The following is a 1153433-nucleotide window of genomic DNA, read 5'->3' on the forward strand; positions in this document are numbered from 1 at the left end:
TCTGTGAGCGGGAGAGGAACAAGGTGTTCACGGCTACGCCAGCCACCACCCGAACTTGGGCTGACGAAGCGCCCCGAGTGTAGGCTAATTCGCACATCCCCGGGGGGTGTGGGGAAAAAAAAAAACCCTCCACTGCCCACTTAAAAGGGGAGAAGACCAGCCGCGTCTCGCCCTCCCGCACTCCCCCTTCCCCGCCCCAAAAGCTCTCAGGCCCAGCCCTCTTCGCCGCCTACACTCCTTAATACCTCACCCAAAGAGCTCTCCAAGGTAAGGCGTCCTCGCTCACCCTCGCCTTGGCTGGGAGGATGCTAATGACATCAGGGAGAGTCTTGGTTTGAGGCTGCCGGATGCAACAAGTGTACCTGTCATCCAAACTTCAGTAGAGTTAGCCAGAAGATGGTCGATGCAGCGCTGATTTCGGGGTAGCGTGGGGGCGGATTTTTTTTTTTTTTTTTTTGAGTTAAACTTAGAAAATTTGAGCAAGGCAGCAGGCATTTCTGAAGTGGCAGATTTGTGTGAAATATTGGGTGCTGTGAAAGATGCAGAGAAGTTTGAGATAAAGGGTCCTCCCCACGTTTAGGTTTCACATTAACAGCTGGAAAGATAAACATTAAAAGACGTTAAATAGTTGAAGAACCTGGCAGCTGGAAAGATGAATGACAGCAAAAGATATAAATACCTGAAGAAAACTATAAAGAGGTGACTTGAGACGGTAGCACATGACTAATAAGTGAGTTGTACGAACAATAATTGAGTTCAGAGAAAGAAGACATTACTTTTAGCCTGAGCTGATTGGAGAAAGCTCTAAGAAGAAAGGGAAATCAAGTTGACGCTTAAGTATTAGCTCTTGCTGACAGCAACCTCATTTAGTTTCTTGGTTAGTCTTTAAGCATTTTAGATATCTCACAGAATCTCTAGGAAGAGGTTAACATTTCCTTAACATTTCCTACTAAATGATAAATATTCTGCATAGCTCAAAGAAAGAAAGATGGTTTGCATTAGTCCAGCAGTGAAAAAAAGAAAAGATGCTTGCAGTCCTTCCCATATGACATACATCAAAACTATTTTCCTCTACTCTTCTCCTCTTCCAATCCTTCCCCTTTCCCTTTTTCCTTCCCTTCTCTTCTGCCTCCTTTTCTTTTTACCTTTTCTCTCCCCCACCTCCCTTGAAGGCACAATAGTCGATAAGAACTTCATGACAGTATCTAAACAGTCTAACCAGCTTGACCCAGCAAGACTCTGAGCATTGTTTAGTGAGGCTTGAGTGTTTTCCATCCATTTTGTTGTTGGAAACAATGGAGATGCTGTGACTCATTTTTTCTTGTGAGCATTACCTTCCTTGAGCTTATGCGCATGCGGAGCTCTGAGTGCTACCCTCTGGAGGAGTTCCAGTCCTCTGCAAGGAAAAAGTTGCTGGGAGGGGGTCAGCCCTGGGCTCAACCCTGAAAGAGAAATAAAATGAAAGTGATGGTTAAGGAAATAAATTCCCAGCCTTTCTCAAAAAGGATAGCTTTCTTCTATTCCCTATATTTATTGTTCCTCTATCTCAAGAAAGGAAATATTGAGTATCTATAAAATATCACACATTATAATAATACATTATACAGTATCTCAATTAATTGAATTCCAATTAATTCTCATAAGTCAATGAAGAAATATAATTTTACCAGCAAGAAAACGGAAACTCAGACCCTTATAAACCTCGTATCTGGGTTCTAATCCAAGCCTAGCTTTACCCCAGAACTCGTATTTTCTCAACAGTGCTCCCTTACTAGCCAAGCTCTTCTGTTTATTGACCATTTCAACATTCCAAAGTTGCTGATCCAAAGTTAATTACTGAGACCTTCCTACCAGTCGCTTAGAGACAACATAATCGAGAGCCTAATGATGTAATAGCCCCAAGGAGGGCAGGAACAACATCTGCTCTGTTAATCACATCTCCATGCCTCTGCTTCACCTATAGCAGGCACTTAATATTAGTTTGTTGATTGATATTCCACCAGGAAATTCAGTGGAACTGACTCCATTCTACCCCTTCTCAGAATTCAGATATTTTACTGAACTGTCATCTGATCTAACCACAGCCACCAATATTTGCTCTTGTGAACTACCCTGCTCTACAGCTTCTACCTTTGAGTATAAGAATTTTTGAGCCAATTAAAGAAATTCAAAGAAACTTTTTTTTGAAAATTGAAATTCAATAATAGGGAGAGGTTTTTGCTGTAGTGGTTGCTGTTGCTTTATTGTTGTTCTTTTACTTTGACCATGTAATAGATTTCTCCCCCAAGTCTCCATTTTCTTTTTGCCCAGTAGGCAATGATTATAGAGCAGGAATAAAACAGTTTGAGGCAAATAACACAATACGCTTCTCAAGTGAGACACAGCCTGTGTTTTCTTGGATTCCAGATCATTGCTCAAACCAGAATGTACCTCTGTTTCACATTTGGAAAGTAGCTTTAATTTGTATATAAATATTATTTCTCGTAAAATGAAATTTATTTCTAATCTATTTATGGGATACCTGCATAATGGTTAGTGCTGAAAAGAGAAAATACCTTTTTTCAATTTCTAAAGTAGACCTTATAAAATGTCTTCCTCAAAACCTGTTTCAAATGGTTATGCAGTTTAATAGCCTATTTTAATTTCAATGTACAATGTACTGAGTACAATCATTCAAAAATCAGTCCATTTCAAATGTACTCTGGACCAATTCCAAATGGCATGCATTTAGCCCAGCAAGTGTAATATATATAAACACCCAAGAATTAGATCCAGTTTTAAAACTATATCAAAAATAAAAACCACTGTCTAAATGTAGTTTAAAATTAGAATAAATGTCAGGTAACTATAAGAATTAAGATTATATTCCAATTTCTATTTCCCAGTACTACCGTCAGGGCAGGCAACTTCCAAATAATGAACAAATTACTTTTTAAAGGAACCTTAAAACAAGTAAACACAGTTACCATTCAACTATTTCAGTTTTGTAAATGTCATGTCCCTTCTAATTGGCTCCCTCTTTTAGCAAACCTAATTGAAAGTTAATTGGGTTGGTATGTGAACTGCCTCCCCGCCCCTCCCCCTCATTCCCAAGAATGAGCCCAGAACCAATAAACCAATAAAGCAGTTGTTTTCCATATGTAATCTGAATGTGGAGTGTGCAGTTCATTACAATCAATCGTAAGCACTCCCCTGCTTCTAATGCCCTTTACCGAGGCTGCTCTGAATTTTTGTTTTGTAGGGAAGGTCCCTGCACTCAGAGGTGACATGACAAATATCTCCTTCCACCTCTATATTTTCCACAGTAGGAATACCAGATGGTAAATAAAAATTTGTGGCTGTGGCTCAGTCTCTTTGCAGCATCTCTCTTCTCAGACCTGGTTGGAATCACAGGGTGCCACCTTGTGTATAAGCTGACGATTTACTTCCCAATTCCACTCAAAAATAATCAGCCCAAAAGCTTTGTATTTTATTAACCAAGGAAAAATGAGACATGTGATAGAGGGAAACAGATTTGAAAACACGCAGTTCCAAAGGGTCCACAACACTCAATTTCGAATCACACAGAAAGCCTGCCTCACTAGATGCTGCACCCCCAACCGGAAAACACATGCATTGGCCCACACATGGAATAGATTGATGTGGTTCACTCTCAGGCTTTTGGATGGGGATACCAGAAATAAGTAAAGCTCTTGTGTCAGAACTAATAATATGCCTGGGACAATTATCTGTGCCCAAACAAGCAAGCAAGCTACGTAGATTTTATTTCAGGACTTTGAATTTTTGAGAGGCCCTGTTTCATAAAAGTGATGAATATGATCCTACTTATTTTAGTAAAGTATATGACAGTGAGGTTTAAAAAATAACTGAGTTTGAAACAGGGCAACACAGTTAATTGGTGCAAGGCCACGCAAGGTAAAATAGGACCCTTTCCAATCTAGCTACCTTGCCCTTAAGAAATTCCACACTTGGAGGAAACCAGTTCTCAACTCAGCACAGTTGCCATTCAGCTGAGGTCACTGTTACATCCATGGAACTGGCTGGGCTTTTCAATGTTATTTTCAAAATACATTGAAGGGGAAACCCTGGGACTTTGGGGGCTCCAGGTGTGCATCTGCTGTTGGTTTAAGTCTCCTTCATCTCTATGCCTCTCAGCTCCCTTCCCTGGCCTCCTCCTCTCCCACCTCCTTTTCTCCTCATGCTTCTCTGGAAGGTTGTCTCTGTGTCCCTGAGGAGGCAGCTTAGTCTTCCTGACTTGCTGGCATGTCACAGACAACTAAAGCAGGCACAGAGCCCAGAGCTAGCCAGGGCTCCACGATGTTAGCTGAGAGGAGTAACAGTCGTGAATTATTGACCTTATCTTTGTTGTCCCCCAAAACAAAGTGGTCTGTTTCCTAAGAAAAGCTTCTGGTATTATCATATTAAGGAGCCCCCTAAACCCCGGAGTGACTTGGTAGGAGGCAGAAAGGAAAGTAACTTGGTATCTCCAAATTAGAAGACTGTCTTTTGTCAACTGTTAGGGGTGATTTTGACAGGAGAAGAAACAGAAACCATGGGAATAAAACACTTTTTACCTAGATATTTATTGGTTCACCACCATCCCACACTTGCTTCAGAAAGGATTTCGGGTGGCTTTTGAAAGTACCTAACATGTGCCAGGATAGCATTTGGACTCTAAATTTCCTAGCAATGAATGTGAAAATAAAATACCTTTTCAGCTTCACAATTCACAATGTATGTTAGATAAAATTATTGCTCAGGAGATTTATGATTGTTTTTTGTCCTAATCAAAATGCTTTGAGTCTTCGAAAATAGGGCAACTTAAGTGATGTAATGTACATCTCAATAGTATCCTTTTGATAGACACAAAAAAGGGGCATTGGGGTTGTTTCTTACAGTGGCTCTCAAGATGAGCTGATGGCATCATACACAGTCCTGCAAAAACAATTCTGGAGGGGTGCTCCGCCCCACCCACATCTGTCAGGGTGAATGGGCTCTATAGCCTCCAGGCAATCCTCCCTTATAGTGTTTCCCTTAAGTGTCTACTAATGAAAACTGTGTGGCTGTGAGCTCAAAATCGTGCTCTCTTAAAATGGCCTGAAGAGTGGCTCTTAGAAGTGCCCAGTCAAGGCAGATCCATATACCTTGAAACTGTGTACTGGGGGGGAGGGAGGGGTAAGGTTAAAGTCCTTCTCTGGAAAGAAAGGAGCTTAACAATGGAAAGCCATCCTCCCTGCTCCTGCAGTGAGCTAAGGCAAGGCCAAGAGGTAATTTGACCTTTACATAAACAAGGTGTGCATTGCTGTCTCTGAGTAGATGGCATTGCTAAGGGTGCTGTTCCCAAGATAGTCAACTGGAAAGAGAAAGAGGAGGTGTTCTTGTACATTGCATCCTCAGGAAGGTTGCCTCTAGTCAGTGTAACAGCTACCGTTTTCCAGCTTTGTTTTCCAGCTATGTCTGCCTCCAGGGCTCACATTATGCCTTTACTTAGAAAGAGAGCAACCCCATCTCAGACTGCTACTTACCATGGGCAGCTTTTTAGCCCAGCAGATGTGCCAAGGCCGGTTTTGAAGGAAACTGAGCCTCAGAGGTTCCTCTTTGTAGACATCAGCCTTTCCTACTTAAACCCATACAGGGCATGCTTATGTACCAAGGCCCCTGCCTCCCACACTCTCCTGCTCCAGCAGTCCTCTGCAGCACTGGACTGCCCCTCTAGGGCTGGTACACAGGCCAGTGCCTACAATGACCCAGACCTACTATTTTAAAATTTTAGGAGTGGATCTGCATGGACAAAGTGATCCCAGAGGGTGGGTGTCAGTTTGAAGGCTGACTTTCACCATTGCACTGATGCCCTCTCCTGAGTTTCAGGGAAGCTGTAGCTTAGTCTGGAGCTTGCAGCTTGATGGCCTTACTAACTTCCTTGGTCCTTTATTCAACTACTTCCCTGTTTCAAGGGGACGAAATAGCCTAAATAGTATGTTTCAATCCATATATGAGATAGGTCCAGCCACTTAAAATGTGCCTGAGTGACGAACCAAAGAACACAGCATTTGAAACCTATTGTAGGAATAGAAATAAATCTGGAAGGATAACCACTAAATTAGTCCCTCTAGGGAGGAAAATGAGATATTGCAGAGTGTTTTCACTTTATAAACTCTTCTGTGTTGGTAAAAAAAGAAAAAATCTGGATAGAAGTTTTTAAAAAACTCATTTGTAAAAACCAAAGTCAGGCAGTAAAGCACATTTGGGCTTTGGGGACAGGTAAGACTGGTTTCCATGTATTCTATGACCCTTGATATATTGTTTAACATCTTTGTACTCAATGGCCTTATTTGTGGACTACATATAATTTGCCTATCTCACAGGCTCGTTTCAAGAACTAATGAGATAACTTTGATGCAAATCGACTAACACAGTGCCTGGCAAATAGTAGAGGCCCAATCAACATCAAAACCAATGTTTCTTTTCCCTTCCCTCTGCCTTTTTAGTGACTGGAGGTGATTAAAATTAGGTACAATTGAAACTGTGGCACATATAAACTAAAACCTTGAGTTTCATCTTTGGTTTTTGGTTTATTTAAAATTTTTTAAACAATCATACGACCCTGAGCCCAGATTTAAGGGGAGAAATCCTCCCCTTCCTTCTTTCCTCCCTTTTTCCTCTCCTCCCTCCTTCCTTCCCTCTCTCTCTTTTCCTTCCTGTCTCTTCTTATTTTAGGAAATTATATAGAAATTTTAAAAGCTCAAGCTTCTGTCTAAACAGCAACACAGTTAACTCCTGTTCAAAACCAGAAAGAGGAGGGCTAAATAGCCCATGAAAAATCCCATCATAATCCATGGGCTAGTTTTTGTCTGAGTTATGTTCATCTGTAAAGTAATCCTACCACATACTCAAGTGATACCATACAGGATATTAGCAAAAGTCATAATATGACATTTATAACATCCTGGGAGGACTTCAAAAAGAATTTACAAATGATGTTGGAAAATAAGGTATGTCTGATTATTTCCAGCAAATCTGTCAGAACATATCCACCTTTCTCTAGACAAGAGTTTAGCCAAAAAAAGTATAATAAACATCCTGCTTAGCACTGAGTTTTCTGACAAGATATTTATTCTTTGTCATTTTTATGCATTTATGAGCAGTTCTGAAGGCATCCTGTTTGACTAAGATAGAGATTATTAAAGCTTGATTGTATTTGTTGATTTTAGTATAGGCTTTAGTCTGTACAGATTTCATCATTTTGGAGTCATGTTATCCTAATTACCAATAATTTACCATGATATGAAGTAGTAAAAAGAGAGGGAATAGACTTAAAATATTTAAAATTGAGGATAAAAGTTCATTTCCATCCCCAAACCAAAGATTTGTTTCCCACACCAGAAGTTGCTCTTGGTAGTACAGCTAACAGCCCAGAGCAGGCACAATTATTGGCTTCTCTGCCCTGTTGCCTGATCTATAGAAATAAATTCCCATAGTAGCTGTGCAATTACACACAACGTGATCACTATCACAGCAGGCCTAGCTAGATATGGATACACAACACGATCACTTACCCAGTAGGCACCGTTCAATATGGTTAGACAACATCACTACACAGCAGGCCCTTTTCAATATGGATTCCTAACATGGCCATGACTAATACACTAGACGACCTGCATGCATCCAGAGTGCAACCACCATCCCTGCAGGAACAGTTTGATGGAGACATGTCACGTAATAGCTAACATGCGCACAGAGGTGTAGGCACCCTGTTCAAAGTCGTTTAGCACAGCAGGTTCTGCTATAGAGAAATTTGACCACAGACAGAGTGGAAACAGTTGGATTTGGCCTTGCAAACAAGTCCCAAAGGGACTGCTAACACGGCAGGCAATATTTTGACGTTAGCCAAGTGCCAATAAGAAAAAGCCTGATGACAAACAAAAATCTCTCATTCAGAAAATGCCGTAACAACGGGACCCAAAAGAAACAGACAAGGAGCACACTGCCTAGTTGGAGAGTAGATTTTCCTGCACCCACAGCACCAGAACCTCCAGCAGAAGTGTCCGTATTTGACATTATTCTGCTCCTCTCGTTAGGGCAGATCCTTTTGATAGAAGGTGCTGTACCTTTGAGCTGTGTGTAAAAACACACCAACTTCTTTCTCTTGTGTTTTACATGTAAAGTAACATTATCAATAGTTGTGTAGAGTAAAATAAAAGTTTTTTTAGGCAAACAAATAAAACACTTCTTTTTTACCAGCTTTAAAGAAATAAGTGAATTCAAAAATTTGAAATAAAAATGAAATTTGAAATCAATTAAAAAGAGTAATTATTTTATCAAAAGCTTTTCATTTATCTTTTTTTTTAAGATTTATTTTTATTTATTTCTCTCCCCTTCCCCCACCCCCCGCCCCGTTGTCTGCTCTCTGTGTCCATTCGCTGTGGGTTCTTCTGTGTCCACCTGCAGTCTTGGTGGTGCTGGGAATCTGTGTCTCTTTTTCTTGTGTCATCTTCTTGTGTCAGCTCTCTGTATGTGTGGCTCCACTCCTGGGCAGACTGCACTTTTTTCAGCCGGGGCGACTCTCCTTGCAGAGCGCACTCCTTACGTGTGGGGCCCCTACGCGGGGGACACCCCTGCATGGCATGGCACTCCTTGTGCACAGCAGTACTGCTCATGGGCCAGCTCACCACACAGGCCAGGAGGCCCTGGTACTGAACCCAGGACCTCCTAAATGGTAGGCGGATGCTCTATCAGTTGAGCCACGTCTGCCTCCCTCATTTATCTTTAAATGATGCTACTCCAACAAATTCCAATTTGGTTGATCTAGAATGTGGCCCAGAAATGTACATTTAACAAATATTCCAGGTGATTCTGCATTTGAATACTTTATACAGCTTCATTCCATCAAATTCTCTTTTCTTGCTTATCTTTCCTTGCTCTAATTTTCTTCCTCTTGCTCTCCCTATGTCTCCTCTCCTATTCTCTTATCTCCTTTCTCTCCTTGGCTCTATCCCCCCTCTTTTATTTTTTCCTCCATTTTTCTTCCAGGTAGATACAGGAAGATGCTGGAGGTGGCAGGGATGAGGGATGAGGAGGTTGGTTGGAAGAGTCACAAGGAAAAGAGAAGAATGAAAACCTTGCCAATTTCATAAGCCTCAACCCATGTCCATGTTCCCAAACAGTAGAAGACCTCACTATATTGTGTACACCTTTAATGGTAGCACACAGATCTTGCCATCTAATTTTCTATAGTCATGGTTAATAGAGGGAGGTTACTGGAGCCAAGAGAAGATGGACAGAGATCTTGGATTGAGCCTGCAACCATCTAAGTTTAGTTCCTCCAACTAAAATTTGCTATACTTAAAATACTCATAGCAAACCTGGGATTGGAGCAAATATTGTCATAATTCCCCACCGGCAGTCTTTACAAATAATGAGGGTCCAGTATTCCACATCATCTTTTCTCTCTGCCTGCTACCCCAGTTGCCTGTCTACCTTCTGGTCATTTGATTTTATTCATTTCTGCCTTGGTCTGTTTTGTGAACACAAGTAAAGCAATATAGTGGGAAGAACCCTAAATTAGGAGTCAGGAGACTTGTGTTCACATCAGACACCAGCCCACCTTGTGATCTTGGGCAGGTCATTGTATAACCTCTCTCATCTCATTGTCCTCATCCATAAAATGGGGTGGGGGGGGGGGAGTGGGTAGGTTCTGCAGTGCCCATCATAGTTCCCAAATTATATGGAATAAAATGTCATATTACTCTCCCACAATGCTTCAAGATAAATAGCTAAGTGAGGACTATAACAAAGTTTTCAGTGTCCAGAAAAAGTGATATTTTTGTTCTTTAAAAAATTAAAACTAACAGTATCTTATCTAGAGTCTGAATTAAATGGCTGCCAAATTTCCTACTGTTTATGTTAGACCTTAATCAAAGGTGTCTGAATGGTAAAATATAAACTTAAAAAGAGGTTAATATTTTTAATTAAACTGCTGGTTTCTTAAATTTCTTTATTATTAAGAATATAATTTATTTTTTAATCTTTTGAATAAACTACTAGAAAGCTTTTTAAAATTTAAACACTTTGAATAGGTTAGAACATTGACTTATTACCACAACCCATATTTAAATACCCCTTAAATAACATGAGGAAAAATATTTTAAATTTTTCTGAGTGCTTTTAAAAGAGATTAAACTGTGATACAGAATTAAGGCATATGGAGTTCTTAGGATAGAAAACCTTTAGCTTGCTCACAAAGTATCAGCTTTTATGGCAATATTCAACCCAAGGAGAAAGAAACAAGGGGGAACTGCTAGCAGGGAGACTAGGAGGAGGGAGGGAGAAAACACTTATGAAACAATATGACTTACTATGAGCTACACTTTTAATTTTTAAATTAATAAATATTGAGTGTCTTCGATGCATAACCGAAGAGCTGAGAATGGAATGGTAAGAAAGACATAGCCTTGGCCCTCATTTAATCCTACAATAATCTTTTTTAAAAAGCCAGTATTTTGGGCTTGTGTTCTTTGCATTGCTCAACTTGCAATTCATTGCAATTTAAAATGTTTTCTCCTACCCCGCCAAGGAGATAAATATACCTTTCTTTTTCTGTCCTACACCTGGTGTCAGCAATGAATTAAGTGATGTTGAGGAGAGGGGTATTCAGGATCTATAAAGCAGGTATTACTTCCTTTTACTCAATTAACTAAATTAATGAGGATATTAGCCTCCAGCATCTATTGTTTACCCAGACAGAGAAAGCAATAGAAAAAATTAACAACAGCCTGACAGCCCAATTTCCTTGATTTCATAGAGTTCTAGGTTGCTTTTGTTTGAACATTTATAAGTATATTCCATTTGTAACCAATAAAAAGGGCACGAGATAAATTTAGAGACCACCCATTAAAAAACATCGAGAAGAAAGCCAAGCTGTGAGTTGAAGATAAATTTTCCGGTGCCTTGTGGAGCCAATCTCAGTATCCATGCCCCACTGCGCCAGACACAGTTTCTTTTTCCAAGTGTCAGAGCCAGGAAGCCCTCATCAGTGGGGATCTTCCTTTTCCAAACTACCAGATAGACCTCCCTCTGTGTCCTTACAGCTGCCTGTTGGCAGTTAGTACCTGCTGAGGAAAGTGAGACAAGGAAGCAATGGGAAATACCATTGGAAATGCAGCCAGAGCACTTCCCCATCATGGCCCTGGAGTCACTGATCTTAGTCAGAGATGATATAAATTCAAGGTCCAAGACTCCCAAACATGACATAGGCTCACCACTATATCTTGACCCAAGTTTGGCTCTCTCTGTCTGGTTAAGTTTGTGTAAGAAATTGGGTATTAAAGAGACGTTTCACTGGCTGGGCACCTTTGAACTTATCTAATGTAAATTTCTGCTCTCAGCCCTGGAATAAAGAGGAGATATCAAAAAGGGAGAAAGGTGTTAGAAACAGTTTATTTTCCAAAGACCATGTCCCTGGGACTTTCACTGTTTTCACTTCATTCATTCATTCATTCATTCATTCATTCATTCAAACAGTCAATCATGCCTACAATACCTAAGTCTTTCTATTAAGTGCTATGAGGATTCAAAGACAACAAAGACAAAGCGTCTGTCCTTAGTGCCTACTGCATAGCAGAGGAGACAAGATGTGCACATAGCTAACCATGGTACAACATAAAGAGTGACTGGCTTTAAAAGAAACCCACACAAAAAACATTAAGGGGAGAGATAGGGAAGATTACTTCTAGTGGTTTAGGTTGGGAGTATGTCAGAGAAGGCTTTAGGGAAGAAATGGTACCTGAGCCTGAGAAACATAACAGGTGGCAATCGGGCAAGAAGTTCATTCTTGGCAGAAAGAAATGTGCAAACAAGGGCACTAAGTGGGAGAGGCTAGGCTGTATTCCAGTATTGGGAACCTGAAGGATGGAGCAACATGAGTAGAGGGTCTAAGAAGCTGTCAACAAGTCTTCCAGTCCTGACCTTTCCTATTCATGGCTAGTCAGTTAAAGTATTTTGGTTTTCTCCTTTTTGTTTTTTGTTTTTTTTATAGTTTTTGTTATTGCAAGTGGCAAAATATCTACCTGTCAATCTCATAGAATTGTTGAGAATATGACATACAGAAAATTGAGTGAAAATATTTTGTAAACCACAAACAATTATATAAGCATAAGGAGTTTTATAGATAGAGTGAGGCCAAATGATGGGAGACCTTGGACACCTGACCAAGGGGTTTGCACAAGCCATATCCTACAACAGGTGGAAAAGGTCCTTCACAGAGATTTACCTTTGAGTCCCAGGTAAAATCCCAAACCTCTTTGACACCATATAACATACTCCAGCACTTCAGTTGTATATGCATTAGGTAAATTACACACCTGTTACTCACCTTATTAAATTAACTTGCTACAAGTTTAAAGTTTTAAGTTCAGCCTTCCAGATTTCTCGTTTTCCTCTTCTATAGGCCAACAGTTTGTCTCTGGCCTGGACAGTGGGGCCATCATTTTGTACATCATTTTCTTACAACTTCCTCCCTCAGGCCCACATATGGTCATCACATTCAGCTCCCCTGATTCCTGAAGAATTAGATCAACTCTGGTCTGGCCCAGACTCCACTATTCTCCTCAGATTGAAATGAATGCCTTCTTCATACAGGTGAAAACAACAGAATGTAATTCAAGGTAAGAACTGTTTATTTACCTAAGACAACGTCTCAAGGATCTTCAGTAGAAGTTTAGCTGGCATTATCGCTACATTTCTCTGAGTTTTAACTTTATTTTAAGCTTCACTTTTTGGTTGACATTGACAATGGATTATTTGCAAATTAAAACCATTTAAAATAAAGGTAAAATGAATACCTTGTGGATGTGGTGGGATGGTCATTCTCGTGGCAAGCACTCGCTGCTCTCTATCGCAGCACCGTTTCTCCATGTTCAGATCATTTTGCCTGGACTCCTAACAGTCTCCTAACCCTAGTGATCTCCTCACTGGACCCTCTTTTCCAGTCTTGCTGTCCTCCCTGGTAGTCTCTACAATGGTCAGTAGTGCCAGAGTGGTCATTCTGACACTCACATCCATTTGTGTCTTTGCTGTGACCTCACCCTCTGCCGCTTCTCTCCATCTGTCACTCCCCAAGCCCTACGTCCACATCCTTACATCATACCATATGCCCATTGCACTCCAAGTGGGCCATGCTCTTTTTAAGTTTTCCTTTTCTACTTGCAGTTCCCTGAAATTTCTGCTCAGTATCCTCATATTTCACCTTTAAGTCTCATCTATAAACCCCTTCTCTAGGAAGACACCCAGGTGGGGAAGCCCTCCCATTCCCCCCAACCCCCTCAGGTATTGCTGATTCAGGTGGTCTCTCAGAACTTAATTAAAAATGACCTCTATTGAGGCATTAGTCAAATTAACATTGGCATTGTTTGCTCATCACTAGATCCTGAGCCTTTTATTCTGCATGCCTTCATATCTAGTAGATTTGAGTTCAATAAATAGTTAAGTGAATGGCATACCCACAGTGCTTTATGATAGAAAGTACTCCACTAATCCTAGCTCCCTTTCACCCTTTCTCCCATACCCTATTCTCTTTAGTCCCTAAAAACCATAATTCCATTATAGTTCAATCCAATTCACCATATGGGGACCCCCAACCACAAATGTCTACTTTTAGTGAGTCCTATCACCAGTCATGATAAAGAGGCTGCTTCCTATTTTCAAGCAGCATTTGTCTGGAGCAAAAGCAAAAATCATCATGCCCATCATCTATTTTTCACTCTCTTGCTTGAGTCAAACTCTTAGTCACATATACATTTTGGTACAAAATGGTTTTGTCATATTCATTCCTATCCCCACCAGTACCTTGTAAAGCAGAATTTTACCCAAGAAAAGTAATGACAGAGAAGAAAAATAGAGGCAATATCCCAAACCAATTAAAACCAGAAATTCACTTCAATAATTGGATGCCTTCTCTGAGCCAGGCATGGTGCAAGACTAGGTATTGGTACATCTTCTTGCCTCTGACTGGAATCCTTTACACAGTTTGGGTATCTCTACCTTGGCATGATTGACATTTTGGACCAGATAATTCTTTGTTGATGGACATGTGTGTGTGTGTGTGTGGCTTCAGTGCTTTGTAGCATGTTTAGCAGCATCCTTGGCTCTATCCACCGGATGCCATGAGCAGCTGCCCCCACCCCAAGTTGTATTCTGTATGAGCGGCTAAATTTGAAACCAAGCAAATATTAATTTTCTTTCCTTTAATGAATGAATAACATCATTCTTCTTCATGAAGATGTAAACAAAGTTGGAACTAACCCATTTAGTCTTTTCCATCTACTGTCAATCTTTTCCAAATCAGCATCTTAAATTGTTCTCACCTTTTCTTGCTCTACACTATTTTGTTTTTTGTTTGTTATTTGTTTATTTGAGGGGTTTTAGAGTCAGAGTCTTTGGTGGGAGACAGACAGACTTGATAAAGGGACAATTTACAGAGTGTGTTGGAAAATCACAAGGACAGTGACATGTTTGGGATATAGTAATAGTGGGGGCACTTTTGCCATCTCTAGGCCTGAAGGGGTAAAGGAGAAAAAGTATTTATAGGAATCTAGAAAGATATAGCGTGCTGCATAGAGAGGGCCCTGGCAGTGGAGAAGTTGCATCCTTCAGAAGAAGGACCCTGAAGGAAGGGAGCCAGAAAATCAGTACCCTATTTCATTCTCCTCTCACTCTCTCCTTCTCTCTCTCTCTCCCTCTCTCCCTCTCTCCCTCTCTCCTCTTTCTCTGTCTTATACCTACAGGCTAGGGGGCAAGGTCACTTGCTGTTTCAGTCTGTAAGTGTGAGCCTCCTGGGCCCAAAACTGGGAGAAGATGGGTGCAGAGGGGACCTGGAGGGGCAGCAGAAAATATCTAGCCCAGTGTACCCATTTCCAGAGGATGGGCTATAACTTTATTTCAGATTTAATAGTAATGATATGTAAGATAGCATTGATTTTGCAACATATATATATATTTTAACTGAGAGACAGCATATACTTTCAAGTATGTATATACTCTGAAAGTAAACACAACAAAGAGAAGCCTGTGTGACTGCCTCTGAGAGCCACGTGTAGCTCAGGCTAAAAACTAGGCTAGCACCAGTTTCCAAGTTCCCTGTTACACTCTTGAGCATGACTGCGTTAAAGAGCCCGAATGAAACTTCAAGTACCATCTGACCTCTGCCTCTTGCCTTCAGGGGTGTGAGAGGATTACATAATAACACGTGCACCTTCTCCTCAATTTTCCCTTCAAATACGTAGAGGATCTGCCAGTAGCCTGAGATATGGGAAGAATTTGAGGAAGTTTTAAGAGGGGGCTTATGGGGAAAGCATGGCTGGTGTTGGGATGAGTGGGACCTTGGGGCAACAAATGGGTAAAAAGGAATGTTAGGATGTTTGCCTGTGTCATGCAATATTATACCAACACCCCTTTGGAATTGTTTGATAGACTGAAGAAAAGATGTAAATTGGTTCCCAGTTCTTTATCTGACTATGAGGAGAGGCTGATCAGACAGAGACCCCATGTAGGCTCATGTAGGCTACAGATGGCCATCTGGACAGAGGCCCTCGAGCCAGGGGGGAAATGCAAAGCACACGGGAACTCAGGGGTGCCAGCCTCCACAGGACGCCCGGGTGAACCCTTCTCTCCCCTCATCCCATTTGCCAGGAAGGAAGAACGCTTTCATCAAGGGGGATATGGAAAGTTCAAGAATGAAGAAAGATGAAGCGCATACTAGACTAAAACATATTTAAAAATGGGTGGTCAGCCACATTTATAGATGCCTATCAGGATAACAAAGCTACTAGGGTGATTCTAGCTGCTGTCTGAGACCAAGCCTTGGCTCCTGCCTGTCCCATCTCTGGAGTCCTGATCTGGGCTTGTCTCCCAAGCTCCCATCTGTCCTGCTCACTTCCTGGCACTCGTGTCCGTTCATAACCTCAACCTCCACCTGTCTGTGCCTTTTATAAACCCCTTCTGCAAATTCTAGCCCTACCATGCATACAAATTACAAGTCTTGATAGCTCTTTTTAATTTTTATTTTATTATGTTTTTAAAGATACATGGATCACACAAAACGTTACATTAAAAAAAATGTAAGAGGTTGCCATATACCCCATTCCCCACGCCCCCCACTCCTCCCACATCGACACCTCCCTTCATTAGAGTGATACATTCATTGCATTTGATGAGTACATTTTGGAGCATTGCTATACAACATGGATTATAGTTTATGATAGCTCTTTTAAACAACAATATATTTCTTCCAATCTTCCTTGGGATTTTTGACACTGTCTTGGCTCTGGTTATTCCTACCAAATCACCAAGATCAGCTCGGGCCTGATGCTAAGCCTACCTAGTGACTCCCTGTCCTTGGATGCCAGCCTGGCCACGGCCAACTGTAAGTTACTGCAAACCAATAATTTGTTGGGTTTTGTCCCATAAGCCCAGCACTCTGCAAGGATTATCTCACTTAAACTACAGGAAATACCTATATGTAAGAGAATCCTACCTTTCCCACTTTACAGATGGAAAAACCAGGTCATAGAAAGGTTGAGTAACTTCCGTAAGGTCGGGCACAAGCTGGTGGAGAGCTGGGACGGGAGCCCAGGCAGTCAGACTTCAGAGCCTGGGTGCACAGTCACAGTGCTACATCTGCCCAGAATGTTTCTAATAATGCTCCGGAAGGGAGATGACCCAGAACCTTCACATAAATTGTGGCCCCCTGCCTGGAACATCATCTCTCATTCTCTACATGGTGGGCCCCCTCTCACCTGTCAAGTCTCAATTTATGTGTTTCCTCCTCAGAAAGACCTCTGCTCACGTGTATAAAGATGGTCTCCCCCACTTATATTTTCTCATGGCAGCCTGTTCTTTTTTGTTGCATTTATCCCAATTAATATTCCTCCATATGTTTTATTGTCTTCTGTTTCATCTTGCTCAGCATGGCAGGGACTGGGTCTGTTCTGCTCAGCACCATTTCCCCAACACTCTACTCAGCAACTGACCCACAGTCGGCTCTCAGTCAGTATCTTTTGAATGAAGGAATAAATGAATGAATAGATTCCTTTCTGGCATTCTTCCCACTTTTGAACCCTCCAAAGCTCCATTCAATGCCTAAATCGTTTAGTCTGTGATACATGTTTTTACTGTTTGCTTACTGCTGAGATAGCAAATATTTATCCTTTAAGAGTAGATTTGATTTTAAGAGATAGTTGAAAGTCTTCTGAGGTCAATTTTTTTTTTAAAAGATTTATTTATTTATTTAATTCCCCACCCCCCGGTTGTCTGTTCTCTGTGTCTATTTGCTGCGTCTTGTTTCTTTGACCGCTTCTGTTGTCGTCAGCGGCACGGTAGGTGTGGGTGGCGCCATTCCTGGGCAGGCTGCGCTTTCTTTCGCACTGGGCAACTCTCCTTACGGGGCACACTCCTTGTGCGTGGGGTTCCCCTATGTGAGGGACACCTCCGCATGGCATGGCACTCCTTGCGCACATCAGCACGGCGCGTGGGCCACCTCCACACGGGTCAAGGAGGCCCGGGGTTTGAACCGCGGACTTCCCATGTGGTAGACAGACTCCCTAACCACTGGGCCAAGTCCGTTTCCCCTTCTGAGGTCAAATTTGAGTAAGTTTGTTGCAATTAGAAAACATAACTTGGGTTCACAATGTGATGTGATTATAAAGTAGTAAGATTATGTATGTGTATGTGTGTCATGTAGACTTTACAGAAGAAGGGTTCTAATGTTCTAATGGGAGTGGTCCTGCCCAGTATGCAGTTTACAGGAGATAACACTCAAGTGATTGCTTAAGACTAGCACATCTGTTGACTGCTAGCTTTATTGCTTTCTAGTTATATCTCCTGTGTGACAATTTTATGTTCAGTGTCCTCAAACAATTTGTTCGCAGGGTCCCTTTATGCTCTTAAAAGTTATTGAGGACCCACAAAGAGTTTTGTTTTTTTTTAAAGATTTATTTATTTATTTCTCTCCCCTTTTCCCCCCACCCTGGTTGTCTGTTCTCTGTGTCTATTTGCTGTGTCTTCTTTGTCCGCTTTTGTCATTGTCAGCGGCACGGGAATCTGTGTTTCTTTTTGTTGCGTCATCTTGTTGTGTCAGCTCTCCATGTGTGCCGCGCCATTCCTGGGCAGGCTGCACTTTTCTTTTCGCACTGGGTGGCTTTCCTTATGGGGCGCACTCCTTGCGCATGGGGTTTCCCTACACAGGGGACACCCCTGCGTGGCAGGGCACTCCTAGCAAGCATCAGCACTGCGCATGGGCCAGCTCCACACAGGTCAAGGAGGCCCCAGGTTTGAACCACGGACCTCCCATGTGGTAGACGGACGCCCTAACCACTGGACCAAGTCCACTGCCCACAAAGAGTTTTTAATAAGGGTTTATAGCTATCAATATTCAGCATACTGGAAATTAAAACAGAAATTTTTTAATTTATTGAATCAGGGAAAAACAACATCACCTTCAATATGTTGTTTTCATTGAAAATATATGACCAAAAGCCAGCGTTACCCAGATATGTAGTTGGCAAAGGAAGAAGTATTTTAATAGTCTTTTCAGATAATTGTGAACATTGTTTGATACTATACCCAAATTTAATAACTGGTAGCTTCTTAGTTGAATGTGAAGTATGAATCTATATTAATCACATTTTTGTACTCAAGTACATTAAAACCCATTCGCTTCTCTTGCATTTTGAATGGACCTATTTTAGTTTCCTGGGCTGTTCAAACAAATACCATGAAATGGTCAGGTGAAACAATGGGAATTTGATCATTCACAATTTAGAGGCTAAAAGAAATTTCAAATCAAGGTATCATCAAGGCAATGTTTTCTACCCAAAGTCTGTGGTATTCTGGGGCTGGTTGCCTGTGATCCTTGGTCCTTAGCTTGTCTCATAGTAAGGTACGTGGTGGCATCTCCTGACCTTTCCCTTCCCTTCCAGATTCCACAGATGTTCAGCTTCTGGCTGCCTCTCTGTGGCTTTCTTCCTGTCTGAATTTCATTCCACTTATAAACTCCAATAATAGGATTAAGACCCATCCTGATTGAGGTGGGCCACACCTTAATTGAAGTAGTCCTACTTACAATAGGTTCAAGCCTATAGGAATGGATTAAATTTAAGAACATGTTTTTCTGGGGTAATACAGCTTCAAACCACCACAAGATCCAAGCATAATTTTGTAGTACCATATATTTGGTCACTTGGAAAACATTAGTTTGCTTAAGTATACACATCTTCAATCATGCATTTTATTATATAATATTAAAAATAACTCATTAAAATCACTACTGATATCATCCGAAAAGTCTTTAAGTATTGGGAAGCTGTCAAGTTCATGGTGACACATGCAAGTTTTTCAAAATTGGTAATTTTAGAAATTTTTGTTTGAAAACTTGAATGTTATCATTGGCAATAAATGCTATTGTTTATTTTCCTTCACAGTGACGGGACTACTTTGTTCACTTTCAAGAAAATGTCTACCAAATAACCACGAAAAAAAAACCATAGTCCTGCTCACAATTCAATCACTCAAGTGATTTTCTTTGAGCTACATCATACTTTGGCATTCAGTAGAAGCGTTTTATACACAATTGCCATTTTGTCAGAAAGAATATTAAAAAGACATGTACTCAAGGATCATGAACAAGTGGAATTAATAATTTTTACTGCCCTTTAAGAAAATCCTTAACTTTCTTTCTTTCTTTTTTTTTTTTTTTTTGTTCCCCTGTGAATTAGTGGCAGTAAGAACATGACTGCTCTCTGGTGCTTTCTTGGTTTGTGTTAAGGCAGCAGCAGGTTTGACCACCATCGCTTTCATACCATCAGTGCAAATGTCAACACAAAAGGCAATTAACTTCTTAGTATTACAATGAAAATAGTTTTGATCTTGCCAATCCCCTGAAAGGACCGTGGGGGTTGCCTAGGAGCCCACAGACCACTCTTTGGGACTGCTATAGCAGTCTCTCCTGCTATTAAATTTTCCAGGAGACTTCTACAAAGTTGGGGCATTCATTAACTTCTAGCCTAATGCAGGCAGACAATACACCTGTAAAACTGTATGTAAGCCTGAAACTTCTCAAGAACAAGAAAAGAAAAAGAATGTGGGAGAAGAGAGACTGGATTATAGACAAGATGAGCAATTCCTGTTAGAATGTGTTTGGATACAGATTGCAGTGGCACTGACTCTTAAAATCTTCCTATCTTAGCCCAAAAATAATGCAACCATATGCTTCAAGAACAGTCTTGAGAAAATCATTTGTGTCGTGCTGGCATCTCCTAATTCCTACTATTCAGAGTATACAGGAATATGAGTTTGCTTTTTTTGGAGGGTGAAAGGCAACAGTAATTCAGAGAGGAGATGTCTGTCTTTACAGCTAGAATGGGCTGTTGAGAAAAATTTGATTGCTTCCCACCAGTCTGATTTGAACTATCACTTTTGGCCAATTTCTCTGCATCTTCTGTCTCTCTCCAAGGTGCTTATGGTAGTGTTTAGTGGCCAATTACCGTGCAAGTAAGATTGAGGCAATTATTGCTTTTGATTTTGAGTGGGGGGAACCTTTATTTTTAGGATGAAGTGCATGATCATTCCTCTAAAAAATTACAGCTGTAAAGGTGTTCCCTTACATCCCTTTGTGTCATGTTGAACAAATTGGGATGCTGTGTTTACATGGTGACCCTACGGAGGGGACCTGGGAGAGAGGACAAGTCAGGAGGAATCTGGATAAAGTGAGAGGGAAAAGAAGACAGGCTATATTCATCACATCAGTACAGTTTGACTGTGGTCAGAGAAAAAAAAAACTCTGTCCCTTTGGCATCTTCCCTGGCTCTGACCAATGTAGGCAGAGTTCTCCTGGGCAGAGCCTATCCCATGCCTAAGGATGAGCCATGAACCATAAACTCATTTTAGCACTAGGCCAGTAAGCCTGAAACACTGAAAGATGATGCTGACCAGAGAGCCTGAACTTGTGACTGGAGGAAAAGCATCAAGGTGGACACCATGGTGAAATCCCAGAAATAGGTCGGCAGCACCCTCATGCCCTTATGGTAGATGACATGGGCCGTACTGGAAACCTCATCTGGTGAGTTGGAATCAAGAGAATTTTTCAAGCCTGCTGTACCAATAAGCAGGAAGGAAAACGTTTTAAATTGTGAACCAAACCCAGTGATGGGGCAAAGGGAGCCAGAACGTTTTTCATCACATGAGGAAAGACCCAATGACTGCAGAAAACTCAACTTGGGCCAAGGCTGCTTATTATAACAAAAACAATGGTGCCTAACATTTTAAAAAGCACTTTACCCTTTATGGAGCATTTTCACATTACCACTGCCACCAAATGAGGTAAGGGAAAAATTAGTCTCACAGCTCACAGAAATGTTGTGGAATAGTTCTAAAATAAGAAAATATACAAGTTGTAAAAGTTGCTCCTACATTCAAGCCACTGAAGAGATTGTTCCTTGGTGTAAAGCTAAAGTAAAGATAGGAGTGAATGCCAAAGCAACACTTTTGGAGATTTTTCTTTTTGATGTTACAAAAAACAAGAAGGACCTAACCTTTTTCTCAATTGTAGAACATTCACAATGAGGAAAAAAGATATTCTCTTTTAGGTGTTTCTTGTGAGTTCTTTCCATTTTGATTTTATTTTCTTCAAAACAAGACTGAAGGTTTCTAGTGACTTTTAGTTTGCCATAGTCTTTTTTCTTTAAGATTTATTTTTTATTGATTTCTCTCCCCTTCTTCCCCTCCCACCCTGTTATCTGCTCTCTTGTGTCCATTTGCTGTGTGTTCTTCTGTGTCTGCTTGTATTCTTGTCAGCGGCACTAGGAATCTGTGTCTCTTTTTGTTGCATCATCTTGCTGCATCAGCTCTCTATGTGTACAGCACCACTCCTGGGCAGGCTGCACATTTTTCGCACAGTGCAGCTCTCCTTGCGGGGCGCACTCCTTGCGCATGGGGCTCCCCTATGTGGGGGACACCCCCTGCGTGGCATGGCACTCCTTGCATGCATCAGCACTGCATGTGGGCTAGCTCACCACACAGGTCAGGAAGCCCTGGGTTTGAACCTTGGACCTCCTATATGGTGGTGGATGCTTTATCAGTTGAGCCAAATCTGCTTCCCTGCCATAGCCTTTATTACTGCAAGGGTATTAAGAATTGACAGCACACACATTCTAGTAATAAACATTTACTAGTTACCCACCCAAAATTGTCAGCATCTGGTGCTCCCTCAGTTTCAAGCTTCTACTTGCCTCCTCTTTGTACCTAGAATCAGAAGAAATGGGTTGCAATCTATAACACCTAGCAAAAAATGCCAACTCTTTGAGCCTAGACCTCCCACCAATAAAATGTGATGATAATATCTACTTCACGAGGTATTGTAAGTGTTATATTAAAGGAGAAATCACACAGGTAAAAATGTGTAGCGCATGAATAGATGCATTTAGTGGTGTGCTGGTGTCAGCTCCTATGAGTTTACAAGAGCTGATTACTACATTTTTAGGAATTTTGTAAGCCGGCTGCTAAACCATGGGTAGCATGAAACTGGCTATGGTGGGTGTATTTACACCACAGAAAATCAACAAACTACAGATCAGGGCTCCTCCCCAGCTTGTTGCTAAACATTTACAAGCACACCACTGCTCATAATAAATGTGTTTTTCCCTTGGTATTCAATTTCCTTTTCAATATTGTTCGAGAAAATATGATGAACCAAGCATTTGTTTAGTATAAATGTCTCAAAAATGAAATAAATCTTTCACTGGAGCAGAGCCTCTGTTGGGCTAAAACAATGAAAAAACTGTGAGGTACTAGACATCAGCAAGCTTAGTGCTTACGGCAGATACAGGAGTTCTGTGACTACCCTGTCCTTGCCTGTCTTTCCTCGCCACAGAACAAGATTCCTGGATTTCAGAGAAATTTACAGCCCCAAGAATGTGTCATCATTGCACTAAAACAGTCATGGTCATGTGCTTCTCCTTTACCAGTGACGGGTCTAGGCATATGGGCATATACAAGTGGGCATATGACTGAATTTCAGCTTCCCTTCTCAGTTGAAAACAAAAAGAAAAATCAGAACCCATCAGAAGAAAGTCTTTGCGCCTCTTTCTGTCCATCCACACTGGTGTGAATATATGATGCCATGAAATTATAAGGCAACAGGCATGAAGGAAAAAAACCCCACAACTCACTGAGGCTGTCTGAGTAGAAGAGTGGAGAATGTCTATTTGCATGATGACATCATTGAGCTACTGAATGAACTCGAGACCTGCCTCTTTCCAAGAAAAATGGTTCAAACCACATTACATTTTTCTGTTACTTGCAGTCCAAAGCATTCCTATCTAATTCAGTGAGGACAATATATTGCAAGTGCAGGTGACTTTTCGAAGTTTCCCAAGTTATATTTTGTAGTTGATGACTATTCATAAAGTACATCCTGGCTCTAATCTCAAAGAACATTAGGCTCAGAATGAGAGAAAATTTAGTTATGTAAAGGGAAAGACAAGTTTGGAATGGTAAGAGGAGAAGTCTGGGACTTCTTTCTGGACCTGTGTGGATTTGTTCAGCTATTAGAATTGAATCAAGTGTGGATGGATATAACTTTGAAGTCCTCAAAGGGACTCATGAATTGACATCTTGAGATCCCATTCTTGGGTAATTCCTTTGGGCGTGATGTCTTTTGTTGTTAGGATTATTTTGCTCTGAGTTATTTTGAATTCTTACCAGAAGGAATGTCTGGGAAATTAACTCACAGATGGCCAAACAATGAAAGCAGTTTAAAAGGAGTGATAGAGACAGTGGTGGAGCTCTCTAAAAGCTGTACGTATTACCCTTTCAAAGAGAGAAATGCAACGTGAGGTAAACATTTCATTATATAGGTGAGAAAATAAGAACCTGAAGAGGATGAGACTTTTCTGGAAGAGGAAATGGTAAACTAGCATCCACTGTTGTGGCCAAATATCGGAATCTGCTTATGACCACCCAAAAGATTGGCTATTCTTGCAACCAAGTCAGTGGAATATCAGCAACAAAGCAAGAAGGATGTTCCAAAGAAGAAGTAGGCTATAAAGGTCTTATTCCTGGAGGCAGTATGGGGGCAGAATCAGAGAAATTGCTGCCTGCCTGGATGATTTCCCTGGGTGCCCCACAGCAGGGGTTTTTCCAAACTTGCAATAGGAGCACTGGGCACAGGAGAAAGGAGGTCATGAAAATAGCCCTATGTTCTTCATCTCCCCACTGCCACAGTTTATCTCCTTCTCCATGTTGTCTGTGATCATGCCTGATGGCAATTTCTTCCCATACCTCAAAGGCTATAAGCTTCAGAGAGCTCAGCTGCCAGGCTAGTGCCCAAGAGGGACAATAACGATAGTGAGAAGCTACATTCAGGGTCCTGAACGCTGGGAAATGGCAGAGAATGCTAGGAAGTCTATGAATGGCCTCTGAGGCTGTTTTGGGATTATAAAGTCCTCTTTTCTCTTTTTGCTGAAAACTCCCATGGAAGTGAAAGGAACCACTGTCTGGTTTATTTCAAAGGGGGGTTTGTAAAAAAAAAAAATACTCAGTATTATACAAGTAGCTCCTTACTGGCTAGTTTTCAGAGCTAAATATCTCAGCTGCTCCAAAACATTTCTTTTTCATATTACTCAAAGGGACTGGTGATAGGGTCTGACATCAGATGTATTTTCCATTTGTATATTCTGTTTCTCTTTGGGGAGGAAACCAGTGTTTAAGTCTTTTCAGTAACTATTTTAGGGAATAAGAGTTCATCAGAATAATATCCACTTAGGAAGGAGAGGAGTACTGCAAAGTATTCTTGTTATTTGGGATCAACAAACTTCGAATCTCTTAAAGCTGTTGTAACCTCACAGAAAAAGCCTCTCCTCCTATTCACTTTCCAGGTAGAAAAGTGAGAAAGAATGTGGGATGAGCCCTCTATAATAATGACCTTTCTTTGGAGGGATGTGAGTGGAATTCCAGAAGGGATACGTAAATTGATAAATATGTGGCTGTTCCACTTCCCTCATATCCAGAAAGCAGCACACAGAAGGTGTGTGTGTGCATGCATGTGTATGTTTAACCTACAATGAAGCTTACATCATTCAAAATAAGACTATAAACAGTTTCAGTGACAGAGACACACTCAAGTTACCTTCAATAATATATGTTGGAGGAAGCAGACTTGGCCCCGTCGTTAGGGCATCTGTCTACCACATGGGAGGTCCGTGGTTCAAACCCCGGGCCTCCTTGACCCATGCGGAGCTGGCCCACATGCAGTGCTGATGCGCGTAAGGAGTGCCCTGCCCTGCAGGGGTGTCCCCCATAAGGGAGCCCCATGTGCAAAGAGTGTGCCCCATAAGGAGAGCTGCCCAGCACGAAAGAAAGTTCAGCCTGCCCAGGAATGGTGCCCACACAAGGAGAGCTGACACAACAAGATGACACAACAAAAAGAAATACAGATTCCTGTGCCGCTGACAACAACAGAAGTGGACAAAGAAGAACAAGCAACAAATAGACACAGAGAACAGACAGCTGGGGCGGGGAGGGGAGAGAAATAAATAAATACATCTTTTAAAAATATATATATATGTGTTGGGAGTGGTGCTATTGGTGATAGTTGTGATGTTAAGAATTTGGGAACCCAGGAAAAGCCCAATACCCTCCCCACAGAAAGAAACGTTAAGTCAGAGTTCTCTAGGGAAACAACTGACAGGAGATATCTGTAAATATTATGAGATTTTTATAAGTATTGCCTCATGAGACTGTGGGGATGGGCAAGCCTAAATTCTGTAGGGCAGGCCATGAGCTGAGAACTACAGAAAAAGTTTTTGATGATTTCCCCTGGAGAAGCTGTGCTGGACCCAACTGTACCTCACAGTGTTTCTCAATACATTCTTTCAGCCCCAGAGCTGGCTATAACTTGTCTCATCCACTGGGTGTTTCCTCATTCCAGTTGCTGACAGAAAATTTGATTGACCCAGTTCGTCTTTTCCTATACTGCTGTCCATCCTGCGGATTGGCTGCCCTTGAATACAGTCAGCTGTAATCGAAGGATAGTATCATGTGGTTCAAAACACGGCTGCCTTGGACTGCTTCTTGCTTAGAGGCAGTGGACAGGACAGTTCCTATTAACAAAGGTGGGTGCCGTGATTGATTTGCCTCATAAAACTGTGTGAGAATGCAGTTAAAATAGCCTCTTAACTTAAACTTATATTAAAGACTTTTCAAATTTAGCCCTAACAGAAATAAAATGTGTGTGTCTGTGTGTGTTTGATCTTTAACAAGAATTCTGAGGTAAAAAAAAAATGCCACTGAACAGGCATCCCAATTCAAACATAATCTCCTCATGAAGAATTTGTTGACCATCCAATCTAAAGAAATCACTCAGCCCCTTGTCCCCAACACCCCATCACTTTCTCTATTTCCTTCACAGTCCTTATCTGAAATTAGTTCGTTTTATAATTTATTGCCTCCCTCCTCTGAGACCATATGTTCCTTGAGGGCAGGGCCTTGGTCATTTTTAAAAAAATAAATCAATTTTATTGGTATATATTAACAAAGCATAGAATTCATCCAAAGTATACAGTCAATGGCATTTGGAATAATCTCACATTTGTGCATTTATCCCTTCAATCTTTAATAAAGTATTTTCATTATTTCAATAGTAATAATAAACAAATAGTTATTCCTGGCTATACTTGCAGAATTATTTATTTACAAAGTTGTTTTATTCAGATATAGTCACATACCATATGATCTATGCAACATGTATAATCAATAGCTTTTACTATAATTATAATGTCAAGCATTCATCATGACAAAAAAAATTTAGAACAATTTCATTACTTTAAAAAGAAAACCCCCATATCCCTTAACATTCCTTCCCCAGTCCTACAAAACTACAAATCTAATTTCAACTTTATAAATTGATTCATATTTGCATCTTATATAAATAGAATCATACAATATGTTTCAAAATATATTTAGTTCATAGTAGCACAAGCATACAGTATTTATCCTTTTGTGTCTGGCTTGCTTCACTCAACATAAAGTTCTCCAGGTTTATCCATGTCGTCATACACTTTCTGACTTCATTTCTTCCTACCCATGCATAATATTCCATCATGTGAAAACACTACAGTTTCTTTATTCAGTCATTTGTTGATGGACACCTCAGTTGTGTCCAACTTTTGGCAATCATGAATAACATTGCTATGAACACTGGTGTGCAGATATCTGTTCATGTCACTGTTCTCAGTTTGTCTGATTATATACCCAGTAATAGTATTGCAGGGTCACATGGCAAATCTATATTCAACTTCTTTAGGAGATGCCAAACAATCCTCCACAGTGGCTGTACCATTCTACATTCCCACCAACAGTGAATAAGTGTTCATGTTTATCTACATCCCCTTCAACACTTGTAGTTCTCTGTCTTAATAGTGGCCATTCTGAGAGGTATGAAATGATATCTCATTGTAGTTTTGATTTGCATTTCCATAATCATTGGTGATGTTGAACATTTTTTCATGTGTCATTTGTATTTCTTTGGACAAATGTCTATTCAAGTCTTGTCATTTTTTAAATCAGGTCATTTGTCTCTTTATTGTTGAGTTGTAACATCTCTTTATATATAATGGATATTAAATGTTTATCAGACATGTAATTTCCAAATATATTTCCAGTTGAGTTGGCTGCCTTTTCACCATTTTGACAAAGTCCTTTGAGGTGCAAAGGCATTTAATTTTGAGGAGATCTGATTTATCTGTTCTTTCTTTTGTTACATATGCTTTTGGTGTAAGGTCCAAGAAACTACCACCTACCAAAAGGTCTTTAAATGTTTCCCCAGAGTTTCTTCTAGTAGTTTTATGGTCCTGGCTTTTATATTTAGGTCTTTGATCCATTTCGAGATAATTCTTGTATAGGGAGTGAGGTAGGGGTCCTCTTTCATTCTTTTGGTAATAGATATCCAGTTCTCCCAGCACCATTTTTTGAAGAGACCTTTTTGTCCTGTTAACATGGACTTTGTAGGTTTGTCAAAAACTAGTTGGCCCTAGAGGTGAGGGTTTATTTCTGTGCTTTCAGTTCTATTCCATTGATCACTGTCTATCTACATGCCAATACCATGTTGTTTTGACCACTATAGCTTTGTAAATATGTTTCAAGGCCCTCCCATGTAGCTCTTCCTTTATAAAATGCTTTTGGTTATTGGATGCACTTTCCTATTCAAATGAATTTGCTAATTGCCTTTTCTATTTCTGTAAAGTAGGTTGTTGGAATTTTGACTGGTATTGCATTGAATCTATAAATCTCTTTCTGTAGGATTGATACCTTCACAATATTTACTCCTCCAATTCATACAGAATGTCTTTCCATTTGTTTAGTTCTTCATTGATTTTTTAGCAAACTTTTTAGTTTTCTGCATATAGATCTTATACTTTTTTGGTTTAATTGATTCCTAGGTATTTGAGTATTTTTGTTGCTATTATAAATGGAATCTTCCATGTCATTTCCTCCTCAGATTGTTCAATACTAGTGTACAAAAATGGTACTGATTTTTGCATGTTTTCTTGTATCCTGCCATTTGGTTGAACTCATTTATTAGCTCAAGTAGCTGTGTCATAGACATTTCAGAATTTCCTAAATATGGGATCATATTATCCAAAATTGTGAGAGTTTTACTTCCTCTTTTCTATTTGGATGCCTTAATTTTTTCTTGTCTATTTCCTTTAGCTAGAACTTCTTGTAGAATATTGAATAACAACTGTGATGGTGGCGATCCTTGTCTTTTTCCCAATCTTAGAGGAAAAGTTTTCAACTATTCCCCATTGAGTACAATGTTGGCTGTGGGTTTTTCATATATGTTTCTTAGCATATTGAGAATTTTCCTTTTATTCCTATCTTAGAAGTGTTTATCAAGAAAGGATGCTGGATTTTGTCGAATGCCTTTTCTGCATTGATTGAAATGATCATGTGGTTTTTTCCCCCTACAATTTGTTGATGTGGTGTATTATGTAAGTTGATTTTCTAATGTTGAACCAGCCTCGCATACCAGAAATAAATCCCACTTGGTTGTGATGTATAAGTCTTTTGATATGCTGTTGGATTCTATTTGCAAGTATTTTGTTGAAAATTTTTGCATCGTGTTCATTAGAGAGTTAGGTCTGTAATTTTCTTTTCTTGTAGTGTTTTTATCTGGCTTTGGATTTAGGGTGATATTGGCTTCATAAAGTGTGGTGTGTAATATTCCCTTTTCCTCCTCAGGATTGGTGGGTTTTTTTTGTTGTTTTTTTTCAAAGATTTATTTATTTATTTCTCTCCCCTTCCCTCCCACCCCTCCCCAGTTGTCTGTTCTCTGTGTCTATTTGCTGCGTCTTCTTTGTTCGCTTCTGTTGTTGTCAGCAGCATGGGAATCTCTGTTTCTTTTTGTTGTTGTTGCGTCATCTTGTTATGTCAGCTCTCCGTGTGTGTGGCACCACTCCTGGGAAGGCTGTACTTTCTTTCACGCTGGGTGGCTCTTTTCATGGGGCACACTCCTTGCGCATGGGGCTCCCCTACGCAGGGACAGGATTGGTGTTAATTCTTCTCAAAATGCTTGGTAGAATTCACTTGTCAAGTCATTTGGTCCTGGACTTTTCTTTTTTAAGAGTTTTGATGATGGATTCAATACTTAAATGTGATTGGTTTGTTAAATTCTTGCATTTCTTGAGTGTCAGTGTAGGTTGTTTGTACATTTCTAGGAATTTGTTCATTTCATCTAGGTTGTCTAGTTTGTTGGCATACAGTTTCTCGGCATACAGTTTTTCATAATATACTTCTGTGATCCTTTTCATTTCTGTGGGGTCAGTCATAACTTCCCCCCTTTAATTTCTTTTTTTTATAGTTTACATTTATTATCTTTATGAAAAGACACATGAATCACACAAAGTGTTACAATAAAAATATAAGATGTTCCCACATACCGCACTCTCCATACTTCGCACTCCTCCCACATCAACAACTTCTTCCATTTGTGTAGTACATTCATTGCATTTGATGAGTACATTTTGGAGAATTGCTACACAGCATGGATTATAGCTATGTTTTAGTTTATACTCTCTCCTATTCCATTCAGTGGGTTATGGTAGGATAGATAGTGTCTTGCAATATCATTGAGGACAACTCCAAGTCCCCAAAATGCCCCCATATCACACTCTTTTTCCCTCTCCCTGCCTTCAGCAACTCCCATGGCCACTGTCTCCACATCAATGATATAATTTCTCCCATTGCTAGAGTCACAATATTTCTATAGAATACCAGTAAGCCCACTCTAATCCATATTTTATTCCTCCGTCCTCAAGACAATGGGATGGTGATGTCCACTCCACCTCTAAATCAAGAGGAGGCTTAGATCCCACATGGCCGATGGATGGAATTCTCCTGTTTGCAGTGGTAGACTCTCTCTGTTCCCTGGTATGATGGTTGACCATCCTCACCTCCCTTTTAGCTGACCTGGGTAAATCCAAAGAACAGGAGAGTAGGTGTTGCAGCTCTGCTAAGGCTAAGGGCCCAGGTGGCACAAAGACAGCACAAACATTCAAGTCCCCTAAGCATACACCAACCCCAGCACCAACCACAGGTTCAGTAAAAGTGACAGAAGAGGCATGCGTAGAGAGGTCACATCTGAGTCCCACTCCATCACACTAAGGAGCACAAATTCCAAAGAAGGGCCCACTGGCAAGGCACTGAACTCCAGAGCCATCTGTCATGACTGTAGGGCCTGGGTGTCTCCTAGTCCTCAGAAGCACCCTTACTTGGGGTTGTAACTACTTTGACTGTCTCTGAGACCCTGCTGAGATGTGCATAAGTGTGACCCCTCTGATGACCTCCCGACTCATTTTGAAGTCTCTTAGCCATATAAAGTCATTTGTCTTTATCATTTCCCCCTTTTATTCAACTTCTTTTTCTAGTTGCATCACCAGCTGGTGCTTGGTAGTAATCCCTCAGTACCAGGGAGGCTCATCCCCAGGAGTTGTATCCCACACTGGGGGGAAGGTAATACATTTACATGTTAAGTTTGGCTTAGAGAGTGACCACATTTGAGAAACATAGAGGCTCTCAGGAGATAACTCTTAGGTACCCTGCACCTCTAGGGCTAGTTGATATTTCGAGCACACAGGTTCATAAACATAGTCATCAGTATCAAGGGCCCATCATTGTACCTTCCTTCTTCACTGGTCTTTGTCCTTATACTTGGGGAATTGTTGCTGCTCCATTAGGTAGTGTGAAAGAGTTTCCCAGAATGGGAACTCAGTACTCCCTCAGTTGTGGAGTAAAACTCTACCCCCTATGTTAATACCAAATGAACACCCAAACATATCTATATACCCTATATGCATGCCCTGGAAAACTCCCTCCTACCCATGCATTCCCCACCAATGACACCCCACATCAGTGCTCCTCCCCTGCCTTAGTTGAACCCCTCTGTGATCCAAAACTTCTTAAAAAATAAAGTCTAATATATTGCAAAATTCAATTAATAGGAAAATGAAATGGTAATGATAGGCTTAAAGATTAGAACTAGAATATATAATAATTTAGAAAAACTAAAATAAAGTAAAAAATAAATTGAGATATAAAAAATGAAAAATATAAAACAAAATTTTTTTGACATTTTGCTTTTCATCACTGTGATAGGTGTTGCCCTGTATGTATGGTGGCAAGTTAATCTCTTCCATTTCTTTCTCAATGTTTATGCCCTTTTAATTTTTTTATTATGTCTTCAAAAAAAGTTTTAGGTCACAGTAAAGTCACATATAGAATATAGGGAACTCCCATATACTCAAAATCAAACCCTTTTCCCCCTTCCCCAGCAATGATCTTTTTACATATGGATGTTACATTTGCTGCAACTGATTTACAGATATTGAAACATAGCTACTAACCATGGTTCCATTATGGTTTACATTATGGCTTACATTTTAGACTATACACTTTTATAAATTTTTGGCGATATTTAACATGATCTGTATCCATCATTGGAGGATCACACAGAACACTTCCATTGCCCCCCAGTTACCCCTTCTTCCAACTATTCTATTCCTCTTTCCCCCTCCCCTCAGGGCCCACAGTGACAACAAGCTTCACTACTTGAAGGACAAGGTTCATAAATACTTGCAGCAATGCTGAGGGCTTGACACACTGGCCTGTCCTCCCCTTTTGGGAGCCACCCATTTTCTTGAGAGACAACTTCCCCTCTGTTTGGTCATTTTCGTTGACTCCTTGATTCCCCAACACCTAAGGCAGTGACTCACACAAATAAATATTTGTTTAATAAATGAATGAATGAATGAATGAATGAATAACTGAGGGGGACGATGATGGATGCCTAAGAGAAAAAAATAGTGTGTAGTCTTTAGATTGCCAGCTTTAGTGCACATAAGAACATCTGGCCCTTGTTAAATGTTGATTCCTTACATATATAAGGATCTAGCACTTCTGAGGCAGGGCCTAGGCTTCAGCATTTTAAACAAGTGCTATAAATTAGTCTTATGTGAGTGGTCCAAGGATCACATTTTGAGAAACAGTGCTGTCATTGAACTTGCAATATCTTTGATTTGAAATTTCCCAACTAATCGATGAAAGGACAAGGATACCACAGAGCGTGTGGCACTTGGAAGATTATAGCTTGCTCTATTTACCACCAAGAGGTGACATGACCTGTTTCCATCAACTAGGCTGTTGCTTCCAATTAGATCTGAAAGCAGTGATCAAATAGAAGGTGCCAAATCCTCTTCAAATTCCAGGAAGCCGCATTGCTCAGAACCCTCTCTCAGGACATATTGCCAGAGTTTCTGAACCTGTAATATTCACCAACAGACTTAATTTTTTTCCTATTTTTAAAAAAACAAATCAATTTTATTAATGCATATTAATTAAGCATATAATTCATCCAAAAGGTACAATCAGTGGTATTTGGTATAATCACATAGTTGTGCATTCAACACTTCAATCATTATTAGAGCATGTTATTTTCAATAATAATAATAAAACAACAGACAAACAAACAAACAAAAAAATTCCTCACCTCTCAATCTATATTTCCCATGCTGTACATAGCTGCTGTTTCTGGCTATTCTTGCAAAATTATTTATTTGTTTATTAAGCAGTTTTATTTAGATGTATTCACATATCATATGATGTATCCAAAGTGTATAATCAATGACTTTTAATATAATCACAGTGTTGTACATTCATCCTCTCAAAAATTTTAAAACCATTTCATTATTCCAAGAAGAAAGACTCCACGCAACTTAGCATTCCTTTCTCAGACCTACATAATCACTAATCTAATTTCATCTTTATAAATTGATTTATATTTACATTTTATATAAATGGAATCAAACAATATGTAGTACTCTGTGTCTGGTCTCCTTCACTCAGTATAATGTTTGTTTGTTTTTGTCTGATATTAATATTGTGTAGTATTAAGTTACATTTGTTCAGCCTCAAAGAAAAATGGTCTTATATGTGCAATTTTACCCATATTTCTATTTTACATAATATATTTCTATTTCACATAATATATTTAGTTCATAATAGGACAGTCATACAGTATTTGTCCTTTTGTGTCTGGCTTGCTTCACTCAACATAATGACCTCCAGGTTCATCTATGTTGACATATTTTCATGACTTCATTTCTTCCTGCATAATATTCCATCGTGTGTATACTCCACAATTTGTTTATCCACTCATCAGTTGATAGACATAGGAGTTATCTCCAACTTTTGGCTGTTACGAATAATGCTGCTATGAACATTGGTGTGCAGATGTGTATTTGTTTCACTGCTCTCAGTTCTTCTGGGTATAGATCTAGCAATGGTATTGCTGGTTCCCATGGCAAGTCTATACTCAATTTCCTTAGGAACTTCCAAACCATCCTCCACAGTGGCTGTATCACTCTACATTCCCACCAACAGTGAATAAGCATTCCTATTTCTCCACATCCTCTCCAACATTTACAGTTTTCCAAGTTTTTAATAGCAGTCAGTCTAATATGTGTGAAATGATACCTCATTGTATTTCTGATTTGCATTTCCCTAATTGCTAGTGATGTTGATCATTTTTTCATGTGTTTCTTTGCCATTTGTATTTCTTCTTTGGACAGTTGTATTTTCAAGTCTTTTGCCCAATTTTTAATTGTCTTCACTTTGTTGAGTTGTATAATCTTCTTATATACCATGGATATTAAATCCTTATCAGGTATGCGGTTGCCAAATATTTTCTCCCATTGAGTTGGCTGCCCTTTCACTCTTTTGACAAAGTCCTTTGAGGTGTAAAAGTGTTGAATTTTGAGGAGGTCCCATTTATCCATTTTTCTTTTGTTGCTTGTGCTTTGGGTGTAAGGTTTAAGTAACTACCCCTACCACAAGATCTTGAAGGTATTTTCCTACATTTTCTTCAAGGAGTTTTATAGTTGTTTTTATACTTAGATTCTTGATCCATTTTGAGTTAATTGTTATGTAAGGTGTGAAATAGGGGTCTTCTTTCTTTCTTTTTTTTTTGGATATGGCCATCCAGTTCTCCTGGCAACAGGCCTAATTTAACCTAAGCTTTATATCTCAGAATATATATTTTTTTCCTCCACTATAATTAAAATCCTTCTTTACCTAGTATGCATGTAATTTTCTTTATTTCCCTTCATTTTACTGTGGTAACGTATATATAACATAAATTTTCCTGACAACCATTTTTAAGTGGACAATTCAGTGGTATCAATTACATTCACAGTGTTGTGCTACCATCTCAGCTATCCATTTCCAAAACTTTGTCATCACCCCAAACAAAACTCTATACCCATTAAGCAATAATTCCCCATTCTCCCCTCCTCTTGACCCCTGGCAACCTCTAATTTGCTTTCTGTTTCTATAAACTTGCTTAATCTAGATATTCCAAGTAAGTGGAATCACGCAATATTTGTACTTTTGTGTCCAGCTTACTTCACTCACTGTAATACTTTCAAAGTTCACCCGTGGTGTAGCATGTATCAGAATTTTGTTCCTTCTTATGGCTGAATGATATTCCATTGTGTGTATGTTTTGCATTTTGTTTATGTATCTATCTGTTGGAAGGACACTTTGGTTGTTTCCAACTATTGGCTATTGTGAATAATGCTGCTATGAACTTTGGGTACAAGTATCTATGAGTCCCTGCTTTCAATTCCTTGTGTATATACCTAGAAGTGGGATTTCCAGGTCATGTGGTAATTCTATGTTTAACTTTCTGAAGAATCATAAAAGGGATTTCCACAGTGGTTATACCATTTTACATTCCCACCAACAATATAAAAGGGTTCCAATTTCTCCATGTCCTCACCAACCCTTGTTGTTTTCTTTTTTTTAATAATAGCCATCCTAGTGGGTGCAAAATGGCATCTCATTGTAGTTTTTTTTTTCATTTTAAAAACAATTTATTGAAGTATATCATTCATACATGAACATGCACAAGCAATAATTATATAGTGAAAGTTGTGAACTTACAAAATAAGCATGCATAACATCATATACAGCCTCCATACATTACCCTACCACAAACACCCTGCATTGTTGTGAAATACTTATAATGAATTATGAAAGAGCATCGTCAAAGTATAACTACTGACTATAGTCTGTATTTCACATTTGGTATATTTTCCCCCAACCCACCCTATTATCTTTTTTGTTGTTGTTCATAAATCATACAACCTATCTGAAGTGTACAATCAATGGCATTTGGTGTAATCACCTAGTTGTGCATTCATCTCTTCAATCAATATTAGAGCATTTACATTACTCCAAAAAAGCACAAAACAACAAAAAAACAAACCACTATCATACCCATATATTAGCGCTAATTGCAAATCCTATTATATACTTTCACCATTTCTATTCATTTTCAAACATTTACAAACTTTTTACCAATTCTGCACAGATTAAACCTCGGCTCTCCATTCTCTAACCACATTCTCTTCTCTGGTAACATATTCTAGCAATTAACTCCATGAGTTTGCTCATTATATTTAGTTCATAATAGTGAAGTCATACATTATTTGTCCTTTTGTGCCTGGTTTGCTTCACTCAACATAATGTCCTCCAGGTTAATCTACGTTGTCATATGCTTCACGACTTCATTTTTTTGTACAGCTGTATAATAGAATATATACGACAACTTGTTTATCCATTTGTGATTTTATGGACACCTGGATAGTTTCCATCTTTTGACTATCATGAGTAACGCTGTTATGAACATCGGTGTACAGATGTCTGCTTGTGTCACTGCCCTCAGTTCTTCTGGGTATATACCTAGTAGCAGAATTGCTGGGTCACATGGTAGATCTATATCTAACTTCCCTAGAAACTGCCAAACAGATTTCTACAGTGGCTGTACCATTCTACATTCCCACCAGCAGTTAATAAGCATTCCTATCTCTCCACGTTCTCTCCAACACTTGGGTTTTCTGTTTTGTTAGTAGTGGCCATTCTAGGGGGTGTGAAGTATCTCACTGTAGCTTTGATTTGCATTTCCCTAACAGCCAGTGATGCTGAGCATTTTTACATGTGCCTATTCGTCATTTGTATATCTTCTTTGGAGAAATGTCTATTTAAGTCTTTTGCCCATTTTTAATTGGATTGTTTGTCTTTTTGTTGTTGGGTTGTAGGAGTTCTTTACATATTCTGAATATTAAATTGTATCAGATATATGAATTCCAGCTTTTCTCTCTCATTATAAAAGTTGCTTTTTTACTTTCTTGATTGTGGCAATTTGAGATTATTTTATGAATCCCCCAAAAGAGAAAGATTATGTTTGTAATCTAAGCTATTCCTCTGAGTGTGATGCTCTTTGATTGTACTCAGTTGAAGGGCCTTTGATTAGATTACCTGTTAAAATTGCCGTAGGGCTTTTTATTGGCCTACATCAGTGAGGCATGATGGTTGAGTCCCTGCCCTCTTGCTAGGTCTGATATAAATGGAAACACAGAGGAAGATTCACTCAGACAGACACAGAAAGAGAGAGCTCTGCCATTTTTTATCCTTCCATGTGAAAGAAAGGAAAGGCTCAAACAGCTGAAGCCCTGGGGACTGATGAGCTATTTGCCTGATAGCTTACAGCGGAACTTGGAAAGAGTGGAACAGCAAAGACTGATATAGGAGGCCTGGAAAGAGGCAAACCCTATGCCAGCTTGCAACTGACATCAGGAGGAAAGCTGAGCAGCTGAGCCTGAGAGAGAAAGACTGGAGGAGAGGGCAGAGACCAGGTAGAGATCACCCGCCAACCTGCTTCAACAAATGGCAGCTGACTTTGGTGAGAAAGCACCTTTTATGATGCCTCAAGTTGGACTTTTCATGGCCTTGGAACTGTAAGCTTTACCCAAAATAAATAAAGCCAACACATTTCTGGTACTTGGCATTGGCAGCCTTTTGGCAAACTAAAGTATTATCATATCCTTGGATATGTAATTGTTTTGAGATATTTTATAAAATAACTTATGGAAAAGTATAAAAAGAAGAATGTTCTTATAGCCCTCATACAATCCCATGAGGTGGGTATTCTTATTATCCCCATTTAATGATGCAGAAACTGAGGCATAGGGAAGTTATCTGACCTACAAAAGTGATACAGCTATTAAATGATGTGGCCGGCTATGAGCCCAGGTACTCAGATTCTAGAGGCCATATATTTAATACTTAAGTGAAAAGAAGTGACCTGGGTGTTGGAGATATCCTTTGAGCACTTGCATCAAGCCTGTCTTAACCTGGACTCCCCAAATATATGGGCCAATGAATCCCTTTTTGTTTAAGCCAGAGGGTTAGGTTTTCTTCTTTTAGCAATTGAAGAAATGCTAGTACATACTTTAAATCTGGTGGTGTTCTTTTCCCCCTTGTTTTAGATCCAGTTTCCCTTTTTGCTCTAAATTGTTTTTTCTGTGTCATACTGAATCTTTAAGCAAGTTATTCAGCTCATCTAGTATATGCCCGACACATAGTTATCACTATGTAAATATTTGTTGGATGAATAAATTATCCCTCCTACCTTTGAGCTCCTCCTCATTTCCAACCCTCCTCCTTTTCTTCCATAGCCACAAAACTAGCAGTTTATGCCTGGTTTTCTTCTGGGTATGGTTTCTTTATTGGGAAAGAAAGTTCTGGGAGGACAGAATTGATTTATATGGTCTGAAGCAAGTCTTGGACTGAATCTTATAGCACTTTGCAAATTTTACTTGACTTATTAGCCACAGAGAAAATCAAGAGTAACTATTATTGTAGGTTAGCTGTCTTTTATAATCCTTGGATAAATGTTTGTGGTCATTTCAGGGCATTGTCAAATGTGCTGGTCAATCTCCATCCTTTCCCCCATCTATTGTCTGCCCTTCACTGTCTTGTTCTGCATGATATAAACTCGCTTGACCTATTATATATGGTTGGATTTGGCCAGAGGAGGCATCAACATGAGATTAGAGAACTAGAGAATCATTGGGGTATTTCTTGATCTGCTTTCCTCCCTGCTCTTGATACTGTGGTTGTCAGTGTTATTATTCATCTAGACTACAGCTCCTGTCAATCTGCCTCCTTTCTCTAGGTTGAGCTCTCACTCTTTCCTCTCCTTGGCCTTTCAGGCCTAGTTATGTGTGCTAATAGCTTCCCACTATTGCTAATTCCTGGGTGCCTGGATGTGGCAGCTTGTATTTCCCAAAATGCCCTCTACAATATTTCCCATCCCATATACTCTTCCAGAACCTTGCCACTACCTCATCAAAAAGTGGAGTCTGTGTTCCCTCTTCTTGAATCTGGGTGGGCTTTTGTGTCTGGCTTAATAAATAGAATGCAGCAGAAGGGAGACTATGTGACTTCTGAGGCTAGGTCATCAAAAGGGATAAACTTTCTTGCTCTCTTTTGTAACATGCCCCTTTGGAGTCTTCAGCCACCATATAACAAGTTTGGTTGCCCTGAAGCAGCCATGGTGGAGAGACCATGTGGGGAGATGACTTGAAGATATAGATGCCTGAGAAGCCCTAGTTGTTTCAGCCCCCAGCTGTTTGAACATGCCTGGTCCAGGTGCCAGACAAGTGACGGGGTGACCTCCTGATGATTCTGGCTTCAGCCATTGTCTGACTGCAACTGTACGAGAAACCTTGAGTGAAAACCACCTTGCTGAGCCCATTTGACCTCCCCAAACTGTGAGAAAAAAATAATGAAATAGTTTTCATTAGGTTTTGTTGTGGTTTGTAAGGTAGCTGTAGATAAATGATACACTGAACATTCCTTGCTAGTTCCCTTAATTCCACCCACGCCTCTTCAAAGCCCCAGCTGATCATACTTTCTCTTTCCTGCGGGACCCTGACTGTTAGGCTGGGAAATGTCATGATATAGCACTGTACACATTAGAGCTGAAAAGGACCTCCGAGATCCTAGAAACCCACCCCTTTGTTTACAGGAACTAAAGACCCAAATGACTACAAATCAAATTGAATTTTATATGTAAAGAACTGCTTGCCAGTGATATGTCCAGTGACATGACTGGCCATACAGCTCATTAGTAAAAGAGATCAAATTCAAACACAGAGCCCCAGTCCAGATATTTCCTCCTGCCTAGAGGTTTGTGGTTGCTGATTTATCTTACAAATTTATCTGACAACTTTGATCACTTTGTGTCTTGGTCTAAACCTCTTAAACCACACGACTCCTTACTCATGGGCTATCCACAGAGCCCTGCTAATTTTTCCTACAAGGAATATGTGCTGCACTTTGGCACTGGCTCCATGCTGAGCAGTCCATTTCTGATGAGGAAAGGCAGCTTCTCTTTGGAGAATGGCAGGAATGTCTTCTTGGCCATTGAGAACAATCTCCTTTCATCCTTCCCTCTTACCGTAAAGTCACTGCACAGAAACTGGCCATTTGACTGCCCACATCATCTTTGAAACACAAGATACTATTGGGTGGTTGTGTGTAATTCTCTTAGCACTGCAGCAAGGTAACTTTCTTAGGTGTACATAGGTACATGTGATGGTTAGGCTAATGTGTCAGCTCAGCCAGGTAATGGTGCCCAGTTGTTTGGCCAAGCAAGCACTGGGCTAATTGTAATACAAGGGCATTTCATGAACTTTAATCACCAGTGAGTTGATTGCATAAATGGCTGATTACATCTACCATCAACTAAGGAGATTGCCATCAGCAAGGAGTGACATCTAACCAGTAGAAGGCCTTAAAAGGGGAAGTGATTTCAGAATTCAGAGAGAGAATTCCCATGTCTTTTTCAGACAGCCAGCATCTCCTGGGAACCTTCATCAGAGCATTTGCAGCCGGCTGTGTGGAATTTGGACTTGTGCATCCCCACCATCGCATGAAAGAATTTTATAAAATCTCATACTATTTACAGAGATCTTCTGTCGATCTGTTTCCCTAGAGAACACTGCCTAATAAAATATGAAACAAATATTTTTAGAAAAGGATCCAGTAATGTCCTTGTCATTCTCATTCATACTGTTGTTCATGCTGGAATGTGATCATTTAGATTTGGATATGTGTATGTGTCTATATATGTTTATCATACATGTTCTCTGCTGATTAACCAATCCATACTAAATAATATCAAGTTGTGTTTTACTCTTTTTAGTAAAAAAGGCATTTTCTAAAAAGATAATGTTTAAAAAGAAAGTGTAGGAATTGGGAGGAGTGATATATTGGGATTTCAGATACTATATTAGGACTAGTAATCCAACTCAAGATAGCATAAGAAGAATGGAATAAAATAGTCTCATGTATCTGGGAAGTCCAGTTGGGGTGCATCTGAATTGAGGTTCTTAAATGTCATCAGGAATGAGTGTCTTTCCATCTCTCATGTCTTCTTTCCTTGCCACTGTGTTCAGTCTCAAGTAGACTCTCAAACCGTGGTGGCAAGATGGCCACCAAGAGTTCCAGATTTAGCAATCCTAGTGAAAAGTGTACATCTTTTTCCTTCTAGCCCAAGGCCAAGGCAGCTTTCACTGAACTTCTGAGGCTTTGGAGAATAGCATCTTCTGATTAGCCAATGTTAGGTTATGAACCTACCCTCTGATGCCATAAGGACTGTGAAAAGGTGGCCTTGGTTCCCAAGAAGAAAATTGGACTGTTTTAGCCAGAACAAAGAGGAATGGATGCTGGGCAAACACAAACAACTGATGTCTAGTATACAATTATCCTGGCAAGATAGTATCACTCCCACACTCTTTTGCATGGAATATGAGGTGTTTCATGATCTAGCTCCTGATGACCCTCCCAGTCACATCTGTTACTACTAACTAGTCTCATTATTAAACAACAGACATGCTGATCCTCTGGCAGTTTCCCCTAGGCTATCACCTCTGGGAAGTGGTGTCTGGGTAAATGTTTATAAGTTGACTCTTCATAGGCAAAAAGCCCCAATTCGTAGTCTTTGCCAATTTCTGAAGTGTAAATACTCCTGTCATGACTTATTTCAAGCTAGCAAAGTGATGTCACTGAATGTGAAGCTAGGAAGAGAGGTGTACAAGCAGCAATCCAGAACTAGTACAAGCAGGGTCAAGCACACTGCTGCCTCTGGGTCTTCACACATTTTCTTCTTTCAGCCCCACACACCCATCCAGGCTACTGCTTTTTACTCTGTGGCCCAGCTGTTGCCACCTTGCTTGGGAGCAGCAGTCCTCCTTCCTGCTTCCAAGCCACTTGTTTTTCCCTTGAGCATAGATTTTAGGGTACTTTTTTACTCTTCAGTATCTTCCATTGGACCACAAGCTCATGGCATCCACCAGGCTTTGCACATAGTAAATACTAAAAAAAATGTTTATTAATGTACAAATGAATGAATGAGTGAATGAATGAATGCACTTCTTGTGTCTCATGAAATTTCTTTATGTGGGCAGCTGTCTACCTGGTACAAGGCCAGGGAGAACATAGTTACTAAAGATGTAAACAAATGACTTTCCAAGGGCTTGGCAAGTCCCTGGCTCATTCTCATTTCATTAAGATACTTGTACCCAAGAGATCAATAATTCACTTCAGGGTCCCCAGTCCAACTTTTGCCTTCGCTGCCCAGGAAGCCCAGGGGAGGCATTCATTAATGAATGAGAATCTCATGCAAGAGTAGGAAGACATCTGTGTGAGCTGAGGACATTGCTTATTCTTGCTTGTGAGAAATGCTCATGAGAGGGACCATAAAGTCATCAGGATAGTGTGTATATGTGTGTGTGCACATGAGCATATGCATGTATGTGCACGTGCATGTGTATGCGTGTGTGTGCATGCCTTGTGAATGGCAAGGAATGCTGGGGTGCTGGTAGGTGGGAAGGAATGAGGAAGAGGGGCACTCAGGAGACAAATCTGAGGAATACTGATTCATTTCCAACATATTTCCTGAGCTTGGAAGGGGTGAACATTCTACACTAAATCTAGGACAGCAGGATATAGGATTCTTCATTTTTAACAAGCATCCCCAGACAATTCTAATGCAGAAGTCCTTGGACCACACTTAGAAAAACACTCCAGAGCAGCAGCTCATTTAAGGAGGAAGGATGGAGGAATCAAGAGCATATGGTTTCTTCTCCCTCAATCTAACTTTCTCCCAGGGGACCTGTATTCTAATTAGAACAACAATGTCCCTAGTCCATTTGTTATTCGACCAGTCAACAGGTAATTTTATTCAGTTTAATTAATTGCTATTTATCTTATTCAAGGAAATCATAAGACATTGTCTTTCTTCCAAGAGTGGAAGATTTAACTGAAGTAAAACCCATGAAACTGGAAACTGTTCAATTGCAATACAAAGCAAACACTATAATCACTCCCTGTCTCTGGTGACTGAATAGTTTTTCTTGTGATCACTTTCCAAAGTATTCCCAATATCCCTAATTCCTTCATGTCAATGTGTACTTAAAGTTACTTTTTAATGGAATAGTTCATCATTTTAGTGATCATTACAATGAGTTTCCTGCAGCTAGGTTTCCTCTATTTTTCCAATCTTAAGTTTTTTCCTCATGTTATCCATTTTTATTCTGGTTGGGCACAGCTCAAGCTTATGGGAGATTTCAAGACCTCTTGATTGAGGGTCATGGCAATAACCAGTCCTACCTACCTCCTCTGGTGACTTGACACAGCTCTTGGTACTGCCCCAGGTCCCAAGAACCAAGAGAGGAATCTTATTCCAATCAGAAGCCCACCAGGACAGGTGCAATACAACAAGTTAATTCCCAGATGATGCTTTTCATTGAGTTTGCTACACTCAAGGAAATTTCTGTTACCTACTTAAGCACTGAATTTTAGACCTGATTAAGTATCACAATGTGTAAATACTCACACAGATTCATCTTTTGAAAACTTCCTGACAATTTTCTACTTCATTTTCCTCAATTCCAGGTCATTCTAAATGACGTTTTTCTATTTTGGAAAATAGAATGGTTGATGGTCCAGATAATGATGTTTGTCTTTGATGATAAAAGATGGAAAAGTTTTTTTACAGTGGAAGAGTAAGATACACCAGATCAGCAAGGACTTTTCAAACTTATTTTGTTACTATAGGAAACTCCAACTTACCTATAATGTAAATCTAGGGACCTAAACAAAACAAAACACATTTAGAGAAAAATAACCAGAATGGGGAAAATATAGGGAATCCTTAGTCCAAAATCAGGAGGGCTCAGATGGGCTGTCTTGAAATATAGCAAGGGCAAATCTATATGGCTCCAAGAAATACCTTACATTGTAAATATCTTACAATGAATGGTATTCAAAGACAGAATAAGTTTCTTGTTTTTCCTTTTTTAAAAAATATTTATTTATTTTATTTTCCCTCCCCTTTCCCCCTCCTCCACTCCCTCCCCTTCTCCCACCCTGCTATTTTTGCTGTGTCCATTCACTCTGTGATCTTCTGTGTCTATTTCTCTTTTTGTATTCTGTTCTCTAGGATTCACTGGGATTTGAACCTGGGGACCTCTGTTATGGATAGAGGTTCCCTATCACCTGCACCACCTCAGTTCTTGGTTTCTGCCACACTTCACCTTGACTCTCCCCTTCGTCTCTCTTTGTTGCATCATCATCTTGCTGCATGACTCACCTGTGTGGGCAATTGCTCACTGTGCAGTCTGCTCGCCCGCAGGCACTTGGCTCTCTGCGCAGGCATATTTTCTCTTTTTCTTTTTTTACCAGGAGGCCCCAGGGATCAAACACAGGTCCTTCCATATGGTAGGTGGAAACCCTATCACCTGAGACACATCCTCTTCCCTAGAATGTTTCTTATGAAAATTATTAATTTTCTATCACTGCCATAGAAAATTTAGTAGTTTAAGGCAATACCCATTTTTTATCTCCAGTTCTCTATATCAGAAGTCCAGGTATAGTGTGGTTCAGCTGGGTCCTCTGCTTAGAACCACACAAGGTTGAAATCAAGGTATCTATAGGGCTGTACTCTGTTCTGGAGACTCTGAGAATGAATCCACTTCCAACCTGATCCAGGTTGTTGGCTGAATTCAGTTCCGTGTAGTGGTGGGACCGAGGTCCCCATTTCCTTGCTGGCTGTCAGTCAGGGACTGGTCTATTCTCCTGGAGGTTGTCTGCATTCCTTCTCAACCTTTCCATGAGCACCACTTCCTTCAAGTAATGGTGCTTACATGCTTTAAAATCTCTCTGACACCCCCTTCTGCTACCTCTCTCTGACCCACTCTTCTGCCTTCTTCTGTTTTAAGAACCTTTGTGATAACATTGTGCATACTGGATAATCCTTAAAATCTCACTATTTTAAGGTCAGCTGATTAACAACTGTTTATCTTCAAACTCCTTTCACAGAAGTACCTAGATCAGTGTTTGATTGAATAAACTGGGGATGGAAATCTTGTGAGGCATCTTCAGAATTCTGCCTACCACAGCAGGTAATGAGTTCCCTGTCCTCAAGGAAAAATACTAATGTTGAGGAGAGGGCATTGCCAATAGCAAAAGAGAGGTTAGCCCTGTAATTGTTCTACCTGGGGCAAGACTATGCAGGAAAGTATAGCGAACTTTCAGTTGTCACAATGGCTGGTGCTACTGTATTTTGGGGGGAGTGGGTCAAGGATATTAAATGTCCTGCCATGTGTGGAACAGTCCTGCACAATGAAGAACTGTCCTGCCTACACTGCTCACAGAGTTCCCACTGAGAAACTTCAGGCAAGACGGAGCAGATGTGTGGATTAGCACACACCGCTGAGTCTGTGCCCCAAACCTTCAGCATTGCACACTGATCTGTGCAGCCTCACAGAAGCCCAGGGGCCAGTGTGCCGTCCTCCTATCATCCTCCCTTTGATAAAATGTGGGAAAAGGAGGAACACGATGTGGCTGTCAGGATAACCAAGCCCAGTCAGACTCCATAGGCACGTCTAGCTGCCTCTGGAGAGGCTGAAAGGCAAATTAGTGACTTCGGCACATAGCAGATGGGCCCCCAGGATGCTGCAGCATAGACCTGGCTCTCTGATTAAAAGTTGGCAGCTATAGAGTGCAGGTGCTGCTCTACCTGTCATCTGTTGTGCTGTGTTCTGTAGTGTTGTTAAGATATTTGCACAATTTGAAGGCTCTTGAGGCTGGTTCCTCAGGGGCTTTGGAGTAAAATCTGAGGGTAGAGCCTGCCATGAGGGTGACACCGCAGTGGCAACAGAGAAAAAATGTCATGTTAGTCAGAACCTTCTTGCATGCAACACTCCGGAAAGTGTGAAGAGCAAAGCGTCAGACTGGTTCATATAAAAAACGGGTAGGTAAGATGAGGCGGGCACCCAGGGAGAAAGGGTAGAAAATGGAAGCAGGAGAGAGACCAATGTTGAAGACTCTGTAGTTCATGCAAGGAGAACCTGACATTGGCCAGAAGGCAACACAAGGAAAGGATTGCACAGTCCTCTGACCTCTGACTCCCAATGAGCTAAGAGTAAGAATGGGTACTTTCTGGAGTGAGACTGAGCCTACAGACTCCAGCTAATGCAGATGGAACAGTACCACGACCTTAGAAAATAGAGGAAGCCTTCTGTGATTTGCATGTGTGCGTCCTGGAACAATTCTTTCTCCTTTTCCTTTGTACCATGTACTCCTTTTCTGGTAACTCCTTATCTTCCTGACTTCTAAATATTGGAGAGCCCTGAGGCTGAACTCAGGTCCTCTCTTCATCTTTATGAACACTTATTTCTTTGGTAATTTGGTCCCAATTTGAAACTTCAAACGCTAACTATAAACAGAAAACTCCCACTTTGAAATATCTTGTCTGGACCTTTTCTTTGAATTCAAGCTTTGTATATGCCATTGTATACTTGAAATTTCCACTTGCATGTCAAATAAACATCTCAAACTTAGCATACCTAAAAACATCACTTCATCTTCCCCACGAAACCTGTTTTTCCTCCAGTCTTCCTCATCTCACTAAGTGATTGTGTTGACTTACCAAAAGGAAATTATTGGCTCACGGTGTCGGAGGCTAGAAGGTATGCCTATCTTCCAGCTGGCCAGCAATCTTTGGGGTTCTTTGACTTTTCTGTCACATGGCAACATACATGGTGGCGTCTTCTCCTTTCTCTTTCAGGTTCTGTCGACTTTCAACTTTTGACTGCTCCCCGTGGCTTCTCTCTCTCTCTTTATAAATTTCATTCTGTTTATAAAGGACTCCAATAATCCAGATTAAAGCCCAACCTGATTCAGTTGGCCACATTTTTTCATTTGAGAGGTTGTGAGTTAACAAAACAATTCTGCATACTATGCAGGATTCCTATATATTGCCCCACCACCAACACCTTACATTGTTGCAACACATTTATTATAAACGATGAAAGAACATTGCCACAATATTACTGCTATCTGTGGTCCATAGCTTGTATTTGGTGTATTTTTCCCACAAATCATCCTATTATTGACATCATGTATTAGTGTTGTATATTTATTATAGTTCATGAGAGAACATTCTCATATTTGTACTCTTAACCACAGTCCATCCTTCTCCACATGGTTCACTGCGTTATATGGTCACCTGCCTTGTACAATCCATCCAGAGTGTACACTCAGTGGCTCTCAATTTTATCACAGAGTTGTACTTTCATCAGCTCAGTCTGTTTCAGAATATTTTTATTACTCCAAAAGGAAAATCCCATACCACCTTATACCTCCCCCCATTACTGACACTTAGCATTGATATAGTACCTTCTTTTAGGCCACATGTCAAATGAACTACCATCTTAAAGAGATCTTATTTACAATGGGTCCATACCCATAGGACCATGAGTTCGGACCCAAACATGGATTTTGTGGGGTACATGATTCAATACCTACCAATGACACCTCATTCTTTTAAGGCTAGATGATTTAGATGACAAGATCCTGGATTCTGAGTCAATAATGTAAAGGTATAAGGCTGCGGAGGGGAGAGGTTGGGAGGGAAGAAGTGCTTTTTGCAATGGAAGGGATATCACTGAGGGCCAAAGAGCAGATTATGGTAGCCAGCTTCCAATATGGCCACCAATGATCCCCACCTCTTGGCATTCCTATCCTTGTTTTTCTCCTCCCACACTGAATATGTCTATCTGTGTAACTTCTAATAGGAAATTGCAGAAATTGCAATGTGTGCTGCTAAGGCTAGTTCATACAGGACATTGCAGTCCCCATCCTGTTCTTTTTTGAATCATTTGCTCTGGATGAGGAGGCACAAAAAGTTCTGTGGAGATGTACATATGGTGAGGAACTGAGGCCCTTGCCAACAGCCAACACCACCTAGGCAACCATGTAAGTGAACCATCTTGGCAGGAGATTCTCCCAGCCCCAGTCCAGCCTTTCAGATGACTGCAGCCCTGGCCAACACCTGGACTGCCATTCTTGACTGCACCATGAGGCTAAGTCCTCTCTCAAGTCCTAACCCACTGAAACTGTGTGAGGTAAATCTTTATTGCTGCTTTAATTTGCTCAATTTTAGGGTAATTTGTTACATAGCAACAGATAACTAATACACATGGCTTTATCCTTTTTTTTTTTAAAGATGTATTTTTAATTTATTTCTCCCCACCCCCAGTCCCCCATTGTCTGCTCTCTGTGTCCATTCACTGTGCGTTCTTCTGTGTCTGCTTGTATTCTTATTAGGTGGCTCCGAGAACTGATCCTGGGACCTTCCAAAGTGGGAGAGAGGCGATTACTCTCTTGCACCACCTCATCTCCCTGTTCTGCTATGTCTTCTTATTTTATCTCCTCTGTGTCTCTTGTGTCATCTTGCTGTGCCAGCTCTCCACGTCGGCCGGCACTCTACACGGGCCAGCCTGTTGCATGGGCCAGCTTGCCCTCACCAGAAGACCCTGGGCATCAAACCCTGGACCTCCTATATGATATTCAGGAGCCCAATTGGTTGAGCCACATCCATTTCCCAACTTGGCTTTATCCTTAATGCCTCCTTTTCTCACATTTCATATCTAATCCACCAGCAAATCTTGTTGGCTCTACCTCATAATCTATTCAGAATCTGACTACTTCTCACCATTTCCACCTCCTGCCCCCCAAACTACCATCATGTCTCACATGACTTTTGACAACAGCCTCCTTACTGGTCTCCCTGCTTCTACTCTTGCTGAACTTCATTCTATTCTTAAAAGAGCTTCTATGATACTTGAAAGACATTAGTTAGATCATTTTACTTCCCTGTTCAAAATCCTGCAATGTTTTTCTTATTTCAGTCACATAAAAGCCAAAATCCTTACACTGGCAGCACACGATGTGTCCTTCCCTTTACTTCTCTCAACTCACCTCCTGCTATTTGCCCCTCAGTCCACACTGACCACACTTACCTTTTTGCCTCTATTTCAGTTTGAAGCATCTCCACTTCTTACATTCTTAGCACTTATCACTATCTGATTAATTCTTTAGGGCCTACTCATTTCTTCCTAACCCAGGACTCCTCTGATGGGCAGTCTTACCCCAGAGTTCCCACTAGGCTGGTGGAGATGTTGTTGGATTTGCAGACTTTTCCTGCCCAATCTTGCTTCCTCTTAATTTTGTCTATTATGGGCATTACATCCAATAACCTTTTGCCTTCCTAACTCCTTCTCAGTGTTTACTTCCCAGAGGACAAATCTAACATGAGTACTGTTGTAAGCACTTTACCTATGTTAACTCATTTAAATGCTTGTCTTCTTCTGTCTCCAATTTCCACTCATAGAGCTTTGAAAAATTCTTAGACTCTAAAATCCCAGCAGCATGGGGATGAACTAAGCTCCCCAAATCCTCACTTTTACCCAACATTTCTCCTGGTTATTAATCCCACTTAAACGAAGACTAAATTCTCCCCATTTTCTCTTTTGGAAATAAAGTAAACTTTACTAGAACTTTTTGCTCCCCTCTTATTTTCTGTCTTTTCATTGCTACACTCCCTATATAAGCTGTCTTCATTTTCTCTCTGTGCACTAATGCCAAGTACTTGGCAATCTGACTTCCCATGGTCCATGGAAACAGCTCTCCTAGTACCCTCTATAGTAGCAGGCACTCTCAAAATACCCTGTACTAGTCATCCAAAGAGGTGCTGATGCAAAGTATCAGAAATCTGTTGGCTTTTATAAAGGGTACTTTTTTTGAGTAAAAGCTTACAGGTATAAGCCCTAAAGAGTCAAACTTAAGGTACCATAAGAGAGAGGTACTTTCTCACCAGTCTATTACCATGTGTTGAAGCAAGACGGTGGTGACCTCTGCCTGGTTTCTCCTTCCTTCTTCCTCTTAAGGCTACATGGGCCCAGCTTCTTCTGATCCCAGCTGTAGGCTGGCATAGGGCTCATCTCTCTTCCCAGGACTTAATCTGTTTGAGTCTTCTCCTTTCTGTCACATGGCAGGACATAAATAACTAAGTTCTTTCCTTTCATGTGTTTTCTTGAGTGAGTGTCCCTTTTTGTCAGCCCACCAAGGGGATGCGGTCTTAGCCCTGAGTCAGGCCCTACTGATGTGGTCAAATCAAAGGCCCTAAATTTATTTAATCAAGTAAACTTAGGAACCTTTGAATTTAATACAACCAAAGGGTAACACACCCAGAGGAACAGGTCAGTTTACAAACATAATTCTTTCTTTCTGGAATTATAAATAATATCAAACTACTACACTCTACCATCTGAATTCCAAAAAGACATTACAATATTAAAAAAAAAACAACAAAAACTTAAATCAGTACAATGCTAAGTACAAAATCATATTATAATGAATCATTTATAGAAATATAATTTATCTGGGGTAAGGTCCCCTCTGGCTGTAGACCTGTGAAATTTATAAAACAATTTATCTGCTTCCAGTATACAAAGGGACAGACATAGGATAAACATTTGCATTACCATAAGCAGAATTTTGGAGGAAAATATGAATCACTGGTTCCCAAAAGTTCTGAAAACCTGTGGGACATACTCCATTAGATTTCAAAGTCAGAGTCATTCTTAAGATGATGATTTCTTCTCATCCTTGGGGACTCATGGGGGTCTACCCTATCCATAGGCTTGCCCAGTGGCCATTTTCTTGGCTCCACCCTCATCAGGCACTTGGGTGGTGACCAAGCTCCAGACCTCACCCTCCAAGAACAATGGGGTGATGGCCACACTTTCCCCAATCTCTGGGGTAGAGTCTCATCTCCCTTAGTACAGTGAGGTGGTGGCAAAATTCTCCCTAATCTCTGGCATACAGGCCCAATCTCCTCAGAACAGTGAGGTGGTGACCTGGCCTTCCTTAATCTATGGTGATGACGCCCACCCCTCTGAGAGCAATAGGGTGTCAACCTCACTCTCCCCAACCCATGGGGATCAGGTCCACAACCCTTAGAGCAATGGGGTGGTGATCTCACTCTCCCCAACCCTTGGGAGATGTGCTCCAAACTCTCAGTAGCCTGGGGTGGCAAAACTCTCCCTGAACAGTGGGCTAGAACATCTACCCTCTTCAAATGCTCGGGCAAACTCACCCTCTCCATACACAGTACACAGTAAGTATTTCCACAAGTCTTTCCTGGATAATTAAATTTTCAATCCTGGCTTACAAATTCCAAGTTAGTTTATTCTTCAAATGGTGCACTATCAACTGGGGAGCTTGATTTCTTAAGACTGGGAATTTCTGATTTCTTTGTACCCAACAATTCAGTTCTCAGCTTATCCCTCTCATCTAGCATCCTCTACTATAAGCTGCAAGGAGAAGCCAGGCTACATTCTCCAAGTTCACTTTGGAAAGCTCTTAGTTAAATGTCTGACCTTATCATTTTCAAGTTCTGCCTTCCATATAACATCAGGAGTTAATCTTTCTAAGTTCTCTGCAACTTTAAAACATGGACCACCTTTCACCTGTTTCCAATAATAGTTTCATCATTTTCTTCTAAGGTGTTATCAGAAATAACTTTAGGCTCCATATATATTACTAACAACAGTCTCTTTAAAGTAGTTTAGACTTTTCCATCAAGCATCTCACAATTCCTCCAAAAAGTACTCCTTATTCATTTATAAAACCATTCCAGCATTTTTGATAATTGCAAAAGCATGACCCCACTTCCCAGTATAAACTCTGTATTAGTCAGCCAAAGGGATGCTAATGCACAGTACCATAAATCTGTTGGCTTTTATAAAGGGTATTTATTCGGGGTAAAATCATATAGTTATAAGGCCCTAAGAGGTCCAAGTGGCCACGGTAGTTGCTAAGAGAAGGGAGAGGGAAGAAGTGTTGTGATGTGGGGGCATTTTCGGGACTTAGAATTGTCCTAAATGATATTGCAAGGACAGATGTTGGACATTATATATCCTGCCATAACCCACTGAATGGACTGGGGGAGAGTGTAAACTACAATGTAAACTATAATCCATGTGGTACAGCAGCACTCCAAAATTTATTCACCAAATGCAATGAATGTGCCACAGTGATGAAAGAGGTTGTTGATGTGGGAGGAGTGGGAGGAGGTGTGGGGTATAGGGGAACCTCTTACATTTTTTAATGTAACATTTTTTGTGATCTATGTATCTTTTTTAAAAAACACAATTAAAAAAGAAAGAAAGAAAAGAGAAAAAAAATTGTTATATATATATATAAAAGGGACCATAAAGGAATTTTCTCACCAATGTCTATTACGATGTTTTGAAGCAAGGTAGCAGGTGATCTCTGCCTGGTCTCTCCTTCCTTCTTCCTTGTAAGGCTTCATGGGCCCAGCTTCTTCTGATCCCAGTTGTAGGCTGGCATAAGGCTCATCTCTCTTCCCGGGGTTTAATCTGTTTGAGCCTTTTCCTTTCTGTCACATGGCAGGACATAAGTGACCAAGTTCTTTCCTCTTTCATATGTCTTCTTGAGTGTCTGTTTATATCAGCCCATCAAGGGGATGGGGTCTCAACCCTGAATCAGGCCCTACTGATATGGTCAAATCAAAGGCCTTAAATTGATTTAATCAAGTAAACTTAAAACCTTTGAATTTAATACAACCAAAGGGTATCACACCCAGAGGAACAGGCCAGTTTCCAAACATAATACTTCTTTCTTGGAATTCATAAATAATATCAAGCTGCTACAACCCCTCTTGGAATTCTTACCTCTGTTGGTTAGTGACTCACCTCATCTCTTTTTCATTCTCTATGTCCATCTATTTCTCCTAGATTTTCTTTGCTTTCTCTTCTTCTACCCTCTGCCCCCAAAGGCACAGTCCTTGGCATCTATCTTTCTGTCTTTGTACACTTTCCTCCAGAGAACTCATTCATTCTCATGGCTTCAGTTATCACATGCAGATATCTCATAATATTGCCATAACCTCAATGCTTTGCCACCACTTCAAAAGAAATGCCATAAAGGAAAACTTAACATGGAAGCCAGAGCATAAATGCAGATACTGATACATTTGACAAACTAAAATTTAAATCACCTGCCTGACTGAAATCCCAACAATAAACAAAGAAAATCTCAAAAAGAAAACAATTAACAAACCAAAAGTTAATATACTAATCATAAATTGAGGAAAAAACATTGTAATTCATGTGGTAAAGGACTAATTTTCTTGCTATACAGATGACTCTTTAAACTGATAAAACAACAAATACAAACCAATATGATCAGTAAGAAAGTAATGGGGAAAACATATGAAAAGAAAACATATAAGGCTAAAAAAAGGCAAGTGGGATGCTGGGACAATTGGATATCAACACACAAAAGAATGAATTTGGACCCTACCTCATACCATATATAAAATTTAACTGAAAAATGGCTTAAAGACCTAAAATGTATGCTAAACTATAACACTCTTAGAATAAACATGGATGTAAATCTTTGTGACCTTTGGTCAGACAAGTTTCTTACATATGAAAAAAACACAGGTAAAGAGAAAATAAATTGGAATTCATCAAAATTAACTCTTGTGTGACAAAGGAAACTATCAAGAAAGTAAAGCAACAATCCACAGAATGGGAGAAAATATTTGCAAATCACATGTCTGATAATGGTCTAATACACAGAGCATTTAAAGGGACACTTACAACTCAACACCAAAGACAAATAACCCATCTAAAAATGGGCAAAGGATTTTAACAGAAATTCCTCAAAAGAAAATATATAAACAGCCAAGAAGCAGTCTAAAAAAATGTTCATCTCTATCAGTCACTAGGGAAATGCATATCAAAACCACTTCAAACCACTAGGATGGATACAATTAAAAATTAAGCAAGCCAGAAAAGTGTTGGTGAGGATGTGGAGAAACTGGAACCATTTTACATTGCTTGTGGATATGTAAAATGTTACAGTTGCTGTGGAAAACAGTTAGGTAGTTCCTCAAAAAGTTAAACATAGAGTTACCTTATAACCCAGCAATTCAACACCTAGGTATCTACCCAAGAAAACTGAAAAAAAAATCTATGTTCATATAAAAACTTGTACACAAATGTTTATAACAGCATTATTCAAAATAGCCCCAAAGTGGAACCATCCCTAATGTCCATCAAAGATGAGCTGTTAAACATAATATGACATATCCAGACAATTGACATAAAAAGGGAATTAAGTATTGATTCATGCTACAGCATGGATGAAACCCCAAATGTTAAGCTTAGTAATAGAGGCCAGAAATAGCTACATATTGTGTGATTCCACTTTTATGAAATGTCTACAATAGACAAAGTTATAGAGACAGAAAGTAGACTAGTGGTTGCCAGGACTGGGGGAGGAAAGAGAATGGAAAATGACTACTAGTGGGTACGGAGTTTCTTCTGGGATGACGAAAATATTCTAGAATTAGATAGTGGTGACGGCTATAAAACCTTGAGAATATACTAGAAGCCACTGATTTGTGCATTTTCAAATGATGAATTTTGTGGTATGTGAATTATATCTCAATAAAAAAATAATAAAAAAAGGCAAGTGGGCAATAAACAAGGTAATAGAGGCTCAATCTCACCAGCAATCTTGAATATTCAAATTAAAGCAAAATTCAGGAATCATTTTTTTCCATTATTTGATTGGTAAAGAGTTAAAAATCTATAACATAACACACAGTGTTGCATGATCGTAGAGAAACTCGTATATCCTGTTGAAGGGAAAGTAAATTGCCATAACATGTTCAGACCCTTTGAATAAATAACATCACTTTGTGAGAATTTACCTTATGTTTATACTTGCACACATATGTGAAAACAAAAATTTAATGCCATCTGCTGTAGCATTGTTATTAAGACTGAAAAACTAGAAACAACTTAATAGTGTAGCCATGGAGCAGAATGCTGAAACTATTGCTAAAACAGTAAGTTAGGTTTATATGAAAAGATGTCCACAATATACTGTAATGTTAAAAAAAGGTTTTCGAAATTGTACCCATGTATATGCATATATATAATAAATCCCGTTTTTGTTCAAAATGTGTGTGTGTGCATATCAATTTGTATATGTAGAGAAAAATAATGACTAGAGAAACATACACTGAATTGTTAATATTGATTGTTGGAGAATGAGAGTAGTATGAGATTTGGGGGAAATTTTACTTCATATTCCCCCCAACCCTGAGATGGCTCCCTTGTCTGTTTGCTTTTTTTTTTTTTCGCTTGCTGTTTGCTCTTTGTTTTGTGTTTTGGGGGGATTTGTTTGTTTGTTTGTTTTTTGCTCATTATCTGTTTTTTTTCTTTAGGAGGCACTGGGAACTGAACCTGGGACCTCCCATGTGGGAGGTGGGTGCTCAACTGCTTGAGCTACATCCTCTCCCTCCTAATTGTTTTTATTACTTAAAGTTTTAAAAATGAACATATTTGAATCATCTACAATTAAAAAAACTAATCACTGTTAACAATAAATATCTTGAAAGTGCAAAACATATTATTATGTGTAACATTACAGCATATTTTAAGGTATTTTAGAGAAGACTTTAGAGAAGAAAATAAAATTTCTTAGAATCCACCATCCAGGATATCTTGGAATTCTTTTTTTTTTTTGAGTATTGTTTCATATGTGTTTATCATAAGCTATGTTAAATTTTATTTTTTTCTCAAACTCAATTGCTAAGAGTTTATATCTTTATGTACCTAAAGAGAAAAGAGCCAGGGACATTGGGAATAAGAGGTTTCTGCTGTCAGACCATAATCCAGCTACTCAGAGGATGGCTATGCCTACAAAGAATGATTATTTACTAACATTACAACAATTAAACATTCACTGCTAAAAAAGAACTTCTACTCTTATCATTTCACTGAAGCGAGGGGCTCTGATGCTATTTCATGCTCCTTGAGAGCAGGTTACTATTTCATTAATCATAGTACACCCAGGACCTAGCCCAGGCAATGTGCTCAATGGATGCTTTCTAAACCGAAATGAACTGAGGCTGGGCATGCAGGGAAAGGGCAAAAAAGATGCCAAATATCCACATGCACTGTGGGAAAATTGAGGGATGAGGAAAAGAATGTTGAAAATAGAGCTAAGCATGGAGCCTTTCAACAGGATGGCAGACTCCATTTTCCCCACCTCCCTCATCCCACCTTTAAAATCTAGATAGGAAGGCAAGACAGGGAGACCAGAGAAGGACAAGAGGGAAATGGACTATGGAAAATGGCAAAGGCAAGTTTTCCAGAAGCCACTCACAACCCCTGAATGGGAAGGTGAAGACTATGAAGCTAATCTTGGATAGGAGATGTTTAAGGCATTTGGTCTTTTATCCTTCAATCAAAGTGAACTTTTTTTTTTAATAAATCAACCATGGATCAGTCAATATTCAATACTTAGTTGAGTTATACCAAGAGGCTGCTATTTGAAATTGTCACACTTTTCAAATGCCTCAGCTGGTGACAAACATGTCTGTAATGCAAATTATCCAAAGTCTCCTTTGAAATTGCTAAACTTGAGCTTTCAGGCTGGGACTTGCAGTTGCCTTTAAATTCTTTCTTTGCTCTGAATTCTGCACAGTTCAAATGAAATACATGCTGCACACACTACGAAAGACAGGGAGCCACCTGAAATTCCCTGAAACACCTGGCGCTGGTCAGGTTGAGGCAGGAGAATTTGTCATGCTGCCCTTCACAGATTTGTAAGAGCATTTTTAGGGGGGCCTTTCTGTTATTTACTGGCAAATTCCAAGTAATATCACTACCAATGAATACAAAGCAGCCACTGGGACGGTGCCACCATGGCCCAAAGCACAAACTTCAATTGATCCAGGGTAGGGTCTTCAAACTGGAGGTTGTGTGGCTCATTGGCCCGCTGGAAAAATAATTTAGAGGATCATGACAGTATTTTAAAATAAAATCAAGTAGAATAAACATCAACAACAACAACAACAGCACACCAGAGTTATTGTATATAGAAAAAGTTGACCCACCCCTGATCTAGGGGACTCTTTTACGATGCATTTTTCTCAAGTCTGCAGACCTGTTTAATTTGCTTTGTAGAATAGGCACTATAATACAGACTCGTCCTCTGGGGTGTTGTGGGCCCTGCCGCTCCCCAGAAACTTTCCGTCCCCTCCTCTATTTTGAGTGCCCCTCTGGCGGCACCTGTGTGCCTTCTAAAGACCTTACCTGCCACTCTGCAGAGGCCCACCCTTGGGCGCCTGGAGCTGCTTTGTGAGCAGGCTGGCAGCCAGAAGTGCCCAGGATTTCAGCTGCTGAGCCAGGCCCTCCGCCAAGCACAGAAACACCCGTCCTTCCGCCTCAGGTGCCAGGACAAAACTCTGAAGCTTAGCTTCCCACTCCGTCCTCGAAGGGATGGAGCTGAGGCCCCCTGGGGCCTTCGCCAGAATCGCACCTTTGCTCGATTCCTTTACCTTGGCTTCAAGGCTTCCGGGATTTGGGGGGCGGGGGCGGGGCGCAGGGACTTCCTCGCGCACCCGGCTCGAACCCGAGTCTCTCAGTGGGTCCAAGAGAGAGAGGAACAGGGGGGAGGTTCGCGAAAGGCAACTCTTTGGGACAAACCTCGGGCTTAGTGGGTGCCACCTGCCATGTCTCGTTGAACGCGGACCCTGCATGCTCTTCTTATCGTTGCTGTTTTTCAGAAAGGGGGAAGGAGGTGGTCTCCGTGTAAGGTGAACTTGCGATGTGTCGTCACTTCCAAGAGCTCCGGGACGAATGAAAAGAATTGGATTCTAATACCGACTAACCCACTGGGCAAAGTAACCATCGCTGTGAGACTCATTTCCCCATTTGCTGAGGAGTTATTCTGGGTAAGTTTTAAGGTTTCCTGTGAATTTGTGAGCCTCCTTATGAAGTGGGTGGTCTAAGTCATCTTCTAGAGGCTGACAAACCCTGCCGGGCCATCGAGCCCCAGACCTGGCGGGCTTTTGGGCGCAGTGGTCTTCTCTCCCCGGGCTCGGCGCTCTGCGCAAGGTGGGCCTCACCTCCGCGGCAGCCCAGAGACTTGGCGGCCTCTAAGGAAGCACAATGATTTCTGGTTTGAAGACTTGAAAACCCCACGCTCTCCTCTCTCTGCCCTCACCCCAGCCTGGGCTGTGCGCTGTGTTAGGTTTCCTGCTTGGCACCCAGTCTTGGATCTGCTGTTCTTTCCTGCTGTGGTCATGTTCCACAGCTGGTGGTCTTTGCACTAATCTTATCAGTTATCATAGCGCCTTCATGATAGACAAGAACTTCTCAAGTGAACCGGCAGATGATGTAGGTAGACACACGGGGAGAGAAGAAACTGAAAAGGAAATTGGGGCGGGGGCAATGCAGGTGGTGAGAAGGTAGTGACTAAGATGGCACCACTTTATTTTTAGCTTGGCTTATTATGAAAACTTTAAACAATGCAGAAGGATATAAGCATTTCCTCAACCAGGTCAAGGATCTCTTGGGATTTGGGGCATATTGTCTGAAGCCTGGGAGTTATTTACACAAAATTATTGTTAATTTGGTCTATTCATTTGGATGATCATCTCAACCAATGAACATGAAAAACTCCATCATCCAGATTCTAGAAGATGCTCTATCTTTGACTTTAGCGTTCTTGTTTTCATTTGTTTATCATCTTTGGAAGTCAAGTGATAACTTAAAGTGACAGCATTTTACTTTTTTTTCACAATGAAATTGGCTTTATTGTTTACTTTTACATAAATAATCATGATTATTTAAAAAGCATTTGGATAATACAAGGACGAAGTAAAAACTCACCCTAAATCCTTCCACTAATACCACAAACATTTTGCTATGGTTTTCTGCTTTTAAGCTTTTATGAGTTGGAAAGCAGGTCTCTTATGGATTGAATTGCACCCCCCACTCCCACCCCCCCAACGATGTGCTGAAGGCCTGATTCTCAGTACCTCAGAACGTGACCTTATTTGGAAATACAACCATTACAGATGGAATTAGGCAAGTTAAAATGAGGTCATATTGGAATAAGGTGGGCTTTTAATTCAATATGACTGATGCCTTGTAAGAGGACATTTGAATACAGACCATGAGAGAGAGAGAAGAATGAGTGTCGTGAATTGTTGACAAATAACCATAAGCTAGAGAGGCATGGGAGAGATTCTTTCCTATGGAATTTGATTGAAGCATGGCCTGCCCACACCTTGATTTCAGACATCTAGCCTCCAGAACTGTGGGAAGGTACATTTCTGTGGTTTTAAGCCACCCAGTAGTTGTACTTTGTTATGGAAGTCCCAGGAAACAAAGACAAGGTCTAAGTTTCATTATGTTGGCAGATCCCAATGTCGAAAACACCTTACGATCTAGTTATCGAGATAAAACTACCCTTTGGGGAACAGAATAGCTCAAGTGGTTGAGCACCTTCTTCCCATGTACAAGGTCCTGGGTTCAATTCCTGGTACCTCCTAAAAGACAAACACACACATAGAAAAACTTCCCTTTGGCTGTCTATCAATTTGAAATTGAGTGACATTTTCATATACAAAGACATAAATTTCTTAAATTATTTAGTAAATTGAGATTTCAATTTGGCATCCTGAAAACTGATGTTATTAAGATAAAAAACATGCTGCTTTGATTAATGAGAGATAATGAGAAGAGACCAGAAGCAGATATCACATAAAGATGATGCGTTTGGGCCATCTGAAAGCCATAGAACATCATGTTGTCCCATATGCAGGGGAGGGTGGTAGCATGATATGAAAACTTGAATTGTTATGTTTTTCTAAATTATATGAATGACTAATTTCAATTTTCTACCATGTCCTTTCCAAACTGTGTACTATGTTGAAACTCTGCAGTTTTTAAACATCTGCAAAACAAAGATAGTATTTTCCTGCTCCAGACTCCCATTTAATGCTAAAAAATCACAATATTAATCTTACTTAAAAAAAATTTTTTTATTTTTAAAGAAGCTTTTACATTGAAAAATACGGGGGATTCCCATATACCCCACCCTTGGCCCTCTCACACTTTCCCACACTAACGACATCTTTCATCAGTGTGGTACATTTGTTACTATTGATGAACACATATTGAAGCATTGCTACTAACCACAGACTATAGTTTACATTATAGTTTATACTTTGCCCCACACATTTTATAGGTTTTGACAAAATGTATAGTGCCCTGTATCCATCATTGCAATGTCATGGGACAATTCCAATGTCCCAAAAATGCCCCCATGTTACATCTGTTCTTCCCTCTCCCTCCCCTCAGAACCTCTGGTGGTCACTGCCTTGATATCAATGATACAAGTTCTTCCATTACTAGAATAATAATGTCTGTAATAGAATAATAATAGAATAATAATAGGTCTACTTTAGTCCATTGTTCACTCCCCAATCTTGGAGATTTGTAGATAGTGATGCCCACTCTCTTTCTGATTGAGAGGGGGCTTAGATCCCATGGGGCAGATGGATGGAACTGTCTTGCTTGCAGTTGTAGATATTATTATTATTATTATTTTGGATGGGCATTGCCCATCATCATCCTTTTGTTAGTTTCCTGGGTGAGTCCAATGAACTGGAGAGTAGGTGTTGCAACTCTGCTGAGATTCAGGGCTTAACTGGCATATGAACAGACAGAAGATTTAAGTTTCTAGAACATATAATTAACAAGTAAAGTGTTAAATATAGGTTCAAATAAAAGGGGCAGAAAAGCCACATGTAGGGAAAATAGAAATGAGTCCAACTCTGATACATCAGGGAGCATATATTCCAAAGTAAGGCCCACTGATGGTGCCGAATTCCTGAGATTGTCTGCCCTGCTCATAGTGTCTAGAGCCCTCAGGAGCCCTACTGTTTGAGGCACTATTTACTGTGGCAGTCAATGAGATCCTGCTGAGATGTGCATAAGTATAACCTCTGGAACAACCTACTGACTCACTTTGAAATCTCTTAGCCATAAAAACTTATTTGTATTTATATTTCCCCCTTTGGGTCAAGGTCTTTTTCCAGATTCATCACTAGTTGGCACTTGGTAATAATCCCTTGGTACCAGGGGGGCTCATTCCCAGAAATCATGTCTCACGCCAGGGGGAAGGTACTGCATTTATATGCTGAGTTTGGCTTAGAGAGAGGTCACATTTGAGCAACAACGAGGCTTGCAGGACGTAACTCTTGGGCAATATATAACACTAGGCTAAGTTTCAATTTCACAAGAAAAGGTTCATGAGTACAATCATCTGTATCAAGGGCCTGGCATAATGGTCTGTCTTCCTTCACTAGGCACTGCCCTTGTACTCAGGGGATTCTTGCCTCACTAATAGGACTTAAGCAAATTTCGCAGACTCACAGAGCTAGAATCTGGAAGATAGGTTAATAGGAGACAGAAAGGGAGTAGAGGGTGGTGAGCTGATATTCAATATGGGCAAAATCTATGATAAGATGGAAGGAGGTAGTTGGGCGGTGGATGGGGTGATAGAGGTGCAGTAATGAGATTGGGTTTTATGGTGCAGGAATGTGAGGGGGAGTAGGATAGGGGGATTGGGTTGGACTATCCATCTAACTGGGGGCAGGGTTGGAAGAAGGAGCAGGTGAACTCGGAATTTGCAGGACTGTGGTTAAAAGTACAATGGTGGGAATGTTCTTTTGGCAAATATGGCAGGGAAGGGTTACTGGTATAGGGCTCAGGGGTGCAGGAACATGTGGGATATAGCACACCTGGGGCATGCCTCTATGGAATATGAATGTGTTCATCTTGTGTTATCTCAGTGGGTGGAGATGCACATAATAAACAAGAAAATATTAAACTCCCATTCTGGGAAGTCCTGCTATGTTCTCAATTAGAGGGACAAGAATCTCTTGAGGACATGGGTAATGACTAATAAATGAAAGCAGACCAATATGTTAAACCATCAATATTATTACATGTAACTATGAACCTCATTTTTCAAAAATTGAAACTCAGGTTCCAAGAGGAGGGGGAGAAAAGAATAGAATAGATGGAACAGGGCATTTTTAGGGCATTGGATTTGTTCTGCATGATCTTGCAATAATGGATACAGGCCATTTAAATTTTGTCAAAACCTATAAAAGTGTACAGTGTAAAATGTAAACTGTAATGTAAATCATTGCCCATGGTTAGTAGCAATGCTTCAATATTTGTACATCATTTGTAACAAACATACCATCCACATATAAAATGTTAATAATAGGGGAGAATGGGAGAGGGGGAGGATATTGAGTATATGGGAATCTCCTTTATTTTCTATGTGACTTTTCTGTAACCTAAAGCTTCTTTGAAGATAAAACAAGGGGAAAAAAGACACTGGGGAAATATACAGAAGAAATTGTCACTGTATTTAAAAGACAACAGATCTTATAATCATGAAAGACACAATGAACAAAAATTTTTCTTTTTTCTTTTTGAATTTTGTTATTTTTATTATTTTATTTTCTTATTAATTTTACTTGGCTTTTTTTTTTTTTTGGCTTTGTTTTGGGGGAGGTTTTGGTTCACAGAAGGTTTACAGATGTGGCAGGGGAGGATCACTGGTTTGGGGTGTCAGTGATGGGGCATGTGTGGGGAGGGGTGTACCTGGCATGCCTCCAAGGCATATGAATATGTTCAAGCATTCATGGAGCATTATCAAGGTGGGTGGAGACTCACACAGTAAACGAAAGAATATTGAATTTCTATCCTGGGAGTCCTGCTACATTCTGTAATCTAACTTTTAAGTGACTAAGACCAATTTTGAGTTATTAAATGTCATATCATTAAAATTGGTCCAGAGTTTTTGTTAAATATGGTCTGATTAGATTGAATTCACAATCACAGTCTTGAAGCTTTACATAGTTTTGTGGCATAATAGCAATGCAAAGAGTAATTTTCAAAGTCAAAGTCAAAAAGACTTAATAGAAGATTTAATATATCTTTCAACAATGACACCCTCATCAGAAATTCCATTTGAACATATTGTCTGTCACATTAATTAATGCAGTTAATTTGAGTTTTGATTTCATAGACTTTTGGGGATTTAATTTACAAATTGACTTTGGATTTATATTTCTATTAATGTTAAAAGCACAAAGAGTGCACTGATTTCTCATATTTTTACGTATTGAATTAAAATTTAAGATAAAAATTTTAAACCAATTATGACTAATCAAAGAACTGTTTATCACTATGGGTGTTTTAGTTGGTTAGTCTGCTGAAATGCAATATACCAGAAATGGGTTGGGTTTTACAATGGGAATTTATTGGTTTACAAGCTTACGGTTCTAACATTTGGATATGAAAATGTCCAAATCAAGGCACCATCAGCTGATGCTTCCTGCCCAAAGACTGGCTGCCAGTGATCCTGGACTCCTCTATCACATGGCAAGGCACATGGCAGCATCTGTTGGTCTCTCCCTTCTCTTCTGGGCTCCCTTGCCTTCGGCTTCCTGTTTCTGTGGTTCTCTCTCTCTTCATCTGAATTTCATTCTCTTATAAAGAGAATGTAAGAGGATTAAGGCCCACCCTGGGCCACACCCTAAATGAAGTAATCTAATCAAAACTTCCCACTTATAATAGGTTTACACTCACAGGAGTGGCTTGGCTTTAAGAACATGTTTTCTGGGGTCCATCCAGCTTTAAACCATTACAATGGGATCCATATATTACTCAAATTCAAGAAAACCCTTGTGTAAGGCTGAAAAAAGTCTCTTGTTCCTATTATAGGATTTTAAGCTACCTAAATGCACATTATTATTTTTATATCAATGGGATTTTCCCATGTATGCTATTCTATAACTTGAATTTTTACTTAAAAAAACATCAGAGGGAAACAGATGTGGCTCAACCAATTGGGCTCCCATCTACCATATAGGAGGTCCAGGGTTCAATGCCCAGGGTCTCCTGGTGAGGGCAAGCTGGCTCACATGGTGAGCTGGCCCACGCAGAATGCCAGCCCACATGGGGATACCACCCAGCACAGGAGTGCTGCCATGCAGGAAAACCACCCCACGCAAGAGTGTCAGCTGACGCTGAGAGCTGGCGCAGCAAGATGACGCAAGAAGAGACACAGAGAAGAGAAAATAAGAAGATGTAGCAGAACAGGGAGTTGAGGTGGTGCAAGAGAGTAATTGCATCTCTCCCACTCTGAAAGGTCCCAGGATCGGTTGAGCTGCCTAATGAGAATACCAGCAGACACAGAAGAATACACAGCGAATGGACACAGCAGACAATGGTGGGGTTGGGGGGGGCGGAGAAATAAGTAAAAATAAATCTTAAAAAAAAACATCAGAGACATCTGGAGTATTCTGTTACATGTCTGGCTAGTCAGTTCCCTAATGATGGATATTATGTTGTTTCCAGATTTTCTTCTCTCATATGGAACACTGTGACCATTGTCATTGTTTACTTTGTCAACTTGCTCAGGGTAATGTCTTGGTTTCCCAGTGGCCATGACAACTACCATACAATAGGTTGGCTTAACAACAGGAATTTACTGGGTCATGGTTTCAGAGGAAAGAAGGCTTCCTTCCTCCCAGGATTGGTAGTGGTTGCATTGTGTCTGGCAGGTGATTAAGGTGGTTCCTTGGCTTTCCCATCATATGGGGTTTCCAGGTTCCATTAATTTCCAGCATCTGGCTCTTCTCCATGGCTTATTCTGTGTAAGAATTTAAACCAACCCTGTTTCAGTTGGCCACATCTTAACTAAAAATAACATCTTCAGAAGATCCTGTTTATAACAGGTTCATACCCACAAGAATGGGATGAAGATTAAGAGCATGTTTTCTTTTTCTAGGGTACATAATTCAATCTTCATCAGGTAAATTCGTAGAAGTGGAATTGCTGAGTCAAAGAGAATGCACATTTAAATTTTTAAAAAACCTATTTTTTATACATTTTTTAAATCCTTCCCCAGATGGCTCCCTTGTCTGTCTGCTCGTTGTCTGCTCTTCTTCTTTAGAAGGCACCAGGAACCAAATCTGGGACCTCCCGTGAGGGAGGTGAGTGCCCAAACATTTGAATCACTTCCACTCCCCGTTGGTTGCAGCATCTCCTGGTTGCGGCATCTCCTCATTTTGGTACCTGGTCATTGTGGCATCTGCTTATCTTCTTTAGAAGGCCCTGGCAACTGAATCTGGGACCTCCCATATGGGAGGTGGGTGCCCAATTGCTTGAGCCACATCCACTCCCCACATTTAAACTTTTGATAGATACTATACAATTGCTTTCCAAAGAAGCTGTATCAATTTTCTTTCCCACCAACAGGATATGGAAGTATTGCCACATTCTCACCATCGCAGGTTTAATAGAACTTTTACATCTTTGGAAATCTTATTGTTGAGAAGTAAGAATTTTGTATAATCTGAAAAAATACTATTCAATATTTCAAGTATATATAGATGCTGCTGTGATTGTTGAAATACAAAATCAGTTCATAGTGTTATATCCGTATGATCTATTTGTCATTGTGTATTTTCTCAATCTACAGCTACTTAAACCACAATCTTTCAAGAAAGCAAGCTCACATTAAAAATATTTGGAAGCCTACAATTGCTTGGGGCTCTTCCCTGAAGGAAGGTACTACCCAACACTGTACAGAGAAAATGGCAGGACAGGGCCTTGGGTGATAGCAGCCCTGGCAGCTATTCTTTCCTTCTGTACTGACACAAATACTATTCCAGCTACCCTACGATTCAGTGGGGTTCCTCTCTGAGAGTTTTATCTTACATAACGGATAAAGGTATTTTTTCTCATTTTTGCTTCCTAATTCCAGGGTTTTAATTACAACTACTGTGGAATCAATATAAACAGACAATTCCTGAAGCAAAAAATGTACCCTAACTGATACACCCAGATGACATTAAAAACAAAACAAAAACAAAACATGCTGACTTTGTCCCGCTGCACTTGGAGTTCTTCAACAGCAGTCCATCTTTGCAGCCCTAATGCATGGTGGAACACCTGGCATGAGAATGAATAAATAAGTGCAGCACTGAGCACCATTGTACCCTCTGTAAATCTAATACCTTACTAATTCTCACTAGTGATTGGGCTTTAACCATTAGAGAAATCATTTTAGAAACAGCTGGTATAGATACTTCTGATTTAGACTTTAGCCAGAATTGGTAATGAAATATTTATGAAAGTAAGTACAAATTATCTCCAATAACAAACTAATGGCTTCTTAAAAATGAAGCTTCCTATTGCAAAGGCAGAATAAAACCTCCCATCCTGGTTCAGCTACTTTATTCCAAAGAGGTTTACATCTCTGTTCCTGTATGCTGTGAAACCAGAACTAACCATATTCTCTTCATCTAGAGAATAAACCTTTGATTACCAATGGCAATGCTGTTACTAAATGGAAAGTTCATGTCAAATGCCACATTATACGACAACCTTGAAAACTCCACAATTTAGAGACAAAAATAAAAAACAGTATCAACAATGAACTTCTGGGAAGATGGTGGACTAGAAAGACATGGGACTCTCTTCTCTTCCAGAAAAATAGCAGAGGATAGACAGAAATAACCTAAGAGAATATCTTCTAGGGTTTAAGATGTCAGAAGGCTAGACACCACCCAAAAAAGAAAGGGGCGAAGGAAAAGAATCACAATGGCAAAACTGTGAGTTGAAAGTTGCAGCTGCAACTGCCAAAATATTCCCCTACCCTATAGACACTTTTCAGTTCTCGGGCCTTGGGACCAGTAGCTACAGACAAAGGGGACCCCAGGGATGGGGAGAGAGAGGTACACAGCCTAAGACTGACTCAGCTTTTTACCCACAAATTTCATCTGCTGTGTCCCATGAGCCCTTCCAGGGTGAGTGGTGCTTGCCATTGTCTGCCTTGGGAGCTGGCAAGGGACTAATGAGATCCAACCCTCTCAATCTCTCTACTGATCAGGACTGGTTGCTGGGGACACAGAGGAGTGTGGAAGTATTCCTTACCCAGGAAAAGGGAGAGGGCTGCCAGCAAAGGCTGGAAAACTGCTTCTGAGAAAGCTGGAATTATGAGGCTTTTAGCCTCCAGGCAGGATCCTCTTTCACATTGTTCTGGTCATGTTGTAGCAAACACGCTCTCATCAGGCTTTGAACTGGGAGGGCTGCTAAAGAGCACCATATGCTGAAGGACCAAGGAAGTGCACATGAGGAAATTAAAAGTAAGTAAAAAATAAATAAATAAGAGGGACTTTTTCTCATCTTTATATCCTCCCACCCCAAGACCCTAGGAAGTGGGTCTGCAACCCATTACTGGGTCCAGGGCCCAATTTTGAGCAACTAACAGGGACAATCCTAAAGACCCAGATCAGGTTAAACCAAGAATCAAAGAACAGGATTTGAGACAACTGATCAATGAGATACACACAAATTTCCAAAATCAAATTAATGAGTTGAAAGACATGGCTAAAGAGATAAAAGATATTAGGAAGACACTGAGCAAGCACAAAAATAATTTGAAAACCTGAATAGAAAAGTAACCAATCTCATGGGAATGAAAGATATAAGTGAGATTAAAAAAAAAAAAATACATTGGAGGCATACAACAAGAGATTTGAAATGATAGAAGAAAGAATAAGCAATACAAAAGACAAAACAGCTGAAATTGAAGATAGAAAAGGACATAGAGAGAAAAGAATGAAAAAAATTAAGCAGGAGGGCAGAGAGGTGAATGATAACATGAAACACAACAACATATGTGTCATGGAAATTCCAGGAGAAGAGAAAGGAAAAGGGGCAGAAAGAATATTTGAGGAAATAATGCCTGAAAATTTCCCAACTCTCATGAAAGAAATGAACTTACATGTCCAAGAAGCACAGTGTAACCCAATCAGAATAAATCTAAACAGACTGACTCCAAGACACATACTACTCAAAATGTCAAGTGTCAAAGATAAAGAGAAAATTCTGAGAGCAGCAAGGGAGAAACAAACCATCACATACCAGGGATGCCAAGTAAGACTTAGTGCAGATTTCTTATTGGAAACCATGGAAGTGAGAAGACCATAGTATAATACATTTAGAATAGTGAAAGAGAAAAACTTCCAACTGAGAAATTTATCCAGCAAAATTGTCCTTCAAATATGAAGTAAGTTTAAAATATTCACAAATGAACAGAAACTAAGAGAGTTCATTAAAAAAAAAAGAAGCTGCTTTTGCATAAAGTATTAAAGGGAACCTTAGAGCCCGAAAGAAAAAGACAGGAGAGAGAGCCTTGGAGGAGACAATAGCAGAAAGGATAACCAAAAATGTAGAAAGACAGATGAAAATAAGATAGGACATATGAAAACCAAAGAATAAATGGTGGAAGTAAATAATGCATTTACAGTGATATCATTGAATGTGAATGGAATAAACTCCCTAATCAAAAGATATAGGCTGACAGAATGGATTAAAAAAACACAAGCCATCCATATGCTGCCTGTAAGACACTCACATTAGGCCCAGGGTCTAGGTTTCAGTCTTAGACTGGCTGAAGGTGAAAGGTTGGAAAAAGACACTCCACACAAATAGACACCAAACAAAATATCATACTAATATCAGATAAATACCATACTAATATCATATAAAACACTTTACATGCAAAAAAGTTATAACAGATACAGAAGGCCATTATATGTTAATAAAAGTGACAATCCACCAGGAAGAAATAACAGTCATAAATAGCTATGCACCTAACCAGGTTGCCCCAAAATACATGAGGAAAACTCTGGCAAAACTGAAGGGAGAATTAGACATCTCTACAATAATAGTTGGAGACTTCAACACACCACTCACATCATTAGATAGAACAACCAGACAGAAGATCAAAAAGGAAACAGAGATTGTGAACAATATAATTTATGAGTTAGACCTACCAGGCATACATAGAATATTGCACCCAAACTCAGCAGGTTATATATTTTTCTCAAGTGTTCATGGATCTTTCTCCAGGATAAAACAAATGTTAGGTCACAAGGCAGGTCTCAATAAATATAAAAAGATTGAAATTATACAAAGCACTTTCTCAGATCATAGTGGAATGAAACTGGAAATCAATAATAGATGGGAAAGAAGTAAAATTACAAATGTGTGGAGGCTGAACAATACACTCCTAAATAATCAGTGGGTCAAAGAAGAAATTGTGAGTAAAATTGTAAATATATTGAGACAAATGAAAATAAGAGCACAATTTATCAAAACTTATAGAATACAGTGAAGGCAGTGTTGAGAGGGAAATTTATAGCCCAAAACTCATATATTACAAAAGAAAAAAAGAGTTAAAAATCGAAGCTCTAATTGAACTAGAGAAACAAGAAACTGGAGATGGTGGTGGAATTGGCCCAGTGGTTAGGGCATCTGTCTACCACATGGGAGGTCTGCGGTTCAAATCCCGGGCCTCCTTGATCCGTGTGGAGCTGGCCCATGCACAGTGCTGATGCGCACGAGGAGTGCCATGCCCCCGTAGGGGAGCCCCACGCGCAAGGAGTGCGCCCCGTAAGGAGAGCCGCCCAGTGCGAAAGAAAGTGCAGCCTGCCCAGGAGTGGCACCGCATACACAAAGAGCTGACACAACAAGATGATGCAACAAAAAGAAACACAGATTCCCGTGCCGCTGACAACGACAGAAGCAGACAAAGAAGAAGACACAGCACATAGACACAGAGAACAGACAACTGGGGGGGGGTGAGGGGAGAGAAATAAATAAATCTTTTAAAAAAACAAAAACTGGAGAAACTAGAAAAGAACAGCAGTCCATTCCCAAGCAAGCTGAAAGAAAGAAATAGTAAAGATTAGAGTGGAAATAAATGAAATTGAAAACAGAAATAGAGAAAATCAACAAAACCTAAAGGTGATTCTTTGAGAATATCAATAAAATTGACAACCCCCTAACTAGACTTACAAACAAAAAGAGAGAGAGAGAAAGAAGTCACAAATAAATAAAGTCAGAAATATAAGGGGGAAGTTACAACTGACCCCACAGAAATAAAAAGATTCAGAAGAAGATATCATGAGAAACTGTATGACAACAAACTAGACAGCATAGATGAAATGGACAAATTCCTATAAATGCACAAACAACCTACACTGACACCACAAGAAATACAAGAACTTAACAAACCAATTACATTTAAAGAGATTGACCATCATAAAAAATCTCCCAATGAAGAAAAGTCCAGGACCAGATGGCTTCACAGGTGAATTCTACTATAAAAAATTAGCAACAATCCTGTTTAAACTCTTCTAAAAAATTGAAAGGGAGGGAAAATTACCCAACACATTTTATGAAGCCAATATCATCCTAATACCAAAGCCAGATAAAGACACTACAAGGAAAGAAAATTACAGACCAATCTCTCTAATGGACATAGATGCAGAAATTCTCAACAAAATATTTACAAATAGAATCAAACAGCATATCAAAGGACTTAATACACCACAACCAAGTGGGATTTATTCCTGGTATGCAAAGGTGGCTCAACATAAGAAAATCAATTTAAGTGAATACCACATTCACAAACTGAAGGAAAAAATCACATATCATCTCAGTTGATGCAGAAAAGGCATTTGACAAAATTCAGCATCCTTTCTTGATAAAAACACTTCAGAAGATAGGACTAGTAGGAAAATTCCTCAATGTGATAAAGGACATATATAAAAAACCCACAGCCAGCATTATACTCAATGGGGAGAGATTGAAAGTTTTCCCTCTAAGATCAGGAACAAGACAAGGACAACCACTGTCATCATTGTTATTCAACATTATGCTAGAAGTTCTAGCTAGAGTAATTAGAAAAGAAAAAAAAAGGTATCCAAATAGAAAAAAAGGAAGTAAATATTTTTTAATGACATGATCCTATATTTAGAAAATTCAGAAATGTCAACAACAAAGCTCCTTGAGCTAATAAGTTTAGCAAAGTGGCAGGATGCAAGATCAACATGCAAAAATCAGTAAAATGATTTTGTACACTAGTATTGAACAAGCTGAAGAGGAAAACAGGAAAGAATTCCATTTACAATAGCAACAAAAAAACTCAAATACCTAGGAATCAATTTAACCAAAAAAGTAAAGGACCTATATACAGAAAGCTACAAAACAATGCAAAAAAAAAAAAAAAATCGATGAAGACCTAAACAAATGGAAAGACATTCCATGTTCATGGATTGGAAGACAAAATATTGTGAGGAGGTCTATCCTACCAAAACTGATCTATAGATTCAATGCAATAGAATTCAAAATTCCAACAGCCTACTGAATAGAAATAGAAAAGGCAATTGCCAAATTCATTTGGAAGGGAAGTGTACCAGAATAGCCAAAAGCATTGTAAAAGAGAAAAGCAACATGGGAGGAATTTCACTGCCTGACTTGGAAACATATTACAAAGCTACAGTGGTCAAAACAGCATGGTACTGGCATAAAGATAGACACATTGATCAGTGGAATAATATTGAGAGTCCAGAAATAAACCCTCACTTCTATGGCCAAATGGTTTTCAACAAACCTACCAAAGTCATGTTAAGGGGACAAAATAGTCTCTTCAACAAATGATGCAGGGAGAACTAGCTATCTATAACCAAAAGAATCAAAGAGAATCCTTATCTACCTCCCTATACAAGAATCAACTCAAAATGGATCAAAGACCTAAATATAAAAGCCAGGACTATAAAGCTACTAGAAGAAAATGTAGGAAACATCTTAAAGACCTTGTGGTAGGGAGTGGTTTCCTGGACCTTACACCCAATGCATGTTCAACAAAGGAAAAAATAGATAAATGAGACCTCCTCAAAATTAAACACTTTTGCATCTCAAAGGACTTTGTCAAAAGGGTGAAAAGGCAACTGATGCAATGGGAAAAAATATTTGGAAATTACATATCTTATAAGAGTTTAATATCCATGATCTATAAAGAGATGCCACAGCTCAAAAATAAAAAGACAAATGACCTGATTAAAAAATGGGCAAAGTCTTGAATAGATATTTGTCCAAAAAAGAAAAACAAATGGCAAAAAAACACATGAAAAACTGTTCAACTTCACTAGCAATTAGGGAAATGCAAATCAAAGCCTCAATGAGTTATTATTTCATACCTATTAGAATGGCCACTATTAAAAAGACAGAACTACAAGTGTTGGAGAGGAATTTTGGAGAGATTAGGAACACTTATTCATTGTTGGTGGAAATGTAGAATGGTACATTCGCTGTGGAGGTCTGTTTGGCAGTTCCTAAAGAAGTTAAATATAGATTTGTCACATGACCCAGCAATATTAAAATAATAAAATAAAACTGGGTATTTACTCAGAACTGAGAGCAGTAACACGAACAGACATCTGCATGCCAAAGTTCATAATGACTTTATTCATGATTGCCAAAAAATGGAAACCACCAAGTGTCCATCAACTGATGGATGTATAAAACATACTGTGGTTTATACACATGATAGACTAGTATGCAGCTGTAGTAGGAAATGAAGTCATAAAGCATATGACAACATGGATGAACCTGGAGGACATTATGTTGAGTGGAGCAAGCCAGACACAAAAAGCCAAATACAGTATGATTGAACTAATATGAACTAAATATATTGTATAACCTCATAGAGTTAATAACTTGAATATGGGTCACCAGAAAATAGAATCAGTTTAGAGAGTGGAAAGATGAGGGCTAATTTGTGCAGAATTGATAAAAAGGATGTGTGTTAATCTTTGGAAATGAATAGAAAAGGTGAAAGGAAAACAATGTTTGTAACTAGGAGTACTATTTATGGATATGAGAGCGGTTTAAAGAGAAAGTCTAAGGTACTGTATAATACTAAGAGGAAATCTAAAAAATTTACTGTGGAAATGAATAGCTAAATAATACCACATGTGAGATATGAATATAGGAAAAATCACATATATAAAACCATTTTTCTTTGACTGAATAAATGTAATATGTTAATACTACAAAATATTACTATTAGACAAAAACAAACATTATGCTGAGTGAAAGAAACCAGACACAAAATACTACATATTGTATGATTCCATTTATGTAAAATGTAAATATAAATCAATGAATAAAGATGAAATGAGATTATTGATTATGTGAGGTTGGTGAAGGATAGAGGGATTGAGAGGTAACTACTAGGGGGTGTGGGGTTTCTCTTCTTGGTGTAATGAAATTAATCTTAAATCTTTTGTGGTGATGAATGCATAACATTGTGACTATACTAAAAGCCGTTGATTCTAAATTTGGATAGCTCATATGGTATGTGAATATATCTCATTAAAAGTGCTCAAAAATAAATAAATGAATATGCACAAATAGCCAGGAATAGCAGCTATGTATGGCAGGGGAAGCATAAAGAGATTGAGAGGTGAAGAATTTTCTTGTTTATTTGTCGTTTTTTTGCTTATTATCATTGAAATAATGAAAATGCTCTAATAATGATTGGAGTGATGAATGCACAACTATGTGATTATATCAAATACCATTGATTGTACACTTTGGATGAATTGTAAGCTTTATTAATATGTATCAATAAAATTGATTTGTTTTTAAAAAATCAACAATGGCCAAGAAGAGAAGTCTCTCTGAAATGTTATCTGATCTCTTTTGCCCTTTGCTTCTTTAAAACTCTTTTTACTTGAGATATAATTTATATACAATAAAATCCACCCTTTTAAGTGTCCAACTAAGTGGTTTTTTAAGTATATTTTCAAGGTTGTGCATCTGTCACCATTAGCTTATTCCAGAATATTTTCATCATCCTTGTAGCAGTTTGGCATTATTTATGAATTCCAAAAATAGATATTGGATTCTGTTTATAAACTGGTTTGTTCCTCTGGGCAAATTAGATGATACTGGATTCTGAGGTCTCACTTTTACTTGATTAAATAATGATTAAGGCTTTGATTGGGCCACATCAGTAGGCTACTGGTGGGTGGGGAATCACAGAGAAACTGCATCACAGGGAAGGGAGGTTAGAGTTTATAATTGGAGTCTGGGAAGGAAACACACTAGAGAAAGCAGAGTACTTGAGCCTGGAGAGAATGGAGCCCTGGGGAGAAAGACAAAGCCTAGAGAGCCTGAGAGTCTATAGCTGATAATGGAAGGAGCTGAGACCATGGAGCCTTAAAAGGAAGAGGAAGACTGGAAGTTAGCAGCATCTTGCTCCAAAACGTGGAAACAGACTTTGATGAGGGAAGTAACTTATGCTTTGTGGCCTGGTAACTGTAAGTTTCTATCCCAAATTCATACCCTTTATAAAAGCCAACAGATTTCTGGTATTTTGCATCAGCACCCCTTGGGCTGACTAATACAATCCCTGAAAGAAATCCCATATCCATTAAGCAGTCAATCTCCATCCCTGGTACCCACTAACTTCCTTCCACTTCCTTTTACTCACCTTTAGTTAATAGTGCCTCTAGCTTTGGGGAAGTGCTAGCCATTGGCACCACAGGCCTTGAAAAAGCTTTGTATCCCAAGAGGCTTTTCTTTCTCTGCAACCATCACGAAATGCTATTGAAGAAGAGAAATCCCAGGGAAGTCTCCATAGAGCAATTATGGTTTGTCATACAAAAAAAGGAGGGGGAATGTGTAAAATGACTAGGGAAGGATTAACTGATGAGCATGAGGATTATTGAAGTAGAGTATTGATTGTCATGGATGGCTGAAGAGAACATTCTCTCTCTCTCTTTAAAAAAAGATTACAGTCTCTTGAAGAGATCAAATAGCAGTGCATTTTCTTGCAGAGTTAAACAGAGGCATCTGCCATCACAGAGCCAAATAAAGAGTCTCGAATTCATTAGCTAATACAAAATTCTTAACTTGATGACAATTTTGGATGGCATTATGTCCGGAAATGGAGCTCTTGCTCAGGAGAGAGCTACATAGGAAGGTGTGAGAAAGACAAGTAGCCCCAACATCTAGGAGCTGGCCAGGCACTCATTGCTAGGCCCTGTTCTCCTGTTGCATATAAAAGAAATTCTCAGAGCACTAACATCACCCAAGGCTGCTCTGTGACATGATGTATAGAGACAAAGATGGGGTATTCTGTTCTCATGAAATAAATACAGACAAAACCATGAACCTTGTCCAAACCACACACACACACACACACACACACACACACACACACATCTCCCTATCCTGGCCAAAATGAGTGACTTCTGCTTCCTTACCAAACACAGCTTTAGCTTTCCTTCATTTCTTCCATATCTAGATAAGATTTATCAAGATATCAAATCATAGAATTAGCCCTGCTTTCTGATAGCATCCAATCCAGAGCAAAGACTTACTTCCTTGAACCCTCTTCAAAATCATGTAGCACAAGTCCAAATCCTACTACTGGTCCATTCTAAGACCCCTTGCTGAGAAGGCCTATGGTTCCCCCATGGTTTTCCCTCATTGTAACAAGTAATAAGCCCAATTTTTGCATCTACAGTTTTGTTCCCAGTGGTCTTTGGCTGGAGGGATTTATAGATGAAATAGGTTATCCTCTTCAAGTGGTGATTTCAGGAGATGTTGGAATGCCTCCTGCCTGAAACTATTTTACCTACCTACCTGCCACAGGCAGTATCTGAAGTTTCTTCATGAGAATGCTATTGCTTTGGGTCAACATTTTATCACCTATTAAATAGAAATGCTCTTAGAGAAGAGACTAACCTTTAGAACACTCTCAATCATAAATGTTTGACTTTGAGTAACCCGCTTTCATATTTCATTTATTCTTTAAATTTCCTTACATTGTAGAATCTCCAAAATTTGGACACGTACTATGATCCACAGCTTCCTAGATTTTTGAAACATGGTGATACTTCTGAGTTTCAGTTTCCTCAGTGGTGAGTTCTAGCAGTGGATTACATACTACTTACCAAACCTCAGTTATTTGCACACAACTCTCACAATTTTTGCTGTATGCATGTACCACAATAGTGATAGGCATATAATATTTGCCTTTATATCAGTTCACTTTTTTAAAAATTATTTTTTGTATTGTGGTAACATATATATTACAAAATTCCCCATGTTAGCCATATTTAAGTGTGTTCAGTGATATTTATCACATTTGCAAAGTTGTGCTACCATCAACACCACTCATTACCAAAACCTTTTCATCACCCCAAACATAAACTCTGTACCCATTAAGCAATGACTCTCCTGTCCCCCTCCCCTGGGCCCTGGTAACTTCTAATCTACTTTCTATTTTATGATGTTGCTTATCCCAAGTATTTCATATAAGTGGCACCTTACAATATTTGTCTTTTTGTGTCTGTCTCAAGTCCTAAGCCCTGTTCCTTGGAATCTGCACTGCTCTTTTCACCCTGGCCTTCCTCCACCATGACATCAAGGGGACCAGAGGTCCTTGACAAATTAAAAACATTAGATTATCCACTGTTTCCCCTCCACAGTCTTTGAGGGATACCACATTACACAGAAGACTCAGAAAGTAAAAGTTTATTTTTATAGGGGAAAAATAAACATCAGTTTTAACTAAAATAAAAACCCCAAACCATAACTTGTGGTCTTTCAGCTAACTGAGACTAAGAATAAGATAAAAATAGCACCCATTTCTTCCGTCTTCTGACCAGATTTCTACCATCTCATTCCCCTGCACTCTTTGGCCTGGAATATAACCTGCGTTTCACTGTAAAATTGCAAGCCCCAGAGTGACTACCTAAAATGATAAGTATTCACATAAAGTAAAAGATTTATGGGTGAATTTATTCACATGAAAAAGAAAAGCCCATGTTTATATGGAGAAGGCATAGGCATTTTTATGAGAAAACATTTTCCCTATGAAGCATGAGCCCAGAGGACTCCCTTTCGGATTTCAGAACTCCTGTTCCTTCCTTCTTTCATTCATTTCTCAATTTCTAAGACATATTTATTGAATGAGTGATGAATGAATGAATGAGAAAATGAATGAAATAATTCCCCATTCTGGTCAAAAGTCCAGAAAGCTTCCTTCCCCACTCAGCCTGAGGAAATTCTGATTCTTGCCAAAGCTTGTTTGATATGATTTCTGTCATTCAAACAACAGAATAAAATCAAAAGTATATTAAAAATTTCCAGTGACTAAGCAGAAACTGGTTACTAAGGAACCCAAAGGAAATGAGCCAATCAGAAAACAAAACAAGCGAACAAACGAGTGACTGCACCTAACCACAGAGAATATCTTTTAAAATGAGCCACACTCTAATATTTAGATATGAGAGAAAGTTGCTATATTTTTAGCTTATTCAAATTCCTTATTCCAAGGTTTCCATCCTGAACTCAAAACATATCAAGATCCAATATTGTCAGCTTTTCCTTTCTGTGTCATATCTCATCAGCATATTCAAAGTTTTTCCTGACTAGCCCCTTAACATTTGCTGTTGGGGGTGATTAAATGTTATTGTTAGAATTTTACCTCATGTATTATAATTTTACATAGTATAGGACTTTGATATAGCCCCATGAGTAAGAGAGGAGTCATTCGAGTTTAAAGGTCCCTCACCATGTACATTTTCTTTTTCAGAAGGTACTTGGGATTGAACCCAGGACCTCAAACATGGGAAGCAGGCACTCCACCACTTGAGCTATATCTGTTCCTCGATGTGTACATTTTGACAAGCACATTTCAGACCCTACAGATCATTGTGTTTTCTGTTTCATTTTCTCTAGGTATTTTCCAGCAAAGAGAAAGAATGGATAGTTGCTGCCAGCTACCCCTACTCTTTGCCAGGCACTGTCCTGGGAGCTTGGTAAAAAATAAAGATGGATGAAATATTAGATTAAAAGATATTATAGATGACCCACTCTGTGTCAGGTTCTGTTTCAGGGTCTAAGTATCTAAGGCAGAATCTCTAACATAGTGGTTTTCAAACCAGGCTGCACAGTAAAGTCACCTGGAGTATATATATACATTATATATACATATACCCCATTCCCAGAGATTTTAATTCATTTGGTCTGGGATTGGCTGGGGACGTCAAGGTTTTTAAAAAGCTCCTAGGTGATCTGGCTGTGGGCCAAGATAGAGAACGACTGCTTTGAAATGCATTTATAATATTTATTACAATTATCTGTATGCAAGTCAGAGAGGCAACTCTATTGAGATTTCAGTGTAATCATGACTGGAATATCTTTCTTTAGGTTTCATGAGAACAGGGCCAGGTCTTATATTTCCAGTACCTATCGCAGTGCCTTGACTGAGTACACAGTCAAGAATATGTGTTGAAGATTTAAGGACGATGACTGGCAAGTTTCTTAGAGTCATACCCATAGTGCCTGGCCCATTTCAAGCACTTAATATGTTAATTAAATGAAAAAAAAAGTGTTTCAATTAATGAAGTAGCTCATACCACTTTACTTCCTGAAATAAGGAAGCCACTGAAACTCTGTTAGCTCCACTGTTCCCATCACTGTTCCTTACAAATGAATCACTTACTACCCGTCTTCTCAGCAGCAGATGACCAGCATGGGTTCTATACTGCAGGTTGACTATGCCTTTGCCTACTTCATCTGAGGCTCCTCATTCCCAGGGTCAAGTCATGATAGGGCAGTGAATTCTTCAGTGGCAGAATCTGACATGACATTGGCACCACAGGAGAAGAAAGAGTTTGCATGGCCTTTGGTAGCCAGTGACTGAATTCTACTATGAGAGTAGCTCCTCTCTATGTTCTTACTTAGAGTCTACCATTTTGCCTTTTTAAAATGCTGCCTTCTTTAATATAACTGACTACAGTGGGATTGAGTGCTTCAGCCTTGAATGAAATTCGTATGATTGAGGGGTTTATGCATATGTCCATGTGTTCATAAGCTTAAGGTGTGTTTAAAATCCAACTCTATGAAAGAGTTCCTTAGAACAATTTGTGATGCTGAAACCCGTGCATCATATTTTGCTGTCTTGGCACATACTGTATAAGATGTACTACACTGTATTCTTATAGTAGCATCCCATTCCAATATAATGTTTTATTACAGGTATTTGCATGGATTGGGGATCAAATTGTTTCAAGAAGACTGTAATTTCTTACTATAAAACACATTCTCTAACATAGTCTGCCTCTTTGGTGGATGTTAGTCTACCTCAATTCCACCATTATAAAGAAATTCCTTGATGTGGAGACAGTGGCCATGAAAGTTGCTGAAGGCAGGGAGAGGGATAAAGAGGTGTGTTTGGGGGGCATTTTCAGGACTTGGAGTTGTCCTCAATGATATTGCAGGGACAGATGTAGGACATTATATATCCTGCCATAACCCACTGAATGGACTGGGAGAGAGTGTAAACTTCAATATAAACTATACTCCATGCTATATAGCAATGCTTCAAAATGTACTCATCAAATGCAATGAATGTATCACACTAATGTAAGATGATGTCGATGTAGGAGGAGTGGGGGATGTGGGGAGTGGGGTATATGGGAACCACTTACATTTTTTAATGTAACGTTTTGTTTGATCTATGTACCTTTAAAAATAAAAAAAAATAAGTAAAAAGAAATTCCCATTATTTGACATTACTCTGTGTACCTGGTAGGTAAGTCTCTATGTAGGATATGCTAAGAGGATGACAAGTGCTGCAGCACCCAGCCATCGCAAAAGTGATAACAATTCCCAGGTATCTCACCTGGGAAGATGTTAGCTCAAATGGAGCACACACTGTGATGGTTAAGTTCAAGTGTCAACTTGGCCAGGTTGTGGTGTCCAGTTGTTTGGTCAAGCAAGCAATGGCCTGATTGTGACTGTGAGGACATTTTGTGGATTTAAATCACAGTAACTTGATTGCATCTATGGCTGATTACATCTACAATCAACTGAGGGACTGCCTTCAACAATGAGAGAAGTTTTAAAAGGAGAAGTTATTTCAGCAGTCAGGAAAGAGAATTTTCTTCTCTACTTCAGGCAGCCAGCTTCATAGAAAGTTTCTATATGTGCCCTGAAAGAAAATCTCATTTCATGTAGCTGCAGATTTGAGATTTCTGAAAACCAAAAGCAGAGTCTCATTGTGTGAGTTTTGAATTACAATGTAAACTAAATTCTCAATCCTGCAGAGTGTCTGCTGTTAAAATGAGGGCATTGATTGGAAAGGAATGGGATCCTGGAAATTGGAATGAGGCCGTATGGGTTGATAACAATGGAGGTGGGGATATTGAAACCCTAGATTCTACTGAGTCTTTGCCAGATAAACCTGTAATGGTCTGCCCTGAGAAACCAGCCTTCTGACATCAGTCAACCCTGAGGAATCTGCCATCCAACCTGCAACTGAAGAGATTAACCCTGCTGTGCCTGATAAATCTGTAACTCTCTCCCCTGAGCAAACAGCCCTCACTCCTCTGTCTGAAGAGATTAATCCTGTTTGACCACAGGAAACTGCAATGGACTGCCCTGAAGTGGATGGCTTGCAAGACTTCTAATTTTTCTTGTAACTCAATCCCACCACCACCCTTTTTTTCCAGACTTACAACTAGACTAAAGTTCCAAAGTGTGACTCATGAGGAGGTAAGCTATGCTCCAAGAGAACTTCATGATTTTACCAATGTATATAGACAGAAATCAGGGGAATATGTGTGGGAATGAATATTAATGGACAGCAGACTCAAAGCAGCAATCAAAATGGTCTGACTCACAGAGACCTATGGCATTGGCTAATAGATCATGGGGTACCTAGAAGTAAAATGGATGGGTAGTCTACTAAATTCTTACTTGATCTATGTAAGAAGAGTTCTGGGTCAAGTGAACAAGTCTAACTCGAATTACTGAAACAGAGAGGCATGGCCCCCTTAATCAATTCCAAGCCCTGGGACAGTCTGCAGACCCAGAGCCCCTTGAACAAGGGGAAGGCCAGGTTGTCTTAGGGAAGGACCCTGTTATACTCTTAATCCTCCTCCCAGTCTTCCCCAAAGAGACACAGGCCTTTTACCAGGGTACCTGTGTACTGGGGAAAAGGGCATCATCAGATATTTTGGGGATTATTAGAACTGCCTCAGAAGTGACAATAATTCCAGGAGACCCAAACATCACTGTGGTCCATCAGTCAGATTATGGGCTTAAGGAGATTATTTCCCCAGTTCCAGAATGCATAACTGGAATAGACACACTTAGCAACTGGTAGAATCCCCACATTTGGTCCCTGACTTTAGGAGTAAGGATATTATGGTAGGAAAGACAAAGTAGAAGCCACTAGAACTGCCTCTACCTAGCAAAATAGTAAATCAAAGGCAATCCTGGAGGGATTGCAGAGATTATTGTCACCATCAAGGATGTGACAGATGCAGGGGTTGTTCCCACAGCATCCCCATTCAATTCTCCTGTTTTGCCTGTGCAGAAAACAGATGGATCTTGGAAGATGACAGTGGATTATTGTAAATTTAACCAGATGGTGACTTCAACTGCAGCTGCTGTTCCAGATGTGGTATCATTCCTTGAGCAAATCAACACATCCCTTGGTACCTTGTATACAGCTATCGATCTGGCAAGTGGTTTTTTTTTTTTTTTTTTTTTTTTCTTCAGTTGCACAGTAAAGTCAGCCAGAAACAGTTTAGTTTCATCTGGCAAGCCAGCAATATGCCTTTACATCTTCACTGCCCTACCTCAGGGTATATCAACTCTCCCTCTCTATGCCATAATCTAGTCTACAGAGACCTTTTCTTCCCACAAAATATCACCATTATATTGATGATATCATGCTGATTGGACTTAGTGAGCAAGAAGAGCATCTACTCTAGACTTACATGTAAGGCCTTTGAGTGTCAGAAGGTAGGAGATAAATCCAACAAAAATTTAGAGACCTTCACCTTCAGTGAAATTTCTAGGCATCTAGTGGTGTGGGGCAGGTTGAGACAGTCCCTCTAAAGTGAAGGATAAGCTGTTGAATCTGGCCTCTCCTATAAACAAAAAAGAAGCACAATGCCTGGTTGTCCTCTCTGGATTTTGAAACTAACATATTCCACGTCTGGGATTGTCACTCCAGCCCATTTACTGAGTTTCCTGAAAAACTGCTAGTTTTGAGTCTGGAACAAGAGGAGGTTGTGCAACAGGTCCAGGTTGCTGTGCAAGCTGCTTTGCCACTTGGGCCATAAGATCCAGCAGATCCAATGCTGCTGGAAGTGTCAGTAGCAAATAGAGATGCCATCTGGAGCTTTGGCAGGCCTCTATAGGAGAATCACAATGCAGACCTTTGGGAATTTGGAGCAAAACCTTGCCATCCTCCGCAGATAATTACTCCCCTTTTGAGAAAAAGCTCTGGTCTGCTACTGGGCTTTAGTAGTGACTGAACTCTTAATCATGGTCCACCAAGTTGTCATGAGACCTGACTTGCCCATCATGTAGTGGGTGTTGTTTGACTCACCCAACTATAAAGTTGGGTGTGTATAGTAGTACTCCACCATAAAATGGAAGTGGTATGTACGAGATAGGGCTTGAGCAAGTCTTGGAGGCACAAGTAAATTACTTGAAGAAGTGATCCCAAATGGCCAAGGCCCCCAAACCTGCTACATTACCTTCTCTTTCCCAGCCCATAATTATAACTTCTTGGAGAGTTCCTTATGATCAGTTGACTGAAGAAGAGAAAACTCAGGCCTGGTTTACAAATGGGTCTGCATAGTATACAGGTATCACCTAAAAGTGGACAGCTGCAGCACTACAACTCTTTTCTGCAACGTCCCTGCAGGACAATGGTGGGGGGAAACCCTCCCAGTGGGCATAACTTTAAGTAGTGCACCTGGTTGTTCATTTTGCTTGGAAGGAGAAGTGGCTGGAGGTGCATTTGTATACTGATCTATGGGCATTTGCCAATAGTTTAGCTGGATAATCAGGGACTTGGAAGGAACATGATTGGAAAATTGGTGACAAAGAGGTCTGGGGTGGAGGTATGTACATAGACCTTTCTGAGTGGGCAAAAAAACCTGGAGAGGTGGCGGACTTGGCCCAGTGGTTAGGGCGTCCGTCTACCACATGGGAGGTCCGTGGTTCAAACCCCAGGCCTCCTTGACCCGTGAGGAGCTGACCCATGCGCAGTGCTAATGCACACAAGGAGTGCTGTGCCACGCAGGGGTGTCCCCTGCGTAGGGGAACCCCACATGCAAGGAGTGCGCCCTGTAAGGAGAGCCACCCAGCATGACAGAAAGTGCAGCCTGAGCAGGAATGGTGCCGCACACACGGAGAGCTGACACAACAAGATGACACAACAAAAAGAAACACAGATTCCCGTGCCGCTGACAACAGAAGCGGACAAAGAAGAAGACACAAATAGACAGAGAGAACAGACAACCCGGGGGGGGGGGGGGAGGGGAGGGGAGGGAAATAAATCTTTAAAAAAAAACCCAAAAACCTGGAGATATATGTGTCCCACATGAATGTTCAGCAGAGGGTGACTTCAGCAAAGGAAAATTTTAATAACCAAGTGGATAAGATGACCCATTCTGTGAATACCAGTTGACCTCTTTTCTCAGCCACTCCTATCATTGCCCAATGGGTTCATGAACAATGTGACCATGGTGCAAGGAATGGAGGTTATGCATAGGCTCAGCAACATGTTCTTTCACTCACCAACGCCAACTTGTCTACAGCCACTGCTAAGTGCCCAATCTGCCAGCAACAGAGACCCACACTCAGCTTCCGATATGACACCATTCCCTTAGGTGATCAGCCTGCTACCCAATGGCAGGTCGATTACATTGGACCACATCCATTACGTAAGGGTCAGTGATTTTTTTTTAATGGGAAGAGATACATATTCCATATATGGTTTTGCCTTCCCTGAACACAATGCTTCTGGAAAAACTACCATTCCTAGACTTACAGAATGCCTTATCCACTGTCATAATACACACGGTATTGCTTCTGATCAAGGAGCCTGCTTAATGGTAAATGAAGGGTGGAAATGGGATCATGTGGAATTCACTGTTCCCCATCATCCTAAAACAGCTGGATTGACAGAACAGTGGAATGGCTTTTTGAAGACTCAACTACAATGCCAACTAGATGGCAATACCTTGCCAGGCTGGGACAGTGTTCTCCAGGAGGCTGTGTGTGCTCTAAATCAGCGTCCACCATATGGTACTGTTTCACCCATAGCCAGGACTCATGGATCCAGGAATGCGGCGTTGGGAATGGGAGTGGCACCACTTTGTGTTCTTTTGTGTGTGTGTGTGTTCTTAATTACATTTAAAGTGTGCTTTATTTCTAGAATGAGAAGGTAGGATATAAATACATATCTGTATAATATACATGTAAAAGTACATAGATCCAAGAATCTCACTTTTCTTTTCACTGTTATTTCTCTATTTTCGTAGTTCATCCCATTTCACTGGCAACTGAATTCCCTCTTTTTCAATTTTCCCTCTTCCTATTTCTTTCCTCCTTCCTCTTATAATTTTTCAATGGCATTTTTCTTATTGTTCCAGCACCTCCAAAACTTTTAACCACCAATTTACCAAATCAATCCTTTACTCTCCTATGATATTTAATTGTCAGGGAAGAATTATGATGAAGAAAATTAGATGAGATGCCAAACGCATTTCTTTCATTTTCCTGACTCAAAATTTACCTGGGATTTTGTTTACAAAAGATTGACTCTATTGTCCATAGTTTGATTTTTTTCCTTTCACCTTCCTTCAGTTTCTCAGTCTCTTTACAAGAAGGAAATGATGGCAATCACCTACGGAAATATGGTTGAGATTTAGAGTTGGACACTAGAGGAGATTATTTTTTCCTGCACTGTGCATGAATGGACTGGGCTATATCTTTCTTTTTCAACAGCAGACTTGACTAGACAATGGGTATTTCTTCCCAACTTCATTCTACCTTTTGACCACATCACATTGGCCTCACTTGGTACCACCAGCCTTAAAAGGAAATAGTCATTGCTGAAGAGATTGAAGATAGTTGACTTGGTTTCAAAGAACCTGCCCTAAGGGAGAACAAAACCCCCTCCTACTCTTCATAGTCGGGTTCCCTGTCCCTTCTTACCCCTCCCTCTCCCATCCCTTCTCCCAAGCTGTCACTCAATCTGACATTTTCTTCTGATCCTCTTCAGAGGTCTCTCTGACTTAAGTCACCACTTGCTGTTTTGCAAAAAGCCAGAGAAGCAGTTGATCTAAGTCTTTCTCAAATAGCAGAGATTCTGAGCCTTCCTGCTGTGACCCGTTTATCCCTCTCAGTCATTTCCAAAGAGGAAGATAATCACTGACCCAGAGATAAGAGATAGGCTTATCATGAGTAAGGAGGTCATGGAAAGAGCAGAAAATGCCATACCTGGGGGAAATGAGTTTGAATGAGACAGAAAATAAATGGAAGCGTCAATGTAGCCATCCAGAGAACTCTGCTTGAAGGTTTGGTTTATTTTTCCCAACCAAGCCATGTTTGTCAGCCTCCCTGCTAAAGAGAGCACACCCTTAGCCATCTCTCAGGCCTAGGAGAACAAGGCTGCAAAGATTAGTGGCTTGGGTTGTACCCTTTCTTTTCCTCAATAGAAAAGTCACCATTTTGCTCACAACTAAACAGTCTGTCATCATTGTGTTCTCCTGATGCTCTGGCATCAACCTAAATAAAAGCTGATTTTCCCTCAGGGGAAAGTTTTGTGAGCCAACTAGGTAAAAACGGAGATGGAGAAAAGCTTATTGAAAATCATCTTCCAATCCACCTGGGCATGAAAACTTCCAAAAGGGTGATTACTAGGGCAATCAGAGAGACCAAGAGATGAAAGAGGGAGAACACATTTTGTTGGGGAACATTTTGGCAAAGGGTATACCTAGTACATCCACCTTGGAGTAAAAATGCCCCCTACGATCTATGTGACAACCTTTCTGAGCCTCTGCTTTAACAGTTGTCCAAGCGGAAAGGTAAATCCTGCCACAAAGGTGAATGTTAACTGAAATAACACTGAATAATAAGTCTTCACCTCTGCAAGCCATTTGGAGGCAAATTCACTCACTTATTGCAACAGAAATATCATGATATATTAATAGTCGATTCAAAGATAGGAAAGGAATGGACAGGAAAATGAGAGACAACCAAAGATAGAAAAGAAACCAGTTGTGTGATGCTGAAGTCTCTCTGTGTGTGCACCTCTTGCTCCAATGCATCCGATTTTCCAAAGCAAGTCTGAGATGGCACGCATAGAGGCTGCACTGGCCTTGTGATCCCCAATCCAGACCCTGTCTCTCCTTCCAAATGTGTGTGTATGTGTGCACAGGTTTACAAGAAAACTGCATTATTTTTCTGGCGTAGGAGTTGAGGAACAAAGGAAACTTTATTATAACTCTCTGTAGAGTCTCCCTTCTTTCTTAACTATGTACTTTTTATGTAGTGTGCTGTAATTGTTCTCCAACTAAATTGTCTTGTCTCCTCAACTAAATGAAGCACAGCAAATGAGTCTTTTATTTCCCTTTTATGCTTAGAAGCCCCACAATTTTGAGCAGATAGTAGGTGTTCAATAAATGCTTCATTAATTGGATTTCCACTTCCGGTTCTAGCAGGCTAACTTGTATTTGACCAACTCTCTGTTGAGAACAATGAAAATAGCTGGATTTTTAAAAAAATCCCTCAGTTTCAGTTCTCATCAGAGAATTACCAAGGCAGGTAGAAATTGGGACAAGGTCCTGGAGAGAAAGGAAACGTACTGTGGTGAGACCAACACTGGAGCCACATCTCCCCTCCAGGAATTTGCTGATTCATAGGTAGGGTGGGCCTGAGGGGCTGAGAAAGGGGACAGAGAAGTTGAGCAGAGGAGTTAGCAGCCTCACAAGGTTGAAGAGACAAAATTGATGTTCTGGGCTCACCGAAGAGGAGAGGCCTGAGTAAACACTTCAGTCCCTCATTTGGGATCCCACAAGTGCTACCCCTATGAGCAAGGAAGAACCAGAAATAACTCTGTCCTCTCCAAGCTGAAATCCAGCTCCTGAGGAGATCAATCTAAACCTGGATTAAGAGGAACTGCCCTATTCCAAAAGTCTTCCAGAAGCAAAAGTAAATCCTCCCTGGAGAAAGATACTATCATCCAGACCTTATGTAATTTTTCATACTGTTCCTATTAGTCTCTCAGGGCTGCTGTAGCAAATACACAGACTGGGTGGCTTAAAACAGCAGAGGTTTATTATCTCAGTTCTGGAGACTAGGAGTCTGAAATCAAGGTGTCGGCAGGGTCGTGTTCCCTCTGAAGTCTCAAGGGGAGGCTTCTTCCTTGACTCGGGCAGCTTCTGGTAGCCTGGCATTCCGTGGCTTGTGGCAGCATCACTCCAATCTCTGCCTATGTCTTCACATGGCCATCTCCCCTCTAGGTCTGTGTGTTACATTCGCAGGCACTGGGGCTTCGTATTTCAACATATATTTTGAGGGGGCACCATTCAACCCATAAAGCCATCACTCAATGGTTTACTTTTATGTATCTCTCCTACTCTTAACTTCCAAATCCTGCTGGTAGGATGTGGAAAAGGCACAGAGTCAGTGACCCTTGCCTCTTGGTCTGTTTCCTTATTCCCCGGGTGCAGCAGTTTGATATACTATATGAATTCCAAAAAGATATATTGGTTATGTTTGTAAACGGGTCTGTTTCTCTGGTCATGACACCCTTTGATTGTATTAAATTAAAAGATTTTACATTTACTTGATTATGTTAAGATTAGGGCTTTGATTCGACCATGTCATAGGGCATGCAGGGTTGAGTCCTTGCCCCCTTGGTGGGCTGTATAAACGGACACTTACTCAAGAGCAACACAGAAGTAGATACACAGAGGAAGAGAGACAGCTTCATAGACACAGCAGAGGCCCAGGGAAAAGAGATGAACCATGTACTTGAGAGTTTACAGCTGACCTTGTGAAGAAACCAGAGCAGCTGAGCCCAGAAAGAAATGAGCCCTGGGAAGAGAGATGAGCCCTATGCCAGCCTACAGTTGAGATTGAAAGAAGCTGGACCCATGGAGCCTTAAGAGGGAAGAAGAAGGCTGAACCCTTGAGCCAATACTCTGATTTCAGGGTGAAGAGTTAGATGCCTACTTACATGTTGCTACTTCCTAAACGTGACCAGATAATAAAACTGTAAAAAGTAAAGTCAGTGCCAATTTTCTTATTGATATTTTTCCTTTCAGTAAATTAGGTAATCTTGGTTATAAGACCATGTTATTTTTGGGGGAGCAGATATAGCTCAAGTGGTTGAGCACCTTCTTCCTGAGTATGAGATCTGGGGTTCAATCCCCAGTACCTCCTAAAAAAAAAATAAAAAGAGCTGTTTTCATTTTGAATGATTAAAAAAAGTGTGACTGCAATAGTTCATATATTTTTTCTGAGTTGGTCCTTTGCAAGAATATAGGCTAATCCTAAAGGCTTTCATTTTCCCTGCTAATTCCTTGCTTGCATCAACTATCACAGAGACTGCATGGGATCCCCCCACATAATTCCATCACTCATTCATCCTGCTGTCTTCTTACCTTGTAAACAAACCTACCTGGGCTGGCCACAAATGAGGCTGTGGATGGAAGCATCATTCAGTGCTGCTACAGGGCCATGTTTGGGTAAAATATATAGTGACTACACCCAGGCACTGGGCTGACTTAGAAAATTCGGGTCTGGGCACTGTTACAAGGATGCCAGATTTTCACAATAGAAACTTCTCAGTTAAGCTCCACAACATTTACTGAAGCATCATCAATGTTCAGGTGGCTGATGAGGTGACTAGGATGGCTACTGCCCTCGGGCAGGTCTGGGAGGAGAATAGAGAGTCCATTATTACCTGTAATAATGAACTTATTTTTTGAGTAAGTATTAGGTGCCAAATGCTGTGCAAGGCATTTCATTCAATCCACACGGTGACTGAGCAAGGATATGACACTAAGCAGGGAACTGAAGCTTAGGCAGTGCAAGTAATGCCCCGTGGCACTGCTGAAACTCTGGAGTGCATTTAGGCAAACTGGAGCCACCCCTGTCCATTTGGTGGTTTTAGCAGTTTGATATGGTTTATGAATTCCAAAAATAGATATATTGGATTATGTTTGTGAACTGGTCTTTTCCTCTGGGCATATTAGATTATATTGGATTCAGAGGTTTCCTTGATTAAATTATGATTAGGGTTTTAACTGGGCCACATCATAGGGTATAAAAGACATGGCAAAGGATAGAACTGGAATTTTGATGTTAGAGTTTTGTTTTGTTTTTTAAGATTTATTTAGTTATTTCTCCCCCCTCCCTCCATTGTCTGCTGTCTGTTTCCATTTGCTGTGTGTTCTTCTGTGTCTGCTTGTATTCTCATTAGGCGACTCTGGGAACTGATCCTGGGACCTTCTGAAGTGGGGGAGAGGTGATCATTCTCTTGTGCTACCTCAGCTCCCTGGTTTTGCTCAGACTCTATTGTTTCTCCTCTGTGTCTCTTTTTGTTGTGTCATCTTGCTGCATCATCTCTTCATGTTGGCCAGCACTCCTGTGTAGGGTGGCACTCCACGTGGGCCAGCTCACCACAACTTGCCTTCACCAGGATGCCCTGGGTATCAAACCCTGGACCTTCTATATGGTAGATGGGAGCCCAATTGCTTAAGCTACATCCGCTTCCCTGATGTTAGAGTTTTGATGCTGGGGTTTTGAGCTGGAGCCCCAGGAAGTAAGCACAAAGAGGAGCTTGGTTGTGAGGAAAGAGAGAAGGCCCCAGGAAGAGAAGCAAGCCATTTGCCTAATAGTCTACAACTGGCCTTGTGGAGATAACAGAGCAGCAGAGCCTGGAGAGAGGCAAGCCCTGGGAAGAGAGGAAACCTGGAAGTCTGAACCCTTACAGACTTCAGCAGCCATCTTGCTCCAACATGTGGCAATAAACTTTGGTGAGGGAAGTAACTTATGCTTTATGGCCTGGTAACTGTAATTTTCTACCCCAAAAAATACCCTTTATAAAAGCCAACCAATTTCTGGTATTTTGCATCAGCACCCCTTTGGCTAATACAGTGTTGTCCATAGGAAACTACTCCGTGGACTCTAGTATTGTGTTTTCTGTTGCTTCCTTTCCAAGTCAAGGCCTGGATCAATGATGCAAAGGGAAAAACCCCTCCTTGGATTTCATGAAGACTCAAAAGGCACAATAGGCCTCTCCTCCTAGCAGGGCATCTGGATGCCTTCCTAACAAAGTATTCTGTTTCCCTAAATTAGAGTAAGAAGTTCTCTCCCTGGGGTGATTATTCACCTCAGGGGCCAGAGGAAGAAGGGAAGTAATTCTGAGCTTTCAGGGCAGCAGACCCTGCAGTTTTCTGGCTGAGAACTGACCCAAGATCTTTCTAAGACAAGCCACTTAAGGGGTATGCTGATTAAAAAGGGGAAAGAAAGACTACAACAACAACAAAACTACAGGATAGCAAGAAGGATTTAATAAAAAATATATAAGGAGAAAAAAAGTAGAATTAATATAAATCAATACAAAGCTGATACTTGAACAAAAAACCCAATGTAACAGATAATCTATACTTCCTCTCACCAGTGTTGATCTATCTACTGCCACTGCTCAATATATAGCCTCCTGGTGACAGAAACAGACACTAAATTCCCAATACAGCATCATTCCTGATGTAGCCCAACCATCCAATTGGCAGCAAGTTGATTACATTGAATTCTTCCCAAACTGCAAGGGTCAGTGATTCCTCTTGACTGGAATGGACATATATTACAGGACTGGATTTGCCTTTTCTGCCAGCACCACTACCCATGGCTTCCAGAATGTTTAATCTGCTAACAGAATTCCGCATAGTAACACATAGGCCCAAGGGACTCATTTTACAGCTATGGAGTTAAGCTGTGGCCACATGACTATGGATCACTGGTCCTTTCACATACCATTCCACCCAGAAATTGTCAGCCTGTGAGTGATGGAAGGACTTGTTGAAGGTGCAGCTGAGGTACCAGCTTAGAGAGTGTATGTAACATCCTTTAGGATGCAGTTGGCACCCTAAAACAATAACCATTACATAGAGCTGTGTACCCAGTAGGTAGACTTCATGGGTCCAAGAGCCAAGTGGGAAGAAATGGAAGGCTCTGCTTACCAATATTCTCAGTGGGCCACTTGGGAAATTTCTGCTTCTTGCTCTCACAAATCTTGGTCTGCAGGTTTAGAGGTCCTGGTTCCCAGAGGGGGAAACTCTTTCACTGGGGGACACAGCAAAAGTCCCATTCAGCTTTAAGCATTGACTGTTGATTGTTCACATTGAGCTCCTTGAGTAAAAAGACCAGCAGGCAAGTGAAGTTTCTCTTACCAGAGATAATTGATGCTGATCAGCAGGAGTAGGAGGTCTGCTGTTAAAGGACAGGCCAGGGTAGATTGTGTTGGCAGCCAAGTGAAACACTGCATGTCTCTTGATTCTCCTGTGCCCAATTGTGGTGGTAAGTCAACAAATGCAGCAACTCTCCCCCGAGGAGGACGTGGCAACCAGGAACCTAGGAACAAGGCTTCTACCTAATAGGTAAGCCACCTAGACCAGAAGAGACACTGGTGAGGGTGAGGAGAATCTAGACTGGGTAATAGATGATGAGTATCAGTTATATCAAGATCAGCGGGACTGTAGTTTGTGTCACTAATCTTGTTTTAAATTTCCCCGGGGAACTGAGGAACCCTGAAGGACCTGTTTCCAATGTGGTGAACTTATTATATAAAAAAATAGGACCAAGTGGCATGAAGGGTGGGCTGTCTGGATGCTGTGGTGTGCTGCCCAGAATCCCTCTTCAGGACTGAGGCACTCATCCCTCCAGCTGCTAAGGAGCGTTGCTTGCTAATGGCTTGGCTCACAGCTGAGTCTCTGCCCAAGAATTGCCCTCAGCAGAAGGTAGCTAGGCCACCTAAGTTACAGCCCTCCGTAGAGCAGCCAGGATGCAATGACTCGTTGACATGGGATTCCAGAGGCCTGGCCCCCTTGCCAGTTTGAGGGCTGAGGCCTTGTCGTGATAACATCTCCCCTACCCGTCCTGTTTCCCTCACTCCCAGACAGTCTTCCTCAGAGCACTCCCCAGTAATCTACCTGCACACAGAGCTCCCTCTCAGTCTGTTTCCTAGGAACCCAATTTCCAATACTGCTGATTTGACATTTTAGAAGCTAACCCTACCTGCTTTTTTGTGGATACCAATTGTGCCTGTTTCCTAGGGCTGCCATAACAACGTGCCAAATCTTGGTGACTCAAAATGACAGACATTTATCATCTCACAGATGTGGAGGCTAAAAAAAGCAAGGTATCGACAGGGTTGGTTCCTGCTGGAGGCCCTGAGAGGGAATCTGCTCCAGGCCTGTCTCCTGGCTGCCAGTGGTGTGCTGGCCATCCTTGGCGGTCCTTGGCTTCAGTACTTCGTTCCCTGCCTCTGTTGTCCAGGGCGTTCTCCCTGTGTGTCTCTGTGGCCAAATTTCCCTCTTCTTTAAGGACATCATTATTGGCTTAGGGCCCATCGGAATACAGTATGAGCTCCTCTAGGCCATATTCACCGGTTCCAGAGGGACACGAGTGTGTGGGGAGGGGCGCTATTCAGTCCAGACACCAATCGTTGAATCCTTAAGAGGCAAGGGGAAGCTGGGGGCCGGCAGTGCAGTCAGGTGGCAGAGAAATCTCAGCAACACTCCCTGGGGCCCTTGGCTAACGGTTGGCTCTTCAGGTAAACAGCAGCAGGAGTTCCAACCTCTCAGACTTTTTCCTTTTCTCCCAGAAGTTCTTACAGAGTCTGAAGCCAGAGGACCCTCCTCATCATTCTTCTGTTTGTTTGTTTTTATGGGTTTTAAAAAATATGTATTTTTATTACGGAAGTTGTGAACTTACAAAACAATCATGTGTAGAATTCCCATACAACACCCCTTCACCAACACACCACACCGTGGTGGAACATTTTTCACAGGTTATGCCTCGTTACCTTCTTTTGCTTCAGTTTTGCTTCTGTCTATCATGTCGTTCAGAGGCCTTCTCTTAAGCAGCCAGTGAAGGAGCTAACTACTACCAGGAATGAAAACTAAAGTGTGCCTTCCACCCTTCTCTGAAAGGTCTCCTCGAAGAGAAACTAAAGTATAGTTCCTAAGCAGAATGTGCATCATCCATGCTCAGCATCTTCCTTTTAAAATATATTTATAGCAATCTCTGGTAAAAGAGAGCATCTTTATCTAAAAAGAAGATTTTTCAACCTCGACACTATTTCTTCACATTTCAATTCTCTTTGACTTCTTTAATGTGGCCTAATAAAAATCTATTAGTCACCGGAAAAGATACCTAGAACAATCTGGAAACAAGGTTAGAAAGACAATGAATGAATCAGCTGATAGCCACTTGGGACTCTCAGGCCTAGCACAAAGCAAGGATCTGGCTGCGAATGTTTAAGTCAGGTTTTCCACAGTTGCAAATGTAAGTCACCAAGTTTTAAGATCAGCATTGGGGTACAGACCAAAGGACAAGTTGAAGAATGAAAAAATGGTAAATGAAGGATTGCTGCTGCCGCTTCTCCACCATCAGTTGTACAAAGGGAGTCGGAAAGAACAGATCCATCTAACAGGTAGGTTCCATACCTACGCATTATCCCGACCAGGGCCCTTTCTCCAGGCCCAAGGAAGAAATGAAAGGAAAATGCTGCTCATTTGTCTTCTAATTCTCTTCCCTCCCCGGCCCTACCCTCAGCCTGGTTTCCCTCAGGCAGAGGGTAGGGAGTTGAGAGGGGCTGATGATGGTATGGACAGAGGTGACTAGAGGTGTTTACTTCAACCTGTCACACAGGGCAAGGCCTGATTTGTAGGTCAGAGCTGCCTGTATCGCCTGAGAATCTCCCCATCATGACAGGGCCAGCTGACCACAGATGCATCTGTACGATGTCCCAGTGGCCACGCAGTCACTTTGCTAATAAACAGACTCTCCTTTTTTCTCTTTCCTGTCATTTACAGAGATTGAGCTACAAGCACGCTTTTTTCTTTTTTTTCCTAGCAGGTAGCTTTACATCTCAATATTGGAATGTGTGGCTATATAGACAAGGAAATACTGAACAGAGGAGAGCCCTTCCCAACTCCCCTGTTCCCCCTCTGTGGGGTCACCAGCTTGACCCTCCTTTCTTCTCCCTGGTACCATTTTTCAGCTCCTTTTTAGAGAGCAGGGGTGGAGATGTTTTCAGAAGGCCCAGGAACCTTTTTTGATCAAGCGAGTCCTACAGAAGAGCTGCTTTGCACCTATCTGCACTGCCCGAGCCAGGATGTGGTGAAAATCAGAAGCCCCAGCACCCACTGCCAAGGCGTGTTGGGTGGCAGACGGCCAAGGTGACTGTTTACACACTGCCATCCGCTCACTACCAGGCCAGAGCAAGATTGCCCCCACAGGGGACATTTTCTACTACAGTTCAGAAAGCTCAGTTCATTTTCATTTAGAAACTGTTTTAATCAACAAGGACAGCCAGAGGTCCAGCAAACACACCCCCTCTCAGGCTCAGGCAGCCTTCTGGTTTAACAGAGAGACAAAGAGGACTGCGGTCAGTCACTGGGCAGAGGCATTTTTCTCTACCTTTAACCTTGTAGGCCACGTCTTTCCCCAGAAGTCTTTCCCGCTGTCTGCAGATCCAGCAATCTCTTTCAGTCCCGGGGCTTCAGTCAGGTGACCCACAAAGGAGATGAAACAAGTCTCTGCTATCCCTCTGGGATTCAAAAACATTTCTAGAATAATCTCTCCACTCTGACAAAGTTCTGTGTGGTAGGCCCTTAGGGGAGAAAGATGACCAGGAGGGCATAGTCAAAAAGTCCCACCTGGGAAGCAGATTTGGTCCAGTGGATAGGGCGTCCGCCTCCCACATGGGAGGTCCAGGGTTCAAACCCAGGGCCTCCTGACCCATGCGATGAGCTGGCCCACGCACAGTTCTGATGCACGCAAGGAGTACCATGCCACACAGGGGTGTTCCCCATGTAAGGGAACCCCACAAGCAAGGAGTGCACCCCGTAAGGAGAGCGGCCCAGCGCGAACAAAGTGCAGCCTGCCCAGGAGTGGCACCGCACACACGAAGAGCTGACACAACAAGATGATGCAACAAAATGAGACATGGATTCTGGGTGCCACTGACAAGAATACAAGTGGGCACAGAAGTACACACAGTGAATGGATACTGAGAGCAGACAACTGGTGGGGGGCGGGGAAGGGGAGAGAAATAAATCTTTAAAAAAAAAAAGTCCCACCATATGGCACATGTGATAATAAAAGTGGGTACCAAAACAACATAGAGGAAGAAGAAATCATTCTTTTTCTTTTTTTCTCTATTTTTCCTTTTTGAAGGGGAGATGGTCAGGAAGCTCCGTTGAATATACATCTGAGTGGGATTTTGAAATCCAGCCCTTAAAACTAATGTAGGACTCATTGTAGAGAATATGGCCATATGAGCCCTGGAGGCAGACAATTGAAGTCAAGTTCTGCCTCTGCCCCTTGCTAGCTGTGTGGCTTTGAGTAAGTGACTTAATCTCTCTGTGTTGTGGTTTGCTTATTCATAAAAGCGGGGGAAACAAAAGTTTTTTTTTCATAGGCTTGTTGTGAGGTTTGAATGAGTTAACATATGCAAGCTCTTTTCACAGTCCCTGGCAGGTATTAAGTGCTCAATAAATATGAGCTAGTAGACAATTTTAGAACCTCTGCTTTTATACTTTTCAACAGAGGAATCTTCATTTTGTGAGGCATATGAAATAGCGAGGAAAAAACAAAACTCGAGATATGGGGAAGGAAGAGGAGAGAAAAAATGAGGGGGTAGAAGAGGGAAGGGAAGGAGAGGAATAGGGAGACAATCCCTGGGATGAATGGGAGAGAGTCTGCCATAAGCCTCCATGCCTCAGTGGGCCAAGTGGAAGGTATACCCTGGAGGAGCAGTGTGTTGTACAGTCCAATGAAGAGGCATTGGCCAAAATGAGAGCACTTCGAGGATTTCTGAGGAAACGGAGAAGCTGCAAGTTCACAACTATAGAATACACGCCTCAAAGTTTCATATATCAACCCAGGAAACGAATGTAGCATTTACAGTTTGGGGGAGCTGAAAGGGCACATGGTTTGTGCAAAATACACAGTGACAGAATATTATCTGAACACAAAGTGCAAGGAGAGGGAGATGAGGCTAGAGGGGTAGGCTGGGCCAGGATATTGTGTGGCTGGACTGGGCTCTTGACCTTTCTGAGTCATGAGAAATCAATGAATGGGAGTGCCAGCTTGGAAACACAGTGCAGAAATGGTTTGGAAGAAGGTGCAATTAGACAATGGGAAAAAAATATTAGGGACCTATTGCAACAGTTTAAGTAGGAGCTGATGAAGGCCTGGCCCGAAGCAGAAGGGATCCACAGAATGGGGGCAATTCACCTTTTGGAAATGAAATTAATAGAACTTGGAAATTGTAAGAGAAGGGATCACTCCCTGATTTTTGGCTTGGGTGACTGCAGTGGATGGAGACAATTCAAGAAACAGAGCATGTGCATGTGGGAAAGATCATTTCCTTTCTGGATGCCTGGTGGAGATCTGAGTGCATAGGGGATTGTGTGTATATATGCGTATATATGAGTAGAAGGAGTGGAATTAGAGAACGATGCTTTCCAAAGCTAACTAGAAAAGACCTTTGGCATATCTGCTATTTTATATTATCTCTGCCATCTCTCCTCTTTTTTAGAATGGGAATATTTGAAGGCACTCCAAAGGCAGAACAAACAACAAACAGCTTCTTTTATGACTTCTTTGGGCATTGAGTATTTTATCTATATTACCTCGTTTGATCCTCAAAATCAGTATCATTTCTGGTTTACATTTGAGCAAATTGAAATTCAGAGGGATTAAGTACTTCAAAAGTCTCAAAGCTAATAAAGAGCAAAGTTGATGTCACTCTGTGAGGGCAAAGAAAACTTCTGGAAAAAAGTAAGAAGTAAGAATTTTTCATCGTTCATATTTCTATTTGGGGGAAGATAGGCTGACAAGAAATTTGGATGAACCAATGCACTTATTAACACCCTACATTTATTCGATGTTCATGTTTTGAAATATGTTCACATTCCTTATCTCAGACTTCTCTCAAAATATCTACATATGGCATCCAGGGAAGAAGCTAGTATCTGTATCAATCAATCAGCAAACATTTGTTGGGCACCTCCACTGAGCAAGTCACTGTTCTGTTTTGCTCACAAAGAGTTTACAGTCCAGTAAGGAGCTGCTACCTGCTATGTAACAACGTAGGCCTGCCTGCTAAGTGCTAAATGAAGGCCGTAAACCATGAGTTCTCAGTGTTCCATGGGAACCCTGAATCCTAGCCCCTCTAGGACAATGATTCTCAAAGACGGGGTACAATTTAGTCCTGTGGGGAACAATTGGCAATGTCTGGAGACATTTTTGATTATCATGACTTTGGGGGCTGCTGCTGGCATCCAGTGGGTAGAGGCCAGGATGCTGCTAAACATCCTACAATGCACAGGACAGCCCTCTAAACAAAGATGCATCCAGGGCCAAATGGCAGTAGTGTTGAGGTTAAGAAACTTGCTAAAGCATAACACAAATAATAGAATTTAATTTTCAAAATACGCTGTATTTAAAAGTAGCAATAAAACAAAAGATGTGCAAAAATTATTACACACCAAATTTTAACACACCATACCCACTGAAGCAGTAACTTGTGCTGCCAAATTAAATGGTTTTGTGGAGAACTTGGACTAGAACTTCTTGGCTTAGTGAAGGAGCACAGTTTCTTAACAAGACTGCCCACAGTGAAGAGTTTCTAAATTGTCAGGTGAGTTATTATTTAAAAAACAGTGGCCATGGTGGTTGCTGAGGGCAGGGGAGGGAAGAAGAGATGAGAAGTGGGGGCATTTTTGGGACTTGAAGTCATTCTAAATGATATTGCAGGGACAGACGCTGGACATTATATATACTCTGCCATAACCCACTGAATGGACTGGGGGAGAGTGTAAACTACAATGCAAACTATTATCCATGTGGTGCAGCAGTGCTCCAAAATGTATTCACCGCCAAACTCAGCATGTAAATGCAATGCCTTCCCCCCAGACATGACACCCGGGGATGAGCCTCCCTGGCTCACTACCAAGTACCAGCTGATGATGTAACTAGAAAATGACCTTGAATTAAAGGTTCAACGCGGACCAGCAGAATATCCCTGTCTACATATAATAACAGGAGTTAAAAATGCTGTTTGACCTAAAGAAAGGGGGAAATGGAAAGGACAAATGAGTTTATATGGCTATGAGTCTCTAAAAAAGAGTCTGGAGGTTGTCAGAAGGATTGCCCTTATGCACACCTGAGCAGAGTCTCAGAGACAGATAAAGTAGATACAACCCCAGGTATTGGTTCTTTTGAGGGCTAAAGAGACCCACAGGTTCTATGGTCATGGCAGATGGAGTTCACTGCCATGTCAGTTGGCCCTTCTTTGGAGCTGGTGTTTCTGCGTGATGGAGCTGGACTCAGATGTGGATCTCTTTTCACAAGCCTTTCATGCTACTTTACTGGAATTGTATTTGGTGCTGGGGTTTAAGATATATCTAGGGGATTTGAATCTCTGAACTGACAATATGATAGCCAGGCCCTGAGCCTCAACAGACTTCAGCTCCTACACTCTGATTTATTGGACTTACCCCACTCAGCTAACATGGAGTTGAAGAATGTCAACCACCACACCATGGCGCCTAGAGTGCCTACAACTGAAAGCAGGAGGATTGCATCCAGTATCCATGTGGAATCTAAGCCCCCTCTTGATGTAGATGTGGAATGGGCACAACCAAGCCAAGGTCCACAGGAAGGAGGAATACAGTAAGGATTAGAGCGGACTTAATGATATTCTATTCATGAACTATTGGGGTTAATAATCGAGAAAATGTGGCATTGGTGTGGAAAAAGTGGCCATGGTAGCTGCTGGGTGTGGGGAATGGGAGGAAGAGATGAGATGTGGAGGCATTTTTGGGACATGGAGTTGTCCTGGGTGGTGCTGCAGGGACAATTGCCAGACATTGTATGTCCTCCCATGGCCCACTGGATGGAATGTGGGAGAGTGTGGGCTATGGTGTGGACCACAGGCCATGGGGTGCAGCGATGCCCAGAGATGTACTCACCAGATGCAACGGATGTGTCATGATGATGGGGGAGTGTTACTGTGGGGGGAGTGGTGGGGTGGGGCGGTGGGGGTGAATGGGGACCTCATATTTTTTAATGTAATATTTTTAAAAAAATGAATAAATTGAGTAGAATTTGGGAAAAAAAATGTATTCACCAATTACAACGAATGAGCCACAATAATGAAAGAAGTTGTTGATATGGGAGGAGTGATGGTGTGGGGTATGTGAGAACCTCTTATATTTTTTAATGTAACATTTTTTGGGATCTATGTACCTTATAAAAAAGACAATCTAATAATTAAAAAAAAAAATGCAAACAACAAAACCCTGTAACCACTTCCATCTATTTCTCTGCATCAGGATTTTCTCCACAAAATACAGAAATAAATGTGAGAGCCAAGGCTGATACAAGACTACAAATTTTCATCCACAACACTTGGTTTCCTATCTTTGTATTTATCAACTAGCCTAATTGATTGACTTTAAAAGTTAATGTTGTTAAGTTTGAACTTATAAATTTGAATTAACGAAATACTGATATCATTGGGAGGGGCTAGCCTATTAAGAAATAGTTGAAACCTATTGGTACAATGCATGGGACATGCCTAAGATCTGTCGTCTGCCCCTCGAAGTGTACACAGCACCCGAGAGCTTGGTATAAATGCACAGTCTCAAGCCCCACCCCAGACCTCCTGAATCAGGATCTGCATTTTAAGAAGATCCCAGGCACTTTAAAGCCTGAGCAGCTCCAGTCTACAGGACTTCACAGAAGAGGAATCAAGCAGGACCTGTATAAAAGGTAAGGACTGCAGGCAAGCTGGGATTTCAGTTGGGCATGATTCAAAGGAATGAGACAGCAACACATGTGGGGGGCACTCCAGGTGGGGCAAGTGGCAATATGAGGGGGTGGGGAACAGACCACTCCAGCCAGACTGAGGGTTCTGGTGGCAGAACACTTGGGAACAGAGGAATTTGGGGGATGGGGTAACTTGCAGCTGAAAGAGGCCGGCAGCCAGCCAGCCCCCCCACCCTGGGACGGCTGCATTGGGGGTTGCTTCGAGAGGCCAGGCTGCTCTTTACCGCTGACAGACCAGCCTCAGCCAAATTCCAGTCCTGGATTGCCAACCCCTTCGCCACCATGAATCAATTAAACCCTCAATAGCCCCAAGAAGTTGGGCCTCATTATCTCCATTTTCTAGATGGGAAGCCGACCACTTCGGAAGCTGTAATTACTGAAGGTCAGAGGGCACCCGAGGCAGGAAGTCTGGTCTGTAACTGCTGCATATTCTTAGCCCTCCCAAGCTCTCCCTCCTGAGGAGCACAAAAGCAGTAGCAGCTGGGAGCCTCGAGGAACCCAGGCAGGGAGAAGAGAGGCTATTACTGCCTCCATGCAGGGCAGACTTTGTGAAAAGAACAAGAACTTAACCTCATGGTGCCCAGGGCTGCTGAGAGGGGTTGCTGGGAAAGATGCTGGAACAGGCAGGCAGCCTCAGGGAGAGATGGGGGACTGGGGACAGTGGACAAAGAGGCAGCTACAGAGGGGAAGGACAGCTTGGAAGGAGAGCTCTGGTGGGGCTATTCCTGAGAGAACATTCAACTATAAGAGGGTCCTAGTTTCCTAGGGCTGCCATAACAAGCTGGGTACCCCAAGCTGGGTGCTTTGGAGAGTGGAACTCTATGGTCTCATAGTTCTCGAGTTTGAAAGTCCAGAATCTGGAGAGGTCAGTCCTTCCTTGCCTCTTCCTAGCTTCTGGTGGTTTGCCAGCAATCCTTGGGCTTCGATCCCTGCCTCAGTCATCACGTGGACTTCTCCCCTGTGTTTGTGCCCAACTATTCTCATGAGGACACTGGTCATATTCATTAGGGTCCACCCTAATTCAGTTTGGCTTTATTTTAAGTAAACCCATCCTCAAAGATCCTCTTTCCAAACAGGGTCACATTCAAAAGACCAGGGGTTAGGACTTGAAGATATCTTTTGGGGATGATACCATTCAATGCATAACAAGAGCCATCCAATCAAGCTGGGAGGAAAGTTCAACCAAGTTAAGAAATTACCTAGTTTTCTGAAGAGTACAAAGAGGCCCAAATGAACGTCAGCTAAAATCTTTCCATTTAAGCCTTGGGAAACAGGATCTGCATTTGGGCTGGGCTGATTGCCTGAAGCATCAAAACTGACTGGGATCCCCTGGCCAGTGCTGGGGACACAAGGTCAGCTTTCTCTTGACCTCTAGAGAGAGCCAATTAGGTTTCCAAGTCAAGGCAATGGACTCAGTTCCACCAGGACAAGCAATAAGCTGCAGCATCAAGGTGTGCAAATCCACTCTTCCTGGCCACCCTCGGCTGCTTCATCCTGAAGAATGCACTCGCTCTGGATCAGGGGTTCTTAAGCAAGGGTTCTTGTACCCCCAAAGTGTCTGTGGAAAGATTTTAGGGGGGCCTGTGAGCTTGAATTGAAAAAATTAACTTACTATCTTTATTTTCTCTGACCTCTAACTGAAATATAGCATTTCCTTCATTTATGAATGTATGCAATAAATTACAGTAGTATTCGTTTCATATCATATTACAGTTGTTGCATATCTTGAAAAATCGTTTACGCTCACCCATACTTCCAAATTACGGTAGTCGTTAGACCCGACGCTAGTTTATGAGTGTCATAAAACTACCTGCTGCTACAATTCTGAGAAGGGGTGCATGGTTTCCACCTGACTGGCAAAGGGGTCTGTGAAACAAAAAAGGTTCAGAAGCCCAGCCCTGGATGATGCCAAGAGGCTGGGACGCCCAGTCCTGCCTGACGCTGCAGGCCTTACGCTGCCTCCAGCTGGGGCCCTTAGCTCGGCAGTGCTTCGTCACCTCCTGGAGGCTGCCTGAGCGTGAGGTCTGGACCAGGTTTGAGTCCTTCCCCCCTCTTGATGCTGCCCTTTGATTCCTGGTTAATGACTCCCAGCTGTGTGGGGTCCTGAGTTGGTTCGGATTTTCTGGGAAGAAAAGGCCCTGCAATCTGAGCCCTCTACTAGGAGGCTCTGAACACCTTTGGGAACAGAACAAACGCTGCTGGTTCCAGTTGGGGCTGCACAGCAGCCTGGGGCACCTCCAGGAATGGCTAGAGAGGCCAAGACTGCTTGGGGGGAGACCCAGGAAGTCACCCCACCTCTTGGACTCACGGCCTCCTGGCTGGTCTCTGGCACTCAATCGGTCCCTAAATTCGAGTAACGATTCTTGGGGCAGGACAGAGCCTAAAGAGCCCAGGACTTCACCAGAGCAGAGGCACATCGGGTCACACCTCTCTTCCAAATTTCTGAGGCTTACTCTTCTAGGATAGTTTCTTCCCTGATAGCTGCAAAAACCCAGGGAGGGGGTGACATTAGGCTGAGAAGACCTTAACACAAGAAGCTTATCTGGAACCTTCTCCAAGGTACAGTTAACAAGTCAGGGACAGAACAGGTGACCAGGGAGGGGAGAGGTGTGAAGATAAATGGGGAGGCTCTGGTTGGGGGTGCCCCAGAAGGGGATGCTTCTCCTTGCAAGGCAGTATGGATGCACTTAAGGGGAGGAGGGTGCCGAAGAAAGAAAGGAAGACAGTGGAGCTCAGAGCTGAGGGGTTCACCCAGGCCTGGCCTAGGCACATTCCCCTGGTTCCTTTGGAGAGCAAGCCAGTCCTGATGGGCTGGACTGGACTCCAAGCTGTGGGTACTTGGCAGGATTGCCTCCTCCATGGGGCAGCAAGACACCGTTGCTGCTAACAGCTTCCCCTCTCCTGGGGCCAAGGCGGCAGTAGGGCCTGGGGTGATTTTACAACCTGAAGCTCTAGACAAGTATGGTATAGCCAAATAATAGAATACAGGACAGCCATTTTATTATTTATTTATTTATTTATTTAAAAGATTTATTTATCTTTATTTCTCTCCCTCCCCCCCCCCCAGTTGTCTGCTCTCTGTGCCCATTCGCTGTGTGTTCTTCTGCGTCTACTTGTGTCAGTGGCATCTGGAATCTGTGTCTTGTTTTGTTGTGTCATCTTGCTGTGTCAGCTCTCCATGTGTGCCATGCCATTCCTGGGCAGGCTGCACTTTCTTTCACTCTGAGCGCTCTCCTTATGGGGCGTACTCCTTGCACATGGGACTCCCCTATGCGGGTACACCCCTGCATGGCAGGGCACTCCTTGTGCACATCAGCACTGCTCGTGGGCCAGCTCCACACGGGTCAAGGAGGCCCTGAGGTTTGAACCCTGGACCTCCCATGTGGTAGTCGGACACCCTATCTGTTGGGCCAAATCCACTTCCCAAAGGACAGCCATTTTAAAAATCCGACTTTTCCAAGAATATTTCAGTGTATGCAGAAATTCTCATGATACATTTGTAAACAAAGAAAGCGAGGATTTAAAGCAAGATATAGTGATTACAATTATTTTGTTGAATGTGCACAGACATGCTTCAGAAGAGTAGCATACTGTGGAATCCTGGCAGTAACCAACACACCAACATGGGTTATCTCTGTGTCATAGCACTATGGGTAGTGTTCATTTTCTTCATGTTTTTCTAAAAGTTCCTGGTTTTTTTTTTTAAAGATTTATTTTCTTTATTTCTCTCTCCCCCCTCCCCCCCCCCACCACCCCAGTTGTCTGTTCTCTGTGTCTGTTTGGTGCATCTTCTTTGTCTGCTTCTGTTGTTGTCAGCAGCATGGGAATCTGTGTCTCTCTTTGTTGCGTCATCTTGCTGTGTCAGCTCTCCGTGTGGGCAGCACCACTCCTGGGTAGGCTGCACTTTCTTTTGTGCTGGGTGGCTCTCCTTACGGGGCACACTCCTTGCGTGTGGGTCTCCCCTACGCGGGGGACACCCCTGCGTGGCACAGCACTCCTTGTGCGCATCAGCACTGCGCATGGCCAGCTCTACAAGGGTCAAGGAGGCCCGGGGTTTGAACCGTGGACCTCCCGTGTGGTAGACGGACGCCCTAACCACTGGACCAAGCCCACCGCCAAAAAGTTCCTGATTTTGATAATCAGCATGACTAGCTTTTGTAAGCAGAGAGGATAACAACTGTTCACATAAATGGTAGCACTGGTTCTATTTAAATGATGGTCAATGAACTGTGGCAAATGAGAAGGTGCCTCTTTCCACAAAAAGAGGTAGCCCACGTCCTGACGCCTGGGATCTGTGGATGTTACCTCATTTGGAAAGAGTGCCTTTGCGGATGTGATTAAGTGAAGGATCTTGAGATGAAGAGATTTGGGTGGACCCTAAATCCAATAACAAGTGTCCTTATAAGAGTGAGGCAGAGAGAGATTTGACAGAAGGGGAGGCAGCAGTATGGCCATGGAGGCAGAGATTGGAGGGACACGGTGCTGGTCTAGGAATACCAACAGCCCCAGAAGCTGGAAGGGGCAATGAATGGATTCTCTTGTAAAAGCCTCTGGAGGGAGCGCACTGCTGCCGACACCTTGAGTTCCAACTTCTGGCTTCCAGAACTGTGAGAGAATAAATTTCTGTTGTTCTAGGCCACCCAGTTTGTGGTGGCCTGTTACAGCGACCACAGGAAATGAATGAAGGTGGTAATGACCGCTGTTACTAGCCCTGTATGCTGTGATACCTTTTGTGGTTTCCCGACACCATCCCCACACCTTTGTAGGCAGTCCTGCTATTAAACCCTCCTCGTGGGAGCTGCCTGTTTTCCTGTTGACGTGGGTGCCCACATCGACCATGTGCAGCATGTGTCCTTGGCAAGTTGAGCCACCCTCATATCCAAGGGTGGCTCCTGGTTAGTTCAAGCAAGTAGAGTAACCCTGCTGCCCTTGCACGTGGTTGGTCTGGGGTGAACACCAACTTTTGCCAAATCGGAGAGAATTCTGGTGCTTCTGGAAAATTCCTTTCTCCTGTGAAGAAGTCACAGGAAGAGATGACCTGTGGTTATGGTAACTGTCTTGCCACCAGTTTGGTGGTGAGCCAGTGACTCTACCACCTCAAAGGTGGTCCTACTCTGACCTTCCCATCACATGAGAGGATTCATTTCGTATCACTTATTTCAATTTGGGAGTTATGTTAGTAGCTGGAAGCCTACTAATAATTAAATGATGGAGGATTAGCTGGGCCCTATGTTGCTTCAAGGCAGAGATAGATTAAACTTTTAAATATCCCAGAACACTTAAAAAAAAAAAAACCTTGAGAAATCTTGATAAAATTTCATGACATATATGTACTTATATTTGATTGGCAAAGAGTAATAAAGCAAAATATGTAGGGCTTTATAGACAACTACCATGTTAAATGAGGAGAGGGTCTGAAATAACAGTAATGAGGTAAAACAAAAATAATTCTGTGTAACACAACTGGGGTATTCAGTTCAGCAAACAATTATTAAGCCTGCTATATGCTAAGCATTTAGCTCTGTGGTATCAAATTGGAATAAGATATTGATCATTTTCCTCCAGGATTACATTGATTATAAAATTAAAAAAAAAACAACAACAAATAAAAAAACCTAAAAACCTCTCACCTCCCCAGGTTACATTTTATTCAAGTCATGGAAAGATAATGTAAAATTATTCATGCAGCAATACTTGTACTTTCACTTTCTGCACTCCTGTTGATTATTCTCTTGGTGAAAAATGAACTGTTACAAGGTCAAAGTGAATGCATTTCAGAGGCAGAAAAAAAATAGAAAGGAAGTAGATTCAGAAATACCACATAAACAAAGTATGGGGGCAAAATTGATCTTTACCTTAAAATGCTGAAAATTGTGTTCTACTTGTAAATCATTACTTGGAAATGTAGCAAGTATTTCCCAGGGACTCAGCTTGGACAGAAGTGGTTGAAAGCTTGCACCATAGCATCCTGGTCCATCCCATCAAACCTCACAGGGTGAAACAGATGGAGAGAAAGCCATGTCTTCCCTGGTCAAGAAACCCTTGATCCTTAATTCCAGGATGAGGAAGTGGTCATCCCTCAATAAGCATAGACAGACACCTCAATCAAAAACCACTCCCACCATCTGGATATCCCATGGAGAACCATTGCTTTGGGTCAAGGTAGGACCTCTCCATGACATCTCTTTAAATGTTAACACCTTCAGGAGGATTATCAATTTAATTCACTACAGTGGGTAATTCCTTTAATTTTTCACTAGAACTCTGAGAGAATAGGACACAGGACAGCTAAGTTTGGGGGATGAAGGAGAAAGGAATTGAGGGAATGCTGTTGGGAATGGCTGGTACGGGTAGGACATTCAAATTGGGAAGTCCCTGGGAGGCAGAAGGCTGAGTAAGGGGCCTGGAAACAAACCAGCCACTTTTATCTCCTCTGTAAGCCCTATTTTCCTCCTCTCCTTAGCCTTACTTTTTAAAGAATTGCTTAAATAAAAGCCAAGCTCGGCCAATGAGATTTTCCAAGGTATGTTGCATGGAACACAGATTCTATTTAGAAAATCCAGTGACCAAATAAGTTTGGGATATGCTGTGAACCTAAGGACATTGGAGAGTCACAAATAAGTTAGCAAAACAATGCCTCTGAGGAGTCCTGCAGTGGGGAAGCCTAACATGTTTATATGATCCTGTGTTTTCCAAACTGTTTTTGATCAAAGAACTCTTTAGTGCATGTAAATGATCACCTCTTAGCAACATATTCTGAGAAATGTTTATCTGATGTTTATGGTTGTGGGAAAATAGCTTGCATTTGAATGTGGGAACCTGGCTTGAAGTTGGAACGTTTCCCATAATGCAGATAAGTGTGGGCTTAGGAACACTGGCCTTGACTAGACGGAACGCTGTCTGGTCAGCACGAAAATTGTTTGAATGTGGAGACGTTTGAACTTTGTTATGGCCTGCTCCCTAGCATTGCAGATGCTACAGCTTTAATAACAAGCAGCCTTGAAAATAAACATAGATAACTACTGCTTTGTAATTTCTAATAAATATGGTATGGAAACTAGGGTCGAGGCTCTCAGTTCCAGAAGCTGTTGAGCCCCACCTGGTCCCATCTTTCATTTCTCTCTTGTGTCTTTCTTTGTCCTTTTATTTTGTCAGTTCCGCATCGCCTTCCCTTCGTGCAAGCCTATTGCTGAGCTGGTCTCAGCATATGGTTTTCAATTAGAGTGTTTGTCATCCAAGTTTTCAGATAATACAATCCCAATACTTCCTTCTTTTGCCATTTCCCTAGCTAATTACCACCTCATAACATGCGAGCAAGGAAGAGAAGAGGTAAAACTCATACTGGAAATTTGGCTGTTTCTCGGTGGCTTTTCTAGCAAACAATTTGGTTAGGAAACAGCTTAAACAATTCCTTAATTATAGTTAGCAGATTAATCACAGATTGCAGCCATCTAGACTCTCTTTCCTTATTAAGTCCGGAAAATGGGAAATTGTTTCTACTGAGTTGTTCTTAGCAAAACTTGCAATAGCCTCCTTAGTAAGCGTCTTTGCATTGTTCTGTGATCCCCAAGGAGAACTGGTTCAGGAAAACTTCTATTGTTCCTGGTCAGAAAATATTTCACACAGAATTATCACAGATGTACTGATGTTCAGGATGTTGCCTGGAAGCCACCGAGTCACCGAGTATCTGAGACCACAGAGACTGGCCCAAGGGCCCCGTCAAACACTTTGCAAATCTAAGCTAGCTCTCTGAACCAGAAGCATCGGTATTACTGGGAGCTAGTTAGAGATACAAAATCTGGGTCTCCAGCCCAGACCTACCCAAGCAAACTGTATTTTTACCGATCCCACGTGATCTGTATGCACGTTAGCAACACTGGTCTAAGAAATATCAGGATCAATCCCATCATGCCTCATTTGTTCATTTGTTCAACACATTTATTGAGCATGCTTCTGTATGACAGGATCTGTTCTAAGTAATTGGGACCTAGTGAGAAAAAAGCAGGTAAGTTCCTAATTCTTGGGCAGCCTACATTCTAGAAGGGGAGACAGACACAAACAAGTTTAAAACAAAAGATGTCAGGAAGTGTTGAATGCTTGAGGAAAGAAAAAGAGTTGTGGGCCAGACATCGCCTGGTTGTTAGGGTCGTCAGGGAGGCCCTGTCTGAGCAGGTTTGAACTAGACCTACGTGGTGGGGGGGTGGGGGGAACCCATAGTCTGGGGCAGGAACCTTCCAGATAGAGTGCACAGCTACAGCAATGGCCCCGCAGAGAGAAGGAGCTTGGAAAGAGAAAGAAGGCCAGTGTGGCTAGAGCTTGGTGAACTGGGAGAAACTGAGGGCAGAGAGATGGGCAAGGACCAGATTAGATGCACCATGAGTTCTCAAACTTAATGTGCATCAGGCTTACCTGGGGGAGGGCTGGTTAAAGCAGATTACCCAGAGCTTCTCATTCAATAGGTCTGAGTGGGGCCCAAGAACTGGCTTTTTTAACACGTTCCAGGTGATGCTGACACTGTTGGTCTGAGAACCACACTTTGGTACCACTGGTGTCCAGCCTTGTAAGGACTTCCCTTATATTCTAAGTGTGACAGGAAGCCAGTGGGGGATTCTAAGCGGGGAGTGACAAGTCCCATTTTCATTTTCCTCTCACCACCAGAAGAGCTGATCTTTCCTCTCAGCCACTGTCACCTGGACTTGCATCCGTTTCCTGCTTTGTCCATCTCTGGATTTGATCCAATTTCCTACCTTGCCCCTCCATTTCCTCTCAGATATCTGCACTGTGCCTTCTGGAACCCAGTGATCTGATCTACTCTTGTATATCATCAGCCTATACCAGAGCCTTGCCTCCCCTCCTTGCCTTAATTGGAGCACAGCTCTTCTCTGGGATGCTGCATTCCTGAGGCTCTCTCTTCAGGAGACTGCTTTATCTCAAAGTCCGTGAACTTCACGGCTGGTGCCTGCTTGTTCTCCTCTGTTGCTTGCAGACCATAACTCCTCTTCCCTCTTACCAAAGCCCCTGCCTGTTAGAGGTCCTGCTAGAGATCAGGACCCTACCACTCGCCCCTCTCCTTAGTCACATGGCCTCATTCACAGAGGACGGGGCTTCCTGCCTCCCCGCCGGGTTCCTTTCATTGAAGTTAACCACCACAGAGATGCCCCACCCAGCACCCTGGCTTCTCAGTTCCTTGACCTCATTTCTAAAGACGTTTTCTTCCCCCATTCCTTCTCATTATCAGAAACTATCCTGCCTCTGCAAGCTCAAATGCCCAGCCCCCTTTCTTCCACAGCTCTCTGCTGCCTTTTTCTGTCCTCCCATGTTCACTTTTCTTGTCCAGCTTAGATTTCATGGTCCATCACTGTAAGCTCTCCCTTCAAAAACGCTCATCCTCAGAACCTCTCCCCTTCCAGTGTAGCCTTCTACAAAGCATGAAATTAAGCCAATTGTCCATTTCTCCATGCCAGTTCCAACTTAATGTCACTATGGAAAAGTCATGCAAGCAGGCTGTTTTCTTGTGTTCATGATCACAGACCTCAGAGGGAACTCAGAACTGCTAGGCAATCTTGTTATGTTTTTCTGGTATCCCTCAAGGTGACTTTTCCACAATTTCTTTGTCTTACCTTCTATTTTCTTAAAACTCCTACTTCCCTTCTCTGCTTTTTATATTATCAGCTGATGAACTCTCCTCCTGTTTCATGTGAACTCCCTCAGTTTCCCAGCCTTACATCTACGGGCAGAGCTGTCCTTGCCGGCCTCTTCTCCTTCCCCTCTCAAAGCCCTTTCATGGCACTGGTGCTCTGAGCAGCCTCCTCCCTTGTTCATTCATTTCTCCCCCTCAGCATCTCCTTCTCTAGTGAATCGGTTCCCTTGGCATACACATGTGCTTTAGTATCTCTCACTGTTTCTTCTGTAATTTACATCTGTACTTTTAAACAAAATAGCTCTAAAACTCCAATTTTAGACACTTTATATTACCTTTATGTACCATCCACGTGCACATTTCCCCTCCCTCAGTCCTCCTGATATAGCCACATCACCACTACTACCTAAATCAGCTTTCAGTGTTTACATCAGTGTGCCTTCGGTATTCATAGCTGAACCAGATAGGATGTTCTTCTTTGATGGGCCAACACAAATGAGGTGCTAATCACCTCATTTTTTGCATTGCTTAATTTCTAAGTATCTTTTGCTAAGTTTTACCACACTTTCTAATCAACTTGTAAAACTCTTCTCACTGCAGCCATGGGTAAACAATCACGATGGCTTCTTCACTCCCAAGTCTGGTTGTCACAGCTGAAGACAGGCTTGAGCATCGGCAGATGTGGTTTCTCCAGATGTAGGGCAAACAGATGTCTCACGTTGTAGTTCAGGACTCCAGGAACCAGTGTTCTGGCAAGTGGAAGCTGCATGGCCTTTTGTGACCTTATGACCACATGTGACCAGAAGTCACATGGTGTCCCTTCTGCCATATTGTAATGGTTGAAGCAGTCAAAAAGCCCACCCAGATTCCTCTTGATGGCAGGAATGTCAAAGAATTTGCCTGCATGTTTTAAAAATAACCACAAAGACACTTAATACTTGCATTTGAGTAGAGTATCTTTGGAGGGATTCACAAGAAACTGGTAAGCAGAAAAACTGGGTGACTGGGGACAAGGGTGGGAAAGAGACTTAATTGCCCCTTAAGCCATTTTGTATCTTAAATTTTGTTCCAGGTGCTTGAATTCTCATTTCAAAAAATTAATCAATGAAAGATACTTTTGGCCGTGTCTCAGCTTTGTCTGCAGCCCTGCCTGCCTCTAGAGGCCCCATCAGCTCCCAGGACTCTCTATACAATTGCTGCCCAGTATGACTCTCTGTAATGAGAGTGATATTTTATATCGGCACCATCCACTACAATAGCCACCTTTAGAGCTACTTAGGGCTTGAAAGGTGGCTAGTGCAATTGGGGAACAAAATTTTTAATTTTTTTAAATTAAAATTTGAATAGCCACATGTGGCTAGTTGCTACCTAATGTAGAAGGTGGGGGGCGCTTACAGGGATGGGACATGAAGAGACAGAGGAGCATGAGATCCCTTGGGTCCATGGTTTCCAAACAGAGACCATGTTCTCATGGACTTCCTAAAACACTTATAAAGAGCTCTACATCCCCTTGCACAAACTGAAGGTGATATCTAAATGCTTATTCCTTTGTTTAAAAAGTTTATTTTTGTTATGATTTATGAAAGATTAAACATTTTATAAGAGGCAATAAGAGGAGGACTAACTATAATTAGAATACATATTTCATGAGGTAGTTTAATAAGACAGGTTTTAATTACTGCATAATGCAGACTGAATCTGAAAGAAATGGTGTAAAAAACTTAGCATGACTAACCTATACTGCTTTAGTTGTTCCAAATTTAGAATATCTCAATGTGGGCCACATTTTACTCTTAACAGAAATGCATGCAAGACAGGGAAAGACAGGAAGCCCTGAGGGGGGACAATGCCTTGATGAATCATTAAAGAAGCTCCCCAGAAAGCAATATATCAGTCACTCCCCTTTATGGCTCTGCAAGGCTTTTGCAGGCCTGAGCAAGGCAACACAGTAATTACGGTGGGTGAGGTTGGCGCGGGAACTTTTATAAGGTGATCTTAGAAATTAGCTCCCTTAGTTTTGGAAGTTAAGACTCTGGAAGCAGATTCCCCTTAATTCATTCATAGCATTTATACCTTGAAAAATCTTTGCATATCCTCAAGCATGTCTGAACCCCAGTTTGGAGACAACAGCCATGAGAGAGTCAAGAGGGAAGATGGCAGCCCGGCTTGGCACCCAGCTGCCTGCTGCTGCTGCTGCTTCCGCTGCAACCTGCTAAGAGGTAAAGGTGAGGACCAGTTCCCCAGGGCCCTGGAGCTGCGGCAGAGTGGTCCTGTCAGAGTTGCTCTCACAGGTCTCTTATTGCTGGCCAAAGCTTGTATCTCACAAAGGTAGAACTAATGCCTGGCTCTCTTCCCCAGGTGCTCATTTGTTTTGTCTGGAATTATTAAGCCTGCTCCAAGTGGAAAAGGGCAGACATAGAGCTGCCTTCTTCCGGAACTTGGGGAGAATCAACAAGGCAAGACTTAGTTCCCTTTTACTAGTTGATGCTGAGCTAACACTTCCCTCCTCACCAACTTTTCCTCCTCCTCACTCCATCCGATTACTTCTGATCGAATATAGAATAGAGATGGTGTGGTGGTTTGAAGCTGTATTACCCTAGAAATATGTATTCTTAAATTTGATCCATTCCTGTGGGTGTGAACCCATTGTAAGTAGAACCTTGTGATGTGGCTAGTTCAGCTGGGTGTGGCCCACCTCATTCAGGATGGGCCTCAGTCCTGCTACTGGAGTCCTTTATGAACAGAATGAATTCAGACATGGAAAGAAAGAAAGAAAAAAAGCTCCAGAAGCAAGAAGCTGAAATCAACAACCTGGAAGAGAAGGGAGAGCTCATTAGACACCACCAGGTACCTTGTCACATGACAGAGGAGCCAGGGATTGTTGGCAGCTGGTCTTTGGGAAGAAAGCATTACCTTGATGATGCCTTGATTTGGACATTTTCCCAGTCTCAAAACCGAGAGCAAATAAATTCCTGTTGTTTTACATGATCCACTTCTTGGTATTTGCTTTGAGCAGCCTAGGAAACTAAAACAGATTTTGGTAGTGGGCGTGGGGTACTGCTATTGCAAACAACAAAAGTGTAGAAAAAGCTTTGGTACTGGGTAATGGGTAGAGGCTAGAAGAATTCTGAGGTGCTTAATAAAGAAGGCCTAGGTTGTTTTGAAGAGACTGTTGGTAGAAATATGGATGCTAAGTGTACTTCCAATGAGGCCTTAGAAGAATATGAAGAATGTGTTATTGGAAACTGGAGGAAAGGCAATCCTTGTTTTAAAGTGGCATAGAACTTGGCAAAATTGTGTTCTGATGTTGGATGGAAGGCAGAAGTTGAAAGTGATGAACTTGGATATTTAGCTCAGGAGATTTCCAAGCTAAATGTGGAAAATGCAGTCTGGTTTCTCCTTGCAGTTGTAGTGAAATGTGAGAGGAAAAGGATATGCCGAGAACTGAACTTCTGGGTATAAAGAAACCAGAAATTGATGATTTGGAAAATTCTGAGCTTCTGGAAAGTGACTCCCATGAGAACAGAGCTCCTTGTGGGGTTTAATTGAGCATGGAACCAGTCAGCAATCTCCATGCAAGTCACGACTGGAGGTGGACTTATCCAGGAAGGATCTGTGGAAAGTCCTACTGACTGATGGTTTGGATGCCTGTGCACTACAAGTAAAACCAACAGTTTTTTTTTGCAGGATCTGTCTGAATGGAAACACTGTCAGCTGGGATTAAAAGGAACAAAAAAAGGTCAGATTGAAGGAAAAATCATTTCAGGAGCAGCACCATAGAAGCTGAGGTCTGGACCAAAGACATCTTCTCAGGCCTAGAGAATGGGCCCACCTGTATCAATGCAAAAGGTGAGTCTGCCTCCATGCTTGGAGAGGCAGTTCTTCTACCTCACTGTTCAGGAAGAGTGCTGCCAACTCAGTGTTCTGAGAGGCTGGAGCCGGTGTCCTGGGGGTACAGAGAGTATGGCTGGCATCCCAATGTTTGGAGGGGATAGAGCCTTCACCCCAGTGTTTAGGGAGAACATGGCCATGAACAAGTGCTTAGAAAGAGTTGGGCTGCTGTTTCATCAGCACCAGAGGACAAAACATTGTCCCACTGATGACTCTCTGACCTTGAAATCTAATGGAGTATGCCCAGAGCAGGGCTCCTGAATTGTTTGGGACTTGTGACCCCTGTTCTCCTTCCAATTTTTCCCTACGGGAATGGAAATGTTTATCCTATGCCTGTTGCTCCATTGTGTATTAGAAGCAGATAACTTGTTCTCTGGATTTCACAGGTCCATAGAAAGGAAAATTGTGCCCCAGGACAGACCATACCCATAACCAATTTTGATGAGATTTTATTCTAAGCATTTTTATTGAAATGACTTAAGGTTCTTTGGATGTTGTGATGGAATGAATGTATTTTGAATATAGAAAGAACGTGTCTTTTGGGGGCCAGAGGGTGGAGTGTGGTGGTTGAAGCTGTATGTACCCCACAAAAAAACATGTTCTTAAATTTAATCTATTTCTGTGGGTATGAACCCATTGTAAGTAGGACCTTTTGATGAGGCTACTTCAGTTAAGGTGTGGCCCACCTCATTCAGGGTAGGTCTCAATCCTATTACTGGAATCCTTTAGAAATAGAATGATTTCACACCGAAAAAAAAAAAAGCCATGGAAGCAAGAAGCTGAAAGAAATGAAACCCAGAAGAGAAGGGAAAGACCAGCAGATGCTGCCATGTGCCTTACCATGTGACAGAAGAGTCTAGGATTCTTGGCAGCTGGTCCTTGGAGAGAAAGCATTGCCTTGATGATGCCTTGATTTGGACATTTTCTGGGCCACAAAACCAACAAATAAATTTGCAGTTTTTAAGTTGACCCATTTCATGGTATTTGCTTTGAGCAGTTGAGGAAACTAAAACAGATGGGTTTGGGAACTCATAGTTCACCAGCAGAGGGGGAATGGGACTGAGAGAGGCTGACTAATTTCATCAAAGTGGACAGTAGTCTAGTAACTAAGGAATGATTTGAGCATCCTCCTTGCAGTGCCTTCATGTCTGACCTGAGGCTCCCTTGGCTGAAAATTGCATATAGTCAAAACTACTCTTAAAAATCTCTGAAAGTGGGCACAGAATGGAGCTCAGGGTGGTATTTACATGCCACATTGGAGACCCCTCCCCATCTCTCAAAACATCCAATATTCACAGTTTTTCTTCGGGCCAAGAAACAATCAATCAGTTTCTTTGGTCAAATGCCAAATGTATAGTTGGCTTGCATCTAGCAGTCATATTGTGTGAAAAATATATTTCTTTCTCAGCACATCATGTGCTCATACTGTGAGAGGCTGGAGGGCAGGGAGACCCCTTGAGTGCAGAGCAGTGCACTGTCTCCCATCTCTCTCTTTCACACTGGGGCAAATGACCAATGGATGGACTGAGAGCAGAATCACAGGTATCATTTAAATTGCCATTTAAAAATCTTCCCCTACTTCTATTTCTTGGCCAAGCATCTTGGAATTGAATTTATAAGTTTGCATGTGTATATGACACATCTCTACTGCTTCACTTACTCCTTCACACTACTTTTTGGTGAGTTCAGGAAGATAGCAGGTATCTATGAATTAAAGCCAGGCACTGTATTAAGCAGTCTACACAGCACATCTTCCAGACAAGGTCTAGTACATAAGCCCCTCAACCTCAGCCAACTCCTTATTTAAAAAACAAAACAAAACAAAAACTACCTGGTTCTGCTTGCAGAGATCATAAAAGATGGATGGCAAAAGGGACATAGACATTGGCCCATTTATTTCCTCATGCATGTGGGCCCTGAGACTGCTTGGAGGTGACAAAAGTGGCAGTAATTAAGGACCTAATGATCAAACAAACATCTAAATGGTGCCTGTCCTGGGGGAGGTAAAATGGTCCTGGAAATACACAGTCACTGAACAAGTTGGGTTGACAAGGAAGCTAGATGAGCCAAGTTTGGGAAAATGAAGCCTCTTCATTTGCCTTGAGAAATGCCAGCTTGATGTTCTTCAGTGGAAGAAGCTTAAGCCAGCATTACCTTTTCTCTAATCTCCTTCTTGGGTTTACATCTAAAATATCAATTCATAACTTCTATAGAACATTTGCCTATAATTGTCATTATAGAGAAAAGCAATCACCTACTACGAACATGGTCAGTTTAGTAGCTTTTTAGACTTGTATCTATTTGATCATGTTAACCTTGGTAGCTAATGCTCATCTCTTCTTGGAATTTGATTCCATATTAACTCTATCTCAAGATAATTCACACATTGCTGATACTCTCATTTCATCACATCCCCTTCATTAAATATACACTGTCCATTTTCCACAAGGCCATGAGGGAGGCTGTGCTGCAGGCAAGCTCTTAGTGGGATCCACCCTGAGTCAGCCACTAACTAGCCTACCACCCTGCAGCTGCCAGAGAGGAAGCAAGGACAAACCAGCCAGAGGTTGAGAGAGGCCCCTCAGCCTGCTTCCGATAATGTTACCTCCTCAGAGGAATCGGATTTCTGTTCCAATGCTGCCAACCACCACCCTGTGTTATTGACTTTTTTATTTATTAGGAGGTACCAGGGAATGAACCCAGGACCTCATACATGGGAAGCAGGCACTCAACCACTTTAGCTCTACCTGCACCCCCTGTGTTATTTCTAATGGTAACTTGACCGATGCTATAGCACATCTGTCACTGTATTTTATGTAAAATATCCATTACCAAATAATCTGGATGTTTTTTATCCAAATAGAAAAAAAGGCTGGTGTTTTCCTTTCTGACTCAGTACCCCAGTCCTCCTGCATCGCTCTTTAGCATCAAGTCATGTTTATTCCTAGATGAGATGGTGGAATGATTACTTGGCTTCTGCACTTGACTCATGCAGTCAGCGGTTCACTGTCTTTGAAGCACCTTCCCACCCCCAAACCTTTGCTCACACTGCCCCCGTGAAATACACTACCACTCCTCCCCTCTTTTCAAGGGCTGCCCTTCCTTCTGGGTCCCTTGACATCCACCAGCTATCTTCTCCCCTCATCCACTGAGGCTTTCTTTCTCTGAAACCCACTAGTCCTCCCAGGTTGCCTGATTCCACAGCACCTATAAGAGTTGTTACAGTGTTTCTAGCTTCTCAACTAGATATACCTTCAGCTCCTTGAGAGGACAGACTCTGCTTACTTATCTTGGTCTTGCTCCCCCCCACCCCTTTACCACCAGTTCTGGCACCGAGCTTGGCCCTAGTAGGGATCCATGAACAGTAAAGTTTGATTGCATGTATGGTGCTCAGGTTCAGAGCTTGTGGGAGAACATTTCAGCCTCCCAACATGCAGCCTGGGAGCTCCACAGCTCCTCAGGACTGTTGCCCACCCTCCCTGTCCCAGTCCCAAACCATCACATCCCTGGATAGTGCTGGCCAAGGTGGCCTTGGGGACCCCATGCTGGAGGGCAGAATGGCAACTGCCTGGGGGGGCTCTGTCCCTCCCAGTGTGACCACGCTGAGAGCCCAGGGTTGTGTGGTCCTCAAGCAGCAGAGAATTTAAGATTACAAGATGGCGAAGAACCAAGGCAGGTCCTGCCTTCACTGTATCTCACTTGAATTCTTCAGACATATGAAAAATAATCTGTCCATTCCCCATCAGCTGACCACCATACTTATTGTTACCACCCCTAGGGCCCCCCAGAGAAGAGGGGGCTTATCCTCTCTATGTGGGCAGAAGTTGAAAGATCCTCACTCGGTTATTGTTTATGCAACAAAGTTTTACTGAGTGCCTACTCTGTAATAGGGAACAGAAGAGATCCCTGTGTTCACGGAGCTTATATTCCAGCAGGAAGAGGCAGGCAATAAACAATAGCATAGTCCATAATCGCATTACCTGATATGCTAGGAGGTGATTGAATGCCCTGGAGAAAAGCACTTGGGGGTGTGTGTGAGGGAAACATTCAGGCAATGAGTGTCAACAGACCATGTCGGGAAACGGACTTTGGCCCAGTGGTTAGGGCGTCCGTCTACCATATGGGAGGTCCGCGGTTCAAACCCCGGGCCTCCTTGACCCGTGTGGAGCTGGCCATGCGCAGCGCTGATGCGCGCAAGGAGTGCCCTGCCACGCAGGGGTGTCCCCCGCGTAGGGGAGCCCCACGCGCAAGGAGTGCGCCCGTGAGGAAAGCCGCCCAGCGTGAAAAGAAAGAGCAGCCTGCCCAGGAATGGCGCCGCCCACACTTCCCGTGCCGCTGACGACAACAGAAGTGGACAAAGAAACAAGATGCAGCAAATAGACACCAAGAACAGACAACCAGGGGAGGGGGGGAAATTAAATAAATAAATAAATCTTTAAAAAAAAAAACAGACCATGTCAAATTTTGTGGGTCATAGAGATCCACCCTCCCCATAACTCTTTTTGTTTGTTTGTTTGTAATATATTTCTCTCCTTTTTTTTTTGTTATTTATTTCTCTCCCCCTTCCCCCACCCCACCCCAGTTGTCTGCTCTCTATGTCCATTCGCTGTGTGTTCTTCGGTGTCTGCTTGTATTCTTGTCAGCAGCACCAAAAATCTGTCATTTTGTTGTGTCATTTTGCTGCATCAGCTCTCTGTGTGTGTGGCACCATTCCTGGGCAGGCTGCACTTTTTTCACACTGGGCGGCTCTCCTTACAGGGCGCACTCCCTGTGCATGGGGCTCCCCTACATGGGGGACACCCCTGCATGGCATGGCACTCCTTGTGCGCATCAGCACTGCACATGGGCCTTCTCACCACACGGGTCAAGGAGGCCCTGGGTTTGAAATCTGGACTTCCCACGTGGTAGGCAGATGCTCTATCCATTTAGCCAAATGCGCTTCCCCACAACTCTTTTACTTAAGGAAACATGGACTTTATCAGCACCAGGGAGATTTTCAAACAGGAATTTGAAGCCTGGTAAAGTTAATGATTGGTGATGGAAGAGGCCATAGAAGGAGGCTCCTGGGTCTTCATGATGGAATTGGACTGGGGAGAAATGGGGAGAGGGTGAAAGAAGAATGTGGGGGACGCGGACTTGGCCCAGTGGTTAGGGCGTCCGTCTACCACATGGGAGGTCCATGGTTCAAACCCCGGGCCTCCTTGACCTGTGTGCAGCTGGCCCATGCGCAGTGCTGATGCGTGCAAGGAGTGCCGTGCCACGCAGGGGTGTCTCCCGCGTAGGGGAATGTGAAAGAAAGTGGAGCCTGCCCAGGAATGGTGCCGCCCACACGGAGAGCTGACACCACAAGATGATGCAACAGAAAGAAACACAGATTCCCGTGCCGCTGACAGCAACAGAAGCGGACAAAGAAGATGCAGCAAATAGACACAGAGAACAGACAACCAGGGTTGGGGGGAGAAGGGTAGAGAAATAAATAAATAAATCTTAAAAAAAAGAAAAGAAAAAAGAAAGAGGAATGTGGCCTCGAGCTGTCAGTCCAACAGGAGAGAGCACCAGGGATGGCCCAAATCTCCCTTGAAAGTGGAATATTTTCAGAAAGTAAAGAATACCAGATACAAGGGCAGGATTTAGCAAGAAGAGTCTTTTAGAGAAAAGAGTGAGGGGGAGAGAAAATAGAGCAAGGATGAGGAAGAAGGATGAGGGAGGCCAAGGGAAGGGGGAGGACTGAGCCGGGAAGACAGCAGCATGCTCTGAGGGACTGGAAACCACTGTTCTAACGTAGGAAATTCGGTCATTGTGGTTAATTGTTTTGGGGTTCATTAAGCAACTTCCTGGGTGAGGCTAGAAGGGCAGTGGATGTTCTTTTCAGCAAGCTGATAATCTTGCTTCATTCGCCTTAAAAGGTGGAAGAGCACACAAGAGGAAACCAGGGCACGGCATTTTGCGTCAGATCTCATGAGCTGGGGACCCAAGACCAGCCTGACAGACACCCAGCAAGGAGCAGAATGGCTTCCTGTGGGAGCTGGGCCCAGGGCCTGGCTCGGCACTGTGCAGCCCTACTCCACACCCAGGGCAGGCACAGCCTGAGGTCCTCCCAGTTCTCTCAGAAAGGAGCTGGAATCCTGGCCACCAGCTGAATTGCCCTGCTTGCCACCCTGCTCAACTCTGCTCCAAGGGGATTCTGCCATAGTTTCAACAGAGAATGAATGACTTGGGGTGGGAAGAGTGGATTTCTCCTTCTGGGGTTCTAGGGAACCGTGTATCTCTTCGGTGTAGTGTAGACATGATGCTCTACACTAGCATAACTCTTCGTGAAACCTTGAGCAATTCCTCAGGTTCCTTGCTCAATAAATTTGGAAAGGAGGCGACGGTGGTCCACACACACTCGCCCCTTTGTTTACACACAGCTGCCAGTCACCCGGCAACCTCGGGCAGCACACTAGATGTCCAGGTCCCTCCCAGTGAGCCCCACCTTCCCTCGCAGTACCCCAGAGTTCTAACCTCACATACCGCCTGTCAATGTCCATCAAAATGTACCTGTCCTGGGTTCTAAGGTGATTCCTAATAGGTAGCAATTATTTAATTTGACTAGGTAATCATAACAAAGTCTTAAAGACCTGACATGCTAATAGTTGATGATTTTCAGTCAATTCTTTTGGTCAGAGATTTTGATTGCCAAGAGCAGGAACCGACTTTAGGTAACTTAAAGCAGAAAAGTGAATTACTGAAAGGATAAGCCATAGCACACAACGTCAACAACAGGGAGCCAGCCAGCCTGCTACGAGAAGCAAGGCTAAGCACAGGTTATTTCTGGGAGCCATCTTCTTGGTCAGCAGCCCCAGGGCTTGACGTGGCTGCAGTGTCTGCAGGTAATCCCAAAGTAACCCTGGGCCTTCTCATCATTCATCCAGGACTGAAAGTCCCGGGATAAGGAATTTGATTAGGAGCACAGATCCAGGGTCTTTCTGTAGGTGTGTGGGGGTGAGGAAAAGACCATCCATAAATTTTGTTTCTTTCCAGTATACCCATCCCTTTATTTTAAGACTCCTCCACATTGGGGAGGGTGTTCAAAAGGGACAGCACAAAAGAATAACTGTCCATTTGAGTTATATGTTTATATATTCATAAGGGTCTCCCAAGACAAACCCCTCATCCAAAAGAATGATTCTCATGGAGACTTCAGGCATCATGACAGATGGATGGGGGAGACACAATGAAACCTGTTGTCAAGAACCCAAGGAGTCAAGGCTCACTTCCTCTGATTACAGAGCCAGATGCTGTGGACCACACTGGGCTAATGAAGTGCCACAGAACTGATGCTTAACAGGTATTTGCTAAAAGAATGAATGAATGGCTAGGTTCTTCCATCTGTGTGATAAAATATCTCATCATGAAGAGACAGGATAGAATTATCAATCAATAAATTAAAGAATTATCAAATGAAATGAAGCCAGAGGACCCTGGGTAAGTTACATAACTGCTCTGGATCTCTTTTCCTTGTATTGTAAGCTAAGAAGTTTGAATGAGGCTGATCCGCAAAACTGCAAAGAGAATTTTTGACACTTATAGGACAACTGGAAATTTGACCATCGACTAGATAATTCGATGATGTTAAGGAATTCCTGTTAATTATATTTGAGATGAGCTAATAGAAATATGGTTTGGTTTTTAAAACAGTTCTTGTCTTTTACAGGTATATGCTGAAGTAGTTTTGGATGAAATGAGATGTTTGAATCAACTTCATATTAAAATTGGGTTTAGGAGAATGGATAATAAAAGAGATGAAAAAGTCAGGCCCTGAGATAATAATTGCAAAAGTGGAGGATGTGTCCACGGGTGTTCATTACACTGTTTTGTCTACTTTTTATGTTTGAAAATTTCCATAATAAAATGTTTAAAAAATCAACTACTATCTTTTTTTTTTCTTAAACTTTTTATCTTGAAATAACTTCAGACTTACAGGACAGTTGCAAAAATAATATATACCTTATACAGAGAACTCCAACTTATCTCCCTGACTAGATACCCAGATGTACCCATTTTGTTATTTTGCTGCCTTTCCTGTTTGTATGTATCTAACTAATTATCTAAACATTTGAGAGTGGTTGTATACATCATGCTCATTGAGCACATGATACTTCCACATACATTAGCTGAAAACAAGGATATTCACTTATGTAACACAGCTATCCTATAGTGCCCACTCCAATCAGAACTTGTGGTGAATCCTGGTAGTTGCTCACCCAACACTTCTTGCTTGCTTGTTCTTTCTTTTTTTTTTTAAAGATTTATTTCTTTAATCCCCCCCACCCCACCCCCGTTGTCTGTTCTCTTGTCTTTTTGCTGCGTCCTGTTGTCTTGTTTTCTTGTCCGCTTCTGTTGTCGTCAGCGGCACAGGAAGTGTGGGCGGCGCCATTCCTGGGCAGGCTGCACTTTCTTTCGCGCTGGGCGGCTCTCCTTACGGGGTGCACTCCTTGCACGTGGGGCTCCCCTACGCGGGGGACACCCTTGCGTGGCAGGGCACTCCTTGCACGCATCAGCACTGCACATGGGCCAGCTCCACACGGGTCAAGGAGGCCCCGGGTTTGAACCGCGGACCTCCCATGTGGTAGACGGACACCCTAACCACTGGGCCAAGTCCTTTTTCCCTGTTCTTTCTTAAAAGAACTTCTCCATCCCAGCTCACTGATTTCATCCAGGTGGCCCTTCTTCCACTCACTGAACTCAAAGGAAGTTGACCCCACCCCACCTCTCATTCTAATTAGTCTCAGCCAATCAGTCAGCCCTACCTCTTGCCAGTGATTGACCTGGAAGATCATGGGGTTCGCTGGGCTTCTGAGGCCTCCTCCTGCTCTCCTAGAAGGTCTCTAGAAGCCAGAAGAGGAAAGGAAGTGGCCCCAGATGTCACATGCTGCAACCTCAAGGGAAAGCAGCCTCAGGATGAAACCAACATGCTGAATAGCAGAGCAGAGAGAGGAGAAACCCTGAGTCCTTGATACTAGTGCTGAGCTGCTGGACCAAACAACCCTAAAGTCCACCCTTCTTTGTACTCCCCATTACATGCTGTAATACATTTTTAAAAAAATTAATTTATTGAAGTATATCACTCATACATAAACATACATAAACAGTAAGTGTATAATAATAGTTGTGAACTTACAAAACAAACATATAACATCATGCAGGACTCTCATAACTCATCCTACCACCAATAACTTGAATTGTTGTTAAACCTTTTTAACTAATGATTAAAGAGCATTGTCAAAATATTACTACTAACCAAAGCATTTTCCCAACCAACCCTATTATTATTATCTTTATTTCATATATATATGAACATATATAAACAATTAAGGGTATAGTAAAAGTTGTGAACTTAAAAAGCAAACATGCATAACGTCATACAGGGGTCCCATCCATCAACCCTCCAACAACACCTCGCACTGTTGTGAGACATTTGTTACAAATTATGAAAGAATATTGTCAAAATCTTACTACTAATCATAGTCCTTATCTTAACTTTGGTGTGTTTTTACCCTAATCCACCCTATTATTATTTTTTTAATGTATTTTTTATGACAGAAGTTGTAAATTTATAAAACAATCATGCACATGTGCAGAATTCCCAAACAACACCCCTTCATCAACACACCACACTGTGGTGGGACATTTGCTGCAGATAAGATAATATCATCTGATTGTTACCATGTCCATAGTGTACATTTGGCTCACATTTTCCATACTGCCTCATTATCAACACAGTACATCTTTCACATAGATGCAAGAATATTATATTCTTACTGCTAACCACAGTCCATAGGTCACTACAGCTGTATTTTTCCCATGCTTCTCCACATTTCCAAAACCCTGCATTAGTGATGTATATTTGCTCTAACTCACAAAGGACACTCTTGCACCTATACCATCAACTGCAATTCTCATCTACCTCTTGGTTTACTGTCATATTCTTTCCTAGTTTATTCTCTAGCAGTCTGTCAAATGGCATTTACATGCCTAGACTACAATTTTCAGTCATATCTCCATTTATAAACTAGCTGTTACTCACTTAGTGTTACCATCCACTCTATACATTTCCACACTTTTACATTAAAGCTAATTAAAACTTATACATACATTAAACAGTAGTCCATCTCGGTCCTCCTCTTATCTCCTTTAAGAATCCACCACTTAGCATCAGGTCTTGAAGATATTTTTCTAGAAGTTTTATGGTTTCTTCTAGAAGTTTTATGGTTCTTGCCTGTATTTTTAGGTTTTTGATCCATTTTGAGTTAATTTTTGGATAAGGTGTGAGATAGGGGTCCTCTTTTCTTCTTTTGGCTATGGATATTCCATTGTTTCAGCACCATTTGTTGAATGGACTGTTCTGCCCAAGTTGTGTGGGTTTGACAGGCTAGTCAAAAATTGCTTGACCATACATGTGAGGGTCTGTTTCTGAATCATCCATTTGGTTCCATTGATCTATGTGTCTGTCTTTATGCCAGTATCATGCTGTTTTTATCACTATAGCTAGGAAATATAATTTAAAGTCTGGAGATGAGGGTCCACTTTTCCTTTTTATGATGTTTTTGGCTATTCAGGACCTCTTACCCTTCCAAGTAAATTTGATGGTTGTGTTTTTTACAATTTTTTTCTTTAATATTGGTGGAATTTTTATTGGGATTGCATTAAATCTGTATATCAATATGAGTAGAATTGACATCTTAATGATATTTAGTCTTCCAATCCTTGAGCATAGAATGTTTTCCCAGTTAATTAGGCCTTTTTTTATTTTTTTAAACATTAAATTGCAGTTTTCTAAATACAAGTGCTTTACATCATTGGTTAAGTTTATTCCTGACTATTTGAGTTTTATCTGTCATATTTTATTTTCACCATACTTTTGACACTTTTAGTTACTTTTATTGATATAATCTTCATTTCTAGATTCTCTTCCAGGCCTCTCTCTCCTGTCTTTTCTTTTCAGGCTCTAGCACACCCTTTAATATTTCCTGAAAATCTGGTCTCTTGCTTAGAAATTCTCTCAGTTTCTGTTTATCTGTGAATATTCTAATCTCACCCTCATTTTTGAAAGACCATCTTGCTGGGTATAAGATTCTTGGCTGGAAGTTTTTCTTTTGTAGCATCTTAAATATATTAGACCACTGTCTTCTTGCCTCCATGGTTTCTGGTGAGAAATCAGCACTTAATCTTACTGGATATCCCTTATATGTTATGCATTGCTTTTCTCTTGCTGCTCTCAGAATTCTCTCTTTGTCTTTGGCCTTTGACATTCTGATGAATATGTGTCTCAGAGTTGGTCTATTAGGATTTTTTTGATGGGAGTACATTGTGCTTCTTGGACATGGATATCTATGTCCTTCATTAGGCTTGGGAAATTTTCTACCATTATTTCTTCAAATATTCCTTCTGCCCCTTTTCCCTTCTCTTTTCCTTCTGGGACACCCATGACATGTATATTTGCATATGTCTGACTGTCATTTAGTTCCCTGAGACATTGTTCAATTTTTTCCATTCTTTTCTTCATCCATTCTTTTGTATGTTCACTTTTAGAGGCCATTTTTTCAAGCTCACCAATCCTTTCTTCTGCCTCCTCATATCTGCTATTATATGATACCAATGTTTTTAAAATTTCATTTATTGCACCTTTCAGTCCCATAAGATCTGCTATTTTTCTATGCATGCTTTCAAATTCTTCTTTGTGCTCATCCAGGTCCTTTTTAATATCCTTAATCTCTTTAGTTATCTCATTGAATTTATTAAGGAGATTTGTTTGAACATCTATGATTAGTTGTCTCAACTCTTTATGTCATCTGGAGACTTATCTTATTCCTTTAACTGGGCCATAACTTCCTGTTTCTTGGTGTGGATTGTAATTTTTTGTTGGTGTCTTGGCATCTGGATTACTAGATTATTTATTCTGGGTACAGTTTTGCTCTTTAGTTTAGGACTTCCTGTCCTTTCCCTCTTCCTGGTTGGGCAGTAGGAGCCAAGGTTGCAATTGGTGCTATAAGCTGTGGAGGCTCAAGTTGCCCTCATTGCTCCAGGAACCAATGATGCTTCTCCCAACTTTCTCCTTTGCCAGGGATGGGGACAGAGTCACAGCTGTATGGAATGGTTGAGTCATGCAGGCCTAGATTGTGGTTGCCCAGAGAGACTGATGAAGCTTCACACCCCTTTCTCCCCTACTTGGGGCAGGGATGGACCTGCAGGTGTAGGCAGCAGTCTATGGAGTGCAGGTCCAAGATAACTGCAGTTGCCCCAGTAGACTTCTGATTTTCATTCTGTACCAGCAAAAGTTACCTGCAGTTACCTGGATAGGCTGGTGCAGGGCCTGCCAACCTCCTTCTTTCCAGAAGGGGGGCTGAAGCCAAGTCTAGGAATGCAAGCCTATCTGGGTGAGAGAAACTGGTTCCTACCATCACTGTGATTTTCAGTCAGCCCGGCTTCCCCACAGGCTGGGGACAGTGTAAAAATGGTGGCCACCAGCCTCTTTCTGACTTGGGCAGATTCGCACCCCAGCTGTTTCCAGGGTTATATCTTAGCCAACTGAGTCTACCAATCAGTAGCTGAAATCGGCAGCCAGCCATCACCTGCTCCCCTGTTTTTGGGAAATGGAGCTTCCAATTCCAGTCACAGAATAGCTCTTGGGGTGGCTCATGCCACCAGAATAGGATGATCACTGGCCTTCCCGGAGAGGCTACCACAGGCCCTGCAGCTTCCTCCCTGCCAGAGGTAGGGCTGGAGCCTTGCTAGACCTTCAATCTGAACTGGATGGAAAGAAGCCAGTCCCCACCAGGACTGGGATTCTCAGTCTGCTTCGCTTCCCTTTGTGCCAGATGCAGAGTTAAGATGGTGGCACCCGGCCTCTTTCTAACTTGGACAGTCTCAAACTTTAGCTGTTCTCAGGATTACACTTTAGCCTGCTGAATTTACTCATCAGTAGCTGAAGTTGGTGCCCAACTGTCTCTTCCTCCCCCATTTTTGGGAAGTGGAGCTTTCAGTTCCAACCACAGAACAGCTCCTGAGGCAGCTTGTGCTTCCAGTGGAGGATGGGCACTGGCCTCCATGGCTTGGAGACTCACGAGTCTTCTCGGCAAATAAGCAGTCTCCTCCTTCCACTCCTTCAAGGATGTTGCAGGATGCTCTCCTGGTCTCCTAGAGTCCCCCAAACAGGTGCTTCAGCTAGCTCCAGAGAGCTCTGGGTGTTTACTAACTTCCTTATCCCAGGAGCTGGCTCTAGGAGCTTCTTACTCTGCTGCCATCTTTCTGGTTTTCTGCTGTAATACATTTTATTTGGAATGCAGGAAGCAGACAGTGTAGAAGAGAAAAAAATTGATAGTGGTAGGAGAGGTCTATCAGAAGGGGAAGACATTGGCATACCCTGGAATCATTTCACCCCAGACAGGCAATTCGTCCTGATGTTAGACTATCTTTCTTTGAATGACACAAAGCTGAAGTTCCAGGCAAAGGAGCAAGTGTCACCTTCTAAGAGACAAATACAGAAGCTGTGCCCAGCCCTTGTGGCTGTGGATTCCCTTAGGAATACTATTGCCACCCTTTCTTTGGCAGAACCTTCATAGGAGAAATGATGCAAATCCATTTTTATTATTTAGGGATATGGAAAATGACCATTAGCAGACTGCACTGTGGTTTGGCCATGGGTCTGAGTTCTGGTACCATGAGACCCTTTTCTACCAGGGTGAGCACACAGATTTTGGAGGGCTCTGGCTCTTCCCACACAGAGTTGGATTGCTGGTCTCCTGCTTCATTTAAGTCTCTCACTTGTCTTATCCTTCATTAAGTGGGTTTGAAAGTCAGTGAATTGCACCCTGAATTGAGCCTCATCAAAACTAAATTTAGGGGTGACCAAGAAAGCAGAGAGCTTCCACATTGGGTTTCCAGGGGGTGCTGGTGTTGAATTTCAGGAAGCAAGTAATATGTAGATGTAGGAAACCTAAGAGTAGGGGTCACCCTGGACCCTTCTCTCTTCCACACCTACCGTAGACAGTCAAGCCCCAAGTTTCCACCATATGGAGTTCCTCAATCTCTTTTTGAATCATGGACTCCTTTCCATGCTCTGCCACCACCAAGTGCAAGTTACCACCATCTCTCAGCCCCCCAAATTTCTCCCTAAATTGATTCCTGCCTCTTTCCAACTCCATTCTCCTGACAACTGTTAGAGAGAGCCTTTAAATATGCAAATCTGATAGTGTCTTTTCCTTTTCTATAACCTATCAGTTACCTCCCATTGCCTCTGATGTTCTCCATGCCTTTGCTGACCTCCCCTTCATTCTCCCTTCTTCGTTCCACTCTAGACATACAAAATGTTTTGAGTTCCTTAAATATACCATTTTCTTTCATATAAACTCATTCCTTTGGTTTAGAGCTGTTTAGCTCCTTCTCCTCTCACTTTCCTATAGATAACTCCTTCATATCTTATCTTAAATGTCACTTCTTTGGGGAGTTTTCTTACTTTTTCCCACCCTCAGTGAATTACATTTCTCTTTGCATGTACCCACAGTATCTTGCCATTTTCCTTTATAATAATCAATAGAATTGGAGAATTTTGCTTAATATCTTTTCTCTGTATTAGACTTTAAGATTAAAAAGGATAGGGATTTTTGTCCATGTTCCTTCACACTCCATCCCAACACCTATCACAATGCCTGGCATAGAATCGGTAATTAGTAGATGAATACTGGTTGCCTGCCTGTCAGGTATAGATGCTGCTGAGGCCTCCCAAGAAAGTGTCCTTGATTACCCCCTTAAAAGTTTTCAGACTTTTCCACAGAGTTCCACAGAGATCCACAGAGTTTTATGCATACCAAATTCCTACTGGATAGGAACAGAGCATGGAAAAAATCAGATGTAGACAGAATCAGAGGGCAATTTGGAACCTGGAAGAAATTCTGTTGCTTTACAGAGAGAGAATGGCTTATTAGAATTCAGAACATTCCCCTGTGCAAGCAGACTTGTTTCTTACTGTTTGTTCTAAAATGTTTTGTGTGACTCAAAGATACAGACTTGAAACAGAAAGCAAAAACTTAGAGGAAGAAAGGCTGAAGCCATTTCCTGTATACCCGCAGCACAAACTAGGGAAAGAGTGTCCTTCTCCTCCTCCTCCTTTCCAGTGATAAGTAGATGCCTTTGAAGTCCCCAAGCCAACACTCTCTCCTGGGCTTCAGGGAAAGGCTGGTGGGAGAAGCCACAGCTATGATGCCCAGTGGGCAGGAATCACATGCAGCCCCGTGGGTGGAAACTGCTGCTTCCTTCCCCTGGGATATGGACAGTTGTAGTAGCTTAACCTCCTGAAAGATAGGGCAACAAGGGGCACCCTTTTCTCTCATAAAAAGCTGTCTGGCTTCCCTTTTCAGAGTTCATGAGCCCCATCTCCACTTTTGGCATGAGAATATCCCCTTTTCTTCAGAGTCTGCCACAACCATTAGAAATTCATCTCCCAGGGAGTCACTTTACCCAGGAGTCAGATGTGGAATGGTTGAGAACCTTTTGGAGAAAATGGATCACCAAGTGGGGTGGAGTTGGGGTAAGAGGTTAGAGTGGGGATAGCCTAGGGCCAAGAGAGCCGGAGGGTAACTGGGCCCATCCCAGGCAGCTAAGGCATCAAGATCTCCTACAGGAGGCTGCCTTTTTGGAGGAGGGAACGTCAGATGGCAGGAAGACTCAGGGCAGTGTGTCGGCAGGTGGAGGGGGTGGCAAGAATTGGCAGGCTTACCTTTGAATTCAGGCTGACCTAGAGCTCTTCACCTTCCTGAGACTCACTTTTCTGTCATACATAGGTCTTGTGAGAATTTAATGAGAAATGCCTATGGATTCCTTTAAGCAGAATGCTCTGGATTAAAGAGGTGACTCGTGAAATTATTGCACCCAAACTCCATTCCTTACATTCCACCAGGCTGCCTTCAGAGTGATTTCTCTAAAACCCAAGTGTGATCCTGTCAGTTCTTGGTGAGGAGGGTTTCGGTGGCTTCCAGGTACCCACATCAGAACTTCTCAAACTTTTCTGCTGTGGTATCCCTAACAGGAGTGAATGCATGCCCTGGAGCAGAAGATAGGAAATTCCTTTTAAGTCCCTGTTCTACCTTAAAAATTCATGTGGATTTTGCATCTTGCACCATAATATATTACTTCTTGTCTTAATATAAATATATTATTTTCTTTAAATATTCAAATAAAATGTACAGGTCTAGGAGGCTGCTGGGGAGAAAAGGACTGAGGATGAGGAAGAGAAGGAAAAGCTTGGTCCCTCACATCAGAAACCTTGCTGAATTTTCCCACAGTCCTATGAGATAGAGACTTTTTTTCAGGAGAAACATCTTTATAGTAAAAGAATTAAAGCATTACAGAATTTATAAAGTGGGATGTGTGCAGCCCCCGTAATCTAACTCCCTAAAATAAACACTGTGAACAGTACCTGTGGTACCTATATTTCCAATGGCCTTTTCAATTTGTTGAACTCCCCTACTCCTGGGTTCGCTCAGATATGCCCCACTTATCTGGTTGTTTGCAGATATGGTCTCTGCCTTTTCAATGGAGAGCAGCGGCCTCCTGCCCACATCCCATTCTATTAGTGAAACGTAAGCTCTGACCTGAAATCAGCTCTATCAGAAACCAAGAGAAGTGATTGGAGGAAATCTAACCTCTTAAGGCTCTTACCTGACCTTGGTAAGTAGCTGAGGTCCTGGCTGAAACTGACACAGGGTTCTTCATTTGCCTGTGTCATGGACAGGAAGCCAGGATCTTCAATTCAGAGCTTAGTGGGAGGGGGAGTGGAGTTGGACATCACTGGCGTATGTAGCCCCTTCTCTGTGGATGGGTGTGGAATTAGAAAGATGCTGCAAACACAAGGCGAATGAGTTGCTTGCAATATGGACTTTGGAAACCCAGGTCCGGAGGATGAATCCAGCACAGGGTTGGGATGAAGGTCATTCTCCTGATGTCAGCAGAGTACAAGGGACCTGAGGGCAAGGCAGTGCTCCCAGAGAGCATGGTCAACATGGCTAAAATGAGTGGCTTCTTGGGCAGTCATCAGCAGTGAGAGGTCAAGGCAGAAGATCGTGGGAGAGGAGACCCCAGCCAACACCCAGGGGAGGCTATAAAGGGACATCAGGGTGGAGGTAATGAGCCAGTATGATTTAATGTCAGTGTTTATGCAGCCTAGTAAGCATACACAGGCGGCCGTGTATGCTGGTTAGGGCGTCCGTCTACCACATGGGAGGTCCGCGGTTCAAACCCTGGGCCTCCTTGACCCGTGTGGAGCTGGCCCATGCACAGTGCTGATGTGCGCAAGGAGTGCCCTGCCACGCAGGGGTGTCCCCTGTGTAGGGGAGCCCCACGCTCAAGGACTGCACCCCGTAAAGAGAGGCACCCAGCGCGAAAGAAAGTGCAGCCTGCCCAGGAATGGCACCGCACACATGAAGAGCCGACACAGCAAGATGATGCAACAAAAAGAAACGCAGATTCCCGTGCCGCTGACAACAGAACCGGACAAAGAAGACGCAGCAAATAGACACAGAGAACAGACAACCCGGGTGGGGGGGGGGAAGGGGAGAGAAATGAATAAATAAATATTTTTTTTAAAAAAAGCATACACATCTGGGAAAGGCAAGGGGAAATTCAGTTCAGAGAAAACTACCACCAATCAAGCATTTTGCAATGCAATCTTTTTGGCCAATGTACTGTGCCTGACTAAAGGAGAGACTAACAGAAGAGTGACTTTTTCCTTGAAAACAGAAAGAAGAAACCACAAAGTGGAATTTATCCATGTAAAGTAGTCTATCCCATTCAAAATGGTATCTCGGGAGGCTATGTACACATTCCAAGATGCTCACAATATTTTAAAAAATCCTCTTTGGGAACTGACTTCAGAGTCATCCTATGAATCACACGTTAGAATCAGTTGGTGATCACCCACCACCTTCTTCAGATTTGCCTTTGAATACTTTTTGTTTGATTCCAAAGATGAAATCCTCTATCGAATAATTATGCTCTTTCACCAAGCCTGCGTCTCCTTAGATTGTAAACTTCTTGAATGAAAGGCACATGTCTCGTTTAGATTTGGCCAACCCCAGAACCAAGCACTTCACAAATGCCTAATCAATATTTATTTCTGTGGCTATTCATTCCATTTTACAGGGCCGTTACATCTTACACATACAACAGACCCCAAACAGCGAAAGGTTTACCTTCTCTTCTCAGGTCGCTTTTTGGTATTAATAGTTAATATTTATTCCAGAAAAGAAAGGGTTATTCTAAATCTGCACCTACCCAAACCCACAGTGTCTCCTGGAACGAACATCAACCATTTAGCTTTTTCTGTTGGTTAATGTCACAGAGAACAGTCTGTCAACATTTTTCCCTTAGTTGCTTTTCTTTTCGGGGGCATAGAATAAAGATGAAAAAACACAGCTCTGGGAGTACACAGAACAGAGAGCTAAAACTCGAGGGATTGATTATGTATGCACTTATTTATTACAATTCCTAAAAAATGGCCCAGCTGCTTCGGCTTATACAAGCTGGGCTGAAATATTTCACTCAATAGTGTTCTCATCTGGTAGTTACAATATTGAGTGAATTAATGCAAGGTTTTTTGTTGTTTTTTTTTTAACCCTAAAAGAAGAAAATTAAACTTAAGTGAAAAAATGTTTATTCCTGAAACTGGGATGCTCCATTTCTTTGCTTCTTTTTCTGTAAGTTGGTCCAAGTACCCCCTTCCTCCAGGGGTGTGTACTGGTACCTTCTCAACCTGAAGGATTTTTCCAGTTGTTCACACCTGTCCCTCACCCCCTGAGTTTCTGATTCAGAAAGTCCAGACCCAGATCTGTTCATTTGTGTCTTATAAAATGCTTCCAGGTCATTCTGATGAAACCCCTGACTGAGGATCGTAGTCTATAGTTGTCTGAACATGCTGTCCTATGATGTCTGCCCTGTGATTGTCATTATGCCCAATAAGTTTTGTTTATGATCATATGATGAAATAGTCCAACTCCAACCATCTTAAACAGAAGGAAGAATTTGTTGACTCATGTACGTGGGAAGTCCAGAGGTAGGCTTGGCAAAGCTGTTGCTTGATTCACCTACCCAAATGGTGTCAAAATCTGACCTCTTTCAATCTCTTGGCTTGGTCCCTTCATGTTGGTTTAATTCTCACACAAGTTCTTCCTGTGGAGGTAAGATGGCTGCCAGCTGCCTGGCCACATGCTTTTCAAGTCCAAAGAAAGTTAGTTTCTCTTTCCCAATTGTATGAATGCAATTCTGGGATCTGACGCTCCTGTGTTCCAAGTACCCACTCCATGTGTATCAGGCAGGGTTCATTTGTATCACACTCTAGATACTTAAAACAGAGGGGAATTTAATGCCAGCATTGGGTGTTTACATAACTGTTGAGCATTCTTAAGGAATAAGTAATTCCCAGAACACGACAGAACTGACCCGCTGGAGAGGGAGGGGACCCATGAAGCAGTGAGCAAAGTGTAGGGATCAAAAGGCTCCCCAAGGGAAACAGATGTGGCTCAACCAATTGGGCTCCTGCCTACCATATAGGAGGCCCAGGGTTCGATGCCCAGGGCTTCCTGGTGAGGGCAACCTGGCCCACACAGCAATCTGGCCCACAGGGAGTGCTGGCCCACGTGGGAATGCGGCCCCGCACAGGAGTGCTGCCCTACGTGGGAATGCCACCCCCATGGGAAAGCCACCTTGTGCAGGAGTGCCAGCCAACGTCGGGAGCCGGCACAGCAAGATGAGGCAACAAGAGACACAGAGGAGAGAAAATAAAAAGAAGTAGCAAAACAGGGAACTGAGGTGGTGCAAGAGAGTAATCACCTCTTTCCCACTCCAGAAGTTCCCAGGATTGGTTCCCGGAGATGCCTAATGAGAATACAAGCAGACACAGAACACACAGCAAATGGACAGAGAGCAGACAATGGGGGGAATACATGAAAGGGGGAGAAATAAATAAAATAAATCTTGAAAAAAAAAAGCCTACCAGAGTAAGTGGATGCCTAACAGACTTGACTCTGGGCTGTCCATGAGCCAGATGGGCCCTGAGCCTCAGCAAAGTTGCCACACCTACTTTCCAGTTCATTGGACTCCCCAGGACAATTTACAAGGAGGATGGACAATCACTACACCAAGGAATTGAGAGAGTCTATAACTGCAAGTAAGAGAGTCCCATCCATCAGCCATATGAGATTGAAGTCCCCTCTCACTTAGAGATGAAGTGGGCATCACCATCCCAGAATCCTCAGGATTAGGGAATAAAATATGGACTAAGATAGACTTACTGGAATTCTTCTATAGACTAATTGTGAGTCTAGCAATGGAAGAAATTATATCATTGATATGGAGAGAGTGGCCACTGGAGGTGCTGAAGTCAGGGAGAGGGAAAAAGAGGAACAATGTGGGGGCATTTTCAGGACTTGGAATTGTCCTGAATTACATTGCAGGGACAGATATAGGTCTTTATATTTCCTGCCATAACCTGCAGAATTGAGTGGGAGAAGTGTAAACTACAATGTAAACTATAATCCATACTTAGTGGCAATGCTCCAAATGTGTTCATCATTTATAATGAATGTACCACACTAATGAAAGAAGTTGCTAATTTGGGGAAGGGTGAGAGGTATTGGGAGTGGGGCATGTGGGAATCCTTTATACTTTTTTATGTAACATTTCGTGTAATCTGAGCATCTTTAAATAAATATATATATATATTTTAAAGTTATACCTCAATAAAATTGATGACAAATAAAAAGTCTACCAGAGTCACTAGCTATTAGGAAAATGCAAATCAGAACTACAATGAGATATCATCTTACAACCATTAGACAGGTAGCTATTAAAAAAAGAGAGTACTACAAATGTTGGAGAGGATGTGGAGGAAAAGAAACACTTACCCACTGCTGGTGGGAATGTAGAATGGTGCAGCCATTGTGGATGACAGATAGGTTGGCATTTCCTCAGGAATCTAACTATAGAACTGCAATGTGATCCAGCAATCCCACTGCTGGGTATATATATACCCAGAAGAATTGAAAGCAGGACACAAGCAGTGATGTACACACCAATGTTCATACCAGCATTATTCACTACTGCCAAAAGTTGGAACCAACCTAAATGCCCAACAGCAGATGAATGGATAAATAAATTGTGGTACATACATACAATGGAATATTACTCAGCTGTAAGAAGGAATATAGCACTAATACATGGGATAACATGGATGAATCTTGAAGACGTTGTGTTGAGTGAAGCAAGCCAGGCACTGAAGGACAAGTATTACATGACTCACTGATATTGAGCAAATTGAGCAGACTCACAGAGCTAGAGTCTGGAATCTAGGTTTATAGGAGACAGAAAGGGAGAAGAAAGTTGTGAGCCAATACCCATATGGGCAAAATCTATGACAAGTTGGAAGTGTGTAGTTGTGCAGTGGACGGGCATGACAGTGGTGCAGTGATGCTACTTGGTTGGGTGGTGCTGGTTTGTGAGGGGGGTAGGGTGAAAGAAGAAGGGCTACTAGAGGAGTACTAAGTTCAAGATAACATGCTGAATTTGTGATTCAGGGATCAGGTGACCAAGAGCACTGAGTACCACTGCTATGGCCACCAAACTGCTTCTCAAACCCAAGACACGACTGACCAGAGGTTGGTCAGCTGCTGCAGAAGAAATCCTGTCCATGAGCATGCACATCTACAGAAAACGTGAGAGTCACAGGAAAGCTGTCTTTGCTGCACTTCTACCTTCCAAATCACACTGGAGTGGTAAATTTTAGATAATTTGTGTTCAGATCATTGTCTGTGGATGAGTCTGGGGAAAAAAGGTAGTTTTAGTTGTGCAAGATATCCCTGCGATACAGGATAACCCTCTGCGGGAGGTAGAAAGGATTCTGCAGTTCTCCCATCCACCGTGGGAGAGACAAGTCTTCCCACTTGCACTTGGGAGGGTGCAAGTCTTCCTTGGCCAGACCCTAGCTACCCTCCAACCCCTGCGACTGGGGAGGGTCAAGCCCACCTGAAGCCCAAGGATACGTAGAGGGTTGAGGGTTGTTGCCCAGAGAAAATGTGGGTTATAGTGTAACCATTATACTGTTCTAGAAGGAGAGGTAAAAGCTGGGTGACAAAACCAGTAAACATCCCCCGCATAGTACATAATGCTTTAGAGCTTACACATGTCTTCACCTGCTTTATTCCACTTGAGTGTCACATAAGCCACATGAGAGAGAAAGGTCAAATAATAGTATTCCCATCTGCAAATAAGGCAGCCCACACTCGGAGGTGAAAAGCTTACCCAAGTTAATCACCTGCAGCTGGTGAGTGGCAGAGCTCAAATTCAAACCCAGGGCCCTGACTCAAATCACAGTCTCTTGGGCTGGACCAGAATGTGGGAGAAATGCCTTTCTGAAGCAAAGGTGCCAAGGAGGACAGCTCTGGCCCCACACTTCAGCCCCTGGCAGGCAGAGCCTCGAGCGTGGCGCCTCGGGTGGGAAAGCACTTATTTCCCTGCTTTCCGAAAATTATGGCCAAATTTGGGGGTCGGGGGCCACAGCGGGTGCTTACATGGACACAATTCTGTGGATGTTTGGCCTTCCCTTCATTTTGTCTTTATTTGAAAAATGAAACAGGGTATTTCACATTTGTTTAATTTCAAGTGTTCCAAGATACCAAAATATCATTTTAAATATAGGAATTGAGGGCAGAGATGGGCCCATGTTTCTCCCAAAATGGCAATATTTATACCATTAGCCAACCCCCTGTAAATGCGAAATCTTATTTGCTAGTAGATCAAAGCAGATCCTTCCTCCTGGCCTTCCTTGCAGGCTGGAAAATGATTAGTTGTGTGTAGACCATATTAGTGCGGTGCAGAGCTGTAACCAGCAGCGCAGACACTTCCCGGTGTCAGCACGCGGGGACACCTCCCAGCGGGGCCAGCTCTCCATCCGCGTCCAGGCGCCTTGGCCTCTGTGATGGCAGAGATCTTAAAACCGAACCAAACGCCCAGCATTCCGAGGAGCACTACATCTTGGAGAAGGGGATTTGCCCGGGGGCAGGCGGGGCAACGTGGATTTGGAGGCACATTCCTGGGGAAGAAGAGGACGCATCGGGCGCTCCCTGGAAGTTCTGCCTCTTGGCCGGGACTTGCAGGGCTCCGCACAGCTGCTGTGTGCCCGGGGCTCCCGCCCGCCCCGCAACGGCCCCCGTTTGGGATCACTTAGGCGCCTCCTTTTCCCCAGTGTTGGGGTCCTCTCTCTCCTAGATTCCCTCCTGGATTCCTCACCGCCCTGCTGCAGAGACGGCCTTGAGCAACAACGGGCCCGTGGTGAGGCCTCCACAAGGGTCCACTCAGGGAGCAGCTTGGCTCTTTCTCCCAGCGCTTCTTTTTTTACCAAAGTAATAAACCGAGACACACGCATTGCAGGTGCCTACGCAAGGAGTTTCCCTGGCGGGGAGGGCACTGGCAGACACGTTGGGCGGCCTTGGCCTGGACTAAGCGCCAGCTGCCCCGGAGTCACGCGCCACGGCACCGGCCCTCAGCTGGGGCTGCCCAGGCGCGCACTGGGCGAACCGGTCCCCCTCCTCTCCCTCTTCTCGTCCCTCCCCCCTCTCAGGTGAGAGAGGTGCAGGACAGGCAGTCCCTCCGGCAGCTTTCTGGCTGGCTTGCCCTGCCTGTCCCCCAAACGGGAGGGGTGGCTTCTTCCCTTTGCCTGGAAGGTCCTCAGATGCAGACCCCCCAAAAGAAAACCTCCCCTGAGGACTGTGCTTGCTCACAGCTTCCGGGAGCAGGCTCGGGCCAGACCGCACACCCGTTCCCGACCCAGCCTCAGGGACAGGAGTGGCCAGGAGGTGGCCAGAAGCCCGGGCAGCAGAGACTCTCAGGGCACGAGGCTCGGGCCCCAGACCTGCCCCTGGGCTCAATCCCGGCTGTGCCATTTGCAATGCCTGGGTCTTTCCAAGCCCCAGATTCCCCTCGGCCTAAGGACAGTTGCAGCCGCCTTGGGCGCACGTGGGAAGAGCTGGTGCCCGCACAGCGCTCAGCCCCGCGCCCGGCCCGCGTGGCCACAGCGCTCCAGGACCGCCGCCTGCGGTGTCATCGGCGGAGATGATGATTTGTTAGATGTGTGCGGTGCTGTGGCCGCTGAGCGCCGGGCGGGCGCGTCTTGGCACGTCTCTGAGGATGCCACTATTGCTCCCCACTGCTTGGCCGTGAGACCTGCCCAGAGATGAGGTTCTTTCTGGGAAGGGGATGGGAGAAATGAGGGTCTCTGGCCTCCTAAGAAGGTGGGGGAAACTTGCTCTGCTCTTCTCCTCTCTTCTCCGTCGCTCATCCCCTGCTGAGCTTCTGACTTGGGTGTCTTGTGGGATTTCAGAGGGTGGCCTGCCCCGCCGTAAACCCGGCTGGCAGCAGGACCCCAACCCCAGTCCCTGAGGGTGGCAGCATCTATGGACAGGTGGTGGCGCTGCCCAGCCAGGAGACGAGGGGGCAGGCCTGCCACCTGGTGTTCAGAGGCCCCTCAGGGGGGCTGCCTCACGGTCACTGCCCCCTTGCCCCACTTCTGCCCTTCTGGAAGGAGGTTGCTGGGAAGAGCGCCCACCTCTGAGAGCACTGCCAACTACGGAAAGCTGCTTGTTGGTGACATCCAGGGGTCACGGAAGGAGGCAAGGAGATTGGCAAGGGACCATATGGGGTGGGGAGCAGTTTAATCTTAAATCAGGTACATCCGCAGTTGAGTTTTTAGTTCATGTCACCAAGAACCTGCAGACACAACATCCCCTGTGGGTGTGACCCCAGGACGCAGGCACAAATCCGGCTGGGGCTGCCAGAGCGAGGGCACTGCTGGAGAAAGGCTTTGGAACAGAATGGCATGCACGCCTGCACACACACACACACACACACACAAACACACACGCACACGCACGCACACACACAGAGCAAATCAGCCACCAGAGAGCCGGCAGCTCTCAGAGAGCAGCGTGCGTCAGAATCACCTGGGCTGGGCAGCTTGCTAAAGAAAAGGATTTATAAGCCTCACCGAGGGAGCGTGACCTGGTAGCTCTGGGTTCCTGGAAATCTGCCTGTTAAATGAAGTCTCTAGGTGGTGCTGAGGAGGTGACATGTGAGTCACGAAGCCCTGGGTGTGTAAGCACACTGCTTTTTAAATGCCCAGAATTATGGGCATGAGAGTTTGGGTTGGGGAACATGGGAAGTAAATTCTGGAACCTGGGGCACTTCTGGGGGAGGCACACGTGTCTGGGGGGGAGGCATGGTTGTGACTTGAGGAGAGAGGCTGCTGGGAATGAACAAGAGGATCCCTGTTTAGCAAGGGAGGCAGAGGGCTAAAAGGCGGGCTTTGTGCCCCCCACAACGAGTCCACCCCTTTCTCCCCTCTCTGTCCTCCCTCCCCAGGCCTCTGTGAGGGCAGCAGTAAATGAGTCCTCCCAGGGGCCAGCAGCAGGGTGGGGGGGGAGGCAGGCCCATCTGCCGGGTGCCTGCACCCCTCCACCCGCTGTCCCCGTCCCTTCTCCTCTCTCCCGGCCTGCCCACCCCCACCCCCACCGTCCTTCCCAGGAGGAGCCCCCCGCCCCGTGAACACTCCCTGGCTTTACCCTCCTCTTGGGGGAGAGGCAGGTCAGGAGGGCGTGAGCGGCCATCACTAGCCCCGTGTTTCCTAACTGCTGGCCTTGGCCCCATCCCTCAGCTCTTTAACAGCCTGGCCCAGTCCGTAGGCTGTGGAGCACTCACGCGCCTTCCCAAGGCTTCATGCCACCACCTCGTCACGGGTTTGGAGGTCGGCGGTACCAAGATTTGGGGGGAAACATTTTTCTTCTTGTTCCGTGTAGCTGCCCCTTTCCCTTTCCTTTCATGTTTCTTTGAGCAGGTAGCTCAGCCCTGTGCTTTTGTTTTTTAAAAAGGCTAAGCCCTTCAGGGGGCATGAGAAGGAAAAGAAGGGCGAGAAGGAGGGCTTCCCGAGGAAATAGCGAGCTCCACGCTGGAAAGCCCCTCGCGCCCGTGGCCTGGGGAAGGATGACGAGGCGGCTGCGGGCTGAGAGGAGCCGCTGCGTGGCCCCAGGCCCAGGCACCACTGTGGACAGGGACGGAGGGGGCTGCCTGCAGGGCTCCTGTGTTTGCCAGGCCCAGAATGACCGAGTGGGATTGCGGGCATGCATGCGAAGGGAGGTTTCCAAAGGAAATAAAGGAAGCTTCCATTTCTGGGGCTGGGTTGATGCTCTGAGGTTCACACCTATGTGCATTTCAGCAGTTAGTTTCTCGACACACTCTGTCTTACGTGAAATGTTTTTATTGGCAGGGATTTCAGAGGGGTGGGTGGGGACCACCCTAATGCAGGCACGGGGCCACTGAGGGACTTCCTCACCCTCGCCGCTCCTTCCCCCAGTGGGGTGGCCGGCTTTCCTTCCAGCTTCTCTCTGCTGCTGGAGGGATCTTCAAAAACCGCAGAGGGTTGGCCCTGGCTAATGGGTGGCCAGGGGCTGAGGCTGTGTGGTAGACCCGCTCTTCTTGGTCTGATGCTGAACCTCATTCCTCCGGGCTGCCTTCCTGGCCCTGTGGCCTCTCAGGGAAGGGGTTTAAGGCCACCTGGGACCACATGTCAGGTACACAAATGCCATGGACGTTCCCTCTCTGCCCCGTATGCCTCCTGCTTAACCAGGCCAAGGCTCCAAACAAACAGAAATCCTGTAACTTGGCCCTTTTAAGTTCTGAAGATTAAACAGAGTTCCAAGTTCAGGCCGGGAACTAAGAAAATATTCACGTTTCCATATCTGAAAGCCACAAATGGAAAACAAAGCTCACCCTATGGAACATAGGCCCACAGGGAGACAGTGAGGCCCAGAAGTCTGGGCTCAAAGCAGCAGTAGCCCTGGGAGTGGCAGGCACCTTCCCCTTGCAGTAATACTTCTCAAGGATGTGTGTTTGAACCCCAAAGAAGTTCAGATGGGCAAGAAAAGGACCTGCTGGATCTGTTTTACCAAGAGATGTCCATTTAAACCAGGATGGGATTAGCAGACCTGGGAGAATCCTGGGCCAGGCTGCCTTGTCTTCTCCCTGTTTCAGTTGCCAAGCTTCAGCCAGACAAGCTGTCTTACTCTGCCAAGGGCTGCCAATGCAAAGTACCAGAAAAGGGTTGGATTTTGCAAAGGGAATTTTATTTGGGGTAAAAGCTTACAGTTCCAAGGCTGTGAAATATTCAACTTAAGGCACCATCAGAGATGCTTTCTCACCAAAATCAGCTACCGGTAATCCTGGCGTCCGGCCACGTGGCAATCGGGCATATGGCAGGGTTCATCTCCTCAGCCTTGAGCCACCTCACGGGCCCAGCGCTCGGGGGCCTCTTTCCCTGCCTCTGTGCTCAGCTGATTACAGATTCTGGGACCTCTCTCAGCTTCTTGGGGCTTCTCTGCCCTTCTGCAGCAGTAAGCAAACCTGGAGTCCTTTCTCTCTCTACTTTCTCCTTTCTCTCACATGGCAGGATCAAAAATGGGGACTTCCTTCTGTGTTTCCCTCTTTCTGTGTCTCCATTTATATCAGAGCAGTAAGAGGGTAGAGACATGAGCTGGCTCACACCTCACTGACATAGTCCAATTGAAAGGGTCTCACACCCACAGGAATGGGTTTGTTCAAAAACATACTCTTTTTCTTTTGGGGATTCATAAAAGAATCACACTGTCATGCCAGGCTAATGGGAAAATGAGCCAGGGCTAAGCTGCTTTCCCTCCCCAGTATGCCACCTGTCTACTTGTCACACCTTGTTTCCACTAATGCCTGCTCTGTGGTTGCAAGACATCCCAACCCTCCTCAAAACTTGGCTCAGCACTCCCCTTATCTAGGGGGTCTTTCTGAAAGTTTGGTGTAATCCATTTGCTTACTTCTTTGGGATTTATTGGTCATATGTTTATCTGAATATTTCTGGGATAGATATTTTTTCTGCATGTTTGTGTGTGTATCCTTGTGGCAGGTGTCTTAGTTTGCCCAGCTGCTATGACAACTACCACAGAATGGGTTGGCTCAAACAACAGGCATTTATTGTTTTGTGGTTTAGCGGGCTCAAAGTCTCAAATCAAGACATCGGAAAGACTTAACACTCTGGTTCTGGCTTGCTGCAGTCCTTGGGGTTCTCTGGCTTGCAACTCTGCCTCCTGTCACATGGCAACCTCTTTCTCCTTGTGTCTGCTCTTTTGGTTTCTGCTAATTTCTGGCCCCCCACTATGGCTTTCTCTTTTTAAGGCCACAAGGAATATGGATTAAGACCCACCCTGATTCAGTTGGCCACATCTTAATTAAGAATAACAGCTTCAAAAGATCCTATTCAACACAGGAGTTCACATGCCCAGAATGGGATGAAGATTAAAGCTGCAAGTCAACCTGGCCCGGCAGGAAACGTGATTCTTGCCCTGGCTGCATCACCTCATTGTGCCCAGAACAACGAACTCCTCTCAGACAGAAGATGGGAATGTTGTGTCAAAGAAACCCCAGCACTGGAAAGGACTTGGACATTCTGGAGTCCAACCCCCTCATTTAAAAAATAGATAAACAGAGGCCCAGGAATCTGAAAATGACTTACCCATGACCACACGGCTAGTTCATGGCAGAATTTCTCATGCTTCTTTGAAAATAGTTGGGTTTAATTTAAAAAGAATAAGAAAGCTAGTGGTAAAAAAAGTAGAGGAGATTTTTATCTTCCCATAATTAAGAATAATGCATTTAATACTTTGCAGGCATTCTGACCTTTAAAATTGTTGTGCTATGTCTCCCCTTTGATTAAAATCTATTTAAGGACCAGAACTGGTTGTATTTCTTTAAAGTACAGCGAAGTCACACTCGGGTGTTCAGCCTGGCTCTCAGGGACACAGGATCTTTATCAATGATCAGGATCTGGAATGCCAGGGACCAAATATAAACACTTCCAACACTGACACGTCCTGAAGTAATTTGCTTCAAAAAAAAAAAAAGGGAAGTCACATCTACTTGATTGCATAGACGTGTGTGGGACATCCGGATAACTCTGCAGGAAATGTCCGGAACATCAGTAAGACTTGGTGGTGGCTTGGGTGTGTAGTGGGACAGTGGCGGGTGCCCAGAATACCTATGGCTTCCAGCTTGTGGATGGTGAGAAAGGAGGATTGGGAAAGGTTGGTGGCTGGGCACATGGAGTCAGAGGGTCTGGAGGCATCCAAGTGGACCCATCAAGCCGATGGGAGGGTGAGTATGAATTCGAGTCCCAGAGGCTGTAACCTCTCTGTTTTGTTCCCACTGCGTCCATGGGCCATTGCAGGTGTTGGTGGAGTGACAGATTAAATTGGGCAAGACAAGAGAGGTACTTGAGGGGATAAAGCAGAGCTAGCAAGCCCAAGTCCATCCTCTCCTCCTCAGAACCTCGGGCCAGTAAGTCATCTCTTTGCTCTCCTGTCTCCTCACCTGTGCAAGGGAACACCATCCCAGCCTGCCCCCCTTGTGAAGACGTGAGGGGCAAACAGCAATAGGTCTGAGGACGGGCAGATCTAAGATAGCAGTGTCAATTGATTTGATTTATTTTCCCTCTCAATTTTCCTTTCTCACTAAAAAATGAATTTTGTTCCTGAACCAAATGGTAGGCTGAGGTCAAATGGCCAGACCGGCTGTGCCCATCTATGTGTGTGGTCACAGCCTCAGCCCAGGGTACATTTTAGATGCTCTGAGCCCGTTCTGTTTGAGGAGGGCAAAAAACAATTGATTGTTTAATGCGCATCTGGCAGCAGCACGCAGAGGACAGTATGACCAGGAGGAGAAGGATTTATATTGAATAATTTTCCTTTGGTCTTTATAGCTGTTGCATGCTGAAATGCAAATGAGACATGGTAACAACTTTAGGATACATGAAAGTGAGGTACCAGAAACAAACTTGCTGAAAAACAAATTGTCAGTAAATATTAAGAGTCTTGAAAACGTGCAGAGCGCTGGCCCCGTAAGCCTAAATCTATGTGGAAAAAATGATGTGAGATGTCATCAGATGCATATCACGCCCTACTCCCGTGCACGCACTGCCAGGCTTCCTGAGGGAGCTGTCTGCAGCGAGGCCTGCACCTTCTCACCTCCAATTCTCATTTACAGCTCTCTTTTATATGAATGAATCTTTTCATATTTCTTTCTAAAAAAATTTTTTTTACAGTGAGCCTGTATCTGTCTTACCTCCAGTCAGCATCTCCAGTACCTCTGGTCTGACCCACACAGTCAATTTCAGATGTGACTCCGACTATTTTGGGACACATCTAATGTAACTGTGAGGTCTCATGACTAATGTTTTAAAGCTCACATGTGGAATTTCTACAACCAGAGGAGAGTTTTCCTTCCTCAAGGTGTTGTTCACTCATTCTAATAGCACAGCCATTGTGCAAATTCTCTTTGGAATGTCCTTGACAACAGCAAACTTTATCATTCAGTAGGTAAATTTGGTTTTAGGAACTACTGAAAGTCATTCAGGGCAAATCTGGTGAATACAGTGGGTAATTTAGTTAATAGTCTTTAAGGTCAAACACAAGAGGTGACTATAAAGCTACAAGATTTTCATTCTTGTAGGTTTTAAACTGGCTATGTATAACTGTTCATTCTGTGTTTAACCATTACTACCTAACTGTATTTCAAAGTGGTTGTACCATTTTACATTCCTGTCAACAATGTATGAGAGTTCCAATTTCTCACATCCTTACCAATGCTTATTTTAATCTGTCTTTTTTACTATAGACATTGTAGTGGGTATGACGTGATATCTCATTTTGGGTTTGATTTGTGTTTTCCTGATGGCTAATGGTTTGAGCATCGTGTGCTTACTGTCCGTTTGTAAGTGTCTTTGGAGAAATGCCTATTCAGATTTATTGCCCATATTTAGTTGGGCTATTTGTCTTTCACTATTGAGTTTTAATAGTTCTTTGTATAACCTAGATACAAATCCCTTATAAGATATGTAATTTATAGTACTTTTCTCCCATTCTGTTGTCTTTTCACTTTGTTGCTGGTGTCCTTTGAAGTACATCAGTTTTCAATTTTGATGATGTCTAGTTTATTCTTTTTTTTTTGTTATTTGTGCTTTTGGTGTCATATATAAGAAACCATTTCTTAATCCAAGATCACAAAGATTACCCCTATGTTTTCGTCTATGTTTATAGTTTTAGCTCTTACATTTAAGTATTCAGTCCATTTTGAGTTAATTTTTGTATGTCGTATGAGATGAGTCAGCAGGCTTTAATATGAGTTTAAAAGGGGGTATACCAGGAGACTTGAATCTCTGGGCTGTCCATGTGCCAGCTGGACCCTGAGCCTCAGTGGTGCTGCAGCACCTACTCTTCAGTTCGTTGGACTCACCCAGGTCAGCTGACAGGGAGGTGAGGATGGACAACCACCACACCAAGGAACCAAGAGAGTCTAAAGCTGTGGGCATGAGAGTCCCATCCACCAGCCGTGTGGGATTGAAGTCCCCTCTTAATTGAGAGGTGGAGTGGGCATTGCCACCCCAGGGTCCTCCGGATGGAGGAATAAAATATGGACTAGAGTGGACCTACTGGTATTCTACTATAGAATTACTGTGACTCTACCAATGGGAGAAATTATATCATTGATGTGGAGACAGTGGCCACAGAAGTTACTGAAGGCGGGGAGAGGGAAAAGGAAGCATTTTTTGATATGGGGGCATTTGGGGGACTTGGAGTTGTCCTGAATGATGTTGCAGGGACAGATGGAGGACATTATATATCCTGCAATAACTCACTGAATGGAATGGGAGAGAGTGTAAACTACAATGTAAACTATAATCCATGCTGTATAGCAGTGCTCCAAAATATATTCATCAAATGCAATGAATGTACTATACTAATGAAAGAAGTTCTTGATGTGGGAAGAGTGGGGGGTGTGGGGAGTGGGGTGTATGGGAACCTCCTATATTTTTTAATATAACATTTCGTGTGATTTATGTATCTTTTAAAAAAAATTTATAATATATTTTAAAAAGATAACTACACAGAAAAATAAAATAAGGCACAAAGCATAGAGGACACCTGGGAATAAATTATGAAAATGTAAAGGAACAATAAAAAATTAAGAAAAGAAATATGGATTCAATAATTCATATAAAATAAGAAATATAAAGTGAATGGGAGATGAGGAAGTAGAGACAACAATTCTAGACAACTATCTCAGTCCATATCCAACCCACAGGGAAATCCAAGTGGTTCTACCACCAATATGTATTTTGAACTCATCCATTTGGTAAGTTTGTTGTGCTGGAAGAATGTTCTCATACACATGAAATGGTGAGACCTTAAGTTGAAAGAGGGAGTGGTGCATTCAAAGATAGACACAGTGAGAAGGACAGGCAGAGGAGGTAGGTGGAAATGAAGGGCTGGGCAGTATCTAAGGGGGTTTCCAAAGCAGAGTGACAGACCAGATATGCAGTTTTAAAAGTTCATTCTGGCAGCAGTGTGGATTGTCAATTACAGAGGAGTGAGATGGAAGCACAAAGCCCAGTTAGGATGTTGTTGCAGTAATGCGGGATGGAGATGATGATAGTCTGTATGAAAACAGTACCTGAAGATTGTGGGAAGATGGTGATGAACTAATAGGCAGAGCCAAATGCTCTCACAAAAACAACAGAGAAAGAACCAAAAGCTGTCCAAGGAACCTGCTTCAGCGGTCAGCAGACAAGGACAATGCTACATAACTCCCAGGAGGATGAGGGACAGAGAAACAAAGAAGCTGAAACAATGTGAGTTACCAACAATGTGAGTTACCAAGCCATCCCCCAGGAAGGCCTTTCCTCTCCCACCCCCAAGATATTAAGCTAGGGTAAAACACCTGACTCACTTCAGCCAACTGAGAGGGGAACAGATATCTTCCTCCCTGTCAACTGTTTCAAAGGAAAAGGGAGGGGACGTTGGGGTGCTTTTCTTTTATGAATTCAGTCTACAGAGTCCACTTCGAATCTCCAATCTGGAGATTCAACACAGGGACACAAGAAAGACTGAAATGCCTCAGTGGAAAGGTGCGTTGGCAAGTGTCACCTGCTGTCAGGTCTGGAAATTGCATGTGCAAAAATTGTTCATGGTCTCTGTTTCCAAATCCTAGGAGAAAATCTGCACCTACTAGGGAGTCCCTGGCCCAATTTTGAAAACTTAAGCAGGACAATTTTAAAGGTGGAGATTAAGTTGAACCACATATCAAAGAAGAGCTGTGGAAAAAACAAACAATAGGCAAGAGAGAGAAATTAGCCATCAGAGTAAAATATATTCAATATTTTACCAATATATTCAAATGTCTAGAAATCAGCAAAAAAGTATAAGCCATACTAGGAAACTGGAAAAGATGGTCCAGCCAAAAGAACAAACCAAATATTCTGAAGACATACAGGATTTAATACAATTAATCAGTGATAATCACACAACTCTCCTAAATCACTTCAAACACTTAAAAGAAAATATGACTAAAGCAATAAAGCATATTAAGAAGACACTGGGAGAGAAAAAAGAACTATTTGAAAGACTGCAAATAAAAATAACAGACCTTATGGGAATGGAAGACATAATAGATGAGATTTTAAATACATTAGAGGCACACAAGAGCAGATTTGAATTGCTTGAAGACAGAATTAGTGAATTTGAAGGCAAAACATCTGAACTGGAAAAGACAGAATAACAGAAAGAGAAGAGAAAGGACAAAAGGAACAGAGTCTGAAGGAATCAAATGACAACATGAAATGCACAAACATTTGCATTATTGATGTTCCAGAAGGAGAAGAGAATGGAAAAGGTACAGAAAGAGTATTTGAGGAAATAATGACTGAAAACTTTTCAACACTTGTGACATAAATATCAATATCCAAGAAAGACAATGCATCCCAAACAGAATAAATCCAAATAGACCTACCCTGAGACACCTACTATGCAGAATGACAAATATCAGAGATAAAGAGAATGTTCTGAAAGCATCAAGAGTAAAGCAAAGCATCACATACAGGGGAAACTTGATAAGATAAATGTGGATCTCTCATCATAAACCATGGAGAAGAGAAGAAAATGGAATGATGTATTCAAGGTACTGAAAGAGAAAAATCACCAGCCAAGAATTCTGTATCCAGCAAAACTGTCCTTCAAAAATGAGGGTGAGTTCAAAGCCTTCATAGACAAAGAAAAACTGATAGAATATGTTACCAAAAGCCCAGATTTGCAAGAGATACTAAAGCAGGTGCTGCAGCCTGCAAGGAAAAAACAAGGGCAAGAGTTTTGGAGAAGAGTTTAGAAATGAAGATTATTAGGAAGGGTAAACTAAAGGATAAGAAAACAGACAATAGAACACTATGACAACAGAGAGATGAAGGACAAAATGGATGAAGTAAGTAATGCCTTTACAGTAATAACACTAAATGTTAATGGATTGAACTCCCCAATCAAAAAACATAGACTTGTAGAATGGATAAAAAAAGATAAGCCATCTATATATTGTCTACAAGAGATCCACCTCAGACATAAAAACACAACTAGGTTAAAAGTGAAAGGTTGGAAAAAGGTATTCCATGCAAATAGTAACCAAAAAAGAGCTGGAGTTGACCAGATAAGTGTAAAATAGCAACATTATAGTATATGAACAATAATTACTCAGTGCAACTGGCAAATTGTTCCCATAGTCAGTATTGCGTAATTTTTTCATACAAAATGAACACTTGCTTTTAATTGAGGAGACTTGGAGAAGAGATATATTTTTGGATAATTCATTTTTCTTTTACCCTTTCTTATTCATGTTTTTTAATAAAAATCTATTTGAATCAATAATGATTTAGCATGACAAATGTTGACAAGATTTTTAGTTTTTCTGCATCATAAAATTATGCGGTGGCAATCATTATTCGCTAAAATTCAGTCCAATAAGATGTGAAGAATTCCTAAATAGGAATTTGATTATCTAGAAAGAATTATGGCCTAAATGGAAATTAAATAACTAAACCAATAATTTATTTAATTTTTAGAGATTATTATGTCCAAGAGCTGGAGTTGTAATATAAAAATTAGAGTTCTGCTGTAATTAATTTCTATTATATTTGAATTATTTACATTTATAGATATTTGTTACTATAATATCTATTTTTTATAATTGATTATGTTAAATCTAACCTGGGCTTGCACTGTCGTTTAAAAAATTTGTAATTTCTTTCCATCTATTTTTCTATTTATTTTACAATTTTACAATAAAGGACTTTAAGAGCTTAAAAAAAGCCATTGATTATAAACTTTGGATAGATTATATGGTATGTGAATATATCTCAGTAAAACAGCTTAATAAACAAATAAATAATTGTGCACAAATAGCCAGAAATATCAGCTATGTACAGCAGAGGAAACTGAGAGATTGAGAGATAAGAACTTTCTTGTTTTCTTGTTTGTCTGGTTTTTGTTTATTTTTATTTAAATAATTCAAATGCTTTAATAATGATTGAAGTGATGAACACACAACTACGTGATTATGCCAAATACCATTGATTGTACATTTTGGATAAATTGTATGCTTTATTAATATGTATCAATAAAATTGATTTGTTTAAAAAATCAGTACCAAGGGAAGCAGACTTGGCCCAATGGATAGGGTGTCCACCTACCACATGGAAGGTCCATGGTTCAAACTCTGGGCCTCCTTGACCCGTGTGGAGCTGGCCCATGCGCAGTGCTGATGCGCGCAAGGAGTGCCGTGCCACGCAGGGGTGTCTCAGAAGAATAGATTAGTTTACAAACATATCTTTCTGGGATTCACAAAAATCTCGAACTGTCACACAAGGGGTATAAAGCCCTTGTTTCTTTGGTGCTGTGGATATTTATCCATCCACAAAGAGAAAGCACAACAGCCATCAGAATGGGCAGGTGGTAGAGATGCGGTGCTACAAAAACCACAATATGAGAGCTGTATTTTTCAGAACTCGATGGAGGGAACCAAAGCATTTTGTAGGGATCAATTGACACTTGATGCTTAATAGTTGTGTTTTGAGCAAGGGCATGTGCAAAGGCTGAGACTTACTTAGTTTGCTAAATGCTGCCAAAGCAATATACCATACCAAAATGAGTTGGATTTTACAGGGGGTTTATTAGGTTAAAAGCATACAGTTCTGGGACAGAGTGTGAACTCTAATGAAATGATAGCATATGGTTAGAGGCAATGCTTCAATATGGGTTCATCAATTGTAACAAATGTACCACACTAATGAAGGATGTTGTTAATGTGGGAAAGTGTGGGAGGGGGAGGGAGGGGCCCTATGTAACATTTATGTAATCTAAAGTTTCTTTTTAAAAATAATTAATTAAAAAAAATAAGCTTACAGCTCCAAGGCTGTGAAAGTGTCCACGTCAAGGCATCATCAGGAAATGCTTTCTTCCCAAGCTGCAGCTGCGGTGATCAGGCCCATGGTGGCACCTGCCAGTCTGTCTCTGCTTTCTTCTCTGGGCCTTTTGCTTTCAGCTTCTTGCTCTTATGGTGTTCTCTCTCCCAGGTTCCTGTCTGTCTCTAAACAGCTTTTTCTGTGTCTGTGGAATTTTATAACCTCCATTTATAAAAGACTCCAGTAAGGGTTAAGACCCACCCTGGGTCACACAGCCTGACCAAAGGCCCTTAACTGAAGTAATTTGATCAAAAGTTCCCACCTACGATAAGTTTACCTGCACAGGAATGGATTAGCTGTAAGGACATGATCTTCTGGGGTCCAGCCAGCTTTGAATTGTCACACTTACCACACTTACCACAAGAATTTTGTAGCAAGAGGCATCAGATGACAATGGACAAGAACATGGGAAACCCAATGTGACCTAAATCAGAGCAGAACTCTGCCTTCAACTCGACTGGCTGAGTTATGGCTTCCTCCATTTTGAAGGAAAACCAGAGAAAATCTTTGAGGTTTTTTGTTGAGAGTAAAATATACCTAGTTCTCACCATATTGTGTTGGCTTAGTCTCAACAAGTAGTTGAGGGTGGTTTCATAAACCCATTGAAGAATTTTTACGTACCTGGACTGAGTGGATCCTACCTTCCTATTAGATTCCTGGTATCCTGAGTGGGAAAAACCAGGTGAGTTTAGCTGTATGGACAAAGGTAATACAACATTTAGTCTTATTAGGGCTTGCTTTCCTCTGGGTATGACCAATATTATAGATATTCAGTAAGCATATGCTGAATGGAAAAGGCTCGTTCTTTCTGGAGTAGATTGGGTGTGATGTCAATTCCTGGAAAGGATAGCAAAGTACCCAGTGAGACAGACTAGTGAATGAACTTGATCACTTTGTCAAGAACCTGAACTATTAGTTATAGGGCATGATTTAAGAACCGAAAGGTCTATGCCCCTCCCCCCATCAGCAGGGCTGATTATGAGTTATCTGTGATGTGAAACACAGCCTCTACATAGCTCTAATAGATCCACTCACACCAAGCCCACTGGGAATGGTGTGCACGTTCATTAATTTTCAGAGGCACAGGAAGAGCTTCCATTGCACAGCCCACATCATTACTCTTAGAGATCTCTACTAGATAATTCTTTTCTCCCTAAAACTCCCCCAACCCTTTTGTAGGAAAAATGGTGTGGGGTGGAGGAGAGGGGAATTGCCTCTTCCTTCAGCCTTCCTCCAACAATGCCATCACCTCCCTCTCCTTCTGAGAAGCGCCCTCCTTCCCCAGAACCCAGTAGTGAGGCTCTCTTTTACCCTACAACCTGCTTGTCAAACCATCTTTCCCTCAAATCCATCTCTCTCCCTCCAGAAACCTTTACATAATAGCTACCAAGATGATATTTTCTCCATATCATTACTATACAAATACATATTTTTTTGTGAGATTGGATGCACCATTATATATCCACTTACTAACTATGAGAAATCTCATTCATGGACCTGAACCTTATCATACATATGTAAGAACCTGAGGCTTAAACACAGCAGTTATGGCTTAATGGATTAGACTTGGACCCTGAGCCTGCCTGGGCTCATATCTGGATCTTCCTTTTTCTACCTGGCTAACATGTACAGATTACCTAAAATCTTTTAACTTTAGATTCCTGATCTATAAAGAAAGGTAAATAATAGTAGCTACCTTACAAAGGTAGAGTGCTTAGCTCTGTCCCTACACACAGAGTGTTTCAAAATTATTAGCAATTTTTTTACTTTAGCAATACTTACATTAGCAAAGAGAATACATTCCAATTTCATACTATGTTTTAAAAAACCACAAAACTTGTGTAGTGGTTTTAAATTAATCTGCAAAGTTTTTGTTATTCCTCACAAGAAGAGTCTAATTCTCTCTCCTAGAAATATGGGTTGGCTTTGGGACTTTGTTTCTAAGCATTAAAAGTTGGCAGAAGTGATGCCAAGTGGCTTCTGTGGCTAAGTGAGGAAAGGCTTTACTGGCTTCCATATGTCTCTTTCTCTTGGGACACTTGATCTTGGAATCCAGGTGCCATCTTGTGAGGAAGCCCAGACCACATGGAGAGGCCATGCGTAAATGTTCCTACTACAGTCCCAGTTGAGCTTTGGATGACAGCCAGCATTAACTACTGAATGTGTGAGGAAGGAAGTCTTCCTTATGTCTCCTGCCTCAGGCACCATCTGACTACAGCCAAGTAGCAACCCTAAACAACAGTCACCTGGCTGAGCCTAGTCATCCCCCAGAAATGTGAGAATTAATAATAAATGTGTGTGGGACATGACTCCCAGGGATGAGCCTCCCTGGTGCTGAGGGATTACTACCAAGTACCAGCTGATGATGTAACTAGAAAACGACCTTGAATAAAAGGGTCAACTCAGACCAGCAGAATATCTCAGCCTACAAGTAATATCAGGTGTTAAAAATGCCTTTTGACCTTGAATAAAAGGGGGAAATGGAAAGGACAGATGAGTTTATACGGCTATGAGTCTCCAAAAAAGAATCAGGAGGTCATCAGAGGGTTACCCTTACGCATGCCTCAACAGGGTCCCAGAGACAGTCAAAGTAGATACAAGCCCAGGTACTGGTTCTTCTGAGGGCTACAGAGACCCACAGATTATAGGTCATGGTAGATGGAGTTCAGTGCCATGTCAGTTGGCCCTACTTTGGAGTTTGTGTTCCTGAGTGTGAGAGAGTTGGACTCAAATGTGATCCTTGTTTCCCAAGCCTCTCCTGTTACTTTTACCAGACATGTGGTTGGTGCTGGGGTTTGGCATATACTCAGGGGACCTGAATCTCTGGACTGTCCATGTGATAGCCAGGTCCTGAGCCTCAACAGACTTGCAACTCCTACCCTCTGGTTTATTGGACTTTCCCCAGCCAGCGAACAGGGAGGTGAAGGTCAAACACCACACCAGGGAGCCAAGAGTGCCTACAACTACAAGCAGGAGAATTGCATCCATCCTCCATGTGGAGTCTAAGCTCCCTCTCAATATAGAGGTGGAGTGGAAATAACCATCCCAGGGTCCACACGATGGAGGAATAGAGTATGGATTAGAGTGGACTTACTGATATTCTATTCTGGAACTATTGTGATTAGTAATGGGATAAAATGTAGCATTGATATGGAGAAAGTGGCCACGGTAAGTGCTGAAGGTAGGGAGAGGGAAGAAGAGATATGGTGTGTGGGCATTTTCGGGACTTGGAGTTGTCCTGGGTGGTACTGCAGGGACAGTTGCTGGACATTGTATGTCCTGCCATGGCCCACTGGGTGGACTGGGGGAAAGTGTAAGCTGTAACGTAAACCATTATCCATGTGGTTCAGCAGTGCTCAAAAAAATGTATTCATCAAGTGCAATGAATGTCCCATGATGATGAAAGAGGTTGTTGATATGGGAGGAGTGGGGTGAGGGGGTTTGGGAGTATATGGGGACCTCATATTTTTTTAATGTAACATTAAAAAAAGAAAGAAAGAAAAAAATAATGTGTTGATCATAAATGTGAATATTAATAATAAATGCCAATGTTAGTGTTAATAATAAAATGGCTGTTGTTGCTTTATGCCACTAAGTTTTGGGGTGATTTATTAATGGAGCTACAGTCATCTGGAAAACTGTTTACCAGAGATGCATGTGATAAAAGACTTACAGAGGTTTCAGTGTGTTGAATTTCATGGCCTGCACAGTTAAAGTAAATACCCTTGTAGTGTGAAAATACCATGTACCTTTAAATAAAATCAAGTAAGCAAAGAAACACAGCAGAGTATCTGGGAGAAGACAGGTGAAGAGTGATGGAATTGCAGAATTTATGGAGGTGGTGTGATGGAAACCAGTGAGGATAAAAAAGATACTTCTTTACTCCCAGAGAACTAATATTTGTAGAAATAAAGAGGAAATAGAGTACGGCAGACATTTCAAAGGAAAAATTGGGAGTACTTTGTGAATTTGGGAAGAGGAAAGTGTTGACAGTAAGTTCAAAAGTTCAAGCCTGAGTGAATGAGAGAAATGTGGAATAATTGCCTAAAACTGGTAAATTGAGTTGAGGGCATTGCTTCTGCTTTGAACATGTGGAATGTGTGATGTCCAAGTGGCAATGGTTAGTAGAAAGTCAAAAGTATGGAATGGTGGCTCAAGAAAGTGAGTTAAGAAGGAATAATTATATTTGGGTAGCATTAGCACAATGATGAGAGTTGAAGTCAAAATAACCAAGGAGATTTCTAAGAATATATAGGTCAAGGTGGGCCCTGGGGATGCCCACAGTCAGGGGATGGGAGGAAACGGGGTAGCAGCTCCCTAGAGACTGAGAGGTGGTCACACCCTCAGGGCTGACTAAGTCACCTGGGAAAGAAGGATCTCCAGGAAAGAAGGATCTGGTTAGATGTGGGGTGCGTTGGGTAATGGTGTTGATAGCTGATGTTGTCAACCTAATCCATGAGATTCAGGGTTTATGTCTTGGCCATTCCTGGTCTCTCCCAATTTAATCTCACTGAAGTCCTGGGGTTGGCACATGACAAGAACACTGGAGAGGGACAGCCCCTGCATGCAGTGGGTCACAGAGCTAGAAGATAGAAAATGAGAAGTGAGCAGCCTTGTCCTCCCTGAAATGGTCCTGCTGGAATCCTGCGTTAGTTCTTTCATTGGTTCATTCATTTATTCCTTAACAAGGCGGAGGATGATAGCTTTGTGGTTAAGAATATGAACTTCGGGATAAAAGATTTCCTTTGTGTAAATGGTGTGAAATTAGACAAATTACTTCACTTTTCTGTACCTCAGTTTCTTCATCTATAAAATGAGAATAGCAACAGTACTCTCTCCATTGGCTGTGAGTGTGGGTCCCCAGCCCAGCTAGCGAGCTGCACATTACAATCATCCAGGCTGTTTCTTAAAACACCGATTCCTGGGCCCCTGCCCCAGAGAGTGCTTTTCAGCCTGAGTGGGGCCTTCCTAGGACTCTGCATTTATTTAAGTGTCCCCATTGATTGTGAAGCAGCCAGCTTGTGACCTAGTGTTCTGGTTCTGAGGATTAAATGAAATAATGAATGTGAAATCCTTATCACCAAGCCCAGCCTATGATAACCCTCAAGACCATTGGCTGTTTTCATAGTTAACCAGCCTTTATTGAAGGCCAGGCAGTATGTCCAGTAGCTTCATGTCATCCTTTGCTCTTTGGGACCCTCAGCTGACAAAACAAACCCATTCTTTCTGACTGCTTCTCTCCTCTCCTTACCTTTCTTTCTCTCTCTTTTCCCAAAGGTCCTGCTCTCTCCTGAGAAGCTTATCAGAGAATCTATAAAAATGTGGTGGCAATTACAAATAGGATAATACAGTTCCCATCCCAGCCAAGTATACAAAAGTGAGGGGGGAGACACAGCGGTGATGTGGATGGAGAGTGATGGGTCTTGACAGCAGTTTTTATTTTCTGTCTTGGAAAATGGAAGTGTTACAGTTGCAGAGCAACATGAGTCCCAAGTCATCATCTAGGTGACTTCCATTTGAGGCATGTTGACAGGTATGCCACTGAGATGTCCCCTGAGATGTCAGGATGTGACACTGGAATGCCATCAACACCATCTCCCCTGCCACCCTTGCCACAATGAGGAGGTGATTTCTTTGGTCTCACTTCCGAACCTTGGACAAGGAAATTACAGACGTTGTGATGGGCTGGAAAAGGAAATGTTTTTGGAGTCCCTCAAAGCTCATCCTGTGCAGCTTCCTGCTCAAGTCCTGGAGAAAACATAATCATCTTGCCACAGGAGTTTTGCCTTGTATAATCTTTTGTAGTTAAAAAAAAAAAAAAAGGCAAAATCCATTCCAAGGGTGGTAATAGCCTGCTGTGAGGTATAATCACAATGTGTACACATAAATTGGATTGTTCCTTTTCAACCCATCTGTTTGATTTAACTCAGTTCAACAAAAAGGACAGTGTTAAGTGCAGGGATGGGGAGAAGACCCAAATTACATTGAGAAAATGCTTCAGGAGATTGTCTCTTCATCGTCAGTCCATGAAGAGGTAGACCCTGCGAAGATTAAATGCAGACAATCCCAGCAGAAACCTCCTTACTAAACAAGGACTGGCAAAAACTTGCTTTCTGTACTCTAGCTCTCTCAGAAGAGTCTCAGAATATTAACCTGAAAGAAACTCTATTGTCTCCTTAAGATCATCAGGCCCAGTAAATGGTGTGAACTGTCCACAGTCACAGGAACAGAAGTGAGATACAGTACACCTTCGGACTCCGACCTTCTGGCTCTGGGTTCTAAATACAACCCTATTAAATTACCTACTTTAATTTAGTGTTTCCCCTGTGCCTTCATTTCAGAGGTCAGTGATATCTCAAATGAGCCTCTCAGAGGGCAACTGGGTATTCACCTTGGGGTCAGCAGAGCAATCCTAAGTGGCTGGCATTTCTCCAAGAGGATAAAAAAAATGATCCTTCCTACACGATGGCCAGAGTGATGATTTTAGTGCAAAATTATACGGTGCCATAGAATGCTGCTGCAGTCAGAATATTCATTGCACTGTAATTGTTTCCTTGGTATCTGTCTTTGACACTAGGCTATACATCCTGTGAGGGTAGGGACAAGGTAGTGACATTCACCACCGTGCCCTGGTTCAGTGCTGGCCTGTGGGAAGCGCACAAGAAATAGTGATCAAATATGTGTATAGATGAACGGCTGCTGCTCATCAGGCTTAAAAGGTTTCACATGACTTCCCATTTCGTGTGGGCCTGGAAGGCACCCCACGCCCACCTCCCAGGATCTGGCCTCTGCTTACCTTCTGGGCTTATCTTCTCTTTCCTGGACTTTATGTTCAAGACTTAACTGAATTCCATATAGTTCCAAGCAAAGCATGCCGTTCTCCCCATATCCTTCCCCCAGTGCAGCCCGGCTCTCATCCTTCGCACTTTGTTCCCTCTCCCTGGAATGTTCTTTCCCCTTCCTGGTAATCCTGGACTTCTACTCTTCCGTGAGTCACTCACCCCGCCCAGGCTTCCACAGCACTTGGTAATGCATCCCCGGTTTGTGGTTCTTGCTGGATTCAGTGGTACCAAGCCTTTCTCACCCACTGGAACATGAACTCCTTAAGGGACCCTTTTTACTTTATTTTAGAGATAAGGCGCTCTATAAAATTTAATGTGGAATGAATGAATGAATAACCAAATGACATCCCTTAGAAACCCTCGCATTAGCTGGTAGCATGGAAATTTACCAAAATTGCTGCAGGAAAATTTTCATTATCCACCTGGTTTATTCCTTAGGCTTATAAAGCTTGCAGTGCTCTGGGTTTGATTAGAAATCTACCATAAGCCAGTTTCCCTCTGAGCAGGATCCTCGAGACAAAATTCCTCAGGGCGGTTAGCTCTAGGATCTCTAAGAAAAGTTTGTCTTTGTGTTTTGAAAAAAACTTTAACACATGGGTCTGCATACCTTATGACTTAATTTGTACAGTGTTTTGCCATTTTTGCAAAGCACCTTCATATGTAGGTTCATGTGAGCTTCATGATAACCCTGTGGAGTAGGTAGGGTATCCCTAGGGATATATGAGAAAACTCTGCTTCAGAGAAGTTAAGGCACTTGCCCAAGGTCACACAGTTAACGGCAGAACAGAGACTAGAACCCCATTCAGCCCCTTCTCCACAACACCATGGCCTAAAGAATGAACCTCCTAGAACTCTACTCCTTGGGTATTTCCACCTGACAGGAAAGCTCCAGAGCTAGCCCAAGGCTGTGGGCACACGGAATACACACGCATGTGCCCTGTGAGGGCAGCTGGCCAGGTCTGTGAACTGGAAGTCCTTCAATGGCATACGCACGCGCTCTCGCTCCCACCGAGTGGCTGGGCTCGCAGGGCCTGTGGCCGTTCCCTCACGTCCTGAAGGTGAGTCTCCTGAGCAGGTGACAACCTGACAGCAGCTCTGTTTCACATCCAGACAAATATATTTGGACAGAAACTTTGAGCTTATAGAAAGATCAAAGTTACCCACATAACCTAATATAAAAGGTAGATTCCGAGCAAGTTATCAGATGTTTCATTAATGCTCTCTTTCCTTTTCTCTTTCCTCTGCGATTTAATTGGAATCGAGCAAAGTTGACTAAGAAAAACTGGGTGCCTCCCTCAAGTAGCCGTCTGTGACGGTTTGGCTCAATCACTGTCTTTGTTCAATGGAGCAACATCATGACTTTCCCAGTGTTCTGTCACCTTGGAGCGGTGACCTCCAAAGTTGAATTCACAGACTCCAGGGCCCGTGCAAGACAATCCACTGGGGTGACGGGGGAAAATATTGAAATGTCTATTTCTGTTTGGTTCATCTCAGTCTTTCCTAATTTCTCTTTTATATGTTTTATAATGCACATGAAATTTATTAATTCAGTAGTACATGTGGTCGTACAGATACATGTTACAAATTTGCATATATAAGTCCTCATTTTGTTTTTATTTTACTGGTAGAGTCCCGATAATAAAATTTGGTGATCATAACCTTAGAGCAATGAAATCTAACCCTCTAAGGCAGGAACCGTACCTCTTTTTAAAATTTCGTCTCTTCTCAGAAGGCTATGGTCTCCTCCCAGTGGTAATCGTTTTGGCCTGGATGCTTTTGGCACTCGAGGCACAATGCACAAGCTTTTTCCTCCTCCGACGAGGCCTAACCCCCTCTATGATTCCCCTCTAACATTTGGAGGAGCCTGGAGCCAAGAAATAGGAGAAAAGGAGAGGAAGCAATTTCTCCTTGCCTTTGCCGACTCCTGTCAGGACAGATGGCGTGTCCAGAGCCCAGTGCGTTTAGTCCTTCCGATTCTTGTGTGCTTTCTTTTCCAGTTCCTGTGAATTTCTGCTTCCCATTGTTTGCCAGACGGACCAGGATCATGAGAATCAGCTCCTGACCCCCACTTACTCTGAAATTTGAAGGAACCTGCTGATTCTAGATAATCCTTGTTTGATTGGAAAAGGGGGCACAGAATGTGCAAAAGGTCACAGAAGATTTCCTAAGGATATCTTCCCTGACCATGAAAGCTATTTAAGCTGAACTCGCAGGGAAAGTTGTGTTCTGGAGGCACTCGGTCACAGTCCAGGGACCATAGCTTCGGGCTAACAGATATCTTGGCAGCATTCCCAAGATGCCATTGTCTGCAGTGGCCCAGGGAGCTGGATGGACAGGAAATCCCATAGATGCCCAGGACGCGTGGAGCCAAGTGTTCAGCTAAACCTATCTCCTTCACTGGTGTTTAACAAATTCTGCCCTATGTTTTAGCAAGATATGGCCAAGGCTTCACAGTCTGGAAAAGTTTAGGTCCAGTATTTGGACATACATTTTCAATTAAAAAATAAGTAATAGTCCTTAAATAGCACTTTTAAAATATTACCACTTTACCATCTTAGTCCTTTTCCCTCCCCATTTAAAAGCACACGTCAGGGTATTAGCCCTTCTTGTTTTCCTGCAAGGCTTGTGAGTACAGCTAATCCCAGGACAGTGATGAACTTCCCTGCCTTATATTGAACCCCGTCCTCTTAGGTCTTCTGGGAACTTTCTGACTTTTGCTTGGTTCAAAATCTTTTTCCTCTCAAGAGTCCCAGCATTTAAATCAGGAAGAGCAATAAATGCTTTAAAATGAATGGGTGACCCTGTCAAATGACCAGCCCCACAGAAGCCTGGTCCTTTCGTGAAGACTGGGAGGATGTGTCATTGCCATCTGCGCTGAGGAAGCTGAGAGGCTCAGCCCCTAGAGCGACAAAAATAATAGCCAGACTCACGGAGCCCATCCTACGTGCCCACCACTCTCCTAAGCGCTTCATGTACATGAATGTACTTAATCCTTAAGCGCTTGTAGGAGGAGGTAGGTTCTATCATCCTCCGCATTTTTGAGAAGACAAAACTGAGGCCTGAGAGGGTAAGGAACGTACCTGAGGTCACAGTTACTTAACGACTTTGGACTCAGGGAGTGTGGCTCCAGGATGTCTTTGTGGCTGGGACTCGGTCTCCAGACTTCAGTTTCTTAAATCAAATGCCCTGTACCAAACTCCACGTTCTCTGATTTGACTGATTTTAGATGGTTTAAACTTTTCAAGTCTGGAACAACTTATCACTTGCAGAGCCAGCTTCTCTGAGGCTGCATGTTTGGAAGCCCTTGAATTCTACCCGATTCTGTTTTTGTCCTGGTTTACCACGACCAATGCACTCAAGCTTCTTACAGGAATCATTTTCCAGAGTCGATTTATTGGGAAATCATTTCACCGGCCCATTTCTGCATGTGGCATCGTGGACGATGGAACTCAAGAAGGGAACACCCTGGCCAGGAGAGCCAGCATTCCCGGGCTAGAAGGGGAGGGCAGGGCGGCTTTTGGGCAGAACTGCTCTTCCAGGTAAACCATCACTTTCCTGGAGAGAAACAGCAACTCTAGTCTAACTCCTTCTTAGGCCTTGACAGCACCTTTCACCAGCAGGAAGTTCCCTTTACTCATTTAAATCTTTCTTACTGTAGGTTAAGAATAAACATTCCCTGAAGGCCTGCTCTGTGCCAGGCTGGGAAGAGCTTCCTCGGCATTATCCCAGTCATTTAAGGATTAGTTAAGATCAATCCCATGATGGAAGTCCTATTATGACCCCTGTTTTGCAGAAGAGGAAGATAAACACAGATCGGTTGAGTGACTTGCCCAAGGGCAAACAATTAGAGACACGGCTAGATTTGAATGTGGCTGATGCCCCTGCAGGCCCCAGCACCTACCCCCCATCATAAACTCCCTGTTGAGGGTCCCTTTCCCACGGCCAGGACAGTCCTGGAGAGGATGGCTTTTCCCAGCCTCTGGGTCACTGGATTGGATGCCAGTTATTGCATTGCTTCTGCTCATTTTTTCTTTTGTAACTAATAATGAGCTTTATGAAGTCCTCAAGCTCAGTGAGTGAAGGGGCTGGCTAATTGTGGCTGGGGTACACTGAAGAGCATGGACACAGTCATGGGCTGGTTGGGACGGGGAAAGACCGTCTGTGGTCTCTCCTGCTGAAGGGGAAAGATGCCCTTACCAGATGGCCTTGCCCTGGGCCACCAACCCTATGGTCTCGCTTTCCTACTCTTTCCTGATCCCCGCTGCTGACCTGGTGCCTCAGGCATCTTGTGGGCTCCTCTGCAGCTTCCTTTTTCCCAGGGGAGGTGCAGAGAACGAGGTGATCATGCCAAAGGCCTCTGTCTGACTTATATTTACGCAGGCACTGTGGTTAGCAGGCCTTGCTTCCTAACACTTTTAACAAAATGCTTTAGCATTTTAACGTTCCAACCTCTGGTCATCAGAATGGAAACACTATTGCTTTCCCATTTGTGTAGAAGAAATAGGAAATAATATTGTTGGCAGTAACTCGAAGGGACCTGAATAGCATTTCTTCATGGCTATTAAAATGAATTTACACATAATGTATGCACATATCATGACTGGGATGGTACTTTTTGACAAATGTAATATTAAGAATTATGGTGGGTCTAGAATTTTTTTTTCCAATTTTTGAGAAAGTACATGCTCTTTTTAAACGCTACACTTGAAATGAGAACTATGCTCATCAGTCCTGCCCGCTCTTCACACTGCAGTCACAATAATCTGTTCCAAAACACAGACCTGGTCATACCACCCTCTCCTTTAAGCCCATTATGGGGTGAACTGTGTCCCCTAGAAAGTGAGGTTGAAGTCCTACTTCCCAGCACCACAGAATGTGAACTTAGTTGGGAATAGGGTCATTACGGATGGAATTAGTCATGCTGGAATAGGGTGGCCCTTGTGTCCTTTCAAGAAGAGGAAATTTGGACACAGACAGGGGGACAGTGCCATGACAACCGAGGCAGCGGCCAGGTGTTACCCGCAAGTCACGGCAAGAAGCCGGAAGAGAGGCATGGAAAGTTGTCCCTCCAGGCTTAAGAGGAAGCATGACCTGCCGATATCTTGATAAATTTCTGTGGAGAGATTTCTGTGTGGGAGCACACATTTCTGGTGTTTTAAGCCACCAAGTTTGTGGTAATTGTTAAAGAAGTCCTAGGAAACAGACAAAGCTGTACGATAGCTCTCCATCACTACCTTACAAAGTCCTGACAAGGCCTGCCTGTCGCCCCTACATTTGCCTTCAGCCGCCTTTCTTTTCATGACTCCGCCTTGTGCTCTAGCCTCCAGCCATTCTTTTCGCAAGCTTCCTCTAACCTCCAAGCCTTTGCACATGCTGTTCTCTCTGCCTCTAACAGGCTTGCCTCCACCTCCTCCCGTGCCACACACTTCTCCTTTGCCTGACTCATGACTGTTCATCCTTTCTTGATCCTCATACAAGCCCCCAGCCTCATTCAACTAGGCCAGGGGCCCTATCGCATACGTCCCCATCCCAGCCCTACTCATCCTTTATTGCCCTTGCATGTTTAATTGGCCAACTCCTTCACCAGCTCTGTGTGGGCAGAGAATGGGTTGTCTACTGACCACTGTTTCCCCATTGCTGTGTACAGGTTGTGGCAAACAGTGGCAGTCAATAAATAATGTGATGAATGAGTGTATCCGTGATATCTCTGAGACCTACAGAAATCCTTCTGTCAGAACTTATAAGACCAGGGGAGCAGGTGTAGCTTAGTGGTTGAGTGCCTGCTTCCCAAGTACAAGGTCCCGGGTTCAATCCCCAGTAACTCATGGGAAAAAAAAGAACTTAAAAGAGGATCTTACAAAATCTACTGATACCCAAACCAGGCTGCTGTAGAAAGCTGTTGAAATACAGTTATGGCATGGTCACTGACACCAAATTCCTCATCTTGACCCAAAGGAGGCAGCTATAGTATCATCTGGAAGCTTCCCACTCCTGGAAGCATTACCCCAAATGGGATGCCAGCCTTCTCGCAAGCTCTGAACCACAAGTTTTTATGTAACTCTTCAAAGCCACTTCCTGGGAGTTCTCCAAATATGATTGTCCTGGGACTTATGATCAAAAGTATCAAATGTGTTCAAAATGAAGCTCAAACTAATGCGTTTACTTCCTTAACCATGGCTAAGAAGCACTTCCTTGGCATGGATTTTTATATACTTCTAGGATTCAGTTTCCTGCTGATTAGAGCATACAAAAAGAGGCCATGTTTCACGCACACGTGCTCCCTAACTGATTCAGTTAAGGGGGCTGTTTCCATTTTCATTTTGCCACCCCCTCCTCCTAGGAAACATTTGGTAATGTCAGGAGCCATTTTTTATTGTCATAACCTGAAAGGGGAAATCCTGGCATCTGGGGGGCAGAGGCCAGACAGGCTGCTAAATAAACACCCTATAATGCCAAGGGCAGCCCTTGCAACAAGGCATGATCCTGCCCCAAATGTAGACAAGGCCACGGCTACGTAACCCTGTGCTGCAGTGACACCTGACACTCTTATTAGCCACCATGGCTTACAAGACCTAGGCCTATTTTGTCTTGGTGGTGCTTTCTAAGATGTATGGAAACAATGCCGAAAAGAGTAGATTAGACAGCTGTAAGAAGGCTGTGGTTCTTCCCCTGCCTACAATTATGGAGAAAGATGCATATAGCCTGTCTCAAGCAGAAAAATTCAGTTTGGGGGAGTTTTCCTAAGTGGACTCCTATCATGGATCAAACGAAATCTCCTATGGAAATCTCCTAATGCAAAGCACTTGACATGGAACTGAATAGGCTCTTGAATGTGAAAAGGAATTTTGGTGAAATCCAAACCATATTTGTTTTTCACAGTGAAAATGTTCAGGTCACTTCCTTTTCCTAAGAGTATAACCATTTGGACAAAAATATCCATTTGAAATGAATGTGAAATGTAAACTGCTACTCTTCTACACAGACGATCCAGTGTATTTATACTTTATCCATAAAGGCATGATGTTACAAAACACATTTGTATATTGTGAAGCCATCTGGCATCAAATTTTCCAATTTATAGACAACTTTGTATTTACATAACAAATTATTAAATCAACCATTTTTCAGGTTTATAAAAGGTCACTGAGGCACACACACAGTGTGTATAAAAGCAGATAAGGCTGATAATACATACTTACAGTAGATACAAATTAATCTTTCATATTTGAAGATAATGCTTTATATATATATATTTTTTCTACATCAGACTTCCCACTGTTAGTAGGTTTTCCCATGCTTGAGTTGTTTATTGCTTTTTGGCTTACTGATTTAATATTCACTTCTGGGTTGTTTACACATATGAATTACTAATGTTCTTATCTCTTTGGCTAATGGAAAAATAAGAGAGCGAACGAAAAGAAAAGATAAACTAATTCACTATTACAGCTCTGGCTGGTTAATACTTTTTGTTCCTAGCCCTCAAATGAATCAAGTAATGCACAGCTCATTTTATACACTACACTGAAAAGTCTTGAGTCTTGTGTTACACCATCTGGGCATGAATGGGTAAGGTAAACAAGATTTCAGATTTTCAGTAAGGTCTAAAGTCTTGGCTCTCTTTCAGGAAGAGCAATGTCATCATCATCTTAAATGCCTTAGATTTTAAAATCTTAATGAAAAATAACTTGCGACTTGCGAGGGAACACTGCAAACTGCATAGAAAATTATCAAAGGTAACTGCAATGTGTTATCATGGTCTGAAGTGAAAAAAGAATCACCTCACGGGAAAAGTCAGTTGAGAGTCTTCATAAAACTTACAGAGTGAAAGAACCGCCCTCAGCTCCTCCCTCGATTCTGATTGCAGCGTTATGTCCAAATAAGAAGGGTATGTTTACCTCAAAAACAGTTATAGTAAATAATTCAATGTCAGGTTCCAAATAAAAGCGTGAACGTTGCCCATGATATCACAAGGGGTGAATGTTCTTCCTAAATCCTCTTCATTCACAATGGGACAGAAATTTTCATTTACAAGGGAACCAAAATGTTCTTTTAAATAAACAAAAACCCTGGTCTGCTTTTAATGGTACAAACAAGACAAATCACACAGCAGCAGCTAATTTTCACTCATTTGAAACCTAAAAAAAAAAACAAAACAACTTAAAAGAGTAGCCTATTCTCATTGTGCTTCCTAGGACTGTTAAAAGGGCACAAAATAAAATTAGATTTCCTTTCCAGCAGGGACTATTATGTTCTTTCAAAGAGCAAAAATTTTTTATTTTGTTTCCATTTCTGGGTTTTATTTTTGTTTGTTTTTTTGTTTTTAAAAAGACATTTCTTTTAGGGAATAAAAAGATTTGCTAAAGTAGAAGGGCTGGCCTTCATTTAAAAAATGAATTGACTTTAATACAAAGAAAGAGAAAGAAATGGCTCTATGGGCAAAATTCAAGTATGAGTGACCAATTTTTTAATTGTAAAGTAGGTGCAACATTTAAAAAAATGTTACAACACTATGATCTGTAATGCTAACAATATTTACATTAACTGCTTACATGAAAGCATAAAACTGTAAAAGAGAGATGGAAAAAAGGAAAAAAAGCCTGTGTAGACTGAAACAACTATACCTAGCACCCACATCAAAGCCATATAAGCAACCAATGAAATCATGGGCACAAACATACTTTACATGGGCTACTGATGTAAAGTATACATTCGTGAGGAAGTACAAGCCTAATTAGCTTAAAATATCAAAAAGAAGACTTCATCAACACAAATTCAGTCTGAAGACAGAAAACCAAAGGCTAAAAAAAAAATATCTAACACACACACACAAACACTCTTACGTGTCTCTTTCTGAATAAAAACAACCATGTAGACAAAACAGGAGAAAAGCAGGTTGGTGAAAAAAAACCCAAAAACCAAAAACCCAGCATCAATGATTTAAACATACCAAACACATCAACTTGTAACAAACACGTGTCAACTAAGCTTCACAAAAGATTACTTTACATGACTTCTCATGAAAGACTGTGGCAGGCAATCCCATCATTACACAAAAAAACAAAGTGAACCTTCCCCTCCACCCACACCCCCAGAAGGAAGGGTTCCTGCCTCCAGGCCAGGACGCCTAGTGTAGCCAGGTGCATTCCAATAGGCTTGGAGGTAGGGGCCAGGGTGGGAGTGGAAGGGACAAGAGAGATACAGGAGACCCGGGGGAAGAACTAAGAGCTGTTGCTAGCAAAAGTGAGCCCAGGTGGTGTGCTCTGTGCTGTGGCCCCAAGAAACCAATTTGAAGAATGACCTTGGTCTCCTCTTTCCCGAGTTTCGGGAACTCCGCTACATCACATGACTGAGGTGTTTGGGCTAGATGAGAGAGGAGGAGGGGGCGGGTATCCTACTATTGGAGGTGGAGAGCCTGCTGCTAGGTAGCCTTTCAGCAGCCACTGCGTGAGCCCAGGCTAGAGAAGAGAGTGCTCACTAGGGGTTGAAGGTGGGGGCTGGCGGTTCCAAGAGGAAAAAGATGACGGATCCTTTCTTTTGACCCTCTGCCAACTGAAGTCAGGCTGGAGAAGTGAAACTTTGCATCGATGCCTGGGAGATACAGTTATACCACCACCACAAAACTTGAGGAAAAAAGAAGACGGAAAATTATGTTGTGCTACATTTCTTATTACCTTGTACTTTATAATGGCTCACAGTTTAAGGTTTGTATACTTGTAATGTATTATTTCTCTCTACATTTGTTTCACATTTTTGTTTCTACTTCATATAATATAAATAATTTGGTTAATAGACTTAACCTGCACATTTCAGCCACATTTATATATATAAGAATCTGTTAATGGTATAAATAATTCTTTAAATAAAATAAATCTGATATGTTACATACATAATACTGATAAAAAATTACCATTGCTAATAATTTTGTAAGCCACCTTAACTTCTGGTTTAAGTAATACTGATGAATGGATATGAAAACTGCTTTGACGATTCATATTTATTTTTGCCACTACAAGAAAACTGAATTATAATTGACCTTAACTCTGATAATGGTTTCGAAGTGGAATTTTTGCCTGCATGTATGGAAACAGAAAGTTTCACCTTGTCAGATATTGTTCGCAAAAAAAAACCCCCTCAATTCTGATCGTCAGTGGTGGCTCAGTACAAGCTATCTAGTTCAAAAGTGGCTCGGAAACATTAACTACAGAAATGGCTGAATAAAATATTCCATCTAAGATTTTTTTTTTTTATAAAACCTATTCTACTTTAAAACTTAGGTAAAAAAAATATGCAACAAATGGTTGCAGTTTCTGAATCTTAATTTAGACCTGTGAGCCCTCATCCCTTTAGAAATCTGCAAGATTGCAATTTCCTAGACACCCGAAATTGAGCCCAGTGCTTCCAGGCAAGGTTCATTCCAAAAAGACAGTATAAATGAACACTCAGTGGTGTGACGTGTATGTCGTAATTCAGGTATTACATCATCATGCCTTTTCTCTGCTGTTAAATACAAAAACAGCATCTTTTACATTATCATAGAAAAGCATTTATGTTGTATTTTTATTTATCACTTTACACTGGTAGTCTCTGGTTGGTGTACTCAATAGAAACCAAAGAATTTTGTACACTATTTCTTTGTACAATAAAAGATAAAGTGTGCATTAGGTACGCTTGTACATGACAATATTGTACAATATTTACATTTCTGATCTCACCATGAAATTCTGTATTTTCTATATACAACATGGAAAATTCTTCAGAAACATTTGTAGTATTTCTTATAATCACAATTTTAATAGTATAGAAAAAGAGCTTCTCAGTAATCTCTTGACCATTTATCACTATCATCATTCAGGGATTTTGATTGGTTTTCCAGCATTCATTATCCTTCCTGATCAAAAAAATATTGTATCACTGCTTCTTTTAGCACCCTGTGGTGGTGGTAGCTATCTGCTGTAGTACAAATACTGATATAACCATGGCTATATCAATACCCATAGACAATTACATCTGTGCACGTTCCATTTGGTAGACACCGCACATTAGTGGAATAGTCCCTGTTATCTGGAGATCTTCCTCCTCTTGGGTTTGGGGGGCCTCATTTGTCTGTCTCCTTGTGGGATTTGGTGAACCTTCAAATAAAGAGGTGGAGAAGGAAAAAAAAGAGGTTGAAATCACAAATGCCATTCAATTTCTGATAAAACATCAGGGAAGGGAACAGACCCTGGCTTTCATTTTCAATCATTGATATCCTTGAGGCATTTAAAATTTTTAGCAAGGCCCCAGACCTCTGTGTGCCCACAGCTGCTGCAGAGCATGAGAAATCCAGAAACAGATAAGCAAAGCAATACTCGGAGGACACAGTGATCAGTGGAACATGAAGAATGATCTACCCTGGATAAAACCAAGGGTAGGAAATGCAATATGCAGTTGCTATCTCTGCTGTATATTTAAGACCAAAACGAAGCTCTCCCTGTCAGGGGCCTGCAGATCACCAATTTCACTACAAACTGGAAATGTTGATAAATACGTTCTAAATATGGCTTCTTCTTCATTTCATCATCCTACCTATTTTACAACTACCATGAAGGGTCAAAGAGTATAAGAACATACTCAAGAATGTCTATTTATTAGAGGAATCAGGATGGAAAATAGAAACCACTACCATCTGCTGGCAGATGTTGGCTTGTGTTATCTGGAAAGAACAATTAACAATTTATCTTTATATACGAATGCAGGGACCAGCAGTATTTAGGGCTGTGTGTAAGATTGCGCAGTGGTTGAATAGGAGCAGAGCATGCCTGCCAGGTTTTAGACACAAGGTATGGCTTTGAGAGGCAGGGGAGAGGGGCCAGGGAGGAGATCTGGTGCTCCACCTTGTGTCACAGCTTCCGATGCGACAGGCAAGGCAAAGACCCAGGAATGGCAGGAAGGGCCCAAGGCAGTGGTATAGTAAATGTTCAACAACCGGCTTTCTCGGTGGACACAGGCCCACTGTAGCATTCACGAATTTCCGTGGTGTAAACACTTTTACCATGGCTATTTTCAAGCTACCAACATGATGTCATGGAACTAAGAGTTGGGAAGAGCAGTGCACAATCAGCTCTAGATATCCACTACAAGCTGGCTCCAGCACAGCACTAGCCCAAAGCCAAAAGTCATAAACCATTTTAAAATCATATTTCTGTTTAAAACATATGGAACTTATAATGTTTCCAACTGTATTAGAAACCTCAGAGGATAATGGTTTTACAGAAGGAAGAGTGAAAATCAACCTGGCAGTTCTTCCAACTGTACTTTGTCTTCTTTGTACCATTAAAAGCAGTGACGAGCTTCAATACAGCAGACTTTACTGCTATTCATGGAACAAAAAAGTAAAACTGAAGAAATGAGTCCAGACCAAGAGCATTCATCCAGACTTCTCGTAGCCTTTCTACTTCAATTATATGTTTTAAAAAGAATGTTTAGACAATAGTAATGGCCAATGTTACTCAGAGTCAAATACAAAAAAGCTTTAAAAAGTAGTATGTAAGGGAAACGGGCTTGGCCCAGTTGATAGGGTGTCCGTCTACCACATGGGAGGTCTGCAGCTCAAACCCCGGGCCTCCGTGACCCGTGTGGAGCTGGCCCACGCGCAGTGCTGATGCATGCAAGGAGTGCCGTGCCACGCAGGGGAGCCCCACGCGCAAGGAGTGCGCCCCGTAAGGAGAGCAGCCCAGCGTGAAAGAAAGTGCAGCCTGCCCAGGAATGGCACCACACACACGGAGAGCTGACGCACAAGATGACACAACAAAAGAAACAGAGATTCCCGTGCCGCTGACAACAGAAGCGGACAAAGAAGAACACGCAGCAAATGGACACAGAGAGCAGATAACGGGGGGTTGGGGGAGGAAGGGGAGAGAAATAAATAAAAAATAAATATTAAAAAAAAGTAGTAAGATTTAAAATAATGCTTATGAGTTTCTCAAACGGCTTCTTCCCCCTAACCCCCTCAAAAATACTTTTAAAAACCACTAGTCTCTGATGACAGTATAACTCTGTGATGAAAATGACGGCCACTGAGTGTACACTCTGAATGGACTGTACAAAGCATGGGACTGTATAACACAGGGAATCCAGTGGTGTAAGAAGGGCTGTGGTTAACAGGACAAATAAATATATAAAACTAATACAGGATGTTAATAATCAGGTAGGTTGGGGGAAAAGTACACCAAATTTAAGATACCATGTTCTTTCATAGCTTGGATAAATACTTCACAAAAATGCAAGGTGGTGGCGGGGTAATGTATGGGACCCCCATTTGATGAGATGCATGTTTGTTCTGTAAATTCACAACGTTTACTATACACTTATTGTCTGTGTATGTACATGTATTCACGATACACTTCAATAAAATTTTATTAAAAAAAACAAAAACTGCTAGTCTCTGGTAAAAACCGTCATGGAAAACTTTATAATTGAGGAAAGAGGCCTTTGTCAGAGACTATACACTTGTAATCCGTGGGCCAAATGTGGCCTGAGGGGTATTTCATTTAGCCATATTGTGTTTTAATATTTTAAAAGTAGTTGTCTGTCAACACTAAAAAATGAGAAACTTCACATAAAAAATCTAGATTTCTAGCTTCTCATTAAAAAAGGGTAAGACCTTGCAGTCCTGGAATACTTTCCCATATGGCTAAGTCTGCTAGAGCATGAAGAAGGAGCTCCTTCTGGAGAGAGCAAATGCCCCCACGGTGCCAAGGTCCCCATCACTCCAGACCGCCAAAGGCCAAATGTCCTGAGTTAGAGACTAGGGAGATGCTGGCCAAACCCTTTTCTCTTCTCCTGGGCAGCTACACTGTACACTACATTTTCTGGTGCACTTGAGTTAAGAAGGCCATGTGGCTGAGGCAGGCCAGTGGAAAGTGAAGAAAAGTGATGAACTTCCAGGCCCGGCCATAAAACCTATCCTGGTAGTCTTTCATGTATTGCAAGGAATAGTGGACACTAGATAAATGAACAATCTGGGCCCCTGCACGATGGTGTTGAGCAACCTCTTCCCCAAGAAGCACCAGACTCAAGTGAGCCTCTGCGACTGGCTAGCCTTCCTCGCCAATGCATCCTTGTTTTCATTTCTAAACCCACTGAATTATGTTTCTCTTACACCCTCTTACACCTGGCCCACTTCACTTATTGATATCCTTTGTCTGGTCCTTGAAGGCATTTGAGTCTGCAGTCTCTGTTCTAGACCTTTCCTATAATTCTATCAGGATATTTAATCTCTCAGGGCCCGACTCTCCCATCTGTGAAATGAGGGGTTAGATTACAAAATATCTAAAACCCGTATGAATCCCAAACATATAATCCCAATTATAGATCTGGATTACCTATCATTCAATTGCCATCGGATGGGATATTGGGATTCAGATAATCTTGTTGGCAGAAAGTGTCAAGGAAAAGAAAAATAAACTACATTTCATTGCTGAATAGCCTTAGATAATTCACATTCTTTAAAGATTATCAAAATTACATTTCAAGTGTTTACTTTAGTCAATATGTGAAATAGCGAGTCATGATTAAACTTCTCATATTTAATGCTACGTATGCACTGTACATTGGAAATGTAAAGGCAAATAGACACTACTTTAAAACCAGTGTTTATAGTGCTAAAAATTTAACAGCTGAAGTTTGTGTTAAATATTTTATTTTTTAGGTAACAAAAGAAAGGAAATGAGAGGACTGAACACTTCTTGGTCTCAACTGAACAGTTTAATTTCACTTTTTTCCCCCATAGACAGAGTGAAATTTTCATTATTGAATATTTAAAGAACGGTAATGGCCACTGTTATTCACAAAGTCAGATGCAGAAAGCTGTGGTTTGAATTTCAATATTTTGCTGCTCATACTTTAAAAAGAATGTTAGGTGGGAAAAATAAATGTTCCTTATCTCAGAAAAAAGACACAGTTAATTCTCCTAGGTTGGTTTTTTAAATTACTTTGAATCTTTCCTGATATGTCTTTTTTTCTAGCCTAATAATTTAGTACTGCTACGTGAGTTGCTTGAAAATATTCAACAGGCTGTACCAAAAGGTGTAATACAATTTATTTTCAAAGAAACACAGTATAATGGAAAAATAAATTAACTTACAGTCCCAGACATTTTGTCCAGTTCACTCATGGCCTCATGAATAGCAGCTTCTAAATGGTTATTTAGCTTCCCACTTCTGGAATTAATGAAAACAAGACACCAGATTAATAAATTAAAGAAACAAAAATCTCAATTTAAATCCCTAGTCAAAAAACAAAAATAACAATTCCACCAGAGAAAGTAAATGTTCATTTACGCTTGGAAAATTCCGACAACAAAACATCACTCTGGGATTCTCACCACTGAATACTAAGGACAAAATCGCAGAACTAATTTTAAGTAACTGAACATTTGAGTGGGAGAAGAGGGTTCTCTCCCCTTTCACAGTGATTTGGGAGGGAAGCTGGGCCTCGGGCCTTTTTCCCCACAGACGTCCCACAGGGCACCTCCCAGGGGCGTGTTCCTGAGCCCGGCCCGGCGCTGCACGTTCTTTCTGCTAGTCTCGCTGACCGGCAGGCAGTGGGGCTCAGCCAGGGCGGAGGGGCTGAAGTGCCGGCTCTGGCCACTAGGGAGCTCCCGCTGCCCTCTATGGAGCTTTGTGGCTTCTGGAGTTGAGCAAGTGAAGGCTGAAATCCCCGTGCACATTCTAAGCGTAAGACAGTTTGACTCGCCGCAGGTGAGGCTCTGTGCCTGCGCCCACCACATTTCCCCCTACACAAAAAATGACAGCCTCAGAGTGCTTATCACTCGTCTTACCTTTTCTCTCCATTCTGAGTTCCATTACATATGTTTGGCCTTAATAACAAACTCTTTGTATAGCTGCCATGTTTTGAAACTTACATCTATGAAGCTGTTGAAGTAATTATTAAAATCAGGCAAAACCACACTACCTGCCTCTGCGATTACTGTGCCCTTGGCCTATTCAGACTAACTTATTTTTCCTCCTTTTTGCATATAAATAATTGCCCAATTTAATTCATTTCATTTATCCTGTTGCGACAATTACTAGAAAAGCTGCAGATGTAAACTGTATCATAACAGGCTTTTAGTGTGGCTTTCTATGTTAAACCCTATTTTAGCATTTACATGGAGATTGGAAATTCATAGTTTTTTGGGCGAATCTGACCCACAGTCCCATTTAGTTTGGTGAGCCTAGTGTTTAAAAACAGTTTTGTATCTGAATGCCTTTAGATGAGGCTTTTCAGTTTCCCACAGTCCTCACTTGGTTTTATCTTCAGACACCAGGACTAGACAATTCATACATGAGTCTCTGCCTACTCCTTGGAGAGCTGAGTTTTTTGTTTTTTTTTTTAAAGATTTATTTATTTATTTAATTTCCCCCCCTCCCCTGGTTGTCTGTTCTTGGTGTCTATTGGCTGCGTCTTGTTTCTTTGTCCGCTTCTGTTGTCGTCAGCGGCACAGGAAGTGTGGGCGGCGCCATTCCTGGGCAGGCTGCACTTTCTTTTCACGCTGGGCGGCTTTCCTCACAGGCGCACTCCTTGCGCGTGGGGCTCCCCCACGCGGGGGACACCCCGTGTAGCACGGCACTCCTTGCGCGCATCAGCACTGCGCATGGCCAGCTCCACACGGGTCAAGGAGGCCCGGGGTTTGAACCGCGGACCTCCCATATGGTAGACGGACGCCCTAACCACTGGGCCAAAGTCCGTTTCCCGAGAGCTGAGTTTTTAACATGCCTCTAGGCACACAGTGGATGTTCCATATATTTGCTAAATAAAAATATCTGTCCAGAACAAATATATGCACTTAAGTCAGTTTAACTGAAAGATCGGTGCATTAGTTTTAAACAAATTATAAGAGTAATAAAGCACCTATCCCGGCCCCAACCCCTCCAACACCCACCCAACACACACATTTTGCTGGCCTATAAGCTAGTCTTCAGCTTTTAATTGTTCCTGTTATTTTTAGAAATTTTAAAAGTGAAGGTAAGTACATAGAATAAACTAACAACCCTCTACACATACTTTTCCCAGAATGAACTGTTAATAAATTACATACTTCCTTCAAGCCTTTTCTATAAAAAAAAAATTAAGTTGAAATTCCCATTTATTGTCAATCCCCAGTCCCATTTCTTTCCCACTCTCCTCCCCAAAGGCAACTATGCTGTTATCCTTCCAGTTCTTTTTTTTTAGGTACTGGGGCTTGAACCTGAGACCTCATATGTGGGAAGCCAGGGCTCAACTACTCACCCACAATGCCCTGATTTGGTTTTTTCGTTTGTTTGCTTGTTTTAAAAAAAAAATTTTTTTTAGAGGCACCGGAAACCGAACCTGGGACCTCCCATGTGGTAAGAAGGCACTCATATGCTTGAGCCACATCTGCTCCCCCCAGTTCATTTTTATATTTTATATGATATAGCCACAAATAGTATATGGTATTGTTTTATGTGCTTTTGTGTACACATGAAAGGTGTCAAGATATACATATCATTCTGCAATTTATCTTTTTTCCCCTTATCATTGTTTTTAAGCGCCGTCCAAGTCAATATACTCTACTTGTTCTTTTAAACTGATGTACAGTAAACATTCCATCGTGTATATACTGTATTTTATTTGCCAAATCATTCTATTTTTCAAGGCCCTGCTCATTTTTGTGGAGTCGGTCTGAGTAATTTTCCAATGAGTTGGCTAAGCATCATCCTGGGATCTGGAGGGAATCCAAACCCAGGACCCTGAAGGGCCATCAAAACTTGGCTACGGTGGGGCTGAGGTCCCCTTTTTGGGTCATTTGTCTGGGGTACTGACAGTAACACATACTGTCAAGTTGTCTGACAATATCATACTTGTGTAATATGCAAAATAGGTATATCCTTAATATTTCTTTTGTATTGAGAAATATGAACATACTCTTTAAAAGACATTTGTTATACTTTTGATTGCAAGATCTTGTGGGTTTAAAACTGACTACATGACATTCTAAATATCTAAAAAGAAGGTAAAATCTTTCAATGAAAAGGCTCTAAGGGATATTATTGGGACACATGAAAAAATTGGAATATAGACTGCAAACTTTCTATCAATGTTAAATTTCTTGAACTTAATAACTATACTGAAGCAAACATCCTTGCTCCTAAAAAATGTACATGAAAGAATTGTGTGTTCAAGAATCACAATATGTACAACCAACTCTCAAATGTGCAGAAAATAGATTAGATAGATTAGATAGATAAGATAGAAGAAAGAAAGGAAAAAAAGAAAGAAACTGCAAATGGGGCAAAACGTTAAAAACGGTGGGTCTGGGTATTGGGGGGAAGGTGTGTGTTGGAGTCCTCTGTGTGGGTTTTGTGTCATTTTTACAACTATCCTTTAAGATTGAAATTATTTGAAAATAAAAAATTTAAAGAAAAAATGTTTCAATGAAAAATCATCACAGAACCTTGGTTCTCTTTATTTTAATAATAAAAATAGTTAATATTTATAGAAAATTTAGTGTGTCAAGAACTCTGTCAAATCTTTATATATTATAGCTTATCTCATTTAATCTTTACAACATTACTATGGAGTAAGTAATACTACAACTGTTTGTATGCAATACTTCATAACAGTTTAGGGAAAATCGGCAAAATCCCCATCCTAATTTTGTAAAGTAGAAGATGGAGATTTAACTACAAATGGTTTTCAAAAGCAATAAACAGGAGGAGTCGGGAAAAACTGTTATCTAACTATGAAAAATTACAATAGCATCACCATTAGAGTGTAAAAACGTTGAATGAAAAGACTGAATATTAGGAGTTTTATCTCATTAGTCAACAAGTTATTTAAAATGTTCATAACACACACACGCAAACAAAAGAAAAAAAGAAAAACAAAAAACAAAAAAAATTTAAAAAAAAGAAATAAAATGTTCATAAATGACTTGAATTAATTTAAGCTAAATTGGTATTATGTGTTTCCTTTTACAAACTTGAATAGCTAATAGAGAGAGAAATGACTATTTCAGAAGAGAGAATAAATACATCAATGTGGAGCGTCAAATTACTTGAATACATGTACTCAAGAGGTATAGAAAGATTCAGATGTCAAATCCACAGAGAAGATTTAATGCTAACTGGTCAGGTCAGGGAAGAAGAAACTGAAAAGAGGAAGAAAAATCTCCATAAGTTCATGAAACAATTAGTCAAAATTCAGTCTTCCAGGCCAGAGGGCCCCCCCTGTGGAGTCTCTGCTACTATTTTCTGTTCCCTGCTGACATTTAATAATAAACATTTTTACTAATGGACACTCTAAAACCGACTTGATTAAGCACTAGATGTTCATATAATCATATTTCTGATTATTAAGGGAGATAATTGCCACTTCTCATTTTCATTGCCTATATTGTCACATATTATCCTTATTTCCACCAATTAAAAAAATCCAGATATACACACAGAAAACATCTGTGAATAGCACAAGAAATAGGAAAGAAATGATAGACTGCATGTGGCGCTACGCAGTCAGTTTAGAATTTAAGTGATTTGTTTCATGTAGAACGGAACAAATTTGGGTGAGATCTTTCAGAACAGTAGACTCTGAAAATTAATCCATAAAGTAGGCAGATCATTTCATACTTTTAAAGTGAAAATGTGATTTATCACTTTCCAGCTTAATAAAAAGTTAGGTTACTAAATACATTTATATGCACATATGGACAGAAGATTTGATCCTCACTGAAGTGAAAATCATAACATATCTAAAAGTTGTGGAATTTTTTCTTTAATGAAGATATTTTGAATTTTAGGTACAAAATTATCCAGAGTAATATGTTAAATAACTATGTTAGTATTTCTTTTGTGATTAGAAAGTGATAGGCACATCAGTTTGAAGATTTTTTTAATTGTGTAGTTTGTAGGATACTGAGGATGAACATGACTACATAAAGTTTTAAGCATATAATTTGGCAGTCGAATGATTCAACTAGAAAAATATCTGATAATTTTGTTTCTTTCACCTGTATCTTTATAATAAAAATAGCTATTTACTAAATACTTTGTACCAAGTACTGTGTTAAGTCTCTCTTTCTGTTATCTCATTTAATTTCTTAATACAATCCTAAGAAGTAGGTATTAATATGCCCATTTTCAAAATGAAGACTTTAGGCTCAGAGAAGTTAAGCAATGTGCCCAAGGGCACACAGCTATGAAAGGGCAGAAATGGGATTTTAACGCAGGTCATTATGACTCAAAACCAACCTCTTAACCATCTTGTTCCAAATGCCACCTTCCTTTTTCAGTCCCTTCTTCTCTTTCTTCCCCTCAAGTCTACAAAGGTAGTCAAATATTTGTCATCTTAATAATTCTTCCACTGTTAGTTTTCAGGAACTCTTCACATTATGAAGAAAGAACAGTCAATATTCTGTATCAGCTTTCTCTATTCCCTTACTGTTATTCACGCTTTAACCCACGGCTTTGTTTTTACACCCACAACTCCAATGGATATTGCTCTTACTGAGTTACCAGTGGCCTCTAGATTACCCATTGCACCTGAAATTTTCCAGTTCTCATTTTACTGGACCCCTGTTGATCATTCTATCGTCCTGGAAATTTTTCAGATCTTTGGCTTCTAAGACAGTACCCTCTTCATCTCATTCCCCTCCCCCTTTTGACTATTCTTTCCATCTTCCTCATCCTCCCATTAAATGCTCAAATGTCCTGGAGTTCAATCTTTAGTCCACTATTGTTCAAATTAGACATAGCACATCAGACATTTTTATACCCCTTCCCAGTTTCAGACTTGCGTGTCCCACTGTCTAGCCTACAGACATTCCACACTCATCATGTTCAAAACCGTCCTCCACTTCAGTCAATGGAAACTCACCCAAGATGAAAACCTGAGAGCTGTTCTTGAGTCCTTGCTCTCCACATTCCAATCAATCACAAGTGCTGGCGCTTTTACCTCTAAAGTACTTCTTCACCACATTCCCTGTCCTCGACCCCTGTTACCCCTCTTCTGGTTGTCCTCATCCTCCGCTGTATGGACTTCTGCATGGCCTCCTAAATGATCTCCATTCCTCTAATATTGTTCCCCTAAAATTTATCCTCCACACAGCCATATCTAAAGTGAAAATCTGACCACCTATCCCTCCTGGCCCTCCCCATCGGATCACAGAGTCTACTAACCCTTTCTACGCCCTTCATGATCTGGTTCCTGGTCACCTCGGGCCACAGCTCTTCAAACTTCCTGTCTGGTACTTTACAGTCCCATGAAGCCAAAGCGTTGACCTCATTTAAACCCTATTCCACCCAAACTTCCTCTTAGTCCTTATGGGTAACACCTACGTAGCATTTAAGACGTGGTTCAGATATCATCTCCTGCAGGAACCTTCCTTTACGTAGATTTAATGTTCTTTCTTTATGACCCCCAACTACACTATACATAGGACTTTCATTGCAATTTTTACATAAGTGTTTTTGTAACTGTCTTCTTCACTAAAAAGTAAGTTCTACAAACTGTAGCACTGTGCCTGGCACAGATTATTTCCTCTAAATTAACGTCCTTAAATTGGGGAGTAAACGAATAAATACAAGATTAGGTTCAACACATCATTTACTGACTGTGTGACTTTCAACTAATTATTTAAGTTATTTTGGTCTGAATGTTGTCATTTTCAAATGGACTCGTTGAATCTGGCCCATCTTGTGACTGAGGTAAAAAAATAATGGATTTGTATTTACATATACAAAATGTAAAGCATTCTTCTGGGCATCTGCAAGGCACTACGCCCTGGTTAGACAATAGTATGATAAAGTTGTTTTAGCTAACGTTTACTTCACATTTTCTCCTTTTTGCTCTCTCTTATATACTCTCAGTTTATGGTGATCATGAGGAGAGTTCCTTTAGATAGTGCCATTTAGGGCCCAAATTAGTTAAACACAAATAGTAAATTGCTTTGAAGAAAATTTTTAAAAATTGCTCTTATTCATTACCTTTCAGAAAATTCTTAATAGCAAACGTATGGGGGGAAATATCCAGCTCATTTCAAGGCAGTATATCCAAATATTAGATACACTTAATAGCACATTATTGCATTTCTATGTTATCAACTCTGTTTGGATATTTTTGCACATAATTAAGCTAACTGGCATACTTCAGTGTAGGAAATATTTTAGGTGCTTTACACGAAGAGATGGGTCCTGTTGATGTAGGTAATTTGTAATTTCCCTCCTTTCATCCAGACTTTGTATTAATTTTACAGACCTAGTCCTAATACTAAGCACTTCATTAGGAGTTATCACTTCAGTCACAGAGGAGGGGACCTGGGTCACTGAGTTCCTCATTGGATAGATAGGGAAGTTACCTGGCAACTTACACTGCCCTTGTCACAACTAATGCTAACTTACTACCTTCCAAAGAGGTCGCGGGCATAGAGGCCAGGCATTTGTCTCATGTGGTTGTCACCTTTTTATGAGACATTCTAGTTAGGTGAGGGAATTCTCCTCAAGATTTGTTGATTTCCAAAATTTTGCCTCCAGCAAGAACTGTTGACACCACAAGGCAAAGAGAGAGACATATACCAGATATTACTGGTGTCATTATATAAGCATTTTACAAAAGATACACTACTAATTGTTCTGAACTCCCTCTGTAAAGCTTGATGCACAAACCTAAGTTAAAGTGATATTTTAAAAAAGATGGTGAGATACAAAAACATTAGGACTATGTGCTAATGTCTGAGTGGCAATGTAAGGATCATTTTACAAATGACTAAAAATTAATTAAAATGCTAATCTTGGGGAGATGTGGCTCAAGTGGTTGAGTACCTGCCTACCACATGGTAGATCCCAGGTTTGGTTCCCAGTGTCTCAAAAACAAAAACAAACAAAAAAACAAGACAAGGCAAACAAACAAAACCAAAACAGAGGAGCTGATGTGACTCTAGTTGAGTTCCAGTTTCCCACATATGAGGCCCTGGGTTCAATCCCTGAACCCAGGACCTAAAAAAAAAAAAAGCAAATCTTGGTTGTTTGATAATGTGGTAATTATAGCAACTGAAAAGCATGTCAGTTACATATTTTTAAATATATATTCATATATATTATATATATAAATAGCATTTTAACTTTCCATGCATATACATGGGAGTACCTTAATAGTTCTCTACCTTAATGAGATAATAGTTATGACACATAACACTCCATTATATCAAAGTGAAAAGTGTTTCAAACATAATACATTTACTAAGAATATTACTGTTGAATAATAATGACCCAAAGTTCAAAGTCTTAAAAGCATTGTATTTCCAAAGAAAACCTATTTTTAAAGGCTGCACCTCTGTCCCAACAAAAAATAGTTTAGTGTCACTTTGACTAATGGTTAATCTGCCACAGTTATTTGCATGTGTACAACTGGGGGTACTTTCCTCCAATGTAATCAAACAGAAAATAGATACACTTTTGCAATACTTTCAGAGACTATTTAATTGCTTAAAGTTGTGAGTATTAGTCATATTTTATTTCCCGTTAATGAGAGGGATGGAGATGGAGGGAGGGAGGAATGAGGTGAAGAGGCAAACCCTGCACATAAATATAAGCATATATTAAGAAAATATTTTCAGTAGAGGTAATTATACTTATCTATAATGGTCTTCCTTGGTGCTATTTTTAAAAATAGACTTTATTTTTAAAGAAGTTTTAAATTTATGGGAAAATTACACCAAAAATATAGGGAATTCCCATATAACCCCCTTACCCCCACGCTGGTGATAACTATTAAACTGCACTTAGGCAGGCCTACCAGATGGACAAAATCAGTGAGATTTCATTAACTCTTTGAAGAAAAACCAATAAATTATATCCTTGAAAAACAAAATGGAAAAAAAAAAAAGTGCTTACTTTCTGTTCCTTTTCCGGGCTCGGCTGTAGGCTTCCAAACCTTCTGTTAGTGTCTTCAACTTCTCCGGCTCCACCTGGTGAAGGCATGAAGACCAAACCACGTTACCCAGGCCTGCCATTGTCAGACACCGTTTCTGCTCTCCTGAAGGACAAGCAGGAGCTGGACCGGGTGTGGGAAGGCCTAACTCTCACTGCCCTGCTGAATAATCTGTCCTTACTCAACCAGAGGGTGATTCTTTGGCTCCAGACTGCAACGTCAATGGAAATGAAAGACTGTTTGGCTTTTAAATTAACATTTTTAAAAATTAATGTTTTGGGATCAAAATCTAGAATTTATGTAACCTTCAATTCACAAAATCCCATAAATTGGAGATCCTGGCTTGCTTTCTCCACTGCCTAATGTGCAGCAACTGCAAATCTGTACTCCATCAGAGGAGAATAAGAGCAGTGGTTCGTGAAGGGAATGGGCTTTGGGGCTAGCAGATCTGAGTTTGAATTCTACCTCCTCATTTCCTATCATGAGTAAAACAGATATTCTGAGACTCCGTTCTCTCTTCTTGAAAATGAGGAGAATACATCTACCTTCCTGCTAGAATTGGTACGGAGACTAAAATGGAACAAGTCTTGTTGAACACTAAGCCTAGCACAGAGCAACTATTATTACATACTTTGTGTTAGGTTCTGCACAGGCCATAAAACAAGTGGGACAGTAGGGTACACATACTTCTTCCTGCTGGGGGAGAGGGTGTGGCTACATCTTATGGGAATATCCTCCCTCCTGCCCTCTATCATCTCTGCCAGCCTGTGTGAAGCTGGCCGCCTCCTGACAGTGCACCAGGAGGTGCCCATGCCTTTAGCCCACCCAATAATCTCTATCATGGGTCCCCCAAAAGCCATTAAATAGGAAAACTTGCATGTGATCTGAAAATAAGAACACCTTAAAAAAAACATGGCTCTTATTAAGGATCTGCAAAAAAGCAATCTAAGTGAGAATAATGCGGCTTGCTGTGCAAACAAGCTTCAAGTCAAGTCCCTCAGTGACCCCTTCTCCTAGTTATTTCCTCACCCCAGATGCCACTCATTTAAAAATAGAGGTTGCAAATGCCTCATGGGTAAGAAAACAAATACTAATAAGCAAGGATATTATCAGCTTTTGTCTTTAAATTTTCCTGACCAATTCACAAACGTCATTCATAATCTCTCTTTGATCTCTTCAGAGCTAGTACACAGTAACGATGAACAATGATTTCCATGATCAAATCTAAAAACAGCATTTCTAATTATTTTATAAGAAAAACAGCCAAATAATAGTTTTTCCTTCTCATGATTTTTGTGATTTGTCTTAAATGATCCAAATCTTACATACTCAGGTTGATTGGGGATACCAGCAATTGTGAGCCAGAACAAGAGACACCTTTGTCCCAAAAACACTTAGCAATAGTTTTATAATGTATCCACCTGTTGTTGGAAAAAAACCCAAAACTGCCTGGATACATTTCATATTTCATGTTACAAATGAAGTTCCATCTAATATTTGCTCACAGGAAGGGACTATGAAAGATATTTCACACATTACATTTAGGTAATCTATAGCAAATTCCACTTATTTTAAATGGACTTCTTGGTACTAGGGAAGAAGCTCTACATAACATATACGTAAACTTCCCTTACACAGAAACAGGGCCCACTGGTGTAGTAGTGAGAGACCTCAAGATGGTCTGATATAGGTAACAGAATGCACATTCACAATGAAACAAAGCAAGATACCACAATGACAACTAACTCCTTTGGTCTTAATTTAAAGACCTAAGTTATATCAAACTATTTTTTAAAGTTAAATTTTTATTTTTAATTGAATGAGGAAGAAAGGGCAGTAAAAATATCTAGTGTTCATTTATTATGTAAAAAGTACTGTTCTATCCTTTAATACCATAATACTGTAAACTAGTATTATGTTTGTTATTTTACAGATGAAGACTCCGTGAATTTAAGTAAAGTGGCTAGAATTGAAATTCAGGTCTGACTCCAAAGCTTAACCTCTCTCCACCAAACCAATCCAGCATATGGTGAAACATATATGCATGCACGTAAAAAATTAGGCCAAACTATTCTAAGTCAAATCGCATTTTTACAGAAATTTAGATAATAATTTGCCCAAATTAAGCTCCTAAATTTTTTTAGTGAAGTAATCTGTGTCTATAAACATTTGTGAATAATTTCTTGTGATTTTTCCCTGAACTAATTCTCTACTATGATTTCTTCATTTAAATCTGTCTCTAAGGCTCTAAAGTACTCTCATAATGAACTGCATTACTTATAAAGAATTCAATAACCTTGAAAGAGAAAGGGACAATGGTGCTTTCTGAAACTAAATATAAGATACATGTCATTGTATCCAGAGGTAAATGTTTAGATCCAGAGGTAAATGTTTAGTTTGGTTCAGAATGTTAGTACTTTATTGTGAAATACAAGATATGAAATGTGTGTTGGTTCTGGGGAAATATTCATCCGCTTGAGCCATAGTGCCATAGTCAAGAAACTCTTTAAAGATGCCAAAAAAAAAAAAAAAAGGTATCAGCGAGAAAAAAAATAAATTCAGTTTTCAGTCAAATAGAAATAATATTAATCATTTAATGAGGGAAACGGACTTTGGCCCAGTGGTTAGGGCGTCCGTCTACCATATGGGAGGTCCGTGGTTCAAACCCCGGGCCTCCTTGACCCGTGTGGAGCTGGCCATGCGCAGCGCAGATGCGCGCAAGGAGTGCCCTGCCACGCAAGGGTGTCCCCCGCGTGGGGGAGCCCCACGCGCAAGGAGTGCACCCGTGAGGAAAGCCGCCCAGCGTGAAAAGAAAGTGCAGCCTGCCCAGGAATGGCGCCGCCCACACTTCCCGTGCCGCTGACAACAGAAGCAGACAAAGAAACAAGACGCAGCAAATAGACACCAAGAACAGACAAACGGGGGGGGGAGGGGGGGGAATTAAATAAATAAATAAATCTTTTAAAAAAAATCATTTAATGAATATTCCTTTGTAAATTACCTTGCTTGTAAATCAAGAAAGGACTAGAAAATCAAATACAAAAATGTAACATTTAAAAGGTTAAACACATATTTTTATAAAATTTATACTGAAGGAGCAAGTAATTTAAGAAACAATATGTTATCTATAATTATAGTCTTGTATTCTTGTAAGCCCACAAGTCAGGAGTTCCATAAATTATTAATTCCTATTGGGTGAGAAATCAGGGGAAGACTTTATAATTTATCTTCACTCATAATCTGCCCAATTGTTCTCATTCTAATAATGATGACGGTAATAGCAATGGCCATTATGGAATATCTCTTTATACATATGTCATTTAAGGATTATAAAAAGATACCCTGAATATATATATATTTCTAGTTCCATTTTACCTCATGTGTATATATATATATATGTATATAGAGATTTTTGGACTCTAAAACCTACTTTCACTCATTCAAATTCTTTAGATATAACAATTTCTCTATTGAAGTACTCTTGGAGACAGTATAGTAGGGTTAGAAACACAACTATAAAGTTAGACACTATTTACATGGTGGGGGATTGAGAAATTTTTCTGAACAAGTCTGAATCTTTAGCTGTTCATTTTGTTCCCAAGGCACATACTAAGGATTTGGTGATATAATTAAGCTTGCTTTGGGGTCAGTACAGTAGTATGTCATGTATCTTAGAAGTAAGTAAAGAATCTAAAGACGAGGAGACGCAAACATATCAGAGAGCCAAAGTAAGGTACAGTTCACATTAGAAGAACCTGGGTCAACAATGCTGCATCACTTTTAAATAGAGTCAGTTAACTAGAGACGATGTCAAAACTCTTTGCAGGCAGGCTCTCATCCTAACACCTTTCAGTGATTCATTTGCTACTCTTTAGTGCTGACGCAAAGCTGCCACACAAGGTTCAAAGGATGGGGCATGGGCTGCGTCACAGATTCCATAGCAGAATTAAGACAGCTGACTTAAAGCTGTCCTTTTCATTCTTCTCTTCTCCATCCCATTTCTATCATGTCCCCACTCCTTTTGTCAGAGGAATGGTATCACAGAAAGAGTACTGAGGGAAGCGGACTTGGCCCAGTGGTTAGGGCGTCCATCTACCACATGGGAGGTCCACGGTTCAAACCCCGGGCCTCCTTGACCCGTGTGGAGCTGGCCCATGCACAGTGCTGATGCACACAAGGAGTGCCCTGCCACGCAGGGGTGTCCCCCGCGTAGGGGAGCCCCATGCGCAAGGAGTGCACCCTGTAAGGAGAGCCGCCCAGCATGAAAGAAAGTGCAGCCTGCCCAGGAAGTTGCCACACATACGGAGAGCTGACGAAGCAAGATGATGCACCAAAAAGAAACACAGATTCCCGGTGCCGCTGATAAGGATAGAAGCGGTCACAGAACACACAGCAAATGGGCACAGAGAGCAGACAACTGGGGGGGGGAGAAATAAATTAAAAAAATAAATCCTTAAAAGAAAAGAAAAAAAAAAAAAAAGAAAATGAATATGAGAGTGTTTCATAAACACCAAAAGAATTTCCCAAAGTGCCATTGGAAGTATGTGAAACTATTTTAGGTATAACATGGAGATACTGTTAAACATTTTTAATAGTTTATATACACTTACATTAGAAAAATATAAATAATACATTATACCTATAGTTTTACACATATTATACCATAGGATAAATCTGAAGAAGTTATTTAAATTTAAAAAGCAGCTTGAATAGTACTTAGTATATAATGTATCCAGTAAATATTTGTTCAATGAGTAAATAAGTGAATGAATGAAGTTAAAGAAAAACTTTAAATAGATAGCCATAGAGGTGGCATGTAGCTTTAGTTGAAGTTTGGTAAACAATGTTTTGAAGCAATAAACAAATATAAGGCATTCATTAGGTTCATTATTATCAAATAGTTATTAAATAGTAAACACTATGAATAATAAGTATATTTAAAAAATATTATCTGAAAAAGCCTTGCCAACTTAAGTGAGGCGTTTCAATACTTTTGAAAGAATGAGAATTAATAACTGAAAAATAATTTGGGGTAAGAAGGTGACTCACCTGTAACAGAAACAATGAGCCTAATTTTCCACCAATGGCCCAACAATAGTTCTCATGGAAAAATCTGTTAAATTAATCCTAATTTTCTTAAATGAACTAACTGAATTTCAATGACTGCAATTTCAGTAAGTGGCAATGAGATTTTTTGGTGCTCCCTTTCCTCTCCACTTAGATAGCAATATTTTGAAGTGCTAGAGAACTATATTACAGGAATAGTGTAAATCTATTCTAGTATAACAACAAATTTCATATTGACCCACGACACATAAATAGAATTAAATGTTTCATATTTCTAAAGAAACACTATCTAAATATTTTTGTAATAGAAGTATGTATTTGCTTCAAACCTGAGATTCTATTTGATACTATCTTTGAAAATTGTATCAACAAGCTCATGAACTCTGTCTGGGTCTTAGTTATCTGTGTGAATGGAGATAGGCCTCCTCTCCCTCTTTAAATCTTGCTCAAGAAAAAAAAAAGTGTTCACAATTTTACACAATCCACTGCAGTAAAGTTTATAGTCTTACCTGAATTTTTTACTCAGTTTAGTCTTTTTTTCTTCAACATTTTTAGTCTTATCTAATTCTTCATTTTTATTATCTTTCTAATTTTTATCAGACACTGACTTTGTTAGCTTGGATTTTATCTTGCTTATTAGTTTCAAAAACTAGTCCCTTTATTTTGCTCCCTTTGTAAAGAGAGCCTGTTGCTGATGAAACATTGATTGCCTTTGCCACCTCATCAGTCAAAATGCAGCCCAAATATTGGGGCTATTGACTGGGTACAGAAAAAAAGGATTAATTTCCAAAAGTTGTTAAGAAAATACATAAGGCAAAGAAAATTCACAAGGTACACTTCCACAGAGAATTCTAGTACCCAAGAATATGAATGGCTGACATTGATAAGTACAGAAAGAACAGTCTTCCAAGTAAAACGTTTAAATATCACAGGAGTGCACATCATAAACATTTAGTTCCCAGGCTCAATTTCTTAAGTTACAATGCCCAGAACACAAAGGTAATCTGTCTCTGGTTTTGTTGCACACTGTCAAAACCAGTGGGGGTGACGCTGGCTTGACATACAGAGAGTAGATTACCCCCAAATAAATTTAGTTATGATTGTCAATAATGATGAGGTTTCACCTGCTTTGAAAGACGACTCAGACTTACTTTTATCTCAGCCTGCCTAATAAAACCATCAGGAAAAAAGTCAAAGTGTGAATATAAAGAGGGAGCACCCTACCCACAGGTCCTTTTAAAAAACATGTCCTCATTTATCAGGTGGTGTTGCCCCAAAATATTGACCATTTCTTAGTAATCAGATGTTTCTACCTGCCCAGTAACTGCAAACGGTTCATTGAAAAGAAACATTTTGTAGTCAAACTAACAATAATATCTTTCCTAAATTTGGCTTCAGTCAGAATACATGTCAAATGTAAGAGCAGTGAAATATGAAGACCAATGGAACAAATTTCAAAAATAGTAAAAATCTACTCAGAAAAAGTAAGAATTTTATTTTTTGATTATTACTTTAGAGGCAATCCTTTTGGGCTAGTTTGTATATGATCAAAGATGGCAGATGACAATTATAAAATGAACTTTAGAAAACAAGAGCATTTTTCCTCTTTTACTAAATATTGAAATAAGTGCCTAATGATAACCGGTTTCTCCCCACAGGTGCATATGCTTGAGATGGTGGCACATTATAGCATATAGGAGCAATGCCAGTGGTAGCCATTTTCCTTTCCAAGAATTCTCCAACACTGGGCTGAGATACGGAAGTACATCCATCTGGCCATGACTGTGGACTGGAGCACAGCCCCAAGGTCTTATCCTCGGCCACTGAACCTCAAACTAAAAAGGGTTCATGGTTCACAGAAAAACTTGCATCATTTATTTAGAAAAAGTATAAATCTCTCCCAGAAGGTACTTCATTACAAACTGTAAACCATGGTTAAAAACTTATTAGTATGGAGATGCCACTTCCTAACAGTATAATACAAGACATACAACATCATCCTCCAGTGCTGTCAAATGAATTCAATATTGGAAGAGTTGGGCAATTCAGCCCAACTTTCCACAGACTCATATAAATCCCTACTAATTAAAATTGTTTTAGATCACAGTTGAGTCACATATACAGTATAGGGGACTCCCATATATCCAACATCAAACTCTTTTACCCCTTCCCCAGCAATGATCTTTTTACATGTTCATGTTGTATTTGTTGCAGCTGATGTACAGATAATGAAACATAGCTACCAAACATGGTTCCATTTTGGTTGACATTATGGTTTATATTTTAGACTGTACAATTTTCTAAATTTTTAGTTACATTATGGTTTACATTTTACCCTATAGACTTTTATACATTTTTGGTGAAATTTAACATGTCCTATATCCATCATTGCACTATCTTGTGGAACACTTCCATTGCCCCCTAGTTACCCTGCTTCCATCTATTCTATTCCTCTCTCCCCCTCCCCTCAGGGCCCACAGTGACAACCAAGCCTCACTGCTTCAAGGACAAGATTCACAGATATCTGCAGCAATGCTGAGGTCTTGACAAATTAGACTGTCCTCCCCCATTGGGAGTCACCAATTCTCTCAAGAGACACATTTCCCTCTATTTCAGAACATCAGGCCTCCCCAGGATGTGGGTACACCTTGCCACTCATTGTAAGGGTCGCCACCCAATGATATAGCACACTATGACAAGATGAGCACTCACACACTCCCTAGAAGCCTGCTCTATGCCAGGCGATCCCCCTAAGCACCTGAAACAGGTAATCCTTCCTTATTATATTTTCTAAAAAGTTTTCTCAGCATTATAGTTCCAACCACATACCCAACAATCTCCCATTTTCAACAGTTCTCCACGGCCCTCCACCAATTCCTTGGGCAGTCTGACCCATCCTCCATATCCCAGCCCCCTTCAACCATGCAAAGTGCCACCCAAATGTATCCCTATGCCCCTGGCTTATCCCTTCCCTGTATAAATACTTACCTCCACTTTATCATAGATTTCATCCATGTAGGCATCAGCTGACAACCTTCCTTAACCCCCAATTTCCTGTAAACCTGTCAATCCTTTCACCCTTAACCTGGTTAGAAGTCATTTAATCAGGGATATTCATGGATAATGTGTAGGTACACAAAAACCAAGGTCAAATTACCACAATTCCATAATTGTGGTATCCAAAGAATAAGGTTATCTAACATACTTAGAGAATGGCGGCAAGGACACTAATTTTCACTGAGCCTCTATCATGTGCTTTATAATCTGTGTTTCTCACTTAATTCTTAAAACATTATTCTAAGTAGGAACTAGTATTCCCATTTGAGAGGTGAGGAAACTGCAGCTCTGAGAGATGACTCTGGTAACTGGCAGAGCTAGGACTTACGCAGAACTCACGTTAGAATGCCCAAAGCCCAGGCCTCTTTCTGCCTCACCCTGCTTTCTCTCTGGTTTTCTGTAGACTGTGTTCATATGATATTTGATGCTTAGAAATCATCTCTCTTAGTAAATTATCTTAGAAACTGCAGAATATTACTAATGCATTACTAACAATTTCTGCTACATTTAATACACCACACCAAATAGTAAAAATGTCTTTCTAAAACATAAACTGACCAAATAATTTACTATTATGACAAACAGAGTTCGCTAAAATATTAACTCATAGACAATGTAGAAATCTCAGTCTTTGGCAGATAACAGTGCTCTGATCCTAGTCCTGGCCTCTCTTAACCGGGACATGATTCATATAATCTGAAAACACAGAGAAGTGCCAACTTGCTTTGAATTAGTAACTTGCAGTCAGTCCTGTTGATTATTTCTTTTTTCTGCTTTGCCTGCTTCCAAAATAATTTGAAGCGGCTTGCTGAGAACAAGGGGGTAAGTGAAAATAATAAACAATAGGTTTGTGGGATGGGGAGATTTTAAAACTTGAATTAATATAGATTTTATCTAGTGGGATCTGTTGGGATTTTGGGTTAACTTACTTTAGTGGACATAGAAGTAGATTATGAAAAATTCAGAGGCTAAGAAGGTTTAAAATGGTAATGTGTAAGAAAATTGTTTAGCAAACCCTTTCTTCTGAGACACTACAAAGATAAACACTAGGGGAATACAGCCCTACATTCCACATAAGTAAGGTGGAATAGATAAGGTTTTACTATAATAGACATTGTTTATGGAATCAGTCCTCCCACCCCCCACCCTTTCTCTCTCAACTTTATTAAAATGTCAGGAGTTGCCATAATATACAAAAGGGAAACTCAGACACTGCTTATTCTTTTAAAAGCAGAAATCTGGTTTTTAATGCTCAAGACTTCATTTTGCTAAGGATTAAGAGGTTCTATGTCAATAAAATTTACATCATAATTGGTTCACTGCTATATGAGTATAAATTAAAAATATTTTACTGGAAACCTTTCATTAAATATATACTCTGTCTTATATAGATATTAACATAGTTTAATCTTTTTTTGATGAACCATCACAACATCAGGCCACTTGGGCTGTAGCCAGACAGGCCCATGTTTGAAAGTTCACTTTTTCTAGTGATATGAGAATACTGTTTGCCTTGCTGGGCATCATTAAATAAGGCACAAAGAAGCCCTTCCTTTGTTTTGTGAACTATAGGAGAAAAGAGACTGTACATGAAGTAGTACCTTTATTTTAAACGTGCAAAAGTAAGGTAGGTTTTGAAGGACCAGAGGTTTTAAAAAATGTTAAGTGCCCTTGAACTTTTAAGGGTGTCACACCTTGCTTCTTAATGATAGATAAATATTTCATGTATTATCATTAATATTTTATTATGTTTTCAATTTTTCACCTCAGAATGGGTGCTTTCAATCATTTCTTCTGAATCACTAAAAATAATTTTATTGCATCTTATATAAAGATTTTCACTTGAGAATGTAAAATTACATTGCAAGCCAACTGGAGGGAGGGATATTTGAATTTACAGAAACAATTCCTGCTTCCTATTATGAATGCTTTTATTGTTTAAAATAAGGAAAGGAAATCTGGATTTTTGAAACACATTACTATTCTATAGTGAATGAAAACCAGTTGCTTATTTAAACAAAGCAAAACAAACGCTTCTGAGACTCCATTTAAATAATAATTCTAGGTGCATTTTTCCTAGCCTGAGAGACTAACTCAGTCTCAATTAGGAGTTTAAGAACACAGATTAATAAGAAGATTAGGACCATTGTTTCACAAGAAATGTATTAAAAGGACATGCCTTTATTCTTCTGAGGACATAGGCATTTATTTGGGACAGGAAGAGTGTTTCCAGGGAAGGGAGGCCATCCTTAGCTAAGCTTTTTATAAAATGGCACATATAAAAGACTTGGTTCATTTGCAGAGATTTTTAAACAGTTCAATGTCTACATCTTATAATTGTAGCAGTTCCATTTATACCATAAAAGCCCACTTTTGCTGTTTCTAATTATTTCTTGCATACACTGTCAAAGATATTTAGGTTTACCAACCTAAAAGAATGTTTGTCCGGTCTCAGAGAGTATAGAGAATAAAACATTTTGCAAATGGGAGTATGGAATTCATTTTCTTATCAAATGGAGAAACATTTTGCCCAGAATGTATCCTGACAAGTATATATTAGGCATTATAAGCAAAGGGTTTAAGGACATCCTGGTCATTTGGAGAAAGACAAGTCTTTTATTGTACTGGCAAAAATGCTTTTGGTTTCCTGCCATTAAACTAAAAGCTAGTGGAAGTTGTTTAAGCAGAGGTGAAAGACCTTTAGACAACATACTCTTTAAGAGAATAATATATACCCGTAAGAGTAAACTTCATTACCAAAGGAGATGAAAAATTATATGTTTCTTCATCATATATGGGGAGTGTGCATAATTATCTCCTCCTGGTCAGATATACATTTTTCTATCTACTTGAAACATTCTGCATATTTCTTGCCTAGTGAGCCAATTTTACATTTGTGAAGGGAAAAAAAACCCAGAAGACCTCTACCAGTTTCTTCTAAATTGAATGGTAGTTTTAAGGAGGAGATTTCATTTAATTTATGTGATTAGATTGTGTTAAGTGGAACCAGACTATGGGGTTAAATATTTCCATATGTTATAAAGGCCCAGAATTTTTCCTGAAAGAAGACACCACCATTCCAAACACAGACATTACTTGTTGCTTCCAGAAAGGGGTGCAGCTCCACCCAGATTTTTACTCCCTCCCTGGCTCCATATGTCACATGTAAGCAAATGGAGGAGATGCTGTCCCACAGAGATTGGGGATGCGCTTCCTGACATCTGGGAGACCCCTCACCTCTGTCACACTCTTGGATCTCCAATGGCTACTAGGTTTGATTTTTTTGTTTGTAGTCACTGCTATTTGCCTTTCTCCTCTGGTATGGAATGAAGGATTAGGTAAATGCAGGGAAGGAAGGCAAGCTGACAAAATTCTAGAAATACGGTTTCTGGATTAGAGCCACCCTGTACCCTAGTAGGATCTACAGATGCTTCACAACTCACCCCTTGTTGATAAGACATTTTGGTGACTATAACCATTCCCTCTTCCTTTTATGCTCCAGAAATTTGTGAGACCTCAGTGAGACATGAAGAATCCTAATTTCAAATCCAAAGGATCCAAAGTGATGATAACATAAAACAGTAATTGTTATCTGAAAAAGATTAGCATGTGACAATGGATAAAGATTAGTATACCTTCCCTTCCTCAGGACTTTGTTGACATGAATTGTGTACGTCGTCTTCTCTTACTAATTTTCCAGGCCATGAAGTCAGTCCTTTGATTTGGCCCCAGACCAAGTCGCCAACATTGAACGTCCTTGGCCTATAATGTATCAACTCATTTGAAGAGGGAGAGTCTGGATTCCTTAAGTCATCTTCACTACTAATGCTTTTAGCGTCTGAAGGGCTAGGCACACACCCATTAATGCTTTTGGCATTAAAGTCTCCATTGTAATGGATGTAGTCTTTGATCAGAGAACTTCCCAAACTATTTGAGGCACTTGGAGACTGCTCCTCTAGGACCAGGTCTTGCTTTGCAGTGTTCAGCAGCTCTCCAAAGCCCCGACTCTGTCGAGGTCTATTCCCATTAATGTGTGCACATCTCTCCACAGTGTTCTCTAGTCTCTCCTTAAAACTCATCATAGTTCTTCTGTAGCTGTTATACCTGAAATTTTCCTCCAGAATTTTATCCCCTTGACAGTTTCTGGGTGGTAACAGTATTGGGTGTTGTTCCCCAGGTGGAAATGGCAGTGTAGAGACATTGTTGGGCCTTTCATGACAAGGACTACTGTGGATACGGCCTGGATGATCCAAAAATTCCTCGCATCTCCACCTGTTTCGCTCCCCTCCGGGGCTTTGCTCCCCATCCCACTGTTTTTTAGAAGCGTGGCAACTTGCTGACTTGAAATACTCAAACCCATCCCCTTCGTTAGGGATCTTCCCATGGTCCAGATTCTTGGGCAGCCGAGCCCCCCTTGCATTCCTCAGTCTACTATCATGATCAACACCTCCCATGTTTCGTCCATGAATGACTGCACTGACAGCACTGGAGAGATTTAATGGGTCACCAATTGAGGCGGTGAAGGCACTCATGGCACTCAGAGCTGGGATGGGGCTAATCTGAGTTGTACTGCTGACTGCAGTGGTGATGACAACCTGCATTCCTTTGCTGGCTGCATCGACTACTGCTTTGTAAATGGCATCGACGGAAGCATCACCTTGGTTACCCACAACCAGGCCGTCCTTCACCTGCTGACCAAGAGGTGGGTCAATCCTTGGTTGCAGCTCACAAGGTGTATCTTGGAAAGGTGGAAGTGTAGTATTCAGATTCTCCGGAGGTGCTGTGAGCCCAGGCTGAGTGCTTATTCTTTTGTTTAGGAGAGCTGCATCTTCCTGCATTCTTACCTTAAGGAAATAGACAGTACACAGTGAGAATGAGAAAACATTTTTAAAGGCCTCACAGAGAAAAACCATAATTTCAAGGTTTATCAAAAGACAAAAGGATATAACAAGGAAGGAAATACAAGTAAAGAACAAGACTTGAAAAATAAATAAGAAGTCACTGTACAGAAATTGATTGAAGTCATTCAACACACTTTAAAAAAAGCTTTACTAAACAGTCTCTCGAAAAACTAAACTTGAAGTGGTTGGATACAAAATGTTTTCAGGTGATGATGCCACATATTTAGTGTCATCACAGGTCTTTGCAACCTGAAATTCAAAGAAAGAGTCAAGTCACAGATAACCAAACCAGCACTTTTTTATTAAGGGAACCAATATTTCTTCTCAACTAAATAAAATAAAATAAAATATAATAAGAAAATAAAATAGGGCAGAACAAAATACATATACTCCTTTCATAAACAATAAAATATTTCTGATATGATACTGTCTATTTTTGGAGCTTCAGATCAGGTAGTGACATCTGCTCTTCAACTTTGTGGGGCTATTGGCAAAGGAACAGCCCATGCTTTCAATGTGACAATGGCTCCCTAAGGAAGTGATTCTCAGGTAGGAAGAGGTTAAAGGAGGGAATGTGCACCAGGGGAGCACATCAGAATCTTAGGGCAGGAAGGCTGAGTGCAATTTGAAAGGGCCCCTGAGGTTATTCTAATTTCACCAATCCCCATCCAAGAATTACTGCTCTGGGCCCTTGATACCTCAATTTTCCCTCTCAATGATCAATCCTTCCTGTCTTCATATCCTTCCCTACTAAACAAGAACCTGCTTATCTACCATGCTCCTGCCAATATCCCCTTGTCTACCTACACTACATTTAAAAGTCCATTTTTTGATCAGTTCAACTACTCACCTTATCTATATCTATGGTGAGGATGCTAAGTAATTTGGCTACAGGAATTTAAGGCTTCCAACCTCTGCTGAAGCCTCAGAGCTGCCCATCAATCCTGTAATCCTATAGTTAGGTACCACTCGCATTCTCTGACAACTATTCAAACCTTCACTCATCTCTGTAAGACTGCTTCTATGCCATCTCCTGCACTATCTGTGGCAGATGACCTTACTTAACAGAGAAAATGGAGTTTGTTGGGTAAGAATTCTCTTAATTTCTTATATTCGCACACTCCCGTCTCTGTCAGCACAGAGAACTGCAACTCTAACTGTCCTTAATCCTGTCTTGCTTCTCAGTGTAAGAAGGACTCCTGCTCTCTGAGTTTAATCCTTCTGTTCACACTCTAGATCCTAATTCCCTGCCCCAGGGATCTTGCCTCACCATTATTTCCTCTCTTCTTTATGTGCAGCTTCTTCTACTTTTCTCACTTTTCCTTTAACATACAATATGTGACTTTCATATTTTAAAAGTTTGCACTCCCAGCACCCCTTCTAAGACTGCCCTACTTCTTTTATGCTCCTCATAGTTAAGTTTTTGAAAGAGTAATCCACATTTTCTAATTCCTAATTTCCAAATTGACTCTTCCATCCACTGTAACCTGGCTTTTGCTCCCACCACTCCACCAAAACTGCATTCCACCAAGTAACCAATTTCTAATTGCTAAATCTAATGAATTCTTTTCAAGTTTTATCTTACTTATTTTCTGTGACATGGTTGAACATTTCCTCTTCCTTTCTAAATTATTACACAAGTAATATATGAATATTTTCTCACTCAAAAAAGAAAATATTTCTTCATCACTACTTCCCACCCAAACCAGCCCTTTCCTACCCTATCCCAATCCCATTTCCCTTCACAGAAGTAACCATTGTTGGAGTGCATCCATGCAGACACTTTTTAATACACTGAGGTGTGTAGGTGTATACCTAGTTTCCCTCCCTCCCTCCTTCTCTCCCTTCCTTCTTTCACATCAATGGAATTGTACTGTAATATTGTTCTGTATTACACTGTCTTGCAGATCTTTCCATGTCAGGTCACATAATCTACTAGTCTTTTAAACTATGAAATAGATGTATATATCACAACATATTTAATTATTTCCCCGCTGCTAGATGCTTAAGTGGTTTCTAATTTTTTTACTCCACAAATAATGTTGTAATGAACATTCTTGGACATGCCCAACCTTCACACAAAAGACTGGAATGCTTAACAATAGTCACTCTTTAGAAATAACAGCAAATACAGAAGAAAGGGTACATAACCTCCTCTTTCTCCCCTTTCCCTAGATTGTTTAAACAAACTCTGACATCATTTTCTACTCGGGTAACCCTGGGAGGCAGAGTACCTGGAAGTTCTGAAACAGACAAGCCATGGGGTTATTGTTGGCTGGGCAAGGAATTGTGGACTGTCCTTGAAATGCCTGGAGATTCTGGTACCCCTGGAGAAGTTGCTGCTGTTGCTGATTTGGAGGAAACATCTGATTGTTGTTTAATAGTGACTGTAGATGAGTCAGTTGATGATTACTCAAAGTATTGTTTATTGATGACATGTCACCTGTTGGTTGAAAAACATAAAACATAAGTCCACCTGACTGGCCAGAGATCCTATGCCTATCTTTGAAACTAAGGATTCCTGAAACAAAAACTAAAAGCTAGAATTATGTGGGTATTTCTTTTTCCTCAAAGTTTTACTAAATGGTAAGGGAAAAGAAGTTTTATTATTTAGTTTTATCTATTATTATTAGCTTTCTGATCTTATGCCATGGAGAGACTTAGTCTTTCCTCTATCCACTAGCCAATCTTTATATATTGAGCTTAAGTGTTATATGATTTCTTGAAACTATTTTTATTATTGCAAATTGAAGGTTGAAATTAGTCCTAGAATGTTTTAGCAATCAAAAGCACTTGACTATATGATTAAAATGAGTGGGCCTGATCTGGTCTTGTCTGCCAAACTTAGTTCTCAAGCCATACCCATCAATGACTATCACAAACAGTATTAGATATTTGGTTTAGAAATATACATTTTGTTTTGAAGTAAAAGGCTGGTGACCTAAAATTAAAATTGTTAATAAAGTTAACAACATAAAGAAAGAACCTAGTTCATGTTTATGTCATCCTGTTTAAGTAAAAATTAAATTTATTGTCATAGTCATTAAAAATAATGATTAGGAGATGGTGTAGCTCAGTGGTTGAGTCCACATTTCACATGTACAAGGTCCTGGGTTCAATCCCTAGGATCTTTTTTAGGTACCTCCTAAAAAGACCCCAAAGTGATTACATCATCGGATAGGATTAATAGGATTAATAACTAACTTTAATTTAAAACTCAAAATTATCTTACTTTGAAATTACATTGAAATTATCTTGAGGATAATGTCATAGGAAAATCTTTTTTTTTTTGCTTGCACCTGTGTTATTGTTTTATTTATTTATTTATTTATTTATTTATTTTATCGTTATTCATTTAACAAAGGTTTTTTGTTTTTTTTAAACAAGGCAAGTTTATGGATACATATTAATACAGCAACAATTCATCCAGTGTACAAGCAATAGTATTTGGTATAATCACAGGTGTGCATTCATCACCTCAATCATCATTAGAGCATTTTCATTCTTTCGATGATAATAATATAGAAAAGTCTTAAGACTTGAAATATATAGATCTATAATGCTTTCTAGATTATTTACCTATAGTGATTTTAATACCAAATAAGCATAATTATATTATAAAGGTGTCCAGAAAGTCTGGAAACAGAAATATTATTTTTAATATTCTAAGGATGTCCTTGATATCATGTATTTTCACCTGTTTCCAGACTTTTGGACATTATTCCGATCCTTTATATTATGGTTACCCACATCAGTCAGTTAAATGTGCTGGGCATTTTCTAACTTTTTGCATGTTTTTAAGCCACAAAGGTCATAATAATTATACTGTCTGAGGAAATCTAGTGGTAGCAGCTATTGGGGCTGTTTGTTTCCTTAACTTGGTAAAAGCTAACTGGGAACATTTTTATTCCTTGTTTCTTACTGTGCTGGATAAGCATTAAGTTTTGTTTATTTAGGGTTCACCAGGAAAACACTTCCTCCATCCACAGTGCAGCTGCTCATACTAACCCTGTGATGCCACACCAACTAAAAGTCAAGTAAAATAGTTATTTTAAAGAAGTACCTGTGCTTTATTATTTGAAAATTAAGACTCTACTTGGCTTAAAGAGAATGATGGGTAGGTTAGGTTTAGGTGGCATCAGGATTAGAAAATAAGAGAAAGCAGATTGAAATGATATTTAGTATTGCTGGAATTGCAGAAAAGAAGAAAAGTCATTTTAATGTTTGCATAACTATGATCGTGTGTGGGTGGTGGTATTATATTTAGTTCCTTAAGCAAGCTGTGACATAACAAAAACATTTTTAAAAATAGTGTGACAAAATGGAGTTTTTAAAAAGGAGAAAATAGAATTAGAAAAACTTTTCTTTTGTAAAAATTTGTGAAAATATTTAACTTACCAAGCAGACCTGTCCCCAGTAGAGGGTTAAGTAGCTGTGGCACCACAGAGTTACTGTTGAGTTTAGCTGGACCAGGTGTATTCCCAGCATTATTAGATATATTCAGCAATGTTTCTGCCATTGACACCACTGCTGTCCCACCAAGTGTTGAGACAGTCAGTGCTGCCACTGCTGATGATGTAGTGGTTGTGGTAGTGGTTGCCTGCGAGGAGGTTGCTATGGAAACCTCTGGATGATTAGCGGTGTTGGCCAATGCTGAGTTCAGGACACCTCCCAACAGTTGGGGATTCAAGGCCATTAATCCTGTCCCAGTGACAGCTGGGAGGAACAGGGGGTTAAAGGTAGTGTCACTGCCTGCAAAGCTTGGTAAAGGGTTTCCCAGGGGGCTGGTTAAAAGGGTCTCAGCTCGGCTGCTCTCTGACTGATTGCTTGGCAAATGGTCTGGTAGGGCTGTCATCTGTGTTAATAAGGGAAAAGGGATATTTTGCTGTTGCAAAAGATCTGAGATGGTCAGATTGAAAGATGGCAGGGGAAGCATAGCAGCTGCTTGGACTTGGTTCTGAAGCAGGGCTGCTAAGAGCTGAAAGTGAACAGGCTGTAATACCTGCCCATCCATGTCACCAGAGAGAAAAGCTAAAGCAGCGTTTACATTCGGGTTGAGAAAACCTAAAGGGTGGAGGTTGATCTCAGACTTGCCTTCTCCTGCTGAAGGCTGGAGGATATTTAATAGATTCTGGTTTAGGAGATGCTGTTGATTCACTGGCAAAGAGATAGGTAGAGAACTGAGGAGGCTGGGGTTCAAGGGGTGTGGAAGATGGTTGTTTGAAGTGCTGTTGGATGGAAAATGAAGTGCGTGCTCCTGGCCAACAAAAGGAAAATCACTCCCAATGGGCAGCTGACTCTGCACTGGGTTTCCAGCTGCGGTGGTGACTATGACGCCATCTTGAAGAACAGATGTTGTCTTTGTGATGGCAGGATGGTTGGTGCCAGCTATGGCTATGGAGGATGATGGTCCTGAACTGCCTAAAATGAAGAAAAGGAAAAAAAAAATCTATTAATTACAGTATTAAGAAAGACTACCCCATAAATTGCACTGGGACACATTCCAATTAATTAGTTAAATGGCATCTTCATCAGAGATGATTTGACATGCTAATGGGACACACACTTTCTAACCTTTTTAATCTACTTTGAAAATAAATATATTTAAGAACTTTAACATATTAAGAGATAGCTGTTCTTAATTATCAAATGGCTTTTTAAAAAATCACAGCTGGACAAGGTAGAGATAAGATAATCTGTACTGTAGCTCATTGAAATGGATAGGTAAAAGTAGCAAAGCTTTACTTTTCAAAATACATATCTTTCATTTTTCAAAAAAGGTTTTGGTCTTTATAAAACTACTTGTTTTTAGTTAAAAAACAACTGGAAAGTGTATAAAAGGATAATCACAGAAAAGAAGAAGTACCTGTGGAGAGAACAACCATTAATATTTTGGTGTATAGCATTCTGGACTCTTTCCATGGATAGGCATATACATATGCAGACATACATACACATATTACATGTATTTTTTGAACAAAAATGGAATCATGTTATTCATGGTGTCTTACAACTATTTTTCATTTATCAATGTATTGTGGATGTCTTTTCATATTAACTCATATATAACTATAGAATAATTTTACTAGTATCATGTATACATACACAATAATTAAATCCATCCTCAGTCTGGGTATTTTTATTGATTTCAATCTTTTACTCTTGTAAGCAACATTATGGTAATTACTAACCCATCTTTGCCAGTTTGCCCAATTATTAAGCATAAATTCTTAAAATGGAATCCAAGACTATTCCAGCAATATCGATCAACATATATATAGGCGCGTATAAGCATGCTTGTTTTTCTTAACAATACTGTATTTTATATTTTAAATCTTTGTCACTCTATAGTATAAAGATACTTTGTATTCATGATTCCTTAAATCAGAAGTTTTTACTAAAATTAGTGAAGTTTTACTATATAGCACCTTTTTTCTTGAAACTTTTATGCTAGAGTTGAAAATTCAGGTAATATTTGAAACTATAAAATTTCAATTATTTATTATAATTGTTTTAGTGGTTTTCAATCCAAGCTGCACAATAGAATTACATGGAGAACTTAAAAAATATACCAATGACTGGGCTCTACCCTAGACCAGTTGAAAACTCATCTCCTGGGTACATCCCAGGTAGCAATATTATTTACAATCTCCTCTGGTGATCCAGATGTGCAATGGGGGATGACAATCACATTCTATTTAAAAGAAACTTGCAATCATCTTTTCATTAAAGGTCTCCCCTCAAAGAGATGCATTATTTTATGCATTTGATACATATTTTATTGTTATAAGCATATGCATTTAATTTTATTTTAAAATATTAAATACATGAGAAATTGAACAACAGTAGTGTCACTGAAAAATCTAAAATAATTCCAACATTATACTGGTATGCTATGCTCACCATAACAAACTATATTTTTTAAATGTTAACCACTGAAGCCTTGTCCAAATACACATAAATTTTTCCATAGTTTTAACAACAGACAGATGTGATTTTACAATCTTTTTGTTTTCACCTAATAGAATAACACAAACATTTTCCTTTTTGATATATATCATATTTTTATTTTTAACCTTGTGGCATATGGATTGACCATACTTATTGACCATTCTGATAAAGTTTAGCCTTTATATTTTGATTTTTATTATTATATCTAACAGAGGGGTGAACATCTTCCTGCATATAATATTTTCCCTCCTTTGAATTTTTCCTTAAGAAAAACATCACTGGCATGATTGTGAGAATAAAAAATAAGTGAAAGGTTTATGTGTAGAAGTCTATATAAACAAAAAGGAATTATCATTATCATCATTTTTATTGTCCTTAGTAGCCATAGTCAGTAGTGGTGGTGTGGTAATGTGAGAATAGTAATAGGTATAAATCAGGACATCCAACATGCTTTCTAGAAGCTAACAACTAAAGCAAGACTTGTAATTTTTCCCAGCTTCATGGTCTGCTTTTTAAATTTAAAGTCCTCAGTATTTCATTTAAAAATGAGATTTTAAAATTTTTCTTTGAAAAATATATAAATATTTATGAAATATTATCATGAAATAATGACTGTGTTCACAAAGAGCAGGCTAAGAAGACATACAAATGCTGAAGTAGGCAGATGGCATACAATTCTTTAAATATTAATTCAGATTTGTTATAAAACGATCAACACCTGTAAACATTTCATTTCTTCTTAAATTTTGCTGCTATTTCCATGAAAAGGTACTGTACATTATTTGCACTTGGAAATCATCTTTTAAAATAGGCCAATAAAAAGGTTTATTTGCTAGTAATCACTATCACTGACATGTTTCCTATCTGTTAAATAATAATGACATATTTAAATGTCCACATCACCACTCCTCTAATCACAGTCAAAGCACATTTTCAAACGGTTCTAGTGTATACATAGCAAGGCTTTGTAGATGAAGGTTTTCCTTAGAGGTTATTATTATTTTTTGTTATCTATCATTTGCAACAGACAACCATCCATATTTAGGATTTGAGGAACGTTATTTTGCAACAACATGATTGCAGAAGTTTTCCATCTAAACATTCTTGAGGAATATCGATAAAGAAAATAGTCTGGGTGTATTTTAACCTTATGAACAAGAAATGGTGAAAATCGAAAACCTCTTAAGGATAATATGTAAACTAAGACCTCTATTTTTTTTCCCCTCTACTTTCAATAAATCAGTTCACCAACAGGAATACTCTGTGGACAATAAGCTGAAAGTGGTGATACAAATACAAAAAAAAAAAAAAGCATATTGCCCTCTCCTGCAGGAACTGACTTCAGGCAAGGTGACACACACACACAAATCTCCCTGTCTCTCTTTTTTCTCTGAAATATATATTTATTGAAAGCTTATTATGAGCAAGGCACTTTTAAAGTTCTTTTCTTGCATCAGCTTGTGCAAGTATAATGCAGTTTGCTAAGAGCTGTAATAGAGGTATGTAAGAAGGGGACGATTATATAACTGAAGATGTTGGGGAAAACTATATAAATGGCAACATTTGATGGGGGATTAGAGATGAAAACGAAATAGTAAGGGCTTCTAAGTAGAAAGAAAGTGCTTTAAAAAAACAAAACAAGGAGATAATAAAGTGCATGGAGGGTAGTAAAAAGTCCAGCGTTCCCCCAAAATGAAGAAATATGATGGGAAATACTGTGTGGTGCTTTTCCACTCTACCCAGCTTCCTCCAACCCATGGTTACAAAGCTTTTGCTTTAGTAGACAAGCAGTGAGGAATTTGAAATCATCTTTCTCTAAAAGGCAATGATAATTTTTATTTTCTTCTATATTTCCAAGACTTAACACGGTCTCTGACACATGGTTGACATCCAAAAAAAAGTTTGTTGGTTGTATGAATCTATGAAGATCATAAAACTTGCACTCAACTTCCAGAAATCAGATAATTTGATCCTGTGTGTACATGTGTGTGTGGAGAAAGCAAAAACTTTTCCAGTGTATTGGCCCAATGTCAGGAGATAAGGATGCTGGACAGAGACGTTTGGAAGATGAGAATGCTCCAGGAGTTCCAATCACCTTACAGAGATAGAGGTCTACCTCAAAAAAGCCTATAAGTTCTTAAAGTCACTCATTAATGCTCAGGCAGACCCTCAGTTTGTATAAATTTTTATAGCTGGAGGGAAATTGGAGATTGTTTATTATCTAACTACTTAATCTTGAATAGGCACTCTCGGGGTGAACCTACTTCCTAGTTTTGCATGCAAATCTTATGCTCTGTTGAAGCATGTGGGGAAAAACATGTTTTGTTAAAACTGAATTTTTTGCAGCCAAGATGTTTTGTTCTTAATCTGAAGAAAGGAAGAGTTGCTAGGAGTTTTTTTTTTTTTTTCTTTTTAAAGCAAGTTATTCACTAAACATTTAGCAGTTAAATAAGCAAAAGGGAGCTGGAAGCCTGGACTGAGTTAGTAAGTTGGAGAAGACCTTTAGTTGGAAAAAATTACTTCACACCAGCCAGCAGCACCATGAATTGGCATAATTTCTTTTTCTTATTCTCTCTGTTGTTTTTAAAGAAGTAGGAGAGAAGACTGGAAAACCTCCCAAATAAAAGTTTCTGCATGGGATCATGTGCCTGGACCACCAATCAGAGATGGAGATACTCTAGTACAATGAGGAAACAGCAGTGGTAGATTGCCTGTGAGGCAGATTTCTGGACATAAATAGTATTCTTTGCAAACACATATAATTTCTGGTATGTAATAGCATATGTAGTATATTTATGTGTGTACAGAAATACCACCACCAAAATCTTAAGAGGATATTTTCCTAATTTAATTATTGAGATGTTTTATCTGCCTCTATTTTTTTTTTCTATCAAAACAAAGATAGTGTCTAAACCTTTAGATTTGTTCTCTTCTTTCTGGTCATCAATATTTTTTGAGAAAAGTCATTGTTCATATTATGCTAAACTTTTATAAGGCTGACTAAAATAGTAATAATAACTATTAATAATATTGGTATACCTGTATGAGAGGGCTTACAGCCCATATCAAATAGACCAACAAAGTATTTTTAAATTGTCATTGTACCAGTTTGATTTGTATCTCCAATTTTGAATGACCACTACTTTGTGCTAGTAAACATCTGCTAAATTGATATGCCCCTATGTGATTCATTTCATTAGAAGGTTTTCCTTCACTATTTGACCTTTACATTTGCTTTGGAAAGTATACTTTAACTGCAAACAAGGTCAATGGTAATCCTTAAAAAAATGAGTACTTCTAAAAGACAAGAGAAGATATCATGCCCTAGTCAGTCTAATAAATATAATTTCCTTTTCAGTCTGATGGAAATAGTGGTTTTCTCCTATTTATTCATTAGGAGGTACTGAGGATTGAACCCAGGAAGGTGATCAACCACTGAGCTACATTCACTCCCCTCCTCTATATTTAAAGAATTGATTTAAAAAAAATAATAAAAAATTTAAAGATAATGCTTATGAAAAGTCTAGAGCTTCCAAGACATTATTTTCTGAAGCCTTAGTAACAGGGCATGGTAGTGTGCATTTATAAAAATACATCAATCTCTTCCTCTGTGCCTTGGATCCTGATGTAAATTCCTAAATTCCATTTCCTTATCAGCAATAGAGAGTAGCCCTGGGAACAAACAGGGATTCATGGCTATTTTGTTCTCCACAAGGAAGGAGGGAAGGACTGAAACCAAAGCACTTAGGCTGAAGGGAGAAGAGGAAAGGGAGCATGAGAAGCACGGAGGAAATGCTCTCCTATCTTAACAGGAACAAGCTGCTGGAGAGGAGAGTAGAAGGCATGCGCCTTGAACCTTGGAATGGCGTCTGAGTAGTGATGACAGTATCAAGGTCAGTCAGTCACGTGACAGTAATGGTGCCAGAAAATTTTAATACATAAAATCACTCTGAAAACTGCTGGGATTACTAAAATTACGCTTGTGACTTTTCACTGTTTACTCAGGGAAGTTTTTTTTTTTTAAAACAAATGCCTCTTTAATTACATTTTTCTTAATATTATGAGGAAATGAATATTGAAAAAGAGGCTAAATCTCTTTCTTGGTAAGACTACTGTTTCTGAATAGCCATTAGAATAACAGTTTAAAGGCTTCATCAATAGTCTAACTGTAAGTTTTACCACCTTATCTTGTTTAATGAGCACAGCAATAGTATTGATATGGTAAACTTGGTATCCTTCCATGGTTCACTGCATTATCTGTAGTGTTAGAACATTGCCTAGTATATACTCTCAGTAAACATTTGCTGAATTAATTACCTCATGAATATTCTAAGAGAGTCTTGAGACCTGTTAGTGGGGTATGATGTAGTATGTCTTAACCAGTATTTATTATCAAATGAACTAGAAAATTGAGAGTACACGGCACAGCTATGATAAATATTTTGTAGAAACTCTGCCTGCTACTTACATACAAGAGTCCTGGGTTAGTGGGTGACAAAACATTTCAATGGGTTGTGCCTGTCATTTAAAAAAAAAGAAATAGGATAGGATAGGATGAGATAGAAAATGTCAGAGTGTTTCACATGTAATAAGTATCTTTTCATGAAACTTTTTATTTACGTTACCCATTAAAAATGTATGTCCATTGGGCTGTAATGTAAGTTAATTTCTCACTGTGAGAAGAAGTAAAACAAAGTTTGAAAAATACTGCTTTAAGATCAGGCCTCTGAGTTCCTCAACTCTGTGAGGGGAGACCTATGGACTTGTGCTTCAGGGGGCACATTTATCACACCATAGCTTGAAAGGCACCTTGTGTGGTTGTGTAGTACAGGGCCCTGCTCTAGGATATCTAGGATATATCCTCACACCTGTACCCTCAGGTCTTGGATAGATATTCTGAACATCTCTTGACTAGCTCCAACCTTAGAAATACCCCAGTAACTCTCTTAAGACTTCTGTTGGATAGTTCTACTTTTAATCTGTAAAAAGATGAGTCGTTACTTTGAATTTGCAAGAAGTATACCTCTTAGAAAATAATTTTTACTTATTTTTTGACTGGCATTAATGTTGATATAAGTTCCTAGAATGTAAGAGATTTATTCATAATTTGATTTATTTAGTACTCATGCATGTGGAAGTCCATTTTGATGAAATCATAGGAACATTTTTTAGCATTATTTCTAATGAGTACAAATTTTCAGTTAATGTTATTTCTAGACTCTGAGTACTTTTAGAAGTTGCTTAAACTTTTTCAGACCACTTTATTTTAGTAAATAATAGGTTAGGTATCCCCTAGAGAACTGAAGGATTTCTAGTGGCTTTCTACGTGAGCTTAGTGTACTAGAGTGGAAGAAAATTCTCCCAATTTACATACTAGGGCAATTTATTTCTTTAAAGATACAAAATAGGTCATTGAATCAACAAATATTATGCCACTGAGTTCTATCACACCCTTGATTATACAGACTAAATGGCTAAAGTCAAACACATTTGAATTATTATGCACAAGAAAACAAACTTAGAATATGTAAACAAAATAACTAGTGTAATCCTGAAATTAGGAGACCTTAAATATCAAGACGTTGCCTGAGGTAAAATGATCTTATATGAAAAAAAAGGACATCTTGCAAAAATTTAACCGAAGAAAATACATAGAGTTTTATCACACAATTAAGAATTTAAAATTATGGGAAAAACTCAGTTGTGGCGTTTGGCTAAAAAGCAAGAGCAGAGGGCAACTTTTAACCTAGAAGTCTTGTGCGTCAGATGGGGGATAAAATCTAAGCATTTAAGACTGTGTGGAAATAATTTCTATAATAACTATTATTTATTCAGTCTCAACCTTCAGGGACCCTCTTTCTTCATTCTATTTTAGCCTTGAAGACTGGAAGATTAGTCCTAAACAAACCCGCCTTATCCAGCTGATCTATATAGTACAACCCACCGTTAGTGATGGTCATCCTGTAATCTTTCTGTACCGGAAGTCTCATCTAGGAAATATAGGAAAATGACAACTTCCCTTTATTTCTTTACTGGCATGTTTTGAGAGTAAATACATAGAACAAAAACAACCAAGCTTATTACTACATTACTTTGCAGTCTTTTACCAAAAGTGTTCTTTTGTGTTCTATTTCATTTCTTTTACCTACCACATTGATTGCTGTCCTGAGTTTCAATCAAATGTATTTTGTGCTGAAAGAAAACACTTTTACCCAGAGTTAAAAAAAAAAAAAAAAAAAAAAAAATATATATATATATATATACACACACATGAACATATATTTATTCATAGGCTTATTTATATTCTTGTTAGTTAATGTATATCTTTAAGAGTTAATATAAAAAATATTTGAATTATTTTGTCTGGTAAAAACCCATACTCTGTTCCTTCAGAAATTATATTGTCATGTGCTTAGAAGAGGTGATTAAATGTTTTGTATTAGAAAAAAATATAAGACTTTAAAAGGCATTTCAAAGTGGTAAAGTTAAATTGTGTTTAATGACTTTATCATATTGAAAGAAAGTAGGGTTCAGTAATTAAGTCCATTAGCAGAGTGGTCTAAATATTTTTTCTTCTTCGAAAATTGTGAGAAATCACAGGGCCATGGAAGGGCTGGGTTGTTGTGTGGATACTGACAAGGTTAAGTTCTCTGAATTCAGAGGCCTGGGTTACTGGCATGTGTGTTTTGTTATGGGTCAGCAGGTATGCAGTAGTCAGAGGCCTGAGGAGGTATGGGCCTGACGAAGTTTGCCCATCAAGGGCACTTGAATTTGGATTCCTTCCCAAACTAGAGAGAGCATCACAGGACATGTGCTGGAACCACTTATATGCAGAAACTTGTCTCTCTTCAAAAACTGCAAGTTGCTTTAAATGTACACTACTGACAGAGTTCCAGAACATACCTGCATTCTGCAGTTTGAGTGTTTGGACTGAGAATCAGGATCTTTGGGGTTTTGTTGCCAAATCCACCACAGCTTTGCTTTACAATATGAGGAATGTCTCCCAAGTATCTTAGTGGTCAATTTCTAAATCTATTACATGGAAATATTAAACTTTATTTGTAATTTGATAAAATTATAAAAACCTAATAGAAACCTGTAAATTTTCCAACGTGAAGTGTTTAGAGAACTTTAGTGGAAAAGCAATTTAAAAACACCAAATAGAATAAAAGCCTCTTAGAGTCTTAAGTTTTAGAAATGTTTTCTAAGAATTTTCTTTTATCTCGTTTGTTACTCTCTTTGCCTCCATTTTCCATACTTGGGTTTTAATACATTTTAAATGTATCCCATAGAATTCATAAATAGGCCTAAAAATCAATATTTGGGTTATGATAGAAAAACTTTTAAAAAGAAGTTTTGGAAAATAAATTACTAATCAAATTAAGCATTTTCAGAGCAAGTGATTTCTTTTCTTAATGTAATATTTTTGCACAACTACTTAAGGGAGCAGAGAAAAGTTACTGGGTTGAACAGAAGGTCATGTGAGTTCACATAGGCTATGTCACATAGATCTAGACCCTTAGGCCCCAGAGGCCTCATCTTTGAAAGCAAGGTCGAGTCAGACCACCTTACCTGTGGGACTCTTTCAGCTTCACCATGCTATCATGCTTGGAATGGCATGACATGCATTGGCACAGTCATCCTTTTTCAAAGGTCTATAGATACATCACCCACTAGGAAACCAAGGCATATCTGAGTGAGGTGATAATTCATTAAAACAAAGGTCACCAAACATGATTCACAAATGAGGTGCAGTTCTCTTGAAATTCTGGACATTTCATCTGCATTGACACAAACATTCTAATTACTGTAGTCTATGATATCAGAGTCCAGGGAAACAAGGCCAAAATAATTGACTTTTGTTGATACCTAAAAGTACATCAAAAGTTTACAAATATGTCCCCTAACATGAATCAGTGTGCATCAATTCACTGTTGGTTCAAAGTTTTTAAAGAGTTTGAATGTCAATGCAATATTGTTGATCCTAAATGTTTCAGATGAGAAATTTATGCAGCTGGGAAGAAAATGGATTTTAGAATCAGTTGAACCTGGGTTCTAATCCTAATTCATTTATTTGTGATCCTGGACAAAGTTATTTTAAGTTCTTGATGCTCAGTTTTCTCATCTATAAATGAGGTCAATAATACCTCATACTTTAGAAAGCTGCAGAGGTTATAAATAATATATATAAATCACCTGGCACATAATAGGCACTCAATGAGAGGTATAATCAACATTTTAAAAATAAAATATTTTTCTTCTAATGTCTTATGCAAGGACTTCCTAATGAAATATACAAATATAATTGTGACTTTCATTTGCTGTCTCACTCTGAATACCTAACATTGGCACTCAATGATTATCTGATGGGTGAATAAATGTTGGTGTAAAAATTTAGGCTACACAATTACAGTGACAGTAGATTCTGTTGTCACGGTTGACTACATATCAAAAGGAAACAGGGTATTAGAGATCTCAATATTTAGTTCATTGAAAGCTATATTAATTAGTAAATCTACCCATTTTCATAAGCAGCTTACTATCATTCCTATGTACATTAGTATTTAACTTTATTAGGTTTAATATTGTAAAAATTCTTACTGACCTAGACTTTTATTAAGCATATGCTTCCTGTTAGCTTACATATGATTGCTATTTATATCAATATTAGTCATTTATTCTTGTCCCTTTTAGCTATTTTATGCTAGTACTTTTCTTATATTAATAAATTTCAACCTTTGTGTTCTGACGCCCCTAGCACTGGCAATCCAGGTTTGATGTATTACAGAGATGTATGGAACAAGAAAATAAATGTACAAATCTATAGAAAATAAGGCTAAACTCGACAATTGGAAGAAACAAGAATATATATAAATGTTGGTCTTTCCTGTTATAAATGAATAAAAAATAGAACATTAAAAAATACATATATTTTGTACCTATGAACTTAGACCCGAAATGAAGTTGAGGTAAGGGGTATCAAAATGCAAAGATACAATACAATGAGATTAACAATGACTCATCTAAATGATTGAAGGTATGTTCAGTGAAGATGGTATATTTTTAAATAGTTGTTCACTTTATGTAAATTAAATTTGCTAAAAGCATAATATTAAATTTTCATTTGTGTGGCATTATCTAAAAATGAATATGAACCTAGGAAAAACTGGAAGCCCTTTATATGGTAAGTACTCTGTTAAACACATAACAAAATGATGTTTCATGAGATTCCTTAGACTAAGAATATCAAGAAGGCGCTAATTTAAAATATCTTATAAACCTTATATTCTTTATAATATAAGAGGTCATTGAATAGTTCATTAAATACTGACATCAAAACACAAAGTACAAATTGTGGAGGGTGGCAGATATAGGTGGCAACACCAGGAAGGCAAATACTTGATTTTAGCTTAGTATCAAAGATATGTAGGTTATCATGTTTTTCCAGGATGGTGGTATAATATAGTCTATCCATATCTATGCAATAGCTTATTATTAAAAGCCTCAGCAGTTTCATTATTTCTAGCAGCAATCTGGATTTTAATGCCTAATGTTTTCATATCTGAATAATATTGTCTCTATAAGAATCTTTTTCCCCCCTCCTTGCCATTTCCTATAAACTTCTCAAATCATTAGTATTGGGTTTTGGATATCCTTTCTAATGTTTTCATGGTCAATATTTCTGTGGACTCAATGAATTTATCTCTTCAGTGCTTTTAAAAGTTTCTTTCTATTACTTCTGGGGATTCTACTATACCAAACAGTTCTTTTTCTAATATGTCCACTTCTAAGTAAATTTGTCTCCTTCATTAATAGTAATTGAATAAATTCAATAAATTTGGTTCAAAACCTCAATGTCAATGGTAAAAATAGTTGGCTTAATTCTACAAGAAAATTCTAAAATAATTTCAAGATAAGAAATTCTGGAAATCAGGGTTTCAAGCCTTTTTTTATTAGAAAACTTAAATTATTATTATTTTTTTTAATAAAAAAGGGTGTAGCCAAAATCCATTTTTGAATTTTCTCAAACAAATAATAACAAAGGATAGAAAACTAGGATAAGAAAACACATCAGAAGACAGCTTTCTACTTCATACAACTTTGAGTTACCTTTTCCTATCCATTCACCTATTTCTGGTCAGCAGCAAGAAAAAAAAAATCCATTTATTTTTGCCTATTTGGGTTTTCCAACAGGGGCTTTCATTTACCTGAATACAAACAAAAATTAGGGGAAACGGCTTTTATATTGGCATAGACCAAATACATGTTCCACGAACCAGGAAACCCTGCCTTTTATGGCTTCTTTTTCAGTTGCGAGTCCAACGGCTATATATATAACCAACTGAAAGTTGAACAAAGTTCAAAATGACACAGAGTGGCAACAAATAACAGAAACACATGGAATCTCCTTGGCTGTCATTCTTTCTAATAGACAAATACCTAGCAATCTGTAAATAAAATTATAAATACTAAAGAAATGATGAGAATTTCACAATGGGAGAAGGATCACTTCTTATCATAATAAATATTTTGGTACACATTTTTAAAAAGTAGAAAAGTTTAGTACCTTTGGGTACTTTTTTCTAATAAAACCATACCTGCTTCAGAACTTGTTTGATTATAGCTGCTAACAATGCTGTTTGGTATCACTGGAGTGGAGGACGTTGAAATTCTTGACTGAGGTGGATTGGGATGTAATGAATTTCCTAAAGTCATGCCCGACTGACTGAGCATCCCACAGTTCCCACTAGCCTGAATCTGATTTATTAAACCTGCAAGATGGTGGTTTGGGACTGGACTGTTATTGTGAACAAAGTTAGTGTTAGCATTGTGGCAGTGCACGGCTTCCCCTCTTAAAGGTATGTTCTGTGTCAGAGAATTCTGAAGAACACTGGAGTTGATACTGGGATCTGTAAAATGCAGCTGGTTAGCAGAGCAAGGCAAAGCAGTATTTGAGCCCCCACAACCTGGGGTACTATTGCTACTCAAGTTTGAGCTTTGACAACTCATAGACTGTAGTAACTGAGACATTGAACTGATGGGAAATGAACCCTGACTCTGCTTCCTTAACAAGTCGGGTCCACTTTTAGGAACTGTAGAACTATCCATTTGAGACTGTCTGAGCAAACTCAACACTGTGGTAGGTGGCTGTTTTCTTTTCCGCAATGAGTCTTTCTGCTGAGACATCAGCTTATCTCTTAGTGCTGCTCGACCACTTTGCCCTTCACCTGTTGGGAGAAGCATGTTGGCAGTAGGAGGGAACATGGTATTTAAAGTGCTATGTCCTTCAGTGTTGCCACTGCCGGCAACAGCTCCAGAATTGCTACTGCTGCTACTGTTGTTACCAGCAAGTTTGTTTTGATTTGCTAGCTGTGCTTTGGCTGCTGCTGAGAGTAAACTACTTGCTGGAAAGGAGGCAGCATTGTGCTGGTTCAAGATCTGATTTAAAGGCATTCCCAGCAAACCAGGCTGACTCTTTACAGAACCACTTCCAGCAGATGCAGTAGGAATAGCTGCACTGCTTGGGGTATTTAGTACATTACTCATTCCAGCAATTAATGGGTTAGGGATATCCTTGTATTGATGATGTCCATCGGACTTGGTAGAAGGGCTTGATGGCATTGATGGCCTTGGGGACCCTATTGTTGACCGTGGTGACCTGGGTGGAACCTTAATACCACTACATGTGGCCTGGGGTCCTACAGGTGGCATCATGAAATTTCCATGATCTGATGATGTGGAAGATGAGCGTGATCTTTGGGGCGATGCCTCAATCCTTCCAATTCCAGTCCCCATCATGTGCACTGGGGATGTCACTGGAGAAGGAGACAGAGAGGTTGAAGCTGAATGCTGAATTCTTTGTACATGACTCCCATGATTCATATGACCAGGTTTTACAGTTGGCAAAGGGAGATTACTTGGCAAAGGAACAACAGCAGGAGGCATGCTTACATTCATCACAGGTACCTGAGAGTGGACATTTGAATGGAAATTGGTTGGATTAATGATAACAGGATTCTGATTCACTGGTTTACTAGGAATAGGGTCAAGAATGCCAAGTGGATCTTTCTCAGATGTTAATGGCTTTTTCTGAAGAGCACAAGAAGGTGGAGGAGGGGGAGGTGGGCCTTGGGGTGGTTTGTGGTGGAACATTGCTCGTGGTATTTCCATATTAGTTGAAAAATTACACATTGGTTTTTTCATTACTGGACTCTTTGTAGTCAAGGTTGGGGAAAGAGGTATATTAGTCCTTCCAGCCATTGCACAGGATGACTGTACAGGAGAACCATGTAGCATTATTGAAGGTGGAGAAAGAGGAGTCCTATTCAGGTGAATAGGACTAGAATTGGGAGCTCCATGAAAACCAGGATTACTTCTTGTGAAAACATCAGGGCTTCCAAGTGGATCAGTCCTTGGAGAGATTGAGCCATCTCCATATATCTGGGATCCTGATGACGCTGGGCTGGGCAGGCCTCCATGGCTGCCACGGAATGGAGATTTCTGTCCGTGTTCACTGCTGCCCAATCTCTGCCGGGGATAGACAGGGTGGAGTTCTTGTTGTTGGCTTCCGGGCAGTTCTTGTACATACAGCCTTCCCATGGCATTAGATGATCCAATCATTAACTTGAAAGGATTCTTACATTCGGACATTACAGAATTTGTAATTCCTTCATGAGACTTATTTCTTACTGATCTTGGAGTTGCTGCCCGTGAAGGTACTACTGGAGTTGCATCTAATATGAAAGAGAAAAAAAAATATATTAATAACCTCAATTATTTCTTGTATGTGTGCTATTTGGGTAGGGGAGGAAAGGAAGGAATGAGGAAAGGCGAGAAGGGAGGGCATCCATAAGTGATATTTGTAAACAGAAGCTGTGACTCTAGCAATTAAAAAAAAAAAAGCACTCTATATTAAATTTTGAGTTAAAAAATGTATACGAATCTCGGTCGTTTACCAAAGGCTGCCAATAACTGCTTATTATGCTTGGTTACTTCTTATCTGTTGAGAAAGGGCAGGGATCTAAATCAACACATACTAGTATTAGTCCCTTAATAATATTTAGAATATGCAAAATCAAGATTGACAGCCCATATTGGAATGGTGATGTTACTATCTTGTTGGATTTAAATGTTTTAAGAACACAGTCATAATAGAAAATTGCAATCTGTGCGGCATAATATTTTCTGGGGTGATTTAAAGGAATTGCCATTTGCACCAGAAAATGTTACCCTACTGAAACTTCAGGACAGCTACAGTAACACCTACTTAATTCACCATTTTTCACTGTGAAAGTCAGAGTTTTAATTTTGTGAATTAGGTGAATGGGATTCTGGAATCTTTTATAATGGGAGTGACAATACAGTAAATATAGTGATATTGCCATCATGTTTAGCTTCATATCTTGTCTGTAATGTTGCAACTTATTTGCCCTTAATCAGTCATTATAGTAAAAACAGCTGTAGTCAACCAACTGAGATAAAAGATGGCAATTCTTTGATTAAAATAGAATTCTCAAGCAAAATTTAGCCAGGGTGCTAAAACCTTCACTACCAGGTTCCAATTGAGTATTCCCTTTTTACATGAATACATTTCTCACTCCCTGCCTTTTTGGAATCCCTTCAGTTCTTTGGAGATCAGATAGAATACAGGCAACAAAAGCAAGCTGGCTCATCATACAGAATTTTCACTCTGTCATGTTGAAATTCTAGGTTTAAGATTTTTAGTCCCTAAGGATGTTTAACTATTTTATAAAGTTGTGCCTGGCACAATAAAATTTGTTTCAAATGCCCATTCTCATTAATTAATAGAGGCTACTTAGAGAGTTGTGCTGAAAAGGATGCTGAGCTCTAGTGGGTTCAGTGAGAAAATGCCAATGAGTCTCTAACAGGCACAGGAAATGAGAGTGGTACCATTCATACTATGTGTTTGTCATCCTGACTCTGAGAACAACGTATTAGCCAGTATACTTAAACTCATTTGCAAACAGAGATACATTTACTTAAATCATTGTTACACATTTAAGATAAACATACTTCTACCTGATAAGTAATATCATCATATCGTATATCATATATCAATTTCAAATTGTATCATACTAATTCCTAAGTCAGTGGTTGCCAACTTTGGGGTAAAGAGAAGTCTAGGTAGGGTGTAATGAATAGTATAAAATGCAGTGAACATATTTTTGTGTTGGGGATGGGTGTGCTTTCTCTTTCTAATATGGTAGATTTCAGATTCCTTGATAGAGTGATTTTTTTTTGGTAATATAATACATAAAAAGCTGAGAACCAATGACATAAGAGAATTGCAGCAGATAAACTCAACTGAAGCTGATTTTCTTGTTATAGAGAGATTTTTTAAAAGTGCTTTTAAATTATTAAAGAAGTAATATATGGAAAATATTTGGGGCACTGTGCTTGACATACAGTAAGAACATAGTTATCTGTATTAACATAATCAGCATTATCATGGAATTAGCTGTGTTTTCTTTGGTGACAAAACTTGCAGCTTTTCTTAGATGTCAACGTATTTACATATTTAATTATCCACAGTTCAAAGATTAAAAATATAAATACTAGCATTTTTTTTATATCCAACTAATAGAATTTAGAAAATAGCTGTGGTTTAGAAGGGATTTCTTCCATTCTTGGGGAAAGATAGTTAATATCTTTTTAAATTTTTTTAGGAATTACTGGGGATTGAATCTGGGACCTTGTACATGGGAAGCAGGCACTCAACCACTAAGCTTCACCCACTCTTCTAGTTATTATCTTTAAAATAACAGGAATATACTAAGCAAACAAAAGACAGGCCGATATTATGCTACAGTTAGGAACTAAAGTTTATAAGATTTGACAAATGTAAATGCCAGGCACTTACCCGGTGCTTTCATGTATATTAAAGTAGACCTTTCAAAAGAATAAACAGAATCTAAATATATATATATATACACATATATATATATGTATATGTATATTTGTATGTATGTAAAATAAAGAGGTTAAATTACTATATGGGTCTTTTGAACTTTTATTTAAATCTTAACCATGTATTTTAAAATTATGAAATAATAATAAATGATATCCTAGAAGCTAGTGAGAGTACCAATTAATCTACCAAAATGTGCCAGTTTAAAAGGGGAAGGAAATGTACCGATTATAACTGCACTAGTTAAATATTTACCTTCAATATCAAGAATTAAACTTGTATATAGAGGTATGGCAAAAGACATACGTCAAGATTCTGTTAGAATCATTATAATGGCAATAAGGCAGACTCTACAAAACAGGTAAAACTACTTATGACAATGTGACGTGAGAGCAGTAGAGAGTACGTGTATGCATAGCTGCAAGGTAATATGAAAAAATAAAAAAAATAGTTACATCAAGGTGGCAGGATAATGGTAAATTTTAAATAATTTATTACAATTAAATATGTCTTTATATCACTGCAGTATCTTTTACTTTAAAAAGCATAGCTCATGAAAAGAATGGTAAAGATTCCATTAAAAGATTTTTTTTCTTACATGTCTTAGGGGAACAATTTTTTTCTCATCATTCCTGCTAAAGTTTGAAGTGTAGAGAGTTACTAGAAAGGTGATAGATGTTAATAACTGCCAAATTTGTCTCTCCCTGTCTTCTTCACATGAGTTCTAAGTGCAAATCTTTAATTACCTGTATGATGCCAAAACTGTTCCTCTTTGCATTCTTTGCTCTCAGTAATTTGGGCCAAATTTACCTACACAGGCATAACCTTCCACATCAGATTAGTTTCCAAATCATTCCTTAATTATCTACAATTATGCTATACTCATTCTGGACAATACTATTTCTATTCCCCTCATATGTCTAAATTCTATTATTTTCTAGGGCTGGTTAAAATTTCATTTCTATGTTAAAGCCTTCTCTGATCACTAAAGATTAGACTGGATCATGCCTGTTTTTCGAGACTCTGCAGAACAATATAATTTATCCCTCATAAACAAATGCTTCAGTGCTTTAGCCATATTTTACCCTGAATTACTATTCAAGAGGTAAATAGATTGTACTATTTTTTAGGGAGTTCATATTCTAGCTCTTAAAAGAAATTCCTTGGTCTCAAAATATAATTCCACATTTATATATTAGTCATAAAGGGAAAAAGGTACCTAACTTAATAATGGAGAGATCAGGTGGACAGAATTTTAACCATTGAAACTTAATGTCATCGATATGGGACAAATTGATATTATGAGCCTCCTGATAAGGACATATCATTACCTATATAGCATTCCTACCAAAAAGTGTTTAATGAATATAAACATGAGGAAACAGGCAAATCCAAAGTGAGGATCTTCCTGCAAAACCGGCTAGGATGCTTCAAAATTATCAATGCTGTGAAAGGCTGTATCATTGTTAAATTTCTGGAATGTGATAATTATATTGTGGTTATGTAAGTGATACCCTTGTGTGCTGAAATATGAGGGGTGAATTGTCACAATAAATGCAACTTCATCTCAAAGGGTTCAGAAAAAAAGTATAGTGGGGAGGAAAGGAGAGAAGCAAATGCAACAAAATGTTAATTGCTGAATATAAGTAAAGGGTGCATGTATACTACTCAGTGAACTATTTCTGCAGCTTTGAAATTAAAAAGAAGTATACATGTGTGCATGTGTATGTTGGGAGAGGTATAGAAAGTTTCTGGTTAAGTAATTTCTATTTAGTAGGTGTTGAATAAGTAAATATTAAATATTAAATATTATTAAATATTAAATAATAATATTGCTAGTTCCTGACACACTACGTTGCAGTTGAGGAGTTGATACCATACACTGAATACTAATCCTAACAGAAAAGCTACATTTGTTTCCTAAAAAGCAATGACACATCCTCTTATATTAGTTCAGCTTTACACACTTGCATAGTATTTGTGTGTGTTAACTAATGTTTACTATGCTTGTTTAACTAGATGATCTGGATAGGGAAATTTTGGGAAACCACCTCATGTTATTTTCATATCTAACTTGTTATTTGTAATAAAATGAGAACATAAATACTTTTAAAAACATTGTGCATGCTTGAAAAGTGCAATGGGAAAATGCTTGCCAAAGTGATTTCTAATGATCTGTATTCTAGGAGAGTAGAGGGAAGGAGACTTCCTAAACCCTTTACCACATGACATACTTGTTCCTCCTCCAGGACTGGTGAGCACCAGAGAAGGATGTGGGGCTTCCATGCTTTTATGAAGTGTGGCCACTGCAATGATTTTTCTTTTATGTATGCATAGCTTTGTGACATCTTCATCTGCTTTAACATCTTCCGCAGTTCTCTGTTTCACCGCAGCCCCAGGATCAAAATTAAACACCTGAAAAAAGTAGTCTTTGTTTATGCTTGCTGGTAAAAACATTTTCTAGAAAGATTTCTTTATTTAAATAAAAATATTGTGCTTAGATTAGTCCATAAATCTGATAAAACTTTTTCAACTTTAAATTCAAGAAAAGCAGTTTAATATAACAATAAATACTTCTGCCAAACTCATGATTTTTAGTGGCAAAGTAATTAAAAATTATCTTTCAATTCTAAGATCTTAATTCAAGATAAACTTATGGAAAGGTATAATATTTGATAACATTACCAAATTTAGGTACTTTCTAATGTTCTAACAGTAACAAAAACAAAAGCAAATACAAAAACAGATATAGTTTAAAAAAAACACAAAGAACTCTGATAACTTCTACGTGCCAACTTTTTCTCTGTCCTTACATCATTACTATACTATTATTACCTTTTCACTGATATTAAAAATTTATTTCTATTTTCACAAAAATCTTTTTTATTGTGTATATCCTTGTAAACTGCATCAAATCCTTTTTTAAAAAGAATGAGGTGACATACAAAATAGAAAGGAAAAAATTATCTATTAGTCCTTAATTCTAAAAAAACCACTATTAATAGATATTCAAGAGCAGTGACTTATTTCTACCGTAAATAACATTGCCATTTAAAATAACTATACAGGAGTGAAACAGTTTCATGTTTTCTCTATGTGAGTTCAGAAGGATGTGATTTTATAAGGATTTGCGGCAGATTTATAACACCACCACCACCATCAGTGCTAAAAATAACAGTGCAGATTTGAGCAGTTAGAGCAGTGAAAGAAAATATTGCAGTATTAAAAGCCAAGCATAGGTACAGATCTAATGAAAAGGTAAAAAAGTGGTTTTAATGAAATATTTAATATGAAGATAGGTTTGTCACCTTTGAAAATGACTCTTGGATTTGAACTATTTTCCACAATCTTTTAAGCATTCCAAAATGATTGCAAAAGATGTCTGATTAGGTAAAGATTTAAAATGCCTATATGATTGAAAGAGTAATATAAAAGTGAAATGCCAAAGAGAAAAACAAATATATAAAACAAACTGCTGATAGATCTCTTGTGAAATGGTTACCTTGGGAAGAATAAGAGGACATTCCAAGCCGCACTTGCATGTTCCGTCAGTAAGCAGGTATGTTTTAACCTGCTCCAAGCAAGATAACAAAGACCCACTGGGGCTGTAAAAATAGTTTAAAAAAACACATCAGGAAATAATTCTGACTGCACATATTATATGAAAAGAGGCATAATCTATAGTCTTACAGGATAATATTTTCCCACTATGGCAAAACATTTTCTTTGTCAGTATTATGTTAACAACTAAATTATAGCCTCTAATACTATATCTCTTCCTTTTGAATAAAAATATTTCTCAGAAAAATACAGATCTTCATGGAAAATTAATTAAAAGTATTTGAAAACCAAGAGTGGACTAAAGATGGGGAAAATGTTATTTTGGAGTCGCCGCTATATCTGAAGAAAGGACAATTAGAAGCATGCAAGAAAGAAATAAGCAACGAGAGCTACATAAAAGTTGTTACCATTTTGAACTAGAAGATCTGTTTTTAAAGCTGTTTGAGGAAAAACTGAAAATCAGGAACATGGTGGTGGTCAAACAGAAAGTTAGTAAGTCTACAAAAGTTGGAGCTAACAAGTTTCCCCCTTTTAATCTTGAAGTCCAGAACCAAGTTGTCCCTATGTAAAAATGGGTTTCTCCCTCTCTTTATTTTTCCCCTTTACCCTTAAGTTCCTTTGAAGACAGATCAGTGTGGCCCAACTCAAATTATACAGAGAAGGAGAGAAAGGAGCCAAGCAGAACTGACAAAGGATGAGGAACTTCTGACGAAACAGGGTTTCAGGTGGCAAAGAGATGCTTTGCATGCCTTCTGGCTGGTAACGGAGTACCTTGGGTCATGAAAGTCAGTATGGTATATAAATACTGATCAAAATCAAGTGTAGAGTCAAGGCACTAAAAATTCAGATGACAGGATGACTTTGATCTTTATTTACGATGGGGGTTAGTTTAAAATGGGCAATTTGCATTTTAGAACTTTTATTATTAACATTAATTTTACAACTTTGGAAATTATTTACAGCTTAGAAAACTATTATATACTTTTCACTCAAGAATATCTTTTATTTATGACTATTTACAAAAGACTTCACTTAAGCCTTTGGCCAAATTTATCCACAAGCAATATATTTCATTTCATATCTATAGCATTATGCTACTGGGTCGACTATTCTGCCTCTACAAAAACAGGTAGTAGTTTTGTATCTAGAAATGAACCAGCTTTAAAATGCAATTCATATTTTGTTTATGGACAATCATATGACTAACTTATACATGTAGACAATCTAAATTGACATCCTCAACTTGGTCAAATCATTTATTGATTTATTTAGACTAGTAATTTTTTTCAGATAAGTAAAAAATAACTCCTTATATTATATACCTGAGTCCCACTATAGGGTAGGAGAGCAATAAGATGTCTTTGGAGATCTAGTAATTTTATTAAAATAAAATCACCACACAGAATCTTATTGATATTTCATGTGAAGAATTAATGCATTTCATGAAAAGAAACAGCTCAACATTTCAGAGTTAAAAGAAAGTATAGGGGCTAAATCCTAGAGGAATTTAATTGTAAAATTAAACTGAAAACTAGAATTGCAGAATTCTTTTAGAGTATACTACTCTAAAAACTTACAAAAAATATATAAGTCAGAGTCTTTCCTTCAGTTGTAGCTCTTTAATTAACTTTTGGGAGTAATAATTAAAGTAAAAAATAGTTCAAAGTCTTGAAGCATAGACAAAACTTAGAAGAATGGAAGCAGGTGAGAAATTTAATGTGTAGCCACGATGCCACCCTGAGGCAGGAGCAGCAGGAGACTAACCTAAAAACTACAGGCAAACTACACATTGAGAAGGGAGCTATAGCTTCTTATATATGTTCAAAGAGAAATTTAATCAGTTAAATACAAACAAATAAAATCAATTCTGGCTTAATTTAATTTCAAAGTATTTTCCCTTATCAGAGAAAGTTAGTTTCTAAAATAATTCTTGGTGTACATATCTTGATTTGGAGAACTCATCGCAACAGGTTTAACAGATAGTAAAGTCTAGCCAGATTTGGAAAATCATGAACAGATAACTGACAGATTCCCAGACTTGACTTGATATTTTGTTCTCAGTAAACTGAAAGCTAAAACCTTCATACGGTTGATGTTAAAATGAAAAAAATTTAAATTATCAAGATTTTACGAACATTTGCTATAAGTTGAATATATACCTGTTCTTTACAATAGTAAATATATAACCATAAATACAGAATAACCAAAATATAACCATAAATAAAAATCTATAATATAACCACAGTATAACCAAAACTATATATATATGATAACCATAAATATAGACATATATCTATATAACCATAAATAGAAGTGTATAATCAATATCTTACTTTATTATATTTACAACAAAGTATTTCTGGCAGTTTGCTAACAGGATTGGCGATAGGAACACGGATCTCCATGTGTCCTCATCTACCTTGTCTAATAGATTTATACCACGACATGAGATGAGTGCCACATTCCCTGCTTTCTCATCCCTGAACTCCAATTAATATAGAGGACATCTTCAATATTACAGAAACAAAAATTTTCATGACAAAAAGAATTTCAATTGGTAGTTACACACCTTACGCAAATCAAATAAAACCTAGGATAGAATCTGAACTGACATTCTGAAGAGATTAAAAGCCATACAGAAAAAACAAGGAAACTATTTTTAGGTAGTATCAGGCATTAAGAAGTATAATAAAGAAACTGCCCATAGAGAAATACTCAACCTTATATCAGAAAAGCCAATGGAAGCACTATAAAGAACAGAAAAATACTGTCAAAGAGATATGGGACCTATTTCCAGTGTTTTACATTCTCCTATAAATGTGATAATGATGTTTATATGTTTCTTTTAGAAATCCTCATATTTTTCTTTATCCATGTTACAGAGATAAGCAACTTGATATCTTTTATAAACACATGCAATGCATAAAAACCTCTCTGGTTACCTGAGGCAATTTAAATGGCAAAACAGTAGAGAATAAAAATACTCAAGTATTTCTAGCATAAAAGTCATTCGGTCAAATTTACTTGAAGTGTTTTCAGTCACGATATTTTGCTCCCTTTACCTACTTAATCTTGAGACTGCAACCTCAGAAGTAACACGGGTAATAATAAAAGCTACCTGATATAAAGCACTCCATTTTGATCCACACGACGCTGCCAACCCACAGGAACTTGTATAGCTGGAAGACCTCCATCCTTGTCCCCTCCGTCACATTCCTTGCCTCCATTCATTTTCCGTGTCTGCTTGGGACTCGTCAAAGATATCAGCAATAAGATGATATCCTTATATTACATGGCATGATGGCCTTAAAAATTGGGCCAATGCAGCACAATTTTTCCCATACTGTACAAAATGTATTAGGAAGCTTCGGCTCAGCATAGAACCAAGTCTTTGAAATCTGCCATTGTGAAAAAATCAGTTTCCCATTATAATCTACATTAAATAACCAATATTTAATTCCTAAAGGTGGTCTACATGGGTAAAAATGAGTGCTTCTGATTAAGGAAAATCATAATTCACCAATGCTGGTACCTGTCTAAAGTGGTGGAGGGAAGAGGTATAAGGTTTTTAGTTCACCATTTTCTCTTCAACCTTGATGGTGGTCTAAAAGAAACCTCTATTGTTTAGAAACCAGTCTCATTTTTAAAGTGTGAGTTAATATTTCCAGGTAGTACCCGATTTCATAAATCACATTCTTTATACTTTCTCTTGATCTTCCAATCTGAATCCAAGGCATTGCAGGTTGGTTCATTTGATGTTTTCATGTCTTCAAAATTCCAATAATGTAGCCTGAAACATATGTAAATATGCAAACTGTATATTTAATGTTGAAAACTGAGAAGTACACAATTTTAAAACAGAATAAACTGCAAAGTGTTCCAAACCACTTTGATGTCCTTCTTCCAAATGAATCCACTTATTCGTTAAAACAATTTGCTTGCTCCTCACCACATGTAATTACTTGAATTACTTATGGCATTAAACATACATATATACACACACACAGCCTCCTCCCAATAAAAATATATCCATCACCTCTGTTATGGTCTGACAAACGGGAAGTTGTTAATTAATCCAACCACATTTTGTTTGCTCCTTATAGTTATATACTCCTATGACTCACTTTTCTAATCATTATTATTGGCCTAAAGAAGAAAAGGTTTCCATTTTTAAAGAAAAAATTAACAGGAAATAAACTTAAGAGTAAATTTCCAAATATAAGACAAGGATTCTCCCCAATGGTATGGGTCGTAAGAGTAGGGAGTTGCTTTATATTCTAACTTTTGCAAAATTCTTTACATATACTAAGTGCTACTCTCTTAATTCCTTTAGTGAGTCCTAAGCTACTGTTTGGGGAAGACATATTAGCTTGAAACAGCAGTATTTAATGTGGCAGTGGAATACTTACAGAGGTTGGTTAGATGAAACTGTTAAATAAATATTAAAAAGATTTAGTACTTAATCTCAGTGTAGAATACGATGTCACCATTGGTAGCATTACTTGTTATAAATGAGCCTTTTAAAGATCAATTTATATATATAGTGTATGGTAGCACACATAGGTGTATGGGACTCATGAAAATACATTAAAGGATGAATGAAAAAAATTATTCTAGAGTTATATGAGTGGGACTTGTAGTTTGTGATAAAAATTTCCAGTGACAGCATTATCCAGAGATTTTTAAAAAATGCTATACCTCAAACAGCTTATATTAAAGTGAAGATGATATGCTCTGGAATCAAACCTGTTTTATAAAATCTAAATGGAAAAATATATTATTTTAGATAATATGTTTTAAAATATGCATGTATAACCTAATCAACAAATTAAAACAACAGTCACATAAATACTTAATGTACATTTCTAGACTTGTACATATTCAAGTTGGCCCTAAACTTTTTTCTTGGATCTTCTCATTGGGAAAGCAGGAGATTGACAGATGCCTTATTTGCAGACAAGTTAAGGATGTTTTAATGCAGCATATACTCATTTACCTGAAAACCAGTCACGTGGGTATGGTTGTGAGAAATGCTGGCAGGCAATGGAAGAAAAAGAGCAAAACCCTACTGAGGAAAAGTCTAAGAATAACAGAAATGTGCCAAGTAATAGTCTTGGGGTTTCTAAACTGGTAATTTGCTTTGCTGGGCCCACACCACTGTTTATTCTTCTCATAGAAATGACCCACCGGCAGGCATAAAGTACTATTTCTGTCTTCCATTCACTGCACCTTTAATCATGACTCCTGGTGTTCATGTATGTGCTTAGACATGTTTCATTCAACATTTAGTAGGCATCTTCTATATACTAGGTACTGTGCTAGGTGGTGGAAGTACAGAGATGGTAAGGTCATGTTTTACCCAAAGCCAGTGTAAGTGGGACCCTGAGGAGGTGCTTAATGTGGAAGGACAGAAAAGAAAGAGGGAAGGAGGGAGGGAGAGACAAGAAGAAGAAGAAAGGAAGGGGAAGTCCTTGTTCTTAAGATATTTCCAAGTGCTAATGCAAGATTTGAGAGATGAATTTTGTGCCATCCTGAACTCCCAGTTTTGTCAAGTTGCAAGAGACCGTGGCACAACTAAATCTGTTTTTTTTAAACAGTCTCTTTTCATGCCCTTTTATTAACTTGGTTTTCCAAATGAAATTTTTCAGTGATCTCTGATTATTAGACTGGACCTGCTCCCACTTTCCCTACTTTGAGCTTTCTGACCATTTGATGCCTATTTTTTGTCCGCCTGCCATTGCATGTGGCTCCAACTTTGCCGAGACTGGCTGGCTCCCTTCGTTAAGCCATTTGTGGATCTGCCAGGTAATAACATTGGAGTGATTCCTGCCAAATGTCTCCTTCATATTTTAGTAATCATAAATACAAATATCTGATGGCCTGGTCTGGCTTAGACCAGCAGTTCTCAAAACATGGTCCTGGCACAAGCATCATTAGCATCGGTAACACCTGGGAACTTGTTAAAGATGTAAATTCACAGGCCTAACAAAGACAAATTGAATCAGAAACTTTGGGGGGAAGTCTGTGTTTTAAGAGGTCCTCTAAGTGATTCTCATGCACGCTCAAGTTTGAGAGCCTCTGGCTTAAGTGAAACTGCTCCCTATCCCAGGACATGCTGGGTTTATACCTCCATACTATGCAGGCAGCCAGCACTCTACTTCTTTTTGTCTGTGGGGGTTATCCTTTTTTTGCTGATACCTCAGCCTTCCAGGGGCAGTTCAAACATAAAGGCCTTAGGAATTCCTCATAGAGCAGAGGTCCAGTTACTATCCTGTAATTATCTAGATATCATTTTTTATCTGTAAATGGCACTGTTTTCCTGATTATAACATACATTTTGTAATGTGGAAAATATAGAGAAGTTTGAAGGAGAAAATAAAAATTTGTCTGTAATCTCGCTGCTGAATAACAACCACTGCAAACGCTGATGTATTTTCTTTAAATTAAAAGTACACACAGGGAAGTGGATGTGGCTCAAGAGACTGGGCTCCTGTCTACCATGAAGGAGGTTTACAGGGTCAATTCCGGGGGCCTTCTTGTGAAGGCAAGCTGGCCCCTGTGGTGAGCTGGCCTGAGAGGAGTGCTGGCCCACAGGGAGAGTTTGCACAGCAAGATGATGCAACAAAAAGAAACAGAGAGGAGAGACAAGAGACACGGTAGACCAGGGAGCTGAGGTGGTGCAGGAAATTGAGCACCTCTCTCCCAATCCAGACGGTCCTGGGATCGGTGCCCGGTGCTACCTAAAGAGAAGACAAGCAGACACAGAAGAATGCACAGTGAATGGACACAGAGAGCAGAGAGCAGTAGCATGGGGGGAATAAATAAATAAGCCTTTAAAAAAAAAAGCACACATAAACTCAAAATAAGGGTGAAATATAATAAACAACAATGTACCACGACTTCAAATTCACAATGTAAGCATTTATTCATTTTTGCTTTTTTTTTTTTTAACAACGAAAGGCTTGAGGCTTCATTAAAGATGAAGGTATATAGAGCACTATTCTCCCTCACCGCCCTTCCCTTTTCAGCCTCATTCTCTTCCCTTCTGCCCCAGAGGTAACTACCATCATATTTCTGGTCTGTATCCTTCCAGGTCATGTTTTTATTACCTGTATGTTTAAGCACAAGTATTTGGTATTGTCATGTGTTTTTAAATTTTACATAATGCTATTATACATTATATATCACTCTGCAACTTGCTTTTTAAACCTCAAGATTGTTTTGAGAGTGCTCTCTCTTGTAGATACTCCAACTCATTAATTTTTAACATTGGAATAGTATTCTATCATGATTATACGACTATTATTGGTAAATCAATCATAATAATGTTGAGTTGTAATGTCTGCACATTTTCAACTTTATAGACAATGTCAAATTGCTTTACAGAGTGGTTGTACTGATTCCAACTTTTTCTGTGTATAAATATGTCTTTTTCTTTAAATATTAAATCATTACCATATTGTAGTTATTTTCTTCTTGAGCATTTTACCATGGCATTAAATTTTTTTCCAAAATACAACTTTCAATTGTTGGATAGAATTCCATTGTTGCTTTTGTGGGACATAGATTTTCTCTCCAATTTTCACAATTACAAACAAATACAAAATATATATTTCTGTGTATCAGTCTATGTCCATTTTGATAATTCACTTTGAATTGTTTGTCAAAATAAAAATGCAAAATTTTAGAGTCATTGGACTACTTCTTAAAGTGCCAGGAGGGTAGATTTAGGGAAACATTTCAGGCCATGTTTCTCAAATTTTTGAAATCCAGATACATTCCCTGCTCCCCGCCATGGCTCCCTTGCCTGTTTGCTCACTGTTTTTGCTCATTGTTTGTACTCATTGTTATTTGCTTGTTGTCTATTTTTTTTTCTTTATGAGGCACTGGGAATTGAACCTGGGACCTTCCATGTGGGAAGTGGGTGCTCAACTGCTTGAGCCACATCTGCTCCCTGCTCATTTTTGTTTTTGCTCATTGTCTGTTGTTTTTGCTCATTGTCTGTTGTTTTTGCTCATTTTTGCTAGATGCCTGCTTGTTGTCTGCTTGTTTGTTTGTCTTCTTTAGGAGGCACTCAACTGCTTGAGTCACATCTGATCTCCTCCAGACCCTTTTTTGCTAAACAGAAAAAATATTCTACTTGTCCCAAAGAATTTGATAATTTTATCCTCTGTTTAAACTCACCACCCAAGATTTCATCAAGCCTTATTTTTATAGTTTGTATTTTAGAAAAAAAAAGTTTTTCCTGTTCTACGAATTCAATAGTTTAATATTATTATATTTTTAATAAGTATTTATTCTACATCTTTTTATTATCTCCCCAAAACATTCTATTATGACCCACCTGTTTTTATGTTTTGGTTTAAGCCCAGTAGACACAGGCTTAACAGAGAAGATAATGTGATATTAAAGGCACCTCAAGCTTACTAATAATAAGGATCCAGAATGAATCTTATACCTAAGATGTGATTTAAATTTATTTCACAGCTATGTAGCATAAAGTTCAAAAAGTGTGGTTTTTTATGTCTGTGTGTATGTTCTAAAGGGAATATCAGCCACAAGTCTACAAATGTTTTCCTCTTTCTGCTTCCTTTTAATATGCAAATTAATCTCTAAGCAAATTGGCTTTTAGGTGACTTGATTTTAATCTTTGCAGAGTAGCCTTCTTTTGGCCATTCAGAGCTGAAATTAGGTATTACCCTTCAGAAAGGGTGTCCCTGATCAACTAATGTAAACATTAGGCCCTCTCTAACAAGCTGATTGTTCATTCATTGATATCTCTTATTGTTAAATGAATTCTAAAAACTCATTTATTTACTTGTTTATTGACTCTCTCTCCCCACAGGAATGTAAACACCCTCAGAGGAGGGTCTAGGTCCTTCCTATATTCCCAATTGCTGGTACAGGAACTGGCATACAGTAGGTGCTTAAATATTTCCTGAATAAATGCATATTCTAATTAGTTAAAATAGTTTTATAGTCTTATTTTTACCATGAAAGCCCATAGAATTTTAGCAATGTATGTGTCTAAAATGAAAGAGAGGTTTTTAAAAGAAGCCAGTGAGTATGGCTATTGGCAAATTATAAAAAGGACACTTTGCTCTAGATTTGCCCCTAATGATCTCACAGTATGAATACTAATTTCTGTGTGATAGTTTCTAAGAAAATGAATATGAAACTTTATACTTTATTGGTAATATGCATGAGTGTTTTAAGTGGTTTATATAAATATTCCAATTGGATTATTAGGAACCATTAAATAAGTGAATGTAACAATATAAAGTTAAACTTACGTTTCAACAGGATGTTAATTAATAAAGCAGAGAATATGATACCATAAAAATAAGTAAATAGCTGTTCTACATAAATCCTTCTGAATAATGTCAAATACCACAAGACCTTCTGAATAACATCAAACCTGAATAGTAAAAATAATGAATTGATTTTGAATCGTGGTATTATGAATAAATCTTTAAAAATGTTTATAATGACATCACACATTCATCTCGTGCTCAGCGAGGATACTTGGATACAACTTGAGACAGAATTTACACTCAGTGAATTAATTAGTTTTATCAAGGTAAAACTATATAAATTAGATAAAACACCAATATTTATTTAATATGCTACTTAACTCTAAGTCATCATTTATATTCTTTATACTATGATTACTAGCTTATGAAAAACTTAAAGATAAAAGAACAGTCCATTTCATTCCATTCCTATATTTGTGAAAGCAAATGCCTCATATTCTCCAGTTGGTAAGTCCCACACAAGACACGCCTCTATACTTAAACTCCAAAACAATAAACATTACAAAATATATGATTGGATTAAAAAATAACATCAACAATAAGATTTTGGAGAGTAATATCTGAGTGGCTACAACATAATTATCATTTGATTGGGTAATAATATACTCTTTCCATCCTTATAAAATGTGCCAATTAATAGTTAAATTATGCTTGCTAGAGTAACCCTAAATGACATTTTTTCCCTTTCCAATTATCTTTCACCTGCATATCAATTGCTCAAACAGTTCCTTTACATACAGCATGTAGCTAGCCTCCCCATTCAACCTTCTCCCATGTTTCACCTTTTACCTACATATTCGTGTTATGCCATTTTTACGTATGAGTGTACATATCTTGCAGTTACATCTTTGTTCATTTTTCTTAAGACCTTCTAATAGATTAGCCCAATATTCTCTCTTGTTATTGTTTCCATTTGGTTCTTATCTTCACTGTGCAAGTCACCTCTTCTAAAATATACCTCTCAGATACATCCTTTATAAGAGACCCAATACCTTTGCCAGGCTCCAATTACTCCAAACTATCCTCAGCATATTTTTACATTTGTTTTAGACAGTTGCATTGAGATACCCTAAGCACATCCTTCCTAACTTGATAACTGAAGCTCCTTAACTCCAGATGTCCTTACTGTTTCAGTGCACAGGAGTGCAAACGCTCACAACTTGAGCATAGGAATCACATTCAGGAAGAAAGTCTACACTTTTCACAAACTTTATAGGGATAGGGATAGGCTCCTGAGAGTGAGGCCAGGCCTCTGAGTTAAGGTAACAATCATTCTGGCCCATGCTTACCTATGGTCAGGAATGTTTACATCAGGTTATTTCTTGCTAAGTTCAACAACTAACAGGTTCTAGGTGCTTGGAAGCCTTCAGAGCACTAATGCTGACAGTGGTAGATTGCAAGTGACCACAAATACTTTGCAGCTGTTTCCATCAAGTAGTGGTTTCTATTACTTCACCTTGAATGGGGATGTTTTGACAAAGGAATGCAAGCGACATGTGATACTGTTCAAGTTCTGAGCCTAAACTTCAAGAGGACTTGCATCTTCCAGCCCAGTTTTCTTGGATCACCACTGCCATGTGAAAAACCTAAACTAGATCCCTTCAGGATTAAAGACTATGTGGAGGGAAAGTCCTACGGTAAATTCCAGCCAGTCCAGCTGAGGCCCCAGGCATATGAGTGAGCCCAGACAATACCATGTGGAACAGGGATGAGCTGTCCCAGCTGAGCCTAGCCTAAACTGCCAAATCACAGAATCAGGAATATTATTTCAAATAGCCAAATACTATACTGGAAACAGTCTCAAAGTCTAAAACAGGTTTTACTTAAATAATTGAGAGTATCAAGAGCTATGTAACATTACTGCTTAAGAGTGCAAGCTCTGGGGGAAGTGGACTTGGCTCAATGGATAGAGTCTGCCTACCACATGGGAGGTACACGGTTCAAACCCAGGACCTCCTTGACCCGTGTAGAGCTGGCCCATATGCAGTGCTAATGCACAAGGAGTGCCGTGCCATGCAGGGGTGTCCCCCACGTAGGAAAGCCCCACGCGCAAGGAGTGCACCCTGTAAGGAAAGCTGCCGAGGGAGAAAGAAAGTCCAGCCTGCCCAAGAATGGCACCACACACACAGACAGCTGACACAACAAGATGATGCAACAAAAAGAAACACAGATTCCCGTGCTGCTGACAACAACAGAAGCTGACAAAGAAGAACACGCAGTAAACAGACACAGAGAACAGACAACTGGGGCAGGGGTTGGGGTTGGGGGCCAGGGCGGGGAGAAATAAATAAATCTCAAAAAAAAAAAAATCTGAGTACAACAGTTAGTTCAAAGATGTTCTGGTGTGGCCTATTACTATTTTTAAAACAATTCTCTAGATTCTTTTTAAGGATATGTATTTGAGAGCTGGTGATCATTTTTTAGCTTTTAAGAAAAGCACATGTAGTAAGCATTTTCTACATACGCATACAGACCCTCCCTTTCTACTTCTTTATATATTTTTAAAGACACAAAGGGAATCTTTTACTTGAAGTTTTCTGTTTAGATTGCTTTTTCTTTGATATCATATAGGATGGCAAAACCAAACAGAAAGCTCATTTATATGTAATCATGTGAAGGAAAAGGAATGGATATTTTAAGGGAAAATGGTGTCATTCCTGGGCAGGCTGCACTTTCTTTTGCACTGGGCGTCTCTCCTTACAGGGTGCACTCCTTGTGCGTGGGGCTCCCCTATGTGGAGAACACCCCTGCGTGGCACGGTACTCCTTGCGTGCATCAGCACTGCACATGGGCCAGCTCCACACGGGTCAAGGAGGCCCGGGGTTTGAACCGTGGACCTCCCATGTGGTAGATGGACGCCCTAACCACTGGGCCAAGTCCGCTTCCCTGTACTCAGATTTATTTCTGTATATTAGCCAACAGCATACTTCAGTTTTGCTTTTCTGTAGTATAGTGAAGTTTCTCATGGGGAACATTGATAAAATAACCCTTTTCTGCATTTTCATAATTTATTTAAGAGTGCACCAAGCAAGTTGGAAGGATTTTCATATTTTATCCATGCATTACTGATATGTTGCTAATCAAGATACAGCTCAACATACGCCGGTCCAATGATAAAACTGATGTACCTTACCGTATTTTCCAAAAATGTTCCATGAGAATGAAAATCATCGTGGATAATACCCATTTGGGGTTGTGTAATACAATGATATAACTAAATTGTATATATACTCTTTTGCTTTAAAAATGTTTATTAGTTTTCAATTCACCTGGCAGTAGATGAAAATTTCCCAACTAGAGTAACCAGTACTATCTTGTGGTAATGTGCCCTTCAGACCTTGAAAACGAGGTTACTCTGAAAGTGAAAATAGTAAAGCTTCTCAACCATTGAATAAACTCACTCAAGGATATTGTCTCTAAATATGTATAAACATCTGGGAACACTCAGGTCCAAATGACATCTCCAGCAAACATGATTAAGTGTAAAAGAGAACAGAGTTAATCAATTGTCTGGTAAGGATGCTCGAAAAACAAGAGAAGGAGATCATCTCTGCGTGGATTCTGGAAAGGGGAGCCCAAGATCATAAAATCTCCATGTCCCATGAAATAAATGATCTTTTGCTATGTAGTTTATACATCAGGTATAATATTAGTTAAGTACTAATGCCTATGGATATTTAGCAGTGATATATAAAAAGTGTCTCAATTTAGCTTTGGACTGCTCACTGCAATGGTGAGGGTGGCAGAGAAAATGCAGCAGTCAAAAAAAAAACCAAAACCAAAAACAAAAAACATGTGCACAAAGTACCCAGGCTGAAGAGAAAGAGAGTTTTAATACCAAAAATCAGACATAGAGTGTTTTAGAGAATGTTTTGAAGAAAAGCAAATCTGTAGAAAAGTAATGTCTCTAATTTAATAAATAGGTAAGTAAAACATAACACCAACATTACAAACTAGATGACTCTGGGTCAGATCCCACTCACAGAAGTGTTGTTTGGCTTGCACATGATTTGAAATTAACAATAAAAGGCTATTAGTTGACAAAAAAAGATTTCACCTGAAAATTTAATATCCTCCTTTACCTGAAAAATTGGACAATGTGGTAACACTAGGTCAAGATTCCTGCCTTGTAACAATTATCTGGAATGGAGCAGCTAACTCTCCATTATCTGCCACTCCTCCAGAAAGGACTTGGCTCTCTAGGTCACTGCAGTGGCTTCCTGGTTCATTCCCACCAGCCTGGCCTCTGTAGGCACTTGGGTTTCCAACCTCTGGACTAAGAAAGGACCTTGATATAAGGCACGAAGGACTCACTGTAGCCCTTGACAAGAGGTACAACTTATTTTTTTTAAATGGTCACTTAATCTACACTTCCTAAGTGTTGACAAAGCACTCTCAGTAGATCATCATGCAGTGCTGTTTGTGCAGAAGCACAAGTAGGCCAACTAAAACCCTAAGTACACAGTTAACCTTCTTTATGAAATTCACCCTGAAGAAGAGCACCTTCAAACTGGGGTGATTCTTGAATTAGAGGAGGTACAGAGTACAGAGAACTCCCACTCAATTTCAATCTGCTACCATTCCTTCTTCCCTAATCACCATCATTGGCAATATCACATTATCATTATCTCAGGAATTCATTTTGAGATCAAGTAATTACAGAACCAAATTGTACAGTAATAATTAGTAATTATAAAATGCCATTGATGTTCTCTTTATTTTCTAGGTTTTAAAATTGTTCTGTTTTTGTAAATAAGGGGAAAAAAATTATGTACCCTTAAAGATCTACTTAAGATCTTACTATTCCCCTAACTCTATGTTTTTCAAGCCACCAGGGAGACACTGCCATACTCTCTGGTAGGTAAAGGACAGTTCACCAGGTTCTTTCTCAGCTTGAATAAAATAATCCTTGGGACAGTTTTACTCATTTTGCCCTGTTTCCACAGTCATCAGACAACCTTCTGGTTGTCAGAAGGATCTCACTGGTATTGATATCAATAAGTTAATAACCTGGATAGCAGGCATGAATGACTGAATGAATAAATTAATGAGTAGGTCATCTGGTATATAAGGTAATCTCTTGTAAATATAGATGGTTTGTATCAGACTCCAAGATGACCATCACCTTCGAGGGCAAAGACAAAATCAAGTTTTTTACTAGGAAGAGCTAAGGAACAGGTCTTGGACCACAGTTACTCCACAGGGTACTACCCCACCTTGTGGTCTTCCCTGACAACCAACCTATCTTTGTGTGTGTGTGTGTGTGTGTGTGTGTGTGTGAGATCTTCCTCTAGCTACACATTATTTACTAGAAAACTAGAAATGATTTTGAGCCAGAGCAGGACAGGAGAATTTGTAGGGTGGAATGTGGCAGCATGCTTGAGCAGCATTCTTTCCCAGAAAGCAGCCAGGAGAGACAAAGGAACAACCAAGGGATATGAGATCAAGGTTAAATGCTTACGTTTCTATAATCCTGATAAACGAAAGGCACTCCAGACATTACATTTAATGTTTTAAGTACTTACTGAGGACCTCCTTTATGTGAGACACTGTGATGAATACTGGGGATCTAAACACAAGGAGAGCACAGTTGCCATCTCAAGAAGCTTACTGCCTTGGGGTAGAGGGTGGAGGGTGGAGGTCAGTCATTCAGGTAAACAGGTAATTATAAATCAAATGAGTCTGGCTATGATAGGGCTAAGTATGGAGTACTAAATGAGCAAAAAGTGGTAATCTAATTTTCTAGGATCAGAGAAAAGAGGGGGAAGGGAAAGAAGGATTCATAGAGGTTAGGTAGGCAAAAAACAGTAAAAGACCTGCAACTTCACCTAACCCATGCAAATGATCTTAGTTCCGAAAGATTACTATTGAAGATTTTACATTTCTGTCTGTTAATAACAGTTCCAAAACTGTACTCATTTTTAGCTGGTAAGCGAGCATAAAGCCCTCATTTTGTCAGACTTCTTAATGTTGAGATGCGATAAGTGATGAAACATTAAATATTTTCCACAGAAATATCTGGATGTCTGCCTGATGCCTGACGCCTGAAATAGAAAATGATGACCCAGCATCAAGATAAGGAAATATTGTTTTCGAGGAGAAGTAATATTAAAGAACAACAATTCACTTCAGTAAGAAAGTAATATTAGATGTGAGTGCATTGAAGTAGAAGCTATAAGGAACAAGACATGGGTGAGGGAGTCAGCTTAAAGATATAGTAGAACAAAAGAAAGTATATATTTTAATTTTTAAAAGTCCACAAGTAATAAAAATGAAATAAAATGGCTACTGCGCTGAATTTATTTTAGCCAAATGTATAAATAATATTAGCTAATATTTATCTTACCATCTTCTAGGAACTATGCTGAGGACTTTATACATAGTATATATATATTAACATTTTTAATCTTATTGTATTTTCTTTCTGAAATTGAGGCAAGAGAAATTAAGAAACTTTATTTTCTCTTCTCCTCTCTGATACTTTATATACACTTGTCCTACTTTATTTTGTTCTCTTTAGTATTTATCACTAACATACTATACATTTCACTATTTACCCTATTATTGTCTGTCTCCCCTGGTAAGAATGTAAGCTCCATAGCGCATGAATCCAGCAGTTATCACAACAGATAAAATCCCTACTATTTTTTTCCCCCTTTGGGTTCAATAGCTCTTTGAAGGCTGGCTTTGTATCACATCTCTTTTATCTCTCATTGCACAAGTACAGAACCTTACACCTATTGGAGCCAAAAAATATTTGTTGAGTGAATGATGAGAACAATTAACCAGTAAGTATACATGGAGCCCTGGCCATGCTTAGCACTGTGCTAGTCACTGTAAGATAGAAAGTATGAAATACGCTTCCTGCTCTTAAGCACCTTAACACTTAGGAAAAGAAATGAGAGAATCATAAGGAATACCTAGGGCACAAAAAGAGAACGTTCTCACATTTTATAACTTTTGTTCTTCAATCATCTAACCAGGCCTAAAATGTCCACTCACTACTCCTTTCAAGACCCCCTTAGTATCGTGCTGCAATGAACTTCGTTGGAAATGCCAGACCAGTTCACAACTTCATGCTTGTATACCCCCTAGACTCTGCTTCAGTGTACACATCTTCTTCATTCCATTCATCTTTGTGCTTGTGGCTGCTAAACATATTACCAGGTACATGGTATGGAAACAATGTGCTTCAAGTTAGAGTGTTCATTTGCTTTTGTCTCACCTTTCAAAACACCAAAGAATGGTTTTTACTTCCCTAAGATATAGCCACAATAAAAATTTTTTTCCTAATGTTAAAACCGCCTAACATGTGTACATACACACAAACACAGGCACACAAGGTGTTTAATTGCAGGTGTGTATTCTGTCAAAATTCAAAGGAGGCTGAATAGAATCTACTTTTCTTATTTTATTTTTTAGCACAGTTTCCACACTCATGGATGTCCCCAGTGCATAAAGGTGTGCCAGGTACATGGAGGACTCTCAACAATTTCTTGTTGAATAAATGACTGTCTATATGAAAACTATCTCATTAAGGGTTAAATGGCATGATACGAACAAGATATATTATAGAAACTATGAAAATGAATCATAGAAAGTAGGAGATTTTGTTTCTTTAATTTGATAGCTCTATAACTTTAAGCAAACCACTTAAACTAGGTTTTAAAGTCTTTATTTGTAAAATTCAGGGATTTAACCACATCAGTGGTTTTCAACTTATTTTAGCAGTTCTCTTTTGTCTAATACAATCTAAATGGACATCCATGATGTAAAAAGAGAGGTCAGTAAAAATTCATCTAAGATCAAATTAAAATAATTACTTATTAAAATCCATCAATAAGAATAAATGACTATTTTGAAGAATAAAAAATATGAAATCAGGGGATATGGATGACAGTTACAACTTTTTTTTAAAAAAAAGATTTATTTATTTATTTATTTAATTTCCCCCCCTCCCCTGGTTGTCTGTTCTTGGTGTCTATTTGCTGCATCTTGTCTCTTTGTCTGCTTCTGTTGTCGTCAGTGGCACGGAAAGTGTGGGCGGCGCCATTCCTGGGCAGGCTGCACTTTCTTTTCACGCTGGGCGGCTTGCCTCACGGGCGCACTCCTTGCGCGTGGGGCTCCCCCACGCGGGGGACACCCTTGCGTGGCACGGCACTCCTTGCGCGCATCAGCACTGCGCATGGCCAGCTCCACACGGGTCAAGGAGGCCCGGGGTTTGAACCGCGGACCTCCCATATGGTAGACGGATGCCCCAACCACTGGGCCAAAGTCCGTTTCCCGACAGTTACAACTTTAAATCATCTTCATCAACAGATTTATTTCTGTATTTTGTTTTGGTTTTACATTATTGAGAAAATTCTGATTACTACAGATAAACTATTGCAAATGGCAATAGTTGTGTTTCTTTTTATTTAAATAGCTAATTTGGTAATATGAAGACCTAAGATCTCTACAGTTAAAATGGTCCAGAAATTTGAAGGAGGAGTAAAGAAAATCTTGTTTTCAAAACGGAATGGCTAACTTCATCTAATCTTTGCAAGTTTCTGGTTATGAATTAAAAAAAAAAAGGCAAGAATTATCCAAAACTTAACTTGAGCAGGGAGAGTTTGTATAATACAATAGTATCACTTTAATTTGACATTGCAAAACTGCTGAGGTGCGATGAGGATACATGGTAGGAAGATGTCCCTATGTCTTGTCTGCATTTCTTCAATAGGACCTACATTGAACATATGCTGCAGCAGATATATAATAAGAGGCCTAGGTTTTTTAAAAGATCAGTGACAAACTTAAAAATAAAAAAGCATACACAAAAGGTGCTCAAGTATCTACATGAAAATTAGTAGGGTAGCTTTATTCAGCAGTCCATAATAATACAAACCAGCAGCACAGTTTATTTTTGTTTCATGATCCCTAATGTGTTATAATTTGGTATAAAGTGCTTGAATATGCATGTTATTTTTATTACATCTTATAAATAATTAAGAATATATTTTTAAAATTTAAATTTATGTTTAACATTTGAAAAACCCTGAAGTCCCTTTTTTGGGCTAGATGTTCATTCCAGTCCAATTCTATCATTTCTACAAAAACTAGAGAACAAAGATTTTATTAAGATGACTTCACTTTTATTCATTTAAATCTTTTACACCTTCAGTTAGCTAAGACACTCATGGGACAGGGAAGATCGTCATGATATTGAAGAAAACTTGTATTAGGGAGTATCTTGAAATATAGCTCTTAAAAAGCATGCCATTCTATCTCATACAAGGTACTATGCACATAAGCTAAAAACAGTTTTGGTTAACAAATAATGTATACATTCAATATTAGCCCAAATGCAGCTAATTTCTGGTAATGACATCTGTCAGATGTAGAGTTACCTGTGATTTATATACTTGAGGAAGCTATTTGATTTGAACTGGAGAGGAAACTCTCTGAATTGCTCTCCACTTAAACAAATCACTGAATTAACCCAAAGTACATTTCCTTTTTAAAACAGATGGAATGTTTGCAGCAGGTAGGCTAACCCAAGCCACTTCTGCTCTTAATAGTTGAGGTTTATGCTTTAAAATATCAGTTGTGTTGTTTTCAAAGCTGTCTAAGCCAGTGATACTTGTTGGTATAATTTTGGAAATTAATATAATATTTTGTCAACTGATGAAATATGACTATAAAATGATAATGATTGTTCCCTGAAAACTTGTTGAAAACATAGTTTTTATCACTAGCCTCTTAAAAATGAAGTTAAGTGAGATGGGACTTTTGTGGGAAAACCCTGAAAATCTTTAATAATTCTGTGTTCAGATCATATTGCAAGCATCTTTGAGTTCTTGTTCTTCTCCAAAGGGAAAAAAAAGGGAAATATTTGATAATACATAACTGCATGTAAAGACAATGCTGCATTCCAATCAGTAGACTCCTAATTTGAGGAAGGCCTTGATCTAAAAAGACTATTGACTGAATATACATTTATATATTATGTTAAAACAAAAGGTTTAATTATAAGCATTTTTATGATTCTTTGCTTTAATCCATCTTTTCAATTATTGGACCAATTTATAGGTTGTATAAGGCCTTATCTACTGTTTATAAAAGTAATACTTATTTGTGACTGAAAGTCTAAATTTCACATTGAAATGATAAAGGTTTTTGGGATCTAAGGTCTATTTTCATTTGATTCTCTAGTATTTTTAAAAACATACTGAGGAGCCCAAGGGAAAACTTTGGTGCTGGAGTTGATAGGTCTACATCAGAGAGACTTGAATCTTTGGGCTGTCCATGTGCCAGCTGGACCCTGAGCCTCAGTGGAATTGCAATACCTACTCTCCAGTTCATAGGACTCATCCAGAACAACTTCCAAAAAGGTGAGGATAAGCAACCACCATACTAAGGAACCAAAAGAGTCTACAACTGCAAGCAAGAGAGGCCCATCCAGCAGCCACATGGGTTCAAAGCCCCCTCTGGGATGGGATGGGCATCACCATCCCAGAATCCTCAGGACTGGGGAATAAAATATGGACTAGAGTGGACTTACTCATATTCTTCTAGAGACTTATTGTGATTCTAGCAATGGAAGAAATTATATCATTGATGTGGACACAGTGGCCAATGGCGGTGCTGAAGGCAGGGAGAGTGAAAAAGGTGTAATATAGGGGCATTTTTTTGGGACTTGGAATTGTCCTAAATGACATTACAATGACAGACACAGGCCATTATATATCCTGCCATAACTTACAGAACTGAGAGGGAGAGAGTGTAAATGACAATGTAAACTATAATCCATACTTAGTGGCAATGCTCCAGAATGTGTTCTTGAACTGCAATGAATGTACCTCACTAATGAAAGAAATTGTTAATGTGGGGAAAAGTTGGAGGTATGGGGAGTGGGGCATGTGGGAATCTCTTATTTTTTTTAATGTAACATTTCATGTAGACTAAGTATCTTTTAAAAAAATAAAAAATATATTTAAAAAATAGTACAAATACAAGAATGATCTTCTATGAATTAGAGCAAAATGTAAATCATTATTGTAAGGTGGTAAGTATGTTGTGAAGTATAGGAAAGACAATTAATGTAACCTATGGTCTATAGCTAACAGCAAAACAGTAATATTCTTGCATCAATGCCAAAAATGTACTGTGTTAAAAAAAGGGGATATGGAAAATATATACCAACTGTGTGCTATAGATCACAGTTAACCATAGTTAACAGTAATAGTCTGCTGATTTTATCTCATTATCTGTAACAACTGTTCCACAACAATGTAGTGTGTTGGTGGAGGAGTTTGGTATGGGAATTCCACTCTTGTACATGATTGTTTTTTAAGTCCACAACTTCTCGAACAAAGATATATTAAAAGACAAATGAACAAAAAAAACCCAACATACTGAGGAGTGGATGTGGCTCAAGCAGTTGGGCACCTCCCTCCCTCATGGAAAGTTCCAGGTTTGGTTCCTGGTGCCTACTAAAGAAGATGAGCAGATACAATGAACTGATGCAACAAGCAGACACAACGAACAGGGAGCAGATGTGGCTCAAGCAGTTGGGCACCTGCCTCCCATATGGAGGTCCTGGGTTCAGTTTCTGATGCCTCCTAAAGAAGAAAAGTAGACAATGAGTGGACACAAGCAGAGGCAATGAGCAGACATAGTGAGCAGAAATAGTGCACAGACAATGAGCAGAGAGGGAACATACTGATAAAGAAATTTATTATGTAATTATTAAATGAAAACCCAATTAGTGAGATATGAAATTCTGAAGATATAGACCTAACAAGATCCTAAAAATAATTGATGGAAAAAATGACAATGAAAAACTGATTAATTCACAGTCAAGATACATTCCCAGAAATTGATAAATCCAACATGCAATACATTAAGATATATAAGATCTGAACTATATAATAAGTTCAATCTAATAGAATACAAAGGGCTCTATATAAATCTATAGGAATTATAGAAAACACATTTTTAGCATATTATGTTGGTTAAGAGCATGAACTCTGCATCCAGATTGCTGGGATTAAAATCCCAGTTTTGTTACTTACTAACTGTATGATTTAAGGGAACTTACTTCTCTATCTCTCAGTTTCCTCACCTGAAAAATATGAAGGTAATAATAGTACCTACCACACAGTCTTGTCGAGAAAATTGTATAAGTGAAGATTTGTAAAATGTTTAGTGCCTGGTCTATAGTAAGCACAAAGTAAATACTTGGTAAATACATAAAAATAACTAGCCATAAAGGAAATTTCACTAATTTCAAACAATTGATATCACACAGACTATATCATTTGATGAAAATCCCCCCAAAATAGAATGCCATAAGAAAATGACATCCCCAAATACCACGTTTGCAAATTTAAAAACAGTAATTCATAGATCAATGAAAATAATATAGTGAAATTTAAAATAGTTTGGATGAATGACAATAAAATACCAGCTATTAAAACTTGTGGGTTTGCAGCTAAAATAGTATCTGAAAGGAAATTTTCAGCTTTAAATACATGCATTAGAAAAAAAGGCTCAGAAATCAAAGAACTGTTGAACAGTAACAGAGGAAGAAAAGAGTAATAATAAAAGAAAAAATTAAAGTAGAAAGCAAAGAAATGATAAAGCCAAAAACCAACCAACCAACCAACCACACCGAAACCCATATCCAAAATTTGGTTCTTTGTATTGATAAACCTCCTATTTGATCAAGGAAATAAAAACATAAGGATTGTATAGAAATATTCAGAAAGCAGAAGGGGCCATGAAAACAGATACATTAGTGGTTAAATATACCAAAAGAATACAAGAATAACTTTGTGCCAATAAACTTAAAATCTATATAAAATGGGTGATTTCATGAAAAATGCATTTTGCCAAAACTAACTCAAAAAAATATTTTGCCAAAGTAACTCAAAGGGGAAAAAAGAAATCCTCAATATACTGATAATCATTAAACAGAATAAAGCAACAGTTAAAATTTTACACATCCTACATCTCCTAAATATTGAGACAGTTTTATAAACCTTTAAGGAAGATATAATCCCTACAACATATTTTTTTCTTAAAGAGAACAGAAAGCAAAATAAACGTCCTAATGAGTTTTATGACCTTGAAACAAAACCCAGGATTGAGAAAGGAAATTTAGAGGGTAATTTTATTCATGGAACTAAATAAAAATATAAGCAAATCAAAACCAGATACACATAGATAATAAAAAACATTACTGCCTAGTAGAATTTATCCCAGGAATATAAGAAAGCTCAACATTATAATACCTATCCACATTTTATTGTATTGAATGACTAAGGATAAAACCATACCCTTAAACCATTACAGTAGATAAAGAAAACTATTTTATGAAATTTGAAAGCAATTCATGAATTTAAAAAAATTGACAAACTAGGAATAAAACATTCTTTACCTACTGTATTAGTCAGGGTTCTCAGAGAAACAGAATGAACATATTTAAGTATGTATGTATATAAGCATGTGTATGTGTGTGTGTGTGTCTGTTTATCTGAAGTAGAGATAGAAATTTTTTCTTTCTGACTACTGAAATGCTAAATTCTCCCTTTAAGGTCTCTAAGTGATTGAATAAGGAGACTCCTCTCATTGCTGAAGGCAATCTGCTTTGTTGATCGTAGATATAATCAGTCACAGATGCAATCAACTGACAAATGATTTAGATCCACATAATACCTTCACATTATCAACCAGGCCATGCTTTCTTGACCAGGCAACTGGATACCATAACCTTCTATTCATGAACTATTGTGGTTAGTAATCGAGAAAATGTGGCATTGGTGTGGAAAAAGTGGCCATAGTGGCTGCTGGGTGCGGGGAATGGGAGGAGATGAGATGTGGAGGCATTTTCGGGACTTGGTGTTGTCCTGGGTAGTGCTGCAGGGACAATTACCGGACATTGTAGATCCTCCCATGGACCACTGGATGGAACGTGGGAGAGTATGGGCTATGATGTGGACCACTGACCATGAGGTGAGCGATGCCCAAAGATGTACTCACCAAATGCAATGGATGTGTCATGATGATGGGGGAGAGTGTTGCTGTGGGGGTAGTGGTGGGGTGGGGGTGGTGGGGGTGAATGGGGACCTCATATTTTTTGAATGTAATATTTTTAAAAAATGAATAAAAAAAATTAGGAAAATAATGGTATCTTCCCTCTTTGTTTATATTGTACCTTATTTTTTATTCACTAGTTCTAAATATTCCCATTCATCTCTTGGTGGTCCAGAGGTCATCCTCTAGTAGTTTCCTCAAGAAAGGCTCATTAAGAACCAATACTCTGAGTTCATGTCTTTACAAAACATGTCTTTACCCTTGAAGAACAAAAATGGTTGCATAGGAAATCACTGACATACTTTCTTCCTTCGGTTATTTTCCAAGCGTTATTCCATTTCTTTGGGCATTGAATGTTGCTGTGTAGGAAGCTGATGTGAATTTAATTTTCTTTCCATTTTAAGTGTGACCTGGTCTTATTGCTTGGGTGCTGAAAGAACTGTTTCTTTAAAGTTAAAAAATTTACTAGTTGATTGCTTTAGATCCATTTTTCCTGGCACATGGAATGTCCTTTCAATATGTAGATTCGAGTCTTTTTAACAATTTATATAAGGTTTTTTGAAAATTATTTTTAAATTTTAAATTTTTATTGTTTTGGTTTTTATCTTCAGAAACTCCAGGTATGTTGGCTCTCTCTTGCTGGTCTTCCACATTTGTCATTCTCTCTCTCTCTCTCATTTCTAACCTCTCTTTCCCTGACCTTGCTTCACATGACATCTAATCTCTCTTGTCATTCTTACAATGTAGACTTCATTGTGAGGTGTCTGGATTTTGGCATCTCTTTCTTTCCCATTTTGATCCTTTGTCCAGACATTTGTTTCCTGAATTCTTGTATTTATTTTGTTGTCTTCCTTCATGGCCATGATTGCATAATTATATTTTAAAAATTCATGTAGGAATTTTGGATACAATGGTCACCTGCTTTGTGTCAAAAGTTTTATGTAGATTCTGAATTGCCTATTGGGAAGCTATGCTGTTCTTTAGTACTTTTTTTCTTATGGTATTATTCTATGAATTCTGTGCATATTCACTTTTTTGGTTCCTCATATGTGCATGAGTTGGATTTTCCTGATTCTGTAACAGGAAGCTCCTGTATTTGTGTATGTAGAGTATGGTCATTGGGGTTGGGTGGGGTTAGGTAAGTGGGGAGTAGGAGAGTAGGGAGACTCCAGCTTTCCGGGCTTCAATTTTCAAGGGTGACCTCCTCTACTGCTACAGAAGCAGTCTATTTCTTTATAATACAGTACCCTCTCTTATTTTCTGCCCTCCTGGACCAGATTAATTTCACTACAGCAAGTCCTGGGCTTCATGGATTTTTTCACAGATTGCCCAAGAGGCTGCTGCCATCAAAGGACTCAACCCTTCCTTCTAAGATGACATCCTTGTTTTCTGAGATATGTCTCTGGGCTTTCCCTGGGTATTCTCCACACCTTTCTCTCTGCCCCTCCCCTAGCACTAGAACCCTGAAAGTCTCAGCACAGCTCACAGCAGCTGGCTCCTAGGATACAACTGCTCTTTCTGGGAGGGAATGTTTCATTTAGGGACTGGGTTCCTTCTGGTATTATAAAGGCATCAAAGAAGGCAGCACACCATCTTCTTTTAAGGATCATATATTCTAGTACTATCCAAATAACTAAATAAGGAACAATACTCAGTCCCAAAGGCGAGGTAAAAATGATGGAATAAAAGGAAAAGGAATTGGTATTGGACATGAATGGTTAACTAGTAAGGGTCTAAGATCCTCCCTAAACCATGAACAGGCTTAAGAAAACTTCAGAAAAGAATTGATCCTGAGTCCTTTGGTGCATGTTTAATTCCAAGGAACTGCAAATGACCTAGTTTGATTTTCCTATATTTCTCAATATCTGGACTTGAAATAAGAATCAATTCAGGCTTTCTGCGGCGTTTCCTTGCTCGTTCTTTTTCGCTGCCTGACTGCCGCCATCATGGGTTGCATGCATGCTCCTGGGAAGGGCCTGTCCCAGTCAGCCTTGCCCTATTGCCTCAGCGTCCCCACCTGGCTGAAGTTGACGTCTGATGACATGAAGGAGCAAATCTACAAACTGGCCAAGAAGGGCCTGACTCCTTCACAAATCGGTGTGACCCTGAGAGACTCACATGGCGTTGCACAAGTATGTTTTGTGACAGGCAATAAAATCTTGAGAATTCTTAAGTCCAAAGGACTTGCTCCTGATCTTCCTGAGGATCTTTACCATTTAATTAAGAAAGCTGTTGCTGTTAGAAAGCATCTTGAGAGGAACAGAAAGGATAAGGATGCTAAATTCCATCCAATTCTGATTGAGAGCCAAACTCACCGATTGGCTGGATATTACAAGACAAAGCGAGTTCAGTTCTCCCCCCCCCCAATTGGAAATACGAATCATCCACAGCCTCTGCCCTGGTTGCCTAAGTTTTTGTCTTTGTACTTATTAACTAAAAAAAAAATCAATTCAATCTATAATTTATATTTGGTGAGCTCATATTTGTTATAAAGTAATTACTCAAATGGTCCTTGATATATCTTTATCATCCTACTGTGTTGCCAGGCACTGTGCCACAAAACAAACATGGTTCTTACCTTAATGGAGCCTACAATCTAGTGTGGGAGATACACATGAATCAGAATATCACATAATTCAATGTAAATTTGCAACTGTAATAATTTCATAAAAGAATTACATAGAGGCATGTAAGCATATACAATAGTAATAAAAAACCTAGTTAGTAAGGCCCCAAAGATTTCTTTGAACAAATGTGTAATGCTGAAAGCTGAATGATGAACAGTCCTCAACTAGCAAAAGAGGGAGGGAAGAAAAAAATGTTCTAAGACACAATGAAGCAAAAAGGAGAATGGAAAATATAAATGATTGAAAGAAGATGTAGAAAGAGTGAGGTGACAATATAAATTGAGACTGGAAAGGTGGCAGGTAGACATATCCTATAAGGTCTTGAAGGCATGTTAAAGATTTTAACAGCTTCCTACAAAGGTAAGTCTGTGACTCCTGTCCTTGGACATATAAGAGTTGGAGGCAAAGAGATGTGGACTTGGAAAAGTCTGGAGCCAGTTTGCTCCCCACAGGCTCAAGATAACCCTTTCCCACACAGAAAATACTATGAGATGAACATTCTTAGAGATGATCAGTGTCCTTATAGAACACATTTTTAGAAATGTTTCTAAGTAAACTTAGAAATGGTTTAATTCCTTTAAAAAATTTTTATGCTCTCACCTTTTTTACTCTTCACAGGATTACAGTTATAGGATAATTCATGCTTTCAATGTGGGTTTGGGCCTAAACCTATCTCCCATAGCTTCAGTCATGGTCTATATTTAAATCAACCTTAAGCTCAGGTTTTTCTGCTTCTGCCTACCAGACACCTCAGACAGCTCAAAGATGACATGTCCAGAATGAAACTCATTTGCCCCCCACCCCTGAAACCCTATTGTGTTCTGTATCAGTGGTCTATCATCCAAACCCTCAGTCACACAAACACTGAACTCATTTCTCAGCCCCTCCCTTACCACCTCTGCCCAGCATCCAATTTAAGTCTTTTTTACTCTACCTTTATTCTCTTTAGGCAGGTCACACACACACACACAAATTTTTTTTTTTTCAGATTAACACCAAGGATTTGAGTGGAATTGAATCTGGAATGAGCAATGCCATTACTAAAACAACTCAAGGTACTATCAGATTAAAACCTGTTTTCAGGTTAACCATTTGTAACTCAAAAGCATTAAACTAGATTGTAAAAATAAACATTCTAACAGCAATGAGAAAACATTGGTAAGTTTTAAGTAGAGAAGTGACATAATTATATTTCAAAAGATCCTTCTGATGGTAGAGTAAAAACTGTAGTAGAGGAGATTCAGAGTAGGTAAAGGTGGACCTGCAATACAGTTGTGGTAAAGACAGAGAGGAGTGGACAGATGCAAAATATATTTAGTGAACAAAATCAGCAGAACTTAATTAAGAGTTGAATGTGGAGAATGAAGGAGAAACATACCTACGGCAATCCTGAGCTTTCTGACTTGTATAACTGAAAAGACAATATTCTAGTCATTTACTGAGGTGGGGAATAAGAAGAAAACCATGTTTTTGTATGTTTATTTATTTGTTTTGGTAAGATGGAGGAAGATTAAGAATTTGTTTGAAAATGAAGATTTTTGAGGTAACTTTTGGATGTTCAATGGGGGATATCAAATAGACATTTGGACTTACGATTCTTATATTAGAGAGGTCTCAGATGGAGATAGAAATATGTGAGCTATCTGTGTGTAGGTGGTAATAGAAGCAGTAGGTGTGCATGAGATTAAAAAAAAGAAGACCGCATAATGGAATCACTGTAATAAGTATTTAGCTTGCTTAATTTCAACCATATATGTTGGGGAGAAAAAGTACCTCAAACATATATAATCTTTTTAAAAAAGTTCTAAACATAAGTCAGTCATTTTATCTGGTATTCAATGAAAGGCAGTAATCTGTCCTAATGTCAGAGGAAAAATTGGCTACATTAAACTTAATGACATAAGATATAACCAAAAAAATACATAGTGTATTTGATGAGGGATTTACATTATTTTTCAATAATGATTTAAAATATATACATGAATTTCACCTTACATGCTGACCAAAAATGAAATTACACCAATGAATGAAAAGAGTAGATGCCTAGGACTATGATTTGAAGGACTCTAAGAACCTGACTATTTACTGGCATGATAGAAGAGGATCAGCCAAAGAGTGGTCTGAGAGCTTAGAGGAAAATCAGAAGTTTTAAGTTATGGCAGCCCAAATCCAAGGGATCCTTTTTTGGTCTTCATTTCACACGACCTCTTAGCAGCATCTGACCAGCAACCATGAGTCATCAAGTGCTGCTGAGGGGTCCTGTGCTATGAAGAGACCTGAAAAGCTCTCTTGGATTCAATGACATTGAATTTATTGATTTTTAATATTAACAAGAACTGTTTTGGTAAAATGATAGGAGTAAAAATCAGATTGTAGCAGGTCAAGAGAAGGAAACAAAGAAGTGCAGAAGTGGAGTGGCCTCCAATAACAGGAGGGAAAATTCTTCTCTGAAGAAGAAAGGGGGAGAGATGGGTGCAAATGAAGACAGGCTTGTACTCTGATGTCTGGGAGATGAGAGTATTTATATCTCATGATTTCTGTTTTCTCTGTAAACCATAAGGAGACCTCATTTGATGAGAGAGAGGACAGAGGAGGGAGGATGAAAGTGAAAAAGGTGAAAAGAGTTGGAAAGAGTAATAAAAAGTAGAGAATAAGTTGACAAGACAAAAAAGTAACTTTGACAGGCCAATTTTGAAAGCCAATTTGAGGTCAGTTTATCATGAATTTATGCCAGAACTCAAAATACATAGCTATGTAAACTTATCTAGCAGAACCTGACTTAGATTAAAAAGAGCAACATGGATAGATTTGGACCTTTTGGCTTATTGAGTGCAGGCATGGCAAAGCAAAAACAAAATGGATTACATAATGTTTGCAACTTATTATCACATGGTGCTGAAAAAATGTAAACACACACATATGCACACACAAAGAGGGAAAGGGAGAGGGAGAGAATGATAAAGCAAATGTGGCAAAATGTTAACAATTGAAGAATCTGTGTGAAAAGAGGTCTTTGCACTATTGCAATTTAGGTTTGAAATTATTTCAAAATAAAAAGTTTTAAAAAAATAAAAGAGATCCCTTTGTGGTTCATAAGCATGATGAATGGGTGTTCATGCACCTGTGTGAGGTGTGCCTCCCTCCAACCTTGTTATGATGTCAGCACATTACTGGCCTGACGTGAAAAAAAAAAAGAAAAACAAAAAGAAAACACGGCCAGGGTTTTAAACATATGTGAGTAAAAGATAGAGGACCAATGGAATTTAAGATATGGACAACTATGTTATTGAAGATGTGGAACATAAAATTTAAGCTGGAAGAAAGGTCTATATCAAGTTAAAGAACGTGTAACATGGGTATAAGGGACAGAGGAAAGGAATTACAGGTATATAAAAGAGGCAGGAGGAATAATCTAACCTGAAGATGTTAAAATGTTGTGAAGACAAAATATAGATCCATAAAAAATTATAAGGAAAAAGTGTTTAAATGCTCAAATTAATAAAGGTGAAAGAAAAATTCTATAGCAGGTCAGGAAAGGTTACCTTAACCTTTTTACCTTAAAAAATGAACCAGCCTACTTTTGGATCTATTTCTTTCCTCCTTTAGCATCTCTGCTCCCCACAAATGGGCTGGAATAACTCAAACTTAAAGCAAAGGACTGTTAATTTATTTTTTTTGAAAAGGAGGGCAGTGATATAGAAATTGGAGGAAAAAACCTAAATCTACCTTGGATAAATGGAGAAAGACCAAGGTTTGGTGAAGGATGGACAGGTGTGAAGGATAAAAGATCAATACAAATAGTTCTGAACCTTCTGCAGAAGATGATAGAAATTGTCCCCTCCCCAGGTGTTTATGGGACACTGGATTGCTATAAGACAAATAGCTATGAAGTTAGTGATAATTAATGGAAATAAAGAGACAAAACTGTCAGTACCAGAAGTCATTATGATCATTTATTCAGAAAAACCCAAATTAAAAAAAAATTTTTAGAACCAATGAAAAAGGTAGCCTAGATCTAGGCTAGAAATAATACCAACATACAAAAAACAAGAAGGGGAAATTGCCCTATCCAATAATAAAATTTATTTAAAAGTTGTAATATTGGTATAGGAATAGGTAAATAGTGGAACAAAAGAAAATAGTCACAGAAACAAACCCATAGATATGCAGATGTAGTTCATGACAAAGGTAGCATTTTAAATCAGTGGGCAAAGGATGGACAATTTAATAAATGATGTTCAGACAACTGGATACCTATTTGGAAAAAAAAATGAGTTAGTTTCATATCTCATATAATTCACAAAAATACATTCCAGATAATACAAGCCTTAAAAACTAATCCAAACTAAAATATTTCTAATCTTTCCTTTTTTGGGTAGCTTTATTAAAATTAATCTTTATATCTTATTTTTAAATTATGCTTATTTTAGGCAAGTTGACTATTTCTTTCAAGCATTAACTCAAGCATGGGCTTTTTGTTTTAGGAGTTACTGGGGATTGAACCCAGGACATTGTATATGGAACTACTGAGCTACATCTGCTCTCCTCAGGCATGAATTTTAACACATAAACACAGGTGTATGAAGCCCAATTATTTAGATTAAATACTGTTCTTCTATGTTCACTAATATGGACTTTACTATTTTATAGCAAAAAGACCCAGAATAATTATATAAGTCTTTGTAAGTATTTGACTTTATTTATTTTTATTTTGTAAATGTTCTTGGAATTCTTAGCTTATTATTCAGAGTTTTTCCTTGATGACTAAAATGCTTGAGAGGGTTTTTTTCACCAAGAAAGAATGAAAACACGACAGTGACCTTGCACTAACACCGAATACATCAATACATTATATTTGAGTTTCAAGAACACTCAGCATTGCAGAAACTCTTGAGAATCTGGAATGACTCAGAGGTTAAAAACACTAAAGTTGGCATAGAAGGCTTTAGGAACATTAGGAGATGAGATGATGCAAGCAATTTTATCTTTGGGTAAATCAATCTACTGTTAATGAAAAAAATTTCTATGGTAACCTCATATAGAAGCAAAGGTGCAGAATAAAATGACAAAGCTTTCTTTAGTTCTAACTATAGGTAAAATCTTAAGACTTTTTTTTTTATTACAGTTTTAAAAACATCTGTTGGGACGTGTTGTAATATTTTTATTTTCATAGTTTTCCAAATGGTTACTGAGGAGTGAGACTAACCAGCAATTGACTAATCAGCAATAAGCTAGTCTCTAATGGCCTACAGAGTAAAAATCTCTGGACCAGATTATGTAACTTTTAGCTCATGGTTAAGTAGTATTACTAGGTAATGGTTCATTATTTTTGTCAGAAAGATATCCAAAATGGAATCAGAAAACAGATATTGACATACAAATCATCCATTAAACACTGTGGGTAACTACAAAACATAAATGGGAATTTTCACATTAAAGACAAGAGGAACAAATAAAAGGAATTTATCAAATTTATAAGAAAGTAATCCTGAGAAGCAGATGTGGCTCAAGCAATTGGGCTCCCATCTATCATAGAGGAGGTCCAGGTTTTGATGCCCAGGGCCTCCTGGTGAAGGCAAGCTGGCCTGTGTGGCGAGCTGGCCCACACTGAGTGCTGGTATGCGTAGAGTACTGCTCCATGCAGGAGTTCTGGCCCACGCAGGAGTGCTGGCCATGCAGAAAGCTGGCACAGCAAGATGACACAACAAAAAGAGACACAGAGGAGAGATAATAAGAGACACAGCAGATCACGGAGCTGAGGTGGTGCAAGAGAATGATCACCTCTCTCCCACTCCAGAAGGTCCTAGGATTGGTTCCCAGAGCCTCCTGATGAGAATACAAGCAGACACAGAAGAGCATGCAGTGAACAGACGCAGAAAGCACACGGGGGGTGGGGGTGGGGTGGGGAATAAATCTTTTAAAAAAAAGGTAATTCTGAAACCTTGAAATGAAATAAAACTTTAGACTATCAGACCATTTCTTACTAGTTACTATTAATAAATCCAAAGATGTGATTACAATGATAATTCTAATATTTTAAGCATGAACACTTCAATAGACAACTGCAGTGATAATTTGTATGTCTTAAGCATGAACACTTGAACAGATAATACCATTTTTTAAAAAAATGCCAGATTATATTAGCTGTGAATGAACATGAATAAGTATCTAATGTTGAATGCTAAAGAAATAAAATCCCATACTATTTCATATTTTCAATGATGGTTTTACATGAGGTTTACCAAACAACTTAGTTCTATAAAAATTTGATATTTCTAAGAAAATTACTGGGTATCTCAATCTATTTCCTAAAATAATAATAATAATAATAATAATAATAATAATAATAATAATACCATAGAGGCACTGGAAAATTTCACATTACCAAGTTTCTATTAATCTTAAAAAATACAGGAGGAAGAATTGTCAAAATGGATTTATACTTAGCAAAAAATGCATTTGTGAGTATAGGTTACTAGGAGATAGAATGAGGGTTGAGAAGGGGGAGTTGATGCTTAATGTATGTAGAATTTTCAATTAGCTTGACTGTAAAAGTGTGGAAATGGATAGAGATGATGGTAACATATTATAATGGGTATAACTAACACTGCTGATTTATAAATATGATTGTGCCTGAAAGGGATAGTCTAGGGATGTAAATGTCAACTGAAAGAAAGCTAGGGGATAATCTAGGGACTATATAACAGAGAACTTGGTGGTGGATAAGGATTGTTGTTAAGAGTACAAATATAAGAATGTTTTACTGTGAATTAGAAGAAATGGATGTCACTATTATAAGGCATTAAGGGGAAAAGGACTTGGCCCAGTGGTTAGGGCGTCCGTCTACCACATGGGAGGTCCGCGGTTCAAACCCCCGGCCTCCTTGACTCATGTGGAGTTGGCCCATGCGCAGTGCTGATGCGTGCAAGGAGTGCTGCCCCACGCAGGGGTGTCCCCCGTGTAGGGGAGCCCCACGCGCAAGGAGTGCGCCCCGTAAGGAGAGCTGCCCAGCGCGAAAAAAAGTGCAGCCTGCCCAGGAATGGCACCGCCCACACTTCCCGTGCCGCTGACGACAACAGAAGCAGACAAAGAAACAAGACGCAGCAAATAGACACAGAGAACAGACAACCGGGGGAGGGGGGGAATTAAATAAATAAATCTTAAAAAAAAAAAGAATATGGTGATACATGAGAAAATACAACTAATGTAATGTATGGACTATATTTAGCAGTAATATTATAATATTTTTGCATCAATGACAACCTAGGTTCTATATTAATGCTAAGAGTCAACAATAAGAAGTATAAAGGGGTATGGGATTTTTTCCTTTTAGAGTAATGAAAACATTCTAAAAATGACTAGGTGATGACAGCATAACTCTATTATGAAACTGAGAGCCTCTGAGTATACACTTTGGGTGGACTGTACAAGGCATGGGGCCATATAATACAGTGAACCCCGTGGTGGATGGTGCACTGTGGTTAACAGTACAAACATCAGACATCATGTGTTCTCTGGTATGATGCACTGATAGAGCACATCACTTCTGAGTATTCATCCCCAAAACACATAATCTCAATTACAAGAAAAACCAGACAAACCCAAACTGAAGGACGTTCTATAAGATTCCTGACTAGTACTCAGTATGTCAGGTCATGAAAGGTGAAGAGTGACTGAGGAACTGTAAGAGATTAGAGGAGACTAAGGAGGTATGAAAACTAAATTTAACATGGGATCCTGGTCTGGGTCCTGAGAAAAAAAATGTACACCAGTGGAAAAACTGGTGAAATCAGAATAAAGTCTATAGCTTGATTGGTAGTATTGTACCAATGTTAATTTTTTAGTTTTGATCATTGGATTGTGGTTATACAAGATGTTAACATTAAGGGAGGCTAGGTAAAGTATATATGGAAATGCTTTGCACTATTTTTGTAAGTCTTCTGTAATTCTAAAATTATTTCAAAATAAAAAATTTTAAAACAGAGTAAATCATAAGCTAAAAGAGGTAATGAAATAGTAACAGATCTCTTACTTGCTTTAAATTAGGTCAAGTATCTTGACCCACATGTTTTCCTGAAATAAATGAATAAGAGAACCTTCATATTAAATGACTAGATTGCTAATGGTAATCTTTGAAGAACTATAAAGACTAGAGAATGCAGTTTTTTTTTTTTCAATTTTTTAAAAAAGGAAAATGTAGTAGGAGGCAGTCTTCCTTTCTATGGGACCCACACACACATCCAGGTGTGTCAGTCTGGTAGGATGCAACACAAACCCCTAGTAGATAAGGGGACTGCTGGCACATTACTTCCTCTATTGGCCCAAGTATATGTAAACACATATGGGAGAAAGTCTGACTCTGGCGGGCATGCTTTATGAGATCCAGCTCATATCCTAGTGGTGTATCTGTCCTTTGCGGGGAAGGAGTAGGGTTCCTCCACTGCAGTAGCACAAGAACAAGAGAGGGGTGCTGTCTGTGTGTACAACATCTCCCGACATTGGCCACAGATTGAGACCCACTGGCTATGGGGAACCAAAGCCCACTCGTAAGGCTGATCTTGCTCTGAACTGTCTCTATGTGAATAAATCACCTTTCCATTGAGCCTGTATGAGTTGTACTTTTGCTGATAACCCCAACACCTGTATTGGAGTGGATTGACATCTCTTTAGGTGTCTTGCCTTCTGACAAACAGAAAAGAATGTGGGGACTTCAAATTATAAATCATTTGGGTGTTACACCTTTCTGTTAAGTTTCAAAAAAATTCTAAAAGGACTTAGGGAACACATAGTTTTACGTTTAGAAAGAACAGCCGTGATAACTACGAGCTAATTTGGCTTCACTAATAACAAGTCTTATTGGACTAACCTTGATCATTTTCTGAAAGTATTGTTTGCCTGGAAAATCTGAAAAAATGCTCTGGAGATAGAGAATTTGATTTCAAGAAGGAATTTGGCAAAGTTATTAAAAATCTCCATGTGGACCAGATGGTAAAATAAGAGCTAGATGATATCACAAAGTCAGATATAGAAATTATTGACTGAATGACTATTTACAGATTCGTGACTCAATGCCAAGTTCAATTTCCTATTATAGACAGGTCACTATTGGTAGATCACAAGACTTTGTCTGCGGTCCTATACAAATAAACTTTATTTCCATAAACTAAGATGAAGATAATAACAACTATATGGATACATTATTGGAAAGATGGATGCAGAGCAGAATTAGGATTCAAATATCCTTAAAGGGGTAGAGAAAAGCAACTTTGAAAAATAAGATTAAATGGAAGAGAGAAGAGATATAATTTATAGTAAGTGATATAAGAAAGACCTGTGAATTTTGGGTAATTGTAAGTTCAAAGAGTCTGGTTGTACAATGTAGTTGGTAAAATGGCTGATAGATCTTAGGCTGCATTGCTATAAGTGTGTATAAAGGAAGATAATTATCCTATGTCCTTTATGTTGATCAGATCACTCCTGGAGAGCTCTGCTCAATAACTGATGCTGTGTTATAAAAGGAAGAGTGGAAAAGGAGAGGAGGTAAATTATATTGAAGGTGGAATGGCTGGGTTATATAGCCTAACAAGGAAACATGATAGGTTTCTTCAAACAATTGAAGAACTGCTCTACAGAAGAGGAGGTTCAACTATCATTTCTGGTCCCAATGAACAATAAATGGAAATTTCAAGAAGATAAATTTTGATTTTACAGTGGAAAGTTAGAATTTTTCTAATAGTTCATAGTCACCAAATCTAAAGTGGATTATTTGGTGAATTAGTGAATTCCATGTTTCTAGAGTGTTCACAAAGCAAATGATATCTATTTGTTGGTGATATTATATAAAGGATGAAAAGGGAAATGATCTGGTGATTTCTAAAAGTTTCTACTGTTCTGTGACTTAAAATCAATAAATTAGAAGATATGATAACCTAAGTTGTAAAACCATGGTAGAAATCAGAACCCTTACTTTCTAGTTACACCTCATAATCAAGATAGCATGGTGAAAAGAACATAAGATTTGGAAATAGATAGATGGGTACCTTTTGATAAGTTGCTTAACTTTTCTGAACTTCATCTGAAAATATGGGAATAATAACTCTGTCTGACAGAAATGTAATGAAAATTAAGAGAGATTTTGAATGTGAAAAGTTACTTCCACAATGCTTGGAACAATGTAGGTCCCCTGTAAATGTCACTTTCTCTTCCTATACTGTATTTGAAAAGGGGCTTGAGAGGAGGTGAATGAATACCAACTTTCAAAGTATATATATCTGATTCTAATTTTATACCTTTAACTACTATAATTGCTAAACTGGTTTAATACATTTTAGTTATCATAAACATCATTGTAGTGATTCAAACTTTCAAATTATAATTACTCGGAGTGACATTAAGCTTATATTGGAATGGGTAATTCTTTTGATAAACTGGAAGTTTTTCCATATTTTGGTCATCATATTTCTTTGTTTCATAGGAGAAATGAGTATAAATCTTCATTATAGATGGAAATTCCAAATGCCTTTGAAACAAGAATCTTTCTTGTAAAATCATCCTGTTATAAAATGAAATAGGGGCCAGGATCAAATTATAAGCAGTTTTTTCTTGTGTTGGTGAATATGAACAGAAAAGACTCTGTTAGTAAAAGGGAACAGAATATTTATGAGTGTAGTATGGTTGACGTTGAGGTGAGTAAGATTTCAGGTATGATAATTCAGTACATGGTTAGGATGGCAGAGTTAGAGCTGGAGAAGATAAATGGGAGAATATAAATACTTATTAAGCACTGATGTTGCAACAAAAGAGACACAAAAAGGAAAGACAATGAGAGATAGAACAAACCAGGAGCTGAGGTGGTTTAGGTGATTAAGTGCCTCTCCTCCACATGGGAGGTCCTGGGTACAGTTTCTGGTGCCTCCTAAAGAGAAGATGAGCAGACACAGAGAGCACACAGCAAATGGACAGAGAGAGCAAATAGCAACCGCAAACAATGGCGGGTGGGGGTGGGGGATAAATTAATAAAATAAATCTTAAAAAAAAAAAAATCACCAGGGACTTCTGGCAAGATGACGGACTAGAAAGACACGGGACTCTCTTCTCTCCCAGAAAAAGAGCTAGAGAACACGCTGAAATGACCTGGAAAAAAAATCTTCTAGGATTTATAAAACCAGTTAAGGCTGGACACCACCCAAAAGAGAGAGGGACAAAGGAAAAGAATCATAATGGCAAAACTGTGAGTTAAAAGCAGCAGGGCTACTGCTAGCACCCTTCACCACAGTAAAGACACTTGAATTCTCAGGCCTCTGGGCTGGCTACAGTATTCATCCCAGACTGAACTAAAGAGATTCGACCTTCTAAATCTCTCTAACTGGGACTCATTGTTGAGGACACAGAGGGGAGTGGAATTGCTACCTACCTGGGAAAAGAGAGGGCACTGCCAGCAAAGGCTAGAGAACTGTCTCTAAGAGTGTTTGACTTACAGGCTCTTAGCTTCCAGGCAGGAAGCTATGATATTGATCCAGTCGGTGTTGTAGCAAACACACTCCAAGCAGGCACTGAACTGAGAGGGCTGTCTAAGAGCCTGATCTGTTAGCTGAACAAGAAAGTGCATGTGAGGATAGTAAAACTGAGTAAGAGGGAAGTAGCTGTGGCTCAGTCAGTCGGGCTCCCGTCTACCATATGGGAGGCCCTGGGTTGGCATCCCGGGACCTCCTTGTGAAAGCAGGCTTGCCTGCATGCCATGGAGAGCCTCTGGCCTGGGTGCCACGGAGTGCTGCCGGCCCGCAAGCAATGCGCAGAGCTGACTCAGCAAGGTGATGCTACAAAAAGGGAGACAAGCAAAAAAAACACAGAAGAGTGCGCAGCAAATGGACACAGAGAGCAGACAACAAGCAAGCAGCAAGGGGGGGGGGCATAAATAAAAATAAAATATAGACACAGAAGAACTCACAGCAAATGGACACAGAGAGAAAATGGCAAGCAAAAAAAAAGCCATGGTGTGTGTGTGTGTGGGGGGGGGAGGGTTGATAAAAATAAATAAATAAGAGAGGTTCTTCCCGGCCTTTATAGCCTCCTTCCCAGGGCCCTAGGAAGCAGGTTTGCAACACATTACTGGGTCCAGAGGCCAGTTTTGAGAAGCTAACAGGGACCTAATGATCTAAATTGTACAAAGAATCAAAGAGTAGCAGTAACACACAGCCTCCCATAACTAAATCCCTATGAAAGAGAAATAGAGCATCTGAATAAACAACCATCCTAACTAGATGCCTAGATATCAGCAAAAAATTAAGAGCCATACTAAGAAAATGGAAGACATTGCCCGAAAAGTCCTGGAAGAGATCCAGATTGGAAATAAATAAATGAGATGTAACAAATTTCCAAAATCAAATTAAGAGTTGAAGGACAATATGGCTAAAGAGATAAGTGACATCAAGTAGACATTGAGAGAACTCAAAGAGGAAATTGAAATCATGAATAGAAAAGTAACAGAGTTCATGGGAATGAAAGACACAATAGGTGAGAACAAAACCACATTAGAGGCATATAACAGAGGCTCAAAATGATAGAAAAAAGAATAAGTGATACCAAAGACAGAAGAGCTGAATTGAAGAGAGAAAGGAACAGAGAGAGAAAAGAATGGAGAAAATTGAGCAGGGGCTCAGGGAGCTGAATGACAACATGAAACACAACAACCTATGTGTCATGGGAGTTCCAGAAGGAGAAGCAGCAAAAAGGGAAAGAAAGAATATTTGAGGAAATAATACCAGAAAATTTCCCAACTCTCATTAAAGAAATGAAATTACATGTCCAAGAAGTACACTGTATCCCAATTAGAATAAATCCAAATAGACCTACTCCAAGATACATACTACTCAAAGTGTTAAATGTCAAGGATAAAGAGAAAATTCTGAGAGCAGCAAGGGAGAAAGCAAGCCATCACATACAAGGGATGCCCAGTAAGACTTAGTGCGGGTTTCTCATCAGAAACTATGGAGGCAAGAAGTGGTATGATACAATTAAGATACTGAATGAGAAAAACTGCCAACTGAGAATTTTTTAGCCAGCAAAACTGTCCTTCAAGACGAAGGTGAGTATAAAATATTCACAAACAGAAACAAAGAGAGTTTGTAAAAAAGAACCCACCTTTGCAGGAAATACTAACAAAAGCCTTGGATCTGGAAAGAAAAGACAGGAGAGGGAGGCAGAAAGGATAACCTAAAGAGTAAAAGGACAGATGAAATATGATCTGACATATGAAAGCCAAAGAATAAAAAGGTGGAAGCAAATAATGCATTTATGGTAATATAATTGAATGTAAATGGATTGAACTCCCCAAACAAAAGCTATAGGCTCACAGTATGTATAGAAGAACATGAGCCATCCATATGCTGCATATAAGAGACTCGCCTTAGACCAAAGGATACAAACCGGCTGAAAGTTAAAGGTTAGAGAAAGATACTCCTTGCAAATAGTAATCAACCAACCAACCAACCAAAGAAACAAAAAAGCAAAAGAGAGGGAGAAAAGGGTTAGCTAAACGAATATCTGACAAAACAGACTTTAAATGCAAAAAAGTTTTAAGAGCTACAGAAGGCCATTCTATATTAATAAAAGGGGCAATCCACCACGAAGATATAACTGTCATAAATATCTATGCACCCCAAAATACGTGAGACAAACTCTGGCAAAACTAAAGGGAGAAATAGATATCTTTACAGTTACAGTTGGAAACTTCAACACACCACTCACATCATTAGGTAGAACACCAGAGAGAAGATCAAGAAGGAAACTGAGAACTTGAACAATATGACAAATGAGTTAGACTTAACAGACACACATAGAATGTTGCATCGAAAACAGTAGGCTACACATTCTTCTCAAGTGCCATGGATCTTTTTCCAGGATAGACCTCACGTGAGGTCACAATGCAGCTCTTAATAAATATAAAAAGACAGAAATTATACAAAGTACCTTCTCAGATCATATGGAATGAAGCTGGATATCAATTAGACAGGAAAGGGGTAAATTCACAAATGTGTAGAGGCTAAACAACACACTCTTAAAGAATCAATGGGTCAAAGTAGGAATTGCAATTTAAATCAGTAAATATATTGAGAAAAATGAAAATAAGAACACAACTTATTAAAGTAATAGGGTACAGTGAAGGTAGTCTTGAAAGGGAAATGTATAGCCCTCAAGGGTCTAATTGAACAACGGGAGAAACTAAAAAATAACAGCGAACCATTCCAAAGGAAGCAGAAGGAAAGAAATAATAAAGATTAGAGTAGAAATAAATGAAATTAAGAACAAAAAACAATAGAGAAAATCAAGAAAGTCAGAAGCTGGTTCATGGAGAGATCAATAAAATTGACAAACCTCTAGTGAGACTAAAAAAGAAAAAAGAGAGAAGATACAAATAAAATCAGAAATGAAAGAGGGGAAGTTACAACTGACCCCACAGAAATAAAAAGGATCCTAACAGGATATTATGAGAAACTGTATGCCAATAAACTAGACAACCTAGATGAAATGGACAAATTCCTAGAAATGTACAAGCAACCTACACTTACGCTACAAGAAATACAAGAACTTAACAAACCAATCACATTTAAAGAGACTGAATCAGTCATCAAAAATCCTCCAACAACAAAAAGCCCAAGACCAGATGGCTTCACAGGTGAATTCTACCAAGCATTTTGGAAAGAATTAACATCAATCCTGTTTAAACTTTTCCAAAAAATTGAAGAGGAGGGAAAACTACCCAACATATTTTATGAAGCCAAAATCACCCTACTAACAAAGCCAGATAAAGACACTACAAAAAAAAAAGAAAATTACAGACCAATCTCTCTAACGAAAATAGATGTAAAAATTCTCAACAAAATACTTGCAAATAGAAATGAACAGCATATCAAAAGACTTATACTACATCACAACTGAGTGGTATTTATTCCTCATATGCAAGGCTGGTTCAGCAAAAGAAAAAACAATCAATGTGGTAATATACCACACTAACAAATTGAAGGGAAAAAACAACACATGATCATCTCAAAGGATGCAGAAAAGAAATTTGACAAAATCCAGCATCCTTTCTTGATAAAAACACTTTGACAGATAGGAATAGAAGGCAACTTCCCCAATATGATAAAAGGCATATATGAAAACCAACAGCCAACATCCTACTCAATGGAGAAAGGTTGAAAGCTTTCCCTCTGAGATGTGGGACAAGACAAGGATGCCCACTATTATCATTGTTATTCAACATTGTAGAAGTTCTAGCTACAGTAATAAGAAAAAAAAAAAAGGCATCCAAACAGGAAAAGACAAAGTAAAAATCTCACTATTTGTAGACAACACGATCCTATATTTAGAAAATTCTACACAAAGCTACTTGAGCTAATAAGTGAGTTCAGCAAAGTGGTGGATACAAGATTAACATGGAAAAATCAGTCATGTTTTGTACAGTAGTACTGAACAATCTGAAGAGGAAATCAGGGGGAAAATTCCATTTACAAGCAACATAAAGACTCAAATACCTAGGAATCAATTTAACCAAAGAAGTACAGGACCTATATGCAGAAAAATATAAAACAATGCTAAAAGAAATCAACAAAAACCTAAACAAATGGAAAGATATTCTGTGTTCATGGATTGGAAGACTAAATATTGTGTTGTCAATCCTACCCAAAATGATTTATAGATTCAATGCAATACCAATCAAAATTTCAACACTCTACTTTACAGAAATAAAAAAGGCAATTACCAAATTCATTTGGAAGGGAAAGTAGACCTGAATAGCCAAAAGCATTCTAAAAAGAACAATACGGGAGGACTTTCACCACCAGACCTTGAAACATACAAAGCCATAGTGGTAAAAATAGCATGGTACTGGCATAAAGATAGACACATCAATCAGTGGAACAGAATTGAGAGTCCAGAAATAAACCCTCACCTTTACAGTCAACCAGTTTGTTTGTTTTTTTAAGATTTATTTATTTATTCCCCCCTGCTGGTTGTCTGCTCTCTGTGTTCTTCTGTGACCACTTCCATCCTCATCAGTGGCACTGGGAATCTGTGTTTCTTTTTGTTGCGTCATCTTGTAGTGTCAGCTCTCCATGTGTACGGTGCCATTCTTGGGCAGGCTGCACTTTTTTCGCACTGGGTGGCTCTCCTTACAGGTTGCACTCCTTGCACGTGGGGCTCCCCTATGCGGGGAGCACCCCTGTGTGCATCAGAACTGCACATGGGCCAACTCCACACGGGTCAAGGAGGCCCGGTGTTTGAACCGCTCAACCAGTTCTTGACAAACCTACCAAGTCCACTGATGGGACAAAATAGTCTCTTCAACAAATGGTGCTGGGAGACTGGATATCTATAACCAAAAGAACGAAATAGGACCCCTATAGCTTATCCCCTATACAACTTGAATCAACTCAAATTGGATCAAAGACTTACATATAAAAGCCAGCATCATAAAACTATTAAAAGAAAATGTAGGGAAACATCTTAAAGACCCTGTGGTAGGTGGTGGTTTCTTGGACCTTACACCCAAAGCATGTGCAACAAAAGAAAAAACAGATAAATGTGACCTCCTCAAAATTAAACACTTTTGCACCTCACAGGACTTTGTCAAAAAGGTAAAAAGGCAGCCATCTCAATGGGAGAAAATATTTGGAAATCACATGTCTGATAAGTTTAATATCCATGATATATAAAAAGATGCAACTCAACAATAAAAAGACAAATGACCCAATTAGAAAATGGACAAAAGACTTGAATAGACATTTGTCCAAAGAAGAAATAAAAATGGTAAAACAAACAAACAAACATGAAAAAATGTTCATCACTAATGAATAGGGAAAGGAAAATCAATGAGATATCATTTCACACCTATCAGAATGTCCACTATTAAAAAGAAAGAGAACTACAAGTGTTGGAGAAGATGTAGAGAGATAGGAACACTTACTCATTGTTGGTGGGAATGTAAAAATGTTACTGCCACTATGGAGGACTGTTTGGCAGTTCCTAAAGAAGTTGAATATAGATTTGCCATGTGAACCCTGCAATACCACTACTGGGTATCCGATGAGAACTGAGAGGAGTGACATAAACAAATACTTTCAAACTGATGCTCACAGCAGTATTATTCACAACTGTCAAAAAATTGGAAACAACCCACATGTCCATCAACTGATGAATGGATAAACGAACTGTGGTGCGTTCACATGATGGAATATTATGCAACTGTAAGAACAAATGAAGTTGTAAAGCATAAGACAACATGGATGAACCTGGAGGACATTATGTTGAGTGAAGTAAGCCAGACACAAATGGACAAATATTGTATGATTCCATCTATATAAGATGTAAATATGAGTTAATTTATAAAGATGATATTTGATTAGTGGTTTGTAAGGTTAGGGAAGACATGCTAAAGGGTTTGGAGTTTTTCTTTTTCGAGTTATTAAATAGTTCTAAAATTTTTTGTGGTGATGAACACACAACATTGTGATTATACTAAAAGCCACTGATTACACACTTTAGATAGAGCATACAGTATGTGAATACATCTCAATAAAACACCTTAATAAGTAAATAATTGTGCAAAAATATCCAGAAGTAGCAGCTATGTACAGCAAGGGAAACAGAGAGAGATTGAGAGGTGAAGATTTTTCTTGTTTAGTATTATTTAAATAATGAAAATACTCTAATAAAATTGAAATGATAAATGCACAATTATGTGATTATACCAAATACCCATTCATTGTACACTTTAGATGAATTGCATGCTTCATTAATATGTATCAAAAAATTGTTAAAAAAAATTACTAGGGATGCTTGCTTAAATGCAGATACCCAGGTCACACGGATGATATTCTGATTGAGTAGGTCTAGGACAGCATTTGGGTATTTGTACTTTTAACAAGCACCTCTACATGATTTTTATAGAAGTGGAAGCCTAGAATGCACATATTGAAAAACTCTGATCTATTATATAAAAAAGAAATAGAATATTGATTTCATTAATAAAAACCAATGAAACTCCATATCAAAAATTTGGAATTTGGATTCATGCCATATGATTGTACTGTCTACATTGTACATATGATAGAAATAGCCACAGCAATATTGAAAGGTCATACCATGCCTTCTAGAAAAGCTATTCAATATTACCTTTGTCTACATTATTAGAAAAACAGACATTTGCAATGAATAGCTCCACAGTCAGAAAAAGAAACAAGAATGTAATTTCTATTTTGTGAGGAAAAAAGTAAAACTGAAATGTACATAATGTAGTATACTAGAGTAAGCTACAACAAAAAATTATTGTGTTTATTTGTTTTTCTCAGGTCAGAGAGAACAAAAGAAAAAGTGGATACATATAAAGGTCAACAAACTACCTTTTTATAGAATGTATGTTTTATATTTCTTTAAGAACAAATGTGAAACCTAAGACAAATGAATATCAACTTACCTGTTTTTTAAAATACATTAAAACAATTGTTTTGCAGATACTTTAGATTTCTTACCTGATTTTTGAACAATGATTTGTAAATATTTGCTTGTATCTGAGAACTTTATTAATACCTCTATTAGTTTTCAGGCTACTAAGCTCTGCCAAGACACAGAATAATTGAAGAAATATGCCTACTGTAAAATCATCTGGAAGCTTCCAGTTATTATTACTTACATGCTTTCTAAAATTAGGGAGATGAACATATTAGTCAGGGTTGCTGTCTGCTGATAAGAAGCCCATTCCTTGTTTCAGGTGCCCTCAAAGTACATTACTTGTGAAACAGATGATGTCAAAAGAAAAGCACTTTAGAGTCAAAATTACATTGAGGAAGGGAAAAGAGATTTAAATTGTATAAATTAGTGGAATCATTCTGGTATTTGCTAATCCCTAGCATTCAATGCAGAGAAATATTAAGCTACTGAGTCATTCAGTCTGAGCAAACCAAAAAAATGTCAAAAATATAGCTGGGCTGCAAATTAAATCTGTAAATTTGTCTGTGTGCCAGAATATAAACTCATGTGATAAAACTATTTTTAGATATGGATTTTATCCCAACTAAGTACTGTTCTTTAATATTGTTTTCTGAAACATCTATAATCAGCATTTCTCTTCTAAGCCCTTTATGGAAGAAAAAAATGCTTGGAAATATAACTTGAAACTGGCTTAGATTACATAAAATATTCAGAAATCTCAATGTGTTTTCCTCGTCTCTCATCTTACTAGGTTTATTAAAGAATGCTGGGAGTTTCAGTATACTAGCTTGAAATATAGGCTTTTCAGACTTATGCAGAATGTTCTGTGAAAATGCCTGTTAAATGCTATAACCGTTCCTCTTGTATACAGGTCCTGGTAATTATTTTAACTAGAAAAATATAAAATAGAATTCTAAAAAAAGTTAATATACTAAAAAAGCATAAGTATGTGTGGTACATATTCTATATAAGTATTTAATTAAAATATATATGCAATATGAAATATAATAAACATCCATTAACCCATATTAATTTATGAACTCAGGAATGATTGCCAATATATCTACTTGTATGCCACCCACCTACCTCAAACCCTCAACACCAGACAGAATCATTATCCCAAATTTTCTGTTTGTCATTCCTTTGCTTGGGGAAAAAAAGGCTTTATCACATATGAAGGTATCTCAAAAAAATGTATTTTGTTCCTTTGGTCAGTTTGTCTGTTTCTCTGCCAATACCACATTTCCTAAATTCTGTATCTTCTTATCTGACAACACAAATTCATCAACCTTATTATTCTTTAAAAGACTCTTGGCTATTTTTAGCCTTTTGTACTTTTTATTGTTCTTTTTCCCTTAATATATTTTTGAACCTATTAAGAGTATAGAGGTTTATTATTGTTTTATCTTCCTAGTGAAATGAATCTTCTATTATTATATATTAATCCTCCTTATCTCCAGTCATGCTTTTCACATTAAAATAAATGCCTAGTTTTTGTTTCGTTGGTGTTAACCCGGCATAACTTTTTACTATTCTTTTATTTCCAAACTTTTCAAGTCTTTGTTTCAGAGTGTCACTTACTGTAATTCTCAATGTATTGCAATTTGTTTCAAGTATTTTTGCCTCTTAAAAATTTTTAAAAAATTATTTATATATTTTTTATTTATTCCCTCCCCCCTTGCGTCTTGCTTGCTGTCTGCCCTCTGTGTCCATTCACTGTGCACTCTTCTGTGTTTTTCCTTGTCTCCCTTTTTGCTGCATCACCTTGCTAAGTCTCCTCTCCACGGTGCTTGTGGGCCAGGCGGCACTTTGTGCCGCCTGGGCAGGCGGCTCTCTGCAGTGTGAGGACGAGCCTGCCTTCACAAGGAGGCCCTGGGACATGAACCCAGGGCCTTCCATATGGCAGATGCGAGCCCAACTGATTGAGCCACAGCCGCTTCCCTATTTTACCTTTTAATTTTTATTTGTTCTACTTTTTCTATGCTTTAAAAATATCTAAGGGAAGCAGACATGGCTCAACTGATAGAGAGTCTACCATATGGAGGGTCCAGGGTTTGATCCCCAGGGCCTCCTGACCCATGTGGTAAGCTGGCCCATGCGCAGTGCTACAGCGCACAAGGAGATACCATGCCACACAGGGGTGTCCCTGTGTAGGGGAGCCCCATGCGCAAGGGGTGAGTGAACCTCATAAGGAGAGCCGCCCTCCGTGGAAAAAGTGCAGCCTGCCCAGGAGTGGCACTGCACACGCAGAGAGCTGACGCAGCAAGATGACGCAACAAAAAGGAGACGCAGTTTCCCAGTGCCGCAGGATAATGAAAGTGGACACAGAAGAATACACACCAAATGGACAAAGAGAGCAGACAATGGGGGGGAACAGGAGAGAAATAAATAAATAATAAATCTTAAAAAAAAAATCTAACTTCTTGCCTTAAATAATTTGACTGGTGGGATTTTTGATTATCTGTTCTGAAACATTTCATTTTCCCCTGGTATTGGATTGGACATGATGAACTCTTTAAAATCTTTTAGTGAGTTACCCTAGAAATTTTACCATGCATATTTACTCTCCTTACCAGAACACTTTACCTTTGATCCCTGCTGTGCCTCTGCTAGGTAAGTCATTGGCACACTCAACAACCATCTCTCAGTCCTCACCTACCCTCACTCCACCCCAACTTTCCCTGTCTGTTGTGTCGGTGTTCAGTATGTTTCCATTTGCAAGAGACCACAAACAGCTTGGGGGAGATTGTAAGTCTCAGCTAGTCCCAGATGCTTGCTGGGGCACATAGGTTGCTAGATGAATGTTTTTTGTTCCTGGCCTGAACAAACACTTAACACTCAGGCAGTACAAGTGTCCCTCATTTCTGATGCAAAGTAGGGCATGTGGAGACTTTTTTCCTTCTGGAACTATTTCTCTTTTTACTGTCTTTTTAGTTTATGTTATGGTAAACTTTCTAAGTTTTTGGTTATTTATCTGTTTTTCACTCTTGGCTTGAAAGGCAGTTTTGCTAGGCATTCAATTTTAGAGTGACAATTATTTTCTCTAGGCACTTTGAAAATATTATTCCATTGATTTCTCGCTTCCATTGTTGCTGTTGAGAAGTTTGCTCTCCATTGCATTGTTGTTTCTTTTCAGGCTATTTGTCCTTTTTCCTCTCTCACGCTAGTATTTTATTTTTACCTTTGATGTTCTGCAGTTTACCACACTATCTCAAGGCTTATTTCTCTTGTTTGGTATACATTCTGCTTCCTCAATCTGTAGATTCCTGTTCTTCACTGTTTGGAGAAATTCTTAGCCATTAACTTTTTTAAGATTTATTTTATTTATTTATTTCTCCCCATCCCCTTGTTGCTTGCACTTGCTGTGTTTTCTTTTAGGAAGCACTGGGAACTTTATCTGGGACCTCTGATGTGGGAGGGAGGTGCCTAATCCCTTGAGTCACCTCAGTTCCGTTTTGTTGTGTCTCTCTCATTACATTTTTAAAAAAAGATTTATTTCTTTCTCTCCCTTCTCCCCCCACCCCCCAGTTGTCTGCTCTGTGTCCATTTGCTGTGTGTTCTTCTGTGACCGCTTCTACCCTTATCAGTGGCACCAGGAATCTGTGTTTCTTTTTGTTGCCTCATCTTGCTGTGTCAGCTCTCCGTGTGTGTGGCTCCATTCTTGGGGAGGTTGCACTTTCTTTCGCGCTCGGTAGATCTACTTACGGGGTGCACTCCTTGTGCATGGGGCTCCCCTAAGCGGGGGACACCCCTGCGTGGCAGGGCACTCCTTGAGTGCATCAGCACTGTGCATGGGCCAGCTCCACGTGGATCAAGGAGGCCTAGGGTTTGAACCGCGGACCTCCCATGTGGTAGGCGGACACCCTATCCATTGGGCCAAGTCTGCTTCCCATTATGTTTTTCTTGTTGTCCTTGTTGCGTCACCTTGTTGCATCAGCTTGCTGTGCCTGCCTGTTGTGTCAGCTTGCTATCTTGCTTGTCTTTTTTAGGAGGCATTGGGAACCTCTGGTTCCTAATCTGTTGTGTCTCTCATGTTTTTTTTTTTTCTTTTCGTGTCTCTGTTTGCATCAGCTTGCCATGCCTGCCCGTTGCACCATCTCACTGTCTTCTTTAGAAGGAACTGACCCAGGGACATCCTATGTAGTAGGTGGGAGCTCATTTGGTTGAGCCCCTGACAGTTTTCCTATTAAATCCTTCCACTAGGAGGCACTGGTGGGAGATCATCAAGAAGCAGCTACAGTTCTGGCAGTAGGGTTAAGGCGATTCTGGAATACAGTATGGTGGAGAGAGGCAGTAACTTTTTGTTAATTCCAGTCCTGGCTGAGTTGATATTACATTTGTGGATCAAAAACTGACTACAACAGCATTTCAGTGGATTCCTTGTAGATTCCAGCCAAGGAATGTTAGTGGCTTCTCGACCCTGGATATCACCCCTTATTTATTTTTATTTTTCTTCCAGGTCTCCTCCTCTCTTTTGTTCTTCTAGTCCTTTCTAACATCTGGATTGCCAATTCCCTGTATGTTTAAAATGCCTAGAATAGTTTCCGCTTTCCTTACTAGATCCTGACCAGTACGTTCATCCATTAAAGGATTTTTTCATTTCAACATTTTATATTTTTATAAGTTCAATCTGCCAGTAATTTCTTTAAACATTTCAGATTTGCTTTTATATATTCTATATATTAGCTAATTTCAATATCTCAGTCCTTGGAGATTTAAATCTGTTACTCTTGCTAACTCTCACTCATGTTGTTCACTAGTCTTTGTGAATTCATATTTGGTTGACATATCTATAAACAAAACAAAACACACCTGGGGTCCTAAAGTGAAGATTATTTCTTCCAGCTACTCCATCTAACTATTGGCCTACAACTTTCTTTCTGGATTAAGTGTTGCATTTTCATTTGCCATTTAGACAACTCCTATTATTGTGTATGGTTACTGCTTATGTTTTAGTTTCAGTACACCTTTCTTTTTTTCTGTTCTTTTTGATTTTACTTCTATCTATGGAACCTAGCAATGAAATAAAGGTGTTTGTAGGATTTGGTTGTTTCGTAATAGAAAAGTCCTTACGAGTAACTAATCTGTTATACTGCTGGAAATAAATATTCTGACTCTGATTTTCTACTCACTATTATTCTATGTCATTTGATACTTTAAAAATGAGTATTATTATTTTTGTAACAAAAGTTCTAGGTGAAAAACCTTACTATAGTAACACAGACTTTGTTAAGGTTGTATTTACATTCTTTCTAATTTAAGATTTCCTTTTATTTTAACAATGAAGAATACAATATGAATATAAATTTCTTATATTTATAAATATTTTAATATGATGCATCACAATCTCTCCAAACTGTTTTCACTTGGTCCAATAATAAGTAATATTTAAATGATATATTAAATATAGGTGGAAGTGGATTTGGTTCAATGGATAGAGCGTCTGCCTACCACATGGGAGGTCCAGGGTTCAAATCCAGGGCCTCATGACCCATGTGATGAGCTGGCCCATGCACAGTGATGAGGCATGCAAGGAGTGCTGTGCCACGCAGGGGTGTCCCCTGCATAGGGAAGCCCCACGCGCAAGGAGTACACCCCATAAGGAGAGCTGACGCAGCAAGATGACACAACAAAAAGAGACACAGATTCCTGGTGCTGCTGACAAAGAACATAAGCGGACACAAAAGAATACACAGTGGATGGATACAGAAGGCAGACAACGGGGGGGGGGGGGGGGGGCGGGAAAGGGAGAGAAATTAAAAAAAAAAGGGAAGATAAAAGCCACACAAAATTACTTTCCAAATGGGTCAATAAGTAGCCAGTAAGAATATGTTTGTAAATACCTACATATCCAATTGAAAATACACATTTTCCTATATATTATTAAACTATTTTGAAACTACACAAAATTCTAAGGAAATTTTGATTAGAATAATGGCCACTATGGGGATACATTAAGAAAAAGCTATCTAAAATGAACACTTTAAAAAAGATGGATTTATTAGAATTAGTGACTCATTTTGAAACAGAATAAGATAATCATTTTCTCTCTCTTTTTTAATAATAGAAAAACTTAGAATATTTCTCATTTTAAAAAAGTTATCTTTAACACAGACGATGAGCTATTTATGATACAGAATAAAAACTGAAACTACCCTGATAAAAAGCTGAATTATTTATTCTACTTGAAAACAATATGAAAAGAAATTTAATCATGCCCCATAGTCACAAAGCTATAACTTATTAGGAAGTAAAAGTCATACCTAAAATAAGGAAATTAGATGTAGCTCTTCAATTTTGGCTAGGCATACTCTTAAAACTCTTAAAACAGGTTAGCAATTTTGGAGGTTAATGTGAAAAAGTAGCAATATGATTCAGGTCACCACTGAAATTTATCAGGAAACCAAATGTCATTAAACTGATTTTTTAAAAACTATTTTATCTTTCATGGAGTAGTTTAGAATTAACATATAAAATCATTTTACTCACATAAACTATCATTTAAAAAAGAGGAAATATGTTTAAATTAATGAATATTGCAGAATGATTTAAAATAGAAAGGATAATTCATATGGCTTATCTACATTTTCTGGCATATATTCTGAATTACAAAAGGAAATATGGAAAGGTTATTTGAAGAGGGCTTCTGGGCTCAATCCCAAATCTTTACTATATAATAGCTAATTTCTGAATAGTGGTAATAGCTTCTTAAATAAATTTAATGTAATGACACAGCTGATAATTTTATTTCATTTTCCTCATGATAACCTTTAGAAACAAATACTTCATAAAATTTCTGAGGTACAAAGTACAAAGTACGAATTGACTTTCCTTCTCTTCCTTCCTTTCCTATAGGTCACCACTGTCAAGACTATCCTTGGAGAAGGGAAAGGATGTGGAATACTTATCCTGTATGGAAATTGAAGACAATAAGCAAAAGGGAAGTATTTGCCAAAGTATAGTGAATTACTATAGACCTCCACAGAAAAGATAAAACTTCAGCCTCCTTTTCAGATTTATAAAAATGTTATATATCTTGTGTTATGAAAAAAGAATTCAGGGAAAGCAGTGGGAGATACATATTTATATCAGTTGTCAGAGCAGGAAACACAGAAAAGCTAGCCAAAGGTGGCATCTATCTACATTCCTGTGTTCCCCACTAAACAAGGGCATAGCTTTATCTTAGTGGTTTCAAATGGAGGCAATTTTGTTCTCCAAGGAACATGTGGCAATATCTGAAAATAATATTATCACGAAGGGTGTGAGTTGAGGCCAGAGACGCTTTTAAACATTCTACAATGCACAGGGAAGCCCCGTACAACAGAGAATTATCTTGTCCAAAATGTCAATAGTGATGAGGTTAAGAAACCTTGCCTTATTCCCCCAGATGTGCCCGTCTCTTTGAATTCAAGCATGAGTAATGACGGTTAGAGATGCTAACATTTGGTGAAAGTGTTTCACTGAGGAAAGAATTTTATTATTATAAGAAAAAAGGATACATTTTTCAGAATGATAGTGACCTGTATCTGACCTATAGATCATTTAAATGATGCAATGAAGATTTCAGATGAAAAGTAATCTGGTACACTGGTATGTGTGGCTATCAGTCAGCTGTTGCTGCCCCCAAACCAGAACACTTTCTTTATAGTTTGGTAATTTTCTGTACTATGACTCCAGTTTTTTTAAGGCAGAAATCAGAAAACTAACATTCCTTTTGGTAATGGAAGGTTCTGATGGCAATACAATATTGTGAACATAATTAACAGTACTGAATTATATAGTTGAATGTGGTTAAAAGGGGAAAACATAGGTTGTATATATGTTACGAGAATAAAAAGCAGAAAAAAGAAACAACATAAGACTGTACAACACAGTGAATGTAATGCAAACCAGAGACTATAAGTAATAGTTCAATGTAACAAATGTACCAAACTAATGCAAGGTGTTAATAGGGTAATACATGGGAACTCTATATGTTCTGTAAACTACAACTTCTCTAGTTAAAAAAAGGCAAGAAAATTAGCATTTCAAGACTGTCTTACAGCAGGCAAGTACCCATGATCTTAGAATCAAATCCATACAGTGAGATTTGGAATTAGAAGTATGTAACCTAGGAATGAAATACTCTTGGGGTACTCGAATTGTTGATAGAGGCATCGGGTTCTTTGGAGATGATAGTGGTGTTCAGACTTATGCATCATAAGCGTGGGTGTCAATGAAAATAGTGTTTTTGCTAGAGCAGCTCCTGGAACATGCATGCATAATGTTCCTAGCTGGGAAGCTTCAGAGCTGTCTCTCTGGGTCCTACTGGAGTGTGTTAGGCACGTAAAACCTTTTAACAGGTTCCTTTTCCAGTTAAACTTGCCAGAGAGGATTCCGTTGTTTTCAGACAAGAATCTTGATACAAAAATGTAAAAATTATTTTTCCTTTTGTGTAAGTTACTAAAGAGTAAGCAGTAGGCCTACTACATGTTAGTAAACCAAGGTGTTTTGGATCTGGCGCTTACAGTATTTTTATCAATGACATGAATTATACTTTGGAGAGAATGCTAAAACAGAAGAGAAGGCCAAGGCTGTGCCATTCAGGATCAATATTAACAAAATTTTTGTAGATAGGAGGGATTAAATCATGTTGGTTAGGAGAATTAATTAATTGATTCAGAATGATATCCCTAAGTTGCAGGAGTGATCAAGTATTTGAGAGTATTGTTCTCTAAGGTGAAGGAAAAAAGCACACACAGAACTAAAAAAAAGAAATACTCTGAAATTTAAGTATGGTCATACATATGTCTGGCACAAAGGAAACTAGAAGCTAACATGATAATTCAGAGAGGACAGTATCATTATTATTTTGTATCTTTTGGACTAATTTTCACATCTGCCTGAAAAATCATCTTCCTCAGTATCCCAGAGTCCTAAGAGGAGGAGCTGTCCTTTCTACCACAACCCAGGACAAGGGAGCAGACCTGTCACTTTCAAATCAAGAGGGGCTAAACCTCAATTTTCCTCGATTTTAATATGTTTAAATTATACACTACATTTAGAAAGTGTGCACAAGGACTTGTCAACCAACTAACATTTAAGGCAGTTAAAAAGTATAAATACTTGAAACATCTTAGTGAAAGTCATAACAAGAAAGACAGAACCTGGCCTCATATTGCTGAGTATTGCTCGAGAGTCTTTTGCACTGTAAGAGATATGATGACTGAAGAATTGTTAAACATCTCCATATACATTCAGAATTATTCTATATCTGCATCTGACTTTGTAGTTAATATATACATAGTCACATGTATGCTCATATAAACACATACACACATAATTTAGTCTGGGTCAAGTACATGAGTCTGTGTGCAATGTACTAAGCTGTGCAACATTCTGGATTTGGCAAATGGGCAACTAGTAAATCAGTCCAATCCAAGCAAACATTACAGTATACTATGTCAGTATTGAAATGAGGCAAGCCATATTTTCACTTAAAAGGAATGCAAGAACAAGGAGAATGTTTGGAAGAAAGCCACAGAGTCAATTCAGGTATGAATAATTCTAATTAGTAAATGTTTAAAAAAAAAAAGGTTTGTAGTCAAACCAGATGATTACTTGAGAGTAGCTTATTTGGTTTGCACTTTCGTTAAGAATCTTCTAATAAATGTAACTAGCTTTGTCTCCAAAAAAGGTGATGTGCATATAGCTAGCTTATCCATTTTTCAATTTAAGCCATCATCAGTATTTATGCCACACCTGCAGCATCAGTTTGAAACTTTAAAATATTAAAGGGTCTAATAAAGTTTGGTCTAGAAAATCTTAAGTTTTTTGATTATTGGAAAAGTAATGGATATAATGTATTATAAGTGAAAGCAAAAATGGTATTTTTAAAACCTTCCCTTTAAATAACATAGAAGAACATGTTTGTCCCCCTGTCCCCATCAGATGCAAATTAATAAGGATCATTGTGTTGGGTCAATAATTTGGTCATTCAATAGGTACTCCTCATATAATGCAATGCTATTATTGAACAAGAGTTATTATAAGCTGAGCTGACTGAATTCTACCAAAATCATGAGTGGAAATAAAAAAAGAGTAAAGAAAGTCTCTCCTTTTGCTCTCTGAAAGTTATGACTATTTAAGCCTACTCAAAATAGAGCTGTTTGTTTCCTGTGTGGCATTATAGAATTTATTTTTCCTTTTTTTGCTCAAATCTGTTCTTATCAAAGTTAAATTTTCATTTTGTAGCCATATCAATGCATAATTCTTTTTAAAATTAGATAAGGATTTCTACATTAGTCTGCCAAAGGGCTGCCAATGCAAAGTACCAGAAATCTCTTGGCTTTTATAAAGGGCATTTTTTTGGGTAAAAGCTTACAGTTACAAGTCCGTAAAAAGTCCAACTCAAGGTTGCTTTCTCACCAGAGCCTCTTGAGGCTTCGTGCTTAAGTGAGCCTGTAGTCCGCTCTCTCCTGGCATAAAGCTTATTTCTTCCTAGGCCTCTTCTATCAGTCTCAGCTGTTCTGCTCTCTTCCCAATCTCAGCTGTAAGCTATCAGGCAAAATGTCTCATCTTTCACTGGGGTTTCAATTGTTTGAGACTTGTCCTTTCTGTCACATGGCAGGATCAAATATGACAGAGCTTTCTCTAAATGTGTGTCTGTGTGAGTGTCCATTTATATCTGACCCAGCAAGTGGGGGGAGCCTTAACCTGAGTCATGCCCTCTGACTTAATAGGTAACTGAATCAAAGGACACCTCAGCTGAATTTAATGCAATCAAAGGGTATCACAGTCAGAGGAACAAATTAGTTTACAAACAATCTTTCTTTTTGGGATTTGTTAAATAATCTCAAACTGCCAATTATATATAGCTGAACTATGTGTTTACTCCAGCAAGTAAATAAAAAATAAGATGCAGGTCTTCATTACATTACAGAGCTAATTAGAACAGCCTAAAGGCTAAATTACTTTTCCTTAGTTGCTCTGCCAACAGAGTTGACGGAAAATTAGAGGCAGAGTTAAAGAAAATAACAATCACTGCCCCAACATCCCAACCTCAAGTACAAGTGACATTCCATTATATGTCTTTTTATGTGGTATTTAAATATCAAATTCCTCAGATTTCTTGAGTGCAACGATATTTTCTTCCACTTATCTCTTCCCACTTTACTTCATTTAAATTCATGTTCTCTTTGCTAACCTTTCCCATCCTATCTTTGGTCTTAAATTTTTTAATCCTATTGCTTCTTGTATTTTTCAACCTCCCTCTCTGTTCAAGGCTAGTTCTCCAAATTTTCCACTACTACCTTTCAAAAACACTGCATCAGAACATTTTTTTCTACTGGTGAGGGCTCACAGTGTTATGATTTACTGTCTGACACACACAAGGATGAAGCTAATGATACAACAATTATTAGTAGGTTATGAGTTTGAGTCCTGCTTCTACTAGTAAAGGACGGATTTTCATCAGTGAACCTATATTCTTTACCCTGGGCATCTCTGAAAGTGAATGGTATGTGTGAGCTGTGTGGTCTAAAAGCATATCAGTTACCTATAAAAAGCCCAATAATCAAAAGTTGTAAGATAAATATTTTATTACTAAAAAATATCTTCATTATTACTATTTTTGATATCTAATGTAGATGATAAGACTATATGTTGTGATATTTGGCATATTACAGAAATTCAGTAAATTGGTTATGTCAATAAGAGTAATGTTTATCTTGAAATAAGCTACTTTGGATCACAAAAATTATTTTATATTTCTCTAGACCTATCTTTGGTAATCAAAATCTGGTTTCAATGAAAGGACATATGTAGTTTTACAAAATAATAAAAAAAAACAACAACACTAAAATGATTATTTGGCCTTGCTTTTAGCATTTTCTTTTGAAAGAATTTGCTTAAATAAACTAATACAGTATAAATAAAGTATGTTTTCTGAACATGTAATGGAAATTCTGTTTCTCTTGATCACTTTCTTCTTCTACTGGAGTGGTTCTCAGCAGGGGTGGGGTGGGGTTACAATTCTACTTCCCCCTTCACCATACCCTGGAGACTTTTGGCAATGTCTGGAGACATTTTCAGTAGTTACAACATGGGTGGGGGTGCTACCGGTATGTAGTAGAGGCCAGAGAAGCTGCTAAACATCTTACCATGCACAGGACGTCCCTCACTCCCCAACAAAGGATTATCCAACCAAAATGTCAGTAGTGTTGAGGTTAGGAACTCTGCTCTATACTGAAAAAACCAAGTTAAGCAGAGTGGGAGTGGATGTAGCTCAGTGGTTGAGTGCCTGCTTCCCATGAATGAGGTCCCAGGTTCAATCCCTGGTACCTCCTTAAAAAAAAAACGTCAAGCAGAGTTTTAGAAGTACTGTCCATTTCCTCTTAGGGAAACAGTGTAACTCCATGTTGGGTCATATGAAGTCAAGTTCTTCTAGGCAAGTAAGATCATTCTGTGGTACCATTTGGACTTTCGGGAATGGGGATGCCAGAATTAGCTGCTTGAACCTTGAAAATGATTACTTGCTAATGGCTATTCCACGGTATTCACTTTGGTAGTCAATGTAATCTAAAGTAAAGGACATGAAATTATGGGATGTAGGCCTAGCAACCTAACTGGATTTACTCAAGTGCTCACACACCCTATAATTTATTAAAACACCTCAAGTTTTAATTGTCCCTAGGGAAGGCAGAATAAAAACTAAGATTTCAGAAGTACAGTAATGGGGTCTACTATTTTCTTCCCTAAAAGGTAAGAAAAATGATGAATTATATCCCTAATTTGCTATATCAAATTCATATGAAAGAGTGGGAATTTTGATGCTTCCTTTGTTTCTAGTTGCATTTTGTGGGTAAGGCAGGATAATGTAAAAGATCTGATAGGAGAACCTGGGGGAACTGGGGTATATAGAAACTCTATGCAAAATTTTTCTGCAAACCTAAGTCTGCTCTAAAAAAAATTGTCTATAATTTTAAAAAGTTAAAAAAACAAAAAAACATCAAAAACATGTTTCTCAATTTAATACAAAATCTATTACCTTTATAGAATGGTGACACTGATTTAGTACAAAATACAGAAGGGGAAATGTTCCTGTGTGAAGTTTTTGTTGAAGTAGCCAGGTAAAATGGGGGCTGAAAAATATGGAAATGTATGGCAGGTGGGGTGGGGCATTTGGGGGGGTGGTGGAATGGATGTAGTGGTTTACGTGTCTTTTGAAATAGCTGCCTATGAATATCTTCTAAGTGTATTCACTTAAAATATTAATATCCTGAATATACACTGCACATTTAACATAAAGAATTTAACATGGCTCACAAATATACTGTAAATTATCTTGTCTTGGGGGAGGAGGATTTAATCTCCATAATAATTTCTTCTCATAATTTTATCAGTTTGGATAAAGAGCAAGGGATAAATTTCTAAGGTTTGATCTTCTAATACGAATGTCCTTTTCTAACAATTTGCCCCATTATAGTAAAATAGGCTTTAACTCTCATTGGGCATACTTAAGTTTAGAAAAATGAATGTACTATGACTTTTAATTTTTGTATAAATTCAAACTTACAGAAAAGTTGCAAGAATAGGATGAGAAACTCCCATAACTCATTATCTAGATTCCTCAACTGTTTACATTTTGCCCCATTTGCTTTGTCATCTAGCTATATATTTACCTAGTTTGGTTTTATGGAATCTTTTGAGAGTAAGTTGGCACAATATGCCAATTTACCTCTAAATACTTTAACATGCATTTCCTTAGAACACAGACATTTGCTTATGTAATGACATACAATTATAAAACTCAAGAAATTTAATATATCCAATCCATATCCCATATTCAATTTTTGACAATTGTCCCAATAATACCCTTTGTAGCATTTTATAGCTTTTTTCCACAACCTCTGGGCCAGAATCCAATCCATTATTATGCATTACAGGTAGTAGTCTCTTTAGTTTGCTTTAAAATGGAATAGTTCCTGAGCCTGCTTTTTTTTCTTTTTTGGTCTTTCTTGATATTGATATTTTTTTGAAGAATGCAGGCCAGTAATTTTGTTAAATGTCTCCTTTTTTGAGTTGGCCTAATATTTCCCCATGATTAGATTTAGATTATGCATTTTGGTGCACAGAGGTAATGATGTGTCCTTCTCAGTATCAGAAGGCACATGCAAAGTTAGTTTATCCCAATATTGGTGGAAACTTTGATCACTTTCATAATGCAATCTCCTTCAGTTTCTCTACCAAATTACAAGTTCTTCCTTTATAATTAATAAATAATTTGTGGGGAGATTTTTAAAAAATTATTTATTTTTTTAAAATGAAAATAAAACATTTATTAAATATCTACCTAATATAGAAAAATGTACTAAATATTATGGAGGAGACAAACATGAAGGCATTGCCTGTAACTGTGATGACTTACAGTCTTGGGATGATGCAAAATAACTAGACTCCAAGGCAAAAATTGATGAGTACCACAGAAAGGAAGAGGAAAAGTACTGTGATAATTTAGAACAGTATTCCTCAAACTATAAAAATATAAATATAAAATTAAATATATTCTATATTTTTACAGAATATTAAAATCCCTGGGACCTTAATTATACAGATTCAGATTCTGCAACTTCTAGGGTAGACCTATAAATCTTTAGTTTTAATCCATACTCCAAGTGATTGCAACAGAGTGGTCTAATGATGACACTTTGAGAAAAATCTCAAGAGATGCAAATATTATTTCTAGCTATGATTATGAAATATAAAGCCTTCATAGAGCATCTAAGATTTTTACTGGTTCTTGAAAATGGATAGAATTTTGACACTGTGGAGATAGGAAGTGAAGGACAATCCAGGTGGTAGAAATAATATGAATAAATGCTTAGAGATAATTCACCAAGAGTTTACCTCATAAAACAGAACCTCCACCTGTAGAGAAAAGTAGCATTATATGGACCTTTGGAAGTCAGCCAATAAGTAGGATTCTAAGGTACCCAGTGGAATAAGGTTAACCTGATATTTTGTCAACTTAAATTTCCTTTTGGAAAACACAGAGGGGATGGGAAAGGTTGTGGGGAGAAGGTATAACAATTATAATTTAATGACAATATACCTTGTTTAAGTCCTTTGTTTTCCAAGATAATTTTTTCTTATAATTAATTTTTTTTCTTTTTAAAGAAGCTTTAGTTTATATAAATGTTACATAAAAAATATAAAGGATTCCCATATGCCCCCTCTCTTCCCTCTGTGGGGAGATATTTTGAAACTAATATAAAATTTGCCCACAAATTTTAGCATCCATTGATGATTTTCTAACTTTATTATTTCTTCTATATTTATTAGTTGGCATTTTAATAAAAGAAAGAGCTTTCCTTATTTATTTATGTACCTATTTTTTTTTTAGGTTTGTACTAAAGGCATCTTTTTAGTCAGTGTGTTATGATTCATTACTACCATTTCTTTATTTTGATGCTCAAATTGTCCCATATTTGGCCAGTGGGATTCCCTTCAAGCTGACTCCTGCCTTCAAGTATTTTTTGCAAGTAAGTTCTCCTTAAACAACAGTAAAAACACACAATTTCACATTCTACTCTACCTCCAAAGAAATAAAATTTTATTCCATTATTTTTGTATTTTTTTCCATAGCAGAAAATTACAATAATGCCAAATTCAAAAGGTACCAGAAGAATATCCTAGAAGAATAATTACACTGAGGATTACTAAATTAAGTGCTGCAAAACAATATTATTCCTATTTTGGAAAAACTATTTCCTCTTTAGTCATTAAATCCTTAGAATTGAAGGATATCCAGTCTTTGAAGTTATAAATAACGTGTGATTTTAGACTATTTCATCTAGAAATTATAAAGATTAACACTACATAATGACTTTAAAAACCTTGATATTCTCAAAACATGCATAGATTATTTTAAAAGTGTCAATGGATTGTTATAGGATAATGCTGCAACCTAAAATATTTCTAAATAATACTATTCCCTTGTAACGTCACCATTTGAGTTCTTTATCAATGTACTTTTTTTTTTAAAGGAGAAAAATCATGGAACCATAACATTTTAGAATTAGAAAGAAGGATGGAATATATTCAGTACAGTATTTCCCATACTGTATTCTGAGGACCGCTTAATATATGTGGTACAGATATAGAGTAACAGGGAAAACTTTAATAGTATATCTATCTTTTGGAAATTCACAATACATATTAACACTGAGTAAAGAAATCTGCTTAACTTTGTTTAATCCAGAACTTCCCAAACTTGAGTACAGAACTTAAAATTAAAAAAAAAGATACCATTCTTAATATCTAGCTAGAAAATAGTAATTTCATTTTCCAGATGTGAACTATGTTTTCTAATACTTCATAGATAACTAGTGGCAGATCCAGAATAGAAAATGAAGTCTCCCGGCAACTGGTAGTTCTGTAGGTCTTGTTACAATACACTACTTCCTATGTTAATCCAACACCATCTCATACCTTTTCAATTGGGTCCTATTTACCAAGAATTAGTAAGAGCATATATACTTATTGTGAAACATGCTTTTACTATATATGCATAGTTTTGAGCTAATATCTAGTGATCATTTCCCAACATATGGTGTCAGTGGTTCTGTATTGAGGAATCTATGTGGCTTTTAAAAATATTATATAAATAAGGTTAGTTCTTCTGGTGTCAGTCTGGATCCTGTGCAAAGTTTATATAGATGTGAGTTGGTTTGGAGTTATGTACCTCAGAAAAACATGTTCTTGATCTTAATTCATTCCCATGGGAGTAAACCCATTGTAAAAAGGATCTTTTGATGAGGTTACTTCTGTTAAGGTATGGCCCACTTGAATCAGGATGTCTTAATCCTATTAATGATGGCCTTATTGAGAAGGGTGCATAGGAAGAAGACATAGGGAACAGCCAAAAGCTGAAAGTCAAAGTAAACCAGAAGAAAAACAAGATATTACCATGTGCATTGCCATGTGACGGAAAAGCCAAGGACAAAGGATCTGCTGGCACCCAGTCTCAGAATGCCACGTCTTTTGGGAGAAAGCAACACCTTACTGATGCCGAGATTTTTTATTTCTAGACTCAAAACCATGAGCCAGTAAATTCCCATTGTTTAAGCCAACCCATTTCATGGGATTTGTTTTAGCAACCAGTAAACTAAAACAAGGCACAAGAGCTAGATTTGTAAATATTGGGCAAAACCATTCATTCATACAACATATACTCTAATTTTAAAAAATGGCTTTGCAATAGCTCACTATATTGAAAAATTAATGGAAAGAGGACAGTCAGTTTCCAAAACGGTCTCCTGGAGTTGCTCTACAGGATGGGATTTAATGTGCTGCAGAATAGTGTTTGATTGTCAAACAAGTATGGGAAATGTGGGGGGTCACAGATTTCTTTTCTCTCAGATTTTTCACAAGCTTTTATATGCTAAGTGGCATTGTAAATTCCCAAAAAAGAGAAATTTGAAGAATAGCTTTGTGTGCGTGTATATTCATGTATTTTTTAATTCCCTAAGTTTACTAGACAATGCATATTTTTTCTTCACCCTCGTGATACAACTTCATTGATTTGGAAAAAAAGGAAGAGCATATGCAATGAAGAGCTAAAGACAAATCAGAGATAGGTTTACTGCTCAATTATAGTAAACTTCCAGTTCTGGTAAGTCTTCCATATCCACTTACCAAAAAGGTATTAATATGCTCTTTCATACCAGTTAATCTTTGTTCTGAGCCCTTCTCTTGCATTTGTTTCTTACATCTGATTCTGTTCAACTTCATTATCCATTTGCAGTCCTTAATTTTTTCTGTCTTTTCTTTGTACTTCAGATTTGATTCTAGGCACTGGGTTTCCAGTTTAGATTTTTCAAGACGGATTCTGGTTATCTACATGGAACTTTGTAGTTCTCTCTGGCTATAAAAAAAAACTATGAGTTTGTTAAGAGGGCAATTGTCATTGTCACCAAGACAATGACAAAATGACAGAGTTGATTCTTATAGCACATCTGTGCTTTAATTTTTCTCAGCTGAGAATTGTGACATAATCCATTTCTTTGATTTTACAATATTTTTGCAATGAGTAAAGAGAAAATAAATCAGAATCTTTCAGTACATATATGATTCTGTACTTGAAAGTCAGTCACCTATGCAGATGCTTTAACTTATTCAAAGCTTTCCATTCAAGGTTTTATTTATCATTTAGAAGAAGAAAGGATGAAATAGTTTTCTTCAGTGGGAGAATATGGCTTCCTGAATATAAAAACTGATTTTTTTGGGAAGAGATGCTCTATACCAAACTGACAGATAATAAATTTAACTTCTCTTAATGCAGATAATTTTATAATGTGGACTCTACTGAATATTTTATTTTTAAATAATTTAACAGTACTTACCCAAAATTTGGAATGGCAACAGACTAATTGCACCTTATTGGACTTAGATTTATAAATTAATATATTACTATAATGCTAAGTAAGGTAAACAATGGGGGAGAGGGAACCTATAATGAGCCTTCTCTAGTATGATCTAAAACTAAAAAGTGAACATTGATTACAGGTACATTTAAAAACTGGAACATAAAAGCACTGCATTAAAAATTTGAATATAATATTTTAAAACCATTTTTAATGCCAGCTTAAAAAATTATTGTCTAGACTTTCAGGGACCTTTAAAAATACTGGCAATGTTAGTGTGCACCCTGTAATTCAAGCAGGTGGAATCAGAATGTTTCTGAGATTTCACAGTAAATATCAGCAATGCAGCACACTTTCCCTCAATTTTCAGTATCTAGGTCACATGGACTACTTTGAATACTCTGAAAAGGAAAAAAAAAACCAAGGAGATTTCTGTAGCACCACCAAGAAATCATAATACTTAACATTTAAATTACTAAAAAAAAAAACAACCCAGCATAACATGAATTTTAAAAATAATTCCAACATACAATAGAAGATAGTGCTCTAAAAATGAACTTCTCATCTATTCAACAAAACCTTTGAATATTATTATTTACTTCTTAAAATGTCTTTTCTCTTTATTACTCTCTCAGATATGCATGTGTGTGTACACCGAACATTCAGGAAAGGAGCAGATACAAACACATACTGAAAATAAGTATATTGTTAATCAAAAAAGCACATGAAATTTAGGGGCAAAATTCTGGAATAGTTAGTAGTAATTAGAAACCATAGCTTCCACATACAATAAAGGCAAATACATATGGTAATAATTATATGTGAAATTATAATCTTCTTTATATGAGAAGAGACATAGAGGGTTTGCAATATATTTTAATTATGAAAAATGCACAGTGGTTTTTTAGTTTCTTTTACCTATAAATATAGTTGCAGGTACTTGGACCTTGGAATGGTATTTGCTATAATTTTTTTACTTGAAATCTACTGAATTTATTAGGTTACAGATTTAAAATTTCTCCTTGCTTCTACCCCAAGTTACTATGTGAAGGACAGGAAGAAAATATATTTCTTAGCAAAATAAGAGATCCTAATAATCTACAACAAAACTCTGATTGCTACCACATATAATTTACATATAAGAATAGTACTTTTTAGGGAATGAAATGAAAAATTGGGAAAATGAAATAACCTGCATTTTTGTGAATCTGTTCCATAGATTAAGTGCATTTTTCTTAATCTGTTTCATCACAGTAAAATAACATACATACATACATAGGCTGGCACAATTAAGATAGGTAAAATGAAAAACCACATTTAAATAACTAGGATTTATGGAGATAGAGCTTTGATAAAGAGATTATTTGTATTACCAAAATACAAAATTTGCTATAATCAATGTATATTTCTTTAACAACATTGAAGCTTATAAGTATCTTTTAATTAAGCACACAAAGGAGCTGCTTATGACTACAAGAAAGCAGGAAAATAAAATTTTACATCTAATATTCCATCAGTTGACAGCCATTCCCTTTTAAAGCACCAATATTTACATATGGATACTGGCTGAGGGATTTGGATTAGGGAATTTATTCTAGTTATGTATATCCTAGAGGTGGCTTAAAAATAATTCAATAGTATAAAGGAAGGAGAAAAATGAACATTATATATTTTATCTCAATTTAGTCATCACTACCATCCTAGTGTTTTCATCCTCATTGATGTCAACTAAATGCAAGTGAAATATTATACATTTCTAGGGGGCGAAGGCTGGTTTTAGCCTAATTTACTACTGTCCTATGCAAAATAATATTTATATTCAAGATCAAGAGATGAACTGGGATCAGGTGATGGACTGACAGCATGTCTAGCATAGTTAGGGATTAGATTGTTTCTGAAGAAAGTTATTCAGTTTTGGTCTGGGGAATAATTATATTTTGATTTTACTAGGATAAAGTATTTAACTTGCTCCTAATTGATTATATTCTTTTAAATATTGATCCATGTATTTGTTTTCAATCTAAGAATATAATGTTTATGTCATTATTTTAACAAATTTTTCCTAAATTTTGTGCTAAGTGTTATAACCATTACATAATTACATCCAGGAAAATGTGACTGTTAGTTTATGCTGCTATAATTCAAACTCTAGCTAGAGTGATTTTTGTAAAATTCCATTTGATCTTGTCATTCTTCTGCTTACGAACTTTCAATGACTTCTAGTAAAAGATCTTTAAGACACACTAAAATGACAGCACAGAGAAAAAAAATAACACCACAAAAATAAAGATGGGATATGGCTATCAACAGATGAGATATTTTGGCAACTTAATTTAGGCTGGAAAAATAGGAACAAAAGAAATGAAGTGGGGCAGAGGAAGCCTCGGCTTAGAGTACACATGGAATGGTAAACGATAAGATGGAGACTCATCGACCTACAGTCACAGAGACTGTGGGGCTTGGAGATGCCTTGAAGAAGGGAAGAAGTGAGAGTGCGAAAGAAAAGTGGGACTGAAAATGGGGATATTAACTGAATGTTTGTAAAAGGAACGGTTGGCATTCTCATCCACTGAGGCAAGGTTTTATTCCACAAGGGAAAATTAAAGGCTTCTTGGAAGAAATAGATCAATCCTAGAGCAAAGAAAAGCATTGGTTTCTGGCACTTAGGGCACTCCCCACTGTAATAGCTAGTTCCCTATCCAATCACCATGAGGCATCTGAGATCAGGAAAAGCTGCCCTTATATACTAAGGCTCTCCATCAACTGCTTAGTTGTCTCTTGGTTAAAAATGAAACTGCAACCAAGGATCACCGGATAGTTAAAGAAAGCCTCCTGAACAAAAATGAGAAATAAAAATTACTATGCAGAAGAAACAAGTTGAACAGGAAGAAATGGGTAATTTAGGGAGAAAAGTGTTCTTTAGAAAGAACTTTAGCTAGTATCCTTAGGATCAGTGAGAAAATATCATATCCATAGTATAATAACAATGTTAATGGTAAATGATAATAGCAAACACATATAGCTTGCTACATTCCAGATATTGTTCTTTTTTTATATCTGTATTTTTTATTTTTAAATGATATATAGATGACACAAAAGGTTACATTAAAAAATATGAGGTTCCCATGTGCCCCACTCCCCACAACCCCCCTTTCATATCAACAACTTCTATCATTAGTGTGGTACATTCATTGCAATTGATGAATACATTTTGGAGTACTGGTACACAGCCTGGATTACAGTTTACATTGTAGTTTACCAGATATTGTTCTTAATGTATTATGTTTATTTACTCATTTTTATTTATTTATTTTTAAAGATTTATTTATTTATTTAATTCCCCCCCTCCCCCGGCTGTCTGTTCTCTGTGTCTATTTGCTGCATCTTGTTTCTTTGTCCGCTTCTTTTGTCGTCAGCGGCACGGGAAGTGTGGGCGTTGCCATTCCTGGGCAGGCTGCACTTTCTTTTCACGCTGGGCGGCTCTCCTCACGGGCGCACTCCTTGCGCGTGGGGCTCCCCCACGCGGGGGACACCCTTGCGTGGCACGGCATTCCTTGCGCGCATCAGCACTGTGCATGGCCAGCTCCACACGGGTCAAGGAGGCCCGGGGTTTGAACCGCGGACCTCCCATATGGTAGACGGACGCCCTAACCACTGGGCCAAAGTCCGTTTCCCTATTTACTCATTTAATTCTCACAACCCTGAGCTAGATATACCATTATTATCTTCATTCTAGATCAGAATAGAGATACAGACAAGTTAAAGTTGCTCAAGATTACAGTGCAGAGGATGGGGATTCAAATGCAGGCAGTCTAGCTCTAGAATCTGTGCTCTTAATCACTACACCCTCTTTCAGCCTAAAACCAAACAGGCAGACAAACCCTCCAGAGAATGAAAGAACTCTTGAAAAAAAAATTATAATTTTATATTTTAATTCTCCTATATCGTGTTTTGTTTTATATTAGAAAGTGAGAACATTGCCAGGAAATGTTCAGTCCATGTGGTCCACAATAGAATGGAAGTCATAGAAGGAAAGACCACCACCACCAACAAAACGGCAGAGAAAAAGAAATGACTAAAGAAATAATATAATTTTCAAGGGATGAAGAACACAACTTTTACTGAAAGTGATCACTGAATGCAACTCAACATGAATGGAAAGAAGCCATTCTCATGATTAGGAATTGATAAACACCAAGAAAAACAAGAGTGGATCCAAAGAGCTGCAACAGAAAAAAAGCAGATGACCTACAAAGGATTAATTTAAGCTTGTGCTGCTAACTTTTAGAAGATGGGAGAGCAATGTCTTCTAAGTTCAGAAAGAAATTGATTTGGAACCTAGAATACCAAGCAAACTATTATTCTATAATTAAGATGGCAAGCAATTAGGGGGATAGCAACTTCTCTTCCTTGGCATAATCTTTAAAGGTAGCACTTCACAGTTTTCAACATGATGATTGTTAAGACTATTATAAAAAGGAGTTAGTATAAGTAAAAAATTACAGTTTTCAGAGAGTATCTCATGTGGAATAGGTAGTCAAAAAGTAGTACTTTTTAACTGTGTTTTACCCTCTCCAATATTGATACCCACACATCTGCCTCCCTGCTTTTCCTCATTTGGGCCCTCCTCCCAGGCTTGTACCCCTGATGTTAGACTCTGGATACACTTCTAGTGAGAATAAATAAAGACAATTTCAAACATGTGAAGATTCAGAGAATTTATTATCCATATACTCTTTCTTAGGTAGTTGTTATGGGATATGCTTCATTAAAGAGGCTATAAAATGAAAAAAGAAAACATGTGGGATGCAGTAGCACCACTCAGAAGAGCAGGAAAGGGAAGTCTCAGGGTGATAGTGTGTAGCCCAAGGATACAAAACACTGGGAGAGTAATTACCAAGAAATTAAAAAAGAGAGACATAACAGAATGTTTCATATAATGGAGAGTTGTAAATAATTTGGAATTTAATAAAAATAAAAATTAACATAAAGAAGGAAATATAATCAAAGAAAACTACTTGCATTGTAACTAATCATAAATGTAAATATTTAGTGGCAGCTAAGTACTAAGTATCTGGTAGTGTGTTAGCTTCTGGGCATATAACAGTGAGGGGGAAAAAAATAAACAAAACAACCAAGCAAATTAGTTAAAATGGGTAATAATCCCTGTCTTCTTGAACTTCACAGTCTTCACAGAGAGAGTAACAATAATTTCCAAAGTAAAATAAAATATGTAATTTGTATTGATGATAAGTGCTATGAAGAAAAATATAACAAGGAAAGTAGAGTGAGATCCCAGATAGGAGAGTCGCTATTTAAAATAAGATGGTCAGGGGAAGGCTCTTCTGAGCAGCTGCCACTTGGGTCAAGAATTTAAGGAAGAAAGGGATCCCATGTGGTCATCTAGAAGAATATATGTTCTGGTAGAGGGAGAACCAAATGCACAGGCCTGGTTTAAGTAATAATAATGTAAATACTTAATTGTGTTTATAAATATAGATGTATATGACGTCAATTTTAGAAACAAAAAAATGAAAGAACAGACGCTTTACCTCCCCTGCACTCTTGGCTTTAGCCATGCTGGCCTCCTTTCAGTTCCCAAGCAAGTGTCCACTGAAGCTTCTGCATTTGCTTCCCTTCATCTGAAATGTTCTTGGCCCAATGTCCCAACCTCCATCTTCAGGCTGACTTATCCATTAGGCACAGGAGGAGTAATTCCAAGGACCCACAATATTTTAGGGGCCCACAAAAATGTTTTAATTTCTTTTAAAATCAGAAGAAAAAATAACTGTTGGGTTAAATAAAGTATTTCAATATATAAATTAACATTTTCATCTTCCTACCAATGTATTTGTAAAATATTTTAATATTTATTTTTATGGAGGAGGGGCTCATTAAGGCAAAACTGCCTGGGGCCTTGCCTACCCCAACTCCTAAATGCCACTTTATTTAGTGAAATCCTATTCATCCCTCAGGTCTCAGCAAAAATGATCCTTCTTCAGGGATACTTTGCTTAAATTTTCTAGGCTATGTGATGTCATGTCCCGGACATATGTTCTCACTTCACCTTGTAATATTGAGTGAAATTAATAATTGTGTCATTTAATGTTTAATGAAAGAAGGAACAAAGTCTGTCTTGTTTAACAACAGCACCTAACACAATACTTTTTTTGAGTGGTATGAGACCCTGAACGATTGAGAATTTTCCCCGGTGGCCCTCTCATCTTGTTTCTAGCAGCTGTTCTTTCCACCCCTTTTTACATGTAACTTTAGTTCCTATCTGTTCCTCTCCTTCCCTCTTGATATAATTCAGATTGCCCAAACAATGGCTGCAAATCCACAAGAAAAATTCCTCCCTCTTGCAAGAACAAATCTTAACCAACTCTTTCCCAAACTAGCTGAAGTTTGGCTTACGCCTCTTACTCAAGCCCTACACAACCTTCCTTCCATCTTCCTCCAAGTTAGAGCACTCCTTCTAAGCCTTCTCTTTCCCCAGATTTTCAAATAAAGGCTTATATACCCTGGTTGATTTTCTTCCATGTGGACATTCAATGAAGTTACTTAGAATGAATAGCTGCTACATGACTTACAAGCATGGTGCCTTAGAAGACTTAAAGTTTTGAGAGTGTCTTGCAAATCTAAATATACTAAGCGATTGCTAACATGATAGTGAGAAATAATCCTAATAAGTATTTAAATCTAAATAAACTCAGTTTTTAAAAATTTGTGCTAACAGAAGGCCATACTGGTACAGTTGTTAGAATATTGTGGTCAATGTCCACCTGGATTTGTAGTGGATTTTTATTCTTGTACTTGCATAGAATTTTTGTTAAGGCTTAACTTAAAAGTGAGCAGAAAGTTGTCCTTTCTTATCCTGCTCCAGGTTCTGAACATTTTTAAAAATTTATGTAACAGTCCTAGAATAATGTTTGACACACAGTAGGCCCTCAATAATTATTTATTGAATGAATTGATCTAGTATCACTTCAAACGATAAGCCTTAACTAGGAATAGGAGAAAGGAGAGTAGTTTAAAAGCATCAGTGTTTTGTATCATTGCTTTGATTCATTTTTTAGTCATTATGTTTAATTTATTCTAATATTTAAATAGAAATAGAAATCAAGAGATTTTACGTTTTATCAAAGAAAACAGGAGAATTGGTTTCAAGAGTTAAGAAACAGCCTTAGTTGAGGGAAAGCATTACCTTAAATTTGAGATTTCTCTAAGTGGGCTATATTTTCAGTCCAGTTGTAAAACGGAGATAATAATTGAGATGAGATAAGGATAAAATATGTTAGAATAGTCTCTGGCATATAGTAAAACCCAGTTATTCTTAAATCCAAGTTATTTTTCATATTATTAGATAATTATACTACTATTTTTATTACTATTATCATCATCATTATTCCATAAACTAGGTGAGTTAAGTAAATGTTTTGGTTTGTTAATTCTCTTCCATTACTATCTATTATGTAAATATGTTTTAAAAAGGTGTGTGGGGGGTCATTTTTACAACTTAAGCCACAAAATTTTCCATGAAAAGTTAATTAGAGAGAAAATAGCTATAAAAACAGAAGGAAACTAAGGTTTTGGTAACTGGAAATATATAACCATTAAAAACAAAACTTCAGCGTTTTCAAAATACCCATACTAATCAGTTCATAATTTTTACATGATAAGATCTGGCTTGAATGATATTTTTAGCAAAGAACAGTAAATCAGAATTTCCTCAAACATAAATTTCCATAAAAATCTAATAAAAATGAGAGGTGGAATTTATTATATTTTTTGAAAAAATCTTACCTTATGTCCTCTGAATAGATGCTCAACAGTTGAACACAAATTTGAGTAGTGATATTACTTTCTTAGGTTTATGATATTTTTAATATATAATTCTTTCTGTAAACAAATAAAAATACACATCCCAACCAGTGGGGGAACATACTCTATAATAAATGAAAAGTCTAGTAAGGATTTTCATTTTGATGAACATTTATCTTACCTTTAAAGTTTCAGACCCCTGTGCTGACTCTTGGGATAAAGTGACAGACTTAAGTTTGATTTTTTCTTATATTTCACATAATATCCCACAAGATAAGGGCCATTTTTTGAGGATACATGACTAGCTGGTAGCACTAATGTCTCAAGGCTTTGCCTGGGGCTTATAATCTCACCTAATCATTATTCATAATCCCCTAGAAAAGCCTGAAGCTAAAATTGTAAATGCTATTTAGAACTAAATAACTTGCAAATTCCTTTTTTGAAAGTTCCTTCTTCTGTTTTTATGGTTTCATTTTATTTTGTTTAATTCATCTGCACCTTTAGATACCAACTGCAGTAAACATTAAAATCTAGAGTACCAATCTGTTTTGAGTGTTACTTTCTTTACCAATTTATAAGGAAGATATTCTAATAACAAAAATGCCTAAGGGTGACATTGTGTAATACATGCAACTGAAATAAAAAGTCCTTAAAAGGGATATGAAAAGCAGTGGTAATGGAGAATAGTTCAGTAAATTCAGAATTTTATAATAATACAGTTCTTACAAATAATTTTTTATTTGAAAAACCAAAATATTTTTTATAAATGCAAAAATGAATTTAGGGATGTAATGGTCTCTGAAAATCTGGGGATAAACTAGAGTGAAATTATGCCACAAATTTAATTAGACCTTTCTCTTTTTCTTACTTAGGATGTAAAAAATATTATATTATTTCCCGAAGTCTATTCTGCAAGAACTTTCCACTCTGTTTTATTTCTAGCATTGACCCTGTTCTTCAAGTAACCTCTGATTGCTTCAGTTGATACTGAAATACAATTTCTTACTCATGATCACACTTAAGAGTCTCCTTTCTCAAGAACAGCAATTAAGAATGAGGGCAATGTGCCTTAGACTGCATGTGTTAAAGTCTGAAAAGGAGATAACTGTAGTTCTTACCTCAAAGGGGTACGGTGGCAATTAAATGAGACAAACCATTTTAAATATTGAGTAGAGTGTCCAGCATATAGTAAGCAGTCGATAATTGTTATTGTTATTAATTATGTTAAGTTTTTTTCTTCTTTATTTTCTTTTAATGTTACATTAAAAAAATATGAGGTCCCCAGATACCCCCCACCCCACTCACCCCACCCCTCCCACATCAACAACCTCTTCCATCAATACGGCACATCCTCTGCACCTGGCGAATACATTCTGGAGCACTGATGCACCACATGGACAGTGGTCACATTGTAGTCCACACTCTCCCCCAGTCCACCCAGTGGGCCACGGCAGGACACACAACGTCCAGCAACCGTACCTGCAGCACCACCCAGGACAACTACAAATCCTGAAAATGCCCCCACACCATATCTCGTCTTCTGTCTCCCTACCATCACAGTAGCCACTGTGGCCACCCTCTCCACATCACTACAACAATTTCTTCCCTTACTAATCACCATAGCTTCCCAGAGCAGAACACCAGTAAGTCCACTAATCCATACTCTATTCCTCCAACCTGCGGACCCTGGGATGGTTATATTCAATCCCCCTCTACATGAAGAAGGGGCTTAGATTCCACTTGGATAATGGATGCAATTCTCCTGCTTGCAGCTATAGGCACTCTTGGCTCCCTGGTGTGGTGGTTGAATCTCTTTACCTCCCTGTCATTTGGCTAGGGTAAATGCAACAAACCGGCATGAGCCGCAAGTATGTTGAGGCCCAGAGCCTGGCCATCACATGGACAGTTTGGAGATTCAAGTCTCCTGAATATACACCAACCCAAATGCCAACCACAGGTCCAGTAAAAGTAACAGAAGAGGCATGTGTAGAAAGGTCATATCTGAGTCCAACTCCATCACACTCAGGAACACAAACTCCAAAGGAGGGCCAACTGACATGGCCCTGAACTCCAGAGCCTTTCTGCAATGACCATAGAACCTGTGGGTCTCTGCAGCCTTCAGAAGAACCAGCACCTGGGTTTCCATCTACCTTGGCTGTCTCTGGTACCCTGCTGAGGCGTGTGTAAATGCAACCCCTCTGATGACCTCTCAACTCTTTTTTGGAGACTCATAGCCATATAAACTCACTTGTCCTTTCCATTTCCCCCTTTCATCCAAAGTCAAAAAGCACCTGATATTACATGTAGGCTGAGATATTCTCCCGGTTTGTGTTGACCCCTTTATTCAAGGTCTTTTTCTAGTTATATTATCAGCTGGTGCTTCTGGTGCTTGGTAGTAATCCCTTGGCACCAGGGAGGCTCCTCCCCAGGAGTCATGTCCCATGCTGGGGGGAAGGCAATGCATCGGCATGCTGAGTTTGGCTTAGAGAGTGGCCACATTTGGGGATATGGAGTAATTATGTTAGTTTTTAAGAACCTTTTATTTACTATTCAAATGTCATCTGACAATGATGGAAAGTAACTTTGTGTGACCCTGGACAAATCTGAATTAAACTCTTTTTCCTTTTCTCACTCACAAAATGAAATGATTTTACTGTATTAAAAAGAAAAAGAGAGAGATCTTTAAAAAAAGAAAAAAAAGAGACATTAAAGGTCTCTTTTAAATATAAAATGTTACTCAATAAGTTCAGACTTATTTTCCCTTTCTGCTTTTTATATGTATTCCCAACTCTATTTTTAGTAGAGACTAGTTTATGTAACTTTCTTCCAAATCCTTCCTCTTTGAGTAATAACTACATCTGATGATATTATGTACTTTCTGGCATTAGTAATCATGGGATATTTTCCTCATTTTTAATGATGAATTATTACCTTCACTATCAAAACCCACATAAGACTCTAAACAAGGATTTATGTCTTCTTCTGAACAGATACCTTAAAAATGAATCAGATATTAACCCCATTATAATACATGAAATTTTGTATACTACCCAATTCAAAGATAGGAAAAACAACTTGTTATATTTCTGAAGAAGGCAAACATAAAGTTTTATTTAAAAGACTTGGGAAAATTCATGGTAGTACAACACAACTCACAGCTTGTTCCTATTATCTTTTGAGATAGAAATATGAGATTTATACAATGGGGTAAAGAGGAGTTATAGCCATTAATAAGATATAACTAGTTAAAAAAAGGGAAATGAGGATTTCTAATAAGATATAACTTTTGGGCCATACAGATTTATATATTTATGCTTTTAATCCATGAGAGATATGCAGTACTCTTTTTTTGTCACAAGTATTTAGTGTAATTAAATTCTTACAGGGGCTATTTTAAAGTTGTAAATTGGGTAGCAGTAATTTTGGCTAATACTGATATCTTTATAACATTTTAAGTATGTTGTAGCAGAAATCAATGATTTTAGCAAGATAACTACGGTAGATGTAAAATACAGATAGGATAAAATGATGTTTAAAGTCAGTCTATATACTGAAATATTAACTGATGAAATGATAATGTCTGGGATATGTCTCAAAATAATACTGTAATATGAATGAGCCAAGATTAGCCTTGAATTCTTAATTGTTAAGGTAGATTGATATACATGAAGTTTATTATACTATTTGGTGGACTTATCTATGTTTGGAACTTTCCATAATAAAGAATTAAAAAAAGTAAAGAAAATGTATAGACACCAAAACCAGAAGCCATGAGGAAGAAAAAAGATTTCACCTCATAAAAATATTAACTTTACATGGCAAAGATAAAGCAGACACACAAGAAAACAAAACATATACAGAATACATAAAAACAGAATGGGAAGACATAGTTTTAACACATATGATTTACAGAGTTAATATTCTTAATATGTTTCTTGATTCTTTCTTATCAATCAAGGAAAAAAATCAAATATCTTAAGATGAATTTGGCATGGGACATGAATAGGCTATTACACTTCTCTCATGTCAGACATATTTATCTAAAAATAAAAACAGCTAACACTAATATTGACAAAACTTTAAAGAAAGTATCACTCATATTCTAATATACTGTTTGTGGAAGTGCAAATACATGTAGCCTTTCAATATACTCTTTGTTCCACCAATTCCATTTTTAAGAATATACCAAAAGCTAGAATTTCCCAAAGTGTTCAATGGAATGAGGTAAAAGATATAACTGTAAAAACAAAACAAACCAAAATAGGATTCCATGGTCAAATAAGGTTGATTTCCCAACGTACTACTCTACATTAGTATTCTTCAAGATGGTGAATAAGAGACAATGATTTCATGTTATATGCTATGAAACTGTTTCTTCAGAGAGCATGCTTAGGAACTAAGGTTCTGCAACTTTACTTTGGAAACTATCCTAAAAAAAATCAGAAATTATTACAAAGACAATAAGTACAAAGATGCTCCTTCAACTTATGTTTACCATAGAGGAAAACTGGAAACAACTTAATATTCAGTAATAGAAGAGTGGTTACAATTTGTCATATCCATAAACTGGAATATTATACAACTACTCAAAATGGTGATGTGGATAATACTTATTGACGTGAAAAATGCCACAATAATTCTTATGATTTCTTGTCATAATTATAGTAATTATAGACATACATATTATATATAATACACACACATATAGATCAATGAAGTCATAAAAGACATATAACAAAATATAAAGAGTAGTTATATTGAGGTGGTAGGATTATTGTATTTTTATGTATTGTCTTATCTTTTTTTTAAAGATAAATATGTATTAATATTCTAATAAAATAATTTTTAAAAGCAAAGTATTTGAGAGTCTTGCTTGTTTGGAGACATCTGTATTTTAATCTGTAGAAGTCAGATACTTTATTATTTAATAAAAATTAAGTTCAGAGACAAGAAAACTATAATTATGTAAACAACTTATCAAAAGAAAATACAATTCCTACCTTCTGGAGAGAAACTGATGAAAATATAAGTGTTGTGAGATCCAGTAGTATAATGGAGGCAGTAAATCTTCAGATGCTCTATGCCTTTATGAGTCCCTTTAAGGAAGTGCCTCTTTTCTCTGTAACAGATATAATATAGGAACACACATTTTTTAAGGTTGATTTTCAAAATTACATTCTAAGTCTTATATTTTTTTCACTTCTAAATATCTAAACAATAGGTCTCTAGCAAAGAACCAGAGAGGATCAGGGTATTAGTAGCTTCATAATGACACACTGTAGGAAGCAACCTAGTACAAGTGCCAATTTTTAGAAACCACTTAAATCTAGGACTCAATTACTTACTCTTTCATCTCTTCTCTCCACCCTTAATACAATGATAGGTATCAGAAATAAAGGAAATATGATATTCTTTATTTTCATATTTTTATTAATGCATTATGATATTCAATCACTTAAAAAGTATTGATAAAAATGTCAATAAAGTCAGAAACATACAAAATATAAAGAGTAGTTATATCGAGATGGTAGGATTTTTTAAAAAAGATGAACATGTATGATATTCTATTAAAATATTTTTTTAAAAGCAAAATATTTAGGAGCCTTAACTTTGGAGTAATGAAAATTTTTTTAAATCTCTGCTATCTGTCAGACATTGTGCTAGATCCGTTACATCTCCTTTAATCCTCCCCAAAGCTTATTTAACTTAATACTTATTCAAAAATATTTATTTTATACTTAGAAAATGCCAGGCAGTGTGGGAAGCACCACGGATACACTTGTAGCTATTAGTATTCTAAGTTTACAATGAGGCAACTGAGGCTTTGGGATTTGCTCCTCAACAACCTAATTTTAAAGCCACTCTTTCTATTACAACCCAATTAAAATAAGAATTTACCTAGTTCTAAGCCTTACCATCACCACCATCACAAACAACAACAGAAAACAAAATCCAAGCATTTTATGCTAAAATGGAGAAAGCAATATTATTTAGAAAACAATAACTTATTTACATAAAACTTCTTCATGTTTTACATAATCTTTACAATTTGCAATATCACCTAATTTAATCCTCACACAATCCTATGAAAGAGGTGTTAGTATTCCCTGGGGAGATAGTGAGTAGTTACTAAGCTTAAATGTGAATCTAAGGTTTAAAACATGAAAAAGAAAATGAAAAAAATAAAAAAATAAAAAAAAGCATATTAAAATGGAGAAAGCAATAAAGTAGTAAGAATAATAACTCATTTACAAGCAGTCTGATACATATATTTATACATACACATTTTCACATTCACACACCTGCAAGGATTGTGGTATTGTCACAAGCACCTATCAATGTAAGGTAAAGGAGCACCCAGGCACCCAGGCAGAGAAGGGGTCTCTGAAGGAGCTTGTGAATGAGAATTATCCTTAAATGCAGATTGTTTGTGTGGCTATTTGAGATTATTTTATGAATCCCCAAAGAAGAAAGATTATGTTTGTAAACTAGTATATTCCTTGCTGTGAGACCCTTTCCTTGCATTAAAATCAGATGAAATGTCTTTGATTAGATTACCTGTTAAGATAAGGCTTTTAGATTTGACTATGTCAGACCTATTCAGAAGACACATGGGAAGTGAGAGCTCTGTAATTTTTTGATTCTGCTATGTGACAGAACAGGGAAGCCTCAAACAGCTAAAGCCCGGGGGAGAGATGAACCTTTGGAAGAGAGCCTAGACTGATATAGGAGGCCCAGAAAGAAACAAGCCCAATGCCTGGAGAGGACTTCACCTAAGCAGGAAGCCCTAAGAGGTTGGGTCCACTGAACCTCGAAAGGAAAAGGAAGCCAGGGGGCTTGGTGAGAAAGCAGCCTTGAGATCAACTTTTTATGGCCTTGTAACTGTAAGCTTTTACCCCAAATAAATACCCTTTATAAAAGTCTACAGATTTCTAGTGCTTTGCATCCGCAGCCCTTTAGCAGACTGAATACAACTGGACATGGCAGATTTTGTAGACAGAGAAGGCTCCCAGTTTCAAGTGGGGATTACAGATAAACAGTAGCAAACATCACAACTCCTTGCTGTATGGGAAAAGTGATTTATCTTCTTGGTGTCTCAGTTTCCTCTTCTATAAATGGGGATAGGAACAGTACCTAATAGTATTGTTATATAGATTAAACTAACAGGGTTGCTATAAAGATTAATATTCATAAAAGCCCAAAAGTAAATATTATAATAGTGTATTTTTTAAAAAACTAAATACTTAAATAACTGAGTGGGATTATTTATAATAATAGAGAACCTTCACAGAGCATTACTGTTGGCCACATTTTATATCTGTTAACATCTCAAGTAATCCTTACCTCAACCCTGTATGGGAGGTATTATTTTCACCTGGACCCTGCTTTGCCTGCTGGAAAATTGATTTTATTAGTTCTTCAAGGTTTGATTGGGCTGTTAGAAACAAACTCACAAAACCTTCAATTCACAAAACCTAATTTTTGTTGTTCTAAAACGATAGTCAAATGGTTTGGGTAAAACACTGCTTATTGATACCAAGTGTATTCTAAGTGTCCAACCACTTAAAAAATTGCCAGATTGACAAAATTAAAGCAAAGAGAATAGAAACACAAATCAGACCATCCATCAAGCAATAGTATTGTGTTTGTCTACTGTGTTAAAATTTTCTTACTTTTGATATGATACTTTGAGAAGGCACAATATCATCAATGGAGTATTCTTTTTTTTTTTTTTTTTTTTTAAAGATTTATTTATTTAATTTCCCCCCCTCCCTTGGTTGTCTGTTCTTGGTGTCTATTTGCTGCGTCTTGTTTCTTTGTCCGCTTCTGTTGTCGTCAGCGGCACGGGAAGTGTGGGCGGCGCCATTCCTGGGCAGGCTGCTCTTTCTTTTCACGCTGGGCGGCTTTCCTCACGGGCGCACTCCTTGCGCGTGGGGCTCCCCCACGCGGGGGACACCCTTGCGTGGCACGGCACTCCTTGCGCGCATCAGCACTGCGCATGGCCAGCTCCACACGGGTCAAGGAGGTCCGGGGTTTGAACCGCGGACCTCCCACATGGTAGACGGACGCCCTAACCACTGGGCCAAAGTCCGTTTCCCAATGGAGTATTCTTTATAAGAATGTTTAACCTGAACATAAAAATAAAGAAATATTAAGAAAAACTGAAACTAAGGGACATCTTGCAGACAGTTGCCCTGAAGTCTAAAAAACATGTCAGTGATATTTAAGACATAAAAAGGCTGGGAAATTCTTTTAGATGAAAGGAAATTAAATAGATATGAGAACTAAATACAATCCATGATCTTTGATTGGATCATGGATGGGAAAAAAAGACAGCTGTATCTATTGGACAGCTGGGAAATTTTAAATATGGATTTCTTAAATTTCTATCAGTAACAATTAAAATTATCTTAGGTGGTTTATTTCTATAGATAAAATCATTCATTCATGTATTTATTTTCATCATAATTTCTAAAATATCTATTCAGTGTGATAAGCCTGTAGATAAAAATTCCTTCAAGTAAAAGACCCTAAAATATAGACTGCGCTTGGTCAAAAGGGTGACGTGGAGAGCAGTTAAGGATTCCTCTATCTCATTCTGGCAAGTTAGCAAAATAGCTAAACAGCCATCTGTTATATTTAGGGACTAAGACCATCTGCCTACTGAAGTACTGGAGGCTCGGAAGGGAACAATTCAGAATGTTGGAATGGGTCAGTTGCTTTATGCAGCCTTCAGTAAAGTCTTACAAGAAAGAAACAATTCATGGTGGAAGTGGCATGTCAGGAAGCAAAGAAGGGAAAATTTCTTTGTAAAAGAACTTTCTATCTGTGGCTAAGAATCAGTTAATCTGGAGCCTAGCAGCAATGAAGAAGTCAAATTACAAATGTCTTATAATTGTCGTTTATTTATTTTTTGAGTAGGTTATTTTCATACAATAGAATTTTAAAGATATAGAAGGGCAGTGAAAAATCTTTCTCCCAGTCTTGTTCCCCAACCTTCTGTATCCACTCCTTGGAGGCAACCCGATACCAGTCTCATGTATCCTTCCAGAGATGTTCAAAGCACTGGCATATTTCCACTTATGTTTTCACAGATGGAGCAGCTTATACCCAGTATTCTATACCTCACTGTTTTCACTTAATGTTTAGTCAACTGATCATATTAATACACACAGAACACCTTATTTTTATTTTGTTGAATGAAACTCATATCATAAAAATCTAAGAGTTGACAAGAATGCAAATGGATATAACCAAATTCTATGATATAAAGTTCATAACATAAAAAAACATAGAGCCTGGTGACCACTCTGAGCATACACAGGTGCCTGCATTCCTCTTTAGGGCTCGTCTTGCTCAGGGGCCTGCTTGAGACTTGTTGCAGGGGAACTGGGCCCTGGGAAGCTGCCTTCAGGGAAGCAAGGAGTTGCTCCTACAGAGCCAGAACCGAGGCCGGGCACCTGCCCCAGACATGGAATGCATAACTGTTGACGGGCCAGGGGCTTCTACAAGCACACCTGTTGGCATTTGAGAATGCAGCAGCAGTGTTGAAGACGGCACCTGTATTCCCAGTGTGACTTCCCGGTTCCAGAGAGAACAGAGTAGACTTTCTTCTCAAAGATTTGTGTTTGGTTGTTTTGACTTGTGGCTCCTTGAAGGATTCCTGTAAAGAGGCTGCCTTTATTTCACTTGACTCAGAACTCTTCCAAGATAAAGGTGACTACCTGAGAGGCATTTTTCAAATATATTTAAAGTCAAAAGTATTAACCACTGCTACCTGGGGCAAGGAATAACAGTTGAGGCAAACGTTATACACCAAAAAGTCTGGAGAGAAAGGTTAGAGATTTAAAAGCTTTGAAGAATTAGGGCTTTTAAAAGCTCCCCACTTACTACCATGAATCCATAAGGCCATAGGCATACCCAGAGTGGGGCACATGCTTAGAAAAGACCTGAGAAGGCCCTCACTTTTGACTGACCTTGAGGCTCTGCACAAATAGCAAGTAAAGCTAAGACAGCAACTAAAGCTAAACTGAGTATCAATTTAAGTATCAAAAGAGTGCCCAAACACACATACAAAGCCCACTAGCAAAGACTGGGAAGTTGTTATTGTTGCTGCCCTTGTTTTCCAGTTCCAAGTCTTTTATGGAGATCGTCCAATCACTAGCTGATCATTGAGCTAACCAAACAGAAACAACAGTGGCCACACAAAACAAAGGATACAGACTTAACAGAATTACCTCAGAAAAGTCACTGAACAAACAACAGCCACCACAACAGGCAACAACAACAAAGTAAGGAGTGAGAAGAATCTAATTCCAGAGTTTACACATTTGTAACATTCAGAAGGCCCAGTTTTTAACAAAGAATTACAAGGCAGGCAAATGAGAAAGTATGGGTAATACACTGGAAAAAAAGAAAACAGAAACTCTTACTGTGAAAGCCCAAGCATTAGAATCAGAACATGATGTCTCCTATGATCGTGGAGCTAAAGAAAAGCTGAGAAAATGAGATAGCCAACTTCCTGCTCTCAACCCCCCTTCCCCAGCTCCTGTCCTCCCTCTCTGAAAAGTAATAATAGCAGAAAGCATTGTGCACATTCATGTCCCCTTCTCCACCTCTGAGCTCTCATTTCTTATTAATACAAAAACCATATAACCCTGCCTTTCCTAATTCCCCAAAAACTCACTTCTTGATCTAAACACTGAAATTTCTATAATTGCTACCCACCAAATCCCAGTATCCTGTCCCTCTTGATGCCCTGCAAAATATCAAGCCTACAAATATTCACCTCTTACAGAACAGATGAGGAATGTGAAACTTAAATGGATATTGAAAAAGTAAAAAGTTTGTGGAAGTGCTGACTGAAATTTGATAGTTTGTTCAAGAAAGTGTGTTTTGTCCTAAAATAAGATGGCTGATTTTCATAAAGCAGAATGGAAGTATGTAAGACAAAACTTGAATGCATATGGCAGGTTGAAGAAGGCATTGTAGGAGATAACATTAAGGAAATGTATTCAGTAAAGAAACAACCTCTCCACCTGGGAAGAAAGAAGCAAATGCTTTGACTCATAATCATCTGATTTAACCCACCTCCACTTAAAAAGCAGTTCTACAGCTGCATAAAAGGGCTGGCCATTGAAGACTGCTATGGGTGCTGGATAACAATAAATTATTATTATTATTATCATTAAAAAAAAAGAAAATGAGATAAAGGAACTTAGATGATTGCTACATGAATGTGCCACAGAGTTAAAAGCCATGTTGAAATAAACCAAAGATGGACTGGTGGAGCTAAACAAAGCACTAACAGAAATAAATAATGTACCAGGGAGTATTAACAAATCTGAGCCAACAAGAAAACAAATGAACAAACCTGAATTTAGATCCACTGAGGGCACCCAATCTGATAACAAAAAGACTGAAGAAGGCTGCACACAGCCTAAGAAACTTGTGAGACACCATCAAGCATACCAACATACATATTCATAGGAGTCCCAGAAGGAGAAGAGAGAAGGAATGGGGTCAAAAGAATATATGAAGAAATAATGGTTGAAAGTTTCCCAAATTTGATGAAAGACATGAATCTACACATCCAAGAAGCTCAATGAACCTCAAGTATAAACTCAAGGAGATTCATGCCAAAACATATTCTAATCAAGCTGTCAAAATTCAGAGAATTCTGAAAGAAGCAAGAAAGAAGCGTTTTGTTAGGTACATGAAATCATTGATAAGATAAACACCTGATTATTCACCTGAAACTATGGAGGCCAGAAGGAGGTGGTGTGGCATATTCTAAACTTTGAAAGACAACAACTGCCAACTAAGAATACTATGCCCAGCAATTCTATCCTTTTAAAAAAATGAAGAATTTAATATATTCCCAGAACAACAAAAATTGTGAGAATTTGTTGCTGGTAAACCTGTCCTCTAAAAAATACTAAAGGGAGTCCTTTAGCCTGAAATGAAAGGACACTAGAGGGTAACTGAGTCCAAAGAAATAAAATACATTGGTAAAGTTAGCTACATATATAAATATAAAAGGCAGCATTAATGTATTTCTGGTCAGTACTTCTTTTTTCTCTATCTGATTAAAATGAAAGATATATGAAAGAATAAATCAATGTCAGTAGATACACAACATATAAAGATATAATTTGTGACAACAGGAGGGCTGGGGAAAAGATCATTTTTTGTATAACAAGAAGGTAGCAATGGAAGAATTGACCAACAAAAATATGAACTAGAAAGCAAATAGCAAATGGCAATCTAACTCGTTCCTTATCAGTAATTACATTAGGTGTAAATCAACTAGACTCTAATTAAAAGGCAGAGATCAGCAGAATGGATTAAAGAAACTGTGAGTCAACTGTTGTTGTATATGAGACTCACCTGTGCACCAAAGACAAAATGCATTGAAAACGAAAGTAGGAAAAAAGATATTCCATGCAAACTGAAAGAGAACTGGAATTGTCATCCTAATATCAAACAAGATAGGCCATAAGGCAAAAATTGCTATAAGAGGTGACTGGATGTAGCTCAAGTGGTTTAACACCTGCTTCTATGTTCAAAGTCCCAGGTTCAATCCCAAGTACCTCCTAAAAAGAACAAACAAATGAAAAAAATATCGCTATAAGAATAAAGGACACTATAGAGAGAGAAAAGGGTCAATCCATCAATAAGATATAACATTTAGCAACATATACGTACTTATCAATAGAGTCCCAATATATATATAGCAAAAATGATAAGTGAAGGGAAAAATAACAAATGTGGTGATATTTGTACAACTTTGAGAATGTGCTGGAAGTCATTGAATTATACACTTTAAAATAGTTAAATGGTGAAATTTATGTTATGTGAATTTTACCTCAATAAAAAGAAGTTATTCTCACATACTCAGAAAATCATAGAATGCCAGAGGAAATAGCCAAATTCTATGGTATAGAGTCCATACCATGACAACTTCTCTGATTCTTGGACATTCATCTGCAAAACAGTGAAGCTAAAAATTAACTCATATATGAAAGGAGTAAGAAAATGTAACCTGTAGAGCACATTGTTTGGCTCATGGCTGGAGGACCTACTTGTTCTCTCTAGAATTTAAACTGTGTTGTCTAATTTTTGATTGGGAAAATTTGATCATCTTATTATATATTCTGATAATAAATAATTGTACTCTGTAATATATGGCTCCTAGCTATTGTTCCCAGGCCTACTGAGTAATAAACAGCCCCATATTGTGTGGCAGAAGCAGCTCTATGCCATAATAAAAGCATTTAAATATAAATATATATGATAAACAGCAGTTTCCTCAAATTTTACTTTTTGAGGAGGTATTATGAGACTGAGTATAGGGATTGAATATTGTAAATTACTATTTTCTTCAAATAGCAATTATCTTTTCTATTTTAAAGGTATCTATCTCAAATCTAACAAATGTTAAAAGGAAGCAACCATAGTAGAGAGCAAAAATCAATAGTACTTATTTCTGGTTAAAGATTGTAGACTTAACATACACATTTAATTCAATCCCCTTCCAAAATCCAACCAAATTGAGTATAATATTAAATATTTTATTAAAAAGTATAAACCAACAAGGAAAAAGAGAATGGGAGATGAATGATATTTACCAAATTTGGAAGCTAGAAACAAGAAGTATTGGTAACTGATTTAGCAGACCCAAGAAAGATGAATCCTGAACGAGCAGAGGGTAAAGCCAGGATGCAATTTAATTCCCACTACCAATTTTCCAAAAAACCAGGGAACTGGTGGCACCCAGTCCTTATGAAAGTGAAATAAAGGTGGGAATAAGAGCAAGCCTGGTTAGAAGTCTATTTTGCATCCCCTCACAACTGAGCAAATGCCCCTTCATTTCTTACCATAGCAGAAGATTAAATATTTAGTCTTTGTGGAGTGGGCAAAACAGAAGTTTCCCTGACTGGGGAATTTTGTAGTGGAGAGTACTCTACTGAAAATAGGGGAATTTAGTGAAATTTTAGACTCTGAATATTGAGAGTCATAGCCATGCTGGCAGCCAATTTTATAGCCTCTAGGTAGAAAACAGGAACATTTTTCTTAGGTGAATCTAATTGACCAAAAAAGAAAAATGTTCAATAAAATGATACTAAACAAAACAGCATAGTCAAATCTAAAGAATCTACAGTCATGAAGCCACAGTTATGTGTTATTTAGGCACTGTCATCACCTACTATTTTAAATATGAGCTGAGAAAGGAGGACAACCAGGAAAGCTTCAAATAGGAAATAGCTTAAAACACACAGAAATAAAATTTAAAAGAAAATTATCTTCAAAGAGATGAGAAAAAGACTGCATTCATGAAACAAGAAGAGATTGCTTTAAAAAAAGAACATTCTAGGAACAAGAGAGTGCTCTGGGGAAATAAAATTATGAGAGTGGAAATAAAAACCTCAATAGAAAGGTTGGAAGATTTCTTGGAAAGTAGAGTAAAAAAAGAATAAGAAGAAAAAAAAAAAAAAAAGAAAAAAAGGAGAGTAAGGATAAGAAAATTAGAGTCCAGTTTCCCACATATGAAGCCCCAGGTTTAATTTCTGGCCCCAATACCTCAAGAAATAAATAAATAAAAATAAAGGGAGAAAAATAAATTAAAGAAATAATCCATGAAAAATTTCCTGAATTACAGAACATGAATTTGAATGAAAGGGCCCACTGAGTGTCTAGTCAAATGAATGCAAATAGATCCCCCCAAAACAGATACATGTCAAAATAAAAGAAAAAATCAGTAAAATATAAGCATGTTAGAGAGATTCTTCTTAATAAATACCAAAAGAAACAGCTAACGTAATTGAAAGTGCTTACTTCTGGGGATCGGAAAATGGTACAAGGAAGTGTAGAGTAGGAGACTGCTTTTTGTTGTAATAATTCTTATAGGACCACTTAAAAAATAACAACAATCATTTGCATATATAATTTCAATAAATATAAAACAAGGAAACAAAAAAAGAATGAAAGTAATCTAAAACTGATCCATGGAAACTTCTGAGAGGTTTACAAATCCTAAATGTGGCACACATGAATTGCTGTGCTATATAACCTTCTGGGGTAAATTCTGGAAAACACGTATTGCATCGGATAAACACATCATATGGCAGTCAACAAATGGCAGATATCCTAACATCACTACTTTAATCAATTTCCCTCTCAGTCAGCTGCAATAGGTCATGATAAACAAAAGCAGACACTGTAGGGTTAAGGGCATGGGTTCTAGACTTCCTACCTCAAATCATGGCTCCATCTTTTTCAAGTTGTACAATCTAGGAAAAGATATTAACCCCTTTTTCATTAAGCTTCCTCACCTGTAAAATCCTTATTTCATAGGGATGTCATGTATATTAAATGATGTGTGTTATTTTTAGTATCTTCAAATTCCTAACTTTAGATTATAAAGATCATGTCCACTGTACCTCCCAGCCTATGCTGGGGTTATAAGTGCAGTGATATTGGTGAAGGGTGGGGAAGGACAATGTTCTGCCCTGCAACCAAATGAGTCCTAATTCTTACCTACCTTAAGGTGTTATCTCCATTATTTTTAGGATCAACTGAAATAATAAATATGAAAATACTTGGTAAACCCAAAGCAGTATGCAATGCTAACAATTATTATTTCTAATAAAATAAATCCAACTTCTCCACAAATCAAGCTATGCTTTGTAACAGTTATAACTAATTTTCACAAAAATCAAAGTACCCTACAAAATTTTTGCATATTGGATATTATTTGTGAATATGTAGTTAGTATAAGAACATAAGAAATGTTCAAATCATTCCAGTTCATACTTCTGACAGCAACTCACATGCTTCCTAGTCATCAAACTAAAGAGGTTAGGCTAGTAATCCCCAAATCTCTATTTTATGCTTTGATATTTATTGTTGTATGCTTCATAAACTTGTCTGAACAATTCTGAAAATATGCATCCTGTACTAAATAGCTGTAAGTTAAATTTTATCAGGCTAAATTAGTAAAGTCCGGAGTAGTACTCTTTCATTATTTCTAAAAAAAAAAAACAAGCAGTCATTAGAGAGAAAGTGATAAAATGTACCCCATCCAGATGAAAGCTGATTTAATAAACTTATAAAATAAAGTACTCTGTAGTCAGAATAACCATCAGAAATAAATGGATATTCTAAATGAGCTCAGCAGTTTTAAAAATGCGTTTATTTTCTTAAATAAATCTATTTCTTCATGTATACAGGATTAATTTGACTGGCAATTCTTTTCTTTCTGGCTAAAGCAGAGGTAAACTTCAGTTCAACTTCTGTCTCATTTCCCAGGAACTGAGAAATACATGCTGTTTTACTGTATTTGTTCCATCTGATATTATCTTGGGCTTATCTACAGATTAGACTACCTTAGTTTAAGGATCAGATAATCAAATAATGAGGCTGAATTTTGGTCTCACTCTCCATTATCATCACCTAATGGAAACAATGAATATAATGATGAGAAAATCAACATGAGCATAAATGTTCATGAAAAACATCAAAGAAATGGAACATGGCATAGGAGTGTTAAGAAGGTTTGACTCTCCCACAAAAGCAACAACAAAAAGCTGTCCAAAGGACAGCTTTGGGGATCTGCAGACCAGAAGAGTATTGCACATCCTCTAGGAGGGTGAGGGACAGAGACGAAGAAGCTGAAATGAAAATCATGAATTACTAGCCCCCATGGCTGGGCACAGCATCCACACCCCACTCTCAAGGCAAAGAGTGTGGATAAAATCTGCAGCTAAGTGAGAGGGGAACAGATGTCTTTCTCCCTGCAAAGAGGGAGGGAGCAGCAGAGGGCAGAGAGTGGTTTCTCTTCAGTGAGTTTGGCCAGCAGAGCCTGCTTTGAACCTAGGCTCTGGCCAGACCAGAATCACAGGCAAGTGGAGGTCGCAAGAGACATTTCCATGGAAAAATTTGCTGATGTGCACCATCTGTTGGCCGGGTGGGAAAATGCAAGGATAAAAAACACTTGGAATATCTCTTCCTAGACTCTTTGGATTGGATCTGCACCCCATCAGTGAGTCCCTGGTCTTGCCTTGTTACCTTAGGTTTAGGCTTAAAAGACTTAAAGTAGGGAAGCGGACTTGGCCCAGCGCTTCAGGCGTCCGTCTACCACATGGGAGGTCTGCGGTTCAAACCCCGGGCCACCTTGACCCATGTGGTGCTGGCCCGTGTGCAGTGCTGATGTGAGCAAGGAGTGCCATGCCACGTAGGGGTGTCCCTGCATAGGGGAGCCCCATGCGCAAGGAGTGCACCCCATAAGGAGAGTCGCCGAGCACGAAAGAAAGTGCAGCCTGCCCAGGAATGGCACCGCATACACAGAGAGCTGACACAACAAGGTGACGCGACAAAAAGAAACACAGATTCCCGTGCCGCTGACAACAAGAGAAGCGGACAAAAAAGAACAAGTAGCCAATAGACACAGAGAACAGACAACTGGGGTGGGGGAGAAGGGGAGAGAAATAAATAAATCTTAAAAAAAAAAAAAAAGACTTAAGTTGAACCAAAAATAAAAGAGGAGTCATGTAAATGCAATACCTTCCCCTCAGTGTGAGACATGACTAGTGGGGATGAGCCTCCCTGGTGTTCAGGGATTACCACCAAGCACTTACTGGTAATGTAACCTTGAACAAAAGGGGGGAAATGGTAAAGACAAATGAGTTTAAATTGTTAAGAGGCTTCAAAGGAAGTTGGGAGGTCATCAGAAGGGTCACACTTATACACGTCTCAACAGGATCTCATAGACAGCCAAAGTAGATACTACCTCAGGTAGTGGTGCTCCTGAAGGCTAGAAAGACACCCAGGTCCTATGGTCATGGCAGATGGTTCCAGAGTTTGGAGCCTTGCCAGTGGGCCCTACTTAGGAATTTGTGTTCCCAAGAGTGATTTGGACTCAGTGGAATTGGACTCAGATGTGACATCTCTGTACATGATTCTTCTGTCCCTTTTATTGAACCTGTGGTTGGTGTTGGGTTTGGTGTATGTCCAGGAGACTTGGCCTATCTATGTGCCAGCTGGGCCCTAAACCTCAGCAGAGTTGCAACACCTACTCTCCAGTTCATTGGACTTACCCAGATCAGCTAAAAGGGAGGTGAGGATGGCCAACCACCACACCAAGGAACTGAGAGTCTACAACTGCAAGCAGGAGAATCCCATCCATCAGCCATGTGGGATTGAAGTCTCCTCTCAATTAAGAGGTGGATTGGGCATCACCATGCCAGAGTCCTCTGGAATGGGTAATAAAATATGGACTAGAGTGATTTACTGATATTCTACTATAGAATTATTGTGACTCTAGCAATGGAAGAAATTATATCATTGTTGTGGAGACAGTAGCCACTGGAGTTGCTGAAAGCAGGGAGAGGGAAAAAGAGGTTTAATATGGGGGTATTTTCAGGACCTGGAGTCGTCCTCAGTGATGTTGCAGGGAAAGATGCAGGACATCATATATCCCACCATAACCCACTGAATGGACTGGGAGACAGTGTAAACTACTACTAAACTACTAATCCAGGCTGTGTAGCAGTGATCCAAAATATATTCATCAAATGCAATGAATGTGCCACACTAATGAAAGAAGTTGTTGGGGTGTAGGGAGTGGGGCATATGGGAATCTCCCATATTTTTTTAAGGTAACATTTTCTGTGATCTATGTATCTTTTAAAAATAAATAAAAAATATACTACAAAACCAAAGCAAAACACAAAAACAAAAAAAATAAAACAAAACAAAAAAAAAGAAGAGCCGTGAAACAAAAGTACTAAGCAAGAGGGAAAAATTGACTGTCAGAGTAAATTCACCAGCCTATTCAGATGGATTCACATCAGTTAAAAAACTACAAGCAATATTAAGAAACAGGAAGAGATGACCAAAGGTACAAACTGAAAATCCTGATAAGACACAAAGTATTTAAGACAACTTATCGATCATAATCACACAAATCTCCAAAATCAATTCAAATAGTTGAAGGAAAATATGATTAAAGAGATAAAGGATATTAAGAAGATACTTGGTGACCATAAAGAACAATTTGAAAGCCTAAAAAGAAAAGTAACACAGCTTATGGGAATGAAAACACAATGGATGAGATGAAAAATGCATTAGAGGCATATAAAAACTGATTGAATTCATAGGACAGAATAGTGAATTGGAGGACTAAGCATCTGAACTTAAAAAAAAAAAAAAAAAAAAAGCGGGACCAGGATAACTAACAAATGGATGATGATGGATAATGGATAACACCCATCCCAAAAAACAGAGTATCTACAACCGAAAGCAAGACAGTTTCATCTATGTGCCCCTCTCAGTCAGAAACAGAATAGGCATCGTCATCACCAAATCCTCAAGATTAGGGGAATGAACAAACATAAGGGGGGAATGCAACTATGGACTTACTATTATGCTAGTAATGGAAGAATTATATCATTGATATAAAGGCAGTGGCCAGAAGAGGTTCTGAGGGGAGGGAGAGGGAAAAATAGGTGTAACATGTTGCATTTTTGGGACATTGGTTGTCCTGCATGACTCTGCAATGACAGATAAAGGCCATTATACATTTTATCAAAACCTATAAAATTGTACAGTACAAAGTGCAAACTGTAATGTAAATTATAGTCCAGGGTTAGTAGCTGTAGTAGTTTATTATTATTGATGAATTCCAAAAAGAAATATTGGATTATGCTTGTAATATGATCTGTACCTGGGCATGACTGAGTTATGATTAGGGCATTGAGTCCCCACCCCTTGGTGGTTGGGAACTCACAGATGAAAGTCACGACAAAGAACAGAGTTCAGGGTTTCTAATGTTGGAGTTTTGATGTTGGAGTTTGATGCTGAAGACTTAAGCTGGATCCCTGGGAAGTAAGCTCATAGAGGAAAGATAAACCAGCCCCAGGAAGAAAGGAACCTTGAACCTAGAGAAAAGCAATCCCCAGGAATGTAGGAACCCAGGAAGCCTGAATCCTCATAGATATCAGCAGCCTTCTTGCTCCAAATAGACTTTCGTGACGGAAGTAACTTATGCTTTAAGGCCTGGTATCTACCCCAAATAAATACCCTTTATAAAACCCAACCAATTTCTGCTATTCTGCATCAGTACCCCTTTGGCTGCCTAATATAGTAGCATTGCTCCAATATGTGTTAATCAATTGTAACAAATGTACCACACTAATGAAAGATGTTGTTAATGAGGAAAAATGTGGGAGGGGGAGAAGATGGAGTATTTGGGAATCCCTTATACTTTTGTGTAACATTATGTATCTGTTATAGTTCATGAGAGAACATCCTCATATTTGTTCTGTTAACACAGTCCATCTTCCACCACAGGATTCACTTTGTTACACAGTCCTTTGCTTTGTAAAATCATTCACAGTATACACTCAGTGACTCTCATTTTCATCAGAGTTGTGCTGTCCTCACCTCAGTCAATTTTAGAACACTTTCATTACTCCAAAAGGAAATATGCCACTTCCCCTTATATACCCCTATTGTTGTCCCTAAGAATTTAATATACAGCATCCTGTCTTGATAAAAACACTCCAAAAGATAAGAATAGGAGAAAGCTTGCTCAACATGGTAAAGTGCATATATGAAAAACCCACATATGTAGCATTGTATTTAACAGTGAAAGCCTGAAAGCTTTCCTGCTTCCATTGGGAATAAGACAAGGATACCCGCTGTCACCTCTGTTATTCAATATTGTGCTAGAAGTTCTAGCTAGAGCAGTTAGGCAAGAAAAAGAAATAAAAGGTGCCCAAAATAGGAAATGAATAAATAAACTTTTGCTATTTGCTAATGATATGATCCTATATCTAGAAAATCCCCCAAAATCCAAAACAAAGCTACTGGAACTAATAGATGAGTTCAGCAAAGTGGCAGGATACAAGATTAATATTCAAAAATCAGTATTGTATTGTATTTTTCTATAACCCTTTCTTATGCATACTTATTAATTAAAATATCCTATCTGGATCAATAGTGATTTAGAATGACTACTGTTGAAAAGGATTTTGAGTTTTTCTGCCTCATAAAATTATGAGTTGGCATATTGCTATGTGCTGTAACTCATTCCAATAAGATGTGAAGAATTCCCAAATAGGAATATGATTATCCAGAAAGAATTATGGCTTAAATGGAAATTAAATAACTAAACCAATAATTTATTTCATTCTTAGAGATTATGTCCAATAGTTAGAGCTATAATATAAAAATTAGAATTATGTTATAAGTTAATTTCTATTATATTAGAATTATTATTTACATTTATATTTATTAGCATTGATTATAATAAATCTAACCTGGCCTTGCACTCTTTTAAAACTTGTAATTTCTTTCAATCTATTTTTTTTATTTATTTTACAATTTAACAATATATGTCATTTAAATAGCTAAAAAAAAAAAAAGCCACTGATAATACACTTTGAACAGATCATATGGCATGCGAATATATCTCAATAAAACTGCTTAATAAACAAATAAATAATTGTGCAAGAATAGCCAAAAATAGAAGCTATGTACAGCAGGGGAAAGAGACTGAGAGGGGAGGAATTTCCTTGTTAGTCTGTTTTTATTATTGAAATAATAAAAACGCTTTAATAATGGCTAAAGTGATGAATGCTTAACTATGTGATTATAACAAATACCATCGATTGTACACTTTGGATACACTGTATGCTTTATTAATATGTTATCAATAAAATTGATTTTTTAAGAATCAGTATTGTTTCTATATACTCCTGATGAGTAATCTGAAGAGGAAGTCAGAAAAAAATCTACTTACAGTAGCAACTAAAAGAATCAATTATTTAGTAGTAAACTTAACCAAGGACATAAAGGGTCTGTAATCAGAAAGTATGAAATGTTGCTAAAAGAAACCAAAGAAGATCTAAATAAATGGAAGAACTTTCTGTGTTCATGAATTGGAAGAATAAGTATTGTTAAGATGTCAATTCTACCCCAATGAATTTACAAATTGAATGCAATCCTCAATAAAAATCTCATTATCAAATTTATTTGAAAGGGTAAGGGAACTTGCAATAGGCAGAAATGTCTTTAAAAAGAAGAACAAAGTCAGAGGCCTCTCACTTTCTGACTTCAAAGCATATTACTTAGCTACAGTGGTAAAAATAGCATGGTACTGGCATAAAGGCAGACCAATGGAACTGGAGCTCAGAAATAGACTCTCATATCTATGATCAAGTTATTTTTGACAAGGCTGTGAATACCAGCTGGGCCAGAACAGTCTATTCAATATATGGTGCTGAGAGATTGGGATATCCATATCCAAAAGATTGAAAGAGGGGGAGTAGATATAGCTTAAGTAGTTGAGTGCCCGCTTCCCATATATGAGGTCCTGGGTTCAATCACTGCTACCTCTTAAAAAAAGATTGAAAGAGGACCTCTATCTCACATTTTACACAAAAATGAACTCAAAATGCATTAAGGACCTAAATATAAAAGCTACAACCATAAAACTCCTAGAAGAAAATGTAGGGCTTTATCTTTAAGATCTTGTAGTAGGCAGTAGTTTCTTAAATCTTACACCCAAAGCATGAGCAATGAATGAAAAAATAGATAAATGGGACACTTTTGTTCTTCAAAAGACTTTGACAAGAAAGTAAAAAGGCAGCCAAGGCAGCCTATTCAATGGGAGAAAATATTTGCAAGTCATATATCCGATAATGATTTCATATCCATGTTATATAAAGAGATCATACAACCTAATGACACAAAGACAAGCAATCCAATTTAAAAATGGACAAAAACTGAAATAGATATTTTTCCAAAGAGGAAATGCAAATGGACAAAAAGCACTTGAAAAAAATGCTCAACATCATTAGCTGTTCCCTAAGGAAATGTAGATCAAAACTACGAGATACTACTTCTCACTTTATAGAATGACCATTCTTAAAAAACAAAGCAAAACTACAAGTGCTGGATTGGATGTGGAGAAATGAGAACACTCCTTCACTGTTGGTGTGAATGTAGAATGGTGCAGCCTCTGTGTAGGACAGTTTGGCTGTACCTCAAGAAGCTGAATACAGAACTGTTATTTGATCCAACAGTCTCCTTTCTAGGAACATATTCAGAAGTAGTGAAAGCAAGGACTTGAACTAACATTTGCATACTGATTCATAAGTGCTATAATATGGAACCAGATCAAGTGTCCATCAATCAATAAATGGGTAAACAAATGTGGTATATATAATACATACAATGGAATACTATTCAGCTGTAAGAAGAAATGAAATCATGATGCATATGATAACATGGATGAACCTTGAGGACATGATGTTGAATGAAATAAGCCAGACACAAAAGGACAAATATTGTATGGTTTCACTAATATGAACTAAATACAATGAGTAAACTCTAGAGTATAGATTAATAGGTGATATAATGGGAGCTGATGCTTAACGTACATAGAATTTTTAATAAGGTATATTGTAAAATTATAGATATGAATAGAGTTGATGGTAACACATCATAGTAAGTATAACTAACACTGCTTATTTATAAATGTGACTGTGCCTGAAAGGGGTAGTCTGTGAATAGAAAAGTCAACTGAAAAGAAGGTAAAGAGTAATGTAGGGACTGTTAGTGCTTTCTGTGATAGATGAAGATTGTGGTTAATAGTATAAATATACGGATGGTCTTTTACAAAGTGTTATAAATACGGTGATACATGGAAAAATTAAAACTAATGTAACTTACAGATGTTAGTTAACAGTAATATTGTACTATTTTAGCAGCAATGGCAAAAAAGAAATTATTTCTAAGGGACAACACTTCTAAGGGACAACAATATCAGTTCTAAGGGACAACAATAGGGGGATATAAGGAAGTGTAGGATTTTCCCTTTTGGAATAATGAAAACATTCTAAAATTGAGGTGATGACAGCACAATTCTATGATGAAAATGAGAGCCACTTAGTATATACTTTGGATGGGCTACTGTACCAAGCATGGGACTTAAAAACACAGTGAATCCTGTGGTGGAAGATAGACAGTGTTTAATAGAACAAATATAAGAATGCTTTCTCATTAACTTGAACTGATATATAATACTAAATACAGGGTGTTAATAATCAGGTGGGTTGGGGAAAAAGTTCACCAAATTTAAGATATGGGTTATAGTAGTAATATCTTGAGGATGCTCTTTCATGGTTTGTAGCAAATGTTTCACAATGCAATGTTGGTGGTGGGGTGATGTATGGGAGTCCTGTATGATGATACGTATATTTTGTAAGTGCACAACTTTTACTATACAATTATTGTTTATTTATGTTCATGTATGAATGATATACTTCAATAAAATTATTAAATGAGGAAAATTGAGCTCTAAAGCATTTTAAGGAAAAATGTTGAAACAAGGATGATATTTTCTAATTAAAAAGAAATTATAGTATCAGGGTCATAAGTAAATGTTTAATGCCAATTCAAAATGTTATTATACTGAATATTAGTCAGAAAACATAGGAAAATATTTAAATTACAGTTTAATAAAACCAACAACTGTTTTTAAGAAACCAGAGTTACAAACTTGGATTATAAGAAGACTGGTATTTTAATAAATATATCTTTAATTAGTTTTCTCTTTCAAAATGGTCACCTTGGTTGGGCATAAACCAAGCTCCTAAATGCAGGACCCATTCAAAACATCTTTGGAATTTATCTTTTGTAATTGTCTTTAGAATTGGCTTTTGTACCACATAAGATCCCTTCTTGTTTTTGACCTAAAAAGGCATACACAAATTTTAATTTTGAAATAACTTCAAACATACAGGACAATTGTAAAAATAATACAAAACCCTTACAGAGAAGTCCAACATAACCCCTCCCCACCACCCAGATACACAAATCTATCAATTTTAGCATTTAGCCATTTTTCTCTTTCTCTTTTCTCTCTCTAAACATTTGAGAGAAGGTTGTGTACATCTTGTTCCTTGACAACATAATACTTCCATGTATATTTCCTAGGAACAAATATATACACTTCACGAAACCACCTTAAATACATTTATCAAGGTCAAGAAATTTAACGTTGATATCAAGCTTTCAGTATATATTCTGATTTTTAATATGTCCCAATGTCCTTCAGACATTTTCTCCTCTGTATACCCAAGTATACCATTTAGTGGGATTAATAACATTCACAAAGTTGTGCTACTCTCACCACCATCTATTACCAGAGCTTTCTCATCACCCAAACAGAAAACACTACACCCATTATGCATCCCTCTTCCCCACCACTGGTAACCTGTACTCTGCTTTCTATCTGCGTGTTCTAGTTAGTTCATATAAGAGGAATTATACAATATCTGTCCATACATAACTTATGACTCACTAAACTTAGTTTTAGATGACATTTAGGTGGTTTGAGAATTCAGATGAAACTACCTTGTGTATTTCAAATAATGTATCAAGGAATAAGATGTAATTCCATAAATATGTTGTGAAAGGACAGGAGTAAGCCTGCAGTTTCTAAAGTGCTACTCAGAAAGGGCCAAATAATAATCCAGATCTTTATGTTACATTTTTCTCTTTTTACCCTTCAATTATGTATCTTAAAGTAGGAAAAAACAGTTGTCTGAATATGCAAAAGTAATATTTAATTGTAGCCTGTGAAATTAAATTTTGTAAAGAATGAGCATCTCCTAGAGATTAATTCAATTCAACAAACATTTATTGAGTATATCCTATGTACTCAAACTAGTACGAGGTACAATAGGACAAGAAAAATGAATAAACACAGGGTCAGCTCCTCAAGGCACTTAATGGAAGAGGAAGTTTTGTATAATAACACCCACACCATTCTACTTCAATTCTAGACCTGAACATTTTAAATGAAGCTAAATGCTTAGTTGTATAAGCTGATTTACAAACAAACACTTTGGTCAATTTTTTACATCACTTCTATTACTACCAGCATTGTATACCTTTATAAATACATACTGTATTAAATTGTATAGACCTGTTTTTATATTTGCCTGTGAGCACCTCCACTACAAGGACAAGTGGTCATAGTACAGTTCTTATCCCAGAGTACATATACAACAATGGTTCGAATCACGAGGAAGGATGTTAAATGTGCTATCACTGAAATACATGCAAAGTGGTGTGAAACAAACAAGGTACAACTTAAATGCTATTGGAGGCTTGGGGAAAGCTTCAAAAAGAAAGTGGCATTTAAAGAAAATCAGGATCTTAATACATAGAAATATGAGATAGGTGGAGGGAACAGGAAAGGTCTGTAAGAGCGTGAAGGCAAAAAAAGTACTGGGCGCATTTTAAAAATACTCATAATCCAGTATCATTGTAATTCCAGACACTGATAAATGTATATGGAGAGGAATGTGGCAGAAAAACCTAGATAATGGTAGAGATTTGAAAGGGTCTACTTTCTCAAAGTTGTATACCTGGGGAACCTATCTACACAACTGAATACAATTCAAATTGCCTATAATGTTTTAAAATAATGTAGAGCATATTTATTAAATGGTATTTCGTGAAGCAATCAATTCTTAGAGGAATGCAATGAATGAGTGCAGAATTCAGTTCAATCCAGCATATTTTCCCCAATTATTTTGACCATGGAACTCTTTTCTCATCATATTCCTATTATTATCTCAATTTGGATAGTACTATTATAGTTTCCTTACACTTGAAATTTACTCACAAGTTAAAATAGAATTACCATTTAATCCAGCAATTCTACTTCTAGGTATACGGCCAAATGACTTGAAAAAAGGGACACAAAAACTTCTACCCCAGTCTTTGTAACACCATTATTCACAATAGCCCAAGGGTGGAACCAACACAAATGTCCACCAACAGATAAATGGATAAACAAAATGTGATATAGCATTACAACAGAATATTATTCAGCCATAAAAAGGAATCAAGTTCTAATATATGCTACAATATGGGTGAACCCCAATATCATTATGTTGAGTGAAATAAGCCAGATACTAAAGGACAAATATTGTATGATTCTTTCATGAAATATCTAGAAAAAGAAATTCATATAGACAGAAAAATTAAGAGTTAACAAGAGGCTAGGGAAGGAGAATTGGGGAGTTATTGCTTAATGGGTACAGTTTCTGTTTTGGGTGAATGAAAAGTTTTGGTAATGGAAAGGGGTGATGGTAGCATAAGTACGTAAATGTAATTAAAAACCACTGAATGATAGAAGTAAAATGGTTACAATTGCAAATTTTGTTATATATGTAGCCACAATTAAAAAAAAAAACAATTAGAGCTATTTTCTCATTTGTAGAGTGAGATAAACAGGATACAAGAGTATATATGTGTCATATTTTTAAAAGTAATGAAAAAAAAATTCCCTCTGTATGTATATATACATTATAGGAGTCCCAAAAAATATGGAAGGATATATACTAGGAAAATAATTTAAAAACCCACTGTACAAAAAAACCTGTGTATAATTTTACATTTATATAAAATAAAAATAAGATCAAAGGAAATGAAGAATGTTAAAAACAATAGAATTTATACCAAAGTTGATTATGAATTATATCATGAATCACCATTCCCTTTCTGAATTCTCTGATGGTTTGCCATTGATTACAGGGGAGGGGAGATCTGTATTTCTTAGCATGAGTTATATATTACTCCATGATCTGGTTCCTACTTTTCTCACATTTCCAGTCTATATTCCACATTTCTGTACTCTAAAAAATGTGCATTTACTTGAAAGCCCAGTACCACTCCATACCCCTGTGCCTTTGCACATGCCATGTCCACTACCTGGAATATCCTTTCTTACTTTACAAATTTATATGGGGGAAGTGGATGTGGCTCAAGCAGTTAGGCACCCACCTGCCACATGGGAGGACCTGGGTTTTGTTCCTGGTGCTTCCTAGAGACAATGAGCAAGATGTGATGGCTATTGCAATGAGCTGATGCAAGAAGAAGACGCAAAGAGGAAACACAATGATATAAACAACAAGCAGGGAGCAGAGGTGGCTCAAGCAACTGAGTGTCTCCCTCCCACATAGGAGGTCCTAGGTTCAGTTCCTGGTGCCTCATAAAAAGAAGACGGGTAAACACAGAGAGTACAAAATGAATAGACAGAGACAGCAGATAGTAAGCGCTAACGAGAGGGAGAAATAAAGAAATCTTAAAAAAAAACCACAAAACTTTATATGTAAGACCTAGTCATACCAATATAAAAAACATAAACTATGATATAATAAGCATCAAATAAGTCCTATAGAAGTTTAGAATTCAAAGATAGTATTTGAATTTGGTCATGAAGGATCACTTTAATAGAGAGAGAAGGTATTTCATGTAGGGAGAAAGGAAAGGACAAAAGCAAAGACATCGAGGTGGTGTACAGTGCAAGACATCTATAGGAGGCAGAGTTTGATTCATGGTTCATAGTGGGTATGTGGTAAATAACGGTCAGTGGGTAGAAAGATGGAGTAATTAGAGGTGAATGTAGAAAGCAAGTTATAAAATGGGAAGATTGGGATGGGGTCAGATAATTGAGGGGCTTCAATATGAAGTAAAGGCACCGAAAATCTATCCTGTAAAGTTGGGCTCTTCAAACAGGAGTATGTTTATAATACCTTGTGAGGCACTGGAAGGTACAGGTTAAACTTGGTGCATCATCCTGACTCATCAATTTTATTTGAAAACTTTTAGAATTAAGTCAAGGGAAGTAGATGTGGCTCAAGCAATTGGGCTCCCATCTACTATACAGGAGTTCCAGCCTTTGATATCCAGGGCCTCCTGGTGAAGGAGAGCTGGCCCATGTGGTGAGCTGGCCCAAGCGGAGTGCTGGCCTGTGCAAGAGTGCTGGCCCATGCAGAAAGCTGGTGCAGCAAGATGATGCAACAACAAAAAAAAAGACACAGAGAAGAGATAGTAACAGACGCAGCAGAACAGGGAGCAAGAGAATCATCACCTCTCTCCTACTCCGGATTGGTTCCTGGATCGGTTCCCAGAGCTGCCTAATGAGACTACAAGCAGACACAGAAGAACACATAGTGAATGGACACAGAGAGCAGACAATGGGTGGGTAGGGGTGCGGGTGGGGGAGAAATAAATATATCTTTAAAAAAAAAAGAATTAAGTCAAGTAATTTAAGTGATACCCAATTTAAAACTCAATTTTTATATAAAACAAATAATGTATTATGGAGTGGGATGTAAAATTTTTGTGACTTTTAAAGATGAAATGAAAGACTTCAAAGAAACATTCAGTTTGTGGTGAGGTGTTTCAGTCATGCTACCAGATCCTATTGGGTGCTTGTTTACCTTCCTTGCTAGTGGGGAAATGTAGAATTCTGAAAGAGAATTGAGCAAGGAAGCAACAGGATTAAATTATATTATATTAAACTAAGTAGCAGAATATAAGCTGGGCTGAAATGGGGTGAAACTAGAAATCTGTAACCTACCTAGAGAAATCTTTTAACAATCCAGAATGGTAGCTATTAGAATAGAAGGAAGCTTGACAAGCTCCATTAAATAATTTAGTAATTCAACCAATTTTGCAATCCCTACAATGTATTAGAATTCATTCAGTGATAATTAGACCCTTTTTTATATTGAGAGGTAGTTTTGTGTTAGCTGCCATTATTATTGTTATTATTATCTATATTGATTTTCACTTTTCTTGAGATTTCCAGTTCTCAAGGAATCAAGGATATCTATGGCGTGAATGCATATTCAGTAATTTTGTAATGGCCTTGAAAAGCCCTGTATGCTAGAGATCAGCCAAAAGCTGGATGAGAGATAAAAATACGGGTCAGTTCATCAGTCTTGGGCTTCTAGTTTATTTGTATTCTGTTGCTTATTCCCCACTATTAAAAAGTCTCCTTTGAGTTTGGTAATCACTTTAAAAAATGTATACATCAGGTGATTCTGGCAACTAATAATATTTGATATAAGTTTACCTTGTTTGTTATATGAATACTTACCAAGAACAGTAAAAAAAGAGAAAAAGAGAGAAACATGTATCCAAACCTACTCAGAATGAGCAAGCTCATGATGACCAAGATGTTGTATACTATGGTATATTACAATGTACTGCCAAGTTTTATTAGGTCGAACCACATGAAATTGCCCTAACTCAATTGGTTTTGACGTACAGAAATCAAAATTACATATGGTTCAATCTAGTATTTCCTTAAATGCACTTTGGGCAAGAAATGAATACTTTCATTTTTCTTAATTCTACACTTGTCTTTTTTGTCAGCTGAAATAACCAAGAAATGATGTGGGTAAGTAAGATCAACAATAGAAAACAAAGTCACTCATGTAAAACAACACTCTAGAACTTCAAAAACCCATCTTGTCCTTCTCCTTTAACCTTTAATTTCTTCCCTAGCTTACTCTGTGCTGTTGTGGTGAGCTGGTTTGCCTGATGGGTGGCCATACAGACTTCTCCTTACCAGCTCTGAATATACTAGCCACCAAATGATGTACCTTTGTTTGGGATATTGCTTTTTAAACCATGCTTTTAAGGATTTTCTGGCAGAGTAACCTTATTCGTCAGAAGCTTACAGGCCTTTGACTACATCAATGAATGAAACACCAAATTGTTTGTTTGATTTACCATCGAATGCCTTCTGTGATGATTTGGGGGATTTGTTAAAATTCAGAAGGTTACATTTTATTAAAATCAATTGTAGCTCCAATTATTTGGCTGGTGATCTGCAATCTGGTCATGTGCACTAATTATTTCACTTTCTGAAACCAACTAAAATAAAACTTACATCTTCAAACTTAATTTATGAATAGCTCTTGAAATAATATATGAAGGTGTACTATGTGGCATATGTTTTAGTGTAGTATAGTCTTTTTTACTTTTCGTTTTACTGTTTTAACAGAATAAGATGAAATAATACCTACTAAAAAAAAATTCAGTATGTTTTTAATATCTGGATTGTCAAAAAGAATCCAATCTAAGTTATACATCTTTATGAAAGTAAAAAGATAAAATCACCAGTATTTCCCCACCTCCAATTTATTAATCATGCTATCACCAGAGGAATTTTAAAAGTTTTTTTTTTTAATACAAATAAGAGTAAAACATCTGCCAGTTAAAAACTCTCAATAGCTTTATACTGTGCTTGTACTTAAAAGTAAAACTGTCTTCCTATGAACTTGTAGGCCTAGTATGATCGGGTCCCTTTCTTCCTCTAGCAATTTCTTATCCATTGACACCCTTTAACCATTTCTCTCTGTCTTCTAATCAGTGTCCCTTCAGTCCCTGGTACTCTCCATGTTCCTTCTAGCCACATGGTTGCCTGCTTTGCCTTCTGCCTAGAATGCTATTTCCATCCCTCTTTACCCAGTTAACCCATACTATACTGGCAACTAACCATAAGACATTATGATTTATTGCTATATTGACTTGTGAATAAAGCTACAAAGTAAGTGTTCCTGTATTGTCATTACCAGCAATAGAAATCAACTCATTGTAATTTCAGCAGAAAATAAATTTATCAAAAGATATTAAGCATCTCATGGAATTCTCCAGCAGGGCTGTAGAACCAGTTTTGGAGGCTACCCAGCCAAGGGCAGAGCCTGCAGTATGCATGGTTACTGCCTGGGAGTTGCAGGCTGAAAGCTGCCATCAGAATAATTTTTTTGTTAATTTGGAAACTGGAAATAATTGCCATTGGACTACTACATTTTCGAGAAATGTAGTCTGTCGTCTCTGTTTTTGTCATGTCACTAGCTTTTGCTTCAAAGTCTGTGTTGCAGATATCTTCGTGGCACAGCCTTGGTTATAGGTTAACACCCAATGTGTAAGGGAGGCTGGGAAAGTGGCAATTAGTATTTTGAGCATCTAAGATAGGAAATGCTTTTGACTTAGAAGGTATGGGATGCCCTAAACACAGAAAGAGGGATCTGATACTAACTAAGAAGAGCAACAAATATCCATTAGATTAGGAATGAAATCAGAATGAAGGAAAACTTCACAAAGAAGATAATATTTAGTTGGGTCTTACAACACTAAGGAGATTTTTTCAGGCAAAGTGAAGTTAAGGGGTGGGAAGATACTGCAGGAACAGAGAAGAGAAGAACAGTGGTTCTTAAGCAGTTTTAAGATCAATTGAAGAACTTTGAAAACTTAGATTGGTTTGGAGTGTGGCCCTGGCATCTCACATTATTATTAGGTCATTCTGCTGCATTCACCTTGTAAAGACCCTCAAAAAGTAAAAGCATAGACATGAGAAGTAAATGGTTATGTTCAGAAAAAGAATTAACTTGGCCTAGTTTAAATGGAACACTGGGAGAAAATCAGAGATGAGGGAAGACAGGTAAACTGTGGCCAAATAGGAAAGGTTATGAATGAATTCCTGAACAATTTGAAGTTTATTCTACAGACCACCACACAATCATGAAAATGGGAATGATATGAATAGAAACCTATTTCCTCCTCTATGAGAGTGAAATACAATGTAACACTGCAGTGAACAATAGGAAATGACTGATATCTTGGTTTGCCATGGAGCTGCCAATACAAAGTACTAGAAATGTGTTGGTTTTTTAATAAAGGGAATTATTTGGGGTAAAAGTTTACAGTTCTGAGGTCATGGTCAGTCCAAATTGAGGCACCATCAGAGATGCTTTCTCATAAAAATCAGCTACTAGTGATCCTGGTATCCTGCCACGTGATGATCAGGCATATGGAAGGGCTTGTCTCCTCAGCCTTGAGTTACTTCATGGGCCCAGCCTCTTGGGGGCTTTGGGAGTAAGCTTCTGCTGCTAGTGATCTGAGTCCTCTCTCACATAGCAGGGTAAAAAATGGAGGCTTCCCCATTCCCCACCCTACCCCATCCTGCCCTGTCTGTTCAAATCAGATCCAGCAAAAGGGCAGAGACCCAAGCTGGCTCATGCCACACTGATGTAGTCCAATCAAAAGGTCCTTTAGGGAAGCAGATTTGGCTCAACTGATAAGAGCATCCGCCTACTATATGGGAAGTCCAGGGTTCAAACCCAGGGCCTCCTGACCTGTGTGGTGAGCTGGCCCACGTGCAGTGCTGATGCATGCAAGGAGTGCCATGCCACGTGGGGGTGTTCCCCATGTAGGGGAGCCCCACGCATAAGGAGTGTGCCCCATAAGGAGAGCTGCCCCATGTGAAAAAAGGGCAGTCTGCCCAGAAGTGGCAACGCACACATGGAGAGCTGATGCAACAAGATGATACAATAAAAAAGAGACAGAGATTCCTGGATTCCTGGTGCTGCTGACAAGAATAAAAGTGGACAAAGAAGAACACACAGTGAATGGACACAGAGAGCAGACAATGGGGGGAACGGGGGAGGGAAGAGAAATAAATAAGAAATAAATCTTAAAAAAATAAAAGGTCCTTTAGAGAAGAAGAGAAATTAATGGACTGTCCTCTGCCCTATTGTATCTACACACCTTCTTAACCTAAAGCAGAGTAGACATCATCCCAAACACCTTAAGATTGAAGAATAAACAAAATGAGGGAGGGGGAGTATAACCACTAACCAAAGCAGATTTACTGTTATTGTAGCTGTTAACTGAGTAACTTGTAATAGTGATACAAATAATAAAATTTTAAATTAAAAAAAAATTAATGGCCCAAATCTACTCAGGAATGGCGGTATAAGAAGCCTCCCAGGGAAACCGTAACTGGTAAAAATTATAAAAACAAAACCATTTAAAGTTTCTGGAAATCATCATAAGTGTATACAGAAAATGAATCATTATGCAAGATAATTTACTCTCAATATGTAACAGTGACAGTCTGTGGCACCTGAGCCATGACCTACTTCATCCCTTGACCCCATCTACCAGCTCAGTGTGACAGAAGCTTCATTCAGGATGGCTACAGGCAAGAATAAAGGATTTCTTCTCTCCCCAAATCCTAGGGAGGGGCTCTGGTATCTTCCTGAGATGGGCAGCCTGCCAGCATCTCTCATGCCCCAACCTCTGTGTTACAAAGACTTAATTTCAGGCAAGTGTAGCTGAGAGGCCAGGGTTCCCTTCATGAACCCAGCCCCACTTTTAGGGTAGAGGCTCTACTCCAGGTGAGGTAGGCTGACAATACTGGGGTACCAACCAGTTTGAAGGCCCAGGTTTTATGCTGGGAGTGGTAAGCCAATCAGAGGCTACCATCCTAACCTTGCTCTGGATCAAAGAACAGGAATGTCACTCTGAGAGAAGCAGGCTACTATTTCTACCTTAGTGCCAAAGAGTTGCTCAGAGATTTTGTCCAGGAGAGAGGTAGCCATAAGAACTGAGAGCTTAGGGGTGCCAGATGTAGCTCGAGTAGTTGAGTGCCTGCTTCCCACATATGAGTTCCAAGGTTTGATCCAGTTACCTCCTAAAAACAAATAAACAAACCAAAAAACCCACAAAAAAACAAAGAAAAACAATTCTCATTATGGAGTGCATGTAGCTCAATGATTGAATGCTTGCTTCCCATGTATGAGGTCCTGGGTTCAATCCTTAGTACCTCCTGAAAAAAACCAACCAACCAAACAAAAAAACTACAGAGAGCTTAAAAGTTCTCCCCATAAGAACTGAATTTATTTACATCAGTGTAAGGAAGTTCAAGCCTAAGGGTGCCCCTGAAAAAATGAAGATTTTGATGTAAAGCAATTACAAGGAGACTGGTCGCTCCATGACAGAAACAAGGTAAATAATGGGCCACTTTAGTGAGCAAGGGAAAAAATTACTAAATATCAGTTATTAAAGAAAACGAAAACAAAAAATTACTCAGAAGATGGGGGTATTCACTGAGAGAACCAAGGAGACAGATAACTAAGAAAAGCCTTCCTGGGAAGCAGACATGGCTCAACTGATAGAGCATCTGTCTACCATATGGAGGGTCCAGGGTTTAATCCCCAGCACCTCCTGACTCATGTGGTGAGCTGGCCCATGCGCAGTGCTGCCACATGAAAGGAGTGCCATGCCACGCAGAGGTACCCCCACGTAAGGGAGCCCCACACACAAGAAGTCCACCCCTAAGGAGAGCTGCCCCACATGAAAAAAATGCAGCCCACCCAGGAGTGGTGCCGCACATATGGAGAGCTGATGCAGCAAGATGATGCAACAAAAAAAGAGATGCAGTTTCCCAGTGCCACTGGATAATGCCAGCGGGCACAGAAGAACACACAGCAAATAGACACAGAGAGCAGACAAAGGGGGAAGGGGAGAGAAAGAAAATAAATCTAAAAAAAAAAAAAGAAAAAAAAGAAAAGCCTTCCTGGTGTCATAACAAACTTCAAAGAATGTTCCTCAAAACTACTCCTGCAAAAGGATCAGACTATGGAGCAGTTTGTGCTGCAAGGCATAGCTGAAAATAATACAGCAGTATACCAGCAATTAGTGGAGTTCTACAAATGGATGTGATATCAAGGAAGATAGATAGCACAACAAAGAGATTAGAGAAAAAGACAGTGAAAGAGAGCCGTGCTATAACCACTATCATCCCAAGTGGACTGTATGCATGGCCAAAGCTGTGACCTCTGAGGAGTAACATCAGACGTTTCACACAGTGAGGGAAACAGATTTCACTGAAAAAAGTTCAGCCAAGTTACTGAACAAATGAACAAGCAAGCAACAGCAAGTGCCCCTCTGTGCAGTAGGGGAAAAGGCAGAAGGGTCAGTCTACAGAATTGCTAAGATGTATTATCTAAAATGTCCATTTTTCAAGAAAAAATTGAGACATGAAAATAAATAGAAAAGTGTGACCTATACTCAGGAGAACAAAAAGCTGTGAACAGAAACTGCCTGTAATTGGACTTAACAAAGGCTTCAAAGGAGTCATTATAATTATGTTCAAAGAAGTAAAGGAAACCATGCTTAAAGAACTAAAGAAAGGTATGATGAATATCTCAACAGATAAAAAATATCAATAAAGAAATTATAAAAAAGAAACAAATGAAAATCTTGGAGTTGAAAAGTACAATAATCAAAATGAAAAACAGATTAACTGGAGGGGTTCAAGAGTAAATTTGAACTAACAGTAGAATTAGTGAAATTGACCCTCAAAGAAATATAGAACACTGGTAAGCATAATGAGAGCACCAGAGGGAGAGGAGAAAGGACTAGAAATAATATTCATACAAATAATAGCTGGGGACTTCCCCAAAATGGTGGAAACACTACTTAACATCCTAGAAGCTCAACAAACACCAAGAAGTATAAACGCAAAGAAATCTACACCTACATACATTATACTAAAAGTGCTCAGGCCAAAGACAAAGAGAAAATCTTGGAAGCAGTAAGAGAAAATCAATTCAACATGAACAAGGGAACATCAATGGAAGTTACAACTGATTTCCCACTAGAAACAATGAATGCCAGAAGGCAATGGGATGACATATTCAATGAGTTGAAAGAAAGAAAAAAAGAAAAAGAAAAATTGTCAAGTAAGAATCTTATATCCAACAAAATTATCTTTCAAAAATGAAGGTGAGCTTAATACATTTGCAGATATTAAAAACAGAATTTATAGCTAGCAGTCCTATATTACAAGAAATACTAAAAGTTCTTCAGTCTGCAAGCAAGTGACCCCAGAGAGAGATTGGACTATGGACTTACGTACACACGCGTAAATTATAAAAGATAGTATAAATGCAGATTTGTAAAATAATATGTATATAATTATAATGTTGGGCCTATAACATATATAGTATACTATATTTGACAATAACAGAACAAAGAAGGTGAGTCAGAACAAAGCTGTTTCTGAGTAAGGAAATGATACCAGATGTAACTCAAATCCACAAGAACAAATGAAGGGAACTAGAAATGGTAAATAAGAAGGTTGACACATAAAACTCTATAAATACATACTTGTCTCTTGTTTTCTCAGCTTCTTTAAAAGACATAAAATTATACAAAATAGTAATTATAAGATATAGGTTTTGTTAACACCTACAAATGCAAATGCATAACAATAGTAGCACAAAAAGGAGTAAGCAGAAATATAGGGGAAATACTGTTATATCTTGCTGGAATTAACAGTATAAATTTGAAGTAGAATCTGATATGATAAGATATATATGGAATCCCTAGAGGAATCACTTAAAAAAATAACAAAAAATGCAATGAAAAATCACTTAAGGAATTAAAATGTTACATTAGAAAGTAATGTACTTAATGCAAGAGAAAGCAGTAAATAACAGAGGAAAATGAAAAATATGAGTTAAAAAATGGTAAATTGGCAGATGTAAATCTAAATGTATCAATAACATTAAATATAATGGATTTGATTGGATTAAACAATCCAATCAAAAGACAGAGATTGCCAGAGACAAAGAGTTTGAAAATCAAAGAATGGAAAAATATAGATCATGCAAACTGAAACCACAAGAAAACAGAATTAAATTGACTTTAAAAACAAAAAATGTTACTACAGATAAAAAGGGACATTTTATAACAATAAATGGGTCAATACATGAGGCTCATAAAGCAATTATAAACATATATGAACCTAAAAAGAGACCCAAGATACATAAAGCAAAAACTGAAAGAACTGAAGGGAAAAATACACCACTTAATAATAGTTGGATACTTCAAATCCCACTTTTGATAATGGATATAAAAACTAGGCAGAAAATCAACAGGAAACAGAAGACTGGAACAGAGCTATAAACCAACTAGATTAGGTGTTCTTTACCATGGAAAATCACCTTGAATTGAAATTCAAAAAATCATTATTCTTGTGGGGATGTGTTGGGTGTGGTTGTGGTATATTTATTAAATAACACACAGTAGAGTGTGGACTTAGTAAGGCATCTGCGGAGCAAAAGGTTAAGAATTCCTGAACTAGATCTGAGACTCTATAGACCATTCCACTAAACCACAGCAGAATAGACATTCTTCTCAAGTGCACATGGAATGTTCTCCAGGAAAGACCATATGCTAGGGCATAAAACAAAGCCTTAATATATTTGAAATGACTGAAATCATGCAAAGTATATTCTCCAGTCATAATGAAAAAAAATTAGAAATGATTAATATGAAAACTGGGAAATTCACAAATATGTAGATATTAAACAACACTCATTAACAATAAATGGCTCAAAAAAGGAATAAAAAGGGAAATATAAAATATTTTGAGGTGAATAAAATTAAGATATAGCATACCAAAGTTTTGTGGGATTCAGCCACAGCTGTTCTTACAAGGAAATACGTACTGTCCACACCTATATTTAAAAAGAAAAAAGACCGCCAATTAATCAACTAGCCACCTACCTTAAGAAGCTGGAAAAGGAGTAAACTGAAAGTAAAGCAAGCAGAACGAGGGAAATAATAAATATTAGTGTGGAAATAAATGAAATATGAGAAAAGAAAAATAAACAGAAAATCCATGAAACCTAAAGATGGTTCTTCAAGTTCAAAAATTAAATCAAAACAGATCATAGACTTAAATGTAAAAGAGAAAAGTATAAAACTCCTAAAAGAAAATAAAACCACCACCTTGGGTTTGGCAAAGTCTACATAGGTATTACAACAAAATTGCAAGCCTTAAAGACAATATAAATTGGACTTCAACAAAACTAAAAACTTTTATATTTCAAAGAGAATCATCAAGGAAGTAAAAAGACAACCCAAAGAATGGCAAGAGGAAATGAGCAGTGCTGTATGCCTGATAACTCACAGCTGAACTTGGGAAGAAAGTGAAGCTAAGATTGAGAAAGGATGAAAGAAAGAGATAAGCCTTATGCCTGGTTGCTCATAGCTCAGCTATGGAACCTGAGCTCCGGGAGACAGTGAGCCCAGAGGGGAAAGCAGACATCACCTGCCATTTTTGCTTAATCACATAGAAGCTGACTTTGGTGAGAATGCATTTCTAATGGTGCCTTGATTTTGACATTCCACAGCCTTGGGACAGTAGGGTTTAACCCTAAATAAAATTCCCATTATAAAAAACCAATCCATTTATGGTTCTTTGCATTGGCAGCCTTTGGGAAACTAAGACACCTCTATTGGGGAAATATGACTCAGAAATTCCATAACCAGCAATGTACTTCAAGAGCAAGGAAATCATAAGTTCATGCAAAAACTTGTACACAAATGTTTACTGCAGCATTATTCATAACAGCTAAAAAGCAGAAACAACCCAAATGTCAATCAAATGATGAATGGATAAACAAAATGTGTTATATCCATACAAAGAACATATTTGGCTAAAAAAAGGAATGAAGTACTGATACATGCTACAACTTGGAAGAACCTTGACAATACTATGCTAAATGAAAGAAACCAGTCACAAAAGACCATTTATTTTATGAGTCTCCCTATAAGACAAGCCCATAACAGGCAAAGACAAAAAGTACACTAGTGGTTGCTTACAGTGGGTGGTGGTGGAGAATGCATACAGATTTCTTTTTCTTTTTTTGTTTCTTTTCATTTATTGAGTTTTTCATCAATGAAATGGCTTAAAGTAGATTTAATGCTTTATCTTAATTATTTGTTATTCTTAGAAAATTTTAATTTTGACTGGACTAAGACTTGGAGGTAGAAGCTCTGAGAGGACAGCCTCTGTCTCTTGGCAATTTGTTTCTGACATTATTCTTTGGCCTCCTACATTCTCTTGGCTAAAAGTTTAGCATATTCTGCATCTCTTCCTTATTTTTCTTAGTATACTGTTTCTTCAGGGCAATACACCCATGTTTATATTGCAGGACGCATGGAATAACAAGATGCTGAAGCTTAGGTGCTTTGGTCCTGGGTTTCTTATCTTCTTTGTTCAGGGGCTTTCTCACAACATACTGGCAACAGGCAGACATCATCTTCTTCAGAGAGAATGAAAGTTTGCAGATTCTGCTAGCTCTTTTGGGTTCAGGCAATGAGGCACAGTAGTATCGATCAGTCCAGGGATATCCTCTTTTTTTTTTTTTTCCACAATAACCAAGTTGAGAACACTCAGATTGGCATCCACAATGCAACCTCAAACAGATTAATGGTTTCTTTCTTCAGTTCTCCTTGGTCTATAACAGGAAAGCCCCTTACTCAGTAAGAGGTGGACATGGCTATGAGTCAAGACATGCTGCTTCATGGAGAAACCTTGTTTGTTATTTACACTGTTTCTTTGGACAATATAACCCTCCCACTCTTTACTCAGAGCATCAGCAGCAATCTCTGTGGTCATACACTTCTCATAAAAGGTATGCAGTTTGTATTCATCATCCACTTCAAAGAGCTTCTGGCAGCCAGTGGCTGGGAAGGAGATGTTAAGTTTCATGCTGAAGCAGCTGATCGCCTCTGAAGGGAGGTGATGAGAACAGATTGTGGTAAAAGTTGCACAACCCTGAATATACTAAAAATCATTGAATTGTATATTTGAAATGGGTGAATTGTATGGTATATGAATTATGGTCCAATTATAGTAGTATGTACAGAGTATGACAGTAAGGCCAACTTAGGACTCTGACATGAATTGGGTTTCATAAAGTGAAGTTTTGTTTCAGAGGTTTGAGCTACCCACTTCACTGACATTAAACAACACAAGAGAGATAAAGGAGCAGTCCATCTCAGATTATAGAAAAGCTTCACTTTGGGGTCCACTTGTCTATTCCTTAAAACATAGGGCAGGATACAGCACACATGTTTAGATCAAAGCTGAGAAGGGCCATTGTGTCAGGTCTCAGAAGAAGGAAATGAAAAGCAAATAATGGGTAGTAAAGATAAGAAACTGGGGTTGCCACACTGAAAATGGATAGGCATTTAGTTCAGTCAGTGACAAATCAAGAGAAGGCCTATTAGGGGGTGAAAAGTAGACTGATGATTTGTATTGAGGCTTCTTTCATCTTGAAGGAGCAACAATGGCAATATGACTATAACTGTGATAAAATGGACAGTACTTTAAACTAGTTCTAGTTCTTTACCTTTATTTTAAAAGTACTTAAAATCTGTTTGTGGTGGTTTGGAGCTGTATGTACCCTGAAAAACATGTTCTTAAACTTAATCCATTACTGTGGTTGTGAATTCATTGTAAGTAGGACCTTTTGATGCAGTTATTTCAATTAAGGTATGGCCTATCTCAACCAGGATGGATGCTAACCTATGATGAGAGTTTTTCATAAGTAGAATGAAATGCAGACAGAAAATCACAGAGGAAGGAACCAGCAGCTGGACATCAACAGATCTGGAATAGAAGGTAGAGACCAGGAGATGCTACTAGGTGCCTTGCCATGTGACAAGCTAAGGACCGAGGATTGCAGCCAGCCAGCCCCAGAACACCACAGTCTTCAGGGAGAAAGCAACCTTGACGATTTGGACTTGTATCTTAGCTTCAAAACCTTGAGCCGATAAATTCTCTTTGTTTAACCCAACCTATTTCATGGTATTTGCTTGAGCAGCCTAAGAAACTAAAACACTGTTAAAAGACAGGGCTTTAATTTTTAAGATATCAGTCCTTTCCAAGAGAGGTATGATTCAAGTGTTCATTTCTCATTTTTTTCTTGAATTAAAAATAAGCTTTTCCCCTCAATTCTAAAAACAGTATGATTTTTATAGGATTATCAGAAAATGCAAATAAGTATAAGAAAAAAAATAGTCATGCCATTGAAGGACAAATCACTGTTAAACTGTGGATATTTCTGCATATCTTCTTCTAGACTTTTTTCCTTAGGACTTTTTTAAAAACAGAAATTCCTTGTTAAACATTATATGTAATAATGGCATATTATTCCACTGTAATTTGCTTATTCTCATTTGCTATTGTTTATCAATAAGGTTGTTTCCAAATTTAGCTATTATAAATAATGTTCCAAAGTTCTTTGGGATAAAGTTTTATCTATATTTAAGATTACTTCTCTAGAAGAGAATAACTGGGTCAAGGGATATTAATATCTTTAGGCTTCTGGGATACATACATATCTCAACTGCTTTCCAAGGAGTTGTACCAATTTATAGCCCTCAGTAGTGTATGAAAATACCTGATTCTGCCCACCCTCAGAAACATATCATCTCACCCTCTTGAGCATTATTATTTAGAAAGTCTTTTAAAGCATGTATCTAAAATTCAACTCACAATCTTATTGGAATAAGACCTTATTATAAGTCTAGTACAGGGAAAATGTTTAATATTTGCTAAAAAGACAGCATAATTCTGTGAGAGAAATATACCATTCATTAAAAGGAGTTGACCTTATTTTTCTTTTCTTGGGAAGGATGGGTTTCTATCAGATTTTGGCCATATCTACTATTCACAGGGCACTATAGTAGATGTCTGGGAATTTAGTTTGATCATCAGGGTATTAGCAAAAAAATTACAATATGAGGTGTAAATAGAACAGTTTCAGAAAATAGAAGTGTTCAATTTTGCCAATATTCAATTACTTGTCGAAGAAAACAAATGTTTCTAGAAGTTCAGAGATTAGAGATATCACTTCAAGTTAGGATAATATTTACTCCTTAATTATAGAATTTACTAGGTATATAGGAAATTGAGAAAAGTCTTTGCTTAACATTCCTTAAAAATCTTTGCACAATAAATGTGAAGACTTAAAAAATCTTGATGTTTAATTAGTATGTATAACATTTGATCATTAGAAAGTTCTAATATTCCCCATTTCTAGATTACTCTTTTTTCTTTTTATTACTTCAATTTCACATCTCACATCTAAAAATTAGCTTATGATAGATTGTATTAAATTCCTCTCTGCAATTAGTGGTTAATTATGCCTGTGGGCCATCTAGACCTGTCATCAGGGCTTTCTTTTCAAACCTGGTATGGATTTGGGTTAAGGACATCTACTGTAATGAATGGTGAGTCAACTGGTACTAGACATTTTCATCTACGATCTATCACACAGAGAAAATATTTTTTGGATAGTAAATTCTTACTCATACTAAGTAAATGTCACCGTCAACACTGGCAGCACACTTTAGTCAATGCTATGAATGAACTTTTCTTATTACTTTAATAACTTCCCTTTTTTCCAGGATCTGAAGTATGCATACATATACATACACATTTACATACATACATACCCATTTTTATGGTACTCTATAAAAATGTCATAGTTGATGAGTATAATGAGCTTTTACAGTAAGCTAGAAAAGGTTCAGAACCTGCCACCCAGAAGGTCAAATTTCCCATACCCAGACGACTAAAGAGAAGAAAGGGAATTTCCATTATCTGAATATATTCATTACCCAAGCAAAAGTTCTGACGGCATCAAATACTGACTAAAGTAGACACCATACACTCAAATATTCTTCCCTACTTAACACTAAAGAGCATATCCTCACCCATGATGACAAACATTTTGTTGGTCAGTATTTTCTTAATACTTTGGATGTTATAAAATATCTGTTCTTTTAGGATTCTATTTATGGCTATGCAAACCACCTACAAAGTCAATATTGGGAAAGATGCAGGATTTCATGATGTTAATGAAAGAGATAATTGAACACTACCCAAATCACACATAAAACCATTTAGACCAGCTAAAAACGGAAGAAGAGAAAATTAGCAAGGATTATAATTCAATGGGCGCTTAAAAGGAGAATAATGTGAATATCAAAGGATTGCAGGGAAGGAGAGGTGGCTCAAGTGATTGGGCTTCCACCTACCATATGGGAAGACCCTAGGGCCTCCTGATAAAAAAAAAGTGTGCCCAGGTGGCGAGCTGAGTGCCCACGCAAGTGAGTCTTGCACCAAGATGATGACGTAACAAAAGGGGAGAGTCAAGGCAATGCACAATAGAAACCAGCAACAGAGGTGGCACAGGTGACAGGGAACCTCTCTCCATATCAGAGGTCCCCAGGATTGAATCCCGGTGAATCTAGAGGAGAGAAAATGATAAAAGAAGACAAAAAGAGAAACAGATACAGAAGATTATACAGCGAATGGACACAGACAGCAAAAATCAGCAGGGCAAGGGAGAGGGGAGGGGGACTGGGGAGGGATAAAATTGATTAAAAAAAAAAAAGGCTGCAGACACCCTTGGGAAAATGTTTTAAAATCCCCTGAATATTTTGGTAAAAAAAAAAAAAACCTCTCTAAAATCATTCTGGGAAGTTAAACATTTGTTATCATCAACTTTGTTAGAGACTACAAAAAAGAAAATCAAATGTCATTTATTTTCTGTTGATTTTCATTATGAAGAGTTAAAATTTACATATCTTGTCATAACTTACAAAACTGTGCTGGAAAAAGTTTAAACTATAATGTAAACTTAATCCACACTTAGTGGCAAAGCTCCAATATACGTTCATCAATTTTAACAAATGTACCACACTAATGAAGGATGCTAGGGTAGAAAAGTGTGGGAGGGGTGGGAGGTGGGTCATATAGGAAACCCCTATATTTTTTTATGTATCATTAAAGTAATCTAAATATCTTTAAAAAATAAAAATTACAAAAAAATGAGTTAAAATTATAAACTGAAATTAAACTGTCTTTGGTTTAATTTTTTTCAGCATAAAGTCCCACTAACCCCCTATATAAATGGGTCTGAAAAGTCTGGAAGATTAAAATCAATGAGAGGTTATATGGTAAGTCAGCTCATCAGATCAGAAATCAAAATCCAGAAGAAATATGGTCATAACTCTAACTCTGCTGTAACACTTCTTAGCAACTGAAGTTTTCGATTATATATATTTTTAAAAAGAAGGGGTGGGTGGGCAGGGTTTGTGGGAGGTCAACATTAAGTAGTCCAACGACCAAGCAAAATGGCAGATTTCATATTTGTGGGAACGAACACTTTTAATCATAATAACTAATTTTTTAAAGGAAATCTATCTTGTGAATTCCTACATGGAAACCTGAAAATACAAGTAATAATAAAAATAAGTGCTTGCTGATGTTAAAACTTATTAAAAGTTTAATTAAATTATATAGTATTCCAAAAATATGCAGAAAAAATTGGCCAAGTATAAAAACGTACTGAAGTAGAGAATCAACAGGTATGTATTGTTAACATGCACAATTGTGGACAGGTATTCCGATTATTCAACAGAAGCCAGAAGTTTGGATTTTAATGTAAAATTTCCCAATTTTGAAAGACAGTGTGAGACAAGTGATACAAACTTACAGGTTGATTCTGGCCAGCAGGCCAGTAGTTCGCAAACCGGGTAAAAGGAAATGCTATCTTAGTTATACACAATTTGAAAGGATTAGAGTTGGTAAGAATTTGGTTGGTAAATTAACTTGAAAACTGTTATTTCAACAATTTGGGTGAAAATCTCTAATCTACATCAATTTTAGATTTGAACATTCTAAGTGAAGCTAAGAGCTTAGTCGTATATGTTGATTCACATTTACAATAAAGAAGAAAATGTTTGTTATGTTAGTCCATATTTCTCATGCCAGTCCTATTAAGATGTTTATTTAGTATGTTTACAGATGGAAATACCAGATTTTAATATCTTCTTAATTATGCTTTCTTTTCTGAATGGTTTGAAATTGGGTAGGAAAGAGAAGAGATAAGAGAAACAAGTTATATACGCATCTGCACTAATGAAAAATATTTACTGAAGCATAATTATTAACTATCCCAAAAGTATACAACTGCAGTCTAGATTCTACCTTTTCTGCCTTCCTTCAGTTATCCCACAGTTATTCAGAATGAAAGAGTGCTGTAACCTAATCTATTTGTTCTAGGAGCAGATGAGAAAAGTAGCCGATTTAAAATGTGATTAAAATATAAGGCTTCTGGTTTTATATTTATTTTTAAGCTCCAGATTTTAGGCTTAGACCATTCTAATCAAGGGAAGATGGATCAGATAACTGCTGTAGCCCTAGTCCACTGTTTAATGTCTTTGTACAGGGAATGCTGTTTAACAAATACATGTTAAATGAAAAATTAACTCTATCGTTTGGCAAGGCTGTAAGAAACATCCACTCAGATATGAAGGGAGTATAGTACAGGAGCATCTAGGCAAAATCTATTAAAATTAAAAATGTACTTAAGTTTTTAAAAAAAATCCTGATTATGGTAGTGGCTACAGGAATCTTATCTACGCATGTGTTAAAATTTATAGAACTGTACATCAAAAGTAAGAAAAAGTCCATTTTATTAAATGATATCTTAAAAGATAATTAAAAGAGAGAACAAGAGAAGCAAGTAAATTCGACACATAGACATTAGAATTAAGGCCATTTTTAGGTTCAAAATCCTGGTATCTTAAAGGTGCGTAGTGCTGACAATTTCTAGTTATTAGTTTACCTAATCTTATAACTTAATTCAGGTAAGAACTAATTTCCAATTTTTTTTCAGAGCTGGATGTTGAGGCTCCGTGTAAGGTAAGTGACTTGCCCAAAGCCACATGGAATGATGGAGACTAGATGAAACCCAGGTATGTCTGCATGACTCCCCTACACCCAAGATCACCATTGTTTTGAGGTTATTGAAACAACCGAGAATTTTTTAAAAATTCATTTACTCTTTGACCCAGTAATTCTACTTTTGGAAATCTGTCCAACAGATATTCTGCAAATGTACAAAATGTAGACATTCAAGGTTATTCACTGCAACAATGTTTGTATCAGCAAAAGATTGAAAAAGATTGAAAATGACTCTAGTGTTCCTCCACAGGGAGCTGGTAAAATAAACCATGGGCACATCTTTCCAATGGAATAACACGCAGTTCTAAAAAGGAATAAAGAAGCTCTCTATGTACCAATAGTAAAGAAAATCTTCAAGATAAATTAAATAAAAAAAGCACAGTGAAAAACAGTGTATATATTTCCATTTGAAAGGGGGGAAATAAAAATAGATCTGTATATCTATCTATCTATATTGGTACATTGTCTTTGCATAAACAAATACAGAAGGATACACAAGAAATTAGTAATAAGTTACCTGAAGCGAGTGGTGGTGCAGGCAGATGGGGGGTGGGGTTGGAAGATACTCATTGTACACCTTTTCATATTGTTTTGATTTGTGAACCATATGCAGAAAATCAGATTATAGTTAAGAAATAAAGAGGTTAAGAGCCAACTAAATAGGGCTATAAGCATATGTGCTAACCTTCTACTTGGTTACCAGAAGTAGCAATTTTACTTTAAATATTATCCTGTTCTAGCAAGAACAAAGCATGTTTCATTCGGATAAGCTTCTGCTACATCTGAGTTTGAAGAGGTCCAGGATTGGGGACCTGGATAGGAAACACATTCTTGTGACTTAAAAATGGAGCCATTGGCTAAGGATAAGCAGCTTAGTTCTTGCATTTGCTCAGTGTAGTCCACTAAAACGATTTAACAGTTTTATCTGCATAGAGAAGGAAATGTCTACTCAACTAATTTAAGAATTAAAATTAGGTTTCCCTTCTGTTTCAAATGGCTAAGGACTAAATATTATGTGTAATGGTTGAAAGAAGAAATGATTCTAAGACTTTGGTTTCAGTAGTAAAACTGTCAAATACAAATACCAGATAATGTATATCTATCTTACTGCCATCCCTTTAGAATCATTCTTCACAGAACACTCACTGACAGATTTTCCTTACTACAAAAAGTGCAGGGTAGATAGAAGGTGCAGTAGAAGGCAAAGGGTTACCTGCTTCCCACATAAGCTCTATAAAGCTTCTGTAATGAAGACAGGCAATCACATCCTTCACTTCTAGAGAGATTTAGTGTTTACAAATTGCACTCACATATCTTATTTCATTTAATCTTTACAAACATCCTGTCATGTGACTATCAAGTTCTATACACATGAAAACCGAGGTTAAGAGAGATAAGGTGATTGGATAACATCCCACCTCCATAAACAGGCAGAGTCCAAATTTGAATCCAGATCTTCTCATTCTGAGCCCACAAGATTTTTCCATCACCCTAGGGCTATATATAATTGCCAATGCTTAATGCTAATAAAAACATAACTAATATAGAAATAACTAATGATAGCCACACCTGATAAGGAGGTTAATTCTTAAGTCAGCCTGTATGGAAAAAATAACCAGTAGACAAAATTACCTTTGAAGATTATTTAAATTACCCATAAAGCACAGCATATATAGGGTGCTTGTGTATTTATGGGGTGAGGGGTATATAACAGCCTTAGCAATTTATTTATTGTCAAAGTACAAATTAATACATCCCATATAGTAAGGCACATATTCAAAATATAACTTTATTATATATATATGTATATATCTCACAAAAGAGTACCTTTTTAATGCATTAAATGGCATATCATGCAACTCCACTGTACTAAAAATAGCTAACACTCATTGAGGGCTTACCCTGAATCAAGTATTATGGGGGCAGAGGAGGAAAAGGAGGACAGCTTCTGCGGAAAACAATATGGTGGCTCTTTAAAAAGTTAAATATACAATTACATTTGATCTGGCAATCCCTCCTCTAGGTATATACCCATAAAGAGTGAAAACAGGGTCTCAAACAGGTACTTGTATATCACTGTATATAGAAGCATTATTTACAAAAGCCAAGAGCTAGAAATAACCCTAGTAAGCATCAACAAATGCATGGATAAACAAAATATGGTACAGATGCACAAAGGAATATTTGGCCCTAAGAAAAAATGAAGTTATTAGATATGCTGCAACATGGAAGAAACTCAAAAACACTTACTGAAATAAGTAAAACTCATTGGACAAAAATTGTATGATATCACTTATAAGAGATGAATAGAAATAGCGAATCCTCAGAGCTAGAGGCAGATTAGAGGTTACTGGGAAGGAGGAGCAGGGGAGGGTGTTTGCAAAAAAAAAACCCCAAAAATAAAAAAACAATGTTGAAGAAAGGGAGGCACAATTGTTAGAGGCAAGAGTACGTCAACTGGGTATATCAAAACTAGAGAAAACAGAAACTTTCCCTTTCTGAACTTTCTTCTGAGTTTAGATTTTTGAACACAATCCTTACCAAATATTCTAATACTGAATACATATAGAATTGCTCTTTAAAGATGAGAAAACAAAGAAAAGTCACCCTATATATATATAATAAAAGTGGTTCATTCTGAGGAGTCATATCAAATGTTTTCTCAAGAAACAGATTTATGTCAAGAAGGAGAAAATGTTTTTCTAAAAATCTTTTCATGATAACTAAATGCAATGCATAATCCATGACTGGAACTTAGATCTGAGAAATAATTGTTATAAAAGGATGTTAGCTGAATAATTGGCAACAATTGAATATGGACTGCATTTTAGATAATAATATTTTAGTAATGTTAAATTTTCTAAATTTGGTAACTCTCTTTAGGTCATGTAAAAGAATTCCTATGTTATGTGATTCCAGAGTATTTTTGATTTCTTGGATTATGCCATTCATCACCATCATATCTGTTATCTTTTTATTTATGTTTACTATTTCTTCAGTATGTTTTCCCAGTGTCTTCTTAATATCCTAAATCTCTTCCTTCATTTCATTAAATTGATTCATGATATTTGTTTTTTCCATAGTCTGCATCTTCTCCAAGTTTTCAGTTTGTTCATTGGACTGGGCCATGTCTTCTTGTTTCTTGGTATGACTTCTAATCTTTTGTTGTTGTATAGGCATCTGTTTATTTTGATAGATTTATTCAGTTGATTAGCTTCTCTCTCTATTCTATGGTTTTACTTTGTTGTTGTTTTTGTGTGTGGTAAGGTTTTACTTTGACACTTTGTTCTTACTGTATTTCCTTGTTGTTGTCTATGTTCCCTAGCAAGAAAAAAAATTATGACCAGGGGAAAGGAGAGATAAAGGAAGAGAAAAAGAATAATAGTAATAATAATAGTAAAAGGTATGAGAAGAACTGTACAAGACTTAGGAAATTGAAAAATTAACCCAAGTAAGAAGCACGGAAGAATAAGATTAGAAAAATGGAACAGAAACAATGAAACAAAAAACAGAATAGAGAAAAATAAATACAATGGAATGGTGAGAAGAGGGGGAAAGAAAAGATAAATTTTAAAAAGTAAAAAAAAAAAAAAAGAAAAGAAACAGAGAAAAAAGGAAAGAGAGAGAAAAATAAAAACAAGAAAAATTGGAGACTAAATATGAGGTGTATAGAAATCCTAACAGGCTTACCCCAAGACATACACTAGTCAAATTCCCTAACGCTCAAGACATAGAGAGAATACTGAAAGCAGCAAGAGAAAAGATAATGATCACATTCTAGGGAAGCTCGATAAAATTAAGTCCTCCTTTCTCATCTGAAACCATGGAGGCAAGAAGGCAGTGGTAAGATATAGTTAAGGTGCTAAAAGAAAAAAAACTTTCAGACAAGAATTCTCTATCAAGCAAAGCTGGCTTTCAAAAGTGAGGGAGAGCTCAAAATATTCACAGATAAATGGAAATTAAGAGAGTATCTCAGTAAGAAACCCTCACTATAAAAAATAATAAAGGGAGTTTTGCAGGCCAATAGGGAAAAACAGGAGAGAGTATAAGAATAACTAAAAAGATAAAAAGAGAAATAAAAAAAACATATGACATACACAAACCTAAAGAAAATATGGATAATGTAAGTAATTCCTTGACAGTAAAACAATGAATGTTAATGGATTAAACTCACTAGTCAAGAGGCAGAGATTGGCAGAATGGATAAGGAAATATGACCCATCTATATGCTATCCACAGAAACTTACCTTTAACCCAGGGACACAAGGAGGCTGAAAGTGAATGGTTGGGGAAGCGGACTTGGCCCAGTGGTTAGGACATCCGTCTACCACATGGGAGGTCCACGGTTCAAACCCCGGGCCTCCCTGACCCGTGTGGAGCTGGCCCATGCGCAGTGCTGATGCATGCAAGGAGTGCCCTGTCACACAGGGCTGTCCCCCATGTAGGGGAGCCCCATATGCAAGGAGTGCACCCCATAAGGAGAGCCACCCAGTGCAAAAAAAGTGCAGCCTGTCCAGGAATGGTGCCACACACACGGAGAGCTGACACAAAAAGATGATGCAGCAAAAAAGAAACACAGATTCCCGTGCCACTGACAACAGAAGCGGACAAAGAACATGCAGCGAATGGATACAGAGAACAGACAACTGGGGAGGGGAGAGAAATAAAATAAATAAATAAATCTTAAAAAAAAAAAGAAAAGAAAGTGAATGGTCGGAAACCAATTTTACAAGCAAACGACAACCAAAAAAGGGCAGGAGTAGCTGTACTAATGTCAGACAAAATAGATTTTAAATGCAGAACTACTGTAAGAGACAAACAGTACTATGCATTCATAAAAGGGGTCATCTATCAAGAAGAAAGAACAATCAAAATCATTTATGCACCTAACCAGGGCACTTCAATAAATACATGAGGCAAACACTGGAAAAACCAAGTGGAAAAATACAATTATAATGAAGGACTTTAATACATCATTATCACCATTAGAAAGAACATTTCAAGAGAGAAATATTAAAGAAACAGAGACTCTGAATAATACATTAGAGGACCTGGACCTAATAAACATATATAGAACACTGAAAACAAAATACAGTGGGATATACATTCTTCTAGGTGCATACGGAACATTCTTCAGGACAGAACACAGAATAACTCTAAATGAATTCAGAAAGGTTAAAATTATACAAAGTAATTTCTCTGACCACAATAAAATGAAGCTGGAAATCAGTAAGGGGCAGAGAACCAGATTAAACAAAACACTCTTAGACAAACAGTGGGTCAACAAGGAAGTCTCAAAAGAAATCAGTAACTACCTTGAAATGAATGAAAATGACAATACAACATATCAAAACCTAGGCATGTAGAAAAAGCTGTAATGAGAGGGAAATTCAGAGCCATAAATGCCTACATTAAAAAAAGGAAAGAGCTAAAATCAAAGACCTAACTGCACACCTGGAGGAATTAGAAAAAGAACAACAAACTAACCCCAAAGGAACCAGAAAGAAATAAAGATCAGAGCAGAACTAAATGAAATTGAAAATAAGAAATCACTAGAAAAAAATAAACAAAACCAAAAGCTGGTTCTTTAAGATTAATAAAATTGACAAACCCTTAGCTAGACTAACAAAGAAAAAAAGAGAGATGATGCAAATATATAAAATAAGAAATGAGGAAGGGGATATCAAGACTGACCCCACAAAAATAAAGAGTATCATAAGAGGGTACTTTAAAAAATTATATGCCAACGAGATTGATACTTGAAATGGACAAATTCCTAGAAACACACAAGCAACCAACATTGGCAAAAGAAGAAATTGATGAACTCAACAGACTAATCACAACTAACGAGATAGAATTAGTCATCAAAAACTTCCCAACTAAGAAGAGCCCAGGACCAAATGGCTTCACAGGTGAATTCTACCAAACACTCTGGTAAGAATTAACACCAATCCTGCTTAAACTCTTCCAAAAAATAGAAGTGGAGGGAACATTGTCTAACTCATTCTATGATGCCACAAGAAAGGAAAACTATAGACCACTCTCTAATGAAACTAGATGCTAAAATATTCAACAAAATATTTGCTAACTGTGTTCAACAATACATCAAATGAATTACACACCATGACCAAGTGGGTTTCATCCCTGGTATGCAAGGATGGTTCAACATAAGAAAATCAAACAATGTAGTACACCACAGAAACAAACTGAAAGAAAAAACCACATGATCATCTCTATAGATGTAAAAAAAAATCTGACAAAATATAGCGCCCTTTCCTGATAAAAACACTACAAAAGTCAGGAATAGAAGGAACCTCCTCAACATAATAAAGGGTATATATTAAAACCCATGGCTAACGTCATATTCAATGGTGAAATCCTAAAAGTTTTCCCTCTAAGATCAGGTATAACACAAGGGTGCCCACTTTCACCATTTCTATTTAACACTGTGTTAGAAGTACTTGCTCAAGCACTTAGGCAAGAAAAAGATATAAAAGGCATTCAAATTGGAAAGGAAGAAGTAAAAATTTCACTATTTGCAGATGACATGATCCTATATATAGAAAGCCCTGAGACATCTACAACAAAGCTTCTAGAGCTTATAAATGAATTCAGTAAAGTCACAGATTATAAGACCAATGTGCACAATGAGTAGCACTTCTGAACACCAATAATGAACAATGTACAGAGGAAATCAAGAAAAAAAATACCATTTACAATAGCAACTAGAAGATTCAAATACTTAGGAATAATAAATTTAACTAAAGATGTAAATGACATATGCAGAAAACTACACAACACTGTTGAAGGAAATCAAAGAAGACTTAAATAAATGGAAGAATATTCCCTGTTCATGGATAGGAAGACTAAACATCATTAAGATGTGTATCCTACCCAAACTGATCTATAGATTTAACGCAATCCCAATAAAAACCAATACAGCAATTTTTACTGAATTGGAAAAACTAACTATGAAATTTGTTTGGAAGGGCAAGAAGCCCTGAATAGTCAAAGACATATTGAAAAAGAAAAATGAAATTGGAGAAATCATACTACCTGACTTTAAAACATACTATAAAGCTACATAGTCAAAACGGCATGGCACTGGCACAGGATAGACATACTAAATTGAGAGTTCTGATATAGAACCTTACATATACAGTCAACTTATATTTGACAAGGCCATGAAGCCACGAAGCCCATTTAACTAGGAGAGAATGGCCTCTTCAACAAATGGTGCTTAGAGAACTGGATATCCATATCCAAAAGAAAGAGAGGAACACCATCTCACACCTTTTATAAAAATTAACTCAAGATGGATCAAAGATCTATCTTAAAGACCTTAAAGACTTTGGAAGATAATATAGGGAAACATCTATAGGATCCTGTATTAGGAAATTGTTTCATGAACTTTATACTCAAAGCACAAGCAATGAAAGAAAAAAATAGATAAATGGAATCCCCTCAAAATTAAAAACTTTTGCACCTTAAAGGAATTTCTCAAGAAAGTGAAAAGGCAGCCTACTCAATGGGAGAAAGTATTTGGTAATCATGTATCTGATAGGGGCCTAATATCCAGCATATATACAGAAGTCCTGTACCTTGAAAAGAAAAAGAAAAACAACCAATTTAAAAAATGGGCAAGTGATTTGAACAGACACTTCTCCAAAGAAGAAATACAAATGGCTAAAAACACACGAGAAGATACTCAACATCACTAGCTATTAGGGAAATGCAAATCAAAACTACAATGAGAGATCATCTTATACCTATTAGACTATGGCTATTAAAAAAATAGGACTACATATGTTGGAGAGGATGTGCAAGAAAGGGAACCCTCATGCACTGCTGATGGGAATGTAGAATGATGCAGCCACCGTGGAGGACGGTTTGGTGGTTCGTCAGAAAACCAACTATAGAGCTGTCATACAATGAAGCAATTCCACTGCTGGGTGTATACCCAGAAGAACTGAAAGCAAGGACATGAAAAATATATGTACATCAGTGTTCATGGTGGCATTATTTGCTATTGCCAAAAGTTGAAATCAACCCAAATGCCCTTCAACAGGTGAATGGGAAAACAAATTGTGGTATATACATATAATACAATAATACTCAGCTGTAAGAAGGAATACAGTATTAACACAGGGATAACATGGATGATTCTTGAGGACCTTATATTGAGTGAAGCAAGCCAGGCAATGAAGGACAAATCTTACAAGACCTCACTGGTATGAATTAAGCAAATTGAGCAGACTCACAGAGCTAGAGTCTGAAAGATAGCCTTACAGGAAATAGAAAGGGAGAAGATTGTGAGCCAATGCCCACATGGGCAAAATCTATGATAAAGTGGAAGTGTGTAGTTGTGCGAGTGGAGGGGCATGACAGTGGTATAATGATACTGTTGGGTTGGGTGATGCTGGTTTTTCAGGGGGATGGTGTGGGGAGGGTCGGTTGGATTGTCCTTGGAACTAGGGGAAGGGAGCAGGAGAACACTGGGGATTGTTGGGTATGTGGAAGAAACTACAATGTTGGGGATGCTCTTTTGGCAATATGGCAAGTGAGGGTTGCTGGCCTGGGGTGTTGGATGTGGAGAGCATTTGGGACAGGGTGCACCTGGGGCAGGCTTCTAGGGAGTGTGTGAGTGTTCATCTTGCCACAGTGTGCTATATCAGTGGGAGGAGACCCACTGAATGAGTGGCAGAGTGGTGGACTCCCATCCTGGGGAGGCCCACTGTGTTCTCAAATAGAGGGACGGGAGTCTTTTGAGAGCATGAGCAGTGCCTAATAGGGGAGGACAGAGCAGTGTGTCAAGCTCTCAGTGTTGTTGCAAGTAACTATGAATCTTGTTCTTAAAGAAGTGAAGTCTGTTGATGTTCTGGATCCTGAGGGGAGGGGGAGGAATAGAATAGATGGAACAGGGGCATTTTCGGGAAATAGGGAAGTGGGCATAGGGGGAGGATATAGGAGTTCCCAGTATTCAGTACTTGACTTTTTTGTAACCTAAAACTTCTTTGAGGACAAAATGAGAAAAGTAAAATACTGGGGCAATAAATGGAAGAAATGCCTCTGTACGTATGGGACAACAGATCTTACAGGATGAAAGGCAAAATGCAAAAAAAATTTTTAAAAATATTTTATCATTATTTTTTATTATCTCAAATTTTAATTTTTGTATTTTTAAAAACATTTTTTGTACTTATTTCTTATTTTTAAAATTATCATTAATTCATTTTCTTATTAATTGTATTTGGCTATTTTATTGGCTTCATTTTTTGAAGAAGTTTTGGATCACAGAAGGGTTACAACTGCGGCAGGGGAGGATCATTGGTGTGGGGTGTCAGTGATGGGGGATGCATGGGAGGAGGCTCACCTGGCATACATATAAGGCCTATAAATATGTTCAAATGTACATGGGGCATCATCACGGTGGGTGGAGATTCTCACAATAACCGAAGGAATATCAAGTTCCTATTCTGGGGAGTTCTGTCACATTCTCTAATGGATCAGCAAGAATCCCCTGAGTACAGGGGCAATGACTTGTGAAGGAGGTTGGCCCATTGACGGGCCCCTGATATTGATGACTGTGTGTATGAACCCTTACTCTTAAAATTGAAACTTATCCTAATATTATAGGGTGTCTAAAAGTTGCCTCCTGGGAGACTCCTTGTTGCTCAAATGTAGTCTCTCTCTCTAAGCTGAACTCAGCATATAAATACATTACCTTCCCCCCAGCATGGGACAAGACTCCAAGGGATGAGCCTCCCTGGTACCAAGGAATTACTATCAATCACCAATTAACAATGGAACTGGAAAAAGACCTTGACCAAAAGGGGAAAAAGGAAAAGACAAATGAGATTTTACAGCTAAGATACTACAAACTGAGTTGGGAGGTTATTCATGTCTCAGCAGGATCCCATTGACTGCCAAAGTAGATACTACCCCAAATAGCAGGGCTCATGAAGGCTCTGGAGACATAAAGACACGACCATCAGGGCAGATAGCTCAGGAGTTTGACGCCTTGCCAGAGGGCCCTACTTTGGAATTTATGCTCCCCTATGTGACAGAGATGGACTCAGTTGTGGTTTCCCTAAATATGGCTTTTCTGACCTTTCTAATTGAACCTGTAATAGTACTACAGTTGATAGGTATATGTCCAAGAGACTAAAATCTTTGGGCTGTCCATGTGCTAGCTGGGCCCTGAATCTCAGCAGAGTTGCAACACCTACACTCCAGTTCATTGAACTCAACCAGGACAACTAAGAAGGACATGATGATGGACATCAATCATCCCAAGAACCAAGAGAGTCTAAAACTGCAAAACTGCAAGTAAGAGAGTCCCATCCATTTGCCCCATGGGATCGAAGTTCCCCTTAATTTGAAGTGAAGTGGGCATCACCATCCCAGAATCCTCAGGATTGGAGAATGAACTATGGACTAAAGTAGACTTATACTGGTATTTTACTATAGACTTATTGTACTCTAGCAATGGAAAAAATTATATTAATATCATTGATGTGGAGGCAGTGGCCACTGGAGGTTCTGAGGGCAGGGAGAGGGAACAATAGGTATAAAAATCTGGGGGCATCAAAGATGTACTTACCAAATCCGATGGATATGTCATGATGATGGGAACGAGTGTTGTTGGGGGGGGAGAGGGAGGGGGGGTGGGGATGAATGGGACCTCACATATATATTTTTAATGTAATATTATTACAAAGTCAATAATAAAATTAAAAAAAAAAAAAAAAAATCTGGGGGCATTTTCAGAACTTGGGAATTGCCCTGAATGACACTGTAACCACAGATACAGGACATTATATACCTTGCCATAACCTACAAAATTATGTGGGAGAGAGTGTAAACTACAATGTAAACTGTACTCTATGCTTAGTGGCAATTTTCCAAAATGTTTTCATCAATTGTAATGAATGCAGCCCACTAACGAAGGATGTTGTTAATGTGGGAATGTGTGGGAGATATAGTGAGTGGGCATATGGGAATCCTCTATATTTTTATGGAATATGCAATCTAAGTATCTTAAAAAAATAAAAAATAAATTAAAAAAAATAGTCCATGTTATGGATGCAATACTGTTTGTTTATCCATTCATCTATTGAGGGACATCTTGGTTACTTCCAGTCTTTGGAGATTATTAATAAATCTGCTATAAACAACAACAACAAAAAAGAAAGAATTTACTGAAACTTAGGCAAAAAAGACATATAACTAGAATATGTGATACTTATGAATTTAAAGAATTCCTCCAAGCTCCACCCAATATGACTCTTTGACCCAATACATTCCTTCCTCCTTTGGGATTAATTATTTTCCCCCTCTACCTTGCCAAAGTAAATCAATCTAGCATTCTCAGCTTCTTTCAAATTTTCCTCCCTTCCCAATATATAAATCAGCACACAAAATTGGCCCTGATACTGAGCAGGCAAACAAGGAAAGATACATCAAATTTCAAGTATTTATACCTTTTATCCTCCCTCCCTCATGCCTTCTAAAATTTCTTCTCTCTTTCTGTCTCTTCCTCTCTCACACATACAAATCATGATATATTTTGATCTTCGACTATGTCTTTAAAAATGCTTACCAAGCCTATATTTCCCTCTTTGGCTCCTTTTTCCATTTCCTAGCCCAGATCTTTCTCCTGAGCTCCAGATTCACAAACACCACTGCCTTCAGGACATCTTCCTTTGGTCCCTATAGGCATTTCAAACACGAAATTTAAAGAGAATGAGAATCTCATCAACTTTCTCCTTCCTGTATTCCCATCCAATAAATCTATCAACATCTCATGTAGTCAAACAAAAAGCCCTAAAGTGATCCCTGACTTTACCGTGTCCTTCAAACTCCATGTTCCATTAGCTGCCACTACCCTAGACCAGACTAACATTCATACTTTACTTTGCTTCATTTGGTCTTCCTGCCTTACAGTTCTATCTCCTTTGAGTCCATTGTTTATACTATATTCAAAACAATCTTTCTAAAATGGCAAACAAATTCTGTCACTTAACAACATAGGTTTTGAGTCTGACTGATGAGCTGTGAACCAGCCTAATGATCAAGTAGGAACGACAGAAAGTACATGGTATAGTGATTCAGCACAGAGACAATTTATCTGTGTAACTTGGTTCAAATCTCAGTTTTGCTTTGGTTAGTGTATGACCTTAAACAAATTTCCTAATCCTGTATGGTCTCAGTTTTCTTACCTGAAAAACAAATGATGAAAGTATCTTTGTATAAGGTGGTTGTGAGGAGTACATGACAGTAAGAGCCATATGAATGTTTCTATTATTATATGGCCATATCAGGTTATATAACCTCTCTCTACTTTAGCTTCCTTACCTATAACAAAGAACAATAATTTGTACCATGTTGCCACCTGCCCTCTGCAAGGGTCAATTTTATTAGGATGCTTTGGGGGAAGATACTGTATATGAAAATAGGTACATTATAGTGTGTCAAATGGAAGGTTTGCATTTTTTTTATTAGGAAAGCTATAGGCTTAGAGAAAAATCATTCATAAAATACAGAGTTCCCATATACTACTCTATAATTAATACCTTGCTTTAGTGTGCTACATTTGTTATAATTCATGAAAGAACACTTATAACTGTGCTATTGACTACAGTCCACCATTTACAACAGGGTTCACTGTGCTGTAGAGTTCTACACTTTTTGTGTTTTTAATTTTTTAAAAAAATTTACTCTAATAACATATATACAACCCAAAATTTCTTCTTTTAACTATATCCAAATATGCAATTCACTGCTGTTATTGCTTTCTCAATGTTGTGCTACCATCACCACCATCTATTACTAAAACTATTCTATCATCTCAAACAGAAACTCTATTATATAAGTTTTAAAAAATGCATTAAATGATATAGAGAGTTACTTTAGATGTTGCATCCTCTGAAGCATCCCATGACCTCTCAACTTTCCAAGGAAGGAAAAGATATATATGCTCCTACCATACCTGGTTGCGTTCCATATCACAGCATTATCGTAAGTAGGTATCACTGCTTCTCTGCTTGCTGAACAGTCCTTGATTGCAGGAGCTCTATACCCCCCCAGTGATTTTTCTACTGTCTGGTACACCATAGCAAAATTTTTTGTACAAATAAATGAACTTATATTCCTTTCCTAATGCTTAGCAAACAGTAGGTAACAATATATGCCAATTCTCTTTATCAATTTTCTCAGTCTCTGGTGTGATGGTGGTATGACACTCTTCTATTCTCAGATTTTTAATTTTGACCTTTCCATGAAGTATTAGGCCATTCATTAATTGAGCCCTTTTACCTTGATCTAAGCCTTTTACATGTTTGTAGAGGAAACAGACATGCTACAAGTGGTAAAGTGGCTGAGGTGGGTGGTAGAAAGAACACTGAATGTGAGTTAGAAAACCTGGGATCAAATTCCTCTGTGTGAAACTGGAAAAGGCATTTACTTTTTTCTAAGTACTAGTTTCCTCTTCTGCAAAATAACAATAATAACATTTATTTTAGAGTTGTGAGAATTAATGAGCTAAGTCTCTAAAGGCTGCTCTTCCTGCCTCCAGTTCTATAATAAATGGTATGCATAACCAGTCACCCATTAAATGTTTCTTTCCTACAGATTCTAGGTTTGAAAAACAAAGTAGCTATGAGGTGCAGCAGTGCTCAGAGATGTATTCACCAAATGCACTGAATGTCTCATGATGATGGAGGAGGTTGTTGTTATGGGGGCAGGTGTGGGGTGAGGGGGGTGGGGGGTGTAAGGGGACCTCATATTTTTTGAATGTAACATTAAAAAAATAAAGACAAAAAAAAAACAAGGTAGGATCACTATCTGGTGTGATTTTTCCACCTATTCTATGTATTTCCCTAAGTTCTGCAGAAATGCAGAAAAGTCTAATATTCTTCATCCCAACCTATTTCTGCCAATCCACTCTTCACTTTTTGTACAACATTGTGGAGTCCACTGGAGAAAAAAGTATTTCTTATTATTAAATGTTAACTGAAGTAGCAGAATTCAGAACATGTTGCTTATTTTCTTTAGGAGGATAAGTGAGCCTACAAGGGCAGATATGTGAGAAGAGTAAAAAACAGAAGACAAAAAATAGCTAGAAAAGCAGTTATAAGTAGGGTTCTTCAACTGTGGCACTACTGAAATTTTGGGCCAGATACTTCTTTGTTGTAAGGGCTATCCTGTGTATTGTAGAACCTGTAGCAGCATCTCAGGGTTACAGCAAAGCCCTCACCCTGTAATGATAACCCAAAATGTCTCTGGACATTGTCAAATATTCCTTTGGGGAACAAAATCATACCTGGCTGAGAATCATTGATTTAGAGGATGAAAGAGGGCATGGGAAAAGTAGTGAGCTAAGTAATAATATGGACCATAAAATTCAGTTAAAAACAAGCACAATTTAAAAAGATTTGTGAATGGGAAATGGATGTGGCTCAATAGATAAGAGTGTCCACTACCATATAGGAGGCCAAGGGTTCAATACCCAGAGCCTCCCGGCTCGTGTGGTGAGCTGGCCCACACACAGTGTTGCTGCATGCAAGGAGTGCCAGCCCACACAGGTATGCCCCCATGTAAGGGCATCCCCTGGGCAAGGAGTAGCCTCTGCACAAGGAGAGCCGCCCCTCGCGAAACTGCAGCCCACCCAAGAGTGGTGCCACACACAGAGAGAGCTAATGCAGCAAGATGCCTCAACAAAGAGAGACACAGATCCTTAGTGTTGCCTGATGAGAATACAAGTGGACACAGAAGAACACACAGTGAATGGACACAAAGAGCAGATAATGGGAAGTGGGGGTGGGGAGAGAAATCAATAAATCTTAAAAAAAAAAAAAAAAGATTTGTGAACCAGAAAATGATGTTTATATTAACCATGTCAGGGGAAAGCTATCAGTAGTTAACTCTCAAGAAGATAATACAATGCCTTGTTGAAGCCTTAAGCTTGGGACCATCTTACATTCTTGGCTTTAATTTTTCAATTATATTTATAGGGAGAATTTTCACAGCAAATTCACAAAACTAGTTTGTGGTTACAAATGGTGTTTTAGTAGTTGTTACACTTGTTAAAGGAACCCAATTTTCTAACTGGCTTTGAACTACCAACTTCTCTGTTTGCATTTTCTGAGAAAGAACAGCTCCTCTGAGGCACTAAATGAACAATTAATGACTTCTGCCTTCTTCAATCTTTGGGACCTCCATTGACCAAGAAAGGCAGTAGTTACATATATATTTTTTTTCTTAAGATGTGCTGCAAAGGCATGCTAATTTCTCTAAAGTATATACTGATTAAAATAAAATACTCTTCCTACCACAGAGTTTATGTATTGTGAGAAAAAGGTTGTAGATCTTTGTTTTAAAGCTTTTCTATTTTATTAAAAGGTGCATTAGATGTGACTTTTGGAAAACGTTTGGCAACAAGGCATAGCCTCTTTAAGAATTAAAATAAATTTCTGGCAGTGTTGATGTGTAGATTAAGTGTCTCTACCTTGGTTTAGACATGTCCTCGATCTTGGTCCACATTCTGGTGGTTGTGGAACCACTGTAAACAGGATCTCTTAAAGATGTTACTTCAGTTAAGGTGTAGTTCAACTGATTCAGGTTGGCATTTAATCTAGATTACTGGAGTCCTTTATAAGCAGAATGAAATTCAGATACATAGAAAAAGCCATGGAAAGAAGCTGGAAGTCAAGGGAACTTGGAGGTGAAAGGAGAAGACATCACTATGCATACTGTCATGTGACAAAATAGCCAAGGACAAAGGATTGCCAGTTGACAGTGCCACAATGCCAGTCTTCAGGGAGAAAACACTGCCTTGCTGACACCTTGATTTTGGACTACTACTTCAAAATCATGAGCCAATAAATTTCTACTGTTTAAGTCAACCCACTGTATGGTATTTGTTTTAGCAGCTGAGTAGTAAAGACAGGTAAGTTGTAGAGCTGCAAGAAAACCTGCTGCAAAATTTAACAAAGAAACTAACTGGATAAAATTAATATTTATACTAACGATGGATTCAAAGAATAGTGGTAGATGCAGGAGAAGTGCTACAGGCAGAAAGAAAATTTCTTTCTAATTTTAAAAAGCTCCTAACATAGATAATGAGAGAAAAACTCTAGGCAATACAAAGGCTGTACAAGAAAGGAAATGTAATTATAGTATAGTACTTGCTTTTGCTGGGAACAATATTTACATAATTTTAATAAGGCAAACACTTTTTTGCTTTAACTAACCATATTGGGAGGATGGAGCAACAGAGAGGTTCCAGGTGGTACAAGTGAGCTAAGTCATAACAGACAAAAATAGAAAAACTGTAATTGCTACTTACAAATAATGTCTAAAATTGGCAAACCCAGAAACAGCAGGAAAAAATATTATTTAGAAATAGGTGGCTAAATAGTAGGGAAAAAATTGAATGCAGTTTATCAGTAGGTGGATTCCTAGGGAGGGGGCACTCTATATTATTTGGTTTTTAAAAACATTTGCATATAATACATGAATAAAATATAAAAAGAAAGGAAAAAGATTAAGGCCACAATGGGGAATCCAAGGCTGCACATTTATTCTCATTCTTCTGCTTCTGTATTTTAGCATTCAAATGAGAGGCAACTTGGTACAATGAGTGTTAGAGCCATATAAATCTGGCTCTTGGGCAAGTCACTTAAAGTTTCTCAAACCACATCACTTCATATTATTATATAGCTATAATGATTCCTATCATGCAGAATTACTGTAAGGATTACTGATAATCTATGTAAAGCATATCGCACTTAGAAATTGTCCAATTAATTGCTATTAGTTGCTATAGTTAATCATTATCTCTCTTCTTACTAACAGAAACTACAGCTAACTGTATCAAACTTCATACTTTCTAAAGCTTCATTCTCATTTTGAAACCTGACTCATTTAACAATGAAATAAGTTTTATTATCTGCACTGCACCCATCAAGCAAACTTGCCCAAATTCTCCTACTGGTACAAATGTAAAATTGAAACAAAAATGCACATGCTCAGCATGCTCTTTCGCTCTCAAAAACAGCTGTGTCTCATGCAGAGAATGCAAGGACTTACAGCGTTTTCTGACGTTTAGTAGAATATTTTCATCAATAAAGCTCTTTCATTATAGTTAGTAATAGGGTGATTAATGGTAGGGGAGAGAAGAGAAGTTCCAAACAAAATAGGTGTGAACTTAGTTACCAGTCCAAGGCCCAACGTTTTCTAATACTCAAAACATGGAGAGAAATTTAATTATTTCTACTTAAATCAGAATATTGAAAACAAATTAGATTCAATTGGGATGATGTACCTTTCTGACCTAACTTTGATTTATTTGTCCTAGGCCATTATAATTTTGTAAAGTGTGCTCTAAAATTTATCTTTCCTTTAAAATGACAAAGGAGAAAAATTATATATAACTTTGAGTAAAGTGGGTTATAATAAAACTTTAAAAATCTGATGATGTCTGTTTTGGTTATGACTCATGGAGTCATAAAAAGAAACCTCATTTGTAAGACAATTGATCTTTAAATCTTAAGCAAAGCATCTAAGAGAGCATTAGCCACCTGTGAACCATCTCAAGGTTGGACTTGCAAAACCAGATCTTTTAAAAATGAACAAGAGCTCTTTTCCAGCTGTAACCAAGGAGGGTATCAAAGAGAAGGAGAAGGTTCCTGCTATGCCAGAAACCCTTCAGGAAAAGCAAAGGAATTTTGCTGAACTGAAGATCAAGCATTTGAGAAGGAAGTTTGCCCAAAAGATGCTTTGAAAGGCAAGAAGGAAGCTTACCTATGAAAAAGCTTAAGCACTAGCACATGGAATACAGGCAGATGTACAGGACTGAGATTCAAATAGCTAGAATGGCAAGAAAAGCTGGCAACTTCTATGTACCTGTGGAACCCAAATTGGCATTTGTCATCAGGATCAGAGGTATCAACGGTGTGAGCCCAAAGGTCTGAAAAGTGTTATAGCTTCTTTGCCTTTGCCAGATCTTCAATGACAGCTTTGTTAAGTTCAACAAGGTCTCAATTAACATGCTGAGAACTGTGGAATTATATACCGCATTGGGGTACCCGAACCTGAAGTCAGTGAATGAACTGATCTGTAAGCGTGGTTATGGCAAAATAAACAAGAAGTGGATTGCCCTGACAGGTAACTCATTGATTGCATGATCTCTTGGTAAATATGGCATCATCTGCATGGAAGAACTGATTCATGAGATCTATACTGTTGGGAAATGCTTCAAAGAAGCAAACATCTTCCTGTGGCCCTTCAAATTATCTTCTCCCAGAGATGGAATAAAGAAAAAGACAACCCATTTTGTAGAGGGGCAGATGCTGGCAACAGGGAAGACCGGATCAACAGACTTATTAGAAGGATGAACCAAGGTTCTACCATGATTACCTATGCAATCTGGTCGGTTAATAAACAGCAACTACTTTCAAACAGAGAGAGAGAGAGAGAAAGAGAGAGAGAGAAAGGAACTGGAATTTAAACTAAATGTAAGCTTCTTGAGGGCAGGAAATTGTAATACAAGTTCACTGCTACATCTCCAATACCCAACCACCATGCCTGGCAAATAGCAAATGCTTAGTAAATATTTGTTGACTAAATAAATGAATGAAAGAATAAATAATAATTTCTAAATAATCACTTCTGTTTGCATTCAGTAAAGACAAAGTACAAAGGTAAATAATTAATTTTATTTATAACTCAACTTATATTTTCCCTTAATTATTAAAAATCAAATAATATAGATGAAATGAAGGACTACCCATTTGGAGCAAAAATTCTGCTACTAACACATGCAAAATCAATGTTATGGTTTAATTACTTCTGTTTAATAATGAAATATGACCACTAATTAGTAAAAATAATAGGAATAGTAATTATAACAATATTTTATGCCATTTGTTGAACTACACTATTAGAACCAATCTAAAACAGGATTTTACATACATTATCTCATTTAATCTTCATGACAAACTTATGAGGTAGGTATTATTGCCACCACATTTTACAGATAAAGAAACTGGAGTTTAAAGAAGTTAAGCAATTTTCCCAGCTCACAAAGATGGTAGAACTCAGATAAAATAAATCTAATTCTAAAATAAATTTTATATCCACAGAAACAGTTAAAACACACATACATGCACAATATACACACACTCATCTAGCCTGCTCTCCAAACCCAGGTATGAAAGAATATCTATTTAATCTTTCAACATCTATTGAACACCTAATATGCTCCAGGCACCATACTACTCTCTCTTAAAGATCACGTATAATTTTGAAATGCAATTAAAAAGTGGGCATACCAACATTCCTCTCTAGAACCTTAACATTGGCAACTTCACTTTGTTTACATGTATGAGTGACAGTTGTTATTTTGTGTGTTCTACTAAATTAACACTTTAAGGCAGGGTAGTGACTGATTCATTTTTTTCAATTCCCTAAAAATACATAGCACAGCATTTTGGTCAAAAGTTCTTAATAAACATTTGTTGAAAAATAATAGTATGCTTAAATTAAATTAATTTTCTTTGGCTAAGGGAAAACTTATAGAGATTTTAACTTCAAATCTGTGCAATTATCCTACTACTTAAAAAAAAAAGCCCAAAATAAGAGTTTTAATAATTTAAATATTTTAGGTATTGATAGCTTTAATGAAATTGTTAAAATGTCATGGAAACAAATATGAACTATATTCTGATGAATTTCATGATGCTGTGCAAATAGGTTTTGTTTGCTTTTCATGTACTATAACCAAAATGAACATTCTTTTTATAATATGGTCTTCCCATATTATCCAATTTGTACATGTGATTGCATACAGATAAAAGATTCTAAAAAATACTATTTTTAAAGGGATAACTAGTAATTTTTCTATTTTCTCTCAGAATCATTATGATGATTATAGGAATGTATGATTCTGAAAGAATTACTAAAAAAAAGAAACCACATCCTGACTAAAATTACTTTATTTTCCTATTCTGACACTGCATTTTGCTTCTTAGCTAGATAAAAATAAAATCATTCTGCAGGAGCAGATTTCAATCTCAAATGTTACTGAGCATTTTTCTTGGTGGAAAAAAGATATGTGATGATTCATGCTAAGTATCAGAGATTAGAATTTGGATGTAAGTTTATATGATTGATGGGTTTCTATCTGAATAGGCATAAATATGAATAGTAACTGTAATAATGCTTACCAGAGAAAAGACCTAGACAGTCAATGCAACCTCAACCAGTTTCTCTTTTTATCTTTAGTAATTCAATTGCTTCTACTATAGCAAAATATTTTTGAAAACCACACAAAATGCATTGCTTAAATATAACACAATAAACACATAAAAATACATTCACAACATGATTCCAGTAAACAGGACACTGATATTAACTGTTCATAGAAAAGCCCATTCAATAACCAATTTCTGAAATTTCATGTTTGCCCAGGGTTTAAATCATTCGTTTTTGTTATAAGGAAACTCTGAGAATAGCATAACTTATTACATATTGGTTTATTTTTAAAATTATACTCTGTACTGACCATATACCCAAATGTTCTTTATATTACTGGACCTGAGATTTCTCACTGAATTATTCTGACTCTAAAGTCAGAAACTTCCTTAGTCTTATTCTTTTTTCATAGGAAAAAAAAAAATGCCACAGCTTTATCACCTGGTCACCAGACAGTTGGCTGGCTCTTAAGTGCACCCATAAGAGAGAAAGACATTAGATCCATCACTGACCATGCAGCCTAGCTGATAATATCCTTGTTTCGTTGTTCCTCCTCTGAATCATAATCAGATAATATCTCTATCTTACATGAAATTGGATAATAACTGAATTGGGAGTCCCTGAATCAGGAGGCAAAAATTTATTTTGCAGAATAAATTTCTCTGTACTCCTGGTACCAGTAACAGGATATTGGTAAAGTTAATCCATGTCATAATATTTGACCTTCCAAACTTACAGAATAATTGTGATGATAACAGAAAAAGCATTTGCCAACTAATTTCTAGGCCATGTGCCATATGCCTTACACGTATTTTTCACACTTAATATTCAAAATAAATTCTTGGGGGTAAATACTATCATTTTTACATTATATATAAGGATACTGGAGATAAAAAATTTGGAGCAATACAGTAATAAATGGCAGAATCAGGAATCAACCTCAGGCTTAAATGACTGTACACTGATCATGAAGTCAAATGATAACTATGAAAAGTTAAAAAACAAAACAAAACAGAAATGCCAATTCTGATATAGGGGAGTAACTTGTGTCAGACTAATTATCCTACTGATCACAATTATAAACTGAACAAATGCTAAAACAAATAAAAACTAACTATTCAAAGGTGCTAGTGAATGATCAAAGAAGGCAGAAACAGGAAGAATATTTGACCCTTGTGAGAGGAAAAAAATCACTGGGCAAGATCCAAGTGTATTTGGCTATTCCCCTGAGGTATAAAGTTGTCAGAATAGCCGGAACTTAAGCAGAAAGCCACAGTTCTGGCTGGAGGTGTCAGAGGCCCAAGTTCAGGGTTAACAGAGTAGGTGAAAATTTAGGGGCTGGAATCCCAGGAGTGAGGGAGACACAGAAGGGGACTTCTAAAGTTTGCATATAAACTCCCACGTTGGGTGATCCAAGAACTATATATGCATTGGGAAGGTTCTAAGGAACCCAGTGGAGAGTAAGAGCTGGGAGGCTGAAACTTGGATTTCTACTGCTGCCCAAGGCATGGGAAAACAAGTTTGGAGTCTCACCACATCCAAGCTTTCCAAAGAAATCTATACATTTTAAGTAAAAGTTTATGTTATAGTTCTAAGAAATTCAACCAATATTAAAGGCAAAACCAAAACAGACCTGCTATAACAAAACGAAACCTAGCCTTCCTAGGTTAATTGCCTAGGAAGATTTAATAGCCTCTTAGGAACAAAAAGTCAATAGCCTTCAGAGGAAGAAAAACAGAATCCAGAGTTAGCATTATCAGCATCCAGTATACAATAAAAACTTCCCAACATGTTTGAAAAAGGAAAGTGTGACCCAAAGCCCACAGAAAAAGACAATTGAACATATTCTGAGATGACCCAGACAAGCACTGTAAGTCAGCTCTTACATTGGTGCAAAAGTAATTGCAGATTGGCATTGTTGAAATTTGCCATTTGCTATTGGAACACATTCTCAAATAAATGTGGTTATGTTATACATCATTTTAATGTGCATTTTTCACTTTATGTTTTTTTACTAGTGACGTGTTACTTGCTGTTTATTTTATATTTATTTTAGATTATGGAAGTGATGTTAGACAAAAAACAAATTTGCACAATTTTCTTGAGTTCAAAACGGGTCATAAAGCAGCAGAGACAACTCACAACATCGACAACACGTATGGCCAGGAACTGCTAACTAACATACAGTGTAGTGGTGGTTCAAAGGTTTTGCAAAGGAGACAAGAACCTTGAAGATGAGGAGCATAATGGGTGGCCATCGGAAGTTGACATCGACCAATGGAGTGCAATCATTGAAGCTGCTCTTCTTACAGGTACACAAGAAGTTGCTGAAGAACTCAACGTTGACTGTTCTACTGTCATTCGGCATTTGAAGCAACTTGGAAAGGTGAAAAAGCTCGATAAGTGGGTGCCTCATGAGCTGACTGAAAAAAAATCATCATTTTGAAGTGCTGTCTTATCATAGTCAATGCAACAACAAACCATTTCTCGATCAGATTGTGAAGTGTGATAAAAAATGGATTTTATAAGATAACTGGTGATGACCAGCTCAGTGGCTGGACTGAAAAGCTCCAAAGCACTTCCCAAAGCCAAACCTGCACCAAAAAAGGTCATGGTCACTGTTTGGCAGTCTGCTGCTGATCTGATACACTACAACTTTCTGAATCCCAGAGAAACCACTACATCTGAGAAGTATGCTCAGAAAATCGAGATGCACCGAAAACCCCAATGCCTGAGGCCGGCATTGGACAAAATAAAGGGCGCAATTCTTCTCTGCGACAATGCCGGACCACACGTTGCACAACCAACACATCAAAAGTTGAATAAATTGGGCTACGAAGTTTCGCCTCATTCGCCATGTTCACCTGACCTCTCGCCAACCAACTACCACCTCTGCAAGCATCTTGAACAACTGCTTCCACAACCAGCAGGATGTAGAAAATGTTTTCCAAGAGTTCACTGAATTCCTAAGCATGGGTTTTTAAGCTATAGGAATAAACAAACTTCTTTTTCATTGGCAAAAATGTGTTGATTGTAACAGTTTCTATTTTGATTAATGAAGATGTGCTTGAACCTAGTTCTAATGATTTAAAATTCATAGTCCGAAACCACAATTTCTTTTGCACCAACCTAAATATTATAAACATTATCAAGGACATAAAGGAAAAGAATATCATAATGAAAGCACAGAGAAAGAATTAAAGCAGAGAAATAAAGGCAATAAAAATAATGACAGGAAAATTCTAGAGCTGAAAAAGTGCAGTATCAAAATGAAAAAGTCACTGAAAGGGCTTAACAAGATATTAGAGATGGCCAAGAAACAAACCAATGAACTTAAAGATAGATGAACAGAAATTTCTTAAGAACAGTCAGAAAAAGACTGGGGGTGGGGAGAACAAATTTTAGTGACCCATGTACCCATGAGATAATATTGAGTACACTATCATACATGTGTTTAGAGTCTCAGAGGAGGAGAGAGAGAATGGGGCAGGAAAAATATTTGAAGGAGAGAATTCCACATGGTCTGGTAAAAATTATCAACTTGTAGGTCTAAAAAGCTCAGCAAACCTCAAGGAGGAGATATACAAAGAAAACTATATCTAGGTTCATTATGCCAAATTGCTGGGGACCAAAGAAATAGAGAAATAATTAAAGTATACACAGAAAATAGATACAGTGCAATTCTGTCTCAGATAATTGGTTCATATAATTCAAATCACTCTAGGAATTAAATTATTCATAGTTATTTGTTTCACTTATTTTAGAACTTTATAATTTTCAAATATCTATTTTCCCTCACCCAGAGCTAAGAGACTGCAACATTATGAGTCATATCTGTGGTGGCAAAGTAAAAATATTTGTGGGGCAAAAAATTTTAAAAACTATTATATTTAATACTGTTCTAGATGTACTAGCTAATGAGATAAGAATAAGACATAGAAGATATAAACATTAGAAAGAAAGAGGTAATTATGCCTTTATTTCCATGAGGAAATGAATGTATATTTGAGAGGCCCAAGAAAATTAATGGGAAAATTATGGTCAAAAATTTTTTTTAGAAAGGTGACTAGTTATAAAATTGGTAATGGAAACCAATAGTTCTACTATATAAAAACCATATCCAGTTAGAAAACAAGAACCAGAAACAAATCCATTTAATACAATACTATAAGAATAAAATAACTCAGAATAAGTAGAAACAAATATATGCAAGATGTACTTTGTTTTCATCATGGATATAAATTAATATTCTAATCTCAATTCTATCAAAATTAAATATTATTTTAATGAAATGCCAATTAAAAATACTAATCATATTTTTTTAAACTTGAAAAGTGCTTCTGAAGTTCATCTGGTAAAAAAGCATGAGAGAATACATAGACTATTTTGAACAAATGATTACAGAAGGCCCAAGCCTGTCTAGATATTAAAAACATGTAAAGATACAATAATTAAAAGAGTTTAATCCTAGAGAAGGAAGAGATGAAGAATACTGAAATACAAATCAATATACACAGAACTTTAATATATAATAAATATGGCACTTTAAAACAGTAAGAAGAGATAGATTATTTAATAAAAGCTAATGGAATACTAACTAAATTCTAGGCGATTTAAAGATTTAAACATTAAAAAGTAACTCATAAAGTTAGGGAAGAAAAAATTGTGTTAAATATTTTATAATCTTGGACATAACCCCAGAAACCATAAAATGAAAAGACTGATAATTTGACTGAGCCAAAATTAAAAAAATTCAGTAAAAGAAAATAAAAACTTCCATAAATTGAGTTAAAGGGCAAATTAAATTATGGAAAATACTTGAACAACACATGAAAAAGTCACATTTTATTAGTCTAAAAAGAACTTTTAGAAATCATTAATAAAGAGGCAAACAGTTTCAAGACCACTAGCAATGAAAAAGAGATCAGCCGCATTTGTGGAAAACAGCATATAAAATACATGTATGTGTGTATAAATATGCACACAACTCACTTATATATGGACAGAAAATTTCTGAAATGATGCAAAAGAATTGTTCATGGAGATTACCTGTGGGACCTAGAAATACAATTTTAGACAAATTTTTTTTTAAATTTTACCTTTTTCCATATTATTTTTTTTTTATTGTAAACACCATCAGTATGTATTGTCTTTATAACTCAAAAACAAAACCTGAGGGAAGTGGACTTGGCCCAATGGACAGGGCGTCCACCTACCACATGGGAGGTCTGCGGTTCAAACCCTGGGCCTCCTTGACCTGTGTGGAACTGGCCCATGCACAGTGCTGATGGCGTGCAAGGAGTGCCCCCTGTGTAGGGGAGCCCCACGTGTAAGGAGTGCGCTCCATAAGTAGAGCCACCCAGAACGAAAGAAAGTGCAGCCTGCCCAAGAATGGCGCCACACACATGGAGAGCTGACACAACAAGATGACGAAACAAAAAGAAACAGATTCCCGGTGCTGCTGATAAGGATAGAAAAGCCTTCACAGAAGAACACACAGTGAATGGACACAGAGAGCAGACAACTGGGGGTGGGGGGGAAGTGGAGAGAAATAAATAAAAAATAAACCTTTAAAACAAAACAAAAATCTGACACAAAACATTTCTAAAGAATCCCACTGGTAATATGCTGATTGATGGAATCACCATCGTTTCAGTTTTGTGATACCTCTGCTCTTATTGATGATATTACTTACTGAATTCTATAATAGAGTTAAATCATTTCAAAAAAGGAAGTGAATCACTAAAACCCAGTAAAATTCTAAAAGCAGTAAAACTATAGATTAAGGGAAGTTAAATAAATAAAGGTAGCTCAATTTTACTTGTGAACTAATTTTCTTACTGCTCTTATTAAATTGCTTCTGAATTATGCAGCAAAAAAGAAAATGACTATTGCTAATTTAATTTTGATTCTTTGAGGTCAGAAGTAGAGTTTTCTCTAGAATTCCTCTCCCTTCACTCTCGCTGGAATTCTGGAATAGTCTTCTCCCATTCTCTAAGGCTTAGTATTACATAGACTTTATCTTATTGCTGCTGCTTCTGTACCCTCAACAGTTTTTCTTCCAGGAAACTGGCCTCTGCCCGCAAGATTCTAACTAAGAGCAAACAATTGTTGCATCAAAAGCAACTCTGTTCACTAAAGGAGCACATAGTTAACTGAGCAATGACAGTAATTAACATTAGCATCTGAGTCTTATCTGTTATTAGAGTAATTACGGTTTTCAATAAGTTTCTCCTTAAAGACCCCGGATTGAGATGACACTTCCTCTAGTGATCATAACATACCATCTTTCTGAACAGTTAAAAACATTTGAATTCCTATTTCATATATTTCACTTAGCTCCTGGATGGTAACAGGATTAATCATGCATATAATATTTTCACATACAGTTATTTCATTTAATTACCTCCATGACACTACTATAAAAATTATTAAACCCAATTCATTTATTTTTGTCCATATCCACAAATTTTATCTTCCAGGATGGTGCCTGGCACACAAAGGGTGTTAAAAATATAGATGAATAAATAAATAAATAAATAAAGGGGGGGGGGGCTGTTGATTATTTACAAACAAAGCAAATGGGAGAAGGAAGGATGTTGGAGGTTTTCTAATCTGGCTCCATAACAATTCTGTAAAGCATCCCATTCTATTGGGAATCACCATCATGACTACTACCATCACACTCTAGCAAATGGTTATTCCATCTTACTGGGAAAACTCTATTGAAATTAAATCCTTTATCTTACAAGTCAGTCCATTCTAATTTCAGACATACATGGGGTTCTGAATGGAGATATCTGTGGGCAAAATTACAAATCATAATGCTTTCCCTAGGCATTTCACCAGTAATTTCTTTCATTATTAATGAGGCCCTTCATACTATTGGGCCCTTATTGTTTTATTTGCTTATCATCCTCTCCAAATTCCTTGTTTTTCAGTTAAAAGTTCTACTAACTACATCAGCATCTCTGAGTCATGCATTTTATTTCCAGTTGTTATAAGGCCAATCTTTATCACAAAAGTCCACTATTCTAGTGTTGTCCTCATTTCCAAAAATTCTGATTTTGTAGATTAATGCTTAGAGTATGTAGGTAAAATTAGGGTACCCAGAAAAGATATTGTCTTAATTTTAATCCATTCCTGAGGGTATGAACCCATTGTAAATAAGATCTTTAAGTTAAGGTGTGGCCCAACTGAATGAAATTGCATCTTAATTCTATTACTGGAGGTTTTATGAAGACAAAGCCATGTGGAGAAGAACCCAGAAGGGAGAGGAGAAGATGCTGCTATGACAGAAATAGCCAAGGATGAGCTGCAGCCAGTCCCAGAATGTCACAAACTTCAGGCAGATAGTATCGTCTTGCTGATACCTCAAATTTGAACTTGAGCCAATAAATTCCCATTGTTTAAACTAACCCAAATTGTAATATTTGTAATCCAAGCTGGGAAACTAAAAATAGAGTTAGTAATTAGTGGAATTAAGATTAACCAGTAGAGGGACGCGGACTTGGCCCAGTGGTTAGGGCGTTCGTCTACCACTTGGGAGGTCCACGGTTCAAACCCCGGGCCTCCTTGACATGTGTGGAGCTGGCCCACGCGCAGTGCTGATGCGCGCAAGGAGTGCCGTGCCACGCAGGGGTGTCCCCCACCATGCGCAAGGAGTGCGCCCAGTAAGGAGAGCCGCCCAGTGTGAAAGAAAGTTCAGCCTGCCTGGGAATGGAACCACACACACAGAGAGCTGACACAACAAGCTGATGCAACAAAAAGAAACACAGATTCCCGTGCCGCTGACAACAGAAGCGGACAAAGAAGAAGACGCAGCAAATAGACACAGAGAACAGACAACTGGGGGGGAAAGGGGAGAGAAATAAATAAAATAAATAAATCTTAAAAAAAAAAAAAAAGATTAACCAGTAGATAAGGGCCAAACACCTATATTTTTAAAAAGCTCCCAAGGTAATTCTGAAACATAGTCAAGGTGGAGAACAAATGCTCTAGCAATTTAATAAATAGTTTAGAAAATTAAATCCTGGTCCTTAAATACATAATCAACTGTTCATTTAACCATTCACTTTATGTATTTTTTCCAAAGTGTCAACCTTTATTTGGAAAATGACATTAAATATATAAACCAAACTCTTTTACTTTCCTTGAAGTAAAGTCCATTATCTCCACTCTGCAGATCTACAAACTTTCTAGTTCTTTTCTCCCTTTACTTTTTATATCAAATTTAAGGAAATTAGCTAACATGAAAGGTATATAACTGAATTAGCTTCAGAATTGCTTTATCTTTCAATAGCTCTACTTCTGGATGTTGTCTACAAGCAGAAGGGCTTGTCATAATTTTCTTCATTAAAAGTTTAACTACCATTACATTTACAAACGTAAATGTCCTCATGGCATCTCATCTGTTGATACATGGGCCTTTGATTGTAAAACTATTATTTGTAATCCTATCATTTGACTTCTGATCTCAAGTAAACAAACAAAATGATGATAGTTATTGCTTTATAATTTTAAAAAATAGTAAGTGGGAAAATGAATGATAAACTATTTTAAAGCAAGAGTGCTGGCAGATATTTATATGCAAAACATGCGTACCGCAGACCATGTCTTGTCACAGTGAAATAATCTCTTTCCTAGGAGGAGAAAATTTTCTTTTTATAATCCATTTTTCTTCCCTAAGCCCATTCTCAGTCAACAACAACAACAAAATGAGCATAATTGTCTGTTAACGTCTATTTTTATAGTAGAAATACCAAATCAGTTTCTTTGACTAAATACCATCTGATGAATAGTATACCTAAACCATATTTAATCCCAACAAGAAAATTCCTCAAATCACTCTGCCCTGCAAATGGAATATTTCTCCAATAGTGGGTGATATAAAGATAAAAATTTTAGAGCAGGCAGTGAGTCCATGAATACCTTAAAATGTTGGGCAAAATATAGAATATACATAGCTTTCATAAGTCTGAAAGATTAATGACCATTGGTATAATGGTTTCAAATGGAGATTTCTGAATAAATTGTATTTTCACACTTTTATACTCGAACTTAAACTGTCAGGAAACTTCAATGTGAACAAAGAAATTTGGCATGAGTATAATGAACAAATTCATTGTCAAAGAAATTTGGCATGAATATAATGAACAAATATATTAATTATTTTACAAGAGCTAAGCTTACTATAAGGAAAAAATCATTTTGTGAAAATGGAATAACTACACCATAATTTTATTGACTTCTGTGTTAGGCGAGTGTGTAATACTTAATATTTTTTTACTTATTTTATCTATTCAATTTATTCTTCACAATTACATTATTATAGAATCCAAATTTTAAAGATATATAAATTGGGGGTCAAAAAGAATCAATAATTAGTTCAAGGTCACACAGCCAGTGGTCACACAGTTGTGGTTAATCAGTTTTAATATGTTATGTTATTTTGTATTCTTGTATAGCAGATTTATAAATCATATCTTCTATATTCAAATTGCCTTTCTAACCACTGAAAGTTTTTACCACTATAACTTGCAAATAATTCTAAAAATATGGGAAATGAATGAAATGCTCAACACTTTTTATTAGAATTATAAATATCTGTGGCTTATTAATGACATGGTCATAAATAGAATGAAACTTATAAAAGAACAAAGGGCTGGTTTTTAATGTAATGTGGTAAAAGTATAAATTTAACCAGTCTGACTAAAAATATGTTGCTGTGGTTAAAGAATAACTGAAGATCAAAATAAGATATGATATATGATGAATTAAAAGGAAATGTTAAAGAAATTTGATAGTAGGTTGCTTATGGAGAAGTGTGGTCTATGGAAACTATTTCCCTTAATTAAACAAGTCAGTGCTTAGCCCTAAAAAAAAATACTTAGTGGATTATACCAAACTAATAAAATATTTAAATCATGATTGAAGTGTAATTGTGGAAAAGAAATTTTGGAAGCAGTCACTTAATAAAAGTGTGTAAAGGGTTATAAAAAAGAATTTTCTGCTTATGAGTGCTATTACACTAGAATGGTTTGCTGAGCGCAATGGAATCTATTTTTTTGAAGATCCTTACAAACAGAAGATATACATTATCAATAGTTCAAAAAGGTTTAGGTGTGTCCCTGTCAGAAGGAAGCCAGTGGATAACCACTTCATGGTTCTATAAAGCCCAGTGACTGTTATTATTGTAACCATGAGTCAAGGGCAACACAGCTTTTTCTTTGGTGATCAGGATTTGCTGTCCAAATGTTGTAGAATAATTTGAGTATAATTAGATGAAATTTTCCCTAACAGAAAAGCAAGAATTAATTTTGATTCTAGTTACTTAAAGAAAACTCAGAAGTTCCACACTAGGCTTTTATAAATATTTATGGCCTCTGTTACTTAGAAAACATTCCTTTACATATAACTTAAAAAGCAGACACGTTGGCTCAATGACTATAGGTAAATGAGTTGAACTAATACTAAAAATTTCTGAGAATATTTACAGTGTCTTTGAAAATACAATTTTAGTGCATTCTTTTAAATTAAGTCTTTTTTTTAAAAAAATTTATTTTTTTAAACTTATTTCTCCCCCTTCCCTGCCTGCCAACCCCTCCACCCCCTAGTTATCTGCTCTCTGTGTCCATTCGCTGTGTGTTCTTCTGTGTCCCCTTGTATTCTTGTCAGCAGCACCAGGAATCTGTGTCTCTTTTTGTTGTGTCATCTTGCTATGACAGCTCTCTCTGTGTGTGGCACCACTCGTGTCAGGATGCACTTCTTTCACACAGGGTGGCTCTCCTTACAGGGTGCACTCCTTGTGCATGGGGCTCCCCTACACAGGTGACACCCTGCATGGCATGGCACTCCTTGTGCACATCAGCACTGCGCATGGGCCAGTTCACCACATGGGTCAGGAGGCCCTGGGTTTGAACTTTGGACCTCCCATGTGGTAGGTGGACGCTTTATCCATTGAGCCAAATCTGCTTCCCTAAATTAAGTCTTAATTTTTATTTCATTTTATTTTTATCTAGTGAGTATTTTTCATGCAAGTAGGGGAGAAGTCAGAATCCTTATAATTATTTTTTAATATGGCCAATTTCTCTCCAGGCAAACCTTCCCTTTAAAGGGTAATGCAATTAATTTCAATTTTGAAGATGGCACTGTGGTCCAAGATCCTTGCCTAACTGTTCTCTCAAAGGTAACAGAAGCTGCCATGAAATTAAAAGCTCAGTGAAATCTTTTGGTACAGGATCATTACAAAATGTTCAGCTGTGAGGGATAAGAAGTGATGGTTTCCCCAAATTTTAGATATGTTAAAATAGTTGCCAAAGTTTTGGGAGAAAAAAATGCTATTATTACTTAAACTAAAAAAAGTTATGAATGGTATTATAATTCTAATCTGAAAAGAAAATAATCCAAACTTCCCATATGTGTCCAAGATAGTTAACAAAAAGCCCTGTTTTCAAATATGGATATTTAGTATCTGTCATTTAAACCCCTGTGTGGTAGTTTTATATTATTTATGAATTCCAAAAAGGAGATATTGGTTATGTTTGTAAATTGGTCCGTTCCTTTGGGTGTGATACTTTTTGATTGTATTAGATTCAGCTGAGATGCCTTTGGTTAAAGTATGTTAAGATTAGGGCTTTAATTTGACTGTTACTAGGGCATGCAGGGTTAAGTCCCCGTCCCGCCTTGGTAGGCTATATAAATGGATACTCAATCAAGAACACATAGAAGGAGATACACAGGAGAAGAAAAGAGGAATACAGGCAGTTACTTTGACATGGCAGAGGCCCCAGGAAGAGAGATGAGCCTAACTGTCAATAGTTGACCTTGTGAAGAGACGAGAGCAGCTGAGCCTGGAAAGAAACATGCTCCAGGAAAAGAGATAAACCTTATGCCAGCCTACAGCTGAGATCTGCAGAAGGTGGATTAAGAGGGAAGAGGAAGGCTGAACTCTTGCAGACGTCGCCTGTCATCTTGTGTCAACATATGGCAACAGACTTTGGGTGAGGAAATATCCCTTACGGTACCTTGAGTTGGACTCTTTAAGGCCTTGTGACTGTAAGCTTCTACCCCTATTATCCTTTATAAAAGCCAACAGAGTTCTGGTACTTTATACATCAGTATCCCTTTGGCTGACTAATACACTCTATTTTTTATTTAGGGATATAATTTTGCAGTTTGGTATTATGCGTGACTCTAGGTAAGGGTAAAGGCAGTTTAAAATAATTTATGACATGCAACAGTGATTAAAAAAAAAGGTAAAAAAGAGAGAGGGAAGGAGGGAATGAAGAAGGGAAGGAGGGGGTGAAGGGGAGAGAGTGAGCGTGTGTGCCATACTTATATAAATTGCCGTATTAGAGGACACTTTTTTGCTTTCATTAAAATCCAGGAAATATTTTCATAGTGGTTACAGTTAAAAATGACAACTGAGGGAGTGTTGAGTTCCTTGCCTGGGGAGCTCTATCACATTCCTCCAACGGAACAGCAACAATCCCTCAAGTGCAATGGCAAAGACCAATAAAGACAGATGGTCCAACAATGAGCCCTTGATACTGATGGCTATGATTATAAGCCTGTGCACCTGAAATATGAACTAGGCCTAGAGCTGCAGGGTGCCTAAGAGTTACCTCCTGACAGCCTCCATGTTGCTCAAATGTGACCACTCTCTAAGCCAAACTCAGCATGTAAATGCATTACCTTCCTCTCAGCTTGGGACATGACTCCCAGGGATAAGCCTCCCTGGTGCCGAGGGATTACTACAAAGTACCAGCTGATGATGTAACTAGAAAAAGACCTTCAATAAAAGGGTCAACCCAGATCAGCAGAATATCTCAGCCTACATGTAATATCAGGTGTTAAAAACTGCTTTTTGACTTTGGATAAAAGGGGGAAATGGAAAGGACAAATGAGTTTATATGGCTCTAAGTCTCCAAAAAAGGTCGGGAGGTCATCATAGGGGTAACGCTTACGCACGCCTCAGTAGGGTAGAGACAGCCAAAGTAGATAGAAGGCCAGATACTGGTTCTCCTGAGGGCTGCAGAGACCCAGAAGTTCTATGGTCATGGTACATGGCTCTGGAGTTCAGTACTATGTCAGTTGGCCCCACTTTGGAGTTTGTGTTCCTGAGCGTGATGGAGTTGGGCTCAGATATGACCTTTCTACACATGCCTCTTCTTTACTTTTACTGGACCTGTGGTTGGTGCTGGGGTTGGAGACATGAATCTCTGGACTGTCCATGTGATACCCAGGCCCTGAGCCTCAGCAGACTTGCAACAACTACCCTATGGTTTATTGGACTTACCCCAGCCAGCTAACGGGGAGGTGAAGAAGGTCAACCACCACACCAGGGAGCCAAGAGTGCCTACAATCGCAAGCAGGAGAATTGTATCCATCATCCATGTGGAATCTAAGCCCCCTCTTGATATAGAGGGGGAGTGGACATAACCATCCCAGGGTCCACTGGAACTGAGGAATAGAGTATGGATTAGAGTGGACTTACTGGTGTTCTATTGTGGAACTATTGTGATTAGCAATGGAAGAAATTGTAGCATTGATGTGGAGAAAGTGGACATGGTAGCTGCTGAGGGTAGGGAGAGGGAAGAAGAGATATGATGTGGGGGCATTTTCAGGACTGGAGTTGTCCTGGATGGTACTGCAGGGACAGATGCTGGACACTGTATGTCCTGCCATGGCCCACTGGGTAGACTGGGGGAGTGTAAGTTACAATGGAAACCACTATTGACATGGTGCAGCAGTGCTCCAAAATGTATTCACCAAATGCAATGTATGTGCCATGATGATGAAAGAGGTTGTTGATGTGGGAGGAGTGGGGTGAGGGGGTGGGGGACCTCATATTTTTGGGGGACCTCATATTTTTTTTTAATGTAACATGTAAAAAAAAATAAAGTAGAGGAAGAAAAATAAAGCCCAGGAAAATTCTACTTGCTTCAATATACTTAATAATATACTAGAAAATTCATAGCACAAATATTTCTTTGCTTGCCTCAAAAAATTTGCTGACATCCTCTGTGGTCATTTGCCAAGGAGGCCATTCCTCTGTTTCATGGAATTAGAGAAGTATCAGGAGACTATGGATTGATGGAAAATTTCTGCATTCCTTGCTTCTGGTATTTATTTCCTCGGTCCTGTTAAAAAGGAAATAAGGACAGATTTACTAATTTTGAAGATACAGATAGTTCTGTATTTGTTCATATTTAAGTAAATTTTGAGATTTTTAGGAGGTCCCACTTATAATTATAGAAATCTGGAGCCAAAATACACAGAATTTGCTAAATTTATGGCTACAAGCCAGAAAAAGCCATATCAGTGGGGTAATTCAATTCTCCTATTTTACACTACAGGAAACTGAAATCAAGAGAGGTTAAACAACTCAAACAATGTTGCAGCCAGTCAGCAGTAGAGCCAGCAGGAGAAACCAGTTTTGATTACTCTAAGTTTAGGGCTTTTTCCTCTATGTCTCTTTATGAAGATAGAGAGAGAGATGAAGCCAGGCTATTTTATCAACCCTAATAATTAGAGTAAGACCTAGAACAAGAGAAAAATACATGATAGTTTAACAATATTTAGATTATTAATACATAGCACTATACTTGCTCAATGGATATCTAAGAGATATTATTTTATCAAGATACAATTAAGATTTTTTTTATTATGAAGTTCCTAAAAGATCAGTCACCATTAAACTTCTGAATTTCTTCATGATCATTTATTTTTTCCAGTCTTTACTTCCACAATCAATTATCCACATAGGATATACAACACAGTGATCTTTTCACAAGGAAAATTGGATTTAAGATACTCCCTTGCTCAAAACCCTTCAGCAATTTTCCACAATATTTTTTTATAAGATGCAAAGGCCTTATCCTTGCCTCAGATTATTGGGTCCCTGGTTACCTCTCTGACCTCCTATCTGATTAATCTTCCCCTTGCTGGGCATTCAACAATCTTATGGGCCTTCCTGGCCTTCCTCATATATGCTAATCACACTTCAGATTCTTAGTCTTCCGTCAGACTGGAATACCTTTCCTCACACAGTCACATGTCTGTTCTCTGTGAATGAAACTCTCCCTTTTTCCTTGAGAGCTGCATGGCTTGCTTCAGGAATCTGCTCAAATGCCAAGTCTCAAAGAGGCCTTTTCTTACTACTCTAGTTAAACAACGTATCCAATCTCCTTTGGTCCTCATTCTTGATATCCATATATTCTACGTTCCCATTTGTAGTATTTATAATTTCTAGGTATTATATAAGCTCTCAATCCCTTTGGCGGCGAGATATATTTTGGAATTAAGAATTTGTTAGAGTTTTGAAAGGTCATATATGCATTGTAACTATTTAACACTCCCACAAAGGTCTGAGACAGCACCCTGAAATCAAATATGTTAATACCTCTAAAACAAAACATATAAATATTCATCCTATGGGAGATTTTAAAAGAGAATATATGAATAATCTCATATCAGTTTTAATATGAAACAAATTAAGATGATGTCAAGGTTTACCACCTCCACCATATGAGCTGCAAAAACTGTTTTCAGAGCTTTTTGGTTTTGGAATTGCAGACAAGGGATTATGGAACAGACTACGTATTAATATTATGAGAATGGAGGTGTTTTCCCCCTGCTGTATGCCTACTGCCTAAAAGTTAATAAGGGGAAGTGTATATGGTTCAACTGATAGAGCGTCCTGTCTACCATATGGAGGGTCCAGGATTTGATCCCCAGGACCTCCTGACCCGTGCGGTAAGCTGGCCCATGTGGAGTGCTGCTGTGCGCAAGGAGTGCCACGCCATGCAGGGGCGCCCCTGTGTACGGGTGCCCCATATGCAAAAAGTACGGCCCGTAAGGAGAGCTGCCCTGTGTGGGAAAAGTGCAGCCGGCCCAGGAGTGGCGCCGCACACACTGAGAGCTGACTCAGAAAGATGATGGAACAAAAAAGAGACGCAGTTTCCCAGTGCCACCGGATAATGCAAGTGGACACAGAAGAATGCACAGTGAATGGACACGGAGAGCAGGCAATGGGGGGGGGGGAAGGGGAGTGGAATAAAGAAAATAAATCTCAAAAAAAAGTTAATAAGTACTTAATAAATATTAAATGAATAGATGAGGACTTCTGTAAAGATTAGTTTTTCCTATATCTTTGTTTTTTCATTATAAGTAAATCTTTATAGTCCCCTCTCAATTTAAGGAATAGTTTAAAAAAACTTCTAAGAGCATCTTAAAATTACTTCTTCTTTTGAGGTTCATTCAAAGGCCAAAAAAATAAAATACACAATAAATGGCATTTAGATAAAAATACAGGAAACACCATCTGGACTGTGTGATACAGTGGTAAAAGTTTTCAAATAAAATTCTGGAGATCTAGGTTTGTGTCCTTGCACTCGCTTATTCTATTTAACCACTTCTCATTATACGCAATCCTGACTTTCACTCTGAGAATATGCTCAATTAGTCCAAAGAAGATGAGAGACATGCGGCACAGACCTAGACACATCCTATATCCAGAAGCAAATCCCAGCCCAGATCAGACCTAGTGCAGCTTAATCACAGATGCCTGGGCAAGATATACTTAGTTGGTATGCCAGAGAGATTTTGTGGTTGTCAGTATTATAGTAACAGTTCATTCATAAACCTTTTTTACAGATAATGCCAACGAAGGGCAGAGATTCAGTAAGTTGCCCAAACTTTCACGGCAACTTAAGTAGTAGAGGTGGGATCTGAAGATATGCAAGTCTAGTTCTAGGGCCTTCACTCTTAACCCCTAATTATACTGCCACTAAACTCTACTACTATATGTTAATAAATCACTAATTAATATGTGATTAGATGATCAGGCATATATAATTCATAATTATAATCACAGACTAATTGTTAGTAGACAAAGTTGTCTTGCAATTTGGAGTGAGATGTTTCACCTTGAGAAATTAATAATTGTAAAATAAAAGCACTGTTTTCTGGAATCAGATTAATAAGACTACATAATAAAAATCTCTTGGGAAGGCTTCCCAGATCACCCTGCTATAAAACAGCAGCCCTTAATGCTCATGGTTCCACTATTTGATTCCCCATTCTCGTCCTGGCTGACCAACTCAGGTCTGGATCCTTGATCCAAGCTGGGTGAGTCAGCTTTCTCTCCTAAAATTTAAAATTTGACCCCATGGCTGAGAACCCCATAAACATCTACTCTGGAGAAAGCTCATGTTGCCAGCTGGGGATATTCCTTTCTTTCCTACCACTCAGTTCCATGAGATACTCCAGTATCCTTCCAGACAAATACCCTTTTTAAAAAGCTTGTCAAAGACTGTTTTTCTTCTTGCATCCAAAAGAACTTTAGCCAAAATAGGCTAAAAATATCCACTGTTCTTTCTATTGTAATTTAAAGTACAGAGGAAGGATTTCTTAAAGATGGGACTAAATAAAGCTTACATTTGTTTTACATCCTATCAAAATAATTTTGTAATTTATGGTTATGGACAGTGTGTCTCCAACATTAGTTGGAAATTCTTCCGTATTTTTAACAACAGTCCATGAACTCCCAAGGGGTCTGGGGCTAGAACTATATTTCAAGACAGCTTAATAAAGAAGATTTCCTTTGTAATCCTATATATTTTATTTTATGCCTTTAAAAATTGTTTGCTTATAATGACCTTTCTTTACTCTTTTTGATTATAGAAAGCATTATCAAAACACATGGGATATTTGTGTTTCTGGTTCACTCTGCAAAAAATTATGAGACCCAAATACATTCCAGACACTGTTTTGGGTACTGGGGAATATAGCAGTACCCCAAAAGCCCCTGCTCTCATAGAGTAGTGATGAGAATGAATATGTAGCATGCAATTTTTAAATATTCATAGTACTGTTAGTAATGAACCTGCCACATCCACCACAGTGAGGACACAAAGGTAGCTTGAAAGTGTGAAGCTATGGAAGCAAAATGCTAGGGTTAAATTTAGATGCAAATGTTAGCCTAAACATAATTTTCAAGAGGGGTATATCAGCACATAATGGGAGCCCTGCCAAAAATCATATATAATAGTAAATAATAAAGTGCAACCAATACGAAACACAGCAAGATTTATGTTACACTTTACCTCAGCAGTGATTTCTTACCTATAATTCCAATATGACCTCTTAGTGGCCCTTTGAGACAAGCAGGTGAGAAAATGGAGCTTCAGAGGGTTGAGAAACTTGCTCCATTTGAGTAGTGATAGAACCAGGGCTAAAGCCTAGTACCTCGTCTCCCAATTTTATTTCCATCGCACCACACTCTATCATATAAGCCAAAGACAAGTAGTTTAATAGCAATTAGTGTTACAACTTCTTATTATTTACTTTTCTTAGCTAGTTGTGAAGCCAGACAGAGAAGCAACATTATAGGGGTCAAACAGAAGCTGCTTGCAACAAATTGAACACTGTCTGTTATCAGGTATAAACTCAAATCAGTAAGATGTTTGGGATGATGTGATGTAATTGTTAGTTGAAAAATTTAAGTTATTAAAAGTTTAAGTTATTAAAAGTTTTCCCTAGTTGGAAGACTTAAACCATCTAGAGGAGGGGTTGGCAAACTTCTGATTGTAGACCAAATCTGGTCTGTCCCCTATTTTTTATGGCCCATGAGCCAAGAATGGTTTTCACATTTTAAAATACTTAAAAAAATATCAAAAGAAAAATATTTCATGCCACCTGAAAATTATATGAAATTCAAATAAGGTTGGAACACAGTCACACTCCTTTGTTTATTGCCAATGGCTGCTTTTGCACTGCAATGACATTGCTGAACAGATACACACAGATATTCTGACCTGTAATAATACTATGAGATTAAAAATTGTGTTCCTTTGTAAGCCTAAAGTATTAGGTCTTGTAGCAGTTTGATATTATGGATGAATTCCAAAAAGAAATATTAGATTATGTTTGAAAACTGGTCTTTTCCTCTGGGCTTATGAGATTATACTAGATTCAGAGATTTACATGATTACTTAATCAAGTAAACCTCTTGTGTCAGTAGGGCATTGAGTACCCACCCACAGGTGAGTACTCACAGATAAAAGGCATGGCAAAAGACAGAGTTGGGAGTTTTTAATGTTGGGGGTTTAATGTTGGAGTTTGATGCCGAAGCTGGAGCCCCAGGGAGAGAAACATAGCTGTTCGCCTGATAGTCTACAGCTGACCTTGTGAACAGAAGCGCTGAGTCCAGAAGAACCCCAGGAAGGCTGAACCCTTGCAGATGTTGGCAGCCATCTTGCTCCAACACGTGAAAATAGACTTTGGTGAGGGAACTAACTTATGCTTTATAGTGGCCTGGTATCTGTTAAGCTCTTACCCCAAATAAATACCCTTTATAAAAACCAACCAATTTCTGGTATTTTGCATCAGCACCCCTTTGGCTGACTAATACAGGTCTTTTACAGAAGAAGTTTTCTGATACCTGATCTAGAGGGTCATAAAGTTTTTCAAGGGGTTCATAATGTTAAAGGCAGTCATGACATCTATTTAAACTTATAAACATAAAATTTAATTGCTATACCGTTATTTAAATATTTCTTCCCCTTAAAATGGAATGTTTTGAGAGAGGCCTGAGGAGTATACTCGTAGCTCAGCCCCTCAGCCAGCTGATCACTTGGATATTATATAGACTTAAATAGTTTAATTCTCAGTTCTACATGTTGAAATTTACTTCCACATGGATTTCTGGTTAAAGATAGCAAACACAAAGAAACTGTGAATAACATATAACTAATAAGAAGCAAAAAAATCCTACGTAGTCTGTAAACCTGCTTCAAGAGGACCATCATCATATCAATAAGTTGTGTTTAATCAAAAGGCATCACTAGAAGTCTTAAATATTTTAAAAGTCAGTATTAAAAAAATATGAAGTTTTTCTTAATCTTAAGCAAAATTTTCTCTTATTTAGAAATTCAAACTATTTTTATTTCTGAATGACTAAAAGAACTCCAAAAGATCAGATCATATAATCAGTTTTGTGCCTACTTTTAATGCAGTGACTTTTAATTAGTTTTCTTTGGGGGTGAGATATAGGACTTTAGAAACTTTATTTTATTCTAGGGGTTTTAATACTGACTATCAGTATTTATTTTGAGGTTTAAGTTGTCCCAGACCTCGTCAGTAGGATCTCCTTCAAGTGAGTTTTTTGTTTGTTTGAAATGTAGTCATTCTTTGAATACTTCCATACTTTCTGGCTGACAACATGTTCAAGGTTCACCTTGGACTTTTCTTTGCCCCATAGCTGAAAGGAGGAATATCTCTCAGGTGATCTGATATCTTTTAGTGGGGAATGTTATGCCATTACTCCTGGGATGCCATTGCTTTTAAGTCTTTACTGAATCAGACAGTTGGGCAAGCTGGTGCAGGATTCAGGAATGCTAGTCAGTACTCAGGTGCAGAGATGGGGGTATGAGCGTTGTCTGGATGTGAGGAAGCATGGAATATGTGGACTTGGCTAGAGAGGGAAGGGGCCATATAGAAAGACAGGCAGGAACAGCTGTTGAGTTCTCCAGGAGAGGTGAAATGCTAGGGATTCCTGAATTGAGAGAGACTATGATTTTATTTATTCCTTCTCTAATGCTCTTCCTTTTTAAAAGTAGATCTGAGTTTCTAATCTGTATCACTTTCCTTTTCTCTAAAGAATTTCTTTTAATATTTCTTCAAGGTAGGTCTACTAGTGACAAGTTCTCTCAGTTTTTGTCTGTCTGAGAAAGTATTTATTCTTCACTTTTTTTTTTTCATTTTTTTATTACCTTTTTTTTTTTTTTAAAGATACATAGATCTACCCTTCACTTTTGAAAGATAATTTCACTGGATACAGAATTCTAGATTCGTAGGTTTCTTTTTCTTTTTTCATAAATGAATGAACAAACATATTGAATACAAACTTTTTGCCAGGTAGTGTGGAAAAAAGCAAAGAAACAGTTCTTTGCTTTTGAGAAGTTTATAGACTGGTGGCTGGAAAAGAGTCAAGTAACAGAGATGGTTAAAATACCATCTCATAGAGAGAAGTTCTCTGATAAAGTAAGATGCTTATGGATGTAAAGAAGCTATAATAATATAATCTAGAATAAAAATCAACTCAGTTTTTGGTGAGAGGACAGAAAAGAGAGAATAAGAGATATTAATTAAGTAGACTTCACTGTGCATATGGACCAATTAGATGAGGGAGATTTAAAATGATTGCCAAAAAGGATGCCCTGTACTTAGGGATATAAGGAGAAGGAAGGAAAGATCTAGTGAATGCTTACCTTGAAGAAAAGGAAAAATCAAATATTCTCTATAGAACAAATCCTTCCCTCTTAATTTCCAGATATTCTATCTAATCCCTCATCCAAAACCTTTGGGAACCAGATGTTTTGGAATTAACAATGTTTTAAAGAGTTTTGATGGGTAAGTTTAAATTCATTATGACCATTAAATAACCATATAGAAATAAGAAAATCCCAGAAGTTTTTAAAAGTCTAGAACATACACCAAAGACCAAACTAAACCACTATAATTACACTGAAGATTAACAACTGATTTAAAAAAAATGGATTACTGACAACTAATAAATGGATAACACAAGTATGTTATAGCCACACAATGGAATATTCTTTGAATATAAAAAAGAATGCAGTTCTAATACATACTACAACATGGATGAAGCTTGAAAACATGATTCTAAGTGAAAGGAGTCAGACACAAAAGGCCACATGTTGTATGATTCTATTTATATGAAATGTCCAGAATAGGCAAATCAATAGAGACAGAAAGTAGACTAGTGGTTGCCTAGAGTTGGGGTGGGGAGTGACTACTAAGGGTACAATGCTGCTTTTGGGGGTAATGAAAATATTCTGGAATTAGACAGTGATGTTTGATGTACAACATTGTGACTATACTAAAATCGACCAAATTGCATACTTTTGAATGGTGAATTTTATGTTTTATGAATTACATCTCAATTAAGCTGTTATATTTTTAAAAAGAATGAATCTATATTTTATGAGAGAATGTTCAATATTTAAAGTATTTAAAATAAGCAGCCAAGATAATTTTTTTTTTTCATATTTCTTTAATGCTATTACCAAGGCTGGAGATTGTTTTTTTTTTTTCTTTTTTTCTTTCTTTTTTTTCAAATGTTACATTAAAAAAATATGAGGTCCCCATATACCCCCCACACCCCCAAGATAAATTATAGTAGGAAAAATATTTCTGTTGTGACTGTGAATAACCACATCAATCTTATAATATCCATCTAGAAGAAAATAATAGAGTTCTTTGGATAGTTTGCAATTAAAAATCTAAATATGGAATATATTTAATTAGTATGGATAAATAAACATAGTAAAATAATAAATTAATAAAATAAATTTGGGGGGAATGGATGTAGCTCAAGTGGTTGAGCGCCTGATTCCCACATTCGAGGTCCTGGGGTCAATCCCTGGTACCTCCTAAAAAAAATAAAAATAAACCTGAGCTAGACTGTAGAATGTCCTTACTTCAAAGACACGAAGTCCACTACAATCTACATTGTTTGCATTTGGTTTTCAGATGTATGTTCTAGCAGGCTTGTGCTGAATATTTACTCATTAGAATTCCTAATTTGGCTTGATGATTGAGGCATGAAGATTTGCTGAATGACCTTTTCTGTTGGCATATCACAGCTCATCTGCCATGGGTAAAGAGAGAAATTTACTTTAGCAGATTGGGAAACTTTATACTGAATTTACAACTGTATACTCTTCTTCTTCTTGTATGTGAGAGTGTTTGTATGTATATGAAAGTAAATGATCTAAGGAGAATATTTTAGAGCATAAATGTAACATAAATACAACTGAGAGTTTAGAAGAATAAGAAACATGAAGTAGGAAGAAACCAAAACATCTTAATATTCATAGAAAATAAATTATAATAGGATAAAATTCTTACCACATTGCCAACGTTTCTTTAGCTTTCTAAGTTAGTTTAAAAAAAATTTTATGTGCTTTCTTCACATGGAATAATATAAGTAAAAGAACCAAGTAAGCTTTGATTTATAAATATAACATAGTAATATCATTACTAGATTCTAGTATATGAATATGAGCCAAATACAAGTAGCTCTCAATATTTACCTCAATATGAGGTAAATCACAACAACTTAAAATTTTTATTTTGCCATTTTAAGATCATAATAAAGTACAAATTATTTAAAAGTTTGATAATATAAAAATACAGTATAAAATATAATTGGATATATGTAATTTAGCAAAATGTGACCTTGACAATCATTTTATAAAGCATACTAATCCTTTAATAGACTGTGAAATCACGGGTTATGTTTGAAGTGTTAGAAAATAAGCATTCAGCAGCCTTTCATAAATGGTACACCTTTAACAGTGGAGGCTGAAAGAGATAATGGGTAGGATTTACATATGTATATAATACGTATATAAGATAACAGGAGCTATTGCTTTGTATGAAAATCAGTCTGTAGGTTTTATTTAGAATCTTGGAAATCTGGTTAATGCTTGCAGCTGGAAATAACAGTTTTGCAACTTTTTTTTTTTTTTAATGAAAATAGTATTAAAAGCCATTAAAAAAAAAGGTAGCTGTGATACAAGCCCCAGGAAACCCACCCACCCAAAGAGCCAAAGAATAGTTCCTGTGACATTCCGCCTTCCTCCATTTAGTCCCTCTGGGAAATCTACCACCAAGCTGGGGGACCTCACCCCAACAAAATTATAAGCGTTGTTAGGTTTTTGTGTAAGACTTGCTGTAGCATGGCTAGCTGTGCTGGTGATTCCTAACCACCCATGGCTACCAGCTACACTGAGGTTGTAACAGCATTTTTACTTTCTGTACAACAAAAGAAGCTTTGTAAATAAAATCTTAACATTTTGAAAAAAAAAAAAAGCCATTAAATAATTTACAGTAATACTGTGATCAGTTAGTATTTGTTAAGCTTCTTGAAGGCTGCATTAGAATTTTAGTTTGAATTTAAAAGCAATGAAAACTAATGCCTCCTTTCAAGAGTAGTTTTTATTTTATATTGCTAATTAATACATCAAACTAAAATCTCAAACACAGAATATATATAATAAAATGGTCATGTGTAGCAAACTCAGTTATATAATCACTACTTAAAGAAAAACGATTAATCATAAAGAAAAGAAAATCTGGGGAATGAAGAGTTCATATACATGAGTAACAGGCAAAAGGAATCTATAAAAATAATTCTAATGGTCAAGTGGTGTTTATAACTGACTTTGGGAAAAAAACCCAGAAATGTAGATACCTAAAAACTAAAATTATGTAGTAAAATCACAAAATTGTTTCCAGTCACACATTTCATCTAGAAGAAATAAGCTTATAATAACTTTAAGCCTATTAAAGTAGTTATTTGGTGAAGCAAAATCACAGTACAATGTGCATAATTTATTTCATGTCTTTCAGCTCACATGACACACAACTATATAAAATTAACTGATTAATTAAATGTGGAATGAAGGAAAAGTTCTATAGACATTCTCAATTGTACAATATTTTCAAGTACCATACACAGGAACTAAACTATAACTGGACAATGAAAAGTAAAAATAAACAGATTTGTACAACAAACAAGAACCACAGACTAACCAAGGTATATACCATTTGCATTCTCACATAATGTCATCCTTTCCTTCTAGTATGCTCTTCTCTTGACTTTTTCATTCTCCAAACCCTCCTCATGTCTTAACACCTAGCCCAAGCCCTCTCTCTCCCAGAATGTGCATCCTATTGTCTCCAGCTGTCTTGGTTAAGAAGTATCGCTCAAAAATCGTTAAGATAGAGCAAAAAGCAAACTACTTTTCCTCCTATTATAGAGATATAACTATTTTTAAAGCCATTTTTAAATATACATAAAGTAATTCATGTTCATGGTAAAGTTCAAGGACCAAAAATGGTATAAAGTGAAAAATAAAAACCCCATCTCTTCTCTCAAAGATAAACACTATCAATAATTTCTTGTGTGCCTCATTCTAGAGATTTTATACACCTGTATTAGAAGTGTTTGGGGTCAAACATATGTAGAAAGTCATTATCTTTCAGATTTTATAAAGACAATCCCTTGCATTTACTGCATATTGCCTAACACCAGCCAATGGGATCTAAGCAGCACCTCCTAATCAAACACATTAATATTTCTATAGTGAATAATCACCTTTCAATATAAAGTGTATATTAATTTCATATATTCAGAAATAGCTTTTTAAAAAAATCAATTTTATTGATACATATTAATAAAGCCACAATTCATCCAAAATTGCACAATCAATGGTATTTGGTATAATCCCATATTGTGCATTCATCACTTTAATCATTACTAGAGCACTTTCATTATCTCAACAATAATAATGATAATAAACAAAAACCAGACAAACAAACAAACAAGAAAATTCTTCACCTCTCAATCTGTTTCCCCTGCTGTACATAGCTGATGCTTCTCGCTATTCTTGAAAATTATTTATTAAGCAGTTTTATTGAGATATATTCACATACCATACAATCTATCCAAAGTGTATAATCACAATATTGTGAATTCACCACCACAAAAAATTTCAGAAAAATTTCATTACTCCAAAATGAAAAATTCCACACCACTTAGCGTTCCTTGCCCAGTCCTACATAACCACTAATCTAACTTCATCTTTATAAATTGATTTATATTTACATTTTATAAAAATGGAATAATACAATATACAGTACTTTGTTGTCTGGTTTCTTTCACTTAGCATAATTTTTTGTCTGATATTAACATTTTGTAGTATGAACATACATTCAGCTTCAAATAAAAGTGGTCTTGTATATGCAATTTTACTATGCTATATAGTTCCATGTTACATTTTTTAGTTTTCCTTTTAGTAATATACATGACCTTAGATTTTCCCTTTAAACCACTCTCATACTCATATAATTGTACTGCTAGTTACAAACACTATGTTGGTCTTTCATCTTTACTATTCATTTTCATAGGTTAACACACATTCTTTTTACCAGTATTGTACAAGTTAACCCTCAGGTTTCCATTATCTTACTAACCTCTTTCTATTTTCTGGTGACCCATATTCAAGTTATTAACTCCATGAGATTACACAATATACTTAGCTCATAGTAGCACAATCATACAGTATTTGTCCTTTTTCTATCGGCTTAAATTCATGACAATCTCAAGTGGGCCTTTAATGCTTCTAGGTCAGTTAAGTTTTACCACCAAATGAATTTGGGGAAAAAGAAACTTTAGGATTCAAAGCTTTTTGTCTTTTGGAATGCAACTATGGATCCCTACTAACTCTACCCATGGCAAGCAATATCCTACCAGATATTTTTAATAATGAATAAATTGTTACCTTTTATTAATTCATGTTTCACTGTGAACAAAATGCAATCTAGTTCTCAGTGATATTCAATGAGTGCAGTGACTGAAATCTGTAGAAAATACTATACATTTCTCTCTCAATGATACAGGTAGTAATTTAGCACCCACTAGTAAAAACCTCATGTCTGAGTAGTTTTTGGCTTTGGGCATACTTCCTACAAGCAGTTTTTATATAGAATCCAGGTAGTGTGTCAAGTAAAGATTTTCCAACAGATGGCATGTGGTATTTTCATTCAATGTCTTTAATCAATGTCTTCAATATCACACCTTGATGAGCTTCCAGAAGCATCTTATATTTCTAATTTGGTGCTGATTTTAGCTTATTGATTATTCACATCCTTTACATGTTTTTTTTTTTAATGTAAAAGAATATTTTAATTCTTGTCCATAGAAATTATAAAGACTATACATGATTTGGAAATGACACTGTACCAATCAACAGACAAAGAAGAATCATCCATTCTATGCCTTCTCTTTTATCTGGTCACTCAAAAATATGATGTTATCAACTATGATTGTTGTTGCCTGTCGTCTCACATTATTTTTATCCATGTATTCACCATAGTCTACTTTTCCTTCCACATAAATTCGAGAACCCATTTCAACATATTGATAGGCTACATCTCTGAGACCTGGCTGGAATACTGATATTCTGTGCCATGTTGTTTTTCGACTAGCATCACCCATTTGGTAATCTTCACTTTCCCCTGATCGCCACATCCCATTTGTTGCTAGAGAAAACATTGTGACTGGATTTTTTCTTTCCACCTGTCTCATGACAGGGTCCTGACCCACTCGCCCAAGTAACTGCACACGATTTAGAGATCTTTCAAGAACCAAACTGCTAGCTACGTTGGACTCGTTTCTTACAAACTGATGAAGTACCTGTAATACAGGTCTTCGAAACATGGCTTCTATATTTTCTTTTCTTACAATTTACAAGTTTCCGCAGACTCGCGTCCTTCCATCCAGCCTCCCCTTTACATGTTTTATATGACCTTTGACATTTCCTTCCTCTCATTTTCTTTTCGTGTTTTTTTTTTTATGTTCTCATATTTGCTCATTAGAGATTAGATGTGGCTTATAACCCATTGCTCTTCTAATATTTCATAAGCATTTGCTCCATAGTTTCATAAAGTTCTTACACATTAATGCTTTTAAACATTTAAGTAAATAAATGCTCAGAAACACAATTCATATAACAATTTTACATGCAGTAAAGTTAAAAATAAGTAACACGTTTAATGTTAGACTATATAAAATCTAAACTTAATTTTTAAAAGATTAAGTCAGCCAGCACTCAGAAATGCATTCATCTTAAAAATGTTCACTTACCTATCTGTCATCTCAGTTTCATAGTTGAGACCTACCTTATATTTGCCACTGGCTAATATAGAGAAACAACAGAACACTGGCTGCTCACACATTTACTCTCTAGAATGATCATATGAAAAATATGTTCAGCTTAAGCTCGGGATAACATACAAATGTTTTGTATAAATATAAATAAATCTATATTTACCTCCTTCTAAAAATTATTCAAATGAGAACGTTCTATCTATAGTGTTCTAGAACTTACTTTTTCTACCCTTGCCCTCCACACCCCCATGAGCCTATTTGTAACACAGAAGTCAGCATGAGCATTTTAAAATTCAAGTTGGATCCTATTATTCCTCTGCTAAAATAAACAAACAAACTCAAATGGACATCATCTTCTGATCTCATCTCCTACCACTGTCCCTCTGAATCCATGCAAGCCACAATGGCCTCTTACTCTTTCTTTAAAACATCTGGCATGCTTCTGCTTCTCTCTCAAGGCATTTATACTGGCTGTGTTCTCCACCTGGAACACTCTTTCCCCAGAAAGTCACATGACTAACTCCCTCACTTCCTTTGTCTTTTCTCAGATTCCACTTTGCTGAGATCTACCCTGAAAATCCTACTTAATACTATAGCACCTCCTCCTAAATCCCATAGACACTGTCAATACAACTTACCCTGTTTTATGTTTTTCCCCCATAGCATGTATTATCTTCTGACATATATTTTTTGTTTTTCTTTTTCGCTTTGGTTTTTGTTTTGACATACATTTTTATTTTTATTAATAATCATAATAATATTACAGTTATTTTTTTGTCTGTCTCTGACTACTACAATGTAAGCACCATAGAAATAGATCTCTTTGTCTGTTGTGTTCATTGATCCCGAGCACCTAGAACAGTGTCTGGCACAAAGCAGGTCCTTAATAAATACTTGAAAAATAAATGAAAAAAAAAAAAAAGGTACAAAAGTTAAGAAAAATAATTTATTTAAAAAATACAAAAATAAAAAATAGAATAAAAATCTGAAATAAATTTTTTTTAATACATTTTGTGTCTTAAATCTCTGTAAGATCTGTTTTCTTGTATCTACAATGACAACTTCTTCCCTTTGTTTCCCCAGTGTCTTATTTGTTTCATTTTACCTTCAAAGAAGCTTTAGGTTACAGAAAAGTCACATAGAAAATATAGAGTTCCTATATACCCAAGGCCCACCCCCTCTTCCACTCTCCTGTATTAATAACATTTTATATCTGGATATGTTACAATTGATGTACAAATATTGAAGCATTGCTACTAAGCATGGTTAATGGTTTACATTTTGCACCATACACTTTTATAGGTTTTGATTAAATTTAAAATGGCCTGTAACTATTATTGCAAGATCATGCAGGACAATTATAATGTCCTAAAAAGGTCCTATGTTCTATCTATTCTATTCTTCCATCCCCCTCCCTCAGGACCTATGGTAACCACTAAGTTTCAATTTTTGAAGAATAAAGCTCATAGTTGTATGTAATAGTATTGAGGACCTGACATACTGGTCTATTTTCTTTTATTAGGCACTGCTTCTGTTCTTGAGAGATTCTTGTCCCTCTAATTGGTAACATAGCAGGACTTCCCAGGATGGGAGTTTAATATTTTCTTGTTTATTGTGTGGGTCTCCACTCACTGAGATAACAGACTATGACAAGATGAATGCTTTCATATTCCATAGACGCATGCCCCAGGTGTGCCCTACCTGCATATCCCCCCATACCCGATGCCCTACACCAGTAACCCTCCCCTGCCACATTTGCCAAAAGAACATTCTCACCTTTGTAGTTTAACCACAGACCTGCAAATTCCCAGAGTGCACCTGCTCCTTCCTCCAACCCTCATCCCAGTTTGATGGATAGTCCAACACAACCCCCTACCATACTCCCCCTTACAGACCAGCACCACCTAACCCAAACACAACACTGCACCACTCTCACCCCCATCCACTGCCCAATCACACCCTTTCATCTTACAAATTTTTCCCATATGGAGGAAATATTAAATACAAATGAGTTTTTATGGTTATGAAGTTTCAAAGTATATTGGGAGGTCATTCCAGCATTCTCAGCAGGATCTCACAGACTGCCACAGTAAACAGTACCTCAAACAGGAGGGCTCCTGAGGGCTCTAGAGACATCTAGACACTATATGCAGGACAGAGAGACTAAGGAATTCAGCACTGTGTCGGTGGGCCTCACTTTGGAATTTATGTTCTCAGTGAAACATAGTTAGACTTATAGTTTCCCTACACATGGTTCTTCTGCCCCTTTCATTTGAACCTATAATTAGCACTAAACTTGTTAAATATATGTCCCAGAGACTTAAGTCTTTGGTGTGTTCATGTGCTGGTTGAGCCCCAAATCTCAGCAGAGTGAAACACCTCTACTCTCCAGTTCACTGGACTCACCCAAGACAACTAACAAGGAGATGATGATGGACAACGCCCATCTCAAGGAACACAGAGTACTGCAACTGCAAGCAAGACAGTTCCATCCATCTGCCCCAGGGGACCTAAGCCCACTCTCAATTAGAAACAGAGTAGGCATCACCATCTCCAAATCCTCAAGACTGGGGAATGAACAAGGACTAAAGTATATATTATTATCCTATTATAGACTTTTTTTTTTCTTTTAAAAATATTTCTCTTTTGCTTTCTCTCTTTTTTGTAGACTTGTTATTCTAGCAATGGAAGAACCTGTATCATTGATATAAAGGCCGTGGCCATCAGAGGTTCTGAGGGGAGGGAGAGGGAAGAATAGGTGTAAAATGGGGGCATTTTTGGGACATTGAAATTGTCCTGCATGACACCACAATAATGTATACAGGCCATTATACATTTTGTCAAAACCTATAAAATCAGAGCACAGTGTAAACTATAGTGTTAATTATATTCCTTGCTTAGTAGCAATACTTTAATATGTGCTCATCAATTGTAACAAATGTCCCATACTAATGAAAGATGTTGTTAATGTGGGGAAGTGTGTGTTTGTTGGGGGGGGGCATATGAGAATCCCCTATGTTTTTTTATGTAACATTTATGTAATCTAAAGCTTCTTTAAAGAGGAGCAGATATGGCTCAAGCTGTTGGGTGCCTGCTTCCCACATGGGAGATAGGGTTTGGTTCCAGGTGCCTCCTAAAAACAAAGAAAGAAAGAAAGAAAGAACTAGCAAAAAAAAAAGGGAAAAATCAGCTCAGGTGAGCTGATTTGGCTCAGTGGTGGAGTGCTAGCTTCCCACATACTAGGTCCCAGGTTCAATCCCTTGCCCCAGTATCTCAAAAAAAAAAAAAAGCATCTTTAAAAAGAATAAAAAAGCAAACATTTCAAAAAATAAATAAATAAAACCTACAGGCCTCCAGGCCCCATCTCAAAAAAAAAAAAAAAAATTAAGGGAAATGCATAATATAAAGAAAAAACCCAACAAAAAATGAAAAAAAAATTTATTTACTTTGAAGAATTAACACTCTCAACTCAAAAATTTAAAAAAGTTTAAAATGTTATATAGTAAATTTCTCTTGCTCTCCTGGTTTCCACCCAAACCTTATCCCTTCCCCATGAGATAACACCATCATTATGATTTGCGTATGTGTATTTGCAATGATTTTTGATAAATAAGCAAATATAAATGAATATTCTTTGCCCTATCTTTAAACCAAAAATATAGTTTTAAACCTATAATACATATTTGCTTTTTAAAATGGTAATTTAAATTTTTAAAAATTTAGACAAAGGTCTTATTAGCAATAATGAGGTTCCTTTGTTCATTTTCAAAAGCTACGTAGTATTCTATTCTGGAAGTACCATAGTTTAGTCAATTTGTCCCCTAGAGATGTTCGTTTAGGTTTTTTCCAACCTTTGGTATTATAAATTGACAAAAATAATTTGTAAATAACTCTTTCACATGGGAGAGAGTTTATCTGAAGTATAAATTCCAAAAAGTAAATAACCTGGTAATTGGAAAAGGTGCTTTTCCAATTTTGATAATGACAAATTACCCTCCATAGGGTTTGTGATATTTATTATATTCTCACTATCAATATAAGAGAAGTACCATTTCCCTTCAGTGTCACTAAGAGCCTTATAACATATTTTGGGATATTTGGAAGTTCTGATAAGTGAAAAATAGTATTTCATTTTAACTTAAATCTGCTTTTATTAGGAGTTTGAAATTTTCATATGATTAAGAACCATTTGTATTTCTTTTACTGTAAACAGTTTTTTCATATCCTTTGCAAATTTTCCTCCAGCACTGCTGGTCTTTTACTTACCACTGTTCACTTATATTTAGTTATATTTAAGGAAATTTAGCCCTTTCTCTTCAATATAAACTGCAAATACTTCTTTTCAGTGTTTGTAGCTTTTCATTCTCTTACAGTTTTTTTTTCTTTTGAACGTAGTTAGGTTTATTAACCATTTTCCTTTATGACTTTTTTATTTTGTTTGGAAGGTTTTTTCTACTCTTAAGTTAAATAATATGAATATGTTTTCTGAGTACCTTTATGGCTTCAGTTTTTACATTTAAGTATTATGTGTCTTGGTATACAGTTCGCAGCATGGATCCAACTTTTATTTCTAGATGGCAGTTCAGTTGTCCCAACACCATGTGTTGACTAGCCCATGTTTTTTGCCACTAAAATGGTATAGTCACCCTTAGCGTTTATTATACTCCTATATTTATCAGGGTCTATTTATGGAGTTTATTATCTTGTTCATTTTGTCAATTCATGCACCAATTCGGCCTTCTTCAACCAGGGTTCTGTGAAAGAATTAACACCTACAGAAAATGATGTGTTACTATTTTCTTTTCAATTATCCAAATGGTGGTACTTTCCCAATTCTCCCAAAGATGATACTATTATAGATGCATAGTAAGGAAGTTATTTCATTACATATTGTTGTAGGCGAAATAACGACCATCTAAAGATATTAAATCTTCATCCGTGGAACCTGAAAATGTTGCCTTACAGGGAAAGAGGACTTTTCCCAGTATGATCAAATTAAGGATTTTGAAATGGGGAGATTATCCTGGATTGATTGGGTGGACCCTAAATGCATTCACAAGTATCCCCTGTGAGATGCAGAGTAAGATTATACACAGAAGAGGAGAAGACACACAAAAGAGGAAGAGGCAATGTGGCATGGAGGAAGAGACTGAAATGATATAGCCATACACTAAAGAATGCCAACAGGCACCAGAAGCTGAAAGAGATAAAGAGTGATCCTCACTGAGAGTCTTTGGAGGGATTTTGGCCTAGTAATACCCATTTCTGACTTCTGATTTGAGGACCTATGAGAAAATAAATGTTTCACTTAATCACCAGATTTGGTAGTAATTTGTTACAGCAGCCATTGAAAACTATACTGTATATACAATATGCCCAATTGAAAATCATTATGATATATATATATATATATATATATATGTGCACTTTTGGGGCATATTAATTTTGTGTGACAATATCTTACTGAATTCTCTTATTTTTAATAGTTGATTTTATTTTGGATGATGGTTTCAGGTATATAAAAAATCATCTGAACCCAGAGGTCTTAACTTAACCCTTCTTATCTTTTTTATTTCTAATATCTTTCTCTTGGCAGAGTCCTACAATGCTAAATGATAGCTGTGACAGTGGGCATTTTGCAATGTTCCTGACTTATGTGTAAATGTGCCGCTTTTTAAAAACCATGTAAGTGAGTAAACCCACTCAATTTATTCATCTAACAGAATTGGTCTTCATTCAATTAATTCAACCTGTTTTCTGGATTTTAAAAATAAAATATTTTACCATTAGTTCTGTTACCTCATTTTTCCCATGTGTAGTTTCTCTATATGTATCTCTGTCCCAGAAATTACCTTTATAATTACAGCATCATGCAACTTTGTATTTAAAAACTGATTTATGTAACTTGTATAAGTTTGTTTTTTATTTGTTTTAAATAGCTACTAGTTCACTTCTATAAGCAATTATGATATTAGTATATTTTGTTACTCTGCCCTGATCTTTCTTTCTTTCATCATATTTTAGTTAATATTCTTCCTTGAACTGTTAAATTATGCTTATATTTTTATTATTTGTCAGTTTTAATAGACATTAAAATTGAGGAACTCAGCAAATTTCCAAATGCAAAACTTGGGGGAAAAAGAAAAAAAAAGGTAGAAAGTAGAGTATCATTTCTATTATTAGGAAATACAGCGTTCACTTTTGCTCTTTAACTCTAATTCTCACATTTGCATCAGTCTTTGTTTTACAGTTAAAGAAAACCTTTCAATGCTAACTGCCAGACCTTCTCTGGTTAATTTTCTCAGTTATATTTCTGGTTACCCGTAGTTCATTTTCTAGGAATTTTCTTAAGAATGGCACACTTGAACAATATTCTAAAATCAAAACGTCTGTAGTCTTTTTAACTGACAACACTTTGACTGAATAGAAAATCTACAAAACCTTGTAGATGTTACTCCACTGCCAATTGGCACTGAATGTTGATGTGGATAAATCAGAGATAAGCGTTTTATCAGTGACTTGATCATTCTTCCTACATGTTTTAAGTCCAGTAACTTACTAGGACATGTATCATTATTGATTGTTCTAGGTCAGTTTTCTCTGGCCCATAATGTGCCCTTTCAGTATGTAGATTCAAATAGTCTTCTATTTTATGACAGTCATTGAAATCTACCTTTAAGAATTTATTCTATTCTCTTATTTTGATTTTACTCTTCAGTATCTTCCTCTCCCCCCACTCCCCTTCCTTGCTAGAGAAATGAATATACTCTATTTCTGGCAAAATTAGGCTTCAGCTATTATCTCCAAACCTTGAAAAAGGCAAAAGCAGCTGAGATCTAGCAGGAACCATTTGAGAGTAAGGGAAAAAAAAGCAATCTTTGAGAAATTATTAGTGGTAAAGGGCCCAGCAGTGTAGATTCTGGAAAATGAGAGCAAAATTATATGCCTCAAAGGCATAGAATACCACCTAAGTTGCTATAGGCCTTTTCTGTAATCACAGGAAAGGGAACTGAGGTGAGCTGAGTTGCCAACAGAACCCCACTAGACTCAGTCATGTTTCGAAAAACAGACGTGATAAGGCTACCTCAAGAAAGCAATGACAAGCCAATTTTTTTAGGAAGTATTGTCTGTGGCAGGACAGAAGACTGAAAACTTTCCCCTGGCAAAGACTAGTAAACCCAGGACACTACTCTGGACCCTCTCACATTTGCTGCTCTTCCCTCCCAACACACACACACACACACACACACACACACACACACACACACACCCCTACTGAGAATAGCTACTGAGGAAAAAAATTACACATTATGTTAGGAATAATAAAAAGGGAACTAGCACATCATTACTTACAAAAGAAAAAAGAATGAAATGAATACCAAAACATACTAACAGACAGCAACCTCAGCCAGAAAAGCGTTACTATAAAGTACAAGGAAAGGTTGAAAGTTGATTTTCATATGCTTAGCAGCCGTTTGCACTATTCCTTTGATATAATACACATTCAAGCTTTTTATAAAAATGGCTTTTATTTTTTTGCTTACATACGAGAGCTTTATGGAAATATAATCTACATACTATGAAATCCCACTATTTAAAGTATGTAATTAATTGGCTTTTGGTGTATTCAGAGTTGTGCAACTATCGCCACAATCTTAGAAAATTTCCTTCACCCCCAAAGCCATTACTCCTAGCCCCTAGCAACCACTAATCTATCTCTCTAGATTTGTCTACTCTGTACATTTCATATAAATGGAATCACACAATCTATGGATTTTTGTGTCTGGCTTATATCACTCAGCATGTCTTTAAGGTTCATCCATGTTGTAAGCATGTGTCTGAAATTCATTCTTTTTACAGTTGAATAATTTTGTTGCATAGATATACCACATTTTATTTTGTCAAATCTATTTCTTTACCAAGACTCACAGGGCATAAAAGGCCTTTTTTAAAAAAAAAATATTCTTATTTCTCTCCCCTTCGCACCCCCCCCCCCCCCCAGTTTTCTGCTCTGTGTCCATTGGCTGTGTGCTCTTCTGTGTCCGCTTGTATTCTTGTCAGCAGCACTGGGAATCTGTGTCTCTTTTTGTTGCACCATCTTGCTGCGTCAGCTCTCCATGTGTGCGGAACTACTCCTGGGCGGGCTGGACTTCCTTTCACGTGGGACAGTTCTCCTTACGGGGCGCACTCCTTGCGCGTGGGGCTCCCCTATGCGGGGAATACACCTGCGTGGCATGGCACTCTTTGTGAGCATCGTCACTGTACGTGGGCCAGCTCATCACACAGGTCAGGAGGCCCTGGGTTTGAACCCTGGACCTCCCATGTGGTAGGCAGACATTCTATCCATTGAGCCAAGTCCGTGTCCCGATATACCACATTTTGTTTATCCATTCATCAAGTGAGGAACATTAGGGCTGTGTCCACTTTTTGACTATTATGAAAAATGCTGCTATGGATCTTTGCATGCAAGTTTTTGTGGGGACACAATTTTCCACTCTCTTGGGTAGATTCATTGTGGTGGAATTCCTGGGTCATGTGGTGACTGTTTAATCTGTTGATACTTGCCTTTTTTTTTTTTTTTCTTTCCCCAATTAGAGGCAGTATGGGTTTTCAGAACAATCATGCCTCAAATACAGGATTTCTATAGACCACCCCATTATTAATACCTTGCATTGGTGTGGTACACTTGTTAAAACTGATGAAAGCACATTTTTATAATTATATTATTAAATAAAGCTCATGATTTAACTTAGGGTTCACTGTGTAGTTGAGTTCCATGGATTGTTTTTAATTTTTATTCTATTACTATATTATATATACAACCTAACATTTCCCCCTTTAGCAACATTTAGATATATATTTCAGTGCTGTTAAGTATGTTGCCAATGTTGTGCTACAATCACTATCATCCAATACCAAAACATTTCCATTGGTCTAAAACGAACTCTCTACATTTTAAGCCTTAACTCCCTATTCTCCATCTCCACTCCATTCCCTGGTAACCTCTGTTCTAGATTCTGACTCAGTGTGTTTGTTTATTCTAATTATTTCATATCAGTTTCCATATTGAATTGTTAGCACTTTTTTGCGTATTAAAAAATCAGTATCTTCTTTGTTGAATCTACCAAATATTAATTTTTAGGTTTTAAGTTCCTTTTAATTTAATTGTGGATATTTCCCTAATTATTTTATTTAAATTGTAGTAAAAACTTATCAATTCATTATTTGATGGCTTTCAAAGAGTTGCTTTTTAAAAGTGAAATACTGTTATCAAAGTAGTTATCTAAAAGATCAGACACTTATTCCAAAGATGTTTTAAATTTCTCAAATCACATTAATCCTATGTTTAAAATGCACCAGTGACTTCTTGTCATGGTTAAGACAAAATCTAAGTTTCTTAATATAACCTATAAAGTCCTTACATGGCTGGATGCTGCTTCCTTTTCAGCCTCATTTAAAACCAGCTTTCCCTCTTTCTCCATATACTAGATTTTGTGCTATGCCTCAAATTCTTAAGGACTTGTTAACTCAAACGCCTTTTCATTTGCTATTCCATTTTGCTGCCTGAGACACTCTGCTCCCAGGCATGGCTTACAACTTCCATGTGGTATTGTACCCATGTACCATAACGAGAAAAGTTTTCCCTGATCACTCTAACTAAAATAGAACTTCTCTACCTCCACCACTCTTTATCTTCTTATGATACTTTTCATTTTAGAACATGTCACTTTTTGAAATTATATTATTTACTTATTTATTATTTGTCTCCTGCCATTTTTAAATTTAAAAAAATTTTTTAAATTAAAAAAAATTTTTTGTTGCCATGATAGTAAGCTCCATAAAGGCACGGTCTTTGTCTCTTTCACTGTTCATGCCAGCTCCTGGAACAGTATGCCACAAATATTGGTGTACAAAAGAAGTTTTTCAAATGAATGACTTAATAAATAAAGGAATGATATTTCCAATGCTTAATTAAAAAAAAAAGATTTATTTATTTACCCCCCCTTTGCTGCTTACTTGCTGTCTGCTCTCTGTGTCCATTTGCTGTGCCTTCTTCTGTGTCTGCTTGTCTCCCTTTCTAGCGTCATCTTGCTGCGCCAGCTCTCCGCAGGCGCGACCTGTTAGCTCTCTACAGGCAAGAGCCAGCTTGCCTTCACAAGGAGGTCCTGGGATGTGAACCAAGGGCCTCCCATATGGTAGATGGGAGCCCAATCAGTTGAGCCACAACTGCTCCCCCAATGCTTAATTTTTAAAGAAATACTTGAAAACTGCTTTTTGAAAAATTGTCTCTATTTATAAAAAGGAAGCAAACTAAGGCAAATCATTGAGATCAGAATGGCTTCTTTACAAGTTCTTGCTTTTAAAGTTTTTCTTCATGACACGCAAAATAGTTTTAGAATTTAACAGTGAATGTATAATGTGTCATTTCATCTGTGGTGAAACCAGATTAAATTTCTGTTTGAAAACTTTTAAGTTTCATTTACATTTGCTTTAAATGTTACATTCTTATACAAACTGAGATTTTATTTGTATAATCTCTTTGAGAATTAGGTTGCAGTTGAATCTTGTGTAGTGCTTCTATGAGAACTATTTAATGTGAATGCTCATTTATAAAATACCCAGTTAAATTATTGATTAGGAAAGAACAAAGAGGCATAGGGGTGAGCTTCCTCAAAAAATGACAAAGGCTAAATATAATGGGGATGGAGACTGTCTCTAGTCAAACTATAAATCAAAGAAGATGAGTTGTCTTACTCTTTAGTCATACTGCAATTATGGAGTTAAAGAGTACTACTTATTTTGAGTACATACCTTATTCCTGACTGATTTCAGATTATTTATGAAGTAAAATCCAGTGTTAAAGAAAAAAGATTTTATTTTTATCCTTTGGATTTTTCATCTATGGATTTTCTGACCATCCAACGAGAATGGTCATTCATTCATATATTCATTCATGTCCACAAATATTAACTGAGTGCCAGCTATGTTCCAGTTGGCATCAAAGAACAAAATACAGGAAAAGTTTGCTTTAGTTTAGCTTCAAGACAATAAATATGTAAAATACATAATGTGTTAGAAAATGGTAAGTGCTATAAACAAAAATAATGCAAATTAAGTTGTGGGAGGGCTGAAATTTAAAATATAACTGTCAGAGTAGTTTTTATTAAGTTGATATTTGAACAAATACTTAAAATAGGTGAGGAAGCTGTTAATAAAGTCAAAAGAATGTTTCAGACCCTGAAGGTAAATCTAGAGAGGTCCAAAATACTGAGGAAAGCCAGCATCGTAAGATAAACATACAGCTTTCAATATGATTATTTTGGAGGACCTGACATATATTTGGATGACATGATACATTTATTTAAAGGTTAAATCTGGGACCTCATATGTGGGAAGCCAGGGCTTATCACTGGGTTACATTGGCTTCCTTGAGCTTTTTTTTTTTTTTTCCTTGTTTTTGTTTTTTTCAGGAGGCACCTGAGACTGAACCTGGGACCTCCCATGTAGGAGGTGGGTGCTTAACTGCTTGAGTCGATTCAGCTTCCAAATCACATTACTTTTTAGTTATACTTTGTATACCTTTTTTGGTAGAGGAGACATTCATGGGAAATATGTTATAGAGACCCGTATCAATATAGAAATCCATAGAATCTGTACCCATTTACTTTTTGTTTTTCTTTTAAATGCCACAGTTAAAGGAGTGAATTTATACTAAAATACTGAAATGCATTAATATTAAAGCCTGGCACATTATTTACCCTAGCAATGGTTTGTTTTCTGTACCAACTAGGCTAGGATATAGTACCCAGTTATTCCATTAAACACTAATCTAGGTGCTCCTGTAAAGGTATTTTGTAGACATAGTTAATATTTCAATCACTTGACTTAAGTGTACATATAAATATATATACTACTGGTTGTGTTTCTCTGGAGAATTCTGAATGATAGAGTCCTTGTGTCAGACTAGTTTGTTTATTTATTTATTTAATTTCAGACTAGTTTAGAAACTACTTGATGGAACGTATCATATCATACCTCTGCATCTAATATAGTTCATAACATAGTTTCAGACCCTGAAGGGTATGGGATAACGGTGGAAGGAATATAAAGTTGGATCAGGCTGAATTTATTGATGCGGGCCCACTAAGCAGAAATTCTGGATTCAATGCTTTAGCTCAAGAAGTTAGAAAGGGCTCTAACATTTTGTTTGGGTGGTTGATTGACACGTGGGCCAAAAGAGGGCCTAGCATGTCTGAGGTTGAGATGCCAGATTTGCCCTGTTACACATAGAAGAGGGTATTCAAAGGCTTAGGGAATGCTAGAATGGATTTACCATTTGAGAGGTGCCCACCAACCCCAGGAATGTCCAGAGGATGCACCTTTAACCAGGACTGTGAGGAATAAATTTTTAAGACTAACTCTACCTTCCCTGAACTGCTCTGTAGTTGCTCATCTCCATAGTCCAGATATTACTGTAGGTAGGGTTGTGATGGAATTAGAATCCTTAAACATTATGGAGATGATTGCATATTGGTCTGGTAAAAGTCAAGTATCTGCAGTTAATCCCCAAAGTCAAGGTGGGTGTGGCTACTGCAATGAAAGGCAGATTCAAAAAAGCAATACCGGATTCCTAGAGGGATTGCAGAAATTAGTGCCACCAAAGATTTGAAGGATGCAGGGGTGGTGATTCCTACCACATCCCTATTCAACTCTCCTATTTGGCCTGTACAGAAAACAGATGGATCTTGGAGGATAACAATAGATTATCATAAACTTAATCAGGTGGTAACTCTAGTTGTAGCTGCTGTCCCAGATGTGGTATCATTGCTCGAGCAAATCAACATGTCCCCTGGTACCTGTTAAGCAGCTGATGATTTGGCAAATGCTTTTTTCTCAATTGTTATTAGTTTGCTTTCAGCTGGCAAGGTTAGTAGTATACCTTCACAGTCTTGCCTTAGAGGTATATCAACTCTCGAGCCCTATGTCATAATATTGTCCACAGGGAACTTGATTGTCTCTCCCTCCCACAAGATATCACACTGGTCCATTATATTGATGATATCATGTTGATAGGACCTAGTGAGCAAGAAGCAAAGAATCTAGGCTTATCAGTAAGGCATTTGTGTGAGAGAAGATGGGAGATAAACCCAACTAAAATACAAGGTCCTTCTACCTGAGTGTAATTTCTAGGTGTCCAGTGGTGTGGGGCATGTCACGATATCCATTCTAAAGTGAAGGATAAGCTGTTGTCTCTGGCTCCTCCTACAACTGAAAAAGAGGCACAAGTCTTAGTTGATCTCATTGGATTTTGAAGATAAAACATTCCTCATTTGGTTGTGCTACTCCAGCCCTTTTACTGGGTGACCAGAAAAGCTGCTAGTTTTGATTGGGGACAAGAACAAGAAGAGGCTCTGCGTCAGATCCAGGCTGCTGTGCAAACTGCTCTACCACTTGGGCCATATGATCCAGCAGATCCAATGGTGCTGGAAGTTTCCATGGCAAATAGAGATGCTGTCCAGAGCCTTTGGCAGGTCCCTATAGGAGAATCACAACGCAGACACTTACGATTTAGGAGCAAAGCCCTGCCACCCTCTGTAGATAAACTATTCCTCTTCTGAGAAACAGCTTTTGGCCTGCTACTGGGCCTTAGTAGAGACTGAACACTTAACCATGGGCCATCAAGTTAACATGAGACCTCAGTTGTCTATCAAAGACTGGGTATTGTCTGACCCACCAAACCATAAAGTTGGGCGTGCACAGCAGCCCTCCATAATAAAGCGGAAGCAGTATATATGAGATAGGGCTTGAGTGGGTCCTGAAGGCACGAGCAAGTTACAGGAGGAAGTAGCCCAAATGCCCATGGTCACCACGCCTGTCATGTTACCTTCTCTTTCCCAGTACACAGCTTTGGTCTTTTGGGGAATTCCTTACAATCAGTTGACTGAGGATGAGAAAACTCGGGCCTGGTCTACAGATGGTTCTGCACGATATGCAGGTACCACCTGAAAATGGACAGCTACAGCACTGCAACCCCCTTTCTGGGACATCCCTGAAGGACAGTGGTGAGGGCAAATCCTCCCAGTGGGCAGAATGTAGAGCAGTGGACCTGGTTGTTCAGTTTGCTTGGAAGAAATGGCCAGAGGTGCATTTGTTACACTGATTCATGGGCTGTTGCCAATGGTTTGGTTGGATGGTCAGGGACTTGGAAGGAATATGATTGGAAAACTGGTGACAAGTCTGGGGAAGGCCCTGAGCCTCAGCAAACTTGCAACTCCTACCCTCTGTTTTGTTGGACCTACCCTGGCCAGCTAACAGGGAGGTGAAGAAGGTCAGTCACCACACCAGGGAACGAAGAGTGCTTACAACTGCAAGCAGGAGAATTGCATCCATCATCCATGTAGAATCTAAGCCCCCTCTCAATATAGAGGTGTAGTGGACATAACCATCCCAGGGTCCACAGGATGGAGGAATAGAGTATGGATTAGAGTGGACTTACTGATATTCTACTATGGAACTATTGTGACTAGTAATGGAAGAAACTGTAGCACTAATGTGGAGAAAGTGGCCACAGTAGCTGCTGAGGGTAGGGAGAGGGAAGAAGAGATATGATGTGGGGGCATTTTCAGGACTTGGAGTTGTCCTGGGTGGTACTGCAGGGACAGATGCTGGACATTGTATGTCCTGCCATGGCCCACTGGGTGGACAGGGGGAAAGTGTAAACTACAATGTAAACCACTATCCATGTGGGGCAGCAGTGCTCCAAAACATGTTCACCAAATGCAATGAATGTCCCACGATGATGAAAGAGGTTGTTGATGTGGGATGAGTGGGGTTGGGGGGTGGGGTTATATGGGGACCTCTATATTTTTTTAATATAACATTTTTAAAAAAATTAAAGAGAGAGAGAAAAAAAAGAGGTCTGGGGAAGAGGATGTGGACTGACCTTTCCGAGTGGGCAAAAAACATGAAAATTTTTGTGTATCACATGAATGTCCACCAGGGGTAACTTCAACAGAGGAAGATTTTAATAATCAAATGGATAAGATGAACTGCTCTGTGGCTAATGCTCAGCCTCTTTCCCCAGCCATTCCTGTCATTGCCCAGTGGGTTCATGAACAAAGTGGCCATTGAGGTAGGGATGGAGGTTATTCATGGACTCAAAAACAGAGACTTCCCCTTACCAAGGCTGACTTGGATACAGCCACTGCTGAGTGCCCAATCTGCCAGCAACAGAGACCCACACTCAGTCCCCAACATGGCACCATTCCTCGAGGTGACCAGCCTTCTACAAGGTAGCAGGTTGTCTATGTTGAACCACTTCCACCATGGAAGGAGCAGCGATTTGTTTAAACTGGAATAGACACATACTCTGGGTATGGGTTTGCATTTCCTGCATGCAATGCTTCTTCCAAAACTACCATCTGTGGACTTACTGAATGTCTTATTTACCTCCACGGCATTCCACTCAGCACTGCTTCCTATCAAGGAACCCATTTCACAGCAAATGATGTGTGGGAATGGGCACATGCCCATGGAATTCACTGGTCTTACCATGTTCCTCATCACCCTGAAGCAGCTGGATTGATAGAATGATGGAATGGCCTTTTGAAGACTCAATTACAGTCTAACTAGGTGTCAGTACCTTGCAGGGCTGGGGCAATGTTCTCCAGGAGGCTGTGTATGCTCTAAATCAGCATCCACCCTATGGTGCTCTTTTTTTCCCATAACCAGGATCCATGGGTCCAGGAATCAAGGGGTAGAAATGGGACTGGCCCCACTCACTATTACCCCCAGTGACCCACTAGGAAAATGTTTGCTTCCTGGTCCTGCAACCTCAAACTCTGCTGGTCTACAGGTTTTAGACCCAAAAGGAGGAGTGCTGTCACCAGGGAACACAGCAATGATTCCATTGAACTGGAAGCTAAAATTGCCACTTTGGGCTCCTCTTATCTCTGAATCAACAGTCAAAGAAGGGAATACTGTACTAGCTGGGGTTATTGACCCTGACTATCAAGGGGAAAAAGGACTGCATCTACATAATGGGGGTAAAGAAGATTTTGCCTGGAATACAGGAGATCCTCTAGGGCATTTCCTAGTACTGCCATGTCCTGTGATTAAAGTCAATGGAAAATTGCAAGAACCCAATCCAAGCAGGACTAACAATGGCCCAGAATCTTGGGAATGGAAGTCTGGGTCACCCCACCAGGGAAAGAACCACAGCCAGCTGAAGTGCTTGCTGAGGTTAATGGAAACATGGAATGGGTAGCGGAAGATAGTAGTGATAAATACGAACTTTGACCATGTGACCAGTTACAGAAACGAGATTAGAATGGTCATGAATCTTTCTTCCTTATTTCATTATGATGATGGTTGTATATGTACACAAAACGAATTTGTCTTCTTCCCCAAACTTTCTCCTTATCCTATAACAAGTTGAAACAGTTTCATGTTATAATATTTGAGGATGTCAAGATTGAGAGTGAATATTACCGAAGAACTTGCACCCTATTCTTTACAGAATTAATGTGTTTCCAGTTGTACGCAGGAAAGTTGAACATTGTTAGGTGGAAATATATATATATACGCATGTCTGTTATTGTTTTCACTTACTGACTAAGTATGGTTTAAGGTAATGTGTAAGTTGCTGAGTGACAAGGGGTGGACTGTGATGGTTAGGCTATTGTGTCAACTCGGTCAGGTGATTGAGCCCAGTTGTTTGGTCAAGCACTGGGCTAACAGTAATACAAAGGCATTTATGGACTTAAGTTACCATTGACTTTACTGCGTGGTAAATCATAGCTAGCTGGTTATAATTACATCAATCAGGGAGATTGCTATCAGTAAGGAATGATGCTTAACCCAATCAGCTGAATGTCTTAAAAGGGGAAGTGATTCCAGCATTGAGAGAGAATTTCCCAGCTCATCTTTTGACAGCCAGCATCTCCCACAACTTGTCAAGAACCTTCATTGGATTTTCATTGCAGACCCTGGTTGCAGCCTGACTGCGGAACCTGGACTTGTGGATACCCATGGCTGCAAGAGAGACTCTTATAGAATCGCATCCTGTTGACAGATATCTCTTGTTGATTCTATTTCCCTAGAGAACCCTGACTAATACACAGATATCAGTAAGCAAGTAAAAGACTTGAACAAAACTATAAATCATTTAGACCTAACAGAATATATAATATACTTTACCAATAGCAGCAAGAATACATTCTTCTCTTGTGTATATGCATCATATTGTAGAAGAGACATAAGTAGATCCCAAAACAAGTCTCAATGAATTTGAAAATATTAAAATTATACAATATATTTCCTCTGACAATAGAATAAAATTACAAATCAGTAACAAGGTGAGAAATGGAAAATTAAAAAATGTGGAAATTAAATAATGTGCTCTTAAACAAAGCATCAAAGAAGAAATCAGAAGGGCAATGAGGAAATATCTAGAGGACAATGAAAATGACAACACAACATAGAAGAATTTATGGGATGAGGCAAAGGTAGTTCTGAGAAGAAAATTTACAGTTATAAGAGCTTACAGGGAAACGGACTTTGGCCCAGTGGTTAGGGCGTCTGTCTACCACATGGGAGGCCCGCGGTTCAAGCCCCAGGCCTCCTTGACCCGTGTGGAGCTGGCCCATGCGCAGTGCTGATGCGCGCAAGGAGTGCCGTGCCACGCAGGGGTGTCCCCCGCGTAGGGGAGCCCCACGCGCAAGGAGTGCACCCATAAGGAGAGCCGCCCAGCATGAAGGAGGGAGCAGCCTGCCGAGGAATGGCGCGCCCACACTTCCCGTGCCTCTGATGACAACAGAAGCGGACAAAGAAACAAGACGCAGCAAAAAGACACAGAAAACAGACAACCGGGGGAGGGGAGGGGAATTAAATAAATAAAAAATAAATCTTTGAAAAAAAAAAGAGCTTACATTAAAAAAGAAGCTGGGGAAGCAGATGTGGCTCAAGCAGCTGGGTGCCTGCCTACCACATGGGAGCTCCTGGGTTTGGTTCGTTGTGCTTCCTAAAGAAGATGAGCAAGATAACGAGCAAGACAGAGAGCTTACATGATGGGCTAGTGTGGCAAGCAAGATATGATGCAGCAAGATGACGCAATGAAGAGACACAGTGAGGAAATGCAATGAGAAACACAATAAGCAGTGAGTGAAAGGTAGCTGAAGTGACTGGGTGCCTCCCTCCCACAGGGGAGGTCCTGGGTTTGGTTTCCAGTGTATCCTAAAGAAAAACAAACAACAAGTAAAAAGCAATGAGCAGAAAATGAGCAGAAACAACGAGCAGACAATGATTGCAAACAATGAGGAAAAACAATGAGCAAACAGACAAGGGAGCCATTTCAGAGGGCTAAAAAAAAATAGAGAACTTAAAAAATAGAATCAACAGTATCTAAGTTGGTTCTTTAAAAAGATCAATAAAATAAAATAAAAAAAACATTTAACTAGACTGACAAAGAAAGAGGATACAAAGAACTAAAATCATAAATAAAAGGTGGGACATTACTATTAACACCACAGAAATAAAAAGGACTATAAGAGAATCCTATGAACAGCTGTATGCTAGCAAATTAAATAACCTAGATGAAATCGACAAATTCCTAGAACACAAAAACTACAAATTACCTAAACTGATTCAAGAAGAAATAGATGTGCTCAAGAGACCAAAAACAAGTAAAGAAATGGAATCAATAACAACAACAACAAAAAAATGTCCAACAAAGAAAAGCCAAGGACTAGATGGCTTCACTGGTGAATTTAACCAAACCTTATAAGAAAAACTAACACCAATCCTAAAACTCTTTCAAAATTTGAAGTAGAGGGAATATTCCGTAACTCATTTTATGAAGCCAATATTAGTCCTATAACAAAACCAGATAAAGGAATCAGAGGAAAAGAAAATTAGAGACAAATATCACTGATGTACACAGATGCAAAAATCCTCACAAAATACTAGCACACTTAATCCAGTAGCACATTACCATATATGTACAGCATGATCAAGCAGGATTTATCCAAGATATGCAAGAGTCATTCAGCATAAAAAGGTCAATTAATGTAACACACCTTAATAGAATGAAGGAAAAAAAAACCCACGGGATCATCTCAATTGACATAAAAAAGGCATTTGACAAAATTCAAAAACCCTTCTTGATAAATCATTTATAAATCTAGGAATAGAAGAAAGCTTTCTCAACATGAATAAAGGGCTTATGTGAAAAATCCAAAGATAACATTGTTCTTAATGGTGAAAAGATGGAAAGATTTCTGTCTAAGATCAAGAATAAGACAAGGATGCCCACAAGTCATAAACACTGTTATTCTAGTTTGTACTAGAAGTCTAGCTGGAGCAATCAGACAAGAGAAAAAATAAAAGGCATCCAAATTGGAAAGGAAGAAGTAAAACTCTCCCTGTCTGTAGATGACATGATCCTATATATAGAAAATCCCCTCCAAATCCTCAACAAAGCTACTAGAGCTAGTAAACATATTCAGTAATGTGGTGATGCAGATCCATGTGCAAAAATCAGTAGTGCTTCTATACATTATGCAGGAACAATCTGAATAGAAAATAAAGGGAAAATTCACTTACAATTTCAAATAAAATGAAGCAATATCTATAAACAAATTTAACCAAGGATGTAAAGAACTTATACATGAAAAAGTACAAAACACTGTTACAATAAATCAAAGACAACCTAAATAGATTGAATTACAATCCTTGTTCATGGATAGGAAACCTAATATTTTGAAGATATCAGTTTTACCCAAAGTGATGTACAGATTCAACACAATCCAATCAAAATTCCAAAAGCCTTCTTTGCAGAAATGAAAAAGCCAATTATTAAATTTGTATGGAAAGTTAAGGGGTCCTAGATGGCCAAAATAATCTTGGAAAAGAAATAATGAAGTTTAAGGATTCATACTCCCTGAACCAAAACTACAAAAAGCTACAGTAATCAAAATATCATATATTGACACAAGAAGAGGCATATAAAAGAATGCAATCCAAATAAGAGCTCAGGAATCAACCCTCACATTTATAGCCAATTGATTTTTTTCTTATTTGTTTTTAAACAAATCAAATTTATTGATACATATTAATAAAGCATAAATCTATCCAAAGTGTATAATCAAAGATGTTCAGAATAATCACATAGTTGTGCATTCATGGCTTCAATCATTTTAGAGCATTTTCATTATTCCAGTAATAATAACAAACAAAAAAACAAACAAAGCTCCTCACCTCTCAATCTCTCTATATGCTTCCCCTGCTATGCATAGCTGCCATTCTGTTTCCTTCGCTCTTGTATATTTGTATTTATATTTTGTAAAATACATGTAATGTCATCAATATTAATATTTTACAGGAGATTTCATGTTACAGTCCCATGTTACATTTTTTTTAGCTTTTTTCTAGTAATATACATGTCCTTAGATTTTCCCATTCAACCACCGTCATACCCATATAATAGCTCTTCTAGTCACAAACATCATGATGTGCTCTCGCCATTTCCATTAATTTCCAAATATTTACAATTAACCTTTTAACCAATTCTGCACAGATTAATCCTCAGTTTTCCATTCTCTACCCTCATTCTATTTTCTGTTGACCTATATTCTAATTATTAATACCCTGAATTTACATAATATTTTTAGTTCATTACACTGCAATCATACAGTATTTGTCCTTTTTGTGTCTGGCTTCACTCAACATAATGTCCACCACATTTAGCCAATTTGTCATATGCTTCACAACTTAATTTTTCTTACTGCTGCATAATATTCCAACACAATTGGTTTATCCATTCATTGTCTGATGAATACCTTGGTGGTTTCCAACTGTTGTCAATTATGAATAACACCTCTATGAACATCGGTGTACAGATGTCTATTCATGTCATTGCTCTCAATTCTGGGTATATATCTAGTAATGGAATTGCCGGGTCACATGGCAAGTCTCTATTCAACTTCCTTAGGAACTGCCAAACAGTACTCCATAGGGGCTGTGCCATTCTACAATCCCACCAACAGTGAATAATCTTTCCTATCACTCCACATCCTCTCCAATATTTAGTTTTCTGACTTGAAAAGCGGCCAGTCTAACAGGTGTTGGAATGAGATCTCATTGTATTTTGATTTGCATTTCCCTAATCACTAGTGATGCGGAACATTTTTTCATGTGTTTCTTTGCCACTGGTATTTCTTTTTTGAACAACTGTCTTTTCAAGTCTTATGAGGTGCAAAAGTGTTTAATTTTGAGGAGGTCCCATCATCTATTTTTCTTTTGTTGCTTGTGCTTTGGGTTTAAGGTTTAAGAAACTACTGCTTACCATAAGATCTTGAAGATGTTTTCCTACATTTTCTTCTAGGAGTATTATGGTTGGCACTTTTATATTTAGGGCCTTGATCATTTTGAATTTTTGTGTAAGGTATGAGATAGGGGTCCTCTTTCTCTCTCTCTCTCTCTCTTTCTTTCTTTCTCCCAGTCCCATTTGTTAATTAAGACTGTTCTGGCCAAGATGGGATGGTTTGACTGCCTTGTCAAAATCACTTGACTGTAGTAGTAAGGGTCTGAGTTTATTTGGTTCCATTGGTCAATCTGTCTGTCTTTGTGCCAGTACCCATGCTGATTTTACCATTGTAGTTAAGTAGTATGCTTTAAAGTCAGAAAGCAAGAGTCCTCCAACTTCATTCTTTTTTTAAAGACATTTTTGGCTATCTGGGCCCTTTAATCTTCCAAATAAATTTGATAATTGGCTTTTCTATTTCTGTAAAAAAAAAGCTGTTGGGATTTTTATTGGGATTACGTTGACTCAATAAATCGAGTTGGGGTAGAATTGATTTCTTTGTGTGTGTGTGCGCCCAAAATAGTCTTTTTTAAAAAAAATTCTTTATTTTCTTTTAAATGTTACATTAAAAAAATATGAGGTCCCCATATACCCCCCCACTCCACCCCTCCCACATCAACAACCTCTTCCATCATTGTGGCATATCCATTGTACCTGGTGAACACATTCTGGAGCACTGGTTCATCACATGGACAATGGTCCACATTGTAATCTTAATGATATTTAGTCTTCTGCTCAATGAACACAGAATGTCCTTCCATTTATTCATCTTCTTTGGTTTCTTTTAGTAATGTTTTGTAGTTTTCTGAATACAGGTCCTCAATGTCCTTGGCTAGGTTTATTCCTAAATATTATGATCAGAGGAAGTGTTTTATATAATTTCAATCTTTAAAAATTTACTGAGACTTTGTCTTGTGTCCCAACATATGGTCTATCTTGGAAAAGGATTCATGAGCACTTGAAAAGAATGTATATCCTACTGCTTTGTAGTTCAATGCTGTTTTGTAGTTGTCTGTTAGGTCTACTGAACTTATCATATTACACAGTCTCTCTGTTTCTTTATTTATCCCCTGTTCAGATGTTCTATCCAATACGGAGAGCAGTGTATTCAAGTCTCCAATTATTACTGTAGAGACATCAATTTCTCTTTTCAGTTTTATCAGTTATGTGCCTCATGTATCTTGGGGCATTCAGGTTAGGTGTATAAATATTTAGTAACGTTATTTCTTCTTGGTGAATTTCCACATTTATTAATATATAATGACCTTCTTCATTGCTTATAAAAGTTTTGCATTTAAAATCTACTTTTTCCAATATTAGTATTGCTACTCCAGGTCTTTTTTGTACTATTTGTATGAAATATCTTTTTATAATCGTTCATTTTCTACCTGGTTGCGTGCTTACGTCTGAAGTGAGTCTCGCATAGACAACATACAAATGGCTCATATTTTTTTAATCCATTCTATCAGTCTGTGTCTTTTGATTGGGGAGTTCAAGCCATTAAAATTCAATGCTATTACTGCAAAGGCATTACTTCATCCATTTTGTCCATTGGCTTTTTGTTGTCATATAGTACTTTGTGATTTTACACTTTACACTTCCTAATACTCTTCATTTCTATACTCTTCTCCAAGTCTTCCTCTTGTTTTTTCCTTTCAGGTCTCAGTACTACCTTTAGTATCTCTTGTAATTTTGGTCTTTCGGTAACGAACCCTCAGTTTTTGTTTGTCTGTGAAAAAAAAAACCCTGATTTTTGAAGAACAGTTTTGCTGAATACAGAATTCATGTATGGCAGTTATTCTCTTTCAATATCTTAACGACATCATACCAGTTCCTTTTCTCCTCCATGGGTTATTGATGAGCTTCACCTTTGATATTTGGTTCAACTTATTTTAAGTCTTTAAAATTGCCCAGCTTATCTTATCAAAATTGGGCCAGGGACTAATTAATGGGGTGCAGGTTTTCTCCCAGGAATTAGGGTACACAGTGACGCCCAGTTTTTGTCCGGGCAAATACCAGACCAGCCAGCAGATGGCGCTCACCAGCACACCTTTTTATGGAGGTGTTTCAATCTCTGCTTTCTTGTGGTTTGGTCTAGCCAGAGCCAGGACTCAAAGTGGGCTCTCCTGCTGAATTCACTCAAAAGAAACCCCCTGATTCCCCAACCTTTTCCCCCTTGTAACTGCTGACCGTGAGGAAGTTGTCTGTTCCTGTCTCAGTCAGCTGCAGTGAGCCATGGGTTTTATTCAGGCCTTGCAGTTGGAGGATGGGTGCTGTTCCCAGCTTCCACAGGGGTTTAATAATTCACGGTTGTCATTTCAGGTTCTTTGTCTCTCTGTCCCTTGCCCTTCTGGGTGTTGTGCAGCACTGTCCTGGTCTGCTGATTCCCAAAGCAAGGCCCTCAGATTGTTTTTTGCCCATTTTCCATTGTTTTTGTGAGAGAGTTGAGCCCTGCCTGCTTAGATCAATGCCATCTTCCCAGAAGTTGATGCACATAATCTTTATTTTGGGTGGATCTTGTCAGTCTGGTTTTGGAGCTCAGCCCACCCACATACCAGATAAGCTCTTAGGGGAACAGAAAAAAAACAGAACTAATTTAAATGTTTCATTTTTTAATTGACTTTTTTAGCTATAAAAAGTTGCTCATTTCAGCAATGATATTGTATAAAGAACATCTTACAAAATATTTCTCTCATCTTACATGAGTACAGTTTATAGGACGTGTTTGATTTACTCCTCCCCTCCCCCATATTCTCCCTCAGTCAATCCTTCCTCCTTCAGAGAAGCTGGGTAGAGGCTCATCAAGGCAAACAGTGGGATCTGGATGAGGGAAGGGGGTCCCCTGAGCTCACCACAGTGGCTGTTTCTGCCTTCTCCATCCATTGCAGCTGCGTCCCATGTACATTCCAGTCTCAGACTTGGAACTCCTTGAGAACTTGAATATTTTGGTGGTCAGTGTCAGCAGGAGGTAGGGGAAGGAGCAAAGGAGAAATTCAGAGAGCCCCTTCCCTCAATGAGGTTAGCACTAGTTGTTGTTAATATATTTAGACAAAACTTAATTGCCTTCTTTCCCTTTTATGACAGATTTTTATAAAAGTATGAAACAGGGTTTAATATTTTATTTTCTATCAACTTTGTATTTGGAAAATTTGATCACTTAAGCCCTTCTATACCTCCTATTTAAATTAAAGAAAACAAAATCCAAGGGAACTGTATCCCATAGATTTTGAGAATAAAGCCTCTAATATTAATATTACAAAAAAAAAGGAAAATAGCAGTATTTGAGAGGATATGGAGAAATATGAATACTCATTAATGTTGGCAGGAATATAAAATGATGAAGATGCTGTGGAAAACAGTTTTGTGGTTCCTCAGAATGTTAAGTATAGAATTTACCATATTACCCTGCAGACACACTTCTAGCAATAGAGCTAGTGCCCAAAAGATGTCGAAAGCAGGCTTCCAAACAGGTATTTGGACACCCATGTGTATAGCTGCTTTATTTACAACTTCCAAAAGGTAGAAGCAACCTAAGTGTCCATCAACAGATGACTGGATAAACAAAATGAGGTATATACATACAATGGAATATTAGGAATATTATTCAGTCGTAAAAACAACTGAAGTTCTGATGTACGCAACAACATGGGTGAATACCGAAGACATCACGTTGAGTGCAATAAACTAGACCCAAAAGGACAAATAATATATGATCTTAATGATATGAAAAAATTTGAATAAGCAGGTTCAGAGAGTGAGAAACAAAAACACAAGATATCAGGGGTCAGGATAGGGTAGGGAATTGGAAGTTAATGCATAAATTGTACAGAGTTTCTTTTTAGGGTAATGGAAAAGTTTTGGTAAATGCAAGGTGGTAGCACAACATTGTGAATGTAATTAATCCCACTGATTATATATTTGAATATGGTTAGTATGGTAATTTTAGATTGTATGTATGTTACTAGAAAGAATTTTTTATAAAAACATAGGAATATACAACAAAAATAGTGAACACTAATATAAAATATAACTATAGTTAATAGTATAATTCTAATAACATTTTTCATTAATTGTAACAAAGGCACACCATACTAATTCAAATTAGTTAATAACAGGAGTGTTAATAATAAGGGGGTATATGGGACTACTGTATTTTCCACATGATTCTTCTGTAAATCTATAACTACTCTAACATAAATAAATTATATATGTAAATATATATAAAACAAGAGAGCAGTGAAGTGGATATTATTTTAGAATTTCACATTAGGCTTGTTTCCTTTGGGTGTGGATCAGAAGAAGCGTAGCACAAAATGGGAATAAAATAAAATATATAAAGAAAGAAAGGCTTGGCATGGATAAATGATGATAGTATCATATGAACTAAGGAGTGGGATTAACTCTATTCTCTTTACAGGAAAGGCCTATTTATTTATTTATTTATTTTTTTAAGATTTATTTATTTATTTAATCCCCCCTCCCCCGGTTGTCTGTTCTCTGTGTCTATTTTGCTGCGTCTTGTTTCTTTTGTCCGCTTCTGTTGTCGTCAGCGGCACAGGAAGTGTGGGCGGCGCCATTCCTGGGCAGGCTGCACTTCCTTTCGCGCTGGGCGGCTCTCCTTACGGGGCGCATTCCTTGTGCGTGGGGCTCCCTTACGCGGGGGACACCCCTGCATGGCAGGGCACTCCTTGCGCGCATCAGCACCGCGCATGGGCCAGCTCCACACGGGTCAAGGAGGCCCGGGGTTTGAACCGCGGACCTCCCATGTGGTAGACAGACGCCCTAACCACTGGGCCAAGTCCGTTTCCCAGAAAGGTCTATTTAAACAGCCTTTTTTTTTTTTAATCTGAAAGGTTTGTTTTAGACTATGGGAGTGAAGAGACTATAAAAATAATGGCCTAATAATTACAATTCAGGAAAACAATAGTTGTTCCAAGTAACCAACTTCACCATACAGAACTACTGAAAACAAATTATAAATAAGTAATATCACTTATCTTTACGAGAGAAGTCTTTTCTATCAATAATAGTCATCAGAGAAAACTAGGAAAATCACCAAATTGCTAATACAAATTAGGGAGGAAAAAATAAGCTCTAGTACTTGCATTCTAAAAGAATTAAAAGAAAAAAAAAGAAAAAAAAAAGAAAAAAATGTACTGTCCTAGAAGGTAAATCATTTTATTTGACCCAGAGAGTGGCAAATGTAGATTTTTTTCAGAGGCAAAATTTTATGGCAACATTAAAACAGTTCCTATTTACGGGCTTCATATTCTTCAGTCATCCATGGTCCCCGCTTGATATGAAACATTATTTAAAGTACAGGGATAACTTGTTTCATTGTACTTTACTTCATTGCACCTCACAGATTAAAATTTTTCTTACAAATTGAAGGTTTTTGGCAACCCTGCATTCATCAAGTATATCAGCACCATTTTTCCAACAGCATGTGCCCACTTCATGTCTTTGTGTCACGTTTTGGTTATTCTCACAATATTTCCAACTTATTCATTATTATATCTGTTACAGTGATATGTGATCAGTTACTCCTGTAACTGTTCTGGAGTGCCACACACCATGCCCATATAAGACAGTGAACTTAACTAATAAATGTTGTATATGTTCTGACCGCTCTACTGACTGGCCATTCCTCTGTCCCTCTCCCTCTCCTTGGACCTCCTTATTCCCTGAGACACAATAATACTAAAATTAGACCCATTAACAACCCTACAATGGCCCTGTTGTAGATGAGTGGGTCAATAGTACCAACATAAGAATTTTCTTCCATGAATTACAACAATGGTATGTTAATATTACAAGATGTTAATAATGGGGTGGTATATGTGCAAAAACACACCTAAAAAAATGATCACCTGTAGAGAATAGTGATATGTTAATATTTTTCCATCAAGTGTAAAAGAAAAAAAATTGTGCTAAATGAAAGAAAAAAACCTGAAAAGGATTCATAATTCTAGATGCCATTAGGAATATGGATGATTCATGGGAAGAGGTCAAAATATCAGTATTAACAAGAATTTGGAACAGTTAATTCCAACCCTCCTGGATGATTGTGAGGGGTTCAAGACTTCAGAGGAAGAAGTAAGTGTAGATGTGGTGGGAAGCGCAAAAGAACTAGAATTAGAAGTAGAGCCCGATGATGTGACTGAATTGTTGCAATCTCCTAAAAAAACTTAATGGATAAGGAGTTGCTTCTTATGGGTGAGTAAAGAGGTTTCTTGAGATGGAATCTATCTGTGGTAAAGCTGCTGTGAACATTGTTGAAAGGACCACAGAGGATTTAGAATATTACAGGAACTTAGTTGAAAAGTAGGGTTTGAGAGGATTGATTGCAATTTTGAAAGAAGTTCTATGGAGGGAAAAATGCTATCAAATGGTATCATGTGCTATAGAGAATTCTTGTGAGAAGAGTCAATCAGTGCAGCAAACTTCACAATTGTCTTATTTTAAGAAATTGCCACAGCTACCCCAACCTTCGGCAACTACTACCTTGACTATTCAGAAGCCATCAACACAGAGGCAAGACCCTCCACTAGCAAAGATGGTATTAGGACCCCAAAATATGTCTGAATGTGTATGAATGTGGTTATGCAAGTCAAATTACAATCTGGCAACCCTAAATATTGAAATGAAATTATTTATGAGGCTATAGGTATTACTTACCTTGTGTGTCTAACTTTTAAAGAGCTTGTGTGTAAACTAGAAAACCTTCAACATGTACTTCCCATACATAGAAACCGATGTCTTCAATGAACATCTAAAAGAGAAACAATAAAACAATATAATGATAAGACAACATCATGAATTTGACATTACAAATATTATTCTATTTATTTTAAATATAAAAATATATATTGCAATTATTCTTTAATAAGTTTGGACAAGGTAATGTTTTATAGGACCTATTTATGTAAATAAACAACAATAATATTGAAATTTCACCTTTAGAAGAACCCAAAATTCCATGGAACATTGGTTTTGACCTATATCATAATGTCAGAAACTCTATATAGTATTAAATTTATCTGGCTACCTATTTTCTATGCAAAATTTGTATAAATATAATTAGAAATACATAGATTCATGTCCAGTATGACTCCATACTAATTAAAATGGATAATTATAATAATATATTTTTGATTTAATGTAAATTGCCTAAAAGAACCAAATTCCTAGGACTCATTAGTTCAGTGATTATATTTTGTCTTATATGAAAAAGTCAAAATTTTATTCTGCTTATCAGTTAAACTGCCCAATCAGTAATTTACAGAGACATAGCAAAGCTTAGCAGAAAAAGCCTTTCAAGAGAAACTGCCTCTGAGAAGAATACATAGACATAAAATTACCCCCGACGAATATTCTTTGTAGAAAGAACCTGACTGTAATTTCCTCTGATCATATTTTTAATCAGTCTGAGATTATGCAGTTAGGAAAACAGACTATGGATGCTACTGTGCTATATCTTCAATATGTGGCTTTGAATACTATGGATTTTCAAGACAAACATAAAGGTTGCTGGATTACTAAAATCACTTTTCTTTTTGGTTGAAGATTTAGTGTACATCTTTGTTTTTCAATCATAGATGCATATTAAAAACGTTTCAGGCATTTAAAAAACATAATGAGACTCATTTTCTTCTTTAGATATTCTGTAAAAATTGGTATGAGGTGGGTCCAGGTCCTAGGTCTTTTTAAAAATGATTAAGGAAGGATATCTCTACTTCTGTGTAAGGAAGAATCTCACTGCAGTTATTCAGTTTAGATTCTATAGATTAAGTAATGGAACACAAACTCCAACAAAATACTGTCTTGAGATGTCAACGAATACTACTGAGACATCTGTTAATCTGACTACTAAATATTTAAAATGACTTCAAAACTTCCACGGCATACACTTATTTTACCCCCAAAAATACCCTTTAAAAACAATATAATGTTTTAGATTACACGAATCTAAGGATGATGTAAATGATACGTGTAGTGAAACTCAAACTACAATGCACTTAATAGCCAGAAGAACTACTTTAAAATGGAGATTACTAGGGGCCATGTCCAGAGATTCTGATTCAATAAAACAAGGCTGAAGCCATGGATTCTCTAGTTTTACAAACATCCCAGATGATTCTAATGCAGAAGATCCACAGACTGCAAAACAGCACTCTAAGCATTTATGAACACTATTACCAGACTCTCATTATTAGTGTTTATAAAAATAAGTTTCAAATACTTGAGTTTCATTCTAAGTCTATAATTCTAATTTTAAAAGATAATACCAAGATGTAATGGTTTAGAAAAGAACTTTAAACCTATAGTAAATAGGACTTCAACAATAAATTAATGAAGATAAATTCTTGTGGCAAAAAAAGAGAACACTAAGTTAAAAGTGGATAATCAAAATGTTATCCTAAAATCCTAGAAAACTAGAAACATGCCTGTTTCATCTCAGAATTTCAATTTTTTTGTCCTTTACTTAGTGGAGGGAAAAAAGCTCTTCTAGCATCATATTCTCTGTTTAAATACAAAGAAAATATTTTAAAAAAGAAAAAGTCTTGAATAATTTCCTTAAGAATATACCCACTAACATAACTTACTAAAAATAATACTAAATAGGCTGTTAACAATTTAGTTTTGAAAATTCTTATGAACAGGTCTAGAAATACTTTGCAGTAAAAATAATATATTCAGGGAAGCGGACTTGGCCCAATGGATAGGTCGTCCGCCTACCACATGTGAGGTCCGTGGTTCAAACCCCGGGCCTCCTTCACCCGTGTGGAGCTGGACCACGCACAGTGCTGATGCGCGCAAGGAGTGCCGTGCCACGCAGGGGTGTCCCCCACGTAGGGGAGCCCCACGGGCAGGAGTGTGCCCCACAAGGAAAGCTGCCCAGTGCAAAAGAAAGTGCAGCCTGCCCAAGAATGGCGCCACACACAGGGAGAGCTGACACAGCAAGATGATGCAACGAAAAGAAACACAGATTCCCGGTGCCGCTGATAAGGATAGAAGCGGTCACAAAAGAACATACAGCGAATGGACACAGACAGCAGACAACTGGGGGGGGGGAAGGAGAGAGAAATAAACTTAAAAAAAAATATATATATTCATACATACTGTAGCAGGTTTGATATTATTGATGAATTCCAGAAAAGATATTTGATTATGTTTGTAAACTCGTCTGTTCCTCTGGGTATGATACCCTTTGATTATATTAGATTCAGGTGGGATGCTTTTGATTAAATTATTTTAAGATTAGGGCTTTAATTCAACAATGTCATTTGGGTAACTCAGTTTGAGGACCCACCCCCTTTGTGGGCTATATAAATGGAATTCACCCAAGGAGAACACAGAAGTAGATACACAGTAGAACACAGAGGAAGAGAGACAGCTTCATAGACAAGGCAGAGGCCCGGGAAGAGAGATGAGCCATTCACCTGATAGTATGCAGGGCTGAAAATGCCCGGGAAAGAGAGACAAGCCCTCTAACTTACAGCTGAGATTGAAGGAGCTGGGACCATGGAGTTTTAAGAGGAAGGAGGAAGGCTGAAGACTTGCAGACACCCCTGCCATCTTGTGCAACATGTGGCTACTGATTTTGGGTTAGGAAGTAACATTGAGTTATTCTCTTGATGTCCTTGTATCTGCAGTTTTTTTTACCCCAAATAAATACCCTCTATAAAAGCCAACAGATTTCTGGTACTTTGTATTAGCATCCCTTTTGGCTAATACACATACCCTTTAAGATTCTTTCTGAAAAAGAAATCTAATAAAAAGAGGTAAGTATCTGAGTCCCTGCTACACATAATAGGGATGGTAACCTTAATAGGCTCTAAACTTTAAAAGAAAATTACACTTTAGCTCTTACCTGTCTTATCTAGTTTGGAAGTGCTACTAATGAAGAAGTCTTTCTATATGAATATGTCATTAAAACATCTCAAGTATAGAATACTTTAAAATAAAATCAATCTACAGTTTATGACTAGGGTTGATTTTTGCCCCAGGCCTAGGGCTGCTTAATAGCTACCAAAAATTCATGGACTTTCCAAATGTCTGTACAAATAAGAAGCTGTTTCATCTCTCAAATTTGCAGGTTCAGCTGCATATCTGTTTCTGTGGTTCACCAGTACAGCTATGAAATGATGTCCTGATGGCTTTTGGTGACACTCTTGATCTTCAATGCTCTGACTCCAACTTCCTTTTGTTTTTTAATCTCTCTCTTCTGTTGGTCAGTCAAAACTTGGCTCAAATACTGTTTTCTCCTTGAAGGCAATCTGATCAACCTGACACCAAAAGCCCTGATTTCCTATACTAAAGATTTCAAATTACTTAGCTAATTAATGGGTTGTGGGTTGTATTGTGTCCTCCAAAAAGATATGGTGACATAGTAACCTCTTGTATCTCAGAATGTGACCTTATTTGGAAATGGGGTATCTGCAGATATAATCAAGTTAAATAGAGTAGACCCTAACTCAATATGATTGGTTTTCTTACAAGAAGAGACACTGACACAGGCACAGAGGGGAGAATGCCATGCAAAAAGTAAGGCAGAAATGGAGTTATGCTGCCAGAATCCCAGAACTCTTGGGGCTACCAGAATCTGGAAGAGGTAAGAAAGTATGCTTCCTGTTAGAGGATTCCCAGTAAGCACAGTCCTGCCAGCAATTTGATTTCATACTTCTGGCCTCTGGAACTGTCAGAGAATAAATTTCTGTTGTTTTTAAGTCATCCAGTTCGTAGTATTTTATTATAGCAGCTTTAGGAAACAAACACAATCTCTTCTTTGTATCTTTGGTTATTATTTAAGATTTGACAAGTTTGTCTTATTCCTTCAACTAAATTATAACTTTCCAGCAAGCCCTAGCCTGAAAGTACATAATAAATATGTGGTGACTTTAGTTGTTGGTCTTTCTAATAATTGAGTACAGTATATTATAGTGATTGGATGAGGCACCTAAGCATTTTTCTTTAGCATACTTTGAAGGATTTAAAAATTATAATCTCCCCATGCGACATGAATTTTCCCAGTTGTTCTGGGAAACTATCTTAATCTCTTCTAATTTAGGCAGTTTTGGTTATCTGAGAGCAATGGCATAATTTTTACTTTATTTATTAACAATAACCAAATTAACAAGATTTTTTTCAATGAATTATATACTATTTCCATATACTTAACCCGGAAGCCACAAAGAACATGGTTTAGTGTTAATTTGCTAAAATCCTTAAAAAAAGCCACATTTTAAAAACCAATAACTCCGCAAATCACAAAATTAATATTTTACATCACAAGATAATTCAATCTATATGCTTTACTCTTTAATGATTAAAAATACAATTTTGGAGATAACATACTGTTAAATATTGACATTTGTCATATAAATTGCTAAAACCTTTTTTTTATTTTTTATTTTTTAGAGGAGGTATTGGGCATTGAACCCGGAACCTCAAACATAGAAAGCATGCACTGAACCACTAAGCTAAACCCACTCCACTTTTTCCGACTTTCTGAGTTGGGTTCTTAGCTCACTAATTCTCAGTGTTTCCTAAGTTCTATTAAATGCATTATATAAAATTTCCTTAGTGTTACATAAGCTGCACTCACCAAATTTTGATATATTTTCATTTTCATAGCAAAATACTTTTTAATATTTATTAAAATTTCTTCCTTAACCTGTGAATTATTTCCAAGCACGGGGAAGTTTGGAGTTACCTTTTTTGGTTATAGATTTCTATTTTGATTGCATTATGATCAAAGAATGTGGTTGCGTGATTTTAGTAGTTTGGTATGTGCTAAGATGGCTGTGAGTTCTCTAACTCTTAGGTGTAGGGATCTAGGTACTTGCTATTATACTTACTCAAGTGTCTTTTTTTTCATCATATTTAATTATTTTAAGTGCTATAAAGCTTTAAAAATTGTTTCACATTCTAATTCTATTATCTCATGTTCTTGACAGTCTGATATTGTGTTTATAGTGTATTGTGCCTTTTCCTTATGGTGAATTTCACCTTGTAGATTTTGAAATTTTACATTGTGAGCATATTTCATGTTAGTCTTTTTTTCCTCCAGGAATCCCTGTGGCATTAATAGTTTTGCTTTTTCCCAGAGCCTCAGAAGTATCACTTGTCCAGGACTAACTTTTAAGCTAATTTCTCAAGTGGGGGAGTTCCTGGAAAATGTGCAAAGTATAAATTTGAACTCCAGATCCACCTGGGGTTTCTAATCACCAGTGGAGACTTTTTGTTTATCAAAAAACTCAAGCAATGATAGGAATTCTTATTGTTTATCTCTTCTAACAGATTTTGTTCCAGTCCATCTTTGCATTAAGGATATCATTTTTTGAGAGTATAAGTTTTATGCTGAAGTTTCAGTCCCAACACCCAACCTGACATTGGCTGAACATCTTGTCTCTCATAATTTTAACACTCAAACCATTATATTATCTCCCCTGGAGTAACCACAGCATTGTCAGGTCCTAACCTACCATTCTGCTTTTATCTTCCTTTTTGACACCTGGATATTTTCAATTTTTTTTCCTCTGAGTTTAGCCATATATTTAATTTTTAGTTTACAAAAAAGAAGTACATATGAAAAATCTACAACAAAGCTACTAGAGCTAATAAAATGGGTTTAGCAAAGTTGTAAGATACAAGATCAACACACAAAAATCAGTAGTGTGTCTATACATCAGTAATGAGCAATCTGAGAAGAAAATCAAGAAAAAAATTCATTTACAATAGAAATTAAAGAATCAAATACCTCAGAAAAAAATTAACCAAAGATTTAAAGGACTTATAGACAGAAAACTACAAAACATTATTTAAAAAAATCAAAGAAGACTAAATAAATGGAAGTACATTCCTTGGTTATGGATTAGAAGATGTCAATTCTACCCAAATCATTTACAGATTCAATGTAATCCCAATCAAAATTCCAAAAGTCTACTTTGCAGAAAAGAAAAAGCAAATTATCAAAGTTATCTGGAAGGGTAAGGGGTCCCAGAGAGCCAAAATCATCTTGGAAAAGAGGAACAAAGTTAGAGGCCTCCATTTCCTGTCTTTAAAGAATATTACAGGGAAGCAGATGTAGTTCAACTGATAGAGCATCTGTCTACTATATGGTGGGTTCAGGGTTCGATCCTCAGGGTCTCCTGGCCTGTGTGGTAAGTTGGCCCACGCACAGTGCTGCCGCGCGCAAGGAGTGCCGTGCCATGCAGAGGTGCCCCCGCATAGGGGTGCCCCATGTGCAAGGAGTGCGCCCCGCAAGGAGAGCTGCCCCACGTGAAATAAGTGCAGCCCACCCAGGAACGGCGCCACACACACCGTGAGCGGACGCAGCAAGATGACATAACAAAAAAGTGACGCAGTTTCCCAGTCCTGCTGGATAATGCAAGCGGACACAGAAGAACACACAGTGAATGGACAGAGAGAGTACACAACAGGGGGAAGGGAGAGAAATAAACAAAATAAATACTTTTTTAAAAGAATATTATAAAGCTACAGTGGTCAAAACAGCATGGTACTGGTATAAAGACAGACATGTTGACGAATGGAATAGAACTGAGAGTTCAAAAACTGAACCTCATGTTTATGGTCAATCCATTTTTTGACAAGGATGCCAAGTCCACTCAACTGGGAGGGAAAAGTCTCTTCAACAAATGATGCTGGGAGAACTGAATATCCATATCCAAAAGAATGAAAGAGGACCCCTATCTCACACTGTATACAAAAATTAACTCAAAATGGATCAAAGACCTAAATATAGAAGCCAGGACCACAAAACTACTAGAAGAAAATGTAGGGAAGCATCTTCAAGATCTTGTGGTAGGCAATGATTTCTTTGACTTTATACTCAAAGCACAATAAAAGAAAAAAGAGATGAATGGAGAGATCTGCTAAAAATGGAAAACTTTTGTGCTTCAAAGGACTTTTCAAGAAAGTAAAAAGGCAGCCTGCCTATTCAATGGGCAAAAATATTTGGAAACCACATATCTGATAAGAGTTTAATATCCAACTACACAAATACATCCTTCAACTCGACAATAAAAAGGCAACCCAGTTTAAAAATGGGCAAAAGACTTGAACACACATTTTTCCAAAGAGGAAATACAAATGGCCAAAAAGCACATGAAAAGTTGCTCAACATGCCCAGAAAAACCACAATGAGGTATCATTAACACCTACTAGAATGGTCTATATCTTAAAAAACAACAGAAACTACAAGTGTTGGAAGATGTAGAGAAATAGGAACACTCATTCACTGCTGGTGGGAAAGTAAAATTGTGTAGCTGCTGTGAAAGACAGTTTGGCTGTTCCTCAGGAAGCTAAGTATAGAATTGCCATATGATCTGGCAATTTGGCTATACACCCAGAGGAACAGAAAGCAGGGACACGAACAGACATTTGCACACCAATGTTCATAGTGCCATTATTCACAATTGCCAAAAGATGGAAGCAATCTAAATATCCATTAACTGATGAATGGATAAACAAAACATGGCCTACACATATAATGGAATATTACTCAGCTGTGAAAAGGAATGAAGTCCTGATACATGTGACAACATGGATAAACCTTGGGGATATTATACTGAGTAAAATAAGCCAGACACAAAGGGACAAATAGTGTATGATCTCATTAATATGAACGAATTATAATAAGCAAACACATAGAGTTAGAATCTAGAATATAGGCTACCAGGAAATAGAATGAGGAGCTTATTCTTAATTTGTACAGATTTCTAATTAGTTCACTGTAAATGTTTGGAAATGGATAGAGGTGATGGCAGTACATTATTGTGTATATAATTAACAGGGTTGAATTGTGTGTGAATGCAGTTGAAAGGGGAAGTTTAGGGTCATGTATGTCACTAGAAGGAACGCTAGAGGACAAAACATGGGACTATGTAATACAGTGAACCCTGTTGGGCACAATGACTGTGGGTGGATAGTAGTACAAATAAATAATATTCTTTCCTGAACTATAACAAATGTATGTCACTATTATAAGGTATTAATGAAAAAGGATGGTATATGGGAAAAATACACCTAATATAAAATATGGACTACAGTTAACAGTAATGTTTTAATATTCTTTTATCAATTATAAAAAGTGCCACACCAATGCTAAGTGTCAACAATAGAGTGGTATAAGGGGTATGGGGTTTTCCTTTTAGGAGTAATGAAAATGTTCTAAAATTGATTGTGCAGATGAATGTACAACTCCGTGGTTATATTGAAAGCCAGGGATTTTACACTTTGGATGCACTGTACAGAGTGTGAATATATATCACTAAAATAGGTTAAAAATAAAAAAGAAGTAATTGCAATCTTGTTGCTTTGACCATCCTTCATTTTGGTAGAGCCATATTTAGTGGAAGCAAAAGTGGCAGTGGTAAAGGTTAAAGGCTTAATGGAATGGGTCATGAAGGTAGGGTTTACAGCAGCAGAGTGGCCAAAGAGAAGTGATGAACAGCTGGACATGAGGAGGCTGGGTCACATATGGGCAGAGAATCCTGGATTTCTGGGTTAAAGCTAATTTTTATCTCTTTATAATACTCACATCCATTTTCATTATTATCATCCACATAAAGCATCTCCACTGGTCCCTTTTACCAATTTGGTAGGGAATTTCAACTAGGTCTACCCAAACACTGAGATTCGGTGGCAAATAGTCACCTACATGATCAAATCAGTATACAAAGCACTCTCTTTGGATCCTTGTTCAATCACTGGGTCCACTTTCTCCCCTATACATCTAACCCTGATTCTTTGTATGTTTGTTTGTTGTTGTTTTTTTTAAGATTTATTTTTTATTTATTTCTCTCCCCGCCTCCCCCGCCCGGTTGTCTGCTTTCTGTGTCCATTCATTGTGTGCTCTTCTGTGACCGCTACTATCCGTATCAGCGGCACTGGGAATCTGTGTTTCTTTTTGTTGCGTCATCTTGTTGTGTCAGCTCTCCATGTATGTGGCACCATTCTTGGGCAGGCTGTACTTTCTTTCGCACTGGGTGGCTCTCCTTATGGGGCGTACTCCTTGCGTGTGGGGCTCCCCTACATGGGAGGACACCCCTACGTGGCACGGCACTCCATGCGCACATCAGCACTGTGCATGGGCCAGCTCCACACGGGTCAAGGAGGCCTGGGGTTTGAACCCTGGACCTCCCATGTGGTAGAAGGATGCTCTACCCACTGGACCAAGTCCGCTTCCCTGTCTGTTTTTCAAGATTTATTATATTTCTTCCCACACCCTCATTGTTTGAGCTTGCTGTCTGTTCGTTGTGTGATTGTCTTCTTTGTAGGAGGCACCGGGAACAAAACCCAGAGCCTCCCATGTGGGAGGGAGGGGCCTAATCACTTGACCAACCTCTGTTCCCTGCTTTGTTTGGGTCTCTCATTATACTTTTCTCCTTGTGTCACTTGTTGCATCATCTTGATGCGTCAGCTAACCGCACCATCCTGTCATATAAGCTCATTCTCTTTAGGTCATCTTCTTTAGGAGGCACTGGGAACCAAACCTAGCACCTCCCGTGTGGTAGGCAGGAGCTCAATTCCTTGAGCTGCATCCACTTCTCTATACAGTTTTTATTTTTCTTTTTCAAAAAGATTTATTTATTTATTTATTTCTCTCCCTTCCCCCCACCCCGCCCCAGTTGCCTGTTCTCTGTGTCTATTTGCTGCATCTTCTTCTTTGTCCGCTTCTGTTGTTGTCAGCGGCACAGGAATCTGTGTTTCTTTCTGTTGCATCATCTTGTGTCAGCTCTCCGTGTGAGCGGTGCCATTCTTAAGCAGGCTGCACTTTCTTTTGTGCTGGGCGGCTCTCCTTACGGGCGCACTCCTTGCACGTGGGGCTCCCCTACATGGGGGACACCCCTGCGTGGCACGGCACTCTTGTGTGCATCAGCACTGCGCATGGGCCAGCTCCACATGGGTCAAGAAGGCCTGGGGTTTGAACCGTGGACCTCCCATGTGGTAGACGGACGCCCTAACCACTGGGCCAAGTCTGCTTCCCCTGTATGGTTTTTAAAGATACCAGGGCCATTCATATTTCTTTAAGAAGTCTTTCAGGCTCTTCAAAAATGTTGACATGTCTCCTGGGAAGCTTACTATACAAATACAAAATAATAAAATTAGGCACTACTTGGATTTCAAGGTGCATAGCTACCATGCCACAAAGTTAGGTTTGAGTTTCAACTTCCTCACCAAAAGAAAAATTTTTCAGTTTTTGGTGGAGAAATAAATTTTCATTCAAAGCACTGGTATTAATACTATAGCCTTTTGTCCTTCATCTTGAGAGGCAGAAAAGAATGACTTTGTGGTCTTCCTGTTTATAATGATGACAAGTAAGGAGGCATTCTTACAAATAGCAACCCTCACTGAAGATATTTTAGGTTTTAAAAAGGAAATGATCCAAACAAATGAAGTTCCCAATCTGTGTTCCTTAGAATTCAATTTCAATCAGCAGCAACTTGTTAATTTCTGCCAGATTCTGGCTGTCACCATTTCAAAGATGGTTACAGGGAATGACGATAAGCACATACTTCTTGCCAAAAATGCTCAGCAATAGAAGAGTTTGAGCTTGGGGACTTCTGAAGCTGAAATCAACCAAATGGCCCTTCTCAGCATCCCTGGCTTTGTTGAGTGGCTTTCCAACCTAGTGACTGGAAAGGTATCAGAGTCAATGGCATAGCCAGCTTCCTTCAGGAGTTGGAGGAGTGATACGCATGGCTAGACAATGCTCTGGTGCTGGATGCCCTGTTGTGAGTGGTCAACAAGTAATCTGAGCACAAACAAGGCATTTTGATGAGAATGGCTTGCCTCATACTTCTAAGAGGACCCAGCTGCCCCCCAGTTAGTAAAGAGTATGCATATCATGTACAAATGGGAAGTGTTCTATGTCCTCCACATGCTGCTGATGGGGTGTCAGCAAAACCAGGTTCACAGAATGATTGCAAAGTTTAAGCTGATTTGGAGGAAGCATTCAGCAACTGTCCTTGTCTACAACGGTCATAACCAACTGTGAATGAGGCTGGACATCACCTTGAAGATAGTTTCTGAGGTTTCACCAGAATTTCAGTGACCACCATGAGCACAAGGACCTGCTATTCAACAACTAGGAGCTGAATGAACTCAGTGCCATCTCTTTCAAGTCCACATCCTCAAAGTGGAAGCTGTCCTCACCACAGACAGGAGTTTGGTGTATAATGGGAAGAGACCTAATTAACTTGCATGCCACACATCATGAAGAAGTAGCCAGCTGAGTCGTCTTCTAGGTTTTTGCAAGCTCAGGCTGTGGAGGTTTCCTCCAAGGGAACACCTCCTATGCAGGCCAGCTGTTTCTCTGGAAGTGAGACCCTTTGGAGTACATCCTGTACTGCATTATGGACGAGTGCAAGTCAAAGGATATGTTCCAGAGTTACTCTGACCTTCTGGGAGAGTTAATAATGTCCAAAATTGATGCAGATGAGATTTAATAAATACACCAATACTGATGCAAAGTTTCATGTGTTCTTGAAGCAGATCAACAGCTCACTGGTGGACTACAACATGCTGGTGTGCTGCATTACTCTGTCACTGAACTGATTTGAAAACCAGGTAGACATGAAAGTGGCTGACGTCCTGTCCAAGTGCTGCTTGCTTGCCTACATACCCCAGGTGTCCACACAGATTTTCATCTTCCACCTCATCAATATCAACCACATGCAGACACTGATCTAGGAGAATGTCAGCTTCCTCAACACCAGTCTGGTGATTGTGATGCTGACCCAAGAGAAAGAGTGACTGCCCTTGTACCTGTAGCTGCTGCAGTGGATGATAGAACACAGCAAGAAGTATCTAGGCTTTCTACTCAACAAATTCTATAACCTGTTGTACTTTGGGCAGCAGCATCACCTGTACAAGGACAAAGAAAGCACATACCTCGAAAAGTACCCCCCAATCCATCTCCCTTTGACCAGATCTCTTGCATCAGCTTCTCATACTGGAGGAGATGGAACTCAGACTGCCAATTACCTTCTGCCCTTGTCAGCTATACTGACGAGCCCTACACGGATACGGGGAATTTGCTGAGGACTGACCTTGGGCCAGACCACATAAGGTTGGTAGAGCAGGGCCTGTGTGGATGATTGTAGTTAAGTGTACTACGTGCCCTGCCAGCCACCACCCCTTTCTTTCCTTGGCATTGTTCTCTGCTGTCCCCCAGGTCTTCAGGCACCACTTTGGAGGGGGGCGGGGGAGAGTATCCTAGAACTATCAGCCTCTGGGCCTGAGGGCCCCAGGGTACTGAGGAAACTCAGTTCACTCAGTATCCCCATGACAAAGACTCATGGTTGACCTTCCTGCAGAACCTTGGGGCCCTGGGCCACGCATAGGCAAGGGGCTATTTAAAGGTAGCTTTGTCTGAGATCCTGCCCAGTTTCTCTATTATACAGTAATAAAAGCTAACATTTATTGAGTTCTAAATAGTATTAATTTGATCCTGACAACAACCCAAAAATATGCTATTATCATTTACATTTATAGATAAGGTACCTGAAACACAGGGATTAAATAATGTGCCCACATCTACACAGCTAATAATTGGCAAGTTGGGTTTCAAACTCAAGCAATCTACAATTAACTACAGTATTTATTGAAGGGCTCATCTTAAAGCCTTATCTAATATATCTTCATATCAATTTCTGCATTATACCCTCTACCCTTCTGCAAGGTTTCTCAGGATTCCAACTGAAAGGGTCTTTGCAGATATGATTAATTAAGATGAGGTCATACTGAATTAGGGTGGGCCTGCAATTCAATATAGCTGGAATCCTTATATGAAGAGAGGGAAAGGCAGAGAGAGAGTCACATGGGGAAAAGGGAAAGTGAAGACAGAGGCAGAGATTGTAATTATGCAACTACAAGCCATGGAATGCAAAGGATTGCTGGCCAACACCAGAAGCTAGGAAGAGACAAGGAAAAAACCTTTCAGGGTTCTGAGGGAGCATGGCCCTGATTTAGATTTCTAGCTTCCAGAATTGTAAGAGAATACATTTCTGTTTAAACTACCAAGGTTGTGGTAATTTGTTATTGTAGTCTAAGAAACTAATAAACCTATGTTTGCTTTTTAAAAGGCTCCGCATTTCTTCAGTATAGCAAGTCTAATTACGCTATTGATGGAAGATTTGTTTACTCAATTATTTTCATCCCAGAGAATAATTTTAGCCTTAGTCATGTGAGTCATTGTTTAGTACTAGTCAATACCATTACTGGTTTATTCCATATAACTCTCTTAGTGGACCCTGTATTACTTTTATTTATGGTTTTAATATAATTATTCTATTTTTGTGGCAAAAAGCAGAAAACTCCCTTATTAGTCCTTATTAGGTGTGTCCAAGACACTTTCAAAAACAAAGAACCAGAGGTAATTCTAAATTCTGTCCACCAAATTCAGCCTAGTTGTTGTGCCCTTGGCATTTGTCAAAATGATCTGGATTCCAAAGAAACAGAGGTTGTCTCTATGAAAGCTGATTAGAACAAGGCTATTGAAAGTATTAATAGATGAAATATTTTCATTAAAGAAAGAAAATGAAGAAATCATTTTCTTTTTTCTAACGGCATACTCTAAAAGTGTCCATCCAATCTGGACAGGTTATTTCTTCAACTGGGACAAATAACAGGTTCGTTCTGATAGCTCACCTTTATTATCATTTGTATTTTGGGGAACACTAGTAAGTGATTTTTGTGTACAAATATGAAAGCAACTTGAGAGCTCTTTTGGGGAAAAGGAAGTACATTATGCTACATATAGTACCAAGAAAATGGATATTAACATCCTGCCAATAATAAATTTGACTTTACCTTTATCATCTTTTTAGACTTACTGATAGAGAGATAAATAACAAGCCAATAAGGTTGGCTAGTAAATGAGTGGCTGCTCATTCATTACTCTGATTCTATACAGTTTTTTCCCAACCTCAAAATTAAGGATCTTGAAAACCACGATGGATAGAGAATTCAAAGCTGAGAAAATGAAGATGTTACGGGGAAAATTAAAAAAAAAGGATTGAGAAAGTAAGGCCATGTGAATATGAAAGACCATGTTAATAAGATTACATGTTTAAATTCACTAAAATAAAAATGTGAAAAAGGACAGCAAACTAAATAATAATCAATGACAATTCATACATCTTAATTTTAGTAACTATTTTCATTTATCCTTCCATGCTTGCTAGCAGTTTTCAGGAACTTCCTCTGTGGCAGAATCACAGAAACAATTATGAAGCTATTTTGCTTTCGGAAATAATACATATACTAGTGACCATTCTGTCTGCCTCCATCCAGGTGTGCCATCTTTAGGAGTAAATGACTGGGGTTATGTTAATGCTATCTCCTTCATATCTTCTTCTTTTTTTAAATTTTTTGTCTTTATTTGATTTTTTAATGTTACATTAAAAAAATATGAGGTCCCCATATACCCCCCACCCAGTCACCCCACTCCTCCCCCCATAACAACAACCTCCTCCATCATCATGAGACATTCATTGCATTTGGTGAATAAATCTCTGAGCACCGCTGCACCTCATGGTCAATGGTCCACACCATAGCCCACACTCTCCCACAGTCCACACAGTGAGCCATGGGAGGACATACAATGTCCGGTAACTGTCCCTGCAGCACCACCCAGGACAACTCCAACCCCCGAAAATGCCTCCACATCACATCTCTTCTTCCGCTCCCTACCCCCAGCAGCCACCATGGCCACTCTCTCCACACCAATGCCACATTTTCTTAGATTACCAATCACAATAGTTTATGAACAGAATATCAGTTAAGTCCACTCTAATCCATACTCTATTCCTCCACCCTGTGGACCTTGGAATGGTTGTGTCTACTCCACATCTATATCAAGAGGGGGCTTAGATTCCACATGGATGCTGGATGCAATTCTCCCGCTTTCAGTTGTAGGCACTCTTGGCTCCCTGGTGTGGTGGCTGACCTTCTTCACCTCCATGTTAGCTGAGTGGGGTAAGTCCAATAAACCAGAGTGTAAGACATATCTTCTTATATTCTACCCTTTGCCTCTCAAAGTCCTGCTCAGTGGCCTCTCTTGCATACTTCAAACAGCATATTCCTTCTCACTGGTACCACTGCAATGCATTTTGCAATCCTAGGTTCACTTTCCCATAGCAGCCTTTATCTTTTTCATGGCTTCTTTTTAAAAATCACTACCAGTGACATCACCTTCATTTTTTCCCCTCAAACATCATTTTCCTCTTTTTATCATAACCAAAAAGAATCAGCTACATTTCCAGAAATGTAGAAATTGTTTTTCAATGCTAAGAATTTCTACAGAAGAGGAAAAAGAAGAGAAGAGATATCTACTGAAAGTATAGAAGGAATGTGGACAAGAGGCAGGGATATCAAAGAAGAAATTTAATTATCAGAGGAGTCATTACATGGTAAACTTGAAGATCCCTTTCAGCTCCATGATTCTATAACCTGTGATTAAGAATCAAAAGGATGCATCTGGAAAAAGACCTTGACCAAAAGGGGGAAATGGTAAATACAAATCAGTTTTTTTAAAAAATATATTTTTAAAAAAAGATACTTAGATTACACAAAAAGTTACACACAAAATATAAGAGGTTCCTATATGCCCTACTCCCCATACCTCCACCCTTCCCCACATTAACAATTTCTTTCATTAGTGTGGTACAAATGATTTTTTTTTTTTTTTTACAAATGATTTTTTATGGCTAAGAGATTTCAAAGTGAGTCAGGAGGTCATTTCAGGATTATGCTTATGCAAGTCTCAGCAGGATCTCATTGATTAACACTGTAAACAGTGCCTCAAACAGCAGGGCTCCTGAGGGCTCTAGAGATATACAGAAACTATAAGCAGGGCAGACAGCTTAGGAATTCAGCACCCTGTGAGTGGGCCTTACTTTGGAATTTATGCCCCCCAGTATAACAGACTTAGACTCATTTATTTCTACACCTGGTTCTTCTGCCCCTTTTATTTGAGCCTATAATTAGCACAGTACATGATGAATATATGTTCCAGAGACTTAAATCTTTGATCCGTCCATGTGCCAGTTGTGCCCTGAATTCCAGCAGAGTTGTAATACCTAATCCTCCCGTTTACTGGACAACTAACAAGGAGATGATGATGGACAACGACCATCTCAAGGTACAGAGTGTCTGCAACTGCAAGCAAGATAGTTTCATCCATCTGCCCCATGGGATCGAAGCTCCCTCTCTTTCTTTCTTTCTTTCTTTTTTTAATTTATTTCTCTCCACCCCCCCAGTTGTCTGCTCTCTGTGTCCATTCGCTGTGTGTTCTTCTGTGACCGCTTCTATCCTTATCAGTGGCACCGGAAATCTGTGTTTCTTTTTGGTACATCATCTTGTTGTGTCAGCTCTCCACGTGTGCAGCACCATTATTGGGCAGGCTGCACTTCCTTTCATGCTGGGCAGCTCTCCTTAGGGGGCACACTCCTTGCCCATGGGGCTCCCCTACGTGGCGACACCCCTGCGTGGCAGGGCACTCCTTGCGCGCATCAGCACTGCGCATGGACCAGTGCCACACGGGTCAAGGAGGCCCGGGGTTTGAACCGCGGACCTCCCATGTGGTAGGCAGACGCCCTATCCATTGGGCCAAGTCTGCTTCCCTAAGCTCCCTCTCAATTAGAAGCAGAGTGGGCCTCACCATCCCCAATCCTCAAGATTGGGGAATGAACAATGGACTAAAGTAGACTTATTATTATTCTACTATAGACATTATTATTCTAGCAATGGAAGAATTCTTATCATTGATATAAAAGCAGTGATCATCAGAGATTGTGAGAGATAGGACAGGGAAAAATAGGTGTTATATGGGGGCATTTGTGGGACAATGGAGTTGTCCTGCATGACACTGATACAGATATAGGCCACTGTATATTTTGTGAAAACCTATAAAATTGTGCGGGACAGAGTGTAAGCTATAATGTAAACTAATCCATGGTCAGTAGCAATGCTTCAATGTGTGTTCATCAATTGTAACAAATGTACCACACTAATGTTGTTGATGTGGGAAAATGTGGGAGGGGGGGAGGGAGTGGGGTATATGGTAATCTCTTGTATTTTTTATGTAACATTTATGTAATCTAAAGCTACTTTAAAAATAAAATTAATTTTTAAAAAATCTACCAAAAACAAACAAGCCAACAAGAAAGAATCAAAAGGAGTTTTATAAGCCAGCAAGAGAAGTACGTTTTAAAAAAGTATTCACATTTGTACTGTAATAAATTTATGGGATTACATGAAAAAAAAAAGCATTCACAAATAACAAAGTTGTACTGCACCCTTCTGGAGGCAGACAACAGAAACTGAGAAGCATTTAATAGTATATCATGAATTTTCTTAATGAAATTATAAACACCCTAATGAAAATAAATTCAAAGAGTAAAAAAAATTATAAACATTTTAATACAATATGACAAATTATAGACAGTAGTCATATCACTCAGCAACCTCTTATCTAACATGCTTAACAGGTCCAAGATTAAAACAAACTTTATAAACTGTTCATCAGCCAAGATAAAGAAAAAAACAAAAACCATGGGAGTGAAGCTGAAATTCTTGCCACCAAATATAAAATTACAGAAGAAATGGGATTTAGCCCAACAAAAACTGAGTTTCCTGATGATGATAAAATAGAAAATGTAGGGGCGGTGGACTTGGTCCAGTGGTTAGGGCATCTGTCTACCACATGGGAGGTCCGCGGTTCAAACCCCGGGCCTCCTTGACCCATGTGGAGCTGGCCCATGTGCAGTGCTGATGCACACAAGTAGTGCCGTGTCACACAGGGGTGTCCCCCATGTAGGGGAGCCCCACGCACAAGGAGTGCGTCCTGTAAGGAGAGCTGCCCAGTGTGAAAGAAAGTGCAGCCTGCCCAGGAATGGCGCCACACACACGGAGAGCTGACACAAGATGACGCAACAAAAAGAAACACAGATTCCTGTGCCGCTGACAACAACAGAGGCGGACAAAGAAGATGCAGCAAATAGACACAGAGAACAGACAACTGGGGTGGAGGGTGAGGAAGAGAAATAAATAAATAAATAAATCTTTAAAAAAAGGGAAAAAAAAGAAAATGTATCCATGAACCTGGACAACTGAAGAGAGAGAAAATAGAGAGAGAATGAAATGTTTTTATGAATGAAAATTAGGAGGCCCTAAAGAATATTTTCAAAATTCAATGGTACTACGATAACATTTTTGGGCATTTGACACACAAGACACTACTATCCTAAAGAAAAACACGATTACAAAGATAGATTTCATTTAACTATCATAAACCTACTTCAGTGCCTAAATGGAAATCCAGATCCAGAATATGCACCATAGGGTTTTATATATGATGGTAACAAAGTTAATAACAGCTGTACAACAGTGTATTGAACTGAACAAATTATGGGAGTGCAGAAGAAGCTTAAGCAAAAAATACTGAATCAGGAATGGCAAGCTAAGTCTTCTCAGAAGACATGCTCTGTATAAAAGCAAAAGAAAACTATATTAGTTAAAAAAATTAATAAGATATGGTAAGACTCATTAATTAGTACTTATTAATTAAGGCAATTTGAGAGAAAACTAATTAGAGGGAAATATATTTGATTTAACTTATAGAAAATTTAAAAATAAATACAAAAAATATGTACATACAGGCTAAAATTGCTCTCTTTTAGAGAATATTTTAAAGGAGCATCTTCACAATACAGCTTTGCTTTACTAAAATTGGTATATAAACTGCTAATATGCAAACATCAAATATTTTGGTTTAAGACTTTTAAAATGTTTTGTAATGTGCAAGCAACCTTTTCCCACTATTGTGGAATTGATAATGTAAAGCATAATCTTTTAATATAATGTAGAGACTATTCAAATTATTCCCCCACTCTTTCCCCCCCCAAAATTAAAAACCCATACTGAAGAGTCCTGAAAGGATTATCTTGAAGGAAGAGAATGTAATCAGGCTACCCGACAAAAATCAACATTTAGCTACACCTTGGGAAATTATTTAAAAGTTATGTATATACTTAAAAAAAGGAAGGTAAGAAAACAGTAAAACGAAAATTTCCTACACAAGTAAAACAAATTTAACAGTAATTTCCAATAGGCAAGAAAAGATAGCAGGGAGAGTGTGCCACCCATGGAAGAAATGTTAGAACTCTGGGCAAGGAGATGAAGTCTTCACATTTCAACGCACTGAAAGAATAAAATGAAAAGCAGGGAAAATGCAAATACACAGAAGAATAGGAGTATCACCCTCAGTAATATTTTGAATAAGAGGTTAAGGTGACTGGAGCATCACAGCAGCCAGCACATAGAGGAAATCGTAGACTTTCTGTAGATTTTTGGTAAAGGCACTTATAATAGCAGGTTGAAATTACAGGAGGAATTCAGTGAGCCAGCAGTAATGCCTGATTTTGTGCTGTCTGCAAAGAGCTTTCACCAAAAGACAGTATTTCAAATTCTACCAAGTATAGCTCAATATTATGCTAGCTTGCCAAATAATAGTATTTTTTTTAATAGGGAAAATAACGCTGACATACAAATAAAATCCTCACAAACAAAATAGATGTCTGGATTATGTAAATTATCTCCATGAATGAACAAAATAGGGCCATTATTGATTGAGTGATAGATATTTAGGAGATCAAAAAATGAAGTCTGAATATGAGCAAATGCAACCATAAAGAAGTTCTGAATTAGAGATTTTCCAGGTTGATAGGACTGTCCTGTCTGATATTTTTGAGCTGTACAAAAAATATCATTTTGTATCTTTCAAAGGTGATAAAATCAAAAGCTATACATATAAAATGTGAAGTATTTCCAGAAGCTTGCTTGATCCTCTGTATTTATAATGAACTAAAAAGACTACGCATGGAAATTACCCTAATGTTTAAACCTCTCTCTGAGTAATTTAACTCTTAGTACCACCTCTCATATATAGCTCTAAATGCTATTGAACTTAATGAAATATTAACTGTTCCCTATGTGGCTGGTACTTGATAATGCAGTGAGTTCCAGATGATTCCTTAGCACTAAAAACATAGCTGTACATACTTTTGCATGTGTATATATATATATATATATATTATATATATATATAAATAATGAAATGTAAGCTCTATGTAAGCATATATATATACATATAAACATAGAATCTTAACTGGGTACACAAATTGCAAATCAATATATAGAAGTAAAAGAGTATGATGGGGTTTTAGTAAAAAAATAAGAATAAAAAGTATCTATTAATAGGTTGCTTGCAATAGAACACCTAACCATTAGCAACTGAAGCAAAACATAATACATATAGAAAATAAAAATAACAAATTACCTCAAAGCAGTCATCATGTTAGCAATAAATGATTTTATATTAGGTTGAACCATGTGAAACTGCCCTTTTTATCATTTGAAAAAGGCTGAATATTGATAATTTCATGTGGTTCAAAATAAAATATTAGAGTTAACATATTTAATTAATTAGATTCTATGAAATAATGTGATAGAAACCAAAAACCAATATATCCATTCCTTAAATTCTGTAATTTAAAGAATTTTTCTACCATACAAGAAAAGTGAAAGAGGAGTAAAGGGAGTAAATACTAGCAGTGGTTTATGTTGCACTGTGATTATGAAATTAAGAGAGTGGATTTTCAGCAAATTACGCTATGCAAATTATTAGATAAAAAATGTTGTTTTATAATTCTTGATGTAGTTTGAGAATATGTAACAAAAGGAAGGTTATGAATGAGAGCAGATTCACATTTGGAAAACAGCATATTAACAATTCCTTTATCTGCAATAACTTAAACATTTTGGCCCAAGTAAGGGTAAGTGAGAGTTTCCTCCTCCAAATTATTGCAAGTTCATAATTTTCTAAAAAATGGTTACATATAAATAAAGATAATCTATGTTAACTGGCAATCAGTCAATGTAATTAAGCATTAACATATACTGATGTAATAATAGCAGAAATCATCAGAATTTTCAATTTTACCTAATCCTCAAAAATCTTAAAAGAATTCATAAAAACAAATATAGAGACAGCACTTTTAATTAAATATATAAACATTTTAACATTAGGTATATAAAATTATCTAATTTTGATATAGCTATGTTTGGTCAGAATGAACAAGTGTATCAATACCAGACGTTAAAATACTATAACAAAATAATACTACAGTACAATACAATAGAAAATTTCCAACCGGCTGGAAAATGTCCACTGCTTCAATCTCTCCACACATATTGCCCCCTGCCACTATGCTAGTGACACTTCCCCCAATCCCCCATTCAAAGATTTCACCATGGTCTAACCACCTGGCACAGAAAGGGGCCTCTAACCCTTGGTATCCACTCTGATCACTTGGAGATAGACAGACTAAATATATGGTAGCAGCTCTACTACTTGACTGAATCACTGGACTTTTCTTTTTAACTTCCTCCTTTGTAATGGAGTTATTATTATCTTTTTATAAAAAAATAATTAATTAATTAATGTCCCTGTCATCATCCCCTGGCTGTTCTCTGTGTCCATTCGCTGTCCATTCTTTTGTGTCTTCTTGTCTTCTCTTTAGGCGGCACCAGGAACGAGAGGCGCTCAATCTCTTGTGCCACCTCAGCTACCTGGTCTGCTGTGTCTCTTACTGCTTTTCCTCTGTGTCTCTTTTTGTTGCTTCATCTTGCTGTGCCAGCTCTCTGTTTAGGCCAGCTTGCCACAGGGGTCAGCACCTCTGTACGGGCCAGCACTATTGCACAGGCCAGTAAGCCACTTAAGCCAGCTTGCTGCATGGGTCAGCACTCAGCGTGGGCCAGCTTGCCTTTACCAGAAGGCCCCCGGAATCAAACCCTGGACCTCCCATATGGTAGACAGGGGCCCAGTTGCTGAGCCACATCTACCTCCCATCACTATTCATCTTATAGGGCTGTTTGTAGATTACATAAAATGACATAAGGTGCTTAGCACACAGTAGACAAACCATTTACTTTTCGCTCCTTTTGACAGAAACTTAGTAAATACTACATGGAAAAATGGGCATAAACTAGTCCTTAATTTACAAATGGATTGTGTTTCAAACATTCATTTTTAAAGCTAGCAGTCTGATAACTAGAATGTGTTTCCCACAATAATCATTATACAAAAGATGTTTATGCATCTCAACTATTCAATAAATTCCAATTTAACCCATATTGTACTGTTCTCATGTATGGAAAAATTAGACAAAACATTTACTGAGCACTCACTACATGGTAGGTATTTTTCTAAGCATTTTACATTTAAGTTGTTTAATCCTCAAAACAATCTTTTAAGGTAGTGGTCTTTTATCATCCCATTTAACAGATGAAGGAAGTGAGGCAAAGGAGGTGAAGTAATGTAATCTAAGTGGTACAGCTAGGCAGTGGCAGAGTCAAGATTAGACCCAAGGATTGGGCTCCAGGGTCTCTGCTATTTGAATCATAAAACATACATAAAAATCAAAATATTTAGAAAAAATACATGGTAGTTCCTCAACTTGTGATAGAAACAAACTGGTCAAATAAAGCAAGAAGTATAACTGAATTTATTTTACATGCTTGTATGCTGAGGAAAAGCAGGCTGAGGAGTCTTAAGACTTGGGGAGATATAAAATGGACTCTGGGGAAGTGGACTTGGCTCAATTGTTAGAGCCTCCGCCTACCACATGGGAGGTCCAGGATTCAAACCCAAGGCCTCCTGACCTGTATGGTGAGCTGGCCCACACCCAGTATTGATGCTCGCAAGGAGTGCCCTGCCATGCAGGGGTGTCCCCTCTGTAGGGAAGCCCCACGTGCAAGGAGTGTGCCCCGCAAGGAGAGCCGCCCCAAGCAAAAAAAGTGTAGCCTGCCCAGGAGTGGCCCTGCACACATGGAGAGCTGACGCAGCAAGATGATGCAACAAAAATGAGACAGTTTCCCAGTGCCTCCAGATAATGCAAGCAGATGCAGAACACACAGAAAATGGACACAGAGAATAGACATCAGGGGGGAAGGGGAGAGAAATAAATAAAAATTAAATTAAAAATAAAATAAAATAAAATGGACTCTGTCTATTATCAAAGGCTTGAAATGCTGCTGTCATTGGGTTTTCATCATAGCTAATATTTCTAAGAGTATGGTTTATCTTTCCTTTTCTTTTTTCATTTATCTGTCATTGGCTCTTACAAAATGTGACTTAGAGGTGGGAAATACAGCAGGGAGCTTGGTGTCCCTGACATGGGCTTGATTTCTCTATCTTCCTTCAGAGAAAGTATCTTTTTAAAGACAGGTTTCCAATAGGCCTTAGCCTACTAGCACTAGCCTGAACTACCAATACTTGGCTATCAGCAGTGACCAGACTCTAGCTTGGCAACTTTCCCAAAGATCAACAGAATGAGCATATTTGTTCCAGTCACCTCCTGACTCCCATTCCCTTCAGACTAGGCCAGGTCCTCCTTTTCTCTGAGTCTCTTCTGAATGCTCCACACCTGTTTCTGGCTTTAGAAGACAGCTTTAAATTCAGTTTTTGCTGTGCTAAAATTGTTTCCATTCTAATGTCCTCACTTTTTAGATTACTCTTAATACTTTCACTTGAACATTTTAATTCATTGTACTTTTAGCATTAAACTGGCTAATCAGCAATTTATTCATTTATTTGGCCTCTGATTATTAGTTTCCAGTGTCTTTGGCTCTTATTATTTTACCACTTGCATTGTTTTCAATTCTTTAGCATTTTTAGGTGCCCTTAAATATTTATAGCTGAGCATTTTAAGAGTATTAAGGTTTGCTTTAATTTAGACCATAGATTTCAATAAACTTTTAGTTAGAATTACTTTCAATTTTTTGGTTAAAATGAATTTTGCCTTACTTCCAGTGTTAGGATTTTACTGTTTATATTGATTTTAGTATTTTAAAACTATGTTTAGAATTTTAATAAATGGGTGGGCATATTAGGCCCTTTTACTCACATCTCTGTTTCTACTAGTATTTGATGGCTAGTGATTTTAAAAATAATGGGTTACAAAAATGGTAAAGGATATTTCATACTAAATATTTTTACTCCCAAACAATCTCACATGGATTATCTCTATAACTGTCAATTTTCTCTAAACAATTTATCTTAACAGTATAAAAATAAAACCAGCCTAGATGTATACACTTAATATACTTGAGAGGTACAGGGAAACTGAAAGGGGGATGGGGAAAATGATAAGAGAAGGGAAGGGACAGTGTAAGGTGTATTACAAAGCCAACTATCACAGAGGCCATCTGAAGCTTCATTCCCTGGGGAAAACAGACAAACAGTAAATAAAACACATGCCTCAAAATTAGTCGAATTCTGGAGCGAGGAAGCTGAAGTATTAAATGCTGAAGCCTATCAATCACTGATTAAGGTCTTCCCCCAGTGGTTTCCATTAGCTCAGAGATGGCCCTGTGGCTCAGATGCTGCCTTTGAAGGCTGGTGTGCACAAAAATGGTAAGGCGCTCCAAGAGCATTTGGGATGAGCACCCACATCATCTACTACATTAGCAAAACCATTAAGTACCTCTACTCACCACAGTGATCATCCTGACAAAGTAAATTTAGTCCTGAATGTTGGTAACCAGTTTTAACTGGTTACTGAAAGTATGCTTATAAATATCTAAGTATTATTAGCAACAACGTAGTTTGTAATGTGTCAATTCAAAATACTAACAAAATAGAAGCTTGGTAGTAGGATACTGGGAAACAGTAAGTTCAAGGAATAATATTAGCCTATGGTCTCACTCTTACAAGAAAAATCTTCACAGATCTCCACAGTAGCCTAAACTATAATAAAGGCAAACACCAGAATAAGGATCAAGTATGAGAAATGTTACTTCCAATGATTTCAGTCTGGCTGTTTCTCTAGTAAATGTTTACATCCCTATTGTAACTTAAAGGCAGATGCTATACAAAGTCAAGTACTTATTATAGTCATTTGGGGGCCACTGCCTTTACAAAGGCAGTAGCCACCAGAGATTCTGAGGGGAGGGAGAGGGAAGAATAGGTGAAATATGAGGGCATTTTCAGGACATTGGAATTATCCTGCATTACACTGCAATGATGGATACAGGCCATTATACATTTTGTCATAACCTACAAAATTGTGCAGGACCAAGTGTAAACTACAATGTAAACTATAGTCCACAGTTAGTAGCAATGCTTTGTTATGTGTTCATCAATTTTAACAAATGTACCACACTAATGAAGGATGTTAATGTGGGAAAATGTGGGAGAGGGAGGGAGTGGGGCATATGGGAGTACCCTATATTTTTAAGATAACACTTATATAATCTAAAGCTTTAAAATTAAAAAAATTAATTAAAAAAATAAAGGTCATTTGGGGGATCCACAAATACTTTACTGAGTAGACAATATTCCCCCACCCAACCAAGTAAAATTTTTCTTATTGTTTTTAATTCTTCCTCAGCTTTAAAGCCTTTCTTGGTTTCTCTTAGTATCTGTTGACTTGATTTTTAGAGCTCCCTTCTTTTGGACTGTTCCTAATATCTATACATATACTTCATGGGTCAGAGGCAGTGCTTATGAGGAGGGCTCAGTTCCAAGGTCCTGGACATTGCCATGACTTCAAAGCTCCTCCACTCAATGGGATGACAAGTCTGACCTTACTCAGTGTCTCCCTGGATGAGAAGTTACAGTCAACTGGATAGTTAAAACACTGGATGCCTTAGCCTTGAGCCCTGTGGGCCAGATAGGGGCCTCTCTGGTCATATACTGCTTACAGATGTGGGTTTACTAAAGAGTGGTGATCCTTAGAAACAGAAACATATCAGTGAAAAGGTTCAGTATATGTAAATTGTACAGGTGTGAAAGTGATTTGTGGTTGTGATTATAATTTTGCAGAGAATATAGAGATAAAAAGGTGGGAAGCAGCAGTGTGAGTGTGGAAATGAGGAAATGACATTTTTCCTTAAATTGCACTATGCTATAAATCATACTATTTGGGACAATTACACATGCATTTACTTCCTCTGAGTTATATTTCACAACATATTCATCCAACATTGGCCTGCTGCTACTGTAGAGAGTGGTGCCCCAGAATTTGTCAGGATACTTCTGCCATTACACACTGTGGCTTTCTATGGTTGCCACCTTACTTTTAAAGTATATGTGTGTGAGGATGGGAAAAACAGCAGGAAATGAGAAGGCAGGGTAATCTACACAAGAAAACCTTTTCTCTACACAATAGAACCTGGGAAAGAAATATAGTGCATAAAGCAGTAAACAGTTAGGGAAAAATTTTTTAAACAGAATTTTGTATATTCTGAAAAGACCAGTTTGAAATATGAAATTATATGATACCATTAACAACTCCTAAGTTAAACAATCATCTCAAATTTTAATAATAAGAATAGAAATTTACAGTTAGAAGGAACCTTTGGAGTTTCTCAGACTGTCTTTATTTTCAAGGTGAGACATAGAGCTAAAATGTTAACTTGCCAAAGGTCACAGTCAGTGACAGAAGGGCCAAGACTCAATTCTCCACATTTCCTCTTGGAAATCCTATTCACAAATAATTTTAAGGTATTATTACATAGTTTTTGTTTTTGTTTTTTGCAATTTGCAAAGCTTTCATTTGAGAAAATAAGTGGATTTAGCTACATATTAAAAATTATGTTTTGACTATATTCTTAACAATTTTATTAACACAAAAAGATGTCTGAATTAATGCAATTCCATTTAAATTTAGAGCAGGTCACCAGTCTCAAAGAAACAGCCATGTTCTAAAGGGCTTATCTTCTAAATTAAGCCAAGCAAGGTAGAGGGTGTATTAGCCAGCCAAAGGGGTGCTGATGCAAAATACCAGAAATTGGTTGGTTTTTATAAAGGGTATTTATTTGGGGTAGGAACTTACAGACACCAGGCCATAAGCATAAGTTACTTCCCTCACTAACATCTATTTTCAGGTGTTGGAGCAAGATGGCTGCCGATATCTGCAAGAGTTCAGGCTTCCTGGGTTCTTCTCTTCTAGGGTTTTGCTTCTTTCTGGGTTCAGGGTTCCTCGCTTCCTGGGGCTTGCTTCTGTTTCCTCTGTGAGCTTACTTTCTGGGTCTCCAGCTTAAGGCTTCAGCATCAAACTCCAACATCAAAAACCCTCAACTCTGTCCTTTGCCTTGCCTATTATCTGTGAGTCCCCACCCACCAAGGGTGAGGACTCAACGCCCTAATGACACGGCCCAATCAAAGCCCTAATCATAACTTAATCATGCCCAGGTACAGACTAGATTATAAACATAATCCAATATCTATGTTTGGAATTCAAAACCTATCAAACTGCTACAATGGGGAAAGGGGACATGATACATTAAAAAAAAATTACCCTAGCATTCTAACCCAAAGTTTCCCCCTCCACATTTCATGTTTTTAGTAAGTTTTTCATTATCTCCAAAACTACATATAAATTATATGAAAAAAAAACACACAAAAAAAACAGTTCTATGGTTGTTTCTCAGTCCTTAAAAGGTTTTTGAGCAACAATATACTACTACTGTATTTCATTAAGAAACCTTCTGTGTAGAATTTGTTTCCTTCGATGTGAAGCAGGCTGAACAACATTCCAGTTTTCAAAAAGCCTGCTCAGAATGAAGACCAAGATGTAGGATACAGGCCTCCCTAAACTAGTCTGGATCCAGCTGAGGGAAAGGCCCATTTGCAGTAAGAGATATAGTAAGCACGGTTATATTATCACAAATGCAAAATGGATTAGTTTTATTAAACATGAAATAGTTTTTGAGAGAAAAACATAACAATTTAATGTTATTCATATCAGTTTCTACTGAAAAATGTGTTTTAAATTTCTGCTTTGAAGGCTGGGAGAAAATCTTCTTCTTACCATGATTGCTATCTACTGGCACAATAACATACAGAAATGTATAAGATCTGCATTAGCAATATAGTTCTTTGTTCAAAATATCATTACCAAAATAGAAATTGTATGGGAAGCTCAGTGATGTGTATGGTGTGAATTCGTTCTGAAATTCTCTTCTATATGGGTTCCTCTGGTTTCCAGTGCTATCAGACAATACCGTCCTTTCCCCAGATGACTAAGATGACTAAGATGATGTGATTGCTGAGAACCTAGTTCCATTTACTACATTATTTTAGTTCCTAATTCCAAAATAGCAAATTACAAAAAAATTTCTATGCATAACTTCAGAGTTTTTGGATTTCAGTGATTTCCTCTTTAACGGAGTAATGCAGTTCTCCTATGGAAGAACTAGTGCAATGACCAAGTGTCTCTTAGCAGATGTTTCTATTTCCTAATGTATTCATATATGGAGGGATTTTAGTTTAAATCAGAGAAGACCACTCCTCAATAAATCATATTATTATAATGTTCAATTTTGATCATATTATAGTAAAAGGAACTAAGTTCCTAGGGAAGTTTTTAGAGAGAGATCCTAAGTTTTGGGGCTTTTCAAAATAACACCTGTAAAATCCATTTCAAAGACATCTTTTTCAAGTAAATATTAACTAGAATTCAATGGGAAGTGGATTTGGCTCAATGGATACAGCATCCGCCTACCACATGGGAGATCCAAGGTTCAAACCCAGGGCCCCCTGACCCATGTGATGATTGGGTCCATTCATAGTGCTGATGTGCGCAAGGAGTGCTGTGCCACACAGGGTGTCCCCCATGTAGGAGAGCCCACGTGCTAGGAGTGCACCCCATAAGGAGAGCTACCCAACGTGAAAAAGAGCAGCCTGCCCAGGAGAGGCGCCGCACACACAGAGAGCTGATGCAGCAAGATGATGCAACAAAAAAAAGACACAGATTCCAGGTGCCGCTGACAAGAACACAAGGAGACACAGAACACACAGCGAATGGACACAGAGAATAGAAAATTGGGGAGGGGGAAGCGGGGGAGGGGAGGGAAATTTAAAAATAAATAAATAAATCTTAAAAAACAAAAAAATTCAAGTCACAGTTTTGTTTCCTGGGGAAGAACAGAGTGCATCCATTTAAACATGGTACAAAATTAGTGCACAGGATGTCAAAATTTAATACAAGCCTGTCTTTTACCCTATAAATGCTTTGGGCACTTGTGACAGCAAATTCCCTCACTACTGTGAAGAAAGATGACACATCCAACTAGGCTAAAGAGTAAAGTGTGAAGTGTGTCTGTCAATATTAAATTAAATTCATACATCTATGAAATGACTGATATAGTGGGAGAAGTCATAGGGAAAGTTTAACCACAAGGGCTCAGTCCTACCTGTATGGCATGTTACTGATAAGCATATACTTTGGTTATTATCTGAGAAGGTATGGCGCTTTGAGGTTTACTGAGAATCTGACATTCCTGGTTTTCTACTTCCACGTCTGTACTATAAGGTCTTGTGAGGGAAAACAATTACGTTAAGGGAAAATTACACATCATATATATTTTAAATTCTCCACTCTGCCTACCTACTTACCTACCCTCCTTCCTTTATTCCCTCTCTTTCTTAATTCAGATAGGTATTAAGTATGACAATGCTTACTTCTCCAAAGAGATTATAGAAAGAAATCATTAGCACTAGTTTAGCACTAAAATTTAAATATTATGACTAAAATATATCTCTAAAGAAATAACAAGTGCTCACTTACCAAACACCCTTTCCTGCATTGTTATTATAATCTGGCTGTAGAAGCCCCAATTTATTAATACCAATGTAGATAGCTCTATATAGGTACAGTGTGATCTGATTGTTATTTAGCCTTCCATGTTGTTAGCATTACATGTATGTCATAGATCCTCTATGAAACTAATATTGAAGAAGATAACTAGATCTTCTGTTAATTCAATTAACATTTGGAACCCCTAATATACATGAAACATGAAACATGTTTTAGGGGCTACTGGGTGTTATTTAAGGAAAACAAGGAGATGGGAATATTGAATGACTATAAATCACAATAAAAGTAGAGATATAAACAAAATGCCATGGAAGCAAGAGAAGGGAGAGATTAGTAACTCCCTTGGAATTAAAGAACTGACATAAAGCAAATTAAATTATGTTGGACTGAGAGTCAGGGCACAATAGTAAACACCTTAGACTCAAGACCATCTCTACTTATCTACTTATAACTTAATGAAAAAATTACAAATTCTTTCTGCATATCCTTTTCAAATATATCTACTATAACACATTCTAAGTCTTGGAATGATCCCACTCATCATCTCCCTGTTGCATTGCATATGCCCCCTGAAAATGCTATCACCTTTAGGAAGCTCCCTTACATCATTCCTCCCTCCAACATTATTTACTATTAGTGTACATTTACATAACTACATTAAACTTTGGGCATTGTACAGAGGTTCTTTTACCTGTATTCATTCATTTGATGCTCCCCATCAAGCGATGCACATTAGCTCTGTATACTAGTAGAAAGAGCTAAGACTTAGAAGCAGGACACAATTATTTGAGTCTCAATTTATGACATGTATTACCCAGAAGAAGCCAATGGGCCTTTCTGTTTCTGCATCTGTACAGTGGGTATGAAAACAGTTTTTACTCTGAAATCTGAAGATTACATGAGGTAATGGATGTGAAAATACCTAGTACAGGGTCAGACACAGAGTAAATATTATATAAATTTGGTGCTCCAAGCTAGCTCAAAAAACTTATTTAACCCACTTGTTACAAAGACAATATATATCATATATATATACCATTAAGTAAAACCTCTCAATTCAGTATGCAAGTAAAAATTTTTCCTGTCTTGACTCTTGATACCATGATTGTTAAAATGCTCTGAGTTTAATGACAAGACCACTATGAAAATCAGAGTCTTCATGTCTGAGGGTCTCAATGCAGAACTAATTTAAAAAAATACCAATTAAAAACCCATCATTTGAACCTTTGGGACAATGTCTTCTATGTTCTTAAGGAGCTCAAGAAACACTTTAAAATTTTCTTCCAGTCTTTCTCTATGCAAGCTTGTTTTGCAAAACTGTCCAACTATGTAATTTTGATTTCAATTGTTTTTTATTTAAAATTTTATTTGGAGCATCCCCCCACATCACTAAAAAAATTTTAGAAGTATTATCTGTCATGGATGCATAGTATTTTAGCATATTTCTGTGAAATATTTTACACTGATTCTAAAGTTTTGATATCATATATAATGCTATATTGAACATTCTTATTTATAAATATTTATACATTATTTATATAATAATATACATTTCCATAGGATGAATATTTTTGAGGTATTAGTGAGTAAAAACATTTTTAAAGTTTGCAAAACATATTGTTAAACTGCCTTCCAAAAATAAAAGGTAGACCAAGTTACATTTTCACTAGTGGTATACAATAGCCCAATTCACAGCACACTTATGTTTCAGTTGTAAGTTTGTATATATAAGTATTAAAAAACTAACAGGGAGATAGGTATAATAATATATATTTTTTCAAATTCAGTAATTAATAGGAATACTTTTAGCTTTTTAAAATACTTGCCATCTATATCTCTTCCTTTCAGAACTGTCCACAGTAATATAAGAATTCTAGGTTGTTATCCTATGAGGCACTTGCAGTAGTTTTTGGGGCGAGTGCTTTAAACACTTCTATGTAAGGGATACCCAAAATTGGGCAAGAAGACAGACATAAATCAAGGTCTCTGGAAATTCCTGGAAGGCAAGTTTTATGGTTTTAGGGACTTACTCATTTTGGTAAAATCATTACATTTATTCCACTATTCCAATATTTTTAAGTAATGAATTGTATATGATAAAACACAAGGCTTTTAAAATAGTAATGAGAAATGGAAATTTTACAACATTATTATAAGAATACAAAAAACAAATATTTTGATATAAATAAAATTAATTTACAAAATTTAAATATTTAATGCTGACCAGATGACCCTATGTGACCAAATAGTAAAGGAATATTAAAGGCATAAAAAATGCAAAAATAATGTAGTAAGTATAACAGGGAACGTTTTTGAAAGCCAGAGTTAAAAATCCTGCTAAAATAAGAATGCTACACCTTCAGATTCTTTAAAGATGCATTTCATATTCATATATCCAAACGAATTGAGCAGGGTAATCTCCTTTGCTAATGCTGTATACAACTACTTGCTAGGCCACATGTGACAGCGAATATGGAATACCTTCCAAGGAGCTAAAAACTGGGCTAGGTCTGGAGACACAGTAGTCAATAAATTAGATAAGGTTCCTAACTTCATCAAGTTTACATTACAGCAATGTTGAAGGTCATTCGATAAATAATAAGTGTGCTAAGTAGAATCACAATCATTTAAGTAATCTATAAACTAATGTTAATTATTTCCTATAAATAATTCTTTCTCATTGTTTTTTGGTCAAAATTAACTGAGTCTTTCTTTATATTAACTAAATTTACCCAAAATTTATTAAGGGGAGCTAAGTACCAGTAGACTATGCTAGGGGCTAAAGATACAGAAACTAAAAACAAAAACAAAATCCACAGACCCTCAAAGACCTCACAGAGAAGAGGAACTTAAGATATACACAAACAGTTACAGACTGCAATAAATGTAATGAAAACATCTCACAGAAGTAGGTGGTAGCACAGAAGAGGAAATGATTAGCTCAATTTGAGTTTCCAGAGAAAGACATCTCAGATGAAATTTGAAGGACATATACAAATTTGTGAGGTTGGTAAAAGCCAAAGAGCACTTGAGCAATGGCTAAGGCCTACCAAGGGGGGAATTAAAAGCAATTCTGAAAAAAAAAAAAAAAAAAGCAATTCTGCACTGCAAGTACACAAATGTAAGAATGGGACATATGAGATCTGATACTGAAGAAGCAGAAACCAGAGTAAAGTACATTGTGTGCTAAGTCATGGAGCTTAAACCTAACAAAGGCCAATAGGGAATCATCGGTAGGTTTTAATTCTGGGAGAAAAGTGATTATCTTCAAGGTTTTAAAATTTGTTATTTATTTTTTTGTTGATAGCAGTTACAGGTTTACACAAAAATCATGCAGAAAGTACAGGGTTGCCATATACCCTCCTCTCACATGCTTTTCCCTATTAATAATATTTTGCATTAGTGTGGTACCTATGAAACACTATTATTATAATGCTACTAATAATAGCCCAAGCTTTCTTTAGGGTTCACTCTAAGTTATATATAATTCTATGGGGTTTGTGTGTGTGGTGTACATGGTAACTTATACGCAATCTAAAATTTCCCTTTTTATTACTATTCAAATATACAATTCAGTGATAATTAATTCACAAAGCTGACTCTATTATGATCATCCCTTATCAAAATTTTTCCATCACCACCCGAAGAGAAACTCCACACCAATTAAACATTAACTCTCAATACTACTCCCTCACCCAGACCCTTGGAACCTGGAATTTAATTTCTGAATTTCTGAATTTGCTTCTTTCATACAAATGATATATACTATTAGTCCTTTTGTGTCTGGCTTATATCACTCAACATGATTCCTTCAAGGTTCATCCATGTTGTCATATTTGAAAGTCAGAGTTATTATTCAGCCATAAAAAGGAATGGAGGAAAGCAGACTTGGCTCAGTGGTTAGGGCATCCGTCTACTATATGGGAGGTCTGTGGTTCAAACCCTGGGCCTCCTTGACCCGTGTGCAGCTGGCTCATGCACAGTGCTGATGCGCACAAGGAGTGCTGTGACACGCAGGGGTGTCCCCGAGTAGGGGAGCCCCATGTACAAGGAGTGAGCACCATAAGGAGAGCCGCCCAGTGCCAAAGAAAGTGCAGCCTGCCTAAGAATGGCGCCGCCCTCACTGAGAAACGACACAAGATGATGCAGCAAAAAGAAATACAGATTCCCCTGCCACTGACAACAGAAGCGGATGAAGAAGACACAGCAAACAGACACAGAGAACAGAAAACCGGGGTAGAGGGGAAGGGGAGAGAAATAAATAAATCTTTAAAAAAAAAAAGGAACGGAGTCCTGATACATTGATACATGTGACAACACATATGAATCTTGAAGGAATCATGTTGAGTAGAATAAGTCAGACACAAAAGGACCAATAGTGTATGATCTCCCTGATTTGAAACAATTAGAATATATAAACTCATAGAGTAAAAATCTAGAATACAGGTTACAAAAGGATGGGAAGGGGATAGAGAATGGGAAGTTAAGGCTTTAAATGTACAGGGTTCCGAGTTGGAATGATGGAAATGTTTTGATAATATATGATGGCAATGGCAACACAACATTGTGTATGCAATTAACTACATTGAAATATATATCTGAATATGACTAAGAAGAGAAGAGTTAGATTGTATATCTGGTAACAGAATAAAAATTTTTTAAAAATTCCATGGAACTACTCTACACAGTGAACCCTTTAATTAAACCATAGGTTTTAATTAATAGTACAATTATAAAAATCTGCTATCCGTTATAACAAATGCTCCAAACCAATGCAAGTTGTTAGTAGTGGGGACGTTCATGCATAATTGTTCTGTAAACCCACATCTTCTCTAATAAAGATGAAAGGAAAACTTAATAAGATTCCTTGTATGTATATACCACATTTTGTTAATTCATTCGTTGATGGACATGAGTTGCTTCTACCTTTTAGCAACTGTGAATAGTGCTACAATGAACAACAGTATGCAAAAACCTGTTCAATTTCTGCTTTCAATTCTTTTGGGTATTTTCCCGTAAGTGGAATTGCCAGGTTTTATGGTAATTCCATACTTAACTTTCTGAGGAACTGCCAAACTGTTTTCCACAGTGGTTTTACCATTTTACATTTCCACCAACAATTAACATTGTTACTACTTCTCTGCATTCTCTCCAACACCTGCTATTTTCCATATTTTAATAGGAGACATTTTAGTGAATGTGAAATGGTATCACACTGTGGTTTTGATTTGCCTTTCCCTAATGGCTAGTGATGTGGCGCATCCTTTAACATACTTATTGGACATTTGTATATCTTCTTTGGAAAAATGTCCATTCAAGTCTTTTGACCATTTTTTTAAACTGAGTTATTTGTCCTTTGGTTGTGGGGTTGTACGATTTCTTTATATAGTCTGGATAGTAAACCCTTACCAGCTATGTGGTTTCCAAAGATTTTCTTCCATTCTGTAGGCTGTATTTTTACTTTCATCATGAATTCCTTTGATACACAAAAGTATTTAATTTTTATGAAGTCTCATTTAGCTATATTTTCTTGTGTTGCTCATGCTTTTTGTGTAAAGTCAAATAAATCATTGCCAAAGACAAGGTCCTAAAGATGCTTCCCTATATCTTCTTCTAGTAATTTTATAGATTTAGTTCTTCTATTTAGGTGTTAGATTCATTTTGAGTTAATTTTTATATATGGTGTAATGTAGGGGTCCACATTCATTCTTTTACTTGGATAACTTTGAAATACATTTTAAAGTTTGAAAGTGTGAGTGTTCCAAGTAATTTCTTTTTTTGTATCTATCTGGGGACCCTTATACTTCCATAAATATTTGTTGATTGGCTTTTCCTTTCTGCAAAGAATACTGTTTAAATTTTTATTGTGATTGCATTGAATCTGTAAATTGCTTTGGCAGAACTGACATCTTAATATTTAGTCTTCAAATAAATGAACACAGAAAGTCCTTTAATTTCTTTAGATCTCCTTTGATTTCTTTTAGCAAAGTTTTATATTTTACTGGGTATAAGTCCATAGCATCCTTGGTTAAATTTATTCTCAAATATTTGATTCTTTTAGTTGCTTTACTAAATGGAATTTTTAAAAATTTCCTCTCCAGATTGTGCAATAGTATATAGAAATATTACTGATTTTTGCACATTTTTCTTGTATGATGCCACTTAGCTGAATTTATTAGCTCTAGTAGCTCTTGAAGATTTTTCAGGATTTTATATACATGGGAACATGTAGTCTACAAATAAGGAAAGTTTTAGTTTTTCCTTTCCAATTTGGATGCCTTTTATTTCTTTTTCTTGCCTAATTGCTCTGGCAAGAACTTCTGTACAACTTAGAACAACAAGTGGTGACAGTGGGCACCTTCATCTTATTCTTGATCTTTTGGGAAACTTTCAGTCTTTCACAACTGAGAATAATCTTAGCTGTGGCTTTTCATATATGCCCTTTATTACTTTGAGGAAGCTTCCTTCTATTTCTAGTTTTCATCAAGAAGGGGTAGAGGAAGTTGTCAAATGCCTTTTCTACAATTGAGATGATCATATATGTTTTCTTCCCTTCATTCTATTAATGTGGTTATTACATTAATGGATTTCTTATGTCAAACCACCCTTGCACACCTGGACAAAATCCACTAGATCATGGAAAATGATTCTTTTAATGTGCTTTTGGATTCAGTTTGTGAGTACTGTGATGAGGATTTCTGCATCTATATGCATAGGAATATGGATCTGTAATTTTCTTGTGCAATCATTATTCGAGTTTGGTATTAGGGTGATATTGGCCTAAGAATATGAGTTAGTAAATTTTGCACCTCTTTAGTTTAATTCTTTAGAGGAGTTTGAGATGTTTTTGATATTAATGCTTCTTGGTATGTTGGATAAAATTCATCAGTGGATCTATCTGGTCCTTGCTTCCTAGATGGGAGGTTTTAGATTACCATTTCAATCTCTTCACTTTTTATTGGTCTGCTGAGATCTTCTGTTTCTTCTTCAGTTATTGTTCATAGTTTGTTTCTAGTAATACATCCATTTCATCTTGGTATCTAATTTACCATTTAGTTATTTATAACATCCTCTTCTAATCCTATATATTTCTGTGCGGTTTGTGCTACTGACTCCTTGTTTATTTGTTATTTGCATCCTTCTATTTCTCTGACAGTCTAGCTAAAGCTTTGTAGGTTTTATTAATTTTTTTTCAAAGAAACAACTCTTAGGCTTGTTAAATCTCGCTCTTGTATTTTTCTCTATTTCAATGATCTCTGCTCTAATTTTCAATTTCCTTCCTTCTGTTTGTTTTGGATATTGTCTGTTCTTTTTATAGATTCCTCAGTTTTGATGTTGTGTCTGTGATTGGAGATCTTTCTTCATTCTAAATCAGAGTACCCAGAGCTATAAATTTCACTCTCAGCAATGACTCTGCTGCATACCATAGGTTTTGGTGTTTTCATTTTCATTCACCTCAAATATTTCCTGACTTCCCTTGTCTTTGACTATTAGTTGTTTAAGAGCACCTTGCTTAATTTCCACATATATGTAAATTTTCCAGGCCTACCCATTACTTATTTCTAGGCTCATTCCACAATCTTTAGAAAAGATACCTTGTATGATTCCAATATTTCTAAATTTATTCAGGTTTATTTTTGTGAACTAACATATGGTCTAAACTAGAGAATCATCCATGTGCACTAGAGAAGAAGGTATGTTCTGCTGCTGTTGGAGGAAATGTTTTACATGTCAATTAGGTCTAATTGGATTATAGTACCATACAAGCCTTCTATTTCCTTATTAATCTTCTGTCTTTAAGTTCTATTATTGAAAGTGGTGTCTTCTACTATTAATGTAGAACCTAATTAATGTAGAATCTAGTTCTCTATAGTTGTCAATATTTGCTTCATATATTATGTAGTTCTGCCATTTGCATATATATATAAAACGGATATTCTTGGGAAGTGGATGTAGCTCAAGTGATAGAGCTTCCGCCTACCATATGGGAGGACCTGGGTTTGATCCCTGGGGCCTCCTGGTGAAAAAGAAGAAGAGAAAGTGTGCCCACGCAGCAAGCCAATGCCCACATGAGTGCCCACGTGGTGAGCCAGTGCCTGCACGAGTACTGGCATGGTGAGCCAGTGCCCTGCGTAAGTGAGTCATGCAGTAAGATGATGATGCATCAAAAGAGAGACAAGGGGAGAATCAAGGTGAAGTACAGCAGAAACCAGGAACTGAGGTGGTGCAACTGACAGGGATCCTCTCTTGCCATCAGAAGTCTCCAGGATCGAATCCTGGTGAATCCTAGAGGAGAGAAAATGATAAGACAGCACAGACAGCAAAAGCAGTAGGGCAGGAGGAGGGGAAGGGGGGAAATAAATAACTATTAAAAAAAAATAAACAAAACCCCTGCTATTCTTCTTTTTGAATTGACCCCTTTATCAGTACATAGTGATCTTCCTTATCCCTCATAACACCCACGACAGTTTTTACTTAAAGTATATTTTATCTGATATTAATATAGCTTCTCCATCTTTTTTAGTTAGTATTTGCAGGATACTTTCAATCTATTTTGCCTGAATTTAAGGTGACTTTTTGGAAACTTTTTGTGTCATGTTTTTTTATCCATTTTTCCCATTTCTGCCTTTAGACTGGAGAGTTTAATACATTTGATTGAAAGTAACTGCTGATGGGAAGCATAGAGATTGAGAGGTGAAGATTTTCTTGTTTGTTCATCTGTTTTTTGGTCTATTATTGAAATAATGAAAATGCTCTAAAAATGCTGAAGTAAATACACAACTATGAGATTATACCAAATACTACTGATTTGTACACATTGGATGAATTGTATTCACTACTAATATGTATCAATAAAATTAATTTGTTTTAAAAAAGGAAAAAAAAGTAAGTGCTAATAAGGTAGATGTTCTTCTGCAAATTTGCTATTTACTCTTCCTAAGTCCTATACCATTTTTTGTCCCTGAATTCTTCCATTAATGTCTACAATCATATTTATTGGATTTTTTGGTAGTGTACCATTTTCAGTTCCTTATTATTTCTTTCAGGATGTATTTTTCTGATATAAAAAGTAAAGGAAGAACTCCCTAAGCTTTTGTTTATCTGGAAATGTCTTTATAGTTCCCATATTTTTGAAAGACATTCTTGCTATATATAACATATTTGGTTGGCAATTGTTTCAATCAGCATTTTAAATATTTTGTCCTACTGCATTCTTTGCCTCCATGGTTTCTAATGAAAAATCAGCACTTAATTTTATTTGTTGTCCCTTGTGTATAACATGTTGCTTTTCTCTTAGAGATTTCAAAACCCATCCTTGGCATTCCACAGTTTAACTACTATGAGTCTGCATGTGTTTCTGAATTTATCCTGTTTGGGGTTTCTTGGGTTTCTTGGATGTGAACATTCACATCTTTTGTTAAATTTGGGAAGTTTTCTGGCATTATTTCTTTGAATATTCCTTCTGGCCTTTTCTCTCTCTTGTTCTTTTCGGGCTCCTCTTAGTGGTGTCCCATAGGTCTCTTAGGCTATTTTTACTTTTTTCATCCTTTTTTCTTTCTGTGCCTCAGGCAGAACAATTTTATTTGTCTTGTATCTTTGAGTTCATTAATTATTTCTTCTCCCAGCTTCAATCTGTTTTTCAAACATTCTAGGAAATTTTTCATTTCAATTATTATGGTCTTTACCTCCAGTATTTGTTTGGTTCCTTTTAAAAATTCTGATTTTTTACTGAGATTAATCATTCATCATTTTCCTGTTATCTTTTAGTTCTTTTACTGTTTTCCTTTATCTCCTTGAACATATAAATGATAATTTTTTAAAGTCTTTGCCCATTTTATCCTAAGTTTGATTTTCTTCACTGATGGTTTCTTCAATTTTTATCTGTTTCTTTGGATGGGTCATCATTTTCTGTTTCTTTGTATGTCTTGAAATCTTTTCTTGTACTCTTACATTTTAATATTTTAAAGTGTTAATTTTGGGATTTATTCCCTGAGTTGTCTGTTCCTTGAGTTTTTATCACTTAGTAATAGAGCAGAGATTTCCTTCAGTACCAGGAGTTAAAAAAAATCAAGCCAGTGCAAAAAACACCTTTCAAGATCTTTGCAAATTGGCTCTGCATTGGCTGGTGGTTATCCCTCAGTTTAGTCCTCTCTTCAAGATCAGCCTGAAGTGAAAGTGAAGTGCAGGGTCCTCTTTGTCTTCTCTGAGCTTGTGTCTTGTCCATTTGGATTTTACGACTTAAAGCAGGTAATCCTTTGCTGCAGGCCACTTTGACTTATTTCTTACTTTGACTAGCCTCAATTTGCATGCAGGACAAATTCTAGAAGGGCAAGAATGAGAGGAATTTTCTTGTTCAGTCTTTCAGAAAGCTACACAGGCACCCCCACAGATGTGCACAGGGGATACTTCAAACGGGTACCACAGAGTCTCACAGTAGGAGCACAGGATGGCTTCACACTGCCAGAAGGTGATGGCAGAGGGGCCACCAAGGATGCCATAAGCTTCTAACATTTTTAAAGCTGTATTTTTAAAATTTGGTATTTTCCCAATTACTGAAACTATTTAACTGTTTTCTGACATTTTGAGGAGGACGATAACTCTAGTGTTTTTGCAAGTTATTAAAAGATTCTATGAGGGAAAGGCACCCTGGATCCTTTTACCTATTATGTTGGTCAACTGGAAGTCCTTGTGCTTCGATTTGGGAAAATTTCAGACATTATTTCCTCAAATATTCTTTTTGCTGTCTTGCCCTTCCCTCTCCTTTCGGGATCCCATAATACACATGTTGATATGATTCATGTTGTCCCACATGAGGCTCTGCTCAGTTTTAATTCCTTTCTCTATAAGCTTTTCCAACTGTATGATTTTGATAGTCCTGTCTCCCACTTCGCTGATTCATTTTGTCTGCTCAAAACTGCTCTGAAAAAAAACCCACAACAAAACAGCCCTGAATGCATGTAGTGTTATTTCTAATCTTCATTATTGTGTTTTTCATCCCAATAAGTTGTTATGTTCCTTATTAAACTTACTAATTCTTCTTTTTTTCATGCATCATCTATTTTATAAACTTTAGATCTATATCCATATTTAGTTTATTTCTGTCCATATTTTCCTTTAGCTGCTTTAACTGATACAGGAGATTTGAACAAACATCTCCGATTAGTTGTTCCAATGTTTGTATTCTCTGATGTTTTAATTTGTCCCCTTGAACGAGCCATCTCTTTGTTTCTTCCTTTGTTAATGTGTTAAGCATTTGATTTATTTGATATGCTAACTGTGGAAGCCAGTTTCTCTCTTGCCTATGGTTTTAGTATAGATTGGCTATGTGTTAAAGCTCTTCTTCAATGCTTATTCTAGTTTACACCGGACCTTTTAGAGCTTCCTGTGCTTAATAGTTTAAATTTTTTCATGTCTTTCTGCACCTGTCCCTTGCTTTGGGCATTTGTCATAACTTTTTAGGTTACCTTATGATATGCGACTATTTCCATCCAAGAGAGCACTTCCTTTCCTCTGTTCCTCGTCTTGAAGTCTTCAGCTGTTCTTTTTGTTTTTATATAAATTTTCCTCCCCAGTGGTTATGATTTGCTTACTGCCTCTTTTGTCATTTTAGATGCCTTTTCACTCCAGCTTTCAGTCCTGAATCTTCCCTAACAGTGGTTTGTTTCCCCTTTCCATGCAGCTTTTCCACCTCTGCTAACTTCCACAATGGGGATCCTGACCCATAGAGCCAAGAAACAGAATTCAAAATCATCCATTTTTTTCTAAGTGCACTGGCAATTAGGGGCCAAGCTGTGACGCGCACAGCTTGCCAAAAGTTATGCTGTAGGTTGCTCTGATTTCTAGGGGGATATGCTTTGTATACATGCTCACATTAACTGCTAGCTCCTCACCATGGGTCTATATGAACTTGGGATCTGTGTCTGAATGTTGAGTGACGAGGCTCTATATTGCTGACATGGGTGGCTCTGTGGTTAGTGACCACAGCAGGGGGTACACAGTTGGAGCACCGCCACTGTTTGCCTCTTTAAATTGTGTGGGACTGAGCATGGGGTAGGGGTTAAGATGGGCAAATCTGTGCTTTTTTTTTCTTGGTGGTTCCCCCTGCTCAATTCAACTATTATGGAGTCTTTCTCTAGTCTCTATCATCCTCCAGAGTTCCAAGAGATTTGTATCGGTCCTTTTATTTAGGTTTGTCTAAAGGGAATCATTCCCAAGGATGTCTTATGCTGCCATCTTGATAATGTTCCTCTATATTCAAATTTTAAGATTATCATTTTGGTTTCTTTAAAATAGGGCCTTATGGTATCATGCATGATTTGCTCATTCGTATCTCGCCAGCCTGATTTTGAACCTCCATTCTCTATACCATGACACTAAACAGCTTTTAGTTTTATTTTCAGGGCATTCACAAAAGTGGTCCCTTGACTTGGACTCTCTTCTCTCATTGAGGGCATAACTCCTACTAATTATTTAGATTGCAACTGGAGTATAATTTTCTGTGGAAAGCTTACACCAAACCCTCATATATCAGATCTAGGGTCTCTCCTCCATCACCACTTGGCTACTAAAACTGCTTGTACTTCCACTGTCAAAGTGCTTATTACACTGTCATGTCACTCTCTTTTTTTCTCCCTATTTACACTGTGAATTTTGTGTTATATCTAGCTTGATGGCCATTATATTCATAGTGCCTAGTGTAGGTCTTGGACACAGAAGGTATTCAATAAATATCTGCTGAATGAGTGCTGAATATGGGGTATGAGACTAGCAGCAGATCAGTTGGGTGACCAATGATACAGACCTAAACTAAGGCAGAAGTAGTGAGAATGAAGAGGATAGACAGGAGAGTAAAATGGGAGTAGAAATCAATAAAAGCTCATGATTTGCTGGAAACCAGAAGAGGAAAGGACAGAAGGGCAATAGAGAAGACTAAGTAGTAAAGGATAATTCCCAATTTTTAAGGAAATGAGTAGATGGGACCAATACAATTATGTTACCAATTACCCCTCTGACCTGTCCCCTATTGTTCACCTGCTCAGACAGCTCAGGCACACTCCTGCCCTATATTGTGCAGTTGCTGTTTTCTCATCCTGGAACAATCTTCCCCTCTGATGACCACATAGCTCATCCTTTAACTACTTCATGTCTTGCTCAATGGCCCCTTTTCAGTGATGCCTTCTCCAAGCATCATACTTAAAACTTATCCTCACATTGGCTCTTATTATCTCCCTTCACTGCTTTATTTTCCTCCACGGAATTTATTAATATCAAACACAAAACATATTTATTTGCTTCATCTCTTCCACTAGAAAAGTAAGTTTCCAGAGGGACAAGGATTAGCTTATTTTTTAATTTACTTTACCATTGTATCCTCAGTGACTAGATCATCATAGGCACACAATAAATACGTGTTGATGAGAGTATCTACAATTGCAAACAAGGAAAGTTTCACCCACCTGTCCCAAGGGATCTAAGTCCCCTCTCAATGAGTAGAGTGGGCACCACCCCCCCCAAATCTTTAAGACTGAGGAATGGACAAATATAAGGGGGGAATATAACTATGTACTAAAGTCCATAAGTATTTTTTATTATTCTAGCAGTGGAAGAACTTGTAGCATTGATAAAAAGGCAGTGGTCATGAGAGTTTCTGAAGGGAGGGAGAGGGAAGAACAAGTGTAATATGAGGCATTTTGGGGACACTGGAATTGTTCTGCATGACATGGCAATGATGGAAACAAACCATTATACATTTTGTCAAAATCTAGAAATTGTACAGGGCAAAGTGTAAGCCATAATGTAAACTATAGACTATGGTTAGTAGCAATGCTTAAGTATATGTTCATCAATTATAACAAACGTACACACAAAGGTGGTGTTAATGGGAAAAAGTGTGGTAGGGGAAGGGTGTGGGGTATATGGGAATCCTCTCTATTTTTTATGTAACATTTATATAATCTAAAGCTTCTTTTAAAAAAAGAAAAATATTTTTTAAATTAAGGGATAAATAAATAAGTAATTGAATGAACAGTGTTGCCTATATGGGTATAAAGAGGGAAGAAGTATGTAGAACATGACTGTAAGTTTGTTTTAGACATGCTCAGCTAGGAGATTTTTCTGGGATATTCAAATGATACTCAAAGAAAAGATTTCAGCTGGTGCCATTAAGCATATGATACCGAGTCAATGTGTAAATAAAAAAGAAAAATTAAAATAACCACAGAAATTGGGAAACACCAATATTTAAGGAGTGGGTAGAGGAAGAAGATGAAGCAGAGAAGTGTGAATAGGAATAATCAGAGTGGTAGGAAGAACATTAGAAAAGGAGAAAAGAGAGAACTTCAATATAGTCAATAGTATCTGATGTCATAAAAGCTAAAGCAAAGGAAGAGACAAATCCATAGGTGTCATGATTAGGTCACTATTGACTTTAGGTGATGCACCTTTTGGGGAGCATAAAATAAATATCACAAGAATAACCACCACTTATTGAGCACCTACTTATGTGCTATGCAAGATGCTTGGAGCTCAAAATGTACTGTCTTTAATCTTCCCAATCATCCTGCAAAAGAACTATTTTATTACTTAAAATTTTATAGACGAAACGTCACTTCAATGAGGTTAAGTGGCCATGGCTGTGTACGTGGCTAACAAGTGTTGGAACTGGTGTTTTAGAAATCACAGAAATACATTTAAAAACCCTTTCATTCATGTACAAAAAAGCTTGTACTTCAAGCACAAATACTAATATTTTAAAGATGTTTAAAAAATTGAAAAATTATCTTGTACTTGACTCAGGAATGGCATTGCAAATATCAGTTGACATACTTAAAATGCTGAATTATCTACAGTTTTTGTCTTCATGAAGAAAAGCTATAGAATTTTATCTTTCTTTTGAGTATCCATGTCTTCACTTATAATTTTTAAGCCTATAAGCCAGAACCATGCTAAATGTTATACATACATTATCTCCTGCAACCCTTGCTACAAACTTATGACACAGAGTTTGTAAGAGGCACAGAGAGGTTAAATAACTTATCCATTATTAAATAGCCAATTCTAGCAGAGATCCTAGGTCTCTGGGCATTGAACTCCCAAGTTCCCACTCTTAATTCTGACTCAGCTGTGTTTCAAGATGACTTTCAAGCCAGGTCCTCCTAAGTTACTCTGCAGAAAGTCCAGGTTTCAATACAAGTGATTTTGGATGGAAAAGGTACTGCCTTAAATGAATACTAAGATATTATATTTCAGAAAATATTAAGGTTAATTGAAAAGGAAAGGTAAGCTTTCTGTAATCAAAATTTGAGAAGAAAAATGGAAACATGGCATTTTAAACATAACTTCATTTGGCTGTTAAATGTTAGCTAACCATGGCAAACCTATTGATACGTATTAATTCCTGCCATATGAAATTACCACAAACTTGGTGGCTAAAACAAAACAATTTATCTTATTGCTCTGCAGTTTAGAACTTTGACAGGGTCTCACTGGGCTAAAATCAAAGTGTTAAAAGGGCTACATTCCTTTCCAGAGGCTCTGGGGGAATATCAGTTTCCAGCTAGAAGTGTTCCAGCTTCTAGGTGCTGCCTTCTTTCACTGGCTTGTGGACTCCTTTGTCCATCTTCAAAGCCCTCAAGGATAGGTTGAATCCTTCTTACATGGAATCACAATGACCCCCTGGTACCTGTGATTACACTGAGTAATCATTATCTTGGGCAATCCAGGATAAAATCTCTATTTTAAGGTCTGTTGATTAGCAACTTTTAATTCCATCTGCAACTTTATTTCCCCTTTGAGTGTAAAAGAACATTTTCAGTTTCCAGAGATTAGGGCATGAACATCTTTGGGATTCCATTATTCTGCCTACCACAGGAATCAAAAAAACCCCTCAACTATAACAAAATCTTGATATTAAACAATGGGGATTAAGACATATGTTTTCCACTTGTTTTTCATTATTCCTCTTTTACTGAGAAGGAAAAGGAAAGATATACTAGGTTGAATGGGAAATACTAAATTGGATTATCCAATCTTGAAAGAAAATTTAGACTAAAAAATAAAAATGTGTCTTTCTTGTCTTAAAAATTAGTCATTGGATTATTTTCAGTCTAGGCAGTAATCTGTAGCAGCATAGTGCTATGGTCCTAGTTAAAACTTCAGTAAAATTAAGACTATGTTTCTGTTAGTCTTCCTCCATTTCTGAACCTTCACTCTTTGCCCTTGGTATTTATATAAAGACCTCCCCCCTGCCTGTGCCTGTCCTTTGGTCTCTCAATTTCTTTATACAATAAAAATATTAATAATTCATCTTAAGTGGCACTACAAAATTTTTTATAGGATCTACTATATTTTAGAAGAACAGCTAATTATTACAACAACGTTTGAAGTGGTAGAAATATGTAGAGGAGATAGTTTTAAAACCAGGAGTAGGGAAGGCTTTGGTATCACCTATTTAGCATAGCTCATCTTCCTCTCTTTCTGCCCCATGCTTCTTTCAGTTCTCCAGACGGCAAGATAATACTACCTTCCCTACCTATGCAAGAAGTCAAAGAAAGAGGAAGTGCTAATCATAAGTATTTAAAACAATAAATCACAAACTGGCAAATAAAGAGCGACTCAGATATCAAATAATAATTATAAATTAACCTTGTAGCAACAGAAAGATGAACTGAATAGGATTAAACTTAAAAATAAGTACTATCAATATAAAATCTTTAAAACTCTACTGCGTAAATGAAATAAAATATAAATGGAATAACATTACTTCATTTTAGAATGACATTATTATTGGAACATCGACAATTATCAGAAAATTAATGTTCATTTTACTGCATGGTTCTCAAAGTATGGTGCCCAAGCAGTATCAACGTCACACTGGGAATGTCAGATATGCATATTCTCAGACCCCACTCCAGAAACACCAAATCAGAAATTCTGGAGGTAAGACTCAGCAATCTGTATTTAAAGTTCTCATGTGATTTCTGATTGATGCACACAAAAATGTGAGGGCCACTGATTTAATGAAATTTCAACAAAATTATTAACAGGGTTCCCCCCACCTTTGGAGGGAAACATAACTAGAAAGGGTGATTCTAAAGTCATAAAGAGGGAAGCAGATATGGCCCAGTGGTTAGGGCATCCGTCTACCACATGGGTGGTCCGTGGTTCAAATCCCAGGCCTCCTTGACCCATGTGGAGCTGGCCCATGCACAGTGCTGATGCATGCAAGGAGTGCCCTGCCATGCAGGGGTGTCCCCCATGTAGGTGAGGCCCACGCGGAAGGAGTGTGCCCCGTAAGGAGAGCCGCCCAGTGCGAAAGAAAGTTCAGCCTGCTCAGGAATGGCACTGCACACACAGAGAGCTAACACAACAAGATGATGCAACAAAAAGAAACACAGATTCCCATGCTGCTGACAACAAAAGAAGCAGACAAAGAAGAACATGCAGACAACTGGGGAGGGGAGGAAGGGGAGAGAAATTAAAAAACAAAGTCATAAAGAAAAATAAACATTAAAAGTTTGGCACTAGAGAATGAATAAATTGGCAAAGAGATTAATAAAAAAGAATGAAGAGTCTAGAAATACTCCTTATACATAAAGGAATATAATATTATGAAAAGAATGACATTTTAAATCATAGATGGACTAGTGTAGGGAAAAATGATTAGCACCCAGAAACAAACTAACCAGATAAATAAATAAATGGAAAAACATGTCGTTGGAAGAAACCATGGGTGAATTTTTATAAACCAAGAACCAGTGAAGGTTTTTCTAAGTAAGACTCAAAAGCACATGGAAACTGATTGGAATTTTGACTATGTTAAAAAAAAATAGTCTGCATAGTTTATTACTGTAAACTATGCCAAATGACAAATAAATCACCTGGAGAAACAAAGATTTTTAATATATAAAAAAGACAAAAAGAATAATTATCATGATTTACAAAAAAACTTACAAAACTATTAGAGAAAGACTGTTGGGTATGGCATGTGTGACAGTGGTGGTGGTACTGGGGAAGTTTACAAGTTTATGGAAAGGTATCCAGCTTCACTTATAAATGAAGAAAAAATGAAAACAATAAAAAGAAAAATTTCCATCTTAGAAACTTGAAAATACATTCAATAATCAGTGTTACCAGTAATCAGGGTGAGAGGAAATACCATTCTACTTCACCACAGACAGGAGTTTAAACATTTAAACTAATGAAACCTCACTGCAGAGGCAATTGAATAAATTTAAAATAAATGTTAGATATGAATTCCATAGGCAGGCATTTATCCTGCCTATGATATAAATGCAACAATGCACATTCCATCCAGTAACAAAAGAGTAGACCAATCCAAAAGTTTGGTACCAGATAATTGTGCAAATTATGGATTATCCATCAGTGGAATACCTAACAATGGCAAAAACAAACAAAACTGAGATAGCTCTATGTGTGTCAATATGGGACAATTTCTAAGGTAAATTATCAAGTGGAAAAAAGAAATGGTGAAGAACAGATATATAGCATTATTTTGTATGTATGAAAATAGATTTCATCTCTATACGCATAACATGCTCATCTATGCACATTAAAGAATACAAAATGCATATAAACATTTGTTATGATTCTGGTTGGAATAGGAAGAATAAGTGATTACTGTGTAAGACATTCATAATATGCTTTTTTTCTATTTGAATTACATTTATAAAACATGGATAATTCAACTTTCAGAATGACAGGGTAAGGACTTCCAAAAATATGCTTCTCCATAAATGCAACTATAACTCGTGCAAAAAAAAAAGTCAAAATTGCTGTTTTTCAGAATCTGGAAATTAATTAAAGGTTTATAATTATTGAAGGAGTGTAAATTAAAGAAAAAGTCAAATTTTTGATAAGAAAAGTGAAATCTGTGGCATTTTAACTTGCCCTAATTCCATCCCCTCACCAACTCCACAGTAGTCTTGATAGCCAACAGCCTCAGGACCATGGCAGCTGGGAAAATATAACCTTCTTGCCACTGGAAAGGTCAGTACAAGTTTAAGAGTTCCACAAAATTTCCACCACCAGAGAACTGTCACTATTTGACCTGACAGCTCAAAAATAAAAGGTCCATTCTCAGATATTGTCTTCATTTCACACTTCACTCAAAGCTGTCTTTGTGCAAACAGCCTATCAACAGGGTATTTCTGGAAAACAACCAGAGGGAACTATTTAGCACTGCAGCAGCTGCAAGTGGCCTTAACAGCTGTGGCTAACAAGAAGTGGACCATAAAAGTTAAAGGGGAAAACTGGGGAATGAGATGTTCATAGGGGGCTTTGAAAATTGCCATTCTGAGAATCTATAGGACCTCATGAGCAGGGTTGTGTGGGAGATCAGGAAAGACCTGTGAAGGTTCTAAACCTTTGGCTGACCCTGAGGCTAAACGCAATTAGGCAGAGTTGTAAACTGCTTGCTGTAGCACTGAAGTCATTTCAAACACACATAGAACTCCCTGGCAAAGGCTAGGAGACTTATTGGTTCAAAGCTCTTAAGGAAATCTCTCTCCAATCATTAGCTTACTACTAAGATAACACAATAGAGACAACAAAGAACAGACTTTACAGAAATTTAACTAAAACTACCAAGCAGCACATCATTGTAAATGTAATTAATGCCACTGAATTGTACAGTTAAACAATGGTGAAAACTATAAATTTTAAGTTAAATATATTTTCTCACAATAAAACTAATAAATAGCAACAAAAACAAACAACAAACCCTGAGGAGGAATCTGAATTTCAGAGTTGACACACTGCAATATTTAAAATGTCCATTTCCATAAAAAGCTACTAACATATGCCAGAGAATCTGGCAAGTATGGCCCAAATACAGGGGAAAAAGTCAATAGAAACTGCTCATGGAGAAGCTCAGACACTGGACTTACTAGAAAAAGATTTTAAATCACCTATTATATTTATGTTCAAAGAACCAAAGTAAACCACATCTAAGGATTAAAGGAGAGAAGGATGTTGCAACATACAGAGAGTAAGAATAAATAGTCAAAATTATTAAAAAATGAAAAAATAGAAATTCTCGGGGGAAAACTACAATAATTGAAATGAAAAATTGACTAGATGGGTAGTACAGCAATGAAAAAGTCATCGAAAGTGAAGACAGGTCAATTGACATTATTTAGTCTGTAAAGAAAAAAAAAGAAGAAAAGAATAAAGAAGCGTGAGCAGAATAAGAAACTTGTGGGACTCCATCCAGTGACCCAACATAAGCACACTGGAAGTCCCATAGAAGGGGTGAGAAAATAGCAGAAAGAATATTTGAAGAAACAGTGGCTGGAAACTTTCCAAGTATAATAATAATAACAACAAATTAAGCTCAACAAACTCAAGTAGGATAAACTGAAAGAGTTCCACACACAAACACTTATAGTCAAAATGTCAAAAGATGGAGAAAATCTTAAAAGCAGCAAGAGAAAAAAGATTCATCACATATCAGGGAATCTCATAAGATCAAGATCTAACTTTTCAGCGAAAACTCTGGAGACCAAAAGTCCAGTGGGATGATATATTCAAAGATGTGAAAGACAAAGACTGTCACCTAAGAATCTTCAAAAGTGAAGAGAACTCAAGATATTCCCCGAAAAACAAAAATTGAGAGAATTTGTCACTAGCAGATCTGTCCCATAAGAAATAATGAAGAGACTCCTTTAGGCTGAAATGAAAGGACATTAGATAGTAATTGTAATCCACGTGAAGGAAGAAAGGGTATCAGTAAAGTTTACTACATAGATAAATATAAAAGGCAATAAAATGTATTTTTCTTTGAAACTCTTTTCTTTCATATCTGATTTATTTTGGCTGAAACTGAAGCAAGGAAGACCCCAAGAGGATAGGCCCATGGATCAGCCTTGAGTCAAGCCCTGCCATATGCCTGATCACCCACAGCTGAGCTCTAGGAGATAGTAAGACTTAAGGGGAAGGCAGAGACTAAGGAGAGATTGGCTGCCATCTTACCTTGCCATGTGGCAGGATGCCAGGATTACCAGTAGCTGACTTTCGTGAAAAAGCATCTCTAATGATGTCTTGATTTGAACATTTTCACAACCTTGGAACTGTAAGTTTTTATCCTAATAAACTTCCATTTATAAAAGCCAGTCCATTTCTGGTACTTTCACTGGCAAACCTGAGCCAAACTAAAGCAGAAATTGGTACCACTACTTGCAATTACCAAAAATGTTAGAAGGGCTTTAGAAGTGGAAAAACAGTATTTTTTGGAGGAATTCTGACATGTTGATAGAAAAGGCCTAGATTGCTTTGAAGAAACTATTGGTAGGAATATGGACCCTAAAGTTATTTCTGATGAAGCCTTAGCCAGATATGATGACTATGACTAGAAGAAAGGCCATCCTTGCTTTAAAGTGAGAGAGAACCTGCCAAATTGACTCCTGATTTTAGATGGAAGGCAGAATTTGAAAGTGATAAGCTTGGACACTGAGCTGAGGAGATTTCTAAACTAAATGTGGAAAATGCAGCCTGGCTACTCCTTGCAGCTTACAGTCAAATATGAGAGGAAACAGATAAGCTGAGAACTGAACTGATGGGCACAAAGAAACCAAAGACTGTTGGTCTGGGAAATTCTGAGCTTTTGGAAAGTGAGTCTCTAGAGAATAGTATCCCATATGAGGACTCAATTAAACTTGGAAATAGTTGCCATTTCCTTGCAAATCAGAATTGGAAATGCGGTTATCCAGAAAGGATTTGTGGAAAGTCCCATTGTCTGATGGTTGGGAACCCTGTGAACATCATGCAAAACCAAAGGGCTATTTGCAGAATCTGTATGAATGAAATCAGTCAGCCTGGACTAAAGAGGACAGAGAGGGGAGAGATTGAATGAAAAAGGGCTTCCAGAGGAACACTACCCATGTGTGCAGAGGGGGTGAGTATACCCAGGGCTTGGAAAGGGTGGCCTTCCACCCTGTTGTTCAGGGAGAGTTCAGCCACCCCAGGCTACAAGGACAGTGGAGCAAGTTCTGCAAAGATTAAAGAGAGCTAAGTTACAACCCCACTGTTCTGAAGGGGTTTGGCACACAACCAGAGATTAGGGAGAACATGGCCATCACTGCACAGTATTAAGGGGGTTGAGGCTGTGGCCCAGAGATAGGAGAAAGCATGGTGGTTTCCCCAATGTTCTTGGAGGGTAAGGTTTAGAGCTCGGCCATCATCCGGATACTTGATGAAGGTGGAACTGAGAAGATGGACTCTGGGAAAGCCCTTGGATGGGATGGATCTCATGAGAAGAAGGTATTGTTCTAGAGCTGACTCTCAGACTTTGAAATCTAATGGAGTATGCCCCGCAGGGTTTTGGAAATGTTTGGAACCCTTGAAACCTGTTTTCTTTCCAATTTCTCACTATAGTAATGCAAAGTTTATTCTATGACTGTCCCTCCTTTGTATATTAGAAGCAGATAATGAATTTTCTAAGTTTCACAGGTCTACAGCCAAAGGGGAATTTTATCCCAAGACAAGCTGCATGCCTATAACTGATTTTTATATTAGATTTTGTCCTTAGCAGTGCTACTTAAATGATTTAAGGCTTTTTGAAATACTGTGATGGAGCTAATGTAATTTGCATAAGGAAGAACATGCATTTTTGGGATACAGAGGGTGGAATGTCCTGGTTTGTCTTTTTTTTTTTTAAATTTCTCTCCCCTTCCCCGGCCCCTCTTACGGGGCACACTCCTTGCAAGTGGGACTCCCCTATGCAGGGGATACCCCTGCGTGGCACAGCACTCCTTGCGTGCATCAGCACTGTGCATGGGCCAGTTAATCACATGGTTAGGAAGCCCTGGGCTTGAACCCTGGACCTCCCATGTGGTAGGCGGATGCTCTATCTGCTGAGCCAAATCCACTTTCCCTGGTTTGTCTTTTGTGGACTCCAGAAAATTATGGTCTTAAGCTAATCCAGGGAAGCAGACTTGGCCCAATGGATAGGGCATTCGCCTACCACATGGGAGGTCTGCCATTCAAACCCTGGGCTTCCTTGACCCCTGGCCCATACGCAGTGCTGATGCGTGCGAGGAGTGCCATGCCATGCAGGGGTGTCCCCTGCGTAGGGGAGCCCCATGTGCAAGGAGTGCGCCCCATAAGGAGAGCCGCCCAGCACGAAAGAAAGTGCAGCCTGCCCAAGAATGAGCTGGACACAGAATTCTTGTATTAAGGAATTTCTAAGGAAGAGTTCTGTTTGAAACTAGCTACTAACACTACTACTACTATTATTATCTTGACTAGCCTAACTAGGAAAAAAACCCTCATTTTAGTAAAGTAACTATGGTGACTTATGACTGCTATCATTGCCTTTTCTTCAGTAAAGGAGCGATATAACCAAAGGCTTTCTCAAAGGAGACCCAAATTGTTGCTGTGGTCTCAGCCAATGTGGCCAGAAATCAGTGCCTCATTACATACTGCCTAACTTGTTCATTTGTAAACTTTTCCAATATCCAGTCTCCTGAAATTTCTCTTTTTTTAGCTAATTTTTTTTTTTTTACTTCTTTTTCTATTTAAAACTTACATGTGACCATTCCATTTTTTTTTTTTTCCTCCTCGGTTATAAACTAAATCTGAATGATGAGTAACAGAAAATAGGCCTTAGGTCACTTATTTGTAAAACAAGATACAACAACTAGAATACATCTGAAAACTGTGATTCTATAGTTCTTAGAAAAAGATGGACTTTGAAATTAAACTCATTTCATTTAACTTGCTGGAAAAGGTCCTCCCAGAGAGCATGATCCTGAAGTCATCATTTTCCAGTTCTGGTACCCCTTATTCTGATGAGTACCAGTCCATAAAGTGAGCAAGACTATGATTATGTGGGGATTTCAGGAGGAAGAATCAGCTATACAAGTTTGTTCTCTAGGGCTGATAGAGACTACAGGAGCTAAGGCTGAGGGCCCAGCAGATCCTGAGAGATCTTGGTTTTGGTTTTAAGTAAATGCCTGCCCATGTGTTTGGTTCTAGGAGGTCCAACCATTATTTGTGGAGGACTTTCCCAGGAGACACAATGATGGATAAGAGTTGCTTTTTATACCTAAGGAGGTTTTAACCTTTGCAATTACGATGACTTTAGAGAAAGAATGCTTTTTTTGTTGCCTCAAGAGACAGCTAACAAGCTTGTCAGTTGGTACATCTAAAGTTTGCAGAGCAGAGAATGCTGGGTCCCTCATCAGTCAAATATTATTAGGGAAAGGAAAAGAAAAAACGCACTCAGGAGGACCTAACTATGAGAGAAAAAAAAACAGGCAGAACCCTGAAACTTGGGGCTCCTAGCGGAACGGAATGGCTAGAGGAGAAAGAAGACAACTTTTAAAATCACCAATAAAGAAGAATAACAGTTTAAAAAGAAAATTCTGGGAAGGAGACGTGGCTCAAGTGATAAGGTCTCCGCGTACCATATGGGAGGACCCAGGTTCGATCCCTGGGGCCTCCTGGTGAAAACGAAGAAGAGAAAGCATGCCTGTGCAGCGAGCCAGTGCACGAGGGTGAGCCGAGTGGTGAGCCAAGTGCCCATGCAGTGAGCTGAATGCCCATGTGGTGAGCCGAGTGCCCATGTGGGTGGTTGTACAGTGAGCTGAATGCCCACGCAAGTGCCCACACAAGTGCTCACATCAACAGCCAAGTTCCTGTGTGGTGAGCCAAGAGCCCACATGACTACCACGTGGTGAGCCAAGTGTCCATGTGAATGCCTGCACGGCAAGCCAGTGCCTGTGCAAGTGAGTCATGTAGCAAGATGATGACACAACAAAAAAGAGACAAAGGGGAGAGTCAAGGTGAAGCACAGCAGAGACCAGGAACTGAGGTGACACAATTGACAGGGAACCTCTCTCCACATCAGAGGTCCCTAGGATCAAATCCTGGTGACTCCTAGGGGAGAAAGATGAGAAGACAAAAAAGAGAAATACATACAGAAGATCACACAGTAAATAGACACAGACAGCAAAAACAGCAGGTTTGAGGAGGGGGAGGGGAAGAAAAAAAAAAGAACATTTTGCAATTTTAAAACATGATTTTTTAAATTTAAAAATAGAACTGAAATAGAGTTAGGTCAATGCTAAGCCTCAAATTCCTGGCCTATAAGACCAAATGGGAGAAACAAAGTAAGAAGCAAATAGAGGGAAATCTTTAGGAAAAATAGTCAAGGAAAATAACTTCAAGAGAAATCTCAGGTGAGTAAGAAATATCCACAACAAACAATGAAGAAGAGATGGAGATCAGGCATAAAGAAATAACACAAGTAAAGATCCCTGGTTTGAAGAAAAATTGAGTTTGAGTGAAATGGCTCATTATGTTCTACAGAGATAAATCAAAATGAGGTAATCAAGCAGACCTATTTTGGTCAAAATGCTGTATTCTAATGATTAAGAGAAAATCTTACAAGTATCCACAAGGAAAAAACAAATTTCTTACAAAAGAAAATGAACTAGATTGCATCTCCTAGCTGCAATACTTGAAGCTGGAGCACACTGGAATACCAAGGACAAAGAGAAAAGGACTACAAACAAACATGACTATGTCTAGCAAAAGGTATCATACATCTTACAGAGTAAAGGAAATACAAATATAACTATGTGAAGATGGAGAGATGATACTGCTCCTCTGCTCCATCTGAGGTAAATATTCAAGAAACTACTTAAACTAAACATATGATTTGGTTTGCAATCAGAATAGAAATTTCAAGTTAGAGGAAGACAAATAGAAAACAATGCAATAAACTTCACAATAAACCATGTTAAAACTAAGTGGATACTTATTGTCTCTCTTAGAATTTGTAATATGAGAATTAAGGATTCTTAAAATAGAAGAGACTTATGGCATAGGAAAATTTAATAAATTTAGAGCCATAAGTACTTAGCAAAATTGAGTACTTGGGAGGGGACAGAGGAAAGCAAAAGTATCCTAAAGGTCTCATTTACGTGCGGGGAATGATATTGGAATGAGGAATTAAAATATTTTTGAATTTTCATTTGGGAGAAAGGAATAGAGTACCTTGGTGAGGGTTTTATTGGTGTGATGGTTAGGCTATTGTATCAACTTGGCCAGGTAATTATGCCCAGTTGTTTGGTCAAGTAAGCACTGGGCTAACTGTAATATAAGGGCATTTATGGACTTTAGTCACCATTGACTTTACTGTAGTGGTAAATCATAGCTAGCTGGTTAGAATTACATCAATCAGGGAGACTGCCATTAGCAATGAGTGACGCTTAACCCAATCAGCTGAATCCCTTAAAAGGCGAAATGATACCAGCATTGAGGGAGAATTTCCCTGCTCATCCTTGGACAGCCAACATCTCCCAGAACTCATCAAGAACCCTCATTGGACTTTCATTGCCTACCTGTGGAACCTGGACGTACGCATCCCTGTCTGTGTGAGAGACTCTCATATAATTGCATACTATTGACAGATGTCCCTTGTTGATTGTTTCCCTAAAGAACTGTAATACTGCTTGGTACTGGGAGTGGTTCTTGAGGAACAGTCTTAAACATGGGATGTCTGAGGTGGTACTAGGAGTTTTGCAATGGTCTTTCTACTCTAATTGGACTCAAGGGTACTCACGACTCCCTTTCCAATAAGGAAGAGGTCGCTAACAGTTCATGGCACAAGTTGGCCATTGAGATACTCAAAATAGCATCACTACTTCCACGCATGTTAAGAAGCAAGGATTCAGGTGAGAGTGATTTCAACACCTTAACAGATTTTGTGGAGTCAGACAGTGTAATGATGTTGGATGGCTGCTCCTAGATACTCTGGATACTGTTACCAAACAAAGGGATGAGTAAAAGTATTCAATTTTGAAACTTAAACACCAAATGGATGACATAAAAGTTTCTATGTGTGCTTTGAAAGAAAATCTTGTCTCCTGTAGCCACAGCTTGAAATATCTGAGAACCAAATTCAGACTCTCATTGTACCAGTAGTGGAGATAAAAAGGAAACTAAAATCTCAACCCTGCAGGGTTTCTGCAGTTAAAGTGAAGGCACTGATTATTAGAGTGGAATCCAGAAAATTGGGATGGAGACATTGGAACCCTGAATTCTGCTGAGACTTTATGAGATAAGCCTGCCATGGCCTGCCCTGTCCAGGCCATGCCTTGTCAAGGCATGGCCTTGTCAACCTTGTATCATCCAGCCTCCACCCTGCCCCAGGGAATCTGAAACAACTTCCAGCCCTGAGGGGGTACCCCCAAAACTGAAGCCTGCCTCTGGCCTGTCCCAGGGAGTCTGGACCTCCTCCCAGCCCTGGGCATGTACCAGCCAAATTCCAGCATGCACTGCCTAGCCTTAGTCTGCCCTGAAGAAACTGCCTTCCAATCCTGGCCTGAAGAGATTAATCCTGTCTCACCAGAAGAAAAATGCAAGGGAATGTCCAGAGGTCAGTAGCTTACAAGGCATTTCTACTACTTCTCCTTACCCACCCCCACCACCTCTCTTGTCTTCAATACCTATTACTAAATTAAAATCACAAGCCCCCAAAGGTGGAATACAAAGCATGACCCATAAGGAAGTAAGGTATATTCAGAAAGAACTGCATGAGTTTTCCAACTTACATAGACAGAAATCAGAGGAATACATGTGGGAATGGATACTAAGGGTATGGGATAACGGCGGAAGGAATATAAAGGTGGATCAGGCTGAATTTACTGATATGGGCCCACTAAGCAGAAACTCTGGATTCAATGTTGTAGCTCTAGGGGTTAGAAAGGGCTCTAACAGTTTGTTTAGGTGGTTGATTGAAACATGGGCAAAAAGATGGCCTAGCATGTCTGAGGTTGAGATGCTCGATTTGCCCTGGTACACAGTAGAAGAAGGAATTCAAAGGCTTAGGGAGAGAATGGATTTACCATTTGAGAGCTGCCCACCCACCCCACGAATGACTAGAGGACACATCTTTAACCAGGACTGTGAGGAATAAACTTGTAAGACTAACTCCACCTTCCCTGAAGAGCTCTGTAGTTGCTCTTCTCTGTAGTACAGATATTACTGTACGGAGGGATGTGATGGAATTAGAATCCTTAAACATTATGGGGATGATTGAATGTTGGTCTGGTAAGAGTCAAGTATCTGCAGTTAATTGCCAAAGTCAGGGTGGGCGTGGCTATAGCAATAAAAGGCAGGTTCATAAAAGCACTCAAAATAGTCTGAGTCATTTAGAGTTATGGCGTTGGCTAATACATCATGGGGTACCTAGCAGTGAAAAAGACTGGCAGTCTACTAAATTTCTTCGGGAAATGTATAAACAGAAGACTTCTGGGTTGAGTGAACGAAACCCTAACTCAAATTACAGATACAGAGAAGCACAGCCCCTTAATCAATTCCCAGACTTGAGACAGTTTACAGACCCAGAGCCCCTTGAATGAGGAGGCCAGGTCTCCCTTGGGAAGAATCCTGTTAAACTGCGCGAAATTTATATCCTTAATCTTCCTCCCACCTTTCCCCAAGGAGATCTACGGCCTTTTACCAGAGTAACTGTGAATGGGGAAAAGGAAATGATTAGACATTTTGGGGATTATTAGACACTGGCTCAGAAGTGACGTTAATTCCAGGAGACCCAAAATGTTACTGTGGTCTACCAGTCAGAGTAGGAGTTTATGGAGGTCAGGTGATTAATGGAGTTTTAGCTCAGGTCCATCTCAGTTGGTCGAGTGGGTCCCTGGACCCATTCTGTGGTTATTTCCCCGGTTCCAGAATGCATAATTGGTTACTGAGACATACTCAGTAACTGGCAGAATCCCCACAATGGATCGCAGATTTGTGGAGTGAGGGCTATTATGGTTGGAAAGGTCAAATGGAAGCCACAATAACTGCCCCTACCTAGCAAAATAGTAAACCAAAACCAGTACTGGATTCCTGGAGGGACTGCAGAAATTAGTGCCACCACCAAGGATTTGAAGGCCTGTACAGAAAACAGGTGGATCTCGGTGGATGACAGTAGATTATCCTAAAATTAACAAGGTGGGGACTCCACTGCAGCTGCTGTCCCGTATGTGGTATGATTGCTTGAGCAAATCAACACATCCCCTGGTACCTGGTATGCAGCTGTTGATTTGTCAAATGCTTTTTTCTCAATTGTTATTAGTAAGGACTACCAGAAACAGTTTGCTTTCAGCTGGCTAGGCCAGCAGTATACCTTCACTGTCCTGCCTCTGAGGTATATCAACTCTCCAGCCCTATGTCATAATATTGCCCGCAGGGATCTTGATCATCTCTCCCTCCCACAAGACATCACACTGGTTCATTATATTGATGATAACATGTTGACAGGACCTAGTGAGCAAGAAGTAGCAAAAATCTAGAGTTAGTAAGGCATTTGCATGAGAGAGGATGGGAGATAAATCCAACTAAAATACAAGGTCCTTCCACTTCAGTGAAATTTCTAGGTGTCCAGTGGTGTGGGGCATGTTGAGATATCTGTTCTCAAGTGAAGGATAAGCTGTTGCATCTGGCATCCTCCTATGACCAAAAAGGAGGGACAATGCTCAGTTGGTCTCTTTGGATTTTGAAGACGGCACATTACTCATTTGGGGTGCTACTCCAGCCCTTTTACCGGATGACCAGGGAAGCTGCTAGTTTTGATTGGAGACTGGAACAAGAGGCTCTGCATCAGGTCCAGGTTGCTGTGCAAGCTGCAGTACCACTTGGGCCATATGATCCAGCAGATCCAATAGTGCTGAAAGTTTCTGTGGCAAACAGAGATGCTGTTTGGAGACTCTGGCATATCCCTATAGGAGAATCTCAATGCAGACCCTTAGGACTTTGGAGCAAAGCCCTGACGTCCTCTGCAGATAATTACCCTTTTGAGAAACACCTTTTGGCCTGCTACTAGGTCTTAGTAGAGACTGAATGCTTAGCCACTGGCCATCAAGTTAACATGAGACCTGAGTTGTCTATCATGAGCTGGGTATTGTCTGACCCACCAAACCATAAAGTTGGGCGTGCACAACAGCCCTCCATAATAAAATGCAAGCGGTATATAAGAGACAGGGCTCGAGTGGGTCCTGAAGGCACAAGTAAGTTACATGAGGAAGTAGCCCGAATGCCCATGGTCACCACCCCCGCCATGTTACCTTCTCTTTCCCAGCCCACAGCTTTGGCCTCTTGGGGAGTCCCTTACAATCAGTTGACTGAGGAAGAGAAATCTTGGGCCTGGTTTACAGATGGTTCTGCATGATATGCAGGTACCACTCGAAAGTGGACAGCTGCAGAGCTGCAGCCCTTTCCGGGGCATCCCTGAAGGACAGTGGTGAGGGCAAATCCTCCCAGTGGGCAGAATTTTGAGTAGTGCACCTGGTTGTTCATTTTGCTTGGAAGAAGAAATGGTAAGAGGTGTGTTTGTACAATGATTCATGGGCTGTTGCCAATGGTTTGGCTGGATGGTCAGGGACCTGGAAGGGGCATGATTGGAATATTGGTGACAAAGAGGTCTGGGGAAGAGGTATGTGGACTGACCTTTCTGAGTGGGCAAAAAACATGAAAACTTTTGTGTAGCACATGAATGCTCACCAAAGGGTAGCTTCAGCAGAGGAAGATTTTAATAATAAAGGGGATAAGATGACCCGTGCTGTGGCTAATGCTCAGCCTCTTTCCCCAGCCACTCCTGTCATTGCCCAGTGGGCTCATTAACAAAGTGGCCATGGAGGTACGGATGGAGGTTATGTATGGGCTCAGAAACACGGTCCTGGAGAATCATAGGAAAAATACAGCAGGAGTGATCTATGGACTGTGGTTAGTAGTAATAATATAATATTCTTGCATCTATGCAAAAGATGTGCTGTGTTGCTAATGAGGCAGAATGGAAAATGTGAGACAAATGTACACTATGGACATAGTAACAATCAGATGATATTATCTTATCTGTAGCAAATGTTTCACCACAGTGCGGTATGTTGATGGAGGGGTATTGTTTGGGAATTCTGCACATGTACATGATTATTTTATAAGTTTACAACTTCTGTCATAAAAAATATATATTTAAAAAATAATAATAGGGTGGGCTGGGGGAAAAACACACCAAATGTAAGATAAGGAATATGATTAGTAGTAAGACTTTGACAATATTCTTTCATAATTTGTTAACAAACATCTCATGACAATGCAAGGTGTTGGTGTAGGGTTGATGTATGGGACACCTGTATGATATGATGCATGTTTGCTTTGTAAGTTCACAACTTTTACTACACACTTAATCGTTTTTGTATGTTCATATATAAATGATATAGAGATAATCATAATAGGTTAGTTGGGGGAAAAATACTTTGGTTAGTAGTAATATTTTGACAATGGTCTGTAATGATTAGTTAAAAAGGTTTAACAACAACGGAAGTTATTGTTGGCAGGGTGAGTTATGAGAGTCCTGTATGATGTTATATATGTTTGTATTGTAAGTTCACAACTATTCTTATACACTTATTGTTTATGTGTATTTATGTATGAGTACTATACTTCACTAAATTAATTTTAAAAAAAGTAAAGCAGAAAGAGAAAAGATAAAATGAAATGAATTCTGAACAAAAAGTAGTGTGTAAAGAATAAAATGAAGAACATCAGTTGTCACTACATAGCAATGAGAATCCCTCTTAAACACAGGGAGTGTCAAATTCGGTTAAAAAGCAAAAGTCAGGGGAGCGGATGTAGCTCAGTGGTTGAGCACCTGCTTCCCATGTACAAGGTCCTAGGTCAATCCCTGGTACCTCCAAAAAAAAAAAGCAAAAGTCAGTTATATGATGTTACAAAAAAAAAGCACTTTAAAGAAAGTTCTCAATATATTCTACCTTGTTTTAGTACCAGGGACGTGAACACGAAAACAAATGAACACACATACACATATAATTAAGATAAAATAAAAGATGGGCATGATCAGTAGTAAGTAAAATCAAATTTAGTTCAAAGACTAGATAATATGGTCATTAGCAGAAAAACATTTTTGAAATACTGGATTATACTGTACGGATATTTTCTTTTGCAGATGTCTACGAGTTTGGAGCAATAGACTTGATTTCTCCCCTCAAAACCTCTGACCTTCAAATAAATTTTTTAAAATGAAATGTTATTTTTTGGACAGAAATTTTTCTTTTCAAAATAAGTTAAAAATAGTATGTTTAACTAATGTTTACAATTTTTCCTGAAAATAGAATGTTTTTTTGAAATATATTATTTTCTATATTTTATGAAAAAATGACAAGAAAACAAGGAAGAAAAAGTGAAGGAAGAAATATTCAGAGAAGAAAAATTTATTCAAACAGAAATAAAAATTTGTGGATAAATAAGGGCAAATTCATATTTAATATTTTATTGAGAATAACTTACTTGGCATGGTATAATTTGTACATCTAAGTTTTATAAGGTAAACTGCAACACCCAATTTCTTAATACATGACGAAAGACAAAAAAAAAAGGCATTAAATTGTCCCAAGAGGGAATTACACAAAGATTGTTCTAAAAATATGACTTACAAGCTCTTTCAAGAGATTAAGAAATAAAAATTAAACTACCGTTAAACCTAAGAACCAGGAAAAGCAAACTTTTTAGTTTCCTTTTTAAGTAACTGCATAAACTTTCCAAATGATTTATTCTGAGTCACAAACTATAATTTTTTTTTAAAGCAACACTGTGGGATAGTACTCTGATCGACATCCTTACTTTCCACTAAAAACTGTTGTTAAACTTGAATCTCCCAATTATTTTTAAGTAGCAAGTAAAGTATAAGAATACACAAAATATGTTATATTACTAAGTAATCTTTCATATGAGGTTTCAGTGTTTCATTATCTTATATAAATAAAAGAATAAGAAAAGAGTACATAGCGCCTTTAGCATACAAAACCAGGTTCTGGTTAAAAAGAAATCATATCAGATTTTAATATTTCAGCAAAATCCAAAATATCTTGAAAACTGATCTGTGACTGATGGATGTTTTAAAAAATTTACTAGACAATCCTCACCCAATTAGGGAACTAATTACAGGTAAAACCTCACTTCTGCTCCTGCATAACTTTCTCAAAGATTTGTTTGGGAACTATCTCATGCTTAGTCACCCTCCAAATATGATTTTTAGGAGTGAAAGCAGTTAGCTATTTTTGTGTTATGCAAGATGGGAAAAGATGTATGAGTAGTCTTTTTTAAGCAACATGATTCGATTTTTATGTTTATTCAATATTTAAAAAAGCAGTTTTTACATTTCAGAATTGCCATATGTATGTACACCATTGAAGATCTATTTTTATTTAAATCCTGGAGAACTTTTGTTTACAGTAAGATTTAAAAGCAACAGAGGATAATTTATGCATTGTCTGTGTATAGTTTATTGAAATTCTAGGTTTTGAACAGTAAACTGTAGGTCTCTAGAAAAAAGCAATATTAAGGAATAGATCCTAACAAACTAGCACAGTGTATATCTTAACTAGTTTGGAAGGGTTTGCTTTTGTATTCTTTTTGAAATCCTGAAATAATGATTTTTACTACTAAACACTTTCAACATGTCTGGTACTATACTCAGTGCATTATCTCACTTAAACTTTTTAACAGATCTATGAAACAAACTTGAAGGGATCACATAGGCAGGATCTTAGGTCAAATCTGCCTTCGAAGCCTTTCCTCTAAGGTAATAGGAAGATCATCATCAAATCATTAACTCTAAGCTGACTATGTGCAATAGAGGCATTAGTAAATAGTACAAAAAAGGAAAATATATATATTCATATACGCACATACCCATACACACACTACTAGGTGAAGTGGTTTTCATGCTGAAAGATACGGTAACTTCTTACTCATAAGGAGCCATCAAGGATTGAGAAACTTTAACAGAGTATTAGGGTTAATGAAGAGATTTTTACCAAGTAACTAAAACATAGCCCTCTATTCACCAACAAAAGTATTCAAAGGTTATTATAAGTTTGTTGATAATACAAAGTTTATTATTATGAAAATTGGACTGGTTAACAATTCAGTCAGTGGTCTATAATTATAGTGTTGACCTTTGTTGTCCATGAGCATATTGCTATTTGCCCCTATTATAACAAGATTCGGATGACCAGTTTTTTATTTCTTAAATATTTTCTATTGATGTTCCTATTTCCTCTCACTGAAAGTATGCTTATCTCTACTTCACATGCTCCTCACTCCATTTAAAAAAATGTATCCTTAAACAATTGCAGGTTAGGATAGCAGAAAAACAAAGTGATTTTCAACCTTCCCATCTTCCTTCCTTTTTTCTGTCCATTCATTCAACAAATATTGCATAGTTACTTTGGGTGCCAGGCACTGAGCTAGATGCTGTGAGAATTAGACTTCAAGTTAGCTGTCGGACTGACAGAATGAAAAAACAGCATGATCCAACTATATGCTATTTAGAATGGCCTCACCTTAGAACCAAATACAAAAATTAGTTCAAGGTGAAAGGTTGGAAAAAGATATTCCATGCAATTAATAACTAAATTCTGAAAATGACTGATATAGGTTCAATTTCTTCAAAATATTAACTTTTGTCATTATTAGGACCCATAGCTCATAAAAATAAAAGGTACCTTGTACAGTGAGAGAGCCAGATGGGCTAAGTTTACAGTGTCTCCACAACTTTGGCCTTACACTTCTTGAGTATAAAGATGGTATCTCATTCTAGGTAGAAGAATGATGTTGTGATGATGTAAAGGACAAGGTATATGTGGAGTCTTACAAGTAGAGGAATTCTAAATACTTTGTGAAAAAATGAAGGCAGCTATATAAACAAAAGTAAAAGGAAAAAAAAAGTAGTAAAAAAGACACCTTTCAAGCCTATGATCACAATCATATTAGGATCTAGAAGTAAGAACTCACTAACATTGGCTCATTAGATCCATGGCCTACTGTGCTGCATTCTCACATCCTTTATTAGGTTTTAGACTCCCTAGGAATGCCTTTAAAAATTAGCCAGTGTTCTGATACAAGTGGATCCAGAATCCACATTTTGTTAAATACAACATGACAGCAATTTGGGGGGAAAATAAGATCAATATTACACTTGAAAATGTAGGGTAGAGTTTTACATAGATTGGATAAAGGAAAGTGAATGACTGTGGCAGTTCAGGTGTGAGATGGGTACTAGAGTTTTGGTGCAGTATTTCTCAGGATGGCTCACCTAAAACCCGTTTGATACCCACCCAGGATTATTAATAAATTGTGGATTCCTGGAGGCAGATGTGGCTTGAGCGACTGACCTCCCTCCTACCATACAGGAGGTCCATGGTTCAGTTCCTGGTACCTCCTAAAGAAGACACTGAGCTGGAGCGATGGGCAGGCGTGGCAAGCTGACACAACAAGATCATGCAACAAGACATACAAGAACATAAAACATAATGAGAGACAAAACAAAGCAGGGAGCAGAGGTTCCCAGTGCCTCCTAAAGAAGACGAGCAAGGTGACGGGTAGGCGCTGCAAGCTGATGCAACAAGAGACACAAGAAGAAAAAACATAATGAGAGACACAACAAAGCAGGGAATGGAGGTGGCTTAAATGATTAGGCACCTCTCTTCCATGTTGGAGGTCCTGGGTTCAGTTCCCAGTACCTCCTAAAGAAGCAAAAGAAGATGAACAGACATGGTGAGTGTAAACAATGAGGTGGTACGGAGAAATAAATAAAATAAATCTTAAAAAAAATTTACATTCCTGACCCTTACCCAGATCTACAGATTAGAACTGAGGCCTAAGCCCAAGAATCTCTATTTTTAAGAAACTCATTTCTAAGAATCTACAAGTAGTCCTTTATAGCAGCTTTAACTGTGATTTGATAGCAATACTAGATATAAAATATTATAAAATTTAAATATCTAATTTAAAATAGATTTTTCTATCTTATATACAAAGACCATTCATTTATTCACTAAAGATTTAAGGAACACGTTCATGTCACACAGTATATCTAGCTGTTGGGACTATAAATATCATCAATAGATTTTCCCTGAACTAAAAGAGCTCAGACTCTAAAGTTTGTAAAAACAGTAAAATGAGCAGTCTTTTCACCTAATAATCCCTAATTAATTTCTATTTTAAAATATGGAGTAGTCCCTGGAATTAGGTGATAATATAATTTGACCCATAAATTCTCTTTATAAAACCAGTAATTTATAAGTTCATTCAAATGACCTTTATACTGCATTTTATGACAAAGAACTCCTCATTCATAACTTATTATCAGGAAATGAAAAGTTATGGAAGAATGCAGCAGTATTCAGGTAAGTGAAGCTTCACTTATTAAGTGCCCAAACTATTTAGATTCTAATCACTGTTAGCAAGCTTTCCAAAATATATTACTTATTAGCTGGTCTATCCAATCTTGCTCTGGAGAATCATTAACCATCATTAAGTTAGTAAATCCCTGTTGCTGCTCACCCCAGAGATGCTACATGAGAAGCAGTTGGATTGTCAATCAAGATCCACATTTTGTCAGGTACATACTTGGGATTTTTTTTTTAAGATTTATTTATTTATTTATTTATCTCCCCTCCCCCCACCCCAGTTGTCTGTTCTCTGTGTCTATTTGCTGCATCTTCTTCTTTGTCCGCTTCTGTTGTTGTCAGTGGCATGGGAATCTGTGTTTCTTTTTGTTGCCTCATCTTGTTGTGTCAGCTCTCCATGTGGGAGGCTCCAATTTGGGGCAGGCTGCACTTTCTTTTGTGCTGGGCGGCTCTCCTTACGGGGTACACTCCTTGAGCGTGGGGTCCCCCCACGCGGGGGACACTCGTGCGTGGCACGGCACTCTTTGCATGCATTAGCACTGCGCGTGGGCCAGCTCCACATGGGTCAAGGAGGCCCGGGGTTTGAACCGCGGACCTCCCATGTAGTAGATGGACACCCTAATCACTGGGCCAAGTCCCCTTCCCCATACTTGGGATTTTTGATTGAAGGCTCATATTTAACACTAATGTTTTTGCCTTCCACAGTGCCTTGATACACATAACATATATCTCTCCTGATGAAGAACGTTAGTATGGTGCAATAGGTTCTTTGGATCCCCAAAGTGAGCTTTGCTTATGTCATATAGTTCATATTTTGTCAGATCATCTTACCAGATGCTTGTTTCTAGATATTTGTATGGTAACAAGAAGAAAATGTCCCTGTCATAGCAAACAACATATTGAAAATAATTTTTGCATGGTTTTGGTGACCTAGTTTATCACTTACTGCTCAGTTCTATAAAAGAATATTCTAGAGAGGCAATTTAGGTGTATGTGGTCATTGTTATACTGACTCAGCTTCTAGAAGTAGAGCTATTTAATCTATTATGTAGGAAGAATTGAGGGCTTCTGGGAAAAACCCTTAAACTAAAATTTATATGAACTTTTTTTCAAAATAGTACTTCACATTTGTTAAAAATAGTAATAATTGTTACATTCCTCTCTTTAGGAAAAAATATATAGGCTGTGAAGTTGTTATTTCCCTTAATGTTCAGAGACTTTGCTTCTAGATCCATGGTTTTGTAACAGTTATTTTAAGGGACACAGAAACTGTCAATATATCTGCCATCTTACAAATCTACTTAAATCTAAAAATTGTATTTGAATCATAAAGATTTCAACAACAGAAAAATCTTAAATCAAAAATTATTTTCAAAAACAATTGAAAAAGTTTGAAGGTTTCAACTAGAGAGTAGTCAATTCCAAAAGGCTATTTAATTACTTTATTATTATTTTTAAAAAAGATTTATTTATTTATTTAATCCCCCTCCCCACCCCTTGTCAGCTTTCTGTGTCCATTCACTGTGTGTTCTTCTGTGTCTGCTTGTCTTCTCTTTAGGCGGCACCAGGAACCGATCCTGGAACCTTCTGGAGTGGGAGAGAGGTGCTCAATCACTTGCGCCACCTTAGCTCCCTTTCTGCTGCATCTCTTATTGTCTCTTCTCTATGTCTCTTTTTGTTGCTTCATCTTGCTGTGCCAGCTCTCTGCTCAGGCCAGCTTGCCACCGGGGCCAGCACCACTGTGCGGGCCAGCACTCCACTCAGGCCAGTACTCCATGTGGGCCAGCTTGCTGCACAGGCCAGCTTGCCTTTACCAGGAGGCTCCAGAAATTGAACCCTGGACCTCCCATATGGTAGACGGGAGCCCAATCACTCGAGCCACACCCATTTCCCAACTATTTAATTATTTTTAAGTATATAAGTACATAGATGAAAGTTAGTAGAGAAAGTAAAATACACTTTGTGAAAGGAAAGACAGTAGAGAGTGGTTTGGAGTAGTGTGAAGAAATGAACATTGTCAGTAATGTTAACTTAGGCTAAAAAAAGAAACAAAAAAAGAAATGACATATTAAAACCAAAGGATAAAATGGCTAAAGTAAGTACTGTCTTTACAGTAATATTGAATGTTAATGGATTAAAACCCCCAGTCAAAAGACAGATGGACAGAACGGATAAAAAAAGCATGATCCAACTATATGTTGTTTAGAACGGACCCACCTTAGAACCAAACACTCAAGCAGGGTCAAGGTTCACGGTTGGAAAAAGATATTCCATGCAATTAATAACAAAAAAAAGGGGTAGGGTAGCTATACTAATATCAGGCAAAATAGACTATAAATGCAAAATTATAATAAGAGACAAAGAAGGAAACTATTAATATATATAAGAAAAGGGGCAATCCAGCAAGAAGAAATAATAATCATAAGTATTTCTGTACCTAACCATGGTGTCCCAAAATATACAAGACAAACAAATGGCAAAACTGAAGGGAAAAATAGATATCTCTACAATAATAGTTGGAAATTTCAATATATCACCCTTATCAATAGAGAGATAATCTAGAGAAAGGATCAATAAGGAAACAGAGAACTTGAATAATATGACATCATGAACTAGACCTAAAAGACACGTATGTACAGAACACTGCACCCCAAATCAGCAGGATATACATTCTTTTCAGATGCACATGGATCATTCCGAAGACAGATCATATGTTGGATCACAAAATAAGTCTCGGTAAATTCAAAGAGATTGAAATCATACGAAGAACTTTCGCTGACCATTATGGAATGAAGCTGGAATTCAATATGGCAAGAAAACTTGAAAATACACACGTATATGGAATTTGAACAACATATTCTTAAACAATCAGTGGGTCAAAGAAGAAATTACAGGGGAAATCAGGAAATATCTCAAGATGAATGAAAACAGGATCACAACATATCAGTATTTATGTGATGTAGTCAAGGCAGTGTGAAAGGGAAACTTATAGCCCTAAAAGCATACATTTAAAAAGAAGAGAAAAAATAAAAAATCTAACTGCAAACTTGGAAGAACTAAGAACAAAACAAAAACAAATTAGCAAACTAACCCAAAAGCAAGCAAAAGGAAAGACTGTGCAAGAAAATAAAATTACAAAAGTAATTTATTTTATGACTATAGATGCAAAAATCCTGAAAAAATACTTGCAAATCAAATGTGCCAGCACATTAAAAGAATTATACACCACGATCAAGTGGGTTTTATCCCAGGAATGCAAGGGTGTTTCAGTGCAAGAAAATCAATTAATGTAATACACCATATTAACAAAATGAAAGGGAAAGATCTCATGATCTTTTTGACTGATGCAGAAAAAAGCATTTGACAAAAGCTAGCATCCTTTCTTGATTAAAACACTTTTAAAAATAGAAATAAAAGGAAACTTCCTCAACATGACAAAGGTCATATATGAAAAACTCACAGCTAACACTGTACTCAATGGTGTAAGACCAAAAGATTTCCCTCTAAGATCTGGAACAAGATAAGGATGCTCATTGTCACCCTGTTCTTCAACATTGTACTGGAAGTTATAGCCAGAGCAGTAAGGAAAAACAAACAAATAAAAAAAGAAATAAAAGGCATCCACATTGGAAAGGAAGAAGTAAAAACTTGGGAGACGGACTTTGGCCCAGTGGTTAGGGCGTCCGTCTACCACATGGGAGGTCCGCGGTTCAAGCCCCGGGCCTCCTTGACCCATGTGGAGCTGGCCCATGCGCAGCGCTGATGCGCGCAAGGAGTGCCATGCCACACAGAAGTGTCCCCCGCGTAGGGGAGCCCCACGCGCAAGGAGTGCACCTCTAAGAAGAGCCGCCCAGCGCGAAGGAGGGAGCAGCCTGCCCAGGAATGGCGCCGCCCACACTTCCCGTGCCGCTGACGACAACAGAAGCGGACAAAGAAACAAGACGCAGCAAAAAAAGACACAGAAAACAGACAACCGGGGGAGGGGAGGGGAATTAAATAAATAAAAATAAATCTTTAAAAAAAGAAGTAAAAATTTTACTATTTGCAGATATCATGATCCTACATATAGAAAGTACTGAACAACTTACAACAAAGCTATTAGTGCCAATAAACAAGTTCACCATTTGTGGGTCAAAAGATCAACATGCAAAAATCAATACTGTTTTTATGTACTAGTAATGAACAATCTGAGGAAGAAATCAAGAAAGACTTTTCACTTGAAATAGCAACTAAAAACAACTAGGTAAAATTTAACCAAGGCTATAAAGGACTTGTATACTGAAAACTATATATAACATTGCTAAATGAAATTTTAAAAAGACCTAAATAAATGGAAGGACATTGTGTTCATGTATTGAAAGACTAAATATTAGTAGCATGTCAGTTCTACCCAAATTGACTTAGAGATTCACGGCAAATCCCAATCAAAATTCCAATAGCCTATTTTGCAGAAATGGAAAAGCCAATTTTCAAATTTATTTGGAAGGGTCAAGGGCCCTGAATAGCCAAAAACATCTGAAAAAGTATGAAGTTGGAGGAGTAACACTTCCTGACTTCAAGCATATTACAAAGCTACAGTGGTCAAAACAGCATGGTTCTGGCACAAGGACATATAATATTAACCAATGGAATAGAATGGAGAGTTCAGAAATAGAACCTCACATCTATGTCAAATGATTTCATAAAAGGATGCAAATCCACTCAAATGGAAAAGAATATTCTCTTTAATAAATGGTGCTGTGAGAACTAGATATCCATAAGCAAATGAATGAAAGAGGACCCCGTCTCACATCATATACAAGAAGATATCTCAAAATGGATCAAAGACCTAAATGTAAGAAGCGGGACTATAAAATTCCTTGAAGAAAATGTAGGAAAGCATCTTTAAGATATTGTGTTATGCAATGGTTTTTTAGACTTTATACCCAAAGCACAAGGAATAAAAGAAAAAAATAGATAAATGGAGACCTGCTCAAAATTGTGCTTCAAAGTACTTTAAGAAAATGAAAGGCAGCCTGCTTACTCAATGGGAGAAAATATTTGGAAACCACATATCCAGTAAGGCTTTAATACCAAGAATATTTAAAGAGGGAAGCGGATGTCGCTCAATGGATAGTGTCTGCCTACCACATGGGAGGTCCAAGGTCCAAACCCAGGGCCTCCTGACCTGTGTGATGAGCTGGCCCATGCACAGTGCTGATGCGCAAAAGTAGTGCTGTGGCACAAAGGGGCGTCCCCAGCATAGGGAAGCCCTATGTGCAAGGAGTGCGCCCCATAAGGAGAGCTGCCCGACGTGAAAAAAGTGGAGCCTGCCCAGGGTGGCGCTGCACACAAGGAGAACTGACGCAGCAAGATGACACAACAAAAAGAGACACAGATTGCCGGCGCCATTGACAAGAATACAAAGTGGACACAGAAGAACACACAGTGAATGGATACAGAGAACAGGAAACTGGGGAGAGGGCGGGGAAGGCGAGAGAAATAAATAAAAAATAAATCTTTAAAAAAAGGAGAATATATAAAGAAAGCCTACAATTCAACAATAAAAACAAAGAACCCAACTTAAAGATGGGCAAAAGACTTGACTACACATTCATCCAAAAAGTATATACAAATGGCTGAAAAGCACATGAAAAGATGCTCACCATCTCTGGCTATTAGGGAAATGAAAATCAAAACACAATGACATATTTCACACTTATTAGAATGGTTAATATTAAAAACAAACAAAAAACACCCCCACAAAATTAGTGTTGGGGAGGATGTAAAAAAATAGGAACACTCATTTATTGTTGGTGGGACTGTAAAATGATGCTGCTGCCCTGGAAGAAAGTTTGATGGATCTGACAATCCTCCTACTAGGTATGTACCCAGAAGAACTAAAAGCAGAGACTGGAATAGATATTTGCACACCAATGTCCACAGTAGCATTATTCACAAGTGCCAAAAAATGGAAGCAAACCCAATGTCCATCAACCGACGAATGAATAAACAAAATGTGATATATACGTACAATGTTATATTATTCAGTTGTAAAAAAGAATGAAGCCTTGAGGCATGTGACAACACGGATGAACCTTGAGGTCATTATTGTGAGAGAAATAAGCCAGCCGCAAAAGGACAAATATTATATCATCTCATTGATATGAAATAATTAGAATAAAGAAATTCATAGTTAGAATCTAGAATATAGGTTAAGAGGATATATTGGAGTTACATAATGGAGAGTTAATGCTTATAGAGAATTTTTTAGGCTAATGGTAAAGGTTTGGATGGTGGTGATGACAGCACATTATTGTGAGTTAACCAACAGCACTGAAGTACATAAGTGAATGTGGTTAAAAGATGAAATTTTAGGATGCATATATTACTAACATAATTTTTTATTATTAGACTAGGATGTACAACAATTTTTACTCTTTGCTGCTTTATATTTGTACATTATTAGATCTTTGCAAAGTTTGAGAAACTCATAAAGACATTCATTTTTTACCAATTTAAAATTTGGTACACAGGTGTATTAGGCTATTTAGTAAAACATTTCAAGAGAAGCTAATAAATGGTATTGTTTTATAAAGAAAAAAAGAAAACATTCAGCATATTTATGACAGAGCAGGTTCATCAGTAAAAATACTCACAACTGAAGAGATTTCTTGGGGAAAAGGATTTGGGTAGAGACCTCAAACAATCTCATATATGCATATGTATACTCACACACATAATTTCTTACATAGGCTAAGAAAACAGGAATGAAAACAAATTGCTAGAGAAATTATTACTAAGAAGGTAGAGTTTTAGGTATAGGATAGCTAAATTTAAGTTTTATGGCATTATATATCAGCATTACAAAAATATATTTTATTTATTTCAATCTTTTACTTTGAAAAATTTTAAATTCAAGTTCCAATAGCAGTATCCCCATAGAAAACCCATTTAACAATTTTTAACCTCTTACCACATTTGCACTCCTACCTTCAGAGGTGTATGTTCGTCTAAATGTGTATATAAATACTTTTTTCTCTTTTTGCTGAACAATTTGAGAGTTAGTTGCGAACACTGTGGCAATTCACCCATACATAACTCAGTGTGTATGTCCTTAGAAAAATAACACTATCATACATTATTAGTAGTAATTAAGATGTTCTGGAAATTTAACATTGATATTTAAAATGTTATCATTTACAATTCATATTTGTATTTTGCCATTTGTCCCCAAAGTATCCTGGATAACTTTATTTGTTATTATTGCTTTCTTTTCTATTTAGGATCCAGTCAATCTTTAGACTCTTTTCAACTAAGCAAATTTAATTTTTCACATCACTGATATTGTGGAAGAGTCTGTGCAAGTTGTTTTGCAGAGTCTTCCCCATCTGAATGTCTGTTAATCCTTCATGATAAGATTTACGTTGAACTTTATTGGCAGGAATACAACAAAAGTATAATCTTTTCCTTCTGAGGTGCATCTAATTGCAAGGCACATGATGGCAGGGTGTACTTTATCAGTGATGTGATGTTAATTATTTGGTTAAGGTGTTATCAGCCAGATTACACCATTTTAAGGGTATTTTTCTATTCTAATTTATGACCACGTGAATATCCTGTGTCCAAATCAGTCTTTTACCCCATAATTTTAGCATTGACTGGTGACTGTTGCCTGAATCAATTAGTACAACGATTATTGTAAATAAAGGTGGCTTTCTATTTCTATTATTCTTTCAACATTTATAGGGTGTTCTTCTATAAATATTTTCCCTTCTCCTTTTTAATTTATTTTAGTACCAGTGTGGACAAATGGATTATGATTTTTAATTCATTACGTTGAAATCAATCCATTACTGACATTATTTATTTTGATGCTTCAAATGGGATACCAAATTTGTTCAAAGGTTAGTCCTTTAATATGGCTTCCATGTCCTTAGGATCTGTTTCCTCCATTTTTGAGCCTATCCCTAAAAGTATTTTAAAAAATAATGATAGGAATGGATGTGGCTCAAGTGATTGAGCTCTTGCTTCCACATAGGAGGTCCTAGGTTCAGTTCCCAAGTGCCTCCTGAAAAAACAAAAACAAACAAAAAGGAAAACAAATGAAAAAAAAACAATTCAGGGAAGTTGATGTGGCTCAGTGAATGGTTGAGTGCCGGCTTCCCCCATATGAGGCATAAGGTTCAATCCCCAGCCCATGTAACTCAAAAACCAAAACCAAACCCAAAACCAAAAGACATATGTCAACAGAAGTCAATATTATATCCAAAAGTAAAACTCTGGGGAGTGGATATAGCTCAAGTAGTTGAATGCCTCCTTCCCATGTATGAGGTCCTAGGTTCAATCCCCCGAATCTCCTAAAAGCAAAAACAAACAAATGAAAAAAAAACAGCTCTCATTGGGGAGTAGGATGTAGCTCAGTGGTGGAGCGCCTGCTTCCTGTACACAAGATTCTGGTTTCAATTCCTTGAACCTCCTAAAAATACTAGAAAAAAAAAATCCTATTAGAAACATTCTCTCCAATTTCGGGGATAATATAAGCATACTATTATTAACTATTATTTAAGACAGTTTTGAATATTTTTACAAATATTAAATGACATAAGATATATAATGATTGAATATTAGCTAGGACTAAACAAAATATTATTTAAATAAAGTAATGACTGTATGCTATGAAATCTAAAAGAATTAGCATAGAAGTTATAGAAATAATAGTTTAACAAATTTTCTAGGTATAAATTCATTTTCTAGATATAAGTTTGTGCTGAAGTAATAGCACTAAGTAAGATTGAACTAGAAAATAAAAAAGACAAAGAGATCTTACTCCAAATATCAAGGGAAAACTGCATTATTTAGAATATAATCAAATGAGAGATGAATTAAACCTAGGGAGATTTAAACTATAACTTGAATAAATGGAGAAAATGCCATATTTCTGAATGTGTGGCCATATTATAAGATTGATTTCAGTTAAATAGTGAATTGAACATGCATTTATTCCTGGAATATCATTTAAATAATAGTAGATACATTTTTTTTTTTTTTAAGTATAACCAATACAGAAAGAAGGAGAAAACAAGATAGGAGGCAAAAACAAAAGATGTCAATAAAATTTTGGAAACTGGAAATTGGATTCATTAAAGATATGCTAAACCTGGTGTTTCACTTTCCTTGGCTGCTCAAGTGAATACCATGAAAATAGCTGACTTAAGGAATTTAATGGTTCACGGTTTTGAAGCTAAAAAACAAGTCTAAAGCAAGGCATCCTTTAGGTGATGCTTTTTCCACAAAGACTGTGGTGTTCTGGGGCTGGTTGCCAGTGAACCTTGGTCCTTTGTCCTTGGTTCTTCTGCCTCATGTTACTGTTCTGGTTTTCAATGATTTTCAGCTTCTTAACCTTCATGGCTTTTTTCTGTATGCCTGAATTTCATCCTATTTATAAAATACTCCATTAATAAAACTATGACTGATCCTGACTGAAATGGGCCATATCTTCACTCAAGTAACCTCAACAAAAGGTCCTACTGACAATGAATTCACATCTATAGGAATGAATTAAGTTTGAGAACATGTTTTTCTGGGGTACATACAACTCCAAACCACCACAGATGGTAAGAGGAGTGGGAAGGGTAGTGAGAATGGGAGGGAGGAAGGGTAAGAATGAGAAAGAAAAAAAACCCAACAAAAACAAAGTATATTAAACAAAGTATATTAAAACAACAAACACATTAGAGGCACAGAAGAACAGACTCAAAATTTTATAAAACAAGTGATACAGAAGACAGAACAGTTGAACCTAAGAGAACAAAGAGCAGTAAAAAGAGAGGGAAAAAAACAGTGCAGGGGTTCAGGGACTTGATAACATGATAACATGAAACAGAACAACATATGTGTGATGGTAGTTCCAGAAGCAGAAGAGAAAGGAAAAGGGACAGAAAGAGTATTCGAGGAAATAATAGCTGAAAACTGCCAACTCTCATGAAAGAAATGAACTTACATATTCAAGAAGTGCAGCATACCCCAAACAGAATAAATATGAATGCACCTAATATAAGACACATACTACACTGAATGCCGAATAACAAATATAAAAAGTAAATTCTGGGAAGCAGCTGTGGCTCAATCAATTGGGCTCCGTCTACCAAATGGGAGGCCCTGGGTTTGCATCCCAGGGCCAACTTGTGAAGGGAAGCTGGCCTGTGCACCATGGGAAGCTGATGGCCTGCTCCCCATGCCCTGAGGAGAGCTGATGGCTCATGCCCACAGAGAGCTGGCACAGCAAGATGACGCAACAAAGGGAGACAAGCAGACACAGAACATGCAGCGAATGGACACAGAGATCAGATAGCAATAAAAATAGCCATAAGGGGGGCAAATAAATTTGAAAAAATAAATCTTTTAAAAAAAGTAAATTCTGAGAGCTGCAAGGGAAACACAAACCATTATATACAAAGGACACCCAGGAATAATTAGTATGAATTTCTCATCAAAAACCACGGAGGCAAGAAGACAGTAGAATGATACAATTAGGACACTGAAAGAGAAAAACTGCCAGCCAAGAAGTCTATATCCAGCAAAACTGTCCTTCAAATACAAAGGTGAGTATGAAATATTCACAAACAGAAAATAAAAGAGGGGAAACAGACTTGGCCTAGTGGTTAGGGTGTCTGCCTACCACATGGGAGGTCCGCAGTTCAAACCCCGGGCCTCCTTGACCCGTGTGGAGTCAGCCCATGCGCAGTGCTGATGTGCACAAGGAGTGCCATGCCATGCAGGGGTGTTCCCTGCGTGTCCCTATGCGCAAGGAGTGCGCCCTGTAAGGAGAGCAGCCCAGCATGAAAGAACGTGCAGCCTGACTAAGCATGGCACTGCACACACAGAGAGCTGACACAACAAGATGATGTAACAAAAAGAGACACAGATTCCTATGCCGCTGACAACAGAAGTGGTCAAAGAAACAAGACGCAGCAAAATAGACACAGAGAACAGACAATTGGGGCAGGGGGAGAGGAGAGAAATAAATAAATAAATAAATCTTAAAAAAAAAAAAGAGAAAGAAAATAAAAGAGTTCTTAAAAAGAATCCACCTTTGCACGAATTATTAAAGGAAGCCTTATAGTCTGAAAGAAAAATACAGGATAGAGAGGCTTGGAAGAGAGTATAGAAGAAACAAGAGTGAAAGGATAACCAAAGAGAAAAAAAGACAGTAAAAAATAAGATATCACTTATAAAAACTAAAGAAGAAAAAGATGAAAGTGTATAATACATTTACAGTAATATCACTGAAGGTAAATGAAAGTACTCAATCAAAAGATAAAGCTAAAAGAATGCTTAGAAAAACATGAGCCATCCACATACCATCTACAAGAGACTAACCCTAGACCCAAGGATACAAACCAGATGAAATTGAAAGGTTTGAAAAAGATACTCCATTCAAACAGTAATCAAAAAAGAGCAGGGGTAGGTATACAAATATCAGGAAAAAAAAAAGACAATAAATGCAAAAAGTAATAAGAGATACAGAAGGTGATTATATATAATAAAAGGTACAATATCCCAGGAAGAAATAACCATCATAAATAGCTATGCACCTGACAATGGTGCCCCAAAATACATGAGGCAAACTCAAAAAAATAAAGAGAGAAATAGACATCTCTAAAATAATAGCTGGAGACTTCAACACACCGCTCTCAACATTAGATAAAGCAACTAGACAGAAAATCAGCAAGGAAACAGAGCACTTGAATAATGTGATAAACAATCTAGACATAACAGACATATACTGAACAGTGCACGGAGGCTCAGTGGGATACAAATTCTTTTCAAGTGTTCAGGAATCTTTCTCCAGAACAGACCACATGTTAGTTCAAATGCAGGTGTCAATAAATATAAAATGGTTGAAATTATACAAAGTACCTTCTCAGGTACTAATGGAACGAAACTAGAACTCAGTAATAGACAGGAAAGAGGTAAATCAGGAAATGTGTGGAGGGTGAACAACATACTCCTAAATAATCAGTGGGTCAAAGAAGAAATTGCAAGTGATATGAGTAAATATACTGAGACAAATGAAAACGAAAACACAACTTATCAGCAAAGGCAGTCTTGAAAGGGAAATTTACAGCCATAAATACCTATATTAAAGAAGTAGAAAGAGCTAAAATCAAAGATCTAAATGAACAACTGGAGAAACAAGAAAAAGGAACAGTAAGCCATTCAAAACAGCAAGCAGAAGAAACAACCAGCAGGATGGCAGCGGAGTAAGGAGCTCCTAGAGTCAGCTCCTGCTACAGGGCAGTTAGTTAACACCCAGAGCTATTTGGAGCTAGCTGCAGTACCTGTCTTGGGGCTCCAGGAGACCAGAAGAGCATCCTGCAACATCCTTTCAGGAATGAAAGGAAGAGACTGCCCATTTGCAAAAAAGATTCATAAGTAGAACGCTCTACGCCATGGAGGCAGCATCCTCCGCTGGAGGCACAAGCTGCCTTGGGAGCTGTTCCATGGCTGGAACTGAAAGCTCCACTTTCCAAAAACAAGGGAGGAAGAGACAGTAGGGCACCAACTTCAACTACTGATGAGTAAATTCAGCGGGCTAAAGTATAAATGTAAGAGCAGCTGAAGTTTTAAACTGTCCAAATCAGAAAGAGGCTGGTAGCCGCCATCTTAACACCATGCCCGGCAGGAGGGGAAGCGGACCAGACTGAAAATCACAGTGTTGGTGGGGATCATTTTCTTTCCATCCAGATCAGACTGCAGCTCTAGCCTAAAGCCCAACCTCACCTCCGGCAGGGAGGAAGCTGGGGGAACCTGAGCCAGTCTCTCTGGAAAATTACCAGCCAAGCTGAGGAAGCCAGTGATTATCACACTTTGGCAGGGCAAGCCACATCAGGAGCTATTCTGTAGCTGGAACTTGACGCTCCCTTTCCCCAAAATGGGGGGAAGAGACAGTCAGTCACACTAAGGATGAGTAAATTTGGCTGGCTAAAGTATAACCTGCCGAACAGCCAAAGTTTGAACCTGGTCAACTTGGAAAGAGGCCTGTAGCCACCGTTTTGACTGCCCCCCGCATTACAGTGACAGTAGAGAGGGTTTTCTTTCACCCAGACGGACCTGCAGCCCTAGCCTAGACTTCAGCCCCACCTCTGGCAGGAAGGAGGCCAGCAGGCCCTGCACCACCCTATCCAGGTAACTGCAGGTACAATTGGCTGGTACACACTGAATAATTGGCAGTCTACCAGGGAAACTGAGGTCATCTTGGACCCGCACTGTAAAGACTGCTGCCCACATCTGCAGCTCCATCTCGCCCCAGGCAGGGGAGAAAACGGTGTGAAGCTTCATCAGTCTCTCTGGGCAACATACAGTCTAGACCTGTATGACTTGGATTATTCCACACAGTTGTGACTCTGTCCCTATCCCTGGCAAAGGAGAAAGTTGGGAGAACCTTCATCGGTCCCTGGGGCAATGAGGGCAGCTTGAGTACCCACAGCTTATAAGAACAACTACATCCTTGGCTCCTACTATATAACCAGAAAAGGAGAAAGGGCAAGAAGCCCTAAACTAAAGAGAAAAACTGCACCCAGAATAAATACTCTAATAAGCCAGATGCCAAAACACCAATAAAAAATTAGAATCCACACCAAGAAACAGGAAGATATGGTCCCATTAAAGGAACAAGATGAGCCTCTAGATGACATAAAGGAGTTGAGACAACCAATCGTAGATGTTAAAACAAATCTTAATAAATCAGTGAGATGGCTAAACAGATTAAGGATATTAAGAAGACACGGGATGAGCACAAAGAAGAATTTGAAAGCATACATAGAAAAATAGATTCCATAGGAATGAAGGGTACAATAAATGAAATAAAAAATACAATGGAATCATATAATAGCAGATTTGAGGAGGCAGAATAAAGGATTGGTGAACCTCTGAAAGTGAACTTACAAAAGAACAGATGAAGAAAAGAATGGAAAAAATTGAACGTCTCAGGGAACTAAATGACAGCAAAAGATGGTGCAAACATATGTGTCATGGGTGTCCCAGAAAGGAGAAGAGAAGGGATATTTGAAGAAATAATGGTAGCAAGTTTCCCAGCCCTACTGAAGAACACAGATATCCATGTTCAAGAAGCACAACGTACTCCCAACTGAAAAATCCAAATAGATCAAACCTGAATTTGACATCCTGGACACATACTCATCAGAATGTCAAATGCCAAAGACAAAGAAAGAATTCTGAGACCAGCAAGAGAAAAGCAGTGCATAACATATAAGAGATACCCAATAAGATTAAGTGCTGATTTCTCACCAGAAACCATGGAGGCAAGAAGAGAGATCGTACAAGATAAAAACTTCCAGCCAAGAATCTTATACCCAGGCAAGACTTTCTTTCAAAAGTGAGAGCGAGTTTAGAATATTCACAGATAAACAGAAACTTAAGAGAATTTCTAACCAAGAGATCAGATTTTGAGGAAATACTAAAGGGTGTGCTAGAGCCTGAAAAGAAAAAACAGGGGAGAGAGACCTTAAAAGGAGTTTTGAAATGAAGATTATTTCAATAAAAGTAACTGAAAGTATCAAAAGAGTGGAAAATAAAATATTGCAGGTAAAACTCAAATAGGAATAAACTTAACTAATGATGTAAAGCACTTGTATTCAGAAAACTGTAACGCAATGTTAAAAGAAATAAAAAAAGGCCTAAATAACTGGAATAACATTCCATGGTCATGGATTGGAAGACTAAATATCATTAAGATGTCAATTCTGCTCAAATTGATATACAAACTCAATGTAATCCCAATAAAAATTCCACGAGCATTCTTTTTAAAATTGAAAACATGATTATCGAATTTATTTGGATGAGGGACTCTGAATAGCCAGAAAAATCTTAAAAAGGAAAAGAAGACTCTCATCTCCAGACTTTAAATCATATTACCTAGCTATACTGGTAAAAACAGCATGGTACTGGCCTAAAGACAGACATATAGAACAATGAAACCAAACTGATGGTTCAGAAACAGACCTTCACATGTATGGACAAGTGATTTTTGAAAAGCCTGTCAAACCCACACAGCTCAGGCAGAACAGTCTATTCAACAAACGGTGCTGAAAGAACTGGATATCAATAGCCAAAAGAAGGAAAGAGGGCCCCTATCTCATACCTTATCCAAAATTTAACTCAAAGTGAATAAAAAACCTAAAAATAAAAGCAAGAACCATAAAGCTTCTAGAAGAAATTATAGGAAAATATCTTCAAGACCTAGTGGTAGGTGGTGGATTCTTAAAGGAGATAAGAGGAGGACTGAGATTGACTACTGACATTTAATGTATGTAGAAGTTTTAATTAGCTTTACTCGAAAAGTGTGGAAATGTATAGAGTGGATGGTAACACATCGTGAGTAACAGCTAGTTTATAAATGGGCATGTGGCTGAAAATGGTAGTCTAGGTATGTAAATGCCAACTGACAGAATAATTGAGAATAACCTAGGAACTGAACAGCACAGTAAACCAAAAGGTGGATGAAAATTGTGGTTGATGGTAGAGATGCTGGAGTATCTTTCGTGAGCTAGAGCATATGTACATCACTATTGCAGGGTAGTGGGAATGTGGAGAAGCGTGGCAAAAACACAACTGGAGTGACCTATGGACTGTAGTTAGCAGGAATATTATAATATTCTTGCATGCATATCAGAGATGTACTGTGTTGATAATGGGGCAATATGGAAAATGTGTGCCAAATGTACACTATGGACATGGTAACAATCAGATGATAGCATCTTATAATGCGTAACATATTCCATCACAGTGTGGGGTGTTGTTTGGGAATTCTGCGATGTGAATGATTGTTTTGTAAGTTTTGTCATAAAAATATATTTAAAAAATAATGATACAGTGAGTTGGGGGAAAAAATACACCAAATATAAGATAAGGACTATAATTAGTAGTAAGATGTTGACAATATTCTTTCATAATTTGTAACAATGGCTCACAACAATGCAAGGTGTTTGTGGAGAGTTGATGTATGGGATCCTGTATGATGTTATGCTTGTTTGCTTTGTAAATTCACAATATTTAGTATACAATTATTGTTTATGTATGTTCATATATAAATGATATAAAGACAATAATAGGTAGGTTGGGGGAAAATACTTTGGTTAGTAGTAATATTTTGACAATGCTCTTTAATCATTCGTTAAAAATGTTTAACAACAATGCAAGGTATTAGTGGTGTGGTGAGGTATGAGAGCCCTGTATGGTGTTATATATGTTTGTTTTGTAAGTTCACAACTATTACTATACACTTATTGTTTATATATGTTTATGTGCAAGTGATATACTTCAATAAATTAAAAAATTTAAAAATAAGCAAGAAAAAAAGAATAATAAAGATTAAAGCAGAAATAAATAAATTAAGAACAATAAAACAATACAGAAAATCAATAAAACCAAAAACTGGTTCTTTGAGAAGGTAAATAATATTAACAAACCTCTATCAAACAAAACAAAAAAAAAAAGAGAGAGAAGATGCAAATAAATAAAACCTCAAATAAAACGGGGAAGATACTATTGACCACCCAGAAATAAAAAGGATCATAAAAGGACATTATGAGAAACTGTATGCAACAAACTAGACAACCTAGATGAAATGGACAAATTCCTACAAATGCAGAAACAACCTACACTGATGCTACAAGAAATATAAGACCTTAACTAGCCAATTTAAAGAGACTGAATCAGTCATCGAAATCTGCCAACAAAGAGTCAAGAACCAGAATATTTCATAGGTGAATTCTACCGAGCATTTCCAGAAGAATTAACAACAATCTTGTTTAAACTCTTCCAAAAAACTGAAGAGGAGGGAAAATTACCCAACACATTTTATGAAGCCAACATCACCCAAATAAAGATAAAGACACTATGAGATAACGCCAGAAAAAGACGCTATGAGAAAATAAAATTACAGGCCAAAAATTTAAATGAGCATAGATGAAAACATTTTCAAAAAAACACCTGTAATGTAATCCAACAGCATATCAAAAGACTGACACCTCACAACCAAGTAGTATTTATTCCTGGTATGCAAAGCTTGTTCAGCATAAGAAAATCAATTAACATAATACACCACATCATCAAACTGAAGGCAAAAACGCATATAATTGTCTCAATCAATGCAGAAAAGGCATTCAACAAAATCTAGTATCCTTTCCTGATAACAGCATTCTGAAAGATAGACATAGAAAGGAAATTCCTTAATTTGATAAAAGGGATATATGAAAAACACACAGCCAAAATCATACTCAATGCTGAAAGGTTGAAAGCTTTCCCTCTAAGACTGGGAACAAGACAAGGATGTCCACCGCCACCATTGTTATTCACTATTGTACTGGAAGGACTAGCTACACAGTTAGACAAGAAAAATAAAATAAAAGGAATACAGTTAGGAAAAGAGGAAGTATAACTCTATTTGCTGATGACATGATCCTATATTTAGAAAATTCTAAAATGTCTATAACAAAGCTAATTAAGCTAATAAACAAGTTCAGCAAAGAGGCAGGATACACGATTAACACACAAAAATCAATAACGTTTCTGTACACCAGCATTGAACCATTTGAAAAGCAAATCAGGAAACAATTCTATTTACAAAAACAAACAAACAAAAAAGACTCAAATACCTAGGAAACAATTTAACTAAACAAGTGCAGAACCTATATGCAGAAAACCACAAAATAATGCTGAAAGAAATCAAGCAACACCTAAACAAATGGAAACACATTCCATGTTCACAGATTGGAAGGGTAAATATTGTGAAGATGTCAATCCTACCCAAACTGATTCATAGCTTCAATGAAATACTAATCAAAATCCCAATTGTCCATTTAACAGAAATAGAAGAGGTAGTTACCAAATTTATTTGAAAGGCAAAGTGCACCAGAGTAGGAAAAAGGATTCTAAGAAAGAAGAGCAAATGGGGGAGGAATTTCACTGTCTAACCTTGAAATACATTACAAAGCTACAGTGGTCAAAACGGCATGGAATTGACATATTGATAGACACATCAATCAATGGAATAGAATTGACAGTCCACAAATAAACCCTTACCTCTATGGCCAACTGGTTTTTGACAAACGTGCCAAGTAGGTGTTAAAAGGACAAAACAATCTCTTCAATAAATGGTGCTTTGCGAATTGGATATCTATAACTAAAACAATGAAAGAGGACACCTATATCTCATTCTTTATACAAGAATCAACTGAAAATGGATCAAAAACCTAAACATAAAAGTCAAGATGATAAAACTACTAGAATCAAATGTAGGGAAGCTCCTTAGAGATCTTGTGGTAGGCAGTGGTTTCTTGGGCCTTACACCCAAAGCACAAGCAACAAAAGTTAAAATAGATAAACGGACCTCCTGAAAATTAAACACTTTTGCACCTCAAAAGAATCTGTCAAGAAGGTACAAAGACAGCAGACTTAATGGGAGAAAATATTTGGGAATCACATATCTGATAAAGATTTAACATCTGTGATATATAAAGAGATACTATAACTCAACAATAAAAACAGACAAATGTCCTGATTAAAATATGGGTAGAAGACTTGAATAGACATTTGTCCAAAGAAGAAATACAAATCATGAAACACATGAAAAATGTTCAACATCACTGACAATTAGGGAAATGCAAATCAAAGCTACAATAAGATATCATTTCACACCTATCAGAATGGCCACTACTAAAAAGACAGAGAGGTACAACTGTTGGAGAGGATGTAGAGAGATAGGAACACTTATTCACTATTGGTGGGAATGTAGAATGGTACAGCCAGTGTGGAGTGTCTGGCAGTTCCTAAAGAAGTGGAACATAGATTTGCCATGTGATCTGGCAATACCACTACTCAGAAAAACTGAGAGCAGTGACACGAACAGACATCTGCACACTGACATTCATAGCAGTGTTATCCACTATTGCCAAATTTGGAAACAACCCAGATGTCCATCAACTGAATGAATGACTAAACAAACTGTGGTGTATTTGTACCATGTGTAAGAAAAATTATGTCATGAAACACATGACAACATGGATGAAACTGGAGGACATTATACTGAGTGAAGCAATCTAGACACGAAAGGACAAATATGATTGCGCTATTATGATTTAAAAATACTGTAACTCACGGAGTTAATAAGTTGAATATGGATGTGGCAGTTTGATATGGTTATGAATTCCAAAAATAGATATTTGATTATGTTTGTAATCTGGTCTGTACCTGTGCATGATTAAGTTATGATTAAGGCTTTGATTGGGCCAGGTCATTAGGATGTTGAGGTCCCCACTCACGGATAAAAGGTATGGCAAAGGTCAGAGTTTAAGGTTTTTGATCTTGAAGTTTTGATGTTGGAGTTTGATGCTGAAGCTTTAAGCTGGAGCCTCAGGAAGAAAGCTCGAAGAAGAAGGAGAAGCAAGCCCCAGGAAGAGAGGAACTCTGAGCCTAGGAAGAAGCAAGCCCTGGGAAGTGAGGAACACTGAACCCAGAGAGGATCAAGACCCTGGAAGGGAAGAACCAAGGAAGCCTGAACCCTCACAGACATTGGCAGCCATCTTGCTCCAAAATGTGAAAATAGACTTTGGTGAGACAAGTAATTTACACTTTATGGCTTTGTATCTGTAAGCATCTACTCCAAATAAATGCCTTTTAAAAAAAACAAACAATTCTGGTATTTTGCATGAGCACCCCTTTGGCTGACTAATACAATGGGTCACCAAAAAAAAAGAATGAGTTTAGAGAATGGAAGCTGAGGGCAAACTAGAGCAGAATTGTTTATGAGTGTTAATCTTTAGAAATGAATAGAAAAGGTGAAAGCACAACACAATGTTTGTAACTAGCAATGCTATTATGTGGGTTTGACCTTGGTTGAAAGAGTAAGCCTAAGGTCATGTATATTACTAAAAGGAAGGCTACCTGTGGAGCTGGCTCATGTGCAGTGCTGATGCGCCCGCAAGAAGTGCCATGCCATGAAGGGGTGCCCCCCGCGTAGGGGAGCCCCATGCGCAAGGAGTGTGCCCCATAAGGAGAGCCACCCAGCGCGAAAGAAAGTGCAGCCTGCCCAGGAATGGTGCCTCACACACTGAGAGCTGACACAACAAGACGACGCAACAAAAAGAAACACTGATTCCCATGCCTCTGACAATAGAAGCAGACAAAGACGATGCAGCAAATAGACACAGAGAACAGACAACCGGGATGGGGGAGAAGGGGAGAGAAATAAATAAATAATTCTTTAAAAAAAATAAAAGGAAGGCTAAAAAATGTAACATGGTTCTTCTGTATAGCACAGTAAAATCTCACGTGCAATTTGAATATGGGTAAATTGCATATATAAAGCTATTTTTCTTTGAAACTCAACACATGCATGCATGCTAATGTTATGTTAACATCAGACTAAAAAAAACCCACTATACTATATGAAAGAAACCAGATACAAAGTACTTCATATTGTGATTCCACTTATAGAAAATGTAACTATAAATCAATTTATAAAGATGAAATTAGATAAGCAGTTATGTAGGGATAGGAAGGATAGAGGGATGAGAGGTGACTGCAAAGGGGTGTGGAGTTTTTCTTTTTAGAGTAATGAAATGGATCTAAAATTTTTGTGATGATGAATGTAAAACATTGTGATTATAGTAGAAGCCACTGATCACATACTTCCGATAGATTATATGGTATGGGAATATATCTCAATAAAACTGACTTAAAAATGTATGTACAGAATAATTTTAACTACATAAAATATATGTTGGTTTCTCTAGGTTTCTTCCCTTTCCCCTTTTCTAGAGAACTAGCCCTTGCCCTAATTACCACATTCACTGTAACTTCACCAAATAATATATTGCACACAAAAAAACAAAAAACACGTGCTTAATGAGAATGAGTAGTATGCAAAAATGAAAGTAGTTATATTTGAATACTGTAGCATTGTGAATGATTACATTTCTTATTTAAGAATGTGTTAATGGTTTGTTAACTATTATTAATAATGTTTACAGCACAGTAGAAAATACAAATAAGAAAAAAACACGTTTTAAAAATCATTCAAAGTCCCTTTGCCAAGTGATCCAAGCTACCCCTTCAGATTCATTAGTTTTACATATCAATTTAAAAAAAACCCAAAAAACTAGATATTCTGTATATTTTTGTTTGTAATCATCTTTTTTTTCCATTCAGCAAATTATCATGAATGTCTTTCTGCAACATAAATGTACTTCAAAAACAGCATTTAAAATTGTTATTTAGCACTTCATTATAAGGATATTTCATTCAACTCAGACCATTCTCTTATTGTGACACAATTATAGATTTCTAATGTTTTACTTTTCTATAGTGTGACGCAATAAACACTCTTGTGGCAAAATCTCTCTGCATGTAACTTTTTTATTTTTATAAATTCTTGAAAATGGAATTGTTGCATTGCAAATATAAATGCTTTAAAGATTTTGATCTCCATTGCCATAATATTTTCCATAGGAGTTGTACCAAAGAACATTCTTGCCTGTAAGAGATATGAAAGTGTCTGGATTCTTAGATCATTGTCATTATCATTATTAAAATTCTATTTCCTTTGTTCCTTCCTTTCTCCCTTCTCTAATTTGATAAGAAAAAATGTCATTGTAAGGAAGCAGATATCGTCAAGTTATTGGGCTTCCATCTACCACATTTGAGGTCCCGGGTCCAGTTCCCAGTGCCTCCTAAAGAAACAAGGAAGACGAACAGACACAGCAAGTACAAACACTGAGGGGGCTGGAAGAAATAAACAAACAAATAAATCTTTTTTAAAAAATGTCATTGAATAGTTACCTCCATTTGTATTTTTTGGTTTCTAGTGATTTTGAATATTTTTTGCCCATGAAATATTTCTTCCTTTAGAAGTACTTGCTTTTGTCCTTTGTCCAGTTATATCTTGAAGCATATGCTCAGAGTTAGTTTGGAGTTTCAGTTTTGGCTTTTCCATTTAGGTTGTGTAAAGGACTTACATTTCTAATGACATTGAGAACCTCTTGAAAACAACTAAAATACCAGATAGAATATTTAAAAAAACTTCTTAAATATGCCCATGAACTAACAAAAAATTAAAGAAAACTGAGGCCAAGATTAAGTGAAGACTGGTACTTCAAAGTGGTAAACCAAGCGCTTTGATTACCTTTTACTTTGAGAATATTTAAGTTGGCTGAACTTGAGCATTAATCTTTGTGGCCTCAAAACACAGGAAGTCCAACAGGAGAACCTCACAGACTGGGACCACAAAGCACTGCCCACTTAGTGTAAGAGTTAAACAGAGGGAGAGGATGTGGCTCAAGAAGTTGAGTGCCTGCCTTCCATATGAGAGGTCCTGGGTTTGCTTCTTAGTGCTTCCTGAAATAAAACAAAAACAGAAACAAAAACACACAACGAGCAAAAGAGACGAAGAAACCAACTGAGGGGAGCCAGTACGACTCAGTAGTTTTGTGCTAGTTTTCCACATATGAGGTCCCAGGATCAATCCCTGGTCCTGGTATATGGGAAAATAGGGTAACTAGAAACAATGAGGATGATCATGATACTTATGGCAAATATTTACAGAGTTTATTGTATTTAAGTCTTTCAAAGATATTAATTCAATTCTCACCAAAAAAAAAAAAAAAAAAAAAAGGCATTAAAGTCCTCACCTTGGAGATTAACATAGTGAGCAAAAAAGGTTAATTAACTTGTTTAACTTAGTAGTAGAGCCAAAATGCGAATTCAAACAGTCTGAGTCTAGAGACAATCCTCTGACGGACTATGCTATACTGCCCTCCCCATGCCCTTAGAATAAGCAAGGAAAATGACCTGCAGGGAACTTTGGCACTGGGTAGATGAGGAAAATAAATCATCTCTGAGATTTTGCAACCACAAGCTAGCTGTCATTAAAAGTCTGCAGCCAGAATCCTAACTGCTCATTTGCACCACAATATTCCAAGCCAAGAATTTAAAGTGGGCCTTTATTAATGGTGTCATGCTAAAAGTGTTCTCAGGCATCTAACAGAACAAACACAAACTTTCTCTTAAAAAATCTACTTTCTCTGAAGGCCTAAAAGTATTTTCACATGTAAAGTTCAAAGAAAAATGAGAAGTTCAAGATTTTAAAGAAGATTGTTTAAATACAAAACGAAAGAAGCTAAGTATGAAACAAGCAAAATATATGGGACAATCACTCATATGAAGTTTTCAGGTACTGGATTAATACAAAATATAAATATATCTAATATGTTTAAAGAAATAAAAAGCTTGGAAATATAAGAAAATAGCACAAGCTCTGAAAAAGAAACTGATTCAAAAAATGCAAAGTACAATAATCAAAGCAAAAAAAAATGGAAAAAGTAACTTTAATATAGCTGAAAAGATAAATACAGAGCTAGAAGAGAAAAGTGAATGAATTATGCTGAAGGTAGCCCTGAAAAGTAAATAGGCATAGTGGATAGAAGGAAAGATCTAATATATTTCTGAATTAGAGTTCTAGCAATGAAAGATAAAACGGATTAGGTAATGACTGTGAAGTTCCATAACTACGAAAAAAAAAAACAATTTACAGATTCAAGAATCCTAATTAACCCAACTAGGATACATTAAGACAGTTACACCAATAGTGGTTTCTACCTTAAAGAAATAGTATAAGTTAGAAAACAGGATATTACTCTGTTCTAGCTATCTTCTAAAAGAAACACACTAGCAAGTAGAATTCTACACCCAGTAAAAATATCTTCTTTGGGGGAGCAGATGTGGCTCAAGCCACATGGGAGGTCCAGGGTTTGGTTCCAGTGCCTTTTAAGGAAGACAAATAAGCAAAGCAGACAAGAAACAAAATGAACAAAAACAAAGAGTAGACAACAAGATTAAAAACAAGGAGCAAACACAATGAGTAGGCAATGAGAAAAAAACAAATTGAACAGGGAGTGGATGTGGCTCCAGCAATTAAGTGCCCATCTCCCACATGGGAGGTCCTGGGTTCGGTTCCCAGTGCCTCCTAAAGAAAATACAAATAGACAACCAGCAGACAGTGAGCAAAAAATGAGCAGATAATGAGCAAAAACAAACAAGGGAGCCATTGGGGGGGGGGATTCCAGAGTATATATATTTGCATGAAAACCTGCCCAATTTATTTAGCACCACTCTGTTAACAAAGTTCAGATAGCAAGCAAAAATAAATACATTTAACAAAAATCTTCTAGGAAAGACAGAGACATAAGGAAGTTTAGAGACAAATAAAATATGACAGGCTTATCACTTTCACATCCTTACCAAATATACCTCAGGGAAAAGAGTTGAGATGGACAATCTAAAAATCCAGAGGTATGAAGAGAAAAAAAGTGTAAATATGTAGGAAAATATAAAAACATTAACATCACTAGCAATTAGAGAAATGCAAGTCAAAACTACAATGAGATATCATTTCACACCTATTATATGGCCCACTATTAAAAAGTCAGAAAACTGTAAATGTAGAGGATGTGGAGAGATAGGAAAGCTTATTCACTGTTGGTGGGAAAGTAGAGTGGTACAGCCACTGTGGAAAACTGTTTGGCAGTTCCCAAGGTAGTTGAATATAGACTTGCCATGTTACCCAACAGTATTATTACTAGGAACATACCTAGAAGAACTGAGAGCAGGGAAACAAAGAGACATTTGTAAACCTATGTTCACAGTGGCATTATTCATGATTGCAGAAAGTTGTAAGCAACATGGGTGTCCATCAACTGATGAATGGATAAACAAATTGTTGTGTATACACACAATGGAATCTTATGTAGTGTAAAGAAGAAATGAATAGAAATGGTTAAAGCATATTACCGGACTGCTTTTACAAAATATAAATACAAATATCCTGGAGAGAAGGAAAAAGAACAGAGTTACATACAGCAGGCGAGGCATAGAGAAATTCAGAGGTATTGAGTTTTATTTGATTTTTGTTTATTATTATTATTATTGGAATAATGAAAGTGCTCTGGGAATGACTGAGGTGATGAATGAACAAATATGTGATTACACTGAATATCACTGATTGCATTCTTTGGATGGATTTATGTTTTATCACTATGTAACAATAAATTGATTTGTTAAAAATGGTAAAAAACAATTATAATATTTCTTTGGAATTAAAATGATACAACTAAATACATAAAATAAAAATACACAAATTGGGAAAAGGTGAACAGAGTTAAAGGTTGTATCTAATGTCTTGTTTTGCTTGGGAAGTGTACATGATTAAATTTCTTTGGTAAACACTTAAAATAGAGCGTGTGACTTCGAAACTAGTAAAAAGAAAGAAAATGAATGAGAAAAAATAAAAAACGTTCCCAAAATAAGGCATTTAGGAAAGAAAAAGAAATAGAGAAAAGGTGGGACAAATAGTATGAAGTAAGATAGGAGAAATAAACTTGAAATACCAGTAATTATAATAAATGTAAATGGACTATGTCATTCAGACAAAATATAGAAATTGTGAGACTAGATTAAAAGAAAAGCCATGTGTTTTTTTTCAAATGACACATATACAACAAAGTACAAGATGGATAAAAATAATACATGGCAAATACTACCCCAAATTATATTAATATCAGTTAAAATATACATGAAGACAAAAAGTATTATTAGAAATCAAGGATCACTCAAAATGATAACAGGCTTAATTCACCAGGAAACTGTAATAGTTTCCAACTTGCACACAAGAAATAGCATAACCTCAAAATACATAAGCAAAACTTGATGAGAACTAAATAACCACACCTAAATAGTTCATTTTTAACATAACTCAGTTAATAGAAAGTACAAGCAGATAATGTCATAAGTATTTTGAAGATCTGTACAACCAACACCTTGATCTAATGGGCATATACATAAAATTTTTACCAACAGTTGCAGATTCCACATGATGTGCAAGTATATTTCTAATACAGAACTTTTTGAAATTCTGATTACACACTCAGTCATAAAAACAAGGTTCAACAATTTACAAATGATTGTCACTATACAAATCACATTCTCTAATAACAGTGAGATTAAGTTAGAATTCAAAAATAAAAAGAAGATAACTAGAACTAGTCCATTGTTTTGAAAATAACAAGCTTAATTCTAAATAACTCAAAATAGGAATTAGAACTAAATATTCAGAACTAAATGACCATAAAATACTAAATTTGAAAACATGTAAAAATCAGTATTTGGAGATAATTTTATAAATTAAATGCTATTATGGAAGAGAAGGATGAAAATTAGTAATATTAGAATCCAATAAAATAAGATTGATAAAAGAAACAATAAATGTAAAGCAAGCAGAGGAAAGGAAATAAGATGGGAGCAGAAATAAAATAGAAAACAAATAAAATAGAGGTGACAGGAAAGGTAAGACTGAAACTTTGAAAAGCCTAATAAAATTTACTAATCTCTGGAGAGATTTACCAAAAAAAAAACCAATACAAAAGGAAGGGAGGAAGGGAAGGAAGAAGCAAGTGGCAGGTACAAATAGCTAATATCAGAAACTATGTAACTATAGATGCTAAAGACATTAAAATGATAAGAAGCATTAAAATAATTTCCTGCTGATGCATTTAAAAACAGAGATGACAAATTAATAGAAAAATAGAGTTTACTGAAACTGACTCAAGATGAAATAGAAAAGCTGAATAATCCTATTAAAGAAAATGAGTCAACTAGTAAAAATCTTCCAGGTTTAGCTTTAAAACTGTTATTCAACCTCTATAAATTTTACTTTACTTATTTATAATATGGGATAATATAATACCTAACTCATATGCATTTAATTTGAAGATTATATAAAAAGCACATTAAAACAATGTGAATTCTTAAACTTACAATAATCAATATTATTCATAACATTAGATTTAAATTAGAAGGCCTATTAATTAAAAGACGGAATTTAGTGGGCTCTAAGAATCCACTAGTAAGTCAATTTTCACCATAAGGCCAACCATATTGTGTTTCTGACATCCACTGAATAACTAAGGACACATTCTTTTGGAGAGGAAAGATGGCCACAAAATAGAGCAATGGGTAGTTAAGAATGCTTTAAAAATTTTAAACATACATTTTAAAAAGTCAATATTATATGGGAAGCAGATGTGGCTCAAGTGGTTGAGCACTTGCTTTCCACATGGGAGGTCTGGGTTCAATTTCCAGCCCTGGTTAAAAAAAAAAAGTCAATATTATGTGTTAAAACATTACTAAAAATTTTATAAAACACAGCATTTTTATTGACTAGTGAAATAAAGATCCAAAGACACAAACATAATACAGGATGAGAAAAAAGCAAAATAAAAGCATTGTTTTAAAGTTTCATGGCTAAGAAATTAATGCTTTCTTTCCTCTTTGAGATAAATTTTCTATGAATGTGTATATCATAAAATTCTTGTAAATCTGTTCATGCTAATTTCTTTGTGTAAGCAGTAATTCAAGATTAGCTGCTGAGGATATAACGATGAAAAACAATCAGGCTTAAAACAACCTTACAGTCCAAGGAGGAGAAAGATAAATAATACATAAGTACCCTGACAGAAGTATGCACAAGGTACTGGAAATGTTCACAGAGGAGGCACAGGTAATCCAGAATAAAGAGGCCAAGGAACTCTCTCAAAGTAATGACTTAAAGAAGAGAACTGAATTAACTAGGGGAAAGGGAGGATCAGGAAGGTCATGCCAGGAGCAGGGAACTCAAGTAATTGCTACCAAAGCTTGTCATACTTGTTCTCACTACCACATTGTGCACACCTATGCTCTATGTACCAGACTGGTTAAGCATTGCCTGCCATAAAAATTATTTCATGAGGAACAGGATAAGCAGCAAGGCTACTGAATAATGTTAAAAATGAGTTTTAATGATATATCTTATATACTGTTTTCAAATTGTTCACCTAACTCTAGCAAGAACATTCTAAATATAGCTTGAAATCAAACTTCAGAGATTCATGTTTGACTAAATATAATTAAAGTAAAAAACAAAACAACAATAACAAAGAACATGCCCATCTAGTTTCAATTTTCGATTAACTGGCATAGCTAGAAATGATAAGAAACTAAGGGATCCATGATGGAATGGAAAAGGTGGGCAGATCTCTGGTCAGAACAAAGAAAGGGCTAAATTCTGAGCGTGAGCTTCCTAAATTATGGCGTAGTAACTTGCTACCTTAGCATGTGGCATGTGTCAGCATGTCTGTGGGTTCCTGAAAAAGTTTTCCAAAAATTAAGGCTGCTGTCCTGGCTCCCCATCCAGCAGTGCTTAACTTCTGGAAGGGTTTCTTTCACCACTACTTCTAAATTAAGTTTTCTATCACTCTAGTAATATCTACCCATGAGCCACTAAATTAAATATTAAAATACTTTTAAGGCTTTCACTTACCACTAATTTTTGATCTCTGTAAGAAATGCAACCCCACCATTAGGTATCTATGTTACTCTAAAGAGGAAAACAGCCACTGATGGAAAGCAAAATAATGGAAAGATCAAGCAGTTAAGTAGCAACACAGCTGGGATTGTGTTTGGCTTTGCTACTCTATAGAAAAGGAAAATACAAATGGATAACATACATTTTATTTTCTTCATGCTGCTTTCATGGATATTAGAAGAATTTATTTTATGGCAACATCTTGATTTTTCACAGAATTAGTTCTATTTTCTCACAGCAATTTATATTCTGATTGAATTTTTTCATCTATCTTTTTTTTCCATGAGTTGGAATGTTCTGGTCTTGTACAGCATAGAATAAATTAAGCTCTTCATAGTTTCTTTTGTATACTTTTTTGGTCATAACAAAGACCTAAAAATCACTGCCAATGAGCAGAGACTGTGAGCTCCCAACAGTGCCAATGTTCTTCTTTTGTAAGCCTCTACTGCTCCTACAAATGGCCTACACAAACAATCTAGCTTTATATATACATCTAGCTCAGTAAAACAGGTAACTCAATTCTGATCACTCATAAAAATGTTAAATCAAAATCACAATCAAAATAACATTCAACTGAGGAATACTGCAGAAAACTAAAGAACACAGCATCTGGAGAGAGGCAGATCTGGCGTGGAATCCTATTGTCGCCATTCACTTACTAGCTGTGTGACAGATAAGCTGCTTCACTTCTTCCAGTCTAACCTTTTTTTTTTTGAAATGGAGAAAATAACACAAACGCGACAGAGTTGTGAGGGTTAAATGAAGTAACAAATGTAAAGCACCTGGTGAAAATAGTGGATACTCTCAAAGTAGATCAGTAGGCCTTTTTCAGGTGAGTGATTTACTGAGCTTTGGCTGAAGTAGGTGAAAACTATAATCTGCTTAACTTTAAACCCAATTTAACCTTTTTCCTATTATATATTTGAGGGAGGAGAAGGGTAAATGGAATGGGTTAGAACAGCAGACTAGACATCAAGAATAGATACGTATCTGATTTTTTTAAAAATGTCTTCCCAATTTAATTCAGGTTTTCCTGAATCATTTTAAATCATTTTCAGTGGACAGGTTAAGATAGTGAAATAAAACAAGGGAAGGCTTAATTTCAGATTTGTGGCTATGTATTATTTATGTATGAAGATAGATTATTCAACATGTTTGTATACACACACACAAATCTCAACATACACAAATAAACAAAATACTTCCATGCATAAGAAAATCAAGCCGACCAATGAAAAACAAACAGGAAAGTAATAAGTTGTGTTTCTAACTTTAGCAACTGTTTTCACTGAGAGAACACAATAACTATTTTAGCTTAGTATTGTGTTTGTATTATAGAGGAGGATAGTACACAGTATCGAGCAAAAAATGAGATATAAATTAACTGTCCTACCTACCTAATAGGCTTGTAAAGATGATAAAATAGTACTTAAGTTCCTTAACTTAAAATCAATTTAGGGAAGCGGATGGCTCAAGTGATAAGGCTTCTGCCTACTGTAAGGGAGGACCCAGGTTCGATTCCTTGGGCCTCCCGGTGAAAAAGAAGAGAAAGTATGTCCGCCTGGCAAGCCGAGTGCCTGTGTGGTGAGCCGAGTACCCACATGAGTGCCTACGTGGCGAGCTGAGCGCCCACGTGGTGAGCCAGCGACCACACGGTGAGCCAGGGACCGTGCGGCGAGCTGAGTGCCTGCACAGCAAGCCGAGTGCCCATGTGGTGAGCCAGTGCCCACACAAGTGAGTCAAGCAGCAAGATGATGATGCAACAAAAGAGAGATGAAATGGAGAGTCAAGGTAAAGCACAGCGGAGACCAGGAACTGAGGTGGTGCAAATGACAGGGAACCTCTCTCTATATGAGAGATCCCCAGGATCGAATCCCAGTGAATTCCTGAGGAGAAAGACGAGAAGAGAAGACAAAAAGAGAAATAGATACAGAAGATCACACAGTGAATGGACACAGACAGCAAAAACAGCAGGGTGGGGGAGGGGGAAGGAGAGGGGCAGAAAAAATAATAAAAGGAAAACATTTAAAAAAATCAATTTAGGTTCTGAAAGGATATTCCTAAGTCCATTTACCTATATGTCTAAAGTAACAGCATGCAAGTAGTAGTTATAGTTTCATTACCATTTTCATTAAAAATATTTTTTGTTGATTTTCAATGGAAGCATACCATTTTTCTTAGTACCTCTCTCAGGCTTCTCCCTGCTTTTGCACATATCAGACAGGATGGGGCTATTAACATTTATAAATAACTCAAAAGCCATAATGGCTGAATGGTATAAGCTAAAACTAAAAACGTTAATTAGTGACTATTACTAGAATGGTGGAAAGTAAATTTATTCTAATTTATGAACATTCTTAAGTGGAGAAGTGTGGCTGACTGGATTTCCCAAAGATGACAACATGGCCACATGCATGTACACACACATGAGTGTAAACACATTCTTTTCTTACAATGTGACTGACAGTCCTTCCAATCAGAGGTAAGTTTTATGTACCCTTTCCTTGAATATTAGCAAGGGCTTCTGAGTATGGCAAAGGTGATGTTATGTGACTTCTAGGACTAGGTCAAAAAAAGAATTTTTTTTCATTTTGAGACACTTGCTCTTGGGATTTGGTCACCATGCTGTGAGAAAGACCAAACTAGCTTTTTTTTTTCCTCAAAGATTTATTTATTTATTTATTTCTCTCCACCCCCCCCCCCACCCTGGTTGTCTGCTCTCTGTGTCTATTTGCTGTGTCTTCTTTGCGTCGTCTTTGTCCGCTTCTGTTGTCAGCGGCACAGGAATCTGTGTTTCTTTTTGTTGTGTCATCTTGTTGTGTCAGCTCTCCGTGTGTGCAGCACCACTCTTGGGCAGGCTGCACTTTCTTTTGCACTGGGCAGCTCTCCTTACGGGGCGCACTCCTTGCACATGGAGCTCCCCTACGTGGGGGACACCCCTGCGTGGCAGGGCACTCCTTGTGCGCATCAGCACTGCGCATGGGCCAGCGCCACATGGGTCAAGGAGGCCCGGAGTTTAAACTGCGGACCTCCCATGTGGTAGACGGATGCCCTAACCACTGGGCCAAGTCTGCCGCCCAAACTAGCTCTTGAGAAGAGACCATATGGAGAGCACCCGTGGAGAGGAATTAAGTCCCTGCCAGGGTCAAAAGCCAGAATCAACCGCTGGACTTGTAAATGAACGCTCCTTCCAATGATTTCAGCCCTCAGTGTCTTCTAGTCCTCAAAACTGAGATCCCCAACACCATGGAGCTGAGAAAAGCCATCTTCAGTGTGTCCTGTCTGAATTCCTGAACCAGAATCTCCGAGTATAATAAAAGGTTATTCTGTACCACTAAACATTTGGTTATTTGTTATGCAGCATCACATAACTGGAACAAAGAGCTTCTATATAAGCAAGATTCCAAAAGTGGCATCTAAGGGCTATGGGTATAAGTTTGTACGTATAGGAAAATCTGGGCATACATCTGAGAAAGGAGATTGGGTAACCAAGAGGAGGTCAAAATCTAATCTAATTTTCTCTTGCCCTAAAGAGCATTCTACTCTAGCTATTCCCTCAGTTGGGAACATTCATCTGCCCCACTGGCCCAACATTTACTCTTTCCTTCCCTTGGTATATGTCTACTCCCCTTAAAAGTCTCAGAACTCATATGAAATATAATATTCTCCCTGAAGCATAGTCTAACTGCTCAGGACTGAGTTTGGATACAATGCCTATAGAATCTTAGTGATTTATATTCCTGTTATATATTTATATATAAATAAGATCCTGGAGGGCATGAACTTGATATATACCATTGCTTACTAATATGAAATAGTACCTGATGGTCAATAAATATCAGGTAGATGAATTAATGTATGAGTGCATGAATGCTCTTTTCCACCCCTATATCGTGCTGAAAGGCACATGGATTGGAAGGGAAGACCTTGGAAAACTGGAGGAACTGAATATTGAGAAACTGTAGTAGGTTAGACAGAGCTGAACAAAGATACACGAAGTTAACAGCCTTCCAAATAAATGAGTCCTTCCCAATTCAAAGTATCCAAAATACACCAAAAGGCATCAAGTTGGATGAGTTTCAGAGGTAAAGCAGTCTCCATTCAGGTTTCAGAAAATCTTGCCAATCAGAAACAGTTCTCCTTCAGCTTGTTCTTTTCTTTCTCTCCTGATACTGTCTCTTGCTTCTTCATGTTAACCTATTCTGTAGACCCTCATGATAACCTCCAAAAGTCCAAAATTTCCTAATTTATCCAAAGCTGCCATCAGAGGTGTCTCATAACTTTTTACTCAAATTAATTTTCTACAATGAAATAGGAAGAATAACTTTGAGTTAAGGAGGTCTCTCAGTATTCCTTGCCTACTTCAGGGAGTAAAAGCCCACTTTTGAGAGGCTCCTGTCTTTACCCCTCTTCCTTGCTGTCATCTACCAGTTAACCTCCTCTTCAAACAATCCTTTCATTTTTTACCCATTCAGTACCTGGTTTACAAACTTTCCCTTGAACCCGAATACTGCAATCAACCAGAGTGGCTTCAACATGCTACATATAATACCTTAATCTTTATTTTTTCATTTCCTTGGTGGCCTTATTCACCCTCAAATTCAATCAACCATTTTCATGGACATACCCAGGCTGTCATCACTGCTCCAACCTCAAAATAACAACTTTAGACATCCTATTCTCTGACCATGACATTCCAACCTATTCCAGTATATAGGTTCTTGAGGTACATCATCTCCAAACTAGGGTGCACAAAATGACCCAGCAGAATACAGGAATAAAACATTAGAAATTCTTTATTTTTAATTTTCATATTTTATAATTTCCATTTTATATTTTCTATAATTCCTATTTAGGCAAGGTATATAAATTATGCTTTATCTAAGAAATAGTTTATGTATAAAATACACTTTATATAAAATATATAAGTATAGAGGTAAATACATATAATTTATAAATACTTATATACATTGGTGGTATGTGTTTTAAAAGAAAAAAACAGGGAAACGGACTTGGCCCAGTGGTTAGGGCGTCCGTCTACCACATGGGAGGTCCGCGGTTCACACCCCGGGCCTCCTTGACCCGTGTGGAGCTGGCCCATGCACAGTGCTGATGTGCGCAAGGAGTGCCCTGCCACGCAGGGGTGTCCCCAGCATAGGGGAGCCTTGCGCCCGGTAAAGAGAGCCGCCCAGCGCGAAAGAAAGAGCAGCCTGCCCAGGAATGGCGCCGCCCACACTTCCCGTGCCGCTGACGACAACAGAAGCAGACAAAGAAACAAGACGCAGCAAACAGACACAGAGAACAGACAACAGGGGGAGAATTAAATAAATCTTTAAAAAAATAAAAATAAAAGAAAAAAACATAGAACCTACAGATAGTGATCAACATAAATCCTTGGTCCGAATACTCAATTTGGCTTCAATGATGCCTGGATATCCCATTAGCTTTCCCTTGCTAGTTTGCTGTCATCCTCCACAGTGACTGTTTCAAACATTCACCACTCTTCTAAGAAAACTCTGATCCTACCATCACTTCCCTCACTCCCAGCCAATGATATAAAGTCCTGGTTAACAGTCAAAGAAAAACTTATGCCATCAAATGAGAATGGCCTCAATGTTCTACCACCAACGCTACAAACTGACATTTTTTCCAACATTTCCTTCGTCTCTCCTCTTATAATGGAAAGGTGTTTCTCCTCCTTTGCTATGGCTTCTAGTCCGTTTTCTTATCAAATGATTTTCAGTCTCTCTACTATCCCCTGCAGTTAAACTTGTTCAAGTCTCTCCTTTTCTAAAGAGTCCTCCTTTAATCTCAAGTTCCCTCCACTTACTAAAGTTTCTCTGTTTTCATAATCAAACTCCATGAATGACTGGTAAAGATGGTCTCCTTTTCTGTACTTATTTACTGACTTCTCAACTTAACAGCAACCAGCTTACATTACCATTAATTTAGGTCACCAGTTCATATTCGTAATGAAAAATCCAATGGTCTTTTGGATCATTATTTTTCATTACCTCTCAGGAGCTTTGACTCATCAAAACAGTAATTTTTAGAAATTTCTATGCCTTTGGCTTGGAGAAGCCAGATAGTTTTCCTCCTATTTTATTGATCATTACTACTTTTCTTTGTGTCCTCTTCCTCCTCTACCTAACCCTTACAGCAATAGTTCTCAACATTGGCTGCACATCAGAATCATTGAGGAAGGTCTTGAAACAGGAAATCCAAGACCAACTGAATAACAATTCCTAGAGCATAGAGCCCAGGTATCCATATTTGTAGAAAGGTCATCAAGTGATTCGAATTCACTGTGAAAGTTAGGAACCTCTGCCTTAAATGTTCTAAGACCTCTCCTATTCTCACACTATGCATTCATTCTGTGCAAATTCACCCACTGTCATGGATTTGGTTATGATTTATATGCTGATAAATTCCAAATCTATATAATCAGCTCAGATCTTTCTTCTGAGATCCCAACTATGGGTTCAAATCTTTTGTTTGGAAATAAACACTTTGAAGTCTTGAGAGTCTCAAACTCAAATCATTTCAAATTGAACCAAACATCCCCCCAACCCCCCATCATCATCCATATAACCTGCAACTCTTTGTGGGTTACCTATTTTAGGGGTGGGACCCCTTTGTACCAATGCTCCCAGCCAAATAAACACATCATATTTGATTCCATTCACCCTCCTCCCTCATTCTTATTAATGTTATTCCAATGGACTATAAAGTTCCAACAATTATACCTCTTAAATATCTCCCCATTATTTCCTAACTGTACTGATACAAGAACTTCTTAACTGGTCTTACCACGTGCAATCTTGCTGTCTTCCAATCCATACTCTTCAAAACAAACAGAATGATCTTTCTATAACCAAAGTTTTAACATGTTACTCTCCTCACATTAAAACTTTATCAGGGAAGCGGATTTGGCCCAATGGATAGGGCGTCTGCCTACCACATGGGAGGTCCAAGGTTCAGACCCAGGGCCTCTGGACCCGTGTCATGAGCTGGCCTATGCACAGTGCTGATGCGTGCAAGGAGTGCCGTGCCATGCAGGGGTGTCCTCCGCGTAGGGGAGCCCCACGTGCAAGGTGTGTGCCCTCTAAGGAGAGCCACCCAGCGTGAAAAAAAGTACAGCCTGCCCAGGAATGGCACCACACACACGGAGAGCTAATGCAGCAAGATGACGCAACAAAAAGACACACAGATTCTGGGCGCCGCTGACAAGAACACAAGTGGACACCGAAAAACACACAGTGAATGGACACAGAGAACAGACAACTGGGGGAGGGGAGGGGGCGGTGCAGGGAAGGGGAGAAAAATAAATAAAAAACAAAAACAAAACTTTATCATGCTTTAAACCTTCAAATGGGCTTACCCTTACTTTCAGACTAATTTTTATATGCCTTAACATAGCTTACAAAGTCCTTCCTGTGTCCCACCTACCCTAACCCCCACATTCAATGCTCAAGTATTAAAATATCAGTTCCTAGAAGGTACCATCTTTCTTTTTCCCTCAATCACTGGGGTAAGACTGTTTTTACAGGAAATTATCTTCCCATCTCTTTGTTGATCTAGCTAACCAGTACTCTATTTTTTAGGTCTCAATTTAAATGTTTTGTGTACACCTTCCTTGAATTTTGCAATCTGTGGTAAAGACCAGCGGCAGAGTTAGTGCTTACCAAATAGTCAAGTATAGCTCCTCTACTGATTCACAGCCTCCCTTCCAGTTACATTGGGGTATTAAGGCTGGTTTCTGGCCAGTAAGATTGTGAGGACAAGATATAACCCACGTACAGGCCTAGTCTCTAAAAACTTCCTATAGGATTCTCCCTTCCCTTGTCATGGCAACTTAAGTCATACATTTCCACTAAATGGAGATGTAAATTGGACATTATTTGAGTGAAAACAAATTCTTTGTATGATTAAATAATGTAGATTTCTGGATAAATTTGTTAACACTGATTAACCTAGTCTACCCTTACTACTAATAATACAGGGCCTCTGCTATACCCTCCCCAAACACTCCTCTATTACTTAACATACTTTGTTGCCGCTTTATCTGTTTGTCTTCCCCTGATAAGACTACAATCATTTCAAAAAGTTTTGTGCCTTGAGATCCTTGGCAGTAGAATCTAACATAGAAGAAATTTAGAAAATACTTGCTACATGAATGTATGAATCAATATATTTATTGTTTAGTAGAATACAGTAGTACCACCATTTTGAATTGATGAATAATTCTCCATATAAGATACTTTATCTCCAATCAAGTATTTTTTTGACTTTTCTTTTTAGTTAAAAGCAGCTGTATAAATTTTGTATCCTGTTTTATTTTTTATTACAAAACTTACTTTCAATATGCATATACCTTTCTTATTACAAATTCATCACTTTTAATATTATGCCACTTTTGATGAGTGCATAATATTCTTTTATGTAAATATTGTCATGTGCCCAACTATTCCTTACTCTTGGAAATTTAGGTGGTTTCCTGCAATCAATTTTAAATGCAAGATAGTGTCTATCCTTGTTCAACTTACATTTTGAATGATTCCCCAATTTTAATAGCTCCATTTTCTTCATAGGTTGTACTTTCCTTTAAAGCTAGAATTTTGTCTTAAATTCTTATTCTGTAAGATGCCTTGGATCAAATATTGATCAGATGTCTGGGAGCAAATACTGATTACAAGTATTAATTTTTAATGGTGAAAAAATTGAAGTTATCAATTCCAAAACAAACAGCATCTGCAGATATTATATTAACAGAACTTCTTTACATAGAAACATATACCAATTACGATTCACAACATAACAAAAAATGGAGACATAGCATTGATTCTGACGATTTTCTCTCTCCCCTTTTGTGTTTCCACAAAACTCCTAATATAATTGAGGTTCTAAGAACAATGTGATCCAAGGAAAATACAGTGGCCTGTGGTCAGGAGATTCAGATTCAAGTTCTGTCCACTTCACTAAGTAGTTGCATGGTCTTAAGCATATTTTTCTGCATATCTATTAGTTGTGATGAGAGAAATAATCACTTTCCAAGTCAGGGTTTCTCAACCTTGTACTAATGACATTTTGGACTGGATAATTCTTATTGTCAGTGGCTGTCTTGTGCACTGCAACATGTTTAGGAGTTTCCCTGACCTCTACCTATCAGATGTCAACAGCAGCCCTCACTCTAATTATGATAATCAAAAATGTCTCAGTGGGATCAGGTGTAGTTCAGTGGTGAGTGCCTGCTTCCTTCATATGAGTTCCCTGGTTCAATCCCTGGTACCTCCTCAAAAAAAAACCAAAAAATAAAAATAAGTCTCTAGACATTGGCAAATGTGCCCCAAAGGGTAAAGTCATCCCTCCCCAATTGAGAACCACTGCTCCAATATAAGGATAGGAGTTTATAATTCCATAGTTTGTAATGTCAGCATCTTATTCTCAAACCTTTTCCCAAAACTTTTAACAAATCACCAGATTAATTCATCCCTGGGAAATTAAAAATTGATAATACTGCCCTTTTAAATGTTTAAAAAAGTATTTCAATTACTTTTTCTATAATTTCTTTTAAGAAGAAAAGGTTACCTCAATTTCCCTTCTGTCACACATGTGATGGCTTAAGGCAGTATCCCAATTAACATTTAATGTTCCAAACATTTACAACATCTGAAACTGCTTCTTCACAAGGAACATTATTTTACAAGGAATAGTATCAAGCATAGTAAGGAAACTGATTTTTAAAATGTGTATTGTGTATAGTGACATGTGAAGCTCTTAATAAGGAATTTGTATTTACATTGTACCATACATTCTCGAAACACTTTATAAATGTTAAATCTAGTGATTAAATGCTCCTGCTATTTAAAAGGGTGGAACGAACTTTAAGAATCTAAAAATGAAGTCTTCACATAAACGTAACTCCTTAAAATTTACCCGATATTATTATAGCACTTTAATACTAAGTAAATCAAGTATACTTTTTACTTAAATACAGATTATATTATTAAGATGATTATATAATGTAATCAATAACATAAAATATGACAGGTGATCAATTGTAAACTTGTTTTCTGGCCAATTAGATTTATATTTTGTATTTCCTTCAAGAGTTAATGGAGAAACAGCACAAGCGAGTAGTGTAAATTTCTAAAGCAACAGAATAAGGAAAATTCGATCACTTTTAAATAGTTTAAATCTTCTCTTAATATTCACTGTATTCTTTAGGAAGTTGAAAATGAACCTTTCCATGACAAACATTTCTCCAGCAGTTAAAAAGTGTTGCTGAATCTGGATTTATTTTAAATTGTGATCCAACATTTTCAAATGATTAAGTATACTTAGGAAATAACATCAAACTTAAATTTAACTCCATTTAGAGAACAAAGAACAATCATGTGCCACTATTTCTTTTATTCATTTATTATTTATACTTCATTAAATTCAAATAACAATTTAAGATGATTTACCTGGCTTTTTATACACTGGCTTTATGAGGCAATTTAGAGTGGTGGAAAAAACACTGGCTTTGCAAGTAGACACACCTGGGTTTGAATACTTTTTCTGAGGTATGATATCTGTGGAACCTTGGCTAAGTCACTTATCTTACACTCTACTCTGAGTAGCAGATTCTATGCCTATTAGTGCTAATACCTGTTTGTACCTGGTTTGTGGCTGGCATTCCATGATTTATTTTCTTTCTCTTCATAAATGCTTAGAATTTTTTTTCCTGAAAATTAAATGTTGTTTTTCAAAGTATTCTCTTATAGATCTAAAAGATAAGGCTTTGAACATAAAAAGGACTGTTACTACCCCTTATTTTATGTAGCATGTTTGCATATATACATTGCATGACATATGCATAGAAGCATGTTTTATCTTTTTGTGAATTTTATTAGTTTTTCTGATTTATAAAGTTAGTATTTGCTATGTAAGAACAAAATATCAAAACATTATGAATATTCTTCCCTCTAGAATATTACCACTATTAAAACAACAAAATAGCTAAATTTCTAATTTAATGCAAATCTAACTGTTAGAGCATTCCAAGAAATGTACTGTGTAAAATAATGAAAAATCAAAGTGGGAAACAGCTACTTCATGCATGGTTTTCTTTAAATGATTTTAGTGATGAGAAAGCATTATTCAGTTTCCTCTATTTATTGATCAGTTCATGCAAAAAACACTGCGACATCTCTATTTTCAGATGTAGTTATGATTTTCTTTGATGTAGATGTATTTAAGATAAGGCATTAAGAGACATTACACCTTTCTTAATGTTTTCACATACTGCTCAATAGATGTAATAGCAATGATGTTACCTTTCAAACCAAATACTATTTGTTCCTTGATTTCACAATGGAACCTTATAGCTAATTCATGAAACCAAGTTCAAAAAAAGTTTTAATCTTTTTTTTCTGTGTGCTTCAGAAAAGATAATTTCCTAAGTTTTTGTAATAACTTTGACTTCTAATCAGCTAAAGCTTAGGGCATAATTTTTAAAAATGTCTGTTTCCTTACTGTTTCTTTTATACATATGCGTTTGTATATATATTTATATATTTTCATATTTAGTTCAGACCTAAAGTCAGCAAAAGTTCTCACAGTGAGCTGACTTTATTAGTGAAACATTCTATATCACTAGTATTTTTTTTAACTGTCTCTGGGAAGCTGAGTTTTTCCATTACTCAATAGTAGCACAAAAACTGTGATTAAAATGTACTGTTTGGGGAAACGGACTTGGCCCAGTGGTTAGGGCGTCCGTCTACCACATGGGAGGTCCGCGGTTCAAACCCCGGGCCTTCTTGACCGGTGTGGAGCTGGCCCATGCACAGTGCTGATGCGCGCAAGGAGTGCCCTGCCACGCAGGGGTGTCCCCCGCGTAAGGGAGCCCCACGCGCAAGGAGTGCGCCTTGTAAGGAGAGCCGCCCAGGGCGAAAGAAAGAGCAGCCTGCCCAGGAATGGCGCCCCCACACTTCCCGTGCCACTGACGACAAGAGAAGCGGACAAGGAAACAAGAAGCAGCAAAATATACACAGAGAACAGACAACCGGGGGAGGGGGGTGGAATTAAATAAATAAATAAATCTTTAAATAAAAAAAAAAAAATGTACTTTTGTTTGGAGTGGAAAGTACCATCTCAACAACCAATTACCATAGGAAGTTCCAAAATGAATTTAACCCTGCTTCATACTTGTATAAATAAGGATGCACATAAAAACATTATTCTAACAGTTAGTCGTTGGTTTATTTTTAGTAATGAGCCACATTCCTTACTAGATGGAACTCAGATTTGTCCTTAGTTATAATGTTCTAACATTGCATCTGTATGTGCATTACGGAAGCTTTGAGTGGCTTCACAGCTTTTTGGTTTATTTGTACATTATTGTGTGCTTATGTGTTTGTGTGTGTGTGCGTGTGTGTGTATGTATGGACCAAAACCCTTAGCTTACTTACACTGTTACTGCTGTAAAGATTATTACACTTAATTTTATGGGGCACAAATAATGAAATTACTTTATAAATTCATAGTAACATTTTCACAAAGTATTGCATTGATAAACAATTACCAATTAATTATGAAGGTCATAGATATTGACAGAAGTTATAGTAAAGTGCTAAAACCACAACTTATATGGTAATTATATTTTGGGTTGTATAATAAATCAAAATATTGCACGTCATTGTGTTAAAGTATGGGCCCTGTAAAATAGTGTTACTATAATAGTCTGTTTTGCCTCTTGCTTTGTTCACATTAAAGAGGATATTTGGGAGGCGGTTGTGGCTCAAGTGATTGGGCTCCAGTCTACCAGATAGGAGGTCCAGGGGCCTGGGGCCTCCTGGTGAAGGGAAGCTGGCCCATGCAGCAAGCTGGCCCAAGTGGCGAACTGGCCCGCACAGGAGTGCTGGCCTGCACAAGAATGCTGGCCTGTGCAGGAGGGCGGGCCTGCGTGGAGAGCTGGTGCAGCAAGATGACGTAACAAAAAGAGACACAGAGAAGAGATCATAAGAGATGTAGCAGACAAGGGAGCTGAGGTGACGCAAGAGACTGAGGGCCTCTCTTCCACTTTGGTGCTGCCTAAAGGAAGACAAACAGACACAGAATAACACAGCAAATGGACATAGAAAGCAGACAGCAAGCGCAAAACAACAAGGGGGAGGGAAGAGAAATAAATAAATAAATCTTAAAAAAAAAAAAAGTCTTGTAAATGAAATCAAAACAAAACCCCAAAAATAACAGAGGGTATTTGGTGAATTTTTTTTTGAACATTTGTAGATTACTGACAGTGTTACCAAGGTCTGGCATTCTTGGCCCATCCATGAAGAAACTCTTCGGATGGTGCCTGTGTACCTATTCTCTGTTCTTCAAAGGAGACTGTGATCAAGTTCAACATTTTTTGTGCTAACAATGCACACAGGTCTAAGAGGGATAATCTAAAAATAAATTACTGAAAAAAAAGATAAGGCTTTGGTACTTTACCTGATAGGAAAAACACTGATATCTCAAAATATCAATGCTGGTTCCATCTTGGAGTCATTCTTTTTTTTAAAACTACTTTATGTATATTCATACCACTAAACATGGTGAAATTATACTTAAGAAGTATTTTTGAAGATGAAATATTTCAAGACAGATAAAATACAAGATAAGGGGAGTTTTGAAAAGAACTTAAAGTCCCTGAGTAAACCTTCAGTATTGGGCTGTGGGCTTCAAATACAGGTCTCTGCAATGACCTTCCTTCTAAAGATCTGTAGAAGATAATAGGCTATCTCCTAGTCTATATAATGCCAGTGCACTTCTCTGATCAAGCTCTAACTGTAAGTTAAAGATTTAATTAGTCTTTGGAACTGTTGGTCTCCAAGTAGACCCAAGAAAATTCTAAACAAAGAAATTTCTTCAGAATTTAGGAAAATTTAATTTTAAAAATAATCTTGGCAGTTGAGCCTTAAGATAGTTAAAGAGATAAAATTATGTCCTCAACTTACTAAATTAGCTATATTAACTCTCATTAGAGTTGTAGATTTCTGAAATTTCTGCATGTGTGAAAATTAAAAAAAAATATTGCCAAAAAAAATCCCAGTGAAAAAAATACATTTTAAATATGGTAATCTGGCTTAAAAACAACAACAAAAACCTGGTTTTTTGACAATCACCTGGCCCAAAGGAATAACTGAAGAAGTGGTTCTCAAACTTTAGGATGCATCAGAATCACCACTTGGAGGGTTTATTGAAACACAGACTGCAGGGACCCACCCCCTAAGTTTCTGATTCATTGGTCTAAAGAAGGTCCTTAGAATTTGTATTTCTAACAAAGACCCAGATAATGCTGCTGCTGGCCAGACAACAAACAAGTAAATAAACAAGAAAACAGTGGATGGTAGTAACTTCCATAAACAGAATTTAAAAAGATGACTCATTTCTTTAGACTTGTTGGTGATTGGAGAAAACTTCTCGGAGGAGTTGACATTTAAGCTGAGACCTGAGTAACAGAAGCCAGCCAAGAAAAGACTAAAGGGAAGAACATTCTCAGTAAAGGGAACAACTTGTGTAAATGTCCACATGCAGGAAAAAAGGTTGGCTTATTCAAGAAATAGGTGGAGTTGGGTTGCAAATAAGGGTAGAAAGGCAATCAGGGGCTAAATCATTCAAGTAGGGTCTTTTTGGTGAAGGTAAACAGTTTGGAGGGTTATACGCTGGGGGGAAGTGCTCCAATGTACCATACTTTAAAAATACTTCCATCTAAGTAGAAATAATGAATACTGCAATTATTCTGTTGGTATTTACATACAAAGAAAGATCTCAACATATAAATTATAAAGTGCAACTTTCATTTGGTCAAAGGATGGTGCCAGTAGCAGTAAGTACAGTCGAAGAACTCGGGGGCTTGAAGGCTCTGCCACTTATTAGCCATGTGATTAACGATATGTCCCCTTTAGCTCTCTAGATCTCAGTTTTCTTATCTATAAAAGGGACATTAGTATCTTTAAGAACTGTTATGAGGATTAAATAAGATGATGAATTTACAATATCCAGTAATTTATTTTAGAGATACTTAATAAATAGTACTTATAATTATATTATTCCAGATCAGTCTCTTCTGCTCTTTCCGATATATTCATCAGCTCAAAACAACCAAACAACTGAAATATGCTAGGTTTTCAAAGTAAACTCTTTCTTGTATCCAAATTCCCACAGTTTTCAGTTTTCTAATGTACACATATTACATGTGTGTCTACACCTGAACGTTTAAATACACTTGTGCAATACTACACCTAAAAATAATGAGTATGTATTTTAAACCAACATATAAGAAGCTAATCACCCAATAAATATTGCTCCATTCAAAGTACAGAATTACAGGGCTACAATTGTTTGAAATAACTTTGATACTCCTAGAACTACTGAATCAATCTAAAAGTCTACTGTTTTTTAAATTTTACTCATTTTTGCCTCAAAACAAAAACAAAAACACAAAAGCAAAATCCTTGTTCACCAGACATTACTCTGATAGTCATTTGTAAAATTCAAACTTAGCTTTAAAATATGACTAATTAATACAATAACATTCAAAAAATGGCATAGGTTCTGAAGATAATCTAAAGAGTTACCAAAATGTTGGAGCAAAGCAGTATCATTAAAATAAGCACACAGCAATAATATAATGACATTCTAAGAAAAGACACTTGTTTGGATAGATAAGTTCTAGTATGCTTGTGTAAAAGCAAATGACCATGTAATATGTACATTAGGTATATGTGCACAGGATGGAGTGAGATTGAGAGATTGTTTTTAGGAACAGGGACCAATGGGAGTATTCTATAAGAGACTGATAAGGTCATGATAGAAAAGTCATGCTTCTAGCTTTTCCAACTTGTTGGCAGTAATACGCCAATATTCTTTCTTCCCAACCTCAGTCACTTTATTGCTGTAATCACTTACTAAGTATTTCTGATTCCTCTTTTTCATCATTAATTAGCAGTAAAGACCACTAGCCTTCCTTATGAAAAGAAGATAGAGAGTAGTAGAGAAAGGTTAAATTGAGAATGCAAAAGTAAAAGCACAGGAGAGATGGCTAGAAAAAGATGGGAACCTAGACCCATTTACTTCCAAAGAAATACCAGAATTACAGGTGGTATAAGTGGAAAAGTATTTAAGCAGGGCAGTTCCTAGGGTCTAAAGTTACTAGGGGGAAATGGACTTGGCCCAGTGGTTAGGGCGTCGGTCTACAACAGGGGAGGTCTGCGGTTCAAACCCCGGGCCTCCTTGACCCGTGTGGAGCTGGCCCACGCGCAGTGCTGATGCGCACAAGGAGTGCCCTGCCATGCAGGGGTGTCCCCCGCGTAGGGGAGCCCCACGCGCAAGGAGTGCACCCGGTAAGGAGGAGAGCCACCCAGTGCAAAAGAAAGTGCAGCCTGCCCAGGAATGGCGCCGCCCACACTTCCCGTGCCGCTGACGACAACAGAAGTGGACAAAGAAAAGCAAATAGACACAGAGAACAGACAATGTGGGGGGGAGAGGAGGGAGATTAAATAAATAAATCTTTAAAATAAATAAATAAATAAAGTTACTAGGATCTGGTGAAGCTCAGAGGGACAAACACAGGCCCAAACCCCACCCTGAATCTTGTTTGCTCATAATCTGAGTCTGGTGGAATTCCCACTCTTACTGCATAAGCCTGAGAACTGAGCCTCGGCGGCTTATGAGAAGGCTTCCGCAGAGTTGCATTTATGTACAGACATGGGCCAGACTGGGGTCAAAGTGATACGTATGTTCTCAAAATATTTTTCCATAGAAACACTGCTTAAGTTTCATATAACTGTTGTTATATCTTCATGATTTAATGAAGTGGACATCAAACAAAACATCATGCATAAAACCACAATACAAAAATAATCTATGAGAAAATATATTCTGAATGACAGTATTGATATACAAATTAAAGACTGCCTGTATTAGTCTCTTTAGGTTGATGGGGCCTATCATGGTTAATGGTGATTACTAAACATGTAATGCCATAGTCACATGACTGAAACTACTAATAGTCCAAATTACCTCTGGTGAAATTCAAAATCTTTGGGGCCAGATGAATTTCAGAACTGATTTTTTAAAAAATTTTAACAAAGTAATATAGTATATATACTGTGTATGTGTATGCATATATATGTATGCATATACTCTGACCAAGAGGGTTAGAGGTAGCACCAAAAATCCAACACAATATTTCTACAATGAAATATAGGAATAGTCACATATGGGAAATATAAAGACTATAAATAGCCTCTTGTAAATTCAGGTCCGGATTTCCCACCAAACGAGGTTAGTTCAAGTCAGGTTTTGCTGCCTGAATCAAATATTCTTTTATTTTTCCATAAATTTTTGTTATTTGAAAAAAAAGTTTTTTCTTTTTTCTTTTTTTTTTAATCTCAAAACATTTTGGAGTTCAGAATTATAGATACAGGCCTACAGACACTTCTACAAGTATCTGTAAATGTTCATATATTCTTCCAACAATCTCACATGAATGATCCACAATCACTTTTAAAAAGGAAAATTTGGGAGCTAAGCAATTATAGCTGAACAGCTATGCCTGAATTATTCTACATCTTTCCTATTGACCCTTCTGATGCCAGTTTCTAGCTCAGGAGTTGGAAACAACTCACTTTTGCTTTCATGAACTTCTCTGACTTCAAATTATACTTCAGCTTCTATTGTTTATGAATTTATATTCTCCTCTGGAGAGTAGCTAACTTCTGGCTAAGTTATTTTTTTGCTGAAAGCTTCATTATTTGTCACTTATCAGCCTCAATCAACTTTAGTCCCTGACTTCTCTTTGTCTGCTCTCTTCCGTGCCACAGGTAGCAAGAGAACAGCCGTCATGCTTCTGAAAGAATAGTTTCACAGTTATAAAATAGTCTTCCCCTTGTATTTTCTCTTCTTTCCAGATGTTCCTTCCCCACCAAACACTTAAATCAAATAAAATGGAAGCCATTTGCAAAATATTTCATAAAAAGAAAAAAAGTTAGGTGTAGATATTAGATTTTAGTGCCCTTTCATAAAACTGTTTTTATCATGGAAGAACTAGTTAATTATTGCCTTCCTTCCATCCAAATAAACAAGAAAGAAAATGAAAGGCAAATTTAAAGAAAATGAAAAACATTTAATATGACTCTTTAAAAAATCAGTTTTTTAAATAAAGTGTTATGCATTTTCAACCAACTACATAAAGAAAAAATGATAGCAACAAGGAAATATTAATTGGCAAAGGGGGTGGGAGTTGCTTAAGAATGGGAAGAACACAGGCTCAGAAAAAAATCAGCCACCACTAAAAGAAAATGGCAATGTAGTCTATAAATAGTAACAAAATACCCTGTATTTACATAATGGCTTTCTTCCAAAGAATTCATGATGATGTATTTTTAAAAGTCAAGACAAGTTAAAAAAAAAAAGAGACCAAAAATAAACTAGGCTTGAATCACTCTTTAAAAGTATATGATAATCACATATTGAAGATTAATTACTCGATCCTAAAAAAAACCCAGAACCTGTTAAAGATAGTGTTTTATTTCTGAAACACAGATTCGATCCAAGTTTCCAATGAAAGATCAAAGTAACAATGCTGAAAAAATCTACTTAGAAGTCACTAAACAATGTACCAAAATATTTTAAAAGGGAGACAATTATCTTAGACTTGTCAAAATTGTTTTCTTTTTTGGGTGACATAATAAAATTACTTTTCTTTCAAATGTCCTTGTTTTGGGGATATTTTTAATTCTAGTTAGGCAGAATTTTATCATCTCAATGTAAAGATGAATCTTCTGGTTAGATATGCCACAGGGAGTTAGTGGTATTCCAAATGAGAAGAGAAGCATGAAAAAGGTTAAGTGATTTCCCCAATGTTGTGGGTGGAATTGTTTTCCACAAAAAAACATATGTTCAAGTCCTAATCCCCAAGTATGGGTCAATGTGACCTTTTTTGGAAATAGGGTCTCTGCAGATGTAAATCAGGATGAGGGCACACTAGATTAGGGTGGACTCTAATCCCAAAACTGGTATTGGACACAAAAACACAAATACAGAGGGAGGGCAACCACGTGAAGATAAAGGCAGAAATTGCATTGATACAGCCATAAGTCACGGAATGCTAAGGATTGCCAGCAATTATCAGAAGTTATGGCAAGGAAGATTCCTCCCTAGAGCCTTCAGAGGGAGCACGGACTGTCGACAGCTGGATTTTGGACATCTGGTCTCCAGGACCATGACAGTATAAATTTCTGTTATTTCAAGCCTCTCAGTTTGTTATGGCAGGTCTAGGAAATTAGTAAACCCAATAGTAATGGTGACTATTAATGGTGAAGCAAGAAAGAGAGATCTAGGTATTTAATTTCATGTATAATGTTTTAAAATATTACATAAATCTTTGTTCCACAACATGAAAGTAAGTATTAAATTGGAAATAAGCCAATTATGAGACATCATAATGTATTTCTGTCAGGTTTTCAGTGTTTTAAACAATCTTTATTTTTAAACAATCTTTAACTCCTGATAGTGAAAATGTGAATAATAAAAAATATTTTTTATAAAGGTATAAACAAAAGATAAAAAGAGAATTATTTGGATAAGGGTAGGGGAGAATGTAAGACCTTGATTATGATGCTTTATTTCCCATTTTTGGATGAAATATGTGAAGCCAATTTTATAAAGTTATAAATATACATAATCAACTTTCCAGGGGAACTGTTCATCTTTTTCACTATTATAAATTTCATTTGTAACCTACAAACTCTGATGACTCTCAATCAAGCAGAGATTACGGTTAAAATCATAAATAATTTTAACATACAATCCTTTCAAAAATATTTTCTACTTGGTATTAAATATTTTCCAGTACTTCAAAAGTCATAATCTCTTTCATAAGTAAAATAAACCAACCAACCAAAAAGTTGATTTGTGACCTTGGTTATTTCTATCTTGTTTATTTGAAACTGCGATTCCTTAACATGTTACAGAGCAGAAAATTTGTAAATGAGACTAAAGAGGGAAATACAAATATTGTACATCCAACTTCTGATTAATTGAGACAAACTAATAAATATAAGAAAAACAGAGCTCAGACTCTGGGACTGACCACACTTGGATTTGAACCCCCAGTCGTATAGTATCTAAATAACTCTGAGCAAGTGACTGAACTTCTCTGTACCCTGGTTTTCTAAGTCTGTTTGGCAGATTATAGGAGATAATGCCTATAAAGGGCAAGAATCACAATGCCTAATAAAAAGTTATAATTACAAATAAGATTTTTATAGAGAATTATCTATTTATTCTGTTGGAAACATTCTGAATTGTCCTGAAATTGTTCCAAGGCAACCTGAGAATAGGTAAGATTTTTTTACTCCTTTTTAGGTTGCATATGCACAAGATGGCTTTGTGATAAAAAACCTTCTTTTCCTGATATCATATAAAAATTATGTAATGGAAGTATAACTCAGTTGTAGATGGATGAAATGTTTCAAGTTTCAACTGGACAGAAATCTATAAAAGTGCTAGGACCATGTCTGTTTCTTTTACTACTCATCCAAGCAGCTAGTATAGCTCTGAAACATGACAGCAACAATAAATATTTGTTGAATGACTGAATTAATAAATGAATGAGTGGGCTAAAGTCAACCAGAGGAGCTATAGAAGGGCCAAGAGATGAAATATGTGGAAAGATGACTGACATTTGAGATGAAAAACAATCCAAGATGAGATGGTGGTAGATCTGGGTAAATGGCAAAGACCAAGGGAGTTAGAGAACCTTTTAGAGTCAAAAGGAATGAAGAGACTTGAAGGAAGCTTGATATGTGCTCTGGAAAGGTGACACTCAATGAATGGCAAGAATCGGAAAAGTCAGTGTTCTGAGTTTAAAGATCTTGTCATATAAACAATGAGTTGATTCTGGAGAAAGCAGGTTCAGCCTAAAACTACAGATCTTTTCTCCAGGGTTAGAAAAAGGCAATTCTGCCTTCACAGAGTATAAAGGATCCATGAAAAAAACTTCTGGTTTTACATATGAAGTGTGAAATATTTCCTCAAAGAGGAAAGAAACATGGAAGGACACAGCAACCAAAAAAAAAAGAGGAAAAGGGCTATAGAAAGATCCAGAAGAGTAAAAAATGATTTACACAGAATCATTCTGAAGTGAACAAGAGGAAATAATGAGTATACTGACAATGGGCAAATTTAAATAATATACCTATTAAATGAATGCAATTACTTTCAAAATGAGCAGTTACTGTCATTCTGTATGGTTTGCATTCGAGAACACTTGGAATTTTCCCATAAAAGCATGAATTACAGTGCAATGGGTACTATGTGGAAAAAGCTGAAGGGTTAAAGCTGTAATTTTTGGTGGAGTGATGTGTTCAGCAGAGAGCCCAGTTCTGAACTCCCCAGAAAAAGTCATACAAACATGCACAGAACTTGGGAAGCCTTCTGACTCAGTGCCACCTTAGATTGTTCTGCAATACAGGGTCTATTTGTGGAAAGCACGCAACTTATGGGATGGTCAAACCACCTCTCTGTCCTACTTAATGTACTCTCATTTCTCATTAGAGGCAGGGTGTTTTGCTACAAGGAATGGGGATGTAACTCCTCATTATGGTTGGTCGTACTTGGTTGCAAGAACTATTATAAATGCTAGGGTTATAGCAATTAAAAAAAAAGCCAAATGAAAACGTCACCCTTTTAAAGTTTTTATTCAAGGTGTTTTAGAGGATGGAAGGAATGAATGGAAGAGAAAATAAACAAGTTTACATTTATTTAACCCCCTTTACATTGAAATATTTCATATTAATTTTGCAAATTGCCTCGTGACCTCCTACCCGCCAGTGGGCTGACTCTTATGCTGAAATATATCTAAAGAAAGTATGGTTCTTTTGGGCATATATTATATTTCAAATAAGTACATTTGAAACATTTTACATAATTAAAAGCAGCAAACTTTTTTTATATTTAATATTAGCTTCTTTTATTGCATTTCATAAAAAAAATTTACTCCTCATGACGAAAGTAACATTATAGAACCAGAATACATAACACAAAAAGGCCTTAATCCTAGTACCTTAATACAACCACTCAGTATTTCAATACTTGTATTTTCTAATATTTATATAGTTGCAATCATAACATAAAATAACTTTGAATATTTTACTTAAAAGTTTTATCTTAAGTATTTTTCATGACTTCATAATTATGGCTTCCTTTTAAACCTAGAAGATACCCAAATTAACAAAACAATAAGTTCTGTATTTATCTTTCTCCCACACCATCTGAAAACTTATAAGAATGGAAATGAAAAGTCTACTTTAAGCCCAACTAGTCTTTGGATTGAGGCCCAACAGTAAAGGCTTAAGCCCAAACAAGGCTAGATTGAAAATCTAAAACCAGACATTTTTTTGAAAATCACTATTATATAACAAAATGTTGTGTTAACGTCATGGATTTTGCCATTAGCTTTGTGGTTGAATACAATTATTGGGAAAAATTAATGAAATCACTTTTTTTCTACAATAAACATTTATTTAACAAATAGTAAAATATAAGGTTATAAACATAACTTTAAAGTTCAGAAAACTAGAGAATCATTTAATTGATCCAAACTAAATTTCTGCTTCTATCATAGCCCAACATTTTTTTTTTTAAGTTAGCAAAATTTGTTATCTGTAGATTTGTCTGAAACTAAGTACAAAATACAATGAATGTCCTTATATACTGATATGGAATTATACTTATTATGTGTCTCAGCTAGACCACAATTCATTAATAAATTCTTGTAGCTGCCTGAATGCTACTTAATATAATTGACAAGGGAGAGAAAGACTAGCCAACTGTCCCTAATTCCATACCTCCAGACTGACTTCACCATAACCTTGATCCTAAACTTCCTTTACACATAATGGTTTTTGCTTGTTTGATTGATTTTGTTTTGTTTAATAATTATATAAAAGATCTACTATTTTATTTAATGCCTTTACCACAACAGAGATAAAGTAGTATCTATTAACCTGAAAACAAAGTTTATTAAATAAACTAGTTTCATGGATTGAGGTCTAAGGAAAATGGGCAAAGGAGGGATTTAATTGGAAGGAGAGTGCGTCCAAGTAGAAGCGAGATGGGATGCAGAAGATGGGAAGAACTGCCACTCTGACTTAAGGATTACAGGTACCCAGAAGATAAAGTAATTCTGTACATGCCTACTAGTCAAAAAGATTGTTACTATCATCAAAACTGACTATGCTTCTTCCACTTCAACAAGATCCCCAGAGATCTATGTTCCTAACACTACTGCCAATCTAAAACATTCAACAGAACAACCCAGTCCACAGCACAAAAAATAAAAATTTCCTTTTATATTGTACTTTCATTCACTGACTGATTTCTGAATTCCAAAGTAGCTTATGTCCTATTTCTCTGAGGAAGCAGAGAGCCCTGTGCTTTGTTCCAAAACAAATCATTCCTTAATATTTGCCCCATAGACATCTTAGAGGGGTCTGACCATATTGTGGTTAAACTATACATCGAATCAAATAGAGACCTGTTAAACATTAACAACATAACTCAAGGTGCAATTAAATTCAGCATTCCAATACCACGTAAATGTAATGATATTTTCATTGCAATGCAGTATCAGATAAAACAAAAGGCATACAATTAAGAGGTCTAGGGAAGCGAACTTGGTCCAATGGATAGGGCTTCTGTCTACCACACCGGAGGTCCGCAGTTCAAACCCCGGGCCTCCTTGACCCATGTGGAGCTGGCCCATGCGCAGTGCTGATGCGCGCAAGGAGTGCCCTGCCATACAGGGGTGTCCCCCACAGAGAGGAGCCCCACCGCAAGGAGTGAGCCCCATAAGGAGAGCCGCCCAGCGTGAAAGAAAGTGCAGCCTGCCCAAGAATGGCGCCATACACACGGAGAGCTGACACAGCAAGATGACACAACAAAAAGAAACAGATTCCTGGTGCTGCGGATAAGGGTAGAAGTGGTCACAGAAGAACACGCGGTGAATGGACATAGAGAGCACACAACTGGGGGCGGGGCAAGGGGAGAGAAATAAATAAAAGAATAAATCTTAAAAAAAAAAAAAGAGACAGGTCTAGAACCACAAGGCAATTGTAGGCTCTGAGATAGAGCAATTCATTTGCGGAGCTTGAAATTTAAGTAGATGTTATAAAACAAAGGTTGGCAAATTTTTATCTGTAAAGTGTCAGATGGTAAATACAGACTTTGCAGGTCACTTATAGTCACTGTTATATATTCTTTTTTCTTTGAACCCTTTAAAACTGTAAAATAAATTTTTGGCTTAAGAGCCATACAAAAACAACCTGCAGGTCGGATTCCACCTGTGGGCTATAAATTGTCAGTCTGTAACATAGAATTAGTTGCCTTTGGTCTCTACTACACCCTGAAAACTATTCACTTTAATATTTCAACTTCTAATATACATTGCAGCTGCTCAACATATTTGATGGATGAATGAATGAGCGAATGAATTCTATTAGCAGTGCAATAACAGAATTACTTGCTAATCATTAGTATTGCTCACCAATAGATGGTTCTTCTCTCCTAGGCACACAGAAGACTCCCTAGCCTCCCTGTGACTGGATGTGTAGTTTCTGGGCTGGAACAAGTAATTGTAGACATTATACCCACCATGGCTCTTTTTTGTTTTCTTTGCAGCATGGTGATCAGTGATGATTGAGAAGGTGGCTGCTCCATTAGGTCCCCAAGTGACTATTATGAGCAGAGATGCTGCTGACCATGATGACCATGCAAAGAGAACAAGAAATAAACCTTTGTTGTTTTAAACCACTGAGGTTTTGTGGTTGGTTCTCACTTTCTCATAATATAGCCTATCCTGACTGACATACTACCAGTCATACATACTCCCATCTTCAGGCAATAAGCAACCTATTTTAAAACACAAAATTGGATGCAGTACAAAGCAGAAAGAAAGGAGTACCTTTATCAATCTGCTAAAAAATGAAGTGCCCTGAGTTTTCAATCTCGTTCTAAAAGGCAGTCACCAATCATTTAATTTTTGTGACTTATTTTCCTAGCAAGATGGGATAGTCAGCATATTTAGCTTCTAAAGAACATACCTGTAGCCAAATTAAGAAGGCAACTATAAAAATTTGACTTAAAATTGAATAAGTTGGCTAATTTCTAGTGGCATCTGATATTTTGCATACTAGTTACTTTGACTGTTAATACATTTATGTGGGAACTGAAAAAAAAAACTGGATAAGAACTCAAGTTGTAGATCTTTAAATATATTTAAATGGATACTGGATTAGTACTTTTTATATACTTAACTCTTGAAATATAGAATGCTATTTTCTAAACTTACTATAGTTAGAGAAATTGCACAAATAAAATTAAGTCTAATAATTAAGAATCTTGAGAGCCCTCATATAAATCATTGATTGATCATAGGTCAGTAATTCTGATCTATCTTGTTTTTCAGAAATCTTCATTTGAGGCTCTCACTCTTATTGCATTTCATATCCCCAAAATATATTCACAACTGAATTTTCTGCCACTACTGTATTTAAATTTTGATCACATATAAGGCAGTTTTAATTTTATTAGCACTGAGAATATACAATTTTATTATTTATATTTAAAAATGAAGACATTCAATGGGAAAAGAGCAATTCAAACAATAAGGAATCTTAAGCCTTTAAGGATTCAAGTCCAATATAGCCAGGCACATAGTATTGGTTGAAATGATGAATAGCACTTAATCTACCCTAAAAATAAGAATCCATGTAAGAGTAAACATATTTCGAAAGATTTTCAAAAAAAGATAGTGATCTTGAACTTTACTGATAAACCATCAAATAATAACCTGAATACCTTTCTTCTATCAAATCTAAGTCATGTCTAGCTATGCTTTAAGCTGATTTCTTTCTTACTTTTATTCTATTTGATCATATAGGAGAACATTATCATGTATACTGTATTTTTAAAAAAGCTGGAAAATAGGGAAAACTATAAAGAAAACTAAAATCACCAATAATTAACCAATTATCAAGGATCTACTCTATGGAATTATCTACTTGGGTTCAAGTAAAATCTATTCCAGAAATTTAAGGATTGTTTGATACTAGTACATTTATTAGCAAAGCAAATAAAATGTAAAGTGATCAGAAGTCACTGGGCAAGGGGGGAGGAGAACAGATTATTTATTAAATATAATGAGGAAATTTTCCAGCTATTTAGAAAAATAACAGCTAAAATACAAGTTAATGTATTTTAGATTAAATCATTAATTAAAAACTTTAAAGATTAGAAATAGTTACAGATATATATTTACAAGATTTTTTTTTTTTAAAGATTTATTTATTTATTTAATCCCCCCCCCCCCCCGTTGTCTGTTCTCGGTGTCTATTTGCTGCGTCTTGTTTCTGGGCAGGCTGCACTTTCTTTTTCACACAGGCACACTCCTTGCGCGTGGGGCTCCCCTACATGGGGGACACCCCTGCATGGCAGGGCACTCCTTGCGCGCATCAGCACTGAGTATGGGCCAGCTCCACACGGGTCAAGGAGGCCCGGGGTTTGAACAGCGGACCTCCCCTGTGGTAGACGGACACCCTAACCACTGGGCTAAGTCCGTTTCCCTACAAGATTTCTAGAAGAGAATTTTCTAAGCTTATTATCAATGGAAAAATATTGACAGGTTTTACTCTACAGAAATTTACAACTTCTATACATTAAAATATATCATAAACAAAGGCAAAAACCAAGAAATATACTAAATAGTTACTACAGATATTAGCCAAGGGCTTATAATCTTAACTTATAAAGGGTTTACACAAATTGATGGAAAAAGAATTAAAAACACAACAGAAAAAAGGAGAAAGGATATGAAAATAAAATTTATAGATGAGTAAAAAATAAAATACAAATGGTTAAAAAAGCATGTTATAGATATCATTCTTATTACTACTTAATATTACTTAGAATTAATTTTGGTAAGCTTTAAGGGAAGGGGAAATAGGATGTGGTGATGGGAGTGAAACACACAACACTTAAAAACAATGCAGTGATATGAAAAGTATTTATCTTCTATAGCTCATCAGTTCCTTCTATGAACCTATCATACCTTCACAGAACTCAAGCTTCATTCCACTTCTCTGAGAATAGCCTTTCCCTGTTTCCCTCCATGTCCTCATGAGTTATATTTTATGTTATATGAGCCCACCCTTTAGCCAGAGTATCTGTTGCACACAGGGGTTTACTTATGCCAGTGGAGCCAATCCACTGATTAGGCTAAGTTAAATAGATTCCCTATCTCTAGCATTTGGATTCAAAACAAAGGGGCAATAACAGGAGGTAAGATAAAGTGGGAATGGCGATGTTAGATCCTTCTGCAAGAAGAACAAAGTAAATCAGTTTCTACAAAGAGAGAGGGAAAAAAATTGGTGGCACACAGAGAATGAAAGAGGAGAGATGAACATCTCAAGCAAGAGACAGAAAACTTAAGTTCCTGACTGTAGTTCCATATGAATACTAGCTGTACTTCCTGCTCCTGAAATACCTCTGTAGACTTCTAATTACTTTGTTTAAATGAGCAGAAGTGGATTCTGTACCTTAAAAGCAAATAATCCCTAAGATATGTAAATACCATAGATTTAAAATAGTGAAAACTTGGAAATAACCCAAATGTCTGAAGACAGAAAAGGATAAATAAATTAGGTACACACAATATATGAAATCAAGAAAAGACTAATAATAAACTTATTAATAATATTAATGACAAAAGAAAATGCTTATGATATAGTAAATGAAAGGAGCAATATACATGCTGGTATGTACATATTATGTGTGTGTTTACATTAATTTCATTTTGACTCTGCTTAAAAAAACCAAGAAATACAAAAATGCTAACAATGGTTATCTCTGGGTTGCAATTTTAAAATGTTTAAATCTATCTTTATTTTCCAAATTTTCTTTAAAAAAGCATGCCAGATTTTATAAGAATAAATGAAAATCTGTGAACAAGTTTTATAAACTTTACCTTGGAGAAACCAAATAATCAATGAGGGAAAGTTTCTCTTTGCAAAGTATTCCAGCTAATAGACGAAGAAGGAAGAATTAAAATATCACTCTTCTTTTGCAGTAATTCTTAATGAAACAGGGGTTCTTGGCAATGATCATAAATGACTAGCTGAAAACATATTCAATACAAAGCCACTGATAGAAACAGACAAAACAACCCATGAAATATTCTTGCCAAAGTTAAAAAAAAAAACAATTGAACATGAATTTGATCAAGTGTCCAAATCAAGCCTACCCAATTGACAAGGAGCATCCAACAATACAACAGGAATGCAATCAGTAAAATCCAGATGGTGGAAACTTAAGCAAATTGCAAGGGGAGAAGAAAGGCAACAGATGAAACCCATAGATTCAGGATTACTTCAGAGAAATCTCAATTGCAATATATTGATCTTATTTACATCCTGATTCAAACAGCTGCATAAAGACAAACAAACTTATAAGTTCGCCAGAAAATTTTGAAAATCAACGTATGATGATAATTAAGGTCTAATTTTAATGTTTAGAAGTATGGGAATGGTATTGTGGTTATTTCAAAACTGAGACCTTGTCTATAAGATACACATAGAGAAATATTTATGGGTGAAAACTGTTACAGTAGCTTCATAACACAGCACTTGCACGATAATTGTTTCCATTTCTTTTAGCCCAGTCTAGTGCTTTAGGTGAGATAGGTCATAGGACAAAGGTCAGAATAGGAAGAGAGATACAGTGGGCCAGGTCTGAGACCCCCATTCTGTTTTCAAACAGCATCAATCAGTTTTTACCTGTGCTTCTGACTCAGTTCTGTCATTGAGGGCCATGCCCCTCAAGAACTTCTTTTCTATAGTCATCTGTAGTCTTTCTTAGTTATCTCATTGTACTCTGGGTTGCTTCCTCACTGAGCCATATTTCTCATAATTCCTTCCCTCTAAGCTTTTCTCACACACCTCTCGAACTGTTATTTATGACTTTATTAAGTAACAATCCTCTACACCGAACTGTCTTCACAGAATGCTTGCTATGGAGACCTACAGAAGCCCAGAGGATACCTTTCTCAGGTTTTCCTCTCTAGCAGAAGCCTTTCTTTTCCCAAGTTCCTTATACAGTATTATAAGAGTCTGGGAGAAACAGAAAGTCAGCATTGTTCCTAGTTATTCATGATCATTTCCAAATCATTACTGCAATATCCTCATGTAAGAATCCTATTCCTTTGAGTGTTATTATTTCCCAATTATACCTTCTCTTTTCCATTTCCAAATATCTAGTATAGATCTCCTAATCACCACCCATATTATCAAGAGCTTTGGCACCTGATCTGGCACACAATAATCCCATCTTTCCACCCATCCATTCTTAAAAAAAAAAAAAAAAAAAAGGAAATTAGTAAATACGTACTTTCTGCCAGGCAAAATGATTTCAGCATATACAATCAAGTAAAATGAATGAATGAATGAATGAATGAATAAAGAAGAGACAGCTCTTTCTCGCATTAGAATTCCAACGGAGGGAGACGGATGTGGCTCAATCAATTGGGCTCCCGTCTACCATATAGGAGGTCCAGGGTTCGATGCCCAGGGCCTCCTGGTGAGGGCGAGCTGGCCAGATGGAGTGCTGGCTCAGAGAGTAATGAGGCCCCGCACAGGAGGGCCGCCCTGCGTGGGAATGCCAACTCGTGCAGGAAAAGCCAACCCATGCAGGAGTGCCTGCTGAAGTGAAGAGCTGGTGCAGCAAGATGATGCAACAAGAGACATAGGAGAGAAAATGATAAGGGGGAACTGAGATGGCAATAAGAAAGTAATCGCCTCGCTCCCGCTCCAGAAGGTCCCAGGATCAGTTCCCAGAGCCACCTAATGAGAATACAAACAGAGACAGAAGAATACACAGCAAATGGACACAGAGAGCAGACAACGGGGGGGAACGGGGTGGGGTGGGGGAGAAATAAATAAAAATAAATCTTAAAAAAAAAAAAAAGAATTCCAACTGATATACGTAGAAGAAAGGGGAAATAGAGAATCCCATTTGGAAATCCCACAGTAATAAATATTGCAAACAGGATCCACCATGGGATGCTAAAATTCAGGGGCAAAAGTTTGAGGAGAGACAGGAATTGCAAACTTCCAAAGTATCTCCAAAATACCTACCAAAATACAAAAGGAATGATAATAACTTTACAATGGAGTCACTCAGCAGATATCAAGTTAATAATCAAGATAAATATCACCAGTATTAAGATATTGACACCATGAACCCCCTAATGCATTGAGAAGGACACAGCATCATTTCTGTACTAGTCTTACCAAAAATGTACCACCTCATTCCAAGTTAAATTCAAACACAGAGACATTATACGAAATAGCTCATAAAACTCTTAAAAAATATCAAGGTCATGAAAGACAAAGAAAGGAGAAGAAACTGCTATAGATTAGAGGACACTAAGGAGCATCCTGGATGAGATTCTAAAACAGAAAAAGGACACAGTGGAAAAACTGGTGAAATACAAATAAGGTCCCCAGTTCTATATAGTTAATTTCCTGCTCTTACTATGTTTTATGTAAGATGTATTAACATTGGGAATAGCCAGGTGAGGAAAATAAGGGAACTCTTCATCCTATTTTTTTAACTTGTGAAAAATAGTTTAAAATTTAAAATTTAAAAAGGATAACACAGAAAATAATAAACAATTCCTCCCAACACTTCAACCCTATGGTATCCTCTCTAAAAGACAATGTAGTGATACCTGCTATTACTTGCTATTGTAAAAACTGACCTCTACTTACATAGTTCTTATTTTAAAATCTTGGCATGTTCAAGGAAAGGGAAACAGGTACAAGGGTATTCGAAAATGCACCAAGTGTGCATTATCTGGTGGGTACTTAAAATATGTTATGTTCTCAAACCTCTAAAATTCTCTAACAATATCCCAGTTTAATAAGGAAATTGTAGTTAAGAGAGGTTAAGTGACACCAGGAGTCATATAGATACAGAGCAACAGAACTGGGAATTATATCGAGAAATTCCTGACTCCAAAGTATAATCTGTTTCATTACATCATGCTGCCACCAAACTGAAAAGCCTAAAGGCAACATACTTATAAACACAAAGTATGGTGATTCATTTTGAAATTAGATACTTTCAGCAATGAACAAAAAGTAGTCCCTGCCTTCAAGGAACTTACAGACTTGCAGAGCTGAGAATTAAGATGAAATGGAGACTTTATATATATATACAGTGACAACAACCTATAGAACTATATGATTTTCTAAAGTTATGCCAAGTAGCTTGGGTATAAGAACAGAAGGCAGATAGAGGGATTAAGGTGACTGATAAGGGTGTGGAGCTTTTCTTTTTTTGGATAATGAAATTGGTCTAAAATTTTTTGTGATGATGAATTCACAACACTGGGATTATACTAAAAGCCACTGATGGTACATTTTGGATAGAACGTATGGTATGTGAATATATCTCAATAAAACTGCTTAAAAAAAGAAAGAAGGCAAATAACCAATCAGGGTTGGCACACTGGGAAGTATTAGATGGTGATGAAGCTAGGGGCAAGGCAAGGAAATGGTCAAAGTAATAAATCTACGCTGAATGAGATCTAGGTCTAGGCTGAATGAGAATGAAATGAGGTTAGAAGAAATTAAGAGTCATGTAAGTGATAGAGAGTAGGGCTTTATTTTAAGAAACTATAATATTGGAGTAAGATTTTAGAAGGTGATGGCATATAGTCCTTTCATTATTTCTACAAATTCATCATTTCCTTCTGTACTGGTTTTATTTACACTCAAAGCATAAAAATATGCTCAAATTTCTTTGATTTTAAAAAATTATGTTCTCAACTCTATACCCCATCCCCTTTTCTAATTCCCTGAAAAGCAAAGTTCCTTGAAAACAACAGTCTCCATTTCTCCATTTAGTAGCTAAAATTACTATTATGGGTATAAAATACAAGGACAAATAAGACTGACATGGTAAACATATCATTCCACACAAAATGCTCTTTTAGAGGTCACTATTGGCTTCTATATTAGGAAATCCAAAAAATCCCTTTTTAGTTCTAATAGACTGTATGAAGTGGAAGTGATATAAGTGGTGCGATTCTGGATATATATTAAAAACACAGGTTACATAATTTTTCTTTTTCAGTTTATTGTTTATTTCTCTCCCCTTCCCCACGCCCCATTGTCTGCTCTCTGTGTCCATTTGCTGCATATTTTTCTGTGTCGCTGCGTTTTCTTCTGTGTTCACCTGCATTCTTGTCAGCAGTACTGGGATACTGTGTCTCTTTTTTGTTGAGTCATCTTTCTGTCAGCTCTGTGCGTGCAATGCCACTCCTGGGCAGTCTGTGCTTTGTCTCCTGTGGCGGCTCTCCTTGAGGGGTGTAATCCTTGTGCGTGGGGCCCCCCTACGCCCGGGACACTCCTGTGTGGCACGGCACTCCTTGCACGCATCAGCACTGCGCGTGGGCTAAGAGGCCTTGGGTTTGAACCCTGAACCTCCTATGTGGTAGGCAGACACTCTATCAGTTTAGCCAAATGTGCTTACCACATAATTTTCTAATACTTTGGATATGTGGTGTGAAAAGGCAAAAATTTTAGCCTAAACTACTCAAAGAATGGAACTGTCATTAATTACATAAGGGAAGAATTCAGGTAGAGCAACTTTGGGAAGTAAGATCAGAGGTCCAGTTTTGAATATCTAAGTGGAGGATTGAAGAGGCATTTGCATATATAAGTCGGGAGTCTGGTACTGATGTCTGGGGTAGGGAAATTTGGAGCTATAGGCAAATAGATTGTAATCATGACACTGGATGAGACCACTGAAGGACTAAGTGGAAGCAGAAGAATGGGAGTCCAATGGTTGACATCTAAAACATTACAACATTAACAAATTATGGAGAATAAAAGAAATCACTGAAGACCCAGAAGAAGTAATCAGTGAGAGAGAAAAACCAACAGATTGTCAGGTCCTGGAAAACAAGTGGAAAAAAAAATGTCTGAAGGAAGAAGTGATCAAGTGGCTTTGTCACTTAAGCCACAAATCTGGGAGCTGTCCTTCCCTGTAACCCATCTTTCACTCAATTTTAAAAATATCTTTCAAATTTATCTTCTTTTTACACTGCCTCTTCCTCAGCTGAATGGCTCATATGTTCTCACTTGGATTACTGAAAGCATCCTGAACAACTCAAAACACAATTCAGGGAAACGGATGTGGCACAATTAATTGGGCTCCCGCCTACCATATAGGAGGTCCAGGGATTGATGCCCAGGGCCTCCTTGTGAGGGCAAGCTGTTCCATATGGTGAGCTGGCCCATGTGGAGTGTTGGCCCACGTGGAGTGTTGGCCCATGTGGGAATGTCACCATGCACAGGAGTGCTGCCCTGTGTAAGAATGCTGCCTAGTGCGGGAAAGCTGCCCTGTGCAGGAGTGCCAGCCAACCTGGAGAGCTGGTGCAGCAAGATGATGTAACAAGAGACACAGAGGAGAGAAAATAAGAAGACGTAGCAGAACAGGGAGATGAGGTGGCATAAGAGAGTAATCGCCTCTCTCCCACTCCAGAAGGTCCCAGGATAGGTTCCTGGAGCCACCTAATGAGAATACAAGCAGACACAGAAGAATACACAGTGAATGGACACAGAGGGCAGAGGGGAACAGGGGAATAATAAAAAAACCAATCTTAAAAAAAAAACCCAAAAACCCACAATTCAAATATCATATATTCCATCCCCCACAAAAATCCTTAGTCACTTGCCTGCAGTGTAAGAACCTTTATTATTTGTTCCTTGTCTGCTTTTTCAGCTCCATCTTTCCATACTCCCTTTCAATATTATCTTTAGGTTTTTGCTCTAAAGAGTTCCTTGCATTTCTTGTAAACATCAAGCTATAAAATTCTTACTTTCTAAATACTTGCATATGCTGTTTCAGAAACTTAGCCAATCTCTGACCCTATCCTACTCTCTCTTCATCAGACAAATTCTATTTCATCCTTCAAGATTCAGCTCCAATTCCAAGCTCCAATTCCCTCATTTACAAACTGTACTTTATATGATTTTCTATTTTCTTGCTTATCTCTCTCACTAAACTGTTAAATGCCTTGCAGGAAGGGGTATTTTTCATCACTGCATCTTCAATTCAGCAAGGCAAAAGCTATGCATTTAATAAATGTTTGTTGTATGACTCAATTAATACACAACACAAATATAAATCCTTAACATGATAATTTTAAAACAAAGTAACTAATATAAAATAAGGGAACATAAATAAAATATAATAACCCCTGAGATATAATTAATTAATACTGACTCAAGAACCATGCTCAAAGACAGTTTTTATTGCTTCTAGTCATTCATGGTTTTCATGAACTTATCTCAAGATAATTTATATAAAAGTTGTAACATTTACATACATTCACAAACTTTCTTTCTAAAAGGAATTAGTATAACCTGTACTGTTTAACCAAAATGCTTTCATTTAGAGTTTGTGTGTTTCATCAATATTTATGGAAAGTCTATGTAAAATAGCACCAAGCTAAATACTATGGAGGTTTACAGAGGAAACAGGAAGCATCCAAAGCAATAAAAATATAAGACACATACAAATTACGAACATAATAGGTCCTTCTAACATGAGAGAACTGCTGAAGGTAAGCAGATGAGCAGTATTACTGCTACTTTGTAAAAATTAAAGCAAAAGGATGAAGAAAGGAATAAACAAACAGTAATAATCAGTGGAGAGAATAGTCTGGCCAGTGGTTTATTTACTGTTTACAAAATACAAAAGCTTTATTTACTTTTTCTAACTGGAAAAGCATAAATGCTTACCTTAAAAATATTCATAAGAGGAAAAAAGAAAGAACATCACCTGATAACCTGTAAGCCAAAATTAATCAGGGTCAATAATTTTGTACAAATAGAACTACACTGTATGTAATATACTCTTTGACCTATTGTTTTATAAATAATGCACATTTCCACATGAGCAACATAGATCTAAGTAACAGTGTAGTTAATAGCACCGCCTCTGGAATAAAACTATCTGTGTCCATAACCTACCTCTTTCTTAATAGCTGTGTGACCTTGGGCAAATTTCTTTTATCTCAGGTAAATTATTTTTAAAATGGAGAAAAAAATAGTACCTATCTCATGGGGTCGTTGAAGTATACAATGAGATAATCCATCCTAATCACTCAGAATAGTAGCCAACATATTAAATATATGCTTAATAAGTGTTAATTTTTATTCCTATATCTGTCATTTTAAATGACCATTCTTATGCCATTATAAGAAGGTATTTGAATAATCCCTTACTGATGGTCACTTCAGTTGTTTTTCACAGAGGCAATGCTTTTAAATGTTAGTGAAAGGAAAGAAGGAAAAGAAAACCATTTATGATTCATGAAAAACCATTACGATACTAAATTTTAACATGGACTTCAAAACCACGACTTTTAGCAATGTGCCCTTGCCTAACTCTAAAAGTTTAATTTGCACATCAAGAGTAAAGGTTTAATGAACATTTACCTATACCCAAAAAAATACACAAAAAACCCCACAGAAAGCAAACAAAAAAACAGTACATCTAAAATTAACAGTGAACTTTTTCTCTTCTAAACTGACTCCCTCACTATAGTACGGGTCTTGATCTGATCTATCTTCCTAGCACTAAGTAATAGAAAACCATCATGGGGAAATGGATTTGGCTCAATCGATAGAGCATCTGCCTATCACATCCCCTGGCCCACGTGCAGCGCTGATATGTGCAAGGAGTGTCGTGCCATGCAAGGGTGTCCCCTGCGTAGGGGAACCCCACGCCCAAGGAGTGCGCCCAGTAAGGAGAGTCGCCCACTGCAAAAAAAGTGCAGCCTGCCCAGAAGTGGTGCCGCACACACGGAGAGCTAATGCAGCAAGATGACGCAACAAAAGAGACACAGATTCCCAGTCCCGCTGACAAGAATATAAGCAGACACAGAAAGCAGACAACTAGGGGCGGGGGAAGGTGGGGAAAGGGAGAGAAACAAAATAACAACAACGAAAAACAACAAACAAAAATGTCCTGAACTAGTATGGAAAAATATTCAGTTGATGAAGAGTAAAAAATGTGTGATGCTTTAAAAAAAAAAGAAAATCATCATGGTAGGAATCTTACACTTTTAGGGGATGCAGACTTTTTATATTAACTCAAGTACTACGAGACTGAAATATTTCAGTGAGGATTCTGGGCCTCTTCTTGTGGTAGGGCCCCAAAGCACTGGGTTTGCAAAGAAGCCTCCATTAAGTATTCACTCCAGCTGTTTAGTTATTTCATTTCATCTCCTATGCCATTTTCAAGAAAAGTGTAAACTTTAAAGTAGCATATGGGTAGTCCAGAACATTAACAGAATAATGTGTTTTAGAAAGCTTGTAGAAAGCATACAATAAACAGTTACCACTGGTGGAAGGAAACACTATATATCCAGACTGATTCAACTGATGTAGGTTTCATGGGGTACAAAAATTTGGAATGATAAAACTTCTGAATAAGTAAATACCATACATTCATAATATTCATAATATAAGAGCTTGTCCCTGAAAGTAATGATCTTATCAGGGGCAATCAAGTACCATTTTATTAGCTTTTTTTCCCAAGATTTATTTCTTCTTCACCCTTCTCCTCCCCCTTCCCCTGTCCTGCTGTTTTTGCTGTCTGTGTCCATTCACTGTGTGATCTTCTGTATCTAGGATTCACTGGGATTTGATCCTGGGGACCTCTGATGTGGAGAGAGGTTCCATGTCAGCTGTGCCACCTCAGTTCCTGGTTTCTACTACGCTTCACCTTTACTCTCCCCTTCATCTCTTTTGTTGTGTCACCATCTTGCTGTGTGGACTCACTTGTTCAGGCACTGGCTCATCACGCTGGCACTCAGCTCACCACACTGGCACTGACTCGCTGTGCAGGCATGCTCTCTCTTCTTCTTTTTCACCAGGAGGCCCCAGGGATGGAACCCGGGTCCTCCATATGGTAGACAGAAGCCCTATTACTTAAGCCACATCTGCTTCCCATTTTATTCAGTTTTCACACAACTAATTCAGATGCTCCCTAAAGAACTAAAGTGATATGTTATATTAAATCTAAAAGTATTCAACTTACCATTCAATGAAACCCTTGGGTGGTATATAGATTATGTCTCCAAAAAAAAAAAGCAAGCCTAAATAAGTCACAAAAGGATCTACTATTTTTCTTTTTTTTAGGAGGTACAGAGAATTGAAGCTGAGACTTCTCACACATGCGAAGCAGGTGTTTAACCACTTGAGCTACATTGGCTCCCCCTAGTATTCTTTTCTTGTTTCTTAAAGATTTATTTTTTATTTATTTCTCTACCCCTCAACCCACTGTCTGCTCTGTGTCCATTCGCTGTGTGTGCTTCTGTGTCTGCTTGCATTCTTGTCAGCGGCACCAGGAATTTGTGTGTTTTTGTTGCGTCATCTTGGTGTGTCAGTTCTCTGTGTGTGCGGCACCATTCCTGGGCAGGCTGCGCTTTTTTCACGTGGGGCGCTCTCCTTGCAGAGTGCACTCCTTGTGCATGGGGTTCCCCTACCTGGGGGACAGCCCTGAGCGGCATGGCACTCCTTGCATGCATCAGCACTATGCATGAGTTTACCACATGGGTCAGGAGGCCCTGGGTTTGAAGCCTGGACTTCCCATATGATAGGAGGACGATCTATCAGCTGAGCCAAATCTGCTTCCCCCTCTAGTATTCTCTATGCTACGTAATAAACACACTTTGTTTTTTGTTTTTGATACAAATCAAACCATGTTGATGATTTCTTCTTTTATTTTTTTCTCTCCCCTTCCCTGTCTGTCCCCCACCACTCCTCCGCAGCTGTCTGCTCTGTGTCCATTCGCTGTGTTTTCTTTTTGTGTCTGCTTGTACTCTTGTCAGCGGCACCTGGAATCTGTGTCTCTTTCTGTTGTGTCATCTTGCTGCATCAGCTCTCCATGTATGCAGTGCCACTTCTGGGCAGGCGTACTTTTTGCGCTGGGCGGCTTTCCTTAAGGAGTGCACTCCTTGCATGTGGGGATCTCCTACGTGGGGGACATCCATGTGGCACAGAACTCCTTGCGCGCATCAGCACTGTGCATGGGCCAGCTCATCATATGGGTCAGGAAGCCCTGGGTTTGAACCTTGGACCTCCCATGTGGTAGGTGGATGCTGTATGCATTGAGCCAAATCCGCTTCCCTGTTGATTTCTTAAACAGAAGTTTTACCTATAAAGACTAATGCCTATATTTTGAACCATATAGTTTTTAAATGTTTGATTCCTAATAAAACTGGAATCTGTTTTGTGTCTAAAATTATACAATCCTAAAGGATGATATTGTGTGAGATAGTATAATTTAGTAAACTTATTTTTAACTAAATTATGAGTCATTTCCACTAATGCAGATTTCAGGTAAGCATAATTACATTACTTAAAGATATATGTTCCTAGGATTTCACTAGGTCTTAAAACATTATAATCTATTATGATATATAGTAGTATTACACTAGATAGTATGAGCAGAGTAAAACGTATAGTCAAATTAGCAATAATGAGTTCTCCAGGTGAATGAACAATGGTATAAAGGGGTTAAAACAAGGACTACAGATATATGTATTTACTAAGATTTCCACCAGAAGATTAGAAGTCCTGGTCATGTAAAACATTAAAAAGAAAATAAACAGTCTACATTTTTTTTTTTTATATTTTCTTCGCATTGTTCTTCAAATCTTGTATTAGAACTGTGAACATTTTTATAGAACAAAATTTCATGACAACAACATTCAGAGTATTGTTAAATGCTAATTCCATTTTACCCTAAAAAAGGGTTATCCAACCTAGCATCCTCTGAAAATTTTGTAGTTCTTTAAATGTGCTTAACAACAGAAACATTTTCCCCCCAATTAAATAGACTTGAGAGTTCAGAAATTTATGGCCTTCACATTTATGGCCAATTGTTTTTTTTTCATACAAATCCATTTTATTGATACATATTGAAAAAGCATACAATTTATCCAAAATGTACAATAAAATGTATTTGGTATAATCACATAGTTGTGCATCAAGGGAAACATTTTAAGGACAGAGGACAATCTGGGGAAACTCAAAGAGAGAAAAGGATGATGCTGCATTATCAGAGAGAAAATATCTCAGAGCATCTTTAACGAACAGATCATCTAACAGGTATAAACATATTGTTCATTTACATTAGCTATACAATACAGAAACCTTTGAAATCTCATTTTGAGTTCCCGGTTCTATTATCTAATGACTGTATGACTTCGGACAAGTTACTTTCCTTTTCTATGGCTCAGCTTCCTCATCTCAAAAAAAAAGGAGATAAGAATAGTACTGCATTTCTTTCAGTTCTTAGGAGTTTATATGACAATTTCAAATGATTTAGCAAGTCTCTGCCTTAATATATGTGGTTTCCTGTTAGTCACACATTTATATACAGACATATATATGTATATATCTAAATCTATAAACACATGTATAGAGAAAAAACATATCTGCATATGAATAGCTATGTATATTTCCATATGTAAGACAGTTGAGGTTTGTCAGAAAAGAGAGCATATCACAACCCACTAGACCAATATGAGTGATTTTAACTTCGAACAATATTGGTTCTCAATATTTTAACATATGTCTTGTTACTTTGTTAAAGTTTTTAGTTCAATTACTTTAATTTATGGTACTACTATAATTCTCACATTTCCATTTTAAAAGACTGTTGTATAAACAGAAAATTGTTAAGATTTTATTTAATGTTATTTCTCTATTTCCAATTTTTACACAAATGAAATTGCCAAACTTTTCTATAATTCTAACAACCTAGAATGTGTCAGATACTTAGTAGTATCAGAACAATGGCATAAAACTTAACAAAGCAACAAATAAAAGATTTCAAAAATATACAAAAGACTCCCAAAATATACTTGTGAATGAGATGGTGAAATGCGAACTAGGGATAAGGCCTTCAAATTTTCATACCTTGTATCTTACTAATTTCTTCATCAAAGAATTATGACGGTATCATGATGAAATCACAATGGTTAATTAGCTTGAGGATTAAAAAAAATCTTTATAAAGCTTTTTTAGTGATTTCTATTAATAACTAGGGTGACGGTTTTGGACAAAGAAGTTGAGATTATTTCTCTGTCCAACTAGTTACAAATATACACTATCAATATCAAATCACTGAAATGGACATTATATAGATCCTCATCACAAAGATGTGTCTCTAATTTAACAACCTTGTCCCCCAAAGTAGAGTGCTATGTTGACACAGAGGTGTTTAGGGAATTATAAATGCTTTTGTCCTTGGATCTCTTGCTCAGTGTTTTTATTATTTAATTAAGACACTGAAAAGATGAGGGAAACCTGGTTTAGCAACTGTCTGTTGTAGTTCCCCAGGAGTTCCTTATTTGTGACACAGGTGCTAAACACAATAACATACTGTACTATACAGTAACATTTATACAAAGGTTAAGTGCAAAAAAAAAAAAAGGACTGTCCAGATGATCACTTGTTGTGAGCTATTAAACAGACTGCTGTCATTAAGTAGAAAACATAAATGCGAACCGTAGTGGATTGGTCAAATAAATAATGGTTCTTCTATTTAATAGAACTCTATTCTGTATTTTAAAATATGTTGATGAATACATATTGATATAAAACTATGCTTGTGATACATTAAGGGAAAAGAAGTAGCATAACAGTATGCACATTGTTATTCCATTGAAATAAAACTTAAACAAAATAGATAGTCTTTCTATTTATATACCACACAGAGCAACAAAAGGACTGGAATGGAAAACTGATCTAACAGTGGGTATCTCTGAACATTGGGATTACATATTTTGAAACTTCTTTTTCATTTATCCTTACATTATAACTTTTTAAAACAGAACATGCATGGTTTCTGTAACAGAAAAAAATTTAGATGATTATTCATGCATTTAGCTGAAAACCTGAGTTTTTGTCTTAAGTATTTCTCAATTCTTAAAAACAAAAATAACTCTGTGACCACTGAGTGTACACTTTGGTTGAATTGTATGCTTTGTTAATATGCATCAATAAAACTGATTTGTTTAAAAGAAAATACTCTTTAATATTTTCTCTTACCTACTGCCATTAAGAAACCACTTAAAATTGAAACCAGGGATTGAAGAGCTTCCTTATAAATGTCCTCAAAGTTCAAATCTTAAAATAGATAACTCACTTATTAAAAAGGGAAGACTATTAATACATACAGAAAATAGTAATATAGTAAAAAGTGAAATAAGGCACCTACAAAATGTTAATTAGTTACAATTATCACCTGGTACCTTTTCATTCTTTAAGAAGGTTCCTAAGCATGGAAAGAACAGAAAAGGAACTTCTTAATGTACCAACTGTGGGACTATTTAATCAATGAGTCATCAGACCTTCTCTAACAGAAGTTACTTGCTGTAATTATTCCTTCTATCATTTAGTGTGGAAAGGGCTCTTGCACCATTAACTCAAAAGGTAAGAGTACTATGATGATAAAGAGAGTGCACCACAGTGAAATAACTAATACAAGATCTTTACTTCTGTTCTTTCCGCATATTTTCTCTCTACCCCCGGGTTTGCAATGCCCACCAAGAGGTCCTCTTACGTTCAACTAAATATGCAGACTTACAGGACGATCAAAGGCCATACAGAACACTATAGGTCAGGAACAAATGCTTGCCAGCAAGACAGCAGCAGGGGTTCCTCTTCTGAAGGAGTCTTTGTAGCAGTCCATATATGGTTTGAACAGCCATCTGGGTGCTTTCTTCTCTTCAGCCCTAGATGATGGCTCAAGTGCAAGATGAAACTCACAACAAGCAGGTGAGGAAGTTGCACTGACTTTAAGGCCTCATGCCCTATGGAGCCCATACCTCTTGTAACAATGCTACAAGTATAGATTCCAGGATCCCTTCAAGGGATATGCCCATTTACAATAATCACTGCATTCAAGGAAGCTCATAGATATGGCTTCCTACCAGATATTTTTAGTTCCACCAGTCCAAATGAATTTTACTAATTAGGGGTCATTTTTTACCATAAACAATGTTGCCTAGTAATATAGTTGATACATTACCCTTATTATGTTACTAAGGAAGTAGAGCTAGAGAATGAACAGAAGATTAAACTCCCATGCAGAAGGGGAAAAGGTTTTGGTAAACCTTTGTCCACACAGGGCAACATACTTTTTTATAGCACTGGAGAGAGATGAAAAAGAGAATGACAATTCAGAGATGGTGAGATTTTAAAAGACAGCTTTAGGGAAGTGGGAGCTGGGGATAGTAAAGAATAGTGAAGGATTTGAATTAAATTTTCTTGAAACCCTAAACAGCATCCAATTTCTATTTGCTTTAATTCCAATTAACAGATGTATAAAAATAGAATCTACATTCATTCATTGTTTTTATTTTGTAGGCTAGTAGACAGATTGAGGTCCTAGACTTATATTGTTTATGTAATGATACATCTAGAATGAATCTATACAATACAGACTTAATGAACATCTCTTGAGTTCTTAGAGGTACACAATTTAAGAAGTGTATGCTACAGTCATTATCTGGGCAAATGAAATAAGATGCTCATTGAAATCTTGAAGATTTAATCTTGCATTATGTCTGATGGTAATTTGAAAAAAAAATCAAATATAACAAAAATACTCATTTTTATGGTCAATAACAATTACTACATGGCTCTGAATTGGAGTTCAAAATATTTATTTGATGCAGATACATTTAAAGTTCAGTGACATTCCAATGTCTAGCACAGTACTTGGTTCAGAGTAAGTATTCAATAAAGGTACTGAATTAATGATTCTTTAGAGTATGTACCTTGATTGAAACTTCTATCAATATCAACATTTAGCTACTGTTTCTTAATTTTAAACAGAGCTGGTACAAGCCACTTGTAAATCCACATTTGGTTTGAACAAATACTTACTGAGCACCTCTACGTGCCAAGTTCCGTGTTAGGTGTTAGTAACACCACCTTTCCTCTCCAGGTGTTCCTTCAAAATTGTAATACAATGACAGAGAGTACAAAAAGGTTGACTGCCACAATTGCAATGGAGGAGGGCAAAAGATATTTTCTTCATAGTGGTTTCTAAATGAAATTTTAAAATTTTAAGAATTGGACAAGCATAGATAAGGGAGATGCATTCTGCACTGGAGGAACAGCTTGAAACGCCTGCAGGCTGAGAAAAAACATGGTGTAGAAAGTAGACCTACAAGCAGTTTACTTCTGCTGAAGGAAATACTAGATACTAAAGTGAAGAGGTAGTGAGAAATGACATTTCAAGAGATGAACACAAAATGTTTACCAATTAACACAATGGTATTTAATATTAAATGTTTATAAACCTACTCAGTGAAAACAATACTACAAATTTCTCTTGTTCTCCTCACCCCAGAACTTTAACAAGAGAATCTGCTTAATATTGGAATATACAAATAATAGTTATGTTTTAGTAAGGGTACATGACTTAAGTGTTATGTTCATCTTTTTAGTTTTGCTTTGTGTATATGTCAGGCAATGAGCATAATTAGAAAGACAATCTTCCTACTCTCAAGAAATCTTACTCAAAGCTCCGAGTTTACAGAGTTTTCTATCAAAAAGTTTATGATCCTGGAATATTTAAACATCTTATTTTATGACATTACTACTTCTCACTTTCATCTTTGTTTACCTTATAGGCAGTTATTAACACATTCAACATTCAAGTACCCCAAATTTTTAAAAAATTATACTGTGATAAATATATATTCATTTCTTTTTCTGAGTTTGATTTTTCTACATCTTTTGCTGAATGACTATTTCAAACTGTCATGGCACCACCTCTGAGCTGTTAATCTTAAAGAGTAACAGAGGGGAGCAGATGTAGCTCATTAGTTGAGAGCTTGTTTCCCACGTACAAGGTCCTAGATTCAATCCGTGGTACCTCCTTTAAAAAAAAAAAAAAAGAGTAACAGAACACTCACAGGCTACCAGAACACAGAAGGACCTCACAAACTCACAGGTATGCACTCCTCAATAGAGATCTAGAATGCCTGTTCACGCAGCCTTACTGGACAAGTCCCCTCCAATCTTAAAACTGTTCTCACTTTACCTCCCATCCCCTACCCCTCCTGCCTTAAATACTATGCTATCTGAAGACGGGAAATCCTCATCATAAGGACTTGTGAGCCTGGCGAAAGGCCTGCTAGGGCTCTTCTTGGTGCATGCTCCAGGAGAGAACAAAGATTTTTATCCTTCCCCTACTCCTGCTCCAAGGAGTAGGAGTACATGATGGCTGTACATGTTAAGACTAAAAATTGAGGTGGAAACTATGAGATCCCAAATCTTCCTTTTGGAATGTAGTAGTATCTATATGAATGCTGACTGTGAAACTCCACCTCTATCTAAGCTCCAAAGCTGAAAAGGATCTCTCCTGCCTATCTGATTGGGGCTTGAAGAAGGTAAGAAAGAAGGAATTATAACTTTAGGTATTGGGAAGTGACCATAATATGTAAATTCAGTTCTCAATAATGTTATCAAAAATATTAGTATAAAAGTAGCAGATTATATATAAGTATAAACTTGTCAATATAGTTTAATATTGTTTTTCATTTATCAATTCCTAAAGGGAGAAACAATGGAAAGAAGAAAGGAAGGAAAAAGGAGGAATAGTCGAAGGGAGGAAAGAAAGAAGAATGGATGGGGAAATGAGCCAATAAAAAGACTTCAATTACTATTATTATTTTTTAAAGATTTATTTTTATTTATTTCTCTTCCCCTCCCTGCAGTGGTCTGCTCTGTGTCCATTCACTGAGTGTTCTTTTGTGACCACTTCTATCCTTATCAGAGGCATCAAGAATCTTTGTTTCTTTTTATTGCATCATCTTACTGTGTCAGCTCTCCGTGTGTGTGGCACCATTCCTGGGCAGGCTGCACTTTCTTTCATGCTGGGCAGCTCTCCTTGCGCAGTGCACTCCTTGCATGTGGGGCTCCCCTACGCAGGGGACATCCCTATGTGGCATGGCACTTCTTGTGCGCATCAGCGCTGCGCATGGGCCAGCTCCACACGGGTCAAGGAGGTCCGGGGTTTGAACCGCAGACCTCCCATGTGGTAGGCAGATGCCCTATCCACTGGGCCAAGTCCGCTTCCCTCAATTATTTTTCAAGTGGTTATCTCAGAAGCATAATGCCTTTAATTTTCACTGGGAGAGGTAAATGAAGGAGGGTAAGTTCAGCTGTGAGACTTGAAGGGCCCTAAGCAAAACGGATGGGAAAGGGCAGGGTTGAGACTTGAGGAATTAAGCTAGCAATCAAATTAGAAAGTTCAAGGGGTTATGAAGAAGAAAGTATATTTGATTTAAGGTAGAACCAATTTCTAAATTGGTAGGAGGAGCACAATGGAAAGAATCTTTGTGTAGTGGTAACATCAGAAGGCAGGCATTGCCAGCACTAAGTTTCCTAGAGATCCAACCTGTACAAGGCAAGGTCAGAGGCAAACGTTTTCTGCCTTGGGCAAATTGGACTATAGTCTAGTCTCACTGAGCCCCAGGAAAAGAAGTTTGCTAGTACTCAACAAGGTATTAAATCCCCAGTCTCAGCAAATAGGGAAGCAGTAGGTAAGAGAAAGCTACAACTGTTGGCATTAGGGACTCATGGACTCAACCCAGGAATCGGGATACTGGCCTAAAAAGAGAAGATTGATCTCTATGCAGAAATGATAATACAGTATCTTGGTTCAAGATACCCTTGGACTGGGTAGGTTCTGTAGGTGAAAAGTCTTAGATATTAGTAAAGAGGAAAGAAGTGATATTATTATTACATTTATAAGTTTTACAGAATGCATACATTATACAGTGGCAGGAAAGAGCACCATCAAAAATGCTCCTACCAAGTTTGCCCCTTAAAATTTTTTTATAAATAGGTGGTCCCTTGTTTACACATAGGCAGTGACACTGAAAATATACATTAGTGCAGGATCAGCAAACTATGCTGTCACCTGTTTTGGTAAAAATGTTTTATCAGAACACAGGCATGTCCATTCCATTATTTAATGTCAATGGCTGCTTTCATGTTAACACAGGAGGAATCAGAGCTTAACATATTTACTACTTGGTCCTTTGTAGAAAAACTGTGCTGAGCCCTGCATTAAAGCAATACATTCTGGAAAGAATCATAAGGGTCCCTAACCTCCATCTCTGCAATTTTCTCTATTTGTACTTGCAGGTAAATTAAAATCTGGATTTTTGTATGTACTTGATTTTGGCATGTTTTTCAAAGGAAAGTTAGTATAAAAACAGAGATAAGAAATGTATAGGGAAGCGGACTTGGCCCACTGGTTAGGGCGTCCGTCTACCACATGGGAGGTCCGTGGTTCAAACCCTGGGCCTCCCTGACCCATGTGGAGCTGGTCCATGTGCAGTGCTGATGTGCGCAAGGAGTACCATGCCACGCAGGGGTGTCCCCATGTAGGGGAGCCCCACAAGCAAGGAGTGCGCCCCGTGAGGAGAGCTGCCCAGTGGGAAAGAAAGTGCAGCCTGCCTAAGAATGGCGCCACCCACACGGAGAGCTGACACAACAAAGAGACACAGATTCCTATGCCGCTGACAACAACAGAAGTGGACAAAGAAGACGACGCAGCAAATAGACACAGAGAACAGACAACTGGGGTAGGGCGAGGGGGAAGGGGAGAGAAATAAATAAATAAATTAAAAAAAACAAAGAAATGTATAAAGGTCCTAAAATTTCAGGAAACACAAACTCAAAATAGAAATAACTGAAATTTGAAGAAACCGAAGCAACAGTAATATGAAGCCCATTCACAACCCTTAAAAGAAAACTCTGAAAGTAACATGTTCCTCAAATTTCTTTATAAACATTTGTGGCTTTATAAACATTTCTCCCTATTAATGGTCAAAAGTAGACATTTTTTTCAAAATTTTTATTAGAATACTGAAACACAGAGGCTAAGTGAACTGTCTCAAACTGGGGTCAATTAAGAAAATATGCTCCCAGAAATTCTTGAGTTCTCTAAGACAATTTGTAGTTTTTTTTTTTGCTTGTACTTTGTTAATTGAGGTGGTAATTATAGCTACGTAAGTAATGTAAGAAATAGAATTTATAATTAGTTTATATCTGTATATATATTTAGGAAACTTTATCAAAAAAGAAAAGTGGGAGTCTGCAATATTTTTCCCCTTGAGAGGTGTAAATAAAATAGTAAAATTTGAGAAACACTTAGAGTACATCAGAGGAGGAAAGGAAAATAACATCCTAAGAATCATAACAAGGTAGTTGATAAAACTATTTTTATTTATGGATTTAATAAAACTTATTATTAAAAACTCCTAAAACTGGGAAGCAAATTTGACCCAACTGATAGGGCGTCCGTGTACCACATGGGAGGTCCAAGATTCAAATCCAGGACCTCCTGACCCATGTTATGAGCTGGCCCATGTGCAGTGCTAATGTGCACAAGAAGTGCCCTGCCACACAGAAGATCACACAGAAGTGATCACCGCGTAGGGGAGTCCCATGCGCAAGGAGTGTGCCCCATAAGGAGAGTTGCCCAGTGCGAAAAAAGTGCAGCCTGCCCAGGAATGGTGCCGCATACATGGAGAGCTGAAGCAGCAAGATGACGTGACAAAATGAGACGCAGATTCCGGGTGCTGCTGACAAAAATACAAGCAGGCACAGAAGAACACACAGCAAATGGACACAGAGAGCAGACAACTGGGGGGCTGGGGAGAGGGGAGAGAAATGAAAAATAGAATAAAGTCATTAAAACAAAACAAAACAAAAAACTCCTAAAACCAAAGTTCAAGCTAGATATGCATATTTGCCTTTAACAGTAATCATACACCTGTAAAACAAAACATTGTTTTCTTCTACTTAAAACAAAAGGACTTTAGCAGAAACAACCTAAATGTCCAATAGATGAATGGATAAACAAAACATGGTATATATATATACACCATGGAATATAATTCAGCAGTAAAAAACGAATGAGATTTTGATAAATGCTACAATGTGGATACCTTGAAAATATTATTTTGAGTGAAATAAGCAGATGCAAGAGAAAAATATTATATGATTCCACTTTCATGAAATATCTAAAATATGCAAATTAATTAACAGAGACATTAAGTGAATTAGGTGCTACCAGGGTTTGGAGGTCACGGGGAATGGGGAGTTATTGCTTAATAGGTACACAGTTTTTGGGAGGTTATAAGAAAATCTTGGTTAAAGATGGTGGTGATGATAGTGAAACAATGTGAATGTAATTAATACCACTGAAGTGTACACTGAACATGGTAAAAATGGGAAATTTTGTGTTATGTGTATGTCACCACAATAAAAAATAATTTTAAAAAAAGAACTTTAGCAAATGCTTTTATATTACTTTGAGCTTATAGAATATAAGGTTAAATATTATAATGTTAAAAGTGTCAAAAATAACTTATAAAATTATATAGATTTTCTAAGAAGCAATTTAATGGACTCACACTATCTATGATTAGTAATATAAGCCCCAGGAAGTATAGCTTAGAAAGTATAGGAATTTTGGATAGACAAAATGTTTTGAACATACAGATTTTTTACTTTTCCAAATTAAGATCCTAGGGGAATATGTCAAATTTTATCATTTTATAAATTTCCTCCAACAACAGAAGTTTTATATATATATATATATATATATATATACACACACATATTATTATATCTGTTTATCTCAACATTAAGACCACCAACAGAAAGGAAATTTTTAGAACAATTCTATCATAGTACTTATTTCAGTCTTACATTGGTAATGAACTGGGAAAATATTTTCAATCAACATGACAAAATGTTAACATCCATATTACATAAAACACCCTTACACATTAACAACTAAAACAAAAAAATTAAGCCCTCAAAAGACAGATAAAACAAAGTTCAAAATTTATTAAAAAAAAAACTGGCAAAAAAATGCATGGGAAATCAAAGAAATAAAAATTAAAGATTTTAAAGAGGTGAAAATCCAAGCTCTCAATGGTACAGTGAGACATTCAAACATACAGCTAGCTAGCTGGTATAAATCAATTTCACCTTTCTTAAGGAGTAAATAGTCAATATGCAACAAAATATTTAAAATTTGTTGTAGACTTTGACTCAGGAATTTCATTTTCAAAAATCTCTTCTACGGAAATGGATATGTCAACAAAGTCTTAAGCAAAAAAGTACTCATTTTTGTAGCATAAAAGTGAAATATTAACAAAAGAACTAAGGCTTGACATTAAGAGAATGGTTAAGTAAATTATGGTGTGAGCACAGTATGAAATAGTATATTTGTAAGTTTTTAATAACAAAGAAACATTTATGACAGATTGTTGAGTAGGAAAAACTTGATGGACAATATGATCTTAATTATGAAGAGCAGAAAGGGAAAAGACAAAGAAAAACAGAAATCTTATCAATGCTTCTCATTTTATGAAATTCTTAGATTTGTCACAGTGAGCATTTAGTAGAAAAAGGAACAGAAAAGAAGAAAAAAGAAAAAAAATCACAATAAAGAAAAAAAGAAATGGCCACTGTGCCACTGATCATTTTAATACTATTGCCAGCTATTTACAATTACAATGCTATTATAATTACAGATTGGTAGGTTTGCAGCTCTATCTGTCCAGCAGGGTTAATTATGATAAAGGGGAAGACCATTTTGCAAAGGAGTAACAGTCTAAATAAAAATTCTCTTGGATTGTAAAGAAGCTCATAAAAATGGAAAATTTAAAAGTCTAAGATCATGTATATTACAGGAAGGAAAGCTAAGAAATGTAACATGGCACTGTATAACATAGTGAAACCTCATGTAAAACACGAATATGGGTGATACTGCATATATAAGATTCGTTTTACAAAATATAAATACAAATAAACTAGAAAAATGGGAACAGAATAGCAGCTGTACAGCAGGGGAAGCATAGAGAGATTGAAAGGTGATAAGTTTTGTTTGTTTTTTATTATTATTGGAATCATAAGAATACTCTAAAAATGACTAAAGTGATGAATGCACAACTATGTAATTACACTGAATACAATTGTACACTTTGAAGGATTTTATGCTTTATTAATATCTATCAATAATATTGATTTGTTAAAAGAAATCAGTCCTAACTTTATAATAATCTTGATGGAAACATAAAAAGCCTCTTTGGTTATTAATGAACAGATAGTAAAATGTCAAGGTGCTGGACAAATAGCAGAACCATCTCTAAGTCTATAAAGAGTGGGCGATAATGGGCATATGATTTGACTTAAGTAAACAGTCAAATACCTGAGTGAGGTAAGGCATTTGGGGTGAAAAGACAAAAGTACACTCATAGGACAAAGAATCATGCACTATCAGTCATTATAGGCAAAGAAAGTTGAAAGCAGTATTTTCCCATTGTCTTTGAAATTTTCTGTTTCAACACTAAAAACATTCTGGGCATTCATAAGATTACTAAAAACAAAAAATAAATAATTTTTATGTGAAAAATATACTATATTTTGCAACACTTGAGAGTAGTCCATACAGCAGTTAGGCCATAAAATAATATTAGAAGTATATGCAACACAAAAGTAGACCATTAAAAAAATTAACCCTCACCAGTGGAAAGAAAATATAAAGTGGAAATTTATCAATGAATAACAAAAACTGGTTTTGTAGAAATCACATAATTAAAAGATATTTAAAAGTATGCCTATCTAGAGGGACACGTTTAAAGCATGGTTCCATGTATTTGAGGCCTCCACATATCTGAAAGCACCTCACCAGTCACCAAGAATCAAGATTTTTCCTGGTTCCTTTAAGGAACCAGAAAAATTTCTTTGGCATTTCTTAAGGTTAAATGTATTTATATCAAGATTATTAAACAACATTTAAATTATACTAGTATGTTTACATAGCTAACTCAATTACATTTACATTTCTATTAACCTAATGTATTTAGGTAAAATGGCCTTACCAAATCCAGTCTTAACAGTAAGAAGGTGCCAAGAGGGCAGAAAAGTTGTTTATTGGGTACTCTACCACTAACTGTAAAAATTGCATGGAAATGAAAAGAGGGGAGGGGAGGAGAGGGGAGAGGAGAAAAGAAACAAGTAATAAATAAAATTTTTCCTCAATTATGAGGTTTTGTGCATGTGAAAATATTTTCATATCAAAAAAGTCACAGGCAACTCTTCAGTTAAATATATATTTGTAAATGATGCTAGGATGACTATAATAAGCATACCCTAGAAATAGATGCATAACTTTTATGTAAGTCAGACAGAAATAAATAATCGAACTTGATCAAGGAAAACTTTTAACATTTTCTCTGTCTTATATAGTAGTTAAAGATCTATGGAAAAATGTGTAGGAAGAGAGAATCAAACTATATGATAACACTTTGATCAATTATTTTTAATGAAGCAATGAAACTAAAAGGAAATGACAGTGGCAAATATTCAGTAGTAAATATGTAAGAGCCTCAGTAAAAATAAATTTTAAGCATTTGCAGTATATATATATTAAAATAATCCAGAAAACCAAAACAAATTCCCATATATTAAGACATGTTAAGCCATCCATGTTCTAAACTTGCTTCTTAATGTGACCACACACACTATTAACACAAAAGATCCAGAGAAAAACCTATACAAACATATAAATTGGTAACAATGGGGTCATATAGATTTAGCTTCACTTACTATTTAAGGGACCCACTTACTAGTTAAGGGACATTGAAAAATTTAACATTTCAGTTTTGGTTTCATTATCTGGAAATTATAGATACATCTAAATTGTAGCATTACTGTGAGTATCCATCCAAGAAACTGTGTAAGGGAAAGACTTTTCATCAGGAATTGAACCCTATATAATTATAATGCATATTGCAAGGTGGAATAAGTGGCAGGGGACGGTAAACTCTGAGGTAAAAAACACAGAGGAGCGTTGTTGTATCCCCCACCTTTAAAACAGCACTCTATGAATAATACTCATTATGAAGTATAAATTATTTAAAAGCACATGGTGATGAACATAATTCTGATATGTCTTCTGGAATGAACTGCGAATTACACTGAAGACTTTAATGTCAGTTTCTTTATACTCAATAAATTTGAATTAGATTTACACTAATGCTTGCTGCAGGGTCCAGAAAACAAAACAATAAATTAGACAAACAGCAAACAGCTCATAAGAGTTTTTAAAATATAATTTTACTTTGTTACAACTATGGAAATAATTTTTCTTGCTGCTGCCAAACTTTAGATCTAAGAATCAAAGAGAGAAACCTACATAGTGATACCACTGCTAAGGCACTTGAAATTACAAATCCTAAAGGACAATGGATTTTTTTATCAAACTGGATTTAAAGTTGGAAAAACTAGTCCCAGTATTGCAGTATTTAATCCTCCTAAATAAGCAACAAAGTTTTCATACACCCACATTCCCTGACCACAATACACTTAAAAGTAGAAATCAGTAACAAAGAGAAGATAACCTCACAGGTATGTGTGTGTGGGAAAAAGAAAAACTAGATAGAAGATTGGCAAGGAAACAGAAGACTCAAGCAACACTATAAACCAACTAGCTCTAACAGACATCTACAGAACACTCCACTCAAAAGAGTACACTACACACTACTCTTCTCAAGTGCACGTGGAATATTCTCAAATCCAGACCATATGCTAAGTCACAACATGTCTCAAGGAATAAAAAAATATTGAAATCAAAGTTCATTTTCTGACCTCAATGGAATGAAATTAAAAATCAACATCTGAAGTAAATTTGGAAAATTCACAAATATGTGCAAATTAAACAGCACACTCCTAAATGTAAGTGGATCAAAGAACTCATTAGGAAAATTAGAAAATACTTTTAGGGTAGTGGATGTAACTCAAGCAACTGGACACCCACCTCCCGCACAGGAGGTCCTGGGTTCAGTTTCCAGTGCCTGTTAAAGAAGACGAGCAGACTCTGCAATGAGCAGTTGCTGCAACGAGCACACGACACAACCAGCAGGGAGTAGAAGTGGCTTAAGTAGTTGGGCACTCACCTCCCACCTGAGAGGTCCCAGGTTTGGTTCTTGATGCCTCCTAAAGAAGACAATCAGACAACGAGCAGACAGAAGAGGGAGCTATCTCAGAGGAGGAATAAAAATAAATTAAAAAAATAAGAAATAAGAACTTAGTTTAAAAAAGACAATACTTTCAGATGAATGAAATAAAAACACAACATTACATAACTTGTGGGGAGCAACAAAAGTACTACTTGAAGAAAATTTACAACTGTAAACAAGAAACATATGTAATATCAAGAACATAAGTTTTACATTAAAGTCTAGAAAAAGAAAAACTAAACCCAAAGCAAACAGGAAAGAAATAATAAAGACTAGAGTGGAGATATCAAAATAGAGAGCAGAAAACAAGAGACAATAATTGTACACAAAAGTTGGTTTTTTGAAAAGCAACAAAATTGGCAAATCTTTATTTAGACTGACCAAGGCAAAAAAGAAAGACTCTAATTCCATATCAGGAATGAAAGTGGGGACATCACTACTGACCTTGTAGAAATAAAAAGGATTATAAGAGAATATTACGAACAATTGTACACCAAGAAATTATATAACCTTGATGAAATGCATTAATTCTTAGAAACACATAAACTACCAAAACTGACTCAAGAAGAAATAGAAAATCTGAATAGACCTATCCATAACAAGAAAATGAATCACTAATTAAAAATGTTTAAATAAAGCAAAAACCAGGACCAGAAGGCCTCACTGTTGAATTCTAATAAATGTTAAAGATTAACCTGTATTCTTTGCAAACTCTTTAAAAAATAAGAAGAGGAAAGAACAGTTTATAACTCATTCTACAAGGCCAGTATTACTCTGAAAACAAAGCCAGACAAAGAAATCACAAGAAAACTACAGATCAGTGTCTCTTATAAATGTAAATGCAACAATGTTCAACAAAATACCGTCAAATCAACTCCAAAAGCATATTAAAAGGAATATAAATAGATGCAGAACAAGAATCTGACAAAATCCAAAACTCTTTCATGATAAAAACAAATTAGAAATAGAAAGAAATTTCCTCAACCTGAAAAAGGGAAATCTAGTAGAAACTCACAGCTAACATCATTCCTAATGGTAAAAGACTGAGATCTTTTCCTCTAAGTTCAAGAACAACAAAAGGATATCTGTTGTCTTTAATCACTACTGTTCTGGAAGTTTTAGCTAGGGAAATTAGGAAAGAAAAAAATATAAGACACCTTAATGGGAAAGGAAGAAGTAAAACTACCCTTGTTTGCAGATAACATGCTATATATATATACATATTTATATACATTTATACATATATATATGTATAAATAAAAATCCCTAAAGAATCCATTAGAAAATTCTTGAGTTAATAGTTAAGTTACAAATTTAGCAAAGTTGCAGGATATAAAGTGAGTATCCAAAAAGCGGTTTAATTCTAACTAGCAATGAAGAAACTGAACTGAAATAAACAATTCCACTTATAATATAAAAAATATATATAAATTAATATACTTAAGAATAAATTTAACCAAGAAAACATATGACTTGTAACCTGAAAACTGCCAAATGTTACTGAAAGAAATTAAAAATCTAAATTACTGGAAAGGCATTCTGTTTTTATGGAAGGAAAGATTTAATATGTTAAAATGACAGTATTCCAAAATTGATCTACAGATACTAAAATTCATTTGGAAATGCAAGAAGCTCGTAATAGCCAAAATAATCTTGAAAAAGAAAAAGCAGGAGAACTCACATTTCCTAATTTCAAAACTTACTATACAAAAACCATGTTAGAGGAGTCTCTGCCACTGTGGTCACCACGATGAGTTGGAACCACAATGATCAGCTGCAATTCTTGGAAAACATCAACAAAAACTACTGGAAGATCAAGACAGGCTTCACTTCATGCCCAACATGCAGGTTAAAGGAGTTTTCTGTGTGAATGATGCTCTGGAAAAGTTAATGTTTAAGGAGTTAAGAAATGCCTTTTGAGAAGTTTTGGTGGCATCCTGCTAGCCATCAAACAGATTGGCAACATGGCCGTCCTGCTTGGGGTTGTTCAACAATCAACTGGGCTTCCTGATGTCCATTAAGGTTAGGCGTTTGCTGTTGGGAATATGGCAGCCTTTGATATGAATGACCCTTAAGCAGTGATATCTCCAGGTGCTATAGGATCTGACATCAAATGTGGTGTCTGCTTGCTAAACACCAATTTAGATGAAAGTGATGCTCAGCCTGTGAAGGAGCAACATACCCAAGCTATGTTTGACCACATTCCTGTTGGGGTAGGATCAAAAGGTATCATCCCAATGAATGCAAAAGACTTGGAAGAGGCCTTGAAGATGGGTATGGACTGGTTCTGAAGAGAAGGCTATGGCTCAACTGAAGACAAGAAGCACTGTGAGGAGTATGGAAGGATGCCACAAGCTGACCTCGATAAGGTCTATGCAAGGATGAAAAAAAGAGACCTTACTCAGCTGGGGACCTTGGGAGCATGCAACCACAGTGCAGAAAGCCAGGTTGTGGTTGAGATTTTCAGTGGGTATGCTGCTAAGAAAATGGGCATTACCAACAATGGACAGGTGTGTGTGATGATCCACAGTGGCAGCAGAGTCTTGGGCAACCAAGTAGCCGCAGATGCACTGGTAACTATGGAAAAAGCCATGAAGAAACAGACAAAATTATTGTCAATGACCACCACCTGGCTTGTGCTCAAATCATTTCTGCTCAGAGTCAGGACTACCTGAAGTGCACAGCAGTGACTGGAAAATATATCTAGGTCAACCATTCTTCCATGATGTCCTTAATCCATTACATTTTTGTCAAGGTATTCAACATAAAGCCTGATGACTTGGACCTACATGTGATCTATGATGTTTCTCATAATATTGCCAAAGTAGATCAGCATGTGGTGGACAGAAAGGAGCAAACATTGTTGATGCACAGCAAAGTGTCTGCCCAAGTGTTCCCTCTTCACCACCCTCTCATTGCTGTTGATTAGCAGCTTACAGGACAACCAGTACTCACTGATGGCATCATGGGAACCTGTAGTTATGGGTTTTGTGGTTTTTTAAAAATAACTAGGAATGCTGAGTTTTTTCTTTTTGTTATGGCTTTTTGAGGTACCGGGGTCCAAAATTGAACCTGGGACCTCATATGTGGAAAGCAGGCACTTAATTGCTTGAGCTACATCTGCTCCCCTGTAGCTATGTTCATACTAGCACTTGGACAGGGCACGGCAGAAACCTTTGGAACAACTTGTCATGGAGAGAGCCATGCACTGTCCTAAGCAAAATCTCAGTATAATTTATACTTCCGGATGTCTTAGACAAATTGGCAGATATGGGAATTGCACTCAATGTTGCCTGTCCCAAACTGGATACGGAAAAGGTTTCTGAATCCTATAAGAATGTGACCAACGTGGTGAACACCTATCACAATGCTGGAATCAGCAAGAAGTCCATTAAACTGGGACTGATTGCTATTATCAAAGGTAGGGCCTTGACCAGGGCCATTGACCCTACTTACCCTCACCAGCCCTGATGTGGAAGTGGATTGAGATACTCTTCAGACATCACACAAAAGAAAACTGAGAGGTTCCAAAGTGTGCAGTTGTAACTGTCCATTCCAAAATACCTGGCAGAAGGCTGCTGCTTTCAGGAGCTAAAGTAACCTTCTTGGAGGAGTTGCATTGCCCTCATTTGGAAAAGGATGAATATGCTTCCTCCTTGGTTGTCCACAGATTTTTAGGAAAATCTAGTAAGGGGTGAGGGTGGGTTAAGAAACTGTCTTATTCAAGCATACAAGTCTTTAGTGATCAAAATTAATTTATTCAGGGCCCACTGGATGGAATGGAGGAGAGTATGGGCCATGATGTGGACCATTGTCTATGAGGTGCAGAGGTGCCCAAAGATGTACTTACCAAATCCAATGGATGTGTCATGATGATGGGAACGAGTGTTGTTGGGGGGGGAGAGGGGGGGTGGGGGGGTGGGGTTGAATGGGACCTCACATATATATTTTTAATGTAATATTATTACAAAGTCAATTAAAAAAAATTAATTTATTCACATCAAGATTTGTTTATATCCTGAGAGATGCCATGAAGAACATTATAATAAATAAGAAAATCTATTATGTTTCCTTTCTTCCCTCCCTTTGTCCATTCAGCCACCCATATACCCACCTAACTCATTCCCCCCATTAAGCAAAACCCTAAATACCAGTCTTCCTTGGGATGTATTAAGAAGGGGAGTGTGTGTAGAGTTAGGGGCCCAAAGGGAAAAATAATTTTTCATTCTATATACAAGGTAGAGTTTTGAATTAACTTGTAAAATGGTATCTGCCATTAATTAGGCCTGATCTCACAAACTCCTAAATAATACCTTGCACAGTAGCATAGAACCCTTATATTACATGGATTATCTTTCCATTTTGTGAGTGAGTTATTATAAAAGCACTAAATACCACCACTGGATGTTAACAATTGCTCTGTGTTGGCAGGTCGGATAGTCTTATGCCACCTCATCAGATTTCGTGTTATGTAATGTTATACCTTCAAGCTGTTAAAGGACTATAATTACAGGCTTCTAAGCCCTTTAGTTAGGTTGAAACAACCAGTAAAATAGAAAAATCAGATGAAGTTAAAAAAAAAAAACTTACTACAAAGCTACAGTAATCAAAACAGTGGTAATGACATAGGGATAAACATACAGATCAATGGAATAAAATTCAGAGTCCACAAATAAACTCACATTTCTGGTCACTTGATTTTTGACAAGGGTACTAAGACCATTCAATGGGAAATGAACAGCCTCCTCAACAAAAAGTACTGGGACTAATGAATATTCACATGTAAAAGAATGAATTTGGACCCACATTTTTGTACCATGTACAGAAATTAACTCAATATGGAACAAAGAGCTCAATATAAGAGCTGGAGGGAAAAAAAAAACTCTTAGAGGCAAACATAGATATAAATTTTCATGTTGTTGGATTAGGTAACAATTTCTTAGATATGACACCAAAAGCACAAGCAACAGAAGAAAAAAATAACTTGTACTTCCATCAAAATTAAGTACTCTTGTGCACCAAAGAACATTCTCAAGAAAGTGAAAATAAGACACATATTTGAAATATGTGCAAATCATGTATCTGCTAAGGGTTAAGTACCCAAAAAATAAAAAGAACTCTTACAACTCAACAATACAGATGAACAAACCAGATAAAAAATGGGCAAAGGACATGAGCAGACATTTCTCCAAAGAATATACAGATGGCCAATAAACATACAAAAAGACATGGAATATAATTAGCCATCAAGAGAAAAGCAAATTAAAACTACAATGAGATACTACTTCACACCCGTTAGGATGGTTATAATATAAAAAGACAGATAATAACAAGTGTTGGAAAAATGTGGAGAAAGTAGAATCCCATACACTGCTGGTAGACGTTTCTCAAACATTAAATTTAAAAATATCATAAGATGCAGCAATTCCATTCAGGAGATCTTAAAACACATGTCTGCATAAAAGTTTATCACAGGGAAGCAGTTGTGGCTCAACTGATAAGAGCAACTGCTTACCATATGGAGAGCCCAGGGTTTGATACCCAGGTCCTCCTGACCCATGCTGCCCATGTGCAGTGCTGCCGTGCAAGGAGTGCTGTGCCACGCAGGGGTGTCCCCCGAATAGGGGTATCCCATGTGCAAGAAGTGGGCCATGCAAGGGGAGCCGCCCTGCATGAAAAAAAAGTGTAGCCCACCCAGGAGTGGCACTACATACACGGAGAGCTGACACAGCAAGATGACGCAACAAACAAAAGTGACACAGTTTCCCAGTGCTGCATGACAAAAATGCAAGCAAATACAGAAGAACAAGCAGACAATTGGGGGGGGGGGATAGGGAAGGGGAGAGAAATAAATAAAATAAATCTTTAACAAAGAAAGTTAATACACAAATGTTTATAGCAGCATTATGTATAATGGTAAAAAAGTGTAAACAACCCAAATGACCATCAACTGATAAACTAGTATACCCATAAATGGAATCTTAAGCCATAAAAAAGCAAGAGAGTGATACATGTTACAATATGGAAGCACCTTTAAAATACGCTAAGAAAAAGAAGCCACGTACAAACAGCCACATATTTTATGAGTCCATTTATATGAAATGTCCATAAAAGATTAATCTGTAGAGACATGAAATGAATTAGTGGTTGCAGTGAGATGGGGGTAAGGGAGAATTGACAGTAACTGCTAATTCTAGAATTAGGGTGATGCTTCTACATTTTGGAACATATTCAAATCCACTTTGAAATGGTTAAGATGGTGAATTTCATGTTACATAAATTTTATTTCCATTTTTAAAAAATTAAATTTAAAAAATACACAATGCAAGGTATACAGTTAAGTTCCAAAAAAAGTTCCATTCTTTTCCCACTTTGCTTTCTCATTCACAAGGTACTGCCAAAGGCCTCACTAGCTTGAAAATATAGCTGGGGTGAAAACGATATAATTTCCAAATTGGTCCCATAGTTTAGGAAAAGTAAACAGTAGATGACTCGCTGGGATATCCCACAAAAGTCCACTTGCCACATTAGGAAGCTAATGTGCTATCCAATTTCTGGGTACAAACCACTGGGCTCCTGAGAGCGATTACTTCATTAATGCACATTTCTAGGCAACAGTAAATTTATTTATTTATATGTCTGTCTCCCCAATTGACGACAAATTTCTTCAAAGGCAGAGTCACCCTCTTACTCATCTTTATACCCCTATTGCCTATTTTGCACAGAACCTTGTACATATCAAGGTATATGGTAACTGACACAGTATTAACTGTCCATAACCTCAAGTCAAGCAGGATTTGAAAAATACAGACTTACCATTTCCACTATACTCCTTTCCTCTTTAAAACTTCCCTTTTCTCCCATAATATGTATTTTAATATCTTTGATTGCAAAGTCCTTACTTCAATCTAGGTCTGACTCTTGCAAAGCTCATGTCGTTTATGACTATAACTAGAACATTCATATGTTGTAGGTTTGGCTAGATTTGGAGATAAAAATAAAAACAAACCAGGATTTCATAATCCTGTAGATAGGCACTAAAAGTAAAGAGATAACTGCCTATTAGGATGATAAAAGGTATAATGTATATCCCACTAACTAAGAAGGGGAAAATTAATTCTGCCTGAAAAGAACTAGGAAGATCTGATAGGAAGTGACTTGCCATAAAATGTTAGGGATGGAAAAGCAAGAGACATTGTACCGATGACAACACATGTGTAAAGGCAAGGAGACCTGAAGAAGCAGAGTATAATTGTGAAGCAGTTTGATGAGCTGCAACCAAATATATAAGGGGAAAAGTAATAGGTTGGGGTAAGGGTGGGAAAATCAGGTTGGAGGTCTAAGCTCAAGTAAAACAGTAAAGATGAAGGGCTTGTGTGCCAAACTAAAGTCTGAATTTTATATAATTTGAGATGAAGAGGCACCCTGAAGGTTTTTAAACAGAGTTTAAGTGACATGATTCGATTTATGTTCGGGAACAACTAACTCCAGCACACAGAGAGTACGAACTAGAGGAGAGAAAGCTAGAGGCAAATTAGTTAGCTAAGGTGACAACTTACTACCATTGCTCAGCCAAAGAGTGATGAGGTCCTGAGCTAAAGAAGCTAAAACAGGCTTAACATGGGGACAGAACTAAAGAAACTTGGGGAGAAAGAGAAAAATTCCATAGAGCCCGGGTGATATCTATTGTTAAACATTCTAGGACTTAATTGTATGCTGTTGAATAAATTTGATGTATTGGTGTAGACTTCTCAACCAATGATAAAATCATTGAAGTTATTAGATTTTATTTCTTTTACAACATCACTAGTATTTGACGAAGTTACTAGACTGGATCCTTTGTTTAACATTACTAGAAAAGGATAACAAGGCATATCTCACATTGAACTCTATATATGAGTGTCTATATCAATGTCTGGCACATATTAAGCAGCCAAGTTAACAATATCTTTATTTCCTTCATGTGTTTTTCATAAGTAGGGAAAAGAATCTATAAAGTATTGTGGGTTGTTGTTTTTTTTTCTTTTTCAAGTACTGTTTTTTATAGGCTTTGGACATTATATTTTAAAGTCATTTTCTAAGTTAGTATATAGCATAGTGGTTAAGAAGTCAAATATTGATTACACCTAGTTTAAAATTGGTAATATTCAATCAAGTTATTTCATCTAAATCTGTTTTCTCATCTTTAAAATGAGAATAATAAAGGGTGACTTTGAGGGAGACAGTGTGAAGTAAATGACATAAGGTGTGGAAAGTATGTATTAATTATCTGCTAATTACTATGATAATCAGAAAGTCAGCTGCTATTATAACTGTTAATAATTTTGTCCAAATGAAACATAATCCATCTCACACTGGAGAGATAAAACATTATATCTGTGTGTGTATACGCCTCTGCATATATATGTCCTTAAAGGTCACATGAGGATTAAGTGAAAGTGAACCAAAAAATTGAATTCAACACTGGAAAATACCCTATATAAGGAGTAACCTGTAGGAAAACATAAATGAATTTTTAGTCAGAAACAAAACATAGTAGGGAAAAGAACATAAATTTTAACCTTTTTTAGAATAATTACTTAAACTTATTTTTATGTAAATTTGGATGATCACAGGAGACATGAAAAAAATTCAGTATTTTCAGGTATTTTCCAGAAGCAGGGAAATTTCAAATAACATCTTACATAATATTTACTGAATTAATTTTAATTTGCTTCTAAGAAAGAAACACAGGATGAACAGTAATAAGACTTTATAACGAATGAAATAACAATAACAGGTATTCTTCTCACATAGATACAGTACTACAAACTTACCTACTGATCAACTTCATAATTATTATTTTCCTCTAAGCAATAATCCTTCACTGAGCCATCCACATCATTTTACTTGATCTCCCTTGACTCCCAATGACATTTTAGATTAAAAAGTTGGCTAAATGATTTAATCTTTGACAAGTGAAATTATTCTTTGTTTAAAAAAAAAGTCCTAAGAGTATTGGATTCATTACCTCTCAGTACCATGGTGCAAATATGTTATGCATTAACACTAAATACTTCAGCTCCATAAGCATACTAGCACATTAATCAGGATCTAATAATTTGAAAAGAGATAATCATATGTCCCCAATAGTTTAAAGTTCAACCCAGGATCTTTGTATGAAGTAAACCAGAAAAATAAATTAAGGGCCTAATTAGATTTTGAAGAAAGTGTTTGGACAAGTTCTACAAACAATTTTCAGTCTTTAAAATCTTTTATCAGCATTCATTTGCAAACCATTACCTAACATGTACATTACAAATAGCCTTTTTCATTCAGATATAGAGATGCCTCTTCTTAAAGAGAGCTTATATCACGACTATATATATTTATAGTAAAGTATATATATTTTAAAACAATTCCATTCCATAAATCACTTTTTTTCCCAAATTCACCACTGGTATGACCTTAATTATTCTGAAACAGCAATATTTTCCAGTAGCTATGATTGGAAATCTCAGACTGATATCTATTAAACACTTAAGTAACTACAGATACATTTTTAGAGCAAAAGTATACTTTACATAAAACTAGAAATAAGTTGAAATGATATAAATTTTCCTATCATTATGTACCCACAGACCCAGGATCTTTTAAATTATTAACAAAATGAACCCAGCAGAAATAACTACATTCCTTCAAAATCTTGATGCTTATTAACATTAATGGCACCTAGTTGATACTTCTCAGGTGATAAGAAATTGGTAGGTGACAGATATAAGGTAGATCAAGTTTCAATGGACTGGAAATTAGAAAATCTTGTTCCTAAACTAATAGTGTAATTGGTATAATCCATAAAGCTCACAAGCAGTGATTCTGCTCTGGAATCCTATGTGAAGGCTTGTTTAAAATGCAGATTCGTAAGCACAGTATACTAGAAATTCTAATTGAGTAGCTTTGGGGTAGAGCTAAGTAGTCCACATTGTAATAGGTAACTCAAGTACATATGATGCAGGTGGTCTAGGGAGTTCTTCAGGGGTTCATGAACCCTTTGGCATATATAAGCAAATCCACACAAAATTTTTCATACAAATAACCCCCAATCACCACTCCCTCATTCCCCCAAGACTCCAGTGTTTTCATCAGATTCTCAAATAGAACCAAGACCCATAAAAGAGTAAAAGTCACATTGCCTTAGCGGCATGGAATTCCCCATCTCCCACACACTCTCACACATACAAAAACCTAATAAGCAACAGAATCCCCATGATTCGTATGATTTCATTTAGCAGGACTAGTCTGGTCTCCTTTTCATTTCTTTTTTTTTTTTTTCATTTCAGTTTTTTTTTGTCTTTTTTTTTAAATATTACATTAAAAAAATAAGAGGTCCCCATATACCCCACCCCCCTCACCCCACTCCTCCCCCCATAGCAACAATCTCGTCCATCATCATGAGACATGCACTGCATTTGGTGAATACTTCTCTGAGCACCGCTGCACCTCATGGTCAGTGGTCCACATCATCGCCCACTCTCTACCACGTTCCACCCAGTGGGCCATGGGAGGACATATAATGTCCGGTAACTGTCCCTGCAGCATCACCCAGGACAACTCCAAGTCCCAAAAATGCCTCCACATCTCATCTCTTCCTCCCATTCCCCACACCCAGCTGCCACCATGTCCACTTCATCCACACCAATCTCACATTTTCTTCGATTACTCATCATTATAGTTCGTGAATAGAATATCAGTAAGTCCACTCTAATCCATACTCTATTCCTCCATCCTGTGGACCTTGGAATGGTTGTGTCCACTCCACATCTTTATCAAGAGGGGGCTTAGATTCCACATGGATGCTGGATGCAATCCTCCTGCTTTCAGTTGTAGGCACTCTTAGCTCCATGGTGTGGTGGTTGACCTTCTTCAACTCCATGTTAGCTGAGTGGGATAAGTCCAATAAACCAGAGTGTAGGAGCTGAAGATTGTTGAGGCTCAGGGCCTGGCTATCATATGGTCAGTCCAGAGATTCAAATACCCTGGGTATATATTAAACCCCAGCACCAACTATAGTTGTAGTAAAAGTAACAGGAGAGGATTGTGAAAAAAAGATCACATTTGAGCCCAGCTCCATCACACAGAAACACAAACTCCAAAGAAGGGCCAACTGACATGGCACTGAACTCCATCTGCCATGACCATAGAACCTGTGGGTGTCTGTAGTCCTCAGAAGAACCAATACCTGGGGTTGTATCTACTTTATCTGTCTCTGAGACTCTACTGCGGTGTGCATAAGGGCAACCCCTCTGATAACCTCCTGGCTCTTTCTGGAGACTCATAGCCATATAAACTCATTTGTCCTATCCATTTCTCCTTTTTGGTATCCAGGGCATTACTTAAAAAGAAAATCTCTTTAGGCTTTTGCTTGAAGTCCCTGTAGCTTACTCATAAACTGTGAAAAATGTTTCATCTATAAATCATACACTCCTTTTCTTTCTCATATATGCATATGCTTCTCATCAGTTATGAAAAGGAAGATACAACTTTAAAATGTTATAAAGGCACTGAAAATAAGTAGTGGAAAAAATTGCCAAGAAAGGACAGAGATGTATAATCAATGAATTGAGTATACCAGTGCCTTGTTCATTAGCATGTATAGTTATTCTAATGGCTATTACCTGAAAAAAGAAAAAGTACAACATGTACCCAACAGATTTGATTTATAATAGGGTTTACTATCTATTTCTACATATTCCTATAATATGCTTTTAATTTATCTGCAGTTCCCAGAGATTTCATAAACTAAAAGTAATTCTGTATATATCTTCTATATATCTGCTCAAAATGAAAGTTAAACAGGAAAGAAGAAAATCAGCAAGACTTTTGGAAAGACTAGAAAGACATGAAACTCTTTTCTCCTAGAAAAATAGCTAGAGGACAGGTAGGAACAACTTGGAAAAAATCTTCTAAAGTTGGGGCACCAGGGGAAAACTGGACACCTACCAGAGGAGAAGGACAAAGGAAAGGAATCACAACAGCAAAACTGTGAGTTAAAAGCCACACTTGCAAATGCCTGCACCCTCCCCAGCACTACAGACACTTTCGAGTTCTCAGGCCTCAGGCCAGCTGCTAAATAGAAAGGGAGGCCCACAGGTTCCACCTCCCAAGGAAAAGGGAGACGAGGACATAACCTAAGGCTGACTCTGCTTTTGACCCACAAATTTGGTCTGCTGTGTCCTATGAACCTTTTAGGCCAGGTAGGGCCATCCCATTATTTTTCTTGGGAGTCAAGTATGGGACTAAAGAGATCCAACCCTCTCAATCTACCTCTCTACTGACCTGACTGATTGCTGAAGACCCAGAGGTGAGTGGAGAAAAGTTTGAATTAAAAGGCTTAGCCTTCAGGCAGGATCCCCTATCCAACTGATCAGGTCCCTACTGCAGCAAACACTTACCAGAAATCGAACTGAGATGGCTGCCAAAGAGCTCCATCTACTGGGAGACCAAAGAAGTGCATGTGAGGTTTAAAAGAAAATAAAAGAGGTTTTTTCCCCCAGCCTCTCCAGCCTTCCCCGCCAAGGCCCTAGGAAGCTGGTCTGTAACCCAATACTAGGTCCAGAACCCAGATTTAAGCAACTAACCAGGAAAATCCTAAATACTCCAAATAGGTTGAACCAAGAAACAAAGAAAAACAGAAACACACAGCTTCCCACCACTAAAACCTACGAAAATAAGAGAAATTGAGCATATGAGGAAACTTACCATCTTAATGAGAAGCCTAGACATCAGCAAAAAATTACAAGCCATACTTAGAAATGAAGAAATGACCCAGGAAAGGTAATTATCAAAGCCCCAGAAGACAGGCAGGCTTGAGAGAAGAAATCAATAGAGACACACAAATTTCCAAAAACAAATTGAGTTGAAAGACAGTATGGCTAAAGAGATAAAGACATGAAGAAAACAATGAGAAGGCACAAAGAAAAATTTGAAAACGTGAATAAAAAAGTACCAGAGCTCATAAGAATGAAAGGCATGATAGGTGAGATAAACATAGTAGAGGTATACAAGAGCACACTCAAAATAATAGAAGAATAAATTATACAGAAGACAGAACAGCTGAAATTGAAGATAAAAAAGAACAAGAGAGAAAAGAATGGGAAAAATAGAGGAGAGGCTCATGAAGTTGAAAGATAACTGGAACCCAACAACATACATGTCATGGGAGTACCAGAAGAAGAATAGAAGGTAAAAGGAGCAGAAAGATGGGAGCAGATGTGGCTCAAGCAGTTGAGTGCCCACCTCCCACTTTGGAGGTCCCAGGTTCAGTTCCCAGTGCCTCCTGAATAAACAAATCAAGAAAACAAGAAGGAAAACAAATGAAAAAACTAATTCAGGGAGGCCGAAGTGGCTCAGTGGTTGAGTGCTGGCTTTCCACATATGAGGTCCCAGATTCAATCCCAGACCACTAGTACCTCCATAAAGGGGGGATGGGGAGGGAGGGTAGAAAGAGTATTTGAGGAAATAATGGCTGAAAATTTCTCGACTCTCAGGAAGGAAATGAACTTACAAGTCAAAGAAGTACAGCACTCCAAATGAATATATTCGAATAAACCTACCCTAAGACACATACTATTCAGAATGTTAAATATCAAAGGTAAAGAGAAAATTCTGAGACGCCGAGTAAGACTTAGTGCAGATTGCTCTACGATGGTGGGGAGAAGACAGTAGTATGATATAGTTAGGACACTGAAAGAGAAAAATGCCAGCCAAGAATACTTTATCCAGCAAAAATTGTCATTCAAATACGAAGGTGAGTTTAAAACATTCACAAACAAACAGAAACCAACAAAGGGTATAAAAAAGAATCCAGTTTTGCAGGAAATTATAAAGGAAGCCTTACAGCCTGAGGAAAAAAAAAAAAGGACAGAGATGCTTGGAGAAGAGTATAGAAGAAAGACTATGAGAATGGATAAAATAGACAAATACAAGATATGACTTAAAGAAATTAAGAAATAAAATGGTGGAAGTAAATAGTGCATTTACAGTAATATCACTTAATGTGAATGGATTAAACTCCCCAATCAAAAGACACAGGCTCAATGAACGGATAAAAAAACGTGAGCCATCCATATGCTGCCTACAAGAGACTCACCTTAGACCCAGGGATATACTGGCTGAAAGTGAAGGTTGGTAAAAGATACTCCACACGAACAGTAACCAAAAAAGAGATATGGTAGCTATACTAATATCAGCCTAAAAAGACTTTAATGCAAAAAAGTTATAAGTGATACAGAAGGCCATTTATGTAACAAAAGGGAAATTCACCAGGAAGAAATAACTGTCATAAATATCTATACGTGTAACTAGGGTGCTACCCCAAAACACATGAAAGGGAAAAATAGGCATCTCTACAATAATAGCTGGAGACTTCAACACACCCCGTACATCATTAGACAGAACAACCAGACAGGAGATCAACAAGGAAAGAAAGAACTTGAACAATATGATAAACAATTTATACATTCTTCCCAAGTGGCTCATGGATCTTTCTCCGGGACACACCACATGTTAGGTAACAGTGCAAGTCTCAATAAATACAAAAAGACTGATATTACACAAAGCATCTTCTCAGATCATAATGAAATGAAACTGGAAATAGACAGGAATAGACAGGAAAGGGGAAAACTCACAAATGTGTGGAGGCTGAACAAAAAATTCTCAAAAAATGAGTGGGTCAAAGAAGAAATTGTAAGTCAAATTATTAAATATATCGAGACAAATGAAAACAAGAAACAATTTACCAAAGCTTACGAGATCAGACTGCCACGAAGGCAGTCTTGGGAGGAAAATTTATAGACTTAAATGCCTACATTAAAAAAGAAGAGCTAAAATCAAACATCTACTTGAACAACAGGAAAAACTAGAAAAAGAACACCAAACCATTCTCAAAGCAAGAATAAAGAAAGAATAAAGACTAGAGCAGAAATAAAGGAAATTGAGAACAATTTCTAAAATCAACAGCTAAAATCAACAAAACCAAAAGATGATTCATTGAGAAGATGAATAAAATTGACAAACTACTAGCTAGAGTTAAAAAGAAAAGAAGATGCAAATAAATAAAATCCGCAATGAAAGGGGTGAAGTTATGACCGATCCGACTGAAATAAAAAGTATCATAAGAGGATATTATGAGAAACTGTATGGCAACAAACTAGACAACCTAGATGTAATGGGCAAATTCTTAGAAATGCACAATCTACACTGATGCTATAAGAAATACAGGGAAGCAGATATGGGTCAAGTGACTGGGCTCCCGTCTACCACATGGGAGGTCCTGGTTCAATTTCCAGGGCTTCCTGATGAAGGCAAGGTGGCCTGCGTGGTGAGCTGGCCTGAGCAGAGAACTGGCCCATGTGGAGTGCTGACTCACGCAGTGAGCTGGCCTGAGCAGAGTGCTTGCCCGCAGAGGACAGCTGGCCCATGTATCAAGCTGGTCTCAGCAGAGAGCTGGCACAGCAAGATGACGCAACAAAAAGAGACAGAGAGGGGAGAAATAAGAGATGCAGCAGACGAGGGAGCTGAGGTGGTGCAAGAGATTGAGCACTTCTCTCCCATTTTGAAAGGTCCCAGGATTGGTTCCTGGTGCTGCCTGAAGAGAAGACAAGCAGACAAAGAAGAACACACAGAGAATAGACACAGAAATCAGACAGGGAGTGCAAAAAACAATGAGGTGGGAGAGAATTTTTTAAAAAAGATTTATTTTCTATTTATTCCCCACCCCCCCGCCCCCCCCACCGTTGTCTGCTCTGTGTCCATTCGCTGTGTGTTCTTCTGTGTCCGCCTGTATTCTTGTCAGTGGCACTGGGAAACAGTGTCTCTTTTTCTCTGTTGCGTCATCTTGCTGTGCCAGCTCTCCCTGTATGTGGTGCCACTCGTGGGCAGGCTGCACTTTTTTTGGGCAGGGCAGCTCTCTTTACAGGGTTCACCCCTTCTACGTGGGGCTCCCCTATGTGGGGGACACCCTTGCATGGCATGGCACTCCTTGCACACATCAGCACTGTGCGTGGGTCAGCTCACCATACATGTCAGGAGGCCCTGGGTTTGAACCCTGGACCTCCTATGTGGTAGAAGGATGCTCTATCAGTTGAGCCAAATCTGCTTCCCATGAATAAATCTTTAAAAAAAATAAATCTCACAACAAACTCTTACAAAAAATTGAAGAGGAGAGAAAATTACCCAGCACATTTTATGAAGCAAATATCACCCTAATACCAAAGCCAGATAAAGACACTACAAGAAAAAAAAAAATAACAGACCCAATCTCTCTAATGAATATAGATGCAAAAATTGTCAACAAAATACTTGCAAATGGAATCCAACAGTATATCAAAACACTCTTGCATCAAGATCAAGTGGGATTTATTCCTGGTATGCAAGGCTGGTTCAATATAAGAAAATCAATCAACTTAATACACAATATTAACAAATTGAAGAGAAAAAAAGCATATAATCATCTCAATCGATGCAGAAAAGTCATTTGACAAAATCCAGCAATCTTTCTTGATAAAAACACTTTGGAAGATAGGAATAAAAGGAAAATTTCTCAATACGATAAAAGGCATAAATGAAAACCCCACAGCCAGCATTGTACCCATGACGAAAGGTGGAAAGGTGGAACAAGACAAGGATGCCCTCTGTCACCAGTGTTATTCAACATTGTACTATAAGTTCTAGCTAGAGCGATTACTTAGACAAGGAAAAAAAAAAGGCATACAAATAGGAGAAGAGGGCTCACTATTTGTAGATGACATGATCCTATATTTAGAAAAATCTGAAATACCTATGACAAAGCTACTTCAGCTAATTAGTGAGTTCAGCAAAGTGGCAGGATACAAGATCAACATGCAAAAATCAGTAATTTTCTATACATTTTTTTCTAAAAGCAAAAAATAGACTCAAATACCTAGGAATCAATTCAACCAACAAAGCATAATACCTATATGCAGGAACTACAAAACAATGCTAAAAGAAATCATGGAAGACCTAAATAAATGGAAACTCATTCCATGTTCAGGAATTAGAAGTCTAAATAATGTGAAGATGTTAATACTACCCAAAATGAGTTAATGATTCAAAGCACTACCAATCAAAATCCACAGCCTACTTAACATAAATGGAAAAGGCAATTACCAAATTCATTTGGAAGGGAAAATGCACCCGAATAGCCAAAAGCATTCTGACTCTGAAACATATTATAAAAGCTACAGTGGTCAGAACAGCACAATACTGGCATAAAGATAGACACATCAATCAGTGAAACAGAATTGAGAGTCTAGAAATAAACCTTCTTCTCTATGGACAACTGGTTTTTGACAAACCTACCAAAGCCATGGTAATGGCACAAAACAGTCTCTTCAATAAATGTTGCTGGGAAACTAGATATCCATAACCAAAAGCATATGAAAGAGGGCCCTTATCTCATTCCCTACATAAGAATCAATTCAAAATGGATCAAAGACTTTACTATAAAAGCCAGGATCATTAAACCACTAGAAGAAAATGTAGAGAAATATCTTAAAGACCTTGTGGTAGGTGGTGGTTTCTTGGACCTTATACCCAAAGCACGTGCAACAAAACAAAAAATTGATAAATGGGACCTCCTCAAAATTAAGCAGTTTTGCACATCACAGGACTTCGTCAAAAGGGTGAAAAGGCAACTGATTCAATGGGAGAAAATGTTTGGAAATCACATTTCTGATAAAGAGTTTAATATCCATGATATATAAAGAGATGCTGAAAACCAACAATAAAAAGACAATCATATTAAAAAATGGGCAAAACTTGAACAGAGATTTGTCCAAAGAGAATAAACAATTGGCACTAAAAACACATGAAAAAATGTTCAACATCACCAGTGATTAGGGAAATGCAAATAAAAACTACAATGAGATTTCATTTCACACCTTTTAGAATGGCCACTATAAAAAAGACAGAGAGCTACAAGTGTTGGAAAGGATATGGAGAGATAGGAAAACTTATTTGCTGTTGGTGGGAATGTCCAATGGTACAGCAACTGTCGAGGTCTGTCTGACAGTTTCCTAAAGAAGATGAATACATACTTGCCACGTGAACCTGCAATACCAGCAGTTGGGCATATATCCAGAAGAACTGAGAATAGTGACGTGAACAGATATCTGCACACTGATGTTCACAGCCATGTTATTTACGATTGACAAAAACTGGAAACTCCAAACCCAGGTGTCTATCAACTGATGAATGAATAAACAAACTGTGGTGTAACTCACATGATGGAATATTATGCAGCGAAGAAGAAATGAAGTCATAAAACTTATGATAACATGAATGAACCTGGAGAACATTATGTTGAGTGAAGTAAGGCAGACAAAAAAGGGCAAATACTGTATAAATACATTGTGTAATCTGATGGAGTTACTAACTTCAATAAGGGTCACCAGAAAATAGAATGAGGCTAGAGAATGGAAAGTTTAGGATTGACTTGTACAGAACTGGTAAAAACGATGTGTGTTAATCTACAATAATGGAAAGGTGAAAGCCCAACATGTTTGTAACTAGCAGTACTATTATGTGATTATAAAAGTGGTTTAAAGGGAAAGCCTAAGGCCATGTATATTACTAAAAGGAAAGCTAAAAAATGTAACATGGAACTGTACAGTACAAACAAATATGAAATATGAATGTGGGTAAAACTGTATAAATAAGATCATTTTTCTTTGAAGCTTAACAAATGTATGTTAATACTATAAAATGTAATATCAAACAAAACAAACAAACATATTAAGTGAAAAAAAAACAGATACAAAGCACTACATATTGTATGATTCTATTTACCTTAAATATAAATATATTTATAAAGATGAAATTGGCTTAGTGGTTAAGTAGGGCTGGGGAACAAATGCTAAGAGGTATGGAGTTTTTCTGTGTGTGTGTGTGTGTGTGTAAGATTCCCTGTTCACATGCAAGGCAGGGCATAGGAAGGAAGGGGGGTGGGCAGTATTCTGTTAAATACGTCAGTCTTCTGCTATCTAATTCGTGGTTCTGATCTGCCTCTGTAGGAAAATCCTGCTGGTGCCTCTTCTGGAAAACCATTTCAAGGCATATCAGGACATGAATGGCAGTACAACCTAGTATTTTTAAGTATTATTATCCTGAAATATTTTTAAGTATTACTACCACCTCAATTTTTTCACCAAACCAGTCAGAAAGCCACTCTCCTAATGCTAAGGTATTTGTTTCTCAGCTATCTTACTTTACTCTCAACTAGAGTTAAGGATCTAGAAGCCATCTTCACCTGGATTCCTTACCACACTCTAATGTCACTCTCAAAACAAGCTAGGGAGTCCAGAGTTTGCACTGCCATTAACCCTACAGCTCTGTGAATCTGGTGTTTATGAATCCCTCAAGCACAGGACAAGACTTGAGAATTTTAACACAGTGGATCTTAGCACTAGGAAATAATTCTCAAAACTGGCTGCATTTTAGAATCACCTGGGGCGTCTATTAAAAATACCATTGTCAGGAAGCAGATGTGGCTCAAGCCATTGGGCACTTCCCTCCACATGGGAGGTCCCAGGTTCCGTTCCTTGCCCTTCCTAAAAAAATAATAAAGAAGACAAGGAGACACAGAGAGCAGACAGGGAGCAGCACAAATAAAGAGGGGTGAGGGGAGAAATAAATAAATAAATCTTTTAAAAAAATACCATTGTCAGGATCCCCACCCTCAGATCGGCTGATTTAAAAGTTACGGGTTGGTCCTGGGTGATTTTAATGTACATCTAGACTCAAGAACCACTATCACAGACTTACAGAAAGAAGATGGAGTGATTGCCTTTGCTGTAACATATCTAATTGTTAAGGGTAGGGAAAGCAATTAACAAATTAATGGATATAATTATATGAGAAAGATTAAACTGTATATATTATCAATATTGCTACTAGAGTTTTAACAAATAACAAAATAGAAAATACAGTGGCTTGGCTGTATTTTAAAAATGATCACTGTCATTAACAATTACTATACTTGTCTAATTATCATGAATTTCAACAATTATGAACACCACTAAATATATATAAAAGTAATTTCTGTCCATGCTATTTATTTAGATCACAGAATAAAAGAATTAAAGAATCACAGGACTGGATACATAAATCTGTCTATATATGCTTAGATTTCATGAATATGAATTTATTTATAATTTTAAAAAATTAAATAAGCTATTACTTACAGTAGGGTGCTGTGAATATTAAAAATCAAACTAGACAATACTCCAGTATTTTGGACCATTACATTTGCTTTTTGTAAATGAGGAGCAGGAACATGTGCACAAAGGTCACTTTTTCTCAAATTAAGTAACGTGTTGAAACATAATGCCAATACTCTTACACTTAATTGGTACTCACTAAATTACTACCCAAGGAGCAAGTGGCTCCTGAAATTTTAGCAGTAAGTTTTTTGTGTCTCTTCTTCCAAAGGGTAGGAAGTAATTTTATAAACACTTAAGTACACAAAGTGGCAAAAAGAAGAATTTTTCAGTGAAACCTTTTCACCCCTTACTTTATAGCCACTATATGTTCAATTTTACAAATGAAACATTTCTTAGAATGAGGCACAAGACAGTAAAAGTAGTCTCAAAGATGCAAAACAACAAATATATGCCAGAAAAATAATACATTTTATAACACGCATAATAATGGCTCCCATACCATTATTATAAGTAATAAATAAATATGAAATAGGATTTCAAGGAAATTTTTTTCCTTAAAATTAAAATATGTTCAAATCAGCACACTACCTGGAAGACAATTTTATTTCTGGAATGAAAGATCTAAGATTGTAATACAGAATAAGTATCTTTAATTTTCAGCTATTATTTTGTCTGTAGCTTGCTATACCATCTTTTACTTTTGCCATTTGCACTGTAGGTGGGATGTTTCCTGTTGTTACTATGTCTAGCTCTGCAGGCTCAACTTTCAAACAGTTTATTTACTTCTCAAAGTGTCATTCTACGATTGTGTTTTGCAGCCCTCAAATCAAAATTACTGGGATATTTGCCTAGTTTTTCTATTCAATATCCTTTTTTGAAACAAAAATCAAATTCTTTATTAACCTAAAGGAATTTAACCATAACACCAAAATCAAACAAAAAAAGTCATATAACTTCCTTGCAAATCTTAACTCTAAACATTAATTTAGTCAAAGTCTTATAAGTGATTAGAAAGCCTTATTTTCTATGAACTCTTTTCTTAATCAGGCATAGTCAGGATTGGCCCACAGTAACAAGATTTCAGGCCAGTGTTAGATCAAAACCCATCTAAGGACAAACTGTGTCCTTAAACTTTTTAACATTCTTGTTTTTCTTTTTTTCCAGTGATAAGTAGACTATAGCTTACTAAATTCAAGAAAATTAGAACTATGGATTACAAGAAACAAATGCCTTTACTAGGAAAAAAACACATATATCTGAAAAGTTTAGTAAAGAGCTTTAGGAACTAAAGCTGCAACATACTTGGCTTGCAGTGCACAATGCTTCCTTTTAAAAATTTTGTGTAATTTGAACTTAGCAAAGCTTTAAAAACTATTTACAAAATGCTAATGGAGAACCAAAAGAAAATTTTAAAAATATTTAGAAAGCATTAATAAAAAGCTTAAAAAGTACAGTTCCTCAGATTATATTAACTACATTCAAGTACAAAGTGTCTGATCCAAATTTCAAGGTACCTTACTTTTCTCCGTTTCTGTTTCACTACAAATAACAGATATAGTGGACTAGAAGGCAGCAAACCTAGGTCCTAGATATATCACTTGTTTTATGAACTTGGAAAGTCACTTGCCTTTTCTGGCTTTCTGGTTCTCCATAAATAAAATAGAGAGAATAAAAAATTACAGGTTGCTTTTATTATTTTCACATAGGGATACCTGCCTTACAAATCAACTTATATCTCCATTCTCTAGGAAGATGACGTAAAGGAAAGTTCTTTTTTTAAAGTACAGCACAGAAGATCAATAAGTAAATACTGGACTCAAACAATATTACAATCATGCTAGAACAATCAGACACATATAGAGCATTTCATCCAACAACAGAATACACGTACTTCTCAAGGACAGACCACAAATTTTAGGTCACAAAACAAGTCTCATTAATTTTTAAAATAATGAATTCATACAATGAATCTTCTCTGACCACAATGGAATGAAGCTAGAAATCAAAAGAGAAGGAAAACTGCAAAACTAAAAAATGTGTGGAAATTTAAAAATATAAATAACCAGTAGGCTAGATAAGAAATCACAAGGGAAATAAGGAATCTTGGGACAAACAAAAATGAAAATACAACACATCAAAATTATTTGATGCAGCAAAGATAGTACTCAGAATGAAATCTGTAGCTCTAAATGCTTATGCTAAAAAAGAACGGTCTCAAATCAATAACCTAAACTCACACTGACAGAAAACAGGAAAAAAAGAACAAACTAAACTGTTAATGCAAAGTGTGCAGGAGGAAGGAAACAAAAATTAGAGCAGATAAATGAAATAAAAGATAAGAAAATCAACAGAATTAAGGAAACCCAAAGGTAGTTCATTAAAAAGATAGAGTTGACAAACCTTCACCTAGACTGACAAAGAAAAAAGAGGACTCTAGTATCCCCTATGTAAATAGGTACAAAAATACTCAGAAAATACTAGCAAACCAAGTCCAATAGCACATTAAAAGAATTATACATCAAGATCAAATGGGATTTATCCCCAGAATATATGAGATATTCAACGTAGGAAAATCAACCAATGGAGTAGATTAAATATAATAAAGAGAAAAAATACAAAATCATGCCAATTGACACAGAAAGGACATTTGGCAAAATCTAGCATCCTTTCCTGATAAAAACACTTTAAAAAACTAGAACTAGAAGGGATCATCCTCATACAATGAAAGGCAAATATGAACACCCATTACTAATGCCAAATTCAATGGTGAAATACTGAACGCTTTCCCAATACAAGGAGTTCAGCAAAGGGACCAGATAAAAAAACAACCAACAAAAATCACCGGTGTTTCCATACACCTTCAATAAACAATCTGAAAAGTAAATGAGGAAAACAATCCCATTTACAAGAGCAACTAATTGCATCAAATATCTAGGAATAAATTTAACCAAGGAAATAAAAGAAAAATGCACAGAAAATTACAAATCATTACTGAAAGAAATTAAAGAAGAATTAAATAAATGGAAAGATTTACTGTGATCATGGATTGGAAGGCTATTATCATTAAGATGTCAATACTAAACAAAGCAATTAAAAAATTTAAAATAATGCCAATCAAAATTCCAAGTTTATTTATTTATTTTAGCAGAATGGAAAAATTATGCAGCAAATTCATATGGAATGGCAAGGGAACTGGCATAGCCAAAACCATCTCCAAAAAGAACAAATTTGGAGGACTAAAAAGTCCCAATTTCAAAACTTCTTACAAAGCTATTCAAAGCTATTATAACCCAAACAGTGTGATACTGGTTCAAAGAGAGACATAAGTAAATGGAATTGAATTGGGAGTTCAGAAATAAACCCTCCTCATTCATTGGGAAAAGAATAGACTCTTCAACAAATGGATATCTGGGAAAATTGGATGTCCACTTGTGAATGAATGAAAGCCAGAAGAATTGTGGGAAGATGGTAGAATAGGGAGTTCCATGAGTCAGTCCTTCCACAAAAAACAACTATTAAACATGCAGGGGGATATGGCTCAAGCAATTGAGTACCTGCCTCCTAAAGAAAACAAACAACAAGCAGACAACTAGCAAAAACAACAAGCAGACAAGGAGCAAAAATCAAAGAGCAAGAGACAAAGAGCAAAAGAGGAGGAGACAAGAAGTAGCCAAGGAGAAAAAAACAAACAAATAAGCAGACATCTAGCAAACAATGAATAACAGACAAGGGAGCCAACTCAGAAGAAAAAACGAAACAAAAATATGCAGGATCTGTCTGAAAAACTATTTTTAAACTCTGGAGGGCAGAAGGACATGCATGGTACAGCATTCAGGGCTAAGTAGAAAGAAGAGGCTGATAAATTATAGTAAGAAAAACTGTAAATTACTCTCTCTGCCTAGAGGCTACCAGCACCCATCCCCTCACTCTCCCAGCAGACCACCATGTAGTCCAGAACCTGACTAGCTGCTTGTGACAGAAAGGGATAAAAATCTTCTTCCCCGAGAACAGGGGAGGGCATGGCTGATCATTTAATGAGGGCTTTTGATTAAGGAATTGGGACCACTGGAGGCCCACCTCTAGGGCAACTATTATTTCAACCCATCCAGGACAATGGTGAGAGCAGCCAGTGTCTCAACATCAACATGTCCGCTGGGCAAAGGCTGTAGAGAATAAAAGACCTGTAGTTCCTCAGGACTGCAGAGGAGTAGGCGAGAAAGTTCAGCTTTGGGAAGCCCTCAGAAAAGCTCTTGGCACCCTTGCTGATCCTCTCCCCAGGGCAGTTTGGAGCCATTCTGTGCCCCCTTTGGAAGTTGCTGGCCCTCTTTTGGCTGGGAAACACTGAATTGGGAAAGTCCTCAAGTATGCCCTCTTCCCAGAATTTGCCCTCCAGACAGAAAAGTAGACTGAGGCAAGTAAAGGACCGTAAAATAACTATAGAGGCAGAGAGTAGGGAACAAAGATCTGGAGAGGAAGGTCAGTCTCCTGGGAAACAGAGGACAAACAAACTTCTGTAAATAGGTGAACTCCGAAACAACTAACAAGCAAAAGCCCAGGACAAGACAGAGGTCCAAACAAAGAAACCCTGCACATTGCACTTGCCCTGGGCAGATCTTCCTGATAGGAGGGCTGAGCTAAAGAAGACCTCAGTCTTATCACAGGATGGTTACAAACCCAATGAAAAGAAATCTCAGGAAATAAATCACAGAGTTAACATTTTAACATTAAAATATACAGTGTATGGGAAGCAGACTTGGCCCAATGGAAAGGGCATCTGTCTACCACATGGGAGGTCCGCAGTTCAAATCCCAGGCTTCCTTGACCCATGTGCAGCTGGCCCATGCACAGTGCTGATGTGCACAAGGAGTGCTCTGCCATGCAGGGATGTCCCCCGCGTAAGGGAGCCCCACGTGCAAGGAGTGCGCCTCGTAAGGAGAGCCGCCCAGGGCGAAAGAAATGGCAGCCTGGCCAAGAATGGCACTGCACACATGGAGAGCTGACACAGCGAGATGACGCAACAAAAAGAAACACAGATTCCCGGTGCTGCTGATAGGGATGGAAGCGGTCACAGTAGAGTGCGCAGCGAGTGGACACAGATAGCAGACAACTGGGGCGGGGGAAGGGGAGAGAAATAAAATAAAAAATAAAACTTAAAAAGAAAATACAGTGTAGAATGAAAGAGTGCAAGAGAAGAAACAGGAAATGATGGCTCCTGAAAAGGAAGAGGATAAAAACATAAACATCAACAAAGAAGACCAGAATGTGGACATCTCAAACAAAACCTTTTAAAAAATGATCTTAAAAAAGCTCATATAGATAAAGGAAAATACAGAGAAAGAAATAAAGGAGATCAAGAAAACAATGATTGCGCAATAAGAGTCTTAGTAAGAGATGGACTTGGAAAAAAAAAAAAAAGACAGAAGCACTTGAGTTGAAGACCACAATAAAAGAAATGAAAAATGCCAAGGAGGGTCTCAAGAGCAGATGGGAACTGGCAGAAGAATGAATCAGTATATTGAATAAAATATGCTTCAAATGAATCAGGCTGAGAAGCAGGAAGAAAAAATAAATATAAAAGCAAAAATATTATAGCCTAAGACACTTCTGGGACACCATCAAGCACACCAATAAACATAATATGGGAGGTACAGAAGGCAAAGCAATATAGAAAGGGTAAAAGTATTCATAGAAATGACACCGAACTTTCCAAACTTAGCAAAAGACATAAATATGCACAACCAAGAAGCCAGGATTAATACAAAACAAGAATAAACATAAAGAAAAACATACCCTGTCATACGTTAGTCACAGTATGGAATGAAAAGCCCAAGGAGAGAGTTTTGAAAGCTGCAAGAGAAAAGCAACATACTATGGACAAAGAAGTCCCAATTAGATTCAGTGCTGATTTCTCATTAGAAACCACAGAGGTAGAAGGCAGTGGGTTGAAATATTTAGTGTTAAGAGAAAACAACAACTAGTCAAGAATTTTATAGCTGCCAAGACTTTCTTTCAAAAGTGAGGGAGATATTAACACATTCTCAGATAAACAAAAGGTGAGGAGTTCATCACCAGAAGCCCTGCTACAAACAATGGTAAAGGAGTCCTTCAGAGAGAAAAGAAAGGACACTGGACAGTGATTCAAAGCAGCATAAGAAAATAAAGATAAGCAGTAAAGGTAACCATTTGGGTAATTATAAATGTCATTATTATTGTAGAGTATTGTTTGGTACGGAAGTCTGCTTCTAACTTCTTACAGGTGCTGAAATGCAAATACATTTATGTTTTTTGACATACAATCTACAAAGATATAAGTGGTAACAAGTACAAATAAAATGGTGAGGGGACAAAGGAATAAAGGAAAAGTACATGTGCAAGTTATTGAAGTTAAGTTGGTATCAAACCATAATATGATGTTATATATTATGGTCTTAAATTTTAACCCAATGGTAACTACAAAGAAAATCAATTGAAAATATATTCAGATATAAATGAGAAGGCACTTAATATGGTACAACACAAAAAATCAAATAAATATAAAAGTAGACATAAACAGAAGTGAGGCACAGAAATGATATAAAAGTTACAAAGCACAACAGCATAAGTATATCCCACATCACCAGCAGTGACTTTAAATGTAAATGGATTAAACTCTCCAGTCTTAACGGCAGAGCTTGGTAAAATGGATATGAAAGCATGACTCAACTATATGCTGTCTGCAAGGGACTGACCTTAAAGTCAAAGATCGCAGTACATTGAGGGTGAAAGGACTGGAAAAAATATATACCATGCAAGAAGTAACCAAAAGAGAGCTGGGACCTATATTATTATTGAATAAAATAGACTTTAAGTCAAACACAGTTATGAGACAAAGATGGTCAAAATATACTGATAAAGGGGACAATGTAACAATTATAACAGATGGACCTAAGAGCAGAGCCCCAAAATATATGAGGCAAATACTGACATTTTTAAGGGAAAAAAAATGATGGTTCTACATTAATAGTAGGAGACTCTGATACACACTTTGTATAATGCATGGAACATCTAGTCAGAGAATCAAAAAGGAAACATAACACTTGAATGACATTCTAAACCAATCAGACCTAACAGATACATATATAGAACAATTCATCCAACAAGAAAACAATGCATGTTCTTCTCGAGTGCCCATAGATCATTCTCCAGGATAGATCATATGTTAGGTCATAAAACAAGTCTCAATAAATCAAAAAGTACTAAAATCATACAATGTATCTTCTCTGACCACAATGGAATGAGGCTATAAATCAGTAACAGAAGGAAAAATAGAAAATTCACAAAAATGTGGAAATTAAACAATATACTCTTATACAACCAATGGGCTAAAGAGGAACTCAGAAGTGAAATTAGGAACTATCTTGAGGTAAACGAAAATGTGAATACAACATACTAAAAACAAATGGGATGCAGCAAAGGCAGTGCTGAGAGGCACATTTGAAGCTATAAACGCTTACATTAAGAAAGAAAAGAGACTTCAAATAAGAGACCTAATTTCAAATCTGGTACAATTAGGAAAAGAAGAAAAGAAGAGCAAATAAAACCCATAGTGAGGAGAAGGAAGGAAACAAAACAATAGAGAGAATCAACAAAAGTAAAATTTGCTTCTTTTAAAAGATCAATAAAATTGAAAACCTTTTAGCTATCTTGACAAAGGGAAAAAAGAGAGATGATACAAATAACAAAAATCAGAAATGAAAAGGGGATATTTCTACCAAACCCCCAAGGACTATAAGAAACATTATGAAAAACTGTACATCAATAAATTGGATAACCTAGATGAAATGAATAAATTCTTAGAAACACCCAAATGGCCTACAATGACTAATAAATATAAATAGCAGAATTCAACAAACCAATTACTAGTAAAGCAATTGAATCAGTAATCAAATACTTTCTAACAAAGAAAAGCCCATGGCCAGATGGCTTCACAGAGGAAGTCTACCAAACATTCCAAGAAGACTTAACTCTAATTCTGCTCAAATTCTTCCAAAAAAAATTGAAGGGGAGGTGTAGCAGTTTGATATTGTTTATGAATTCCAAAAATAGATATTGGATTATGTGTGTGAACTGGTCTTTTCCTCTGGGCATATTAGATTGTATTGGATTCAGGTTTCACTTTTGCTTGATTGAGTAGTGATTAGGTTTTGACTGGGCCACCTCAGTGGGATGTTGAGTCCCACCCCCCTTGGTGGGTGGGGATTCACAGAGAAAATGACAAGACAGAGGAGTTAGTTGGAGTTTTAATGCTGGAGCCCTGGGAAGTAAATACACAGAGAAGCAGGTACGTGAGGAAAGAGAGAAGGCTACATTAGACACAGCAGAGGCCCCAGGAAGAGAGATGAGCTGTCCGCTTGAGAGTTTACAGCTGACCTTGCACAGAGAACAGAGCAGATGAGCCCAGAGGGGAATGCCCCAGGAGAGAGAAGAGACTTATCCCAGCCTACAGCTGATATTGAAGAAGCTGGGACAGTGGAGCCTTAAGAGGAAGAGGGAGGCTGAACCTTGCAGATATCAGCAGTCATCTTGCTCCAACATGAAGCAATAGACTTTGGTGACGGAAGTAACTTGCACTTTATGACCTTGAAAGTATAAGATTCTAACCCAAATAAATACCCTTTCAAAAAGCCAACTGATTTCTAGCAATTTGCTTCAGCTCCCCTTTGGCTAATATAGGAGCATACACTCTCTAATTCATTCTATGGGGCCAACAGCACCCACTTACCAAGGCCAGTTAAAGATACCACAGGGAAAGGAAACTACAGACCAATATTTCCTGTGATTATAGAGGCAAAAATCCTCAACAAAATAGTATATGAAAACGAATTCAATAGTATATGGAAAAAAAAAGTTAAAAAAAAGTAAAAAAAAAAAAAGTATATAAAAAGAATTATATACCATGTTTAAGTTGGATGTATCCCTGGCATAGAAGGCTGGTTGGTCCAACATTAGAAAAATCAATTAATATACTACATTAACAGAATGAAGGGGAAAAGCCATAATTATCTCAATTGACACAGAAAAGGGAATTCACAAAATCCAGCACCTCTTCTTGATAAAAACACTTAGAGCACTAGGAATGGGCATATACATCCTCAACATGATAAAGGGCATATACAAAAGACTCACAGCTAACATCCTACTTAATGGTGAAAGACTGAAAGAAGCAGGACATAGATGTCCACTGTCACCACTGTTATTCAAGCTTGTTCTGGACGTTTTTGCCACAGCAATTAAGAAAGGAAAAGAAATAAAAGGAATCAAAGTAGGGAAGGAAAAAGTAAAACTTTCCGTATTTGCAGATGATATAATCCTGTATACAGAAAATCCTGAAAAATTCACAACAAAGCTCTTAGAATTAATAAATGATTTCAGCAAAGTGGTGGGGTACACGATCAACACTCCTAAGTCTGCAGTTTCTATACACAGCAATGAACAATCAGAAGAAAAAATCAAAAAAATTATTCCACTCACAACAGCAAATAAAATAATCAAATATCTAAGAATAAATCCCACTAAGGATGTAAAGGACTTGTACACAGAAAACTATAAAACATTGCTATAAGAAATTAAAGAAGACCTAAATAAATGGAAGGACATTCCATGTTCATGGATTGGAAGACTATCATTAAGATGCCAATTCTACCCACAGCACTTTACAGATTCAATGCAATCTCATTCAAAAGTCCAACAACTTTCTTTGCAGAAATGGAGAAGTCAATCATCAAATTTATATGTAAGGGTAAGGAGCACCGAATAGCTAAAGTTGTCTTGAAAAAGAAGAACGAAGTTGGAGAACTCACATTTCCCTATCTTAAACCTTAGTAAAAGCCACAGTGATCCAAGCAGCAGGGTACCGAATGAAGACTAACTTGATGGACCAATGGAATTGATTTGAGAGCTCAGAAATCAATCCTCACAGTTATGGTCAACTGAGTTTTGACAAAGGGGCAAAGACGACTCAAGAGAAACAGTACAATTTCTTTAACAAGTGGTGATGGGGAAACTGGATCTACAGTTTCATAAATAAATAAATAAAGGACCCCTACCTTATACCATATACAAAAATAAACTCAAAATGGACCAAAGAGTTAATATATGAGCTAGTACTATCACGTTCCTAGGAAAATATGTAGGGAAGCATCTTCAGAACCTTGTGTTAGACAATGGTTTCTTACACTTTACACCTAAAGCACAAGCAAAAAAAACAAAAAAATAGAAAAGTGGAATCTCATCAAAACTTAAAACATTCACTCCTTTAAGGAGTCCTTAAAGTCCTTAAAGGACTTTATAATGAAAGTAAAAAAACAACCTACATAATGGGAGAAAATAATTGTAAACCATATATCTCATATTTAATATCCAGAATATACAAAGATATTCTTCCACTTAACAACAGAGAGACAAACCACTCAATTAAAAAACAGGTCAAAGGTTTCAATAGATATCACTCCAAAGAAGATAAACAAATGGTCAGAAAGCACATAAAGAGATGCTCAATACCATTAGCCATCAAGGAAATGCAAATCAAAACCACACTCATTAAAATGGATGCTAGTAAAGAAAATGGAAAATAACAAGTGTTGAAGAGGATGTACAGAAATAGGACACCTTATGCATTGCTTGTGGGAATGTAGCCGCTGTGAAAGGCATTTTGGTGATTCCTTAGAAAGCTAAAAATTGAACTAACATGACAATCCCACTACGAGGTACAGACCCAAAAGAATTGAAAGCGGGGACTCGAACAGTTTTTTTCACACCGATGTTCACAGCAGCATTATTCACAACTGCCAAAAGATAGGAGCAATCCAAATGTCCATCAACCAATGAATAAATAAAATGTGGTATATACATAAATGGAATATTATTCAGCTGTAAAAAGGAATGGATTCTTGATATACATAACAACATGGATGAACCTTGAAAACATAGTGTTGAAGGAAATAAACACAAACTCAAAAGGACAAAAATTATATGGTCTCATTGACTTAAATCAATTTGAGTATGCAAATGCATAGTCAGAATATAGAATATAGGCTACGTGGTGGGGGTAAGGAATGGGAAGTTAAGGCTTAAAATATTTGTAATTACTGAAATGTTTAGGTAATAGACAATGGTGATGGTAGCACAAATTTGTGGATACAATTAACAATGGAAAAATGTATCTGAATATGATTAAAAGGAGAAATGTTAGACTGTATATATGGTAACAATAAAAATTTTGTTTAAAGTTCATGGAACTACACTACATGAACAGGAAACTCTACATTACACCATGGACTTTAATTAATAGTACAGTTATTAAAATGTGCTATCAACAATTTTAACAAATGTTCCACGTGAATGCAATGTGCTGGTGGTGAGGTGGTGTAAGGGAATCCTGTATTTTATGTATGATTGTTCCGTAAGCCAGCAACCTCTTTATAAACTTGTGTGCAAAGGCCATTATCAAGAAAGTAAAAACACAACCTTTAGTATGGGAGAATATATGTGCCAACTCTATATTTGATAAAAGCTTAACATCTAGAATATATAAAGTTCTACAACTCAACAACAAAAAGACAAACCAAAGGAAAAATGGACAAGAGACTTGAAGAGGTTTTCCTTCAAAGAATATATACAAATGGCAGGGAAAAAAAAGAAAAAAAAATGTGAAAAGATGGTGTGTATGATTAGCCATTAGGAATTGTAAATCAAAACTACCAGGAGATACCACATCACACCCATGAGAAAGGCTATTACTTTAAAAAAAGAAAATAACAAATGTGATAAAAATAAGGAAAAAATTGTACACAGTTGCAATGTGGAAAAGTTTTGTGGTTCTTCAATTAAACACAGAATTACTTAATACATGATCCAGCACTCTTACTTCTAAATATGCCCAAAAGAAATGAGAACAGCAACTCAAAGAGAGATCCATACACCCATGTTCACAGCAGCAAGATTTACGAGAGCTAAAAGATATAAACAACTCATATGTCAACCAAAAGATAAATGGATAAACAAAATGCAGCATATAAATACAATGGAGTATCATTCTGCCACTAAAAGGAATTGAATTCTGATACATGCCACAACATGGATGAACCCTGAAGACATCATGCTGAATGAAAGCAGTGGAACACAAAAGGACAAATACCGTATGATTCCACTTATATGAAATAATTAGAAAAAGCAAATTCAGAAAGTCAGGAACTAGAACACAGGTTACCAGGGACTGGAGTGGAGATAGGGAATAGGGAGTTATTGCTTAATTGGAACAGAGTTTCTGTTTGGGGTGATGGAAAAGTTTTGGTAATGAATGGTGATGACAATATTGTCAATGTAATTAACACCACTGAATTGTATATTTGAATGCGTTTTAAAGGGGAAACTTTAGGTTTTACATATGTTATCTGAATTAGAAGTTTTTTTTTAACCATAGCATTTCAATAGTAAACAAAAAATAAACAAACAAAAAGATCCCCAAACTAACCACCTATCAATCTCTCTATCCTTCCCTTGCTGCTAATCTATTTCTGGAATAATCAAAATATTCTAATAATAATTGTAGTGAAGAATATACAACTATGTGATTATACCAAACACCACTGGTTGTACATTTTGTATGGATTGTATGCTTTATTAATGTGTAACAATAAATTTGATTCATTTAAAAACAAACAAACCCATAGCATTGCACAACACAGTGAACTGTAATGCAAACTGCAGACTACAGCTAACAGTAAAACTATAATAATAATATTTGATCAATTGTAACAAAGGTACAACACTAATGCAAAGTGTTAATAATAGGGAAAGCTGCGTATGTAAAGTAGAATACTTGGGAGCTTTGTACTTTCTGCGTAATTTTTCTATAAACCTACATATTCCCTAACAAACAAAAAAAAAACTACCAAAGAATCACAAATATATAGAAATATGGGACTAGAATTACATTATTTCTTGCAAGCAATGCTATCATCATTCCAACCTAGATTAAATACATTAACAAAGAATGAATGGTATTAGATAAAATAACCAAGAATGAATGGTTTAACAAATGTGGCAAAAAGTTAATAGTTGGTAAATTTGTGTATGCAGGTATGGGGGTATGTTGGTGTTCTATGTACTATTTTTTGAGGGTATGTTTTTGTGTTTTTTTGCAATTTTCATGTAAATTTGAAATTATTGGGGGGGAAAAGCACATTGAACTCAGTATTAATAATATGAGAAACAGGAAAAGATATCACAAAAAATCATTCAGTTTAATCACGTTTGACATTTCCATACCCTGATCTCAAATCAAAGCTTCAATAGGGAAGTAAAAGACACTTTTTCAGCCGTCAGCTACCTTTCATCTTTTAGATTTAGGCATCATTCTGTACTTTAGAACAAGGGCTCTTAACCTTTTTTGTTCCACGTGTTCCTTTGCCAGTTATGTGAAAATCATGGACCCCTAAGTCTATGCTTTACTGTGTATTATTTAATAAATATATTGCACCCACACCAACGCGTCCCCAAAAGAATGTTTTTGGAATTTAAATCCAAGCTCATCAACCCTTGCTAAGAATTCTCACTTTAGAACCCTATTTTCCAAAATCTTAGTATGCTCATGCTATATCCACTCTCTTCATCAACTTTTTTGGTCTATTCTACAGCCAGTCACTCTATTTTCCCACCCAGTTTAAGCCAAAAATTCACAAGTGTTTTCAGGTAGGCATTAATAAAAAAGAGGATAATTCTCCAATTGGCATTAGTATATTTTGAAAAAAGTCCAGTTACCCAAAACTAATCTCTGATTAGATATTTAGATTGTATAACAATATACAATAAAAGAAATCTGGCAGTAGAAAAACCTACATTTCACATATACACAAATATTTTGACATATACAAAGGAATCATCAAGATAGGTAATTTTAATTGGAAAAAGATGGTCCCTTAACAATACCCTGCAAGTGTTCCTAATTATCATTAACAGGTGTTAATGATAAATATTCTAAAACTCTTATTCTGTTACTCCATTCCCTGCCTACTTCCTCATAGTCAAAGCAGGTATAGAAAGTGTTAAGGAAGCATGCATCAGCTTAGTGTATGTATTAGTGCCTATAAATTAGGGTTAATTTACAATACTCCATAATCGAATAGATTATCATATCCATCTTTAATAATGATTTTTATATTTACATATGAGTACGTATCAGTTTCCACCATGCACCCCCTTGCTGCTAACTTCTATAATGTTGGCTCCTTCTCACCTCAGAGCCTTTATATAGGCTGTTCCTTCTTCCTAAGGAACTCTTTTCCCCCTGGTCAAGTTAACTACTATTTATTAAGACCTCAGCTCAATAAACAGTTCCTTAGGCAAGCTTCCCTTGCTATCACTGATGGGTTACTTCCTCATTCTAAAAGTTCTCGTATGAAATACCATGTACCTCTCTACTGCAACTGGAACAGATGTAACTATACATTTACTTTTATGATTATTTAATATCCTTCTTTATCTCTTGGATGTAATTTAGAAGAAGGTCATGACCTATGTCTACTTTTGCTCACTATCCCAGTGAGCACATAATAGTTGTCAAACGAATTTGTTAAATATATTGGTAAACCACTGGTAAAAAAGTTAACAACAACAACAAAGTTACGAAAAACACCCACTCATATATTATATCTACATATATATTTTTAAAAATCACTATGACTTTTCAGCTGAAAATAGATCACATGGCCATAATTGGTAAAACTCTTCAAACTTTTTGTTTTTCAGAAATATATTAATAAACTAAGTTCAATTCTTGGTGGTAGAAATGGGTGGGTTGGTAATTTACATGATGGAGCCAACTGGAAATAAATTAGATGCAAATAACGCTTATAAAAAAAATGGAGAAAACATAAGCTATATCCCTCTGTTACTGTTAGCATTTACTTATAAATATGACTTATTGTTTTAAAAGTGTATTATTTACTAATGATCCTCAGGACCAGCCTCGGCATGAACTTTATCAAAGGAAAAAGAACCTTGTTACTATCCTCGGATATGTTTTGCTCTTTTAATTATAGCGCATCTCCAACTCATATTCAGCATACACTTGCTTCAGAATTTGATGGATTTTCTAGTCATAACTGCAAAGTTATTGATTTCCTAATTTTTTGTGCAAGTTATTTTTTCCCCTTGATATATACTTTCTGATTTTTCTTTTCTGACCTGCATTCTGGGAAATAAAGTTTTAAAACATAAATGTAAAGTATACTATTTCTAACCACTTCTCTAATTGACCAGGCTACTCTGATTTCTAATCCTAGCTTTCAGACTAGTAAAAATAAGCTTCCTAATCCCCTCATCTGGTTGGTAATCTGTCTTTACCTGATTTACCCCTTTGACTGTGTCAACCTAGTATCTGTTCTCTACCTAGACTCTGAATAATGTATGTCCTACCAGGAAGCCCACTGTGATTAACTCCACACAACTCTAATTGTTTCTTTCTTCTGCATACTAACTTCTATGTTATTTTACAAAGGTTCCTAAAGTGTTTTTCGAACACTTGTTTAAGTCACTTTAAAAAAGTATTTAATCTTCAATTCACCTGTTCTGTTTTTTTCTCTATTCTATCTAGTACTTGAATACCAAAAACAGTACAAAAATGTTGAGTGACAATGTTATCTATATTCTGAGTGAAAATACAATAATTTGGATAGCTGATTAAAATAGTAAAAGTTCATCTTAGAGCCACCTGTTATCTTGCCTTGGGCTCAAACTGGCCTAATGGCTACCACTTTATGACTGATATTCTCAGCTATCACCGACTCCCTAGTCTATTTTACCAGAATAGTGAGAAGTACATTTTGCTGTCAGAAACAAAATATTTGAAAATCAGGATTATAACCATTGTTCGTCCCTCAATTAACTAGGCTTTTCACCCTGTTAGATAAGTCTGACAGACTTTATTCTGTATCAAGCTATGATGCTGTTAGTCAATACTCACTTCTCTTCAAGGCAAAGGATATAGTCATGTGACTATTTTCTTTGATTATTATTCTCCTACTCCTCTCTACACCCACACATGAACTGTGTACACATTAAGGATGTAATTGGTACATATCTTCCAGACCTTTTAACATATTTACATATATATGGCTTATATTATATATATACACATATATAAACATATATATGGTGCATGTAGTATATTTGTTCTTAAACATTATATACATGTTATGTATGCATATCTTTTCAATAAATGGAAAAATACTATCACATTATTTTGCCACTTGCTTTGTCTCATCTGAGAGATCTTTCAATGGTTTTTTGTTTTTTGTTTTGTTTTGAGGTACAGGCAAGGGATTGAACGTAGGACCTGGTATGTGGGAAGACAGTACTCAATGATTTAAGCTCCATCCACTCCCCTCTTTCCATGTTTTTAAACTACAAATCTAAATTTTGTACGGTTGTTTTTAGTTCTTATCATCAGATAGTACTGGTAGTATTTCCTAACTTTATGTGTTATAATATTCTAAAATCAATCATTACTTTCAGTGTCAAGGAAAATGAATAATGTAGATCTTTTTACTGGAATATTTCTTAATTAAATAGCATTTAACCAATTACTCAATCTAATAAATTTTTAATCTCTCCCAAACAGTATGTTGTTTATACCTGCTATGAATTTAGATTTCAATAGGAAAAAAAACCCACAACTATACATAAAGAATGTAAACACTTCATTGGTCAAGATCTACTATTAACAAAAACTAAAAGCTAGATTAATAAAAAAGAAAATTATTCATTATAGCCAATTTGCCTGTTAATTAGAAAAATTTAACACAAAACTCAAGTCATTTTCTGACTTAGCAAAGTAAACTGTACAAAACCAGAATCTGGTAAAGAAAGGTTTTTAAACACTTAATAGGGACATGGAAGTGGCTCAAGCCCTTGGGTGCCTGCCTACCACCTGGGAGGTCCTGGGTACAGTTCCCAAGCCTCCTAAAGAAGACAAGCAAGATACCAAGCTGACGCAATGAGATGATACAACAAAGGGACACAATGAGGAAACATAATGAAAGAAATGACAAGCAGGAGCGGAAGTGACTCAAGCCATTGGGCACCTTCCTCCTACGTGGGAGGTCCTGGGTTCAGTTCCTAGTGCTTCCTAAAAAGAAGATGAACATACAACGAACAGACACAGAGAGCAGACAGCGAGTGCAAAACGAGGGAGTGGGGAGAAAGAAATAAAACAAACCTTAAAAAAAAAAAAACAAACCTCTTAGTAGCTTAAAAAAGAAAAAACAAAAAACTTTCAAAAGTTTACCAACATGCTTAAAACAGATAAACTACAAAGAGCAGGAGTGTCAGCCATAAAAAGCAAAATTAAATTAAATTAATATCTACATTATGCAGATCTAGACTCCTCTCATATACATAGGAACATGGAGTAAGATGACTTACTTTTATTTTCTAATAAGCAACATACTGCCATGTTCTTCAGGCTGGAACAGGAGTCAAATCAATAAAAAGAAAACTAAAATCTACTACAGAACTCACCAGTCTTAACTAAACTGGACTAATTAAATAGTTCAACAAAATAGCCTGTTAAGTTTTATCATTATTAAACAAAATACTAAAATATTTCACAGCTCTTTTATTCTCCCATGTTTCACAGAATATAAATATCATTCTCAGAATTCTACGAAGAATTAGATGTTAATACCACTAAATGAAGAAAAAAGAATTGATAAAGAGTGGCATGATTTAGGAAGCCCTATAGCTTTACAAAATCATTGCCATCAACTGGTGCTATTTGTAGCTAGTATGAGCTTTCAGATATATAGGAAACTGAACACTGTAGCTTTAATTGAAGTTTCAATGTTATAAACAGTTAGATGTCTGGCTCTGGCCTGCATTCTAATACCATCAGCAGAACAGAGATGGGAAGCATAAACAAACCTTTTAACTAGATTACAGTCTCTAAAATAGTCTAGAAATCCTTCAGCACAAACTCCTATTTGACAAATGTGGAAGGAAAATGTTTTTGGAACAGTGTTAAAAAATAAACTCTATATATTGTCATTACTGGAACATATATTTGACTTCCTACATATTTTGTTGTCATTTAATATTCATTAGTGATAAACTTTACATCTAACTTGACAGATAAATCAAAATCCTTTTTATCTTTCGTGGCAGCTGTTTTTCAGATCAGCATATCCCAAGTAAGAAAGCTATTTAAAAATCAATATTTTCTTGTGTTGAATGTGAATTACTACCCTCCCCCAACATCAGTGTACTTATGCATTCTAGATTATTATTTTTAGGTACTAATAAGAAGAATGTATGGATTAAGCTAACTAATGGCCAAAAGGTTAGTTGGCAGTTCTGGATTCAAGGTGCATAAAATAGATACCTGGGGATACTGGATAAATCTTAATGTAATTTAGCACTTGGTCAACCTTAAGAAACATTTTATGTTTACTCTCACTTCTAAAATACAGATGCTAAAAAACAAAACATAACAAAAAAACAGCACAGGAATGTAAGTTTTAACACTATCCTATCTAGAAAATTTCCTTCTCATTGCTAGAATCTTGGTTGGTTGACAAAAGAACACAACAAATCACGGAAGTATAAAAATTTTTCACAATTGCTGAGTCAGTAATTGAGTTACACAATCCATTTTAGTCCTTAAGAAAATGCATTCTAATAATTTACTTAGTGACAAAGAATTTAAATACAACTTCTTTAAGAAAAGGTCAACGGAAATAAGGATTCAAATCAAGATTTGTCACATCCAACTTTAAATGAAGTACACACTGTCACCAGGTATGACACCATTTAGTGATTTTCTTTTCCATCATGCTCATCTACATTAGAAGATACAACTTAAAACGTTAGATCTGATTCTCATCCTGTATCTTTGAAGAGTTATACTGAGCCATTGCAACTTCTGATATATTATATGAAAAGAAATACCAGAAAAATACTGAAGATTTAGAATTTTTACTTTTAACTGAAGTAACCTCAGGTTATCTAAGGAAATTATTTGGAACCATAGACTTATTCTATCCCCTTGGTTGTTAAGATGTTGTAAAAGCAAGAAACTACATTTGTAATAACCTTTCCTTTCTGAAATATAATAGATATAGAATAACTCTTTAGCATTTTAAAATGTTTCCAAAATCTGCAGGTCATAATGCATTGGCAAAATACTTATAGGATAATAGAGTTGATGTAATCGTATATGATGAATGTGTAATTACTTTGGATGTATATGAAAGTTACTTGATTAATAAAAAGGAATTATTTTTTATAGTACTCTTTTCTCTTAAAAGCAGACAATGTAAAAATCAACTGTTAGCTAGGCCAAAACATATTTTAATTGAGTAGCTATTTCAAATAACTGGTAGTAATTTAGGCATCTGGAGAATCCAACAAGTTCTCCACTGTTACACTAAAAATATTGCTGATTTCTAAGTTGTAATAAAAAGAGCACATTCAACTTAATCTAATATATATAATAGTAGTAATCATGAAAATGTTGAAGGTATATGTACATATACACCAAAGCACTAAACAATATAAAAATCCCCCTTGTTTAGAGGTTTTACACTGTCAACATACTTACATAAAAAACTTTACAGTAAATATTCATTGGTCACAAATCACTGGAACCTTCAAACTTCATCTAACAAAATGCTAAATGTAACTTCATGAACATTAAAGGAAGTTCAATATAAGGCCTAAATGTCTTTTTTGTCATACAGAGAAGACTGACAATGTATATTTTATTTCAAGTTTTGTACTGGTCTGCATATATGTTCCTAATAAAGGGGTGGGATTTTGTTTGTTTTTCCATCCTTGCAAACTTTCAGAAATTTTCTATCATTGTATCCATAAGCTACCAGGGCCATGATTTTAATAATGTTTATCGGACTGATACAAACCCTTTACTGTGGGTGTGTTTAAATTAGAAATTGTCATAATTTAGTGTGACATAACTAGTGTATAACGATAGCATGCTGTTTTGTCAATACTTGATTTCCTCATGTGTAACGTGGGAACAATAATGCAGAATTCACAGGACCACTCTAAAGACTGATTTGATTGATAAATTTATCACAGTGCTAAGTACTTACAATAAAAGGTTACTATGATTATTACTAAAATAGAAATTTAAGAATGAATGTGAAAGCAATCAGAATGGAAGCCTCAAGAGTCTACCTTCATAAGATCCAGCATCAGCAGAGGCATCCCTTCCTTCTAAACTGTGAGTCAACACTATTCTAAAAAGTATACTTTAAGGAGGTCAAGGGAATCCAGTCCTCTTTCTCACTAATAAACTTATCAAGGGTATATGAGGGAAGCAGATTTGGCTCAATGGATAAAGCATCCACCTACCATGGGAGGTCCAAGGTTCAAACCCAATGCTGATGTGCACAAGGAGTGCCGTGCCATACAGGGGTGTTTCCCACATAGGGAAGCCCTGCGAGCAAGGAGTGTGGCCAGTAAGGAGAGCTGCCCCATGTGAAAAAAGTGCCTGCCCAGATGTGGTGCTGCACACACGGAGAGCTGATGCAGTAAGATGACGCAACAAAGAGACACAGATTCCTGGTGCTGCTGACAAGAATACAAGCGGACACAGAAGAACACACAGCAAACGCACACAGAAAGCAGAAAACTGGGGGGGGGGGGGGGAGTGGGAGGGGAGAGAAATAAAAGAAACAAAATAAATTCTTAAAAAAAGGGCATATGAAAGCCATGACAGGAACTTTGTGACACATCCCCCTAAGAAACTTCAAATTCATTTTACTAAAGCAGTAGAAACAATATCACATAATAAAGATTATTTTTACAGCTTATTTAGAACTAGACCTAAGAAGTTCCTAATGAGGACCTTGGAGAAATACATCTAGTAAACATTAAAAATTCCAAAATTTTTAAATAGTATATATTAATTAATCCATGATAATTAAACCATACAAAGTTATACTGCCAGATTTGTTAAAATATGGTATAAAACATCTAAAAATTCAAAAGGAAATTGTGTAATGTATTCCAATGAAGCAAGAAAGATAACTTGCTATATTACATTTAAAAATTTACTCTAGAAAAAATATAATTTGAAGACTTGGGCTTATTTCTTAGAATAATTTAAGAAGTGACTTTAATGAGAAGTGCTGGTGATCTTCAAATAAGAGCATTATGGTTAGCTCTTAAAAACCAGCACTTAGTCACATAGCCTATTTTCATGGTTTCAAATCAACCCTATACAGAATAGTAATCCCCAGAATATAGTGTTAAGGGGAAATTTTTTCTTTATGTTTTTCAGTTTTAATAAAATACAGCAGTAAACTTCCTACACATGCATTTTGCACCTAACATTATCCATTTAATTAATATAAAATTTCTTTATGTAAAAACATGAAAATAAAAATATAACCAATACAATTTTGGAACACAGTTAGGATGTATTTTCTACATTAAACTGCAGGGACTATCTTTGTTTCTCTAATGCCTAGCACAATATCTGCAAACAGTAGGTGCTCAATAAATGTTTAATGAATAGTTAAATACAATCTGTTTTGCACATACATTTAAAATCCAGACAAATTTGCAAAGGTACATAAGTTGGACATAGACTTTCTGGCTGACTTCATGGGGTCCCACTGACGACTAGGAGTAAATCTTCATATCCATAGAAAACTGGAAAGTTGGTAATTGTCTGGGTAAGGACCAAAAAAACAAAGTCAGGGAAACTTGTCACCTAAGTTAATAGTTGCTTTACAGAGATGGTAAAAGTGGCCTAATTATTTCAAGAGCCTATAATTGTACCAGTCACTCAGTGAAATAAAATTTAAGTGAGTATAACCTGAACATGTTTGTTTTTTTACTATGCCTTACTCGAAGTAAATCACTTTTTGTCAAATTGTATCCTGTACATGGATTAGAAGGGGATATGTTTTTACTTATTAGTACTATATTGTTAACAGGGTTTAATCTGGTTGTTGACTAGAAAAAGAAAGCAGAAGTAAAAACAAAGAAAAAAATTCCTTGATAAGAAAAATTTTGATGATAGTGAAGAAATCAGAGCAGGGAGGAGAGGAAAGAGAGGTAGGGAATCCCATATGCCGGAATAAAGAAATTCTCACAATAGTAATAATCCATGATGGGTGAAATCAGCATTTCTTAACGAAGACCACCACCAATAAGTTATTATAAATGGTCACAATTATGGCTTTAAAGTTATTTACCTTAATATTCTTAAAAGACTGTATCACCATATAAAACCTTTAAGTGCTCTCCACAGAACCATGTGTGGAAGTTTCATTTTTGACAAACAAAAATGAGGCAATGTAGCATAACGAGTTTTGGGAGACCTGAGTTCTTTAGACTCTGTTGGGTCCACTTACAGACCATGGAACCTTGGACAAGTCCCTCAAGTTCTCTGAACTTCAGTAACAGGGAAAATGAAGAGCAAAGTGACTTACAATATGTTACGTAAGTGGAAAATTACAATCCTAAAGTATCAACAATTTAAAGCCATTAAAAAATAAAGGGTTTTCTGAAAGTTAAATCACACTTTGGAGAAAGAGGAATCATCAAACGATAAACCGGTGACCCTAGGGATGGTGTGATAAGGAATATTTTCAAATAAAAATAGCAACAAAGTAAGTAAAGGTATTCTACTCAAGACTAAACTTTTACTCCGCTGCCTAGGGGAATTACCACAGTTACATGCAGGATTCAATTTGCTTTATTTAAAATTTATTTTGTTACTAAATTTTACTTTCTCCTAAGTTAAGGTTCTTGAGGTTTTAAGGTGAGGAAAAGATATCATAAATTGACCTGGAATAGTAGTATTGATGTTTGAGGGAAAAATTTGAACTTGGCACAGGTTTTTGCTTAAACACACCAATTACACCTCAGAGAAAGGTTAAGAACTTTCAAATTTATAATGAAAAGGAGGGAAATAAGACCATATTGTTTATTGCTGCACAGGTTTTTTCCATGTGTAAATATCTACTTCTGCATAGTTAGTAATTAACAATTTACAGAACAAGTTTCTACAAATATACAGTGTTGTTCTGCCACTAAAATAAGTATATTATGTCTTGACTTTACCAGCAAGAAATAAAAAATTAAGAGCATTATGTCTTCATAATATCTACATCAGATTTTACCAAATACCTTTCTAGATTTTTTTTTCTTCAATGCTTTCAAGTTGATCAAATTGCTGTTTTCTTATTACCAGTCTGAGTGCAAAACTGCCACTTTACAGAAAGATATTTTTTGCTGACATAAATTATGGGATCAGAGAAATGCAGTTACAAAAAAGGGTGTGAATGTGTGTGTACGTGAAGTTGGGGGGTGGAGGAAGAAAGAGAAAGGGGGGGGAAGGGAGAAAGTGCATATGTGCATCCATCTTCAAGGAATTGATAAAGAAATGTATATGTGGAACAAAATACCACTTTCCAACAAAAGCCCTAATAAAAGGCCTATATAAGGTTTCTACCTACTTTCTAGCAACTGTGAAATAAAAATATAGAACTCAATTTGAAAGCCATTCACTAATAATATACCATTTAAAAACGGAGAATAGTGATATTTATCAAGATTGTTACAATATAAACCTAAATCTGAATTTATCTTTCAAGGTAAATCTAACTACAATTTATATACTAACTACAATTTCATACTGTCTTTGATTCATGAAAATATGTTTTAGAAATTTGTTTTTCACATATAGTGAGCAATTTGGTTTGGTACCCTAAGAAATGAAAAACTCATCTCATTTTACATCAGTAAATAAATAATTCAGTTAATCCTGCCTGTGGTACCAATCCAGCAAACTACTGATGGAGAGGTTTGGCCTTCCATGAAGCCAGAACAAAATAAAGTTTTCAATGGGGATTACTTCAGACAACTTACAAAGATTAGAAAAATTCCCAGATTTATTATAAAATAGCTAATATTCTCATTTTATGGGACATAAAAATCAGGAATTTATGTGGGAAGAGACAATACCAGTGATATTTAAACTTTAGGTATTCTGAGCTTTAACTTTATGTATTGATACATCAAACATTTAATACAAAAAAAGCAATAATAGAAGTCAAAACCTAACCAAAGGCCTCTATCAACTAAACGTGAAATTTTCTAGCAAATGTGACAAAATGAAAAAGAAAAGAAAAATTAAACCCTCAAAGCAAAAACCAATCAAGTCTGTTCCAACACTGAAGTCAATATTCAAATCATATGCAAGACCAAAAAGGGGAAAACATTTAGGTCTACGAATGGATAAGCAGTTCCAATACAATCCAGCTCCCGACATTTTCACACTCAGAAACAAATGCAGTGGAGCTTTTCCTGGAGAAAGAGAAAAAAGCTCTCCAAATGAATGTTTTAAGTGACATCTAGAAAGTGTGCCTCTTTCTGTCTCTTTCCCTGGCGCCTCACTGGAGGAAGGAGGGGGTTGTTTTTGTATTCTCCCCCACTGGAGCAAGACACAATCAGATGTTAGCTGGAGGAGAGAAACCACTTTTGACAACAGCAAATATAAATAAAAGTGCCCTTCCTCCCCTGACAGGATGAACAACCTACCTCACACACCCCTCCCCACTCCAACCCCTCCTTCACCCCCCCCCAGCACCACCCCTTCCTCACCCCCGAGCTCCACTGCGTATGTGGTTTGGTGCTACGGTTGCCCCGGAGTGAAAGTCAGAACCAGAAGAAGGCAATGAAGCCCCACAGACACACTTACCTTTCCTGCCCCCCACTTTTGAGTGCCTTCCCTGGAGCTGTGGAGGATGACACAAAGGGTAATAAAGGGGGGAGTGGAGGAGGAGGAGGCGAAGGAGGAGGAGGAGAGCTGGGGAAGTGGCTGCTCCTGGGTGTAGTGAGATGTCTCCAGCCAGGGCCAAGCAGCAGCAGTAGCAGCAGCACCAGCAGCAGCACCAGCAGCAGCAGCAGCAGCAGAGAAGGGTCTGTGTTGCTAAGAGGCTTTTGGTCTTTCTCTCCTCCTCTCACGGCCAAAGAGGAGGGTGGAGGGGGCTCGAGAGGGAGGCGAGTAGAGGGGTGAGGGGGTAGGAGTCGTAGATGGGGGGTTTCGAAGAAGAAGAAACTCCTTCTCCTTCTCTCTCAGGCTCAATCCCCCTCTCAGGGCTCAGGGTTGGAGGGTGGGGGAAGGAACTCAGACGCCTTCCCCCCACCCCCCTTAATTCAAGGTTGAAGTGGGGTAAAATTAGTGTCCTGTCCCTTTAAAAAGAGAAATAAAAGGTGCCCCCCCTCTGCCACTGCCTCTCTCTTCATCATCAGCTGCTGCTGCTGCTGGGGTCTCTCTGCTTGGGGGGGAGGGGGGTCGGGTAGAAGAGATAGGAGGCACTCACTGCGCATGTCCCTCCCTGACGGAAGGCTGGTTGGTTGAAGGCAGGAGGAGGGGGAGGGGAGGAAATGAGATGGTTTCCCAGAAGTCTCCGAGGCGCTCGCGACCCGGAAGACATTGTCGCAGGGGCTAGAGGGGCGGGGACGGGGACAGGAGGAAGTCGCTACTCTTACTCCACCCTTCCCCGCTCGCTCCTCCCGCTTAAGGGAAAGTGCAGGAACGGAAGTGGGCGGGGACAGAGGCAAGAGGCAGTCACGTGTTTGGGCAGGAAGGCCAGGGAGGGGAGAGGCGGTACTGGGTGGGGAGAGGCGGTACTGCGCGGGGCACGCCGGGAGTAGTTGCGTGGGGTTGGCAGAAGCAGGTGAAACAGAACGTGAGTACCCAGTAAGACGAGCTTGTAAAGCGGTTTCCGCTGGTTCTGGATCCCCGCTGTGTCCTGGTAAGAGAAGGCTCTTCTTTCAGGGGTAAGGCGGGCCTCAAAACGAAGGCCAGGGCCTCCACGGGCGCAAGTCGAAACGAAAGGGGAAGGATGGAAAGCTGTGGAGCCTGGGAATGCGGGAAGGGGGCAGGCTTATGTAGGCCAGGCAGGCCAGGACCACGAAACAGGCAGACTAGTGCTGTCTCTTAGCCTTCCCGCGAGGTTGCAGAAGAATCCCTGACGAGCATATGGAGTTCTCAGGAGACAAGATCTGCGGTGGGGTGGCGACTACACCCGCTGGTTGGTGAGGAACGTGAGGTCTGTGTGTAAGAGAAAAATGGGCATTGGAACCTCAGCAGGTGACTAGCGATTGCTTCCTCACCTCAGAGCAAGGCATCTCTTCATCCAGGAAAATAAGCCCCGCGTGTAATTGTGAACGAGCTTCTGGCATCAGATGTATTGCGCCCTTTGGACTTTACATTTCAACCCTCTCTGAAATTCTGGTATGGCTTGGGGGAAGGAGCAGACGGGGAATTCTTGAGTTGTGTAGTCCTTGATGATGAGTGTTTGGTTGAAGGGCGGGAAGCATCGTCATCAACAGTTTTTCCTTCTTACACAGGTCAGAGATTTTTTAAATGGGCATTTTGTCATAAGCCTCTTTGGGTACCAGCCTCGGATTTTGAGTCCTTGGTTTCACATAGACTAAATGCTACATATTTTTGCTGGAAATAATGAATTTGCTTTAAAAAAAATCAGAATTCAAAACATTCAAGAAAGGACGATAAATTTACAATGATAAAGCCTTCAGTAAACTAAAATATCACTGTTTCTTTTTCACATTCATTTTAAAGAATCTAAATTTAATTCTTTTATTGGTTGCTATTATTAAATTCTTTAAAGGGTCCTTTGGGGTGCAGGGTCAATTAAAGCTACGACTTGGTTTCAAGGTCGACTTCCTATATGTTTTGGCAGCAGACTCTGTTATCCATTTTTGCCTAGTGCTTCTACCTTTCGGTATGTACAGTAATAGCGTCAAGGGGAATTAAAACCACACTCTTGTGCCTTGAAATCTTCTACATGTTGAAACCAAAGGTCTTCTAGTTTATAGCAAAAAAAAAAAAAAAAAAAAAGTGAAGCAGTTGAAGTGCATAAGAAAATTTAAAAAATAATTTTAATGGTAAAATACAAGAAACATGCAGAGAAGTGCACAAAGCATAGATGTGCAGTATACTGAATAATTATAAAGTGAAAACTAACTAGAACCAAAATCAAGAACCAGAACTTTCCTAGCACCTGAGAAGTGCCCCTCCCCCAATTGAGACGTTATCATTTCCTCTTCCTCATCTATCAGACTCTTCTCCATCACAGAGGTTAATACTCTCCAGATTTTTGTGGTAATTACTCTTTTCTTTCTAGCATTTTTTATCCGCTATGTTAGCATTCTTAAACAATAAAGATTAGTTTTTCAAGTGTTATTCTGAATGTTCTGTATGTATTCTTATGCACATGGGCATGCTTTTTTTGTAGGATGTATATGTTTATCTTCAACTTCATTAGATTATGCCAAATTTTTCCACCAAACTGGATATACCAATTTGTACTCCCACCAGTTCGCTTTATTTCTACATTCTCACCAACAGTTGATGTTTTCATTTTTGTCAACTTGATGAATGTAGCATTATCTTATTGTTTTCCTTTGACTCCCTTGGTTACTAATGAGGATGAGCACCTTTTCAAAAGTTTACTGGGCTTTTAAAAAATAGTCTTTTTAAATCTTTACCACAGTTTTTCTGTTGTGCTGTCTGTGTTTTACTTGAAGATATGTGGGGGTGTGATGAAGTGTTCTTGGAGACTTTCTTTCTGGATCATATTTTTGTCTCCATTTAAAGTCCAGGAAACATGTTCTATACTTGTTCTATCCGGTACTGCAGTTGCTACCTAAATGTAGTTATTGATCACTGGAAATATGGCTAGTGTGACTGAGAAACTGAAATTTTAATTAATGTTCATTTAAATTTGCGAATTAGTACTTGATTCAGTTATTGGAAAACTTTAAATTATGTTTGGAACAGCTTGAGTGCATGAATCTACTGTCTTAACTAAATTTTATGAAATTATAGATCAGATATTTCTGAGAAAATTTAGAATCTAATTTGTAATGTGCTGTAAATGACAAATAGACACTAGATTTCTAAGAATTAATATGAATGTAGAATGTAAAATAACCTCAGTTTTAAAATTTTGATTACATCAAATTTACAATAACCTAGTTTTACCTCGTTTTTTCTTTTTTTTAATGTGAGTACTAGAAAATTAAAATCACATGTGGGTGACTTTCAGCTACTTCTGTTGAGCAATGCTGTTCTTTACCATTAATGTCAAGTTAGCTGTTCCTGTATATTTACTACTTTCTTTGTTCTTTATTTCTTCCTGAATCTCTAACTTATCTTTTGTGATCTTTTTCTTTATGAAGTTCCTTAATGAAGGCATGCTGGTGGTCAGTTCTCTTAATTTTTCCTTACATTATCATATTTTTATTACACGTTCAATCATGAAGAATTCTTCAGATCTCCATTATTTTTTGACTTCCATTATTGATGTTAAGAGGTTGTCATCAGTCTAATTCTTGGTGCTTAGTAGGAAATATGTCTTTTAAAATACTCCTTTGTCTAAGGTTTTATATCTCACCATGATGTTTTAGTGTATAATTCTTTATTCTGTTCATTGTTTTGTTGGGATCCTTGAATCTGAAGGTCAGTGTCTTTAAACATCAGCTATGCCCATTCTGTTTCTAGTTACCTGCTGAAAATTATTCATTTTATTGACATAGTTATTGTACTGTATTTGTTATCTCTGACAGATAATTCCAGTTTCTGAGTTTTTTATGAGCCTATTTCTGCTGGTGTTTGCTCATAATACCTTTTCTTTTGTGTGCTTACATGCTTGTTGTTGACTTTGAAAAAATATGAGATTGTATCTTAAGAAAGAATTTGCCTTTGCTTTTTCTAAAAAAAAATTGAAAAAATTTTTTTTATTTTAAAAAAAATTTTGGAGTACATAAATGTTACATCAAAAATACAGGGCATTCCCATATTCCTCACCCCTTCCCCCTCCCACACTTTTCCCCATTAACGACACCTTTCATTAGTGTGGTGCATTTGTTACAGTTGATGAACACAAATTGAAGTATTGTTACTAACCATACTCTATAGTTTACATTATGGTTTACACTTTGTGACACACAATTTTATAGGTTTTTTTTTTAAGATTTATTTATTTTATTTCTCTCCCCTCCCCCACCCCGGTTGTCTGTCCTCTTTGTCTATTTGCTATGTGTTCTTCTTTGTCCTCTTCTGTTGTTGTCAGCTGCACCGGAATCTGTGTTTCTTTTTGTTGTATCATCTTGTTGTGTCAGCTCTCCGTGTGTGTGGCGCCATTCCTGGGCAGGCTGAACTTTCTTTTGCCCTGGGCTCTCCTTACCGGGTGCACTCCTTGCATGTGGGGCTCCCCTACGTGGGAGACACCCCTGCGTGGCAGGGCATTCCTTGTGCACATCAGCACTGCGCATGGGCTAGCTACACATGGGTCAAGGAGGCCCAGGGTTTGAACCGTGGACCTCCCATGTGGTAGACGGACGCCCTAACCACTGGGCCAAGTCCGCTTCCCAATTTTATAGGTTTTGACAAAATGTGTAATGGCCTGTATCAGTCATTGCAGTGTCATGTTGAACAATTCCAGTGTCCCCAAAATGTCCCATGTTACACCTCTTCTTCCCTTTCCCTCTCTTGAGAACCTCTGGTGACCACTGCCTTTGTATCAGTGTTACAAGTTCTTCCATTACTAAAATAATAATAAGTCAACTTTTGTCCATAGGCATATTTCCCTCTTATGTTTGTTCATTTCTCAGTCTTGAGGATTTGGGGATGGTGATGCCCACTCAGCTTCCGATTGAGAGGGGGCTTAGATCCCATGGGGCAAATAGGTAGAATTGCCTTGCCTGCATTGTACATGCTCAGTGTCTTTCGAGATGGGTCTTGTCCATCATTATCCTCTTGTTAATTGTCCTGAATGAGCCCCATGAATTGGAGGGTAGGTGTTGTTTGCAACTCTGCCGAAATTCAAAGCTCAACCAGTGTATGAACAGCCAAAAGATGGAAGTTTCTGGGACACATATATAATGGGTATAGTGTTAATTACAGGTTCAAATAAAACCACGTGTAGGAAAATTATAAATGACTCTGACTCCAGTACAGTGGGAGATAGATTATCATATATTCAAAAGTAAGCCCCGCTGACAGGGTGCCAAATTCCTGGGATTGTCAGTCCTGCCTACAGTGTCCAGATGTCTAGATCCCTCAGGAACTCCCCTGCTTGAGGCACTATTTACCACAGTAGTCAGGGAGATCTTCATCTAAGACATGCCTAAGTGTAACCTCTGGAATTACCTCCAGACTCACTTTAAATCTCTTTGCCTTTATGTTTGAAAGATGCTTAGGACTGCTATCATTAAGGCTTGGGTTTCCTTCTCTGATATACAGTACAATGTACTAAGAAGGGCTATGAATCTGTGAGAATTCTACTTTGTTTCCAATTCTCCTTCTGATGATGATGTCCTGAGGTTTTCAAATTAAATTGGTTGGTTTATCTGATGCTTTGACTTTTTCCCATAGCCCAGCAAAGCCACCAATAGCTCAGCTTTTTTTCTTGTCAACATTTTTCTTCTCCATAGGCAAATGTGCTCAGGCAAAAGTGACTGGTTGTGTGGTTTCTTACTCTGGTCTCCCTTCTAGATTTTATCATGTACTTTCATACTGCCTATTTCTTTGATTTTTTAAAATTTCATTATGAAAGGTTTTGGGGGTGTGGTGTCTCACAGGAGAGTTGGACCATTCTGCCATTACCATAAATAAAAACTTCATCCTTTCTTTTTATTTTTTCCCCACGAGATTGGATTGCAAGACTTTTATGCTTCTAGCCAAAATTGGATGCTTTACTTTAAAGCATAAATCTATTAAAGTTTTTAAAATCACATTTTCCTCTGCAGTAGCAAAATAAAAGTATTAAGTAGTTTTTGAGCAGTTTCTTTTCTTTTAAATTAACACTTAAAAAAGTAGACGCACACGTAGCTTAAAGTATCAACTACTTCTACATGGAATATTGTTAAAAACCTCTTAGTCACAGGTTGGGTTTTCCAGAATATTGCCCATTAGAGTTATCCCATGGTGGACCAACATGGTCAGGCCTTCATCCTTTCACTTTGCTAAGTCACTGGAGTTGGCTATCCCAGGATGGGTGTGAAACTGGACAAAGTGGCTCTCTGCAGTACTGAGGCTGACCCTGAAGGAGCTGATCAACTTGGGGCTATCACAGCCTCCCATTTCTTCTTCTGAAGAGTCAGACACTGAGAATGTTTTTGACTGCCACTTTGGTATTTACCTCCCTGTCTCTAAGATCTTGTATTTCTACTTCTTGATTTTTAAATTTAGACATCTATTGACTTCCCATTATTGACAGCATACCATTTTTCCACAAATAGCATGAACCATCTTCCCACTGAGAGCTTAGTTAATGGTTAACTCAGTTTTTATATAGACTCCACATTTGTATACTTTCTAAATAGTTATCATTAATTCAGTCCCAAAGTAATTGTTGGTTGTGTCAGCTTATCTCCATATGTTCAGAAGTGTGGAGTATTTTTTTTATCAGTTTGGCCATCTTGGAGAAATTTCTCCTAGAGCATTCTAGTTTGATGCACATTAGGTTGCTTGCTTGAAATGGTGGCTCCTGTGCAACCTCTTTCCTATCCCTGGTATGTGTCCCATATATTCCTTTGTTTTGTGTACTACCTCATTTTGGTAGATCACAATCTCCAGTATCTTTCTGAAAGGCAAATGTTTTGAGTACTTAAGTTTGTGTAAATGTCTTTATTTTACCTTTATTGTTAGTTTAGCTGGGTGTGGAAGTCTATGTTGCAAATTGTTTTCCTTCTGAATATAAAGGCATTCTTAGCATCTGCTGTGAAATCAAAAAATATTCTGATTTCTACTAATTAACACATTGCTTTTATTTCCCTTCTGGAAGCTTAGTCCCTTTTGTTTGAAGCTTATTGGATATTCTCTTTGTAGTCCTCAGTGTTCTGAAACTTCACAGCGGTGTGACTTTTAATGTATCTATTGTTTCAGTTTTTTAGCTGCTAAAACAAATACCATACAGTTGGATGGTTTAAACCATAGGCTTGGGGTTTGGAGGCTATAGAAGTCCAAAATCAAGGTATAAGCAAGGTAGTACTTTCTCCCTAAAGACTGTCATTCTGAGGCTATCAGTGATCTTTGTGTTTTTTAAGATTTAATTTATTTCTCCCCACTCCCTCATTGTTTCCACTTGCTGTGTGCTGTGTTTTTAGGAGGCATCAGGAACTGAACCCAGGACCTCCGGTGTAGGAGGAAGGTTCCTAATCACTTGAGCCACCTCTGTTCCCTGCTTTGTTGTGTTTTTTTTCTTGTGTCTCTTGTTGCATCGTCCCGTTGTGTCAGCTCTCTGTCTTGCTTATTCTCTTTAGGAGGCATAAGGAACCTCTGCTCACTGCTTTGTTGAGTCTCTCATTCTGTTTTTCTTCTTGTGTTACTTGTTGCATCATCTTGTTGTGTCAGCTGGCCACACCTGCCCATCATGCCAGCTCGCTGTCTTCTTTAGGAGGCACCGGAACCAAGCCCCAGACCTACCATGTGGTAGATGGGAGCTCAGGTGTCTGAGTCATATCCACTTTCCTCCTTGGGATTTCTTGACTTATCTATCACCTGGTGACATCTTCTCCTTTTTCTTGTGGGTTCCACCAACATCCAGCTTCTTGCTACTCCCTGTGGCCTTCTCTATAAGGCCTCCAATAATAGGATTTAGACCCAACCTAATTCAGTTGAACCATACCTTAAATGAAATGACCTTATCAAAGGTCCTTTTAGGAGATCACACTCACAAGATTAAGGACATGTTTTTCTGCATTACATAATTTAAGGCCACTCTAGTCTGCCCTCTGGACCCCCAAAACACTAATTCTTCCCATATGCAAAATACCTTCTTTCCATTTCTACATTGCAACAGCCTGAAGCTGTTTTAGAACAATGCTTAAATACAGAGTCTCCTCAAAACCATTTATGGGTGTGAACAGTCCTAGGGCAAAATTCCTGTCTGATGGACCTATAAAGCCTAGAAAACAAGTTATTCTTTTCCATTATACAATGGTATGGCAAGCATAGGATAAATATTCTCATTCTAGAAGGGAGGAATAGGAAGGAAAATAGTCCTGGGTCCCAAACAGTTCCAAAACCCTGCAGGACAAACTATTAGATTTCAATGTCTGCCAGTAATCTGTGGATCAATATTTTGTCCTCTAGCCTGCTGGAATGGCAGCTCCACCGTTTCCAGATGCTTGCCCTGAGGTCATGTTCTCCCCAGATAATGGGGTTTAACCATTCCCTCTTCAAACATTGGGCTCCTGGTCAGGCTTTCCAAAACACAGGGACCCAGGCCCTACCGTCTCCTAGCATTAGAGTGGCAGCATTCTCCCTGCTTAACAGGGTGCAGGCCCCAGCCTTGCCAAATGCTGGTGCAGATAGCCTCACCCCTCCAAGTGTCTGAGTAGTAGACCTTCCGTTTCCACAAATGTGTATTCGCCGGTACTCATAGCCTGAGGAGATCCGTTTGGTCCAGAGCTTTGCTTCCATGGGTCCAACCCTTAAAATCATTCTTCTTGTTTCTTCTTTTGTTTCTTCTCTGTCCCTTTCAGTCCATCCTGGCAGTGGTTCTCCTCATACAGATTTTGCAAAATCCTGTGGCTTGGTATGCAGTTCAAGTGGATTCAAACCATCAAATAATAGAACTTTCCACAGATCTTTCCAGCATGACTGCCTTTCCAATCCTGACTTCCACTGAAATGGGTTCCTGGATCTGTGTTCATCCATGCCTTCTTTAACAAAAGGTTGTTCATTTCAACCCTCACATATTCTATGGAGCGTCAGTCCCGGAAAGGTCAGAGAGGTCCTTGATAAAGCCACTTCTGGCCTTACTTAGAGAGCATCCTACCTGGATAGACTGAGAATTTTCAAAATCATCCATTTCTGGTTCCTTTCCAAAAAAGTTTCATATTCAGGGAAGTGGATGTGGTTCAAGTGATAGAGTATCTGCCTACTGTATGGGAGGAGCTGGGTTCCATCCCTGGAGCCTCCTGGTGAAAAAGAAGAAGAGAAAGTGTGCCAGCGTGGTGAGCCAGTGCTCACACAAGTGCCCACATGGTAAGCCAGTGCCTGTGCAAGTGAATCACGCAACAAGATGATGATGCATCAAAAGAGAGACAAGGGGAGACTCAAGGTGAAGTGCAGCAGAAACCAGGAACTACAGTGTCACAGTTGACAAGGAACGTCTCTCCATGTCAGGGGTCTCCAGGATCAAATCCTGGTGAATCCTAGAGGAGAGAAAATGAGAAGGGAAGACAACACAGACAGTAAAAACAGCAGGGCGGGAGGAGAAGGGGGAAAAATAAATGAATCTTTAAAAAAAGTTTCATATTCAGCTTACCCCCTACTTGTGTTTCACTGTAAGCTGAAAGGAGACACCAGCGTGCACCTTCCACCCTTAGCTTGAAATCTCATCTAAATAACCAAGTTTATAGCTTAAAGCTTACACTTTCCATCTGACATCAGAACACAATTTTGGGAGTGTCTGTGGCTCAAGCAGTTGCGCACCCACCTACACATGGGAGGTTCCAGGTTCAATTCCCATTGTAAGAGACAGGGATCAGTTTAGTTTTCACATAAAGGTAATATAAAGCAGGGAGGAAAAAGTATTAATTCATGTAACCTGGCAGCCTACTGCCTCAGTCTCCCATTCCCTGTTTAAATGGGAACAAAAGAAACCAGCTTAAGCCAGTCCTATAGCCAGTAAAAACGATGCACAAGAAAAAGAGCTAATTCAATACCAGTTCAACACTAAATTCCATTCCTTATTTAGCAAAAGGAGCGGGTAAAAGCCAAAATGGTTGGAGTGTGATGAGGGAAACTGTTAATCAAAAACTGGGGGACTTGCAAGAGGAAAACCTCTCAGAAAGGCTATAACCTCTAAAGTATCCAATCTATGGAAAGACAAAAAAGACGTGTGCTAGGCAAAGGGTATAAATTGTATTGTTTTTCTTTGTTTGGGGCACCAGCCTCGTTTCTGGTTGTACACTCCTTGAAAGATTGAAAATAAATTCCTTTCTTCTCCACAATTGGGTGAGCCTTATTTTCTTCCAGAAGAAAATTTCTTTCTTACACCAGTACCTTTTAAAGAAGGACAAGCAAGACAGCGAGCTGGCACAATGGGCTGGCATAGCAAACTGATGTGACGAGCTGATGCAACAAGGAGACACAACAAGCTGGGAGCCAGTGTGACTCAAGTGATTGGGCGCCTTCCACATGGGAGGTCCCAGATTTGGCTCCTGGTGCCTCCTAAAAGAAGATAAGCAGACAGGGAACACGAACTTTGAGCGGTGGGGGTGAGGGTGTAGAAATAAATCTTTTTTTAAAAATTGCAAAAAAAACCCCACCAAAACACAATTTTGCCAAATTCTCTCCTTTATAAAAGGATCACCTTTCTTCCTTTTCCAGTAACATTTTCATTAATTCCTTCTAAGGTCTATTTGGAAGTACCTTATATTACTATATTTCTACCAACAGTGTCTTCACAGCAATCTTGGCTTTTTTGATCAAGCACTGTAAGGTTATCCAGTTCAAACACTGTTTCCATATTTTTAGGTATTTTTCCTAGCATTATCCTGTTATCTGGTACAATAATCTGTTTTATAATGTTATTAAACAGGTACCAAACAATAGCATGGCCTAAGCAACAAGAATTTATTGACTTTGGGATTTGAGGTGAGGAGATATCCAAAATCGAGACATGAGCAAGACTATTCTTTATCATTGAAGAATGGTGAAATGTTACTAACTGCCGGCAATCCTTGGGTTTCCTTGGCTTTTATCACATAGCAACACATATGGCAGCATCCTCTTTCTCTTCTGGGTTCCATTGACTTCCAGCTTCTGGCTCTCTCTGTGATCGTCTTTATAAGGCCTCCAGCAATAGGAGTAAGACCCAGCCTGATTTACTTGGGCCACATCTTAACTGAAATAACCTCATCACAGGTGCTCTTTACCATAGGTTCACACCAGAAGGCACAGAGTAAATTTAAGAACATGTTCTTCAGTGGAACATAAGGTTAAGCAATCAGAGTAGTCATCCATCTTGCTTGCATTTTGAGTCCCTTTAATCTGGCAACTTGTATCCCTCAGCTCTAGTAAAGTTTCTGATATTTTTTCTTTGATTTTCGTACCTCTTTTCTTTTGTGCTGTGCAACTAATTGGGGTACTTACTGGACCTTATTTCTTTTGTCCCATCTTCTCTTTTTTTCTTTCTTTCTAAAATTTCTTAGAAACTAGTTTAACTACATTTTTAAAACCTTTCAGACTTTGATTTCTATTATAATTTTTAATTTCCCAGAACCCTTTTTTGTTCTCTGGATGTTTTTGTTTTCTTGTGATGTCCTGTCATTGTTTTATGGGTACAGTATCATCCTTAATGGCTCTGTAGATTTAATTATATTCTGTGGGTGGGCACTGTTTTTTGAAGTTTTTCTCCCTGTTTGTACTATTTTGTTCATGTTATTTTTTCTGTATATACGTTTTGGCTTCTTTCATGTTAGACGCTTTCCTCAGCTATCCTATAATCCTAATTGTGAATTCATTTTTAAATTCGCATAATAAATCTCTTTGAAGCTATGTAAACATAGCTAGGGCTTTTTAGCTATTGGTGCTTCTCACTGTAGAAAGATTTGGCTGGTCTCTTTCTTTTGGAGGGGGGAAAAACCCTGATGCTAGCATTCTTAGGTATTTGGAATCCTTTGCTCTTGGATAAGATTCCTGTGAAAAGGATTTATAAGTCTCCTGTCTCTAGGTTAGTGGGTCTCAACTGGGATAATTTTTTACTTTGGCGGTCATTTGGCACTGTCTGGGGACATGTTTCATTGGGAGAACAGTGGTGAGATACTGACTTGGTGAACGGAGGGTGTGGACATTCTCCAATGCACAGGACAGCCCTCTACAACTAAGAATTATCTGGTTTAAGGTATCACTAGAGCAGATAGTGAGAAACTGTGCTCCAGGGTATAAGCCTATTGGCCAGTGCTCTTAAAGCCAAATGAAAGGATAGACCTCAAGAGTTCCAACATTCAGTGTGTACCCAATCCCTCCCATTGTGATACCCTGACTTTGCATTCTACCTGGCTCTCCCTCCATCCTTACTCCAAGAGACCTTCTATTTTATCCTCTCTGAGAAATAAACCTCGTTTTCTGATGGGGTGGGATTGAGGATTCCATTTAATTTAAACGGCATTAACCCTACACATCTTTGTGCACATGACTTTGTAAATAAATGCTAGCCCATGTTGACGGACTGGTTATTGAGTGTTCTTGGTGTTATATGATTACCATATTTGCACAGGATTGGTTTGTGAAACGGGTGACTGCATTTTACGAAATGTTTAAATGGGAAAATAGTGTATGTTTTGAACATTATTAACTTAGAGGTAGGTGAAATCTGGAATTGGCAATTGTTATTTTCATTTCAGTTTTATTGCCCCTTTTTGCTTTGGAATCAGCCCTAAGTATTGATCTTCAGACAGATGTGTGTTGGGGTTGCTGTCTTTGCCTAATCTCTTTTTTTCCTTTATTCCTTATTCTTCTCAGAGTCTCCCTCCCTACTCAAAAAGATACCAAAATCTTGGTTCGTTACTTTGTTTTTGATTAATATGGGAATTGAGACGTTGAGTAAGTTTTGACCAAAAGGGTGAGGTTGTAAGTGGCAAGAATCAGGTTTTCAGTGTGTTAGCTTTTCTATTGTTGTACACATGCACATTTTTACTCTCTCCCATGTGCTGTCATCTTTCCACCATTTACCAAAATTTAAGGTTTTATATAGATGATCCAGAAAGGAAAGTCAACTTAAATAACCACCTCTGGTTGTTTATGAGTAACCAAACTATTTTCCCTAAAGCCCTGCATTTCAACCAGTAATCATTAGACTTCCATTGCTCATAGCATGCCCAACATTATTGCAGTACAAGTTTGCTGTAATACCTGTTGAGCATCATGTTTTAAAAATTTACACTGAAAGAAATTTTATACTTATAAACACATTAGTGTCACAATTAAAACTGAATAATTTATACAAATTATAAAATACAAGATTTTATTTTAATGTGCAAAGTGATTATTTAAATCGCAAAGGGAAAACATACGTTCATTGTAAAAATTGATAAGTAAATTGAAAATCAGCCATAATCCCTGTACCCAGAAGTAGTTCTAAGATGCTGATATTTATAATTTGATCATTTTAACCTGTGTTTATGTTACATTTATTTTCAAAGTGGGGTCATACTGCTTTGTCATGTATTTCTTTTTATCCTTGTGCAGTATCGTGCTGTTTTTTTAATACATATCAATTTTATTGATACATATTAATAAAGATAAAATTCATCCAAAGTGTACAATCATTGGTACTTGGTATAATCATAGTAGTACATTTCATCACTTCAATCATTATTAGAGTATTTTCATTATTTTAATAAAAATAAAGAATTCTTCACCTCTCAATCTATGTTTTGTTTTACCTGTATATAGCTGTTATTAATGGCTATTCTTGCACAATTATTTATTAAACAGTTTTATTGAGATCCACATAGCATACTATCTATCCAAAGCATATAATCAATGCCTTTTAGTATAATCACAATGCTGTGCATTCATCACCACCAAAATTTTCGAACAATTTCATTACTCCAAAAAGAAAACCTCCACACCCTTTAACATGCCTTCCCCAGCCCTACATAAGCACTAATCTAATTTCATTTTTATAAATTTATTTATATTTACATTTTATATAAATGGAATCACAATATGTTACACAATATATTTAGTTCATTATAGTGCAATCATATAGTATTTGTCCTTTATAGCTGGCTTGCTTCACTCAGCATAATGTCCTCCAGGTTCAGCCATGTTGTCATATGCTTTATGACGTCATTTCTTCTTACAGCTGTATAATACTCCATTGTGTGACTATACCACAGTTTAACCGTTCATCAGTTGATGGACATCGGAGTTGTTTCCAACTTTTGGCAATCATGAATAATACTTTTTTGAACGTTGGCGTGCAGATGTGTATTCGTGTCACTGCTTTCAGTTCTTTTGGCTACATATACAGTTGTGATATTTCAGGATCACGTGGCAAATCTATTTTCAACTTTGTTAGGAACTGCCAAACAGTCCTGCATAGTGACTGTATCATTCTGCATTGCCACCAGCAGTGAATTTAAGTGTTCGTATTTTTCTACATCCTGCCCAACCCTTGTAATTGTGTGTCTCTTTAATAGTGGCCATTCAGGTAGGTGTGAAAGGATAGCCCATTGTAATTTTGATTTGCATTTCCCCAATCATTAGTGATGTCAAACAGTTTTTATGTGTTTTTTTGCCATTTATATTTTTTCTTCGGACAAATGTGTGCTTAATTATTTTGCCCATTTCTTAATTGGGTCATTTGTCTTTTATTGTTGAGTTGTAATACCTCTTTATATATCATGGATATTAAACCCTTATCAGATATGTGGTTTCCAAATATTTTCTCCCATTGAGTCCCCTGCCTTTTGACAAAATCCTTTGTGGTGCAAAACTGTTTAATTTTGAGGAGGGCCCATTTATCTCTTTTTATTTTTGTCGTATGTGCTTTGGATGTAAGCTCCAACAATCCACCGCCCATCACAAGGAATCTAAGATGTTTCCCCTCCTTTTTCTTCTAATAGTTTTATGGTCCTAGCTATTATAGTTAGGTCTTTGATCCATTTTGAATTGATTATTATATAGGAAGAGAGATAGGGGCCCTCTTTCATTCTTTTGGTTATAGATAACCAGTTCTCCCAGCATCATTTCTTGAAGAAACTGTTTTGTCCCATCAACATGGATTTGATAGGTTTGTCAAAAACAGTTGGTAGTAGAGGGTTTACTTCTGGATTCTCAATTCTATTCCACTCATCAGTGTGTCCATCTTTATGCCAGTACCTTGCTGCTTGTTTTTTCTTTTTTTTTTAAGATTTCTTTAGGGGAAACGGACTTGGCCCAGTGGTTAGGGCATCCATCTACCACATGGGAGGTCCACAGTTCAAACCCCGGGCCTCCTTGACCCGTGTGGCGCTGGCCCATGCGCGCAAGGAGTGCCGTGCCACACAGGGTTGTCCCTTGTGTAGGGGAGCCCCACACTCAAGGAGTGCACCCGTAAGGAGAGCCGCCCAGCACAAAAGAAAGTACAGCCTACCCAGAAATGGTGCTCCTCACACTTCCTGTGCTGCTGACGACAACAGAAGCAGACAAAGAAAGGACGCAGCAAATAGACACAGAGAACAGACAACGGGGGGGGGGGGGAGGATTAAATAAAAAATAAATAAATCTTTAAAAAAAGATTTATTTATTTCTCTCCACCTGTCTGCTCTCTGTGTCCATTTGCTGTGCATTCTTCTATGTCTGCTTGTCTTCTCTTTAGGCTGCACTGGGAACTGATTCTGGGACCTCTGGAGTGGGAGAGAGGTGCTTGATCTCTTGCGCCACCTCAGCTCCCTGGTCTGCTGCATCTCTTATTGTCTCTCCTTTTTGTTATGTCTTCTTGCTGCACCAGCACTCCTGCCAGCTTACCTTCACCAGGAGGTCCCAGGAATCAAACCCTGGACCTCCTATATGTATGGTAGACAGGATCCCAGTCACTTGAGCTACATCCACTTCCTACATGCTGTTTTGACCACTGTATAACTTTGTAATATGTTTCAAGGTCAGGCAGTAACATTTTAACATTTCAGGAATTTTGTATCTGGGGGGACTTTGTTTCAAATATATGTGAGAGATTAACACATTCCCAGGATTAACACAAAACCTGAGGAAGTTCATTATCACTAGACCTGCCCTACAACTAAAGCTAAAAGAAGTTCTTCAGACAGAGAGGAAGGGACACCAGACAGTGGTTCAAAGTAGCATAAAGGAATAAATATCCCTGGTAAAGGTAACCATTTGGGTAATTATAGATGCCAATATTATCATATTGTATGGTACATTATGTAACTCCAGGTCTTCCTACAGGTTTCAAAATGCAAATGCATAAAAAGTAATGATAAATCTATGATTTTGGACATACATGTACAAAGTTATATAAATGGTAAGAAGTACCCAAAAAAGATCGGGGCACAATGGGGTATAGAAGTAGTGTGTGTGTATATTATTGAGGTCAAGTTACTATCCAAACAAACATGATTAATATGGTAACCACATGGAAAATATGTGAAAAATGTATAGATACAAAGGAGAAGGCACTCAAAATGGTATAACACAAAATATCAAATATAAAAGTAGGCATTACCAGAAGAAAACCAGTACAAAAAAATGTATAAGGCTAAATAGGAAAATTGGAGAAGAAATTCCTGTTATCAGTAATGACTTTAAATATAAATGGATTAAACTCTCCAGTCTTATGGCAGAGATTGGCAGAATGGATAAGAAAGCACAACCCAACAACTACATGCCACCTGCAAGAGACTCACCTGAAATTCAAGGACACCAGTAGGTTGAATGTGAAAGGATGGAAAAAATACATAACATGCAAGTAGTAACGAAAAGAGAGCTGGGTGGCTATACTAATATTGGATAAAATAGATTTAATTCAAAAGCTGTTACAAGGGACAAAGATGGTCAATATACTGATAAAGGAGTTAATTTAACAAGATGTAACATTACAAATATGTTGCATCTAACAGCAAAACTTCAAAATATATGAAGCCAATACTAGCAGATTGGAAGGGAGAAATTGACAGCTCTGCATCAGTAGTAGGATAACTTTGATATACCACTTTTGATAACGCGTAGAACATTGAGTCAGAAGATCAGTAAGGAATACTAGACTTTAATGATATTCTAAAGCAGCTAGAACTAACAGACAGAAATAGAACCCTTTATCCAACAACACCAGAATACACATTCTTCTTGAGTGGTCATGGATCATTCTCCAGGATAGTTCATGTGTTAGATCACAAAACAAGTCTCAATAAATTAAAAAATATGAAATCACTCAAAATGTCTTCTCCAACCACAACAGAATGAAGGTAGAAATCGTAACAGAGAGATAAATGGAAACTTAACGGATATATGGAAATTAAAATACTCTTGAACAACCAGTGAGTTAAAGAAGAAATCAGAAGGAAAATTCGGAAATACCTTGAGGCAAATGAAAATGAAATACAGCATACCAAAACTTGGAATGCTGCAAAGGCATTGCTGAGAGACATATTTAAAGCTATATATGTTTACATTAAAAATGAGCACTTCAGGGGAGCACATGTAACTCAGTGGTTGAGTGCCTGCTTTGCATGCGCAAGGTCCCAGGTTCAACCCCTGGTACCTCAAAAAAAAAAAAAAGTGCTTCCAAAAGAGATCTCACCTCAAAATTAGGAGTAGAAAAAGAAGAGCAAACTAAAGCCAAGTGAGCAGAAGGAAAGCAATAAAGATTAGAACAAAGATAAAATAGAGAACAAAAATCAGTATAAGGAACAAAATAGTTTCTTTAAAAAGATTGGTAAAAATGACATTGAGCTAGACAGAACAAAAAAAGGGGATACAAAGAACAAAAATTAGAAATTAGAAATGAAAAGGGAGATATTACTACCTACCTCACTGAAATACAAAGGACTTTAAGAAGATGCTATGAACAACTATACGCCAATAAATCAGATATGATTTATTGAACAATGATGAAATGAACAAATTCTTAGAAACACACAAACTACCTACACTGACTCAAGAAAAAGTAGAACATCTCAACAAAGCAATTACTAGTAAAGAGATTTAGTGAGTGATAAAAAAAAAATCCAGGATCATATGGATTCATGGGGGAATTTTACCACCCATTACAAGAAGACTTAACACTAATTTTACCCAAACTTTTCCAAAAATTGAAGAGGAGGGAACACTCCCTTATTCTTTGAGGATAACATCACCATCATGCCAAAGACAGATAAAGATAATACATGAAAAGAAAATTACCAGTATCTCTTGTGAATATCGATGCAAAAATCCTCATCAGATACTAGCAAACTGAATCCATCAGCACATTAAATGAATTATCCACCATGATCAAGCGGTATTTAGCCCAGGTATGCAAATGTAATACAACATAAGAAAATCAATTAATGTAATGCACCCCATTGAAAGAATGAAACGATAAAGCTATGTGATCATCTCAGTTAATGTAGAAAAGGCATTAGAAAAAATCCAGCAACCCTTCTTGATTAAAAAAACACTTAGAACACTAGAAATGAAAGTAAACTTCCTCAACATAATAAAAGACATAGATGAAAAACCCACAACTAATATCCTACTTAATGGTGACAGACTGAAAGCTTTCCCTGTAAGGTCAGGAATGAGACAATGCTGCCACTGTCACCACCGTTATTCAGTATTGTACTGGACGTTCTTGCCAGCGCAATAAAGGAAAAAAAAGTAAGAAAAAAGAAAAGTAAATAAAAGACATTAAAATTGGAAAGGAAGAAATAAAACTTTGCCCGTTTGCAGATGACATGATCTTTTCTACAGAAAACCCTGAAAAACTACAACAAATCTCAAAGACATAATAAATAAACTCCAGGTACAAGATCAACAACGAAAAGTCAGGAGTGCTTCTATACATAAGCAATGTACAGTCAGAAGAAGAAATCAAGAAAATAACTCCAACTTCGAAAGCAACTAAAAGAATCAAATGTCTAGGAATAGGTGTATCCATGGGTGTAAAGAACTTGCACTCAGAAAACTACAGAACATTGCTGAAAGGAATGAAAATAAGACCTAAATAAATGGAAATAAATTCTTTGTTCATGGATTAGAAGACTAAAAATAGTTAAGATGTTAGTCCTACCCAAAGCAATGTATAGCTTCAATACAATCCCAATCAGAATTTCAAAAACCTATGTTGGAATGCAAAAGCCAGTCATCAAATATATATGGAAGTGTGCCAAAACAAAGGATCACATATTGGTCACACAGTAGCTCTTGCACTGTGCGCATCTCATTGCAGTCTCATCTTAACTTCTGTGGTCATTTTGTGTATTTTTGCAGTTTTTTTCTCATCATGGGTCCTAAGAAAATGAGCAATGATAGCACTGAGCAGAAAATAAAATTCTCTAACACCGTTATTGAGCAAAAAATAGAAATAATAGGTAAATATGAGAGTAATGTTCGCATTATTGATCTTATTAGGGATACGGTATACCTAGAATGGTCTCCATCATTAAGAATAAAGAAGTAATAAAAAAAAAAAAGGCTGATTTTGTGAAAGGAGTTAAAGCAGTAACAAAGCAGCATTCCCAAACAAAGTTGAAAAGCTGTTATTAATTTGAATAAATCAGAAGCACTTAGCATGTGACAGAAGCCATGGGTATGTGAAAAAGCAAAAGTTTTGCATGCCAATCTTTTGAAAAACAAACCAGAACCGAGTGATGAGAGGGTTGAAGTTTTTAAGGCCAGCCATAGCTGGTTTGATAATTTTAAAAAGTGTACCATAGTGTATCCATAGTGTCGTGAGGCATGGCAAGGCAGTGAGTATTAATAAAAAGGTTGCTGGTGAGTTTGTCATTGAATTTCAAGACTATGTAGAGGCTGAGAGTTTTATTCCCCACCAATTTTTTAACTGTGATGAGACCCGGATTTTTTGGAAAATATGTTAAGAATGACCTAAATCACAAAAGAGCTTTACCAGGCCACAGACCAATGAAGGACGGGCTCATGCTATTGTATAGGAATGCTAGGGGGACTTAAAACTCAAGCCTCTACTAGTCTATCAGATTGAAATCCTGCAACCTTTCAAGAAGCATAATGTCATAAAAAGCAAACTCAGTGTGATTTGGAGGGCAAACGGCAAAACTTGGGACATGAGGCAACTTTTCACCAAGTGGATAAATGAAGTGTTTGGTCCCTCAGTGAAAAAATATTTGCTGAAGAAATATTTGCCTCTGGAAGTTCTCCTACTTGTGGATAATGTGCCTGCCCACCCTCCACGCTTGGAGGATTGTTTACTGGTAGAGTTAAGCTTCAACACTGTAAGATTCCTGCCCTGTAACACTACTCCTCTCATCCAGCCCATGGACCAGCAGGTTATTTCACACTTCAAAATGTTGTACACCAAGGCACTTTTCCAGAGGTGCTTTGAGATCACCTCTGACACCCAGTCGACCTTCACAGAATTTTAGAAGGAGCATTTCAATATCCTGCACTACTTTAACTTTCTTGATAAGGCCTGGAACGAATTCTCTTATAGGGCAATGAGTTTGGCATCAAAGATTAGTGGCCAGAAGCTGTGGCTCAGAGATACTTAAAAGGGTTTGTGGCTGACCCCAAGACTGCAGGTACAGAGAGTACAGTTGTGCAAGATATTATATCTTTGGGCCAATCCATGGGTCTCAGGTTGATGCTGCTGGTGTTGAGTTAGTGGAGGAACATCATGAAGAGCTCAGCACTGAGAAGCTGCAGGAACTACAGAAGTAGCAGCAACAAGAGGTGGCTGAAGAGATTTCTTCAGGTGAGGTAGAGATAAGGGAAGATGTCCCCAGGTCCTTGATAAAAGAAACAGGTGCAAAATGGGCAGAAGTTCAAAACTGGGTAAGTACCTACCATCCAGACAAAGCTCTGACGAGCAGAAATGTGAATTTATTGAACAACCAAAAAATTTTCTACTTTTGAGGAATTCTGAAAAGAAGAAAGAAACAGTCCTCATTGGATAAGATTTTAGTGAAGGTGGCAGAGTGTGTCAGAGCCTATGATGCAAGTTGAAAAAAGGCAGAAAAGAGAAAACACCTGAAGTGCAAGTGCCCGATGTTCAATTATTAGAGGGGGACTCTCCTTCCAAGCAACATTCCATAGAACCTTTCCTCCTCGCCACTCTCCTGCCGCCATCCCATTAGGCCATGGACTCTTCCCACTACACGTGAAGTGAAGTTTTTATTTTGTTTAACGTAAGTATTAATTTTTAGGTTTATTTCTTATGTAAAGTAATGATGTGCAATCCTATCTTCTTACATATTGTCTTAAAAATATGCATTATCTTTGGTTTGGGGATGCATTAAATTTATTTACATTATTCCTTACGGGAAAAATTTGTTTGGTGCTCATGCCTTCCAGAACCAGTTAACAAGTACCAAGGTACCACTGTATTTACCTTCCTGAGGAACTGCCAAACTGTCTTCCACAGAGGCTGCGCTATTTTGCAATCCCACTAATGAAGGAGTGTTCCTATTTCTCCACATCCTTTCCAACACTTAATGTTTTCTTTTTTTAATAATGGCCATTCTGTGTAATGTGAAATGACATCTAATTGTGGTTTTGATTTGCATTTCCCTAATAGCTGGTGATATGGAACTTTTTTCATGTGCTTTTTGGTCATTTGTATTTCCTCTTTGAAGAAATGTGTATTTAAATCTTTTGTCCATTTTTAAATTGAATTTTTTACTCTTTTATTGTTGACTTGTATAATCTATTTATGTAGAATGGAAATCAAACCCTTACTGGATATGTGGTTTTCAAATATTTTCCCCCATTGAGTGGGCTGCCTTTTCAGTTTCTTGAGGAGGTACCATTTATTATGCCAACTCATTTTTTGACAAGGGAACAAAAACTGCTCAGTTAGAAAAAAAATAGTGTCTTCAACAAATGGTACTGGGAAAACTGGATATCCATTTGCAAAAAAACAAACAAACAACCCTACCTCACACCTGACACAGAAATCAACTCAAAATGGATCAAAGACCTAAATGTAAGGCTCAGAATTATCAAATCCTTACAAGAAAACATAGGGAGGCATTGTCAGGTCCTTGTCTTAGGCAGTGGGTTCTTAGACTGTACACCCAAAGCACAAACAATAAAAGAGAAAAGAGATTAATGGGACCTCATCAAATTAAAAACTTTTGTGCCTCAAAGGACGTTCATGAATGTTAAACAACCTATACATATGAGAAAGTATTTGGAGATCATATATCTGAGAAAGATTTCATATCCAGAATATATGAAGAAATCCTTCAATTTAACAACATGACAAACAACCCAATTTAAAAAATAGGTAAAAGATTTGAATTAACATCTTTCCAGAGATGATATGCAATTGGCCAGAAACCATTTAAAAAGATGTTCAACATCATTAGCCATCGGAAATGCAAATCAAAACCACAATGAGATAACATAGTTTTTAGAGTGGCTGCTATTAAGTAAAATAGCAAATGTTGGAGAAGATGCGAAGAAATAGGAACACTCATTCATTTCTGATGGCAATGTAAAATGGTGCAACTGCTGTAGAAGATAGTTTGTTGGCTCCTCAGAAAGCTGAGTGTAGAATTATCATGTGACCTAGCTATCCCACTTCTAAGTATATATCCAAAAGAACTGAGAGCAGGGACTGGAACAGATACTTGCATACCAGTGTGCATGGTGGTATTATTCACAGTTGCCAAAAGATGGAAGGAATGCAAGTGTCCAACAAGCCAATGAATAGCTTAAATGTGATGAATACGTATGGTGGAACATTGTTCAGCCAATAAAGTGAATGAAGTTCTGATACATGTGACTACATGATCTCTGAAGACATCATGTTGGGTGAAATAAACTAGACACAAAAGGCCATATTGTTTAATCTCAGTGATATGAAATAAGTAGAGTATACAAGCCAATAGTTAAAATTTTTAATGGACATGGGGTGAGGGTAGGGAGTGGGAAGTGAAGGCTTACAAAGTGCAGGGTTCCTCTTTGAATTAATGGGAATGTTTTGATAATGTATGGTGGTAATGGTAATGCTACATTATGAATGTAATGAACAGCACTGAAATATATCTGAATATGGTTAAAACAAAATATTAGGTTGTATATTTGGTAACATAAAAATTTAAAATATGCCAAAGACAAAGAGATAATTCTGAGAACAGCAAGAGAAAAGCAATACTTAACATATTACGGATACCCAATAAGATTAAGTGCTGATTTTTCACCAGAGGCAAGAAGAGAGTGGTGTGATGTATTTAAGATAATATAAAAGAAAAACTTCCAGTCAGGAATCTTATATCTGGCAAGATTGTCTTTCAAAAATGAGGGCAAGATTAAAATACTCACCGTTAAACAGAAACTGAGAGGGTTTCTAACCAATATCTAACCCGATATTCATGAAATGCTAAGGGGTGTACTAAAACCTGAAAAGAAAAGATAGGAGAGAGAGACCTGGAAAACAGTCTAGAAATGAAGATTATATCAATAAAAGTAACCAAAAGTGTCAAAAGAGTGGGGAAAATAAAATATGACAGATGCAACTCAAGTAGGAATAAACTTAACCATGATGTAAAACCCTTTTACTCAAGAACTACAACCTAAGTAACTGAAAGAACATTCCATGCTCATGGATTGGAAGACTAAATATCATAAAGATGTCAATTCTACTCATATTGATATACAGTTTCAATGTAATCCTGATAAAAATTCCACCAGCATTTTTTAAAAATTGAAAACACGACTGTCAAATTTATTTGGAAGTGTAAGGGGTCCTGAATAGCCAGAAACATCTTAAAAAGGAAAAGTGAACTCTCATTTCCAGACTTTAAATTATATTGCCTAGCTGTAGTGGTAAAACAGTATGGTACTGACATAAGGACAGACACAAAGACCAATGGAACCAAATTGATGGTTCAGAAACAGACCCACACATGTATGGTCAAGTGATTTTTGACTAACCTGTCAAACCCACACAACTCGGGCAGAACAGTCCATTCAACAAATGGTGCTGAAAGAACTGGATATTCATAGCTAAAAGAAAAAAGAGAACCCTTATCTCACACCTTATCCAAAAATTAACTCAAAATGGATAAAAAACCTGAATATAAAAGCAAGAACCATAAACTTCTAGAAGAATTTGTAGGAAAATATCTTCAAGCCCTGGTGGAAGGTGGTGGATTCTTAAGGAAGATGAGAGAAGGACTGAGTGGACTACTGATGTTTAATGTATGTAGAAGTTTTAATTAGCTTTAATGTAAAAGTGTGGAAATGTGTAGAGTAGATGGTAGCAAATAGTAACAGCTAGTTTATAAATGGGGATGTGGCTGAAAGTGGTAGTCTAGATATGTAAATGCCAGTCAACATAATGCTAGATAATCTAGGAACTGAATAACACAGTAAACAAAGAGATAAATGAGAACTGTGGTTGGTGGTACAGATGCAAGAGTGTCCTTTTTGAGCTAGAGCAAATGTACATCACTACTGTAGGGTGGTGGGAATGTGGAAAAGCATGGGAAAAATACAACTGGAGTGTCGTATGGACTGTGGTTAGCAGTAATAATGTAATGTGCTTTCATATATGCCAAAGATGTTTTGTGTTGATAATGGGGCAGTATGGAGAATGTGTGTCAAATGTACACCAAGGACGTGATAACACTCATATTATTTTATTTGTAACAAGTGTTCCACCACAGTATGGTGTATTAATAGATGGATGTTGTTTGGGAATTCTGCACATGTGCATGATTGTTTTGTAAGTTTACAACTTTATCATAATATATTTAAAAAATAATACAGTGAGTTGGGGATAAATACACTAAATGTAAGAAAAGGACTATAATTAGTAGTAAGATTTTGACAGTATTCATTAATAATCTTTAACAAATGTCTCATGACAATGGGAGGTGTTGGTGGAGGGTTGATATATGGGACCTCTCTATAATGTTATCCATGTTTGCTTTGTAAGTCCACAACTTTTACTGTACACTTATAGTTTATGTATTTCATATATAAATGATATAAAAATAATAATAGGGTGGTTTTGGGGGAAATACTTTAGTAGTATAGTATTTTGGCGATGGTCTTTAATCATTAGTTTAAAATGTTTAACAACAATGCAAGGTATTGGTGGTAGGGTGTGTTGTGAGAGTCCTTTATGATGCTATGTATGTTTGTTTTTAAGTTCACAACTATTACTATACATTTATTGTTTATATATGTTATGTGTGAGTGGTATACTTCAATAATTTTTTTAAAAAAGAAAAAGGGCATGAGATTAATAATTTAGTTGGAGGTTGTACAGAAGCCATATCCTACCACAAGATCCATTTACTTTATCTCTGAAATGTTTATCTCCATCATCTCTATCTTAAGTATTAATTTGAAAATTCTCTTTGTTTATCCTGTTTTCCTTTTGTCCACCTTCTTCCCTCTCCCCCCCTTTATTTAAAGATTTCTCTCTCCATTTTTTGCTCTCACTGTCTGCTCTCTGTGTCTGTTATTTGCTCATCTTTTTTAGGAGGCACCTCTCTGTGTCTGTTTGTGTGTGCATCTTTTTTTGTTTCTTTAGAGTCACCGGGAACCAAACCTGGTATCTCTCATGTGGAAGGGAATTGCTCAGTGGCTTAAGCTACCTCTGCTCCTCCTTGTTGTGTCCTCTTTGTTGCGTCATCTCATTGCTTTATCTCATTGTGTCAGCTTTGCTGTCTTGCTAATCTTCTTTGTGGCGGCACTGGGAACTGAACATAGGACCTCCCATGTGGTAAGAAGGTGCCCAACTGCTTGAGCCACATCCGCTCTGCCCCTTTCTTTTCAGGTGCCATATTAAAAGAGGTCCTAGACAAGCATTCTTGAAGCTGTTTTATTCCCCAACATGCCCATTTTCATATTACAGTTATTTCTGTGTAACTGAGAGCTGATAATACTCATGTTACCTACTACGTAAGATTTCTAAATAACCTGAGATGGCATAGAAGGCATTTCAGACCTCAGACTCCATTTCTTTTTTCTTTTCCGGGCATTTCCTTTATCTCAGTCCAACCCATCTATCTAATGCTCTGACAATACCCCGCAACTTATGGTTCCTGCAGTGCTTACACATCTCTCCTTGTCATTACTCTTTTAAATTGTTCTCTTTGATTTGAATACCCCATTCTCTTCCATCAATACCTTACCACCCCCTCATTAGAAGAAGAAACTGCTTTTTTTAAAGGTCCACTTCTTATAAATACATTGTTATTGTCTCTAATAGGTCTATCATTCCTACATCACGAGATGCATATATATATATTTTTTCAACTTATTGAAATATATCACTCATACATAAACATACATACACAATAAGTGTATAATGACTGTGAACTTTACAAAACAAACATATATAACATCAGCCATACATAGATACATTTCATCCTACCACCAATAACTTGCCTTGTTTTTAAACTTTTTTAACTAATGGCTAAAGAGCATTGTCAAAATATTACTACTAAACAAAATTTTCTCCTAACCAATCCATTTGTTATTATCTTTATATCATTTATATATGAACATATACAAACAAGCATATAGTAAAAGTTATGAACTTACAAAGCAAACATGCATAGCATCATACAGGGTCCCATACATCAACCCTCCACCAACACCTTGCATTGTCATGAGACGTTTGTTACAAATTATGAAAGAACACTGTCAAGATCTTACTACTAATCATAGTCCTTATCTTACATTTGGTGTGTTTTTCCCCCAAGCCACCCTATTATTATTTTTTAAATGTATTTTTTTATGACAGAAGTTGTAAACTTATAAAAATAATCATGCACATGTGCAGAGTTCCCAAAAAACACCCCTCCATCAACGCACCACGATGTGGTATGTCATTTGCTACAGATAAAGTAATATCTGCTGATTGTTACTATGTCCATAGTGTACATTTGGCTCACATTTTCCGTAATGCCTCAGTATCGACACAGAACACCTTTTGCATACATGCAAGAATATTATATTGTTACTACTAACCACAGCCCATAGGTCACTTCCGCTGTATTTTTCCCATGCTTCTCCACATTCCCATCACCATGAAGTAGTGATATATACATTTGTTCTAGCTAACAAAGGACATTCTTGCATCTGTACGATCAACCACAATTCTCATCCCCCTCTTGGTTTACTGTGCTATCCAGTTTCTAGGTTATTCTCAAGCATTCTGTCAATTGGCATTTACATAACTAAACTACCACTTTCGGTCACATCCCCATTTATAAACTAGCTGTTACTCACTGGGTGTTAGGATCCATTCTATACATTTCCACAATTTTACAGTAAAGCTAATTAAAACTTCTACATACCTTAAACATCAGTAGTCCACTCAGTCCTTCTCTCATTTCCTTTAAGAATCCACCACCTACCACCAGGTCTCAAAAGATATTTTCCAGTAATTTCTTCTAGGATTTTTATGGTTCTTGCTTTTATTTTTAGTTTTTTGATCCATTTTGAGTTAATTTTTAGATAAGATGCGAGATAGGGGTCCTCTTTTCTTCTTTCAGCTATGAATGTTCAATTTTTTCAGTACCATTTGTTGAATGGATTGTTCTGCCTGAGCTGTGTGGGTTTGGCAGGCTAGTCAACAATCACTTGACCATACCTGTGAGGGTCTGTTTCTGAACCATAAATTTGGTTCCATTGGTCTATTGTGTCTGTCTTTAGGCTAGTACCATGCTGTTTTTATTTTTTATTTTTTTAAAGATTTATTTCTCTCTCCTAACCCCCCACCCCAGTTGTCTGTTCTCTGTATCTATTTGCTATGTGTTCTTTCTTTGTCCGCTTCTGTTGTTGTCAGTGGTACAGAAATCTGTATTTCTTTTGTTGTGTCATCTTGTTGTGTCAGCTCTCCGTGTGTGCTTCCTGGGCAGGCTGCACTTTCTTTCGCTCTGGGCGGCTCTCCTTATGGGGCGCACTCCTTGCGCGTGGGGCTCCCCTACGTGGGGATACCCCTGCGTGGCACAACACTCCTTGTGCACATCAACACTGCACATGGGCCAGCTCCACGCGGGTCAGGGAGGCCCGGGGTTTGAACGCAGACCTCCAGTGTGATAGACGGACACCCTAACCACTGGGCCACGTTGCTTCCCAGTACCATGCTGTTTTTACCACTATAGGTAGGTATTATCATTTAAAGTCTGGAGAGGAGGGTTCACGTTTCCTTTTTATGATGTCTCTGGCTATTCAGGACTCTTACCCTTCCAAATAAATTTAATGATCATATTTTCAATTTTTTTGTTAATGCTGGTGTTATTTTTATCGGGATTACATTAAATCTGTATATCAATTTGAGTAGAATTGACATCTTAATGATATTTAGACTTCTAATCAATGAGCATGGAATGTTCTTCCAATTATTTAGGGTTTTTTGATTGGTTTTAATATTGAGTTTCAGTTTTCTGAATACAAATGCTTTACATCATTGGTTAAGTTTATTCCTGTTTGAGTTTTATCTGTCATGTTTTATTTTCCCTACTCTTTTGATACGTTTAGTTAATTTTGTTGATATAATCTTAATTTCTAGATGCTCTTCCAGGCCTCTTTCTCCTGTCTTTTCAGGCTCTAGCATACCTTTTAGTATTTCCTGAAATTCTGGTCTCTTGCTTAGAAATTCTCTCAGTTTCTGTTTATCTTTGAATATTCTCATATCGCTCTCATTTTCTGAAAGACAGTCTTGGTGGGTATAAGATTCTTGGCTGGAAGTTTTTCTCTTGTAGTATCCTAAATTTATCAGACCACTGTCTTCTTGCCTCCATGGTTTCTGGTGAGAAATCAGCACTTAATCTTATTGGATATCCCTTATATGTTATGCATTGCTTTTCTCTTGCTGCTCTCAGAATTCTTTCTTTGTCTTTGGCCTTTGACATTCTGATGAGTACATACTATTTGGATTATTTTGGATGGGAATACGTTGTACTTCTTGGACAGGGATATCTATGTCCTTCAGTAGGGTTGGGGAATTTTCTACCATTATTTCTTCAAATATTTCTTCTACCCCTTTTCCTTTCTCTTTTCTTCTGGGACATCCGTGACGCGTATGTTTGCACGCCTTTTGCTGTCATTTAGTTCCCTGAGACCTTGTTCAATTTTTTTCATTCTTCATCTCTTCTTTTGTATGTTCACTTTCAGAGGCAATTTCTTCCAGCTCACCAATCTTTTCTTCTGCCTCATCAAACCTATTATATGATTCCAACGTTTTTTTAATATCTTTGATTGCACCTTTCATTCCCATAAGATCTGCTATTTTTATGTACGCTTTCAGTTTTTTCTTTGTGCTCATCCAATGTCTTTTTTTTCCCCAAAGATGTCTTTTTTATTTCTCTCCCCTTCCCCCCCCCGCCCCCAGTTGTCTGCTCTCTGTGTCCATTCACTGTGTGTTCTTCTATGACTGCTTCTATCCTTATCAGCAGCACCAGGAATCTGTGTTTCTTTTTGTTGTGTCAGCCCTGTGTGTGTGGTGCCATTCTTGAGCAGGCTGCACTTTCTTTTGAGCTGGGCAGCTCTCCTTATGGGGTGCACTCCTTGCGCACATCAGCGCTGTGCATGGGCCAGCTCCATACAGGACAAGGAGTCCCGGGGTTTGAACCGCGGACCTCCCGTGTGGTAGGTGGGCGCCCTATCCACTGGGCCAAGTCCACTCCCAATGTCTTCTTAATATCCTTAATCTCTTTAGCCATCTCATTGAATTTATTAAGGAGATTTGTTTGAACATCTATAATTAGTTGTCTAAACTCCTTTATGTCATCTGGAGGCTTATCTTGTTCCTTTAACTGGGCCATAGTTTCCTGTTTCTTGGTGTGGATTATAATTTTTTGTTGGTGTCTTCGCATCTGGCTTATTATTTATTCTGGGTGCAGTTTTTCTCATTAGTTTAGGGTTTCCTATCGTTTCTCCCTTACTGGTTGTGCAGGTGGAGCCAAGCATGTAACTGCTGCTGTAAGCTATGGAGGCTCAAGCTGCCCTCAATGCACCAGGGACCAATGAAGCTTCTTCCAACTTTCTCCTTTGCCAGGGATAGGGACAGAGTCCCAGCTATGTGGAATAATCCACATGTAGGCCTAGACTGTAGTTACCCAGAGAGATTGATGAAACTTCACATCCCTTTCTCCCCTGCCTGGGGCATGGATGGAGCTGCAGGTGTGGGCAGCAATCTATGCAGTGCAGGTCCAAGTGACTGGAAGACTTCCGATTTTCAGTCTATGGCCACCAGAGTTACCTGCAGTTACCTGTATATCCTGGTGCAGGGCTCCTCAGCCTCCTCCCTGCCAGAGATGGGGCTGAAGCCTAGGCAGCCTGCAGGCTGATCTGAGTGAAAGAAACTGGTTCCTGCGGACACTGAGCATTTCAGTCAGCCTGGCTTCCCCTCCGGCTAGGGACGGGGTCAAAATGGCGGCTACTGGCCTCTTTCTCACTTGGGCTGGTTCACACCCAGGTGTTCCCAGGATTATCTTGTAGCCAGCGAAGTCTCCCAGTCAGTAGCTGAAATCTGGCAGCCAAAGGTCTCCTCCTCCCCTGTTTCTGGGAAATGGAACTTCCAATTCCAGCCACAGAACAGCTCCTGGGGTGGCTAGTGCCGCCAGAAGCTAGAGTAGGATAGTCACCGACCTCTGCAGCTCAACCAGTAATTTCCCGAAACTGCTGGCGCAGTTTCTCACAGCTTCCTCCCTGTTGGAGGTGGCACTGGGGCCTAAGCTAGATCTGCAATATTATCTGGATGGGAAGAAGCTGGTCGCCACCAGCACTGGGATTCTCAGTCTGCCCGGCTTCCCCTCGTGCCAGGTGTGGAGTTAAGATGGCAGCTCCTGGCCTCTTTCTTACTTGGACAGGCTCAAGCTTTAGCTGTTCTCAGGATTATATTGTAGCGCACTGAATTTTCTCATCAGTAGCCAAAATTAGTGGCCATCCGTCTCTTCCTTCCGCGTTTTGGGGAAGTGGAGCTTTCTATTCCAGCCATGGAACAGCTCCTCAGACGGCTTGTGCCACCAGGGGGCACGGGCACTGGCCTCCGCGGCGTGGAGCACTCTATTTAACAAGTCTTCTCTGCAGATGGGCAGTCTCCTCCTTTCACTCCTTCAAAGATATTGCAGGATGCTCTTCTGGTCTCCTGGAGACCCCAAACATGTGCTTCAGCTGGCTCCAGAGAGCTCTGGGTGTTTGCTAACTGCGCTGTTAGCAGGAGCTGACTCCAGGAGCTCCTTACTCCGCCACCATCTTGCCAATTACTCAGATTCATATATGTTTTATAGAATTATTGAATTGGTGGTTCCTTAGTATTGTTTTATTCCAGGAAAATGAAGGAATACAAAAGAAAATTAGCCACATCCCTTCCTCCATTCTCCCATGGCTCCCTCAACTCTCTGCTTATTGTGTCCATTCCTTGTGTCTGCTCATTGTTCTTGCTTGTTGTGTCCTTTCATTGTCTGCTCGACTTTCTAAAAGGCACCTGGAACTGAACTCAGTGGAAGGTAGGTGCCCAACTGCTTGAGCCACATTGGCTCCCTTCCTTTCTTTTCTTTTTCTTTCTTTTAGCAAATAGTTTTATTGGTACATATTAATAAAGCATATCATTGATTCAAAGAGTACACTCAACGGTATTTCATACAGTCACATAGTTCTACGTTCATCACTTCAGTCATTACTAGGACATTTTCATTTTAGTAATAAGCAAAAATAGGCAAACAAGTAAACAAGAAAATTCTTCACCTCTCAATCTGTGCTGTACATAGTTGCTATTTCTAGCTCTTCTTGCAAACTTATTTATTTATTCAGCAGTTTTATTGAGATATATTCACATAACATGATCTATCCAATGTGTGTAATCACTAATTTTTAGTATAATCATAATATGCAGTCATCACCACAAAAATTTTACAACCATTTCATTACTCCAGAAAGAAAACCTCTGTACCTTAGCATGCCTTCCCCAGCCCTACATAACCACTAATCTAATTTCATCTTTATAAATTGATTTATATCTATATTTTATACAAATTGAATCATGCAATACATTACACAATATATTTAGTTCATAGTAGTGCAGTCATAGAGTATTTGTCCTCTTCTGTCTGGCTTGCTTCATTCAGTGTCTCCAGGTTCATTCATATTATCATATGCTTTATGACTTCATTTCTTTTTACAACTACATAATATTCCATCATGTGACTATACCACAGTTTGTTTATCCATTCATCTCTTGATAAACCCCTGCGTTGTTTCCAGCGTTTGGCAGCATGATTAATGCTGCTTTGAACATCAGTGTGCAGGTTATGTCACTGCTCTCAGTTCTTCTGGATGTATACCCAGTAGTGATATTGCAGGGTCTCATGGCAAATCTATCCAGTTTCTTTAGGAACTGCCAAGCAGTCCTCCACAGTGGCTGTACTATATTTTACAGTGTCACCAACAGCTAATAAATGTTTCTCTCTCTCTGCATTCTCTCCAGCACTTATAGTTGTGTGTCTCTTTAATAGTGGCTATTCTGATAGGTGTGAAATCATATCCCATTGTAGTTTTGATTTTCATTTCCCTAACAATTAGAGGTGAATAGTTTTTCATGTGGTTTTTTTGTTGTTGTTGTTTTGCCATTCGTATTTCTTCATTAGACAAATATCTATTCAGGTGTTTTGCCCATTTTTTAATCAGGTCATGTCTTTTTATTGTTGAGTTGTAACATCTCTTTATGTGTAATGGATGTTAAACTCTTTCTGCATCGATTAAGGTGATCATGCTTTTTTCCCTTCAATTTGTTAATATGTTACATTATGTTGATTGATTTTCTTACGTTGAACTTTCCTTACATACTAGGAATAAACCATACTTGGTCATGATGTGTAATCCAAATATTCTTAGATTCTGTTCGCAAGTATTTTATTGAGAATCTTTGCATCTTTGTTCATTTGAGAGATTGGTCTGTAATTTTCTTGTAGTGTTTCCATCTGGCTTTGGTATTAGAGTGATGTTGGCTTCATAAGGTGTGTAGGGTAATTTCCCCTCCTCTTCAATTTTTTGGAAGATTTTTAACAGGATTGGTGTTAATTCTTTTCAAAATGCTTGATAGAATTCACTTGTGAAGCCATCTGGTTCTGAACTTTTCTGTGTTGTGAGATTTTTGGTGACTGACTCAATGTCTTTAAATGTGATTGGGGGAGGTGGATTTGGCTCAACGGATAGAGCATCCGCCTGCCACATTGGAGGTCCAGGGTTCTAACCCAGAGCCTCCTGACTGGCGTCATGAGCTGGCCCACATGTAGTGCTGATGTGCGAAAGGAGTGTCATACCTCGGCAGGGGTGCCCCCCGCGTAGGGGAGCCCCACGCTCAAGGAGTGCACCTCGTAAGGAGAGCCCACCCATCACGAAAAAAGTGCAGCCTGCCCAAATGCGGTGCTGCACACACAGGGAGCTGACACAGCAAGACGACGCAACAAAAAGAAACACAGATTTTGGGTGCCGCTGACAAGAATACAAGCGGACATGGAAGAACACACAGCAAATGGACAGAGAGAGCAGACAGCTGGGGTGGGGGATAGTGAGGGGGGGAGAAATTTTTTAAAAATGTGATTGGTTTGTAGTGTCAGTGTAGGTTGTTTGTGCATTTCTAGGAATTTGTCTGTTTTATATAGATTATCTTGTTTGTTGGCATAGTTTCTCATAATATCCTCATGATCTTTTTCATTTCTATGGGACCAGTCCTTAATTCCGCCCCCCCCCCCCTTTCATTTCTGATTTTGTTTATTTGCATCTTCTTTTTTTCTTTCTTAGTCTAGCTCAGTTGTCAATTTTATTGATTTTCTCAAAATTAACCAGCTTTTGATTTTGTTGATTTTTCTCTATTGATTTTTGTTTCAGTTTATTTTTTCTCTTATCTTTATTTTTTCTTTTCTTTTACTTGCTTTGGGATTGCTTTGCTGTTCTTTTTCTAGTTTCTCCAGTTGTTCAGTTAGATCTTTGATTTTAGCTTTTCTTTTTTAATATAGGCATTTGGAGCTATAAATTTGCCTCTCAAGGCTACCTTCCCTATATCCTGTAACTTTTGATAAATTGTTTTCTTATTTTTATTTGTCTCAATATATTTACTGATATCACTTGTAATTTCTTCTTTGACATGCTGATTATTTAGGAATACATTGTTTAGCCTCGACACATTTGCTAATTTACCTCTTTCTTGTTTTTTATTAATTCCCACTTTCATTCCATTAGGATCCTAGAAGGTGCTTTGTGTAATTTCAGTCTTTTTATATTTATTGAGAGCTGCATTGTGACCTAACGTGTGTATCCTGGAGAAAGATCCATGGGCACTTGAGAAGAATGAATTTGTGTGCAACATTCTGTGTATGTCTATTAGGTAACTTGTTTATCATATTGTGCAAGTTCTCTCTTTCATTCTTTATCTTCTGTTTAGTTCTGTCTTAATGATGTGAGTGGTGCATTGAAGTCTCGAGCAATTATTGTAGAGATTCTAGTCCTCCCTTCAGTTTTTACAGAATTTGCCTCTTGTATTTTGCAGCACACTGGCTAAGTGCGTAGATATTTATGACTGTTATATCTTTCTGGGGGATTGTCTTTTTACAAATATATAATGACCACCTGTACCTCTTAAAACGTTTTTGCATTTAAAGTCTGTTTTGTCTGATATTAGTACAGCTACCCTTGCTTTTTTTTGGTTACTGTTTGCGTGGAGTTATCTTTTTCCAACCTTTCACTTTCAGGCAGTTTGTATCCCTGGGTCTAACCTGAGTCTCTCGGCAGAATATAGATGGCTCATGTTTTTTTCAATCCATTCTGTCAGCTTATGCCTATTGATTGGAGAGTTTAATCCATTCACATGCAGTCTTATTACTGTAAATGTTTTATTTATTTCCACCATTTTTTTGTGTGTTTTTGTAAGCCAGATCTTATTTTCCTTTATCTTTTTAACTCTCTTTTGGTTGTCCTTTCTGCTCTTCTTCTATACTGTCTTCCAAGCCTCTCTCTCCTATCATTTTCTTTCAGGCTTAAGTCTTCCATTATTGTTTCCCGCAAAGGTGGATTCTTTTTTTTTTTTTTTTTTTTTTTTACTAACTCTCTTAGTTTCTGTTTGTGAATATTTTATACTCACCTTCATATTTGAAGGGCAATTTTGCTTAATAAAGAATTCTTGGCTGGCAATTTTTCTCTTTTAGTATCCCAATTGTATTATATCAGCATCTTCTGGCTTCCATGGTTTTTGATGAGAAATCCATGCTAAGTCTTACTGGGCATCCCTTGTATGTGATGGTTTGCATCTCCCTTGCTGTTCTCAGGGTTTTATCATTTTTGTTGTTTGACATTATAAGTAACATGTGTCTTAGAGTGGCTCTGTTTTGATTTATTCTAATTGGGGTATGCTGTACTTCTTGGATATTTAAGTTCATTTCTTTTATGAGAGTTGGGAAATTTTCAGCTATTATTTCCTCAAATACTCTTCCCTTTTCCCTTATCTTCTCCTTCTGGAACTCCTGTGACACATATGTTGTTGCATTTCATATTGTCACTCAACCCCCTGAGCCCTTGCTCGATTTTTCCATTCTTTTCTCTTTTTTCTTCCAATTTCAGCTGTGCTGACTTCGGTATCATTTATTCTTCTATCCTTTCGAGTATGCTGTTGTATGCCTCCAATGTGTTTTTAATTTCACCTATCGTGCTGTTCATTCCCATGAGCTCTCTTACTTTTCTGTTCAGGTTTTCAAATGCTTCTTTGTGCTTTTTCAATGTCTTCTTGATGTCCTTTATCTCTTTAGCCATGTTGTCTTTCAACTCATTAATTTGATTTTGGAAATTTGTGTGCATCTTGTTAATTAACTAAATCCTGCATCTCTTCTGGGGCTTTGATATGTTCCTTTTCTTGGGCCTCTGTCTTCCATTTTTCTTAGATAGCTTGTAATTTTTTGCTTATGTTTGGGCATCTGTTTAGGATGATGGATTTACTTAGATGCTCAATATTTCACTCCCTTAGGATGATAGTGATGGGAGGCTGTGTGTTACTGCTCTTCTTTGATCTTGTTTCAACCTGGTTCTTTAGGATTTTCCTTGTTAGTTGCTTAAAACTGGGCTCTGGTTCCAGTTATCAGTTGCAGACCCGTTTACTAGTGACTTAGGAAGGGAGGGTATAAAGGCTGGAAAAAGCCACTCTTACTTACTTTTAATTTCCTGACATGCAATTCCTTCTTACCACAGATGGCATGCCCTCTCAGGTCATTGCCTGATTGGAGTGTTTGCTGCAACATGGACTGGATCAATGTGATATAGGTCCCTACCTGGACGCTAAGGGCCTTATAATTCGAACTTTTTCGAGTCAGTTCTACAGCCTTTGATGGCAAACACCTTCCCTTCCACAGTAGGAAGTAATTTCCCTCCCCTCTGTGTCCTCAGTAACCAGTCCCTGATAGTAGAGAGGGAGATTGAGAGGGGGTGGGATCCCTTTAGTCCTTTGCTTTCTTCCAAGGCAAACAATGGCATGTCCCACCCAGCCTAGAAGGGCTGTGGGACACAGCAAACTGAATTTGAGGGTCACAAGCTGTGTCAGCCTTAGGCCGTGTCCCTTTCTTTCCCCTTTCCTGGAAAAGTGGATCCGTGGGGCCCCTTTGTCTGCTGTAGCTGCCAACCCAGGGGCCTGAGTATTCAAAAATATCTTCAGTGTTTGAGGAGAGTCCTGGCAGTAGCAGCAGCATCTTTTAACTCACAGTTTCGCCATCATGATTCTTTTCCTTTGTCCCTCTCTCTTCTGGGCAGTGTTGAGCCTTCCCCTGGTGTCGTAAACCCTAGAAAATTTTTTCCCAGACCATTTCTGCCTGTCCTCTAGCTATTTTTCTGGGAGAGAAGAGAGTCCCACGTCTTTTTAGTCCACCATTTTCACAGAAGTCCAGCAATAATCCTTTCTAACATAAAGATCAATGGTCTCATTTTTCGGAATCCATCTTTCTGTTTATTGCTGGATATATCAATACTTCAAGTCTACATTTTCCCTCATTTGTGCTTTTTTTGTAATTTAATGTATTTTTGTTACATTATAAACAGTGGCTCACTATCATACTCCAGAACATTCGAAGGTAGAGTCAAAGTATGTTAATATCTATCTTTCTATCACCAAGACAGAGTCATTCATTCTTTATAAAGGCAGGAGATATGCCAGTCTCCAATAGATTTCACATTATTGCTGTTCAGATTTTCTAAATTGAGATGTACCTCACGTACTATAAAATTTACTCTTTTAAAGTATACATTTCAGTGGTTTTTGTACATTCACATGGCTTTGCAACCATCCCCACTGTCTTAATTCCAACACATTTTCATCACACCAAAAAGAAATCTTTACCAGTCAGTCACTCCCTGTCTTAATTTGTCTCTGCTGCTATCACAAGTGTGATAAACTGTTTTTGGCTTAAATAACAGGGATTTATTGTCTTATGGTTCCATAGTTTAGAGGGCTTGCCTCTGATAGGATCTGTAGCATTCGGATGCTGGCTACTGTTAATCTTTGGGTTTCTTGGCTTTTCCTTCACGTAGCAATGACTTCTCTTTTCTTCTCCAGATTCCTGATGACTTTTGGTTTCTGCCTGTGGCATTCTCCTTATAAGGCTTCCAATCCAGATTTATTCCCACCCTTTATTTCTTAAGAACATGTACTTCTTAGGGTACTTAATACAACCCATACCCTCTCCATCTACCCATCCCTGCCCTTCCCCCAGGCAAACACTAATCTATTTTCTGTCCTGATGGATTTGCATTTCCCATGTAAAAAGAATCATACAAAAATGTGACCTTTTGTGTCTGGCTTCTTTCACTGAGCATAATGTTTTTGAGGTTCATTTAATGTTATAGTATGTATTAGTACTTATTCTGTTCTATAAACTTTAAAACACCAAAAATATGAAAGGAAAAAAACCAGATGGGTAGGGAAGGTTTGAATTTTATGATTGAACTCTTCTTAAAGAGAATAGATCATAAATGGTACTGAGCATCTTCAGGAAACCATGTGGTTATAGATACCTAATGGCTAGTTATTTTGAGTATCTGTTCATGTGCTTATTGGCCATTTGTACATTTGTATGTCTGTTCAGTTATTTTGCCTATTCCTTGAGTTGTCTCTTTGATTTTAAGTTGTGGGAGTCTTTATATATTCTGGATATTAAATCAATATCAGATAGATGATTGCCAAATATTTTCTTCCATTCTGTACATTGTCTTTTACTTTCTAGATAAAGTCCTTTGATGGGCAAGTTTTAATTTTGATGAAGTCCTTTGGGGGTGTGTGTGTGTGCATGTGTGTTAGTCTAAGAAACCATTGCCAGTTTTTTTCTAGAAGTTTTATGCTTTTGCTTCCTAATATTTGTGGCTTTGATCCATTTTTATTTCATTTTTTACACGGTGTGAAGTAGGAGTCCACCTTTTTATATGTATGTGTGTGTGTGTGTTGTTTTTGATTTTTAATTTTTAAAAATTTTTTTATTAGGGATTAAACCCTGGACTTGTAGGAAGCCAGTGCTCAACCACTGTGCCCCATTGCCTTCCCTGCGTTGGTTTTTTTGTTTGATTTGCTTGTTCATTTCTTTTTTTTTTTCAGTAGGCATTGGGAAACAAACTGGGACCTCCCATGTGGGAGGTCGGAGCCCAACCGCTTGAGCCACATCCTCTCCCCAACTTTATTCTTTTCGTATGGATATCCATTTTTTCACAGCACCTTTTGTTTAACAGACTATTCTTTCTTTAATGAGTGGACTTGACACCCTTGACAAAAATCTGTTGTCCGTTGATGTGAGGGTTTATTACTGAATTCTAAATTTGATTCCATTGGACTATGTTGTCTGTCCTTGTACCAGTCTTACACTGTTTTGATGATCGTAGCTCTCTATTGAGTTGTTTTGTTTTATTTTGTTTCTTTGGGGAGGGTTTGCACAGATTTATTGGAACTGGTCCCGGGGGTAGGGCAGGACTAGAAGAAGGTATTAGGACTCGTGATGGTGACATGCAAGGCAGAGTGGGGCAGCACGAACTTGATCTTCGAGTCATGAAACTGTTTTTCGGCATGCCAGCGGCATTTGCTGGACGCAGTCTCCTCCACCTTTATGATCTGGATGGAATGAGTGTGCTTGCTGTGTGGGCACCCATGTTGTGATAGCACAGGGTGATGGCACTGGTCACAGTACTCCCAGAACCTGTTGTGTTTCCTGCTGTGGGTGGGAGTTACAGCATAGCCACATGCCAAAGTTTTTCACCCATAGTAGAAACTTTTCGAACGTTTGCACACAGAACACAATTTCTCCCCAAGACTTCTTCATCTGCTTCAGCTGAGACATGAAGTACCAGAAGCAGGACTTGGCAACAACATGGTTGGGAGCAAAGGTCCATATGCGGTTAAAGAAACAGTGTCCAGCACTTGGGGTTGGGCAGGCAGTGCCCCACCACCTTGTATTTCATTGTACCTGAGGTATTCACGGCCCTCTCTCTGCACTTGGCACCACTCATAAAAGGACGTATTGAGTTTTAAAATCAGTAAGCATGAGTCCTACAACTTTTTTCTTTTTTTGAGATGGTTTTGGTTATTTTGGGTCCTTTACCTATCTTTTAAGTTAGATGATTGGCCTTTCCACTTTTACAAAGATGGCTTTTGAATTTTTTTTTAACAAATCCGTTTTATTGATAACATCCTAATAAAGCATACAGTTCATCCAAAATGTATGTTGGATTTTGATTGAAATTTGCATAAATCACTTTGGGTAGAACAGACTTCCTAACAATATTAAGTTTTACAGTCTGTGAACACAGAATGTCATTTCATTTATTTAGATCTTTATTTTGTTTTTCCATTGTTTTATACTTTTCCTTTAAATCATTGGTTAAATTTATTCCTAGATATTCTTTTACTTGCTGTTCTAAATGAATTCTTGAATTCCTTTTTGCATTGTTCATTGCTAATGTATAGAAATGCCACTGATTTTTTGCATATGGTTCTTGTTTGCTGAATTCATTCATTAGTTCTAGTAGCTTTCTCATAGATTCTTCAGGATATTCTATATGTAGGATAATACCATCTATGATTAGCCAAAGTTTACATTTCCTTTCCAGTGTTGATTCCTTTTATTTATTTATTTTGCCTTATTGGTCTGGCTAGAACTGCCAGTACCATGTTGAGTAACAGGGATGACAGCAAGCATCCTGTCTTATTCCTGGTCTTAGGGAGAAAGCTTACAATCTTCCACCATTGTGTATGATGTTAGCCATAAGGTTTTTTTCCTGTCCTTTAATCGTGTTATATATTTTCTTTTATTTTTTGTCTTCTAAGTGTTTTTATCATTTGTCAGATGTCTTTCCTGCATCACTTGAGATGATCTTTCAGTTTTATTTTTTCTTTCATTCTATTAATATGATTTATTATATTTATTTATTTTCATGTTTTGAACTACCCTTGCGTTTCTAGGATCAATCCCCCTTGATCATGGTGTGTAATTCTTTCAGTGTGCTGTTGGGATTGGTTTGCTAGTATTTGGTTGAGTATTTATTGGACTATTCATGAGGGATATTGTTGTGTACTTTTCTTGTTATATTTATTTATATGGTTTTAGTATTGCGGTAGTGATGTCCTAATAGAATGAGTTAGGAAGTTTTCCCTCTTCAGTGTTTTGAAGGCATTTCAAGGCAATTGGTGTTAATTCTTCTGGACTTCTCTTTTGGAGGTTTGGTTTGGTTTGACACTAAAGTTCGTTCTTTGTTTTATTTTTTAATATAAAAAAATTTTTCTGATAACACATACAATCTAAATTTTATCCTTTTAACCACATTGAAATACACAGTTGAAATTCACCATTTTGAGCAGGTTTTTTGTTTTGTCATCTCTTTAATTGTTATTGGTCTCTGGAGATATTCTACTTCTTGAGTCTATATGGGTAGGTTTGGCATCTAGGAATGTGTCCATTTTATTTAGGTTATCTAATTTGGCATACAGTTATTCATAGGATTCTTTGTAATCCTTTTTATTTCTACAGAGTTGGTAATAATGCCCCCTCCAGTTTCATTTCTGATTTTCAATATTTCTCTGTTATCTGTTCTAGCGTAGATTTGTTGATTGTCCTGATTGTTTTCAAAGAACCAACTTTTGGATGCGTTCATTTCTCTAATTTTTTTTTTCTCTATTTCATTTACCTCTAGTCTAATCATTGTTTCCTTCCTTCTCGTTTTGGGTTAATTTGCACTTTTTCTAGTTCATCAATTGTGAAATAAGGTCTTTGAGATTTTTCTTCTTTTTTAATGTTAACATTTTTTTTAACATTTAATGTTAACATATATTTCCCTCTCAGCCTTTGGTACTTCCCATAAGTTTTGGTACCTTGTGTTTTAATTTTCATTCACCTGGAAGTATTTCCCAGTTTCTCTTGTGATTTCTTCTTTTACCCATTGGTTTTTTAAGAGTGTAAAGTTTAATTTCTGCAAATTTGTATGTTTCCCAGTTCTCCCTCTGTTGATTTCTAGCTTCGATCCCTTTTTTGGTGGGGGAGAAGATACATTGTATGCTTTAAATATTTTCAAATGTATGGAGACTTGTTTTGGACCTAACATGATCTGTCCTGGAGAATGACCCATGGGCACTTCAAAATAATGTGTATCTTGCTGCTGTTCTACACATGTCTGTATATGTTCTCTATAGTCCATTAAGTCTAGTTCATTTTTCGTATTGTTGAAGCCTTGTTTCTTAATTGATCGTCCTGTACATTATTGAAAGTGGAATATTTAACATCTCCTACCATTAATGTAGGACCATCTGTTTTTACTTTCCAGCCTATCAATATTTGCTTCATATATTTTGGGGCTATTGGGTGCGTATATTTATCTTGTTGAATTGACCCCTTATCAGTATGTGGTATCCTTCTTTGTTCCTTTTAATGTCTTTTGACTTAACACCTATTTTTTCTTATATTAGTATAGTTTCTCCAGTATTTTTATTTGGTTTATTTTTATAATTTCTATTTCTTTATTATATGTTTTTTTTACTTTTTTATCTTTATTTTTTATTGTCTTTTTTTTAAAAAGGTAAACAGATCACACAAAATCTTATTTATTTATTTAAAAGATTTATTTATTTATTCATTTCTCTCCCCTTCCCCCCCACCCCAATTGTTCCGTGTGTCTATTTCCTGTGTCATCTTCTTTGTCTGCTTCTATTGTTGTCAGCGGCACGGGAATCTGCGTTTCTTTTTGTTGCATCATCTTGCTGCGTCAGCTCTCCGTGTGTGCAGTGCCATTCTTGGCCAGGCTGCACTTTCTTTCGCGCTGGGCGGCTCTCCTTATGGGGCGCACTCCTTGCGCATGGGGCTCCCCTATGCACAGGACACCCCTGCATGACATGGCATTCCCTGCGTGCATCAGCACCGCGCATAGGCCAGCTCCACACAGGTCAAGGAGGCCCGGGGTTTGAACCGCGGACCTCCCATGTGGTAGACTGATGCCCTAACCACTGGGCCAAGTCCGCCACCAAAATCTTATTTGTTATCATTTTGCTCATTTATCATTGTGTTAGGGTTCTCTAGGGAAACAGAATCAACAGGAGATATCTCTAAATAGTATGGGATTTTATAAAGTTCTCTCACATGACTGTGAGAATGCGTTAAGTCCAGATTCCGCAGGCAGGCTGCAAACCAGGAGCTCCCATGGAGGTCTGTTGTTTGTCCTCAATGAGTTTGCAGTTCCAATGAAGGTCTGATGAAGGTCCTCAGTGAATTTCCAGGGGACTTAAGAGCTGGAAATTCTCTCTGAGCTGGAAATTCTCTCCGAATGCTGAAATCACTTCCCCTTTTAAGGCCTCCAAGGGATTAGATAAAACTTCACTCATTTGCTGATGGCAATTTTCCTGGTTAGTCTTTTTCTAGTATGCCCCAAGTCTGTTCTTTCTTGTTGGAATGGGAGTTTTCTCTTTTTCCTTTGGATGGGCCATCATTTCCTTTTTCTTTGTTTTGCAATCTTTTATTGCTCACTTAATGTTTTTATACATGAACTTTAGTTCCTAAGTTGCCTGTTCTTTATGTTTTATTCATCTGTGATACAGACAGAGATTTGTAGGGATCTTATTGTTATGGAGAAATGTGATTAACCTATTCAAAGACCAGGTAGCTTCAGGTGGCACATTTTTATAATTACTGTGATTTTTTTCCCTTTGTGATACAGGGATAAATTTTAAATGATCAGTAGCTTTCTAACTTATAAATCAGAAATGTTCTGGAATTGAAGTAATGAAAATATTCTCTATTGTGTTCTCTACACATAGTCATGTGAGACAATGTTTATAAAACTCTTATAATATTTACAACTGTCTCCTATTTCTCTAGAGAACCCTGTGTAATAAAGCTTTGGTACCACAAGTGGTTCTTCATAGAATCTTAGGTTGAGATTTCTAAATTGGTTTTGGAGGTTTTAAAATTGGTTCTGTGATCTGATTGGATTCAAAGGCACTTTCTTTCCGGTAATCAAGATGGCATTGATAGTCCATGGGTTGAGTTGGCAATAGAGATAGGCAAAATATCACCACTGGGTAAGGCTACTAAAGGTGATAAGAGTCAAGGCTCTGGGTGAGAATGTTTTTGACACCTTCACAGAGTTTTATGGAGTTAAAAGGTACGATGATGTTGGCTAGTTGTTCCTAAATACTCTAGATACAGTTATAAAAGAATGGAATGAGCTGCAGGCTGCAAATTTCAAATTTGCATCCTAAGTGCCCATGAATTATCTGAAAGTTTTTATGTAAAAGAAAATCTTGTTTCATGCAGCTGCAGACTTGAGATCTCTGAAAACCAGACACAGAGTTTCATTGTGCAAGTAGCAGAGTTACAGTGGAAACTAAAATCTGAACTTTGCAGGGTTCCTTACAGTCAGTTGACTAAGGAAGAGAAAACTCAGGCCTGGTTTACCGGTGGTTCTGCAAGTAGACATCTGCAGCCACTGCAGCGCCTTTCTGGGACATCTCTGAGAGACAGTGGTAAGGGGAAGTTTTCCCTGCAGGTGGAACTTAGAGCCATGCTCAAAGGTTGTTCCTTTTGTTTGGAAGGAGAATTGGTCAGAGGTGCATTTGTACACTGAATCATGGCCTGCTGAATGGTTTGGCTGAATGGTCAGGGACTTGGAAGGAACATGATTGGAAAATTGGTGACAAAGAAGTCTGGGGAAGAGGTATGTGGATAGACCTTTCTGAATGGGCAAAAACATGAAGATATGTGTGTCCCACATGAATACTCACCAGAGGGTGATTTCAGCAGAGGAAGATTTTAATAAGTGGATAAGTTGACCCATTCAGACAGCTTCTTTCCCCAGCCACTCCTGTCATTGCTCATTGGGCTCATGAACAAAGTGGCCATGGTGGTAGGAATGGAGGTTCTGCATGGGCTTAGCAACGTGACCTTCCCCTCTCCCAGGCCAAACCTGGCTACAGCCACTGCTAAGTGCCCAATTTTCCAGGAGCAGAGACCCACACTCAGCCCCCAATATGGCACCATTTCCCAAGGTGATCAGCTTGTTACCTAGTAGCAGTTTGATTACATTGGACTACTTCCATCATGGATGGGGCAGCAGTTTGTTCTAACTGGAATAGATATATACTCCGGATATGGGTTTGCCTTCCCTACATGCAGTGCTTCTGCCAAAACTACCAACCATTGACTTACTGGATGTCTTATCTACCATCACGGTGTTCCACACAGCATTGCTTCTGATCAAGGAACCTACTTCACAACAAAATATGTGTGGGAATGGGCACATGCTTATGGAATTCACTGGTCTTACTGTGTTCCCCGTCATCCTGAAGCACCTGGATTGATAGAATGGTAGAATGGCATTTTTATTCTTAAAAATTTATTTTATTTATTTATTTGCCCTCACTTGTTGTTTGCACTCTTTCTTCTCTCTGTGTCTGCTTGTCATTTCTTTAGGAGGCACCAGGAACTGAACCTGGGACCTCCCATGTAGGGGAGAGGGACTCAGTCACTTGAACCACCTGTGCTCCCTGCTTTGTTGTATCTCTCATTGTGTTTCCTTTTTGTCTTATTGTGTCATCTTGTTGCATCAGTTCGCTGCACCAGCCTGTCGTGCCAGCTTGCTGTCTTGCTCATCTTCTCCAGGAGGCATTGGATCCGAACCGAGGACTTCGCATGTGGTAGGCAGGAGCTCAGTCACTTGAACCACATCCGCTTCCCCAGAATGGCCTTTTGAAGACTCAGTTATGGCACCAACTAGGTGAACCTTGCAGGGCTGGAGCAGTGTTCTCTAGGAAGCTGTATAGAAGGGAATTAACTGTACTGGCTGGGGTGATTGATTCTGACTATCACAGGGGAAATAGGACTTAAGTTACACAATGGAGGTAAAGAAAAGTTTGCCTAGAATACTGGAGATTGCCTAGGCTATCTCTTAGAACTAAGATGCCATGTGATTAAAGTCAGTGGAAAACTGCAAAAATCCAATCTAGGCAGACTAACAGTGGCCCAGAATTTTCAGGAATGAAGGTTTTGGTCACTCCAGGCAAAGAACTATGGCCAGCTAAGGTGCTTGCTGAAAGTAAAGGGATCATGGAATGGGGAGTAGAAGAAGGTAGTGATGAATATCAACTTAAACCATGTGACCAGTTACAGAAACGAGAACTGTAATGGTTATGAATATTTCTTCCTTCTTTTGTTATGTTTGCATATATACATAAATGGAAATCTTTGTTTTCTTCCCTATCTTATTTCCTTATATGGCATAAGTTGTATTTGTTTCATGTCATAGTGTTTAGGGATGTCAAAATTAAAAGTGGATATTAGTCAAGGACTTAACACCTTGTTCAGGAGGGATTCAGTACATTTCCAGTTGTATGCGGAACAGTTGAGTATTATTAGGTGGCAAAGGAAAATCTGTTATTATTATTATTTTTTGAGATTAAGTGTGGTTAAGGAAGGAATTCTTAACCATTTTTGTTCCATGGAGCCCTTTACCAGTCAGATTAAAACTACAGACCTCTTACTAAGTATATAATACTGTATATTATTTAATAAATATATCACAACTGCATCAACATGTGCCCACAAGAATAATGTTGTTGTTGTTTTTTATTTATTTAAATTGAAGCTCACACCCTTGTTAAGAACCCCTAGGTTAAGATGATGTGTGTGGCTTCCAGGTTGACAAGGGGTAGACTGTGATGGCTAGGCTAATGTGTCAACTTGGCCAGGTAATGGTGACCCCTTGTTTGGTCAAGTAAGCATGAAGCTAATAATAATGCAAGGACATTTCAGGGACTGTAGTCATCAGTGAGGTAACTGCCTTCAGCAGTGAATGAGGTTTCATCCAATCAGTTGAAGACTTTAAAAGGAGATATGATTTCAGCTTTCAGAAAGAGAATTCCTATCTCTACTTCAAACAACCAGAGTTTCTATGGGAATTCTTTGAGGACAGAGTTCCTGGCTTGCAGCCTGCCCTACTGAATTTGGCCTTGTGCATCCCCATGGTCAAGTGAGGAGACCATTTTATAACATCTCTTAGTAATTGCAGATATCTCCTATAGGTTCTGTTTCCCTGGAGAATCCTGACAATACAATGCTCAATATATAAGGGTCATATATGAAAAAGCCCCAGCTAACATCATGCTCAGTGTGAAAGCATGAAGCTTTTTCCCTAATCAGGAACAAGAGAAGGATGTGCGTTACCACTATTGCTATTCAAAATTACGTTGGAAGTAATAGCCCGACCACGTTGACAAGAAGAGTAAATAAATGGCATCCACATTGAAAGGAAGAAATAATACTCCTTCATAGATGACATTATCCTATAAATAGAAAATCCGTAAGAATCTGCAAGAAAGCTCAGAAGTAATGAGTGGAGAAGTTCTGGCAATGGTTGATTGATGGTAGCACGACATTGTAGATGTAATTAACACATTGAATTGTATATTTGAAAGTGGTTAAAATGAGAAATTGTAGGTATATGAATAGAATCATATAGCATGTAACTTTTTTTTTTTTTTTTTTTTTTGAGGTACCAGGGGCCAGGGATTAAACCCAGGACCTCGTATTTGGGTAGCTAGTGATCAATGACTGAGCAACATCAACTTTCTGAATTGGTTTCTCATTTGTTTTAACTTGTTTATTTTTGTTTTTCAGGAGGCATTGGGTTCCTAACCCAGGACCTCCATGTGGGAGGTGGGCACTCAGCTTCTTGAGCCATATCTGCCCCCCAGCATGTAACATTTTGAGATTGGCTTTTTTAAAAAAAAAACAAAAAACTACACACAGTGCTCTTGAGATCCTTTCAAATGGTTGCATGTGTTAATAGTTCATTCCTTTCAGTGCTCAGTTGTATTATACTTTTTGGGTTTTCTAGAGTTTGTTTAACCATTGACTTGCTGAAAGACATTTGGCTTGTTTCCAGTTTTTGTCTATTACAAATAAAGTTGTTATGAACATTCATTTTCGTTTTTTGTGTGCACATAAGTTTTTGTTCTCTGAGTTCACCACCTGAGTGCAATTACTGTGTTGTATGGTAAGAGTATGTTATAGTGTTTTAAGAAACTGCCATGTCATTTTCCAGAGTGACTATCATTTTACTTTCCCACTGGCAGTGTATTAAAGATCCAGTTTCTCTGGATCCTCGCAAGCATTCACTATTTTTTAGTTTAACTGTCCTAATATAGTTGTGATAATATCTCATGGTGGGCTTGTTTGTATTTTTTATTGGCTAATTATATTGTTCATTTTTCTTGTGCTAATTTGCCATCTGTGTATCCTTTTTGGTGAAATGTCTGTTCATGTCTTTTGCCCATTTTCTAATTAGATTGCTTGTTTTTGTATTGTTTTTGAGGGCTTATACAAGTCCTTTGTCAAATACTTTATTTGCAAATATTTTTCTCAGTCCATAGCTTGTCTTTCATCTGTAAAATTAGAATAACCTTTAAAATATTCATTATTACTTGGGAGCGGGTGTAGCTCAGTGGTTGAGTTCTTGCCTCCCTTGTACAAGGTCTTGGGTTCAATCTAAAGTATCTCATATAAATAATATTCTTTATTATATGAAGGAGACTTGACTCATCCTTGGAGGGACATGATGTATTAAAAGTGTGTATTTAACAAGAAGATAGTTTACATTTCTTGGAATTAGCAGTATTTAAACTTATCTGCATTAGGTAGTACCTTGGAAAATACTACTTAAATTTTCTTGTCAAATAAGTTTAATCTGCTTTGAAGCAGATTTCTTTATTTAGAATTTTCTGCATTGCCATACATTTTTAAGTACTGATATTCCAAAGGAAAATATGTCTTAATTAATATATTCTGTAAGTAGCTTTTAATTTTCAATCAGTTATAGTTTTTCTGTTTTACCATTGAAATTCATATTACTTGATAGCCAGTTTCAGTGGTGATTCTTTTCACTGTAAAGAGAAAATATAACATTTAAACTAAGACTTTATTTACAGTCAAATTTTATGTATGCTGTAGGTTGGGCACCCTATTTGTGCCCTTATTAATGCTATTAAGTTTATTAACAGTTATTAATTGTTTTTCTTATTAGCAGTCCCCTAATGAGGAAAAATATGTGTTTTTATTAACTTACCTAAATTATATTTTATGCCATGAGTCAGATGAGACACCTACCTTAGGCCTTCAGGCCTTTTACCTGAAATTTTTAATCATTGTTTTCTTGATCTGTGAAAGGGGAATACATCTTTTAATTTCAGCAATAATGTGAAATGAGTAATATAACTCTGGGTTGTATGTGAGTGCTCATCTTGTCATAGTGTGTTATATCAGTGGGTGGAGACCCATACAATGAACAGGAAGGTGTTATACCCCGTGGTGGGGAGGCCTTATGTTCTCAAACAGAGGAGAGAGTGTGTCTCAAGAGCATGGATGGCTCCCAGTGGGGGAGGACAGACAAGTGTATCCAGCCCTCAGCATTGTAAGTATCTCTGATTCTTGTGCTTCAAACAGTGAAGCTTGGTTGTCACTGTGGGCCCCAAAGGGAGAGAGAGAGAGGAATAGAATAGATGGAAGAGGGGGTAATTGGGGGGCAGTAGAAGTGTTCCACAAGATTGTACAAAGATGGATATAGGCCATGTTAAATTTCACCAAAAATTTACTAAAGTGTGTAGTCTAAAATGTAAATCATAATGTAACTGTGGTTAGTAGCTGTGTTTCAATATCTGTACATCAGCTGTAGCAAATGTAACATCCACATGTGAAAAGATCATTCCTGGGGAAGGGGGAAAATGGTTTGATGTTGAGTATACGGAAGTCCCCTATATTGTGTATGTGACTTTACCATGATCTAAAACTTTTTTGAAGACAAAATTCAAAATTTAAAAAAAAAAAAAAGGATGTAGACACTGAGGAAGGAATGGAAGAGATTGCCTTGCCACTGTACATACAGGGCAATACCTATTACAGTAGTGAAAGGCAAAATGCCAAAAACAAAGTTTTATGATATTTTTCATTTTTTAATACCCTAATTTTTTATTTTAGTTTTTCTAAATTATTATATATTCTATTTCTAATCTTTAAACCTATCATTACTATTTCATTTTCCTACTAATTGAATTTGTCAATATATTAGGCTTCATTTTTGAGGAAGTTTTGGATCACAGAGGTTCAGCTATGGCAGGGGAGGAGCACTGGTGTGGGGTGCCATTTATGGGGGACACATGGGTGTGAGGGAGTTCTCTAGGGCATGTATGTATGGTATATAAATATGTTTGGATATTTGTTGGGTATTGTCATACTAGGTAGTTACACACGACAATTGAGGGAGTGCTGAGTTCCTAGCCAGGGAGCTCTGTCACATTCCCCAGTGGAACAACAACAGTCTCCCAAGTACAAGGGCAAAGACCAGTGAAGAAGGATGATCCAATGATGGCCCCTTTATACTGATGACTATGACTTTGCTTATGAGCCTGTGTGCTTAAAATTTCAACTAGACCTAGAGTTGCCGGGTACCTAAGAGTTACCTCCTGAGAACTTCCATGTTGCTCAAATACGGCAACTCTCTAAGCCAAACTCAGCATGTAACTACATTTCCTTCCCTTCAGTGTGGGACATGACTCCTGGGGATGAGCCTCCCCGGCGCCAAGGGATTACTACCAAGCACCAGCTGATGATGCAACTAGAAAAAGACCTTGAATAAAAGGAGGAAATGGTAAAGACCAGTGAGTTTATATGGCTAAGAGACCTCAAAATGAGTCAATAGGTCATCAGAGGAGTAGCACTTATGCGCGTCTCAGCAGGATCCCAGAGACAGCCCAGTGCTCCTGAGGGCTATAGAGCACAGGTTTTACGGTCATGGCAGGTGGCTCCAGAGTTTGGTGCCTTGCCAGTGGGCCCTACTTTGGAATTTGTGCTCCTGAGTGTGATGGAGTTGGACTCAGATGTGACCTCTCTATACATGCCTTTTCTGTCACTTTTACTGAGTCTGTGGTTGGTGCTAGTTTGGTATATGCTCAGGAGACTTGAATCTCTGGACTGTCCATGTGCCAGCTGGGCCCTGAGTAGCAACACCTACTTTCCGGTTCATTGGACTTATCCAGGTCAGCTAACAGGGAGGTGAGGATGGTCAACCACCACACCAGGGAACTGAGAGCGTCTACAGCTACGTGCAGGAGAATCACATCCATGAGCCATGTGGGATCTAAGCCCCCTCTTGATTTAGAAGTGGATGGCCTCACCATCCCAGGGTCCACGGGGTGGAGGAATAAAATATGGATTAGAGTTGACTTACTGGTATTTTACTATAGAACTATTGTGACTCTAGCAATGGAAGAAATTGTATTATTGATGTGGAGATAGTGGCCACGGGAGTTGCTGAGGGCAGGGAGAGGGAAGAAGAGGTGTGATATGGTGGCATTTTCAGGACTTGGAGTTGTCCTGTCGCAGGGACAGATGGAGTACATTATAAATCCTGCCATAACCCACCGGATGGACTGGGGGAAGAGTGTAAACTATAATCCATGCTATGTAGCAGTGCTCCAAAATGTATCACCAAATGCAATGAATGTGCCACACTAATGAAAGAGGTTTTTGGTGTGGGAGGAGTGGGGGTGTGGGAAGTGGGGTGTTTGGGAATTTCTTATATTTTTAGTGTAATATTTTATGTGATCTATGTATTTTTTTAAAAAAAGCAATAAAAATTTGCTAAAAAATTGTGTATTGCAGGAAGTGGATGTGGCTCAATCAGTTGGGCACTTGCCTACCACATGGGAAGTCCTGGGTTCAAGTCCCATGCTTCCTAAAGAAAACAAACAGACACCCCTACCAGCTGCAACAAGGTTGATGCCTATACCCTGCCACAATGAGCCAGATTCCCTCACCTGCCTCAATTAACTAGATGTGCATACCCACCACAGTGAGCTAGGTGTCTCTACCCGCCGCAATGAGCAGATGCTTAAGTGAGCAGGTACCACAAGCCCACCAACACCAGTCCACAGGGAGTGGATGTGGCTCAGACCTTTGGGCATTCACCTTCCATGTGGGAAGTCCCAGGTTTGGTTCCCAGTGCCTCCTGGAGAAGGGAGCAAACAATGAGCAGACAGATGAGAGAACCTTTGGAGGAAGAGGGGGTAGAGGGAATAAATTTAAAAAGGAAATAAGTAAATCTCTTTTTAAAATATACACTGCAAAAGCCCCACTGTGCTTTTTAAAATATTTCATTCCTTATAGTCTAGGGGATAATCATTCCTTGGTTTCTTAGTTTAACTGTTAACTAGTAGACCTTTTTCAGATTGAAAAGAATCTTGAATCAGAGTAAGGATATCATTTTATGTTGTTACAAGGGTTCATTCAGTCTCAATGTTTGTGTAAGGTTAAATAAAAAATAAAAAAAACTCATTGTAAATGGAGTTAGACAAAATAGTATAAAATTAATTAAGGTAAAGATTCTCAAGTCAGAAGATGCCTTTTATAGCCATAAAAGACTGCTAGAAGCTGTCCTGAAACAGCTAATAAAACCTTTTCTCCTAAGAAGGATTCTTAAGGGAAATATCCTTTTTTTTTTTTTTAAAGATTTATTTTTGTTTCTTCCCCGCCCCTGATTCCCCCCATTGTCCACTTCTGTGGCAATTCACTGTGTGTTCATCTGAGTCTGCTTGTATTCTCATTAGGCAGCTCTGGGAACCAATCCTGCGACCTTCCAGAGTGGGAGAGAGGTGATTACTCTCTTGTGCCACCTTGGCTCCCTGTTCTACTAGATCTTATTTTCTCTCCACTGTGTCACTTGTGTCATCTTGCTGCGTCAGCTCTACAAATTGGCTGGCACTCCTTCATAGGGCAGCTTTCCCGCATGGGCCAGCACTCTGCGTGGGCCAGCTCACCATGTGGGCCAGCTTGCCCTCACCAAGAGGCCCTGGGCATCGAACCCTTCACCTCCTGTATGGTAAATTGGAGCCCAGTTGGTTGAGCCACATCCATTTCCATCATTTGTTCTTAAGGTTCCAATTTGGAAGCAGTCAAGTACCCTTTGTTGGTTTAAGCCTTGGTACCTGATTTAGACAGTAAGGAAAGAGACAGATTTTCTTGCTATCTAGCACAACCTTGCTTAGCTACTGGTCTGTTAGCAGTTTCAGAGAAAACAGCAATTCTGGGGTTGCTTTCTAGTTGTCAGTACTAATATATGAAATTAATAAATATGAATAAAAATATATTTTCACGATAGCTGATTTGCCTTCAAATTATTCATATGCTTTTCTTTTTATTGGGTAAGGAAGTAACAATTGTTTAGGAATATAACATGTTTGGGTTTATATCTGACTGTACCACTTACTATTTAACTTTGGGCAAGTTACTTATTTTTTCTGTATCTTTTCATCTTAAAAGGGAATTATAGGCTCACAGTTTGTGCAACTAAGGGAGATCCGTCGGTTCCATGGCTGCAGCGATACCTTGGGACTCGGGGTCCGTGCCATATGCTACTGGGTTACTACTGAGCCATTTCCCAGCTTCAGGTCTGGTTACTCAGATCAGAAAGTATGATATCCTGCCAAGTGTGAACAATCATTTGGAAGCAGTGCTAAAGGAGGAGAGGTCCTGTAGGCGACACTATTGAAACCCATGTGCCAGGAAAACTTGGGTATTGAAACTGTTTATCACAGATACATGGTATTTTTGCTAGAGTTGGCAATGAATTAGAAACCCACCTTGAAACAGTTAGAAGTATCCCTCATTTAGATGCAAAACTAATGAATATGAGCAAGGATTGAGCAAAGTTGGATATTTTGGTGATTGAGACAGAACTGGCAGGCAGTACACTCAAGTGATGAAACAACAAAAGGAAGTTTCCTCTTGCATCTCCAAAATATTAGCTGAAGAAAATGATCTTCATAAACATGACATTATAATGCCTCCTTTACCTTTTAATTCTAAAGTTCACATCCATACTATTAATGGCAAATGACCATCAACCATTTATTTTTGCTTAATTATATATAATCATATGAAATCCATTTCTAACTGATTGTGGTATAGGTAGTCACAGGCTTTGCTGCTAGCAATACTGAAAGAACCTTTTTATGTTAGAGTACCAGAGTTTCAAGTTCATTAAGACCAAACTGAGTTTTCCTTTAAACAAAGAAAATATATTTTTTCATTTTGCTTTTTAGTAAGACTAGTGAGATGAAAAATAGACATGACAGCTTATTTTTTTAAAGTTTATTTTATTCATATATTTTTCCCCACCTTGTTTGTGCTCTCTGTCTGCTCTGTCCCTGTGTTCCTTGTATGCTCTTTGTGTCTGCTCGTTATCTTTTTTTTTTCTTTTAGGATGGACTGGGAACTGAACCCATAACCTCCTGTGTGGGAGGGAGGTGCCCAATTGCTTGAGAGACCTTTGCTCCCTGCTTGTTGTGTCTCTCATTTTGTTTCCTTATTGTGTTTCCACATTGCACCGTCTTATTATGTCAGTTTTCTGTGTCAGACTGTCATGTCAGCTCACTGTCTTCCCCCTTTTCTTTTGGAGGCACCGGAAACCAAACCCAGGACTTCCCATGTGGTAGGCAGGCACCCAACTGCTAGAACCACGTCCACTTCCCAGAGTGACAATTTATTGACGTGGGTTTGTTAATCATTTCTTAGGCTTGAATCTTGTCTTTTAAAAATGTGTGTTTCTGTGAAGTGGACTTGGCCCAGTGGATAGGGCATCCGTCTACCATATGGGAGTTCCGCAGTTCAAAGCCCAGGCCTCCTTGACCCGTGTGGAGCTGGCCACACGTAGTGCTGATGCGTGCAAGGAGTGCCGTGCCACGCAGGGGTGTCCCCGTGTAGGGGAGCCCATGAGCAAGGAGTGCACCCTGTAAGGAGAGCCGCCCAACATGAAAGAAAGAACAACCTGCCCATGAATGGCGCTGCGCACATGGAGAGCTGACACACAAGATGACACAACAAAAAGAAATACAGGAATGGCGCCACACACACGGAGACCTGACACACAAGATGACGCAACAAAAAGAAACAGTATTCCCATGCCGCTGACAACAGAAGCGGACAAAGCAGAACGTGCAGCGAGTGGACACAGAGCAGACACCGGGGGTGGGGGGGGCGGGTTGGGGGAGGAAGGGGAGAGAAATAAATAAAAAATCTTTAAAAAAAAAAATGTGTTTCTGAATTGGCAGCGCCTTCTTGAATCCAAAATTGTCTATGTTGTTTATTCCTTTGAGGCTGTTGCTAAATGTCCAGAATAGAGTTAATATGGCAGACCTGGATACTAACCTTTGAAAGGCCTGCTTTTAAGATGCCTGAACTGGCATATGGGAACTTAGGTTTCAGGAGGGTTCTCACAAGAGTGGCTCACTATGCCTAAGCTGTTTGTACAAACAATGTGGTTTATGCTGAAAACATGCTTTCCTTCTCGGAGTCTGACTTTTGATACATGACAGGCAGAGGATGCCAGCATGACCAACCTTCCAATAAAAAGCCTGGGGACTGAGTCACTAGTGAGCTTCCTTGGTTTAGACAACATTCCCTACGTCACAATTCATTTGCTGGTTGCTGGAAAGAATTAGGGTGTCCTGTATGACTCCACTGGGAGAGAATGGAAGCTCATGCTTGTTTTTCCCCAGCCTTTGCCCATGTCCCTTTTCCCCTTTGTATCCTTTCACTATAATAATCTTAGACATGAGTGTGACTGTATTCTGAGTCCTGAGTGTTCTCCTAATGAATTGTTACGTGTAGGTGGTCTTGGGGATCCCAGTTACCCAAGCAATTTCAGGGATGTCCTCTTGCAGCCTTAGGATTGGGCAGAGAAGAAAGGTAGAACAAAGAGAAGAAAAAGGCACATTATAAAACTTTAGAGGTTAGCCTGACAAAATAGACATTTTACCTAGTCTAAGATTGTTATATATATACTAGGGAGTGGTGTACTGATACTTAGGACTGCCTTAGTATCAGTATTCTAACTACACTGGCTTATTTTGTTTTCAGGTTTGCAGTTCTGTTTTGTTTAAAATTGGTTCATCAGTATTTTTATGCTGTTGGATTCTCTGTCACGTGTTCACTGATCCTTGTATATTACATATAATTAAGCAAACACAGTATGATGAGTAGTTGGCTATAAGGAAATAAGATTATCATTTAAATTTGTGGTGAAACAACCAGGGATCATGTTTTGAAACCTAACTTTGCTCATTTTTTCAAATGGAATATAGAAGATTGGTTTTGATATTTTAAACATTACCTAGACACTTAAGAAAAGCCTTCAGTTGTGTTTGATCAGAAATCTGTTCAAGCCTAGCTTTGGTTTCAAAACATCTCTTTATGATTTTTTATTCATGTGATTTCCTGTATTAATTCATATATGTGTTTTTTATATATATATATATATATACATATGTGTGTGTGTGTGTGTGTGTGTATATATATGGTCACAAAAACTGGTATGCCTGTTATATTTTTGTTTTGTCTGTTGTATCTATCAAAATATAAAAATAAACCTATAATTTCTAACTTAAAAAAGGTAGATTAAGATGATAGTACTCTGGGACAGGGGTTCTTAACAAGGGGTCTGTGAGCTTGAATTGAAATTCAAAAAAGCATTCTTGTGGGGTGGTGTTGGTGTGGGTGTAATATATTATTAAATAATACACAGTCTAGTGTGGACTTAAGGGTCCATGGTTTTTATCTGACTGGCAAACAGGTCTGTCAAACAAAAAAGGTTAAGAACCCCTGCTCTAGGATTATTATGAGGGTTAAATGAGTTAATAAACTTAATGACAATGACTGCTACATATGTAAACACTGCTTAAGCTATTACTAATTCTTAAAACACTACTTAAGGAAATAAGTACTAAGAAATTAGATCTTTTATTCACAGGGGTTTATCTATGGATTTGTTTTCTTAAAGGGGGATTTTACATAAAATTGTAAATTTTTTCGAAGGTGCATAATATTTTCATTCCAGTAATCAGTTCTAGGCCAACTCCGTTTTGGACCTTATGGTGAAATGCTCAGAATATCAAAATATCCTCAAGTTAAGGACACTGCAAGTACACAGATAATTTTATTTGTATAATTAGGTTATGGATAAAGAGATACAAACAGTTATGGATGTTTACATAAAAGGCATTTAACGTAGCCCTTTTGTGTGAGGAGAGGGAGAGCAGGAAGACTAAAATGTGATGTGTCTATATCAAATAAGTCTGTACTTAGACAAAGGACAGAGCCATTGAGGATTTTAAAGTTTGAAAACTTTGAACATTTTCAATGTTTGAAAACATTTAATTCTGTGAGTGCAGTTATGTCTTAAGTGATCTGTTTAAGCTGGTAGTCTTTATTATATTCATGCCAAAATGTTTAAAATTTCTTTTTTCTTTTTTTAAGGATCTGAATTTGTTGAAATGAGCAGTCGTAAATCAAAAAACAACTTAATACACGCAGAGTGCCTTTCACAGGTTAGTATATATTTTCAGTAACCTCAAGTCCTGTTACCAGCTGAAGGCCGTCAGAGAAGTAGTCATTTTCTTAATTTGGATTTGCCTCTTAACATAAGTGAAGAATCACTTCTCCCTCAAGTAGGTAGCTATATAAGTTCATAAAACAGTTATCTCTAAGGCAAAACATTCCAGATTCTTTCTCAAAATTAAATGTGCTACAATTCATTTTTTTAAATGGTTTTTTCTAGTCAGTTGGCATTTTTGTTTTATACTAATATGTTATGCTACTTCTTGATTTTATCCTTTGTTAATGTCTTTGGATAGTTAGAATCCTAGCTTTACCCATGTCTTCCTAAATCTGGTCTGATTTTTATATATATTCAGAATATAAATTCTTCTGTTAAGTTTATTTCTTATTTTTGTGTTCTTTTTATTTTATTCTTTTTTTTTTTTTAAGATTTATTTATTTATTTTTAATTCCCCCCCCCCTCCCCCGGTTGTCTGTTCTCTGTCTATTTGCTGCATCTTGTTTCTTTTTCCACTTGTGTTGTCGTCAGCGGCACGGGAAGTGTGGGCGGTGCCATTCCTGGGCAGGCTGCACTTTCTTTCGCGCTGGGCGGCTCTCCTTATGGGCGCACTCCTTGCGCGTGGGGCAGCGGGGTCAACCCTGCGTGGCACGGCACTCCTTGTGCGCATCAGCACTGTGCATGGGCCAGCTCCACACTTATTTTATTCTTTTTGATGCTATTGTTGTAAATGAAGTTGCTATCTTTATTTCATTCTTAGTTCATTGTTACTGATAGAAATGCAACTGAATTTGAATATTGTTCTTGTATCCTCATTAGTGCTGATAGTTTTTAAATTGACTCCTTAAGATTTTCTATCTATAAGATCATGATTTCATTTTCTTGCTTAATTGCCCTGGCTAGAACCTCCAATATAGTGTTGAATATAAACAGTGAGACTAGATATTCTTATCACGGATGTTTAATATTAAGTACATTCTGCGTTCCAAGTACTGAACATATATATGTATACCTCTGCTATCAAGAAGCTTATGTAGGGAAGTAGTTGTGGCTCAATTGATAGTGTCCACCTACCATATGGAAGGTCCAGGATTCGATACCCAGGTCCTCCTGACCCATGTGGTGAGCTGGCCCATACACAGTGCTGCTGCACATAAGGAGTACCGTGCTGTTCGGGTATCCCCCATGGAAGGAGTGTGCCCTGCAAGGAGAACCACCCCGCGTGAAAAAAAAGCTCAGCCCACCCAGGAGTGGCACCACACACACACAGCTAATGCAGCAAGACTACACAACAAAAAAGAGACGTAGTTTCCCAGTGCCGCATGACAGAAATGCGTGCAGATACAGAAGAACATACACCGAATGGACACAGAGAGCAGACAATGGGGGGGAAGGGGAGAGAAATAAAATTATAATAATAAAAAAAATTTTTTAATTAAAAAAAAGAAGCTTATATAGTCTAGGGAGGGTATAGGCAACTCTGTTTCAAAGAATTTTATTAACTGAGGTATAATTTACATACCCTTGTAAAGTACACAATCTCCCATATGCAGCTTTATTAATTTGTATATATGTGTACACATGTTTAACCTCCATCCCAGATCACTTTGGGATCTATGAATCTGTTAACTATTCACTATAGCTTTATTTCACCCTCTTTAGTAGCCTTTCATGAGGTTTGTTTGTCCCCATTATATAGATAAAACAATGTTTATAAAAGCTTATTTTACTTTTTGAAATTCACGTAATTGCCTTCTCTGGCACCAGTACCCCTATTCTTTCCACTACCTATAACCTATATAAGGATGGAATGCTGAGTTTTTGGTTTTGTTTTCATTGGTGTTAGTTACAGAAATTGTAGTTTACAAAAAATATAATGTAAAAAATGCAGTGTTCCCATATACCCACCTCCCCCAATATTAATACTTTGCATTATTATAGTATTAGTGTTGATAAAAATGATGAAAGAATATTATAATTCTAGTATTAATTATAATCCCTAGTTTACATTAGGGTGTGTTTTTTTCCCCAATATACCACCCTTTTATAACACATTGCATTAGTGTGGTACATTTGTCATAATTCAAGAATGAATGTTTTTATACTTCTATGAATTATAGTCCTTCATTTACAATAGGGTTCATGGTGTTGTACAGTCTTATGTTTTGCCTTTTATTTTTCATTCTAGTAACATATATATGACCTAAAATTTCAATTTAACCACATTCACATTTTAATTCAGTGCCGTTAATTACACTCTCAATATTGTACTACCATTACCCCCATTGATTTCCAATACAATAAACCCAAATAGAAATTCTGTACAAATTAAGCATTAATTCCTCATTCCTTACCCCCAACCAGATAACCTATATTCTAGATTCACTTATTCTGATTATTTCAGATCAGTGAGATCATATATTATTTGTCCTTTTGTGTCTCATTTACCTAATTCAGCATAATATATTCAATGTTGTCTCATGAGCCAGAACTTCATTCCTTTTTTTGTTTTGTTTTTACTTTATTTTTAAAGAAGTTCTTAGATTACGGAAAAGTTACATCAGAAATACCAGGAATTCTCATGTACCCCATCCCCTCTCATATTTTCCCCTATTAATAATATCTTACATTAGCATGGCACATTTGTTACAATTGATGAACAAATACTGAGGTGTTGGTACTAACCATGGCCTGTATTTTACATTATGATTTATACTTTGCACCATTCAGTTTTATAGATTTTGGAAAAATGTTTAATGGCCTGTATCTATCATGGCAGTGTCGTGCAGAACAAGTCCAATGCACTAAAAATGCCCTATATTCCACCTGTTCTTACTTCCCCTCCCTTCAGAATCTCTGGTAACCACTATCTTTATGTCAGTGTTACAAGTTCTCTCTTTACTGCAATAACGATGTCTACTTTGTTCCATGGTTACATTCCCCCGTTATACTGGTTCATTCCTCAGTCTTGAGGATTTGGGGATGGTGGTGCCCGCTCTGGTACAGATTGAGAGGGCCTTAAATCTTACGGGGCAGATGTTTTGCTTGTAGTTGTAGATACTCATTGTTTTTTGGGATGAGGTGTTATCCCTCATCATCATTTTGTTAGTTGTCCTGGGAGAGTTTGATGAACTGGAGGGTTGATCTTGGCTGTAACTCTGCTGAGATTCAGGGCCCAACCAGCATATGAACAGACTGTAAGTTTCTGGGACATATATTTAATGGGTATAGTGCTAATTATAGGTTCAAATAAAAGGGGTAAAAGAATCGTGTGTAGGCTTTCTCCTTGGTACGTGATAGCCCCCGCATTCTTCAAAGGTTTCAAACTATGAGAAATGAAGTACAAAAGTAAGACTAAATTATTTTATAAATTATTAAAGAATTAAGTGAAACATTAATTGCATTGTTTCTCAAAGATGATTGACATATTTAACTTTTTGTATATAAAATATCAGACTAGCTTGTATATATCAGTATACAGTGGAGCTGTTACTGTTATCCAAAATCTGAACTTCCCAGTTAGGAAGTTTATTTGAGCAAAAAGTTGGCTTATCAAATATTAAAATTACTTGAACTGTTTTTTAAAAAATCATGTATGGAAATTTTAAATGAATCTAACTCTGTTACCTTGTGGGAAAAGGTTATCATATATATCAAGGGAAGTCCCACCTGGGGGCTGCTGATTTCATGGGGTTGTGTGTCTTGCCTATAGTGTCCAAATGTCTCAAGAGCCTTGGAAGCACCGTTTGAGGTTTTGTTTACTGTGGCAGTTAGTGAGATCGTTTGAGACATCTATAAGTGTAACCTCTAGAATGACCTCCTCATTCACTTAATTTCATCTGAGGAGGAAATTAAGAAGTACATTTTTACTGTAGCAAATAAAAAGAACTGAATATCTAGGAGTAAACTTAACTAAGGACATAACAGACTTGTACATAGAACACTGCATGACATTGCTAAAGGAAATCAAAGGAGACCTAAATAAATGGAAGAATACTCCATGTTGATGGAGCGTAAAACTGAATATCATTAAGATGTGTATCATACACAAGCTCATTCATTCCTTTTTAATGCTGAATAATATTCCATTGCATGCATATACCACATTTTGTTTATCCTTTCATCGGCTGATGGACTCTTGGATTGTTTCCATCTTTTGGCAAATGTGAATAATGCCCCTATGGATATCATGTTCGTGTTCCTGCTTTCAGTTCTTCTGTGTATATTCCTAAAAGAGGGATTGCCACATCATATGGCAATTCCATACTTAGTTTCCTGAGGAACCATAAAACTGTCTTCCATGGCAGACTATTTTACATTCCCATCAGCAAAGAATGAGTGTTTTTATTTCTCCACATCCAATCCAATATTTGTAATTGTCTGGGGTTTTTTAATAATAGCCATTCAGATGGCTGTGAAATAGAGTTTCAATGTATTTATGATTTTTTAATTTGCATTTCCCTAAGAGCTGGTAATTTGTTTTTTCTTTTTTTTTTCTTCTATTACTGTTAAAGATATTCTAGATGTTAAATCTTTATCAAATACAGTTTCCACATATTTTATCCCATACCATAGGTTGCCTTTTTACTTTCTTGATAATGACCTTTGCACATGAGTTAATTAATTTTGTTGAAGTCTAATTTATCTATTTCTTCCTTGCATTGATTATGCTTCTAGAATAAAGTCTAAGAATCCATTGCCAAAGCAGGGTTAGGGTTAGGATTGGGAAGATATTTCCGTCTTTTTTTTTAGGTCTTTGATCTGTTTCGTGTTAATTGTTGTATATGGTGTGAGGTAAGAGTCCAACTTCATTTATGTTTTATAATTTTCATTAAGTTAATTGTGGGCTTACCAAACAATCATGCATAAAATACAGGATTCTGAAAAGCCACATAAGCAAGAAGCTGAAAGTAGCAAAACCCAGTGGAGAAGGGAGAGACCAACAGATGCCACCATTTTCCTTGCAGTATGGCAGGGAGCCAGTCTTTTGCCCATTTTTTAACCAGGTTGTTTGTCTTTTTGTTGGTTGTAGCATCTCTTTATATATCATGGATATTTAACCCTTGTTGAATATGTTATTTCCAAATATTTTCTCCCATTGAGTTGCCTGCCTTTTCACCCTTTTGACAAAGTCCCTTGAGGTATAAAAGGGTTTAATTTTGAAGAGGTCCCATTTACCCAATATTTCTTTTCTTGCTTGTGCTTTGGATGTACAGTCCAAGAAGCCACCACCTACCTCCAGATCTTTAAGATATTTCCTTACATTTTCTTCTAGTAGTTTTATTGTCCTGAATTTTTTATTTAGGTCTTTGATCCATTTTGAGTTGATTTTTCTTGAATAGGGAGTGAGAAGGCATCCTCTTTGATTCTTTTGGTATTGGATATATAGTTCTCCCAGTACCATTCGTTGACGATACTGTTTTGTTCTGTTAACATGGCTTTGGTAGGTTTGTTAAAAATCGGTTGTCCATAGAGATGATTTCTGGATTTTCAGTTCCATTCCACTGATTGATGTGTCTATTTTTATGCCAGTACCATGCTATTTTGACCACTATAGATTTGTAATATGTGTCAAGGTCAGGTAGTGAAATTCCTCCCACATCACTCTTTTTTAGAATGCTTTTGACTATTTGGGTGTGTTTTCCCTTCCAAATGAACCCGTTAGTTCCCTTTTCTATTTCTATAAAGTAGGCTGTTAGAATTTTGACTGGCAGTACTTTGACTCTGTAAAGCAGTTTTGGTAAGGTTGATATCTTCACGATATTTAGTCTTCTAATCCATGAACACTGAAGGCCTTTCCATTAGTTTTGGGGTTCTTTGATTTCTTTTAGCATTCTTTTGTAGTTTTCTGGAGATAGATTTTGTACTTCCTTGGTTAAATCAATTCCTAGGTATTTGAGTCTTTTTGTTGCTGTTGTAAATGGAACTTCTTTTTCCTGATTTCCTCCTCAGATTGTTCAGTACTGCTGTAAGGAAGCATTACTTTACATTATTGCATGTTGATCTTGTATCCTGCCACTTTGCTGAACTCATTTATTAGCTCAGATAGCTTTCAGAATTTTCTAAATACAGGAGCATGTCATCTGCAAATAGTGGGAGTTTTACTTCCTCTTTTCCTATTTTGGTGCTTTTTTTCCCCTTGTCTCATTGCTCTAGCCAGAACTTCTAGCACAATGTTGAATAACACAGGTGACAGCGGACATCCTTGTCTTATTCCCCATCTTAGAGGGAAAGCTTTCAACTTTTCCCCATTGAGTACAATGTTGACTGTGCGTTTTTCACAAATGCCCTTCATAATATTGAGGACTTTTCTTCTTTTCCTATCTTTGAAAGTTTATTTATCAAGAAAGGATGTTAGATTTTGTCTGATGCCTTTTCTGTATCAAATGACATAATCCTGTGATTTTTTTCCTTCAATTTGTTGATGTGGTGTAATGCCTTTAATTGATTTTCTTATGTTGAACCACCCTTGTGTTACAACCCAACTCCTAAAGGGCACAAGTTTGTTTGGCCACAGGACCACCAAACACACCTGGCATTTAGTCAGGCATAAGCTTTATTGGGACTTAAAGACTAGAGAGGCTCTCTGATGGTGGTGGTTCAGAGAATCAAGGTAGCACTCCACAAAGAGACAGGAAAATGAGGGGTGATGTAAGGGGTTTCAGAACAAGAACATTGCCTAAGGTATGAGAACAGGGTTTCTGCTAGGGTCATATGAAACATACACAGTGAGTCAGGTGATGTTTTCACTACGTTTGTAGGAAGGACATTTACTGCTTTGGGAAGATTATAGTTTATGATACCATCTATGCATTCTCTGCCCCCTGGGGAGGGTTGTTAGCCTTTAACTTATGCCTAGGTCATGCAGATGACTTTGTGCTGAGGACATATGGGGAGGCCTGGGTCCCCCAATATACCCCCATGTAGCAATCTATGTTAACCATTAGACAAGCATTGAATCTACGTTCCATAGCAACAGTCTAAAAGATGACAGAATAATAGGAGTCACATATATATACAACATTGAAAGTTAATGAATGCTCAGGTCCCACCTTGTGATGCAGTAAGAATACCTAAAGCCATCCTATTTTGTAAAACTATGTTTTGTAGGTGGGTAGGTTCATCATTTAGTAGGGAAATTACTGCTTTGGAGTCATTAAGGACTTGAGCAGTGTGGTTGGCTAAAACCGTTATGTGTTTTTCAGTAACAATTACTGCTCCACCTGGCACAAAAACAGCCCATGGGTAGAACCACCAGGGGGCACACTTTACTGCACATCTAGTCTTGATAGTAAAATTACACAACTCGGGGCATCCACCCCACATCACCTATTCCCTCTTGCAGTTCCATGCAGACAGGGGTGATGCAATCTAGGGTGACAGACTCAGCCATTACTCATCCTAAACCAGCATATACTGCATATCCTAATAAAGGCCTGGGTTTATTCACTTGTTCCGTACAAGGGAAAATATATATGATTATGAGTGTCATTGAAAGACGGCAGCTGAATCTTAGTCTTAAATGAGAAGTTCTTTCAAACCTTTCAGTGGGTTGTATTCTGCCTTGCCAGCAAGATGTTCCATGCTGTCCAATTTGCAGGAGTTACGGTCCAGAGAAGGCCAGTAGCACCCAAGGATGGTAAGTCTGTGCACACCCAACAAGGGTTTGATGGCCTCGTTATTGCTGAAGCCCACTGTAGAAAGGTATTGGCTACGGCATTACAAGTAAAAAGTAAAATGCTTTATGGGAAACAAGGGGTCTAAAAGTATACAAGCAACATTTCCATTAGTAGATAACAAAATACTAGGTGGGGAGTCCTATGAGGAGGCGTCCCATACCATACATTTTCCCCGTCTAAATTCAGTTTTCTACAGTGACCTCAAAAGTTAGTTTAGGCATAAGGAGAGTCCACATAGACACACATAGGGACCCCGCTATTTGTTGTCCTTAGTGGTTGCCTTTCTGCCTTCACCTGTTAGCTTCCACAGAAACAATGTGGAGGCCTTTCTGTGAGTCTGGGACTTTCAAACTGGACCTTGTTACCAGGGTCTTTGGCAAGCTTCATTCTGACCTGTTGCCTCCCCTTTTTCCAGTGCTAACCTGCCTCAACTCTCCCCCCCGCTGCCCCAAGAGTTTACACCCTTATTATTAAGGGGTACCTGAAGGGTGCTGGTCATTCTTCTGTGGCTGTATCCTGCTGGTTAGGAGCAGCAGTTCCCTACCTGATAGGGGTGAAAGTCAGTAGCTATTTTATTGAGGCTGAGGGAAGGTGTGTCTGGCACCATGGTTAGAATTGCATGAAATTCCCATTTAGTTAATACCTTACTCTGGAAGGTTTTGATTCTGAAAGAAATAAACTTAAGTTAGAATTTTGAAGATATATGGTCGTACTAAAAGGATAAAGAAAATGGTAAGCATACCAAAAGGGGGGTAGCCATGACATACTGGACCATGGGAATGAGAAAGGCCAGGTGCCTCCAGGGCTTCTTCCTCCTGAAGCTCATGGGATTGATCTTGTAAGTTTCAAACGCTGTCTAGGAAGCTGCCACCCCCAGTTCCTACAGTGGTGGTTATGCCTAGGTAGCTAGGAGAGGCATGAGGAGAGGCACAGCCCTAGACATAAATTTACAAAGACAATATAGGCAGCAGCAGGATAAGCATATGGCAAGCAAACTAAAGACAATATTTAAGAGAGCTATTTTTTATAGGGACGTTCATTAATTAGTTAGAAAATGAACTAAGTTTATAAAGACTTTTAACATGTTCAGTATCCCTCTGCATATGATCTAAGATAGAAGAGATACTATCATATTCATCAAGTATATAGGTACAGTACTTAATACTAATAAGTACTGATCAATGAACAGATTCCTTTTTGAGCTGCAATTAATAGATCTAAGCTCCAGGTTTGCAATACCATACATGTTGTCTCTCCATGGGAGCAGACCATAATGCCTATTGTGTCTGTTTAGGTTCGACTTACATTACTCTGGTAGTTGTTGCTCCAATTCATATATCACTCTCACAGCCAGCATGCTGCAGCACCATTCACCTTTGAAGGGAAACTTCAGTGTTTCACCAGCCTGTTGCATAACACCCTTCAAACCTATGAAATAGAGCCAGTCTGGATGCAGCATCCATTGTAAATGTGGACATATCAAGCCGTAACTGGCTGCTACAGGAGTCTGAGGTGGCATCATATTTTCCATCCACTTCAGGAACCATGTCCACAGATGTGGTACATCCTTTTATTATTTTAGGGATTGTAGTGACCACCCTAGCCAGTGACTCAAATGGAGAGGCACCATGCAGGGTACTGGAGACCTGGTTTGAATGCACAAGAGTTTGACAATACTGACATCTATCTCTTAATTTTTACACACTTTCTAAATAATTCCAATGTAGTTTATCACACATTAAATCAGCTTAACTATTTTTAGTTCTTTTCTTTTTACTTGTGCACCTCTAGCATGATTACATTAATTCATAGGTTTTTTACTTTAGCAGTATAGGAAAACTACTTTCTCCATTATTTTATGAAAACATAGGATTCCCAGTCAAATCAAGATGTCTTCTCCCTAGCACCACTCTATTATGCAGATTGAGGTGACCTCTGTCAGGTTTCCCTGTTAAGAAGTTATTTTTTGTTATCAACATAAATTGAGGTTTCTATTTAATAACAGCTTTCTGGAATTAGCCATTTAAATTTTTCATTTTAGAAATACTTTTGCAAACTTCCTATAACCAACCATGACTGCACAGGCTATAGTTAACTTCTTCTCCAGACAAATTTCACTTTTAGAAAACATTCCCTTACTTAATCTTATCTTCATTCAAGCTTGTTTTACATATTTCCACCCTGGTTTCATGAAAACTAACAACAAACATCAAATTTTCATCTGCATTGACTATGAATTCACTTCCACAAACCTTTTACTTCTTTCCATATCCATTTAAGTCTCATATCCCTCATTCTGTTTTGTGAATTAAAAAAAAATTATTTCAACTTAGGCTAAAACATTTTTAAAAGAGGTTTGTAATAATTGCATTAGCCAAAAACTTACAATTTTCATCTTAAATATTTAATACATATAATGCTAATTTATTTTGTTAGTATCCTTTAAACCTAAGGAGATTATACTAAAGCTAAATGAAATTGAAACCATTATAGTTTATGTAAGAGATGATCTTTTTTCATCCTTCCTCCACAGGAGGCTAAAACCTCGTTTTTCTTTAATAAAATTCTAAACTTGTGAATAACCTTAAAAAAAATATACTGACTGCCAAGTTCTGGAATATATATATTACAATTGTGTTTTTTTAAAATCATAATTTAGAAAAGATCTTTTCCTACATATCAAGGACTTTTTATTTACTTAAAGTTGGACATTGGATTATTTTTGTCATCTCAAAAATTATTAAAATTTAATTGGGGAATTACAAGACAGATTATACAAAACAAGGTTTATTATGTAATATCTCCCATGTCCCTACCATTTTAATTTCCAGGCCTAGTACACAGAATTGTAGGTTGAACACATCTTCCCTATCTTTCCATACCCAGCCCATCCCTGTAGTTTCCTCATCTGGTACTATGAGTCACTGGAATTCAGTCAAATTTAGGAGAAGACCCTTGGGACACAATGGGCTGTAGAAAGATTATGGAAGAATTTGAGGTAAACTTTTTAGTTTCTTTCCTTTAAACAGTTTCTTTATTCACATTTATGTGATGTTTTATTCTGTTTGGATTCTCTGATTTGGGCTTCACGAGTATTTATTTACCTATATGAGCACCCCTTTAACTTTTAACAATTTGAATAGAACTCTTTTAAGAATTTTAATTTGTTAGTTTATTAATATTACTATCCAGAGGCATGAAAATATACACCGAAAAAACACACAAACACAAAAAGAGTTAAGACATGCCAACAGTAACATAAAACTCATTAATTTGACATAATTCACACTCCTTTGTTTTGGCTGTCTCCACACTCCATCATTTCACGTCTCTGATTTTTACTTATTTTAAGGTCTTCTCTGGAATTAGTGTTGCTTTTAATATGCAAACTCATTCTTGGAAACACTATTATTAGTAACCAGCAACCAGTTAGGAATACTTGAGCAGTGTAACTGCGTTAGATACTATTGAGCAGTTTAGACAGACATTTAACACTTATATATACTGAGTTACTTTTCAGGAGTATACTTAGACTTGAGGTTCAGGAGTAAGCTATTGATAGAAAACGGGAAGTTCTTTTTAACACCTTGATAAAAATTCTGGTCAAAATAAAATATATTAATATATCTCAAAACTGCTAAATAAATAAATAATTGTGCAAAAATAGTAAAAAATAGCAGCTGTGTATAGCAAGGGAAACACAGATTGAGAGGTGAAGAATATTCTTGTTTGTTATTATTGAAATAATGAAAATGCTCTAATGATTGAAATGCTGAATGCACAACTGTGACTATACAAAATACACTTTAGATGAATTCTGTGTATCAATAAACACTGTCAAAATAACATTCCATTACACTATTCCAGTTTACACAGTTTTGCAATATAACTGATCATCAACTTGATAAAGGGGATTGGTTAAGGGGTCTTTCATCTCTGCTTGTGCTAGGCATATATCCCTTTCTGATTTTAACAACCTTCTTACCATTTCTGCACAGATTATCCCTGAGCATTCCATTCTCTACCCTCCTGTTTTCTGGTGACCTATATTCTAATTTTTAACTCCATGAGTCTATGCAATATATTTAGTTCATAAAAGCACAATCATACGATAGAAGTCCTTTTGTGTCTGGCTTGCTTCACTCAACATAATGTCCTCCAGGTTATTCCATGTTGTCATATGCTTCATGACTTAATTTCTTCTTCTGCAAAGTATGCCATCATGTGCATACACCACAATTTGTTTATCTATTCATCAGTTGTTGGACAACTGGGTTGTATCCAAAATTGTCACAAATAATGCTGCTATGAACATTGGTGTGCAAATGTCTGCTTGTGTCTCTGTTCTCAGTTCTTCTACGTATATTCCTAGTAATGGTATTTCCAGGTAACATGGCAAGTCTATATTCAACATTCTTAGGATCTCCCAAACAGTCCTGTAAGTGGCTGTATCATTCTACATTCCCATCAACGGTGAATAAGCATTCCTATCTCTCCACATCCTCTCCAACACTCACAGTTTTCTGACTTTTTAAAAGCAGCCAATCTAATGGGTGTGGAATAATATCTCATTGTAGTTTTGATTTGCATTTCCCTAACTGTTAGTGATGTTAAATGTTTTTTCATATATTTCTTTGCCATTTGTACAATCGGTTTTTTTCAATTCTTTGCCCATTTTTAAATTGGGTAGTTTGTCTTTGAATTGAGTTGTATGATCTCTTTATGTATCATGGATATTAAACCTTTGTTGGATATGTGGTTGCCAAATATTTTCTCCCATTTCATTGGCTGCCTTTTCACCCTTTTGATAAATTCCTTTGAGGTGCAAAAGTGCTGAATTTTGAGGAGGCCCCATTTATCTATTTTTTCTTTTGTTGCTCATGAGTTGGGTGTAAGGTTTAAGAAACTACCACCGTCTGCAACTGCAAGCAAGATAGTTCCATCCATCTGCCACATGGAATCTAAGCTCCCTCTCAATTAGAAGCAGAATGGGCATCACCATCCCCAGATCCTCAAGATTGGGAAATGAACAACGTACTAAAGTAAACTAATTAATATTCTACTACATACTTATTATTATTCTAGCACTGGAAGAACTCTTAATCATTGATATAAAGGTAGTAGCCACCAGAGGTTCTGAGGGATGGTAGAGGGAAGAATAGGTGCAATATGGAGGCATTTTCAGGACATTGGAGTTGTCCTGCATGACATTGCAGTGATGGATACAAGCCATTATATATTTTGTCATAACCTATAAAATTGTACAAGGCAAAGTTAAACTGTAACGTACTCTGTAATCCATAGTTAGTAGCGATGCTTCTATATTTGTTCATCACTTGTAACAAATGTACCACATTAATGAGGGTTGGTGTTGATGAATACCTTATATATTTTACGTAACATTTATGTGCTCGAAAGAGTCTTGAAAAAGAAAAATTAAAAAATAAACTACCACCTACCACAAGATTTTAAAGATGTTTTCCTACATTTTCTTCTAGGAGTTTTATGTTTGTTGCTTTTATATTTAGGTCCTTGATCCATTTTGAGTTAATTTTTATATACAGTGTGATATATGGGTCCTCTTTCTTTTGTATATGACTGTCCATTTCTCCCAGCACCGTTTGTTGAATAGACTGTTCTGGCCCGGCTGGTAGGACTTGACTGCCTTGTCAAAAATTATTTGACTCTAGATGTGAGGGTCTATTTCTTGAGTTCTTGATTCAGTTCCATTGGTCAGTGTCTCTGTCTTTATGCCATTAACAATGTAGCTAATTAATATACTTTAGTCTGGAAATGAGAGTCCTCCAAATTCATTCTTCATTTTTAAGAACTTTCTGGCTATTTGAGACCCTTTACCTTTCGAAATAAATTTGATAATTGTTTTTTTCACATTTCTGAAAAAAAAGGTTGTTGGTATTTTTATTGGGATTGCATTGAATCTGTAAATCAGTTTTGGTAGAATTGACATCTTAACGATATTTAGTCTTCCAATCCATGAACACGAATGTTTTCTTCATTTTCTTTTAAGCAATGTAGTTTTCTGAATACAAGTCCTTTATATCCTTGGTTAAGTTTATTTGTAAATATTTGATTGTTTTAGTTGCTATTACAAATGGAATTTTTTTCCCGTTTCCTCCTTAGATTGCACATCAGTAGTGTAGAGAAGCACTATTGATTTTTGTGAATTAATCTTGTATCCCACCACTTTGCTGAACTAGCCTATTCTATTAGCTTTGCTGTGGATTTTTAAGAAGATTCTAGATACAGGATCATAACAGTGAATAGTGAAGGTTTTACTTCTTTCTTTCTTATTTGGGTGCCTTTTTTCCCCTTTACCTAGTGTAATTGCTCTAGCTAGAACCTCTAGCACAATATAGAAAAACAGTGGTGACAGTGGGCATCTTTGTCTTGTTCTTTTGTATTTTTAAGATACTTTCTTTGTGGTTACCCTGGAATTTTGTGTTAACAACCTATATCTAGAAGCTACTAATTTGAGAAGAGTTCAACTTACCTTCAATAGCATATATGCCCTCTACTCTCATATCCCTGTTTCCCCTCTTTTATGTTGTTTTGTCCCACAATTTCTTTTTATATTTTGCGCATCCATTATTAGGAAATATGCCTTTTTCTTTTTTATTGTATTCTTACTTATAGGAATTAAAGAGTAGATTTGTATATTGAGAATAATAAGTACTGTTTGGTTTTGCATTTCCTTTTTAGTTGCCTTTATTGAAGATCTTCATTTCTTCATATTACTCCAAACCACTCCTTTCTGTCTTTTCCTTTCAACTTGCAGAACTTACTTTAATAATTCTTGTAGGGCCAGTCTTTTGTTAACAGTCTGTCTCTATTTTTATTTGTCTGAACATTTTAAATTCTCCATCATTTTTAATGGACTGTTTTGCCAGATAATTTGGGGCTAGGAGTTTTTCACTTTCAGGATCTATAATTTATTATACCACTGCTTTCTTACCTCCATGGTTGCTAATGAGAAGTCAGCCCTTAACCATATTGAGGATCCCTTGTATATGACAAGTAATTTTTCTCTTCCTGCTTTCAGAATTCTTTATCTTTGGCATTTGACATTCTGATTATTATTTGTCTTGGAGTTCATCTATTAAGATTTATTCTGTTTGGAATAAATTACACTCCTTGGACATGTATATCTTTCATAAGAGTTGCAAATTTTTCAATTATTACTTCCTCACATATTCTTTCTTCCCCTTTTTCCTTTTTTTCTCCTTCTGGGATACTCATGATGAATTTATTTATGCACTTTGTGCTTTTACTGTAATCCCTGAGGTGCTCCTCAATTATATCTATTTTTTCTCTACCTTTTCTTATAACTGCATGATTTCTATTGTTCTGTACTCTAGTTCACTGATTTTTTCTTCTCTCTGTTCAAATCTGCTGTTGCATGCCTCTAATTTTTTTTTTTTTTTTAAGGAGGTACAGGGGATTAAACATGGGACCTGGTACTTGGGAAGCAGGCACTCAACCATTGAGCTCCATCTGCTCCCCAATGAGAGTTGTTTTTTTCATTTTGTTTGTTTGTTTAGGAGATACTGGGGGTCGAACCCAGGTCCTCATACATGGGAAGCAGGGACTCAACCACTTGAACTATATGCACTCCCCTGTGTTTCTTTTTGAACTTTAAAATTTTTCTTCATGCTCACACATTGTCTTCTTAATATCCTTTACCTCTATCCATATTTTCCTTCCATCTCCTTGGCTTGATTCAGGAGATTTGTTTGAACAACTTTGTTTAGTTGTTCCAAAGTCTCTGTCTCCTGAAGTTTTAATATGTACCCCTGACTGAACCTTATCTTCCTGTTTCTTGGTATGGTTTTTAAATACTTTGCTGGTGTCTAGGCATCTGATTATTTTTAAAAATATTTTATTTTTTTATTTTTTTATTTTTAAAGAAGTTTTAAATTATAGAAAAGTTACATCAAAAGTATGAGGGATTCCCGTGTACCCTCTCCCCCTCCCACATCATCTCCTATTTATTTTAAATGTAGCAGTACAATTTATGGTGATGTACCTTTAAAAGCCACTCATTAAAAAAATACACATTTAAAAAGACTCACTTGTGGTAAGAATTAACCTACCTACAGTGGTAATCTAAAAAATAAAGCCGTCATTGTTACATTTATCAGTATTTCACACATCTAACAAATACTGAAGAAGAAAACTACTGTTGTTATACCTTCTTTACAGCCAAAACCTTAAGCCCAAATCAGAGTTAAGAGAAACTTCATGATGTTCACATTTTCCATGCCTTTAAGGTTGCCATGGTGGCTGCTGGGGGTAAGGAATGGGAGGAAGAGATGAGATGTGGGGGCGTTTTTGGGACTTGGAGTTGTCCTGGGTGATGCTATAGGGACAGTTGCCGGACATTATGTGTCCTCCCATGGCCCACTGGGTGAAACATGGCAGAGTGTGGACTATGATGTGGACCATTGACCATGAGGTGCAGCGGTGCTCTGAGATGTATTCACTAAATGCAGTGAATGTCTCATGATGATGGAGGAGATTGTTGTTATGGGGTAGGAGTGGGGTGACGGGGGTGGGGTTATATGGGGACCTCATATTTTTTTAATGTAATACTAAAAAATATATAGAAAGACAAAAAAGAGCTACCTACAACTTTGGATTATAATGAATATTAAAAATCTTTAAGTCTTGTGATAGACTTACTCCACATAAGCAAGGAAAACTTTAGAGTGACTAGAGATAGAAGTATGTTTCTAAGAAAGAAAACAATCATTTATGTCTTTTATCATAAAATAAGTCAATGAGTCAACATTTTAATAACATTGACCAAGTTATTCACTATTCAAGAATTTGCTTTATAAGTTTTGTCTTTAACATATATCCTTTCATGGGAAGTGGCTGTGGCTCAACCAGTTGGGCTCCTGTCTACCATATGGGAGGCCCTGGGTTCGCCCTGGATTCGCATCCTGGGGCCTCCTTGTGAAGGCAGGCTCACCCGCCTGGTGCAGAGCACCGCACAGCCCACAAGTGCCACGGAGAGCCGACTCACCAAGGTGATGCAGGGAGACAAGCCAAAACACAGAAGAGCTTGCAGCAAATGGACACAGAGAGCAGACAGCAAGCAAGTCGCGAGGGGTGGGGGGTGGGGATTAAATAAATAAATACAGACATAGAAGAAAGCACAGCAAATAGACACAGAGAGCAGACAGCACGCAAAAAAAAAAAATGCCACAAGGGGGTATAATAAAAAAAAATTTATCCATTCATATATTTGGATTAAATTAAGTTTGTCAAAAATATTTTGCTCAGAATTATAATCTTAAGTATAAACGATAACTTATCAAAGCATAATGCTACCATTTAGATCTGTGTGCTTCATCTGAAAAACTTAACCTTACAAATAGGAGTTTTACCCTTTTTCTGTAGAATAAATGTTCCTATGTCTAAACTTAAAATGGTAATCAATAAAGACTCAAATAATTCATGCCATGCATTTTCCTTTATCAGGTTTTGATAAAAACAGAGCCATATGGTATTGGAACACCATCTTCCTTTTCATTTATAGGCTCTACAGTCTCAGAAGCAGACACAATAACCATTGTTTTATTTGTTGAAGCTGTCTCCTATTTTTCAGCAATAACTGCACAAACAGCAACAATCATTTTCAAAGTCATAGTGAGGAATTGACTTTGGTGAGAAATCTGTTACTTCTGCAGATAATTTAGTCTTTTTATCCTCTGTGTCACCTTCTGGAGTGTTCTTGCACAAGAAAGGTCTTATTTCCATATTTCAGGATTAATTAGATAGATGTAAAGAGCCATTTGAAAACTTCAAATTGTTTTCTCCATTTTGTCCTTTGGCTCTCTGTTGTCATATTGTTCCATTGTCTGTCTTCTTATCCTTCAGTTTATTTACCCTTCCTAATAATCTTAATTTCTAAACTCTTCTCTAAATCTCTTGCCCTTGTTTTTTTCCTTTTAGGCTGCAGCACCCCCTTTAGTATCTCTTGCAAATCTGGTCTTTTGGTAACATACTCTGTCAGTTTTTGTTTGTCTGTGAAGACTTTGAACTCACCTCATTTTTGAAAGACAGCTTTGTCAGATACAGAATTCTTGACTGGCAGTTTTTCTTTTTTCAGTACTTAAATTTATCCTACCACTTTCTCTCCTCCATGATGTCTGATGAGTGATCAGCACTTAATCTTACCAAATTTCCCTTGTATGTGATGCTTTCCCTTTCTCTTGCTTCCAGAATCCAGTCTTTATCTCTGGTATTTGCCAATCTGAATAATAGTTGTCTCAGGGTAGGTCTGTTCAGATTTATTCTGTTTGGGGTGCATTGTCTTTCTTGGATATTGATATTTAAGTCCTTTTTAAGGGTTGGAAGGTATTTAGTCACTATTTCCTCAAATATTCTTTCTGGCCCTTTTCTATTCTCCTCTCCTTCTGGATTACCAGTAATGAAAATTTTGCCTGGCCATTAAATTCCCTGAGACTCCTTTCCATTTTTACTATTCTCTTTTCTTTTCTAGTTCAGATGTTCAGTCTTCAGAATCACTAATTCTGTCTCCAGGCAAATCATATCTGCTCTTACGTACCGCTAATATATTTTTAATCTCATCCATTGTGTCTTTCATTCCCATAAGGTCTGCTATTTTTCTTTGCGAGCTTTCAAAGTGTTCTTTATGTTCTCCCAGTGCCTGTTTGGTTTTTTTTTTTTAATCCTAGGTACCATTTTTTTTTAAATACTAAAAAAAAAATTTTTTTAAGATACTTAGGTTACATAAATGTTACAGAAAAAATGTAGACAATTTGCATATGATCTACTCCCTACCCCTTCCACACTTTCTTGTCTAGTTAATATATTTATACTTTTGTCATATTTTCTTTAAATTTTTTGAAGTGATTTAGAAGAGTTGCGTGATAATTAATGATGAATTGTATTAAATCCTGTATGTCTTCAGGATAGTTGGTTTGTTCTTTTGGCTGGGCCATCTCTTCCTGTTTCCTAGTATGGCTTGTAATTTTTTGCTGTTTAGGCATCTGAGTATGTTTGTGTAGTTACTGTGATGGCTAATATATTTCTCTCCTCTGTAGTTTTTTTTTTTTTTTTCTTTTTCCACAGCTTTTCTTTGATATTTGATTCAACTTATTCTCAGTCTTTAAAATTGCCCAGTTTAAGTTTTCAAAATCGGTCCAGGGACTCACTAGTGTTGCACAGATTTTCTCCCAGAGGTTGGATAATGAGAGCTTGAACAGTTTTTGTCCGTGCAGTTTCCAGATTAGCCAGCACATGGCACTGGCCAGCATACCTTTTCACAGATGTGTTTCAGTCTCAGCTTTCTTCTGTTCCTGTGTTGAATCTCTAGATTGGAGATTCAAAGTGGGCTCTACTGACCAAACTCACGAAAGAAAAGCACCCCAACTTCCCCCCTCTTTTTTCTTGAAACAGCTGACAGGGAAAAAGATGTCTTTTTCCCTCTCAGTTGGCTATAGTGAGCCAGTGGTTTTACCACAGCTTAATATCTTAGGGATGGAGGGCCTTTCCCAGCTGCTGTGTGGTCTTGGTAACTCACTTTTGTCATTTCAGCTTTTCATCTCTTGGTCCCTCACCCTCCTGGGAGTTGTGTAGCACTGTCATAGTCTGCTGAACCCCAAAGCAGGTTCCTTGGACAGCTTTGGCTCTTTCTCCATTGTTTTTGTGAGAGCATTCAGCTCTGCCTATTAGTCTGTCACTGTTCTTCCCACAATCCTCTCATCTGATTATTTTTGATGTTGTAGGTCAGTTTCTCCCTCTTGTCCAGGGTCTTATTGTTGGTTGGCTTTGTGTTGTCTCTTCTTTAATATTTTGTCCAACATATTATGGACCTTTAGAGTTGCCTGTGTTTATTTGTTCAGATTTTCTAAGCTCTTCTCCATCTGTTTCTTGTCCTGGATATGTGGTATAGTTTTTAGGATTGCACTCTTTGTGCAGTTATTTCTCCTCTGAGAGGAAGCTTCATTTCCTCTGTTTCTTCTCTGGAAATATTGATTTGTTCTCTTTGGTTTGTTTCTTTGTAGTTGTTACTTTTATTTCCTTTCCCTCCCCCTCCCCATCCTGTTGTTTTTGCTGTCTGTGTCCATTCCCTGTGTGATTTTCTATATCTATTTCTCTTTTTGTCTTCTCTTGTCTTTCTCCTCTAGGATTTACCAGGATTTGATCCTGGGAGCCTCTGATGTGGGTAGAGATTCCCTGTCAATTACGTTACCTCAGTTCTTAGTCTCTGCTGTGCTACACCTTGACTCTCCCCTTTGTCTCTCTCTTGTTGCATCATCATCTTGCTTTGGCTCACAGTGCAGGTACTGGCTCGCTGCACAGGCACACTTTTCTCTTCTTCTTTTTCACCAGGAGGCCCCAGGGATTGAACGCAGGTCCTCCCATATGGTAGATGGAGACCCTATCACTTGAGCAACATCCACTTCCCTTTCTTTAGTTTTGTGTAGTGTTTTCTCTCTAGTTTGTATGGTATGTTTCCATTCTCTCCCTCACTAGTGCCTCCTTTTCCTTATACTTTTCAGTTCTGGGGTTCTATCTTACAGCAGCTCAGTTCCACCCATCCACCCAATTTTTTGTTTTCTTTTGTGAAGCTTTTCTGCCTCCATTTTCTTCCCTGTTAGGGTATCCTGCCTCCCTCCTGGACCCAGAATGGGGTCAATCCAGAATGATCCATCTGTTTTGGATTTAAGTCATCCAGTGAACAGAGACTGGATTGAGTGAGTACACCTCTTGATAACATTGCTGCTGCTCTCACTCCCCCCAACCCCCCGGGTCCCTTTATTATATGGCTTCTCAGTGGCTTGTGTTCCTTTCTTAGGCTCTGTGGACTTGAATGTCTATGCCTGGATATGTGTGGGGTTCTGACTCATAACTGTGAGTGCCTCCGTAGTCTGCATCTGCAGCAGTAGGTACCAAGGCCATACTGTCTCAGCACACCTCCCAAGATGCGTGGGACCGAATGAGAAAGAGGGGGTCTGTAATAGCACCTCCATTCAGAAAACCTCCTGCCTGTTCTTGGAGATGATGATTCTTTGTCTTCAATTCAGCATTTGTGGAGTCCTTCCCCAGTCTCTATTGTACTCCAGAGTTCTAAGCAAGTGGGATTTGTCCTTTTGTTAGTTGATCCTGAGGGAAGACTCTTCCAGGGGATGTCTTAAGTTGCTGTGTTGATTATGTTACTTCAGGATGGATTGCTTTTTAATCAGTTGGAACTTACATAATAAAACTTAAAAATTAGGATATATTGCCAAGGAGAAGCTTAAAAGTTGTTTTCACCAACTTATCCCTAGTGAATAATTTTACTTGCTTATTCTCTGGTTCATGAAAAGAGAACACAGGTTTTTCTTTTGGATACTTGGAAGATAAATCCCATATTGTCAGTTGAAAGAAGCAAATAACCTTGGAGTGTTATTTCTGCTCTTGAGTCCATATCTGAAACAGCTCCCTAAGTATTTTGTCCCTATAAAAAATCCATTCATAGCAGATGTAGAAAAGGAATTATTCCAATAATCTGTCTTTTTAAATAATGTCTAGCATTTTTCACAAATAAGTTTTAAGCCCTTCATTCCTAGACCAACTTTAATTTTAACTTCTTATGAGAGTTTTAAAATTCATTCTTTACTTGATAGCCTAATTAGTTTTAGTGTCTTCCACATAATTGAGTGTTGGCTTACATGTTGAACTAATACTTTTTCCAGTTTGTTTCTTATATGTATCATTTTTTTCCAGTTTACTTGTGATATCTTTTTAGGCTTAAATCATGCCCTTTTAGTATTACTGTGTTCTGCATCCAAAGGTCCTTAATAATTGTATGAACTTTTTAACTTCTTTGATTCCTTCAGAATCCTGATTTTTATGACCGGTGTAGATTGTTAGAAATTGAGCTAAGTGAAGTTTGATTTGTTAGTCTCTAGAGATTGAGTATGTGATGCATGAGTATTATTAGATTCCCTCCTGTCATTGTTCCTTGGCTAATGTTTTTTACCAAGTGAAATATTCTTCATTCACATGCTTTAAAATAGCTCTCATATTGCTGATATAGCTAGCATAAGTAATTCTCCCTCTTCTTGAAACCTCAGCTACAAAATTCTCTGGTACCCGAGATAGATAAAAATGAATCATTAAATTTTTTTTTGAATTACACTTTTTTTTCTTTATTGGAAAGGTGGGTTTACAGAATAATCATGCGTAAAATTCAGAATTCCCATAAACCACTCCATGACCAACACCTTGCATTGGTACGGAGCATTTATTATATTGATGAGAGCACATTTTTATAATTATACTAATTTTAAAATTATACTGTTAACTAAAGCTCATGTTTTAACTTAAGAAAAGAACCATTAATTTTTAACTCTTGGAAGTGGTGCTATGACTCTGGAGGACAAGTATTTAGGGTGGATTTAATTGATTTGTTAATAATTAATCCTGACTATTCTAAATATACTTTTCTCATTTATTATTGCATGTGTAATATTCATTTATATTTATTCACTTTATTTTTCTCAGGTCCAAAGAATTTTTCGTGAAAGATTTTGTCATCAAAGTCCACATAGTAACCTCTTTGGAGTACAGGTACAATATAAGTAAGTCTAGCTGTCTACTAGCCTTTTATGAACCCTGCTCCATATGTCCTCTGGATTTTGCAAGAATTTTTATATACAAATTTGACCTTAAGTAAGACTAAGAAACATTTTTATAGAGACAGATATTTTTTGCTTTTCATATATTAGCACTGAATATCATGAAGGAGGAACAGCTATAAATGTTTCCATAATGAGAAAGTGTTTTAACTTTTCATCTTGTTTTGCTTCTCTTATGTGGGAATATGGGGATAATTCTGAGCCTCTTGCCCCTAAAATCCAGTAGGCAGCTGTGGAGTAAGAAGGCCAGTGTGCTAGATGTAGGATTAGATTCTGAACCTAAGTAACTTAATAGCTGCCACTGTTTATCCTTGTCCTATAACATAATGATGAAGGTGTATACAAACTTACTAGGTTTCCAGAGAGGCAGCACTGACCTTCAATCTCCTGTACTCTTCAGCTTGGGACTACTTAGATATTTAATCAGTTTCCCAGAGGGAGGGACGAAAAGAATGGCAGTTTATTGTGTTTTTTGCAAATTCTGCTTATGAAACACTGTTACTGAGCAAATTATTCCAACTTCCCTTTTTCAATTTTGACCTGTTTATGTTATTTCAGACACTTAATTGAACTGTTAAAAAGAACAGCTATCCATGGAGAAAGTAACTCTGTACTAATTATTGGACCACGAGGATCAGGAAAGACCATGGTAAAAGCTGTTGATTTCTGGCATTTCTTTGCTTTGGCAGGCAGATGTTGAATCTTATTTTAGTCAACATTGAAAATGTTTTATTTTCATGATTTCATCACTAACATTTTGCTGTTTTGTAATTTTTTCTTAAAATTAGAAAAGCCCTATAAAGTTAGGATGGTTTAGTTGAGTTGAGCATAACATTTTTACCTTATTTTTCCCCTAGTGACAAATTTTCAATAGTTTGTCCCATCATCATTTTTTCATCTTTGAGGAATTAGAGATTGCCAGTAGGAAGAAGCAAACTAGCATTTATTGAGAACTTTGTACCTTTTATGTATATTCACTCATTGATTCTTTATACTTACTCTGCAAGGTAAGTATTATTGTCCCTGTTCCATAGATTAGGGAACAATCATATCATGCATTCTCATTTTTAAATATATATGTATGTATATATTTTTTAGGTCCCCTCTCCCCTCCAGTTGTGTTTTTGCACTTGCTGTCTGCTCTCTGTGTCCATTCACCTTGTGTTCTCTTGTGTCTGTTTGTCTTCTCTTTGTGGTACCTGGAACCTATCCCGGAACCTTCAGTATAGGAAAGAGGCACTCAGTCACTTGAGCCACCTCAGCAACCTGGTTTGCTCTGTCTCCCATTGTCCCTTCTCTGTGTCTCCTTTGTTGCATTATCTTACTGTGCCGGCTTACCACACAGGCCAACTCGCCTTCACCAGAGGGCCCGGGGAATCAAACCTGGGACCTCCTACATGGTAGATGGGAGCCCAGTCACTTGAGCTACATTCGCTCTGATGCCTTCTCTTATTCCCCATTTTTTCTTCTTTACTTTTTAACCATAGCACAAGCAGTTTTTTCATATACACACTTACATCCTCAGTGATTCTGCATTCCCTCTTTATCATATTTGCTTAGTTAACATAATATATTCTTTCTTTTTTCTTTCATCCTTCACATTCTCTATTCAACATATGAGAGAAATTATAATTACAACATGGGGGAGTATTAGTATTTAAATTTTAGATGGTTTGGTTGTGTATTAATAAAAATTTGTTTTCTACCATATTCTGTGCAATAAATTTAGGTTTCAGTCTAATATATTATTTTCAAGAGTGTAAAATAATATGAAAGTTAAATATGTTTATTTTTTAAATAGTGTATGTTAACTACATTATTTTAAGATGAGTAAATTAGGATTTTAGTCATCTCACATATTCAGTATTGCTTGAAGCATACAGATTAGGAATTTAGGTCTAGGTAATTTTTCTTCCTTTTTTTTTTCTTTTAGCTCTAGTTCATTCCTTATGTGCTACAACCATTATTTCTTTTCTTTATTTTTCTTTATTTAGTTTTCCTTTGCTTTTGATTTCAGTGCTATTTTGGTTAGTTTTTACAAGAGAATTGACTTTATTACTAACATGCTCTTACACTTTTAGATTACTTTAAATACATCAAACATTACTTTGCACATTATTTACATCATGACTGCGGGTTGAATTCTTGGGCCAAAGTTTTGTCCCTTTTGGAATGATAAGAGATTTTGTTCATTTTGGGTTTTGTAGGAAAACATCACGTACAGGCTTTTTGCTTCCCCTCTTTATAAATTATTCTTTTCAGTCTGGGTAAGGTAGAATGCACTGTCATAAACCCTCAAATTTCCTGGCTTAATGCAACAATAGTGTGTATATTGCTTGCTCTTGCTACATGTCCCATGTGGGTCAGGACAGGGGCTCCTCTCTTACATTCATTCAGAAAAAGTGATGGTGGTTCATCTCAGCAGGTTCTCCACAATAACTCTGATGAGAGAAGAAAACATGGTGAATTATGGACAAGCTCTTAAAATTCCTGCCCAGAGATACAAAGCACACCTCACATTTCATTGGCCATAGGGAGTCACATGGGCACACCTAACTTCAGTTGAGCAAGGAAGTACAATCCTAAGAGGTGCCCTAGATGGGAGAAGTAATCAGAATTATTTGTAGAAGGTCTGTAATGACCACCATGCTTAACTTGTTTTGGTTTTGTGTGTATGTGTTTCTCCTGGTCTAGATGTTGTGAAATATCTTTTATTAGAAATATGAAAAATTTATGACTGTTATCTAAATATAATGGCGAAGGTCATAAAAATTGGTAATTCTGCAAACCCTCTCAGAATGAACTTAGGTGGTTTTTCAGTAAAGGATAATTTATTTTTTAATTTCATTGTTTTACTATCTTTGGGGGGAAAATCATACGAAAACTTCAACATTTTTAGGTAACATTTTAATTCTTCAAGAAGAATTATATCAGAGTATTAACAGAAAATGAAATATAGAGTAACAATACATTAGACCTGTCATTCTGTAATCAACTGTACATCTTGAAACAAGAAATGACATTTCAACAGAAAAACTGAAATTCAATGATTTTTATATCATCAGTCCTAAAAATATACTTTGTATAGCTAGTGACTCAATTTTTTCTTAAACTGCATGTTAGAAATTTGTCCTTAAAAGCATGGAGAAAGTTTAGAAAAAATGAATTAGAGCTAGCAGACATTTAATTTTCAAATAAATGCAGAAGATGAACATATGTCATTTCATTCACTAGTAAATTAAATTTTAAAATATATGTATTTTTAGGGAAAATTTGAGCAGATAGTACAAAGTGCCCATATTAACTCCCCCGCACCACCTCCCCTCCAGTTTCCTCTGTTATTAAGATCTTGCATTAGTGTGATACTTTATTTGCAGTTAATGAATCAATATTGATACATTATTAACTGAAGTACATGGTTTACATTAAGGTTTACCCTAATGTTGTACAGCCCCATGGAATTTTTCTGATTTAATTTTCATTCTGGTAGCACATATACAACCTAAAATTTCCCCCTTTAAACCACATTCAAATATATATTTCACAAATGTACTATATTCACCATCATCCATTTCCAAAACTTTTCTGTCATCCTGAATAGAAACTCTGTACAAGTTGATCATTAACTCCCTGTTTACTATACTGTGCCCTGGTAACCTATCTTTAGGTTCTGACTTTGAGTTTGTTTCTTCTAATTATTTCTGAATTTGTTTCTTCTAATTATTTCATATCAATAAAATCGTATGTGTCCTCATTATATAGGTTGTTGTCATTTTACTTTCATAATGAAATCCTTTAAAATACAAATGTTTTTTATTTCAATGAGGTCTCTGTGTTAGGGTTCTCTAGGGAAATAGAACCAAGAAGAGATATCTGAAAATAGTATGAGGTTTTATAAAATTGTCTCACACAACTGTTGGGATGCACAATTCCAAATTCACTAGGGCAGGCTGTAAACCCGGGACTCTGATGAAAGTCTTCTCGGTCAGTTTCCCAGGATGTGTTGGCTGTCTGAAGTAGAGACAGAAATTTTCTCCTTGAAGGCTGAAAACACTTCTCCTTTTAAGGCCTTCAGCTGGTTGTATGAGACATCACTCATTGTGATGGCAGTCTTGGCAGTCTCCTCAGTTGATTGTATAAGTAATCAGCTGTATTTGCAGTCAACTCACTGATCATTAAAGTCCACACCAAACCTGAGGATGCTCTTCTTAAAAATGGGAGATGGGCAGTGAGTTACAGTTCTTCACCACAGTTTCTCAGTTTCTTTGTCCTGCTCTTACCTGGATGCTGCATGGTGCTCTCCTGGCCTCTGGAGCCCTGGAGCAGTTGTTTCAGATAATTTCTGCCTCTGCACTGTTTTTGAAAGAGGAATGAGCCCTGTAGCTCCCTAATGTGTCCTCTTCCCCTGAAGTTTTCCCTGTCTAATTTACTTTTAAGTATTCCAATATTTAGAGTATTCCAATATTTAGAGGTCAGAGGTGTAGAGAATGTTTGTCCAAGGCTGCCAGTGCAAAATTACCAGAAATGGGTTGGCTTTTATAATGGGGATTTAATAGGGTTAAAACTTTAAAAGTTCCCATGCTGTCATAGTGTCCACATCAAGGCATTATCAGAGATGCGTTTCACCAAAGGTTAGCTGCTGACATATCCTGGAGTCCTGCTGTGTGGAAAGGCAAGATGGCAGCTGTCCATCTGGGGTTTTGCCTTCTCCTCCAGGCTGCTTTCTCCTCAAGCTCACCTGTAAGTGATCAAGGACATGGCATGGCTCATCTCTTCTGCTTTGAGCTGCTCCCTGGGCCTAGCCTTTCAGGAACCACTTTTCCTGCCTCTGCTGTTACACTGAATCCAGCCTCCAGCCTCTCTCTCTCAGCCTCTCAGCCTTTCTCTAGGCCAGAGGTTCTTAACCAGGGGTCCGTGAGCTTAAACTGAAATAAATAAAAAAAAAAAAATTCTTGTGGAAACGTGTTGGTGTGGGTGTGATACATTTATTAAGTAAAATACACATTATAGTGTGGACTTAGTAAGGGATCCATGGTTTCCACCTAACTGGTAAAGGTGTCCGTGGAACAAAAAAGATTAAGAACCCCTGCTCTAGGCCTTTCTACAGCTGTAGGTGATTCCAGAGTCATCTTTCACATGACAGAGTACAAATGGCATCTGTCTTTATCTGTGTGTTTCTTGCTTTCAGTTCTCAGTTTATACAGGACCCCAGCAAGAGGTCAGCGTCCCTACCTGGAGGTGCTAAGAACCTCACAATTCAAACTTTCTCAGAGGCTGTTCTCCAGCCTTTGCTGGGAACACCTTCCCTTTGCCTGGGTAGGAAATAATTCCATTCCCCTCTTCATCAACAACCAGTCCTGGTCAGCAGGGTGGGCGATGAGAGGGTCAGATCTCTTTAGTCCTATGCTGGCTCACAGAGCAAACAGTTTTGCATCCTCACCTTGCCTGGAAGGGCTTATGGGACACAGCAGACCAAATTTGTGGGTCAAAAACTGAGTCAACCTTAGGCTGAGTCCTTCTCTCTCCTGTTTCCTGGGGAACTGGATCCCTGGGCCCCAGGCCTTGAAATCTGAGAATTTGTAAGTGTCTTGTGGAGTAGGGAAGGACTCTGGCAGCTGCAGGTTTTAATTAATTGTTTGGCCATTTCAATTCTTTTCCTTTGCCTGTCTCCCTTCTGAGTTGTGTCTAGCCTTCCCCTGGTGTCCTAAACCCTAGTATAACATTTTTTTTCCAGGCGATTTCTACCTGTCTAATTGTTATTCTCTAAAACCAGTATTTTGGAGGACTAAATTAACATCATATCTGGGGAGAGTTCCCCATGATAGGGTCTGATCTGCTCCAAAGACAGAGAAGTGTACCACCTGACTTTCAGACAGTTTTCTATACATGTCACCTCTAAGTTGTATTTTTCCTAATAGTATGACCATTGATATTTTGAGATTGTCCTTTCTTAAGACTCTCAAGAGTACCTATGATCTGAGGTAGAATTCCCCAAGCTTTAAACACAATGCTGATATACCAGGAAAAGCTGGTAAGTTTGATATCCTTTTGTGAAGTCTAACAATTTGAGCATGGGTGATGTTTGCTTCTTCTTGTTGCACTGACAAATAGAAATAGCAATATTACAAGAACAAATAAAGAAATATTTCCTTTTTCAGAATAGTTTATCAGTAGTCCCAGTACCTTTGTTGAATAATTTTTTTTTGTCCTCACTAAATTTTGATAAAATTAATTTGTGCTTGGGAAGCGGACTTTGCCCAATGGATGGGGCGTCCACCTACCACATGGGAGGTCTGCAGTTCAAACCCTGGGCCTCCTTGACCCATGTGGAGCTGGCCCATGTGCAGTGCTGATGCCTGCAAGGAGTGCCGTGCCACACAGGGGTGTCCCTCGCATAGGATAGCCCCACGCGCAAGGAGTGCACCCCAAACGTAGAGCCACCAAACACGAAAGAAAGTGCGTCCTGCCCAAGAACGGTGCCACACACATGGAGAGCTGACATAAGATGACGCAGCAAAAAGAAACACAGATTCCCAGTGCTGCAGATAAGAATAGAAGCAGTCACAGAAGAACACACAGTGAATGGACACAGAGAGCAGACAATTGCGGGGGGGGGGAGGGAGGAGAGAGAAATAAATAAAAATCTTTTAAAAAAAAAGTTAATTTGTGCTAAACCTTTTTAGGTACATCCTCTTTTCCTAGACCACTTATTTTCGTGGTAATACCCTTCTATTTTTCATTCTGGAAAGAATAGTCCTCCATTATCACTCTTCTTCTTAAAAAGCTTCTTTGCTTTTCTTAATTCTATTCATTTTTTAATTCTTAAAAATGTTACACAGCAATCATTTGTAAAAATGCATGTGAAATTGCAATATAAGAGTGATACAATGTTATAAATAAAAAATATGTGTAAACCTTTATACAAATGTGAACGTTTACATTTGAACAACTTACGGTGGTATAACAACTTTCTGGGAATAATTATACTTAATAATTTTTTTCATTACCAGCTCTGTTTCTTAAACGTAAATTTTCTCTTTGAACCTGTCAGCTAACGAAGGGAACATCTCTTTTACAATTTAACCTATTTCTTTTAGATTTTTGTTTCATGATGACATACAAAATAGTTCAGAGTATTCTGTAGGAATTTATGTATTGGGGAATAGATTTTTAATAAAAATTGTGTAGCATTTTTCTGTTATATACTTTTCAATGGCTTTTAACTGATTTCAATTATATTTAGAGTACATGTCCTAGAGATTTATCATGTACCGAAACATAAAATTCATGAAGGCATAGTTTTGTGTGAGCTATCGAAAAATACTTCTTTTAAATTTTGAGAGTTGCTTCTAAACATTTATTAAAAGTTTGGGTAGATGATTGAGAGAGTGAAGCATCAATCTTGGCTCTGACATCTTAAGAAGGGATACACAAGAGATCGTCTAGTTAAACCTCATATATAAAGAATATGAACATTTATTTGTTAATTAAAAGGGTTATATTTCTCTTTCTCCCATTCATGGATTTATAAAAATATGGATTCATTTTTTTACTTTAAATATTTTATAATTTTTTAATTTAGTTAATAAATCATGCTTTGAAAGAACTCATGGAAAGAGAAGAAGTGAGTGAAAATGTATTACAAGTTCACCTAAATGGTAAGTCATTGGAAATGACTTCCAATGACATTTTGTCATTGGAAATGATGTAAGTTACGTGGGCTTTTTTTATATTATGAAACTAAATTCTTTTGCACGTTTTAAATCTGTATTGATAAAATAAAATTTTAAAACCTAGGGGGAGTAGATACAGCTTGAGCAGTTGAATGCCATTTTCCCACATGGGAGGTCCTGTGTTCAGTTGTTGGTGCTTCCTGAAAACAAACTGAACAACAAGCAAAACAAATGGACAAACCAACTCAGGGAAGCCAGTGTTGCTTGGTGGTTGAGCAGTGGCTTCCCACATACAAGTTCCCAGCTTCAATTTCTGGCCCCCAATACCTAAAAAAAACAACAACAACAAACTAGATTGATGCTTTTAAAAACCTTTACTTTAACATTCTATACACAATATATGACTAAATTAAAATTAAAGTAGATAAGGATTTTTTGTTGCCCATTATTTTACCTTTCTTTCTTTATAAATAATGATAGCCCCAAGGAAGATGGTTCTTTTAGTCTGCCAGAGGACTTCTTTGATGATTTTTATAAAGGAAATAACATGAATTACAGACTGACTTTTATTCTTCAGTTAAATTTAAAAGGCCCTGGAAAATGTACTTAATTTGGATATAATCTGCACTGTATCAAATACATATTTCCCTTTAATTAGATATTTTTAATCAACCTTTATTTCAGGACTGCTACAGGTCAATGATAAAATTGCCCTAAAAGAAATCACAAGGCAGTTAAATCTGGAAAATGTAGTTGGAGATAAAGTTTTTGTAAGTATCATTTTAATTCTTTTAAATAAACTTAATAGTAAAGTCTCTGTGGCATAGATTTTTTTTTTTGAAGTTCATGAATTTGAATTTGAAATATACGTATATTTTATTAGAAACCAAGCTCTAGCCGTCTATTTCTAGTCTTCAGACTCAGGTAGAATAGGAGTAGTGGAAAATATGCTGACTAAAAAGTCACACTATCTGGGTTAGAGTGTTGTCTCATAACCATTTACTAGCTAGATCCTAGGCTAATGAATATTTCTGAATTTTCTATTTTTCATCTGCTAAAGAGGTGGTATTTAATTATACTTATTCACAGGATTATTCTAAAGAAGAAAAAAGCATTAAATACAATTCATGTTTTTTAAAAATATACAAGTTGATAATGGACTGTACAAATGGCAGTTACCTCTTAGAAACTTAACCCACACCTCATTGTTGTAAAGGCTTGGGGTTTTTGGACAGTGAACATCAGTAACTTAAATGATTTCAGTATGATTAGAAATGTTTTAAAGCTTTAAAGTTTACCTATCTCCTGATAGGTAAAGGAAATATAATTAATATAATTTGTTGCAGCCGCAAATTTTCATGATGAAAAGACCCATCTTCACACTCTTTATGCAATATAAGGAGATTATATACATTCCAAGTTTATTCCTAGTCACTAGTAGTCATGTAGATAGAGTACTGTTACTTTTCTCTCTCAAATGAGTGCTCTTGCTGTGACAAAGCCATATTGTGTAGCCTGTCTAGATATGAAGGTATATAGACATTTTATTTTTTGTTAATTTTATCTATAAAAAGTTGAGCCAACCACATGTTCTTCCATAGTTTTCAGGTCTTTGAAGTGTAAGTTCAATCAGAATGCTCCTTCTACAAATCTCACATTCTACCTTTCCTCAGAATTTAATGTTTAAGCTCGTGTCATACTTGGTCAAGGCAATTTCCCATTATGTAGGCTTAGTGTGTTTTGGTTTTCAGTTGGCCTGGGATCCAACTATGCCTAAATGAACCTATTCTTATTTGAACCATAAATTAAGTTAATTTTAAAAAGCTGTTGCCTCTTTATCATCTTTGTCATCACTTTTATTATCATAATCATCAATTATATAATTACTTTAATACCTTTATTACATAGATTAGGCACCTGAGGTCATAAAATGGCAGAGACTGCACATTGAAAGCTTAAGGCGGTTAACCCAGACTTTCTGTTTTGCTATACTTAATATCAGTGCATTGTCTTTTAAATAAATAAATAAAAGACTAGCGACCTTTGAGTAACTGTGTGTGTTATTATATTTATGGATGATGCTTCTTGACCTGTCTACCTTAAAAATAGTATTTACTTTGTAGCATGTGACCATCACAAATATGGGGAAGCTCTTAGAAACACTTTAAGCTGTTTTTGTATCGTTTATCTCAACTGGGAAACAAGTGGTTTTCTTTTCTCCTTCTCAAATTTTATGTTATCCATTTCTTTAAATTAAAAAATCTGAATGAAGTAAAAATGACTAATGAAAAAGTATCTTAATGGTGTCTCTTCCCACAAACTCTGGTACATCTGGATAATGCATCTCCTACTCTATTTAATTTTCAGCTAAAATTTTAAATTGTATCCAAAAATAGTTTCCCTCTGTTCCAAGTTAACATAGCCAAATTTGATATGATGTATACAAGTTCCGCAATATGCTTCTAAATAGAGATAAATTATTTTATTATCTAATATTTGGTGTAACTTTCTTTTGCCTTTTCCTTTGGAATCTTATTTAAAGTCATGGTTATTTAGTGCTACAAATTAATTTAAGATTCATAAAAGTTAACGTGTTCTAGGTGTGTGTGTTTCTAATTCTTAACTTTACAGATTTTGTCCAGAAAGTATAAATTTCAAACATGATGCAGTGTTACCATTTACAGTGCTATACCCTCAGAATCTATTTAATTCAACTCTTAGATTGTGAGCATGGAAATATTCAGTTGAGAATCTCTCCAATGACTGTAATTTACTGAATGAAAATAAATATATAGTGTCTATATAATGTGTAAGAGTTTTGACACACCTCTTTTTTTCCTTATTCCACTCACCTTCTAATTATGGTATCTTTTTTGTTGTCATTCAGGGAAGCTTTGCTGAAAACCTTTCATTTCTTCTGGAAGCATTAAAAAAGGGTAATTTTTGGCATATTTCAAAGCATCAAAAAATATTTTTAGCTTTATAGTTCCCCTGATTATAAAGGTAATACATGTTTTCATAAAAATCTCTTAGAAAAATCAAAGAATAAAAATCACTTTAATCCCACCACTGTAATAGTATCTCTGCTAACATTTGGTTTCTTACTTCCATTTGCCTGCAGCAAAACATCTCTCTCTATATATATACATATATATATATATATATATATTTTTTTTTTTTAATTTCTCTGCCCCCCTCCCCCGTTGTCTGCTTTCTGTGTCCATTTGCTATATGTTCTTCTGTGTCCACTTGGATTCTTGTCAGCAGCACTGGGAATCTGTGTCTCTTTTAGTGGCATCATCTTGCTGTGTTAGCTCTTCGTGTGTGCGGCACCACTGCTGGGCAGGCTGTGCTTTTTTTCATGCAGGGCGGCTCTCCTTGCTGGGCGTACTCCTTATGTGTGGGCTCCCCTACGTGGGGGACACCTCTGTGTGGCATGACACTCCTTGCACGCATCAGCACTGCGCCTGGGCCAGCTAACCACACAGGTCAGGAGGCCCTGGGTTTGAACCCTGGACCTCCCATATGGTAGGCCGATGCTCTATCAGTTGAGCCAAATCTTATTCCCAACACCAATATAGCTATAGAGATAAATACAGTTTTTACAAGAATAAAATAATATTTTGCATATTATTTTGAAATCTTTTCACTTTGTAATAGTTTATGAGCTCTTTCCATGTCATATAAATACATTTCATTTTATATAAGTACTATCATTTATTAGCTAATAACCACTTATGGGCTTTTGTTTCTAGTTTTTTGTAATTGGGAAGAATTGCATAGATTATCAGCCAGGTATTTCCTGGAATAATTTCAGTAAGTAGAATTCTGGGTTAAAAGGCACCACATTTAAAATAATATGGCCAAACCACCCTAGAATGCTTTATTCTTTTCTAAATGTTTGAGAATGGTTTTCTTCACAAATTCATAAACAATAGATAATATTTTTAAGTTTCATGTTTCCTTGTCTAATAATAGTAACTTAAAGCCTTAGTTTAACTTGCATAATTTTCATACTGGTGGTAGTCATCTCTTTATATGTATATTGGCCACTGATATTTTCTGTCCTGGTTCATGTATTTCCTATTGGTTCTTTGCCTTATTTTTGTGGAGTGTAGCTCATACTTTGTCGTGAGAACTCTTGTACTTAGTTTTTTCTTAAATTTGGTTTGGATTTTTCTGTTAAACAAAATGTAAAGTTTATTCATAGTCACATCTATCCCAGATTTTTTTTACTCCCCCATATTATGCAAAAACTCATCCATGATTTTTTTCTTATACATATATTTTTAATTTGTAATTTAGTTAGAATTTGTTTTTAGATGTAACATGAAGAGATATAACTTTGGATGAACTAACCATTTTTCCATTTACTGTGTAATGCTATAATCTCTCAGATATAAATTTCAATATTATTTGCATCTGATCCTAATTTTTGAGTAGCCCCTCGAAAGTGTTTGTGCTAGTATTAAACCATTTTGGTTTTATTATCTGGTAGAGTAATTCTTCCCTTAACCTCACTTTCTTTTTACATTTTAATATAAATGTAAAGCCTTTAAACCTTAGGTAACAGTGCTTTTTCTGCTAAGGTAGTTTCCATTGTTGTGGTTGGAAAAAGCATCCAAAAAGGGTCTCATGTTGAAATTTCCCCGTTACTGAAATGTTAAAAGCTGTGATTGGATGGAGTTAAACTGGCCTTGGTTGAACTTAATAGTCTGACCATTATTTATAGAAATTATTTCTCTGGGAAGATGTAGTTTGCATTTCTATTTCTACTATAGGAACAAGTTTTCTTTGAAACATAAGTTAGTGGCTTTTTATATTTTAATCCCACTGTTTTGGTTCTGTTTAGATATTGAAAGGTCTTTGTCAATTTTCTGATTCTATGAGAATGATTGTATTTCCATAATTTCAAAAACAGCAGTCTTGGGTTATTTAAATGCTTTTCTTAACTTTTCATTAGCAAACTAAAATGTAATCCACTTGAGGGGCTCTTTTTATCTTCTAAATGCTTTTTGTTTTTGTTGAGTAAATGCACGTTTTAGTAAGTACCCTGCCCAAAGTAGACTATGCATGTTTGTTGAATTGAGTTTTAAAAACGGAAGTGTAGTAAATAATTTGCAAATTTAAGCAAGGTTTATAATAGCTTGTTAATGTGAAACTCTTTATTTTGTCTTAGGTGATCGAACTAGCAGTTGCCCAGTGATCTTCGTGTTAGATGAATTTGATCTTTTTGCTCATCATAAAAACCAAACACTCCTATATAATCTTTTTGACATTTCTCAGTCTGCACAGACTCCAATAGCAGTTATTGGTCTTACATGTAGATTGGTAAGCCTTTTTATTTAAAAAAAAAAATGGTTATAATGTTTAGAAAACTCTAGCTTAATTCCTGGCATAATTATTTTTTCATTCATGTTCAATTGTTAGGTATTTTTAAAATTGTGTCTCACCAATGTCCAATGTATTCATCCCACTTTTCAACTCAGATTGAGGAAAAAAAACAGAAAATAGTTGTCATATATGCTTATAAACTAATGCTTGTCCCCTCCTATGGAATCACTGAACAAAAACTATGAAGTCATTCTTTTCATATTTTGGAAATACTTGGAATCAGTTCAATACACTGTCCTATACTTTGTAAGTACACATCTCCAAAAGTGGAAGGGATTGTTTCTATCAAACTGTGTATAGGACTTTAGAATGCTTTTATCCCTAATCTTATGTTGAACTTTGTATATCTTCCTACACAGGCCTTTTTCTGTTTGCCTTTTACTCTCATAGTATGAACTTTGTTAGTGAAATTCAGATAAAACTGGTATTAAGTCACTTCATATACTCCTATGACTGCCATGCCTCTATATCTTTTATTCTTCCTTTCCCATCTCCATTTCTGGCAGGCTTATTTCAGGGCCATTTGTTTATTCGCCTTTCCTACAGCTCTTGGTCTTTTTTTTGAAAGAAGACTTTTTAACTAAGTCAACTTTTTTTTTCAGGGCTGTTTTTCTATATAGTAAATTTCTCTGTACCTCCTTCCCCACTGCACTCAAGCTTGTGATATACACCTTCAGAATGAGTCTCCTTATAGAGTGTCTGACTTGTGCTTCACATATCTTTATTCCTCCTTTGCAAAATCAGCATGTATCACAGAGGTAAGGGGGAAGCATCATCCTTTTGACAAAAAAAAATCTTCCTTTGGGTAGCAGATGTTTATTGACCCAGTGAAGGCCTAATTTAAGGGCCAGCAGCTCCTTAGCAATGTTTTCAGAGGCTCATTTTTATTCTGTGTATATATAATTCTCCAGCTGTCTAATTCATTCAAATGTGTGTAGGTATCCATGTTCATGGAGGATGAACAAAAGGATAAATGGAGTAGTAGCTTTGTCAGCAAGCAGCTTTTTCCCCTGTTGAATAAACTAAATTATTTTTTTACTATTCCTTCTTTCCCCATATTGCCAACTTATAGTCCACCACTAAAACATCTTTTACTTTCAAGTCTTTCTTTCTGTTCTTACTGTCAGGCTCTAGTTATTACTTGCAGAGTTTGTTTCCACTCCCTTTCAGCCATTTTCCTATATGGCTAGCATATGACTGCTCCTTAATAGAATATAAATGTGCACTCTCTTTCTGAACAAAACATCCTCATTTAATTCTCTCAATATTGCCACTATTGACCATGTAAAAACATTCAGTTTCTTCATTTGCCCCTTCCCTACAATTCCTAGTCTAGCCATTAATCTTTTCCCGTCTTCCTTCGCAACTTATCATCTCACTTTGTTCACTTGATTAGTTTCTTAACCTGTCTGTTTTGAGAATAACCTGGGTAGATAAAATTCATATTTCTGGCGTTTTTTAAACTTTTTTTATTGTAGAAATTTTCAATAATGTACAAATGAGAGAATAATAAAATGAACCCCAGTTATCCCTTCCCATTCATCACCTAGCTTCAAGAATTATTGTGAGCTTGTTTCATTTATCCTCTACTGTCTTCCATCCCCGGATTATTTTGATGCAAAAAGCAGACATTATATCATTTCATCAGCAAGTATTTCAAAATGTATTTTCAGAAGATTAAGGGCACTTTAAAATTTATTTCCTTAAAATAATTATCATACCTTAAAAATTAATAATTCCTTAAAAACCTTCAGATTTCAAGCCTGTGTTCAAATTTCAGGTGAGGAGTGGTGGCTTTTTTTGTATAGCAGCTTTATTAAGATAGAATTCATGTACCATATACAATTCACCCGTTTAAACTAAAATTCAATACTTTCTAGTATTTTTACAGTGTTATGCTCTCATCAAAAGAATTTTAACAATCACATAATATTTAGGTGTTACCCCCAACTATCTCATTGCCCCTTTCTTTCTCCCCATCTCCTCCCCTCCCAGACAACCACTATTCTTTCTGTCTTTATGGATTTGCATATTCTGGATATTTTGTATAAATGACATCCTATACTATGTGGCCTTTTGTGTCTGCCTTATGTGTCTTTTACTTAGCATAATGTTTTCCTGGTTCATGCATGTTGTAGCATATATCACTACTTCATTTCTTTTTTTGCCAAATAATTTTCCATTATATGGATCCACATTTTATGTATCCATTTGTCAGCTGATGGACATTAGGTTCTTTCTACTTTTTAGCTATTGGAAATAATAATGCTATGAGCATTCATATGTAAGTTTTTTGTGGAAATATGTTTCCATTTCTCTTGGATATATATATCTAGGAGTGGAATTATAACAGTATATTACAATTTGTAATTTCATGTACCATAATTTTTTAGAAAACGTGTATTAGGAATGGTAATTCCTACCCATCTATATAATTTAGGAAAACAGTTTTCCTTTTGTGCTTTTGATGACTGGGATAGTTTGAGCCCATATCAACTCTTTGGAAGTATTTATATGTCTAAGAAAACTTTGCATGTCCCTGCAATTAATATATGTATTGGCTATTGATCTTAGTTATCTATTAGTTTCTTGTATTCTTTGACAGTAAACTTTTCCATCTTTTTTTTTAAGGAAAAGTGGCACAAATAAAAGTGTATTTTAAATATATCAATATAAAAACCAAAAGATAGAGTAAGTCATCAATGTCATGCTCTGTTCCTGCCAATTTCATCTTCTAATTGCTTCCTTTTTCCCAGCAGAGCTTCAGCTTTAAGTTTATAGGTAGCTGAGTGAACTGAACTGTGTCCCATTACATGTACTGCATCTTGAGCTATTGTTACATAAAATATTGAAGAGATGTTTAAACTTTTATGAATGTATTCAGTCCCACTGCATTATATTATCTTAATTTTTATATAAATTCTTCATAGTTATGTACACATTACTTACTGAAACTCTTGATGTGTATTGAATGGTCAGAAATTTTCCAGCAATCATTGTAGGTCATAGAATGTTACAAATTAGCTGAGAATGATATCTTAAAAGGCCATGACATTATGAGGGCCACGTATTCTTAGTAGGGGATTATTTAAAGCAGTTTACATAAAAAAATGTTTTTAATTCTTAATATGTATAATAGTATAAGCATTGTTAGATATAAGTAATAGTTTAAATACTTAGACATTTAATATTGGTATAATGTTTTTAACATGCATCTTATAGGAATTTTTGTTTGTTTTTAAGGATATTTTGGAACTCTTAGAAAAAAGAGTGAAGTCACGATTTTCCCACCGGCAAATACATTTAATGAATTCATTTGGTTTTCCACAATATCTTAAAATATTTAAAGAACAATTATCTTTACCTGCAGAATTCCCAGACAGGCTTTTTGCTGAGAAGTGGAATGAGAATGTTCAGGTAACTTGAAACAAAGTCAGTAATGTTAAAGTAATTTATGTGTCTTGCTTTAGTATTTGAAAGCAGTTAAAATTTACACAGTTTCTAATGTTCCTGTGGCATAGAACTACAGTAATGCAATTCATACAAGTATATATTTTCTTTATTTTCCCTTTTCTAAAAGCCATTTGAAATCTCTTTCTCTGAAAAGAATTTCATAGGCCTTGGGACTTCTGACTAGTTTGAAGTAAACTTAACTAAAAATGAATGTTTTGTATCATTTATATTTTATATAATTTTGTTAATAAATTCTTGTCTAAAAAAATGTTTTCTGTATTTTACAAATTTAGCAATAAACTTGTTTAATGCTTCATACTTACCTGTCTTATGTAGATTCCCGCCCCCGCCCCTAATTCTCATAAATAGCCTTCAACTTTAATTTTGTTGGGTCTAGTAAGAAGCAAACTGGGCTGTGGTACCTCTGGTTATATTATCATTGGTGCATCCCATGTGGAGTCATTGGACTCTTGTGGGTTTTAAATTAAAGAAGCAAAGATTTTCTAAGCCTTTTGGACTCTGTAATTTAACCTCTGCAGTTAAGCTGCATGGCCCAACTTCTTAAGACCATTGTATAAACTCAGCATATTTAGTATCAGTTTATCTGGTGCTGGCAAGCAGTTTCACTTGGCAGGGTGTTGGTGATTGAACCATGTCCCTCAAAAAAGTCATGATGAGGTCCCAAGCCCTGGTTCTGTGGGTATAAATCTATTTATAAATAGGTCCTTTGAAGATGTTACTAGTTAAGGTGTGCCCAAACTAAGTGAGAATGGACCTTTATCCAATATGGGTGAAGTTCTTAAAAGCAAAGGAGTTTGGACTCAGGGAGAGAAGCCAGAAGAGAAAGGAGAAGCTGCTGTAATGTGCATTGCCGTGTGACAGAAAAACCATGGATTACTGGCAGCTAGCCCCAAAATACCACAGTCTTCAGTGAGAAGAAAGCACTGATAAGCTGACACCTTGACTCTGGACTTTTAGCCTCAAATCCATGAGCCAGTAGATTCTCATTAAGCCAACCCATTGTATGGTATTTGTTTTAGCAGCCAGGAAATTAAAACAGTTTTGGGAAGTAGAAAGTTAGGTGCTGTTATTACAAATACCTAAAATGTGGGACTACTTTAAAATTGGGTAATGGGTAAAGGCTAGAAGAATTGCATGGTGCTTGATAGAAAAAGCTTAGATTGGTTTGAAGAGACTATAGTAGAAATTTGGACACTAAAGGTTGTTCCAAAGAAGTTTTAGAAAGAAATGGTTAATGTTCTTTGAAACTGGAAGAAAGGCATTCCATGTTATAAAATGGCAGAGAACTTGGTGAAATTGAGTTCTGATGAACTTGTAATTGAAGAACTTGGATATTTGGATGAGATTTCAAAGCTAAGTGTGCAAGGTACAGTCTGGTTTCTCCCTACAGCTTATAGTAAAATGTGAAAGGAAAGGGATAAGCTGAGATTTAAACTCTTAAGCACAAAAAATCAGCAATTGATGGTTTTGAAAATTCTGTCTGTCCAGGTAGCATGCTCTGAGACTAAGGCCAAAACCAGTTCTATCAAGAACCTCCTTGAACTTTCAGGAAGTGAGTTACCAAAGGACAATACTTCACACAAAGGTTTAACTGAACAGTCCTTCGATAAAGAGGATATGGGTGAACCTGGATATATTCTCTGTTGAAGTGGAAATCTAGATTGAAAGTGTAGTTTTGTAGAAGAATGTATGGAAAGTTGTATTATCTGATGGTTTAGTGCCTTTTGAACTGCATTCAGAACTAACAAAGTGCAACCATAAGCCAATCAATTCCTGTTGTTTAAACCTACCCACTGTATGGTATTTATTTTAAAATATAGCTGGAAATCAAAAACTCAGAGAGAAGGGGGTGTGTGTGTGTTTTAATAACATAATTGAAAAATAATGTTATTGAATAAATTCCACTTGGTAGAATCTTTCAAAAATATGAGAAACGAAATAATATAGAATCCTTGGTTTTGAAAGATTAGGAAAAAGACTGCTTTTTAAATATAAATTATAATCAGAATGATAAGATCGTTGAATAATTAGGTTAGTTTACAGAGCCTTTATTCACTGTATTTAAAACAATGATTATTTTTTGTTAAAAGCAATAATGATAGATTTTTTTACTAAGATATATTAAATATCAATACCAAATGAAAGGTGTGAATTTGAATTTATACTTAAAAAAATTTTTTTATGTAAAGATATGGTTTGATCTTGTAAGTACTATTAATTTTATAACATTTTTTATATTATAGAAATACATTGAGCAAAATTTAATCAATGCAGAAGAATAATTGGTAAAAACTGGTAGTTTCCCTTATATACATAACCATTCTCCTTCCTTTTACTACAGAGTAATTATTTGGTCATAGCATTTCATGTTTTATAAAAGTAACAATTTTGGTTTTTTTTACATACAGTTCAAACCTTTCATATTCTTTGTTTTGCATTTTTCATTTTGGTTTGGTTGATAATTTCATCTTTTTTTTTTTCTTTTTTAAACAAATCCAAAATAAAAATTTTTTACAAGGGTACCAGGATTTGAATCCAGGACCTTGTCAGTGGGAGGCAGGTGCTCAACCACTGGCCTACATCTGCTCCCCAATGAGAGTTTGTTTGTTTTTTAGGATGTACTGGGGATCAAACCCAGGACCTCGTACATGGAAAGCGGTCACTCAACCACTTTTGAGCTACATCTGCTCCCCTAAGGAAATCAGTTTTATTGATACATATTAATAAAGTACACATATTTATATATAAAGTATACAATCAGAGGTATTTGTTATAAACACATAGTTCTGCATTCATCATGTCAATTATTATTAGAATGTTTTCATTATTTCAGTGATAATCAAAACAGACAAACAGAGGCAAATTCTTCACCTCTCAATCTCCCTATGCTTCCCCTGCTGTACTTGTATTAGTCAGCCAAAGGGGTGCTGATGCAAAATACCAGAAATTGGTTAGTTTCTATAAAGGTTATTTATATGGGTAAGGGCTTACAGATACCAGGCTATAAAGCATAAGTTACTTCCTCACCAAAGTCTATTTTCACATGTTGAAGCAAGATGGCTGCCAGTGTCTACTAGGGTTCAAGATTCCTGGTTTCCTCTCTTCCTGGGTCTTGCTTCTCTTTCCTCTGTGTGATTATTACTTCCTGGGGCTCCAGCTTAAGGCTTCAGCATCAGACTCCAACAAAAAAACTCCAACATAAAAAACCCTTATCTCTGTCCTTTGCCATGCCTTTTATCTGTGAGTCTGCATCCACCAAGGGTGGGAACTCAATACCTAATCACGTGGCCCAATCAAAGCCCTAATCATAACTTAATCATGCCCAGGTACAGACCAGATTACAAACATAATCCAGTATCTCTTTTTGGAATTCATAACCATATCAAACTGCTGCACTTCTCTTTCTGGCTATTCTTGCATAATTATTTATTGATTAAGCGGTTTTATTGAGATATGTTCACATACCACATGATCTAACCAATGTGTATAATCTGTGGCTTATAGTATAATCTCAATATTGTGCATTCTTCACAAAAAATTTTGTAACAATTACTTCAAGGAATCTAATCTCATTATATTTTATGGTAACGCATATTCAAGTTACTAACTCCATAAAATTACATAATATATTTAGTTCATAGTAGTGAAATAACACAGTATTTGTCATTTTGTGTCTGGCTTGCTTCACTCAACATAATGTCCTCCTGATTCATCCATGTTGGCATATGCTTCATGACTTCATTTCTTCTTACAGGTGCATAATATTCCATTATGAAAATATACCACAGTTTGTTCACCCATTAGTTGGTTCGTAGACACCTGGGTTCTTTCCAACTTGGAACAATCATGAATAACGCTTCTCTGACTGAACACGAGTGTGCAGATGTCTGTTTGTGTCCCTGCTCTCAGTTCTTCTGGGTATATACCCAGCAATGGTATTGTTGGGTCATGTGGCAAATGTATATTCAGCTTCTTTAGGAACTGACAAACAGTTTTCCCCAGTGGCTGTACCATTCTACATATCCGGAACAGTGAATAAGCATTCCTATCTCTCTTTATCCTCTCCAACATTTGTAGTTCTCTGTCTTTTTAAAAGTGACCATTCTGATAGGTGTGAAATAATATCTCATTGTGCTTTGATTTGTATTTTCCATAATCGCTAGTGATGTTGAGCATTTTTTCATGTGTTTTTTTTTTTTTGCCCTTTGTATTTCTTTGAACAAAAGTGTATTCAAGTGTTTTGCCCAATTTGTAATCAGGTCGTTTGTGTTTTTGTTGTTGAGTTGTAGCATTTCTTTATATATCATGGATTTAAACCCTTGTCAGATATGTTATTTCCAAACATTTTCTCCCATTGAGTCAGCTGCCTTTTTACCTTTTTGACAAAGACCTATGAGGTGCAAAAGAACTTAACTTTGAGGAAGTCCCATTTATCTTTTGTTTTTTTCATTTGTTGTGCATGCTTTAGGTGTAAGGTCCAAGAAACCATCACATAACACAAGATCTTTTAAGAAGTATCTTTACATTTTCTTATAGTAGTTTTATGACCCTGACTATTATATTTAGATCTTTGATCCATTTTGAGTTGATTTTTTATATTGGGAATGAAATAGGGGTCCTTTTTTATTCTTTTGGTTAATGGATATCCAGTTCTCCCAGCACCATTTGTTGAAGAGACTGTTTTTTGTCCTGTTAACATGGATTTGGTAAGTTTGTCTGTAGAGATGAGGGTTTATATCTGGACCATCAATTGTATTTTACTGATCGATGTATCTGTCTTTATGTCAATACCATTCTGTTTTGACCACTGGAGCTTTGTAATATGTTTGAAGGTCAGACAGTAAAAATCCTCCCACATCGCTTTTTTTTTTTTTATACTTTTGGCTGTACGGGTGCGGTTTCACTTCCAAATGTAGGTAATTATTACCTTTTCTATTTCTATAAAATAGGCTTTTGAAATTTTGACTGGTAGTGCATTTAATCTGTAAATCAGTTTTTTAGGTGATTCATATGATTCATATTCTTCCAGTCCATGAACATGGACTGTCTTTACATTTATTTAGATCTTCATTGATTTCTTTTAGCCTTGGTTTGTAGCTTTCTGAAGTTAGGTCTTGTACCTCTTTGGTTAAATTAATTCCTAGGTATTTGAGTCTTTTTGTAGCTATTATAAATGAACTTTTCCCCCTGATTTCCTCTTCAAATTGTTCAGTACTAGTGTATAAAAACATTACTAACTTTTACCCATTCATCTTGTGTCCTGCACTTTGCTGAACTCATTTGCCCAAGTGGCTTTGTTGTAGTTACTTCAGAGTTTTCTAAATATAGGATTATGTCATCAGCAAATAGAGTTTTACTTCCAGTTTTCCTATTTGGATGCCTTTTTTGTTGTTGTTTTATTGTTGTTTTTCCTTATCTAATTGCTCTAGGTAAAACTTCAACAAAAGGTTGAATAACAGTGGTAAAACAGTGGGAATCCTTGTCTTGTTCCCTATCATAGAGTGAAGCTTTCAACTTTTCTCCATTGAGTAGGTAGTTGGCTGTGTGTTTTTCATATATGCCTTTTATCATGTTAGGTAATTTTTCTTCTATTCCTATCTTTTGAAGTGTTTTTTATCACAAAAGGATGCTGGATTTTGTCAAATGCCTTTTCTTCATTGATTGAGATGATCGTGTGATTTTTTTTCCTTCAATTTGTTAATGTGGTGTGCTATGTTAATTCTTATGTTGAACCATCCTTGCATACCAGGAATAAATCCCACTTGGTCATGATGTACATAAGTCTTTTGATATGCTGTTGGATTCTATATGCAAGTCTTTTGTTTAGAATTTTTGCATCTATGTTCATTAGAGAGAATTGTTTGTAATTTCCTTTTCTGGCTTTGGTATTAGGGTGATGTTGACTTCATAAAATGTGTTGGGTAATTTTCCCTCTTCTATTTTTTGGAATTCTTCTCAAAATGCTTAGTAGACTTCACCTGTGATGACATGTGGTCCTGACTTTTCTTTGTTGTGAGATTTTGGAAGACTGATTCAATGTCTCTAAATGTTTTAAGTTCTTACATTTCTTCTAATGCCAGTATGGGCTGTTTGTGCTTGTCTGTGAATTTGTCCATTTCATCTAGGTTGTCAACTTTGTTGGCATAAAGATTCATAATATCCTCTTAATGATCCTTTTTATTTCTGTAGGGTTTTATTTCTATGGGATTAGTCATAACTTTGCCCTTTTCATTTCTGGTTTTATTTATTTGCGTCTTCTCTCTTGCTTTCTTTGTTAGTCTGGTGAGGAGTTTGGCAATTTTGTTGATCTCAAAAAAATCAGCTTCTTGCCTTAGTTGATTTTCTCTATTTTTTTCCCCCTCAATTTCATTTATTTCCGCTCTAATCTTTTTATTTCATTCTTTCTGCTTTGGAAATGGTTTGCTGTTCTTTTTCTGATTTCTCCAGTGTTTATTTAGATCTTTGATTTTAGCTCTTCTTTTTTAATATAGGCCCTTAGGGCTATAAATTTCCCTCTCAAGGCTGCCTTTGCTATATCCTGTAAGTTTTGATAAGTTTTGTTCTCATTTTCATTTGTCTCAGTATATTTATTAACTTCACTTATAGTTTCTTTTTTGACCCACTTATTCTTGAGGAGCGTGTTAGCCTCCACACATTTGCAAATCTGCCTCTTTCCTGTTTATCTTTGATTTCCAGTTTCATTCCATTGTGATCTGAGAAGGTGCTCCGTATTATTTTAACCTTTTTATATTTATTGAGACCTGCATTGTGACCTAACATGTAGTCTATCCTGGAGAAAGATCCCTGAGCACTGGAAAAGAATGTATATCTCACTGAGATTAGATGTCCTGTTTGGTGTGTGTCTTTTAGATCTCCCTCGTTGGCATATTGTTCAAGTTCTGTTATGGTTGATTATCTGTCTAGTTCTACCTAATAATGTGAGTGGTGTGATGAAGTCTCCAATTATTATTTTAGTGACATCTATTTTCCCCTTCAGTTTTGTTAGAGTTTGCATCATGTATTTTGGGGCACCCTGGTTAGGTGCATAATATTTATGACTTATTTCTTCCTAGTGAATTGTCCTTTTTATTAACACATAATGACCTTCTGTATCTCCTATAACTTTTTTGCAATTAAAGTACATTTTGTCCAAGTATAGCTAACCTTGCATGACATTGCAGTGATGGATACAGGTAATTGTATATTTTGTCATAACTTAACAAAATTGTGTGGTACAAAGTGTAAACTATAATGTAAACTGTAGTCCATGATTGGCAACAGTGTTTCAATATGGGTTCATCAATTGTAACTAATGTCCCACACTAATGAAGGATGTTGTTAATGTGGGAAAGTGTTTGTGGGGGGAGGGAGGCATATGGAAATCCCTTATATTTTTTACGTAACATTTATGTAATCTAAAGCTTCTTAAAAATAAAAAATTAATTAAAAAGAATAAATGAAGTCATGAAGCATATGAAAACATAGATAAACCTGGAGGTCCTTTCATTGAGTGAAGCAGACTAATTAGAAAGACTAATTCTGTATATTGTGCTGTTATGAACTAAATATATTATAACTCATGGAGTTAATAACTAGAATATAGGAAATAAAATGAATGTAGAGAATGGAAAGCTGAGGGTTAACCTGTGCAGAACTGGTACAAAGTTGTTTGTTAATCTTTGGAAATAAATAGAGAAGGTTAAAGCACATCATACTGTTTGTAACTAATAGTGCTATTATATGAGTGTGTTAGTGGTTGAAAGGGAAAATCAAAGATCGGGTATATTATTAGAAGGGAAGCTAAAAAATGTAACATGGGACTCTATAGTATAGCAAAACCTCATGTGAAATGTGAATTTGGGTAATATTGAATATATATGACTGTTCTTTGAAACTCAACAAATGTATGTTAATATTACAAGATGCTAATATTAGGCAAAAATAAAAAACCATTATGCTAAGTGAAAGAAAATTTATATATAATGGCCTTCTATATCTTCTATAACTTTTTTGCATTTAAAGTTCATTTTGTCTGATATTAGTATAGCTACTCTTGCCCTGTTTTGGTTATTGTTTGCATGGAGTATCTTTTTCTAGCCTTTCACTTTTAGCCGGATTGTATCCCTGGGTCTAAGGCGAGTCTCTTGTAGGAAGCATATGAATGGCTCGGTTTTTTTAATCCATTCTGTCAACCTGTATCTTTTGATTGGGGAGTTTAATCCATTCACATTCAGTGTTATTACTATAAAGACATTATTTACTTCACCATTTTATTCTTTGGTTTTCATATGTCATATCTTATATTCATCTGTCCTTTTACTCTTTTGCTTATCCTTTCTGCTATTCTTTCTTTTATACTCTTCTCCAAGCTTCTTTCTGCTGCTTTCTTTCAGGCTGTAAGGCTTCCTTAGTATTTCCTACAAAGGGAATTCTTGTTGATGAACACTCTGTTTCTGTTTATTTTTCAGTATTTTAAAATCGCCTTCATATTTGAAGGACAGTGTTGCTGGATAAAGAATTCTTGGCTGGCAGTTTCTCTCTTTTTCTAATTGTATGTTTTCCCTGTCTTGTCTCCTCAAATGGGTTCTGATAAGAAGTCTACACTAAGTCTTACTGGGTGTCCCTTGCATGTGATGGTTTGCTTCTCCCTTGCTGCTCTCAGAATTGTCTTTTTATCTTCGATGTTTGACATTCTGAGTACTGTGTGTCTTGGAGTATATCTATTCCCATTTATTCTGATTGGGGTAACCTATGCTGCTTCTTTGACATGTAAGTTCATTTCTTTCGTGAGAGTTGGGATATTTTCACCTATTTTTTCCTCAGATACTCTTTCTACCCCTTTTTCCTTCTCTTCTTCTGGAACTCCCATGACACATGTTATTGTGCTTCATGTTATTGTGTTATCATTAAACTCCCTGTGCCCCTGCTCAATTTTTTCCATTCTTTTCTCTCTTCTTTTCACCTTTTCTGTCTTGTGTATCACTTCTCCTTTCTTCTGTCATTTCTAGTCTGCTGCCATGCCATGATTTCTGTTACTTTTGTATTCATATTTTCAAATTCTTTGTTCTCACTGTCATCTTGTTGTCTTTATCCCTTTAGCCATATTTTCTTTCAATTCATTAATTTGATTTTGGAAATTTGTATGCATCTTTTTGATTAGATTTCTCAAGTCTGGTGTTTCTTCTGGGGCTTTGATATATTCCTTTTCTTGTGCCATTTCTTCCATTTTCTTAATATGACTTGTTTTTTGCTAATATGTAGGCATCTGATTAGGATGGTAAGTTTACTCAGATGCTCAGTTTTTCTTTCATAGGGATTTACTGGTGGATGGCTGTGTGTTACTGTTGTTCTTTGATTCTTTTTTTTTTAAGATTTATTTATTTTTCATTTCTTTCTCTCCCCTTACCTCCTGTTGTCTGCTCTCTGTGTCCATTCGCTGTGTGTTCTTCTGTGTCCGCTTGTATTCTTGTCAGCGGCACCAGGAATCTGTCACTTTTTGCTGCATCATCTTGCTGTGTCAGCTCTCCATGTGTGTAGCGCCACTCCTGGGCAGGCTGTACTTTTTTTGGCAGGGCGGCTCTCCTTACGGGGTGCACTCTTTGTGCGTGGGGCTCCCCTACGTGGGAGACACCCCTGTGTGGCACGGCACTCCTTGTGTGCATCAGCACTGTGCATGGGCCAGCTCACTACACGGGTCAGGAGGCCCTGCGTTTGAACCCTGGACCTCCCATGTGGTAGGCGGACACTCTGTCAGCCAAATCCGCTTCCCTGTTCTTTGATTCTTGGTTCAATCTCTTCTGAGTGTTTAGGATTGTCCCTGTTAGACCCGCTTCTTAGGGCCTTAGGGAGGGTGGTTGTAAAGGCCAGAAAAAGCCTCTCGTTTACCTTTTTTTAAAATTTTTTTTTTTTTTTTTTTTTTAATTTCTAAGGAAACTTTAGATTACATAAATACTACATAAAAAATATAGGGTATTCCCATATGCTCCAGCCCCTCTCCCTCCCACACTTTCCCACATTAACAAGCTCCTTCATTAGTGTGGTACATTTGTTAAAATTGATGAACACATATTGAAGCACTGTTAATAACAATGGACTACAGTTTACATTATAGTTTACACTTTCTGCGACACAATTTTGTAGATATGAGAAAATATAGAATGGCCTCTGTCATTGCAGTGTCATGCAGCACAATTCCAGGGTCCTGAAAATGTCCCCATATTACACATATTCTTCTCTCTCCCTCCCCTCAGAATCTCTGGTGGCTGCTGCCTTTATATCAATGATAAAAGTTCTTCAATTGCTAGACTAGTAATTATAACTATAACAGAATAATAAGTCTATTTTTGTCCATCCTTCATTCCCTAATCTTGAGGATTTCTTGATGGTATGCCCACTGTATTAATCAGCCAAACGGGTGCTAATTCAAAGTACCAGCAATCTATTGGCTTTTATAAAGGGTATTTATTTGGAGTAGAAGCTTACAGTAACAAGGTCCTAAAGAGTCCAACTCAAGCTACCATAACAGGTACTTTCTCACATAAAGTATGTTGCCACTTGTTGACGCAGGATGGCAGACAACACCTTCCAGGGTTCAGCCTTCCTTTTTCCTCTTAAGGCTCCCTGGGTCCAGTTTCTTAACAGTCTGTTGGGAACAAGCTCATCTCTATTCCCAACACTCATTTCTTTCATTGCTCAGCTGCTCTTTTTTCCACAAAGTCAGCTGTATGCTATTAGGCAAATGGCTCAACTCTCTTCTCAGGGCCTCTGGATCCTCTTCAGTGTCTATGGAGCTTTCTCTCTTTTCTCTCATCTACTTCCATGTTCTTCATTGAGCATCCATTTATATAACCTGCCAAGGGGACAGAGACTCAACTCTGAGACACCCTAATGATGTGGTCAAATCATAGCCCTAATCTTAACATAATTTAATCAAAGACTTCTCAACAGAATCTAATATAGTTAAAGCGTATTACACCCAGAGGAAAAGATGACTTTACAAATATAATCTCTCTTTTTGGAATTTATAAATCTCAAATTGCCACACCCACTGTGCTACTAATTGAGTGGGGGCTTAGATCCCATGGAGCAGATGAATGGAACTGTCTTTCTTGTAGTTGTAGACACTGTTCCTTAGGATGGGCATTGTCCATCATCTTCTTGTTAGTTGTCCTGGTTGAGTCCAGTGAACTGGAGAGTAGGTGTTGCAACTCTGCTGAGATTCAGGGCTCAGCTGGCACATGGATAGATGAAAGTTTCAAGTCTCTCGGACATATAGTTATCAAGTATAGTATAAATTAAAGTTCAAATAAAAGGGCAGAAGAGCCGTGTGTAAGGAAACTATAAATGAATCTAACTCTTAAACTGGGGAGCATAAATTCCAAAGTAAGGCCCACTATGGGCTGCCAAATTTTTTAGCTCATCTGCACTGCTTAAATTCTGGATGTCTCTAGATCCGTCAGGAGTCCCATTATTTGATGCACTGTCCATTGTGGCAGTCAGTGAGGTCCTGCTGAGATGGGCATAGGCATATCTTCTGGAATGACCTCCCAACTCACTTTGAAATCTCTTAGCCATAAAAACTCATTTCTGTTTACTATTTCCCCCTCTTGGTCAAGGTCTTTTTCCAGATTCATTACTATTATTACCATTGGTGCTTGGTAATAGGTTGGTAATAATCCTTGGTGCCAGGGAGTGGTGTCCTATGCTGGGGGGAATTCAGTGCATTTATGTGCCTAGTTTGGCTTAGAGGCCACATTTGAGCAAAAAAGAGGCTTTCTGGAGGTAACTCTTAGGCAATAAAGAATACTAGAAAATCCCCAGGATGGGAATGCAATATTCTTTTTGTTACTGTGTGGGTCTCCTTACATTGAGACAGCATCCCATGAACACTTGAACATATTTCTATTTGCCTTAGAGGCATGCCCCAGGTGAACCCTTTCCCATGTATCTCCGCATCACTGACACCCCCACCAGTGAAACTCCCCTGCCACAGTTATGACACTTCTGTGATCCAAGAGAATAGAATAGATGGAACATAGGACATTTTTAGGACATTAGTATTGTTCTGCAATAATGGGTACAGGCCATTTAAATTTCACCAAAACCTATTAATTTTATTCGGTTATTTTTTTATTTACTTTATATTTCTCATTTGCACTTCCTTGGTCTGCCAGTAAATGGTGCTCTTTGGCAGCCCTCTCAGTTCAGTGCCTTGTCAGAGACTTTGCTGTAATACGGACTGACTCAGTGTGATACAGGACCCTGCCTGGAGGCTGAGAGCCTTGTAATTCATACCTTTCTCAGAGGCTGTTCTCCACCCTTTACAGGCAGCCCCTTCCCTTTTCTCAGGTAGGAAATAATCCCGTTTCCCTCTGCACTCTGAACCAGTAGCTCTGGTCAGTAGAGAGGGTCAGATCTTCTTAGCTCCTTTGCTAGCTCCCAAGGTAGACATTGGTGTGGCCCCTCCTGGCCTAGGAGGCTGGTGGGACACAGCAGACCGAATCTGTGGGTCAAAACCTGAGTCCTTCTTAGGCCGTGTTTCTCATTCTCCCCTTTCCTGGGAGGTGGCTCCCTGAGGTCACCTTTGTAGCTACAGATCTGGTGACCTGAGACCTCAAAAGTGTTTATAAGGTGAGGGAGGGTTGCTGGCACTTGCCGCTACAGCATTTAACTCAGTTTTGCTGTCAAGATTCTTTTCCTTTGTCCTTCTCTCTTCTGGTAAATGTCCAGCCTTCCCCTAGTGTCCTAAATTCTAGGAGATATTTTTTCAGGCTATTTCTCTCTTGTCTTCTAGCTGGTTTTCCAGAGAGAAGAGAGTCCCGGATCTGTCTAGTCAGCCATCTTCCCAGAAGTCACCTCTCTTGCTTTTTTTAATAAAATTACATATAATGGCATGTAAAAATGACTGATTTTATCCTTAGAGTTCAAATAGTGTATCATGTTATAATTAGATGTGGTTCCTCCATTTTTCCCTCCCCCCATATTGACTAGGATTCAGATCTTTCAGTTAGCTCAAGCTAGTTTTCTTTGATACCGTATTTATATAGATTCCATTCTATGGGAACACTTTCTTAATAGTTGGTGCTTCCAGTTTGTCTCCTTTCTAACTTAGATCTAGAGTGGGGGTCATATGCGTAGTCTCTGGTTCCAGTTTTCAGTCTCTTACAGACTTCCATCTTCTGTAACTCTTGAAATGATTGTCTTATTCCAGCATTGTGCTTTTCTGACTTTTAGAAATTCAAATACAGTCTTGAATTTCTTGAGAATACTTTTAAATAGAGTTTAAAAGTATTCTTACTGGGGCTTTATTTTTTCCATACCTGCTCTTTCTCTTTTCTAATGTGTTCGTGTAGCCTAGGTTGCCCAGTGCCTTCGTCTTTTTTTTTTATTTTTGAAGGCTGAAGGCTCTAATTTTTTGGCAGATGGTAGGAATGAATCTGAGCACTATCCTGTCCTCTTCCTGAAAGTCTTGAAGTTCTGCCTTATAAGGTAGAACTAGCAATGGTTTGTGGATCTTAGTTTTTACTTTCTTCCCCTGTCCCCTTCATCTCGTGCCACCTTCCTTTGGTACACTAATAAAAGAGATTTATTTGAAAAATCTATCAGCACCATGGCCAGAGATTCTGGCTATGGTTAGATAAGCCCATGTTGAGGGTGCTCTCCTTTCTCTCAGTGCTGACTTTCCGGCATGTTTCTTTTTTTTAAATTGCAGGTTTAAACCAAAAGCAGTTGTGTAAATTAACAGGTCACCTATGGAATCTCATCCAAAAAATATCTCAGGAAAATAGGGTAACTGTAGCATAGGATTGAACCTGAACTTTCTGCCTAACTTGTTTGTTTTAGCCCTACCCAAATAAATCAAAATTAGTAAGTAAACAGAATATACTTTTGATCTCAGCATTGCAATGTAAGAGAAATACCTGAAAAAGAGAATTTAAAGTCCTAGCTAGATCTCCTCAAAGGAAATACCCAAATACTGTAGCTAAGTTCAGGGAAGGTTTAGTTACTATCTTAAATTCCCTGCTTAGTTAACAGAAGGTAAGAAGAGTTAACAGGAATTAACTAAGAGAAGTAATACATATTCTACTACCACTAAGTTATCTCTGGAACATGAGTCCTGAGGTAGCATAGTAACCCTTTAACTTTATGCTTATAAGCTACTTGTGAAGATGTCATTAGCCAAGTAAAATATGCAGCCAGCACAATAACTTCATACTGCAACTGCTACTCATATACTGATCATTGACAAGAAAATGTATCATATTCTCTTAATAAAAGGGGAGGTGTACTTCATTTTTGGGACATCCCCCTCCCCCCCATTTTCCTGTAAGGGGCTATGTTAGTCAGTCATATATGCCAGTCATATATCCCTTTCATCATTTCTTGAGCCATCAAGAAGGAAGCTGTCAGTTCACAGTGATGCAAAATTCAGTCATGTTTGCAAACTCATGATATCATATCCTCACTGACACAGCTTATTAAACTTAATAGGCATCCAGTAGTGGATATTGAAAATATCTTTACTCTGAAATAGTTTATAGTGTTTGAGTCAAGGTGGAATTAAAAATGTAATAAAGGGGGAAGCGGACTTGGCCCAATGGATAGGGCGTCTGCCTATCACATGGGAGGTCCACGGTTCAAACCCCGGGCCTCCTTGACCTGTGTGGAACTGGCCCATGCACAGTGCTGATGCGCACAAGGAGTGCCCTGCCACGCAGGGGTGTCCTGCACGTAGGGGAGCCCCACATGCAAGGAGTGCACCCCATAAGGAGAGCCACCCAGCACGAAAGAAAGTGCATCCTGCTTAGGAATGGTGCCACACACACGGAGAGCTGACACAACAAGATGACGCAACAAAAAAAGAAACACAGATTCCCAGTGCTTCTGATAAGGATAGAAGCGGTCACAGAAGAACACATAGTGAATGGACACAGAGAGCAGACAACTGAGGGGGGAAGGGGAGAGAAATTAATAAAAAATAAATCTTTAAAAAAAAATAATAAAGGAAGTTATTTTTTTTTTAATGGCTCACATATAGATGTTTTAGAATTGTTTATTCTTAATCTGATTAAAGGGAAGAAAGAAGGGGGGTGTGGGAGTCAGACCTCTAAAAATAGAGATAAGCAGGAAAGCACAAAGTATAGAAGATTAACCCTTTGAATCATGTAAAAGACAAATTCTCTTTTTGAAAAAATTGAATTCTTACATGGAAAACTCATGTCATCAATTTTTGTCCCATATGATTTTCTGTATTTTAAGTGTTATGACTTTACCATATCAACTTTATAAGTTACTTGATAAAAACCAAAGATTACAGAAGCCAGACTGCAGTTTGCCTATGGTATTTGGCCATATATTTCTTAAATTTCATACGTATTGAAAACTACAGAAGAGCTTAAAGAGTTTTTTTTTTTTAATTTCCAAAAGATTTTCATTTATATTAATTTGATTATTTTTCTCCAGGCTCCTTGCAAAGGGTGTTTTGCTCTGTTTATGATAAAAAAGACATGTACAATAACTGCAAGCCCTATGAAACAGAAAAAACCGTAGCAAGGGAGTGGGAACTGTAACTAGGATAGTTTATTTATCAAGAGCGTGGAATTTCCTCCCAGTAGACTAGAAATTTTTCCTAGAACTGGATTTTCTTACATTGGAAGTAGAGACATGCAGTTGTAGATAATATAGAAATGTTTCATCTGTTTATTTTTCTATTTTTTTAATAAGGAAAAATCCATTCCATGCAGATGAATTTTGAAATATTATTCCTCCTCATCCTAAATATAACTTCCTGGCCCTGCCATCTGTGAATTTGCCCTCCTTTTGTCCAATCTTTTCATTGTCACATGTTCTTCTCCTCCATTCAGTCCTTAATTCACTGCAGTCACTTGGCTCTTTTAAGATACTGCTTTATCACAGGGCCCTGTTAATCTCCTAATTTCCAAAGCCATTAGCCTCTTCTTAAAAATATGTATTTAATTTTAGAAAACATTTCTTTCTTGAAATTTTCTTCCCTTGGTTGCTGTATCGCTACTCTCTCAGATCCTCTTCAGGTCCTCATTATCTTTCTCAGTCTCCTACCTTGCTTCTCTTCTTCCACCTACTAAGTGTTGATAATTCTGTAGTCACTTCTTAGCCACATTTCACTCTTTACCCCTCCTGGGACATTCTGTCCCCATAATGTCCCTTTTTATTTTTTTCTTGCTCTTCACAAACCTTCCTCACCTTCCACTATTTAGCAGATTCTCCTTCAGATATGTCTTGTATAAATATCTTAATTTTCCCTAGTCTTTGCACACTATATTAATTCCCTTCCACTTTATATTTTCTATGATAAACAGTTGCATTTGCTTTCAGTTAGGTTTTCTGCCTTTCTCTCTCTGTACATTCCTTTTACCAGTAACTGAATCTTAGGGATACATGACTGTTCATCTTTCTCAATATGCTACAAGCATCCTACATTGCTCATGCTGTTTTCCTGGATATAGTAACTTGTGTTCTCTCATGTTTTGTGCTGCATTTTTGTTCATCCCACTAGTTCAACCGTGTTTTAGTTTCCTAGGCTGCTCAAGAAAATACCATGTAATGGTTCAGCTTAAACAACAGGAATTTATTTGCTTACAGTTTTCAACCTAAGAGAAACTCCATATCAAGGCTGTTTTCTTTCCAAAGATTGGCATTCTGAAGCTGGCTGCTGTTGATCCTTGGTCCTTAGCTTATCACTTGGCAGTGCAATGTCAACCTCTTCTGGTCTCTCCCTTCTCCTGGGTTCCATTGGTTTCACCTTCTGGCTTCTCCCCCTCGCCCTCTCTTTCCCCCTCTCCCACTATCTCTTCCCCTCTCTCTCCTTCTTTTGAATTTTCATTGTACTTATACAAGACTCCAGTAATAGGATAAAGGCCCTACTTGATTGGGTTGGATCACAGTTTAACTGAAGTAGCCTCATCCAGAGGTCCTACTTAAAATGGGTTCACACTCCATAATTGACCATATTTAAGAACATATTTTCGGGGGGGGACACACAGCTTCAAACCATCACAGACTCTTTTCTCTTTTTAGACTAACAATTTTGGATTAAAAAAGATTGTTTTATCTTTGTTTCTGTTGAAATAATGCAAAGGGATAAGAAAATTTGTAGTGCAGAAATTTGATTTTGATTTTAGTGTTTTATAGTTAAGACCACCACCTATTTAATAATGAATAAATATCAGAGTTAATTAGATATATCAACCTTTCTAACAAGTTTGCATTTAGATTTTAAATTGCATTATCCCTTATTAAGTTTTGATTTCTTTTTTCTTATAGTGTCTCTCAGAAGATAGAAGTGTACGAGAAGTACTACAGAAGCATTTCAATTTCAGCAAAAACCTGCGGTCATTACACATGCTATTGGTTTGTAGTAGTTTCATTTTTGTTACTCACTTTCTTTTTTTTTTTATTATATTTTGATGGGAATTGGATTAAACTTACAGATAAATTGAGGGAGAATTGGCATTTTTACTACATTGCATCTTTCTATCCATGAACATGGTATATCTTTCCTTTAACTTAAATAGGTCTTTGAGTTCTTTTATCATCATTTTGTAATTTTTAGTGCATAGACCCTGTACATGTTTTAAGTGTATCTTAAGTATTTAATGTTCTTTGAAGTAATTGTGAATGGTATTCTGTTTTTAATTCTGGTTTCTGTATGTACATTGTTAGTATGTAAAATGTGATTGATTTTAGTGTGTTGATCTTATATCCTGTGACCTTGCTGAACCAACTTATTCTTTTTTTTTTTTAAGATTTATTTATTTCCTCCCTCCCCCTCTCCCTCCTTGCTGTTTTTGCTGTCTGTGTCCATTTGCTGTATGATCTTCTGTATCTCTTTCTCTTTTTGTCTTCTCCTATTCTCTAAGATTCACCAGGATTCGATCCTGGGGACCTCTGATGTGGAGAGAGGTTCCCTGTCAATTGTTCTACCTCAGGTGCTGGTCTCTGCTATACTTCACCTTGACTCTCTCCTTCATCTCTCTTTTGTTGCATCATCATCTTGCTGTGTGACTCACTTGGGTGGGCACTAGCTTACTGCACAGGCACTCGGATTGCCACATGGGCACTCGCACCGGTACTCGGCTCACTGTGCGAGCACTGGCTTGCCGTGCAGGCACCCACACGGGCACTTGGCTCGTCACACAGGTACTGGCTCACCACGCAGGCACGGTTTCTCTTCTCTTTCACCAGGAAGCCCCAGGGATTGAATCCGGGTCCTCCCATATGGTAGGCAGAGGCCTTATCACTTGAGTCACATCTGCGTCCAAATTCTTGAAGTTGATTGTTTTAATAGATTCCTTGAGATTTTCAGTGTAGACAGTCATCATTGGAAAACAGATGAATTTTATTTCTTTTTCAATCTGTATACCTTTCATTTCTTTTTTCTTGCCTTACTTCATTGCCTAAAACTTCTAACACTAAGCCAAATAAGAGTGCTCAGAGTGGACATTCTTGCCTTGTTCCCCATCTCCTAGTGAAGGCATTCTGTCTTCACCATTAAGTATGATGTTAGCTATAGGTTTGTTATACATGCTCATTATCAAGTTCTGGTATTTCCCCTCTATTTCTAACTTGCTGAGAGTTTATCATGAATGAGTGTTGGACTTTGTCAGACACTTATTCTGCATCAGTTGGTATGAAATGATTTTTCTTCTTTATCTTATTACATATATATGGATTTTTGAATGTTGATCCAGCCTTGCATATCTGGAACAAATCCCACTTGGTCATGATGTTTCACCAAGAAATTGTGTTTTAAGCTTAAATGATATCAGTATAAATCAGGAGGCACTTAATTTTTCTGAGTATAAAAGAATTTCCTCCATAAGAATAATTGATATTAGTCTGATATTTCTAGAATATTGCTCATAGCAAATACTTTTTAACAGCAAAATAGTTTTGATTGCATGAATTTCTTATTGGTCACTTTTACCTCCATTTTATCTAACTCTTACATAAGCCTTAGGGTTTTTATTATCTTTACTCTTAAAGAAACTGAGGCTCATTTATAGTAAATAACTTGCCCACTGTCATATAGCTAAGGTGGAACAGCTAGGGCTTATATTCAAGGTTCTCTGGCTTCAAAGCTATGCCCTACATTATTACATGATTCTGCCATGCTTATTTAAAGATTTTCCTTCCACAGGAGAAATTTTGCTGAAGAAATTTAAAAGGTTTTTCTTTCTTCCATATATATTTGCCTTCTCATTTGCTCATGCTCCTCCCATCCATTAAAGGACACTGCCATTTTCAGTGACAACTGTCTTACATTTGAAAGGAATATTTGGACTGTGTTTTTAACATAGGGCTTTTAGTTGTATACCAATTTTAGTTTTCTTTCTCATGCACGTGCGCGCGTGTGTGCACACCTGTCATGCTCACGCGTGCTCGCATGTGCTCTCTCTCTCTCCCCCTCTCTCCCTCTCCCCCCCTCCACACACATACACCCACACACTAACTTCTACTATTCTGGGAAAATATCTCTTCCTCAAAATTGTCATTGTTTTGCCAGTTTTGTTTTGTTTTGTCTTCATTTTTTTAATGTTACATTCAAAAAATATGAGGTCCCCATATACCCCCCACCCCCCTCACCCCACTCCTCCGCCCATAACAACAACCTCCTCCATCATCATGAAACATTCATTGCATTTGGTGAATACATCTCTGAGCACTGCTGCACCTCATGGTCAATGGTCCACACCATAACCCACACTCTCCCACAGTCCACCCAGTGGGCCATGAGAGGACATACAATGTCTGGTAACTGTCCCTGCAGCACCACCCAGGACAATTCCAACCCCCGAAAATGCCCCCACATCACATCTCTTTCTCCTACTCCCTACCCCCAACAGCCACCATGGCCACTCTCTCCACACCAATGCCACATTTTCTTCGATTACTAATCACAATAGTTCATGAATAGAATATCAGTAAGTCCACTCTAATCCATACTCTATTCCTCCATCCTGTGGACCCTAGAATGTCCGTGTCCACTCCACATCTATATCAAGATGGGGCTTAGATTCCACATGGATGCCGGATGCACTTCTCTTGCTTTCAGTTTCACTGTCGGCTCCCTGGTGTGGTGGTTGACCTTCTTCACCTCCATGTTAGCTGAGTGGGGTAAGTCCAATAAACCAGAGTGTAGGAGCTGCAAGTCTGTTGAGGCCCAGGGCCTGGCTATCACATCGTCAGTCCAGAGATTCAGGTCCCCTGGGTATACATTAAACCCCAGAACCAACTACAGTTCTGGTAAAAGTAACAGGAGAGGCTTCTGGACAAAGATCACATCTGAGTCCAGCTCCATCGCACAGAAACACAAACTCCGAAGTAGGGCCAAGTAACATGGCACTGAACTCCATCTGCCATGACCAAAGAACCTGGGTCTCTGCAGCCCTCAAAAGAACCAATACATGGGGTTGTATCTACTTTTGTCTGTCTCTGGGACTCTGCTGAAGTGTGCATAAGGGCAGCCCCTCTGATAACCTCCCAGCTCTTTTTGGAGACTCAAAGCCATATAAACTCATTTGTCCTTTCGATTTCCCCCTTTTATTCAGGTCAAAAAGCATTTTTAACTCCTGGTATTATATGTTGACTGAGATATTCTGCTGGTCCGGGTTGACCCTTCTATTCAAGGTCATTTTCTAGTTACATCTTCAGCTGGTACTTGGTAGTAATCCCTCAGTGCCAGGGAGGCTCATCCTCGGGAGTCATGTCCCATGCTGGGGCGAAGGCAACACATTTACATGCTGAGTTTGGCTTCAAGACTGGTCACATTTGAGCAACACAGAGGCTCTCAAGAGGTAACTCTTAGGCACCCTGCAGTTCTAGGCCTTGTTCTTATTTCAGGTGCACAGGCTTACAAGCATAGACATTAGTATCAAGGGCTCATTGTTAGACCTTCCTTCTTTTTTTGGTCTTTGCCTTTGCACTTAGATTCTTTTACATTTTAAATTCATGGGAATTTTTTTTTTTTAATTTCACCACCCTGAATGAGGGGGTTGGAGTTTTGTGTGTGTGGTTTTTTTTGTTTGTTTATTGTTTTGACATTCCAGGGCCAAGATTGAACCCGAGACCTCATAGGTGGGAAGTTGGTGCTCAGCCACACAGCCACATTGGCTACCCTGAGTTGGCATTTTTCTATTTTTCATTTGTTTGCTTGTTGTTAGTTTTTTGTTTGTTTGTTTGTTTGTTTTAGAAGGCACAGGAACTGAACCAGAGATCTCCCATGTGGGAAGATGGCACTCAACCACTTGAGCCACATCCACTTCCTGGTTTTTTGATTTATTAGTTTTTATGGTTTTTAAAAATTGTTTTTCTTATTTAAGAAAATTTCCTTTAGAGTTGATTATCTTCAAAGGTGATAATCTTTTAATGAGGAGGGAAGATTTGACTAAGTGTATATAATTTGGATAATTTTTTAACAAAAAATTCAGGAGTTAAATAGGAAAAAATACTCTCACTACATACTCAATAGTAAGTTCTTCCTGGATAGACCTATATGTAAAAAAAAAAATCTTTACAAAATTCAGAAGAAAACATAACAGTATATTTGTAGTTTTGGGCTAGACAAAAACTTCTTAAACAAGATTCACAAATCATAAGCCATAAGAGAAAATATGGATAAACTTTATTACATCAGCTTTTTAAATGTACACCAAAAGATGACATAGAAAATGAAAAGACTGATGGGAGCAGGATATATAAAATTCATATACTCATCCATGCTATTCATAATGTATACAGAGCTGCTACAAAGACAGCTTCTATTAATACAATAGTACAAAGATAATAAAGGAATGAGCTAAATGTATGTGTAGAAAATCCACCAGATTAGAATCTCACATTATCTATAATAGGAAAAGATATTCAACCTATCCAGTAACCAGGGAAATGCAGATTAACACTACAATTAAACTTTTTTTCCCACCAGTATGGAGGGTCCCAAAGGATAATCATCTGAAGGTATTGTGTTTTTGACTATTAAATCAATTGCTGCTGGAAGTGTAAATATGTATAGACACTGCAGAGAGCACTTTACTAAATTCGGTATCTAGGGAAACTGAGATGTACAAGAAGTTATGTACAAGATCATTAATTGCATCTTGTTTATAATTGCAGAAAACTGAAATGGCAGATGTCCATCAATAAGGGAATGAATAATTAAAGTGCATTTATATACAAGAGAAAGAAACTATAATTGGCACATCACAGATAAATTCTCAGATGTTCAGTGAAAAAAGTGTGAAGAAAGTATGAGAATATTCATATAAAACTTAAAAATTGCTTTTTATCAGGCCAACATAGAAATCACAGCCAAAAATAGAGATTAATAAAAGAATGTGCATAAAGCTAACCATGTAAAAGAAAATACAAACTTTTTTAAATACTAAAAAATATCTGTGGCTACTTATATTACAAATATATATTCATATAAAAGCAAAAGAAGGGTAAATGCTAACATTAATCAATAAAATGTAGATTCCTTTGAATACACCTTGTTTCGTAGATTTGACTTTGAAACCATATATTTTATATAATCATGTAACAATAAAAAATTTTCCTAATAATAAAATAAAACAAATCAACCTATATGTATATCCAGTTGGTAGTATAACCACAAAAGAAGTAACTTCAAGCTAGACTAATGTGACTGTGTGGTACTAGTGGAATACATCTTAAGACCAAAAAGAGCTATGAAAAAAATCTTATACATTTTGATTTAATCATATTGTTCATGGTAATATTATATTCTGATATTATTGAGTATATATTGTGGGATAAATCAAGTAAGTCCTTCTGTGATATTCTAATTCTTTCATTCACTGTGTGTATTAATCAGCCAAAGGGGTGCTGCTGATGTACAATACCAGAAATCTGTTGGCTTTTATAAAGGGCATTTATTTGGGATAGGCCATAAAGTGTAAGTTACTCCCCTCACCAGTCTACTGCCACGTGTTGGAGTCTGGGACTTTCCTCTCTCTGGTCTCAGCCCCTCATTCTCTGGTCTCTGCTGCTGCAAACTATCAGACGAATGGCTCATCTTTCTTCCCATGGCCTTCTCTCTTTCCTCACTCCAGGCTCCTTTGTGTCCTTACTTCCTGGGGCTCAAGCTCAAAACTCTCAGTTCTGACTTTTGCCATGTCTTTTATCTGAGTCCCTACCCATCAAGGGGTGGGGACTCACAGCCCTATTAATGTAGCCCAAAGCCCTAATCATAATTTAAAATGAAATTTCAGACTGGTTTACAGTCATAATCCACTATCTATTTTTTTTTTATCCCTCCCTCCCCCCGCAGCTTTTTGTGGGCTGTCTGCTTTCTGTGTCCATTGCACTGTACTTTCTTCTGTATTTATTTTTCCCTCCCCCCTTGCAGCTTGCTTGCTGTCTGCTCTCTGTGTTCATTTGCTGCCAGCTCTTCTCTGTTCTTCCTCCCTTCTTTCGTTGCATCACCTTTGCTGAGTCAGCTCTCTGCAACATCTGTGGGCTGGGCGGCGGTCCTCGGTGTGCAGGTGAGCCTGCCTTCACAAGGAGGCCCCGGGACGTGAACCCAGGGTCCCCCATATGGTAGACAGGGGCTCATGTGATTGAGCCACAGCCACTTCCTCAGTATCTATTTTCTAATATTACTACACTGTGTTATTGAAAATTAGATCATGACAATGTTCCTTAACCATTAGTTAAAAAGATTTAACAAAATGCAAGGTGTTGGTGGTAGAGTGAATTATGAAAATCTTGCATGGTTTTATATATGTTTATTTTGTAAGTCTGCAACTACTGCTATGCACTTATTGTTAATGTATATTTGTGTGTGGGTGATATATTTTAATAAATTAATTTAAAAAAAAAAAGAAAATTAGATCATATTGATGTAAGCTCATAGGGGTTAAATAAAAAAACTTGGTCCTGAGATGTGTGTGTGTGTGTGTGTGTGTGTCTACACATGTAATATTAGGTTGGTGTAACCAATTTTAAATTATAACTAGGCTCAAACACATCGTTATTAATCAAAATAGGAACCATTACAATCAACGCATTTTTGCCAATGAGAAATAAGTTTGTGTATTCTAGTAGCCTAAAAATCCATGCTTCAGGATTCAGTGAACTCTTGGAAAGCATTTTCTGCATCCTGCTGGTTGTGGAAACTTTTTCCCTGCAAAAAGTTGTCGAGATGCTTGAAGAAGTGGTATTCGGTTGTTGAGAGGTCAGGTAATATGGCGGAGGAGGCAAAACTTTGTAGCTCAGTTAGTTCAGCTCTTGAAGTGTTGGTTTTGTGATGTGTGATCCGGCGTTGTGGAAAAGAATTCGGCCCTTTCTGTTGACTAATGCTGACTGCAGGCCTTGCAGTTTTCAGTGCATCTCATCAGTTTGCTGAGCATACTTCTCAGATGTAATGGTTTCACCAGGATTCAGAAAACTGTAGTGTATCAGACTAGCAACAGGCCATCAAACGGTGACCATGACCTTTTTTGGTGCAAGTTTGGCTTTTTGAAATGCTTTGGAGCTTCTCGGTCCAACCACTGAGCTTGTCATCACTGGTTGTCATATAAAATCCACTTTCCATCATACATCACAATACAGTCAAAAAATGGTTCATTCTTGTGGCGTAGAATAAGAGAAGATGACACTTCAAAACTACAATTTTTTAATATTTTCAGTCAATCACGAGGCACCCACTTATTGGGCTTTTTCACCTTTCCAGTTTGCTTCAAATACTGATAGAATGTAGAATGGTTAGTGTTGAGTTCTTCAGCAACTTCTTGTGTAGTTTAAGAGGATCACCTACAATGATTACTCTAAATTGATCATTGTCCATTTGCAATGGCCGGCCACCACATTCCTCATCTTCAAGGCTCTCATCTCCTTTGCAAAACTTCTTGAACCACCACTGCACTGTACATTCATTAGGAGTTCCTGGGCCAAATACGTTGCTGATGTTGTGAGTTGTCTCTGCAGCTTTATGACCCATTTTTAACTCAAATAAGAAAAAAATCACTCGAATTTGCTAATATCATTTCCCTAGTCTAAAATAATATAAAATAGCAAGTAATAAGTCATTAGAAAAAAAATAAAGCAGGAATACACATTAAAATGATGTATAACATAACCACATTTAGGAAAGTACACCAATATCAGATTGCAAATTTCAACAGTACAAATTTCAACAGTGCAAAACTGCAATTACTTTTGCACCAACCTAATAGAAATATAAAGTAGTAATATTTTGTATGGAGAAGAGTAGAGAATCCAATTAGGGAAGGGTACAAGGGGTTTCAACTCTATAAAATTATATTAAGGTGTTGAACTGGTCATGGATATTCTTTATATTATTCTCTATGGCTTTTTTGTATGTCAAAAATACTTTAACAAAATTTTTTTATAGAAGAAAGTAAAGGAGTTTTTGGAGACTAGTAGAGGAAAGAAGGGTAGGGATTGCCAAATTCTGCTTACCTATGCACCTGGGCCTTGGTTAAGGTTGGGCAGAGAGGTCCTAGTGTATGTATGTCCCAGATACAGCACAGGACATACTTACACTGAAACATTATTGATTGATTGTCTGAAATTTAAATTTAACTGGAGACCCTGCATTTTTATTAGCTAAATCTGGAAACCCTATTTCAATTAGTAAATTTTAACTTTACAAAAAATATAGGAAAAATTTCAAATATTTGAGCAACAGCTTTGAACCAAGAGCTGCTTTAGTTGTTGAAGAGATGGCTAAGTACATGGAAAGAGAACTCTTCTTTCACAGAATAATTTCTTCGTGTAATTTTGGTTATTCTTTTTTGTACAATTAAATATGAAATCGTTAACTTCTACTTATCTCTTAAACTAACCTGGACTGGTTGATTTGAGTGGTTTAAAAAAAGATGGTAATTTTTTCTTAATTCTCATGCACATGTTTTTCAGGCAGCGCTATGGACCACCTGCTTCCTGTTATTTTCTTTTCTCCCTTCTTCTTGGTCCTAGACTTACCTAATTCAGGGTGGAATTTCAAGGTGTATCAGTCAGCCAAAAGGGTGCTAATGTAAAATACCAGAAGCCTGCTGGCTTTTATAAAGGGTATTTATTTGGGGTAGACGCTTACAGATACCAGGCCATAAAGCATTAAGTTACTTCCCTCAACAAAGTCTACTTCCATGTGTTGTAGCAAGGTAGCTGGCAATGTCTGCCAGGGTTCAGGCCTCCTGGGTTCCTCTCTTCCCAGGTCTTGCTTTTCCGGGCTCAGGTACAATGTTTTCTCCACAAGGTCAACTGTAGACTATCAGGCAAACGGCTCTGTCTCTCTCTCCCTGGGGTTTCTGCTGTGTCTGAGGAGCCATCTATCCCTCTGTGTCCTCTGTGTCCTGGCTCAGGTCCTCTCTTCCCAGGGCTTCTCTTTCCTCTGTGTGCTTATTTCCCAGGGCTCCAAATCAAAACTCCAGCATCAAAATCTTCCAGCACCAAAAAGCTTCACCTCTGTCCTTTGCCTTGCCTTTTATCTGTGACTCCCCACCCACCAAGGGGTAGAGACTCGAACGCCCTACTGATCTGACCCAGTCAAAGCCCTAATCATTATTTAATCATACCCAGGTACAGACCAGATTACAAATATAATCCAGTATCTATTTTTAGAATTCCTAAACTGCTACACGGGTATGGCTTCCATTGCTCAGTTTGGAACATTGCATCATCTTTCATCACATCAGGCACTTGGTCATAAGGGGAAATGATGGAACATCTCCAGGCACATCATCCCACAGAATGTTCCAACTTCGCAAGCAATTATCCATGGGAATACTAATGGAAGAACTCTTTTACCATTGTAAGGGGATCAAGGTATCCTTTCCCAGCTATTTGCAGAACATGGAAATGCTCTAAGTATTTTTAGACATGTATTAGTTGGGTATCTCAAAACAAGGGGATACTCATAAAGGATAATTTATGTATTATTTCAGGAACTGATAATGTGAAAGTCAGCACCATTCTGAAGAGTCATTTACCCTTTGTGGAGACAGGATACATCCCAGACTCACAGCCAGCTACTATACCCAAATGCCATATTGCAGGGTTTTTAAAGAATGCCACTCATCTCAAACCACTGTCTCCAGATAATGACCATCCCTCCATCTGTGCTCATCTGATCTAGCCAGTCCTTTTGTCATAGTTACTCCATCATCTCTCAGTTGGCTTAGATTCATCCTGGTATATTTTGCAGGAGGAGTTTATGGGAACCATTTTCTTTGTGATCATATATGTATAAAAATACTACCTTTGTTCTTGAACAGCAGTTTGGTTGTATACAACTTCAGTCACATTTTTTCTCTTAGAACATTGTAGGTATTGATTTGCTACCTTCTAATTCAGTGTTGCTTAAGCCAAGCTAGAATACATGGGATTCCTTCTTGATCTCTGAACTCATAGCAAATACAATTAAAAATTACTTTTAGTAATAGACACACATTTAAGAAATCCTTGAAATTCTGATTAATGTAACCACATGGACTATATCTGTGTTTCAGATAAGCCTCTTTACTTGTTTTTTAACTTTATTAAATAAAAATCCTAGACTTTTTGACCCATTTGGATTTTTCTCCAAAAATCTTTGTAGAGAGAACGTGAGACCTCCACTTGCTGCTCCCTCTAATTTAGATGTTTTTCTCATATCTTGAGAGAGGCCACACTAGATTTTCAGCCTCTGGAGTAAGAGAATTCTTCTAGTATTAAATAGAATGTTTTATTGTTGTTGTTCTTAATTTTTAAAATTCTATTTTCAGTCTAGTGCTTAAATTTTAGCATCTGGAGAAAAGTATATTTAAATTACAAGCCAGCATTCTCTGATTTCCAGTGTAGACTGTTCAATGCATCCTCTATTGACATTTCAAAAGACACTTTCAGCAAAATTCATTTTAAAAAGTAGACATCCCACTGACAGTAAAACGTCTATTTGAGGTCACAGAAACAGATATGAACATCATTCTGCAGAAAATAGAAAATAATCATGAAAAAAAAGCATCATATTATCAAATAATAGTTTGTGAATAGTGCTATATTGTTGGGGTTGAAGAGAAGTCCATAGAAGTGGGACCAAACCTTGTCATTCTTTCAGAGAACAGTAAGCTATACAGAAATACACTTAATGAAAATGAAGGAAAATAGTTTATATGACCAAAAAATGAATGTTCTTTGTATTTATTGCCAGCTTTGGTAAGTTCAAGCAAGTATCTGAATCTAGCAACAGGACTATTAAGCTGGTATTTCTCCTCTCAAAAGGGGAGCACTGACTTCAGGATGGTTCACAGTTTCTAATGGTTTCTTTCCAGGCCATTTGCATGTCCTTGCCAGTGGTCTGAACAGAATTTCAGTCACTGCTATTCACTGGGATCCTTAATGTCATGAGCCCTGTCAACTGTACATTTATTTATGATTACATATATCTAATATATGTACTGTACATTTTTAAATGTATATATGCTTTCCCACATTCCCTCAACATGTTTAGACATTTTTTATGGTAGAATACAATATACATAGAAAATGTGCATAAAACTTAAATGTACAGTTTAACAAAAACTAAAAAGTAGCTCTATAACCATCCAGGTATAGTATATCACTGGTGCTCATGAGCTCCCTGTGTAATCCTACCTGTTTATAATCCCTATAGGAAGTCATTCTCCTCCTGTTAAACCCCACCTGCTGCAGGACAGTCTCTTGCTGATTTCCCATATCTTTGAAGAGAGACACAAAGGGGACAATTACTAGAAAAAGGGCATTGCTTTTGCTGGTTTCTAGATGAGAACCATCTATCCATGTTGTAGAGGATGCTCTTTATATTAACTGCCCCTCCCTCATAATTTTCTAAGCCTCATAGAAACTTGAAATATCCATGCTGATATGTAAAGGGGCTTTTAAAATACAAGTTAGATGCTGTGGTCTAATGTTTGCTCCTTGATTACAGTAACTTAATGTTTTAGCTTTGTTCAGTTTCACTTGCTGCTCTTTTGTGAGATCATCTCATTCTATTATAGTGCAGGCTGGAAGGAGGAATACATGCATTCACCATTAGAAGTTAGTAAATAACTCCTAGAAAAAGTTTATACAAAGTCTTGTCCTGTCATTTTGGTTTCTTTCTGGCGCTTTGATTAGCATTCTCACTTATCTTTGCTTTCTTCTTATCTTACTCCTTTTTAAATGTTTTTCTTTTGAAGAGGTTTAAATAAGACATGCAGGTGGGAAGTGGTAAAGGAAAGCAGCAAGACCTTTTTTTGTAATTTGCATTCATAGTAATGTGGCACTCTTACTGAAATCCTATATTTTAATAGAGTTAAATGAGAAAATATCTATCCCATGCATTGGTATTTACTCTCCCATAACAACAGACTCATTAATTAGGAAGTTTTGCTTGGGAATATCTCCAAAATGGTTAAGTAAATATGTAATTGTTTTTCTTATACATTTCCCTAGATGCTTGCTTTAAATCGTGTAACATCATCACATCCATTTATGACTGCAGCAGATCTGATGGAGGCAAACCAGTTGTGCAGCATGGACTCTAAAGCAAATATTGTACATGGTGAGAAACCTGCTTGTGGTGGTTTTTTTGTGGCATTTAAATTTAAACTTAGATAATGAAATGCTTTTCAAAATCCTAATTATAATTAACATCAAGCATAGTGCATTATATAAAGCATTCTGTAGGGATATTCCAGCTGTACTTTCATACAGCCCTTAATTCAGTGCTTTAAAGTATATATTATCACTCCCATATTAAAGTGAAGGGCACTTGGAGCTCATTCTGCCTTCCTTGTCCCATTGGAAGTCTAGGTAGGACTATATTGCTGATACATTTAGTATGTCAAGTACTAGTGAAGCGCATTGGATTTTAACCTTTTGGGCTCACTACCCTTTTGAGAATCTAGAAAGGCATACCTCATTTTATTGTTCTTCACTTTATAATGTTTTGCAGATACTGCGTTTTTTTACAAATTGAAGGTTTGTGGCTAGTCTGCATCAAGCAAGTATTAGCACCGTTTTTCCAACAGCATATGCTCACTTTGTGTCTGTGTGTCATGTTTTGGTAGTTCACACAGATTTTAAACTTCAGTTATTATCTCTGTTATGGTGCTGTGTGATCAGTGATCTTTGATGTTATTATTGTAATTGTTTTGGAACACCAAGAACTACGCCCATATTAGATGGCAAACTTAGTAAATGTCGTGTGTGTTCTGAGTGCTCCACCAGCCAGTCCCCCATCTTTCTCTTTCTCCTTCTCCTTGGAGTATTCAATTCCCTGAGACACAGCAATAATGAAATTAGGCCAATTAATAGCCCTACAATGGCCTCTAAGTGGTCAACTGAAAGGAAAAATCCTACATCTCTCACTTTAAATCAAAAGCTAGAAATGATTAAGCTTATTGAGGAAGGCATGTCAAAGCTAAGATAGACTGAAAGCTAGGGCTCCTGTGCCAGTTAGCCACATTGTGAAAACAAAGAAAAAGTTCTGGAAGGAAATTAAAAATGCTACTCCAGGGAACAAATGAATGATAATAAAGCGAAGCATCCTCATTGCTGATATGGAGAAAGTTTTAGTGGTCTGGATAGAAGATCAGACCAGCCACAGCCTTCCCATAAGTCAAAGCCTAATCCAGAGCAAGGCCCTAACACTCTTCAATTCTTCGAAGGCTGAGGGAAGTGAGGAGGCTACAGAAGAAAAGTTTGAAGCTGTCAGATTGGTTCATGAGGTTTAACGAAAGAAGGCATCTCCATAACATAAAAATTGAAGGTAAAACAGCAAATGCTGATGTAGAAACTGCAGCAAGTTATCTAGAAGCTCTAGATAAGATAATTAATGAAGGTGGCTACACTAAATAACAGATTTTAAGTGTGGACAAAGCAACCTGATATTGGAAGACTTTCATAGCTAGAGAGGAGATACCAATACCTGGCTTCAGAGCTTCAAAGGACAGACTGATTCTCATTAGGGGCTAATGCAGCTGGTGACTAGGTTGAAGCCAGTGCTTATTTACCATTCTGAAAAGCCAGTAGCCTTTAAGAATTACGCTAAATCTACTCTGCTTGTGCTCTGTAAGTAGAAAAACAAAGCCTGTATGACAGCACATCTGTTTACAGCATAATTTACTGAATTACTGAATATTTTAAGCCCATTGTTGAGACTCACTCAGAAAAAAATAAACTGCTTTCAAAATCTTACCAATGCACCTGATTATCGAAGAGTCTAATGGAGATATACACAACGAATGTTTCCATGCCTGCTAACACAACAGTCTGCAGCCCTAGATCAAGGGTCATTTTGACTTTCAAGTCTTATTATTTAAAACTATAGGTAGTGATTCCTCTGATGTATCTGAACAAAGTCAATTGAAACCTTCTATAAAGGATGCACCATTCTTTATGCCATTAAGAATATTAGCAATTCATGGGAGGTCAAAATATCAGTATTAGCAGGAGTTTGGAAGAAGTTAATTCCAGCTTCAGTGGAGGAAGTAACTGCAGATGTGGTAGAAAAAGCAAGAGGACTCAGAGTAGAGCCCGAAGATATGACTGAATTGGTGCAATGTCATGATAAAATTTTAATAATGGATGAGGGGTTGTTTAGAGTTGAGCAAAGTAGATTCTCAAGATGGAACCCACTCCTTTTGAAGATGCTGTGAACATTGTTGAAATAACAACAAAGAATTTAGAATATTACATAGTTGATGAAGCAGTGGCAGGGTTTCAAAAAGAATTGTCAATTTTGAAAAAAGTTCTCTAATGGGTAAAATGCTATCAAACGGCTTTGCGTGCATGCTTCAGTGAAATCTCTTGTGAAAGGAAGAGTCAATCAATGTGGCAAACTTCATTGTTGTCTTATTGTAAGAAGTTTCCCCAGCCACCCCAGCTTTCAGCAACCATCATCCTGTTCAGTCAGCAGCCATCAACATGGAAGCAAAACTCTGAACAGCTAAAAAATATGACTCATTGAAGGCTCAGATGATAGTGAGCAGTTTTTAACAATAAAATATCTTTAAATTAAGGCATGTACATTTTTTAGGCATAATGCTGTTTCACACTTAGTCTATAATATAGTGAAAATATATATACTGGGAAACAAATTTGTGACTTAAATGATATTTGCTTTATTATGGTAGTGTGGATCTGAATTTGCAATATCTCCGAGTTATGTCTGTATACACAAATTTGGATATAATTTCCAGGGGTTTAGGGATTCTCTAAGCCCACCTTTGGGCCCTGTGACCTTTAAAGCCACGTAACAATAGCCACGTCTATTTATTGTTTATTATGGGTCATATGGGTGAGTGATAATACTGTCTCCACTCCTTTCAACACCCCTGTAAGCGTAGAAAAATCCCTGTTTTGCAGAGATGAAAACAAAGCTCAGGAAGGTTAAATAACTTGCTAAAGATGCTATAGCTAATAGTGACTGAAACACATTTGAACCTGGAGGGATCTTGATCATCCCCACCCCTCAAAAGCACAATCTTTCATTATATTATACTGTTTTCAGGACAGTTATTTCAATCATATACATCATTAAATATTTAAACTACAACTCAGTTTGTTTTCCTTTTACTGTAGGTCTATCTGTCTTGGAAATCTGTCTTATAATAGCAATGAAACATTTAAATGACATCTATGAAGATGAGCCCTTTAATTTTCAAATGGTCTATAATGGTGAGATGAGACTTTAGTAATTTCTTTCTTACCCTCCCACACTCCTATGTAAAGATATTAATGTTGTCATTGCTTTCTACATAGAGTTTCAGAAGTTTGTTCAAAGGAAAGCCCATTCTGTTTATAATTTTGAGAAACCTGTTGTCATGAAGGTAAGATTTGACTTGCTGTTAATTTTCTGCAGACAAGTTATGTTTTCACTTTTAATTTGATTGTACATATCAAAGTTGTTGTACTCTAATTCTTAAAACTTTAGCTATTTAGCACAGGATTTTTTCCCCCCAAAACAAATTTTTAACAAAAAATGCAAAGTTCTGAAGAAAGCAGCCAGTTCTCCAGTTTGTAGAAGTCTATACTGCCCTCTGCTGTCTGTTCCTAGCTTTTGCATCCTGGAAAATAACTGATTACAGTCTAGCAAACACATCGATAAAGCTTTCGCTTCCCCCAAGGGTTGCCTTTATAATCTTGGCAGTGAACAGAGGCCAAGTGTGGCTAAGAGCCGGTAGTAAACTAGGGGAAAGAACCTCAGCTGGGGAGGGCTTACGAAGAAAGTTCTAAAAGCTTTTTAAAAACATGGGGAACATTCATCTAGGGCTCCCATGTGCACTAGAATTGCATGAGCTACATCATGTCATTTTAGGTTTTCTTATACCTACAAAATTAAAAAGGTGAAATTACCTTTAATACTTTATATAAACCAATTTATCAAAAAATTGTCATTTCCATGTATAATCAGTATGAAAATCATTAATGAAGTATTTTACCTTCATTTTCTCTTATGATAAATCTTTGAAATTTGGCATGTATTTTACAGTAATAGCACTTCTTGACTAAAATACCAGAAGTACTTGATCTTTTTTCATTCATATAGAATTTGTAGTTGAAAAGGTTGATTTACATAACCCAAATAATTCCAAACTTAAAATTTTCTCACTGAATTAGTTTTTAAATTTAATGAACATTAATGGAAATTTAAAATTGAGGCTTTGATTTATACTGACCACATTTCAAGTGTTCAATAGCTGCGTGTGGCTAGTGGTTTTGGACAGAGCTCTTTTGGAGGATTTTATGGGAAACTTTTTTTTTTTCTTACAGCAGTAGACCCCATAGTCTTCTGGTAGTCCTTATTAGGTTCTAATAGTTGGAATTTTATTTCTCGTAGCAAGAAAAGATGAGTACAGAGGATTGCTGTTTCTTCACAGCAACAGGAAAAGTATTCAGAATACCAGAAGGTTTTTCTCCCTAATGTCTATATATTTGTCTGATAGTTACAGTTTGTGGGTGTTGTAAGAGTAGAAAGTGTTTACTATTTTAAATTCTTACATGTTTGCAGCTACTCATTTCACATTTTAAATAACTACTTTGCTGCCTAAAAATTTTAAACCTCAATTTTATTCAGCCCAACACCACTGGCCTTCAGAATTTTCTTATTTTCAGAGACAAATTGTGTCTGAGTTCTACCTTTTTTATCAGGAAAAGTTTTTATTATACATAAAGAACGTATATAATAGCAATGTTTATTTTTCACAAGGCTGAAGGACTAGAAAGCTCAGGAATCTATTTCAGTGTATCAATATTTAATGGTTAGTGTTTCATAATTTAATGTGTTTTTTTAATACCCTAATGACATATGTACGGTATGCTCCTAGGGGTCTTTCCTATCTCCCTTTTTGCTGCAACTGTCTTAAACTTTTATGTAGCAAAATCTTTTGACGGTAGAGACAAAATATAAATGGAAATTAGAGTAACCTGGGTAATCAGAAAGTACTGGTCTTATCAGATTCTTATGGTTTTTATGAGAGAAAGAACTAGAAATCCTTAATTAACTGAAGCACTAGAAGAAAATGTGGTTTAAAACCTGAGGGTAGGAACAAAAGCCATATCATATATACAGACTGAATTAAGGTTTGCTGTGTTTACATTCAACAATGCAGGATAGATAATGCTGGCACTGTTTATTGTGATTTATGAAGTTTTTTATGAACTTGGTAACCGTTGTTTTATGAACCCTAGTGATTTCCAGTGAAAGGTTCTTTACAGCACACTTTATTCCAAAACTGACCAAATCCCTAACTATTCTCTGGGTTAACTTTGTTACTTTCTTCCCTTATTCAACCTAAACTGTTTCTTTCATCTTCCAGGCTTTTGAACACTTACAACAGCTAGAGTTAATAAAGCCAATGGAAAGAACGTCAGTAAATACACAGAGGGAGTACCAGTTGATGAAACTACTTTTGGATAACACTCAAATTATGAATGCTCTGCAGAAATACCCTAACTGTCCTACAGATGTTAGGCAATGGGCAACATCCTCACTTAGCTGGTTATGAATATAGCCAGGGACTTAAGTGTTGGAATTCCAGGCATACTTCTCTAAAGAACTAAGAGCTATTGTCTTTGACAAGATATGTACTAAATTTTTCTTATATTTATAAACATGTATTTTTGTATTTATGGAAGACTTGTACATGTAGCAGCCTGGCTGTATCTAGCCTTTGAAACATGAGCACTGTTAACAGGATTTATAAATCTAGTCATTGATTTAGATAATGTTGTTAAGTAGCAGTTCAAAAGAATAAAATGTGACTATTTTAGGTATTGAACCATATGCTTTTTTAACACTTCTGAAGTGTTTGTGGTACATTTGAAAAGTTCATTTCAGCCCAAAATTTTTACAAACCATAAACCAAAGCAGCAAGTTGTGATGAATACATCATTTGGTCCAGGAAAGATGCTGCATTTTGTTCTGCACACATGGAAAGTTTGGATTTTATCCAAGACCCAGGTTCTCTAGTTCAGGAAACAGATTTTGCCAGAGGATGGAATACATGGAAGAGAGCAAAGGTCAGGGAGTTTGAAGTTTCTTATAGATTTTTCAAAATATGGTCCTCATATCATCTACATCAGAATTCCTTGTAGGATTTTTTTTTTTTTAATGCAGATTCATGGGCCTACTAGGCCAAAAGAATAAGAATTTGCCCTTTAGGAAGTAGGTTAGAAAATATCTAAGTATCAGTAGTAATTGAGAAAATTTAGAAGAAATTAGGAAATATCAGTAGTTAATAGTTAAAACCCCTTTTGTACACATGGCCTTTCACCCTCCTGCAAAACAGTTAAACCTCCTGTCTTCAGATCATTTCATTTACTTTTCAGCAGTGTCTCAATAAGGCTAAGTAAGGTTTGCATATTTGTTCTACTCAATACAGATTTTTAAGGGACATTTTGCCAAAATACTTAACATGGTTAGCCTCACTATTATTACTAGAAGCAAGGAATTCACACTTGAGCTATAATTTTCTCTTTAAAAGAATTCTGAACTACTTTAGGGAAGTGCTGTTTTAAGTGGTGACGGCCTAATGGATTAAAAGATTTTATTAGCTTAAGATGCTATTGAAAGGCTGATAACTTATCTGCCTTTATGGCTACATTAAGAGCTACAAAATCCAGGTGATACAGATTAAATAAGGAAGGTGGGTTTTAATTTTCAGTGACTGAAGCAAACATGAAAGTTATAAAGCAAATTAAGAAAAAAAAATAGGTTTGGTAAAAGTTATACAAGTGAAGTATATGTTGCATTCTAAAGGCATTTTTTGTGGGGAGGAGAGAACGCTGATGTCAGTTCCCTTTAACATACTGCCAAATACGAAGAAGCTAAAATGTATTGAGAGTTTTTGAACTAAATTCATTTCTTAAATTTTTTAAACCATCATCAATACAAACCAAATGAAAGCTTTTGACAATGATGTAAATATATAAGCATAGCTTAAAGAATCTCTTCATTTACTGTGTTTATAACACAGACAAAAAGCCAATAAGCCTCCCCTAGGGCATCAGATTAATAAACAGGTGAATTGTTAGAGGCATCAGTGCCGATTTTACTTAATGCTCTCTCCCGCAGACCCACGGGAGCGTCTAAAAAAAAAAAGGGGGGGGGCACAATTCCCATTCCCATGCACATGCATTTGAATGGCTCTAAGGAATTAAACCTGTTTGGTCCAAACTTCCTGTTTTATGACCATGTGTGTATGTGCAATACAGCATTTATTACCTTTCTGAAGAATCCGTGTTTGCACAACATGCTGTGGAAAACAATTCAGTCTTTTCTGTAGAGATTCCATATTCCACCATTTGCATTTAATTTGGTTTATAAAGCAACACAGGTTCTTTCAAAACATCACTTAGGTGTTGCCCTGCCCCTCCTTTCATCTTAAGAAAATTAAGAATCTATTGAGGGGCTTTTCCCACTCCTGTCTTCCTTCAAAGTCACATCATAAAGTCTTTGCAAATTAAAAATTTAAATGAAAGCTTTGCTTCCTTGATGCACTAATTACCCTTTGAACATATCAGAATATAAATCTTTTCAATTGGTGAAATTCAGTTTACATATTTGGGAAATGTAGTTTATATCTTTGATAACTATTTCCCAAGCTATATGCTTTTATTTCCATATGAAAAAACAAGGTAATTAATGCTAGCTCACTGCTGACTTCCTAATACTGGCAGGACCAACATACATTTAGGTGGGAATATAATCTGCTTAGATGACAAAGGAGGGAAATGGCCACAATTGAGAAACTTCCCTTTTTCTTCCACCACTATCCCCATTCTTGAAACTCAATGTATAAGCCTCACAGATTATAAAGCTACTAGTCCCCTCTTCAAGAATGTATAGCTAAAGAAAAACTGCATATGCAAATTATACCATATTTCATTTATTTATTTAACTTGGGGGTAGGATGGGAATAGCATACATTTTATTTGTACAATATTTAACAATCAGTTATCCAAGGTGGGGCTTTATGGGGCCTTTTTTTTTTTTTTTTTTTTTTTTTAGCTTTTTGTTAAATACTTGCAGAAAAAATAGCAAGTACTGTTTGACAGTAGTACAACACCTGTGCCCAAAACACTGACAAGAAATACAGAGTAAAGCTAAAATAACTGCTTACAAATATCTTGAGAGGTAACAAATAGGATATGGGTTGAGACTGCATAAAAAACGTACTGCTGGTTGAGTATCTGAGGTAAATGATGTTCAATCAAGATGCTACTTGTATCATTTTGCCCATAAATTGATAATTTATGCACATTATACCAAATGTTCCTAAAAAGTAACTTTTAAAAGTAAAGAAGAGAAACTGGAAAATATCTGTAGTGAAGCATTTTGTTTTTAACAGTAATCAGTTAATTCCCCTAGGCTACCATCTGGCAAAGTTTTTTTCCCCTACACCTGCATTTTACTTAAATGTAGATGTGTCTTAGGGGTGAGAAAAAGGGGAAGGAGAAATTTTTTTTTTATTTCATGACATCTGATTCTATTTTTAAATTCCAAAGGTATTGGGTTTTTTCCCTGATTGTGTTTTCAAAATGTCACCATGAATGATAGTGCAAGTTCATGGGACCAACAATTATGAGGCACAGTCTCTGTTCTGGAATTCATAAGGTACCTGTAATAAACATTCAACCAAGAATCACACATCACATGCTAAAAAACCTCCTAGCATATAAAATACATACAAGAGCTGTGCAGGGCATAGACTTCAAATAAAGTCAAACACTGGTTAATCCATCAGTCCTATGGCAGTTGATCATAAAGCAATCCTCACATGGAGATCTGGGCAAGGTAAAGAATGTAAGTTAGAGCAGCAGTTCTGATAGGTCTCAGAAAGGCAAAATATAAGACTAATCACGAGGAGCACCATACACATGAGGAAAAAGTTATCAGGGTCTCAATTTACCCTAAAACAAATCATTTTTCTCATTTTTCAATCTCATTTTTCCAGTATCCCTAACTCAAACTTATTAACTTGCCTGCTCTGCACTGACTGTAAACCAAACACTAAAATGCCCTGCAAAATAAAGTTTTAACAAGACAAGGTATCAGGACAGGTAGTCACTGGAACTTCCTTCTTTTACTGCTTATAAAAAGTATTTTTCTATTAACATAGTTCTCAAAAGGATACAAGTTTTAAAATTGGTTAGCTAGAGTTAAGTACAATATCCAGGATTTCTAAAAACATTTTCTAACACGAAAACATTTTATGTTGTGAATGACTTATTTTATAAAATTTATTTCTAGTGCTCATATAAGTCAAACATTGATTATACTACCCCTTGTTTTTGTTTTGTTATTTTTTAACTTTTAAAAAGAGGGTCAAATGTTTAAACAATAAAAATTAGTCAAGAGGTGAAAAACTTTCACATATGCACATTTCTCAGTATTTTCTCTTCTTGATTTGTTTCAAAATGGAAGCTAAAGCAAATCAAGAAATTTGAGAGGCCAAGTCCTTTTTAAAGAAATAAAGACGTGAACTCAACATTGAAATGGGAATTCTCTGGTATACAATGAAACCTTGGGCACATATGTGACCAAGAGCACACACAGTTCTATTTGGTGTGTGACACACAGACGATAATACTATTACCCTTCCTTCCCTCCCTGCTTAGTCTGTTGACCTGTATTTATAAGTAATATAATTATTTTTCCCAGAGAGTAAGTGCATATTTATATGTAAAATGTAGTGTACTGTGTGGTTAAATAACCATTTGAAGATAACACATTCACAGTGAGCTCCTGATTGTGACATGTAAAATTTCATTTATAAAATTAATGCATGGATTTTTAAAAACAACCTGACAAAAGTACACAGCATAATACTGGTTATTTGTTGGTCAGTAATCTAGAAATTCAGGAAATTAATGTTTTACTTTGGCCTCTATAAATCTGAGGAAGAATCAAATTATAGTCTGTGTAATATTGTTTTGATAAAGTACTTTGGCACCTACCTATCATCACTTCCATTTTCTTAGCAAGGGTAAGGCATGAACTATCCTAAATTAATATCAGAGTTAATTGTGAAAGCAGTTTTAGGGAGGAGACTAGGCTTTTTTTTACTTTTATCAACATTGGTTACCTCTAAATGTCATTGCATATTTTCAGTTATAAGTCTAACTTGTTATCCCTGATTCGTTTTAAAGCAGTAACTTCTGAAATCTGTGCTTAAAATTCAAAATCTCTATCCTAGGTTAAGTCTTTACATATCACAGACATCATTTATTACTCTTGACAAGATGGCACCAAGCAGAAGTATAGTGATAAAGTTAAAAATCTCAAAGCAGAGTGAGGAATTCTGGGTAATGACACTTCCTGAGGTGATCCTAAAACAGTGAAAATAGAAGGTCCCACACACTGGTGAAAAGAAATACACTACAATTTTACATATATAAATAGGAAAAATCTATTTTAAAAGAATAAAAATGAAGAGCTTTCCAGTGTCACAGCTCACTTAAAAATTTTTTAAACCATGCTTCAAATATTCCCCAAACACAGCACACCTTAAAAAAAAAACAACTTAGGTAAATGCAATATTTTGGGAACTGGATGTAAGATGAAGCTTTAAAACATGGGGAGAAAGGGGAAATGACACCAGTTTCTCATTTCAAAAAAATAGCACTTTTTTTTCTTAAATTACAAGATAACACAAGAAAAGTTAAAACACTGCTTTACCAATGGCCACTTAGTGTTGGCACTGAGCGTAGCTTACCTTTTTTTCTTAAAATAACACAGTGAATTTTTAATACCTTGTTACAAAACATGGATCAATTTATTATTCAAATTTTGTTAGTGTTTTCAATTTTATAATTTAGCAACCGTGGAACTGAGGTATACCTTGTTGAGGGAGGTTAAAGTAATGCTTGGAAGCCTCTTTACTGTACCCCACTTTGATGACTTTATGTACACAGAACAGCAGCACACTAAACATTCACAAGCTGTGTCATATTGGCATTACAATAGTCATTTATAGAAACACAACAGCAAATGCAATAAAAACAAGTTACCCTTTTTAAAATCTGAAATGAAAAGTTCTTGATTTAAAAAAAAAATAGCAGTAGTTCATTTAAGGAATTAGTGTCTTCTGACAAACATTAAGAAATCTGATGTCAGTTTCCAAACACTTGATTAGCCAGGTCCAAAAGATCCTTAATGATTTGGAAAGGGCCACATTCTTCATGTACACTTCCAAGAGTTTCTTTTTAGAGTTTGCAACTTTTCTCGGGTCCTTCACATCTGTGCTGTAGGCAAGTCAGTAGGTCTCCCAGAGCCACATTTTTTCAAACGAGGGTCTTCTTTCCAACATTTCCAAGAGACATCCTACTAATTTCACACAGAAAATAAACTGTAAGCAGTCCCAATAGCTTAGCAGCTCCAGTTCCAAGTTCTGCTTCTCAGTGTACAATGGTACAACTATCATAGACTAGATTCTTTGGGAGGAAAGTCAACATTTGTCACCATCGTGACCACTGTCACAATGTCCTCTGTGGTAATGATATTTGTTAGTCTTTGCATTTGAGTAATTCTTTCTCCTACACATCCAGCTGATAATCTGGCCTCTGCATCATGATCCCAACATTCTTCTATCGTTTCACAGAGCATTGCCATCCCCTAAAAAGAGGAAAACATCTTCAAACATAACAGGAATTTTTTCTTCTATTAGGAAATAAAATTTCCATAAAAGAAATCATAAATCAGGTCACTTCAATTTAACCCTTGAGCTGGACTCAAAACCAAGGGGGTCTACCACCTTTTACTGTTTCCTTATTATTAGCGTATATCTATCTTGCAATCAAATAGAAAGGTGGTTACAAAGCCATCCTCAAGGATTCTCCACATGGTTTTATAGTCACGTTTCTAGTTATATCTAGACCAAACCAGTCAGTGCAATATGGTTTCCACCCTTTGCCTAGACTAGTTTTAAAGCTTTCTTAAGAACTTGAAAGTTTTCAATTCCAAGTCTAAAGGATAAAACTCCTCAGAAGAGAAACTAAATGATTAATATATAAGAAACTTTTAAAAATGGAATCTCATTGGAAGTTGTCCTCAGCAAGATTACCCAACTATCCACAATCCCATGCCAGATACTGCCTTGCCTTGGCAGCTTTCCAAGTAGGAGGCATACTCATCTGCACAGGATCCTCGAGATGAGTCTCGTAAGGCTCTGAACTTCACCTCCCTCATGAGTATATTGACAGAGCCCTAATTCTATTGTTTCTAAAACTGTAGGACATCTGCATGAAAAATCACCTCCCCAGAAAATCCTTCCAGAAGAAAAGGAAATGTGCAGAAATAAATTGTTCCTCTGAAAAACATTTTATTAGTATTTCAGATGAAAAGCTAACTGTATAACTTACAGCATGTTTCTGCCAATAATCTCTTAAAACAGGCCTCTTTTTCTTATGTACAACAACTTCCTGCATATCTTCAAGGGATGGATGCTGTCCAATTTCCTCCTCAAATGGCAACATGTATTCATCCACAGGTCCTGAAATATTTTTAAAAGAAGAAAAAAATTCACTATAATTCAGATCTTGACTTCCAAACTGGTACAAACCTTCTAAACATACTCTATCATTTTTTTCCCAACTGTTAAATAGTAAAATGGCAGGAGAGAAATGGACTTTCAGCTATACTTATACCGTAGGGTGGCCCAAACTAGGGTAAATCAAAAGGTCTGTATAAAAAAAAAAAGAGCACTTGGTCTTAAGTGCTCTTAAGGTGTGTTGTGATAAAAGGTTGCATAAGGAGCTTTCTTTCTTGTTTATGATATCAGGAATGCCTAGCTCCATCTGTATTACACAGGTAACAATATTTGCCAATCAAGGATACGCAGTATCCCTTTAAGGTACTGACTCTTTGCAATGCAGATCAGAATGTTACAGTAGTGTTTCCATTTCTAAAGACTTTGGTCATCTTTATTATAGCCATCTTTATTCCATGCCACAACCAAACCCCATACACACTCCACATGAGGAATCGCCCTTTTTTAAAGTCACACCTCTTCTCTGCCCTCAAAAGAGCTACCAAAGGACAGGTTTTTGTTTTAAGTCACAAAACATACTCTCCAACTAGGGTTCCCAACAAGGCATAATGTGCCTTCAGATTTATTTAAAAAAAAATTTTTTTTTAGGTTTACTCAGGTAAATATGAAAATGCGCTTAGTTAATAGCTAATATTTGAGGAGTGCTTATCCTAACCAGGAACTTTACATATAGTAACTTTCATTTATCTTTATAAGGTGAGGGTAGCACTATCACACTATTTTACAGATAAGGATGCTCAGAAAGTGGCACAATTTGCACAAGGGCATACAGCTGTTTAAGTGGCAGAGCTGGAATTTGAATCCATCTCTAAATGACTCTTAAATCTGTGCTTTCAATCAATGTACTATCTCCCCTTGACAGAAAAGGGTCATTAATGAGATTTTCAGTGACCAGATGTGTGTTTACCTAGACAGAAACCTTGTACAGCCCCTTGAGATGAACTAAATACTCTATTTGGGTAGAGTGAGTTATAAACGATTCTGAAGTAGCTATTGAACACAACTCTCCAATTTTAAGAATCCTCACAGATAGTCTTTGCTTAAGCATTTCCAGTGACTTAGAGTACTGACATTTTACGGTGTCCAGTCAACATTTGCAATTCAAAAGTGTAGCCCTCAGGTCAGCAGCATTGGCATCAACTGGGAGCTTGTAAGAAATGCAAAATCTCAGGTGCCAGCCCAGGACTAGAGTCAGAATCTGTATTCTAATCAGTTTGGTATGCATATTAATATTTGAGAATCACTGAATTTAATCATCAACACTGTCCATCAACAACTTTTAAAGCAGTCATGTTTCACACCATTTCCTCTGCCACAATTCTGACTTAAAGCCAGAAAGATCTGGGTTCAAATACATGACTGCAACTCATAGCACATACAAGGCATTTACAAAATGTAAGCATCCAATCCTTCCCTTTTCGTTTTCCATAAAAACTTCCCTGACAACCCCTTCTCCCCATGGAAGAAAAAAAAGCAATTTTTCACTCCTCTAAATTCCCATTCACACTCCTCTATATTTCGAAGGTATGACATTCATCCAAAAACATTTACTGAATAAACTATTAAGTACCAGGTACTGTTTGCTAAACAATTCATATCTACTTTACTCTAGAATTAATTGTCCAGGGTATATTTTTTCATCTTAACTATAAATTACTTGAAAGCAGAACCTTGTGTATCTCCCATAACACTTAATCCAATGGTTTTTATTGGAGAGTACGTAAGAATAAAGTTCTCTTGAAATATAATTTCCTATAACATCTGTCATTTGACCGAGTTCACTTCCATAGATGCAAACAATGAAGGTACTTCCTCTTTCCACTTCAAGCCAAAGTGTCCTTGTTCCACCATGAACAGCTTACTCTTCTTCAGATAGACTTCTAAGCTAAAATTAGCCCCAAAATGAATCAACCTTTCTTATGTTCTGACTCCCACACCAGTCTCCCAATCCTGAAAGAATGAATGGCTGCCTATTTCTAAGCACTCTTTAACAACTTCCCTTTAATAGCACAGTCCCCCAAATCAAATTTTATATTCCAGAGCTGGTCTTTCCTACACTAAAAAAAGGCATATACTTATAGCAATAAGGTATATTTACTAGCATAATGGTTACATTGGTTATACCTTTTAAAATACTCAACACAATTTCTTCTGTGGTTTTTGACAATTCACAGGAAGTGTCATCCAAAATGTAATTTCAGGCAATTACAAATTAAAATAAAAAACCAGATCAAGCTAATTTACATTTGTTTGAGAGTTTAGCAGTCAGGAAATTTGCCTTAGAGTCTCACAAGAGCTGCAACATATTTAAAGAGACCAGAGAACTATGAAGGACACTAACAAGAGTACCTAGCACACACTGTAGTTTTGTCACACCAGGAATATGGTATGCAGATTTTACAAACAAAACAACCAAAAACCACAAATATTTAGAACACTTGAATGTAACAAGAACAAAAAAGAGAAACCCTTTAGAGTCGAGGTACTGTGCTAAGGCACATGACTAATGTTCACATTTAATGTCTGCATCAGATCACACCTTCAAGGTTTCCAGACGGCAGAATTTAACCTGTGGTATATCCAAATTCACGCTCCTCGTTCTACGTCATGGAGGAGAGACTGCTGCAAACTCAATCTGGTTAGTTAGGGCTACTTGGGTACCTCCTTAGTGCCGAACAGACTCATCCTGAGTAAGGCACAAAGACTGATCCCCCCGCTCTACATGCAGCTCGTCTAGCCACAAGAGTTGATTTTAGACCCTGGGGGGGCAGGACCCACATGTAACCTGGAAGACATTATGTTGAGTCAATCAAGTCAGACACAGAAGGACAAATACTGTATGACTGCCCTATTATGAAATAACTATACTATATATACTCATGGAGTTAATAATTAGAACATAAGTCAACAGAAAATAGAATGAGGGTAGAGAACGGAAAGCTAAGGGTTAATCTGTGCAGAATTGGTAAAAAGAGTGTTCGTAAATCTTTGGAAATGAATAGAAAGGGTGAAAGCATATCACAGTGTTTATAACTAGCAGTGCTAATATATGGCTGACAATAGCGAAGAAGGAAAGTCTAAGGTCATATATAATTAGAAAAGCTAAGAACTGTAACATGGGACTGTACAGGATAGCAAAACCGTGTAAAATATGAGCATGGATAATTCTGCATATAGAAGACTGTTTTTCTTTGAAACTGAACAAATGTATGTTAATGTTACGAGATACTAATATCAGTCAAAAATACAACCAAAGCAAAATATGGACAGTAGTATATAGTAATATATTAATACTGCTCCATTAAGGGTAAAAAAAAAACTGAGTGAAAAAAACTAGAAAAAAGGTACTACATATTGTTTGACTACATCTATACAAAATGTAAATACAAAAAAATTGGAAATACAGAAATAGAATAGCAGTGATGTATAGCAGATGAAGCAGAGAGAGATTGAGAGGTGATTATTAAAAGACAACTTTTATTATAATTGGAATAATGAAAATGCTCTAATAATGACTGAAGTGATGACTGTACAACTATGATATACCAAATACCACTGATTGCATACCTTGGATGGACTGTATGTTTTATTAATAAGTATCAATAAAATTGATTTTAAAAAGAATATTAAAAAAAGGAAAAAAGATGGACTGTGGTTAACAGGACAAATATGAGAACATTCTCTCATGAACTATAACAAATGTATAATACTAATATAGGGTGTTAATAATCAGATAGATCAGGGGGAAAATAATACACCCAATGTAAGATATAGGCTATAATTAGTAGTAATACTTTCACAATGGTATTTCCTAGTTTGTAACAAAAGTTTCACAACAATGCAAGGTATTGGTGGTGGGTTGACGTAAGGGAGCCCTGTATGATGATATGCATGTTGGTTTTGTGAGTTCACAACTTTTACTACACACTTCTTTTTTATGTATGTTCATGTATGCATGATTACTTCAATAAAATTCATTAAAAAAAAAAACAAAACCTGGAGCTAGGACCCACATGACCATACTAAGCCGCAGCCCTCCCCGTAACACATGGATCAGAGTTTCAAATCTAGGTTTCCCCATCTACCACTTAAAACTAAAATAAACAAGCTACTTTCTTTCTCTGAGCCTCAAATGCCCATCTGTAAAACTGAGATAACTACCTCCCTAAACTATTTTAGGAAATAAAGGTATGTTAAGTGCTTAGCAAACCATCTGGCAATGGTAAAGGATCAATACCGATTGGCACATTCTCCACCAGATCCCACCCTATGCTATCCTGTCTCTTGTATTCTCTAAAAGTTACTACCTTTTAGGGTCATTAAAACAAACAAACAAAAAAAACCCATTTGTACTTTACAACAGTACCTTTGAGTGCAATCTTCCTTTAACATACATATGTAGTAGCCATATATATCTTTTAAAATAGTGTTTCCCTTACCATCTGCAGCAGTACAGCGAGAAGCCAGTTCCCACAGGACTAATCCCATGGCGTACATATCTATCCTCAAAAATGCATCCCTTTGGAAGTTTATTGCACCCTCCAATACCTCTGGAGCCATATACCTCCTGGTACCAACCTGAAAAAGATAGTGAATGCACACAGTACTCATTAACTTAATGCACTAACATTTTCTGATTTTTAACAGGAATCAAAGAAAACGAAATGTGGTCTAATATCAGGTATATCTTACTAAATAAAGACCTCCAGACTATGGGGTCATGTAGAATTTTATTCCATTTCAAGTAATGCAACAGCCAAAAACACTGAAAACAACCAAAGTATCCACCTTTAGAGACTGCTTAAACAATACTCTGTAGCTCTTTAAAGATAGGAGGTAAATCTGTAAGGATTGATAATGGAAAGATCTCCAAAAATACTGAATGATGAAAAAAGCAAGGAACAAGGCAGTATACTATATAAAATACTTTCTGGGCATATTTTTAAAAATATATCAATAGACATATGCTGCTGGTACAGGGTTTAAAAAGTTCTTTTGTTTCTTTCTGAAAAGAATCATAAACTCAAGAGTGGTTGGGGGGAAAAGGATGGAAGAGAGAAGGAAGCTGTATACTTTTCATTTGTAGCTGTTTGAAATTGAAATTATCTTTAAAAATACTTGAGTGTTCTTTTTCTCTGTACTAAAAACTAATAAACACTATAAAAATTATAGAAAGAAAGGCCCTTTATATCAGTTCCTAATAACGTGGTATTTCTTAGTACTGTTCTATGGTAGCCAGCTTTGGATGGTACCTCACATTCACTCATAAATGAATGCTTAAAAAATATTCATGATATGGTATGCATGATTGTTTTGTTAACTCACAACTTTTCAAATTAAAAAAAAAGTTTTTAAATAAAGAAATATTCATGAAATAACAAGGTAGATCAATGTACTTGAGATTTAGTAGATCTAGGGAGCACCCCAGGTACTGGTAATTTCAAAAAGCTCCACCTATAGGTGACTATGATCTCTACTCTAAACAATCTGTTAGCAATTAGCTGCAAATATACATGTAACAAATATGTCTTTAAAAAAGAATGACAGATGACTAAGACCCTAAAATTCAAAATTTTAATTCATTTCCTAAGGAGAACACTTTAGAGGGAAAAAAAAACTTAACTCTGGGTTTTTGCTACTTTAACTATTTGAATTTTACAAGTGTTTCCTAAAAAGCCTACATTGCTCATAAAGCTAAATTTATTCCATCTAAATTACTACTGTGTAAAATACCCTGTTTTATAAATTGATTGTGATAGTAGATACAATCTTTTCTTCCAATGTTCTTTCTTTGCAATATATAAAATATACAAGTCCTTCCAAATATCTTAGAAATTTCCTGGTCTGTGAAACAATTGGGTATTTCTACCCATGATATAACCCAGTGTGAGGGTATCAAAAGATGTCATGAACAAGTCACAGTCAAATTTTTTTCTAAATAAAAAAAGGAGGGAAGGGGGTTATGAGACACAGATAGATGGAAATGTTCCAAAATGCAGTCTTAAGATACTCCATCATGCAATTAGCTCAGAAGTTTGTCCCCAGGCTTTCTACACAATCTCCATCTCAGTAATGATCTTCACAAAACTGTCTTCATTCATTTCCTAATACACTTGGTGACAACTTTTCCAGAGTACTATGAATGCTGACCATTGTTCTAAACTAAAGTCTTATATTGTCAGTCAGTATTGCCAAACTTTGCTGTGCCATGACTCTAATAACTGTTCGTGGGGGTCAACAGGATGTACTAGAAAAAAGAAGTTGAGAATTAAGTAACTGAATAATTTGTACCATTTGAAAGATGAAGAAATGATCATGTTAAAGCTTAAATCATTTAGCTTTGTAGGAAATGTTGCCTTTTAGGTCAAACCAGTTTTCTTGATTATCAGGTGACCTTGGAGTGACAACCTTTCCAGTAAATACTGTTATTTTGTCCTCTGTCTTCCCCAAATGTTCACATTGCTGATCTCTCTCTGTGCAAAAGTTGACTAGAGTTATGTACCTTGCTCAGGGCTTTACATGGGCTCTGAACTCTGGAGACAAGTCAGAGAAAAAAATTTAATCATAAAGTTGATTAAAGAAACTTATGATTTAATGGAAAAATAGAGAGCAAGAATCATGAAACTATAATTGTTGTTTGGACAAATGGCCAGGGGATCTTAACACATGTAGCAAGAAAAGTAACTAATTATTCTTCCATTCCTCTTAAGATGGTGAAAGAACCCTTAGTTTAAGTATCAGAACTCCCTAAGTACAAGGTCTGTTAAAAGTGGGTGGATTCTCCTTTGATTAGTTTTAAAAATAGAATCCCAAGCCATCTGCCTTGCTTGTTCTATACATTGCTCAAACCAGCCCACCTGAAGGTCCCAAGAGTCCTCCACCACCATATAAAACTGTCTTCCTCAGAAATTTTAATGTATAGCTCTTAAGAGTCATTTTATATTAGCTGCTAATTTAATAGCCACAGCAACAATTTTAGACCAATTCATCCCTAATATCATTCTAAGAAAACATAGAACAAGCCTAATTTTTCTTACATAATTATCATCCTTACCTGTCCATGGGTATCACCTGCAGACTTGCCCGCCTCAAACTTTAACGCCAACCCAAAGTCAGCAATACAAGCTGTCAAATTGTTTTTCAATAGCACATTTTTACTTTTGATGTCCCTTGCAAACAGAAAGACAAAGTATTCAAATTAAGTTTAAACAAATTATATTTTGCAAATTAAAGCGGGAAAGAAGGAGACTATATGCTATAAAAGAATAACTACTGGAAAACATGAAATGTCGAGAAAAGAGGAGAGACAAAAAGCTCAAGTGAAGTCCCCAGATAGCATGACGCACAAGATACGGATTGTGACAAATTTCTATTCATAACATGAACAAAGAAATCCTCTTCATAAAGCAGTTTTAGGAAGAGTTGACATTCCAAAAAGATATGGCATCTGTCTTTCCCACCTACCAATCACAAAATTGCTGATTAAGAGAATAAGAAAATTCTCGAATGTATAACCACATAAACTACCACAGAAATTGCAGTTAAGAAGAAATAACTTTTTAAAAGTAGCTAAATCAAACCATTTTGCCTGTTGGTACAGGCCTACATTTTAGAATGTCCCTTATTTAATAGTTCTTACATTCTCCCACCTGGTTGTAGAATGTCATCTTCCTAGAAAAATACCTCTAAGAATGTATAACATAGAAAAATTTTTACCATAAATATATACTGCTCCGGCTAGATCCTAGTGTTCTGAAAAGGGTAACAGTTCTAAAGCAATGAGATATCTTTCTCTGCACACCTGCCTCAACTGAATCATTCTAGAGGTAAATATACCATGGCTAAATACATCTATGTCATGAGCAACGGTTAAATGCACATACACATACTCAGAGACCAAGAGTGGGATAAAAGAGGGACAAGTACACATCCACAAATGGTGCAAAATACCATCAGTTTTAGACTCAAAGTTTTCAGGTACCCCACTCCTAATATCCTTTGGGGGCTTCAAAGAATTAGTTCCCAAGGGAAAGGTGGAGAGAGCAAAAGTCCAGAAGGCAGTCAGACTGTTATGTCAGAAGGTAAGAAGAAAGGATGTTATTTCTGAAGTAGAAGTCATTTAAGGTTTGCAAAACCAAAAGCTATATTGAGTTGGATTAAAAGCAATGCCTCCAAGCAACTAAAACCCTACCTGGTGGCTCTCAATCAATTATATGTTGAGTGAATCAGTCAGTGCCTACTTTTAAAACAACCATCTTTATAAAACTGATTACAAGATGACAATATTCAAGAGAATTAATATTTTTCCTTCTGAAGGTATGACAATTGTTAGGTCTAACTACTGGTTTTTCACTGGAAAAGGCAATTCAGCAAATAAACTCAATAGTTCAAATAATGCCTCCTTCTACCCTAGCTCAGGTAAAGGTCACATGACCACTTAAAACATAAGCAAAAAAGGGAGGGGATGTCGCTTGAGTGGTTGAGCTCCTGCCTCCCACATGGAAGGTCCCAGGTTTGGTTCCTGGTGCCTCTGAAAAAAACAAACAACAACAACAAAAAGAACAAGCAACACAAACAAAAAAACCAACTCAGGAAAGCCATGTAGCTCGATGGTTGAGTGCCAGCTTCCCACATACAAGGTCCCAGGTTCCATCCCTGGCCCACAGTGCCTTGGAAAAGAAAAAAGGCAACAACAACAACAAAAAAAAAAAGGGCAAAAAATACACAGTCTCTTCTTAATTCCATCTCCTTGTACCAATTTTTAATCTTGAGGAAAAACTAAATTCCTCTCTCCTTTGAGATAGAAAAAATACAGTTTCACTCTTAACCATGCTTTCAGAAATTAGTCAAAATAATGCGTAAATAGATAATTAAGCTTTACTGATAATATTAAAACACACATTATCCAAAATACTTTCTGGCCAATTTCAAAGTTCATTTAAAAAACAAATGGAAATCAACAGCCTCCTATAACATGATTAGATAACTAGGGGAAAAATAAACTTTATCCAGGGAGTTAAAAGTTTAAATAATAAACAAATATTGCGTTACTTGGGAAAACAATATAAATTTAGCTCTACCTGTGAGATATGGCGGGTTTGTGGCCATCTTTTAGGCCAGGTATATCCTCATGTAAATATGCCAATCCTCTAGCCATGGTTTCTGCAATATGACACAATTCATTCCAAGAGACCACATTAGCCTTAAGAAAGTCAGATAGTGAACCCTAAAGAAAAGGGGGGAAAAAAAACTTATGGACAACTTTCTTTTTACTTTTAAGAGATTATGGAAGGCAATCTTGTATTTTTATTTTGTATTTTGGTGAACAGCAATATTCAAAAACCAATCTTTTAGAATGGTTCACGTTTCCTTCCAGTCATGTCACATTAATACATTTGACCAGAAAGGAATACCACTATTCTTAATTTTTCATCTTTTTAAATACCACTAATCTATATAGGAGACAAAGGTTTTTTTAAATGTTGAAAATCTGAAGTTCTTGAAAATGTTTAAAAAATTAAAATACACTAACTATAGATATGTTTTATCATGGCACTAAGAATACCAATTAAGACATATAAACAGTTTCTCCTCTAATGATTATTCCTTCCTTTTGGTCAAGAATTAAGAAAGCCCACATACAGAGAAGGAAAAGAGCCATTACATCTGACAATGATGAAACCTATTACCAAGGAGAATACAATTTCCTTCTTTATTAAAATGGTATTTCATACTAATTCAGAAGGTAGAATAAACTGAGGGAAATAACAAGTGAGTTTTGGTGATAACTACCCTGCAAGTTGGTGAAAGGTCAAAAATCAGATAAAGTTCCTTTGTTTCTGTCAACTAAAACATTGATTCAGGAGTTTTAAGATGTGAAATTCAAGCTGAAAAATGGCTCTTAACAATTGAAATGGATCTTAAACATAAATGAAAATTATTAAGCAATGGTTGGACTAAAATAAGTATTTATATCACCAAGAGCGGTAATTGCAGCACAGGAAAACAGGGACAAAAGAAGGAAAGATTGGTAATATATGAGTAGAGGGTTAGGTAGAAAAGTTGCCATCTTTGCTCTTCTGCAATAAAGCATTTTTAAAAATATTTTTATTCAAGTCATTTGTATTTTTAGATTAAATAATAATCAACTCTAACAACATACTATTCCCAGAAAAGTAAGTCTAAGGGATTTGTAGCCAAGGTTGGGTAGGTAGGCCAACCCTGACTTTACTAAATTAAAACAACAGTTTTTACCTTTTCATGAAATGCTGTAATTAGCCAGAGATCCACATCAACACTGGTGCCTCGTTTTTCTGCACCAATAAACTGTAATATGTTCTCATGCTTCATTCCAGGCAAACTATAGACTTCATATTCATTTTGCCATGATTGTTTGTCCTACAGTTAAAAAGAAAGAATAGTAAGAACCAAGAAATACAGGTAAGCCATGTCTAAAAGATTACTCAAATTCTAAGGCAATAAATAAATAAATAAATAAATAAATCCAAATATTACATTTTCTTTGGTTTTATTTTGTCCTATGTTTTAAAAAGAGAAAACCCTAAAAATCAGAAATAGCTCCATACTAAACATCTGCCCTGCCCCATCCTTTTCTGTTTCTACTGTATACACACAAGAACTGATTGGAAACACTGCATTTATGCTCTTACAAGGCATCACCTTCTGCTTTTAAGTTAGTACTACAGTGTCATTCCACCACGATGTGAAATACTTATTGCTACTAAACAGAATAATCTCACTGAAAGATGAAATTCAGGTAGAATGGCTTGATCAAAATAGAAAAACTTTGTCAAAGACTAACATAATATCAAACATTCTTAACAAAATGGTTAGAATACTCTGAAAAAATCAACGAGAGAACAGTGTGGCAAAAAGGTGTATGCCAATCATTAAAAAATCATATATTCCTTTTAACTACAAATAATCCATGTCTAATAAATACCTACTTAAAAAAGATTAGTCTCTTTTTGCTATGGAAGAATAATGAAAGTGGGAGTTGTCACAGCATAATGGTTAGAAATTCCGTAGATTCAAACTAAGTTTGAATCCTAGCTCTCCCACTAACCTTTGGCAAGCTACAAAATCATTCAATTTCCTCATAGTAAAATGGGGATAGAATTGTCTGCTTTATAGAGTTGTTGTATTGTAAATACACATGTGAGAAAGATATGTATACATATCAGTGAGTACTAATCCATGTAAAGCACCCATCCCTGATACTATGGTGCTAGCAGCTACTGTTATTATTGCTTTGGTTACTCTTAAGCTCCTCTGATATAAATGCCTTTCTCTACTTTTTAGTTCTCCTCACACAATTAAATAACTCCTTCCTTGATCTTATTTATGAACACTCTTCCTGAGATAACTATAGTTTACAGTATCTGTACTGCTACCAAAAATATAAAAGTGATAAACATCTTCACAGACTCTAATAAACAGATATCAGAGGCACCAAAAAGGCTAGAATCTAGATATATTAAAGACAAGAAAATTGATTACATGATAACTTTGGAATAAAGATTTACTGCCTAGTGTGGTGATGAGATCCATCCACTTTGGCAGAGCCTGCCTCACCAAACCTAGCCAGGATCTCAGTATCATGCATATTATCAGCTGCAGGGATATATAAGCCAGAGAGATAATGATGGAATCATCATAGATCTGTACCACCAGTGGAACAAAAGGAAACATTACACAGTTCAGGAGCACATTTGACCATAGTTTCTCCTTTAAAGGAAAAGCATTTCAACAATAAACCAATTATATGCAGTCTTGATTCACTGTCTCTAAAAATTCACCAAACGAAAACAAATGATTACATAAAGTAGAATGAAATGAAACAAAAATGAATCAAAGTCTGGTAATATACCTCAAAACAGTTATCTGAGCACAAAGCATGCTCTTCTTTTTGCTCGTCAGTTTGCTTTTTCTGATATGTCAATGAGATATTAAAATTTAACTACTCAGATAATGAGTTTTTTAAATTTGAATCCTCATCTTCACTTAACATTTCTATAGAATTTTTATTGGCAGAAGATCTCTATAAGTTCATTTATTGTAATTCTACCACTCCAAACAAATATGTTGTTGTACAACAAATAATTCCATTTTTCAGGCAAGAAGACAAACATAAAATACTTTTCCCAGTATCAAAAGAGCTACCTTAAAAAACATAGTATGTGTTTTAAGACTGTTTGAATTAAAATGACTTAAGCCAGTTACACCTTTTAAAAAATATATTAAGATTAGGAAACTGCAGTACACATACCTGTATTGGAAATATTTTGACAGCCACATATTCATTGAGCAACTGGGCTTTCCAGACACAACCAAATCTTCCCCTTGCTTTCACTTCTAATAACTGCAGGGGCTTCAAACCTAGTAACGGAGAAGGTGGAGGTGGTCCTGGATCCTATAGATAAACAATAAAATACTGTAAATAAGCAGCATATGACACATATCAATTCTGAAAATAAGAAAAGAGTATACTGAAGAATCAATTGACAGAAACAGTTAACACATAAAAATGACATTAACGTCAATCTTGCTAGAATTGAGTTTTCAAGCATTACTATTACTAATTATCTACACAGTGAGCACAAGGCACACAATTTGAATTAAGAGTTTTCATAATGATATGCAGCACTATTGCTATATATGTAGAGCAGGAGTAAAGATCTATAATCTCTCTGATGCAGTCTCACTAATTTTCCTAACTAAGATTTTCTGTGAACTTTGGTATAGTGCTCAGAGTATTTCATGGGTTTCATCCAGTTTGTACTTCCTTATAGGGTGAGAATTTGAAAAATATCAGAAAACGGCAAATTGTGGCTATGTCTCAAAGTAAATCTTTTCTCAAAATCCACTACTTTCCTCTCCTCAGTGACTGTCAAATTTTTTTTCTTCATTAATGTCAGAAATACCCATAGGCATTCTCGAACACACTGCAGACAGGTGTAATAAATAAAAAGTACATGAAAGAAATGTGTAAGTTAATATTGTGATATGATAGCTGAACTGTTCCATCATTCTAATTTTCCAACATAGTAACAACTCATCCTTTTTACAATTACTTCCCAAAATTGATCTGGGATAAAAAGTATTAGTATTCTGGGGCTGAATGGCCATAATCCAGAAGATATATGGTCATCATAGTAGATAAGGTTAAAGTAAGTGAAAAAGAAAGTGTAATGCTATAATTTATAAATAAAATAAAACAGGCATAATATATAAATTCAACTATAAGCATTTAAAACTCACAAGGGGAGGGAGCAGATGTAGCTCAGTGATTGAGTACCTGCTTCTCATGTATGAGGTCCTGGGTTTAATCCCCAGTACCTCAAATCAATCAATAACTTGAGCTTAAAAAAAATGTTATGAGAAACTCCTCCTGGGTTCAATCCCTGGTACCTCCTAAAAATAAATAAATAAATAAATAAACAAATACATTGCTTATGCTTTTTAAAAAAAAAAAGTAACAAGGGAATCCTCCCTATACAAAGTATGGTTGACTGAAAGCACTGTATCCCTTCAACATCTGCCACTAAAGCACTATGTAAAAAACCTGGCAAGCTTCCAGAAAAAAAAAACAACTAAAATGTTTCAAGGGCTGCATAATGAATATTATGAGGAGGAACTAAAATTTCTGTGGCAAGAACAGACACTATGACACTGGGTGGCACCTAAAATACTTGTAAATAGTATGTCACCCTTCTATCAATGCATCCCTCTCTGCCTTTCTTCTCCTCTTCTAATGCCTCAAGACTGATAGTGCTCCCTTCAGGCATTATTCAGCCCTCTGGTGTTACTCCAAAAAGTTAACATCTACATCAGAAGTATCCTCAATAAGAGTAACATTGCAAGGTATTAAGTAAGAAAGATATGCAATTTCTTCTTCCAAACAACAATCTTTTTCAAGTGGTCTAAGAATTCCTACTTAAAGGCAGCAAGATAAACTAAAAGACTTCCTATGATTCATTTCAACCTCAAATATGTATAAAAATATGTCTACAAAAAATGGGTTTTCCTTCCCATATTCAAAACATGAAGGTTAGTAGAGCTAAAAAGTGTTTTAGTGTAATGGAGTAAAGCAGTAAAGAAGGCCTGTTATAACTCTTATAGAAAGCATGGTCTCAAAGTTATGATTCTCAGCGGGAAGAGACACAAGAATCTCTGGAGAGGTTTTATCAGAACTATACCTTCTTCCCTTCCCCACTCCTATAATGATCATCTTTACATGAGCAAAGAGTCTAAAACTATAGGAGTGTGTTGCTTACATGAACGTAGAGATTGGGGGGGGGGAGCTGAAAACTATTCTTCTAAAGGCAAGGAAAATCACTGACTCCTCAAGATCCAAGAATCACTGTATAACTGCATAAAGGAATAAATGATTAAAATAGAAATAAGTATTTTAACTTTAAGTATAACTATAAAGTTAAAATCAATGATTCTCCTCCTATAGAGAGGAGTTGGAAAGGCAGAGTTTTCAAAGTAGGGAGGCCAAAAACTATAAAATGCAGTTAAGGGCTGAAAGCTGAAGAAGGAAAGTAACCAGGTAGACAGCAATATGGCTCTAAACTGAAACACTATTTCTTTTAAATAACTTTTATATAAATTGATAATTTCTCACTAGAGAACCCACATTCTCTGTTCTAAAGGATGCCAACCACACATGGATATGATTGAATCTATGATTAAGATGATTTATCAACATCTCAAATCAAGAATACAACAGCAGTTCAAAATACAATTTTAGTATATTAGCCTTAATTTTAGGAAACTTAAAATTTTCTATGTCTTGTTTAGAAAGAAATGATAATTAAAAGTTTCCCAAATGTATAAACTTCAAAGTTCCCATAAATTTCCAAGGCTTTGTTCCATACATTTCTTTTTTTTCCCCCCATACATTTCGAAACTACCATATTTCAGAAAGAAAACATACATCTCTCTGGTGATATAACAATTATATTCAACACAACTGTATCAGAACAGGAAAAAAAAACAATGTAGTCAAAATTACTTATAAGTAAGATGTTTCAATTAAGGAGAACACTGGCCTAATTTCAAAGGGTGAGGAAAAGTCTGAAAGGCACATTCCTGGAAAGTGTCAAACTTTTTTAGAGTATTTGTTCATAAACATAATTTTAAATCTTGTTCTACAATACTTAAAGAGCTGGGTTCAAAACTGAGTACCTTCAGTATGCAAATTAAACTCCATAAACCTATAATACTAATCGATATATCTTTTTTCCTTTTTTAACAAAAAATAATGAAAATGCTCTATTTCATAGTTTTCTGCTCTTCATTATACTGACAGAAAGCTTTAGTTGCATCTGTAATATCTAGCTTTTATTTATCCTACAATATAAGAATATTAGAAATGATTTTCAGTTATTAGCATCACTATACTGGTTGGCCCACAAAAAACTTAATATTTGATTCTAGGATATAAAATCTTTAAAATACATGAATGTCCTGGGAGACAAATTTAAATGTAGACTTCGTAATCAACAGAAACATTATGACATTATACATAAAATGTGGCTTCACCTTACTACACAGAAAAACCACTTTTCTGGTCGTAACCACAAGGACTGAAAATTTCCCTATCATTTCCAGTTCTTTTATAACATTCAGGTTACTGGGCAAAGCGAAAAAGGTATGCATTAAAACATGGCTCTGATTTCATCTCTGCTTTACCCATTTATATGTGAAAATTATGGCCTTATAAGACATATAAGCAACAAAGGACAACAGGTGGAAAAAATCCCCTACACCACCACCACCTAGTACCATTACTATAATCAATACTGGAACAAATTGTTGGAAGTAGAGAGCTGCAAAGCAGTTTAAAATCATTTTACTTATTCTGAGTTTTCCAATTGAAGGATAAATTCTAAAGTAAATATAGCCTTAACCCTTCAGATAGCAAAAAATAAATAAAAAATTATACTTTTCTAGCCAATCCCTCTGCTAGAGATGCCAAAGATGATGCTACCTAAAAATATGATTTCACATTGAAAGATAATGGGCTGAACTAAAGAGTAAGCCCATGAATGTAAAGAATGAACACATGCTGATATTCAAATCAATGACTTAGTATAAAAATTAACCAATACAAGGTATTTAAAGAAGTCTGACCACTAAGTATTAATTTCCGTACTTTCATTTTCTCTCTGAATACTAATCAGCTAAAGCATAGTATAAATATTAAAAATCCTTTAAAACTAAAAAATCTCTTACTATGTCAAATCAATTGTTTTTAACACTAAAAGAATTTTAAAAAACCTTTTAACTTAAATTTATAAACTACAAAGGATTTACAATAAAGTAACAACAACAAAAAAAAACTAAGAACAAAATATTTAGTATGCATCCACAAAAAAGTTCCACAACCATAAAACAAACATCAATGCATCTTACCTCTATCATTATATGAAAGGCGTGCTTGTGAAGAAAAAACACAGGCAAAAGAAATTACGATTTATATCCAGAATGAAATGAAAAATGACGCATCAGTTATAAAAGTGAAGGAAATAAAATAATGATTAAGCTTTTAAAAGTTGGCAGCGAACCAATTTACTATTTTTGAAAATGAGGCTTGGGAACACTTTCCTTATAAACAGAGGAAAGAAATCTAAGAAAAAATTCTTGTATGTTACCTATCAGATGAGGGGTAATAAATTCTTGACTATAGTGTAACCACAATTACCTGATCTAATGATCAGGCTAGCAAATAAACTAAACCAAGTGTTAAATAATCATTACTTATTTTTCTATGAGGTTCCAGTAAGACGTGTTGGATTTGGCTGCTGGACACCAGAGGGCAGTATTGCCTTGAGGGAGGGGAAAACAACTTGCAGCACAGCAGGAACATATATAAAGCTTGCCTAAGTTTCTAAGACCACGCTTTTTACAGCTGTGTTAAGAATCTCTAGAATCTCCTACTTCCTGAACTGCCTCACTCCCCTTACCTAGAAGATTGTAAAATCAATCATAACGGCAAAACAGAAAAATGTTTCCGGTGTCTATTGAGTGTGTGAGCAACACAAATAACGTACTGAGTAAAGAGAATAAGACAGCAAAACGATCATCAGAAATAAGGAGAACACAGTGATAGGCCAGGCCTATATTAACAAACTCCCCAGCCACGTCAAGAATGAAGTAGTTCAGCAATGGAGGCTGTGAAATCAAATATTCCATACATACTTCTCACAGTAGGAAGAAACTCAGATCTGAGAACAAGATTTTCATTTTTCAAATTATCCCAAAATAGGTAGAGTCCAAATTTCAAATTAAAATTAAGAGAAATACTGTCACCAACATAAAGGAAGGCTGAACAGTTCCTCCAATAGCTCATTATATTCCCCAGTTTCCAATACTGCTACAGAGAACAACAAGAACTAATAAAGAAGAAATCTTGACAGTTAACATACCAGTTGCTTAACTAGTTTTTCTTCCTTCTTGATTATATTCCTGTGAAAATGATTCAGGAGTATGTATAATTCATCCAAGAGGCTTAGCTAATCCTATTAACAAAACATCTTACCAGCACTGCACAGTAAAATGCATCCCCTGAAAGAAATCCATGCCAACTCAACTATACTAGGGCTTCCAAGGCTCAAGGATTTCTCAGGTCTTATTTTCATGCAGGTGTTTTCAGAGATAAAGGTGCCACAGCACAACACTGTGCAGGTAGGTAGTCTCCATGCATCTTACCCAAAATACATTTTTGCTTAATACATGAACATTAGAATATGCTATAAAAAGACTCAAGCAAAACAGGAAACCAAGAACAAGACTCAGTGCATAAACTATGCAAAATAGAATCCAAAAAAAGTAAAAATTAATTAAATACATGAAGAGATTTTAAGAAAATAAACAACAACAAAAACAAAACAACAGAAAAATGACCCCCAGAAAAACCTAGTTTGGATTCACAACACTGAAAATGTAGCTTGATTTATTTTTAAAATACTATTATTTTTATTTGAGTTATGTATACATATCATGCATGCACTGTACTGGGAATGGTGGATATCTAATCAGCACATTAATGTCAAGTTATTAGGCTGTCAGTCAAGAAAGAGATTTGATGCTTATCCTTTAGAGGAGAAAGAAACTATTGCCAAACATCAGAAAAGAGTATTTCTCCACCCATCCATTCATTCAAGTCTTTATTGAGTGCCTAGTTTGTGCCAGGCACTGACTGCTCAGGCTCTGATAAGGCTTATAACAATAGAGGAGAGGAAGATAAAAATCATGTGAATGGGTATATAATTATAAACTAAGAGTAATAGCAAGGAATTCAGTAACATAAACACCTGTAAAAAGAAATCTGACTTATACAGGCAGATTAAATATGGGATTTCTCTGAGAAGACCCTCAGAGATAAATACCAGAGGGTGGCAGATGAGGTAAAAAATGGTATTGGGGGAAGTGGATTTGGCTCAACTGATAGTGTCTGCCTACCATATGGGAGGTCCAGGGTTCTAACCCAGGGCCTCCTGACCCATGTGGTGAGCTGGCTCACTTATAGTACTGATGCGTACAAGGAGTGCCTTGCCACCCAGGGGTGTCCCCCACGTAGGGGAGCCCCACGTGCAAGAAGTGCGTCCTGTAAGGAGAGCCGCCCCATGCCAAAAAAGCGCAGCCTGCCCAGGAAGGGTGCTGCACACATGCAGAGCTGATGCAGCAATATGACGCAACAAAGAGAGTCACAGATTCCCAGTGCTGCTGCCAAGAATGCAAGTGGACACAGAAGAACACATAGCAAACGGACACAGAGAGCAGACAATGGAGGGGGGGAAGGTAAAGAAATAAATAAAAATGAATCTTAAAAAAAAAAAATGGTATGGGAACGCCACCTAGATTTCTAGCAGTATTGCCATTTATTGAGAACCGGGTTTGGGGAAGAAAAGCATTAACCTTGAATATTAATCCTGTATGTCTGTATCAGGACATATTTATTAATAGGCTCAATAATATTGATATTGTCTAATGCACAGCCATGATTCTATGCAATTAGATCTTCGGACTGTATTTGTGATGTGTCAACTCCTACTTCTTACAGTTTTTCTCATCTAACTTCTCCTGAACACAAAGTGAAGAAAAAGCAAGTTGGATGAAATGAGGGTTCTGGATATATTCCCTAAGAAGTGGTTAAAAATTAAGGGTAGTCAAAATTGGAGTTAAAAGTCTAAATGAGATGGTAGGCAGGCCCACATTCATTCTGGTGATTTCTGAGGTTTATGACTGACTATAGAAGAAATATTTTTTATCTATCTTAATATTTGTATTGCTCAAGTAAAACTGAAAAAAAAGAAAAGGGCCATGCTGTAGAAGAACAAATTGTGATCTGGTAAAATGGTTATGTTTATCTAGAAGGCTACATAAATTCACCATAAAAACTTTTTAAATATAGCTTATGTACTCTGTTCCTTTATTCCCCTTAAGTTTTTTATGAATCCCAACTAATTATATATTGAAATAAGTCACTTACTTACAACTATTACTTGACAATAATCCTAGGATATAAATGCCTAGGGTTCGACACTCAGTAGGGAGACTCCAGGTATGTCACTTTACCTATTTGTGCCCCAATTTTCTTATCTATAAAGTGGACTTGATAATTTGGAACCTCTATCAGTGGGTGTTGATAGATAGTATGTGTAAAAGTGATCAGTATACCGCTTGATGCAGTACTCAAAATAAAATCTTCGAATTTGATATATATCAATGGTGGTTTCAATAAGCTTCCTACAATTTTGAAGCTGCTCCCCCTGTCAGCAATAACAGCTAACACTTACTGAGCACTTAAATTAGCCAAGCACCCACTGTTTTTCACAACAAAGCTAGATGCAGTTCTTCTCCCAATCACTACAAAGCTGGAATCAGACATCTTCTCTCTTCCTTCACTCTTTGCCTAAATCATTGAAGCAACTCCTTTCTTACTCTTTTTACTCTTCATTACCCAGCTGCAAAGTAAAACAAACAAAAACTCAGTTTCAGTTCATCTATATATTCACTGCAGGCTCCAAAAGGGCAAGCAAATGTCCTCGCCACTTGTCACCATACATTCTTTCAGCATAGTGCCCGGCACAGCAGGCATTTGAGCATTAGGTGAGTAGTTAAGGAAAAGAAAAAAAAGAAAAAGAAAAAGAAAACAATACTTTTCAGCTCATTTGACACAATCAGCTTTCACTAACACATGAACTTTTCTTTCACTTTTATTATCTTAAATCAATAGAAAAAGATATGACAGCAATGATGTAGCTAGAAATGAAGGAACAGATATAGCACAAAGTCCAGGAAATGGAGAATATAGAGAAAAGTAAACTCACTTCCTCCTATTTACTGTCACTTTGCCAGACAAGAATAGGGATAAATTATGTACTCTGGTCTAAAAGAATCAGTCCCATTTATAAACTGACAGATGGGGGACCCTGCATGAGGCCAAAGGAAAAGCGAATTCAACATCTTAAAATTTTAAATGAAAGTCATTTTTAGAAACCAGGTGCTTGCAGTAGTTTTAACTTGATTTAAGCTTTTGATAAAGCTTTTAATTTTTTTTTCTTTTCCTCTTTATATATAACAGTGTAACTTTTTGTCAAGAGCATATCTGGGGATAATTTATGATACTTCTCCCTGCAGAGTGTAGAAGTATAGATACAAGTATTTTGTAGTTTAGGCTACCAATGCAAAAATAATTACACACCAAGTGGGACACAGAAGGAAGAGGCATCGTTAGTACTCCTGTAATATTTCTTAGGCATATACCAAAAGGAAAAAAAGAAAAAAAGATGTATAAGTGTAATACAACAAGTACTGTCTCCATATTTTAAACATGCTAAAAGAATCATTTAAAATATTTGTGAAATGTAGGTTCTAGCTCTTAGCAGAAACTTAACCCAAACTCTAATAAATCATACCAAATTTTGGTGTTTTATGAGCATACAATGAAACTCCACTAAATATCACTTAAAATTTCTCAGTAAAACTGCTTAATAAATAAATAATTGTGCAAGAATAGCCAGGACAGCTAGATATAGCAGGGGAAGCATAGACAGATTGAGAAAAGAATTTTCTTGTTTACCTGGTATTTATTATTATTGAAATAATGAAAATGCTCTAATCATTGAAGTGATGAATGCACAACTATGTGATTATACGAAATACCATTGATTGTACACTTTGGATGAATTGTATGCTTTATTAATATGCATACAATTTATTAATATTAGTATTAAATCAATAAAATTGATTTAAAAATAATTAAAAAGCACAACATTTAATACAAATGAGACAGACTAAAATTATCAAGCTAAAAGCTTTCCTTGATGTACTGTTAAATTAAATGAAACCAGCTGTGGAATCATAAGTTATCATTTGTAAAAGAGAAATAAGTATATATACAAACAAGTGATATTTGAGATAGGTATCAACAGATATGCACCAACCTGTTAAAATGGGTTATTTCAGGAAAGTGATAGGGAAAGGGAAAAAGAAGAGCAAATGATTCTCTCACTCCCTCTCTCACCACTCTTACGTACAATTTGTCTTGTTACAATAAGCAAGGATTTATGATTTTTTTTAAAGCGTTGGAGTGTGTCAAAAAAAGAGGAAGAAAGTAAGAGTATGAGAAAGTGCAAGGGAGAGAGATGTGTTCGTAAACTCCACCTATTCAGGGGTCAACCTATTTCAAGGTGTGCTTTTATGGAAGTAATATTAATTTTGTAAATAGAAAAATATTTACATGATATTGCTTCCCCATTATCCTTCCTGAATATGGAAGCAACATCTTTTCATAAATGGACTTGGCCAAGTGATGTTATGCTACCCTTTCAGTATCTTATTAATTTTAAATGGGTGCATATATAGATTCATGTTCAATAGGGAAATCCTACAAAGCATTTTCACAGGTGGCTTGGTTTCTCAGTGGATAGTAAAGTGACAAAACATGCACTGGCAACCTATTATTATTTTAATATTAAGACCAACAGGATTATTCTGGATGCCTAACTAAGGTATCCCAAACATCTAAAAGCCTTTGCTCCTTATCAGACCAAAACCAGACAAAATGTGTAAAGACTAAAGAGACTGATGGCATCAGGAAAAGCATTAATGTTGAAATACTAAAGTGTAATTCATATAACCTTTAAAAAGGAACTAGAAGCTCACTCCATAGGCTGGTAGAAGGCAGGTAATTTCCATACCCAAAAATTTAGTATAATTTATCAGCATAAATATAAATCTTGTAAGCAGAAGACTTAAGCTCATATATGGTTATGAAGGTGATGTAAACAATTTTATTGACACTACATAACTTTAACAATAATAAGATTTATTAATAACAGAGTCAGTGCATCAATTCTTTCAAATTCATGACTCACTGGCACAAGAAAAACCAGTTTGCATTAGTTTACACACCACAGATTACAAGAGCATCTTCCTAGATGTGGAAAGAAACTTTAGCATAAGCAAAAGAAGAAAAGTGATGCAAACTTATAGGATGTTTTAGTTTGTAATTACTGAAAGAACTTAATAATGGCAACTTACTTTAACCACCCCAATATATACATATATATATACATGAGCTCAAGATTTCCTGTAAGGTAAAGCCCTAGAGCACCTAAGTGTTTTTTTTTAAAGGAATTCTTGGGCATACTGCATTATCATCTCAGAACAACACTAAATATAAAAAATTCCACTCAGCAAACACTTATGAAATGGTCATTACAAACAACATACTGTGTGAGATACAGCAGTGACTGCAATACATACCCTGTCGTCAAGAAACTTACAGTCTACTGGAAGAATGAAACATACAAAATAATTATGAGTCTTTCTCATCTGAATCAAGGAAAACAGAAAATATGTATACTATTTTCTCAATTCTTTCAAGGATGATACATAACTAAAACCATTCTAGATTCATATAATGGTTGGTTTAGGGAGTAAGGGAGAAGGAATCAAAAGGTAGATTATGGAAGACAACAAATGTCATGCTCCAAACCCTGCATTCTTTGCTATGAATCACTGGGAACCCTCAAATATTTTTAAATTCAGAAGTAACATAATCAGATATGTAAAATGCTACTGTAAAAACAGTACAGAAGAACGGAGGGAAATCAGAGTAAAGACAACCAGTTTGGTGATTACAGAAATGATTGCAGTCAGTGGTATAATAATGGCCTAAACTACAATAAGATCAGTAGGATGAAAAGTTGAATGGACAGGACTTGGTAAATGACAGGGTGAAGAATAGAAGTATGTGTCTCTGAGGCTTTTCACCCAGGATGACTGGGAAGGAAGATGGTTATAACATGAAACAATGTTAGAAACATAGTAGTTAAAATGAGTTGTAAAGAAAGATGAATGCTTTAATAAAGATCAGCAAAACTGCTTTTTTTTCCTATGCCTTTGTGCTAGATTTTAGAATATTTTCTATTGGTTACTAAGAATCATAATTAAATTAAAGAGCATATTTTCAAGTACTTAATCTCTGTATCACTTCTTCAAAAAAGTATTAATGAAACTAGAAAATCTACATAGCTTGATGCCTTAAAAATAAAGAATCATACCATTTAACTGCTAGAAGCAGCTTCCTGAGAGGATACAGGTAGATATCCTTAGTCCTCCAGAATGGCCCAGCCTAGTGTTCTATTATCACCCAAGAGAAAAAAAATACTAATATCAAGCTGATGAAAGAACACAAAATATGAAACTTTAGCTTCTTTTGCTGAGTAAAGTCTCCTCAAATATGGTTCCTATTGCAGGAGTGACTCTTCAATTTGACAATCATCATGACGAAACCAGTGCCTTAACAAGAGACCACATACCATTCACCAAATAAATCTTTAGCCAAAGCTTTGAGGAAGTTTCCCAAAGGAGGGGGGGGGGGGCAAATTTTATGTCTACATGCATTTGATTTAGAAGAGTGTTCCAGAAATCCATAATAAGAACGTAAGATCTTTTCCTAGATGATCTTGGAATTAAACTTTGAATATGGGGACAAAACTGATGTGGAATATGGAATTAACTTTAAAATTTAGAGTATATCTCTCCTATCTACTTCTCCTACCCCTCAAAGTAGTCATAAACAACTGGTAGGTATTGGCAGTACCAGCTCAGAAGCAAAGAAATTTATATCTATAATCTCATCACATGTTCATAAATCCTATTCTAAAATGTGCTAAATTTTTTAGTAGAAAACACCTTAATATGACCTTCTCTGTTATCTATGATTATTTACATTCCCTTTTGTTCTATGTGAGACAATGTTATTGCTCATTTTAGTAGCACACAAATTATTCAGCATTCAAAAAGGAAAAAATTTAATTAGCCTGTAGAATGATTCTGAGATGGCAGGGAGGATGTTTACTGAATTATTAGAAAGAGAAGAATCAGCTTTCTAAAAAAAAAAAAAAAGAGAAACACAATAAGCAGTAAGGGCAAAGCTTTAGTGTCAGAGCTCGTGGTTCAGATTCTAACTCTGTCACTTGTAAACTTGCTATGTCTCAATTTCTCTACCTATAAAATGGGATTATACTTCATAAATAACACTGTGAGGTAAAGGTAAAGAAATTTTGAATCAATGTTTTGCACAACTGGCTGTTCACCAGGATCGCCTGGGAAGCTAATCAAAAACATAATATCCCAGACTCCCTTCCATACTTTCAGGGGTGTGGTCCAGGTATTTGTGTTTTTAACAAATCCCAAAGATAATCCTTACACACTAGAGTCTGGATATCACTTAAGGAAAAAAAAAAAAATATATATATATATATATATATATATATATATAATTTAAACACACACATATATATCTTAGCACCCTAGTATACTGTAAATATTCTATAAATGCTTGATATAATTATAATTACTTTTTAATAAGAGATAAAACTGAGCCCACTAAGAACACTAAGATGTCCTGAAGAACAAGAGTCTGCATAAACTTCTCACCACAGATAAAACTTAAAATATGACACCATAGTGTTTCAGAGTCAGTGAGAGATGGCATAAATGAAGTTCTACAATGACAATGCCCCTTATTTACCACACAGCTTATGACAGAATGAAAGCATAAAATAGGACATATCTTGTGTCTTTCAAAACAAAGCTTAACCATTTCCAGGTCATTCCATCACAAAACCTTCAAATTTACCCCTTACCTTATAGCAATTCAAACAATTCATCAGAGAGCAATGCAAGTACTAAATAAATCTGTACAACAACATCAACCACTGTGACATATATCTTAAACTCACAGAGATGGACACTCATGGAAGACTTGGATTCTTAAGTCATTTCGGAATATTGAATCTTTCCTTTTAAAAAAAACTAAACCCTTATATTAAATAGCATTTCTAAATAAATTAGCTCCAACTATAGGATATCCTCACCTTTAAAAAAAAATGCCTTAACCACACTTTTGCATCAATATTGTATTCAAATCAAAATTGTCTATAAAATTAGAGCATCATTTTAAAAGCTCTTCTATCTCTTAAACACCTTAACAAACTTGTTTTTTTTAATGTGGTTTCTGGTTTTTTTCAATCATTTCACAAATCGAGGTAAATTCAAGAAACTATTGTAGGACTATATACTATCTCTTCTAATTTTAGATACTAAAATTAAAAATGGGGGTCACATTTTTTATGTGAGGTCCCAGGTTTAATCTCTGGCCCTGTTACCTCAAAAAAAAAGTTATCATCAACAGAAGGTAAAGTATGTCTATGACCACTTAGACTAAACTATACATATAGTAGGCATTAAAATTTAATATTTCAAGATACTTTTTTGATACTTAATTTTTTTTTGAGGTTCCCAGACCTCATATACAGGAAGCTGGCACTCAACCACTGAGCCACATTGACTCCCCTGTGTTGGTTTTTGCTTTTTTTGCTTGTTGTTTATTTCTGTTTTTTTCCTAGGAGGCACTGGGAACCAAACCCAGGAAATTCCCATGTGGGAAGCAGGCACTCAACTGCTTGAGCTACATCTGCTCACTCCAATGATTTTTAATAAACCCACAATTTAGTTACTAACACTTAAAAATTAAAATATTTATGCCATAAAAGAGCATATGTTTACAAAATTTTCTGAATAATCCATTTTACCTTTGGGTTTATTTCTCCTTAGGCACATCTTACAAAAGATTATGGGCAGCAGTGACCTAATGCTAACAGATTGCTCCAAGTACTGAGAAAGAAGTGTGTTATATAAATAAAGCTTAGCAGGAAGGATTTGTTTTAGTCATTAAATTATAGTACTTTACCATTTTCTTGTATCAAGTTTTTTTTAATTAAAGTTAATAAATCACATAGAAAGTTACATTAAAAAAAACATACGAGGTTCCCATATAACCCCCACCCCATCCCCCCACCCCCATTTTTGTAAATTGTGTTTTTTGGAGATACATACATCACAAAAAAAGGTCACATTATAAAAACCATAAGAGGTTCCTGCATACCCCCCCATCCCCCCATCCCCCCATCCCACTCCTCCCACACCAACAACTTCCCCCATCACTGTGGCACACTTATCACACTCAGCAAACACATTTTGGAGTACTGTTGCACCACGTGGATAATAGTTTACTCTGTAGTTCACACTCTCCCCCAGTACATTCAGTGGGTTATTGCAGGATATATAATGTCCAGCATCTGACCCTGCAATAACTTTAAGGACAACTCCGAAGTCCCAAAAATGCCCCCTAATCACATCTCTTCTTCCCACTCCCTGCCCTCAGCAACTACTGTGGCCACTTTTTCCCTGTCAATGATACAATTTATTCTATTAGTAGTCACAAAAATTTCAGAGTAGAATATCAGTAAATCCACTCTAATCCACATTTTATTCCTCCATTCTGTGGGCCCTGGGATAGTGATGTCTACTCCACCTCTATATACTAATAGCTGCAGGATTAACCATTAATCCTGCAGCAATTAGTAAAAGAAAGTAATCTGATTTTAAGAGTTAAAAGAAACAAAATTAAAAACCATAGTTTGTAGAGGTCTTAAGAAAGTATAACCAAAAGTTAACAGCTTTCCTGGGCCTGCAGCATATTAACTATTTCTATTAAAAGTCCTTGTAAAGCCCTGGGCCAGTGCCAACTGCCTGCATAATACAGAATGAGGAATAGTGAATGAATTTGATCTGATTACTAACCACACCCATATTTTTAGAAATACTGGAAGGGGTGGGGAAGAACCAAGGGCATTAAAAAGGTTTTAGTCTTCAGTACATACATGATATACTGCAAACAAACAGGGAAAAAATATGTGGAACTATCAACAGAGAAATGCTGCTCTTCTGATCTTTTCTAACACAATATTTTTTTTTAAATATTTATTTATTATTATTATTTTTTAATTACATTAAAAAAAATATATGAGGTCCCATTCAACCCCACCGCCCCCGCCCCCCACTCCCCCCACAGCAACACTCTCTCCCATCATCGCTAACACAATATTTTTAAGGAAATTTCTTTCTGAAATCTCTCTTTTCCACACTTTATAGGTGACCTTCCTGGGTCCCTCTTTACCTACTTGGTTGGTGAAAAAGATTTTTGGCATGTGCTCTTAAAAAAGACATAGACATTTAGGAATGGAGGAGAGGATGGAAGGGAAAAAAAAGATTGTAATGGAGGTGTTAAAATCTCCATCATTAACTACTTCTCAAAAACAAAGTGCATATCAGACTTAAAAGTACTGGAATGAAAGTAAAACTCTCCAAAGGGAGAACAGAAATGGGAATACCCCTGAGAAATGTTTACAGTATATCAAATAGATAAGTTTGCAAAATTAGCTAAAGTTCCCATGACAATAAACGTTAAAAAATTAACTCTAAAGGAAAGTTATTTGTAGCAACCTAATAGATTTACCATTGCAGTATTTTTTTAAAATACAGAATTATGAGAAGAAACAAAAAGACTCTCATTTATTTTAAAATACTTTTTTCTTCAAATATACATTACTGTACAATAGCACAAAGTACAAGGCAATAACTTACTTGAGTTGGAACAAGTACAGGAGGGTATGCCATTTTGTGATGCCTGTACACCCAAAATGCACAAATGACAATCCCAGCAATTAACATAAGTGGCACCAAGGAACATAGCAAGATGTTGTAATAAGGTGGCTTAGGTGTAACTGGATTTGAAGTAGCTATGGAAAACAGGAAAAAGAATACAACTCAGATTTGATCTACAGAATCCCATAATATTTATTTATTGCAGTGTCAAATTTTAGGAGACAAGGATGTACGAGTAAATTATTCCACCTAACACAAGGATACTTTGTTTTTAATCTACTGGTTAAACAGATGTATGTTATTTTCCCTATGAACTTACGCTGTGTGACTTCCATCTCCGGAAAATAAGAAAACTTTTCATTACACATATTGCCCTCACAGCAACAAAAATATACTTCAGGGCTGTCTTTTTTTTCTATGCAATCAGTCCTATAAACAAGCAGAGTAAAAATAATTAAAAACAATATTATTATACTGAACCTACAATGGGTATTTTCCTAAAGTCTTCTCAGAGATAATATAATGAATAAGTAATTTATACACAACTTCCAAGATTTTTATTAAGATCCAATGATCAATTCTTAAAACCTAAAAATGTCCCTGGATTCCTATTACTAAATCTTATCTGCATTACTGGGTTCAGGGTCCATGTTTGAACAAATAACAGGGACAATCCTAAAACTCACTGGTTCCTTGAAAATACAGTGCCTTAATTTGGTTCCTAAAAATCAAGATAAGGCAACCACCTTTTTCTGTTTTTTAATTAACCCAATGAGGAAATTCTATTCACAGGAAATAGAGTTTCCTCATTTCATACAAAAACTAGAATGTATGTAGAAAGCTAGAATATAAAAACTAAATGCAATAAGGTTACCTATCTCATAAGCAAAACATATCTCAATATCAGAGACCCAAACCAGGCTTTGGAATTAACAGTGTCATTTTTTTTTTTGGCAGATTTCAAATTGCCAAATACAATGAACAAATTTGAGATGATCAAAAAGCAGAGAAAAATATGTAACAACAAACACCTAGGACCTAATAGTGACTAAAAAACTGATTAGAGTTAGGTGAATTTCAAAAACAAGATTGAGAGGTGATTATTAAGGGATAGAGATTTGTTTGCCTATTATTATTATTGTTATTGGAAAAATGAAAATGCTCTGATAATGACTGAAGTAATGAATGTACAACCATGTGATTATACCAAATGTCATAAGCTGTTCACTTTGGATGGAATGTATCTTAATATGCACCAATAAAATTGATTTAAAAAAACAATGGACAAGGTTACTGTTTTAAGAACAGAACTTTCTTCTCAATGTTAACTAATCTAATTTTAAGGAGCACTGAAAAATTCTGGAAGAAAAGTGTTTTAGATAGTAGTTATGTAGATATTGAAGGTGCTCATTCTGTCAACCGATGTGCAGCTTTACTTCTATCCTTTCCTATTTACTATTGTAAAATAAAAATCCATCCTTTAATGGAGTAAAAAAAAACCCTTCTATATAGAAGTTCCTGAAAAAGATATGGATTTAGTCTCTAAAGTAAACCCTAATGAAAACACTAAGAAACAGCTTTACCTATCCAAAAATAAAAAAATAAAAAAATAAAAATCAAGTTTTTAAATACTGCTAGTAAACATTAGGTAAATTTAAAGACATATCGTAAAAAACTGTGAACATTTGTGAAGACTGTTAGAATAACATGGTTGAATTTAAAGTAAAAAGCTCAAGAAATTTCATGGAGAATGTAGTTTTAACAAAAATCAACTTTAAAATGAAAGCCATACCAATGTATATTTAGTAGGAAGTAAAAAGACAAATTAAAGCTAAAATTTAACAATTTATAAACAAAAGATTTAGCTCAAGTGGTTGAGTGCCTGCTTCCCATGTACAAGGTCCCAGGTTCGATCTCTGGCACCTCCTAAAAGCAAAAATAAACAAATGAAAAAACCAACTCTAACTGGGGAGTGGATGTAGCTCAGTAGTTGAATGCCTGCTTCCCATGTACAAGGTCCTGGGTTCAATCCCTGGTACCTCCTAAAAATAATAATAATTTATAATATTTACAATTATGCCTAACACCTAGACTAATTCCAGGAAATTACTTTTCTCTGATTCAATTTCATTCTTCTTTTATCACTTTTTTCTCCACATTTTGACAATTCTTGAATTTTCTTTTCCTTCCTCTTCTTTACTACCCTTACCATTTGTTTTTCAAACAAATGTAGGGCACAATACTCTTAATTCCCCCCAGAAATAGCCTAGTATAGTGACATCACTCTAAAAGCAAGCATGTACACTGAATAAGCTACTCTCCATTATCTATACCAAAGTTCTACCACCAAGGAAAATAGCTCTAGTGAGAGTACTAGAGATATTTTAGTACAACTTGAGTCTCACCCAACTGAAAAACTAATTTTCAGTGCAAAGCAGAGTAAGTTTTCACTACAAAAAGAACAGGGATTCCTGATTTCAGCTAACAAATAAAAGGCAGCTTTGGATAAAGATGATTCCCAAACTCATTTTCCCATTTCTTACTACTTACCCTCCAGAATAGCAACTATCAGTTGATTATCACTTCTGTTTAAAAGGCTAATAAACAGAAATACAGCTAAAACGAGTAATTACAGAAAAATAATCCCTAGATAATTAAGGTTTAGAAGTATGCCCTAAATAATAAATGCATACCTAAAGGACTATGTTCTCATGTCTCATGAAAAGCGGAGTTAATTCAATCTTCATGAGCTTCTTCTATGCACTCTGTTATTAGTCATATATGGCTAGTCAATAACAGAGTCATGACAATTGAGGCTACTGAAAGGGTACCAGGAAGTATCTTGTATTCAGCAAGTTATCACATTTATATTCCAAAATGTCTGTTTACCCAGGACTTTGCACCTACCTCCCACCCCCAGTGGAAATCCTATTGCCAACACAGCTAAGTGATCAGCCCAATGTCTATGGGACTCTTTGCAGAAAGATTACAGGCAATCAATAACATAACCACTGTATTTCATTTCTAGTACAAAATAAAGCAACTTAAGACCTTTTAGTTTACCAAATACTACTGATTGTACTCTTTGGATGGATTGTATACTTTATTATTAATATGTATCAATAAAATTATTTTTGTTTTTAAAAATTTTAATTAAATAAGATATCAATGAAATTGATTTGTTAAAAATTTAAAAAAACCAATACGTTTTAAATAAAATATAGCTTTCTATGAGGACGTGTTTGTTCTGATGTCTTGATGTCTTGTCTTCACCAGGAAGCCCCAGGAATTGAACCCTGGATCTCCCATGTTAGACGGGTGCCCAATCACTTGAGCCATATCTGTTTCCCTATACTCTCTTTTAAAGGAATTTTTAAAATTCTTTTTCCTTAAAATCAGCACCAACAAAAAAAGTTTACAATCTTCAGGGAAGAAATGGTTTTTATCTAGAGTTCTCACTACTTGGGAGATTATTTAAAATATACCAAAGATAAAACATAAGCATGCCTTGTTTATACTTATTACTTTAAAATACATATCCTGGGAAGTGGGTGTGGCTCAAGCAGTTGGGCACCTGCCTACCACATGGGAGGTCCATAGTTCAGTTTCCAGTGCCTCCGAAAGATGAGCAAGACAGTGAACTGAGGTGACGGGCCAGTACAGTGAGCTGATGCAACAAGATGATGTAATGAGATAATGCAACAAGGAAACACAATGAGAGATACAACAAGCAGGGAGCAGAGGTAGCTCAAGTGATTGGGTGCCTCCCTCCCACAAGGGAGGTCCCAGGTTCGGCTCCTAGTGCCTCCTAAAAAATAAGACAAACAGATACAGAGAGCACACAATGAACAGACACAGGTGACAGCAAGCTCAAACAACATGGTGGGGGAATAAAAAGATTTAAAAAAATACATATCCTATCATTACAGCATGTCAAAATCCTATCTTTAAGAAGCAAGAAATATTCAAGTGAAAAATCCAGGCACTGATCTTTCCCCTTTTATAAAGGGGGGAGGGATGAAAATCATTTAATATTGTTATTTTTTAAAATGTTTCTTTACCTGTCGTAACAGTTGACATCATCGAGCCAACAACCTTTCTTCACTATTTCAATGGAACCAGAAATATTCTTCCATGTAGCAAAACAATGTCGCCGTTTATCTTTGTCACCATAACAGGGTTCAACACCAGTTTGATTGGTTCGATCTCTTTCCCAATTAGCATTATAGAAAACACACTCCTGAGTTTCCGATCTTCCAAGTATAGCACCTATAAGGTAATAAAACAACAATTTAATATAATTTATTAGCTCTTAAAATAAGAGGTGGTCTCCCAATATACCAATTTCAGGTGTGCCCAAAATGTAAATTATTTTACTGTCTTCCTAGTGTTATAACATTGCATTTAGATTTCCAGGTCAATCCTTCTACTCTAAGTATAGTATTATAGAACATGACCTGACCACCAGTATCATGAAATTTCTCTGGAAAAGGCCAATTTCACATCACTTGGGAACGTCCTTGAGGAAGCAATAGAAATTATTAATTTTTTAACATCTCAACCCTTGAATGAACTTCTTTTCAATATATGCTGTGATAGCATAGGAAGCAAGCAAAAGTACTTCTACTGTATGCTGACATATAATGATTGCCTCAAGAAAAAGCCTTTATATGACTGAATGGTAAACTAAACAAACTAGAATTACTCAGACTTGTACTCAAAATTATTTTAAAAATTGAACCAAGTGAGCCTGTTACTTCAAGAAAAATAACTAATAGAATGCACTGCCAAATGAAAAACCAATTTTGGAAAACTTGTGTCCACCATTGTTATCCTGACACCTTTCCATTATTTAAAGACATTTCTGATGAGATCATTGGTGATATTAACCTGTGAGACTTTTAATATTTGTTTAATGAAATGTGCCAATATTTAGAAGGTCTGCATGAATTCAGAGAACCAATATTTTCCAAATAAATTATGTGATGCTATAAAAGCATTCATGGGTTAAAAAAAAAAATCCATGTACAAGACAGACAGATTTTAATAAAACAGGAAAAAATGTTCATTGATATGGTTTCAGACTGTACACTCAAACTAGCTTTTAAGAAACTATCTCTTATCTTATATACAAAAGAAACTGGACTAGACAAAACAATTCTGAAAAAAAGTACAAAAGAGAATTCACACCGCATGATTTTAAGACTCACTACAAAAGCTTCAGCAATCAAAACAGTGTGGACTTCTAATGCAATGAGCCCAATGGTGGAGGAGGAAGGAAGGCGGTTAACAGCAAAAATACAAGAATGTTTTTCCATGAACTAGAACAAATGAGTATCACTATTACAAGGTGTTAATAGTATGGTGATTGACGTATGGGAAAAATACAACTAACGTTAATTCTGGACTATAATTAACAGTAATACTGTAATTTTTTTTCATCAGTGTCAACAATGCTAAGAGTCAACAATGGAGAAGTATAAGGGAGCACAGGATTTTTCTTTTTGAGGTAGTAAAAATGTTCTAAAATTGACTGTGGTGATGAGTGCATGACTTTCTGACTATTCTGAGAGCCACTGAGTATACACTCTGCATGGAATGTACAAAACATGGGACTGTATAACACAATGAACCCTTTTGTGGATGATGTACTATGGCTAATAGTACAAAGATAAGAATGTTCTTTCAGAATTATAACAAATTACAATACTTTTACTATTACAAGGTGTTAATAATAGAGTGCTATATGGGAAAAATACACCTAATGTAAACTGTGGACTACTGTTAACAGTTAATATTTTAATATTCTTTCATCAAGTGTTAACAAAGGGATCACACTAATGCAAAGAGAAACAATATGGGCGTAAATGAGAATGTATTTTTTACATGACTGCTGTAATGCTACACCTTTTCTAATTTAAAAAATTAAAATTTAAAAATATTAGGTGAAAGAAACTAGACACAAAATACTACATAATGTATGATTCCTTTACATAAAATGTAAATATAAACAAATTTAAAGAGATGGAAACAGAGTAGTGGTTATTTAGGGCTACAGAGAGATAGAGGGATGGAGGGTGACTGCCAAGGAGTACTTCTTTTTGGAATAAAAAAAATGTTCTAAGAGTATAGTGATGGATGTACAACTCTGTGTTTATACTAAAAATCTCTGACTACACATTAGATGGACTATATTGTACTCAAATATATCTCAATAAAATTTTGTTTATTTAAAAACAGAAGGGGGGAAGCAGATATAGTTCAAGTGGTTGAGTACCTGCTTCCCATGTACAAGGTCCCGGGTTCAAACCCCAGTACCTCCTAAAAACAAACAAAAAAACAACTATCACTGGGAAGCAGATGTAGCTCAGTGGTTTATCATTTGTTTCCCATGTATGAGGTCCTGGGCTGAATCCCTGGTATTTTCCAAAACAAAATAAAACAAAACAAAAAACAGTGTGGTCTTAGTGAAAAGACAGGTACACACATTAGTGGAAAAGAATAGAGAGGCCAGAAATAGACAAAGACATTTATGATTAACTGATGTATACCAAAAGTGCCAAGTTAACTCAACAAAGAAAGGACAGACTTCTCAAAATTTGATTCTGAAATAACTGCACATCTGTATGGAAAAAAAGAAACTCAACTCATATTTAAACTATATACAAATACTAACTCAAAATGAATCACAGATCTAAAATTAAAACCTGAAACTCTAAAACTTCAAGAAGAAAACTAATTTTTTAAACTTGAGTTATGAAGGATTTTTTAGAAAGAATGCAAAAGAATAAACTGATAAACATCACCAAAATTAAAATTTCCATTCTTCAGAAGTTGTAAAGAAAATAAGAAAAGTCACACTCTGGAAGAGAATATTCACAAAACACATACTTGATAAAGGACTAATATTCAAAATACATAAAGAACTCTCGGGAAGCAGATGCGGCACAACCAGTTGGGTGCCTGCCTACCACATAGGAGGTCCCAGGTTTGGGTCCCAGTGACTCCTAAAAGAAAATGAGCAGATGCCACCCCCGCTGCAATGAGCTAAACACTTCCCACTGCCACAAGAAGCAGATGCCACAAGCCAGCAGACACTACAGCCCATGGAGAGCAGATGTGACTCAGGCCATTGGGCACTCGCCTCTCATATGGGGGGGGGTCTCAGGTTTGGTTCCCAGTGCCTCCTGGAGAAGGCAAGCAAACAATAAGCAGACAGATGAGAGAAGCATCTGGGGGATGGGGGGGGGGAGGGGTAAAGAAAAATAAATCTTAAAAAGAAGAAGAACTCTCCTAACTAAATAACAAGAAAACACTACCAATTTTTCAAAACAGGCAAAAGATCTGAACATACTCTGCCAAACAAAAGATATGAATGGTAAATACTACATATCATTCGTCATTACTAAAAGCAAACTAAAACCACAATGAACTACCACTAGATGCTGATTAGAATGGCTAAAAACAAACAAACAAGCAAACACACAAAACCTGACAATATTAAGTGCTGATAAGTATGTAGAATAATTAGAATGCTCATACATTGGTAGTGGGAATGCAGAAGGGTACAGTCACTTTGGAAAACAGTTTGGCAGCTTCATATAAACATCTGCCATACTACCCAGTAATTACACATCTACATGTTTACCTATAAAAAAGGAAAACATATGTCCAGACAAAAACTTGTACACGTATGTTTATAGTAATTTTATAATCGCTAATAACTAGAAACAACCCAACTGTCATCACTGGCAAAAGTACAAACAACATCCATACAATAAAAAGGACCAAATTAGGAATAACCACAATGATATGGATGAACCTCAAACACATTTTGCTAAGTGAGGAAGCCAGACTCAAAATACTATAGGGAAGCGGATTCGGCTCAACTGATAGAGCATCCGCCTGCCATACAGGAGGTCCAGGGTTCAAACTCAGGGCCTCCTGGCCCATGTGGTGAGCTGGCCCATGTGCAGTGCTGATGCGTGCAGGGAGTGCTGTGCCACACAGGGGTGTCCCCCGCGTAGGGGAGCCCCACGGGCAGGGAGTGCGCCCCACAAGGAGAGCCGCCTCGCATGAAAAAAGCGCAGCCTGCCCAGGAATGGTATCACACACATGGAGAGGTGATGTGGCAAGATGATGCAACAAAAAGAGACACAGATTCCTGGTGCCACTGACAAGAATGCAAGTGGACACCGAAGAACGTGCAGCGAATGGACAGAGAGAGCAGACAACAGCTGGGGCGGGGGGGAGGTTTGGAAGAGGAGAGATATAAATAAAAAATAAATCTTACAAAAAAACCCCACACTATACACATGATACTATTTACATATATTCTGGAAAAGGCAAAACTATAGGACAGCAATCAGATCAAAGGTTACCAGGCGCTGGGAGTGAGGGGAGGAAACTGATTACAAAAGTGCACAAGGAAACTTCTTAGAATGATGGAAATGTGCTATACCTTTGATACAGTGGTGGTTAGATGACTGTATGGGTGTAAACTGGTCTGTACCTGAGTATGATTAAATTATGACTAGGGCTTTGACTGGGTTGTGTCAGTAGAGTGCTGAGTCCTGACCCCTTGGTGAGTGGGGACTCACAGATAAAAGGCATGGCAAAGGACAGAGTTGGAGTTCTGCTGTTGGAGTTTTTGAGCTGGAGCCCAAGAAGGGAACACACAGGAGAAGAACACAGGAATAGAGACAGCTCTTTAGACACACAGACGCCCCAGGGAGAGACAGCTGTTCATCTGATAGGTCTATCTCCACAAGACAGAACTTGTGGAGAGAGGCACAGCCTAGAGAGCCTCATAGTCTATAGGTGATCTTTTATGGAGAAAACAGAGGAGCTGATTCCAGGGAGAAATGAACCCTGGGAAGAGAACCAGAAATCCTGAACCCTGGCAGACATCGGCAACCATCTTGCTCCAACACATGGAAATAAGACTTTGGTGAGGGAAGTAACTTATGCTTTATGGCCTGGTAACTGTAAGTTCCTACCCCAAATAAATACCCTTTAAAAAAGCCAATAGATTTCCGGTACTTTGTGTCAGCACCCCTTTGGCTGACTAATACAATGGACTAATCAAAATGCACAGAATTGAACACTGGAAAAAAACACATTTTATCTATATAAATCATACTTTGATAAACCCAACTTAAAAAAAAAAATGAAAAAGAAAACTACCACTTTTTGAGTTTGGGTATGTTATCAAAGAAAAACATCCATAATTATCTGTAAAAGCTATTAAAATCCTCCTTTTTCTAACTATATATCTATGTGAGTCCAGATTTCCCTCATATTCTTTAATCAATACAACTGTGAAAGAAATAATAAACATGAGCTGACATACTGTAAACTGTCACAAGATACAAAATCAAGGCACAAAATCAACTGCATTTCTACATACTGACAATGAACAAGTGGAAACTGAAACTGACATCAAAAGTGCAGCACCCATTAAAACTACTCCAAAAAAACACCAAAATACTTACATATAACTCTAATAATAAAACATGTATAAGACCTGCATGATGAAAGAAATTAAAGAAGACGTAAATAGTTAGAAAGACATACCCTATTCATGGGTTGGAAAGCTCAACACAGAAAAGATGTCAATTCTCCCTAATCTAATGTATATATTTAATGCAATTCATATCAAAATCTCAGCAAATTTTTTTGAAGATGCAGACAAAGGCTAAAGAATAGTCAAACATAATTTGGAATAAAAAAAGAATTGTGAAAGAAGTAGGAAAAAGCAACCCTTCCTGGTGATAAGCCTTACCATAAAACTCCAGTAATCAAGACACTGTGGCAAAGCGGACTTGGCCCAGTGGATAGGGCATTGGCCTACCACATGGGAGGTCCATGGTTCAAACCCGGGGCCTCCTTGACCCGTGTGGAGCTGGCCCATGCGCAGTGCTGATGTGCGCAAGGAGTGCCCTGCCATTCAGGGGTGTCCCCCGTGTAGGGGAGTCCCACAAGCAAGGAGTGCACCCCGTAAGGAGAGCCGCCCAGCATGAAAGAAAGTGCAGCCTGCCTGAGAATGGCACCACACACACAGAGAGCTGACACAACGAGATGACGGCAACAAAAAGAAACAACAGATTCCCAGTGCCACTGATAAGGATAGAAGCGGTCACAAAAGAACACACAGCGAATGGACACAGAGAGCAGACAACTGGGGGGTGGCAGGGGGGGGGGGGGGGGAGAAATAAATAAATAAATCTTTAAAAAAAAAAAAAAGACACTGTGGCCTGGTGGAGAGACAGGCACATAGATCAATGGAACAAATGGAGAGCTCAGATATAGATCCACACAAATATGCTCAATTTTTCCCCCTCTCTCTGTTCTTCTGCCACTCTTTGTCTCTCTCCCCCCTCGCTCCTCACTTTTTCTCTCTCTCTCTGCCTTTCTCTTTTCTCCCCCCCGCCCCCCACCTCAATTTCTCTCTCTTTCCTCTCCCTCCCCCACCTCTCCCTTTGCCTCACTTTCCCTTATAGCTATACTCCAGTGTTCTACTTTAGTTGCAACAAAACTCAAAACCATATTCTATATTTACTATCTCAGATTTCTCTCTCCATTCTACTTGGCTGTTCTTTCTCCCTTGTCATAGCTGGTTGCTCATCTTTTCTATAATCTTTTAATTTTGGAATACCTCAGAGTTCAGGTCTCAGTCCTTAATGATTTCCTTTAATGTCGTGATTTTTTAAACATAAGTTAATTTTTTTTCTATTAGAGAAGCTGTGAGTTTATAAAACAATTATGCATAACATACAGGATTCCCGTGCATCACCCCACCACCAACATCTTGCATTGTTGTGGAACATGTTACAACTGATGAAAGATCATCATCAACATATTACTGCCAACTACAGTCCAGAGTTTACATTTGATATTCGATTAACTTCTGACAAAGGAACAAAAGCAATTCAATGGAGGAGGGATAATCTTTTCAGTACATTGTGCTGGGGCAACTGAACATAGTCCAAGCAAATACATCTTGAATGCCCTCCCTCTTGCTATCTATCAACATTCTAGAAGTTCCAGAAAGCACAGCTCTTACAAAAGCCTCCCGGACTAAATCTCCCATATGTGACAATTTTCAAGTTTTCTCAAACAAAACAAAATCCTGAAAGTCCTTTAATCAGGACTCCTCCTTCCCCACAAATGCACAATACCTGCAATCCAATGTAAAATATTTTAACATTGTTTTTTAATCAATTACCTATATATGTCCTTTTACATGTCAGAATGCCATTGGCTCTAAGACTATCCATCTTTCTTGCCCTCCAAATACTAAGTAGTACTTAAGGAATTATAAAATGCAAAAATGTAATATAAAACTGACAATTGAATAAAAACCCACTACTATTGCTTTTACTTTCCTTCCTTGAAATGGAATTGAAATATCTTTTATGTGTCGCAGTAATTTTTTTCTAATTAACATGGCATGTCTTTCACAGCCTTGTGACCAGCCTTACTTTATCTCAATTTTCCTATATAGATGATCAATATTAGAAAGAAAGAAAAAAACTTGTTCTGACAACTAGAAATCCAAGGCTAACTAAAGTATTCTGAAACTGTCAACAAGTCCCTGAGAATACATGATAAACAGGCATGCAACTGAATGCCTTCCCTAAATTCATGCCTTCCATATTCAGTCCTAAATCCTCTAGGAAGGGTTAATAAAGTTTCAAAAATAAGAAATCCAACTTGAAAAGGAATTCTTATTTCTCATTCATATGTCACTACTTCTGCCACTCTAAAGGCAAACCACAAAGTTCAAACAAATCTGCTATGAAAGACAATCAAACTTGATTTTTTAAATCCAAAACATCTTATAGTACAAATTTTAGAGGGAAAAAAATTTTTTTTTAACATTATACAAATTTAGCTTAGTACCTAAGAAATGGGGAATTCTGGTCTAGTACAATCCTCGTGGAACCAAGAAACCCTAAAATAAGCAAACAAGACTGTGCAAAACAGAGCTCTAACATTAGATATTATGGGGGTGGGGAGGGAGGGATTGGACCATGATAACTGCCACTAGAGGCTAATACCCCCATCAGAATGAATGTAACTGGCTATTTTAAAAATTGCACAAAGGCCAAAATTGGGCATAAATTTAGAACAAGAGTAAAATGTGAAAGGTAAATGCTCAAAATCAGAACATAGCCCATAAAAAATATATTAACGAAACACACACACACAGTAGTTCCTACTAAAAACAACCTATAAATCTCAGGTACACTAAGTACATTTTTAGTGCTTTATTTACTTGGGAAAATGCTAGCCTTAATTTCAGTAAATAACCAAACTCTGATGCAAAAAGTAAAAATGGATCACTTCAGCTGCTATGAAGGTAATCTGAAATCTCACCCTTGAGAAACAAGCAATGTCAAGAGTAAGAAATTTAAAAAGAAAAAAAACAAGAAAAACTCAACTCATGACAAAAGTTTTTACAAAATCAGTTTAAAACCAATAATGGAAGATAGCTAGCAATATTTATTAGAGTAGGTTTAAATAGCAATAAACTTCTATAAAAGTGGAAGAATACAAACTGATAACTCTTTATTTATTGCATTAAATAACAGATAATAGAATCACTTTACTAGCCTTAGTTTTAAAAAATCACCAACAGCCCTTTTCATAGATACAACTAGGTTGTTTGATCTTATAAACAGCAAGATTCCTAGTGTTAAAAATGAAAAAATAATCTAAAATTCTTGTCTATTACTTTTACATGCTATGTAATTTCCTTTCCTACTTCAAATCATATTTTAATGATTTTTTTCTAGGCAACTATAAATACTATAGGTCTTCTAGTATCCTTTTTTTCTATATTAATACATATCATAAAGATAGTCACCTACCTTTCCTAGCTAGCTGTATTTTAAAAAAGTAATTCCGGGTAAGCGGATGTGTCTTAATTGACTGGGCTCCCATCTACCATATGGGAGGCCCTGGGTTCGCTTCCCAGGGCCTCTTTGTGAAGGCAGGCTGACTTGCGCCCGCCCATGGGGTGCTGATGGCCTACGCCCGCGGAATGCTGATGGCCTGAGCCCGTGGAGTGCTGATGGCCTGCGCCAGCAGAGTGCTGACAGCCTGTACCCACAGAGAGCTGACAGCCCATGCCCACGGAGAGCTGGCGCAGCAAGATGAAGCAACAAAGAGAGACAAGCAGACACAGAAGAACGGGCAGCGAATGGACACAGAGAGCAGACAGCAAGCAAGTGGCAAGGGGGCGGATAAATAAATAAATCTTTAAAAAAAAAAAGTAATACCGCCGAAAACTTGCCTTAAAGTCCCAAATGTCCCAAGGACTTTGGATAGACAAGATAGAGATAGGAGGAAGGAGAAGTTAAGTTTTCAAATAAAATTTCCACAGGGCAATGCAACATTTTAAGCCCTATTAATTTGAATATTATTATTTTTAAAACTAAGAACCTTCCTACCACCAAACAATCACTTCTAAAGGAAAACACAAACACTTTTTGGCATTCTTCCCAGACATTTTTTTTTGGCCTTGCCTGTTACATTACATACTTTCAGTACTTATTATAAATCTGACAAAATATTGCAAGATTCCGTCCATCTAGCTCAATATATACAAACTAAAAACACAAGCAATATGAAGTAAACTAAAAACAAAAACATTGAACATTGTGACAGTATACATTGAGCATGTGTGTGCATGCATGTGTATGTGTGAAAAGGTACCCAGAAGTCAACATTTAACCACTGGTTTCTTAAGGACACCTAACGTCAATTCCTGACAAATTAGAAAGGTCACCACTTAAAATGTATCTTAACATTGTTAGCTCATAAATGACAATTTCCCCCCCAATATAGATGGTTCTAAACTAAATATATATAACCGCTTTTATACAGAACAAGATTTGAAGAATAAGAGACATTTCTCAAATCTTTCTTAAAAAGCTTCAGCATAAAGTTTTAGAATTCCAAAGGAAGCACCAAATTTGTAATGATAAAAGTTTCCTTCAATAAAGCAGGCAAGAAGCCACTCATTCACTATAAAAAGGTGCATTTTGTATTAACAAAATTTTACAGGGCCTTATTTTTTAAACTCTTCTTTAAATACAGACGGTATTTTACACAGAGCTTGTCCAATAAAAGATGCTAACTAACCTGCATTCAATTAATAAACTACTAAACTAATAAAGCCTATTAAACAATAAGATCATGTTATCTAGCTTGTCAAACTAAAAAAAAAAAAAAAAAAAATGATGTCCACTAAAAAGCTTTCTCCAATTTCTTTAAAAGACATAATAGACATGCAGACATTATATAACCAAACAAAAAGTAATACGGAATGTAATTGTTCCCCAAATCTTAAGGAATAATTTCAGTTCTGGTGGGGCAGAAAGATACTTCAAGATGGTATATTTGGTTGGTAGCTGGGAACAAAGCACAGATTTGATCATCAACTGACAAAGAACTTCACTTTCCTTAATACAAGAATGTATATATAAAATAACAGGAACCAGGAAAAGAGGTACCCACGAAACTCCAGATTTCTCATTCAAATGAATAGCACCTGGGACCATATTTATAAGATCACTTTTCTAGAACAGTCCCAAGAAAGCCTGGCAAATTTCTAGACCTCAACCTCCCTGCATTACCTGCTTTCTTATTTTAACCAATACAAGGAGGCCTCTTATAACAATACGGGGGACAGATTTCCATTAAACAAAGAATAGGAAGGAAAAAGTAACTCAATGTTTTCCCCTTCATAAATGAGAAAAATTCCAACCTTCTACCCTTGCCACCTTGGCAAAGTACTGTTTAAAGTTGAATTTTGTGACAGACTACAGCCAACTCTTTAGAAGATACTATGCCTTTCTCACAGTTAGAGTGTCTTTTACATTCAACAAACTGTTGGCATACTAAGCAACAGGCAGTTTGACAACTAGGTAAGATGCTAAGCAGAAATAGTGAAAAAGAAAATAATTTCAAAATTTGAGAAATCTTTAACCATTACCTGGGAAGAAGGAAAAGTAAGAGGTAATGAAAACAAGAGGCTGAAAGTAGAAAATGAGAGACTTACAAAGTCCTTAGATATTTCTGAACCCAATTAAGACCTATTCCAATTTCTCCTCAACAGTAAGTAGAAGGCAGTGATGATAAATAATCAGAAGAAAATCACAAAGAGTAGGAAGTTTCAGGTATGCTTCTTTAACATCTCTTATCAATGTACTGTTTTAAAAAGAAAAAGTCCTGTTAATGCCTCTAGAAAGTAGACTTCTGCCTTAGAACTGAATTTGGAAAATAAATAGATGAGTAAGTAATATATAGAATATATAATATAAAAATTAAGTATAAAATATAAAAATATTAAAGTTGAGTGAGATATCCAGAGTGAGAATACAAAGTGCTCACAAGCCATCATGCTTGACATTACAGAGCAGTCTTATCAATTCCTTACTAGCAGGTACTAAGATACTTTAGAAAGTAAATAAATCTTCTATGAAGTGGGTCTCCATAAACAGACAGTTTATATTAGCACCCTTCATCAATAAAACAAAATCATGTTACCTAGCTTGTCAAATGAAAATTTATAGACAACTAAAACCCAGAAAAGTACATAACAGGTCAGAGATTTAAGTCTTAAGCAATAGCGTTAGAGAAATGCTAAGCTAATTTTGGAAAGATGAAGGTCACTGGAGTAAAAAGGTCATTATTGCAAATCACCAATATCTCTCCATAGGCTATAGAAACAGGTTTCCCAGCTTGTACTTTATCCTACCCAATCATTTCTTCAGAACTCAGACAGATCCTTTGCTAATGCAAAAAAAAAAAAAAAAAAAAAAAAAAAAGCAGTTATTTCCCCAAGTTAAAATCATTTAATGGTTTTCCACTGCCATTTGGTCTTAAAAATCAAAATCTTTTTGACAAGTCTTATATTATAAGGCCTTTCACAATTTGGCTCCTCTTCAGCATCAACTCACAAGAGACAAATGAACTTCTTTCTTTGAACACCAAACTCATTCAGGCCTTGAAACACTCTTTCCACCACCTCCTTCCCAATTCCCAACCCCTTTTAGGGGTGATATAATAAAAGAAAACATTGAGAAATGCTTGAAAATGCTGAGGAAAAGTTAGCAGTTCATGAAATGAAAAAATGCAAAATATCACCCTCTAATTTGGAAGTAGTTCTCAAACTATTGAGAGCACAGTTTAATTACATGTAATACAATAAGTTTTTAAAATTTATGTATTTATGATCCCTAACTCTACTCCCAAGAAACTAATTTTTAAGAGTTTAGAGATCAGTAATCAGCTGAGCTTCTATGATATTTCCATAATTATTACCCCTCCTCCCTCCGAAGAAAAGTTAATTTGCTACTTAATCATAAGAGTCAAGAAAAAATTCTTAAATATAATAATCTCCCTCTAAAAATTCCTAAATCACAATAACATAAAACATGAGCCTGCTCCCCTAAAACTCAGAGAAAGTCAAACCAAAAATTTCAGATTCTAGGGAAACGGACTTGGCCCAGTGGTTAGGGCGTCCGTCTACCACATGCAAGGTCCGTGGTTCAAACCCTGGGCCTCCTTGACCCATGTGGAGCTGGCCCATGCACAGTGCTGATGCAGGCAAGGAGTGCCGCGCCACGCAGGGGTGTCCCCCGCGTAGGGGAGCCCCACGCGCAAGGAGTGCGCCCCATAAGGAGAGCCGCCCAGCGCGAAAGAGAGTGCAGCCTGCCCAGGAATGGTGCTGCCCACACTTCCCGTGCTGCTGACGACAACAGAAGCGAACAAAGAAACAAGATGCAGCAAATAGACACAGAGAACAGACAACGGGGGGAGGGGGGAGATATTAAATAAATAAATAAATCTTTAAAAAATAATAAAAATTTCAATTTCAGATTCTGAATCAACTGAATATCTGATTCTAGTTCACAGTTCCTCGACTTGCTTATTAGCAAAACATAAGTAAAAAGCTATGATTGCCCAAATGAAAGATAAATATATCCTTCCAACACCTTTCAACAATTCAACAAAAATGTTTTATAAATCACTTGCCTAGAAAATAAAGAAGAAACAGTAGGAATAGTAAGAGGAGAGGAAGACAAACATTTTTGTTTATTTAAACTAAATCTTTTTTTTTCTTTCTTTCTTTTGTTTGAGGTATCAGGGACCAGGGATTGAACCCAGGACCTCGTATGTAGGAAGCTGGTGCTCAACCACTGAGCCACATCAGCTTTCCTGAGTTGTTTTTTTCGTCTATTGTACTTGTTGGTTTTTGTTTTTGTTTTTTCAGGAGGCACTGGGAACTGAACCCAGGACCTCCCATGTGTGAGATGGGCACTCAACCACTTGAACCACATCTGCTCCCAACCCAAATCTTTTATGCTTAAAAATTTTAAAACAATTCCTTGAAATCCTTCAGCTTGGTTCTTTACCTTCTAAACAGAAAAATAATTTTTTTTCTCTTCAAATACTTTAATAAATAGTCCTGCTCTATCAATAGTGCCCCCAAATTTCAGGGGGTGGGGAGAACAGGGAGGTATTGCTTAATGGGTACAGAGGTTCTGTTTAGAGTGCTGACAAAGTTTTGGTAATGAATGGTGGTTTTCGTAGTACAACACTGGGAATGAAATACCACTGAAATGCACACTTAAAAATGGTTAAAATGGGAAACCGTATATTATGTATGTTGCCATAATAAAATTTTAAAAATATATATTGCCCCAAGTCTAATTAACAAATAATTGTTTATGTTAATTGCTACAAAAGAATTATTTTAATAATTTTTCAGATTTTTTTTCCCTCCACAATGTAATAGAGCAAAATATACATACTGCAGGCTACAGGCTTTACTTTTTTTTTTTTTTTTAAAGGCTTTACTTTAACAAGTATTTGTATTTCACTGTATAACCAGTCAGAAGTTAAGAAACAGTATTCAAAGAATAAAAGAAACAGTATGATAAATGTAACATTACCAGGTTTCATAAAGGATCAAAGTTATAGCAGAACATCAAGTCTAGCCTAACCACCTTCAGAAGACTTATGATAAACATCTGTAAAGCATAATACACACAAATAGTCCACAAATTTTATCACCTTCACCAATAAAACTTTCACTTCAAATGCCATGTTTACACTGAAAACAAGACATGCTTACTTTAACAGTAATCAATAACTGATAAGTGTTTTTCTATGTAAGCAATTATTTTCTAATATATCACACACTTATTCCATTAATAAAACCAGAAAAACTCCTACCTACTAAGCTAATGGTAAAAGGTATTTTTTGAGGTCTGAAGTATGATAGATAACTTTGGAAAAGTTTAACTATTTACTTTTAAATTTAATACAAAAAAAAATTTAATGAATATATTCTAGCTTATGGTCTAAAAATAAAATTCTTGAAAAAGATTTGATTTTTGTTAGCCCACCTTGAATGCCATGCCATCATTTCTTCTACATCCTTCCACAAATATATGTTTCTATCCATCATTCTCTAAAAGAACAAAAATCCATAAAACTATAACAATTATTTGTCCTCTACTTGTGAAACATTCAAACATGAGGAAAGAAATTCCACTGGGCCAGTGAAGGATACTAAAATAAGATTAAAAGTTCAAATATAGAGCACTTTCCTACAAGTTAAAAACTCTTTCTCCTACTAAGACCACAGATGGCAAATTTTTAGGTTCAGATCTACCCTTAGAATGGAATCCTGGGATCAGGATGTGCATAAAAGAAAGTAAAATAATTTAGACACAGCTACTTAGTAATAATGCTACTACGGTAACCCCTTTGCATACTTAGTGGTGTATATATGCACTGAGGAGATAGGGAAAGACAAGGACAACAGGAAAGAAGAAAAGGATGGAGATTAAAAGCGGTTGAAAGGACTCTGGGAACAACTGCATCCATGAGAGTTGTTCTCAGCTAGGCAGCTGGTGGGCTGGTGAGTCAGGAGTCAACAATTCTAATCCTTAGCCTTACACTAAATCTGAAGACCAATTCCTGGTTGGAATTCACACACCCTCTTCCCGTTTATCACTTACACCCACTTGCCCTCAGTGTAGAACAATTTTACTTTTTAAAAACAAATTGAGGGAACAGCTGAATAGAACTTAGAGCTCAAAGGAGCCTATAGATAATAGAGCTTTGTAAATCTGAAGAAGAGAGTAACAGTGGTAGTTTGATGAGAAATATGCCCCAGGTGCCACACAATCCAATAGCTCAATCTTCAACACTAGCATTTTAAAAATATAAATAAGCACTTATGGCATATACCTAATACTTGAGCAGAGGTTTGGGGGCTTAAGTACCTAAGAGAAAAGCCAACATACAATGGTACAAATGAGTAAAATGGGTTTTATTAAACCAAATTTCAATTTTTTTGCTTTGTATTTAGGTATTCAAAATTTCCTTTTTTTCCAATTAGACAAGTTTTACAGAAAATAGAGTTCCCATATACCTTTCTATTATTAACACCTCCAAATTTCCTTTTTTAAACTATTTCATTTTATAATTTTACTAGACAGTAAAAAGGGAGACCAAGAAAGCCACAGACACACAAAAAATGAGACATTTTATACTAAGAACAGACATATCATTAAGCAGATTGCTTAAATGAGAAACAGGGAAAAAAGACCAAAACCTGAGGATTATTCATGGAGATGGAGGCAAGGCCATTATCATTTAATCCTTTCTTGCGCTTCAAGAAGTGAATACCAATGTTGGAGAAGATGCTTGCAGGAGCAGGGTACTAGGTATAACATAAAAACAATCGTTTTTCTTCACAGAAGTCAAACACTGATCTAGTCTATTTCTCTTTCCTATTTATTCTGCCCTATAATCTTAAGTTTTCACTAATGGTGGTAATGCTCCCAGCTCCTGAAATTAACTCAAAAGGGAAGGCTGAGACATACAGGTTCTTTTCCGAGCCAGGCATTTCCTAGGATTTTCCTCTTCATAAAAAAAATCCGTGATACGAAACAGCTTCACTCTGCAGGAGGGAGGCCTGTTCCTTTCATTTGACACTTTCATTTGACTGTGCTGTGGGTCTGGGACTCTGAATTTTTAATAAGCTCCTAAGTGATTCTTTTTTGTACCCAACAGGGATCCAGGAAGAAATAAAAAAGGAACTTTATGAAGGTATCAGAAGGAATTAAATAAGAATGTTTTAAGGATGAAACTCTTATAACTAACCCAAAATAGATGCTCAGTTAATAGTCTCCTGTCTGGAAATGGAGAAAAAACGGACTTATATTTTCTCCCCAAAAAGTTCCCTTGTAGTAAGGGTGCCTTGTTGTTCAGAATTGGTGTTTTTGTTTGTTGGAGGTAAAAACGGTTAATTGATGGAAAATGAGTATTAAAGGTAGATCTCAAATAAATTTGAACAATCTACTTTAAACAAGACTCACAGAAGTTTGTGATAAAAATGATTCATAATATTAAACTAAAACTCCAAGTTAAAAAAATAGAACATATATTAATTTTTCTTTCAAATTATATACTCATTTGGTTTGACTTCTATAAACCTGTTTAACCTCTCTGCAACAAATAAAGGCAAAAAAATTAAATGGGAGTGAAGAATAAAAATAAATTCATTATTCTGTGAACAGGAAATTTGGCATGAAGTACAACTTAATGAGCGTTGTGGTACCAAAACTCACCTAACAAAGAAATCATTACAGATTAAAGAATCACTGCACTTTAGACATTAAATATATGAGTCCAAACTTTAAATATCTGTTCCTGGGAAACAGACGTGGCTCAACTGATAGAGTGTCCACGGTTTGATCCGCAGGGCCTCCTGACTCGTGTGGTAAGCTGGCCCACATGCAGTACTGCCACACGCAAGGAGTGCTATGCCAAGCAGGGGCACCCCTACGCAGGGGCGCCCCACGTGCAAGGAGTGCACCCCGCAAAGAGAGCCACCCCGTGTGAAAAAAGCGCAGCCTGCCCAGGAGTGGCAACACACACACACAGAGCTGACACAGCAAGACAATGCAACAAAAAAGACATGCAGTTTCCCAGTGCTGCCAGATAATGCACTTAAGTGGACACAGAAAAACACACAGCAAATGGACACAGAGAGCAGACAATGTGGGGGAAGGGGAGAGAAGTAAATTAAAATAAATAAATATCTTTTCCTTTTCACTTAAACTTAATTTTACACATTGAAAAATATCTTATTTGATCCTCAAAACAATTCTACAGGCTAAATAGGAATAGATACCATTATTCCTAACCAACTGCTATTCTAGACTGATAATATAATTGACAGTTTCATTCTTGAAATAAAACAGGTCTTAGAACCATCATTTACTATGGTTCTCTATCTAGATGCAATGTATATCAGTAATACTTATGTACTAAAAAAGAATTCCTGGCTCCACCTTAAGAGATCGACTCTGCAGGTCTAATGTGGGGCCCAAGAATCTGTGTTTTTCCACTACCACAGGTGATTCTAACACTATGAAATCCTCAGAATGGTCTGTTAGATCAGAACACAGTTTGAGAGAAACACTTCAATCACAACTGAGATGAGTTCCTAGGGAGATGAAGTGATTAAGAAGTGATAATGGATGTAGTGGAGTTGGGAATCCATCCCAAACTTCAGGCTCATATTTCCAGCCTCATTTTCACTATACAATACCTGTCACACAATGGGATGTAGAAAGTGCTTCTTCTTTCACCTAATAGAGATGATGGACAAATAAATTGTCACCAAGTACTAATCAAGAGGCTTCATGAAGCTGAATTCTGAAAACTGCTTTGAAAGGTAACAGCTTAGAAAATGTGGTGTAAACATTTATTCAAAGAAAACATGATGGTAACTCTTTCCCCCAACGGAAGTGCCAAACTAAGACAAATAACAGGTAGGTATGTCATGCTGGTCAAGGTCACTACATACATAATCTCATTTAATATGCACCATTCTATAACGTAGATACTATTCTGCCCATTCTAGTGATGAAGAAATTGAGGTTTGGACAGTTGAAATTTGCCAAGGAATATAAAACTAAGTGGTAAGGACAGGACTAAACCCAGGTCTGTATGACTCAAAAGCATAAGAGCTCTTAACCCACTTGTATACTGTGGCAATGTCCCTATCACTAGATTCTCTTATTTACTGCCCAAGCAAGAAATTTTGATTCAGTATTCCGCATAATTTCTCTTTTGCTCTTAGGTCACCAAGAACTTTGTCCAGTTCTTACTTCACAAAAATCAATCATTTACCTCAGAACCTTCCTCTCTACTTTATTAGTGTAAATCATCCTCCCCTGCCTCCCTGACACTCACATTATTACTCTGCAAGCAATTTTATCTGATCTCAATGGTTTCTCTTGGGTGTCATTATGAATAACCACCTCTCTCCTCCAAACTACACACTGACATAGCCTAGGCTAAAATGCCCTTGGTTGGGAAAGATGTTTTCTTTAAAAGGATAATCAAATGCTTTGCTTTTCTTATAGAATATTAGCTGCTGTCAAGTTCTGTCATTTCTTATTTTCATCTTCTTTTCAATCGCTGCTGTCATTCTTCTGATGGTTTCCCCATCATCTATCAAAACTCTCTTTTACTCAGTTTCCCAAACTGACTCTCTCCAGAAACTACTTTCCTTTTCATACAGAATTCCCTTCACAAGGTCTATCTTAAGAGATTCATGTTTGTTCCTCTCATGCCTTCCCCAAATGAGTGGCTACTTCTCCAAAATGTGGCATCTAAGTTGAGACTTAGTCTAAGTGTAAAATATACACCAGAGACAGCAGACTTAGTACCAAAAAAAAAAAAAAAAGGAAAATATCTCATGACTAACATTTCATATGAAATGTTAATATTTTAGATGCACTAGGCTAAATAAAATTCATTAAAATTAGGTTTACCTGTTTTGTTTTGCTTTTTCCTTTTTAAATGTGTCTATAAGAAAATCTAAAATTCTATTCTGTGACTCACATTGAGGCTTGCATTTTATTTCTTTAGGATTTTCTTTCTTACTTCTACACACTCCATCATCCTGAATTTGACTGGCCTAATGCTCTTAACACAACACTTGCTATGTGAGACCTTCTTAGAACATACCCACCTTATCTGTTAAACCATCTCCTCAAAAGATGTATCAATGAACTTATCCAATAAAAAAATCCAAAACAATATATCATATAGTAAAATATATGTGTGTGTGTGTTTGTGTGTATTTCAAGGAATGCTATCTAGAAATGAAGCTAGCATGAATATCTTTCTAAAGTAGACTACCAGTCAGACATCAAGCTAATGAACTATTCAAAGGAACATAAACCACCCATACCTATTCCACCAGTGCTCCTACCCTGTACTTGGAAATTATTTTCTTAACTTGGCTCAGTGCTTTCTATCCTGTGTAATTAAAAATTATCCCCAATAAGGTATGTAATGGCTATCTCTAACAAAGAAAATCCTAGAAGCTATAAAAAGACAAATACAACTTCTATTGCTAAAATATTTATATGTAAAACCAAATACATATAAGATGCTGAGTCAGAAGACACATTATTAATTTCCAAAAATTACAATTTTCAGAAAGCATGCATTTAACATCATTTGCCACAAACTCTGCTCAACCAGATAACCCAGGGACAGTGGTAGGTGACTCAGATTTCTACCATGGTCATCTAGTATTATTTCTGCCAAAGTAAGAAGTTAATCCAATGGCTCTTTATTTGTATGAGACAAGAAATGCCTCAATGACAACAGTGTTATACCAAAATACCAACTTTAAAACCACTGACTTTTGAGAAAATACTTTGAAAATATAACATACAATACAAAGTAATTTATCAATGCTTTAAATCAACTACTCAACTGATAGAATATCTACAGATTCCAACTTTGCATTAAAACATAGCAAGAACCCTTTTACATTAAGTCATATTTTACTTTTCAGTTATACATAAGTTTAATGTGGAAAAAAAATAATAGATGATTTTTTTTTTTTAGCAGATGCAAAACTGGTAGATGGGACACATTTAAGAAGTAGCTATCAACCACTGAAATTTTACTGTGGAAGAATACCCATATGCTAAACCATAGGCTCCATGTTTTCAATGATAATTCAGAGGAGGAAATGGAAAGTGTATGATCAGGTTTGCAACTAAAATGGTGAAATAACTTGTATCAGAGAACAAGCAATCTTCACCATAAGAATACTTAATGCAGTAGGCACTCAGCAAATTTTCTCCTACTTATGTGAAAAACCAATGGACAAATAAAATCAAGCCATAAGGAGTGCAAATGTGAATACAAAACAAAATGAAAAATTAGCAAGATGACAACTTGAAGAAAAGCAAGAAGACAGTAATTTTAAGAAGCACTTGAGATGGCACCAAAAGGCTAGATGGTTAAGGAAAGGACTTATTCTTCAGAATATCTGTATAATTTTCAGTATATATATATACTGAATTCCACTGAAACTGAATAGGCAGTACAAGTCACACAGCAGCTGTTCCACACTTTTGCTTGTTAGACTTAACTGCTACAGATAACATGTCCTATCTATCTTCACAAATACTGGTATATCTGCTGTAAAAATTAATTTATAATTAGATACATTATACACACACACATATATATGTATCCCAACACCCCCTGGCTAGATGGTTTGCAAATTTCCTTCTGAGAGATAAGATTTAAATTTTAATTTAAATGAGACCCTAATTTATATATAAAAGCAGACCAAATTAAATTATTTCTTGATATCCCTTCAGATCCTTAGAATCTAGGTATTAAAATGCAAAGAAAGGGAAACAGACTTGGCCCAGTGGTTAGGGCGTCCATCTACCACATGGGAGGTCCGCGGTTCAAACCCAAGGCCTCCTTGACCCGTGTGGAGCTGGCCCATGCGCAGTGCTGATGCACGCCAGGAGTGCCGTGCCACACAGGGGTGTCCCCCGTGTAGGGGAGCCCCACGCGCAAGGAGTGCACCCGTAAGGACAGCTGCCCAGCACGAAAGAGAGTGCAGTCTGCCCAGGAATGGCACCGCCCACACTTCCTGCCGCCCACACTTCCCGTGCTGCTGACAACAACAGAAGCGGACAAAGAAACAAGACGCAGCAAATAGACACTGAGAACGGGGGGGGGGGGGGAGAGATATTAAATAAATAAAAAAATCTTTAAAAAAAAATGCAAAGTGATTAGCAGAAGGCAAGTGCAAGAGAAAGCTTTTAAAAGAAAGCTTACTTTAATTAATGTATTAATTTGTTAGCATTCATTCAATATTGACCAAAAGGAAGGAAAAAAATGTGTTCCTAACAAAACTTTATTATTAAAATCAACAAGCCTAGAACCAGAGAACTTGCAAAATATAACATGGAAAATACCTTTCATTAGCTCTGGACTCAGGAGAGGATTCCCAATCATTAGTCAACAACCATACAAGGGCTCAGAGTATGCAAAATGCTAGGGAAATAAATCAACAACAAAACAGTCTTTTCCTGTCCTTGAGGAATATGCAATCCATTCTGAACATAAAAAAATTTTTTTTTAAATGTAGAAATCATAATTTGTGTGCTCATGTGCAAAACAGGTATGTGAAGAATGTGAAGAAAAAATGAGAAACAAATTTAAAGGATTAATCAGAAAAAAGACTTAATAGAAGAAGTATATGAAAAAGAATTTAGGGAAGTGGACTTGGTCCAATGGATAGGGCATCGTCTACCACACGGGAGGTCCGCGGTTCAAACCCTGGGCCTCCTTGACCGGTGTGGAGCTGGCCCATGAGCAGTGCCGATGTGCACAAGGAGTGCCATACCACGCAGGGGTGCCCCCCGCATAGGGGAGCCCCACATGCAAGGAGTGTGCCCCATAAGGACAGCTACCGAGTGTGAAAGAAAGTGCAGCCTGCCCAAGAATGGCACCGCACACACGGAGAGCTGACACAGCAAGATGACGCAACAAAAAAGAAACACAGATTCCCATGCTGCTGACAACAACAGAAGTGGACAAAGAAGAACATGCAGCAAATAGACACAGAGAACAGATGACTGGGGGGGGGGGGGCGAAGGGGAGAGAAATAAATATTAAAAAAGAAAAAGAATTTAGCTATATTTGGAAAGAAAAGATACTTGATTGTCTAAAGAAGGAAGAGGGCACTTAGGGAAAAGAATGGCACATATATAGAAAGCCGTCTGTACTAAGTAATGAAAAAGGCTTATTTAAAGGATAGAAAGAAGAAATAAGGTCTGCTTTATGATACAGTCAGTAGATTAAACAGGAAAATGAAATGAGAAAAAAACTGGGGTAAACAGTCCTTGCAAATAAATGACGTGATAATTATCTATGGTATTAAGAGTCACTGCATATTGATGTTGTGGGTTAGCTGACCTGAGGGTCTAAGGGGTAAAGGCTTAATTTTCCAATATTTAGTGCCAACACCGTTCTAGGCACCCTGCAGGATACTAAACAGGCTGAAGAACTGTACAACACATGACAACTACTCTCAAGAAGCAAAACATAAAAAATCAGAAATGTCACATTAAGGCCTGTTAAATTCAACACTATTGCAAGTTATACTTTACTCAAAGACGAATTCAAAGAAGGCAGAAATGTAGAGTTATCTGATATTAAAAGTAACATTTTTTGATTAAGGAAACAACAAATAAAGATAACTAAGTAACACATTAAGGAGAAGAAACAGGCCTCCCTTAAATTGATACTATACTACCTAAGAGTATCAAATGAATAACAGACATTTCTGAATACTGAAGGTTTTCCTATTTTTCAGACTTTTTCCACTCCACTAATTTTTTATTTTAGAAAGAACACACTCACTGTCAAACCCCCTCACATCCCCACACACACCTCTGACACCCACCCTCCTCAGTTCCCCCCAATCTTAGATCCATACACACCATTCACACCCCCTCATTCACCCTCTCACACACTCTCTCATATACCTCATATATACTCTCACACAACCCCAAATGCACATTCATAACCCTATATACCTTACCAAACACACATTCATAACTCTATATACCTCCCCAACTCTACTCTGACATTCAAGGCCTTAGACAAATAACCTGGCAATAATTTACCTTTCCAGCTTCATCTCCCAGGGCCAACTCTACTCATGACACTGCAAACATGCCGTTCTCATTGCCCCTCCCTTTCTTTGTTCACGCCTACCTCCCCCTTCCTCCCATCCCCACCTCTCACCCTGGTATATAATCACTCTCCCATCTATCTACATTTTAATTTACCTTTGAAGTCTCATTTTCTTTATGAAGGATCCAGGCTACAGTGCCTCTTGATTTTCTTTGTCCTAGATTTCTAAGTTACTCAGTAGGCATTCACCTGGTTTATCATGGGATTTAGCATTTAAATTTAAACTCTAATGCAATATTTACTATTGATTTACATATAGAATTCTTTCTTCAAGTAGAATAGAAGCGTAGGCCACATCTTTCCGTTTTCTCTATCATAACACAATAAAGAGCACAATACTTTCAAATTGTTGTTACCCTAAAGGCTATTTCACTCTTTTGACACAATCTTGCGTAATAACTCTCCAAGCATTCAATCCCTGGATTTCCTTCCACAACTTCACAATATCACCTTTAGATTTAAACACTCCTACACACAACTGAGAGAGTCTTGCAGTCATGAATTGAACACTGGCTTAAGGGAATAAGCAAAAGGCAAGAGTAACTAGTCAGTAGTATCCTTTTAAGAATGATAGAAAATCAATTTTAACATATTTACAAATGACCTGGAAAAGGTAAGTACACAACAAAACCTCCAAGCCTACAGATTTTACCAAGAAATTCTGGGTAGCAAGTTACCAAACCCAAAAGGAACAACTTTAGAAAGTTCTCTAATTGGTATGAAAGCAGGTGAATACTAGAATATTACAATATTTTCTAATATTAAAGGAAAAATAATGCAAAAGTAATGCAAACTACCCTTATTAGATGATTATCTCTGAGAAAAATTATCTAGGAGTCATCAAAGATTATTCTTAAAAGACATTTTTAAAGATATTAAAAGAAAGTACTGATATATACAAAAATGTTAATCTTTAGAAAGGGAAATGAAACAAAAACTAAAGTAAAAAATTACTAAAACCTGGCACATTAAAGACAGGGTATTCATATTCTCATATCTATTCATGAACTTGAACTGAGCACCAACCCTACCCCAACACCCCAGCACTGTGGATACAGAGATGAATTAGACAAAAACCTTTACAGATCTATTGCAGAGAGAGTAAATCAGAGAAAATGTCAATAAAATGCAGGAAGGATAACAGTAAGTGTAAACAACAAGTGTTTAACAATATAAGATGTGATAAGATCACAAAGGAGCAATGAATTTAACTTGCTAGGGAAGAGGAAGATAAGAGGGGGTCCCACAGGAATTGCAGGGGATACAAAGTAAGTGGAGTTTACAGGTAAAAACAAAACAAAACAAGGATGTGGGCATGGGGGAAACGATAATTTTTTAGTGTTATAGGTTCAAAGGGGGAGGCACTGAGTGGCAGGAGAGGAAGTTGGAAAGGAACAGTCCCAAGGAGTACAATATGTCATGTTAAAAAGCCTGACCTTTATCCTGTGTAGATGAGAAGTCAGGAGGGGTTTTAAATAATACAGCGTGTGTCAGGGTCAAATCTGCATATTCATGACGGATCTCAGTTTCTGTGTTTTCTAGGTTTCTATAATAATAAACAATATGGAAGATAAGTTTTCATTTCTCCTAGTACTTTTTTATTTGCTTTGCTTTGTTTAGGGAGTGGAAGTAGAAACCGTTCATTAGTGGAATGGAAAGGATCAAACACACACAGTAGTAGTTAGCAACAGATTTAAGAAAGATTCAAGAAATATTCAGAATGCAGTATTTAGAGGACTTTGCATTGCTAAGATCTGAGAGCACATTAAGACATAAGCACTGAAGATGGCACCCAAGTTTCTGACTCTAAATGGCTTCAATTTTTATTTTCTTTCTATAAACTCCATTATGAACCTACTCCTCAAGCACATAATAAACATTTGGGGGAAGCGGATTTGGCTCAACTGATAGAGTGTCCGCCTACCACATGAGATGTCCAGGGTTCAAACCCAGGGCCTCCTGACCCATATGGTGAGCTCAGCCACGTACAGTGCTGATGCATGCAAGAAGTGCCATGCCACGCAGGGGTGCCCCTGTGTAGGGGAGCCCCACACGCAAAGAGTGCACCCTGTAAGGAGAGCCACCCCACATGAAAAAAGTGCGGCCTGCCCAGAAGTGGCGCCGCACACACGGAGAGCCAATGCAGCAAGATGATGCAACAAAAAAAGACACAGATTTCCGGTGCTGCTAACAAGAATACAAGCGGACACAGAAGAAAACACAGTGAATGGACACAGAGCAGACAACCGGGGGGGGGGGATAGGGAGAAATAAATAAAAAATAAAATCTAAATAAATAAATAAGTATTTGGCCCCTAGCTTTCTTCCCAATCCTTTACATCCTTTCTCAGTCAGCAGTATTTTGTTGTTGTTGTTTTGAGGTACTAGGAACCAGAGATTGAACCCAGGACCTCCTCCGGCACTTAGCCTCTGAGTCACATCAGCTTTCCTGAGTTGGTTTTTTCATGTTTTGTTTGTTGTTTTGTTTTTGTTTTTTGTTTTTTCAGGAAGCACCAACAACCCCACCTGGAACCTCCCACATGGGTGGTGGAGCTCAACTGCTTGAGCCACATCTGCTCCCCCAAGAGTTCATTAAAAAAAACATATAATAGACCACAGCTGAACGCACTTCCTCATCTACAATTCACTCCTAATTTTTTTTTCAGCATCCTTTTTTTTTTTATTGACTTTGTAATAATATTACATTAAAAATATATATATATGAGGTCCCATTGAGCCCTACCACCCCCACCCCACCTCTCCCCCCCCCCCAGCAACACTCCCTCCCATCATCATGACACATCCATTGCATCTGGCAAGTACATCTCTGGGCACCCCCGCACCCCATGGTCAACGGTCCACACCATGGCCCACACTCTCCCCCATTCCATCCAGTGGGCCCTGTGAGGATTTACAATGTCCGGTGATTGCCCCTGAAGCACCATCCAGGGCAGCTCCATGTCCCAAAGATGCCTCCACCTCTCATCTCTTCCTGCCTTTCCCCATACCCATCAGCCATCATGTCCACTTTTCTCAATCCAATGCCACCTTTTCTATGTGGACATTGGATTGGTTGTGTCCATTGCACCTCTATGTCAAGAGGAGGCTCAGATTCCACATGGATGCTGGATGCAATCCTCCCACTTTCAGTTGTAATCACTCTAGGCTCCATGGTGTGGTGGTTGTCCTTCTTCAACTCCATCTTAGCTGAGTGTGGTGAGCCCAATAAGTCAGATTGTAGGTGCTGGAGTCTGTTGAGGCTCAGGACCTGGCTATCACATTGTCAGTCCAGAGATTCAAATCCCCTAAATATATCTTAAACCCCGACACTAACTGCACCTCCAGCACATTAGCATGAAAGTCTTACGGAGAGAGATCCCATCTGAGTCCAGATTCATCACACATAAACATCAGTTCCAAAGAGGGGCCATCTGACCTGGTAGTTAACCCCATCGGCCATGACCATAACTCCCATGGGTCTCTTTAGCCCTCGAAGAAACCGATATCTGGGGGTTGTATCTGCTTTATCTGTCTCTCAGACTCTGCTCAGTTGTGCATAAGGGCAATCCTTCTGACAGCCTCCAGACTCTTTTTTAGAGACTCGTAGCCATATAAACTCATTTCTCCTTTCCATTTCCCCCTTACATTAGGTCAAACAGCATTTTAAAGTCATGTTATTTTATGTAGACAGGGATATTCCACTGGTCCGCGTTGAACCTTCCGTATGAGGTCATTTTCCAGTTGCATCATCAGTTGGTAGTTGATAGTGGTCCCTCGGTGCCAGGGAGGCTCATCCCCGGGTGTCATGTCCCACGCTGGGGGGAAGGCATTGCATTTACATGCTGAGTTTGGCTTCGAGACTGGCCACATTTGTCACTCCTAATTTTTTGCAACATGATTTTTGTCTCAGCTGCCGCAATGAAACTTCCCTTGCTAAAGTTACAAGTAATCTTCGAATTGACAAATCTCGTGGCAACTTTTCAGGTTCCATCTTATTTGATCTCTCTGGCATTGCTAATATTCCCTCCTTCTAGATTTCTCACAATGAAACTATATTTGCTTTTCTTCTTTCTGGCCATGACCTGTTTACTTCTACAGCTTTTTCTCATTCTCTCTCCCTGTCCTGAACATGATAGTATTCCACAGAGTTTAATTTTAAATTCTTTTTACTCTTCATTCAGCTAAGTGATTTCATGCTTTTACATCTAATGGCTGAATATTCAAATCTATCTTTCCAGCTCAGATCTATATTACCAAATACTTATTTGATATCCCTACATGGATAGTGACAAACTCAACTTTATGAAAACATAATGTATCTCTTTATACCATAGAACTAATCTGATGATAGAATTCTTCTGCTCAAAATGGCCTTTTCATAGCCTTCAGCACGAAGTTAATACTTCTTAGCAAATCAAGCCCTTCATGATCTGAGTCCTGCCTACCTCTGTACACTCATTCCCCAGCAGTGCCCCAATCCCCCCAAACATGCCTTACTATGTAGGTCTCCTCAACTAACTCCATTTCTTCAAATATGTAACAATTATTCACATCCCCATATAAATTTGTTTCCTCTGCATATGACCCAACATTCTTGGCTCCTTTAATCCCTTTCAACACAAAGTATGGCCCCTGGGCTAATAGCACGGCATTACTGGAAACCTGTTAGAAATCTGAACCATAAGTTCTACTCCAGACAAACTGAATCAAAATTTGCAACAAGGTCCTCAATGTGATTCACATGCATTAAAAGTCTGCGAAAGGTTGCTTTAATCTGTCTTCTCACTACTACAATATAGAGCAGGTATTATGGAAAAAGGTAAATCTAGCACACACTACTTCCAGAGCCTTAGTCTAAATCTTTCCCTTATACACCCTTCCTCCTACCTGATTCCACACTGCTTTTAACTGACTAGCAATGGATCTTGTATTTAGTCTCCTGTTTCATAGTCACCTCTCTCCCTGTGGATTTAATACTTACTACAGTTTTGCTGGCTATGACATTGGCTTCCCTGGACTACAGTTTTCACTTTCTGTCCTGGCTATATGTCCTCAGGCCCTGAGTATATCCATACTGAGAGCTATCTCACCACCAGCGAGTATACCTAACCAGCTTGACACAGCATAAAATATTCTTCCCACTTCATTCAGCTGGTGAATTCTAATCATCCTTCAAGATCCATCTCAAGATTCATCTGGGGGGAAATATTTGCTGACCATTTCAAACTGAATTAGGCCATCTTTTTTCTGTAATCCCAAAGCACTCTACTATAGATATGATGAACTGTATAATTGTTGATTTACTAATCATTCTCCTCTAACTAGGCTGAGTTCTCCAGGGTAAAGACTGTTTCTTACTCATCTGTATATCCCTAGTCCTGACATATACTTAATGTTTACTGATGACTAATAAGTAAAGTCTAGAGCTCAAGTGGAGGGAGATTAAAGTCAAAGATATAACTGTGGGCATATCCTACATTTAGTTAAAAACTGAAGATGAGAAATGAGATTACTCCAGCAGGGGAGAGTATGCTGAATAAGAATTCCATAGGCCATAACTCTGAGAAACAATAACACTAAAAGGATGGGCAGAAAGAGTATTGAGGGGTGAGGGACTGGAGTCAGAAAGAACTGAGAGACTAAAGGGATCAAAATAATTTCAAGAAGGAACAGGTAGACAACAGCATCAAAGTTACAGAAAATTCAAGTAGTAACTGAATAAAAATAAAAAGAATCCTTGAGATTAGACAATTAGGAAATCATTAATATTTAAGAGAATCATTTCACTTTCTTTAAGGTAACAGTGGGTTGAAAAGAGAACAGGTGCAGATATAGACCCAGTATTGTATAGAAACCTTTCAAGAACTTGGATAGTGAGAGGAAAGAGGGAGACTGGCATATTAATTTTATTGTCCAACAAATATTAATTGAGCACCTTCTTTGTTCAGGGCACTGGGCACTATGCCTGCAGTGGTAAATATGACAGCTATAATCCCTATGCTTATGGTGCTTTTATTTAAACAGCAATAATTTCAGGAAGAAACAAAGCTAAGAAGGATTCAAAAGAGCTAAGCCAAGAAGAACCAAAAACACACCCTTCACACAGTGAAGTTCTAAAAGATAACCACATTTTCCAAAACAAAAGGTATCCTTTGGTGCCTGATACTACTAATTTTAATAAGCTGTGTCAAACGTTTTTGTATTACATTTTCAGCTTTAAAATGTGTGTTATATTTAGAATGTAAGATTTATCATTTCAACGCAAGTAGTTATGTTACATTCAGCAAGTCACTGAGACTGTTTCCTCATCTATAAAATGGGGATAATATTTATCTTATAGAGTGAGTCACACACATTATCACTAAAACTTAAGTAAAAGCACTTAGCCTGGAGCATATAGTGGTGATTGTTAATGGCAGTTTTAACAAATGGTGTATTAATAATATTATCATACATAGAGGTTAGACAGTGACATAACTTGCCAGTTCCAATACTGATCAAAGAAATGTAATCATGTGTAACAAGACTGACTAAATAACAGCCCATCAGGAAAACAATTTTCACCATTTTTTCCTAAAAGTGCTTCTGCAGCAATTAAGGGCAGGATTTACTTACAAATTTCCTTCCAGGAACAAATAACACGTGGATTTACAGTTAATATCAAGCAAGAGCAAAATATCTACCCTAGAATTAGAACTTGCTTTGGTGATTCCTATCATTGTATTGTTACTTCCGGCTCCCTTGGATCTAAATAGGGCTTCTCAAAGTATGGTACAAGAATTTTCTGCAAAGCAAGCATCTATAAATTTCTGCAAACTCTTCTCCCACTAAGAGTGGATTATGGGGAAGCAGAGTTGGCCCAATGGATAGGGCATCCGCCTACCACATGGGAGGTCTGCAGTTCAAAACCCGGGCCTCCTTAACCCGTGTGGAGCTGGTCCATGCGCAGTGCTGGCGTGCACAAGGAGTGCCCTACCACGCAGGGTGTCCCCCGCGTAGGGGTGTCCCCCGCGTAGGGATGTCACCCGCGTAGGGGAGCCCCATGTAAGGAGAGCCGCCCAGTGCAAAAGAAAGTGCAGCCTGCCCAGGAATGGCACTGCACACACGGAGAGCTGACACAGCAAGATGACGCAACAAAAAGAACCGCAGATTCCCGGTGCCACTGATAAGGATAGAAGTGTTCACAGAAGAACACACAGCGAATGGACACAGAGCGCAGACAACCGGGGGGGGGGGGGGGGGGGGGGGGCGAATAAATTAAAAAATAAAATCTTTTTTAAAAAAGTCGATTATGGTGGAGGAGGACAATAGAAGAGCTGATAAGCATTCTTTTACAAAAGAACATGGAACTTAAACGTCAGGGTTTTAGTTACAGCTCTACTGATAGTGAGGCCCTTCAGGCAAATCATCTCAAGGTCAAAATTAATTAATCTTAAAAAATGCATCCCATGTTGTAAGGATCAAATAGGAACATATAGAAGTCACTCAGAAATAACATAAAGGGTGGGTTAGGAGTATAGGAACATAGTTTACATATGTTATTGAAGTTAAGTTGATATCAAAACAAATGAGACTGTTATACATTAAGACCCATAATAACCACAAAGAAAATATCAGAGAATATGCAAACACATAGAGACAGAAAGTAGAGCATAGGTTGCCAGTTGTGGGAGGCAGAGGCAATAGGGAGTTAATGAATGGTGGTGAGGGTACTGCAACACTATGAATATGATTAATGCCATGAGTATACTTAGGAAATGATGCGATGGGAAGATTTATGTTGTATATATGGAAGGGAGGGAAGTAGGGAGGAAAAGAAAAAAGAGATAATTAAACGTAATACATGATACCAGATGGGATCTAAGAATGGAGGAGAAAAGGCTCAAAAGGACACTACTGGAACATAAGAAAAAAATTATCAATGTTAAATTTCTTGAACTTGGTAACTGCACATATTACATAAGTGAATATCTTTGTTTGAAGGAAATTGTACATGAAAGTATTATGTTTTCAAGAAGTATTAGAACGTAAGCAACCTGCTGTCAAATGTTGAGAGAGAGAGAGAAGGGGGGGGAGGGAGGGAAAATGTGGCAAAATGTTAAAAGTGACGGATCTGAGTATCTGGAGGAAGGGAGGGGGGAGGAAGGGAAGAGTGTGTTAGAGGTCTCTACATGTGCTTTGCATTATTTTTGCAACTGTCCTTAAGTTTGAAATTATTTCAAAATAAAAAGTAAAAAAAAAAGAATTCACTTAGAAAAGTATAAATTATATAAATGAAGCTATTTTCCCAGCAATGTTGATACTGAGAAAATAAAACAAGATAAACTTAGAAATTTCAGTTATTCCCTTAACACACCCCAGTCCCCTTTATCTCTTACTTACTTTGGAAAGAAGATTTTGTGGTGTTCTTATTTTATAGTTTTCTGAAAAGATCCCTTCAAATCTCTCTACATAAAATACCACCAAATCACACAATTAAAAATGATAGTATTGTTCTCTGAAAACCAACTAGTTTAATGTTCAGAATTAAACCAGAATCAAAAATAAATAATATAAATTAAAAAAACAACAACAGCATTTGTATCATGAACATCCACAAAAGTATAGTTTCTCACTAAATACACTGGGATGCTCTCAGTTTCAACTGCTTTCAGATTCACTACATTTTAATTCGTTTATATTCAATAAATAGTTCAGAGCTACACACTGTTTTGGCATCACCAGCATCAACAACTAATATATACTGGGTTATTTCATACCCACCACATGCCAGGCATCATTCAAATCGCTTTGCATATATTAGCTCAATGAAAGTTTGTAACAACTCTGTAAAACAGGTACCATTTTCATCTCCATTTTTCAGATGAGGACACTACACAGAGAGATTTGAAGTAACTTGCCCTTGGTCACAGCCAGAAAATGATAGTGCCAATTTACGAAACCAAGCAATCTGGCTCCAATGCTCTTAACACTAACAACACTATACTGAATGACCCTCAAAGAATTTAGAGTCAGCTGGTAGACTTACACGTTAACAAGCAATTATAATCCAGAATGATGAGTAATACTATATTGGTGAGCAGTGGGGCTGAAAGAGAGCATTTAAGTCTTCAGACACTACTATTAAAGCTAATTCCACATGGATTAGTAAAATCCACTGCAAAAGCAAGAATCTTAACTTAGCCTGGGAAAGAAGAACACATTTTTAAAGGGTATGTCATCTTTCCATTAAATTAAACCAGGAATCATCTGTTATAGTTGTTATTTTTCTAATTAAGAACAATAACCTTCCCATCAATTTTTTTCTTCTTAAGACAATTCCAAATCAGATCAGAGATAAAAATCAGCACAAATTAGTTTATACTATACTTGCTAATTTAATATATGAGAGAAACTAGATGATTTAAAGACATATATCATGATTTTTAAGTACCTAAATTCAGTAACAGAATCTGGATTAACCAAGTATTGCTTAAGGGAAAGTGTCTCTTAAGAAACACTTCAGTTTTCAGTTTTCCCTTAACTAAAAAAAGGATTTTCCATTAGCATATCAAAGCTACCAGTCTCCACAGCCAAGTCTACTGCTTGCAATACAATTTAAAAAACAGGTCCTGTTTTATCAACACCCACTTATAAACTGTCACCTGGGAACAGTCAACCCAGCTGGGTGGCCTGGTGGCCCAGCTACTTGGGTTTCCCTCTTTCCTCTTACAGTTAAAGGCACGATTATATTCTTCTTCATTAAACCTCAGTCCTCAATTCCTTGCTATGTCTAGTATTAGTTAAGAGCCCATACTGGTGGTAAGGTATGTACAAGCAGGGTTAGTAGTACAGAGGGGGGGAGAGAAAAAAATAAAGTGAAATGACAGAGGCCCCGCTCCTCTCTTACACATTGTGTCATTCATCAAACACGGTTCCTAACCATTTTCTTCACTCCTCTCCAATGGTCTTAATCCTATTACTTAAACCAAAGTCTTATTTTTAAAATAAACTTTATTTTTAAAAAGGTTTTAGATTACAGAAAACTTACACTGAAAATATAAGAGATTCCCATATACCCCATTCCCCCCTCCCCCTCTCACATCTTCCCCTATTAATAACATCTTACAATAGTGCAGTACATTTGTTATAACTGATAAATAAATATTGAAGCACTGCTACAAACCAAGGTCTGTAAGTTTAATATTGTGGTTTACACTTAATGCCAATACACTTAAAATGTCCTCTGTCCCACCTATTATTTCCTCCCCTTCCACTTAGAACCTCTGTTAACCACCATCTTTATATCAATGTTACAAGTTCTTCCACTACTACAATATTAATAAGTTTACTGTGTCCATGGTTGCATTCCCCCTTATGTCTGTTCATTCTTCAACCTTGAGGATTTGGGGATGGTGATGTCTGCTTTGCCTCAGGTTGAAAGGGGTCTTAGATCTTATGAGGATGACGGAAGGAACTGTTTTGCTTGCAGTTGCAGATACTCTTTTTTGGGAGAGGGGTTGTCGATCATCATCATTTGTTCATCGTCCTGGGTGAGTACCATGAACTGGAGAACTCTGCTCAGATTCAGGGCTTAACCAGCATATGAACAGACCAAAGATTTAAGTCTCAGATGTATACTTAATGGGTATAGTGCTAATTATAGGCTCAAATAAAAGGGCTAGTAGAAGAATCATGTGTAGGGAAATTACAAATGAGTCTAACTCTGATAAGTCAGGAAACAGATAAGGTCCACCAACAAGGTGCTGATTTCAGGGGATTGTGTGCCTTGCACATAGTGTCCAGATGGCTCTAGAGTCCTCAGAAGAACTCCTGTTTGAGGCTTTGTTCATAGTGGCACATAGTGAGATAAGCCTGAGACATGTGTAAGTGTAATCTCTGGAAATGACCTCCCAATTCACTTTGAAATCTCTTAGCCATAAAAACTCTTTTGTATTTGATATTTACCCCTTTTAGTCAAGGTCTTTTTCCAAATGCACCACTGGTTGGTGCTTGGTATTAATCCCTCAGGGCCAGGGAGGCTCATCCCTGGGAGTCATGTCCCATGCTGGGGAAGACAGTACATTTATTTGATGAGTTTGGCTTAGAGAAAGGCCTCATTTGAGTAATAAGGAGGTTTTCAGGAGGTAAATCTTAGGCAATAATTATTACTAGGCTAAGTTTCAATTTTACAAGAATAAGTTCATAAGTACATGCATTAATATTGAGGGTTTGGTATATCAGTCTGCTTTCTTTTGATAAGCACTCCTATGTACTTGAGAGATTCTTGCCCCTCTATTTGAGAAGATAGCAGCAGTCCCCAGGATGGGAGTTTAATATTGTGTTGTTTATTGTGTAGGTCTCTACCCACTTACATAATACCCTATGACAAGATGATTGCATTCATATTCCATAGAGGCACGCCCCGGGTGCACCCTTCCCAATACATTCCCCCACCACTGACACCCTGTACCAGTGACCCTCTCCTGCCATATTTGCCAAAAGAACATCCCCACAATTGTACTCTCAACTACCTATTCCTTACTCCAGCCTTCCTCCCAGTTCCACGAATAATCAAACCCATTCCCCAACATTGCTTTCCCTCATATTCCTGCACCACCATCACCACCAACCACAGTCAAACCACCTCTATCCACCTTATCATATATTCTGCCCAGACTGAGTATCAGGTCACTACTCTCTACTCCTTTTTCTATCTCCTGGTAACCTATGTTCCAGACACTATCTCTGTGATAGTTCATATCAGTGAGATCATGCAATATTTGTCCTTTAGTGGCTGGCTTACTTCACTCAACAAAAGGTCTTCAAGATTCATCCATAGTGTTGCATGTGTCAATACTTCATTCCTTCTTACAGCTGAATAGTATTCCATTGTATGTATACCATATTTTGATTATCCATTCATCTCGACAATTGGGTTGCTTTCAACTTTCGCAAATTGTGAATAATGCCACTATAAACTTTGGTGTACATATATCTGTTCTTGTCCTTGCTTTCAGTTCTTCTGGGTATACACCTAGTAATGGAACTGCTAGAGCATATGGTAATTCCATACTTCACTTCTTGAGGAACCACCAAACCGTCCTCCAGAATGACTACAACATTCTACATTCCCATCAGCAGATGGGACTTGTAGTTTTGTGTTTTTTCAATAGCAGTTCAGTGTAATAGGTGTAAGATGATATCTCATTGCAGTTTTGATTTGCATTTCCCTAATAGTGATATTGAGCATCTTTTCATGTGCTTTTTAGCCAATTGTATCTCTTCTTTGTAAAAGTGTCTATTCACATCTCTTGCCTGTTTTTTAAGTGGGCTGTTTGTCTTTTTTATTTTTGACATGTAAGATTCCTTTCTACATGCTGGATATAAGACCCTTATCAAATAAGTGGTTCCCAAATATTTTCTCCCAGTGAGTAGGCTGTCTTTTCATTTTCTTGACAAACTTCTTTGAAAAGATTTTAAAGGTCCCATTTACCTATTTTTTCTTCCGTTGCTTGTGCTTTGGGTATAAAGTTTATGAAAACATTTCCTACTACAAGATCGCATAGATATTTCCTACATTATCTCCTAGGAGCTTTATGATCTTGGCTTTTATATTTAGGTTTTTGATCCATCTTGGGTTGATTTTGTATAAGGCATGAGATAGTGATCCTCTCATTCTTGTGGATATGGATATCCAGCTCTCCCAGCACCATTTGTCAAAGAGACTATTCTGTCCCCGCTGAGTGGGACTTGGTGGCCTTGTAAAATATCAGTTGGCCGTATATGCACAGATCTGTATCTCAACTCTCAATTCAGTTCCATTGGTCAGTATGTTGATCCCTCTGCCAACACAATGCAGTTTTGACCACTGTAGCTTTGTATGCTTTAAAGTCAGGTAGTATGATTTCTCCAATTTCATTTCCCTTTTTCAAGATGTTTTTGGCTACTCTGTGCCCCTTATCCTTCCACATAAATTTCATAATTGGCCAAAAACTTATCTTAAAAACTCAGGTAAGCTGCCACCAATTGGGAAGTTTTTCCCTAGGAAACACTGGAAAAGATGTGTGGCTTCTTTCCCTACAAGGAAAACAACATGGTATAATGGATGAAGCACATTCTAAACTAAGATTAAGACTCTGTCTGGGGAAGCAGACTTGGCCCAGTGGTTAGGGCGTCCGCCTACCACATGGGAGGTCCGCGATTCAAACCCCAGGCCTCGTTGACCCGTGTGGAGCTGGCCCATGCGCAGTGCTGATGCGCACAAGGAGTGCCGTGCCAAGCAGGGGTGTCCCCGCGTAGGAGAGCCCCACGTGCAAGGAGTGCGCCCCGTAAAGAGAGCCACCCATTGCAAAAGAAAGTACAGCCTGCCCAGGAATGGCACTGCCCACACGGAGAGCTGACACAACAAGATGACGCAACAAAAAGAAACAGATTCCCGTGCCGCTGACAACAACAGAAGCAGACAAAGAAAAACACGCAGCAAAGAGACACAGAGAACAGACAACTGGGGGGGAGGGGAGAGAGAAATAAAATAAATAAATCTTTAAAAAAAAAAAAAGACTCTGTCTGAATCTCAGTAGTGAGGCTTATCATTATAAGCTATAAGACCCTGTTTTCTCATCTTTAAAACAGATAACTTCCCCATAAATTAGCACAGCACCAGAAACACACTATCGCAAGCAGTCAAGAGGTCTCCTTTATATTCTTCATTTGGCTCTTAAATACATTGAGAGAAAAATCTCAGGATCTGTATCTCAAGTCCTTAGAGCATAGCTTTCAAACTTTTCTGACCACAAACCACAGTAGGAAATACATTTTTCATTGTGACCCAGTATATAATTACATATAACAATATTACCCTCTGTGTGATTCATTCTTATATTTTCTGTTTTATTGTTTACTTTCTCTAATGGGCTGGGACCTGCAGTTTGAAAAGAAACTAATTTGTATTTTTCTCTCTCCCTACACTTCTGCCATGTTCTCCTTCCTAGTCATATACATAAAACTCTTTTCACACATGTTCACAAAATTGGTCCTCTAATTCATATGGATTTTCAAGGAGCCCAAAGTAACCAAAATGACTTTTTTTCCAAGGATGTACCAGGGATTGAACCCAGGACCTTGTACATGGGAAGCAGGAGCTCAACCACTGAGCTACATCCACTCCCCAGAAGAGTTGGTTTTTTCATTTGTTTGTTTTGTTTTTAGGAGGTACCAGGAATCAAACCCAGAAACTCACACATGGGAAGCAGGCACTCAACCACTTGAGGTACATCCACTCACCAGTCAAAATGATTTTGAAAAAGAACAAAAAGTTAGAGAACTCACAATTCCCAGTTTCAAAACTTACTACAAAGCTACAATAATCAATGACAGAGGACTTCCAGGAAGATGGCGTTGCAGTAGATAGGCAGGGCTCAATTCGCTTATAAAACAATGAAGGAAGGGCAAAAGGCTGTCCAAGGGAGCCACTTTGGGGATCTGCAGACCAAGGGAGTGCTATGCATTGCCCAGAAGGGCAAGGGACAGAGAGACAAAGAAGCCAAAATGAAGGGAATTACTACCCCTCCCCTCAGCCAGGAATGAAACCTATCCTCCACCCTCAAGGCAAACAACGTGGATAAAACCAATGGCTCAATGTAGCCTAGTGAGAGGAGAACAGATGTCTTCCTCCTTGTCAAGATGGAGAGTGAAGTGGAGGGCAGAGAATCACTGAGTTTGAATCTCCTCTCTGGCCAGACCAGAATCACAGGCAAGTGGAGGCTGAAAAAGCCACCTCCTGATAAGAGCACTGAAGCGCACCATCTGCTGGCAGGTTGGAAAACTGCAAGAAGTAAAAATACTTTCTGGAGTTTCTCCTCCCAGGCGTCTTTGATCTCATCCGTACCCCACTAGTGGGTCCCCAAAGGTATTTTGAAAACATAAGCTGGGCGATTTTAAAGACTTAGAATATGTTGAACCAAAAATCAAAGAGTGCTTAAACAAAACACCAGGCAAAAGAGAAAAACTGACCATCAGAGTAAATTCACTAACATAATCAGATGCCTAGACATCAGTAAAAAATTATAGGTTCATACAAATCTCCTAAATCAAATCATGGAGTTGAACAACAACAAGACTAAAGATATAAAAGACATTAAGAAGACACTGAGTGAGCACAATGAAATTTGAAATCTTGGATTAAAAAAATTATAAATCTTATGGGTATGAAAGACAATAAGTGAGATTAAATATAAAAGAGTCACACAACAGTAGGTTTGAAATCATGGAAAAAAGAGTCAGTGATATAGGGTCTCAGGAAGCTGCATGATAGCATGAAGCACACCAACATACCTATTATGCCAGTTCTAGGAGAAGAGAAGGGAAAGAAGGCAGAAAGAGTATTTGAAGAAATAATGGCCAAAGAGTTCCCTAATCTCATGAAAGACATGAATATGCATGTCCAAGCAGCACAGGGTACCACAAAACACATAATATTCAGAATGCCAAATGTCAAAGACAAAGAGAAAATTCTTAAAGCAGCAAAGGAGAAATGAAACATCACATACAAGGGACATCCTTTAGCACAGATTTTTCTTCAGAAATCATGGAGGCAAAACAGTAGTAGTATGATATAATAAAGGTATTTAAAAAGAAAACCTGCCAACCAAAAATTCTTTATCTGACAAAGCTGTCCTTTAAATATGATGGTGAGTTTTAAAAATTTACAGATAAATAGAAACTAAGAGAGTTTGTAAACAAGAATCCAGTTTTGCAGAAACACTAAAGAGAGTTCCATAGCAGAAAAGACAGAGAAGAGAGAGAGGCTTGGAGGAAAGTATAGAAGTGAAAACTATCAAAAAAGGTAACCAAAAGGGTAAAAACATGGACAAAAATAAGATATGATATATGAAAGTCAAAGAATAAATGAGTATGTAAGTTTTGCCTTTACAATAATAAACTGAATGCTAATGGACTAAACTCCTCAATCAAAAGACAGGCTGACAGACTGCCTAAGAAAATATAAGCCATCCATATGCTGTCTGCGAGACTCACCTTAGACCCAAGGATGCAAATAGACTAAAAGTGAAAGACTGGAAAAATACATTTCACACAAATAGTAAACAAAAGAGATCATCGGTAGCCATACTGGTGTCCAACAAAACAGACTTTAAATGCAAAAAAACTGATAAGAAATGCAGAAGGCCATTAAATATTAATGAAAGGGACAATTCACCAGGAAGGAAAAACAATTATAAATATCTATGCACCTAACCAAAATACATGAAGCAAACCCTGGCAAAACTGAAAGGAGAAATAGACATTTCTAATAACAACAGTTAGAGACTTCAACACACCATTCACATCAATCCATAGAACTAGACAGAAAATCAACAAGGAAACAGAGAACTTGGACAATATGATAAATGAACTGGACCTAACAAACATATACAGACCAATACACCCTATTTCAGAAGGTTATACATTCTTCTCAAGTGCTCATGGGTCTTTCTCCAGTACAGACCACATGTTTGTCCATAACACAGCTCTCAATAAATATAAGAAGACTGAAATTATATAAAGCACCTTCTCTGATCATAAAGGAATAAAGCTGGAAATCAATAATAGAAAGAAGAAATTTTGCAAATATATGGCGGCTAAACAACATACTCCTAAACTATCAGTGGGTCAAAGAAGAAATTGCAAGAGAAATTAGAAGATATCTTAAGACAAATTAAAACAAGAACACAAGTTATCAAAACTTATAGGATACAGCAAAGGCAGTTCTAAGAGGAAAATGTATAGCCATAAATTCTGATATTAAAAAAACAATGAACTAAAACCTAACTGAATAACTGGTGAATCTAGAAAAAGAACAGCAAACCAATCCCAAAGCAAGCAGAAAAAAAGTAATAACAAAGATAAGAGCAGGAATAAATGAAACTGAGAACAAGAAAAAACAGTAGAGAAAATAAACAAAATCAAAAGCTGGTTCTTTAAGATCAATAAAATTGACAAACCCATAGCAAGACTAACGAAGAAAAAAAGAGAGAAGATGAGAAAAACAAAATCATAAATGAAAGGGTGGAAATTATGACTGACCCAACAGAAATAAAAAGGATCATAAGAGGATATTATGAGATACCGTATGCCAAAAAATTAGACAACCTAGATGAAATACGTAAGTTCTCAAACATGCACAAAGACCCTACATTGACTCTTCAAGAAATACAGGAACTCAACAAACCAATCACAAGGAAAGAGACTGAATCAGTCATCAAAAAATCTTCCAACAAAGAAAAGTCCAGGATTAGATGGCTTCACGGGAGAATTCTACTAGGCATTTCAAGAAGAGTTAACAACAACCCTGTTTCAAGTCTTCCAAAAAATTGAAGAGGAAGATTACCCAACACATTTTATGAAGCCAAAGTCACCCTAACCAAAGCCAGATAAAGATACTACAAGAAAGGAAAATTACAGACCAATTACGCTAATAAACATTGATGCAAAAATTCTCAAAAAAGTACTCTCAAGTTAAATCCAACAGCATATTACAATCAAGTGGTATGCAAGGGTGGTTCAACATAAAAAAATTAACATAATACACCACATAAACAAGTCAAAGGAAAAAAAGTCACATGATCATCTCCACTGATGCAGAAAAGATATTTGACAAAATACAGCATCCTTCCTTGATAAAAACACTTCAAAAGATAGCTATAGAAGGGAAGTTCATGAATATAATAAAAGTGCATATACGAAAATTCCACAGTCAACATTGTACTCAATGGAGAGAAGTTAAAAGCTTTCCCTCTAAGATCAGGAACAAGACAAGGATGCCCACTGTCACCCGTTATTCAACATTGTGCTAGAAGTTCTAGCTATAGCAATTAGACAACAAAAAGAAATAAAGAGCATCCAAACTGGAAAAGAAGAAGTAAAAACTCTATTTGCAGATGACATAATCTTATATTTAGAAAATCCAGGAATTTCTACAACAAAGTTATTAGAGCTAATAAATGAGTTCAGCAAAGTGGCAGGATACAAGATCAACACACAAAAATCAGTAATATTTCAGGGGAGCAGATGTGGCTCAAGTAATTGTGCACCTGCCTCCCATAAGGGAGGTCCCAGGTTTGGCTTTCAGTGTCTCCTTAAAGAAAACAAGCAGACAGCAACGAGCAGACACTGCAATCAACAAGATGCCACATCCAGCAAACACCACAACCAACCAGCAGACACTGCAACCACCACGACCAGCAGAGAGCAGAGCAGAAGTGGCTCAAGCGGTTAGGCACTCACCTCCCATATAAGACAAGCAGAGAGATAAGGGAGCCATCTTGTGGGGGGGGATTAAAAAAATTAATAAAAAATTAATGGTTCACTGCTATAAAATATACATATCAATAGCATTTCTATAGACTAATAATCCATGATATATAAAAAGACCCTACAACTCAATAATAAAAAAGGCAGGTGACCTGCTTAAAAAATGGTAAAAGACCTAAACTGACATTTTTCTAAAGAAGAAATAGAAATGGTAGAAAAAACACCTGAAAAAATGTTCAACATCAAAGGACATTAGGGAAATGCAAATCAAAGTTACAATGAGATATCATTTCACACTTTGTGTAATGGCCAGTATTAAAAATAACAGAAAATTACAAGTGGTGGAAAAAGAGGAACATTATTCACTGCTAGTGGGAATGTAGAATGGTACATCAACCTTGGAAGTCTGCCTAAGGAAGGTAGATATAGATCTACCATGCGACTTGGCAATACCACTATTAGGTATATACCCAGAAGAACTGAGAGCAGTGACACAAACAGACTTCTACACACCAATGTTCTTAGCAGCATTGTTCATGATTGACAAAAGACAGAAACAAACCATGTGTCCATCAACCAAGAAACTGTGGTGTATACACACGACGGAATATTATGCAGCTTTAAGAAAAAATGAAGTCATGAAGCATATGAAAACACAGAAGAACCTGGGGAACATTATGCTGAACAAGGCAAGCCAGGCAACAAATGGACAAATATTATACGATTTTGCTATTATGAACTAAAGACAATGAGCAAATTCATGGAGTTAATAGCTAGAATATGTCACCAGAGACTTATATTCTGTGCAGAATTGGTAAAAAGTTATTTATAAATGTTTGTAAATGAAGAAAAATGGTGAAAGCAAATCACAGGATTTGTAAGCAGCAGCACTAACATATAGGTATGACAGTGGTATGTTTTTTGTTGTTTTTTGTTTGGGTTTTGTTTTTTAGAGTAATGGAGATGCTCTAGTGTTGACTGGGATGATGAGTGCACAGCTCTGTAACTGTACTGTCATTGACTGGACATGTGGGGTGGACTATATGGTTTATGAACAAAAAAAATAGTAGGATGGGTTGGGGGGAAAGTACACCAAATATAAGATATTACTACTTTACTACAGTAGTAATACCTTGACAATGCTCTTTCATAAATTCTTTTTTTTTTAGATTTATTTATTTCTCTCCCCGCCCCCTCCCCCCCCGTTGTCTGTTCTCTGTGTCTATTTGCTGCATCTTCTTTGTTCACTTCTGTTGTTGTCAGCGGCACCAGGAATCTGTGTTTCTTTTGTTGTTGTGTCATCTTGTGTCAGCTCTCCGTGTGGGAGGTGCCATTCTTAGGCAGGCTGCACTTTCTTCCACGCTGGGCGTCTCTCCTTACGGGGCACACTCCTTGCGCATGGGGCTCCCCTACGCTGGGGACACCCCTGCGTGGCAGGGCACTCCTTGCGCGCATCAGCACTGCGCTTGGGCCAGATACACGCGGGTCAAGGAGGCCTGGGGTTTGAACCATGGACCTCCCATGAGGTAGACAGACGCCCTAACCACTGGGCCAAGTCCATGCAGGTATCTGTGGTGGGGTGATATAGAAGCCCTGTATGATGGTATGTATGTTTGTTTTTTAAGTTCACAACTTTTACTATCTTATTGTTTATATATGTTCATTAATGAATGATATACTTAAATAAATTCTTTTTAAAATGGAAGGGAAAAAAAAGAACGATGGCAAGACTGGGGCAGCACTTCAAGGGACAGGAGCGTAGCTTGAAGGACGGCGCACTCGTTAGTTGTGGTGTTGGCAGCAGCAGAGGCAGGGCAGGCAGAAGCTGCCAGTTTCATAACTGTTGCTCTTCCTTGCCGATATGCAGGCTGGGTCAGGTAGAGCCACACTGCACGAGGGCACACACAGTGGAGGCCACAGTGGAGGGCAGGGTGGAGAGAACAGAGGCACAGAGGCACATCATGTCTGTCAGCAAGGTTTTCTGATCTTGGAGTGTTGGCTCATTAGAGAACAATTTCTGATCATTACACACCAATTTTTTAATGACTATAAATGTAAAAATCCTAAACAAAATACTTGCAAACTTAATCCAAAATCACATTAAAAGAATTCTACACCACAAACAAATGGGTTTTATCTCAGGTATGCAAGGGTGGCTCAATATAAGAAAATCAATTAGTATAATAAAACTAATTAATTGAAGAAAAAATTGATTAATTGAAGAAAAAAATCACATGATCATTGCATTTGATACAGAAAAGGCATCTAACAAAATACAGCATCCTTTCTTGATAAAAGCACTTCAAAAGATAGGAATAGAAGGATGCTTTCTCAACATGGTAAAGTGCATATATGAAAAATCCACAGCTAACATTATACTCAACAATGAAAGTCTGAAAGTTTTACCACTGAGATGGAGAACAAGACAGGGACGCCCAATGTCACCACTGTTATTCAATATTGTACTAAAAGTTCTAGCTCGAGCAATTGGGCAAGAAAAAGAAATAAAGACACCCAAATAGGAAAAGAAGAAGTGAAACACTCATTATTTGCTGATATGATCCCATACCTAGAAAATCCAAAAAAAGTCCACAAAAAAGCTACTAGAATAGACATGCTCAGCAAAGTAGTAGGATACAAGATTAATATGCACAAATAAGTAGCATTTCTATATATTACTAATGAACAATCTAAGAAGGAAGAAAAAAATTCCATCTAAAATAGTGACTAAAAAAGAATCAAATATTTAGGAATAAACTTAACCAAGGACATAAAGGATCTTTATTCAGAAAACTACAAAACATCTCTATAAGAAACCAAAGAAGACCTAAATAAAGGGAAGGGCACTCCACATTCATGGATTGGAAGACTAAATATCATTAAGATGTCAGTTCTACTCAAACTGATTTACAGATTTAACATAATCCCAATAAAAATTCCAAGAGCCTATTTTGCAGTAACGGAAAAGCCAATTATCAAATTTATTTGGAAGGGTAAGGGGCCCTGAATAGCCGAAAATGTCTTTAAAAAGAAGAATGAAGTTGGAGGACTCTTGCTCCCTGCCTTTAAAGCATACTACTTAGCTACAGTGGTTAAAAAAAAAAAACCAGCATGGTACCGACACAAAGACAGACAGGCTGACCAAAAGAATGGAATCAAGAACTCAGAAATAGACCCTCACATCTACAATCAAGTGATTTTCGACAAAGCTATCAAGCCCACCCACTGGGCCAGATGGTCTATCCAACAAATGACGCTGAGAGAACTGGATATCCATATCCAAAAGAAGGAAAGAGGACCCCTATCTCACAACTTATATAAAAATTAACCCAAAATGGATGAAGGACCAAAATATAAAAACTAGAACCATAGAACTCCTAGAAGAACAGGTAGGGAAAGAGCTTCAAGATCTTGTGGTAGGTGGTAGCTTCTTAAACCTTACACCCCAAGCATGAGCAATAAAGAAAGAATAGATAAATGGGACCACCTCAAAATCAAACACTTTTGGGGAGTGGATATGACTCAAGCAGTTGAGTTCCTACCTCCCACAAGTCCCAGGTTTGGTTCTCAGTGCCTCCTGAAAAAAACAAAAATGAACAACAAGTGAAACAAGCAAAGAAATCAAGTCAGGGAAGCCAATGTGGCTCAGTGGTTAAGTGCCAGCTTCCCACATAAAAGGTCACAGGTTCAATTCCCAGCCCCTGGTACCTCAAAAGAAAAAAAAAATTTTAACACTTTTGTGTTTCAAATAACTATGTCAAGAAATGTAGAGGAAACCTATTCAATGGGAGAAATTTGAGAAATATTTTGATCTCCATGTTATATAAAAGATCATACAATTCAATGATAAAAAGACAAGGAACCTAATTAAGAAATGGACAAAATACTTGAACAGACATTATTCCTAAGAAGAAATACAAATGGCCAAAAAGCACATGAAAATATGCTCAATATCAGTAGTTATTAGGAAAATGCATATCGAAAGCACAATAAGGTACCATTTCACACCTTATAGAATGGTCATCATCATAAAAACAGAACTACGATTGCTAGAGAGGATGTGGAAAAACTGGAACACTCCTTCACTGTTGGCAGAAATACAAAATGGTGCAGCCTCTGTAGAGGACAGTTTGGTAGTTTCTCAGAAAGTTAAATACAGAACGGCCATATGATCTGGCAAGCCTGATATTAGGAGCACTTTCAGAAAAACTGAAAGCAAATACATGAACAGAGATTTGCAAACGAAGGTTCACAGCAGCATTATTCACAATTGCTAAAAGATGGAACCAGCCCAAGTGCCTGTCAACTGATGAATGGATAAACAAAATATGGTCTAGACACACAATGGAATACAATTCAGCTGTAAGAAGAAATGAAGTCAGGATGAATAGGACTACATGGATGAACCCTAAGGACATTATACTGAGTGAAATAAACCAGACTCAAACTGGCAATATTGTATGGTCTCACTAATATGAATTAAACATGATGAGTAAACTCATAGAGTTAAACTCTACATTACAGGATATAGAATATCAGTTAAGAAAGAGGAGCTGATGCTGAATACATGGAGAATGTTTAATAAGGTGGACTGTAAATGTGGGGAAATGGATAGAGTTGATGGTAACACATTATATTGAGTATAAAGGGGTAGTCAAAGGAGGTCAATTGAAAGTAAGCTAAAAGATAATCTATGGACTGTATAACAGTGATTTCAGTGATGGATGATGATTGTGGTTAATAGTACAAACACAAGAACGCTCTATTACAAGGTGTTAAGAACATGGAGATAAATGGAAAAATACAACTAAGGTTACATAAAGACTATAATTTACCACAATACTGTAATATTTTTACAGCAAAGGCCAAAGAAGGTACTCTATCAACGCTAAGGGACAATAATGTGGATGCATAAGGGAGTATGGGATTTTTCCTTTGGCTATAATGAAAGCGTTCTGAAATAGACTGAGCTGATTAAGAGTACATCTCTGCAATGAAAACTAAGAGCCACTGAGGATACTTTGGATAGACCGTACAAGGCAGGGGACCGTATAACACAGTAAACCCCATGCTGAATGTTGGACTGTGTTTAAAAGAATATGAGAACATTCTCTCATGAATTAGAACATATATACAATACTAATACACAGTGTTAACAATAGGATAGTTTTGGGGAATAATACAAAAAATATAACCTATGGACTACAGATAGAAGTAATATGACAACAATCTTTCTTCAATTGTAACAAATGTGTCACAGCAATGTAAGGTGTTGGTAATGAGGCAACGTATGGGAAACCTATATTTTATGCATGATTGTTTTGTAAACTCACAACTTCTAAAATGAAGAAAAACAGAAAAAAAAAAAAAAACCAGTCTGACACTGGAATAAGGATATACAGACCAATGGAACAGAACTGGGGATCCAAAAAGAGACCTACACATCTATGACCAACTGATTTTCATGCCAAGTACATGAAGTGGGGAAAGAGAGGTCTCTTCAACAAATGATGCTAGGAATTTCCACATGAAAAAGGAAGAAATGAAATTGACACCCTCTCTCACACTATATACAAATATAACTCGAAAAGGATCAAGAATCTAAATATTAAAGCTAAAATCATAAAATTCTTAGAAGGTAACATAGGGACAAATCTTCATAATCTTGGATTTGGCAATGGATTCTGAGACATGACACAAAAGGCATGAGCAACAAATGAAATAATAGATAAATGTGACATCATCAAAATTAAAAACTTTCATGCATCAAGAAACATCAAGAAAGTGAAAAGGAAACCTACAGAATGGGAGAAAACAGTTGAAAATGATATATCTGATAAGGGCTTAATATCCGGCACATATAAAGAACTCCTACAACTCAACTTTAGAAAGACAAATAATCAAATTTAAAAGTGGACAAACTACCTGAACAGATATTTTTCCAAAGAAAATATACAAATGGCAAATATGCATGCAAAAAGCTCAACATCATTAGTCATTAAGGAAATGCTTACCAAAACCATAGTGAGGGGAAGCGGATTTGGCTCAACTGATAGTGTGTCTGCCTACCATATGAAAGGTCCAGGGTTCAAACCCAGGGCCTCCTGACCTGTGTGGTGAGCTGGCCCACATGCAGTGCTGATGCATGCAAGGAGTGTCGTGCCACGCAGGGGTGTCTCCCGCATAGGGGCACCCCACTCACAAGGAGTGCACCCTGTAAAGAGAGCCACCCTCATGAAAAAAGTGCAGCCTGCCCAGGAGTGGCGCTGCACACACACAGAGCTGATGCAGCAAGATAACGCAACAAAAAGAAACACAGATTCCCAGTGCCACTCATAAGAATGCAAGTGGACACAGAAGAACATGCAGAGAATGGACAAAGAGAGCAGACAATGAGTGGGGGGGGGGGGGAGGAAGGGGAGAGAAATAAATTTTAAAAATTTTTAATTAAAACAAAAAACAAAAAACCCACAATGAGATACCACTTCATATCCACGAGGATGACTATTATTAAAAAAAAAAGTGTTTGAGGGGATGTAGAGAAATTGGAACACTCATGCATTGTTGGTGGTAATGTAAAAATAGGGTAGTTACTGTGGAAAGAAGTATGACAATTTGTCAAAAAGTTAAATATAGAATTAACATATGACTGGTAATTCTACTCCTAGGTTTATAACCAAAGAAACTGAAAAGAGGGACTCAAACAGACATTTGTATATCAATGCTCATAGCAGCATTATTCACAATAGCTACCACACCACCCTATTGGAGCACCTAGAAGCTTAGAACCTGCTATATCCCAGAATATAAAGTCCAACACGTAGAAGATCAGGGAAGAAGGACATTTTGATAGTGCTGAGGAGCATGTCTGTGTTCCTTCTGAACCAACAAGGTATACTAAATCCATTTTCCCTGAGAGACAGTATTATTTCTGGGGTAAAACTATAGTGCAGGGAATGGGTGTAGCTCGAGGTAGAGTGCGGCTTCCCACGTGCTAGGTCCTGGGTTCAATCCCAGGGACCACCTTAAAAAAACAAAAACAAACTACACTATTGGAATACACAAGACAGGATGTAAGTCTAGGAATTTAATCAACACATATGACAATGACTCTATAAGAAAATGCTCATAGGAGGTTCCAAACAAACTTTTTAGAACATAATATATTTCTAAGTTGGAGGAAGGATGCTACTGATACAGTATCTTTTGTCAAGGACAGACAAACTATAGCTTGTGGGCCGAATCCAGTATAAAAATTGTTTTTGTGGAACACCTAAACAATGATTTTTATATTTTTAATGGTTGGAAAAAATCGATAGAATATTTTGTGATACATGAAAGTTATATGAAACTCAAATTTCAGTGTCCATAAAGTTTATAGTCATACTCATTTATTAACACAATTATCGGTCTGCTTTCCCGCTACAACTGCCAGAGTTGAGTAACAACAACAAAGACTGCCTAAAATATTTACTATGTGGCCCTTTAAAAAATAACTGCAGACCCCTGCCCTAAGTGCTTGAAAGCATTCAATAATCATTTACAAATATTTATTAAGCACCTATTTAGTGCCAGGCACTGGGGAAACTACAGTGAACAAGACAGGTATGGTCTCCTTTATAAGTATTAATGGACGACAAAAGTGGAGAAAGATTGGGAAGAACAGAAAAAACCCATGGCTTCTTGTAGAAACCATCAGAGGGTCGATATGGCAAAACAATGTTGGAGGCCGGCTGTATCCCACCTTGAAGGTTGCTGTAAGGAATAACCATTTCTCTGATATTTTACATTTGATTGTTTATGGAATTAACCCCTCTACTCACAGACAACTTAGAGATTTACCCATGAAGCATCACAAATTCTGAATTAAAAAATGTTACAGTTCACTTGTATCCTTTCTACTCTACTCCTTGAAAAACTTCACTGTATTAATTACAAATATTTGTTCTAACATGTCAAAATTTAGAGTTTCATGTATGTATGTGTTTATGCTCTTACTTGTATGTGTAGGCTTTGACCCTCACTGTAATCTTGTAAGGAGGTATTATAAACTCAACTTTACAGATTAAGAAACTAAGATTATGTTATAGTTTCCTTGATGACATAGTATATATTATCATACCCTGAGAGAAGGGCTTTCACCCAGAAGAATGTTTGCTCTTTCTACTATACCAGTCCAAATTGCATAATTACTTTCATTGAATTTGAAGGTGAAGGAAGTTGTTACTGATGTTTGTCATTTTTTTAGAAAACTATTCTTGCCAATAAACAGCAACACATGTACCAATAAGATTAGCTTTTATTTTCATTAATTAACCCTTCCTTACTGGCAAGTCCATATTACAATGGCAGAAAATTCTATAATCTGTAACAGACTAGTTTATCTACTCTTCTGTTCTTTGTTGATAAAATGCAGCTGTTACCTTAATGAGCTAATTTCCCTCCATATCATGGATACATGGCAAGATATTAATTATTAAAATACTGCTTCAATCAAGGCCACAAATATATGTTACTAGACTAGAAACTGGCAACTACAATTCTTGGTGTGGGGATATTCTTGGGTTATAGTGGTAAAAGAGGATCTATGGATAAACTATTAAAACCATCCTTCATTGATTCAAAAGAATAAAGTTTGCTCTCTTCTTTATGCCTAAACTTTTATCTTCATACCCCATCCTTCAGTAGTAATGATCAGCTTGAATAGTTTATCCTTCCTAATACTATTTCCAATAGAGGTAGTTACTGGAGAAAATAGTACCTGACAGTTTATTAGGCCTCTCAGCAGTCAAAGCCTCCTAATTTAATTGCTTCTCTATTACTTTAGTCCTCTCAACTAATAAGCAATCTCCATTTACATTTTAACAAACAATTAGCAACTAATTTTCCAAATTCAACAGCCAAACCAGGTTTATGTATCTCTAAAGAACAAGGGAAGAGAATAAAAAAGTTTACCAACTAAAATTTGTTATATAATATTTATAGAGAAAAAAGGATAGTCAATGGCTATTCAATCCTTTTTCCTGGTCATTTAGAAAAGTGTTTCATTCTATTTCTGAATGTTTGCTAATCAAATTGCTTTACTGTTACCATGTCCAATATAAAATTAATATATTACAACTGTCTTCACTCATTATTTATCATTCTCTTTTATGCTTTGACTTTTCAATTCTCCCCTTATCATTTTAAAACATACTTACCCAAGTTAATTTCAAGTCTTAGCTTAAATTAAATTAATTAGCAAATTCTACTCACTAATCCTACAGTCTGACACTCCACTACCAGGTAACATAAGGCCTAGCAACCAGTTCTTTTTCTGGAACTACTTTACTTGAGGTGATGATAAATGAAATGGCATATAATATTTACTGAGTAAAACTATATTTCTTTATAAAGGGTGGCTTACCAAAGATAGCTAGTTTTACCTGCTACCAAAATGAAAGAAATACAACAACCAAATGAATAGAACCCAAATGAAGAGACAGCTGCTATTTTACACACACACAGACACACACACACACACACACACATATTAATTCAATCTCTTCTGGTTTTACTTCTGTGTAATAATGCCATTTTCACTAATTAAAGATGCTGCTGCTGAAACCTCTGCTATAATAAAGAGTTGATTTCTTGACACCAAGCATCACCTCTCCCCTACTGCCCTCCTCCCAAAGTGTAGAGGCTTGATACCATTCGTAGATAAAAATATTCAAGCTGACTACCTAGAGGTCACAGCTTTGAGTAAAACTAATAGCCCATAGTATTTAACTATTTATCTGTTATTTCAGCCTTTATTGTGAGACTTTGATAACCTGAAAGGATATCAAATTCTTAAGAATGAAGATTCAAAACATGTTGACTTTTTATTCCTAAATCTTCAGCCATACCAACATAGTACATTACAAGTATGACACAATACAAGAGGTGAGTAGGCATTAAAAAAGACAGAGAGTAAAGTCAACATTTCAGAGAGAAACAGAAATGCTTAATAAGAATATAAATTAGATACACAAAATCTAAAGATAGGAATTTGCCACAAAAATTGAATTACCTCTGGTCTGCATTTTATTTCCTCTGAGTTTTCTTGAGACATTGTATTCAAAGTTCCCAGGAAGTGGACTTGAATCAACAGATAGAGCGTCTGCCTACCACATGGGAGGTCCAGGGTTCAAACCCAGGGCTTCCTGACCTGTGTGGTAAGCTGGCCCACCCACAGTGCTGATGCCCGCAAGGAGTGCCGTGCCACGCAGGGGTGTCCCCTGCATAGGGGAGCCCCACGTGCAAAGAGTGCGCCCTATAAGGAGAGCCGCCCAGTGCAAAAAAAGCACAGCCTGCCCAGGAGTGGCCCCGCACCCACAGAGAACTGATGCAGCAAGATGACGCAACAAAGAGCGAAGCAGATTCCCCATGCCGCTGACAAGAATACAAGCTGATACAGAAGAACACACAGAGAATGGATACAGAAAGCAGACAACTGGGGAGGGGGGGCGGCGGAGGGAAGGGGAGAAAAATTAAAAAACAAACACAAAGTTCCCATGTGCACAAGAACCTATCTGCTTATTTTTAAGTAATAATATAGAGAAAAAAGTGGGGTGACTAAAAAAAAAAATACAAGAGGAAGCCTGATTAAGTGTAGGCAAGCTTTAGAAGACAGAGCTAGAAAGGATCTTGGAGAGCCTGTCTAGCTTAGGTTGATGCGACTGTCTCCTAACTGTTCTCACTTCTGCATTCCTACATTCTCTATTTTCCAGGTAGCTGCCAGAGTGATCTTAACACATATCCCAGATCCAGCTCCTTCTTAAAACTCTTTTGCTTCCCACTGTCCTTTGGATTTTATTTTAACTCCCTCCCATGTCTACAAAGCCTTGCATGGTCTTGTTCCTGCTTCTCCAACCTGCTCCTTGCATTCATTTCTTCAGGTAGCCAGTCAGCCTATCAAATATTTATTGAGCCTTCTATTATGTGTGAGTAACTGTGCTACATCTGGGAGTACTGTGATAAACAAGCCATAGAACTTCCCTCACAGAGCTTACACTCCAGTAGTGGGCAGGACAGATAATACATAGGTAGTTAAATAAACTAAATAATTGGAGATTGTGATATGTGGTATGAAGGAAACAAACAGAATTATTCTCTTTCAGCACCCTGATTGTTCTCATCAGAGCACACATGACAATTTGTAATTATTTCATTCATTTGACTACTTACTTTGACTATAAGCTCCAAAAGGGCAAATTCACATCTGTCTTATTACTGCTGCATTGCAAGCACAGTACCTGACATACAGTTAAATAATTTATTTATTGAATGAATGAGTCCTTGTTCCATCTTCTTTAATTTAGAGATGGATAAAGTGAGGCCTTAGTGGTTGACAAAGGCCAAAGAGAAAATTAGTGGAAAAGAAGGAATATGAATGCAAGACTTAAGTTTTTGTCTAAAATATAACACACTCAAAAAATGTTGATCTCAAAACTTGAACAATCGTGTTTTCATGTTTAAAGAGCTGGTATGTAAAAATGGACTTCTAAATCTTTTAACACTTTTCTTTTACATAAAAAGTTTTTAAAAAACTTAAAGCTTGAGTAAAGTTGCCTAAGAAAAATACTTTTAATTCCAAAAAATAAAAGGAGATGAAGATTTACTCCAATGTTTCTTTTTAATACATGCTAGAAGAAGACCTTAAAGAGCTCGTTCTAAAAGTAGCATGGTTTCCAAACGTTCTGGATATTTCCTGGTGCCTATCTGCCCCTCTACTACATTGATAATCTATGGCTGAATCACTTAGTAGGAATATTATTTTGTTTTAACTGGTAAGTAACTTCCCTGCAAATTAAAAAAAAATCCCCTAAGAACTGAATCTATATTTTAAACGATTTTACATACTACCTTTTGTTAAATGAGGCTTAGTTAAAACTAACGTAATTATGTAAGATCTACTGTGGGACCAGCTACTGGGTTACATGGTATATTTCATTTAATACTCACAATACTGTGGTTTACAAATTTTAAAGATAATAATAAAGAATCTCAGAGCTTTAGAGCCTTCCAAGATCTCATAACTTGCCTATGTCCCTTCCTCTTCAAATGATGTCTTCAAACAAGCGTGATTTACCACATGTAATCATAAAGATGTGAAGAACAAGATTTTTCCTAATAAAGGTCATTTCTATAAAATATGAATTGTATAGTAATGCAAACTATGAAAAATCCCCCAGCAAAGCTTTAAAAACAGGCTCGGTTTTTTTTTTTTTAAAGATTTTTATTTATTTCTCACCCATTCTCTCCCCCAGTTGTCTGCTCTCTGTGTCCATTCGCTGTGTGTTCTTCTGTGTCCGCTTGTATTCTTGTCAGCAGCACTGGGAATCTGCTTCTCTTTTTGTTGCATCATCTTGCTGCATCAGCTCTCCGTGTGTGCGGGGCCACTCCTGGGCAGGCTGCACTTTCTTTCATGCTAGGCAGCTCTCCTTACGGGGCGTACTCCTTGCACTTGGGGCTCCCCTGCGCGGGGGACACCCCTGTGTGGCAGGGCACTCCTTGCATGCATCAGCACTGCGCATGGGCCAGCTCATCACACTGGTCAGGAGGGTCTGGGTTTGAACCCTGGACCTCCCATGTGGTAGGCGGACGCCCTATCCGTTGGCTTGTTTTTATTACAAGATGTAGACTTGATTATTCTCTAAAATATTTTGAAAGGTACCCTTCTCCCCACATGTATAGCCAATCATTCTAAAAATCTTCTTCCTGCTTTACATTTATTTTCTTCAGCAACATTAGGGAATAAAATGAGTCTCACTGTGACTATAGCTACTAAGAAAATAGCCAAATAATGAAAAAAATTGCTCTTATCTAGCAAAGAATGGTATTGAAAAGATTTAGACTTTGGGTATGAATAGCATACATCAAGTTCAAAAATTTTCTAAATCTACTTCAATATGACAGTTTGATTTACTATGAGGAAAACATCTCACACAGATTTCAAAGAATATAATCTGGATATACTTATTTCAAAGAATGTAAGTATGAATAATTACTGAATTTTACCATTATTTAAACACAAACAACATACTGAGCATCTAATGCTTAGAATTCTTTACCTAAACATCACAACGGAGAAATATCTATTATATAATGCCTGCCCCTGTAACGGGCTATTGCATACCCTCAGGTTTTTTATGCACTGACTCTAATTTTCCCAAATCCATTCTTATTTTTCACTCATACCTATTATCTCAATCCATACCTGTCTGTAGAACTTTACTTCCTAATTCCTTCTGGCTCATCATTATTTATTTAGTAGTGCTATTATTCTACCTTAATCTTCAAGTTGCTTTTCTATCCTATATTCTGCAATTTCATATATGGGACGTCCATCCAGTCATATCATTCACTCCTATTCCTCGCAGTTTTAAATACTTTTCATCTGGATTTAACCTCCTTACTGAAATTGTTCTACTTCTTCAAACAATTACAATGTCTCTTCATACAAATCTCTTCCTCAGTTTGTCAAAATTCCTCATCCCAATTTGTCTTTTATCCACAGTCTTGCTCTCCAATTCCCTGTTTCTTTTCCTTCATACAATATCTACCCTTCTTAAACTGGTAACACATTTTTTTTTCTAGGATTAAAATTATCTCCTCCAGCAAACCTTCCCTAAATGAAAAGGTCTAGACTCTGCAAAATAATATCTAATCCTGTTTCAGGACTTTGGGGTATAGTTAATCCAGCTAGCTAGTCCTGGAGAGAAAAGAACTCAGCCAGGACAGGCCCAGGTTCTCCCTGGGGCCATTTTTCCCTATATTCTCTCCCTAGCCACATACCCTCTATTGTAAACAAAGTAATGACCATATTTTTCAGTGCATGGGTTTTTTTCAGTGTACATATTTATGTAGTTCCCTTCTGTACTCAGAGAGTACTAGATGGAGAGAACAGGGAATTGTTGAACTAGGTCAGTGTTTTTAGGAATTTATAACCCATTAATTGGTCAATGAATCAATTAATGGGTCATAATCAGCATTTTAAAAAATGAAACAGAATACAAAAATAAAATGCCCTGCACACAGTGAGAGTAAATAGTCCATGAAATTTTTATTTCTGATATATACAAATAAAAGAACTGGGTCATGGTGCATTGTATATTTCTTATTGTGGGTTATAGTCAAAAGGTTTGAAAACCAATGCATTTGAAGATCTCTAAAATCCCTTCTAAATTATACAATTCAAATTATAATAGGTTTAGTCTAAGGATCAGAAACACAGCATTTAAAAGAAAACAAAAACTGAACAGAACCTAAGGATACCAAAAAACAACCAGCAGAATAATTATTGTCTCAATAAAATGTCACTATTGAATTTTAACCTTAAAACTATAGAATCATAATTCTTTTGTAGGAAAAAAAGTTCAGAGATGATCTAATCCAAGTTCATCACTTTAATAAATAAGGAGAAAACTCAGGCCCACAGAAGTGAAATGATTTCTATTCATTCATTCAATAAACATTTACTGAGTGCCTACTCTATGCCAGGTTCTAGAACTGGGCTTGACGATAAAGAGAAGATGCCTTGAAAGAGCTCACCATCTCAAATGGAAATAGGCAAGTAAACATCAGTAGTTAAGTACTGAAATCAAGATCATTTACAAAGTGTAAGAACAGAGAGCACCTAACTTAATCCAGGTTGAGTGGCAGAGTAAATGTCCCCAAAGAGGTGATACTTCTTAGCATTAAACAATAAGCAGTTAGTCAGGTAAAGGAGGAAAAAGTAACATGTACAAAGTCATCTACTGATATACAATAAAGGATGGCACATTTAGGAAACTGCAAGTAGAGTGTGTATGGCTGGTATACAGGACTTATCCTGGGAGGAGCGGCAGCAGCATAATGCCTAGCATTTATGTGCCATTAATCTTCAAACCACCCTCTGAATAAGGCACTATTAAGTCCCCATTTTATAAATGAGGAAACTGAGGCCTCAAAGATTAAGTGACTTGCCCTAGGTTCAGATGTGAAGAAAGGACTTAAACCCAGGAAGTTTTAACTCCAGAAACTAAACTCTTAGCCTTTATACTAAGAGGTCAGAGAAAATAGGTAGAAACCAAATGATGAAGGACCTAGTATGCTATTCTAAGACTTTATATGTTATGTTAAAGGTGACTCACAGTCAGTGAAAGGCTTTAAGCAGGAGTGACATATACAGATTTATTTTTTAATGAGGTCTCTCTGGCAGCTATGTGGATGGATTGGAAAGAAGAGGAAGTAATGACAAGGAAACTAGGTAGTCTTAGCTAGAAATGTATTATAATTCAGGTGAGAGAAACAATAGATGAGTTATACAGCAGCAGTGCTAGTACCAGAAACCAGGTTACTGACCACTACCACCACACTCTTGCTCAGGATCCACAAAAACCTCTCAATTTTTCTCCTTAAGCCAACCATTTTAACAGCTCAAGAGATCCAGCCTCATAGAGGGAACATTATATTCCTTTTAGGTTCCTTTCTAAACAAAACCTGACCCTTAGATGCACTGGGTATTTGAAAGTGACTAATAGAAATCTAGCTGGAGAATGAGGGGAAGTCAACTGCTATCTACAGTTGTTTTCTTACCTTTTTGATTTCTCCTCCTTCCTCAATTCACTATTCCTGGAACATTCATGTTCAATAGTCAATTTGAAATCAATGCTCTGTCTAGACATGACTTTTATAACCTAACAGAATTAAATCTACCACAGAGGAAGTCTAATGTGTTCCAAGCAATAGCAATAAATATACTCTTTGCTCTGGTCAATTTTTGGTTAACACAAAGAATGAATGACTAATAACAAAAGACTGACTTTTTGAAAGCAGTAAAGAGTTTTAAAAAACCTGAATATTAAAATACAAAAGAACAATCTAAAGGTCAAGACATTTGATGCCAAAAGACTAACACTACTACCAAGTGTGTGTGTGTGTTTGTGTGTGTTTGTGTTATTCCAGAAACCAACAAGGGACCTGTTAGAAAAGGCTATCTGGTCAATTCACAAGCATTCTAAATTTAATCTGTTTTCATTTAAAACAGAAGTGAACCCTCATGAGCTACCCTTGAGGCTAATCAACTACTGGGTTCCACTATCAAGCAGGCTACAATATGAAGAGGGTACGGAAGAAATAAAGGGGAAAAGGAAATAGACAAGGAAGGGTGGAAATAATAATGAAAGGGAATGGGAAAAATAATGAATTACAGAACATACCTAAAAAGTGAAGGAGTACCAGTGACTGCAGTATCAAATACTGCCAATCTTAATTACTATCTGAGGGACAAGTGTCAACATAAGAGCAAGAAAAGACAAATTTAAATCAAATTTATGAGACAAAGATGCGAAATAAAAATATTTACAAATGTAAAAAGCAAAAAAATAAAGTTTTAGAATCTAAAGAGAACATTTAGAGACTAGAAAGTATCATTTAGTTTAGTAACGTTTCACTTCTCAGGAAACAATGAGTCTATTGGACCCATAAGGTAAAAAAAAATGTTAATAGTACCAGAGAGCTGTATAAACTGCTGTTACAGAGACAATATGAGGCTTATATGCATACCTTTTGTGGGAGTTACTTCAGAATTTCCTTTTCAGTGGCACAGTGCTACTTATTTTGTTAAGAGTTTCACCGTAATTCTTAGACTGGCTAGCTGGGTTAAGGCTCTTAAAACCAGAGTTCAAAACAAGTTAAGCACTTACAATTATGCTCAAGATTTAATCTTAAAAAGGGCAAAAGCCTGTAACAGATAAAAGAATATTGCTTTGTATAGTCTAAACGATTCTAACGGTAACCAAAACCCAGCTAATGACTCTCAAAAAAATTATATAATTAAGAAATCACTTTCAGGGAGCAGATGAAGCTCAAGTGGATGATCTCTGGTACCTCCTAAAAGCAAAACAAACCAAAAGAAAACAACTCTCATTGGGGAAATGTAACTCAATGGTTGAGCACCTACTTCCCATGTACGAGGTCCTGGGTTCAATCCCTGACACCTCCTAAAAAGAAAAAGAAATCACTTTTCAAGTTTCTTAAAATTAAAGTTAGCTAGATAAAAGAAAAAAAACTGAATGAACACCCTGAAGCCACTTGGGGGAACATGTAAGAATGACATTATTTCTTTCATATGATGCTTACAAACCTTCAGGCACCATTTAAAAATACACATACACACACCAACCACCAAATACCATACGCATCACTAGCAGCAGCAACATGACCACTGGCACCCAGACAGCTCTTTCAATAAGGATAAAAAGAAATATCCTTAAAGACTAATATTAAGGCAAAGAGACTACTAGAGCAACAACAAATATAATTAGGCTTGGTATCTTGACCCATCATTCGTCACATCCATGAAGATATAGTCTTCTTGCGCGCTCTATCATAACAAGTGACTAGAGAATATTTATTCCTAACAGCAAAAATTATGAATGTATAATGGAATGAAATAATGTGTATACCTATAATCTGTTTCTCTAATTTAATCATACTGTAATTTTAAAAGATAATGAAAAGATGAAAATTTTCAATACAAGGTTACCTGGAGAGCATCAATATCATGTACTTACAAATTTTAGATGATTGTCTCTGGGAACGGGGAGTAGAGTCCTTTTACTGGTAAACTTTTTAAAAATTAAGAATTTCAGACAGGATCTTTCAACCTCAACACTACTGATATTTTGAGCCAGATAATTCTTTATGTCCTGTGCACCGTAAGATAATTAGCAGCATCCCAGCCCTCCAAACCCTAGATGCCAGTAGCGACAACCAAAAATATCTCCAAATGTGGGGGGGGGGGGGGGGGAGGGGAGGGATGACCCACAGTTGAGAACTTATAGCTCAGATCATAAACAGAAAAGTTCAAAATGAATTGTGGGAGATGGTATTTTGTTTTGTTTTTCTTGTGATCTCATTTCAATATATTTGATTTTATCACAGAGATTCTGTCATTTAGAAAACAAAGCATTTAATATCTATCACTTGTTAGCCAAAGTTTAGAAGAGTCCCAGAAGAGTCTTTGTACTGCCAATTCCCCTCCAACCACACACTCTCACAGATACACACACACAAAGTACTGCTTTGCTGAACTGAAGAAAATGTCATAATTACTTTATTTCCATCTCCTATTTTATCAAATATATTGAACAGACTGCTCTAAAGGAATTCTAAACAAAACTTCAATGCAACTTGATTACCACAATAGCTGCATCACTTTTGGTATGATAAACCTAGGTACTAGAGCAAGTATTAAACTCACCCTCACATTTTAACAAACTGTGAAGAAAGATACAAATTAACCACTGTGCTTTCAGGAAAACTAAAACTGAGGAGCAGATTTGTGTTTTGAAACAGAATCTGAGGAAGAGAAGGAAAAAAGAAAAAATTTAAAATCAAGGAGAATCTGGAGGCATTCCAGAATGAGGATAAAGACCTAAACTGTTTCCCCTAGAATGAGAGGAGGAAATTATGTCCTTGGCCATATCCTACAGTCTGTATAAGCAGTCTCCAGAATACATACCATGGAATGGAAACTGAAAAAATGAAAGCCCACAAAACACTAAAAGAAACAATAAGTATCAATCCTAAACACCTGGAATAAAACTCCTCTACACTACTGTTCTCCAGTTCATTAAAAAGCAAAAAACAAAACAGAACAAAAAACCTAATATCCAGAAACAAACTTACAACTTGAGAAATTTTTTTAAATTCTCAGAACATAGCCATCCTCATGCTTCCAAGCATGCCAGATTACATACTACATAGAAAAATCAATTAGGAGGAGAAACACAATAAACCATTTTAGAATGCATTTAACAAAAGCCCTTTACAAAAATCAGGCACTTCAAGTGCCAAAAATCTACAGGTATTAATATGGATTAAAGTCTCGATGATTACTTCCATTATCTTTAAAAGAATCACATATTTTAGTTCAACTAGGAATGGTCACCTAAAAATAAATCCTATTCAACAGTATTTAATATCAATAATATAAGTGGAATAGTCATATGCTTTATTTCGAAATTTTGGCTATTAATTTGCTAGCCTAGTGAAAAGAATCCTATTAGAAGCTGCGGCTCAATTCCTCTTACTCCCAAACCAAGCAAGGGAAGCTGTAAGATTGTAGCAACAGCCTGCTTTTCCAGAAGAAATACCTTGAAACTGCTCAAGAATAACCTCATCCACCAATTAATGTGACTCAGGTGGGGTTGGGAGGGAATAATGTCCACAATTTCTTGGTCAGTGGCCATGAAGCCCCTCCTCCTCAAGAGCAGAAGATCAGAAAAGGGGATTTGAACAAGAGGACTTTATCAACCAGAACATACAGGGGAAGGGGAGAAAGAGTACTACCGGGAAAATAAAAACTACATGGTTAAGCCACATCGCAAAAGCAAGAGGTTTAATGTTATTAAGACCTTCTTTCATTTCAGACACAGAATTGTTTATCTTCCTCCCCAAACCGTGCACAAAAAGAACTGTCAGCCTGCCATAAGCATGTATCTTCTTCCATTTAAACAGACATGATTCTTTTGGTTAATCTCTGGCAAGATCGCCATTTCACAACACATTCAGCCCACCCGGAACTGATCAATACCACTACAGACATAAGACTAGACTTTATCCATTTATTAACCACAAGGAAATGTACCATTCAGCAAAATTCTATACATTACAAAAGACATTAAGGGAGGCGTGGGGTAGGTTGGACACGGATAGGGGACACACACACACACACACACTACCGTGGTACACAAAGAAAAGACTACCACCCTCTAATTTCCCTGTGGCATATGAGATAAAGACATGGCCATGAAACCTGTCAATTCTGTTTTTTTCACCCTATTATTCTTTCTATCTCACAACTTACTGAGGACTGATTTTCATGATAAACAGATCTACTGCGACTTTAAAATTGTTTCATCTTTTGACCTCAACTCTCCTGTTAGGTATATTTGCACACCTTTTGGGCTAGACACTGTATTCATTTAATAGAATGTCTAATACAAAAGACTAGATAATTTTTCAACCACTGGTTGCAACCATTGAACGTTCTCACAAAATTAAAATTTCAAATATTAAATGGCCAGATTATTCTTCCAATCATGGATCAAAGCCTATTTTATGACTATAGCGTATTTAACATTAAGAACAATTTCAAACGAGCTGTTCTAACCGAAAACAATGCTCCAAAGCAAAGCGGTTAAAATAAGTATTCCGTAGGTAAGCAAAATTATGCCCGTAAAGAGCACACAAACGATGGTTGAAAGCCAGGACATTACCAACACGCAAGTGGCATACCTCTTCTACCCAGGGTTAGAGTTAATACTCCAACTACTACTACAACTATTTTTAACACTGCTGGACAATGAAGTTAAAGAAAACGTGAGAGGAGACCTAGATGAAATTAATGATACGATGCACTGTTTCTCACGGTGAAAAATTCAGCAGCAACTCACTTCATCTCTGTAGCTATGGTCACCTGTGAATCACTAATTAAAAGATCAGGGGAAAAAACCACCTTATTTTGGAGGATCCCACTCTAAATGTCGTTTTGGAATATGCCTTTCGGGTCTCAGCCTTTGCATAAATTGCCACTTGTGGTATCTGCGGCTTAAGAGCAACCCAACCGGCGCTGTCATCCAGTGTTGTGGGCACAAACCATGACTTTCTCACTTCCACAACAACAGAGCAGTCACTCGTATCAGTTCGCCAACCTAATTAAAAACGAGAAAAATTCATGGAGGTTTCCAGATCACAATCAGACCTGGGGGTGGAAGCCGAGGGGCTCGGGGTGGGGGAAGAACCTCCCCAGGCTCCACTGAAGCTCAACAACACAACAACCGCTGCCGCCAGAAGCAGCAGCAGCGGCGGCGGCCGCAACAGCAGCACAGCGGCAGCCGCCCCGCCGCGCTCCGAGCACCTACCTGAAGAGCAAGAGATAAGAAAGACGGCAAACGCCAACTTCGCAGCAGCTCCCATTTTACCGAGGCGCCGGGCAATCCGTAGGAAGTTCTCGTTTGATATCCAGTTCCCTGCGTCTTCCTCGGAGACAAACCTCCTGGTGTAAAATCAACCGTCATAAAACATATTCGGAAGCCCCGACCAAAAAACGTTTACGGGGTTTGAAAGGCAGAAAATAAAATAAAATAAAATAAAATAAAAGAGCACAGCAAAAAAAAAAAAAATGCACCACGGGGGGAAAACCGCCACACACACGCACAACACACAAAACCAAACAACGAAAAGCCTACAACAAAAGCTGGTTTAAATCACTGTCAAAATCACTGTCAGCTCCGCTCGCCTCTCGGATCTCTCGGAACAAAACGCCAGGCTGCGGCGACAAGGAGGCGGCGGCGGCGGCGTCCGCGGCCACCCGGACAGTCCGGGAACCAAGCTGGGTCCGACGTCCGGACCGACCTTCAACCCGGACACCCAAAGTCCGTGGACCACGGGCGGCCGAGCCCGCAGCGGTGGCAGCCGAGGCGGCGGCGGCAGCGCGGGGAAGGACCTGCGGACCGCGGCGGCGGCGGTGCAAGCGGTGGCCAAGTTCTGGTCCAGGCTCTGGCTCCGGCTCCAGGCTCCGAGCTCGGCCGCGTTTTCGGTCTCCTGGCCTTCGCCGGGCCCCGCCCCCCAGACTTCCGGTTCCGGTCCGAAGCTGGAAGCCAGGAGCGGCGGAGAACGCTCGGCGGCGGCGGCTACAGCAGCGGCGGCGGCCGGGCGCAGCGCGCGTGCCGGGCGGGGAACGCGAGGAGATTGTCGGGGAAGCGAGGCGGGAGTGAGGGAGGGGTGTGAGCGTGAGGGCGGGGCCGGCTGGAGGGCGAGGGGGCGGGGCGGACGCAGCCTCGATACCGCGAGGCCTCGGCGTCCGGCGTTCTAGAGCGAGAGATCCCGCGAGAAAGCGTGCGGGCTCCTCGAAGCCCCCGGGCTTTGACTGGGCTCTGGGGCCGAAATGGGTGGGTGGGTAGAAGTGGTCGAGGGCCTGGGAGGCCTTACGCTCCTGGTTTCCAGATCGTACTCGGCTTGCGCTTCTTAAGCGCGCTCCCGAGAGATCCAGGGGGAGGCCAAGAGAAACAGGACCCCGAGACGCTGCGGGTGGCCAGTGACCCCCTCCGAGGGGCTTCTGCGGCGCCCTCGTCTTTCCCCCGGAGTGACGCGGCGTCCCCCTGGAGGCTTCTAGAGCCGAACTGGTGAAAGCCGAGGTTGGGAGCAAGGTCCCCGAGCTTGCCGAGTAGACCACCGGCGTGCTCGGTGTACACGAGCAGGTGTCTGTGCCCCCAGACTTAGCGATGCGTTCCACCTCTGGATGCCAACCGTTTTGTCTTTCGACTTAATATATATATACACACACATACGTATGTATCTGTCACACACAGAGAATGGGTTCACTCGGTCAGGTTGTCCACACCATTTATCACGGCGTGCAATTTAAATTCATTTCTACTGGTCTCTCTTTTATACACAAAGCGTGGTATTGAGAATTGTTAATGCAGCACAGGTTCGCAAATATTTATCACACCATGAAGGGAAAAAAACAAAACTGGATTTCGATCGAAATATATGATGGTCAGACAAGACTTTACTTTTTCAAAATTTAGAGCTTTTAGGGCCTCATTTTACCCCTTAATCCATATTGATTGATTACAAGGTGCTGTGCTAAGCACGGAATGGGATCCAAAATGTAAAATTAGAATCCCTACTTCAAGGAGCTCACAGTATTTACCACAGTCGAAGCTGGCTACACAATACAAACTAGAGACAGATTTAAAGGTACTAGCTCTGTCATTTACCACACTTTGGTGAGCTCTGTGAAAATAGGGATCCTGTCTGCTTCCCCCATTTTAACCCAGCATCCAGAAGCCTAGCGTATGAGAGATTCTTAATAAATGCTTGTATAGATGACTACATTTTTCTGAAACACAACATCCTTACATGAAATCTATAAATATTGGCTTTTTTAATATTAAAAAATGTAAAGCAATCACACTATGTGGCTAATTCATGCTCTTCTTGTGGCTTACTGATCCCCACATTTTTCCCACAAACCCAAGCCTTCTGCCTTTTATTTGTAGTTTTTATTTTTCTCTTCCTCTAAATTAATTTGTATTTCTATTAAATTCATCCTGTAATTATCCATCCATTTCTACAGCTTGTGAGGTTATTAATAATCACTGTGTGACTCTTTAAACTCTCTCCAAGATTTCCAGTTCTCAAGTCTTGGTGTTCAGAATTTGACTGATATTAAGCAACAGTTAAGACAAGTTCCACATTGATCTTCAAGGTGTCCCAGTGATCTCTTGTTGTGTAGTGCTCTCAATTTTATGAACTGGTCAGAGAAATACATATAAACCTTCCATTCTCTGTTTTTGAATCAAAAGTCACTACTCATGTTTCTGGGATGGAAGAGTTTATTTTATTTAGAACCCCCTTCTGCTCATTCAGGAATTTAATGTCAATTATACCCTTGATCAGGCCCCACTGTTGTCTTATCTCTAAATCACTTCAATATTTCTTGTATTGTGAAACCAGAGCAAGTGGAATAACTGGAATAACAAGTAATAGGACTAAAACTTGAAAATATATTCCTTATCTTAACACCACATTTGCCAGTATGAGAGTGAGGTAAAAAAAAAATTTTTTTTGTAGTATTAAAGAAGAGCTACCCATCAAAGTCTTCACTAAAATATCCTTTTCTAATGAAGAGTTAAAATAACTCCATGAAAGAATTTATTAGCATCCAGTAACAGCAGTTATCTATTCTATACCTAGACATGTATTTGCCCCATCCCCTACATTTTTTCTTTATAATTTAAAAACTGTTTAAGCTAACAAGACATGGGAGTCTGCAACTAATTCTCCCAGGGGTTCCAAAATTTTAAAGTAGAGGTAGCTGCAGCTTACCCTACTGCCCCTCTTTCCTCCTTATTTCCTATTAATGGAATTCAGTTTTTCATATTCACCAATCCAATACCTCCTTAATACAGTGAAAACTGTACACCTGGATTTCGGAAGAAAGGATAGGAAGGAGAGGAAAGGAAATGGAAACATGAATTCTAGTCTGCCTAAGCATTAGACTTCATGGGATAAACAACTTTAGCTTACACTGCTCTCCCCCAAACCTAAGATCTGGCATTGTAGCCACTCCAATGCTATTATCAAGTGTGTGTAGGCTGCACGACAAGACACGTAAACAAGTGTTACAGACTACTTACAGAATAAAGGATGATCCCTTCTTGTGCTAGAAACTCAAATGGCTCAAAAAGACATAGACTAAGTTTAAACCCTGAGCTTGAATAGAGCTGGAATTCAACTGGTCTTTTCAGGACTTTTTTTTTTTAAGATTTATTTTATTTCTCTTCCCCCCCCCTCCCCCCATTGTTGTGTGTTCTTCAGTGTCCACTTGCATTCTCGGTGGCACCAGCAATCTGTGTATCCCTTTTTTTTTGGTTACGTCATCTTGCTGCATCAGCTCTCCATGTGTGCCACCCCACTCCTGGGCGGACTACGCTTTTCTTGTGCCGGGCAGCTCAGTGCGGGGCGCACTCCTTGTGTGTGGGGCTACCCTACAGAGGGGACACCCCTGTGTGGCACAGCACACCTTGTGTGTGGCAGCGCTGCCCATGGGCCAGCTCACCACATGGACCAGGAGGCCCTGGGTTTGAACCCTGGACCTTCCATATGGTAGGCGAACATCTAATTCCCTCAACTGGTCTTTGAGATTGGGTAGTACCCCATATATTGTAGGGAAATTCACCTTAAGATATTTGCCTGCCTTTGAATATACCAACAGCCACACAGAAGCAGGATGTGCCAAATCTCTTTCCTTTAGTCTTCAAGAAGATGAGTGAATACCTTGGAGTATGAGGGATGTTGAGTTCCCCTTAGATAAAGGATTTATAAATATTACTAACTGCTTTAACAGTCTACTGTGTTCAAATAAGAAGGGCATTCTTGAAGTGACATGGGTAAAGAAATTTTATACTGCAGTGCTGTAAGACTTAATACTTGGTAGGCCAAAGGAAGGCAGATAACAATCAATATATCTTCTACAAATATCCTCCTTTTCACAAGTGTCCAAGGTGGGAAGAAAACTAACTACACCCAAGCTTTTGGTGCTGCTTATCCTCCCCCTTCTATTTACTTCCAGCATTGCACTGTGCCAAGTGGGGTCAAAGGAACACATACTGAAGACTAAATGTGTGGAAATGGCTGAGTGGCAAAACATTAAGGCAAATTATTTTAGGGTGGGTAAAGTGAGCTAAAAGGATTAAGAGAAACTAGCTGGGAGGGAAATAATGTACCCAGCACTTTGCAGAAAAAGTCGACTGTAACCCAGCTAGTAAAATAAATCTCAACAACTAATTAATTTCTCCTTAACATCCCAAGACTAGCATTTGATTTTTTCTTCCCACTATCACTCTTTCAAAATCCAGTAAATTTGGGAGAAACAAAAATAACCAGCTAAGTAGGGGAGGATTTTTCCCACTCTCCAATTAATATTCATGACCACAGTTGCTTTGTTTTCTTGAATAGGTAATAAGTCTCCAGTCCTCCCCAGAGCGATAATCGCTTTTACTCTAAACATTACCCAGTAATAGTAGAACATCCCCTCCACCCCTGCAGTGGTTCTGAATTATGGTCCTACTGACTCTTTCCTGCATCTGATGGAAATGTGTACAAAGGATAAGGGATACGGAAGGTGTTAGTTTTCCCAATGACTGGTAAAGGTGGTGTCCCTTGCATTTAGTGTCCTGGGGCTAGAAGGCTAAATGCCCTGCAGTACTTTGAGCAGTCCTATCCAGCATAGTTCAGATGTTGAAATACATTAGCTGAACCAATCCAAAATAGAAGGATGATGGCACAAACGAGCTATATTCAAAGTGTGGTTCACAAACCAGTGCTGGTCTCAAACTGTTGGTTACTAGGGTTCAATGAGATAAGTATAGACATTGGCAGCAACTGTTTAGAAAGTTTTCTAGAAACTGAGAGAAGAACTTTATATATTTAGTAGAAACTTAAAATATTTGGGCCTACATTTGTTGTTTTTATTTCATGATTTTTTTAATTAAAATTATTTACTTATTTTTAAAAATTACATTAAAAAAATATGAGGTCCCAATCAACCCCACCGCCCCCACCCCCCACTCCCCCCACAGCAACTCTCTCTCCCATCCTCGTGACACATCCGTTGCACCCGGTAAGTACATCTCTGAACATCACTGCACCCCGTAGTCAATGGTCCACATCATAGCCCCCACTCTCCCACGTTCCATCCAGTGGGCCCTGGGGGGATCTACAATGTCCCGTAATTGTCCGTGAAGCACCACCCAGGTCAACTCCACGTCCCGAAAATGCCTCCACATCTCATCTCTTCCTCCCATTCCCCAAACCCAGCAGCCACCATGGCTATCCTTCCCACACCCATTCCATAGATTGGAATTCACCACAGATAATTTGAGTGGCACTGGAGTAGAGAATACACTGTATATCCAAGACACTTCCTCAAAAATAGTGCCCTTTATCCATTTTAACACCCTAAAAATCTTAAATCTTTGATGGGATAATCCTGTAATTTTCCATAGTGAGAGACTGCATAAGAGTCAGTCATTTTCACTACATTGCCCATCTTTTTTTGTGCTATTTGTTTATTCAGCAAGTAATTATGAGGAACAGAATTTGTGCAAGGTGCTGGTTATATAATGATTAATGAAATGGATATGGTCTGGCCTCATTAAGCTTACAGAATCATACAGAAAACATAAAATAAAATAATTTTGCCATAATATTATGGTAAAATAAACATGTACTTGCCAAATGCAAAGTATCATTTTTTTCTTTTATTATTATCTTTTCTTAAAAAGATACATGGATTACACAAAAGGATTATTCTTCAAAGCAGATGGGATACTGAGGTAAAAAAAAAAAAAAAGAGTGGTAAGATAGGATGGGAAGAGGAGATCTATTTAGAGTGAATGACCCAGGATTATAGGCATTTATATAGAACCATATCATCTTCAAGTAGTGAAATTTTGTTTCTTCCTTTCCAACTTGGTTGCCTTTTATCTTTTTCTTGCCCCATTGTTCTGGCTAGAATGTCTAGTAAAATGTTGAATAACAGTGGAGACAGTGGGCATCCTTACATTATAGCAGGTCTTAGAGGGAAAGCTTTCAGTCTTTCACTATTGAGTATGATTAGCTATAGGTTTTTCATATATACCCTTTATCATGGTGAGAAAGTTTCCTTCTACTCCTAATTCTTTAAGTGGTTTTATCAAGAAGGGGTGCTGGATGTTGTCAAATGCCACTTCTGTGTCAATCAAGATGATTATGTGGAGTTTTTTTTTTTTTTTTGCCTTCATTTTCTTAATGTGGTATATTACATTAACCAATTTTCTTATGTTAAAACATTCTTGCATGCCTAGAAAAATCCCATTTGATCATGGTATATAATTCTTTTAATGAGATGTTGGGTTTGATTTTCTACTATTTTTTGAGAATTCTTGCATCTATGTTCATAAGAGATGTTAGTCTGTAATTTTCTTTTCTTGGGGTATCTTTATCTGGCTTTGGAATTAGGGTGATGCTGGTCTCATAGAATGAGTTAGGAAGTGTTTCCATGTCTTCAGTTTTCTGGAGGCATTTGAGCAGGATTGCTGTCAATTTTTCTTGGAATGTTTGGTAAAATTCACCAGTGAAGCCATCTCACCCTGGGCTTTTCTTTGTTGGGAAGCTTTTGATTACTGACATTATCATTTTATCTTTTATTGATTTGTGGGGTTCTTTTATTTCTTAAGTCAGTGTAGGTAGTTTGTGGATTTAATCCCTGAGCTATCTGTTCCTTAAGTTTGTATCCAGTGAATTATATGACAGCTTTCCTTGAGCATGAGGAACTAATAAAAACAAATGGATTCCAGAAGAGATCTTTTTTTTTAAAGATTTATTTTTTATTTATTTCTCTTCCCTTCCTCCCCACCCCCCCCCCCCCCAGTTGTTTTCTCTCTGTGTCCATTCTCTGTGTGTTCTTCTGTGACCACTTCTATCCTTATCAGCAACACCAGGAATCTGTGTTTCTTATTGTTGCGTTAATTTGTTACGTCAGCTCTCCGTGTGTGGTGCCAATTCTTGGACAGGCTGCACTTTCTTTCACACTGGGTGACTCTCCTTACAGGGTGCACTCCTTGCACGTGGGGCTCCCCGCAGGGAACACCCCTGCATGGCAGGGCATTCCCTGTGCGCATCAGCACTGCGCATGGGCCAGCTCCACACGGGTCAAGGAGGCCCGAGGTTTGAACTGCGGACCTCCCATGTGGTGGGTGGATGCCCTATCCATTGGGCCAAGTCCGCTTCCCCAGAAGAGATCTTAAAAGCAGTGAAGTCAGAGATGTGAAATGATGGGGAGCTTGGAGACAGGCATATCAAAGAGTAAGAATTGTGAGTCAAATTAGTAAGCTTTATGTTTCTTTTGGCGTGTCTTCTTTTTGTGTTTGTCTGTTCAGTGTAAATTTTGATACCGCTGGATGGTAATATTAAATTAAACAATGAAAATTTTTAAAAGAGCTCTACTCAAATGGCCAAAATTTCAAATAAGCACTTGTATTGATAAATAAGTATGGATACTATTAAGACACATTAATATTTTATGTGTTAAACCCATGAAATGATGAAAGTTGTAAGTTTTGACTAATAAAATTATTACAAATCAAAACAAAACAAACAAATGAACCAACACACACAAAAAAACAACCTTTTACTGTCTTTGCAAATTGGCTCTGCATTGGCTGGTGCTCTTCTTCAGAGGCTAGCCCTTCTATCAAGAAATCAGCCAAAGGCAAAATGAACTGCAGTGTCCTCTAGGTCTTTTCCCAGCCTGTGAATTGTCCTTGGCTTGTGCTCACTGGTGGCCTTAAAAACTCCCCACTTACAAGAATTTGAATGCCCTCTCTACTCCCTAAGAAAGAGCCTTTACCCCTCTTGGGTGCTCTTTTATGCATTGGTCTTTAAGGAGGTAATCCTTTACCCTGGGCCAATTTGACTGTCACCTGATAGATCATCACCAATGTATAAGAACTCCAGGATATATGAAGGGGTTATTCTGCTCCATAAGGAACCAGACCAGGGACCTATAGTGGGAGCACAGGCCAGCTCTACCCTGTGTCTGGGAGGGTATGAAGAAGGGTCCAGCAAGGGTACCACCAGCTGTGTTTTATTGATTTGGGACTTACCTAGTTACTCTAACCCTTTAAGTGGTTTCTGGAGTTTTGAGGAAGATGGCTCTGCCCATTTTTGCTAGTTGCTCAAAGATTCCATGGGGGAATGACACTCTTGAGCATCTTACATCACCATCTTTGTCAACCAGAAGTATCTTATTGCTTTCTTTTTTAAAAGATTCAGTTTTTATTTATTTCTCTCCCCTTCCCCCCCAGTTGTCTGTTCTCTGTGTCTATTCGCTGTGTGTTCTTTTGTGACCACTTCTATCCTTATCAGCGGCACCGGGAATCTGTGTTTCTTTTTGTTGTGTCATCCTGCTGCATCAACTCTCTGTGTGTGCGGCACCATTCCTGGGCAGGCTGCACTTTCTTTCGCACTGGGTGGCTCTCCTTACGGGGCGCACTCCTTGCGCGTGGGGCTCCCTTACATGGGGGACACCCCTGCGTGGCAGGGCACTCCTTGCGCGCCTCAGCACTGCGCATGGGCAAGCTCCACACGGGTCAAGGAGGTTCAGGGTTTGAACTGCGGACCTCCCATGTGGTAGGCCTATCCATTGGACCAAGTCCACTTCCCAGTAACAGTATATTTTAAATTTCTTTGTATACAAAAAAATACAGTCTTTGTATTTTTTCAAATATATTATGTGTACTGCATATATTGTGCAAAGTAAGATAAAGTACCAGACCAATTTGCTTCCTTTTATGATATGGAGAGATCATTAAAAAAAAATCTGTGGTGAGATAAAATTTCATTATTATTTAAATAATCTATTTCTAAGGAATCAGAAATAAGGAAAAGAAAAAATGTGAGTTTATTATTATATTGTGTGAATGTAAATTTTTGTACTTTGGTGATAGAAAGATAATAATACATATGTATAATATAGATGACCTTTTCCAATAAAAAGAAAGACTGTGGTGGGGGTGGGAGTTGGGTGAGATTATTTTCTTCACTAAAAAAAAATTTGTCTTCACAGAGTTAACTTCACTGACTTTCCCTACCTATTTAACAATGCAAATTAAACAAAACACTTAACTGCACTTTATTGTGCTTCATTTTAACTTAGATCAGAACAATTTCAATCAAAGTAGTACTGAGCCTTTAGGAGCAACTGAATTGTAATATGTTTGTAGTAATTTTAGCTTGTCAGAATATAGTGTATGCTTTTCTTTATATTCAAAATCAGTCATAATGAGCTACTCTTGCAAATAAGTGGATAATTTTATCCATTTTCAGGTGAACAAATACAAAAGTTAAAGCTTGCCTAGGGGCACAAATTGAATTAGTAGCAAAAATGGGATTATAACTCCAAACTACTGACTCAAAGCTTAGTCCAATGAGCCATGCTGTTTCTCAAGTAGTAAGCATATTAATTGTCCCTCCAAGCAGGAAACAGAGCTTTAAATGGAGCATGTCCCATCCAAAAGACCTATGAAACACAGTGAAGAGACCTACTTAGAAAAAAACTACTTAGAAAAAAACTGAACACCAACACTGCCAAACTTTTTTTTTTTTAAAGAAGAAACATATGGGCTAAATTCAAAAATTAAGACAAAATCAGGGAGCAGGTGTAGCTTAGTGGTTGAGTGCCTGCTTCACATACATGAGGTCCTGGGTTTAATACCTGGAATCCTAGAAAAGGGTATATAAAATATATGCCACAAAAAAGTACTAAAATTTATACTAATTTTTTTTTGGTCAATATTGATAATAGACCTGAATAAACAAAATAATGAATTTATAATATTGAAAAAATACCTAAGTAATTTAAGAATCCATTTCTCTTGATTATTTGAGTTAACCTTAGAAAAACAGTAACTGAAATGATTTAATTTAATATTTGAATAAATTCTTTCTCGACTTTTCCCTCTTATTTCAAGTCCACACAGGTCCCTGGATTTTCACTGGTATTACACTAAATCTAAAGAGGTGATTGTAGTGAATTGAAATCTTTATAATATTAAGTATTGCATTCCATGAACATAGTATATGCCTTTATTTGGCTTTCCATTCATTTCTTTCAGTAAAGTTTTGTAATTTTCTATATGTACATAAATTTGGTAATACTGCCATCTTAACAATATTGTCTTACAATCCATGAACATGGAATGCCTTTTCAGTTATTTAGGTCTTCTTTAATTTCTTTAAATAATGTTTTGTAGCTTAGAGTGTACAATTCTTAGACTTCTTTTGTTAAATTTATTCCTAAACATATATTATTTTTTTAAAAAAGATTTATTTTATTTATTTACCCCCACCCCCTGCCACTTGCTTGCTGTCTGCTCTCTGTGTCCATTCCGTTCATGTTCTTCTGTGTCTGCTTGTCTCCCTTTGTTGTGTCATCTTGCTGCACCAGCTCTCCATGGGGTGCAGGCTGTCAGTTTGCTTTCACAAGGAGGCCCTGGGGTGTGAACCCCATCCCAGGGCCTCCCATATGGTAGACAGGGGCCCAATCAATTGAGCCACATCCGTTTCCCAACATTTATTATTTTTGATGCTATTGTAAATGGAATTTTTTCTTACTTTCATTTTCAAGTTTTTTATTCCTAGTGTACTGAAAAACAATTGATCATTGTATAATGATTTTGTGTACTGAAACCTTGTTGAACTCATGTATTATCACTAATAGCTTGTCTGCATGTACATGTAAATTCCTTAGGATATTCTATTTACAAGATCATCTGCAATTAGAGATAGTTTTACTTCTTCCTGTCCAATATGAATGCTCTTTATTACTTTTTCTTGCCTAATTACTTAGCTAGTATTTTAGTTTCCTTGGCTGCTCAAGAAAATACCATGCAATAGTTTGGTGTAAACAATAGAAATTTTTAGCTCACAGTTTTGAGGCTAAGAGAAATTCCAAATCAAGGCACATTAAGATGGTGCTTTCTTCCCAAAGACTGGAATTCTGGGATTGGTTTCTTGGACTTCGGTTCCTCTGTCACATGGCAGTGCACATGGCAGCCTCTTCTGGCTTCACTGTTCTCTTACAGTTTCCATTAATTTCAGCTTCTTACTTACTGTGACTTTCTCTCTATCTGAATTTTATTGCACTTATAAAGGACTCCAGTAATAGGACAAAGTGGGTCACACCTTAACTGAAGTAACCTTATCAAAAAGTCTTATTACTATGCATTCACACCCTCAGGAATAAATTAAGTTTAAGAACATGTTTTTCTGGAGGTACATACTGATCCAAACTATTATAGCCAGAATATCAAGTAAAATGTTGAATAAAAGTGGTGAGAAAGGATATGCTTGTCTTGCTGCTGATCTTTCACCAATAAGTATGGGGTTTGTTGTAGGTTTTTCATAGATGTTCTTTATTGGGTTGAGGAAATTTCCTTTGCTTCCTAGTATTTTGAATGTTTTTTCATGAAAGAGTGTTGGATTTGTCAGCTCCTTTTTCTGCATTTTTTGAGATGATTGTGTGGGTTTTTGGTCCATTAGTTTATTAATATACTGTATTATATTAATTGATTTTTGGATGTTAAGCCAACCTTGCATTCCTGGGATAAGTTTTTTTTTTTGGTTATGCTGTGTAATTCTTTTTTATTTGTTGCTGGATTGGAGTAACTAATATATGTTGAGGAACTTTGCATCTAAATTTATAGGGGATATTGGTTTGTAGTTTTCTTTTCATGTAATGTCTTTGTCTGGTTTGCTATCAGAGTAATACTGGCCTCATAAAATGACTTGGGAAGTTCCTTTTTCCTTTATTTTTTTGGAAGAGATGGTGAAGGGTTGGTACTAATTCTTTAAATGTTTGATAGATTTCACCAGTAAAGCCATGTGAGCCTGAGATTTTCTTTGTGGGAATATGTAATCTCTTATTATAGCCATATTCAGATTTTCTATTTCTTCTTAACTCAGTTTCAGTGTATTTCCAGGAATTTGTCCATTTTATCTAGGTTATCTAATACAGTGCTCATTGTATTCTCTTCTCTTCTAATCTTTTCTTTTTATGTAAGGATGGTAGTGATGTCCCATTTTTCATTTGCAATTTTAGTTATTTGAGTATGTTTTCTCTTTTATTTTTGGTCAGTATACCTAAAGCTTTGCCAATTTTGTTAATGTTTTCAAAGAACCCAACTTTTGGGTTTGTCATTTTTTTCTATTCTTTTTATGTTCTCTATCTCTACTCTAAACTTTACTACTTCCTTCATTCTGCTTGCTTATGGTTTAGATTGCTTTTCTTCTTCCTCCTCTTCTTTTCCTTTTTCTTCTTCTTCTTCGATTCTTAAAGGAGGAAGGTTTTATTATTGATTTGCAATGTTTTTTCTTTTTAAATGAAGGCAGCTATTTACAGCTATAAATTTCCCTCTGAGTACAGCATTTGTGGTATCCCATAAGAGACTGTGTTTTTGTTTCCATTCATCTCAAGGATTTCTGAATTTCCCTCATGATTTCTTTGATTCTTTGATTGTTTAAGAGTATGTTGTTTAATTTCATCATATTTGTTGATTTTCCAGTTTTCCCTCTTTTATTGATTTTTTTTCTATTTTTGTTGTGGTCATGAAATATACTTGGCATGATTTCCATACTTTAAAATTTATTAAATCTTTTTTTGTAGCCTAACATATAGGTTATCCTGGAGAATATTCCAGGTGCATTTGAGAAGACTGTGTATTTTGATGTTGGGAGGAATGTTCTGTGGAAGCCTGTTATGTCTAGTTTTTTAGCGTTATTCAAATCCTTTATTTACTTGATGATCTTTTCTTTAGTTGGCTTAGCCATTATTGAAAGTGGGCTATTGATGTGATGTTGCCAATAATTACTGTTGTATTGTCTATTTCTTTCTTCAAGTCTATAAGTTTTTACTTCATGCATTTTGGGGCTCTGCTGCTAGCTACCTGTGTAATTGTTGTAAGACCCTGATGGATTAACCCATTTATCATTATAAAATGCCCTTCTTTGTCTCTAGAAACCATATTTGTCTTAAACCCTGTTTTGTCTGATATTAGTATAACTACTCTACCTTTCTTTTGGTTACTGCTTGCATGGTATAATTTTCCATCCTTTTACTTTCAAACTTTCTGGTTTTTTTTTTTTTTTTTTTTAGTCTAAAATGTGCCTCTTAAGAGTGTACTTTGCTTTTCTAAAAATTCATTTTGCCAATATCTGCCTTTTGATTCAAATGCTTAATCCATTTACATTGTTTTAGGAGGCACTGGGGATTGAATCTGGGACTTTGCACATGAGAAGCAGGTGCTCAACCATGAACTATACCTGGTATCATAATCCATTTACATTTAATGTAATCCTGATAATGTAGGATTCACATTGGTCATTTTCCTATTTGTTTTCTATATGTCTAATATCATTTTTGTTCCTCTATCACTGCCTTCTTTTGTGTTAGTTTTTTTAGTGAAACATTTTTAATTCCCTTGCTGTTTCTTCTAATAATTTATTTGCAGTTATTTTCTTGGTGACTGACATAGGGATTACCATTAAAATTTTAATTTAAAACAATCTAGTTCAGATTAATACCCCCTGGATTTCAATGACGCACATAAACTTGGCCACAATATATCTCCCTCCACTCTCCCATCCTTTGTGCTATTATTGTTATATAAATTATTTATATTCATTAAAGCTCATCAACACAGTTTTTTAAAAAAGATTTATTTATTTATTTAATTCCACCCCCCTCCCCCGGTTGTCTGTTCTCTGTGTCTATTTGCTGCGTCTTGTTTCTTTGTCCGCTTCTGTTGTCGTCAGTGGCACGGGAAGTGTGGGCGGCGCCATTCCTGGGCAGGCTGCACTTTCTTTCGTGCTGGGCGGCTCTCCTTATGGGTGCACTCCTTGCATGTGGGGCTCCCCTACGCGGGGGACACCCCTGCGTGGCGCGGCACTCCTTGCGCGCATCAGCACTGTGCATGGGCCAGCTCCACACGGGTCAAGGAGGCCCAGGGTTTGAACCGTGGACCTCCCATGTGGTCGATGGACGCCCTAACCACTGGGCCAAGTCTGTTTCCCATTAACACAGTTTTAAATTTACTACTTTATTCAGATGTCTTTTAAATCATATATAAGAAAAGTTTTACAAACAACTTTTTGTTTTGGCTTTTGACAATTTGAGTATGATGTGTCTAGGACTAGCTCTCTGTGTGTTCATCATATTTGGGGATTTTTACACTTCCTGGATTAGTGGATTAAAATTTTTCCTCAAATTTTGGGAAATGTCTGGCCATTGTTTCTTCAAATAAACTTTCTGTCCATTTTGTTCTTTCTTCTTCTGCGACTTCCATTATGTTTATGTTCATACTTTTGATGATGTCCCATAGATCTCTGAGACTGTTCATTTCTCCTTATTTAAAGAAAATCTGTTTTACAAACTGGACAATCACAATTGACCTACCTTCACATTTGCTGATTCTTCTTCTTACAGTTCAAATGTGCTGTTGAGCTCCTCTGGTCAATTTTTCCTTTCATTTCATTTTCAATATGGTTCTTTATTTTTATATGTTGTATCTTTTTATTGATAGTCTCTATTTGATGAAACAGAATTCTCATACTTTCCCTTAATTCCCTAACCATGGTTTTCTTTAGTTCTTTGAACATGCTTATAATAGCTAATTTAAGAATTCTCCCTCCTGGGTTTGTTGTTGCTTCTGTTTGTCATTGATCTTTTTTGTTTAGTGAGTTTACTAGGCTAATTTTTTACATTCTGTAATTTTTTTTGTCATGATCATCTATGGAAATCTTTGCTTGCTAAGCAGAGAGGCCAGCTAATGATTTCAGGGAGATTTCCTAAAATGCCTTGAACCAATAAGACTACCAGCTTTTGCCAAGGGGCTTTATGTTTTAGCACTGGGGCACATTTTCAATGTTCTGGAAATTTATAGTTCTGTCTTATCCTTCACTTCCTGCTTACAAAGAGCTTCAATTTCAACCAGAGGTGAGAGTTAGCACCTTCCCAGATCCTTCAGGGACATGCACAGCCCTGCACAATCATGTAGACTCAGATCCCCAGGAATGTGTTGGAGATTTTCAGTACTCCATGTAAACATTTCTTTCCCCAGATTTTCCTTGTACCTTTTCTGGCAAGCCTCTTGCTTTCTCCAAGAAGTGTCATTGCTTCAGGCAGCCATGATGTTAACTAATAGCCAGCTAATTGTTTTAGACAAATATCTTATGGGGTAAAACTCTCCTCGCTGAGAGAACTCTGAGTTTAATAAAATAAAGAGATACTCTAGTCGAGGGTTTCCCAGGGAACTGCCACACAGGTCAAATAGTGGCAAATCATTGGGAATTGTGCTTTTGGGGTTGCTCCAATCTCATTTTATTTCCTTCAGTATTTGCTAGGTTGCTTTTCTCAGTGCCATTGTGCAAGGCTGCTTATTTTCAAGGCTTACATGGAGCCAGGGTGGTGGTGGTGGAAATAGGGCAAATTAAAACATCACAAAACTCACTGTTATTTTGAAAATTCAATTGTTTTTCTTGAATAAATGCTCCTTGGATTGCTACAAATATTTTTTCCCCAGAGTTTTGAAAAAGGTGATTTTGACAATTTTTGCCAGTGTTCTCATTGCTTTCATAGAGGACAAGTTTTTCAGATGTTCTTTCTCTGCCATCTCAGAAGTGCTTCTGTTGTGGTAAAGTCTTAAAATGAAATAGCATACAGCAATAAAATGAATGAACACCTGCTTCATGCACAACATGGATGACTCTCACAGAAATCATTTGAGCCACAGACATCAACACAAAAGAATACATACTATATGATTTCATTTATGTGAACTTCCAAAATAGTCATAACCCATCTATAGTGATTAACTGCAGGGAGAGAATGCGGACTGGGATGGAGCCTGAGGGAATATTATGGGGTATTTGTATTGTTCTACATGTTGACCTGGAAGGTGGTTACACAGTTGTATTCATTTGTAAAAATTCTTCAAGCAATACACTTTGTGAACTTTATTTTATGAAAGTATACTTTGTAAGACAAGAACAACAACAACAAAAGTAAAGGTTAACCTCAAAGCCCTTCTTTAATTCTTGAATATAAATTGCCTTGCAGAGTTTTGTGCAAGGAGTGAAAAGTTTCATATTCCTAATTAAGAGATAAGTGCCATTGGGACATAGGAATGACCCATTTCTAATATTATTGTTATTTGTAGTAACAAGTTAAAGCTTATATGTGAACATTGGTTTGTATTTCTCAGGCTGCTTTCATATATGCTATATTTATATTCTTACATAGGAAGCAGATGTTCAACCACTGAGCTACATCTGCTCTCCAATAAGAGTTCATTTTGTTTGTTTTCTGTTTTTAGGAGGTCCTGGAGATTGAACCCAGGACCTCACACATGGGAAGCTGGCATGCACCACATGAGCTACATCCACTCCCACATATGTTTTCTTAATATCTCTAAAACTCTTTAAGTTGAAAGTTAGATGTTATATTTTCCAAATAAGGAGACTCAGATGTAGAATCACAGATTTTGTGAATGGTAGAGTCAAGATTCAAACTGAAGGCGTCTTACTCTTAGATTATTATTATGCTTTCCACCACACTTATTGCTACATCAGTTTCTTTGGAATCTTACTAATCATTAATTTATCAAAATTAGATGGATGCCTAAGATCAAGGACTTCTCTGTTAAATCATTCTTAAAGGATGATATTAATTCTTGATTTTGAAGATAATCTCAGGATTCTAGGCATAGAAAAAATTTTGAACTTCCTTTTTTTTCTCTTTCTATAAGATAGAGGAGTACTTGTCATCCTGTTGAGAAATAAAAAGCATAACCTTGCAGAAAAAATATCTAATGAACCACTCCTGGCCCCATTTCTGTATATCAGCCTGTGAGAACATGGCCTTCACAGGAGAATATCAAACAAACGACTCCTACTCCGCACTTCTGTAATCTAACAAACCACTCCTGCTCCCCCTTCTGTAAATCAGCCTTGCAAAAGCACAGCCTTGCACCTGCATTCTGCTTCTGTAACCCAGCTTGCAAAATTTCGCCTAGCAACACATTAGCCAATGAGCAAAAGTCATGCTTATCCCACATAAAATCCTATATAAACCTATAAAAACTGAAAAACGGGGCTCAGAATTTGGAGATTTACTCTTCTCTGGGCCTGCGCATAGTAAATCTGCTCCTCCGCTTCTCCGACTGATGTCTTGGATTTCTTCTGCAGTTCAGAACTACTGGCTTTGCTGCAACAATCCAACTTAAATATATATGTTGATGATATTTCACAATGCTCACTTTCCACAATATCATGTAGTCATTATGATAAGAATTCATTCCATGTTTAAACTCTCTATTCTGCAGTTTGCTTTTTCCGTGCCTTCTATTTAATTTAGAACAATTGATCACAATTATCTATGATTACTTTCTTGATATTTGAGGATGATTAGAGCCTATCCTTACCATAATGATCTTTTCCCTAATGTATATTACCCTACTTCATTTAGTCTTTCCTCCTGTCATTTACCAAACATTCACATATTGGCTAAACTTTTCTGAATAGATCCCAGTCAGGTGGAGCAGATGAAGCTCAGTGGTTGAGCACCTGCTTCACATGTATGAGCTCCCAGGTTCAATTCCCGGTACCTCATTGAAAAAAAATTTATTATGTTGTCATCTTGTCAGCTCATCTACATCATAAAGCTTTAACCTTGGAACACAGTACTCTGATTAGGAGGACCCAGGACACCAGAGGAATATCCTGCAACATCCTTGAGAGTGTGGAAGGAGGAGACTACCCATCCACACAGAGGAATCATGAGTAGAGCCCTCCACGCCACGTGGGTTGGTGCCCATGGCATGCAAACCGCCTCGGGAGCTATTCCATGGTTCGAATTGGAAGCTCCATTTCCCCCTACAAAATAGGGGAGGAAGGCATAGGGTGGCACTGACTTCAGCTACTGATTGGTGGATTTGGCGAGCTGAAGTAGAATCCTAGGAACAACTAAACTTTGAGCCTGTCCTGGTCGGAGGGAAGCTGGTGGCCACAATTTTGACTCCACCCGGGGCACGGGGGAAGCAACTCTGACTGAAATTCATAGTGCTTGTAAGGATCACCTTCTTTCCAATCAGGTTGGATTGTAGGTCTAGCCTAAACCCCAGTCCCATCTCTGGCAGGGAGGAAGTTGGGGGGACCTGCACCACCTCTCTGGGAAGCTGCAAGCCATGCTGCAGAGGCTGGTGCCCATTCTACTCTGGGGGTGCAAGATGCCTCAGGAGCTGTTCCTTGGCTGGAGTTGGAAGCTCCATTTCCCATAAACGGTGGAGGAAGAGACAATTGTCCACTGACCTCAGCTACTGATTGGTGGACTCAGCTGGCTAAAGTATAATCCTAGAGACAGCTACGGTCTGAGCAAGTTCATGTGGGAAAGAGTTCGGTAGCTGCCATTTTTACTCCACCCTCCCGGCATGAGGGGAAGCATGGCTGACTGAAATCCAGGGAAGTTAGGGACTTCCAAGATCTGGCTGCAGCCCTTGCTTAGCTCCAGCCCCATCTCCAGCAGAGAGGTAGCTGGTGGTACCTGTACCAGCCTCTCTAGGCAGCTGGAGTGCTCTCTGCTGGCACAGGCTGAATAGTTGAACACACTTGGGGCTGCATCCCTGCACCCCAAGAGAATCGGAGAGGAGCTGTGTATCCTTGGCCTCTCTGGGCAATGGCAGGAGTTTTCAGCCCATATAAACAGGTTTGTTGAATGACTTTGAACCCATCTCCACCTCTGTCCCCCCACAGGATAGGAGGGGGCTGGTGTTCCCTCAGCCTCTCAGGGCAACTTCAGGCAGTTTTGGCCTGCACAAGCCTGATCATTGGGCACATGTGACTCCACCTCCGTCCCCAATAGGACAAGAGTTACCCAGCCTCTCTGGGTAACTGCAGGTGCTTTTGGACCACACAGCCTGGACTGGTGGGTACTTGTGGGCCCACCCTCACCCCCCAATAGGAAAGAAAGGGGCTGGTGTTTCCACAGCCTCTCTGAGCAAAGGCAGACCTTCAGCTTTCATGGACTGGACTATTGAATGCCTATGAATCTACCCCCACCTCCAATGGCATAGGAGGGTCTGGTGTCTCCACAGCCTGAACTGTTCTTCATTGGTGGTTTCATTCCTACCTCCTGAAAGGCAGAAGCAACAGTATTCCCTCAGTCTCTCAGGGCAACTGCAGGTGTATTTGGCCCACAGAGATTAGATTGTTGGGCACTCCAGAGAGTCTATTCCCACTCCCAGCAGGGAGAGGGTCTGGTGCTACATCAGTTTACCTGAGCAACTGTGGTCATTTTGGACCCACACAGCATAGATTGCTGAGCACAACTATAGCTCCATCCCTGCCTAAGGTAGGGGAGGAAAGGGTGTGAGTCTTCATCAGTGTCTCTGGGTGACTACAGACAGTCTTGTTGTGCCCAACTTGGATTATTATCCTTCCCCTGACAGAGGAGAAAGGTGGGAGAAGCATCATCAATTCCTGGGGCAATGTGGGCAGCTTCAGCCTCTGTAGCTTACAGCACCAACTACATCCTTGGCTCCTACTACACAAAAGACAAATAATCCCCAAACTAAAGGGAGAAACTGTAGCAAGAATAAATACATGTAGCAAGCCAGATATGGAAACACCAACAAAAAATTACAGTCCATACCAAGAAACAGGAAATGGCCCAGTTAAAGGAACAAGATAAGCCTGCAGATGACATAAAGGAGTTGAGACAAGTAATCTTAAATGTTCAAACAAATGTCCTTAATAAATTCAATGAGATGGCTAAAGAGATTAAGGATATTAAGAAGACCTTGGATAAACACAAAGAATTTGAAAGCATACATAGAAAAATAGCCAACCTTATGTGAATTAAAGGTGCAATAAATGAAATTAAAAACACACTGGAGGCATATAACAGCAGATTTGAGGAAGCAGAAGAATCAGTGAGCTCAAAGACATGGCCTCCAAAAGCGAACGTACAAAAACAGATGAAGAAAAGAATGGAAAAAAATGAACAGGGTCTCAGGGAACTAAATGACAGCAAGAGACATACAAACATATGTGTTATGGATGTCCCAGAAGGAGAAGAGAGGGGGAAGGGGACAGAAGGACTATTTGAAGAAATAATAGTGGAAAATTTCTCAACCCTATTGAAGGACATAGATATTCGTGTCCAAGAAGCAGAACTGGCTTCCATCTGAATAAATCCAAATAGACAAACTCTGAGACACCTACTAATCAGAATGTCAAATGCCAAAAACAAAGAGAGAATTCTGAGAGCAGCAAAAGAAAAGCAATCATAACATATAAGGGATACTCAATAAGATTAAGTGCCAATTTCTCATCAGAAACCATGGCAGAAAGAAGGCAGTGGTATGACATATTTACGATACTCCAAAAGAAAAATGCCAGCCAAGAATTTTATACCCAGCAAGATTATCTTTTAAAAATGAGGGTGAGATTAGAATATTCACAGATAAACAGAAACTGAGAGAGTTTATAACAAAAATACCAGCTTTGCAGGAAATACTAACGGGGGTGTTGCTGCCTGAAAAGAAAAGATAGGAGAGAGAGGCCTGGAAGAGAGTCTAGAAAAGACAACTGTATCAGTAACAGTAAAAAAGTGTCAAAAATAAAATGACAGATAAAATGCAAAGATCAAAATGGATGAAATAAGAACTGCCTCTAGAGTAATAACATTGAATGTTAATAGATTAAGGTCCCCAATCAAAAGGCACAGACTGGCAGAATGGATAAGAAAATATAAGCCATCTATATGTTGTATGAGAAAGATTCACCTTAGATCCAAGGATACCAATAAATTGAAAATGAAAGGTTGGAAAAAGATATTCCATGCATGCAGTAACCAAAAGGAAAAGCTGGGGTGGCTATACTTATATCAGAAGATATAGACTTTAAAAGCAAAACTGTTATTAGAGACAAGGAAGGACATAACATATTAATAAAAGGGATGATTCACCAGGAAGAAATAACAATCATAAATATATATGCACCTAACCAGGATGTCCTGAGATACATGAGGCAAACCCTGGCAAAACTGAAGGGAGAAATAGACGTCTCTACAATAATAGTTGGAGACTTCAATACAACACTCTCAGCATTAGATAGACCATCTGGGCTGAAGATCAATAAAGAAACAGAGACCTTGAATAATATTATAAATGGACTAAACCTAATAGACATATACATAACATTGCACCCCAAAACATCAGGATATACATTCTTTTCAAGTGCTTATGGATCTTTTTCCAGGGTAGACTATATCTTGGGTCACAAAACAGATCTCAATAAATTCAACAAAATTGAAATTATACAAAGCACTTTCTCTGATCATAATGAAATAAAGTTGGAAATCAACAAGCAGCAAAAAAAAAAAAAAAGGGAAAATTCACACATATATGGAGATTAAACAACATATTCTTAAATAATCAATGGGTTAAAGAAGAAATTTCAAGACAAATCAATAAATATCTTGAGATAAATGGCAATGAGAATACAACATATCAGAACCTATGGGATGCCGTGAAGCCAGTATTGAGAGGAAAATTTATAGCTCTCAATGCTTACCTTAAATAAGATGAAAAAGCTAAAATCAATGACCTAACTACACAGCTAGAGGAACTAGAAAAAGAGCAGCAAACTAATCCCAAAGCAAGTAGAAGGAATGAAATAACAAAGATCAGAGCAGAAATAAATGAAATTGAGAACAAAAAAACAATGGAGAGAATTAACAAAACCAAAAGTTGGTTCTTCAAGAAGATTAACAAAATTGACACACCCTTAGCTAGACTGATTAAGAAAAAGAGAGAGAAGATGCAAATGAATGAAATAAAAAATGAAATGGGGAACATTGCTACTGACCCCACAGAAATAAGAGAGATTGTAAGAGGATACTCTGAACAAATTTATGCTAAAAAACTAGACAATGTAGATGAAATGGAAAAATTCCTAGGAATGTACAAACAACCTATACTGATGCTAGAAGATCATCATGATCAAGTAGGTTTTATACCAGGCATGCAAGGCTGGTTCAACACAAGAAAATCAATTAGCATAATACACCACATTAATAAATCAAAGAAGAAAAATCACATGATCTTATCAATTGATACAGAAAAAGCATTTGACAAAATACAGCCTCCTTTCTTGATAAAAATACTACAAAAAATATGAATTGAAGGAAACTTTCTCAACATGATAAAGGCCCTTCATGAAAAATCCACAGCTAACATTGTACTCAATGGTGAAAGAATGAAAGCTTTCCTGTTGAGATCAGGAACAAGACAAGGATGCCCACTTTCACCACTGTTGTTCAATATAGTGCTAGAGGTTCTAGCTAGAGCAATCAGGCAAGAAAAAGAAATAAAAAGCATCTAAATTGGAAAGGAAGAATTAAAACTTTTACTATTCACAGGTGATATGATTATATATCTAGACAGTCCTGAAAAATCTACAACAAAGCTGCTAGAACTAATAACTGATTTCAGTAGAGTGTCAGGATACAAGATCAATACACAAAAATCAGTGGTGTTTCTATGCATTAATAATGTGCAATTTGAGGAGGAAGTCAGGAGAAAAATTCCATTTACAATATCAACTAAAAGAACCAAATATTTAGGAATAAACTTAACTAAGGATGCCAAGCACTTGTATTCAAAAAACTATAATGCATTGCTAAAAGAAATTTTAAAAGACCTAAATAATTGGAAGAACATTCCATACTCATGGATTGGAAGACTAAACATCATTAAGAGGTCAATTCTACCCAAATTGATATACAGATTCAATGCAATCCCAATAAAAATTCCACCAGCATTTTTTAAGCAAATGGAAAACACAATTATCAAATTTATCTGGAAGGGTAAAAAGCCCCAAATAGCCAGAAACATCTTAAAAAGGAAAAGTGAAGTTGGAGGACTCTCAGTTCCAGATTTTAAATCATGTTACCTAGCTACAGTGGTAAAAACAGCATGGTATTGGCATAAAGATAGACACATAGACCAATGGAACTGAAACGATGGTTCAGAAACAGACCCTCTCATCTATGGCCAAGTGATTTTTGACAAACCTGTCAAGCCCACCCAGTTGGGGCAGAAGGTTTTCAACAATTGGTGTTGGGAGAACTGGATATCCATAGCCAAAAGAAAGAAAGAAGACCCCTATCTCATACCTTATACAAAAATTAACTCAAAATGGACCAAAGACCTAAATATAAAAGGAAATACAATAAAGCTCTTGAAGAAAATCTAGGCAAACACCTTCAAGATCAGGTGGTAGGTGGTGGATTCCGAAACCTTTTACCAAAAGCATGAGCAATGAAAGAAAACGTGGATAAATGGGACTGCTCAAACTTAAACACTACTGTGTTTCAAAGGGCTTCATCAAGAAGGTGAAAAGGCAGCCCAGTCAATGGGAGAAAATATTTGGAAACCACTTATCGGATAAGGGTTTGGTTTCCATTCTATATAAAGAGATCATACAATTCTACAATAAAAGAGCAAGCAATCCAAGTTAAAAATGGGCAAAAGATTTAAATAGTCATTTCTCCAAAGAGGAAATACAAATGACCAAAAGCACATGAAAAAATGTTCCATATCACTAGCTATTAAGGAAATGCAAATTAAAACAACAATGAGATATCATCTAACACCACATAGAAGGGCCATTATTTAAAAAAACAGACCACAGTAAGTGCTGGAAAGGCTGTGGAGAAATAGGAACACTCCTTCACTGTTTTGTTTTGTTTTTTTAAGATTTATTTTTATTTAATTCCCCCCCTCCCCTGGTTGTCTGTTCTCCATGTCTATTTGCTGCGTCTTGTTTCTTTGTCCGCTTCTGTTGTTGTCAGCAGCACGGGAAGTGTGGGCGGCACCATGCCTGGGCAGGCTGCACTTTCTTTCGCGCTGGGCGGCTCTCCTCACAGGCGCACTCCTTGGCGTGGGGCTCCCCTACACGGGGGACATCCCTGCGTGGCGTGGCACTCCTTGTGTGCATCAGCACTGCATGTGGGCCAGCTCCACACGGAGCAAGGAGGCCTGGGGTTTGAACCACAGACCTCCCGTGTGGTAGGCAGACGCCCTAACCACTGGGCCAAGTCCGTTTCCCAACACTCCTTCACTGTTGGTAGAAGTGTAAAATGGTGCAGTCTCTGTGGAAGACAGTTTGGCAGTTCCTCGGGAAGCTAAATATAGAACTGCCATATGATCCAGCAATTCCTCTACTAGGAATATATCCAGAAGAACTACAAATTACAACACAAACAGACATCTGCACACCTATGTTTATAGTGGCGCTATTTACAATTGCCAAAAGATGGAAACAACCCAAGTGTCCATCCACCAATGAATGGATAAACAAAATGTGGTATATTCATACTATGGAATATTATGCTGCAGTAAGAAGAAATGAAATTGGGACATATGTGATAACATGGATGAGTCTTAAAGACATTATACTAAGCAGAGTAAACCAGGCAGAAAAGGACAAATATTTCCTGGTCTCATTAATATGAACTAAATACAAATAATAAACAAATGGTATTAAAACCTAGAGTATAGGTTATTAGGAGATAAGAGAAAAGTTGAGAAGAACTACTGATGCCTAATGTATGCAGAAGTTTAAATTAACTTGACTGTAAAAGTGTGGAAATGGATAGAGTTGATGGTATCATATTATAGAGAGTAGCAATTGGTTTATAAATGGGATTATGGCTGACAAAGGTAGTCGGGGAAGTAAGTTTCAACAGAAAGAAAGCTAAAGAATAATTTAGGGACTGAATAACATAGTGAACCCACAGGTGGATGAGGATAGTGGTGAAGAAGGCAACTGCAAGAGAATCCTGTGAGCTGGAGCAGATGTACATCACTATTGCAGAGTGATGGGAATATGGAGAGGCATGGGAAAGCTACAAATGTATTACCTATAGACAGTGGTTAACAGCAATACTATAATATTCTTGCATCAAAGGAGAGCTGTACTGTGTTGATAATGGAGGTGTATGGAAGAAGTGTGCCAAATGTATGCTATGGACCATGATTGGTGGTAATAGTCTGATGATATTATTCCATAATCTGTGACAAATGTTCAACCATGGTGTGGTGTTGTATGGGAAATCTATACATCTGTATGTTTGTTTTGCAAGTTTACAACATCTGTAACAAAAATATATTTTAAAAAATAGTATGAGTTGGGGGGAAAAATACACCAAATGTAAGATAAGGCCTATAGTTGGTAGTAATATTTTGATGATGCTCTTGCATAGTTTACAACAAATGTTTTCACAACAATGCAAACTGTTGGTGGAGGGGTGATGTATTAGACCCCATGTGATGTTTATATTTATTTGGTAAGTTCACAATCTTTACTATACACTTATTGTTTATGTATGTTCATGTATGAATGATATACTCCAATAAAAAATAGTAAAATAGTAAAAAAAAGTTATCATATTTGTGAAGATGAGTTGGAATTTAATCGTGTTTTCTTAAGTAATAGACATGCTAGCTGACACTGCATCTTTGGCTAGTTTAATAAATACATTCTCAACATCAATACTGAAATCACAAATGAGAATAATAAATAAATCATGACACACAAAGCTGCTGTATGTTTGTGGATAACTACTAGAAGGCCTAAATTTGCTTTGCAGGCAAATAAAGAATAGCACACATGTGAGAAAGTGCTATTTATAGGGAGAATAGGGGGCTTGGGAAATTTATTTATGTTTTTGCAATTAAGTTCTAAATGGTTGATGAAGCACTCCTTTCAAACCCCAAATGGAAAGCATTTTTAGCTGGATTTTTCTGCCCCTCATCCTAACCAAAAACTTACTTTCTCAACTACTTAGGGATTAAAGGGGAAGGGGCAGGGATTTCTCCTCCAAATAACTCTTTACAGCCTAATTCCCTTTTTCTTCTCTGGGACATGTCTTTTCTATGATAACAACCAAACTACAGTGCACACAATCTGTTTAATCCCACAACTAATACTTCTGTTCTCTTGGGCAATTTCAGAACAAACTACTAAAAAGAAGTGAGTTACTAGGGAAGTGGATGTGGCTAAAGCAATTGGGCTCCTGCCTACCACATGGTTGGTCCTGGGTTCAGTTCCCCAAGCCTCCTGGAGAAGGCAATCTGGTGTGACAGGCTTGCATAGCAAGTTGATGCAACAAGATGATGAAACAAAGGGACAAAGAGGAAAGACAATGAGAGACAAAACAAACCAGGGAATTGAGGTGGCTCAAGTGATTGAGTGCCTCTCTTACACATGGGAGGTCCCAGGTTCAGTTCCCAGTGCCTCCTAAAGAGAAGACAAGCAGACACAGAGAGCATACAGCAAATGTACATGGAGAGCAGTCAATGACCGCAATTGGGGGGAAGGAGGGGAATAAATAAATAAAATAAATCTTTTTTTAAAAAGTGAGTTACTAATATATATTGCTTCACTAATTCAGTATAGGTTGAAGCAGTAAGCCATCTTTCCCAGGCTATCTCCATCCTTGCAGTAGCTGCCCTCTCCTTAAGTCCAAACTTTGATATCTTTGGACTTCCTTCCTTATCTTCTTTTCTTCTATTCTTGAGCCCAAGGCAGATAAACCTTTCTCAGAAAACTATCCTTGAAGAGGCAAGGTCCTTGTAGCCACCTAACTGTTCAGCCTGTCCAATGTCATTTCATGATTGTCATCTTTCCATTACTCTGGATATGTGATAATGTGCAGAGATTCCTGACTTCAGCCTTTAATGATTAGCCCTTCCTGGGTTTGTTCTTTCTCTTCTTTTATTGTGTTCTTTAGGATTTGGGCTCAGAATTTCTTTAAAACCTTGTTTCCTCACAGCAAACTTGGGTAAATCCATACCATGTCCTACCCCTACCTCTAAACATGACCAAACAACATCACCAACCTGCCTGAGTGGCTCCCAACTTCTGTCTTTCAGGGATGACCACCATTTCACTCCTAACAGCTACTTTTCACATTATATCATTAAATACAATAAAATAATAGCAAATTTTACCTTAGTTATACCTTTTTTCCCTGACTCCACAGACAGATCCAATTTGCGGGATGAGACCTAGGGTACTTTAGGGGATGTCTGGTGAGACACACTGTAGCAAAAGAGGTTGAGAATGTACTTTAAACTTTGCTTTCTTATTTTAATTTTTGTTATGGAAAATTTTAAACATATACAAAAGTAGAGGAATATCATCTTGAACCCCCAGTTGTCCATCACCCAGCTTCTACAATTATCAGAGTCTGCTTATATTTATTTTTAAAAGCAATATTTTTCTGTCACTATGTCATATTAACCACACTTGCTTAAGAATTATAATTTTCCAAGACCAATCTACTCTTCCTTATTCTAAATCCAGTCCTAAAACCAAACTAAAATGCTAGAAGAAAAAAGTGGGGAAGAAAAAGAAAAAGAAACAAATTAAGTACAGTTCTTTTAATTCTAGGTGTGTCTTCTCCATATTATCTTGACCACAAAAGGCAAGTAGCAAAGTAACGTGTGTTATAAACTCTCCTTTGAAACAGTTGCTGAAGGAAAGTCTATATTAGAGATGTTTATTTTTCTTGCATCTTACTGGTGTGTCACGCATGGTTTTCCAACATGGCCTTCTTTGGTGAAACCTCTAGTGGAAGATTGGCTGGGTTTCCATCCAGGCAGGCTCAAGTCTGGGGATATCTTTGACACAGTATTACCAGCTGCAGCAGCCGCAAGAAGAGCAAAGAGGCTTTAAGAGAACTAAAATAGTATGATCTGGTTCATACCACTTCTAGGTAATAGAACCATTTAGCAGAGCAGCAGCCAAAGAATACTTAGGCATGCCTGCATTTTTAGAGGAGATGAATTAAATGGTAATTAGTAGAAACCCACTATGAAGGTAGTTTTCTTCCTATCTATCAATGTCTTGGGTGAAAGAATTCAGAATATGTTCATTGGACTTATAGGTAGTTTGCTGATATCCTAGAGAAAAGAGAGAAATGGCCTTGATAAGTGGGTAAAATGTTAGTCTGAAAACAGGGTGTGAAATCATAGGTGACAAATACAAGGTGAGGGTTAAGTACACAGAAATTTCTCTCAATTTAGTTTGAGAAATAAACTGTCCACTATACTTTTCATTTGACAGACTTATTTTAAAATTTCTGTGTCCATCTGGAACAGAAAACTTAAAAATTTTGTAGATAAATTAGGAGAAGCTCCCAAGATTAATGGCAAGATCAGCAAAAGTAGAAAGAGGCATTCAGCTTACAAAGGAAGGAAAATATGAGGAAGGTCCTGAAAGATTGTTTAACATCTAATAGGGATTAAAAAGAAGATAAAGACTTAAAAGGAGGACACTATATTTGAGCATAATTTCCTTTCTCTTAGATAAAACAACTTGAAGTAAAACATGTATTTTACTTATTGTGGCTTGAATAGTGTAATTTTTTGTAGAAACAGTCCTTCTGGCAGTGAAGAGATAGTTTTAATTGACCTCCCACTCTTTCCAACAGCAAATGGCTTGCTTGTGACTGGGACTATAAAGGAACAGCTCCTCCTGGCAAAAATAGTGTTTTTTCCTCCCTTACAATGTTATATATTCACAGAGTTCAAAAATATTAAAAAATGTAGAGATATATGGTAGAAAGTTTAGGTCTCACCTTGTCTGCCATTTACAGAGCTCTCCTACTCACTCATGCACACACTCATACAGTTATAATCTCTCTTACTATTTTCTTTTTTTTACATTTATTTTATTTATTTATTGCTCCCCCTACCGTGCTGTTTGAGCTCACTGTCTACTCTTTGTGCCTGTTCCTTGTGTACCTATCTTATTTTTAGGAGGCACTGGGAATCGAACATGGGATCTTCCATGTGGGAGGGTGATGCCCAATTTCTTCAGCCACTTCTGCCGCCTGCTTGACATGTCTCTCATTGTGTTTCCTCATTTTGTCTTTTTGTTGTGTCATCTCACTGCGTCATCTTGTATTGTCAGCTCACCATGCCTGCCTGTAACATCATCTTGCTGTCTTGCTGTCTTGCTTGTCTTCTTTAGGAGGCACTGGGAATTGAACCGGGGACCTCCCATTTGGTGGGGGGGGGGGGGCCCAACTGCTTTAGCCACATCTGCTTCCCTCTTACTATTTTCTTATATGTTCTTGCAAGTTTCTTTATCCATATACCAGGAAGTAGGAATATACAGTCTTCGTCATTCTTTTTTAACAAAAGTAGCACAAAATATACATTATTCTATACCTTGCTTTTTTGCATGTAACAATATATCTTGATGATCAATATGTACAGAGCTTCCTCATTCTTTTCTTTAAAACCTCTGTGTAGTGCTCCACTGTGTAAATGTACAATAGTTTTTTAAACAGACTCCTGTTCATGGGCAAATGATTTGTTTCAAGTTTTTTGTTACTTCAAGCAATACTAGCATGGACAATGTTACACATAATGTCATTTCACATGTGGACAAGTATTTCTACAGGATAAATTTTTACAAGTGAACTTATAGAGTCAATGGGTATATCATTTTGATTTTGATAAACCTTGTGAAATTTCCTTCCATAACATTGAATCAATTTACACTCTTTCTAACATTCGAGAGGCCCTGTTTTCAGACAAACAATAGAATGTGTTATCAAGCTTTTGGATCGTTGCCAATCTGAAAATGGTATCTCCTGTGTAGTTTTAATGTGGATTTCTCTTATTATGAGTGAACTTGATTGTCTACTTATGTTTACAAGCCATTTGTATTTTTTTCCTATGACTTGAAATATATATATTTCCCCCCATTTTTCTGTTCTGTGGTTTCTGGTAGCTCTTCATATATTAGGGATATTAGTCTTTAACTACGATAGGAGTTTCTCAGAATATCATTTAACTTTGAATTTTCTTTATAGTTTTTTATGTTGTTAAATTTATTTTCCTTTATTTTATGGCTTCTTGATTTTAAGTTATAAATATAGAGCCTTTCTGCACTGCAATGTTGTCTTAGTTTGTCCTTAACTGCTATCACAAATACCACACAATGGCTTGGCTTACAAAACAAGTATATATGGGCTTATGATTTAGAGGTCAGAAACCCAATGTCAAGATACTGGCAAGGCTTGTTTCCTCTCCAAAGACTGTAGCATTCTGATGCAGGTTGTATGATGATGTCACCTCCTTTCTTTTTTGGGTTGTGCTAACTTCCCACATCTGGCTCCTCCAGGCTTTCTCTTAGGGAAAAGCCAGAAACTGGAAGTAAGCCGGAAACAAGAAGGGAAAGGAAAGGACATCACCATATGAAGGGGACAGAGATGCTAGCCATGGAATCCTAAGGATTTTCAGCCAGCTAATATGCTACTGACCTGGGAGGAAGCAAGCTTTCTACCCATCTCCTAGATATGGACTTCTTGACTCTGAAACCATGAACCAATAAATTTTTGTTGTTTCAGCCAACTCATATTTGTCATAGTGGTCTGATAAATTAAGACAGATGTTAAAAATAAATGTCCTATGCTTTCTTCCAGTACTTACATGCTTTCCTCATTTTATATATAAATCTTTTATTCATTTGAAATTTATCCTGGTTTTACTGGTGTATAGTGTGAGGTATGAATCCAATATCTATCCCTCCAGATAGTCTATTGCTGTTTTTCTAAAGTGTTCATGTTCACCTCTTCCCCCACTGATTTGAAATGGTACCTTTATTATATGTTGAGTTGCAGTATGCATTTAGAACTACTTCTGGACTTCCTATAATGTTCTATTGGTCAATTTGCCTATTCATGAATCATTATCACTGTGTTTTATATATAGAGAGAGAGAGAGAAAGAGAGAGAGAGAGTTTATACATGTATATATAAATTCATAGAGACAGAAAGTAGATTAGAGGTTACTGGAGAGCTGGAGTGAGGAGGGAATGGGGAATTATTGCTTATTGGGTGCTTATTGGTTTCTGTTTAGGGTGAGGAAAACATTTGGAGATTGTAGTGATGATTGTACAACATTATTAGGTAGTTAATACTATTTAATTATACATTAAAAATGGTTAAAATGGTAAAATTTATGTTATATGTCTTTTACCATAATAATATATTTCTTAAAGTTGATAAAGGAACTTTTGTAATAATTTCAAAAAAAAAAAAAAAAAGAAAAGGAAAGAAGAAAAAGCTCTTGTTTTTTTAAATTTTTTAAAAGATTTATTTACTTATTTTATTTCTCTTTCCTTCCCCCCCACCCCACCCCCAGTTGTTTGTTCTCTGTGTCTATTTGCTGCATGTTCTTCTTTGTCCGCTTCTGTTGTTGTCAGCAGCACGGGAATCTGTGTCTCTTGTTGCATCATCTTGTTGTGTCAGCTCTCCGTGTGTGCGGCGCCTTTCCTGGGCAGTCTGCACTTTCTTTCACACTGGACGACTCTCCTTACGGGGTGCACTCCTTGTGCGTGGGGCTCCCTTATGCAGGGGACACCCCTGCATGGCATGGCACTCCTTGTGCACATCAGCACTGCACGTGGGCCAGCTCCACACGGGTCAAGGAGGCCCGGGGTTTGAACCGTGGACCTCCCATGTGATGGATGGACGCCCTAACCACTGGCCCAAGTCTGCTTCCCTCTTGTTTTAAACTTACAGATTAATGCAGAAAACATTACATCTTTTTGAAGTTAAGTCTACTAACTAGGAGCATCTTCCCTTACTTTAAATTTTCTTGCATTTCCTCTAGTAGTATTGAAACATTTCTTATTAAGTTTATTCCTGTGTAGTTTATCATTTATTGTTTTTTTTCTCTTTGAAGGGGGTTATTTTCTTCTACCATATAGTCATACTGATTGTTGTTCGACTTCTGTATCTGAATTTTGTGTCTCACTACTTTGCCAAACACTTTTTCAATTGCGTCTTTTGAGTTTTCTAGATATGTAATTATGGCACCTGGCAGGAAGAATACTAATGGATGCTCTGGAGAAGAAGAAATTTTGCTTTTGTCAAAATAGTGGATGGAAGTCCCTTCTGACAAATCTGAGGAAGGAAAATTATGGTTGTATTATAGACTCCTTGGGACCCTAGATTACAAGAGGTAAAGCTCAGTATTCAAAAGCTGTAGTATCATTTTAGGAGTGAAGATCCAAAGGAAAGTTGTGTTAAAACAGAAAGGACATGTTATTAATCTTGGTCATCATACTTGCTATCACATCTTATATTCATATAACTCCCTCTATTAAAAAAAAACACACAAAACTAGAAGTGATGAATACACAACTATGTGATTATACCAAATACCATTGATTGTATACTTTGGATGGCTTGTATGCTATATTAATAGGTATCAATAAAATTGATTTAAAAAAATGAATCCAAAGCTACCAACCTGTTCTTAATTATTGCTATTACCAAAAACTTTAAAACTATCTCCTGGATATTCATATAAGGCTCAATGGAGTTTTCCTTTAATACTAATATGGTAAAGAAAAATAAAACAATTGTATGCAACCAAGGTTCTACAGCCTATCAGTCTAGCAGTAGGATTTTTGTTTATGAGCCTTAAGTAATTTGTTTTGTGTTTGCAATGGACACAGCAAACCCTCAGTTTGAAGTTTCTAAACCTTCCTCACCTAAAAATGATCTCCTTTGGTGATTTCATCTGTTCAGTTTGGCCTTTTTTGACTTTCATCAACTTTGCAGCCAAGATTGTTTTCTTTGTTTGATTATGTTAGCTCAAATATGGAGGTAAACTCAGCCTCCTACTGATAGGCATATAATTTTAAAAAATAATGAATAATGGATCTCATGAAAGAATACAATTTTTACTAGCAAATGGAGAAGGAAATGTTAAGCTTTGAGTAACATCTTGCTATCTTTTAGAGGAGTTGTCCAATTGTCTTTTGCTAGGAGACACAGAATTCTGGTTGCTGAATTTTTGCCAGCTTTTTTCTATATACAGTGCTCAACCTTAAATTAGATTGAGACAACCTGTCTTCTTTAAGTGCTTCTTAGGATATTAGACCTTTAAGTGCTACTTTCTGGAGAGCTGTAGCTGTCACCCAAGTCTTAGTTCTGAGCCAGCCATTATAATCTGAAATTTGGTATGTTGAAGAATCTTCTCATTTGAGGTACATCACAAGTTGTACTATGTTTATAACTGTAGGATAAAAGAAACATATATTGGGCAGTTGTGTCAATGAATATATATGTACAGTAAAAAAAAACAAAGATTGTGAATATGTCGATTTGTATCTATTGGCACTGAAATTTTGATTTTGCTCTAGTAAATCCAACTTTATCACCTTGTTTCAGGATGTTTGAATCTAAACATTTTATATAGTTCTTCTACATTAAATTCTTAAAGAAAACCAAGATATAAAATGCTTTTAAAATCTTAAAGAAGTTTTATGTAAGTTTTGTTTATTCTGAGACAGTACTTCTGAACTAAATCAGTGTAACTTCAGCTCAAATAACATAAAGAAATGAAATCTGAAGACATTTATTTTGTGTATGTTATCTAAGAGATGCTGACAATTGGAATTCTCTCATCAATAGGAGGATTTTGTTGGCCCCAAATGTGAATTATTTATGTAAATGTTCCTTAAGAATCTCTGTTTATGGGCTAGAGACCATAAGGGATGTTATAAAGGGTGTTGCCTTCTCTTATAAGCCTTCTGATTTGCCAACATACACGAAGCTTTGATATTCAGAAGTCATTCATGTACCTCTTCCTTTACTGATGTGGTTTTAAAAATTTTAGGTACCTACTTGCAAATGCCTCCCAAGAATACTGACTTGTATTTGGGGAGACTTCTACCACCTTTCTTTTTCTTTTTTGGATTTTTTAAAAACATGGTGGTGAGAATTTTATCTCTCAAAGGAACGATGACCCAGAAAAGAGCAGAGCCTGTTCCAAACCCGGGTCCCTTCTCTTGGCCAGCTGAAGGGCGAAGGAAGGCCTTCCCTACTGTTTTGTAATTGGTGAAGAGAGGGGAACTCTACTAAAGAAAACCCTCCTTTTATTCCTCAACGTCTTTGATTACCATCGTCTTCTTGTGCAAATTGAGTTCAATCAATAGGCAAGCACTTGAAACAGTTTTCTCACCTTTTTGGATGGTGAGAATGTGGGGCAGTGTGTAGACCACAGGAATGGGCAACAGAGATGGTGCTTTCTGAGCAGAGTTTCTCCAGTCATCCTCTCCTAGTTCCCTTGGGTGTACAGGTCTGCCTCTCTAATCTCTGTTCTGATTTTTGTTTGGCATACCCAGGGATTTTACTTCTAAAAGCTGGAGTTTATGACAGCCATTGCAGTACATAGAGACAGCACCAGGGCAAGTGCGAGCCAGGTGGGTGCTGGGCGACGTGATGAAAAATAAGTAGACATGGGCAAAGGAGATCCTAGGAAGCTGAAAGGCAAAATGCCATCGTGTGCATTCTTCCTGCAAACTTGCCGGAAGGAGCTTAAGAAGAAGCACCTGGATGCTTCAGTCAACTTTTCAGAGTTTTCTAAGAAGTGCTCAGAGAGGTGGAAGACCATGTCTGCTAAAGAGAAAGGAAAATTTGAAGACATGGCAGAGGCAGACTAGGCCTGTAATGAACAAGAAATGAGAGCCTATATCCCTTCTACAGGGGAAACAAAAAGGAAGTTCAAGGATCCCAATGCACCCTTTTTCTTTTTTTGTTCTGAGAATCCCAAAATGAAAGGCGAGCATCCTGGTCTCTCCACTGATGATGTTGTAAAGAACGGGAGAGATGTGGAATAAGGCTGCTGCAGATGACAAGCAGCCTTAGGAAAAGAAGACTGTTAAGTTGAAGGGGAAATACAGAAAGGATATTGCTGCATACCAGGCTAAAGGAAAACTTGATGCAGTAAAAAAGGGAGTCCTCAAGGCTGAAAAAAGCAAGAAAAGAAGGGAGAGGAGAAAGAGGAGGATGAGGAAGATGATGATGATGCTAAAAAGTTGGTTCCAAAGAAGCTTTTTATCTTGTCTATAAAACATTTAACCCTCTGTGCACAACTCATTCCTTCTAAAGAAACAAAATGAAATGTAAGACTGTACCAGATTTGTTTTAAAACTGTACATTGCCTTTTTTTTGTATAGTTAACACACTACCCAATGTATCTTTAAATAGCCCGATTTTAATGGTCTTTTCAATAGCCACTAACCTTGCCTGGTACAGTATAGGGGTTGTAAATTGGCAAGGAAATTTAAAGCAGGTTCTTGTTGGTGCACAGCACAAATTAGTTACATGTGGTGACTGTAGTTTTTCATCTTCAGTTGTCTCTGGTGCAGCTCCCCTGAGATAATCATCATTCTGTTAACTGGATACCATACTGTAATTGTGGGGAAGAAGTTGCAGCTGTTCTGTTGATGTTCTGATTGCTTCTGGGTAAACAGAATTTAAAAAGCACTAGGATTTATAATTTTCATATACTTAGAATCCTAGTAAGGTGTTTGCCCCCTTTTAAATGAAAATTCAATTCCATCTATTTTATTTTATTTTTTTTTAAGTTCAAAAAGGCATGTTATAGTCATAATAGAGAGAAAGTGGACTTGGCAGTTAGACATAGCAGGTTTGGCATCCACATTCTCCATGTACTGACTTTTACACTTCTTGAGCAAGTTATATAATATCCCATCTGTAAGTTGGTTATAATAAGACCAATCTCATAGGACAGCTACGAGAATTCACTGAGATCATGCTTGTAAAGTGCTACCCAGAACCTAACATATGGTTGGAACTCCATATATATGGCTTTCTAAAATAACTTACTTGAGGTATTCTAATTGCCTATTTGTTTTTGTGAAAATTTCAGGTACTTACTTGCAAATATATATATATGCATTCATTTATTCAACATATATATGTATATAGTACACCTGCTTTACACCAGGCATGTGAATAAATAGTGGATAAAACCAAAAAATCTTTGGGCCCCATAACACTAGGAGATGTTGCAATTGAGGAGGATTGATCTGATTTGCAAATGTGCAGCTTAGCTTATAGTGAAAGCACAGTTTGAGGAATACATTTTGAGGAAGTGTAGCATAATATATTCACCTTGTTTCCCAATTCAAGTCCAAAAGAATGAGATATTTGCTTCCTTAACAAATATTACATACCTATTACTTAAGAAACATAGGACTCTGGAAATATTTGGGTAATGTGTACAAAAACGAGATTTAAAAAGTCCTTTAAAAAAGGACTCTAAAAGTCCTTTTATAAAAAGGACTCAAAGTCCTTAAAAAAAGTCTAGGGTAAGCATCAGTAAATTTAGAAATGGCTTATAAATGTCAGAAGTTGAAAAGTGGGGTAATGGGGGAGTGGATGTGGCTCAAACAGTTGAGTACCTGCTTCCCACATGGGAGGTTGGGGGCTTGGTTCCCGGGGCCTCCTAAAAAATGAAAAAAACAAACAACAAGCAAACAAATGAAAAAAACAACTCAGGGGAGCCAATGTGTCTCAATGGCTGAGTGCCAGCTTCCCACATATAAAGTCCTGGTTTCAATCCCTGGGCCCTGGAAACTCAAGAAAAAAAAAGGGGGTAATGGACAAGGTTGGGAAATGATAGCCAGTGTTTTTAGTAAGGAGAGCCATGTGGCTGATTTGGAAATGGTTACGAAAGTTTAAAGAAGAGTCTTGATCTACTTTTAGGAGGAAGAGAGCATGGATTGGTAGAAAGGAGAACTATTTCAAAATCAAGAATGGCCTATTAGCTATTGGATATGTTTCAGTTTGCAAAATGCAATATACCAGAAATGGGTTGGCTTTTATAGTGGGACTTTATTGGGTTAAAAGCTTACAGTTCTGAGGCCATGTACGTGTCCAAATCAAGGTATCATCAAGAGATGCTGTCCCACTTAGTTGCAGCTGTGGGCGATCAGGTGACAGCAGGGCATAATGCCAGCTGTGTGGGTCTCTGCCTTCTCCTTCAGGCTTACTTTCTACCTAAGCTCAGCTGTAGGCAATCAGGCATAGGCCTCCTCTCTCCCCTCTCATCTCGGCCTTGTCTCGTTCAGCCTCTCAGGGGTCTCCTTCCATGCCTCTGTGCTCTGTTGATTGCAGCTTCCAGCCTCCAGGAGCTCTCTCTCAGCCTCTTGGTGTTCCTCTGTCTCTGCAGCTTCTTTCTTGTGTCTGCTGCTTTTAGTCCTCCATGTAAAAGGACTCCAGTAGGAGGGTTAGGATCCACCCTGGATCATACAGTCTAATCAAAGGCCCTTAACAAAAGTAATTAAATCAAGAGTTCCCTCCTACAGTACGTTTACATGCACAGGAATGGGTTAACTCTAAGGGCATGATCTTTCCTGGGATCCACAAAAAGCTTCAAACTGTCACAGACTAATAGGGCTAGTTTTTTGGTAAGCGAGTCATTTTTTCCTTATTGTATCCCTCAGGATCCAGCAGGAAATAGAAGGTTTACTCAAAAGGGGCAGTTGAGGAGAAATTAATGAAGGAACTATTTACAGTGTTACAGGCAGCTTAGAGGACACCAGGAAGAGGGGGCTCACTCCATCCCCTCTAGACCCCGAGGGAGAGGGGAAGACAGCCACAGCTGGAGCTGGAGGAGAGGATCAGGTGACAGGAGCTGTGGCCTTTGGTGGAGGAAAGCAGGCACTGCCAGCCTGAAGTATGGCGTGGAGGGAACCAGGAAATAAATACTCAACTCACCCTGCTTCCGTTGCCTGGTATCCTGCTGGTCCTCCCGTTTGTGGGATCCGGCAAGGAGCCAGAGAGCAAGCAAACCGAATGAAACAGTCCATGCAGGCCTGGGGTGTGAACAGCAAGGGGAAGGATGGAGAGTAGATCTGGGGGCATACTGAGACTGTCCAGGACCCTTGTCTTCCATAAAAACACAAATGTTTTTAATAAGACCCAGGAAAAAGTCAGAGGATTGTGAGAAGGATCATGAGATTCCGTAGGGGTTAGTGTCCTGAATAATTTTAGCACCCAGTAAGAACCTTGAGCAATTATCTATTAAATAGTATATTCCCAATCTCCCAATGTTTATTCCTTTTTAATTTTTAAAAATTTTCAGCATCTCCTTTTTTCGTTTTTTTATGGGGCGGCATTGCTTTTTGTTGTTGGTGGTGGTGGTTTGGGTTGATTTATTTTGGCTGCAAAGTTCTGTCCATATTTGTTGTTTGACATTTATGAAGACCTTGACATTTGAGAAGAATCTGCTTTAAAGCAGATTCCCAGGTTTCAAAGCCATTCAAAGCCATACAAAATCTTGTACTTGACTGTAGTACCGTGTGCAAATAAGTTTGAGTCTTAACACTATTGAGAACCTAGTTTAATTTTTTTCACTATTAGTTGTAGATGGAGAGTTTATCACCAGAGAAGGGGGGTTAAAAGCCTCATTCTAGCAGAATAGCCACTCCCCACATTGTCTCTCCCCCTTCCATATACTGTGTTTTTTTAAAAAAAGATTTATTTATTTATTCTGCCCCTTCCCGCTTCATTGTTTTGTGCTTGCTGTCTGCTTGTGTCCATTTGCTGTGAGTTTTTCTCACAAGTGTCTACTTGTCTTCTTTTTAAGCAGCACCGGTAACCGATCCTGGGACCTTCCTGAGTGGGAGAGAGGTGCTCAATCACTTGCGCCACCTCAGGTCCCTGATCTGCTGTGTCTCTTGTCTCTCCTCTGTGTCTCTTTTTTGTGTTGTCTTCCTGCACCAGCTCTCCACGTGAGCCAGCACTCCATTTGGGCCAGCTTTCTGTGTGGTCCAGCTTGTTGCCTGGTCCAGCTTGCCTTCACCAGGAGGCCCTGGGATTGAACTCCGGACCTCCTATGTGGTAGACAGGAGCCCAATTGCTTGAGCCACATCTGCTTCCCTCATATATTGTTAAAGTTTCCTGCTGTCCTCAATGTCTGTATCATTTTCCTTCTGACTCTAAACTTTCTCACAATACATTGAGTGAATGTATTTAGACTAACTATAAAAGTAGAGTCAATGAGATGAGGTACAGACTAAAGATAAAAATCATAACATTTAAAGGATTTGAAATATTATCTTGAAAATTATCTGAGAAGAAACTTCATAATCAGTTTGGAACATGAAAAACATTTATAAATAATTATTACTTTCTCCCAAGTGGATTGGCAAGGGCTGTTGGCTATCCCCCAATATTGGTTTCTCCCCTTCTTTCTTTAGTAATAGAACCCCCAACTTTTAACTGAGCACATTTCCAGCTATGTCTGCTGCTATGTTTGGCCATGTATTTTTGCAACTATTTGATGGGATGTAAGCAGAAAACAGCTACAATGGTGAGAGCTGCAAGAGCCATCTTAGACCAGGGCATGGAAGCCATGTCTTGAGAGTGGGAGAGCAACAAATAGAACATGCCTCTGTCCTGCATACTGTAGAGCTGCCATAAGACTCAGGGACTGTGTGTGCTCCAACTCTTATATGAGAAAGAAATCAATGTTCATTGTTCGAGTCACTGTTTATTTTGGTCTTTGTGACAACAGCCTGACTTGTTCCCCAATTTATTCATGGCCCTTCTGAACAATAGAGGCCTGAGTGCTAAAGTACAAATAGTAGTTTTAATTTAGTAGTTGATAGAGAAAATATAATGACAAAGAGATATAATAAATGCAGGAAAATTTAAAAAGAGTTTTATTTAATCATATCTATACACATGTGAAAAATAGTAGTACTTTTCTATGTAAGATATATTGTATATTTACTCTATCGATAATGCTTGGACTAGAAGATGGATTTAAGGACTTTTTGCCATACCCCTCTCCCCACCTATCTTTTGAAGTCCATCAGTTAGGCTTTAGAGTTAAAAGTGAGATTAGATCATATGGGGTCCAGCTTAGAAGATGGAAATAAAATCTGAAATGTCATTTTATCTCTAAAGCTGGTGACTATGAACAGATGAATGTAGAGAACAAAGGCCCAGATGGTCCAGTATCTATTGTGAATATTGTGGCGACCTCCCCATTTTTGTGCCACTATTTCCTTGCATAACAGCCATTCCACTCAGGTGAAGTTGATCCCAGCTGTAGGCTGGGATGATATTCCAAGTGTTTAACCACTAGATAAGATCCATCAAACAGAAGAGTTGCTCTGCTGTCCTGCTGGAGCAGGTAGGGTCCTAATCGAGCCTTGCTTCACAGGTGATAACTTTTTAGTTGCTGGCTAGTGGAGAAGTCAGGGGATTCCCAGGCTGGGTTGCTTGTGCTGTCAGAAACACCTGAGGTGGGGCTCAGAGCATTGGCTACTCATTGTCTGCTTTAGAAGCATTTCAGAAATAATAAAACCTGTAGTGTTGCATCAGTATGTGTCAAGTATGTGTTCTGGTGGTTCCAAACCAATAGGTCTGTCATTTACCCTATTACAAATGATTATACCAATCAGCATGAAATTCAGGGCTTTTATTCTTTGGCTGGGGAAGAAGATGCCCTCTCTTGGGAGATATGAATGAGAAAGAATGTGGCCCTGGTTGTGCTGGTAGGCATATTACACTAAGCAAGCCTAAGGGCAGAGCCAAAATCAGAGGAGGGAAGACCTGAAGCAACTGCAGCCAGATGCACCTGGAACCCTGCTCATTTGCATCATAGTCTCTCTCATCCTCTGGATTTTGAGTTACACAAGTTAATAGATTCTTTTCATTGTTCATGCAAGTTTGAGTTGGTTTTTCTGTTGCTTGTAATTAAAAGCATCCTAACTGATAAAGTCTTTGTAACTTCCTTAGCACATATTTACTAGGTCTTTCTCCTAGATGCATTTCATTTTTATGTCTACTAATGTCACTATTCTGTAATTACCTTTGTGTTGTGTTGTTAGTAAGTGAGATACCAGCTAGGCTTCAAGCAAATAGGACTTTGCCAAAAGTCTACAATGGGCCAACTTATTCTAAATCCGTATGGAATACAACTCAAAATCAAACAGACACGAACACGTGCACACACACATGCACACATACCTACAACTTCCCTACAGTATTCCTGCCATACATAATTAGAATTAACTTGTACTATAGATGCAATTAATGGGCAAAATGATGCAAACAAATGGAAGAAGATCTGGAATCAATGGATGTTTTACTTTCCTAGCTGCCAAAGCAAGTAACGATGGCTTAATCAATGGGACTTTCTTGGCTCACAGTTCTGAGCCTGGGAGAAGTCTAACTCAAGGCATCATCAAGGTGATGCCCTCTCTCAGAAGATGGTACTAATCTGGGGCTGGCTGCTGGCAATCCTTGGACCTTGGCTTTTCTGTCACATGGCAGTGCAACATGGCAGCTCCTGGCTTCTCCTTTTCCTTTTGGGTTCCATTTACTTTCGGTTTCTGGCTGCTCCCTCTGGCACTCTCCCTTTCTCCGTGACCTTGCCGGTAAGACCTTCAGTAACAGGATTAAGACACATCCTGATTCAGTTACTATGAAGTAACCTCATCAAAAGGTCCTATTTATAAGAGTTCACAGCCACAGGAATGAATTAAGTTTAAGAACATGTTTTTCTGGGGTACATAGCTCCAAACCACTAAATGGAAGAGAGTGAGAAAAATAAAGGAAGGCACTATCTCAAAGAAATATGGCTTTGTGAATGAGATTCTCTTCTATAAGAAAAACTCTAAAAATGAATTAAAAAACTCTGAGAATGAATAGGCCAGAGCCAATTTAAATACAGGGCTAGTGCAGGATGGAGAGAGATGAGATAAGTAGAGGTGAACAAGGGAAATTCATGAAGTTTAAACTCCTTTTCCTCTGTCCTAGCCTTTAAAATAGGTTCTTTTTTTTTTTTTTTTTTTTTTCAGTTCTGGGGGCCTTTTGAAAAAAACAGGGCTAAGGAGGGATAGAAACATAGCAATATACTCTGTGGCCACCCCTAAAAATAAAAAAAAGTTGAGCTCTCTCAGTTGATTCATGTTCATTTGAATCATGTCTTTTTGCATATTGAATTTGAGGCTTCTGCTTTATACTCCTCATGGCAGTTGCTTTCTATATATAGTTAACAATAAGTATTAGAAACCTAATACCAGGTTTATCCAACATTTCAGTTACCTTTGACCTATTTTGAAGTTGGTATATTACTTTGATTAATATGGAAAAAGAATTTTAGAAAGATAACTGTGAAAAATGTTAAACTTGCTTTTCTGAGGATGCAATTCATGTTAAATTGCTGGTGTCTGAAGAATACTGAGCTGAGATTTTATCAATACATGCAGTACCACACACTTCCTATTTTAGTTGCTAATTAGTATTCAGGTATGCAGTGGAATACATGGAATTAAATGCTAATGCTGACTCATTTGTGATTTAACATGTGCAAAATGTTGCTATATGCAGCATTACTCTGTCTATACACATGTATAATTGTTTCTTTCCCTTATTTATTTACAATCATAATATCTTCATGTATTCATTTGATTCAGTCTTCTAAGGGCATGATATGAATTAATCTTCTTGGCTTAAAAATCATTACTTTCTGCAGTTTAGAAATGAAAAGAGATATCTGAGAGTCGTTTCTTTAAAAGCTTGAATTGAGGACTTAGTTTAATTGACCCACTAGTATAGAAATTTTTGTTTTTTCCTGTTTTGTTTAGTTAATTTGTGATTAATAGCTACATAAAATTGTGAACCATTTAATGGGAGTCATTTTATAAATATTGCATGCCATTTTATGTTCTTCAGTCTGAGCTCCCCTTATCAAGTATTTTTCTGTTAAAAAATGTTCAAAGTTAATGTGTGAGGAAGTAACTAGCTACTTTAGTTAGTTAGATTTCTCTTCTCTGAAGAAAATTACTATAATGGTTACTTTTGCTAAAATGCAATTACTGTCACTGTAACAATCAATCATATTTTTATATAAGAAACTTCAACAACTTTTGAATGTGTTAGAAAAAAGTAAATGAAAGAGACTCAGTTAGAAATGAGACTAGACACCACCCCTCCCCTTTCCCCCTGAAATCCAGTAAGAAAAAAACTCAACTACTTCTCTTATAAAACATGTGAATGACTTACATAAGACCACTGTGAAAGTTATAATACAGTAGGAAGCAAGTTTCTTAAAACATGATTGAAAAGTGCTACATATATTCAACAACCAGTCGATATTATAGTATTGTTTCTGGTGGTATGCTATTATCCTCTGTTGATGGAATCTGTAGTCCTCTAGTTTTGTGAATGAAAGGGAAAGACACCACTCGAAAAGATTTCACATGCCTTAAACTCCTATAGATGAAAACATTTCCTTGTGAAAATGGAAGTTAGAAAATATGAACTGTATCAGTTCTTACCTTTGGTAAGGAGATCTCTAGTTGAGGTCAGAAGAGATGTTTTTCCTCAAAATAGTGAGCACATACCCCCAAAATGGTATTTTTCTCCGAAGCATCTATAATATCCATGTAAGTAAAATACTAAATATAAGATTTCTGCTCCTCAAAATCTTATACCCCTTATATGGTCCCCTGCCCCAAGATGGCTCCCTCATCTGTTTGCTCATTGCTTGTCTTCTTTAGGAGATACCGGAAACTGAACCTGGGACCTCCCATGTGGGAGGCAGGCACTCAACTGCTTGAGCCACATCTGCTCCCCCCCCATATGGTTTTGATAATATAGAAATAGATAACTTAATTAAAACTGTTATTTAACAACGTGTGGTGAACATGATGGTCACATTAAGTGAGATTAATCAAAATGTATGGAAGAGTGATATATTATGGGTAAAACAGATTATTTTACATAGCTATCGTAAAATACATAATTAATGTCTAGTGTCCTAGGTGAATACTGCTCTCTTCTCTCCCAATCCACCCCTTCCCTGCCCTCTTCCCCCAAGTGCTACTTCTCTTTTCTCTAATGCCTTTATTGGTGTCCACTTCCAAACCGATCTCCTAAACTGAACACAGAAGCATTATTTTGATTCCTCCCTCTTCCCCAACTTCTTCATTCAATCCATTACTAAGTAATTTCTATCAAACTATGAAAAGTATCTCTAGACTTGCACTGTCTTAGCTCAGGCCCCAATAACCTCTTTGTCACCCACCCTCTGTGCTCCTTCCAGAGCTATATTTCCAACGTCTTGGCATCATATCCTGTACTGTTTGATCTCAGCCCTTCTAGCTTCCCAGGCATTCCTTCCCATGGTCCCTGTCTTGCAAGTGACACATTTAACTCACAAAGTTCTAAAGCAGTAGATACCAGTTTTCTTGATCTCTGGTTAGAAAATTCCCATTTCTCCATCAAGATCCTCATTTTAAAGGTCTCTCTTGACACTCCTAGGTAAAAATAAATTGTCTGCTGCTCTGAGTTGTCATAGCTGTTTGGACATACGTGCATTGTGGCACTGTCTGTATTTCATGGGACTTTCTCCCACTACACTGTTTGCTTCTCCAGGACAAGGACATGTCTTATGCTTCTTGGGATCCCTTGTTCTTAGCTCAGTGCATGGTCTATGTATGGTAAGCCATCAACACATAGTGAAGGAATAAGTGAATGAATAAATCCTTTGCACTTTTAGTTGTGAACCACTTTTAGTGGTATTAATATGGATTGGCATTCTGTCTGGAAACAAAGCCACTAAGAAAATAATAACTTTAAGTCATGCTATTAAAAATAGCTTCGATCAATTTATCTGAAAGTAAAATCTATTACAATCAGAGGACATTCTTCATTATTCGGAAGGCTTTCCATTTTTATGTGCTTTTGGGGGTATAAAAAAGTGAGCTACGAATGACCAATGGGTAATAACTATAGGGGTAATTGTTTGTTATTAAGACAATCAAAGCAGGCAAAAGCAATCTATTACAGGATATCTGGTGAGCATTCAATTTCTTTTGTTTCCTTCTAAGCTAAAACTGGCCATAAAGTTCATCTGGTGGCAAGTTTTTGAATGTATTTTAAGTTGAGACAGCAGCAGAGCAGTGCTATCTATAGGAAACTGCATTTGGTTCCATTGCCGATATGTGCTTTTTTTTTTAAACTTCTACACTCCGTGTGTTGTTCTGTTATCAGAGAACTAATAAAGGCAGTTCTTTATGCCATTGTCATGCTTTCTAGAAAAGAATGCCATTATAGACTTTCTGGTTGCAGGAGTGAGCAGAAGACGCAAGCTTATCCAATCATGGAATCTCAATCTGCCCATAGTGTTCGATCCAAGGGGTACATACATGACCTAGACAGGCAGCCTGGGGTCCTTCCCTGAGATGTGATATCTAGGCAGTGGGAGAGAAAGGACTTTTTAAGTTTTTGGGTCTACCGCTGTAAGATACACACTTAGAAATCCTGGCATTAATGTTTTCTGACACGGAGAGTCTGTCTGGAGTAGGAAAATAGGAACTTTACTGAACCTTACACACAAAGAGAAGCAGACACATGTTGAGAAAGATTGAATAAACCCTTGAACCTAGCTATGCCTGAAACAAGAGCCATCCTTGAATTTCCAGGTATATGAGCGAGTAAACTCCCTCTTTTCTGCTTATACTAGTTTGATTTGGGTTTCTATCACTTGCAACCAATATTGTATATATCAGTGTGGCATTATGCTGAGAATTACTAAATGTTTAGGCTCTTTAATTATGAAATTTCAATGTTAAATCAATAAAAAGTATTCATAACTTATGATTGTCCCCTGAAAGGGTAACTTCAAAATATGACAATTTCTCTCAGTGTTTTCCATTCTATGACACTTGAAAGCTCTAACAAATCATCTTATTTCCTACCTTCATATTTTAAATACAACTTTGAGTGAATTCACTGTAGATGTCCTAACATGGCAAGATGGCTTTGTAATATGTTGATTTCCCAAAATTCCTTTCCTCTGTGGTTCCAGTTTAGAGTTGGTCACAAGAGAAACTTGGGCAGGATTTGGAAGTGAAGGGCAGCTGTTTATGTACATTGAAAATCAATGCTGGGCAGGTGCTGTTGCAATTGGAGCCTGTTGCTGTGGGTTTGCTGTCGGCAAGGGGCAGCTGCTGGGTCCAAAGCAACTCCAGCTCTGTTCTGATATCTCCCTCAGCTTCTTGAATCCTGGGTCAGAAGCACATTCAGCTCTGAGGTAAAGGGTAAGAGCTTACACGAAGTCACCCAAATCCTCGGGACTGGAGGTGGTAAGGGATTTGATGAAGTTCTTGCTTTTCCTTGCACGTTCCAGCTTGTCCTTGGCCTCTCCCACTTTGTATCCATCTTTTCCTGACTTCTGGCCTCAATCTCAGCCCCAGCCCCAGACTCACACAAATGGCTTAACCAGCTCCCACCGTTGTCTAAGGGGAATTTGCTTTAATTTGTTCCTTATTCTCATCACTCATATTGGTTCCATTTCCCTGATGGAACCCTAGCTGATGTCCATGATGACCTTTTCTTACATTACTCATTTCTAAAGTCATATGAGACTCGATCCCTTACTGGGAACAGCATTAATGAGGTTGAAAGAATTTAGGCTTTATGATCAGGCTTTATAGTTAGAACTTAGGCTTTACATTCTAACTTTGCCCCTTGTTATCTGTGTGGCTTTGATCAAATTTTTAATCTCTTTTTGCCTTAGTTTCTTTAAATGTAAAAGAAGGAAAAGTATATCTACAACGGGACTGCTATTAGGATTCACAAGGGAATAATACTTGTTTTACCACTGGACTATTGTTCACTACTGCTGTCCGAGTACTTAGCTCAACAATTGCCATGTACCTACTCCATAATATTTTCTAAATTGAGGAATATATCAATTAATAAACTTAATAAAACTTCATCTCTTTTCCTTATTTACTCCCTTCCCACCAAACCCCTCCTTAGGAGAAGTATATTTCCATATCCAATTGATGTTGATCTTGGCCGAGTGACTGGTCTTGGCCAACTAGACATTAAAGGATATGGTGTGAACAAAGGCTTGTCATGTGCTCTTGTTCTTCTGCTTCCAGCAAAAGAAGAACATGCCCTAGGGAGCCACTGCCCCTTCAACCTGAACCTGTGAATGAGACCTGTGAGGCGGAGCAGTCCTGGTCCAGTTTGAAGCAAAGTCACCCCAGCTGGCCCATAGGCAGGTGACTGAGAACCAATGCTTATTGTTCTATGACCTGAAAATGAGGATAGTTTGTTATGGGGCAATACTTGACTATACAGAAGATTTAACAGTAAAGATAGAATCTATGTGCATAGATTTAGCATGTAAATGAAACTAAGACTCAATTAGGTCTATTCACCTATATTAGATAGGTGGATTTGAACAATAGTTTAAGCCTATCTTTAGTCAGATTTATGAATACATCACCAACGTTCTAAGAGTACCTTGTATTGGCTATTTTGGGCACTCAAAGAGCATAAGGCATGGTAGCTACCCTCAAAGAGTAAACATATCCCTAAGAAAACTATGAATCTTTTTTTAATGTATTTTTTTTTTTTTATTTTTTATTTTATTTCCTCCCCATTGTGGCTTGTTTGTTGTCTCCTCTCTGTGTCCATTCACTGCGTGCTCCTCTGTGTTTTTTACTTGTCTCCCTTTTTTGTTGTGTCACCTTGCTGAGTCGGCTCTCTGCAGTGCCTGTGGACTGGCGGCACTCCATGGTGCCCAGGCCTGTGGCTCTCCGCAGCATGCGGGCAAGCCTGCCTTCACAAGGAGGCCCCGGGACGTGAACCCAGGGCTTCCCATATGGTAGACGGGAGCCCAGCTCATTGAGCCACAGCTGCTTCCCTTATTTGAATATATAGGACGAATTCTGCACTAGTTAGAAGTTATCTAACCTTGGGGAAGAAAGTCAACTTTATTTCCTCTTCGGTAAAATGAGGACAATAATTATAACTGCCGTATGGAGTTGTGAAACTTAAACAAAAACATGCATAAAAAGCTCTTAGCACACTGTCTGGCACATAACAAGCAGTCAATAGAAATTATCGCATTTTATGTTGTTATGCTTGTGAGTGACAGGATGCTTAGGCAAGAGGCCAGGCTATTTTTGCCAAAGTGGAGTGATAGAGCGTTCTAGTCTGGCTCTCCGATAGGTCAAGGAGTCTAATAGTGTGGTGACTTAGAGCTATATACCCCAGAGAAATGGATGTGGATCCATTGTAAATAAGACCTATTCCAGATGTTACATCAGTTAAACTGTGGCCCAAATAAATCAGGTTGGACTTTAATCCATATTACTGAAGTCCTTCATAAGCAGAGTAAAAGTCAGACAGAGAAAAAAATCCGTGGGAAGGGTCCAGAAATTAACAGAACCCAGAGAAGCCAGAAGAGCCCACCATGTGCACTGCCATGTGACAGAAAAGCCAAGGACCAAAGATCACCAATAGCTAGCCCCAGAATGCCACCATCTTCTGGAAGAAAACAGCATCCTGATGACGCCTTGCTTTTGGACTTCTCCTAGCCTCAAAACTGTAAGCCAATAAATTCCCCTTGTTTAAGCCAACCTATTGCCTGGTATTTGATTTATCATTCAGGAAAGGGAAACAATTTTTGATACAGAGAGTGTGGTGCTGCTATTGCAAATAACAAAAAATGTGGAAATGGCATTGGAATTGGGCAATGGGTAGAGATTGGAAGAATTGTGAGGTGTTTGATAGAAAAACCCTTCATTGCTTTGAAGAGACTGTTGGTAAAAAGATGGGTGATAAAAATACTTCCGATGAGGCCTTAGAAGTAAATGATGAATGTGTTTTGGAAACTGGAGAAAAGGCAATTCTTATTTTAAGGTGGCAGAGAACTTGGTGAAATTGAGTTCTGATGTTGGATGGAAGAACTTGAATGCAGTGAGCTTGGATATTTATCTGAAGAGATTTCCAAGCTAAGTGTGGAAGGTGCCGCCTGGTTTCTCCTTGCAGCTTATAGTGAAATGTGAGAGGAGAGGGACAAGCTGAGAACTGAACTCTTAAGCACAAAGAAACCAGAAAATGATGGTTTGGAAAATTCTGAAACTATCTAGATAGTGTGTCTGAAAATAGGGCCCGAAGCAGCTGCATCAGGAACCTCTCCGAGCTTCGGCAAAGTGAGGCCCCAGATAATAGGGCTCCCCATGAAGATTTAACTCAACAAGGATCCAGTCAGCCATTTCAGAGGAAGTCAGGACTGGAAATGGAGTCATGCAGGAAGGATCTGTGGAAAGTTCTATTGTGTGGTGCTTTGGACTCCTGTGAACGGCGTGCAAAAGGAAGACGTTTTCTGTTTGTTTTTTGGTGAAATTTGTGTGAGTGGAACCACTGCCAGCCTGGACTAAAAGGGGCAGAGAAGGGATGAACTGAAAGAAGAATGACTTCAAGGTCAGAACTACGGGGGCCAAAGAGATTTCCTTGGGTCGAGAAAGCTGGCCCACGCCTGTGTGCAGAAAGGGCAGGTTTACCCCTGCATTTGGAGGGGGAGGCCTTGTGCCATTGTGTAGGGAGGGTGCTACCACTCCAGTGCTCGGCAATGCTGGGGCTGTGTCTCAGCATTCACGGAGAGATTGGCTGCCCCATCCTGATGACTGGAGAGGGTGGAGACTTCATCCCAGTGTTCAGAGAGAGCATAGCCCCTGAGAAAGCTCTTGGAAAGGTTGACTCTGCTGATCCATCAGAATTGGAGAACAAAACGTCAATCGAGAGATGATTCTCAGACCTTGAAATCTAATGGAGTTTGCCCTGCTGAGTTTCAGACTTATTTGGGACTTGTGACCCCTGCTTTCCTCCCAATTTCTCCCTTTTAGAATGGGACTATTCAGGCTATCCCTGTCCCTCCATTGTGTAACGGAAGCAGATAATGTGTTTTTAAAGGTTGTGCTGGTCCACAGCTAAGGGGATTGTGCCCTGGACAGATCACACCCATAGCCGATTTTGATAAGATTTTGTCCTTGGCATTGTAACTGAAATGACTAAAGGTTTTTGGGACGTTTAGATGGAATGAATGTATTTTGCATGTGAGATGAAGTCCAGAGGGCATACTGTGGTGGCTTGGAGCTATGTACCCCAGAAAACCAAGTTCTTAAATGTAAGCCATTCCTGTGGGTGCAGACCCATTGTAAATAAGCTGCTTTCAAGATGTTACTTCAGTTAGAGTGTGTCCCAAATGAATCGGATTGGACTTAATCCATGTTATTGATGTCCTTTATAAGCAAAGTGAAAGGCAAAGAAAGAAAAAAGCCACAGGAAGGAGCTTGAAGTTAATGGAAACCAGAGAAGTCAGAGAGGCTACCATGTGTAGTGCCAGTGATGGAAAAGCCAAGGACCGAGGGTGGGCAGTGGCCAGCCCCAGGACACCACCATTGCTTTAGTGATGCCTTGATTTTGGACTTCTCCTAGCCCCAAAGCTGTGAGCCAAAATTTCCTGTAATTTAATAGAACCCTTTGCATTGTATTTGAACAAACAGCAAGAAGAATTCATTAAGGGAAAAACCTAGGAAACCAGTACTTTTGTCCACGTGGAAAGGGAAAATAGTGTAGACCATAATTTTTTTTTTTTTTTTTTACAATTATTTCAGTGATTCCTGTGGAGCCTGTTGGGTCAGATTTCAGATTTCTCTTCCCTGGGCTAAGTAATCCAAATATCTGTTTCTTACCTATGAATTATCTAAAAATGCCTCTCATTTCTTATTTTGTGAAGACTGTGGACCAAGGAAGCAGGTATACAGTGCATTATTTTACTATTTTATGTTATTACTTCATTTTATTTTAGCTTGCAACATTCATTCCCTCATCCAAACTCCCTCTGTTCCCAGCCAGTGTCTTGGTAGATGGCATTGACACGATTCTCAGCTCTGGGCTGGCCCTTGATTGGTTTATTAAATCTCTCATCCCCAAGGCCCTTGTGATTGGTTTGAGGTGATTCAACCTGAACTAATGAGGTCTTAAGACACAGATTTGCAGTTGACTGTTAGGGTCTTTCTTTCTTTTCTTGCCTGGCATGATATGAGGATGTCAGGCTTGCTGCTGCTGCAGATGGTGCCACCAGGGGCAACTTGGCGGCATATGAGGATAAAACCAAATCCAAGGCAGGTAAAGTGGTGTGATGATGACAAGCTGGGCAGTGGGTAAAGTAGGTGAAGCTGCTGAATCAAGCCTTACCTGAAGTGAGAACTGTTTCTGGGTCTTAGCTCCTTGAGCCTAATCAATTTCTTTTATTGTTTAAGCAGTTTGAGTTGGATTTTTAAAAATACTTGCAACATGGAAGAGTAATAGTACCACATGCCACACTGTTATTCATATGTCCCATGAAAAGCCAAGGTGATCAACAATGGTGACAAGGCTCTTTTTAAACTGAAAGTCCTTCTTTAACACTGTGGTATATGGAGCTGGCTACCCATTTTTCACTATTTCTTTTCCTTCTTTTTGACTTGGGTGTGTAACAGTGTAAGAAACTGTTAATCACACTTTCAAAATTCTTGTTCAAGAAAATGTAATAAAGTAGGTAATGGTACAGGAAAAACATTAGGATTCAAAATTCAATATATAGCACAATCTCGATCACGTAGAAACAAATGGTAGTTTCATAATTTAAAAAATATAAAATTATTCTCACCTACTATGGTGCAACATACATAGGATATTGTCTTTCTTAGGCATGAAACTGCCCCTTACTATCTAGATGTTCCTTGTGATACTTGTGGTGTATAATATGTTACTCTCATTTGCCATACAGTCATTTTGTTCAACAACTAGTTTTGTGATCAAACATTGTAGCACATTAATTCCCCAGTGAGACAAGTTAGAATATAGTGTGCCCTGCTGTTTTGTCACATTTTCCTCTTTTTATTGTAACTTTTTTTACCATCATCAAATTTGGAGGTTTTATCAGAATGATTGACTCCTAAATTGGAAGATTTGTTTCATGATTAGGCCCTATATCTTGAATTTCTGAGTGTTGCTTAAGATTTAAAAAAGCATCTGAGTAGTGTTATCGCCACTGGCCTAATTTAACACATGTATCAGGTACAAGGTTTCTCATTCCTGAAGTCATAGTTAAGAAACAAAGAAAAAATAAAAGAAAAGGTTTCTACCTTTGAAGGTAAATATAAAATGTCTTAATGTTTTTCTATGCACTATCTAATCATTTCTAAATTTTATTGTTCCTATCTTGACATATACCTTTTAAAGTAGTTAATTGTCTTTCTGACAAAGCAAAGGAAATGAGTTCTTTAAAGTGGGGTCTAATAAAGCTGACATTAATCTCATAGGAATTTTGAAATATCATTGACATGGCTGATTTATAAACTCTATGCCTAATTTTATGTTGTTTTTAATTGTCATGTGAGTATATTTATGCCTCCAACAGTACAGATGAGGTGATAGAATTATTAACTGGGAATAAAAGTAACAAAATAGTTTAATATATACCACTTTCTACTAAGTGATATAATAGCTAGGATGTTTTTAAAATTTGAGTTATTTTCCAGTATCTTTGACAATACAAACCTTCTTAGGCTGAGCCTCTTAACTTTGTGCAAATAAAGGAAACATTGTGATGAGAGAAGGAAGATAGTAGTATAGTGAGGTACATTCATTGCAATTGATTAACATATTTTAGACTATTTCCACTAATCGTGGATTAAAGTTTACATTGTAATTTACACTCTTCTCTTCCCAATTCTGTAGTTTATGGCAAGATATATAATGGCCTGTATCTGTCGTTGGCGTGTTATTCAGGACAAGTCCCAAGTCCCAAAGATGAATGTACTTCACTAATGAAGGATGTTGTCAATGTGGGAAAATGGGGGAGGTGTAGGAGTGGGGCATATGGGAATCCCTATATTTTTTATGTAACATTTATGTAATCTAAATAGCTTAAAAATTTTTAAAAAAATGTTATGGAACTGTGAGACCAAGGTTATGGATGGGTCACTTGTCTGGATGTTGAATTTGCTCAGGATGATGTTAATAAATGGAATGGAAACAACAAAAAAAGAAGTACAATGAGGCTTAGAGATTTTCTCTGGGTTGATTGAGCAATGAGGGAGAATTATTTCTCAAACAGGATGTGGCATCTTTTAAAAGCATTGACAATACAGTGGAGCCATTGTAACATTGATGACAAAGGTAAAATTTACAACCATCATTTAGGTTTTTTTCTCCATTTTAGTGAGTGTACCATGTATCTTGGTACATTACATCATAGTATATGAGTATTTCCTTTCTGCCAAGATGTTTGTAGTATTATTAATAATAGTCAAACCATGGAACCAATCCAAGTGTCCATCAACAAAAGAATGGATAAAAATAATGTGGTACATACACCCAATGGCATATTATTTGGTCATGTGAACGAATGAAGTTCTGAGACATGCTGCAACACGGAACCACCTTGAAAACATCATGGTCAGTGAAATAAGCAAGATACAGAAGGACAAATTTCTAGAAATAAATCTGCAGAGACTGGATCAGAGCTTACCAATGGATGAAGGAGGGGTTAAAAGGGAGCATATGTTTGGTTGATATGGAGTGTGGCTAAATAAAATTAATTTAAATAAAAATATTTGTATGATTATACTCAACTACAGATAAGATGCTAAACAATTAAAAGTTCTTCCTTGGCAAAGATTCATAGCAAAAGTTCAATAGATACTGTGTGCATAGAGAGTGCTTGTTGAATATTCACTGAGTTTACTATAATATTTGAAACAATATTATATGTTGACCAAGTTAAGTTAGATTTGACTCTTTCTGATATGCGGGTTTTATTCTCCTTGGTCTTAGCTTATATTGTAACACACACACACATACAATCCTTAAGCATTTTATATATCTAAAGAAGAAATTTTACAGATGGCATATCCTCACTCAATGTTAGGTTTAAAAGTTGTTTTAGAAGTTATTAACAAACAAATTAAAAATTAAGAATTGAACTGTGGTTGGTGTGAGAGAACACATTTAATATATGTATATTCAAAATTAATTATCAAGTATTAAAATCCATCTTGGAAATATGACACCTATCCTTGTTTTTCCCCACATCTAAAATGGTGCCAGAATTTTAGCTCACTTCCTATTTTCACATTTAATTATGGTTAAATCTTTTAAGGTACCTGGACACTTAGTATCCTAATACCTGTACATGAATCTTTAACTTGCAGTCTTCTTTAAAAATTTTGCTCTCAGTGGTGAATTTAAGTGTACTATAGATTTCAAGAACAAGGACTCTGGAGACAGACTACCTGGCTCTGTTCCCTACGAGATATTTAACTTGTGCAAATTACTTAACCTCTTTTCCCTCAGTTCCTCATCTGTGAAATGGGGATAATCATATACTTCATTATAGAGCTGTTGCAAGGATTAAATGACTTGATAAATGTAAACCAGATACTTAGATAGTGCCCAGCACGTAAAAGGCTCAATAAAGGCCATTTCTGGGAAACGGACTTTGGCCCAGTGGTTAGGGCGTCCGTCTACCACATGGGAGGTCTGCGGTTCAAGCCCCGGGCCTCCTTGACCCGTGTGGAGCTGGCCCATGCGCAGTGCTGATGCGCGCAAGGAGTGCCGTGCTACACGGGGTGTCCCCCGCGTAGGGGAGCCCCACATGCAAGGAGTGCACCCATAAGGAGAGCCGCCCAGTGCGAAGGAGGGAGCAGCCTGCCGAGGAATGGCGCCGCCCACACTTCCCGTGCCGCTGACAACAACAGAAGCGGACAAAAGAAAACAAGACGCAGCAAAAAGACACAGAAAACAGACAACCAGGGGAGGGGAGAGGAATTAAATAAATAAAAATAAATCTTTAAAAAATAATAATAATAAAATAAAGGCCATTTCTTCTACCCCTGATTTTTGCAGAGCTTCCAACAGCGCCAAGCTGGGGCAGAGCATCTGTGATCCATGGGAGCCACTGGGAGGAAGGTTAGTGCAGGAGGAGTTCGGCTTAATTGGGGGGAGGGTGCACTGGCTGCCACTCTTTGATCCTCAGGGCCCTTTATGGGTTCTGGAGAGGGAAATGACGGGCAGGGAACTTGGTCTGTGATGGACACTAACATTCCACTTTTTTCAAAGACCTGGGAGGAAGTCAAGGATCCTGGTGACCAGGTGATGCACTGGTCACAGAAAGGAATGAGCAGAATTTGCCCTTTTCAGTGTAAAATAAGTGGCAGTTACTAATTATTATTTGTACTTTGCATCCAGATTTGCCACAACTTTCTTTATGGTAAGACACCAACTGCTTAAGAAATAAGGATATTTTATTTCATTCAGGCAGGAAACAGCTACGAGGAGGAGCATTTTAAGAAGCTCAATCCTGAAATATGAATCAACCTTTAACTCCTGTAGCATATTGGATGTGTTTGCAAATAAGCTTACTACATGAAATGCACAATCAGCATATGAAATGTGCTGATTGAGTATATGCTTAATTTTTATTTTGGTAATATTCCAGTATTAGTTATCTGATTAAAATATGTGTTGTGTGATTTAGATTGTTTCATGACCTTAAGTTATGGGATTTTATTTTTGATATCTAAGTTAGGTTCTTGCAAGTAATTTACATTATAAAAGAGAGTTGCAAACTTGACTTTGGGTATCCTAAAGTAATTTTTTTTTTGCTTTACATTCTCTTTTTCCTTTTTTTTTTTATTTAAAGGAGAAGATTTTGTCTTCCCCTTCATTTTATTTTATTTTTATCCCCTTTACTTTAAAGGAGTAAATTTGTTTTTCTTCATGTGTGATAATTAGTTAATCATGATGAAAACCAGTATATATAACCTTTCAAATTCTGGTTAATTAGGTATGTATGAGTTTCATTTTTTTTTCTAAAATGTCTGTAGTCTAAAACTGAAATATTTGTCTTGTTAAGTGAACCCTAACCGATATGGAACTTGTTTAGACTGAATAAACCCGGAGTGTGATATAATAGCATATAAAATAGAATATAGGAAATATTACCAATTTATTCTAGAGCTTTGACTATAATATAACCTAGTAGAAGATGGCTCTAACTCATAATTGTACCAGTGAATCAAATTTATATTATAATGACCAGCGAAATATTGCTTGTCATTTAAAATCAAATGACTTAGACTCTAGGACTTTGAATTAGGCAGGGGGAAAAATTGGCTACTGAATGTTCTAATTCCAGTTTGGACACTATTGGAAAACTACTGATGTTAGAAGAATACTGTAAATCAGATTGCAAACTTGTTGTCTGTTTGACCTCCATGCTTTGCTTTTAGTGAGAGGGTGTTGTATTGCCTTTAAGCCAACATTTAAAAAATATATATATCTGTATTTCTGAATTATTTTAAAGTTTTTTTTAAGCCAGTGCTTTAAATTTATTTAAATTTTTGCCATTAAAAAGAGGCTCAATAAATGTTAGCAATTTTTATGATTGTTGACTATTTTTCTCATTTTCTCTTGAGAGTAAATCCAATTAATGATATTATTATGCTTTCAAGTCACAATGTCATATCAAATGTATGTCAAATATACATTGAGTCTCAAGTTCCATATTATTCTATTTCAATAAAAATTTTGGAATATCTAATTAATACTTTCAATAACATTTTCTATTGCATTATGTAGAAAAGACAATTAATTAGTGAAAATAGGATTTTTTTCATCTGTGTCACTAATATTATTCTGATGACTCAAAATAAAGTATTTAATATACATGTTACAGAAAGCATATGATTCTTATATAATAACTTTCTCATTCCTAGAGTTCTTGTGATGTTTAATTAGTTAACACTTGAAAAGTGCTTTGTGGATTAAGAGTGCTATGTAAGTGCTAAATGTTCATTGTTAGTAACAAAAGCTCAAGTCTGAAAGAACACATCAAGCTTATTTCACAAAGGAATTGTATTTTATTGTAATTTTTGCTCTTCAACTTTGTAGAAAACTGCCATTAAAGTTTATTCTCCTAAGAGATAAAAGCAGAGCACTCTCTCTGGAAATCTCAATTTAGTTAACCCAATAATATATGGTGGGACTTTGACTAAGCCACCTAAAATCAATGCCTTTTGCTTTCTTTATTAGCAAAGGGCAGATAACCATACTAACCCCTACCTACTTAATGCAGGCATTAAGTATGTAAATATACAATACATCTATCAAATAATGCCAGCTTTGAGCTCTTTGCAGGACTGTGTCATTTGTAACTGTTAGGATTCTTGCTCACGGCCACCTCCTCATTCACCATGTATTTGGTACAAGAATATCGAAGCAGGTTAAGAGTCTCTGCCCACAGCAGTGATTGCAGTGCGGGGCAATCCCCCTTCCATCATCTTCCATCCCCTCAGAAACAGAGCAGGTGGGAGAACACAGCAAGCTGGAGAATCCCTGAGTTGCAGATGCCCCTAGAGATCATCTAGTCCTACCCTTTAGTTCCCTTGAAACATGTAAAACCCATGTTGAAAAGAAAAGTGTAATTAGATGACCTGTTATGGTATGTGAATTATGAAAAAGTGTGTTTGTATTTGTGTATGTGCTTATGTAAATGTTTGTTTCTTTGGCTCTTCCCTAAATGAAGTGTCAACCCTACTTCACTGCCCTGTTCCCATTCCATCTGGGATCTTCAATAGACTGAAATGCTGTGGTGTTATTCAGACCAGGACCTCGATGATTTCATTTTTTTCTTAAATGCTAATAGCAGATGATAGAGAAAAGTTATTTAGGCTTTTCTCATTTCAGATGGCATTAACTTTACAGGGTCTCTGAGAAAGCTTTGTTGCCTCATCAGACTTTCCATTCCATACTCTTTCCAACTAATTTCTTACCCAGGTCCTAGCAGCTGGTTTCTGACACTTCACCCTTGAGCTCTATTCCTTTAGCTCAGGGGCTCTCGACTGGGAGTTCTTTAGGGAGCATTCGGTAAAGAGAGGAGAATTTTTGGATTGTTACAAGATCAGTTGTGCCAGAGGCCAGGGATGAAGATATGTATCCTACAAAAGAAAGAATTGTCCTACCCAAAATGCCAGCAGAGCACATGGTGAGAGACTAATGGAGTCTAGCTTAGGACACTGGTTTCTTTAACATTGCTGTGGTCTCTCAGAACTTGCCAGAGGTTCCAGATCCTTTTCTTAGAGCTAGTTTTGAAACAGAGGCTGGTAGGAGATGATGGAAAGAGCATGAATATATGGATTTTCTGGAGATGAGGTTCTAATAGGGGTAAAGGAAAAGGGAAGGGGAGACTGGAAGAATCTGTGGCAGGTGCTGTTGGTTGGCTGACTAAAAAGCTGTTTCCACCTCCTTGCAGTCTCCTTTCAATAATGAGGTTGGAAAGCTATTTATTGAGTTCCCCAACATTCCCTGTAGAGGGGTGGCCATGTCATAAAATCCTGACCAATGAGATGCATGTAAAAGCCTGCTTGGGGTAAGGGTGGGGACTTTTGGTAAAGTTTTTAAAAAAACATTTATTTATTCCTGCCGCCCCCCCCACCCTTGTTTGTGCTTGCTGTCTGCTCTCTGTGTCTGTCTGTTGTGTGCTCTCTGTGTCTGCTCGTCTTTTTTTTTAGAAGGTGCTGGGAACTGAACCTGGGACCTCCTATGCGGGAGGGAGGAACCCAATCACTGGAGCCACATCTGCTCCCAGCTTGTTGTGTGTCTTGTTGTGTCTCCTTGTTGAGACATCTTGTTGTGTTATCTCACGGCGCCAGGCCTTTGCGTCAGCTCGCTGTCTTGCTCATCTTTTATAGGAGGTCCTGGGAACTGAACCTGGGACCTCACATGTGGGAGGAGGGCACCCAACTACTTGAGCCACATCTGCTCCCTGCTTTCTGGTAAAGTTTTGCTTTCCTGGTAAGAAAGCTGGTAGTGCTACCCCATTCCCTTCTTTCAGCACTGACTATAGCCATGGAGCGCAAGGCCTCTTTCAAATGTAAGATGAAAATCATGCAGAGGAGGGAGCAGATGTGACTCAAGTAGTTGAGCTCCTGCTTCCCACATGGGAGATCCTGGGTTCAGTTCCTGGTGCCTCCTTAAAACAAAACAAAACCAAACAACAAGCAAAACAAATGAATAAACGAATTCAGGTGAGCCGATGTGGCTCAGTAGTTGAGTGCCGGCTTCTTACACATGAGGTCCTGGGTTCAATTCCTAGCTCCTGGTACCTCAGGAAAAAAAAAATCCCAATGTTAAAAAAAAAAAATCAAATGCAAAGGAAAAGCTTAACATTGAACATGGTAAAGGGAAGGGATAAAAGGAGCCTGGGTCCTCAGCACACAGTTGAGCATCTGAACTAACCCTGGCAATTGCTTCTCCTGGTTTTGTGATATAAAGGGGGAAACTTTCTCTATTGGTTTAAGCCAGTTAGGTTTTCTGTTTCTTGTAGCTGAACACATTCCGAACAATATGGAATTCAGAAGAAAAATTTCACATATGTGCATAATTATGTTTATCCTTGCCTTCTTCCCTGAAGACTCTGTCAATCAAGTTCTCCCTACCGTGCCCCCAAAGAATAGCCTAACCTGAAAGAACTCTCATTTAACTAATTTCAACATTTATTCAGAGTATCCTAATTGAAAGGCAATATAACAGGTATAAAAAGGAATGAGATATAATCCCTACTATAAACTTTAATTTAGTGAGACAAAAAAATGAGACTAATAATTTTACTAAATTATTCTGATTTGGTCTACAGTAAAAGCCTTATAATAATCAATTTGGAAAGCAGAGGAATGACGTAAGAGTGGGAGAGACTGGAGCCGGGGCAGACAGATAGGAAGCTACTGCTCCCACTCAGGCTGGGCCAAGTCCACAACAACGTCTCACCCAGGAGATGCCACTCGGAATTACAAAGGCCACTCTCCTTTTTATGTGAACAATTGGTCTTTCAACTCCTTTCCCACATTTTCATGACTTTTGCTTGTGAAACCATCCATTTTCATATCAAAAACTGATTAGGAAAACTAGCAAACGAATTGATTGGACATCTGTGGTGTGCTTAGTGGGAGGAAGTCTTTCTTAGTGGATGGGATTGCATAATCTGAGTTTGAATCCTGGCTCTGCCACTAACTAATGTGGACTTGTACGTTGACAAGTTACCAAACATATCTGTGACTTAGTTCTGTAAAATGGGGATAAAATGAACACTGAATCCATAGCATTGTTGAAATGTTTAAACGCAAAGATATGTGGAAAACACACAAGACAGTGCCTGGCATGTAAGAAGTGCTCAACAAATATCAACTATTAATATTATGCACACAGAATAGGGGGAAGCCACTGGTAATGCAAAGACGGAGACAAAGAATGTAGGGGTCATAATCCTGTAACTCAGGGGTTTAACAGTAGTGGAGAAGGGCTCTCAGGAGGGCAATGGAGTTTGTTGAAGTTACCTGGGAGAAAAAGTAAAATTGAGATAAGCCTAATGTGGCAATTCTAACATACAGTACCTGGTTCTGTATGTACCACAAGCCAGATTTTCTGCATGGTGATTTTTGATGCACACACACACACACACACACACACACACACCTCCCATCTCTGCCAGTGTGAAGCCAAGAGTGACGCTGCCGTGGTGGGCCAAGTAATTTTTCCAAGGCAGCTGGGTGGTAAGCCCTGAACACAGACCCTCCTAACAAGGCAGAGTAGGTTCCACCTGCCTCTTGGGACAGGGGAAGGAGATGTGATTGGGTGTGTTTCCACATTGTTCAAATAGAACTTGCAGTAGCTTATACACAATACGAAAGGATAAAAAATACGGGAAATTTTATGGTAAAGTGAAAGAAATAAAAGTAAGAAAATCAGATTCAGCCTGGGTTAGGGGCCTTGGAGGGATTTGCTGGGCTCTTTTAAATTGGGATAATTCAATTTTAAGCTAACAGGATTAATCAAAATACTTTATATGAAGAGCTGGTCTTTGTCTTCATTTTTTCTCCAGTAAGTTGGCAATATTTTTTCTTTGTCAACAATATTTGTAGTTTTGGTAGAAATGTATTGTTAATCTCAGTGCTCAGGAATGCATATATTCTCACATCAACTTAATGCATGAATTTTCTGAGCTTGGATTACATCATGACACCCACACAAATATGTAAACTCATGCTGCATTTATTCAATACAACGAAACCTAGTTACTAAAAGTCATTTGTTCCCTTTGCTTTCCACCACCTGATATTCAGAAGAAGGTTTTGGTTCTAAGCACACAAGATATTTTTTAAAATAAATGATAATTTTTTAAAAAAAGATATATTTTCCTTGCAAGGATGTAGGTTGTCTCTTTGAAGTGTTAGAAAGTCACTCTTAATCTTTTTATTCGAACAGAGGTCGGTGGTAAGTGAGTTTTGAAGGTGGGTGTACAGCATCGTTAAGTGTCCAAATAGCCAAGGTTGTTAAAAACCTTTCCTTGTATTTTCTCCGGCTGGTTCAGCCATGACTGGGGGTGGCAATCCTGGGACCACCACCCACCTGCCCCTTCTACCTCCGCCCACTCGTAGCACACATTTCACGGCAGAGAGGAGAACACAAGGAAGGCAAAGATGATTAATCATCCGTTCAGAGACGTAGTCATTGAATTTCATTCTTCCTTTCTTGAAAGCCATAAAGGTGCTCTTCTTTGTGATTTTGCATCTTCCTGTAGCCTCTCTGAAGCCAGAGAGGTTAAATATAGGACGAATAAAAGTGCTGATGAGGAATTGTGCAAAAGCATTGCCGCTGGTACATCAGAGGAGTTGTATTGCAATGAATTGAAAAGGATCATTGAAACTAGTTTTTTCTTTTAAAAATATTTCTGGGCTTGTCATTTATAATAAGATTCGAGATTGCCTTTATTGTAACACAGCAGAGATGATGATAACACAGCAAAAATTCCTGACAACAAAAAGGCTATTAAGCAGACGTTTTACTCTACAGGGTTTTGTTTGTCTGTTTTTAAAATTCACAAGCGTGTTACTTATTAATGCAGTTGGTGGTAAAGTTGTTGAAATGGAAAACAAAAAGAATAATAAAACCAAAAGATTCATTTTCTCCATTTTAGTGTGATAGAGAATAGAGCTAAGAAACTTTACAGGTAATTAGTATGCCACCTTAATTTTATAATAAAAAATTTACCCTTTGATGCTCTTTGAAATATCTATATATTATTGAGAATGGTCTAAAGGGAAAAAAAAAAAAGAAAAGAAACACATGCTTCTTCCAACTCGATGTTAAAATGGTGTATCTCTTTTATATGGTGGTGCTTAAATTTAAAATAAAAATGTGTGAATCTTGGTTTTATATGTATATTTACGTTAGTTTTCTATAATAATGAAAAGTTGGTGATTATCATGCTCACCTAACTCCTTTATTTAAATACACTTATATCTAGATTTGTAGTTAAAGGGGGAATAAATGATTAATTTACTTTATTTTCAGGAATACAGAATCTTTGAAATTAGAAAGACATTTATAACATTGTATTCACATCCATGGCCAGTTTTATGATTATTCCACAGGTTCTCCAGGTGTTTTATTCTAGCTCACTACGAAGGAGTGATTAGATTTCCCACAACTGGCATGATAAAATATTTTCTAGTGGAGTGGGGGAAGACTTCTCAGATGATCAAGATGCTGGGCCTTAAATGATATGGGAGTACTCAAGCTGACTCTAGCTTAGATGTAAACTTCCTCTTCTGTTGTTAAGACTCATGAGCAAAGGTGAAGAGAGGGGTTTCTAATATGTGTACTGAAAGATATTTGAGTGTCAAAAGTGCACATGGCACTGAACAAGTGTGTGCCAAGAGAATCAACAGGACATAGTCTCTGGATACCTGTGGCTTACAATCTAACAAATAACAACCTTCTTAGTCACAGGTCTCTCTGAAGTGGTCAGAACTTGCCTGGACTACTTGGAAAATTATATTTGTGGTCCTGCAGACTTGTGGGAAAGTCAGATAATTTTCATGCTTTAAAATTTATTCATATTTCTACTAGGCCAATTTGCTGTTAAACAGAAAGTTGTCCTCTAAAGCATTGCGCATTATTCTCTCTCTCTAATTCAATGTTCATAAATAAGAACACAGTTCGTTTTTTTCCTTCAAGAATTGAACTTTTCATTTTAGGTAGCTGGCCAGCTTCCATATAATTGTGTTTTGTAACAATGAACTAATAATATAGAAATCTACAGTAAGGATGCAAGACCTCAACACTAAAATTATTCCTATAGATTATTCACTTTTTGATGTTTTACTATTCAAATCAATATTAAGGTAGATTTCCCCCTTATATTAATAATATTTTAGAGTGCCGTTGGGTTTTACCCATGTACATATCGTTTCATCACCTGAGGGACATCAAAACTTATTCATACCCTGCTCTCCTACTTTCGGTCTTACCTTATGGTCTGTACTTTGCACAAATATACTGCGTGTCCTGAAACTGCAGCTTCAAAAGAGCCATGTTCAGTAACTACATTTTACTGCAAATTTATCACACTAAATTTGGACACCCAGGAGTGAGAGACAGGACAAACACATTTTGTTGAGAAAGAGCTGAGAAAAATTTTGAGTATGTATGGCTACTAGGGTTGTCTAAGTAGACCTATGGGACAGGTAAGGCTGGCTGCTCTGAGAATGATGGGAAGATGACACAGCATTTGTTCCTTTTTTTTTTTAAAGGCAGAACATGTATAGAAAAGATTTGAAAGGCTATATCTCTTTCACATTTTTGACCAGGGAAGGCCACATCTAGACATAACACTGGAAAAAGATCTGCCAATTTATGGCTTTGTATGAAGTAAATGAGCAGGCATCTCATGAAAATTTATTCTAACCACAAAATGAATTTAAAAAACACCAAAATTTAGATATATAAAGATATATATTATTCTAAGACTATTGGGCATGGAAAAAGCAGCATAAAATAAATCTAAGGAGGGTGTGTTAATTTCCTAGGGCTACCATAACAAATTATAACAAACTTGGTGGCTTAAAATAACAGTAAGTTCTTCTCTCACAGTTCTGGAGTGCAGAAGTCTGAAATGAAGATTTCAGCAGCGGGGAGTGGATGTGGTCAAGTAGTTGAGTGCCTGCTTCACACATGGGAGGTCCGGGGTTCAGTTCTCCATGCCTCCTAAAAAAGAAAACAAACAAGCAAACATACAAACAAACATTATAAACAGTAAATTCAGATAATGAAGGACAGAGGTTTGTGAAAATACTTTGGAAAAGTTCCATGGAGGTGGCTACATAGAGACTTGAAGAATTGGTAAGGCTTAGATGGGCAGAGAGGAACAAACCTAATATTCTAAAAGGTGAGTAAAGGACAAATGAACACAAGGAAATAGAGTTATTCATTGCATTTTTTGTGGAATGCATGGCGAGTACAGTGGAGTTTTTTAGTTGGATAGTTAGTGTGGGAAGAAGGACCAAGTTCTAAAATACTAAATGCACAGTTTAGTATTTGACCTCTTCATTGTGGTGCCACAGAACAAGTGGCAGATATATAGAGACATTTAAAATAATGTTTCTTATAATGCACCTTTCATTTAGAATTTTAATATACTTGATTACCCTGTGTAATCTGTGAAAATGCCCTGGATTTCAAAGCAAAGGGTAGGGAAGCAGGTGAAGGTCAGTGGGTGAATGCTTGCTTCACATGTATGAGGTCTCAGGTTCAGTTCCTGGTACCTCCTTTAAAAAAAAAAAGCAAGGGGTGTGGTGAGAAGACTAGTATTTATTACACAACTGCTAGGCACTATACAAATACATATATATTTAATTATTGACTACCATTTACTAGCTGAATGACTTCTGCAAGTCAATCTTTCTCTTCCCTTATTTACATGTATGTAAAATGGGGTTAATAATATACTACAACTATTTTTTAAAAATTTAATACCCCCCCCAAGATGGCTCCCTCATCTGTCTGCTTGTTTTCTGCTCACTGTGTCTGCTCATTGTCTCTGCTTAATGTATCTGTTCCTTTTGTCTGCTCATTGTCTGCTTGTCTTCTTTAGGAGGCACTGGGAACTGAAACCAGGACCTCCCATGTGGGAGGCAGGTACCCAACTACTTGAGCCATATCTGCTCCCTGCTCGCGTCTGCTCGTTCATCATCTCTTTGTGTTAGCTCATTGATTCTGCTTGTCTTCTTTAGGGGGCACTGGGAACCAAACCTGGGACCTCCCATGTGGAGGCAGGCACCCAACTGCTTTAGCCACATCCACTTCCTTACCTACCACTATTTACCTATTTATCCACACATATTGCTAATGGACTGGGAAATTCTTAAAGGAGACTCCTTTGTGCTCAGCATGTATAATGAACTCAACAATATTTAGTGGATATTTGAATGCAATGTTTTGAGTTCCAAATGAATTGAATAATAACTGGAAAAAGGACTTTATAAATAGCAGAATAGTGTATAATGAGGGAAGAATCTGTTCCTTCCCAATTCTCTCCTGAAATTAGACTAATTACCGGTCTGAATAGAAAATCATTCCCACTCCAAATTCAGGCTACCCAACCTGAGGTGGGCCTTTGTCAAAAGGGTTTTTGGTGGTATTTCTGTGCCCATTTAACCACTGAATATTGGGAGTACATGTGTTGTGGGGCAGAAAACTTGTGTCATTTTTAGTTCATAATCTATAAGAATGCGAGTAATTCATTCTGGGTTTGATGGAAGGTCTGATCAACTCAAAATCCTGGGCTTTGTGCTGGATGTGGTGATTGAATGGGGATTTGGATTGTTGCATGTGGGGAGGTGGTGATTTGTTCTGTGTCTGGGAGGAGAGGTGAAACAGGTATGTGGTGACCAGAAGGGCAGATTGTGGTAGTGTCATTTTCATGTGCTCACCAAGTCTGTTTCCCTTTACTCCTAGGCACAGCTAAATTACATTTTCCAGCATCTCCTGCAATTAGTTAAAGCCTTGTAACAGAGTTCTGACTTGTGAAATTTAGGTAGAAGTGATATTTACCTTTTTTGGTTCTGATCACTAAAATGGCCTGTGAAATCCTCCACAATCCCTCTCTCTTTCCATCCTATGGTTGGATGCTGCCAGGGTGGCCTTGACACTCCAGTTGAAGGATGAAGAGGCTGGAGTCCCTGAATGACTACACGGAGCAAAGTCAAGACCTCACCTGCCCCATCCCTTTATTCCTGCCCCATACCCACTGATCCTGTTAGACTGACGTAAGTGAGAAATAAACTGTTATTGTGGTAAGTCCCCACAGATTTGGGGGCTGCTTGTTACAGCAGGCAGTCTATTCTGACTGATACAACCATTGATGCTGCTAGATGATTCTTTCACTCCTCCCCAGTTTATTTCTTCTCATATTCCTCACATGGCCTCCTCCCTTGGCTCATAGATTCAATGCAGGGAAAGAAGAGGCAGCCAGTCCACTCTCAAATTTAAGGCCCCATTTGATCTCAACACCCTCACTCTCTGAATATCCTAATTCCCTAGAAGAGGAATCATGCACTATTTTAATTAGCACTTTTGTGTAGGTGACACTAAACATACTGCTGCAGTTTTGACCTCTCTCCTGAATTCCAGACTGAAATTTCCAACTGGCTACTGAGGAGATTTCCAAAATCAAGTTGATTTTGGTTTTCAGCTAAGAAATACATCACTACAGTCATTATCTTTCAAAAAATCTGTGCCCTTTTTTTTACCCCGGTTAATAAAATCACAATTTTTCCTGTAATCCATCTTGAGATTCGAGGATCACTTTCAACTCCTACATCCAACTAATTCTCCAGTCTCCACTCTAATGCTACTACCTGGCAGTTTTCCTTTGCTGTCTCATATCTATTCTTTATTTCCTCTCTTTCATTAATCAAGACCTCCTCATCTCATTTCTGGTCCATCCAACCTATCCTTAATGTGTTCAGAATTGTATTTCAGAACAATATATTTTAAATTGTGACTGGATCATGATACTCCTTCTCAAGAAATCTTTGGTACCATCTCATTATCTACAAAGTAAACTTACGTTTCTTAACCTAGCCCTTAAGGATCCTTTATCCTTTTAGATCAATCACTCATTTTTGCTCCAACATTTTTGCTTTAGCCACATCATCTTCTCTCTATCACCACCTCTACTTATTATCTCCCATTGCTACTGTATGTTGCTAATAAATTTTCTTAATTACTGGCCAGTGGACTGTCTACCTCAGAATTACTATGGCAAATTTTACAAATTTGTATTCTCAAGTCACATCTTTGTAGATTTTGTGGCCCATTAATCTAATTCGCATTGATTGGGCAATGCAAACAATTTTTTTAGGAGTGGGGTGGGGTGGGTTCAGAATAAGAAAAAATAGGTTGCTTTAAAAACAATGCAGGTTCCTGGATCTTTCCGAGACCACTAAATCAGAATTTGTAGGAGAAGGGTTTCTCCAAGCAATTTTGATATGCAACAGGTTTGGAAACTCTTGATAGGCAAGTTGAGAATAAGATAGACTAGAATAAGGTATTCAATATGTACTCCGCATAATATTGCCAAAGGACAGAAAAGGGAAGAAAATATTATAAAATCAGAAAACCTTTCTTTGAGTCTGCATATTTACAAAAATCTGTATTGTTGAGGGCCTAGAGTCTGTAAATAAAAAGTCCCCTTAGTCATGTAGGATCTTCATCATTGGGAAGAATGTGAATAAAGGGAAAGTGACTTCCTTTTAGTGGGTAAATTGTTAAAATATACATTCAATTTAAACTGCACCATGTTACGTATCCTATTTCACAATATGGAGAGCAGCTCTCAGGAAACTGCACTTTTAAAAGACAAGAGACAAAAGCACACAGGCAAGGGATTAAAGCAGGAAGACATGAGGAGATGAGATGACAAAGGCATTTGTGTTCAACTGGCTACATAAGCCAACTGGCTATCTTGTTAAGTGGGGAAGTGAGAGAGAAAAGAGCCCTTAAGACTCCACACTCTCTGGCCTAGACCTTATGTTTCTGCCCTGAATGAAGAAAGAAAAGCAGCAGTTGAATAGCTCACAGTGACAAAGGAACAAACTGATGGTAGACAGGATCTATGACTTGCTAACGACTCTGATGAGTCAGCTTCTCGATTCTGACTTCAGTGCATGAATAGAAGAATTATATCCACTTTGCTTTTGTTCTTGGCTTCAGCAACTGGAAATCCATTGGATGCTCTAAAGTAGGTAGTTTAAGGTAGGAAACAGTTACTACAGGAATGTCATACCTTGAGATAAAACCAAACTTGTGGATCCAAATGATTCTCTGTGATAGTTTTTCTCTATAATGATAGTTGTTTCAAGGAATTCCACATCTTGAAAGGGTTAACGATGTAGTGTTTTGAAACAAGATTTAATCTGTTTTTCAAGCTGTGCTGTGTTTAAAGATATATTTAGTTCTGCAGATGTCTTGAGTCTATCATTGGAATTGGACTTTCCCATCAAAACCAGACTTCTTGAGGAGCCAAACTAGGGCACCCAATGCTATTAAGTAGGACCATTTTCATTTTGCAGCACTGCAACCAAGACCTAATGCAGTTATTCACTTTTTGTCTGGCTCTTACAAGCCATCTCCCATGGTTGTGTAATACAGGTATTAGGGTTTTTGCTTGGGGATTGCCTTGACTAAGAAAAATCTTTGTGTAATTTAGTCTCCAAAACTTTAAAAATTGTAGAAGTAGGAGTTTAAAAACACAAACACGATATTAATTTATATTCTTCCCAGAAAAGAGTTGTTGAAAATGAAAAAGGTGATGGAAAAGAGAAAAGCGTTTAAGATTTTGGTGGCTCAGAGCATTCATTCTGTAACGAGTCTCTGACCAGTCAAAGGATGGGAACCAAGACCCCAGGAATTTAAGATTGTATTTGTGGAGCGGACGTGGCTCAAGCAGTTGAGCACCTGTTTCCCACATGGGAGGTCCCAGATTAGGTCCCGGTGTCTCCTAAAAACAAAGACAAACAACAAGTAAACAAACAACCCATCTCAGGGGAGCTGAAGTCACTCAGCGTTGAGCGCCAGTTTCCCACACATGAGGTCCCAGGTTTAACCCCTAGCCCAGTACTTCAAAAAAAAAAAATTATATTTGAACTTGTAATAAAAAAAACAAGGGCTATTCTTCTTTTTAAATTGGGGAGTGAGTTTTTAAATGCTCTAAGAATCATTAAGGGTGGCGAAAAGCCTGGCACGTAGCTCATCTGGCTGAATAGGTGAAGAAAAAACTCATTCAGAGCAAAATGGTTTTCTATTGCTATTGAGTTATTTTGTCCAATTTTTTCTCCCAAAGGTGTGATTTACATAACAAAGTTAGCAAAAAATTTCCAGGCTTAATTATCACTTTCAAAATAGAACCTGGAAATCAGCCATTGGTAACTGAAGATTATAGATTGTTTTTGTTTTTTTAAAAGTAAACCTTGAGTTCAGCTCAAATATTATCCTTAAGTAGATTTTATTTTGCCACATCAAATCAAATGCCTTTTTGGCATCAAAGAGAGTATCTCCTAAGCAACTCATAACTTAAGTGCTGTCAATTTAGGTGACACTAAATCTTTGTCTTTTTGAAAGTTATAAAAACAGACAAGATTGTGGGAAGATGACGAAGTGGAAGCTCCTGGAATCAGTTCCTCCACCAGAACAATTATTAACAGGTAGGAACTGTCTGAATCAACTATTTTGAAACTCCAAAGTCTAGCAGAATACTCTGCACCATCCAGGGAATAGTGGGAGGAAGAGGCTGACCTAGGAAACTCCTCACAGGCTCACCACCCCCACCCTCAGAATTTGCCTTCCAGGCAAAAAGCAATTTGGGACAGCTAAAGTGAGAAACAACTAAGTTGGGCAGCCTGGGGCAAAGGCTTACCAGCTTTAAGTCCTTTTGGGGGAGCACCCTGGAAAGAGAGAAGGCTATTGCCTGAGAAATAAAGAGGGCATTCGAATTTCTATAAGAACTAGCATGCACAAGTCCAAGACAGGTTCAGCAAAGACAGGACAGATCCTGCATGTTATGTTAGACTTGGGCTGAGTTTCTGGATTGGAGGTTTGAACTCTGAAGAATAACCCTGACTAACACAAAGTCAGTTTGCAAATACTGTGAAATGTGTTTTTTTTGTGTTGGTTTGTTTGGATTTGTTGGCTTCTGCCATGCAAGAAAATCTCAATCAAATCACTAGCTGGGTACAAACTCAAGAAACAGACAGCTCAGGGACTAAATCCCAGAGTGTACTTTTAAACATATTAAAATGTAGGTGTGCAATGAAAGAATACAAGACAAACAAAGAAACAAATAGAAATGATGGCTCATCCAAAGGAAGAGGTTAAAAATCCAGAAAACATCAATGAGGATGTGGGCATACCAGCAAATACTTGAAAAAAAAGATCTTCAGTATGCTCAAGGAGATGAAGGAAAATACATGGAAATAACTAAAGGATATCAAGAAAGCAATGCATGAAAAATATGAGAATCTCAATAAAGAATTAGACTGTGAGAAAGAAACCAAGCAGAACTACTATTGTGGCATTGAAGACCACAATAAATGAAATGAAGAATTCCCAGGAAGGTTTCAACAGCAGATTGGAGCTAGCAGAAGAAAGAATCAGTGAACTCAAAGAAATATAATTGAAATAAGTCAGATTGAGGAACAGAAAGAAAAAAAAAATTAGAAAAAGCAAAAATAGCCTGAAACCTGTGGGATACCACCAAGCATACCAATATATGCCTATATGCATTATGGGAGAAGGAGAAGGAAAGAAAGGGGCAAAAGGAATATTCAAAGAAATAATAACAGAAAATTTCCCAAACTTAGCAAAGCATGTGAATATGCTCATTCAAGCATCCTGATGAACACCAAAAAGGATAATCTTGAGAAATAAAGGCAAAGAACAAGAAGAGATTTCTGAAAGCTTCAAGAGAAAAGCAGTGTGTTATGTATAAGGGAGACTACATTAGTAGTACATAAATGGAATATAGTAGACCTGAAAGGTGGGTATTATTTCCAAAGTTAACCAATTTGTGCATAGGTTTCCTTATCTTTATGAGGATAATAACAGTACTTATCTCTTAGGGTTCTTATTAGGATTAAATAAATCAATCCAGCTCTCAATCAATGCCAACTGCTACCCAATGAATCAAGGCATGATTTAAAATAAAAACTCATGGCCTCTTAGAAAGAATAATGCTTTCATTTGCTAAAGGCTGCTGGGAGCACTATACCAGAAATGGATTGGCCTTTACAGTGGGATGTATTAGTTTAAAAGCTTACAGTTCTGAGACTGGGAATAATGTCCATATCAAGGCATCAGGTGAAGGTCTCTCCTGGAAGGTTGGGTGCTGGCAATCCTGGACTCCTGCCACATGGCAAGGCAAAATGGCAGCACTGCAGGTCTCTGTCGTCCCCTTCAGGCTCATTTTCTCCCTGAGCTCAGTGGTGAGTAATCAGGCATTTGATGGTGTCTGTTTGTCTTTCCCCTCTCCTCCGGGCTACATTGCTAGTTCTGCTTCAGGCTGCTCTGTCTGTGGCTTTTCTCTTTCTTTGTTAACCTCAACTTCTGGAAGCTTCTCTCTGTCACTGTAGCCTTTTTCTTTGTATGCCTGTGGCTTTTATTCCTCTATTTATTAAGGACTCAGTAAGAGGCTTAAGATCCAACCTGGGCAACACCTTACTGGAACAATCTAATCAAATGGCCCTTAATTGAGTTAATCTAATCAAAGATTCACAATAGGTTCAATTTAAGAACATAATTCTCTGGAATCCACATAAAAGACTCAAACCAACACATGATAAGGTATAAAAGGGCCATGATCATATAGAACAACAACAACAATAACAACAACAACAGAAATCTGGCAGAACCATTTTTTTCTAGCTGGTTTATTAGACTAAAGTAGAGCAAACTGACTAGATGCAAAGATAGTGCTGTGTATCTCTGACCACAAGTACAGAAATAGAACAGATTTACAGATTTAAGCATCCTTGATAATTTATTGAAAAATCTTATAAAATGAATACTTTAAGCAATTATATGTTCACTGATTAAATGACAGAAACTAAATTTTAATGAAAGAAAATCAGCATAACTCTTAAGTGTACCTATCTAATGGAATCTGAGTCAGAAAATGCTAAATTTAAATTCTAAGAAACTGAAAAATAAGCAGGTGAAATTGCCCATAAATATCAATTGGGTGTCATTTTGATTTCTTAACCAGTTTTAAAAATGTAAATAATATTCATTTTCATAGAGAGAATATTAGTTAGATGAAAATACAACCTTATCAAGAAAAACTAGCTTAGAAATAATCTAGAGACTGAGCTTATCATATCATACTGAACTCTTAAGTATGATATTCTTCTAATAAAATATGACTATTTAATTATTCCTCTGTTAAACACTTAAATGACCTTTGACTTATCTGGGTGGTCACATCGATTAATTTTCCTTTGCTGTGGCATGGTCCAGCAGAGGTTGTATATAAACTGGGCTTTTTTCTTTACAATAGCTTATTGAATAAAAAGTACCAAATCATTCAACCTTCACTCTTGGGAATATTTAGTAGTTATTCAATTCCTGATATACTGGAAACTTTAATTTCTTTATTCAGTTGGATATCCATTCAAAGAGGAAATTTCAGAGATGAATTTCAAACTATACTTTCTAACTCTGAGTACACTTTGGGATAAATTTCAAATAATTTTCTTCATGTGGTTGGATTTTATGCTGTTTATGTGTTTGCAGCTGTTAGTTAAATATAGTCTTTTTGGAAACTAAATGGCTTTTTATAGGTTGGAGACAGAGTAAGGGTAAATGAGATAATTCTATCAACTATTACTAAAAAATAAAAATTGAAATGAATCCAGGAGGTCCATTAATAAGGAATTATATAACACACCCCTCCCCTACACCAGGTAACTAAAAATCTAGATAGAGTTGGTTTATATTATTTTTAGCTTTTTTTTTTCCTTCTCCTAGCATCAGTAGGTATCTGTGAGGACGAAGTGATGGAGGAAAGGTTGCATGAGTGTGTGCGTGCATGCATGTGTGTACGAGACACGATAGGAGTTGGGGAAAGGAGACCACAGGGGCCTTCCTTTGTGAAGGTTTAAGTCTTAAAATGTGTCTGTAAAGTGTACTTGATACTCAAGGGGAAAGTCCAAGTTGCTGAAATTTTAATATTTGTTCTACCTGTTTTTATTCCCTTCTGAAATTTCACTAGTCCTTTAGAAAAGAATTCTGCCCATCTGAATGGTCTGCTTCTTGTGGAAACTAAAAGCCTTTTGCATCAGAATGAAAAGAGACCAGTTCCATCACCTCCCCTCCCAGGTTCCAGTAATGCTCTGAGTTCCAGGTGACGGTCTGGTCATGAAGGCATCCCATAGAGAAGCCATCAGGGGTGGAGCAATGTCTGGAGAGAACATGGCAGTAAAAACAGTTTCTGGTTGCTCTCAGACGACAAAGATCACTATTTTCCTGAAGGAGGAGGTAGGGAACCCAGAGATCCACTGCTGGGCAACACAGCTCCTCTCCCATTACCACATATGATGCATCTCAGGAAACATCTAAGCCCTGAGTGACATCTCTTCCTCTTCTTTTATCTTTCTTGGTTGCTCTCAACATTCATTTAAAGATAACATAAATTTTAATGGTTAAAAAAAAGTTCTTTGAAGGTGTCACTTGTTAAACATCACCTTCTCAGTGGGACCCTCTCTGGACATCTTATTTTTTAAAATTGTACCCTCTCCCCCACCCCCCAACTTTCCTTTTCCAGATTAATTTTTCTCCATAGCCCTAATCACTATTCTCACATAATATATATTTTACTAATTGATCTATTTCACCAAATAAAGAGAAAGTCCCATGAGGGCAGGGATTTTATCATTTTTGTTTGCCGTGTATCCCTAGTGCCTAGGACAATGTTGTGATGATTTGAAGCTTTAGGGACGCCCCAAAATTATGTGCTTAAAGCTAATCCATTCCTGTGGATGTGAACCTATTGTAAGTAGGACCTTTGAATGAAGTTACTTCCGTTAAGGTCTCGCTGGGGTGGGTCTTAAGCCTCCTACTGGAGTTCTTTATAAATGGGATGAATACAGAGAGAGCGAGAGCAAGAGAGGGTACCATGGAAGCAAGAAACTGAAAGCAATGAAACCTGAAAGAGAAGAGAGAGACCAGCAGGTATTGCCAGGTGCTTTGCCACGTGATGGTGGAGTCCAGGATTGCTGGCAGCTGGTCTTCAGGGAGAAAGCATCCCCTGATGATGCCTTGATTTGGACATTTTTCTTAGCCTCAAAACTGTAAGCTTATAAGTTAATAAATTCCCACTGTTAAAAGGCAACCCATTTTATGGTATTTGCTTGCAGCAGCCAAGCAAACTAAAACAAATGTCTTGTGCCTGATAGTCATTCAACAAATATTTGAGGAATGTTGATGCAGATGACAAAGTCAGGTCCTGTTCCCTCCTGCCTTTGTACAAAGCATGGGAGTGCCAGTCTCATGTGACTAGCTCTTTCTTGGAGGCTAATTTCAGCCAATTGTGTTCTTCCCATCACAAGGAGAACATAGTTTTTGCATACCGCAAGGAAAGTGTAGCTCTCACAACTGTTTAACAACCTGCCTGTGTGTTATCTTGGCTCACTTGGTCTCTCAGTATCTTCTCAGCCACTCAAATGCATGGCATTACCTGCTAAAGGCCGAGCGTGCTGTGCAATCGGTTGAGTTATTCTAGCTTCCCCTTCATTACTCTTGTCAAAGGTGCCACTCTCGGATGGTAAATGGGTCTCCTCTCACTGAGACTTCCTTGGGGCTTTTCTGCTGCCTTCGCTCATACTGCCTCCGCCATCTTTTCTGTCACCTTCCACATCAATGCTCACCCCTCCCAGAGCAAATGGAGGCTTTTCTGATTCCGATTTTGGGAAACAAACAAAAAACAAACCAAGCCAAACAAAACAAAACAAAAAAGCCCCAAAACAAACAAACAAAAACAACTACAACAAAGCCCCATACCAAAAACTATTCATAGAAGAATTTACACCTGGATCCTATAAACTCTCACTCCCTTTCTGATAGCCTTGGGAACTGAGGAGCCAAGAAATCCAACCTGATCAGACCCTTTAATGATTCCTTGCCTACTGGTGGGTTTGTTTATGGAACTTCATCAAAGGCTTCCTTCCTCAGACTATCAGTGTGACCTTCCTGAACCAGCTGACCTTTGGCCATTTATTGCAAATCTTTTTCTTAGAACTATTTCTCTGCTTGTCCACTTGGGCTTGATGCTTTGGTCTGTCTGGTCCAGGAGTAGGACTTTGTGTCCCCTTTGGCTGCGGCCTCAAGCCAGCCCTGCTCACTCTTCTAGATGTTGCTACTCTTGGAGTAGAATCCAAAAGATTTTTGTTTCAGCCTTTTCATTCCCTACTGGAGACCCCTGTTTTCAACAAGAGTGGAGTGGAAATGGGCAGTGAGAAGCCGTGTACCCTAACCCATGTGCACTGAAACACTAGCTCTTCTGATGGCCTTAGACCCTGAGAAGAACTAAACTAGCACTCTACAGACTCACGACACTGACCATCACCATTCCTGTACTGCCCTAGACCAAGATTCAGCAGCTGGGAAATCTTCCCTTCTCCAAACAGAACTAGGGTATAAGACCATATTCCTAGAATGTATGTCGTTGTCTAAGGTACTTTGCCAATTCATGTTCACAGAGTAGGGCACTGGGAAAGTCCAGAGGGGTTTCTGCAGGGCCCAAGTTGATCTCAGAGTAGAGTGCTGCTCGCAGTCTTGCTCCTCTGACATGGAGCCCATGACACGTATCTGGTATGAAGAGCAATTTGGGAATAAGGAGGGCTGTTGCAGGATTCAATCAAACAGCAGTTCCAGGGTAGGTTGAAGGAAGGTGGGAGTAGGCAAGGGATTGCTCATATAACATCTGCCCCTAGGAAGTCTTGATATCATCAGGGCTGTGATGTCAAAACTTTCCCATCTTTTAAATAGAAATAGTCTTTTGCACATTTATCAATTTTGAAATTAAAATATCTGTGAGCAAACATTTAGTGAGTTGCTACTATCATGGGGCTGAGAGATGGGCTCTCTGAAATTTTTAATGAGCAAGACTATTTCCTGCTTTCCAAAATGCTTAGTGTCTTGTGAGGGAAAGAGATAAGCACAGAAATGATATAAAGGGCACAAATGGGATATGGCAAGCAATGAGTGTGGGGGCTGAGAATGGAAGTAGCCAGCATAAAATTTCTAATTTTGAGCTTTGGTGTTACAGTGCATGTGGTTTTTATTTCTTTTGCAAAAGGAAGAATAAAAATTCTGTGATCCTTTTTTATAAGACTATTAAGCTAAACTACTTCCAACAACTTAGAGAAATTTGGTTATTCATGAGAATAACACCTTTTCTAAAAGAAATAAAGTTAATTTTCTAGTCTTCTGCAAAGGAGGTCATTAATTATACATTTTAGATTTCATCAATTTCAGTTAGATGCGACTAACATTTTAACTAGATGTCAAGGAAGGCATAAGATATTAAGTTAAATACTCTGGAAGACAATAAATGGTTATTAAAAAACATGATTCTGTTACACTTAATTTTCTCACTTGGGTGTCTAATTGAAGGCTTGAGTTTCACATTTAGGCAGTTAAGTCAATGTATAGCAATCGTCTGAGCTTTAAATAAAAGCTTCCAAACCATTGAGTCACTTCCAGATTAAGGACAGATGGAAGGCAATTTTTTTATTGAGCACTTACAAAAAAACCCAACAAATATGCTGGTATCCACAGCGGTAATCATCTATCTACAAAAGAATCACATACCTCTTGTTCTGTTCTCACTAGGAATTTACTATATATATATATAGAGAGAGAGATAGGAACTTGCCTTGAAAAAGTTTAATGCATGTGGTCCTTTGTTTTGGTGGCTCTCGTTGCCAAAAAGTTTAGGAAAAAAAGGGAGAAAAAGCTAGAGCATTAACCGTTTGGCATGCTTGCTGAGTTTTCCCAGGTTGTTCTGTGTTCCTCGTCTCCTGTTTTTCAAAAATTGTCCTCTGTTTGGATAGCCCCCTATCAGGAGGAGCCGCAGAAGTAGTGCCACACTCTCCCTGATGCTGCATGGAGGAGCCAGAATCATCTTTCATTTTTTACATTGTCTTCTGCTCATTTGGCCCGGATTCACAAGTGGACAGGTTTTTTGTTTTTTAAATTACTTTTTTTCTTAAGGAATCCAATACAAATTACTAACCAAGTTGAATTGTTTTTATTAAACCAGATGGGAGGGGAGGTGGGGAACATCTTCAAATGATCATTTAAGTTAATGATTTTCTAGAATATAGTCCTGGGATTAAAATGTTTCTTTAAACCCTTTAAATTCACACATCTGGAGTGAAATTTGAATAGTTCAGATGACTGCGTGATGAAAGATTGATACATGTGGGTTGCATCTGCTTGACCCTGGTTTCTTGTCTTAAAGTCTATCCTTTAAGTATCTAAGAGCAGTAAAGCCCCAGACGAGGAGGAGGGAAACAGTGCCCCAAAAGTTAAGATGGCAAATCATACTCTTCTTTGAGTTGCATTGACTACTCAGTCTGGTTATACATATTTTCCCTGTATTTTTGTATGTGGTTACTTTTTTTTATATTGCTCTGTCTTTGTTAGATTTTCAGTTCTTCTAGAGGCACGGTTACTATCTTCTGCTTCCTGCTCCCGTTACAGAATCTGTTTCAGTACTCCACACATAATGGTTGTTTAACAGATAATTGCTAACAGACTAAAATTTCTCCATCCAGTTACTGATTGAAAATGAGTTCTTGGTTTTTACTTTTTTATTTCATGTTGTCCTATGCAAAATCAATGACCTTAATCTGCAGTGTGGTATATAAAGAAAAGAGATCAACAGAGTTGACACAAATTAGAAGTAGCAAAGAAATGGGTCACTGAGACTAAAGTCAACAGCATGGGGACTTTGTGTGTAAAAGAAGCCTCTGGTTTGTAAGCAGCCACTTAATATTAATAACAGTCATCTATTTTGTTTGTTTCCAACTATTATGGACTTGACACTTCTGCAGAATGGCTTCGAAAGAGCTCAAACAATAAACTCATAATTTTAAAAGGCTTATTTACAGCTTTACGCTGCCTTTTCAAAGCGATATATGGGCATTAAACTTTCAGGTTCCTGTAATATGTGGTTGAAGCTGAAAAACTAAATTCCCGGTGCTTAAAGAGGCAAAAAAGGACCCTTTAATATTCTTTAAGCAGAAGAAACAATTCAATTTTGTAGGTTTTGGAGAGCTTCCCTTCTTTTCCTTTTTCATTCTGTCATCATTTTTGCTTTATTAGAAAACAAGTACCCATCTGTTTTTTTTAAATGAAAAGAAAATGTTTTTAATTGTGCTTATATGCAAGCCAATAAATCCAAGCAACATGATTAATCTGAGGCAATAAACAAATGACTTCAAAAAAAGTACTTATAAAGACCACTACTCTTCAAGTTTTCAGCTTTTCTCACGTTCTCAAATTTCTAGTGCAAAATCCTTCCTGATTCCCCAATTGCTATTAATTTTTACTGCAGTTATAACTGAAAAAAGAAGGTCAGTAGGAGAAAAATGAATTGCTGCACAAAAGGGAACATCTGTAGCAACTCCCTGTGCTCTGGACTCTATCTCAAAAGGACAATGGAATAAATCTAGAGCCAAAGAAACTAGTATTTAAAAACCCATCTTAGCCACGCCTTCACAGGAAATGACTATATCTTGACAGCAAGGCCTATTAGGTCAGAATAAGTCGGACTTTTCAACTTGATGGAGGTTTTTCTATGTAATTGCGTTGTAATATGAAGTCTAGAAATATTGATTCCAATATACAAAGCAGTTAAGAAAACCCCATCGACTCTCACTGCCTAAATGTTTCAGTTTGACCCTTCGTTAGATGGTCCCTGTTGATTAACTTCACTTGAATAAGCTACTTCTAGCGCTTAAGTTGCTTATATAAGGAGAGCCCTAAAGTTTTCATAAAAATATTCACTTAAAGCAATTTGGGGATGAATATGGATTTCTTTCTAATTCTCTTCATTCTAAAGTAGATTATAAAAAATCAATTTCAGAAAGAAAAATAGATATTCATTTAAAATATTTTTGCTTTTTGCAACAGAGACCACTTTAAACCCAGTGGAAGCTTGAAATTAAGTTATAATGCATTTTCACATACATCCAAGAAACTGATCTGTGATCATCCAACTTCAAACATCATTAAACAAATATTGCTTGAGCACCTGGTGTGTACCAGGAACTGGGGTAAGCTCCAGTGATGCAATGCTTTTTCCTGAAGGAGGTTATAAGCCAGAGGTCCTGAAGCCAGTGAAATTAAATGGCACCTGAGGTGTGGGTATGAGCACGTTGGGAATTAATTCTCTCTTAATAGATGTTCTTATAATGACGAACAGATGCCTTAAACAGAGCATGAGGTGTTCTTCCAGGAATGAGTAGGGGTGATCTTAGTCTTGGTTAAGGCAAACAAAAAATAAATCCTCCGGGATCTTCTGTGGTTCAAGCAGTTGAGCACCTGCTTCCCACATGGTAGATTCTGGGTTCAGTCCCCAAAAGTCTCCTAAAAACAAAACAAAACAAAACAAAACAAAAAAACAAACAACAGGCAAACAAATGAAAAAACCAACTCAGGAGCTGATGTGGCTCAGTGGCTGAGTGTCGGCTTCCCACATACGAGCCCTGGGGTTCAATCCCTGGCACAGGTATTTAAAAAAAAAAAAATCTTGGATATCTTTGAACTTTGGTTAAGGAAAAGCAGAACAGATATTTCACCATCTAGTTGAGGAGGTGGAAAGGAGCTTGGAAAAGGGAAGGGCCAGTCATGTGTATGAGGTAGGGGGAAAATGGAAATGGAAGAAGGAGAAAATATATATTCAGCTTCATGTTCCATATTTTATACCTCACAATATTGAAGAGAGCTTTTATACCTTCAGTTGGTGTTCAGGTATGAGAAGCCAATAACAAAGTCAATAAATCCCAGTTCATTTGATTTTGAAACTTTGGTCTCCTTTAGCTTATTAATGTAGCCTTGGAAACCCAATAACATATGTAACGTTATCGGTGGTGAATGGTGTAACTGAGACCATAATATAGTTTACCAATAATAATAATATGTGTGTTTATTGTTTTATGTCTGAATTAAGCATCATGCATGAATCATTAATTTGTGTTTGCAAGCATACCTATATCTGCTCTAGACCCACTGCTGGCCAACATTCACAAGGCAGAAAACAAAACAAATTAACAAATTCACACATTTTCTCCATAACACATGGTTAATTAAACATCTGAGGGATCAAAGTCCTGTTCTATGAAAGTATGTTTGCTTTTCACACCAGGAAGCCAAGTTTAGCAGCACTTGAGGAATTCAAACTGAAAATTTGTTTACTAGCCAGAAGCATGGTAAAGATCATAATTAAATAAATGCCTAGGGAATAGAAAGATAAGAATAGGAAAATTCCATCTACTTTTGCTGATAGTTCTTTTTCCTCAGTGTCTGTTAGGTGGGTTTCCATCTTTAAACTTCAAATTGATCAGGGTTTTTAGTTGCAAGCCACAGAATTCACTCTGGTTAAAGAGAGAGGTTTATCCAAGTTTCTTCAGGGAGCTCAGAGAATCTCTGCAACAGTCAACAGATCAGGTTTGAATGTGACACATTCTGGAACAATTCATCCTGGAGCACTGCCCCATCATGCTGCAGGACTGTTACTGCAAAAACATCACTTCTACCACCCTCCACTGCTTATGCTTGGTATTACATGCCAGAACTCTGCTACAGACCGCATTGAAGAAACAGATGCCTCTGCTACCATGTTTGCTAGAAGATCCATCTCCCCACATGTGGCCTCTGATTGATGTTGCTACTTTTACATGTTTTATTTATTTATTTATTTTTTATCCTCCCCCCCCGCCCTTGCGGCTTTTTTTGTGTGCTCTCTGCTCTCTGTGTCCATTTGCTGTGCGTTCTTCTGTGTGTATTTTTATTTTTATTTACTGCCCCTCCTTGTGGCTTGTTTTACTGTCTGCTCTCTGTGTCTGTTTGCTGCGTGCTCTTCTGCGTTTTGCTTGTCTTTGTTTCTTTTGTTGCATCACCTCGCTGAGTCAGCTTTCCATGGCACTTGTGGGCCAGCAGCTCTCAGCAGCATGCGGGCAAGGCTGTCTACACAAGGAGGCCCAGGGACGTGAACCCAGGGCCTCCCATATGGTAGATGGGAGCCCAACTAATCGAGTCAGTTTTATTTTTAATTTTTTAAGTCATGTATGAGTGTATTTGCTACCACTACCTAGGCCTGATGTTTTTACCACAGTTGCAAGACAATCTGGAAAGAGTAGTGTTCTTTGTTGGTGTGTTGTTTTTATTTTTTAATTTTACTTTGGAAAGGTTGAATTCACAATGTAAAAATCTGCAGCTACAAATGACGAAGTTCCAAAGGCTACACCTAAAGAACCATAGAGAGGACACATTCATTTCTAGGATGAGCTAGAAATTAAAATTTGGTGACACATTACCAAAATGTGCTGACTGACATTTGGGGGCTAAGATCCTTTTTGAATTTTGATGTGTAGGACCTAGTTATAATTGCTAAGCTGCAAATATCCAAAATACTTACAAATAAATTTAAGATGAAATATACATGACCTATGAAGAAAATGATAAAATATATTTGAGGACCATAAAACAAGACAAGAAAGACATTTTTTCATGGCTATGAATACACACTATTGTAAAGTTGTTGTCAGTGATCTCAGAGTCAATCTCTATGTAGCTGGCAAGCCTAATAAAAACCCCAAGAGTTTTTTTGGAGGGAACTTGACTAAAGGATTTTAAAGACAATCTTGTATAATAGCCAACAATATTCCAAAAACTATAATAGCCAATGAATGTAATAGCCAATTAAATTCTGAAAAAGAAGTATAATGAGGGGTAACTTTCTCTAGCAGGAAGCAACATATCAATAGTTAAAGCAGTGTGGGTTCTCCACGAACAGAAAAAGACAGAATGATGTGACAAAACAGTGAGTCCAGAGGGGCACTCAAGCAAATATGGGAACGCAATATATGGTAAAGGTGGCAATGTCAAATGATGGATTATTTAATGAGTGTTAAGACAACTGATTAGTTATTCAGGATAAGAAAAAGGAAAGTGCAACACGGCTTCCATCACTATGTTAAAAATTGCAAATGGTTCAAAGATTTAGTATAAAAAATAACTCATCAAATTACAAGAAAAATAAACATGGCTAGTCTTACATTCTTGAGGTAGGGAAAACCATTTTACTATTATACACACATAGACACAAACATATATCTCAAAGGAAAATATTGAAATATTTAACTATAAAAGTTGGGACTTGGAGTTGTCCTGAACGATATTGCAGGGACAAATGCAGAACATTGTTTATCCTGCCATAACCCACTGGATGGACTGGGGGAGAGTGAACTACGATGTAAACTATGGTTCATGTGCTATGGCAATGCTCCAGGGTGTATTCACCAAGTGCAATGAATGTGCCTCACTGATGTTGATGTGGGAGGAGCGCGGGTGGGGTGTAGAGGGGGGTATATGGGAACCTCTTATGTTTTTTAATATAACATTTTGTGTGATCTAAAAGATAAATAAAAAATAACCATATTGATAAGAAAACCATTTCAGTATACCAAAAGAAACTCTAAATAAAACAGAAAAACCTAAAACACAGGAAACACTGTTTGAAACTAATATTTGCTATTGCATCTGAAAATAAAATCGGTTAGCAGTAAATCTTGTGCTTAAGGGAAGAGTTCTAAGTCTTTTTGTACACATGCAACATATATAGACTGAAAGGCTGTGTCCCTTCCTTAATTTAGTTCCTTTATAAAATTTTCATTGTGTGTTTTATAGAAACTAGTGAAGCCATGCTAAAAAATATTAAAGGATTTGATGAATTCATCTGTCAGTTTTTTTTAAAGGTTTTATTTAATTCTCCCCTGTTCCGTCCCCCCCCCCCCCATTGTCTGCTCTCTGTGTCCATTCGCTGTGTGTTTTTCTGTGTCTGCTTGTCTTCTCATTAGGTGGCTCCGAGAGCCAATCCTGGGACCTTCCAGAGTGGGAGAGAGGTGATCATTCTCTTGCGCCACCTCAGCTCCCTGCTTTGCTGCATCTCTTTTTCTCTCTGCTCTGTGTCTCTTGTTGCATCATCTTGCTGCACCTGCTCTCTGTCTCGACTGGCACTCCTGTGCTGGGCAAGGGGGGGTGGGGGTGAGAGGAGGAACTCCGACATGGGGCAGGCTTCCCTCGCGGGGTAGCACTCCTGTGTGGGCTAGCACTCCGCTTGGGCCAGCTTGCCTCCACCAGGAGTCCCTGGGCATCAACCTCTGGACCTCCTATATGGTAAATGGGAGCCCAATTGCTTGAACCACATCCATTTCCCTTATCTGGCAATTTTTTAAGTGCGAAGAAACCTAGGTCTTAAAGAATTCATTGCCCACTGTATTAAATCACGTTTTGTATATTGAATATATTTCCCTTGAACAAAATCTCTGGAAGAAATGCATTTCTGGAAAAAGTAACGAAAAGCCTGCTGGGATTATGCAGACTCTTCTAGCTTCTTTTGCTTCTCTGGATTCAAAGGAAGAGAAGGCAGGATTTAAAAAATGGGTGCTTGCATTCCTTTCTGATTGTTATTCTAAATCTGACTTGATAGCAGGATGCAAAGTACATCATCTCCCAGATAAAGCTAGCTGCTTGCCAGACTGCTTTGTTACAATTGAACTGTAAATGGCTCACATCAGCACATTCTGTCAACTTCATATAAACCCCACTTTATGTAACGTGATTATAGATCTCCTGAATACTGCTCTGTACCTGCAGCTTGCAAACCCATTCTCTTAATGTTCTCTTCCAGAGATGACAGTGAAAAGCAGCATGGGCTGGCACTGAGGACACAGGTGGAGGGAGCAGGCAGCTAGTGCTGGGTGTTTCAGTTTTCTGATTGCTTGTTATGGTTCGTTTTTCCCTTTCCCCCAACCCATTAACCCCTGATCCCTGTCTTGATCCTGTCCAGAGATGTTCTGGGGTTGGCTAACTTTGGCCACAGGCCCTGAGCGCTTTGTAAGAAAATCATGTAATTTGTGTAGTCAGTTCCCCTTCTGTGCAACGGAATTTACCAGGAAAGCTTATTGTCTGTATCTCTTTGACCATATCATTCCCTCTCATCTGTGCTCAGGTTGACCTGCTGGCGCAGAGAACCTATTAGTTTCCGTTCAGATCACAGGCATTTATTAAGCCTCTGCTTCCTGCAAGCACTGGCTGAGGTACTGGGGATACCAAGACAAAACAGTGCAGGTTCCTTGCTTTTGTGGAGATAACAGCTTAGTGGGAGAGGCAGATAAAAACCAAAGTTTCACTCTAACATGGTTAGTGCTGAGATAAGACTCCTGGTTCCTGAGGGAGCACACAGGAAGGTACTTAGTCTAACCTGGGATCCAGAAAAGGATTCCTGGCGAGATGACTTCTGAGCTGAGTCTTGAAAATTGAGAAAAATTATTTAGGTGAGAAGTAAAATCCAGATACAAAGAAAGAGCCTGTGAAACGTCACAGCTATTGTGAATGGTGTGAGAATATGGGCAGGAAAACTCCCAGAATCCTGAGTTCTCAATGGAAAATGTGTCAGGTACAGAGTGGTGGGAGATGAGGCTGGAGAAGGAAGCACGTCACATGGGGAGGCTCTTGATGCTGCGCTCCAGCTTCGGGCCTTATTCCACGGCAACCCCAAGTCCTTCATTGCTTGCTTTCTCTTGAACCCCACATTCCATCCTTCAGAAATCCCTATTGGAGAAGCAGATTCGACGCAAACAATTGAGGACCCGCCTCCCACATGGGAGGTCACGGGCTCATTCCTGGTGCCTCCTGAACAAACAAAAACGAAAACAAGAAGCAAACAAATGAGAAAACATCAGGGAAGCCAATGCAGCTTCGTGGTTGAGCGCCGGCTTCCCGCATAAGAGGTCCAGGGTTCAATCATTGGTCCAGGTACCTAAAACAAACAAACAAAAAACAACCCTATTGGTCAGTGTTGTGGATTGAGTTGTGTCCTCCCTATCTTCAAGGAAGATATGTTGAAGTCCTAAGCCCTGGTCCTGTGAGTGGGATCTTATTTGGAAACAGTCTTTGCAGATGTGATGAAGCCCTGCTGGATTAGGGGGGAGCCTGAAGCCAGTGCCCAGTGTCCTCACAGGAGGAGACACGAGTGAGAGGGCCATGAAAAGACAGAGGCAGAGACCGGAGTGCTGCGCTGCCCCCGGCCAAGGAGCGCCCAGGGTGGTCAGCAGCACCTGAAGCGAGAAGAGGCAAGGAAGAACTTCTTCCTAGAGCCGTCAGTGGGCACGCGGTCCTCCTGACACTTTGGTTTCAGACTTCGAGCCTCCAGAACTGAGAAGTTTCTGCGGTGGTAAGCCACCCAGTTGGTGGGGTAAGCACCAATACCAGTTTGTGGTGTTCTGCTGGAGCAGCCCTGAGAAACAAATGCAGCCAGAGATCCCAAATATGGCCGCCATCACCAGCCTAGCCCAAGCCACCATCTCTGCACCCGGATCACAGCAGTAGCTCTGAAATTACCGTGGGGAGCAGTCTTCCTGCTTCTACTTTTGACTCTCTCAAGTCTCCTCTCTGCACAGAAGTGAGAGTGGCCCCTTAGAGCGTAACTCAGATGTTGACATTCCCAGAGCTCAAACCTTGAAAGGCTTCTTCACGTTGAGACCTTTGGAATAAAATTCACATTCTTACCGAGGCCACAAAGGTAAGGCCTTACTTGAATTGGGCCCTGCACCTCCCTCTGATTTCATCTTCTACTGCCTTGCACCATGCTCTCTAGCCAAACCCAAACAAGCCTGACATCTGTCAGACCCGGGGTTTTGTGCTTGCTTCTCTCTCGACCTGGAACATTCTTCCTCTTGAAGACTGGGGTTATCTCCCCTCATTTCATGTTTCTGCTGAGAAAGGGCTCCCCTGGTTATCATTTCTAAAACTTACAACCCTGCCCCTGTCACTCTCTCTTTTTCCTGCTCTATAAAGATATATCTTATATTATTTTATGTATTATATTATACATCATATTATAATTTGTCTATTTATTTCCTCTTACCCACAGGAATTTAAGCTTCAAGAAGGCCGAGATGTGTCTGTCCTGTTTACTGATGTCCTGGAGCACTGGGATTTGTTGAATGAAAGAATGAATGTGGACCCACTGAAGAGCTTTAAACTTGGGAGTAAAATGATCACGTGTGTTTAGGCACATTGCTCTGGCTGCAATATGGAAGATGTATCTAAGGGGATAGATTTGGGGGGCTGGGGTGTGCAGCTTGGTACACAGGAGTTAGAGATACCACTTAAGAAGCTGTTGTATTAGTCCCGGTCAACAGTTATGAAGGACTGACCCAAGCAGTGGTATTTGGCATGAAGAAAGAGGAGATAGATGTGAGAAATGTTTTAGAGATCCAATTGGCCAAACATGATTAAGTTACATCTGGTTCTCCCTTCGGGGTCTTGGCTCCACAAGGCGATGATGAAGGGTACTGGAACTGGAAGTAGTCCAGAACCAGAGTGGGCAGGATGATGTTGCCTGGATGCCTTCTGGGACCAGTGCTTTTCCATTTCAGAATTTCCTTGGGTTAAAATTGCCAAGGAGTTCACGTGTCCCTTGTGAAATACAGAAACATCATCTATCTCAGGATGGCTATGATGAGTTGGATGTATTTTTGGCACCAGACAGATGTCCAATAATGGCTTCAATGATATTTCTATTGCACTTGGGTTTCCTCTAGAGGCTGCCCATCTCTCTAATGACTAGGGCCCAGCCTGCTTAGTTAATAAGACTTGGCAAAATTACAGCATGAACTGGTAATGCCATAAGCTGTTGTACAGATTATACCAGGTCTGTCTTTTGGATAGTCCTGAGAACTTATGCAAGCTTGGTGTCTCCAGAGACTTCAAGAGTATTCACTTTAAGGGAAGTGCTACGCTAATATGAACACCACATTTTTGTACCTGGCAAAATCAGAAAGTGACGCGCTGCATCTAGCTTGTAGTTTCTACTCTGAATTTTTGAAAAAGCATTTGATCTGTTGAAATTGACACTTAGAGTGTCACAATTTTGTTTTCAACATGGTTTGGGAAAGTTCTTTTTAGCTTGGGAAAAATTTATTTAACTTAGCCAAGGAAAGAATTATGTGGGCCTCAAATCTGTAAACTCTCAATCCAAGAGAAATTATGAAATTATTTTGGATGATTGGGACAGAGGTCTTTCCAAAGAAAAGGTTTATCACATGGGTGATTTAAAACACTGCTAAAATTGCCTCACCAAGCAATGACCTAGAAATCTGACAATGTGATAATGAATTCTCAAACAAATAAAACAAAAACAAACAAACACAAAAATCATATTGGAACATCTTGTAATTGGCAGGATGAAAATTGGCAACAATGACTTCTGGAAAAGTGAGTTGGATCTTAGAGCATTAAAATGAGTTTTGGGACTATAACATGAAGTCAACACTCTTGTGAGAATTTTGAAATGCTCAATTTCCCGCAATATCATCATTTCTCTGCCTGACAATTGTAATGATTCTTCATCAACATGACAGTCAAATTTGCTTCCTGTAGTGATAATATATCGTCTACCATCCTGGCCATAGTTTTCTGTTGTTCATTTTTGAAGCTAACTTTCTATATTATTCTAACCACTGTCTTACATTTTTCATTAACCATTCATGCTTTTGTCAGTAGTTGGTAGCTTTGGCAAAAATGAGGAGATACACAATTGTCTTCCCTGATTATAAAGAAAAGATTACTTCACTTATTTCATAAATTAAAGCTAATTAATTATTTGGATATGTCATGGCCTCCTACGTCAGAAAATATTGGACTTGATTATATATTTCCAAAACATCCAAGGTCATCAGTTAATCAGGGATTTAACATATGAAATATAATAAAGGGATTTAAATCAATACAACTTGAGAAAAATGCATGGGATACTAAGACCAAGCCATATATTTTAAAAATAACAATAGGGAAAATAGAATAATTGTAAAATAAAACTGTCTGTTAGTGACAAAAGATACTGATTTGAAATCCATTCACTTGTTAATTTTTTCAACCAGGTTTTACTCACCTCTGAGAAGGTCACATTTGAGCATGACTTAAAGGAGGTGATGGAATGAGACTTAAAACTATCTGGAGAAACAACTTTTTAGACAGAGGGGACTACCAGTGCTAAGGCTTTGTGTGGGATCATGGCTGGATTGTTGGAGGAGAAACAAGGAGATGGACAGAGACCGTGGGCTGGAGCAGAGCAGTGAATGGGGAGAGTAGTGGGAGATGAGGCTGAGAGGTGACTGGAGTCAGTGCAGGCCAATGTGGGGATTGGGCTTTTATTTTGTTCTAGATGAAATGGGGAGCCTTTGCAGTGGCACCGGAGAGCAAGTGAAAGATTTTGCCATGATAGGACTCAGATTTTAAAGGTTCATTCTGTCTTGTGTGTAGGGGGCATGGGCAAAATCAGGGAGATTTCCTTAGAAGGCTAATCTGGGATGGTGACTCTGACCTGTGGGAGCAGTGGACGTGGTGAGAATTTGTCAGGTTTTGGATAGGTTCTAAAAGTCGTGCTGATGGATGGTTTGGTAGTATGAGAGAAAGATGCAAGTCAAGGATGACTCCAGGGGTTTTGATGAGCAACTGGAAGGAAGGAGCTGCCATTTCTCACTGAAATGGAGAAGGCTCTGGGTGAAGTGGGGGGGTCAGGGGTGGAGGAAGAGATGCATACAATTTTTCTTCTAGTTGAGAGGATACCTGGTAACAGCCTGAGCTGTTGAATTAAGTGATCAGGTACTATTATTAAATATATTCATTATATTGGCCTGTAAAAGAGTGGGTTATTAAATCTCTATCAAAATCCAACATTCTACTCAAATTTAGCCATTATCCTCCATTTTTCATAAGACATTTTAACTCAAACTGCCAAACTATGTGAATTGTTCGTATTTGAATTTTGTTTCCTCTCTCTTGCACCAATCTATGGTTTATTGGAAGAAAAGTGTTCATTTATTCTACAGATATTTATTCAGTGTCTAGAGTGTTCAGTTCACTGTGCTAGGAAATTCAGAGATACAATGATAATTGAGAAATAATTTCTAGCATTAAAAAGCTTATTTATGTATAATACTTTGGCTCAAACTAGTGTTGTCCCCTCCTCCCCATATTTCGTCCTTGGTAGCTTACTTAAGTGATCAGCCTACTCACAGTCAGTGAGTTGCGTTTGCTGGTTAAGACTCATAGTGGTTGCAAAATCTTTCTCTCCTTCTCCTGTTCCTGCTCCTGCTCTTGCTCCTTCTCCCTCTTCTTCCCACCTCCCCACCCTACCTTACATTGAGAACGTTTAGGCAATTATAGATAGTTAGCTTCGGGTTCCAGAAGTGCTTAAAAATGCAGGAACAAGTCACCAGAGTGAATACATAGTGGGTGGAATCAGTTTATTTGGAGGTGCTTTTCCTAGAAATAAACCATCCTACACTGTGATTTGGAGAAGTTTACTAAGAAGTGCCAGGAAACAAGCACCATAAAATGTAACTATTGTAAAATAAACCATAATCTTGGAAATGGAAGCATATTAGGGACAGATGGTCTTTATGGAGTTGAGAAAAGGTAAAGCTGGTGAGCATTTCTCAGTGCTTATCCATGACTGCCCGGTAGGAAGAAGAGACTGTTTGATGCCGCTAGTAATCTGATCACTCAAAAAGTGAGTGAAGTCTCTAGTCTCTCAGACAAATGGATTTAAATAGTTCAAAACTATTTAAGGTCCTTTGCACTGAGCCTGGACTCATGAATTAGCCACATGATTGTTGTTGCAAAGAGCTTGAGGGGTTGTGCCTGGCATATGGTATGAGCTCCATAAAGGTTAGCATTATACAATACTATTTTATTTTCCTTGATACTTGAGCATTTCTCCCAGGGTGATCAAACAGCTGTGGAGAAACGAATGAAACCAGGTTGTAAATCTTCTTGGTCCAGTCTAAACTGATGATTTTGGTCAAGATGGAATCAGTTATTTATTTGATTAGCCATCCTTGAAAGTGTGCTAGCTCTATCTTTATATTACAACAGAGATATTTCCTCACGCTTAGATCATGTTTGCTAATAGTTGTCATGTATCATCACCTATTTGTTGTCTCCTGATTTAATCATCCTAAACCATTGCTCTGATTATGCCCATCTTCCTCAAAAACCGTTTAATAGGTCAATGATACTACTAAATAGTCTAAACTCCTTAAATATTTAAGACCTGCTTGCCACCATTTGTTTCCAACCTGATTCCATCCTGTTTTTCCTACTACTCCATTATGCTTTTTCCAGCCTATTGATCATTCCTCTTTTACGAAACATATGCTCTCCAAATTCTATGCCTTTGCTCAGGTGCCGTCTGCCTCCTGGAATGATCCTACTTCCCGTAGTTACCCATTGCCTCTTAGAATCCTTGCCATTGCTCAGTGGCCAACAGCAGTTCTTTGATTGTTCTGCTTTTATGATATTGCCTGTATCAAAATAATTTGTCTACCTGTGGGAGGTAGAGTGTCACAGAAAGCTAATGCTCTTTGGAATTGCCAGACCTGTTCTACTTAGTAGTTCTACAACCTTGGATCACTTATTTCACCTCTGTGAGTTTCATTTCCTCATCTGTAAAATGATATGAGGATTAAGTGAGATCATGACTGTGTTATAAAGCTCTTGGTGCAGTCCTTGGTACATTACGTGAGTGCAACAGTGTTAGCAATTATATTTATTTTATTATTATTATTATGTCCTCCCTACTTATACGATTATCATCTTTTTAAGATCAAGGACCATACATGTCTCATTCATCTTTATATTCTGTTTAGCATAGCATCCTGTACATAGGCCTACATTTGCCAAAATCATGAGATTATATATATCAGTTTTGACTCTCCAACTACATTTCTAGATGTCAGGGACAGTGTCATGGATACCTTAATTGCTACCTCTTTAGTGCCTACTTAAATGATAGTATAATGTATGTACCTAGGTAGGAATACACCTGCTCAGATATTCTTTACTAGGGGGTAATGCTTACCTGGCCCAGTCATTTTGGGCAACCGAATCTTGACTGAAGTTGATACCTCAGATTTTGGGGATCATCTACTTATTAACTTTCTTTAATAAAGTCTGAAGGAATTTTGTACAGTTGAGAATAATTTAACCAGTGCTGTTAAATGAGTGCCAACACTTAATGTTAACTTAAACATAAGAGTAAATCCAACAAAGTATAATAAATACTAAACATTATTCTGACAGTGACATTTCATCCCTTCACATGAGGGAATTGGTGAACCCATAGGTGGGTGTGGATCAGAGAAATCTCTCTGACTTAGTGCTGCTCTCTGGAATGGCTCTTTTTCTGGGTCCTAAACTCTCTATGTCTTATGTTTGCTGCCCCAGAATGGTCCTATGTTGTCCCATTGTCAGGATTACTATTGGAAGGGGATCTTTGATTGCTCCATTCACAATTACATGGGATGGCCTTTAGGTAGAGTTTGCATAACCCATTTCTTTAGGCAAATGAATGAAAGGTAATTGAATCAAATATAAGGAAGATCCCTGTAGTTCCCCTATATTCTACAAAATCCTTGCCATTCCCCCTCCCCCATTTTATTTAATTAAAAAAATTTTTATTTTTAAAATAAAGCCTTTTAAATTAAAGTTAATAGATGACATAGAACGATACATTAAAAAAACATAAGAGGTTGCCATATAACACACCCCCCACTCCCCCACCCTTATCATTTTTGTAAATTGTATTTTTTTGGAGATACACACATCATAAAAAAGGTTACATTATTAAAAAACCTAAGCGTTTCCTGTATAACCCCCATCCCACCACCCGACTCCTACCACACCAGAAACCTTCCCCATCACTGTGGCACACTCATCACATTCGGCGAACACATTTTGGAGCACTGCTGCACCACATAGATAATAGCTTACTCTATAGTTCACACTCTACCCTGGTACATTCAGTCCACTCTCCCATTTTATTCCCTGGAGTGAGGTTGATCTTTACAGGTCATTGCTGCGATTTTCTGAGAGTTTTCTGATCTGCATTGAGTGACTGGAAATACTGATATGTATTTCCATGGCTTTTTGACATGAGGGAGTAGCTACTGGTAGGACTGAACCTGAAAAATAATCCTGCCTTTGTGTAGAAATAATTTCTATAGCTTCCTGAGTCTCATTGTCAAATATCTTCTATGACTATTCATAATTTTAAAAACCAAATCACTGCTTGAATTATGTGGCACTATTAAACTCTCAATAAACACTTATTGAGTGATTTTGAAGTTTTTTTTTATTATTCTTAGAGTTTATAAGGTTTCTGATTCTTATGAATAATACAAATCCCACCTATTTATTATCTGAATTTCAGTATCTGAAGAGTGTCTCGAGATAGTCATGTAACCTATATACTACCCTCACAAATGAGACTTAGGCAATTTAAAAATGTTTCACTATGCAAGTAGGAAGATTACTAATTGTATGAAATTTGGTCATAATAGCATTATAGTATGAAGAAGCAAATTCAGAGATGAAGGTGAGATGATGAAAGGAAATTAATAAGAAATTCAAAATCATTTAACCTTTTTCTCTGGTGGCTTGCTCCCTAATGGCTCTCTGTTAATTCTTCATCAACCATGTGATACATATTATACATAGCATTTTGCAACATTAAAACTATTCTATAGATACTGAAATTTATTTCTAGCAGCAAAAGTGAGTTTTTGTTTGGGAAAGAGATAATTTTTGAAAGGGAAAAGGAGGTTATAATTTAATCATTTTCACAGCTGGATAGAAATTAATTTTAGATGGTGTTAGAAAAATTAGATGGTATAGCATTCCTCTTGCTTTGAATAAATGGAATATTAGCTCTGGTGGTGGGTCTCTAGTCCACCTGTCTCCTTTAAACAGATGGAAGAAACTGAGAGAGAGTGAATGTCTTGCTAACAGACACACAGGGAGTTGTAGCACAAGTCAAGTCTTGACTTCTAATCCCGACACCTTTCACTATTTCTCATTCTTTCTCTAATCAGTATGTTCCTTTTAATTGTAAAATGACCTCAGAAAAGATTAATAATGAGAAAAAAATTATTTTTTTTGTCTCTAGGCTGAAATGGGCTATTTCTCCATTGATTTGCTATCGTTGCAAGTATTGATGTTGCCCTGATGAAGTGCAATTAGAAGGAGAGAAGGAAAACAGAAGCATCTTCAGCCTTGTAGTGCATGCCAAGTTCTGCAACTTGCAAATTCACATTTGTAGACAGAAATGTATTGCATGATTTATGTGCAAATTCTATTCTTGGGCTTACCCTAGAGATGGGTCTGCTTATGCAAGCAAAGAGTAATTTGATTAAAAAGAATATTTATTACATTTTAAAATTTAACTTTCAAGTGGGAATATGTTATTCACCACTTTATTCAAGCCTAAATTAGATGATTCCTAATGATCTTGGTCAAAGGGACTAATAGGAGAGGAAGTTCTGCGTTTCTTATTCTGCAGGCATCTGTACAATTACCTATCAGGTAATATTCACTGTTAATTACCTGATAACAGGTTAATAACTCACCACCCCTTCTCTCTTGCATATGCAATCAAGTTTTCATCTGTACCTCTCCAGTGAACTTATTCTTATCAAGGTCAGCAATGACCTCCATCTTGCTATACCAGTGGTCAATTCTCAGTCCTTATTTTACTTGACCTCTTGACAATATTTATTTAATTTATAAAATATTTATTTTATATAACAAATAAAATATTATAAATAAATAAATAATTTCATATAATTTATAAAATAATATTTGAACAGTTAATATATGAACAAGGTACAAAACTGAAATGGTACAAAAGTGTTCAAATTGAGAGTAAGTCTCTCTTTCACCTCACATGCTTCTCATGCCCAGAGGTAATGCTGTTGCCATACTATAGTGCATCCTTTGGGAGATATTCTAGGCATATATTAGGATATGTATATCAACATTCTTTTATTTACTTACATAGGAGATATGTAGCATTTTGAAAATACTACTCTAAACTTTGATTTGTTTCACATAATCATATATCAAAGGCTTTCCAGGGAAGTGGATGTGGCTCAAGTGATAGCACTTCCATCTACCATGCGGGAAGAACTGGGTTCGATCCTTGGGACCTCCTGATGAAAAAGAAGAAGAGAAAGCATGCCCGCGTGGCAAGCCAGTGCCCACACAAGTGCCCGTGTGGTGAGCCAGTGCCCGCACAAGTGCCCCCGTGAGTGTCCATGTGGTGAGCCAGTGCCCCATGAAGTGAGTCATGCCGCAAGATGGTAACACATCAAAAGAGAGACAAGGGGAGAGTCAAGGTGAAGCGTAGTAGAGACCAGGATCTGAGGTGGGGCAATTGACAGGGAACTTCTCTCCACATCAGAGGTCTCCAGGATCGAATCCCAGTGAATCCTAGAGGAAAGAAAATGAGAAGACAACATAGACAGCAAAAAAAACCAGCAGGGTGGAAGGAAGGGAAAGGGGGAATATAAATAAATAAATAAATAAATAAATAAATAAATAAATAAATAAATAAACTTTCCACATTGTATCTTTCTCCTTCTTTTTAGTAGCTAAATAGTATTCCAATTTGGGTATGAACCATAATTTAATCAATTCCCCAGTAACAGAAGTACAAGCTGTTTCCAATCTTTTGCCATTTCATATGATGTTTCTGTGTAAATCTTTGTATATATATATTATTTTGCACATGTCTAAGCATGTTATAGGAATAATTCCCAGAAATAGAATTTTTTGGTCAATGGATATACTTTTTATATTGCCAAGTTGTTCCCCAAAGAGAATGTGCCAATTTATACTCCCACCTGAAGTATATGAGACTGTTTCCCTACAACTTCACCAACATAGAGTGCTATTAAACTTTTTGATTTTTATTAAACAGATGGGTGAACAATGATATCTCTTTGAAGTTTAAATTTTAACTTCTTGTATTTTGAGGGATATTGAATATCTTGTCTTTTCCAAAGAGCCATTTGTATTTCATTTTTTGGTTGTATTTCATATCCTTAGTTCATTTGTTTTCTTCTGGAATCCCTATACTTGGTTTCTAACATTCCACACTCTCCTGATTTTTCTGCTACCTTAATGATTGCTCTTTCTCAGTCGCTTTTGCTGAGTTTTCTTTTACTATAGACCTTTAAATGCTGGCAGACCCAGGACTCAACAATTAGTCTTTGTTTCCTTTTTTGTTCTCATTATTTCATGTTCTCCTCCTGTTCCATCTAGGAGCTAATGTCTTCTACTTTTACACTTCCAGCTCTGGCCTCTTCCTGAAGCTCCAGACTTTTGTCTAACTGCCTCCTTGACATCTCCAGCTAGATGTCTAACCGGCATCTCAAATTAACATGTCCAAAGGATAACTCTCGATTAACCCCCTACTCAAGCCTCCTCTTTTCCAAGTCCTCTCCAGCTCAGTAAAGAGAACCACCATTCAACTGATTGGTCAAGCTGAAACACCCACGCCATCTTTTTTATCTCTTTCTCTCATGTCCAATTGCAAGTTCATCAGTAAGATACCAGCTCTACTGTTAGAATATATCCTGAAACTTAACAGTTGTAATTATTACTACTGCTGCTTTTACTACACCCCCCACTTCAAACATGATTGCTTACATGGACAATGGCTAAAGTCTCAGTTCCCAACTCTGTGTCCCTGCAGTTTATTCTTCATATTGCAGTATGAATGATTTTTAGAAAATCAGATCATGTCCTATCTCTATTCAACATTGTCCAATGATTTTCCATCATACTTACAATGACTTCCAGTAGCCACACTGGTATTCTTACTATTCTTTGAATGCACTGATCTCATTGTCTCCAGGTCCTTTGCACTTGTTGTTTCTTTGGTTGGAATGCTCTGCCCCAGATTATTGTGTATGTTGCTCCCTCTTCCATTCTTGTCTCAAACACCATCTCCTCAGACAGGCCACCTGATATAAATACCCCTGTCATCAGTGTCTAGTCCCTAATCTTGCTTTATTTTTCCTCATAAACATTGCAATTTCCTGAATTATATTTATTTTGTTATTGTCCAATTCTCCCAATTCATTGTATGCTCAATGAGGCCAGGACTTTGTCTTTGCTCACTTAGACTTTCCACTTAAAACATGGCTGGCACATGCTAGATAATTGCGCAATACAAAATTATTGAATGAGTGCTGGATAATTACACATTTCAGAGAGTTCATACTGAGTTTCAAAGTACCAAATACTATGAAATTTAATATCAAATGTAGCTGCAATTTCTTTCCTTCACCCTCTTTCCTTCCTTTCTTTCATTTCCTCCCCCCCTTTCTCATTCTCTTCTTTTTTCTAGCAATCTCTGGCTTTGAGAATATACTGTAAGTACTTTATTTTAAGCCATGGTCCATTGCTGACATAGGAAAAGTTTAAAAAATGACCATTTATTTATTTATTTATTTACTTACTTACTTAGTTACTTATTTATTTATTTCAACTGAAGAAATCTTTCCAATATTTTGGATTTGAGGAAGGAGGGCCAAGACCATGTGTTGTAAGGAATTGGGAGAAAGAAGTCTGAGTATTCTTTTCTTTTTTTTTTATTCTGAAAACAAAAAAACAAAAAACCAAACCACAAAAACAACCCAATCCGCACCTCTGTGAAAGCTAGTATGTCTGACAAAAGGTACAGTGCACATTTGCACATGACCAAACTGCTCAAAATGTGCTTATAGTATAGGGAACATTTCTTTTTTCTTTTTCTTTTTTTTTAAAGATTTATTTATTTCTCTCCCCTTCTCCCCCCCCCCCCCCCCACCCAGGTTGACTGTTCTCTGTGTCTATTTGCTGAGTTTTCTTTGTCTGCTTCTTTTGTTGTCAGTGGCACAGGAATCTGTGTTTCTTTTTGTTGCGTCATCTTTTTGGGTCAGCTCTCCGTGTGTGCGGCACCATTCCTGGGCAGGCTGCACTTTCTTTCATGCTGGGCGGCTTTCCTTATGGGGCGCACTCCTTGCACGTGGGGCTCCCCTACGCGGGGGACACCCCTGCGTGGCAGGGCACTCCTTGTGCGTGTCAGCACTGTGCGTGGGCCAGCTCCACACAAGTCAGGGAGGCCCGGGGTTTGAACCATGGACCTCCCATGTGGTAGACAGATGCCCTAACCCTGGGCCAAGTCCACCACCCAGGAACATTTCTGACAAAAGCAGCAGACCCGAAAGCACTAGGTGGCAATGCCACAGCATGCCTAACTGCTGAGGACACCATCTTCTGACCTGAGTATTATTTTCAATTCTACTACTGGTTAATTTATCTTTGTGGCCAAGTTAATCCTACTTCTAAGAATTTTAATATGTGTAGTATGAAGCTATTAGCAACATAAATTAAAAAACCAAAGAAATTTCTTGATTGCTTATCCTGTGCCACACATAATAGAACCCTTGAGGTAGATAACATTATCTTTCCCATCTTAAAGATGGAAAAACTGAAGCACAGATAGTTTTGTATGGTTCTTGTTCAGTGTTTCTTGCCTAGTGTGAAAACAAGCCAGGCCATCTGTTTGACCAAAAGCCTGAGTAGTGATTTGAATGTTCTCAAAACTCGTGAAACGATTCGTAGTTTCTCCTTTCACTTCTTGTGACTGTTTCTGTACGTGGAGGCATAGTGTGCTTCCACGTGGGTGAGAGAATTGTTTTCCCCTCATGTTCCAGTTCCATTACATACCATTGGCAGAAAGCTGACATGCCAGGTGAGAAGAGTGCCTGGTCTAAAGTTTCCTGGTTGTCAAAATGTTCTCTCTCCCCATTATCTTGGGAGCATGCTGACAGTCATTCAAGATTGCAGCATAGAAATAAGCCAGGTCCATGCCCATAGCAGCCAGAATAGGGCCAGTATGTAGGTGTTTGGTGGACATTGGTGGGAGAAATGAATGAATGACTTGACTATAATGGGAAGTGATGGGCATCATGCTAAAGAGGGTTCACTAGCCACGTGTGATTCATTCTATATGTATTAAGTACATAGAGTGAGCTCACCTTACTATCTGCATTCCAGGTTATTTCCAATTTTAGCAGAGGGCAAAGTTCTTGAGCAGACTACTCCAATTCCTTGATTCCACAGTTCCTTTGGTTCTCTTAGATGGAGCCACTGCCTTAAGTCTGCTGTCTTGAGCCTGTTTCTTATTATGGATGTTTACAGACTAGGCCAGGGGCTTAAAGGCTCAGCTTGCTTGTCCACCTCTTACTTCTGCCATAGGGCTAGTGACTATGCTCCTGTTTGCTTCAGTACCTCAATTCCAGTATTTGAGTCTTTATCTTCCTATGCCTGCCTTGATATTTTGTCTAACATGGCAATTATTCTAGGATATATCTTACCTTTAACACATTTCCTGGTTTCCAGAGTCCTGTTGTCAGCTCCCTAAGCCTGATGGCTGAAAGTCTGATAACAGGTAGCAGACCTGGCCACCTCTGTTCTCAGACCTATGCCTACTGCTTGCTGCCTGACTCCTTAACACCTTCACATCGCTCAGGCTTCCTTTCTGGGGAGGCTGCTACATCCTCATCTCTAGATCCTGGCCCCTCTAGTTTGGTGTGTACCACCAACTGATCCCCTGTCTGACTCCTTGTATTGGGCATCAGTGAATAAAAAGGTAGTTTGGGCATTATTTTTAGCCTGGTGGAGGAAGGAAATGATGCTGATCTCTTTCATACACTCCACAAAATTATGGATGTTATGTCTTTTGATCTCTTTAGGTTTATTTCTCCCTGTGTTTTACTCCTATAACCCTTTCTTGGTATCCCAGAGTTGAGTCATTAGATGTTTCAACATGACTTAGTGGTGTCTTCCGAACAAGATGGTTAAGATTCTTATGAGTGGGTATCTTATGCTTTCCTATTCCAACATCAGGTCCAATATCAGAATCAACTACCATTTTGAGTACTTACAATATGCTGGACACTGTGCTAAGTGCTTTATATTTATTATCTTATTTAGTCTTTATAATAATTTTATAAAGAAGGTATGAATTTTCCTATATCACTGAAGAATAAACTGGAACACAGTAAAGTTGCAATTTGAACCCATGTATGTCTGATTCCAAATACTTTAATCAACAACAAAACATAGCTCTGGACTCAAACTTTTACTTGACTTTAGGAAAATATGTTTTAAAAATTATTCTTACACATAGAGAAGACTGTACTACTATTTAGTATTATGCTATCTCAATAAAATACACACAATGTAATTTGCTATTGAAGGTAGTAGATGTAATGGTGGGAGGGGTCAAATCCTTAAAACAGGAGCTCTGAATCTTTTGTGTTCCTTAGACTCCTTTGCCAGTCAGGTGAAAACCACTAACCCCTTACTAAGTCCATACTATACTGTGTATTCTTTAATAAACACCTGCACCAACACGTCCCCATAAGAATAACCTTTTTTTAAATTTCTTTTTTTAAAAAATTACATCAGTGGAGCCTCTTTAATAACTTTAATAATTCTATTGTTTCTAAATCCTACCACAAAAGGGCATTACAGTCTTTTGGTTTATTGCAAACATTTCTTACAAAAAAGTCAGCCCTAATGTTGACACTATATTACTATATTAATTATTGGCACTATATTATATATAGTATATTACTATATTAATTATTGGCACTGTACTATAAAAGCACAATTAAGAACACCTTATTTAAATAAAAAGAAGGCAATATTTTATTGGGAAATAAGTGCAACAAACCTATTTTTTTCTTTCTTCATATCTACATCCAATAATATTTATTTTCAAACAAATGCATATTTTCTAAAACTGATGAAAAGCAAGCCATATTTTGCTCAGGAATACTATTATACACATACCATACAGGTTATTTTATAGCAGATACTAGTTTTCAAGTTTCAGAAGGCAAATGCCAAGTTGTGAGTTCAGTATGGTCCAGCTTGTTTTTCCTTGCCCTGGAGAATCTGGTGGCATGTACTATTGAGAACATCTTGTTGCCAGCATTGTTCTCTTCATTGTTGAATCCTCTGAGATAGAACATTTATCTCCTTAAGATGCAAGGCCTACCAAAAAGCCTCCCACAAATCCACTGGATATCACAATGTTCTGTTTGATAAATTCTGTTGCTTCTTCAATGATATTGTTTATTTCAGGTGCTGCTTTATTTGCACGTTTCTTAATCTAACTTTTGGTTTTGTTTCCATCTTTTTCAACTCTCTTCCAGTCAATCTGCTTATAGCCACTCTGACTGGCAATCTGAAGGAGAAGAAAGCCACTACCTACTGCAGTTGCTGCAAGTTTTCCAACTTTCTGGAACAAAAATCCTGCACACCAGCCAGTCACTTCACCCATTATAATCTGAGTGGCCACTGAGTATTTTTCTACCAGAGGTCCACAACTGTGGCCAAATACTCAATTCCACCAGTGGTGTCTTCTTGCATACTCAGTTAAATCCAACACTTTGTAAGAATTGTCATCACTTTCATATTCTTGGGAAGGGGGGTTCTGGGTTGCCATTATTCTGCTGGCGGCTTGCTCTGAAGGTCTTGGATTTCAATTCAAGCTCATAGACCCCCTTGTTCAGAACCCCTGCCTTAAGACATGAAATTTTTCTACATTTAGGATTTGCAATATTACTGTATAATAATACATATGGACACATAGAAAGAAATTTTACAGAGGTCATCATGGTGTTCAAAGGTTGTTAAGAAAAGTTAGTGAAAATTTAAGACATCATGTCTTGACTCTAAATCTTAGTTGGAGGTGTTTTTTTCTGGGGGACATGCATGTATGTACATTACGTCCCTGCAGACACACAGCTACACCACACATAACTTCCTCTGAAAAAGTGTATAACCTAATGAGCTAATATCTTCCCTGTGCAACAAATGTGCTTGTCTAAACTTTCTTTTATCTGAAGAAACCACATGCTGGGTTCTAGACATCATGTCTGACTGACCTGCAACACTTTTTAAAGCATATGTTTCATTACATTAAAAAAAAATATCTCCCATAGCTTGTAAATTATATTAAAACATAGAGAACCAAAGAAAACATTTATGTTTTTAGCAGAAAAAAATTTTTTAGTTATTTTATAGAATTTTGGTATGTTGACTAGATAATCCCTTTGTCCAATATGTTCCATTAATGAGGATTTGTATTGCTTTGATTTTTATAACATCATGACATACTATTTCTGTTCTTAAAATGTCCCAAAATCTGAAGTGTTTTCAATTTATAAAGCATAAATAGCTGCCTGCGGATTTAACAGGAACCTGGGAAGTTTCCCTGCTCAAAGATACAGGCCTACTGTGGGTATTTGAAATGCTACCAATAAAGATTCATTGCGTTGTTAAGCCTTTCCCTCATATAGAGGCTCTCTTCTAAATTGCAAACACTTTGGTGAGGAGTAATATGCCAAGTAATTCACAACATCTTATGAAATAATTTATCAAGTCTTTTCTATGAAAGGAGGAACCAGAGAGGAAGTACTAATGGGGTCTATGAAAGAAAACTAGCTGAGGATGGCCTGATTTGGTAGAGTCTCCTTTCGACCTGAACAGAAAACCAAGTTCCTGGGTTCTTTTTCAACATGAATTTCTCAACTGCAAGTTTAAGTTTTGTCGATTCAAGCAAAGTGAAATGGAAATCCTGGACAATTATCTAAATTATTTCATTTAAAAAAAAAACTTCATTAAGCTTAAACAGGGATTTTTAGCTTAAATTATTCAATTGGACTAACTACATTGAAATTATCTGAAATTGCCTTGCTTCCTATTTCACCTTATCTGTTTAGAGAGACAGACCTTAGGCTGTGTCTGGTTTACCCTGTGTGGATTGATTTGGGGCCAAACATTTCAATTATTTCTATTCACAGAGGGCCATCTTAGCACTGAGCAAATGGCAACATAAGTGCTGCTGGTTTCTTGTTGCCCCATTCCGCTCTAAAGCCTGGGAAGAACTGATTCTAACGTATTTAACAATCGCCATTCAGTTAGTTAGCGCTATGTCTGTGTGGGTTGTTACTTGGCAACTTATTACAAATTATTGTTTTAAAAACTGCTTGGCTTTGGGGCAATCAGCAGAGCCAGTTCCTTGTTTCAGAAGCAAAGAAAGTCAACTGAGGCAGCATGTTGGTAGCCCACATCGACTGTGCTTACCAGGTATGGGGTGTTTATTACCTCATCACTAGGGGTGTTTCTTAAGTGGCAACAGCCTTCAACCCTGGGGAGTTTGGCTTAAATTCTACCATGAAAGGCCATAGAGCAACTGGTCAAGAGTTGGGCTCCCGGCTCAGGTGGCCGAGTCACTTAACCTTGTGTGCCTCGGTTTTCCTCTCTGTGGAATGAGGACAATAACAGTACCCTTTTCACAGGGCTGTTGGGGGGAAGAGAGTTAATACATGTAACATTGTTCAAAGAATGCCTGGCCTCTGGTAAATAACTTAATAAATATTACTTATTATTATTAGCATTGTTGCTATGTCTACAGTCCCTATGGTTGAAATGTAAGCAATGCTTCCCAAAGGGATTTTGTGTGGAAATCTCAGTCTTTTGTCACCAAATTCGTCCCTCCTTTACCACCTCCTTTCCGTCCCACCTCCCCCCCATCACAGACATTCTTCTCAACTGGAGTTGGCTTTGGGATTGTAAATTTGTGCAGAGGTGTAACTTTGGTTGGGTGAGAGCCATATGCTTTTTTCTTATCTTTTTTAAAAAAATGATTATAAACACCAAGATGAGATGTGTATAGTGCTTTCAGCATGTTTTTATACTCATTATCTCATCAGATATAGCAACGTGTGTAAGAGTTGCAAGATGTGATCTTCATCAAGAAGAGAAACACAAAGGAAAGGAACACAGGGAAACTAAACAACTTGCTGAAGTGCTCCCCACCAGTGGGGGGAGGGCTCTGAGGCTCTCTTTGGAGCTTGGGGTGAGGGGGTGGGAGGAAAATCCAGTATTACTCTGGGGGCTGTGAGTTACCACGAACTGTCAATGCCAGACCCATGCAGGACAGAGGAGAAGGAGCCCCCAGAAAGAAAGAAAGAGTGGACGGAGAGGCTGGGGGAGCAGAAAAGGGACAGAAAAAGCAACCAGGAAAAAGAGATTTATAGATTGGGAAGAATGAGCGTTCTAGCAGCATTTTCTCCAAGGTTGCTGACTATTTGCTTCTAAAAATGGATGTTCCTCAGTGGCAGGGTCTTTATCTAGGTCCTTAATTTTCCTCATGGTACTTAGTATAGTATTGTTGAGTGCCTAATGAATTGTTCTCTCTAGCGCAAAGGACTTCTACTAAGGCAGCAACTGTGAGTTTAACGGATGGAAAATGGTTCATTTGTCCCATTGAGGAGAAAGGAAGACCTCCTATGAAGTCAAGGAATTGGATGAAAATGATGGGTATTCTCTGGGGTGGTTGAAATTAGAGCTCTGTGGTCTGGAAAATAAACTGTGCTTCAGCACAGATACATTTATAGAAACGTCAATAAACATTGCGATTAAACTGCAGCAAGATATTTCATCAGCGAGAACAAGTCAAATACAATAGAAACTACTTTTTCTTTTTAATTTCTATTCATATCTGCAGTTTAAAAAATTCCATTTTAATCAACTAGATGGATTATTCAGATGGTTTTGTTAAATCCAAATTATATTAAAGTGAAAACCTAGTGTTGCAGGGTATGGAACGTTTTTTTAAATTTTTGGTTTGGTGTGCACTCTTGGCAAGTAATAGTTTCTCAACATTGAAAGTTTTGGTGTGGGCTGGATTCTTTCATTCAAGAAGCAATTATTAATTATGTAGTTATTATGCAGGGAGCATTAATTAGGCTTTATGTTGAGGGTATCCCGACAGTGTTTGCTGCTCCCATGGAATTCACTTCTGGAGACTAAAAGCCAGTATGACAATGACAAGGGCTCTGAGTGAGGTAAGCCCAAAAGACTGTGGGAGTTCAGGGGCCCGGCAGTGTCAGGGAAGATGCTTTCCTGAGCTGAAGACTGAGGGACAGGAGGAGTGGAGTAGTTGGGGAAAGGGTTGAGCATTCCATGTAGAAGCCTCCCGCATGTGTACAGTCATAGAGGAGGGAAATACTTAGGAGCTGATGGTGTTGCTGGGGTATAGGTGGAGACCTGAGAGAGCATCAGGAGCAAGGATGAGGCTGGAAATATAGGCAGAATCTAATCTTCAAAAGTCTTGCCTGTGGTGCCAAGTTTGTAGTTTATTTAGAATGCCATGGGGACCCGTTTAAGGAAACTCCACACCATGTTGGCAGTGTTGGTAGGGATTGGGGAGAAAGAAATGGGAGCAGTAAGATTGTGTGTAGATGAAATTGTTAATATTAGGTGATGGGCTTTGCATTTGAAATACAATCCTTCAACTGGACGGGGAAGGATGGACTGGAGGAGGGCAAGACCAAGAGCAGTTTGGGGGTGACTGGAGGCATCTGCAGGAGAGGTTGTGGAAGTGATAGAGAGAAGGGGACAGGTTTACAGGTTTGAACAACATTAAAGTGGAAGAGTGGATGGAACTCGGTGATTGGCTCAATGCTGGTGCGAGAGAGAGGAGTCAAAGAAGACATGGATTTCCAGTGGTTTCTTTTACTGATACACAGGGGCAAGGAAAAGGTGTAAGTGAAAGATGATGTAAACTCTGGAGAATGGTATAGACTGGAGAAGGACTCCACAAATGCTGAAATGAAGAAAGAGAAAACTATCGGATCCAGTACCTTAAATCTGCAAGTGGACATGCTTTGTTAAGCTTTGCTCTCTTTCTGCTTCTCTGGTTGTGAGTGAAAATCCAGAGGAAGATAGATGCCAGCTAAAGAATCAGTGACCTTCAAAGATGTGGTTGTAGACTTCACCCAGGAAGAGTGGGACCTATTAGACACATCCCAGGGAAAGTTGTTCAGAGAAGTGATGCTGGAGAATATCAATAACCTGGTCTCAGTAGGATATCAAGTCTGCAAAATGGTGTGCTTTCCTAGTTGGAACAAGGAGTGTGGCGAGAAGGAATAGATTTTCCTCAATACCAGAATCCAGGGAGGAAGAGTGCCTTTAAAACCTGGGAAATGATAGAAATGATATTCAACAAACCTACCTGTAGGAAAGACACTTCTAAAACCATATCATTGGTAAGCTTACTTTTGTGAAACCTAGTATTCCAAATAGATACCTAGGGATGGAATAAATTAGGAATTCAGTGGAAAAAAAAAAAAAGAAAGATGATGTAAGATCACTGAATTGGGACAAGAACTGCTGAAATTAGCAGCGCCTAGAATGATAAAGACAATGGTATCATTTTTCCTGCTTTCTGGCAACTGTTTCTGATGCTTTGGTTTTGATTGTCCTGCCCTGTATTCTCTCTCTCTCCCCTCACTGCATCCCATGTCTGCTTCCTTCCATCCTTGCCCTGCTCCGCTAATGCTTCTTTCCCTCTTCTCCCCAGTCCACCTGCTCCATTTCACCCCTATGGAGACTCAGCCAACACACACAGTTATAACAAGTAGAAAAAATACGGAACCAACATTTTTGTTAAATAGCTTGACTGCTTTGTGGACAGGGATTTGTGAACACATCTGTTCTAACGGATTTGCTTTTAATAGATTTTTTGTGGAAACCAGATCAGCAAAGTACTGTTACTATGGCCTATCCTTAGAGACCTGGAAATTGCTGTACTAAGCAGAACTGATTAAATGGTATTTTACCTGTTTGGAATTAAATAATCTTCCTTGAAAATTGTGGCCATTATTTAGTCAACGGCTACTAAAGAGAGGAATATAGTGCTCCTTATATCTAGAATTGAGATTTGTTGTCTATATCTACAGGCAATGGGCTCGCTCCTCCATTGGATAAATACAGCATGAGATCGTTAGAAGACACGGCACTCAGGACAGAAAAAAGCCTGTAGGAGGGTAACCAAAATGTCACCAAGGCCACTACCCGCTGTCGAGCTAGGATGAGGCTCAGGCATGACCCGTGGATGCATCATGGATGAATTAGAGTTTCTCAGAATAGCCTTCCTAGGCTGTGGCTGGGTCCTGCTGACAAATACAAGAAAGAGTGAAAGCTGGATTACCTGAGAGTGTAAACGTTCTATAGGTGTTCAACCCACAGGGATAAGGAGCGTCAGCCGCCCCTAGGTGTGTAGACACATCTCCTGGGGTAGCGAGGCAGGCGGTTAAGCTCTGTCCATCCAGGTAGCATGAACTGTGGCTTTGAGCATGGATTCCTGTCAGATGACCCAGGCTTGACCCTGCCTCCATCGCTTCTTTAGTTGCTGTGTGGCTCTAGGTAAGTGACATACCCTCGCCAAGCCTCACTTTTCTTAAAACTTTTGCTGTATCTAAAATGAATCAGTGAGGGGATCTTGGGAGAAGATGATCTCTTGTGTTCATGGTGCCTGACAGATTTCCCTTTATGGGTCAGAAGCCTTTTTTCTCTATGGCAGTTTCCTGTTTTAGGTTATCAAATTCTCCCTGCTCTCCCACCACCTTGGCTGCAATAGGGGAGGCTACAGATGGTTTCTTAGTGAAGGGAGGATGCCTCACTGGGGCCCTGCCTTTTAACAATTTAATGCCAGCACCTACCTTGTCATGATGAAGTCTATTCACAGTATAACTTGGAGGTTGCTAATTTTTCATGAATTTTGTTGCATTTTCTTTTTTGCCCCTGAAATAAAATAGACTTAAGAGTATGTTCTCCAACAGTGTTCCTTCATTCCAGGGGTGTTCGTAGTTGTTACTGGAAAAGTAAAGTATGTCCTGGTTAAAACAAACAAACAAGCAGATTTTGGAAATGCTAGAAAAACAAATTGGTGTCTTCACTGCAGGACTTCTCAGAGCCTTACATCTGGTAATATTCATTGCGTTGGCAGTAGTTCCCCAAATTATTTTCACACAGCACTTTTTTTCTTCCCCACAGAGCATCTCTGGGCCCTAGGGTTTGGGGAAAAGGCCCTGGGAAATGAAGTCCTTAGAGCTCTGAAATAAGAACTGAGAACAGATTGAACAGAGAAGGGAGGTATACATGATCTGACATGTTTTCTGACAAAAGAACAATTTGAAATTGGATCTGCCTTAAATAATCCAGGACTTTTGATTAATGTGTGCCTCATGCCAAGAGGGTGATGGGAGATGGCTCAGCACCGGCAAACTGCCAGACAGCCATCTGAAAAAAAAGTGTCTCTGTTTCTCTTTTGCCAAAGTTGTTCTCAGCAGTTGGCAGCATGGTTGAAAAAATATGGGTGCACAATACTGAAAATGGGGGCAATGCAGACCAAATCCTACAACCCAACACTGCTGCCTATGGAGTTAAGAGATTTGGGGCAAAAGCCACGGGACCTTTCCAAGATTGGCATGATGTTAAATTGCAACAGAGATAAGTTGGCATGTTATAAAGTGGGGCACAGCTGTTCTTGCTTATGGTTGGTACTGGCCAGTAGACAGCAGACCTGCTGGACTGTCTTCCTGGGTTTGCATCACTGTACGTGACCATTAAGAAGGAACCACATCCATGGGCTCCTTTTTAAAGCTTCCACTAATTCATGCAACAAATATCTACAAAGTGGCACACTGTTCTGTTCACTTGGTCTATAGGAGTGAAAGTGGTGATAAAATTCCTGACTGAAAGATCTAATATGTCTATTTTCTCATTTAGTCTTCACAACACCCCCATTTAATAGATGGGAAAATCACGGTTCCAGAAGATTGAAACTGTAGATCTCCAACTCTGGAAGATGCCTCAGAAAACATTTAATGCAAACCTTTCATTTCACTCATGTAAAGGGTTACCTACGTGACTGAAAATACTGACAGCCAGCACCAAAAGCCTAGTTCTGTTCTCCCTCCATTGCCATACGCTGCATTGGAAATAGGTCTGAAGATGTATGAGGTGAGCAATCAGCAGAGGTGTGATCTCAGAGAGTAGTTGCAATCTCTGCCCTAACACAGCAGAATTTGACACTGTCAGTTCAAACTGATAACTGACAACCCAAAAGCAGTAGTAAGTCTTAAGGACCATGCCAAATGGTATTTCTCAGGGTTAAAGGGGAAGGGATCCCTATTAACCGAGAAGGGTGAGATAAATGGTTCCAGAACTACCACTTGCATCTTGCTGGATTATGAAAGCACAGTGGACGTGCTCCAATTTAGACTTGGCCAGACACAAGAGGATGAAGTTTCATGATATAGGAGGTTGGTATAAAATCCTCGTAAGTTCTCGATGAGAAGATGGAACTCATCATTACATGTAGGGAAGAGATTTAAAGACCATATCTCTGTTACAAACAGTACTCGAAAGCAATATTTTATTTTCTCCTTGATTGTAACAGTAAATCTAGGAACGTCAAGGGAGAATATATGCTCCAGGGAATCCAGAAATCTTGTTTGAGGAAAACCTTAATTCATAAAAAAGAATCAAAGAAAGAAAGCACATGAAGCAAAGAGCAAAAATTTCATATTTCAGTCTTTTTTAATTTGAATTACCTGAATGAATAGCAGATTGATTGAGTGAATGAATGGATGAAAGAGGAACTTGATGAATGTTAATCAACAATTGTATATTAAGCATCTTTGCGCAAAGCATTGTTAAATGGTTAGAAATATAAAGATGAATAATCGTTATCTCTGCCTTTAAAGAATTTATACACAAGACATGATAAATACTGTAACATGAAGCTGGAAATTTTCATGTTCATTAAAGAAGTATAGCATGTTTGGGAGAGCAAATTATTTTTTACTATGGGAATTATAATCATAAAATAGAAGGCAAACAGTTATTGCTTGTGAGAATGTTGTATCTTAAGAACTTGGTTAGAGATGTGCCACTGAAATGTGGCGGGATTACATGATTTACCTTTTGGAAATTTAATTTTGTATGGATGGTCAAAATGTCATTTGCAGTATGATCTATATTAATAACTGTTATTTTTTGAAATGATGTAATATTGGCCCAGATCCTTCTGAAGTCGGTTCTGACATTTATAAGGGAGCAGTTAGCTCCTTTGCAGACAGCAAGCTCACCATCCTTGCATACTTGGATCTAAAATAGTCCTAAAATTCTCTTTATTGCCACTACACTGTTTCCTAAAGTGAAGCATGAGATCATGGTAGTATTTAGTTATTGGTTCAGTTTCTTGTCTTCCTAGATCTTTTTAAAGCTCCTGTGTCCTTACAAAATGACCTCCTAGCTTAATGTGTGTGACCACGTGACCAGCTGTTTACAATGTGCTGCTGTTCTAACTTGATTCTTTTTGATAACCTAAGGGGACAGTTAGTTATATGGTTTGCAGTAGATATTATTTATTTTGTTCTCCTAGAGTCTTCTGAGACTGTGCAGAGGTAGAAAGCAGGCCAGCTAAATAGTAAATTTTAAAACATTACATAACTTTTTCATAAGGATTTAATCAATAAATAGTAACAATTGATAAGAAATTGTCAACCTTCTGTAAAGGAATTTCTTCCAACTACTTTCCTTTGTTGATTGTACATTGTAAATGAATAGATGAACAAATTTCGGTTAGTGAATATTCCAAGTCATGCTCTGATTGTCAACTTTATTATAAAAATAAATGTGTTTGTACCACATATATCACGTTTTATTTGCATAGAAATATGTGTATTTAAAAATGAAAACTTTTGATCTGTACTTCAAGTATTTGGTAGTACTTGTTACTTACATTTTCATCTTCAATCCCTTAGCTGAAGGTTTCTTTAAGGCAAACTTATTAAATACCAGTCCCCAATTTTATTGCAAACCAAGTATGCATACATAATGCATTCTACACTCTTGCAAGATGCAAGTCACTACACTCCAGTAACATTCTTACATAGAACATTTTCTTTTTCTTTGCAGGAATGAAATGTACCCTTAGTTTGCAATATCTTGTAAAAGTTTTGTGGATTTTACCTCTTAGGGAATTGGTCATGATTTAACTTAAAAATGTAGCACACTATTCTTATCCAAGTTGCCATGATTGGCTATTTTTGTTCTCAGTTCTCAACAGGAACAAGTAAATACTGCAGTATGAGTTATTTTTAAATGTTTTAAAATAGCATTTGTTATTTCAAGGCATTAACGAGTAAAATCTTAGAAAATACTGGTCAGTTGTGTTTATTGCCTTATGTCAACACTCTTGTCATTTTGCGAAAGTGTCACAGTCCTAGAAGATGTTTTGTACTCCTTGAGTCAGATTCTAATCTGAGAAGTGTTTAGTGTATTCCTGCATATTTGCAAAGGATCTGTGTTTGCACATCTGTAAGCATCTCGCTTCACATAACATAGCAGGCACTTGTTGGGAGGGTTTAGATTCTTTCCTTCAGCAGTGTAAATGCAAATTGGGTAGCTAATATATGAGAGTGGAAGGGTCCTTCTTTTTTTTCCCCTTTACTTTCTACAGTTGTCACACTGGTGAACTGTTAACATAGTTAGGGTGCGCTAGTTATACTGAAGAGTATTCATAGAACACGGAATTGGCATCAAGTCTCCTAATGCCACACAAGTAGCCTGAATTTCCCCACAAGTAGCTATTTGACTTTGAATTTAGACTCCTTGAGCCTCAGTGTTCTCTCTCTCTTTTTTTTTAAAGGATAGGGTTGTAAACTGGTGACATGTGGCTTAAATCTAATGTGCTCAAGTGTTTTGTTTGGACCACATATAATTTGAAAAGTTAAGACATTTTTCATAAGATTTCTGACATCTCTTTAAAAACTGGAAGATTTTGCAACATAGGGCCTGCATTCTCAAATGGCAACAATTTCCTGGGCCCTGGAATTGTCTTAGTTTTTTGATCCTTGCATTTGTTGGGGCTTTGTTCCCTTGGTCTTTGAAAATTGTGTGATGTGCTCTTCTACCTGTGTATGGCCCATCCTACCTGTCCCTTCAGTCCTTAGGGGCAAGAGTGGGGGCTTAACCTTGACTTTAATTTTCTTACCTCCATTTAACTTTTCTCTTCCCATAATTGTACTTCCAGATAGACACTGTAAAATAATTTATCATCACTTCTGCTGCTGTTAGAGAAACAATGGCTTTTCCACTCATGAAAGTATGTGGAACTGAGACTAGAATAGTAAATCTCACTTTCTGAAGCTGTGCCCTGCTAAATTCACATCGACGGGTTACCACACTGTGTCTAATCCGATTCTCGCAAAGCAATGTTATGCATGCAACCATTTTTGGTAATTTTCTTTGGACACAGGGCCCAGCTGCTGTGGTGAGGGTTAGCTGCTTCTTATGGCTTGGGATCATTTTTCATTAAAAAAAATCACAGATGATAGATAGTAAATGCTTCCCACCAAAAGGACTGATATAAGTTTTGGTCAGGCAAAGGAGGGTTGTGTGACCAAGAAATGCTTCTTCAAGGACAACATCCCTAAATCATGTCCAATTGTTATTTTTACTTCTGTTAAGCAACCACTCCTGCTCCTTGCAGAAAACCAATATAGTCAATAAAAAACCTAGATGGCAAAATAACCTGAATCTATAGGGGAAAATGATCAGTGAAAGGAATTTATTTCTCTTATATTTGTTAAGAATCTAATTCTGTATTATTAGTAGCAACATTAGGGAGATGGTTTAGAGGAAGACCATACCTATTTGCTGAAATAAAGCATTAATTTCCAATTAGGTTGTTGCAGCATGGCTACTCTATGGAGCTTCAAGTGAAGCAAATGTTAATGTTGCTAATTGTCAAATACCATCCTTGAAGAGCTTGATTATTGACAGCTAAGGGCCATCTAAAGATATTTTGCAATAGTATTCTCTTTCACCTGCTAATTAGATTGTGAAAAATCTGAGTCCAAATGTAAATTTCCCTGTTCCTGTTTTACTGGATAAGCTCCCAGGACTAGACTATTGCTAATGCAAATTAGAGCCTTTTTAGCAATGAGGCCCTGCAGAAAGGTACAGAAGCAGGATTCAGTTAAGGGACATAGGGGATTATAAGAGTTTCCTGTTCTAGAATTATTACCAAAGTGGGGAGCAGATTGATCAGAATCTCAATTTGCATGTTCATTCTCTCTCTTTCTCCTCCTCTGTTGTCTGGTTAGAACCGCGACTGAACCTCTGCTCAACACTGACTATCTATGGAAAACCAGGCAGAACCCCCAAGGGCAGACATTGATATCAGGTATGATGGTGCTCTGGAAGTTCCTTAATCTATAGTAATTCAGTATATTGATATAACAAGTTGCTCCCTGGGCTCCTTTGGAGCCCTCATGATCTGCTGTAGGATCATCACCTGCCAGATTGCTCAGGGAGGGTAACGATGAGCTCAGGGCAAACATTTAAAAATTGCTTTATGAATTAGCAATTCAGAACATTGGGATGAGGTTGGTGCTACTTTTCAAGCTTCATTTATATTTAAATTGGCAAGAGAATTTAGGGTCAGTTGGACTAATGCCTTCATTTTATAGATGAGAAAACTGAAGGCCAAAGAAACGAAATGCCACACTTCAGGTTACATAACTTCTTAGTGGTAGAACCAGAATTAAATTCTTGATTCCCAGCCCAAGGCTTTGTTATTAGGGCCTGTTGCCTTAGATTTTCCCGTCACACCAAGCTGCTGGCTTGGATAAAATTCTAATAATTGATATTTCATTTTTGATAAAAAGTTTATTTTGTGAATCCTGCATCACATTATGTCCTTTCAGCACTGTAAAAAGGAGCTTAATTTGAATGTCCTTTTAGCATACTGCACCAACTAAGTGTACCCGTACGGTATCAGCATTAGGCTCCAAGAACACTGTGTAACTTTTCCCACCTGATGCTAACCCCTATCTGTCATGTTCAGCTTTAATTTTGAAAGACTGCCCAACTTTCCGCCTCTGATTAATCTTACAGAAAGATACTGCCTTTAGTGTACCATGATTTTCAGGGGACCTGTTCCCCAACCTTACTTCAAATCAATGCACAGAAGTAAATGGAATTGTTTTTTTTGTGGGACATATTAGCCTAAATAATAATGGTGTACTGTGAATTAGGTGACCATTATGCTGAGAAATCTAGGTTTATATGAAGATAGCTCTTTTGCTACGTTGTGGAGGCTAAAACCAGAAGACCTACCCTTTAGATTTCTTAAGCTGTCTATCTTTGAATGCCAGGTATCTTGAAATTGTTTTCATGGATATCAAACTTGCCACTTTTTAAAATCTTTCTTTCAAAACTTTTTATTTTGGAATACCTTCAAACTCACATGACAGTTACAAAAATAATACAATACAAACCCCATTTAGGAACTCAACATAACCCTCCCCCCTCACTCCAGGTACCAGATCCACCAATTTTAACATTTTGCCACATTTGCCATAACATTTTTTCTTTCCTTCTATCTATCTATCTATCTATCTATCTATCTATCTATCTATCTATCTATCTATCTATCTATCTATCTATCATCTATCTATCTATCTATCTATCTCTTTATCTCTATCAATCATCTATTCATCCATTCATCAATCGATTTTCTGAACACTTGAGTATAGGTTGTGTACATCATGCTCCTTGATGTACATTAATACTACTTTGTACATTTCCTAAGAACAATGAAATTCACTTATGTTTCCACCTTAAGTACAGTTATCACATTCAAGAAGTTTAGCATTGGTATAAAATTTTCAATCTATATCACAAATTTTCCATATGTACCAATAATATCCCTTGAGCCTTTTCTTCTCCCTTGCTATATCTCATTCAGCATCATGTATTGCATTTAATCGTCATTGTCTCTTTAGTTGCTTTTTTTAAAAAAATTGTTTAACTTTAAACCTTCCCATCTCAACCACTCCCAAGCATACCATTCAATGGGATTAATCACATTCTTAATGTTATGGTACACTCACCATCTTCCAATACTAAAACTTACCCATCTTCTCAACCAGAAACTCTTTACCCATTTTTCATTAACTTTCCATACCCTTTGCTCCCCAGCTCTGGCAACCTATATTCTAATTTCTGTCTCTATAAACTTTATAGACACTTTTCTTTGTAGTTGTCATGGGGCTTAAATTTAACTTCCTAAATCTATAACAATCTCATTAGCTTTCATAGCTTCACTAGTATACAAAAACAATGTTCCTAAACTCCTATCTCCCCAACTTTATGTAGTTCTTGTCACAAATTATATGTTTTTACATCATGAATCCAAACCCACTGATTTATCGTTACATTTTATGCATTTGCCTTTTAGACTTTGTTTTAGTTTGCTAAAGGCTGCTGGGAGCACTATACCAGAAATATGTTGGATTTTATAATGGGAATTTATTAGGTTAAAAGCTTACAGTTCTGAGGCCATGAAAATGTCCAAATCAAGGCATTCATCAGAGATGCTGTCTCACCAAGCTACAGCTGTGGGCAATCAGCCATAGGGCAGAGTTGCCAGAAGATGCGCAGCTGTGGGCCAATAGGCTTATGACTCATCTCTCCCTGCTCCTACTGGCCTCATCTCTTTCAGCTTTGGGCTAAAGTCCATACTTCCTCTCTTTGTCTGTTCTGTTAATTCCAGCTTCCGAGTTCTTCTCTGTAGCTGAGGCTTTTTTCTCTGTGTCTATGACTTTTATTCCTCCATTTTTTAAGGATTCCAGGAAGATCCACCCTGGGCTACACTCTACTGAAGCAATCTAATCAAACGGTCCTTAACTGATCAAATCAAAGGTTCAATTTAAGAGCAAACTCAAACCAATACAATCCTGTAGGAAGTAAAAAGTGGAGTTATAAATAAAAAATAAATAATACTGGCATTGATATTAATGTCATTATTCTCCCCAGAGATCTTTATTTCTTCCTGTAACTTTGATCTATTGTCTAGTGTTCTTTCCTTTCAGTCTATAGAACTCTCTTTAGCATCTTTTGAAAGACTTGTCTAGTTTTCACCGTCTACCCCATTCTGGTTGAACCACTGGGCTGAAGGAGGGGTGGTAACAGCCGTGGGCAAAATGTCACAGACTTGTGCCCTTCTTACCCAGAGTTTAGCAGTTTTCATGAATAAATGCTTTTCTGTTGGTTTTATGTCTTTGGTCAAATTCCAGAGTGCTGAAATGGTTGTTTTTGACCATTTTATCCAGTATTATAGTTACGTTTGGAGAGAGGATTTGTTGACCTCCTCATTCTGTCATGCCAAAAGTTGGAAGTCTCCCATTTTTAGTTTCTATAACAAGATTTTCACTGAAGCTAAAATGTCCCTATGCTTATTTGATTCTTTTGTGGACTCCACAAAAGTGAACCCATTCCTGTCCTTGTAAACCCATTATAGATGGGACCTTTAGATTAGATCATTTCAGTTAAGGGCCTTTGATTAGACTGTGGGACCCAGGTGAGTCTTAATCCTCTTACAGGAGTTCTTTATAAACAGAGGACTAAAAAATCTCAGACACTGGGAAAAAAGTCTTAGTGACAGGGAGAAACCTCCAGATGTTGATGAACTGGGAGTGAGAAAAGCCGCAGATGAAGCAGCCTGGAGCAATGAGCCCTGAGGAGAGGGGAGAGATGATGGACCCTGCCATGTGAATGATGACCCACAGCTGAGCTCAGGGAGAAAGTGAGCCTGGAGGAGGAGGCAGAGTCCAGCAGAGCTGCCATTGTGCCTTGCCATGTGGCAGGAGTCCAGAGTCACCATCAGCTGACCTTCGGTGAGACAACATCTCTGATAATGTCTTGATTTTGGACATTTTCACAGCTTTAAAACTGTAAGCCTTTTTTTTTGAGGTACCAGGGGCCAAGGGTTGAACCTGGGACCTTGTATGCAGGAAGCCAGCACTCAACCACTGAGCAACATAGAGTTCCTTGAGTTTATCATTTGTTTTGCTTGTTGTTTGTTTTTTTGATTTTTCAGGACACACTGGGAAATGAACCTGGGACTTCCCATGTGGGAAGCAGGCACTCAACTGCTTGAGCCACATCTGCTCCCTACTTTAAGCTTTGTCTTTTTAGAGATTTATTTTATTTATCTCTCTCTCTCTACTCCCTCATTATTTGCATTTCTGTGTTTGTTTGTCTTCTTTGTTTCTTTAGGAGGTACCAGGAACCAAATCCAAGACCTCCAGTATGGGAGGGAGGCACCTAATCACTTAAGCCACCTGTTACCTGCTTTGTTGTATCTCTTATTATGTTTTTTCCTCTTCTGTCTCTTGTTGCATCATCTTGTCATGCCAGCTCACCGTGCCTGCCCATCCTCTTCCCTCTACTGTAAGCTTTTAATCTAATAAATCCCATTGTAAAAACCAATCTGTTTCTGGTATAGTGCTCTCAGCAGCTTTTAGCAAACAAAAACAGTCCCTACCCTTTGCATGTGAGTTTAAAAGTGCTGTGCATGTTCCAAAGATAATGCAATGTATTTGATAGTATGTCTAGAAATAGGAAATACTCTATCCATTACTCATCCTTCAATAAGCAAGCAGGTTTGAAGCTCTATCCTACCTCCTCCTCTATTTCCTGTGAACCCTCAGTATTCTCATTTTTGAGTGCTGATAACTAAGGCGCAGGACTATTTTCCCTCATGGTAACAATAGCAGTCACATAGTTTTTTATGAAGTCAAGTTGGGAATTGACAGGGCTTCATACTTCTGCCTTCTTAGTAGTAATTTTTTTTAAAGAACATTGCCTACCATTTTACTGAGTGCTTAGTATGTGTCAGGTACTTTGGTAAGCATTTCACAATAACTTTACATATTATTTTTTAAAAAATTTTATAGTATATATTTTTTAAAAAGACACTTAGATTACATAAATGTTACATAAAAAAGATGAGGGATTCCCATATGCCCCACTCCCCATACCTCACACATTTTTGCACATTAACAACATCCTTCATTAGTGTGGTACATTTGTTACAATTGATGAACACATTTTGGAGCAGTGCCACTAAGTGGGGATTTTAGTTTACATTGTAGGTTACATTCTCTTCCGCACAATTTTATAAGTTATGGCCTCCTGTATCTGTCATTGCAATGTCATTCAGGACAATTCCCAAGTCCTAAGAATTCCCCCATATTACATCTATTTTTCCTTCTCCCTCCCCTCAGAACCTCCAGTGACCACTGTACCCACATCCATGATAAAAGTTCTCCCATTGCTGGAACCACAGTAAGTCTATAGTAGAATAACAGTAAATCTACTCTAGTCCACTGTTCATTCCCTAATCCTGAGGATTCTGGGATGGTGATGCACACTCTGCCTCTAATTGAGAGGGGACTTAGATCCCATGGGGCAGATGAATGGGACTATCTTGCTTGAAGGTGCAGATTCTCTCTGTTCCTTGGAATGATTGTTGTCCATCATCATCTCCTTGTTAGTTGTCCTGGGTGAGTCCAATGAACTAAAGTAGATGTTGCAGTGCTGTTGAGATTCAGGGCCCAACTTTACATGGAAAGCCCAAAGATTTAAGTCTCTTGGATATAAACCTTTCATCTCTAGTACTAACTATAGGTTCCAACAGAAGGGGCAGAAGAGCCATGTATAGGGTAACCACAACTGAGTCCAACTCTGTCACACTGGGGAACATAAATTCAAAAGTAGGGCCCACTGGCAGGGAGCCAAACTCCTGAGCTGTCTGCGCTGTTCTATAGATACTATATGTCTGCAGGTATCCAGAGCCCTCAGGAGCCAGGCTATTTGAGACCATATTTATTTTGGCAGTCAATGAGATCCTGCTGAGATGTGCATAAGTGTAACCTTTGGAATGACCTCCTGACTCCTAAGTCTCTTAGCCATATAAGTTCATTTGTCTTTACCCTTCCCCCTTCTGGTCAAGGTCTTTTTCCAGTTGCATTGCTAGTTGGTGCTTGGGAGTAATCCCTTGGTGCCAGGAAGGCTCATCCCTGGGAGTCATGTTTCATGCTTGGGGAAAGGTAATGCATTTATATGCTGAGTTTTGGCTTAGAGAAAGGCAACATTTGAGCAACAAGGAGGCTCTCAGGAGGTAATCCTTAGGCATTCTATAATACTAGGCTAAGTTTCAATTTCAAAAGTAAAGGTTCATAAGTATAGTCATTGCTATCAAGGGCCAGTCAATGGTTCCTCCTCCTTTACTAGTTACTGCCCCTGTACTCAGGGGATTCTTGCTCTCCCCTTAGAGAATGTGGCAAAGCTCCCCAGGATGGGAATTTGATATATTTTTTGGTTATCGTGTGAATCTTCACCCACTCTGACAATGCTCCATGAACACTTGAACACATTCATATGCCTTATAGATATGCCCCATGTGAGCCTCCTCCCATGCATCCTCCATCTCTCACACTCTGCAACAATGGTCCTCCCCTTCCACAGTTGTAACCCTTCTGTGATCCAAAATGTCTTCAAAATTGAAGCCAACAAAATAACTGATATAATTAATAAGAAAATAAAATGATAGTTTAAAAAATAAAGACAAATTAAAAAAATGAAATAAAAAAATATAAAATTAAAAAAATTTTTTTACATTATGTCTTTCATCACGGTAAGATCTGTTGTGCTGTATGTAACATATTATTTTCTCCCTTATGGAGGCTTGGAGAGGTTAAGTAACTTGCCTGAGGTCATTCAACCAGTAAGTTGTGAAGAAAAGATTCAAAACCAGATCTATCGGATAACTAATTCCAGGTTGTTAATGTTTATGCTGCCCTCCTTTGGGGGTACCACTGCTCCCAGGTATCAAGTAGGCAAATTAAATCCACAATTGTTTTGAGATACTGCTTCCAATAATGTGGCATTGCCCAGTGACCTGTCCATGGTGATTTATTATTTTTTTTAGAATTTTTAAAATTTATTCTCTCCCCTCCTCCCCATTGTCTGCTCTCTGTATCCATTCACTGTGTGTTCTTCTGTGTCTGTTTGTATTCTTGTCAGTGGCACTGGGAATCCTTGTTTCCTTTTTTGTGTCATCTTGCTGTATCAGCTGAGTGTGTGGCGCCACTCCTGGGCAGGCTGCACTTTTTTCGCACAGGGTGGCTCTCCAATGGGGCACACTCCTTGCACATGGGGCTCCCCTATACGGGGGACACCTGAGTGGCACAGCACTCCTTGCACACATCAGCACTGCGCATGGGCCAGCTCACCACATGGGTCAGGAGGCCTTGGGTTTGAACTCTGGACCTTTCATGTGGTAGGCGGGTGCTCTATCAGTTGAGCCAAATCCACTCCCCCCCATGGTGATTCTTGTCTGTGGTAAGTGAAATCTCTCTTCTTCAGTCTTCCCTTACTGGCTTGATACATTTAGTTGTAAGTTGGGTAATAGAGGGATGATTCAGGAAATTATGCTTTAAAAATATTTTATTTTTCTAAATCTTTAATTTTCTCGACCAAAGCTTGCAACCTATGTATGTCTTGTCACAGGTTTGGTCCCCTGAGAAGAAGAGTCTGATATGGGGATTAGTGTACAGGGTATATATTAGGGAGTACTTTGGGAATCAATATCTTTGAAGGGAATGGAAGGAAGCAGGATGGGGGAGAGGGAAGAAATTGAGCTATGATGCAGTTTCAATGCAGTCCTTAGACAACCCTGTAGAGTATAGAGCATTCTGAAAGTACAATGACCCTTCAGAGTTTGGGGGAAGAAATAGGGCCTTTTATGTCCACTTCAATTTGTCATTGGATATGGGCCAACTTAATGGGCCATTCTTCAGCTGATACAATTCCCAAAGAGGGGTGATCATTGAGAGCTATCAGCAAGTAGGAGCACTTGCCACCAGCTGGGGAGAAAAATTCCTTTGTTTCTTAAGGGAGATCTGGGCAGCTCATTGGAGTACCCACCCAACTGTTTATATCCATACATTTACTCTACACATTTATCCAATCAACATATAACTTTTGAGTGTGTAATTTTTTTTCTGGGCATGGTGAGAAAAGCTGGGGTTATGAGAGTGAAAAATATGTAACAAGTTTCTGTTCTTGTACTGTTTATTACCTATGGGAGGCTATTTGTATTTAATCTCCTTCCTTGAAGCCTCTTGTTTAATTAGAAGTTTGTTCTAGGTCAGTAACTTGACATGGACTAATTTAAGCCAATTTTAATCTCTCATCCAAACCTTGAGAATTTGGTTTTTGTTTCTGTAGCAGTTTGATATGGTTATGAATTCCAAAAATAGATACTGAATTACGTTTGTAATCTGGTCCATACGTGGGCATGATTAAGTTATGATTAGGGCTTTGATTGGGCCACATCATTACAGTGTTGAGTCCCCACCCCTTAATTGGTGAGGACTCACAGATAAAAGGCATGGCAAGGACAGAGTTAGGGATTTTTAATGTTGGAGTTTTGATGTTGGAATTTGATGCTGAAGCCTTAAGCTGGAACTCTGGGATAAGATCACAGAGGAAACAGAAGCAAGCCACAGGAAGAGAGGAAACCTCAGCCCAGGAAGAAGCAAGTCCTGGGAAGAGAGAAACCCTGAACCCAGAGAGAAGTAAGACCCTGGAAGGGAGGAACCCAGGAAGCCTGAACCCTGGCAGATGTCGGCAGCCATCTTGCTCCAACACGTGTAAACAGACTTTGGTGAGGGAAGTAACTTATGCTTTATGGTCTGATATCTGTAAACTCCTACCCCAAATAAATGCCCTTTATAAAAACCAACCAATTTCTGGTATTTTGCATCAGCACCCCTTTGGCTGCCTAATACAATTTCCCAAATCAAATAATAATGAAGATATTAAGTTAGTGATATCTTTCTGACATAGTTTTATACTACCAAGTTTAGAAGTTTTTGCTGCTTGTAAAGTCAGTTTAATGGACACTGTGTTGAAGGAAGGGAACCTTTGTAATAAAAAATAAATTAAAACTAATGACAACACGTGATGATACTAGCAGTTGAATTTGTTACTTAAGATTACCTTACCTTCTTAGTATTATCCTATTATCCTTAAAAAAAACAATTGTGTGTTCTAATTGTAATTACTTTTGATAATTTTTTTTACTCTAGGAGGTAAATTATTAATTAGAATGTGCTTTATAAATTACTTTTTTATTAGATGTTGTCTGTATGACAATAGTTTCTAGTTTTTATTTTAATTAAACTATGCCTTGGATTTATTATTAATAGCTTTGGGCTCAATTAAGAGGGAGGCCAATCAGATATTCATCTTAAGAGCCCACATTTAACTGGAAAAATGATTCTGCCCAGCTAAAGTAACTGGTGACTAATGTGTGGCAGATGTGAGTGGCACTGGATGAGAAGCCATTTCTAAATGAAAGTTTCATTTTCACATTTCTTCACCATAGTATTTCATTATAGATTTCAAGTTAATTTGCCTCTTCATTACACATAGATCTAGGTCTTTAAAAAAAACGAGTCCAGGCATAAAAAAATCAGGCAGGGAACAAGAAAATTCAAATTAGAATCAATTTTAACTGATAAAACAAATAAATTGATGGATAATTTTTGCTTTTGCATATAAATGCAGTACTCCCGGGCCAATACTCAATCCAAACACTTTTTTTAAAAATATTTCATAGGTAGAAATAGAAATAAAACAATCAACCAAAACCTTCAACAACAAAACTACTAACAAAACTTAACTCACCTTGCCAACTTCCCTGTCTCCCCACACCCACAGCATGAAGGTCGAGCTCTGCAGTGTCAGTGGGTCCAGGATCTATCCTGGACATGGGTGGTGCTACGCCAGGACTGACGGGAGGGTTTTTCAATTTCCTAATGTAAAGTGTGAATTGGCATTCTTTTCCGAGAGGAACCTGCAGCAGATAAACTGGACAGTCCTCTACAGAAGAAAGCATGAAAAGGGACAGTGGGAAGAAATTAAAAGAAAAGAGAACTCAGTGGGCTGTCATATTTCAGAGGGCTGTCACTGGTGTATGGCTTGCTGATATTGGGCCAGGAATCAGAAACTCGAAGTTAGAGAGGCTCAAGGAGAACAAGCTATTAGGGCTGCCAAAGAAGCAAAAAAGACTAAGCAAGCATCTAAAAAGAGAGCAAAGGCAACACTTAAGCAAAAGATTATGACGCCTGTAAAAGTTTCTGCTCTCCGAGTTGGTGGAAAACGCTGAGTTGGCAAATCAGACTTACCAGGGATTGAACCCAGGACCTCATACATGGGAAGTAGGTATTCCACTACTGAGCTACACCCACTCCCTAATGAGAGTTGTTTGTTTTTTAAGGAAGTGCTGGGGATCAAACCTAGGACCTCATATATGGGAAGCAGACTTTCTTCCCTGCTACACTCTCTCCCCTAAATTAGATTTATAGATATAGATCTGACTATCTCAACAAACACATAACTATTCCAAAGTGGATATCTGTTTTTTTTTTTCACCTGGTCTTTTGTTTTGAGAAAAACCCTTTAAAGAAAGGGGTTTAGAGGAAAATTTTTAAGTTGCCTGAAAATGTATAGATGGAGAATTTAATCTCTTTAGTAAATTGTTGAGTTCCTCTGTCCTTGTGGCTGTTTTTGTTTGTTTGATTCAACAGTAAGGTAGGAAATGCTACTTTTACCTCTTCATCCCCTCCCTTCCTTGGATCGGCCTTTACTTTGGACCTGGCCTTTTCATTTCCTGGGTCCTCAGCCAGGGTATCAAGCATTTTGCCATCCTCCCCATCATCCCTCCCCAGGAAGAAGGTCTTCAGGTCAAACATTTATGACGATCAGACCTTAAGTACTGTCTTTTACTACAGTTTCTGTACATTAATATACTCAAAGATTTCCCGTTTTTTCCTCTAGTTAGAGGGGCATTGAAAAGGTCTGCTGCTATTATGCTGGCTTGGTGGAGCCCAGGGCTGTAGACATGAGTTCATGCCATTCCCCAAGAAGGGAGTGGCGGGGAGACAGTGTGAATAGTCAGGGACCCATCAATTATACTTATACTTTTAGAAATTTCCTTAAGAAATAAGTAGCAGCAAAGACGTATGTACAAGAATATTCCTGAAACATTATTTTTTTTCAACAAATCAATTTTATTGATACATATTAATAAAGCATACAATTCATCCGAAGTGTACAATCAGTGGTATTTGGTACAATCATAGTTATGCATTCATTACTTCAGTCATATTATTAGAGCATTTTCATTATTTGAATAATAAACCAAAAACAGACAAACAAGAAAATTCTTCACTTCTCAATCTCTCTATGCTTCCCCTGCTGTACATAGTTGCTATTAATGGCTATTTGTACATAATTGTTTATTAATTAGAGTTTTATTGAGATATATTCATATACTATATGATCTATCCAAAGTATATTTAATCAATGGCTATTAGTATAATCATGATGTTGTGCATTCATCACCATAAAAATTTTTAGAACAATTTCATTACTCCAAAGAGAAAACTCCACACACCTTAGCAGACCTTTCCTAGCCCTACATAACCACTAATCTAATTTCATCTTTATTGACTGATTTATATTTACATTTTATATAAATGGAGTCATACAACATGTAGTACATTGTATCTGGCTTCCTTCACTTAGCATAATGTTTTTTGGTCTGATATTAACATCTTGTAGTATTAATAAGACCATCTTTCTTTGAAACTGAACAAATGGATGTTACATGCGTAATATCTAAATGGGTGGTACATGTATATAATTCATAAATAAAGAAATGGTTGGATGTATAAGAAAAAAGACAACTAATGATTGTTACATTTACTTACATGGAAAAGTTATTTGTGATGGCCTTTGCAGTTGACACAGTTGTTTACGTGTCAATCCAATAGTCCCTCCCTTCTACTTTTCAGAAAAGAAGCCTCCTTAGCCATGTTTGCACTTAATTACCCTTACCTGCAGTTACTCACCAACCGCTCATCAGGGCTGGGCATGGGTCAAGCTGGACTGAGGACCCAGTTATTTGGAAATGGAATGTAGTAGCGCTGTACTGAGGACATGCAACCATGGGCTCTGTGGAGCTGCCACACTAACCCAGGCAGAGAGAGAAAGATGAGAATGAAGTTCACGCGGAAGAAGCAGAGACAAAAGCCCATGTGGAGGAAAGTATGGAAGGAAAATGGCAGAACAAATGAGAGGTAGAGTCAGCCCACAAGAAAGACTGCCTGGGACGGTGACTGCCTTTGTCCCCAGTGACTTACTCTCCTAAGGCCTGCCTGTACTGCTACCTTGGATTCCTGAAGTCGCACTGGATTCTCTAGATCCAGTATCTTTTTGCCAAGCCTTATGGCCTGAACTGGAATTGTAACTCAAAATTTTTCAGATTTTTAGAAAGTAACTTGGTGTTACCGGATTTTATTTAGGTTCTTGCCGAATGCTGCAGAAATGAATTTCAAGAGCATGTCAGGTGAGTTAGGCCAGTAATTTATTCAGGCAGGGAGGGAGGAGAAATGGGAGAAAATAACAGATCAGGGGTCCCAGGTAGAGAGAAAGGGGTTGAAAAGTGATACAGCAGGCTAATTTATAGGCTACAATTCCCTATTATAGGTTATAAATCCCCAGGTTTACTTGCATGGCCACACGGCAGAGGAATAATGGCGAGAGCAGCACACAGAGGGCAGGAACAGGTGCACAGGTGAGAGAGCTGAACGCGCAAACTAAGCCCTGCACTTCTTTTTAAACTCCTAATTATTCCACCCCTTTGCTAATGGCAGGGAAGAAGTTCCAGCTGTTCACTGCTTTGATTGCTTATTTCCCCATCAATCTGCCAGGAGGGCCCAATGCTAAAGTCCTTAGGGAATATCTGGGCTCCTCCTGGCTTCCAGGAGAAATCTTCTGAGTGGCAGAATCTTGGGGAGGGTCTTCCAGCAGCTGTCTTGGGGTTGCTGATGTCCACGTGGACTTCCTGCCAGGTTCCAGATCCATCTATTGATTCCCTATCTTACTAACCTGTTTCATTGGGATATATTTCATATATTTCATAACACCAGAAAGGCCTTAGCAGCATGTCATAGTCAACCCTTTAATCTTTCTGCAGTAAACCCTGTGGATATTCACACCAAGTGAGAGAAAGACTGATGGAGCTGCACAGTCAGTTCAGATCTGTTTGCACCTAATGAGTTGGTCCCAAATTTAGGAAAAGACGTTTGGTTATTAGAACTCTCTAGATTATTGCTCATTACAGAATTGTGGATAAGAAATTGTGGACCTGTATTAATGTATGTGGGGAAGCGGACTTGGCCCAATGGATAGGGCGTCCGTCTACCACATGGGAGGTCTGCGGTTCAAACTCTGGGCCTCCTTGATCCGTGTGGAGTTGGCCCACGTGAAGTGCTGATGTGCACAAGGAGTGCCGTGCTACTCAGGGGTGTCCCCCACGTAGGGGAGCCCCACGCGCAAGGAGTGCACCCCATAAGGAGAGCCGCCCAGTGCGAAAGAAAGTGCAGCCTGCCGGAGAATGGTGCTGCACACACAGAGAACTGACACAACAAGATGACGTAACAAAAAGAAACACAGATTCCTGGTGCCGCTGATAAGGATAGGAGTGGTCACAGAAGAACACACAGTAAATGGACACAGAGCAGACAACTGGGGGAAGGAGAGAGAAATAAAAAATAAATCTTAAAAAAAAAAGTATGTGTTTTTTTGCCTAAACTAGTGTGAAATGTTTTTTATTACTAGAAGCCTAAAAAGTCATTTATTTGCAGGAAAATAATGAGACCTCATCTCTGAAATGACTGACTTAATCCTTGGAGGAAAGTTAAAGCTTTTGGTTTGGATGTTGGTATCTTAGCGAGAAGTCCTTCCTAATCTTTGGGGAGTCAGAAAAGGTGGAGTCTGTGGCCCCAGAGTTGGCTCCGTACCCTCTCTCCCTAAATGAAGTCTGCTTGTTTGTAATTTTACTCATGTACACCCAGTTTCTATTAGGTTTCCTACTCAGGGGAGAGCTCTTCCAAGAAATAAATTGGCTTCTACAGCAGCAGTGGAACCCTCTGCAGTCTCATAATCTTCTTTTCCTAAGTGTGACAGGGCTGCCAAAGAACATGCAGAAAACTAGCAGGATGAAAGAGAAAGACCAAGCTAAACAAACTAACAAAAACTAACCCAGGAGGAAACCAAGATCATTTAGAAAACAGAATAAAACTTTAAAAACAAAAACACAAGCAAAAACCTCAGATTCAAGAAAAAAAATTACAAAAATAAGAGCAACCAGAAAAGTAACAGCTATTCTAAAAACACATTATTGCTCGTATAAAAAGGATTCAGGGCAAGAGCTGGAAAATGAAGTAAAGGAAATCTCCTAGAATATAAAACAAGAGTAAGAAACGTAGAAATAGATGAGAAAGAAAGCATTAGGTAAGAGGACCAATCCAGAAGCTCAACGTCTCCCTGAAAGAAAGATTAGAGAAAACGAAGCAGAAGAAATCAAAGAAATAAGGGAAAACTGTTTCTCGGAGTTGAAACACAGGGATGTTCAGTTGTTCTGAGCACTGTGAAGCACAGAGAAGAATGGGACTGGGCTCCTGCCCTCAGGGGGCCCTGCCTGGGGGAAATTAAACCTGGGAACTAGTCTTCCAGGAGGGGTCAGGAAAAGCTCTGGTGCCCTGGCTCTGGATAGCCATTACCTACTGAATTAATTGGGATTTGGTGGATTATTCTGAATTCTATGCATAGGGTGAACTGTGTTTGATTTTAGGAATAGTTTCACTGCCTCATTCCAACCAAATGTCGCTGTTGCAGAAAAAGTTAGGTGGATTCAGACTCGCCTAACATTTATTAAGGCACTTTAAAAAAGAACTTTGAGCATGTCATCAGTTCAGTGAAAAAAGCATACTATAGTAGAGTATATATATAATTACGGTCTTATGCATTTATATAGGCATGTACATTTAGAAAATAATCCGGAGGGATAGATCCCAGTTTTGGATGGTTTTTATTTTCTTCCTTATAATTTTCCATATTTTATGAAATAAGCATATGTTAATTTTTATAATTAAAACTAATAAAGCTGTTTCCATTTGGGGAGAAAAACCTCTTTGCCTTTAAAACACCAGTACCCCGGGTGTAGCCTCAAAGGTTGGGTGCTTGCTGTCCACATCCGAAAAAACAAAAACCCCCGGGGAGTAAAAGGATCCTGAAAACCTGCTGAAAGTAGCAGGAGTGGGTTAGGCTTGTGAAGGTAGGAGAAGGAGGAGCGCCCCAAGGGCCCCAAGAAAGGAGCCCTAGGGCAGGGAAAAGTGCAGAAAGAAGAGGTTGTCAAATCCTAAAGATAAAGCTGAAAATAAGATCTCAACAACCCTATATTTACAAATTTCCTGCCTGAGGTAAATCACTTTCCTACACTGAAAGCATGTTGCCTGAGGGTAGTTGCATCAAGCTCATCTACGAAGGAGGGGCAGAGGAGACTAAATCAAAACCTGGAAAGAATCTGGCCAGGGCTCAGGAGAGAGAAGGGAGGGAGCTCAGGGCACTGGCTCCTCGTTACCTTCTGAGGGGCCGAGGTCCTTCACGTTCATTTAAAAATAGGCACAAGGCGCCTTAGTGAGGTTCCAGCAGCTTGAAGGCTTTCTGTGGCCATTGTCCCCATCCGTGTGGAAGGCTCATCAGCAGGGTGATGGAGTAGAAATGGTTCCTTTTCTTCTAAGAGCTGGTGGATTTTGAGAAATAACAATTTGAAAGCTTACTTCATGTGAACAAAAATGTTAAAATGTAGCTCCTCAAAACCAAGCCCTGAACGGTCACATGATGATCCAATTGGTTAAAACATTTTTTTGGAGTTTGGGTCACTATTCCCTGGCCTGGAAAGGGAGAAAGCCTTTGATCCTCATGATACCCCCAAATTAAGAATATTCAATACTTAATAGATCTGGATTAATTTTAGAACCTTTCTCAAATGGTAGCGATAGAGAAATGTCATGGAATTATCCATTCAGGTTTATTTTTTTCCTCCAAAGGACATTATGTTCATAAGGTTAAAGACAAAGAATTCAAACTCCAGAAGTTACTTTTCGATACAAAAATACTATTGAGGAATTATTATTATTTTAAGACAGAGTAACAAAAGCAGGAGGAAGGTAGAAAAAGCACAGCAAAGTCGATTTAAGAGATAATGTATTACATTTAAAGAAGTTGAATGCCATTACTTTTCATCACTTAACTTTTCAAAAAGAACACTTTCAGCTTCCTTATTTGCATGTTTCATTGTTTTCCAGCCTTTATACTGTATGCTTCAAATGCAAATGGAATGATATAAGAATAATGAAAAGTAATACTTGAAAATGTTCTGAGAAAACGTTGAAAAAAGGGCCTGGTTTCCATCGGATTGAAAGGATAGGGAGAGCAGTCAGTTTAGATAGAATTTTATCTTAAGCTCTAACAGGATCATCACCACCCTCTTTTTCCTCTGTAGTATTGGAAATGAATTAGTATTTCTCTACTTTGTATCCCTTACCTTGATCCATTTCCTTTGCATCACATTGTGTGCCTATCAATCAATTCACCTCAATTCAAGGAACATTTATTGAGCACTTCCTACCTAATTGTTTCTACACCTGTCTTGTAGAATAACTCATTTTTTATTAAGAAAAATAGGATTTGGCTAAAGCACGAATGTGGAGTTCCTTGCTCTAACTTCTTTGATGCTTGGCTTCCCATGGCATGGGCTCAGGAATCAGACTGCCTGAATTTCATTTCCTAAACATGTTACATAACTTCTCTGAGCCTCAGTTTCTTCTCTATAAAATGTAATAATAATATTACCTACCTCAGAGGGTAGCTGTGATAATTGAGATCATACGAAATAAAGTATTAGAGAAATACTTCTTACATATAGTGTTGTTAGAATGCTCTGGGCTCTGGGCCTCTAAGTTCTTGGCTTACGTCTCATAAAGAATTCAAGGACACACCACAGCATAGGCAAGGGAGTGAAGAGTTTATTAAGAAACAAGGAAAGAAAAATAGTACACAATCTGAGACATAGATGGTGGACATGCTGCAGGGTGGGATGCATGCATTGGGCCCAGATTAGGCCTTTTAAAGACCTTTCCAAACAGCTGTTTGCTGTTCTGATTGGTTGCCCCACCTGTTAGCGCTCAGGGAGCCAATGGTGAGACCTTCTGTTTGAAGGTATCTGGGGTTTCCTCTTGACCCCAGAAAGAGTTCCAAATGGGATCTTGTGGCCAGGGTCTCGTGGGATCTTTCCAGCTTTGTTCTTTAGTAGCCAGGAAGTTTCTGGTCGCGGGTCTTGTGGCCATGTTCTCTGCCCTGTCCGAGGTGCCTTCAGTACACTAACCTGCTTCAGTGTCAGTTCATAATTACTATAGTGTGCAAGTTACTATGCTCAGCAGTGTGTGAATTTCAGGGGGATCGGGATGCTTTCTCTGTCCTCTGGTTTGTGATCGGTAACCAACTATCCCAGTTTTCTCAGTATTCACAGGCTTCTTGGGACATAGTCCTTCCAATTTTAAAATGAAGAATGTCCTGGGCAAATCAGGATGAGCTGGTCACCACAGAGGAAGGAGAAAGTGAATTCAGCTAGTCTTAATCCCAAACTGAATGAATCAAATTGCATGCTAGAGGCACAGTTTTAGTGAGGCACAGGGCAAGGCATAGTTAGTTCACCGAGACACGCTTCCATGCTGAGGGAACTGAAGAGCGGAGGTATGCTGTGAGAAAGTGCCAGGCCTGCTTGTGGAAGCCTTAGGCAGTCTCATGTGGGAAGCATGGGACCTACGAGAGGATGTAGGGACTTAAGGTTTTCACAGGGTTTGATGGGACTAGACTATCAAACAGCCTGTTATGTTTAGGCCTGTGGGTTTATTCAGACAAAGTGGGGAGATGTCTATGCAGGGATTTGGAGCAGAGGTACTAGATATACTTCTCCAACCTCACCGAGGCACTGCCTTTTTAATGATGAGTTCATGTGGAAATTTCAAATAATTAAAACTGACAATTCCTCATAAGCTCTCATTTTATTATGAAATAATCAAATAATTTCCATGGTGTCAAAATATTTAAGATGGCCCTCCTTATATGATAGCAGATAAAACATGCAGAGTCGCTTTTGCTGCCTTCCAGATTAAAACTTGGACTCTCCTCTTTCCATTTTCCTCCTTATCGGTGGCAGCAATTGGTATATTGATTTTTGTCTTTCTAGCTAAATTTCTTCCTCTCTGTTCCTTAGTTCAGCCCTTGTCACTTTCCTCTAGATTCAGGAAATAATCACGTGGTCCCTCCTCCCATCCTCTCTCCAGTCTAAACCATTCCTGAATATTGTGCCCAATTAATCTTGTTAAACATTTTCATCATGTCACTTTCCTCTTCAAGAACACATTATGATTTCCCATTAACACCTGGATCTAGGCCACTCTTCTCACCCTGCCTTTAAAATTTCTCCATCAATGGGCTCCTCCCTACAACTACTTGAGTTTCTCCTACACTACTTCTCAAAAACCGTTCGTGCTACTCAGACCCACCTTCTTTGTGTCTTTAACACTAGGCCTTACTCACATGAATCCAGCTCCTCCATCTGTTCAAGCTGCTCCTCACACACACAACTGAGTTTCCCTTCCTGTTTAAGTTCACAGCCAAACTCCAAAAGGAGAAACCCTATGAAGAGTATAGTGTTCATAAAGGGTAGGCGCTCAATCAATTGAACAAGTACTATTGTGGTTATAATGTGTATTGTTCTCCAGTTACAGCTCATTTGGGCACAACACTTTCATGCACAATACAGTGGCCCATAGGTCATCTCACTTGACCCTCATAACAGCCTGAAGGTGAAGTAGATGTTCTTATTTTCAGTTTTCAGATGAGGAACCTGAGAATGAAGTAATAGGACTACTAAGTGGCAGAGCTGGTACATCTCAGTGATAGATGAGATGCACTCCTAATAGAGTGCTCCTTCTATTTCCAGCTGCCTCCATTCTGGGAAGCATATCTTATCCCCTCAACAAGAGTGAAAGTTTGAAAGTTCCTTGAGAGAGGAGACTGATATTTATAATTGTCTTCAACTCCATTAGCTCCTGGCTGAGTACTGGGCATAATGATTCTATTTCTTAGGTACTTGTGAGCATACTGATAATTTCCTGAACTATTATCTGTTTTTATTTTTCATAGTTTTTATCATTTAAAAAAGTACTCCCTGGGCTTCCTTAAATAACTGTGGAAGAGACTTTTAGTGCTCACTCAATTCTTCTGAGTACATGAGAAAACCATACCTTTTTTTGGCCCGCTTAGATTTGGGAGAGGCCATGTGACTAATTCTGGCCAACAGATTGGGAGTGTCAGGGCCACGGGTCTCTCCAGGCTTTTGCTCCTGCTGCTGCTGACATCAGGAGGACTTGTGTCACATGGTGGGGTCCCAGGTTCTAAGCAGTCGGGGTTGCTGCCTGGTGGTTTGAGGGACAGCTGTCCTGGAGAGTTGCCCACAGACTTTATGTCAAATAGCCAACTTTTGTCATAAGTCCCTAGAGTTTAATTTAGTTTTAGTTTGTTGGTTTGTTTAACCGTGAGCATTATCTAGTCCATCTTGGCAACACAAAATTGAAGTGCTTAATGGCTAGCACATGGGCATCTAAAGCTTTCAGTGTTGCTCTAGAGAATAGTAAGGAATTATTCTTACTTTACTGGTAGAGCAACCGAGGGCCCAGAGAGGTTCAAGGAATGACATTGAACTTCTTTCAAAATTAGGCTCTTTACCCAAATTGGATGATCTTTCCTCACATACTTAAATACTGGCATAAGAAATGTAAATAAGATGCAAAAAAAAAAAAATCAGACTGCTATTCTACTCTCCTTTTCTACAGTAACATCCTCCACCCTTAACCCACCACCCCTCTCCACCCCACAGCCATCTTCCCTTTTTCTGTCTAGTTTCCTCCTTTTTAATTGCCAGTTGAAACCTTTCCCAGGGAAGGTCCTATTGGAAGAGGCTTAGTTTATCACTGTATTGCCAGAGTAACACCAATTTGCACAAAGATCCAGTGGAAGAGCAGGATTCTGTGCAAAACATAGTTCTGTTGTTCTTGTGTGGCCTTCTTAGTCACCATGCTCTCCCTCAGCTCTGTGTGAGGAAAAATCAGGAATCAAGCCTGTTGTCTTTCTAAAGAGAACCATAGCAGAGAGAGAGAAAGAGAGAGGGAGAGAGAAAGAGAGAGAGAATTTCTACAGTAACAGAGAGGGAGATGGGCTATATAATCTCATAATGAGAGTCACACCAATGATAGTAATTTCATTTTCTTTTCATTGCTTCCATTTAAATTCTCTAGTAATCACACCAAATTTTATTAATAACCCCAAATAAAGTCCCATTTTCAGAGTGGCCAATCTTCTTCCCAATTTTAGTTGAAATTTAGTTTACATATATGTATATACATATACTCTGTATTATTTTAAACCTCCTCTTCTTTTAGTTGAGGCTGTTTCGGGGGGAGGTGAGGTGAGCAGGGATGGGGGGGTTGAGACATTGAGACTCTGGACCCAGACTAATTTGTCTGCATAAATTAGCATGAAGCTTTGTAGCATTATGAAGCTGAGCACATTATTCAATTCATATTGGAGCCCTACAATTTACAACTATTAGGAAAAAACTGAGGAGGTGGCAGAAACGATGTTCCTTGGGGGAATTTTCATTGCTGAAGTAAAAGATACCAATAGACTCACAAAAAGTTCCATAAAACAAATGAAAAAAAAAAAAGTTACTCACGCTGAAGATACAGATAATTTGGGAAGCTGCAGCCATCTGGTTATGGTCAAAATAGCTGCTTCTGATGTCCTTAGATGGTACAAATTACTGGCAGACCTCAGAAACCAGAACAGGAATCCATTTTGAGATCAGATTCCTTTGCCTTCAAGACATGTTTACAAAGAAGTTAAGATTAGAGGAAACAGGGAGAACTGAAGAGGGGAGAGAACATATGAGCAAGGAGTTTCTTAATCTGACCATTGTTTAACATGAGCTGAATTTGGATGAGACCACAGGTGGATGTCTAGTACCAGGTCATTCATTTGGCATTCTCATTTTACTGGAGCCATCAGGTATCCCAGATTCCACCCTCCACCCCTCCACCCCCCCATTAGCTTTTTGGTGATTTCCTAAAGGGCATACTTACAGTAGCAACTAAGAGGCTTCTTCAGGTCAGGTAGTGGATATCTGTTATGGAAGACAGTGAGTGGGTACTAGCCGACAGAAGTCTTTTAGCGCGGAGGACTTACTCTTTTGGAGAATCCCGCAAAGAATGTGGGGGAAGGGGGAGCACTTTGCAAGGGATGGGCAGGGAGGCTGAGATTTTGATAACACACCCCACCCCCACCCACATGTTCCCTGGTTTTTGGGAGAATGGTGCTTTCTTTCTTGTTTCTAAGCTCGGATGTTCCTTCTTTCCCCTCACATTCTCGTCTTTCTTCTGCCTAACCTCCCATCCCGCTGGTGTCAGCTCTGGCCCCTGTTCTGATTTCCTCTTCTCGCCATCTGTGAAGTCAGAAACTAAGGAATCAAATAACTTCCTCAAAACGCTTGCCCTCCATTAATGGGGAGGGAAGGATGAGGAAGATAGAGGCGGTGGTGTTCCTGTATGTGAAAAAATAATTTGCATACGCTAATAGATAATTTACACGTGATTTGTGCAGGTTTTTATAATTTTAAAACATTTTTTGAGTCGACTTTTTAATATACTTTAAAATCATTGAATGGAATATTGAAGAAAATGGCATTTATGTAGCACTGATTTTTAGCACCCTTTTTCCTGGTTGCTCCTTACATTGTTTCAGACACTGAGGATTCTTTGTATGTCTTTAACTGAGATAGATGAACAATTTGTGTAAATAAGGTTACATAATCTCATTAAAAAAACAAAATATATGCTAGGCCAGAAATTTGCTTGTGAGGTTCCCAGGGACCACTTCAAAGAGATAAGCAGTTATTTTCCAAGCTGCTAAAATGGAGGCATAACCAGGCTGTAATTGGGAGCTGTGCTTTGCATGTGTCAAGGTTCCCTGGACAGAGAAAACCAACAGTTGTTTCAAATATGAGCAACTAAGTAAGGATCGATGCCCCAAAATATATTATGGCTAAAACACAAGAGAAGTTTGCTTCATTCTTTACATAATGATTCCAGACAAGTGACCAGGTCATCAAGGTGTCCTCTTCATGAAGTCATTTAGGGGCTGATGGAGGCTGCCCCATCTCAAACTTGTACCTTCCAAGACTGCACAGCTGGTAGGGGCAAAGAGCACAGAGAAGCATGCATGGAAAGCCCTTATGGGCCAGGCACCCATAACTTCTGCTCACATTCCACTGCCCAAATAGCTGCATCTAACTGCAGAGGAGGATGGGAAGTACAGTCTAGCTGTGCTCCCAGGAGGAAGAGAGGAGAACATAGATTTGGGTGAGTAGCCAGAGTTTCCCGACAGTTTCTGACTATCAGTGGCTATTGTGACCTGTGTGAATAGGCATACTTTACGAGAGATGAATTTTGTAAAAAGATTTAAAAGCTCTTTTTTTCCAAGGCATTCAGATACCTGTGACTTTATTCAAGTAGTGATATTTATTTAAATATTGACGGTTCTAAAACCCCAGCACCCCATGCTGCCTAGCTCTGTCTGTTTTACCCCCAAATCAAACCCAGACAATGGCATAACTATGAATCTATGTCACTTGTATGTAAACTAAACCCTTTCAAATCCATTTATTATTAAGATGAGCATGATATCCTTCCATGAACTTATCTGGCATTTGAAAATGAATAATCACATCCTGGTTTCGTAGGCAGTAGGAATAAAATGACTTAATGACCTGTTCATTACTGGTCTTCAATTGTATTTAATCTAAGGGTGGACCCTCACCACTGTATGACTTGTAGAACAGGTTATGTTTCAGACGGGTTTCATACAGAATGACTTTGTTCATCTAAAATCAGATGTGAAGTGTTTGTCTAGGCTATTTAGGTGGGTAAAAGGGCAAAACAAATACAACCTCTTTTGGGCCAACTTGATTAGCTAAGTTTATGAAGAACAGTGAATACTTTTGATAATGAAATATGCAGTTAATCCCTAAATCTTGCCCTATGCATATGGTTTGAATTGCTTCCTCTGTAGGTTTGGTCCCAGAATGGGTCAAATAGATTACTTGTTTCTTCTCTCTCCACTGCCTCAGTCCTGGCTCACTCACTCTTCTGAAGGAGAATATAATGAATGGGCACTGGGAAGAAAGTGATTGAGAGAATGGGTAGTCCATAAACTGTATAAGAAGTCCCTGGGCAATTGGGCATTGACAAGAAGTGACCTTTTCTTGTCACTTAGTTTGTGGCTATAAGCCGGGTTGGAGAAATGGGTAATGGGTTCTGAAGCGAGACAGAACTCCATGCAAATCTCACCTCTACTACCTACCAGCCTCATGATTCCAAGCAATTACATAACTTCTCTGAACCCTAGCTTCCCATTGATAAAAGGATACTAAAGTTGTACCTACCTCATAGAGTTGCTGTAAGGATTAAACAAGGTCATGCATGCATGTGATATTCTTATCCAAGTGCCTCGCATGCAGTAAGTACTCAATAAATGTTAGCTATAATTATTATCTATGAAAACTTTGGATGCCCTTATATTCCTTTCATGTTCCATACCTTCTCTATTCCTGACAAGAATGAAAGGGGCATAAATAATTGAGTTCCCCACCCCAGTGCTCTTTCAGTAGTTAATGCAGCAGTCCCCAACGCCCTCTCTGACCTTAGGGATGAAACAGCTTGGTGGTTCAGAGCAGCTCTTTCTTCTCAGCTCTATTTTGTTCTTGATATAGCTGTTCTATTCACACACCTTGCAATCTGTGAAGTTAAAATTAACCTATTTGCCAACCTGCGTCTCAGTGAGAAACTGAAAAATTACACCTTCTCTACGCACTAGACAGTGTTTTCTAGTGCATCTTTGATGAAGAATATGTTAAAGGAAGAGATGGCTTAAAGGGAAAAGACTGAGTTCTTTCTGCACTTGGTTTATTCCCTTGGAAGAGTCCTCTGCAAATGTCAGAAGCTGGATTAAGAGAACAGGATGTGACATGGAAGTCGCTCAGTCGCTCCACACACGTTTTTGAAATGGGGAATCAAATTGTGCCAGTGTAACTGTCAGATTTGGGCATATGGAACAATCTAAGGAATCAGACTCTTTCCAGTAACAAGTTTAGCAAGTTCCTTTAAAGAGAGAGAGAGAAAAAAACCAACACTCACTGCGCTCATATCCAATGGTTATCTTCAGTCAACAGTTTAAAGACGTCCACTTTTCCATTTTGTATCAAAGTTGACATTTCTGTGACTTCAGGTAGAGGTAGTACGACTGTTCTGAAAGTTGCCACCCTTTGATCCTAGGTGCCCTGGATTAACCCGATGGTCTTCTGCCTCTCTTTTATTTCAGAGCCATGGTAAGTGGCCAGGTCTGAGTTGGTTTGCCTTGACCTTTTCCTGTAGGGCAGCTGGGTGTTATCACTTGTCCCTGACACAACAGGCTGCGTTTGGTCACTTGGCCAGGTTGCACAGATATACACTCTGCCTTTATTTCCTTTCTCCTTCAATGGGCCACCTTGAGATATTTCTTAGTCCTCTCAGTATTTATCTCCCCACAATCTCTTCCTCTTCCCAGTAATTCTTAGAGACTCAGGTGCCAGGTTAGAGCCTAGAATCAGTGGGGATAGGGCACAAGCTAGGGTCTAATCAGAGCCTGGATCTAAGAATTCCTGAGCTACCAAAAAGCTGCTTGAGGCTAGACCCTTAGAGCTGGGGTAGGAGGAGAACAGAGTTGGATGTGGCCCCTTCCCTTCAGGCACAGTGAACCCAAAATTAGGGTGAGTGGCTATCTATATATTGGGTAGATTGAAGAATATTAGACATAACTTTCATTTTATTAATAGAATTTTAATTACAGAATTTTACCACTAAAGATTCATTTCTTTGGCTCTGGAGATATTTTAGTTTCCAAAAGTTCTCATGTTTACATCCATCTGGGAAATACAATTTGAAAAATATGTTTACATTTATTGACTCATTTCATCCTCAAACTATCCTGTGAGGCAGGTACTTGTTATTATTCTCTTTTTACAGATAAGAAAACTCAGACACAGAGGCACTAGTAACTTTTCCAAGGTTCCCCAGCTACAAAGTGGTGGAGCAAGAATTTGAACCCAGGCAGGCTAGCACCAGAGCCCCTGCTCTTAGTCCCATGCCCTTCTGTCCTACACTGACAACAATAAATTCTTCCTTTGCTAGCTCTAATGCTTATCTTCTACTGCAGAAATTCCAGTCTCCAGCAAAGCTCCTTCTGCCTCCCAACTATTCCTTGGGATTCCCAGAGAATGTTTGGTAGTTGTGGGGCAGGAGGCATTGGCACAACACATGGTATCTACCAACTCCTTTCCCTTGTTCTCCTGTGCCCTCAGTGTTGTCTGTGACTGCTCCCTTCATGTTACAACAGTCCTCCCAAAGAAGGCCACGTTCTTTAGGGTCTCCAGTGAGCTGAAGTCATTTGGAGCTCGCTATTGAAGGAGTGAGGATTTTCTGCCAGTGTAAACCATTAGGCCTCAGAAGCAATGTGCTGTGCCCGGATGTAGAGGACACCTGGGGTTGTCTGTCATGATCGCTTTGCTAAGAACTGCTTTCCTTCCCGGAATCCTTTGAGTTAACAGGAATAAACACTCAAGTACCCTTTCCCGTCTCCATCCTCGGGGTCCCCCGGACTGCTCCATCCTGGAAGCTGGCTTACCCCAGAAGCCCTCTCCGCCGCCCTGGCTGGTGGTCCCAGGACTGATTCACACTGGGCTGAGTCCTTTCTTTGGGTGGACCAAGGGCCAGAGAGATCCTGAGGGCAGCCTCTTTTAAGGGGTTAAATCTGTAAGAAGTAAAAGTGAGTAAGTGCCAAGGGCCATGCATTCCCTCGTTTAAAGAAATGAGAGAGAAAATGAAACTGACAGGAGGAGAGGTAGGAATGAGAAATTGAGGCAAATCCCAGTGTGTATCTGAGTTCCTGATTCCAGTAATTTCAGAGGTTCCGCAGCGTCCCTGCCCCTACCCTCTTTATCCCTGTTTTTCCTTGAGTGTCATGAGCCGACAGAATCCCATATTTGCTCAAGCTGGTTTCAGTTGTGTTCTTGTCACTTGCCACCAAAAGATACCTTAAAGTCCTCCAGTGACAGTTACTGCTTTAAGCACCTTGCTATTTCTTTGTAACCCTCTCTCCTGCGGGCTTTGACGAGGGGAGCTGGTCAAGAGAAGAATTTCCCATCAAAACACATTCCTATATTCCACCTGCTCCTTCCCCCTCTCCCCAAATCATAATTAGTCCCTCAGTCCTAAGACTGATGGTTCCGAGCATTCACTTAGATATGCAAATGCAAATGCATCTGGGAGAAGAAACACCTTACACCACTGTCAGCTAAAAGCCATTATCTGTGGAGAGACTAGTTGACAGCTAAGAGTAAGACTTCTGGGAAACGAATACTGGTTGGAGACCTGTAGAAATTGGATATGTAAGCCAGCGAAATGGAAGCAAGAATTTGTCAAGTGCTAGTCTCACTTTCTAATGTCCTCCTTACCTTAGGGTAGCAGAGTAAGTCTGGGCATTTATATGCTTGTCCTTTTCTTCATACTGGGAATGTGATTACATTGAGACAAAATACATATTCAGTGTTTATCTGAATATAACCCAGGGGACTGTTGTTTATTTTACTGTACGTACCTTAAGTTTGGGCCTTTTAAAACTTATTATTCAGACTTTTTCCAAATAGGATGTAAATTAGTAGAATGCTCTTTTTGAACCAAAGCCTCTGGAACTTTAATAGGATCAGATTACAATACTGCAGTCGTGATTTAACATTCACTGCGCTCGGGAAATGGCTGGGGTTTAAGAATCCTGTAAATAAATACCTTTGATTTTCTCCTGGGTGGCTAGTTTGCTAGCCTAGAACCAAAATCTCAACTTTGCTTTTTCTTGGAGAGGGACTGGAGAACAGAGGTAAATGCGTTATCCTTATCTTTACCTACTTTTTGCCTCCTCCCAGGCTCCCCCAGTCTCTCTATGTTGCTTAAGAAACATTTATTATTAGAAAGGTTATGTGCTTGCCCACTCTGAGTTACTCGCTTTATTATGGAATTTTATACCTGAAAGGGACTTCAGGAATTGAGCGGTACAAAACTTTTGATCATTGACTTTAGAAAACTGAACTGCCTTATTCAGAGACAACCATCCAGTTAGAGGTTTCTGACTCCAAGGACAGTGCGCTTTCCAGTTAAGACAGTATTTTTTTTCCAGATTAGGTTTGCTGACCAGATATCAGAGCCAAATACCTGCTTATTCTCCATTCATTTCCTCTTGCTCACCTTTCAAAGTACAGCTGACAGAACTCATTCTTGCCAGTGTGTGATCCCTATCTAGAGTCAAAGGGGTTGAACTGAGCTAGCAGAACCTGGGGATAGAAGAGGACTTTGGGTAGGTGGGATTGCCTTGAAGACTGCCAAAAGCAAACCCAAGGGAGCCCTGAAAGCCTGGCTAGGTGAGAGTCCAATGCTCAGTTCATTTGAAATGTCATCTACAGGAGCTGAGTAGTGATGAAAACCAGCCAAATAGACATGGGATGCAAGCTGGAAACCAGTGAGAATCAGAGGGTGGGAAAGAAGATCTGGAAGGCAGAACAGGGGGAGGGCCTGAAGTCCTAGAGTGCTCCTGGGACTTTTCTCCCCACCTCCTCCCACTCCTAACCCTCCTAGAGGATGTGAAGAAATTGCCTGGTCTTCTGTGATTAAATGAAACAGAAACCTCCTATATCACAGAAATATCTTGTGATTCTGGATATTTTTGGCTAAATATTTGTCAGTTCTAATTATCCCTTGATTGGAAAATCTAATGAAGGACCATATAGTCATGCTTGAGAAGTTTTCTTAAGCCTTCCTAAGTTTATTTTATTTTGTTTTAAAGATTTATTTACGTATTTCTCTCCTTCCCCCATTGTCTGCTTTCTGTGTCCATTCACTGTGTATTCTTCTTTGTCCACTTTCATTCTTGTCAGTGGCACCAGGAAACTGTGTCTCTTTTTGTTGCGTCATCTTGTTGTGTCAGCTCTCTGTATGTGCAGTGCCACTCCTGGGCAGGCTGCACTTTTTTAGTGTGGGCGGCTCTCCTTGAGGGGCATACTCTTTGCACATGGGACACCCCTGCATGGCATGGCACTCATTGCACACGGCAGCACTGCGCATGGGCCAGCTCACCACACGGGTCAGGAGGCCCTGGGTTTGAACCCTGGACCTCCCATGTGGTAGGCGGATGCTCTATCAGTTGAGCCAAATCCACTTCTCAAGCCTTCCTAAGTTTATAAATCAAATATAAGCCTAATAGATTTCACTGATGACACTAATAAAGAGCTAGAAAGTGTGAAAAATAATGTTTTTGGTATTTCAAGGAATCTATATTTTTGTGGCAAGTTTTTGATGTGCTTCCATGCAAATAATTTATGATTAAAATTGCCTGAGCCTTCAGTCTGACAAATTTGTGTTGAAATTAAAATGATGAGTCCCTTGAGAGTAGCCCTGGAGAAGAATTCTAGAAATATGGATTTTTGTGCTGGCACAAAACTAATTTCTCTGTTCCTTGCCTGAAGAGGAAAGAGTAAGGAATGAAGAAACCTTTAGGGAGAACTCTAGTTGGAAAATTCAATGCTTATTCTTCTCCTTGCCCTCCACTCCTGATTGTTCTTTTTCCTTCTTCATTTGGCCTGACTCAGATTTTAAAAATTTCAGAAGCCATGAATTGTATATATATTTCTCAGAACAATGCAAGTCACAAATAAATGAAATAGTGTTTTAAACTTCCATGATGCAGAATGCAGGTGCATGATAGCATATTATATTGTTCTTACACAGTTTGTTAGAATGAAGTTATGGTAATAATTTGAGAAAAACGAGCAGTCTGATTCCATGCACTCAAGTTCCTCTTTGCTATTGGTACAGCACCAACCGTGTGTTCATTCTGCCAACTCATCTCATTTCATCACTGACATTTCATTTCCCTTTTTCCAAGCACACTTTTGAAGTTCAGTGCTTTTCCTGCACTTTACAAAATCATGGTCACAAAGAAGTAGGGAGTTGGGAGGGGCTGTTTGAGAAGGGTAGTGAGGGAGGTACCCAAGAGAGTGATTTGTTCTCAGGACCATCTTGGGGGTTGAGTAGGCGGGTGGTCCAGAACCCGTGCAAATCATCTTTGTTGGGCTATTTCTTTCCACCTCACAATTTTGTGCAGATATAGCCTGGTTAAAATGATTATCAAAGGAATTCTTGAGGGGGACCCTTGGGTCTTCTCCCCATCCATGACCTTCCTGGAGCTCCAATTGCCTCCTTCACAACAGAGAAGCATTTTCTCTCCCCAACTCTGTGCATCTCTCTCTGCACAACACAGGGAGGACAAGGGCAGCTCTGAGTGCCTTCCTGACGTACACTTTCAGACTTTGAGGATGAGCCAAAGCTCTAAGCAAGCCTGCTTTTGTTTATGCTTTTCTGACTTTCAAATACTGTTTCCCAAGTCAATATTTCTTTTAAGGGATGGGGTGAGAGATGGGTTATTCAACTGCAACAGTATCTGCTATGTAAAGAGTTTTCAGAGGGCTACCATCCAGGGTAGGTTCTTGCGCTCAGCGACGACATCAATGAGCCAGGCTCTTTCCATCTTCTGTGGCTGGCATTTGGTTCTTGTTCTTGTCACCTCAGGGCCACAGGTGACTGACACAGGCCTGGCAACATGACCACATTCAAGGCAGAAAGGAGCATTGGAGGTAGGCCAGAGAGAGAATGGCTTAAGTGAAATATCTATCTATCTATCTATCTATCTATCTATCTATCTATCTATCTATCTATCTATCTATCTATCTATCTATCTGATGGATATAGAAATATTATAAGGCTCCAGAAGATTGTCACTCATATCTCACTAACCAAAACTGTGTCCTATGGACACTGACAGCACAAGTTAGTCAGGGAAAGCTAATATCTGGCAAAAAATAAGTGGAATTGCCAGTGCTGGCTTAGCCTATCATGTTTCAAGCACACAGAGCTGGACACATTGCTCTTCTGAACAAACTGAGGTTCTGTTGGCAAGGAAGAAGAGGTGAAAGGCTCTTGAGGGGCCAGCCAGCAGTGCCTGCCACACTAACAAAACCACAGCTTTGTTGAATTTCCTCTTCCATACTGCCATGGGAGTGAGTCATCCATGCTAGGGGCTATCTTCCCTGTCCTAGTGAATGAATCATGATCAGGATGGAGCTAGGCCCATCATGGCAGCCCAATTCCCCTGTCCAGTGGTGGGGTTAGACATGGATGTGTGGAACAACTTTGTCCAATGAGACATGAGGGAAATTGGACAGGAGGTTCTGGGATAGGTTTGTTTCTTTGACAAAAAGATATATGAGGGGAAAGAATACTTGGCTTTTCCCTATAACAGTGACATATATGATTGTGAGACTGGTGCTACTGCAGTCGTGAGGGAGACATACAACATGCTAAGAATGGCAAACAGGAGTGGCAAAGTCCTGGGGCTTGATGACATCACTGATCTGCTGCTGAGTTAGCTATCCCTGGAGACCCCTAGTGAGGAACTTATTGTCATGTGATTTTATTTATTAATTCTTCTTATTGTTTAAACCATTCTGTAACATTTTTTTTCTATTACTTTAAACCTAAAGAATCTCATTACAAGAGGTAAGGGTAATTAATTAGGTCACCTTCCCAAAATGTGTAACTCAAAATATTATCCTCTGGATGTGTTCCCCAAATCAAAGTAATCCATGATCAAATAAAAACAGGAAAGTTGCAAACTATATATATTCATGGTAGTTAATGATCAAATTATCATATCAAAAGCTTGGTGCAAAATGATTCTTAAAGGGAATCTTTGCCTCTGCTTATAACCCTAACAGTACCCATTCAAGGTAGGAATAAATAAATAGGAAGTAGATGAGAGAAAATGCTTTTGAATAAAAATTATTTGATGTAGTAACTCTTCCCATGACAAATTCATAAAACTGGCTGCTCTTTTTCACCTCTTGGACTTAAAACCTATCTGTAGCATTGGGAGATGACTAGCTTCAGAGTGTCTTGAGAATGTTCCATCTCCCCTCTTCCCCCCCCTTAAAGACCAGCTATCATTTAAGGTTTCACAGGCCAGCTGCCCTGATTTTCACCATCATCATGAAATGTCCTTCTTGTCAGTCAACAAGCATTGATTATAGATCACTGGACTTGAGCCCAGTGCTCTGCAAGAACTGAGAGGAAATGCAAGTATGGGAAGTGGACGTGGTTCAACTGATAGAGCGTCTGCCTACCATACAGAGGGTCCAGGGTTCGATCCCCGGGGCCTCCCGACCCATTGGTGAGCTGGCCCACATACGGAGCTACTGTGTACAATGAGTGCCATGCCACACAGGGGCACCCCCATGTAGGGGTGCCCCACACGCAAGGAGCGTGCCCTGCAAGGAGAGCCGCCCCACGTGAGAAAAGTGCAGCCCACCCAGGAGTGGCGCTGCACACATGAAGGGCTGATGCAGCAAGATGACGCAACAAAAAAGAGACACAGTTTCCTAGTGCTGCTGGATAATGCAAGCAGATGCAGAAGAACACACAGTGAATGGACACAGACAACAGACAACGGGTGGGGGTGGGGGAAGGGGAGAGAAATAAATAAAATAAATCTTAAAAAAAAAAAAAAGGACCATAGTCTGTGACTGAGGAGCATTTACTCTGGGCTTGCCCAGAATTTAGTTTGAGGCAGTGTGGTCCTTACTGTGGTGGCCGCACCACTCAGAGAGGAGTGTGTGTCACCTGGATGGATCAGGAAGACGTCATGGATGAAGTGGAACTTGGATGGAATTTCAAAGTATGGATAAAATTTGATGTGAAATGAGAGGACCGAGTAGAGTATTCTGGATCAGATACGGGAAACATTCATGAACAAGGACTATCCATAACTCTATTTTGAAAAAAATAGATTACTCAGCCCCTTATCACTAGGACTGTGATTCCTGAGGACATCCAGAAGATGAGATGGTTTCCAGGGGCCAGCATCCTTGTCTGTGCTGGGAAGAGTGGACATATGGAAAGTAGGAGATAGACGGATAGATGTGTATATGGGGTGGGGAACTGAAGAATTTCCTTTCTATATTGGACATGGTCTGTCTCTTTGCAAAAAAAGCAGCAGGAGGATAGCAGCAAGAGAGGATTATACACTTTAAGTAATCATGAAAGCTTAGGACAGAAGATGGATGATACCCACTTAAAATAGATACGTGAAGACCAAAGTTATAGGTCAAGTTTAGATGTAGATTTTGTTGGACTTCTATCCAGAGGAGAAATTTTAAAGTCTTGGTCATCATTGATTACCATTTTTTGGCCAGCATTGATTTTTTTTTCTTAGCCATCTTTAATATATGTACACCTGTCTAAACTTATTTCCCAAATGTCCTAATAACTACTGATTTATAACCTCCTAAAAACCCATAATATTGCTTTGGTGCTCCAGCTATTAACCTTAATCCTTCTGAAATATCTGTGGCAAAGCTTCCCATGCAAAAAATTGCTAGAGGAGGCTTTGCACTGCTTCCCATAGAACCAGAGCAGTATTTTACTTCCTTTTCCTTTATATAACTCTCTTTCCCTATATATAGATCAAAGTTTTTACAAGTATCTCTAATTCCTGGTCTCCAATGTCTGTTAGAGCAATCCTGAAAATTGTCTCCAGAAATAATTAAGATTCTATCCCACCTACTAATTTAAGTCGGCCATCCCAAAACGTACAAATGTTGTTTGCTCCAGATGACATCTTTTCCTTCACTGTGACCACGCCTTTGGTTCTTCGTCCACTTGACCACAGCTGACAATCTTCCCTGGACCTCCAGATCATATGTGAGCCCAGCACCCAATTAGTTCCAGCCAGTGTCTCCTGGCTGTGAGGCGCTTCTTTACTAGATTTCATCATATTCTGATGGCAAACTTCAAGTTTCAATCGCCAACTTGTCTTTTTTGTCACCTTTCTCTCCTCTGCAGGATGGGATCAAGATACATTCTCTATGTTTAGATTAATGAAGCTGAACAAAATAGGAAAATATTTAGTCATTTGAGTAAAAACAGGAAGATCTATATCCAAGTTAAAAATGATGAAAAGGGATCTGTTCCTGGGTGGTGGTGAAAATATTTAACACTGCATGGCATGGGCACTGGGAATGGAGTCTGTGGGCAGGCACCTGGTGCATTTGTCCTCGTGCTTACTGATACTGATTGCTAGCTTGATTTCTCAGGCTCTGGGTCTGTTGGTCTGCTGCTCATTTCTGTGATTGGCTGATGAAAAAGATATTTCTCAAGTCCTCTAGTGCTGAGCGGTATTCCGTTTGAAGAAAGCTGCTAATTCTACTTCAAGGATGATTTTGCATAGGAAGTCTCTATTTAAGGGGTCCCCCCAGCTTGTAAGTTTGAAAATCACCCTGTGTTTTTCAGGGAAAAACTTTAGTTTCTGGCAGATCATCTTTTCTCCCTCGGGGGCTGAAGAAAAATGAAAGAGAACAGTAATCAGAATTCAGTAATGTGTTTAGTTCAAATTAGTATGGAAACTTCCGGGAGTTTGTGGGCCTCTAATAAATGAAGAGTATTTGAAGTGTGTTTACCAAGAAGCTAAATCAGTGTTCTTATGTGAGCCAAGAGCAAGAGAATTGTGTATTAAACATTCTGTGAGGTCATAGCACGTTACCTTCAGCGCCTAGCTCAGTGGCTGGCATATAATCTGCCTTAAAATATTTGGTTACCCACTGAATGAATGATAAAATGAATACCTTCTTAGATCTGCACAGAGTTGAACTATACTGGTAGATGGAAAGCACAGTCATAGATCCTTCGCCATTACTTGAAATTTCACCATTAGGCATTCATTTCTTTGTTTTAAACACTATCCTTTTCTTCCCACATCTTCTGTTGAAACACAAATACTCTACTTAATGTGTTACCCCTGAGAAGGGTAACACATTAAGCACCTCCAATACATCTGATGTCTTAATGTGAATCAGTTGATCAGATCGTGATACCTTACAACATTCATGACGTTCTCTACATGACATTCGTGTCGGGGTAGAGAGGCCTAAATGAAGGTAAATATTTGCAGAAAGGGGAAGCCAGAGCACAGGAGACCCATTTGACTGATCTGATCTAAGTATTTTTCTTTAGAACTGGCCATCTAAGAAGAATCCTGCACCAATTGCTGTGAAAACACCAACTAGTCATTTCTGGGAGCACCTGCAGCTTATGGAAAGCAGCATAAATTAGGAAGGCAGAAGAAAGGTAGTTGGAGAGAGGACATTTTCTTATTGTGACCTAGTTTTCTATTAATAAAATGTATTTATTACTTAGGCAACATTTTTCCCAGCAGGCAAATTATAAGTAACAGCATATAATTTTACGCTAGCGTTCTTTTTGCTATAGGACTCAGCCATAACAGGAGTTTTTAAGAGTAATAAGTACTTGAGAAAAAAGAACAATTCTTTTATTGAGCATTTGTGGAAGGTCCAGTCAATGCAGTTTAGAATTATGTCAAGTACTTCGTTTTGTTCAGCTCTCAGTGAAGACCGTGATCTGTAAATGATCTCGTAATGCTTGGGCAATAATGGTAGATGGAACTGAAACTGTTAGTGCTGTGGATGCTTATGCCCCTGGAGGAAATGGCCCTGGCTTTAAAGAAAATGGATATTTACATGTGGGAATTAAAATGAACACGGAGTGTATACTCCCTGGTACTGTATTTTTATTAGGGTTCTGAAAAGAGAGAGAAACCCTATATATTTTCAGCTTAGCTTGGGGTATAAGAAGAGGAGAGCTGGGGAATGTGAGCCAGATGGTAGCCCATCCTACCAGCGATAGTGATATTCTGAAAATGTAGAGGCGCCAGCTCCTTCAAGAAGCATCCTGCAGCTACCGTATTTGCTTTCTGCCTGGGCTCGGGCTTCTGGGGTACATGGGGCTGGAAGAGTGGCTGGCATGGTGTGCTGGTCAGGTCTGCCACATACAGGACTTGCAGGCTGAAGATTATAGGACCATTGTAACAGTCATTTTTGCAAAAAGGCATTTAATTGGTTTTACAAATAGACACCAATTGTTTAAGGCTCTTCTTTAAACCGGAGGACCAGGTAGCCTCTTATAGCTTCCTTCAGCTGCCTTAACAAAGTACCACAAACTGGGTGGCTTACAATAACAGACATTTATCCTTTTGCAGTTCCAGGGGCTAGAAGTCTGAAGTCAAGGTGTCAGGAGGGCTGTGCTCCCTCCTGTGGGCCCTGGTGAGAATCCTTCCTCGCCTCTTCAGGCTTCTAGCAGCCCCCTTGTCCCTTGGCTTGTGGTAGCCTAACTCCAACCTCTGCCTCTGTCTTCACATGGGCCTCCGTGTCTGTGCCTGTATCTCGGTGCCCGAATTTCCCTCTTCATTTAAGGGCCTACCCTAAGCCACTATGACCTCATCTTAACTAATTTTATCTGCGAAGACCTTATTTCCAAATAAGGTCACATTCATAGGTACCAGAGATAAGAACTTGAACTTATCTTTTGTGAGGGACACAATTCAACCAATTTAGATTCACACTGAAACAAGGTTGCTGCCATTCATTTCTTTAGTATATTGAGGACCTACTATGTTCTTTATTCTAGGACTGGATGAACAGTTGTGAACCAGACAAATAAGGTCCCCATACTTGTGGAGCTCATATTTGAGAGGCGGTGATACACAATAAACAATGATAAAGATAGAAAGTTGACATTTGAAAAATGGTTCTGACCTTGGAGGAGCTTGCAATGTAGTCATATATACCAATACAATTATGACATAACTGTAGAAAAACAGTCTCACTGAGGTAGAGGACCTTTGTGGATCCCTACTTGATACCCAGTGTGGCAGTTTGAAATTATTGTATGAATCCCCAAAAAAGAAAGATTATGTTTGTGGGCTGGTCCACTCCTGTGGGTGTGAGACCTTTTTTCAGTTGGATTATGATGGTGAGCCATGTATCAGGTTGAGTCTCCATCCTCTTTCTGGGTCCAATAAAAAATGGAGGCACACTGGAAAAGAGAGCTCCGCCATTTTGGATACTGCCATATGACAGAAAGGAGAGGCTCAAGGAGTTGAGGCTCTGGGGAGAGATGAGCCATTTGCCTGATAGCTTGCAGCTGAAGTCAGAAGAAAGCAGAGCAGCCAAGCCTGAGAGAAGAGGCCTGTAAGAGACAAACACTGTGCCTGGTTGTCCTCAGCTGAGCTCCAGGAGATGGGATGGTCCAGAGGGGAAGGCAGAGACCAGGCAGAGATGGCCTGCCATCTTGCTTCAGCTTGCTTGCAGCTGACTTGGGTGAGAAAGCACTTCTCATGGTACCTTGAGCGGGACTTTTCACAGCCTTGGAACTGTAAGCTTTTACTCCAAATAAATACCCTTTATAAAAGCCAATGTATTTCTGGTACTCTGTATCAGCACCCCTTTGGCAAACTAAAAACCCAGTTTGCACAGGTTTGGATCATGTTACAGTAGATATCTTAACGTGAATGAGTTTATCAGGCTGTGGTGCCATGTCACAATCATGAAGGGAGAGAGAGGTAAATTGTCCTTAGACTTTAAATTGACCCAGGTGTCTCTAGAAACTTTTTCTTGCCATATTCCCACCACTTTATCAAGGAGGGCAATTATTACAAAGTCACTATAGTGTGGATTTCACTTTCCAAAGATGCCATCACTTACGTTGTTGAAGAAATTGGTATTTTGATGAAATAAGTCACCGTCACAGGAGGGTCATGGTTGTTTGCAATGGCTAATTGACTGGCTTGCTATTCTCTTACAGAACATGGCAGTATCAGACCAGTTTACACTATGGTTTCTCATTCCCATTTTTTAGCTCTCAGCTCTGATAGCATCTCTCAGACTGACCTCTGACCACCCAATCTCTAACAGCCTCCCCCAGTTACTCTTTATGTCCTTGGCTTGTCTTAAGGTGTTTACAAACAAGAAGAGAAGGTTAGACAAATCTATGAATAACCATAAAGAAAAGCAGAAGGTGAAAATGCTACAAATAATTACAATAGTGTTATGTGCATTTAGTGGAAGAAAAGGTCACTCGTCTTTTTTTGTTTCATAGGTTAGAAGAATTCCATCCTTGGAGAAGATTAGGCTATATATACATATCTGTATGGATTGTTGAATCAGTGGACAAGAAAATAAAGGTCCTGGAATGTTAACAAGATTTATGAACACAGGAACAAGGTCTTATAGAGGCAATTGAAATATGTGACAAGCATTAGTATTTCAGAGTAGTGATGAGCTATTTGTATAGATTGATGTGGCTAAAAATTAGACAAGACATATTAAAAGCTGAGATCATTCAGGCTTAGGACCAGCTGAATATGAGCAATTATGAAGCAGTTAAGCCATTAAATAAAACTGAAGATCTTGTGAACTGCTGGAGCAAAAAGGCACCTCCGTGTGACTGAGCGCTTTATCACCAATGCTTTCCTCTCAAAAACATAAACATTAGGAAATGTTGGTGCCAAGGGCATTGGAGAGAGGCTCTTTAAAGGCAAACCATTACACATGTGGCTCGGGACAGCAATCTCAGCAGAGAAAGCCATTTCTAACTGGGCATATCAATTGTGCAAGCAAAATGTGGTGGTAAAGCAATTGAGGCCAGCCTTTTGGTTTGTGGCAGATGTGGAACCGGAGCCCTATGGAGAATGGCTCACCTGGTTTCTGTCACCCCATGTAATTGTACATTCAGACTGGCTGCCTTCATCAGCTGATGCCTCCTGTGAAAATGATTGTAAACATGGGTAATGCTGTTTAGTGAAAATGTTTATTCTATTCCCATTCTGCTTGGGTTTTAGGCATTTTAGCATGAGAGGGTTTCAAGAACACACTATAAGAGGGAAAATAATCCTAAGAACATCTGTTCTTTCCCCAGTCACTGTGACTTGACTGCATCATTTGACAGTAAATAAGATTATTCCATGAAGAAAAAGCTGAACCTGTTTTAGAATGGATCTGCCCTATGCCACTAATGCTGTGTGTATATGCCTAAGTTGTTTTGAATGGCTTAATAGGTTGTCAATAGAAACATCTAATATTTATTAAGAAGCTGCCATGTGCCAGGCATGGGGTACTGTGTTTACATATTACTCCAGAGAATCAGGGCTTTGGAATAGACAGAGCACTGCAATTAGAGCTTCAGTCTTGGCATGGCCTCTATCTAGCTGGGGAAACTAAGCAAGTCATTTAAATCACTCAGCACATGTAAGGAAGGAAAGCACATTCTCTAGAACTGTGTTTAGTTTACTGCTTAAAAATGTGTGTGTGTGGGTGGGTCTGCCTGGAAGAGATGGTCTTTCACTGTCCCTCCAGCTCTAAAGTCCTATGGGTTGTACACGTAGATTGCTTTACTCACATTTTTGACCTTTCTGCTAATTCCTGGATACTAAATTTTTCATTTGCTTTATTTTCTTCTTTTCATACCCAAGCCAGTCATCAAGTTCCACTTCATTACTTCTTCAAAACCTCTCTAAAATTTCTTCCTTTCAACCAATCATTTTGTACCGGGAGCACAGTGGTTAAGACCCCAGGCTTGGGTCTAGAATAGAGCTGGATTCAAACTCTGCCTTCACCATTAACAGCAGTGTGATCTTGGGCCATTTATTATTTATTTAAAATATTTGAAATACAATTTCCTGAACTGTAAAAGTGGATGGTACCACCTACTTCTTTGGATTGTTGTGAATAGTAAATGAAAAAATAAAACACCTATGAAGTGCCTGGCACAAAAAATCATAAAACTCAATGTTAAATATAGTCCTTATAATATTAAATTTTTATTATTGGTAATAGTTGTATTACTTCACTACCATCACTACTGTTTCTTTCACCCAACCATCCTCTTTCATTAGCCTAGGTTGCAACAACAGCCCTATAGCTGGTATTCCTATTTCCATTCTCTGAGCATCTACTACATCAATAGCTTTACTACACGATAGACTATTTTGCTCTGTGTTTCATTTTGGAGAATTTCTATTGCTATATCTTCAAGTTCACTAATATTTTCTTCTGCACTGTCTAATCTTTTAAACCCATTCAGTGTATTTATTATGTATAGAAATTTGATTTGGTCTTTTTTTAATTATTCCTTTATCTCCTTTACATGTTCATGCTTTATTCTAACTTAGTGATTCTCAACTAGAGGCAATTTTGCCCCCTAGGAGACATTTGGTAATGTACGGGATTTTGGTTGTCATAACCTAGGGTGGGGGGTAAGAGAGATACTAAGGATGTGGCTAAGTATTCTACAATACAGAGAACAGACCCCCATAACAAAGAATTATCTTCCTCAAAATATCAATAGTGGGAAGCAGCTGTGGCTCAAGTGTTGGGCTCCCATCTACCATATGGGGGGCCCTGTTTTCATGTCCCGGGGCCTCCTTGTGAAGGCAGGCTGACCCACAGATGCCACAGAGTGCTGCCAGCCTGCAAGCACCTCAGAGAGCTGACTCAGCAAGGCAATGCAACAAAAAGGGAGACAAGTTAAAAAAAACACAGAAGAGCATGCAGTGAATGGACACAGAGAGCAGACAACAAGCAAGCCACAAGGGGTCTAGCTGCTTTGGCCTACCTCCCTCAATATGCAACTCTATCTCGTCAACTCAGGGAGACCACCAAGCTTGTTTGATTTCCTCCTTTTGCTGTAGCCTGGAAACTCTCTAGAAAGTAAACTGGGGCAATTGAGGTGGGACAGACCTAGTTTGTTTCCCTTCACTCAGCACTCTCTGTTGTCCAGTGTCTGAAAACCATTTCATATATTTGGTCTGTTTTTTAATTCGCTCAAGGTGGGAGGGTATATCTGGTCCTTGATATCCTATCATGGCCAAAAGTGGAAGTCCATCATAAACTTTAAAGACAGGTACATAGACAGTGCTATATACTATATTCAAAACAGAATCCTATTTTGTTTCCACAGCTATGCTTCTGAAAATGTATTCTAGCTTCAGAATTAAACTTTGGCATCTGTCCTGAGATGCAAACCTCAAGGTATACATTTACCAGAATAAACTCTGAACTTTTCTATATTGTCTCTCTTCTGTTCCTTCTCTCCTCTTGGGATTCTTCTCCTGAGAGTCTATACTTCAGTTATTCCATTTTTAAACCTTTTACTCTCTTGGATCCTATTACTTGTTCAGTTAATTTGAGTCTTTTCTCTTATATTTTGGCCTTTTGTAGAAGCCTTTTCTAGGAGAAATTTATTTTTATTTATATTTTGTGTTAGATGTAGGTGTACAGAAAAATTGCGCATAAAATACAGAGTTCCCATATATGACCCTATTAACATCTAGCATCACTGTGGTACACATGCTGTAAGTGATGAATGAACTTCTTATAATTGTACAATTAACTATAGTCATAGCTTAATCTAGGGTTTCCTGTTTGTATTGAATGATCCTATTGATATATTTTATAAAATTTTTATTCTGGCAACATATATACAACCTAAAATTACCCTTTTTAACTATATTTAAATTTCAGTGTTGTTAATTATACTCACGATGTTGTGCTACCATCACTATCATCAGTCACTAAAATTTTCCATCATCCCAAACAGAAATTCTGTACAATTTAAGCATTAATTCCCCATTTCCTACTCTACCCTGGTCCCTTTTAACCTAAATTCTAGTTTTTTACTCTATAAATTTGTTTATTCTAATTATTCCTATCAATCAGATCATAAAATATTTATGCTTTTGTGTCTGGCTAATTTCCTTCAACATGATGTGTCAATGTGTATTAGAACTTCATTCCATTTTACAGCTGAAAAATGTGTGTATATGCCACATTTTATTTATCCATTTATTGGTGGATAGACAATTGGTTTGCTTCCATCTTTTGGCAATTGTGACTAATGCTGTTATGAACACTGGTGGCAAATATTTTTTTGAGACCCTGCTTTCAATTCTCTTGAGTATGTATCTAGAAGTGAGATTTCTGGATCATATGGTAATTCTATAATTAACTTCCTGAGGAACTGCCAAACTGCCTTTCTCAGGAGCTACACTATTTTACCTTCCCACCAACAATACATGATTATTCTTATTTTTCTAGTTCTCTCCAATTGTAATTTTCCATTTTTTAAAAGTAATAGTAATGAATGTACCACATTAATGAAAGAAGTTATTAAAGTGGGGAAAGTGGGTTGTGTGGGGAGTGGGGCAGATGGGAATCTTATATTTTTTTATGTAATATTTTATGTAATCTAAGTATCTTTTAAAAATAAATAAAAAATATATTAAAAAAGTAATAATAGTAGCCACTCTAGCAGGGATGAAATGGTATCTCATTGTGGTTTTGATTGACATTTCCCTAATTGCTAATGATGTTGGGCATCTTTTCATGTGCTTTTCTGCCTTTTGTATGTTTTCTTTGGAAAGATGTCTGTTCACATCTTTTGCCCATTTTAAATTCGGTTGTTTGTCCTTTTGTTTTGAGTTGTAGGATTTCTTTATATAATCTGGATATTAAATCATTATTATATATGTGGTTTCCAAATACATAATTCCCTTTCTCTAGGTTGACATTTACTTTCATGATAAAGTCCTTTGAGAACCAAAAGGTTTTTATTTTGATGAAGTCCTATGTATCTATTTTTTCTTTTATTGCTTGTGCTTTGGGTATAAAGTCTAGAAACCATTGTCTAACACAACGTCCTGAAGATGCTTCCCTATGTTTACTTATAGGAATTTTATAGTTTTTTGTTTGATTTTTTAAAGATTTATTTTATTTATTTCTTTCCCCTTCCCCCAATGTTGTCTGCTCTCTGTGTTCATTTGCTGTGTGTTCTTCTGTGTCCATTTGCATTCCTGTCATGTGTCATCTTGCTGCATCAGCTTTCCATGTGTGCGATACCACTCCTGGGTGGGCTGTGCTGTTTTCAAGTTGGGCGACTCCTTGCATGTGGGGCACCCCTATGCAGGGGACACCCCTGCGTAGCATGGCACTCCTTGTGTGCGATATAATTGTGCGTGGGCCAGCTCGCCACACAGGTCAGGAGGGCCTGGATATAGAACCCTGGGCCTTCCATATGGAAGGTGGATGCTTTATCAGTGGAACCACAACTGCTTCCCTATAGTTATTTTTTATATTTAAGTCTTCGATCCATTTTGAATTGATTTTTGCATATGGTATGAGATAGGGGACCTCTTTATTTTTTTTTGCAAATGAATATTCAGTTTTCCCAGCACCATTTTTTGAAGACTATTCTTTCTTAATTGAGTGGACTTGGCACCCTTGTCAAAAATCAGCCAGCCACAGAAGATGTAATTAGAAAATGGCCTTGAATTAAAGGTTTAACTCGGACCAGCAGAATATCCCTGTCTACATATAACAGGAGTTAAAAATGCTTTTTGACCTAAATTAAGGGGGAAATGGAAAGTACAAATGAGTTTATATGGCTATGAGTCTCTAAAAGAGTCTGGAGGTTGTCAGAAGGATTGCCCTTATGCACACCTGAGCAGAGTCTCAGAGACAGATAAAGTAGATACAACCCCAGGTATTGGTTCTTTTGAGGGCTAAAGAGACCCACAGGTTTTATGGCCAAGGCAGATGGGGTTCACTGCCATGTCAGTTGGCCCTTTTTTGGAGGTGGTGTTTCTGCTGATGGAGCTGGACTCAGATGTGAGCTCTTTTCACAAGCCTTTCCTGTTACTTTACTGGAATTATAGTTGGTGCTGGGGTTTAAGATATATCTAGGGGATCTGAATCTCTGGACTGACAATATGATAGCCAGGCCCTGAATCTCAACAGACTTCAGCTCCTACACTCTGGTTTATTGGACTTACCCCACTCAACTAACATGGAGTTGAAGAATGTCAACCACCACACCATGGAGCCTAGAGTACCTACAACTGAAAGCAGGAGGATTGCATCCAGTATCCATGTGGAATCTAAGCCCCCTCTTGACGTAGATGTGGAATGGACACAACCAAGCCAAGGTCCACAGGAAGGAGGAATACAGTAAGGGTGAGAGTGGACTTATTGATATTCTATTCATGAACTATTGTGGTTAGTAATTGAGAAAATGTGGCAATGGTGTTGAAAAAGTGGCCATGGTGGCTGTTGGGTGCAGGGAATGGGAGGAGGAGATCAGATGTGGAGGCATTTTCGGGACTTGGTGTTGTCCTGGGTGATGCTGCAGGGACAATTACTGGATATTGTAGATCCTCCCATGGCCCACTGGATGGAACGTGGGAGAGTATGGGCTATGATGTGGACCATTGACTATGAGGTGCAGTGATGCCCAGATATGTACTCACCAAATGCAAAGGATATGTCATGATGATGGGGGAGAGTGTTGCTGTGGGGGGAGTGGTGGGGTGGGGGCGGTGGGGGTGAACGGGGACCTCATATTTTTTGAATGTAATATTTTTAAAAAATGAATAAAAAAGAAAAAGTCAGCCAGCCACAAATGTGAGGGTTGATTTCTGAATTCTTAATTATATTCCATTGGTATGTATGTCAACCCTTGTGCCAGTATCATCCTGTTTCCATTACTGTGGCTTTGTAATAAGTTTTAATATTAGGAAGTGTGAGTCCTCCAACTTTGTTCTTCATTTTCAAGATGGCTTTCACTATTTGGAGCCCCTTATATTAAATACAAATTTGAAGATTGGCTTTTCTATTTCTGCAAAGAAAGCTGTTGGAAATTTGATTGTGATTGCATTGAATTTGTAAATTTGGGTAGCATTGGCATCTGAGCAATATTTTTTCTTCAAATTCATGAACATGGAGTGTCCTTCCATTTATTTAGGCCTTCTTTTATTTCTTTTAGCAATGTTTTGTAGTTTTCTGTGTACAAGCCATTTATATCTTTGATTAGATTTATGTCTAAATATTTGGTTCTTTCATTGAAATTGTAAATGGAATTTTTTTTTCTTGATTTCTTCTTCAGAGTGTTCATTACAAGTGTAAAGAAACACTACTAATTCTGGGGTGTTAATGATGTACCATGCTGCTTTGCTGGATTCATTTATTAGCTCTATTAGCTGCTGTAGGTTTTTTCAGGATTTTATGCACATATAGGATAAAGTCATCTGCAAATAGGGAAAGTTTTGCTTCATCCTTTCAAGTCTGGGTGTCTTTTATTTCTTTCTTTTTTTCCTTGCCTTCTGGTACAACATTAAATAACAGCAATGACTGTGGTCATCTTGTCTTGTTTCTGATCTTAGTAGGGGAGCTTTCAGTCTTTACCCTTAAGTAAGATGTTACTTTTTCTTCATTGTCTTTAGCATATTGATGACAATTAAAAAAAAATGTATGTCCTGTTTCCCCAAAGTCTGGTCTTTTAAGAGCTTAGCTGTGGGTCTTTCACACATACCCTTTAGCATGTTGAGGGAGTTTCTTTCTATTTTTAGTTTTTATCAAGAAGGGGCACTGGATTTTGTCAAATGCCTTTTCTACATCAATTGTGATAATCATGTGTGATTGTTTTTCCCTTCATTCTCTGTTGAAACCCTCCTGGGAACTTTTCATTTCAGATATCATGGGCTTTAATTTCAGTAGTTCTGTTTGTTTCCCTAAAAGTTTTTTTCCCTTTATTGCAATTCTCATTATTATTCATTTATTGTTTACCTGACATCCTTAAGTTCTTTCTGAGTATTTTTCTTTATTTCCTTGAGCATATTGATGACAACTTTTTTGGAAAGTGTTTGTTCTGTTTACCCAAAGTCTGGTCTTTGTTGATGTTTTCCAGATTTTTATTTTCTTCCTTTGGATGGGTCATTATTTCCTTCTTTTGTCTGTTTGTTTGTCTTGTAATCTTTTAACTCTGGGATTTTGTCTCTGAGCTGTCAGTTTTTTGAGTTTATATCCAGTTAGTGAACCGACAGAGATTTTCTTGACAGCTATGAGCTAACAAAACCAAATAAGCAAATGCAAATCAAAACCCACCTTCCATAGTCCTCCTAATTGCCTTGCTTTGGTTGTTGCTCTACTTCAAAGTTCTGCCCTTCTCCAAAAAGGCAAGCCCAAGGCAAATGCAAAGTGCAGGATCCTCCTTGTCTTTTCTGGGTCAGTGTCTTTTCTTGGTCTTGGTCTTTCTACTGGCCTTAGGAGTCCTTTGGTTTATAGGAATTTGAGTGGCCTCTCTGCTTCCTAGGAAACCCACCTTCTCCCTCTTCTGGGTGCTCCAGGGCAGGACTTAAGCAGGTAAGTCTTTGCCCCAGACTGCCTGATTCAATTGTTTCTTATACTATTTTTGCTGTCTCAACTGCTTTTGCCTGGAGCTCAAATTCAGGGGGGTGGAGGAGAGGAGTAGGGCTCAAAAGGAGTTTTCCAGATTCGTCTTTTCCAGCTAGAATAAGGCCAGGGACCAAAAAAAAGGAAGACTGACTTGTTCCACCATACCCTGTGTAGAAAGTACGGGAGTGACCAGCGAGGGTGCCAGGAACTTCTCCCATGGCTTTTGAAGTGCCATTTCTTGATTCTGCACTTTCCCAAGGAATGAAGCCCTTTTACTCTTTTATATAGTTTTGAGGAAGGAGCTTCTCTCCAAGTCTCCTCTGCTTCTTTGCTTGAGGTAGGTTGGAAAATGGTGCCCTCAGAGCTGGATCCACAGTGATTAGCAGTCAAATTGCACAAACCTGGATTTTGGGGAACTAGGTCTTTATATCCCATGCTGGTACCAGCAAGCTGTACCAGGGGTTGGGATTGAGTACCTTACTGCTGTGAGCCACAAGGCTGGGGGATAGGCGAAGGTAGCCGCTGCCTGGAGAGTGAAATTCACCATTATTTATGCAATTTCCAGTCTGTTCCACTCACTCTTCCCTGGATGCTACACAGTGTTTTATTGGGCTCTGGACTTTCACAGTAGTTGGTTCAGACTGTTCCTGCCTATTTAATAGTTGTTCTGGTGGAGGGACTGATTCCTGCAGCTTCCTACTCTGCCATCTTCCCACAATCCTCTTCTATAATGCAATTGAATGGCATATTCATGTTGCTGTACTTAGCTTTGAAATTCCTAACAGAGGTATCAATTTTCTGCCGTCAGGACATGTTCACATTTTAATTACCACTTACGTATTAAAAAATATTTCCTTATAATTTTCTAGTAACTTTTATAGAAATGTTTTTAAGGGCTTGCATTAAGATATTTTTTATTGAAAAGGCTGTGAGCAGAAAACTGAAAACTAGAAATAGAAGCAAGAGTAAAATATGACTTTGTCCCAGGTTTCGGGGCATGCTGGCTGTCCCGTTACTATTTCTCTTGATGTCATAATGTTTACAGATTTTCTAAAACTTGAGAAATGTTAGGTCTTCACGGCCTGTGGTCACCAGCCTAGAAATTACTAATCCTGATGCTGTTATGCTATAAGCTTGAGTGTGCTTGCTCTGGTGAAGGGCTTATTATGCTGCTCTATGTCGTATGATGCTTGACAGCAAAGCCTTGGGTTCAGATTGAGTGGCTCATGAGATTAGAGATGGGAATTGTGGGGGCTTTCATTTTTTGGTTCCCAGTTCAGAGCCAGTGACGAAGTCATTGCGTTTAACGACCTCCAGTTAGAGCATCCTGTGAAATAAGCTGTTGCTATCAATCCTACTTTTAGGGGATAAAAGTCCTCATAATTTGGTGACACATGGTATCCTTTGTTCTACAGAACTGATAAATGAGCTGTGAATTGAATGGTTTCTGGAAACAATTTCTATACTACTTCTCCCTCCCTCCTAAGAATGCGGGCAATTTGATAGGACAAAGTATAGAAATGTAACCAATCTTTATTACTGACCCAAATATGTTATTTGGAATTGTCCCAGGATTGTGGGCTCGTGTGGAAAAAGGGGCTAGTACAGGAAGCAAGAACTGTGAGAGTTAAAGGAAAGGTTAAGGGCCAGTGTTGGCCTGTCAGCGGGCACACGGTAAAGGCCGAGCAGCTATCAAACCAAAGAACACGCAATTCACTCCAGAGGTGAACAGTTTTTTGAATTTCTGGAAGTTAGGCCTGGGTGTCAAGGTCAGGAAGGTGGTACAGCATTGGACACACAGTACAATAGTAGAATCAAGATACTAGCAATAGCTTCAAACTGAGGCTTACCCTCTTGACAAAATGGTTCTTACATTTTTCTCTTCAGTGGGTACAAGTGAACCAATTTAAGAAAACAGTATGTAGATTAAGCAGGATAATGCAAAATGGGGACAAATTCTGACAAATGATAAGAAAGCCCGAGGTTCTTGGATTTAAATTACTTGGATTCAGCTCTACTCATTTGGGGAAAAAGGAAAGAGAGAAAAATAATTTAAATAGGGTGGGTGATTCCTCTCTCTATTCCATTTAATGAAGGATCAAGAATGGAAGATGTGAACCAAAGATATTCCCTGCTTGGGTCTCAGTTCTCATGTGCTGCTCACATTGATTATCTGTCTGCACAAGGGTGATTCAAATGTTTAATTTTTATACGCCATGGCTACCTAAAGCAAACTAACAACTTCATCTGGTGCATAATCACTAGATGAACCTGGGAAAAATGGGGTTACAAGCCCTTCTAATGGATTTTTTTCCAAAGGGTGATTTTTTTACTCTATGTGATTTTTGCCTTGAGTGCTTAAAATCCACTTTCCCCAGAACATGCAATACTATTGGAATGGCCTAATACCTGGCACATGGTTACAAATATCAGTTAGATGAATAACTATGTGAATATTAGATACAATATATGGGAGCAGAATGACAGAAACCTGTTTCTAAAATATTCAATAGCTCTGCTAGAAATGTCTATTAGGATTCTCCTAGCTGCCATATATGTATGCATATTATATCTATCTATCTATCTATCTATCTATCTATCTATCTATCTATCTTTCTATCTACTGCTATGATTTATCATCCACCCATGTATACCATTTTCTGTCTACTTATTTATCTAAAGTGTAGTTGTAGCTACTACCCAAGCTGGGTGCTAAATGGGGTGGTGTGGCCTTGGTTTTGAGTTGCAAAACTTACTGCTTCCTTTTGTGATTTGTTCATCTTTGGATTTAAAATTAAATTTCAAATAATCAATAAAATGAATAAATAAAAAAATTTTTTAAAAGCACCTAATTTAGAAATAGTTCAAATAATAGAAATTCATCTTGGAAGCAGAATGATCACTGGAAGTTTTTTCTAAGTCTTCTCTTGACCTGACCTAGCTGGCTGGCTCTGGGTTAGCTGCAACTTTTCTACTCTCGGTTTCATCTTCTATAAAGTGAGAGGGTTGGATAAGAACAATCTATGAGGCTCTTGAAAGTTTAAATATTCTATGATGAGATTAAAAACAAAATCAGTTTAGTGCATCAACAGACCAAATGATCAAGGGATATTTTGTTAGATCATTTTTCTTTTTTCAGGGGTCTTTGCATTGTGATTTGGTAGTGACAGAAAGGCCAACCTTTGGTACTAAGATTTTCATCTAGATACCTGATTTGTACATATTTAGCAACTCAGCAATATTATTTGGAGGTCACTTCTTAATTTCGTGATTGTTCTTAAACTTTAGGATACATAAATATCAACCAGGGAGCTTGTTAAAAATGTACTTTCTGTGGTGAGGCCCAGAAATCCGAGGTGATGGTCCCTGAGCCACTTTGAGAAATACTGATTTAAGATATAAATAAAAATACCTTTGGATAAAAGATCAAGAAATAGTCAAGTCCAATCTTCTATTCTCAGTTACAGAATGAGTTTAACCTCAAAATCCGCTAAAGAAAGGGGTTATACAAGTTTCAGTTTAATTTATTCAGATATGTAGGAATTCTTTTTTTTATGTTAAAGCTAAGCCAATCTTATTCCACTTTTAGAGTCACTTTTTCTTTGTTGTCCCTAATATTTCTAGTAAAAATTCTTACGGGATAGTGAAGTCTTGGAATTGGAAGAGACATTAGGATGATTTGATTCTGTCCTCTGCTTTCTGGTTGAACTAGAATTAAATAATTAAAAATGAAAAACAGTAAAATGAGTAGAAGTCTATTATTATTAAAAGATCTCTTTGGTAAAAGACCTCAAAGTCATTTTGGACCAAGCAAAAATCTAGGCAAAGATGAGAATGCAATTTGAGATGTTTCAAGGTACAGAATTTTCCTAGTCAGCTACACTAGGAAGTCACCTTTAAAGATAAACAACTGTCTGGTTGGTAAAATCTGCCCATAGGGATTTGTGGAGGTGCAGACAGGTCACAGTGGAGGAAAGACGGTAAAGGGAATATGTCTAAAAGCTACTTACCCACTGGTGCTTGGCTAAAGGCTCCAGTTAGCCAATGTCTAATTCTTCAGTCTACAGATGGGCCTAATGATCTCAGAATTGCTTTCAAGGTCACATATGGCTCACAACTTTGCCCTAGTATGTGGTGAGCGGTGGGGAGTGATGGTAAAGAAAACGAGTTTGTCAATATTCCTTGCCATATGCATGCAAAGGGATAACTATACAATGTGCCTTCTCTGCGTCTTCTCTGCTGTCTTTTTTTCTGCTGAGAATGCTCTCCAGAGTTTCACTATCTTTCAGAGGTTACACGAAGAGTTGGCCTTTGTAGCATCACAGGTAATGAAGTTCTGGTTTGCATTTCTCGTCCCCTGTGCCCTCCACTAATGTATTCCCTGGATAAGTCCATTTTTATTGTCCAGTCTGAACTTTCATCTTTGATTGTTGTTTGAGCAATATAACCTAACAATGGAAGAAGAAGGATTGGAAAGTGGGAGCTCTTATTAAGGAAAATAACAAAGAGAACAGATGTGGTTGGCCTGAGATGTCAAAAGTCGACTTGAGTTTTGAGTATTGACAGTCCATTGTTGGTGTTTTCAGAAAACACTTATCACCTCCCATCCCTTGAGCCGCCCCCCCACCTCCTTTTGTTTGTTTGTTTAAAGCACAATTAAGAGAGCTCTAAAAAGAAAACACCTTTTGCTGGTTTGTTAAACACTTTATGTGAAGCCATTAAGTTTATCTTTGCTCCATAGCTCTGCACTTATTCAGAATGTGACTTCAAGATACTTTCTCCTAACAGTTTTAGAGTTTGTGTTGAATTAAAACAAATAAGCTGAATAAATAATTTCCAATGTGGATGACCTACTGTTGTGCTCTTTCCCCAAATTCTGTTTCCTTTAATGAAATGAGAATTTTCTCAATCTTAGTATTAATGCTATGGAAAAACATGGTATTTCATTCAAATGCATTTGGTAACAAATCCTGGGGAAAAGACTCTTCTCCAGGGAAAATTCAATGGCTCAAACTCAAGTTACATTTTTCCAGAGGTTTCTGATATTCATAGCTGAGTCATGTGTTTGCCATATCTGCTCCCATAGCTTCTCATGTGTGTTTTTTTTTAAGGCAGTACCAGAGATTGAACCTGGTACGTGTTAAGAATGTGCTCAATCACTGAGCTACCCTCGCTCTACCCCATGTGATAAAAGATGTTACTTTTATCATGTCTCTAGCTACATGTATATAAGACAGTAGCAAGCAATAAAGGCAAGTAAGGGAGCTCTGAAATCTGAAGCCTGAAGTCTGATCTCCACTTCACCATGTATCATCTCTGTGATCTTAGACAAGTTAATTAATGCCCTTAGACTCAGTTTCTTCATCTGTCAAATGAACATATCACTAGTATCTTCTTCATGGGGCTGATATAAGGATTTAATGAGATAATTGTGAAATGCTTGGAACACTGCGTTATATTGAATTATATATTGAATGCTCATTAAAAGATAGTTAGCTATGATAATTAAGTGTCTGGCTGTTCCTCTACACTGTGAGTTCCTATAGGACACAATTCATACGTCAACATTCACATCTATTCCTTTAGTTCCTGGCACATGTCTGGTACTCATTAGGTGTTGAATGAATAAATGTTTTACTCTTGGTGACAATGTGGAATCCAGTTTGCAAAACAAATGAAACAAAGACAAATATAGCCTCAAAGCTAATATTATGGAGAATGCAACCCCGAGAACACAACAGATATGTTGTCCCCAACAACACTACCTTGTGTATGTGCGGGAAACAATGGAGGTTAAACAACAGATCCTTTCCACTATTCTTTCCTTCTTCTAGGACCTCTGCCACATACTTGTTTTAAAACGTAGGGAAAGATTTGCAGTAAACCCAGTTGACAGAAGACTGTGATTGGATTATAGAATTCTGATGCTAGGAAGGTGTCAAATCCCCTCATTTCACAGATGTGACTTTGTCCCTAGCGGCTCTGAAACTGACCCAAAGATATATAACCAGTCATTGGAGCATCTGGAGCTATCACCCAGTTCACCTGATTTCCTGGCAACTGCATTTTATGATTATTTTATTTTTTCTATCTGGTTGCATCATAGTCTCTTTTTGTGTGTGTGCATGCATTTGTTCACCGCAAGGGAACCTTGTGCCTCTTTGTGCAGATCTGGGATGTCTTTTTTCTTTTTTTTACAGGGAGGTCCTGGGGATCGAACCTGTGTCCTCCATATGGTAAATGGGAGCTCAATTGCTTGAGCCACAGCCACTTCCCAAATGCATTTTAAAAGCAAATGTGTGTGACTGAGGATAGAGTGATAATTTGCTAAGTAATATTAATTAGCACAGAAAGGAAGTTAGGGATAAACAAAGAGCCTCTTAGAAAAATCACTGACTCAAGACTCCAAGTAGCCAACTACGGTTCTTGCCGTCAAGGCCCTAGGTACCTGTTTAGTAGCAGAAACGCTTTGGACTTTGAGCTAGAGGGATAGTGGTTTGAAGCCTCAGCTGAGGAGTCAGAAAAAACTGGATACTAATTTCTAGCTCCCACATACTAGCTCTGGATCCCTGGAAAAGTCCATAAACTCTCTGAACTTCTGTTTCCTCAACTTCAAAATGCAGATAATAGTACTTCTGTAGTATTTTTGTGAGGATTATATGAAAAAAAATGTATATAAAACATTTAGTATACAGTAATCAACAATCAGTGGACTAGCTATGTGGCCTTTGGAAACCTCATTAAACATCTGAGCCTCAGTTTTCATATATATAAATTACCATCATAATCTGTAATTTCCAAGGCAGTTGTGAGAAGTAAAGGAGATAATGAATGTAAAATTCAATAAATGTGATTTTTAAAATACCTACAGGTGGCTAGGTTTTTGGCCACTTATCCCTTTTCCTATATTCCTCTGTCACGTCTCCCTGTGTTCTCTTTCTCCTTTCCTTCCGCCCAAGGATCATTGATTTCAAGTGACCCTCCATTAATCCAATGCTTCTTATTATGTGCCAGTTCAAACCTGAGCTTCTTGTCAATTTTTATTTTTCAAGTCAAAACCCACAGTTCTTTTAGTGTTCATCTTATCTGGGTATCAGTAAGGAAAGCAATCTTACTCAAGTAAGTCACAATGAGGTCTGGACAACTGATAAATTCACTCAAAGACAGTTGCATTTTACAACCCATGCTAGGAAAAATGTTCTTATACAAAAAAAAAAAAATTGTTAAACCACAGAAGTCAACAACATCTAACATCTGGGTGTGGAAGATAAAGGTAAAGAAGAAATATTTTGTGAAAGAAATATTTTGGGACAGTGTACCTTTCCTTTTCTGGCAACCTGTTTCCTTCAACACTTAAAAAAGAAGGAAACGGGTTGGCATTCCATTTGGTGAGAGTAGATGTAGATATTTGTATTTGGGTCTCTCGCAGGTCTAAGTATCTCTCATTGGTATGCCTTCTACAGAGATATTCTTTGTAAGATCCCATTTTTTGAGACAGCCCCAAATACCAAAAAAAAAAAAAAATAACCTTTTTTCCTTGAGAGCACAATGGAACTCTCTATTTTTGTCTTGGCTGGAAATGAAAGGGAATGCTTCCAAATGTTTCGAATCCTCAGATGTCTTTAGTTTGGATGAAATAATGTGAAAGATGAAGGCTAGTGGGGGTGTGATTGAAGTCTATAAAGTCACGAAGGGTATGCGAAGGGTGAATACAGACTTGCTCACCCAATCTCTGAAAGCTAAAGCCAGGACAATGCCTTAAAGCTTAAAGGGATAACTCATTGCACTTAGCTGCGCCTTAATAAATATTGTTTCGTGAACTCTGATATAAAGGAAATACTGTAGAATTCTAAGACACTGATTAACACATTCATGGAAGTTTATCGCAAGAGGTGCTAAAGGCTGGACCTGTGAATAAACCCTGGAAGAGTTTCGATTATTTACGTTCCCTACTGAATCTGCAATGGAAAGACTTGGAATAGAATACTTCATAGAAACTCTAATATTCTGTGGCTCTGTATGTAATTAATGAAAGTTAGGGGATGATCTCTGCCCTTTTGGGGGTAAAGAGGATGTCCTATAAGAAAAAAGCATTCCTTAGGTCAAATTTGGAGGCTGCCTGTTGGATCCAAAGCGTTCCAACTTTGCAGGCCCTCAGTTCTCACGAGGTGACTTTATTCTGGGGGACTGCAGATGTCTTTTAAACTAATTTATGAATTCTTAATGCCCACACTGTTATGCAAAGACAAAGGAGAGAATGTTCTGATTATCTGCTTCCTATTCTAAGATGTTCCTGATTGAACAAAACCTTGAGGCTTATCAGATGCTCCTGATGAAATCGCATTATTATTAGCAACAACTATATACATATTTAGTTAAGTCTCAATATATTTAAATTTCTTGACCTACAGTGATTTTATTAGTTTCAAAAAAGATAATGTTCAATTCAAAATGGATTGTGTGCTAGTCATAGCAAATGTATATTGATTTGATTAAAAATGCATTAATTCCTTTAAATTTCAATAATAATGGATGTATTTTCAGAAAGAAAGGGTTGGAAAATGTGCAGTAATGAAATCTGATAATCTCAGATAACTGGTATTTAATATTGCTTAACAGGAAATTTTTTTCCTTTACTTTTAAAGAGAAAATCTCCTATATTGAGTGATGTATGTAGTGCATATGAAGCATTTAGAAGAAATAAAAGCTCTCTAAATTCACTCAAGGTTACATGCACACTGTCAGAGCCAAGAGGAAGTTGCAAAATTATCCAGGGAACTTGAAATGTCTAGACAGTCAATCCAGATCACTTAAAAAGATATGTTAAAGATGCTCAAGAGTAAGAGAGTTATCTGCCAATATGAAGACAATTTTTGGACAAATCAAATTTAGTGTTGTTTAAGAGTCTTGTGGTCTTTGCTTGAAACCCACTTTATTAAAAACATATACACTTAAAAATATTCCCATAAGCAGGATATTCTTTAATAAATTATCATGTTTTATTCATTTATTATACACCCCTCCACAGACATGGAACCATAGGAATATCTTTTATTTTTAAAAATTTTTTTAAAGGTTCATTTATTTTTCCCCCTTCCTCCCCTCCCACTCTGCTGTTTTTACTGTCTGTGTTGTCTTCTCTCCTCATTCTCTCTCCTCCAGGATTCAATCTTGGAGACCCCTGATGTAGAGAGATGTTCCCTGTCAATTGTGCCACCTTAGTTCCGGTTTCTGCTGCACTTCACCTTGACTCTCCCCTTGTCTCTCTTTTGATGCGTCATTATCTTGCTGCGTGACTCACTTGTGCAGGCACTGGCTCACCATGCGGGCACTTGCGCTCACTACACAGGCACTCACATGGGCACTGGCTCACTGTGTAGGCACTGGCTTGCCACGCAGGCATGCTTTCTCTTCTTTTTCACCAGGAGGCCCCAGGGATCGAACCTGGATCCTCCCATATGGTAGGGGGAAGCTCTATCACTTGAGCCACATCTGCTTCCCAGGAATATCTTTAAAAGAGACTTAATTTGGGTGAATACTGTTTGTTTCATTCTTTAATGCCAAAATGGATAGAACTGAGCAAAGTTTATAAAACTCATTGCACCACATAAAAGTCCAAGTGAACTCCAGAAGAAGTACTGGTCTGGGAGAAGGAATTAACTAATAATCTTTCATCAGATCTTGTGTGGACTACATTTTGGAAAGTCTTTTATTCTTTTGTATTTCCTCATTTGAAAAATAAGATTAGAGCTGGAAGGATGCTTAGCAGAGATAAACTCTAAGTATAACTACATAAAGTCTAGTAAAGTACATCTTCACACATTTATATCAGATGGACACACCACACCTTGTCTGTAATAATTAATTATATAACTAAGAAAATAGATAGCGATTAATAAACTATGTTTTTGTTTTCTCTTCTTCTCCAAAGGATAATTGCTTAGTAGTTTAAGCTTCAATTAATAGGGACTCATTCAATAGTTGCTGAATCGAATTGATTGTAACCCAAAGTACATCAAAATGGGTATTCATTTTATCAAGTACGCTTGAATTTCACAAATCTTGCATTCCACACTAGGGAAATTAGCCTCTAAAAGTATTTTCACTTCCTTTATGGCTTGAATAAAGGTGATAAATTTCACTATCAAATAGTTGTCTTTAAGAAAGAAGTATAAACAAAATCACAGCTTGTATGCAAGCCGATTCTCCTGCAATGCAGACTGAGGGCCAAATATACAAGTATATATTACTAGTGCTAGGTGCTCTCTCAGATAAGCCTGGCAAGCTTCTTCTGCCAGTGGAATGTCATGCACTTCCCCCTCTCTCTGTTCTCAATACTGTCATTCTGGATTACTCACACAGCCTCCCCTGGTGATTTCTATGCCCACAGAGCTGACCATTCAATAAAGGACCTGCTAACCACATAGGGCTAATGAGCACTTGAAAAGTAGCAAGTGGAAACTGAAAAGTGCTGTAAATTAAAATGTGCATTGGATTTCCAAAGCATAGTATGAAAAAAAAAAAGTGTAAAATATCTCTTTTATTTTTAAAAGTTTGATTGCATGTTAGAATGATAATGTTTTGGATACATTGGGTTAAATAAAATATGTTATTAAATTTAATTTCACTGGTTTATCTTTACTTTTTAAATGTGGCTTCCAGAAAATGTAAAATTACATATATGGACTCACATTGGTGGCTCATGTTATAGTTCTGTGGCCAGTGCTGCTCCAGAGTAGCTGCTGAAAACTAATCTTTCCCACCTGCTCTGGTTCAGCAACTTTCAGTGACACTCTCTTCCCTCCCACTTGGACTACGTGTTCTTTATATTTCCCGGCCTTCCCTAATCTGTACTATTCCTCTTTTCAGGTCTTAGGATGAAACTACCCCCCTTCCTCCTCAAATGCACGGTTGGCTGCTCTTTTCCCTCTCCTTCTTCTCACCCCCGCCTGTGCCAAGGCACTAAGCAGCCTATTTACCTAGTATTTACTGATTGCTCTGAGAAAGAGGCTATGCTAGGCTTCAGGTTAAAGTCCCTGCCTTCTTGGAATTTTGCCAAGAAGTTACAGTAAGTGCCACCATAGGGTGAGAACAGGGCACTGGAAGAAACACAGAAGGGCCACTAACTCCGGTTCCAGAGTTTAGAAAAGTCTTCCTAGAGGATATGAAGCCTAGGTTGAGGCCTGAGGAATAAGTAGGCATTTCCAGGGCAAATATCAGCTGAGATGTGGGAGTCAAGGGCCTTATAGGGAGAGAGACAAGGCCAAGAAGTTAGAGAACACCTGGGTCAGTTAGTGAGCTGCAGCCAGTGATAGGGGTTAGAAAGGAAGCAAAGCGGGAACTGTTGGTCAGAGCTTGCCATATCATGAAGGCCATGCCCAAGGTTTATACACTGTTTTACATTTTCTCTCTGAGCTGCTGTCTGTAGATTGATTCTATTCATTGACCCAGTTTTCACCCTTTTCTGTATCTTTGCCCTTTGCCATGTGAAATTGTAGTTCCTTTCGTTAAATAGGTGGAGTCTATTTCCCTAGCCATGAAACTGAATTTGGGCATGTGACATGCCTTGGGCAATAGGCTGGCAGATCCTTTTAAAAAATGCTTGCACATTTTGCTTGCTCCCTTGCACTCTGCTACAGTCATGGGAGGACATACCCAAGCTAGCCTGCTGGTCCCGGAGAAGGAGAGACATGAGGAGAACCCAGGCACCCAGGTCATCCCAGCCATGGCCATAGTGGATCCATCTATAGCCAGTCAACCCCCACACATGTGAGAAAACCCAGTTCAAATCTGCAGATCCCAGATACATGAGCACTAAATGCTTATTTTGTATGTGGTTGTTTGTTATTCAGCATTATTATGGATATATATAACTGATATACAACCCAAGTAGATTGTACACTCCTTGAGGACAGTACTATGTCACTTCTACCTTCGTTCCAGCACTCAATAAATACCTTGCGATTAAGGGACATAGACTTTGCTTGAATTGTCAAATATTTTAATGCAGAGTTGGAGTCATGAGAAGTGGGGACTTTCTCAAGCTAATGTTGATGACCTTTATAAAGCTTTTCAACAAGGCAGAACAGAACACCTGTTTCTCACCCTTCATTTATTTGGAGGGCCCCGTTGGCAGCCTCTGAATGAGTAAAGGTGAGGAGGCAGAGAGCAATTGTTTTGTGGGTTTTCTGTACCCAGGAGAAAACCCTCAGGGGTCTAGTGGGCTTAAGGATACTTTATAAGGTGGCACATGCACTCTTTAAAGAGTAGCTGACACAGGAGAAATACCCAGAACAATTTCTAGAATCTAAATCTCATTTGACAGTTTTTCTAGAGCACCTGTCCTGCCCAGCAAAGCTTGGCTAAGTAGATACTAAGTAGGCTGCCAGGGAAAATTGCTAAGCTTTGTGGACTTTGGTCAGGTGGGTCAGAGTTAATGGCTCTGTGTTATAGTCATTTTCTATCACCAAAGGGGTGAAAGCAGGGCTGCTAACTAGATCCAGCTTCGCTCCATTTTGTGGTGCTACACTTCAGAATGCCACTAGAAATGTAAGAGTTGATAGTTTTTGCTTCAGATCTCCTGGAAAATTTCCCAGATCATCAAGAGCTTCCAAACATCTGAAATCCTTTCTTAAGACAGTCAGCTGGGATTATACACACACACACATACACACACACATATGCTGGGAAAAGCACATACAAGTCAATCTGAGGAATATTGCCTCACTTTGTAGGGTTAGCACAGGGCTAAGATCTGAAGAATGCAATCATGTACCCAAGCTTTCACAAGGGAGTTCTGGTCCTTGTGATGGATGTCTTCATTGGTGAATCAGAGGTGAAATGGTCTGTGGAGTCACATTGCCTGAGTTTGAATCCAGCTCTGTTACTTATCAACCGCATGATCTGAAGCAGAAATGTAGTCTTTGAGCTCAGTTTCCACTCTTGTAAAATGGAAACAAAAGTTCCTATCTTATAGAGTTGTGGTGAGGATTAAATGAGATAAAGCATGGAAACTCCTTGGCACAGTGCCTGGCACATAATGAGTTCTTGGAAGTGGTGGCCATGGCTATTTGTGATTTCTGCAGTCTGTGTTGGTCCCTGAAAGCTGGGTAGTAAGATATGATAGTCTAGCTTGTTCTAGAAGGAAATGGCTGGCAGAATGCTATGTCAAGAGTGATGACTCTTTAGGGGAAGCTAAGGTTCATCTCAAAAGGGTATTGCTTGGTACATTATGAAGCTTGCACTGGCTGAAGATAATGCTTGTAGTGACATCACTATTGTGATCATCCTAACATGGGTGGAAGTCAAATCATCCTGAGAGACTTTTATGCTCAACCATCCTATATCCCTAATCTTGCAAGGCTGGACTAAGTCTACTAGAATTTGTTCAACTGTGGAATTGCTTTAGTTTGTCACATCATCTGCTCAAGGACAACTGTTTACTCTGGGCATGATGGTAACTTCACGTAATGTAGAGGCTGGGCATTTGAACAGGCTTATGGCCGTAGATGAATATTATCATGGTTTTAATAAATACAGGGTGGGAAGCGGATGTGACTCAAGTGACAGGGCTTCCACCTACCATATGGGAGGACCTGGGTTCAATCTCTGGGGACTCCTGGTAAAAAAATAAAATGAGAAAGTGTGCCTGCACGGCAAGCCAGTGCCTGTGCAGCAAGCCAAATGCCCACGTGGTGAGCCAGTGCCCGCACAAATGAGTCACACAGCAAGATGGTGACTCAATGAAAGAGAGACGAAGGGGAGAGTCAAGGTGAAGTGCGGCAGAAACCAGGAACTGAGGTGGCACAAGTGACAGGGAACCTCTCTCCATGTCAGGGGTCCCTAGGATCAAACCCCGGGGAATCCTGAAGGAGAAAAACAAGAAGAGAAGGCAATAAGGGAAACAGATACAGAAGATCACATAGCGAATTGACACAGAGAGCAAAAATAGCAGGGAGGGGGGAGAGGGGAAGGAGGAGTAGGGAGGAAAAAAATAAGTACAGTGTATGTATCTGTATATGTGTGGGGTACCTGTTTGTGTGTGTGTGTGTAAGAAGGGTTTCTGGCATTGCTTCTTTAGTCACTCATTCTTTCAATAAATATTTACTGAAAATCTCTTATAGTATATACATATAAAACATATTACATATATATACATCATATACAGTATATATTGCATATATACAGTATAGTGCCAGTGCTAGGCACTATACTGCAAGAATAAGTAAAATAAATATGGTCCCAGTGAGATTTGCCAGCAGATTTATTCCCTGCAAACTTTATTTTTCAGACATCCTTGCCAACAGACTTTCTGCTGGGTTCAGCAAGTAGGAGACACTGGAAGGAGACTGCTGAGCAGAAATAAGAGGAGAAGGCCAGTATTTCTCACTATGACACCCTGTTCCCACTCTGGGAAGTGGATGCATCTTCTCTGTGCTCCTACCCCCTACCTGGTAGCTTTTGTCAAAGGCCAGGTCCCCCCTGGCAGTCCAGCTTTTGGATCAGGTAACAGCCCAAGGCATGGTAGAGCTTCTGGCTCTTGCTAATCTTTGAGTTGTCTCACACTCAATTTCTCCAACACCTTTGTGAATAGTTCCCTAAATTAAACCCCTTCTCTTAAACTACTGGGTGTGGTTTGTTTCTCTGACTAGACTTTGAGCGATGCAATCTCAATACTATACTTCTTTGGGTGGGGGGGGGGGGGAATTGGGAAGAGGAGTAATAGGTATTATTCAACTAGTCCCACAATTATATAATCACAAATTGTGATCTACTCTGAAGCACAGGTACAAGGACAGAGTGTAGCTAGGAGGGAGGCTATGTTGATCTAGTCCAGGGTCTGGCTACCCCAAGTGGGGTCCACTCACCTGCAGCCATGTTATCTGTCACCCGAGAACTTGTTAGCTCTGAAGACTTTCAGATCTCCCCCCGGACTGGCTGACACAGAATCGGCACTTTAACAGGTGTCTCCCCTTGGAGGAAGAAGCAGAGCTCAGAAGAGTGATACGGTGATAGCAACTACTTTCAGTCTGATTACTGTGACTCAGTCCTCTCAGCTCCATTGTATTAGGATTGTACAGAAGAGGGGGTGACCCTAAATCACAGCTCCATTCAATGAGGAGACCTGTCAATGCCTCCTTGATCCTGCCTGGGAAAACTCTGTAGGCCAGACTTTACAGTCACGGCAAGGCAGAGTGTGGAGATAAGGGTTACAGTTGTAATAGTTTTGGTAAGAGAGCCAGAAAAATTGCCTCTCTTGTGGCTATTTTGGGGTGGCTGGGAAACTGTGCCCTAGAGGATTGGATCTTTGACATGTATTGAAGCATGTTCTGGGAAAGCAAATATCTTTCCCAAAGTGACAATACCTTGTGTTAGCCAATGCAGGACATTTGATCACCTTTACCTTTCCACACCAGTAAACTTCAGGTGAAACTCACATGCATTGTTCATTTTAAACCATAATGGAAGAAGCAGGCAGAGAGACAGAAACGGTACATTTGAAACTAAGGCAAGGCAAATGCTATAGGCAGGTTTTTATGAAGATCTCTTTAATTTTTTAATAACACCCCTGCCCCCAGACTTAAGCACTGATTTTGGAGGTGCCATTCCATTCTCTGTGATCATCATCCGGAAGTGAGTACGGTGGAAGAAGCATGAGATCAGGGAGCAGAAGGCTGGGTTGAAGTCCCACCTCTGCCATTTGTGAGCTGTGCTACTTGGACTAATGCCTTCACTTCTCTGAGGCTCGGATTCTTCATGTGCCAAAAGGGAATGCAAAAACCTTACTCATCGGTTTATGGCGTGGTTCAAATGGTACACGAATGTGTTCTATAAAGTGAAAGGAACTAACTAATGTTGAAAAAAACCACATAATGCAAAGCAAACTGGCAGCGCTCTGGAGGGAGGGGAGTGGAAGGTATCAGAACTATGACTGAAGCAAGATGCTCTAAGCTCCATTCTTAGGTCACAAAGGACTAAAGACTGCACAGTGTTCTTTTGTAAATAGGGTTTTATTTTTATATGCCAATCTGTACAGCTTTCAGCAGTTCCCCTATCCCTACTGCTCAAGCCTGTTTTGAATTTGTAGCTGCTGAGCCTTGTTTCTCTTATACCTGCAACCACGCATGTTGAGATTCATTTGATAAATATCTTCTAAGCACTGACTTTATAACCGGCATCATTCTAGGTGTTTGGGGCACTCAGTGAGCAAAGCAGATCCAATTCTCTGCCCTCATTGAGGCTGCACTTTAGAAAGCCCAGGTTGCAGTAGCAGTGATCCTCATGGTTATACCCGAGCCTATCAAATACCCACCAGCTGTGCCTGCAGACCTGCAACCTAACCTGTCCTAGGTAGGTGGGGTGAGCGGGAACACCCCTGCAGTTGCCAGCTGGTCCTCCTTGCTGTTGGTCCAGCTCTGATCTTACAGTGAGTACAAGTATGCCATCGTCACTCCATTTCTGGGCATCTTCTTTGGACTACCCTCCCCAGTGACTGAGTCTTCTCTCATGACTGGCCTTCTGTTTATATGGCACTCTTTCATCCATTCACTTATTCATTCCTTCACTCATTCCTTCGACCAGTGTTTATTGAGGGAACGATGCTAGTCACATGCAGGCTGCTGAGGATAAAGCTATGAACGAGACAGACAATGATGCTGGCTTTATGGGGCCTACTTTCTAGCAGGGGAGCACGGAGGTGAAGTTATCTTGTATTAGGGTAATGGCCTGGGAGATGGAGAGAAAGAGATGGATTGTGGAGGAATAGGGAATGAAAACTGGCAGGTCTTGGTGACTGTGTGAATATTACCAGGTTAGCTGGGGCTGACTGACTTTCGCCTTGTGGACTTTAGTTTTGCTCTATGGAGTATCTTATTCTCCAGAACTTGTTCATAAGTGATAATGGCACAAGGCCCATAGAATGAGTGGAAGTACGCAAGGCTTCTTGAGACTCAGGGCTTGGAACTAGTACAAGGTTGCATCTGTACCCATCTATTAGCAAAAGCAGGACAAAGCCAGCCCAGATTCATGCAGTGAAGAAATAAACTCATTTCACGATAAGAGGACTTTCCAAGAGCATGTGAGAGAATTTGTTTTTGCAATCTACCGCACAGATACTTGGGGTCTAAGTGCGGTCACCCCTCGGGCTGAAGTGTGGTTTGCTGGCCCGGCAGGGGAGTGGCCGCGGTAGGCCTAATTCTGCTGCCCCCATAATAGGGTGGTTGGTCGGGCCCACCGCCACCCCTGAAGGAAGCTCGGCATGGGCGCAGAGTGCCCTCGGGTCTCCCCTTCTTGGCAGCCATGCTTCCGCGGCCGCCCCTCCTCCCAGATAGCGCCACACGATGCCTTCTTTCTCTCTGCGCAGGTGCAGGGCGGAAAATTCCAGTCTGCCCTTTTCCCCTCCCCCGGCAGCAGCAACAGCCAGGCGTGGGCGGGAAACTCAAGTCTGCCCTCCACCCCAGCAACAGCAGCCACCAATCCCTAAACCCTGCCCCTTCCCCCAGCAACAGCGACAGCCAATCCCTAACCACCGCCCCTCCCCCGTCCAGTACCGCCCACTGACCTTTCGCCGGCAACCAATCAGAACAGGGCGTGGCTTCGACCAATCAGCCTTCCCCAGCCCCTATAAAACTGTTGCCTCTCCCTCAATAAAGTTGGACTTGCGTGTTTACCTTGTCTCCGCGGTAGTTTTTCTGCCGTGCACCCTCCAGTCCTGAGAGCCCCCGACAAGGGCCTGGCCTCCCTTGTCCCCAGTTCGTCGCCTGCTTCTCCGGGCGACCCCTTCGTCGCCGGCTTTGCCGGGTGACCACGTCAGCCGAACCGCGCAACCCCTGTGAGACTGACCCCTCGTCCCAAGCGGGACCGACCCCTCGTCCCAAGCGGGACCGACCCCTCGTCCAAAGCTGGACCGACCCCTCGTCCGCAGCCAGACCCCACCTCTACCGACCGAGCAAGCCGCCGCACTAAGTACAGGAGAAATGATGAGAGTATTTAGGTTCTAGCAGAAGTGAGATATATGAACACCCTCTGTAGGAAATATTACTCAGGGATTATAAATGTGACCACTCAGACAGACCTGGATTTGAACTGTTGTATAATTGGGTTTATCCTATTTGTATAATATGGATAATAACTATCTCATGGGTCTGTGCGGATTACATGTATATAAAATTCTTAGCATAGTGCCTGGCATGAGGTAAGCAATAAAAAAAGGCAGCTGTATTATTATTATAAGATACTGCTGTGGCATACGACATAGATTAGAGACAGAATTGACCAAGGCTTAGACGGAGGTTGGCTCAGGACGGCAGAGAGAAAAGGGGGTTACCCCAGGAGATGTAGTGGACAAGGCTAAGGCAGAATTCAGGATCAGACAGCCCAGGAGTTCATCACAGCTATAGGCATGCCAGTCAGCACAGGTCTAGTAACACCACCAATGAGATAGTTACCGTTGATTGAGCATTTACAATGTGCCGAGCTCTGTTCTAAGTGCTTTACAAGCATTCACTCGTTTAATCTGTGGAAAGGTCTAAAGTGGGAGCCAATGTCAAATAAGTGAGGCTCAGAAGTTTACAGAGGGGTGGGGAAGATTCAAGTAGGGCCACTTGTGGCACCAAAAGAAGCACAGCCCATGAACTTCTGGGGGAGAGGAGGATGTCAGCGTTTGAGACCTACGCACCTTGGTGCTCCCATTTGCACTATTTATGGCATTGAAATCTCTAGTCCTCAAATGAAGAAGGTGAGAATTTCTTTTCCTTCACAACTAAACTACTCGTAAGAATAGATTCCACTTGTCTTTGCTTCTTCCTCTCCGACTTTTTCAGCCTACTGCAGCCTGACTTCTACCTCCTACCTTAGTAAGTGGCCTCAGCACCCTGAGATCAAATCCACTGGACTCTGCTCAGTCCTCTTTGCTTGGTGTTGAAGGGGGAATGCTATTCATGTAGTGAAATGCTTTCCTCTCTGCTAGGATAATCTTGGCCCAAGGAGGAAACTCAGAGCCTTTATCATCATGTCCCCAGGTAATTTACTCACCCTTGGGGCTGAGTCTCCCGCTTATGGGTCATCTCTTGTTTGACATTTAGAGTAGCCCTTTCCTACCACTAATTTCAGGCATCTCCACTCTTTCAAAAAAAATTTTTTTTCATTCCTTTGAATGCCAAGAACATAAATGCTTCTACGATCTTTAATTGAAGTCTAGAGAATGGGAACCTGAAATGGGAGTGATAACTATCACTTACTGAGCCCACATTGCAGTATGTTGGAGGCACATCTTTTTGTACTATGAAATCAATTTCTTTTTTTGAAAATAAAATTTTGTGAAGGGTATCATTCATACATAAGCATACATAATAAATGTGTAGAAAAATTTGTAAATTTACAAAACAAATATGAGTCTCATCATACAAGGCCCCATACATCTCCCCACAACCACCACCAACTTGCATAGTTGTGAAACCTTTGTTACAAACTACGAAAGAGCATCGCCAAAATCAATTTTACCTCAGCCAATCTATGAAGTGAGGAGTAGTATTTTTATCTTACAGTTAAGGAAACTGAGGCTCTGAGAGAAAATTAACATGCAGCTGGTAAAGGAGAAGCCTGGATTTAAATACAGGTCTTTGGGTCCTCAGGTTGTTTTGACACCGGTGTCTGTGTTTTCGTCTTACCTCATGCTGCCTCTGGTAACTCACAAATTATGTACCACGGGATCAATAGCTTTGTCTGCAATAACAGGAGTCTAATTTGCATTTATTTGTTTAGTATTTATTCACTATTGTTGCCTTTGGGGCACAGCAGAAGCTGGCTGATGGATTAAGGAGAGTTTAAGCATAGACCTGCTTCCCAATTGCCCAGAATGAGAATGGCCAAAGATGTGAATTCTATTTGGATGCCTGGTGACTTATTGTCTATCATTTGTAGCCAGAGACTGTCCTTAATTAGAATGTCCCTGGGATTTTATGTGAGGGGGAAAAAGCACTAGTGAGATTACAGATCAGTAGCTCTTCGGCAAGACACATAGCTATAGATAGAGCAAGCACTAGTTTAGAGATTAGAAATTGCAATCCAGGCATGAAGGCACCTTGGAGAAACACATATTTTATCCCACCCCCCTCGGGATCATTGAGTGTCACTGAAACCAATAAGTTAAAACTTAATATGTGAAGCTTAATGGGTGAAGCAGCACATTAACGGAGGAAAATGAGAGGCATTTCTTGACCTCGTAATTTGGAAGGAGAGTAGGTGAAGTGTGTAAATTAGAGAAAATTCAGAGGTGAGTCATTTTGGAAATGTATAGTGGGCATATATCACACTAACTGCAATCCAAATTGTGGATCTCACCCTTGAAATCCATTAGAGGAGTGATTCCTACCATTTTTACCATTTTAATACTTCTGTTATTGTTTGCTTGATTTTGTCATATGTAGTCGCTGTTTATTTAAAACTTCAAATGAATTAAAATGACTCTTTCTCTGAAGTTTTAATGATGTTCCCTTGAAGTATTTAGAGGTAACTTGTGGTGGGATGTGTTTTAGGGCTGGGAATTATGGCATTATGGAAATGAAACCCAAGTGCTCCCTCCTTCCATTTTTAATTTAGAGGGCACAGCTGTACACAGTTCAAGAGCTGACACTGAAAAGAAAGCTCAGTGTTTCAAAGGACTAGTCTGAAAAGCGGACGGAAGAGTGGTGACCAGCCATCTTTGATTTCCTTGCACAAATCTTTGTAATTGCAGGAAAGAAAAGGACTGTGGCATCCCATTCCATCAGGAATGAAATATGGACTCAAGTCTTAGGGTGTTATGTCTAAGAGTTCATGCATTCAGTGCAAATTTATTAAGTATCTATGATGTGTGGGGCTCTGTGGTATGCAGTGGGCAGTCAGTGGTGATTCAAGTGGAGCTCCTGCCCTCAGGAATCTGACATTTGGATAGACTGACAATCAACAAATAAATGTACTGTATTAGGTGGTACTGAGTGATACGAAAAAGCAAAGCAGAACGGGAGAGAGAGATTTCAAGGAAAGAGGTGCTTTTTTATACAGAGTGTTTAGGGAAGGACTCTCTGAGATGATACCATTTGAGCCATCTAGTCTGCAAATAGTCTTCACCAAAATTTAATGGAGTAAAAAGTAACAAGCACGATGTACTTGTGAGTGCAGGTCACAGAGGGAGTTAAAATAGACATTACAATTCAAATTCCTTTTGAATTTTGAGAATGCCCTTGGCTGTACTACTAAATGGGTATTTAGAAAAGCTGGAAAGTTACCATACCCTGGGCTTGAAACTCTGCAGAGTTCTACAGCCCTGTTAATAATCTAAATCTAATTGAAAGGACCACTGAACAACCTCAATTTGGACACTGATTCAGTTTATCATTGTACCTGGTCCCTGATGCATACTGGAACAAGCAGGGCAATTATCCAAGTCCAGAGAGAAACAAATCAAGATGCTTGGACCACACAATGCACTGTAGTCATTCTTCTGACAGGTTGTCAGGGTCTGATAATACAGTTTCCAACCTACATATCCAAGGGTGAAAAGTCACATGGCACAGAAGCATCAGTAAGAACAGAACTGGCTGTTTGGGGTAAGCTTCACCCACAGGCTGAAAAATTGCTTGTTTACTTAAGTAAGCCATTTTCCATCAGCCTTCTGATGCCCAAACCTTATGAAGTATATTTGAAGATTTTGCCTTGGTTGGGAATTGTTTGTTGGAAACAGATGTTGAGATTCAAACATCTCAAGAGAAACTGGGGAAATTTGTTGGGATGCTACCAGGCATGGAATCCAACGACAAAATGTCAGCTGGGAGTAACAAGATATTGGTACACCAACTAGAAATCTTGAAGAATGAGAGTTATTTTCTCCAGCTCTCTGGAATCTTGTAGTCTCTGCCTTTCTCTGCTCATCTGCTTCATTTGTCTCTATTTTAGGATGGCTTTCTAGGTTTCTCTGAGCATGTGACTGGCCAGCTCCTGTCTTTACATTGCCTCCTTGTCCAGTCCTAAAAAGACACTCACTACAGCCAACCCTAATGAATGGATAAATACATGTAAAAAGTCAATTATAAATAAATATACATTGTGTAATCCTAGCCTTTAAAATGTTTTCATACATATATGTATGCTTTCTCCCCAAAACTGGTAGAAAATGCACTCAAGTGTTTTTAGTGGCTGTAGTAGATGAGGTTATGTACCTTAGAAAAAAACATGTTCTTAATCTAAATCCCATATTTGTGGGTGTGAACCCATTGTAAATAGGACCCTTTGAAGATGTTTTTCATAAGGAGTGGCCAACTGAGTCAGAATGGGTCTTAATCCTATTACTAGAGGTCTTATGAAAGAGTTGTTGAAAGCTAGAAGTAAATGGAACCATTGCAGTCTCAAATGGAAACTTTATTCTCTATGCTACCTTTGTACCTTTCAAGTACCTCTATTATTACTTCTATAAAGCTGCTGTGCTAATTTATTTGTTCGCATACATAATAACTCCCTGCGTAAAGGACCAGTGGTATCTCCTAGACTAGAGGGCAATAGCTGTCTCCTTGAGGGCAAGAAGTGTTTCATTGTTTCAAGCCCTGGGTTCCTGTTACCTAAGAGTTACTCTACAAATGTTTTATTAAATGAATACATAGATGATTGTAATTTAGGACTCCTGGTAAATGTTGTGTACTGGAAGGCACAGTGGGTAAAGGAAGGGAAGAAGGGAGTGGAAACTATCATGGAGCCTTAATGGGTATTATGTCATTTAATCTCCTCCACAACCCCTGTATGGTTTTTAACATCCCATTTTAAAGGTGGGAAAACTGAAGCTCAGAGATGTTGAAAAATCTTGGCCAAAGCCACACTACAGAAAGGGACAGAAACAGGAATTGAACGTGGCTTTAAAGCATGTGCCCTTTTCACTACAGAATCTGGGTTCTAACCCTGTGCCTGCCCCTAATGAGCTATCTGGCCTGAAACAGTTTCTTTAATCAATTACAGTCAAATTTTTACATCTAAAAGCAAAGCAAAACTCTATCTAAGAAGTAGTTTTCAAACACTGGTTGCACATTAGAATCACCAGCAAAGCTTTTATAACATGCTGATGTGTAGCTTCCCACACACCCAGAGATTCTGGGATCACTGGTGTGGAGTGGTGCCTGATGGTCAGTATGCTTTCGAAGTTCTCCAGGTGATTCTAATGGGCAGCCAAAATTAAGGACCACTACCTCAGTGTCTCTCGAACTTTAATGTGTAAATAAAATAAATCATTCAGGAGATCTTGATTCAGTAGCTTCCAGTCGAGGCCCCAGATTCTGCATTTCTAACAAGATTTAAGGGACTGCTGATGCTGCTGGTTTTCAGACTACATTTTGAGTAGCAAAATTTAGGGTAAGGTGCCCACATCCTACATTACCAAATCTCAAATCCTGAGACAAAGATACCTGTTGTATCACCTTCCTTACACAGACACAGGCAGCCTCCCTTGTCCATCTAATTCAGCATCCAAGGACCTTCCATCCTTGGCCCTAAATGGCTCTCCCCACTATCACTTCACTTTTAGGTTTGGCAATTGGCTCAGGTTCGTCTCTTGTTATGTTTACATGGGTAAGAAAGCAGAGGAAGAGACACTCCGGGGCCCAACTCAAACATGACCTTGGGCAGGCAGTGAAGATGGCATCCAGTGCTGACCCGAACACCAGGGACTCCACAGTGGGCCGCCTGGGGGAAGGCTTTCACAAGATTGGTTTATGCTTAGTGCCAGACTGCCTGGCTGGTCAGAATCTAGAGAAGAGTAGGGTAAGGGGTATGCTAGGAGGTCAAAGCAGGGCGAGAGCAAGGAACGAGGGAACTGTTAAGTAAAGTTTAGCCATGGACTTAGAAAGAGCCAAGATGGCTTCCCACGAGGCCAACCTGTCAACACTCATTAATCAATCCACATTCAGCTATTCACTGACTGTTTACCACCTACCAGTCCTGGGCTAGGTGTGTGTTGTGTGGGAAGGTGTGTGTGGGATAAATGAGTCTTGTAAATGTTTGTGAGTCAGAGAAGAAATCTGACTTACAAAGGCCCTGATTCCATCTGAGTTCCAGATTCTGAGTGCCCAGAAAATTCATAAAACCACTTCACACCGAAGACCCACATGCAATGGCTATATTGACAATTGTTGCATCTTGGTTGAGAAATCTGCTGGGACTCCGTGATTGCATGCACACATTCCTGCATGGATCTGGAAGCAGCTCAGAATGTCTGCTGTTCATATTACCATGAGAGGGAAATGTGTTCCTTTAAAGGGAAGAAGCAGATACCAGATTTAAGTAGATTCGACTTTAGGGAGAATTTCCTTCCCCAAAGCTTGTGGAGTCACTGGTGGGTTCATATAAGAAGGAATTGCCAAAAAAAAAAAAAGTATTCTCTGCAAATTTCGAATTTTTCTTTTAGAATTAAATTCTTCTTGGGTTGGAGGCAAGGACAGCAGTCCAATGGCCCCTGGGGATGCTCTTCCAGACCCAAATTTAGCTCCCTGTTTATGGCTTGGAAAACCCAACATCATAAATGCCCAGATATCATAGACAATGTTTTTCACAGATTTGGTAGCAGGGACACCCTACCTCTTTGTTTAGCCCCTTGAAAAGGAGGGTTAAAGAAAAGAAAAAAAAAAAAAAATCAGAGACCGGCTGCGAAGAAGTGCAATGGAGCTTGTTTTGTAAAGCGGGGCCTCTAAACTGTGCCTGTATTCCTTATGGAAACTGGAGGCAAAGCCAAGTCTGCTTTGTGCAAATCCCTCAGCACCAGGCCCCGTTGGCAGAATGCCACATTGCCCCTTGGATGGGCGATGTTTGTGCAAAATCTCACTTGGTGAGGCTTTGCTTTCCTCCAAGGAGCAAACAGGGTGGAAATTCCTGATCTACTTGTGTATCACCAGTAACCTGACCTGCAGGCTTGTACCTGAATACTGAAACTTGGGGTTCACTGCTCAAATATAATACTTGAGAAAAGAAGAAAAGGAGTAAAGAGACTCTTCTTAACATTTGCAAATGTCACGCACTATTTATATAACATTTACCACTTTTCTTTTCCACAGCCTGGGATTTTGTTAGGAGAAAGGTGCAGGCACCTTAAACTAAACTGCATTCCTACAGGTTTTAGATTACGGCTCCTCCTCTCTGAGCTGCTAAGCTTCTTGTACGCACATCAATCTTCAGGGGTTGATTGCCTCATAAACAGCTTGAATTCTATTTCTTGGATAATTCACAAAACTGGTTTTCTAGTAGCTTCAGGAGATTAAAAAAAAAAAATTTTGCCCCTAAATTAAATAACCAGCTTGCAAAGACAAGTTGCTATCTGTTGAATGGAAACTATGGAATTCTTTCAGTCTGTGTCATAATAAATGCGACGAGTTTTCATTTTCTAATCCAGTCTTATTACATAAAATTGTACTTTACAAAGACTGGACTCAAATTAAGTTTCTGTTGTCTTGCTTGTGTAACCACTCACCAGGAGGCCTGAACTTGACTAAATGAGTCGCCCTGTGAAGACCTGTGAATATTTTATAAATTCTAGAAAGGAGGAAGTCACAAAGTCTCATTTTGACAACTTTACTAACTGCTGGGAGATAAGAAAAGCAAACACAAGTTAATGCCACCCAGGAATAAAGAGAACATGAACCTGTGGGAAATATGATGCCAAGTATATAGATGTTGTGGCCTTACTTTCAACTCTAATACAGGTTTCCTGTATTTGATCCTTTAATAAAAGAAAGCATTTTTAGATCAAGAGCTTCTAAACAGTTGATGTGTTAGAAGGTTTTAAAACTTACACATTGTGCCTTGTAAAATGGTTGCCGTGACTAAAAAAAGTCAGAGATTGTCAACTGGCAGCACTTGAGCTGCCTTTGACACAAAAGTTGTATTTTGCTTGGCTTTCACTGAGTCTAAAAATGAATTTGTTTCAACATTTTAATATTATGATGTTTCAAGTAAAGATCCATGTCTGGCCTCTCTTGAGAAATTGGTAGGTTCTAGAAGGATTGGCCCACATTGTCATTTGGTCCTGATTGGCTGGTACTGAGTAGAGGTTGCCCTTGTATAGGGCATGTTCTCTCCAGTTTGCCACAGCTTTGACCAGGCCCATTTTGCTCCTATCTATTGTCTCTTTGGCTCCTGCCATCTTTGGTTTTTGACTACAGGTGCCACCGAGACAACTGTGAGTCTCAGCCTTCCACTCTCTGATGGAGACTGCTTTTTCCCTTTTTCTTCTTGTGGAGGCATTGTGTCATAGATGCAGGAGACCTGACTTGACGGTGGGGGCCTGAGTCTAGTGATAACTATTTTTCTCTATCTAACTGAATGAATTCAGGAAAGCAACTTTCTTCTGTAGTCTCAGGTTCTCATCCGTAACATTTATGCATCAATTCATTCATTCATTCATTCAATTAACATTAGAGCACACCCACAGATTTGAAGATGCACAAACAAAGGCTCAATTATAAAACGACATAAATTGAGGATGTGCAGACAAACGTGGTTTGTGTGGATATGGCCAATGCCTTTTAAAAACTGTGGATTTGAATGTCTGTAGGCAGTTTCCCACAGTCCTTACCGCTCCTAGCCTGCCTGGCCTGACAGTCATTTGAGTTCACAACCGGCTCCTGATCTCCCGGGTCTGAAGTCCTGTGGTTTTTCTCTCTCCCTTACCTTGCCTCTTTCTTTTGTTCTCTTCCCATCTCCATCTTCCCCACCCTAAGGCTTGCCAGGGGCTTAGCTTTAAACGTCTGCTGTAGAGTTTCTGGTGAGAATTCTTTCGGCTTTGTCCTTTTGTTGCTTTTCATCCTCACCTTGACAATAAGGACACACACGAGTCTCAGTTTTACTCTGTAGCTTGGTTTACTGTTAACAGCAGTTCCCATCCCCCCTTCTTTGCAGCAGCTGTTCTCATTCTTCTAACCAGTTTTTTAAAAGGCTTGAATTTGGAAATATGGTCGCTGTGCGCCTCTTCAGAGATTCATCCATAACTGTCAGAGCCTTTCATTCCCTGTCTTTTGTATAGGTTTCTTTTATGAGTGGAGTAATTTGCATTTGTCTTTAATTCTTAATTTGTCTTTGCATTTACTGTGGATGTAACATGCAGCTGAATTTGCATTTTCTTTTCACTTCTGTTCTCATGGACTGGGGCTGTCTGAGGTGTAAACCTCTGAGAAATTCAGGAGCGTGTTTGCTGAGTGGTAAACTTGACGCTGCTGGTTTTATTTTCTTTTCCCTCCCCCCACTCTGAGTTGTCTTACTATATTTGGGTGCTCTGAACTATAATCAAATAGCCTATGTTTTCCAATCCATTGGGTACTTATCCTATTAGCTGAATGTCAGACCTTTAAACAGCAGTTGCATTCACTTAACAGAAGAAACCCTCTGTAAGAGGATACTACTAGATTCTTGGGTTCAGAAGGAAGTTTAAGATTTAATTCTGTCCCTATCACTAACCGGTTGGGTGCATATCATATAACTCTCTGGCTCTCAGTTTTTTGATCTGTACAAGGGGACTAGTAATTTTTCTGGATATTTCATAGATTTCTTCTGAGGTACAAGTGATAGGATGGGTGAGGAACATTTTGAGGAGTATGATATTCTGGGCTAATGTAAAAATCAGTGTCCTGAGGTCTCTGGGCAGTGCTGCCCTTGACTGTCTTTTCATCTTCTCTTGGGTTGATGATGGAGTTTTTGTTCCATGGAGGTTCACCAACAGTGACCACTGTTTTCAAATCATATGGAAGAGTCCCATTAGCAAGGGGGAAATAACCAGGTTAAAATCCACACACAGCCATGCAAGGGGCTTCTCTTTAGTGTGTGAAGTAACATTTATTTATTTTTTAAGATTTATTTTTATTTATTTAATTCCCCTCCCCTCCCCCGGTTGTCTGTTTTCTGTGTCTTTTTGCTGCGTCTTGTTTCTTTGTCCGCTTCTGTTGTCGTCAGCAGCACGGGAAGTGTGGGCAGCGCCATTCCTCGGCAGGCTGCTCCCTCCTTCGCTGCGCGTGGGGTTCCCCTACGCGGGGGACACCCCTGCGTGGCAGGGCACTCCTTGAGCGCATCAGCACTGCGCATGGGCCAGCTCCACACGGGTCAAGGAGGCCCGGGGCTTGAACCGCGGACCTCCCATGTGGTAGACGGACGCCCTAACCACTGGGCCAAAGTCCGTTTTCCATGAAATAACATTTAAACAGAAGGTTAATGCCTTAAGCTAAACCTGGAGTCCTGATGTGCCTACCAAAAAGCATTAGATCTAATTACTCTTAATAGAAGGGCAGAGGCTAGAAGTGGTCTTATATTCCAACATTCAACTAAAAGGCTGTTCTTAAAAAATAGGTTTAAAATTTTTTTTTCTTTTACTGCACTGTAGAATGTTGAGAAAATTGTTAGTTGCTTCTATAGCCCATTCTGTGGCAATATGTAATTTTTTGCCTCTCTGATAGAGGGGAGAATTTCAAATCCCTGTGAACTAATTGGAAGAATATGGAGGTAGGTAATACTGAACAAAGCACAGGACCCCTCCGTGCTCTCTCCCTTAACTGTCAAAAGTCTTGAAGGCTGTGGAGGGGCTTCTAGATTTCCTATAAAGTCTACCAGTTCCCAGAGAAAAACCCATCCCTTTAAACACTATCCCCTGATTCCTACCACTAGGTCTTTCGCCTTTTGGAATGAGGCTCTGAGGCAAGGGGAATTAATGGATTTATCTGAGCCAGAAGGTCAGTTTGACAGTTTAGAGAGTGGGACAGTTTATTCCCTTGCTGAAGGTGCATTCTCCCTCAATTATTTTTGTCAATCTTTTTCCCACAAGGAATCATTGTTTCTGGGTTTAGGAAGAATAAAGATCTCTGATTATGATGCAGAGAGCTCTGATCCAGATGGTTCAAGTGTGGATAATAAGGACTCTGACTGGAATGTAAGCCCATGGCTTGGAGGCCAGGGAATAAGGAGGAAAGAACTCAGGCTAAGAGGTCAGAAAGGGGATAGAGGAGACCACGTGTCAGGAAAAGGAAAACAAAAACAAAACATGCTAATGTTTGATAAACTGAAGAAAACCTTTTTTTTTTCCCTTGAAATTTTAGAGAAAAGGTTGGGTTTGGAGAGTTTACATTTTATTTTATAGTTAATGAACAATATTTCCTTGTAACAGAAAGGTTCTTTTCTGCAGTCTTTAAAAGTGCAAAGGACAGCTGTTTTCCTGGAGTTTACCAGAACTTTCTTTTTTTTTTTTTTTTTTGTGGTACCGGGGCTGGGGATAGAACTAGGACCTTGTATATGGGAAGCCAGCACTCAACCACTGAGCCATATGGTCTCCCCTGGGTTGTTTTTTTCCCCCTTTGTTTGTCTTGTTGTTTGTTTTTGTTTCTTTTTAGGAGGCACCGGGGATCGAACACAGTACCTCCACGATGGGAGGCAGGTACTCAACTGCTTGAGCCACATCCACTCCCCCTATTGATTCTTAACTATGAACCAGAGGTAATATGGTCTTATTTACCCTTATCTGGGTAGATGAAATGCATATTTCATTTCAATTGATTCTTTTTGGAAGCGAGTGCCCAATTTCTGTGAATGGGAGTATAGGCCATTTGTTCTTTAAAACTTGGTGGACTTGGCTAGGGTAATCATACATTCTCCTCTGACCTAATCCCTTGTGTAGGGGAGGGTCTTTTCCTTCCAGAGTGCTGACTGACTTCCTTCCTGTAGTGCTGGAAAACCTTGCTCAGAGATCTCAAAGACTGGCTGCATCTCTTTCCTAATGAAGCACCCTTAGCTTGAAGCTGGGGGAGAAGGTCCATCTGGCTTCTGCCATATGTGTGTATGCTGTCAAACCAGTAAACACGCCAGAGTTTGCTGACAGTGAGGAGTTTCAGTTAGTCAGTCATAAATTAGAGATGAGATATGCTGTGTTCCTGCTGCTGCGAGCTTTCACACTCCAGAAAGGAACTGCCACTTACCTATCCTCAAGAAGAAGAGAATGTTGATCAAGGCACAATGTGATGGAATACCTCCCCGAATCCAATGCACAATCAGTCTTGACAGAGGCAGAGAGAAGACAAACGGGATTAGGAAACCAAAAACATTCCTAAGCACTTGATCTGTATCTGTTTTCTTATGTAGTGGATGTACTGGCTCTTATGTTTCAATGTGTACACACACACGCAAGCACACCAGTGTTTTTCCACTTGGGTGGGAGGGGCATATTGGAGAACTTTTTCTTAAGAGTCTTTTTATTTTTTAGGAGGTACCGGGGATTGAACTCGGGACCTCATACATGTGAAGCAGTGCTCAATCACTGAGCTACACCTACTCCACACCCTGAAGAGTCTTTAAAAACATTCCTGTGCTGGGTGAATATACATGAATTTTTCCCTTGCAAGATACTTTAATCTTGTCTGATAATCAGGTAGGGAGACAATAACTAAATTTTAATATATCTGACCTTTTAAAGATAAAAGTGGTTTCTGACTCTTAATGGCAAAAATGCTGTGAGACTAAAGGAGAGTTTACATTTAAGGTACAAAGAATCTCTGCTAAGCTGTTCCTCCAAGGCATCTTTATTTCATTTATGGGTTTGTATTGGGGTGTGTTTTAATGCACTACATTTTAAACAGATTTTGATACATGGGGCTATTTAATCACCTTCTAACAGAATAATTTCACTTCTATCTATATCTGAAGATAATACCATGAGGCATAATTTGTCTAAAACAGAATTCTCAAACTTTTTCATCCTGGACACTTTTACCTAAGAGATCTTGTGATTCCCACATGTCTTGCCACTCTAGAAAAAGTCATATGTTAAGATAGTTTCAATAATAGCAGGGAAAAATTATTGCAAACTATTTCTTTTGATTATTTCAGAAATGGTCATGCTCTAACCTCAACTGTTTTTTTTTTTCTTTTTTTTTCTTTTTTTTGCTCTTTGAGGTTGAGATTTAGGGTAGGGGAGATAAAGTTGATTATGGATGAAGTGAGACGAGGCAGTTTCTAATTTATGAAAAAGGACTGAGGAAAAAGGGGGGAGGCCAAGATTGTAGCTCACAAGAAAAGGAAGTTGTTTTGCTCCATCCCAGAAATAAACACAATAGGTCCCTTGAAATTCCCTATTCAATACTTACTATGAGATGGATTGACTTGTATTTAGAAAGACTTCAGACCATGAATATGTAATTGGTTTTACCCATCTGTCAGTATCATGAAAATTTGATGTTCCTTACCATTTTCCCCTAATAGTTAATAATCATAGCTTTAGGCGTTTTACCAAACCAAACGCAGTTATTTACCCTGAGCTTAATCTTTCAAGCCACTGTTGAAACTGGATTTATGTAAACCTCAGAGAACCAGAGTTTTTCAAAGGGGAGCCCAATGCTTCTAAGTTTTTTTGTGATCTAGTCAGGGCACAGGGGTCTATGAGGTTTCCCAAATGTAGACTACCCCCATCCGGGATGGAAGACACAATGGGAGTATAAACAAACTCTCTGTGTCTTGGAGATGAATACTTCCAGATGAAAGTTTCCTAATGCCACTTGCACCTAGTTTTATTCCAAGATGATTTGAGTTTGCTTCTAGGTAGAGCAACAGCTTAATGATCAAAAACAAAGGGACACAGGGCCCATTGGGTGGAACGTGGGAGAGTGTGGGCTATGATGTGGACCATTGACTACGGGGTGCAGTGATGTTCAGAGATGTACTTACCGGGTGCAGTGGATGTGTCACGATGATGGGAGAGAGTGTTGCTGTGGGGGGAGTGGGGGGTGTGGGCGGTGGGATTGATTGGGACCTCATATTTTTTTAATGTAATTTTTAAAAATAAATAAATAATTTTAATTAAAAAAAAAACAAAAAAAGGGGAAAAGAAAAACAAAGGGACAAATTTTGCATTTCTAAAGCCAATGCTTTAGAAAATGTTTAGGAACATTTTCCCTTCAGTGCAAGTCTATTTATTCTGTATTTATCTGGCTTCACAACCTTTATCTTAATCTTTTAGAATCTCTTTACTCTCAGATCTTCTCAATTTAGGGCTACCTTGGAACTAGGTAAAAGAAGAACTTCCTTAGGGTCTGGTGAAATCCAGTTGGAATTCTTATTTGCTTTGGAAAGCTTAGGAGGCAGCCTCTTTGGAGGAGAGTGGTCTTTTAGGATTATGGATCTCTCTTTTATTCATATCTGCAACTTTGTAGGAATTAAGAATATGCTCCTCTACTCTCCATCTTGAGAAATAGAATTCCAATCCACTTAGTTGTTCAAATTAAAGTCTGAGAGTCACTATTAACTCTGCCTTCACCCTCATGCCTCCACCCTCATCCCTCCTATCCAAGCAGTCACAATATCCTATTGAGTCTTCTCTTTTGCAGATAGATCTGCATCTTCCATCCCTTCTGTCAGTGCTTTAGTCCCTAGTGCCAGCTCCTCTTTCCTAGACTATTGCAAAGATTTCATTGTCTTCAGTTTCTCCTCCTTTACTCCTTTCACCCAATCACAGACAGCCATATGAACAATATGTACAAACAAATGAAATCATATTCCTTGCTTAAAGGATTCTCAGGAGGTTAAGATAAAATATGGACTCTTTAACATGGCTTACTTGATCTGGATGCTCCAGCCTCATATCTTCTCATTCTTCTCTCCTTTATCCAATGTTCTGAATTTCTTTCAGTACACCGGGTAGAGTCTTGTATCTGAAGTAGATACATGCAACTTGTTGCATGTTGGAATTACCCATGAGGCTCTAAAATTGCTGATGTCTGGGTCCCACCCTTAGAGCGTATTGTTCAATTTGCATGGGGTGCACTTGGAAATACAAAAATCTTCCCATGTGATTCTAATGTACAACCTGGGTTGAGCTCCACTAAGGCTTTGCTTATGATACTGGACTCTGTTGTGTTCTACTGTGTTCATTAGGTTAATATTCACTTACCCTTTCGCTCACTAGTTCTCTTTTCACGTATTCCTATAGCATTGTGGATTTACCCTTTCCCAGCATGCATCATGCTTAATTGTAAACACTTATTTAATAATTTTAATCTTTGGTTTTCGCCATTAGAATGTAAGTTTCATTGGGGGCAGGAACTCTGTCTACTTTTGCTCAATATCCCCAGTACATAACTTTGTGCCTGGTAGTTAGTAGTTAATAAATATTAAATTGGATGCACAAACAAAAATAAATATCTAAGGCAGCAGATACACTGATTAAGTTTCCTATTTGTTTTAGTCAGTCTGTTTGGGGGACTGGTCCTCAGCATGGTCTGGAATATTGAGCTTCTGCTCTTTTCACAGCAGTGACCTTTTAGCTGTTGTGTTCCCTGCATTTCATTGCAGTCACCAGTACCTGTTCTTCCCAAACACCACATTTCTCCAGTCACTGGGTCTTCAGGTCAACCCCGACCATCATCTACATCCCATCCACTCTCCCATGCAAGGGCCTGGTTTTTAGACAGGACCTTGCAGTAGAACCCCTTTAGAGGCATTTTCAAAATATACTTGTTCAAATCTCTACCCCTTTCCAGTTTCTGATTTGGTAAGTTTGGGGTGGATCTCCGACCTGCATATTTAATAAAAGGTCCGTAGATAATTCTGATGTACAACCCAATCTTTTATGCTTTCTAAATATGTGAAGTTACTACTAGGAAATCAAAGAGAGGAATATAAACAAGTCTGGGCCTATCCGTTAATGGGAAAAGGCCAAAGGAGAAAGATGCCACCCACCATTTCCCTCGTTCAACTCAGGTTTTTGCTTTGTACCTACAGCCCATTCGTGCATTCCACACTGCCCTTGCAGGGATGGTGACTCTTCCTGTATTGCCTCATCCAGAGGAGGACTCTAGGGTGGCTTTGCCAGAGGGTTGGCAAGTCTGTGGCAGACGAGGAGCTCTTTGGGGCCTGGGGGAATACTGTAGGGCTCTTCAAATCGTTAACAGGGCTGACCTCGTTTGGGTTACAGATCACAGGAAAGTTTCCCTCCCAGCTGTCTAACTGAGGCTGTCTTATGTCAATTTGCAAGAAAGGGGACCTTGCACTTTGCTGTGGTGTCACTAAGTGCTCCACTTTATGTAATGCAGCCTTTAGAACATTGCTTTTAAATATATGTTAGGGTTTGGCTATTTAAAGCTCAAGACTTTATGCTGTTCAGACGTGAAGCACAACATTCTAACATAGCTTTAAGTTATGCAAATTGTTTCTTCTCAGTTGCTGCAAGAAGCTTTGTTTTGTGATATTGGCCTAGGGCCAAACAGGTAGAGTGCTGAGTAGGAGCTCTCCTGCAACCTCTTAATTTGAGGGCTTCAGCCAGTGCTGTTAGACATCCAAACAGGGCAGAAAAGTCTGAAGAGACTCATTTGCTGAAGTGTAGGCAGTACCCGAGAGAAGTGCCCAGGTCCAAGCCTGGCCGCTGCCCTGCCAGGTGGGTCCTCCACCTCTCTGCCTCAGAGTCGCCACTTTGGTTTGGTAGAAGGGCTGAACTGGGCTGTCTTTTCCAAACCTAAAATTCTACTTTTTACAAACTTGATTTTAATATCTGCAGGTATACATAAATAATAGAGACATCAATACACATCAGATATTTACTTCTCGATGTTAGCTGAGTCACTCCTTCGGAGATAGGTCGAATTAACTTGGATCTGATCTCGTCAGTTCCAAGGCCAGGGAAAGTCCAGAATTCTCTTAAGATGTCTCTCATTTCCCAGTGTCATCATCTCTGCTATTTCACCACCCCATCTCTCAGGTTATAAACTCAGTCCAGCTTCCATAAGAAGTCTACTTACCGCCAGCATTTAGTGGAATTTATTCGAAGTTGGAGATAAGGGGTATGGGAGGAGTCACATCTGCTGTGCATGACCCCCTGTCCACCTCCGGGCTCCATTTTCCTTCCTGGCATCTCTGCCCCCACCTGCTCGCTCTTTCCATATACCCTGCCTTCCACCCCAACTCCAGATCACCTCAGTAATGTGCTGTTCTTGGGGGAGGGGAAGGTGGTGGGGGTCAGCCTCTACCCCTAAACTTGTAAGCACAAATCACAACTCCTCACTGCTATTGTGATTTGCTCATCTTAGAGAGTCTTGAACACAGATGGGTTTTTTTTGCCTGTTACATATTTGTTCGATATCTTACCATGTGCTCAGGTTTATTATGCATATGTATGCAATGGAAACTGTAGATATTTTAGAATGTACAGGTGAGTTTTCCTGTAGGCAAGCTGTGTTATATTGTTATCTCTGACTACATAAAGCCACCAAGACTAAAGCTTGAACTTGCACTATTTTGGTACAAAAAAGAGAGTGATATTGATGAAGAGCTAGAGAAGAATTGGAATATTTTGTAGGTATAGATATATAACTTCCAAAGTGAAAGGTGGAAAAATATATAAACCACTCTATGAATATTAATAAGAATACTCTGCAAAGCACTCTGCGTTCTCTGAAGAAAGACGCTACATAAGCACAAACTTTACCTCATTAATCCTAACAGCATCCCTGTGAGAGGAGAGCCAAGACAGTTTATTCCATTTTAAAGTTGAGGAAGTAGAGAAAGGAGAAGATATAACTTGTCCCTAAAGTCATTGTTTACTGTATGGCAGAAGCCCTGCAAATCTCTCCTTTACAAAGTCTTCTCTTATAGGCCAGCCTCACTCCTTAAGGTACTTTTCCACTGCTGGACCCTGTAAAGGATTTCACCTTGGTCCCATCCATTCATCCAGACTGTAAGCTCCTTGCAGAAAGAGCAAGCTATTTATCTCTTTTGTATCTCTTCTTTCACTGTGTCCAACACAGTGTCAGACAAGTACTCAGTAATGTTTGCTGACAGTGATTTAACTAGCTATTTTTTCCCCTTCCACTTTTCTTTTTTCCCCTTCAGCCATTTTTCTTTTTCTTTTTGCACTATTTTTTCAAATAATTACAAGTTATATGAAGACCTTGCTTTTGTAAATAAAAGAAAAAAAATTAAAGCAGTATAAAGGTCCCCTTTATCTATCACCCTCAATCTTGCTTTCTTTTCCCCCTTTGCTGATTTAATCACTGATAATGTTAAAATTAAGGGGAATTTTTAAAAATACATTTTCTGAAAATAAACTATATATGTACATGTGTATTAGTCAGCCAAAGGGGTGCTGAAGCAAAATGCCAGAAACTGGTTGGTTTTATAAAGGGTATTTATTTTGGGCAGACACTTACAGTTACCAGGCCATACAGTACAAGTTTCTTCCCTCACCAAAGTCTTTTGCCACGTGTTGGAGCAAAATGGCCACCAAGGTCTGTAAGGGTTCAGGCTTCCTGGGTTCCTCTCTTCCTGGGCCTTGCCTCTCTCTAGCCTCAGCTGCTCTGTTATCTCCACAAGGCCAGCTGTAGACTATTAGGTGAACAGCTTGTTTCTCTCTCTCTTCAGGACCAAGTTCCTCTGTGTGCTTACTTCCTGGGGCTCCAGTTCAGGTAGCATCAAAAACTCCAACTCTGTCCTTTGCCATGTCTTTTAACTGTGAGTCCCCACCCACCAAGGGGTGGGAACTCAACACCATACTGATGTGGCCCAATCAAAGCCCTAACCATAATTTAATCACATCCAGGTACAGACCAGTTTACAAACATAATCCAGTATCTAGTTTTAGGATTTATGAGCCATATCAATCTTCTACAGCATGGTTCAAAATTTAAAAGATGTCATAAGAGAGTATTTTGTGAAAACTAAGTATGCCCTTATCCGGGGCTCCCCAGCTCCCATTCTCAGAGGCAATCGCCTTTAGCAGTCTTTTGTTTCTTTTTCCAGAGGTATTCTATGTTCATACATGCATCTGCGTCTCATTTTCTTTTTTTTTAAAAATTTATTGAAATATATCACTCACACATAAACATACATAAACAATAAGTATATAATAGTTGTGAACTTACAAAAACAAACATATATAACATCAAACAAACATATATAACATCTCACCCTACCACCAATAACTTGCATTGTTTTTAAACATTTTTAACTGATTAAAGAGCATTGTCAAAATATTACTGCTAAACAAAGTATTTTCCCCTAACCAATCTGATTATTATTATCTTTATATAATTTATATATGAACATACATAAACAATTAAGTGTATAGTAAAAGTTGTGGACTTACAGAGCAAACATGCATAACATCATACAGGGGTCCCATACATCAACCCTCCACCAACACCTTGCATTGTCATGAGACGTTTGTTACAAACTATGAAAGAACGCTGTCAAAATCTTACTACTAATCATAGTTCTTATCTTACATTTGGTGTGTTTTTCTCCCAACCCACCCTATTTTTATTTTTGAAATCTATTTTTTTTATCACAGAAGTTGTAAATTTATAAAACAATCATGCACATGTGCAGAATTCTCAAACAACACCCCTCCATCAATACACCACAATGTGGTGTCATTTACCACAGATAAAATAATATCATCTGATTATTACCATGTCCATAGTGTACATTTGGCTCACATTTTCCTTACTGCCTCAATATCAACACAGTACATCTTTTGCATAGATGCAAGAATACTATATTATTACTACTAATCACAGTCCATAGGTCACTCTAGCTGTATTTTTCCCATGCTTCTCTACATTCCCAATACCCTGCAGTAGTGATATGCATTTGTTCTAGCTAACAAAGGACACTCTTGCATCTGTACCATCAACCACATTCTCACCCACCTCTTGGTTTACTGTGCTATCCAGTTCCTAGATTATTCTCTAGCACTCTGTCAATTGGCATTTATATAACTAGACTACCATTTTCATTTCATTTCATTTTCATTTTCACATCCCTATTTATAAACTAGCTGTTACTCACTGTGTGTTTCCATTCACTCTATACATTTCCACCATTTTACAGTAAAGCCTATTAAAACTTCTACATACAGTAAACCTCAGTAGTCTACTCAGTCCTTCTCTTATCTCCTTTAAGAATCCACTACCTACCACCAGGTCTTGAAGATATTTTCCAATAATTTCTTCCAGAAGTTTTAAGGTTCTTGCTTTTATTCTTAGTTTTTTGATCCATTTTGACTTAATTTTTGGATAAGGTGTGAGATAGGGGTCCTCTTTCCTTCTTTCAGCTATGGATGTCCAATTCTTTCAGCACCATTTGTTGAATGGATTATCCTGCCTGAGCTGTGTGTTTGATAGGCTAGTCAAAACTCACTTGATCACACCTGTGACGGTCTGTTTCTGAACCATAAATTTGATTGCATTGGTCTATTATGTCTGTCTTTAGTCTAGTACCATGTTGTTTTTACCACTATATGTAGGTATTATGATTTAAAGTCTGGAGATGAGGGCTCACTTTTCCTTTTTATGATGTTTCTGGCTATTCAGGACTCCTTACCCTTCCAAATAAATTTAATGATCGTGTTTTCAATTTTTTCTTTAATGCTGGTGGAATTTTTATCGGAATTGCATTAAATCTGTGTATCAATCTGAGTGGAATTGACATCTTAATGATATTTAGTCTTCCAATCCATGAGAATGGAATGTTCTTCCAGTTATTTAGGGCTTTTTTGATTTGTTTTGACATCGAGCTGCAGTTTTCTGAATACAAGTGCTTTATATCATTGGTAAAGTTTATTCCTGACTATTTGAGTTTTATCTGTTATATATTATTTTCACACTCTTTTGACAATTTAATTACTTTTATTGATATAATTTTCATTTCTAAACTCTCTTCCAGGCCCCTCTCTCCTGTCTTTTCTTTTCAGGCCCTAGCACACCCTTTAATATTTCCTGAAATTCTGGTCTCTTGCTTAGAAATTCTCTCAGTTTCTGTTTATCTGTGAATATTCAAATTTTCCCCTCATTTTTGAAAGACAGTCTTGCTGGAGATAAGATTCTTGGCTGGAAGTTTTTCTCTTCTAGTATCTTAAATATATCAGACCACTGTCTTCTTGCTTCCATGGTTTCTGGTGAGAAATCAGCACTTAATCTTATTGGATATCCCTTATATGTTATACATTGTTTTTCTCTTGCTGTTCTGAGAATTCTTTCTTTGACTTTGGCCTTTGACATTCTGATGAGTATGTGTCTTGGAGTTGGTCTATTTGGATTTTTTCAGATGGGAGTACATTGTGCTTCTTGGACAGACATATCTATGTCCTTCAATAGGGTTGGGAAATTTTCTAACATTATTTCTTTAAATATTCCTTCTGCCCCTTTTCCCTTCTTATCTCCTTCTGGAAAACCCATGACATGTATGTTTGCACTCCTTTTGCTGTCATTTAGTTTCCTGAGACCTTGTTCAATTTTTTCCATTCTTTTCTTCATCTGTTCTTTTGTATGTTCACTTTCAGAGGGCATTTCTTCAAGCTCACCAATCCTTTCTTCTGCCTCCTCAAATCTGCTATTGTATGATTCCAATGTTTTTTTAATTTCATTGATTGCACCTTTCATTCCCATAAGATCTGCTATTTTTCTATGTATGCTTTCAAATTCTTCTTTGTGCTCATTCAATGTCTTCTTAATATACTTAATCTCTTTAGCCATCTCATTGAATTTATTAAGGAGATTTGTTTGAACATCTATAATTAGTTGTCTAAATGCTTTTATGTCATCTAGAGGCTTATCTTGTTCCTTTAACTGGGCCATAGCTTCCTGTTTCTTGGTATGGATTGTAATTTTTTGTTGGTGTCTTCACATCTGGCTTACTAGAGTATTTTTTCTGGGTGCAGTTTTTCTCTTTAGTTTAGGGCTTCCTTTTGTTTCTCCCTTGCTGGTTGTGTAGTAGGAGCCAAGCGAGTAGTTGGTGCTGTAAGCTGTGGAAGCTCAAGCTGCCCTCATTGCACCAGGAACCAATGAAGCTCCTTTCAACTTTCTCCTTTGCCAGGGTTAGGGACAGAGTCTCAGCTATGTGGAATAATCCATGTGCAGGCCCAGACTGTAGTTGCCCAGAAAGACTGATAAAGCTTCACATTCCTTTTTCCCCTGCCTAGGACAGGGATGGAGCTGCAGGTATGGGCAGCAGTCTATGCAGTGCGGGTCCAAGATGACTGTTGTCCTGGTAGACTTCTGAATTTCAGTCTATGCCAGCCAAAGTTCCCTGCAGTTACCTATATAGGCTGGTGCAGGGCTCCTCAGACTCCTCCCTACCAGAGCGGGGGCTGAAGCTTAGGCAGGTTGCAGGCTGATCTGTGTGAAAGAAACTGGTTCCTGTGGACACTGAGAGTTTCAGTCAGGCTGGCTTCCCCTCAGGCTAGGGGTGGAGTCAGATGGTGGCTAGTGGCCTCTTTCTGACTTGGGCTGGTTCTTTTCCCAGCTGTTCCCAGGGTTATCTCTTAGCCAGCCAAGTCTCACCTTCAGTAGCCAAAATTGGCAGCCAACCGTCTCCTCTTCCCGTTTCTGGGAAATGGAGTTTCCAATTCCTGTCACAGAGCAGCTCCTGGGCGGCTCATATCACCAGAGTAGGATGATCACCAGCCTCTGCAGCTTGGCTGGTAATTTCCCAGAGAGACTGGTGCAGGTCCCCACAGCTTCCTCCCTGCTGGAGGTGGCACTGGGGCCTAGGCTAGACCTGCAATATGATCTGCCTGGAAAGAAGCCGGTCCCCAGCAGCACTGGGATGCTTAGTCTGTCCTGCTTCCCCTTGTGCCAGGCACGGAGTTAAGATGGCAGCTCCCAGCCTCTTTCTGACTTGGACAGGCTCAAACTTCAGCTGTTCTCAGGATTATACTGTAGCCTGCTGAATTTTACTCATCAGAAGCTGAAGATGGTGCCCAACAGCCTCTTCTTCCCCTGTTTCTGGAAAGTGTAGCTCTCAATTCCAGTCACAGAACAGCTCCTGAGGCTGCTTGTGCCTCCAGTGGAGGATGGACATTGGCCTCCAGGGCGTGGAGCCCTCTACTCACGAATCTTCTCTGCAGATGAGCAGTCTCCTCCTTCCACTCCTTCAAGGACATTGCAGGAGGCTCTTCTGGTCTCCTGGAGCCCCCAAACAGGTGCTTCAGCTAGCTCCAGAGAGCTCTGGGTGTTTGCTAACTGCCCTGTAGCAGGAGCTGACTCTAGGAACTCCTTACTCCGCCATCTTGCTGGTTCTCCCTGTGTGTCGTTTTTAAATCCACATACACATTACTCTGAACATTGTTCTTTTTGCTTAATGACGTATCTTGGAGATTGTTCCAAGTTAGTATTTATATAGTTGCCTCATTCACAGTATCCCCTTATACGAACACACTATAATTTAACTACTCTCCAGTGGATGGACATTAGATGGTTTTCCATATTTTTCTATTACAAACAATGCTGTAGCAGTTTGATACTGTTTTTGAATTCCAAAAATAGATAGTGGATTATATTTGTCAACTGGTCTTTTCCTCTAGGCATATTAGATTGTATTGGATTCAGAGGTTTCACTTTTACTTGATTAAATAATGATTAAGGCTTTGACTGGGCTATGTCAGTAGGACACTGAGTCCCTGCGCCCTTGGTGGGCGGGGAATCACAGAAAAACCATATTGTAGAAAAGGAAGGTTGGAGTTTTGAGCTGGAGACTGGGAAATAAACACAAAGGAGAAAGCAGGGCAGCTGAGCCTGGAAAGAAACCAGCCCTGGGAAGAGAGGAACCTGGGAAGCCTGAACCCTGGGAGATGTCGGCAGCCATCTTTCTCCAACAGACTTTGGTGAGGAAAGTAACTTATGCTTTATGGCCTGGTAACTGTAAGCTTCTACCCCAAATAAATACCCTTTATAAAAACCAACAGATTTCTGATATTTTGCATCAGCAACCCTTTGGCTTTCTAATACAAATGCTATACTGAATATTTCCTACATAGATCATATCTATAGGATAAATTTCTGGAGGTAATATTGCTGGTCCAAAGAATTTGTACATTTAAAGTTTTGATAGATATTGCTTAATTACCCACCTTAGGTAAAAAAGTTGTACTAATATACACTCCCAACCACAATGTAAGAGAGCATGATATGTTTTTAGAAAAGCTATTTGTAAAAGATGAAAAAATGGGAAGTTGCAAAAATCAGAATGCAACATAGTAACATGTCTCTGGATAGCTGCTAATGGCTAACATTTGTGAATAGAACATGCTGTATATCAGGCCCTATAATGGGCTCTTGCATTCTTTACTTAAAACAACTCTATGATTGTTGGGTGATGTATTTTTTTAATAGACTTACTTAACAGTTAATGTAGCTGTTAGGAAAAGAACAAAGATTTATTGAATATCTCCTATGTGCCAAGAATGGAGATAAACACTTCATATGCTGCAATTTAATCCTATGAGGTAGATATTATTATCCTCATTTTTTTAGATAAGGAAGCTAAAATTCAGAGTAAGTAACTTTATTGAGGTATGCTACACAAGATTAAAGAAGGTCTCTTCTTTCTACTATACTGCACATGCTTCCTACAGTACTTGTATGATTTGGAAGATTAAGGAAGGCCTCAGTCAGCTGAAACTGTTTTTTGTTGAAGGAAGATGGTTATGAGGGCAATAGCATTGCCTCAGGGAAGATGTTCGGGCTTTGAAATTGTCAATAAATAGAAACCACTTGGTAACTGAAGGATGCTTTCTGATGTAAAACTCTCAATGATTTCATAGTTCTCTCTAATATACATTCATATCATAAATCTAGTGAGGGTCTTGGAGACAAATCTGTCATCATACCCTGTTCAAGAAGAAATAGATTTTAATCTCGGCATCGTTTAGGAACTGGCAGCTTAATGAAAGGGAACTTAGGGGAGTATAACACAAGTTTCATTTTCACATTAGGATATACAGTTGAGCTGAGACCCTCTCAATAACCAAAATTTGAGCCCTATGGTTGCTGTGATGGTGAAATCCTGTGGAAAGGGGAGTTTTACTTCCAGATGCAGATTGCCCACTGACAGAACCAAGAAAACCATGCAATTATCTACTGGGTTTTCCCAAGAAAACTGGAAATGGACATTTTTCAGGAAGTCAAGCATCCTTGTGTGTCTTCTGTGAATTCCTCTTCAAAAGATGGTGGCACTAGGGCTCTGAGAGTGCCCTGAGAGGTAATAGCGGGGACTTGGCACATTGCACCTGGACGAGTAGCCCCAGTACTGTGTTTCTGCCAATATGTGATTATATGAATAGCTCCATGGTGAGTTCAGCTAGAAAATACAGGAAATATAAATGCTTGTCTTTGTGTACTATCCATTAAGGAATATCCAGGCTAATTGCGCAGGAACACACACACACAAAGCTACCATACATTCTGCTAACTAATGCTTGTTCTGAATCAATGTGAAGGGCACTGAGTTAGTTTCTCAGATTACAATGATTAAGAGAATGGCCCCTGCCCTCCTTATTTATTGTTTAAATGGGGATAGAGATGATTGCATAATTACACTAAGAAGAAAATTATAGAAACAAATGCTAGAGGTATCCAGAGAGGTTACATTAGACTGGCTTGATGGAAGAAAACTTCAAATAAAAGGTCGATGTGGAAGTCAAGAGTGTGCTTGACCAAATATTTCCATCTTTCCTCCTTCTGGGTACATGGTAGAATTTCACTTTCCAGCCCTCTTTGAAAGTTAGGCCTGGCCATATGACTTGTTGGCCAAACTAAACAAAATTGGTATTTATTACTTCTTTCAGGGAACTTTAATAGCCCATACTTTTAGTGCTCATACTCTAATTGGAGGAAGTTGGGAGATGAAGCTGGAGCTAGATAAGTAAACAGATAAAAACATAGGAAGACTTTAGATTATGATAACTCTAACCAAGATGGTGACATAGAGAGTTCCATTTTAATAGGGGTATTTCAGACAGGGGTGTCAAGGAAGACCTCTCTGAAATGGTAACATGTATAGCTAAAATCTGAAGGATGAGGATGAATCAGCCATATGAAAACCCAGCAGAAGAGTGTGTCTGGGAGAGAGGAAACAGCAAAAGCCCTGAGGTCAAGAAAGAGCGTGGCCAGTTTGAGCGGAAAAAGGCAGCCAAAGTGGTGTGTGGTGCTTGTCAGAAGGGCAATGTGGTACCAGTTGGTTGAGCTCAGAGAGGCAAGTACCCAATATTGTAGCACCTTATGGACTGTGGTAAGAAGTGTGGATTTTATTTTATTTGCTAGGAGCTCATTGCAATATTTTAAGCAGGGGAGTGATATGATGTGCTTTATGTTTTAAAAAGATCTCTCTTTTATTTTAATAAAATAAAATAAATGCCAAGTATGGAGACAGGAAGACTACTTAGGAGACTATTACAATATCCTAGAAAAGAGACTATAGAGGCTTGCAATAGGGTTGCAGCAGTGGAGATGAAGGGAATTAATTAAACATATTTTAGATATATTTTGCTGGTAAAACACCAAAGATTTTCTGATGGATTGAATACAGGTAAATATCAAGGATGATGTCTGAATTTTTGGCTTGAGTTAAATGGATAGTGCCATTTACTGAGAGGGAGGACTGGAATAGGAACAGGAGGGGGATTGGAAAACTAGGAGCTATGAACAGAATAGTTTAATGTACATATCAGACATCAAAGTAAAGGCATCAAGATAAGAGTCTGGGCTCAAAGTAGATGTTAAACTTGGAGGTAAATTAGGGAGTAATTAGCACCTTGATAGTAGTTAAGGCCCTGGGAGTAAATGAGATTATCTAGGGGGCCTGCGTAGCCTGGGGCATCCCCAAATTTCGAATCTGAGAAGCAGCGTTATGGCAGGAGACTAAGTAACCAAAGAGGTAAGGAAAAAAAGCCTACAAGTGTGGTGTGCTGGAAGCCAAGAGGGATAGAGAGTTAGGAAGAGGGGAATGGTTAGACATATTGATTGCTACTTAGAGGTAGATAAGATAAAGAGAGAGAGGTTTTCAGTGCATTTGGCACTGAGGAAGCTGTTGAGTGAACTTGAAAGCAAAGTCACGGAGCTGGAAGCTGGATTGCACAGGGTTGAAGAAAGAATGAAAGTGATGTGAGAAAGGAGAGAAATGTGTAGAGATGTTGTAAAGCAAGCAAAGAAGTGGGCTCATTAGTGGATGGTAGGCAGTAGTGGATGAGGGTCAACAGATTTTTTCTAAGGATAGGCTCTGAAGCAAGTTGCATGTGAGGAGGATAATTCAGGAGAGAGAGTGAGTGAGGGAAGATGTGGGGAGGACTACAAGGGCAAGGGGCCTGGCAAGGTATGGAATTGTGAGCATCAGTAGAAAATAAGTCATTGACTGAGCTAGATAGGTGGTTAGGATTTGTGTTGGGCAGAAAGGAGTAGGAACATCAGTAGCAGAGGTGCACAGGCAATAGTTAAGAAGGTATCTTGGGGCAAAATTGCATAAGATGATTTGGTTGAGCCATGGCTTTGATAGGGAAACAATAGAAATAAAGATGGGAAATACCTAATAAACTTGTCAAATTGGAAGGCCAGGAGTCCCACCTACCACTGCCCTGACAGGCATCCCTCCCGTCTTCACTTGAAGGTGGAGACAGACTGCAGAGGCCCTGACATTTGAGTCAGCTTTAGCAATTCATTATTTAGTGAGAATTTTAGAGCAGGGGATGGGCTTGATGAAAGCAGTATTTTAAGCAGCATCAGGAGGACGGAGCACTTATGAGTCCTGGAGAAGGAGGCTGTGGAAGTAGAAGACCGGGAGGGCAGCCTGTGTAGCAGAGGCCAACAAGGGTGATGGCACTGGGACTGTAGAGGAAGGGAGACAATGTGGCACGTGGCATGAAAGACCCAAGAGGAAGCATTTGAGACTGTTGAGATCTGGGAGAAAGAGTGAGCAAGAGGCAAGGGCAAAATAGACCAACATGTTTTTGAGGCTAGGAGGATGATAGCCCTTTGAACAGAACTAGAGAAGCTGTGAACAGAACAGTGTAAATTAGATATATGGAACTGGAGCTCTGGGGTCATTTTCATATAAGTAATTGCTGAGCCAGTGAGCATAGATGAATTGGTATAGAGAACGTATGGAGAGAGATGAGCAGGGTATTGAGGAAAAAGAGGACTGGCTGAGGGAGAAAGAGAAGAACATGGAATAGAAGAGAGTTTCTAGAAGAAGCTGGCTATTGGGGCCAAATGCTACGAAGAGAGATTAGGTCAATATGGAAGATCATTGATTCTATATCTGCTTAATAGTTTGCAAAGTGCTCTCACAGTATTTTATTTTATATACAAGTTATAGGTCTTTTCAGTAATTCTGTGAGGCAGAGAGTGTCTATTGTGAGGTATTTTCACTTTGAGAAAATAAATGCCTCAAGGTCACAGGCAGTTTCCATTGAGCTGTGGTTCTCAAAGTGAGGTTCCCAGATGGGCAGCATCAGCATCACCTGGGAACTTGTTGGAAATGCAAATCCTAGGACCCTCACTCAGGATCTACTGAATCAGACACCACGGGGATGGGACTCTGCAATCTGTGTCCTAATAAGCCCTCCTGGCGATTCTGATGCAGGCTCTAGTTCCAGAACCACCACCACATTGCAGGGAGGAAGCGAGCAGATGGCAGAGGGTGAAGGGAGGAATGGGAAGTAAGAAATGAAGGCAGCTGGAACAGATCACTTTCCCTGGTTAGCTCTGACCTCATTTCCTGGGGTAGTGGTTTGAGTGTGCTCATTTCAGCAACCTGTGAATTCTGCTTCTTTGGTACTCTATTGACTTCCATAAGTCATGTTGCTAATGCATTTGTTCAGTTATATTGTATTTATGGGATATGAACTCTTTAACTAGAAAGCAAATTTTATTAGTGGAAGGAAGGATATTTCATTTTAAAAAATCCTCATAGTGCCTAATGTGGTCTAGTAAAGACTCATAAGCATATTGGTGCATCTAGAAACTACAATACCCAAGGATAATCCTGCCATGGCTAATTAAAAGAACCATGCATGGGGGCTGATAGAGTGGCCTGAAGCAATAAAGGCCTAAGCAAGTGTGAGAGTGGGTTTGGGGAATATTTGGTGGTCCTAAGTATCTTTGGAGAAAGTTGAAAAGTTGGACAGACGAGAGATGATGAGCAGGGCAGAGAGAAGCAGAATTAACACAGCATCAGTTCAAGGAGAGGAATCTCAAAAAGCTTTCCCCTTTAACTATTTAGTCTTTTCTACAGAGAGAAAAAAACATGAATGAATTAAACATGAATGAATGCTTTGTATGCCTGCCCCTATTTTTCTGTAAGAGTTTCATTTGTCCCAATATCTACTTTTTGGTCTTGGATGAATGGTCCTTGGTCAATTTGCCACCAGCCTACTGGCCTCAACTTTCCCTCCTTGGCATTAATTTGATTTCTCTTCTAACCTTCCTGGCTTCCAGGCTCCACTATGAAGTTTCCTGCTTCTTTTAGGGTCCGAGACTTGTGATTTCTGCTCATTCCTTTTGGACATGATTCTTCATCAGTTGGCCTAAATGTCTTTGGGTATGTGTGTTTGGCTAAAGGAAGAAAGTAAACAGATTCTGAGGATACCACATCTGTGCCTCAGTTATTTTTCCTCCTCCTATTTTGGTCAGATATGTCTCATAACCCAAGACGTTGTCAAGATAGGAACCACCACTTTCCTAGTTTTCAGATAACTTCTGCCCGAGAGAATTTTTGATTGATTAACTAAAGGGAAAAAAGGAGAACCTAAAGAAAAAAAAAGCTTCTGGCAATCTTCAGCAGGACAGATGGAAATGTGCCTGCCAGGGTTTGATGTTCTAGGATGAAGTTTCCATCCTCTTTCATCTAGTCACAGAAGGTTCTTTGGAGTAAGGAAAGTCAAAGTGAGTTTGATGTGGGTTCATTTGGGTAAATATATAATAGGTGGACATGCAAATTTTGACATGACTGTCTAACATTTTCTGTAGTAAATGGGGATCTCTCTGAGTATTTGGTGAAGAAACATAAGACCTTAACAATTGCAGCAAAGAAATGATACCGTTAACAGAGGAAACTAAAATCTTTGCATGTGTCTATAAGGGTGGGTTAGACAAAAAAAAAAAAATGTGTTTATGGGCCTGACTAGAGCCACGGCTTTAGGAAAGATTGAGGCTAGGCGGCCTAATCAATTAGTGTTACTGGCAGATTTACTAAGCTCAGGGGCTGAGCAAAGGTGTTCTGCAGTTTATATTTTTGACGTGTGTTGCTAATTAATTAAACTCATGCAGCCTTCCTGTGAAGTGAGTCAGTGTTCCTCATTTCACGTGTGAGGAAACAAGGGCAGAGAGGATAAATGACTTGCCATTTTGCCAGCCAGTAGCGTCACCCCAACTATATCGCTAGCATTTCCAATGGGGTTTCAAAGGATGACTTTAATTTCAAATTTTATTCTAGGTTCATACAAGGCCACTTCGGCTACATTTCCAGGGCTTGCAAGTCACTCACTAGTGGTCCTGCTGGGGAGGGGAATAGTGGGTTTAGTAAGGGCCTACTTGGAAGGTGTGGTGTTTTAGGTGCTTCTCATGGTGACTTAAATGATAACTTGTCCTACTTTCTTAGTATGAACTTGCCATCCCTGAATGCCACTTATGTGCTACCCAGAACAAAGAGCAAGCTGTTGGAAAATTAATTAATTCAATAATTGGTGGCAAAGGAACTTGAAAACTTGCCAGCCCAGCAACCCAGTGTGATTTGTAGCAACAGAATAGAAAAATACCTGAGGAATGAGTTTCATGTTTATTTTTTGGGTACCGTGATAATTGGCAAAAAGGGAAAGAGGTCAGTGAGAGCAAGTGTTACAGATTCTATTTTTCTCTTGCATGATGGGAGCTCTCTGTGTGGAGTGACCCCTCCATGGGATGGAGTACTCAGGGTGTGTTGGTGGAGGAGGAAAGTAAACAGATTGTTATGGGAGAATGAGCTGTGCTTTGGAAGACTTCATCAATCCACCTAAATTAGTGAGGACAGCATGACTCTTTAAGCAAACTGTGCAGAGAGAGGGCACAGAAGCCATAGGGTCTATAAACAGAAACAGGGTTTTAGGAAACATCCAGGATTTTGAGGGATCATGTTGCCTGTGGGGAGTGGTGGTGGGTGTGGCAAGGAAGGAGGACAATGAAAGTCTAACATGAGTTAGAGAGAGGCACACCTGGAGGTGGGAATGCTTACTGAGACCAGTAGGCAGTAGAAGCTCCCAGCTGTGTGCTTCATTCCACAATCTGTGAACATAGAGATAATCACTATTGCATGTTGCCAATGGGAAAGGGAACTAATTAATTGGAGGAAAGGAGGATCTTACAGTATTGGGAAATTTTGAATTTCAATGGAGAAGTTGTCAGTGTGTTTCAGAATGAGTCAGAGGGAGCTGAATGTTTAGGGGTGCATGGTTTGTGAGTGTATGATTCATAGGGGATTTTATGTGCTAAAAATATCAGTAAGTGGGCTTTTTTAAAAAATAAAATTTGCTTTATTAGCAACAAACTTAAATATGAAGTGACTCTGTTTTAAAGATCTGAAACTCAAATAATTTTATAGATGAATATTTAAAATGGTAATTTCTTATAATGACCTTTCTTAAATGAACCTTGAAAACAAATATCGGCAGGTGTTGAGTGGCTGTGTAGAGAGTAACTAGTCATGTTCTAAGGGGAGTTTAGAAAGCAATCAGTAAAGATATATTCATGATCTAAAGTGCTACTTTCAAGAGGTATCAAAATTCCTAAAGATTGTCATATCCTTTCTTCTAAACATTTTCTGGGGATCTGTTTTAGGGGAAAAATCCAGAGGATGGAAAAAAGTCAATGCACAATGACATTAAGATATTTATAATTGTGAAATAAATTTTTTTTTTTTTAAAAGAAGGAGCAGGCAGAATCTAATGTCCAAATAAATCATAGCACATCCATTTGATAGAACCTGCTATTTATGTACTATTATGCATCAATAAAATGAAGGTTATGAAGACTATATAACCAATATGGAAAAAGCATATACAATTATGCTAAATAGAAAGATTAGGATAATAATAGCTAACATGTATTTTGCACTTATTTGGTAACATCTTTGCTTTAAGTGCTTGAAGTGTTTTAACTCACTTAATTATCACAACATTCTTAAGTGGTAGGAATTGTTCCCACCCCTATTTTGCAAATGAAGGAACTTAGATATAGAGAAGCTAAGTAATTTTCCAAGGTTATACAATTAGAAATAAGTAGAGCCCAGGATCTGAATGCAGCTCACCTGGACCTATGAAGGGATATCAGATTATATCTTTTGTATGATTAAAACTCTTTAAAAGCATAAATGAGGAGAGAATTCATTGATTTTAACAAGTGAAAACACTTCTTATATACAACCATATTTCTTCTATGGTCCTCCACTTAATGAGTCACCTGAGTAAGCAGGATCTTCGTCAGGGCTGAAAGCAGCAATTGGATTTTGTGACTTCTCTTAAGCTCCTGAGCAGTTGTTTTCCTGGCACTGATGGGGTAATCTGCAGCACTTTTCACTCTAGTTCACCATTTCTTTTCTCTTCTTTGAGTCTGATTACATACGATTGGAGACCAGAAGATGTGTCTGATGTTGGTGTGGATAGAGCCAAATAAAGCTTTACAAGTTGATATTACCCTTCGAGGACTTTGTGGAGCCTGAACTTCAGATGTGCATGAGATCATTTTATAATAATGAAATTATTACTACATGAGATTTGATTGTTATTGACAGTTTATAAATAATTTTCATAATCTCGTTTAACCTTCACAAAGAGATTGTCCTTATTTTACAGATGAAGAGATTGAGGTTCAATGGTTATTTAAATTGCAAAGCCAGAATTCACACCTTTCAAACTCTCCATCGTATTATGTATGTATACATGACATACGATATCCCTGCAACTTGATTTTATCTCTTAATAGTAGATAATTTATATCTCTACAAGGTAAGATGTGCATCCACTTCATTTCTTTTAAGAGTCGCATGATAACTCACACGGTACAGATGTGCCACAGTCCATTCAACCATCCCACCATCTGTGAACCTGCAAGTTGTTACCAGTTTTTCCCATTACAAACACAATGGACATAGACATCCTTGTATGTTTGTCCTCATGTACTGGGGCTTTTATTTCTTCAGGACTGATTCCCAGAAGTAGGATTGCTGAATCAAAGGGTATATGTTTTTAAAATTTTTATGCGTCATGTTCGATTTCACTACAAAAGACTGGGTCTACTGTAAACACAGTCCCACCGAGATGTGTGGGAGAGCCTGTTTGCCAGCATCCTCACCAGTGCTGCATGTTGGCACTGGTAAATGTATACCAGTTTCTTACAGGATAGACTCTAGTGTTCTGACTTCAAATGTAAGCCTCTGTGTTTTCAATCAAAATGTCTCAAACAACAAAGACTTTGGACAGATATTTTAAATTTTATTTTTTAAATAGTTATCTTTAGAGATTACTCACAAGCCCAGGCATCTGCTAAGAGGCTGTTTTTTGGCCTCAACCACTGCTTTGGATGCACACAACATATCAATAAATAATAACTGTTATGGCCGAACATTAGAGTTGACAGTGCAGTAAGTTATGAAAAATGTCCTCATTAGTGGCACAATTATTTTGGTGTTTGAGGCTATCTAGTAGTCACAGCTAAGTTGAAACAAGAGCCAGTATGTATGTAAAACATTTTTAGCTCATTTACTCTGAGCCCACTTGCATACGAGAGCACTTGGCTCATGCCATATGGTGTAATGTCAAAACAGGACCTCTTTGGCATGATAGTGTATTATTGTGGACTTTGATGCTCATGGCTTTAGAGCTAATAGTTGTTTCTGTATAGTTTCAGGATTTAATTTTCATCTGAGTAACCCATGTATTTTCTTGTTGTTGAAATGGAAGGGCTCCTGTTTTAATATATAGCTGATTAGTCAAGAATTGTAATTGTGAAATTGTATCACTGAACTTAATTTCCTTTTTAAAAACTTCTTGTCACTATCACAGAGTTCAAGTTGAGAAGTTAATTCATTTGAGTGCTGGATTGTCTCGCATCCATTTCCCCTTCTCTGATAATGGCATCTTGATTTTGTTTTGGGGAACTGACCCTCCACAGTTCTCTCTCTTGTATGAACTCCTCCCCCCAACCCCAATACCAGTATATTATGAATCATTGGCATAGTGGTTGGTTCAGGAATGGGCATGTAACCTAGTCCAGCATAATGGCACTCAATTCTGGGACACTTATTACAACTGTGGCAAAGAGACAATCTTTTTCTGCAAGGCTTGCTAGTTTGAGGCTGAGGAATGCCTGGGCTCTAAGTCCCCACAAGGTTGGGGTCCACTTGAGAATGAAGCCCACCCAGTGGTTTGCAGAGCCAAGAAGCAGAGAGAACTTGAATCCTAATGATATAGTTTGAGTCCCTGGTTCAGGTTCCCTTGGATGTTACTATTTTTTGAGTCAGTAGTTTCCCTTCTCATCCCCACTTTTAAGGCAGTTTTAGTTACATACCATATAATCCATTTAAAGTACACAATAAGTGGCTCTCAGTATAATCAATGAGTTGTGCTTTCATCACCTTATATTTAAGTTTATCCATTTTGAGTTGAACTGTTATATTAGCACCGAAATGAACCTGAACTGATACTGGCTTTACATTTAAACAAAAATTCTATTTAAAAAAATTCTATTGCATTATTATTTACATGATTTTTGGTTCACTTGCATAAACCAAAGATATTTTAAAGCTGTATCTAATGGAGAGCATTAATTAGATTAGAGAAAAAAGAAATTTAGGAGTTGGGGATGAGCTTTTCTACAGCAGTTGCATAAATACAAGAAGTTAGGCTCTCTTGTTTTTCTTTGTCTTTCTTTCTTTCTTTTCTTTTAAAATTTACTTATTTCCCCCCCTTCCCCTCCTCCTGCCCTGCTGTTTTTGGTGTCTGTGTTGTCTTCTCTTCTCATTTTCTCTCCTTTGGGATTCACCAGGATTTGATCCTGGAGACCCCTGATGTGAAGAGAGGTTCCTTGTCAATTGTACCACCTCAGTTCCTGGTTTCTGCTGGGTTTCACCTTGACTCTCTCTAGTTCCATCATCTTGCTGCATGACTCACTTGCACAGGCACTGGCTCACCATGTGGACACTTATGCAGGCATTCGTGCGGGCTCTGGATCAATGCATGGGCAGTTATGTTTATCACACAGGCACTTGGGAGGGCGCTCGCTTACCATGCGGGCACTGGTTTGCTGCACAGGCATGCTTTCTCTTCTTTTTCACCAGGAGGCCCCAGGGATCGAACCCAGGTTCTCCCATATGGTCGACGGAAGCTCTATCACTTGAGCCACATCCACTTCCCTCTCTTGTTTTTCTAGTGAGCTTGTTTAGTAAGATTTTAAGGCAATATTGGCATCCAAGTGTGCTTCCTCCTTGGTCAAAGTTAATAGCTTTATGGGATTTTTAAAATGTTTTTAGTTCTTTAGATACTATCATACAGAGGCTTATTACCCCAGTACATTAAATTCTGCTCTGGGGGCCAAGAACACAGCAAAAGCTACTGATTGCACTAACTAAGCCCAGGTTCCTTCCTTGAGGAACCTGTTTGTATGAATCACAAATGATTTTAAGCTTGCCCTTTATTGTGTCTTATTTCAGGCATCGGAAGTTAGCATCAGAAATTATTATTTTTTCCCCTCTAAACTGAGGGAAATGGTATGCTAATTCTCATAGAAGAGGCAATAAGACTGTTTAATTGGTTTAGAAAAAAAGAATAAGGATGGAGTGGGGGAAGGTAGTATATTTTCCCCAAACCATAAATGAGGGAGGGCAAGTCATCCTCTGTTTAGGTAATTCCAACCAGAAAAAGATTTTTATCAACAAAAGATGAGAAACAAAACAAAGCAAAACAAAAGCAAATATTTCTCTAGATTCTCAGGGCATCCAAAGATGGGGACAGAATTGGGAGCCACCTGAAGCAGGGAGATAGAGATGCAGCATGCTGAAAGGGGAGTCTTTCCTGAATTGAAACCCTGTAAAAGGTATTGGAAAAAGGAAACTTTTGTAGAAACACCACTGATATAAACACTGTACTTCAAGCATGGTCTATGCAAGGGCAAAATTAGTCATACTAGAACTTGAGAAAATGACTCTCCGAAGCATAGGACACAGGCATGACCAGGCTGGTGTGAAGCCAACAGGAGAACACGGGCAGGTCCCAGACAGAGTTGGGAATAGAGACTTTTCCCTCAGCCCTACCTGGCTGAAAGTCTTCACCAATTCTTTAGTGAGTGGAGTGAGGGGAAAGAAAAATAGTATGTTTAAACCATTACAGCCACACACTCTAGTAGGTAGTCCAAGGTCAGATGAATTTTATTGTATTTCCTTTCGTGTCATTTTTGCTTAATTTAAATGTATGAAAAACTGCTTATAGTTTTTATTCCAGTGAAAGGAATCTATCTTTCTAAATGATCATTTGTAGGCTTCAGAAAATCTTTAACCTGGTGGACCTCTCCTAATTTGAACAGTTAGGACCCTGGTGCCCAGCATGGGCTGGCATGAGGGCCAGCACCCTGGGTGGAGGGATGCTTCGGTTGCATTTCTTGCCATGTGATTGTGCTATCTGTGCTACTGTACCGAGCAGCATATTTGAAATTCTGGGCTTCAGCCCCAACAGAGTATCTCCAAAGCCACAGCCCTGAGCATACACAATGCAAACTGTGAGGATAACCTTTTTTTTTTTTGGGGGGGTGGTGGTGTTCCAGGGACCAGGGATTGAACCCAGGACCTCATATGTGGGAAGTCACATTGGCTTCCCTGAGTTGGTTTTTTTGTTTGTTTTGCTTGTTGCTTTTTGATGTGTTGTTTTTTGTTTTTTTCAAGAGTCCCCAGGAACCAAACCCAGGATCTCCCGTGTGGAAGGCAGGCACTCAATTCCTTGAGCCACATCTGTTCCCAAGAATACCCTTTTTAAACAGCCACACTGATTGGTGAGAGGAAGTCTGTCTGCTGCACCTGTGCTTCTCCTCTCTTCATTTCATCTCTTCCTGATAGTAATATAACTGCTAAGGGAGACTGGGTGAAGTCGAAATAAGGAGAAATGCAAATGCGGAAGAAAGGAAGATGGGACCTCGACTCTCTACCAAGCATCCAAGGCACAGTTAGTTGTGGGAGTTTGCACAAGTTCCTTAACCACTCTGCCTCAGTTTCTTCATTTGTAAAATGGAGATGATAGTACCTACGACATATGATTTTTATGAGGAAGAAATGAATTAATACTTAATAAATATTTAAGAGTAGTACCTGGCACATATTAAGCACTGAAATAGTTTTAGTGATAGTGTTGATGATGATGATGATTATGATAATCTCTCACTAGGATAACTGACTTTGGTTCAATCAGCCAATTTAAGCAAGAAAAGCAAGAAATGAAGTTACAACCTCACCTGGGTTGGAAATTCAGTTGTGAAGATGGTTTGGTCGTTCAAATGGCCTATATATTATTTCATTTATATATCAGCTCATCCACCCCATGTGGATTTGCAATGCTATTTTCTGTTGAAAGTCCCCTATAGCAATGTGAAGGACACAAATAAATGAATACCTCCCTTGTGGAAGGAAATCCATGTGTGTCTTATGGAGGATAATGAACATGTTTATGGACACACCTGCCTGGCAAATTTTAGCTTTATCAGAGAAAGTGTCCTAGGAGCTATTAGAGAATTTCTCAGAAAAATAGACTCTTTCCTTACAAAGTAACGTGTCCTGCTGTTTACAGCTTGGGCTTTAAATAGCTCAAGAGGTGATATGGCTTGAGATGAAAAGGCCAAACTTAACATGGACTTACATATGCTCAACACATGCTTTGTAGATGTGACTAGAACATTTTTGAAATTCCAGTTCTACCTAGATGCTGTTATTTGCTCCCAGGAGACTGTGCCTGGGACTGGCACTGAGTGCCTTCAGCCATTGCAAGGGATGGACTAGATAGTAACTGATGTATGTTATGAAACTCACACCTGGGGCTTCCACTAACTCAGTCAGTTTGATTTGATCTGGCAAAAGGAATTTCAAAGCATTTGGTTTTCAAATTACAGTGATTTATAGAAAAGTGCCTCTTAAGATGGCTCTCAGCTGGTAGCAGGTTGAGTTCCCAGAAAAAGTGTGCATTCGTTGTTCTCATTTCTCCAAATGGCAAACCTGCTAGGCTATTCCTCTTCAAGAAGACCTCCTGAGGCCATGCCTTCCTTTTGTTGGATGTGCTGCTTACAGGTAGGATTGTTGATGCTAGGATTGTAGTTTACTGGGATGTAAGTTGATTTTTGTATCATTTGGATAATACTAGGGTTATCCAAACTGTGGAAATACAGCACTTTAATAATAAATTTAGAATGAAAAAAATCTTCCTAAATTCATGTGAAAGAGAATATACTACCGTCTTTCAATGTGAAGTAGATAGAATTTATCCTAAAAAAATGGGTAAATTCTATTTTCTGGTTCCTACATTCCTTTCTCTCCATCATATTATCTCCCTGGTGAATAACCTTCAAGCAATGAATACCCTCTTCTCCTCTTAAATCCTCATTTCCTAACAAAACTTGCAGAAATTTGATATGTCTTTTATTCTTGTTGGATTTCACCTCAATATGATTAAGTTTCTGTCTATATTTTACCTTTTCTGGGTATTTGCACTTTAGGCATTTTATTTCTGATTGGGAAATGAAAGGTTTTTCTCCTGTTAAAGGAAATTTCAGGCATCATTGAGCAGGAAGGCACTCTTTTTGGAAATGGGTATGACAGTCTTCTGATTTTACTCTAGACCTTCTTATAAGACAGGCCCTGGAGGTTATTCTGATTTAATCACAAAAGTGAATCATCAGGAATCACCTTCCACTCAGCTATGGTTGCTGAAAGCCTATGCTAGAAAGGAAGGATGGGTTTTGTTGTCTCCCACCAAATACAGGCTCTATGTATAGGTCCCCAGCATAGGTTGTCTAGAGTTGTGCTTCTCAAACTTTAATGTGAGTGGAAATCACCTGGCATCTTGTTAAAATACTGATACTGATTCAGTAGAATTGGAGTTGGATTTCTAACAACATCCCATATCATACCAATCCCTGAACCACACCGTCTGAGTAGCAAGGTTCTGGATGATTCTATTCTTCCAAATCTTCTTCCTTATCTCTTTTTGACTACCCTTTCCTTTTCAAGTCCAAGAATAAAAGATATATTATTCTTATTAGCATTTAATGATCTTTTCATAGGATAATCCCTTACAACAATTTGATGACATCATTTGGTCAAAAATATTTATTAAGTACTCACATTTCTTGGTACTTTTTTACGTACTGGGGATTTAAGGGTGTACAAGACAACCAAACCCCAACCCTTGAGCTTTCATTTTACTGGGAGAAGTTGACAACTAAAATCATGGCAGATAAGGATAAGTGCAATGAAGAAAAATAGGCCAGGGTAGGAGGTAGAGAAAGACATGCGAAGGTGCTATCGCAGGGTTTCCCTGATGTTGCGTTTTCTCCATGTTGCAAAATTTAGGTTTGCAAATTTAGTGTACATTGAATGATATAGTTCTCATTAGGAGTAAATTACTCACCGTGTGAGGTAACATAAACTCTTCCAGGCTGGCAGGGCGCCACCTAATGTATTGTCCTTTGGTATATCTAAGTAGGCAAGTACATTAATGACCTCTGAGAGAAGTCAGTGAACCTTTTCAAAGAAGATTTACACAATATCAAGAACCTATTTGCTCACTTGCGTCATTTCACTGTATGATCAGAGGCTCTGATCCTGCCTCAGAATGCCTTACATGTCAAGGCTCATTTTATCGATGTGAATCCTGAGATGAAAAGGATGGACATTTACTGGCCAAAGCTCCACCTGTGTTTTAGTAGGTGAGGTGGGACCCGAGGTGGTGGTCTCTAAATTAGCAGTTCCTGGTCTCTTCACTCTGCACTGTTGACTCTGGCAAATAGTACTTTGAAAGAGAATTGAATTGAGCTTTAAACGCAATGTTCTTAAGATATTTCAGGGAACAGATCAAACAAGTATGATGATGCAAATATCTTTTTTTCTCTGTGAAGATAGATTTACATGATCAGACTCCTAGGACTTCTGTGGGGTCTGTGTCACCACATCTTTACTTGGTGCAGACCTCAGTAAATACCAATATGACAATACACTGGCAGCTTTCAAATGAATGGATACCTTTTCCTTTTTTTAAAATGGAATTGATGAATTCCAGCATTTGATAGCTTTGTTTGATGGCAGGTGTTTTGAACGGATGAGTTGCTGAAAGTTTAGCACCCCCATTTTAAGCTTCTTTTGGCTCCTGGGCCGTCTAGTTATATTTATGAGCCAGAGAGGTAAGAAACAAAGACCTTCTGGGCAATATGTCTTTTAAAGTTAGGGGTTGGTTTTTGTTTGCTTTGTAATTCTAACCTCTGGTTTTATCTCTACTTGAATCTTCAAGAATGACAGCTTGAATTCTTGAATTTGGTTTGTATTTGCCCTTCTTTGGAGTCTATCTATGCACATTCAGCAAGGGAAATTAATGTAGCAACAGTATTTCCTCTGTTGCTCAAATATTGTTTTTTTAAAGACCAGCACACCCCTATTGTTCTTATTACTGATTATTTTGGATTCATCATGCAAACTGCACCAATGGCAATGTCTTTAGGAAGAAAGAATTTTTAGGTTTTGCCAGTTGAAGTATTCAGTGTAAAAACAGATTTCTCCAAATGTAGCAAATTGTTGGTTCATTTGCTAACCATGTTTGTTTCATGTATTTGCATTTGCCAGACAAACAGTGAGAATATATATTTTAATTTCATTTCAAAACCACCATTTCAAGGCATACCGTGAAATTATAACTTATGTTCCTAAGATGTTTGTAGTTTCAGAATGATCATTCCGATTTAGCCCTGGGTACCTTATACCATTATGCTAGGAACACTTCCAGTTTAAACATATATAATTTATTTTTAACAGATTTTGCTTGGAGTACACAAATGAAATGTAACAGTCATTACAGAGATTGTCTTAGTTCATTGCCTAAACATGAATTCATGTCCTCCGTTTCCCCTCTTCTGTTCAGGCCGTTTCCCCTCTTCTGTTCAGGGCTTCCTGGCTTGGCTTCAGTTCCCTGCTGTGATGCAAATGATAGGTGAAGGAGGCTCCTAGCATGAGGTCACTTTTAGGGAAAATCGTGGCAAATGGTTGGTATGTCATTTAGCTAATCTAAATTTTAGATAGTTCCTTTTGAAAAACCTAATTTCTTTTTTGATCTTTTCTTTCTTTCTAACCACTTCATATATGGAACCCTTTTCTGCTTCGAAATCCCCAAACAGCCTTGATCTTAGGCACTGATTTTTTAAAGTTATTTTACCTTTTTTCAGAAAAAGTTATTGCTTCAAAATGCAACTTCTAATTAGAGTTCTTATTCTCTCTCAAAAAGAACAAATCAGACAAATGAAGGTAGAGATTTTGTGTGTCATAGCTCCATGAGTTTTCTGTAGGAATTACACAGTGTTAAGTGTATAAATTTAAATAATCGAAACACATTGGGTGATAGACTCCATATTAAACCATTGAACAGCAAGTTTGGGCCTCCAAATATTTATATTGTGTTTATTGTACCTTTGCACACCAAATCTTAGTGGCTTATGCTTTGTCAAGCTTGGTATGTATGGTGGACAAAATGTTTGCTTTTGTCTATACTTGGAAAAATGTTTGAGTAAGGTCTCACTGTGTAAAGCTTTTTGTTGCTTGGACAGATTTTATGCCATTGGAAACTAGAATTATGTAGAACAATGATCAAGAGTGTAATAGAGATTTTGGGTTCAACAAATAGGGCCGGGCTCAGAAATTAGTTTTTCATCAGCAGTGAATAAATCTCTCTAAAGGATTAAGGTAGCAATGTGAGCTTTTGCAGATTTGTACACACTGTGTACTAAGCTTTTCATAAGATGCCATGGGGAATAATAGGACTTCTCTGGAAGAAGCCAGAAAATAAAGACACGATTTAGTGAGCATGTTAGGTGACTTTACCCCAGGCCTCAAATAAAAGTGGCACATGCCATTAGCCTGATGGGGAATATCTTTCTTCAAAATTATATCTTTTGATTTTTTTTTCTGTGGTCCCTTTGTATGTCTCATATTTCTGAAAAAAGGCCTATGACTGGGGTGCCCAAGGGTTCATCCTTCATATAATCTGACATGTTAGATTCTGTATAATCCATACATTATTTTTCTTTGATATTGGACACTTTCCAAGCACTTAATTAATTCTGCTGTTTAAAAAAAAAGGGAGTCTTGTTAAGAGTGCAAAGAACTCAAATAGGACTTGTGCATCTCAGCAACTCAAAGGTCGAAGAATCATATTTGAAAAACTAACAACATCAAACACTCCATGAGATAGTCTTGCCTCTTACTAGATGATATTTTGGTGGTGTTTCCAGCTTTAGTGCCTAGCCCTTCTCTTATCTCTGATATTCCACCTTTAGGGAAGAAAAATGAAGTATATCTCCATAGGAAGACACAAAGGTAATAAGAAAGTGGAAGTAACTTCAGTGGATAAAAACCCGCCAAGCATCGGCCTGCAGGCTCCCATTACATGACAGTTGGAGGGTCGCAATAAAAAGCTCAAACTCAGCACAGATAAATGACACACATCATCTTAGCTGATCGATAACTGGCTTCTGAAAGTAACCATTGTCAGGTGAGCTGTATCAGTCTCTCCTGGAGACTCACCGAGATGTGATCACATCTCTTTCAAGCTCAGAGGCCTTTAAAGTAAGCAAACCTATGGGAAAACACACATTTCAATGATTTTAGTATAACATTATGAAAACCTGCTTTATTGTTGGAAATAATAATTTCACAAATGCAAGCAGCATTTGAATTAAAAGAAAAGAAAAATCAAGATAAACAATGCCATTATTGCCAGGTTTTTCACAGCCACCCTACTAAACACTGACATTTTAAGATGAGTACATATAAAGGAGCGACATTATTTTTGATACAATACTGAACGTGCAGGTTACTAAAGCGAGTACTTCAGAAGTGAATCTGAACATGTCCTGACTAGAACAAAATCTTAGTTATGGCTTCCAGTCAAGCATAGCTGAATATTTCATTTAGACATTCAGAAAATGAAAATAAGAAGGAACTTTTAGGCAGCCTTAAATCCATCTTCCCATCTGCCCCTTCAAGTATAAATTTAGGTAAGTGCAATGTACAGAAAATAAGCATCCAAATAGGCTCATTTGATTATATAGCTTTTCTGTCTAGAAATTATGACAGCAGGATGTTTTATTTGATTTCGGGATATAATATTACTGAAAGTTTTTGCTAAGGTTCCTAGAAAGGAAATTCAATAGATACATTAGAATGTCTGAGATGGTGACTAGATGGGCTCATGAGTTAGAACACTGAACTCACTGGACTTAAAGCTTGGAAGCCAGAATTGTGATGCCATTCAATAGTGAGCGTGTGTGTGCGCGCTTATATGTGTTTGTGTGTGCATGTGAGAGTACGTGTGTGCGTGTGTGAAGTGAGGAGGTTGCTCTAGGAAAAGAGATTTCTTTGGTTCAATATTTTAGAGCATGCTGCTTCAGAGAAACACTTTCAGGTGGTATTTAAGTTCTTCTATTAACACAAGTTGGTATAAGAATGATAATTTTTTTTTTTTTCTCCTGGAGACCGCTTACTGCAGTTCTCATCAATATTTAACTACTGGGAAGCAGGAGAGGCCTATTAGGTTATCTCAAAGATTGTTTAAAAATATGTGATAATCTGAATCAAAATTCAATCTGAGAAAACTTGGGAAACCTGCTTGGCTGGAAAGCTTTTCTCCTTTTTTCCTCTCTCCCCACCTCCCGTCTTAAAATTCTTCTGATTTGTGAGCCCAGGGCAAGTTTAATTATAATTAGTTAATGTTAGTTAATTAGGTAATGTTCATATAGTGCTTTGAAGATGAAAAGTGTTTTAGAAATGCTAAGTGCTATCATTATTAATATCAGTAAAGGGGAAAATTAAGCGTGATGAACACTTTTAGAAACTGCAGAATTTAAACGTGAAGTACTTGGGGCCACGTGACTCTTCAGTTCTACCATCTCAGCTTTTCCTGATGGCATGTGAAGCAGTCTTTTGTTCTCATTGTTTGGGTGTCCAGAGCTCTCTTCCTTCTTCCCTGTGCTTGCCAAGTAAAAGGTAGAATCTTTTACCTGCAAACACATGGACTTCTCTTAGCAGTAACTGCTATGCAAGTTTTGGAGACATATGGCTCCTGAGCTTTAGAAATGTGTGGCTGTCCCATGCCATTTGCAGAATATAAAGCCTTTATAGACCATGTTATATCTGGACAGCATTTCACACTTTTTATTAGCTAAGCTGAGGAAAGTAGGTCAATATAATTTCTGATTTGCAGATGAGGAAAAGAGGCCCTGGCCAAAGCTGAAGTCCAGGTGAGGTTTTTGGCTGCATTTTGGGGAGGTGTACTAATTGGAGGCAGATGCCCTCAGCAGTCTTCCAAACAAAAATTACATTCCTTATAGATTTAATTTTGAAGAGGCTTATCACGAATGATCTGGATTGAATTGTGACCTCCGCAAACACATGCTCAAGTCCGAACTCCTGTTCTGGGAATGTGGCCTTATTTGGAGACAGGGTCTATGAAGGTTTGGTTAGTTGAGATGATGCCAAACTGGATTAGAGTGGGCCCTAAATCCAACATGACTGGTGCTCTTAAAAGAAGAGGAAATTTGGATACAGATACAGACAGATACTGGGGAGACTGCCACGTGACGATTGTTTTAGTTTCCTTGGCTGCATAAGCAAATACCATGCAATGGGTTGGTTTAAACAATGGGAACTTAATGGCTCACAGTTTTGAGGGTAGGAAAAAAGTCCAAATCAAGCCATCATCAAGGTGATGTTTTTTCCCTAAAGACTGGCATTCTCGAGTTGGCTCCCAGTGATCCTACGTTCTTAACTTGTCACCTATAAGGCATATGGTGGCCTCTTCTGGCCTCTCCCTTCTCTTCTGGGTTCCACGGATTTTAGCTTCTGGCTGCTTCCTCTGGACTTTTTCTCTCTCTGAATTTCATTCCACTTACAAAAGACATCAGTTATAAAATTAAGATCCATTCTAATTGAGGTAGGCCCGCACCTTAACTGAAGTAACTCTGTCAAAAAGTCCTACTTCCAATTGGGTTCACACCCACGAACAGATTAAGTTTAAGAACATGTTTATCTGGGGTACATGTCTCCACACCACCACAATGACTAAGGCAGAAACTGAAGAGCTGTAAGCCAAGAAATGCCAAGGAGCTAGGAAGAGGCAAGGAAGGATTCTCCCCTACAAGTTATATAAGTGGGGAGCATGTCCCCACTTATATTCTAGTTTTGGACTTCCAGCCTCCAGAACTGTGAGACAATAAATTTCTGTTTTAGGTATAGTTTGTGGTACTTGCTACAGCAGTTCTAGGAAACTAAGACAATGAATGATAGGCTAAAGCTTGGATCTTGGATTGGGATAAAACAGTAAGTGGTTGTACGGGGACAAAGGGGCAGAGGGAGAGTTCAGAATCGACATGCCATCTTGTGCTGGACTTCTACAAAGAAGTATGGTGACATTTGAATGATTCAGGGCCACAGAAAATCAGATACGAAACTCTTACCCTGTAGTTACTCACATCTTTGTTTAGACTAACAATTTTTCTGCCTTTCCTTCACAGGCATTGTTTAGGTGGGAATTATACCTTGGAAATGGCATGGAAATGTCTTAGAAATGAGTTAAATTGTTCCTAAATATCCAAATTGGTTTCTTACTGTTTGGTAGAGTAATTTGGGCATCTCACCGAAGGGTTAATGAACACTTCACTTTGGCACTGGAAATAGACACATTCAGATCATGTTAATCAAACATAATTAACTTTCAAGGAAGGAGGCTGGAAGAGCAGGCCAAAACTAACTCGCTGAAATAGAACAGGCATGAATGCAGTTTTAAAAAAACCAAACACATATACTTAGAACAATTATACAGTTTATTAAAACAAGATGAAGCAAAACAAAGCAAAGTAAAATATCATACGTCCAAAATTTGAGGCTTCAGATGACTAAGAGCTCCACACATGGAACGATGTGACCTGGTCACAAGAGTGCTGATGTGCCTCAGCTTCCACACAGGAGGCGTCCAGACCAAGGCAGAGTGGGGCTTCTCGGGTGTGGTAAGACCACATCCCAAGGTTCGAGTTTTACTGGGCTTTGAATTTTGAGAAAGCTTGATACTCTAAAGAGGCACAGGGATGATAAGGTATCTGAAAGGGTGTCTTTTGAAGAACAGTCAATGGTACTGGGAGGAACTTATCTTAGAAAATAGAGATATAGTCGTTATTTTCTAAATATTAAAAAAGTCTAACATCTGGAAAAGAATTAGGCTCAGGATGGTGACGCCCAAGGAAGAAATGATCATTCAAGTTTTGGGCTTTAAACTCTCCACGTATGGACCCAGTCCTTCTAGGTCATACCTTCATTCACTATCTGAACCTCTGCCCCATCCACCCTGGACTGCTCCCAAAGCTTTCCTAAATGCATCTTACTGTACACCTGGACGATCTTGCTTCAACATTGTATTGTTTCTACTCAACTGAATCCTCCAAAGTCTTGCCCAATGGGTACTCAACCCCGGTTGGATGTTAGAAATACCTAGGGGGCTTTTAAAAATACTATGCCTGGACTCTACCTCCAAGGTTCTAATTTAATTGGTCTGGATTGGGGCCCAGGCATCAGTATTCTTTAAAAGCTCTCCAGGGTAATTTTAATGGAAACCTGGTACTAAGGACCACCAGTTCAGCCCCAGCTCAACTTTGGTGATATATTCCTTGGCCTCTCTAAATCATGGCTATCTCACTTATCCCTCTGACCTCCTGCTGGGACACACACTTGTAATTAAGTTAGTGTTTTATTTAATTTATTCGACCAGAAACAAGTATCTGCTCAATATTGTTAATTGTCTTTTTGGGATCCATACATCTTATTTCTTAGATTATTTCTACCTTTAATTTCCTTGTATATATTTTCTATTCCATTTCCTTCCTCTCTAATATACAGGACAATGGATTAAGTACAGAACTGAGGGTGTGAGTTTTCTCTTCAATTATTATAGAAAATTAACATTCATTTCTTAATTGGCAAGTAAAATATGATGAAACTTCAAAACTCATAATTTCCAGAAATGTATGCATGAAATTTGAGTTAAATTATCAAGAGAGCAAGTTAAGAAAATATAAGAATATTTTGAATGCATTTATTTTTACAGTAAATTACCTATTTCCGGGTAATGAGAGTGTCTTTGCTTCCTCTATTACCTAAGGGAGGGTGGTTTTTTCATCTTGGGGTTGACTTTTGTTTTAGCCCTACAGGTGGATTTGTGCAAGTCAGAACAAAGACTACATACCAAGAAAGTGATGGAGTAACTAACTGTTAAAAAATTCCTGTGCCACTCAATAATAATACTTTGTATTTATATAGCATCTTTCTTGGAGGAGCTCAAAGCACTTTATGGGGTCTGGAAGTTAATGAAATTGGGAATTTTTCAACTCTTGTGGGCATGAAATCCAGGGTTGCAAACCTCCCACTGTAAAGCCTGCATACCTTCTTATATGCACGTGGACCCCATTAGTGTGGGGACTCCAAAAAGGTTGAGGTTTTTTGGCCTTAGAGACACTGTAACATGAAGTGTACTGAAATTAATTTCTGACCAGCTGGAGTAAGGATCCAAACAAAGTTTAAATATTTTAACAAATGATAACATTAAAAAAAAAATATCATGTGCAGCTGTCTGGCATTATTTTGTCTCCATGACAATTGCTGAAATATAATGATCCCTGTATTTGTGTTTCTAGTTATTATGGGAATAGTTTTGAGGATGGAGAGTAAATCTTACTTTGTTTGGTTTATTGACATTTTCTTGCTTTGTTTTATTCTAATGGCATAATTTTTGAGCAATAAAAGAGACTGGGGAAGTAGAGGTTTCCACAGCATAGTTAAGGGTAAGAAGCTAAAAATAAATATCCTGTGATAAAAGTGTTAAGTGGTACCTTGATTGTTTTCACAGCAATTAGGATATCATTTTATGGAGAAGCCCTTTCAGCAACAGCCTTCAAACACCAACAAGAAAATGTACCCTGTGATGGAATTTCAGAGTTTTGGTTAATAATGAGAATCATGCAAATGATCTATGCCATCAAAGACTGATTAGTCTTTCAAATCTGTGACCTGTGGGTGGTTACTGTCCTTGGTTAGGAACTCCTTTCTTATCACTTAGGTGATTGAAACTTGCTTGTTCATTGTAGAATTGGATTTTGTCCTGGTAATCACTTTCTTTTTCTGGGGTCCTGAGAAATGTGTCACATGGTTTTATGTATTCTTGAAAGAGACAGGAGGAGTTGACTTTGAGCACCTGCCATTATTTGTGGTGGAGTGGCTCCCAAGATTAGAATATCAGCTCTTCATTCCCAACACATTTTAATTTTTAAAAAGCTGTAAGGGGAATTGAACCCGGGACCTCATACATGGGAATCAGGTGCTCAAATCACTGAGCTACACCTGCTCCTCCATTCTTCACTAAAAAAAGATTAGGTCTCATACAGCTTTGCATCCTTTGTAATTCCAAGAACAGCACAATGAAAATTACTGGGCTCAGCAATCATTTGTTAATGAATTTTCTTAGTGCAGGGAGTGAGATGGGCAGGATGATTTTAGGTGGTCTGCAACCCTTACTCTCTATAAAGCCGAATCCCACAGAAAGTCACTCTTTTTTCAATTCTTCTTCCACTTATCTGATTACATTAAGAGAAGGCTTAGTTGGTTGCTGGTATGTCTTTTACCCCACTCCCTTTTAAGCAAAAAGAGTGAGTCTCAGCCTATGACTGGCAGCAGGATCAGAGAAACTTCAATATAATATTGTTTTGTTTTTGGTGTAAATGATACTGGTTTTCCACCTAGGGTAATGATATAGGGCTTCTTTTCTTCTTTTTTTTATGATTTATTTAATTTATTTATTTCTCTTGCCCCCCCTCCCCCGTTGTTTGTGCTTTTCTTTTTTTTAAGGAGGCACTGGGAACCGAACCCAGGACCTCGGATGTGGGAGGGAGGTATTCAATGGCTTTAGCCACCTCCATTCCCACTTGTTGTGTCTCTCATTGTGTTTCCTCATTGTTTCATCTTGCTGTCTTGCTTGGCTTCTTTGGAAGGCACTGGAAATTTAACCCGGCACCTCCCACGTGATAGGTGGGTGCCCAACTGCATGAGCCATATCCGTTTCCCATAGGTTTCTTTTAAGATAAATTCAAGTAGAAAAAAATGAAGATATTTAAAGGAAAATATTAAGAAAACAATAGCATAGGTGGTGTGTGAATGTCACAAAAATTGGTGTCTGAGACTGGCTGAATTCCCTTATTTGGGTTTATTCCTAAATCTAATACCTGTCTTTAGTACCTTATATTATTAATAGGAGTTGCTTACCACTCATAAATTTGACTTTTCACTATCCCAGATTATATGTTTATGAATGGTGAAAACCATTATTTTCTTCCAATTCTTACTAACCCTCTAGGTCCAAAGGGAACCCTTTCTCAGCCAGGCTGTTGCAATAGAGTTAAGTGTCCTCCACAGGTAATTAACTTTTTACTTAGGCATGTAGAATAATACTATTTATGTACCACTCTTGGGAGATTGGAGAAAACAGCAATTCTGTGCCCTGCAGTTCAGATGAGGAACCCCCATTGAGAATGGTTCTCGAAGATGTTGTTGTCAAGTCAAACCTGTTAGCTTAATTATCTCTGCTTTGAGAACATTTCCTCATGTAAAGAAAGAGAAGAAACTTCAGGGAGAGGTAAGAAAAAAAGGCAAAGGATGGAGAGAATGGAGTGGGTGTGTAGAAATGGCAGGGAGGGAGAAAATATAAGCTGGCAGAAGAGTCGTCAAACAAGAACAGAGGAGGCAAATAAGAACAATGTAAGAACACACTGTGAATTAATGCATTTGTTTCTGGAAGATTTGATGTCAACAAAGCTATTTTTAAGAACGTGGAAATACGGATAGATTTGTCGCCATATAATGCTTGTGCTCAGGGACTTTGTGTTTTCTCAAGGGAAGGCGGACCTGAGCAGATGCCGGTAACTACAATTAGCATTGTGTCCTTGGGCAAGTGCTGCAACTTGTCCAAGCCTCAGTCTCCTTATCTTGAAAATGTGATGATAGTATCTGTTTTACTGGGCTGCTGGGAGGATTAAGTGATACTTGGCAATTATGGGAAAATAGGAACTCTTATCATAACATAACTAACAGGGTAGACGGGGATCACCAAACCCCAAAACAGGAAATACAGTCTCTTTAAAAAGACAGTAAAAGGAGTGGATGTAGCTCAGTGGTTGAGCACCTGCTTCCCATGTATGAGGTCACGGGTTTGAACCCCTGTACCTCCAAAAAAACCAAAACAAAACAATAAAGAGTCTGAAGGAACATGGGGTTGCCTGTTCTGTTCTTCAGTGTGTGGCCCCTTCTCCCTGCAGCCCTCAGCATATCATCACGCTGATGCTTCCTCTCCCAAGTTCCCCAGTTGCAGAACAGGCAGTGCTGCTACCATGATGAGCTCATTATACCAGCCTCTGGAATCTGCTTCTGGCCCCTGTCCGGGGTGATGACTTTCGGCCTAGATAGGCTGGCAGTGCCTATGATGTAGGCATTGTATGTAGGAGAAGCAAAGAGCGAACAAGACAGGCAGGTTCTCCCCTGGACTGACCTGTGGTGTAAGTGACGTCCTTTTTGCCTTTATTGTCTCTTTCTCCTCAGGACAGGTCCTCTTCAAGTACACATGATCCTTGTCTATGTCTCCTCCCTGTCATTAGTCAACCTTCACCCCCACATCAAAACCATTCTCAGGATAGCAGTTGGTCTTAGCCGTTTAGACTTTGAATGTAATTGAGTTAACAGTAGTACCTGCCCATGTAAATTTACAATTTGAGTTTTTATCACCAGTTGTGGAACTCTGCTCCTGTTAAAGGGACTTCAGATACTTCCAGAATATTCTGGAAAAGGTCCATATGGGCAGAATCTGGTAGTCAGAACCCTGGCAGAGAACCACATCCTCTGGCCCCACAGGCAATCTGGGCCAGTCTTCTCAGTCTTCGAGGTTGATATTTCCCAGGGCCATCCTCATTTCAAGTACTCTATCAGATCATTTTCTTTGTTCTATAGGTTTGGCTTGGGAAGCATAATTATGCCTGATGATAGTAGGCACTTAATTCTTATTTGAACGGGCTTGTCAGATGGCAATGTATGGAGCAATGTACACAAGTGCTTCTATCTACTGGTGCTGAGTTGACACCCTGCCTTTCCTGGGGGTAGCAATAGTTCTTGATCCTCTTTAGGTCTCCATGGCTATGGTATTATAGTTTGCTAACCATATTTACAGCAGGCTCAACTGTATGTAGTAATTTTATTTTCCTATCTATCTATCTATCTATCTATCTATCTATCTATCTATCTATCTATCTATCTATCTAATCTATCAGTCCAATTATGGGTCTAGTCTATCATCTATGTATCATCTGTCTATAGCTTTTTATCATCATCAGTGTATCTCTCATGAAGAGGATAGAAGACAGGATTGGAAGGCTTTCAGGCATTTTCTTTGGATAGTCTAAGATTTTGGACAGCTCTGTTCACCTTGCCTAGATTTCAAGAGGCTGTTCTTAATAACTTTTAAGACAAAGTGTGAAATATTGCCTCTTTCAACAGGGCTCTATGGTGGAAGGGTCACTTGAGATTTGCTGTTGCAGGCTGCTAACATTTAGTTTTGATGTTATTGTTTCTGTTCTGGGTTTTAAATATTTTAATGAAAAATTTATTGTGTTTGTGGTCTGGCTTTTAACAAAGGCTGCAGTTTTAAAAATTCTAATAAATGAATGGGATATGTGTGTAAAGAGAATTAAAAATGAAACCTAGTTAACACATGCTTATACATAGAATTTGTTTTAGAAAGTGAATTGCATAACCAAGTACTAGAGAAATAAGCTATGCTTCTCTCTCAGAACTAGTCTGACCACAAAAAAGAACCTGCACCTTCTTAGTTGGTGATGTAAATATTTGATTAACTCCTTATTTCAATGGATTATTAGTACTATTGTTGTAGTGGAGTCACCATGATTCAGAGCATTGTCTGATGACTTACCTAGAGAACCTTGCCTGGTGTAATTATCTTCTTCCTCTTGCAAACCAGTGATGCAACTACAGCCACAAGAACTGTTGATGAATTTTGTGAATAGGCCTAAATCTCTAAGCCTACATATAAACCATTTCTAATGAGCAATGCAGCTCATTTTGTGAATTGCACTCCTTCTTCCTTCCTCTGGTTTTGATGCCTTAGGACCTTTCCATAAAAAAAATGAACTTATGCAATCTAGCTAGGCTGTTTTCACTGTGCTTTCAAAATGTATTCCCTTTTTTTGGTATGGTGGTGCCAGGAGTAGTAGAGGAAAATGTGGGCCTATCTCTCCCTTACACTCCCAAACACCTAAGAGTAAAATAGAAAATAATGAAAATAATTCTGAAAAGAGGCAGTGTTGGTGATCATTGGCCTGCTTGCTCTCAGACCCATACCTTGCCCTCTCAGGCTCTGCTCTCTATAGTCAGGGTCGCCAAAGGGAAGCATAGGCAGGAAATTGGAGGACAAGAGCAGGGGAGAAAACTGGGAGCTCTGCCCCGTCTCTGCGTCCGGTAGCATCTTCAGCAGTGTCTGCAGCACCTAAGCAGCCCCTTCCTTTTATGGTCCCAGCTCTCCTCAGGCAGACTTGCCTGGATCCAGCTTTCTCCAGCCTGTACCAGCTTCTGGGTTCTGGTACGTTTCCCTTTTTTTCCCTTCAGCCTTAGGGTAGTCACTTCCCCACTCCCTTTTGTTTTTAGTAACAAAACGTTATTTTCTGATTATAAATATTACATGTCCATTGAGAGAGATAAAAAGAGAAAACAACATAAATCTATGAGAGGAAAAATGTTGAATTACCTGAAATCCCACTACCCAGCAATAACCATAACCAACATATTAGTATATTTCCTTCCTGTGTTTTTCTGCTATGAATAGTCATAAACTGGGAATGCTTTTGGAAACATCTACTAGATCCTATTAGTGGCTTCTCAGGGCTATAATTTGTGGGTGAGCGACTGTGATAAGAGCCTGTGTTGTCAGAATATCAGTCTGGTTCCCAGGCTGATGGGAACAGATGAGGCAACACTCAGCAAGCCATGGTTACGGCCTTCCCACTGACCCTCTACGAAAACAAACGTACCAGTCATCCTGAAGGCCACTGTGAAGGCAGCCCCACTCTGCATATTGTCCATTGTAGCAATAATTCTTTCCAGAAAGAAGTAAGCTTCTGCAACAACTCAAAAAGGCCTATAAACAAATGTGTGCCTTGTACAGAACATTAGAAATAGCAAACCCTATATTTAGGTGGTGCCTTTCTCCTAATGAGCTCAAGGTGTTCTTCTGGCATCATCTAACTCATTCTTCTTCATTCCTGTGTGGCAGTGGGGAAGGTGTTATTATTCTTTCTTTGTAGATGGGGATCTGGAGCTGGTGAGGTAACCATGTGACCAAAGCCCCTGATGAGTCTCACAGTGAAGGTGATACTTTCTGATGTATTCTGACTCTGAGAAGTTTATGGTTTCTCAGCTGCAGTCCTGGGCCCCACTCCCAGAGATTCTGATTCTAAACATTCTGGGATGAGGCCAAGTAATCTGCATTTCCCCAAAGCTTCCAGGTATAGCCAGGTTAGGTAATGGTTGCCATAGGAACCTTGTTACTTTCTCACTGACTAGTTGTTTGAACCCATATGGTGCATACCACATGCTGGTCTCTGTGACATTCTTGGATTTTTCGAAATGTCAGTTCTTCAGTCTTAGGGTGGTCAAATTGGGGCTTTCCTAGCTTTGATTGCGGTTCTTCCTATTTAAGACTTCCTGTATAGATGGGCTTGCCTGGTGCTTGTGGTCGTGCTCCATCAGGTGCACGTGAGTTGCAACCTTTGGAACCTGCTGGTGAGCCCAGACCTGTGATGAAGGAGGTAAATGCTGGGTAACATTGGGAAAAGGTCAGAGTTCCCTCTGTGTCCTTTCTATCCTCCTTTGGCCCTTGCTGGCTCTGGTGGTAAAAGATTTCCCACCACATGCTACCCTGGTTTGTCCTCCTTCAGCACGAATTGGTCTCTTAATGATAAAGGGATAATCTGGATTCCACTGGGACTTCCAGGGAAGTTGGTGAAGAAGGGATCTCCAGGACTCATTCCTTCCACCAAAATAATCATTTTTGATCACTGATCATGGCTTTTGATTAGCAAATTTGGATCACTGGGCCTTGGCTCTGAGGGCTACTATTGTTTCAACCTGCCCTGGACAAAGATGGTAGAAACCATTGTTTCAACTTTCCTTGGAGAGGGGCGGAGGCCTTGGAGATTTAAAGCCACAGGGCTCCTCAGAGCTGTCAGGGAAAGTTAGCTGAAGGCTAGGAAAGCTTAGCTTTGGGGAGCTGTGGGGGAAGTTTTTAGTGCCCTTCCTGGCCCCCTCCACAGGGCACTTTGGAGCCAGTCCGTGCCCCCCTTGTGAGTGCCTGGCCCTGTTGTGGCTGGGAAAGACTAAACTGGGAAAGTTCTCCCTGTTGTGGGAGACAAATGAAAATGAAAATGCAATATATCAAAACTTATGGGATACAGCAAAAGCAATTCTGAGAGGGAACTTTATAACTCTAAAGCTTACATTAAAAAAGAAATCAGAGACCTAACCTCAAAACTGAAAGAACTATAAAAAGAAGAGCAAACTAAACCCAAAGCAACCAGAAAGAAGGAAATAACAAAGATTAGAGTGGAAATAAAGGAAATCGTGAACAAAAATACAATAGCGAGAATCAACAAAACCAAATGTGGGTTCTTTGAAAAGATCAATAAAATTGACACACCTTTAGCTAGACTAACAAGAAAAAAAAAAAAAGAGAGAGAGGATACAAATAACAAAAGTCAGAAATGAAAGGAATGACATTACTATTGACCTCACTGAAATAAAAAATGAGTATAAGTGGATACTATGAATAACTGTATGCCAATAAATTAGGTAACCTACTTGAAATGGACAAATTCTTAGAAAAACGCAAACTACCTACATAGACTGAAGAAGAAATAGAAGACCTCAACAGACCAATTACTAGTAAAGAGATTGAATCAGTCATCAAAGTCCTCCCAACAAAGAAGAGCCCAGGACCGGATGGCTTTACAGGGGAATTCTACCAAACATTCAAAGAAGACTTAACTCCAATTCTGCATAAACTGTTCCAAAAAATAGAAGAGGAGGGAACATTTCCCAATGCATTCTACAAGGCTTCATACCAAAGCCAGATAAAGATACCAGAAGGAAAGAAAACTACAGACTGATATATATTATGAATATAGATGTAAAAACCCTCAACAAAATATTAGCAAATCAAATCCAACAGCATATTAAAAGAATTCTGCATCATGATCAAGTGGGATTTACCCATTATGCAAAGTTGATTCAACATAAGAAAATCAATTAATGGAAGATACCACATTAACTGAATGAAGGAAAAAAGCCACATGATCATCTCAATCAATGCAGAAAAGGCATTTGACAAAACCCAGCACCCTTTCTTGTTAAAAACACTTAGAAAAGTAGGAATAGAAGAAAACTTCCTCAACATAATAAAGGGCATATATAAAAAACCCACAGCTAACAGCCTATTTAATGCTGAAAGACCAAATGTTTTCTCTCGAAGATCAAAAACAAGACATGGATGTCCACTGTCACCACTGTTATTCAACACTGTTCTGGAAGTTCTTGTCAGAGTAACTAGGCAAGAAAAAGATATAAAAGGCACCTAAATTGGAAAGGAAGAAGTAAAAGTTTCCCCATTTGTGGATGATATGATCCTATATACAGAAAATTCTGAAAAATCTGAGACAAAGCTCCTAGAGCCAATAAATGAATTCAGTTAAGTGGTGGGGTACAAGAGCAATACCCACAAATGAGTATCTGTTTATACACAAGCAATCAGAAGAAGAAATCAAGAAAATAATTCCACTTATAATATCAGCTAAAAGAATCAAATATCTCAGAAGAAATCTAAACAAGAATATAAAGGACTTGTATACAGAAAATTACAAAACACTGCTAAAAGAAATTGAAGAAGACTTAAATAAATAGAAGGATATTCCATGTTCATAGGTTGGAAGACTAAGCATTATTAAGATATCAATACTACCCAAAGCAATTTATAGATTCAATGCAATTCTAATAAAAATTCCAACAATCTTCTTGGCAGAAATGGAAAAGCCAATTATCAAATTTATATGGAAGGGTATGGGGCCCCAAATCACTAAAGCCATATTGAAAAAGAGTTGTTTGACTGGACTGACAATATGATAGCCAGGCCCTGAGCCTCAACAGACTCCAGCTCCTACAATTGGATTTATTGGACTCACCTCACTCAGCTAAGATGGAGTTGAAGAAGGACAACCACCACACCATGGAGCCTAGAGTGCCTACAACTGAAAGCAGGAGGATTGCATCCAGTATCCATGTGGAATCTGAGCCTCCTCTTGACATAGAGGTGCAACGGACACAACCAATCCAAGGTCCACAGAGGTGGCATTGGAGTGGGAAAAGTAAACATGGTGGCTGATGGGTATGGGGAATGGCAGGAAGAGATGAGATGTGGAGGTGCCTTTGGGACTTGGAGTTGCCCTGGACGGTGCTTCAGGGGCAATCACCGGACATTGTAAATCCTCCCAGGGCCCACTGGATGGAATGGGGGAGAGTATGAGCCATGATGTGGACCATTGACCATGAGGTACAGAGATGCCCAGAGATGTACTTACCAAATGCAATGGATGTGTCATGATGATGGGAGTGAATGTTGCTGGGGGGGGGGGGGGAGGTGGTGGGGTGGGGGTGGTGGGTTTGAATGGGACCTCATATATATTTTTTTTAATGTAATATTTTTACAAAATCAATAACAAAAAAAAAGAATCAAAGAAAAAAAAAAAAAAAGAAAAAGAGTTGTTTGAGGATTCACACTTCCCAATCTCAAAATGTATTATAGGGAAGTGAATGTGGCTCAAGTGATAAGGCCTCTCTCTTCCTACCATATGGGAGAATCTGGGTTCAATCCCTGGGGTCTCCTGGTGAAAAAGAAGAGGAGAAAGTGTGCCTGCATGGTTAGCCAGTGCCTGTGTGGTGAGCTGAGTGCCCACATGGTGAGCTGAGTGCTTGCATGGTGAGTCAGTGCCCATGCAAGTGAGTCATGCAGCAAGATGATGACACAACAAAAGAGAGACGAAGGAGAGAGTCAAGGTGAAGCACAGCAGAGACCAGGAACTGAGGTGGCACAATTGAAAGGGAATCTCTCCCCACATCAGATGTCCCCAGGATTGAATCCCGGTGAATCCTAGAGAAGATGAGAAGAGAAGACAAAAAGAGAAATAGATACAGAAGGCCACACAGCAAATGGACACAGACAGCAAAAACAGCAGGGTGAGGGAGGGGGAGGGGAAGAAAAAAATAAAATTCTAAAATAAAAAACCAAAGCAAATGTATTACAAAGCTGCAGTAATCCAAATAGCATAGTACTGGCATAAGGACAGATATATATAACAATGGAAGAGAACTGAGAGTTAAGAAATCAACCCTCATATTTATGGCCAGTTGATTTTTGTCAAACTGGTGAAATTCATTCAATTGGGAAAGAATATTCTCCTTAACAAATGGTGTTGGGAAAACTGCATCTCCATTTACAAAAAAAATGAAGGAGGACCCCTACCTCACATTATTTGCAGAAATAAACTCAAAATGTATCAAAGACCTAAATGTAGGAGCTAGAGTTATCAAGCTCCTAGAAGAAAATGTAGGGAAGCATCCTCATGACCTTGTGTTAGCCAATGGTTTAGCATAAGCAACAGAAGAAAACATAGATAAATGGGACCTTGTCAATATAGACAACTTTGTACTCAAAGGATTTTATCATGAAAGTAAAAAGACAACCTACAAAATGGGAGAAAATATTTGGAAACTACATATCTGATAAAAGATTAATATCCAGTATATATGTAAAGAAATCCTTCATCTTAACAACAAAAAGACAACTCAATTCAAAATGGGCAAAAGACTTGAATAGATATCTCTCCATAAAAGATATACAAATGGCTAGAAAGCATATGAAAAGATGCTCAACATTATTAGCTATCAGGGAAATTCAAATCAAAACCACAATGAGATACCATTTTACACCCATTTTAGAATGGCTGCTATTACAAAATTGGAAAATAAGTGTTAGAGAGGATACAGAGAAATAGGAACATTCATTCATCGCTGATGGCAGTGTAAAATGGTGGAGCCACTGTGGAAGACAGTTTGGTGGCTCCTCAGAAAGTCAAGCATAGGGGAACAGATGAGGCTCAAGCAGTTGGGCACCTGCCTCCCACATGGGAGGTTCTGGGTTTGGTTTCCAGTGCCTCCTAAAGGAGACAAACAAACAATGAACAGACAACAAGCAGATGTTGAGCAAAACCAACAAGCAGATAATGAGCAAAAACAAACAAGCAGGGTGTGGATGTGGCTCAAGCAGTTGAGTGCCCTCCTCCCACACGGGAGGTCTTGAGTTCAGTTCCCAGTCTCTCCTAAAGAAAAAAAAAAACAGACAATAAGCAGACAACAAACTAAAACCACAAGCAGACAATGAGTGCAAACAACAAGCAAAAGCAGCGAGCAAACAGACAAGGGAACAATCTGGCTGGAGGGTGGTGGGTGTGCAGAAAAAGAAAGCCAAGTATAGAACTACCATATGACCCAGCAATCCTACAACGTGGTATATATCCCAAAGAATTTGCCCACCAATGTTCATGGCAGCATTATTCACAATTGCCTAAAGTTAGAAGCAACCCAAGTATCCATCAGTTGATGAAATGGATATATAAAATGTATATACACATTGTGTATATATGCACAATGGTATACTATTCAGCTGTAAAAAAGAATAAAGTCCTGATACATGTGACAACATTGATGAACCTTGAAGACATCGTGGTGAGTGAAATAAGTCAGACACAAAAGGACAAATATTGTATGATTTCACTGATTTGAAACAATGAGAATAAGCAAACTCAAAGATTCAGAATCTAGGATATAAATCACTAGGGGACAGGGTAGAGTTAGGGGATGGGAAAATGAGACTTAAAATGTACAGAGTTCTTATTTGGAATGATGTAAATGTTTGGGTAATAGATGGTGGTGATGGTAGTGCAACATTGTGAACACAAGTAATGGTACTGAAAAACATGTATATATCTGGAAATGAATAAAAGGGAAAATGTTAGATTGTATATATCTAACAATAAAATTTTTTTAAAAAGTCCATGAAACTATAGTGCACTAATAGTGAACCCTAAGTTAAACCACGGAGGTAGCAGGGATTGAACCCAGGACATCATTTATGTGAAGCAGGAGTTTAAACACTGAGCTACACCTGCTCCACAAGTATTTGATCCTCTTTTTCTTTTTTGTAGGAGGTACTGGGGATTGAATCCTAGACTTGTACATGTGAAGTAGGCACTTTACCACTGAGCTTTACCTGCTCCTAACCATGGATTTTAATTACTAGTGCAATTATAATAATGTGCTACCATCAATTGTAACATGTTCCACACCAATGCAAAGTGTTGGTGGTGGGGTGGTATATGGGAATCCTGTGTTTTATGCACTGTGACAGTTTGAATTTTGTGAATCCCAAAAGCAAAAGATTATGTTTTAAATGAATCCATTCCTGTGCCTTTGATACCCGTTTGACTGGATTTTGCCAGTGTGGCATGATTCACGTTGAGTCTCTGCCCACTTGCTGGATCTGTTTTAAAGGGAGACACAGAGAGACAGACAGACACAGGAAAAGGGAGCTGCCATGTTTGATTCTGCCAAGTGAGCGAGAGGACCATAGGAACTCCCAAGAGGCTCAAAGAGCTGAGGCCCACAAAGAGACAAGTCCTATGCCTGATTGCTCACAGCTGAGCTCTAAGAGGGTAGATTCTGGAGGGGAAGGCAGAGATGGGTGGCCATCTTGCTTTACCACATGGTAAAACACCATGGTCAACAGTAGATGAATTTGATGAGCCAGCATCTCTGCTGATGCCTCAATCTGGACATTTCATGGCCTTGGAATTATAAGATTTTATCCCAAATAAATCCCCATTATAACAGCCAACAGATTTCTGGTACTTTGCACTGGCAGCCCTTTGGCAAACTGAAATATGTATGATTGTTTTGTAAACCCACAAGTTCTCTAATTAAAAAAATAATAAAGGATATCTGACTCTTCTCTTTAAAATAATTTCTTCCTACGCCTGATGTCTGTGGTGGCTTGAAGGTAAAATAATCTGAACTATTATGTTAGTGGATGACAGATAGATGTATTATGTATCTATTCCTGCAAAACAAATGAACCCAACACTTAATGGCTTAAAATAATACATTCTCACAGTTCCTTTGGGTCAGGAATTTGGGGATGGCTTAGCTGGATGGGTCTAGCTTGGGGTCTCTCGTGAGGTTTCAGTCAAGAATTTGACTGGGGCTGGAGTAATCGCAAGGCTCTACTGTGACTAGAGGAGAAGCTTCTAAGGTGGCACATTCCCATGGCTCTTCGCAGGAGACTGCAGTTCCTCTCCCTGTAATCTTTTCACAGGGCTGCTGGAGTATCCCCATAGCATGGTTGCTAGCTTCCCGCAGAGCAGGTGATCCAAGAGAGTGCGTAGAGAGGAAGGCACACAGCCTTTTTTTTCCTTTCTAAGGATTGAACCCAGAACCTCGTACATGGGAAGCAGGTGCTCAAACACTGAGCTACACCTGCTCCCCATGCACACTGCCTTTTATGTCCTAATCTTAGAAGTCACATAGCATTACTTCTACCGCATTCTGTTAGTTAGAAGTGACTTATTACATAGTTCACACTGAAGGGAAAGGAAATTAGTTTCTACTTTTGGAGGGAGGGCTATCAAATAATTTGTGGATATATTTTAAAACCACCACAGTGGATAATCTTTAATAGGTTAACCTTTCCAGATATCATATTTACTTTTTTTTTTAATTTGAGAAGTTGTGGTTTACAAAACCATCATACATACTGTACAGTATTCCCATACATTGCCCCACCATCAACACCTTACAGTGCTATGACACATTTGTTATAACTGCTGAAAGAACATTATCATAATATTACTGCTCTCTATTGTCCATAGCTTATATTTGGTATATTTTTCCCACAAATTATCCTATTATTAATACCATGTATTAGTGTTGTATATTGGTTATAGTTCATGGGAGAATGTTCGCATGTTTATCTTAACCACAGTCCATCATTCACCACAGCATTCACTGTGTTATATGGTTCTTTGCCTTGTGCAATCCATCCAAAGTGTATCCTCAGTGGCTCACAGTCATTCTTACATTCTAATAGTGCCTCAAAATTGTCAATGCTTAATACATCTAGAGCTCCCTTTTCTTGCCTATTGACTTAGGGGAGGGAATAATAGGGACATTATGTTATAGTCCCTGGCTGATTTTTAATACCCTTCTTCTCTCTATGGCACCTCCCAACCAGCCTCAATCATACATACCACATACACATTCACACTTACACTCACACCCTGCTTTCCTAGTCTGGTTCTAGTGCACATCTGGTGAGTCATCTGACTACTGTTGCAAGCAAGGTTTTCTCTCCCGCAGGGTCTTCCCCACCCCCATTCCTAGTCAGCCGCTGGCTCCTCTGTTTCTGACTTTTATTTTGAATACTTCATCCTGGTAATCCCATTCTTTGTCCTAGTTTGGCCTTGAAGGAAATCAGAACAGAAATTGGAATGGCGTTTGTAAGGAGGAGAAAAATCTTTTCCTTCCGCCTGTGCATTCAGGAGTTGTAATATCCCCTATATCCTAGCAACAGTCTTCGAGGTGAGGCAATGCTTTGTAAGAATCAAAGCAAGTCTGACTGCAGCATCATGGCTATTGAAAAGGCCTTTGAAATATGAAAAAAAGTGCCAATTATATGTCTTTGAATTGTTTTCTATCCAAGCCCTCCCTGAAGGATTCCTGTTTGCCTGGTGTCTGGGCAGAGATGGGAAGGGAGGAAGGAAGCTGGGAACTTCTCTAGGGCAGGAAGCAGTTCCTTTTGAGAAGCAATGATATCTCTTTCCCAGGTTAGGTCACTGAAATGTGATGGTGGATAAACTGAAATTATGGGCCTGTCACGCTTCACCCAGGACATCATGAGCTAACGACTTGATTATCACCTGCAAAATATGCCACTAAATATTAGTAAAGAGGAGTAAGAAAGCTTCCCTGTGTAGGTCAAACATGGCAAAGGAAAAGGAGGAGGCTCATTTTCCAAACTCTCCTCTTTGTACCTAGTCTAAAGAAGACCTGCTACTGTAAGCTCCCCGGAATAAAGCCCTAGTTACGGTAAGAGATAATAGGAATGATAGTGCTGATTATAAAGTGGCATGTTTTTACGTGTCCACAAGCATTCAGGTGGAATTCTACCTGGTTTGCTATTTCACTTGGCCGTGTTTATGAGGGGTGTGAGTTAGGAAGAACGAACTAACTGTGTACTGCGGCACTATGCACTGTTGTAGTAAAGCATCCTTTTTTGAGGGACTACTTACTGCCAGGCACCAAAGCAAGGGCTGGTACTTACATTATTTTATTTAGCCATCATTATATCATGGAAAGGCAGGTTTTTTGTTAGCTCTGTTTTCAGTGGTGAAAAATATGAATTTCAGGGAGTTTATAGGTAACTTGCCCAAGGTCACAGTTGAGTTGCAGAAACAGAAATTGAATTCAGATCTGTTGGCTTCCAACAACCTGTGTACTCTACTTTGCCTTATTTCTAAAAATGTTGCTTTAAGTAGGAGGGTTGCAGAAATTCCCCACTTCCCATGTGGGATGGTTTTAGTTTTTTTCTAGAAAGCAGTGGAACGACCTTTTGCTTTTTTTCCAGTGTCTTAATCAGTAAAATTGGCTAATGGCTGGATTGACATAGGGATCAAATGAGATATGTGGAAGCAGTTCTTAAATTGGAAAGTACTACCAAAATATAAGGCATTATGCTTTCACCTCCTTTAGAACCAGGCTCAAGAGTGCTCAGATTAGCTAATAAACTCTTAATGAGCACTGTTGTGTCCAGTGCATTCCGCTAAGACTAACTGTTTGCAGCGTTTAGGTAATGATGGGGTTTCCACCTAGTGTCCTTGTGTTATTTCTTGAGGACTGGAGAGTAGTGAGCACTAGGACTGGCTGAAGTTAAAGTTAGCACAGCTAACAGGTGCTGTTGTTTGCATGAGTTCTGTGTGCACTTCCACGCTTTTGGAGTTGACCTATGCGAGCAGTAAATTACCACCTTTGTAGAAGATAAGCGTTTGCCCATTTTCAAGTATTAAAGCCTTAAGAGGTGAAGGAAAATGTGTTAAGATAATTACTTTGTGTAAAATGCAGGAATGATCCTGAGTTTCAAATACAAAGGAAAAAACAATCTGGGCTCTTCTCCCCATAAAAATTCTGGTAGGAAAGAGCAGTACATAATGCAGTAATTGAATAAATAACATGAGATATTTATAAGATGAAATTTTCCTTTGTAGAGAGAAGGTCTTGAATGCAAAATGTAAAATATTTATCTTCTTGCTGTTCACCACTGTCTATCTTAAATAAGGTTGTCTAGTTCATTAATAATGAAGAAGACAGAAGAACACCATCATTCTTGAGATGATTATACAAATTTATAATAATTTATCATTTCCAGGTGCTTACTCTCATTTATTTTAGTTCTTTGTACATCAATACCTGTAAAATGGAGGCTATCAAAATTGTTCTGACTTAATGGATTCAGGAATCCTGCATTTTAAAGAAGTGAGCTTTCGATGATGCTACACTTTGAGCAAGGAGCGGGTAAAAGAAGGACTTAACTCTTAAGTTTATTTTCGAGTAATAATGTAAAAAGCACTTTAGTTCATTGCCTCCTCCACCTCATTTTTCAAAGGAGACAATTGACGCTTAAATGGATGAACTGGTCTAAGAAGTAAGTAGTAGTTTTATGAATAGATCCCAGGTATCCTGTTTCTTGAAGCTTAATTTGGTTCAACCCTACCATGTCTCACACTGAGCCAACTCAAGCATTATCTGGAAAGATGCTCTCCCTGTGTCCACTTTGCTTTCTGGAAGGAGGTGGGTATGTAAGGGATGGTGGGTGGGCTGAAGTCAGGACACAATGGGAGCAAGTCTTGTAAAAGATTTCAAAACTCTTTAAGCATTCTTTTCAGCCCACAACATTTGCATTGGCCTCACTCCCTGCCTACCTAATCATCATCTTACTCTCCATCAACCACAGCCTCAATTTTCCCAAAGCCACCAGTTCCTGTAAAGCCAAAGGGAAACAGAGAGGAGGGCTGAGCATGCTTTGCTCATATTCTTTTTGGAATTCTGCCCAAACTTCTCTTTCCTCCAGATTGTTTGTAGTCTCTAGTCACCTGAGCTTATTTTTGAGACTGGAACGGCTGGTAGAACACAAAACCCCATGCCCACGTGTAGCCACAGGGGCCAAGATGGTGATGTAAGAGAGCTGACTGCTCCAAGAAGCAGCTGGATAGTTGTAAACAAGGCGCAAAGTGAGACTGAGAGTGGCTCTCAGCAGGGAAAAGAAAGGTACAGATAAAGTACAGGACCAGTTGACTGCCCGATCTCCTTTCTAATGACCCCACTTTAATTCAATTTCATATTGGTTTGCCCCTGGATAGCACTGACTGCTTTTGGGTCAGATCAGCAAACTTGTACCAGACATTGTGCTAGATGCTGGGGGGGAAAAAAAAACAGTCAAGGATAAGATCCTGTGTCAGTCAGTGTTTTTCAGAGAAACAGAACTGACAGGATATATGTATACATACATAAATATGTATATATTTGCAAATATTAAGGAATTTATTATAGGAATTGCCTCAAATGACTGTGAGGATTAGCAAGGCCAAATTCCAAAAGGCAAGATACAAGTTAGAAACTCTTTTGAAGGTGATATTAAATTCCCCAGGAGAAGGTGGCTGGCTGAAATAGAGATGGAAATTCTTTCCGACTCCTGAATTCCTCAGTTCTAGCTGATTGTATTAGGAGACTCCTCTCATTGCTGAGGGCAGTCTCCTTTGTTGAATGTAGATGCAATCAACTGACTACACCTCCATATCCATCCATGAAATATCCACTCAGAAACAATCAGGCTAGGGCTTGATCCACCAAACAACTGGACACCACAACCTAGACAAGTTGGCCCATTAACTGAACCATCACACACCATTCCCCTGTCCTATGAAGAGATCACCACCTGGAATCACATGGGCAGCATGAGAAGAGTCCAGACTCCCGACTGCACTCCAAACCTGCTGAGTCATCATCTCTGGGATCTGCTCTTGAAACAAGCCACCCAAGCTGGTAGCCCTGTAGTCTGAGGTTAGGTGAAAGCAGGAGCCCTGGATGGTTCCCGATTAGAAGTGGAGGAATGCTTGTGTGCCTGGGTGTGGGAGAAACTTGATGGGATCCAGACACCTGAAGGGGCAGAATCTTTGGTTTTGGAGCTACCGAGGCTTGTCGTTGATTGTCTAGGCTTCTTTAGGTGTGAGGGAGGGATGCCTAAGGTCACTTAGGGAATTTTTATTAACTTTGAGTACCAACATCAAGTCAAAATCAGATCAAGAAATATTTACCCAGCATCTAGTATGGTCATCGCCCTTTGGGGGATGAAGAAGGAGTCTAAGCTAAGTTCTTTCATTCCATTTAGCATTGTCCATAAGGCTTACAGGAGAATATAGGGAACATGATCTTGTATGGAGGATATTAAGCTGTGCAACTCAGGATCCTGGGGGAGAGGTGAGGTGAGCTGAGGTCAATGAGTATCTTCACTGATGGAAACACTGTGTTTTTTTTTTTTTTTTTTGAGGATATCCCCAATAAAAGAAGTGCTCCTCTGCATCAGCTGAACAGTATTTACATTTATTGAGCACTTTCCATGGGCCCTCTTCCAAAATCTTGCAAGTGTTAGTTAACTCCTTTCATCCTCAAAGCAACATGATGAGTTTATTTTCATGCTACCTATTTTGCAATGAGACTATCAAGGCACAGAGAAATTATTTGCCCAATGCCACCCAGCAAATAAGAGACAGATCCAGGGTTTGAACCTTAAAAATCTGCCTCTAGGGCTTTTGTACTATGCAGTTCTGCCCCTTAGCTCAGGGAACCAGGGTGGGTGTGTGTGTGTGCAGAAAATGCTCGTGCCGGGTATCCTGGGGAGGGGATGGGAAGCTGCATCCCTTAGGAATACCCAACATTTGAAGGAGAGAATCAGAGAAGGCTAAGGGAGCTGCAGCACACTCCAGGCATTTTTTCTTTGGCAAGACTGAGAAGGCAACCTGGACCCTTTTCTGTGGGACTCAGGAATGGTATCAGTGGGAGAAGACAAGCGACTGTGTAGGACTCACTTAGCCCTGGTGGCAGGTTTTATTTGTGTCAGCAGTTCAGAACAGGAACAGAGAGGGACACTTTTCCCAGGATAAGGGATTGGCAGCAAGGGTTATGTAGGTGGAAAAGATAAAAATCTTGAGGAATCCCAGGGTGCTGGCAAGACAATAGCTGCAGTGCCTGACCTGAGGTTTAATATGGAGAAGAGTGAAGCTAATAGATTGGGGATTGAGAGAGATAAGGAGGCTGGTGTCCGGTGGAGGACAGACAGCATCAGGAATGGTGAATTTGGCAGTGAGGAGGTGCTGGTGGCAGAGTACTTGTGAATGACTGCAAATGGCTCATGTCTCATCAGTGAGGACTATGAGACAGGGATGCTGAAGGAAACATCATGTGACTATTGAGGCCACAGGTGTGTGGCAGTGCTGATGGAACCTGGGTTGGAACCCTCCAGGTGGGGTCCTGGAGTGGGTGGAAGGCTGCAGACTGAAGAGAGGTTCTTAATTACAGGTCAAGGAAATGCTAGTCCTCTCCCAAAGCCATCTGTCATCAATGGGCAAACGGTAAGTGATGGTGGTGGTAAGAGGCAGAAGAGTCCACTGGTTTGGGAAGGACAGAGAGATGGGATGACGTTTAAGCTAAATCTGAAATTAGGAATCTTAACATATTAGGCTAAGCAGAGGGCTGTGAAAAGACATAAGAAGCAATGATGAGGGAAAGCATAAGACAAGCCAGAGTGGGGCGCTTAGAACTCATCTCACAGGGAAGTGGATGTGACTCAAGCGATTGGGCTCCTATCTACCATGTAGGAGGTTCAAGGTTCAATTCCCTGGGCCTCCTGGTGCATAAACAATGAGGGGAGGGCAGGGGGATAAATAAATAAATCTTAAAAAAAGAAGAACTCATCACACTACATAATGGCTGCATTTAGTAATTATTAATTGTGCAAGCATGTATATTATTTATTCATATGAATTGCATTAAGGATTTGCTTTGATCGTTTGCAGCCTTTTGACCCCAAGAACCCTGAAAGGACAGTCCATTAATGCCAGCAAAAACACTGTAGTTATAAAAAGAGCCCAGCTTTTTGGAAACTCTCTCTTTGAGTTCCTGAGACAGACCGAGGTATTAAATATGAAAACAGGGAGATGTTTAAACATCCTTGTCTCTTTCTGCATCTTATTGCCAACATGTTTGTTATTTATTATTTTTTTCCAGAAGGAGAGAGAAAGGAGAGAGATTGTTTTTGTGAAGTTTAGTGATCCAGGAGAAAAGCATTAGCATTCCTGCCCTGATCAATACTTTTGGACAAACACTTCCATCCCAGAAACTCCTGGAACCCCATTGTTGACCTAATTTGGGTTCAGGGCCTAGAGAAGAATGTGTGGGCTAACAGTGTCTTCCCAGGAGATACATTGAAATTGAAATCTTTATCAATCTTAAGGTGTTTTCTAATGATCTAACTTTCTTTTCCTTCCTTCCTTCCTTCCTTCCTTCCTTCCTTCCTTCCTTCCTTCCTTCCTTCCTTCCTTCCTTCCTTCCTTCCTTCCTTCTTCCCTTCCTCCCTCCCTCCCTTTCTCCCTCCCTCCCTCCCTCCTTTCCTTCCTTCCTTTCCTTTCCTTTCTTTCTCTCCACCCCCCCCCCCCCAGTTGTCTGCTCTCTGTGTCCATTCGCTGTGTGTTCTTCTGTGTCTGCTTGTATTCTTGTCAGTGGCACCTGGAATCTGTTTCTTTTTTTTGTATGTGTCATCTTGTTGTGTCAGCTCTCCATGTGTGCGATGCCATTCTTGGGCAGGCTGCACTTTTTCGCCCTGGGCGGCTCTTCTTACGGGGCACATCCTTGCGTGTGGGGCTCCGCTATATGGGGGACACCCGTGTGGCATGGCACTCCTTGCGCGCATCAATACTGCTCATGGGCCAGCTGCACACGGGTCAAGGAGGCCCAGGGTTTGAACCCTAGACTTCCCATGTGGTAGGGGATGCCCTATCCATTGGGCCAAATCTGCTTCCCCCTAATGAATTTTTAGTAGCTGACATTAGCTAATATTTTGGGAATTTGGGGAATCTAGATTCATGCTCAAGGGGGAGAGTGCATGCCCCACTGAACACAGCACTCCTGCCCTGGTGACCCATCCCCCTTGCTCTGTTCAGTGGCTGCTTTTCCTTGAGCTACTGGTACATAAAGTAACTCCACTGGATATTATACTAGTTACTGCATCCAGAAAAACTGTGGGTCCTTAGTGTGCTATGATGTGTGGGTTCGAAGGTTGGCTTAGAGAACTTGTTTTAAAAGAGTTCTTTAAAACACAATGAAAAGAATGAAAAAGCTTTCATGTGTTTTGGGGAAAAGGCAACTTTTGTGTGCTTTTTAATGCATATGTGCAGCTTTGAATGGATTTATTATAGAACTCAAGAACAGAAGATTAAGAAATTAAGGCTCATATTACTTAAAATAGACACGAAATTTTTTTTTTTAGCACTTTAAGAAAAGCAACCTGCCAAGCAGGTGAGATTTCCAAAATGATAACAATAAAATATCCAGAAGCCTGGGATGCTGTTTCTACCAGTAAATATTTCCAAATGCATTTTTATGAATATGTAGGAAAAAAACTTTTCTGATGTCCTTTACTGCACAGGTTATCCAAAGTACATTAAATATAAAGGACTTTGATGCATTTTGAAATGTTCTTTATCGCCTACAAAATTAAATCAATGCCCAATTCTCTGCTTTCTTTTGCAGGTTACAGATTTGTCTTTCTGTTTTTGAAATTAGTGACAGCTAGGAAGGGGAAAAAAATCATCCTGTGCACTCTAATAAGCTGTATAACTGCTTTTCTTCCCTCATCAGATAATTTTTTTCTTCCATTTGTTATTATTGTCATTAAACCATAATCAGAGAAAAGGGGTTTAATCTAGCTAGGATGCCAGGAGGACTAGTATGCATAGTTGAAAAAAATGTAGCCATGACTATATGAATGTTGTGTCTAAAATTGGTCCTAAATATATGCAGGTACCCTGTATCTTAGAAGGAAGTAACATTCACTTCTTAGAAGTCTTGTGATAATTTGTTTACATGTTTTTTACCAAGTATTATTTTTATTTATGAAATTTCTTTTCTACCATATTGTAAACTCCTAGAGACAACAGCTCCATGTTATCTTTAACATCTTCAACTGTGCAAATATTTCTTTAGTGAATGAAGGACAAGGATCGAAAGGAAAAACCATGTAGACTTGCCCTATTAATAAACTGATTTAAGGAATACTAAGGCCCACTGTCCCCAAATACGTCTTAGATTTGAAGTTTCTTCATTTCATTTTCATTGTTGTAGACTTAATATATATATTTTTTTAGAAAGCATGCATTTAAACAACAGTCTTATTTGGGAAATGTGGCTTGAGGACAAGCAACACAAGATAGGTGCCTTTTGAACGGGGAAGGCTGGTGAGAAGGATGTGAATTGGTGTGTTACTGGTGGGGATTGTCCGAGGCAAAGGGCACCTGGGGGAAGAAGGTACTTAAAGGCAGTAAGACAGTATCGAAAGAGGCATACTTCTGGCATAAAGGTAGACATATTAACCAATGGAATAGAATTGAATTCAGAAGTAAACCCATGCATTTATGACCAACTGATTTTCCATAAGGGTGTCAAGTACCCTTGTACTTGGGGAAGAATGGTCTTTTCAACAATGGTGCTGGATAAAGTAGATATCCATGTGCAAAAGAATGTAGTTGGGCCTCTGCATCACATCATATTAAAAAATTAATTTTAAATGGACCATAAACATAAGAGCTAAAACCTTAAACTCTTAGGACAAAACAACCTTGGGTTTGGCAGAGATTTCTTATCTATGACACCAAAATCATGAGCAACAGAGGAAACAGTAAATAACATGGACATTGTCAATATTTAAAATTTTTGTGCCTCAAAGAACATCATTATGAAGAAAGTGAAAAGACACCTTACAGAACAGGAGAAAATAATTACTAACCATATATCTCATAAAGGTTTAATATCCAGAATATATAAAAACTACTAAAACTCAACCACAAAGAGACAAATAACCCAATTAAAAATGGGCAAAGGGCTTGAATAAATGTTTTTCTAAAGAAGATATGCAAATGTTCAATAAACACATGAAAAGATGCTCAACATCACTGGTCATCAGGGAAATACAAATCAAAACCACACTGAGATGCCACTTCACACCCATTAGGATAGCTACTATTAAAAAAAGGAAAAAGAAAATAACTCTTGGTAAGTGCTTTAGTTTGCTAAAGGCTGCCAATGTAAATAATCAGAAATGGGTTGGATCTGATAATGGGTATTTGTTAGGATAAAAGCTTACAGTTCTGAGGCTATGAAAATGTCCAAATCAAGGCATCATCAGTGGTGCTGTCTCACCAAAGGTCAACTCTAGTGGTCCTGGACTCCTGCCATTGGCAAGGCAAAAAATGGCAGCTGATAGCCGCCTTCTCCTTCAGGCTCACTTTCTACCTGAGCTCAGCTGTGGGGTGATCAGGCATGTGGCTCATCTCTCCCCTATCCTCTGAGATTTGTTGCTTCAGCTTCGGGCTGCTCTGCTCATTCCAGCCTCCAACCTCTCTCTCAGCCTCTTGGGGTTTCTTTGTATTTCTGCAGCTGCAGGCACCCCTGGAGTTCTCTCTCACATGGCAGGGTAAAATGGTGGCTCCTCCTCTCCCCTCTCCTCCATTTATATAGAACTCTAGTAAGGGATTAAAACCCACCCTGGGTCCTGAAATCTAATCAAAGTCCCTTAATGGAAGCAATCCAATCAAACATAATCTCACCAAAAGGGCCATTAACTGAATCTAATCAAAAGGTCTATCATAAAATATGTTTACATGAAAAGGAATGGGTTAGCTTAAGAACATAATTTTCTGGGGTCCACAAAAGACTCAAACCAGCACCACAATGAAAATGCAGAGAAACTGGAGCCTTAATACATTGTTAGTGGGATTGTAAAATGATACAGCCCCTGTGGAAATAAGTTTAGTAGTTCCTCAGAAAGTTGAATATAGAATTACCATATGCTCTGGCAATCCTATGTCTAGGTATATACGCAAAAGAATTGAAAGCAGACACTTGGACAGATATTTGTACACTAATATTCATAGCAGCATTGTTCATAAGAGCCAAAAGGTAAAAGCAACCCAAGAACCCATCAGTAGATGAATGAATTAAACAAAATGTGGTATTCCATACAATGGAATATTCGTCAGCCATAAAAAGGAATGAAGTTCTGATATATGTTACAAAATGAATGAACCTTGAAGATACCATGTTGAGTGAAATAAGTCAGACACAAAAGTACAAATATTTTATGACATCACTTTCGTGAAATATCTTTTGAATAAGAAAATTCATATAGCGAGAAAGCAGAATGCAGATTACCACGGACCAGAGGGAAGTGGAGAAGGTGGGAGGAACAGAGTTTCTATTTGGGGTGATGAAAAAGTTTTGAAAATGGGTGGTGGTGTTGGTAGCACAATATTGTGGATGTAATTAATGTTACTGAATTGTACACAGGAGAAATTTTGTGTTGTATATATATTTCAATCATAAAATTTTTTTTAAAGTATATTTTACATCTTTTATAAGGTTTCCGAGGTGAGATAATGGAGACTGCAAGGCAATCTGGTTTACATTCAGATTTGCCAATTCACATTCAGACAACATTGCTTCATTTAGAAGCCAACCCCTAAATGCTCCCTACCTTTGTTTCAACCCCAGTGACTGCCCTCAGCACAACTGTATATAATCGTAGTCATATCAGGTGAGCAATAACCTGTGAGGGCACTCATCCCCTCCCAGATATGCAAGAACTGATTTTGTACATAGGAGAGATTTCCGAAAAAACATTCACTTCCTTAAGATTCTCAAAAAGGCTCCAACAGGATGTAAACCCGAGGGTGATCCCCGGAGACCATAACAATGGTAGAGCTCTCTGAATAGGAAGGAGGCTCTGGCAACAGTCAGAGGCAATGTGTCCCAAGACACTTCCCACTGCTTCCCCCACTGCCCCCTTTCTGCTGCGCTTCCCTTGTCATTTTGCAAAACCCCTTACACAGTTAGCAAGGGACTCAGATATAAAGAGTTGGAAGTTATTGCTTTTATTTTCACCCAACACAATCCCTAATTGGCAATGTTCAGGGTCACACAAAGTAGGAGTTGTTTGATAACAACACGTTCTAGGACAGACATGTCAATCAAAGTTAATTTGGCTTCTGGAAAATATAAAATATTTCTATGGATTTTTCTCATATAAAGTAGAGTTTTCTTTGAGTGTAGAAATCAAAGTCTGGTCAAAAATTTTCTCAGTTTCCTTTTGATGGTGAAAATGGTAGTACTGATGGGGAAGGTAATAGAGAGAGGGAGGGAGGGAGAGAGAAGAAAAAAGAGGGAGGGAAAGAGAAAGGGGAGCTCCTAAGAAGTGCACCTATATTTCAGGGTCTGTCAGCATTTCCATTACTGAAACCTCAGGGGGCTGTAATTTAATGTAACTATAAAAATTTACCCTCTGAATTGAGTGTTACTTTTATTTTGCTGATTTTTTTGCATTTTTTGAAGACAGAGGAAGATTTTTTTCCTGTGTTAAAATTAGAAGGGAAACATAGAAAGACTAATTAATCTGGATATTTTTGAGAGACCCATGAAATAAGATAATGTAATATGGTCTTGGAATAAAACCTTTTTCTACTTCCACATCTCCCTTTTATTTTTAAATATTGCCTTAGCTTGTATCCTCTTCTTTGTATGTGTGTGCATAGTATATGTTTTTCTTTACATCAATCCTCTTTCTACCTCCTCTCCACTCAACAACCATTTGCACCTATGTGAAAGATACTGTGTTTTGTGCTCAGAGAAACAAAAAATAATAAAATATTCCCTGTCCTTAGTAGCAAGTTTCTCTTCTTTTAGAGAAACATTTGACTTATTTTTCTACGTTATATTTTAACCTCTTTGAGAGTAAAAAGGCACCATATGCAAAAATGCTCAACAGAAGCAAAACACACACAGTCTTATAAAAAGCTTATGTCTTCAAAAATGGTGACTTGCTTTGGTATCATTAATTTCTCTCTTCAACATTCCTTCCTTTAAGCCTGATTGAGTGAGATTCTCAAAGCAGCCAGCACCAGAGTGTGGTAAGACACAGTAGTTCCTCAAAGATGTCCATGTTCCAATCTGTAGAAACAGCGAATGTGTTCTCTTACGTGGCAAAGGGCAATTAAGTTTGTATGGGGAATTAGGGATGCTAATAGACTGACCTTAAAATAGAGAGATTATCTGGATTATCTGGGTGGACCCAATGTAATTATGAGGGTTCTTAAAAGTGGAGGAGGGGGGCAGAAGAGACCAGAGGGATGTGACATGAGGACTCAACCCTCTGTGGCTGGCTTTGATGACAGTGGAGAACTGTGGATGGACTCTAGAAAGTGGAAAAGGAAAGGAAGTGGATTCTCCCTTAGAGTCATCAGAGATGAATATAGCCCTGCTGACACCTTGATTTTAAACCCATGACACTTGTCAGGCTTCTGTCTATAGGGTTGTAGAAGTATAAATTTGTTTTGTTTTAAGCCACTAAGTTTGCCATGCTGTGTTACAGCAACAATAGAAATACTCAAGGTGACCACAAAATAGAACTGGTGCTCCAAATGGATCACTTAGTTCTTTCCCTTCCTAACTGAACTGCATCCGCAAATTGCCTGTCTGAATTTCCTGAGACCCTTTCCATTCTAAGTCCTTTTCATACATTCTCCATTTCAAGCTCAATGTCATTGACTTCTCGCTGGCATGCTTCTATTTTCTTCTCCAAAATTGCCTGTCTCACATCTCATTGTTTAGAACTGCTTTCTACAGATGAGAGAATGTCTGATAACTATGAAGGATTATATTTTTGAAATGAGAAAAATTAAATTTTGTTCCATATGGTCTGTAGTAGTCAGAGTCCAACCAGGAGACAGAAACCACAGAGTTATTTGGGCAAGGAAAGTGAAATATAAAGAATAATTTACCATAGTGGGGGATTGGAATTATGAGGAATTGGTTGGTAAGAAGTAAAGAGAAAGCTGAAGGATATAGACATAGCAGATATGAGGAGCAGCCTCTACCCCTAGGGGTGAGAGGGAACACCCAAGAGAGCCTACCAAGCCCCTTTACCCCCACAGGCTGAACTCCAGACCTTGTTGGAGGACACAGTGCGGTTCACGGGATGGTGGAGAATTCTTCTACCATTTAGATGATCTGATAACTCAGTGAGTTAATATTTTCTAAATGACCAATGCATGCGATCACAAAATCATTCATGGGTAAAAGAGCCATTTAAAGTGTAAGATGTACCAATGGATTTTAATGTGCCGGGGGACAAAATGCTCGTTGATATGGTTTCAAATTCCATATTGCAGTTAACGTTTAAAAATCTACCACTTGTTGAGTTTTTGTGTAGTATCAAAAGAAGAATTTCCATGGTTACCTGAAAAGGCTGTGAAAATTCCCTTCCTTTTCCCACCTACATATCTGCGTGAGGTTGAATTTTCTTTACATGCTTTAAACACTGCAACCCAACAGATGGAGTGCAGAACCAGATATGAGAATCCAGCTGTCGTCTATTAAGTCAAATGATTAAAGAGATTTGCAAAAATGCAAAATAATACCACTCTCTGTTTTGGAAAATAGAGTCATTTTATTTTTTAACAAAAGTATATTAATATGTAATAGGTTTGTTACTACTTTTACATGAGTAAATAAATATGAAAACTTTTGCTCAGTTTTAATTTCTAATACAGTATAAACCAACAGATAGAACTCAAACACACAAAACCTCTTTGGGGCACCTAATAATTTTTTCAGATTATGAAGGGGTCCTGAGAACAAAAAGTTGAAAACTGCTGACAAAGAAAATAAATGGATAGTAGTTGTAAATACCGGCTTAAGGTAAGGAAGTACTATCTGAAAACTACTGTCACAACCCTACTAACCAGGAAAATGAAAGTTAAAATACCAGGTAGAAACAATTTCTTCCTGCTCAATTGTCAAAAATTAAGATATCTGATAATGACAAGTATGGTGAGGATGAGTGAAAATAAGAACTATCATATATTATTGGCGGAAATTTGAGTGGTACAATCATTGTTGACAGCAAATTGGCAGTATCCTGTTTAATTGAAAATGTATTCTATAATCCAGCAATTCCACTTATTATCTAGTCCTGAGAATCTCTCCATCCTGTGCTTGAAGATGAATGGGCAAATATATCCATAGTTAGCATTCTTCAAAATAGCAAAATAAGAAAAAAACCCCAAACAAACCCAGCTCTGTGTAATGGATGAATACAAAGTAGCACATTCATATATTGGAATCCCATATAGCTATTAAAATGAGTGAATGCATTAGCCTTCTAAATATCTATGTTGACCTTAAAAACATAACTGAGTGAAAATAGCTAATTGAAGAATGATATGATGTGTGGTATGATGTCATTTTTGTAACTGAAAAAGCCATACTCACAAAACATATGTTTTAAGTTGAACCATATGCAATTGTTATTTTTCCCATTCAAAACAGTTGAATATTGACAATTTCATATAATTCAACCTAAATATAGAGAAATTTAAGAAATAACCTTGAAGTAACCACACTAAATTCCTCTGGAGAGGGAGATAAGCCTAGAGATGAAAAGGAACTTCAACTTTATCAGTAATAATTTACTTTCTTTCATAAAAATGAAAAGAAAAGAGACAATGTCAAAATTGTCCATTCTAAATGGTGGGTACTTGGGTGTCTATTTTATAATTGCATATTTTTTTTAATGTTTTTTTTTTAAATTGAGTGTCCAAAAATGGGATGAAATGACTTGAGAGGCAGCATGTTGCCATTACTTGAAGTGTCCAGGAAGTTGAAGAGGCATTCAAACAACCAATGAGGGGGTTTTCAGGAAACCCATTGCCTTTACTCAGGGGACTAAATGGGCTTAGAACGGCTGCAGGTTCCATGGCAGGTCTTTTGTGATGAGGAAGAGACACGATGGGGACTAGAGATTTTTTTTTTGAGCTCCTATAAATTCCAGTACATAATTAGATCCATAAAATGTTGACTTCTGGTTCTTAGTGAAGGAAGATTTTTGTCTAGCAGAATCCTCACTTCAGCAGAGCTAAAATACTATCTTTCATTTAGCCATATAATAAGGTCCATTTGGATACTTTACATCAGCTCTTTGAAAATTAGAAGGAAGGGTCAAATAGAAATTGACGAAGTGGATGTAAAATGTGTGAATTGTTGCAAAAAGGCAGTATATAACTCAATGTATAACAAGTGTCTTTAAGTTGTATTTTTATTTTTGTCTTTTTTTGAATTTTTGTCAAATCATAACTTTTAGTGGAAGACTCACAAGATTGTAAACAAATGGATGACACAATAAATAAGCATTTAAGTCTTATAAACAGATATTACTGGTGGAGCTCTGGTGAGGAGGGGAGAAGGGAAGATCTGACCAGGTCCCAAAGAATATCCCAGTCTAATTGAGCAACCAGAACCCAGACAAATGAGATTCCTACCAAATTGCGGTGGGCTTAATCAACGTGGGCCTTGGTGAGATGGCAGGGAAGAGCATTAAATCCATTGTGTGAAGACATTGTGAAAGGAGCTGGTGAGGCATTTGGCTGGGAATGGCTTCCCAGAGGAGAAGCATTCCCCCAGAGCACTGAAGAAGGAAATGGTCAAATTTACCTGCATGCTGGACTGCTAACTGTGATATTTAGGATTTTCTGCTCACCCTGGAGGTTAATGCTGACAGAAGGGATTGAACTAGGGAGAGAGGGTGATTCACAGTAGAGGTCTGACTCTTGCAAATGAGTTGGGAAACATGGAGAGTGTGAAATATAGCAGGTAATGGCTAAATAGTTCAGGGATGGTTATTGTTATTAGAATGTGTGAGGCATCTTCTATTTATAGCATACTGTTCTGTGAGCATTTGCTCAACTCCCACCTCCACCCAAAGAACTCATTATGACATCAGGCTGGAAAGCCGCTCGGTGAGGTGAAATTACTTAGGGGATTCCAATGGAACTTCAAATTATTCACATTTCAGTGGCATTTTCTCATGAAAGATGTAGGGTTGTTTATAGCCAGCTGCCAGGCAGATAGTGACACTGAAATGTGCTCTGAGGAGAACCCCGGATATTTTAGGACTTTATTTCTCCATATGGTAGACTCTTGAGCAAGTTTTTGCCCTTTTCTCACTCTCACCAATGCCGAATTGACTCAAATGAATCGCTTTTTGTAATGTGTCCATAAGACCTTTTCTTAATCTTAATTAATCTCTGTCTTCTTGGTCTAGCTTCCAGAGTTTACTTGTGCTTTAATTCATCCATTCATTCACTTGTTTAATTAATTTATATAATACCTACTTAGTATGCTAGGTGCAGATAAAAAAAATCTTCTCCTCAAGAAGTTTATCATCTGATGAAGGAGGTAAGACATATCCTTAAAGAAACTTAAGACCATACAGAATGAGAAGTACCAGATCAATCAAGAGTGAGAGGAATTTCAGAGAAGGGAGACATCGAGGTGGTGGGGACTAGAAGAAGTAGGGAGAAGATAATAGAGGAGGAGCTATTACAATCAAAGCAGGGCAAGAACTGCAATGACCAGGTTTAGGATTTGGTGCTCCTTCAAACCGATGGTCTTAAAATATGTGCTCAACACTTAGTCGAGACTAAACCCTACATAAGTTCTTCTCTATTGCCCCCAGTCATTCAGCTCTAGCCCCAAGGTTGTATGCTCTACTTAGCAGAATAAAAGCCCTGTGGTTACCTGTACTCACCCTCTTGGAAGGCAGTTACGGGCCATCTGTGATTATTCACACTTTCCCATGCCAATCGCCCTCTTATCCCCAAATGGCTTTATTAAATTATTCCTTCCTAACACCTACAGTACTGTTTCTGAATGGAGTCCTAGTAAACACAGTTTGCTCCATTTCATTACATTCTGGAGCATTGCTGGGGTAGTTGCCAGCTGGCCCTCTCTTTAATTAGCTCTGGGAAGAATAGACTGAGCAAAGGCTTAGAGGCCTGAGAGCTTGGGGCTGATGGACCAGAATATGAGGTACCATCAGTAGGGGAATAGTAGGTGAAACTGATGCAAAAGAAGTGGTATCAGCTTCCAGAGGGCTTTGAAGGTTAGTCCAGTCCAAGAGAATTGGCCCAGTTCACTAAATCATAGTAAGGCACTGAAATGTTATGATTTACTTAGTTAGATTTGTACTTTTAGAATTCTTTTTTGGATAATGAAAGAAAATAGTGGACTTGTATAAAAGTTATACATTCTTGTGATAATTTTTTCTTTATAAATGTATACAGTTTTGGAAATTTATATAATTACTTATACTCATAACCATGCTTAATGTTTTGGTATGTTTCCTGATAGTTATATTTCTTTGTATTTATGTGTTGACGGTTGAGATAACACTGCATATGCAATTTGTTTTCAGTCTTTGTACTTAATAAAATAACATTAATGCCTCATATTGTTAAAAACCCTTCACAAATATAATTTTTACTGATAAAGTATTTTATGGAAGTACTATTATTTCCTCAACTGTTCTTCCTTTGTTGAATATTCAGCTTATCTATCCATCTATTATTAAATAGTGTTATAATTAAATAATGCTATTTTATGAAGATTTACTTAGCAGCAATGAGATTTGGAGAAGAAAAGTGATAGGATATAAATTATGTTACACAAATAACAAATGAATGGAAACGGGAGCCCAAAACAGAAAGAGGTTTCAATTATTCAAAGGCTGCATTGCTACATTGGGTAATAGCAAAAGAAGAGAAGGAAATCAGACTGGTTATTGTCTTTCAAGGCTTTGCTCTCCTCAAGGCCTGTACCAGGTTTTCTTTCCTTTTGGTACCTATTGAGTCTTCAATGCATGTTGGTTGAATGAATGAATGAGTGAGAACAAATGAGCACTAGGTTTTGATGATTCTGCTTCTTCCCTGGACTACCACATCCTTTCTAAATAATGTTTTTACTTTTATAGCATCCTCCAAGGAAAACACTATCCATCCTTGGTGACTACTAACCCATAAATCTCCATCGACCAATTCCCTCTGACATATCTGACATATTTATTTTTTTCAGAAACAAAGCATTCATGAAAGCAAACTGTCAGCAAAGAAGTTAACATATTTGTTGCTCCTCTTTTTAAAAAATTATTATTTCTTATTTATTTCTGGTCAGTGGGTGTGATGGTTAGGCTAACATGTCAACTTGGCCAGGTAGTGGTGTCCAATTGCTTGGTTAAACAAGCACTGGGCTAATTGGAATGCAAGAGCATTTCATGGACTTTAATCATCAGTGAGTTGGTTGCAAAATGGCCAGTTACATCTACAATCAATTGAGGTGATTGCTGTTAACAATGAGTGATGGCTCATCCAATCAGTTGAAAGTCTTAAAAGGAGAAGTAATTTCAGCAATGGGGAGAGAATCTCCATCTCTCCTTCAGATAGCCAGCATCTCCTGGGGAATTCAATGAGGACTTCATCAGAATCCCTGGTCTGCAGCTGGCCCTATGGGATTTGGACTTGTGCATCCCCATGGTTGCATGAGACAATTTTATAAAATCTCATACTATTTACAGATATCTCCTGTCAGTTATGTTTCCCTAGAGAACCCTGACTAATACAATGGGCAAGTATTTATGAAATTCCTATAATGTGCACAGCACTGTGCCTAGTGCTTTGGCAAGTAAGTTGTGTTTTCTGCCTTACACACAACTTATAATTTGGTCATGCAACAAAAACTAATGTACAGGGATAGAAAAGAATACGGTTAGCAATCGTGTTTAATCAAAAGTGCACTTACTACCTACTGATGCTTAGGAATAAGAAGAGAATGGGGTGGGAATATCGTAAACACAATAGAAGGCAATGCCACTTTTATGCACTAAATTGAATTTCTGTCAGTGTTCTGATTTGTTCTAACTTAATAAAATGGAGGCAGGCAGTAGCTGATTATCACTTGCTGTGTAGTGGATCTTCCTTTACCTTCCAATGATAAGTGGAGATCTGTAAACTCATTTAACCAGTATTTCACATCACATTGTTGACTAAGATGTAGATCTGCATATACATCAAGAGACAGACACACCTACAACTAAGATCTACTATAATATGTGTGAATAATCAAAATATGCTGGTGCGATGATGTCACTCTGGAAAGTAATACTTATGAGCTAATTGAGCTAATGAGAATAGATAAGTTATTGGTTTAGTGAAAGTGATGGCAGAGTAATCTAATTCCTCCTGGCTCCTAAATAACCTTCAATTTAAAGTTAATGACATTAAGAAATGTTAAACTGAGTATGCTCAAGTGCACATGGTATGTACTGATTAGTTGGGACAAACAGCCATCATAAAGTCATAATGATCCTTTAAGCAGAGTCTCTTTACCGGGGACCCATGGATAGTATGTGGACTTGGATTGAAAGAAAAATTGCACCTTTATTTTCACTAACCTCTAATGGAATTTAGCATTTTCTTTCATTATGAATGTAGACAACAAATTATAGTAGTGCTTTAGTTTGTTAGGCAGCCAAAAATGCAATGCACCAGAAAGGGGTTGGCTTTTACAATGGGAATTACCAATTTATGAGCTTACAGTTCTGGGGCTGTGAAAATGTCCAAATCAAGGCTTTATCAGGTGATTCTTCTCCCCGAAGACTGGCTGCTGGCGGTCCTGGACTCCTCCATCACATAGCAAGGCACGTGGTGGTATCTGCTAGTCTCCCCCTTTTTTCCAGGTTTCCTTGCTTTCAACTTCTGGCCTCAGGGGCTTTCTTTCTGTCTTTGTGGCCTTCTCTCTGTCTCTCCATATCCATCCCATTTATAAAAGACTCCAGTAAGAGGATTAAGACCCTCCCTGGGCTAGTGCCTTAATTGAAGTAACCTAATCAAAAAGTCCCACCTGCAATGGGTTCGCACCCACAGGAATGGATTAGCTTTTTTTTTTAAGGAGGTACTGGGGATTGAATCCAGGACCTTGTACATGGTGCTCAATGCCTGAGCTACAACTGTGCCCAGGAGTGAATTAGCTTTATGGAAATGGTTTTGCTGGGGTCCATAAAAGCCTCAAACTATAACAAGCAGTATTCAGGGTACCTATGGCTTAGTCATGAAAAGGAATCACATATATATATTTTTGTGTGTCACATTTGTTTTATATGTCTTGAAATGCTGTTTACATTCAATACCATTTTGTAAATATGATAATCATTAGCCCCACACTAAATCTTATTATTTAATGCACTAATGAAGGAAAAAATAACTATATCAGTAACTTTAAAAAAAAATATCTTGATATTAGTATTTAAATATAATTTGTGAGCTTTGAGTCCTATGTGTTGTATGCTTTTAAAAACATTATTGTAAGAAAGCATCATAGACTTCACCTGATTACTGAAGGAGTCCATGCACGAAATAATTAGGGACCCTTGCTTAGAATAAGGGCTCTGGAACCCTTTTTTCTGAGCAAACATTGTTATTTGCAGTACAAATTCTTTCTGTTTTTCTGACACAGGGGATCCTACCAGTCCCTTTCTATGGGGGAGAACTTGGAATGGTTCTGCTGTCAGTTTACACAGCGAGATTTTACACCATATGTAACTCTAGATGCTGTGGAGATTGCACTTTGCCAAAATGGTGGGGAAACATGGAGAAGCAGAGAGCTGGTTACTGGGTCACCCTACCAGGATAAGTAACTTCTGTAAAACTACCGTATTGCAGTTGTTGCTCTTCCTCCTTGGCTATTCTGCTTCTGAACTCTCACATAATATCAACAAAGTTTTTAAACAAATAAACTAGCAAAACACAGGAATGTGTGAGTCAACTTTTCTACAAGTTAATTGGTCTGGTTGAGAGATAGGAGTAGACTAGAAAAGGAAAATCAGATGACCTGGGCCAAATGGTAATTTCATCTCCCAACAGGGGCATTAATAGGCTGTATGATGTTGGGTATGTAACATGTCTCCTCTAGACTACGATTTCCTTATTTTTAAAATGAGAGGTCAGTTCCGATCCTGACTGGGTCCTGAGAGCTGGTCAAGATAGAACAGTTCTTCAGGGCTCAAGTTTGTACTTCTTTGACTCTCTGCCCCTCTGATAGTCCAGGGATGTGATGAGAGGAATGGAAAGAACGGATATGCTTAGAACTTGGCTTCTCAGAGAGCTTCTCCAAGGCGGATCTGGAATACCACATGTCTGCCTTGTGAAGAGAGAGCACAGGCAGGCTTGGTTTGGCACTAGCTTCCTTGGGTCTTCAAAGGTGAAAAGTTGAATGGTGTCACCGATGAAGCAATGCAGATTCTATTTCACAAAGACTTTTGGAAAGCATACTTTTTAAGGATCATGTTCTTGGATTGCTGGTTTATATCCATTAGACTGTTGGAGTAGGTTATTTGGACCCAAGAGTAAGCCTAGTTCAAATGGTCATTTTTTCCCCCCTAATGCTTGCTTTACCTTCCACAGCCCCTCTACTTTTTAATTTATTTTACTTTTTACATTACTTTTTGCTTATATTAAAAACTCAGTACTCTCTGGAATCTGAAGCTCATCCCATCCCAACAATTACATCTGCTTTTAAATTCCAAAAGAGGGGTCTGCTTGTGAATTAATGGACTGGTTTTAAGTAGTCACAGGATTACCTTATTAGGAGTTCCCTGGGATAATGGGACTTCATCTAGGAACATTTTGTTTGTTCTTAAAATACAAAGGTCTTAATTTAGCAAAATCTTTAGTTGATTGCAATTTTTGTATGATCTACTTTTAGAAGAAAAAGGAAAATGCCAGTGACATACCTACTGTTGCTTTGTCCAGGAAAACAACTTTCATGATATAACTTGGAATTAGGAATAAATCTATTTAATATCTGTAACTGCTTCTTTTGACTATCTTTTATGACTTTGGTTAACATTCAGAAATGACCCAAAGGCACAGCAAAACCTCAAATCACTAAAGATCCAGGAAGATTTAATAACAACAAAGTTTGAAACACAGTTTCTTCTTGTTAACCATTATCAAATCTCATATTGAACATGATGATTAATTTAAATTTTACTGCCTCTTTAGAAATACAGCCAAACATTTTACCAAGCTAGCTACTTGAGTAGAGTGGTATCTGACCTCCAATTTAGCATTCAAGACAGAATATTAAATTTTAGTTGTAAGTCACTGACTATAATGTAAAATTAGATTTATTGGATAAGATTGCTAAGAAATTACTATCCACCTCATTCTTAATTTATTGGTTTGAGTACCCTATAGAATAGAAGAAAATTACATGTAGGAAATATCTAACCAGCTAAAGGAAGAAACTCTAGCATAACTTTTAAACTTCAGATGAGAAAGAATATGGAAAGAAAACTATGTGAAGTAAACTTTTTATTCTCTTTTTAGGACTGTCCTTTTTATCTTTTGGGGGTAGCAATGGAAGGCTGAGAGGACTGTTTTCTGGTTGTTAGTGCAAGTAATTCCTGTGAACAGAAATTGATAGGAGTCTGGAATATAACATTTTAATCACTAGCCCTTGGCTGGAGCTGTATGAGATTTGTTTATTATTTCATTTTAGTTGAGAATCTGCAGGAAGATTATTCACAGTTCTGGACTTTCTTTCTCCATCTATGCAGTATCTTTCTCAGTCTCATTATTTTATGTCTGTAACAAGATGAGTCATAAAATCATGCAAAATGTTCTCGTTTGCACTCCTGGTCAGAGAAACGCATGTGCAATTCTGATGTGAGGCAGTAAGCCATGCTAAGATTGCAGGAGGAGGAAGTAAATTCTTTTGTGGATTCACTTAAAGAACTAAGTCTGGTTATTTAATAGAGCCTTGAAGTTCATGAGCAATTTGAATAAAGGCCTGATCTACAGAAGTTAAAATGAATAGTTGCAATGGTGTCTAGCAGAGTTTGTAACACTAATCAGCTCTAAGCTTACATTCTGATTCCAGTCATCCAGAGAACTGAGTTTGGGTTTTATTGCATGCTAGTGTAGCCATATCATTTGCTCTGTGTGTTGTCCTTTTGTATCTTGAAGGTGTCTAGTCCTTTATGCCCCTTTTGGAAATCAACAATTTCCTATTCTCCTTAATTCATGTGAGGAGAGGCAAATGCAGCTTTGCAAAAATGTTAATTTCCCTTTCAGTCAACATGAGCTAAGTTGCTCAAGTACATACCGGGAATGTTGCAGCGAATAAAATGGACAAAATTCCTGTCCTCATGGAACTTATGGCTTCTGTGGGAGACAGATACTAAATAAGTGAAAATTTGTGTAGGGAAGTGAACTTGGCCCAATGGATAGGGCATCCACCTACCACATGGGAGGTCCACCGTTCAAATCCTGGGCCTCCTTGACCCGTGTGGAGCTGGCCCATGCGCAGTGCTGATGCGTGCAAGGAGTGCCCCGCCACGCAGGGGTGTCCCCCGTGTAGGGCAGCCCATGAGCAAGGAGTGTTCCCTGTAAGGAGAGCTGCGCAGCATGAAAAAAGTGCAGCCTGCCCAGGAATGGCGCTGCACACACGGAGAGCTGACACAGCAAAATGACACAACAAAAAGAGCCACAGATTCCCAGTGCCGCTGATAAGGAGAGAAGCGGTCATGGAAGAACACGCAGCGAATGGTCACAGGGAACAGACAATTGGGGATGGGAGAGAAATAAATAAATCTTTAAAAAAAAAAAAGAAAATTTATGTAATATAAGATTTTTACAAAAATGTCCTGGAAAAATAAAGGCTACAATTAAAGGTTATAACTGATGTTAGTTTAGAAAGTCAGGAAAGACCTTTTGAGACTGGCACAAATGGCTTGAAGGATGAGTAAGAGTGAGCCAAGGAGTGAGCTGGGGAGAAGAATATCCAGGCAGATAAAAGCACTTGCATAAAGACCCTGAGAAGGGGAAGAATTAGGAGCGTTTGAGGAACTGAAAGGCAGCCAGTATGGCTGGAGCATGTGTTGTGTTGTGTTTATGTGTGTGTGTGTGTGTGTGTGTGTGTGTGTAGGAGAGGTGACAGGTATGTGTTAAGTCTGAACAATGGTCAGGGCCCAGATCATGCAAAGCATCTGGCCCATGTTTAGAATTTTAGATTTTACCTTAAGAAGAATGACAAGCTACTGCTTTTATCTATCTATCTATCTATCTATCTATCTATCTATCTATCTATCTATCTATCTATCTATCTATCTATCTACCTATCTATCTATTTTCAGCCCGTTTACTGCCTCGCCATCTCCTGGTTATCTACCCAACCATTATGGCTGCAAAATTTGGAAAATAAAAGTACCATTTGGCTAGTTAACTCTGAACCTCAAATAACACCAAGTGAGTTTTTAGTATAAGTATGTTCCATGAAACACTGCAAGTTTTAAGCAAGGGAATATCACAAGTGCATTTAAGGTTTTAAAAAGATGACTGTGGCTACTTTGTGGAAAATTAACTGGAGGACTGGGCAAGAATGGAAATGGAATACTACTGCTTTAGCTTAGGACAAAGTTTTGGCATCTTGGAATCCAGGGAGAGCATGGAAGATGAGCAGGAATTATTAGACTTCAGCATATTTTGTTGGCAAAATAGGACTTGAGAATGGCTTAGACTAGGGCATGAGAGAGAAAGAAGGGATGAGTTGGACTTCTAGAATTTTGGCTAGTGTAATAGGGTAGCTGGAGTTGACATTTACTCAAAGAGGTAATGTTGGAATTGGAACAAATTGGAGGAGGAAATTGAAGTTTAATTCAAGATTTAGTTTTACATATATTAAGGTTGTGATGTTTTTGAGATAACATAGTATCAATGTTAAGAAATTAGTTGGATAAAGGGGCTTCAGATATCAGATTAGAGATATAAATTGGAAATTCATCAGCTAATAGGTGCCATTTAAAACTATGTGACTTTATAAGCTTGCACTGAGCAATAGCATAGAGGGAGAAAAGAAGAAGCCACAGAATACTGAGGAACTCTAAAATTTAAATCTCACTTAGATGATGTCCTACTAATGACTCTAAGAAAGTACAAGTCAGAGAAATAAGAGCACATTTAGAAGCATTTGGTGTCCCAGAAGAGATGGAAGAGAATGTTTCAACAAGAAAAGAATGGTTGACTCTGTTAAATGTGTCTGATAGTTTAGTAAGGTGAGGACTCAATGACTTAGGTATCATTAGTGACTTTAGTGAGACTACTTTTTAAAGTCGAAGAACTTAGATTACCATAGAGCTAAAGAGTAAACAGGCAGCGAGGAAGCAGATATAGAATACATAAACAACTTTTTAGGTAAAGATTGGCTGTGAAAGGAAATAGGAAGTGGTGTTGTGGGTCATGTTAAAACTTTTCAAAAGATGGGAGATACTAGAGCATGCTTGATACTAGAGTGAGCAGGAGAGAGGATATATTGAGGATGAGAGAGAGAAGTAAGTGATAAAGCAGTCTCTGAGAAGGTGGGAGGGGTGGTATATTAAGAGTGAGTCATACCAAATGCCACAGTAAACAGGACTGGGATTTAGCTAGGCAGAAGTTATTGAAACACAGAGGGGCAAGAGATTTACAGGTATTTGCCAGGAATTAATTTTGATGATAGATCAAGGAATTTGATCTGTTTAAGAGAGAAAGTGAGAACATGGGGAGCTTAATGAACAGAGAGAAGTGGCTAAGTCACTGGATTTGAAGACTTTTTGAAGACAAAAAACTACCACAGTAAGTACATTGGACAAGAGTACCTATGTTCAACATTGTCATCTTATATGTCTAGAGTCTTACTTTCTTTCAATTGCCCTATCTCTTTTTTAATTTAATTTTTTGCATTTTTGTGTTGCAAGATATGTTTAGAACTCCTCCGCAAAAATTCTCATAATTAGCAACTAAGGTAGAAGAGTAAAACCAGTCTGCCCATCTTGGGTTTCTCTTAGTCTTGCTGTCTGCCATTCTTTAGGTCTTCACAAGCTTTTTTTGGTCCTGAGGAGCAGTGATCATTTATGTGACTGATGGTTGAGGATGGAATCATGTCCCCACAAAAGGCATGTGCAGGTCACAACCCGTGGTCCTGTGAGGGAGAACCCACTTTTAGACAGGAACTTGGAAGGTGTTTTAGTAAACATCCCAAACTGAAGTCCAGCTAAGGAAAGGAAATTCAAGAGGGAAGGAGAAGCCAATGAGGAAAAGCCAGAAGCAGGAAGTCAACAGAACCCAGAGGAGAAAGGAGAAGATGCCACCATGTGCACTGCCATGTGACAGAAAAGACAAGGACCAGGGATCACGGGCAGCCAGCCCAGCATGCCCCAGTCTTCTGGGAGAAAGCATTGCCTTGCTGATGCCTGGATTTTGGACTTCTCCTAGCCTCAAAACTGAGCATCTGGGAAATGAAAATACTGCTTTACTAAGTAATTGATGAGACATTTGATTTTATGGTGGGACCCTGATTTGAGGCCCTTCACTCAGGATACATACTGCGGGCCTCTTGTCATTCAACGGTTTGCCATCTTTGGCCCCTGTCAATTGAAGGCATTGCACACAACTCAAGAATCACTGTGAAATCTGCGTGTTAAATTCTGTGTTGGAAAAGAACATTTACTTGAAATGTCAGAACCAATGTCTTGTTAGGTGCCCCAATTTATTTGCTTCTTCATCAGAGAGTTCTATGTAAAAATCACATTTGTATGCATTTACTATATAGACCCAAATCTATTTCTTGGCTGAGTTCAAACTGTGCCTTAATGTTTAAAAAAATTTTTTTTTTGGTTCCTGCTAAAACTAGGTCTTTAACCATCATGCATACATTTAGCTATTTGTTGAGTGCCCATCAACTGACAGGCAATGTGTTAGATGCTACAAATTAGGATTTTTAAAAAGTATCTGCCCCTGGCAAGCATGTAACTCACAATTCCACATGGTAAATGTTTTCGATAGGCATTTTCTAAGCACTAGGGGAACACAGAGAAGGGATCATTAAGTTCTGCCTTGGTAAAGGAGTTAGAAAAAGCTGCAGAGAGGAAGAGCTTTTAGAGAAGGACCCTTACGGGTGAGTAGGAGTAGGTAGTAAAGGCATGAGTGTACATGATGTGCTTATGAACCAGAGGAATCTGTTACAGTCTGAAACTAAGTTTTATGGGTCTAGCAGCAGGGTTTCAGTTTGAGGAATTTGGTTTGACCAAATTCTGAAGAGATTTATGGGCCAAGCTAACAATTTGCCTATCATTCTATAAGATAGAAAGTTATTAAAGGTTTTAAAAGAGGGGACTGGTCTGATCTGACCTGTTTTTCTTGCTCTATTTCTATTTCCCTCCTTGCCTGAACTTATTTTTATTAAGCCACTTTCTTTTGCCACTGTCAAAATCATGTCTTAGAACTGACAGTGCCCAAACTTGTACTGCTAATGTTCCCAACCCTGATATCCCCTGAGAAAGAGGACGTTCTTGCTAGGACTGCACCACCAATCATGGAAAGGGTTCTCTACCGGCCCTCCTTCTTTGAGTCAAATCCCTGAGAGGGTGTGTCTGCACCCAAGCTGCAGGCGCACCTGGGATGATGGATGCCCCACATTTCCAGTGTCCAGAACGGGTGGACGGCTCTGCCTTGCACCAAGATTCATAGAGACAGAGGTACTTCAAACATTAGAAGGGGTTTAAATCATGGTCATCTTAAATTTTAAGAAAGGGACAAATTTCCACTAGACCACCTTTTGTAGATGAGGAGGATGGAGTACAGGGAGAGTAAAGTTAACCGGTTCAAGGTCACAGTGGTTTAAAGTAGTGGAGGCAGGACTACTACTGCCTCCAGGAAGCCTGACTCCAGGACTCATGCTCTGAACTGCTATATCCTATAATTAAATTATGGGATGAGAAGGACTTTGACAAAGTGTGTGTATGGGTGACAGTGATGGACCGGAGAGAGTGAAGCCTCTGTTTTTGGCTGTGAAACAGAAAGAAAGTAATAGGCCTGTACAGAAGTTAAACTCATTGGTCTTAATAGCACCATATTACCTGGAGGTCGGGGGTGGCGGTGCAGGTTGCTGTAACCAGTAAGGACTAGAACACGGGAGGTATTCAGTCGAGAGTCTCTAGGTCAGCCATCTCAACCTCAGCACCCCGTGGGCCCACATTCGTGAGACTGACTCCCTTGCACTCATGATTTCTGTTGATTTATTCCCACATGACATAGATTTTCCAGCCTTCATCCTGGGCCCCTAACTCCCTCTTCCTCCTGTGACGGACTTTTCTGAGATGTTCTTCCTGGCTGCTGAAAATGGGAACCTGAGAGGACATTTAGAGGGCCTGTTCTGGATAAAATCATGTCAGCCCCATATATACACAAGAATAGGGGAGCAGATGTGGTTCAAGCAGTTGGGTGCCTGCTTCTCACGTGGGAGGTCCTGGGTTTGGTTTCCAGTGCCTCCTAAAACAAACAAACAAACAAACAACAAGCAAACAAAAGAAAAAACAACACAAGGAAGCTGATGTGGGTATGTGGTTGAGTGCCAGCTTCCCAAACACTAGGTCCTGGGGTGAATCCCTGGCCTGAGTACCTCAAAAAAAAAAAATAAATAAAGTATAATTAGAGCTAAGCCAAATATGATCATCAGATACTGCTAAGAAACTACCTACTGCCTTTAAAGTAAATTTTGAATATTTTGGATTTATCAATGAAATTAAGTAAATTGAAAGATTTCTTATAAGCAGCCAGGCAATATGTTATATTAAGTGATCTTCTAAGCTGCAAAACATTAAAGTGCAATTATGTAATTTGTGGTTTTTTATTCTAAGAAACAAAGTAAAACAAAGCAAAAAGAGAGATTCTTGCATTTCATCATTTACCAAAAGTGTTTGTGATTCTCTTTAATGTTTGTCAAATGCTGTACCCATTCCTCTGAGAATGAATGAGAGTTTCCAAAGCATTTCATTCTTCCCTTTTAACTCGTGGCATTATCTAGCTGCCAAGATCAAGATTTCTTAGAGCTTTATATTTCTGCTTAGAGTCCTTAGTCTCTGAAAACAGTAGGACTTCTAGGTAAATTTTATAAATGCAAAGCCATTGCTGAATGCTTTGTAGTAATAATATTTCTTATTCCTTTTCATAAACAATTGTATTTGCAGAAAGCAGAAGGTTCCTGGCACTTGAAGACATATATACCTAGACATCAAATACTTGTGAAATCGCTGGCCTTTTATATCATGCCATTTATTGGTGTTGCTCAGAGATCTGAATACAACCTTCATTTCCTTTCAGCCACTGCCAATATTTATCTTTCATTTCTTCTGTTTCCCACAATTATTCACCTCTGAACATTATCAGAATTGTCCCCAGGCATCTCAACTTTAAATGAGATTGTAACTTTTCCATTTGGGCCCTGTTTCATTAAACAAATATGTGGGTGCAACATGATTTTGCAGCAGATACTGTTTATGTGGGAGTTGGATTTGTGCTGTGTTTACAGCTAAAGAGAAAAAAAATTCAACACTTTATTGAACATGTACTAGCATGTGGGTGAGGTTGAAGAAAATAATTGAGTGTTGAAATCAAATACAGACCTGGGAAAATATTCATTTCTGACGGGGCGAGCAGTCAGTGTCAACAGCTGGCACATGAAGATATCTAAGTGTTTAGCTTCTGTTTTCAGAAAGCTCCTTCCGGAAGCACATTCTCTTAACTGGAGCTAATCACTTCAAAAGAATTCAAGGAAAACTTATGCCTATATTTGGAAGCAAATATTCACCACAAAACAAAAAGCGCATATATTTTTTCCATTGTATATGATTTCTCCCATGCCTCTGAAAGTCATCCATCCATCCTTCCATCCATCCAATCATTTTTTTTTTCTTCAGGGCATGAAACACTCAGAATTTCTCTTCACTTTACTTGGTGTAACATACATAGCAAAGGTGACATATATTATCTTTCTAGTTTAAGATTATTTATAATATGTACCATAAGCTCAATGACTTGAAGGTCTTGTTCACTGCTGTATTTCCAACCCTGTAACCATGCATGGGGCAGAGCAGACTCTCAAATATTGACCGAATGAATCAATGAATGATTTGAAAGTGGCACTCAGTGCATAGAATGTCATGGTTTTCTTTATTTTTCTCATGTTGACTTCAAGTAGAAACCTTTCAGAAATCTGCAGAATGTCTCTACCATGAAGGTTATCTTTTGCATACAATCTTTTAATAAGAGTTTTAGAGTAGAATAATTAAATAACTATGATCTATGGAATACAAGGTTTAAAAAATAATCTTAACATATCATGAGGTCTGTTCTACTGTTTTCAGGATGGACTCCATCTTAGTCATCAACTAAGACAGATGAAAATCTATCCCTAAACTTCTTCCTTATCTATTCCCATACCCCAAATTAAGGTGAATCCACAACTTTAACAATTATCTACGTCGATATTTAAAGATGCTTATCATCTGGTGTGATGGTTAATTTCATGTGTCAACTTAGTTAGATTATGGTGTCCAGTTGTTTGTTCAGCAAGCTCTATCCTGATTGTTACTATGAAGGCATTTTATAAATGAATTTGCATTCATATTCAGTTGATTGTATCTATGGCTCATTTCACCTACCCTCCATAAAAGAGACTTCCCTTAGCAATGTGGAAATTCTCTTCACCCAATTGGTAGGAGGTCTTAAAAGCCAGAATTGAGGACGCCTGAGATGAGAAAGAATTTCCACCTCAACTTCAGTCAGCCAGCTTTCTCTGGGGAATTTGAACTAAACTTCAGCTTCATCTTTATCAGAGTTTCCAGCCTGTGGCCTGTCCTATGGGGTTTTAGACTTGCCAGACTTCAGAATCACCTTTATTGGAGTGCCTAGCATGTGGCCTTTCCCTGTAGAATATGAACTTTCCAACCCCCATAGTTGTATGAGCCAATTCCTCATAACAAATCTCTTAATATATGTACACATATACATGTAAATATACACTTTCAATTCTGTTTCTCTTGAGAACCCTGGCTGACTGATACAGATTTGGTACTGTGAATGGTTCTTGAGGACCAGAATCCCAAGGGTAAGACTTCTGAATTGTGGTTTTTGGGAACTGACTCTCTAATCTTATTAGATTAAGGGCACTAATGACCCTATTTCCAGTGATCAAGAGGTCACTGATAGTCCATTGAATACTCCTACCCAAATGCTTATGAGAGATAAAGCTCTGGGTGACCATATATTTGATACCTTAGCATATGTTTGTCAAATGAAAAAGTATAATGAAGTGGCTGTTTGTTAAATATGCTGGATAAAATCACTAAAGAAAAGGATGTACTTAGGGTTTCAAATTCCCAGAGCAAGCACATGAATATCATGAAAGTTTCTGTATGTGCCCTGAAAGAAGCTCTTATTTCTTGTAGCTGCAGAGTTGAGATTTCTGAGAACCAAACACAGAGTTTTATCATGCATGTAACTGCATTATAATGCATATTGAATTCGCACCCTTGCAGGGTGTCTGTTGTTAAAGTGAGGGCACTGATTGAGAAGGAATGAGATCCTGAAAATTGGAATGGGGACATATGGGCTGATCATGATGATGGTGGGGACATTGAACCCCTAAATTCTGCTGATTCTTCTTTGTCAGATAAACTTGCAATAGGTTCCCATGAGGAAGCAGCCCTTCTAACCCCATCTGAGGAGATTAGTCCTGATTTGCTCAATAAACCTGCAATTCCTCCCCTGAGGAAGCAGGTCTTGCACCTCTGTCTGAGGAAATTAACCCTGTTTCACCAGAGGAACTATAATAGAATGTCTTGAGGTAGGCAACTTGCAAAATATTGCTAATTCCTCTCAGGAACCACCCCTACCACTCTTCTTTGCTTCCAGACTCTAACTAAACTGAAATCCTAGCAAGTCTCATAAAGTGTGGTACAAAGTTTGACCCCTCAGATAGGACACTACACTCCAAAATAACTACATATTTTTACCAATTTATACAGACAGAAACCAGTGGAATATGTGTGGGAATGGATATTAAGGATGTGGGATAATGGTCGAAGGGACATAAAGTTGAATCAGGTAGAATTTATTTATATGAGCCCACTAAACAGAGATTTTGGATTCAATGTTGTAGCTTGAGGGGTAAGAAAGGGCTCTAATCATTTGTTTGGTTGGCCAATACTAAATGAAGCTGAAATATCAGAACTGCCCTTGTATAAGGTAGACGGAGGTATCCAAAGGCTTAGGGAGACTGGAATTCTACAGTGAATTTATCATGTAAGATAAACTCTCCCACCTGGTAGTGTCCAGAGAACATAACTTTTATATCAACTGTGAGAAATAAATTTGTGAGAGGAGTCCCAGGATCCTTGAAGAGCTCTATGGTCACTGTTCTCTGGAGATCAGATATTGTGAGAAGTACTGATATTGTGAGAACTACTGATATTGTGAGAACTACTGCCATTGAACTGAAATCCTTAAATGCACTAGGAATGATCAGTTCTGTGTTGACTGGAGCCAATTGGTAGCACTTAACCGAAGAGATAATGGACAGCAGAGTCAAAGAACTAATCAGTGTGACTCATAGAGACCTATGACATTGACTGGTTGTTCATGGGTTACCTAGAAATGAAATAGATGGGAAGTCTATTAAATTCTTACTCTGTATATGTAGAAGAAAATATTTTTGCCAGGTGAACAAAAATCTAATTTGAATCACTAAAACAGAGAGTCAGATCCCCTTAATCAATTCCCAGACTTGAGACAGTTTATAGACCCAGAGTCCCTTGAATGAAGGGAAGACTGGGTCCAATTGAGTAAGGACCCTGCCACACTGCCAAAATTTTATACTGTTAATATTTCTTCAAGCGTCTTCAAGGAAACCTACAGCCTTTTACCACGATAAATATATTTGGAAAGGGAGATGATCTGATATTTGAGGGATTACTGGATACTGGCTCTGAACTAACACTAATTCCTGGAGACCTAAAATGTCACTGTGGCCTTCCAGTCAGAGTAAGGGCTTAAGGAGTTCAGGATATCAGTGGAATTATAGTTCAGGTCCATCTTTTAGTGGGTCCAGTGGGTTCTCAGACCCATTCTGTGGTTACTTTCCCAGTTCCAGAATGAATAATTGAAATAATTATTCAGCAACTGGCCGATTCATGCCCATATTGGTTCTCTGACTTATGGTCAAAAAGGCCAAATGGAAGACACTAGAACTGCCTCTACCTAGCAAAAGAGTAAATCAAAAGCATTACCACATACCTGGAGGAACTGCAGTTATGAGTGCTACCATCAAGTACTTGAAGGATGCAGGGGTGGTGATTTCCACTTCATCCTCATTCAACTTTCTTATTTGTCCTATGCAGAAAACAGATGGATCTTGTAGGATGGCAGTGGCTTATTGTAAACTTAACCAGATGCTGACTCCAATTGCAGCTGCTGTTCCAGGTGTGGTATCCTTGCTTAAGGAATTAACATATTCCCTGGCTTGCTATGCAGCTATTGATCTGGCAAATGCTTTTTTTCTTATTACCTGCTAGTAAGGACCACGAGAAACAGTTTGCTTTCAGCTAGCAAGGCCAACAATACACCTTTGCTGTCCTACCTCAGGGGTATATCAACTCTCAAATTCTAGTCTGCAGGGAGCTTGATCAGTTTTTCCTCCCAGAATATATCATACAGGTCAATTACATTGATAACATTATGCTGATTGGACCTAGTGAACAAGAAATAGAAATCACTCTAGACTTAATGGTAAGACAATTGCATGTCAGATGGTGAGAAATAAATCCAACAAAACTTCAGAGGCCTTCCTTCTCAGTGAAATTTGTAAGCAGTCAGTTGTGTGGAGCATGTTGAGCTATCCCTACTAAGGTGAAGGAAAAGCTGTACTGCTCTCCTTCAACTAAAAAAGAGGCACAATGCTTGATTTTAGGGGCAATATATTCCTCATTTGGGTGTACTCCTCTAGGCCATTTACTGAGTAACTTGAAAAACTTATAATTTTGTGTGGGGTCTTTAAAATAGATTCAGGCTGCTATGCAAGCTGCTCTGTCACTTGGACCACATAATCCAGCAGATCCAATGGTGTTAAAGTTTCAGTGGCAAGCAGAGATGCTGTCTGGAGACTTTGTCAGGCCCCTATAGGAGAATCACAATTAGACCCTTAGGATTTTGGTGCAAAGTCCTGCCATCCTCTGCAGATAACTACTCTCCTTTTGAGAAACAGCTTCTGGCCTGCTACTGGGGACTTAGTAGAATCTGAATGCTTGACCATGGGCCACCAAGTCACCATGAGACCTGACTTACCTATCATGAACTGGGTATTGTCTGCCCCATCAAGCCATAAACTTGGGCTTATGTAGCAATATTCTATCAGCAAACTGTAGTGATACACATGAGATAGCGCTTGAGCTGGCCCTGAAGTACAAGTAAATTACATGAAAAGTGACCCAAATGCTTACAAACCCCACTACTGCCACATTACCTTCTCTTTCCCAGCCGACACCTATTGTCTCTTGGGAAGTTCCTTACAATCGGTTGAATGAGGAAGAGAAAACATGGACCTGGTTTACAGACAGTTCTGCATGATATGTAGACACCACCCAAAAGTGGAAGCTGAAGGATTGCCCCTTTCTGAGATGTGCCTGAAGGACTGGGGTGAATGCATATCCTCTCAGTGGGCAGAAAGTCAATAGTGCACCTGGTCATTGTTTTTCTTGGAAAGAAAAATGGGCACAGGTGTGTCTGTATACTGATTCATGAGCTGTGGCTAATAGTTTGGCTGGATGGTCAGGGACTTGGAAAGAAAATGATTGAAAATTTGGTGACAAAGAAATCTGGGGGAAGGAGATAAATGTGGATAGATCTTTCTGAGTGGGCAAAAAACATGAAGATATTTATGTTCCATGTGAATGCTTACCAGAGGGTGACTTCATCAAAGGAAGATTTAAATAATCCAGTGGATATCAGTCAACCTCTTTTCCCAGTCACTCCTGTCATCACCCAAAGGGCTTATGAACAGTGGCCATTGTGGTAGGGATGGAGATTATGCATGGACTCAGGAATATGGACCTCTACTCACCAAGGCCAATCTGGCTACAACCACTGCAGAGTGCCCAATCTGCCAGCAGCAAAGACTAAAACTCAGGTCTCAAATTTGCCCAGGTGGTGAACCTAGTGGTAGGTTGATTAGACTGGATCATTTCCATCATGGAAGGAGCAGAGATCTGATCTTACTGGATTAGACACTTAATCTGGGTATGGATTTGTACTCTACTTTCTGGTACCAAGACTTTTAGTTTGTTTGTTTGCCAAGGCTTCTGTGACAAATACCACAAAGAGGAATTTATCATCTCACAGTTTTAGGGGCCAGAAGTCCAACATGAAGGTATTGGCTTGCTTTCTCCTTGAGTCTGTAGCACTCCTGCAATCTTCCATCATGTGATCTTAAGTTGTTTCTGTGCCTCTGATTTCAGTTACCTTCTGCTTCTACTGATCTCTGAGTCCAAATTCTTTTGCTTAAAAGGACTTTAGCCATATGGATTAAGTCCCATCTTGATTCAACTTGGCCTCATCAAATAAGATCTTTGAAGATCTCATTCACAAATGAGTCCACATCTTAACTAATAATACCATCTTCAAATGTTCTGTTTACAAAGGGGTTCACACACACAGGAACATGGATTAAGACTTGAGCTTGCCTTTGGCGGAGCTTGGTATTCAATTCCCAACACCTGAAAAATCTTTTTTTTTCTTTTCTTTTTGATGGGAACTTTTTATCTTACTGTAAAGTTTTTTTTCCTTCTCCCCCTCATAGTACTAGTGTGAAAAATAGCTCTATATATCACAAGTTCTTAGACTAAAGATGATAGTCCTTACTTCCCAGGGCTGATGAATTTGAGTTCTTTCTGGTTTGTTTTTTTTTTGTTGTTGTTGTTGAATATTAATTTTCAACTGTTGAGTAGTCTTTACTATCTATATGCACATCTCTTTTTTGGCAGTGAATTACTGGTTGGACACTCTACTCTAGGAAGAGTGAAACTGGGACTCCATGTATTGAGGAAATTGTTTAATTCAACATATGCCCAGAAGGGCAAATAAAGGCCCTAAAAATGAATAGAGATGAGGGAGACTACACTTTTCACATAAAGGCCCAGTTATGGCACATAAAAACAATCTTATAGAGTGGGGGACTGTGAGATTCAATAAAGGAGTTAGATTTATAGGTGCAGTGGCTTTAAAGGTCTTCAGTTATGAAAGGAAGTAAGTGTGATACTAAAATGATTCGACAGGGAAGTTGCTGGGACTTAATTGTATGAAACATTGTGTTCTAAATAGTTTTTTTTCTAATTCCAGGGTTTAGTCCCTCATAACTCTGGAGGTAGTATACTGCCTGGAGAGGGTACTAATTGGACTTCATTATAAAGCTTATTTCTGAAGACTAGATGTATGTGTTTGGAGGGTGGTGGTGAGGTGGAGGTCTGGGCACAGGGGGAGATGAGGTAATTTGAACTATTATTACAAAAGCTGCCATTTACTGAGTGTTGTGTCCATTGTAAGGTACCACACAGAATGTTTATTTTCATTGTTTTCATCTAATTTTGTATGTCTTTGGGGTTGATATTATCTCCTTTTTACATATGAAGAAACTCTATCTCAGGGTAAATAATCTGCCAAAGTTACAGAGCTGGTATAAAGGACAAAATAAGGATTCTAGTACAAAGCTGTATGGCTCCAACACCCAAGCTGTGTTTTTCCAGACTGAAAAAGGCAGTCTGGGGAAGTAAATGTCAATAGAAAGAAAGCTAAAGAATAATCTAGGGACTGAATAACACAGTGAACCCAGAGGTGGTTGAGAATTGTGGTTAAAGGAACAAATGCTAGAGTCCTTCTGTTAGCTAGAACAGATGTACATCACTATTGCAGGGTGATGGGAATATGGAGAAATGTGGAAAAACTACAACTAGTGTGACCTATAGACTGTGGTTAACAGTAATACTATAGTATTCTTGTATTAATGCCAAGCTATACTGTGTTGATAATGGAGGTGTATGGAAAAAGTGTGCCAAATGTATGCTATGGACCATGATTGGTGGTAATAGTCTGATGATATTATCTCATAATTTGTAACAAATGTTCCACCAGGGTGTGGAGTTGTATGGGAAATCTACACATCTATATGATTGTTTTGCAAGTTCACATTATCTGTAACAAAAATACATAAAAAAACAGTATGGTTGGGGGAAAAATACACCAAATGTAAGATAAGGAATACAGTGGGTAGTAATATTTTGACAATGCTCTACCGTAGTTTGTAACAAATGTTTCACACCAATGCAAAGATTTGGTGGAGGGGTGATGTATGAGACCCCTGTGTGATGTTATATAAGTTTATTTTGTAAGTTTGCAATCTTTACTATACACTTACTGTTTATGTGTGTTCACATATGAATGATATACTTCAATAAAAATAAAAAAATACAAACAAAAAAAACCCCGAAACAAAACAAAACAAAAAACAAACAAAAAAAGCCATATAAGTTCATGTAGGAAACTTGGAGAATTCAGAATTAATTATAAAATAAAATCATCCGGAGCACTGTAAGTTTTTTTTGTGTGTGTGAGGTACCAGGGGCCAGGGACCAAACCTGGGACCTAACATGTGTGAAGCCAGTGCCACATTGGCTTTCCTGAGTTGGGCCTTTCACCTGCTTTGCTTGTTGTTTTTGTTTTTGTTTTTTTCCAAGAGGCATTGGGGACCAAATCGGGACCTCCACATGGGAGGCAGGCACGCAAATGCTTGAGCCATATCTGCTCCCCCACTATAAATTTTAATGATGTCTGGTAAACTTTCTTTTAGTCTTTTTCTATTTGTGTCTTATATCTACATATTTTCTACATGTGCTTATATTTGTACCTACATATATCTATGTGCATATCTATGTGCTTATACATACGAGCAAATACATAGGGACTTGAATTTCTCTACATATACACACATATTAAACATTCTTCAAAATCAAATCAACATACTTTGTGATTGCTTATTGTTCCATGATTAGATATATGGTAATTTACCTATTTTGGGACATTTAGGCAATTCTAACTTTTTTAGTATCATGAATAATATTGTGGTAAACATAGTAGTTAAAAAGTATTCATCTGAATCTCAGATTATTTCCTCATTATGGATACATAAATAAAGAATTACTGGGTCTGAGCACAATTTTTAAGGCTCTTAATACTCACAAACAACCTGCATTCCCCAATTTATATGTTTATTGCCAATATGTGAGAATCTGGTATCACTGATTGTATATTAAATTATTAAGAAAAATCCCATGCCAATTTTGGATAAAAATGGCATATTGATATCTCAAATTATTGATAGTGAGTTTGAGTTTAAACTTTTTGAATGCTTTTATCTTCACAGCACATACCATGGCAGCATGGCCATCATTTTTTCCCTTTTTAGTTGGCTTCCAAAGTGATTAAATTTGTGCTGCAGCTTAGCATCTCTGCCTTTGGCCCATGATTATGTGGCCTTGTGCAGCTATGCTGGTTTTTATGACATGGTGGTATGGGTGCCATGTGGTTTGTGAGAACAGCTGTGGATGTTTCCATCATTTCCTGCCTCAGCCCAATCCAGTTGACCCCTGTAGGCTCAGACCTGCAGCTATGAAGCCAGTGCATCAAGTGTGTATTGAGTCCATAGCCACATCTCTATTAGTGGTAGGGTTTGGAAACAATCCTTGAAAGTCCAGGTATCTGGAGGCTATGTAGTCTAGCTGCTGGCTCATGCTCATGTCTTCTCATCCGTGTATGGCCAGTCAACCCCAACACACCTGAACAAATTCACAGCCTCTGTTCTTTCTCCTGCTTTCCTTCTATATGGGAAGTGTGTGCACACCTGTATTCTGGGGTTTACTTGGAACCCTGGTCAGTAGGCTAGACCCTCTGCTCCCGGGAAAGGATCACCACATTATAAAGTCTTGAAATCCCTTCTCTGCTACCTAGTTTCTTCCTAGAATTGATCACTGCTTAACATGGATTTGAGTTTGGCTTTTGTCCTTTGCACTTGTGATTTTATACTCTACTGCTCCTCCTTCCTGATGACAGAATCCCGTCACAGTTTCCTTCTCCTTCCTCCTCTCCTTCCCTACAACTTTCCTCCCTCTCCCATTGCAAAAAACGAGTGTGGACCTGAGTTGTCTGCATGTCATGGAGCTGGTGATAATAGAGACGCAGAGATCTGAGGCTCAGGCTAGACCTTCTAAAGGTGTGACCTGGCCAGGATATTTAAATTTTCTGAGTCTCAATTTGTTAACCTGTAGAGTGGAGATTCTCCATTTATTTACTTATTCATTCTAAAACCAACACAGATTGAGTGTACTTATATGGGGAAAGTGATCTTTAGCTTTCAACTTAGGGAACTGAACTTCTCATAGTCAGCAAATTCTCTCTATATAATGATTGTTCATCTCCTATTTTACTTATTCAACTTTACATATACTTTGGTCCTTGTGTTCAAGAGTTCTTCAACCTTCTTTTAGAATTAAATCCTGTATTAATAATAGCAGTCACATTTCAATTCAAGGGTGAATAGCTCTAATTCATCACGGTGTCTAATATTCAACATTCCATTCCTCCCCATATCAGGTTGTTAAGTCCTAAATGTTTCCAGAAATGTGGCTTTCTCATTAAATTGACTTTAAAAAGTCAACCTATAACCACTGGAATATAAACTTTCTTTAGGGAAGAAATTCCCTGTGTCCTATCAGTATTTAACATTGTTAAGGAAGTTAAATGCTTCTTGGCTCAAGCAATGAAGAACGCAATCTCTGGCCCTGTATGTTGCTTAAGCTTAAATGTATGTATGTGTGTGTGTGTGTGTGTTTTAATAACGTCCTAACACCATTGTCTTCATCAGTATTACCATATTGTCAACAGAATGTTTGTGCTACATTCTTTGTAGATAAAACATTGCTTTATCCAGTGGGCTGAAATGGAAAATAATAGAAAATAAAACCATAGTCTAGTACTCAACTTTGATCTTTTCTGAAATTTCTGTCTTCTTTAACAATATGGATCAAAGTAGATTTTTTTTCCAGCATATGTATATGTATCTCTATGTATCTATAAATACATATGTATTTATAATATTATATACATTTTTATTTTGGAGCAGCATAACCTCTGTGAAGACTGAAGGATCAAATCTTGTATTGTCTGAAATGATTGAGCAAAACAAGGGTGATTTATAAACCTGCCAATATCACAGCATCCCATGATGCGCTGATTTTCCACTCTTGAGATTGATGAGACTTTGAAGTAATTCAATACACCATGCCTAGTTCAATTTTTGTTTCAGAAAATAAAATAAAAACCACAGTTGTTCTTTTTTACTGATACTGTTTTCAATCTTTTTATGGGATTCCTATATTGATATTGATTTGTGTTTTAAACAGTCTTTTCCCATCTGAATCTCCTGAAACTCTGAATGATTCCAAGGGATTTATTGATTTAGATGGAAACCTCTGTGAAGTTTGAGGAAATTATTTTTTATTTACAAATTTCAAACAAAGCCTCATTTACTAATGAACAGTCAAGTCCTAATAGTGCATTAGTGCATTAATCTTTCATGCTTTTATAGACATCTTAGAGCTAAAAAAAGACCATGCAAACCAAGAATGGGTGCATGGTTCCAAGCCTTGAGGCTCCCTCGTGCAGGCACCGGATCCTACCTACCCTTTTCTCTGTTCCTTGCCTTGTGCTCTCACCTAGGATAAAGAATAAATGAGATTGGTTAAGGAGAGGCAGGGATAGGATTGATGGGGGAGGTTGGGGAAGAGCCAGTTGGTTGACCACCAATTCTTTACTGAATGTCGCTGTATTCCAGGCACTGTTCTAGGTCCTGGGGATTCATTGGTGAATAAAATAAGTACGTCTTGACTTTTAGCCACTCACACCTGCTTCACTTAACCGGAAGAGTGGGAGCAAGATGTGTGGGAGATTGGTAACATGAAATTTTTGCTGTTTCTATTTTCGTTTTATTTTTAATAGTGTGGGAAGATGAGAGTTATCATTTATTGCCTGTCTGCTGTGTGCCAGACACTGTGCTGGAGGCTTTCCTTATATCTAATTACTGATTCCATTCAATTTTTAAAAATGACAACTGCTGTGATAATCAGTCTCCCTGTTCAAGGGACGAACTTCTCTCTCTAGTAGTAATGATTGTCGTGTACTCATGTTAATCTGCAAGTTTCTCCTGTTTACTTTTTTGTTCACCCTGGAAAGAAAGAGTTTGCACTTCAGCCTTGTGTCTCCCTAGATATTCATGGGGCCTACTGTCTTGGTCACACAGAATTTCTTCCAAAAAATATGTCTGATACTGGCCTAGCCAAGTGCGTGGAGGGGGCTGGCTCTTTGCCCTGGGTCAGGATGCCTGGTGGTGGGATGGACAGTTCCTTCAGATGCCTGACCAGCTTGCTGGGCTGGACTGGCCCCCTTCTAAAATGGGCCCTTTCTCCAGCCTTACGTGTGGGGTTCTGGGCTAGGAAAAAATACATGTCTGAGCAGATGTGTGTGTAATATTTAATGTCATCATGACAGGTGGTAAGGTTTGACCTGTTAATGTCCAAGATATAAAGTTCAGGGCTATTGTAAAGGTTGCATTATGAAGTTACTTTCCTTCTTTTCCATTTCTAGCATACAACTGAATGCCTACTCTGTGGGGTTATGAGACTGGAGGCTTTATATAATGAATTTAGTCTGGTTATTTCAAAACAGCTTAAAGGGGTAAAAATAATTCTGTAATTATCATGTGTATAGCAGTTGCTTTTGCAAAGAGCAACACCATGCCTTTTATTTATAATTCCTATCCATAAAATAAGATATACATACTTTAAAAGTAGGCAGATTGACACATTTGTTATGATTCTGTCGATTTAAGACACTTTGAGGTCAAGGAAATAAATAATTTAAATTAAAATAAAAATTGAAATTAGAAAATGTTTCCTTTATGAATTTCTGGAAATGGTGTTTGGCAATTGACACCTGTACTGGTGACAGATAGACAATCATTTCTTTGGGGCAGAAAAGGTGGGGCCCTACGTGGAGTCTGAGAATGGGCTAAGGTGACATTCTGTGGATTCCTTTGACTGGATAAATTTTTTAACTTCGCAGCCACAAGCTTGATGTGGGAGTAATGGGAATGTAATCTAAGAATAATGGTAACATCAGGGTCTCTTTTGACTTCTACTGAAATAACTCTCCTTTCGTAGTCTTACAACAGAATCATCAGATGATAAAACAGATGCTGGGCAATATGTCATTTTTGTAACGTTTAAAATTGGATGCTAATGTGAGGTTCACATCAATGGGAATTCGTGTCATGTTACAAATCTTTTAAAAAAGGCATTATAACTCAATTCCTACAGATGCTCATTAAAAGTATTTTGAAATTATAACGTTACATGATTGCAGGATTCTCAGGCTCCCTGTGGATTTGCATTGAAATTGCAATATCTTTATTTGTGTTTATTGTATATGAAAGTATTCTAACAGAGCTTGAACTTCCTGCTCACATTGAGTAGATGTTTACACTTACTCTAACTGAAAGATTTGCTGGCAATTTAAACATATACCACGCAGAATAGTTCCATTATTTTTAAAATGGGCCTTCTACAAAAAAAAAAAAAAGACCAAATTGTGAGAACATAATTCTGTCAAAGTTAAACCCATGGAAGTCTTTGAAACAATTAGGTAATATGTGCACCTACAGAGAAGATCGTCACTAAAGCTAGCTGTCCAACTGACAGTGTGCAGCAAACTTTGTGTATAACAGGTGTTCAAAAAGGATTTCCTCTCCCCCCAATTTTTTCCAACAGAAAAGCATAGGATATAATTCCTTCTAAAAGTATTTATAATCTGGGTAAAAAGTGCAAATAAGTAGTTTAAGAATAAATGAGGGAAGCAGATGTGGCTCAATTGATAGAGTGCCCACCTACCATATAGGAAGTCCAGGGTTCAAACCCAGGGCTTCCTGGCCCTTGTGGTAAGCTGGCCCATGCACAGTGCTGCTGCACGCAGAAAGTGCCCATGCCACACAGAGGTGTTCCCTGTGTAGGGGAGCCCGATGCACAAGGAGTGCACCCTGCAAAGAGAGCTGCCCCATGCGAAAAAAATGCAGCCCGCCCAGGAGTGGCACTGCATACACAGAGAGCTGATGCAGCAAGATGATGCAACAAAAAGAAACACATATTCCTGGTGCCACTGAGAATACAAGTAGACGCAGAATACACAGCAAATGGACTCGAGAGCAGACAACAGGGCAGGGGGGAGAGAAATAAAATAAAATCTTTAAAAAAAAAAAAAGGTAAGACACTAGGCCATTAGTAGCAAGATAATATAGTTCCGACTGATTCACCCTATACATCCTGGGTAAAGGATATATTCATTTGGTCTTGGGAAAGTGGCCATTGCTGAACAAGAGAAGGAATAAAATAAAAACAAAGGTAACATGAAGCAACTAACATTATTATTATTTTTTGGCTTATTTTGTACCAAGTCCTGAACTAGCTACTTCACAAGGATTTTATTAAATCCTGACAATAATTCCATAAGCACAATTATTATCCTATTTTATGGATGAGGACACTGAGACTTAGAAAGGTTAAATAGTTGCTGCATAGCAAACAGCTAAGATGTGGCAGAGGTGTAATTTGAGTCGCTGTTGTTTCAGGCTAATATGCTCTGCTGCTTCCTTAGGGTCTGGTGAGATGTTTGTTTAACTTAAATTGTTTAAAACTAGGGTGGAAGAGCTACAAACAAAATGAAAGAGAATTAGATGCTTGCCAGCCAACATCAGTCAATGCATCATCTGGAGTTAGAGTAGTACGTGCACATGTAAGCTCCATGAGGACCAGAATTGTGGCTAATTTTTGAAGGAGCTTTTTTTTTTTTTTTAAATTAACTCAAAGCTTTGGGCATTCAAGAAAGCAGTATCATTTCAGCCTAAGAAGTTCCAGGGCTGCAGAGGGAGGAATAGAGACAATGGTTAGTCTTTACATGACATTTCCTGCCTTTTTAGTAATCTCTGACTTTGACAAGCAGAATTTTTAAAAAAACATATTTAATGGGATACTGTTCATTGACACTCAGCCATGGTGGTCTTAGGTAACAAAGGGATCCAGTACATCTTTAAAATTTTCTGGCATAAAGGAACAGGAGAAAGTAAAACTCGAAAGGAATTTTCAAATGCTTTTAGGGCAATTCCGGAAAGTTAAGAACTGCTGTGACCACATGTATCTCTTTTGTTGTGATCGTACCAGTGAGTAAGATCCTCAAAAAGATCAGTCTTTCTCAAAGTGTAGTTCTGAAAGCTTTTTTTGAAAGGGATGTGGGAGAAGGCAGCCTAACGTATCCATATTTTTTACCACAAAATGCTTCCTCATGGTTGGTGTTTATGATGGCAATGGATTTCCTTCTTCAAAGTCCCAATAATAGGTTTCTTAGGTGGAGACTGAGTAGGATTCCATTCCCTTAATGACAAGTGATCTCTCTTGGTAGCTGAAAAAAGTGGCCATTATTCTTTGTATGATTGTGGCTTCTGAGAATCAAGGTTCATTTTAAAGTAATTGCTTTTCCTGGTTGGACTTTACCAACTTGAAATAACTAATTTGGCTGGTTTTAGAGGAAAAGGTAAGAAGGTAGGGAATGCAGGAACCATTTAAACTTTCAATGAAAAATATAAACTAATGACATGCAAATTTGTATTTTTTAAAAATAAAAAATCTGAGGACCTTTCATAAGATTGAAAGTGTAGTCCTATTCCTTTTGAACACAGTAAGTGTATTTTCACTTAAAATAATAATAATTATAATAATCTGTTCCTAACAGCCCCTTTCATATGTTAGCCTCTATCAATGTTACCTTTGAATAGTGCTACAACCTCCCATGGTGCAAATGTCTCTGTTTAACTAACACTCTTTATTTTATTACATTCAAAATGTACTTGTGAAAATGAAAGTGCTTTGTATTGCTGTTATAGCTTCAACAATGTGATTATTTAGCACTTTTCAGAGACTGATTTCCTCGTTAGTATTTATACAACCTCATGTACCCGCTACGAGCATTTGAAAGGTGCAAACAGCATTGGAAGGTTGGAATTATTTAGCATGCTTTAGAGCAAGAATGACAAGAAGTAACATTAAGAGGGGAGCAAAAGGAATGTTTCTAAGAAGTGACATTTTTAGGTTCCCGTTGACAAAACCCTCTGAACATATGTGGAACATAATCAAAATAACCACCCACTGCATCTCAAAACCAAATTGTGGTTGAAGAAAAAGTCAGGGCCTATCCATTCTGAAATACATGACTGAAGACCTAGAATTGCCTGATGTTTTGGAAGATGACAAAAATATTGTTCAAAATATCCCAAGTGTTCACAGAATGTCAAGCAGCAGAGATATGTTATTCTAATTAAGGACATATTATTTCCTACCCCATCTATGGACACTTCCTTAAAAATTTCCAACTCCAAAACTTTCGAGTTTATTTCCAACTTAAATACTTTTTAATAGAAGTTACTTCCCATTTTTCACTTCTATAGAAAATTCTGACAGATTTTCTGAGAAAGCAAGGCTGAGAATAACTAAGAATGATGTGGAAACGCCAATGTCTAGAGCCAAGAGCTTTGCTCAAAACCTGACACGATTGCATAGGTGAATACTTTCCATTTTCTTTGTATTTGGAGGCCAGGGTAGGCTGAAGAATCCATGTATGGTATGCATTTTGCAGCCCACTTGCTATATATATTTTCATAACTTGAATACATCAGGTGGGTCTCTATAATCTGCTGACTTTTGACCCTCTACTAATGGAAGAAAAGCCAGGTATTTTGGTGGTTCAGAGATAGGCTGTCACAAAGCAAGGCTAGGGCTTCTGGAATTATGATTCTGAGCTTTTCTTGATGCTTGATCTGTGATTGACACACTAATAGGCAATGGTTAACAAACTTCAATATGCTGATAGAATGGAATGTTATGGAGCTTTTATTAATTATAACTTGGAAGAATATGTAGAAACTTACAAACTGTTTACACAATAATTGGAAAATCATTTTGCCAATTAATATGCCAATAAGATGATAGCTGTATAAAATATATACAAGAACTAGAAGGTATTATGCAAAAATGAAGAGTAAAGGTGGTTTGTTTTGGGGTTAACTTTTTTCTTCTTTTCAGGAAATTATTTAATGTAGTTCCATGACTTCTTCAATATGTAATTTTTATATAAACTGTCCACTGATACTTAGTAAGAAAAGATGAGTTTCTAAAATGTGTATGTTGGGATTAGCATTAAGACTCAAAAGCGATGAATTGGGTGAAACTCATAAAGTCAACTTGGCAAAGTAATTCTAGCTCATATACATGACTGTAATAATCATTTTAAGAGTAAATCTGCACTAACTAATACCTTACTGAACTGCCATGGTGACCTTTTTTCCTGTATCTTTATTATGGGACCTCAGTGTAATGAGGGAGGGACTGTTGGAAAATACTAGTAACATTCATTTTACAGCTGGCAGGTAAAGAAATTGTCTATATTCTATAACCACTCAGAAAATATTTTCTCCAAAGAAAAGTTAAATGACCTACCACTGAGTTAGAACCTAAGGATAGAACTCTGTGATTGAAAGAGAATTTAGAGATCACCTATTTTGTTATTTTTACAAATAATGGAACCCAATTAGAATCCCAATATTGGAGCCAGTTGTAAGAGAAGACACTCTATATTGAAGCTTGGGAGTTTTGCCACCTTCTTTCACCATCAGTTTGACTTCCTGCCAGATTCCCCTTACTCATTCTTCTACCCACTTCGGGATACTTGTTCTTTTTCTCCTACTGAGATTGTCTTTGAGCACCTAGCCCATCTTGGTCCTTCTTGGTTCCTAATGTGGCCTAGCCTGGCCTAGTCTCCATTTCTAGTTGGAAACCTGGTCCTCCTGTCACCCAGCCAATGGTCTTGCTACTGTATCTGATGGTTTCAGAATGTCCATAGGTCCCCAGGGCACAGTGGAACAGACTCTGTGGCTGACAAAGGGAAGTAGTATTTGAAGAGGGTGATAGAGCAAGAATCAGGATCTTTTACCCCATCTTTGACCACAGAAGCTCTACCTTTACCTTTTCATCTCTTTTGGGATCCATATTAATACTCTTCTGTGAAAAAGTATTCCATTGCCTAAAAGAAAAAGAAAGGAAAGGAAAGGGAAGGGGTAGGCAGAGAGGAAACTACTACATGACTCCTTTCGTCAAATATTTATAAGTATTTTTTTCAAAATAGTCTAAGCTTAAAGAGCCTGTATCTTTTTATTTCATATTTCAGAGGTGAAGATAGTGAGATACACAAAAAGTAGCATTTTAGAAAAGTTGCAAAACAATGGAGGCTGGATGGAGATGCAAAACTTCAGACTAGAAAGTGGGTGCTTAGCAACCAGGACCACAATGTTTCTGGTCTGGCCACATGGATTGATTTTATTTTTTAAAGCTCTGATAATTGCTGGAGACTATCTTGTGGTCTGAATTAGTAATTCCCAGCGTGGCCTTGCATAGTTATTTTGTTCGACAGGCAGCAGGGAACTTTTCTTTTACTTCACCTCTATTCAGGGAGGGCACTTTGGACCACTTGCCAAGTCTTCTTGGACCATTGTAGAACAATGGACCACAAGTTGTCAGTAGCTGTTTGGAAAGTAGCAGTCTACAACCAACAGCCTTCTTAAAGAGAGAAGGATAGGCTGTTGAATGGCAGAAGAAACTCTGACTACGTAGTTAAAGATATAACGAAAAGAAATAGATGTTGAAGTGATTTATGAGTAGGGTGTTCAGCTATGAGAGAAGAGCATACCCTTACGACTCTGCTAGGAAAATAATGTTTTTAGACTCCACTCCAAATAAACTCACTTGTAATTTTCCTATGTAAAGAATAAAAAGCCTGACCCCTTACTGCACTTGGCGAACCAATGCCATGAAAGCACTAATGATACCACATTATGCACATTTCAGTTATTTCTGTGGTGCGCTCATGGCTCTGGTTCTTTCTCAAACTAACTTATACATTCAGAGAAACTAGTCCAGCAGCAGAAATTTTAAAGTGCTACTGTACACAATAGTCGACTAAAGGAACTTGGTTCAGTTGGCAGATAGTATCACCTGTCCGTGAAAGTCCTTGCCTGTTTGTGACTATCTTGTGTGTGCTTATTCGTGTTTTATAACTTGACTGCCCATCTGATTTAGCAGATGAAATCTTTCACTCCTTTGGTCTTTGTGAGACTTTAAACAGACTAATGCATCCCAGGAAATGGCCATTCTATTGTCCGAACTCAACCAAGAAATCGCCTGTGTTTTGGAAAGCTTCTGAGCGGTTGGAGAGAGCATGGAAAAATGGTTCTGAAAATGAGTTTCCCAGTTTCCTGTGGCCAGACAGTCTTCTACAGTCCTGCTCTTAGTGGCACCTGTACTCTTTCCCTGTCCTGGGACCTTCTGTGGGGACATTCCCCCAGGCCTCCAAGCCCCCCTGTGTGTATGTGGAGGCAGCATCGCTTCCTGCCGGCATTGTGTAAAGGAGCCACCCTTCAATCATTGGGCTTCTTGGCTTGGCTTTTTGTGTGGGGGTGTTTTTTTCCTGTTTTCTAACTCACAGTTTGTTTGGTGGGGTGGGAATATTTTTGTCCAGATGGTCCCCATCCCAGGACATTTTGCAGCATATCTGTGAGCCAGCAACCACCAGGGAATTTTAAATTTTTATTTTCTTTTGACTCAAGAAGGTCCCTCAGTTTGCTCCAAGTTGCCAAGTCTTCTTGTAAGTCTCAAGGCATGTTCTCTTTGCAAAACAACTCTCTCTGCAAACACACATACACACACATGTACATGCTTACAGTTTTATTGGTTAAAAATATAGTCTGTGGCAGAATCTTGCAAAGGCGAACTGTTGAAGAGGCCTTTATCCCTTCGAAGAGGCTGGCAACATTTTTCCCTTTTGTGGTTTTGCTTTTAAAGCAAAACCCTTGAACCTCAAAAACCCTTGTGGAGCCCATGTTCCAGAAGAGACGCTCCACAGCAGCTGATCACCAGGATACAAAGTCAGCCTAATCACCTCCTGCCGCCCCATCCCAGAACAAACCTGAGTTCTTTAGAAACAATCATGTGGAATAAGCCAAATTGCAAATGAAAGCCCTGAGATCTTTTGGAGGCAGCTTGATTTGTGTTTATAATGCTTCTTTCAAGTCATGCTGTAGCCCCCTTTGTCTCATTTTCTTCATGACACAGGAGACATCTGCTCACAGCTGAGATGCCTAAAAGCAACTTGTCCCTTTGGGCTTGGGGAGACGAGATTGATGAACAGGGGTTACTTCATCCAAATATTGCCCACAAAACTCATTCCTTTGGTCTTTCTCAGAGCCATCTTCACTCTAAGTTTCTTCAGCATACACCCCCCTCCCCCGCCATTGTCTTCCAGAATGCAGGATCTAAGTAAAGGATGTTGTGTTGGATGACTACTTCTGTTAAGGGCTTTTAAACACTTTAACATGTGGCATCATTGTTATAGCTGTCATTGCTGTCTTGGAATTTATTCTCAGCTCTGAGAAAGGCTTTTAGCCATGTGTCAGGCAGCACGTCAGCAGAAATTGCCAACAAGCATGATTTATATTCAGTCTTGTAGGGTTGAGGGAGTACTGCCTCAGGCTGCTTAAGGTCTGAAGGAGGCTAGAACCACATCTGCCCTTGGTCAGGCAAATCACTGTATTTAGAAAGAGAACAGGCATTCTCAGGGGCATATTCCTGGATCTGCTTTCCCTGATGGCAGAAGGCTTAGGAAAGTGGCTTCCCTCTCTTATCCCACTGCCTCGCTCCTCCCCAATACTTGTATCTATGTATCCATGCCCCCTGGCCCCACCTTCCTTTAGCATGCAGTAACGTTTAGGGAAGGGTTGTTCCTATTCGAGTTGCCCAACTCTTAACTTAAAGTGAGACAGAATTGCTAAGATTTGTTTATACTGTAGGGATATTTATTGCAAGATAATTTGTAAATACATAAAGTACATCTCATTCAATGGAATGGTTCTTTTTATTCCATGGAATTCTTTGCAGGCATTAAACATGATTTTAAAGTTTATCATTTCCCTGTTAATGAAAATTTGATAAGAAAAAAAAAAACAAGTTACCAACTCAAATGTCTATCAGCTGACTAATGGATAAACAAAATGTGGTATATCTGTATAATGGAATATTATTCATCCACAAAAAAAAGATTGAAGTACAGATGTATATAGCAACATGAATGAACCTTGCAAACATTATTCTAAGTGAAAGAACTAAAATAGCAAAGGTCAAGTATAATATAATTCCATTTATATGAAACCATAGAATAGTCAGATACATAGAGGCAGGAAGCAGATTTGTGGTTGCCAAGGGGTAAGAGGGAATGGTTAATAGATACTGGATTTCTTATTGGGGTGATGAAAATGTCTGGAATTTGATGGTTGCAAAACTCTGCATATACTGAAAACCACTGAATTATACACTTAAAAGAGTGAATTTTTTGTTATGTGAGTTATTTCTCAGTAAAGCTGTTATAAACAAAATTAAAGGGACTATAAAAAAACAAGTTACCTAACTCCATGTGCTAATAATCTTATCTTCATAAAAACAGGTATAGGTATATATTAATAAAGAGATTGCAATGATGTCTCTATCTCTGTGGATGAAATTATGAGAATTTTGTGTTTATCTATAATTTTTCTAATTACAAAATTTATATTGGTTGATTTTGTAAAGTTTTGAAGATGAATACATTTTTAAAATTAGGAAAGAGGAGAAAATGATGACTGCCTTTAAAATGTGTCTCTTTGTCCTAGAGGAATACTGAGAACCTGGCAAGTGAGTACTAAGATGGGAACTGTAAAATATGGCACTAAGAACCAGAAAAGCCAATTCCTTGTTCTTTACTTCCATTTTTTTCCACTCAGAAAGGAGTATCACATTAAACATATTGTTTTGAGTTCATAACAGCAATAACATGGGATAGAAGGTAATTGAATCTTTATTGAGTGCACTTGGTTGCCAGGACCTGTGTAAAAGCACAGTGCTATCAATTACACTCACCAATGTCCTGCTTGGCTGGAGTTGGTACATTCATCATGTCCATTCACATTCTATCAGAGAGACTAAGTCACCCGGTTAGACCTAACTGTTAGGAAGTCTAGAAAATACAGTCTGATTGGTTGGCCATGTGCCCTGCAAAAACTATGATTGTTTGGAAGAAGGGAAGGGTGGTAGGGGTAAACTAAACAGACTGCCATACCATTATCTAGAGAATATTTTTGAATGCTGTAAAACTGTATTTATTCATAAAGAAAAATGTTTTGAACCAGAGGACAATTCTAGAATACTATGGGAGGTAGTATAATTGTTGGAGTTCTTTAATAATATTGAAGCAATACTTTTATTAGAATGCTTGGTAGATATTCATCTGTCCATAGGCAGGTAACTGAATTAAATGACCCACAGAAGTCATTCTGTTATGCATGATCATTGGTATCCTTGTTCTTATGTTATTTCTCATTTTAACACAGACTATTCCTTGCAAACAATTCGTGTTGCTTTTGCATCTGTATTTTGTCAAATAGTGTGACATCAAGGTGTCCTTTCTATAGAAAGAAATTTTGCTACCTTAAATACTGTAATAATTCCTATATTAGTTGATATAATGATAGCTATTGTAGCAAATAAATCTCCAAATTTCAATTTCCCAACAGAATAAATTTCTTACTCATGCAATAGTTATATGGGTGTTTGGTGAGCAGCTTTCATTGAGTCAGGAAACCAGGCTCCTTCCTTCTTTTGCCTCTGCTATCTTTGAGTGTTCTGGATCCCTTTGCTTCTTGTTGGTGGATGGGAAGAGAGAGAAACCAAAGGACAGTGTGGGAGTTTCTATGGCCTGCCTGGAAGTAGAGTATGAAATCCCTACCCACAGCTCATTGGCGAGAATCCAGTCACATGAACCATTAAGGGAGGCTGGGAAATGTAGTCCAGCTGTAGCCACTTTCCCAGGAGGAAAGAAGATTGGAGAAAAATTAACTAGTCTATCACACTTTATCTCAAAGGATTGAAGATTATCAAAGATTCCAAAGTCCTTTTTGATTGGTTCCTACTTAACTCTTGAGCCTTATCTTGCCTCTTAAATGCTATTCCATTCCAGGTCACTAAATCATAAGGATATATGAAGTGTTGAGCTCAATATTGTTTGGCAGTAGAGCAGTGGCTAGCAATTATTCAAATATTTTGATTGTCTTAACTTCAGCCCCATTGGACCAACCAGCTTTTATCAATAATTTTCCCACCAAACAAGAAATACAGGGTACTGTGAGCACTATTGTGAACCATGTTTGGTGTTCTGTGGGATGTGTTCTTTTGCATTCTAGCAAATATAAAGACTAGAAGAGAAGAAATTTCTACTTATACACTAAAGAGTTTGGAGTACCTTCCTAAAGAGCTCTCTGGTCCTTGTTATCCTCTTATTTTCTTAGGTGGAGAATGGTTTATCTGTAATTACCTAAGAACTAGTTTCCAAACACTGGTGACTTGTGAGGGACTTCAGGGATTGGTGAAAAAAGATGATTTCAGGGCCCCATTAGAGAATCTGATTTAATAAGGCTGGTGTAGCATCCAAGAATCTATAGTTTATGATTCTGATGTAATGGTTCTTGGTTCATAATTTTGAGAAATACTAAACTAGCAGGTTAGAGAGTATAGATCAGTGGATAAGAACACTACTTAGAGAATTTATCTAAATCTACTACTGAATAGCTCTGCAGTCTTGGGCAAGTTTCTTAAATTCCCTGAGTAGTTGGTTGGGAATGAAACACCCCCAACAACTCATTGTCAATGGGATACTGCCAGAAGTTCTTGTTAACACTTACTTGCTTTGCTTCTTGGGGTCCTCTCAGCACCTTCAACAGTCTTATACTGTTGCTGCAGTTGGATCCCCACTCTCAACAGCCACAATATGTTTCTTAAGATGGGGTAGTGGCATCACTCCACACATAAGGACTCAGAAACTGACTTTTAAAACCAGAAAAACATTTAGAGTCAGTGAAGGAAGGAGTCAATGGCGTGGCCTGTCATTTTCCTACATCTCTTTTTTAGGGCCAAGTCCTTGCAGATAGGGTGTGACATAGCTGCCAATATTTTAGTACAGTCATGGGCTGCAATAAAGAGGCACTAATACTTATAATATCAAAGGGAAGATCCTATTCTACTTTTTGATGACCCCATTCTGTCTGGAATATTGTTTCCTTGTGGTACACCACTTGAGCCTTGACGCACTGGAGCACATCCAGAGGCCAGTGAGCCAAAGGGCATGAGGTCTGGAAACCAGGTCCCATGAGAAAAGTTCAGTTAAATTGAGGAGTTTAATTTTCTGAGGGGAAGACATGGTGGTGAGTCAGGATAGTAGGTCAAGAAAAGCATGGTAATTAGTCTAAAAACTCAAGGTGGTAACAAATGTAAGTTGACCTAGATTTGCTATTTGTTGCTGTGAGGACAAAACTGGGAATTCACATAAGGCAGATCAGAGTGAAGGATACTTCCAGGCTCTGAAATGTCTTGTAGGAAGAGTAGAGGCTGGTGACCAGATCTCCAGGAGGTTGTAAGCAATATTCCTCTATAGGAGGTAGTTAAATGACCTACAAGGACCCTCTTCATTGTAAGCCTCTGTGGTTGGCCTGAGGGTCTGGTGCCTTAATAGGATGCACCATGATCTCTCCCTTCCTACTGATCTCGCTGAAAATGTGTCACGTGACTTTGGGCCCATGGGTTTCTGTGTTTCCAATTATTCCACAGAAAGAGTGCTATAAATAACTCATAAATTTGTGAGGGAAAATTTATAAAAAGAGTGGTTTTCTTAAAGCACAACTTTACTTTACCCCAACTGAATTTATTTGGCGGACCTTGTGGGTAATTGGGCAATATTTTCCCTTCCCTTACTTTCACTAGAATATTGTTTCTAGTTTCCATCTCTAAGAAGGAGAAGAGAATAATTAGGTACTGGGGTGAAGTTTTGGTGATACCACATGTAGAGAAAGAGGAATGCCTGGATCCTGTGTTGGTCAAACATTCTTCTTCCATGAGGTTCCTGATGTAGATAGATATACAAGGTGCAATAGTAAATTGCAAACAAGGTGCCACTTAAAAAAAAAAGCTGAGCTGGTGTTGTATACAACAATATAGATCTCTGGTTAAAAGATTAGCTACATGACAGTATATTAAGAAGTGGGGTGAGATTTTCATGGTATTAAGATGTAGTACAGGGTGGTGAATTAGAGAGATACAAGATTCACTTCATTTCTAGAATATTAGCTAGAAGACAGGGAGAAACAGCCTGAAAAATGTTTTAAGGCTTAGGAAAACAGGGGAAGCCTGGAACACCACCCAAAAGAGAGACAGGCAAAGAAAATGAAAAAAATCTCAATGGGAAAACTCCATGAATAAAAACAGCAGCTGCAGCTGCCGATGTCCATTCCCCCATCCTTGAAACAGACAGTTTTGAGTTCTCTGGCCTCTGGCCTCAGGCTATGGACAGAGAGGGCAATGGGGATCCACTTCTCCTGGAAAGGGGAGAGAGAGGTACACAACCTAAGTCTGTTTCAGCTGTTGGCTAACAAATTTGGTCTGCTTTATCCCAGGAGCCCTTCCAGACCAGGTGGGGCCACACCATTGTTTTCCCTGGGAGCTGGCAGGGGATAAAGAGATCCAACCCTCTCCCTAGGAACTGGGACTGGTTGTTGAGGTTGCAGAAGAGAGTGGGATTATTCCCTACCCTGGAAAAGGGAAGGGGCTGCTGGCAAAGGAAGGAGAACAGCACCTGTGAAAGCTTGATTTGTAAGGCTCCAGATAGAAATGAGGCAGGATCCTCTGTCACATTGTTCTGGTTGGGTTACAGGAACATCTTCTGACCAGGGTTTGAGCTGAGAGGTCTGCTGAAGAGCACCATATTCTATTACGTCAAGGTAGCATGCAAGGAAAAGAAAAGTAAATAAATAAGAAAGGCTTTTTTGGGCATTTACAATCTCCCTCCCCAAGGCCTTTGAAAGTGGATCTGTAACCAACTACTGGGTCCAGGGCTCAGAATTGAGAAACTAAACAGGTACAATCCTAAGGAGCTAGAATCAGTTGAACTAAAAATCATACAGCCTCTCACCACTAAAGCTCTACACAAGAGAAAGAAATTGTGCATCAGAGTAAACTCACCATCATAATCAGATGTCTAGACTTCAGCAAAAAATTATAAGCCATACTAAGAAAAAGGAGGGTATGGCTCAAGCAAAGGAATATAACAAAGCCCTAGATGTGTCAATGAGGTTCATACAAATCTCCTAAATCAAATCATTGAGTTGAAAGACAGTGTGGTTAAAGAGGTATAGGACATTAAGAAGACACTGGGTGAGTACAAAGGAGAATTTGAAAACCTAAATCGAAAAATAACCAGGCTTATGGGACTGAAAGATACAAAAGGTGAGATTAAAAACATGTTAGAGGTGCACAACAGCAGACTCAAAATCACAGAAAAAGAATCAGTGGTGTTGAAGACAGAAAGCTGAAATTGAAGAGAGAGAAGAACACACAGAGGAAATAATGGAAAAAATTGAATAGGGGCTCAGGGAGTTGAATGATAACATAAAGCACAACAGCATATACATCATGAGAGTTTCAGAAGGAGAAGAAAAGGGACAGGAAGAGTATTTGAGGAAATAACAGCTGAAAATTTCCAAACTTTCATGAAAGAAATGAATTTGCATGTCCAAGTAGTGCAGCATACTCCAATGAATTTGCATGTCCAAGTAGTGCAGCATACTCCAATTAGAATAAATCTGAATAGACGTATTCCAAGACACATACACTCAGGATGTCAAATGTCAGGATAAAGAGAAAATTCTGAAAGCAGAGAGGGAGAAGCACACCATCAGAAATAAGTAATGTCCAGTAAGACTTAGTGTGGAATTCTCGTCAGAAACCATTGAGGTGAGATGACAGAGATATAATATGGTTAGGATACTGAAAGAGAAAAAATTGCCAACCAAGAATTCTTTATCCTGCAAAATTGTCCTTCAAATATGAAGATGAGTTTAGAATATTCACAAATAAACAGAAACTAAGAGAGTTTATAAAAAACAATCCAGTTTTGCAAGAAGTGCTAAAGGGAGCCCTACATCCAGAAAGGAAAAGACAGGAGAGAGAGGCTTGGAGGAGAGTGTAGAAGGGAAGACTGTCAGAAGGATAACCAAAAGAGTAAAATGACAGATTAAAAATAAGATATGACATAAAAGCCAAAGAAAAAAATGATAGAAGTAAACAACATATTTACAGTAATATCATTGAATGCAAATAGATTAAACTCCCCAGACAAAAGATATAGGATGACAGAAGGGATTAAAAAGCATGAGCCATTCATATGCTGTCTGCAGGAGACTCACCTTAGAGGAAAGGATAGAAATATATGGTGGCTAAACAACACACACCTAAACAATCACTCCATATAGGTAAAGGTAGTCTTGAGAGGGAAATTTATGGCCCTAAACACATATATTAATAAAGAAGAAGGAGCTAAAATCAAAGATCTAAATGAACAACTGGAGAAACTAAAAAAGAAGAGCAAACCATTGCCAAAGCAAGCAGGAAGAAATAAATTCAGATTAGAGCAGAATTAAATGAAGCTGAGAACAGAAAAACAATTAAGTCAGCAAAACCAAATCTGGTTCTTTGAGAAGATCAATAAAATTGATAGATGCTTAGCTAGAGTAAAAAAAGGAAAAAGAGAGAGATGCAAATAAATAAAATCAGAAATGAAAGGAGGGACATTATGACTAATCCTGCAGGAAAAGAAAGGATCAAAAGAGGATATTATCAAAAAATTTCTGCAAACAAATTAGACAACCTAGATGAAATGGACAAATTCCTATATACACACCAACAACTTGCATTGACTCTACATGAAATACAGAAACTCAACAAACCAATTGCATTTCAAGAGATTCAATCAGTCATCAAAAATCTCCCATTAAGAGAAGTCCAGGACCAGATGGCTTCACAGGTGAATTCTACTAAGCATTTCAAGAAGAATTAACACCTATCCTGTTTAAATTCTTACAAAAATTTGTCAAGGAGAGAAAATTACCCAACACATTTTATGAAATCAATATCACCCTAATACCAAAGCCAGATAAAAATACTGCAAGAATAAAAGCAGACCAATCTCCCTAAAGAACAGAGATTCAAAAATTCTCAACAAAATACATGTAAATAGAATCCAATAGCATATTAAAAGAATTATACACCACAAATGAGTGGGATTTATTCCTGGCATATAAGGGCAGTTCAACATAAGAAAATCAAATAATGCAACACACTACATTAACAAATTGAAGAAAAAACCCACTTGATCATCTCAATTGATGCAGAAAAGGGATTTGACAAAATCCAACATCTTTTTTTTTTTTATAAAAATGCTTTAGAAGATAGTAATAGAAGGGAAATTCCTCAATATGATAAAGGGTATATTTGAAAAACCCACAGTCAACATTGTACTCAATGGGGAAAGGTTGAAAGCTTTCCCTCTAAGATTGGGAAAAAGACAAGGATGCTCGTTGTTACCACTGTCATTCAACACTGTACTAGAGCAGTTAGGCAAGAAAATAAAATAAAAGGTATCCAAATAGAAAAAGAGGAAGTAAAGCACTCACTATTCACAGAGGACATGATCCTATTTTTAGAAAATTCTGAAATGTTTGCAATAAAGCTACTTGAGCTAATAAACAAATTCAGTAAAGTGACAGGATACAAGATCAATGTACAAAAGTCAGTAATATTTCTGTACATTTGTATTGAACAATCTGAGGAAGAAATCAGGAAAAAAATCCATTTACTATAGCAACAAGGAGACTGAAATAACTAGGAATCAATTTAACCAAAGATATTAGGAACCTGTATTTAGAAAACAGCAAAACAATGCTAAAAGAAATCAAAGAAGACCTAGACAAATGGAAAGACATTCTGTGTTCATGGATTGGAAGACTAAATATCATGAAGTTGTCAATCCTACCCAAATTGATTTGCAGATTCAATGCAATACCAATAAAAAATTCCAACAACCTACTTTGAGGATACAGAAAAGGCAATTGCCAAATTTATTTTGAAGGGAAAATGCACCTGAATAGCCAAAAACATACTACAAAAAAAAAAAAAAAAAAAAAAAAGAGCAATGTGGGAGGACTCTCACTGCCTGACCTTGAAACATACTACAAAGCTACTGATGCTCATAATGGTGTTATTCACAATTACCAGAAGTTGGAAACCACTCTGGTGTCCATCAACTGATGAATGGATAAACAAATTGTGTTGTATATACGTGATGGAATATTATGCAGCTATAAGAATAAATGAAGTCATGAAGCATATGACAACATGGATGAACCTGGAGGACATTATGTTGAGTGAAGCAAGCCAGACACAAATGGCCAAATACGGTATGATAGTGTTATTATGAACTAAATATATTGCATAAACTCATGGAGTTAATAACTAGAACATAGGTCATCAGAAAATAGAATGAGGTTATAGAGAATGGAAAGCTGAGGTCTAATGTGTGCAATATTGATAAAAATGTTGCTCATAAATTTTAGAAATGAATAGAAGAGGTGAAAGCAAATCACAGTGTCTCTAACTAGTAGTGCTATTATATGGGTAGGACAGTATTTGAAAGGTAAAGTCTAAGGCCATGTAAATGATTACAAGGAAAGTTAAAAAATGTAACATGGGACTCTATAGCAGAGTGAAATCTCAGGTAAAATAAGAGCATGGGTAAAATTGCATATATGACTGTTTTTCTTTGAAACAGAAAAAATGTACATTAGTGATACATGATGTTAATATCACACAAAAATACAACCAAACAAACTATGGACAGTAGTGTATAGCAATATATTAACAAACTTCCATTAAGGTATAAAAAGGGAATAAAATAAGTGAAAGAAATAAGACAACAAGTACTATGTATCATTTTACTCCATCTATACAAAATATAAATACAATGAAATTAGAGAGATGGAACAGAATAGCGGCTATATATGGTAGAAGTATAGAGAGATTGAGAGGTAATTATTAAGGGTTAGAGTTTTTTGTTTGTCTGTTTTTATTATTATTATTGGAGTAATGAAAGTGTTCTAATTTTGATTGAAGTGATATACGCACAACTCTTTGATTATACCAAATACCAATGATTGTACACTTTGGATGGATTGCATGCTTTATTAATATGTATCAATAAAACTGATTTAAAAATGATGTTGTACAGTAAAGGGACTTAGGAAGGCATGAATTTAGCCCTGTTGCCTAAACCATAGAAAGTTTCCCAGGAAGTTACACACATGGGTGAAAATGTCAAAGTTTTGCTTTGTTATTGGCTGTTATGAGTGTCCAATTCTTTAATCTAGGACTCTCTAGTGAAGTTGAGTCAACACATAAAGCCCAGCCAAGAGCACATAAGGGTTTGTTCTTTTACAAGCCCCAAATCTCTGAATCTCAATTCCCTTTGAAAAACCACAGAAACACACACAACATTACATGTATTGCTGCTCAGATTTGAAGAAGAGGATGAATTTGGGTTTCAAAAATATCCTGGCACTGTTTATCCCCTGATTCACATGGAAGAGAAACAAATGTTGCAAAGGAAAGTAAGATGACCTGGACTGCTCAGGTGAGATTCCATGCTTATTCAGGAGACCTGAAGCTGAGAGTCTTGAAGGAAAGACATGCATAGCTTTGTGCATAGCACAGTGATTCCACCTCTGAAAGATGGCCCAGTTGTTGCTCGCTTGGGACCTTGTCTAGAGGGACGTGAATGTTGCAGTTCACTATGTGGAAGATAAAAAAACATTATCTTCACGTGAGATTTATTCCTGGTATATATTGAGATGACGAGTTCCCAAGTAGATCTTGGCTCAACCAGCAAAACCTACTGCATGCGGAGAGTGCCAGGGAGAGTAAAATGAGTGGATCTGTGGTAGAACGTAGCCGGCTTACCCTGCCATTTAGTCACATGGAAATAGGAGGGTAGACAACAAGGTGATCATGTTGCAAGGAACGTCTGGCTTAGTTTACCACGCTGGCCATATAACAGCATAGAAGCAGAGACCAGAGCAAGACGACCCTGTCAGTTCAGGTCTTAACCAACCAAAAGCACAGAAGCTGGCATAGAAAAATGAGTTGCCCTGGATGTGATCTTTTAGTGCACAAGGACCCTCCCCAGTACAGTTCTGTAAGCATTCTGAAAAGTTTCCCAATAACCTTAGCACCCCTTCCTCTTAGTGTGTGAGTGGGGGTGGGTGGGGAGGGTTGAGGATTTTTCCACCCCCACTTACCTATTCATGTTACATGGAATGTGAGCAGTTTCTAGGAGGACTCCTAGTACCTTAAAGTTGCAGAAAAATTAACTTTCAAGCTGCTGCGATTGTGATTTCTGGTCTTGAGAGCTTCATTTTTTGGTTACAGTATTATGCAACGTGTATGGGAGGGATCAATCTAGCTTCGTATTGTGAGAAACGAGAGGAGAGGAGTATGGCGTAGTGGTTAAAAGGTTTGCCTTCTGGTGTTTTCCTGTCTGAACTCAATTCTTAGTTCCACCTCTTTCTGGTTCTAAATACCAATTTCCTCATCTGTAAAATGGGATAATTATATGAATGATGCAAATATCAAAGAAGAGAATGCACACAAAATACTAGGCTCATGTGTAATAAGCCCCCCCCCCCCAAAGTTAGCTGTTCGGTTTTATTTTTCAGGGAAAGGAATAGTATCATATTGGTAAAAAATGATTTTTCAGGTCCTTTGAGTATATTTAGTCCCCTCCCTCTAAGAAGATTAAATAGCTTTCCAAGTTGCAATCATAGTGGCTTTCATGGTACCTTGGGAGTATGAAATAATTTGAGATGAATGGAGGTGTTTGGAACTCAGAACTTGGCCCAATATGTGTTCTCAATTTAAAAAAAACAACTTACATTTTGGTAACAGGCTTGAAGTGAAGTGCTATAGCCAGGTAGACCAATGGTTAGGAACCAGAAGTGCTGCCATCTATTTCCCTGTATCATCCAGGATGGGCTTGCCTGATATTTGGGTCCCAGAGCAAATTTGCTGTTTTGTGGTTAACATTGCCTTGAACCTTGGGGCTGAGCTTCTGGGCAGTCTTGCCGGTGGTTACACTGGGCTGATGAGCCAGAAGGAGAGAAGGGAGGGAGATGAGCAACAGCTGACTTGAGGGGATTAGCTTCAAAGCGCCCAACCTTAATATGTTGTACAGGCCTGGAGTCTATCTAGGGTCTGTGATAAACTTTCTGTCTCTTATATTTTATGACTATATTTGAGTTTATCCATTCCGAATTCCAGAAACAAGCACACCAAATTCTAGGAATTATGACACTTAGGATCACAGGATGTCACAGTTTGCAGAGACTTCAAAGTTTATCTTCTCCAGCTTCTTCGTTTTACAGATTATACAACCGAGTCCCAGAAAGGTCAAGTAACTTGTCAAAAGTCACATAGCTAGTTACTGGAATAACCCAAGTTATAGTCCATATTGTATAACACAGTGGTTAAGAATGGTTAAGAACACAAATTTTGGAACCAGACAGCCTGTATTTAAATGATCAGTTCTACCTCTTCCCCAAATAAGAAGCTTAGAAAAGCTACTTAACCTCTTTGTTGCCTCAGTATCCTCAGGTATAATCTGTGAGTAATAATAGTACTCATCTTACAGGGCTGCCAGTAAGATGAAATCAGGTAAACATAAAAACACTTTTAAAACAGTGCCTGGCATTTATTTAAACACTTAATGTAAACTATTATCATTATTTTTAGATCACAGTTTGGTTTGCTTGAACAATGGGAACTTATTCACTTTCAGTTTTGAGGCCGAGAGAATGTCCAGATCAAAGCATCATTAAGGCAATTCTTTCTTCCTGAACACTGGCTGCTGGCGATCTTTGGCTCCTCTGTCACATGGCGAGGCACATGGCAGTGAATGCTGATCTCTCCCTTCTTTTCTTGGTTCCATTGCTTTCAGCTTCTTGTTTCTGTGGCTTTATCCCTCTCTCTGAATTTGTTCTGTTTATAAAGGACTCCAGTAATAGGATTAAGCCCCATCCTGAATGAGGTGGGCCACACCAACTGAAGTAGCCTCATCAAAAAGTCCTACTTACAATGGGTTTACACCCACAGGAATGGATTGGATTTAAGAACATGTTTTTCCAGGGTATATATATCTTCAAATCACCACACAGTTCCTTCTATGTAATAATATGCTGAATATTAATTATTTTCACTTCCTCTACTGACAGCACCCTACCCTAAAGTCCATTATCACTAACCCAGATTACTGTAATAGTTTTCTCATTGGTCCTCCTATTTCTTCTCTTGCACTTTGTTCTGATTACTGATTGTTGCATAGCAAAGTACCCCAAAACTTATTAACTTAGGACAGTAATTTCATTCTCCTTACAATTTTGTGGGTCAGGAATACAGAAGAGTTCAGCAGGATGCCTTGTTCTATTCTTCACAGTGTCACCTGGGGCAGCCTGACTGGGGCTGAAGACTAACTTCTGTGATGACCTGTGATATGGCTGGCAAATTGGGTAACCAGGACTTTTGTCCAGGGGACTCAATTCCTTTCCCTAAGGCTTTTCATGAGGTTGCTTGGGCTTCCTCACAGCATGGTGGCTGGGCTCCAAGCATGAGTGTTCTAAGACATTGGAAACTACCAGTCTCTAAATCCTCTGAAGAACTATATTCTATTGGTCAAAGCAGGCACAGGGCCTGCTTTGATTCAGAAGGAGAAAAAATACAACCCACTCCTTAATGAGAGGCTTTTCAAAACATTTGTGGCTCTTTTTTATCTGTTTTTTTCTCTATTTAAAAAAAATGCTACATTAAAAAAAAATGAGGTCCCCATATACCTCCCACCAGCCTCACCCCACTCCTCCCACATCAACAACCTCTTTCATCATCGTGATACATTCATTGCATTTGGTGAATACATTTTGGAGCACTGCTGCACCACGTGGATAATGGTTTTACATTGTAGTTTACACTCTTCCCCAGTCCACCCAGTGTGCCATGGCAGGATATACAATGTCCAGCATCTCTCCCTGTAGTATCACCCAGGACAACTTCAAGTCCTGAAAATGCCCACACATCATATCTCTTCTTCCCTCTCCCTACCATCAGCAGCTACTGTGATCACTTTCTCCACATCAGTGCTACAATTTCTTTCATCACTAATTACAATAGTTACATAGTAGAATATCAGTAAGTCCACTCTAATCCATACTCGATTCCTCCATCCTGTGAACCCTGGGATAGTTGTGTCCACTCCACCTCTATATCAAGAGGAGGCTTAGATCCCACATGGTTGATGGATGCAATTCTCCTGCTTGTAGTTGTAGGCACTCTTGGTTCCCTGGTGTGGTGGTTGATATTCTTCACCTCCCTGTTAGCTGGCCAGGTAAGTCTAATAAACCAGAGTGTAGGAGTTGCAAGTCTGCTGAGGTGTGACTCTCTTTTAATGTGTCATTCTCTCTATCAATTACTCACAGAGGTAAACCAAATCATTCCATTCCCCATTGTTTTAAAACTCTTATATGTGTACCTATCGCATTCAGAATAAAATTCTAAGTCTTTACTATGTGTGATCTACAAAATCTTATACCATTGGATGCTTGGTTGACCTTCCAACCTCATTTCCTTTGTCATCTTCTCAAAAGTATTCTCTGACACCCTGTCTAAAACAGCACCCCAATTACCCTCCACACCCTTGACCTGCTTTATTTTTCTTCATAGTACTTATAATTACCTGGCACTATATGTTTACCTATTGGCTTATCTGTGTTAGTACCTAGAGTGTGAGTTCATGAGGGCAGGGACTTTAGATAATCCCTTTTCTGCATTGCCTGGAACAAGTGGCTGGCACATAGTGGGTGCTCTATAAATATTTGTTGAATTAATAAATGGTGATTTTTGTATTTTAATTCCTGCTAGGAAAAACAGTTTTAGTTTTATGTACTTGACTTACTGCCACACTCTCTCTCTTTGAAGAGAGATGGAGTAACCTAGGTCCATTTGGTTCATTGGCTAATCAAGCCATTTGTCTGTTCCATAGAGGAGGGAAAGCAAGAAAAGAAAAACAATGCTTTTATCAGGAGAAGGGAGTGAAAATGAGTTCGTTAATATGAATGAGAAGTCCTACCATTAGTTTGGGCATGTAGACCGTGTGTATACAATAAGATACAATCTGTGCTCTGAAAGAGATTAGGGTTAGAGAAGTGTCAATGTGATGATTTCTCAAGGGAGGCAGAAAGTCTAAATGAAAAAATGGTGACGTCAAAATCAGACAAACCAGGACTCCTATCTCCAGGCATGTGATCTAATCAACTTGCTAACTTCTTTGAGCCTTGTTTTTCTTCATCTATGAAAAATAAATATTAATATTAGTCTCTTAAATTTTCTGCGAGTGTATCTGTGGTGCACGTAATACATAAATGCAAATACTTTGCCATTTCTTCCACTGAGAGGTAGGGTCTACGTATTCTCCTTTGGATTTTGGCCGACTTGTGCTTACTTGAACCAAAATGCTACAGCAGAAGTGATGCTATGTGACCTCCAAGTCTAAGTTGTAAAAGGCCATGCATCTTCCACCTTGTTGCTCATTCTTGGAAGTCTGAGCCATTGTATCAGAACTCTGACTACCCTGAGATCAGCATGGTGGAGGGACCACAGGTAAGCATTCTGGTTGAGTCCCAGTTGAGTCTGTTCTTCAGCCATCCCTACTCAGATAACAGATTTGTGAGTGAAGAAGCCATTTTGGATGTGGATCCTCCAAATCCAACTGTTTAAGCCCTTAGTGGTTTAAGTCATTATCAGCCATGAAAGTCATCTCAGCTGATGCCCCAAGCAAGTTGAACAGATTAGAATGATCCTCACTGTGTCATTTTCAAATCCCTGACACATAGAATCCATGAGCATGATAACATGGCTTTTATTTCAATTCACTAGGTTTTGGGAGTGACTTGTTATGGAGCAAGAGATAACTTTCACAGAATGGAAACCACACAACACAACATTTGCAAAAAGTAGGTGATCTCAGCTTATTAATTCCCTTCTTTCCTTCTAATTTCAGTAAGAGGTTAGAGATATGGTTGTGGAATTAATGAAGTTGGTAGTTTTATGGGTAGGTCTTAAAGGTGGGATAGGATTTCAAGAAGGAGAAGAAAAGGGATGTCACAGAAGGGCATTCCAGGCAGGGAATACTGATGGGTTATGGTCAGAGAATTATGGTAAAAAACTTAAGTAATTTTTCAGATGACTCATTGTTAGAAATATGCCGTGGTCAGCCCCAACTCCTTCAGATAGAAGATAAAGCTGCTCGTAAGGAGGGGACTTTCTAACTAGCCATCTCCTTTATGCTGAGGAATGAAATGTGGTAGAGCTGGACCAGTCCTCTGGGGCTCTACCTCCAAGCCTTGTCCTTACTGGGAGTGAGACGCAGAAATTGGAGGGGTGGTGGGTCCTCACACTGTCCCCTTGCTTCTGGCTTGGTACATTCTCTCTGCCTGTCTCCCTCTGTTGCCTTCTTAAGTCTCCACCTCAGGTGTTTCTTTTACCCATCTTATCTCATCTTCATTCTCTTTGTTTGCTGCTTGATGCTCCCTCATGTCTCTATGTTGCAACTGCTTTTTCCAGTTTCCTCTTGTAGGAGTAGAAATAAAAATGTCATTTTGCTACTTTCCCACACTTTAAGGAAGCCTGGACATCTTTAAAAAGGGGGAGTGTGTCTGAGTTTGTCTATATGTGTTTACCATTTATGGTTACCTTTATTTCAAGAAGAGGATATATCTTAAAAACAATTTATTAGACAGCAGTCTTTTCAAGAGTGAGGGCCATGACTTTTAGATAAATTATGGATCTTGTCACAGACAGTTCTCAAGTGTATCTGCACTGAATAATGAGTTACTATGGAAGAATTTTCTCTTCTTAGTGCGCACGAAATCCTTTACACTTCAATGGGGCAGCAAGTTGCTAGGATAGCTGTCACTACCATTTTAAACTTGAATGTGAGAGCTGTCTCAAGTACTTTAAACTTCTTCCCTTTTCCTACTAGGAAGGAGCCAAGGGTCTGAGATATTGGAACAGAATTCAATGCAACTCGATAGGATTTTTGTTCTTGGCCTGAACAGCACTATCAGTCAAACTAGGTCAGTTTCAAGTCTCTCCTCAGCTAATATGGACAAAATTGTTCTTGCTTCATTCTTCCAACCTGATGGTTCTTATCTAGAAGCAGGGAAGAAAGACTTTTCTTGGTGTGCTGGATCATCATTACCACCACAGTAACTCGTGTGTTCACAGACCAGGACTAGTAGGTGCACTGTAAAGCAATTCTAGTTTTTTCTTAGTGATTCTGTAAATTCAGTCTGTTCTTCCAACCCCTGGATAAAATCCTCGTAGGTCAAGAGTTTGTCTTCTTATTTTTAGGTAATAAAAGTTATCTAGTCACTTTAGGTAGAGAGAAAAAAAGCTAGACACAGTCATGATCAAAACTAGGAGCCATATTCAAAGTTAAAACTGGAGGTTTATGCAGGTAGAAAGTCAGCAAAGGGAAAAAAGTGGCATGGTGGATTGAATGGCTTCTGCATTTCTCAAAGTTGTATTTCTACCATTCTCCCCCAGTCTGCGAATCATGATTATTAACTCTTATCCGCATATTGGAGGATTGAAGTTGGGGGTTAGAGATGAAAGGGGTAAGGCCTTATATGACTTCTTTTGTGAACTGGCACTGGAGCACTGTGGGTTCTGGAGAAGTAAAGCTCATTCTCTCGTGAAGAGAATCCATAGATGAGGAACTTTCCACTTGCTATGTTCTGTTAATATTAAGATATGTTCTGCTGACTGCTTGGGTTACATTCCTCAGCTCTAGGAATCTGGTAATCCATCCCCAGTTTGTTTCTGCTGAGATTTACTTGCTCCACCAGATGGCCCTTATGTTAGTTTTCAGTTATTATGAAAAAAATTACCACAAACTATGTGGCTTAAAACACATTTATTATCTCAGTTTCTGTAGGTCAGAAGTCAAGGCACAGAATAGCTGGGTTATTTGCTCAGGATTGCACAAGGTTGCAATGAAGGTATTAGTCAATTCTGGGGTCTCATTTGAGGATCACAGGGATCTTCCTGTAATCTCACATGGTTGTTGGCGGAATTCACTCTCGTAGCTTTCGAATTCATTGAGGCTGAAACTTCAAGGCCAGTGGGAGAGCATCAATTTGAAATTTTACCTTCCCTTAAAGGCTCAACTTGTTAGGTTAGCACTATCCAGGATACTGTCCCTATTGATCAAGTCAAGGTCAACTGGTTAACAGTCCAATCGTAGGAGTGCTATCCTATTATATTTACAGATCTCATCCAGACTGAAGGGGAAGGGAATATACAAGGAATGCATATCAGGGAGTGAAATTCTTTAGGACTGCACATTTTGGAGGTGTCTTTGCCCTAGAAAAACATGTTCTTAAACTTAATCCATTTCTGCAGATGTGAACCCATTGTAAGTATGACCTTTTGGTGAGGTTACTTCAGTAATGGTGTGACCTAACTCATCTTAACCCTATTATTTGAGTCCTTTAAAAGAGAAATAAAATTCAGACACAAGAGAGAAAGCCATGGGAAGCAAGAAGCTGAAATTCAATGGAAACCAGAAGAGAAGAGAGAGGCCATGAAATGCTGCCATGTGCATTGCATGTGAGAGAGGAGCCCAGGAGAAAGGATCACTGGCAGCTGGCTCCAGAAAGCCAGTCTTTGGGAAGAAAACATTGCCTGGATGACACCTTGATTTGGACACTCTCTTAACCTCAAATCTGTGAGCTAATAAATTCTCATGTTTAATCCAACCCATTGCATGGTATTTGCTTGAGCAGCCCAGGAAACTAAAGTAAGGACCGTCTTAGAATTCTGTCTACCACAGTCCTCTTGAACAAGATCCCTTAGGCTTTCTCCTCCCCACTCTTCACTACCATCTCTCTGGTGTGGCCGACAACCGAGACCCTGTTTCAGTGGGATTACAATTACTTTCCAAAACAATTACTTTTCTACTCTTCAGCCCAGGTCATGTCCGCCAGCTCTGGTACTGTATATTTCTCAGGTATGTCTCTCAACTTACAGGGAGCTATAACAAGCTCACCAAGCAATCTCTTTGAAATCTCTCTCGTGGGTACTAAGGTGAGGGTATGAATTTCAGTAACAAGAAAAAAATTCTTCTCTCCAGTCTTCAGTTCTCCCAGATTTACCAGTTAACCTTTTTTATACCCATGAGTAAATGAAGGGACAGGGTCACAAAACCAGTTTTAGAATACTTTTTCTTAAGTCCTGCTCGGGTTGACTGGTATTTCACTCTGAAATTTGGAATCAATTATAACTACTCTATTGGGCTCAGTCAAAATTGAGACTAAAACAGTTTCATAATATTCTGGTATTTGGAGTTTTATTATCACTCAGATTTATTGAGTGCTTATTATGCTAAGCATTTAATTGGGGAAACTGAGACTAGAAGTTAAATAACTTGCTCAGATCACACAGCTGATAACTAGTAGAGCTGTTATTTAAATTCAGGTTAGACCCTTGGGTCCATGTCTTAACCATTGTCTATATTGCCTTCCTAGTATTTTAGGTCACAACTTCTAATTCACAATAAAAAGTACTTAGGTCACATTGGATCAAGTAGTTTGCTGTTAATGATATTGTTGAATTTATCATCATGTTGGTTCCGTATCTATCTATTGGTATCATGTGCTTAGGGAAAAATTTCTTAATAAATCCTGTTACAGGTAGGGCTGTTTACCTCTTGCTTTTGGAAAACATCCATGTATTTTGATCAATTAGTTTCAAACAATTGACCATCTGAAAATCTGACCCTTTGTCAACACCAGGGGAATGAAGACTTAGCAAATTCAGAGTCTGAGAATACAATTGGGACAACAGGGAAAGGCAAAAGAAGCACGTTATTTACATCTGAGGCAATATTCCTGCAAGTGTCTGGGTTTACGTGGCAGGCTTAGAATGGATCATAAGTGGAAATCTTGAGAAATTCCATTCCACAGATGGATAGCTAATTGCATGCTGCTGATTTGTTTGTTCTCTGTAACAACTAAAGAAAGAGACCACAATTGGAAGTGGATATTTATTCAATATATTTCATAACTGTTTTTTTCTAAGCATCTGGTTGCCTTATGTTGACTCAAAACTGTCACCTCCCTGCAATTCAGCTATTTTCTTGGTCACAGGCAGAGTCAACCCATCTAATAGGGCCAAACCTCCGGATATCAGGAGATTCAGCCATTCTCTATGCTGGAAAACTTGTAGTAACAATGTCACCTCAAGGTACTTGAGGTAGTCAGCAGCTCTCTTCAGCATGGGCCAAGGTGATAGAGAGCAGAATAATGATTGCATCTTGTGTGGAACGGTTTCTGGAGTGACTTTGGCCCAATGGGAATGGAAAGTTTGGGAATGGCACCAGGGAAAGAATTAAGACCAAATATGCAGGCAGGAAGGCAGTCTTAAAAGAGTTGTTGGTTGATCACAAGAACACTCAGTGCTATTTCTGAGCTAAAGCTTTGGGATTTTTACATCTATATCAAAGATGTGTTGTTCTTGATTAGTCACACAAACTATCTCTTCGGCAGCTTAATCATAGTGAAAATTTAATCCCAGGATGTTTGCCCTTGCTATCAAATGGAATGTGCTCAGGGAATGGGAATTAATTTCAATAGTTGCCTAAAGAAAACTCTGTTAGGAAGATAAATTTGTTCCCAGGAAAACATGTGACATACATTCCAGAATATTGTGGAAATAGCTTACTTTGAATGGTTTGGCTTTATTCCTAAGGTGTCTTTTCTATATTTCTGTTCCTTCATTAGGGAAACAGCCCAGAGTTGTCTGGAGGGAGAATGGGTTGCTTTATAAAAGCTTTAAAAGGTCATTGCAGGCCCATGAATTTAAGCCCATGGAGGGGGAAAGTGGTGGAGAGACTCTAAGTTTGGATGGGGTTTTGTGGTTAGGTCTGATGCAACCAGGAGTGAGTGTTGGAAGTTATGTTGTCCAGATGGCTTCACGTCTCAGACCAGGCCAGAGATATCACTCAGTTCCCTTGAGATGCTTGTGTTAGATATGTCTGGGATAGAAAACACAGCTAAGCAAGGAGTCTGTGGAGGAAGAGCCAAGTTCTGGGAAATTCCTTTCCAGGTAGTTGGATCCAGCCTTTTGTGGTAGATTTCTCTGGGCTCCCTGGAATAGGATTTCTGCAGAGTAAACGATTGCCCTTATTAAGACAGAGGTCCTTATTGGGAAACTGTTGGCAAAAGGAAGAGAAGGAACTTCACCATTGTTGTATACCTACAATGTATCATGAATTTAGCTCACAGAGGATTGAATGAAATAATACATAGATAGTTGTTATTCCCATTTTATGGAATGAGCTGATTGAGCAAAAGAGTGATTAAAATAAAGTGTCCAGGAAGTGCAAAGGAAAATTTGGATTGAAGCAGATCACTCTGACTCTAAATCCCATGTCCTCCTAAAACTGCATCATGCTGCCTCCCAACAACACCACAATAACAATGATAGTGTGTGTGTGTGTATATATATATATATATGTCTAGCATTTTTAACATTCAAAACTTTTCATGTTTACTTCCTCATCTTAACAAGGTAGGTATAAATGAGATATGGAGAAGTTGAGGCATCTGGCTAAAATTACACAGAGAGTTGAGGAGGTCAGAATCAGAACCAGGACCTAGAGACCTAGTTATTATTTTGGAGAACTGTTCTTCCATTCCCACTGCCTTACCTGGGTAATATAAAGATAAGCCACCTGTGTGGTCAGAGTCCTGCATGGCAATGTCTTGTCACAGCTCTCATATAGGCTATGAATGTGCTTAGTGCAGTACTGTCTTTGAGTGAATGATGTAGTGAGCATTTACTGCATCATCTCCCCCCTTTTCCTGCATTAGAGGTGGTGTTTTGGGGGTATTGTTTCATCTTGTAGAGGTTCACTCTGTTCATTGTGCTTGCTTGACCAGAGGGTGGAATTGTTGGCCAGGACTGTTGTACAATGCTGCTTAGGATGGGGTCTACACATTGGCTATGATATATTTGGTGCTTGAAGTTGTGCAAAATGGTGGCTGTATTAAGTAGCTGACTCCCCACGCTCTGAGGATAAGCTGAAGAAAGGGCAGTGATTGGAATATTAGGAACATATTTTCCTTTTTGGGGCTCAGAGCTTCTGACTGACCTTCTAGCCAACACATTTGTCAGTCCCTGAGATCTAACAGGTTCCCCTTTGATTCAAGGTTGTTCTGAGTGATAAACAGTGATTGTCTTATCTTGTTGAAGACTTCGGCTAAGACAACAAATTCCTTTAAATAGGAAAGGCATCTTCTGGCTCATTGTCTTAAATTTGCTAAGTAACAGTGTCAATTCTTTTTTATTTATCTTTCTATCTATCATCTCTCTATTCTCTCTCTCTCGCTCTTGCTCTTTCTCAACTCTACAAAGAAAGGGGATTAATTTGTGTTCAACACCACTGGATTGCAAAATCTTTCCCCTTCACTAATCTTGTTTGAATCTGCAACAACATTTGTTTATGTTCAACTCTTTTGAAAAAAATTTTTGCAGGATTTTTATGAGCTTGCTCACACGGATTTGTTGATGTAAAATGACTTAAAATTATAAGGGACCTTTCAAATTCTCAAGGCCAATTTGCATTTCCAGGAAATTTGAAAATAGATGGGGCAAAGGAAGAGGATTTTATGTCCAAATTTCTCCTCTATACTTAGCTCTTCTTTCCTTTGATTTCTAAGCAATAACAGCAAGATGCTTGGTGACTTTCTATGCTTAGATGAAAAACAATATCAATATCAAAAATAATATCACCATCAACAATACTCACTGTTGACAGATACAGCAGATTAGGTCACTTTATCATTAAGAATGAATCTGTACAAGCTTTAAAGTTTATGAAAGATAAAATTTCCTTTTCTAGTAAATATTAAAAATAAAATGACCTGGGTTCTAAAACTAAAATAGTCTTAGCCTGGTCAGAAGTGACAATTTATCTGTAATCAAAGGCAATAATTGCTCCATGTGTCAATGGCCACATTTGTGTCTTTATGATTAAGGACCAGAGTGATTCCACTTATTAAAGACTGACTGCCAGTACATGTTCTTGCGTGATAGTGTTTACAGGGCTTGTCTGCTGCTTATGTTTCCAAAAACTGAATGCATGGTCATTTAATACAGCACCTAGCAGAAATTGATCTTATTTTCTTAAATCTGAACTGTATGTGTGTGTGGGGTGGGGGGGGGGTGAGAGAGAAAGCACGTGTATGCATGCTAGGTTTACCTTCCTTTGTCAGGTATAAGTTTATATTGGAAAATGGGCTACAAACGAAGTCTGGATTTTTTTTGTCATGCAAAGTTTGGCCTGGGGTTTCTAAGTCTGCCTTTTCTGTCTTCAGTAATGTGTTGTTGTGTATCATGGGAGAGCCCCCTTCTCTGTGGGTTGTGACCCAGAAGGAGCAGGACAATTTCTGCAGTGTCTGGTTGAGACAGCAGGGCCAGACCAAAATAGTCCACTCGTAGGCCATGATTCCTGATCTTTTTTGGAATTGCAGACACCAGATCTTTTGACTTCATGACACCCTCCCACTCCTCTTAAAAAGTGCTGTGCCGCACTTTTAAAATTAAAGTGAATTAACACTGTTTGTTTTCAGAATTTGGGGCAGTGTAAAACTGGGACTGAAATTCCATTGCTCCAAAGACTCTGGGAAAGTAAGAGCAGCTTAGGTTGATTGAGTCCCCAAGGGCCTGGCACGTGTCCTCTACAGTTTATGGGTAGGTCTTCTTAAGAGACCTGCTTTAGAGATGAGAAACTTGAGGCAGAAAGGGGTGAGGTCCACTGCCAAGGAGGTAGAGGGTACTGAAGACAGACTCTGCTCAGGCAGGATGGCTCCAGTCCTACTTCTGGCAGGGAGAAGAAGGGCTAACTCTATTTGAGGCTCACAAGAGAGGTAATTTTCATGTTTATCTTTGCATGGTGGTTCTTCAGGAGCTGACCAGTCTATTTTAGTGATAGCTCTCCCTTCCCAATGTCATTGGGACTTTTGGGGTCAAGCCCAGCTACTAAAACAACACTTTGGTAAGATGTGAAGGAACTGTACCCCTCAAGAGAGTGTTCAACATTTTGTAGTTATGCTGGACATGAGGATACAACAAAATGGAAGACTGACTCTCTAAAGGCTCCCAGTTAGACCGTAACATGTCAATGAAGGAGTCTGACAGCCTAGAACTTCTCCCAAACAGAAGCTCCTCTTGGAAATTAATTTTATTCTGTGGAATCACTCGAGCTAATAACTAAGCTTCCCAGCCTCATTATATCCTGGAAACGTGCTTGTATTTTATAGTTGGGTGTTAGATAGGTTATATTCCAGCTATGGGGTAGCATGAATGAAGGCATTTCTAAGATCAAATGTTGCAGAATTGTTCAACCCGTTGCAGTGAGAATTTCTTGAGTGTCTACTCTGAGAAAAGAGGCAGGGCAGGGATTCAAAGACGAGCAAGAATTAATCTTGGACCTGAAGGAAGTTATGATCTAGTCTGAATTTGGGATACATTTACAAAGAACTATCTTGTAAGGACAGAAACATTGCACTTCAATTATCCAGCTTGTTCAGCACTGAAATCATCCTTCTCTGAATGTTGAATCCAGAGCTTATGATTCCTTAGCTGTGGAGAAAGAGATGATGCTTATGTGGGCGCTTTCATTTTTAATCCAATCATTTGTTCATTTAATGGATGGTGACTCTCTTCCTCAGAAGTTTCAGTAGATCAAAATATTAGTGTTGTCAGATGATCCAGGGGCTCATGTTCACTTTGCCATTGTTGTCATGGTTACTATTTTAGGCATTTGCTTTTTATTTTTTTAGAAGATACCGGGGATTGAACCTAGGACCTTGTATATGGGAAGCAGGCACTCAACCACTTGAGCTACTTCCCTTCCCCAGGCATTTGCTTTTTCTAGTTCTTTTGTTCTGATCACTCTTCTGCATAACACCCTCCAGGTCTACTCTGATCTTAGGATAAAGTCCAAAAGAGTCAATGTAATCCCCCTCCCCCATCTCTGTTTGTTAAGTATATTTATCTTTTATTTACCAACACTTAGATACTGCTGAATATATGCTAGACCTTGTTTGTTCTAAGTGTTTTATATCCATTATACACTTTTAACTCCTGTAAACTCCATAAGCCTGTTGGGTTGTTATGTTTCTCATTCCCATTTTACAGATGGGGCAGTTGTAGTTTAGGTTAAATAACTTGCCTAAGGCCAGGCAGCTAGGAGGCGGCCAGGCAGCTAGGAGGCGGCCAGGCAGCTAGGAGGCGGCCAGGCAGGTAGGAGGCAGCCAGGGTTCAAACCACAGTGGTCTTGTGCTGTCGGTACGTCCTGTCCGGTGGACGACGGGGCAGGAGAGGCCTAGGCTCCTGCGGGGGCTCGCAGGCGTGGAGGGCGCGCGGCGGAGAAACCACCACAGAGACCAGGTGAGCACGCAGGTCTAATTTATTAAGGGAAGTACATGTGTTTATATAGGGTTATGGGGGAGTGAGCAGGGGACTGATTGGCTGTGGCTAAAGGGGGATGGGATTGGCGGTGGCGAGCAGTTGGTGGGGGGAAGAGGCAGATTCTAGGTTGGTGAAGGGGCGGCACCGGCGGGAAAGGGGAACGGGGCTGGGAGTGATTGGTAGGGACTAGTTCCTTGCCTTTTCTGGTGCGGCTTGTGCTGCGGCTTGACAGTGCGGGAGGGGGGATGTGAGCGCAGGCAGCTCCTGCTGGCTATCAGCAAGCCGTGTCGGTTGCCTGGGCGGGGCCGAGGGCAGTGCGCCCGTTCCATGGCTGAGGGCAGTTCACCCGTTCCAGCCGCCCTACACCCGAGTGGTGGGCTGCGCATATCCCCCACTGGGCGCGGCTGTGCTTGCCAGCCAGACTTCAGCCTGCCTCACCTCAGTCTTGGAATGACTCCAGGGCCAGCTCTCTTAGTCAATACACTATACTGTTTCTTTCAGGGCTGCAAGAATCCCTTACTCCTTTCAGGCACTTCACACTGCTCATTCTATCACCATCACTGTCCCTTTCTGCTCCTGGCTGGCTTATCTCATGCATCATCTTTTTTTTTTAAGATTTATTTTTTATTTATTTATCTCCCCTTCCTGTCCACCCCCGCCAGTTGTCTGCTCTCTGTGTCCATTCGCTGTGTGTTCTTCTGTGTCTGCTTATATTCTTGTCAGTGGCATGGGGAATCTGTCTCTTTTCGTTGTGTCATCTTGCTGCGGACATTGTGCATCGTCTTTTTATCTCTCAGTTTAAATGGCACGTTTTCCTAACCCTTGCCCCAAAGTGAATTACTGACTCTATTACTCATTCCAGAAGTACCCTGTGTGTTTCTCTTATTGCACACAATACATTGGTGATTAAATTATTACTTGAATAATTAAAATAGTTTTCTTCTTGAGGGCGATGTCCGTGCTTCTCTGTGTCCTCAGCACCTGGAACAGTAATTAGCACGTTGAAGGTGCTTAACTAACGTGCACAACATTTTAGAGTTAAAAAAGCTGTCAGTTTGGGAACAGACAGGCAGGAGGCTGTGTGGGCCAGTGGAACGAGCACAGATGCCTAGAAAGCAGGAGGCTGGGCAGTGGTGTGAAACAAATGCTGGTCCTGCCTCCCTCGCCAACTGGCTGAACAATATCAGGCAAGTCCTTTAACCTCCCGAGCTGCCTTTTCCCTCATTTATAAAATAGGGTCCCAAGGAGCTGCCCATCAACCTGAAGAGGTATTGTGAGGACCAAATGAAAGCTGAGGATGTTCAGGAGGCCACTGTCTTCTAGTTTTTTATTAGTTGTCATGATTTCTTTCCCTGTGTTTTTTAAAATGGTCTATTTGACTGCATTTACTTCCTGAACCATGCTCATATGAAAGTTGCATAAAAAATAATCCAAAACAGTCTGAGCAAGCCTCTGGATCCAGCTCCTAATTTTCATGAAATACCCAGGACAGAGGAACATGTTGAACTGTACCATAAGTATGCAGTAAATTCAGACTATGGGAAGCTCTCCAGCCTAAACTGTAAGGAGAAAAGAGGGATGGGGATGCTGTAGATTAAAGCAACTTAAACAACTTAGCAATTTTTCTTTTTAATGAGTCAGATAAAATTAGTATTTGGAATGTACACTTGGGTGATAAACCTATAAAAATGCAAGGAAATGGTTACCATAAAAGTCAGGACATAGTTATGCATTTTGAGAGAGGCTGGGTGTCCTGGTTGGGATGGGATACATGGAAGGACTTCTGGGAGGCTAGCACCTGGGTGGTGGTTGCCAAAATGTTTTTTTTTCCTTAAAATAATTTATTAAAGTGTATATTGTTTGTGTAGTTTTTGGTGTCTCTGCTTTATTTGTCAATAAAAAGGGTTAAAAATAAACAAACTACAACAATACAAATAAATAACCAGACCAGCCAACAAATAGGAATATAAAAGCTGTAATTACAAAACAAAAGAGATAATTAGAAACTCTTGGAGAAGAGCATAAAAAGAAAAGGCTGATGTGGGTCAAGTGGTTGAGTGCCTGCCTTCCACATGGGAGGTTCCAGGTTCAGTTCCTGGTGCCTCCTAGAAAAAACAAAAGCAAACAATAGGCAATACCATGAAAAAACCAATGCAGGGGAGTCGATGTGTTTCAGTAGTTGGGTGCTGGCATCCTACCTATGAGGGCCCGGGTTCAATCACTGGCCCCTGGTACCTAAAAAAAAAAAAAAAAAAAAAAAGTTAAAAATAGAATAGAATAAACTCTTTCTTACAAATTTATCAGTAGCTATGTACACCAGTATGGTCTAAACTAGCAGTCAGCAAACTTCTGTAAATGGTCAGTTAATAAATATTTTAGGCTTTGTGGGCCATGTGGTGTCTGTCACAAATACTCTGCCAGTGTAGGCCAAAGTGGCCGTGGACAGTATGTAAACAATGGGCATGGGTGTATTCCAATAAAACTTTATTTATAAAAACAGGCTCAGGACTGGATTTAACCCAAGGGCAGTGGTTTCCTGATCCCTAGTCTAAATATTTGCCAATCAAAATAGGTGCCGGCTGGCATGTCTTTCAGCACAGGTTATGTATCTAAAATTCCCTTAGAAGTTGCTACTAGAAGAGAGCTCTCAGTTATTCTAAGGCTGTAGTACTCAAAATGAGTTGAAATTTTTTTCTCTGGGAATTGTATTCAGAGATGCCGTGACAGTGATAGCATATCTTTGTCCTTTTTTGTTGGATTTGAGTTTTGGAAATACCTGCACTAGTCATTCATAGCCAAAGTTTTGATGAATAAGATGGGCAAGGAAGCTGAGTGAAGCTGTTCTTCATTAGAAACATTCTCAAGGAAAGCTCATTGTAAACCAGAGCTTCATGATATGCTAGTGTTCGCTCCTTTTTCTGGAGCAGAACATTTTCAAATACTTCAAATATTTTTATGTTAAATCTCATAGTCAAGTTATCTTTAGGGATGAATTTTCTTCCAAATAATGTGTCTGATATGAGAGAAACAAATTCAGTATCATCATATTTATGATTTGGACATATATTGTTGTTTAATTTTTTTAACTTTCTATTTTGAAATATTTTCAAACTTTATAGGACAATTATAAAAATAGTACAACACTCATACATCTATGCATGCCCAACACCAGATACCAATTTTAACATTTTGCCACATTTGACATTTCTTTCTTCTTTCTTTTTTGAAAAGTAGTTTTATTGAGATATATACACATACCATAAATCTACCCAAAGTGTACAATCGCTTTTAGTGTAATCACAGTCTTGTGCATTCATCACCATAAAACATTTCATTACTCCAAAAAGAAAAGCTCACACCTCTTAGCAGTTACCTCTCAATCCCTCTATCCTTCCCCAGCCCTACATAACCACTAATTTAATTCGATCTTTGTTAATCAATTTATATTTACATTTTATATAAATGGAGTCATAGAATGTGTAGTACTTTGTGTCTGTTTTTTTTCACTTAGTACAATGTTTTTGTTTTGTTTTGCTTTGTTCTTTTGCCTGATATTAACATCCTTTAACATTAACATATATGTGTTCAGTTAAAAGAAAAACAGTCTTATACAGGCAACATTACCCAGATTCCTATTTCACATAAGGTTTCACTGTGCTATACAGTCCCATGTTACATATTTTAGCTTTCCTTCTAGTGATATACATGACTTTAGACTTTCCCTTTCAACCTCTCCCTCCCCTCCGCCTCCCTCCCTCCCTCTCTCTCTCTCTCCCCCTCCTCCCTCCCTCCCTCCTCCCTTCTCTTTTTTCCTCTTTCTTCTCTGTATCTATTTTCTGGACACTTGAGTATAGGCTATACACATCATGCTCTTTGAACACTTAATACTGCCATGGACATTTCTTAAGAACAAGAATATTCACTTATGTATTCGCCTTCAGTGCAGTCATCAAGTTCAAGAAATATAACATTGACATAAAGTTTATAGTCTATAATCAAATTTTTCCAAATGTCACAATAATGTCCCCTTGAGCCTTTTCTTTTCCCTTGCTAGATCCCATCCAGGATCATATATTGCATTCAATTGTTGTTGTCTCTTCAGTTGTTCTTTCTTATTTTTTTTTAACTTGTGGAAATATATATATATAACATAAATTTCTCCATCTCAACCACTCCTGAGCATACTATTTAATGGGGATTCATTGCCTTCACAGTATTGGGGTACCCTCATCACCTTTCATTACTAAAGTTTTCCCAACACCCATTATGCAATAACTGCTATACCCCCTGCCTCCTGCCCCTGGTACCTGTATTCTAATTTCTGTCTCTATGAGCTTGCATATTCTCTAATACTTTCTTTGTAGTTACCATGGGGCTTACATTTGACATTCTAAATCTGTAACAATCTCGTTTGTTTTGATACCAACTTAACTTCAATAGTATACACAACTATGTTCCTATAACCACCCTCTTTATATAGTTCTTGCCACAAAAATATATGTTTATTCATTTTAAGTCCAAAACCGGATTTATTATCACATTTTCTGCATTTGTTAAATTTGACAAGTTGTCAGCCATGATTTCTTTGAATATTCTCTCTGTTCCTTTCTCTGTTTCTTCTCTTTCTGGGACTCCCAAAATGTCTATTGGTATGCTTGATGCTGCTCACAGACTCCTCAGGTTCTCTTTACTTTCCTTCACCTTTTCTTCATCCTGCTCCTCATTCTGAATGATTTCATTTGCCTTATCTTTGAGTTCTCTGATTTTTTCTTCTACCAGTACCAATTTACTTTCGTACCCTGTATTGGTTAGTGCTCTCTAGGGAAACAGAACTGACAGGAGATATCTGTAATATTATTTGATTTTATAAAGTTGTCTCACACAACTAAGGGGAAGCAAGAATCCAAATTCTGTAGAGCAGGCTGCAAGCTGGGAACTCTGATGGTTTTTAGTTAATTCTCCAGGAGAAGCTGGCTGGCTGAAGTAGAGATGAAAATTCTCTCTTCTGACTGCTGAAATC

General features: G+C 38.1%; 3 protein-coding genes, 2 non-coding genes and 9 pseudogenes across 38 annotated transcripts; 9 read left to right on the forward strand and 5 right to left on the reverse strand.

Annotated features, from left to right (window-relative positions):
- Nucleotides 1–166940: 166940 nt before the first annotated feature.
- On the reverse strand, nt 166941–605587 carry MBD5 (methyl-CpG binding domain protein 5). 20 transcript variants are annotated; one of them, XM_071216449.1, is made up of 16 exons: nt 604843–605446; nt 411895–411988; nt 370092–370233; nt 369390–369449; nt 294546–294664; nt 222347–222604; nt 221933–222212; nt 218756–218858; nt 217488–217668; nt 210923–213058; nt 198468–198794; nt 195608–195816; nt 192108–193316; nt 180312–180385; nt 171545–171620; nt 166941–167549 (listed from the first exon to the last, which is right to left on the reverse strand). In XM_071216449.1, the coding sequence occupies exons 7-16, from the start codon at nt 222043–222045 to the stop codon at nt 167478–167480; spliced, it is 4500 nt and encodes a 1499-aa protein (XP_071072550.1). In that variant the 5' UTR covers nt 222046–222212; nt 222347–222604; nt 294546–294664; nt 369390–369449; nt 370092–370233; nt 411895–411988; nt 604843–605446; the 3' UTR covers nt 166941–167477. The 20 variants fall into 20 exon arrangements, with proteins under 20 accessions (XP_071072550.1, XP_071072549.1, XP_058156933.1 ...); XM_071216448.1 differs by lacking the exon at nt 369390–369449 and adding exons at nt 327679–327737; nt 397030–397124 and having other exon boundaries at nt 221933–222604; nt 604843–605441; XM_058300950.2 differs by lacking the exons at nt 369390–369449; nt 604843–605446 and adding exons at nt 397030–397124; nt 605468–605563 and having other exon boundaries at nt 197772–198794; nt 221933–222604.
- On the forward strand, nt 244146–244639 carry LOC131279217 (small ribosomal subunit protein uS15-like; annotated as a pseudogene).
- Nucleotides 245182–245312, forward strand: LOC111761134 (small nucleolar RNA SNORA38). Its single transcript, XR_002794582.1, has one exon. It is a non-coding gene; the product is annotated as a small nucleolar RNA SNORA38 (small nucleolar RNA).
- LOC111761135 (small nucleolar RNA U13) lies at nt 247912–248015 on the forward strand. Its single transcript, XR_002794583.1, has one exon. It is a non-coding gene; the product is annotated as a small nucleolar RNA U13 (small nucleolar RNA).
- LOC101438738 (small ribosomal subunit protein eS6-like) lies at nt 329025–329865 on the reverse strand (annotated as a pseudogene).
- LOC101446700 (large ribosomal subunit protein uL30-like) lies at nt 353502–358535 on the forward strand (annotated as a pseudogene).
- LOC131279219 (single-stranded DNA-binding protein, mitochondrial pseudogene) lies at nt 382959–383405 on the reverse strand (annotated as a pseudogene).
- On the forward strand, nt 397710–424343 carry LOC101445803 (short transient receptor potential channel 4-associated protein-like; annotated as a pseudogene).
- LOC101445357 (RNA-splicing ligase RtcB homolog pseudogene) lies at nt 561602–563322 on the forward strand (annotated as a pseudogene).
- ORC4 (origin recognition complex subunit 4) lies at nt 604750–738460 on the forward strand. Of its 13 annotated transcripts, none has more exons than XM_071216456.1 (15): nt 604762–604900; nt 661641–661711; nt 682052–682147; nt 683940–684016; nt 684632–684722; nt 691656–691731; nt 692431–692516; nt 694634–694682; nt 696926–697077; nt 700384–700557; nt 717916–718002; nt 730090–730198; nt 733222–733317; nt 733402–733469; nt 735459–735915. In XM_071216456.1, the coding sequence occupies exons 5-15, from the start codon at nt 684720–684722 to the stop codon at nt 735645–735647; spliced, it is 1089 nt and encodes a 362-aa protein (XP_071072557.1). In that variant the 5' UTR covers nt 604762–604900; nt 661641–661711; nt 682052–682147; nt 683940–684016; nt 684632–684719; the 3' UTR covers nt 735648–735915. The 13 variants fall into 13 exon arrangements, with proteins under 13 accessions (XP_058156948.1, XP_071072557.1, XP_058156949.1 ...); XM_058300966.2 differs by having other exon boundaries at nt 604790–604900; nt 683940–684005; nt 735459–738460; XM_071216457.1 differs by lacking the exon at nt 604762–604900 and adding an exon at nt 605760–605836.
- Nucleotides 657676–659729, forward strand: LOC111761130 (HAUS augmin-like complex subunit 2 pseudogene; annotated as a pseudogene).
- Nucleotides 738014–837872, reverse strand: ACVR2A (activin A receptor type 2A). Of its 3 annotated transcripts, none has more exons than XM_071216451.1 (12): nt 837483–837872; nt 837106–837239; nt 774809–775016; nt 771067–771176; nt 770727–770881; nt 754981–755124; nt 752946–753089; nt 751772–751917; nt 749746–749860; nt 747131–747269; nt 742504–742634; nt 738014–741757 (listed from the first exon to the last, which is right to left on the reverse strand). In XM_071216451.1, exons 2-12 carry the CDS (start codon nt 837158–837160, stop codon nt 741563–741565), a joined length of 1542 nt encoding a protein of 513 aa, XP_071072552.1. In that variant the 5' UTR covers nt 837161–837239; nt 837483–837872; the 3' UTR covers nt 738014–741562. The 3 variants fall into 3 exon arrangements, with proteins under 3 accessions (XP_071072552.1, XP_058156947.1, XP_058156946.1); XM_058300964.2 differs by having other exon boundaries at nt 837433–837808; XM_058300963.2 differs by lacking the exon at nt 837483–837872 and adding an exon at nt 759135–759158 and having other exon boundaries at nt 837106–837269.
- A 33812-nt stretch (nt 837873–871684) lies between these two features.
- On the forward strand, nt 871685–875224 carry LOC101444449 (high mobility group protein B1-like; annotated as a pseudogene).
- A 61949-nt stretch (nt 875225–937173) lies between these two features.
- LOC101437440 (FUN14 domain-containing protein 1-like) lies at nt 937174–937662 on the reverse strand (annotated as a pseudogene).
- Nucleotides 937663–1153433: the final 215771 nt, after the last annotated feature.

This window comes from Dasypus novemcinctus, chromosome 7 (genome assembly GCF_030445035.2).
Source record: "Dasypus novemcinctus isolate mDasNov1 chromosome 7, mDasNov1.1.hap2, whole genome shotgun sequence".
In the NCBI taxonomy this organism is placed as follows: Eukaryota; Metazoa; Chordata; class Mammalia; order Cingulata; family Dasypodidae; genus Dasypus; species Dasypus novemcinctus.

What these genes read in the sequence shown, in the direction of transcription:
- ORC4 (XM_058300965.2), top strand. Translation starts at nt 604,819, where the DNA reads ATGAAGCCCCACAGACACACTTACCTTTCCTGCCCCCCACTTTTGAGT. An exon ending in TTGGTCTTACATGTAGATTG is followed by an intron (nt 697,078 to 700,383) that starts GTAAGCCTTTTT and finishes TTTGTTTTTAAG; the next exon opens with GATATTTTGGAACTCTTAGA. An exon ending in TAAAGCAAATATTGTACATG is followed by an intron (nt 730,199 to 733,221) that starts GTGAGAAACCTG and finishes CTTTTACTGTAG; the next exon opens with GTCTATCTGTCTTGGAAATC.
- ACVR2A (XM_058300963.2), bottom strand. Translation starts at nt 837,160, where the DNA reads ATGGGAGCTGCTGCGAAGTTGGCGTTTGCCGTCTTTCTTATCTCTTGC. An exon ending in TCTTATCTCTTGCTCTTCAG is followed by an intron (nt 775,017 to 837,105) that starts GTAGGTGCTCGG and finishes ATTACCTTATAG; the next exon opens with GTGCTATACTTGGAAGATCG. An exon ending in GGAGATGGAAGTCACACAGC is followed by an intron (nt 770,882 to 771,066) that starts GTAAGTTCATAG and finishes TGTTTTCCATAG; the next exon opens with CTACTTCAAATCCAGTTACA.
- MBD5 (XM_058300948.2), bottom strand. Translation starts at nt 222,045, where the DNA reads ATGAATGGAGGCAAGGAATGTGACGGAGGGGACAAGGATGGAGGTCTT. An exon ending in GTCCTCTTATTCTTCCCAAG is followed by an intron (nt 217,669 to 218,755) that starts GTAACCATTTCA and finishes TACTTTTTTCAG; the next exon opens with GTGTTTAATTTTGATCCTGG. An exon ending in CAGTCCTGGAGGAGGAACAA is followed by an intron (nt 213,059 to 217,487) that starts GTATGTCATGTG and finishes CTTTCATATTAG; the next exon opens with ATGCAACTCCAGTAGTACCT.